This window comes from Rhinopithecus roxellana, chromosome 20, assembly GCF_007565055.1.
Source record: "Rhinopithecus roxellana isolate Shanxi Qingling chromosome 20, ASM756505v1, whole genome shotgun sequence".
Lineage (NCBI taxonomy): Eukaryota > Metazoa > Chordata > Mammalia > Primates > Cercopithecidae > Rhinopithecus > Rhinopithecus roxellana.
Genome location: NC_044568.1, coordinates 79,227,168 through 80,380,600, shown reverse-complemented (window position 1 = coordinate 80,380,600; position 1,153,433 = coordinate 79,227,168). Strand labels below are relative to the sequence as shown.

Sequence of the window (1,153,433 nt, the reverse complement as noted above, 5' to 3'; positions counted from 1 at the left end):
CAAAGTGAAAAGGGAAAGTCGGTCAATTACATTGTTCTCATTAAGCATGAAGTGAGAATGTTCAAGCTCCTTAGGAGAAGCAAAGCTTTTTTCTAGCACTTATTTCTCAAAGCACAATAGGCGTCACAGAAGGAACTACTGGGAGATATGGAGGATGCTGTCTTCATTAACTGACACTTTGCAGCGAATTCAATAATGGGATTTATAAGGCTGCTGTTCAGAGCATCTGTTATGAACACTGAGGGACCCATGCTTCCATGATTGGTCAACTTGATTCTGTGCAGTGGGGAGAAAGGCAATGTGGCCTGAGTATGCATGCATCCAGAGGTTCTCTGCACGTGTCAGTGTTCCAGGAACTGGTCCCCGAAGATTAAAGCCACAGCTGACTCTCAGCCCATTTTTGTCATTTCCCTCTCAGATGCAAGCTCATTTGTACCAGCTTCTGAAGGTTCCACTCTCCCATCCTGAAGACGGAAATACAAGAGAATTGAAACCTCCTGCCCTTCATCCCTGAGAAGGGTTGCACGGAGGTGCCTGCAGATGTCAAGAACTGTCCTCCACAGCATCCCTGTTCTTTCCCTCCTCTGTCCATGATTAATTCAAGCTGTTGGGATCTCACGTTACTATCAGGCTGTCGCTGCACTGAGGATCCCAAATGGCTGCAGCCCAAGCAACAGATTTTTCCAGGTAATCTGTCCTTACAAAATGAAACAGAAACAAAAACAAAACCCGCCACTGTGCCCCCAAACCTGCATTGGACTCGTGATGCTTTGATAAGGTTTAAATAAGACCTAGTATTTGATAGCACAACAGGGTGACTATAATCAAAATGTTTTATTTATTTAATTTTTTTGAGACAGAGCCTTGCTCTGTCGCAAAGACTGGAGTCCAGTGGCATGATCTCGGCTCACTGCAACCTCCACCTCCCGGGTTCAAGCGACTCTTCTGCCTCAGCCTCCCGAGTAGCTGGGATTACAGGCATGTGCCACCATGCCCAGCTAATTTGTATTTTTAGTAGAGATGGGGTTTCACTATGTTGGCCAGGCTGGTCTCGAACTCCTAACCTCAGGTGAGCCTGCCTCAGCCTCCCAGAGTGCTAGGATTACAGGCATGACAAAATAATTTAATTGTACGGTTTTCATTTTACATTTTAAAATAACTAAAGGAGTATAACTGGATCGTTTATAACACAAATGACAAATGCTTGATGGGATGGATACCCCTATTTTCCATGATGTGATTATTATGCATTGCATGCCTGTATCAAACTGTATCAAAATATATCATGTACTCCACAAATATATGAACCTATTATGTACCAAAAAAATAAAATACAACAATTAAATTATATTTTTTAGATGGAATCTCACTCTTTTGCCCAGGCTGGAATGCAGTGGCACAATCTTGGCTTAATGCAGCCTCCACCTCCTGGGTTCAAGCAATTCTCCTGTCTTAGGTTCCCAGGTAGCTAGGATTAGAGGCACACACTACCATACCTGGATAATTTTCTTGTATTTTTAGTGGAGACAGCATTTCACCATGTTGGCCAGGCTGGTCTCTAACTCCTGACCTCAAGTGATCCACCCACCTCAGCCTCCCCAAGTGCTGGGATTACAGGCATAAGCCACTGCACCTGGCCAAAAAGTTTTAAAATTTTTTCTAAAGGTACATTCCAACTGTGTGCCTCACTCAAGTGCCACAGATGAAGCCAGGTTGGTAGCAAAATATGGTAACTGGTGACAGTAGGGAAGACAGGGTTTGACTTTGTTCATTTCTTCTTGTTTTTTTCTTTCTTTTGCCTATCTTAGGAACTGTGCCAAGGGTTTTACATGCATTATTCCATTTCATCTACACAGTGATCTAAGTAACTGGATAGTAACACCACCATTTTCTAGGAGAGGAAGGAGGAGTAATGCACCTCCCCCAAGGTCACACCATTAGAAAGAGACAGAACCCATGGATTTGAATGCATATGTTGGAAACAAATGCTCAGTGCTGCAAAGAAGAACTAGCACTGAGAAAAGGACAAAGTCTCTCTCAGCAAGGCAAATTTACTTCTGCAGAAGGGTGTGTCTTGCGCATGGAGCAATGGCGAGAGCACACAGAACAAAGGAAAGCAGGTGTTTTTATTATCTCTAACGCAGCTTCTGCTTCTGTGTCTTTCCCCTATTTGGCTAGGGTTGGACTGCACAGTCTAAACTAGTCCTGATTGGCTAAACATTTAAACTTTCTTAGATAAGGTAGGCACATAGTGAGGTGAGAAGAGAGAGAAGGGGTGTCATTTACAGGGAGACTAGGAAGATAACCTATTCCCTAATAAGGAAAGGAATGTGGACTGGGGTTGTAGCAAGTTCAGGCATGCCTAGGCATATTCAGACAACTTGGGGTGCAGCAAAGGCAAGGGGTTATTTGGAATTATAGGATAGAGAACAGGGAAACTGGATAAGCTGTTTGAAGAGGGAAACTAACTGTATCTAACAATTGTGAGATAGGCCTCCAACCACATGCTCTGGCTCTGCCTCAGACCTTGGAAAGTGACCATGATGGAACCACAAGCAGGCAGAAGAACCCTCTACCCCTGAAGATCATCCAATCAAAAATTCTCTCCTCCCCAGCAGGATTACAAGTGAAACACACCATTAAAATATGACCCTTGGGAAGGGTCAACCTTTAGTTGCCTACAGAGTAAGAATTCATTGGCTGGAAAATAATGACTTTTAAAGCAGTATTCCTCAAAATATGGCCTCAGGACCACTGACATCAGAATTACCTAGGAGGAGGGTGAGGCTGTTAAATTTGAATATATCACAGCCCCAGTCCCAGATTTGCTTTCTCAGCATTGCTGTCTCAAGAGAATGAGGTTTTGCGGAGAGAACTTACATTAACAAGCACTTGCAGAGAATCTGTTTTACAGCAGGTATATGCCAGGTGCTGAATCACATCTATCCTCTCTGTGATGTTTCACTGAATAGCACAATAGACAGGGAGAGGCAGGTGATGGGGAAGGAGGAAGGTTGGGAAAAGTTGATGGAGTGGGGAAAAAACACAAGTCAGGCAGATCTAGGGATTCAAATCCTAACACAGCCACTTGGACAAGTGGCAACCTCCGTGAGTATAAATTTCCCATGGGGTTGACTTAAATCTTAAATGAGAGCTATGGTCCATGCTCGTGCTCATAGTCAACTGCAGGATTCCATTCAAAGTACAATGAAAAGGGCTTGTGACCAGTGCACACATGGGTTGTATTTCACCAACAACAAACATCTGGGAGGAAAAGTACGGGCCAATCAGGGATATTCAAAAGAAACTACTTCCTGCCCAGGCACAGTGACTCAATCCCAGCACTTTGGGAGGCCAAGATGGTGAATTGCCGGAAGTCAGAAGTTCGAGACCAGCCTGGCCAACATGGTGAAACCCTGTCTCTACTAAAAATACAAAAATTAGCAGGGTGTGGTAATCCTAGCTACTCAAAAGGCTGAGGCAGGAGAATCGCTTGAACTCAGAAGGCAGAAGCTGCAATGAGGCAAGATCATGCCACTGCACTCCAGTCTGGGTGACAGAGGGAGACTCCATTGGAAAGAAAGAAAAGAAAAGAAAAGAGACAGAGAAAGAGAGACAGTGAGAGAGGAAGGGAGGAAGGGAAGGAGGGAGACTACTTCTTGATGGAGCTTTTTCCCAAAAAACATCATCTATGTACTAACTCAATGAATATCCACCCTCAATGCTTACTTGGAACATGGCACATACTTGACATGGGAGGGAGCACTTACAAGTATTTGCTGCCCTCAGTGCGTTTTCAATCTAGTTAGAGAGAAAACTACAGACTCCTAGGAAAATTAAGATACACCACAAAAATCAAAGTCAAAGGCCACATGGCATGGAAAGTCAAAAGGCAGAATGAGAATTAGCCCCTAGAGGCCGGGCACGGTGGCTCACGTCTGTAATCTCAACACTTTGGGAGGCTGAGGTGGGTAGATCATCTGAGGTCAGGAGTTCAAGACCAGCCTGGCCAACATGGTGAAACCCCCTCTCTACTAAAAATACAAAACACTTAGCTGGGCATGCTGGCAGGTGTGTGTAATCCCAGCTACTTGGGAGGCTGAGGCAGGACAATCACTTGAACCTGGGAGGCAAAGATCGCACCATTGCACTTCAGCCTGGGCAACAAGAGTGAAATTCCATCTCAAAAAAGAAAAAAGAAAAAGAAAAAAAAGTGAGAGAGAGAGAATTAGCCCCTAGGAGTCAATAAATGTAAGTTGACTTGAAGAGAACAGAATTGAGCACATCACTAAGAAAGAGTCATGGGAGTGGAAGAAAAAGAGAGATTGATTATAAGGAGCTGAGCTTTGCCTTGAGTTCTCAAAATGTGTAAGTCGTGTCTAGCAAGAAAGGAGAGAGGTATTCCAGGGAGGGTTACAGGAAGTCATTGATAGCCCCACCATGGTCTCAATTCCCCAGGCTGCTGAGTTTCTGGAAGATGAAGAACTGACCCATCTGAAAATATACAGATTGGAACAAGCATAGCTTTATTCTTCTCCTTCTCGGGATGGACCCCAACACCTAACCAAGGTTTTCCCTCTCACACTAAGCTTTGAGGAAAGCCATGGCCTCATAAGAATCACAATACATTCTACAAGTATGGCATCAGTTCATCAAGGAGAGACTGGTGGCCACAGGCCAAGATCTCTGTATGCTCCTCAAGGGTTTCAGTGGTTGGATTCCATTTACCTGTCTGGATCCCAGCTGCCTCACTTTATAAAATCACAGCTGGTACCAATCCTCCAGGCTCAGCTCACAGCAAAAGGGCAAAAGATATATCAGGTCTAAATAGACCAAAAGCAAAAAAATCTCCAGTATCCACTGTTATAGACTGAATGTTTGTGTGCCCTCAAAATTCATATGTTGACACCCTAACCCCCAATGGTTCTGTATTTGGAGATGGGGTCTGTGAGAAGATGACAAAGATCAAATGAGGTCATAAGGATGGGGCCCTAATCTCACAGGGTGGGTCCCCTTATCAGAAGAGGAAGAAACACAAGAGCACTCTCTCTCTCTTTCTACCATGTGAGGGCACAGCAAGAAGGTGGCTGTCTGCAAGCCAGGAAGGGAGCCCTCTCCAAAACTGTTCCTGATGGACTTGGTCTGGTATGTCTAGCCTCCAGAATTGAGAGAAAGTAAATTCCTGTTGTTTAAGCCATTTAGTCTTTGTTATTTTGCTAGGCGAACCCAAGCAGACTAATGTACCCACTATTAAGTGAAATCAGCAAGTTGCAGAAGTGTTCAGAAATGTTAGTAAATGCATAGAATATCTTTGTGAGAACAGAAAATAAACTTATTGCAGTGGTTGACTCTGGAGAGGAGAATTAGGTTGCTAGAGGAGAGAGGGCACTTAGTATTTGCTTCACGTCCTTGAATATTGCTTCACTTTCTTTTCCACCACGTACATATTGACCTATTCAAATAGATAAATACATTAATGTTTTTAAATGTACTATATGTACATGGACAGACTGCTAGACACAAGACACTGCCTAGAGGCCTGAGCAAGTCATCCTTCTGGGAAATTCCAAGCTCCATAAATCATCTAAAACTCAATTCCTAAAATTGCAACAAATATGCACATAGGTGGGCTTGTACAACACAGGGGAAGGAGCTGTGGTTCATGAGAGGACCAGCTAAGTATGTGGAGGTACCTGTGGGGTATCCTGTGCTGCAAGTTGTAATAGTGATCTTAAAAGACAGTGTGGAGTAAGGAAAAAATACATAAACCCCACCGCCCTCTAGCCAGCCCATGGTGTGTGTCAAAGGTGTCAATGGTTGGATTCCATTTACCTCAAGGGCTTAGACAAGTCTGTAAACAGGCAGGAGCCATATGGCACCATTCATAGGCACTGAGCAGGGGTTTTACAAAATAACAGTAGAGTCTTGTCTCATGTAGAGATCTGAGGCCAGAGGGAGCAGCTAAAATCATATTCAGCCAAAATTACCCACGATGGCTGTTTCTCTGGTTCAGCACCAGATGAAGTAACTGGCTTGTGTTTAGGGGCCAAGTTATATGAAAAATGCATATCTTTAAATGCTAGAATCACACTCTGAAGAAGCTCGTGGGAAGTGAGTCTGTCTGAAGCAAAAGCAGACTCATGTCTCCCATCTCACTTTCAGCATATGCTCATTGTGTGGAATGGGGAACAGAAATACTCACATTATTTATGTTACACTCTCTTTCTTCCCCTCCTCCATCCCTTCTCCCATCCCTGAACTGAGATCACAGAGTTGAGTTCACATAACTTAAAGACACTTATGCCTCTCTGTGCTCCACAGTAAGGTAAGAGAATATGACATTGGACCAACCAACCTGGCTCCTCCTCCAACCATGGAAACCTAGAGAATTATTATAATCAGATCTCAACTGCTCAAGCATCCCCAGTTTCCTAGCAACCCTCAAAAGGCTTTGGGGAAGGGTGGGAACAAGGACTTCCTGTGTAAGGTGGTGGCAGCTGTGTTTGAGATTGCTGGAGAGCTTCCCCAAATTGTCTTAAAGGCCTTTCTCATCCATCATCCCAAGAACCCAACGAAGCACCTGCTAGCAAAGGGACATGAGGTGGTGCACTACTCAAGAATTCCCAGCGACTCGATTCTAAATTCCTTTACCTGTACTTCCAGGCCTTCCATTCATCTGTCAGCTTCATCATTTCTTACTCTGGAAGGCAGTCCCTCTGCTCAAGTAAGGCTTGTTCATTTCCACCTGCCTCAGTAGCCTTCTAAAAACATATTCCCTCCTGGCCCACATGTCCACTCACATCTCCTTCCCCTCAATACATCCTCCATCTCATTTTCTTTCCTTTCCTTTCCTTTTCTTTTTTTTTTTTTTTTTTTTTAAGACAGGCTCTTGTTCTGTTTCCCAGGCTGGAGTACAGTGGCACGATCTCTGCTTACTGCAGCCTCAACCTCCCCAGGCTCAAGTAATCCTCCCATCTCAGCCTCCCAAGTAGCTGGGACCACAGGCACATGCTACTATGCCCAGCTACTTTTTGTATTTTTTTGTATAGATGGGGTTTCGCTATGTTGCCCAGGCTGATCTTGAACCCCTGGGGTCAAGTGATCCACCTGCCTCGGCCTCCCAAAGGGCCGAGATTACCGGCATGAGCCCCTGGGCCTGGACTGTCCCTTCTAATTACTCAATTTTCCTTCCCCATGAATGACTTTCCCATGATCACATATGCCCATTTTTGCTGGAGACATTCCATAGGTTTCATTATTATGCCTAGAGACACAAAGCAAACACACGCCCACAGCTAAGGAGCACCGCACGAGCTAAGCCACAGGGCAAGAAAATAACGCAGGAAATAACATCAGGCAGCATCTAGATGTTGGTAGAATTGTAAGGGATGGAAATGACTTGGACAGATATCAAGACAGACATAAATGCAGAGAAGAGATCGGACATGAGAGGGGGTTTGCTTGGGTCTTTATAGGTTTGCTTGTTTCTCTTTTTGAATACTCATCATCCATTTCCTACTTCTTATGACCAGCATCTCAATTTTATTGTGGAGACTTTCCTATTCCTCACTACATGCAGTCTTGATGAGAATGTCACTCAAAGCCCCTCTCCTTCTCAGCCAGGGGGTGAGCATGTGACTCAAAATGGACCAATCAGACTGTCAAGTTTAAGAATCTTAAACTTGAATGGACACAAAGAGAGACAAAATGGTTGGAATAATTCACATCAGCAGGAGAGCTCGGATAAGATTACGGTTGGAGCTGCCCTGGTTCCTGACATCCCAAACTTGGACCATCAGACATTCCTTCCATTCTATGAGCCAACCAATATTCTTCAAAAGATTTCCCTTTTTGCTGAAGTCTGGAGAAGAATGGACTTTTGTTGCTTGTAACCAAAACTTTCTGACACCAACTATTTTCCTGACACAAACTATTTACCCTAAGTCTTGAAGGATGAGAGAGATGAGGGTACAGAGAGGAGAGGAAAGAAAATCATTGATGGCTTTGGCTTTCACTCCCTTTGGTAGGCAATTTTAAAGGGGCTTGGCTGATAACTTTGAAATGGCCATAGGGCAAACTCGCTATGAATGAAGCCTGCCTGAAAACAGAATGTGTTGCCTTGAGACATAACGAATTTGCCACCATAGAAAGTGATTAAGGAGGGCCAGGTAAACATTAATCCAGTAGCTTTCTTCAAAGTCTCCTCTCCAGAATATTATTTCCCCTATATATCAACAGTTGTTACATAAAACGATGTTTAATGGAAATATCAATTTGAAAAACACTGGGATGAACATAAATGTAAATGGCTTTATTGCACATATTCTAGGAGTCTTTAATTTATTTGGCCAAGGAACTCTAATTTTGAAGGACATTTCAAAGGATTAGTGTTCAATGGAGCATTCACTAGGAGGCATGATTGGATGGTCAGGTCAAGCATTGACACACAATAGAACATGTATAAAACACCTAACATACTGTCTAGCGCATAGCAGTTGCTCCGGAATTCTAGCTATAGTCTATAATCAGTATCTTTGTTCCTTTTTCTGAATAGCATTTCTCTACATTTATTTATATAACCTCATCCCCTCCCTTGCCAGACTTCAGCCCCACTGGACTTCCACAAGCATGGTGAATTTCTTTCCTGTCTCAGGGCCTTTGCACATCCTGCAGAGTTTTTTGTTTTTTGTTTTGCCTAGAATGCCCTATCCCCCCATTCTTCACTGGATTGGTTCTTCCCATCCTATCCCCCCATTCTTCACTGGATTGGTTCTTCCCATCCTATCCCCCCATTCTTCACTGGATTGGTTCTTCCCATCCTATCCCCCCATTCTTCACTGGATTGGTTCTTCCCATCCTTGGGTCTCATCTTAGTGATCACTTTCTCAGTGACACCACCTTGTTATTCTTTCTCCCATCACCTTCCTCATTTGCCTCTATACTTACCACTCTCTTCGATGTTTTATTTACTGGCTGTGTGAACAGTCTTCCCCTACAATAACATAGGCTCCTGCAGTCAGAACCCTGGCTTGTTTTTTGGTTCATTAACACAGTGCCTAACTAGATAACACAAGAAAAGGATTTGTTGAATGAATATGTACTATGGAAGCCATTCTCTAGATAAAGGATATGGCACAACATAATGTGCCCCATTTTCAATAGCAGATTTGCAAGAAGACAGAACCATTCTTTATGTTTCCCTTTGTTATATCAACTATGGTTTTTTTAAATCAAGGATATACTGTGAAAAGACAATTCTGGGCTGGTCATGGTGGCTCACACCTGTAATCCCAGCACTTTGGGAGGCCAAGAGGGGGCAGATCGCCTGAGGTGAGGAATCAAGACCAGCCTGGCCAACACGGAGAAACCCCATCTCTACTAAAATTACAAAAATTAGCCAGGCACAGTGGCATGCGCCTGTAGTCCCAGCTACAGGGACTGAGGCTGAAGCAGGAGAATCACTTGAACCCAGGAGGTGGAGGTTGCAGTGAGTCGAGATCGAGCCACTGCATTCCAGCCTGGGTGACAGAGCAAGACTCCATCTCAAAAAAAAAAAAAAAGACAACTCTGGACTGGCATTCCTATAGAAAACTAAAGGAATGCAGTTCTGGTATGTAGTTTTATGGTGGTCTGACTCGATGCAGGAAAATAGCTTAGAGAATATAGAAGAATAAAAGGTTATTATATGTTTCAAATTATTCAGTCATATATTCATTCATTCATTAAACAAAGATATGCTAATCACCTACTATACATCCAAACACCGTATGTTAGGCACTATGTCCTTGAGGCTTTCCCAATCCATCAATTTGGTCTACATTCCCTCATTTTATATCATATTTACCTCCCCTCATTTGCAAAATCATAAATCCTTTGAGGGACTTTTATTATATCTGTAGCAGAAATAGGAGAGTAAATATATGGCACACGAGCACCATTCTCCTGTTCTTTTGTCACAGCAGACATGGCTAATCAATCACAGCACTCATGCCCACTGAGCTAGAATGTGGCCTCCAAATCATCTTCAACACTCCACTGCAGGCAGCCATGACATGTCATCAGTGACAGCACCCAAAATGAAACCTACTTGGCTACTCTGGATGGAAGAAAGAGCCCAGGCTTCAGAGTCAGACCAAACTGTATTTGAATCCTGACCCTGCTGTATATTTGATGGAGAGTCTGTGTGTTTTACTCTTTAAGATCTAGATAATCCAGGCAGGCACAGTGGCTCACACCTGCAATCGCAGCACTTTGGGAGGCCAAGAAGTGCAGATCACCTGAGGTCAGGAGTACTCCAGACCAGCCTGGCCATCATGCTGAAACCCCATCTCTACTAAAAATACAAAAATTAGCCAGGCATGATGGTGCTCACCTGTAATCCCAGCTACTCAGGAGGCTGAGGCAGGAGAATCTCTTGAACCTGGGAGGCGGAGGTTGCAGTGGGTCCAGATTGCAACACTGCACTCCAGCCTGGGTGACAGAGTAAGACTCCATTTAAAAAAAAAAAAAATCTAGATAATCCTACCTACTTTGCAGAGTTGTGAAGTAAATTAAATAAGATATATTTGAAATACCTATCATACAACAAAATCCAATAAATGCTAACTATGAGTGTTATTACTTGTATTAGTCTGTTCTCATGCTGCTAATAAAGACATACCCAAGATTGGGTCATTTATAAAGAAAAAGAGGTTTCATGGACTCACAACTCCACATGGCTGGGGAAGCCTCGCAATCATGGTGGAAGGTGAAGGAGGAGCAAAGGCACATCTTACATGGTGGCAGGCAAGACAGCATGTGCAGGAGGACTGCACTTTATTAAAAAACCCATCAGATCTCATGAGACGTATTCACTATCACAAGAACAGCATGAGAAAAACTTGCCCTCCCATGATTAAATCACCTCCCACCAGGTCTCTCCCATGACATGTGGGAATTATGGGAAGCACAATTCAAGATGAGATTTGGGTGGGGACACAGCCAAACCATATCATTACTTTTACCCTGAGTATGCCTCATACGGTGTTTCACATACAGTAATTGCCTAATAAAAGGGGCAACTTCATTTGACCTAGCAATCCCATGACTGGGTAAATACCCACTTGTATGTTCATCACAGCACTATTCACAATAGCAAAGACATGGAATCAACCTAGGTGCCCAACAAACACGGACTGGATAAAGAAAATGTGGTACATATACACCATCGAATACTACAGAGTCATAAAAAAAGAATGAAATCATGTCCTTCGCAGCAATGTGGATGCAGCTGGAGGCCATTATCCTAAGCAAATTAACACAGGAACAGAAAACCAAATACCACATGTTCTCACTTATAAGTGGGATCTAAATACTGGGTAGACATGGACATAAAGATGGGAACAGCAGACACTGGGGACTGCTAGAGGGGGAGGGAGGGAGAGATGGGATACAAGGACTGGAAAACTATCTATTGGGCACTATGCTCACCACCTGGGTGATGGGATCATTTGTACCCCAGACCTTAGCATCACACAATATACCCATGTAACAAACCTGTGCATGGTCCCCTGAATCTAAAATGAAAGCTGAAATTATTTTTAAAAGTGAAATACAATGGGCAACTTCAATAACACACAAAGATTGAAAATCAGGAAAAGGTAAGCAAGAAGAACCTCCTCCCTCCATCCCCTGTATCCACAACATAGTACATCCCACTTTCCTCCCATACTTTTACTAAAAGGTATCCTGGGAGCACAGGGGATGCTCACAGCATTCCTGACGGAACATCCAGAGACTGCATCTTTTGTTCTTAAGTGCTTTTCTTAGCTTGACCTGATTTTGCTCCAGGGGTGAGGATTATAAGATCTGGTAGCACATTTGGGGTATTTTTGGATTCAAAGTCAAAGAGTAGGTAAGTGCTTGATTTTAACCACAAATAAGCCAGGGCTTGGGGCTTGCCATTGGATGACTGCCTTATTATAGGATATGAAATTGATCTGTAGAGTTGTTATGGGTTTTTTCCCTTTGTATCTATCACTTCCTCCCTGTGTGTTTTCAGACTTTCTTTTAAAAATAATAGTTAAATATGAAATATAACTGTTAGAGATTTAATAGTCTGTTTGGCAATGCACTAAAATCAATATTGTGACCCTAAGCAGAGGATTATTAAGGCTACTTTGCATCACCGATGTTAAGGCTTTTTTCATTATTATCCACATCAACACGACATAATCATGTCATAAATATTAAACACACCCAATTCCCTCCTTAGTTTGCTTTCATGCTAATGAAATTGAAAGTCAGCATGGATCAGGACATTAGGAGGCAAACTATGATACAGAGAAGCCGAAAGAAATGAAAAGGAGGGAAATGCTTTTGACAAAAATCAATTGTGATTGAATTGGTGGGCTGAACTTTGAAAGCACTGCCTTTGTGTGACATTTCATAATCGCCAGGTAATGCTGGAATATGTATTCATGAGCTTTTAAATGTATGCAACATCTCTTGATACTCAACTTGGCATTTGCTAGACTCTGATAACAGCACTGAAGGTTTAGTCCACAAGAAATAAGATCCCAACGAATTGACAAAGAAAAAGTAATAGCAGCATTTACTTGATAAAATGTGCTCAGTAATGTATTTTGACAGCATTTATTCCATCTGAGAAAAGTTTATAGAGCACTTCCTGTGTGCCCGGCACAGTTCTAGGCACTGGGAATACAGTAGGGAGTGAGAGGAAGGTTCCTGGTCTCCTGGAGCTAACATGTTGTGGGGAAAATGTGAAAGGAGCAAGTAGACAAGATGACTTTAGGTAGTATATGAACTAAGATGAAAATAAAACAGTGACCTAATAGAGAGGGATGATGGGGATCTTTACATGGGCTGAGCTATTTTCTGTAGGGAAGGTCCCCCCGAAAGATAACAGTTTACCCAAGACCTAAACAATGAGAAGGAGCCAGCATTGCAAAGATCTAGCGGAAGCTTGTTGCAGGCAGAGGGAAGAGTGTATGTAAAACTGCTGAAGTGGAAGCAATTCTGGGACATTTAAAACTTGTTTTTTTCCCTTCAACTTTTATTTTAAGTGGAGGGGTACGTGTCCAGGATGTGCAGGGGTTTTTTACATATATAAACGTGTGCCATGGTGGTTTGCTGCACAGATTATCCTATCACCTGAGTATTAAGCCCAGCATCCATAGCTATTCTTCCTGATTACCTCCCTCCTCCCAACCCCCAACAGGCCCCAGTGTGTGTCACTCCCCTCCCTGTGTCCATGTGTTCTCATCATTCAGCTCCCACTTATAAGTAAGAACATGCGGTGTTTGCTTTTCTGTTCCTGCACTGGTTTGCTGAGGATAATGGCTTCCGGCTCCATCCATGTCCCTGCAAAGGACATGATCTCGTTCATTTTCATGGCTGCATAGTATTCCATGGTGTATCTGTACCACATTTTCTTCATCCAGTCTATCATTGATGGGCATTTAGATTAATTCCAAGTCTTTACTATTGTGAATATTGCTGCAATGAACATATGTGTGCATGTATCTTTATAACAGAATGATTTATATTCCTTTGGTGTATACCCAGTAATAAGATTACTGGGTCAAATGATATTTCTGCTTCTAGATCTTTGAGGACTCACCACACTGTCTCCCACAATAGTTGAACTAATTTACGCTCTCACCAACAGTATAAAATCATTCCTTTTTCTCTGCAAGCTTGCCAGCATCTGTTGTTCTTTGACTTAATAGTAACCATTCTGACTGGCATGAAATGGTATCTCGTTGTGGCTTTGATTTGTATTTCTCTAATGATCAGGGATGTTGCACTTTTTCTGTTAATTGGTCACATGTATGTCTTCTTTTGAGAAGTACCTGTTCATTAAAACATGTTTTTAAAGAATAATACCAGTATCTGAACTTAGCCACTTCTAAGCTAATTAGCAGAACCAAAATGTTCATAAGGAACAGCTTCTTTGATAGGCTTATGCAACTTCTTCATCAGTTATTATCAAAGAATTGTTTGACTGATGACCTTCTTTGACTTTGATATATGCACTAAATTTTTTTAAAATAATTCCTCTGCAGAATGAGGAGCTTCTTCCATTCCTTGTTGCTATTCAATAAAGGAAAGTAAATACCACATGCTGCCCTTGCACAACTTCCAATTCATGGGCTGTAAGCAATTCAGTATTTTGTTAAAATGTCAAGAATGTCTGAATATTTCAAAGGGCTTCCTTTGGAAAATAGGTGAGGCATCAAAACTAGAGAAGTTCTACACCAATAGCAATGAAGTTCATCCCTTTTCTTCACATCCTCATGTCCGTCTTGGAGAACTGAAAAGCTAACATGTATGTGTGATCAGTAATTGCGTCCTAAATATTCAATGATTATTTTTAAAACACTATTAACCAGACAAGTTTAATTGTTGTGTACCTTAAGGGAAACTCATGCTTTTTCCTGGTCCTCAGTGTCATTATTTATAAAGTGCAAAGAATGGTTTGATTATAAGGCCTATAAAGTCACACACACACACACACACACACACACACAGCCAACCTCTGTACCCCTAACAAGTCCCAGTGCCCAGTATTTAGTAGGTACTCAATAAACATTCATTAAGAAAAGAACCAAAAATGCAAATCCATGTTCTCATTTCCAACTGATTAGGGGCAAAAAAAAAAAAAAAAAAAAAAGAAGAAGAAAAAATAAGGGCAGTAGAATTAGTTTTTCATGAGGCTAACTTCATCTAATTTAAGTGTTGTCTTTTATTTTGAAAACTACTTCTAATCTAAATTGTTTGATGTTAAAATGTCCTTATCTTTTGTGAAATGTTTTTAAATAGTTTCTTTTTGTTTAATTTTCTTTTATGGCAAAATCGAAAAGTCAGCACACTATGCTGGTCCCTAATTCTTCTACTTTTTTTTTTTAACTTTTACTCATCTTTGAAACCAGAACTGTGCTATACCAAAAGCAAGATGGTACCTAAAGCTCCCTCCACCTCCAAAATGTGACGAGATAGACTTTTCTGGCTGGGTGGTTTGAACTGGATAACTTCCTCCATAGTGTGATTCAGCACCGTGGACAGATCTATGGGGGTGGGAACCCATGTCCCTTTGTGGCCAAAGATTTGGATCTAAATAAGTAAACAACAGGCAGTCATGGTAGTTCACACCCGTAATCCCAACAGTTTGGGAGGCCAATGCAAGAGGATTGCTTGAGCCCAGGAGCTCGAGATCAGCCTAGGCAACATAGCAACACTCTGTCTCTACAAAAAATAATAATAATAAATAAATAATAAAAAATAAATTAGCTGACATGATGGCATGTGCCTGTGCCCCCAGCTACTTGAGAGGCTGAGGTGGGAGGATCACGTGAACCTGGGAGTGTAACACTGCAGTGAGCTGTGATCTCACCACTGCACTCCAGCCTAGGCGGCAGAGCAAGACCCTGTCACTACATAAATAAATAAGTACAAAACAGCTGTGCTTTGAGATTGTCAGTCTTGGTGTGAGCATACAACTCCAGACCTAATACCTAAAGTAATGAGTTTAAGTCTCCATTTAATGAAATATTCAGATTATGATTACACTTAGTTTCATTAACTGCATTCTCAGACTAATGTAATGGGATTTCCTTTTCACCTTGTAATTAACTTTATTGAGAATGCTTATTGGGATTTTTCTTTTTGGCAGTTTCCTAAAACCTTATTATAAATTATTTTAATATATGTATTACAGTATTAGTAATGTTACTTAATTTTATATTGGCTGTTATTATTAAAAGAAGAAAAAAATTCAACACTAATCTATACAAGGAACAGCAGGCTGATTGAAAAAAATCTGTATTCAGCTCCTAACAGCTGATCCTGAAATTTTGGTGCTCCCATGGCCGACCTGGCATTCTTATTTTCCAACCAAAAGCAGTATGATCCTTGCAGAACAAACTCCTCTTCTCCCTGTATACAATTTGTACAAAATTCATCAGACCTGCAAGAAAGATCTATAGTCTAAGACAAATGGTCAAAGGTGGGCAAAGTCACTCCATGAAAGTTTTCTGCTTTTCTTCACTCTGATTCTTAGCAAGTTGATGGGAAGTATTTTTCTTTCAGAGCCAAATATCTATTTCTCAGGAAAGGCGGTCGTCGTATCTTTTCCCTCCCGTCTAGCCCCAGTGTTACCAGGCACTATTTATGTTGCTAGGCACATGTTTTGTGGAGGCCCCCTTCTAGCTCCCTGGCACCCTGAACTTACTCCCACCATGCTAGTTTGCAATTACGTGATTACTTTTCCATTTCTCCCACTGCACTATAAGCTCCAAGAGGATATGTCCTATTTATGTCTAATTCATCCTTGTACCTCCAATTCCTGGCACATTGATTGACACATAGCAGGATTTTAATGAATATCAGCTGAATGTTGATTGAATAGAAGTATTAATTACAGGAAATCTAAAAGTTAACTAAAATCTGAGTCCTGCAGGACAAAAATGGTGACTTTATCTCGGTTGGTCCATTTTCAAAGGTGAGTGTAGTCTAATACTGCAATTCCCAGTAGGAATCAATAAATAAGGAAAACAAACAGAAAAGGAGGCATAATCTGGTATATATTGCCCAGTATGTTCTTTAGAAAGGCATGAGAAACGTCATAAATAGAGTACAAGGTTTAAAGCCAGGTAGACATGAGTTCATGTCCGTGGTTTGAATTACTCAGCAAATATCTCTGTGACCTTGGGCAGGTTACTTAAACTCTCTGAGTCACAGTTTCTTCATCTACAATATGTGAGTGCAATACACATTTCAATTATTTTATGAAGATGTTATGAGAAGCAAACTGCAGGCCAGGCATGGTAGCTCATGCCTGTAATCCCAGCACTCTGGGAGGCCGAGGCAGGTGGATCATCTGAGGTCAAGATTTTGAGACCAGCCTGACCATCATAGCGAGACCCCATCTCCACTAAAAATAATAATACAAAAAAAATGCATGCATGTGATAAGTGCAGAAAAAAGTAATTGTTTTATTTATTACTCCTTTAAATCCACACTAAGTATCAATGCTATTACAGTAGGTGTGTCCTATCACTTAATCCAGATATTCAAATAGAAGTGCTCTACCAAAAGAAATATGTCCAAGTATAAGCTTTCCCTGGTATGGAAGGAACAGAACTTGGCATCTTTTAAACTAAACCAGACACTGTGTTGAGCACTTAGACTTTCTTTACAAATAGTCCTACAGCTGGTTGGAAGCACTTGGGAAAGGCAATGCAAATCTAATTAGGCTATGCCATGTGGCCAGCATTAGTAGCAATTTTTGAAAAGAGCCCAGGAGACAATGTACAGAAAGTGATTTTTTTCCCCTTTTCTCTTTCTCTGTTGCTTGTATACACACACACACACACACACACAAACACACACATACAATCTCATTTTCTGGGTGCAAATGTAAGACATGCTGGGGGCCATACAGATTCTTACTGGCCTGGTCTGCCAGTGTAAACAAAATAATCAATAATTCCTAACAGAACAAAAGCTCATGGGTTTTAAACGGAAAGAGAAGAAAAACATAAGACAGGAACAAATGGCGAAGAATACGACAGCTGCTCCATCCAAGCTATTTCCTTGGGAAGGAATTGAAGGTTTCTTCATTTCTCATCTGCATCGAAACATTAGTAATAACAAACACACCCATGCACACACACACATACACACGCACAGTGTTATCAACTGGCACGCAGAGTGAAAACATTTTCACTGTGAAGACAACTGCACAATGAATTCACGCTGATTTGTGTCACTGTCCCCTAATGAACAGCCAACTTTAGCACCAATAGTCACTCATTCCACAGACAACATTAGTAACAACCAATATTTATGTGACCAGGCACTGTGCTAAGTTCTTTACATGTGCTCATTAATCCTCACAACAACCTTGTAAGGTAGATATTGTTTTACTCCTTTTATAGAATGGGAAACTGAGGCTCAGAGAATTTGATTAATTTTTCCGAGATTGCACAGTGAACAAGTACACAGCAAATACCCAATCTCGGTTGTCTACCCTTCAAGTCCATGTCCCCCACTTCTTCGCTGCACTCCCTGAAAGCCATGTTCAATGTCAGAGATCCATCTGTACCATTGAATACCATACCTCAAGAGAAAAACCAATTTCTTGATCTAAAACAATCAAACTCATTTCAGGCTACTGTGCTGAACCTACAGACATATTTTAGCTAGTCCAGTATAGAGCATCCCCTAACTCTTAGCAAGTACTTAATTTACTAACCCATATGCCAAAACCATTAGAATCATAGATCTTCAGATACAACAACTAGTCTGCTCAACTGTGAAAAAGAACTAAGTTTCAGGAATAAGAACGTTGGTGGCTATGATTTCATAGAAAAGAGTCAAGCCTTCACATGAGTTGGAATTCGTCAAGTTCTCTCAAAACTCAAAATGCTAAGAGTCCTAGAGTTTCACTGGGCTTTTTATCAAGCTTGTGCTAAAGAGTCATTGATGTATTCATTCATTCAATAACTATCTATTGAATATGGTGTATTGTCTAGGCATTGGCAATACAGGGATGAGTAAAGCAAATGCATCCCTGCCCCTCCACCCCCACAAGGAAGATTCAAACAGGCATCTACCTCCCCTTTCCCTCCTCATGCACACCTTTCTTGGAGAACCTGCTCCACTACCATGCTAAGGAATAATCCTAAAATGCACGCCACCCCACTCCACTGATGGAAGCAGGGTCAGACCACTGATGCAGGGAAAGCCACACCATTGACTGGCTGGAAACCATTCATATTCTCTCTCTCTGTCTCTCTCTCGCTCTCTCTCTCTCTCTCTCTCTCTCTCTCTCTCTCTCTCCCTCCCTCTCTCTCTCTCTCCCTCTCTCCTTTCTCTCTCTCTCTCTCTCTCTCTCTGGATAATTTGGACTAAGAAAAGACACTTTTCCCACTCTACCTCCTGAAGTTCCCAAGACGGTCCTGATCCCTACCTCTCCTGAGACTCAAATATTCACTGTGAGACAAAGCATGTGCAGGCTGTGGAGTCAGACAGACCTGGGTTTGAATCCTGGATCCTTTATTTATTAACTATGATATCACTGACAACTCCTAATTTTTTCTTTTTTTTTTTTTTTTTTTTTGAGAGGGAGTCTCACTCCATTGCCCAGGCTGGAGTGCAGTGGCACGATTTGGCTCACTGCAAGCTCCACCTCCCAGGTTCACGCCATTCTCCTGCCTCAGCCTCCCGAGTAGCTGGGACTACAGGTGCCTGTCACCATGCCTCGCTAATTTTTTTATATTTTTAGTACAGACAGGGTTTCACCATGTTAGCCAGGATGGTCTCGATCTCTTGACCTCGTGTTCCGCCTGCCTCAGCCTCCCAAAGTGCTGGGATTACAGGTGTGAGCCACCATGCCTGGCCAATCCTTGTAATTTTAATATTAGTAACAAGGCTAGCTGAATACCCCAGGTTGTCACTTGAAGATTGTCTCTTTTAGATATGTTCTTGAATTGCTTTATTTACCTGACCCTCTGCAGGCACCCGCCACCATGCCCGGCTAATTTTCCTCTAATTTTTAATATTTTATTATATATATTTTCAAAAAGGCACAAACATGGAATAGAATAACAAACTCCCATGTATTTGGTCAACCAGCTACAATAACTCTCAATATTTTTGCAACTCTGTTTCATTACCATCTCTCAAAATTTCTTTCTGTTTTTTTTCTTTCTTTCTTTCTTTCTTTTTTTTTTTTTGAGACAGAGTCTTGCTCTGTCACACAGGCTGGAGTGCAGTGGCATGACCTCAGCTCACTGCAGCCTCTGCCTCCCAGGTTCAGGTGATTCTCATGCCTTGGCCTCTTGAGTAGCTGCGATTATAGGCATGCACCACCACACCAAGCTAATTTTTGTGTTTTTATAGGGACAGGGTTTCACCACGTTGGCCAGACTAGTCTCAAACTCATGGCCTCAAGTGATCTGCCGCCTTGGCCTCCCAAAGTGCTGGGATTACACGTGTGAGCCAGTGCACCTGGCCCCATCTCCCACGATTGTATATGGAGTATGTATGAAGCAAACCGCAGTCATCATGGTAGATTAGTTCTTTAATTTCCACCAATCTCAATTGTCTCATTCATCAAATGGGAATATCTTCCATAGGCTTTTTTATTCATTGGACAGAAATGTATAGAGCTACTCGGGAGGCTGAGGCAGGAGGATCACTTGAGGTCAGGAGTTCAAGACCAGCCTGGGCAACATAATGAGACCCATTTCTACAAAACTAAAAAATAAAATGTATAGAGCTGCTGCCATGAGTCAGCCCAGTTCCTGGTGTGGCAGGGGCAGTACAGTTGTGACAATACAAAGCATTTTCTCCCCGGCAGCTTACATTGTAGTAGAAGAGGCATAAATAAAATAATGAGTGAGACAACTTCAGAGAGAACAAAATGCTATAAAGAAAATGGGGGCCAGGTACAGTGGCTCATGCCTGTAATCCCAACACTTTGAGAGGCTAAGGCAGGTGGATCACGTGAGGTCAGGAGTTCAAGACCAGCCTAGCCAACATGGTGACACCCCATCTCTATTAAAAATACAAAAATCAACCGGGTGTGGTGGTATGCGCCTGTAATCCCAGCTACTTAGGAGGCTGAGGCAGGATAATCGCTTGAATCTGGGAGGAGGAGGGTGCAATGAACCAGGATCATGCCACTACACTCCAGCCTGGGTAACAGAGCAAGACTCCATCTCAAAAAGAAAAGAATGGGGAAATGGGAAATGGGTGACTTGAGGGACAGAGGTAGACAGTGAAGTCCTCTCTAATGAGGTAGCCACTGGGGTATGAGGTGAAAGAGGAAAGATCAGACACACAGAGGCCTGGAGCAGTGTGCCGTAGGCATGAAGCACAACAGATGCAAAGGCCCTGGGGCAGAATAGAACTTGGCTCTTTGAGGGATGATTGAGAATTAAATGAGCTAATACATTAAAAGCATGTAGTACCTTGCTCAGTAAATGTTAGTAGTTAGTAAGGCTGTAAATTGAATGTGTATTTTGGAAACAGCTCTCTTTCCTAAAATGCCAATGGATATTTCCATTTACTTAGCATATCTTTCAACAGTTTCTACTCTCAGAGGAAGACTCACCCACACTGCAAACACCTGTACCACAAGAAAAGGCAATAGAGTGTAATGGTTATAATCACAGACCTTGGGACCCTGACTGGCTCAGTTTAAATCCCAGTGTCACCACTAAGTAGCCATACAAACTTTAGACAGGCCACCTAACCGCTCTGAGCCTCAGTTTCCCCATCCTTATGATGGCAAAAACAATAGTATCAACCTAATAAGGTTTTGAGGAATCCATGTTTTGGAGTTTTATAATGTTATCTGTATAAGTCACTGCTGATACTACACTATCTTACATATTTTTTACTGTTATATATGCCTTGATCTATACTTATCATTTTGCCTGCCCTGGCTAGGAAATTCTCCCAAATTTTTAATTTTTTTTTAATAGAGACAGAGTCTCACCCAGGCCACAGTGCAGTGGTGTGATCATAGCTCACTGCAGCCTTGACCTCCTGGGTTCAGTCTCCCACCTCAGCCTCCCAACTAGCTGGCACAACAGGTGTGAACTACCATGTCCAGTTACTTTTTAAATTATTTTTGCTGTTTTTAGAGACAGGGTTTCACCTTATTGCCCAGGCTGGTCTTGAACTCCCAACCTCAAACGATCCTCCTGCCTTTGTCTCCTAAAGCACTGAGACTACAGGTCTGAGCCATGCTCAATCTCCCAAATATGTTAAAATACTTGGGAATATTTTCAAAAGTTAAGTATAGGACATCCCAAGTGCCTCAGTAAATATGGACTCATAAATGGTCCTAGATATGAGCTATACAGCATCTTCAGAAACTAAGCCATAGGTCTGCTTTGGGGTTCCTTGTAAATCTATTTGGTAACTGTCCTAGGAGAGTCAAGGTGTGATTGGCTGGAATAGGAGCCTACTCTTTCTGACGGATTTTGTATTCTAAAACATCAAGTCATCATTTCTCCTCACTTGCTCAGGTTATGCTGTAAAATAAATCATGTAACATCAGGATTTATTGTATAGCATAACCTGGTTTCAAAGAGGGGTTGTAAGGGTGTGTGGGATATTAAAGTTTTTGTCCTGTGAACATGTACAAGAGCACAGTCAGACAAACAACTGGTTCCATTCCAACACTGGCCCAAAGGGAGTAATTTCATGTAGATGTTTTATAGACACTAGGAAAACACATTTCACACTGTGGCAGTAAAGGCTTTGTAATTGCTTCTGGCTTGTTTAGTGTTGTTTTCTATCTTTACCACATCACTATGCGATACCGCACAACCAAAATTCTACGATCAAAGTGTGCTCTACTAAAGACAACGTGGTATCCTGGATGGAACTCTAGGAAACAGAAAAGGAGTATTAGTGAAGAAACTAGCAGAATCCAAACATTGTCTACAGTTTAGCTAAAAGGAATGTACTCATGTTGATTTCTTAGTTTTGACAAAGGTACCTTGGTGATATCAAATGTTGATGCTGGGGAAAGTGGGTGAGGAGTATATAGAACTCTGTGTACTATCTTTTGTTGTTGTTGTTGCTTTATGTTTGCTGGTACGTAGTAGGTGTATACATTTGTAGGGTACATGAGATGCTTGGATACAGGCATACAATGTGAAATAAGCACATCATGGAGAATGGGGAGTCCCTCCCCTCAAGCATCTATTCTTTCAGTTACAAACAATCCAATAAGACTCTTTAAGTTACTTTAAAACTTACAGTTCAGTTACTATTGACTATAGTCACCCTGTTGTGCTATCAAACAGTAGGTCTTATTCATTTTTCTGGGTACTATCTTTGCAACCTTTCTGCTGTAAATATTTTTAAAAGTACTCTAAAACAAAAACCGTATTTCTTTATTATTATTATACTTTAAGTTCTAAGGTACATGTGCACGTGCAGGTTTGTTACATATGTATACATGTGCCATGTTGGTGTGCTGCACCCATTAACTTGTTATTTACATTAGGTATATCTGCTAATGCTATCCCTCCCCCCTCCCCCTACCCCACGACTTGGAACAAAAACTGTATTTCAAAAAATGTGCTGTGAACAAAAATGAGTTGAGAAACATTGATCCAGGCTGTAGCCACGGCCCCTCACTCACATCTCCCATCCTTAAGAAGACCAAATGGAACCTACATGCAGCCTACACCCCCAAAGGAGAAGAGGGGTGTCACTGGCAACCAGGAAAGTCGGGGTGGGGGAGGCAGGGTATGTTCACAGCACTTAAGGACAAAATGTGCCTTCAAAAACAAATGATAATTATATAGAAGCTGAGGAGCATTTGCAGAAAATCACCATCTCACAGGAAACTACATCCTGCTAATCAAAGAGGTTGAGGCCCTTTTGATTATCAGACTAAATATTTTTAGGCAATATCACTGAATGCCTGGAAAGAACATGAACAGCATCCGCTGAAGAAAAATCCATCTTTAGATAAAAAGGCAAGTCCAACATATCACAGGAAAAATCAACCCCAGAAAATTAATGTAGAAAGGTTGACAAAAATATTCTCTTTCCTCCCTGTTCGCCTTCACCCAAGTCCCTCTCCACGGCGCTCCTTCCAAATATCCAGATCTCTACACTGGCTCATTTGACTAAAACTTAAGGGAAAGAATAGAAAGAGACCTAAGGTTAATATTAAGATAAGAAGAGAGAAATTGATGGAGATTAGTATTCTCTTAGAGCAATGTTGAGTGGGTGATTGAATAGACATGAAAATGACATTTAACTTGAGACTAGTGAATCCCAGTCAAATCTAGTAACTTGGATGTTCAGTGAAGAACAAACTGAAAATAGCATGACGTGCCCTTCGTGGTGTTTCACAGATAGATGCATCATTCTTTCCAATTTGTGTAATGGAAAATCATTGTAGATCCCATAATGTCCAGGAAAGGGTTTTATACTAAACGGATGCATTCTGGTTCTGGCACAAAGGGCTCGTCTAATTTTCCATTTTTCAGACTGGATACCTTCCCTTCTACTTCGCTATCAATCAAAATGTTCTCTGATGACTGCTTCGTTTCTTAAACCCTTAACTGATTAATATCAGTCATCTCATCCTGTTCTCTCAATGAACTCCTCAAATCGTCTGTTCATCTGAACATACAAATGTTTTTCTGTATCTATAATATGTAAGTAGCTCCTGTAAATCAACAAAAAGATAAACAAGGAAATCTATTATTACTGTCAGCTACGAATTAATGTGTTATATATATTAAGCTTATTAATATAAACCAGTGAAAAGGTCACATGCTTCTTATTTTTGTTATTCAGATATTCCCAACAATGCTAGGAAAGAAGAACTGGATCAACCTGGAAGGATTATAAGAAATTAACATCTGCGGCAATTCTTGTAAGAATGCAGTGTTTGTAGCATGATCCCTGGAATTCTCCCCTGTAGCTTCCCAGGAATTCTCTAGTCTAGTACTACCCAGTAGACTAGCACGAGACACTTTCTCCCTTGATGTAAAAGATCACTGATTACTTAGGCACAAATATAGACCAAACGCAAGAATCATAAATAAACCAAAGTAGCCTGGCACAAGAGACTTCTGTCCCTGGACACCCATCTTTGAGCAGTAATCCATTTTCAGTACAACTTTCAATGAAAATGCCTCCCGCCCACCTGATGGAATGATGAAACTTAGCTGACTTCAGTGAGCTTGTTATTTCATTTGAGTGCTGATTCAAAATCATCCTAGACATTGGAACTTCAAGGGAAAAATCTGTTAGCAATCACCTTTTGTAGCCAAGGACTTGACACCCTTTCAATTTCTCTGCTCTGCGATCATGTTCATTTATATGTGATGTTTAGGACCCACGCACACGACTAGGTTCAACTCATTTCCCAGTGCCTACTGAAAGAAAATGTGCTTACTTCCATTAAAGCCAGGGATCAGACACAGCAGTTGCCATGCCAGAATTGATGCCATTTACCATATCTTTGGGGGCTATGGGATTTGGTCATAAAACTTCCATTTGCTGGTGTATTTTTGTCTAAAATGTTGCTATTTCTCATACCATTTTGTGATCCAGTTCACTAATCATGTTAAATTATTTAATATATTTAAACCTAAGACATTCTGCTTGGTGGCCTATTTTTCAACCGTGCAAACATTGACTTTACTAACACACTGCAACAATTTCCAAACCATGAAAAATCATCACTAGGCAGAATCAGAGAATTCACATTGCCTAGGTCAAATTCCACAGGCTTCTGCCGCTACCCATTGAGCATAAGAATTTGCAACCAAACAGTCCAAAACTGTGATTCAGCAAATAAAACACCCAGGCAACTCCTAGTGGAGCCTCAGCAAAGGCGACCCAGTCTGTAAAAATGTGCAACACTAGAAATGTTTCTGTTTTCAGGAACCTCCAGCCACAACTAAATGCATCCTGTAAATTGTCTGGCTTTTGTTATTTTAAAACAAACCCTCCACATCACTTTAATGTGGGGGTTACTTCAAAACATAATTACTGGGGTAACCACAGTAGTACATTATTGTCAAAAACTAAACAATCTTAGTTTTTCTCCAGTCTCATAGGTCAGAGCATCAGCTCCATGATGTATATTGTATATACAGACCTTTGAAAGGAAAGAAAATCTTTGGGAGTACACCAAGATCCCCAATCATGCTCTGTGAAAAATACCTATTGCAACACAATAGCAAACACAGTTTTTCTTCCCCTGGCAGAACAATGGAAATGAATTGGTGCTGTTGAATCATAACAGAGGAACCTCAAATTAATAGGACTAAAATTCAACACCCACTCCCTGCACCCCCTACACACAGAATATTTTGTGGATTATTTTTATGAAATTCTAGCTTTACAAATAATAGACATAATTCTTCTGAACTAGTATTTCATCACTGAAAACAGCATGAAACCTAGAAGTCACAACTGGTCCACCTCAGGAGGCAGACGTGTAAGCGAGTAAACCATTGGCTAACAGATTGACTAGCTAAAATGAACTAACCCAATAATCCATTGGTTAACTAAGTACTCAACCATGATGAAACAACCAAGAGGTCCACTAATCTAGTTAAGAGATCAATCAAGATGAATCAATCGAGCCGTCTACTAGCTAAAAGAATCCATCATGTGAAACCAACCAAGTGGGTCGCCATTTAACAAAGAAAGCAACCAAGTGACATCTGATGATGCCAAATTCAGCTTCATCCAAAAGAGATGAAAGAAAGCTTCTAACCTGCCCACAAAGAGCTCTTAACTAACCCAAGCACACTCCATGAAATCTGGCAATGTGACCGCTGCTCAGGTCACCACATGGGACCAGAAATGGTTCGTGCAGCTGTACTTACGAAGATTATTTATGGGGGTTCTCGTGTCCATGTTCTCATAATGCTGGACGTGGACAACGATGTTTAGGTCTCTCTCCATGTGATCAGTGTTGCAGTGGCCCTGTGGCCTCATGACATCCGCAAGGGCCCTGAAAGAAAAAAGAATTTAAATCTGTTCATTCAAAACACAATGATTGGCAGCTGCTATGCGCCGAGTACTGCAGTCGTGAACAGATGGCAAGGCAGGTTACTCCATGGAGCCACCATTCTAGTTAGAGGTGGAGTCAAGAAAAACCTAAGTAAATAAAATCACTGTAATTAGAGGTTACCTAGGGACTTTACACAGATTAGTGCACATGCTTCTCACAGCAGCCGTGTAATAACAGGACTATCTACCCCATGGAGTTTTTAAGAGGATTAAATGATGAATACATGTAATGTGTCTGCACTCCATAAATTTCTCTCTTTATATCTGACACGAGATACAAACCCTTCATGTACAGCAATGGCCCAGTATTAGTAATAGTAGATAACATTTATTATTTGCCATAAGCCAGGCACCGTGCTAATCGCATTACATGTCTTAACTAAACAAAGCAGCACAAAACACATTATGAGGATTATTACTCCTTGCAGATGAGTAAACAAAGGCTCAGAAAGGTGAATCGACCTGCTCAAGGTCACAGAGCCAGTAACTTGTGGCACAGGAATTTGAGCCTGAGTATTTTTGGAGTGTGTATGGGGATGCAGACACAATTCAGCCTATGACAGTGATCTTCATGATTAGATGGAAACTTAGCACATAGAACAGACCAGAGAGCTGCCAAACAGATATTGCACCTAAGATCAGACCTACCAACACATTTTTTCTCTTTACTCTCCATCATATGTTTATTTAGATTATATGAATATCCTTGAAAGATATATTTTTGTAGGTATTATTGTATATGTGGGTGTCTTTTACATAAACAGTGTTTTTACCATAAACCTCATTCCGTTTCTTCCTTCGTTCACACATGACCATTAGCCATATTGCTGAATGTGAATCACTTTCATCCCTTGCAACCGCTGCATAGTATTCTGTCATATGCAATCCCCACATTTCACTTACCTGCCGGAATGAGTCTTCATATGCAGCAATTAGTACAGTGGAGGAACTGGCCCATTAGAAACCCATCAGAATGCATGGCAGCTCCAAACAGCTGCCATCATTGCAAACCAGCAGACTATCAGCACTATTTGTCATTTCCATAATTACGGCCATCTAGATGGTCACCAACTCCCCACCCCCCGATAAACAACACTGCAATAAACATCTTTTTTTTTTTCTTCAAATAGTATCTTGCTCTGTCACCCAGGCTGGAGTGCAATGACTCACAGCAGCCTCGAACTCCTGAACACAAGTGATCCTCCCACCTCAGCCTCCTGAATAACTGGGACCACAGGCACATGCCATCACACCCAGCTAATTTGTTTTCTTTTGTAGAAACGTGGTTTCAGGGTCTTACTATGTTGACCAGGCTGGTTCCAAACTCCTGGCCTCAAGTGATCCTCCCACCTCCACCTCCCAAAGTGTTGGGATTACAAGCACAAGCCATGGCAGCTGGCCAATAAACATCTTCATACCAGCCTCCTCTGTACCGCAGAGAAGTTCTCCAGGGTGTAAATCCACAAGTAGTATTGCCGTGTTTGAGGATATACCCCCATGCCCTTAGCTGTCCAGAGTCCTCTGAGCCCACACACTGGGAGACAGAGTAGGAAGAGGAACTGTTTGGGGGAAACCCACACAGACCACCCAAGAATTCAGCAGGCCCAGCCTGTCTGCTGGACTTTACCACACTACAGCAGCGATTCTCAAACAACAGTCCGCCTATCAATGGTGTCAGTGTCCTGGCAGTGTCGCCTGGGAACTTGTTAAGATGCAAATTTTCAGATCCATCCAGCCCTCCTGAGTCAGAAACTCCAGGGGTGGAGTTAGCCCAGCAATCTATGAGAACCTGCTACACATTCAAATTTGAGACTGTGCTAAGGCCACAGAGACCCCGAGCATGGGGGAATTGTCGATCACCGGGCAAGGGAATGATGGGGTAAGAACTAGAGCTGGTGAGAAGACATCTCAGCTGTGAGAAAGGGGTTACAGAGGGACTTTAGGCAGACTAGTGCACATGCTTCTCACAACAGCCGCACTGTGAGAAGCCAACACAGCAAGAGCCCCATGTGAACGATAGGAAAAGATTGAGTCCACTGAGAGACAAGAGAATAACAACAGCTCTCATTCTTTCACTGTTTTAACAAATATTTATCATCTACTATGTGCCATGCACTATATAAGGCCCTGAAGATACAGCAGTGCCCAAGATGAACAAGGTTGCTGCCTTCCTTGAGCTTATATTCTATGGGAGAAGATTTTTAAAAATAATAATAATAAACACGTTAAGTAGATAAATGACCAGGCGCGGTGGCTCATGCCTGTAATCCCAGCACTTTGGGAGGCCAAGGAGGGTGGATCATGAGGTCAGGAGTTCGAGACAAGCCTGAGCAACATGGTGAAACCCTATCTGTACTAAAAATACAAAAATTAGCCAGGCGTGCTGGTGGGTGCCTGTAGTCCCAGCTACTCAGGAGTCCAAGGCAGGAGAATCACTTGAACCGGGGAGGCAGTGGTTGCAGTGAGATGAGATCATGCCATTGCACTCCAGCCTGGGCGATAGAGCAAGACTCCGTCTCAAAAACAAACAAACAAACAAACAAACAAGGGCTGCAAATCAAATAAAGAAGAGTAATGTGATCAAGAGAACCTAGGACACAGCAGCAGTTTCCACAATAGCCAATAAGTGGAAGCAACCCGAATGGCCGTCAGCTGACGAATGGACGCACGAGATGTGTTAGAGGAAATGGAATACTGGAATACTCTCCAGCCATACAAAGAAATGAAGCACTAGTATCTGCTACAACGTGAATGAATCTTGAAAACATTATTCCCCGTGAAAGAGGCCAGACACAACAGACCACACGTTGTATGATTCCATTGATATCCAATGTTCAGAATAGGCAAATCCATAAAGATGGAAAGTAGATTCGTGGTTGCCAGGGGACACGGGGAGGGGAGAGGAAAGTGACTGCTAATGGATATGGATTTCTTTTTAGGGTGATGAAAACCTCATTAGAATTAGATACTGGACGGGGAGTAAGTAGTGATGATGGTGGCACAACTTTGTAACTATTAGGCTGTTGCAAAAAGAATTGCAACTTTTGCCATTAGAAGTAATGATAAAAATGGGCTGGTTGCAGTGGCTCACACCTATAATTCCAGCACTTTGGGCGGCCAAGATGGGTGAATCACCTGAGGTCAGGATTTCAAGACCAGTCTGGCCAACATGGTGAAACCCCGTCTCTACTAAAAATACAATAATTAGCTGGGCGTGGTGGTGGGTGCCTGTAATCCCAGCTACTCAGGAGGATGAGTCAGGAGAATCGCTTGAACCCAGGAGGTGAAGATTGCAGTGAACCAAGATCACACCACTGCACTCCAGGCTGGGCAACAAGGGTGAAACTCAGCCCCCACCCCCCCAAAAAAAGAAGTAATGACAAAAACCACAATTACTTTTACACCAATGTATATATAAAAACCAGTGAATTGCATACTATACTTTTTTTAAAGTATTCTTTTTAAATATACCAAAAACCAGTGAACTGTATACTTTTTTTAAGTTACAAATAAATAGGAGGGAGAGGTACGGTGTAAATCAGGAAATGCCTTTGTGAGGAGGTGACACTGGAGATGGGCCTTGAACAGTGAGGAGCTGGTCACGTGAAGATGATGGGAAGAGCATTCCAGGCTGAGAGAACAGCAAGTGCAAAGGCCCTGAGGCAGAAAAGAGCTGACATATTTGGAGAACAAGCAAAAAAGCCAATGAAACCGGAAGAGGGCCGACGAGGAGGGGCGCGTGACAGTGTCCACCAGCATAACCCATTTCACAGAGTGAAATATTGCCCACATGAACTCACTAAGCAGTGCGGGGATTGGGAAGAGATGCAATCCTGAACGTCTTTGAAATCAAAGTTTGGGCTCCTTCTGACCTCCGTGCAATAAGCAGGGTCTCAAATTCAAAGGGGCTGCAGGGAAAGAAAGTTTTGAGACAAAAGACAGACGCCTTCCAAACCTAACTTGCCTTTTTCACTTTCAAACAGCTCTTCATGCTGAGCTTCAGGTGATCGCTGAATCCTCTGAAACTGTATAGAAATTTTGTGCATTTTTCTCGAGTAAGAAGCCATCACTTTTGTCGGATCTTCTAAGGAGTCCCGCACTCTCCTGAGCCCCAAAACTCCCAAACTATTCAGGCTTTCGAAAGGATAACTAAGTATGTAATCAGAATGGCTACTGTGAACTTGGTCAGTTCTTCCATCTGCAGATACCCTGGGTTTCTCTTGACTACCAAAATTTGTGAAATATCAGCCCAAAAGCCCAAGGACACTTTTCCCCCAGGGTAGCCCTTCCTAGAGCGTGTAGCAGAGATGAGGAGTCTTAGGAGCCTTCATTTCCTGGACAAAGAGTCTTTAAAGTGCGGCTCGCTCACTGCAGAGACTGCATAAACTGATTTGGTATGGGGGAAGGAAATGTCAGAACTTTTCTGTATGGTCTTATGTGTACTGATGCTGGCGCCAACTCCCAGAAGGCCCATGTAAGACGGCAGGAATCAGGAATCTTGGACCAAGGAAGGTGACCACCAGCAGTCCCGTCGCTGGGATGTGCTACCTGTATGGCAATTATATGTGCCCCCGAAGGGTATGCACAGATTAAATTATTTATTAGCTTGGGGCAAAAGTAATTGCGGTTTTTGACATTGAAATTAATGGCAAAAACTGCAATTACTTTTGCACCAACCTGACACTTTTGACTTGGCTAACCATCACAAAGCAGACATGTGGTTTAAAAACGCCCTCTTCTTAACAAAACCACAGCCTGAAGATAGCACTGATCGTGCAAGCACAAAAAAACACTAAACTGGACTCCCCTCCCCTTCTCTTCAAAAGCTTCTCACAAGGTTAAAACAATGATGGTCTATTAAGATCAAAACAAAGTCAGATAAAAATAATGAAAATGCTCAGGAGGAATGGTTCAAATCTAGATGTTTTTATTAATGATAAGCTTCACCCTTCAGTGTACATTATGCATTGAGATAGTAACTAATGATAGTATGAAGTCATCACAATTAGCAACAGATTTTCAAATAATATTTATTTCACCCTCAAGCTTGGTTTGAAATTTCTGTCCTTACGTATGCTTCATAATGGACAACCTAATCATTGTCCATGGGTTCATGCATATGCTTATAAATGTGCATATATTGGGGTGCATACAAAAAGCATTCTATAGACAGGGATGTGCTGAAAAAAAATGTAATGAATTACAGTAGAAATAACCAACTATGTGTTCCAAGCCACACAAATGCCTAAGAATTTGGCGTTCGTTTGTGGCACATAGTTTGAGTGCTTCTCAGATGTTATGGTTCATCCAGATCACCTGGGGATCTTGTTAAAATGCAGATTCTGATTCAGTGAGCAGGAAGTGGGGCCTGAGATTCTGCTCAAGCTCCCAGGTGATAAAAATGCTGCTGGTTCACAGGCCACACTCCAAGTGACAAGACCCTAAGGGTACTGGGATGGTTAGTGTCATGTGTCAACATGACTGGGCCTTGGGGTGCCCAGATATTTGATCAAACATTATTCTGGGTGTTTCTGTGAGGGTGCTCTTGGATTAGATTAACATTTACATCAGCGAGCTGAGTAAAACAGGTTGAATTCTAATGCCAGTAAGACAGATTGCCCTTCTAATGCGAGTGGACCTCATCCAATCATCTGAAGCCCTGAATAGAACAAAACGCTGACCTTTCCCCCAAAAAGAGAGAATTCTCCTGCCTGTCAGCCTTCAGACTTGTACAAGAACAAAGACTCTGGAGATTTTGGACTTGCCAATTCCTTATAATGAATTTGTGTATTTGTTCTGTTTCTCTAGAGAACCCTGTCTCTCGCAGTTACCTGAAGAAGAAGCTACACTTTTTCTTGATAGCCTTCCACCCAGGTCAGGAGAATTATGTTTCTACATAACTGTTGTTTTAAACAAACAATTATGTTTCAACGTAATTATGTTGCTATTTTTGAGGTTGAAATGACTGAATATTGAACATTTCACAAGAGAGTACTGAAAGTTAGTACTAGAACCAGTACTTTCTTATGAAAGCTAGTACTAGAACCAGTACTTATAAAAGTGCTGGCTCAACTTTCTTGTACATTTCCTTGTGTGTTATCTGTCTCCTGATATTTGGTTGTTAGCTCTGCAAGGGCAGGGATTGCTTTTGTACTATTCACAGTTCTCTCATATCTGTCAGCACAGTGCTGGGTATAAGTTAGATGTTCAGTAAAGACCTAATGAATGAATGAATGAATGAATGAATGAATGAATGAATGAATTTGGAGATACTTTGTTATGCCAGGTAAACCAGGATATCAAATGCAGAACTCTTACTTGCCAAGTACTGAACTAGGCACTCAGAATCCAACTATGGAGTAGAACAGACAATTGTGGTCCCTGTGTGTCTTACTATGAATCATAATAAAAGGGCCGGCAGCAGTGGTGCATGCCTGTAATCCCAGCACTTTGGGAGGCTGAGGCAGGTGGATCACTTAAGGTCAAGAGTTTGAGACCAGCCTGGCCAACATGGTGAAACCCTGTCTTTAATAAAAATATAAAAATTAGCCTGGCGTCGTGGTGGGTGACTGTAGTCCTAGCTACTCGGGAGGCTGAGGCAGAAGAATCGCTTGAACCTGGGAGGTAGAGGTTGCAGCGAGCCAAGATTACACCCTGTACTCCAGCCTGGGTGACATAGTACAACTCTGGCTCTTAAAAAAAAAAAAAGAAAGAAAGGAAAAGAATAATGGAAGGAGACAGATAATAAACTAGTATACCAGTAAATTAGCAAGTTAATTTTAGACCATAATGTAAAAATGAAGCAAACAACACTGACTGGGTGATGGGCTGCAGTGTGTCAGGCTGGGGTGGGAAGCAACTAAGCCTGGTCAGGGACGGCTTCTCAGAGAAGATGACATTGGAGCTGGGACCCTGGTGATGAGGAGAGACCAGCCACACAAGGGCCAGTGCAATAGCTCCAAGGTGGGAATGAGCTTAGCTTATCCAAGGAACACGAAGAAAATGGTGCATCTCTTTTCTTTCCAATTACAATGATAAATATATGACACCCATATTTCCAAACAGAACTCAGAGTCCCAGTATCTTGCTTCAAAGCCTCCAGGTATCCCAATGTCCAATCTATCTGTTGACTTTCAAACACTTGAATAGAGTTCCTGAGCACTTCTTCTTACACAAGAAGCATCATTTATTTCTCAAAAATGCAAGGGCAATGGGCATGAGTGAGCTTTCTACAGTCATGGTGACACAGGTGTAGACATTTGTCCAAGCTCATCAAATTATACACTTACAATGTGTGCATTTTGTTGTGTAAATTATACTTCAATGAAGTTGATTTTCAAAATGCAAGGACTCAGTGCCCAAAGAGAAGTCAACATACCCTGCAAAGAAAAATCAAGACTTGTCCGTGGCCAACAGTAGATGCATGCACACATGGACTTCTCCAGCCTGGGAAGCTGGTCAAAGCCTTAGGATAACCACAAATGCATAGAAAGATGGGAGGCAGGAGAGAAATTGGAAGGGAAAAGGCAAGAGAAGGAGGTGCATTTATCATTATCTGTTGCTATTTCTTTGCAAGGGATGCCAGTTCTTCTGAAGCATGTTTTTAAAACACACCGGATCCTGCTCTGCCACTTGCCACTTGGATTTCCAATTCTGTTTGAAGGTGGGCAAAATAATGACATGTGTTCCCTACTGGCTTCAAGTGTAGAGAGCTTCAAACATGTGCTTCTGTCCCCAAGGTCATTTCTCACCAACGCCTCCACCAAGATGTCTGGGCCTGCCGGGGCCGATATAGAAAATGTTCCTAGTCTTCATCTTACGGTGGCTTCTTGAACTGGCCCTGAGGCATGCACTGTGGTTTGCAGGGCATCACGTACTTCTTTGTGATCTGAGAAGACTGGAATTCCTGCAGATTTGCACTCAAATGCAGTGCAGCCTAGCGGTCAAGGATCCATGCACTCAGACGGTTCGGGTTTGAAGTACGACACTCCACTCACCAGGGGCAGGTTCATCCTCTTGGAAAGAAATCTGTGCCTCCGTAAACAGCAGATTGTCATAGAGCCTACCTCATGGGGGAAGGGTGTGAAATTAAATGAGAATTTACACATAAGCTTATGGCAAAATTGCAAAACCAACAAGGATTTTTCAATACCACTTAGGCCAACAGTTTGCAATGTATTTAATGTAGTCACACATAGACCCTCCCTCCTATACTGCACCTGCCAGCCCCTTCCACTCAGATTCCAATGCAAGTCCAGAGAGGTTAGGAGACTTGGTCAATGTCACACAGCTAAATAAATATAGCAGAGCAAGGGTTAGTCACCAAGATCCAAATGACAACATAATTCTCTTCAGTAGACAAGAGGTAGAAAATTTGAATAGTAAGGATAGTGATAAAATGGTAATAGTTGCTGAGCACTAACCATGTGACAGATCCTGTGCTCATTGTTTTCCAAGCCCTGTCTCAGTGAATACTCCACCTGCAGACAAGAGCCTGAGACTCAGAGAGGTGAAGCAACCTTCCCAAGGTCACACAGCTATTAAGTGCCTGAGCTGAGATGGAATCTCAGGCCATCTGACTGCAGTCTGCGCTATTCAGACCAACTTGACTGACTCTCTAGGGGCTGCAGTTAACAAAACAGAGTGAATTGGGTGGAGGTGGTGACTGAGATGAACCCAAGAGCTTCCTGAAGGGGGCAGTCATCACTCAGTGGCAACCAATAGCTGCTGTGTGAAAATGCAGATCCAATGTCACCAGACCCACTGACTTCTCAGGATAAATCAGGAATCTGGATTCCTGCGTGAAATCTCCCGGTTTTTAAATGTTGGCAACTGAGTCTCACTTGGTTTTAAAATACCAGGCATAATAGAGACTAAAGAGATTTCACAGCCAAATACAATGAACCGGGTCCTGATGTGCAAAACCAAGCTCTAAACGACATTTTTTTGTGCAAGTGACAAATTTTTAAATGATTGGATGTCTGATCATATTATGGGATTTTTCTTCTTTTTCCTGGGTATGATAATGGAATTGTGCTGTGTAGGAGAATGTCCTTGCTCTCAGGAAAGCCCCATGCTGAGATATAAGGGACTAAGTGTCATGTCTGCAACTTATTTTCACATGTTTCAGCCAAGAAAGAAAGAAGAAAGGGAGGGAGGGGAAGAGGGAAGGAAGAAAATGAGGAAGGGAAGAAGATGAGAAGAGGGGAGGGGAAGGAAAGAAAGAGAAGGGAGAAAAAGGAAGGTAGAAGGGAGGAAGGAAAAAAAGAAGGAAAGAAGGAGGAAGGGAAGAAGACAGAAGGAAGGAGGGGAGGAAGGGAAGAAGGAAGGAAGAGAGGAAGGAAGGGAGGGAGGGAGGGAGGAAGGGGAGCGAGGAAGGAGTGAGGGAGGGAAGGGGAAAGAGGGGATGGAGGGAAGGAGGGAAGGGAGAGAGGAGGGAGGGAAAGGAGGAAGGGAAGAAGGAAGGAAGGAGAGAGGGAGGGAGGAAAGGAGAGAAGGGGAAGGGGGATGGAGAGAAGGAGAAGGGAAAGAAAAAATATGGAGAGAGTGTATGAGCAATAAAGCAACTATGACAAAATACTAATAATTGTTCAATCTAAGTTAGTGATTCTCAACTGGGCCAGTTTTGCCCTTAGACGACATTTGGCAATGTCCAAAGACATTTTTCAGTGTCACAACTGGGATGTGAAGTCTGTGCTACTAGCATCTATTGGGCAGAGACCAGAGATGCTGCTAGACATCTTGCCAAGCACAGGACAGCCCCACACAACACAGGATTCTCCAGTCAACAGTGCCAAGGTTGAGAAATCCTCATCTAGATAAAGGATATACTGAAGTTACTTTGTGATTTGTCAAGGTTTTTTTTGTATATTTAAAACTTCTCACAACACAAAATTGAGAAAAACTTAAAAATAAAAACACCTAAGTAGAAATACCTTGCAGATCAAGCAAAGCATGTCTACATGGTTTGGTATCCATAGCTGGCTACCATGTGCAGTCATTTATTCTAATAAATAGTGATTGACTGTGGCTGCTCTTGCAGCTGCTGAATGAGCATTTGTTCAGTTCTTACAAGATCCCATGCAAGCCTTCCCCCACTGCTTCCTGGAATTGCTGTCTTTCTCCTTTTCTCAGCCCTAATTAGCCCAGAAGCAAGCAGGCCACAGGCCCAGGACTCTGAACCTGCAAGCTGATACCTTGGAGGCCTCTGCAGCAAAACCCAAGTTTACTGATCACCAGGGGCAAAGTTTATAATGGGGGTGCAACAGGATGCTTTATGTCTTTCAAGAGAATATGCTTTCAGTCTGGATGAGAACAAACCCCCATTCAGGGTCCCTTGCACCTCCAGACAAAAATTAAGAGGCTGTGACTGGCAGGTTAATTTCACCTGGAAGCTGCATCATAGCAGCCTCTCTGATGCCAAGCTTGGCATGTCGACACCCACTGGAGCATCCCTTGGCACGATCTGGCAAAGGCTACTGAGTCGATTGCCATAGCTGGGACTCCAAATGATTAACTGCGTAAGCAGCCCAGGATGCATTTGGCAGGTACCTGGAGCAGCCCCAGCACCACAGAAAGGTTACATATGTTGAGAAACAAGCAACAGAACGGAAATACGGCAGGGTACAGTGGCTCATGACTGTAATTCCAGCACTTTGGGAGGCACAGGTGGAAGGATCACATGAGGTCAGGTAAAACCCTGTCTCTACTAAAAAGTCAAAAAAATTAGCCGGGCGTGGTGGTGCACACCTGTATTCCCAGCTACTCAGGAGACTGAGGCAGGAGAATCACTTGAACCTGGGAGGCAGAGGTTGCAGTGAGCCGAGATCCTGCCACTGCACTCCAGCCTAGGTGACAGAGCAAGACTCCGTCTCAAAAAAATAAAAAATAAAAATGCAAATAAAATAAGAGAGTCACAGTGGCTCCTCTCCTTTCTCCTGGATTAATTTATCCATCCCTCAACCCCGTGAAATATCCCCAAACCCAAGACCAGTGTTTCCCCAAGTGTGGACTACTTTATCTCAGAGCCATTAGGGAATTACAATCTTCATTGTTAAATGAAGATTTCTCAGGCCCACCCAGAACTTAGTGATTCAGAATCTCTGTGGATCAAACTCAAGAATCTGCATTTTAGGACACTGCCCCAGATCCTGACATTTATTCAATCTGAAAACATCACATTTAATTTTGAAAACACAATTAAAACCGGGAGACTGGTAACGCACAATTTCCTAACCGTGTGACCTTGGACACAGCACCTCACCCGAGCCATGATTTTCTTGAATGTATATGGATATTAAAATAGCACCTGTCTCATAAGGTAGTTGTGAGAAATAAATGAGAGAGTGTTTACTTGCACACGCACACACACACACACCCCAGTACAATGCCTGGCTCCCTGTACAGTGCTCAGCAGGTGTTAGTTCCTTTTCCTTAACAATGATTGGCTGCACATTAGCATCACCTGGTGAGCTTTTCAAGGTGCAGATGCAACCGGGCACAGTGGCTCATGCCTGTAATCCTAGCACTTGGGGAGGCTGAGGTGGGATGATCACTGGAGGTCAGGAGTTCGAAACCAGCCTGGCCAACATGGTGAAACCCCATCTCTACTAAAAATACAGAAAGAAAAAAAAATACAGAGGCTCAGGTCTCACCCTAGAGATTTGGATCTAAGTAGCATAGGGTGGGACCCCTGGTGACAGGATTTTTTAAATAAAACATTCCAGGTAATACTAAACAGCAGTTACAGTGGAAAATCATACCTCAGAAGCCGCCAGTAAAAATCAACAACTCTCTTTTCAGGAGTATGCACTTACATTCCATTCTGGAATTCTCAAAAATGTATACTGGGAGGACCTGTGTTAGGGTTCTGGTACCCCAGGACTGGGTCCCCTAGATTCTGCCACCAGGCATACCCTCCCTATAGCTGCAGAAGAAAATAGCTGTAACCCGCTCAGCTGTGGTCAATTTTCCCCCAGCAGAGCTGCACGGGGTGAGGGGGGAGGGGCAGGACCAGGAAGTTGGGTCCTTGCTGGGCCCTTGGGTAACCAACCGGTAGAGAGCTGTCACTAGAACGCTCAATCAAAGAGGGCTGATACAGCATCACTTTCTCCCATACATGCCCAAAGGTTAGCTCCTCTCCCCACCTGCCCACCTCCCGTCCGGCCAACCATCAAGGAGGGCTCTTTTAACAGCTGGTTCGCGAGGACAGGGCTTGGTGGAGATTTCAGCAGTAGTTAACCAAATCTGCAAGGCAGCCTACCTGTCTCGGAGTCAATCTTTCCCTACCAAGGCGACACCCGCTGCCGCAGTCCTGAGACCACTTCTCCCCCCATCTTAACACAGACCCCGGGAATTAACAGGGACTGGCCCGGCCGGTGGGGCGGGGGACAGGACACCCTGTGGTTGCGGAAGGTGGGCGGGGCCAGAGCTTTACTCCTTTAGTAGGTCAGGGTTTCTCGGAAGCCCCTCGGAGCTTACTTCTGTGCAACAAGACCCCACCGTCCACCCACAGCTCCCTGCTGACCCAAACCGAGAACTTCCTCACCTCTTCCCCCAAAATCTCTTCTCTCTGGGGAAAAAAAAAAAAATCTCATCGGATACTCTGCGTATAAATAGAAAATAATTACTAGTGAGGTGGTGATGTTCCTTTGCCTATTTTTGGTGGGTCTCTTTGTTCAGATTTTTTAGGCATCACACGGAGCGCGTGCACACACGCGCGCGCACACACAGGCCCCCGGCAGAGGGGGCGCAGGAGAAGGGGTGGGGAGAGAGTAGAGGAAAACACAGCGACTTCGTTGCCCAGACTCGGAAAGGGGACAGTTAAAGCTTATATGCCCCAACCATCCAGCTGTTCGCAGGCCGCTAGTCGCTCCTTGCACCCCGCCTGCCCGGACCTCACGCCAACCCCCCGTCTCTCCCGCGGCCGGGGGCTTAGTGGCTCCTAGTGGCTGCGTCCTCCGCCTCCAAAGTTACGGAGTTTGCGAATCGATTTAGACACTCAAAAAAAAAAAAAAAAAAAAAAAAGGCAAATAGCTCCATTAATTCCCCAATGCCTTCTCCCATCTGCTGCAACTAGCTGGTGCCGGGGCTTGCATAATGAACAAGACAAACCCGAAAGTTGACGAAATCAGGGTACTTGGAAGTGAGGGCGCGGGAGGAGGGGGCTCGGGTCCCCGGAGTCCAAACCAGCCAGGGCAAGGGGCTCAATCTGCAGCGATGGCCACGGCCCCGGGCAGGGAGAGGTGGTGGCCAGAGAAATGGACGAGGTGGGTAAAGGGGCGGGGGCAGCTGAGGTCCCAAATCCAGGGACCGCGAAGCTGTGGTAAAGCGAGGCGGCCGCTCCAAGCAAGGCTTTTGTTCTCGCCCTCCCCTCACTCCACCTCCCTCGCCTCCTCTTCGCGAGTCGTACGAGTTGCAGGCGGCACTCACTCTGACCCTCCCTCCTTCACACACGCGCGCTCGGGCTCACACACGCCCCCCTTCCCTTTCGGGCTCGCCTGCCCCTGTTTACCAAAAACCTAGCACCTGGAATCCGAGTGGTGCCATGGACCCCCCCACCCCAAATCCCAAGACTTCGGGGCCACGGGCTCCCAGGCTGTGTGTCTCAAGTCCGCCTCAATCACCAGCGGGAGGAGGCGGCCAGGGGCAGAGTCACACACACATGTACGCTCACACACACACGCACACGCTCAGACCCACACCTGTGCTGAGCCCAGCGCCCCTTCTCCGCGCTCCAAGCCGAAGTTGGCTTCCCGGTGACATCCCACAGCGCAGAGGCTAGGATGCGGAGAGCGGGGACCGTGGGGAGCGCCATTACCTGGGGGAAGGTGGGGAGGAGAGAGCAGGGAGAGCGAAGCCCCGAGGGGAGGGCGAAGGGGAGGCAGCCCACCTGGACATGTGCTCCCTCTGGGGCCGGTGCGCTTTCTCCAGCCCCAGCTTGGTGAAGATGCCCACGAGCACCATGACGGCCACCACCCCGCAGATGATGTAGACGATCAGGTTGGTCTTGTCCTTGGTGGGGTCGTGCAAGGGGTCGTCCTTGCGGGCGGGGGGCTTGCCGGTGTTGAGCCAGAGCGGCGTGTCGTAGTTGGTGCAGGTGCTTTGGTTCAGTCGCCGCTTCTTAAACGTGCAGCAGAACCGGAAGCCACAAGTCCCGCAGCAAAAGATGAAGTCGCCCGAGCTGCAGTTGAACGGCGGGTCCCACTGGCCCATGACATCGAAGTAGCCCCGGCAGAAGTCCGGCGTGGGCGCCCGGGTCGGGGGCGCGTCAGAAGCCTCGGCGCCCTCGGTGGCCTCTCCTGAGGCGGCCCCGGAGCGGTTGCCCCCCGCCAGCAGCAACACGCCGCCCAGTTGCGCCAGCTGCCCGTGCCCCGCTCGCTCCTGCGCCCGGCACACACGGGCGCACAGCTCGGTGAGGAAGCAGCCGAGGAGCAGGCGGAGGACGCGGCGCATGGTGTCTCCCAGCCCGGGCTCGGCCGCTCGGCCGCCGCTGGAGCCGCTGCGGCCGCCTTTCGAGGCGCGGCCGAAGCTGCCGAGGCTGCTGCCGGGGGCTGCGAGCCGCCGCGGGCCGCACATGCAGGGAGCGGCGCGGGGCGCTCGGTGGTCGGCGGCCACTGCGCTCGGCTCAGCCCGCGTTCGCCTCCAGCGCGCCGCGCGCCGAGGGGCTGGCCGGGGAGGAGCGCGCCCGGCCGGGCGGGGGGAGGATGAGCGGGGGCAAGCTCGGGGTGCAGGTCCGGCCGGCCACTGGGGGAGGCGAGGGCGGAGAGCAGGGGAGAATCGGGCTGGCAGCGCCTAGCCTTGGCCCGCGGCCCCGGACTGGCCGCCCCGAGCCCTCTCGCAGTATCCCTCTCACCTCTTCAGCTCGCCAAGTGCGCTGGAGAGAGCGAAGCGACACTTGTGGAATGAAGGGAGGGCAGGAGGAAAGGGGGAGGGGGAGGGGGAGGGGGAGGAGGGCGGGCAGAGGAGGCGCGGGTGGGGGGGGCGGGCACGAGCTCTAGAGGGGCGGGGGCGCAGGGAGAGGTGACACGAGCGGGAGCTAGCTGGGGGGCGTGCAGAGCTGAGCCAGGAGAGCGGGCGGGGAGGAGCGAGTTCGGCAGCCGCGGAGGCTAGAGGAGCCGCTCGGATTTCCCGGCAGGTGGAGAACCGCGGCGGGACCTCCCGCGCCCTCTCTGGGTAGGAGGCGCGGCTCAGCCCTGTCCAGAGCGCAGAGGCGGCTCAGCTCCTAGCTTTTTCACTGGTGCGTGCGCAGGAGCAGCGGCCAAAATCTGCCCATCAGGGAAAGGATGACTCGGAGAGGATGGGGACAGACTACGTGGCTTTCACTCCAAGACAGACTGGGTGCAGTCTGGTCGGGATCGCCCCTCCCAGGCGTGCGGGGCCGCCTTGCCCTTCCCGGCTGCGCCCTCCAGACCTGCGCGCGGAACCCGCATGGCTCAACTCCCTGGGCCCATGCAAGGACCCAGGAGGAGCTGGGAAGGACAGGTGGCAAGCCCCTGGGCCGAGGATAAGCACCCTCCGGGGAGAGGGGCTTGGGACGAACTCATCAAAGAAGGTCGGGGGTAAGAGGACAGCGGAACAAGGCCGAGGCTATGGCGTGTCCTGGAAGGTCTTTCCTTGGAAGTCCCCCAGCCCCTCGAACCTGCCGCTTTCTGTCCCTCTTCGCCCCCGCAGCGTTCTCTGCGCTCCACAGGAGGGCACACCGCGGCGCCGCCTCTGCGCTCCCGGATCTGGCGCAGCGCAAGGCCTGGGCACCCAGCCTCAGCCACCCTCCCGGACCTAGAGCCCGCGCATCGGTCTCCGGAGCTGGCTGGCCCCTGTCCCCACGGATCCCCCCGGGAATCCTCACCGGGGGCTGCAGAGCTCTGCCTTGCTTCCTCGGCTTCCAGCCTCCGGTCTCCTCTGTGTTTTCAAATCTGCCCTCTCTCTCCTAGAGAATTCCAGCTCCCCGGAGGCCCTCTCTCATTTCTCCCACCTCTTTCTCTCCTCTGCTTGAATTTGACTCCAGTAGCCCCAAAACAGGATTTGCACCAAAGCTGCTACACCAAATTTAGATCTCCCCACGCCCCGGCGTTTTGTTTTTTAATTGCATTAACTAAGTATACACTTTGCAGGCTGCTAGGCGATTTGCAAGGAGATAATGTTTCCACAACCCTCCTCTCCACTTGGCTGCAGTCAAGGGCTTCTCAGGGCACCTTCAGAGAACGAAAAGTTGGACGACATGTAAAATGGTTTACTAGGGTCACCCGAATTGAGAAAGCGTGGGAGGATTTATTAGGACTCTGTTGCAAGTTTTCTCCAAATGAGAGGAAGTTTGGCTAATCGCCCCTTCTCTTTGAAAAAAAAAGTCACCTTTTGATGTTTCAAAAAAGATTTGCAAACACACAGCAGGACTGACAGGGCATACCCAGGAGTATTATGTTCCAAACCCACCTGGGGAAGGTATGAACACATTTAATCCAAATTCACCAGATTCATTTTAATAGGATCCCCAAAATAGGACAGTATGGAAAGTCTGTCATGACTGGCAACCCACGCCCACCACCACCTTGTGAGTCCTACAAACACAAGCACTGGTGTGTGAGAGCTAATGAGAGCTGACATTTATTCAGTGCCTGCAACATACCCACTAAGCTTGCTTTTTCTAAAAGCGGCTCCTCAAGGAAGCTCAGAGCAGTGCCCAGCATACAGCAGACAGTCTGGAAATATTTGCTGAACCACCGAGTGACTGGTTTCATGTAACTCTCTCTCTCTTAGGTAATAGTACCAGGCCCACACAACAGAGGGAGAGAATGAGCCCCAAAGCAGTTAAACCAGCTGCCCAAGTAGCTCCGCGAAATGAGTGCCAGAATTGACATTTGACCCAAGAAATTTGAGTCCAGAAACTGCCCTCCAGCCCCTACATAAAATAGGACTCCAAACTTTCTATCTACCTCCTACTATAGTATGTATTTGCATTTTCATCTGTCTGCCTGCACTGAGATGTAAACTGTGTAATGGAGAGGGCCTTGACTCCCATTCGATGTCCCCAGCACCTAGAACCCAGGCATACAGGGCTGCCTTGCCGGTCCATGGCTGCGCCCTCCAGCCCTGCATGCAACTCCAGGGATTTGAGCCTTTTGGGTTGTGTGCAGGGCTGGAGGGTGCAGCCCGGGGGGTACAGTTCTACGCATGGTAAACACTCAAAAATACGCATGGGCTGTATTAATTAATTAGGATATTTTATGCAAGACTCTGTCTTAAACTGAGAAAGGAAAGGAACACTTAGGACACGGATGATGGAGTGTCTGCTGTCGTTATGTATATAAAGGGTGGGAGTTTTCTGTATACTACATCGGAAATGGAAAGGGACCCTCCAGGGAGCTTCCTGTGTTCCAGGAAGCTGTGGCTCAGAGGTTAAAAGCTTTGTGGGAGATCACATGGCCAGCAATGGTCCCACCAGGGCTGGATTTAGACGCCCGACTCCTAACCCAGGCCTCTTCCTCCACTCTATATGACTCCAACTCAGCAGGTATTAGGACAGAGTTTAACCAGGGACATGGGAGAACAGTAGGTCACAGACACCTTTCTGCAAGGGTTGGGAGTTTTAAGGTACTTGTAAATTTGATTTAAAAAAATATTTCAGAAAAAAAGAGACAAAATCTGGACAGAAAAGTCCATTTCAGAATCTGCTTCCAATCTTTGTAAAATATTGCATGTCACCTGGACATTTGACTCCGGTCCTCAGAGGAGGCTCACTGTGGCTGCTGCTCCTCGCTTTAATTAACAGAGACTGCCCCCTGTTTGTGTCAAGAAGAGTGCAGAGCTTGTGCTTGGGAAAGAAGCAGGGAGCCACCCTGTGTGGCTTACGTGCCAATGATTCTAAACCTTAAACCTCCTATCCCCCCATGAGCTTTCCCCAAACCAGATTCCCTTCCTGTTCCTGTCTGCTATAGTGACCGCTGCCACTCCGTGGTATATTGCCCCAGCCTGTTTCCCAAGCCTTTGAAAAATATTAAAAAGAGGGAAGAATCCTCTGGGTTCACTTTGCTCTGCAAAGAAAAAAGTCAATTTCCTCTAAGCACATCAAGTCAGTAAATACAGTTACTACCATGGGTGGGTACTTATTGGGAACAAAACCCTGTATGGAAAATGTGAGTGAGTAAGTGCTTATTTCAGGGCCCCTTGAGGGGAGGGATGAGGGTCATAAATGACCTAATTGAAACACCTGGTGAACTTGTGAAAGATTAAAAATCATCATCAATGTCCCCTGACCATGACCCAAATGAATTCCTGCAAACGCATTGATATTAAAATGCAACTCTTAGTGACAATGCTTTCTATGAAAGAGAGGATGACATTATTATTTACAACACAGGCACTTTTAATATCTAAAGAATCTCATTTGCTCTAGCCTTAATTATGTCAGACTGCAGTACACACAGCAACAAGAATGCAATTGTACTCCCTAACAATTAGAGAAGGGAACCATGTCTTAATAACAAAGGATGTTTGGTTACCAGGACATTGCAACCGCTTTCCATAAGCAACTCAACAAATTGAATTATATGTGCTCTGGCCCTCACCAGAATGAGTGGTTTGTTAATTGTCCTCCTCAGGTGGCTTTTAGGGTTTCAAAGAGGTTTTTAAGCAACTATTAGCCTAGAGGAGAAAAAAAAAAGACAGAGAGAAAAAAAAATCACAAGTGAAATGTAGCTAGCACCTTGCCAGTTTCAAGCAACAAGCTGATTTGATGTATTTTGTTCTCTCCCGAAGAGATGAGGGAAACCTTATAGAAGTGAACTAAGTCTGGGCCGGGCACGGTAGCTCACGCCTGTAATCCCAACACTTTGGGAGGCCAAGGTGGGCGGATCACAAGGTCAGGAGTTCAAGACCAGCCTGGCCAATATGGTGAAACCCATCTCTACTAAAAATACAAAAATTAGCCAGGCATGGTGGTGCATGCCTGTAATCCCAGCTACTTGGGAGGTTGAGGCAAAAGAATTCCTTGAACCCGGGAGGCGGAGGTTGCAGTGAGCCAAGATGGCGCCACTGCACTCCAGCCTGGGCAACAGAGGGAAACTCCATCTCAAAAAAAAAAAAAGGTGAACTAGGTCTGAAGTTTGGTTCCCCGGGACTGGTGGTGGTAGGGAAGATTATTTTTGGTGGTACCCCAACAAAGATCTTTGTCATATTAATAGTTTTACAGATATTTCAATGTGTATTAGAAAGAAAATAATAACGCGTCAAACATGGAAGTCACTGGAATAAATGTTTAAGCCATATAGTTAATTATTTGAAGTCTATCAATGTAAAGTCAATTTTGGAAAAAAAAGACATTATAGTATTTAGAAATAAAGAAATAAAAATAAAACAATGTGAAGTGTCTGGTACTAAAAACTAAAGTTTGGGAAGCACAGGCTTTGGTCTTTCCTTAATCCAGGGTTTCTCAATCTCAGCACTATAGACACTTTGGAGTGGATAATTCTGTGTTGGGGTGGGTGGGAGGTGAAGCGCTCTCCCTGGAAAATTGCCCCAGCCTGTTTCCCAAGTCTTTGAAAAATATTAAAAGGAGAGAAGAATCATCTGAGTTCATTTTGCTCTGCAAAGAAAACAGTAGATTTCCTCCGAACACGTCAAGTCAGTAAATACAGTCACTATCACAGGTGGGTACTTAATGGGAATATGCCCCTGTATGGATCATGTGGGTGAGAAAGTCTTGTGCTGTCTTGCTCATTGTAGGACATTTAATAGCATCCCTGGACTCTACTCACTAGATGCCAGCAGCACCCCCTGGTTGTGACAACCAAAAATGCTGCTAGGCATTGCCAAATGTCCCCTGAGGGGCAAAACTGATTGAAACCCACTGAGTCATGGCTGTGTTTAACTTCTGGCTCTTTCTCATAGGATATCTATGGCTTTGAATAAATCACTTAATCTCTCTAAGTCTTAGTTTTCTCATCTGGAAAATGGGAATAAGAAGGGTGCCTCTCTACTCAAGAATGTTACAGATGATTGGTACTTTGCATAAAGTGTGTGGTCAGTGAATAGAACCTCAGCAGTGCTTAATAAATGGTCACTCTTACTAGAGTAAACCTGAAGGATGACAAGATGCCAGGCAATGCACTGATGTCCAGGAACATGGATGACTGAGGCAAGGGCTTTGCCCTCCATGATCTCAAAATCTTCAGGGGAAGATGAAATATAGAGACAGAGAAGGCCTTATGGGTATGGGACCTGTGCAGTCCCATAGTTCTCCGTGCTCTAAAGAGCCCCAAGCTTGGTTCAGTGCTGTGCACTGGAAAAAATCATTTTGACTTTTGCACTGAGCACCACTAATATTGTAGCCGGTCCCATAAATAGGTGATGCACCTCTAGCAGAAATAGGGATTAAGGTTACAGGGACTTAAAAGAGGATGTTTAGCTCCACTTACAGAGGAAAGGATGGCTTCTCAGGGGTGGTGGCATTTGAGAAGTCATAGTTAAATGCATGGAAGCATTTTCAGAAACAGCAGGAAGAATTTTGGTAGACATTCTTCAAAAGCAGTTCTTAGGCCAGGCGGGGTGGCTCATGCCTGTAATCTCAGCACTTTGGGAGGCTGAGGCGGGCAGATCACCTGAGGTCAGGAGTACGAGACTAGCCTGGCCAACACAGTGAAACCCTATCTCTACCAAAAATACAAAAATTAGCCGTGCGTGGTGGTGGGCTCCTGTAATCTTAGTTACTCAGGAGGCTGAGGCAGGAGAATCGCTTGAACCGGGGAGGTGGAGGTTGCAGTGCACTGAGATCACACCATTGCACTTCAGCCTGGGTGACAAGAGTGAAACTCCGTCTCAAAAAAATAAATAAATAAGTAAAATAAAATAAAGCAGTTCTCAAATGCTAGAACAATACCAGTATGTGTTGAAGGTTTCAATGGTTCATAGGAAATTGAGAAAAAACAAGGCTGATGAAATGTGTTGAGTAAACACCTTTCACATTTGTTGGACATTGTATTAGAGTCACAGTTAACTTTCTCAAATAACGTTGAAGTTAGTAAATGTTAGTTTTGTGTTTATGAGGCGCGTGTGGTATTTTAAAAAATTCTTATCAGGGAAAATTAGCAAACCTGTTCATTGGGGCTAAATGACACCAATTTTTAGTCTTTTTATTAAAAGTGAAATTCAAGTCTGTGACCACGAATTTAAGAGCTTCACAGTAGCTTTTGTTTACAAATGAGGTAAGTTGAAGCAATTATCTAAATAATTGCATTCCTTCCAACTGTGCTATGAAACCAAAATAGGTTTTGGGATCATGCATTTTCCAGCTAACTACATTGATTAAAATAACTTAGTGTATCCCCAGGAATCAATGGAGACGAGATGAAAACCCCACAGTGGCCGGGCGTGGTGGCTCAAGTCCGTAATCCCAGCACTTTGGGAGGCCGAGACGGGCAGATCATGAGGTCAGGAGATCGAGACCATCCTGGCTAACACGGTGAAACCCTATCTCTACTAAAAATACAAAAAACTAGCTGGGTGAGGTGGCGAGCACCTGTAGTCCCAGCTACTCCGGAGGCTGAGGCAGGAGAATGGTGTAAACCCAGGAGGCGGAGCTTGCAGTGAGCTGAGATCCAGCCACTGCACTCCAGCCTGGGCGACAGAGCAAGACTCCGTCTTAAAAAAAAAAAGAAAAAGAAAAAGAAAACCCCACAGTTGTTGACTCTGCAGACCCCCTGTCTCTCTGCTCAAACTCCTATAAATACAGAATGTATCAGTTAGTTTTTGCCATGTAACAAATCACCCCAAAGCTTACCGGCTCACAACAACCATTTGTATTTAATTAACAGTTCTGTGGGCTGGCAACTAAGGTTGCTCTCAGTTGGACAATCCTGATCTTGGATGGGCTCACTCACGCATTTGCTGTCATTGCAGGCCAGCTGTGTCCAGGTTCACCTGGAATAGACACCTGGGACAGCTCTTCTCCACTCCATGAAGTCTCATGCTCCCTCAGGCTAGCCCAATCTTTTTTGCATAGTGGCTTGGCAGGTCCTAAGAAAGCAAGAAAAGACCAGGTATGGTGGCTCACACCTGTAATCCCAGCACTTTGGGAGGCCGAGGCAGGCTGATCACGAGGTCAAGAGATAGAGACCATTCTGGCCAACATGGTGAAACCCCATCTCTACTAAAAATACAAAACTTAGCTGGGCGTGGTGGCACACACCAGTAGTCCCAGCTACTTGGGAGGCTGAGGCAGGAGAATCGCTTGAACTGGGGAGGCAGAGATTGCAGTGAGCCGAGATCACCCATTGTACTCTACCCTGGTGATAGAGCAAGACTTTGTCTCAAAAGAAAAAGAAAGAAAGAAAGAGAGAGAGAGAGTGAGAGAGAGAGAGAGAGAGAGGGAGAGAGAGAGAAGAGAGAGAGGGAAAGAAAGAAAGAAAGAAAAGAAAGAGAGAGAGAGAAAGAAAGAAAGAAAGAAAGAAAGAAAGAAAGAAAGAAAGAAAGAAAGAAAGAAAGAAAGAAAGAAAGAAAGCGAGCAAGAACACACAAGTCCTATTGAGACCCCATGTCAGAACATGCACCCCATCACTTTTGGTACATTTTAGTTGCCAAATCAAGCCATAAAGGCAGTCCAGATTCAGGGGTAGAGAAATAGATTCCTCTTGATAGAAGGAGCCACAAAGTGACACTGAAAATTGGGGCATGCATATGTGTGATGCATGAATAAACGTGGCCTATTTTTTGTATCAATTTACCATATAGCTTAAATCTCATTACTACCAACCACAATCAAATGAAAATCTCCATATCACCAAGGCTGTGCAACCAACAATATTCAGAGGATTGGTGAGTATATAACCAGCCTTTGCCTCAAGAGACAACTGTAATACATGTAATAGATGCTATGATTGGAAGATAGCATCCTATTGGACTCAGGGGAGAGTTTAATACATTTAATAGAACGTGGGGGTCAGGAAGGTAGAGTGGTGGGCTAGATAATAGCCCCCTTTCCCAAGATATCCAGGTCCTAATCCCTAGAACCTGAAACCTATTACCTGGCAAAAGGGACTTTGCAGATTCAGAAGCTGGTGCACATGTACTCTACTGCAACCAAAGAACTAACAGTCATAGAGAGCTGAATAAGCTGTGTTTTCACCTACATATTCAAAACAATCTCTGGATATTTGAAAGTTTGGTGTACCAATGTGCAGACACACGTCCAAGCCAGTAAACTGGGAGGTCTTTGACATCACTCTGCTTCTTGGCTTCCATATCCCAATAGTCTGGTCATATCCTTTGCCCACTTTTTGATGGGGTTGTTTGTTTTTTTCTTATAAATTTGTTTGAGTTCTTTGTAGGTTCTGGATATTAGCCCTTTGTCAGATGAGTAGACTGCAAAAATTTTCTCCCATTCTGTAGGTTGCCTGTTCACTCTGATGGTAGTTTCTTTTGCTGTGCAGAAGCTCTTTAGTTTAATTAGATCTGATTTGTCAATTTTGGCTTTTGTTGCCATTGCTTTTGGTGTTTTAGACATGAAGTCCTTGCCCATGCCTATGTCCTGAATGGTATTACCTAGATTTTCTTCTAGGGTTTTTATGGTTTTAGGTCTAACATTTAAGTCTCTAATCCATCTTGAATTAATTTTCGTATAAGGAGTAAGGAAAGGATCCAGTTTCAGCTTTCTACTTAGTCACTAAGTTCTGTCAATTCTCCCTCCTACGTGAACATCTAATCCTTCCTTTCTGTTCATCTCCATTGTCACTATTTTAGTTCAGGCCTTTATCATTTCTCACAATGACAATTACAAGTCCGTCTAGTCTCACTCCAGCTGCTCCAACCCCCATGTCTCATCCCAAATCCAACTGCCTCTCATTCACTTGACAAGCCCTTATTAGATGTTCACTTTGTGCCAAATACTACATTAGGGACTGGAGTCAACAATGAATAAGATAGAGCCTACGATCCAATAAAGAAAACAAATTGATTAGTCAGGATAGGTCATCTATGATAAACAAGCCCCAAATCTCAGTACCTTAACACAATAAATGATGACTTGGAAATCCAGCATCATCCTGAAATCATTTACTTCTAGCCATGTGGAAGGAGGTGAGAAAGGATGAGGTGGGGCAACATCTGGCCTAGCCTGGAAGTGGTGTTTATCATTCCCACCATATTCTGTTACTTGAACTCAGTCACATGAGCCAAATTGAAGGACCAAGTCGACTGGGACATGTAGTTTTCCTATGTGCTCAGAGGACAGAGGGTTGGTGAGTCTAAAACCAGTCCCTGCCTTGAGACAATCATAAGATATGTAATAGATGCTGTGATCGGAGGAAGACATCCTGTTGGAACCATGGGGAGAGTTTAACACATGTAATACAACCTGGACATCAGGAAGGTAGAATGATGGGCTGGAGCAGTCAGAATGGACCCCCAAGATATCCAGGTCCTAATCCCTGGAACCTAAAACCTATTACCTGGCAAAAGGGACTTTGCAGATGTGATTATACTAAAGATCTGGAGATGAGGAAAATATCCTGAATCATCCAAGCTGGCCCTAAATGTAATCACAAATGTTCTTATCGAAAGGGGATTGAGGCCAGGCCGCAGTGGCTCACGCCTGTAATCCCAGCACTTTGAGAGGCTGAGGCGGATGAATTACCTGAGGTCAGGAGTTAGAGGCCAACCTGGTCAACATGGTGAAACCCCGTCTCCACTAAAAATACAAAAATTAGCCAGACATGGTGGTGCACGCCTGTAATCCCAGCTACTTGGAAGGCTGAGGCAGGAGAATTGCTTGAACATGGGAGGCAAAGGTTCCAGTGAGCTGAGATCACACCACTGCATTCCAGCTTGGGCGACAGAGTGAGACTCTGTCTCAAAAAAAAAAAAAAAAGGAGATTGAGGATTGAGGGAGATTTGATGACAGAAGAGGAAAAGGAAACGTGATGATAGGAACAGATTGGAGTGATGTTTCTTGAAGAGGGAGGAAGGGTCCACAAGTCACAAAAGCTGGAAAAGCACATGAAAATCTAAAAAACAGGGCAAGGAATAGATACTCCCCTGGAGCCTCCAGAAGGAATCAGCCAACTCTGCTGACACTTTGATTTTAATCCCTTAGGACTCAGTTGAGACTTCTAATTTCCAGCACTGTAAGAGAATAAATTTCCCTTGTTTTAAGACGCTTTTGTGGTAACTTGCTACAAAAGCAAGAGAAAACAAGTATAGCAAATGATGCTTAAACTGTTCATGAGCTAGGTAAAACTCTTAATGAGCTAGAAGGGTGGGGAGGAGATGGGGGTTAAGGCTGAGAGGTAACCAAGGTCCAGATCAAACAGAGTTTTGTAGGAGGTTTGAATTTTAACCTTAGGGCACACAAGTAGCACTGAAGCAGACGTGACCTGCCCAAGATTTGCATTTTTAAAGAAAGACTCTAGCTTCTTCAGTGAGAATAGACCAGGGGACTCAATGCTAGAAGCGGAACACTGTCGGTCTCTTTATTCCAGGATAAAAATAAGAAGACAATAATTGGCCAGGCATGGTGGCTCACACCTTTAATCCCAACACTTTGGGAGGCCGAGGCGGGCAGATCACTTGAAGTCAGGAGTTCAAGACCAGCCTGGGCAACATGATGAAACCCCATCTCTACTAAAAATACAAAAATTAGCCAGGTGTGGTGGCAGGCACTTGTAATCCCAGCTATTTGGGAGACTGAGGCATGAGAATCGCTTGAACCTGGGAGGCAGAGGTTGCAGTGAACCTTCACGCCACTAAACTCTAGCCTGGGTGACAGAGCAAGATTCCGTCTCGGAGAGAAAAAAAAAAAAAAGTCAATAATTCAAGGTTACAACAGAGGACGGATCCCACAGGTCAGCAGACTCAACAGGACTTGGTGATGGACTTCCTGGGCTCCAAATGTGTATAGGGACATCCACTCCATCAGCAACATCAGCTGTGCCAACTCTGAGAGTCACGGTGTCTTCAGAGGCTGTAGCCAGCTTAGCCAGGACAGGGGCAAAATAGGGAGATCTGAAAGTGTGGGGAAGGTGCCTATGAAACCCAGGTGCTATCCCCAGATGTCACTGTCCATGGACATTGTATTACCAGGACCACCAGGACCTTTGTAACTTGAGTAAAAATAATTCAAACTCCACATCCATATAACGGAAAACCCAGCATTAACCCCCATCCCGTGAAGGGTTTTTCCTAATCTTTTCTGGCTCTAATTTCCTACTTCTGCTCACATGTTATGGAGACATGCACTCCAGAGAGGCACCAAGCAAGGATGAAGTGGGACTGAAATCTACCTTGTACTCTGCCAACCATAAGAAAATGATTCAATGTTTGGCATGACCTCAATCTGGGGCATTTGAACAGAACAGACTGGACAGCAAGGTCAAGTAGAGGGTCAGATTAAAAAATGTAAATGCCTTGCTAAGAAGCTCAGAGTTTTCCCCTAATAGATGGTACCTCATCAAAAAATGTTAAGTAAAGAGGCCAGGCACAGTGGCTCATGACCGTAATCCCAGCACTTTGGGAGGCCCAGGCAGGCAGATCACCTGAGGTCAGGAGTTCGCGATCAGCCTGGCCAACGTGGCGAAACCCGTCTCTACAAAAAAATACAAAACTTAGCCAGGTATGGTGGCACACACCTGTAGTCCCATACTCAGGAGGCTGAGGCAGGAGAATCTCTTGAACCCAGGAGACGGAGGTTGCAGTGAACCAAGATCATGCCACTGCACTCCAGCCTGGGCGATACTGCAAGACTCCATCTCAAAAACAAACAAACAAACAAACAAACAAACAAAATGTTAATAAAAGAGGAACATGTTCAGGTTTGCTGATTATTTAACCAATAATCAGGTCACTTTTGTGGTTAATCAGGTCCTCGTCATCCATCTTAGACTAAGGAAAAGTCAACCACTCTGTGCTGAGGATCCACATACTGGAGTCCCACAGGGTATGACCATCTTCCTCCATGTACAAAGAGGAGCAGAAAGAGTCGGGAGGCAGAAAGAGAAGATGAGTTCAGTTTCAGAGAGAAGAAGAAATAAAGCAAAAAGAGACTCGACTACATCGTTGATGGCTTTCTGGTTCCTGAGATTTGGGGGTTCTGTATGATACTCCTGGACCTGCCAATAAATTCCTCTTACCTTCTTCCCATTTTTCAAGTTCAAGTTAATTCCTATTACTCACAACTAAAAGGATCTTGACCAAGATACTGTGTCTCCAGTTTCTCTATTCAGGCCTCTATCACCTCACCACCAAATGTTCCTTTTTGTTTCTGTCTTTCCTGACTGCACGAACTAACTTGATGGAGAAGATAGAAGAGGGGGCAGGGATTACTCACACATACGCAAAGACATATGTAGGAGAGTGCTTTTTTAATTGATTTTTATTTTTATTTTAAGTCCTGGGGTTAATGTGCAGGATGGTTCATTACATAGGTAAACGTGTGCCGTGGTGGTTTGCTGCACCTGTCAACCCATCAACTAGGTATTAAGCCCAGCATGAATTAGCTATTTTTCCTGATGCTCTTCCTCCCCCAACCCCACTCCCCTACAGGACCCCAGTGTGTATTGCTCCCCTCCCTGTGTCCATGTGTTCTCGTTGTTCAGCTCCCAATTATAAGTGAGAACATACAATGTTTGGTTTTCTGTTCCTGCGTTAGTTTGCTGAGGATAATGGCTTCCAGCTCCATCCATGTCCCTGCAAAGGACATGATCTCATTCCCTTTTATGGCTGCATAGTATTCCATGGTATTCAGGTACCACATTTTGTTTATCCAGCCTATCATTGATGGGCATGAAGAATGCTCTTTAAGGCATTGTTTGTAATAGTAGAGGATTGAAAGCAATGTAAATGTCCATCAGTGAGAACTCAGCTAAATAAATTACAGTGTTTTCATATCATGGAATAATGGAATACTATACAGTGGTTAAAAAAAGGAGTTTTTTTTAAAAACTGAAACTCAGTTTAGGTATGACTGCCCCCGATCCCCAGGATGTTACATATATGATATATATGATCTTCAAGCTATAGTTTTAAAATGCAAAAATAATAACACATACACATGCATGCTTAGACTCTATAGACTATCTTTGTAAAGATATCCTAGAAGCAGTGGTAGCCTCTAAGGATAGGAACTAGAGTGGGAGGGAGAAATACTTTTCCCTGTATACTTTTATATACTACTTTTTAAAACCATCTGTATGCTTTAACAATTTAAGGAAAGAAACTGATTAAAGAGTTTTTAAAAGGAAAGGAAAAGAGAAGGAGGAATGGATGAAGGATAAATGAAAAGCAAAAAGCAAGTTTCAATTAGCATAGATTAATAATGACAACAGCAACCTGAGTTCCATTCCCAGCTCTGCCTTTGACAGATCCTTGACCTTGACCTTGACCAAAGAAAAGCCTTTTCTTTTCTTTTTCTTTTATTTTCTTTTCTTTTTTTTTTTTTTTTTTTTTTTGACAGAGTCTGGCTGTGTCACCCAAGCTGGAGTGTAGTGGCGCAATCTCAGCTCACTACTACAACCTCCACCTCCCGGGCTCAAGTAGTCCTCCCACCTCAGCCTCCCAAGTAGCTGGGACCACAGGCACACATTACCATACCTCAATAATTTTTTGTATTTTTGGTAGGGACAGGGTTTCAGTATGTTGCCCAGGCTGGTCTCGAACCCCTAGACTCAAGCAATCCTCCCGCCTTGGCCTCTTAAAGTGCCAGAATTGCAACTGTGAACCACCACCACCTGGCCCTCAGATTTTTTTCACCTAGAAAACAGGTCAAAGGCCAGTCACAGTGGCTCGCACCTGTAACCCCAAAACTTGGGGAGGCCAAGGCAGGCAGATCATCTGAGGTCAGGAGTTCAGAACCTGTGCACCCTTCGATAGCTCAGCTGGTAGAGCGGAGGACTGTAGACTGCAGAGGACTTCAGAACCAGCCTGGCCAACATGGTAAAACCCCGTCTCTACTAAAAATACAAAGATTTGTTGGGCATGGTGGTGGATGCCTGTAATCCCAGCTACTTGGGAGCTGAGGTGAGAGGATTGCTTGAGACTGGGAGGTGGAGGTTGCAGTGAGCAGAGATTGCACCACCGCACTCCAGCCTGGATGACAGAGGGAGACTCCAACTCGAAAGACAGGGAAGGGAAGGGAAGGCGAGGGGAGGGGAGGGATGGGGAGGGGAGGAGAGGGGAGGGGAGGGGGGGAGGAAGGAAAGAGGGAGAGGAGAGAGAGAGGAGGTGGGGAGATGGGAAGAAGGAAAGAGGGAGAGGAGAAGGAGAGGGGAGGGGAGGAAAGGAGGGGAGGGGAGGGGAGAGGGGAGGGGAGGGGAGAGGAGGGGAGGGGGGAGGGGAGGGGAGAGGGGAGGGAAGGGGAGAGGGGAGGGGAGAGGGGAGGGGAGAGGGGAGGGGAGCGGGGCAGGGAGGGGAGGGGCGGGGAGGGGAGGGGAGAGGGGAGGGGAGGGGAGGGGCGGGGAGGGCGGGGAGGGGCGGGGAGGGGCGGGGAGGGGAGGAGAGGGGAGGGGCGGGGAGGGGAGGGGAGGGGCGGGGAGGGGAGGGGAGGGGCGGGGAGGGGAGGGGAGGGGCGGGGCGAGGCGGGGCGGGGCGAGGCGAGGCGAGGCGAGGAGAGGAAGAGGAGAGGGACAACAGGTCAGCAAAACTAGATGATCTTTAAGGTTCCAACTTCAAAAGCGATCTATGGGTATTCACTAACAGAGCTAATTGCTTGAGCAGAACTTTCTTTCAAATTAAAGCAGCAATTGTCCTGGCTTCCCACAGCAGCATATGCTGTTACTATCATAATATGAAATGGCTTTGCTTTTATTACCATCGCCTTTGGAATCTACTGCCTTATAGGACATAAAATGAATCATAAATATTTACAAATCAAGTACAATAAAGGTGATTTTTTAATAAGGCACACTTGAGTGCTTGACCCAGCTCTTGATCACCTCTCTGAGAAAAGTCTTTGCCCTCCCCTCACCCAGCTCTCATCTCCTGAGCCCCCATGAACAATGAACAGAAATGACAAACACCTGACCCAGAAGGAGCCAACTGATCACAATGCTGCCCGGCAGCCAATTAGATTCCCCTCAGGTAGAACTACCATTTGATCCAGCAATCCCACTACCGGGTGTCTGCCCAGAGGACAAGAAGTCATTATGCAAAAAAGATACTTGCACACGCATGTTTATAGCAGCACAGTTTGCAATTGCGAAAATATGGAACCAGCCCAAATGCCCATCAATCAAGTAGTGGATAAAGAAACTGTGGTATATGAACAACACACACTGGGGGCTCAAGGGAGGGAAGTGGGGTTAGGGGTGGGGAGAGCATTAGGAAGAATAGCTTATGCATGCTGGGCTTGCTACCTACCTTGTGGGTTGATAGGTGCAGCAAACCACCATGGCACACATTTAACTATGTAACAAACCTGCACATCCTGCACATGTATCCCAGAACTTAAAACAAAAAGAAACTGAGATATATAGATGATGGAATAGTACTCAGCCATAAAAGGAATGAGTTAATGGCATTCACAACAATCTGGATGGAACTGTAGACCATTATTCTAAGTGAAGTAACTCAGTAATGAAAAACCAAACATCGTATGTTCCCACTCATAAGTGGGAACTAAGCTATGAGGTTGCAAAGGCATAAGAATGACACAATGGACTTTGGGGACTCAGAGGGAAAGGATGGGAAGGGGGTGAGGGATAAAAGACTACAAATTGACCAGGTGTGGTGGCTCACATCTGTAATCCCAGCACTTTGGGAGGCCGAAGCAGGCGGATCACCTGAGGTCGAGTTTGAGACCAGCCAGGCCAACATGACGAAACCTCATCTCTACTAAAAATACAAAAATTAGCCAGGCATGGTGGCAGGCACCTGTAATCCCAGCGACTCAGGAAGCTTAGGCAGGGAGAATCGCTTGAACCCAGGAGGCAAAGGTTGCACTGAAGCGAGATTGTACCACTGCACTGCAGCCTGGGTGATAAAAGCAAAACTCCGTCTCCAAAAAAAAAAAAAAAGACTACAAATTGGGTTTACTGCATACTACTCAGTTGATGGGTGCACCAAAATCTCACAAATCACCACTAAAGTGAAATTTGGTTACTCATGTAGCCAAATACCACCTGTTCCTCAAAAACACATGGAAATAAAAAATTGAAAATAAATAAACAAAAAAGATTCCCCTCAGGAACTTGAACTAGGAAACACTGAGTCTGAGGGAGCATAGAGGTGAAGAATCAGTTTACATTAACATCAGGAACCAGAATGAAAGTCACATGAGAGCAGAGACTGTAGTATCCTTGAGTGACTGTTGTATGCCCAGTGTCTGCCACCATTGCTAGCACATAGTAGGTGCACAATAAATATTAGCTGAAAGAAAAAATAATAACTCGAAGGAAGGTCCATGGGCTCCTACTGCTGCCAATTCCTGGGATGATCTCAGCTCCTTTGCTTTTAGAGACCCAGATCTCCAGCTTGACTTTGGATTTTTTGAGATTTTTGTCTTAAGAAATAAATTTATACCTAAGATGATTTGAATAGATTTGTGTTTATTTCATCCAAAAAAGCCCTAAGACATGTATATTTTTCTAGAAATACTAGAAATGCTCTCTCCACCCCTAACCCCACTTCCCTCCCTTCATCCCCCAGTGTGTGTTGTTCATATACCACAGTTTCTTTATCCACTACTTGATTGATGGGCATTTGGGCTGGTTCCATATTTTTGCAATTGCAAACTGTGCTGCTATAAACTAATAGAAATACTAATCAAATTTTTCCCCTGAGACTACTGGAGATATTTTAATTAAATATTATCAAAATTTGGCCGGGCACGGTGGCTCAAGCCTGTAATCCCAGCACTTTGGGAGGCCGAGACGGGTGGATCACGAGGTCAGGAGATTGAGACCATCCTGGCTAACACGGTGAAACCCCCGTCTCTACTAAAAAATACAAAAAACTAGCCGGGCGAGGTGGCAGGCGCCTGTAGTCCCAGCTACTCGGGAGGCTGAGGCAGGAGAATGGCGTAAATCCGGGAGGCGGAGCTTGCAGTGAGCTGAGATCCGGCCACTGCACTCCAGCCTGGGCAACAGAGCAAGACTCCATCTCAAAATAAATAAATAAATAAATAAATAAATAAATAAATAAATAAATAAATATTATCAAAATTCATTTTAACACATTCTGTGATTCAATTCAATTCAGAAAATACGTATTGAGCTATGGGAAAGTTGAAAGACGAACAAGACAAGGTCCCTGCCATCAGGAAGCTCACATTCAGATAGAGAAAGACAGACACAGGGAAGTCATTCTGATAACACAGCATATCGTCTGAGAAAAGGGGTTTAGACAATGCACGGTGGGTGTTACGTGGGAAGAAGAGATCAACCTTAGGGAAGATTTCATAGAGGAAGTGACCCTGTCGATGGGCTTGAAAAATGAGTAGAATGTCCCAAGGAAGGGTGTTCTAGGAAGAGAGAACATTTTGAACAAAGCTATAGAGCTAAGGAATGTTGATGATTAGTGTGTGAACAATGGGCTACATGGTGGAATTTAGTGAAAGCATCAGTTAGAAGGATAAGATGAGACTATCACAGTGAATCACATTGTCTTTTACCATGATGCCAGCTCAGTGTTTTAAATTATCCAGGCCAATAGGGATTTTTTTTTTTTTAAAGAGTGGCATTTGGCAAGTCTCCAAGTGCTGAATGGAACACCTGAAGTCTTAAAAACGCTGCAACATGGAGAATGATTAGCAGGCCTCTGATCTGCTGAAAGGAACACCTGAAGTCTTAGAAATGCTGCAACACAGAGAATGATTACTAGACCTGTGATCTCAATGCTGGGCATGCTGGACACTTGATTTATTGAAAATGGTTGTTGTTCCTCCTCCAGGCACCTAATAAATACTGGGTGCTCGTGCATCACTACACTAAGGTGGCTAAAGATGAATGAAAGACTGGCTTTTGGCGGGGGTGGGATTTTTAAAGTTTCAGCATGAGATAGTGATGTTGGCTGGGCACCATTGTGAATGTGCTATAAGCCAATAAATCATGCACTTTAAAATTACTGAGTTCGTTAACAAAACAAAGGATAAAAACCATAGGACTGTCTTAACAGATGCAGAAAAAGTACTTTACAACATTCAACACCTTTTCATGATAGGAAGTCCCCAACTTACTAGGTATAGAATAAATGTACCTCAACACAATAAGAGCCATATATGACAACCCACAGCTAACATCACTGGTGAAAATTTTCACATCATTGGTTAAAAGCTGAAAGCTATTCTTCTAATATCAGGAACAAAACAAGGATGACCACTCTCACTACTTCTAATCAGCATAGTCCTTTAAGTCCTAGCCATAGCAATTAGGCAAGGGAAATAAATAAATGACACCTAAATTTAAAAAGAATTTAAACTGTCCCTGTTTGTGGACAACATGACCTTATACATAGAAACCTTTAAAGATGCCACCAAAAAAAAAAAAAAAAACTGATATAACTAATAAATGTGGTAAAGTTGCAGGATATAAAACCAACATACAAAAATAAACATTTCCATACACTAACAATAAACTGTACAAAAAAGAAATCAAGAAAACAATACCGGCCGGGCGCGGTGGCTCACGCCTGTAATCCCAGCACTTTGGGAGGCTGAGGCGGGCGGATCATGAGGTCAGGAGATCGAGACCATGGTGAAACCCCGTCTCTACTAAAAATACAAAAAACTAGCTGGGCGAGGTGGTGGCCGCCTGTAGTCCCAGCTACTCGAGAGGCTGAGGCAGGAGAATGGCGGGAACCCGGGAGGCGGAGCCTGCAGTGAGCCGAGATCGTGCCACCGCACTCCAGCCTGGTGCACAGAGCGAGACTCTGTCTCAAAAAAAAAAAAAAAAAAAAAAAATACCATTTATGATAGCTACAAAAAAATAAAATATCATACTTAGGAATATGTTTCACCAAAGAGACAAAAGGCCTGTTATACGCTGAACAATATAAAACGTTGATGAAAGAAATTAAGGAAGACACAAATAAATGGAAAGACGCCCTATGAGCATGGATGGGAAAAGTCAATCTTGTTGAAATGTCTATACTACACAAAGTGATCTGCAGATTCAGTGCAATCCCTATCAAAATATCAATGACATTTTTCACAGAGACAGAAAAAACAATTCTAAAATTTGTATGGAACTACAAAAGATCCTGAATAGCCAAAGCAAGCTTGAGCAAAAAGAACAAACCTGGAGGCATCACACTACCTGACTTCAAAATATACTACAAAGTTATAGTAATCAAACAGCATGGGTTAAAAAAAAAAAATCCATCATAGTACTAGGATAAAAACAGACACATAGATCAATGGAACAGAATAGAAAACCCAGAAATAAATTCACACATTTACAGTCAATTGATTGTTTAAAAATTTTTTTATTTCTGTAGGTTATTGGGGAACAGGTGGCATTTGGTTACATGAGTAAGTTCTTTTGTGGTAATTTGTAAGATTTTGGTGCACCCATCGCCCAAACAGTGTACACTGAACCCAATTTGTGGTCTTTTATCCCTCATCCGCTTCCCACCCTTTCCCCCTCAGTCCCCAAAGTCCATGGTGTCATTCTTATGCCTTTGCATCCTCGTAACTTAGCTCCCACTTATGAGTAAGAACATATGATGTTGTATTTCCCATTCCTGAGTTAGTTCACTTAGAATAATAGTCTCTAATCTCATCCAGGTTGCTGAAAATGCCATTAATTCTTTCCTTTTTGTGGCTGAGTATTATTCCATCATATATATATGTGGTGTATATATATATGTGTGTGTGTATATATACACCACAGTTTCTTTATTCACTTCTTGATTGATGGTCATTTGAGTTGGTTCTATGTTTTCACACAGTCAATTGATTTCTGTCAAAGGTGCCAAGAACACACAACGGGGGAAAGAACAGTCTTTTCAACAAATGCTGTTGGGGAAATGGGATAGTCACATGCAGAAGAATGAATTAGACTCTCATTTCATACCACATACTAAAATCAACTCAAAATGGATTAAAGACTTGAATGGAAGACTTGAAATTGTATAACTACTAGAAGAAAACATAGGGGAAAGCTCCATAACATTAGTCTGGGTAATGGTCCTTTGGAGATCAATCCAAAAGCACAGGCAAAAGTAGAAACAGACAAATGAAATTACATCAAATAATTAACGGAATAAAGAGAAAATCTACAAAATAGGAGAAAATATTTGCAAACCATACATCTGGTAAGGTTTTGCTATGGTTTGAAATTCCCCTCTAAATTTCATGTTGAAATTTAATTGCCATTGTAACAGTATTAAGAGGTAGGACTTTTAAGAAATGATTAGGCCGTAAGGTCTCTGCCCTCATAAAGGGGTGAATGTTGTTGCTGAGGGAGTGACTTCGTTATCACAGGAGTGAGTTTCTGATAAAAAGGATGAATTCACCTTTCTTGCCCTTCTATCATGGGATAACCCTCGCCAATGCTAGCGCCATGCTGTTGGACCTCCCAGCCTCAAAAACCCTGAGCCAAATAAACTTCTGCTGTTTATAAACTACCTAGTCTGTAGTATTCTGTTATAGAAGTAGAAAATGGGCTAAACTGGGCCAGGTGCAGTGGCTCATTCCTGTAATCCCAGCAATTTGGGAGGCCAAGGTGGGTGGATCAGCTGAGGTCAGGAGTTCGAGACCAGCCTGGCCAACATAGTGAAACTTTGTCTCTACTAAAAATACAAAAACTTACCTGGGCGTGGTGGTGGGCACCTATAATCCCAGCCACTTGGGAGGCTGAGGCAGGAGAATCACTTGAACCTGGGAGGCAGAGGTTGGAGTGAGCCAAGATCATGCCACTGCACTCCAGCCTGGGTGACAGAGCGAGAAACCATCTCAAAAAAAAAAGAAAAGAAAAGAAAAAAGAAATGTGATCCCCAAAGTTGGAGATGGGGCCTGATGGAGGGTGCTTGACTTGATGCTGTCTTCATGGTAATGAGTGACTTCTTGCTCCATTAGCTCCTGCAAGATCTGATTGTTAAAAGAGCCTGGCACCTTCCTCCTCTCTCTCTTCCCTCCTTCCTCTCACCATGTGATGCCTGCTCCCCTTCACTTTTCCCCATGAGAAGAAGCTCCCTGAAGCCCTCACCAGAAGCAGATGCTAGCACCATGCTTCTTGTACAGCCTGCAGAACCATGAGCCAAATAAATTTGTTTTCTGTATAAATTATCCAGCCTTGGGTTTTCCTTTATAGCAATGCAAACTAAGATGCTTGGGTTCTTGTCTTTCCCTCACGGATTTCTCCTATAAATGTTTCCTTAATAAATCAACTGTGGCCAGGCGCGGTGGCTCATGCCTGTAATCCCAACACTTTGGGAGACCGAGGCAGGCGGATCACCTGAGGTCAGGAGTTTGAGACCAGCCTGGCCAACATGGTGAAACCCTGTCTCTACTGAAAATACAAAAAAAAAATTAGCCAGGCATGGTGGCAGGCACCTGTAATCCCAGCTGCTTGGAAGGCTGAAGCAGGAGAATCACTTGAACCCAGGAGGAAGAGGTTGCAGTGAGCTGAGACTGCGCCATTGCACTCCAGCCTGGGCAACAAGAAAAAAACTCTGTCTAAAAAAAAAAAAAAAAAAATTCAACTGCATGTAAATCCTTGTCTCAGGGCCTTCTCTTCTGAAGAACTCCATTTTGGGAAGGGGTCTGGCTCTCTACCCCAGGCTGGAATGCAGTAGCTCAGTCTCAGCTCACTGCAACCTCTGCCTCCCAGGCCCAAGCAATCCTCCTGCCACAGCCTCCTGAGTAGCTGGGACTACAGGCACACACCACCACACCCAGCTAATTCTTGCATTTTTGGGTGAGACAGGGTTTCACCATGTTGGCCAGGCTGGACTCAAGTGATCTGCCCACCTCAGCCTGCCAATGTGCTGGGATTACCGGCTTGAGTCACTGCACCCAGCCACAGGCAATTATTCTCATAAGCTGAAACCAGAAACAAAAAGTACAAACATCATTGATCGGAGACCAGCTGTGGAAAGGTCTAGCTCCACATTTTCGGAAAACAGGATGATTCCAACCAGGGTGATGTAATGACAGTTTCTCACAACTTGAACTATAGTATTTACTATTCAGACTCTGTAACCTGCTAATGATTCTGTTTATTGAAACCTACATTACCTTCTCTTGCTCACATGTATAAGACCAGTAGGTTTTATTTAAGAAATTAATTAAGTTCTCCTAGCTACATTTACCCTTGGAATTATTAACATCTGGAAATGAAAATCAGTGAAGACTTGGTGAATTCTTTAATTTCTTTTATTTCTTGCCTGTTTCTGCCCATGTTAAGAATAGAATTGCTGCTGTTCTTTGATCCAAAATCACTGTCGAAATCTAAAGGGAGATACCTTTTTTTTTTTTTTAACAAGAGCACAAATCCATGTTTATTTATTGACTTTTCATTAGTTTAAATTCTTGAGGGGGTACAGCATCACTCGGATTCTGTGTCCAATAGCCTTAGCAGGAAGATTGCATCAGAATTTGGCACGTACCATGCCACTGTTTCCGTGGGCCTGAGTTACCTTTCCCCAGATGACTCTGGTTTTGTTTGGTTTGCCACCAGGAGTCACTGTGTTGTTCTTTGCTTTGTATACATAAGTGTATCTCTTGCCCAAATAGAATTCTGTTGCATCTAGGGCATAAACACCGTTAATTTTAAGAAGAGCTGTGTTCTCCTTTTAATTCCGGAGACCCCACTTATAGCTGGCAAAAAATGGCCTTGGAGCATAGCCTTCTAGACATAGTTCTTTTGACAAGTGCTGTTGCCAGCAGGCCTACTCCAATTATTTGCCCCCAAATTTCAGCAGCAGGTGTTTCACTCCTCTAAAAGGAGATATCTAATTCTTTTTGAGGACCTCTTGTTCTGGGGATTAAATGAGGTAAGTAGATAACATAGCCAAGGGGTATGGCTCATAGAAGGCACACAACAATTAGCCACCTTTCTTCATTATGAAGTTGTGGCCTAGGAGGATGCTCTAATTCTGTGATTTTCAAAGTGCGATTATCCATCAGAATCACCTGGAGTGCTTGCTAAATGAAGATTCCCGGACTCTATCCTTCCAAATCAGAATTTCTGGGAAAGACCCAGAAATCAGCATTTTAAAATGCCCTCTGTTTATTTTTTTAACTTTTTTTTTTTTTGAAACAGAGTCTTGCTGTGTCACCCAGGCTGGAATGCAGTGGTGCGATCTCAGCTCACTGCAACCTCTGCCCCCCGGGTTCAAGTGATTCTCCTGCCTCAGCCTCCCGAGTAGCTGGGACTACAGTTGTGCTCCACCATGTACAGCTCATTTTTTTTGTATTTTTAGTAGAGAAGGGGTTTCACCATGTTGGCCAAGCTGGTCTTGAACTCCTGGCCTCAAGTGATCTGCCCACCTCCACCTCTCAAAGTGCTAGGATTACAGGTGTCAGCCACCACACTCAGTCCTCCATTTAAATTGTATGTATTCTAACGTTTAAAATCACTATATCTGATCCAGTGAAACAGGGTGTTCATGAGAATAGTGTGTTAATACAAATTGTTTTGTTCTAAGGTGACAGAAACTCAAATGAAATTAACTTAAGATAAAAAAAGAAAAAAAAAGGAAGGAGGATTTATTAGTTCACAAAACTGAAGGCTCAGGGTCAAGTGTAGACCCGGGAATCAAATCCAGGGAATCAAATGCTGCCTTCAGGATTCTGTCTCTCCCCTCCCTCTCCTGACTCTCTTATCACGATGAGCCCAGTTGACTCCATTCCTGGGCTCTCCACTTGATGAAATCATTCTCCCCAGCATCTCCGTTATTGCCTTGTCTTTACACTCATTATCTTCAAAGATTGAACATATCTTTTTCCTGGTAGTTTCAGCAGAAGTCTCTGAGAGATATCTGATTGGTCCAGCTTGGGTCACATGCCCATCTTTGAGCCAGTCAGTAGGCAGAAGGATATAGCTCTCTGATAGGTAGAACCTGAGCCATGTGTACATGCCTGTGGTAGAGAAATCGGTATCGACTCCACCTAAATCAGACAAAATGAGTTTCCCCAAGAAATAAGTATCCTGTTGCCAGCAGAAGAAGGGAGAACTGTTTTTATACAGATGCCAAGTAGACAAGAGAACATCATGTTCAGTAGAACCAGAATGCTCTTTTTTAAAAGCCCTATAAGGGATTCTGGTGATCATCCCGTTGGGAGGACCAGATTCTGGTGGGTCTCCTAGGTCAGCAAGAAAGTACCTCTCTGGACTCCCAGCATTTTGGGAGGCCAAGGCAGGTGGATCACCTGAGGTCAGGAGTTCAAGACCAGCCTGTTCAAGAAGGTGAAACCCCATCTCTACTAAAACTACTAAAAACTGACTGGGCACAGTGGCTCACACCTGTAATCCCAGCACTTTGGGAGGGCAAGGCAGGCCAATCACCTGAGGTCAGGAGTTCGAAACCAGCCTGGCCAATGTGGTGAAACCCCGTCTCTACTAAAAATACAAAAATTAGCCAGGTGTGGTGGCGGATGCCTGTAGTCTCAGCTACTTGGGAGGCTAAGGCAGGATAATCGCTTGAACCTGGGAGGCAGAGGTTGCAGTAAGCCAAGATTGCACCACTGCACTCGAGCCTGAATGACAAAGTGAGACTGCATCTCAAAAAAAGAAGAAAGAAAGAAAGAAAGAAAGAAAGAAAGAAAGAAAGAAAGAAAGAAGGAAAGAAGGAAAGAAGGAAAGAAGGAAAGAAGGAAAGAAGGAAAGAAGGAAAGAAGGAAAGAAGGAAAGAAGGAAAGAAGGAAAGAAGGAAGGAAGGAAGGAAGGAAGGAAGGAAGGAAGGAAGGAAGGAAGGAAGGAAGGAAGGGAGAGAGGAAGGGAGGAAGGAAGAGAGGGAAGAAGAAGGAAGACAGGGAAGAAGGAAGGAAGGAAGAGAGAGAGGAAGGAAGGGAGGGAGGGAGGAAGGGTGGAAGGAAGGGAGGGAGGGAGGAAGAAAGGAAAGGAAAGAAGGAAGGAAGGAAGGAAGGAAGGAAGGAAGGAAGGAAGGAAGTTTTACCCGTAGTGAGGAAATGTCATATATGTCTGGATTGCCATTCAGTGCTAAGATAGCAAGCCTGTGAATATGCGCCTGTGTGAGTGTCTAATTTTAAGGTGGTAGGAGCCCTTTTTTGTCTGGCAGCAAGCAAGAGTGGTTGTGGTAAGCCCCAGGGATGCATTTATCCTAAACTGACTCAGAAAGTCTCAAAACGACTGATTTGTCCTCACTGGAGAGTTCAAGTCTCACCTCTTCTGTCTAGGGAGAAGTAAAAATGACAGACTAGGATGAGAAGCTGGGTACCTTTGGTTCAGCTGAGGGTTAATCTTCTGCAAACCATGTTAGCTAGAGAATGCAAGCCTAGATTGTCACCACTTAACAGAACGCAAAAAGGTTGGCATTAGAAGGAGCTTCGGAAAATTGTGTCTGCTTATCCTACAGGGAGACATCAGGTTAGCATAACATCTACCAAGCAGATGTGCTGACAGGGACAGAGGCCAAATGGCAAACTTGTTGGAAAGGGAAAAACCAATTGTAATACAGATGATTTCTTTTTTTTTTCTTTTTTTTTTTTTTTTTTTCAGGCTGAGTCTCTCTCTGTCGTTCAGGCCAGAGTGCAGTGGCACAATCTCAGCTCACTGCAACCTCTGCCTCCCGGGTTCCAGTGGTTCTCCTGCCTCAGGCTCCTGCGTAGCTGGGATTATAGGTGCGTGCCACCATGCCAGGATAATTTTTGTATTTTCAGTAGAGACGGGGTTTCACCATGTTGGCCAGGCTGGTCTCAAACTCCTGACCTCAGGTGATCTAACCACCTCGGCCTCCCAAAGTGCTGGGATTACAGGCATGGGCCACTGCGCCCAGTCACAGATGATTTCTGATGAAAACGTATTGTACTTCAGTTAGTACAGTTGGATTTTCCCCTTGATATTTATCAACAGAAGAGAAACTTTTCCTTGAACTGAAAAAAGAAAAATCAAGTCCTTCTATAAGTGCTTATTTATATCAATGCTAGAAGCGTGAGGAAGAAGAAAAGTTCATGAAATGAGTCCAGTGTCTTCCTGAACAACTAGTTTGCCCAGAATGGTAATGCTCCTACTGCTGGAAAAAAAAGAAAAGTGAGGCAAGACCCAAAAGGACTTGGAGTCTAATTTTAAAAGTACATCAAGATGCTGGGAGAAGATGTGGGAAAAGTTGCTGACAGAAGGTCCTGGTTGTGTCTTTTGTGTCCAGTTTGCTGGAATCAGCATGTCATATGTAAAGGGCAAAACATCATCTTGTTTTAATAACACACTTAACTGTCTATGTATACACAGGAGATCATGATGTTTGCCAATTAAAAAATTCAATCTCAAGTGCAGGTAGAGCAAGCCAATTTTTTTTTTTTTTAGACCAGACAGCTAGAAGAAATCTGTGGTTCTTAAAACAGTATCTGAAGCATTAAGAGTGTTGAGGCCGGGCACAGTGGCTCACACCTGTAATCCCAGCACTTTGGGAGGCTGATGTGGGCAGATCATGAGGTCAGGAGCTCAAGACCAGCCTGGCCAACATAGTGAAACCCCAACTCTACTAAAAATACAAAAATTAGCTGGGTATGGTGGCATGCACCTGTAGTCCCAGCTTCTCAGGAGGCTGAGACAGGAGAATTGCTTGAACCCTGGAGGCAGAGGTTGTGGTGAGCCAAAATCGAGCCACTGCACCCCAGCCTGGGCAATGGAGTGAGACTCCACCTAAAAAAAAAAAAAAAATGTGTTGCAATAAAGATCACAATGGGATGGGTGCAGTGCCTCATGCCTGTAATCCCAGCACTTTGGGAGGACAAGGCAGGAGGATTGCTCGAGTCCAGGAGTTTGAGACCAGCCTGGGAAAGAAACACGGCGAAACCCCGTCTCTACGAAAAATACAAAACTTCATCAGGTGTGGTGGCTGGTGCCTATAGTCCCAGCTACTTGAAAGACTAAGGTGGGAGGATTGCTTGAACCCAGGAGGTGGAGGTTGCAGTGAACTGTGATCACAGCACTGTACTCCAGCCTGGGCAAGAGAGGAAGAGCCTATCCCAAAAAGCAAACAAACAAACAAAACACACTGATGTGGATATCAAAACCACATTCTGGGGAGGGAGTGTGACAGAGGAAGACATTTGAAGGAGAACAACTCAGCAATTTATTGAAAAGTGCTCCTCCCCACACACTTCATCCACCTGGCAGCAGACTGGACGATTTAGAGGTGTTTTGTGCATTTCATCTTGTGCAATATTCACCAGATGGGATTACCTTTCTGACTCACCTTGTTTTGCCCCTATTGCTTTTAAAGTGTCCCACTCCATATAAGAATGTTCTTCTCTCTTATGAATAGAATTAGATATTCCTTAAATCATTTATTTTTAAAGTATCAGGGAGTCTGCTATGTACTATGCACTGTACTGGGCACTAAAAGTACAGCAATGAAAAAAAGGGCAAAAAATCCTATTCTCACAGAGCTTATGTTCTAGAACTCTACTGCCCAAGATGGTACCCATGAGTCATATGAGCCTCTGAGAACTTGAGAAATGACTGGTCCAAGTTGAAATGTGCTGTCGGTGTGAGAAACACACAGGATTTCAAAGGCCTATTACTGCAAAAAGAATGGCAAAGCATGCCAATGTTTTAAGATTGATTACATATTGAAAAGATAATATGTTGGATATCACTGAGTCAAGTAAAATACGTTATTAAAGTTAATTTCGGCTGGACGCAGTGGCTCACTCCTGTAATCCCAACACTTTGGGAAGCCAAGGCAGGCGGATCACTTGAGGTCAGGAGTTTGAGACCAGCCTCGCCAACATGGTGAAACCCCATCTCTACTAAAAATACAAAAATTAACTGGGCGTGGTGGTGGGCACCTGTAATCTCAGCTACTCAAAAGGCTGAGGCTAGCAGGAGGATTGCTTGAACCCAGGAGGCGGAGGTTGCAGTGGGCTGAGATCGTGCCACTGCACTCCAGCCTGGGCAACAAGGTGAGACTCCATCTCGAATAAATAAATAAATAAGAATAAAGTGAATTTCACGTTTCTTTTTACTTTTTTCAGTGTAGCCACTAAGAAATTAAAAATTGTGTACGTGGCTTACATTTTACTTCAAGTAAACAGCACTCTTCTAGAACAGCAGTTATCAGGTGGGGGTAATCTTGCCCTGCCTCCTGGGAGGACAGTGGACAAACATAAATTTTTTTTTTTTTTTGGTAGCTTGACATCTATCATCTCTGGAAACTCAAACTTTTAGGACTAATCTTTGAGAGTTTCCTAGACACCATGCCTGGAATTCAGAGCTGCCCCCAGGGGGTGTCTAGACTTCTTTGGACGTGGGTCATTTTGGGGAGCCCACAGTTCTGCTTGGTATGTGTGTGGAGGGGTGTGTGTGCACGTGCACGTGTTTTGAACAAATCTTAAGAAAGAACATGTAGCAGCAAAATAAGTCACTAATGATAAACAAATGTGATACATAGTTTTGAGCAAGATTGAAACATATTAAACTGCCTTGGCAACTGGGCATGGTGGCTCACACCTGTAATCCCAGCACTTTGGGAGGCCGAGGAGGGCAGATCATCTGAGGTCAGGAGTTCGAGACCAGCCTGGCCAACATGGCAAAGCCATATTGTAATATTGTAAAAATACAAAAATTAGCCAGGTATGGTGGTACATGCCTATAATCCCAGCTACTTGGAAGACTGAGACAGGAGAATCGCTCGAACCCAGGAGGTGGAGGTTGTAGTGAGCTGAGACTGTGCCACTGCACTCCAGCCTGGGGGACAGAGTGAGACTCCGTCTCAAAGAAAAAAAAAAAAATGCCTTGGCATATTGTGGATTTTCCCTCCCGTAAGCTTTTCCCCTGTGACAACTTTTTTTCATTTAATATGATCAAAGGTTTTCTCTAAATTTAAAAATATTTTATTATGAAATATCAATACAGAGGAAAAAAGCAAACGTGTAAATCTACTACTTACTAAATAGTAAGCAAATATCCGAGCACCTGCCACCTGGGTCACGAACAGAGCTTTCTCAATATCCCAGGGACCCCCAGGGTCGTCTCCCGATCATAACTCTCTACCTCCCCCTCAGGCTTTTGAGATAACTTTTTCTTGACTTCCTTTTTAATTTTACAACCTATAGATGTGCCCCTAAACAAAACAGTATCAGTTTGACTATTTTTGAACCCTATATAAATTTAACTATACCGTATATATTCTTTCTAATTTTGCTTCTTCTGCTCCATATTACGTATTTAGTTGTACTCTCATAAATTCATGTAGCTCTACCACCTTTATTCTCACTGCTGTATAGTGTTTTACCCTGTGAGTATACAATGCATTTATCAGGTCTACAGTAGAGGCACATTTAGGCTGTTTCCATTTTACAGCTATCTTGAACAATGTTCCTATGAACACTCTAGGACATGAATGTTGAGCTCATGGGCACAGGTTTCTCTAGGGTTGGTCCTCACCAAACTGTGATTCAAAAATATCTGTAGAATCTAACTATGCATCTGTGTCTGAGATTGAATAAAATCAACTCATCTGAATCCCTTATTACAGTCATAAAACTTCCAGAATACACTTAAAACTCCATTCTCACTTCAAGTTTTTAGCATTTAGTGCTATTTGAGATCAAAGTCCTAGAGACTATCTCCTTAACTATTCTCATTTTTCCCGATCTCATTGCATAAAGGAGGAAAGAGACTCTGATTCACACATATCCTTGCATTGCCTCTGCATTGCTCACCAGAGTGATTTAGCTAAAAGGAAATCTGACCCACGTTTGCAACCCTTCATGGGATCCCCATTGCCTTCAAGATAAAATCCCAAATCCTTAATATAGCATCAGAGATTATGTCAGCTCCCCAGTTTGCTTGCCAGCCACACACAGCCCTACACTTCCCCTTTTTTTGGCAATACCAAAGGGCTTAGAGTCCCCGCTGTACAACTTGGTTTTTCTTTTTTCTTTCTTTCTTTTTTTTTTTAATTTTTTATTTTTGAGTCAGAGTCTTGCTCTGTTGCCAGGCTGGAGTACAGTGGCGGGATCTCAGCTCACTGCAACCTCCACCTCTCAGGTTAAAGCGATTCTCCTGCCTCAGCTTCCTGAGTAGCTGGGACTACAGGTGCACGCCACCATGCCCAGCTAATTTATGTATTTTTAGTAGAGATGGGGTTTCACTATGTTGGCCAGGATGGTCTCAATCTCTTGACCTTGTTACCTGCCCACCTCGGCCTCCCAAAGTGCTGGGATTACAGGCGTGAGCCACTGCACCTGGCCCCATGGCTTTTCATACCCCATGCCTTCTACCACACTGTGCTCTCTGCCTCTTCCCAAATGTTGTTTTCCGCATAAACTCCCACCCATCCTTCAAGGATCAACTCGAAAATTATCTCCTCCAAGAAATCCTGTTCTAATGTACCCATGATGCTATATTATAACTGTCAGTCTCCCTGCCCTCCCTGAGATGGGGGATTCTTTCATATTTATCTCTGCATCTTTATTGTTAAACACAGGGCCAGACACATGGTGTGATGCTTAATTGTGTGTGTCAACTTGACTGCATGATAAGGTGCCCAGATATTGGGTTAAACCTTATTTCCAGGTGTCTCTGTAAAGGTTTTTCCAGATGAGATTAGCACTGGAGTATCTAGACTGAAAAGCAGATGGCCCTTCCCAATGTAAGTGGACCCAATTCACAGAGGAACTAAATAAAATTAAAAGTTGGAGTAAGAATTCACCTTTGCTCTCTGCCTGTTTGACCTAGAACAGTGGTGTTATGCACTCTGACTGGAACTACACCACTGGCTCTCCTGGTTCTCCAGCTTGTAGACAGCTGATCATGGAACTTCTCAGCCTCCATTATCTCGTAAGCCAATTCCTTGTAATAAATCCACATGTAAAGTCTATTGGTTCAATTTCCCTGAAAAACCTTGACTAAAACACTTGAGTAAGTGTGGAATAAATATTTATTGAACTGAGCTGAAACTGACATTTGAACTTGCCTAGACAGAAAGAGCCTGATAGCACAGTGCCACGAGGTGTTACACACTATGTTACAAATGATAGTGTCACAAACAGCATCTCCTAGAGTAATGCATTACAGAAGACTACTAATCTCCACTCCCATTCTTCTTGCTATTGTTGTCTACTGAAGAAAAATTGTTCTCTGCTAGGTGTGGTGGCTCACATCTGTAATCCTGGTGCTTTGCAAGACCGAGGCAGGCGGATCCCCTGAGGTCAGCAGTTTAAGACCAGCCTGGCCAACATAACAAAACCCCGACTCTACTAAAAACACAAAAATTAGCTAGATGTGGTGGCGCATGCCTGGAATCTCAGCTACTCAGGAGGCTGAGGCAGGAGAATCGCTTGAACCCAAGAAGTGGAGGTTGCAGTGAGCCGAGATTTCACCACTGCGCTCCAGCCTGGGAGGCAGAGTGAGACTCCATCTCGAAAAAAAAAGAAAAGGAAAGGAAAGTTGCTTTCCGTGTGACCCACTTCTTCCCCTAATCTCTGTCCTCTGAAACCTAGAGTTACTATCTAAAGTGAATTAGAATCAAGCATTTAAGAATCTTCTAATATCACTCAGGTAAGTCACTACATCCTCAAATGACTATTTCCTTCTTAATTCAGATAGACCATTGACTGATAACATATATTTTCAACAGAATACAGCTTGGTATTTATATAAATATATAGTTTATCATTAATCATTTAGTATTTTCTGTATCTCGCTGTTATCTTTCAGGATACAAAGGAAACAATTTGTGGTACTCCAAATAAGGTACAGGATATTAGGTAACAATTTAACTAGCTGAACAGAAATGTACCAGGTCATTATCTTTTCATATATTTGATATGTTTAATTTTATTTTTGTTTGCCTCTGTCTTAAAAGTAAAAAGCAAGAGCCAGGTGCGGTGGCTCACACCTGTAATCCCAGCACTTTGGGAGGCTGAGGCAGGTGGATCACTTGCAGTCAGGAGTTCAAAACCAGCCTGACCAACATGGTGAAACTTCGTCTCTACTAAAAATATAAAAAGCTTAGCCAGGCACAGTGGTGGGCATCCACGCTACTCGGGAGGCTGAGGCAAAGGATCAGTTGAACTTGGGAGGCGGAGGTTGCAGTGAGCCTAGATTGTATCACTGCACTCCAGCCTGGGCAACAGAGTGAGACTCCATCTCAAAAAAATAAATAAAATAAAATAAAATAAAATAAGGTCAAAAGCAGGGCATGAAGTACAATTAGTAAAGATTTTAGCTACTTGGGTACATGAAAACAGAGATTTTCACAATAATTTGCAGGGAAAAGTGTGGGAGAAGTCATGTACACAGGATATTCTCCCCCACTCCTCCCATACCTCCCATACCATAGCAGACATCATCAATTGCTTCCAGTACTCATTTCCTCTGAAGCTGGAGACCCTCCAGATTCTCAAAATTCGAGATGGCACTCCAAGCAGTATTGATCCCAGCACATTTGCCATTTCAGATTGAAAATCTGCCAAGAAGTTTTTAGGCAAAGGATCATCTCTTATTTTCCTAAATCGGATAAGAATATATTCTAGGTGGTACTAAGGCTGGTCATAAAGTACTGAATATCAATATGAAACTGAAATGTTTCTGTTCACTGGTTTAAAAAAAAGAGAGAGTGAGAGGAGGAGGAAGAAGGGAAAGAGGAAGAGAAAAGAAGGACAAGGAGGAGAAGAGGAAGAAGAAAGAAGGAGAAGGAGGAGAAGAGGAAGAAAGAAGGAGAAAGAGGAGAAGAGGAAGAAGAAAGAGAAGGAGGAGAAGAGGAAGAAGAAGAAAGAAGGAGGAGGAGGAGGAGAAGAAGAAGAAGAAGAAGGAGGAGGAGGATGAGGAGGAGGAGAGGAGGAGGAGGAAGAGGGGGAGGAAGAGGGGGAGGAAGAGGGGGAGGAAGAGGGGGAGGAAGAGGGGGAGGAAGAGGGGGAAGAGGGGGAAGAGGAGGAGGGGGAGGAAAGGAGGAAGAAGGAAGGAAGAGGAAGGAGGAAGGAAGGAGAAGGAGAAGAAGCAGAAAAGAAACTGAAATGTTTTCCTCCCATGTCAGGACTGAGTTTCCCCTGAAGATCTTCCTGGTTTCTCCAGCCTACATTGACTTTTCTCTTCCCTTATTGTTAATGGTCTTTGGCTTGCATGCTAGATGGGTTAGTGTCCAGTTAGACTGCTAGGTTTCTTGATGGTAGGGGCAGAGTCTTAACTTGTGGTGAACATGGCAGATGCTGAGCACATAACAGATGCTCACTGAAGTATTCCCTCTTTTTATTGGTGATATAGAAAAAGAAGACAGCAGAAAGAGAGGTGTCTCATCTTCTCAATACACTTTAGGGAAAAAATGTTGAAAGAAAAAGTTGAGTTGAGAGAATCAACTAAAGCAACAGCAAAATATGCTCCCTACCCTTTCAAGTCTGACATCTTCAAACCATTTATTGTCCAATGGTGGAGGGAAGTCAATTTAGAGACCACACTACTCAAAAGTCAAAAAACATTTGCTGGGGTTACTAATTTAATATTTCAAGGAAACTTTCCACACTGCATGTTCCAACAAACTCATCAATGCTGAATGTTTGTAATGCTCTGAATTTAAAATTCTGCTACCGTCTTACCCCAGAACACTCACTTCTGCCAATAAAAAGACTTGCTTTTACTAAGATTTGTGGGTTCACTCATCTTTGCTCAAGTGGCTTCCTCCATCTGAAATTCATTTTTCTCTTCTCTCTCCACCTGTTCCAACCTTGCCTAGCCCACTCAGTCAACTGAGGGACTCTCTCTCCCATACAACCTCTTTTGACTTGTGGAACTGTAACACTCCCATTCTGGCCACTCTGGGCATCCACCACACATTTTCTGCATCACACTAGGAGTTTGGATCCCACAACATGTAAAAGCATAAACTTGAGAGTCTGCCAGACACCTGAGTCAAAATCCTGGCTGGTTAAGTGACCTCAAGCAAAGATCTTATCTTCTTTAGGCCTTAGTTTCCTCATCTGTAAAATGGACATAAAAATAGAACCCACAGAACTTAAACTAGTACAACCTTTATGGAAAATAGTGTGGAGATTCTTTAAAGAACTAAAAGTAGAACTGCCATTTGATCCAGCAATCCCACTACTAGGTATCTACCCAGAGGAAAATGAGTCATTATACGAAACAGATACTTACACACACATTTACAACAGCATAATTCTCAAGTGCAAAAATGTGGAACCAGGCTGGGCACAGTGGCTCACGCCTGTAATCCCAACACTTTGAGAGGCCGAGGTAGGCGGATCACCTGAGGTCAGGAGTTTGAGACTAGCCTGACCAACATGGTGAAACCCCATCTCTACTAAAAATACAGATTAGCTGGGCATGGTGGTGGGCACCTGTAATCCCAGTTACTCAGGATGCTGAGGTGGGAGAATCGGTTAAACCCAGGAGGTGAAGGTTGCAGAGAGCCAAGATTGTGCCACTGCACTCCAGCCTGGGCAACAGAGCAAGACTCTGTCTCAAAATCAATCAATCAATCAATCAATCACTTGGGCCCATTCCTAGTGTGTATGATTCCGTAGTGCTGAGGTGAGCTTGAAAATGTGCCTTTCTGATAGGTTCCCTGGTGAGGCTGGTGCTACTGGACTAGGGAATACATTTTGAAAATCACTGATTTAGCTCCTGAACGTGTGGTCTGGCAATGTTGGGCTGTGCTCAGCTGGGCTGTTCTTCTGGTCTTGGCTTGGCTCATTCATGCATCTACGGCCGGCTGCCAGTCCACCCCACAGCCGTTTCTAGGAGTTGGCTGAATGCTGACTAAGATAGCATGTGTGACTGGGACATACGTCTCTCAGCACTTGGCTGATCAGATAAGGATTGTTCACATGGAGCTCATAGGGTTCCAAGAGAGAGCACAAACAGCTAGAGGTCTAGACTGGCATGCTGTCACTTTTGTCACATTCTAATGTTCAAAGCGTGTCACAAGACCAGTCCAGACTTAAGAGGTGGGGACACACACTCTACCTCTTGATGGGAGAAGCTGCAAAGCCACTTTACACGGGGGTGTGGTTAAAGAGAAGGGAGAAGTCTGTGTCCATGTGTGCAATCTATCACATCACTGTTGATCCTAATACCTAATTGGCACACAGGAAATACTTGTAGAATGAGTAAGTGATTCTCCTAACAACTGAATTTTCAAATTTTGCAAATGATAGTAAATCACTTGCACATGACAACCTAGCATTGCGTGCACAGGGGCTGCTGATGAATAGTAGATTCCCTGCTTGATGGCTGTGTGATCTTCACCCTCAAGCCTTAGGGCTTTCACATATAAAACGAGGATGATAATTTTCATCTCACAGAGTTGTGGTAAGAATCAAATTTGGGAATCAAGGCTAGGCATGGTGGTTCACGCCTATAATCCCAGCACTTTGGGAGGCCGAGGTGGGCAGATCACCTGAGGTCAGGAGATCAAGACTAGCCCGGCCAACATGGTAAAACCCCGTCTCTACTAAAATAATAATAATAATAATACAAAAATTAGCTGGGTGTGGTGGTGGGCACCTGTAATCCCAGCGACTTGGGAGGCTGAGGCAGGAGAATCGCTTGAACCCAGGAGGCAGAGGCTGCAATGAGCCGAGACTGAGCTATTACAATCCAGCCTGGGTGACAAGAGTGAGACTTCATCTTAAAAAAAAAAAAAAAAAAAAATTGAGAATCCACACACAACATGAAAGTTTTAGAATTTCCTAAGCAGCATAACCTCTCTACACATTGGTTCCCTCATCTGAAAACTGGGCACAAATCACCCCCATCTTACAAGGTTTGGGGGAGGATTAAATGAGATGACCTGTGCCAAATGCTTGCTCACAATTATTACTCATGGGATCACATTACCTAGCACAATGCCCAGTAACACTCAGCAAATGCTCGACCCCATGTGGCACTCTGCCGATAGAAATATACTAAAAAAGCTGCGATTAAATGCCCCACGTCAAAAACTCCAGGTGCACAAATGCTGTCCAAGGTGCCAGACTTTGACAATCTAGACGTGCAAAAAGCCACCAGCACTCCAGCCAGAGTCAGTGGGGGTCTCACGATTCTCCCCAGCTGGATGCCTCTGCCCATTTCTCTCATACGTCTAGCCCACAGCTCCAGTGCCTCTACTTATAGAGTGAAAGTAGGTCACCTCAATATTTCAGATGTTAGAGGCAGGCAAGATACAGGAGAAAGGAATAGAGCAGATGAAGCCAATAGCCAGAGACGAGAAGTGGATGGTTGGGGAATTCATAAACCTTTTGCGACTTCCCTAAACAGGGAAGGGAGGAAGGGAGGGACAAAGGGAAGGAAGGAGGGAAAGAGGAAGGGAGAGAGGGAGGGAGGAAGAAAAGATGGAGAGAAGATAAAAGGAAACTTAGCAGGCAGATGGTTGATCCACTTGAATGTCCCCTCTCAGTCACCTGCAGCCGCTGAGACCAGAGGCTGGAGATGCTATGTGAGCAATCTTGTCTGCTGCCCATTTAATTGCCTGGGGAAGCCACAGCAACTGAGAAAACCACACATTCTGCTAAAGCTTTCAGAGTGGTCCCTGGGGCTTCCTTCCTTCTGGGTGACTCCCACTTAGGCCAGCATTAATGGTCACCTGCCAAGAAGCCCTTGTCAGACTGTGCAGTTAAAAGTGCCTTATTCAGATAATCACCAGCTGAACCAGAAAGCCTTCCGGGCTGGGAGGGTGAGCTCTGGCTGTGGGTCCAGCCAAGCCTGCAGCAAGGCAGCCTCTCAGCCTGCCAACCAGGTTTTTCTCACTCTCTCCTCTCCAGGAAGATTGCAGGGCTTTGCAGACTCATGGGTTGCACTGTTAATAATGATCTCGTAGGAGCAGGCAGCTTAGGACAAACCCAGAGTCAGATTTCACATCAGGTTCAGGATAGTAGGAGAGCATGAGAACATCTGAGGGATCTGGAACCTTCCCTATGGGAGGTGGGAGGCTGGAGGCTGTTCGTTTACTAGGCACATAGATATGGTTCACTTGCTATGGTCGAGGAGCTATACCAGGTGCTGGAGATGCTGGGATGAGCATAATGGGCCCAGCCCACTCTCAGGGAGCTGAAGTCTTAAGAGAGGAGACAGAGACCTAATAAACTAATCAGTAATGACAGTGATTTCAGACTAGGGCTGAGTGCAGTGGCTCATGCTTGTAATCCAGGCATTTTGGGAGGCCAAGGCGGGAGGATCACTTGTGTGCAGGAGTTCAGGACCAGCCTAGGCAGCATAGTGAGACCCCCATCTCTGCAAAAAACGAAAAAACTAGCCAGGCATGGTGGCAGGCACCTGTAGTACCAGCTACTCAGGAAGCTGAGGCAGGAAAATGGCTTGAGCCCAGGAGGTCAGAGCTGCAGTGAGCCAAGATCATGCCACTGCACTCCAGCCTGGGCAACACAGTGAGACCCTGTCTCTGTATAAATAAGTAAAATGATTTCAAAGAGTGAAGGAAATAAATAGAAAGACGTGCTAGCAATCGGCCTGGAGTGGGGACCGCAGGGAAGAGCAATACTGGACAGGATAGTCAGAGAAAGCCTGTCTAAGAAAACATCAGTTGAGTGGAAACCTGAATGTGATGATGAAGCAAAGATTGGAGAAACAAGTATCTCATGTTGTTTCTCATGGAGGGAAGAGCATGCAAAGGCCTTGAGTTTGGCTCAGCTTAGCATGTTTCAAACAGACAGTAGATCGATGTGATGAGTGCTTAGTGAATCAACAGGAGATAAAATCAGAGAGCTAGGTCATTGCCTGCTAGCTTCCTGGATGCCCCCACGATCTCTGCCTCCTGGAATTTACACCCTTGTGTAAATAATAAATAGGGCTGACCTAGGAACCAACAGGACCTGGGGGAAGTGACAGGGTGTGGGTTCCAAGATTGGGTTATAGAAGAACATTGCAGCTTCTGCCTTGCTCTCTCTTTCTCAGACAACTGACTCTGGACAAAGCCAACCACCGTGTCATGAGGACAGTTCAGCAGTCCTATGGGAAGGTCCGTGTTATAAGGAACTGAGGCCTCCTGCCAATAGCCAGCATCAATCTTCTAGCCATGTGAGTGCATCTTGGATCCTTTAGCCCAGCAAAGCCTTCTGACAACTGCAATCCCAACCAGTGTCATGACAGCAACCCCTGAAAGACTATAAGCCAGGATACCCAGCTGAGTCACTCCCAAATGCCCGACCAAGGGAAGCTGCATTAGTCCAAGCACAATGGCTTACATCTGTAATCCCAGAACTTTGTGAGGCTGAAGGAGGAGATCACTTGAGGCTAGGAGTTTAAGACAAGCTTGGGCAAAATAGAAAGACAAAGTCTCCACAAAAACTTTTAAAAACTAGCCAGGTGTGGTGACACATGCCTGAAGTTTCATCTACTTGGGAGACTGAGACAGAAGGAGCTCTTGAGCCCAGGAGATCAAAGCTGCAGTGAGCTATGATCACACCACCGCACTACAGCCTGGGCAACAGAGCAAGACCCTGTCTCAAAAAGAAGGAAAAACAAAACAGAATAAAGAAACTGCATGAGATAATAAAGGTTTATTGTTCTCTTAAGTCCCTATATTTTGGAAAATATTTGTTGTGTAGCCATCAACAACTAATACAGTCATGAAGCGCTATGGTGAGAAGCTGGGGTTCTCTTTTTAGCATCATTCGAGGATTTTAAGTGGGAAGATGACGTGATCTGATTCATGTTCACATGGAGCACTCCAGATTCTGGGAGGGGAATGGGATGTAGGAAAGCAAGAGAAACCAAAGTGTTGGAAGGATTCCTATTTCCAGACTTCCTTCCAGCTGTCTGAAAATGCCCTTTAATTTCTTTCCAACCATCGAATTGCAGTCTTGCAGTTCCTAATAGGAGATGGAACAAATTCTGAAGTTTAGAAATGTTGGAAGCACTGCAGAGCTTCCTGTCTTGTTGTCACTCCACTTCCACTTTCTATGTGGTCACCAAATATTTTGTCCAGCTTATCCCATGACAGCACTACATTTCCTGGTTCCCTTGTGATCAGGTGGGACCTTGTGACCATTTATGGAGAATGAACTGTGAGTGCACGTACCCAGTATTGCTGCAAGCAAAGGCATTGTATTGCTCACTGAAGACCTTCCTTCCAATGCTGTCTTCTTCCATGAGTGTGAGTATGAGACGGTGGCTGCTCCATTAGCCTGGGCGCCTGAGTAAAGAGGAGCAGAATGCCCCTTGCCAGCTCTAGACGTATCAATGAGCATGAACAAGAAATAAACCTTTTCTGTTTTAAGAGATTGAAATGGGCCGGGTGCAGTGCTTCATGCCTGTAAGCCAGCACTTTGGGAGGCCAAGGTGGGCGGATCACCTGAGGTCGGGAGTTGGAGATCAGCCAGACCAACATGGAGAAACCCCGTCTCCACAAAAAAAAAAAAAAAATACTAGCTGGATATGGTGGTACATGCCTGTAATCCCAGCTACTCAGGAGGATGAGGCAGAAGAATAGCTTGAACCCAGGAGGCGGAGGTTGCAGTGACCTGAGATCGCACCATTGCACTCCAGCCTGGGCAACAAGAGCAAAACTCTGTCTCGACAAAACAAAACAAACAATTAAAAAAAAAAAAAAACTATCACATCCTAACTGATAGAGTTTCTTCTAAAGCCAGTTTTTATTATTGATAGGTGCCATTTGTGGATCATCTACATGACTCTAATAATTCATTATCTATGATCTCGTTCAATCTCACATCTCTTGCAAGATAAATATTATTATTTCTGTTTGACAGATGAGGAAACAGGGGCTCAAAGAAGTCAAATAAAGTGGAATATCCACAGGAAATGAAATTAATATCTGTAGGGATTTTTTTTAAGTGCCACCAATATCAAACACTTAACTTTTATTAGGACAAGTAGCATAACTTCTCTGTGCCCCATTGTATCATCTGGGATTCAGCTGCAAAATCTCTCCCACTACATAAGGCAAAAAAGAATTTAATAGAAAGAATTTAGTTCAGGCCAGGCATGGGGGCTCATACCTGTAATCCCAGAGCTTTGGGAGGCCAAGATGGGCAGATCACTGAAGGTCAGGAATTCGAGACCAGTCTGGCCAACACGGTAAAACCCCTGTCTCTACTAAAAATACAAAAATTAGCTGGGCATGGTGGTGGGCACCTATAATCCCAGTTACTCGGGAGGCTGAGGTAGGAGAGTCACTTGAACCTGGGAGGCAGAGATTGCAGTGAGCTGAGTTTACACCATTGCTCTCCAGCCAGGGTGAAAGAGCGGGACTCCATCTCAAAAAAATTGAAAAAAAATTTAGTTCAAACAAAATTGTTATGGGGGCTGGAGGAGCAGGATCTAGGCTCTCCTCTAGGAATGACTTCCAGAGCAGCATCTCAGAACTGGCCCGTCAGAGAAAGAGGAAGAAGGGCCATCAGAAAGCCACCTTCTGGGCCAGGCGCAGTGGCTCACGCCTGTAATCCCATCACTTTGGGAGCCTGAGGTGGGTAGATCACAAGGTCAAAAGATCGAGACCATACTAGCCAATATGGTAAAACCCCATCTCTACTAAAAATACGAAAATTACCCGGATGTGGTGGTGCACACCTGTAGTCCAAGCTTCTCAGGAGGCTGAGACAGGAGAATCGATTGAACCCGGGAGGTGGAGGTTGCAGTGAGCCGAGATCGCACCACTGCACTCTAGCCTGCTGACAGAGCAAGATTCCGTCTCAAAAAGAAAAAAAAGAAAAAAAAAAGAAAAAAAAAGCAAGCCACCTTCTGATGTCTGGCTTCAGAATCACACCACCTTAACCACGGCCCAGATGCAGGAACCAATCCCTCCTCCTGCTGTTTGTCAAGCCACTTCTCATCTGCTATGAGCTCTATCAGCAAATTGGATGCCTCATGTCCCCATCAAACTTCATTCTAAACTCAAGTCTTTGTTGACTCCACGTGATTGGTGGTTCTGAATCAGACTGGGAGCTCCAGCTGCAAGGGAGTCTGGAAAATGTGTTACAGATTTTCACTTTCCAGTCTCTGTAGTACAGAGATATCCTAGAAAAAAAGTTGAACAGATGTGAAAAGAGACAAGTGACTGGATCCACTGCACTATTTTTCCACCTGAAAAAATGGGTTTGTAATTCCTGCTCTACCAGTCACAAGGCTATGTTGAGGGGAAAACAAGACCAAAAATGTGGATCTACTCCAATATCACTGCCTTCTAGACATCAAACATACAGATCCTTCTGATAATCCTATATGGTCAGTATCATTATCTCCATTTTTAGCAAAATGAAATTAAGGATTTGGAGTCTGAGTTCATAAAGGCAGTAAGCTTTAGGCTTGATGCCATGAAGTGACCAGCTTGTCCCAGCTTGAAAGTAGCCAGACTTTCTTTGTGTGTGTGTGTGATCGAGTTTTGCTCTTGTCACTCGGGCTGGAGTCCCATGGTGCGATCTCAGCACACTGCAACCTCTGCCTCCCAGGTTCAAGCGATTCTCCTGCCTCAGCCTCCCCCAGTAGCTGGGATTACAGGTGCCTGCCACCACGCCCAGCTACTTTTTTGTATTTTTAGTAGAGATGGAGTATCACCATATTGGCCAGGCTGTTCTTGAACTCCTGACCTCAGGTGATCCACCCACCTTGGCCTCCCAAAGTGCTGAGATGACAGGTATGAGCCAATGCACCCAACCTAAATCAGCCAGACTTTCTACACCACCTCTCTGTTCCTGATGCTCAAGCCTCTTATAGCCTGGAAAGGATATTCTGTGTTTCTTAATTAGTGCTAATGGAACACGTGCATTTCCTCCAGGCACAAAAATTCTCTGCATATTTCTGCCTATTTAACCACATGTTCTAATTGATATCTTTCCCCCTGCCCCCCAACTAATTTATTTACTAATTAAAACTCTGTTCAAATGAATCACACTTGATTCAGGTCTCACCTTCACCGCATTTTGCAGCAAGCTTCAAGCAGGCTCCTGGGGAATGTTCTTTCTGGGAGTGCTCAGTTTAGGGTTGGATGCAGGACCCTTCCCTTGTGCTCCCTAAAGAAGGGGTCAGGCTGCCCCCAAACAGGATCAGGGGATGGTCTCTGAGTCGGTGGCTGGCGGCACTCAGTGTTTGAAGACAAGCCAGGCACTAGGACAAGCACAAGGAGAGACCAAGCAATAATGGCTCAGGTTCTCAATCCAGCTGAGCTTTTAACAAGCTGTGTGATTTGGGGCAAATTAGTGGACCTCTCAGAGCCTCCCTCTCCTCAGCTGTAAAATTTCACTAATGAATTTCACTTTCCTAGTAATGTTGAGGGGATTAAACGAGTTGATGCAGGAGTCCCCAAACCCCGGGCGGAGGACTGGGAACCGAGTCACACAGCAGGAGGTGAGCGGTGGGCAAGCGGGAAGTGAGCGGTGGTCGAGCGGGAGGTGAGCAGTGGGCAAGCGGGAGGTGAGCGGTGGGCGAGCAGGAGCGGGAGGTGAGCGGTGGGCGAGCGGGAGGTGAGCGGTGGGCGAGCGGGAGGTGAGCGGTGGGCGAGCGGGAGGTGAGCGGTGGGCAAGCGGGAGGTGAGCGGTGGGCGAGCAGGAGCGGGAGGTGAGCGGTGGGCAAGCGGGAGGTGAGCGGTGGGCGAGCAGGAGCGGGAGGTGAGCGGTGGGCAAGCAGGAGGTGAGCGGTGGGCGAGCAGGAGCGGGAGGTGAGCGGTGGGCAAGCGGGAGGTGAGCGGTGGGCGAGCAGGAGCGGGAGGTGAGCGGTGGGCGAGCGGGAGGTGAGCAGTTGGCAAGCGGGAGGTGAGCGGTGGGCGAGCGGGAACGGGAGGTGAGCGGTGGGCGAGCGGGAGGTGAGCAGTGGGCAAGCGGGAGGTGAGCGGTGGGCGAGCCAGCATCACCACCTGAGCTCCACCTCCTGTCAGATCAGAGGCAGCATTAGACTCTCACAGAAGGTAAACCCTCTTGTGAACTGCGCACGAGAGGAACCCAGGTTGCACACTCCTTATGGGAATCTATTGTGGAACAGTTTCATCCCGATAACATCCCCTGCCCCTAACCCCGGTCCATGGAAAAATTATCTCCCAAGAAACTGGTCCCTGGTGTCAGAAAGGCTGCGAACCACTGAGTTAATGCATCTCAGAACACCAGTGACAGGGCATAAGGGTCACAAGCCAGGACTCTTGGGGTTAGGCTGGGATCTTCTCTTTGCTACCTTTACAACTTATCACCAATGACATAACTTCTCTGGACCTCAGTTTTCTCATCTGTATTATGGAGTTAATGAAAGCACCTACCTCATTAGATTGTTCTCAAAGTTACTATTAAGCATAATTTTACATTTGTATGTACTAATACCAACTCCAATTAGATATACTGGTGAGAACTTTGCACATTTTATGTTACATTTACTATATTTTTTAACTCTCATTTTATTTATTTATTTGTTTATTTATTTATTTATTTTTCAGACAGACTCTGGCTCTGTTGCCCAGGCTGGAGTGCAGTGGCGCCATCTCAGCTCACTGTAACCTCTACCTCCGGGGTTCAAGCGATTCTCCTGCCTCAGCCTTCTGAGTAGCTGGGATTACAGGCACAAGCCACCACACCTGGCTAATTTTTGTATTTTTTGGTAGAAATGGGGGTTTCACCGTATTGGCCAGGCTGGTCTCGATCACCTGACCTCAGATGATCCGCCCACCTCGGCCTCCCAAAGTGCTGGGATTACAGGTGTAAGCTACTATGCCCAGCCTTATCTTCGATTTTTAAGTTCGGGGTGCATGTGTAGGTTTGTTATACAGACAAACTTGTGTCATAGGGGTTTGTTTTACAGATCATTTCATCACCCAGGTATCAAGCCTAGTACCCATTAGTTATTTCTCCTGCTCCTCTCCCTTCTCCCACCCTCAACCGCTCTAGTAGGCTTCAGTGTGTGCTGTTCTCCTCTATGTGTTCCTGTGTTCTCATCACTTAGTTCCCACTGATAAGTATGTTCTCAAAATTAAATGAGATAGTAAAACAAAGCATTAAGGACAGTGTCTGGAATATATTAAGTAATCGAGCACTAAGCACTATTGTTTTCATGTACTAGAGTATTGAGACATAGTTTGCACTAGATAAATAGTAGCTAGCATCAGGAGACACAACAAGCAACAGGAAACTTCAATCTTAGCAGTCCTGGGAGACATGCTTTCTCTTGAGACTTTAATTGGCTCCACTCTGGGCCCCTAGGCATGGATGGATTGAGGGCAGCTGTTCTTAAACTTGAACGTGCATCATCATCATGACCCAAAGGCTTGTAAAAACAAATTTTTGGGCTTAGTAGGTTTAGGGTAGGAGCCTGATAACACATTTGTCAAGAGTCCCTGGAGATCCTGGTGCTGTTTTTCTGGGAACACTTTTTTTTTTTTTTTTTTTTTTTTTTGAGACTAAGTCTCACTCTATTGACCAGGCTGGAGTGCAGGGGCACAATCTCGGCTCACTGCAGCCTCTGCCTCCCAGGTTCAAGTGATCCTCCTGCCTCAGCTTTCCGAGTAGCTTAGACTACAGGTGTGCATCACCATGCTTGGCTAATTTTTGTATTTTTAGTAGACACAGGGTTTTGCCATGCCAAGGCGCAGGCTGGTCTCAAACTCCTGACCTCAGGTGATCTGCCCGACTCGGCCTCCCAAAGTGCTGGGATTACAGGCGTGATCCAACGCATCCAGCCCTAGGAACACATATTGAATCTTTGATTTAGGTTAATTCTCAGAAAGCCCTCTTGTGTCCAGTCTGTCCTCACTGGCCTCTGTCACATCCCCCTGCTCTATACTGTCCTCTCAAGATAGCGGCTGCCACAGTCCCATTTGTGCTGAACAGCACAGTTGTTCAATAATGCAGAATAATACAGAACATCTAAGACTTAGGAATTTATAAAGAAAAGAAATGTATTCGCTTATAGCTCTGGCAGCTGGGAAGGCTAAAGTCATGGCATTGGCAGGTTTGATGTCTGGCGAGGTGAGGCCACTCTGTTCTTCCGAGATGGCACCTCACAGACTGTTGTCCTCCGGAGGGGAGGAAGGCTGGAAGCTCTCGTGGCAGAAGGTGGAAGGGCCAAGGGGCGCAAGGGGGCCAGACTCGTTAAAGGTTCCACCTCCTAATATGTTACAATTGTAATTAAATTTCAACATGAGTTTTGGAGAGGACAAACATTCGAACATTAGCAGCAACCTACCTGGAAAAGGACCACCAGAATTCTCTCTCACATTCTCTCCTCTGTTGCTAAATGCCGCTTTCTTACCTTACAAAACTAACCACCAGCCAGCCAGGGAATGCATCTAAAAAGACCAAGTCCAGCCCTACACCCTTGGGCTGAGAAGTGACCTATTCCAGAGGTACTTAAGCAGCTATTCAGCCCCCGACCAGCCCTGGCTTGGAAACGGTTAATGATTTTTTTGTTTCGTTGGACGCCACCTGTGAGGGGGTAATAGTATCTCCATTTTCCACCCTCAAAGTAAATCAGTCTTTCTAGGGAAAAGTAGGACTAGAAAGATGAAGAGCTAGGTTTTTTACATATATATTTTTAATTCCCTTAGTTCTGAATTTCATTTACTTTGTGTTAATATTGTGACCAAAATTAATTTTAGACCAAAGGAAAAACCATTATTCCTTGTTTCCCTTAAAATATATTTTACCTTGAAACTGGGCAAGTAGAAAAATGCAATTCACTACAAAAGCGGGCATTGCTAATTTGCAGTATTATCTGTAGAGAAGTATTGAGGGAAAAAAAAGAAACAGAGAATTATAGAGAAAAATTCAGAGAAGAAAAAAATAAGACTAACACACACCAAAAAGAATAGTACTGAAGACCAAAAGGAATGGTTGTAAAATATTTCCTCATAAAAGGCCAAGTAGTGAATATTTCCAGTTTCAAGCTCAGTGGATTATACCAACATCAATATCCTGATTATAGTGTTAATATATATTTGACTTTTATATATATATATATAAGATATTTGACTTTTTATGTTTTGCACAATGTTACCATTGGGGGAAACTGGGCAGAGAGTACAATCTCTCTGTATTATTTCTTACAACTGTATGTGAATATACAAAGATCTCAATCAAATTAACAATATACATTTTCAGCTTTGCAGACCATATGTGTTCTCTCTTGTTAACAAATCAGTTCTACCATTGTTGAGGGCAAGCAGCCACAGAAAATATGTAAATAACTGTGTGTGGCTGTGTTCCAATAAAACTTTACTTATGGACATGAAATTTGAATTTCATATAGTTTTCTTTTTTTTTTTTTTTTTTTTTGAGATGGAGTTTCACTCTTTTGCCAGGTGGAGTGCAGTGGCGTGATCTTGGCTCACTGCAACCTCCACCTCCCAGGTTCAAGGAATTCTCCTGCCTCAGCCTCCCGAGTGACTGGGACTACAGGCACATGCCACCACACCCAGCTAATTTTTGTATTTTTAGTAGAGATGGAGTTTCACCATGTTGGCCAGGATGGTGTCAATCTCTTGACCTCATGATCTGCCTGCCTCAGCCTTTTAAAGTGCTGGGATTATAGGCATCAGCCACCGTGCCTGGCCGAATTTAATACAGTTTTCATGTGGTTACAGATATTTGACTTTTTATTTTTTTTCAATACTTTAAAAATGTAAATACCATTTCTAGCTCATGGGCAGCACAGAAAGAAATGATATTTAGATGTGGCCCATGGGTCATAGTTTGATGATCTCTGACCAAAACAAAGCAGTGTACTCGAAGCATTATCTCTGCTTTCAAAACAATAGTATGGATACTTTAGGGAAACTTTAGACAGGAATGTTTTTCTCTTTCCTGCAGTCATTAAATGGTTAAACAACCCCCTGGGCCGCTGGGGGAAAAAGACGGTAAGGGGATGTGAGACATTTAAAAATATGAAGGAATCTGTATCTTTTCCTCAATGGGGCATTTTTTTTTTTTTCTATCTAGATATTCATTAGACAATGGCCAACAAAAGATGTTGATGGGCCTTTTTGTAGCACTTTGTCTTTATACATTTAAATGCCAAATGTGCATCTCCTTAGGCCAAGTAATTTTATTTCTATACATTTTTCTCACAGGTGTAAGCAAAAATATTTCGTGGTGCCTGGTCACAAAATTGAAATTTTTATTACAAAAGTTGGGGTTCTCCAAATAAATAGAACCAATAGGAATTCTATCTATATCTATCTATCTATCTATCTATCTATCTATCTATCTATCTATCTATCTATCTATCTATATACAGTCATGCACTGCTTAATGATGGAGATGGCAATTTCATCATTGTATGAACATCATAGATTGTAGTTTGAGAGGCCAAGACAGGAGGATCACTTGAGCTCAGGAGTTTGAGACCAACCTGGGCAACATGGCAAAATTCTGTCTCTACAGAAATACAAAAATCGCTGGTGGTGTGCACCTGTAGTCCCAGCTACTCACTGGGCTGACGTGGGGGGATCACTTGAGCCCTGAGCCCAGGAGGTCCAGGCTGCAGTGAGCTGTGATTGCACCATTGCACTTTAGCCTGGGTGACAGAGAGAGCCCCTGCCAAAAAAAAAAAAAAAAAAAAAAAAAAAAAAAAAAAAAAAACACAGAACAAAGTGAAGCATGAATTCAAAGAGAAGACCATAATACCAAAGCACATGATATGGTTTGACTGTGTCCCCACCCAAATCTCATCTTGAATTGTAGCTCCCACAATCCCCATGTGTCATGGGAGGTACCCAGTAGGAGGTAATTGAATCATGGGGGAGGGTCTTTCCCATGCTGTTCTTGTGGTAGTGAATAAGTCTCACGAGATCTGATGATTATATAAATTGGAGTTCCCCTGCACAAGCTGTCTTGCCTGCCACCATGTAAGACATGACTTTGCTCCTCCTTCATCTTCCACCATTATTGTGAGGCCTCCCCAGCCATGCGGAAATGTGAGTCAATTTAACTTCTTTCTTTCACAAACTACCCAGTGTTAGGTATGACCTTATTAGCAGCATGATTACAGACTAATACAGCACATTTACCCAAGCATGAGGGTGGGAGGGGGTTGCTGACACTGTGTAGCATGTGCTGGAGGGAAGGGAAGTCTCCTATGGGTACAATTCATAAAGCTGGTGCTTCAGTAAAGTCTGGCAGAGACTGAGCATCTAGATCCCAAAACCATGAGGTAATCAGCCAGCAGGACAAGAACCACAGAAGACAAAAGAGGATCTACAAAATCTGACAGAAGGGGCACCCAGATAGGGCTGGAACAAGGATTGCTCTTTTGTCAACCTTGACAAAAGGTTGCTCTCAGTTTCATTGCAAAGGATAATTGGCGACTGAGTCAGAAGCCACTGTACATGATGTGAAATTTGTTAAAAAAAAAACACCTATGTATATGAATATATATCAGCTTAGACGAATACAAGAGCATGAGTGTGTATCAGTTTATATTAAATATATAATAATAGTTTGGCTTTATTGAGCATTTATTATGCCACCACTAAGTGTGAGTAAGCCTCAGTTGGGCTTCTAGAACACCAAGAGGCCACTCTGGAGGAAAGAGAATAATGAATTAGATAACAAAGGGAACAAAAAGAGGGAGTGGATACTTCAATTCACGGCAGTGTTCAGTGCCTGTAAAATTTATATCTTGGATCCTGAAAGATTCCTCTTTATTGTTAAAATAAATCTCCTCTTCATGCGAGCTGGTCACTTGTTCTGATTAGAGCTGACGGTGAGATTGGAATAGGTGGCTTGCCTATCTTCTCCAGTACACTGTGAGCTTCTTGAGGGTAGGAGCCACAACTTGCTCATCATTGCAAAAGACCTTTGATGACAGATGGATGAATGAATGGATGGACCTGGCAGCAACTGAGTAACTAAACTGGAAATGCTATGATTGTGCTATGTTTTGACAGAGAATCATACTGCCAGGTAGAACAGAGTAGCAAGCGTCCACAGGAACATTAAGGGTGGATGTGATTTGATTTTTCAGTCAGGCCAAGATTCTTTCAGAGTTTTGTATAGTGAATATATAGTGCCCGTTCTTTTCTTTTCTTTTCTTTTTTTTTTTTTTTTGAGATGGAGTCTCAGTCTGTTGCCCAGGCTGGAGTGCAGTGGAATAATCTCAGCTCTCTGCAAGCCCCGCCTCCTGGGTTCCAGCGATTCTCCTGCCTCAGCCTCCCGAGTAGCTGAGACTACAGGTGTGCACCAGCACACCCAGCTAATTTTTTGTATTTTTAGTAGAGATGGGGTTTCACCATATTGACAAGGCTGGTCTCAAACTCCTGACCTCATGATCCACCCACGTCAGCCTCCAAAAGTGCTGGGATTACAGGTGTAAGCCACCACACCCAGCCCATTTTTCTTTTTATAATTTTTTTCTAAATTCTCCCAGATGATACTGATAGTGTGCCCTTAAGATGGGAAAAAGCAGGTCTCCTTTCACAGACTGTAAAATCCATGAATGCAGGGATCTTGCTTCCTCATTCCTTCCTGTCTCTTGATGGAAGTACCCGGACCCTGTACTTACTTAAATTTTTTTTTTTTGAAATAAAGAATGCAATAATCTGGTTATTTTTTCTTTAATTTTTTTTAATCCAGTCAATAATGATTACGTTTGTTTGGGGGCAACAAACATGGGGGCATTCTGTAACTGTCTAGAGTCTTTCACTCCACATTTACTATACAAACACTCTTGTTTGGATTCTAATTTACTGAGATGTATGCGACTTTGAAGGCAGTTTATTAAAGAGCTGTTTCCAAAGATATTTAAATGTGTTGTAGAAGATGCATATATCAGGATTCAGGAGGGTTTTTTTGTTTTGTTTTTTTGTTGTGTTCTGCTGTGTTTTGTTTTGTTTTTGAGATGGAGTCTCGCTCTCTCGCTAGGCTGGAGTGCAGTGGTGCCATCTCTGCTCACTGCAACCTCCACCTCCTGGATTCAAGTGATTCTCCTGCCTCAGCCTCCCAAATAACTGGGACTACAGGCGTATGCCACCATGCCCAGCTAATTTGTGACAGGGTTTCATCATGCGGGCCAGGCTGGTCTCAATCTTGTGACCTCGTGATCCGCCCACCTCAGCCTCCCAAAGTGCTGGGATTACAGGTGTGAGCCACCATGCCCAGCCTAGGGTTTTATTATTTCATGGATATACTTCATGGAAGTTAGGAAGACAGGTCATAGCTACCAGAAAAGCTATGTGATATCATCCTTGCTTTCAAATTTTAAAAGCAGGAGGGCTGGAGTGACTTTCACAAGGTTAAAAAAAAAATTAAGGCTGGGCCCGGTGACTCATGCCTGTCATCCCAGCAATTTAGGAGGCCAAATCAGGCAGATCACTCTAGGTCAGGAGTTCAAGACCAACCTGTCCAACATGGTGAAACCCTGTCTCTACTAAAAATACAAAAATTAGCTGGGTGTGGTGGCACATCCCTGTAATCCCAGCTACTTGGGAGGCTGAGACATGAGAATCACTTAAACCCGGGAATCAGAGGTTGCATTTTGCCTAGATCATGCACTGCCCTCCAGTCTGGGCAACAGAGCGAGTCTCTGTCTCAAAAACAAAACAAAACAAAACAAAAAAAACTTAATAAGTGCTAGATTTGAGTCTAGATGTGTCTGATTTCAAAGACCGTGATCTTTCTATTCGTGGCAGAGATCAAGATTCAGTCTCCTCTTTTGTCATAATAATAAAATTCCAAATTTTTATCTAGGCATATAACCCCTCAGAATAAAGGACACAGCTCAGCCTCCCCTATAGTTAGGTATGGCCATGTCATGAAATTCCAGGTGTGAGAAGAGATCGTCTATAGTGGCTGCTAGGAAATTTGTCTTTTTTTTTTTTTTTTTTTTTTTTTTGAGACGGAGTCTGGCTCTGTTGTCCAGGCTGGAGTGCAGTGGCGCAATCTCGGCTCACTGCAATCTCCGCCTCCCGGGTTCACGCCTTTCTCCTGCCTCAGCCTCTCGAGTAGCTGGGACTACAGGCGCCCGCCATCGCGCCCAGCTAATTTTTTGTATTTTTAGTAGAGGTGGGGTTTCACCATGGTCTCGATCTCCTGACCTTGTGATCCGCCCGCCTCAGCCTCCCAAAGTGCTGGGATTACAGGCATAAGCTACCGCACCCAGCCGCTAGGAAACCTTTCTAAGATGTAGTCGCCATGTGCCTATGGAGTCTTCTTTCTCCCTTTCTTCCTCCTGCTGGCAGGAGCAATGGTAGCCATTTTGGACAATGAGGTAAAAGCCATGTATGGCGTGTAGAAAATGCCTGAGTCCCTGTAAACTGTGAGGCTGCCATACTAGCCCAGAAATATCTGCCTCTACACTACATCTGTGTAGGGGGGGAAAACACTTTTATTGTTTGAGCCAATGTTTTGGGATGCTTTTGCAGCTGAACCCAATCCTATTATACTGTTACAACACAGTCCTTCCAATCTGTCATCATTTTGAAGACAGAAGTCCTAAAACTAGTATCAATAATAATTTCACCTAAAGAACATCTTGGGGGAATCAGGTTGCATAGGATAATACTCACAGATACATAGCTTGTTCAAAGAGAAAACATAATGGAATTCTTCCTGAAAAAAATGGGGCTGACCTCTGTATTTTGGTAAACACTAAGATTCCGTACTCACCAAAATCAAATGTTGACTTCACCTTGCTCAACATGCATGCCCAAAACGATAAACTAAGATGGAATGTGGGGAAGAGAGGGTAAGACAAAGGCCCTACCAACTTCTCCATAAGTATAGCGTGTGCATTACCTCCCAATAACACCATTAAGAAATATCAGAATTGGGCCAGGTGTGGTGGCTCACACCGGTAAACCCCTGGGAGGCCGAGGTGGACAGATAACTTGGTGTCAGGAGTTCGAGACCAGCCTGGCCAACATGGTTAAACGCCCATGTCTACTGAAAATACAAAAATTACCCAGGCATGGCAGCATGCCCCTGTAATCCCAGCTACTCAGGAGGCTGAGGCAGAAGAATCGCGTGAGCCTGAGAAGCGGAGGCTGCAGTGAGCCAAGATCACACCACTTTACTCCAGCCTGGGTGACAGAGCAAGACTCCATCTCAAAAAAAAATTAAAATATATATATATCAGATATATATGTAGCAGAATTGAAGCCAAGTAGGTAGTTTTAGATTATAAATGTATTGAGGATGCAATCAAAACAGCATCTTTTATGAACATTATATTACATGTAATATATTTACATGGTACTTAATTAAAACTGTATTTCCTCCTCTTGCACTTTCAAGAGACTTTACTAAAAATGTTCTTTGTCCATTTTAGGCAAAGAAAAAGTTATACTGGGGAATTTTTAAAGACTATCTTGGAAAAACAACAAAAGGAAAGCTGAGTGAGGCTTACAGCCTTTCTACCTCATTCAGAATCCTAAAAAAGTACCCTACATGGCATTTCAAAAGTGGAGGTATAATGCTATAACATAAATGAACAGTTCCTACTGAAATGTTTCAAAGGAAGGTACCAACTTCATTATTATTATGTTGTGCTAAGTTTTAAAAATTATTTTTACATTATAATGTTCTTGTGATATAGAAAACATCACTCTAAAATATTAAAATAATATTTAAATTTTCCTCATTTTAAAAATTAAAAGATTCATAAAAGTCAGTAACTATCCACTTTAAGGTCTATATTTGTTTCTTAAGCATGGTTCTTTCAGAAATTTCCAATTAATGATGACCTTCAAATGGGTCATTTTGACTTACTGTCAAATATTTTCTCTTATAATACTTGGCTCGTTCATTTTCAATTTAACTTTGGAAAAGAAAAGTAATTTTTTTTTTTAACAGCAGAGAACAAGTAGAAACTATCGATGGGCCTATATATTTCAAGAGGTTCCTAAACCATGTATCCCTAGGGCTAAGTCTAAATATAAAATCACATTTGTAGCTGTTCAATCAATTTTTGACATAATGACTCTTGAAAAGTTATGCTACTTTTTGGACAACCATTCTTTTTTTTTTTTTTACATTTAAAATTGGTGGATTTTATGTAATTTTTACCTACCTCAAAAATACAAAAATATATAACTCATGTGCTTTTTTTCAACACTTTGAATCTCTTGATTGCCAGGACTATATATCATTAATGCCTGTCACAATCCCCAAAACATGATAGATATTTAATAAAGAAAGAAAGAAGCAAATGAATGAATGAGCAATTGGCACAGAAGTCAATGTCCTATGAAACTCAACAGAAACCATAAAGAATGCTCTGCAAACCCAATGGTTGCCTTAAATCCTGAAAATACTTCTATACTAGGATCGTTGAGCTTTCTTTCTTTTTTTTTTATTAGACATAGTCTTACTCTGTTGCCAAGGCTGGAGCGCAGTGGTGCAATCTTGGCTCACTACAATCTCCGCATTCCAAGTTCAAGCAACTATCCCACCTCAGCCTCCCGAGCAGCTGGGATTACAGATGCCCGCCACCACACCTGGCTAAGTTTTGTAATTTTATTGGAGACAAGGTTTCACCATGTTGGCCAGGCTGGTCTTGAGCTCCTGACCTCAGGTGATCCTCCTGCCTCGGTCTCCCAAAGTGCTGGGATTACAGGCATGAGTCACCGCGTCCAGCCAGGATCACTGAGGTTCTTGAAGGACATTTTGAAGTTCACGGAGTGTCCTGTTTTCTTGTCAGTCAGTTTTTGTTTGCTTTTTGTTTTTTTAACTTTCATTTTAGGTTCAGGGATACCTGTGAAGGTTTGTTATATAAGTCAACTCGTGTCACCGGGATATGTTGCACAGATGACTTCATCACCCAGGTATTAAGCCTAGAACACAATAGTTACTATTTCTGCTCCTCTCCCACCTCCCACCCTCCACCCTCAAGTAGACCCCAGTGTCTGTTGTTCGCTTCTTTGTGTTCACGAATTCTCATCATTTAGCTCCTACTTATAAGGGAGAACATGCCGTATTTGGTTTTTCTGTTCCTGTGTTAGTTTGCTAAGGATGATAGCCTCCAGCTCTATCCGTGTTCCCACAAAAGACACGATCTCCTTTTTCATTCCATGGTGTATATAGAGCACATTTTTTGTTCTAAAACACATTAAATAAATATGTTATAAGAAGTGTGCTGGGCGCAGTGACTCACACCTGTAATCCCAGCGCTTTGGGAGGCCGAGGCGGGCGGATCGCTTGAGGTCAAGAGTTGGAGACCATCCTGGCCAAGATGGCAAAACTCCATCTCTACTAAAAATACAAAAGTTAGTCGGGCATGGTAGCAGGTGCCTGTAATCCCAGCTACTCGGGAGACTGAGACAGGAGAATCACTTGGACCCGGGAGGCGAAGGTTGCAGTGAGCCGAGATCGCACCACTGCACTCCAGCCTGGGTGACATAGTAAGACTCCTTTTCAAAAAAAAAAAAAAAAGAAAAAGTGATAGTTTGACACTATAGTTTGAGGTCAAGTTATACTCTCCAGTTTACCTGACAAAACAGTTTCAAGTCAAAGCATCAAATGGAACAAATTTGAATTGTGAGCCATAATTGAGTGAACTCAAAATATTTTCCTTACATATGTGCACCAAGACAAAGGGATGAAGAAGTAATGTCTTCTATAACTTTCCAGTGTGTTTTTCGCATGTGCTGTTTCCACAAGGACACTCACGTCTAGGCTTGCTTCATCCTAAAGGCGTTTCTCTGAGCTCTACTGTTATTTTTTGTGTGCAGTTTGAGGGCAAGATAACCAACCTGCCAAATGGCTTGGAAATTAATGAAGAACGTGGTACAAAAAGAAAACCTCACCTTTCACAGAATGATTTCCTTGCACACCTATTTCACCAGCTACCACCCACAATTAAGTCTTCTTGTCCTCTTTTGGTAAAGACGGTAAAACCTCCCTATATCTTAGATACAAATTGTATTTCTTTACTTGCTATTTTTTAGTTATTACTTATGTAAGTGTGTTTTCATTTTTCAATTGATGTATTTTTTATTTTTGAGCATTGTGAGGATTTATGGCTTGAGAGGGATGGCATCATAATTTTTTGCACTAAAACGAATGGATTTTTTTTTTTTTCATTTAATGGGTTTTTACTTAGCGGCAGGGTTTTCAGGAGTGAATGAAGGTCACTAAACAAAAGATAGTTACACAGATTCTTCTCCACGCAGAAATAGGACAACAGGTAGTCTTCCTTCCTTCCTTCCTTCCTTTCTTCCTTCCTTCTTTCCTTCCTTCCCTCCGTCCCTCCCTCCCTCCTTTATTTCTCCTTCCTTCCTTCCTTCCCTCCCTCCCTCCGTCCCTCCCTCCCTCCTTTCTTTCTCATTCCTTCCTTCCTTCCTCCCTCCCTCCCTCTCTCTCTCTCTTTCTTTCCTTCTTTCTTTCTTTCCTTCTTTCCTCCTTCCTTCCTTCCTTTCTTCCTTCCTTTCTTCAGATGGAGTCTCGCTCTGTCACCAGGCTGGAGTACTGGAGTGCAGTGGTGCTATCTCGGCCCACTGAAACCTCTGACTCCTCGGTTCAAGCAATTCTCCTGCCTCAGCCTCCCGAATACCTGGGAACGCAGGCGCAGGCCACCATGCCCAGCTTATTTTTGTATTTTTAGTAGAGATGGAGTTTGACCATGTTGGCCAGGATGGTCTCCACTTCTTGACCTTGTGATCTGCCCGTCTCGGCCTCCCAAAGTGCTGGGATTACAGGCTTGAGCCATGGCACCTGGCCTAGTCCTTCTTTCTTACTTAATCTCCGTTACTTCCTTGCCACGTGTTAAGACAGAATTTTAATATGGCCACCAAGATTTTCTGTTCCTCTGGTGTACATGGCCTGTGTAATTCTTAGTACTGTGAACATGATGAGTTTTACCCCCATGATTAAGTTATGTCTAGTAGCACAGTCGACCTTAAAATAGGGAGATAAAGAGATGGCCACTAACCTGATCACAAGAGTCTTTCTAAAGCACAGTTTTCTCTGGATAGTTGTAGGAAAAAAAAAAAAAAAGTCAGAGAGACTCAAAGCATGAGAGAGATTCTATTTGTGCAAACTTCTCAATTGCTAAGATGGAGGAACCACATGACCAGAACCTAGGAGCAGACTGTAGAAGTCAAGAATGGTCCACGGGCTGGACACAGCGCACGGTGGCTCACATCTGTAATCCCAGCACTTTGGGAGGCCAAGGTGGGCAGATCGCTTGAGCTCAGGAGTTTGAGATCTGCCTGGGTAATATGGTGAAACCCCATCTCGACAAAAAATTTAAAAATTAGGGTCGTGGCATGCACCTGTAGTCCCAGGTAGTTAGGGGGCTGAGGCAGAATGATGGCTTGAATCTGGGAAGTTGAGGCTACAGTAAGCTGTGTTTGTGCCACTGCACTCCAGCCTGGGCAACAAAGCAAAATCCTGTCTCAAAAAAAAAAAAAGTCCCTGTCCAGCAAGCAGCCAGACAACAGCAACCTCAACTTTACAAAGCAAATGGACTCTGCCAACTACTCATGAGTGCTTGGAAATGCATCTTTCCCCAGTTGAATCTCCAGATTAGGGTGCAACCAAACAGACACCTTGATTTCAGCCTCATCATATCATTAGCAGAGAACCCAGCCTGACTATGCCAGCTTCTGACCTGCAGAACTGTGAGAAAATAGAGTATTACTTTCAGCTGCTAAGTTTACGGTACTTTGTTAGACAGCAATCAAAAATTAACATATCCCGTATTAGCTAGGATAAATCCAGTTATGGTTTTATAAAAGTATTTTAGAAACCGCAGAATCTCAGAATCATAAAATCACGAAGGTTTATTTTTCACTCGTACTAACATCTAGCGGGAGTCATCAGAGAGGCTCTACTTAATATAGTCACTCAAGGCCAGACGTCGTGGCTCATGCCTGTAATCCCAGCACTTTGGGAGGCTGAGGCAGGTGGATCATTTGAAGTCAGGAGTTTGAGGCAGCCTGACCAACATGGTGAAACTCCGTCTCTACTAAAAATACAAAAATTTGCTGGGCGTGGTGGCTTATACTTGTAGTTTCAGCTACTCAGGACTGGAGACAGCTGAGACAGGAGAATCACTTGAACCCAGGAGGCAGAGGTTGCAGTAAACTGAGATCATACCATGGCACTCTAGCCTGGGTGACAAAGTGAGACTCCATCTCAAAAAAAAAAAAAAAAGTCACTCAGGGACCCATGATGCTGGAGGCTTGTATGATTTTAGGATGCACGTCTATGATTGCTGGAGGAAGCAGAGCTAGAAGGTTTTACGCCAGCAATAAAGTGTGCAAGCCTGGGTGGAACACACATTCCTTCTGCTCACTGGCACCAGAACTAGTCCCATGGCCCTGCCTGGTGATAAGGGAGCTAAAAAGTGCAATCCGTTTGTGTGCATAAGAAAATGGAACAGGATAACCATGAACGATATTAGCTTCAACCACCGCTTCTTTCCTCCTTTGTCTCCTCACTTCCAGATTTGGCAGATTCTGCCCAATACTAGGCATATGGGGCTGAATGGAAAAACGCACTCATTCGAGGTATCAGACTAGTGGTGCACAGGATTGATGAATCAAGCCCACAGGCATATGCAGTAAAGACTGTAAAGACACTGTAAATTTTTGAATTTGTTGCCAACATTTAAAATATCAGAACGTTTCCTATAAAAGCCAGGATCTAAGGTTTTTCTCAAAACATTTGGAAGATCTTGCAATGATCTATTTCAAAGAAGGAGGTGGAACTATTAATATACAGATTGATCTACAATGTTTCCTAAAGAGTACTGGGATGGTGGTGGGTTTGTATTTTGAGAGAGGGTCTCACTCTGTTGCCCAGGCTGGTCTCGAACTCCTGGGCTCAAGTGATCCTTCCACCTTGGCCTCTCAAGGGCTGTGAGTACAGGCATGAGCCACTGCACCTGTCCTAAAGAAAATTGTTATATGAGAAAAAATCAAATAAAAAATGTGTATAATTTGTTCCTACATATAAACGTATTTAAAAAGATGTAGAAGAATATATGCATCAAACTATATAAATCATAGGTACCTATTGGGAATGAATTGAGTTGGGGGGATTCCACAGCACCCCATAATTTAAACAAAGTGTATTATCTAGCCAGGAAAACTCATCAAGTTTGGATGCCACCTTAATAGAGATGAGAACAAGCTTAATGTCTTAAATTGAGAAAGTCTTACTATTATACCATTTATTTTTAAGGATGTTGATTTTCTTAAATGTAGCAGAATAAAATTTCAATTCACTAGGGCCTTCACATAACCATTTTTATGAATTCTACACATACGAAAAGGACAGACAAGAGAACAACATAGGCAGGAAATTTTTTAAACTTTAGGGTATAGCTGGGCGCAGTGGCTCATGCCTATAATTCCAGCACTTTAGGAAGCTGAGGCGAGTGGATCACCTGAGGTCAGGAGTTCAAGACCAACCTGGCCAACATAGTGAAACCCCGTCTCTACTAAAAATATGAAATGAGCTGGATGTGGTAGCAAGCACCTGTAATCCCAGCTACTCGGGAGGCAGAGGCACAAGAATCGCTTGAACCGGGAAGGCAGAGGCTGCAGTGGTCGGACCACTGCACTCCAGTTTGGGGGATAGAGTGAGACCCTGTCTCAAAATAAATAAATAAATAAATAAATAACTTCAGGGTGTCTTATAAGCCAACACAAATCCACAGTGACGTGTATTTCTGCCTATTTAATACTAATTGGTAGTAGTCATAAGATTGATCTGGAGATGCTGAAAGAACATAAATCATCAAAGACAGATTTGGTGTCTATTTCAATCTATAGTGGACAGCTATGGCTGTATCTGCCCAGCAGCCTTTCCATCTTCTGGAATTACTGAGAATTACTGATCACCATCCTCCTTTCTTTTTTTTCTTTTTTTTTTTTTTTTTGATACAGTTTTACTTCATCACCCAGGCTGGAGTGTAGTGGCAGGATCTCAGCTCACTACAACCTCTGCCTCCCAGGTTCAGACACTTCTGCCTTAGCCTCCCGAGTAGCTGGGACTATAGGTGCGCTCCACCAAGCCCAGCTAATGTTTGTATTTTTAGTAGAGATGGAGTTTCACCATGTTGGCCAGGCTGGTCTTGAACTCCTGACCTAAAGTGATCCACCTGCCTAGGCCTCCCGAAGTGCTGGGATTATAGGTGTGACCCCTACGCCTGGCCACCCATTCTCCTTTCTAACACTGCAAGTTCCTTTTGGAAATCTACCCCTCACCTATTGCATCCAGAATTGCTGATTGGTAAATCTAGGTGTATGCCCCTATAAGAGACAGAATAATGATTGCCTCCCCCAAAGATGTTCATGTCCTAATCCATGACTATGTTATGACACATGGCAAAGGGGAATTAAGGTTGCCAATGGAACTAAGGTTGCTAATCATCTCACCTTAAAACAGGATCTGTGGTTGGTACTAGGGCAGTGCCATCATGAGGGTTCTTAAAAATAGAAGAGGGTGGCCTGGCACAGTGGCTTACGCCTGTAATCCCAGCACTTAGGGAGGCTGAGGCTGGTGGTTCGCTTGAGCTCAGGAGTTCAAGACCAGCCTGGGCAACATGGTGAAACCCTGTCTCTACCAAAAATGCAAAAAAAAAAAAAAAAAAAAAATTAGCTATGCATGGTGGCATGCAGCTGTAGTCCCAGCTACTCAGGAGGCTGAGGTGGGAGGATGGCTTGAGCTCAGAGGGTGGAGGTTACAGTGAGCTGAGATCACACCACTGCACTCCAGCCTGGGTGATAGAGTGAGACCCCATCTCAAAAAGAACAGAAAAAGAGGGAGGCAAAAAATGAGAATCACAGGGAGATGAGAGAAATGGAAGAGCGAGAGTAAGAGAGGGATGCAACTCTCACTGTTAGCTTTGAAGATGTAAGAAAAGATGTAAGAGCCAAGGAAACTAGGCAGTCTCTAGAAACAGAAATGCAAAGACATGAATTCTCTCCTAGACTCTCCAGATGGGGACACATCCCGGCCAATATTTGATTTCAGCCCAGTGTCAGACTTCTGGCCTCCAGTGTCAGAAAATAATAGATTTGTGTGGCTTTAAGCCAGGCAATTTCCAGTCACTTGTTACAGCAGCAACAGGAAGCTGATACACGAATACTCGCTTCTGCTACTGCAGAAACCAGGCTGGGATTTCCGGCAGGTCGTGCCTCCTATCACCCTCAAATGGAAGCTCAGCAGCATCTCTGCTCTGCTCTTCTCCCAGTTTGACTCAACCTTCTCTTCCTTTGCATGACTTTCAAGAATCCCTCTAATAAAAGTAACCTTTGGTTACAGCTGGTTGGATTTGGACTCCTGTCACTTGCAATTAAGAGTCCTGATTCCACGTGGAGCGTGATGGCTCACGCCTGTAATCCCAGCACTTTAGGAGGCCGATGGGGGCAGGTCACTTGAGGGCGGGAGTTTGAGACCCCAGCCTGGCCAACATGGTGAAACCCCATCTCTACTAAAAATACAAAAATCAGCCAGGCATGGTGGCACATGCCTGTAATCCCAAATACTCAGGAGGTTTAGACATGAAAATTGCTTGAACCCAGGAGGCAGAGGTTACAGTGAGTCAAGATCACGCCACTGCTCTCCAGCCTGGGTAACAGAGTGAGACACTGTCTCAAAAAGATTAAAAAAAAAAAAATCCTGATTTTATTTGCTAAATCAAGCAGAGGACCATTTGTCAATAGACGTTTCATTTGCAAGACTGAAATAATTGTAGTGATCGTTAACTCTTAGCTAACCAGTTAATGAGAGTAAGTAGAAGTGCCTGTGGGTAGTCAAGATTTGAATTTGTTTTTATAAGATTTCCTTATACCATTATTTCACTGAAAAAGAGAGCAAGAGCAGGAGAGTAGGGTAGGTAAGTACCTGGGCTCTGGAGTCATGCGGATCAGAGTTCAAATCCTGTCTTCTCTGCTTATAAGCTATGTGTGTGACCTTCAGCCTGTGACACATTGGAAAGCAATCTTCATTCACAAGGCCACCAGTCTTCCACATGCTGTTTTATTCTCCTTGTTCCTTTCTTTCCTTTTTTTTTTTTTTTTTGACAGGGTCTCATTCTCTTGCCCAGGCTAGAGTGCAGTGGTGTGATCTCAGCTCACTGCAACCTCCATCTACTGGGTTCAAGCAATTCTGCCTCCTCAGCCACCTCAGTAGCTGGGATTACAGGCATGCACCACCACACCCAACTAATTTTTGTATTTTCAGTAGAGAGGAGATTTTGCCATGTTGGCCAGGCTGGTCTTGAACTCCTGACCTCAAGCGATCTTCCCATCTCAAGTGCTGGAATTACAGGCGTGAGCCACCGCGTCTGGCCTGATCTCTTTGTTTCTGACTACTGCCTCTTGTTCCTCAATTTGTTCTAGGAGTGTTTATCTATTGCCCTCCGACCCTAGGAATGGAAATGTGTTAACATTTCTTATCCATACTTTTCTCACCTGTGGTATGGATGATGGCACACAAGTTTTGAAGACCGAATGAGACAAAATACGTAAATAAATTATACAGGTGCTGACACCTAGCAAGAGTACTCTATAAATGCTAATTAACAAAATAAAAGCAAGGACAAATGAGCCTCTTTGAGCCTTGGGCTCCTTATTTATAAGACAGCGTTGACATTTTTCTCATATATGTTGGTAGGACTTAAAAAGATGAAGTATTGGCTGGGTGTGGTGGCTCATGCCTGTAATCCCAGCATTTTGAGAGGCTGAGGTGGGCGGATCACCTGAGATAGGGAGTTCAAGACTAGCCTTTCCAACATGGCGAAACCCTGTCTCTACTAAAAACACAAAAATTAGCCAGACATGGTGGCAGGCACCTGTAATTCCAGCTACTCAGGAGGCTGAGGCAGGAGAATTGCTTGAACCAGGGAGGTGGAGATTGCAGGGAGCCAAGATCATGCCACTGCACTCCAGCCTGGGTGACAGAGTGATACTCCATCTAAAAAAAAAAAAAAGAAAAAAAAGATGAAGTATTTTAAGTGCTTGCCTGGCACACAAATTTTGGTTTCCTCAGCCTTCCTCTTCGGGGACGTAAATGTGGCAGCATCAAGAACTACATGAACTGGTTCTTTTCTTCCCTCTGGTCCAACAGCATCCTCATTCTCTTTCTGAGAGTAAGGCAAGATGTGAGGTCTGAAGCTCTTTGCCAAATATGTAATCACGTTGTCTTGGTTACTTCTGTCTCCAGTTGAAGAACGAGAGGCAATGAGTACTTCCTGATTTTCCAGAAAAGTAACTCCTCGGACCTGTTCTATTCCTACCATCCCCAAAAAGTCTATCACTTGGTGGATGCTTCTGGACGAACTACTCCTCCAACTCTGGGACTTTAAATTCTCTGCTTTTCAATGACTGCTTTGCTAAAATTTCATATAAGCATTGACCAAGAAGTTGAGGGCAAGATGATTTAAAAGAACAAAAGAGGCTGGGCGCAGTAGCTCACCCCTGTAATCCCAACACTTTGGAAGGCTAAGGAGGGAGGATCAATTGAGGTCAGGAGTTTGAGATCAGCTTGGCCAGCATGGTGAAACCCCATCTCTATTAAAAATACTAAAATTAACTGGGCATAGTAGTGGGCACCTGTAGTCCCAGCGACTCAGGAGACTGACGCATGAGAATAACTTGAACCTGGAAGGTGGGGGTTGCAGGGACCCAGGAGCACACCACTTGCACTCCAGCCTGGGAGACAAGACCTTGTCTCAAAAAAATAAAAAAGATTCCCCATTGAGACATATGAAAAACTAACACACAGTTTATCTGGGTTACTATCATCTTTGTTAGCCCATAAGCTATGCAGGTATATAAGATGTATCTCAATTCTATAATTACATCATTGGGGGAAAATCTAAACATTTTTCATGGCACCTGAATTGAAAATGATTTTCAAAATAGTTTTGTCAGGGAAAACGTTACTTCTGGTTTACTTACCTATATTTTACTGTGTATTAAAATCTGGTAGAACCCCCTCTTCACTTTGCCAATTGGACTTATATCTTTATTGATCATTGAAGTGGGCAAAGGAAATACGCTTCAAAAACTCAGGCAAGCTGGGTGTTTGTCTTGTATCCTGTCAGAGGAAACAAATTGACGTAGGAAAAAAAAACCCTGGTAGAAAAATTTTAACTCTAAATGTGGAATAATATTGAATTAACTGAGAAAAAATATATATATAATCAACTAAAGGAAATACTTTACTATGAATGATTAATGTTTCATAGCAAAGTTAAAGGAATCATAAATCTAAATCTAATGCATTTAAGAATTAACTTTACCTCTCATAAGCTTTGTGGTCTGCAGCTTATTATTATTTTTGTTTTGTTATTTGTTAGTTATTATTAGTTATTTTATTATTAGTTGACACTTAATAATGATCTATATTTATGGGGTATAGTGTGATGTTTCAATATATATATATGCATTGTGTAAAAATTAAATCAGGGTATTTACCATGTCAATCACCTCATACATTTATCATTTCTTTGTGGTAGGTACATTCAAAATTCTCTCTTCTAGCTATTTCAAAATATATAATACAATATTGTTGGCCAGGTGCAGTGGCTCACGCCTGTAATCCCAGCACCTTGGGAGGCCAAGCTGGGCAGACCACCTGACGTCAGGAGTTCAAGACCAGCCTGGCCAACTGGTGAAACCCCAGTTCTACGTTTTTTAGTATTGTATTTTTAACAAAACTTAGCGGCGTGTGGTGGTATGCACCTGTAATCCCAGCTCAGGGAGGCTGAGGCAGGAGAATCACTGGAACTCGGGAGACAGAGGTTGTAGTGAGCCAACATCGTGCCACTGCACTCCAGCATGGGTAACAGAGCGAGACTCCATCTCAAACAACAACAACAACAACACAAAATATATTGTTAACGATAGTCACCCTATTGTGCAGTAGAACACAAGAACTTATTCCTCCTATCTAACTGTAACTTTGTACCTGTTGACCAATCTCTCCCTATCTCCTCCTCTCCACTAACCTCTGCAGCCTCTGGTAACCACTATTCTACTCTCTACTTCTGTGAGATCAACTTCTTTAGACTCCACATAGGAGGGAGATTATGTGCTATTTGTCTTTCTGTGCCTGGCTTATTTCATTTAACATAATGTCCTCCAGGTTCATCCAGGTTGCTGCAAATGACAGAATTTCCTCCTTTATAACGGTTGAATAGTACTCCATTGCACATATATATATCTACATATTATTTATCTATTCATCTGTTAACGGACACTTAGACTGATTTCATACCTTGCCTATTGTGAATAGTGCTGCAATAAACATGGGAGTGCACATGTCACTTTGACATATTGATTTCATTTCCCATATTTATTTCAATCCCAGTAGTGGGATTGCTGGATCTTATGGGAGCTCCATTTTTAGTTCCTTGAGGAACCACCATACTGTTGTCCGTAAGGGCTGTACTTATTTACATTCCTACCAACTGCGTGCGAGGGTTCCCCTTTCTCCACATCTTTGCCAACATGTTTTTTGTTGTTTCGATAGTAACCATTCTACCTGGGGTAAGATGATATCTCATTGTAGTTCTGATTTGCATTTCCCTGATGATTAGTGATGTTGAGCATTTTTTCATATACCTGTTGGTCATTTATATGTCTTCTTTGAGAACTGTCTATTCAAGCCTTTTGCTCAATTTTAATTGGATTGTTTGGGGTTTTATGCTGTTAAGTTGTTTGAGTTCCTTATACATTCTGGATATTAACCCCTGGTCAGATAGATAGTTTGCAAATATTTTCTCCCATTCTGAAGGTTGTCTTTTCACTCTGTTCATTGTTTCCTTTGCTGTGAAGAAGCTTTCTAGCTTTAAATAATCACATTTTTGTTTCTATTTTTGCTTTTGTTGCCTGTGATTTTCAGGTCTTATGCAAAAAAAGAAAAAAAGAAAAAAAAAATCCTTCCAAAGACCAATGTCAAGAAGCATTTCCCTATGTTTTCTTCTAGTAGTTTTGTCATTTTATTATTTCGGGTCTTACATATAAGTCTTTAATTCATTTTGAGTTTATTTTTGTATATGGTGATAGATAGGGATCCAGTTTCATTCTTCTGTGTAGGGAGATCCAGTTTTCCCAGCATTATTTACCAAAGAGACTGTCCTTTCCCCAGTGTAGGTTCTTGGCAAATTTGTCAAAAATCAGCTGACTATAAGTGTGCAGATTTATTTATGTGTTCTCTATTCTGTTCCATTGGTCTATGTGTCTACTTGTATGCCACTACCATTTGTTTTTGGTTACTATAGCTTTGTAATATATTTTGAAGGTAGTGTGATGACTCCAGCTCTGTTCTTTTTGCTCAAGACTCCTTTAGCTATACAGGACCTTCTGTGGTTCCATACAGATTTTAGAATTGTTTTTTCTATTTCTGTGAATAATGTCATTGGTATTTTGATAGGGATTGCATTGAATATGTAAATTGCTTTGGGTAGTATGAACATTTTAACAATATTAATTCTTCCAAGCCATGCACATGGGATATCTTTCCATTTATTTGTGTCTTCTTCAATTTCTTTCATCAATGTTTTGTATTTCACCTCTTTGATTAGATTTATTCCTAAGCATTTTATTTTGTTGCTATTATAAATGGGATTGGTTTCTTGATTTCTTTTTCAGATTGTTCACTATTAATGTACGGAAATGTTAAACTCAAAATTAATAGGAGGAAAGAAATAATAAAAATCAGAACAGAAATAGAGACTTAAAGGCTGGACATGGTGGTTCATGCCTATAAATCCCAGCACTTTGGGAGGCCAAGACAGGTGGGTCACTTAAGCCCAGGAGTTCAAGACCAGCCTGGGAATTATGATGAAACCCCATCTCTACCAAAAATACAAAAATTAGTCAGGTGTGGTGGTGCACACATGAAGTCCCAGCTACCCAGGATGCTGAGGCAGGAGGATATTTTGAACCCAGGAGGCAGAGAATGGAATGAGCCATGATTGTGCCACTACACTCCAGCCTAGACAACAGAACAAGTCCCTGTCTCAAAACAAACAAACAACAAGAACAAAAAAATCAATTCGAGAAGTCCCAAATCTTACCATCAAAATCATCTAAATCAGGCTTGGGTGCAACTCTGGGTATGGTGAATCCTGAGACAAAAATTCTCTTCATCTGTGGAAATGTGAAAGTATAAAACAAGTTATCTGCTTCCAAAATGCAATGATGGGACAGATATAGGACAGGCATTCCCATTCCCATAGAGAGAAAATGGAAAGAATAAGGGGGTCATTTGTCCCAAGTGAGTTCAAAATTCAGCAAGACAAGGCCAGACATGGTGGTTTATGCCTGTAATCCCAGCACTTTGGGGTGGGTGGATCACCTGAGGTCAGGAGTTGAAGACCAGCCTGGTCAACATGGCAAAACACCATCTCCACTAAAAGTACAAAAATTAGCCAGATATGGTGGTGGACGACTGTAATCCCAGCTACTTGGGAGGCTGAAGCAGGAGAATCACTTGAACCTGGAAGGCAGTGTGGTTGCAGTGAGCCGAGATCACACCCCTGCACTCCAGCCCGGGAGAGAGCAAGACTCTGTCTAAAAAAATAAAAAACCTCAGCAAGACAAATTTAATTAGGTCTCAAGGCCTGAAAATAATCCTCAAAGGGCTGATGCTCTGCCTTCTGAGCCTATAGAAGCCCTGTCAGTCTTAGGGATGTCCTCAGAGTCATTCTTCCTTTTTCTTGAAGGAAACACATGCTTGAAGCTCGGTACCTCTATGAGTTCATATCCTGCCCGTGACATTTTGGAAGTCCGACAGCTTCGCTTCATTTCATTCTGCCTCTTACCCTTTCAGTTCAGGGATACAGTGCTTCTGCTGATATAATATTCTCAAAACTTTGTGGGTCTCCTGTGCAACTCACAAAGTCCACACCATCAGGTAAGAGGGTTCTCCACAGCCCTTTCCTGGATAACCTCATCTCTATTCCTGGCTTCTGATGGGATAGCTGATTGTTTCCATTAGCCAAATATTCAGTCTCTTTAGAAACAAGAGACAGCAGTCAGAAACAAAAAGATGAGGCCAGGCGTGGTGGCTCACATCTGTAATTCCAGCACTTTGGGAGGCTGAGGTGGGTGGATCAATTGAGGTCAGGAACTCAAGACCAGCCTGGGCAATGTGGTGAAACCCCATGCCTACTAAGAAATACAAAAATTGACTGGGTGTGTCGACACGTGCCTGTAGTCCCAGCTACTCTGGAGGCTGAGGCATGAGAATTGCTTGAACCTGGGAGGCAGAGGTTGCACTCAGTCAAGATCCCACCACTGTACTCCAGCTTGGGTGACAGAGAGAGACCCTGTTTTTTTTAAAAAAGTTCAACCTCTTTAGCAAATGGTTTTCCAGCCTCTCTATGGGAATTCTCTCCAGAGCGTGTTTTAGCATCTTTTGAAATATAGATAGACTGGGATTATTTCAAATCACCAAGTTCTGTTTCCTTCTTGCTTAGTAGTTCTTTCCTCGATTTAACTCTTTCCTCTTGCATTTTATTATAAATGCTAGGAGAAATCAGACCACACCTTCAATACTTTGCTTGGAAATCTCCTCTGCTAAATGGGCAAATTCACTGCTTCCGAGTTCTACTTCCCACAAAATTAGAGAACACAATTCAGCCAAGTTTCCTGACACTTTATAACAAGAATCACCTTTCCTCCAGTGTGCAATAATTTTTTTGGTTTCCTCATTTCCTTTTTTAATTTTTACTTTTATTTCTTTGGTTTTTTTGTTTTCTCATTTACTTCTGAGGCCTCAACAGAAGCACCTTTCATTATCATATTTCTACAACAGACTGTTTGTGACAATATATGTATTCTCTAAAACCATAGCAGTTTTCATTACCAGCCTCTTCCCTTCCTTTTGAGTTCTCATCAGTGTATCTCCCTTAATGTCCATATTTCCACCAATAATCCTTTCAAGGCAGTCTAGCCTTCTTCTGTCAATGCCTCAAAATTCTTTCAGTCTCTACCCACTAGCCAATTTCAAAGCCACTCCCACATTTTTAGGTTTTTCTTTTCCTTTCTTTCTTTCTTTCTTTCTTTCTTTCTTTCTTTCTTTCTTTCTTTCTTTCTTTCTTTCTTTCTTTCTTTCTTTCTTTCTTTCTTTCTTTCTTTCTTTCTTTCTTTCTTTCTTTCTTTCTTTCGTGTGTGTGCTGTTGTTGAGACAGAGTCACCCTCTGTCAATGAGGCTGGAGTGCAATGGTGCAGTCTCAACTCACTACAGCCTCTGCTTCCCAGGTTCAAGCAATTCTCATGCCTCAGCGTTCCAAGTAGCAGTGACTACAGGCACATGCCACCACACCGAGCTAATTTTTGTATTTTTAGTAGGGACAGGGTTTCACCATGTTGGCCAGGCTGGTCTTGAACTCCTGACCTCAAGTGATCTGTCCGCCTTCGCCACCCAAAGTGCTGGGGTTACAGGCATGAACCACTGTGCCCAGTCAATTTGTAGGTATTTTTTTAAAGCAGCATTCCACTTCCCAGTACCAAAATCTGTATTAGGTTCCTAGAATTGCCATAAGGAAATATCACAGACTGGCTGTCTTAAAATAATAGAAATTTGTTCTCTCATAATTCTGGAGGCTAGAAGTCTAAAATCAAGGTGTTAGTTGGGTCATGCTCCCTCTGAAGTTTCTAGAAAATAATTCTTTCTTGCCTCTTGTAGCTTCTAGCTGCAACTGACAATTCTTGGCATTACTTGGTTGGTGGCAGTATAACTCCCTTTTTTTTTTTTTTTTTTTTTTTTTTTTTTTTTTGAGAGTTTTCCTCTGTCACCCAGGCTGGAGTGCAATGGTGTGACCTCAGCTCACTAGAGCTGCATCCTCCGCCTCCCAGGTTGAAGTGATTCTCATGCCTCAGCCTCCTGAGCAGCTGGGATTACAGGTGTGGACCACCATGCTCAGCTAATGTTTGTATTTTTAGTAGAGACAGAGTTTTGCCATGATGGAAAGGCTGCTCTCAAACTCCTGACCTCATGTGATCTACCCACCTTGGCCTCCCAAAGGGCCGGGATTACAGGCGTGAGCCACCATGCCTGGCCTCTGCCTTCGTCTTTACATGTCTCCTTTCCTGAGTATCTTGTCCTTGTCTGTATCTCCAAATCACCCTCTTCTTTCTTTTATAAAGACACCAGTCAGTGAAGTAGGGTCACTGCAAGCATGTATGACTTCATCTTAATTTGATTGATTACATCTGCAAAGCCCTTGTTCACAAATATGGTCACAATCACAGATACCAGGGGTTACAACGTGAGCACATCATTTTAAGGGACACAATTCAACCCATTATGATAACAATGATAATTATTGATTGGTTGGTGATGATGATGACGAAGATGATGGAAAAAGAGAGAGAATAAGAGAAAGAAGATGATAAAGATAAATAAATAATTACTGAGCATTTATTAAGTGCCATGTCATATGCAAAGTGCCTTACCTGAATTATTTCATAAAATCTCCCTAAAACTCCAATGAGAAACATACCATAATCACCTTATCTTCACTTTTAAATCAAAAAGACTTAGACTATGAGAGCGTTAAGACCATTACTCAAGGTCTCTCTGCTAGCAAAGTAAATCTGAGATTCCCTCCATTTCTGTTGGAATTCTGAGCCTAGGCTCCTAACCACAATGCTCTGCTGCCTCTAATGATACTATGTCCTATTCTTTAGGGGCCCAAAGCCAGATAAATGAATATACTTAGGTTTTTATCTGCAGAAAAAGATACACCAATTTTTGCCCAAAGTGACACATGTTGATTGTAGGTGATACACAGATGCAGGTCACACAGAGAAGATAATACTCCCCACCGTGAATTTTTTTTTTTTTTTTTTTTGAGATGGAGTCTTGCTCTCTTGCCCAGGCTGGAGTGCAGTGGCACAATCTTGGCTCACTGCAACCTCTGCCTCCTGGGTTCAAGCGATTATCCTGCCTCAGCCTCCCGAGAAGCTGGGATTACAGGTGCATGCCACCATGCCCAGCTATTTTTTGTATTTTTAGTGGAGATGGTGTTTCACCATGTTGGCCGGGCTGGTCTTGAACTCCTGAACTCAAGTGATCCACCCGCCTCACCCTCCCAAAGTTCTGGGATTACAGGCATGAGGCAGCGCGCCCAGCCAATTTTTTTTTTTTTAATAATGCAGACCTATAGGATGTTCCCACAAAAATAACACAGAAAGTCCTGTGCGTGCTTCAACCAGCTAAATGGTGACGTCTTATGTAACTTTACTGCTATATCAAAATCAAGAAATAGTCATTGGTACAATGTTGTTAACTAGGCTACAGACTTCATTCAGATTTCACCAGTTTTTACATGTATTTGTGTGTGTGTGTGTGTGTGTGTGTGTGTGTGTGTGTGTGTGTGTAGTTCTATGCAATTTTATTTTGTGCATACCTCTGTACCACCACTAGCATAATTCTGATACAGAACCCATCACTACAAATAAGCTCCTGGCAGTATTCCCTTTTCAATGTACTTCATTGCTTTAAGGAGAAAGCCTTGGTTTGCATTTACTGTTTCTTTACCAGCTAACACTTGTCACTCTCCTTTTGATCAACGAGATCTCAATTCTCAGTCTCAAGGTCCTTAGCAGACAGCAAAAGCTACCTAACAGGTATTGCTATTACAGCAGGAGATACTAGTTTACCAGAATTGTGAGCAGTGAGAATTTTTCATATGCTTTTATTTTTTATTTTTATTTATTTATTTACTTATTGAGACAGAGTTTCACTCTTGTCGCCCAGGCTGGAGTGCAGTAGATCGATCGCAGCCCACTGCAACCTCCGTCTTCCAGGTTCAAGTGATTCTCCTGCCTCAGCCTCCCAAGTAGCTGGGATTACAGGCACTCACCATCACGCCTGGCTAATTTTTGTATGTTTAGTAGAGACAGGGTTTCACCATGTTGGCCAGGCTGGTCTCAAACTCCTGACCTTAGGTGATTCACCCACCTCAGCCATCCAAGGTGCTGGGATTACAGGCGTGAACCACTGCGCCTGGCCTGTTTTTCACTTTTAAGCCAAGGTATTTGAGTAACAAGAGTGAATCACAGAAAACTAGAAAGTAAATAATAACACGGGAGGCAGACAGGTAGGGCAAAAAAATTAGGGAAGATGGCACGCAAAAGCTAAAATTTGCTGAACACTGGGTGAAGAAAGAATTTGGAAACTAATTCAAGTTCAGAGGTGTTTTATAGCATCCACCGGAAAGAAGCACATGCGAGCATGCTCCCTGGAAATGCAATTCATTTCCCACTAAAACTGGAAATTAGAGTGCATTTGTATTTCTTTATTTCAAGGCCTTTCCATTAAAGAAGATTTCAATTTGGCTGGTCACTCACAACAGTGACTCATCTCGCCAGCCTTTGTATTCTTCATGTTATTAAACATTGCTGGTGCAGGGGCGGTGGCATGCCAGGGCTCAGACAAGGCAGTAGCTCCCTTTGGAAGGTCTGACAGGCAGCTCCCGTGCTGCAAGGCGGTGATGTCACCAAAGGGCAGGTCTGCAGTTTTCTCCAATGAGCAGGGAGGGAAATGAGGAGAGAACTCATGGAATCGGTCCCCATAAGAACCCAGTGTGCACTGAAGCTCACACCGCAGAGATGATGCTAAAAGGCAATAAATGCAAAACGCTAATAGACATGGCTCAACTAAGCATTTAACTCATTATTTCTGCTTTCGGGCCTCTAATTATTTCAGTAATTCAAGGGATATATTATAGAGCTTTTGGATAAATGGTTTAAACCCACACTAAGTGAGTCAAAAAATCAATTAATTTGTAAAACCTTATGGCTGGAAGTAATATGAAGTCCACCATCTTCCAGGCAACAAATTTTTCAAGGTTATTTGGCTTATGGTCTTTGGAGTTTCACTTTGTGTGTGAAATAATAAGGGTTCATTTTTTTGCTGACATCACTCATGCACTTCATTTATTCAATAATATTTATTAAGCCTGTACAATAATGAGAAATAGTACTGAGCACTAGAGATATATAGGGACTAGGCCAGGAGCAGTGGCTCATGCCTGTAATCCCAGCACTTACACCAAGGCAGAAAGATCGCTTGAGGTCAGCAGTTTGAGACTAGCCTAGGATGGTCTCAACATAGCAAGACCCTGTCGTTAAAAATAAATAAATAAATTTAAAAAGTTAGCCGGGGCTGGGCATGGTGGCTTATGCCTGTAATCCCAGCACTTTGGGAGGCTGAAGAGGGTGGATCACCTGAGGTCAGGAGTTCAAGACCAGCCTAGCCAACATGGGGAAACCCCGTCTCTACTAAAAGTACAAAAGTTAGCCGGGAGTGGTGGCTCACACCTACAGTCCTGGCTACTCAGGAGGCTGAGGCAGGAGGATCACTTGAGCCTGGGAGATTGAGGCTGCAGTGAGCTGTGATCCCACCACTGCACTCCAGCCTGGGCTACAAAGTGAGACCCTGTCTCAAAATAAAAAAATAGGTCAGACTGTAGCCCCAACACTTTGTGAGACCAGGCAGGTGGATCACTTGAGGCCAGGAGTTCAAGACCATCCTGGCCAATATGGTGAAACCCCCGTCTCTACTAAAAATGTAAAAATTAGCCAGGCATAGTGATGCACATCTGTGGTCCCAGCTACTCAGGAGGCTGAGGCATGAGAATCACTTGAGCCTGGGAGGTGGAGTTTGCAGTGAGCCAAGATCCTGCCACTGCCCTCCAGCCTGGGCTACAGAAAAAGACCCTGTCTGGAAAAAAAAAAAAAAAAAAAAAAAAAAAAAAAAAAAAAAGAGCTATAGGGATTGAGCAAATACAATTTCTTATCTTCTTGGAGCTTACATTTCATGGAGGAGGCAAAATAAGCAGATAAATATATGTCATGCCACATAGTGATGTGTGCCACAGAAACAAGTACATATACATATACATATAGAGTAGAGTAGGGGAGAGAAATGAGAGCCCTCTTCTCCCTCAGAGGATAGTCTAAGTGATGAATCAGTAAACATTTATTGAACACCTACCATACACTAGGCATTCTGTTGGTGGGGAAGAAGGAACAGATGAAATCAAAAGAATTGGTGAGCACACACCTTATGCACAAGACAGAAACAGTAATAGTAATTACTATACAGGATCAGGTATAACATTTTCCCCAATATTCCTCCAAGACAGGTATTGTTATTCTCAGGGACTGGGAAAATTTAAATTATTTTTCACAGTGGAAAAATGCCAGCACCAAGATTCTAGCTCAGGTCTGTTTGGTTCTGAAATGGTTTTACTCATGCCATCCTCCCTTTGGAATTGGAAATGAAAATGGTGAATTCAATACCCTTGGTGGTACAACTAAGTGCCATGCTGTGAAAAGATCATCAGTTGCCAAATATAAACCAAAACAAAAGGTCCTGTTAACCGGGCTTTATCATTTTACTAATAAATTAGAAGGTATTTGAGGACCTTATAGATCTTGGGTTCATCATTCTGAATATCAATTATTATTAGCTATTGATGCATGGAAGTATTGACAGAAAAGTGGTCAATATACTTCTGAGGCCAGGTGCAATGGCTTATGTCTGTAATCCCAGCACTTTGGGAGGCCAAGGTGGGTGGATCATCCGAGGTCAGGAGTTCAAGACCAGTCTGGCCAACATGGCAAAACCCCCGTCTCTACTAAAACAACAAAAACAACAACAACAAAAAATTAGCCAGGTGTGGTGGTGGGCACCTACAATCCCAGCTACTCAGGAGGCTGAGGCAGGAGAATCATTGTGATCCTGGGAGGCAGAGGTTGCAATGAACCAACACTGCATTCCAGCCTGCGCAACAAGAGGGGAACTGCTTCATAAAATAAAATAAAATAAAATCAGCTTGTCTCAAGCACTGTGCAATATGGGCAGCAGTTGCTCTGTCCCACATGAAAACTCTCCAGCAGGTTAAGACAGCTGCAGCCCACATCATTTCAGGGGAACCCTGAGTGGGTTAGAAAATCTGACGAGATGCTGCCCCTTGCATCTTTTTTATTTTTTAGTTCCCTCTCCAAAGAGGAAGACCAGACAATTTATTGGTTACATTTCTGCTATAACAGAAGTCTGTCTACCATTCTGTGCTGAAGGGAAAGATGGAGTACAGATGGGAAAACTACTGTCTACTAAGCAGATTAGAGACAGTAGGGTGCAATGCACAAAACACAGGATCTTTTTTGTGGGTGTCACAATCTGTCCCTACATTGTCAGTAGAGAGAAGAGAGGGGAAATGTGGTACGGATGCAGGCAGATGGCAGGTGGGTTCATAGGAAGATGAAGGGAGAAGATAAAGAAGACAAAACCATTTTCTCTGAGAGCAGAACAGATAGGGTCTTGCTCTGTCACCCAAGCTGGAGTGCAGTGGCATAATCCTAGCTCACTGCAGCCTCAAAGTCCTAGGCTCAAGCAATCCTCCTCCCTCAGCCTCCCAAGTAGCTAGGAGTAGATGTGTGCACCACTACATTTGGCCTTTTTTTTTAAATTTTTACTAGTTTCTTACACATGGAGGTCTCCCTATGCTGACCAGGATGGTCTTGAACTACTGGCCTCAAGTGATCCTCCTATCTCAGCCTCCCAAAGTACTGGGATTACAGGTGTAAGCCACCATGCCCAGTTGACATTTTCCTTATCTCTTCTTTCTTCTCCTCAATATTTCTTTAGACTTTGCAAGTCTTCCACAATGATTAAGAAGGCTAATCTCCTTCATTTTTGACATTAAAGATGGCCTGGGCTGGGCGCAGTGGCTCATACCTGTAATCCCAGCATTTCGGAGGAGGAGGCAGGCAGATCACATGAGGTTAGGAGTTCAACACCAGCCTGGCCAACATGGTGGAACACTGTCTGTACTAAAAATACAGAAAAAAAAAAATTAGCTGGGCATGGTGGTGCATGTCTGTAATCCTAGCTACTTAGGAGGCTGAGGCAGGAGAATCATTTGAACCCGAGAGGCAGAGGTTGCAGTAAGCCGAGAGCGCACCAATGCACTCCAGCCTGGGCAACAGAGCAAGACTGTCAAAAAAAAAAAAAAAAAAAAAAGGCCTAATATGTCAACTTTACTCTTAAAACATGAGTAAACTAAGTTGTCAATAATTGTAACTTTTCAGGAAAATAAATCATTAGTAACTGGATATTTCAGCCGGGCGCAGTGGCTCACACCTGTAATCCCAGCACTTCGGAAGGCCGAGGCAGGCAGATCACCTGAGATTAAGAAATCCAGACCAGCCTGGCCAACATGGTGAAACCCCATCTCTACTAAAAATACAAAAAAATTAGCTGGGCATGGTGGCATATGCCTGTAGTCCCAGCTACTCAGGAGGCTGAGGCAGGAGAATCATCTGAACCCAGGAGACAGAGGTTGCAGTGAGCCGAGATTGCGCCATTGCACTCCAGCTAGGCAACAAGAGAGAGGCTCCATGTCAAAACAAATAAACAGATAAATAAAAAATAATAATTGGATATTTCCCGTCTCAGAAAACCTTGAGTTTTATGAAACCCCTGGAAATGGGGATGAGATTACAGCGCAAACAATTCCTCTCTAGGACTGTTATTTAAAACAGGAAAAGAAACAAAAACAAACAAACAAAAAAATGCTAGCCTTTATAAGGACTTCTTTCAACTATTATTCTAAAGTAAGAGCTTTACAAAACTTCAAATAAAAGATTTTTTTTTTTGACCGGGCGTGGTGGCTCATGCCTGTAATCCCAGCACTTTGGGAGGCCAAGGAGAGTGGATCATCTGAGGTCAGGAGTTTGAGACCAGCCTAGCCAATATGGTGAAACCCCATCATTAATAAAAATATAAAATTTAGTCAGGCATGGTGGCAGGCACCTGTAGTCTCAGTTACTTGGGAGGGTGAGACAGGAGAATAGGTTGAACCTGGGAGACAGAGGTTTCAGTGAGCCAAGATCGTGCCACTACACTGCAGCCTGGGTAACAGAGTGAGACTCCATCTCAAAAACATATATATAATTTCACTGTGGCCTAGCATGACAGACACTGGGAACTACTAGATGCAGGAGACAAGAGATGTGGGCTGGAAAACTACCTATTAGATCCTGATACAGTTTGGCTCTGTGTCCCCTGACAAATCTCATGTCAAATTGTAATCACTAAATATCAGAGGAGGTACCTGGTGGGAGGTGACTGAATCATGGGGTTGAATTTCACCCTTGCTGTTCTCGTGATAGTGAGTGAGTTCTCAGGAGATCTAATTGTTTAAAAGTGTGTGGCACCTCCTCCTTGCTCTCTGTCTCTCTCCTGCTCTGTCATGGGAAGACGTGCCGGCTTCCCCTTTACCTTCTGCCATGATTGTAAGTTTCCTGAGGCCTCCCCAACCATGCTTCCTGTACAGCCTGCGGAACTGTGAGTCAATGAAGCCTCTTTTCTTCATAAATTACCCAGTCTCAGGTAGTTCTTTATTGCAGTGCAAAAATGAACTAATGCAGGTACTATGCTCACCACCCAGGTGATGGGACCATCTGTATCCCAAATCTCAGCATCACAAAATATTCCATGTAACAACCCTGCATAAGCCCCCCTGAGCAAAATAAAAATAAAGAAATAGTATAAAATGTTTCAAAGCATCCCTCATGGCAAGGGTGATATTTATTATTTATTTATTTAGAGACAGTTTCACTCTTATTGCCCAGGGTAGAGTGCAAAGGCATGATCTCCAATCACTGCAACCTCTGCCTCTTGGGTTCAAGTGATTCTCCTGCCTCAGCCTCCCGAGTAGCTGGGATTAGAGGCATGCACCACCACCCCCAGCCAATTTTGTATTTTTAGCCGAGATGGGGTTTCTCCATGTTGGTCAGGCTGGTCTCAAACTCCCGACCTCATGGAATCTGCCCACCTTGGCCTCCCAAAGTGCTGGGATTACAAGCATAAGCCACCGTGCCTGGCCAGCAAGGATGATATTTATGATACCCATTTTATAGATAGGAAAATTGAGTCTCAGGGAGTGTGATGGTTAATATTGAGTGTCAACTTAATTGGATTGAAAGATATGAAGTATTGACCCTGGGTGTATCTGTGAGGGTGTTGCCAAAGGAGATTAACATTCGAGTCAGTGGGCTGGGAAAGGCAGACCCACCCTTAATCTGGGGGGCACACTCTAATCGGCTGTCAGCAAATATAAAGCAGGCAGAAAGACGTGAGGAGGTGAGACTGGCCTAGCCTCCCAGCCTACATCTTTCTCCTGTGCTGGACGCTTCCTGCCCTCAAACATAGGACTCCAAGTTCTTCAGTTTTGGAGATCAGACTGGCTCGCCTTGCTTCTCAGCCTGCAGACGCCCTACTATGGGACCTTGTATCGTGTGAGTTAATACCTAATAAATTCATATATATATCCCATTAATTATGTCCCTCTAGAGAACACTGACTAATAAAGGGAGGTATCTTGCTACTAGTCAGAGCTAAGTGAAAGAATCAGGACTCGAATCCGACTCTGCATAACTTCATTGGAAAAAATGGAAGCTCCAGCCAGGCGCAGTGGCTCACGCCTGTAATCCCAGCACTTTGGGAGGCCAAGGCGGGCGGATCACCTGAGGTCAGAAGTTCAAAACCAGCCTGGCCAACATGGCGAAACCCCGTCTCTACTAAAAATACAAAAATTAGCTGGCCGTGATGGTGGGCACATATAATCCCAGCTACTTGGGAGACTGAGGAAGGAGAATCACGTGAACCCAGGAGGCGGAGGTTTCAGTGAGCCGAGATTGCATCACTGCACTCCAGCCTGGGCAACAGAGTGAGACTCTGTCTCAAAAAAAATAAAAAAGGAAAAACAAATGGAAGCTCAAAAATGACAAAACATAATAATATTATAGCTAGCATTTCTTAGGCAGTAGCTCTGCGTGAAGTGCTCATTCCAGAGCATTTCTCCACCTTGGAACCTTTGGTATTTGGGGCCAGATAATGCTTAGTTGTAGGGGGCTGCCATGTGCATTATAGGATGTTCAGCAGCATCCCTGGCCTCTACCCCCTAGAGGCCAGTAGCACCACCATCACCTCCCCTCAATATGACAGCCAGGATGTCTTCAAACACAAATATTTCTGGGTGACATTTGAGAACCACTTCCATACAATTTTTCACAGCATCACTCATGGCAAGGGTGATATTGTGACACCCATTTTACAGATACGGAAACTGAGTCTCAGAGAGATATCTTACTGTTAGTCACAGAGCTAATAAGTGAAATAATCAGAACTCAAATCCAACTTTTCATAACTCCATGTGATATTATAATTATGGTAACTACCAATGAGTAAGCATTTATCCATACCTTCAGGCACCGTGCTAAGTAAGTGCTTTATGTGTATACCCTCATAGAATCCTCACATCAACTGTAAGAAGTGGATACACTTATATTTATTTCACTAAAATAGATCATTGTTTTCAAAGGAAAACTCATTATTCCTGTTCTTTTTGTAGGAGCAAACTGTGGCCTAGCAAAGTTATATAACTTGGCCAAGGTCATACAGCTAAAGGTTGTAAGCCTGAATTGGAATATAGCTCTGTCTCACTCTACCGTCTACGGTCTTCACCAACACAAATACCCACGAAGCCTGAGGTCTCATTATCCTGCACTCTTTGCCATGGAGGATGGGAGAAAAGGACAAACTCTGATTCATTCATACAATTACAAGTAAGGGGCCAGGTGTGGCGGTGGCTCACACTTGTAATCCCAGCACTTAGGAAGACCGAGGCAGGCAGATCACCTGAGGACAGGAGTTCAACCTCTTGGCCAACATGGTGAAACCCTATCTCCACTAATAATAAAAAGTTAGCCAGATGTGGTGGTGCATGCCTGTAATCCCAGCTACTTGGGAGACTGAGGCAGGAGAATCACTGTAACCTGGGAGGCAGAAGTTGCAGTGAGCTGAAATCATGCCACTGCACTCCAGCCTGGGCGACAGAGTGAGAATCCGTCTCAAAAAAAAAAAAAAAAAAAAAAAAAACAAGTAAGGTCTGCTGTTATTGAGTTCAGTGGTCATTCATTTACTCCCTGTGTATGCTGAAACACTGGAAAGGCAGTATCACATACTCCAAAGAGCATGGTCTCAAATCCTGCTCTACTAATTACTAGCTGTGTGGCCTTGGGCAAATTACTTAAGTTCTCTGAGCCACAAGCTTCATTTTCCTTATCTGTAAAATTAGGTAATTACCTGGGTTTTAGGATTATTATGAAAATAGCATGAAATAATGCATGGAAAGTGTGTAGCCTAGAATGACTACACAGTAAGTGATCAATAACAATCTTTAATACATTTTTATGGTTGCTATTGTTACTTCCCTGAAGGAATTGAGCTGGTATGTTCTGAATGCATGCAAAGCTGAATAATATGAAAAGAGCCAAAGAAAAATCATCATGCCAGGGAAATACAATTGAAATTTCAAAGCAATCTCTAAGCAGTATGACAGGACGGCATTTAACTGCTGTCCCATATGTTAGCTTTGGGGGAAAAATATTGCGCATGAACCCATGTTTGTCATTAAAATTTTTTTAAAGAAGCTTTTGACTTTATGTTGGCAAATGCAATGAAATATACTTACAACACAAACTACACTTTAAAAAAATGAAAATACATCTGCAGTTTTCTAGATTTCTTGTCATCACTTTTTGCCTTTTTCTACTTTGAGGATTTGGGGGCGAAAAAGCAAACAACTTCTGTTGCTAGGAACATTTCAATAAATGAAGATATATTGCTGCCCACAAAGATGCCCCATGAACCAGTCCTCCTGCTCTCCCACAAACCAAATTACACACAGATGTATGGCTGAGTCTGAAGATATTTGTTAAGGCTAGTCATTTCAATTCTGAACTTAGTTACAGATTCAAGACATAAAAGGGGAGGGGAAAAAGGTTGAGGGAATAATCTAAATTCTTTCTTCTAGGGAAGCTTTGCTTATCTTCTTTGAATCTAATCATCTGCCCGATTTGTGTATTTCTTCATGCACATTGGTCAGTTGTTCTAAAAATCATATGGGAAGGTTAGGTCTAATAGCTCAGGGTCAAGATTTAGCATTGGAAGTCTTAAAGTCCTTAGTCTTCCTTTCTAAATTTACCTCTTAAGAAAGTTCATAAAACTAGTGAATTCATTCACTTTGCATGGATCTTTCAGCTCTCACTTGAGAGAACAGATTTAAAAGGATGACTCATTGAGATAAACACTGGAGTCCATATTAGAATAACCAGATTAATATTTCTGAGAAGTGATCAGATTAATTTGTGTGGAAGGCGGTGGAGCTTAATGGTTAACTGCAGGGAGCTTCAGACTTTGATGGAACTGGCTTCACATCCTGGCTTTGCTCTTCAATTGCTGTGGCAGGTAGACTCAATACGGCCCCAGTGATTCCCACCTCCTGGTCTTTGTGCACTTCTGTAATCCCCTCCTCTAAGTGTGTATTGCCCTGGTGGATTGATTCTAACCAACAGAATATGGTCAAAGTAATTGGTTGCTACTTCTGTGATGAAGCTACACAAGATGTGAGTTTTCTCTTGCTAGAAGATTCTATCCCTTGGTGCTTTGATGAAGCAAGTTTCCATGTTGTGAGCCACCATGTTAGAAAATGCCATGTGCCAAGGAACTGAGGGTGGCCTCCAGCCAACAGGAAACTGAAGCCCTTGGGGCAAGAATCCTCAAGGAACTGAATCTTTCCAACAGCCATGTAAGTGAGGTTGCACAGCAGACCTTTCCCCAGCTGAGTCTTCAGAGGTGACCCCTGCTCTGACTGACACCTCAGTTATAGCCTCTTGAGAACCCATAAGCAGAGTATTTAGCTAAGCTTTGCCCAAACTCCTGGCCCCCAGCAACTGTCAAATAATAAATATTTGTCACTTAAGGCTGCTAAGTTTGTGGTAATTTGTTAAGTAGTGTATTAGTCTGTTCTCATGCTGCTGATAAAGACATAGCAGAGACTGGGTAATTTATAAAGGAAAGAGGGTTAATGGATATGTTGGATTCACAATTCCAACATGGCTAGAGAGACCTCACAACCATGGCAGAAGGCAAAGGAGGAGCAAAGTCACGTCTTACCTGGCAGCAGGCAAGAGAGAGCATGTGCAGGGGAACTCCTCTTTATAAAACCATCAGATATTGTGAAACTTACTACCACAAGAACAGTATGGGGGAAACCACCCCCATGAATCAATTATCTCCACCTGGCCCTGCTCTTGACACGTGGAGATTATTACAATTCAAGTGAGATTTGGGTGGGGACACAGCCAAACCATATCAAGTAGCAATAGGGCATTAATACAGTAGCTATGCCACCTTGGATGAGAGAGTTAACCTCTCTGAGCCCAAGTTTTTTCTATGTAAAATGTGGATGCCAATACCTACTTCTCAGCATGGCTGTAAAGATTCAATAAAACAAATGTTTAACATTGTAGCTGGCATCTTGTAAGCTTACTTTAAATTTACTTTTATTTTATTGATAATATTCTGTACTCACGATGCACATCAAACTCAGGAAATAATTAATGTGATGTCCAGGAATTTTAAATATATAAATCAATTTTTTTTAGAAGTCACATATCAGGAAATTCAATGTTACAGTTGTCACAAAAGGAGGCACAGTTTCAGTTTTGTAAACCAAAAATAAAATTCTAAGGCCGCACAACCATGTGAATGGATCCCTCCTCTTAGCCAAGGGCATTCCCAAGTTAACCTAACTAGTTCAGACCATGGTTGGGGGAGAGTCGGACATGCCTCTTTATGCTCTCCCCGCGTTTGAAATTCAGGAAAAGCCAACCCGTATTAACATCAACACAGACGTTTAAAGTTGATAAGAAACATTTACAGGCCAGGCATGGTGGCTCATGCCTGTAATCCCAACATTTTGGGAGGCCAGGGCAGGCGGATCATTTGAGGCCAGGAGGAGTTCAAGACCAGCCTGGGCAACATGGTGAAAAACCATCTCTACTAAAAATAGAAAAATTAGCTGGGCGTGGTGGTGGGTGCCTGTAGTCCCAGCTACTTGGGAGGCCTAGGCAGGAGAACTGCTTGAACCTGGGAGGCAGAGGTTGCAGTGAGCCAAGATCTCACCACTGGCACTCCAGCCTGGGCAACAGAGTGAGACTGTCTCAAAAAAAAATAAAAATAAAAAAAATAAAAAAAATTTTACAATCTATTCTCTCCAAAGCCTGCTACCTGGAGGTTTCATCTGCATGATGAAACTTTGGCCTCCACAACCCATTATCATAGCCAAGATAATCCTTTCTGTTGATTCCCAATCTTTAGATAATAACTCTTTTAGCCAATTGCCCCATTAAAAAGTCTTTTTTTTTCTTTTCTTTTCTTTTCCTTTTTTTTTTTTTTTTTTTTTTTTTTCCCGAGACGGAGTCTCACCCTGTCGCCTGGTCTGGAGTGCAATGGCACGATCTCAGCTCACTGCAACCTCTGCCTCCCGAGTTCAAGCAATTCTCCTGCCTCAGCCTCCTGACTAGCTGGGATTACAGGTGACTGCTACCTTGCCAGGCTAATATATTTTTTTATTTCTAGTAGAGATGGGGTTTCGTCGTGTTAGCCAGGCTGGTCTCAAACTCCTGACCTTGTGATCAGCTCCCCTCAGCATCCCAAAGTGCTGGGATTATAGGCATGAGCCACCGCGCCCAGTCCAGAAAATCTTTAAATCTACCTATAACCTGGAAGCCCCCATCTTGAGTTGTCCTGCCTATCCATCTCGAACCAATGTACATCTCACATGTATTGATTGATTGATGTCTAGCTATAAGGTATAGAAGCAAGCTGTATCCCAACCACCTTAGGCACATGTCATCAGGACCTTCTAAGGCTGTGTCACAGGCATGTCCTTAACCTTGGCAAAATAAACTTTCTAAAATGATTGAGACCTGTCTGGCATACCTGTTTGGGCTCACAGTTTCTACTGCCTGATTCTTGTGCAATGCAGGTTGAGGGGGGCAGCTGTGTATCTGCATGCCAGAGGAAAGATCACCCCGAAGGGAGGCAACAGGAAACAAAGATCCACAGAAAGAGAAGTGCATACATACTTCATAAGAGTAAACCAGCTTAGGGCCAGGGACAGTGGCTCACGCCTATAATCCCAGCACTTTGGGAGGCCAAGGGAGGCGGATCACCTGAGGCCAGGAGTTCAAGACCAGCCTGGCCAACATGGTGAAACCCTGTCTCTACTAAAAATACAAATTTAGCTGCATGTGTTGGCACACGCCTGTAATCCCAGCTACTTGGGAGGCTGAGGCAGGAGAATTGCTTGAACCTGGGAGGCAGAGGTTGCCGTGAGCCAACATCGTACCACTGCACTCCAGCCTGGGTGACAGAGTGAGACTGCATCTAAAAAAAAAAAAAAAAAAAAAAGAGTAAACTGGTTTACCCATAACTTATAGTTTAATTTGCCAAGTGTGAGGGAAATTGGGGAGCCCCTTACACTATTGGTGGGAAAAACCACAGTGACAAAATCCATCAACATTTTATACGTATGTGCTGTTTAGCCCAGTGATCCCATTTCTAGGAACTTATCCTAAAGAAATTCTCCAAAAAAGGACACCAATATATTTAAGCTGTTTACTGCAGTAGTCCTCACAGATAGTAGGTTGAACCATATGAAATGGCTGGTATTTGGCCATTTTTGACCAATGAACACAGCAATTTCATAGAGTTCTACCTAAAAGAACAGCATTTGAAACAACTGCAGATTCCAGGTGTAACTGTAAAACTGTGGAATACTCTATATGGCATATCAACATATACATACACACACATATATATAATTTATATGGTATCAGCATATTGAGCAAATAAAGCAGCTTACAAAATAACATCCTTAGGCCACGCAAAATGATGACTTTGGGAAGCCAAGGCCAGTGGATCACTTGAGTCACAGGAGGTGGATCACTTAAGTCCAGTAGTTCAAGACCAGCCTGGGTAACATGGTGAAACCCTGTGCCCCGTCTCAAAAAAAATAAAAAATTAGCCAGGCATTGGGATGCATACCTATAGTCCCAGCTACTCGGGAGGCTGAGATGGGAGGAACACTTGAGCCTGGGAGGTGAAGGCTGCAGTGAGCCGTAATCATGCTGTTGCACTCCAGCCTTGGTGACAGAGCAAGAACTTGTGTCAAAAAAAAAAAAAAAATTCAGCCTCGCATGGTGGTGTGTGCCTGTAGTCCTAACTACTCAGGAGACTGAGGTGAGAGGATCACTTGGGCCTGGGAGATCGAAGCTGCAGTGAGCCGTGATTGCGCCACTGCACTTTGTCACCCATCGCGATAGTTCCTGAATTGGCCCGAGATTCCCTGAAATCTCTTTGATATCTATGCCTCTGATATGGTTTGGTTGTGTCCTCACCCAAATCCTGGGTGACAGAGCAAAACCATGTCAAAAAAAAAAAAAAAAAGAAAAGAAACTAATTTGTTCTTTATTGCTTTAGTATTTCATAAAGACCATAATTTTATTAGGCAATAAAACTTCCCTGGAGGTTTAAAGGAGTTCCTTCAATTTCACACATTACCATTTGCATTAATGTAATGTCAGAACACTCAGATGGCCAATAAAACATGAACAAACCACCAGCAAAAAAGGGTTGGATAAGGAGAAAAAAAAAATTGGAAAGAATTTGATATACAATATTTCAACAATATAAGCATCTAAGTGCCAATGGTAGAAAAACATCAGAATTTTATCGGACTTTCTCATCCTGATTTTGGTATTATTTTCATTACAAAGAAAGGGGCACTACGATTGCAGTTCTTGGGACTCTAAAAGCCTTGAGCCAGTGTTATCTTCATGTAATTTTTAACACAGAGTTGACCCAGGACATACTGTTTCCAAAGAACAGCTTCTTCTAATAAGGCAGTAAGGAACAAAACAGGAAAGCAAATCTCCTTGCTCTCTTGTTTTTGAATGTCTTTTGCTCTAATAATCTGTGTCAAGAACGGCATGGCTTAATGTCATACTGTGTTGTGCTTCTGGCTGTTGTGCACATTCTGATAGAGATGTTCACAACTGGATGGTGGGTTGTCACAGCACAGCACTGGGCACAGTGGCCAGCTCTGCTCAGGAACACAGCTGAGGGCCGGGCACAGTGGCTCACGCCTGTAATCTCAACACTTTGGGAGGCCAAGGCAGGTGGATTACCTGAGGTCAGGAGTTCGACACCAGCCTGGTCAACATAGTGAAACCCTGTCTCTACTAAAAATACAAAAATTACCCAGGCATGGTGGTGAGTGCCTGTAATCCCAGCTAATTGGGAGGCTGAGGCATGAGAATCGCTTGAACCTGGGAGGCAGAGGTTGCAGTGAGCCAAGACTGCACCACAGCACTCCAGCCCGGGGCGACAGAGCGAGACTCCATCTCAAAAAAAAAAAAAAAAAAAAAAAAAAACAGCTGATTTGCAGTCATTTCTACTGAGGGTCCCATTCAAGGGCTTTCATAAAACAGTCTTCAGCTTTATTTTTTTTTAATTGTTTGTTTTCTGTTTGGCTCTGCTGTTTCGTTGTTGTTGATAATTTGGGATGACAATTTGAGATATATATAGATATATTTGTGTGTGTATTTGTGTATGTACCTATATATATCCCAACTTTTTAACGTCTATAGAAATGTGTATATGTGTATAATTTAGGGGAATCTAAGAAGTAACACTGGCTGGACACAGTGGCTGATGCTTGCAATCCCAGCACTTTGGGAGGCCAAGGTGGGAGGATTGCTTGAGCCCAGGAGTTCAAGACCAGCCTGGGCAACATGGTGAAACCTCACCTCTACAAAAAAAATACAAAAATTAGCTAGGTATGGTGGCATGCCTGTAGTCCCAGCTACTCAGGAGGCTAAGGCTGGAGGATCACTTGAGCCCAGGAGGCAGAGGTTGCAATGAGCGTAGATCGCACCACTGTACTCCAGCCTAGGCAACAGAGTGAGACCCTGTCTCAAAAAACAAAAAAGAAAAAGAAAAAAAAAAAAAAAAGAAAGAAAAAGAAAATGAATGACCTGTTGTGCTAGTTCTAGATTTCCAATAATTGATGGGAAAGTTCTTATTCTATGTAACTTTGAACAAATGACTTAAACATTCTGAGTTTCAGTTCCCTTGCTTGGGAAATGGGGAAATTTCTAGAACACCCCTTGTTGGGTTGCTGCAAGGATAAAATGAGCATACATAGTTGCTCAATTTGTCACCCATCGCGATAGTTCCTGAATTGGCCCTAGATTCCCTGAAATCTCTTTGATATCTATGCCTCTGATATGGTTTGGTTGTGTCCTCACCCAAATCTTGAACTGTAACTCCCACAATTCCCATGTTTCATGGGAGAAATCCAGTGGGAGGTGATTGAACCATGGGGGCGGGTCTTTCCCATGCTGTTCTCATGATAGTGAATAAGTTTCACGAGGTCTGATGGTTTTAAAAACGGGAGTTTCCCTGCACAAGCTCTCTCATTCTTCTCTTGTCTGCCGCCATGTGAGACATGACTTTCACCTTCCACAGTAATTGTGAGGCCTCCCCAGCCATGTGGAACTGTAAGTATGTTAAACCTCTTTCTTTTGTAAATTGCCCAGTTTCAGGTATGTCTTTATCAGCAGCATGAAAATGGACTAATACAGCCTCCTTGAGACTTCTCTTGTTTCCATCACCCTGCACTATTCCATCTAAACTCTTCTTTTCTGTGTCCTTTCATCCTTCTCATGTACTTAACGTTAATCATCCTTAGCCATAGGTGAATATTCTCTGTCCTCAGTTCTCTGTTCTTCTTTTGTTTTCTTTACGCTTACACCCATGATGTAGCTCAAGGGTTATATGGTTTGGCTCTGTGTCCTCACCCAAATCTCCCGTCAAATTGATTTCCAGTGTTGGAGGAGGGACCTTGTGGGAGGTGATTGGATCATGGGGGCAGATTTCTCACTTACTGTTCTTGTGATAGTGAGTTCTCATGAGATCTGGTTGTTCAAAAGTGTGTAGCACCTTCTCCTTCACTCTCTCTCTCTCCTGCTCTGCCATGGGAAGACATTCCGGCTTCTCCTTTGCCTTCCGCCATGACTGTAAGTTCCCTGAGGCCTTCCCACCCATTCCTCCTGCACAGCCTGCAAAACTGTGAGTCAATTAAACCACTTTTCTTCATAAAATTACCCAGTCTCAGGTAGTTCTTTATAGCAGTGTGAAAATGCACTCATACAAAGGATCTCACTATCACCTCTTCTCATGTAATTTCCAAATCTGCACCACTAGCTCTGATTTCTCACTGGACTTGTATTTCCAGTGAATATAGAGGTGAAATATAGACACACTGAGCTGAAGGGAACTTTAAGGGGTGTTTAATCCAGAGATCTCAAACTGAATGGCTCAGGGGGCCAGGAAGGTAACGTAAATATAAAGCACGCTGGGTGTAGGCGGCAAATGGCAACTGATACTGGACCTCACAATCAGGAATACAACAGGGCACGGTGGGGGCTGTGGAAAAACAGGCGACCACATATCCTATCTACAGGGGTCAGCTTCAGCCAATTTCTGGAGGCACAAGTCTGAGCTCTTGTGTATCATCTCCCAGTTGTCAAATGTTGCTAGCAAATTAAAATGTAAAACCCTGTGTAGAATAAACAAACCATATCTGCCACCCATTTGCCCCCGCTGATCTAACGCAGTGCCCTCCATTTTTTGTTTGTTTTTTTGAGACAGAGTCTCACTTTGTCACCCAGGCTGGAGTGCAGTGGTGCAATCTCAGGTCACTGCAACCTCCATCTCCCAGGTTCAAGCAATTCTCATGCCTCAGTCTTCCGAATAGCTGGGACTACAGGTATGCGCCACCACACCCAGCTAATTTTTGTATTTTTAGTAGAGACAGGATTTCACCATGTTGGGCAGTTCGGTCTCAAACTACTGACCTCAAGTGATCCACCCACCTCAGACTCCCAATGTGCTGGGATTACCAGCGTGAGCTATCATGCCCAGTCAGTGCCCTTTTTTTTAAAGATTAAGTGGCTCAGGATTCATTGTTTACATTTGGCAGAGCCATAACCAGAATTCAGCTTGTCTCGCTTCAAAATCCCTCAAATTCTGCTTGTTAAAAAACTAAATCATGGGCCAGATGCAGTGGCTCATGCCTATAATCCCAGCACTTTGGGAGGCTGAGGCAGAAAGATCGCTTGAGCCCAGGAATCTGAGAACACCCTGGGCAGCATAACAAGACTTTGTCTCTATGGAAAATAGTTAGCTGGGTGTGGTGGCACCCACCTTAGTCTCAGCTATTTGGGAGGCTGAGGTGGGAGAATTGCTTGAGCCCAGGTGTTCGAGGCTGCAGTGAGCTGACACTGTGCCACTGGACTCCAGCCTGGGTGACAGAGCAAGACCCTGTCTCAAAAAAAGAAAAGAAAAAAAAGAAAACTAAATATTTGTCTTTCTTTCTTTTCTTTTTTCTTTTTCTTTCTCTTTTTTTTTTTTTTTTTTTTTTTTTTTTGAGACAGAGTCTTGCTCTGTCACCCAGGCTAGAGTGCAGTGGTGTAGCCTTGGCTCATTGCAACCTCCGTCTCTCAGATTCAAGCAATTCTCCTGCCTCAGCCTCCTGAGTAGCTGGGATTATAGGTGCCCACCACCACACCGAGCTAATTTTTGTATTTTTGGTAGAGATGGGGTTTCTCCATGTTGGCCAGACTGGTCTCGAACTCCTGCCCTAAGGTGATCCACCCGTCTCGGCCTCCCAAAATGCTAGGATTACAGGCATAAGTCACCACGCCCAGACTCTTTCTTTCTCTTTCTTTGTTTCTTTCTAAACATAACATTGGCTTTTCCAGTAACCCCATTTCTAAGAGCAGAATCATTTTTTTCTCGATTTTCTCAGGCTGGAAACCCAAGCCTTTGATTTCTGTCTTGCCCTCTTTCTCATTGCATCCCTCCCTTCATTTCTTCTTCATTCCGACTGCCAGAGCCTTACGTTTAGCCACTTCAGGGTTCAGTTGCTCTCCTCATGGTTCAGTTCCTTTCAACCAGAACCATGGTTTATCTGTGTTAAAACAGCTCCTGTACCTAGCTGATACGGTTTGGCTGTGTCCCCACCCAAATCTCATCTTGAACTGGAACAATCCCCACGTGTCAAGGGCAGGGAGAGGTGGAGCTAATTGAATCATAGCGGCAGTTTCTCCCATACTGTTCTCCTGGTAGTGAATAAGTCTCACGAGATCTGATGGTTTTATAAATAGGAGATACCCCCCACATGCTCTCTTGCTCCCCACCACGTGAGATATCCCTTTGTTCTTTCTTTGCCTTACACCATGATTGTGAGGCCTTCCCAGCCATGTGGAACTGTGAGTCCGTTAAACCTCTTTCCTTTGTAAATTACCCAGTCTTGGGTATGTCTTTATTAGCAGCATGAAAATGGAGTAACACATTAGCGTTCAAGGTTCTCCACCATCTGGTCCCATTAACCACCCAGGGATGTATTCTCTTCCCTTCCCTCCTCACACAGTCTGTTACCCATACTCACCTCCAGGGGGCGCTCAAGACCCTCCTCCCTTTTGGCCAGTTGACGTTGTTGACCAAAGATCACAATTGGGCCACATTAAGGGGATGAAGTCAGAGCACAAGATCAAAAGTAAATTCTGATTCCTCCTCCTCTTGAAAGTGTCCTGGCCAGTTTCATCTATTCCATACCGATGAAATAATATATTTAACATTTAATATAAATTAAATTATTTCAATTAATATAAATCAATTTAATAATTAGATTAATTATTGGTATAAATTAATGTTTAATACTGATAATAATAACAAGTACTTTTTTTTGAGACAGAGTCTCGCTCTGTTGCCCAGGTTGGAGTGCAGTGGCGCGATCTTAGCTCACTGCAACCTCCCTCTCCAGGGTTCAAGCAATTCTCCTGCAACAGCCTCCCTAGCAGCAACTGGGATTACAGGAACACACCACTAAGCATGGCTAATTTTTGTATTTTTTGTTGACACAGGGTTTCACCCTGTTGGCCAGGCTGGTCTCAAACTCCTGACCTCAAGTGATCTGCCTGCCTCAGCCTCCCAAAGTGCTGGGACTGCAGGCATGAGCCACCGCGCCCGGTCCAGGTACCATTTCTGAGAGTTAACGACATGCAAGCAACGTGTTTTTCCTGCAGTTTCTTATTTTATTTCTCCCAAAACTCTATGAAGTATTTCATTTCGAAGATGAAGACACTGCGGTTGAGAAAGACCAGGGGATTTGTTCAAGGTTATATGACCAGTGGTGGGGATGAGATGCTACCCAGGTCTGTGGCCTCCAAGCTCTCAATCCATGTTTGATGCCTTCCCACAGCCCTGGTGTAGATTCTGGTGGTGGGACCCACATCTAACTTCTTTGCATCCTTCGTACTGCCTCAGATTTCTCATCCATCAAATGGCAACAGTAATAACCTGTATTTTTTTTTCCTATGGCTGCCGTTATACAGTACCACAAACTGGGCGACTTAAAACAGCAGAAATAGAGTCACTCTCATATCTGGAGGCCAGGAGTCTGTGATCAAGGTGTTGGCGGTGCCATGCTTCCTCTAAAGGCTCCAGGGAAGAATCCTTCCTTGCCTTGCCTCTTCCTAGTTTCTGGTGTTTTGTTTTGTTTTTGAGATGGAGTGTCGCTCTTGTTGCCCAGGCTGGAGTGCGGTGGCACAATCTTGGCTAATCACAACCTCTGCCTCCCGGGTTCAAGCGATTCTCCTGCCTCAGCCTCTCGAGTAGCTGGGACTACAGGCGTGCACCACTATGCCCAGCTAATTTCGCATTTTTAGTAGAAATGGGGTTTTTCCATGTTGGTCAGGCTGGTCTTGTACTCCCAACCCGAAGTGATCCATCCGCCTCAGCCTCCCAAAGTGCTGGATTAAAGGCATGAGCCACCACGCCGGGCCTGTTTTGTTTTTTTAATGGTCTTGCTCTGTCATCCAGGCTATAGTACAGTAGTGTGATCTCAGCTCACTGCTACCTCTGCCTCCTAAGCTCAAGCAATTCTCCCGCCTCAGCCTCCTGAGTAGCTAGGACCACAGGTGCACATCACCACACTCAGCTAATTTTTAAAATTCTTTTGTAGAGACAGGTTCTCATTATGTTGCCCAGGCTGCTCTCAAAGTCCTGGGCTCAAGCAATTATCCCACCATACCCTCCCAAAGTGCTGAGATTACAGGCGTGAGCTGCCATGCTGGGCCCTAGCTTCTGGTGTTTTTTGGCAATCCTTGGTATTCCTTGTCTTATAGATGCATCCTGACCACCCACTCTAATCTCTGTGAGTGTCTTCACATTGCTTTCTCTGTGTGTCCTCTTCTCTTCTTAAAATACATCAGGCCAGACTTGATGGTTCATGCCTGTAATACCAGCACTTTAGGAGACCTAGGCAGGAGGATCACTTGAGCCCAGGAGTTCGATACCAGCCTGGGCAACATGACATCCAATCAGAAACTCCCAGGGTGAAGTCTTAGGATGACTATGCTTCACAAGCTCCCCAGGAAATTCTAATATGCAGCCAGGGTTGAGAACCACTAACTGAGATAAATACGTTCGGAGTCTCAAAAGAGAAAATCCAGAATCCTGCTGTTGGAGTACCTCTAGCTACAGACTTTATTTCTCCAGAATATTATATCCTAAAAAAAAAAAAAAAAAAAAAAAAAATAACAGGCTAGGCCGAGCCTGGTGGCTCATGTCTGTAATCCCTGCACTTTGGGAGGCTGAGGTTGGGCAGATCACTTGAGGTCAGGAGTTTGAGCCCAGCCTGGCCAACATGGCAAAACCCCATCTCTACTAAAAATACAGAAAAAAATTAGCTAGGCATGGTGGTGGGTGCCTGTAATCCAAGCTACTCAGGAGGCTGAGGCAGGGAGAATTGCTTGAACCCAGGAGGTATATGTTGCAGTGGGCTGAGATTACACCATTGCACTCCAGCCTGAGTGACAGAGCAAGACTCCATCTCAAACAAACGAACAAACAAAAACTAAGAAAAGCAAGCTAGTACTTTGGAAAAACCAGTAAAACTTGACAGATTTAGACATGTGTTCCTTTTCTTAGGAAATAAGAGAAGGAACACTCTATAATTTATTTTATTTTATTTTTTAAGATGGAGTTTCAGTCTAGTTGCTCAGGCTGGAGTGCAATGGTGCAGCCTCAGCTCACTGCAACCTATTCCTCCTGGGTTCAAGCAATTCTCCTGCCTCAGCCTCCCGAGTAGCTGAGATTACAGGCGCACACTACCACGCCTGGCTAATTTTTGCATTTTTAGTAGAGAAGGAGTTTCACCATGTTGGCCACGCTGGTCTCCTGACCTCAAGTGGTCCACCCACCTCAGCCTCCCAAAGTGCTGGGATTACAGGCGTGAGCCACTGCACTCAGCCAAAACTTTTTTAAAAAAGATATCAGTCATTGGATTTAGGGCCCACTCCAATCCAGTGTAAGTATTAACTTGATTACATCTGCAAAGACCTGACTTACAATTAAGATCATATTCACAGGTTCTAGATGGACATGAATTTTGTGAAGACACTATTCAATCATTCAATCCTATGCGTAAAATTTCAAGACTTTGGTGAAGCTTAAATAGGACTCTGTGTGAAAAGGTATGTATCCCAGTGCCCGGTGACTCAGTAGTGTATTACATTTGTCTCCTCACACCAGCAATAATAGGCTGTATTGTTCACTTGCCTTTCACTTGACTCAGGTGGTTCACTTATTTTATTTTATATTTATGCTTTTTATTTTTTGAGACAGAGTCTCATGTTTCACCCAGGCTGGCGTGATCTCGGCTCAGTGCAACCTGCACCTCCCAGGTTCAAGTGATTCTCCTGCCTTAGCCTCCCAAATGCCTAGGATTACAGGTGTGTGCCACCACGCCTGGCTAATTTTTTTTTTTTTATTTTATTTTTATTTTTTGTATTTTTAGTAGAGACAGGGCTTCTTCAGCATGTTGTCCAGGTTAATCTTGAACTCCTGACCTCAAGTGATCCTCCCGCTTCTGCCTCCCAAAGTGCTGGGATTACAGGGGTGAGCCACTGCACCAGGCCAGTTGGCTTATTTTAGAGTGTGGACAAGCAGTTCTCCACCCTAGCTTCACATTAGGATCACCTAGGACATTTAAAGAGCAATGCTGAGGTCTAGTCAAAAACTCATCCAATCAGAAATTCCCAGGGTGAAGTCTTGGAACAAGCACGCTTCAAAAGCTCCCCAGGCGGTTCTAATGTGCAGCCAGGGTTGAGAACCACTAATTGAGACTAATATATTCAGAGTCCCAAGAGAGAAAATCCAGAATCCAGCTGTTGGAGTGCCACTGGGTACAGATCTTATTTCTCTGCAATATTAAATGCTCAATAAAAAACTAGGCTAGTGCTTTGTGAAGATAAAGACCAGTAAGAGCTAACGGATTCAGACATGTGTTCCTTCTCTTAGGAAGCAAAGAATAGTTATGATGTTAGCAAACAGGATTTGGTTTCAATCAAGCAGTGCCCAGCAGGGGGAAGATGGAGAAACAAAATGAAAATGTAGAAAGGGTTACATGTGTCAACAGTGTTTTCAGCGTTTTCTGGTGGCTTTCAGTTTTGCCCTGAGCCCCCAATGACAAAAATGTCATCCTGAGAGGGCCAGAAACCGACTGCAGTTACTTTGCAAGAACATGTGACAAATTAAACAGCAAGGCAAGAGGTGGGGGTTGAAGTATGTAAAATTCTGTTGTTATTCATTGTGAACTCATCCAGTACCAAGGTTCGTGGAGAAACTAAATGGAATTTGAAATCTGCCCTTGGGATTCTCAACATTAGTAAGTTTAATCGAGAAGCAAATTCCACTTTGGTTAAGGGCTTTTTATTAAGGGCTTTGTATTCATTAAGGGCTTCCTATGTGTCAGGTCCTGTTCTGGACACTTGGTGTATTCTAATGGATACATAAGCCTTGGGGAGCTTATACCTCTGCAAAGAGCTTAAGTTGTACTGTCAATGCACAATTGAGTTCAGTGGAGTGGAGCTTTAAGGAATATTCTTATTCTCGTTGAAAAAGGGGGAAAAGTTCATTTCACAACCCAAAATGAATAACTGCAAATGCTTCAGGAGGCTGGGTTCATTATTCAGATGAAAAAAAATGAAGATTAGAAAGTTGGCCTGGCGCAGTGGCTCATGCCTATAATCCCAGCACTTTGGGAGGCCGAGGCGGGCGGGTCACCTGAGGTCAGGAGTTTAAGAGCAGCCTGGCCAATGTGATGAGACCCCATCTCTACTAAGAATACAAAAAAATTAGCCAGGTGAGGTGGTGGATGTCTGTAATCCCAGCTACTCAGGACGCTGACGCAGGAGAATCGCTTGAACCTGGGAGGTGGAGGTTGCAGTGAGATGAGATGGTGCCATTGCACTCCAGCTTGGGCAACAAGTGCGAAACTCTGTCTCAAACAAAACAAAACAAAACAAAACAAAACAACAAAACAAAAAAAAAGATGAAGAAGAAACAAGTTAACAGTAAGCGCCTACCATCATCCAGAAGGTAATTTACAAGGGGGTGTTAAGCAATATAGGGGAGATAGAAAAGAAAGCCTAAGTGGGTAAGTTAAATTCAAGTTTGTGGATGAAAACTGGTTGGAATAATTAGTATTATCTGCTTCCAAGGCTGAGAACTGTATTTGCCTGTTATGTTCCACATGCCAGTGATAGGCCATCAGACAGAAGAATGGAAGCAACAGGAAAGATTCACTGGCTACAGGTTATTCATTAATGTTCTGAATCGGCACTGTCCAATAGAAATTCTGCATCGATGGGAATGTTCCATATGTGTGCTGTCCAATATGGTAGATACTAGCCTAGGGGTGCCAGATACAATATGAATGCTCAATTAAATTGCTGTTTCAGATACATAACTTTTTTTTTTTTTTTTTTTTTGAGACAGAGCCTTACTCTGTCACCCAGGTTGGAGTGCAATAGCCTCTTCACGACTCACTGCAGCCTTGACTTTCTGGGCTCAGGTGACGCCCTCCCCTCAGCCTCCTGAGTAACTGGGACTACAGGCATGTGCCACCAGGCCTAGCTAATTTTTGTATTTTTTGTAGATACGGAGTCTTGCTATGTTGCCCAGGCTGGTCTCGAATTCCTGGGTTGACATGATCCTCTCCCTTGGCCTCCCAAAACGCTGGGATCCCAGATGTGAACCACCATGCCCAGCCCCCTTGTCACTTGGGAGGCTGAGGCAGGAGAATTGCTTGAAAAAGCCCAGCGCGGTGGCTCACTCCTGTAATCCCAACACTCTGGGAAGCCGAGTTGGGTGGATCACTTGAGGTCAGGAGTTCAAAACTGGCCTGACCAACATGGTGAAACCCCGTCTCTACTAAAAATACAAAATTAGCCAGGCATGGTGGCACATGCCTGTAATCTCAGCTACTTGGGAGGCTGAGGCAGGAGAATCCCTTGAACCTGGGAGCTGGGAGGCAGAGGTTGCAGTGAGCCGAGATTGCACCATTGCACTCCAACCTGGGCAACAGGGCGACAGAGCGAGACTCCGTCTCAAAAAAAAAAAAAAAAAAAAAAGGAAGGAAGGAAGGAGGAAAGGGCAGAGGAAGCAATCAGATATGGATTTGTCTCATATGAGCAGAGGGATGGCTGAGTTATATCTGTCCTTTGTCCACAAGGAATTTCCTAGTGGACAAATTGTGAGGGAGGTATGTAACATTTTTATTTTTGTATCTGTCTTATTTAGGAATAAAATGGGAGGCAGTTTTGCCTGTTGCAGTTCCCAGCCTGACTTTTCCCTTTGGCTTAATGATTCTGGGGTCCCAAGACTGTATATACAGTCACATGCTGCATGGTATTTTGATCAACAACTTAATACATGTACTCGCATATGATGGTGGTCCCATAATATTATAACACTGTGTTTTTACTTTACCTTTTCTGTGTTTTGATGTGTTTAGATACACAGATGCTTATCATTGTGTTAAAACTGCCTACAGTATTCAGCACAGAAGCATGGTGTATAGGTGTGTAACCTAGGAGCCATAGGCAGTACCACCCCACCTAGGTGCGTAGTAGGCAAGATCATCTAAGTTTGTGTAAGCACACTCTATGATGTTCACACAATGATGAAATCGCCTAATGACACGTTTCTCAGAACGTATTCCTGCCATTAAGTGACGCATGACTGCATATAGACTGGCTAGACAGAGAGGCTGGCAAGTCCAAAATCTGCAGGGTGGTCCAGACGGCTGGGACCAGGAAGAGCTGATGCTGCAGTTCATGTCCAAAGGGGTCTGCTGGGTGAATTTTCTCTTGCTTAGAGAAGGTCAGTGTTTTGTTCATCCAGACCTTCAACTGATTGGATGCAGCCCACCCACATTATGGAGGGCAATCTGCTGCACTCCAAGTCCAAATGTAAATGTAGTAATGTAATATGTAAACACTCCCAGGCCAGGTACGGTGGCTAATGCCTGTAATCCCAGCATTTTGGGAGGCCAAGGTGGGTGGATCACCTGAAGTCAGGAATTTGAGACCAACCTGGCCAACATGTGGAAACCCCATCTCTACTAAAAATACAAAAATTAGCCAGGCGTGGTGGCAGTCACCTGTAGTCCCAGCTACTTGGGAGGCTGAGGCAGGAGAGTCGCTCGAACCTGGAGGGTGGAGGTGGCAGTGAGCTGAGATCGTGTCATTGCACTCCACCCTGGGCAACAGAGCAAGACTCCATCTCAAAAAGAACCCCAAAACCACCCCCCAAAAAAACATTTCCAGGGTGAGGCAGGAGAAGAGGGCCTGGAGGCAGGGAATCTAAGGACTTCCTAGAACTAAGTCAAAGGGAGACACTTCAGCTATAACAGGAAATATCCTCTTCATTTACATAGGGCATACACCACACACCTAGTAAATGACTCTGTAACTTTACTTCATCTTCTTCATTTACACATGGTGTATGCCAAGTAAGTAACTTTGTAACTTCCCTTTAGCCTCTTCATTTACATAGGGCATACACAGAGTAACCAGTGGAAACCTCTAAAGGGTATTTAAACCCCAGGAAATTCTGTAACTGGGCTCTTAAGCCCCTAAGCTCAGGCCCACTCCCACCCCATGGAGTGTACTTTCATTTTCAATAAATCTCTGCTTTTGTTGCTTCATTCTTTCCCTGCTTTGTTTGTGCATTTTGTCGGATTGTTTGTTCAAGATGCCTAGAACCTGGACACCCTCCACCATTAACAATGGCAACATTCAGAATAATGTTTGACCAAATATCTGAGCCTTGTGGCCCAGCCAAGTTAACACATAAAATTAACCATCACACAGCCTAACCAGGAATGACAATACCCATTAAAGCAAAGCCCAAGTGCTTCTCTGTAAATGAGGCCTTAGGCTCTTATGCCAAGCCTACTGGCTCCAATCCATAAACCAACCTGGCTCATAGTCTTAACAAGCTTTGTCATCCAGCTTCACAAACTGGGGCAGATGAGAAACAAGGGAAGGAGACAGACAGGACTTGCAAGAGACAGATGCAACAAAAAGCGAGGAGTAACTGCCCACAGGCTGGGAGCAAGGAGACAGAAGATCTATAAAAAGTGGACAGAAGAACTATAAAAGCTCAGCGGCCTAAAGCCCTTGAGTGTTAGGACAAATTGTTCTGCCTGCTTCAAGAAGTGAGGCTATTCTACAGCCCAGTACAGAAACCGATGTTCTTTTTTTTTTTGTTTTGTTTTGTTTTGTTTTGTTTTCTCTGGAAATGTGTGTTTAATAATTGTTTAATTTTTTTATTTATAGAAAAGATACCAAATCAAATTGAATGTATCTTTTGCATTTTGAAGATTGTCCAGTGAGGCAGAGAATTGACTGAGTTACCCAGGCTGACCACCCAGAGATCACCAACATCTCTGTCTCTCCATTGGTAAACTTGCAATGTTCCAGGATCTGGTTCTCAGCCTTTCAGGATCAGCAAATATGTTTAGGTCAGCACACCCAGAGGTCATGGGCTCCACACAGTGGATACCCATTTATCATGCTCACAGAGGATGCTACATTAAACAGCAAATGACAATTTATCAATTTACAATGAAAAATACAAATGTTGATCACTGCAGAATTTTCAAGTTGACCTAACCAAAGCTTGTTATCTCATTTTAACAACATCTTTATACAGGAGGCTGAATTATAGACAGTCTTTGGTTTCCTCCTACAGTTGACTAATGGCATTTGTTGTGACAGGTTTGGTTAGTTGAAAGACACTCTGGCCTACATGTTTTTGCATGGTTTCCCTTATACATCACCAATAATATCTTGGATGGTTTTTCTTTTTTTTTTTTTTATTATTATACTTTAAGTTCTAGGGTACATGTGCATAACGTGCAGGTTTGTTACATATGTATACTTGTGCCATGTTGGTGTGCTGCACCCATGAACTCGTCAGCACCCATCAATTCGTCATTTATATCAGGTATAACTCCCAATGCAATCTCTCCCCCCTCCCCCCTTCCCATGATAGGCCCCGATGTGTGATGTTCCCCTTCCCGAGTCCAAGTGATGTCATTGTTCAGTTCCCACCTATGAGTGAGAACATGTGGTGTTTGGTTTTCTGTTCTTGTGATAGTTTGCTAAGAATGATGCTTTCCAGCTGCATCCATGTCCCTACAAAGGACACAAACTCATCCTTTTTTATGGCTGCATAATATTCCATGGTGTATATGTGCCACATTTTCTTAATCCAGTCTGTCACAGATGGACATTTGGGTTGATTCCAAGTCTTTGCTATTGTGAATAGTGCCACAATAAATATACGTGTGCATGTGTCTTTATAGCAGCATGATTTAGTGGGATGGCTGGGTCATATGGTACATCTAGTTCTAGATCCTTGAGGAATCACCATACTGTTTTCAATAATGGTTGAACTAGTTTACAATCCCACCAACAGTGTAAAAGTGTTCCTATTTCTCCACATCCTCTCCAGCACCTGTTGTTTCCTGACTTTTTAATGATTGCCATTATAACTGGTGTGAGATGGTATCTCATTGTGGTTTTGATTTGCATGTCTCTGATGGCCAGTGATGATGAGCATTTTATCATGTGTCTGTTGGCTGTATGAATGTCTTCTTTTGAGAAATGTCTGTTCATATCCTTTGCCCACTTTTTGATGAGGTTGTTTCTTTTTTTCTTGTAAATTTGTTTGAGTTCTTTGTAGATTCTGGATATTAGCCCTTTGTCAGATGAGTAGATTGCAAAAATTTTCTCCCATTCTGTAGGTTGCCTGTTCACTCTGATGGTAGTTTCTTTTGCTGTGCAGAAGCTCTTTAGTTTAATTAGATCCCATTTGTCAATTTTGGCTTTTGCTGCCGTTGCTTTTGGTGTTTTAGACATGAAGTCGTTGCCCATGCCTATGTCCTGAATGGTACTACCTAGATTTTCTTCTAGGGTTTTTATGGTATTAGGTCTAACATTTAAGTCTCTAATCCATCTTGAATTAATTTTCGTATAAGGAGTAAGGAAAGGATCCAGTTTCAGCTTTCTACTTATGGCTAGCCAATTTTCCCAGCACCATTTATTAAATAGGGAATCCTTTCCCCATTTCTTGTTTCTCTCAGGTTTGTCAAAGATCAGATGGCTGTAGATGTGTGGTATTATTTCTGAGGACTCTGTTCTGTTCCATTGGTCTATAGCTCTGTTTTGGTACCAGTACCATGCTGTTTTGGTTACTGTAGCCTTGTGGTATAGTTTGAAGTCAGGTAGCATGATGCCTCCAGCTTTGTCCTTTTGACTTAGGATTGTCTTGGCAATGCGGGCTCTTTTTTGCTTCCATATGAACTTTAAAGCCGTTTTTTCCAATTCTGTGAAGAAACTCATTGGTAGCTTGATGGGGATGGCATTGAATCTATAAATAACCTTGGGCAGTATGGCCATTTTCACGATATTGATTCTTCCTATCCATGAGCATGGTATGTTCTTCCATTTGTTAGTGTCCTCTTTTATTTCACTGAGCAGTGGTTTGTAGTTCTCCTTGAAGAGGTCCTTGACATCCCTTGTAAGTTGGATTCCTAGGTATTTTATTCTCTTTGAAGCAATTGTGAATGGAAGTTCATTCATGATTTGGCTCTCTGCTTGTCTGTTACTGGTGTATAAGAATGCTTGTGATTTTTGCACATTAATTTTGTATCCTGAGACTTTGCTGAAGTTGCTTATCAGCTTAAGGAGATTTTGGGCTGAGACAATGGGGTTTTCTAAATATACAATCATGTCATCTGCAAACAGGGACAATTTGACTTCTTCTTTTCCTAACTGGATATCCTTTATTTCTTTCTCTTGCCTGATTGCCCTAGCCAGAACTTCCAACACTATGTTGAATAGGAGTGGTGAGAGAGGGCATCCCTGTCTTGTGCCAGTTTTCAAAGGGAATTTTTCCAGTTTTTGCCCATTCAGTATGATATTAGCTGTGGGTTTGTCATAAATAGCTCTTATTATTTTGAGGTACGTTCCATCAATACCGAATTTATTGAGCGTTTTTAGCATGAAGGGCTGTTGAATTTTGTCAAAAGCCTTTTCTGCATCTATTGAGATAATCATGTGGTTCTTGTCTTTGGTTCTGTTTATATGCTGGATTACGTTTATTGATTTGCGAATGTTGAACCAGCCTTGCATCCCAGGGATGAAGCCCACTTGATCATGGTGGATAAGCTTTTTGATGTGCTGCTGAATCCGGTTTGCCAGTATTTTATTGAGGATTTTTGCATCGATGTTCATCAGGGATATTGGTCTAAAATTCTCTTTTTTTGTTGTGTCTCTGCCAGGCTTTGGTATCAGGATGATGTTGGCCTCATAAAATGAGTTAGGGAGGATTCCCTCTTTTTCTATTGATTGGAATAGTTTCAGAAGGAATGGTACCAGCTTCTCCTTGTACCTCTGGTAGAATTCAGCTGTGAATCCATCTGGTCCTGGACTTTTTTTGGTTGGTAGGCTATTAATTATTGCCTCAATTTCAGAGCCTGCTATTGGTCTATTCAGGGATCCAGCTTCTTCCTGGTTTAGTCTTGGAAGAGTGTAAGTGTCCAGGAAATTATCCATTTCTTGTAGATTTTCTAGTTGATTTGCGTAGAGGTGTTTATAGTATTCTCTGATGGTAGTTTGTATTTCTGTGGGGTCTGTGGTGATATCCCCTTTATCATTTTTTATTGCGTCTATTTGATTCTTCTCTCTTTTCTTCTTTATTAGTCTTGCTAGCGGTCTGTCAATTTTGTTGATTTTTTCAAAAAACCAACTCCTGGATTCATTGATTTTTTGGAGGGTTTTTTGTGTCTCTATCTCCTTCAGTTCTGCTCTGATCTTAGTTATTTCTTGCCTTCTGCTAGCTTTTGAATGTGTTTGCTCTTGCTTCTCCAGTTCTTTTAATTGTGATGTTAGAGTGTCAATTTTAGATCTTTCCAGCTTTCTCTTGTGGGCATTTAGTGCTATAAATTTCCCTCTACACACTGCTTTAAATGTGTCCCAGAGATTCTGGTATGTTGTATCTTTGTTCTCATTGGTTTCAAAGAACATCTTTATTTCTGCCTTCATTTCGTTATGTACCCAGTAGTCATTCAGGAGCAGGTTGTTCAGTTTCCATGTAGTTGAGCGGAAACCGATGTTCTTAATCATATATCTGGGACTCTAAATGACAGCATATTTAGATTAGGGGCTTTTTTTTTTTTTTTTTTTTTTTTTTTTAATGGAGTCTTGCTCTGTCACCAGGCTGGAGTGCAGTGGCATGATGTCGGCTCACTGCAACCTCCTCCTATCGGGTTCAAGTGATTCTCTTGCCTCATCCTCCCAAGTAGCTGGGACTACAGGCACATGCCAACACTCCCAGCTAATTTTTGTATTTTTAGTAGAGATGGGGTTTCACCATGTTGGCCAGGATGGTCTCAATCTCTTGACCTTGTGATCCACCTGCGTTGGCCTCCCAAAGTGCTGAGAATACAGGTGTGAGCCACTGCATAGATTAGGGCTTTTTACAAGTATAGCTGTTACAAGAAGTGAGAGGGAAGAAAAGGGGTAGTTTTTTTAAAGGGTGGGGAGCGGGGATGGTAGTCACTGCCCTTTATGACTTCCCCACCCCCACCTCAACATTCACTCCTGCACAGGGAATGTAATGGATTATCTATTGGTTTTTCTTAAAAATAATTGCTTCTTCCTTTCTCAGGACAATGGCATCAAGATTTAATTTTAAGAGAATTGTGCCCCCCATTCTTAGGCATGTAACTAGGGTGAAATTAATACCATGACTTCTTTAGGGTGAGCCTCATGACTGCAGCCAATTGAAATATGCCATCTATCCTTCTGACTTCTGACTAAACTGGCATTGCAGTGATGCAAAGGGATGTTTGCTGGAGGCTTCAGAGGAAATAAAAGACACTTCCTTCCTCACCTCACTAGGTGGTGTCTCATGAGAATGTGGTCTAGAATGGCTGTAGCCATTCTGCTTCCATGAAGGAGGAGCCTGGAGCTTCCAAGTGATTGCAAGGAAGTCTTCTCTGTAGAGATTGAAGATAAAGCCAAAATTATAAAGGGCAGAGGATGTAACTGCCCAACAAGTTCTCCTTGTCTGCTGCCTGGGCAGAGCCAATTTATCAAGACAGCGGAATTGCAATAGAGAAAGTTTAATTTCCTCAGAGCTGGCTGTACTGGAGACGAGAATTTTATTATTGTTCAAATCAGTCTCCTTGTGAATTTGGGGATCAGGTTTTTTAGGCATAATTTGGTGGTTAGTGGACCCATGAGTTGGGAGTGCTGATTGGTTAGGTCAGAAATGAAATCAGAGGGAAGTTGTCGTCTTGGCGCCACGTCAGTGCCTGGGTGGGGGCCATAAGACTGTTACTAGAAAGGGGTCTCTATCCAGACGCCAAGGGAGGGTTCTTGGATCTCGCACAAGGAAGTATCTGGGGCAAGTCCATAGAGTAAAGTGAAAGCAAGTTTATTAAGAAAGTCAACGAATAAAAGAATGGCTACTCTATAGGCAGAGCAGCACTGAGGGTTGCTGGTTGCACATTTTTATGGTTATTTCTTGATTGTAGGCTAAACACAGGGTGGATTATTCATGAGTTTTCCAGGAAAGGGGTGGGGAATTCCTGGAACTGAGGGTTCCTCCCCTTTTTAGACCATATAGGATAACTTCCTGATGTTGCCATGGCATTTGTAAACTGTCATGGTGCTCGTGGGAGTGTCTCTTACATGCCAATGCATTATAATTAGTAGTATATATATATACCAAATATATAATGAGTAGCGAGGATGTCCAGAGATTGCTCTCATTGGCATCTTCCTTTTGGTTGGCTTCTTTACTGTAACCTGTTTTATCAGCAAGGTCTTTTTTTTTTTTTTTTTGAGATCGAGTCTTGTTCTGTCACCCAAGCTGGAGTGCAGTGGTGCAATGTCGGCTCACTGCAACCTCCACCTCCCGGGTTCAAGTGCTTCTTCTGCCTCAGCCTCTCAAGTAGCTGGGATTACAGGCACCTGCAACCACACCTGGCTAATTTTTATATTTTTAGTAGAGATGGGGTTTCTCCATGTTGGCCAGGTTGGTCTCAAACTCCTGATCTCAGGTGATCCGCCCGCCTTGGCCTCCCAAAGTGCTGGGATTACAGGCACGAGCCACCGTGCCCAGCCTAGCAAGGTGTTTATGACTGTATCTGTGCCCACCTCCTAAGGTCCATCCTTTGACTTAGAATGTGTAACCTCTTGGGAATGCAGCATAGCAGGTGCCATCCCCTATTCAAGATGGAATCTCTCTGGTTCAAATGCCTCTGGCAAGACCAGGCTGGGCACGGTGGTTCATCACTTGAGATCAGGGTTCAAGACCGCTTGCCTTGGCCTCCTGAAGTGCTGGCATTACAGGCATGAACCATTGTGCCTGGCCTCCTTCACATTTCATGGGACCTTCCTCTGTGCTGGGCCATATTCAGGGAATAAGGTTATCATGCTAATAACAATGACTAATATTCATTGAGTACCCACCATTTGTTATTAGAACTATTATTCTAAGCACTTTGATACATGAACTCATTTAAGCCTCTCTGCAACCCTATGACCTAGATGCTACTATTGTTTCCATTTCACAGATATGGAAACTGAGGCATAGAGAAACTATGCAATTTTCAAGAGCATACAACCAGTAAGTGGGTAGAACCGGGATGAACCCAAGCCAACTGACTCCAGGACTCATAGGCATTTATACTCTTAACCACTATGATTCATGGGTGACTCTTGTCAAGGATTAGAGAACAGTAGTTGTGGCCATATTAGCTACTCAAACAGTGCTTTGGATGTAGGCAGCTAGTTTTGAAAACCCAAATTTATAAGATCATAAGAGCTCCCCTGCAGTGCTTGTTAAAAACAGATCATTTTCAGGCCAGGAACAGTGGCTCATGCCTGTAATCCTAGCACTCTAGGAGGCCCAGGTGGGCGGATTGCTTGAGCTCAGGAGTTCCAGATCAGCCTGGGCAACACAGTGAAACTCGTCTCTACTAAAAATACAAAATATTAGCCAGGCATGGTGGTGCACGCCAATAGTGCCAGACATTTAGGAGGCTGAGGAGGGAGAATCACCTGAGCCCAGGAGGTCGAGGCTGCAGACTCTGTGCCACTGCACTCCAGCCCAGGCAACCAGAGTGAGACCCTGTCTCTAGACAAACAAACAAACAAAACACAACAATAACAAAACACAGATCATTTTCATAGAGATTTGGATTCAGTAGATCCATTCTGGAATTAGTATTTTCAACGCGTTTGACAAATGCTGGCTAAGTAGTTCAGTAGAATGGCTCTTGAGCTGAAGAGATCCTAATTTGGTTACTCGCAGCTTTACTACCTCTCCAGATGTGTGTCACCTTGTGCAAGTCCCTTCATCTCTCTGAGCGTCAGTTTCCCCAAACGACAGATGCAGCTAATAACAGCACAACCTCCTAGGGCTGTAGTGGGGATGAAGTGAGCCGCGTGCAAAGTGCTTATTGCCCTGTCTGGTGCATAGCAAGCAAAGATAATGACAGAAAGATGGTGGCAGCCACTGGCAAGTTCGAGCTGAGACAGTCCTCCAAGACACCCACATTTTCATTTTTTTTTTTTTTTTTTTTTGTGTATTGGCAAGGTCTCTCGCTGTGTTGCCCAGGCTGGTCTCCAACACCTGGACTCTAGCGATCCTCCCTCCTTGGCCTCCCAAAGAGCTGGGGTTACAGGCGTAAGCCACCCCAGAGGCTCCTTCTGACTTTATGATAGAGTTGTCAGATAAAAAAAAATCAGGGCACTTTCATTCAAACCTACAAAAAGAAAAATTTTTTAAAATTAGAACGCCCAGTTCAATTGGAATTTCAGATAATGAAAAAAAAATTAACGTAAGTAGCTCCCAAATACTGCATGGGACATATTTATACTAAGTCAGTCATTCTTTTTTGTAAAAAATCTGAAATTTCAATTTAACTGGGAGACCTGCATTTTTACTGTTAAATCTAGTAACTCTGCCTTTAGGGAAGGACTGACCCCCAAAGCCTTATGCCCGCCCACGCCTGCCCTAGACAGTCTCCAGTCGCCAGGCGCGCAGGTCGATCCCAGAGGGGCCGCTGGCGCCTCTGCTCCGCCCAGACAGCACTAGCAGCGCCCCGAGCGACCGGGCCCCGCCCCGTCCCGCCCCAGTCCCGCCCCGAGAGCAAAGGGCGCCGCCCGAAGCGGGACAAGTCTGGAGGTTGGCCTGTGTGAAGTCGCGCGGCTTCCACCCACGCAGTGTTCTGAGTGAAGGCCAGAAACTCGCTCGCCATGTCGGCTGCAGAGGCGGGGGGTGTTTTCCACAGAGCCCGGGGCAGGACCCTGGACGCGTTTCCCGCAGGTACTGCCCGCCCCTCACCCAGGGAGGGGACTCTGGGGCTGCGGAACCGTCCGCCGGGGGAACCTTTTGTTCAGGTGTGCTCTCCGCCAGTCGGACACCATTCGGGGCGGCACCCGGGCCTGGGGGCCGCCATAGCTGCATCAAAGCCTGAATTTAGGAATTGCAGGGGCACAGTTGAGAGGCGAGTCCGAGAGAGCGGTCTGGTCCAGGAGCCTCCCTGGCCTTGACCTAACTTCCCCCAAAGAAGGGAAGTAAGAGGAAGGCAGTAAAGCATAGTTAATGACAGCTTGGGCTCTGCAGCGAGACCTGGTTTCCAAGCCCTGCATTAGCATCTTGGCCTCAGCTTCCATATCTGTAAAACGGGAATACTTGTGGGTGTTACTGGATAAGCGCTCGGTGCATGTTAGAGGCCATCGGTTTTATTAAGGTTGTTCACCGTTATGTGTTCTATACGCCATAAGTACAGTTATTTACTATAAGTCGTTCTCCGAAATGGTAACATTGCCCCATCAGAGCAGTAGAGAGGGAGGGCAGTCGAGAGTCGTGGTAAAGTGCTTGGATTTTGGATTTAGATTATCTGCTTGGCCGTAAAAAGGGGTTTGATAATACCTGCTTCATAGGGTTTTTGGAAGCGTAAACAGATCAAAAGTATTTTTGTAACCCGGTGTTGAACGCATGCTAGGTGCTAAGTCAAGTGGGAGGTTTGTTACTGGTTCCTTGATTCCCCTCTGTAGCTTTTTACTGCCTGGAGCCAGATCGCCTTCCAGGCTCTCACCAGCTTTATACCCCCAAGGAAGTCACCCTAAATGCCGTACATGATCTGGCTTGTGTACACTTCCTTCGGGGTTGTCATTCTCTCTCTTGCCCAATTCTGAAACAGGTTTTGTTGTTGCCCTTGTTTGAACTGCATTTAAAAGGGCCAAGGCCGTTCTTTCCCTGAGGGTCTTGGCGCTTGCTGTTTTCTGCTGCTAGCAGCGTTGGTGAGCCTGGCTCTCTCAGCCGTGACACCTCATTTTAAAGTTCATTCATTTCCTCATAGAGACTTTACCTGCTACCTTACGTAAAGTAGGTTTCTCTTGTAATTCTATGCTAAAACCTTATTTATTTATTTATTTATGGCGGAATCTTGCTCTGTCGCCCAGGCTGGAGTGCAGTGGTGATCTTGGCTCACTGCAGCCTCCGCCTCCCAGGTTCAAGCGATTCTCCTGCCTCAGCCTCCCAAGTAGCTGGGACTGTAGGCAAGCACCACCACGCCTGGCTAATTTTGTGTTTTTAGTAGAGACGGGGTTGCTCCATGTTGGTCAGGCTTGTCTCGAACTCCCAACCTCAGGTTATCTGCCCTCCTCAGCCTCCCAAAGTGCTGGGATTACAGGCCTGAGCCACCGCACCTGGCCTGGGACGACTGTATTTTAATGCGACTTGTCTTTTTTGTCCAACATGAAGATTTTGCTCTTTTCTTGCTGGGCAACATTCCATTGGATGATTATATACTTTATACATTCTGTTGATGTATACGCTGAGTATCTTCCCTTTGCCTCTCCAAACCTTTCTCCCTTCCCCAGGGAGTTGCCCCAGGGGATTGCCCTCCATGAACTACATCAGTGGGCTCCTTGCCTTTTGGTTTTCCTTTGGGCTCATCCAGTGGGGAGCCCTGAGAAGAAATAAGAGAGGGAGAGAAGCAAAAGGCAGCTGTATTTATTCTTGCAGTTTACTCTCTGTGAAGTTTCCTGGCTTGGCTGTCTTCCTCTCCACCCCTGAAGGTCAAGGTCGCTCCTTCTCTCAGGACAGCTTTTCTCTTCATTCTCTCTAGTTCTGTATTTGAGTAACCATTTCCTCCTTTGAGGCATGGGAGTGGCAGTGGTTCTGCTTTTCTATCCTTGGGTTGCGACACCCCCGTGTAGGTTTCGTCCATCCAACCCACGCCAAGTAATCCCTTTTTAAGCGCTTTTAAAAATTATCCTAATTTGAGAATGCCAGCTATTTCCTGTAAGGATCCTGACTGATATAATGGCCATTTAGTTGTTTCTGGTTTTTGCCCTTGGTAACAGCGCTGTTATGAACATTCTGTACAAATCTCTTTTTGGACACATAGGAGAGTTACTCTGAGGCATATACCTACGAGCTAAGTTCTGGGTTATAGGATATAATCATCCCCAGCATTACTAGATATGGTCAAACTGCCTTCCAAAGTGGTAGCACCAATTTATACTCCCACCAGCAGTATATGAGAGTTCCCTGTTGCTGTATATGTATATATATTTTTTCTTTCAGTTCAAGAAATACTTGTTGTGGGCTGGCCGCAGTGGCTCATGCCTGTAATCCCAGTACTTTGGGAGGCCAAGGCGGGTGGATCACCTGAGCTCAGGAATTCAAGACCAGCCTGGCCAACATGGCGAAACCGCCTCTCTACTAAAACAAAATTAGCTGGGTGTGATGGCGCATGCCTATAGTCTCAGCTACTTGGGACTTGGGAGGCTATGGCAGGAGAATTGCCTGAGCCCGGGAATCAGAAGTTGCAGTGAACCAAGAACATGCCACTGTACTTCAGCTTGGGCAATAGAGTGAGACTCCATCTCAAAAAAAAAAACACAGTATTTCTTATATCCTATTGCACTCTCCAGTATTGTGTAGAATAGGAAGTTGGGGGCAGGGGAGTGGTTCAAGTTACATGCTCTCAGAGGCTTATAATAATCCAGGTACAAAGCTAGGGCACAAAATATAATGCTTGGCTACTGGTGGGCTCTGAGGACATTCAGGCAGGGCTTCCCTGAGGACATGTTGCTTCATCTGATTGCTAAAAGAGGAGTATGAGTTAACTGGGTCATGAAGGCAGGGAAGACCATTGTGGACCATGGGCAGAGCAAGTGTGAGACTCCTAGGACATGGCAGGATGGGAAAGGGAAGGATGAGGGCTGAAGGAAATCTCTGAGTCTGGAGCAGAAAGATGAGATTGGGGCATGGTGTGGAATGAGGCTGGAGAAGGGGGTGGTGGTAACTAAGAATTTTCATTGTCTCCTAATAGCATCAAGAGGTTTCAAGCTGGATGTGTGAAGAAGCAAGGACATATGATCAGATTTTTATTTTGAAAAGAATGGTCTGGTTACAGCAATGGCAGCAAAAGCATTTCTACTTCAGAGCAACTTGGGGTGCAATCCAGTTGGAAGCTGGAGCTCAAGGATTTGTCTGGAAGCTGCATTTCTGTGGCTCCCTGTTATTTACTTTGTGTTTTTTTGTTTTCGTTTGTTTGTTTTGAGATGGAGTCTCGCTCTGTCACCCAGACTGTAGTGCAGTGATACTATCTTTACTCACTGCAGCCTCCACCTCCCAGGTTCAAACAATTCTCCTGCCTCAGCCTCCCGAGTAGCTAGGATTACAGGCATGTACCACCACGCCCGGCTAATTTTTGCATTTTTAGTAGCGATGGAGTTTCGCCATGTTGGCCAGGCTGGTCTGGAACTCCTGACCTCAAGTGATCCACCCGCCTCAGCCTCCCAAAGTACTGGGATTTACAGGCGTGAGCCACCGCACCTGGCCCCCATTGTTTACTTTGAATGTGTTTATTTGCTGTAGCTGGAGGTACCTATTGGGCACGGGGTGTCTTCCAGTGGAGTTGATGGGAGTGCTGAGGTATAGAAGCTTCCTAGGCCATTGCAGCTGCCAGGGGGCCACCACTGGGACCAAAGGATCAGAGGGCATCTCCCCTGGATAAGAATGGGGGTGCTGGAGAGAGACTTGACGATAAATCTATGAGACACCTACCCTGCTGATAGAAGGAGAGAGTGACCTGGAACTTTTCTTAGCCCCGAGTAAATCTAGAAGTGGGGCCAGCACTTGATCTCCTCTGTGATCCATGCAGTCCCATAGACACACCCAGGATGGGTCATTTAATGGAGGGCCTTTAGGGGCCCAGCCTCAGAGTGTTCTGCTGAGAACCCCAGGCTTGTGGCTTCACATTACTAGGCGCTGAACCCTAACCTACCATCGCTGCTTCCATTGCACTCATTGACAATTTCCCAGGGTCCTGACTCTATGAGCATCACTGGCAACTTGGAGAGGTGCCCTTAGAGGCATCAGAGGTCTCTCCAGACTCCTTGGGAAGCCAGTAGAGTTGCCCCTTGGGCAGACTGAGAAAGTTCAAGAACTGACTTTTCGAGGCTGGGAGTGGTGGCTTGTGCTTGTAATTCTAGCACTTTGGGAGACCGAGGCGGGTGGATTGCTTGAGGCCAGGAGTTTAAGACCAGCCTGGCCAACATGGCGAAACCCCGTCCTACTAAAAATGCAAAAATTAGCCAGGTGTGGTGGCATGCACCTGTAATCCCAGCCACTCAGGAGGCAGGAGAATAGCTTGAACCTGGGAGGTGGAGGTTGCAGTAAGCCAAGATCGCCCGCGGCACTCCAGCCTAGGAGACAGAGTGATGACTGTGTCTCAAAAAAAAAAAAAAAAAAAAAAAAAAAAGCTGGCTTTTCCCCTTCTCTTGCCAAAACATACACCATCAAAGGGGTTTGATTAACTCAAGCAACAGTCCCTAAAATTCACAGCTTTGAACCATCACCTTTGCTGCAGAATTAGCTCATTGAGCGGTTTGTTTTCCAAGTGTAGCCTGCCGATTAAATGAAAGAGCGCTTTGCTTTAAGACGCATTTCCTCCCGCTGGTGATTTACGTAACAGTATTCCCATCAACTCCTTCCAGTAGTGGTGTGTGTGACACTTGGTTTCAGTCATCCGTTCCCTGTTAACATAATCTGCTAGGCTCTGTTGACGGATGTTGATTAAAAAAAATGGTACACGTCTCACCTGAGAAAGCTCACATTCCTAAGGCATGTTCAGATATTGATTTTAATTAGGCAAATTGATAATTAGGTTTTCTTGACACATATCCTAATTAGGACTACTTTCTTCTAGTAAGTAATTGTCTTTTGAGAAGTTTATGGCTTCTGTTTTGAAGAAATCCTAAAAGGGAGAGATATTAAGATAAAATATGCTTTTAAAGTGACTTATATTTAATTATTTTTAGGTCCAAATCTGTTTTTCCGGTTTGATATTTTCCCTTCAGAGAACTGGATGAATGGGTGGTATTCTTAAAAAGAGTATTTTCCCGGACATTTCAAACCTCTGCTGGTGTTCCTAAGAAGCTGGTGAAATTTGCTATATCCTGAATCTCTCCTTGTACTCTCTGAAAAACTTCTCCCATGGCAGAGAATAAATAGAATCTCAGTAAAAAAAATAACTCACTCCGTCTCTTGCAGGTCTCACCTAAGAACTTTTCTAGAAATAGTAGACCTGGAAAGGTATCTCCAAGTTTGAACTTGAAGGTATCTCCAAGAGTTGAAAATATTGTGGTTTTAAAAATTCTAACAGGATGATGATGATGATGAAATAAATGCTTTCAATTGTGCCATACATTTAGGCCAAACTAGTTATCTCTTATTTGAGATATGTTTGAAAGTCTTATTTGAGGGTTTCTATGACTAAATTGGGCTTATGATTACTTTCTCAACTCTTCGTTATAATCATCAATCAAGAGATAGAGTGACCAGGACACATATGTAAAAAGTTCACACTATAACATTTCCAGAAAGCACAATTAATTTTATTTTTGAATGTCGGGGTTTTTCCTGATTTTAAAAAATTTATTTATTTATTTATTATATTTTATATCTTTTGAGGTGGTCTTGGTCTGTCACCCAGACTGGAGTACAGTGATGTGATCATGGCTCACTGCAGCCTCAATCTGTGGTGCTTAAGTGATCCTTTCACCTCAGCCTCCTGAGTAGCTGAGACTACAGGCATGTACCACCATGCCTGGCTAATTTTTTAATTTTTTTTAGAGACAAGGTCTTACTATGTTGCCCAGGCTGGTCTTGAACTCCTGAACTCAAGCCATCCTCCCACCTCAGCCTCCCAAACTGTTAGGACAAGCTTGTTCAACCCATCGTCCGCTCGCCACATGTGGCCCAGGATGGCTTTGAATGTGTTCCGGAACGAATTCCTAAACTGTCTTAAAAGTTGAGATTTTTTTGGGATTTTTTTTTTTTTTTAAGCTCATCAGCTGTCATTAATGTTAGTGTATTTCATGTGTGGCCCAAGACAGTTCTTCCATTGTGGCCCAGGAAAACCAAAAGATTGGACATCCCTGTGCTAGGATTACAGGTGTGAGCCACTGTGCCTGGCCTGCTTTAAAAATTTTTTTGGAGGCAAGGTCTTGCTCTGTCACCTATGCTGGAGTGCAGTGGCGTGATCTCTGCCCACTGCAGCCTCCCCCTCCCTGAGCTCAAGCTATCCTCAATTCTCCCACCTCCGCCTCCTGAGTCGCTAGGACCACAGAAGGTGCTACCATGCCTGGCTGATTTTTGTATTTTTTGTGGAGACAGTTTCGCCATGTCACTCAGGTTAGTCTTGAATTCTTGAACTCGAGCAGTCCTCCTGCCTCAGCCTCCAAAAGTGCTGGGATTACAGGCATGAGCCACCGTACCCGGCCTAAATTTTTAAATAACTTTCTTGAGGTATAATTTATATGCCATAACATTCATTTTAAGTTTACAACTCAAGGGATATTAGTAACTTTAGAGTGGTGCAGTCACAATCTAACTAACTAGCACATGTCTACCTTCCCAAAAAAGAAGTGTTATACCCGCTTGCAGGCCTCTTCATGTTGCCACCCCCAGCACAGGCAACTACTAATTTACCGCCATAGATTTGCCTTTTCTGGACATTTCATGTAAGTGGAATAATATATGGTCTTTTGTGACTGGCCTCTTGGTGTTAGCATAAGGTTTCTGAGGCTCACTCATTTTGTAGCTTGAACCAGTACTTTGTTCCTTTTTACTAAATGATATTCCATTGTATGGATAACCCATTTTGTTTATCCAACCACCTATTGATAAACATTTGGACTTTTTTTTTTTTTTTTTTGGACACTGATGGACATTTCACCCATCTGGGCACCTCTTGTCTGTTGGGAATAAAGGTGCTATGAACAGTCACAGACACATCTTCTTAAAGATACTTGTTCTCATATCTTTTGGGTAGATACCTGGGGTTGGAATTGCTGAGTCATACGGTAATTATGTTTAATATTTTGAGGAACCACCAAACTATTTTCCAAAGCAAATGCGCCATTTTACATTCCCACCAGCAGTGTATATGGGTTCCAGTTTCTCCATGTCCTTGCCAGCATTTCTTATTGCTGGTCTTTTTTATTATAACCATCCAAATGGTTGTGAAGTAGTATCTCATTGTGAGGTGTTTTTTTTTTTTTTTTGAGACAGGGTCTCACTCTGTCACCCAGGCTGGAGTTCAGTGGCGTGATCTCAGCTCCCTGCAACCTCTGCCTCCCGGATTCAAGCGATTCTTCTGCCTCAGACTCCCAAGTAGCTGGGATTTCAGGTGTGCACCACCACACCTGGCTAATTTGTGTATTTTTTATTAGAGACGGGGTTTTACCATGTTGACCAGGCTGGTCTGGAATTCCTGACCTCAGGTAATCCACTTGCCTCAGCCTCCCAAAATGCTGGGATTACAGGCATGAGCCACCATGCCTGGCCCCTTGTGTGTTTCTTCCTGTGACTTTGCTGTCTTTTTCTACCTGTAGACTATAAATTCTTGAGGAGCGAGAAGCCCAGACCTAGGATGGTGTCTGGCAGTAGTGGACATTCAGTGGCTTTTTTTTTTTTTTTTTAAGGCAGAGTCTTGCTCTGTCGCCCAGGCTGGAGTGCAGTGGCATGATCTCAGCTCACAGCAACCTCTGCTTTCTGGGTTCAAGTGAGTCTCCCGCCTCAGCCTTCCGAGTAGCTGGGACTACAGGTGCATGCCACTGCACCTAGCTAATTTTTGTATTTTTGGTAGAGACGGGATTTTACCATGTTGGCCAGGCTGGTCTTGAACTCCTGACCTCAAGTGAACTGCCTGCCTTGGCCTCTTGAAGTGCTGAGATTACAGACCTAAGCCACCACACTTGGCCTCAGTGACCATTTAATATTGAGTAAATGAGTGAGTATGAATGAATACACTCATCTGGGTCACCTGTGTGTATCTGTCCAACCCACTGCTGTCAGGCACCATGGAGTCTCCGGACTAAACAAAGCTGAGACCAAGGTATTGATCAAACCAATACAAGTTGTTGGCTGGGTGCGGTGGCTCACGCCTGTAATCCCGGCACTTTGGGAGGCCGAGGCGAGTGGATTACTTGAGGTCAGGAGTTTGAGACCAGCCTGGCCAAAATGGTGAAACCCCATCTTTACTAAAAATACAAAAATTAGCTGGGCATGGTGGCTGGCACCTGTAATCCCAGCTACTCTGGAGGCTGAGGCAGGAGAACTGCATGAGCCTGTGAGACGGAGGTTGCAGTCAGCGAAGATCATGGCACTGCACTCCAGTCTGGGCCACAGAGCAAGACTCCATCTCCAAAAAAAAGAAAAATAAAGAGGTTGCATGACTATGCCAGGTGGCTGTGCACCATGTACACTACTCCATGGCATCTAGAGGCAGAGGTTTTGCCTACCAGGTGGGTGCCCTCGCATGGAGCACATCTGCCCAGAGGAATTGTTACTTTCTCTTTGCATCTGGGGCTTCTGTTAGCCTGGCCTTGTGCCTACACAGCTGCTTCTGCCCAGAAAACGTGCCTCCTACCAGTTCTCCCCAGAGTGCTGCCTGGGACAGCAGCTGCCTGCTGTCTTGTTAGGGAAATGGGGGAAAAAATAGCAGCAAATATCCACCAAAAACAGGCAAACCCCAAGTGGAGTTCTGCTCTTGAAAAGTAAGAGAGGTTCTGGAAATGTCTTTTCCCCTCTTTAACTGTCATCTCAAATGGCATTGGCCAAAGCCAGTGATGCCGAAAGCTGCCTGGCCACAAAGTCCCAGCCCATCTGCTTTCTTAGTTCTCTGAAGAGTTGCAGATAAAGATTTTGGCAGGACGGGCAGTGTGGCAGCCAAGCCATGACTCAGAAGCTTTTGTGTGTCTCAGAAACTACCTTTTGAATGCATTTAGGCCAATAAAAGAGAGGTTGGGTACCTTTGTACAGGTTGAGCATCCCTAATGCAAAATGCCCTAAGATCCGAAACTTTTTGAGCACTGACTTGATGATCAAAGGTCATGCTGAAAAGCATTTTGAATTTCAGATTTTACAGATTAGGAATGCTATACCAGTTTGCATATGCAAATGTTCCAAAATCTGAAAAAATCTGGAATGTGAAACTCTTCTGGTCCCAAGCATTTTGAATAAGAAATATGCAACCTGTACTTAGGACAAGTCATTTGGAGACTCTGAGGATACTGCTGTCACAATTAATTATTTTGGGGGTTGGGGGAGGGATAGGGTCCTGAGGGACACTATTTTTTTTTTGTTTAACAACTCTTAGCATACCCTACAGTTCACCATGTTAATTGTTAATTAAATAATATTTACTACTTTGGGCTTCTTTCTGATTTAACAGTCTAAACGTGTACAATTCAGTGACTTTTAGTATATTCACAGAGGTGTACAACCATCACCACAATCAATTTTAGAACATTTTCCTGAATCCAAGAAGAAACCCTGCACCCCTGTGCTAAAAGTGCCCCCAAAGTCCCTCAACCCCTAAAGAGCCACTAATGAAGGAACTCTTAAAATGCTGCATACCATTCTGGCAGCTTCACAGTAGGGACATTAAGATTGTTAAGTCAGAAGGAGTCTCAAAGTGGTAAATATTGTTTAGCTACTCTTTGGTGTTTTTTTTTTTTTTTTCCTTTACCACTAAAATAAGATTAGTCCCAAGAGCGGTTGAAGGGTATTGCTGGAGACATTTAGATTGTGATTCACTATGCAGATTGCTGTTGTGAGAAACTGCAAAAATTGCATTTTGTTGCCATTTGCTCTTTAGCCAGAAAGCCTCCAGACGGCTGTGAATCTACCCATCTTTGCTGCTTTATAACCATAGCAATATCCACAGTATACAAAGGAAAAGATGTTGAGACCATAGCATGTAAATATATATGTGTCTCTCATCAGATGTTTGCTCAGCCCCACCATGTGCCGGGGGAACCAAGAGATGGGTGAGTCTTTAAAAAGTCTGTCTCTGCTAAGGTAAGGGTAGGGGTTACTATGAGTGGTAGTCATGGTATGAGTAACTCACTTTTGACCACTTGCTCTTTGTCTAGTCCAAATGCTTTACATGTTTTAAGTCATTAATTCTTCCCAACAACCCTTTCGAGGTAGGTGCTGTTATTCCTACTTTGCAGATAAGGAGACTGAGGCCCAGAGAGGTTCAGGAACTTGCATCATGTCACGTAGCTGGTAAAGGGTAGAAATGGGATTTGAACTTGGGCACTCAAGCCTCAGTCTGGGGTCCACTGGAACTCGGTTAAGAGTTTCGGGAGATAGAGGCCCAAAGTCAGTCGTCAGCATGGTCTGTCCCCTGCCTCCTGCTCCAGCCTTCTGGTCACTCAGGGTCTGGGTACTTGCAGTGCCCCCTGCCTGGAGCGCGTCCCCACAGCCCCACCCACTGGCCATTCTGTCTTGCAATCAGCCTGATTACCCTGTAGTTGTAAAGAGCGAAGTGTGTAATTGAGTTGTGTAACTGACTTAGTTATTTGCTTGTTTGTTGTGCATCTCCCCCGCTATCGTGTAAGGTTTTAAGGAACAGGATCCATCAGCATTGCTCACTGTTGAATGTCCAGCCACTGACAGCCAGTGTCATAGAGCACGTGCTCAGAACATACCTGCTTAAGTGAGTGAAGGAGGCCAAGCTGCATCTGCCTACAGGGCAGGGAGCATTTGAGCTGGCAGGGAAGGGTAGAAGGGATTTCAGCAGGAAGAGTTGGTAGAAAGGAGAGCATATCCCGGAAAGAGGAGGGGAAGTGTATTAATCCGTTCTCACTGCTAATAAAGACAGAACCAAGACTGGGTAATTTATAAAGGAAAGAGGTTTAATGGACTCACACTTCACATTGCTGGGGAGGCCTCACAATCATGGCGGAAGACAAAGGAAGAACAAAGGGACATCTTCCATGGTGGCAGACAAAAGAGCATGTGCAGGGGAACTGGCCGTTATAAAACCATCAGATCTCATGAGACTTCTTCACTATCATGACAACAGCGTGGGAAAGACCAGCCCCCATGATTCAGTTACCTCCCACTGGGTGCTTCTCATGACATGTGGAAATTATGGGAGCTACAGTTCAAGATGAGATTTGGGTGGGGACAAACCATATCAGGAATTATGGGGTGTGTTGGAGAAGCAGATAGTGGTCTATCTGGGGGGAATCCTGTGGTATGTCTTAAGCAGGGTTTCTCAACCCCCCAGCATCGTTGACATTTATGGGCTGGATTTTGCGGTGAGTTCCTGTCCTGTGGGTCATGAAATGTTTAGCAGCATCTCTAGCCTTTATCCACTGGATTCCAGCAGCACCACCCACTTCCCAGTGTGGTACCCCAAAATGTCTGTGGACATTGTCACGTGTCAAAATCATCCCTGGTCTGATGGGACTACAGCCACTGGTCCATTAGGACCAGTGAGATATGGCTGGAAGAGGCCAGGTGCAGCGGTTCAGGCCGGTAATCCCAGCACTTTGGGAGGCTGAGGCAGGTGGATCACTTGAAGTCAGGAGTTTGAGACCAGTGTGGCCAAGATGGTGAAACTCATCTCTACTAAAAATAAAAAACATTAGCCGAGTGTGGTGGCACACTCCTGTAATCTCAGTTGCTCGAGAGGCTGAGGCAGGAGAATTGCTTGAACCTGGCGGGCAGAGGTTGCAGTGAGCCAAGATCGTGCCACTGCACTCCAGTCTGGACGACAGATCAAGACAACATCTCAAAAAACAAAGATACAGCTGGAAGAACTTTGGGCCCCTTTTAGGCCCAAGTGCTAGAATGAGTGGGAATCCGTTGATGTCTTCATCTTTTTCTTCACCAAATATTGACTGTTGCCTGCCACATGCCAGACTGAATAATACAAGCTGCTGATACGCTAGAAAGGGAATGTAAACGTGGGCCTGCCCTGGAGCTTTCAGGATGGTGGCCCTGTAGCCAGGAATTTGATGATCTGGTTAAGGGGTTGGGAAGAGACATAATGACAGCAACTGCCTGAGATGAACTGGAGTGGGGAGAGCTGCAGGGAGCCATCCTGGCAGCCTCCTTCTCCCAGGTGGGAATCATGAAAACCTGGCCCAAGAGTAGTTGGTGGTGGGAACGGGAAGGTGGGGCTGTTGCAGGGATGTTGTAGACGTGGAATGATGCAACTTGGCTGGCTACATGCAGAGGATGACACACGATCTTAAGATCTGTAGATTGGGGGACTAGGGATGATGGTGGCAAAATTAGCGAGATCTAGGGAGGGAGCCAGTCTTAAAGAAAGACGTGCAGCCATAGAAAAGAATGAGCTCATGTCCTTTGCAGGGACATGGATGAAGCTGGGAGCCATCATTTTCAGCAAACGTAGGAACAGAAAACCAAACGCAGCATGTTCTCTCTCGTAAGCGGGAGTTGAACAATGAGAACACATGGACAAGGGAGGGGAACATCACACATGGGGGCCTGTCGGGGAATTCGGGGCAAGGGGAGGGAGAGCATTAGAACAAACACCTAATGCATGCGGGGCTGAAATCCTAGAGGACGGGTTGATAGGGGCAGCAGACCACAATAGCACATGTATGCCTATGTAATAAACTGCATGTACTGCACATGCATCCCAGAATTTAAAGTACAATTAAAAAAAAAGAAAGAAAGGTGATGGATTTGCCTGTGGAAGTGTTGAATTTAAGATCCTGATGGGACAAGCTGGGAGCTTGGACGTGTCCAGAAAAACAAACATACTATGTTCTACTCCTTTTTTTTTTTTTTTTTTTTTGAGACAGAGTCTTGCTCTGTCACCAGGCTAGAGTGCAGTGGCGCAATTTTGGCTCACTGCTGCCTCTGCCTCCCAGGTTCAAGCAATTCTCCTGCCCCAGCTGCCAGAGTAGCTGTGAGTACAGGTGTGCGCCACCATGCCTGGCTAATTTTTATATTTTTAGTAGAGATGGGGTTTCACTGTGTTGGCCAGGATGGTCTTGATCTCTTGACCTCATGATCCACCCCCTCAGCCTCCCAAAGTGCTGGGATTACAGGCGTGAGCCACTGCGCTCAGCCAATATGACTTTTGTTACAAAAATCAAGTTAAGAAAGCTATTTATCATTGTGTTCTACCTTGAGTTATTTGAGGTTGCATACAAGTAATAGGTTTAGCACATCATGAGAGCACAAATTATAATGTAAGGTATTACTTAATAATGTGGCTGCCCTCCGGGCCTTTTCCTAGTTGGGTGATGAAAGCGGTGATTCATTTGCTTTTGGGGGCGCATTTATTATAGTTAGTCATTGATCAACTGGTAATAGTGAAAGAATCAATAAAATTTCTAATTCTTGGTATATATTAAAAAGTCAGCTTTCATTAACATTGACAAATATGCCTAAAAGGGATAATAAAAATGGGAGAGGAAATATATTAGCAGAGACAAATCCAAGAAAACATTTAGTTTGTGATTTTAAAAGTTCAATGGTAAAGAGCAATTGCAATTTGAATATCTGTCTTTCAGGCAGGATATTGGCACGTAAACAGAGGCTCATAGGAAAGATTAATGGTAAAACATTGTGTGAAAATTCTTCCAGGTTTTTAAGATTCTTCTCTGAATGCAGTTGCTTTGCACCTGATAATGTTTAAAGAAAACCTACAGGCCTTTCTGTCCTTAGTTTGATATTACCCAAAATTCACTGTATATTTATCCCTCAGTTTTGAAATACGGTTTCTGTGACAGTGTTTTGTAAGTTAGCTGAAATGTGGAAGTGGCCAGATCTTGTTATTCTCTGTACAACAGATGAATCTGATTTCTAAGGTCAATTTTTCATTTAAAAGTATTTCAAAGTTAATTTTACAATTCGATTTAGAAAATTATGGCAACTCAGGCTGGATGCGGTGTCTCATGGCTGTAATCCTAGCACCTTGGGAGGCTGAGGTGGGCTGATCACTCGAGCTCAGGAGTTCTAGAGCAGCCTAGGCAACATGGCAAAACCCCGTCTCTACCAAAAATACACAAAATTAACCGGGCATGGTGGCGTGCACCTGTGGTCCCAGCTACTTGAGAGGCTGACATGGGAGGATCGCTTGAGCCCGGGAAGTGAAAATTGCAGTGAATCAAGGTCATGCCACTGCACTCCAACCTGGGTGACAGAGTGAGAGCCCATTAAAAAAAAAATTATGGTAACTCATTAGCTTATCATTATTTTTTTTTCCTGGCTTGTTTGGCTAGACGTAGGCATTCCTGGCTTATATATGTCTTCTCTATAGTAATTTCACCTGTCCTGAAATGTGGGCGAGTGATGTCTGTGGCAGAATATGCAAAGGTGGGCCTGGTTTGCCCCTCAGCCTTTGTAGATCTCAGTCCATGTATTTTCCTTTGCTGGGTCTCCTCTTCCTCACCTCAAGCAGAATGGAAAGATTACCATAGATAAGGGCTTGTCATTGCAGATGCCACAGCAGCCAGGTGGTAAATTGGGCCAGGTGGGGACTGTGGCAAATTTGAGAGCAGAAACCCCATGTAAAGGCACAACCACTGTACAGACCCAGAGAGTCACTAGCACACTTCATTTGGGTCTGATGTGGCCAAATTTTCCAGGAGAATCCAGAAAGCCAGGTATATATATATATGAAACTCATGAATTAAAAAGGCTGGCAACAAATTCAGAAATTTACAAATGCTGTTTGGGCCCCACAGCACACATCTGCTAGCCAGACCTCATCCACAGATGTCAAGTTTGTAATCTCTGGAAGAGATCACCACTGAGCACTCACAGAAGACAGATGTCTCGGCCCCAGCCTGTGCCTCAAATCAACCCTGCACTGTTGGCAGGGACCCTGAACATCATGGCCGACCAGGACAAAGCTCTGGGTCTTGCCATTGTTGTCTTTGTGTACAGTTAGCCCATTTATCAAGACGTTCCATTTGAAGGAAGCTTTTTGGAGAGAAAATGTCAGTATTGAGGTAGATAACTTGGGGGCAGCCCAGAGCATGTTCTGTCTTCTTTGTGGCTGTCTCCACTCCAGGCCACCCAGCCCAGCAGCACTGAGGTTCTGAATAACTTGGGTAGAAGTTGCTGGGTCTTTATTGTGTGAACTTGAACTTGAAGCATGCCTAAGCCCCATCTCCCTTCCCCCTCACTACCCAGACCTCAGCATCTCTCCCTTGGTTTAATGAAAGGCTGGTTAAAGTAACTCTGAGAGTCCCTCCAGCACTAACAGTTTCTAGTACTTAGGTGGGAAAAGGCGGGCTTCTGTGAGTTAAGCCTTCTGATCTCACCAGGATGAGCTACAATAAATGGCCTTATTGAGTGCAGTGCTGGAAGGTCAGGTGCAAATGTGACATTAACTGAGATAAGTATGTGAGGCTAGCTCTTAGGTTTATATTACCATCCATGGCTGACTCTCAGCTGAGCCCAGTGATCTCACCTCCAGGTGTTCATGCTCTGTGTGATCCCCTGCACTTAAGGTGGGCTGCCCTAGTGACTTGATTGTCATGAGCACAGCACAGCAAAAGTGATGGATGTTACTTCCATCGTGATGGTATATAAGATTGTAACTTCCATTTGCTAGCAGACCCTCTGCCTTGTGTGGTTTGATGAGGCAGGTCTCCATGTTGCAAGCTGCCGTATTGGAGAGGCCCATATGGCAAGGAACTGAGGGCAGCCTCCAGTCAGCAGCCAGTGAGGAACTGAAGCCATCAGTCCTACCACCTACAAGGAGCTGAATCCTGCTAACCACTATGTAAGTAAGCTTGGAAATAGATCCTTCCCCATGTGAGTCTTCAGATGAGACCTCAACATTGACCAGCACTTCTGTTGCAGCTTGTGAGAGACCTTGCAGAGGACTAGCTAAACCATGCCAGACTCCCACAGAGGCTATGAAATAATAAATGTGGGTTGTTTGAAGCTGATACATTTGTGGTAGTTTGTTACACAGCAGTAGACAGCTAAATTACCTTCTCTATGAATCTGTTAAAAAATTAACGTTGAAAAAGTTAAATTCACTGGTTGGGTGCGGTGGCTCACGCCTGTAATCCCAGCACTTTGGGAGTCTGAGACGGGTGGATCATGAGGTCAGGAGTTCAAAACCAGCCTGGCCAACATAGTGAAACCCCATCTCTACTAAAAATACAAAAATTAGCCAGGCGTGGTGGCAGGTGCCTATAGTCCCAGCTACTCAGGAGGCTGAGGTGAGAGAATCGCTTGGACTGGGAGGTGGAGGTTGCAGTGAGCTGAGACCACGCCACTACACTGCAGTCTGAATGACAGAGTGAGACTCCATCTCAGAAAAAAAAGAAAGAAAGAAAAAATTCATTCTGTACATTCTTATTCATAACATATAGATGTTTTAATTAAATAAATGTATGTTTTTACCATGTGTTAACACTAAATACCTTATAGGCATTATCCAGAGCTTTGTGTAAGTTGCTTCTAAAGTTTATGGTCTTGTTTGATACCATCTGGGTCAGAAATGAGATCTTAACACTTTTTTCTTTTATTCCTTCCATACATATTTAAGTTTGTCTCAGAATTTGACCTTGGTCTTAATCATAGTCATCAGTTAGGACCCCTGACTGGGTTATTTTTTTAAGTCAGTTTTGAAAGAAAAATACAGACTTCTTCGATGTGCACTGGAAAACGTGTGTGTATGTGTGCGTATGTGTGTATGTGTGTGTGTGTGTGCACGTGTGTGTACACATGCATGTGTGCTATATACTCATACTTGCTAATGGGTGCTTTTTCCATGAAGTCATGTAAAAATAAATTAGAACTTACTAATTAGTAATGAATTCCCTGATTAACTTCTTATTTTTGAGATGGAGTCTCTCTTTGTCACCCAGACTGGAATGTAGTGGCACGATCTTGGCTCACTGCAACCTCCGCCCCCCGGTTCAAGCGATTCTCCTGCCTCAGCCTCCCGAGTAGCTGGGACTACAGGCACACACCACCATGCCCAGCTAATTTTTGTATTTTTAGTAGAGACGGGATTTCACCATGTTGGCCAGGATGGTCTTATCTCTTGACCTCCTGATCCACCCACCTCGGCCTCCCAAAGTGCTGGGATTACAGGTGTGAGCCACCACGCCCTGCCCAACTTCTTACTTTTCAAAGAATCTTGACGCTTAGTTTTGCAAGGCTATATAAACGGTGATGACTAGATAGTAATGAATAATACAGAGAAATATTTAGGGCCAAATCCATGACCTGTACATAGGCGGAGACCTAACAATGACCAGGGAAGTATGCAAAACCAAACCAAAACAAAATAAAAAATATACCACCACTAACAACCTGAACAAAACCCCTCTGAAGTGTTACTTTAGTTTAAGGAAACGATAGTCATTGTGCTTCTATTTCTCATCCAACGCATGTAAGTTACAGGCCACTCGAGTTCCTTGGTTAGTTGTAGACTGGTGCTTACCACATTTGGATGTGCACATAGATCACCCGGGGGTTCAGTGTAAAATGCACATCCCGACCCAGTGGATCTGGGGCCAGAGATTCTGCATTTTGAACGTGCTCCCAGGCAACGCCAATGTCACAGCTGGATGAGTAAGGCTGTGGCCCAGCCCTGCCATTTCTGTGCCATGAACAACCTGCTGGTTTCTGCTGTCAGGTAACCCTCACCTTGTCCCTCTTCATCAGCCTCGTTGCCAGGCAGTTCTGCTCCTTAATTAGTATTGTCAGGCTTGTACCTTTTGACTGGGCAGTCTCATGTTTAAGCTTTTTTGCTAGGAAAGGTAGGGGGAAAAAACTGGACCCCTGAGTGTCTTCCCCCCCCCCCCCCAGTAATGACAAATACTGTCATACTTTATAGACACTGACTTTACAAATCCTGTCATGCTTTAGGAGTGGACCTCAGTTTATCCCTACTTCCATGGCTCAAGCTGCTAAAAGAGTGCTTCCAGAGGGTTTCCAGAAAAGCTGGACTGTGCCTGGGGACCGTACCCTGCGGGGGTAATTCTAGGCTTTGGTGAAATAATTTTAATGCAAGTATTGTTAAGAAGTCACTTTCATCTGAGTGTGGTGGCTCATCCCTATAATCCCTGCACTTTGGGAGGCCAAGGCCAAGGTGGGCAGATCATTTGAGGCCAGGAGCTTGAGACTAGCCTGGCCAACGTGGCAAAACCCCGTCTCTACTAAAACTACAAAAATTAGTCGGGTGTGGTGGTGTATGCCTGTAATCGCAGCTACTCAGGAGGCTGAGGCACGAGAATCGCTTGAGCCTGGGAGGCAGAGATTGCAGCATTGCACTCCAGCCTGGGTGACAGAGGGAAACTTTGTCTTAAAAAAAAAAAAAAAAAATTCACTTTTGTCTGGGTGTGGTGGCTCATGCCTGTAATCCCAGCATTTTGGGAGGCTGAGGCAGGAGGATCACTTGAGCATGGGAGATCAAGGCTGCAGGGAGCCATGATTGTGCCACTGTACTCTAGCTTGAGTGACAAAGCCAGACCCTATCTCTAAAAATAAATTTAAAAAGACACAATTCACTTTCATAATGTAAAAAGGTGCCCTTTTAAGGGATGGGGAGGTATACATTTAAAAGAGATTCTTCCTTCTAGAGTTAAGCGTTGTAAGCTCCAAATATCTTTAATTCCGCCTTGATAAAAAAAAAAAAAAAAAAATTACCATGAGACCAAAGATCACCAGCTTCTGTAGCAGGAACCTTAAGAGTACCCAGTTCCTTTGGGAAATGAAGATTCCTGAGTAAACAGATTACCTCATTAGATAGGTAAGGTAGATTGAATACTGATATGTGAGCTGTCATTTATTTTAGGCCAAATCTATTTATTTTGTACCTTGTCTTCATAAAATTGAGATTCTAAGTTTTTAGTAAGTAAACAAGTAATAATGAAAGATTTATTATAATAGCTCTAAGGACTATTGACTTTTTGAAATTCTGTTTGTCATAGGAAACGATTTGTTAAAACATTTGCTGTAGGGAGCTGTTTATAAACTCTGTTGTAGAAGGTTGATTTACACTGCTACCATGGGGTGCCTGTGGTCACCTCCCTTACCTGGTTCTGATTAATTCATCCAGCTTAAATGGCTCTGTAAACAGCCTCAGAAGTAGAAACACAGCTAGAAGCATTCATTGGTGTAAAAAGGTTATTATGAAAGTAAAATAAATGATTTAATATGTTAAGACACAAAGCAGAATCTCAGTTTTTTTTTTCATGACACAATGATCCAGATCTTCAGGAAATCTCGTTGTCTACTTCCTGACCGCTTATCCCTAATGCCTCGTTTGTAGGAATCTATTACTATGTAACAAATTACCCTGAAACTTCACGACTGAAATATGTATCATGTCACAGGATTTTGTGAGGAATCTGGGTACAGCTTAGTTGAGTTCATCTGCCAAAGAGTCTCATAAGGCTTCAATCAAGGTATCTGTTGGGGCTGTGGTCTCATCTGAAAGCTCAACAGAGGAGTGTCCTCTTCCAAACTGACTCACATGGTTGTTGGCAGGATTGGTTTCTCATGGGCTGTTGGCCAGAGGTTTCCCTCTGTTCCTCAGCACACTGGCCTCTCTCTAGGGATATTCACAGCATGGCAGTTTTTAATCTCCAGAGCAAGGGCTCTCAGAAAGAGAAAGAGATGAAAGTCATGGTCTTCTTTTAGCCCACTCTCAGAAGGGACTCCCATCATTGTATTCCGTTTATTAGAAGCAGGCTGCAGTCCACACTCAGAGGGTGTTGCACAGGGATGTAAATATCAGGAGGCAGGGATTTGGGGGCGTCTTAGAGTCTTTCTGCCAACACAATCAGTTGGCACAGTGAATCAGTGCTCAATCACAATCAGTGCTCAGTGAATGACACTTGACTCCCTCAGTCCCTGTTGGATGTGCCATATTGCTGTCTTTCTCCATGAGGTACACACACCAGGGTTTCATGCAGTCTTTGTTTAGATTGAGTTCTGGCCCCTTGTGATTGAACACTGTGCTGTAAGTTGAGGACTGGTGGGTTTATGTGCATGTACAATTTGTTCTGTAAAGTGCAGAGGTATTTTTGTTTGTTCACTTTTTTTTTTCTTTAACTCTGAAAAAGGAATTAAGAAGGGAAAGGAGGCTTGAAACCAGAATCCACTCGAAGGCGATAGTAAGCTCAGTGTAATGGGTGGAAAAGTGGCCATGGAATTTAAAAAGGTTATCACTGGCCCTTACTTGCCATTTAGATCTCAGCTTAAATGTCACCACTTCAGAGAGGTCTTTCCTGTCTTATTTATTTATTTAGTTAGTTTTATTTAGTTTTGAGACAGAATCTCTCTCTGTCACCCAGGCTGGAGTGCAGTGGCATGATCTCGGCTCACTGCAATCTCTGCCTCCTGGGTTAAAGCATTCCTCTCACCTCAACCTTCAAAGTAGCTGAGACTACAGGGATGCACTACCACGTCTGGCTAATTTTTTATATTTTTAGTAGAAATGGGGTTTTGCCATGTTGGCCAGGCTGGTCTCGAATTCATTACCTCAAGTGATCTGCCCACCTCGGCCTCCCAAACTGCTGGGATCCTAGGTGTGAGTCACCGAGCCCGGCCCTGTGTGTCTAAACTAGCCATTGCCTCACTCTTAGTCTGCATAGTCATTAATACTCTCTGATTCTATTCCCTGCTTGTTTACTTGCTCATCTCCCCCCATGAGCACTGAGTGTGAGGACAGCAGGGACTCATCTGTCTTGGTCACCCTCATACTGCCAGCACCTCTCACAAGGCCTGGCAAGGCAAAGGCTCCCGGTATGATACTTACCCAATAGACAAATGAATCAAACACATGGACGTGAACTGATTCCAAGTAGTTTTTTAGAAATTGCAGCATCATCATGACTTCCAAAGGAAATGCCATTTATTCAGTTAACATGCATCGTCCATTAAATAATAATAATAATAATTATTATTATTGAGATAGAGTCTCATTCTGTCACCCAGGCTGGAGTGCAGTGACGCGATCTCTGCTCACTGCAACCTCCGCCTTCTGGGTTCAAGTGATTCTCTTGCCTCAGCGTCCCAGGTGGCTGGGATTACACATGCCCACCACCACGCCTGGCTAATTTTTGTATTTTTGGTAGAGATGGGGTTTTACCATGTTCCCCAGGCTGGTCTCGGACCCTTGACCTCAGGTCACCCGCCCATGTTGGCCTCCTAAAGTGTTGGGATTACAGGCATGAACCACCATACCTGGCCATCCATTAAATTATGAAAAAAAAAATGAAAAAAAAAATAAAAACAGCCTGAAAATGACGGGGCAGCTCTGTCCCACCACTAAGCGCTAGTGGGCCGGCCATTCAGCAAGTTCTGTCAGCTCTCCTGGCCTCAGTTTCCTCAGAGGGTAAATGAGGGACCTGTAGATTGGGGGTCCTCAGACTGTGCTGTGTCCAGCACCAAATCTGGCTCTGGCACCAGAAGTTCCAGATGCTCTTCTGTAAGAGCAAGCGGCTTTGCCTGGCATATTTTTTCAACATTGGTCTGCCATGTACGATTTTGATTATAGAAAGGATTCTGTGGCCAAATAATTTTTTAAAAAGTGAAACCCACAGCACTTCTGTGCCCATTAATGGCCATTCCAGCTCTGCCCAAGCAGGCACCAGCGGCAGTGCTGGCAGATAAGAGTAGAAACCCAACACCCATAAAGCTTTGGCCCAGGAGAGCCGATCGGAAGAGCAAGCAGAATGATTTCAGGTGGCCTAGATCCCTTTCCAAGAACATAAAGAGCCCCCACCCCCAGCCTCACACCTCACAGATGCCCACATCCTACTGCCTTTGAAATGTTAGCATCGATTTTTCTTTTTTCTTTTTTCTTTTTTTTCTCCCACATTGACTTACTCATTTCAAGATCTCATTTCTGGCACCACATCTCCCACCAGATAGCCAGAGCTTCTGAGCGCCAAGTTTTATAATTAAAATTCTGTCACATCCCCCGACACGGTGGAAATGGTGCCATGAAGCCTTGCAGAAAAGATGTGTAAGCACTTCCCCTAGTAATTTAAATATAATACTTCTGGCAGCATTCAGTTTGGGGTGTTTTATTCTAATTTAAAGATGATTATTGAGCACAAATATCCTGTGCAATTGGGCGCTCTTGTGGCCCCGTGCTTCCTTTTGGCTGTCTAGCTTGTCAACAGACAGCGCGGTGGTGTGGCTGCAGAAGCCCACGTGGACAGTCCTGGCCTTTGGGTGTCACCAGGTCCCAGGCGTAATTAGTATAAATCAAAATCCTCTAGACTATGACAGGAAAATGGTATGTTTGAACAGCAGCTTATTAAAATGACCTACTTAATTTAAGAAAAATAGTGTATCCACTTTGCATGGTAACCTGGTTGCTTTTATGGCAGATTTTACAACATTTCTCCTTCTTTCTCTCTCTCTCTTTTTTTTTTTTTAAGAAAAGGAAAACGAATGGAAAGGCCCATTCTACTTCATCCTGGGTGCAGACCCACAGTTTGGGCTGATGAAGGCCTGGTCCACTGGGGACTGTGACAATGGTGGTGACGAATGGGAACAGGAGATCCGTCTAACTGAGCAAGCCGTCCAGGCCATCAACAGGCTGAACCCCAAGCCCAAATTCTTCGTTCTGTGCGGCGACCTCATCCACGCCATGCCAGGTAAGACTCGGGTCGCCACTTGTGACCTTTCCTCCTTCAGCCAGTCATGACTGCATTTGGGCAGGAAAAAAAAAGATGTCGCTTCAAAGGCATCTTTGCTCAGTCATGGACCATTCTTTCGCTTCATGATTGTTGCAATATCATTGAATATCAGAAAGTGCGCACTCATTTTATATTGAGAGTTTGGCGAGATTAATCACAGTAATTAGGCACAGCTACAGTTCTGATGATTTGAGCTTAATATGAAACATGGAACAGATTCCCACACATCACCTTTCTGCATTTCCAGGGACAAACTTGAACTACTTCCAGACACTATATCCATAAATACAGTCTTCTCTCCTCATTTCCTTTCTTCTTACACTTTTATTTCTCCCTTATTTGTTGGTGCTTTTTTAGCTGCAAGTGACAGAAATCCAACTTAAAACAGGAATCCCTGTTTTTTTTTTTTAAAGGTATGTGTTGCCTAATGGAACTGTAAAGTCCAGAAGCAGACCTGAGTTGCAGGTACAGCTGGATCTAGGGGGTCAGTTTGGTTATCAGGACTTCGTCTCTCCATCACTCTGATTGGCCTTCTTCTGGGTTGACCTTATTTACATTCGGACTCTCTCTAGATAGTGGCTCCTGGGAGCTCTACATTTATATCCTTTTGACAGAAACCACAACAGAAAGAAAGTACCTTATTCTGGGTGATCCAAAGTCCCAGGCTGGCTGGGTGCAGTGGCTCATGCCTGTAATCCCAGCACTTTGGGAGGCTGAGGCGGGCGGATCACTTGAGCTCAGGAGTTCGAGACCAGCCTGGCCATCATGGTGAAATCCCACCTCTACTGAAAATACAAAAATTAGCCAGGCGTGGTGGTGCATGTCTGTAGTCCCAGTTACTCAGGAGGCTGAGGCACGAGAATTGCTTGAACCCAGGAGGCAGAGGTTACAGTGAGCCAAGATTTTGCCATTGCACTTCAGCCTGGGTGAAGGAGTAAGACTCCATCTCAAAAAAACAAAAAACTAAGTCCTAGGCTCATACCCCTCTGACTCACATGGCCCCCTTCCACCAGTGTGGGGGAACTGCAACCATGTACCCTAAAGAACAGGACAGTTCCCCCCGCAAAAAAGTGAGACGTTGGAAATGAAATAATGACAGACACCTTCTGGACCTTTCTTCCTATTTATTTTGCCTACTCTGATGTCCTTTTCTCCTAGGCAAGGATAAAGCCCAGCAAGCAGGTACAAGCAAACAGAGTGCCCCGTCCCTCAGGGAGGCAGACGACCTTAGACCATTGCAGAAAACACAGCAGTGGCTGTGGGTGTCTGTCTGGGGCTAGCTGTACCTTGTAAACCAAGGCTCTGAGTCCTGTGATGATGTCTAACTCCTTTGGAAGCCGAGGTACCCTGTAGTAGGTCTGGGTGTATCAATTCCTCCCCATCATGGCTCTTTTTTTCTAGCAGCCCGCTTACCCAGAACAAAACCCATAATGAAAATGTGAGAATGGCTGGGCGCGGTGGCTTATGCACTTGGGGAGGCCGAGACAGGTGGATCACTTGAGGTCAGTACTTCAAGATCAGTCTAGCCAACATGGTGAAACCCTGTCTCTACTAAAAAATATAAAAATTAGCCAGGCGTGGTGGCAGGCGCCTATAACCCTAGCTACTCGGGAGGCTAAGGCACGAGAATCGCTCGAACTCGAGAGGCAGAGGTTGCAGTGAGCCAAGATCGTGCCACTGCACTCCAGCCTGGGCGATAGAGCGCGAAATTCAGTCTAAAAAAAATTAGGCAGGCGTGGTGGTGCATGCCTGTGGTCCCAGCTACTGAGGAGGCTAAAGTGGGAAGAACACTTGAGTCCAGGAGTTTGAGGCTGCAGTGAGCCATGAACCTACCACTGCACTCCAGCCTCCAGACAACAGAGAGACCCCTGTCTCCAATAAAAAAGAAGAAGAAAAGAAGATTTCAAATTTTTCTGTTCAGTGGTTTCTTCTCTTTAAAAACAGAGTGTTATAAGGCTCACTGGAATTATATAACATGTTCTCGTAGATGTTTACCAACTTGTTTTGAATTCTGTTAATGTGTTCAGTCATATTTCAAAATCAGATTTAAAATAAAAGCTTTTCATGCAATTACGTTGCTTTTTAAATAAGATGTACTGAATATACATTAAACATTATAAATTAAAAGATACGGTTTTTATGGTCAGCCCTGCCAGTTAGTCAAGACTTCGTAAATGTGACTTGGCAAACTTTTGAACGTGAATTTTACATGCAGTGCAACTCAGGCAGAATTTATAATTTGTTCTGAAGACTTGGACTGGTTTCTGCTGTTTTAATTGAACCAGTGAAAGGACTGTAACTGTTTTGAATATTGTGGTTTGAGATTAAACAGAGCATTTTAAAACTAGTTACCATTTTTTAATATGCAATAACTGCCTTCCCTCTCATTTAGCTCATAGGCAGGGTTAGACACTAGAAAGTAATTATTTGCTTTGACTACTTAGCACATTCTTCATTATCAAATGCATATATTAATAGCAAACAAAATCAGAAAGCATACTTTTAGTTCTACCATAAATAATATCTTGACCCTGGCCAGGCACAATGGTTGACACCTGCAATCCCAGCACTTTGGGAGACCAAGGTGGGCAGATCACCTGAGGTGAGGAGTTCGAGACCAGCCTGGCCAACATGGTGAAACCCCCGTCTCTACTAAAATACAAAAATTAGCTGGACATGGTGGTGCACACTTGTGATCCCAGCTACTCTGGAGGCAGAGGCAGGAGAATCGCTTGAACCCAGGAGGTGGAGGTTGCAATGAGCAAGATTGCACCACTGCACTCCAGCCTGGGCAGCAGAGCGAGACTCCATCTCAAAAAAAAAAGAAAAGAAAATATCTTGGGCCAAGTGGATTTAAGTTGACAATGGAGAAAGGCCAGGTGTGGTGGCTCACACCTGTAATCCCAGCACTTTGGGAGGCCATGGTGGGCAGATCACTTGAGGTCAGGAATTCGAGACCAGCCTGGTCAACATAGTGAAACCCTGTCCCTACTAAAAATACAAAAATTAGCTCAGCATGGTGGCATGGGCCTGTAATCTCAGCTACTTGGGAGATTGAGGGAGGAGAATCACTTGAACCCAGGAGGCAGAGAATCCAGTGAGCCAAGATTGCACAACTGCATTCCAGCCTAAGCGACAGAGCAAGACTTCATCTCAAAAAAAAAAGAAAATAGAGACAAAGAACTTTCATTTTTTGTGTGAAAGTTAGAATATGCTTTTTCTTATAAATATCCATTACAGTATTTATCGTCCACAAAAATGTCTTGTGTGCAAACTAAGTGCCAGTTACATCGCTAGATGCTATGGATGTAATACTGGAGACAAGAAACCTGGTCTTTCTATGGAACTAGAGTCTTGGGAGAGAAGCATAAAAATATGACAGGAAGAGGAGTTCTTGGTGCCAAGCCCATAGGAAAATCCATAAGAGATACAAGCTTCTTTGTTTCACACAAAGTCCATTTAGTTTTGAAGCACATTTTTGTTTTGCAGGCATCTTTTGGGTTATCTTGGTATTTTTTTCTATTATAAAGCTCCTCTATGGGGTAAGCCACATTATAAGTAGCAAGTGAAGATTTGTACAGATATTGAGACCCATCGATTTTCATCCCTCACTCTTAATTTAGGGTTACTCTTGTCCTACTGATGCTGAGGCAACCACCCACTGGTTTTGTCCCCAGGAGCCTTGTTAGATTTCAGCAATTACGTGTGAAGCTGACAAATCAGAACGTGATGAAACCTTTAGGGTGCAAGAGATTCCTATGAGCCTTTAGAACAGTTTGTTACTAACACACACGTCCATCCCTGTTTATTAAAAATTGGCATAACCACACAAAAAGAGTTACTACAGGATGAATTCTGCCCTTGATATAAAGTCTCCTTGAAGAGTTCTTCATGTATTGACCTGCACTTGGGCAACTATTCTGTGACTTAGTTTCAGTTGATGGTTTAGCCCTGGGAACTCCTCTGTTCCGTAAAGGGAGGCAAGCCTGTATTAGTCTGTTTTCATGCTGCTGATAAAGACCTATTTGAGACTGAGTAATTTATAAACAAAAAGATTTAATTGCCTCACAGTTCCACGTGGCTGGGGAGGCTGGGGAGGCCTCACAATCATGGCAGAAGGCAAAAGGCACATCTTTTTTTTTTTTTTTTTGTTTTGAGATCGAGTCACTCTCTGTTGCCCAGGCTGGAGTGCAGTGGTGCGATCTTGGCTCACTGCAACCTCTGCCTCCTGGGTTCAAGCGATTCTCCTGCCTCAGCTTCCCAAGTAGCTGGGACTACAGGTGCACACCACCACACCTGGCTATTTTTGTATTTTTAGTAGGGATGGGATTTCACCATGTTGGCCAGGATGGTCTGGATCTCCTGACCTCGTGATCCACCTGCCTCGGCCTCCCAAAGTGCTGTGATTACAGGTGTGGGCCACCACACCTGGCTGAAAGGCACATCTTATATGGCAGCAGACAAGAGAGAAGAGAACTTGTACAGGGAAACTCCCCTTTACAAAACCATCAGATCTCGTGAGACTTATTCACAATCATGAGAACAGCACGAGAAAGACCCACCCCTGATTCAGTTACCTCCCACCAAGTCCCTTGCACAACGTGTGGGAATTGTGGGAGCTACAATTCAAGATTAGATTTGAGCGGGGCCACAGCGAAACCTTATCAGTATTATTCCAAAGGATGGTATGTTAGTTTCCTGTTCCTGCTATCACAAATTACCACCAACTTAGTGGAATCAAACAGTTATCTTACCATCCCAGAGGTCAGAATCCAACAAGAACCTCAGCAGTATATTCCTTGTAGGGGTTTCAGCTTCTAGAGGCCAACTGCGTTTCTTGGCTTGTGCTCTTCTTCCGTCTTCAAAGCCAGCAGCAGCATTGCACCTTTTCTCCTCTCTGACCTCTGCTCCACCCTCTCATATTCTGTTACTCTGATTCTCCTGCTTTCCTCTTATAAAGACCCTGGTGATTATATTAGGTCCATCCAGATAACTGAGGATAATGTTTCCATCTCAAGATCCTTAACATAATTCCATCTGCAGATTCCCCTTTTGCCATATAAGGTAGCATACTTGTAAGTTCCAGGAGTTAGGATGTCGAACATCTTTGGAGGGACATTGTTCAGCCTACTGCAGATGGCAGGGACTGGAATTCAGGGTCTGTTATCTGCCAGGAACTGTGTTACTATCTCTCATCTACTCATTACAGTCTTGCAAAGGAGGTGTCATTGCTATTTCCATTTTAATTGATGGGGAAACTGGCTCAGAGCAGTGAATTGCTTTTCCCAAGGCCACTCAGCTTGTAAACCGGGAACTCTTGTTCATCTGTTTCCAAACCTCATGCGCTTCGTTTTGCAGCCTGGCTGGTCAGACAGAGGGTGGTGCCCAGAGCAGCAGATGGAGCTGTTAGAGATGTGGAATCTCTGCCCTACTCAGACCTAGTGGATCCGAATCAGAATTTTAACAAGATTCCCAGATGAGTTGTATGGACAGTGAGGTTAAGAAGCACTTATAGGTTGAGCATCCCTAATCTGAAAATCCACTATGCTTCAAAATGTGAAACTTTTTGAGCACTGCCATGACACCACAGTGGAAAACTCTACACCTTTGGTCCCAAGCGTTTTGAATAAGAGATACTCAACTTGTAATAGTGATGATGAGGATGATGGCAGTGCTGCAGGAAAAGTACCCATAGATGACATGGTGAAGATGTGTGTCTTGGTCTGTTTTCTGTTGCTTATAATGGAGTATCTGGAACTGGGTCGTTTATAAGAAAGGAAATTTGTTTATTTCAGCTATGGAGGCTGAGAAGTGCAGGGTCAAGGGGCTGCCTCAGCTGAGGGCCTTCTTGCTGGTGGGGACTCTCTGCAGACTCTCAAAGTGGTACAGAACATCACATGGGGAGGGGACTGAGTGTGCTAACTCGGGTCTCTCCTCTTCTTAAAAAGCCACCAGGTCAGGTGCAGTGGCTCACATCTATAATCCCAGCACTTTGGGAGGCCAAGGCAAGTGGATTGCTTGAGCTCAGAAGTTCAAGACTAGCCTGGGCAACATAGTGAAACCCCATCTTTACAAAAAATAGAAAATTAGCCAGGTATGATGGTGCACACCTGTAGTCCCAGCTACTTGGGAAGCTGAGGCGAGAGAATTGCTTGAATCTGGGAGGCCAAGCTTCAGTGAGCCGCAGTCATGCCACTGCACTCCAGCCTGGGTGACAGAGCAAGACCCTGTCTCAAAAAAAAAAAAGCATCTTGTCCCACTCTCATGATAGCCCATTAATCCACTAACTCATTTGTTCATTAATCCATGAATGGATTAAGCGTGTTCATATGTTTTGCAACATTAATCCATTCATGAGGGCAGGGCCCTCATGATCCAGCCGCCTCTTAAAAGCCCCACCTCTCAGAACTGCCACACTGGGGATTACATTTCAGCATGAGTTTTGGAGAACACAAATATTTAAACCATAGCAATGTGTGGTGAGCTATTGAAGGACTGGAGCAGCACGCATTCATAACAGTTCAAGAAATTGTGTCAGTTAATAAAAGAGACTTCTAAGACAGAAGCCCTTGTTAATAAGGCAGATGACTCGGGAGGGAACTTTTTTTTTTTTTTTTTTTTTTTTGAGACAGAGTCTCACTCTGTCACCCAGGCTGGAGTGCAGTGGCATGATCTTGGCTCACTGCAACCTCTGCCTCCCGAGTTCAAGTGATTCTCCTGCCTCAGTCTCCTGAGTAGCTGGGATTACAGGCACCTGCCTGTAATCCACCCAAAAAATTAGCCTGGCTAATTTTTTAATTTTAGTAGAGATGGGGTTTCGTCTTGTTGGCCAGGCTGGTCTCGAACTCCTGACCTCAAGTGAGTGCCGCCGCCTCGGCCTCCCAAAGTGCTGGGATTATAAGTGTTGAGTCACGGCACCCAGTTTGGAGGGAACATTTTTAAAAAGCCATCCAGCAGAATGCCTCGTCATCCTTGGCGGACTCACTTTCTGGTCCCTCAATGGCTTCTGATGTTCTTCTCACCTGAAAAAATAAAATATAGTACACAGGAGCCTTTTAGCAGCATTGCAGGTGGAGACTGGAAGCCTGCCGTCATCTGTTGCTGCCGCTGCTACTGGACAGCTGAGGCAGGTATTCTGATGATGCCCTGTGCTGCTTAGTTTCCCTGGGCACATTGTTTTCTCACCATGTTAATGGTGTGTCATATTTTTTACTGTTAAGTACTTAGGTGTGAATAAGTGTAACAAAATGATTGTTGACCGGTAGCATGTAAATTCAGTGAATTCAGAGTCAGGAATCATGGTGATGCCAAACAACCACAGATTGTTCACTAGGGTGGCTGAGACAGACACTTTGTATTTTATTATTTATTTATGTATTTTTATTATTTTTTGAGGCAGAGCCTCACTGTGTCGCCTAGGCTGGGTGCAATGTCATGATCTCAGCTCACTGCAGCCTCCACCTCTCGGGTTCAAGCAATTCTCATGCCTCACCACGCCCGGCTAATTTTTGTATTTTTAGTAGAGATGGGGTTTCACCATGTTGGCCAGGCTGGTCTTGAACTCCTGGCCAGAAGTGATCTGCTCACCTCGCCCGCCCAAAGTGTTGGACTTAACAGGCATGAGCCACCACGCTGGGTCACTGCCACTTTTTAATGGGCTAAATGTAATTTTGTGTGTATGCAAGTGGTTTGTGAACATTCCTTTTAACTGGGGAAGATAAATGGTGTATATCAAGAGAACCATTATTCCTTTAGACTTACACATGCTCAGCATTTAAAGAGAAATGCTTTAAGTTTGTAGGTTTTGCTTTGCTTTTTACACAACACTTTGAATAACGCAGGATGACCTCTTCTTCCAGGGCTTCCAAAATAGCCCTTTGATGTTTGGGAAAACAGCCACATATATGTGCTTTAAAAGGGTCTTTATGCAGGACGCTTAGGAGAGCTACAGTGGCTTCTTTCTTTTGGGTCTTGCACTTGTACATAACCCCTTACCTGCCATCTCAAAGTTCAGAAAGCTCTGAAAACTATGAGTTTTTTCTTAAGTTTGAAACTAAGCTGGTGGCAAGACTGCCTTCCAAGTGACAAAGGGCTGTTTATGGTCTTTATCGATCCCAATATTGAGTGAGCGTATTCATATGTTTTGCTAACAAAATATTACTGGGTTTCATTACAGGGCACTACCCGAGTCCCAGCTTGAAGTGTTATTTAATCCGTGTTCTATGCCCTGTCTTACCATTCTAAAGTTAGAAAAACATGGAATTTCAAATGAGGTCTGGCCTAGGGGTTTTGGGATAAGAGCTTATGGATCTGCAAAGTTGATACTTTGGGATTGATAGATGAAGAAGCCTTTCATCACTAAAAGCAGAAGGCTTTTCTGATTTAATGTAGTTCCCCAAGTTGACTTTCCCACATCCATTGCCCAGCAACTGTATTGTCAGAAGTTAAAAGGGTCTCAGACATCTCATATTTGAATTTTGGGGACCATTTCTGTTGGGACCAAAGAGACTCAATATGAAAATTGAATTGGATTTAGAAATGATTCCAACAAATGGAGGCGAGGGAGTGTGCACAAAAGTGATATTTGCTATAGATAAAGCAGAATAATCCACTTAGGTAGAGAAGTCTGAACTTGAAGGTAAAGAAGGGCTGGACTTGTGCAGATATGGTTGCAAAAGGCTGGAGAGGAGAGGAAGCAAATCAGTAGAGTGTGGTTAAGAATGGCAGATGCTATGGGGAGGTAAAGTAGAATTACTGATGAAGGGAGTTAGGCTTTTCCATCAGGAAAATGCCCCCGTGAGACCTGAAAACTTCTAATTCAAATTCATCTAGTTTGGTAGCTGTTCACGTTAAATTAGATGTCAAGGGCTAGACCAAGGTCCCAATAAGAGTAGCCATGGCCATATAACCATCAAGACTCCTTCCTCACTAGGAGGTTTTTTTGTTTTTGTTTGTTTGTTTTTTGAGACAGAGTCTTGTTCTGTTGCCCAGGCTGGAGTGTAGTGATGCAATCTCAGCTCACTGCAACCTCCGTCTCCCGGGTTCAAGCAGTTCTCCTGCCTCAGCCTCCTGAGTAGCTGGGACTACAGGCGTGTACCACCACGCCCAGCTAATTTTTGTATTTTTGGTAGAGACGAGGTTTCTCCATGTTGGCCAGGCTGGTCTCGATCTCCTGACCTCGGGTGATCCCCCTGCCTTGGCCCCTCAAAGTTCTGGGATTACAGACGTGAGCCACCACACCTGACCCCCACTGGGAGGTTTCTAATTCTTTAGTGAATGTATAGAATTGGGAAATAAAACCTTTGAACAAAGAATGCTTTGGTGTGCTGGGCTTCAGGCAAAGAATAAAGCCCTTTGTCTTTCTGTGGTTCCACAATCCAGGAAGGTTGATATTCATTTTCCTCCAGCTGGGCAGACGCAAACCCATGAACATATTTCTGGTACAAGACAAGCCATGATAAGCAAAGCCTCGGAGGCATGATTTTGAAAACCAAAGCCAGGATTAAGGCTCTGGCCAGGAAAAGGCTTTATCTCATTGCTCCAACCTCCTCCGCAAGTTCGCCTTCCCCCAAGCTTAGTTCCAAGTTCCTAAAGGGCAGCGGGGGTGTGTGCGTGTGTCTGTGTGTCTGTATTGGTGTGTACTTTCGTTTAGTACCCAGTGCAAGGCACATGGAAGGTATTCAGTGAATGCTGCTCAGATAATTCACGGTGTGTTTCCCATGATCTTTAGCAAGAAGCCAGCACATGGTAGGCACCCAGTGCAGATTTCCGGAACACATGAATAAATAGTCAATTCATTTATTTAACAAATCTGTATTGAGAGTCTACTTTGTACCAGGCACTGTTCTAGATGTTTGTGCTGTGTTAGTGAATGAAACAGACAGAAATCTGTGCTTCATTTAGAAATAAGGAATATAGATACATGTAGATATATTGAAACATGAAATTCTTTGTGTTTTTTGTTGTTGTCTTTCTAGTCTTTTGTAGGATTTAAATGAGGGTAGATATGGATCTTTTTATTGTTACTTTATTAAATTTTTAAATTCTACAATAATACATAGAGACATTCTCCTTGTAAATTTAAAATATATAGTTAAAATAAACTTTGACCGACCCCTAGGTGCTTCCCTCGGGGTCACCATGGTCAAAAGTGTTCATGAATGTAAGCATGCTCGCCCTTTCCTCTTCTCTACCCTCCCCTCCCCTTCTCTCCCTTCCCTTCCCTTCCCTTCCCCTCCCTTCCCTTCCCCTCCCCTTCCCTCCCCTCCCCTCCCCCTCCTCCCCTCCCCCTCCTTTCCTTCTCCCCCTCCTTTCCTTCTCCCCTCCCTTTCCTTCTGCTCTCCCTTTCCTTTCCTTCTGCCTTCCCTTTCTTTTCCTTTCCTTGATATAGTCTCACTCTGTCACCCAGGCTGGAGTACAGTGGCATGATCTCGGCTCGCTACAACCTCTGCCTCCCAGGTTCAAGTGATTCTCCTGCCTCAGCCTCCCGAGTAGCTGGGACTACAGGTGTGTGTGCCACCACACCGGCTGATTTTTGTATTTTTAGTAGAGACAGAGTTTTGTCATGTTGGCCAGGCTGGTCTCGAACTCCTGACCTCAGGTGATCTGCCCATCTTGGCCTCCCAAAGTGCCGGGATTACATGTGTGAGCCACCACTCTCTGGCCAGCACGCTTTTCTTAAATACAAACGTGAGCATACTGTGCACATTGTCGTGTGATTTACTTTTTCTCCTTTCATCTGTCTAGAAAATCTTAATGTGCATACATACATGTGAGGCTTTTAATGACTGCATTGCATTCCGTGGATGGGCATTTCATAATTGGCTAATCTTGCAGCAACTCCAGATGGGAGTTAATCTGAACAGCGCTGCTGTGAGCATCCTCATACATACTGTTGTATAGTCAGGAAAGTATTTCTTTAGGCTTGAAGTGGGTTGCCTGGGTTTGGAATCTGCGTCAGTGCCATTTGCACTGAGAGTACACTGGCCAGTTCTCTTAGTAGCTCTCTGGGGAACATCTCTCGGGGACGGGGACTGACCAGCACTTTTCTTCCGTGCTATCTCTTGTTTGTAACCGACACCCTCCATCCCTGTCACGAAAGCAGTAAGTTCCTGCACCGCCTACCATGTCACAGATACTCAGAATCTTTCCATTGAACAGAAACCCTTTTGTTCATATTAAAGTAGGATCTGTTTGTTTTGTTTGGTTTTGTTTTTAAAGAGTCTCAGTTAAATCACGTTTATTTCCGCAGCTGTATCATTAGCCTTGAGTTGTTATGTTTAAGTGTCTACTCCAGGCTCCAAGAAATGCCAGGATTTAAAGACAATTTACCCTACAGTTTAACACAGAGAAACATCAAAGGGGAGCTCTATGCGTGCAAGAAAGTGATGCCATAGTTGAAATATTACCAGCCTCTGGAATGGGCCGGGGCTGTCTGTGCTCAGATTTTCCGCAGGTCGTGTGTGGGCCGAATGCTGAGCAGTAACCCGGGAGCAATCAGCCAAGCCCCCTGGCTCCTGCACTCCTTCACATCCATTATGAGCCCGGTGAAAGCATCCAGGCAATCAGTGACAATGCCACCCTTCTGCTGTGGCTGATTAAAAGTGGTTGGAACTAATTTACCTTATGTGACTAATTAGGGAACTGGGAACATTACTTAAAAAGTTGTTTCTGATTAGGTGTGTGATCGCCCTTCCACCCCTGCCAGCATTTTCTATGTGGCGACCCAGCAGAGGAGCCACACTGGCTGCTGTCAGTCCTTTATTCCAAGTCTCGGCGTCTTAACCCATTTTGTGCCTCGGATTCCTTGATCAAGTTGCTGAAACCCCTGGATCCCATCTCAGAATAATATTTCTAAATACATAAAATAAAGTTCCTAGAATTTTTGAGGAAACCAATTCTATTGAAATATGAATAGAATATTCGTGAAATATGGTTATCAAAATATTTTTTAAATTATTGGATATAGTAATATTCATGTGTTGGTCAGTTATATAACACAATCTAATGGAGCTAATAACTGTCATAGTTTCAAAATGGCAGTGAGTTTAAGGCCAGGCACAGTGGCTCATACCTGTAATCCCAGCACTTTGGGAGGCTGAGGCAGGTGGATCACTTGAGGTCAGGAGTTCAAGACCAACCTGACCAACATGGTGAAACCCTGTGTCTACTAAAAATACAAAATTAGGTGTGGGGGCGTGTGCCTGTAATCCCAGCTACTTGGGAGTCTGAGGCAGGAGAATCGCTTGAACCTGGGAGGCAGAGGTTGCAGTGAGTCGAGATCGCGCCACCGCACTCCAGCCTGGGCCAGAAGAGTGAAACTCTGTCTTGAAAAAAAAAAAAAGAAAGAAAAAATGGCAGTGAGTTTAAACCACACCCTGAATTAATCTTCAACAAGTGTGATGTGATGGGGAAAAAAATCCATGTGATTTCTGTTGGTGCAAAATTCGAGGGGGATGTTAATACCTCTGTAATTTCTACTAACTTCATAATAGAAGGAAATGGTAAATATCAGAAGTTCATGAAAAAACTAGTTTCTTCCCATCCAGGTTCACAGGATGAACCCCAGATCACCATGACCCCAGATTAAAAGCCCACACCTGTGTGCACATACGCACATACTCTTGTTCTTTGACTTGTTGGAGCTACCTTTTCATAGTCAACAGATGGCTATTTTAATTGACCAAAGTATTTAATTGACCAAAGTATTTAATTGACCACAGTGAAACTCTACCTTTAATTAAAGGCCAAAAGCCTTAACTGTAGCTAGAAAAATGTGAATATTTGATTATTTGATTATTCAATGAAAAGAAGTAGCAGAAGCTCAATAATAGGGACTAGTTAACAGTTGCCTTTTGGTTAGGTTAAAAATAAAAAGCATAATCTTGCTATCTGGGTTCCAGTGTTTAGATCAAAAACTGAAAACTGAGAGAGCCTTGCCTTATTTGTTTATTTGTTCAGTGATGCATTTGAGAAGGCTTAAAATGAACAAAAACACACAGAGAAGAAATATATCAGGACCGACATATTTCGATATAAAATAGTATCGATATAAAATAAAAGTTCATATAGGAAGACAAAACCAGAGGCCAAAACAGTAAGATCTTAAGAGTCCTTGTGGTTGATAGAATCCAGTTGAAGGTTCAGCCAGAGAAAGTTTGTCAAATAAACAAAATCTTATCCATATCTAAGAGGAATACAGCTTTTCCTGGAAAATCTCATCTTTAAAGAAAATTTTTATGAAACTTGCCTTCTGGGGCACTAAGTAGTACAGTGTCCAATAGGGCAGTTTTTTGTTTTTTTTTTTTCTAATGAGTCCCAGGCTGGAGTGCAGTGGCGTGATCTGTGCTCATTGCAGCCTTCCTCCTGGGTGCAAGCGATTCTCTCACCTCAGCCTCCCGAGTAACTGGGACTACAGGTGCCCACCCCCACAATCAGCTAATTTTTGTATTTTTAGTAGAGATGGAATTTTACCATGCTGGCCAGGCTGGTCTCAAACTCCTGACCTCACATGATCCACCTGCCTTGGCCTTCCAACTGCTGGGATTACAGGCATGAGCCACTGCACCCGAGTAGGGCAATTTCTAGGTGTAGGTTTCTTCACCTGGATGTGAACTCCATGGATGGGCTTCATCCAGCCACTGGGCCCTGTCAGCTCTGCAAAGTCCAATGTATTTGCATAGATGCTTGAGGTCGTGAGGATGCTCTGGGGACTGCAGTGGGGAGAAGGTCCATAGCTCTCGTCAGAACCTTCGAGGACCTGGTGATGATTCAGTTTACGTGTCTGCCTGGCTGGGCTAAGAGGTGCCCAGCTAGCTGGGAAGACATGATTTCTGGGTGTGTCCGTGAGGGTGTTTCTGAAAGAGATTAGTATTTAAATCAGTAGACTGAGTAAAGAAGATCTGCCTTCAGTATTGTGGGCAGGCATCATCCAATGCATTGAGGGTTTGAATAGAACAAAAAGATGGAGAAAGGATGAATTTGCTTCCTGTTTGGGCTGAGACGTCTACCTTCTCCTGCCTTTGGACATCGGCACTCCTGGTTCTCAGACCTCTAGATTCAGACCAGTACTAACACCATCAGTTTCTCTGATTCTCAGGCCTTTGGATTTAGATTGAATGAAACCCCCGGCTTACACATCGCAGATGGTGTGACTTCTTGGCCCCTGTGACCATGTGAACCCATTCCCATGCTAAGCCTTTTCTTACATATCTGTGTATGTCCTATTGGTTCCCTGGAGCACATGACGGATACAGGCTCCGTGACTCAAAAGAAAAATGAAGACCTCTGAACAATCATGGAGCCAAAATGATTTGGGATCTGAATGCTCTTGTGTTCTGCTCCCACCTGTGGTTGCTGTCCCTTGTAGCAGACCATGATTGTAGAGGCTGTTAGGCAAATCGGCTCTGGCAGTCTGATTGGAGACACCAGACCAGCCCTCTGAGCAGAAGAGTGCTAGAGCCTGCTTCCACCCTTTGTGCTTCCTTGGGGTTTTCTGTTTTTGCTTTTCTTTTTATTTGAGACGGAGTCTTGCTCTGCGTCCAGGCTGGAGTGCAGTGGCATGATCTCTGCTCACTGCAACGTCTGCCTCCCTGGTTCAAGCAATTTTCCTACCTCAGCCTCCCAAGTAGCTGGGATTACAGGTGCCCGCCACCAGGCCTGATATGGTTTGGCTCTGTGTCCGCACCCAAATCTCAACTTGAATTGTACTTCCTTAATTCCCATGTGTTGTAGGAGGGACCCAGTGGGAGATCATTGAATTATGGGAGTGGTTTCCCCCATACCGTTCTCGTGGTAGTTGAGTAAGTCTCACGAGATCTGATGGTTTTATCAGGGGTTTCTGCTTTTGCATCTTCCTCGTTTTTCTCTTGACGCCACCATGTAAGAAGTGCCTTCTGCCTCCTGCCATGATTCTGAGGCCTCCCAGCCATGTGGAGCTGTAAGTCCAATTAAACCCCTTTTCCTTCCCAGTCTCAGGTATGTCATTATCAGCAGCACAAAAATGGACTAATACAATGCCCAGCTATTTTTTTTTTTTTTTTTGTATTTTTTTGTAGAGTTGGGGTTTCACCATGTTAGCCAGGCTGATCTCGAATTCCTGACCTAAGGTGATCCACCTGCCTCTGCCTCCCCTTGGGGTTTTCTGGAACTAATGAACGTCTTCTGCGGAAGTTTGCACAATCCCCTGGCAAATCAACGTGCCATAGACAAAGCAAGTGTCTTTCTAGCTTGTGCTTAGCGGACTGGAATATTTACATCTTCTCTTTCATTGTTGTTTTTGCTCTAAACACTCATTTCCTGGAGTTAGAACATTTTGCCTCCTTGATGGGCCTATTTTCTGCAACTAAATGAAGCACTAAAAAGGAGCATGATCCCAAAGGGGTTCAATTATCAGGTAATTGGTCAAGTGATCAGAATGTGGAATGAAAAAAAATAATGAGAGGTTGGAAAATGGAGCATGTGAACGCCAGAACGGGTGAGGACATATATTTCGCAAACCCAGAATTTAGAAAGTCACCTGCATGTTTCATATTCTGTATGGTTTTTCCCCAGTTCCTAAGTAGTTTATTGGAAAGCCATGGTGGAGTCTATTCAATATGTATTATTTGGTTTCTAGGAAATATTTACTATTCCCTTCTTTCTTTATATATTATTTGAGTGAAATACCACTGTCATCATCCATAAATATTCTTGTGAAGAAATTTTGTATTGATCTGCAAGGTAGCAATGGAAGAAATTTCACTTGGATAATATACCTTTTTTAATGGTTTTTTTTTTTCAAAAGCACATTAAAGCATATTTTATATCATACTAAATTCACCTATTGTGTCAGATAGTTAAATCTCTTTTATTAATTGTATCCTAAGCAGGCTAACAGTACAGATTCAATAGAGTTGCTATAAATATCTAGCAGCCAACATAATCAGCTGTAGCTGTTAGATGCAAAATTAAATGAATCTTGTCTAATAACATATATAATTTAAAAACTGGTAGAACCTGATGAAGCTTGATATGTTAGCAGTGTGGGGCTGGATCACTACCTGAGTAACGTTTATGCCTGCAAAGTTTTAGATCAATGAATTTACATACCTCCGTTAATTAGAGAGAGATAATGAACAGCATTAGAGATGGAAGGGATTATGGCTCCATAAATTCTCTGGGACTAGATGAAAGTAAATGTGTTTAATAAAAGGAATGAATCATTTACTTGAGTTCCACTCCAGACTTCTTAAGTCACAGTGTTCCCAGTGCTAGCGGGGACATAGTTCGTCTGACAGACGTGGTTTACAGCGTGACACTCTTCTGTTCCACCAGTCACTGCTCATGACCTTGAGGCTGGCAGTTGAGGTCAAGTTGTTTGACTTTAATTCATTTACTCATTTGTTTCTCTGATGGGAACCGAGGGGATCTGCCTTATGTGTCTGCCCCTGCTTAGCAAGAAACAAATACGGTGTCTGTCCTCAGGAAACTTACAGGCTAGTCAGGCAGAATCATGAGGCATCAAGAGGTACAAATAAAACAAAATGGTGGCTCTGAGCCTGTGATACCCAATAAGGTGGGAGGTGGGTGAGTTAGAGAAGGCTTCATTGAAACTGGAGCAGGACCGGGTGGCCCCGACCAGGATCATGGTTTATTAAAAAATCAAATCAGGCCAGGTGCAGTGACTCACACCTGTAATCTCAGCACTTTGGGAGGCTGAGGCAGAAGGATCACTTGAGGTCAGAAGTTTGAGACCACCCTGGGCAACATGGCAAAACCCCAACTCTACAAAAAAATTTAAAAATTTGGCCAGGTGTGGTAGCTCACGCCTGTAATCTCAGGACTTTGGGAGGCCAAGGTGGGTAGATCGTTTGAGCTCAGGAATTTGAGACCAGCCTGGCTAGCATGGTGAAATCCCTCTCTACAAAAAATACAAGAATTAGTTGGGCGTGGTGGCATGCGCATGCAATCGCAGCTATTTGGGAGGCTGAGGCACGAGAATCACTTGAACCTGGGAAGTGGAGATTGTGGTAAGCTGGGACTGCACTACTGCACTCCGGCCTGGGTGACAGAGCAAGACCCTATCTCAAAAAATAAAATTAAATTAAAATAAATAAAATTAAAAAATAAAATAAAATAGTACCAAAGGTATCCAGAAAAAACCTTAATGTCTCTGCCACCATTGACCTACTTCTCAGAGAAAGCTACAGTTAATGCTTTTTCATGAAAAATTAGGGAAACTTGTCAAGTGTGGATACACTTGCATGTGTAGCTTTTTGTAAAAAAAAAAAAAAAAAGAAAATGCAAATGGGAGCAAAAAAGACACAATGTTTAAATACCTTGTTATTGTCTTGGTCTTTCCATAGCAGGATATGCAGATGTGTTTCACTTTTTTCAGTGGACAAAATACCAGCTTGCATTAGGTTGGTGCTCAAGTAATGGCAATTTTGCCATTACTTTCAATGGCAGAAACTGCAGTTACCTTGATACCAATTTAATATTTGAGGTTCACACTGTGTCCAAAGTCCTGCCAGAGCCAGCACCGCAGGGCCCCTCCTGGAGTCCGTACGTTTGTGTACATGGGCAGCAGTTGAGAACTGGCCTGTGATGTCGGAAGGCTTAAATTCAGATCCTGGCTCCCTTGTTTCCTGGCCAAATAGCTTTGGGCAAGTTATCTAATCTCTCTGTAGCTGAATTTCCTTATCTGTAAAATGCAGATAATAATGGTACTCGCTTCATAGGTTTCTCATAAGACTTAAATGAAATAATCTATAAAAGTGCTTAGAATATTGGCTGGTGTTTAATACAGCCCAGTAACTACGATTACTTCTGTTCTATTTTTAATAATGACTCTATTGAGATTGAATTCCATGCCATGCCACTCATCCATTTCCATTCATTGGTCTTTTGTGTATTTGCTGAGTTGTGTAATGATCACGAAAATCAGTATTAAAACATTTTTATCAAGGCGAGCCATGGTGGGCTCATGCCTGTAATCCCAGCACTTTGGGAGGCCAAGGCAGGCCTTGGGAGAATAGCCTGAACGTCAGGAGTTTGAGACCAGCCTGGGCAACATAGCGAGACATCATTTCTTTTTTTTTTTTTTTTTTTTTTTTGAGATGGAGTCTCGCCCTTGTTTCCCAGGCTGGAGTGCAATGGCGCCATCTCGGCTCACGGCAACCTCCGCCTCCCAGGTTCAAGCAATTCTCCTGCCTCAGCCTCCCAAGTAGCTGAAATTACAGGCATCTACCACCACACCCGGCTAATTTTTGTATTTTTAGAGTAGAGATGGGGTTTTACCATGTTGGCCAGGCTGGTCTTGAACTCCCAACCTCAAGTGATCCACCCACCTTGGCCTCCCAAGGTGCTGGGATTACAAGTGTGAGCCACTGTACCTGGTGCAAGACTTCATTTCTACAAAAAAAATTTTTTTTAATTAGCCGGGTGTGGTGGTGTGTACCTGTAGTCGCAGCCACTGGGGAGGATTGCCTGAGCCCAGGAGGCAGAGGTTGCAGTTAGCTGATACTGTGCCACTACACTCCAGCCTGGAGGACAGAGTGGAACCCTGTCTCAAAACAAAACAGAACATTTTTATCAACCCAAAAAGAAACTCCGTCCTTGTTAGCGGTCATTCCCTATTTCCCTTCACCTCCCACTCCAGTCCTAGGCAGCCACTAATCCACTGTCTGTGTGTAGATTTGCCTATTCTGGATATTTCATATAAATGGAATATACAGTATGTGGCCCCTTGGGATTGACTTCTTTCACCTCCTGTGGTGTTTTCGGGGTTCATCCATGTTGCAGCTGTTGTTGAATAATATTCTACCATATGGATGTACCACATTTTATTTCTACTGCTACTACTTTTTATTATACTATGAGATACATTCTTAGAAGTAGATTGTTGATTAATTTGAATCACTTTATTCATTTTGATAACATTAAGGAAAGTGGAAATTAGATTCTTGCCCCGACATACGGAATAACTAGTACAGTATCATATTTTTACCTCCATTACTAAATAATATCCCTAGTGGTCCAAGAAATCGAATTCACCATCTCCTTGGTGTTACCCTCTTCCCCCGACAAAGAAGTAAAAATTAATGAGAGAGTATTTTTAATGTGGAAATTTAAGTCCCAGGGAACTAAGCAGAAGAGAGAGGCCCAGTTCCCTGCCCTTGGGCAGACCCCAGGCTGTCCTCTCAATTAGCCGAGGATCTGTTTATTTTAAGACTGTAACTCTTCTTTCCTATTGTTCCCATTTTAAAAAAAAATAAATTTACCTTTCCTATTGTGCTGACGTTGTTCACTTTTTTTTTCTTTTTTTCTTTTTTTGAGACAGAGTCTCGGTCTGTCACCCAGGCTGGAGTACAGTGGTGCGATCTCAGCTCACTGCAACCTCCACCTCCTGTGTTCAAGTCATGCCTCAGCCTCCCGAGTAGCTGGAATTACAGGCACGCACCACCACGCCCAGCTAATTTTTGTATTTTTAGTAGAGGTGAGGTTTTGCCATGTTGGCCAAGCTGGTCTCGAACTTCTGATCTCAAGTGATCTGCCCACCTCGGCCTCCCAAAGTGCTGGGATTATACCATGAGCCACTGTGCCCGGCCCACATTTTTAATCACTGATATTTTATCTGAAGATTGTAATAGCCCAAACTTTTGGAAAATAGGAAGTAATTTTAGTAAGTGTAGTTCCATTGCTGGTATCCATAGCTTTCATTTATTTCTGGTTAACTAGGCACTTCACAGGACACCGTTTTCCCTGATTGATTCATTATCTTTGGGTAAACCTAAGCGGCCACTAGAAATTGGGAAGAACTTGTTACTAATGTAAATACTATTCGTCATAGTATAGAGCTGCAAATATTGCTGTTTTATTATGAAATAATTGTCCCTTTATCCCTTTTTGCAGATGACCAAACTGTTGGGTCAAACAACTTGCCCACCACTGCCCAACTGATGGGTAGTGACCCTGTGGTTCCAGCCCATCTCAGAAACTCAGAACTTGGTCCTTTTCTTTTTTTTCTTTCTTTCTTTTTTTTTTTTTTTGTATTTTGAGACAGAGTCTGGCTCTGTCTCCCAGGCTGGAGTGCAGTGACATGATCTCAGCTCATTGCAACTTCTGCCTCCTGGGTTCAAGCATCAAGCACTTCTCCTGCCTCAGCCTCCCAAATAACTGGGATTACAGGTGCCTGCCACCACGCAGCTTGGCTTCTTTTCTACCCGTTTGCTGACTTAAAGCCATCTGAGGGGGACTCTTATGTGCTGCCTTCTGATGGGCTAAGGCTGCATGCAAACTGGGGAAACAGGTACTGGAGGAGAAGACAGGTGTTTTTCACTCCAATTTGATGCCAGCCAGCCTAAGACGCCCTTTGGATCTGTACCTACATCATACAAAATGACCAGTCTGTATGTCTCCACCAGGGCAAAGCCACCTGTCTGCAAATGGAAGCAAGAGATGCCTAGTTACAGTCGAGGCCATCCTGCCAGCCCTGGGCCACATCAGCATTATCAGGTTTGGGTTAATAGGACGATCCTGGCCTGGGAATTGGTTCTCTTTGTTTAATAGACTAGGGCAGCAGTACTCAAAGATGTCACATTTTAAAACTTTGCTTATCAGTAAATTAAAAACTGTCCCCAGAGTCCCTTATCTAGGGATCTCTAAACACTTGGCATATGATGCAGGAGATTCTAAGTACTTCCGAACAGGAGACAGTTTTGTCGTTTTCAGTGCTTAGGCTTGCTGACAATGTACCCCAGCAACAGCAGGCCCCCAGTATCATATGACCATATCAGTACAGCAAGGCCCCCGGCAGTAGCGTATGACCATAGTACAGCAGTCCCCAGATTCCAGTAGAGATCACCATGTCCGTCTTGTCCAGAATCTCAGCATCACCATCTTAAACTCTTTGTTCTTTCTGAGACACGTAAAATTGTTTCTACATGTGAAGGGCAAATTTAGCAACCAGTTATCATCATCCTTTGGCATCCATGGGGGATTGGTTCCAGCAGCCTCCCAAGGGTACCAAGATCCACCAGGCCTCAGGTCCCTGATATAAAATAGCATGGTATTTGCATATAACCTATGCACACCCTCCTGTATACTCTAAGTCATCTCTAGATTACTTATACCCAATACAGTGCTACACATCACTTTATTCTCATGGATTCAGCATCATACTCAGCACACAGCAAGTTCAAGTTTTGCTTTTTGAAACATCACGGAATTTTTTTCTGAATATTTTCAATCAACAGTTGAATCCACAGATGTGGAACCCACAGCTGCCGTTGGAAGGATGACTTCATTTAGAAAAGACGGAACAAGGAGCTTTCAGTGGGTGGCCATTTGTCCTTTCTGACCTCCCAGTACTTGGGTATTCCCTTCTGACTTCTGGAGAGTTTCCCCCGGTGTTAGTCTGTTTTCACACTGATATAAAGATACTACCTGAGATGGGTTTAATTGACTCACAGTTCCACATGGCTAGGGAGCCTCAGGAAACTTACGGTCATGACAGAAGGCAAAGGAGAAGCAAGCACCTTTTTCACAAGGCATCAGGAGAGATAGAGCACAAAGGGCAACTGCCCAACACTTTTAAACCATCAGGCCTTGTGAGAACTCACACACTGTCATGAGAACAGCATGGGATAACCACACCACCCCCTGACCCCATGATCCAATCACTTCCCACCACGTCCCTCCCTTGACACACAGGGATTCCAATTTGAGATGAGCTTTAGGTGAGAACACAGAGACAAACCGTATCACCCCCTGAATATATTCACCGGCTTTGCGGTATAAACCACCTGCATGATGGAAGCTAGACGGCCTGATGGCCTCTTTCTTTCTTTGCAGTTAGGACTCAGGCATGTATCCCAGGCCCGAGTACTCAGACTCACCTGAACCAGACTTTGAGCCTTTAGTGAGTGACACAAAGGAGAAGGCAGGATCCATGCTGGTGAGGAAAGTGGCAGCAGAGGTGGGGATCCCAGCATTATTATTGTCCAGCACGTGCCATCAAGCGGGGCTCTGTGCCTGGGCTTGGGTTTCTCCCTGGGAGCAGCTTTGCATGTGATTTCGGGATTGCTTCTGCTTTAAGTCTGGTTCTCTAGCTTTTTTTTTTTTTTTTTTTTTGTCTTTTTTTTTTAAGAGACAGGGTCTTCCTCTGTTGCCCAGGCTGGAGTGCAGTGGTGCAATCATACCTCACTGCAGCCTCTACTTCTTGGGCTCAAGTGATCCTCCCACCCTAGCCTCCTGAGTAGCTGGGCCTGCAGACACATGCCACTATGTCCAGCTAATTTTTAAATTTTTTTGTAGAGATGGGGTCTTGCTCTGTTGCCCAGACTGGTCTCAAACTCCTGGGCTCAAGCGATCCTCCCGCCTCTGCCTCCCAGAGTGCTAGAATTACAGACATGAGCCACCGCACCCAGCCTCTATTTTTGTTGTTGCTGTTGTCATTGCTGTCATCATCATCATCATCATCATCATCATCATCATCGTGCCTTCTTATTAGATTCAGCTGCAGTTCCTACCTTCTTCCTGAACACTTCTCCGGAAGTACCAGTTTTTGGCGATTCCTTCTACTTGTAAACTGTATAATCAGTCCACTTCATTAACACAGTGCCTTGGCTGGGCTTTCATCTCTTGCCACTGATCTCAGGCATATGGTCTAATGGTGAAGAATCTGGGTTTTAGAGTCAGAAAGTTAAGACATCATGGAAAATAGTGCCTTGGTCAGTGGGCTGGTGGGAGGCTGAACTGAAGTCATGAATGGGAACAATGCCAGGCATGTAACAGGCACTCAGTAATTGTCATGGCTGTGAGTAATGGCGTTTCTTGTATTTGCTTCCAGCTTGTAGGCTTCTTGGATAGGTTCTCTGCCATTTATCTAATTGTATCCCAAGTACCTGCCTCACTGTCTGATGACACATCATAGGCACTCAATACATACAGGCTTTTTGGAGATTGGGTTTAAAACTCAGTGTCATTTAGGAGCTATTTGACCACAGGCATGCTCCTGGACCCCAGTGAGCCTCTGCTTCCTTATCTGTACAGCAGGGGCGATGATATCTGTATACCTGGGTTGCTTGGAGGATTAAACAAGATTATAAATTGCAGGGCCTATGAGGCACACTGGGGGTGGCAGTAATGGAGTGATGTCATGGCTGTTTTCCTTTATCCTCATTTGACATGGTATTCAACTGCGTGGCAGTGTCCCTTTTCCTGCAGGAAGCAAAAGTATGGGGGATAGAAAGGGGCTTTGTTTTCTCTTTGACTCTCCAGCTCATATTCAGAATATTCCAGAAGCTTGCCTGGAGAGGCAAGGACAGCCAGAATGCTCTATGACAAAACGTGGATACTTAATTGCATGATTTGCCTCAATAACCTGTTCTTCTTCTGCCTTTTGTTGCCATATATTTTGCTCTGTTTTAGAGCAGCTGTAGCTATCTCTCAAATTTATTTGGAAACATGGTCTTTCCAACCAAATGCTCTGACACCCCACCGTCTCCTGTAAATAATTACACAGTGTTTTAATCTGGCAACATGTGACAGCGTGCTAGAAGGACTTGTCATCCTTTTTTAAAAGGTTGCCGTTAGGACTGGTCTAGCAGATCATCTGAAAGGCATGAAGTCCGTTGTGGATGCAAAGTGTTACTCACACTTCCGCTACTAAGGCCCCCAGTACGCCTGCTAGGAAGAATTTGTGCAGGCACGGGCCCATCACTTAGCAGTCTTCCCTTTGCAATTTCCCCAGTGTGAATACAAGAGGTACAGACAGGATCCATGTGGAATATCCATGCCCGGGATCTGAGGCTCTATATGTAAAATACGAAACATTCAAAGGGAACCCAGTAGAGAGATTCAATTTTGTGGGTTTTGTTTTCCCCACGTAAGTAAGATCCCCCTGTGCCGCTCTGGTAGGCAAACCCTGTAGGCCAACTGCATTATATTGGGCCCTTCAAATTTGTTGTAATGCTTGCAGTTATGCTTTGGAATACTCTTCCAAATTAGGGTGACCCACCAGCCTGGTTTGCGCAGGACTGTTCTGGTTTTAGCCCTGAAAATCCTACATCCTGGGAAACTGCTCAGTCCTGGGCTAACTTAGTTGGTCACCCTCGAGGTGCTATAATAGGGTCCTACCTTACTTACCCTGATTCTAGTTTGTGAAGATAAACATTTTTTCAGGGAATTGAATCTAAAAATTTTAGAAGTAAGATGCGGAAAATTGTTGACATCATTTAACATGAATATTTAACACTCTCTAGGGGGAAAAAAAACGCTTTTGGGAGAGCACTGTAGGTGTCTATAACTTTCATCTCAAGGGTTACGTTGGTATCCTAAACTTCCATAGGGGCCCTTAATTGCTTAGTTTTGTCTGATTTATTATTTTGCTGGCTGCCTTTCCCGGCATGTGTCAAGGGAATCACTCACTGTTTTTATTTTATTTTTTTAATTTTTGAGACAGTCTTGCTCTGTTGCCCAGGCTGGGGTGCAGTGTTACGATCTCGGCTCACTGCAACCTCTGCCTCCTAGGTTCAAGTGATTCTCGTGCCTTAGCCTCCCAAGTAGCTGGGATTACAGGTGTACTCCACCACGCCTGTGCCATCACACCCAGCTAATTTTTTTGTATTTTTAGTAGAGACGGGGTTTTGCCATGTTGGCCAGGCTGGTCTCGAACTCCTGACCTCAAGTGATCCTCCCGCCTCAGCCTCCCAGTGATGTGAGCCACCGCACCTGGCTCACTGTTCTTAAATGCATCTCTGCTGCCACAGCCCCAGAGTAGTTTGCGTGGAACTACCCACGTGAGATGCAGCATTGTTACAGATCACTCCCATAATTTGCAGCATTTTGCCCTTGTGAATTTCAGTTTGAGACTCTTATTTGAGACCATAACTGACTACATCCACAGCTTCTCAGTATGGACAGCGTGTCCTTCCCAAATCGCCAGTCCTGTGGACGTATCATTATATGCATTTCAGCTGGTCCAGAGCTGAACCAACTTCCAATTCTTTGAGGCGTCTTGCAGAGCACCCCCACCATGCACCTGCCATGCAGATTTCAAATGTGCCACATAACCTGGATTTTACATCATGCTGTCCCAAACATACCTTCTAAATCTGCTGAATGTGTCTAGCTGTTTTCATATAATGAAGCAAATGAGTGAATTAATTTTATTGTACGGGTGTTAGCCTTCTGGAAAATATTTATGTCTATCGCAAAAATGCCCTAACATCCTAACAAGTAGACACATAAAGGTATATATTGAGGCAGGGTGTGGTAGTTCATGCCTGTAATCCTAGCATGTTGAGAGGCTGAGGTGGGAGGATTGCTTGAGGCCAGGAGTTCATCCACCAGCCTGAGCCACATAGTGAGACCCCATCTCTACAGAAAATAGAAAAATTAGCCAGGCATGGTGGCATGCACCTGTAGTCCCAGCTACTCAGGAGGCTGAGGTAGGAGGATTGCTTGAGCCTGGGAGGTCGAGGCTGCAGTGAGCTGTGATTGTGCCAGTGAACTGCCACCTGGGCAACAGAGTGAGACCTTGTCTCAAAAAAAAAAAGGATGCATACTCAATGCTTGTAAGAAGGTTACCCTGAGAGAATGTCTGTGATTAATACATGAGCAACACTGGTATAGTTGTCATAAAAATGATGCAATTCCAATGCCAGAAGGAACCCATTAGAGACCACTTGGCCCCGTTTTTGCCACTTTATGTCCAGGAGGAAACTGTTCACCTTAGTCTTGAATAAGTCACATTTGCCTGCAGCTTCCTGGGAGCAGATGTTTTACAGTGAATCTGACTTACCTTTCTCTGCTACACATTTTTTTCTTTTTTTGGAGACAGGATCTCTCTGTTTTCCAGGCTGGAGTGCAGTGCTGTAGTCACGGCTCACTGCAGCTTCTAACTCCTGGGCTCAAGCCATCCTCCCACCTCAGCCTCCTGAATAGCTGGGACTACAAGCACGCACCACCATGTCGGCCTAATTAAAAGATTTTTTTTCTTTTTCGTAGAGACAGGGGTCTCACTATGTTGCCCAGGCTGGTCTCAAACTCCCGGCTTCAAGTGATCTTCCTGTCTTGACCTCCCTAAGTGCTGGGGTTACAGACGTGAGCCACGGTACCTGCCTATGCTACACTTTAACATTTTTTTCACTTGGGTCCATTGTGGGGCCAAAGAAAAGCTGGTATTCTCCCTTTTGGCCGCTGCCTGTCAGCTGTGGAGAAGGTTCTGCGAAATTGGATTTTTAAAAATAGAATATGCAGGAGGACCTTAGAGGGACCCTGCAGTGGATGCTTTTGTAAGATGAAGAATCTGCTTATAATGTGCATATGTCCCTTTAATTTGTTTAATCAGATTTGTAGACCTCAGGTTTAGAAACTGGGCCCCCCTTCCCTCAGTGTATTAAATGTGACTGCTTTTAGCATGGGTGGCCCATCTCATCATGGGGAAAGACAGGCCCCCCTGTGTGTGTTCACCACAACAGATCCACGGCTAACAAGCAGCTGCTGACGAAATAAAGTTGCCTTGAACTAAGAGGGCTTCATCTGGTGTTTGGTTTGGCTTGAAAATACTCTGTCGAAATGATCTAGAGATGGAGCCGGTTTTAAAATCAATATTATTTCATCTGTCATCAAACAGAGCCTCTAAAGCCTCAAATGGGTGGGTTCAAAAGCCACAGCCATACCCGAGTGTGCCCCTCCATCACCGAGATGCAGTTTAGGAACTAAGCGTCTCTCTGTTTTCTTCCACCTGAAAAAGCAATAGTGTACAAAGAAATAAAAGTCTGCATGCAGAGCCTCAGAGGGCTGTCAGTTGGAAACGAGGGCTACCAAGACCCCTGTGAGACTGACTTTCTCGCCATGAAATGACCAGGATCACCCTTGCAAGCAACCAGAGCTGCCATTCATTACCCAGCTTGTTATTCTTACCCAGGTTCTCCCCAAGCCACACTGGAGGGCCAGCTTCATATCCTCTTTTCCTGGATCAGTAACCAAACAGGATTGGATAACCTGAGAAGGCTACACTCTATGAAAGGGAGACATTTTTTAAAAAAATTTAAAAATGGAAGGGGGCTCCCATAGGGAGAAGAACTAAATAAAGAAAGAACCACAGGCTCCCTGTGGAAAACAGGAAGTGTGTTCACATTAGGGGCAGGAGGGCGAGTGGACACGTGGATTCTGGGGAAGGGGAGATTTATGAATGTATGAGATGGCTGGGTTGTTGACACTTGGGAAGATTGAGAATCCAGGGGCAGGAAGAGCAGTCAGACCTGGAGGAAGAGGGGAGGGTCTAGGCATGGGGATCAGTGACCAGGAAAGGCGGCCATCAGTGATTTTACCATTGCTGGGACCACATGGCCTTCTGTTCTCTGCTGCTGCTGCTTTTCTTTGTTCCTTTGCCAAAGACTGGCTTTCTTGGTTTTGGTGCACGCACAGGACTACGCCTGCCATGCCTTCATAGGATTTCACAGCTCAGCTCTTGAATGAGGTGCGTTGACATCAAAATATTGTAAGTTTCAATTTCACCCAAAGAGTAAAGGTGATTGGCTCAGCTGGGGACAGACGTCTCCTGAGGCCAGGATCACACTGCAGGGCAGCATCACTGGGGGTTAAGATTTCAGCATGTGAATTTGGCAGTGACACAAACATTCAGTCCATAGCAGCATGTAAAGAAATCCAGTAACTTTTCAAAGAAATATTTTTCACAATGAATAGAATAATAGGATAGTAAAAAAAATTAGATCATAAATTCACACTATACCGAATTTATGAAGGTTCAGATGTTGAATTTGCTTAACCATCATTTTGCTATCCATCTTCAGTTTATAAATCTGAAAGGCAAGAGAGTTTGGAGTTTATGACTAGAGAGGCAGAAATAGATATATGTCATTAATATAGTGACATATTTATACATTATATATTATATTAATACAGCTAGCATATTAATACATAATCTAATTAATATATACATTATATAATGTCTTGCCAGAGGTGAATTTTAATAGATAATTTCTACTAGATCCAAATGTTTTTCTTTTTTTTTATTTTATCCTGGTACAGTTTTTGAAAGCACTTCATTTTTGGTATATGTTTTAGATTGTAAAATTTTATATATATAAATATATATTATATATAATGTATAAATATATATTATATAATATGTTACATATAATGTATAAATATATATTATATCATATATGTTATATAATATATATTTATTATATCATATATAATATATATACATATATTATATTATATATACATATATTATATTATATATAATGTATAGTAAATATGTGTTATATAATATATTTACTATAAATATAATAGTGTTAAAAATAAAATAAGTATATGTTATATAATATACAAATTAATATATAAATATATACATAATATGTAATATAAATATATACACTATATATAAATTTTCATACCATTACGTACTATCTTTCTTTTTATTCATTTGTTTACCTGCCAGGAAGTAACTGATTTTCAGAGTGTAATAAATTTGATCTACTCAGAGCTGATGCAGATTGATTTATTCCCAACAATCTGAAGACAACTGTGGTTGAACAGAAGGCCGTTAGAGAGAATTAAGTGAGGGCTGTCAAGATTAAACAAAGCTTCCCTATTTCGTGCGGTAGAGTAATAGATAACGTGAGAGTTTCTTATCAAGCATGACAACTCATTAAACCCCTAACAGCGATTCAGGTGCCAGTTTATGTCATAAACTAACACCAATTAGGCTTTTTAAGAGCCAGAAGATGCTTTTTCACACCAAAATCCAGTTACAGCCTGTGATGTTTTTTTAAATAGACTTTCTTAAAGAAAGCAGGAGCCTTTTTATATTCAAACAGCACTTTAACCTCTGCTCTATTCTCCTCGTGTTTAAGTTTATAAACCAGAACTAGTTTATTATGAGAAAGCTTTAACCTTCAAAGCAAAGTTGTGCTTAGTAATTTGGGGTACAGTGGGAAATGCTTGGACCTGGGGAGTCAAACAAAACTGGGTTTGCGTTCTATGACTTTGGTGGCTCTAGGAAGCTTGCTTTTTACTTCCTATTCAGAGCTTCCTAGCATAGACATTTCTCATTTATTTTATCACTGAGTCCTCAAAATCTTACTGTGGATTAAGTATTGGGCTACAATTTCTTTTTAAGTTTTAAATGTTTCAGCATGTTAGAAAAATTGAAAAGCATAAAAAACACCAAAAATAGTCTAAAGATTAATATAATGCTTACACATGTATCTACCAGCCAGCTTCAGAAGTAAAATATTATCAGTCCTATTTAAGCTTCCTGTGTGCCAGTTTTAGTTAGGGATTAAGGGCATGTGACAAGAAAATGGCAAAGAACAGTGGCGTATATTAAGAGTTTATTTTTCTCTCAAGTAATGAGACATTTGGAGGCAGGGGTTCCCAGGACCCGGGACTTCCTATCTGTCTGTTCCTTCATCTTTAGGGTATGGCCCTTGTCTTCATGCTTACAAAATGGCTGCAGGAGCTGCAGCCATCACATCTGTATTCCACGAAGGAGGAAATGTCAGTAGCAGAAGGACTTTTCAAGGAAGTCTATCCAATGACTTTTACTCTAGAGACCAGAATTGTACCAGAAAATGTAATATATTTTCGTGTTGTGGCTGGTTTGATCTTCCATCCTGATTACTAAGACTTTCTTCATATCAGCAATAAGGCTGTTTCACTTTCTTATCATTTGTGTGTTTACTGGAGTAGCTCTGTTAATTTCCTTAAGAACAGTCTGCTAGAACACTTGCTGCCAACAAAAAGAAGGGTTATTAGATAGGAAGCTAGCCGCCTCTCCCTGAGAACATTCCTCTGCTTCCCTCCAGAGGTAAGTATTATCCTTAAGAATTTTGGGTTTTTTTTTATTGTATCTCTTTATATTTTTATTATAGGCATACCTTATTTTATTGGACTTATCTTGATTGTATACTTTACAGATACTGTGTTTTTTACATATTGAAGGTTTGTGATGCATCCAACATCATTTTTTTCTGTTTTTTGTTTGTTTTGTTTGTTTGTTTGTTTGTTTGTTTTGAGACAGTCTCGCTCTGTTGCCCAGGCTGGAGTGCAGTGGCACAATCTTGGCTCGCTGCAACCTCCACCTCTCAAGTTCAAGGGATTCTTTTGCCTCAACCTTCCCAGTAGCTGGTATAGACATGAGCCACCACGCTTGGCTAATTTTTGTATTTTTAGTAGAGACAGGATTTCACCATGTTGGCCTGGCTGGTCTTGAACTCCTGACCTCAAGTGATCCGCTCACCTTGGCCTCCCAAAGTGCTGGGATTATAGGCGTGAGCCATTGCGCCCTACCTCTGTTAGCATCATTTTTTCAACAGCATATTCTTACATGTTGGTAATTCTTGCAATATTTTGAACTTTTTCTTTATTATTATATCTGTTTTGGTGATCTGTGATCGATGATCTTTGATGGTGTTGTCATTCTGAGGTGCCACAAACCATGTCCATTTAAGGTGGCAAATTTAATAGATAAATGTGTGTGTTCTGACTGCTCCACTGGCCATTTCCCTGTCTCTCTCCCTCTTTTTGGGCCTCCCTATTTCCTGAATCACACTAATAATGAAATAAGGTCACTTAATAACCCTACACTGGCTTCTAAGCGTTCAAGTGAAAGGAATAGTCATACATCCTTTGCTTTAAATAGAAAGCTAGAAATGATTAAGCTTAGTGAGAAAGGCATGTCGAAAACTGAGAGAGGCTGAAAACTGGGCTTCTTGTGCCAAACAGCCAGGTTGTGGTTGCAAAGGAAAAGTTCTTAAAGGAAATTAACACGTGCTAGGGATTCCAGTAAACACACAAATGATAAGAAAGTGAAACAGCCTTATTGCTGATAGGAAGAAAGTTTTAGTGGTCAGGATGGAAGATCAAACCAGCCACAACATTCCCTTAAGCCAAAGTCTAAGGTTCATGAGGTTTAAGGAAAGAAGCCATCTCCACAACGGAAACGTTTAATGTGTTTAAGAAATACATTTCATAAAGCTGTAGCTGCCATAGATAGTGACTCCTTGGATGGATCTGGGCAAAGTAAACTGAAAACCTTCTGGAAAGTATTCACCATTCTAGATGCCATTAACAACATTTGTGTTTCATCTGGGCGCAGTGGCTCATGCATGTAATCCCAGCACTGTGGAAGCCCAAGGCGAGCGGATCATTTGGGGTCAGGGGTTCCAGACCAGCCTGGTCAACATGGTGAAACCCCCTGTCTCTACTAAAAATACAAAAAATCAGCCAGGCATGGTGGCAGGCACTTGTAATTCCAGCTACTTGGGAGGCTGAGGCAGGAGAATCGCTTGAATGTGGGAGGCGGAGGTTGCAGTGAGCTGAGATTGTGCCACTACACTCTAGCCTGGGTGCAGAATGAGACTCCATCTCAAAAACACACACACACACACACACACACACAATTTGTGATTCGTGGGAGGAGGTCAAAAGATTAACATTAACAGGAGTTTGGAAGAAGTTGATTCCAGTCATCGTGGATGACTTCGAAGGGTTTAAGACTTCAGTAGAAGACAGAACTGCAGATGTGGTAGAAATAGCAAGAGAACTGGAATTAAAAGTGGAGTCTGAAGATGTGACCAAATTGCAATCTCATGATCAAAACTTGAACAGATGAGGAGTTGCTTCTTATGGATGAACAAAGAAAGTGGTGTCTTGGGATGGAATCTACTCGTGGTGAAGATGCTGTGAACATTGCTGAAATTACAACAAAGAATTTAGAGTATTCGATAAACTCAGTTGATAATGCAATGGCAGGGTTTGAGAGAATTCACTGCAATTTGGAAGGACATTCTGTATCTGAAATACTAGTAAACAAAACAGCTTCACATGCTACAGAGAAATCTTTCATGGAAGGAGGAGTCGGTTGATATGGACAACTTCATGGTTGTCTTTATTTTAAGAAATTGCCCCAGCCACCCCACCCTTCAGCAGCTACCGTCCTCATCAGTCAGAGGTCATGAACGTCAAGGCAAGACCCTCTGCCAGCAAAAAGATTGTGATTCACTAAAGGCTCAGATGATTGCTAGCATTTTTTAGCAATAAAGTATTTTTAATTAAGGTATGTATTTTTTTTTTTTTAGACATAATGCTGTTGCATACTTTTTTTTTTTTTAGAGACAGAGTCTCGCTCTGTCGTCCAGGCTGGAGTTCAGTGGCGAGATCTCTGCTCACTGCAGCCTCCGCCTCCTGGGTTCAAGTGATTCTCCTACCTCAGCCTCCTGAATAGCTGGGATTACAGGCGCGCACCACCACGACCGGCTAATTTTTGTATTTTTAATAGAGATGGGATTTCACCATGTTGCTTAGGCTGGTCTAGAACTCCTGACCTTGTGATCCACCCACCTCAGCCTTCCAAAGTGTTGGGATTACAGGCATGAGCCACCACGCCTGGCCACTTTTGCATACTTAATAGACTACAGCATAGTGTAAATATAACTTTTATATGCACTGGGAAACCAAAGAATTTGTGTGACTTGCTTTATTGAGATACTTTATTATCATGGTCTGGAACTGAGTCTGCAATATCTCTGAGGTATGCTTTTAATATTTGTATGTATTCCTCAGAAATGTATCAGCTTATTTCACATGTTTTTAAACTGTATGTAAGTGGTATCATATCTCACAGATTTTCTTTTACAGATTGGTTTCCCTGCATGTTAGAAAGCCTTCTGTATTCATACGTATCATTCCTGTTCATTTGTTTTCATTGTTGTAGAGTATTACCGTATATGAGGATACCACAATTTAGTTAATCACTGTGCTGTGTTTGGGCATATAGGTTGTCTTCAGCCTTTTGCTACCACAAATTATGCCACTATGAGTGAGCTTTCTCCTTTGTTACTGTGCCCATATGCAAGAGATTCTGGAATAATCACTTCAGCATTCCAGGATATTGCTAGATTTTGTCTACGAAATGGTATGTTAGTTTATGCGCCTAGCAGAAATGTGTGCGAGTGTCCACTGGCCGTTTCCTCACCGACACTTTCAGTTGTTGGGCTTGTAACTTTGACCAGTCTCTTGGATGTGAGATGGGCACTGCATGGTGTTCCTCTTTTAGCTTAATGGAGATAGAATTGGCAGACATTTAAAAATGCGCACACAGTGAACAGTTTTTAAACAGCTTTATTGGGTTGTATGTTATACTTAACATACAATGAACTGCACATGTTTAAAGTGTGCAATTTAATAAGTGTTGACATATGTATATACCTGTGAAACTACAATCACAATAATCAGTGCACGCATCACACCCAAAGTTTCCTCATTAAGGCCAGGCGCGGTGGCTCATGCCTATAATTCTAGCACTTTGGGAGGCTAGGGCGGGTGGGCTGCCTGAGCCCAGGAGTTTGAGACCAGACAGGCAACGTGGGCCTGGAGTTTTCATTGTGTGTAGGTTTTTACACATTTAATTTATTTAATAGCTATAAGGCTATTCAGGTCATGTATTTTTCCATGAATGATTTTTCAGTATGATGTACCTATAGAGGGATTTTTTTCCTTTTCTATGGAATGTGATTATTTATTTATTTATTTTTGAAACAGGGTCCCCCTCTTTCGTCCAGGTTGGAGTGCAGTGGCACAATCACGGCTCACTGCAGCATCAACCTCTTAGGTTCAATCGATCCTCCTACCTCAGCCTCCTGAGTAGCTGGGACTACAGACGCCAGTTATTGTGCCTGGCAAATTTTTGTATTTTTTATAGAGGTGGGGTTTTGCCATGTTGCCCACGCTGGTCTTCTATTCCTGGGCTCAAGTGATCCGCCCACCTCAGTCTCCCAAAATGCTGGGATTACAGACATGAGCCACCGTGCCCAGCCTTACTGATATTTTCTACTGGTAGAATTCAAACCTACCATGTTGCCATTTATTTCCCATTCTTCTTTTTTTTTTTTTTTTTTCTTTATTGGGAGTAAACTCTGGAAAGCCTGCATTCCAAAAGAGCTGTAACACTCTTTCCCATTTTTCTATATGTTGTCTGTTCCCCTTTTTCATCTTTTCCTGACTTCTTTTGGATTATTGTTCCTAATCCCACTTGAGTTCCGCCTGGCCCATTAGCTATAACTCTTTGCTGTAGCATTTTCAAGATTGCATTAGTGTGCACATCTTTAACTTTTCACAGTCCACCTGCAAAAGCATATTACTCCACTTTGCGTATTATGTAAGACCCTGATAACAATAGACACCCATTCCTCCATTCCCATGCTTCGTGCTATTGGTGTCGCATATTTTACTTCCACAAATAAATACTAAAAACCCTACCATATGCTGTCGTGATTTTTTTTTTCTTTTACAAAGACAATTTCCTTTCAAAGAAATTTAAATTATAAGAAAAAAAAAGGATTCTGTGTTTGCCCACATAGTTGCCATTTCTGGTGGGCTTGGTGCCTTTGTCTAGATCCAGAGCTGCATCTGATACTGGTTTTCTTCTGCTTCCAGCCTTCCTTTAACCCTTCTTAATGTAGCCAGCGCCAGGCTGCTGCTGATGTACTTTTTCAGGATGTCTGTGAAAGTTTTTATGTTACCTTTGTTTTGGAAAGCTTGTTTCACTGGACATCGAATTTTTTTTTTTTTTTTTTTTTTTTTTTTTGAGACAGAGTCTTGCTCTGTCACCTAGGCTGCAGTGCAGTGGTTCACTCTCAGCTCGCTGTAACCTCTGCCTCCAAGGCTCAAGCAGTTTTCCTGCTTCAGCCTCCCAAGTAGCTGGGATTACAGGCACGTGCCACCGCACCCAGGTAATTTTTGTATTTTTAGTAGAGACAAGGTTTTTCCATGTTGGCCAGGCTGGTCTCGAACTCCTGATCTCAGGTGATCCGCCCACCTCAGCCTCCCAAAGTGTTGGGATTACAGGCGTGAGCCACCACGCCCTGCTGGGACATAGAATTATAGTGTGACAATTTTGTTTTGTTGTGATTTTTCAGTACCTACTTTTTTTTCTTCTGGCTTGCATTACTTCCAAGAAGAAACTGCTACAATCCTTACCTTTTCCTCTGTATAATGTGTTTTTTCTCTCTGGCTGCTCTTCAGATTTCCTCTTTATCATTGGTTTTAAGCAATTTGATTATAATATGCCTTGGTGTCATTTTATGTTTCTTTTATTTTTCATCTTTATTTTAGGTTTAGCGATACATGTGAAGGTTTGTTACATAGATTACTTGTGCTATTGTTGCATGTTTAACTTCCACAGTAACGGATTTGTTGTACATATTATTACATCACCCAGGTATTCAGCTCAGTACCCAATGGTTATCTTTTCTGCTTCTCTCCCTCCTCCCACCCTCCCGCCTCAAGTAGACCCCCGTGTCTGTTGCTTCCTTCTTTGCACTCATAAGTTCTTATCATTTAACTCCCACTTGTAAGTGAGAACATGCGGTATTTGGTTTTCTATTCCTGGGTTGCTAAAGATAATACCCTCCAGCTCCATCCGTGTTCCTGCAAAAGACATGATCTCGTTCTTTTTTTTATAGCTGCATGGTGTTCCATGGTGTATATGGACCACATTTTCTTTATCCAGTCTGTCATTGATGGGCATTTAGGTTGATTCCATGTCTTTTCTATTGTGAACGGTGCTGCAGTGCACATTCGCATGCATGTGACTTTATGGTAGAATGCTTTATATTCCTCTGCATATGTGCCCAGCAGTGGGATTGCTGGGTCTTCTTTATGTTTCTTTCATTCAGAGTTCGTTGAGCTTCTTAGATCTGTGAATTCATAACTCGCATAGTATTTGAAGAGATTTCAGCCCGCATTTCTTCACGTATTTTTTCTGTTCCCACCTCTGAGGGACTTCTGTTGCACACTTACTAGCCTGCTTGAAGTTGTCCCACAGCTCACTGATACTCTGAGGGTGTTTGTTACTGTTTTTGTCTCTTTTCCCCTCTATATTTCCTTTTGGACTGCCTTTAAGTTCACTGATCTTTCCTTTTGTAGTGTCTAATCTGCTATTATTTTTACTTTTTGATTTTTGAGACAAGGTCTGGCTCTATTGCCCAAGGCTGAACTTCAGTAGTGCGATCTCAGCTGACTGCAACCTTTACCTCCTGGGCTCGAGCCATCCTCCCATCTCAGCCTCCCGAGTCACTGGGATTATAGGCCTGCACCACCATGCCTGGCTTATTTTTGTATTTTTTGTGGAGATGGTGTTTTTGCCATGTTGCCCTGGCTGGTCTTGAACTTGTGAGCTCAAGCAGTCCACCTGCCTTGGCCTCCCAAAGTGCTGGGATTACAGGCGTGAGCCACCATGCCTGGCTTCTGCCCTTCAAACTCTTAATGCCTTGATGCCTGCACTCCCAGCTCTTATTCTCTCATCTCAGGGAGACTGTCAGACCCTGCCTGTGTTCCCCTCTGTGTGGCATGGCCTGGAAATCCTGCAGCAGTCCGATGCCTGTAGGACCTGTCTCACTAATGTCCTGTCTCTGACGGGTCGCTGGCCAGCATAGCCTGCTAGTCCACGTCTCAAGTCATGTGGTTTCGTGTTTCTTGTCCAGTTTTTTAATTGTTCCAGGCAGGAGGATAAACCCAGTGTGTGTTCCTCCTCCTTGGCTAGAAGAAGAAATAAGTCCTCACTGTGGTATTAATTTCCTTTTTATAATTCTTAGAGAAGTTGAGCATCTTTCTTTCTTTCTTTTTGGTTTTTGTTTGTTGTTTGAGACAGGGTCTTGCTCTGTCACCCAGGCTGGGATGCAAAGGTGCGATCGTGGTTCACTGCAACCTCAACCTCCCAGGCTTCAGTGAACCTGCCACCTCAGCCTCCCAAGTTGCTGAGACTACAGGCATGAGCCACCATGCCTGGCAAATTTTTGTATTTTTTGAAGGGATGGAGTTTCACCATGCTGCCCAGACTGCTCTCAAACTCTCAAACTCCTGGGCTCAAGTGATTCACCTGCCTTGGCCTCCTAAAGTGCTAGAATTACAGGTGTGAGGAACCATGCTCTGCCGAGCATCTTTCGTACGTTTTCTGAGCATGTGGATTTCCATCTCTTTGCATTCTCTGTTCACCTCACCCTATTTGTTCCATTGAGACAAATGACTTTTTCTTAGTAACTTAGAGTACTTTATATATTTACAGGTTAATCCCTTATCAACTTATATCAGTTGCTGCTATCTTTTCTTAGATTTGTCTTTTCATTTTAAAAATTACATTGTTTCAACGAACAGAATTTTTAAGTTTTAACGTAGTCCACTTTGTCCATTTTCTTTATGACCAGTGCATTTTGGGGTCTTGTTTAAGAAATCATTCTTTATCCTGAGGTCATAAAGATAGTCTACTGTATTTTCTTTTAAGAGCTGAAAAGGTGTTTTATATTTAGGTCTTTATATGGGGGATAAGGATCACAATTTTATTTCATTTTTTTTCCACTTGGTTATGCCAGTGGCCCCATTTCCATTTATTGAATAGTCTTTCTTTACAGAAAAGACTTAACTAGCAGAGAAGTCCTGAGACTTATCCTTCAAAAGCCCCCATTCACAAGGCTGGCACTTGGCGCGCATCTGAGAACCTGGATTTTGGGATGTTTCCTACAATGTGGTGCATGTTGAACACCCACCTTTCCTTCTGAGAGTCTGGAATTTGGGTACATGCTGGACAGAGGCTGCCTAAGTGACCAGCTTCAACAACAGCCCTGGTGCTGGGTCACTCATGAGCTTCTTCCATAGACAAAATGCCACACGTGTTGTCACTGCTTATCGCTGGAGGAGTTAGCACGTCCTGTGTGACCACGCTGGGAGAGGAAACTGGTGCCCCGTTCCCTGTGTATTTGTCCCACGCCTCCAGTCCCTTTGCTAATCTCGTTTTGTGTCCTTTTGCTGAGATGAATCACAGCCAGGAGTATGACTGTTTGCGGGGTCCTGTGAGTCCTCCTAACAAACAGTTGCATCTAGAGGTGGTCTTTGGGATCCCCAACAACTGTCGTATCCCCACTGACATTAAAATAACCGGGATTTATTTGGGCAATGTTCTGAACTACCCTTGAACATTCATGTCTTCATCTGAACATCCATCTACTACCCCTGATTTTTCAGTGCAGGGCACATATCTTGTATCACCCAATAAACAGTCATTGATCACCGTAGGAAAGGAACAGTGAAACTGCCATGGTGGTTTGGGGGAAGGTGGCAGGCGTTCAGCAGTAACTCTTTTGAGCAGACACATTTTATGTTTTTGCAATGAGTGAAATAAATTTTCCCATATCTATTTAAGGTTGGCAATCATTATCTTTTTATCATCTTGGAACATTTGTCATTCCTTTAATATCTTTAGTTAGGAATTTTCTACCTTCCTCATCTTGTCCAATAATTTAAAATCCCATGGTTATTTCACAGGCTCCTCATTCGTGTCTGTGTGTCACTGTATGATTTCTAACATGTCATGCTGTGCAAACCAGTTAGTTGCTTTTACTCATAGAGTAAATGTTTCTTTGGGGAATAGCTTATTGTTGGTTATGTGATTACAGTGTTTTAAAGACGTGTCTGTGGTTATGTAAAATGCTGTTTCTCTGAGTATCATGGTCATTTCCACATATTTCTCTATTCACATATTTTTAAGAATATGTCTATTTTTGCAGTATTTTATTTATTTATTATTTTATTTTATTTTTTGAGACGGAGCGTCATTCTGTCACCCAGGCTGAAGTGCAGTGGCGTGATCTCGACTCACTGTAACCTCCGCTTCCCAGGTTCAAGCAATTCTCCTGCCTCAGCCTTCCAAGTAGTTGGGATTACAGTCGCGTGCCACCATGCCCTGCTAATTTTTGGTATTTTTAGTGGAGACAGGGTTTCGCCATGTAGGCTATGCTGGTTTCAAACTCCTGACCTCAAGTGATCCGCCTGCCTTGGCCTCCCAAAGTGCTAGGATTATAGGCACGAGCCACCGTGCCTGGTCAGTTTTGCAGTGTTTTAAATACTGTTGTCTTTGAGAGGAGAGAGGCATGCACACAGACTGTAGTGATTAGCATCATATACTAGAAAGTGCAAAGTATAGCGCAGTTAACTGTGAGCCATCTCATAAAACCCTAACAGATGTCTCATTTGTCCATAAAGGGCCTTCTGTCCCATAGAAATTCACGTACCCAACCTGCTCTTCAGCTGTGATTTTTCTCTCGTGGCCTATGTGAACAGATTAATAGTGTCCATCTAATTTCTTCCTCCACTGAGGAAAAGCAAATCATCAGGCCCATTGCAAAAACTGCTCTGAGTTGAGCTTCCTGCCTTAAATCACACCCACAGTGAATGGCGTCCCTTTATCACCGCTAATGACTCTGACATCTCTCTCCACTCACATGTGAGCCTCCCCTGCTCTCCATAAACAAGTCTGTCTCGGTTCATTTATTCTAAAAAGAAAAAAAAAAAAAAAAAAAAAAAGCCAGAGGAGGATTTATTTTTTTCTGTTGATTTTTAAAAGTCTAATATGAAACCATTCTGAGCGTCTCTAGTGCCATTTATGAGGCAGAACTATTCTTTCTGATGATTTACTCTCTCTGCCGTCCTGCCCACCGTATTTTAAGTGCCATCCTAGCTGGCCTGAAGTTATTATCCTATTTTGTCATAATTGGGCCCCATTATATTGCTGTGTCGGGCACTTTTCCTGTTTTAGAAATGGCAGTGTTATCTAGTGCAATGCTGGCTCCTTAGAGATGTGGATTCAATGACTTGCTAAGCCTGTTAAATAGTTTGGACTCTTATCCTTTTCTCTTGTGATCAGCCAGGAAAGCTGGTGGATCACTTAGGAGAATGTTTGGCTGCAGGTAACAAGCCACCCAGTATTGGGCGCTGAAAGCGGTAGTGGGGCACGGTGCATCGGCCCAGCAGCACCCTCCTGGACCCGGGGCTTTCTAACCTTCTAACAGATCCTCACACTCTGTGCTCTCCTTTCCTGCCACAGAGCCTTGCACCTGCTGTTCACTCTGCTACGAATTCTCTCCTTCACCCCTGCTCCCCCAGCATTCTCATCACCCACTGAGGGAAGCTGCCCTTGCCCCTGCAACTGGCTGAAAACCCCTGCTATATAAAGGAGTGGGCCAAGCACTCCCTTCTTTGTAACACTAATAATATCTAATTTGACATTTATCTGTGAGGCCCTTCTATTGTCCTCATCCCCAGTAGACCGTAAACTCCATGAATGTGAGGACCAGACCTAATTAGTCATGATTGGTATTCACTAGGAATGCTTTTGGCTACAGATTTTTTAAAAGTATCTTTTTTTTTTTTTTTTTGAGGCAGAGTCTTGCTCTGTTGCCCAGGCTGTAGTGCAATGGTGCAATCTCTGCTCATTACAACCTCTGCCTCCCAGGTTCAAGAGATTCTCCCACCTCAGCCTCCCGAGTAGCTGGGACTACAGGCACCTGCCATCATGCCCAGCTAATTTTTGTGTTTTTGTAGAGATGGGGTTTCACCATGTTGGCCAGGCTGGTCTTGAACTCCTGACCTCAGGTATCTGCCTACCTCGGCCTCGCAAAGTGCTGGGATTACAGCCGTGAGCCACTGCACCCAGCCTAAAAAGTATCTTAAATAAAGCAGGGCCTACCTTCCCTCCCTCCTTTCCTTCCTTCCTTCCTTCCTTCCTTCCTTCCTTCCTTCCTTCCTTCCTTCCTTCCTTCCTTCCTTCCTTCCTTCCTTCCTTCCTTCCTTCCTTCCTTTTCACATAATAATAAGGCTAGGCAGCTCTGAGCATTGGCTCATTTGCTTTACAGTGTCATGATCCGTGTCTTGTTATTTTCCTCATGGTTGCAAAATGGCTGCATCACTTCACTGTTTAAGAGAAGAAGGCAGGAAGGGAAGCAGTACCAGTGACACCTAACCCTTTTACCAAGAAACCAAATGTTTCCCTGGAATCCCCCAGCCAATTTCTGGTCATTTCTCCTTGCCGTTTGGCCACCTCTAACTAGAGAGGAGGCTGCAAAGCATGTTGTTGCTTTGGCATCCTCTATACTGGAGGTGAAAAGGGGAGAAAAAGGAGGAAATGAGAGTGAGGTTAGCCTACTAGTAGCAATCTACCCTACCCTTGCAGCCCCAGTGTTTACCCGAACAAGCACTTTTTTTTTTGAAATGGAGTTTTGCTCGTTACCCAGTCTGGAGTGCAATGGTGTGAGCTCAGCTCACTGCAGCCTCCACCTCCCAGTTTCAAGTGATTCTCCTGCCTCACCCTCCTGAGGGATTACAGCTAATTTTTTATATTTTTAGTAGAGACAGAGTTTCACCATGTTGGCCATCCTGGTCTTGAACTCCTGACCTCAGGTGATCCACCCACCTCAGCCTCCCAAAGTGCTGTGATTACAGGCATGAGCCACCGTGCCTGGCCAGCGCTTTGGTATTAATGGACAAGTAGAAAAAACTCACCTGTTTTGACTGTTTGTCCATTCATTCATCCATTCATTTAGTGTCCAGGGCGAGCCAGTCTCTCTACTACTTATTCTACATGCACACTTCCTTCTTCTCATGATCGTTCTGTCCAGTTAGGTGTTACTATTTTTATTTTGTGATTAGAAACAATCTCAGAAAGAATCAATACCTTACTTAAGGTTACACAGCTCTGTAAGTGGCAGACCCAAGACCCAATGCAAAAGCCGCCTCCCTCCCAAACCCACTCAGCCTTCACCGTGTGGCGTTACCTCCCTGAGCGAGCACGGCTGATCCTGGGATGAGAGTAGGAAAACTCCTGCGTTTGACTTTTTTCTACCAGGAGGTAATGATCATTAGCCTGCCAGGGTTTAGCTGCTACATTAAACATGTTTTGGCAAAACAGTTGGCTAATAATATTGCAACTGAACAAAATATATTGAATATATAATTTGGGGTGATTTTATATTTGAGGCCTAACTAGGTGACATTCATTTTATGAGCAGGGTTATAATTTTTAGCACAGGACCTTATATGGTAGACTACTAAATTACCCAGCGGTTAGTCCATAGCCGTAAACTCTCTACGTAATTTGAATAATTTTTTTCCTGTTTAAGTAGGTAAGGCACTTTGCCAGGAGATTTTGCTTTTACTTTCTTACTCCTGAAAACTCTCAGCATTCTTGCTTCTGAATAAATGAATCAGTGATCATCTGTATTCATGTCCACAGCTTACAGTTACCCATTTGTGAACTAAAATATTCGGAGACATTTCATCTCTGCAACATGTTTTTTTAATAATAAGGGGTGTGTGTGTGTGTGTGTGTGCGCGCGCATGTGTGTGTGATTATAAAAGTAATAGATGCGCAATCAAAAGAAATTTTGGAAGAAGATTGAGAAAAATCACTCGTAATTCTGTACCACCTAGAGGCAATAACTATTAACATTTTTGGCACATTTCCTTCCTAATCTTTAAAAAATTTTTTTTGCATAGTTGAGTTCCTACATTATTTGCAGTTTTGTGTGCTGCAGTTTTTCATATATTATCAACAACCTCTTTGTTATTACAAGCATCGTTGTGAACGGCTGCATAATGTCCTTTCATTAAGAACCCAGCAATCCTTTACTGGGCTGCTCTTCTCATGATGGACATTCGGATTATCTCCCAGACACATGATGTGTGCCTTGAATTGTTAACATTTTCTGAAGGAAGAACGATCTGAACCGCGACGTCTGCTAATAGGCCCTCTGCCTGCATCGGGTACCGTGTTAACCACTTATCCCCAGGAAGGCATCAGTCTTGCCATGATGACTTTGTCCTGGTAGAACAGGATGCTGGCAATTTTTGTTTTAAAAAATGACCAGATTCCTCAGTCTTGCAGGCAGGGGTCCCCTGACACAGGGAAGATGAATGACAAGAAGACCAAGAAGAGAGAGAGAAAATTGCTCAAGTGTTCCCTCCAGCCACTCCCTCCCACTGTTCCATATCTGGCAGCCACTCTGGTGACCTCAGAGCCCTTTTGCTGCCCAGCTCCAGCGTCCCTTTTCTTCTCATGGCTCAGCGCCCCTCTGACCATTGCAGTCTCACACGGTTCCTAGAATTCTTCAGGGGGGCAAGAGTAAGCTGCTCAGACTGTGTGTTAACTTTTCAGTTTTCCAAGATACTGTGGCCAATAAAAGCATTGTAGCCAGAGAGTTTATTCGAAAGCTCAGCCCTGATCATGGCCTTGCCTGCTTAAAACCCTCCAGGGGCTGCCAGTTGCTCTGAGAATCCAGACAGGTCCCTCCATAGGAGCCACAGGGCTCTGCCTGATCTGGGCCTGCCTGCTGCATCTCCTGTCACTCTGGGCCCCATCTGTAAGGGGTGCTTTTTGGTTCCTCTGTATCCCTTTCACATTCTGTTCCCTCTTCCTACACTGTTCCCTCTGCCTGCTCTCCCTTCTTCTCCTTCTTCCCATGAATTGGGACTGCCTGCCTGTCCTTCAGATCTTTGTTGCTGTACACCTTCAAGTTGTTGCTCAGATGTTACCTTTTCATAGAGATGATCTCTATTTTTTTTTTTTTTTTTTTTGAGACAGGGTCTCACTCTGTTGCCCAGACTGGAGTGCAATGGCACAATCTTGGCTCACTGCAACCTCCACCTCCTGGGTTCAAGAGATCCTCCTGCCTCAGCTTCCTGAGTAGCTGGAACTGCAGGTGTGTACCACCACACCCAGCTAATTTTTGTATTTTTAGTAGAGACAGGGTTTTACCATGTTAACCAGGCTGGTCTCAAACTCCTGACCTCAAGTGATCCACCCACCTGGGCCTCCCGAGGTGCTGGGATTATAGGCGTGAGCCACTGCACCCATCTGAAGATCTCTGATTTTAGAGTTGCAGCTCCCCTCCCCACCACCTTCCTGCATGGTTTCCCTCCATAACACTTAGCACCATCTAACATAGTGCCTGCTTTACCTATTAGCTGCACTGATCATCCATCTTTCTCCATTCAAACATAAGCTCCATGAAGGCAAACACTTTGTTGTGTTCTTAGTGCCTAGAATCTTAGTGTTTAGATTGCCTAGCATTTTGTAAATAATGGTTAAGCAAATGGAAGAATACTAAATCTAAGTCTCTCCTCCTCCCTTTTCTTTGTATTCACTTCTGTGGGCTAGAATTTACTTTGATTCATTTCAACACAACAGCCAGAAGTTTCCAGACAGTGAAAGCCAAAATCCAGGTCAGGTGCAGTGGCTCACACCTACAATCCCAGCCCTTTGAGTGGCCGAGGCAGGTAGATCACATGAGGCCGAGAGCTTGAGACCAGCCTGGCCAACATGGCAAAACCCTGTCTTTACTAAAAATACAAAAATTAGCCAGGCACGGTGATGCGTCCCTGTGATCCCAGCTACTCAGGAGGCTAAGGCGGGAGAATAGGTTGAACCCAATAGGTGGAGTTTGCAGTGAGCCGAGATCGCGCCACTGCACTCTAGCCTGGGCAACAGAGCAAGACTCCATCTAAAAAAAAAAAAAGTTATTTTTGGGGAAGGGGCCATTGGATCTTGGTGCAAAGTGCTTTATTGTCATAGTGTGCTCATGCCATTCTCTTTTCCCAAGAGAAAGGCAAAAATAATCATCGGTCCATGGAATATGTTGGGAGCAGATTTTCAGGTCCATAAAAGGGAGTTGTACCCGACATTGCCTGGACATCCGTGCACTTGGGACAGTGGCAACACAAACCTTTCCTGGCTCTCTGCTGCTGGTTACCCTCCAGATAGTACTCCCGGCTGCTTCTCTGCCTGTTGGTGGGGTTCACCCCATTGCCCTGGCTTCGACCCGGGATCTATCTTGAGCCTCCCTGTCTTACCTGGTCTCTGCAGTCTGGTGATGGGCACGGGAGAGCTGGGGAGCGCTAGGTAAGACAGGATCCCTTTACCGCCTGACCCAGGTTCATCCCTGTGTGCCTCGAGGCTTGCACTTGGATTGTGATTTTTGTGGGGTGCAAGTCCTAATTCATGGTCTCCTGTGTTCTGTTGGGAGACCATGAGAGGACCCATCTCTGATGAGTGATGCCATGGAAACCCTGTAGACTCTTAGGGGAGTGGAACCACATCCTGGGGCCAGACATTTAAATACTTTTGGGGAACAGGAAAATTATTTGCTAGTTAAAAAATAATTGTATGGCTAGGTACAGTGACTCATACCTGTAATCCCAGCACTTTGGGAGGCCAAGGTGGGCAGATCACTCGAGGCCAGGAGTTCAAGACCAGGCTGGCCAATATAGCAAAGCCCCATTTCTACTAAATATACAAAAATTAACTGGGCATGGTGGCGCATGCTTGTAATCATAGCAACTTGGGAGGCAGAGGCAGGAGAATCGCTTGAACGCTAGAGGCGGCAATGACCCAAGATCGTGCCACTGCACTCCGGCCTGGGTAACAGAGTGAGACTCAGTCTCTAAATAAATAAATAAAGTTAAAAAAATAAAATAAATTACCATGTAATTTGAAAACAGAGACAAAGACAAATTATTGTCCTGTAATTATTGCCATCTAGAAGCAATTAATTGTGTAATGCTTTCTGTAGATTATGGAATTGCTGTTTTATAGGAAGCAAAAATGAGGTTATGATTTAGATTCTTTTTTTTTTATTTTGTTTTCCCTCTTTATTCACATTATAAATGCATGCAGATTAATGAGTCAAGTAGTTGTACCTAGCAAGTTATGCAAAACAGCAGTGCACAACTCCTCATTGGCCCGTTGCTCACTTCTAGAGGCAGCCATGCCCGAGTGTTGAGCTAATTTTGTGGATATTCACTTCCATTGTTCTAAACAACATGCTTGTGTTGCTGTTTCTGGATCTACTTACTGTTATGTATTGAATTTGTGTCCTAGAGAATGAGGATTTAGCTCTGTCCTTCTCTCCATCCCATCCCACATTTCATCCCCATGTCTTTCCAGTGTCATTAAATCCTAATTTGGTTGGCTACGTGAGTGGCTCACACCTGTAATCCCAGCACTTTGGGAGGCCAAGGCGGGCGGATCACCTGAGGTGACAAGTTCGAGACCAGCCTGGCCAACATGGTGAAACCCTGTCTCTACTAAAAATACAAAAGTTTGCTGAGTGTGGTGGTGGGCACCTGTAATCCTAGTTACTTGGGAAACTGGGGTATGAGAATCTCTTGAACCTGGGAGGCGGAGGTTGCAGTGAGCTGAGATTGTGCCACTGCATTCCAGCCTGGGTGACAGTGCAAGACTCTATCTCAAAAAAAAGAGACAAAGTCCTAATTTGGGTTATATCAGCATTTAGTATTTGTAATATCTTGCCTGTACATATATTACTTTAAACATCATTCACAACAGAGCCACATTGTAGGCATGGTTATTTTTCCTGCATGCTTTATTTGTTATGGTTTTAAAATTGTTTTAAGTTTTTGAAGAGTGCTAATTCAACCTCAAACACTTCTTCAAAAAGTCTGAGCGTACCAATTTCCTGTCAATAAATTTAAAATTATAACCAATCTCAGCTTTTTGGCGAAATTTCTCCTTGAGCTTTCCTGATTGGTTGCTCTGTAGGCCTGCTAACAGCTGTGATCTTAGGATTTCTGTTTCCAATCTAGGAACCATCTGCACTTCTCTCTCATGTTGGATCTACTCTTGCCTCCTTTTTAGATGGGTCCCATTCTCCAGTAGCTTCTGGAGAAGAATTTGCATCTAAAAATGTCTTCATTTCGCCCTCACATTAAAGTGATAGTTTGATAGTTTGGCTGGGTATAGAATGATAGGTGAGGAGTTATTTTTCTCTCAGAATTTTGAAGGCTTTGTCTCTTTGCCTTTGTTCTTTCAGTATAGATTTTAAGAAGTTCAATTTTATTCTGATTCTTGATCCTTTGTATGAAACCAGAAACACATAGGATCCTCTCTTTGCATCCAGGGTTCTACAATAATACTGTGATGTACTTTGGTGTGAGTCTGTTTAAACTCATGCCCTTTTGTTCTGGGAAGTTGTTTTGAATTATTTCATCCTCTCTGTGTGTGTGTGTCTCTCTCCCTGTCTCCCTCTCTCCCTGTCTCTCTCTCTCTCTGTCTGTCTCTCTCTCCATCTGTGTGTGTGTGTGTGTATGTTTGTGTATGTGTGTATGTCTGTTGTGTGTGGGCAGGGGAGCTCCCCTGTACTCTGGTACTCATAGTCTACAAATATTAGACCTCTTGTTCTGGCCCTTAAATATTATTTCCTTTTTTTTTTTTCACTTCCTTACTCACTCTACTTTTTGAGATGATTCCTCACCTTTATCTTCTAAACCTTCTACTAAAGCTTTTCATTTTTGCTACCATAGTTTTAATTTTCAAGAGCTTTTTTTTCATTACTCCTTTTCAAAATAGCATCCTGTAATTGGTTGATTAATGCAGTATCTTCTCTCTCTGAGAACGCTAATGATTTTTTTTTTTTTTTTTGAGATGGAGTTTCACTCTTGTCATCCAGGCTGGAGTGCAGTGGTGCGATCTTGGCTCATTGCAACCTCTGCCCCCCGGGTGATTCTACTGCCCCAGCCTCCTGAGTAGCTGGGATTACAGGTGCCTGCCATCGTGCCTGGCTACTTTTTGTATTTTTAGTAGAGACCGTGTTTCGCCCTATTGACCAGGGTGGTCTCCAACTCCCGACCTCAGGTGATCCACCCGCCTTGGCCTCCCAAAGTGCTAGGATTACAAGCGTGTGTCACCGCGCCTAGCCTGCTAATGTTTTTTTTTTCCTCCTCCCCATATAGCCTCTGTTTCTTACCATTGGGGTTTATTCTTGTTTTCATATTGGACACATTCCTCATATATCTAATGATCCTTGGTTGCCTGCTTCCATTTAAAAGTGCAATTAAAAAAAAGAAGAATGAAAAAGTACAGCACAGAAAAGCTGATACATGCGGGGGAGGGAAGCCACCTTGCCCATGGCCTTCACCATTGTGTGATGAAGGCTCCCCATTTCTGTATTATCGGTGGCTTTTGGTTGTTTCTTTTTGGCTCTCAGATTCCCCAGAGACCACTCCTGTTGGAGGGCTCTGCCTGGCTTCTTTCACTCTGAGTGTTCTAAGAGTCAAATAGAAGAAAAAGGCTCCACCCTGAAATCTAGGGTAAAACCTTTCATCTTTATCTCCTTGTTTTCCCTGGGGGACCCATGCCCCAGCAGTGTCTGCTGGCTCTCAGAACTCCTTTGTTTACTCTTTGTTTTTAATGAAAAAAATTGTTTTTTGAAGAGACAGGGTCTCCATATGTTGTCCAAGCTGTTCTCGAACTCCTGGGCTCAAGTGATCCTCCCACCTTGGCCTCCCAAAGTGCTGGGACCTTTGTTTACTCTTTATAAAGACTAAAAGTTCCACCTTCTGCCAGGGTGAGAAGGACAGTGGTCCAGCTTCATGCAGTTTCAAGCCATCTTTCTGTTTTAGCTCTCTTTTTATTTCTATACCCAATAATAGCTAAAAATTGAGGTTTCTCAGAAACTAAAATGCAGGTAATCTGAAGGGAAGAGCTGGATCACGTGAACCCATCCTTTCCCCACCACTTGAGTTGAGATGTGGAACATTTGCCAGACTCCAGAAGGCTCCCTCATGTGCCTTCTCTGTCAGTAAACTTTCTGTCACCAGGACTAGTTGGTTTTGCTTGTTCTTGAGCTTCATAAAAATGAAATCATGCAGTATTGACTCTTGTGTCTTCTGATTTCTTTTGCTGTGTGTGATGTCTGAGATTCATCTGTGTTATTACCTGTAGCAGCAATTGGTTCTTTGTTATAGCCGTGTAGTATACCATCTAATGGACAGATCACAAATTATTTACCCACCCCACTACTGATGGATATCTAGGTTATCTCTACTTGGGTGCTATTGTGAATAAAGCTACCAAGAGCATTCTGGTTGCTATCTTTTAATAACCGACATCGTCGTTTCTTTGGGTATATTCCAAGGAGTGGAATACTGTGTCATCGGGAAGATGTGGGTTTGTCTTTGGCAAATACTGCCCAAGAGTTTTCCAAAGCCAGTTGATTCTTGACTTTTCTCACTGCCAGCTGAATATTTAACTTAAACTAAGTCAGCTGCAGCTTGGCACAATGGCTCACACCTGTAATCCGAACACTGGGAAGCCAAGGTGGGAGGATTGCTTGAGGCTCATGGTTCTTGACTAGCAAGGGCAACATAGAAAGACCCTTTCTGTACAAAAAATAAAAAACTTAGCTGGCCGTGGTGGCTCACACGTGCAATCCCAGCAACTCGGGAGGCCAAGGCAGGAGTATTGCTTCAAGCCAAGAGTGTGAAACCAGCCTGGGCAACATAGCAAGACCCCATCTCTACATAAAATTTAAAAATCAGCCAGGCATGGTGGCGTGTGTCTATAGTCCCAGCAACTCAGGAGGCTGAGCTGGGAGGATCACTTGAGCCTAGGAGGTTGAGGTTGCAGTGAGCTGTGGTCATGCTGTTGCACTCCAGCCTTGGCAACAGAGTGAGACCCTCATCTCAAAAGAAGCAATAATAACTCAGCTAAACCCGTTGCTGCTTGTCCATGTACTTTGCAGTTTCCAAATTCTGTGACTGTTCTCTCCTCTCCTGTTTGTCCGTGAGAGTTTCCTGCCTTTACAGTGGGATTTGTGGAAGGAACAAAGCTGAATGTGTTTTCGATCTACTATAAGTGGAAACCTTTATTATGACTTTAAGATGGCTTTTTAGCTCTCTCAGTCTCCCCAAACAGAATACCCTCATGTTTCCTCTGAGTCATTTCTGCTCAGTAGCTTTATAAAAACAAAGTTTTAATGCCTCCACCTCTCACCAGTATTCCAGACGTCGTTTTCTGCATCTGCATTGCCAAGAAGATGACAACACGATTCTGATTCCACATCGTTATTAGATAGAATGATTAATAAACAGTCCAAACTGAATGTATGGTCTATGGGATGCTTTCTTTAAAATTTTTTTTTCTTGAGTTTGCAAAATTCTTTGTGCCCAATTATATGGATGTTTAAGCTCTTCAAGTCCTTCAAGTCCAGGCAAATCAAAACACCTTAACCTTAAACCTTGTAATGTCCCCACATTAACCTTGTAATATTAATAATATCCCTGGGTCCCAGGTGTTCCCCTGGCCCTTGGAACCATCTTCACTATTTTGGTTAGGGTATGCCAGGGCTGGGAGGCACAGCTGAACTTCTAGAGACCTGAATTGGATGTCAGATCAGGTTTTCCCAAAGAACTCATGATATATACTGGACTCTCCAAACCTCCCACTCCAGGGCTCCCTCTGGGGCTTCCTGCAGCGCAGAGAGGGTGACAGGCAGATCAGAAATTGCAAGAAGGACTCACAAACACCCATGTTTCTAGTGATGAAGATCTCACCAGCAGAGAAGAACAAGTACACTTAGTGCTAAGATGCTCCCAAGCACACAGACTCTGTCCAGGTCTTACTTCACTTACTATCCAGGTCCCGCCCCAGCGAGCTCACCCTTTGTCCTCTGCTTCAATTCTTTGCACACTTTTCAAAGAGACCGGGTCTCCGTATGTTGCCCAGGCTGGTCTTGATCTCCTGGGCCTTGCTTCTTGCCTCACAGAACCCTCTTGCCTCATAGAACTGGCCAGGCCTCACTGCTTCTCCCTGGTTACAGCTCACTTCATTTAATGTCATTTTACTCATTAAAATACTGTCAGCACAAGGAGAGGCCCCAGCCACCTGGTCAGCCAAGAATGTGGCATCTTGTAGAGTAACAGGCTCCGAAAGTAGCAATCATGCAAGTAAAGTGCTCAGTGCCTGCCACGTGGTAAGAGTTCCATGAGTGATCACTAGTATACTCGTGATTGATTCTATAGAGTGACTTTCTGAGCAGCTCAGGAAATGTTTTACTTCACTTGGTCACACCCAAGTTGTAATTGGCTCCTCCACTCTTTCTCGGGGGGTCTCAAGATTATAACCAACCTGTAATCCTTTCTCTATCTCTTTTGCTTTTTTATGTATCAGGGATATGTTATCCTAAATCTATGAATTCAGTGTATTTTATTTCTATTAATGTAACAAATAGTATTTCTCAGTATAGATAATCACATAATTATACCTCTACGGACCCTCTAATCAAATGCATTTAATATGCTTATTACTGTACGTAATACATTTCCCCCCTCTCTTACACTGAATTCTCTTATGATCATTGCTATTATACCTGTGGGTATAAATAGTGGTTAGGTTTTTGTACTTGCTGATAAGAGCAATTTTGAAAAGCAGAAAAAGACACAAAATCCAGCAGTAATAACAGAAATCGCAAATATTTTGCTGGGGAAGTAAACCATGCAGCGAGGGAAGGAAGCGTGATTGTAAATGAAGTTGAATTAGTATATTCATCTGCATTGTAGATTAATTCAGTTTGTGGGAGTTAGCCTGAAATCTCACCATCAGTTATAACGTGATCTCTATGACAAACCATAGTTGCATTCCAGGCAGCCAGTTTATGAACAAATTTTTGCATACCATACATTTGTAAGGTGAAGAGGACTGTAGGAGAATAATAATGTGTTATAATTCTGGTGTGTTTGCTTTTTATTACTGCTGGCTGCTGCGATGGGGGGATAATTTATGAACCGCGTGTTAACAAGTCCGTGTTGTAATGTTCTTTAGTGCAGGGTTATGATGGATTCAGAAATTGTAGAGCCTGGTCATTCTTTGAGGAATTAACATTACTCCATCAGATTAAAATGTTTGAATTCAGATGGCTTTGGGTCAGGCACAGTGGTTCATGCCTGTAATCCCTACACTTTGGGAAGCCAAAGTGTGAGGCTCATTTGAGCCCAGGAGTTCAAGACCAATCTGAGCAACGTAGTCAGACCCCATCTCTACAAAACTTTAACAGTTAGTCAGATGTGGTGGTGTACGCCTGTGGTCCCAGCTACTTGAGAGGCTGGGGTGGGAGGACGGCTTGAGCCCAGGAAGTCGAGCCTGCAGTGAGTCCTGGTCATGCCACTGCACTCCAGCCTGGGCAGCAGAGCAAGATGGTGTCTCAAAAAGCAAAGAAACAAAAGGCTTTGATATCTAGACTCTCTCCCACAGTTCTAGGGACCTCCTTGATAACCTTTGGGTAGATTTGATCATTGAGTGTTACTGTTTTCCCCATTGCCACTAGCCAGAATGCCTGTCTGGATAATTAAACTGGAGACGTTCCAACAGTGTCTAAAACTCCTCTGTACTGGACATACATTTGGTTGTACTGTACTGAACTGAATGTGGCCAACCCAGGGCTCCAGTTGTGTATGGCCTAAAGCCTGCAAGAGCTATTTGCACTTCGTCATCACTTAGTCAACAGTTCCTTGACAGGTGCTGTGAGGACGGTCCTTAGAAACGAGGGTCCTTGCCCTGTGTCCTTCCCCTGGCAGTATCCTTCACCTGGCAGCTCTTGTATAAGCCTTGTGTGCACATTCTGAGCTTCACAGGCACGGAGACCATCCCGTTTACCACCCTCTCCCAGGCATCTAGCCCTGTACACATAACACTGTTTTTTTTTTTGTTTGTTTGTTTTTCTCTGTTCTTTGAAGATGGATACAAGTTCACCATTGCTTAATTTTTATTTTATTTATTTATTTATTTATTTATTTATTTATTTATTTTGAGACAGGGTCTTGCTCTGTTACCCAGGCTGGAGTAGAGTGGTGCCAACACAGCTCACTGCAGCCTCAGCATCCTGGGTTCAAGTGATCCTCCCACTTCAGCCTCCCGAGTAGCTGGGAGCACAGGCATGCACCACCACACCTGGTTAATGCCTGTAATCCTAGCACTTTGAGAGGCCGAGGGAGGCAGATCACTTGAGGTCAGGAGTTCAAGACCAGCCTGCCCAACAGAGTGAAACCTCGTCTCTACTAAAAATTCAGAAATTAGCTGGGTGTAGTGGTACGCGCCTGTAGTCTCAGCTGCTTGGAAGGCTGAGGTAGGAAAATCACTTGAACCCAGGAGTTAGAGATTGCAGTGAGCTGAGATCACTCCACTGCACTCCAACCTGGGCAACGGAGTGAGACTCTGTATTAAAAAGAAAAAAAAAAAAGGCTGGGTGCAGTGGCTCACACCTGTAATCCCAGCACTTTGGGAGGCTGAGGCGGGCAGATCATGAGGTCAGGAGTTCAGGACCAGCTTGGCCAACATAGTGAAACCCCATCTCTACTAAAAATACAAAAATTAGTGGGGTGTGGTGACATGCACCTGTAATCCCAGCTACTCGGGAGGCTGAGGCAGGAAGATCACTTGAACCCAGGAGGCGGAGGTTGTGATGAGCTGAGATCGTGCCATTGCACTCCAGCTTGGGTGACAGAGTGAGACTTCATCTCAAAAAAGTAGAGATGGGATCTCCCTGTGTTGCCCAGGCTGGTCTTGAACTCTTGGGCTCAAGCCATCCTCCTGCCTCAGCCTCCCAGAGTGCTGGGATTAAAGGCATGAGCCACTGTAGCTGACCTATTGCTGCTTTATACCTAGAGAAATTAAGACAGCAGACAACTAAGTAAGAGGTGGTGTCATAGTGACAGTTATTGTCAAGATGAAATATATGTGAAATACTTGGCCTTGGTGCCCTGGCAGATGGAAGCACTTGCTAAAGATATCTGAGGCGTGTTATCATTCATTGTGGTGCACAAGAGTACAGCTAGTGGTCACTGAGAGATATTTGAACACGAGGTCTCCACACTCCCCACCGTCTCTACCTGTGGTCCTATTGACACATCAGTTCCCAGGCTGACCCTTTGTGGCTGTGCTGGATCCCCTGCAGCTGAACCCTGAGTCCTCTTCCTCCCTCCCCCCCACCACTATGACTGCATCAAGCCTCAGTTTGCTCATCTGTAAATGGTTGGGGTGGAATAAAGGGATTGATGCTGCATGAACCCAAAGTAGTGTGAAAAAAATAAAAGCCTATCTTGTAAGTGATCTCCACTTATAAGTCCCTTCAAAGTAAACACTTGTCAGGAATCATGTTGGCCGGGCACAGTGGCTCATGCCTGTAATCCCAACACTTTGGTATTACAGGTAGGCAGATCACTTGAGGTCAGGAGTTCGAGACCAGCCTGGCCAACATGGTAAAACTCTATCTCTACTAAAAATACAAAAATTAGGTGCGGTGGCCTATGCCTGTAATCTCAGCTACTCAGGAGGCCGAGGAATGAGAATCATTTGAACCTGGGAGGCAGATGCCACAGTGAGCTGAGAACGCACCACACTGCACTCCAGCCTGGGTGACAGAGTGAGACTCCCCATCTCAAACAAAACAAAAAGAATCGTGTCATTTCAGAGCTGGTAATGAGTAAATGCAAAACACTTTCCATTCTCTTGCAAAATGGCACGGACATTTCAGCTGGTAACAGAAATACACGGTTCTGTTGCAGAATTAGTCTGGAAATGTTCAAGCCTTGAAATGGGCAAGGTTTTCCAAAAGGATCTCTTGCATAAGATACCACAAGGCCATCTACTGCACCAGGGAAGGGATGATGTAAGGTGTCAGTGGGATAAAGGATCTGAAGATGAGATGAGTGTGGGAAGCTGCGAGCAGTTTGTGATTGGAAGAGGCCAGGCTGGTGACAGCTGAAAGAGCCGCTGCTGGTGGCTGTGCGAGAATGGATTGTGCGGGCCAGTCAAGGAAGTGATGGACTGGTCAGGAGGTTATTGTGTCCCAGGCAGTGAGCTGTAACCCGGGGAGAAGCAGCGTGGTCTTGCCGGTTCTGCAAGGCAAGAGGGATGGGTAAAGTGTGTGAGGAATTGAAGCAGAGGACAGAGAGTGAGCTCACTGGGGCAGGGCCTGGGTAGTAAGTCAGTGGGACCCCCAGAGTCTGTGAGTTCGGGGCATCTTAGCACTGAGCATGCCTCTTCTTGTCTGCCCTCGAGGCCACCACCACTGTGAACACAGGAGATGTTTATGACTGTCATTCCCGACCTGGAGGAAGCCCCAGAGGGAGCCTGGGGGCTGGAGTGGGGGATGGTTCGCATACATCACAGGTTATTTGGGGAAGTATACTCTGATTTAGGCAAAGGAAAACATGCACCATGAGGGGCTTGAGAGACGTTTGGGAAGTGTGATCCCCAAGACATGGTGGTGGCTGGGTATGAGGGCGGCGGGAAGGGAGCGGTCAGGGATCAGATCTCTGAGTCAGGTAGCTGGGTGGATGGCAGCCTTTCCCCGCGTGGTGGAGGCAGTGGCATGGGCAGAAACCAGTGGGGAGAAGTGAGGCATGCTACAAACCCACCTCCTATCCCATGGCAGCTGGCAGAATTTTCCAGAGAACATTCCTTCTCCCAGAGCATCAGGAGGCTTCAGGTAAGGGAAGCACAGCTGCTCCGACCATACCTCACTGTCCTCCCTCCCTGGGAGTGAATTCCTTTTCTGTAAGGCTGGAAGGACCACAGGCTTGGGGATGGACACAGCAGAAATTTGCTTTCTCACAGTTCTGGAAGCTGGAAGCCTGAGATCAAAGTGTTGGCAGATCGATTCCTCCTGAGGCCTCTCTTCTTGGCTTGCAGACGGCTGACTTCTCTGTGTATCCTCAGGTGGCCTTCATCTCTCTGCAGCTGTGTTCTCATTAATCCCCTCGTCTTATAACGACTCCAGTCAGACTGAACTAAGGCTCACCCTAAGGACCTCACTTTAACTTAATTACCTTGTTGGAGACCCTGTGTCCAAATGCAGTCATATGATGAGGTACTGGGGTCAGGACTTCACATAGGAATTGGCAGAGACACAGTTCATCCAGAACAGGCATATCGCGCCCATTGCAGCTTCACAGATTGCAGTAAGCCAGAAGTCACACCTGTAATTGCCTAAGGCTCGCCCACTGCTCTGTTAGGGGAAAAGGCTATAGAAGACAGAGGAATGACACCCTGTGTGCGTGTGTATGTGTGCACTATATGTGTGCATTCTGCACGTGCGTGTGCATGTGCAGTGTGTGTGCGCACATGCGGAAGTTAGATGGGAGCTGGGTGGAAACGTTGCCGACCCCCCTGTTCTCATCAGAAATCCTGGACTGATGAGGAAGGATTCTGAAAGAGCCCCGCTGATAACCCACTCCTGAAATTGGGGTGAGGAGAGTTGAGAAGGGGGTATCCCAATGTCTTCCTGTTAATTTCTGCCCTCAGCTGATTTCGCATTAGACCAACCCACACACATCTACTGAGCATCTTGACTGTGCAATGAAAATATGCTGGAGCCTGCATCTTACTGCACCACCCAGCCTCGGGGTCCATGGGAAAGCCAGTGGCTGGAATCCCAGGAAGAAAGAAACCCCTGAAAGCCGGGGCAGGCTGAGGAAATTATGTAGGTGGGAAAGGATTTTTTTTTTTTTTCCTTGAGACAGGGCCTCATTCTGTCACCCACGTTGGAGTCCAGTGGTGCAATGACAGCTCACTGCAGACTTGACCTCCCCAGGCTCAGGTGAGCCTCCTGCCTCAGCCTCCGGAGTAGCTGGGACTACAGGTGCACACCACCACGCCTAACTAATTTTTGTATTTTTGTAGAGACAGGGTCTCACCATGTTGCCCAGGCTGGTCTAGAGCTCTGGGGCTCCGGCGATCCGCTTGCCTTGGCCTCCCAAAGTGCTGAGATTACAGGCCTGCGCCACCGTGCCCAGCTGGTACAGAATTTGACCAAGTATGGCAGCAGTCTTTCCAGCAGGAAATTCTTCCTCATTGCAAACTGTCATTCATCTGGCTCCCCCGCAGCCTGCCTCAGCTGGAGAAATCGTTTGGTTTGCAAGTAACTGCTCGGCGTCTACTGACTCGAGGGCCATATTGATTTTGTTGTTCTTTTGGCTGCTACTTACGTTGAACCGGGAAGTCCACTCTCTGCCGCTCTGAATGAGTAAAAGGCTCCATTAGTGGCCTGTTATATCACCTGACTGTTTCTCCGCTTACTAAGGTTGTCCTGCTATTTAATTTAAAATCTTTCAGCAGTGGCTGAGTGTATCATCATCAGTTCTCCTTTGAGTTGCCGTGCCTACAGGGAATAGGGATTAGCACGGTCTTATTTTCTTTAACTAAGCAGCCTCTTTTCTTGTCTGTTTGCGTCAGAGAACATTGGTTTGCTTGTTCTTGCTGGGGGAAAAAAAAAACATTCTTACTAAGACAGTACATGGATTCATAACACAGTTGAAGTCTATTCACAGAATCTTATTTAGACAACCTCCATAGAGGAGAGAAAATATTTTGAAGGTCTCAGAGGTGGTTGGTTTTTAAAAATTATTTGCTAGTAGAATCTTGCCATCTCTGCATATTGCTGGCTGGGATTGTCTGGTTGTTATTTAGTTATTTAGCCTTTTTTTTTTTTTTTTTTTTTTTGTTAGATGGATCTTGCTCTGTCACCCAGGCTGGAGTGCAGTGGTGTGATCTTGGCTTACTGCAACCTCTGTCTCCCGGGTTCAAGTGGATTCTCCTGCCTCAGCCTCCCAAGTAGCTGGGACTACAGGTGCCCACCACCACGCCCAGCTAATCTTTGTGTTTTTAGTAGGGACGAGGTTTCACCATGTTGGTCAGGCTGGTCTGGAACTCCTGACCTCAGGTGATCTGCCTGCCTCGGCCTCCCAAAGTGCTGGGATTACAGGCATGAGCCATCGTGCCCAGCCCCGGCCTGCTCTTTTTTTTTTTTTTTTTTTTTTTTTTTTTTTGTATTTTTTTCTCTACTCCTAGTTCCTGCAAGCAGAGGGGTGGTCTGGTTGAATGGGAATGTGAACACTTGGGTTTGCCATTTGTTTCTCGTTCTGTTTTGTGACTGGGTTATATTCCTCGGTACTTTGCAGCAGTTTCCTCCTTCTTTTACCCTCAGAGGGAAACACAAAACGTGTATCATCGTGATGTCTCGGGCTTGGCAGGTAAGCACTAAGTTTCCGTAGTATCTGCCTGTCTTTCTGATTGAGATGGACTTTCAGTGAAGCATAGTGGTCATTTTCCCTTCAGAAGACAGAGCCTTAATCTGAAAAAAATAATGGTGGTAATGTGGGCACCTGTGTTCTTGGACATGAAGTCATTCCACCTGGGTTCCCAGTAAACGATAAATTGTAGTATATTAAAATCCTAAGAAAAGCTTTGTGGCCAAGAGCTCATCCTATCCATCTAGGGCTTTACCAGTGGCTTCTGAAATACCATGGCAACATGCCATTCAAAGCTATCCTAGGGACATTCCAAATATTGTTTGCTTTTAGTCCTCCATGCCAAAAGAGTTTAATTGAGGGATAAATGCATTGGGTATGGGATTTTTATCCTAATAGCAACATATAATTTTGTTTATTTGTGTTGAGTTGTAAACTAAGCTTTGCACAGAATTTGTATAAAATAAAACACTTTGGGCTGGGCTCATGCCTATAATCCCAGCACTTTGGAAGGCCAAGGAGGCTGGATCACCTGAAGTCAGGAGTTCAGGACCAGCCGGGCCAACATGGTGAAACCCTGTCTCCACTAAAAATACCAAAATTAGCCAAGTATGGTAGTGCATGCCTATAGTCCCAGATACTCAGGAGGCTGAGGCAGGAGAATCACTTGAATCCTGGAGGCAGAGGTTGCAGTGAGCCAAGATTACGCCACTGCACTCCAATCTGGGCGATAGAGCGAAACTTGGTCTCAAAATAAATAATAAATAAAATAAAATAATAAGATACTTTGTTAATTTCAAAGGTAAAGGTATAGAAAACAAGAAGTTTCCTTCACTGAAGCACAAATCCTTTGGTGTGCAGGATTTGAACACCTCCTTAGGAAAAGCTTGCTAGTAACTGAAGTCAAGTCACAAACAGATGCTTGGTTTCAGGTACAGCTACAAAGAACACAGAAGAGAAGCTGACACTTTTGTATTTTTAGGGCAAAGTCTTCCTTCTCCAAGGCTGAAAAAGGCCTGGTCCCACACTACTCTGATTGATTTATCTGGGTGCCATTTCCTGGGGAGAAAACCAGTGCCACACACTCACCAAACCAAGAGTGCATCTCTTTTGGGAAGACAGGATCTGTGTGAAGGCATCTGTGCTCTCCTGTCTAGGCCTGTCCAGAACTATATAAAGTCATCCAGTTTTGTTCAGTTTTAATAATGGCTTGATAAAAACATACAGGGGGGTGTGTGTGTGCGCACGCGCGCATAGTGTAATGGTAATTAATGTACATGCATTTATATAGGTGTTTAATTTTTTTTTTTTTTCTTTTTCTGAGACAGAGTTTCACTTTTGTCGCCCAGGCTGGAGTTCAGTGGTGTGATCTCAGCTCACTGCAACCTCTGCCTCCTGGGTGCAAGCTATTCTCCTGCCTCAGCCTCCAGAGTAGCTGGGACTTACAGGAGTGTGCCATCACACCCGGCTAATTTTTGTAGTTTTAGTAGAGACAAGCCTTCACCATGTTGGCCAGGCTGGTCTCGAACTCCTGACCTCAGGTGATCCACATGCCTTGGCCTCCGAAAGTGCTGGGATTCCACGTCTGGCCTATAGGTGTTTAATTTTTAAGGTCATTTGTGCGTATGGAGAAAAAAATCAAATCCTATATATAGGTAAGGTATATAGGGCATGGTAAGTCAATCTTTCCGTCTTCGCTCCTGGTGACCACAACCAGTTTCTTGTGTATCTTTCTGAGAGACGTTTCTAAGCATATTTGCATAATCCTCATGTGTCAAGGGGCTGGGGCCAGGCAGACATAATTGAATCATGGGGGTGGTTTCCACCATACTGTTCTTATGGTAGTGAATAAGTCTCAGGAGATCTGATGGTTTTATAAGGAATTTTTACCTTTTCTCTTGGTTCTCATGCTCTCTTGCCTGCCGCCATGTAAGACATGCCTTTCACCTTCTGCCATGATTGTGAGGCCGCCCTAGCCACATGAAACTATTAGCCCATTAAACTTTTTTGCTTAAGAATCTTGCTCTGTTGCCCAAGCTGGAGTGCAGTGGCAGGATCTCAGCTCACTGCAACCTCCGCCTCCTGGGTTCAAATGATTCTTCTCCCTCAGCCTCCCAAATAGCTGGTATTATTGGTGCATGCCACCATGCCCAACTATTTTTTGTATTTTTAGTAGAGACAGGTTTCCACCATGTTGACCAGGCTGGTCTTGAACTCCTGACCTCAAGTGATCTGCCGGCCTCAGCCTCCCAAGGTGTTGAGGTTACAGACGTGAACCACTGCTCCCATCCGAATGTGCATTTTCAAATTTGAATAAAAGAAACCATATACATCCCAGCCAGCCATATAAGAGAATCCCTGTATCCCCATGCTCTCACCAACAAATAGTATTATCAACACCCTTTTTTTTTTTTCCTTTTTTGAGACAGAGTCTTGCTCTGTCGCCCAGGTTGCAACCTCTGCCTCCTGGGTTCAAGTGATCCTGCAGCCTCAGCCTCTCAAGTAGCTGGGACTACAGGCACCTGCCCCCAGGCCCGGCTAGTTTTTGTATTTTTAGTAGAGACAGGGTTTCACCATGTTGGCCAAGCTGGTCTCAAACTCCTGACCTCAAATGATCCGCCCGCCTCGGTGTGCCAAAGTGCTGGGATTATAGACGTGAGCCACTGCACCTGGCCAATCTACAGTTTTTTATTGTTGCCAGTCTGATAGGTATCACATCAAGAAAAACGTGGCCAAGCTGACTCACTGCTTAAGGGATTAGACCTGAAGTCTTGTATCTCAACATTGAAATTCATGGAGCTAACTACAGCTCCCTTCCCTTCCCCTGATAGAGTTCATGCTGTATCTGCTGTTGGTGCTGACCAGGAGACAGCGTAGTCTTTCCCATTCTTAGCTGAAAACACCAGCTCTGGAGTCAGGCTGTGTTAACCCAGATGGGACTTGCATTTAGGAAGGGTAGATTTGATAAGAAAAATATAGGAACAAGTCGGGCGTAGTGGCTCATGCCTGTAATCCCAGCACTTTGAGAGGCGGAGGTGGGCAGATCACTTGAGGTCAGGAGTTCGAGACCAGCCTGGCCAACACGGTGAAACCCCGTCTCTACTAAAAGTACAAAGATTAGCTGGGTGTGGTGGCAGGCTCCTGTAATCCCAGCTACTTGGGGGGCTGAGGCAAGAGAATGACTTGAACCCAGGAGGTGGAGGTTGTAGTGAGCCAAGATTCACGCCTCTCTACTCCTGCCTGTGCAACAGAGCAAGATTCTGTCTCAAAAAATAATAATTATTATTATATATAGATATGTGGTTGTGTATGTGTGTGTCTGTGTGTATTTAAACACAAATATTGCATAGAATATAGTTATACTAAAAAATGATCCCAATAGGATTCTTATAGAATCGGATGAGATAATCTGTGTAGAGTACTTAGCCAGGGGCCTGGTACATAGTTGGTGCTTCAGAAACCCAAACTTTTTTTGTTACTCTGATTTGTTTACTCTTTACTGCCCCACTTTCCAAAAGGCACCCTGGTCTTTTTTTTAACCTCTCCACCCTCACCCTACTGTTCCTTTTGGTTAGGAAAGCTCCCTTCCCCGCCTTCTTTCCCCCTCTTCAGCAGGCCCTAGTTCCACCTAATCCCTGTGATGTTTGGTGGGAATGTTGCTTCCTCTGGGAAAGCTCTGGGGCACCTCCCAACTGGCTTGAACCCCACCCTGAGCTTCCATGGCACCCAGTACTTCCATGACGTAAGTTCATAACTCATGCAACACCACAAGGTCATTGCCTATTCCCGTGTCTGGGCCCCTCCCTAGAGCTTGGGCCATTGAGAACAAAGACACCTCTCACTCATGCTGGTCTGGCCCTGACCTAGCACACAGCGGGTAGCAGGATTGCATTGAATAAATGCCTAACTGAAGACAGATAACTTTTGTGCTTCTAGCGCTGTCATGACTAAGACTGCTTAGATTCTGCCTCTGGCTTTGAAAGAGCAGTATCTCTATGTGGAGTTTAACTGTAAAACTCTTACTGACTTTTCATTAGGTTGCGTATTTAAAATCCCAAATGGGACTGAAGATTTAGGGGCATAGCCACTAATACCTGAGTTCAGACTGTAGAATGGAATCTTAAAGTAAAAAAAGGCAACCATTCTAAATAAGACTTGTTCATGGATCTGACACCCCAGAATCTCTAAACAGAAATGAATTGTGCTCTTTCCTTCCAGTGAAGGGACTTGGCCGTAGTGAATCTGCATGGAATTGTCCTGGAACTCCTTCGTCCCTGGATATCACGTTGTCCATCATTAGCCTTGAGCAATGCCTCATGTGTACCAAATGTCCAGAAGCAATTTGTTAAACTGAATATTATGATTAAGTATGTACATACCTTATAGCGGCGCCAGCGTTAGCTCTAAAGAAGGTTAAGTACAGGAGAGGTGATCACTTTGGAGGAAAAATAATTCCTGGAAGACCATGTATACTCCTAGGTACACACTCAAGAGAGATGAAAGATATCCACACACAAACTTGCACATGGATTTTCATAGCAGCATAATTCATAACAGCCAGAAAGTAGAAGCCACCCGAATGTCCATCAGCAGATGAATGGATAAACAAAATATGATGATATATTCGTACAGTAGAATAGTACTCAGCAATTAAAGAATGAAGCACTAATATAGGCTACAAAATAAACGAACCTTGAAAACATCATGCAAAATGAAAGATCAGTCACAAAAGACTACATTTTATATGATTCTATTTCTATGAAATGACTGGAGTGGAGAAATCTATGGAAGGTAGATTAGTGATTGCTTAGAATTAGGGTGGTGGGAGTTGCGGGGCAATGGGGAGGGGCTGCTGATGGGTGAAAGTTCATTTTGGGGTGATGAGAATGTCCCACAATTGATTTTCGTGACAGTCCACAACTCTGTGAACATTCTAAAAACCACTGAATTATATACCTTCAGAGGATGGATTATATTGCTTGCGTATTTGTATCTCAAGCCATTATTAGTGGAGGGGAGATTAGGAAAAAAGTCTAATTTTTAGGCTCCTTGGGGGAGCAATAATGAGAAAAATAGTTAAGAAACACATATCATATTTTAGTAAGATTGAAGAAACAAGATTTATGGCCAGGCATGGGACCTGTAATTCCAGCACTTTGGGAGGCTGAGGCAGGCGGATCACCTGAGGTCAGGAGTTGAAGACTGGCCTATATGACGAAACCCCGTCTCTACTAAAAATACAAAAATTGGCCTGGCGTGGTGGTACATGCCTATAATCCCAGCTACTCAGGAGGTTGAGGCAGGAGAATCGCGTGAACCCAGGAGGTGGAGGTTGCAGCAAGCCAAGATTGCGCCACTACACTCCAGCCTGGGTGACAGGGTGAGACTCCATCTCAAAAAAAATAAAAAGAAACTAGATTTACAAGACCAGGACGACCACTTTCTCCTTTGATGGTGTTTCATTCAGATATCAAAATAGTAGCAGAGACATCATGTTGTCTCTGATACTCACTAGGTGTTGACTTTTGAAGTCATCTGCTCTAGAAGAAGACTCTCTTTCTGAAAATGTAATTATTCAGATTCAGAAAGAACACAATTTGTCCTGAGTGCAATTTTTTTTTACATTTTTTTTTAATGAATTTACCCACTGCGATTTTTTTTTTTTTTTTTAAGAATTTGTTTAGAAGTACCTTTCTGGTACTCTCTTTTCTCCATTTTCTCTCTTTCTGAGAGTAAAGAACAGTACTTATACAATTGGCCTTGTCCCTTGTTTTATATTTGTTCCCATTTTATTTAAATGTATACTTGTTTACTTAATAAGATCTAATTTTAGTGCAGTTGTGGTTTTTTTATGCCTTGATTATTTTTCTATGATGAGAGTAACTTATGCTCATAAAAAATTAAGTTTTGCAGGAAACTGAAGTATTTTCTGTCCTTCCACTTCCCCCCAGACAGCTACTATTAACAGTTTTGCCATGTTTTTCTAGATACTTTTATCTCTGAGTATACCAACTCGTTGATTTATTTTTAACAAAATTGTGTCTTACTACTAGCTCTTGTAACTTCCTGTTTTCCCTTACTGTCTGCCACTGCCAGCCCAACGCTTGCTCCCCAAACCTTAACAATGCACCTTTTCTATGTATCCGTGGCCACTAAATTCGGATCTCCTTCATTCTGTGTGATGCCTGTTTATTACTCTACACATATTATCCATTCCTTATTAATGAACATTTAAGCCAATTTAAATGTTTATCCCTTCTCAATTATTGTTACAAGGAATAGTTATGTTTTGCACACTTGTGTATGTCTCTGTGGGATAAATGCTGATAAATGGAGCTGCTGGTTTGCTCAATATCATGAAGTTATTAAAGTTCGAATGGATATTTCCAGTTTCTCTCTGAAAAGAGTTCTACTTGCCCCCTGAAAAGAGTTTTAATTACTGAACTATGATCTTAACCATATAGTTGATGCCCTGATTTGACTATTCCGTTCCAACCTGAGGTAGGGACGGGGCCCCACCCAACTCTGTTTCCAGGGACCTCTTAGGGCTGGCTCTGGAAATTCTTGTCCTTGGCATGCTTCCCTCTCTGTGCAAGGGCCTAAGCATTGTCTCATCCGTGTATCCATCTGTCTGCAGGACAGGTGTGGCCTCCAGGCACTACAGCAGATGAGTTGTCAGGCAAACGTGAGCTCTAGGCTAGGATGTCAACCTGCAGACATATGTGTTCTTTCTTGCATTTCTCAGAGATGGCAGCAGCACTGGGGGTCAAGCTCCCTGAGAATGAGGAAAATGCAAGGGAGATCTCAGAAAACCTGAGACCCGCCTCCCTCCTCCCCTGTCTCTTCGCTGGGTAGGGGACTGTTAGAAAGAGGGGAAGGGAAGGTATGCACATACTACATACTGGACACTTTAAATACGTGATCTCATTTATCTCACAGAATTTCCATAAAGGAGGTGATAAGATTTTCATTTTAGGGTCTAGAAGACAGGCTCAGAGGGCAGCATCCCCAGAGGATATCCCTAATAAAAAGCAACCTCAGGTCTTCTGAATCTAGAGCCCACCTATGGATCCCCTTGAAAAGCCAACCCCAAGGGCACCATCGTGGGGGCACCTATTAGAATGATGGTGAATGTGTCTCCAGCCCCACCCTCCACTGAACTCCAGACTCCTAAATCCAGCTGCCCTCTCAGCAGCCCATCCTTGAGGGATCATGAGTATATTGATAACTTTGGCAGTTTCTTTTCTTTCTTTTAGCGTGGTGGACTATACATAACGTTACATGTACTACCTTAACCATTTTAAGTGTACCATTCAGTGGCATGAAGTATATTCCTATTTGTTGTGCAGTCATCATCACCATCTGTCTCCGTTGCTCTTTTTATCTTGCAAAATGGAAACTCTGTGCCCATTAAACAGTAACTTACCATCCTTCCCTCCTGAAAGTCCTGGCAATTCTACTTTCTGCCTCTATGAATTTGACCACTATAAGTGCCTCATATAAGTGACATCAAACAGTATTTGTCTTTTCTGCATGACTTATTTCACTTAGCATATATCCTAAAGGTTCATCCATGTTGTAGCATGTGTCAGAATTCCCTTCTTTATTATGGTTGAATAATATTCCATTGTATGGATATACCACAGTTCGCTTATCCATTCATCTGTCAGTGGATATTTGGGTTGCTTCCATGTTTAAGCTATTGTGAATAATGCTACTGTGAACATAGGTATGAAAACATCTCTTTGAGACCCTGCTTTCAGTTATTTTGGAGACATACTCAGATACAGAATTGTTGGATAATCTGGTAATTCTATGTTTAATTTTGGGGGGAGTCACCATATTGTTTTACACAGTGGCTACACCATTTTTCATTCCCATCAACAATGCACAAGGTTTCCAGTTTCTCCACATCCTCACCAATGCCTGTTATTTTCTGTCTCTTTGATAGTAGCTATCCTCATGGGTATGGGGTGGTATCTCATTGTGGTTTTGATTTGCATTTCTCTAATAAGTAGTCGTGTTGGGCACCTTTTTAATGTCCTTATTGGCCATTTATGTATCCTCTTTGGAGAAATGTCTATTGAATCCTTTGCCAACTTTTGAGTTGGGTTGTTTTAGTGGTTGTTGAGTTTTAGGAGTTCTCCATATATTCTGATATTAATTCCCTATCAGATGTTTAATTTGAGAATATTTTCTCCCATTCTGTGGTTTGTACTTTTTTCTCTGTTGACAGTGTCTTTTGATGCACAAACGTTTTAAATTTTCATGAGGTCCAATTTGTCTGTTAACCCCCACTTTTTTTTTTGCCTGTAACAATACATCGAATTTTATATTCAAACTGAGCTTTTGATTTCTGCCTGTATCCTGTTTCTCTCCTAGTCTTTTCCCTGACAGTAAACAACATGACCAGCCTCCCAGTTGCTCAGATGTCTGGGAATTAATTTTGAGTCCTTCCTGTAACCAGTACAAGAGGATTCCTGTCAATTCTACCTCCCAAATATCTCTTAAATCCTTCCTTGTTAAACCTCTAATTTTTATATTAGGATATAGAAATACTATTGATTTTTATATATTTACTTTGCATCCAAGCTAATTTCTTTTATTAGTGCTAGGAGTCTTTGATGTTTTGTTTTGTTTTATTTTGCTTTTTGTAGATTATTTGGGATTTTTTTGTGGAGACAGTCTTGTCTTATGAGAATAGACTGTTTGATTTCTTTCTTTCTAATCTGTATGCCCTTCCCTTCCCTTCCTTCACTTCCTTCCCTTCCTTCCCTTCCTTCTTTCCCTTCCTTCCTTCCCTTACTTCCTTCCCTTCCTCTCCTTCCTTCCCTTCCCTTCCTTCCTTCCTTCCCCTCCTTCCCTTCCTTTCTTCTCTTCCTTCCTTTCCTTTTTTCCCTTCCTTCCTTCCTTCCTTTTCTTCCTTCCCTTCCTTCCTTCCCCTCCTTTCCTTCTTCCCTTCCTTCCTTCCCTTTCTTCCCTCCCTTCCTTCCCTTCCTTCCTTTTCTTCCTTCCCTTCCTTCCCTTTCTTCCCTTCCTTCCTTCCCTTTCTTCCCTTCCTTCCTTTCCATCCTTCCCTTCCTTCCTTCCCTTCCTTCCTTCCCTTCCTTCCCTTCCTTCCTTCCTTTCCTTCCTTCCCTTCCTTCCTTCCCTTCCTTCCTTCCCGTTCCTCTTTCCTTTCCTTCCTTCCTTCCCTTCCTTCCCTTCCTTCCTTCCCTTCCTTCCTTCCCATCCCTCTTTCCTTCCCTTCCTTTCTTTCCTTCCTTCCTTCCTTTCCTTCCCTTCCTTCCTTCCCTTCCTTCCCTTCCTTCTTTCCCATCCCTCTTTCCTTCCCTTCCTTTCTTCCCTTCCTTTCTTCCTGTCCTTCTTTCCTTCCCTTCCTTCCCTTCCTTCTTTCCCATCCTTCCTTCCCTTGCTTCCTTCTTTTTCTTCCCTTCCTTACCTTCCTTCCTTCCCGTCCTTCCTTCCCATCCTTCCTTCCCTTCCTTCCTCCCCTTCCTTCCCTTCTTTCCCTTCCTTCCCTTCCTCCCTTTCCTTCCCTTCCTCCCCTTCCTTCCCTTCCTCCCCTTTCTCCTCTTCCTTCCCTTCCTCCCCTTCCCTTCCTTCCTTCCTTCCCTTCCTCCCCTTCCCTTCCTTCCTTCCTTCCCTTCCTCCCCTTCCTTCCCTTCCTTCCTTTCCTTCCCTTCCCTCCCTTCCTCCTCTTCCTTCCCTTCCTCCCCTTCCCTTCCTTCCTTCCCTTCCTCCCCTTCCTTCCCTTCCTCCCCTTCCTTCCTTTCCTTCCCTTCCCTCCCTTCCTCCCCTTCCTTCCCTTCCTTCCCTTCCTTCCTTCCTCCCTTCCTCCTTTCCCTTCCTTCCCTTCCTTCCCTTCCTTCCCTTTTTTCCCTTCCCTTCCCTTTCCTTCCTGCCTTCCTGCCTTCCTTGCCTTCCTTGCCTTCCTTCCCTTCCTTTCCTTCCTTTCCTTCCTTCCTTTCCTTCCTTCCCTTTCTTCCCTTCCTTCCTCCCTTCCTTCCTTTCCTTCCTTCCTTTCCTTCCTTCCCTTCCTTTCCCTTCCTTCCTTCCTCCCTTCCTTTCCTTCCTTCCTTTCCTTCCTTCCTTTCCTTCCTTCCCTTCCTTCCATGCTTGCCTGCCTGCCTGCCTATTGCACTGACTAGGATTTCTAGTATGAATTTCAGTGAGAGTGTGAGATCAGACCTCCTTGTCTTGTTACTGATCTTGGGGGAAGGCAGTCGGTCTTTCACCATTACCTTTGATCATAGCTATACTTGTTTACAGATGTCCTTTATCCAGTTAAGGATGTTTATTTCTCTTCCTAATTCACAAAGAGATTTTATTAGATAATGTATTTTAAGGCTATTTGGAAAACAACCAAGATACTAGTGTCTGCCTTAATGAATATGGAAAAAAATAAATCATACCTCTCACAGTACCACTGATACAAATAAGAATTTTGTAATTATCGTTATAATGCTTTTTACTTCCTAGTTTTATTTTGACCGATTGCATTAGAGTTTTTTTAAGTGTTTTAAACACTTTGCAGCTTTCCACACTGCTCTCGCCATTCCCACCCAGGACTCCTCTCCATGCGGGTCAGGTGTGTGCTGACATTGGGATCCTGGAACTCTTGGCACCCACTTAGCAGATACCTCTTATCCGCCTTGCAGACCCCAGAACAATCCTTCTCTGCCCCTCTTCTGAGTCATTTCTTGCCATTTTTCAGAGTCTTTCCCCTTGTTTCCCTGCCTTTCTTCCTGTCCTTTATATACATTCTTTTTGTGAACACAGAACCCTGCATGAGACAGGAAACTCATTGAAGCTCTGTGTCCTTGGACAGGTTTCTATTTTTTTCTGTTCATGATGCTGGTGAGGTTGGCTTTGGCCAGCCTCATATACGATGAGACTGGGTTCTCATATACGATGGGACTTTTTTGAGACAGAATTTTGCCCTTGTCACCCAGGCTGGAGTGCAATGGTGTAATCTTGGCTCACTGCAACCTCCGCCTCCCGGGTTCAAGCAATTCTCCTGTCTCAGCTTCCTGAGTAGCTGGGATTACAGGCCCATGCCACCACGCCCAGCTAATTTTTGTATTTTTAGTAGAGATGGGGTTTTGCCACATTAGCCAGGCTGGTCTCGAACTCCTGACCTCAAATGATCCTCCTCCTACCTCAGCCTCCCAAAGTCTTAGGATTACAGGCATGAGCCACTGCGCCCAGCCACATGGGACTATTTTTCAGGAAGCTCTGCTAAGTTGTGCTGTGATCTTTGTTAATACTAAGTTGTTGTTAATATTTTATGTAACCCTACAGAGATTCTGATATATGCAAATGAGAGCTTGTTAAAGATCATGCAAACGTTTGCATTCAACTTGGCTTGTTGTAATCTAGGATTTACTCTTTTATTTCTAAATTCTTAACTAAAAACTATTTCTGTCCCTGGGGAAGATTTTCATTCCTTCCGAAACGATTTACTGGTTGTTAGGCACACACAGTGGGTCACTGATAAAAATGGAAGAATTCATTACATTTCGGGGGATGGGATGTGGAAAGCAGACAGCTGACAGCTTTGCATTCTTGTTTGTACCAGACTCTAGGCATCATTATCCTAGTAGGAATTCTTACAGCCATTCCGGAGGGATGGGAATTATCATCCCCATTTCATACACGATGAAACCAAGACTCAGAGGAACCAAGGGACTTACCCAAGGCCGTGCAGCTCGTAAGGGGCAAGAGACCAACCCCGGGGCACACTCACTCCACCGCAGCGCTTGTGACTCTGTGCAAGAGGTATAGAAAGTGTTGGAAAAGCTACACAAGAAGGAGGCTCATCTTTTTTTATTATTATTTTTCAACAATAGATAAATAAATAATTTTTTGAGACAGAATCTCACTCTGTTGTTGGAGTGCAGTGGCGCGGTCTCAGCTGCTCACTGAAACCTCCGCCTCCCGGGTTCAAGCGATTCTCCTGCCTCAGCCTCCCAAGTAGCTGGGATAACAGGTGTACGCCACCACGCCTGGCTAATTTTTCTATTTTTAGCAGAGATGGGGTTTCACCATGTTGGCCAGGTTGATCTTGAACTCTTGACCTCAAGTGATCTGCCCGCCTCGGCCTCCCAAAGTGCTGGGATTATAGGCATCAGTCACTACGCCCTGCCAAGAGGCTCATCTTTGCTGGAGGAAATTCAGGGAAGATGAGCTGCATGGTTTTGTTTTTGTTTTTGTTTTTGTTTTTGTTTTTGTTTTTTAACAGATTATTGGAGGATATTGGTGGTTTCCCCAAAAGCAGCATCCCTCTTTGTTTGGAAACACACATCATGTTACCGTGTGTAATTCCCAGCTCTTCCTTGTTGGTTGCTTCCAGACAAGGTTTCCTTCTCAAGTAAGCCTTTCTTTTGAACTGCCCCTTCTTAACTTTTCTGTTTATGGTCATTAGGGATTCGGACATTTTCCATACCTGCCTCAGTTAGCAGGTGAAGGGCCATGATTAATGCCTTTGAAAACCAAGAACAGGGGATGCTCTGCACCCCAGTGTATTATAAAGTCCTCATCCTGTGTCTCAGGGCAGCCAAGGGAAGTCACCCTAAGAGCGAGGACCTTAGTTTGTGACCAGGACCCTGTAGACAGCACCCTGATCTGGACCACCAAGTTCAAATCCCTGCTCCTCCACTGGTGTCCAGAGGAAGTGAGTCGGGGCACACACAGCTCTGAGAACAGTGCCTGGCCTGTAGGAAGTGCTAGAAAGTATTGTCAGTGATCGAATGTCCCCAAATCCCCAAGTCAGTGTGAACAGAAAGAAGAGGAAGTAAGAGGGTCCGCTTTCAGGTCTTTGAGAAAATCCAGTGAGGAAAGTGGTGATGAATCAGCCTTGGACCACAAGGGTCTCTTTGAGCGAGTTTGTTGTGTTCAAAGCCACAAAGGACTTGTCATTCCTAAACTGGCATGGGAAAAGAACCAACCAATGGAGTCTTAGAGAGGATCATGTAAGTCAACACAGATGCCTACAGTCCGGGTCCGGCTAAAGAAGCAATGTCAATCAATGGCACCTTCGATGCAGACGGCAGGTGAACGAATCCCAGCACCTCCGAGAGAGAGGCCTCCTGGTTTCTGGTGCAGGCAGAACCTGCTTCTCCCTAAGGTTCCCTCCACTGGGCTTCAGGCCGTGCAGCCACCTTCCATCTCTGGGGGCCAGTGGAATGCGCTCAGGAAAGGCTGGCTGACCCCTGCAGCAGGAGCTGGGGTCCGAAGCCCAGTCTGCTCAGCCTTCAGTAGAAGCAGGTCCTGCCTGCTCCAGGGACCAAGAGTCCTCTCTTCCAGGGGTGCTGGGGGTTTGTCTGCAGTCCACGTTGGCCTCATGGCTGGTCTGAGTTGATCTAGGCTGGCCCTGGGGCCCCGAGTCCAAACATTCATTCCAGCCACCTGGCTGGCTTCCTCGATCTTCTTTAAGCCCTAGAACCATGGAGCCAAAACCTTTGAGTTCTTTTTTTTTTTTTTTCCAGTGAAAATTATACATAAGCGTGGGCAAAGGGAGGAAGGAAAGAAGGAAGGGAGAAGGGAAAGGAGGGAAGGAAGGGAGAGAGGCAAGGAAAGAAAGAAAGTAGTATTTAGGTTGGTGCAAAAGTAATTGTGATTTTTTGCCATTACTTTCAATGGCAAAAACTGCAATTACTTTTGCACCAGCCTCATATAAAGGTTTTAAACCAAATGTAAGACTCCCTTCCTCTCTCATTCTGTTTCCTGGATTTAACCAGAGTTAACAGTTTTCTTTGAATCTTGGGGGACATTTTATTCATAATACATGAATATATGTGAGGCTTTTAAAAATTTATGTTTGATTTTATTCCTCTGTGCCTTATATTATTAACTTACTTTATATTAAAGATCTTCTCATAGCGTTAATATAGATCGCCTGTTTCTTATCTTAATATTTATTTATTTCATTAGGTTTAACTATTTCAGTGAGATATTGAAATTCTGAACTCTTACACATCTAACAATGTAACTAAAAGTAAATGGCATGAACCTTGGTAGAATTACAAAAAGAGACAGATCAATCCACAGTTACAGTGACAACTTAACCAAGTCTCTCAGAAACAAATATACATCAACAGGCCAAAAGAAAAGGATAATGTCACAGAAAATTTGAACCACACCATTAATGAGTTTGATTGAGTGGAAATATGAGGAACTTGGTATTCAACAGTTAGAGAATGCATGTTCTGCTGGGCGCGGTGGCTCACGCCTGTAATCCCACTCCTTTGGGAGGCTAAGGCAGAGATTCACTCTTGTTGCCCAGGCTGGAGTGCAATGGCTGATCTTGGCTCACTGCAACCTCCGCCTCCCGAGTTCAAGCGATTCTCCTGCCTCAGCCTCCCGAGTAGCTGGGATTACAGGCGCCCGCACCTATACCCAGCTAATTTTTGTATTTTTAGTAGAGATGGGGTTTCACCACGTTGTCCAGGCTGGTCTCGAACTCCTGACCTCAGGTGATCCACCCACCTGTGCTTCCCAAAGTGCTGGGATTACAGGTGTGAGCCACTACATCCAGCCTGATTTTCTTTTTATGAAGACAGGGGCCCACTATAGTGCCTAGGTTTGTCTCCGAATTCCTGGGCTCAAGTGATCCCTCCCACCTCACTCTCCCAAAGTGCTGGGATTACAGATGTGAGCCGCCGCACTCAGTCCACTAATATTTAATCTCAGAATTGACTTCACACCATCACTCAGCAACATGGGGCAGGGGGCCATGTAGTCATGGAATTTCTAAAGTGTCGTGGGGAAGGATGGGCAGAGGCCCCCATCGGACTTGTTGGTTTGCTTTTAGCACATGACTGCATTTTGCAGTTTCCATGTGCCAGGTCAAGTGGATTTCTAGATTACTCTCTCTTTTAATTTTATGTTAGTAAGTACTTAAGTTAGTCATTTCAAGTGAATAAGCCTCTGGCTGTCTCAGGACGTGACCCTCGCTCTTCCAGGGAAGCCGTGGCGGACGGAGCAGACGGAGGACCTGAAGCGAGTGCTCAGAACGGTGGACAGGGCAATCCCATTGGTCCTCGTCAGCGGCAACCACGACATCGGCAACGCCCCCTCGGCCGAGACCGTCGAGGAGTTCTGCCAAACTTGGGGAGACGACTACTTCAGCTTCTGGGTCGGGGGCGTCCTGTTCCTGGTCCTCAACTCCCAGTTCTACCAGAACCCCTCCAAGTGCCCCAGCCTGAAGCAGGCGCAGGACCAGTGGCTGGACGAGCAGCTGAGCATCGCGAGGCAGCGGCACTGCCAGCATGCCATCGTCTTCCAGCACATCCCGCTGTTCCTGGAGAGCATTGACGAGGACGACGACGACTACTTCAACCTCAGCAAGCCCGCTCGGAAGAAGCTGGCAGACAAGTTCATCCACGCAGGTAGATGTCCCGGGCCACGGGTTTCAGGGAGGAAGGGCACGTCTAGAGAGGGCATTTCCAGATCCTTCTCCCGTCCCGCTGCAGTGTGGCAAAAAGGGAGAGAGGACTAGGCTGGGAGTTCTGATCCCAGCTCTTGGACTTGCAGACTGCATGGCTGGCTACCTAATCCTCCTGCGCCTCAGTTTCCTCGTCTGTAAAACAGGAATAGTAATAGTAGCCCTCTTGCAGGATGGTTTCGAGGAGTAAATGAGAAAGGCCTCCAAGACATGGAGAACAGCCCGTAGCCTAAGTACTCAGTGTGCCATAGCTGCTCATAGTTGAAGATGGGGGTTCTAGAAGTGGCAGGAGGGGTTTATTGGGGGAAGGAGACCAGGTGGTGCAGGTGGGTGTGAATGTGGCTTGCATGTGCCTTAGGAGAAGGCAAGATGCCAGGGACATCTGCTTTCACTTCTCTGGGAAGCAGGCACCTTGCTCAAGGGCAGACGATCTTTAAGAGCCAAGCTTCCCTCCAGTATTCGTCAGCTGTGACCCAGGAAATCCTGGGATGTGACTTTAGTGGACAGTTCCTGGGGCCTGATCAGTTTTCCTCTGGCAAGGTGGATTAAGTTCTCTTCCAGAATCAGGAGAGAGTAATGGATTTAGTCCCATCTTTTGCCGCCAGTCATACATGTAACACGCGTGCACACACAGAATGAAGACGCTCCATTTCTGGAGGTCACATCTCAGTTTCTGACGGCGCTCTGAGGCACTAGCCCAGCCACCTCCTTTATTTTTCTGATAGCACCTGCTATGGGCCTTTCAAGAGAAACAGTCTATTCTAGGTAGATTCCCTGGGTTACCAGTGACTTGGCAAATTCCAGTTTTGCCAACGGTTGTGCCTCTTCTCTTTGTCCTCATTCTTCCTTTCACCAGGGCTTACTTTCTTTTCTTTCTTTTTTTCTTTTTCCTTTTTTTTTTTTGGAGACAAAGTCTTGTTCTGTTGCCCAGGCTGGAGTGCAGTGGCAAAATCTCGGCTCACTGCAACCACCGCCTCCCAGATTCCAGCGATTCTCATGCCTCAGCCTCCCAAGTAGCTGGGATTACAGACGCTGACCACCACGCCCGGCTAATTTTTGTACTTTTAGTAGAAATGGAGTTTCACCATGTTGGCCAGGCTGGTTCCAAACTCCTTGACCTCAAGTGATTTGCCTATGTTGGCTTCTCAAGGCCACAGGACGTGATCAGTTTTCCTCTGGTGAGGTGGATTAAGTTCTCCTCTAGAATCGGGAGAGAGGAACGGATTTAGTCCCATCTGGAATTACAGTGCTGGGATTACAGGTGTGAGCCACCACACCCAGCCGACACTTCCGTGTTTTCGAGACATTTTGCAAAAACCTCATATAATTGGAGACGTCTTCCAGCTGTTCCATGGAGATAAAGTTAGAAAACTTCTATTAAGGCCTTTGAAATTTCATGCCATGCTTCAGTTGGTGCAGAAAACTGTCTTGATGACAAGGAAAAAAAGCATCAGGATGGCATGCGCACCACCGTAGAGACTATTCTGTAACGGAGAATGAAGCCAGAGAGAACATTTAATGCCACGGAAGTGATTCCTTTCATATTCAATAGTGGGTTATTTTTGAGATGGAGTCCCGCTCTTGTCACCCAGGCTGGAGTGCAGTGGCACGATCTTGGCTCACTGCAACCTCGGTCTCCTGGGTTAAAGCAATTTTTCTGTCTCAGCCTGCTGAGTACCTGGGATTACAGGCGGCCGTCACCATGTCCTGCTAATTTTTGTATTTTCCGTAGAGGCAGGTTGGCCAGGTTTAGTTTCACCGTGTTGGCCAGGTTGGCCTTGAAACTCCTGACCTCAGGTGATCCACCCACCTCGGCCTTCCAAAACGCTGGGATTACAGGTGTGAGCCACCGCAGCCAGCCAGATCTAATGTTAGATGAGTAAAACCCATGACTGCCCTGAGTTCTTTGTTCTTATCAACCACATTCCTGAGTGGTATGTAGTTCTGTGGTTTTCCCATTGTAGGACGGAGCACCCCCAGATATCGAGAAGACCCACAGCTCTAAATTTATTTTATTTATTTATTTATTGAAAGAGTCTTGCTCTGTCACCCAGACTGGAGTGCAGTGGCGTGATCATGGCTCACTGCAGCCTCGACCTCCTAGGCTTAAGCAATCTTCCCACCTCTACCTTCTGAGAAACTGGGACTATAGGCACATGCCACCGTGCCCAGCTAATTTTTAAATTATTTGTAGAAATGGGGTCTCACTGTGTTGCACCTGGCCGGGCTTGAATTCCTGGCCTCAAATGATCCCCTTGCCTTGGCCCCCAAAAGAGTTATAAATTACAAGTGTGAGCTCTAACAGAGCATCCTTGGGAGAAGCCTGTTGACCACCCACCAAGGGCCCTACACGGTGGCATCGTATCCATGATGCCCCAGCCCACTGCTCACTCAGAACTGCAACCCCTCAAGCTCAGGAACCATAGCTGTTGGCAAACCACAAGCTGGTCTGTGTCTCCAGTTATGCCAGCTCCCAGAGACTGATAGCCACAACCAGAATGGCAGTTGATTCATTTAGGGCAAGACTGCAGCCCCGGCCTCTGCCCCAGCAGGGCTTTCTCTTCCCGTAGGCAGAGCTACATGGGAAGCCCAATTATAATCAGGAGGCTGCTTGGTAGGCGTGAGACAGAGCAGGGGGGTTAGTTTCCTTATTCCACTCTCAGTGACATCAGGCGCTGGAATCCAGTGGCTCCGTCTCCGGAGGAGCTCACTAGCTGAAGGCTCTTGGTCATTTCATGTCCCTTCAGTTGTCTCTGTAGCCTGTCCACTGTCTAATCTGGGTCCCAGCAGCAGCTCTGCACAGTGCTTCCTGCTCTGCTCTTGCCCATTCTAGTTCATTCTGCACCTAATAGCAAGATGGGCATGTAACTGACTGCCCAGTGTGAGGCTTCCCTTCACCCCCAGGTCTGGCCCAGTTCCTCACTGCAGTGTCCAGGGCCCTTCTCAGTCACATCTGCCTTCCCCTCCAGCCGCTTCTGCTTCACCTGCCTAGGCCCACTCAGCAATTTTTTGTTGTTTGAGACAGAGTCTCACTCTGTCACCCAGGCTGTAGTGCAGTGGCATGATCTCGGGTCACTACAACCTCAACCTCCCGAGTTCGAGTGATTATCCTGCCTCAGCCTCCCGAGTAACTGGGATTACAGGCGCGCACCAACACGCCTGGCTCATATTTGCATTTTTAGTAGAGATGGGGTTTCACCATGTTGGCCAGGATGGTCTCGAACTCCTGACCTCAAGTGATCTGCCTGCCCCAGCCTCCCAAAGTGCTGGAATTATAGGTGTGAGCCACCATGCCTGGCCTCAGCATTTTTTTTTCTTGAGATGGGGTCTTACTGTGTCACTCAGGCTGGAGTGCAATGTTGTGATCATAGCTTACTGCAGCTCTGGATTCCTGGGCTCAAGTGATCCTTCCACCTCAGCCCCCCAAGTAGCTGAGACTACAATAGAGCACCACGATGCCTGGCTAATTTTTTATTTTTTGCAGAGATGGAAGGCTCACTGTGTTGCCCAGGCTGGTATCAAATTCCTGGCCTCAAGTGACCCTCCCGCCTGGGTATCCCAAAGCGCTGGGATTATAGGTGTGAGACACCACATCCCACCTCCCACTCAACTTTGACACCTTCTGTATAAGGCTCTCCCCTCCTCTGTGCCCCAAGTTCTTCAGCTTCTCTTATCCCAGCACTTGTCAAATGGATTTGCAAGTGTTGACTTGTCTGAATCCCCACTAAACTCCCAGCTCCCTGAGGGCAGGGACAGGGTTATATTCAGCTATGCAGTTGGGAGGCCTGGCTCTGATATTCGCTCATAATAAATGCTTTATCAGTATTTGTGGGATGAATGAATGAGTCAAAGCCTTTGAGCCAGGTGTGGGGGCTCACGCCTGTAATCCCAGCACTTTGGGAGGCCAAGGCAGGCGGATCACATGAAGTCAGGGGTTCGAGACCAGGCTGGCCAACAGGGCGAAACCCTGTCTCTACTAAAAGATACAATAATTAGCCAGGCCTGGTGGTGCCCACCTGTAATCCCAGCTACTCGGGAGGCTGAGGCAGAAGAATCACTTGAACCTGGGAGGTGGAGATTGCAATGAGCCGAGATTGCGCCTCTGCACTCCAGCCTGGGCGACAGGAGCATGTTCAGACCATCAAGTTCCCAACCCGTGGCCTCTGTGGCTTCGGTCTTAGGGAAGCCACTTGTGCCTCTCTCTACTCCGGTCCTTAGGCTGGCTCTCCGGGGTCACTCATCAGTCTGTCTCTCTCTTCCCAAGCATTCCCTCCCACTGCTTCCTCTAGGCAACACCTGCGGGTATACAAAGACACCTCTTCTTGGCCACTGGCCTAAGGGTCTTCACCCAAACCTGCTTCACAGAGAAGGCCAGAGATGAGGGCCCTTTCCGCAATTCCCTGTCAGTTTCCGCGGCCTGCCAAACCAGGCCCTTTGCTGAATGACCTTCCAAACGCAGAACAAATCTTAGGCAATATCAGAAAGAGATATGAGTCAGATGTGGATGCACTCTGCTGCAGGCAGAGAGACTTGCTGGGCTTGGAAGCTCAGGTAGGTGGACGCTCCTGGGGCCTCAGGTCACAACAACGTAATTGGAACTCATTTTGGAAAGCCAGAAGTTCAAGTGATATTTTGTAAAATTCATTAACTTAAAAGCTGGGATAAAATTGGGGGTGACGATGGCAGCTGGTATTTAATATGCCTTTGGTTTTTTCTCCCCCCGTGGCAATATTATTCCCTACTACTGTTTCAGTCTCATTTATCTCCTTGTGCTGAAATGCCAGTACTCAAAAATATGTCAAAAGCTCATCAGAATATCAGGGTAGCTTTTAATTATGATAATTGTGTTGTTATAAAATATCCTTTTAAAGAGCACGTCTCTCCCCAAACCACCGTGGAGGTAAAACCCAGCTTCCTTCCAGCAAGCTTAATGAATAATTCTGAATCATTGTGTGGGATGAATAAATGATTTAATAATGAGCATCAACAATCATCTCTCATTGTTGCATTAATTTTTAAAAGTGGGATGAGGTAAACGAGGAGGAGGGATGTCACTGTGCAGTGGACCACCGGGAGCAGAGGGGTGTGCTGTGTGAACCGAAGCCCGCCAGCCTCCAAGCTCAGGTTTCCCTAGAAACAGATGCATCCTATTTCTACTTTTGAAGCTCAGTAGAAAACCCTCTTTGTATGATACAAAAACACTGTCAATAGCCGGTACAAATAAACAGTTATCAGGGCAGGATAGATATACCAGTGTGAAGTAGCACCTGTTATTTTCTGTCTTCGTTTTCCCTGCGTGAGGATAATCAATTTCATCACATCCAAGGGATGTAAAAATTGGTTTTCCCCTTAATTTGCCTAATACCTAGTTGGAGTAGCAAAGACAGATAGTAGATAGTGAAATCTTGGTTGAACCGGGACATTGTCTCTGTTCCTTATGCCTCTTTCAGCAGAGGGTTAATATGTGATCCATTTAATATGGATCCCAATTTAGAAACTCAGTCTTAAAAAACAAAAGCTAGCTCTTTAACTGACCATGTTTCCCTTGATGTCTCGATACCTTTTCTTTTTTTCCATTCTCAGCAGAGAGATTAGAACTGTGTATTAGAGAGCCCAGAGCAAATTTGGCAATTATGAAAAATTCCAATAAGTTGATCTTCCTTGCAAAAGTTAATGAGTCATTTCACAGAATTAGAGTTTCATTTCTAGTATTTATGCTTTTTTAGAAAATGAGAGAGAGAGAAGATAAATCTTAGCCCATGGTTATAGTTTTAAGATTTCAAAGTTTTGGCCAGGCGCAGTAGCTCACACCTGTAATCCCAGCACTTTGGGAGGCCAGTGTGGGTGGATCGCTTCAAGTCAGGAATTCAAGACCAGCCTGGGCAACATGGTGAAGCCCCATCTCTACTAAAATACAGAAATTAGCCGGGCATGGTGGCGGGCACCTGTAGTCCCAGCTACTTGGGAGGCTGAGGCAGAAGAATTGCTTGAACCCTGGAGGTGGAGGTTGCAGTGAGCCAAGATTACGCCAATGCGTGCCAGTGTGGGCAACAGAGCAAGACTCCGTCTCAAAAAAAAAAGTTCAAAGTTTTAAAGAACAAAAAGGTCAAGTTCCCAGAATCGACTTTACAGGAAAATAAAACATCAAATCCTGCTCTGACATCCTTTGAGTTGTATTGCAATCACTTGTTTAGATCCTGATTCCTCCAGGAAACAGAAGCCCAGCCTTACTCACCTCTGTAAGGCCAGCCCCTAGCCGAGAGTGTCATATAGTACACTCTCATATAGCTCCCCAATAAGTAAATAGTGGTTAATAGAATTGAATTAAGCGTGATTCAAGTCTACTTATCAGCAGGTAATATCTGTATCACTGTGAATTAGTTTTCATGAACTGACTTTTTTATGGTGGTGGTGGGGGACAGAGTCTCACTCTGTCACCCACGCTGGAGTGCAGTGGCGCCATCTCCACTCACTGCAACATCCGCCTCCCAGGTTTCTCCTGCCTCAGCCTCCCAAGTAGCTGGGATTACAGGCGCACACCACCACGTCTGGCTAATTTTGTTATTTTTAGTAGAGACAGTTTCACTATATTGGCCAGGCTGGTCTTGAACTCCTGACCTCAAGTCGCTCACCTTGGCCTCCCAAAGTGCTAAGATTACAGGCATGAGCCATCACACCCAGCCCACAAGCTGACTTTTTTATGGGAAATGCTTCACCTAGAGGGGTCAATAGAACTTTTCTGTAAAGGGTCAGCTAGTAAACATTTTGGGCTTTGTGGCTCTATGGTCTCTGTAGCAACTACTCAACTCTGCCTTCATAATAAGAGAGCAGCCACAGACAGTGCATAAACAACAGGGTATGGCGGTGTTCCAGTAAAACTTTATTTACAGAAACAGGTGGTAGGCCTGCCGGTGATAATTTTCCAACTCTTGGCTTGGAGAAATGTTCCCATAATGGGGTGTCGCTCTTGTTCTCCCCAGAACCTTGTCCACATTCTGTCTGTGTCTAAGTCTAGGATGTATCTGACGACCCCATTGTGACAACTGCCTGACTCACGGAAGGGTCTGCCCAGAACAAGCCTCCTGAAGGTTCTCAGTGGAGGGCATGCCTGGGTGAGGCACATGTTCCCCTGAAGACCAGGATGTGATTTGGGGATGGAGTGTGGATAAGGGGGTCCATGGTACATGTAAGATGTCTAATAATTGGGTGATCAGCTTCACATGCATTAGAAAAAAATAGAACTATCTTATCAATTTAAAGAAAATGATTGAATGATCACGTGAGCTCAGGAGTTCGAGACCAGCCTGGCCAACATGGAGAAACCCCATCTCTACTAAAAATACAAAAATTAACCAAGTGTGGTGGCATGCATCTGTAGTCCTAGCTACTTGGGAGGCTAAGGCAGGACATTGGCTTGAACCTGGGAAGTGGAGGTTACAGTGAGCTGAGATCGTGCCACTGCACTCCAGCCTGGGTGACAGAGCAAGACTCTGACTCAAAAAGTAAAAAAAGAAAAAATAAAGAAAATGATTGAGTAAATAATAGTATGAGTACTGTGCAGATAAGGCAAAACTTGGGGATTTGTACAGGGGAAATTAGTGTCTGGGCTGGTGGGCGGGGGGTCCTGTAACCTGGCAGGTGAACAAACAGGATTTGGCTTCCTAAGTTACTTGAGATAAGTCACTAAACATTACTCTGCCTTAGTTTTCTCACTTATAAAATGAGGGTACTCACCCCAACCTTGTCGAGTTGGTGTATCCCTTAAGGGGAGTCGTATATAAAATCAAAAAGACAAGTCAGGCCAGGCGCAGCAGCTCACACCTGTAATCCCAGCACTTTGGCAGGCCGAGGCGGGTGGATCACCTGAGGTCAGGAGTTCGAGACCAGCCTGGCCAACATGGTGAAACCCCCATCTCTACTAAAAATACAAAAAATTAGCCAGGTGTGGTGGTGAGCGCCTGTAATCCCAGCTACTTGGGAGGCTGAGGCACGAGAATCGCTTGAACCCAGGAGGCAGAGGTTGCAGTGAGCCAAGATCACGCCACTGCACTCCAGCCTGGGTGACTGAGTGACACTCCATCTCAAAAAAAAAAAAAAAGCAAGTCACTTAGCACCATGTCTGGCTCATAGTGAGCACTCAGTAAGGGTGTGTTTCTTGTTCTGTGTGATCCCGAACCGTTTGGGGAACCCACAGCAGGTGACTGTGCTTTATCCATTAGCTAGACCAGCATGCTTCTCATCCCTGGGGTGCTGGCGTCCTTCTTGCAGGGGTTCGTGAGAATCTCCAGGACAGGCAGGCCTGGTTTGGGGACATGCCTGCTGCCTGCTGATATAGCTGTGTAGATTTGAAAGGGAAATAGTGATCAACTCTGTTCAAAATTCAAGCTATAAGAACTAAAGCTGGACAAAATTCTCTTGGCTCCTGGGATGTGCGGGAAGATAGACAGTTACAGCCAGTCTGAGATTTTTCAGGATAGATGAGGAATGCATGCTACTTTTAATTTTAACAAAAGGGGGTACTGGTTTAAAAGGATGGTAATCATTGAAGTAGATGAAAAATTCTTACGGAATTTAGTGATAAAATTTGATCCTTTGTTTATTTTTCAAAGCACACGCCTGTTTCAAAAGAAAAACCTTTAGACAAATTAAAGTTCACAGTTTAGTTGAGCAAAGAATGATTCGTAAATCCAGGCAGACCCTTAACCAGAATAGAGGCGCAGAAAGACTCCAGCACAGCCAAATGGTGAGAGACTTGTGGACAGAAAGAGGAAAGTGACCTATGGAAATCGGAAGTGAGATACAAAAACAGCCAAATTGGTTACAACTCAGCATTTGTCTTATTTGAACACAGTTGACTTATTTGTACTGTTGACTGCCTGTGATTGGCCAAAACCAGAGATTGGCAAGAGTATGTTCTATTCTGTTTACACATCCATTCACTATGTATACAGAGAAACCTTTGGCTGAAATTAAAATGTGTAAGAAGGCTGGGCATGGTGGCTCACACCTGTAATCCCAGCACTTTGGGAGACCGAAGGGGGAGGATCACTTGAGCCTAAGAGTTCAAGACCAGCCCAGGCAACATAGTGAGACTCCATCTTTACCAAAAAGAATTTTTTTTTTTAACTAACCAGGCATAATGGTATGCACAGGTGGTCTCAGCTACTCAGAAGGCTGAGGTGGGAGGATTGGTTCAGCCCCAGAAGCCAAGGCTGCAGTAAGCTATGATTGCACCACTGTACTCCATCCTGGGCAACCGAGCAAGACCCTGTTTCAAAAAAATACGTAAATAAAAATAAAGTATGTAAGGAGGCAGCTTGAGCCTCAATTTAATTTAACATACCTCACCAATTAAGTGTCAGTAGATACACCTTTGAATGTTTAGTTTCATATTTTTTTTCCAAATATAACAGACCTGTCCATAGGGCAGTGACAACCATGTTACGGTGCCCTCCCATTTAAAATGAATTTTTTAGGCTGAGCGTGGTGGCTCACGCCTATAATACCAGCCCTTTGGGAGGGCGAGGTGGGCGGATCACCTGAGGTCAGCAGTTCAAGACCAGCCTGGTCAACATGGTGAAACCCCATCTCTACTAAAAATATAAAAATTAGCGGGATGTGGTGGCACGCACCTGTAATCACAGCTACTCCGGAGGCTGAAGCAGGAGAGTCACTTGAATCTGGGAGGCGGAGGTTACAGTGAGCAGGGATCGTGCCACTGCACTCTAGCCTGGGCAACAAGAGCAAAACTCCGTCTCAAAAAAAAAAAAAGATTTTTTAAAAACCATCTCACACTCATGCCCCCGCCCTACCCCCCCCCAACTTTTTTTTAAGCATCTATAGAATCCAGAGTTTGTGGGGCCTTATCAGTTTGAGGAAGTTTTCCCTTTTTGTTTTATTTCCTAAGATTTAGTCTTGAATTCATTTTCCCACGTTTAGCCTATTTTTTAGGTTCTGATCAGTTCACCGTAAAACATCGCATGCTAGTCATTTAATGTCTGATTCTCATTCTCTATAAACCTAGATAAAAGACCAACTGCCAAAGCTACATCTGGTATGAAGTGATAGATTAGATTTCTCACTTTGGAGGTATCCTTAACAGTTGGGCTAATTAAAGTTGAAATCAAGTCCCAATGGTAAATATTTATAAATTGAGAATCTGGCATGTGTAAATGTATGCTGCTGATTCCTGAAGTTAAATCAACGTTTATCCATTCAGCAAATAGCATGGGTCTCATGCTAGGCACTGAGGACAGAGGGATGAACGAAACAAACAAGTTTCTTCTCTGAGGCTGTGGATTGCTCTTCAACTAAAAATGTTTGGGTTTTTCTGTTATTTTGTTTTTTGTGAGAGGGTCTCACTATGTCACCCAGGCTGGAGTGCAGTGGCGCAATCTCAGCTTACTGCAACCTCCACCTCCCGGGTTCAAGTGATTCTCCTGCCTCAGCCTCCCAAGTAGCTGGAACTACAGGCACCCGCCACCACACTTGGCTAATTTTTGTATTTTTAGAAGCTATAGGGTTTCACCATGTTGGCCAGGCTGGTCTCTTAACTCCTGACCTCAGGTGACCCGCCCACCTGAGCCCCTCCTAAAGTGCTGGGATTATAGGCATGAGGCAACACAGCCGGCCAACTACAAATGATTTAATTTTTTAATTCCATCACAACATTGCAAAAAGGAGCCCCCAGTGCATGGGAAACAGCAGTGTCTGTTGAAGTTTATGAAGTCAAAATATTATATCTTCTCTTTTGAGGTCATGTTTCAAAAATAGCAATTAGTGTCATTTTGCAATCAGCAGTGAGATTATTTGTAAAATTCCAATATCCCCAGCTCAGTGAAACGCTCATTCTGTCTACTAGTTCAAGTTATTTTTTTATTTACTGCACTTGCATTGACATTTTCTGTAACTAATTTCCCACAGTGTAAGTACAAATCTACAACGTTGCTTTGTAAAATAAGCTAAAAAATGCTTAATTTCATTGCCTTTTAAATTTTACTTTAAAATGTTTGCATATTAATTGATTGATTTGAAAGTAAAAAAAAAAAAAAAAAAATAGCATGGCCAGGCATGGTGACTCACCCCTGTAATGCCAGCACTTTAGGAAGCCGAGGTGGGCGGGTCGCTTGAGCCCAGGAGTTCAAGACCAGCCTAGGCAACATGGTGAAATGCTGTCTCTACCAAAAAAAAAAAAAAAAAAAAAAAAACACAACAAATGAGTCCAGGCATTGTGGTGCACGCCTGTGGTCCCAGCTACACAGGAGGCTGAGGTGGGAGGATCGTTTGAGCCTGGAAGGTTGAAGCTACAGTGATCCATGATTGCACCACTGCACTCCAGCCTGGGTGACAGAGTGAGACTCCTTCTCCAAAAGCAAATACCACTCATTTAGGTGAAGCCCCCTGGGTGCCAGACACTGTCCTGTGAGCCCCTGTGTCAGGACCTTAAAGGTGCTTTCTCCAGGTCTTCGGCACAGGTGTGGAAACTGAGCACGTCAGTTGTAAGGAGCAGAGGCCCTCTAACTCTTGAGTCTATTTTAAATTTCACAGGCGTAGTAAGAGGAAAGGAAATCTTTTTTCTCACACGTCTCCGTTCTGTAAGCACTATGCTGTGTGCAGTTGGAGTCCAGGTGAGGGCGCTGTTCCCTGCAGTAACATTGTCCAGATGAAAGGGGCCACGTCAGGCAGGTGTGATGTTCCTTCAGCCACTGAGCCTCCTCTGGGACCACCCTGCCGAGGGTGGGGGCCCTGTGCTGTGTGCTCTGTCTCCCTGGGGACTGTGATATTCTCTGATCTCACTCCTCCATTATGCCACTGAAGGCACCTAATAGAGCAATTTCTCTTCCAAAAAATGCAGATGAACAGGCTTCTTGAGAGCCATGGTCAATGTTCACTTTTATTTTTATTCACATTATTGTCAGCGGCTGCTCCCATGGTGTGGCAAACCTACACCACAACCCCACAAGGTACTGGTATTTTTTCCGTTTCGCCGACAAACAAATTCAGGTCCTAGAGGCGGAGTCATTCATTCGGGTCACAAAGCTACGAAGCAAGTGCAGTGATAGCTATGGGTTTTGTGGGGATCAGATGAAATAATCCAGTATCTTGAGACAGTGTCTGACTCCCGGTAGGTGTTCAGTGATGGTGAACTTCTATTCTTATCATTATCATCATTATTATTGACAAATATTTTCAATGACTGGACATGAAAAGGATGTGTAAGGGACACAATTTCTGATTTTCCTTTCATTGGTACCCCGACCCACTGCTGAGTGTTGCCAGAGTGGGAACGGAAGTCTTCCTGGCAGTGTTTCTTCTGTCACTCCCCTATTCACCACACTAGGGTCCCCTGTCCCCAAGATGGCTCTCTGAAGCACCACCAGCAGGTACTAAAAAGCACCTTCCTCGAGGGTCTGTGTGACTCCATTGGTCATTTAAAACGCAATAGACATGGCCAGGCACAGTGGCTCATGCCTGTAATCCTAGCACTTTGGGAGGCTGAGGCAGGCAGATCACTTGAGGTCAGGAGTTCGAGACTAGCCTGGCCAGCACGATGAAACCCCATGGCTACTAAAAATTTAAAAATTATCCAGGCGTGGTGGTGTGTGCCTTTAATCCTAGCTACTCGAGAGGCTGAGGCAGGAGAATGTCGCTTGAACCCAGGAGGCGGAGGTTGCAGTGAGCTGAGATCACGCCACTAGCCTGGGTGACAGAGTGAGACTACATCTCGAAGGGAGGGAGGGAGGGAGGAAGGAAGGAAGGAAGGAAGGAAGAAAGGAAGGAAGGAAGAAAGGAAGGAAACACATGCACACAGAGGACACTATACTTGTAAAATAGTAATAATGACTACTTAATAAATAGTACACCCCAGGGACTCTTCTTCTGATTTTGTAGACAAGGAAATTGCTGCTCAGGGAGACAAATCGGATTCCCCAGCATCGCCCAGCTGCGAAGTAGTGGGTGACACTAATGCTTGGGGCCTGGGCAGTGACCCTGGGTCCTGTGTTCTCAACAACATTGCTGTTGGGTGCCCCAGAGCGTGTTGATGAGCAGAATGCACCATGGGCATGGGTGTTGATGGCAAGTAGAGAGGAGCTGGGACACCTGTGTGGGGCAGAGTCCCACCTGCTCACCCTCCTGCCCATTCTTCACCTGCTCCTCTCCACGGGCTGCCTCAGGAAAGGAGCTGTGCAGCGACCACAGAGGCTCAGCACGGGGATGTCCAAAAGGGATCTGCCAAGTAAGGGTCCCTGGAGCCCACTCAGCATAGAATACAAGGGCGCGGAATTCTCCTTTGGCCTCCACAAGCAGGAATTTTTCTTTCATAGTAAGCCTCTACGTTTATCCATTCATCTTGAGTATGTGAATTGTGCCTTCTGCAGACAAAGATGCTCTTGATGGTCTCTCTCTCTCTCTCTCTCTCTCTCTCTCTCTCTCTCTCTCTCTCTCTCTCTCTCTCTCTCTCTCTCTCCCTCTCTCTCCCCTTCCTTCCTTCCTTCCTTCCTTCCTTCTTTCCTTTTTTCCTTCCTTCCTTCCTTCCTTCCTTCCTTCCTTCTTTCCTTCCTTCCTTCCTTCCTTCTTTCCTTCTTTCTTTTTTTCTTTCTTTTCTTTCTTTTCTTTCTTTTTGGTAGAAACTGGGTCTCACTGTTTTGCCCGAGCTGGTCGCAAACTTCTGAGCTCAAGCAATCTACCTTCCTCAGCTTCCCAAAGTACTGGGATTACAGGCATGAGCCACCACACCTCACCTTTTTTTCTTTCTTTCTTTCTTGAGATGGAGTCTCGCGCTATTGCCCAGGCTGAAGTGCAGGGGCATGACCTCAGCTCACTGCAAACTCCGCCTCCCAGGTTCAAGTGATTCTCCTGCCTCAGCTTCCCGAGTAGCCAGGACTATGGTTGCTCCCCACCATGCCCCGCTAATTTTCGTATTTTCAATAAAGACTGGGTTTCTCCATGTTGCCCAGGTTGGTCTGGAACACCTGAGCTCAAGCAGTCTGCCTGCCTTGGCCTCCCAAAGTGCTGTGGTTATGCGTGTGAGCCACCACACCTGGCCTTCTTGATGGTGTCTTTCATGAAACAGGAAGGGATCTGTGCCCACCCCCGCAGACTCTGGCCAGCCCCTCACGGGTTCAAGCCCAGGAGGGCTCATTATCTAAAGATCATGGCCGCCAAAAAAAAGCTCACTTAAAATGCAGACCGCAGCTACAGAAAACGGCAATAAAATAAAAATAAAGGTTGGTTTGAGACATTGTCTTGAGAAAGGAGACAAAGTATGGCAATCAGTTAATTTCAGCTTGTATTCGATGAAATGGTTGTTACTGCCGGTACGCACCAACTCACAATGAACGGAAAAGAAGGCAAGTGTCGACTTGGTTTCCTTGGAGTAAATGGTCTGAAAAAATTCTTTGACAGCATCCTGTACTTTACATTTGACATTGGCAGCAGCATCACTGAGGGTTATTTTCAGATTTCATCAGTCTTCCTAAGGGTCTGTTTCTGAATCCATCAGTAATCTGATGATTGGCTTCTCAGGAGCTAATGTGGGCAGGTGTGTTCGCTCCATGAGAGCCTTATTTGCTAATGACTTCCCCAGTGTCGTTTTCTTCGGCTTTGTGAAATCCCGCACCTTTAGTGTCATTTGTGGTCTCACATACAGGTGCACTCTGGTTGCACAGCTTGGGGGATTGGGGGTGGTGGCTTGGTTTATAAGCCATCCATTTATGAACAGTTTCTTGTTAATGAGAAATGCTGGCTGGGTGTGGTGGCTCTCACCTGTAATCCCAGTGATTTGGGAGGCCAAGGTGGGAGGATCAGTTGAGGCCAGGAGTTTGAGACCAGCCTGGGTGACATAACAAGACCCCATCTCTACAGAATATACTTTTTTTTTGAGCTGGAGTCTCACTCTGTCGCCCAGGCTGGAGTGCGGTGGCACGATCTCTGCTCACTGCAAGCTCCGCCCCCTGGGTTCGCGCCATTCTCCTGCCTCAGCCCCCTGAGTAGCTGGGACTACAGGCACCCACCACCACGCCGGCTCGGCTAATTTTTTTGTATTTTTAGTAGAGACGGGGTTTCACCATGTTAGCCAGGATCGTCTCAATCTCCTGACCTCGTGATCGCCCGCCTCAGCCTCCCAAAGTGCTGGGATTACAGGCGTGAGCCCCTGCACCCAGCTCAGAATATACTTTTTTAATTAGCCAGGCATGGTGCTGCGCACCTGTAGTCCTAGTTACTCGGGAGGCTGAGGTGGGAGGATCTCTTGAACCCAGAATTTCGAGGTTGCAGTGAGCCAAGATCGCACCACTGAACTCCAGCCTCAAGGACACAGTGAGACCCTGTCTCTTTAAAAAAAAAAAAAAAAAAAAAAAAAAAAGCCCTCTTTTCATATAGCTGATCATATATGAATGAGCATTTAGGAAGCATAAGATTATGTCATACAAAGCATTATCTCAGGTCATTAAAAACTCAGACCACAGCTCATTGTACTCTGTAGACATTGCACATTCATTAAACTCTTGTCATTGTTGGACACTGAGGCTGTTTCCACTTGTTCTCTGTCATGCATAACACCATCCTCAACTTCATGCATAAACAGACCCAAATCTTAACATAAAGATACTTGTGCATTTTCATATTTGTGGAACAAATGCCTGCAGTCAGTCTTAGTAAGGCCACATGTGTGTCGTGTTTTGCTGAAGAGATGTAGCATTCTGACTGGAGCTTTTGACATTGGGGTCAGGTATTTTGCTTCGTGTTATATTCATCTTTACGTCTTTTAACATTGACGGCACATGTTCTCTGCGTGTTTCCACGTGTTCCTTGGAGACAAGGGGAACACATGAGGTGGAGTAAGTATCAGCCCTGCCCTCCAGAAGCTCAGAGCCTTGGAGAAAAGTCAGGAAAGAAACCAGAGAATGACACTGAAGACGTGGAGTGGGGGCCAGGAATGATAAATCACACCTGTGATCCTAGCACTTTGAGAGGCCTAGGCGGCAGATCACCCGAGGTCCAGAGTTGGAGACCAGCCTGACCAACATGGCAAAACCCTGTGTCTACTAAAAATACAAAAGTTAGCCGGGAGTGGTGGCAGGTGCCTGTAATCCTAGCTACTTGGGAAGCAGCTGAGGCAAGAGAATAGTCACTTGAACCCAGGAGGAGGTGGAGGTTCCAATGAGCCAAGATCGTGCCACTGCACCCCAGCCTGGGTGACAGAGCAAGACTCCATCTCAAAAAAAAAAAAAAAAAAAAAAAAAACTCCTGGAGTAGGATTCCAGGACACTTTAGAGTTGTTTCTTATTACTTAAATTTCTCTCCCCATAAATCACATGTGAAGATGTGCAAGTACTTTGCTTGCTACCTATTGGATAGGGGTGTGGTTTCTCTTAAGATTGTATGAGCATGGTGGTTCGCACCTGTAGTCCCATCTACCCCGAAGGCTGAGACAGGAGAATCACCTGAGCCTTGGGTGGTCAAGGCTGCTGTGAACCGTGATCGCACCACTGCACTCTAGCCTGGGAGAGAAGAGTAAGACCCTGTCTCAAAAAAAAAAAAAAAAAAAATAGTGTGAGTTGCGTGGCACCTGCTGCCCTTGTGACTTTCATGTTAGTGACTTTCCATTCCTCCTTGCTTCTTCTCTCCTTGCTTCATTCTGTTATTGTTCCTTTAATTTATAACAACCTTTACGTTATTACTGTCTTCATAAAATCACTCCGTTAAGTGTCTGCTTTGGGGGCATCTGTTCAATTAATTGAGTATAAATTTGGGGATTGCCTGCTGTATGCAAAGCCCAAAGAAAGCTTTTTTATGTGGTTAATCCATCAATACACAGGACCATTGTGACCTGGTGCCTCTCTTTCCTGTATTCCAGTCAGGGTTGTGGAATAACCATTTTCTTGCTTACTACAACTTCAGCCTCCCGAGTAGCTGGGATTACAGGTGCCCACCACCATGCCTAGCTAGTTTTTGTATTTTTAGTAGAGATGGGGTTTCACCATGTTGGCCAGGCTGGTCTTAGATTCCTGACCTCAAGTGATCTGCCTACCTCAGCCTCCCAAAGTGCTGGGATTACAGGTGTGCCTGACCTAGGAATAGCCATTCTTAATCTTGTTGAGGTCACTGACACTATGGCCAGATCCCTGGCCAGGCCCTATCCCAAGAAGGTGCACATTGCTTAAAGGTAAAGCTAAGACCCCCTGGTACAGCATGCAGCAGTTAAAGGGGACTTGGGATATCATTGTAATATTTCATTTCTTTTTTAAAAAAATGTAAAGGCAGATCTTGCAAGATGTTAATATTTATTATCTCTGGATGGTGACATTATGAATGTTACATTATTCTTTTGTACTTACTGTATCTTTTAAATTTCTCAAAGCATGAAAAAAGAATATTATAAGAAGGATCCCTGTAGTGGAGTGAGTATAGGTCAAGAGTTGGCAAATGGTTTCTGTAAAGGGCCTGATTAAATAGTTTAGGTTTTGTGGGACAAGAGGCAAAATTGAGGATATGATACAGGTACTTACATAGTCCTAAATGCAGCCATTTATGATAGAAATGTAAGAAGCATTCTTAGCTCACAGGCCCCATCAGAAAGCGGACAATGGGCTTTAGTTTGCCAACCCCTGGTGTAGGTACTGAATCAGTTACCACTGATGCTTGTATTTAAGGGTCATAGTTACAGAGCCATCAGTTCTTTTCAAAAAAAAATATACCACTTTACATTTTCTGCACTTAAATCTCTTCAGCCACAGGTAAAAGGCCACAATCTAAATCAAAGGGAGGAAGAGATTGTCTTTGTTTTCAGTTGCCAACATTTTGGGTGTTTTAGTAACTGATACTCTGCCTCTCATGTCTGTCGTCTGGTTCTCACTTCCGAATTGCCTCCAAGTTGTCACACAGACATGGCAACAGGGTTACTAAGCCACCTTTCCTGTCCCAGCGTCCTCCCCTCTCTGATGAGGAACGTGCCACAGCACTCACTACCTTTGGACCTGTGTGTGCCTTGGTCCTACTGAAGGCCAGAGGGTTGGGAAAGCAATTTCACAGGAATAGAAACGGTACGAGAAGCTTATTGAGAAAACTGTATTCTAATGAAGTCTCACTGAATCCCACCCTGACAAGGAAACCCTCTGCGGCCTCTCGGACAACAGGAGAACTCTGTTACTTTGTAGGAGTTTCCAAAGGCCAACTTACATAGTGTTTGTTCACAAATTGATTCTTGGACATGGTGGCTCATGCCTCTAGTCCCAGCTCCTGGGGAAGCTGAGGGAGGAAGATCACTTGAGCCCAGGAGTTCATGACCAGCCTGGGCAAGATAGCAAGACCCCATCTCAAAAATAAACATATACAATTAATAAACAAGCAGTCTTCAAAACAAATGGATTACTGGCCACCCCAAAAGGAGAGTGACTGTTCTAACAAGTATAGGATAGTATGAGTAGCATCAGTTCCTTTGGGCTGTACAGAACAGGAAACTCCCATCACCCAGCTCAGAGAATAAGGAAGTTCTTTGGACAGAGGGCCACAGGTGGCTCAGGCGTTTGGCCTGGCTGAATGCATGAGCAGGATCTCTCTGCACACCTGCTGTGCTTCTCCCTGTCGTGACCCGTTCCTTAGGCTGTACCTGTCAGCTGGCTGATGCACTTCTGCACGTCACATTAACACTTGACAACCCCAGAGGAGGAAAGGGGGACTGTTTACAAGAAGCATGACCTTTCTCAGATGCCCCGGTGACTTCTCCCAAATCTCCGTACCCAGACCTGGGCTCCTGCCTAGACCCCAAGTGGCCGTGGGAGGAGAATTGTCACAGCTGCGTCCATCCTGGTTTGGGGAATGAAGTTGGTGGTCTCCCTGAGCAGGACACTGCCCAGAACAAAATCAGGAGGAAAAGGGAGGGTGTGGATATTGAGAGGCAACCAGCACTGTCTCCAAAGGCAAGAAAGAAAAATCCCTTGTCCACGCTTTATTTCAAACACAGTCTCAAGAAGCATCGGTCCCCGGTGTACAATAGTGAGTGTGCCAGGAGTTGAAACGCATTACGCCTGAAACTCACAACAGCCTCCTGAGGCTATTATTGTTACTATTATTATTATTATTATTATTTTATTTATTTATTTTTATTTTTTATTTTTTTGAGAAGGAATCTAGCTCTGTCACACAGGCTGGAGTGCAGTGGCACGATCTCGGCTCACTGCAACCTCCGCCTCCTGGGTTCAAGCGATTCTCCTGCCTCAGCCTCCCGAGTAGCTGGGATTACAGGCGCCCACCACCACACCTGGCCAATTTTTGTATTTTTAGTAGAGATGGGGTTTCACCATGTTGGCCAGGCTGGTCTCAAACTCCTGACTTCAGGTATCTGCCCACCTCTGCCTCCCAAAGTGCTGGGATTGCAGACGTGAGCCATCGTGCCCAGCTAAGGGATCCATTATTGTCCGCTTTTTAAAACTGAGAAAACAGTATACAGTGAGGTGCAGTCACTTGTGTTTTGGCATTTACGTAACAGACAGGATCCAGAGTCGGTGCTTGTTCCGCTGTCTCCGATTTCCACCCTCTTGTGAGTAAGGTCTCCTTTTGTAAGGAACATGGCAGTTCGTTTGTAAAATCAGAAAATATGGGAACTCTCCCTTCCCTTTGATAATATTGACAAAGGGGAGATTTGGGTTTCTCCTCCAGATACCTACTAAAGTATAGCTTCTGAGTTGCCACAAGTTTCATTTATTCATTCACTGTCCATCCATCCATCCATCTCTCCATTCATTCATTTATCCAGCAGTCACAGAGCGGCCACTCTCTGCTGTTCATCCTGGGGATGAGTATTCAGTTAAACACACGTGGCCTCTGCCCTTAAGGAGCTCATAGACCAGTAGGGGAAACCAAGGTGGGAGCCAGAAATCAGGGCAAAAGTAAAAGAATGTGCAAGGAACAGGATGAAGAAGAAGGAGCCCTGTCCAGCTTCACCAGGGATGTTTTTCCATTGGAGGAAAGGAATGAACAGGGTCTTGAAGAATGAATAAGTGTTCATCAGGCAGACCTGGGCAGAAAGAGGGCACAACATGGGCAAGACTGGAGCCACAAAACAGCTCATCCTGTACCGGCACTGGCACTGGAGTTGCTCAGTGACTAGAGTAGGCTCAAGCGGAGACATTGTGTTTGATCAGGACCTTAAGGTGATGGGGAACCCTCAAATTTTACTTGATGAAGTGGCACAAGAGGGTTTTGCTTTAAAAAAAGAAATTGTAGAGAGGGGGTCTCATTTTGTTGCCCAAGCTGGTCCCAAACTCCTGGTCTTAGGTGATCCTCCAACCTCAGCCTCCCAAAGTGCTGGGATTACAGGCATGAGCCACTGTGTCCGGGTTTTGCATTTCAGAAAGATGGCTCTGCTCAGTTTACCCGGATGGTTTTTCTCTGCTTTCCTTCCTGACAGAGGAGGTTTTCAGGGCACTAGCATGGCAGGCTGAAACACTCTTTCTCCAGACCCCCATGTAGCTGTGTGTGGCTGCATGACCTAGTTCAGGTGTTTAGCAAGTGGGGCTTCCAGAAAGGCTTTTTGTTGGCCCTTAACTCTTCTTCCACCTTGGAACTTGGACCCAGTGCCTGGAAGCCCTGCAGCCATCTTGCGATCTTGAGGATAGAAGCTACAAACTGAGGAAGGCAAAACAGAAAGATGGAAGGAGGCTGGATCCTTAATGAAATCCTGGAGAGGCTGCGCCCTCCCTGGACTGCTTACCTCCTCTTTTTATGGGGTAGATAAATCATAGTTAAGCACAAATACAGCCTTTACTTTTTTAAGCCACCATAGCCACTGACAGCTGAATATCATACAGGAGATCAGACAACCAGGAAAATCACACTGAGGATGGAGCGGAGATGGGGGTAAGCATGTTCAGGCAAACAGGTCAACAGGATGCATGAACCAGGCAGAGGAAGGGAGTCTCGGGGTGACTCCCGCATGCCTGGGTTGGATGACTTCATTGTGCTCCAGTTAAACCCACACGAGGAGGGGTGGGCATTAGGGCAAAAGAAGTAAGTAGGTTGAGTTTGCAGAGCTTGCAAGGATGTCCGGAAGAGAGGTCCACGAAGCCTAGGAACAGATTGTTGGCTGGGAAATGATTCTGAATTTTTGGCAGGTGGAGGTGGTTGAGGTTATAGCAAAAGCGGTGGTCATCAGTGAGAGGGAAAGGGACGAGAGAAGGGGAATGGACAGAGCCCAGGGAAGGCCACCATTGAAAGGGCTTGTGGAAGCCAGGGATGTATGCAGGAAGAATAAGCTGTTAACTGGAGGAGGAAGTGCCTCGAAGCCCAGGGGTAAGGAAGAGTGCACAAATTTAGTTAATGTGTGTTCTTTAAGGGATCATTGCCTGATCAGAATTTTTCTTCCCCAGTTATTCAAACGGAATCTGACTTACCCAAGGTCCTCATGTTCTGATGGCTGCAGTACCCCCTTCTTGGCTTTCCCTGGCTTAAGTCAGAGGCAGAGCACTTTCTCCCTAGCAAATTTCATCTTGAACAAATTCTGCAAAACATTTTCCTTCCGTGGCTGGCCGCCACCTCTGTCTACCTCCCTCAAGTATTTTTGGATGGATTTCCAGTTTGATACATGAACATTCTGTCAGTCAAAACAATCTTTTTAATGAGCCTCTTGTCCTGACAGCTGTGTTTAAGGTAGGGTATGGAAATCTAGAAAATTCTCCATTCTGGATTGAAACCTTAATGTGTGCCCCACGCTCCATTTCACACGCAAGCTGCCATCTTCTTTTAAAAATAAAGAGGAAATTATGAACAGTGAGAAAGATGTAATTTGTGCAAATGAAAAGAAAAAGATCTTCTGATCAGATACTTAGAGAAGGATGAGAGGAAAGTATAATTATTGAGTGCTGCCTGAGTACAAGACATGCAGCTTCCTGCTGTGCCACCCAGGGCGTGTCTCTGATTCTTGCTTATCTTCCCAGTGACCCTGGGATTGGTTGATACTAATCTTGCCTTCCAAATGAGGAAACTCGGGTTCACATATGTTGCTGCACATGCCACACCTACACAGCTCAGCAACAGTAGAACTTAGGTTCAAGCCTGAGGCTCCCAACCCCTAGCTCCCACCCCAGGCTGCCACTGCTTTTCTAACAACCAAATATTAGTATTAACAAAATGCAGTCCTCCTCTTGCATATTCTACAGGTTTTGAATCTGTAAGTCATCAGGAAGGGGAAAAAATTAAAAGTTGAGCATAGCCCCCCCTTGTAGAAAAGTAATAAAGGGGCTGGGTGCAGTGGCTCATGCCTGTAATCCTAGCACTTTTGGGAGGCCAAAGTGGGCAGATCACCTAAGTTCAGGAGTTTGAGACCAGCCTGGCCAACATCGCAAAATCCCACCTCTACTAAAGATACAGAAATTAGCTGGGCGTGGTGGTGGGAACGTGTAATCTCAGCTACTCAGGAGGCTGAGGCAGGGAGAATTGCTTGAACCCAGGAGACACAAGTTGCAGTGAGCCAAGATCACGCCACTGCACTCCAACATAGGCAACAGAGCAAGACGCTGTCTCAAAAGAATAGTAAACGGCAGTGAGTCGCGGGGTTGAGGAGCATAACTGATCCTCGAGTCCAGGGTAGGGAAGTGATGCTATGCTGTGATCACACTCTCAAGGCTGGGGACTCAAGAGGGCAGCCAGACGCCTCCAGGCCCTGGAGAGTAATTATTTCCCAATACTGCTCTTTACCCTGGAGCATGAGAGCACATCCACATGCCCTGTTTAATTCTAAGTGGGATGCAGATGTGGTGGGTGGAAGTGGGAAACGTCACGTTATGCACAGGAATGTGGGCCCCTCTCAGCTGCCTCCAGGTGTTGGTGTGATGCCTGTGACCACTGAACCTCTTCCATCCACTCTCAAACCTTTTGCAGCAGAACTACTTCCGTCCTGATGAAGCTGAAAATGCACAGCCCTAGGTGTTTTCTAGGCCACTTCTGTGCCATCCCCATCTCCCACGTTCTTAGTTTTAATTAAGAGGAACTTTGAAAAGGGAAGAATATAATTTTTGTGGATCATTAATCAGGTGAGGTAGGAAAAGTATAATGTACGTGGTGTCTTAGTTCATTTTGTGCTGCTATAACAGAATACCTGAGCCTGGGTAATTTATAAAGAACAGAGATTGATTTCTTTCTGTTCTGGAGGTGGGGAAGTCCAAGGTCAAGGGGCTGCATCTGGTAAGGGCCTTCTTGTTGGGGCATCCCTGACAAGAGTGAGGAGGAAGGGGGCCTGGCCAAATTCATCCTTTTTTTTTTAAATTAGGAAGCCACTTCTCTGATGACAGCATTAATGCATTCATGATGACAGAGCCCCCGTGACCTAATCATCTCTTAAAGGTCCACCTCCCAATGCTGTTACACTGGGGATTAAGTTTATAACACTTAAACTTTGGGGGACACATTGAAATCATAATGCATGGCTCTTCTTTAGGGGAGGAAATGGGGGTGGGGGAGGAATCCTTAAAGAAATCTCTTCAGGTTTTACAGTATGAGCTGGCTTTAGGTAAAGGTCATTTTAACAACTGGGCCATTGCTTCCTACCCAAGCAAAACATTAAAAAGAAAGACGAAGAGAATCTCAAGAGGAGGCTAAGAATCCTAAGACAAGCCAGATGCTTCATATCACATAGACCAGACATGTGAGCAAATGCCTGAAATGACCAATTGTATAGGTGTTAATGTCACACCCATAAGAGGAGATGAGGCTGGAACCCAGGTTTCCAGCAGGGTTCAGCCCAGGAGCACCTGGACCCATCACAGTGAAATCTTTGAGAGGCTCAGCTCCAGAAGGAGATATTGCCCCCACAACCCACCCCAGGTCTCACAGGGGCAGGGCTGCTTGGCTTGGGCACTCCGTAACCCAAGAGTGTCTCTCTTCTCATGCTGATGATACAGCAAGCAGGAGTAGATGGGCTTCTCCGCCAAGACCCAGGTCAGAGGGGCTCTGCAGATAAGACTGCTTCTTCCCTGGATCTGTTTCTGCCCACTGAATCCCAGATGCTCTCTGAGAAGCTATAGTAACTATGTGTGTCCCCATGCATGTGAGTAGTCCTTAGAGGGCTGAAAGGCTCTGAACTCTCCTGACCTCCCAGTTTACAGTATTTGTATTATTAAGATATAGAATGATCATCCAACAACCTAGATTTTACATAGCAGTGTGGGGGCAGAGGGAAAGCTTTTTGTTCCACCTTCTGAAGGTTCACTGTGGAAATGAACTGACAATGAACAGGTGATCAGGAAAAACATGCATACAGATGTATTAATGTGCTGAACTTGAGAGCCATACAAAATATGAGACTCAAGGGGCAAATAGTTGAAGCTTATATACCCTCTTCATAGGGGAGAGGGAGATGGGAGAAATGTAGGCAATTTTGAGCAGTCATAAATGATTTTTAGGGAATTGAATGGGCCTAGGAAGCAGACATTATCTTGTAAACGATTCTTTTAGGAAACTGAATGGGACCAGCAAGTTATGGGAAGGTAAGAGACAGAACTGCATTGTGAACAAAGGTTGTCTTATTATGTAGATAAAGTCTCCTATGTAATCTCTTGGAGCTACCCTCAGAAGAATGGAAGAAAAGCCTGTCTGGGCATGGTGATGACTTTTAGTCTCTTCTCTTCTCCATTGGCTAATCTTTCTCGGTTATTTGATGAGATTCCTAGGGAGGGATTCTTAAGATAATTGCATTTCTTTTAGAAAGAAATCTCCTTAGTCAGATAAGGAAATTCCAGAGAGTTTCAGATAAGGAAATTCTGTCACTGCTCTTGAGGAGGGAAGGTCAGAGAGACCTTGAGGCTGCTGCTTTAGTTCAGCATGTCAAAATGCCATGTTTTGGGGTACCATTTCTGAGCCCCAACACCGGAAATACAGTTTTCAGGACGTTAGTGAGTAGCTCTGAAATACGGCAGCATATCCTGAATGGAATAAGTAAAAGATCCATTGTCGAATATATAAAAGCAAGTTTTAAATCTATATGTAGCCTATTCCATTTTTGTGAGATTTTATATATGTATATATGTTTCTTTAGATCTATATCTAACATATGTATAGTAGTATACACATTTAAATTATCTGGAAAATCCTAAAATAGGAACATGGATTTCAAGAAATTTCCCTCCTCCCACTTTCTTTTGTTTAATATTCTGTAGTTTTACAACATTCGGGTTTAATTTTAGCAAGTATGCATTGTTTTTGTTTTTGTTTTCACATTTTATTTGGAAGTATTTTCAAGCTTACAGAAAAGATGCAAGAAAAGGAATAGTAAAAGGAATGCCTACCTACTCTTGACACACACATCCAACCATAGTAAGTCCTGTGAACATGCTTTGTTCTGAGGAGATGAAAGGGATTATCCAGCATGAAAAAGGAACGGAGAGGATAGCAGTTACTCGGAAGTTCTGGATAAACAGATACTTATTTTAGGTCCTCTTGAGGAGTTTTGCTTTTAATCTTTGCAAGGCTTGTGTGAGATCACCAAAGAATGAGTTCTCATTGATCAAACTCTCAAATCCTTGTGGGGTATTTAAATTGATTATGTTTTTCTGAAGAATAATTTGGGAGTCATATCAAAAGTCTAAAAAATAGGAATATGAAAACTAAATTTATAGCCAACAAGAAAAAGAGTGACTATTTTCACCATTACTTTTTAACATTATATTGGAGATCCTAATTATTGCAAAAAGCAAGAGAAAGAAGTAAGAGACATAAAGATAAGAAGTAAAATGACCTATTTGTAGATGGTGTGATTTTTTTTTTAACTTAGAAAATCCCAGGAGTCTACCAAATAATTACTAGAATGAATAAATGAATTTAGCACGGTCTCAGGATATGAGGTTAATAGACAAAAATAATTGCATTTTTATATAGTATCAGCAAGCAATTGTTAAGTGAAATTGCAAAAATAATTCAATTTACAATAGCACCATAAAACATGAAATACCTAGGAATAACAAAGGATATCCAAGACCTCTGCCTCTACAAAACATTGCTGAAAGTAATTTTAAAAGACCTAAGTAAATGGAAAGATAGACCATATTTATGGATTACAGGGCCAATGTTAATATGGCATTTTCCCCTGGGTTGATCGATCGATTCAACAAAATCCCAATCAAAATTACAGCAGTTTTATTATTTGTAGAAATCAGCATGCTGATTGTAAAATTTCCGTGGAAATGCAGGGTATCTATAATGGCCAAAACAGTTGAATTAGATCTGAGTTACTTTTTTAGATGGAAGGATGTAGACACTTTTAAAGTAGATATAGAAGTCTCTTTCTGGCCATCAGGACAGATGCTCTTACTTATAGAACAGTTGACCTTTTTTGTGTTCACTAACACAAGTCACTTACCTCCCTTGTTTGAAATGGCATTCGTGGTTTTATACATGAAACTCCAAATTACTGTTCCCTTTGTTACTGTTTTTCGATTTTTATTTTTGAGAAGCACAGAAACTTTCAGATTTTTGAAGAATCAAGAACTCTTGGCCGAACTTACCCAAATGTATTATTTTTAATGGTATGCTTTATTAGTGAGGGTGGCCTTCCTCCTGTTTTTGTAAATAATGTTTTATTGGATCACAGCCGTGCCCACAAGCTTATATACTTTCTATGGCTGCTTTCACATTACAAAGGAAAGCAGAGTTGAGTAGTCGTGACAGAGACTGCATGGCCCACAAAGCCTAAAATATTTATTATCCAGACCTTTCTGGAAAACGTTTGCTGACGCAGGTCAATTAAGTTAGCAGTGATCCTCAAAAGAAGTTCCATGAAAATATCTTTAAGATCCCATGCTAGTTCACGGGATTTGGGGATGATAGGGTTTGAATCAGTGAACGGCTGAAGCTGGAAGTGATGGGATGCTTTGATGCTTACCATGAGAAGGGAGACGCATACACGACCTAGGCACTTTCTTTTTTCTCTTTTTCAGACAGAGTCTTGCTCTGTCACCAAACTGGAGTGCAGTGGCACCAGCTCAGCTCACTGCAGCCTCCGCCTCCCAGGTTCAAGTGATTCTTGTGCCTCAGCCTTCCAAGTAGCTGAGATTACAGGCACACACCACCACATCCGCATCCACATTTCTATATTTTTAGTAGAGATGGGATTTTGCCATGTTGGTCAGGCTGGTCTCAAACTCCTGACCTCAAGTGATCCGCCCGCCTCGGCCTCCCAAAGTGCTGGGATTACAGGCATAAGCCACTGCGCCCAGCCAACCTTGGCACTTTTTGTAAGTCATTGCATTTCAGCCAGTGTATAGCCCCATGTAGCCCTCTGGCCCGCCTCTCCCCACCCTCGTCTGTCCTCCAGCCAAGCCAGAATCTGAACTGGAATTCTGGTACCACCCACCAGCTGACCTTTAGTCGTGTCCTCTGGGAAATGTGCAGGAGTTTCTTGATGTTGGATGTCAGGGGGATTAAAAATGCTGAAGCGGGAATTCGGACGCCCAGCAGGTGCCAGCCTGCAGGAGCCTTTACGTTTGGTGCCTGCTGCTTCCTGGACACACTTGACTCTCCTCACTCACTCGTGATATTCCCCTCACCTGATGTGTCTTTACCTCCACTTGGCAGGTGTTTTAGTGCTGACTCTGGGGACAGACTCCTGGGTTCAGATCCCGCCGTGCCACCTACCGGCTGAGTTAGGCAAACTACTGAACATCTCTAAATCGGATAAAAAAATCACGGATAATAACCATGCCTCCTTCATGGAGAAATTGTGGGAATTAAATGAGCTAAAAACAAGTAAAGTGCATAGAACAATGTCTAGACAGATAATGAACACTCCGTAAATATTATTATCATCATTATTGTTATTACCATCATAATATGATCCCCCCTCAGGCCTCAGGTCAGACATGAGCAGAGAACTAGGAGAAATTAAGGATGTGTTTACGTCAGAGCCACCCCCTCCAGGAAGCCTTCTTACAGGACCTATGGCACCGTGATCTTTGGCACTTTGCACCTCTGAGATGGTGGACAGAGCCTGTGCTTCTGAATTGGCCTTGTCCAAGTATACATCTTAGCTATGTGAATCCAGGCAAGTCACTTAACCTCTCTGTGCCTCATTCCCTCATCTGCAAAAGGGGATGATATCTTCCTTGTCAGGGTCCTCATTTGGCTTGAGTGAGATGATGCGGGTGCAAAGTGCAGCTCATAGATGTCCAGTGAATAAAACGCTGCTGAACGATGTTGATTTCTGTGTTTTGTTATGAGTAGCTCTTTCTCTGACTGCCTGGCTGTAGACCTCGAGTTCTTGATTGCTGGGAGTGGTTGGTCCTACCACACTCCATAATACCTGGCACCAAGAGGGAGCTCAACAAATGTTTATTGCCTCAAACTAACTGAAGAAACAACCTCCCACCTTACCCGGATCCCCTTCCACCGTGTCCCCTGTCAGTCCTGGGCCACAGGCATTGGGTCACTGGAGAAGATATATACCAGGGAAATTCTGATGAGAGTGAGTAAGTATGCTGGAATCTAGAATTCCCCAATTGATAGCACAAAGTGTAGAACCTTTTCCTCAATAAGTCAGGTGGGGCTTAACCATGACTTCATATTCCCAACCTGCACCTCCCAAACCCACTTAAGAAACATCTGTCTCTTCCCCTTTGCCACCTGGCCACCCCTGGCCAGAATCTCTTATCTCAAAGCCTGCTAAAGAAATTCTTTACCGGCAGGAGGGATTATGTATACCTACTTTCTATACATTTACACCAAACCTTTCCTTTTTTTTTTTTTTTTTTTTTTTTTGAGGCGGAGTCTCGCTCTGTCGCCCGGACTGGAGTGCAGTGGCCAGATCTCAGCTCACTGCAAGCTCCGCCTCCCGGGTTTACGCCATTCTCCTGCCTCAGCCTCCCTAGTAGCTGGGACCACAGGCGCCCGCCACCTCGCCCGGCTAGTTTTTGTATTTTTAGTAGAGACGAGGTTTCACCGTGTTAGCCAGGATGGTCTCGATCTCCTGACCTCGTGATCCGCCCGTCTCGGCCTCCCAAAGTGCTGGGATTACAGGCTTGAGCCACCGCGCCCGGCCAACCTTTCCTTTTTTAATTGTCCATTTCTCTCCCTCTTTTTTATTTGTGTCACATCTTTCCCTACCACTGAGGAGGAATAAAGTCAGTGTGAGTGACGGTTTGCAGTGCAGTTTTCACTGTTACAACTGGCAGCGTAAAGCTGGATCACATTTTCACAAATAGAGTCTCATGCAGGATAAAAGTAAAAGCTGTCCAATTGGAGGGTGTTTACACTTTCCAGGTCTAAGCCCCAACACCAAGACGTTAAAGAAATCCAGTGTTTAGTATGGGAATTGTACTGGCTTGCATCTCAATTTCCTGATTGATTTGAAGCAAGTTTCCAGCATTAGAATATTACATTATACAGAGACTGTGTCCCAATCCTCTGATTGATTTGAAATGAACTTGAATCAAGATAACTTAAAAATAGCTTTTGTAGCGTCTTCATGACTTGATACTGTGGAGAAAAAAAAAAAAAATACGAAGCTATCGCCACAGAAGTCATCTGTTGATGCAGTGGCTGCCTTTGCTGGAAATTCTTCTGGCAGTAATTTAAAAAGATGCCTGTCATCTCCTTACAGCAGTTCATAATTCAAAAACAATCTGTATGTAATACTCAATTAAGGAACCATAGAGGCATGTCAGCCACAGATGACTGATGCACAGGCTGAGTGGAAATTCTGCCCAACTCTTGAAAACACCACTAAAATCAATCCCCTGTCAGGGAAACCGAGGTTTATTAATACATTCCTTACCTCCATCGAGTTGTGAATCAATGCTTCCCTATCAAAAGCTAATAGAAAGCTGAGATGGGTGAAACTTCTTACAGGTCCTTGTGGCCCGTCGGCATGAAAGGGACAGGATTATAACTCGGAGAGAGGCTGCGTGTTGCAGAGCTGGACTGCCGTGCTGTGTGCCTCCCTCCAGCAGTGAGCAGCTGGCCCTGCCCTGGAGAAATCCTCATGGGTGGGGCAATGATGAGCTTGGTACCAACACCCATCCTCCCCCCCAGACCTCTGCCACCCATGAGATGGGCTGTCATTGTTATTCATTGTTCAAATAAGGAAATACAAACTCATGGAGGCCAGTAATGGGTCCAAGGTCCCAAAGCAGAATGGACTCTGATGTCTGAGTACGCCGAGTTCCGATCCTCGATGCCCTGTTGTCTAACTGTGTGGCTTTGTGTTTGTCTCTTAACTTCTCTGGGCCTCAGTTTTCTCATCTGTAAAATAGAGATGATGTGAGTCCCTAGGACAGAGGTGCATTGGGAGGATTCAGTAAAACAGGATGAAGGATACAGAGCGCCCCACTGCTGTGCCACCCCCTTCCACGCCCCTCCTCCTTTCACTCCACCTGGAGTGGTTGCCCTTACTGGAGGTGGAACTAGGAGAAATATTCCAGGTTCAGAACTTCCAGGCCTCTCTGGAGCTGAGAAATAGACTCAGACACCCCCACGTCTGGAAATTCACCAGGCTTCTTCTGAATCTGGCTCCAACCCAAGAAATGTCTCCCCCAATTTCCAACTCAGCATCTCATCCCTCGTTTCAGACTTCTTGAGCCAGCCAGGAACATGCCAGAGCCTTGAACTCAGCATCAGAACCCAGGAGGACAGAGTTGGTCACATCTTCCGACTTCTGAGACAGACTTTCGTCCCCTGCCTGGCCGTCTCTTTGTAAACTCATCACATGGTCATTACTTGATTTTTTGTCTTGCAGGACCCCAGAAGGCCAAGTTCCTCATTGGAGTTGGGGAGAAATCTCTTTTACCAGAAGGAGAAGGTTTTGAACACAACTTCTTTGCTCACTAGTAGTTTCTCTCATCATCATCGTTATTATTATTGTTATTATTATTATTATTATTATTATTATTTTGAGACAGGGTCTTGCTCTCTTGCCCAAGCTGGAGTGCAGTGGTGCAACCATAGCCCACTGCAACCTCCAACTCTTGAGCTCAAGCAATCCTCCCTTCTCAGCCTCCCGAGTAACTGGAACTACAGGCATGCACCCCCATGCCAGGCTGATTGGATAAACTTTTTTGTAGAGACAGGGTCTTATTTTGGTGCCGAGGCTGGTCTCAAACTCCTGGCCCCTCTTACCTTGGCCTCCTACCAAGTGATCCTCTTACCTTGGCCTCCCAGAGTACTGAGATTATAAGTGGGAGCCACCGCACCTGGCCTCATCTTTATTGCTAGTCATCTTGCAGCATCTTTGTACTCTAAGAATCCTCGTTTGGTCACATTTTCTGTGACTTAGGACATTAACAATAATTGGTGAGCCCTGAGGAGCAGATGGAGAGGACATGTATATTACAGAGAGGTGCAGCTGTCCACGGTCTGGGGAATCCGCTCGGAAAGGTCCTCTGGGCACTTGAACAATCACCATTAAATGCTCCCCTCTCTGTTAATGCCAATCAATATGGTGTGAAAATTAAACATAAATGAGTTTTTACAGCTAATTATGGCTAAGGCAAACTTCTTTCAAAATTGCCAGACATTCTTTCCAGAATAGTACAGTTTGTAACTATGAGTTAGGCATGAAGAGCCAAGTCTCATAAACGTAATTTAGCATGCAAAGATATAATAATGCTGAGTGCTTACTGTCCAGCCGTTCGGTGTTTCCCCAGGCAGGGCTGATCTCATGCGGTCCCATTTGAGCCACAGACTGGCTTTGAAACCCCAGGAAAGCTACAGAGGAAGCAGTCATTTCCGCCGCCCCTTGAGTCTGTACGATGGGAGCCTTTCAGTTCTCTATTTACGGCGAGGACCCATCGGGCGCCCAACCCAGCGTTCCAGCTGCAACCTGAGAACCGCACAGTTTGTGCTCTGGAGTGGCAGTGGCTGCATTTTGTCATGCCACCCTGCCCTGTTCATGTTGCCCTAATTTTTCTTTTACTTTCTTTTCTTTTTTCTTTTCTTTTGAGACAGAGTCTCGCTCTGTCACCCAGGCTGGAGTGCAGTGGCACAATCTCAGCTCACTGAAACCTCTGCCTCCCAAGTTCAAGTGAGTCTCCTGCCTCAGCCTCCCAAGTAGCTAAGATTATAGGCGCCTGCTACCACCCACGCCTGGCTAGTTTTTGTATTTATAGTAAAGATGGGGTTTTGCCATCTTGGCCAGGCTGTTCTCGATCTCCTGACCTCAACTGATCTGCCCGCCTCGGCCTCCGAAAGTGCTGGGATTTCAACCCGGATCACCAGATTAATTTGTGATCATTGTAAGCATTACACTATTGTAATAAGAGAGAATGATGCACCTCTCACTAATCCCACCCCACCCCCCTCACCTGGAACCACCACTATAAGCAGTTTAATGTCTATGCGCACATGCCCTCTTAGGTATACATATGCACACATAGGCACACATACCTCTATATGCACACAAACCTAAGGTACACATTATTTTATGCAGGATCACACGATGTTTTTGCAGCAGTGTGCTATATATATTAATGGTATTTGGCACCTTTTGGTGCCAGTACATATAAATTACCTCTTTTTTAAAAATGCACATGCTGTCATTTAACAGATCTTCCATAAACAGACGTTACTAACGGTACTGCGATGCACGTTGAACCATATATTGATGTCCACAGGCACAACACAGATACATCGTTGGGCCTTTCCCTGGGGATTTCTGAAGGCTAATCATCTACTAAAATGATTTTGTTGGGCCAAGGGAACGTACAGTAAAATGTGCGATAGTATTGCTGGATTGCCCCTTGACATGAGTTCTTTCTGTTCAAATTCTAATAAAAAGTAAATGGAATTACACTCATGCACCATTAGGCAATTTTGTTGTGTTGCAAACATCACAGTGTCCATATGCAAACCTAGATGGTGTAGTCTACTGCACACGTAGGCTGTGTGCTATAGCCTATAGCTCCTAGACTGCAAACCATGCAGCATGGTACTGTACTGGATACTGCAGGCAACCGTAACACAATGGTAGGGATTTGTATATCTAGACATAGAGAAGGTACAGTGAAAATACAGCATTATAATCTTACGGGACCACCTTCCTCTGTGGCATCCATCATTGACCAAAATGTCTATGTGCTGCACGTGACTGTAGCTGTTTCTCTCCACCTGCGGCTGTCTTAAGTAGGGAAGGCTGAATACCCTTCGTTTTTGCACCTGAGCTGATCCTTTATGCACCTGAGCTGATCCACACCTCCCCACAGGTGAATCTCCAGTTCCCACCAGCAAAGTTACCTATAGTCCCAAGAGCTCTCTTTACAGCCCCCCCAGAACCCCACTCACCAGAAGCAGAGACTGTCAGCAGATTCCCTTCCTGCCTTTCTCTTTCTCTCCCCTTGCTCTCCTGTCTCCTCGTTTGCTTTCCTTTGCACCTGTTTACCACCCTTTACCACCATTCTCAATCTCTGTTTCCTTCCTGTTCCCCAGCGTGGACCTAGTAAAAATCGTTTACATCCTGGAACAGGAAAAGGACATTAGGAAAAAACTAAGGGAATCTCATCATGGGCTTTAATTAATGTTAATGTGTCAATATTGGTTCATTAATTGTAACACATGTATTATCCTGATGTCGTATGTTAATGAATGGGGAAAACGGTAAAGGGGATATGAGAATTCTCTATATTATCTTTGTGATTTTTCTGTAAATATAAATTGTTCTAAAATTAAAAGTGTATTTTTAAAAATACAGCCAGGCGTGATAGCTCACACCTGTAATCCCAGCACTTCAGGAGGCTGAGGCAGGCAGATCACTTGAGGTCAAGAGTTCGAGGCCAGCCTGGCCAACATGGTGAAACCCCCATCTCTACTAAAAATACAAAAATTAGCCGGGTGTGCTGGCAGGCGCCTGTAATCCCAGCTACTCAGGAGGCTGAGCCAGGAGAATCACTTGAACCCAGGAGGCGGAGGTTGCAGCGAGCCAAGATCGTGCCACTGCACTCCAGCCTGGGCGTCACAGTGAGACTCTATCTCAAAAAAATACACAAAAAATATATATAATTTAAAAAATAAAAACACATGGATCATTCACATTTAGTCATTGTATGTGCTTCAGTTCCTCTTGGCTATGACAGTTTCTTACACTTTTCCTTGTTTTTGATGACAGTTTTGAGGAATGCTGGTCAGGTATTTGATACGCTGCGTCCCTCTTGGGAATATGTCTGATGTTTTTCTCTGGATTAGACTGGAGTGATGGATTTGGGGGAGGAAGACCACAGAGGTGAAGTGCCATTTTTATCACATTCATATCAAGAGCACATACGAACCCTGTGACTTTCCACTTTTGGTGTTTGTCCAGTTTCTTCACTGTAAATACATTCTTTTTTTTTTTTTTTTTTTAACCTTCTCTTTATACTCTTTGAACAGAAGTCACAATGCGCAGCCCACACCTAAGGGGTGAGGAAAGATGCTGTACTTCCTAGAGGGTGGGGTGTCTGTGTCATTTATTTGTTACCCTTCTGTGTGTAGGAGATGTTTCCCCCCTACCATTTATTTATGTATTCAGTGATTTATTATTATGGTCTTGCGAAGTTTTTATTTGTTTTTTAGAGACAAGGTCTCTCTGTCACCCAAACTGGAATGCAATGGCGCAGTCATAGCTCACTGTAGCTTCAAACTTTCAGGCTCAAGCAATCCTCCCACCTCAGCCTCCTGCGTAGCTAGGGCCACAGGCATGAGCCACCACACCTGCTAATTTTGTAATGTTTTGTAGAGACGGGGTCTCACTATGTTGCCCAGGCTGGTCGAACTCCTGGCCTCAAGCAATCCTCTCGCCTTGGCCTCCCAAAGTGCTGGGATTGCAGGCATCAGTCAATGCGCCTGGCCACCTCAGGGATTTTTTAATACTTTGGGTTATAATTCAACACTAGTTTATTTCGCTACTCAGATTGTTAAGCTTCGGCCATTGGGAATCCTGTCGCTTGATTCCTGTGTCCCTTTGCCATACCCCATCGTTGCAGGGTTTTTGTTTCTGATCACCGCTTTCCTTTCTCACAACACAAGATGTTCCAGGCTCATCTGTATTTCCTGCTCAGTGCTACAGTAGCCGTTTCTCCAAGGAGCCATAGTTCCTTTTATTAGAGAATCCTTACTAGGAAGCCAGATCTGAGTGCTAGGTGCTCTCATTGCTAGTACATGCTTCTAGGGGCTCTCAGCTGACAGAGCAAGGAAACGAATGTCTGTGTACTGGCCTGTGTATATACACATCTATAAATATTTTTATGTGAAACCACAGTGATATTGAGCTAAACATGAATTACCACTGATATCTCCAACTCTAATCCATTATTACCATATGGGTCATTTTAGCTTCCTCCTCTTCCTGTAATTTTTTTTGCATTTTTTATTGAGCTATAATTCACATACCATAAAATGTGCTCTTTTGAAGTATCAAATTTAGTTGTTTTAATATATTCACAAGGTTGTGCAACCATCACCATGATCTAATTGCAGACCATTTTTACCATTCCACAGAGAAACCCTGCACCTGTCAGCAGTCACTTTCCCGTTCCATCCTTCCCTCAGCCCCTAGCAACCACTGATCTACTTTCTCTATGGATTTTGCTATTCTGGACATTTTATATAAATGGAAGCATACAAGATGGGGCCTTTTGCAAGTGACTTATCTCACTTAGCTTAATATTTTTAAGGTGCATCTACATTGCAGCATGTATCAATGCTTTATGCCTTTTCGTGGTTGAATAACATCCCATTGTATGGGTAGACCAAATTTTGTTTATCCATCATCAACTGATGGACATTTAGGTTGCTTCCGTATTTTAGGCTCTTTTGAAAAATGCTGCTATGAACACTCACCTACAAGTTTTTGCATGGGCAAATGTTTTCTTTTCTCTTAGATGTATACTTAGGAGTGAAATAGCACAATTATGGTAAATATGTGTTTAACATTTGAGGAATTGCCAAAATGTTTTCCAAAAGAACTATACCATTTTACATTCCCACCAGCACGGTATGAAGGTTCTAATTTCTCCAAATCCCTATGAACACTTGTTGCTTTCCATCTCTTTCATCATAGCCATCCAAGTGGATATGAAGTGGTTATCTCATTGTCTCTATTCGCGTTTCCCTAAAGATAAATGATATTGAGCATCTTTTCACATGATTATCGGCCATTTGTACATCTCCTTTGAAGGAATGTCTGTTTAAATCCATTCCCGCTTGTTAATTGGGTTGTCTTTTGGTTGAGTTGTAAAAGCTCTTTATGTTTTCTGCATATTAGACCCTGATTAAATACATGATATGCAAATATCTTCTCCCATTCTATGGGTTGCCTTTTCATTTTTATGATGTTTTGGGATTACAAAAGTTGGTAATTTTGATGAAGTTCAGTTTATTTCTGTTTAGTTTGACTGCTATGCTCAGACATTGTAAAGAAATAAGATAACTATACATTTTTTCTTGCAAAGTGTCAGATTATTCAGTATTTTTATCTCCCTTCCAAATATGGCAATAACTTGTATATGTTTTAATTTTCCACCGAATTCCCTATCTTGACATTTTTTATTTTTAGTTTCGCTTTTAACATTAAAAAATAGGTTTAAAAATAAATCAATAGTTAATTCAGTTTACCAAAATATTGGTGTTTGCTCATCATTATTTTTTAATATTTCATCCTTTCTTTTGCTGAAGCAATTCTCTCAGTGGAGATTTAGACATGGTAAACTTTTAGTTTTTATATTCCAAACATTTTTTTTTTTTTTTTTTTTTGCCCTCGAACTTAACTGATAGTTTAGCTAGATATAAAATTTGAGGTCCATAGTTATTTGCTGTCAGCATTTAGAAGACGTTACTCTTTGATTCTGTTATTGTTAAGATTCCTGCTATCTGTATGATTATTTCTTTATAATGTTTTTACTGCAGTTGTCTTCCTATGGTTTTTCTCTTTGTCTTTGCTGTACCACAGTTTCATTGCACCATACATCAGTATGAATTAACTTTCATGTTTCCTGTGTAGTACTTTTATCTGAGGACCTGTGTCTTCCTTATTTTTGGAAAATTTCTGTTATTTCTTCACATTCTTCTCACTATTGTTTTCTCGTTTCTCCTCTATCAACTCATGTAAACTTCTGCTGATCTTAATCTGTCCTTTGAATTTTTAAATTCAAAGAACTCAAATCAAGAGCATGTTCCTATTGCTTGTGTCTAGGTCTCTGTATTGTGTTCTGGTTCCTCAGTTTTACCTCTCAGTTCACTAATTTCCTCTTTGATGTCTAGAATTGATCTCATTTATTTTATTATTTTTCATAGAGATGGGGTCTTCCTACATTGCCCAGGCTGGTCTCATACTCCTGGCATCAAGTGATTCTTACACCTCAGCCTGTCAAAGTATAGGGATTACAGGCATGAGACACCATGCCTGGCCTATCTCATTTATTGAAAGTTGTTTTTATTTTAAATTTTAGTGGATGCTTCTTTTGTGTCCACTATTTCTAAATGTTCATTACCTCCTATTAGCCTATGTTGTCTCATAACATCTTTTTATGGGTGTTAGTCCTTTATTAAGGACCTTTGATGTCTTAAACACATTGATTTGAAATATTTGTGAATTTTAAATAATTAATTTCATCTGGAGTGAATTTATGTTCCCAATTGAAGGGTTCGTAGACTATTTTACCACGTGATTTCTTCATGGGCAGCAGAATTTTTAATTGCGGGGTCAATTTGAGTAAGGGGTATTTTTTTGTTTTTTGTTTTTTTCCCCCTCATTCTTTCTCTCTTGGCTAACTTCTGACTCTCTAGTGGTTTTCATTACCTCCACCCCCACCCCCATTCAGGACCAGGCCTGATAATACTAGTTTAGAGTCCCATGGTAATATCGGGGAAAACATTTCAGCTCCTAGACTTGAGCCTGTGTCTCTCCTTCCTTCCTAGACTCTCTGGTTGCAATAAGCCTTAGCCCAGTGGTGTGCTGGAGACAGCTCCTACCAACTCATTAGGACCAGTCATTACATTTTAAGGAATGTTGTGAGCTGGTTGTTAAGTGGCCATTATTAATAATTATATAAACTCAGCATTAAATAGATTATATGAAAAAGCAAAGGTAATAAATACTCAAAACTGATCACTTTGTAATTCTTTTGCTAAATATTGCTGTGATCCATGCTCTTGAGGCTGTTGGCAGCGTTTGTATCTCTGTGGTAGAAACAGATCTGATACACATGTAATGGGCACTACTGGGCATCTCTTCTACATCTGGTTCAGTGACATCACCTTGGCAACTTGAAATGAGCCACGACCACAATGGAAGTATTTACACCATGGAAATTGACAAACATGACAAATCAGGTCTTTAAAAATAATAATAATGTGAAACATTTACCAGCCTACCACTTCCCCAGCACCAGGCAGCAGCAGCGTTCTTCAGCCTCCTTCCATAAACAGAGGCACCCACAACCGTCCTTTTTCCAGCAGGGAGCCAGGCTTTATTTTCCCCCATTTTCTCCTGAAAATGCTTTCAGTCTCTATGATCTTCTAAGAGCTGAACTCCTGGTGACATTGTACTCGCACTCATGACTTTGCCTCTCTGTTTTGTGTCTGGCCTGTAGAGCTATTTTTGTTTTTGAGCCTACCTGTGTCCTTGGGTTTTCTGTTTTACGCTTCATCCATTACGGCTCTTTGGAGCAGAGGGGGTTCGTCAAATGCCAAACATGCTCTGCTATCTTAATTAGAATGCCATAAACATTATTTTTAGTTATTTATTTATTTTGAGATGGAGTCTTGCTCTTGTTGCCCAGGCTGGAGTGCAGTGGCGTGATCTAGGCTCACTGCAACCTCTGCCTCCTGGGTTCAAGCAATTCTCCTGCTTCAGCCTCCTGAGTAGCTGGGATTACAGACGCCAGCCACCAGGACCTCCTAATTTTTTTGTATTATTTATTTATTTGTTTATGTGTTTATTTTTGAGACAGAGTCTTGCTCTGTTGCTTAGACTAGAGTGCAGTGGCATGATCTTGGCTCACTGCAACCTCTACCTCCCGAGTTCAAGTGAGTCTCCTGTCTCAGCCTCCCAGGTGGCTGGGACTACAGGCACCTGCCACCATGCCCAGCTAATTTTTGTATTTTTTAGTATGAGGTTTCACCATATTGGCCAGGCTGGTCTTGAACTCCTGACCTTGTGATCCACCCACCTTGGCCTCCCAAAGTGCTGTGATTACAGACGTGAGCCACCATGCCCGGCCATTTTTAAAAATATTTTTAGTAGAGACAGGATTTCACCATGTTGGCCAGGCTGGTCTCGAACTCCTGACCTCAAGTGATCCACCCATCTTGGCCTCCCAAAGTGCTGGAATTACAGGCATGAGCCACCATCCCTGGCCATAAACGTTATTTTTAAAAGACATAACTTCTGTCATCTGGATATTTCTGTAGTCCTCAGGATGTTTTCCTCAGTCTCTGTCTTTTCTCAAAGTCATTCACTTCATCTTCCTTCTTTCATTTTCTTCCCTAGTACTTCTTTGTACTAGTGATGACAAAAGTGTTAATAATATATTACAAATATGAAGTATCCTTTCAGGGATTCTGTATGTCACATACACTTTCTATTTGTTGATTATATGCAGAATATTATACATTTAGTATGATAATTCTACATGATGGTATAATAATATATTTAATACATTACTGTTCACAGAATAAAATGCTGGAGACCTCAGGTTACCTGATGGAAGTCCTCGGCCCCCTAACGTCTTTTTCCCTTCCCTGCAGGTGTCAAAGTCGTGTTCTCAGGCCACTACCACAGGAATGCCGGGGGCACCTACCAGAACCTCGACATGGTGGTGTCATCTGCCATCGGATGCCAGCTTGGCAGAGACCCCCATGGGCTCCGAGTCGTGGTGGTCACTGCCGAGAAAATTGTTCACCGATACTATAGTCTAGATGAGCTGAGTGAGAAAGGAGTAGAAGACGATCTCATGGATTTGATCAAGAAAAAATGACGGTCCGTCCTGTTCCCGTTCACTTTTCACTTGCACTATTTTTTTTTTTTTTTTTTTTTTTGCCAGAAACAGCAGCTGCACATAACCCCTTGCTGAAATATAAAAATAGCCCAGGCAGGTTTGTGAATTTATGTCCTTTATCAGAGAGCTGGGGCCCTATCCTGAATTATACTCAAAGTAGAACTGCGATTCCTTTAAAATGGAGCGAAAGATCCTGGAAATCAGTTTTTTAAATATTAGACTATCTCTGCATGGAGTTTGAATAAATTCTCCTAATGCTGTGTTTCTCAACTCCACTTTTGAATTGGATTGTTTTCTGGTTAGCGTATGCTCAAAGTCTGCCTGTCGACCTCAATTCCAATCTGATATCCAAGTATGATCTTTGATAATTCCTTAAACAAACTACACCTATTGTGTTAAATTGTGGTCATGATTCCCAAAATGCCAGGCAAAACAAAATTCATCTTTCCTTCCCAGCAGAATGAACAGCTGTCTCCCTTGTTGCAAGAGCCATGCAGACTTATTTTGACAAGGAGCCAAGTAGCCACCATTTACTGTTAAATTCTGAGACTTCTGTTATTGCTGCTGATAGAAACAGAATACAGTTGATACAGCTCGGAGCCTACATTTGCCTTCCTGGGTGCCTAGAAAAGTCACCTTTGCACATAAATTGGCCATTTATGAAAATCTCCTCCAAGAGACTGAAACCGAAGCTCTAAAATGCCACTTCTGCAGCCGCTGGGCAGCACATTTTGAGTTTGTTCACATCCACATTCTGGCTGTGTAGCCACTCCGCAGATGGGTGGTCTCTGGGGGTCAGAATGCCCCGCCACTCATGAGACTCTTTATTGTGTCCACTTCGACAGAAAAAGTGGGAATGTATGCAGAGCTCTCAAAAGAAACAAAGCAAAAATTCTGGTGGGGCCAAAACGGTGCCTTAAGCCACATCCTCTGAATTGGCCCTGACTTGAATTAAATACACTGATGCAAAATCCCTTGACAAAAGCGCGTAGGTTATTTCCAATCAGCATTGTTCTGATGTAACCTGTTTCACTGCGTCTTCTCAGCAGCTCCTGACCACTGCTCAGTTTTCTCTTCTACAGCCATTGTTCTGGTGGACAAGTAACCTAGGTGCTCCAAATCCTGGCAGGAAAAATGCACAGCATTACGGAACGGCACTCAGTAATCCTAAAATGACTTCCAAAGCTGGTTACACATGAACTGCAAAGTCTATTCCATTAAAAGACTTTCTCATTACAAAGTTTTAGTCAACGTAGCAAAACCATGGGAAATTAAATGGAAAGATAACTAAATATGTAAATTCATAAGGAACAAAAGATGAGAAGTTAATTATACGATAGGTTGGTGACACCATAGTTCGTTGTTACGTGCCACAAGAAAATTGAAATTTTTAAAAACTAAAGTGCTCTTCTTTTAGTGTTTTGCTGCAATCTTGTTTTGTATTTGTTTCTTTACAACAGGTGTAGGTGTAAGAGGTCAAGAAAAGGAGTTCGGTAAAGGGCATAGCTAATAACAACCACACATTGGGCTGGGCGCAGTGGCTTACGCCTGTAATCCCAACACTTTGGGAGGCTGAGACGGGCGGATCACCTGAGGTCAGGAGTTTGAGACCAGTCTGGCCAACATGGTGAAACTGCATCTCTACTGAAAATACAAAAATTAGCCAGGCATGCTGGTGCACACTTGTAATCCCACCTACTCAGAAGGCTGAGGCAGGAGATCACTGGAACCCAGGAGGCAGAGGTTGCGGTGAGCCAAGATCGTGCCACTGCCCTTCAGCCTGGGCGACAGAGCAAGACTCTGTCTCAAAAAAAAAAAAAATAAAACACACACACACACACACACATTGAGACTTGAGATGTGGTGACACTTGGATCATAAACAGAGGGCTTCGATTGCAGGATGGGGGTTTCTCCAGGGGGAAATGAAAAGGAGCTCTCATTGTGGTCTTACACATGCAAAATGCTCTGAATTGTGGCCCATGGGTTTGCAGAAGGATAATGGAGATAATTGAAAGTAATGAAAATGAAACTTACCAAATCTCCTTCCCCAAAAACTTAACTGATTTAAAAGTACCCCAAGAATATGCAAAGAAAAGGGAATCACATCAACAGATGATTGGATAAAGAACATGTGGTATGTATACACAATGGAATACTATTCAGCCATTAAAAAGAATGAAACCATGTCCTTTGCAGCAACCTGGGTGGAACTGGAGGCGGTTATCGTAAGTGAAATAACTTAGAAGTGGAAAGTCAAATACCTCATGTTCTCACTCATAAATGGGAGCTAAATAAAGTGTACCCATGAACATAGAGTGTGGAATAGACATTGGAGACTCAGAAGGGTGGGAGGAGGGTAAGGGATGAGAAATTACCCAGTGGGTACAATATACACTTTTTTGGTGTTGGTTGCAGGAAAAGCCCGGACTTCACCACTTCGCGATATATCCATGTAACAAAACTGCACTTGTATGCCTTATATTTATACAAATTTAATTTTTTAAAAAGGAAGAGAGAATCATTTTAAATTCTCACCACTTTTTAAGTAAGTAAACAGTGGTATTTCCCAGTGGCAAGAGGTTCAGAAAGATGTCAGGAAATGTTTTTGTAGATACGCATCTATCATTCTGATGGGTCATGACTAGTGTGTTCACTTGCGGTTCCTTTGCCTTTAAAAAAAGAGAACGATGTTAAAAAATAAGTGCCTTATACTGTGAAAAATGATAAAAGGACTTCCAGATTCGAAGTGCTGTGGTTTTCAATGTTTGTTATGTGTTTTAAGTGCTTTGGCTCAGAAAGGTGGGGGTCACATGGCCAAGGTCTCCCAACTCATCTTGGTGGAGAAGGAACGGATGTAGATGGCCCAAGGCTTGAGTCCATGCTCCATGACACTGTCCTGTCTTGGAAAACGTTTCTCAGCGGCGAAAGGTTGCACCAGCTCAGCCAGTGGCAACACACTGAGTACAGTAATCAGCACCTTGGACAGCGTTAGCTCGAGGCCCTGGGGATTTCCTCCCAGCTCTGCAAAGCCTAAACCATACCCTGATTGCACCAGGTTCAGGGGGCAGAAGCTTGTCCAAAGGGCAGATGGTTCCAGGGGGAGGATTTTTACTGGGGGATTTAGAAACTGAGCTGAGCCATCATGAGTGACGGGACACAGCCCTGTCTGCAGCAGTAACTGTCCGCAGCTCTAGCTGCTCCGTGTCTGGAGTTACCGCCCCAGGGTGTAGGGAACCACCAGCTGTCTGAAGGCAAGGAATGTAATCTAATGCTCCCCTTTTCCATTAATCACTTTAATTGGAGGAAAAAACAAAAACACAAGGGCATGTTACAGGGGGAAGGTTTTTTAAAGTGATCTCAAATTGGATTGCAAAGGCTCAAGTGACTTTGGGAATGGGGCTGGGAAGATGATCATTTACTTATTACAATAAATAATTTTATCTCACATCTTCAGTCATGTTTCTCCTAAGACTGGGAAGAATGGGGAAAAAAATCTAGTAAGCTTTATGGGACTAGCAACAGAACATTTTATCCTATTTTGTGATTTTCAGTATTAAGAGACTATTGATCACTTGCAGAGTTACAAGGCAAGCACTAGTTTAAACTTGAATAAGACAAGGACCATTGACCTTATATACCTGTAAATGACACTGCAGTGTATATAACTGTAGAAACAGTATACACATAGTAGTTCAGTATTACAGTCTGTATTCCAATCCAGAATCTTTTGAGAAAAGGTTGCCAAAACATCATTTGCATTTACTTGAACTCTTTTTTTTTTTTGAGACAGGGTCTTGCTCTATCACCCAGGCTGCAGCCTTGAACTCTTGGGTTCAACCAACCCTCCCACCTCAGCCTCCCAAATTAGCTGGGACTATAGGCTCGTGTCACTACATGTAATTTTTTTATATATATATTTGTAGAGATGGAGGTCTTGCTCTGTTACCCAGGCTGGTCTTGAACTCCTGGCCCCAAGCAGTCCTTCCACCTCGGCCTCCCAATTGCAGGCATTGGCCACTGCACCCATCCTTACTTGAACTCTTAATACTTATTCTTCAAGTAGTGCCTAAAACGATTTTGTGCAGTCACAAAATTAGGTAGCAATATTATATTGAGCTGGGGAAAAAAAGAATATTTGAGAGTAAATTGCCAAGGCAAGTTCTATTAAAAACTTTCTGTAATAGACATCAGGAATTTTTTATTCAGGTAACCTCAACAGTTTTTATTGCACTTGTAACAGATAGTACTTGTAATACTGATTTTTATAACTTCATAAAATACTCTCAAGCCATGGGGGAGCTCTTATGTATTTTTTAGTGAGTATACACACATACACACATATAGTAAAAGTGGAGGATTCTTTTCTTGGAATAATGATTTCTAGCATTTATCTAGAAAAGATTTTGCTGACTAAATTTTCTTTTTCCTCCGGTGGATTTTTAAACATCAGTGCATGCACATGAATACAGATTGGATTTTTCCTTTAGGTTTTATCTATGTAAATGAAGTCGATTAAATATGAGTAATCATGTTACCCTTCATTATTCTGGCAATTATGTTTGAGAAGTAGATTTCTTCACTAAAGGGGCTTCACAGCACACTTAGAATGAGTGAGCCACTGTGCCTTTCTAGAAACGTTTCTTGTCAAAACACTCACCCCTGAAAGTGGCCTTCCTCCTTGATATGGTTTGGCTCTGTGTCCACACCCAAATCTCATCTTGAATTGTAATCCCCATAATCCCCCTGTGTCAAGGGATGGACCTCGTGGGAGGTAACTGGATCACGGAGGCAGTTTCTCCCATGCTATTCTTGTGATAGTGAGTTCTCACGAAACTGATGGTTTCGTGTTTGACAGTTCCTCCTTCACACTCTTTCTCACCTGTTGCCGGGTAAGACATGCCTGCTTCCCCTTCCACCAGGATTGTAAGTTTCCTGAGGCCTCCCCAGCCATGCAGAACTGTGAGTCTATTAAATCTCTTTTCTTTATAAATTACCCAGTCTCAGGCAGTTCTTCATAGCCGTGTGAAAATGGGCTAATACACTGCTCCACCCTGTCTAAGGTTACACTCCTTGTCCCAGCATTGCATTCTCATTTCCTTGCTTGCTTTTTTTTGTTTTGTTTTTTTGTGTTTTTTTTGTTTTTGTTTTCGTAGCGCATCACTGAGAAATGTCCTTGCTTAATTATCTCTAAGTGTAAGCCACCACACACACCCACCAGAATGCAAGCTCCAGACAGCAGGGACCATGTCTGTCCCATTGCCATTCTATCCCTAGCATCTGGAACTGTGCCTAAGGGCATAGAGTTGCTGCTCAAAGAATACTCGGCAATGGATGGTGAGTAAAGCTATATAGCTATGGCGATCACATAGTAATCTATACCGATTATCACTATGAACACCCAATTGATAGGGGAGGAAGAAAGGGAAGGAGGTGATATTCCTAAGCCTAGTAGTAGTCCTTGTGGGATTGTCCTCAAAGTGAAGTATTGTCAGCAGCTTCACCAATAACTGGCAGCAGCATTGTCATCTTTAGTTCAGTGCTCTCAGTGAAGAAATAGGAGGTGAAAACAAAAATATCCTCCACTTGTAATTCTAAGCTTAGTTCACTGAACAAATACTGTACAGTAACCAAAGCAGGTGAGCCAGACAAGAGAGTGACTCTAGACTGAAGGTTCTATGTGAATATAAAAGAGATGTCTTGAAATACAGGGATGAAACTCAGGAAACACTGAAAACTGCATTGTGGGAGCGCAGCCCAGGGACATGATGGGAATGAATAAGATTCCTGGGAAAATCTAGCAGCACTGCAAGATAGGGAATCTGAAAACTCCAGGCTTGTGCACCCTGAACGAAAAAGGAATTGACTCCACCTGGAGTTCAGTGGTTTAAGGCCCCTACGGTCCAAACTTCCTAGAGTGAAGACATGCAAGGAACTCAAAACCTTGGTGAGTCTCCCCTCCCCTCCACATTGGTCTGAGGGCAAACCACAATTGCAAAGCAGCACACCAGAGGTCAATAAAGTTCTTCTCAAAATTCACTTTTTCTGTTTCGACATAGGGTCTCGCTCTGTTGCCCAGGGTGGGGTGCAGTGGCACAATCTCAGCACATGACAGTCTCCACTTCCTAGGTTCAAGCAATCCTCCTGCCTCAGCCTCCCAAGTAGCTGGGACCAAAGGCATGCGCCACCACACCCAGCTAATCTTTGTATTTTTGGTAGTTGGAGTTTTGCCATGTTGCTCAGGCTGCCCTCAAACTGCTGGGCTCAAGTGACTCACCTGCCTCGGCTTCCCAAAGTGCTAGTGTTAACAGGCGTGAACCACCAGGCCTGGCCTAAAATTCACTATGTATTAGACCAGAGATACCAGAGGAAGAAGCCCAGGTCACTGGGGAGTGAGGAGTCCTAGCAGGGAGACAGCCGGGGATAGGAAGCCTCTGATTTGTATATCGGCTTCACACAAATCTCTTGCTTACCCCCAAAGCATGCATGAGCAAGACAGGCAGGGCAACACAAGCTTAAAGAATTGAACCAAGATTTGAATCACTGCCCAGAGGAAGCAACAGAAAGCTTACCGTTGGAGTCTGATCAAGTTAATTGCCTGAAAGAGCCTCAACATTCTTCAGAAGAATATAACTGAATCCCAGTTCTTCACAATATGATATTCACCTTGCCCAGCATACAACCCAAAATTGCTTGACATACAACAAAACAACAAAAGCAACAACAGAAAAAAGAAAATACATTACTCTCAAAGGAAAAGACAGTCCATCCTAAGATGCCCCAGATGTTGGAATTATCACTCCAGGAGAATAGAGCAGCTACTATAACAAAGCTTTATAAAGTAAAGGAAAATATACCTAATATGAATGAAAAGAAAGGATATCTCCTAGAACATAGAAAAAATCAAATGAAAACTTCAGAACTGAAAAATATAATATCTAAAATTTTAAAACTTACTGGATGGGCTTAATAGCAGAATGGAGGAGAGAGAAAAGAGTCAGGAAACATGAAGACAGATCAATAGAAAGTATTCATTCTAAAATACAAAGACAAAAAGGATTTTATTAAGCAAAGCTTCAGGACCCTATATCAAAAGTCTAAAGTACAGGTGATGAGTACCAGAAAGGAAAGAAAGAATGGGCCACAAAAAAATATGTAGAAAAATGATAGCCAACAACATCTCATATTTGGTGAAATTTTAAAAAATTAAATTCTGTATGTCAACAAACACAGAAAACATGAGTCACGAAGCAAAATATTACTAAATTGGACTTTATAAAGATTTTGTTTTTCAGTGATATTGGAAAATGGGAGGCAAGCCTGGAAGAATAAATTGCAGCACATTTATCAGATAAAGGGCTTGTATCCAAAATATGTAAGGAACTGCAGCCTGGGCAACTCCAACAGGAGTTGGAGATAGCCATATCTCCAACTCCTGACCTCAATCGATCTGCCTGCCTTGGCTTCCCAAAGTGTTGGGATTACAGGCGAGAGCCACCGCGCCCAGCCGAACCCTTCTTTTTAGAGATCAGAATGGAGGGAAGGGAGAGGGCGATGAAGCTAGGGCAGTGGGTAGAGACGTGGGATAATGTATTCAATGCATTGTTTGATAGGCACATGTCCATTTCCTGCTAATTCCTCTCTCAGAGGCACTCTGTGCTGTGTTTCATTGTGAAGCAGGTGAGGCTTTTTGGATTTATGCACAGTTAGCCTTGGTCATGTCAGGAAAGAGCCACCATCTATATAGAACGGGTGACATCTGCCTTTCACGGAATCCCTGCCTCTGCGCAGACCATATGGATGTGTTCTAGGCACTGAAGGAGAGTAGATCCAGGATGTAGCCTATTACCATGATATGTGAAAGTCTGTCCTTGGTCTTCCAAGCTGTCCTTTCAAGCTTCCACAAAAACAGCTAGTGTCATCTCATAATACTTTTGAAATACTCTCTGGGTTTGCTCTCTTAAAAAGCTACCACGGAGGCCAGGTACAGTGGCTCAAGCCTGTAATCCCAGCACTTTGGGAGGCCGAGGCAGGCGAATCACTTGAGGTTGGGAGTTTGAGACCAGCCTGGCCAACATGATGAAACCCTGTCTCTACCAAAAATAGAAAAATCAGCCAGGCGTGGTGGCATATGCCTGTAGTCCCAGCGACTCGGGAAGCTGAGGCAGGAGAATCACTTGAACCCAGGAGGCAGAGGTTGCAGTGAGCCGAGATCACACCACAGCACTCCAGCCTGGGCAACAGAGTGAGTGAGACTCCACCTCAAAAAATAAAATAATAAGTAATTAATAAAAAGCTACCAAGGTAGGTTTTTGGCTCAGTGGTGCAGTAACTCACGCCTGTAATCCCAGCACTTTGGGATTCTGAGATGGGAGGATTGCTTGAGTCCAGGAGTTCAAGACAAGTCTAGGCAACAGAGTGAGACCACCCCTCCCATCTCTACAAATAGAAAGCATTAGCTGGGCATGGTGACACCTATCTGCAGTCCCAGCTACTTGGGAGGCTGAGATGGGAGGATCACTTGAGCCCAGGAGGTCGAGGCTGCAGTGAGCTCTGATCATACCACTGCACTCCAGCCTGGGTAACAAAGCAAGACCCTGTCTCTGAAAAAAAAAAGGGGGGGGAAAAAGGCTACCAAACTGCAATATCACACCCTTAAACCACATATTTTGGTGTAAAAAGCTATTAAAATGATACGGTATTGTATCTACTCTATAGGTCCGGGTTTTCCTGTTCTCTTCTGTTGTCGTGGGATGAGATCCAACACGATACCCTGAGGGCAGCAGCAGTGTCTTCACAGCCACTGTGTCCTCACTGCCTGGCCTGGGGCCTGGCCCTCCTTATAAATGTGTGTTGCCTCCTTGTTGCTTCCTCTGTGCTGTGTTTCACTGTGAAGCAGATGAGGCTTTCTGGATTTAAGGCTTCCCTGCTCAGCAACCCAACACCATGAACCTTCCCTCCAATTATTCATCCATTCCAAAGACTTGCCGAGGAGGTACCACGCCCTGTGCCTGGCGCTGGTGAACAGAGAGCAGCCTTTGTCTCCTACGAGACCACTTAAACACTGATGTTTCCTGTGTCCCGGGCAGCCTTCTCTGCTCCCTGACGTTCCTGGGAAAGCTGACCAGCACCAATCACAGTCATTACTGTGTATGTGATGACGGTTCCCACATAGAATGATTTTAAGACAAGATGAACTTCCGCTGACTGGACAGCATGACGGTGTCCCCAAAACAACTCACACCATTTCCAAACTTTAATTCATCTCTGTTCCCAAAGCACTTTCTCTTTTTTTCTTTTCTTTCTTTCAAGACAGGATTTCCCTCTGTACCCCGGGGGGAGTTCAGCGGTGTGATCTCAGCTTACTGCAACCTCCGCCTCCCAGGCTCAAGCGATCCTCCTGCCTCAGCCTCCCTGAGTAGCTGGGACCACAGGCACCAGCCACCATGCCTGGTTAATTTTTGTATCTTTTAGTAGAGACGGGGTTTCGCTATGTTTCCCAGACTGGTCTTGAACTCCCAAGCTCAAGCGATCCACCCACCTCAGCCTCCCAAAGTGCTGGGATTACAGGTGTGAGCCACCGTGCCTGTCTTGTATTTCCCTGTCTTGACAAATAGCGACAGCCCCTAACCACGCGCCTTAAATCAGAAACTCAGGTTCTGCCTCTATCCTGTGCCCCAGTGTCTCACAACTTTCAGTTGCTAAGGCCTCGGGACTCACCTTGGAGGAGCCGCCTCCCCAGGGCCTGCTTTCCTTAGGCCTTTCCTGGTGATGTTCCTTAGAACAACTCATGGCCCACCAGTCTGCCCAAACTTCTTTTAGGGCCCAGCTCCCATCTCACCCACTCCCTGACTCCCCAAGCCATACCTGAGCACCTCCCCCCGCACTGCCAGATGGGCAGCACAGTGCAGAAGTTTTCAGTCCACGCCTCCAAGAGCTGCTCTTGCAGTGAGCAGGCAGGGCACAGAACGTCACCTCCAGGGCAGGGTGCGTCTCCTCAATTCTAACATGCACATTTTTTTCGCATTTTACTGTTTCTGAAATCAAAACCCAGGCTTGCCATCGGTGGCCTCCTTAACATGGAGAAAATGCTAGAAAGATAGATACATTTAAAAATGGGCCAGGCACGGTGGCTCACACCTGTAATCCCAGCACTGTGGGAGGCCAAGGCAGGTGGATCACTTGAGGTCAGGAGTTTGAGACCAGACTGGCCAAGAAGGTGAAGCCCCATCTCTACTAAAAATAAAAAACTTCACCAGGGGTGGTGGCGCTTGCCTGTAGTCCCAGCTTCTCAGGAGGCTGAGGCAGAAGAATCACTTGAAACCAGGAGGCAGAGGTTGCAGTGAGCCCAGATCATGCCATTGCACTCCAGTCTGGGCAACAGAGACTCTGTCTCAAAAAAAAAAAAAAAAGAAAGAAAAGAAAAGAAAAGAAAAAAGAAAAGGAAAGGAAAAGAAGAGAAGAAAAGAAAAAAGAAAGAAGAAAAAAAGAAAATGGAAGTAGGAAAGGAAGGAGAAAAGGGAAGGAAAAGTGTTAAACGGATGGAGTTAGCCCACCTGGGTTCCAGTGCTAGCTCTCCCAGTCACTCAGTGACTCTGTGGCCTTGAGCAGGTAGTGTCCTGTTTCTGAGACTCAGTTTCCTCATCTAGAAAATGGGGACAATATAGTACCTTTCCCTTAAGGTTGACATGAGCCTACTTGACACCTTAGCACTGATACGTGAACAAATCTTGGCAGAATATAACCAAATGCTTCTGCAATGTCCATTGTGTCTGTGCAGAGTATTTGCATAATAGATAATCATGGCATTGATCGTCTTCAAACATCACATGTTTGTTTCTCCACCCTCATCCCCCAGCACAGAGCCCAGCCGTGCATCCACGAGGGGCCCATGGTCCCCCTCCTCATGTGCTGAGCCTCCCAGACTGGGTTCTTAAAACTAGATTTGGGCTGGCTGGGGTGGCTCATGCCTGTAATTTCAGCACTTTAGGAGGCAGAGGCTGGTGGATATTACCTGAGGTCAGGAGTTCGAGACTAACCTGGCCAACATGGTGAACCCCATCTCTATTAAAAATACAAAAATTAGTCAAGCGTGGTGGCACATGCCTGTAATCCCAGATACTCGGGAGGCTGAGGCAGGAGAATCTCTTGAACCCAGGAGGCAGAGGTTGCAGTGAGCCAAGATTGCACCACTGCACTGCAGCCCAGGAAACAGAGTGAGTGAGGCTGTCTCAAAAAAAAAAACACTACATTTGATAGCAGAGCAGTAAGCTTTTTATAATGCAGCCTCAAAAGAACAAAATAAACTTTCCCTCCTGTCTGTAAGGGAACAGACAACTGAGACATCGGCTACGTGGCCTGAGACTATTGTGATTACTTCCCATGTATGAACTCGCTGAGTGCTAAAAACAACCCTACTACCAAGGTAAGTATTTTTATTATTCCCATTTTTCAGATGAGAAAACTGAGACCTAAGACATTGAGGAACTTGCTCAAGGTCACGTAGCTTGTGAGCGTCAGAGTTGGGATTCACACCCGAGCATTGTGGTCCCAGCACCCATGACCTCTCCACTCTACCAAGCCTCTAGCCTTCCGTGGCAGGGGGAGTTGGAATGACATATGTACTCCCTTACCCAAAAAGGATAAGGTGTGTTCACAAATAGGACCCCAGGCTTTCTTCTCTTAGACGCAGAATCAGGTCTGCTCCTCTTGGAATCAAACACTGGAATGTAAATTATTTTCAGCTGGGCACAGTGGCTCACGCCTGTAATCCCAGCACTTTGGGAGGTCAAGGTGGGCAGATCACTTGAAGTCTGGAGTTTGAGACCAGCCTGGTCAACATGGTGAAACCTCATCTCCACTAAAAATACAAAAATTAGCCAGGCATGGTGGTGTGCGCCTATAATTCCAGCTACTCGGGAGGATGAGGCAGGAGAATTGCTTGAACCCCGGAGGCAGAGGTTGCAGTGAGCGGAGATTGCTCCATTGCACTCCAGACTGGGCAATAGAGTGAGACTCCGTCTCCCCCTCAAAAAAAAAGAAAGTAAATTATTTCCATCCTCAAATTATGTCTCCACTGACAAATGGAACCAAGTTTATTTATTTCATTATTCAATTTAGTTAAGTATTTTTTCTCTCTCTCTCTCTCCAAGGAATTACAGCAATAAAGTCACACATTACCCGAAAGATCTCCAGCAGAGGGATTTCTGGGCCAACGTTACTTACCTACGGAGCATCCGCAGCTCCTAGCTTGGATGAAAGGAAAGTTTCCTTAGCTTTATTTACTTCTTCCAATGTAATTGGTCAGGAGAGTATAAATGCTGATGTCATGTCTAATTAGCGGTGGCCTCTGCCCTTCTGGTCACAGCACCGCGTCTGGCTTGTTTGTGTGGATGGAGCAGTTTCACGGGGAGCGTCTTTATGAACTAACTCTCCCATGGAGCTGCTCTAATTATCATTTAAGAAAACAAGCTTTTTGATGTTCTGTAGACAGTTCAGCAACATCTCCCCAACAGGGCTGATAATTTTAACCCCCTTTCTGTACGTGATGGGCTTTTTCCACAGGTGATCACATCAGATCCTGGGGAACTAGAAACTGGGAACTCATCTCTGCTCCTCTCCATCCTGGACACCTTGCTGATCTTGGCACCGGTTGGATCTGTCAAGCGCTCTAAAGCTAATGGTTTGTATTGGCATGGATTTTGCCAGGCATCCGAAATTCAGATTAAACAACCAATGCAACCATCATGCCCCTGGGTACCATTTATCGTCATGAAATCAAACCTAGCATAAAGGAAAACAGTTCAGTAAGTAAAAGATTAGTGTGGATACAGATATTCATTGATACTAATAAATTTTACAATATGTTTTGTTTAAAAACAAAAAGGAGTGGGGGAATAATTTGAGTTCCTCTGTGGCAGGATTCCATTGAGTTATTAAGAGGTAAAGATTTTTCACAAAGTTAACTACAGACTGAAAATGTCAATTTGACAGCAACACTTTCTTCTTGGTTCACATCATTCAGTTCCAGAAAATCAGTAAGATAAAAGCCATGCGCCATTGAGGGAGAGAGGAGGTGACCTCCAGATTCTCTTTCTCTCTCTCTCACAGACACTCCTCAACCCCAGTGATCTCTGCTTTTCCATCCAAACACAGGACCAATCACCAGACTCCAGTTTGCTTCCAGGATTTTATATGGCACCCTGAGGACAGCTCATTCCACCATGTCCCCAACCCATATCATCATTCCTCTCTATGCAGACTCTAGCTCACTCCCTCAATCCAGTCTTACATTCTTTTTTTTTTTTTGACAGAGTCTCACTCTGTCGCCCAGGCTGAATGCAGTGCAGTGCTGTGGTCTCAGCTCACTGCAACCTCCACCTCCCATGCTCAAGTGATCCTCATGCCTCAGCCTCCTGAGTAGCTGGAAGGATAGATGTGTGCCACCACACCCAGCTAATTTTTCTTTTACTTTTTTTTTTTTTTTTTTTTTTTTGTATTTTTAGTAGAGACAGGGTTTCACCATGTTGGTCAGGCTGGTCTCGAACTCCTGGCCTCAAGTGATTCACCCGCCTCTGCCTCCCAGAGTGCTGGGGATTACAGGTGTGCGTCACCGTGCCGGGCCCAGTCTTGTGTTCTTGCGCACACACACAGAACTCTTCCTTTCCCCCTTTCTGCCTCTCCTTCTCTCAATTTTCCTCTGAAGCCCCCAGAGCTCTAGTTTCTGTTAAACAAATCCCCCTGCATCCCCAGCCTCTCCTCTGAGTCCTGAGCCCCTCTCACTCCTCGTTTTCCTTTGTCTGTGACTCCCTCTGAGTAGAAGCTGTTCCCTCCTCCATGTGCCACTTTCCTCGATGCCCATAAACCAGCTGGGGGCCTCCCAATTCCCCAGCATGCCCTCCACTGCCTTTCACTCATTTCCTTTATGCGTTTTAGAGACAGGGTCTTATTCTGTGGCCCAGGCTGGAGTGCTGTGCTGTGATCGTAGCTCACCACAGCCTTGACTTCCGGGCTCAAGTGATCCTCCCGCCCAGTGTCCTAAGTAGTTGTGATTACAGGTGTGCACCACCACACCTGGCTAATTAAAAAAAAAAAAAATTGTAGAGATGGGGTAGGGAGCTATGTTGCCCAGGCTAGTCTTGAACTCTTGGGCTCAAGCAATCCTCTCGCCTCAGCCTCCCAAAGTGCTGGGATTTCAGGTGTGAGCCACTGCCCAGCCTTTACACTCATTTCTACATTCATTCAGCAAATTATCGGGTAGCTACTCTGTCCCAGGGATATATCTGATGGCTCATTCTCATGGAAATCATCCACCGATTTCCTGGCGAAGACTCATCCCTCTTTTATAGAAGACTCTGGGACTTGATTAATAGTCTTTCTGACCACCCAAATGTAACCTCCGTCCAGGGTGACATAGTGTCTGTGGGAACCATCCACCTGTGACGGACACCTGTGCAGCACCCATTATGCTTTTTTTTTTTTCTTTTTTCTTTTCTGTTTTTTTTTTTTGAGATGCAGTCTCGCTCTGTCACCAGGCTGGAGTGCAGTGGTGCAACCTCAGCTCACTGCAACCTCTGCCTCCCAGATTGAAGTTGTTCTCCTGCCTCAGCCTCCCGAGTAGTTGGGATTACTGGCACACACCACCACGCCCAGCTAGTTTTGGTATTTTTAGTAGAGACAGGGTTTCACCATGTTGGTCGGGCTGGTCTCGAACTCCTGACCTCAAGTGATCTGTCTGCCTGCCTCCCAAAGTGCTGAGATTACAGGTATAAGCCACCATGCCCGGGCCCATTGTGCCTTCTGATTGTACTTTGGGGGCCCTCCTCTCCCCATCGTTAGTTTCTGTTGTTTAGATGGCACTGGCCTTACCCTGGGCTTTGCCATGGTGGAAGCAGAAGTGCATGTGGTGTATCAGATGCCACAGTTGTGGCCACATGCCAGGGGTGCCATGGAGGGCCATAGAAGCCAAGTCAAACCAAGGACATACAATGCCAGGCCTCTTGTTGGATGTATTAGGAGAAGATCTCTTTCCACTGGAGCTCACTGGAAGGGGTGGTGCATGTTTGGAACTGGTGGGGGATCCCACCTGGAAGAGAACTTACCAAGGAATGTTGCCATCATAGAAGAAACAAGAGCAGAGAAACAGGCAGAAGAGAGACTAAGAAGAAAGAAGCAAGGGACCAAAATGAACCCCTGGGTCTAGCCATACCTGAAGCTAGTCAGTGCTTGGCTGCCAATAACTTTCCTTCTTTGCTTCAGTCAGTTTTCTGTTGTTTGCAAACCAAAAGAGGCCTGATGCTACAACATTCTACAATGTTGATCTCAAGTCCCATTTCTTGTCCATTCTACCTCTTCAACTGACTCCCGTAAGCCAGAGCTGGAGGCAGGGGAGGGGGTTTTAGGCTTGACAAGGGAGTATTTATTTAGTTAGTTAGTTAGTTACTTAGTTTTGAGAGAGAGTCTCACTCTGTTGCCCAGATTGCAGTGAAATGGTGCAATCTCAGCTGACTACAGCATCTCCCTCCCGGGTTCAAATGATTCTCGTGTCTCAGCCTCCCAAGTAGCTGGGATTATAGGCATGTGCCACCATACCCAGCTAATTTTTGTATTTTTAGTAGAGACAGGGGTTCATCATATTGGTCAGGCTGCTCTCGAATCCATGATCTCAGGTGAGCCCCCTTGCTCTTGGTTGGCTGCAATTCCTTACTGGCCAGAGGTCTTTGTTTCTTACCACGCGTCTCTCCATAGGCTGCCTTGAATGTCCTCGTGACCCCATGACATGGGGGTTGGCTTCCCCCAAAGTTAGTGATCCAGGGGAGAGAGAATCTTCAAGATGGAAGTCATCGTGTTTTAAAATCTAATCTTGAGAGTGACATACCATCACCTCTGCCATATGCAATTGGTCACAGAAACCAAGCCTGGTACAGTGTGGGAAGGGATCACACCTTACAGGGTGTAACAGCAGGAGGTGGAGAACATTGGGTGCCATCTTGGAGGCTGGTCCCACAGTGGGGGAGAAAGACAGTAATCAAACATCACACTAATGCACGTGTCATTGCAAACCGAGCTATGCGCTCTCAAAATACAGCCCATGGTCCTGTGAGAGCGTATAACAAGGGGTCCAGCTTAGACATAGGTGGAAACCAGAGACGAAACTTTGACATCGCCTCTAAGGGACGAGTCAATAAGAGATGAAGAAAGGAAAAAGGACATCCTAGGCCATTGTTTCACAACCTTGATTGCTCACTGGAGTCATCTGGGGAGATTTAAAAAATACTGTTGGCTGAGCACGGTGGCTGACACCTGTAATCCCAGCACTTTGAGAGGCTGAGGTAGGTGAATCACCTGAGGTCAAGAGTTTAAGACCAGCCTGGTCAAGATGGTGACACCCCATCTCTACTAAAAATACAAAAACTAGTCGGGAGTGGTGGTGGACGCTTGTAATCCCAGCTACTTGGGAGGCTGAGGCAGGAGAATCACTCGAACCCGGGAGGCAGGGGTTGCAGTGAGATCATGCCATTGCACTCTAGCCTGGGCAACAAGAGCGAAACGCTGTCTCAAAAAAAATAAAAAAATAAAAAAAATACTGTTGCCCAGACTGCCCCTCCAAAGACTCTGATCTTAATGGCCTGGGGTAAAGCCTGGGCATTAGGATTTTTTCAAGTTCCCAAGGCAATTCCAATGTACAACCATGTTAGAGAACAACTGTTCTAGGATAGGGAACCACCTACACAAAAATGTCTGTTATCAGAGGGAGACTAACATGCTTGAGGAACCGAGGGCCAGGAGGGCTGGAGGGTAGAGAGTGCAGAAGAGGGATATAGAGTGGGGACAAGAGGCGGGCAGATGCTGGACCTGATGATGCACCTCAGAGGACATGCTAGGGAGGCTGGGCTTGGAGGGTACAAAGAGGGTAGAGGAGTGACGTGATCCAATGGACATTTCCAAAAGATGTCTCTGGCTCAGGTTCATGAACAGATTGGAGGGGAGCCCAAGGGTGAGGGTACCAGATCTGGAGTGACAGAACCTTGGTTCCAATGGTGATAGGCGATGAGGACTTGGACTAAGGCAGTGACAGCAGGTGACAGCAATATGGTGGGCAGAGTCAAGAGTTCTATGTCGGCTGGGTGCAGTGGCTCATGCCTGTAATCCCACCACTTTGGGAGGCTGAGGGGGCCAGATCACAAGGTCAGGAGTTCGAGACCAACCTGGCCAATATGGTGAAACCCCATCTCTACTAAAAACACAAAAATTATCTGGGAGTGGTGGCGGGCACCTGTAGTCCCCAGCTACTGAGGAGACTAAGGCAGAAGAATTAGTTGAACCCGGGAGGCGGAGGTTGCAGTGAGCCAAGATCACGCCACTGCACTCCAGCCTGGGGTACAGAGCGAGACTCTGTCTCAAAAAAAAAAAATTCAGTGTTACCAATCCTTATGATCCAATCAAAGCCTTTGATTTGACAAATGGGAAACTGAGGTCAGAGAGATGACAGGGCTCATTCAAGATAATTCCATAATAGGATAAAGCGAAAGGAAAGAGAAACCAACTTGGCCCTGACAACCTGTGGTTTAAATGATAAACAAGACCAGAGGAGAAGGGAAAAGGAAATGAGGATGAGAGCATCAGGCAAAGATGAAAGAAGAGACATCTAACGCACACACGTACACACATGCTCGCATGCTCACAAATGAGAAGACCAAAAGGTCACTGGCAAGTTGAAAAATGGATGGTGTAATTATAAAGCTGTCTGAAATGCCAGCCAGGGTCAGCCCTGTGACCCATCCTTCCGTGCCTGGCAGGGACACTGGGGGAGGGCTGGGGAAAGCTGCCAACCTGCTTGACATTCAGCTTCTATGGCGGGGGGTGGAGGGAATGTTCCACGCCATGCCTTGCCTCTGTTCTCCATGGCAGAATCTGTGACTTTCTCTCCAAGACAGCCCAAGCCTGCTGATAGCCTGTCCCAACTCTGTGGTCACATGGAGAAAGGTTATTTCCAGCCCCCACTTTTAGCCGCACATTAAACAGATGGGGTCCTTCCTTTTCCGTTGGTAATGATCCCCTGCCTCTAAAGAGGTGACTTTTTAGTATCTTTCTTGAGAAAAGGAAAAGGTGACTCACATCTCACCAGCCTGAAATAATTAGTTTCAGGCAAATGCATGTAGATATGGGTAAATACTTTAAAGTGAAGCCTTCTAATCAATAGTCTCTACGTTTATCAGGAAATAAGCAGATGGTGTGAGGTTTTCTAAAAAACACAGAGACCAGAAACAAATAATTCCATGATATCCTGGGTTAGACAGATCATTAATTGGGTACTAAATTCTACTGAAGGTTTAGGGAAGAATATATCATTCTGAAACGTTAGAGCTAGAAGAACTCTCTAAGAAAACGTAGTCTAGGGATGGCCAATAAATGGCACTCTCACCATCACGTTCCCCCTCATACCCACACCAGACACTAATGATTCATCACAGCACTGCTGACCTCTGAGTCCTCCTAAAGACAGTACTCCAGGCATGCATTATCAATCATGGTTATCACCCAAGATCTGCATTATCTTTATATAGTAAAATAAAATTTTAAAATTCAGTGCCTCAGTTACACTAGCCACCTTTCCAGTACTCAATAGCCACATGTGGCTATTGGACAGCACAGAATAGAACACTTCAATCATTGCAGAAAGTCCACCTGGACACCTCTAGAACCATATTTCCCAAATGGCAGTCATTTTTAATTTATATTTTTAATATATCATCTTCACACTTTTTGCCACATTGACTTGTTTTATTTATTTATTTATTTATTTTTATTTATTTATTTTGAGACTCGCTCTGTTGCCAGGGTGGAGTGTAGTGATGCGATCTCAGCTCACTACAACCTCCACCTCCTGGGTTCAAGCGATTCTCCTGCCTCAGCCTCCCAAGTAGCTGGGATTACAGGCACCCGCCACCACACCCAGCCAATTTTTGTATTTTTAGTAGAGACAGGGTTTCACTGTGTTGGCCAGGATGATCTCAATCTCCTAACTTCATGATCCGCCTGCCTTGGCCTCCCAAAAGTGCTGGGATTACAGGCGTGAGCCACTGTGCCCGGCCACACATTGACTCTTTTTACAAAAAAAGTTATCTAATAAGGAAATGTTTAAAATTATCAATGGAAATGGAAAGCCAGTTTACTTTTTTTTTTCTTCAGACCAAGTCTCACTTTATTTATTTATTTATTTATTTATTTATTTTTATTTATTTATTTTGAGAGAGAGTCTCACTCTGTTGCTAGGCTGGAGTGCAGTGACACAATCTTGGCTCACTACAACCTCTACCTCCTGGGTTCAAGTAATTCTCATGCCTCAGTTTCCTAAGAAGCTAGGATTACAGATGTGTGCCACCACACCTGGCTAATTTTTGTATTTTTAGTAGAGATGGAGTTTCATCATGTTGCCCAGGCTGGTCTCGAATTCCTGACCTCAAGTGATCCACCCACCTGGGCCTCCCAAAGTGCTAGGATTACAGGCGTGAGCCACCACATCCAGCTAGGCCTTTCTTATTGATTTTAAAGTACCATGAGTTGCACACTCTCATGATTAGCATGGATTGGAACAACCATGAGAGGAAGAGGAGTTTGCTCAAGGTTACTAAACAGGAATGGTGAGAGGAAGGGGGATGGCATGTACACACACACACAAACACACACGCTCGCAGAGGCATTGTAAACAGTGGTTATCAGGTGGATTCACGTCTAGGTTTCTCCAAGTTAGATAATGTCTCTGAGCCTCAGTTGCTCCATCTGTAAAATGGGGAAAGGGTGAAACAATCTTGAAGAATCCCTGAAAGTCATACTTCTCAACCTCAGCAACGTCAACACTTTGAGCTGGATCGTTCCTTGCTGTGGGGGCTGTCCCATGCACTGTAGGATGTTAGCAGCATCCCTGGCCTCTATTCACTGGATGCCAGTTGCACTACCCCTCCCCTGGCTGTAACAACCAAAAATGCTTCCAAACATTGCCCAGTGTCCACTGGGGGGCAAATTCACCCCTGGTGGAGAACCACTGCTGAAAGGATGAGAGATGATGTTAGTAAGTGTTCAGTTAATCGTCACCATTGTTGTTATTTGTATTCGTATTTGCATTTGGAGCGGGGTCTATCGTCCCCAGTTTACAGGTAAGGAAACAAAGCCAGAGCCAGGCTTTGAGTAGAGTTTTGGGTGTTTCCAGCATCCACCTTCCCGCCACACTTCAGGCAGCCCTGCCTAAGCTCGCATAATCTGGACTCCACTATACACCCCACATCAGCTCTGAAGGACCCAGATGGTCAGAATAGAGGTTTTCTGCATTCAAACTGGTTTTCTGCACTTCCAACCAGCCAGTGCATCAGACCAGGTTGATGCAGAGAGGCTCCCTGGGGCTCTCAAGAAATTTCTCAACAATGCCAGTGTTTGTCCTCCATCTTGAAGCTGAAGATGGTGCCAAGAAAAGCACAGCTTCTGATCCACAGGAGATGACGTACTGAAGTCGTTTGGAAATTGCTTTAATGCCTTCAACTGCGATGAACTTATCTGACCTCTCAGTGCCTGTGAACAACATCCCTCTTTCAATGAGCTCATTGGAGGCCAGGATGGTGACTTCCACAGTCAGGACAGGGCGCCAGGGCTGCACTGTGAGGCTGCCTTTTCTCTGTTGATGTTGACTTCCAAAGCTCTATTTGCTCATCCCACAAAATCCACATTGCAATACCCGGTCATTTTCCCCCTCCACGCGCATCCCTTTTCACTTGGTTTTGGACCTATTGCTCTACACTGATGTTTTTGCCGCAAGAAGCTCTTTGAGCAAAGCAGCGTTAGTCTCTAAGTCGGGATGAGAAACACCATGCACTCCCTGCCATCTTAGCAAATCACAGTGCACAATAGTTCACTAACGGCCCTCAGATGTTCCACAGTAAGGTAATTCATCTGACTGGGATTTTTTGTTTTGTTTTGTCTTGTCTTTTTGTTTTTGTTTTTGAGATGGGGTCTCACTCTGTTGCCCAGGCTGGAGTGCAGTGGCATGATCACAGCTCACTGAAGCCTCAACATCCTGGGTTCAAGGATCCTCCTGCCTCAGCCTCCTAAGTAGCTGGAACTATAGGTGTGCACTGCAACCCGCCTGGCTATTTTTTCATATTTCTTGTAGGGATGGGGTTTCACCATGTTGCCCAGGCTGGTCTCAAACTCCTGGGCTCAAGCAGTCCTCCCGTCTCAGTCTTCTAAAGGCCTGGGATTACAAGTGTAAGCCACCACTCCCAGCCCCCGCCTAACTGTTTTAAAAACAACTTTTCCTAAGTTGATTTCGTCACAAACTCTTTTCCACCATGGTAGCAAAGACTGGCTAGCAGTTCACTCAGTCCACTTCCTTATTCCAGATACCCAGATAGACAGTCTCCCTTGCAGTTCAATCCAGCTACACTATGGAGTTCTAGCAAATGGGACAGGAGATGAAGTGACAGGCACCTCTTCCAGGCCTGCCTCATACACATACCCCATACAATGCTTCACTCCCTTTCCCTGTGTGCCAGCTGAGTAGAGTGGACCCGTGGAGATGAGGAAGTCAGAGCGACAGATGGAAAGAGCGTGAACCCTTGAAGCACTGTGTGGAAGGCTGCCTGTCACACACTTGCATGGAACTATAATGTGTGCCATTGATATGGTGGGATGTTTTATTACTGCAGCTGCCATTACTCATCCTGACTACTTATGATGAACTGTTGGTTTCCCCCACCCAATTCATATATTAAAGCCCTAACCCCAATGTGGTTGTGTTTGGAGATGGAGCCTCTAAGAAAGTAATTAAAGTTAATTGAGGTCAAAAGGGTGGGGCCCTGATCTGACAGGATTTGTGTCCTTATAAGAAGAGACACCAGGTTGGGCTTGGTGGCTTACACCTGAAATCCAAGCACTTGGGGAGGCTGAGGTGGGCAGATGAATAGGTCAGGAGTTTGAGACCAGCCTGGCTGACCTGGCGAAACCCCGTCTCTACTAAAAATACAAAAATTAGCCAGGCATGGTAGCAGGCACCTGTAATCCCAAGCTACTCAGGAGGCTGAGGCAGGAGAATTGCTTGAATCCAGGAGGCAGAGGCAGCAGTGAGCTGAGATCATACCACTGCACTCCAGGCTGGGCAATAGAGTGGGACTCCATATCAAAGAAAAAAAAAAAAAAAGAAGAAGTGACACCAGGTTGGGCTTGGTGCCTCACACCTGAAATCCAAGCACTTTGGGAGGCCGAGGAAGGATGATCATTTGTAGCCAAAAGTTCTAGACCAGCCTAGGCAGCATAGCAAGGCCTCATTTCTAGCAAAAAAAAAAAAAAAAAAAAATTAATTAACTGGACATGGTGACATGCACCTGTAGTCCTAGCTACTCTGGAGCCTGAGGCAGCAGGATCACGTGAGCCCAGGAGGTTGAGGCTGCAGTGAACTATGGTTATATCACATTCTTGGTGCAACAGATTGCACCAATCTGCTGCTCCAGCCTGGGCAACAGAGCAATACCCTGTGTCTAAAAAGATTTTTGAAAAGCAGAGACACCAGAGTGTTTGCTCGCTCTCTTTCTCTGCATGTGCACCAAGGAAAGACCAGGAGAGGACATAGCAAGAAAGTATCCATCTGTAAGCCAGGAAGAGATTAAGTGCCAGAAACTGAATTGGCCAGCACCTTGATCTTGGACTTCCAGCCTCCAGAACTGCAAGAAAAAAAATCTGTTGCATAAGCCACTTGGTCTACGATATTGTGTCATGGCAGTCGAGCAACAAATGCATTACTACAACATGTGACACCAAAAAAATTCAGTGTGGTCCGTGTTTTCCAGCTCACACTTTGAGAATTTGTGCCTTACACAGTTACCATCAAATTGAACGTTCCGTGGTGTTTGCATAGGCCCCGTAGGTAAATGTTCACAGAGCCCCACACAGTGTCCAAAATGTAGCTGCACTATAGCTCCCTGGAGTATTGTATTATTTAAATGGGAATATTATTCAGCCTTTAAAAAGGACTTCCTACCATCTGTGGAATGGCACCTGGAGGACATTATGCCCAGTGAAATGAGCCAGACACAGAAACAAAAACACTGCGCAATGTCACATGTATGTGGAATTTTAGAAAGATAAATACGTAGAAACACAGAGTAAAACAGTGGTAGCCAAGGGTGGGAAAGTGGGGAGATGGTGGTCAAAGAATGTAAAGTTGGAGTTATATGGGATGAATAGGTGTATATTCATATGGTAATTTTTTTCTTTTTTTTCTTTTTTGAGATGAAGTTTCACTCTTGTCGCCCAGGCAGAAGTGCAATGGCGTGATCTCAGTTCACTGCAACCTCCACCTTCCCGGTTTAAGCGATTCTCCTGCCTCAGCCTCCCGAGTCGCTGGGATTACAGGCATGCACCACCACGCCCAGCCAATTTTGTATTTTTTTAGTAGAGACAAGGTTTCACCATGTTGGTCAGGCTGGTCTTGAACTCCTGACCTCAGGTGATCCACCCTCCTGGGCGTCTGAAAGTGCTGGGATTACAGGTGTGAGCCACTACGTCCGGCCATTTTTTTCTTTTTTGAGATGAAGTCTCACTCTGTTGCCCAGGCTGAAGTGCAGTGGCATGATCTCGGCTCACTGCAGCCTCCACCTGCTGGATTCAAGCGATTCTTCTGCCTCAGCCTCCCGAGTAGCTGGGACTACAGGCACCCGCCACCACACCTGGATAATAATAATAATTATTATCATTATTATTGTTATTTTTAGTAGAAATGAGGTTTCACCATGTTGGCCAGGCTGCTCTCGAACTCCTGACCTCAAGTGATCCACCCGCCTTGGCCTCCCAAAATGCTGGAATCGCAAGCATGAGCCACCACGCCTGGTCTGATACAGTATTATAATGATATTACACCTCAAACAAACAAAAGAAATAGAAATTTATTTTCTCACAGTTGTGGAGGCCAGAAATGTGAACTCAAGGTGTGGGAAGGGTTTGGAAGGGTTCGTTTCTTCTAGAACCTCTGAGGGAGAATCTGTTCCATGCCTCTCTCCCAGCTGTGGGTGGTTGAAGCAATCTTTGGCATTCCTCGGCTTATAAACTATCACTCCAGTCTCTGCCTCTGTCTGCACATGAATTCACATGGCTTTCTCCCCTATGTCTGTGTATCTTAAATTTCCCACTGTTTGCTCTTATAAGGACACTAGATATTGGATTTAGGACCCACTCGGATAATCCAGGATGCTTCCATCTTGAGATCCTTAACTTAATTGCATCTGCAAAGACTCCATTTCCAAATAAGAGCCCATTCCCACGTACCTGAGGTTAGGACGTGGACATATCTTTTTAGGGAACACTCTTTAGTGCATACATGAGAATTACCAGCTCCATTCCCTCAGGGACATATTGGGTAATTGTACTTTTATATGAAAAGGCATCGAGAAGTGGCCAGGGTTATTTTAATTTTTTCTCCCTCATCTTATTTTTCAAGGTAACATTTGTTGACCTAAATAAGACATTCTACATCACTGAAGTGTGTTGGAAATTACAGATTTAATGAAGAAAAGACAAGCGTTTGGGGAAAAGCTTCAATTTCGTCTTCTTCAGGAAGTCTTTTTCTGGACACCCTTTTTGCACCGTTTATTGAAATTTATTGTTTTTCTATAGGTTCCCAGGGTGGACACAGCCACCCAGACCCTCCTGTTTGACAATTACCTGCTCCACCAATGAGCAGGCTACTTGACTTTCTAGCCATAGCTGATTGGTCCAGAAGTAGACACATGGTCCAGCCTGGGCCAATCAGATTGTCTTTCTTTGGAGGAGTCCTGTTGCTATCTGGGCTGGTCTCCTCCATGGAGATGGTATGTATCTGAGTCATGGAGATGGTATGTATCTCAGTCAAGGATGGTCATTTTCTGCCCTGTGCTCTGAAAACAGATTGACGATGAAGAAAGAGGCAGATGCACAAAAGGAGGCAATGATGAGAGAAGGAGGACAGGACTGGCTTAGATGCAGAAAATACTAACTTTGTCCTACTTCCTATTTTTCCTGAGGGAGGGCTAGCTACACTGTCTGCACTGTGATGACAGGCATTACATGAGGCCCCTGGATCCCTATGTCAAATTTCCTTCATTTAAAAAAATTGCTTAAAGTAGCCTTGAAAGAGTGTGTTAACTGTCACCAGAGAACCGCAGAGAATTCTCTTCTCTATTAGTCAATTAACTTCCTTTACCTTCCAGTCCACTGCTCCACTTTTCTCTGGACCTTAATTTCCTCATCTATAAAATATGAATAATAATAGCTACCTCAGAGGATTATAATAAAATTAAATAAGATAATAAATCTGGGAGAGTTTTTTCCAGGATCATTTTTTAAAAACTATTAATTTTATATATTACCCTTTTTCTGTTAGACAGTGAATTACTTAACAGCAAAAACCATGTCATTATTTTTTTCTTTTTTAGAGACAGGTCTTGCTCTGTCATCTAGGCTGAAGTGCAGTGGTGCAACCATATCTTACTGAAGCCTCAGCCTTCTGGGCTCAAGAGAGCCTCCTCCCTCAGCCTTCTGAGTAGCTGGGACCACAGGCATGTGCCACCACACCTGCCTAATTTAAAAAAAAAAAAAATTTTTTTAGAGACAAGGGTCTCATGATGTTGCCCAGGCTGGTCTCAAACTCCTGGGCTCAAGGGATTTCCCCCACCTTGGCCTCCCAAAGTGCTAGGATTGTAGGCAGAAGCCACCTCGCCCTGCCCAGCCCTTTAAAAAATTTTTTTGGCCAGGTGTGGTGGCTCACACCTGTAATCTCAGCACTTTGGGAGGCTGAAGCAGGAGGATAACTTGAGGTCAGCAGTTCAAAACCAGCCTGGCCAACATGGTGAAACCCAATATTTTCTTTCATTTTGTCTCTACAAAAAAATACAAAAATTAGCCGGGCGTGGTGGCAAACACCTGTAATCCCAGCTACTCAGGAGGCTGAGTCACGAGAATTGCTTGAACCCCGTGGGGTGGAGGCTGCAGTGAGCACAGATCATGCCATTGCACTCTAGCCTGGGCAACAGAGCAAGACTTTGTCTCAATAAATAATAAATAAATAGTTTTTTAAATCTCCAGCTCCTAGCAAGGGATTTGACACCTACTAGTGTGCTTGATAAAGGTTTGTTAATGAAATAAATAATTGATATTTGATGAACTCTTCCTACAATGACCTCATTTAATTCTTACAGCCACTGGAGAGATAGATATTATTAACTCCGTCTTACCAAAGAGGAAACAAGGGCTCAGAAAAGCTGGGTACAGTTCTCAAGGCTGCAGAGTAAGTGGTTGAAGTAGGGTTTTTATTATTATTATATTTTGTTTTTTTAATTTGAGATGGAGTCTCAGTCTGTTGTTAACGCTGGAGTGCAATGGCATGATCTTGGCTCACTGCAACCTCTACCTCCGAGGTTCAAGCAATTCTCCTGCGTCAGCTCCTGAGTAGCTGGGATTACAAGCGTATGCCACCAGGCCCAGCTAGTTTTTGTATTTTTTAGTAGAGATGGGGGTTTCGCCATGTTAGCCAGGCTGGTCTCGAACTCCTAACCTCAGGTGATCCGCCTCCCTAAGCCTTCCAAAGTGCTGGGATTACAGGCGTGAGCTACCGCGCCTGGCCTGAAGCAGGTCTCCAAGGTGCCTCTGCCCTCTGAGCTTACACTCATGACCATCACATTAGACTGGACACAGGTGGGCTTCAAGGCACGATAGCCACTCCATGAACCTGGCATTTACAGCACAGAAAGGGCAGGTGGGCTGCCCAGAAGCTGGAGGCTGAACACTCTGCTGCCCTGTATCTGTCATGGGAAGAAGCCTAGTGAACTGGGAGCTGATCTGGGAACGTGCGGTCTAAACTCCAGCTGCCCAGGCTGCAGGGCGGAGGCTGCGTATTCCCCATGCTCAGCACGCTAGCCTCCACCTGAGGCGGGGCCGGTGACAGGTGCCTTCCGAGAACCAGCAGACACCTCTGTGCTCACCCACTTTAATTAGGTGAAGGTGTCAAGACCCATTAGGATCACTTAGAAATAGCATGCCGGGCCTGTGCTCCACCCACACATGCTCCAAATCACTGCCTTCCCGCTGAAGCTACTGTTTCATTAGCATTTCTTTATTTGTAGTTAGTTTTTTAAAAATTTTTTTAAAATCCTCCCACCCCAGCCTCCTGAATAGCCTCCCGATTAGATAATACAACCACATGGTAAAATTTTCAAACAGCACAAGAAGATACATTATAAAAATCAGCTGGGCATAGTAGCGCACGCCGGTAATCCCAGCACTTTGAAAGGCCGCGGTGGGAGGATCCCTTGAGCCTCGGAGTTCAAGACCAGCCCAGAGAAACATGGAAAAACCTCGTCTCTATAAAAAATAAAAAATTAGCCGGGCAAGGTGGTGCACGCCTATAGTTCCAGCTACTTAGGAGGCTGAAGTGGGAGGCTCACTTGAGCCTCAAAGTTGGAGGCTGCAGTGAGTCATGATAGTGCCACTGTACTTCAGCCCACCAGGGTGACAGAGCAAGACTCTGTCTCGAAAATAAATACAGAAGTAAATAAATAATCAATCTTGCTCTAATCACCACGCCCAACTTGGGTGACAGAGTGAGACTCTGTCTCAAAAAAGAAGAAAAAAGAATTTTTTTTGGCATTGACATGGTACTATGATCTAATCTACGGATCAATTTTCCCAAGAATATATCTTATATCAAAATTTTAAGTTTTTTTTTTTTTTCAGGATTCCATCCAGGATTATCCATTGCATTTAGTAGTCATGTCCCTTTAATCTCCTTTCACCTAGAATGTTCCTCAGCCTTTCATGACATTGACGGTTTTGAAGAGTACAAGCCGATTATGAGGTACATGTCCCTCGACGCTGTTTGCCTAGGGTGTGCTCGTTATTCAATTCAGGTTTTGCATCTTTGGCAAGATGATCACAGGCTGATTTCGTGTTTGCCTTCATATGCCAGGTGAAGCCCATTATGTTGGTTTGCCTTGTTCTGATGTTGTTAACTTTGATTCCTCAATTAACAGTCTTGCCAGTTTTCTCCAATGTAAAGTTGGTACTGTTTTCTTGGTAATCGACAAGTAATACGCAGGGAGATATTTTGAGATCATGTAAATATCCTGTTTCTCGTTAAACTTCCATCCTTTAATTTTTGCTTCCGTGAATGATTCTCCACTGGAAAAAAAAAAAGTATTCTTAGGATGCTTGCAAAGTGTTACTGCATTCTTGAGAAGATTAAAAGCAAGCATGTATCAAAAGACTTTTAACCTACTGGCTTTATTTCAAGGAGGATATCTCCAGGAAGCAACATGAGATGTGAGATTTAGATATAAAGAATTTCATTGCAAAAGTGCTTATAAGAGCAAAACTTGGAAATAACCTAAGTTAAGCTACAGTAAATTGATATCAAGAAATGTGAAGCAACCTTTAAAACAATGTTTTGGAAGAGATTTCCACCACATAATGCTTAGTAATGTGGTGAGTAATGGTAAGATATTAAACCACATTTGGCTAAATACAATATGAGATGCTGGATTGGAATGGTGGAACAGAAAAAGGACATCAGTGGAAAAGCTGATGAAATTCAAATAAAGCCCTTAGTTTGGTTAATAGTAATGTGCCAATATTAATTTCTTGGGTTTTATTTAATAAATGTACCATAGGCATGTAAGATATTAATATTTGGGTGACTGAGAGATAAAGGAGAATGGTCTCTACTATCTTTGTAAGTTTTCTGTAAACTTAGAATTATTCAAAAATAAAAATGTCATTATTTCCAACACCTGGAAGTGTTGGAAATGTTCATTATCTTTTTTTTTTTTTTTTTTTTTTTTTGAGACGGAGTCTCACTCGCGCTCTGTCTTCCAGGCTGGAGTGCATTGGTGCAATCTTGGCTCACTGCAACCTCTGCCTCGCAGGTTCAAGCGTTTCTTCTACCTCAGCTTCCCGAGTAGCTGGGATTACAGGCACCTGCCACCACACCTGGCTAATTTGTTTACTTTTAGTAGAGACGGGGTTTCACCATGTTGACCAGGCTGATCTTGAACTCCTGAGCTCAAGTGATCTGCCTGCCTCAGTCTCCCAAAGTGCTGGGATTACAGGTGTGAGCCACTGTATGCAGCCACATTCATTATCTTGATTGTCATGGGTGTATACAAGTGTGAAAACATGTTCTATTATACAGATGAAATATGTGCTGTTTAATTATGTCAATTATCCTTTTTAAGTCAATTACACCTTAATAGGTCTTTTTTTAAAAAGGAGAAAAATGCTGTATTTGGTAAGCTCCTAATTATGCTAAAGTAGATGCATAGGAAATAGAAACTGGATGAAAAAATATCAACGTGTTAATGGATGCTGGTGTCTGTGGCTAATAGGATGTCGGGTGATTCTATTTCTTATTTTATTTTATTATTTATTTTTGTAGAGACAGAGTTTCTGTCTGCCAGTTAGGCTGGAGTGCAGTGGTACAATAATAGCTCACTATAGCCTTGAAGTCCTGGGCTCAAATCGTCCTCCTGTCCCAGCCTCCAGAGTAGCTGAGACTACAGGTGCCTGTCACCACACCTGGCTAATTTTTTTACATTTTATTTTTTGTAGAGATGGTGTTTTGCTATGTTGCCCAGGCCGGTCTCAAACTCCTGGTCTTAAGTGATCCTGTCACGTCAGCCTCATAAATTGGGATTACAGTCGTGAGCCACCACACCTGGCCCCTATCATTCTTACTTTTATAATTGGGTGTAGTTTTCAAATTCCCCATAATGGGTATGCAAGAGTTGAATACAGAGGGGAGCTGCTGTGTTCAAACGGCCTGATGTGCGATAATAAACCATTGCTCCCCTGTACGTAATGTGTCTGGCTCATGGTTAAGAACTGAGATTCCCCCCTTGGTTTGTTAAGACAATGCGATAAAACACAAAGAAAGAAGAAAATCCCTCACAGCTGAGACTTCTCTGATCTCCTGGTAATAAAGAGCTTGGAAGTAGACACACCAGGACCTGGATCCAGGAGGAAGAGGCCTGTGTGTGTCAGGGTGGGAGGAGATGGTATTTGACGCTAGTGAAAATGCAGATTCCCAGGCCCCACCAGCTGCAGCGCTGGCTCTAGGGTGGGGCCAGGGAGTGTTTCTTAAGCACCCTGGGTGAAGCCAACACAGGTGGTAGAGATCCAGGCTCTTCCCTGGGGCCTGAGTTTGCCACGGGCTTGCACAAGGCTGGGGCAGGTGTGGATTGTATTAACCAGTCCCTTATTAATCTTCCAGGCTCAGGCCCATCTGTATCTCTCCGGATTCCCCACAACCCGAGGAGGATGTTCCCGGATGTCGGAGAGGTAAGTGGTCCTTTCTCCGTCGTCCTGCAGACTTCAGACGAGCTGTGTTCCTTCCCTAGTAACCTAGCCTTGGCGAAGGTTCCTGAGCTGCCACTCACTTGGGGGGACTCAGTTGGCCACTGAAGTTCAGGGAGGAGGAGTCAGGGGGTTATTTGAGAAAAACTTTGTGTGGCAGGAAGACGTGGAGGCAGAAAGTCTGAGGGGACGAAGGCCAGGGGGAGGCTGGATGGTGCTGGTCATAGTGAGCGCAGCAGGGACAGAAGCTCAGCGGTAAAGTCCAGAAGAATCTCTTTGTTTTATTAGAACAGAGGCACGCTGTATCACGCAAGCTGGAGTGCTGGTGGCGCCATCTCAGTATCTGCTGGCTGCAACCTCCGACTCCCAGGTTCAAGCGGTTTTCCTGCCCCAGTCTCCCAAGTAGCTGGGGTTACAGGTGCCTGTCTCCATGCCTGGCTACTTTTTATATTTTTAGTAGAGACGGGGTTTTGCTATGTTGACCAGCTTGACGTCAGGTGATCTGCCTGCCTCGGCTTCCCAAAGTGCTGGGATTACAGGCCTGAGCTAACCCGCCCAGCCTGGAAGAAACCTTTTAAAAAGTGGGGTTACACATTTTGAGCACTGTGCTTGCAGACAGAGAGGGTGGGAGTGCAGAAAACAAAGCGACACCCCCTCCGTTCCTCCCCTCTGCAGGAAATGACTTAAATAGGAGGCAGCTTGAGAGACTGCTGCATCAGGGGAGTCCCCACCGCTTCCCGGGTCATCATTCATCCTGGGAGACCCAGGAGTCTAAGTCCCGGCTCTGGCAGCGCCTGTTTTTCCCCGCTCCCCTGGCGCAGGCCCGCGTTGCTCCCTCCAGCCAGTCTTTAGGAAAACAAATAGTGTGGCCTTGATGTAAAAGACCGTTTGGGAGTGGGGTGGGCTCTGGCATCAGAAGTCATCGCTGGAAGTAGGAGATGGGGCCCCGCTGTTCATCGGGATGGAGGGGGGAACAATCAGCCCTAGCCTAAACCGCTGGTCCTCACGCAGTCCCCACCTCCCAGGCTCCAGCAATTCTCCCGCCTCTATGCACCCCGACCTCCCTACCGAGTAGCTGGGACTGCAGGCACGCACCACCACGCCCAGTTAATTTTTCTGCTTTTTAGTAGAGACGGGGTTTCTCCATGTTGTCCAGGTTAGTCTGGAACTCCTGAGCTCAAACGACCTGCCTGCCTGGGCCTCCCAAAGTGCTGGGATTACAGGCATGAGCCACCACGCCAGCCACCAGAGATCCTCCTGAGTCCTGAAGAGATAAGTCATGTTCCTTGTCTGCTCAGAACCTTCCTAAGACACTCAGTATAACATCTGGGCACTGAGCCTCTGAGTCATCTGCCAGCCAACCGCCACCCCTCCCCACCCCTCTTGCTGGTTCTCAAAGGCAGCAGGCATCCCAGCTTTGGGGACTGTGCCACTGTAGTTCCCTCTGAATGTCCCTGCTCGGATGTCCTTGTCATCTTTGCCCCGCAAAGCAAATGGGAGAGAGACCTTTACTGGCTGATCTGCTAGTCACCGTACTATAGGCTTTTTTCTGAGTGTGGCCTTTGCTCGGATGTTTATAAGCATTTAGGCCAGTGCCAGGCACATGGCAGAGTGTTTGACAAATATTAACCTGCCGTCATTACCTGCCAGATTTTAACTCTTTCCAATATTCTCCTTCCCCTCAAGACCAGATCAATCGGGTCTCTGTTAAAATTTCTCACTATGCCTTTTTTTTTTTTTTTTTTTCCCCTCTTGAGTTACAGCTTTTCAGCCAGGTGTGGTGGTTCATGCCTGTAATCTCAGCACCTGCTGAGCCCAAGGCGGGAGAATTACTTGAGCCCAAGAGTGTGAGATCAGCCGGGGCAACATATTGGGACCCTGTCTCTACCCCAGTCCACCCCCCAAAAAAATAAAAATTAGGCATGGTAGAGGCACACCCATGGTCCCAGCTATGTGGGAGGCTGAGGTGGGAGAATGGCTTGAGCCCGGGAGGTCGACATTGCAGTGAGATAAGATTGCACCACTGAACTCCAGCCTGGGCCACAACGTGAGGCCTGTTTCCAAAACAAGTTACAGCTTTTAACTGTCTTACTATAGTACATGATAAGCTTATGTCTCACTGGTCTAATAAGAATATATTAGGCTATGCTGCAGTAACAAACAGCAACATTCCAGTGGCTTGACCCACCCAAGCTGCCTCTTGACTCGAAGAATCCACTGAGTACACAGATAACCATGTGGTGTCTCGGGATCCAGGCTGATTCTGTGATGCCAGCAGCTCATTCTGGCCCCCAAGGAGGGGCTGAGAGTCATGCCTCAACCCCCAAGTGCTTCAACCTGGAGAAGACACCTGTGACTGCCGTGTGGGACTAAGCACATGATCACAGCTGACTACAAGGGGCCTGGGAAGTGGCAGGTGAGGGAGGCAGCACGTGGGAACTTACTGATGGATGTTGCTACAGTTGCCCACTGAGGATTTACCTCCTGGGAGTCAGAATTGTCAACCCAAAAGATTAAAATAACAGGCACTGCAGACATCCACCAAAATTAACTTTATTCTGAGCCAAGTTTGAGGATGATAGCCCAGGAACACAGACTTAGTGGAAACCGAAAAGCCTGGAGTAGGCAATGAAGAAAAGGTGACATTGTTACGATTGTGATTGGAAAGGCGGGACAACTCAAAGTCGGGAGTAAGTTTCCAGGTCCTAGATAAGAGACACACAGTTGCGTTCTTTCGTGGGGTTTTTTTTTTTTTTTTTAGACAGTCTTTGTTGCCCAGACTGGAGTGCAGTGGTGTGATCTCAGCTCCGTGCAACCTCCACCTCCCGAGTTCAAGTGATTTTCCTGCCTCCTCTTCCTGAGTAGCTGGGATTATAGGCACCTGGCAACAAACGGAGCTGATTTTTGTATTTTTGGGTGTGGAGAGGGTGGTTTCACCATGTTGGCCAGGCTGATCTTGAACTCCTGGCCTCACCTGAGCCACCCACCTCGTCCTCCCCCAAGTTCTGGGATTACAGGCATGAGCCGCTGTGCCGCCTGTTGACTGCATTCCTTTGAGTTTCTGATTAGCCTCTCCAAAAGAGGCAATCAGATACACATTTATTTCAGTGAGCAGAGGGATGCCTTCGAATAGAATGGGAGGCAGGTTGGCCCTAAGCAGTTCCCAGCTTGACTTTTCCCTCTAGCTTAGTGATTTGGGGGCGCCAACATTTATTTTCCTTTCACGGTATATAGGGTAAAAAGTTAACAAGTACAAAGGCCTCTTCGAGTTTACAGAGGGAGGACTGAGTCTCCTGCCTTTGCTCTTCATCTGGTAGGCACCTGCTGCACGGCAGTGAAATATCTGATTAACTCCACCCTCACTGGCCAGGGTTCAGTTTTCGTTCATAGGCTTAGTTCATATTACCTCTGTGTCCAACCTACAGCCATCTTGGGCTGCTTTTTAAGAAGTCTTTCAGGTTCTTTTTTCTGACAGGTTCACGTCTGTCTGATTTTTGTATCCCAGTTTGCCTTAGCACACAGGAGGTGTCCAATAAATGGTGTTTGCCTGTAAGAATGAATAAGCTGGGCGTGGTGGCTCACACCTGTAATCCCAGTACTTTGCGAGGCTGAGGTGGGCAGATTACAAGGTCAGGAGTTGGAGACCAGCCTGGCCAATATGGTAAACCCCGTGTCTACTAAAAATACAAAAATTAGGTGTAGTGGCGGGCACCTGTAGTCCCAGCTACTCGGAGGCTGAGGCAGGAGAATCGCTTCAACCCAGGAGGTGGAGGTTGCAGTGAGCCGAGATCGCACCACTGCACTCCAGCCTGGTGACAGAAGGAGACTCCATCTCAAAAAACGTTGAGTGTGAACTCCAGCTTCAGGGTGTGGTTTAGTGCCCCAACTTTGCTGTTTACTTGCTTTGTGGTTTTAGACTTGCCATGGTAACCTTGGTTATTTTACTCCTTGAAATGCAAATGATAGCACCTCGGCCATAGGCTTGTAAGAGACTTGTGTGTGGAAATACAGGCGAATGCTTCATACACCGCTAGAGCAGCGTGAGGACCCAGTGATCCTCCAACACAGTGGCCTCCAGAATGGCTCATCATGGGGCAGGTGCATGGTAATGAAAGGGCTCTTGGCCGGGCGTGGCGGCTCATGCCTGTAATCCCAGCACTTTGGGAGGATGAGGTGGGTGGATCACCTGAGGTCAGGAGTTTGAGACCAGCCTGGCCATCATGGTGAAACCCTGTCTGTACCAAAAAAAAATTAGCCAGGTGTGGTTGCAGGTGCCTGTAATCCTAGCTACTCAGGAGGCTGAGGCAGGAGAATTGCTTGAATCCAGGAGGCGGAGATTGCCATGAGCCAAGATCCTGCCACTGCATTCCAGCCTGGGCCAGAGTGAGACCCCATCTCAAAAACAAAACAAAACTGTTGCTTGACACATTGTGGACTAGACTCTGGTGGGACCACAGACCCTGGAGACAAGTACTGTGATCATCTCAGGAAAAGACGGGGGCATGGGGTAAACCCTGCCTAGTGGGCTTCCCCCGATCCCTGGTCTCCTGGGGAGGGAACAGTCCACTACCAAATCCCAGCCCCACAGCCTTCCAGCTGTTGGCCTTTGAGTGACTCACTTGTTCTCTGTAAAATGGTGATGACAGTTTTGACTTCACAAATAGCTGTAAAATTAAATGAGCATCTATGTAAGGCAGCTAGCACAGTAGCTCGTTACATAGACAAGGGTAGGTTCCCATGTGAGGGTTTCCTTTGTCTTTGTGCCATCTTGGCCTAATGTCCGAAGAAGCAATGTCCCAGGCAGGGTCCTGGTGACCCCAATCCACAAGGAGCGCTGGGAGTCACTTGGTGACTGGGGGAGGGAGATGGCATAATTAGGCCAGAACCGTGAGGAAGGGGAGAGAGCATGGGGTTTGGGGCCAGTTAGCTCCCTTTCCAAGGACAAATGGCTCTTTGCTTAGTAATACTGAGGCCCTAACATGTTCTTCTCTAAGCTTCAGTTTCCTGCGTAATTGGAAGGGGTACGGATGATCGATAAAGGATGCAAAGCATTTAGCACACAGTCGACTTGATAAAAGGAGTCTGTTGATTTTAGTATCATTTTTATTCCCATTATTTACAATTTACAGTGTGAGAACTCAAGAGGTGGCAATTCACTAGGGATTGGGCTGTGTGCCTCATGGCAAAAGTCCCAGCAAGAACAGGGAAGGACTAGAAGGCACCTGTGGATGAGGCCAGGAGGAGTCTGGAAAATCCCCGAGGAATGTTGATCAGCGAGCACGGTGAGGTGAGGGCTTGGCAAACTAGGGAAGGAGCTGCCTCCACCTATAGCCGGGACCTGGGTTGGGCAGGTGCACTTATTCTAGAACTGCAGCCTTCAGTATGGCAGCCACCAGCCACAAGTAGCTTTCATGCATTTGAAGAGTGGTCAAGGCGGGGGTGTGGTGGCTCAAGCCTGTAACCCCAGCACTTTGGGAGGCCGAGGTGGTGGGATCACTTGAGCTCCGGAGTTGGAGACCAGTCTGGGCAATATGGCAAAACTCGATCTCTCAACAAAAATTAAAAAATCAGCCAAGCATGGTGGTACATGCCTGTGGTCCCAGCTACTCCAAGAGGCAGAGGTGGGAGGATCATTTGAGCCTAGGAGGCAGATGCTGCAGTGAGCTGTGATCCCGCCACTACACTCCAGCCTGCGTGACAGGGTGAGACCCTGTCTCAAAAAGTTGGTGGGACTGAGGAACTGAGGCTTGAATTAATTTTAACAACTCTTGAATACATTGTAAGACCTGTTACTCATTTTTTTTTATTGGGAAGCTTAAATAGGTTTGAAACAACTTGACTATGTGAATGTTCTTTTCAATGGAGAATTTTATGAAACTTGCGTTTGTAGTAAAAAAAATTTTGCATCTGGATTGAGATAGAGTAGCAGCGTAAGACACATGCCAAATTTCAAAGAATTAGTACCCCTCCAAAAAAGTGAATAGCTTGTAAATGTTTATAGTGACTCGAAATAGTACTTTTGATAGTGTGTTAAATAGATACAGTATTAAAATTGCACCTGTTTGTTTTTTGCAATGGGTTCTGGTAATCTTAAAAGTCACATGTGGTTTGTACCTATTTCCTTTGCACAGTACTCCTTGGAATGGTTCATCCTACTTTGTCAACATTATTTTATTTTTGATTTGGACCAGTTTGGTAGCCAAAAATAAATGGCCTATCATTTGTTTTAATTGCTCCTCCTGCCACCTGAGGTCACACACATTCTTGGGTCTATTGGTTTAATTCTGGAAATGGTGTGCCTATTCGATTTTAGAATTTTCGGTCTTTTCTACCTTGGTTTGTGGAATATCTTTATATTGCCCATGTATTTATTGTTTGATATTTGTCTGCCTTTTGATTTTTGGCTTCTGTCATTTGATGTAAAGAAGTTAAGGTTTTTATGCTTTAACAAAATTTTTTCTCATATGTTCAGGAACCTTTAATCCTTTCATTTTCACCACTTGGCTCATTATTTCATCTGGGCTTTTAGAATTTGGCGTAAAGTGAGTATCCAATTAATGGGAAATTTGGGGGGCAAAACAGCTTTCCATTTTAAATGGGTTTTTAATTACTCAGTTTGTTCATCCTTTAGTTTTAGAAGCAATCTTAAAAATCAAGACAGTCTTCTGTTACCAGCAGCAAATCCATAAACATCTGCACGAGATTTTTCCTTTTTTTTTTTTTTTTTTGAGTCAGAGTAAAAAGTCCAGCCTGCTGCCCACGCTGAAGAGTAGTGGTGTGATCACAGCTCACTGCAACCTCCGTCTCCCCAGTTCAAGCAATTTTTCTACCTCAGCACCGGGGACTACAAGTGCATGCCACCATGCCTGGCTAATTTTTTGTATTTTTAGTAGATAGACTGTTTCACCAGGTTGGCCAGGCTGGTCTCAAACTCCTGGCCTCAAGTGATCCACCCACCTGTCAAAGTGCTGGGATTATAGGCATGAGACACCGCACCTAGCCAGAAGAAAGAATTTGACCCAGGGGCATATGGCAGAAGGAGAGCCCAAGGCAAGTTTTAGAGCAGAAGTGAAAGTTTATTAAAAAGTTTTTGAGCAGGAATGAAAGGGAGGTAAAGTACACTTGGAAGGAGGCCAAGCAGGTGACTTGAGAGACGGAGGGCACTAGCTGATAATTGACCTGGGTTTGTATGTTGGCATGCTTCTAGGGTCTTGGGTCCCTTCCCGATTTTTCCCTTGGGGTGGACTGTCCACATGTGCAGGGCGTGCCAGCACTTGGGAGTGGAGCATGTACTGAAGTGGGGTGTGCTTACTGAAGTTGTTACAAGCCCACTTGAGGTGTTCTTCCCTTACCAATCGAGTGTTTAAAACTCCAGTATTTTGCCTCTCTGTGTGCATGCTTGAGCCCACTTGCCCAGCTCCTGAGATCTTACTGGGAAGCTGTTGATCACCAGTTTAGTGTTTTGTTTTGTTTTTTTTTTTTTTTTGAGATTAAGTCTTGCTCTGTTGCCCAGGCTGGAGTGCAGTGGCACAATCTCGGCTCCTCTCAACCCCTCAACCTCCGCCTCCTGGGTTCAAGTGAGTCTCCTGCCTCAGTCTCCCAAGTAGTTGGGACTACAGGTGTGTACCACCATGCGTGGCTAATTTTTGTATTTTGGGCAGAGATGGGGTTTCACTATGTTGGCCAGGCTGATGTCCAGCTCCTGACATCGTGATCCACCCACCTCGGCCTCCGAAAGTGCTGGGATTACAGGCATGAGCCACTGCACTTGGCCTCAGGCATGTCTATCTGTTGTGAGCCTGTCTTTCCCTGGCACTGGCTATGACCAGTCGTTAGACCATTAACAACTGCCAGAACATCAGCCGACGGTGGCCTGGCATTCCTGGTGGTGGTGGGGTGGGGGCTGCTGCTTCCTTGCTTGTGTCTGGCTAGCTACCCACTGTAACGTGAGCACCTACCGTGATTCCAGGACCTGGTCTCCTTTCTCTCTCCTCTGGGGCTGATCTTGATGAGTTTCATGTGCACTTTTCCAGGCCCTTTCCTATACATTGACATCTACGCCTTCAGCAACTGTTAGGTATAAACTGTATCATGTACCTATCATTGAGCAACCTGGTTTTTTCACCACTTGTGTCTCGGCTGTATCAGTATACCCAGACAAATTGTCTTTCTCTGAGTGGTATATTGTGGTCCAAATATATAAAAGTTTACGCAACCATCCCATCAATTGGAGGTGATCTGGGTTGTTTACTGTTAATTCTTTCTTGAGCTGCTCTACACAACTCGGGCCCCCATGGCCAGGCCATCTTGCTGATGTTGAGGTAAATGCTTTTCAAGCGGAGATACTGATGGTGGCTCCATCCTGGGGCACGCACTTATTTCTTCGTCAAAATTTTCTCCAAAATGGTTATAGCAGTTGGACCACAAGGGAGGTATGAGAACACCTGATTAAGTTTTTGGTGGTTTGATAGAAACAATTCATTAACTTACAGCCCCCTGATGGCTAATGAGGTGGAACACCTTTTCATATGATCAGTGGGTATTTGCATTTTCTGTGAAGAGCTCATTTACCTGCCCTTTCTTTTAGACTGGAATCCCATTTTCTTTTGAAATGGGGAGCTCTTGGGGGAAAGAAATACATTGTTTCTCTAAAATACGTACATTGTAGATCAGCAGTCCCCGAACTTTCTGGCAACAGGGACCGGTTGTATGGAAGACAGTTTTTCCATATATGGGGATGATTCAGGCACCTTACATTTCTTCTGTACTTTTTTTTGGTTGTTTTTTGGTGTTTTTGAGACGGAGTCTCGCTCTGTCGCCCAGCCTGGCGTGCAGTTGGCGTGATCTCAGCTCACTGCAAGCTCCGCCTCCCGGGTTCATGCCATTCTCCTGCCTCAGCCTCCCAAGTAGCTGGGACTACAGGCACCCGCCACTGCGCCCGGCTAGTTTTTTGTATTTTTTAGTAGAGATGGGGTTTCACCGTGTGAGCCAGGATGGTCTGGATCTCCTGACCTCGTGATCCGCCCGTCTTGGCCTCCCAAAGTGCTGGGATTAGCAGCTTGAGCCACCGCACCGGGCCTCTTGTGTACTTTTTCTATAATTATTACATTATAATGAAATAACTACACAACTCACTATAATGTAGAATCAGTGGGAGCCCTGAGCTTGTTTTCCTGAAACTAGACGGCCCCATCTGGAGGTGATGGGAGACAGTGACAGATCATTCGGCATTAAGTTAACGTTGTCACAAGGACACACAACCTAGATCCCTCGCATGGGCAGTTCACAATAGGGTTCATCCTCCTGTGAGAATCTAATGCTGCCACTGATCCGACAGGAGGCAGAGCTCAGGTGGTGTGATGTGAGCGATAGGGAGCAGCTGTAAATACAGATGAAGCTTTGCTTGTTGACCTACTGCTCACCTTCTGCTGTGTCACCTGTTCCTAACAGGCTACGAACCTTTCTTGGTCTGTGGCCTGGGGTTTGGGGACCCTTGTCAATAACAATTTGTTGTAAGTTAGAAATATCTTCTGGGATGTTGATTGTTCATATTTTTGTCTTGCAGAACCTTGAAACTTTGCTGTGGTCAAGTTTATCAGTCATTCTATAGTTTTTGAAAAACTTCTTTGTAAAAGTCTGTAATAGTGAGAAGTCCATGAGTTTCATTCAAATAGCTTGAGGATTTGCTAAAGTTTACTTTTGTGTATGATAACAGTGTTCCAATGTACTGACTCTCTCTGGATGCACAGGCAGTTGTCTTAAGACTATCAAAGAGTCTTTCTGTGCTTATGTGAAATACCCCTTTAACATCTAGTAAACCTGTGTCTCTACCCGGGTTTACATTTTTTCGTTGGTTTGTGTATTACTGCCCTGGTTTTGTAGAGCTTTGTAATGTTTTTGGTATCTAGTGGTCAAAGTTTCCTTTTTTCTTTCCCAAAATTGCCCTGGCTCTTCTGTATTTCAGAATAAGTTTGTCAAATTCTACAAAGAATTGGCATGGGACTAGGGTTGTGATGCATTAAATTCATAAAATTTGGGAAGAACTGACTGACATCGTTGAGTCTTTCTCATTCATGAGGATATTATAAGTCTCCTGTCATTCAGGAAAGATTTACAGCTTTTTCTATAGAGATCATTTAAAATAAGACTTAGCTTTGTGGCTATTGTTTTTAAAAAGCTTCCTATTGGCCGCGCGCGGTGGCTCAAGCCTGTAATCCCAGCACTTTGGGAGGCCGAGACGGGTGGATCACGAGGTCAGGAGATCGAGACCATCCTGGCTAACACGGTGAAACCCTGTCTCTACTAAAAAAATACAAAAAACTAGCCGGGCAAGGTGGCGGGTGCCTGTAGTCCCAGCTACTCGGGAGGCTGAGGCAGGAGAATGGCATAAACCCGGGAGGCAGAGCTTTCAGTGAGCTGAGATCTGGCCACTGCACTCCAGCCTGGGCGACAGAGTGAGACTCCGTCTCAAAAAAAAAAAAAAAAAAAAGCTTCCTATTACATCTTTGACTTGTTCATTTTAGGTTGATGTAGTTTGGGGCTACACCTGCTCAAAGTAAATCTGTCAGCTTATTTCCTGAGCGTTTTCTAGCTTGGACAATTATCTGTAAGTAAGTACAATTTTGTATCTCCCTGCTACTTAAAATTATGATGTAAGCTACAACCTCAAGTGCAATTTTGAAAAGTAGCAATGGGGTGGGGTGCAGTGGCTCAGGCCCGTAATCCCAGCACTTTGTGGGAGAGGATGGCTTGAGTCCAGGAGTTTGAGACCAGCCTTGTAGTCCTAGCTACTCAGGAGGCTGAGGTAGGAGGATCTCTCAAGCCTGGGGAGGAGGTCAAGGTAGGAGGATCCCTCGAGTTCGGGGAGGTGGAGGCTGCAGTGAGCCATGATTGTGCTACTCCACTCCAGCCTGGGTAACAGGAGACCCTATCTCCCCACCGTCCCCCATACCCCCAAAAAAGGCAATGACAGCATGCGTCTCTCTTGTTCTTAAAAAAAAAAAAAAAAAAAATGGGGCCATCTTAAGGCTATTAATACAGTTCCCATTAATCTGACGGTTAATTCTCAGAGCAGTGTGATATTAGTATATCTATTCAAGCTTTACGTTACATTTTAATACAGAGGGCTGAGTCACTGTAAGTTACTTTTTTCTTGATTGCATTCTCTTAGGTCTTGTTTAAAAATGAGAACAGTAGTTTGGTTTGGCATAAAATTGTTAGGTCATGGCTTAATCCTTTAAATTCTGTTCTATTCTGGATTTTTTTTTTAAACTGCGGCCTGTTCTGGTTAACATTTTATTATCTTAGATATATGCAGGATTCTTTAGCCTTATGATATAAGAACTTTGCTACGCTAGAGATCTCCTTTTACCAGTTTTGTTTATCCTTTCTGATCCGTAAAATGAGTATTTTCAGCTCCAAGTTTCTTGAGCTATATCCTTGTTAGTTTTGTTGTAATTACTAGGGAAAGGTATTGCGGGATCTGGCCAGCAGCCCGCAATGCAATGGGGCTCTATTTAGTCGCGCCAGATCGGCAGGTCGAGAAATAGACACACACAAGATAGTGAAAGCTGGGTCCAGGGGGTCACTGCCTTCTGGTTCCATGGTGCCAACAACGCACTGGATATGCCGGCATTTATTAAGTTTAGTGAGGGCAGGGGTAGGTTAGTGAGGGATTTAGGGTCATTTGATTATGAGGTGAGATGGTCACATGGGGATGAAGTAATTCTTTAACATAACATCTGTATGCAGAAGTACAGTGTACAGATAAAAGAATTGACAATAGTGTGTGCATCAGTAATTTCTAACAGCCTTAAAACAGGAACAGTCTTTCCATAACGTATGATTAGCAAGATACTAATCAGCAGTAACAGCTACAGCAAAGGCTGGTTACAAACAATTCATAGAAACAGGACGTAAAGGTAGACAACTGGTTAGACCAGAAATTCTCAGAAGGGAGTATGCCTCAACTCTAAGGAGGCCTAGAAGAGCCGTGGCAAGATGAGGGCATTTATAGCCCTATCTTATCCATATGGACAGGCGCCCCCCATGCATCCATTTATAGGCCGTCCACGAGGGTTGCATTCCATTCCCAGAGCTATGAACATCTTTTCTGGGATAGGAATCTTGGTGATGTGAAACCTCCCTGACTGCACATCCTTTCATAGGTTCTGCAGGGGGAAGCGCATCACGCGCTCTTGGCTCATTCTCGCAGTCCAACCTGGCATTGTCTTTACATAATCACGCATGCAATTTTGTATTTACAATAATCAGGAGCATTTCATCTTTTATTCCATAGCAATGGTTTCAGGGGGTCTCCCTACAGAAAGCATTGGTTTCATGATTCACTCTTTCTTGTCCTTTGTATTCATTGTTATCTTTCTGATTCTTCTCCTTTCTGATATTTTGTGGTCTTTGGCCGTTTCTTCTGCTTTTTGGGACAAATGGATTTTCTAATGTAATTTCTGTTCATTATCTCCAGTGTGGAGTTATTCCTTGATGCCCATCTCCCCACTACCCCCAACATTTTTTTTTTTTTTTTTTTTTTTTTTAAAAAGAGGATCTCACCCTGTCGTCTAGGCTGGAGTAATGTGATATGATCACAGCCTCGACCTCGACCTCAAGTAATCCTCCGAAGTATCTGGAAACTGTTGGTGTATGCCACCACTCCTGGATAACTTTTAAACTTCTGTAGAGACAGGGTCTTGCTATGTTGACCAGGATGGTTTCAAACTACTAAACTGGAGCAGTCCTCCTACCTTGGCCTCCCAAAGTGCTGGGATTTTAGGCATGAGCCACCAGGCATGGCCTGACCCTCTCTTCATTGCAGTCACATCTTTTGTAACAAGGTTTTCTTCTACTTTGAGGGATGGCTCGATTTAGGGAAAAACAAGATTTCTTAGTCTCTTCCTGTGATAAGAACTTCTTACAACTATGATAATGGATTATGTGTGCACATGATGACTCACGCTTTGATATCCATCATCTGATTTGATTACCACAGTCATGCATTTAAAGAGATCAGTGTATCCTTTCAAAAACGATACACTAAGAGGTGAACTAAGGATGTTCTATAGCTACTCAATGTCATAACTTGTAGGAAAAAGCAGAGGACCTGTGTTTAACTCCCAGTCCCCGTATTGGGTGACCATTGAGTCACCTGGGTGGCTTCCTAAATGCATTTTTGCCAGAGAACTATTGACTAGATCTGCCTACAGAAAGCACACACAGGTGTCTGAAAGGCAGGGGCACTCGGGTCAAGAGCAAAGGCTTCAGACTCAGCACGTGGTGTACATCTGCAAACCCTGAAAATCTGAGACAGGTCTCGGTTAATCTGGAAAGTTTATTTTGCCAAAGTTGACACATGCCCATGACACACCCTCAGGAGGTCCTGGTGACATGGGACCGAGGTGGTCAGAGCACAACTGGGTTGTATACATGCTAGGGAGACACGAGACATCAACATATGCAGGATGAGCATCGGTTCACTCTGGAAAGGTGGAGCAGGTCTAGAAAGGCAGGACAACCTGAAGCAAAGGTGGGAAGACTCAATGGGGGAGGGGCCTTCCAGGTCCTGGGTAGATAAGAGACAAATGGTTACATGCTTTTGGGTTTCTGATGAGCCTCTCCAAAGGAGGCAATGGAGTGTGCATTTATCTCAGTAAGCAGAGGGGTGACTTTGAATAGAATGGAAGGTAGGTTGGCCCTAAGCAGTTCCAAGCCTGACTTTTCCCTTCAGCTTAGATTTGGGGGCCCCAAGATTTATTTTCCTTTCACACATCTGAGATTTCCTACTGCACAACTTGAGCCTCAGTTTCTACATCTTTAAAATGGATAATAGTGCCCAGGGGGAGAGATAATTAGTAAGATAATCGATGTAAATCACAGTAACTAGCATACCATACTGAAATTCTGGCTTTATAGCCATTAGTCACTGCTGCTGTTACAAAATCCTTTGGAACAGAAATAGGTCACATTTAGACCTTTGACCTCTTTGCCAGTGCTTTCCTTCCTCTCCATGGATTATGTCCCATTGGGTAATATTCATACAGGTTTATAAAGGTGGTTTTTGTTTTTTGTTTCTTTTTAGAGATGGAATCTTGTGATGTTGTCCTGGCTGGTCTTGAACTCCTGGGCTCAAGAGATCTGCCCCACCTTGGCTTCCCAAAGTCTTGGGATTACAGGCATGAGCCACTGCGCCTGGCCAAGGCGTCTGTTTTGTTTTTTGAATGTAACTTACACTTTGTGAAAGACTTAGATTATGGTAATTGAGTTTATCACCCTGAGTTCTAAGCCAATTTGGCTGACTGTGAAATGTGAGGTACGTTCGTGAGAGAACTGGGACTCGCACATAAAGATTTTAGTATACATGGTTAAACACTCATTGTTACTGCAGAATCAACATTATTTCTCCATGATTTCCAGTTACAAACTCATAATGCATAACCTTGTCCAAAAAGAGCCCATGTGCCCAAGGAGAGCAGACGTGCATGATTGCAGCTTTGGCCCTGAGCACCATGCTGCTTTTATTTTTGGAGAGGGGATTCCAAACACAGTGGCTGTCAGAAAGTTTCTCATGGACCAAGATGTTACAAATAAATCTTCAGTGCCACAAAAGAAATAGCACTTGAAAGTAAATTTTCTCAGCAAGGCAATTTTTACTTCTATAGAAGGGTACAACTCATGGGTGGAGCAATGGTGAGGGCACCCCTGAACAAAGTGAGGGGAAAGGGTTTTTATTCCTGATGTGGGTAGCACCTACTGCTGTGTCATTTCCCCATTGGCAAGGGTTGGACCGCACAGTCGAAGCTAATTTCGACTGACTATTTTAAAGAGAGCAGGGGTACAAGTCAGAGTGGAGGGATGAGTAGCTTGGTGGGAAGGACAGTTACAGAACAGGTGACTCAGCATGAGTCAAGACAGCAGGTGACCAGGGGTGACTCAGGTCAAAGCAGGTGAGCAGGGGAACAGATGTGAACTACTGATTAGAACTGGTGGGAAAGTTGTTTACTGAAATTAGAGGCCAGGGGACGAAGAGAACCACAAAAAACTTTAAAACGGAGAACAAAGAAGACAGCTGAACATACTGATTCTTTGAAGAGAAACTTGGAGTTCAGTATATTTAACAAAGAGGTGGTGGAAGGCACGGAAAGAAAATGAACAAGCATCCTGTCTTGATTCCTGTCTGTCCCTCAGCCCTTGAGTTCAAAGGGCAGAGGCATTCAAATGTTTGTTGGGTTAATAAATGATTAACATCTGCTGGTCTGCTGCTGTTCTCCCTGGGAGCATGGCCAAGGTCTGTATCCCTGATTCTACCCCCTCTCTGGCTTTATCAGTAGTTTTCATCTAATTTGCAAAAAATTAGCATAGAAATGACAGTCTCAGGCTGAAAGAGACTTTAAACTCAAGCACCATGTGACCCACTGAAATTTTTGTTTTTTTAGTGCGGGTTGGGGGTTGAGACGGGGAGAATGGGTAAGAAACTTTTGGGATCTGTGGTTATCAGAGGCATTCAAACCAGAGCAACTCCATCCTGAGTGAGGACTGGAAAAATGAGAGTGGGACTTGGCAGGCTGCATTCTGGACTTTTAGCTATTCCTGGCCTCTAGATGTTTATGGTTAAGGGAACAGATTAATAACACTGTTAAAATTTTTGGTGCCACAAAAGAAATAGCACTTGAACATGAATTTGATTTTCTCAGCAAGGCAATTTTACTTCTATAGAAGGGGGCAACTTGTGGGAGGAGCAATAGCGAGAGCACACCTGAACAAGGGATGGGGTTCTTACTCCTGATGCAGGTAGCACCTACTGCTGTGTTACTCCCCTATAGGTAGGGTTGGACCACAGAGTCTAAGCTAGTTCTGACTGGCTATTTTAAAGAGAGCAGTGGTATGAGTCTGAGTAGTGGGGTGAGTAGTTTGGCAGGAAGGCCAGTTACAGAACAGGTGACAGGATAATTCAGGACGGAGCAGGTGAACAGGGCAAAAGATGTGAACTACTGATGAGAACTAGTAGATAAAGGTTGTTGACTGAAACTGGGGCAAGGAGATGAGAATGAAGAAGTTAAACTTTAAAATGGACAAAATGCGGGAGCCAAACATACTGATACTTGGTTCTTGGGAGAGGATGTCAGAACTCATTGTACTTAACAATTTACAGCCTGAAATACTTGAAGAGGTATTTATTATATCCTACAAAACTTAGGAAAGAGACCCAGAATTGGGAGTGTCCTGTTATCCTGATATCTTGAACAGAAGCATTCCTAATTTTGCTTTAAAGATATTGATTCTTGCAAAATAAAGTGATTAAGAATTTTTTTTATCACAAATCCTTAAAACAGAGCATATCTCTCCCCATGATTTTTTTTTTTTTTTTTTTTTTTTTTTTTTTTTTTTTTTTTTGGTCAGTTTTGTAGTCTTGCTCTGTTGCTCAGGATGGAGTGCAATAGTGCAATTGCAGCTCCTTGCATTGGCTACCTCCCGGGTTCAAGCAGTTTTCCTGCCTTAGCTTCCTGAGTAACTGGGCTCACAGGCACGTGACACCACCCCTGGCTAATTTTTATATTTTTTAGCAGAGATTGTGTTTCACCATGTTGGCTAGGCTGGTCTCGAACTCCTGACCTTAAGTGATCCGCCCACCTCAGCCTCACAAAGTGCTGGGATTACAGGTGTGAGCCACCTTGCACCTAGTCCCTTAAGATCTTTTTTATGCTATATAAACTAGTATTATACCTAGGGTGGACGCATTTCTCCTTATTTTCAGGAATGCCATATTCTATGGATAACAGTACTTTCACTACTTCCTTAGTAAACTTGTGCTTTGCATTGTAGATTCGCCCTGAATTCTTTTTCATGAGATCCAAGAACTCGCTGTTGGGGTCTGGATTGCGACCCCTTGCCTGTAACATTGTTACCTCCCTTTCAACCAAAGCAGCCTCCCTTATCAGTTTATTCTGACTGCATTTTGGTGTGGAGCCCCAAAACTAGTTGGTGTCTCTGGGTCCCTTAAAATCTAGGTAGTAATTGGTGAATTTTTAAAATCTCCCTTTTCATGGGTTTTTAGAAGTTCAAAGTACCCTCCAAGATTTGCCCAAATCCCAGGTGCTTCTGACATGATCGTTGTTACAGGAACGGGTTCCTGATCCAGCCCTAACAGGGTTCTTGGATCTCGCACAATAAAGAATTCAGGGTGAGTCTGGAATAAAGTGAAAGCAAGTTGATTAGGAAAGTCAAGGAATAAAGGACTATTCCATAGAGGAGCCCCAAGGGCTGCTAGTTGCCCATTTTTATGGTTATTTCTTGATAATATATTAAACAATGGGTGGACTATTCATGCTTCCCCTCTTTAGACCATATAGAGCAACTCCCAGACGTTGCCATGGCATGTGTAAGCTGTCATGTTGCGGATGGGATTGTAGCCGTGAGGACGACCAGAGGTCACTCTCATCACTGTCGTGGTTTTGGTGGGTTTTAGCTGGCTTCTTGACTGCAACCTGTTGTATCAGCAAAGACCTGTATCTTGTGCCGACCTCCTACCTCATCCTGTGACTACGAGTGTGTTAACGATCTGGGAACGCAGCCCAGTAGTTTCAGCTTCATTTTACCCAGTTCCTATTCAAGATGGAGTTGCTCTGGTTCAAACCCCTCTGACATCATCACGACATCTTCTGTAATTTTCATGCTTGTGTGAAATTCTTATTTGGGCTGAAGTGGTCAGACAGCCTGGGCTACCTTGTGTCAGCATACTGTGCTGGGTGGAGGCTACTGCCTTTAGAAGACTTTGTCTATTGTGCCTTGAACACCCAACAGTGACTTTGGAAGGCCATCTCACTGGATAATACAACATACCACTACCCAAACAGGAGAATCAAGGCCGAGACTGGATCAGGCCCAGTGGATCACAGCGAAACAAGAATGGGCTTTTCTATTAGAATCCTGGCTGTGTGATCTTCAGCAACTTCCTTAACGTCTCTGAGCCACTTCATTTATCTGGAGAAAGGGGCTAAGTCTTTCTTCCTGAGTTTTTTCTGAGGTTTACAGCCAATAAATGTAAGATACCTGACACACAGTAAACAACTAAATCAAAGGTAAATACCGTTATTCAGTCTTCAGCATAGAATTTGTTCATTTTCTTACTATACCTCCCTTCTTCCCCGTTTCTAAAGGACAGAGAAAGACAAACACCTCATTTTTTTTCCAGATCTAACATGCACCCCCATCCCCATGACTGGCTTTCAGTAGATTGATCATAGTGTGCAGAGGCCAGCAAACCTTGGCCCGCCTGTTTAGTAAATGTTAATTGTAACACAGCATTGTCCACGCATCAGTTGAATAGTTGGAATGAGAATCTCATGGCCTGCGCCTACAGTATTTACTATTTGGCCCTTTACAGAAATAGTTTCCTGTCCCCTGGCTTATAGTGTTTTTTTTTTCTTTCCCCCCAAGAGCTAGGATTCGGGCTAGCCTCAGTTTGTCTAATCAGGTCTGGGGAAAGTGCATTCAGTTGATCAAATTGGCTAACAAGGGTTCGTTGCTATGGGCTCATGGTGTATTTGGAGATGGGGGTGTGTGTGGGTGTTCAGAGCCTTAACCCACAGTCCTGCTCCCAGGAAGCTTTCTGTCCACTTCTGTGTATAAACAAGGCATGTGTAGCTGGGCACAGTGGCTCACACCTATAATCACTGCACTTTGGGAGGCCGAGGCAAGAGGATCACTTGAGCTCAGGAGTTCGAAACCAGCCGGGGCAACATGGCAAAACCCTGTCTCCACTAAAAATACAAAAACGAACAGGGTGTGATGGAGTGTGCCTATAATCCCAACTACTTGGGAGGCTGAGGGAGGACTTGCTTGAGCCCAGGAGGCAGAGGCTGGAGTGAGCTATGGTTGTGCCATGGCACTGCAGCGTTAGGTAACAGCAAGCCCATGTCTCAAAAATAAAAACAAAACAAGCCATGTGAGCCACAGGCCAGAATTTTAATCCAGACTTATGTATCAATTAGCTTCAACCTTTTAATCTGTCTGGGCCTCGGTTCCCCCATCCATTAAATGGTCCAATAATCATAGGACCTCCCCCTCCACCCCATACTGAATGAGTTATTTTTGTTCTAGGAATTCTTGATTTGAACAGCATTTGGGGGATACGTGATCTCTCACTTCACATCTACTCCCAACTTTGCCTAGAAAATGTGTTTACCCCTAGAATGATGTGAGGGACCCCACTTCAGATCCATCTGTCCTGGTGCCAGCCTTCCTGCCTCAGTTCCTCCTCCCTACCCAAACTGCCTGCTCTGGCCAACTCCTCATTGTCTGGTGACTGCCTCTGCCTGGAGAACCCCTCCCACAGACCCCTAGTGCTGACCGACTGCAACGGGTAACCATGTTCTTGAGAAGACCAAGGGCCCCTTTCTAGTTGGAAAGTATGGAAATGGCATCTGCCTGCTAAGGGTATCACCAAGGACACCTGGGCCCCTGCAGCCCAGACCTTGCGACGCTTGTACTTTAAACCAAATTGGGGTCACCGAGTCTACATCTGTCCTAGTCCCTCCTTTCCCCCAAAGCCCTAGAGCAGATGGCGGTCATCTTCCTCCATTCCCCTCCATCTCGCTCCTCATTAACATGAGTCTTCCTCCGCCAGGGCCTCTCTCAGCAGATGGTAAATGACGACCTTGTTCCATACTATATGTTCCTCCGGGGACAGGAGGAACTTTTAAGGAGTGTCAGCAGTTTTTGGAGCTTGTTGTTCATGGGAGGATGTGGTGGAAGGGATGTGACACCCACATACCTCCCTCATCCTGCCCCTACCCTGAATCTGAGAGGGCAGCCACTGTAGGCACCCCCTCGAATCTGTCCATTGGTGCCTCTCCTCCATGGGAAACCCTGGCCTGGGCTTCTAGTACCACCTGTGTGGGTGCTGCAGAAGCCTCCCATCGGGGCTGCTTGCGTCTGCTTTCATGCTCTAGTCAACCCCGCAGCAGCAGCATGAACTTCACGGAAGGTGGCCTTGAGGAGGCTAAGCCCTGCTGCATCTGCTTGCTCCTGGTCCCTGACACTGCTCACCACGCACCTCCCTCCACGTGGAGGCAGGCAGGGCTGAGCAGGTCTCTCTGTACCTTGGGTACTGCCAAAGCCCCTCAAAGGTGTCGACCTCCTAATCCTTGGAACCTACGAGTGTTAACTTGTAGGATAAAAGGGATTTAGTTAGCAGCTGTGATTAAGGCATCTGAGATGGGGGAGATTATTCTGAATTATCCAGGTCCATCCAATATAATCACATAAGTTCTTTTTGGGTCTTGCTCTGTCATAAAAGCTGGAGTGCAGTGGTGTGATGTTGGCTCACTGCAACCTGTGCCTCCCAGGTTCAAGCGATTCTCCTGCCTCAGCCTCCCGAGTAGCTGGGATTGTGGGTGTGCACTACCATGCTGGGCTAGTTTTTGCATTTTTACTAAAGACGGGGTTTTGCCGTATTGACCAGGCTGGTCTTGAGCTCCTGACCTCAGGTGATCTGGCCGCCTTGATTTTAATCCCATAAGCTCTTAAAAGCAGAGAGCCTGTCTTGGCTGTGTTCAGAGAGACATGCTACAAGGACCTGAGATGTGAAACTAAGCTGGGAGGACAGATTTGAGGTGAGAGGGGCTACCTTTATCCGCCTTTGGAGAGGAAGGAAAGGAGGCCACAGACCAAGGAAGGTTTTAAGCTACTAACTCTGGTCGCCTGTTACAGCAGCCATAGGCGTCTTAATAGTGTTTTACCTAGTGTTACAGTCTTCGGAGAATAGGGCAACAGGGCGTATACATTTTCACTTCTTTAGACAGGATCACATCAGTCGCCCTCAGAAGTCTGATACAAGTCTCTGGATAAAATCAAGGTGTTGGCTGCATCCCTTTAGGAAGCTCTAGGGGAGACTGTTTCCTTTGCCCAGCTTCTGGAGGCCACCTGCGTTCCTTTGGCTTGTGGCCCCTTCCCTCTTCAGAGCATCTCTTGGCAGTGACCACCTCTGCCCTTCCTTTCTGCTTTTAAGGACCCCTGTGATGACACTGGGCACAGTCAGCTAATCCAAGATAACTTTCCCGTCACAGTCAGCTGGTTAGCGATGTTGATCCCATCTGTATCCTTGATGCCCCCTTGTCATTGTCACAAGATCTTCAGGGTGTTGCTTTGCCAGCTGGAAACCCCTGTGGCTAGTGGTGTCTTCTGCCTGAGCATTGCTTGCCCCTGCTGGGCTCATTCTGCCCACCTGGCCCAGTAGGCTGCACTTGGCTCATGCCACTGGCCCAGATCCCCATACCTGCCAAGGGTGAACCACGCACAGAGCGCCGGTGGGTGTGTGGGTGAGCAAGTACAGGGTCTCTTCACTGTGTACGGCCAGGTGTGCTGGGTGCTATAGCAGGGCAGGCAGCTCCAGGCACTGGCACAGGTGCTGGCCGTGCAAGGCTGTGACTGGACCAGATGTACCACACGTGGCTTCTGCTTTGGGTACTTGTGTCTGAATGAGGGGCGTGGGATGGCACCTGAAAGCTTGGAGATGCCAGGAACTGCTGAGCCCCAAAGAGGGTATCACAGCCCTGGCCTGGGGAGCCTCTAGTTTTGGGTTTCCTGGAGGGCCACAGCTCTTCTCTCCTCGTTGCCTCCAATGTGGCAAGTTAGTGTTGCAGGAGGGGTGTGTTTCAGCCCTGCTTGTTAAAAAGCTCTTTCAGGCTCACCATTTGGCGGGTCCCTAGTTCTTATCCTTCTTGGCAACTGGAAGGTGAGCAAGGTGAAGAGCTTCACTGAGCGACAGAACAGCTCTCAGGCCCACAGAGGGTAGCTGCTTCCCAAAGGCAGGTTGTCCTGATAAATGTCCAGCTCTCAGTGGAGAGGAGACCTGAAGTGGGTAGCTGCCTCCCGCAGCTGGTAGTCCCGACTTCTGTTAGTCTGGCTGAGTCTGGAGTTGTCAGAGTCTCAGAAGAAAGGAAGTACATGCAGGCCCAGTGAAAGCACTGTAAGTTCCTGTTCCACCTGGAACAGCTAGCCTGGGCTTCAGGCCATCCCTGGCTTTGAAGATGAGGTTTCACCAGGGACCTGCCCCTTTCTGTCCAGAAATGTGTCTGCCTCTCGCCATCAACATGCTGTCCTTGGCGCCCAGGCTATTTGCACCGAGGGGGTTCTCGCAGGCCCATGTTGAGCTGCCCTCAGCCACCCCTGACCTCCTTCCCACATACGTTGCCAAAGTCTGGAGGGGGCCAAGGTAGTGGCGGGGGTGGTGGTGGTGTGTGTGCTGGTGTTTCAGTGCCGCTCCAAGCACACGTACACCCAGGTGGGTTACAAAAGTGCCCAGGCTTGGCCACAACTTCGCTTTGAAATTGGAGTGGGCACCGGAAGTGGGGAGAGACCGGGGAGTGGGAGCAGGCACTTGAGAGCCGGTGGGGAGGGGAGGCTTCCCGGGCCCTTGAGAGCACAGAGATGCCTGGGTCCAGAGCCACAGCTGGGTGGCTGCAGCTGTGCCAGGAGGGTGGGGCTCCTGCCTATTCCTAGCTCTTGCTGGCTCTGTGGATTGCGCAGCCTATGCCTCCCCTTCTGCAGCTGGCATCCCTGCAGTGGCTGCTCCAGATGGGCTGCTGCTGCCATCACTACGTCCCATGACAGGAGCCTGGGGAGGAGGAGATGGACGCCTGCAGGGAGCCGTTTTTCTGCCTACCACGTGTATTAGGCTTTTACAGATGCGAGCCTGGTATGCCTAAAATGAGAAATCACTGTGGTCTTAATTTGGATTCATCTGAGGTGTGTTTTTGTATGAGGAACAGTATAGCATCTTGAGGCTTAGAAGCAGTGATAAGCATTAACACACTCATAAGTGTTGTTGACGTTAGTATCTGTGGACTTTTCACCAAGGAGCACTAGCTTGGGAGTTGGCTGCCCTGAGTGTCTGGCTCACGCCCTCCTAGTTGTGTGGCCTTGTTCTGGGTGTCACTTCCCATCTAACATGGTAGCTCTAAAATGTTAGTCACCTGTCCTTGTGAGTAATAGATGCTCAAAAAAATGACTCTTACTGAAACCAGGGAAGATGAGCAGGATCAAGGTGGGATCTGCTTTGTGAGCAGGACAAAGGCTTTCAGAACTGTGTAGTCCTGAGTCTGAGAACCCAAGAAAACAAAAGCCAACCTGCATCTCCAGGCCTTCCCTTACCTTGACAATTTCCATTGCAATGGGATGAAGTTCCCCAATTTCCAGAGCCTGACTGTTCAAGCAATATTCATGTTAACTACACAGCAACCAACCCTTAGCCAAAGTGGATTCTTCAGTGTCCAAACAGCATTCTTATTTGAGATGTAAGAAGCTTGCTCACCATAGCTGAGCTTTGTGAGGTGAGACCTTGTGATGCTTTTGGAGTCGATGGAAGAGTTACAACTGCTTTTATTAACCTCAGTTGGAAATCCTGGACCTCTTTAAGGCTGCCATGTGCTGTTGAACAGGTTGCACACAATTCCAGAATGTCCTTTGATGGAGCCAGTAGGAGTTGAAGCCTGACCTGTGCCCCACTCACCTAGCCTGTGAAGCTAAGTATAGGGCTACATCTGCCTCGGGGAAGAAACCTTTCTCATTTGCGCAGAGGCAACTTAGGCGTTAACAGCAACTTGGTCCCTGGTAATATTCAACTGAAGCTCTCATGCATTTGGGGCAGTGAGAGGCGAGTTGTTCCAGGTATCACCAGAAACCTAGAAATCAAGCTTGGGTTGTGTCTACACAAACAAGGACTTAACGCACCCTAGGTCTTATTTCTGGGCACCATGTGGTAATGGACACACATTGATGGAATGTGCTGAAAAATGAAGGGCTCCATTTGTCATACATCTTTCCTAAGAGAAACAGAAAGCTTACATGTTGATGTTCGGGGACTTGAGGGTTCTCCTGCGTTCCTTCCATGACAGCTTGGAAAAGTGTCTTTGTGAACTGATTTGGGAGGATGTGAAGGATACAGGAGATCGGCAAGGAAGACCTATTGTGACTGGCACGTGGCCAGAAATTAGTCCCATGGGCCGGGCATGGTGGCTCATGCCTGTAATCCGAGCACTTTGGGAGGTTGATGCGGGTGGATCATTTGAGGTCAGGAGTTTGAGATCAGCATGGCCAACATGGTGAAAAACTCGTCTCTACTAAAAACAGAAAAAAATTGGCTGGGTGTGGTTGGGGCATGCCTGTAATCCCAGGTACTTGGGATGCTGAGGCAGGAGAATCACTTGAACCCAGGAGGTACAGGTTGCAGTGAGCCACAATCATGGTACTGTACTCCAGCCTGGGTGACGGAGCAAGACTGTCTCTCAAAAAAAAAAAAAAAAAAGTCCCATGGCCACTCTTAACTTCCAAGAGGCTGGGAACATAGTCTATATCCTGGGTGACCACATGTCCCATTGAAAAGTAGATGTTCTGTCCTTGTAGAAGGAAGAAGGAATAGATATTGGGGACTTCAGGGATGTCTACTACGGTGGCTTCCAGAAATGCTCTGGCTACTGGGAAGGTTCTCACGATATGCATGCAGAATGTTACATACTTCCTCGGCCGTGCTGCACAGCCCAGCCCAACTCAGCAGTCTTCAATGGAAAGCTCTGGAAAGAGGTAGAAGAAATAGGACACGAAGTTGAAAGGATGGAAATGGCCCCAGGTGCCTTTTCTCCCATTCTCGCAGGCTGAGTCCCAAGGCCCCTCCTTATGAGGAATGTGACTGGTGACTGCTGTAAAGATAATGACTGTCCTGGGAGAGACGTTTGGCTGCTGGACTTGAGTTCATTTGCTACCATTATACTTACAGAACTGGTAGAGAAGAATCTTACAAACTCCATCTAATGCCGAGGTTGCTGCGATAGAGTCCGTGTGCCCCAGAGGATGCATAAGACAAGTCGTTGGGTAGATGTATAAATCTGAATAAGTCTACTTTTGAAAATCTCATATCAAAAATTTCCTTTGGGGTATGTGTTGTGATATAAATAGTATATTAGAATACATTTCATTTCTGAACTGAAGAAATCTGTTAGGAATTCATGCTCAAAATTTTTGCTGACAAGGGCATTTGACAACATTTGAAAGCACTGCACCAAAGGTTACATCACAGCAGGCTCCTTCAGAGGCCCCTTCTGGAGCTGCCATCCTCCTGTGCATCTGGACCAGCCCCTTTCCCTAAAACTCATGCATTGGAATCACAGCTGGGGGCGGTGGCTCAGCCTGTAATCCCAGCACTTTGGGAGGCCAAGGTGGCAGGATGGCTTGAGCCCAGGAGTTTGAGACCAGCCTGGACAATGGAGTTAAGACTTCATCTCTACCGGGGGGAATAGAATAGCCAGGTGTGGTGGCATGCGCCTGTAATTAGTCCCAGCTACTTGGGAGGCTGAGGTGGGAGGATGGATTAAGCCCAGGAGATTAAGGCTGCAGTGAATCGTGACTCTGTCACTGCACTCCAGCCTGGGTGACAGAGTTGGGACCCTGTCTCAAAAGGGGGTACCTGTCATCCATGCTGAAGTTAACATAGTAGTGATTTTCTTTTTAGTTCAGGGAGTCGAGGTTTCACATTAGAAATTAACTCACTTGTCTGGTCAAATCCCGTCATCTGGCACAAAGCTTCTTTGGAACTGTTGGAGGTTTTCCATCTGAATATCGTCCTGTTCTGCTTCCTGAATGTGTGGGGTCTCTGCCTCCGCGTTTTTATCCCATGCTTGTTTTATTGACCACGATGGCAAGCTGCCCTAAAGCTCAGACTTGACTTTGTTGAAGAGCAACACGGTAGACTTTGAAGGCAAATCATTTACACATAAAATACAGGCCGATGAGAAGCCGGCCTTTCAAACGGTTGTCTATTGGTGCCTCTTCAACAGCAGTCTTAGCTTTCAAGCTAATGTTCGCAGTTGATAGAGAAGAGCGAAGTTGCTGAGAGCGGCCGAAGACCTTGGATTATCATTTGCTGTCTGGTTGAGTCTGATATTCATCCATGCATCCACCGAACAAATGTTAGGGCACCTGTTCTAGGGGCTAGGAGTCCAGAGAGAATAATACAAACCACGGCCTTGCAAGAGGGCACGTTCTAGTGAGTGTGAGAGATGGGAACTGATTAATAAGGGAAGTGTACGGTGGGTCTGACCATCATGGAGAAACGAAGGCAAGGATGCTGGGGTGGGCAGGATGGGGGGGTTACTTAACAAAGGTCACTTAACTTTAAATGAGCCAGGCATGGTGGTTCATGCTGTAACTCCAGCAGCTTGGGAGGCCAAGATGAGCAGACCACCTGAGGTCGGGAGTTTGAGACGAGCTCTGGCAACATGGTGAAACCCTGTGTCTACTAAAATCACAAAAATTAGCCAGGCATGGTGGCGGGCACCTGTCATCCTAGTTACTCAGGAGGCTGAGGCAGGAGAATTGCTTGAACCCAAGAGGCAGAGGTTGCAGTGAGCCGAGATCATGCCACTGCACTTCAGCTTGGGTGACAGAGTGAAACTGTCTCAGAAAAAAAAAAAAAAAAAAAAGTAGTAGCTAATGGATGCTGGGCTTAATACCTAGATGATGGGATGATCTGTGCAGCAAACCACTATGGCACATGTTTACCCATGTAACAATTTCAGTTGTCCTGCCTCAGACTTATGAGTAGTTGGGATTACAGGCACTTGTAACCATTCCCAGCTTATTTATATATTTTTAATAGAGACAAGGTTTCACCATGTTGCACAGGCTGGTCTCAAACTCCCAATCTCGGGTGATCTGCCTGCCTTGGCCTCCCAAGGTGCTGGGATTCCAGGTGTGAGCCACTGGGCCTAGCCTGCATTGGCTATTCTTTCTGATGCTCTGCTCCCCGACCCCCACCACTGGCCCCAAAGTGAGTTGTTTCTCCAATGTGTCCATGTGTTCTCGTCGTTCAGCTTTAACTTACAAGTGAGGATATGCGGTATTTGGTGTTCTGTTCCTGCGTTAGTTTGCTGAGGATAATGGCCCCAGCTTCATCCATGTCCCTGCAAAGGACGTGATCTCGTTCCTTTTTACGACCGCATAGTATTGATGGTGTGTATTTACCGTATTTTCTTTATCCAGTCTCTCATTGATGGGCATTTTGCACGTTTAAATATTCCTGTGGATGTCTTGTCTTGGACGTGTGAACTACTATTGGGAAGTTAAACAGTGGGATTGCTGGATCATAAGACAGGCATCTATTCAACCACAGGCATCTATTCAACCTTAGGAGATATATCAGTCTTCCAAAGTATTTGTACCTATCTGATCTCCCACCAGGGCTGTATGAGAATTAGTTTCATCACATTAGGCCAAAACTTACTATTTTCTGCCTTTTTCATTTTAGGATTTTAATAAGTATGAAGTGCTGTTTTAATTTGCATTTTCCTGATGACTAATGACTCAAAGCTTTTTCACATCTTTGTTAGCCCCCTTTTTTTTTTTTTTTTTTTTGAGATGGAGTCTCACTCTGTTGCCCAGGCTGGAGTGCAGTGGCACAATCTCAGCTCACTGCAACCTCTGCCTCCCAGGCTCAAGTGATTGTCCTGCCTCAGCCTCCCAAGTAGGTGGGACTACAGGTGTCCGACACCACACTCCGCTGATTTTTATGCTTGACTTTAGTAGAGAAGGGGTTTTACCATGTTGGCCAGGCTGGTCTTGAACTCCTGACGTGAAATGATCCACCTTCCTCGGCCTCCCAAAGTGCTGGATTTAAAGGCATGAGTCATCACATCTGGCCCATTAGCTATTTTTTAATGAAGCGTCTCTTCAGATCTTTTGTTCACTTTTCTATCAGGTTGTCCTCTTCATTCCTTTGCAGGAGTTGTTTATTTCCTGCATCTAAGTTGTTTGTGGGGTAGGATATTGCAAATATATTTACCTGCCCTTGGGGCTTGAAGGTCATTGTATTAGCTTTCTGTTGCTGCATTAAGAATTACCACAAACGTAGCAGATTGAAAGAGCCTACATGTATATCTCACTTCTGTAGACTTAGAGTCTACCAGAGCGTGCTTGGGTTTTCTGTTCAAGGGATAATACAACCGGACTGAATTCTCACCTGCTGGATGTGGGAACAAACTTCTAAGTTAATTCTTTTTTTTTTTTTTTTGTTTTCTTTTTTGAGAAGGAATCTCCCTTTGTCGCCCAGGCTGGAGTACAGTGGCGCAATCTTGACTCACTGCAACCTCTACTTCCCATATTCAAGCGATTCTCCTGCCTCAGCCTCCTGAGTAGCTGGGATTACAGGTGTGCACCACCACACCTGGATAATTTTTGTATTTTTAATAGAGATGGGGTTTCACCATCTTGGCCAGGCTGGTCTCAAACTTCTGGCCTCAAGTGATCCACTTTCCTTGGCCTCGCCAAGTGCTGGGATTACAGCCAAACTCATTCTTGTCACTGACAGGGTTCTGTGCCTTGTAGCCATAGAGTCATGGTCCCTGTTGCCTTGTCTATCAGTTGGGGCTGCCATTAGCACCTTACAGCTACTCACGTTCCTTTTCCACACAGCTGCCTCCATCTGCTAACCCAGCAATGGGACTTCGAATCCTTCCCACACTTGGAGATTCTGGCCACTTCTGTCTCTGAGCTCTTGATCCAGATTTAAAGGGCCCAGGCAATGAGGCCACCCCCACCCCACATTATCTCCTTTTGAATTAGCTCAAAGTCAACTGATTAGTAACCTTAATTACATCTGCAAAATCCCTTTTGCTTCCACATAAGATACCATAATCACAGGAATCCCGTTGGGTCCAGCTCACTCCAGAGCATCAGTCAGGCTGTCAATCGAGAAAAACGATGAGACAGGATTCAGTCATGCTGGGATAAGGATGTGTGCCCAGGAGATAAGTCTATGCCTTTCTCTGAAGATGGTTTTGAAGGCTCCAAATTTAGAGAGGGATATTGTGAAATACACAATTCTCATGTAAGAGTGGGGAAGGGAAAAAGTCATTTGTGCCTTTGGCTCAGTGAATCTGCATTTTTTACATAAGACAGATAAATGGGGCAGAGGAAAAATACAGGGAGTCTACATTTTTACGTAGGATAACATAGAACGGGGCAGAGAACAATCAGATCCACATTTGTGCCTGGTGGGCCCTGGGTGACTGCACTTCTAAAGATAAACTATCAATTTACATTGCCATGGTGAGAATTTAACAGAAACACCTTAGGGTTAAGGATCTTGGAGTTCACAGTTTATTCATGGGTAAAATAAGGAAGAGGCTTGTAGCTCTTAATTTTGTCACCATCTTGTTTAGGAAGCAAAATGGGGAGGCAGGTTTGCGTGACCCAGTTCCCAGCTTGACTTTTTCCTTTGGCTGAATGAGTTTGGGGTCTCAAGATTTATTTTTATTTTTTTTGAGAGATGGGGTCTTGCTATGTCACCCAGGCTGAAGTGCAATGGTGCGATCTTGGCTCACTACAACCTCCGCCTCCCAGGTTGAAGTGATTGTCCTGCCTCAGCCTCCCAAGTAGCTGGGAGTACAGGCATGTGCCAACATGCCCAGCTAATTTTTGTATTTATTTTTTTTCAGTAGAGGTGGGGTTTCACTGTATGTTGGCCGGGCTGATCTTAAATTCCTGACCTCAGATGATCCTCTTGCCTCAGCCTCCCAAAGTGCTAGGATTACAGGCATGAGCCACTGTACCCCGCCTTGTTATGTTGAAGACAAGGTCCCACTCTGTCACACAGGCTGGAGTACAGTGGCACAATCATAGCTCATTGCAGCCTTGACCTCCTGGGCTCAAGCAGTCCTGTTGCTTCAGCCTCCCAGGTAGCTAGGAGCACAGGTGCAGGCCACCATGCCTGGCTGATGTAATTTTTAAAATGTTTTTGCAGAGAATGGGGTGTTGGTATATTCAGGCTGGTATCAAACTGCAGGCCTCAAGCAGTCCTCCTGTCTCAGACTCTCAAACTCTGGGATTACAGGCATGAGCCACCATGCCAGGCGGGATCTGGATGTATTTTGATAGGAATTGCTGACAAATCGGTTTTGTGAGGCATGAAAGGAAGGACTGAAAGCCAACTCTACAGTTTCTGGCCTACTGACTGCAGTTACTCAGGGACTCTGAGAGGGCAAGATTGGAGGTGGAACATGTTTGAGAGCAAGACCAGGAGCTCCCTTTTGGAAATACGGAATTTGAGAGGTTGAGATGCCAGGCAACAGTGTCAAGCAAGCAATGAAAATACAGGTCTGTAGCTGTGGAGAACAGCAGGGATTACAGGTGGGAATTTGGGGGTCAATAGTATGTGGCCTCTGGTTAAAAGCACGAGACTGATCAGGGTGTGGTGGCTCATGCTTGTAATTGTAGGACTTTGGGAGGCCGAGGCAGGTGGATTGGTGCATTACCTGAGCTCAGGAGTTCTAGACCAGCCTGGACAGCATGGTGAAACCCTGTCTCTACTAAAAATAAAAAATTAGGCATGGTGGTGGGCACCTGTAATCCAAGGTTCTCAGGAGGCTGAGATTGGGGAATCATTTGAAGCCAGGAGGCAGAGGTTGTAGTGAGTCGAGAGCGTACTCCAGCCTGGGTGACAGAGCAAGAATCCATCTAAAAAGTTAAACGATAGGAGGCTGAAGTGACTAAAGCAGAGAGAAAGGGGCCTGGTACTGAGCCCTGGGAGGCTGGGGAGATGAGGCTGAACCAGCAAGAGAGGATAGGCAGGAGTATTACAGGGGGGAAGGAAGCTAGGAGAGGGTGGTGTCCTGGAACCAGGCAAAGAAAGGGTCATGAGAAGGAGAGCATGAGTGGCCACATGAGATGCTGGCCAAGTAACACAAGGACCAGAACTCAACCACTGGGCTTCACTCTGTTAGTCATTGGTGTCCTTAACTTTACAAGAAGCAGTCTGGGTGCAGTGGCCGGGCCAGCATAGGATCAGAGAGCATCTAAGAGAGGCAGGCCGGGGATGGTGGCCCATACCTGTAATCCCAGCACTTTGGGAGGCTGGGGTGGGAGGATTTCCTGAGCTCTAGAAGTTCGAGACCAGCCTGGCCAGCATGGTGTGAAACCTTGTCTCTACTAAAATACACACCCATAGAAAACTATCTGGGTGTGGTGGCCTACACCCACAGCCCCAACTACTCCGTAGACTGAGGCATGAGAATTGCTTGAACCCAGGAGGTGAAGGTTGTAGTGACCTGAGATTGCATCACTGCACTGCGGTCTGGGCGACAGAGTGAGACTCTATCACCCCCAGACAAAAGAGGCAGGAGGGGAACGTGGAGGTTATGTGTGAGAAAACTATGAGTTAGGATACAGTAGGTTATGCTGCAATAACAAACACCCCCAAAGGGCATTGTCTTCACACAATAAAGTTGTTCATTGCTGGAGGTATCCAATCAATACAGGCAAACTGGGGGCTTTGGGCATTGTGGCTCCCTTGGGAGAAGGATGGTGGAGGGTCTCTCCACATGAGCTTGGTGATCATCACCCACAGCAGAGGGAAGGGAAGGTAGATCCCACACCAGCCTTCTGAGCTCACCCCTGGAATGGACATGCATCACTTCCTTTCAAATGTCATTGGCCAAACCAAGATGCATCACTACTTCTAACCTCACAGGGGGCCTAGAAGAAGAGAACCAGGGGTATCAACAAATGGCACTCAGGAATCATACAAAAGGCATAACTTGTGCTTGAAGCTTTCTGCAGATGATTCACTCAAATATTTGAGGATGAACTGCCCTGGAAGTTATTCTAGGGGCTGAGAGGGCAGCAAGAGAGTAAGGCGAAGTCCCCACTCCCACTTTGCTCTCTGGAATGCAGCAGTGTGTTCAGTGCTGTTTCAGACAGAATGGCCAAGGAAGACTTCCCTGAGACCATGAATTGAACAGGGTGAGGAGGATTCCATAGGCACAAGTGTTTGGGTCAGCCTCAACTTGAGCCTGGGACATGCTGGGCCTGGGGAGTTAGGAGATAGGTGCGGTGAGCAGGAATCGGGGCCACTAACACCATTGGGCTGCAGCGAGGGGCTAATGTTTCAGTTCAAGCCCGCAGGCAGCTGTGGATGAACTTTCAGTATGGGGAATGACCTCTGATTCTATTTTATCCTTTGAGATGGAGTCTGCTGTTGCTCAGGTTGGAGTGCAGTGGCACCATCTTGGCTCACTGCAACCTCCATCTCGCACCGTCTCCCAGGTTCTAGCAATTATTGTGCCCCAGCCTCCCAAGTAGCTGGGACTACAGGCATGTGCCACAATACCTGGCTAGTTTGTGTATTTTTGGTAGAGACAGGGTTTCACCATGTTGGCCAGGCTGGTCTTTGAACTCATGACCTCAAGTGATCCACCTGCTTCCGCCTCCCAAAGTGCTGAGATTACAGGCGTGAGCCACTGCGCCCAGCCTCTGATTCTATTTTACAAATATCGCTGGCTACAATAGAATAACTCCGTGATAAGAGAATGAATTATTGATACATACAGCACTGTGGATGAATCTCAAAAAGATTATGCTGAGTAAAAGAAGCCAGAAGGGACTGTTTGCACACTACAAGATGTAATTTACATGACATCCAGGAATAGGCCAACTCCTCTATGGTGACAGAAAGCAGAAAGCGGCCGCCTGCTGAGTTCGGGGTGGAAATTAGCTGGAAAGGGGCGGGAGGGAACATTCTTGGTTGGACGATGCTATATTTTCCGAGGAAGTCACAAGCATGTGTTATGTATGTACATAGGACATACACATGTATACACCTGTTTAAAATACAGCTTATGGGGTGGGCACGTTGGCTCATGCCTATAATCCCAGCAGTTCAAGAGGCAGAGATGGGAGGATTGTGTGAGCCCAGGAGCTCGAGACCAGCCTGGGCCACATGGCAAAACCCCAAGTCCACTGAAAATACAAAAAATTAGTCTGGCGTGGTGGTGCGTGCCTGCAATCTTAGCTACTCATGAGGCTGAGATTGGAGGATCGCTTGAGCCTGGAAGTTGACAGCACCACTGTACTCCAGCCTGGGCAACAGGAGTGACACCCTGTCTTAATACATACACACACATACTGTGTATATACATATAGCTTATGTGTTTACATCATGGAGGCTTATATGTGCATATAAAATATTTGGTTTATTATGGAGGAAAAAGGTAGGGGGGATAGGCCAGAGACTAGCAGAAGCCTTTTGGTGTGTCCCAACAGGTGCTTATGGTGACCTGGGACAGCATGGCAGCACAGATGGAATGATGTAGATGGGTGTGGGTGGAGAGTGTGTTAGTTCCTTTTTTTTTTTTCTTGCAATAGAGTGTCACTGTGTCACCCAGGCTGGAGTGTGGTGGTGCAATCTCGGCTCACTACAACCTCTACCTCCCAGGTTCAAGCAATTCTGTCACCTCTGCCTCCTGAGTAGCTGAGATTACTGGCGTACACCACCCCGCCTGCCTAATACTTGTGTTTTTAGTAGAGATGGGGTTTCTTCTTGTTGGTCAGGCTGGTTTCAAACTGCTGACCTCAGGTGATCGGCCCGCCTCGGCCTCCCAAAGTGCTGGGATTACAGGCGTGAGCCACCACGCCAGGCCAGGTTAGTTTCTTTCTAGGGCTGTTGAGATGCGTGACCATGAACTTGGTGGCTTTGTAGAAGTTTGTTCCCCAGCAATTCCAGAGGCGAGAAGGCTGGAATCGCAGTGTTGGTGGGCCCCTCCTTTCTCTGAAGGGCCCTTCTTTGGCTTCCTGTGGTTTTTGCCACTCCTGGGCATTTCTCAGTGCAAGGCTTTGTGGCTTCAGGCTCTGCCTCCTCTTCACTGCACCTTTTCTTGGTCATCTCTCTGTGTTCTCCTTTTTTAGTAGGGCTCCAGGCATGAGATGGAGGACCCACTCTAATTTAGTATGACTTGACCTTAATGTAACTAACTACGTCTGCAAGGACCCTATTTCCAAATAAGGTCACATTCTGAGGTTCTGGGAGGACCTGGATCTTATGGGGACATTCATCGGCACATGACAGGTATTGAATGTGGAGCAGATGGGACTCGCTGATGTGCCCGGTATTGTGGGAAGTGGGTGAAGGCAGAAGATTCGGGTATAATTCAGGTGTGAGCTTGAAATGCTGGGCGGAGGTGCCTGTACCATCATGAGAGACTGAAGGGACAGAGTGGGGGAGGCCTCAGGGTTTCTGCTTGTGCCATGTGACATCTGAGATGCGTATGAGATACCTACATGGGAGCAGTCATGAGTGTATGGACAGTGTTGAAAGCAGCAGATAATACTGGGAAAGGGTGTAGACAGGAAGAGAGAAGGGGTCAAACACCCAGCCTTGAGCCCTTAACCTTGAGGTTTCCAAACGGAGGGAGAGACTGAGGTACAGCAGCTTTTGTGGCGCTTCAAATAGAAACAAGTGCAAGCTACAGTAGCAACAGTCCAAGAAAAAAGGCAGATTAGGCCGGGCGTGGTGCCTCATGCCTGTAATCCTAGCACTTTGTGAGGCCGAGCTGGGTGGATAACCTGAGGTCAGGAGTTCAGGACCAGACTGGCCAACACGGCTAAACCCCATCTCTACTAAAAACACAAAAATTAGCTAGGTGTGATGGCACGTGCCTGTAATCGGGAGGCTGAAGCACAAGAATCGTCTGAACTGGGGAGGTGGAGGTTACAGTGAGCTGAGGTCGCACCACTGCACTCCAGCATGGGTGACAGAGTGAGACTCGGTTTCAAAAAAAAAAAAAAAAGCAAATTAAGACATTGCAGTTGCACTGCAGAGAAATCTATTATTTTCCATGCGTTCATGTATCGTCAAGCAACCTCCTCAAATTCATCTAACTCACTTCATGCAGAACAGGGAAGCACTTCCAGTTTTCAAAGAATGAAAAAGCTGTTATGGCTACTTGGGGACTGAGGCAGGAGAATTGCTTGAACCCAGGAGGTGGAGGTTGCTGTGAGGCGAGATCGCTACACTGCACTCTAGCCTGGGTGATAGAGTGAGTGAGACTCCGTCTCAAAAAAAAAAAAAAAAAAAAAAAAAAAAAAACTGTCATAACAATTCATCCTCAGAACATCTCGAGCCTTGCTTGGAGTGGGATGTTGCTTTTGCTCTTCCTCGTCAGGGTTAAGTAACCATAGGGAGGGACATTTAGGGAGAGCCCCTCTCCAGAGGACACAGGATACAGGGGTGTCCTAGATTTCTGCTGCTATGAACCCTTGTCCTTGAAGGGAGGCAGTGGGATCCTCTTCAGGGATGAGGGCGAGCTGAGGTCTCATGATCCAAGGAAGCTTGCTTTCCTTTTTTTTTTTTTTTTTTTTTTTTTGAGGTAGGGTCTTGCTCTGTCACACAGGCTGTAGTGCAGTGGCGTGATTATGGTTCACTGCAGCCTCAACCTCCCAGGGCTCAGGTAATTCTCCTAACCCAGCCTCACAAGTAGCTAAGACTACAGGCACGTGCCACCACACCCAGCTATGTATTTACTTATTAATTATTTTGTGGAGATGGAGTCTTATTATGTTGTCCAGGCTGGTCTTGAACTCCTGGGCTGAAGCAATCCTCCTGCCTTGGCCTCCTGAAGTGCTGGAATTACAGATGTGAGCCACTGCACCCTATCCCACAGAGGCTTTTGAGGTCCAGATAAACCCCCATCCCCTGGTTCCGGTCCTGGTTCACCTGAGCTGGGTTGTCTACGCATGGCAGAGGCTTGGAAGACCAACATGTCACGCCCATCCAGAGAGCAGCTGCTCAGTGGCCAGACATGAGGCACATGCAGCCATTACTGAGACGCAGGTCAGAGCCTAGGGCCCAGTTGGTGTCTTCACAGCCAGCCTTTTTCAGGGAAATCTCGTAGATGGTGGTGGGATAATTAGGCCTTTTCACCAGGAGAGAGGGAGAAGCGCCAACAACTCATGTGATCGTTAATTAGTTCATTCGTTCACTGAATTATTCACTCACTTAACTATCTGTCTATTGTGTGCCGGCAATGGTGAATAAAATCAATGTGGTCCCCTTCCTCTCCAGCCCTCTGGGTGATGCTGGGGTATGCTCAAGTGTGCAGCCCGCTGAGGAACTGAGCTGGGTGGGTTTTTAGTGTCACTCCGGGGAGACCAGGAGCTGAGCAAGCACACTGCCCGGGCTGAAGGCACAGAGAGGTGCTGCCACCCAGACGGCACCCCCCTGCTGGAGTTGGAGGAGGGTGGTGGAGGGACGCAGGGTCGTCAGCCTCTGGTGACGGGGTTTCACCACACTCAGTGCCTCTGTTACCTACAGTAATGATGCAGATGTTCCCGAGGCAGAAGGTGGCCTCCCTGAGCTGCAGGTCACACTCGTGTCCTGGGGTGACAGTTTGGCAGGTCACTGCAGGGGTACTCTAAAATTCCAGAGCCCGTGCAAACAGGACTCACCTTACTGTTTCCCAGAACTCCTGGTTCCATAAAGAGCAAGAACACGGAGTGACACTGTTCCTTAGGAGAAAGTGAGGGCAGGGAATGGAGCACGCAGACTTGGTGGGCAGGCGGCTCATGGAGAAGTAAGGATGTCTGTGACTTAACAACATGGAATTAGAAGAAACCAGTTTTCTTCCTAGAAAAGGCATGCCTTGGCTGAATTGCTCATCTCTCTGTGCCCATGATACCTCGGGGAGCATGTTAGGTGTCCCGGGCAGGCAGGGGTGAGGCTGGGGTACAGGAACCCGCTGAACCCTGCAGAGATCCCCTCCCTCCCTCCCTCCCCCTTTCCCCCCTGCAACACGCGGTGCTCGCACTTAAGTCTGCCTTCCAGTGCTGTGTAGCTTTGGGCACGTTTCACCACCTCTCTGGGCCTCAGGTTCCTGCCAGCATTGCTGTAAGTTTTGTAAGTGCTTTGAAGGGTAATACATGAAGGGCTTAGCCCAGGACCCTGGCACACGGTGCTCAGTCAATAAAAATAACCATGATTAGCAACACAGTGTGTCCTGAAGTGAGTCTATGGATCTCTGCCTGCCATGGTGGAACGAGTCTCCACAGCAAGGGGATGGGAGTGACCATCTATTGAGCACTTACTGTATGCTCAATGCTTCATCCCCTCATTTGTTCCTCCTGACAACCCCATGAGGTGAGTAATTCTGACAAACGGAGGACTCGGAGGAGCGGGTACCTGTTCCAGCCATTCTCTATGTCGTTCCTGAGTCTTTGAACTGCTTTTTAGGTTTTTTTGGGTTCTAGGTAATTTGCCTTCTCCAAATCTGTTTCCCTGTTGGGGAAAATGGGGGTGGAGAATCCCTGCCTCATGGGACTGAGGATTTTAAATAAGACAAGGTGGCCAGAGGCTCACTGGTGCCTTCACTGTCTGAGACATTTCTGGCTCCTGGGTCATGCCCCAGGCATCTTGCCATGGACAAGGACCAGGGTCAGAACAGAGAAAGTGGAAGAATGAGCTAGGGGAAGAGTGGGAGGCATTGAACAACACCTGTGTTCGCAGATGTGAGGAGACTCTTCAGAAATGCTTGCTTGGGGGACAAGCAGTGCTCTCAGCACTCTACACATCTTACTGATTTTTAAAACAATGAGCAACAGGAAGGTCATTTTCCTGATTGAAGACACTGAGGCCCAGAGAGGTTGATAGAGAAGGCTCAACTCCCATAGCCAGGTGGGGCAGAGCTGGGCCTGGACCTTGGTGGGAAACCCCCCACCTCATGCCCTTGACTCTCATTCTGACAATCAGTGACTTTTTTTTTTTTTTTTCTTTCTTTGAGACAGTCTCACTCTTCCCCAGGCTGGAGTACAACAGCATTCTTTTGGCTCACTGCAACCTCCGCCCCCTGGGTTTAAGCAATTCTCCTGCCTCAGCCTCCTAAGTAGCTAGGATTACAAGTGTGCAACACCATGCCTGGCTAACTTTTGTATTTTGAGTAGACACAGGGTTTCACCATGTTGGCCAGGCTGGTCTCCAACTCCTGACCTCAGGTGATCTGCCTGCCTTCCAAAGCGGTGGGATTACAGGCGTGAGCTACCACGTCCGGCCAGTCAGCGCCTTTTCATGCGTGGGCTTGCAAGGGGTTCTGTTCTTTCATCTGATTTTTCTGGTCTGAAGATCGTGTTTGAGGGGGTGACCCTGGGAAATGGTGAAGCACTGACTGTGTCATCAGAGGGAAACCCCCTTTACAGAGGAACCCTCCCATCTCCCCCACGGATTGCCAGCATAGCTCAGAAGTCACGTGGCCCAGCCCTGCTTTGGGTGGTGACTCCCATCTATTCTTTGTGATAAAAAAGTTAACCTCTGCCCATGAGCCACTGAACAGCCCTGTGACAAATGTTACCCTTGTCTGACTTAAAATCTTCAGCAAACTTGGTTGGCCATCTCAACTGGTGTCGAAGCCAGTTGATGGCACAGGAGTTGATGGCACAGGATAGGAAAACAATCCCACATTGGCAGACTCTCTACTCTTATTTCATCATCATCCTCCTAGCTGACCTTTTACTCAGTGGGCAGGGCTAAGATTTTTGAATGGAAAAGCTTCGGTTTGAATTGGCAGTCATGCTGCGTCGAAGCTGCGGGCACTCGGGTAAGCTTCTTGCCTCTCTGGGCTTCAATAATCTCATCTGTGAAATCGGGCTGATGACTAAGGATTTTAGTGTGGTAAAATACATGGAACGTAAACTGTCTAATCTTAACTATTTGTCAGTGTGCTGTTCTGTGGTATTCGGTACATTCACATGGTTATGCGCCTGACAGTGTCATCCATCTCCAGATTCCTTTCATCTTCCCAGACGGAAACTCCGCACCCATTAAACATGAACTTCTCATCTTCCCTTCCTCCAACCCCTGGTCACTGGCACTCTACCTTCTATCCCTATGAATTTGACTCTTCTAGGAAACACCATAAGTGCATTCATAAAGAAACGCCCATTCTTACTGGTTTATTTTAGTCGGCATAATATCCTGGCTATTAGTCCATTCTCATGTTGCTATAAAGAATTGCCTGAGGCCGGGCACAGTGGCTCACGCCTGTAATCTCAGCACTTTGGGAGGTCAAGCTGGGTGGATCACCTCAGGTCAGGAGTTTGACAGCAGTCTGACCAACATGGTGAAACCCTGTCTCTGCTAAATACAAAAATTAGCGGGCATGGTAGTGTGTGCCTGTAATCTTAGCTATTGAGGAGGCTGAGGCAGGAGAATCGCTTTAACCCAGAGTGTGGAGGTTGTAGTGAGCTGAGATTGTAGCATTGCACTCCAGCCTGGGTGACAGAGTGTCTTTAAAAAAAAAAAAAAAAAACTACCTGAGACTGGGTAATTTATAAAAAGATTTAATTGACCACAGTTCTAGTAGGCTGTACAGGAAGTATGGCTGGAAGGTCTCGGGAAACTTACAATCATGGCAGAAGTCGAAGGGGAAGCAGGCACATCTCATCATGGTGGAGTACGAGAGATAGTGAAGCGGGAGGTGCTACACACTTTTGAATGACCAGATCTCATGAGAACTCTCTTGCTATCAAGAGAACAGCGAAGGGGAAATCTGCCCCCATGATGCAATCACCTCCCACCAGGTCCCTCCCCCAACACTGGGGATTACAATTCAACCTGAGATGTGGGTGGGGACGGAGCCAAACCATATGAGTCCTCAAGGTTTATCCATGTGTCAGCACTCCCTTCGTTTTTAAGGGAGCACTGAGCACTCTTCCCTTGTGTGGAAAAGAGCCGGTGTTTTTGACTCATCAGGATGATTTTCAGGTTGAGAGGCCATGTCCTGTTTTTGCTGCAGGAAATGTAACCTAAATCCTTTAGGATAACATCAAGCTGAATTCTTTTTTTATCCAACTTTTAGGTTCAGAGGTGCATTTTTGTTACCTGGGTAAAATTCGGTGTCATGGGGTATGGTGTAGGGATTATTTTGTCAGCCAGGTAATAAGCCCTAGTACCTGATGGGTAGTTTTTCAAGCTCCAAGGAGGCCCTAGTGTCTGTTGTTTCCTTCGTGTCCATGTGTACTTGATGTTGAGCTTTCCCTTGTGAGAACATGTGGGGTGTGGTTTTCTGTTCCTGCATGAATTGTCTTAGGATAATGGCTTCCAGTTGCATTCGTGAAGCTGCCCAGGAAGTGATTTTGTTCCTTTTTATGGCTGCATAGTATTCCATTATAGCACATTTTCTTTATCAGATCCACCATTGGTGGGAACCTAGCTTGATTCCTTGTCTTTGCTACTGTAAATTCTTGAGGTGCTCTCAGCATCATCACAGACAACACGTGTCACCCAGCAGTGCACTTTATTCTCGGTATTTGAAACAGATTTCCTAATTGCCCCTCCCCAGGCCTATCTCATTGTTTCTAGATCCCAGGGCTCAGTGTAGGGCTGGCATGGAGAGATGGAACCCCTGGCTACCATAATGCTGGCCACACTGCCTCCCTCAGCTGACCACTGGTGGCCAGTTTCGAGGAGTTGCTGGATGCCCGTGTTAGCCTTGGGGTTGGCACTTAAAGGGTGATACCTGGAAGGAGCACTAGTTCCCTGTCTTTTCTGGCTTCCAGAGGCCGCCTGCATTCCCTGGCTGAAGGCCCTTCCACCATCTTCCAAGCCAGCAGGGTGACGTCTTCAAGTCTCTCTAATGCTATTCCTCGTCTCTCTCCTACCACCATCACGCCTCCTCTCCTGACTCTTCCAATGACCCTTCTGATGCCACTGGGCCTACCTGGATGATCGGGATGATCTCCCCATCTCCAGATCCTCCCGTTAATCCCATCTGCAAAGGCCCCTGCACCACGTGTATTGCTTCCTGGAGCTGATGTCATGAGTGACCATAAGATGGTGGCCCAAAACAAACGTATTCTTTCAGTTCTGGAGGCCAGAGGTCTGAATTCAAGGTGTCGGTAGTGCTGGCTCCTTCTGGGGGCTCTGAGAGTGGGCGCCCCGTGCCCCTCTCCTGGCCTCTGGTGGTTGCCAGCATTCCTGGACGCTTCTTTGGTTGTAGCTGCTGCACCGCAGTCCCTGCCTGTTTTCACACGCTGTCTTCCCTCTGCGTCTAGATTTCCCCTTCCGGCAGGGGCACCAGTCACTGGATTACTAGTACCCACTCGAATGCATTGTGACCTCGTTTTGATGACATTTGCAAAGACCCTGTTTCCAAATAAGGCCACATTCAGGTTCTAGGCAGGCATGAGTTATGGGGGATACTGTTCAACCCACTGCCCCTTGTAAGGTCATACATTCACAGGTTCCGGGCATTTGGGTGTGGATGTCTGGGGCCATTGTTCAGTCTGTCACAGATGGCATCTCAAAGATGTATGGGGACTCTAGGAAAAACAGTCCACGTGGACAATCCAGGCCTTGTCGGCATATGTCATCAAGGGTTACAGAGGTCCAGGTTGATGCCCAGTGATGCATTCATTACTCATCACATGAACATCATAAAGAATCCTCAGAATATTCAGCTACAAATGTGGGGCATTTATTATCGGGGCAGGCCTTGAGGCCACTCTCAGGACGAGTTTCTATGACAGCCCACCACATCCCTGCCCCTTCACAGCAGATCTTAGGGTTTTGTTTTGAGACTGGGGCTTGCTTTGTCTTGCTTTGTTGCTCAGGCTGGAGTGCAGTGGCATGATCACGGTTTACGGCAGCCTCTGCCTTGTGGGCTCGAGCGATCCTCCCCCTCAGCCTCCTGAGTTGCTGGGACACAGGCATGTGCCAAATCATCCGGCTAGTTTGTATATGTGTGTACATACATGTTTTTTGTTGGTTTTTTTCTTTTTTTTCTTTTTTTTTTTTTTTAAATAGATGGAGTCTTACTATGTTGCCTAGGCTAGTCTCTAACTCCTGAGCTCAAGTGATCCAACCCGCCTTGGCCTCCAAAAGTGCTGGGATTGCAGGTGTGCGCCACTGCACCCAGCCAATACTTCTTGTTTTGTTTTGAGACAGTCTTGCTCTGTTGCCCAGACTGGAGTGCAGTGGCATAATCTCTGCTCACTGCAAGCTCCGTCTCCGCCTCCCGGGTTTACGCCATTCTTCTGCTTTAGCCTCCTGAGTAGCTGGGACTACAGATGCCCACTACCATGCCCCGCTGATTTTTTCTATTTTTAGCAGAGATGGGGTTTCATCATGTTAGCCAAGATGGTCTCGATCTCCTGACTTCGTGATCTGCCTGCCTTGGCCTCCCAAAGTGTTGGGAGTACAGGCGTGAGCCACTGTGCTCAGCCCTGGACAATGCTTCTTAAAGCAATGCTTCCTAAAGCATTGTCTGCCATGGGTCAGCTCACCAGAAGCAGAGCAGGGCCGGGCCGGGCAGGCATCCTCTAGAGGCTTGTAATCAAGTGAGTGACCCAAACCAATGTTAAAGGTCACAGTGGGTGCTGCGTGGAGAGGAGCCTGAATGGCAGTGTGATGGCACGGGGGGGTGACTGGGTAGGGCAGTGCAGCACTCACATCGTGACAGGCAATGGCAGCTCTGACCATGGTGGTGGTGAGGGGTGGAGGGTGCTGGAAGCTGTCAGATCCACATCTGTTTCAGGGGTGGAGCCGAGGGCAATAGTGCACCTTACCTGTCTTGCTCACTGCTGTATGCCTGGCAACTGGTATACACTAGGTACCTGTTTCTTATGGGAGTGAATAAGTAAGAACCTGGTCAATTAGATGGGAGTTAGGGGACAGGAAGAGGCAAGGACTGGTGGCCTCTACAGCTGCTAAGATGGAGCACCTACTTCCTCAACTGGGGAAAGTCACGGGTGGGAGCAGTTTTAGGGCAGAAAACAAAGAGAGGACTTTTAGTTTGGTTTGAGATGCTTGTGAAGTGATGCAGATGGAGTGTTGGTTAGACAGTCTGACATGAGGCTGACATAGTTTTGGGAGATGATGGTCCACAGAGCTCTGCTGCCCAATCCAGGAGACACCAGTTATACAGGACACAGAGCACTTGAGATGCAGCTCATCCAAGCTGAGCTGTGCAGTGCATAAAATAACACCAGTTTGGTAGACTTAGTACCCCAAATGCAAAATACATCAACATGTTTCAAAAGATGGCATGCTGAAATGACAGTGTCTTGGATGTAGCGGGTTAAATGAAATATACTATTATAATTTTCACCTGCATTTTAAAAGTATTTTTAATGGGTTACTAGAATTTTTTTGTTTTTGTGAAACAGGATCTCTGTCACCCAGGCCAGAATGCAGTGCTATGATCACTGCTCACTGCAGATTTGAACTACTGGGCTCAGGGGATCTACCTGCCCTGGCCTCCTGAGTAGCTGGGAAGACAGGCACACACTACCATGTGTAGCTAATTAAAAAAAAAAAAAAAAACTTTGTAGAGACAGGGTTTGGCTATGCTGTCCAGGCTGGTCTTGAATACCTGGCCTCAAGCTGTTTTCCTGTTTCAGCCTCCCAAAGTGCTGGGGTTACAGGCCTGAGCCACTGTACCTGGCTGAAAATTTTAAATGGCATACATGGCATTTCTGCTGGACAGCGCTGGTGGTGGTGGCATTGGGGGGTGACTTAGGATGGTGCGGGGCAGGAGCAGCAGCCTGAAGACGATGCCCTGAGATCCCTCTGCACTCCCCTACGTGCGGCCTCCTGATTTGATGTCCACTGCAACACAGCTGTGGAGTGCCTGGCATGGTACCCATGTCACTCACCCCCCAGACAAAAATGGTTACATGTCGCCTCCATTGGTGACAGCCCACAGCAGCCTTGGCCCAGCTGGGCTTCGAGGGTCATCTGTAACAATGACCTCCATGCGGCCCTGGTGGGAGCTTACCCTACACCTGGATTCTCATCCCAGAAGCCTTTCTTTTCTGAGTTACCATAACTGGGTTAAAAATCTTGACTATCTTGTTATAGGGTCTGAGTATTTGAGCCAGTGTGAATTACTTGGTAGGTGTGGGGGCAGCGTACAATTTCTTCTTATTCTCTAGATCTCAGCTTTAAAAGTCACTTTAGCCAGGCAGGTGCAGTGGGCTCACACTTGTAATCCCAGTATTTTGGGAGGCTGAGGTGGGCGGACTACCTGAGGTCAGGAGTTCGAGACAAGCCTGACCAACATGGAGAAACCCCATCTCTACTAAAAATACAAAAAAAAATTAGCCAGGTGTGGGGGTGCATGCCTGTAATTCCAGCTACTCAGGAGGCTGGAGCAGGAGAACTGCTTGAAACCCGCGAGGTGGAGGTTGCGGTGAGCCAAGACCGTGCCATTGCACTCCAGCCTAGGCAACAAGAGTAAAACTGTCTCAAAAAAAAAAAAAAGCCACTTTAGCCAAGAGGACCCCTTGGCCTTAGCCCCATGACTCTCCACTGGCTCCCCCTTCACCCCAGGGGACCTCTGGCCATGTCTGGACATCTGTCTAACTAAAGGGGTGTCCCTGGTCCCTGGCATCTAGCAGGTGGAGGCATCCTACGATGCATGGGACAGTCCCACACAACAGAATCATCCCGTCCCCAATGTCAGCAGTGCCTAGGATCTCTGATCCCTGTCACTCTTCTGCAATATTTACTGTGGTCTGAAATTATCCAGATGGTTGACTTCTTTAACAAAATGTCTTTGATCTGCCTGCTTCGTGTCCACTGTGACTCCCACAGTGCACCTTACCTGTCTTACTGCTGTATGCCCAGCACCTGGTATGTAGTAGGTGCCTAATGGTCTGTTTCTTACAGGAGCGAACACATACGTACCTGTAATGAGGTGTTTTTTTTTTTTTCCTATATGAAATTTTAATTCTACATTGCCAGTTTATCCCGATCTGCCTAATATAATTAACTCAAAATGAGATTTTGTTCCGTTTCAATTCAGTTGATCACACATGTATTAAAAGTTCACCTCAATCTCCGGTTGTTGAAAAAGAATTGAGACAGAGACCGTCCACTGAAGTATCTAATTTATAAAATGTCACCATTTTTATTTTGTCATTGTAAAGAGGTTTATCTCAACCAGGCTGTAACAAAATTTCCACATCTTATTCCAAAAGAAAATTTTAATACAAGAGATCTTAAAAAATTAAACACATTTGTTTAAAAATCCTATTATGTAAACCTTAACATAAGAGGGTACTTAAGATAATACTACAGGTTTCAGGGCGTTTCTGCAGACTTCTAGACCTTATGTAGACACAGACTATCATAGACTCCAGATACAGTCCTCTTACCCCTAAGACGGCTCACTGGGACCCGATCATGGGCACCCCCCAGTGGGGTTACCATCGCTCCTACACTCAAAAGACTCGCTTCTCTAAGAAGTCGGTGTCAGATGAGTAAGTGTTCTACCTGACGGCTAAGCCAGGGATGAAGAGAGGCCGACATTCTTCGGATGAAGCCTGGATAATAAAAACTCTAATTAGCTCTACCCCCATTCCCTTCACTCCGGGAAATTTATGGTCTCTGGGGTCACTTATTGAGCGTTTAGTTGCTCTGGGTGCAAATGTACGATCCACCACTGTGTGTGCTTCTGTCCTCAGTCCCGATTTTTGCAAGGACATCCTCTGTCTTTCCTACACTGACCATGAATGAGTGGTGGTTCCCTTTCATGGAGACCAGCGGCAGAGCTGAGCAGGTTCGAGGGGAAGCGGGGGGCCTGGGTGAGTGGTTTTCTGATTAGGATGGGAAAACATGTATGCACCAGTAAGAACTAAATCCCTGGGCCTTAAACCACCAGTGAATCTAGAATCTTCTGCTAGCAGGGCTGCTCGCTCAACCATCTTTTGAGGAAGCCAGATTTCTTTTTCGCTTCTCTAGAGAAACTAGCTATAAGGAAGGATATGCAACTTGGTTGCTGAGATTTAGAAAAAAGCGTGTGCTCCATTACAGAATTAAGTTACCCAAATCCGGCCCATAAGATGGCAATGGCTCATGGCTAGAGTGAGGAATACCAGAGACGACTGATCCAGGTGCATTTCAACAGCCGTGGGAAGATAAGCTACGGGATCTGGTTTGCCCCGAGCCGGGAGACCCTGGATGCTACACCCTCATTCCTACTGACCCAGGAGCTGAAGCTTGATTTTAGAAACATAATCAACATTGTGTATTACAAAAAATGAACTTTTTTGGCACAGAAATGAGATAAAATATACAGTGCTACAACTGTGCAAAATCACAGAAGCCAGTCTGAAAACAGCAAATATTGAACAGTAGCTTTAATGAATTAATGCACAATATTTTGATGTTACCATTGGCCTTGCTAATAGCAGATGCCTGTCTTCCAGAAATGCCCCATGTCTGCCGTGATTCTGAGCGAAACAGCAAGACAAAGTCGAGATAATCAACTGCCTTAGGGGTTGAAACCCAGGCACGAGGCTGCCCTTTGTGGGATTTCCAGAAGACTTCTAGACCTTATGTACACACAGACTATCACAGACTGTAGATACGCGGCCCTCTTACCGCTAAGATGGCTCCCTGGGACCTGATCATGGGCACCCCCCAGTGGGGTTACCATTGGAGGCCAACTGGCCTCCTAGCCAGTGTGATGTACGGGGGGAAGGAGGAGTGAGGTGGGGTCTTGCTCAGGTCCCAGGAGCTGAAAACCCAGCCTGCCCTTTGCCATCAGTTCTGTGCCAGGTTCAGAAGATGCTTCTGGAGTGCAGGGCCTCCCCAGCATGGGCGCTGCAGCTCACATAGGAGCTTGGCGGAGGAACGAAGTATGGATTCTGGGGGTGGCCGGAGAGGGAGGGGAACAGAGAACACAGCTGGGCCTCCCTGTGAGGGGCCAGATGGAGTCGCAGCCCCACGGGGGCTTGAGCAGGTGGGGCGGGAAGGCCGAGGCCTAGAACCCCATGACTTGGTCCTCGGGGTGGATAAATCATCCCATGCAGAACCAAGAGAGGCAGCCACAGCTCACCTGGGCCACAAAGCCCTGGCTCAGGCTGTTAGGATAAGCCGTTTCCAGAAGGCAGAGCTGCCGCGCATCAACGAGGCAGGCTGGTGGGCTTCCCTCCTGTTTCCAACCCTGGGTTGTGATCACTGGTCCCAGTGCCTGTTGGATCAGTTACAGCCGTGCTATCAATCCGCCTGGTATAAATGACTTTTGGGCGCCCCTGGTTTTAAAGCCCAATGCTACCTGCCATGGTTCTAAAGAATTAAATAGTTAACAAAGAATTCACCTTAAAGAATTAAATAGTTATCAAAGAATTCACCTTAATAAGTTCCAAGGTATAAAGCAAGGCCAAGGGCTGTGATGGACCCAGTCCACATCCCTCCTCTTCCTCGATCTTGCAAGATGGCACCCTCGCTTACTTCACTGGATGATCCCTTTTGCAGCCAGCAGGTCCCTAGATGAAACTGGTGAATGGATGTGAGGATGGGTGCCACCACGGCCTGTAAGAACTTCTGTGAAAGTGTCTTCCTCCACCAGGGCCTGCCGGTACAGAGATGCTGGTGGCTTTAAACCCCAGCTCCACACTCTACAATGGCTTGCCAGCAACGTGAGTGGAGTATACTGCTAAGTGCAAACCAAAGAAGCTAGAATTTCAGACTGATTCCAGGAAGAGTGGTGAAGAAAGTTCTGTCTCAGGTCAGGAGTGCAGGGCTGGGCTAGGTTTCTAGTAGCCTTTATAAACTCTCCTCCTGGAAGCGTTTGTTGTCTTTCAAGGAGAGACACCTCTGCCCAGCCCTATGTTTCCTGAGTCTTCTTTAATCTGTGGGAGAAGAAGAAATGAGATGATGCAAAAGATGGAACCCGGTGATGTTCTGTTTGAGTCAGAGCAGGCCATGGAGGGAAGGATTCGGCGTGAATTCTTCCTCCCAGCAGACGTGGTCCCAGAAATCCAAGGCCCTTGACAGACAGGCCCCCCTGGTTCCCCTCTGAATGGGCGAGGGGGCTTCCTTTCTGAGATGCTGACTTTGGAAACCCCCGAGTAATCATCTTGTGTGAAGGAGACAGACGTGAGGTGCAAAGGATCCTATCCGCAGGGGTATCTTTGCCACTGATGGGCCATGGGCTGAGCCAGCCCTTGGAATTGAATCCAGGCTGAGAAGCAGGTGACGACACATTTAAAGGGCATGGATTTTGGGCACCAGGTTCCAGCCACAATCCTGCTAGGCCTGGGTATTGCCACCCCGTTTCTCCAGGAACTGGGAACCCTGCCAGTTGTCTCTGTTGCCTGAAGTTCATCCCACCACATTAGAGAGCAGGACAGGGGTCTTGGGCAGCAAGGTGAACCCAATCATTGCAGAACATTCTACGGGATTCCAAAGAGAAGGCTTCGGGGAGCTGCTGCCATGTGCCAGTCACTAGCATTTCTGAGTGAAAATGAGGGGAGATGGTCTGGATCTGGATCTGGGCGATGACTCGAGGGTCAGTGCATGATCATGGGAGAGGGAGCAGGAGCAGGCAGCTGGGATGGTCCCCATGTAGCTACCGGGAACATGCTCTCCACATTTGGGAGAGGAGGGCAGGATTTCTGTGACTAATGAAGCTTTATCAAAAGCAGAAGGCAGAGTTTCTCCCACCCATTCAATATCAGCTGAAAGCATGCTTGTTTCTCACGGGTTAGTATCTGTCAACTCTGTGAGACTGACTCTGCGTGGTTTCTTGACATCATGTGCAGAATGTCCAAGGTGCTTCCTGGTGGGGTATCTGGAGAAGAGGGCAAGACCTGATTCACATCCTGTGTTTCGGGGGTAGCTGTCAGAAAAGGTGCAGGTCATAAGCCTGGGCCCAGGGGCATGTTGGAAATGGGAGGTTCCTTTCTGTATCCAGCAGAGAACAGGGAGATGACCTCCAGGGCAAGTTCCCTGGCTTAGGGAGGCCTTCCTGAGACCATCTCTGAGCTGGCAGCAAACATGTACTTCAAAACGAGAGATGTGGCATAAACCCAATGTGAGGGGCCATGACAGACGGCAGCTTGAGCCAGATAGCAGCTTGAGCTTTTAGACAGTCCCTGCCTCAGTCTGTGAGGACACTCAGAGTTGCCAGCCACGTGGGCTGATGTGCACTGTGGCCCTGGAATTTCCAATAAAGCATGTGTATTGGCCAGGCGCAGTGGCTGACACCTGTAATGCCAGCACTTGGGGAGGCCGAGGCGGATCACGAGGTCAGGAGATCAAGACCATCCTGGCGAACATGATGAAACCCCGTGTCTACTAAAAATACAAAAAAAATTAGCCAGGCGTGGTGGTGGGCGCCTGTAGTCCCAGCTTCTCGGGAGGCTGAGGCAGGAGAATGGCGTGGACCCGGGAGGCGACGGAGCTTGCAGTGAGCAGATATTGGGCCGCTGCACTCCAGCCTCAGCAACAGAACGAGACTGCGTCTCAAAAAAAAAAACAAAAAAAAAAACCATATATATCGCAGCAACGTTGGTAGGTGAGTGGGACAGAGACCAGGCTGCCTTTTCGGGATATCTCGGGTCCTCCAGACTCACAAACTGACTGCAGGGTCCTTACCTGCATGCACACTCCGGCTCATTGAGTCTCACCAGGGCATGGCTTACCTGGCCCAAAGTTCCCTAGGAAGTCATATAGGCCTCGGCTTCTTTGGGGGGGGGGGGGGGCGGGGGGAGCGGGCTGTGTGTGAGTGATCTCACCCTTAAACGCCATGAAAATCTTCCTCCTGGCTACGAGGGGAACACACAGCATAAACCTTCCAGATGATTCTCCAGAGAGTTTCTCGAGCCAGGAAATGCTCTATGCTCACCTGGGTAGTACACATTTTAAGCCACTGAGTTGAAGCAGGTCCAGGACAAGCCCATGGCTTGCCGTCTAACTATCGCCTTCCACCCGATTCTGTCCTCAGGTTTCACTGCGTCTCTGCGTCAGCTTAAGGCGGAATGCACTAACTTTTTCTTGCATAGTGCATTTCATGACCTACCTGGTTATTTTACCCCAGAAATGCAAACTGCCTCAACGGTGCTGAGCATGTAAGAATAGCCCTCGTCCTGCGAGGGGCTCTGGTGTGAGCTCACTGGAGGAGGAGCCTCAGGGGCCGCCCAGTTGCTGGTCCCTATCCTCCTCTCCACCCGCCAAGGATCCCTGTACGCTGAGAGCCATCCTAGCATGGAAGGAAGTAGAGGACTCCATCTTAAGGGATGCAGAATTCTCTTCCCAAGGATAACGTTAGCTGGGCAGACAGGGGATAGAAAACGTCTTAAGTGGAGAGAAACATGATCTGTTCAGTGTCCATGCTGGGTCCAAGTACACAGATACGGAGCCTGGTTTGAAAACCATGGAACCTTATACTAGTGGTTCCCTGAGCCAAGTGTCTCATGATGGTGAGGCCAAGGCCACTTTGGACAAGCTGGATGATGCCGGGTTATCAGGTTGCTGCTGATGACTGGGTCAGATGTCCAAGTCCCCCCTCCAAGCCTGGTGAGGGCCTTGGTGGCCTCAGGCTCCTGAGGGCACTGGTCCTTCCTGAAGCCAGCCGTGGGGAAGATAGGGGAAGTTCTCTGAACTCAAACACCACTAATGGCTCCTTGCCAAGGCCACAGGAATATCCCTCGGGAAAAGTGAGAGGTGACACGGCTGGGTGTCTAATGACCGTTGGTGGAGAATGCAGTAAAAGGAACCAGATCCCCTCCCCGCTGCCAATTCCAGGCATCCCTACGTTGGGCCAGACAATAACTTGAAACAGCAAAAAGTCATTCTAGGCCCCGTGTGGAAAAGAGTGGAGAGGTTGGCTCTACAGGAACCTTCCTGGGTTAAGGGATAAGCTGTGCATCTCACCCAGGGGGCACCCTCCTGTCAGTCCTGAACTGCTGGGAGGTGAACGAACAGTCCCTGCAGCCCAGGGCAGACCCCAGGAGCAGAAGGACCGCGTGTTGCAGTCTGTCCAGCGAGGCACGGCCTTGCTCTCTGGGGTCAGGGACCATGTGGCTCCAAGACTGACCACTTTAATCAGGGTGTCGTGTAACTGGTGTGGATCGTGTGCTCTCAGGGTCACCGGGTGGGCGTGGTCGTCACGCCGAGGTGAGGGGTCAGCGGCAGGGGCTGGGGTGGAGGCAGCTGGCGCGACGCATAGGGCCCGTGGCTGGGGTTCCATCGAGGTCAGAGGTCGCCGCTCTGGGGCTCCACATTGCGCGTCTCCCGGAGCTGACCTCGGGACAGTTTGGGGAAGCGGGAAGCCGCTTTGGCCCGGCTGTTCTTGTTCACAGGCTCTCCGGGTGGGGCGATGTCGCTGGAAGAGCAGAGAGAGAATCAGCTTAAGTCTGGGGGTTCAGACGAAAATGACCACGGGCCGGGAAGGGAGCCAGGTGTGTGGGCAGCAGGAGAGATGTGCTTGGGGACTGTGGGCCGGCTTACTGGAGCAGCCTCTGACTGGTAAGTGCCCCCTGGAGAAATGAGAAACCCGTATTGTCACATAAACTTTCTATGTTTTTAAAGCACTGCGAGGCTCCAACCAAGCTTGGCTGTGAGTCTGAGGCAGCTCATGGTACCAGTGTTCCGGCTGCATTTTAAGGTTATGAAAGAATGTTCTAGGCATAGATTTCTTCCCCATGTTTTCTTTCATTTTCCAGCAAAGGTACAGTTCCAAGTCCAAGGTGACTTTGGAGAACACTGTAAAGTCATAAAAGATGTGTACCAAAACACAGCAGAGGGACTTCCTGTGGAACTGATCCTGAGGAAATCATCAGGCCCTAGGCCCCGGTCTAGTTATAAGGTGGCTGGGCATGGTACTGTGTTTAACAACCAGGAACAACGGAAGATACCACCAGGAGGGGGACACCGATCCTGGTTCTGAAGCAACACACAGCAGCACAGCATGTGTGGGTCCCAGGGCACACTTCTGAGGGGACAGAGTAGAGGCCAGGAGGCTGTACCCTGAGAGAGGAGGGGGCTCAGCAGGCAGTCCCATGTTGCAGTTGCATTTTTAAAAAACTCTTTTCTTGGGACAGAGTCTCAACTCTCTTGCCTAGGTTAGAGTGCAATGGTGCAGTCATAGCTCGCTGCAGCCTCAATCTCCTGGGCTCAAGTGATCCTCCCACCTCAGCTGCCTGAGCAGCTGGGACTGTAGGCACTAGCCACCATGCCTGGCTAATTGTTTAAGCTTTTTGTAGAGATGGGGTCTTGCTCTGTTGCTCAGGCTGGTCTCAAGTGATCCTCATGCTCAACCTCCCAAAGTGCTGGGATTACAGGTGTGAGCCACTGTGCCTGGCTAATCCTTAACCACACTTGAAAAGTCCCCTTTGTTAGCTAAGGGGACACGTAAAATCTGGGGCTGGGAATGTTCTGTCCATCACAGGCTATTGGAATAGGAAGTAAACATCAACAGGATGCAGCAGTTGATAAGAATGATCTCTAAGTGCTAAGATTACAGATGTTAGAAAACAGACATAAGAAAAACTGTCTCCAATAAATATCTCACTGGGACAAAATGCTTTAAAACAAGACAAAAACCTACTAGGACCAGTGTTCACTCTTGTATCCTGAGCACCTGTGTGCTGTCATAGCTTTCTGGATGTGAGCCCTCTGGATCCTACAAGGGTAGACAGGACCCTGTCCACAGCTAGCTCCGCCCTATTTGTGGCTCAGGGAGGAAGAGGGCCACCTAGCAAGTAAGTGTCAGATCAGGATCATCCACCCCCAGCTGTCTCCAAGCGCAGTTTCACATACCACATGAGTTAAGGGGAGACTTGGGTTCGTAAAGAAATCCATTCCCCTAGAGGGTTCCCGCAGTGTTCCCTGAAATACCCCAATGTGTCTTCATGCATCTCAGGAGTGATTCTTTTTATGATGATCTGGTTTGCGTTGCACCGTTCCAGGGACACAACCACTGCGAGTGAAATACCTCTCATTTCAAGTTTGACACCCTGATAAGCTAACAAAATGAAAGACCCCTTTTAATGATTGCCTTCTATAAGTCAAGTTGTGCTTTTCCTTCTGTGCATGGATGAAAAAAACATTTGACCTTGAGCAAAGCTGGAGATGCCCTGAATCATCTGTGAGCCCGTCCAGCCTGGTATGTGCCACCCATTCCTCCTCTAGGTGGGCGTCTGGCCGCAGGCCCAAAGCATACATGCCCCTCTTACTTCAAAGGATGACCCGCCTTACCAGAAGCCTCTTTATCCCTGGAGCCTTCTGAGAGGAGGGTTTGAAGATGCTGGAAGGAGGTCTTTGCTCACGGTGTAGGGGGACTGATTCTTAGAAAGATAAAGGCAGCCTTGGATGTAAATGTCTGTTTAAAGCGATGCCCTCACAATCCCCTCCTGTCACGCTATTCAGATCCAGGGTCTGACCAGCTACTCCTTAGCCTGCAACCACCGCCATCGGTCAGCACAGCCAGGATGAACTTGGCCTGCAATGTCCAGAGCCTGGGGAGGAGCCCTGGAGGTAACGGGCTCTGAGAGTGGTTGGGAGAGGCCAGTGCCTTGCTGGTTGTGAGAGAAGAGGTACCAGTTGGTGGGGCGAGGATGCTTTCATAACAAACAGTACCTGCCATGCGCAGGGGTGGAGAGAGGGTGGGGCTCTGAGGCAGATGCCTCTGTTCAGTCCTGCTGTGGATGGTGCTGTCTGAGGCTTCGTTTCCTTGTCTGTCATTTGGGGACGACAACCGAGAGCACATCCAAGTGCTGTGGTAGGGATTCTAGGGCTGCCTGAAGCCACCAACTAGCTGTGTTTCTGTAGGCAAATGCCTGCTATCTGAGCCTTGGACAGAATAAAGGTAGGGTGGTTTTAAGCATCATGGGGATCCAGTGCCTGCAGTGACAATGAGTAGGCAGCATTGAACATTCAAACACATAGGGGCTGTGCCACCACACACCATGCTGGGCACGAAGGGGTGCAGAAGTGGCCTTGGGCTTGGAGAGCCACAGTCCCATTGAGGATGGGGAGGGCAGACCCTGGACAGATCACTGGGATAGAAGCATGGGGGGGGGTTGCCCCAATGAGGGGGAACCCAGGTGGTTCGGAGCAGGGCACAGAGGGCTTCCCGGAAGAGAGGTATGTGGAGGGTGAGCAGGAGTGAGCTGAGGGTCACTGTCCGAAGGGCCCTGTAGCTGTGAAGATGAGTACAGGTGAAGTGGCGGGCCTGTGGGGGAGGGGTGGACTTGTAGCCGGGCAGACCCAGCCTAGCTGCTTCCTCCGCCTGGAACGCAGGGTTAGCTCAGGGCGTGTACTTGAGCAGTCACAGGGCTGTATCTGTCTGATGTCCGAGCCTGGCACCTGGGGACTCCCAGTGAGTGTTGGCTGCTTTGGTTCACAGTGTGACAGTGGTCTCATGTGACATGCAGATGCTTCAGTCCTCCTGGCCCTGTGGAGCAGAGCCATGTCTTGGGACACAGGCTTGGTGGGTGGTGAGACGGGTGGACCTGGGTGGGCTGGCAGCAGGGCTGCTGTGATGGTTCCTGAGAACCCAGGGTGAGGATGGGCAGACGAGGGTGCCAGACGATGGGCTTCATTCGGGACAAGTTGAGAGGATCACACCTGCAGAAATCTGCATGGAATAGGGGCTTCAGTGAGTGTGTGATGGACGGAAAACCTGGACTGCTGGGCACAGTGGGCTTGAGCGGAGAGTGCTGGCGGCTGCTGACATATGAGCCTGAATCTCTTGCAACCGCCATCTTTGTAGGTCGAGAATAGTCTAATACTGGTAATGCTGTGTGGCTGAATAGCACGATCTGAAGGTGTGGGGTGGGTGGGACTAGGAGTGTGTAAACTGGGCAAGGAAGCGGGCTGATGTGGATAGAAGAGACAGGGCCACTACTTAGCGATGAAGGGAAGGAGACCCCACATTCCCCCACTGGGCCCCTCCCCTACAGGGGAGAGATGAGGCCAGTGCCACGCTGACTCCAGGACCGGCATCCAACAGTAGAGATATGGGCTGTAGTCAGACACTTTACAGGGAAGCTGAAAGGCCTTGCATTTACAATGACAGCCTTCAATAAGACCCATTGATTTTTTTTTCCCCCCTTTAAAACCAAGGCTCCGGCCGGGCGCGGTGGCTCAAGCCTGTAATCCCAGCACTTTGGGAGGCCGAGACGGGCGGATCACGAGGTCAGGAGATCGAGACCATCCTGGCTAACACGGTGAAACCCCGTCTCTACTAAAAACTACAAAAAACTAGCCGGGCGACGTGGCGGCGCCTGTAGTCCCAGCTACCCGGGAGGCTGAGACAGGAGAATGGCGTGAACCCGGGAGGCGGAGCTTGCAGTGAGCTGAGATCCGGCCACAGCACTCCAGCCTGGGCGACAGAGCGAGACTCCGTCTCAAAAAAAAAAAAAAAAAAAAAAAAAAAAAAAAAAAAACCAAGGCTCCCTCCAGCCCCTGCTGCAGATGCCTCCTCCCAACAGCATCCTCAGAGTGAAATTGCCATCCCCCATAGCCCTTGTTAGGTGGCGACTTCTGCCTCGTATACCACTGAGACTTCTGGAATGACGGCACCATTTCTTACCCAGCTTCACTGATAGAAGCTAGCCACCAAGAAGCAGGCTGTCTCTTATCTGGCATGACTGCATTTTTTAACAAAGTGGGCTTGCAGCTCTGGGGCCTAAGCAAGAGACGAATGCATGGACAAGGTACGTTCTGTTCCTGCTCGCCAGCAGGGACTCTGTTAATGCTGGGGCTAGGTTTGTTCTAGTTTTGCAAACAAGAAAAAGGGGGTCTTGACAGCAATCCATAAGAATGGATTGCCAAAGGCCTTAAGTCCATATTCAGAGTCAGAAAACTTGGGTTCCTTCTGTTAGACACTATAGACCTTGGAGAAAGATGCATAACCTCTGCAAGACACATCTTTCTGATGTATGAAGTGAGGATAATAGTGCCCATCATACATCACTCAGTGCATATGTATGCGGTTGGCAATAATTAGAAATAGATATGGCTCTTTTGCTAGCCTGCAATAAGAAGGTAAGAGGCACCAGTGAAGTCTGGCCAGCAAATTCATAGCAACTTTTAGTGCTAGAAGCATCAAATATGCCAAAGAAACTGGGTAGAAACTTTTTTTTCTCTTCTAGAGATGCGGGGTCTCCCTATGGGGCCTAGGAAGGTCTCAAACTCCTGGGTTCAAGCGATCCTCTCACCTCAGTCTCCCAAGTGCTGGGATTATGGGCATGAGCCACCCTACCCAGCCAAGGAGGCGTCTACAAATATTTTACAAACTCCCAAAATACAGCATACTTCCCAAACTACCTCCTGTTCCCAGTGCAACCCCTCAACTCCCTGCCCCGGGGGAAGGGGGCTAGAGGGAGCCGAGGGAACCTTCTCTGAAAAGCCCATCCTCGTCTTTCTGGAACAAGATCAGTGTCTAGACATTGCAGGTGTTCTGCCGCCTGGTCCCGATACAGCAGAGGCCTCAGAGGGCTACGTAGATGGGGAGAGACGGGTATTCAGCAGGGATATTTACGGACAGCCTGAAGAAATAAAAGGCAGTCAGCAAATGGGTGGGGGTTCCAGTCTTAAGACAGCTCAGCGAATGAGGGTTAGGAAATCGTGGCCGTTCCGTCAACAATGAGAGAGTGCCATCTCTGGCATTCTTCGTGTTCCTCTTGGCTCTGGGGAGTTTAAGAGAAAAGACTCAGTTTCTAGGGGCCAGGACAGCCTGTGGGATGTGATAGGAGGCCTAACGAAGCCACCACACGAGGGTGCAAACCCCTCAGCTAGTGCTGCGAGATGTCTCAACATCTTTCAGACTTGGGGAGCAGTGTCCCAGTTTTTTTTTTGTTTTTGAGATGGTGTCTTGCTCTGTCGCCCAGGCTGGAGTGCAGTGACTGGATCTCAGCTCAGTGCAAGCTCCGCCTCCCGGGTTTACGCCATTCTCCTGCCTCCGCCTCCTGCGTAGCTGGGACTACAGGCGCCTGCCACCATGCCCAGCTAGTTTTTGTATTTTTAGTAGAGACGGGGTTTCACTGTGTTTGCCAGGATGGTCTTGATCTGCTGACCTCGTGATCTGCCCCTCTTGGACTCCCAGAGTCCCCCCATTTACTGGCCCTATTCCTTGAGCCAATTGTTATTCACCCTATTCGGTTGCTAAATTTACTAATGAAGGACATACTACAAGAAACAAAATCCAGTCCCCATCTATTTTCACCATTATGGCTGAAATACCAAGGTGGTGATAAAGGACTGGCTCAGGATAGTGGCCACGCCTCTAGGGTGACTTTCTCCAAAGCAGACTTTCAGAGCCATGGATCCAGATCCCGACGCTCCTCCGGTAGCCGGAGGGTGGGTACCAGGAGGCCACTTTCAGGGTGTGAGCGTCAGAATCCCAGCATCTTGATTGTAGGAAGTGACATCCGTTAGCCCAGAGTCACCCCACCTGGAGCTGCGATGAGGACAGGCCGTGCCCTTTCCCAGGCTCCATTGTTACTGTCTTCTGTGCACTTCCTATATGACATTCAGTACCTTTATTTTTCGGTGAACTTGGCCTTTGCAACAATATTCATGAACCCGCTTTTAAAGGCACATTGAAGAATTTGAGAAGCTTTTCTTAAATATCAGCCCTCGTTCCTTTGCTGCCCCTCGTATTGGGTGAATGTTTGCTGCTTACTATGCTGGTTTTTGTAACATGGACAAATCTCAAGCGCATTGTCAAATTCCCAGAGCTGCCCCACAGCTGAGTCCATTCATAGGCTGCTCCGGAAAAGGCAAAACTAGGAGCAACAGAGAACACATTGGGGTTGCCAGGGGTTGACTATAGAAGAACGCTAGCTATAGAAGAACGCTAGGGGATTTGGGGGGTAAAGGAGCTGTTCCGTACCTTGATGGTGGCGGCCACAGGACTCCATGCATTTGTCAAAATTCACCGAACTATGCCGTAAAAATGAGAAACACTACCATGGTAGGCTTCCATCTCAAACCTGACTCCAAGAGGGCAGTATCTGTAAATCTAGACTTTCCCGGGGTGAAAGAGCCCCTCAGGGAAGACCCTGATAGCCTGAAGCTCTCAGGTCAGGGACCTTTGTCCCTGTCTCTGGGCAGAAAGCAGGGGCCGTGGGGACAAAGTCTGAGATGACTCCCGGCCGTGTCATTTACCAGCACGGGTATTTGGGCCGGTCACGATGCTCTTCTCTGGGACTCGGATTCCTCGCCTGTGAAGGGGAATCAAAGTCAAACTACCAAGCTGCGTGCACTTCAAATGGTTCAACTGTACCTTGAGCTGTTTTAAAAAATGGTGCAACAATACATGAAGGGGAAATCACAGGATCTCCCTTGCAGGTTCTTGAGACAAAGCCGAGGGTGTCACGTTGGTTGCTGGGATTGAGCGCGGCTCGTGGGGGTGCTGCTTACTTGGATACCCTCACCCTTCACTGCTGAACTTGGCTTTGGCCACCTCTGGCAGGGTTCACTCCTCTGCGAACCCTGTGTTCAGGTAAGACCTTGATCTTACTCCTCAGACCTGGTATTACCAGAGCCATTTTGAAGTCACACAGGGAGGGAATAGACTTAGAAATGCAGTTCTAACTACTGGGCAGAGAACACGGGAAGGAAATGGTACAGAGGATTCATCCGCAAATCCACGAGGGGCCGGGCCCTCCTGGGTTGCAGGGTCCATTGCCACCAACCTGGGAAACTCTGGGGACATCAGTTCCCCTGGGCTGCACCTGGCTCTGAGCTCATCTGGAAGGCAACTGGAGAAAATGGAGAAAAAACTCCTGGGACACCACGGTCACTTAGCAAACAGCCCATGCGTCCCCATGGCACTGCCTCCTCCCCTCCCAGGAGAAGGATGTAAGCTGCGGTAATGAGCCCCCTGCCAGGCCATGCGTGGGGACTGACACACACGCTTGGTATTCATTTCAGAAACTCCATCTCCGTCCTTGCCGCTGCTGGCATCTACAGCAGCACCGGGAGAGTTGGGGCGAAGGCGGGCTGTGACGGCACCCGCCAAGGGGCCCCAGGGGTGGCTGTTCTTTTTAATAAGCCTCTGGGGTGCACTGCATGGTGCCCTGTCACCAGCATATGCGGCTGAAATTAATGTGACAGCCTCAACTGTTCATCAGTGAAAACGGCTGCCAGGAGCGACTAGCTTTTCATTACATTACACCTGTGATCTGGGTTTAGGCGAGCTGGTCAGTATTTCATTTACTAGGAGCTGCCTTCATAGGGAGGAGGGCTGGGTCTCTGCAACCCAGGTAGGACAGAGCTGTGTGTGCCGTAGGGATGTGGCCAACATCCTCCACGACCCAGCTCCCTGATAAGTCTGTGCATATACTAGTTTGAAAACCCAGTTCTGCCTCCAGGACGTGGAAATCATGGAGAATGTGCTCCCTGCATCTTACTTAGGCCCTGGATTTGTGGAGTGGGAGGGAGTGGCGCTGCCCTGCCTTCTGTACCGCATGGCCTTGGGGGTCTCGATGGGTGGCGTCAGAGCACACCAGGCTGAACAGCCTTTGACTTCGTTCCTGAGCAACACCTAGGCCTCAGGACTGCGTGATGGGTGCCCCATGAAATCCAATTCCACTGTGAACTATGTTGACATCCACCAAGACTTTTACCTCCTGCCTCTTGGTTTGAAATGGGTCTCTATGACTTCCACCATGGACACAAGCGACCCAGAAATGGCTCTGGCAGTATCAAGGGTTCCTTGAAGGCAGGGCTGGGTCTGGTTCTCTTTGGATCCCAACACCATAAGGCACTTGATTTAATTATTCTGAATAATTAAATCTTGAGCTTGTCAAATCTTGAGCTAAAGGAATAACAGATTCTCATACCATCCTTAAGCTGGCCACATGAAGGGGGTGCTGTAATTACCATTCTAATCTTGCGGGTGTGGAAAATAAAGCAGGGAGGGTAAATCCTATGGCTAATGAGGAGCAGAGGCTGGTCTTGATCTCAAATGTGTGGTCTGAGCCCACAGTCCATGACTAGATGCAAATGCATCCAAGCCCAGCCCCCAAGACGCTACAGTTAGGTGGGGGCAGAAGTGGGTATGTGACAAGGCAGCTGTTGCTCGCTGCTTTGAGAGGTACAGATGGACAGACCCTCGGGAGCCACACTGAGCAAGGTTTCAACCATACATAGAAATGGTCCGGAAGGTGGAGGCCAGGACAGGCATGCCCAGAAAAGCAGGAGGTACATGTGACTCCCAGGGAAGAACCCAAAAGACTCGGGGCAGGGGACAGGGATGCCTGCAGAACAGACACTGGCTTTTGGGAACTAAAAAACTCAAAATACTGAGGGCACAACCTGTCACCAGATGAATGTAAATCCCCCACCCAGCATTTTTTCATGATCTTTTGAGTGTGCTTTCAATAACGCTGTGACGTTGCTGCCAAGTTCATTGATATTTTAAGCTTCAGGCTTTTCTTCTGCAAACTCTGGCTGTGTAGTTGCTCTTCTACAAGCACAAGTTAAATGGTGAAAAGAGAAAGCAGTAAGAATCTAGAGAATCCTGTCATTTAAAAAAGTACTTAAAGAAGAATGATACAGGCTCATTGCTTGAAAAAAAAAAAAAAACAGCTTGTCAACCCACCCTTTGTGGATAACTACTGTTAGGACAGTAGTAGACAGTTCTCTAGTCATTTTTCTACATGTGTTTGTCATGGTACGTATCCCAAAATGAAAGTAAAGTTGCTTTGAAATTTGGTATTGCTTTAAATCAAAGCATTCTGGCCTTGGATATGCCAGAGACGATGGTGGAAATGGCCTGGAAGATACTAAGGACGAAGGTGCTGTGTAAGTCTCGCGGAGTGACTGCTGTGAGGCTGGGTGTCACTGTTTCATCTATTTGCCGTCCTTACCATGGGAGATGGGAAGTTACTGCCCCAGGCCCACATTAGAGAAGCAGAACGTGGCTTACGTTCGGGTTCAGGGCCATGCCCAAGGTGACGTGGCAGCAGTCCCCAACCTTTTTGGCACAAGGGACCAGTTTTGTGTAAGATAATTTTTCCACAGGCTCGGTGGGTGGGGATGGTTTTGAGATAAAGCACATTACACTTGTACATTATATTTCTATTACTACATTGCTATAAATAATAATTATACAACTCACCATCATGTAGAATCACTGGGAGCTTTTGGGAGCCCTGAGCTTGTTTTCCTGCAACTAGACAGTCCCTTCTGGGGGCGATGGGAGATGGTGAGAGATCAGGTATTACATTCTCATAAAGAACACGCAGCCTAGATCCCGCGTATGTGCAGTTTACAGTAGGCTTTGCACTGCTATGAGAATCAAATGCCACTGCTGATGTCAGGAGGCGGAGCTCAGGCAGTGATGTGAGTGATGGGGATTGGCTGTCAATACAGAGGAAGCTCTGCTCACCTGCTGTGTAGCCCAGTTCCTAACAGGCTACGGACTGGGTACTGGTCCAGGGGTTGGGGACCCCTGGCCTATGGGACAGAAAAGGGATCCAAACGCAATTCGACTACTACTTATCCTGGGCTAAGGGGCAGAGGACAGGGCAGTAGACCTCGAGGTTTCTAGGAAGACGTTGTAGTTATGACCTGTGAATTTACTTGCTTAAAAGAAGTCTTTTCTCCATCCTGGCTAACACGGTGAAACCCCGTCTCTACCAAAAAATAAAAAAATCTAGCCGGGCGAGGTGGCGGGCGCCTGTAGTCCCAGCTACTCGGGAGGCTGAGGCAGGAGAATGGCGTGAACCCGCGAGGCGGAGCTTGCAGTGAGCTGAGATCCGGCCACTGCACTCCAGCCTGGGTGACAGAGCGAGACTCCGTCTCAAAAAAAAAAAAAAAAAAGTCTTTTCTCTCTCTCCCCCAATATCTGTGTAAAGTCTCTTAATTCCTCTATTATCTGAAAAATGGGGCCAATATCAACCACCTATGAGATTAAACAGGAGAAGACATTTAGGGTCCGAAGCAAACTCGGGCACATTCTCTGCAAATGGGCTGCCTCTGGCCCTGTTGTGGATCTTGGCGACTGCGGACCTGTCCCTGGGGAGCACCATCAGGTGGATAAACGAGATGTACAACTTGTGAAGATCACCCAAGGGGCCTGAGGAGTGTTGGGGACAAAGACGAGTCTGAGACAGGGAGCCTTGTGCTGAGGCAGGTACAGCACCCCCGTAGAAACGGAATGGGGCTGGATTCGGATCCCAGGCACAAGGACCAGTAGTAGGATAGGGGGATGGAGAACGGATTTCTTTGGAGCTTGGGGCCTGGACTGTGGGAGCAGCTGGGGCAGAGGGACAGGTGTATGGATCTACCATGGACGGGGTACTGAGTGGCATGGCACTGTGGGGTGCATGCATCCCCGGGGTAAACAGTGCCCATTAAAAACTAAAGATGCAATGTGCCTAACTTTCAAGGATGGCTTAAGTTCATAGAGCAGTCTACCAATGCTTTCTAGATGTCAGCTTTCACCATTTCAAGGCTAAAAGATGGCTCTGGGTAAAATTCTGATCATGACCAATGGCTGTGATGCTGCGGGCCTCTTTGTTGGTAGCCCCTGGTCACCTTTAGTGGGTACCTCAGGTTTCAGAGCTGGCTCGGGTTGACATTTCAGAAGGCCTCATATATCATCTACTAGGGCAGGCTAAAGAGGCTGCGTGATGGTTCTGCTGGGGTAAACTGCCTAACTTTCCAAGGATGAAAAGGATTCTCCCTTAATCCTGCTGCTGTTCTCAGTTGCCCCTGTCCCCACGTTCCATGGGATGCTCAGAACACATCATGTCTCTGTTGTAATCCCAGCCGCTTCCCTTGAAGTCCTCTCTCCACCACAGCACCCAGTCCAACCAACCCTGGCCAAAAACTTAAGCAGAAGACCCACAGGAAGACAGCGGTGAATGAAAAACGCAGCCTACCTGCCCCGCGGACTTGAGAGTCCTCCAGTTCCCGTAAGATCATGATGGAGCTGAAAAATGTCACTGACATCACAATGCACCACACTACTCCTATGTCTGAGGTGATGCTGGTGTCAAGCCTACTGCACTGCCAGTCCTGGAAAAGATTTGGGTCGGGCGTAGTGGCTCACTTGAGCTCAGGAGTTTGAGATCAGACTGGCCAACATGGTGAAACCCTGTCTCACTCATTGGGAGTGGTGGCATGTTCCTAGAATCCCAGCTACTTGGGAGGCTGAGGCAGGAAAATCACTTGAACTCAAGAGGTTTCAGTGAGCCGAGACCATGCCACTGCATCCCAGCCTGGGTAACAGAGCAAGAGTCCACCTCAAAAAATTTAAACAATTTAAAGGGAAAAGAAAAAAACCTCATCAGTAGGGCTATAAAGAAATATTTTTTACACTGCGTAAGTATTATGAAAGTCAAGAGTTTTAAGAAAACTTGATAAAGTACAAAAGTTAAAAGCAAAGGCTAATTATTAAAGGAAAATATCTTATAAATGTAGTATAGCGTAGGGGTCCCACCTTTGTAAAGTCCCCTAGTGCACGTGACATCCACTTCCCCCTACCACTCACCCAGAACGACTTCCAGTCCTACAGGCTCCAGTCATGGGTACGGTCCGAGGCAGGTGGATAATTTTTCATCTCTTACCCTTTGTAGATACACGAATTCTGCTGTGTTGCAGGTGCCCATGGTATCCAGTACACTCATGTATTGCATAGGTTTGTGTACATGAGCACACTCTTAGGTTCACACACCACCGCAATCACCTAACGACCCTTCTCGCAGAACGTATCCCCATCACTGGGCGACACGTGATTATTTTGCACTGTACACCCTGCGCTAGGCCCCAACGGACCAAACGAGTCACTCAAGCCCAATGCCACCTAATTAAGCTACAACTGTATGGAAGCAGGAAGACCCCCCACGCAGGCGATTGCAGTCTACCCGAGACGAAGTCCCCTCTGTTTAACTCTTAAAAAGCAACCTGAGGTAAGTAACCTGATGTTAACCAATTCACTTGTCCCCACCTCACAAAACCTGTTCTACCATTGACCAGTGGGGGCTCTCATCCTATTTTGTACAATGGAGGCTGCCTCAATTCGTGAATCATAAAAGCCAGTTGGCTCTATATTTACACTTACTGTAATTCTGTCTTTTGACACTGTTCCCTGAGAAGGCATCAGTGTACACCCTCCCTCTGCTACTCCTGACATAAGGACGGAAGAGCCCTGCTCCCGGGGAAAGCTCACCCCTTCATCGGGCTGTTCCCCAATAGTTTCCTCCAGGACTTTGCAACTCCACAACTCCCCTCTCCCGTGGCCCCACCTGCAACAAAGCCCTAGGCCCTCTGGCCAGTATTGAGCTCTCCATCCCCATCCTAGGAGAACTTAAAAGACTGGTGGGTAGCAACTGACTACTTGCTCTCATCTCAACCCCACTACACTTTTAAAGCTCTCAGGAAGGTCACCAATGACTACTGTATTGTCAAAGTCAACTGGCGGGCTGGGCACAGTGGCTCACACCTGTAAGGCCAGCACTTTGGGAGGCGGAGGCGGGTGGATCACTTGAAGTCAGGAGTTTGAGACCAGCCTGGCCAACATGGTGAAACCCCATCTCTACTAAAACATACAAAAATTAGCCGGGCGTGGTGGCAGACACCTGCAATCCCAGCTACTCGGGAGGCTGAGGCAAGAGAGTTTGAATCCGGGAGGCGGTTGCAGTGAGCCAAGATCACGCCACTCTATTCCAGCCTGGGTGACGAGCAAAACTGACACACAAAAAGTGGCTTGTTCCAGTTGCAAGTCCTCAACCATTCAGCATCTCCACCCTCTTCTGAGGTTCCTTCCATCTCGCTGACGACTGCTTTGCCACTAAATCGTGGAGGGTCCTGGGTGTCTTCTGTCTGCACTCCCCACATGTGCTCTCGTCCATTCGGATGGCTCGCCATAGATCCAAACGGCAAAGCTTCCCAAATTCACTGTCGGCCCTGACTTCCCTCTGGAGTCCATGTATCTACCTTGAACATGGCCAAAATGGAAATTGTGGCCAGGTGCAGTGACTCATGCCTCTAATCGCAGCACTTTGGGAGGTAGAGGTAGCTGGACATCTTGAGCTCGGAGGAGTCAGGCCACCCTGGGCCGCATAGTGAGACCCTATCACTACAAAAAAAAATTAGCCAGATGTGGTGGCGTGTGCCTGTAGCCCAGCTACCCAGGAGGCAAAGGTGGGAGGACTACTTGAGCCGGGGACACAGAGGCTGTAGTGAGCCGAGATCACAGCACTCCAGGCGAGGTGACAGATTGAGACCCTATCTCAAAAAATTCAGTATTTTTTCCTCATTAAACTTCTGTTCCTCCTCTGGACTGCCATACTTTAGTAAATGGGGTAACTGCCAACTCCACTGCTCAAACCAGAACTCTGGGAAGCATTTTAACTTTTCCTTTTCACATTCCATACCAAGTCCAACACCCAATGGCCTGTGGCTTCTGCCTCCAGACACGTGTCCGCTGCTTCCACTTCTGTCTGCTGTGTCTCCTAAACCCAGACACCTACCCTTCCTCAGACCAAACCCTTCCATGGCTTCCCACTGCGTTTAGAATCAAATGCAAATGTTTCTGCCTTGACTGTCATTCCATCGTCACTTCCTCCAGCACCGCGGGGACTGCCCGTCATGCCCTAACTTCTCCTCGAGCTTTTGCCCTTTGCCCAAAAGTCCCCTCTAGTCACCCACTACTGCATCGATCCCTCGGAGTTTCTTCACAGCATCTGTCGCTGTCTGACGTGGCATCTCCCCCGCTATATCCCCAGGGCCTGGAATTACATCTGGTGCACTCAACCAGATGAGTGAAGTCAAAGTGGTCTGTCCTGGTCTAGCTTTTCTATAGTGGACCACTGCCCCCTGGCCCCACGGCACCTTAGACTTGCCAGCTTAGGGAGGTGCAGTGTGATGCCACGACACCAGTCTCGCAGTCAGAAAGCCCTGCGTTGGATTTCACACACAACATCTGGGATGTGTCATCGTGGCAAAGCTATTGAACTTCTCCAACCATCACTTTGAGAAAATAACCCATACTCATCTCTCTTATTGAAAGCAAAGATTGTTACTTTTAAAAGACTGTTAATAAGAAAAGCGCCCTCTAAGCCTAACTCAGTGCAATGCGAGATGGCATGAGTCCAGAGAACAAGTGAGCAAAAAAAGACATTTGAAAATTGATAGCCAGGCAGGTGGCGTTACAAGTCAGTGTGATGTAAACAGACCTGATACCACATGCAAAAATACGTAAGGGTCGAGACCGAGACTCCCTGTCATGAAAGCCAGCCTGGGAGATGGCAGCTAGGGAAATGCCCTGCGGGCACGAGAGCCTCCCACATAGCAACTCGAGGGGCTGGCAGTCCAGCAGACACGCAGGGAAAGGCAGTGAGTGCCTCATAGCAGAAAGGCTGACCAACGTGTTTCTCAGTATAGTCCAGTGACATCTGCTGCAACCCTTCCACGTGCCAAGAAGCACCGGGGCTACCAGAGGGACTGAGCGAACAGTGCCCCTACTCTGGGAAGTCATACCCTGGGCTCGGGCACCCTCATCTCTCTTCATTTCTCCCTGTACCCAGCAGCTGCCTACAATCCAGTCTCCATGCCACACCTGAGGAACGCCACTGACGCCAGACCGTGTCACTCCTGCCCCAAGTCTGTCTTGGAGAATAAGCCTTCCAATACTCTGCGAGATCCTCCCTGATCAGCACTTTCACCTTTCCACCTCCTCCCCTCCTTCCTGTGACTCCAACCAGCCTCAAGGCTCCTCGGTGGCACCAGGCCCCTGCAAGACAGAAAGGCGCTCCCACCGGCTGACCCCTCACCACCTCCGTCACTTTCTCCGGAGGCCATACTTGCTGCCCTCCCCAACTCCCCTCCCCTGCACCGCCTCTCCTGTATGGCATGCTGATGTATCTTTGTCCTCTTCCCTGAGCACCCTGGCACCTATAGAGAGTGAGCGGCACAGAGCAGGTGCTCAATACAAATTTCTGGAATGAACAATTGCATTCTAAAGGGGGAGAGGACATGTTCAAATACATTTACCACTATGAGCCATCAGGAAAATGCAAACTGAAAACGATTAAAAGATGGCTGTTACCAGGCATGGGCAGGGATGCTGAGAAATGGCGCACCTGTGGTTAGCAGAGGCACAAACTGGTGAAACCTGGGAAAACCGAGGCAGGTGTGTGCGTGAGTGAGCCCCTCTGACTTGGGAGCTCCACGTCTTGGTGTCTGCTTTAAGATATTGTTGAGCAAGTTCACAACGACATGGGCGAGGATGTTCAGTGCAGCATCTTTCTGAGGAGGAAGCTTGGAAACCACTCCATGCCCGTGTGCAGGACCCACGGACCCGGGATGTCAGGTGTGCAGAAGCAATAGCACATGCTGCCGTTAAAGAGGATGATGCACACCCGTGCACAGGGGCACAGAAATGCCAAGACACAGGTAAGGGAAAAGCTACAGAACAAGAGACATCTGGTCCCATTTTAGTTAAAACTGAAACCTCACATGAAGCAAGCACCCATGTCTACACAGACGCGCCAACAGGCAGAGACGAGGATGCAGCCAAGGGAGATGTTCATGTTTTGCTCCATATACGCTCATCGTTCAAATGGTTTAACCCAGAACTTATTCACACATTGCTCATTTAAAAACAGTAAAGAACAAAGCATCCTGGCTGGGCATGGTGGCTCAGACCTGTTATCCCAGTGCTTTGGAAGGCCAAGGTGAGAGGATCACTTGAGGTCAGAAGTTAAAGAACAGCCTGGGTAACATGATAAAACCCTGTCTCTAGTAAAATACAAAAATTAGCCAGATGTGGTAGCACACGCCTGTAGTCCCAGCTACTTGGGAGGCTGAGGCAGGAGAATCGCTTGAACCTGGGAGGCAGAGGTTGTAGTGAGCTGAGATCGTGCCACTGCACTCCAGCCTGGGCAAAAGAGTTGAAATTCCATTTCAAATCCCAGCACTTTGGGAAGCCGAGGCGGGTGGATCACAAAGTCAGGAGTTCGAGACCAGCCTGGTCAACATGGTGTAAACCCTGTCTGTACTAGGGAAAAAAAAAAAAAAAATTAGCCGGGCATGGTGGCGCGTGCTTGTAATCCCAGCTACTCGGTAGGCTGAGGCAGGAGAATCACTTGAACCCAGGAGGCAGAGGTTGCAGTGAGCCAAGATTGCGTCATTGCACTCCAGCCTGGGCAACAAAAGTGAGACTCCATCTTGGGGGCGGGGGGGTGGCGGGGAAAGAACAAAGTATCTTGAGAAAGAGCCCACAGCTCCTGCTTAGCCCCGTGGAGTGCTCTGCTGGGCCCCTCCTCCGGCACTGTGACGGCAGGTGTGCACCTGCCCTGCCTGGTCTAAGCAGCTGGAGCTGGTCTCAGCTGGTCTACACCATGCTCAGCAGGTTGGAGTGTGTCAGATCTGGTTTTTGGCAACCAAAACTACTTATAATACATTCAACTTGTGAGCACGTCTCGCAAACTCTGAGCAGATGAGCTTCCTTCTCTGCCTGCCTCGTCAGGGCATTTCCCAGGGCTGGGCAACCACTCATTTTCCCTTTCCTCTGTGTGCCGGACGGGTGGCCCTAGGCGGCAGCAGTCTTGTACGATCTCCCTCTGTATTCCTGAGTCCCCATCTGCTAGCATGGCCACTGGAAATAACTGCAGCTGTATACTGACTTAAGGATCCAAAAATCCCAGGAAGACCCCGGAGCTGTGAGCCAGATGCCCAAGGCCTCCCCAGCTTTCAAGCCCCAGGCCAAGCCTGAACAACATGGAGGTGAGTGTTGCTTTGCAGTTACTGTCTCTAATTAGTGTCCACAGCCTCTTAAAGCTGACCGAATCCCACTCTCCTGACTTCAGGCCCTCAGACAGTGCCTGCTGCACTCAATACAATCCATGCTCCTGATGATGCGGCAGATGAGGCACAATCAGCTCTGCCGCCCTTGCCTCTCCCCTGCCCCCATGTCCACGTCTCCCCAGGCCCTGCCATCTGCAACCTGCCATGCCCTCTCCTCTCTGGCAGGTCAGGGCCTCACACTGCTGGCTGTTCCCTCCTCCAGGACGACTCAAATCCCAGAGCGGAGACGAATTCACATCTGAGCTCAGAGGTGCCTTCACCGGAGATATCGTGTCTCTTATCAGTCCCCCACTCGAAATCTTCCCCCGACCCTTGTGAATGCCCTTCATGGCCTTGTCTCCCACTACAGTCCTTCCATCTGTTTGCTGTTTCGTTTTTGCTTTTTCAGTCACCCCCATGAGAATGTAAACTCCATGAGGGCAGCAACTTGGCTGGCCTGTGTGCCAGTGCTGGGGACATCATCAAAGAATGAAGGCCTATTTGGCATGCTATTTTTGAGCAAGATTCCTGAGGCCCGATGGTTGGTGATGAGATAGACCGAGGTATTTCACTCCAGCTCTTGAGCTGGAAGAACCGAACATGTCCTCAACACTGCTCTGCGCCGGGCACTGTCCTTGCTGTCTTACAGGTATTGGCTTATTAAACCCTCACAGAAGCCAGGAGGGAGGTCCCATTATCACCACCCCTTCCAGATGAGGAAACTGAGGCACAGAAGCTAACTGGCGCGGGCTTAGAAGCCCCGTAGGAGGCAGAGTTGGGCTGTGGAAGCAGCTGTGTGACTCTATGGCCCTCCTCTGCCTCATCTGCCATTTGTTTCCGTTTCTGCAGAATTTGTAGATTAAGCTGTACTGGAACGCAGCCTCACTCAGGCATTTCTACATCAGCCATGTTTGCACTCACTGAGAAAGTACAGCTGAGTGGCTGAGACAGAGATTCAGTGCCCCAGAAATCCTTCCCATCCGAGCCCGGACTTGCCACCTGTTTTAGAGACGGGGACCAGCAGGAGCTGCTGTCACATGGCACTGAGTTGGGCACAGCCTGGCTGAGGGATCTCACTGCATCCTCACAGCAGCTCTGTGTGGTTGAGTATAGCGGTCTCCACCTTACAGATGAGCAGACGGAGGCTCAGAAACATCATCTGCCCGGTCCTGTATCCCCAGCAGCTAAGCAGCAGAACTGAGACGGGGACACAGAAGTTTGACGCCCATGTGCTTCCGAAGTGGGCCCCCGTTACGTGTATGAAGCAGCCAGGAAGTGATTATTTGTCAGCTGCTCCCTTCCAGAAGCTGGCTCACCACCTGAAAGGAGGGTGGCACTTTTATCCTACCACACAGGAACGGAAACCAAACCTCAGAGAAAATACTGGCTGGGTTGATGCCTCAGACTCACATCTGATTCCAACACCAGAATGTGTTCCAGCCTTTTAAAAGCAGGGCTTCTCAACTTTGGATGCACCTTAGAATTACCCGGGGAACTAGAAAAAAATACTGATGCTCAGGGCCAAAGATTAATGTTGCATTAACCAGGCAGGGCCTGGCCTCCATTTTTAAAAGCATGCCGGGTGATCCAACGTGCAAGCTGTGGTTGAGACCCCAACTTGAAAGTAATCGTACCATTAGGGAAGTTCTGCAAATGGAAAGAGTAGCCCCCAAAAGAATGATTCCACGTATCTCTGAGGTTACAGGTGGCTTTTTGGTGGGTTGAGAAACTGGTTAAACATTCAACGGTGTCTGAACCTTCTGGAGAAGTGATTTTTACACTGTCCTCAGAACATGGCAGATCTGAGAGCACTCTGTTCCCGAAGAATCACTGCAGGGAAGTCTGCACGATGGTGCCGAGGGTTTTCTGAGATGCTCCCGGCAGCTATGGACCACTGTTTCATCATTTCAGACCAGATTTCATCCAAAGAAAGAGAGGATCAATGAAGATGAAAACTCCCCACTTCCTTCACCTGGATGGCACCTTGCTTAGGAGCCCATCACTTGGCCAGAGAAGAAATATTTAGATCGAGAACACCTTTCCGCTGTGCCCTAAGCCATTCTACGTTTATGATTCAACTAAAAATTTATTTCCGCTTACATGAAACCAGCAATGCTGAGCTGCTCCTCCCCTCACACGTTTCCTCCCAGAGTCTATCGTGAAAATACCACTCAAAAAGCATCCGTAAAAAGGTAAATCAGGCAAAACATATTCTTTGCTCCATCTTCCTTACCTCAGCTCTTCAGCCTCAGTATACTTTTTGAACTATTTTATTTCATCACCTTTTTTGAATAGGCAACACAGAAAGGACTGCAGAATGAGGTGGTGAACGCATGAAAAAGTGACTCTCTCCACCTTGGTCCTCCGGTAAGCCACGGTTATTTTTTAATGTATCTTCCTAGAGGTATCCATTACATATAGAAGCATGTATGTATGCACAGGTGTGAGTATATATCCTCATATTGGCTTTTTTTTTTTTTTTTTTTTTTTTTTTTTTTTTTTTTTTGGAGACTGAGTCTCCCTCTGTCTCCCAGGCTGGAATGCAGTGACGCAATCTCAGCTCACTGCCACCTCCACCTGCAGGGTTCAAGCAGTTCTCCTGCCTCAGCCTCCTGAGTAGCTGGGACTACAGGCATGCACCACCATGCCTGGATAATTTTTGTATTTTTAGTAGAGACGGGTTTTCACCATATTGGCCAGGCTGGTCTCAAACTCCTGACCTCAGGTGATCCATCCACCTTGGCCTCCCAAAGTGCTGGGATTACAGGTGTGAGCCACTGTGCCCAGCCCATATTTGCTATTTCTAAAAATAGAAAGGGATTATGTGTGGTACTTTTGCATGCTTTTTCCTCTTAGTGATTATGTCGTGGAGATTTTTTCCACGTGATACGGAAGGTATTCCCTTCCATGTAGGTGTACATCAGCCTCCGTATTCTAGCCCATAGGTTGGCAAACTTCCTATAAAGGGTGAGACTGTAAACATATTAGGCTACAGGGAGCCATTCCATCTCAGTTACAACTCTTCAACTTTGCCCTTATAGCAAGAAAGAAGCTATAGATGAAGTCTGAATGAATGGGCATGTTCCAATAAAGCTTTATTTACAAAAACAGGCAGAAGGTAGGATTTGGCCTGTGGGCTGTCATTTTCTGACCTCTGTTCTAGTCTGAACCATCTTTGGCTGTTTCACAACAGTCATATGGCCACACGGGGCCAAGGAAGCAAGGCCTGCTGGCACGGGGGACAGAAACCATGATGGGCCTTGGCTGCAAATGGAAATTACCTGTTAATTACCAAAAGCTCTCAAAGTAAATGCTGCAACAGACTGTATGGCGACTCTCCTGGCCCTAAGCAGCATCTGGGACATCAAGATGCCAGCTGCCTCAAGCTGGTTTTGGCAGCTATGCTTTCTTTCCAGAGACTGTGTAGAGGGTGAGGGCTCTGGAGTGGAAAAAGGCCTTCGGGCTGGGGTCCTAGGGTGGAAACCCACTCCATTCCTTACTGGCTGTGTGAGATAGAGGACGAAAAATGACACGGGCATCTTTGTGTGTGTGTGTGTGTGTGTGTGTGTGTGTGTTAAGATCTCCCTGTCATCCAGGCTGGAGTACAGTGGTGCAGTGGTTTGATCTCGCTTCACTGCAACCTCCACCTCCCAGATTAAAGAGATTCTCCTGTCTTAGCCTCCTGAGTAGCTGGGACTACAGGTGCACACCACCACCCCTGGCTAATTTTTGTATTTTTGGTAGAGATGGGGTTTCGCTGTGTTGGCCAGGCTGGTTTCCAACTCCTGACCCCAAGTGATCTGCCACCTCAGCCTCCCAAAGTGCTGGGACTACAGGCATGAGACACCATAGCCAGCAGACACAAGCATCTTGAGGGGACCTGGCCCATGCAGACACTCCATGAACAGCAAATGTGATCATGATGTTAATTGCTAAATCAAAGGTCAAAACTCTATCCCAGGATTGTCCATCTGCTGTGTCCCCAAGAAACGACACCATGTAACATAAAGCCAAACACCACGATGTCTGTCCAGCTGCAAGAGTGGCCTCACCTTCTAAGATATTGCACAAGCTTTTTATGCTGCCTGCAAAGAACCCAAAACATGGGAGAGGAGGGACCTCGCTTGTCCTGCTGCTTGAGGGTTCCCCAAGCACTGGGCCATAGCAGGTGCTGGAAAATACCTACAGCCCAAGTGAATGCCCGTAGGTGCAGGGTCCACACCAAGGGCCCTGGCTGCAGAGCTGCGGAGCTGAGAGCTAGACAGGGCTGGGCCCGCCGGGGGAAAACACCAGCCCAGCTCTGACCCAGAGCTGTGGCAGATGGGGGATGAACTCAGCACAGAAAACACCTTGGAGCCTGGGACCTGCCCCTCCTACAGCAGCACAAAGCCCTGTGGTGCTCTGGGCTTTAAACTTCAGTTCCTGCTTAGTTGACACCAAATGAGGTTCCTGAGGAGGCTCTTCCTCTGTGGGGCTTGGACAGAGGATCCCGGCCTAGAGTGGGACTTATGGGGAAGCCACCATCATGGAAAGGCCCCAGACAGTTTCACCCTCAAGGCATCTGGTTCAGACAAGACAACCATGACCACTCATCCTGAAAGCGCAGTACTGTCCAAGAGACACAGATGCTACAGGGATGTGGCACAGTCTGGGGGGCCAGGGGTAGGTTAAAAAGAAGGAGACCTTGGAAAGTGTGGGACTCCCTTCCACGTGGGTGCAGAACCCACACTGTCATCCCCATGGACGCAACAAGCTGGGAGAGCAGCGCTCCAGGGACAGCAGCCTCCACCCTTCCCAGTCAGGTCCACACCCGGTGAGCCAGGAGGAAGAAAAGGTGACCCAACACCATGGCAAGATCCAGTGTGACTGTGGGAGTCCCTGTGGGATGAGCAAGGGAGCGAGTGTATGTGGCCAGGATTAAGAATGAATAGGGATAGAGAACTCCTGCTGGACCCAATAAACGGACCTCAGTGTCCCTTAGCAACACCTTTTTATGTCATGCCTGGCCCTGCCCATGCCAGAGGTGATGCCTGCCTTCCTATAAGCATGGGCAGTGCAAAAGTCTGGGATGCCACCTTCACTCCAGACTGCTGGGCCACATGGCTTCCTCCCCGCTCCCAACAGACTGTGAGCACCGCAAGGGCAGACCGAGGTTGAGGTGTCCCTGAACCCCCGGCACAGCCCCTGTGGAGCTCTAGAAACGCTACTGAAGGAAGTGGCTCATTTTGCCGGAAGCCCAGTTTGGAACTCGGGGCTCAGTAAGGCTATCCCTGCAGCACATCCTTGTGCCCATCCTGCTTGGCCAGGCAAGTGTGAGCAGCTGTAGCTTCACAGCAAGACGCTTAGGCAGTGATGAGTGCCACGCTACGCAGATCCCAGACATGAACTCAGGGGCCAGCTTTCACTACAAGAGATGGTGCCCAGGGCGGCAATCCTACCTCTGTCCCATGGGACAGCTTGGTGGTGCTGAGGCTGACTCCATGGGGATGTATTTAATCCTCCTTGTGAGGTAAGGAGATGCTGTTGACCCCATCTCGGGACTGTTCTTTCAGTTCCTCACTCCTCTTTCACATCCTCATTCAAACTAGCAGCACGTACTGGTAGCTCTGCTTTGAGAATACCCCTCCCAGGCTGCCCGAGGCACCATCCCCTCTCCCCAGGGTGACTACATGGTCCCCTGCCTGTTCCATCACCCTCTGCTGGCTGCACATGGCAGCCAGAGTCCCCTTGGCTGCAAGGCCTCTGTGCCCGGGCTCCCCTGCCCTGGCTTCCCTGCTGTTTCTCCAGGGGGCCAAGTCCTCACAACCTCAGGACCTTTGCACCTGCTGTGTCCACTGCCTGGCTCACTGCCTCAGGTCTCCACTTCATGTCAGACTATCCTTGTGGTCTTCCTGGACCATAAACGGCACATCCCCAGCAGGCTTCTTTCCCTCCCCAATGACTGTGATGTCCTTTCCTGTCTTCTCACTGGGAATCGCCACCTGACATACACACATCTACTTGGCTATTCAATGTCTGTGTCCCCCATAAGGGCAGATGCTTTGTCTCATCTGCTGTTGAACTATCAGGATCTGAAATGGTGCAGAGTAAGTACTAATTGGAGGGATGGGTGGATGGAGGGGCAGGGAATTTACCTCCTCTTCATCCCTGCTCTCATCCTCCTAGGGCTTCGGGCTGTACTCCCAGCCCAGCCCTGGGAAAACCAAACCAGCCTGATCTCACCTGTGACTATTTAATCTTAACCCCTTTATTTTCATGTATTTTGAAAGCAATCCTAATCACTTGTTTTTAAAATTTCCTTTAATAAACGTTCTTGCAAGGAAGGTAGCTGCTTAAATGTCTCTGTAATTTTCTCATCATGTTTTCTTAGTTTTCTAGTCAAAATAACAGCTTTAATCACAGCAGTTCTAGATGGATTCAGAAATGAAAAATTTTCCCTCTTCTTGGTAATTGTTTATAATTATCAGTAAATCAATCTGGCATTTATGTTCTACCCATATTATCCTTCTTGGGTTGGTGATATAGTTTGGCTGTGTCCCCACCCAAATCTCATCTTGAATTCCCACGTGTCGTGGAAGGGACCCAGCAGGAGATAACTGAATCACAGGGGCAGGTCTTTCCTGTGCTGTTCTTGTGACAGTGAATAAGTCTCACGAGATGCAATGGTTTCATAAGGGAGAGTTTCCTAGCACAAGCTCTCTCTTTGCCTGGTGCCATCCATGTAAGATGTGACTTGCTCCTCCTTGTTTTCCACCATGATTGTGAGGCCTCCCCAGCCATGTGGAACTGTGAGTCCATTAAACCTTTCTTTCTTCTGTAAATTGCACAGTCTCAGGTATGTCTTTATCAGCAGTTTGAAAATGGACTGATACAGTTGTACCAAGGATGGAAAAGAGAGGTCAAGTTTTCCTCTAAAGCAATGAGTACCTACTATGCGCCTGGTTACTTTACATTCCTTGCATCACCCCCGTTAGTACGTTACCAGATGAAGGTTATTAGCTGTGTTTTGTGGATGAGGAAATACAGGGTGCACAGGGGCAAATACATTGTCCAAAGTCACACAGCTAAGTGACAGACTGGGGACTCAAACCCAGGACTGCTTCACTCCCATCATGTGAACTCAAGTGTGTTTTGTTTTGTTTTTGCATCCAGGTATTCAAACTATAGTCCCCAATGAAGCACACATCCTGCCCTTAGTTGTCAGAATAATACATAAATATTAATAGCCCTAAACATCTGGAATGCTCCAGGTACCCCACCCCAACGCCCACAGCTTACACTCTCCTCTCAGTGACTCTCAAGGAGAGGTGGTCACTCCCCCAGAGATCTGGAGAGTCACAGCAGGGAGGCCCCTGTGCCAGTTGAGTTGTTGGGGGCTGAGCGAGGCAGCAGGAGACCAGGCTGGGCATCTGCAGGGCCGGGCAGGCTCAGCTGAGGGTCATCCCTGCCCTACCCACTGCAGCCCCCCAAGTAGGCTCTGGGTGGAGACTCGAAGGGCCCCTGTGTGCTCAGTGGTGAAAGGTGCTGTTTAAAGGCTGCCTCTCCATCTCAGGTTAAAATCTGAACGCTTCATGGTGACCTTGTCTCCTGCCACCCACATGGCACCAGCCACTCCCCTTAACCTGGAGTCTAGAGGCTGGGAAGGGCCATAGACCAGACTCGGAGAACAGAAGGAAACAGCCAGACCCTTGCTTTCTGTATGTCTGGATTCCAGAGGAAATGGGTTCCTCTGTCGATTCAAACATTTCTCTGTAAATCCTATGCTGGCAGAGGCCCTGGTCACGCACTCTGACAGGATACACGGTTTAACCACAGCTGCAGGAGAAGAGTCACCAGCATCCTATCCGTCCACAAGTCCTGGAAGGAAGAGTCCTGGGGGTGGCGACAGGCAGGAGCTGGCTGGGACTGTGCACCTGTTGTGTGACAATGGGTTGTTGCCATCTGTATGCACTGTAAGTATATGACACCCTTGTTCTGGGGGGTGCAGGTCTTCCAAATGTGAAGAGGGCCACGTGGCAAACCAATTTCTCAACAGTACTCTTTGGAGCTGCTTGAGAGCAGAGGCCCTCTCCCTGTCATTGCCTGCCCCACCCCTTCCTTTTTTGTACTGATCATTTTTGCTCCTCTGAGGGCTGGCAGTGTCTGTATTTCATAGCTGTGCTAGGGAAGCGGGGCCTCACAGAGATGGCTACCGCAGCCCAGGTCTGAGTGCTGGCAGAGTGCATTTCGTGGCTGTGCTAGGGGAGTATGGCCTCATAGAGCTGGCTACTGAAGCCCAGGTCTGCTGCTTCCTAGCTGTGCCACCTTGGACAAGTTACTCAACCTCTCTGAGCCTCAGTTTCCTCATCTGGAAATAGAGTGAACAAGGGTTGATGATGATAACATCTAACAATTATTGATTACTGGCCCATTGACCACAGGGCCAGGGCCAGGATTGCTTTCAAAATACATGAAAATAAAGGGGTTAAGATTAAACAGTCACAGGTAAGATCAGGCTGGTTTGGTTTTCCCAGGGCTGGGCTGGGAGTACAGCCCAAAGCCCTAAGAGGATGAGAGCAGGGATGAAGAGGAGGTAAATTCCCTGCCCCTCCATCCACCCATCCCCCCAATTAGTACTTACTGTGAACCATTTCAGATCCTGATAGTTCAATAGCAGATAAGACAAAACACACTTGAGTTCACATGACGGGAGTGAAACAGTCCTGGGTTTGAGTCCCCAGTCTGTCACTTAGCTGTGTGACTTTGCATAACATATTCTCCCCTCTGCACCCTGTATTTCCTCATCCACAAAACAGAGCTAACAACCTCCACCTGGCCTGCACGTGGGCATTTCCCCAAGGAGTTCTTGCTGAATAAGTCAGCATGAAGCAGTGGTCAAGAGCTTGGGTTCTAGAATCCTGGCTCTGCAGTTTACCAGCCGGGGGACCCAGAGCAAGTCCCTTCATCTCCCTGGGCCAAAGTTTCCCGTCCTATTGAAGGGATGGTGGAGGGAGAGAATTCGAGTAACAGCTCTCTCAAAGGCTTCGTGAGAAGTAAATAGAACCTGGCATGAATCTGCTGATCGCAAGGCCTGATGTGGAGTCAGGAATGACAACTCACTAAGAAATGCCTGCGGAACAATGAATCCCTCAGTGGAACGTTCCGGAGAATTTTCCTAGGCCACACAATTACCCACAGAAAAATGCCATCTAGACCCCCCTAACCCCAATCACGAAATCAGCCTCTTCAGAATAAGACAGTGTAGAGAAAGAAACTTCCAAGTCTCCACAGCTGACAGATACTTAATGTTTGAGCAGACACGCCCCATGACGCCTTCCACTCCCCAGCATCACCGCTCCTTTCCAACAGTACTCACTTTTGCTGCCTCGTGACTTCGGAGTCCACCTTCCCTGACCCTACCTGAGCATCAGGAGGCAAACTTCCCGTGTGGCCTGGAGGCCATTCTCAGAGTCTAAGGTCCTGAGCCGCAATCTGGGTGTGGTGAGGAACTGGCTGCCGTGGTTCTGGGCCCTTGGCCGATGTGCACACCACCCCTTCCCATCCACTGTGTTCTTAGGAATGATGCCAGTGAAGATGGTGGGATTACAGACTTCTTTACTATAACAGCCTTTCGCAACCAAATCTGCTGAAAGCCCTTTGCCCCTACAAATGTGACTCCCATGGCTTTGCAATGTGATGAGTCAACGGGGTCTAGAGTCCGGGGTCTTTGCATTTAACTCATGGCGTGACCTCGGCTAAGACCATTTCTCCCAACAGATGGGCTCCTCGCTTAGAACAAGAGGGTGTTGGATTCCACCTTCAGCAATCCAGGATAAAGGAATACGCAAGCTCTTGTAGTGTGGCAACAGGATGTTCCATCACTGGCTTCTCTTCCAAATATGAAGGTTCCCTGTCTCATGGGCTGGGAGAAATCTCTACAGCACCAGACACATCTTGGAAAATAAACTTGGAAAATCTCCCCCAATCAAACCCACTGCAACGCCAAAATTCATTAATTCCCGTGGTTAATATTTTCCAATACGACCGCCTTGTTGAATGCAGGCTGGAAGCGCGTCTAGAGACAGATGGCACCAGCTGCGGAGTGCTGGGGCACTGCCCACTCCATTGGGGAGGATGAACTGGGACGCGCCACAGAAGCGTGATCTCATGGCTCTGTGGGCGTGGAAGGCTGGGCCAAAGGTGTCACAAGCTTCTTACACAACGACTCGCCAGCACAGGTGGCTGTGGCTTTACTGACAGCTGTACACCAGACCCCGCAGCATGAACATATGTTTGCCTACCCACCTTCTCTCCTTTCGGGGAATTGTGCCCCCTCCTTCTGGAACGATCATGTTCAGTCCATGAGCTTAGGTGGGCTGAACGCCCTGCCCCTCTGCCCCAGATTTGGCTAATCAAGGTGCTCCACTCCCCGGGCCACAGGCATATGGACCCAGATGCGCTGATGACCCAAGGCTGCATCAGTCAGAATCTCTCTAGAATTTCTGCTGCAGCTCTCAGGAGCAACAGGATGAATGAGATTTTTCCTAGGACTTTTATAGGAGCTGGTGAGAACACTCATCCTTCAGGGCCTGGATCTAAACCATCCATAAGGTACGCAGCTGCCAGGATCCATCTTTCCACCAGACAGAACAGGCTTGAGCGTGAAACCAGCAGGGTCCTGGTGACAGTACTGGAGCCTCTGGATCCAGCCACTCCTGAAGCTAGCCGTGTCCCTGGACTTCACAGTTACATGAGTAGTAAGTCCTCCTTTTCTGCTTTAAGCTAATTTGAAGTGGGGCTCTACAGTTTTGCTAAGCAGAGTCCCTACTGACACACACCATGTTTCTGAGACCTCTGCAGAATAAGACATGTAGCATTTCTGAGTATCTCTCATGGGTCCACACACCTTACTGGATGCTTTTACTTCCCTTACCTATTTAACTAATACTTTGTTTAAAAAAAAAAAAAAAGAAAGAAAAAGAAAACAGGCAGCGATAGTACAGGGCTTATCTGCACAGGATTGAACAGTAAAAGAGACTGGGAGCCACACCAGCCTGGCCCCAAAGTCCACGCTCCCAACACTCTGCCTTCAAACAGAAGTTTAAGTGTTAGACCCATGCTGGGCGTGGTGGCTCGAGCCTGTAATCCCAGCACTTTGGGAGGCCGAGGCGGGTGGATCATTTGAGGTCAGGAGTTTGAGATCAGCCTGGCCAACATGGTGAAACCCCAGCTCTCCTAAAAAGACAAAAATTAGCTGGGCATGGTGACGGGCCCCTGTAATCCCAGCTACTCAGGAGGCTGAGGCAGGAAAATTGCTTGAACCCGGGAGGCGGAGGTTGCAGTGAGCTGAGATTGTACTACTGTACTCCAGCCTGGGTGACAGAGTAAGAGACTGTCTCAAAAAAAAAAAAAAAAAAAAAAAAAAAGACCCAAGCTCTAACACCAGCTCTAAAACTTACTAGCTGTGTGATCTTGGGCAAGGACCTCCATTTCTCCATGCCTCAATTTCCTCATCTATAAAACAGGAGTAACAATAGATCCTACCCCTCTTTGAGTTGCAGATTCCAGGAGACCCTGCATGGAAAAGGCTTAGCACAGGGCCTGACAACCAGCAGGAGCCCAGGCAGCGTGGGCTGAATTGGAAATGGTGGCTCAATTTAGGGATCCGTTGGGAAGAGACAATATTGCAGGATTTGGACTAACCGGCGACTAGGAATATCTTTGCCAAACTAATTTAAAAAAAAGAAAACAGAGCGGTGCCACAAACCTGAGCCCTTCTGGACTCATGAGACAAGCCAAGTCTCTGAAGTGCATCCACCGTCCTCCTGTGTAGGCCCAGGATGTACTGCAGGCAAAAAATCAGTGGAAAATAGCTGTTGCTTCATCATGATAAACATTCATCCAGCATCGACTGGTTTCCAGGCATGTGCTACAAAACTGGGAGAAGAGGGGAAGAGGCGAGGTTCCAGTCCTCTGCACCTTTCCATCCCAGGGGGCGGGAAATGCAGGTCAGCACCAGGCACTGGCTGCCACAGTAGGGGAAAGACAGGAGGTGACAGGAATCCAGAACCCACTCCCCACCCAGGGTAGTGGTAAATGGGTGCGGCACGGCTGCGTTAGGAGCTGGCTGAAGGAAGATGTGGTGGAGCCCGATAGAGATGTGGCCCAGGGTGTGACCTCAGGATCGAGGTCCGGAGTGGAGAGCGATTAGGCAGCCTGACAAGGGAGGCTGATGAACAGCTACACGCTGGAACGGTTATGACCTGGGACTCGGATCACAGAGGTCTGGGTCTGAGATCCTGGCTCCATCACGCACTAAGTCTGGGTCCTTTGAGACGTTGATGACCCTACCTGAGCCTCGGTTTCTTTATCTGTACAGTGGGCCTGCATATGGTAACTGCCCTCACAGGGAATTCTGTGAAGATTAAAGAAGGTAATTCTGGCACTCAGAAGTGCTCCATCAGGGCTGACCATCCCCACGGTTAGCTGTATTCCCCTGCTCCTGTCATTCTCTCCCTGACACGATACGATACATGGTTCCATAGGCCTTCTTTCCATGCACCAATATTCCATAAAACTTCCGGATAGGCAATGCTGAGGAAGGGGTTCCAGGTCTGCGTATGATGTACTAAGGTCACCTCCCCCTGTGTCTCCTACCCAGTCAGCTTTCAAACCTGGAGCAGATGCACAAGGCAGCTAGTCAATGACTCAGGAAAGTGAACAGCAGCAGGCTGACTGTGGAGATGACCAGCTGTTGCTTTCCCATCAAACCTGCAGTGAGTTCACCATTTTTCCCCTCTAGCATCCTCCAGCCTAAACTGCAGGCAGCTTGACCCCAAAAGTTGGGCAGGGGATGAACAGATAGGGCTCTCAAAGAAGCCCTCCAGCTCTGGCTCCAGGAGTGGAAAAGGGGACTCCTATGCTCAGAAAGGGTGGAAGGGATCTTGTTTTTCTTTTTTTTCCTTTCGCCTCTTCTCTCATGCCTCCGCCTGCAGTGGTCCTCAAGCACCTGACACTCTCGGAGAGGGGCAGTAAGATCAGTGGTTCCCCAAGGATGCCCAGGTCTTCATCCCTGGAGCCTGTTCATATGTCAGCTTCTATGACAAGAGGGACTGGCTGCTGTGGTTACATTCAGCCTTTTGAGATGGGGAGATGATCCTGGACTCTTCAGGTGCACCCCGTGGAATCTCAGGGTCCCAGAGTAGTTGCTGGGAAGCAAGGAAGGGGCCATGGCATGGGCAGCTTCCAGGAAGCCGGGAAAGGGATTCTGCCCCACGGCCTCCAGAAGGCACCAGCCCCACCGTAGCCCAGTAAGACGGATCTTGGACTTCTGGCCTCTACAGCGGCTGGAGAATAAATCTGTGCAATTTTCAGCCATGAAGTTTGTGTTAATTTGTTATGGCAACAATAGGAAATTAACACAGCGGAAAACCTTCCTCTTTAATCAGAAGAGCTGTGGTCCCAAGAGGGTGGGGCCAACCCATAATACCTCTCTTTTGTCCTGTCCTCCCTCCACTTGACCTTGGGTGGGGGGCAGTAGGGGGTTGGGGAGCGGTTAGCCATGGGAAGTAGGATAACCTTGACCCAATCCTTGCACCTTAGACAAAAGTCCACTCAAAATGAATCACAGATCTAAATGTAAAGCTATACAACTTTTAAAGGAAAACCTAGGAGAAAATCTTTATGACCTGGGTTTAGGCTAACAGTTGGTAGACATGACACCAAAAGCATGATCTCGGACAGAAAAAAAAAATGAATTTCATCAAAATTAAAAAGTTGTCTCATACAAAAGACACTGTTAAGACTGAAAACTGAAAAGACAAGCTGAAGACTAGGAGAAACTATGAACAAGGCACGTGTTCGACAAAGGTCTTGTATTCAACATACACAACTCCCAAAACTCAACCTTTGTAAAACCACAAACAGCCTAGTTTCTAAGAATAGGCAAAATACTTGAACACACACTTACTTCCCCAAAGAGGATGTGTGAAAGAAAAATATGCACGTGAAAAGATGCTCAACATCATTAGTCATTAGGGAAATGCAAATTAAGACCACGATGAGATATTCTGCATCCTTGTGAACGGCCACAGTAAAGAATCATGAAAGTATCAGATGCTGCCCAGGCTGCAGAGCAACTGGGCCTCTCGTACACTATGGGAATACACAGTTTTTTACGTTTAGCATAGGACCCAGTCATTCACTCTTAGCTATTCGCAGTAGAGAAATGAAAACTTTTGTTCACACGAAAAGCTGCACTTGAATGTTTCCATCAGCTCTATTCGAAATTGCCAACAACCGGAGACAACGCAAGTATCCTTTATGAACAGATAAAAAAACCATGGTATATCCATTTAACCAAACACTGCTCAGTAGTGAAAACAAACTGCTGACTCACCCAACAACTTGACACTTCTCAGACATGCTAAGTGAAAAACACCAGCTTCAAGAGGTTGCTTACCATATGATTCCATTTATATGACATTCCTGAAAGGACAAAACTAGAGGGGGAGGGACAAGGGCTTAGGGTTGGGGGAGGGTGCGGCCAGAAAGAAAATGAGGGAAAAGCATGAAGAAGCTTTGTGGGGCGATGGAACTGGTCTATATCTTGATGGTGATGGTGGTTACTCAAATCTATACATGTTTTTAAATTCACAGACCTGAACAAGAACAACAAAAGTCAATTGCACTGTATCTTAATTTAATTTAAATGTTTTTTGGTGAAAGTCAAGCCAAGCAGGGCTCTGATCAATCTATTAAACTTGGCTCTATCCCAGAATACACAGAGTGATGTCTTTCTGGGCCCCATTGTGGATTCATGGATGGTTTGGGCTCGAATTACTAGTCTGTGTTCCATCTTCTCCCTCCTTATAATATCACTTGTCTTAGCATTTCACAGCAGTGTCACACACGCACAGACACCCTTTTTGCTGCCTAGAACAGGTCACCAATATGTGCAGGCGCACAAATGGCTCCATCATCTACCCTTCTCTGTGCCCCCCCTTTGCCACAAGACTTTGCAGTGCCCTCCCACTCTGACTCTGGTTTCTACCTTGTGACCCCCCTTGGCAATGGGACATCAGCCGATGTGACATACTCAGAGCTTGGATGGTACCTGTATGGGTGGGCTTGCCCTGTCTGTGCTCCCTGCTGTACGTACCCAGGCTGGCCTGCTGGTCCTGGGAGGAGGATGAAAGATCTGTGGATCTTTCCGTTTCACGGCCCAGTTTTTCCATTATTCCTAGTCAAGGCCATCCCGCATCCACAGCCACCTACTGATTCCCAGACACAGAAGCCAGCTCAGCCAAGACCAGCTAAGCCTCCTAGCCCATCACCTGATGCATAAGCAATATGTTATCATTACATTCCACCTTTAAAAAATCATAGATATTTGTTACACAGCATCAACATGGCAGGAGATAACTGATAACCAAACCAAGTAACCATTCTCAGTTATCACTCCCAGACATCATTTTAAAAGTGCAAGGGGAGGCCGGGTGCAGTGGCTCATGCCTGTAATCCCAGCACTTTTGGTAGGTCAAGGCAGGAGGATCACCTGAGGTCAGGAGTTCGGAACCAGCCTGGCCAATATGGTGAAACCCTGTCTCTACTAAAAATACAAAAATTAGCCAGGCGTGATGGTGCAAGCCTGTAATCCCAGCTACTGGGGAGGCTGAAACAGTAGGATCGCTTGAACCTGGGAGGCAGCGGTTGCAGTGAGCCGAGATTGCGCCACTGCCCTCCAGCCTGGGCGACAGACTGAGACTCCGTCTCAAAAATAAATAAATAAAACTAAAAAGTGCAAGGGGAAATGCAGAAAGCTATGAGTTTGCTTGACCTACTGAGAAGAAACCTCTCACCAAGATCAATTATACTTCAGCGGGACAGGATGATTTTGGTCTATAAATGGCAGACAATTTCCTTTTTCTTTTCTTTTTCTTTTTGAAATGGAGTTTTGCTGCATTGCCCAGGCTGGAGGACAGTGTCGTGATCTCGGCTCACTGCAACCTCCGCCTCCCAGGTTCCAGTGATTCTCCTGTCTCAGCCTCCCAAGTAGCTGGGACTACAGGCACGTGCCACCACACCTGTCTAATTTTTTTTTCTTTCTATTTTTAGTAGAGACGAGTTTCACTGTGTTAACCAGGATGGTCTCAGTCCTGACCTCGTGACCCACCTGCCTCGGCCTGCCAAAGTGCTGGGATTACAGGCATGAGCCACCACGCCTGGCCAGACGATTTTTTATATGCGGTGGACACACCTCTCTGATATAGGAGATATTTTATTACTTTTTTGTTTGTTTGTTTAAACAAACCCCACACAGGATGGAGGTCATTGTGCCAAAAATACCTAATCTGCTTCCCTTTTTCCGAAGTGAAGTTTCAGATGCTCCCATGTTTAAAAATAAAAGACATGAAGTAGGGCAAGCACTTGTAATAATGTCTAAGCTGCCAACTCAAAACATTTTGGGACTGAAGTGAGAGTTTGAACAAAGAAGTAAAACCACAGTCAAAACTGCTTCCCTTTGAGAAACTCCGAGTAGGTAATATTTCCTTTAAATCCTCTCAAAGAGCCTGTGAGATCTCTGCCACTATTCCCATTCTATAGAGGGGGATGCTGAGGCAGAGGTCAGGTTCACAAGGCTGCTATGTAGTTGAGCTGGAATTGGAGCCCAGGTCTGTTTGGCTCAAAGTCTTGCTCTTTCTGTCACGTACCAAGCTGCTGATGAACTCCTGTAAGAAATTACCAACAGCGCTTTGGCTCAGCCACTATACTGAAATCTGACCATTTACCACACTAACCAGTTTACTGAGGTGAAAAGAAGGTCCATTATTTTGGGTGTGCCCGGCACCTTGCAGTCTGGTCTTTGGGCTCAGCAATTTAGGGCCTGGCCAGAGGGATGGCATCTTTATGCTAACAAGATCCCAGAGTCCCAGCCTCCGAGATCGACTTGACCAACAGCTAGGAGGAAAGGGAGTGACCGTGGGTGGAGATACATGGATAAATCTACATCGTCTCCTAAATATGCTCAGTGAATGCGCTTGCTGTGTGCTCCCCCGGCCCCCATGCCCTGATCAACTCTTTTTTTTTTGAGACGGGGTCTCACTCTGTCGCCCAGGTTGGAGTGCTGTGGTGCGATCTTGGCTCACTGCAACCTCCACCTCCCAGGCTCAAGCAATTCTCTTACATCAGCCTCCTGAGTAGCTGGGATTACAGGTGTGTGCCACCATGCCCGACTAATTTTTGTAGTTTTAGTAGAGATGGGGTTTTACCATGTTGGCCAGGCTGGTCTGAAACTCCTGGCCACCTGATCTGCCTGCCCTGGCCTCCCAAAGTGCTGGGATTACGGGCATGAGACACCGCGCCCAGCCCCGACACCTCTTAATACCAGCTCTGCCCTGGATCTAAGGAACCCAGAAATTAGCTGTGTACACTCCTGCTAGCAACGAAAGCGACTCCTGCTGCAGCCACAGCTAAACTAGTTAGTGTACACTCTGTGCTAGGTGTGAGTTCTTCAACTTTCCGAGGTAGGGGCTATAATTAGTCCCATTTTACAGAGGGAAAAATAGAGGCATGAAGTCCCTAAAGGTTCTAATCCAAGATCACTGATACAGTAAATGGCATGGCCTCGAGTCAAACCCAAGCCTGCACAACTGCCGCCCTCCCTCTCACTGATAAGGCCATGCTGCTTGTACCTTTAATGTGAAAGTAATAAACAAGCCTCGTCTCCAACCCTGACAGTACGGCTTGTTTCCTGCTGCATTAGTAATTTCTCAACCTGCCTTCCCAGAACAAGCTAGTGAGAAAAACATCCTCAACTCTGTCACAGCAAGTTCTCATGTATAAAAAAGAAAAATAAACACACGAAATCCTGTTCTTACTCAGCAAGCCGTAACCTGCTTTATCTTCTGAGTGACGCCTGCTAAGCCAGCAGATTGTGCGCTCACGGGCGAGTGCCAGGGCCAAAGCTGAGCTTTCTTCACCCTTCTTTCTGGTCCAGGCAAAACATCCTGGGTGTGTGACATGAATGAAGACAAGGGGCTTGGCTTATGGGCAAACAGGTTAGGAACGGGATGGCTCCAAGTGGGTGTCAAACAGGTATCAAAGACACCTTCTCTCAGCTGGGATCAAAGCTCTCAGAAGTTCCTTATCCCTCCCCAGCCCCATTTTCTAGCCCTTTCTGTAATTAACCTCAAAGAAGGAGAGATGGGTAGGACCTTGGACAGCACCAATAGGCCTCCCATGGCCAATCTAAGCACCAAGAGGCCACAGCAGTGGCAGGGCTTATACAGTGGCTGCGGCCTCTATACTCTGAGGACCTCCAGAGGAGACACGCAGTGGTGGAAGACGAGTGTGACCAAGCCTGGCTTCATTTCCTAGGGGCACAGAGGACCCACTGTGAAAACGCAAGACCTGCAAATCCCCAGCCCTGAAGATATTCAGGAGTGTTCTTTAAGTGCTTCATTTTGGTGTGACAGTGACAAAGGGTAGAGGCTTGCCGATCGTGCACACCCAGCTCACACTCCCCACGCCGCCATATCCCAGCTGTGAGACGATGGCTTGGCCACGTCACTCTGTGAGGCTCAGTTTCCTCATCTGGAAAAAAGGGACAGTAACACCAACCTCAAAGAAAGGGTATGTGAACTTAATAAATGAAAAGCTGGCTGTGCATGGTGGCTCATGCCTGTAATCCCAGCACTTTGGGAGGCCGAGGTGAGTAAACCACTTGAGGCCAGGAGTTCGAGACCAGCCCCACCAACACAATCAAGCCCCATCTCTACTAAAAACACAAAAAACAAAAAACCCAAAAATTAGGTGGGCATGGTGGCACATGCCTGTTATCCTAGCTACTTGGGAGGCTGAAGCAGGAAAGTCGCTTGAGCCCGGGAGGCAGAGGTTGCAGTGAGCTGAGATCACACCACTGCACTCCAGCCTGGGTGACAGAGTGAGACTGTCTCAAAAAATAAAGAAATGAAAAGCTCCTGGCCTAATACCTGGATCCTGGCAGGTGCTAAATACACATTGGTTTCTCCTCCCTCTCTCTTTTTCTTGACTGTGGAGACCCAGGGCTTTGTAGCTAGTTTTACAAGACCCAACAAGCGAGCTTCTCAGGCCAGATCTGGGTTTCTCAACCTTGGCACTACTGATGTTGGGGTCAGATAACTCTGCTGTGCAGGGAGGAGGTTGTCCTGTGAGGTGTAGGATGCTTAGGACATCCTTCACCTCTACCCACTAGATTCTGGTGGCACTGTCCCCCATGATTGGGACAACCAAAAATGTCTGCATTCATTCATGGCTGTCCCTGGAACTGGGGAGTAAGGCAAAATTGCCCTTAGTTAAAAACCACAGGGGTAGAGGCATAAGGAAACCCACTTGGGTTTAGTAGGGCAGGCGGCAATGAGTGACAGGGGAGTGGCAACCGAAGAAAAGCAGAATCAAAGGTCCTCTGACGGCCCCTCTGCAGGGAACTCCTTCAGCTGAATTTTACCCATGAACAGAATTTGCTTTTTGAATTTAACAGATGAGAATACCAGACTTCCTTTTCAACCCTAATAACCTGTGACCGATTTCCCTAAACTGACACAACTGCCCTCCAAAGACCCACTTTTCTTGGTGAGCTGCTAAAAGCAAAACAAACAAACAAAAAAACCGAAAACAAAAACAAAACCCTCCATAATCACTGGCTGTGTTCTTTCTACAGGTAACCAAGTGCAGCCGCTGGCTACACAGAGAGGAAAAGAAGCAAAAGGAGCTGCCACAGAGAAGGTGTGAGAAGCGCAGGACACCTCTCCGAAAAGCAGGACATTTGGCTGGGCACAGAGGCCCTCTTTGGGAACATGTCTTCCACAGGGAGGAAGGGGGCAGGTGTACCAGTGGTGCTTGGGCACTGAGCAGACATCTCTAGCCTGAAGATTATTCCAATGGACCCTTTTCTCATGGAGTCCAAACTCTTATGAGGACCTCAGTCAGAACCGCAGGGGCCACGTTGCCCCAGGCCTGGTGTTGGAACTGTCCTGGTCAGCACCTCGTCATCGTGATCCCCTGCGGTCAAGTGGGATCCCCGGCCGCCCTCATCCTGCACTCTTCACATGTTACACAGATTTATGCACCGAAGCCCCCTTTGGCCCTGGAAGGCTTTTGAGGTACAGTGGACCCCATGAGGCTCACAGATGTTTTAAGCAAACAAACGAGTTTCCAACCAACTTAAACATCAGACTTTATATCAAGATGTGCATTTCTACCACCTCTTAAAAAGGTCAAGGACTTTTATCAAGCTAGCTGTAGTCCTATATAACAGGAATCAGCCAGGTGAGGAGTGGCTAATCCCTTTAGATGGGCTCTATGAGCTGCACTCCGCACCACTCCCTGCTGACAACTTAATGGCTTAATTCACTTATATGACCCACCCAGACCTACAGGCACCTGAGTTTGCCATGACATCCCAGTCGACAGAGGTAAATTCGGGGTGCCCGTTGATACTGGAAGATCACAGAACCAAGGCCCCAATTTGGGGTGTCAGTCCAGGTAGCGGGGTGTCTCCTCCCTCCAAATAATACATCTAGTTGATAATAATGAGGCTAAGCAAGAAATGAGGACAAAAGGCTGCAATGGCTGACGGGCTGCTCTCTGATGAGACAGGTCTGTCCAGGAATCCCATTGCTGGGGATGGGGAGGGGGGTGCAACATCAGTGTGTCACCTCCTGTGGTGTGCAAATACACATCAACACATCAGAAAAGGGGCCAAAGATTCCATGAGCCCAAACAGCCTCTTAGCATCTAAGCTATCCCAGGACCCACAGGGCCACAGGTACCAGCCCACAAATGGTGACCAGGGCTGACTTTCCAGGCAGCTGCTGTGGATTCTGCAAAGTGCTCCACATGAGAATAAGCTGCCCTTTGGGCAAAACAGCAGCAAAGTGTCCGCTGTGGCCTCAGATGGCTACCGGTTCCAGAATCCAGTTTGTTCAGAGAGAGGCCCTGCCTGGCAAAGGCGGCCATGTTTCTAAGCAGAGCTGCTGAGTTGAACGTATCCCTCACAGAGGTGAGATGTGGGCTGTGGCTCGCAAAGGCACCACCGTTTCCCCTTGCTGCCCTTGATGGCTCGTTGGTGGCACTCTCCCCATAGACGAGGGGCACAGGGATGCCACCACAGCTGCGCTGCGCCACCTGCTCCCTGGGTCCGCAGCCAACTTGGCAGCAGAGGAGGACAGCCTGCTATTCTTAACGCTTTGGGGCTAGATGTTGATTCTGCAGCTCTCTCATGCAGGCTTCTCTGGGAGACACTGGTTCCCCTCGCTATGCTGACCAGGCTCTCTTCGGCTTTCGCACCCTCTCCCGCCTCTGCCCCATGGGCTCCAGTCTCCTGCCCTGTCCCTAGCTTCCATCTGAGGCCAACACCTCTTCCTGACCTCTTGTTCCCTGGGCACCTGTCCCCAACCTTGTAACCTCTCCAATTCCCCATATGTCAGCCAATTCTATGTTTTATATTGGGAAATCGCATGCCAAAGAGTGTTTCCAAATTCTTGAGACTGGGATTTGAGATGGTGAAGTCATAATTCCTGCAACTTCTTAGGAATTCTCCAAATTATAACTTATTCTTAAACTATTACTAACATCCTTCCCACTACTTACTCATTATCCTAGAAATCTAAAACTGTTCACTTAATAATATTGAGTTTAGTAGGATTTGTAAAACACGATAGCCTAGAATGAATATCCAAACGCTGGGAAACACAAGTGAACGCTGTTAGGTGCTGCTGGGAGAATCACGCAACATGGGCACCTCCTAGCAAGGCTCATGGCGCTACAGAGTCTGGTGTCCAGAATGCCAATTTAAGGACTTACTGTGCTTCCAAAACTTGTAACTTCTTGGAATGCCACTCACAGAAAGTATACAATTCACATAAACATATTAGTATTTATTTGCAAGAATGATTCATTGTTTGCAGTAGACAGAGCCAGGAACACACAGTTGAAACATGGCATCAGTGCAAGGCAATCCTGACTAATGAGATCGTGACCATGTCTTTCCCATGTGTTCCTGTCGTGGTACCTGCAAACGGCGACCCAGACCTGCAGCTCCGTGTGTTGACACCTCCTGCTCCTGCCTCTGCTCTGTAGCTGTGGATTCCTCCAAACTGTGATTGCTGCACCTTAATTTTCAGCAGGACAATTATAACACCCTTCTCCGACCTCTTGACTGGTTTTTCTTGTGATGTGAGATGGGAGAAGACTTACATTTCCTGAGGCATGCCTGGGAGGAACTGCCACCTGAAGCCAGCTCACAGGAGGCCATCCTAGGAGATGTTTACTCTGCTCTCGCGTGGCTCCCGGCTTGCCTTTGGGATGCACGTAGACCAGTTTCTGACCCCAGTGCTTCCTTTACGTCTCATCTGCTCCTAAGTGGGCTTCCTCTCCTTGTACCCTTGACCTCTCTGCACCCAGATGTTCAGCCTCAAAAATTTGGCATCTTCTGCTGCTCCCCTTCCATTGCTCCAGTGGGAGGCCTAGTCACCTACTCAAGTCTCACCGTCCTCATCCCAGAGGGTGCCAATGCCACTGCTGCCCCCTTGCCATGAGGACCATGGGGCAGATGCTGCTGCACACCTGAGACAGTGGGGCCCCATGTCCCCTCTTGGTAGGGCCTTCCAAACCCACGTCCCCCTTTCCTCTTGGCCATCTGGGTCAGGCCCTCCCCGCCTTCTGTCTGCAACATGATGAGGGCACCCTAGCCCATCTCCCAATGCATCCACTATACCCAGTCCTGACGTGCTCTTCGGAAAGCACAGCCCTGAGCTCACACACCTGCAAGGGCTCCAGCCCCCAGAGACCAAGACCTCCACCCCAGGTCCCAGTGCGCCCTGACCACAGGGCCAAGTGCCCTGTTCTCCAGCCACAGGGGATGACTTGGGGTTCCCTGCCCCTTGCAGCTGTTCTGCACACCTGGAAAGAGTGGCTTCCCCTTCCATCCAGATCAAACCCTGCATATCAAATTGGTATTAGAGGGTGGGCTTTAGTGATGTCAGGAAAAATTTAAAATGTACATACCCTCTAAGCCAGAATGGCTTCTAGACATCAAGCCTGTAGCTCTACCTGCCAAAATGTGTATGCATCGAGATGTTCCAGACTATAGTCTGAGGGAGAAAAATCTGGAAACCTCTTAACTGTTCAAGTAGAGCAATGGTCAAATAAATTAGGAAACAGCCATTACAGTGAATACTATTAGCTTTCAGAAGGACTGAGCCAGTTTTATTAAATTAAGAAAGGCGGCCAGGCACGGTGGTTCACACCTGTAATCCCAGCACTTTGGGAGGCCAAGGCGGGTGAATCACCTGAGGTCAGAAGTTTGAGACCAGCCTGGCCAACATGGAGAAACCCTGTCTCTACTAAAAATACAAAAATTAGCTGGGTGTGGTAGTGGGTGCTTGTAATTCTAGCTACTCGGGAGGCTGAGGCAGGGGAATCGCTTGAACCCGGAAGGCGGAAATTGCAGTGAGCCGAGATTGTGCCATTGCACTCTAGCCTGGGCGACAAGAATGAAACTGTTTCAAAAAGAAGGAAAAGGAAAAAAAAATAGAAAGGCAAATTTCAGAACAGTGGAGTTTCTATTTGACTTACCTAAGTATTGATGATTTCCGCAAAATTACACAAGAGACGTGACAGTGAGTGCGAGGGTAGGTGTGCACATGGGGTGGGTGCTGTTTACTTCCTCATCTTCTTTCTGTGGTGTTTTAGGGTTTTTCCACACTAGAAGTTCATCACTTTCCCTAAAATATCTGCCCCCCACAATCTCTTTCCCTGAGACTCCCTTTCTGTTGGTGGAAACAGTTATACACATACGGTGCTTACTATGCGTGACGCGCTGTTCTAAAAGCTTCTAAAAGACCACTTTCCTCCTTAGTGGAAGAGCCAAAGACTACCAGCGACTCCAAAATCGACACCACACTTTCCATGTGGCTATCAGGGGTCTCAACTCACCTGCCTTAGAGGGCCAGGTGGCTGATGTAAGTCAGCAGAGCAGGCCAAGGGGAAAAGCAAGAGGGAGTAGTTGGAACGATGCTGAACTGGCACACGCTCACCCAAGGAAAGTGACGTGTGTGGACATTTTATTGAACGCACACCTAACCAGCAGGCCCGCAGGTTTGAGATCTCTTGCATGGCATCGCCACTCCTTCCTGGCAACTGGGCAATGCCGGGGACTTTGGAGTCTGGAAGGTTCTGGTCAGTCCACAAAGCAAGAGAAGTCAAAAGTTGCTACTTCCTGTTAGTAGTGACTTACAAAGCAGCTTAGGTTCAAGTGACCCCCGCAGTGCACAGGTCAGGGCGTGGCATCGCTGAGCTAAATGTAATCTGCTCACTGGGAGAACAAGGCAGCTCACATTTCAGCAAAATATGGATATATTTCACAATCCCAAGAGAGAATGCAGCAGCAAATGGGGGCGGGGGCAGGGGAAACCCAGACTGGGTTTTCTGCTGAAAATCCAGTTGGGAATTTCTGCTGTGACCTACATTACTCTGCCGCTTTCCAGCCCCCTAACTTTCTCTCTCCTCAAGGAGGAGCAGCAGAACATAATGTATTTCCCAAAGTTAAATTACTCTGCAGAGAACCATTTTAATAATGTGCTAAATGACAGCACAGCAAATCACTGAAGCTGTCACCGATGTGCGGTCCAGTTTCACTGAGCGAATTCTCAGAGTCTGAGCCTCCCTCCATGAATGAACAGCACCTCACATCTCCCTGGGTATCTCCGCCATCTGCAAAGTGTCACGTCTCTCAGTAAGCACCCTTTCCCCAAACGTCAGACGACGAACACAGCACGGGGTTTCCAAAAGATGTGGGCGTTGGGAGGCTGGCACTCACTCATCTGTTCCTTGTGTTGGGGAGTAGACTCTGGTCCCCCTCTGGGCCATACTGATATAGAGTTCAAAATAGAAAAGAAATGCCCCACTTCCCACCGGCCTACTTTCCAATTCAGAGCTGGCATTAACAAGGGAGGCAACGGGAGGCAGAGGGACTGGGAGGAAAAACTCAACCTCCCAATTCTTCAACTCAGATTTGTGCAGATGGCAGATTACTTAGAAGTCATGATGCCTCTTACGGAACACAGTGAAATATGGACACGTAAAATGGAATTAAAAAATGAAAGAGTGTGTGTGAAAGCAGGTCCCATCTAATACTGGACTGAAAGTTTCAAGTAACATTTGTGAGGAAAAACACAAGCAATTTCTACCACTGGCTTTTATCTTTCCTGCCCACCTTCTCAGCTCCCAAACTGGAATGGGACCACCATTCCTGAAGCTGACCAGTGGCCCTGTTCATAGAACACACAGGGGCACAGTGTGCACACCAGAAGCGTCATGAGTAATGTGGAGTGTCCGCAGATTCAAGTGGAGGGGCGGTGGGAGCAGTGGGGAAGAGCCAGGACTGCAAACTCCAGAGCCATCATGCCGGTAAGTGGTCCACCCAAATATATGACATAACCAGGCAAACAGCATGGCAAGGGAGGCTGGCTCAGTGCCCAGGAGACAACAGGACTTGGGGGTTCAGTGGACACGGGGCACCTAAGTGTGGGAGAGTGGGGGAACGGGGCTGTGACCAATTCTTCTGATTTTTCAAGAGAAGGCTAGGTTGGGCGTGGTGGCTCACACCTGTAATTGCAGCACTTTGGGAGGCCGAGGTGGGTGGATCACCTGAGGTCAGGAGTTCGAGACCAGCCTAGCCAATATGGCGAAACCCCATCTCTACTTAAAAAAAAAATACAAAAATTAGCTGAGCATGGTGGCACGTGCCTGTAATCCCAGTTACTCAGAGGCTGAGGCAGGAGAATCGCCTGAACCCAGGAGGTAGAGGTTGCAGTGAGCCACGATTGTGCCTCCGCACTCCAGCCTGGGCAACAAAGCGAGAACTTGTCTCAAAAAAAAGACGCTTGACATCTGGATGTTTTTATCTGACACCTAATTTTTTGATGTTGGCAAGTACTTGAATTAAGAAAAATAAATAACAAAACAAAACGCCACTATACTGGCTAAATAAAATAAGTTGGAGAATCAGGCTCAGTCCGCAGGCTGCAGGCTTCCCACCTACATCCCAAAAACATGGCTATGGTGCCAAACACCCTAGGATCCCATTGTGCTGGGTGAGGACCCTGGGACCAGCCAGGTCACCCCTTTGAGCCTCACTTTCCTCATCACTATGAAATAGATTTCACTGGCTCTCCAGAAGACGAGATGAGATGGGTGCTGTGAAACGTGAGGCTGGCAGCCACAGGAAAATGGGAGGCCCTCTCTTTAGTGAACAGTCCAGTTACGTTCAGTAACTCATATGGACTTTCCGGATCCTGAATCAACATTTGAAAGAACCAAGGAGAAAATCTGTCAAGATTTATAAGAATAATAATGCTTTGGGGTTTATTTCCTTAGCCAGGAGATTTTTGTTTTGTTTTGTTTTGTTTTGTTTTTTTTTACCAGAAATCTCTCAGGCTCGGCTTTCCAGCTGAGACAGCAGTCTCGCTGCTTTCTGTGGGCAGCACATGGAGAAAGGACATGATCACGTGGAGATTCGTCAGCACGGGCAAGGCTTGGCTGTGCCTCATCCATCATTACCCCAACATGAAACAATCCGTACATTCCGACCTGTAATCCCACCCTGCTCAAAAAGGAAGAAGAAGGGAGCAGTGTGATTTGGAACAGCAAGGAAAGCCGGAGAGCTTTTATTAAAAGAGCTGTTTAATTTCAACTGGGGTCTAGACCAACATGTAGTGAAAATTCCAGCATCGACACTGTGTCTTTTGCCACAGTCTCCCACTGAAATTCTTGCTCTGTAAAGTCCATACATTGAACCTTGTGTTCTGTGAGGTTTCTCTCTCAGCGCTGACTGACGGCAACCAGCATGGCTGAGATTCACATCACGCCAAGAGGCTCGCATTAACGTGCAGTTTTTACAATTCGGCACACGAATGTTTGGGAAACACTGGACCGGAGATGCCTGGGCTGCGGAGCCCTGTGGGGGGTGGGGGACACTGACTTGCAGATGGGGCAGTGTCTCCTGCTCACACTGTCAACATCAGGAGCATCTTAGGAACAACTTACTAACTCAGTTTTCACCGGGGAATTCAGCCGATGTGCGATGACTCCGCGAGAGGCTAATTCCCCCCACACACCCCAGGCTGCCTGTAAGGGGATGCCTCTAAGAGAATGAGACCTCCTCATGTGAACTATCGCGGCCATTTCCAAATACTGAGATCAAGGCCCTGACATCACAAATAAAAGGAGAAAAGGAAAGTAAAGCGTTCTAGATACTGTCTTCTATTCAGGATAAAAAGGCACCTCTTATCAAAGGCAGCACGATACTATGATGTCTTCTCACAAAAACCCTGGAACAATTAGAAAATCTAAGCAACCATCTTGGAGACAATTTCAAAGGGCCTAGCCAGGGAAGATGGGCAGCTGCTCATGTCTAACTGGATGGTACTGCTGGGCACACCCCACAGACAGGAGCACACCCCACAGAAGCCGGCTCCCACAGGTGCACCCCACAGAGAGGAGCAGAAATCCACCCTCTGTTTTGAACCCAGCATCACCATCCGAACAACTGTTAAAGAGCTACAGTGACAGGAAACTCTTATTTTACCCCAGCAAATCATACAAATCACACCGACCCAGAACAGTGCTTCTCGAATGAGTCCCAATCCCACAGGTCTTCTCTATGGACTTTAACGTTTCATGTTTCTATTACGGTAAGATTTTAGAAATAATAGAATTACATTCTGTAGCATCTGAAGACTATAAAAACCAAGTCGGGCTTGATGATCTTGGTTCCCCTAATTCCAAGAACGTAAACGTCAGAGGTCCCAGGTTATGACAACAGAGTGGACTAATCAGTGGTAAGGCAGTGACATCAAAAGGACGGCCTGATGTTTCCTGGCAATGGGACCAGAGCAAAGGGGTGGATGAGGTCAGCATGCCTGGCATGGGGCAGGTGAAAAGAAGTCACTGCATGACATTTCGAGCCAAGATTAGCTTTCTTGAAAACAGTAGCATCCATTGGGTTAATTGACAATTTTGAACTGTAGTGATTTTCTTTTCTTTTTTTTTTTTTGAGATGGAGTCTTGCTCTGTTGCCCAGACTGGAGTGCAGTGGTGCAATCTCAGCTCACTGCAACCTCTGCCTCCTGGGTTCAAGTGATTGTCCTGCTTCAGCCTCCCAAGTAGCTGGGACTACAGGTGCCCGCCACCATGCCCAGCTAATTTTTGCACGCCCGGCTAATTTTTGTATTTTTAGTAGAGATGGGATTTCACCATGTTGGCCAGGCTGGTCTCAAACTCCCGACCTCATTGATCTGCCCACCTCAGCCTCCCAAAGTGCTGGGATTACAGGCGTGGGCCACCATGCCCAACCTGAAGCATAATCATATTCTAAGTGTAAAATATGTAAACTCTTTTAATTTTTTTTTTAAACTTTTCAAGAGAGGGCATTTAAGTAATATTAATGTTCATTTTTAAGTAATACTCATATAAAAATAATTTAAGTCAATATGTTAGGAGTCTGGGAGAACTTTTCCTTGGGTTCATCACCCAAGCTTGAGAAACACTGACACAATTTGTTTCAGTTTTGGAGCACCCAGTGGGCTGTGTAGAAAAGGAATCTTTCCTTGATTGAAATGTGTCAAAGTATAAAATCACAGAGCCCCGAGTTTATTTGTGAGCCTCAAGTCAACAATGCTCATTTGCAGGCCTGCTCTCTTCCCATCCCTTTAGAAGCTCCAAAGCGCTGAGGCCCAGCCTCCATCGCGGCACCTGGAACAGGCCCTGGAGTTTGCCTGGGTCCCGTGGCGATCAGGGCATCACGGAGAGCTGCTGTGCTCCCTGACCTTCCAAAACAACCAAGAACGAAGTGCTGGGAGGGCTGGCGGCGCGTGCCCGTGTGAGTGGTACTTACACGAAGAAGGGCATCAGCTGGATGAGGGTCTCCTTCTTGGGGCTGGCAGCGAACTCGGGGACCATCTGGATGACTTTGTTCATGACGCTGCGCAGGTAATTCTGGAGCTGCTTTCTTCGTTCCTCCACAAACTTGGCATCCTGAGGAAACACAAAACATCTTCGCTCAGGTATGTGTTCCTCACCTGGTCAGAAACGACCCCATGGAACAGGCGATCACCCATCAGCGCCCTCCCGGCAGCCAACATTGAGCAACTGCCTCGTGTGACTGGTCCCTAAGCCCTTACATGTATCATCACATGGAATAACACGAAAGATGCCCACGATATTATTATTAAGTGGAGGAAAAGGAGGTCCAAGACCTATATCTGGTGTGTTCCTATTCAAATGGGACGTTATTTATGGGGCACCAAAACATGCCGAATGTGGTGCTGGGGTCAGGCGTAGAACAATGAACGCACTGCTGTGGCCTTCGTGGAGTTCACGGGCCAGCGAGGGAGACACAAATCAATCCAGTGACCACATAGGTCAGTGGGTAATTATCAATCACACCAAATGTCACTCCAGAGCACGGGCTTAATTTTGCCTTCAGAGGAGTTTCTTGAAATACAAATCAACTGCCAATGATTAAGAAAGAGATTTTATTAATAAACAATTTCTGTGTTCTCTTGAAAAACTACGATGTGTGGGCCACGATGCCGAGGCGGGCGGATCACCTGAGGTTGGGAGTTCGAGACCAGCCTTACCAACAAAGAGAAACCCCGTCTCTACTAAAAATACAAAATTAGCCGGGTATGGTGGCACATGCCTGCAATCGCAGCTACTCGGGAGGCCGAGGTAGGAGAATCGCTTGAACCCGGGAGGCAGAGGTTGCAGTGAGCCAAGATGGTGCCATTGCACTCCAGCCTGGGCAACAAGAGCGAAATTCCATCTCACACACACACACACACACAAAACCTAGGATGCATGGTAGCATGGCCCCACCCATAGGTCCATACCAGGCTGGGCTGTGCAGCGTGGCCCCAGAAGGCAGGCACAGGTTCCCAGGTCTGAGCAGTTTCCACCACTCAGTGATCAGGGACTCTGTGCTCCAGAACCCCCTCACTCCTCCTGCAGCCCCCACCACACCCGTATCTGCTTGCTGTCTGTGGGCAGGGCCAGCGTGCTTGGTGTGCAACCCACGCTGTTGCAGAGGGTCCACACTGGTGAGCTGCTGCCCACCTTGACATTCTCATTAATTTGGAACCAGGGGCTCCACGCTGTCACGTTGGCCTGGGCCCCACGCATTCCATAGCCAGTCCTGCTTTGTGCATCTGTGCTAATAGCCCCTGGCTTGTAACAAAGACACAGTGAGCGTCAGGCCCGGGAAAGGCTTTCTCTGAGACAATCATGCTCCTTCTGGACTGAAGACCAAGCAAGGTGAAGAAACAAAGAGCTGAGAGAAGGCAGTGGAGGAAAGAGGTCTTTCCAACCTCACAGAATACAAGGAGGAATGTTCTATGATGATTGCGTGAAACAGATGAGGAAACTGCAGTCTGCAGCGGACCTTGGTACCTCACCCGGGAGGCCCCATAGATCGGATGTGGCACTCGTCTCTGCTCTCCCTGTGCAGGCACAGAGCTGGCCCAAGGCAGGGGCTCGGTCACAATCTGTCAGCACCTCGAAAAACTGCCTAGCATCACGTGCCCTGGTCCCCGGTGAAGAGCTCCCACAGGCCAGGTGTGGTGGCTCACGCCTATAATCCCAGCATCTTAGGAGGTTGAGGCAAGAGGATCGCTTGAGCCCAGGAGTTTAAGACCAGCCCGGGTAACATAACAAGGCTCAATCTCTACAAAAAATTGAAAAAAGTAGCTGGGCGTGGTGGTGTGCACCTGTAGTACCAGCTACGTGGGTGGCTGCTGCAGGAGGATTGCTTAAGTCCTAGAGGTAGGGTGCACAGTGAGCTATGATCACACTACTGCACTCCAACCTGGGAGACAGTTAGACCCTGACTGTATTAGTCCATTCTCACACTGCTATAAAGAACTACCTGAGACTGGGTCATTTATAAAGAAAAGAGGTTTAACTGGCTCATGGTTTTGCAGGCTGTACAGGAAACATGGTGGGGGAGGCCTCAGAAACTTACAATCGTGGTGGAAGGCAAAGGGGACGCAGGCACGTCTTACGTGGCTGGAGCAGGAGGAAGAGAGGGAAGGGGGAGGTGCCACATACTTTTAAACAACCCGATATCATGAGAACTCACTGTCATGAGAACAGCAAGGAGGAAATCCACCCCCATGATCCAATCACCTCTCACCCGGCCCCACCTCCAACACTGCAGATTACAATTTGACAGGAGATTTGGGCAGGAACACAAATCCAAACCATATCACTGACTCTAAAAATCAAAATCAGAATAAAAAGAAGAGAAGAGTTCCTACAAAGCCCCACCAAGTCCCCGAGCATGGCAAGAAGAGTCTTTCTTAAGCGGCGCCTCTGAGCCAGGGTTGGCAGATTGAGCAAATGAGAATACAAGGCACCCAGTGAAATTTGAACTTCAAATAAACAATGAATAATTTTTCAGCAAAAAGTATGTTCTATGCAAGGAAACCTTTCCATGCAGTATTTGCGATACACTTATACCACAAAATTATTGGTTTATCTGAACTTCCAATTTTACTGGGCATCCTTATATTTTCTCTGGCAAGCCTCTTGCGAGCACCAGGTGGGAGATGGAACCGTGGAGCATCTATGCCAGCAGGGGTCCCTCGGGGCCACTCCAAAGTCACAACAAAATCTTCTTGTCCAAAGCCGCCTCTGATGAGCGGCCTCAGTGGGGGACCTTTCTCCAGAGGGGTGGCAGCTCTCAAACACTGCTGAGAGCCACTCCAGTGTCACCATCAGTCCAGCTGGTGGCTAAAATCTCACAGCCTGGCAGGAGGTGGGCTATGTACGAATGAGAGAAGACATTTAGACAAGGTTATCCCAGGGTCCTACAACCCAAGCTGGAGCCTCTGCTCACCCAGTCTGAATGCTGGTTCTGCTCCTCGGAAGGCAAGTTTCAACCCGCCATTAAACAATGAGATGCTTTTCTTTGGAAAGTAGTTAAGATGCCAGGTTAGTGCCCAATGGAGCTCATGAAGCCTAGTTTTTCATCTGCACAACAAACCCTCAAGGCAGCTTGAGAGACTCTACCGCAGAAAGACAAGAAACGAGCTCATCAGCCCTGCAAGAACTTGTGAAGGTTTTTCTTTTTTTTTTGGAAGGGAAATGCTCAAAACACTAAAGCAATGAGGAGCGATCAGAGATGGTCCTTCCTGCTGTATGTGGGGTGGTGCTACAGACCCCAAGGAAAGTGACCCTCCCACCCCCAAAATGAAGGTTAGAGAATTCCATCCATGAGTCTAATCTGCCTCTCTCACCCGGGTCTCAGAGGCCCCTGGAGGAATCCCAAGTCCCTTCCAAGTGCTCACTCCTCACAATAGCTGCTCCCTAGAAACCTAAGCCAGGTTCTGCTCTAAGAACATCCAACATGGCAACAACTGGAATTTTTTAAAAATCTGATTTATTTCAATAAGTTTTGGGGGTACAGGTGATTTCTGGTTACATGAATGAGTTTTTTTGTTTTGTTTTTGTTTTTGTTCGAGAATGTGTCTCACTCTGTCGCCCAGAGTGGCGGGCAGTAGCATAGTCTCGGCTCACTGCATCCTCCGCCTCCCAGGTTCAAGCAATCCTCCTACCTCAGCCTCCCAAGTAGCTGGGATTACAGGCACACGCATAGCCATGCCTGGCTAATTTTTGCATTTTTAGTAGTGACGACTGGTCTCGAACTCCTGACTTCAAGTGATCCGCCCACCTCAGCCTCCCAAAGTACTGGGATTACAGGCGTGAGCTATTGCACCCGGCCTTGAACGAGTTCTTTAGTGGTGAATTCTGAAACTCTAGTGCCCCCTACACCTGAGCAGTGTGCACTGTACTCAAGTATGCGGTCATTTATCCCTCATCCTCCTCCCAACCTCCCCCACGCCTGAGTCCCCAAAGTCCATTATATCACTCTGTATGTATTTGCATGCCCATAGCTTAGCTTCACTTATAAGTGAGAATACACAGGATTCGGTTTTCCTTTCCTGAGTTACTTCACTTAGAATCATGGCCTTTGGCCCCATCCAAGTTGCTGTAAAAGACATGATTTCGTTCCTTTTTATGGCTGATAGTATTCCACGGTATACTTAAACCACATTTTCTGTATCCACTGACATCTGTGACATCTTCACTCACACTCCGTTCTCAGAGCTTTCCCTGCTCTGTGTCACTACAGCACAACCAAGGCTGGTCACTGAATTTCAGAAAGGTGAGGCACTTGCACAAAGGGTCAAGACCAGCAGGTCAAGGCTGAGCAGGGCCTTCCATCAGGCAGCAGGGACAGCTTCCCCCAGTACAGAAGACAACTTTCAACCTTCCAAAGAAAAACCCATGGGTTCCTCTACACCAGGCTTCCCCAAAGCGAGGTTCACTTCTTTGAAATTCTACTTCCAGGTTGGCTTTAGCAGAAGCCATTTGCCCTGTGAAAAGGAGGAAGCCTGACACCTGGGTGCAAGGGCAGGCAGGGCTGCCTGATTCATCCTCCACCCCAGGCAATTTTCCCTCAGGTCTCACTCTGACCCTAGAGGTGCAGACACCTTGGCCTGAAATGCAGCACAGGACGTGGTAGAATGTGACCTCAGAGGTGTGGAAGATCCCAGAATAATTCATGGAAGGCTGTATTCTTGCCTGTGACTGTGTTTTGTTTTCTTACGCTTTTATTGTGATTTTTTTTGGGGGCGGGGGGGGACAGGGTCTCACTCTGTCACCCAGGCTGGAGTGCAATGGTGCAGTCCCTGGTTCAAGAGATTCTCCTGCCTCAGCCTCCCAAGTAGCTGAGACTACAGGTATGCTCCACCATACCTGGCTAATTTTTGTATTTTTAATAGAGACAGGTTTCGCCATGTCAGCCAGGCTGGTCTCGAACTCCTGACTTCAGGTGATCCACCTGCCTCGGCCTCCCAAAGTGCTGGGATTACAGGTGTGAGCCATCACACCTCGCTGAAAAAATTTAAATAAGGCAAAAAGCAGTGCAAATTTTAATGAATCCCCACAATACTTTGTCTGAAAAGTCTTAACCCTTTTCTGTATTTATGTCACCATTTTTATCTTCTCGCTAAGGTGTGTTAAGGTAAATTATAGTCATGACATTTTACTCCTAAATACTTTGGTGTGTATTTCTGAAAAATTAACATTTTCCCATTTAAACACAATAGCATAATCACCTCTAACAAAATTAATGATGACTCCTTGGTGCTATCTAAGACCTACCCCATGTTTAAACGTTTGAGTTTTCAAATGTGCCTGCTGCTTCTGGAATTTTAAAAGAGGAGTTACAGTGCACCTCTTTATCTGTCCATTCTTTAAGAGGTTGAATGCAACACTGTTCAGACTGGATTCCCCCTGGGATCACCTGGGTTCTGACCTTTTGGGGGACACGGTGCCATCATTTTCACCACAAGCTGCTCACGGAGGTCCACAGACTAAATGTGACCCACAGGTATGTTTTGTATGGCCTGAGCAACGTCTTGAAACATTAAAACCAGGAGATTTCTGCATAAAACCCAGATTTCTGGCTTCCCTTTAAATAATGAGCAGCCCTGCCAGTGGGTAGGGGCTAAGCCAGGAGTGCCTAATTAGCGGACCACACAGCACTGTCACTCTGCCCAGCCTGGTCCCGTGCCTGGTGGCCTCTGTGATGCAGTGCATTTGCAAGCCCTGGTTTATACCCCTTGCACAGGCAGTATGACCAGCCAAGGCCCTAGAAATGAATCCCAGAGGCTACACTGCATCTACTTCACATCGTAAGTGACATTCCCTGGGACTGTCAGAGACCTGCGGTACCATTTACCGGCTTGGTAGGAATGCGTGGAAATCCCTTGGAATCTCAGTTTCTCATCTGCAGGATAGCGATGGGGTACACCTACCCCACTGGTAATAACCCAGGCTCAGCACCTGGTCGCCGACACGGACCACCAGGCCTGTGACAGGTGCTGATGATCCACGGATGTTTAGCTGGGATCCTTTTCCTTCAGGAGTTTAAATGTGCAGGAGGGGGTGGGGACAGGCTGGGGCAAGTGCTGCGATGGAAGCCACAGGTGCTCAGGAAAGCTGGCAAGGAGGAATGTCTATGTTTGCAGGAGGGCTGGAGAGAGCGTTTCACTCCAGGGAAGCAGCCTCGGAAGCCGGTGCTTTAGATGGCTCCTGCAGGAAAGACATGTGGCCATCAGGTGGTCAAGGTGGTGCCCTGGGGTGGGGGAAGGGCATGCCAAGTGGGAAGAATAGCAAATGCAAAGAAGAAACGCCCAGGCAGAAGGAGCTTGGCTTGCTGGAACAGGAGGCAGCCCGAGTGGCTGGGTTTAGAAGCTCCAGAGGTGTAAGACTGCAGTGTCAGCAGCAGTAAAATGGTGCAGAGCCACGTAGACCAGGGAACAAAGCCAGCGGGGGGTGGGAAGCAGGAGGTCGATGATCTGATAAACACTGAGAGGGAATGCCTGGGGACAGTAGGGTGTAGGCAGCTTAGGCAGAGAGAGCTCTCAAAACTCCATCACGACCCTTTGCTATTGGAATTCTTCAATGGCTCCCATGCACTCCGTCCATCTCCCAGGACACATGACTAAACTCCTAGCATGGCTAATGGGAACCTTGCCATGTGGCCCCAGCATGCCTTGCCAACCTCTCTTCATGTCACCTTCTCCCCAACCCAAACCCTCACCAACACCATAATATGTTAGCAGCCCTCAGTTTCTTCTCATGTCCAGCACGCAATCTCCTGATGTCTCCCATCTCTGTCTGGGATGTCCCCCTGGCCCAGAAGGCCTTGCCATTTTGGTCTTTGCTCCTGTGCCACCACCTCTGAGAGACCTCTCGGGACATGCCAGTGGAGGTGGCCCAGGCTCTCTCTGATCCAGGCCTCGTTCTCCCTTCTTCAAAGCACTCGGTGAGTCCTGGGATAGTCTCATTCCTTCACTGTGGGCCTCTTGCTCGCTCCCCCACCTCCCTTGCTAGACGGTAATTCCACCAAGGCAGGGACTTTATCTGTCTGGTTCATCCCTTTATCTCTGGAGCCTAACACACTTCCTGGAGATCCCAATAGGCTCCATACACATTTGTTGAAAGAACAAATACCTGTTGGGGATAAAATGAGGGAGGCCAGGCAGGCCACAGGAAGAATGGCCTGGAGAGTGTTGCCGAAGTCCAGAGAGAGAGAACAAAGACCCCTGGTGGTGGAGTAGACAGACTGGCCTGAAAGGCAGCTCCCTGGTTCCAAAGAGAGCCAAACACCAGGGAGCAAGAGAGTGAAGATGGGGAACTAGGCCTTCAGAGGCCCCATCTGTCACATGGACCTCCCAGGAGGAAACGGGACATCCAGGAAGGGGCCCTGACCCCCTGACGAGTGTCCAGCTCTTAAAGGGCCATGAGGGATCTGTGAGTTTTCTGGTTGGGCTCCTGGGGCCGCAGCCAAAATTCTGATGAGAAGCCAAAGGACTGGAGGCAAGCCCAGCGCACGGAACCTGCCAGACTCCTCTGGGGGCTGCCTAATGAGTCCTCGCCGCCCGTGGCCCTCTGTCACTCTGTGGCATTCCTATCGTAACACCATCGTCAAAGATGCCTGAGAGCTATTCATACACGGCACTGGGAGTTGGGCCTCGCTTTCAAAAAGAACACTCAAGACGATTTTAATAGGAGTATTTTTCTTCCCTCCAAAAAAGGTTAATTTTATTTTGAGCTTCAAGAAGATAAAGATATCATCAAATGAAGAATAGCTATTTTTAAAACGATGGAATGCTGTGAACAAGACGACGAGGCTCCTGGAACCAATGCTCAGGCCCCGCCCCCTGTATTTCCCCGAATTTTGTTTCCTGGCTCATTTCTGACAAGTGCGTCTTTGCAATGCGTGTCCCGCTCCCTAGCAGGCCCTTCCTCGGGAGCCGCACTTCATGTGAGCTATGGGACAAACAGAGGTAATTCTGCATTTCCAAAGTTTTTTTTTTTCGTTTTATCAAGAAATATCAAGGTATTTTGTAAAATAAAAAGGTCTGGTCTATGGGGAGTAGCAGGCAGCTCAGCTCCCTTAAGAGATACCTGCTTTGGAGTCAGCTGATCTTGTAACTTGTCACTGGCTAGAGAATTCTAGAATATTGATGAGACTACCAAGGACCCCAGCAACAAGCTCTCCTGGCTATGCGATTCCATCCTGCACTTTTTTTTTTTTTTTTTTCTGAGACAGAGTATCTCTCTGTTGCCAATACTGAAGTGCAGTGATACAATCATGGCTCACTGCAGCCCTGACCTCCAGGGCTCCAGCAATTCTCCTACCTCAGCCTCCAGAGTAGCTGGGGCTACAGGTGCACACCACCATGTCTGGCTAATTTTTAAAGTTTTCCTAGAGATGGGGTCTCACTATGTTGCCCAGGCTGGTCTTGAACTCCTGGGCTTAAGCGATCCTCCCTCCTCAGCCTCCTAGAGTGCTGGGATCACAGGTGCGAACCACCACGCCTGGTCTCGCACCCATTCTGATGAGACTGGCTCACCAACCACATTTCTTCTTTCTGGGCACAAAGACAAACCCGGCTTCCCAGCATGCCTTGCAATTAGACTAGAGCCATAGGCTGACTTCTGGTTAATGTAAGGTAATGGGAGTTGGGGCAGGCCATGTCCAGGCCTAGCCGAAAAAAGGAAATTCCCTGCGATTCTCTCCTCCCCCGCTTCCCCTTCCCCTTCCTCTGGGAGCATGTAGCCCACACGTGGAGAAAGGAGGGGCCGCCTGATCTGCAGTGGACTGTGACATGAATGAGAAGTTAACTCGTGGTATGCCATCGAGTTACAGATTTACGCCCATGCTGGTTACTGGCACCCGCGTTAACTGTGCTGGCTTTTGCATGGCTCACTCAGTGACTATCTGCTGCATGCCTGTGTGTGACCAAGGTACTGTGCCTTGAAGGAACGTACTGGCAAACAGATGTGGCCCCTGCCCTCCGGAGCTTAGATCCAGTAGAGCCAACAAGCAGATACGTGAATACATCATAAAGAGAGCTGGGACAGAGATGGACTTGGCTTGGGTGGCTAGGACAGGAAGGCACCTGGGAAGAGGTGGCTTCGGAGGCGAGACCTGAAGATTCAGAGGAAGCAATGCAGGAGGCAGAGAGGCCAGCAAAGATGCAGTCAGCCAGGCAGGACATGCTGGCAGCCAGGGAGGCAAGGAGAAGCGAATGGGTTTGAGTTCTATTTCAGAGCTGACTGATCTATTTCAGGGGTGACTTGCTGATGGGTTGCAATAATTCATTTGCTCATTTAGCTACCCAGTCACATCTATTCATTTGTTGATTCATTCAGCACACATTCTCTGGGGGTCTACTGTGAGCCAGACACTTCCAATAAAAAGACCAGTGAGACCTGTGGATCCTGCCTTCGTGGAACTTACAGTCAGTTGGAAAAGACATCCAAAGCGATCATTACAAAACAGTGTGACAAAGCCACGACACACGCCTGATGAAGGGCTACACAAGGTCTTCCGTGGGGGAGAATGGTGCGAGGTGCCTGATCTGAATGGGGGTCAGGGAGCCCTCCCAAAGGGCTGTGGGACATAATAATGACTGTCGTCATTATTAGTAGCAGCAGCAGGAGGAGCTGTTACTAGCAACATTTTTGGAGTGCTTTCTCTGCCAGGCACTGGGCTAGGCACATCTATGCTTACGCATCATTTCATTTATCCTCAGCAACCCATTGAGAGATGGCTTTCTTTTCTTCTTCTTCCTCCTCCTCCTCCTCCTCCTCCTTCTTCTTCTTCTTCTTTTTTTGTAGTTTTACTCTGTTGCCCAGGCTGGAGTGCAGTGGCACAATCTTGGCTTACTGCAACCTCCGCCTCCCCAGTTCAAGTGATTCTCCTGCCTTAACCTCCTGAGTAGGAGGGATTACAGGCCCATGCCACCACCCCCAGCTAATCTTTCTATTTTTACTAGAGACGGGGTTTCACCATGTTGGCCAGGCTGGTCTCGAACTCCTGGCCTCAAGTGATCCACCCGTCTTGGCCTCCCAAAGCGCTGGAATGACAGACGTGAGCCACCGTGCCTGGCCAAGAGAGGGGCTTTTTCATGTTCCCATTTCAGAAGAAGGAAGCTGAGGCTCAGAGGCGCCCAGGTCACAACTCCTTGAGTGGGTGGGTGGAGATAAGAATTGACCCCAAGAGGCCTGATTCCTGAGCCAGTGCCCTTATATCCACTCTGCTCTAAGACAGTGGGAGAGAAAGGCGGCTCCAGGGCAGGGAGGAGCCTGAAGATGCCAAAGACAGTAGCTTAGGGGGACCACAAGATTCAGAAGCAGAGGGGCCTGGGGTAGGGGGAGCTAAGGCAGCCCTGGGAAGTCACATGAGAGAATCTGGACTCTACCCAAGGAGTGACAAGCATTTTAAGCCAGAGTGAGAATCAGCTATTCCTGAGACTGAAAACAGCTCTGAGGCTTCAATTTTAAAAAACCACTCTGTTTTATCCCTGGAGCATTGAAAATCTGCCTTTCTTCTTTCAAGCATTAGCCAGCTGGGAGGCGTGGAGCTCATCTAAATCACAGACCCAATTCTGCTACCCTGGGATGCAGGGAGCGAGCCACAATTCACGGCAAATCCATGCCAATCTGTGAACTCTGCTTTATAATGGGGGGCGCCTGGGCTCCCAGCACCCAGGCCCGAGCAGTTGTTTCTGGGGAGTCCATTGCGCAGTTGCTAATTGGGAAGCTGACGAGAGAAATTCCTGTTATTGCCACTTTAAAGACTCTCGACAGAGACATCTGAGAGAAACAAATAGTCGAGCATGGTGACCCGCACAGCGGTGGCTTCCCAAACATCACGGAGCTCCTTTTATCAGCTGCTGACTGGGTGCTGTTAGTAAAGCTTCACGAAGTGGCCTCCCCTGATTAACTTGGGGAAAATAATACAATTGCACATTTCTAAAAGAAAACTGTTCTAATCTTTACAATGGGACTTGGCCCCAAATATTCATGAGGAAGGTCCTGAGGCTCCCATCTGGGCCAACCAGCGAGGAAGGGGCCTGGCTGAGAGGCTGGAACAGGTCCTGCAGCTTGTTCACCAGGCCTTTTTCTAGGTGATCACTGCCTGGAATGTACCAGGCATGGACGGAAGAGGGGAGGGATGAGGTCTTTATCTGAAGGCATTTTGCAAGGGCAGGGAAGGGAAGGAGAGAGCAGAGGCAGGCAGGGCAGGGAAGTAGAGAGGGGAGGAGGGAAGAGAAGTGAGTAGGGGGGAGGGAAGGGGAGGGGAGAGCAGGGCAGGGCAGAGGAAGGCTGAGGAGAAGAGAGCAGAGCAGCTCAGGACAGGGCAGGCAGGGGAAGGGAGAGAAGGGAAGACGAGGGCAGGGCAGGAGGGCTGGGGCGGGAGCACTGGGAAGGGGAGGGAGCACTGCGGAGGGGAGGGAAGAGGAGGGGAGAAAAAGCAGGGCAGGGGAAAGGCAGGCACAGTAGGGCAGGGCAAGGGAGAGGGAATAAAGGTATGGGAGGGACGGGAGAGGAGGTCAGAGGAAGGGAGAATGAGGGAGGGCAGGGTCAGAGAGGAGAGGAGAGAACTGAGGAAGGGGCGCACAGGGCGGGATGCATGTCAAAGGCATCCTTGGTGGGACTCCCCTCCCATAAGCCTCTGCAGACACTGCCTTGGAGGCCAGGGACACTGCCCCTCTGTGGGGACGAGGGAAGCGAGGCCCTATCGACTCTTTCACCCCAGGAACTCTGCGCTGCCACCATGTCCCAAGCAAGTGCTTTTGTGATGGACTGGGTAGGAGGGAGGAGGGGAGGAAACAGGCCTCGCCCTGCAGAGGCCATCGCGCCTTCACTCTCTGGACATTGACTGAGTCCATGGGATCAGATTCGGTTCTCCATCTAAGCAGACATCTCTTTGACTACCTTTCTGTGCCAGGCCCTGTGAGTAGAGGTGAATAGCACCTAGTTGTCCCTGAAGTCATGAATGGTCTATGGTTCATGCATGTACTCCAGCCTCCGTCAGGCATCCGTGGTAGAAGGAATCCATCAACCACCTTCATGTCCATAGGATGCCCACCTCCCTCAAGTACTGCTTGTGAGTCCCACAGATGAGAGGGGGCCAGCCAAGGGAAGAAGCAATGGCAAACTCCGGAATGACCCCATGGGAGGTGGAAGGATCACTTGAGCCTGGGAGGTCAAGGCTACAGTGAGCTGAGATCACATCACTGCACTCCAGCCTGGGCAACAGAGTGAGACCCCATCTCAAAAACAAAAAACATCTGTGTGTATATATATATATATATTCCCTGGGCCTTCCATGATGGACGTAAACAGTGATGGGGAGATTCAAGCTCCCTGCACAGCACGCGAGGGCCCTCACCATCCAGCTCCCACCTGCCTCTCCAGCTGCACCCTCTCACCTGGCACGGCTCCACTCCCTGGGCACTTTCACACCACTAAGGAGATGCTCACACCACAAACTTAATCTTAGGGTCCAACGTAAATGCCTCCCTACATCCCCTGGGAGGTAGCTGGTTGCTGCCTCCTCATCTGTTGAAACATCCCTGACTCTTCCTCATCCGCTGCAAGGCCCTCCAGGGTCCTCTTCATGACTGTATCCATCTTCAGTGCCCAGCACAAGGCGCACACCCCTCGGTGCATGGTCACAGATACCGTGAACCGAGTCGCTCCTGTGTGGCCCGACCATTTCCTCTGCCCTTCCCAACGCCGTCCAGTGGTTTCCTGGCCCACTTAGAACAAACTCCCAAGTTCTCAAGTCCCACAGGAGGCTGTGGGAGAGCCCGAGGCTTTGAGCTCAGCCCCATCGCTTTCGAGATCTTACTCTAAAGTTGCAGGGGAGCGGGCATGACAGATCAGAGCCCCAATCCTGGGGCAGCTCAAGAGGGGAATACCCATGAGAGAGCTCGGAGACTGCACCACAGCATTCACACGGCATCATTAAACTGTGCTAAACATTAGAACAGAAAATAAAACCTGGTCCTGCATCTACAATGAGGATGTGCCCAAATCAAAACTTAACTGCAAACACAGAAAGGAAAGCATGTCTCTATTTCAGAAAAGGAACAAGGGCTCCACACAGAGCTGAAGGCCCAGTTACACTCTTTTCACATGTGCTTCTCTTAACAATAACAGGCCCATTATCACCAGCTTCCTACATGCCAAGCACGATGTGAAGTGTTTGCTTCCATTGTTTCAGCGTACCCCTGCAAAAGCTTTGGGAAACAGTAATATCCTCATTTGGCAAATGAATAAACTGAGGCTCCAAGAGATCCAGTGGCTTCTCCAAGGTGACCCAGCTGAGTTCAGAGCCACGTCTGCCTGAGTTCTGCACCTGAGCTCAGGAGTATGAGGCTGTCCTGCCTCTCAAGACCCATGCATTCATGACCACAGGAGACCTGCGGCTTTGCTAAAAACAGAAATTAAAAAATGACCTAGTCCTGCAGTTCACACAGGGTGAACCAAAATACCAGAGTTCTAAAAACTTACCTCCTGGCCCAGTGAGAAATATCTGTGGTTGGAAGAAAACTCATCTTTATGTCTCCACAGAACCCCAGGCTTGAACCCGGGAGGCAGAGGTTGCAGTGAGCCAAAATGGCACCACTGCATTCCATCCTGGGTGACAGAGTGAGACTCTGTCGGGGAGTGCTTTTGCTCAAGAAGGGCTGGATATGGCAGCCTGTCTCCCCACAGGCAGGAGCCTGCCTGCGATGACTCTTCTACCCTCCATGGTGCTTGGCATAGGCAGGGCCCTCAGCAGGACACAACAAATGATTCCCATGGCAGGAAAGCTGTGGGCTCTGTTGCAGCTAAAGCCTATTTTTTCTTTGATTTTGACTTTGCAGCCAAGGCAGACTGCAGGCTGGACAGCTGGAGGATGGGGGAGGAGAGGAGGAAAAAGGCTAGTTCATGCTTGCTTTTTTTTTTTTTGACAGAGTTCCACTCTGCCGCCCAGGCTGGAGTACAGTGGTGCCATCTCGGCTGACTGCAACCTCTGCCTCCCGGGTTCCAGTGATTCTCCTGCCTCAGCCTCCCAAGTAGCTGGGACTAAAGGCCAGCGCCATAATGCCTGCCTAATTTTTGCCTTTTTAGTAGAGACGGGGTTTCACCATGTTGGTCAGGCTGGTCTCAAACTCCTGACCTCAAGTGATCCACCCACTTCAGCCTCCCAAAGTGCTGGTTTTATAGGCCTGAGTCACCGCGCCCAGCCTCTTCCTTATGCAGTTTGGCCTCATCTGTTGAGACACCCCTGACTCTCTCCCATCTGCTGCAAGGCTCTCCAAGGTCCACCTCATCCCTGAATCCATCTTCAGCACAAGGCACACACCCCTCAGTAAAACTACCATATTTTGGAGCAATCTATCAATATTTGGTCAAATTAGACACAACAGAATACATAACCCTGTAATTCCACCTGAAGGATCTCTCCCAGAGGAATTCTCTTCCTGGACCGTATGGGCTGCATCAAAGGAGATGTTGCCAATGCACACTCCAAAAATGGAATCAACAGTCCCAGAGGCAGAGTGCAGGTATGCACAGCCACATGGCTGCAGTTGCAATATGGCACCGGGCGAACCAAGCCAAAGAATGAGGACCGAATCACAATGCCATGGAAGGAAATGAAAAATACATGCAACGACCCAACATATTCTGGAAGGAAACAGATTTACAGATACATGCCGAGGCTATTGGAGTAGCTGCCTGTGGCAGGGAGAACAGGGACAAGAGGGGATAAATACAGGGCTCTACAGTGATCAGTGAGGACAGCATGCCAGGAGCTGGGAACAGCATTCACTCATGTGGCAGAATGGAGGGGTGGATCTATTTATTCATTGGTTCATGGATTTTGAGAGGCAAGCTCTCACTATGGTGCTCAGAATGTCTCAAACTCCTGGGCTCAAGCAGTCCTCCCACCTTGGCCTCCCAACGTGCTGGGATTACAGGCGTAAGCCACTACACTTGGTTTCACTCACATTTTGGTATCTGAGGTCCAAAGAGAAAAAACAAAAAGGAAAGATATTTTCTTGTCCATACCTGTTTACTGCCAGGACCCCTCCCCCCCCACTCCACTCCACAGGACCCAAAGATAGGATATGCGGTTCCGACATGTTCTGCCCTGAAAGAGCTCCCAAGGCCAATCATTCCAGAAGCCAAGACTGAGCTGTGGAATTCCACCCAGGAATTCCCAGTGCTCTCAAATACTCTATATCTCAGTCTTCCTGGGGATCCACTCCCCGTGCCTCCCCAGCCCTCTAAGCAATTGCCTGGGTGGTGTGGGCCCTGGACCAGCTGAGGGGCTGGCTGGGCTGACAGATGGCATGCCTGGTGCCCTTCCCTTGCAATCACCGAGTGATGCCCTCCCCATGCCCTGAATCCCTTCACACTCAATTCCAAGTGTGACGGTCACCCAGGGTCTGGGTTAGAGATTCTCAGACTTTAATGGCAGCGGTGGTGGCATTAGGTGGCACCATCTCTAACTGCCTTAATTGTAGCTTCTACAACCAGCATAAATTCTTCACTGCAGAGGCCACAGGCTGAAATGGCTCAGTGGGCAGAGAGACCGTAATGGAGACAAAACGTTAGCACCAGCCAATGTGTGTTGGACGCCAGGAACTGAGTGGAGGGACTTATGGACACTATCTCCAACCCGAACAACATTTCACAGATGAGGCTCAAAGGAGGTAAGTATCATGGCCAGGACCCCACAGTGAAGGGACTCCAGGGCCATGTTCTTTCCACTCCGCTTGGCCATTGTGTGTCCCCAAGAAAGCTCCTTCGGGGTAGGACATGGCTAGGGAGGAACAAGTACCCTTCAAAGCCAGCCAGGAGAGAGAAGGTGGCGTGGCATTTGTACCCCTCCCTGGAGCTCATGGAGATAAAAGAAACCAGGAGTGAATCAGACACCCCAAAGACAATCCCATACTGCAATGGCCAGGCTGAAGGTATAAACTGCAGGAACAGAGGGTGCCAGGAACGCTGGTGAAGCGGGAGGGACGCTCTCGTGGACCACAGCCCTTTGAGAGTAGGAGCTCGCAGGGCCAGCTCTGTCTGCTTTTTAAGGGAAGCTGCAAATCTGGATCATTAGGCGAGATCTCTCCCTTCTCAGATCAGCTGGCAGCTAATTCAAATGCCTGAATATCACGGTGCAGATCAAACAAAATATATCTGCAGGCCATCCAGAAGCAACAGAAAAAAGAAATCAATAGGCCATCAAAAACAGTCTGCAAGCTTGTTGCCACCCCGCTGCTACAGTTCATCGAGCTGTGCTACTGAGAGGTGACACCGGTCCATGCTTCTGAAGGCCAAGCACCTATCTACAGAAACAATCCAGACATGCTGGGAAGGGTGGGGCCCAGCTCGCCCTCCGGAGCAGGGCCGGGGATGCGTTCTACAGACAGAACAGCCACCTACCACAGCCCACCATGCGCCATTCAAAATACGGCAGCTACAGTATCTTCAAAAACACCCTTTCCAAGAAGGTAGCGGTACCTCCAGTTTACAGCTAAGAACACTGAAACTCACAGAGATGAATTAGCTTGCCCTTGGCCATGTTAACTAGCGTCAGAGCTGGGATTTGAACCCAGGTGCACATGGCTTCCAGGCCCAGCTACTCTGCTGTCCCATTTGCCCCTTTGTTTACACAGGAGAGGTTTGCAAAAGCTCCACTCAATTAAAAGCCCTTGACTTGGCCTTGACCATGTCCCTGGTGCCATGCTGGGAACTGGAGAAAGGAGACAGCAGAGCACAGAAGCGCCACCTGTCAGGGCCTTTGAGTTTAATGCAAACCAAATGGATAAGGGGAGGGAGGGAAAGTAAAGGGGTTATTTTAATGTTCTACGTCAGAGCATTATATACCCTAGACAAAGGTTCTGGAGTTTTTTCATAAGAAGGAAAGTAAAAAATAAATCAGGGCCAAAAAAGGAATCATTCCAGCTGCAGCTGAGACATGTCCCAAGTCAGGTTCTTAGCTTACTATCTGGCCCTTTGCAGAAAAAGGTTGTTAACTCTTGCCCCAGGAGATGGTGAAGGCTCAGTATGGGAAGATCTGGGATCTACACACAAGCCACTCATCAACCACAAGGATCTACACAATAACATCAACAAGAAACAGAGTCTGGCACTGCAATCTGTTACAGCAGCTAGCTCAATTCCAACATGGAGGGAAAACAGAACTGGGGAGGACTCGATTCTGCATTAGTCATTGAATGTCCAGATCTGGGACCACAGGGCTAGCACACAAACACCAGCAATGCCAGACAGGAGTCAAGCTTCTCTTTCTCTGACTATAAATAGCAGCTCACATCTACTGAAGGCTTGCTCAATGCCAGGCACGGTGCAAAGTGCTTTGATGTGATGGGAAAGAATCCAGGCCAGGAGTCAGACCCTCTGTATTTCAATCCTGACTCTGCCACTTACCAGGTCTACAGCTCAGAAAGCATTTCAGTCTTATCACCTCTGAAAGAGGGATGGTAACAATAGTTGCAGTGCCCAACACAAAGTAAGCACTTAGCTCACCTTGGCTATCATCATCTTTGTCAGACCATTTAATTCTCACAATAACCTACAGGTTCCTTACAATCATTTTCCCCACCAGGAGGTAAGCATACAAGACATGGTCTTTGCTCTGCAGTTCAGAGATCTGTCAGACAAACGAATGCAAAAATGAGTGATGATCAGAAAACAGATACACACTGTGTTACGGACAAGCCTCAGGAAAGAGATTTGAAAGATGAGAAGGTTTCAGCTGGATTTGGTGGGTAGGTTGGGAGCAAAGTGTGGTTAGTATAACCTTTCCAGGCCAGGCAGACAGATTCCACCTCCTCGGCTGTCTTCTTTACCACCATTCCCTGACCATAGTTGACGTTCTTAAGCCTGACTTGTCTTAAGCCCTTGATATGCTAACTTTGCTGAACACGATTCTAAGAAATCACCTCTAGATAAAATGCTGGAAACCTCAGTGATTTCTTTCATCTTTCATTTCTTTCCTTTTGGGCAATCAAATAGCCAAAAGCCTTTTCAACTCTGATTCTATTCCCTCCGTATCACGTGAGGTGCCTTTAATGAAGCTTTGGTGGTCAGAATTTATAATATATAACTTTTCTTCTTCTAACTCTTGCCTGTCCAGCACACATCCCCTTCATGGCCCTCTTAGGAGCACTAGAATAATCCTTTCAAACATCTCCCACTTCTCATTTCCAGACCAAGTAGTTGAGGACAGACTACTCCTCCCTCCAGTTGCAGGGGCAGGCACAGGATTCAAGTCCAGCTTTTTTTTTAGGGTGTTCTGTCTCCCTGGACATAGTGATTGGTTCAAGAATGGACATACTGACCAGGCGCCGGTGGCTCACGCCTGTAATCCCAGACTTTGGGAGGCCGAGGCAGGCGGATCACCTGAGGTTAGGAGTTCGAGACCAGCCTGGTCAACATGGTGTAACTCTGTCTCTACTAAAAATACAAAAACTAGCCAGGTGTGGTGGCACACATGTGTAGTCCCAGCTACTCAGAAGGCCAAGGCATGAGAATCACCTGAGCCTGGGAGGCGGAGGTTGCAGTAAGCCGAGATCATACCACTGCACTCCAGCCTGGTTGACAGAGTGAGACTCTGTCTCAAACAAACAAACAAACAAAAATTGAAACTTGTACTCTGAAAAACTACAAAATATGATCAAAAAAATTAAAGAAGGCCTAAATAGAAAAAAATTCCATGGTCATGGATGGGAAGACTTAATATTATAAAGATGGTAATACTCCTCAAATTGATTGGCAGATTCAACATCATTCCTTATCAAAATCCCAGTTGCTTTTTTTTTTTTTTGCAGAATCAACAAGCCGATCCAAAAATTCATATGGAAACTAAGGAATCCACAGAAGCCAAACTAATGTTGAAAAAGAACAAAGCTGGAGGACTCATACTTTTCAATTCCAAAAGCTACTACCTGCACAAAGCCACAGTCATCAAGAAACCATGTGAAATGATTACTATGCTAATCCACTCACTTCACTATAGTAACCATTTTCCTATCTCTATATATCCTATAGCATCATGTTGCAAACCTCGAATATACAAAATAGGATTTTTTTTTTTAAAGGAACTAGCATAAAGATCTTTAGATCAATGGAAAAGAACTGAAATTGTAGAATTGTGAGAAACTCTCACATTTATAGTCAACTGATTTTCCACAAGGATGCCAAGAAAATTCAATGTGGAAACAATAGTCTTTTTTCAGACAGGCCCTCACCAGACACCGAAATGCTAGCCCTTGATCTTGGACTTCCCAGCCTCCAAAAGAACGAGTTTCTTTTATTTAAAAACCATCCAGTTTGTGATATTTTGTCACAGCAGCCTGAACAGGCTAAGACACCACATGACCCGGCGATTCCACTCCTAGATGGAAGGAAATAAAGAAGATAAACATTTGTCCACCCGAAAACAGAGTAGGAGTCTGTTTGTGTTTTTTCCTTTTCATTTTTTGTAGAGACAGAGTCTCACTATGTTGCCCAGGCTGTTCTTAAATTCCTGAGCTGAAGTGATCATCCTACCTTGGCCTCCCAAGGTCGCAGGAGTATGAGCCACTGTGCCCGGCCTAGGATTCTTCACAAAAGCCAAAAAATGGAAACAACTCCAATGTCTACCAACTGATGAATGAATAGGCAAAATATGGCATAGCCACACAATGAAATATTTGACAAGAAAAAGAAATGAAGTACGGTGGTCCCACTCATCCACAGGATACCTTCCAAGACCCCTAGGGGATGTCTGAAACTGCAGATAGCACCAAACCTTATATATATATTATGTTTCCTCCTAAACACACATACTTATGACAAAGTTTAACTTCTAAATAAGGCACCGTAAGAGATGAACAACAACAATCGAACAGAAGAATTGTAACAATATCCTACAATAAAAGTAATGTGAATGTGGTCTCTCTCTCAAAATATCTTACTGTACTGTACTGTGGGTAACTGAAACTGCACAAAGTAAAACCTTGGATAAGGGGTGTTACTGCACCGATACACGCTATGACACAGACGAACCTTGGAAACACGATCCTTCTGCGACTCACAAAAGACTTCATAGTGCATGATTCCATGTATATAACATTTCCAGAACAGGCAATCCTATAGATACGGAAAGCACGTGAGTGGTTGCCTAGGGCTGGGGCTGGGGAGAAATGGGGAGAGTGTGTATGGATACAGAGTTTCTTTCTGAGTGATGAAAACATTCTAAAATTGCTCCTAGTGATAACTGCACAATTCTGGAAATATAGTAAAAACCACTGAATTTGAGACTTTAAAGGGGTGAATTACCTGGTACATGAATTATATCTTTTAAAAAAGGAATGAAGTTCTGTTATATGCAACAACAGGACTGAACCTTGAAAATATTATGCTAAGAAGCCACTCGGGAAAGACTACGCATTATACTATTCCATTGATAGGAAATGTTCAGAATAGGCAGATCCACAGATGCAGGAAACAGATGAGTGGTTGCTCGGGGTTGAGGTCTGCGGTTTGGCAGGAGAGGATGTGGTGACTGCCAAGTGGTACAGGGTTTCTTCTGGCGGTGATAAAAATACTCTAAAACTTGGGGTGATGGTTGCACAACTCTGAATATACCAAGAGCCACTGAATTGTGCATTTTAAATGGTTAAATTGTATGGTATGTGAATTATATCTCAATAAAGCTGTTTAAAATAAAAAAGAATGGACACATGACTCAGACAAACCGAACAAATGGAATCTAATCCTAGGACTTTTCTGGGACTATTAGAAAGGAGAAGCTCTCTTTCTGCAGCGAGTACTGCCAGGAAAAGTCTGGGCCTGCCAGAGGTTCTAGCTTGAAGAAAGCCTCTCTGACAATGAATCCTACACAGAAAAAAAGTAGAGAGAAGGAAGGAGGGAAAGAATGAAGAGGAGGCCCCATTCTGCTGAGATCGCTCCAGCCCTGGAACCAGCTTTACCTGAAGCTGCACCATCTCTGCTCTTTTCAATCACAAAAATCAAATTCCTCTCATGCCTTTGCTAGTCTAGGAGGAGTTTTCCTCAGCTTCTCACTGAAATGTTGACACTTCCTGGGCATCCCCTACTTACTGTTCTCGTCACAGACCTTCCTTCCCTGGGCTTCCCATTCTGGAGCCCCATCCTGGCCCCCAACACCCTGACTTCCCAGTGCATGGGCTCATCTGCAAAGCGTCTTCCCACCACTCAGCAGCAGCCTCCCCTGAGACACTTCCCCCACCTAGACTGCACCTGGAGCAGCTGCTTAAAAATAAACACGAGCTATGTTATTCTCTCCACATTCTTCCCACCCTATTAATTATTTATCCAGCACCTGCTTCAAAAAAAGGAACTTAGCAGGGAAGGAATAGGAGGAGGAACTGGAAGGAGTGAGGCAGCTCAGAGCAGCGGTGGTGGGTGGCAGCACCCAGCAGGGTAGGGGCAGGGGGGTGTACAGTTGAGGCAATCCTGGGGGTGGGGGTGGTGGATGGGAGGGTCCTCTCTGTGGCAGTGGTGGAGCCCACTAGCCCCTTGTCAGAATGATGTTTTTAAGTTCACAAAACAAGATACACAGGATTAGGGGAAAAAGGCGGAAAAGCACATACTCTTAAACACAGGTATCAGAACTGCGATGCAGCAATGTGAACGCTTCTTTGCAGATGCATTCAATAACAAGATCTACTGGCAGCTCTAATCACTCCTGAAATTCTCAAGTAGTGACCCTTAACCATGAGCTTTAACGATGGCTGGAAATACCGCAGCAACCGCAATGTGATAGGAAAATACATGTGATTGCTTTCTATTGGGGGCAAAGAAGGAGGCACCATTACTGCTATTAGAATTTGTCATCTAAGTTCACATTTAAAGTCCATGCTTCACGTAGAGGGTAGTGAGAATCCAAGTGTAAATCTTTTCCACTGATCACTTGAATTTCATCCTCAGACCCCAGGACAAGAATTCATGGGCTAGAAGATCAGGCTGAGCCCCAGAGCACGACACTCTGAAGACACACTGAGGCACAGTAAGGTGACAGGCTAGTCTACACTGGCGTCAAGATTCAAACCCAAGTACTCTGACCCCAGAACCCACGCCCTCCTCCACCGCCCCTCACTGCCACTGTCCCAAGTGAGGTAAATGCCCAGAGGAGACCTCATCAGACCCTATTTCGAGTTGCAGCCTCGGTTCCAAGCCTCGCACATCTGGACAGACCATGTTGCTTGCCCGGCTCAGAGGTGGTCCTGAGCCTGGACACTAAGCAGGTCCTGTGTTCTCACCAAGAACTTGAACCTTTCTATTGCAGTGGCAAGAAAAGCTGTAGGAGTCAGAGAAGGTCTCTGACTCTGTATCTAGTGTTGGGCTGGTGCAGGCCTGCACGTCCCCTGGTACCCACTCTGCCTGTTGCTTCTTAGCTTAACTGGATCACAGCCTCCACATGTCAGTGTGAAGGTCCCTAACTGACCCTGGGACTAAATCAGGTTATTTGTTTAATAAGTGAACAAATAAACCCGTAAAATTCTCTGCTAGGCTGAAAATTCCATGAGGGCAGGAACCATGTAGATCTTTTACCACTGCTTTTTTTTTTTTTTTTTTTTTTTTTTTTTCTTTTTGAGACAGTGTCTCGCTCTGTCACCCAGGCTGGAGTAGTACAGTGGTAGGTCTCGGCCCACTGGAACTTTCACCTCTCGGGTTCAAGCAATTCTCCTACCTCAGCCTCCCAAGCAGCTGGGACTATAGGCATGTGTCACCATGCTCACCTAAATTTTGTATTTTCAGTAGAGATGAGGTTTCATCATGTTGGCCAGGCTGGTCTTGAACTCCTGACCTCAGGTGATCCACCCGCCTCAGCCTCCCAAAGTGCTGGGATTACAGGTGTGAGGCACCGCGCCTGGCCTACCACTGTCTTAAACATAATTTGTTTGTTTTTAAAGAGACAGGGTTTCACTCTGTCACCCAGGCTGGAGTGTAGTGGCGTGACCCTAGCTCACTGAAGCCTTGAACTCCTGATCTAAAGCAATCCTCCTGCCTTAGCCTTCTAAGTAGCTGAAGATACAGGGGCACACCACCTGTAGCCAGGCATGGTGGTACATGCCTGTGGTCCCAGCGACTCAGGAGGCTGAGTTGGGAGAATCACCTGAGCACAGGGAGGTCAAGGCTGCAAGTTTTGTATTTTTAATGTTTTTGTAGGGTTGGGGTCTCACTCTGTTGCCCAGGCTGGTTTTGAACTCTTAGCCTCTACCAATCCTCTTGTCTTGACCTCCCAAAGTGCTGGGGTTATAACTGAACACAATTCTTGAATAAATCTGAATGAAGAGCCCACAAGAAGAGGTGGAAGCGGTAAGAGGCTTGAGACTTGCCTGCAGCTGGGAGCTCCCTGTTTCATCCTGAGAGAGCAACACAGCATACAGCCACACCCCAACAGGCCACCAGAACACACAGTCACTCTGCCCACAACAGGTGTGGCTCAGAGCCTGACAAGCAGACAAGTGAGCAACAGTTGCCCTCCACCGAGGGGGCCAAGGTGAGGCGGGGAGGAAGGAGACAGAAAAGGGTCTCATTGGAAGAGTCCAGTCTTCCAGTAGCAACCACAACAATGACACGGAACGGTGCTTCTCAAACTTGCTTGTTTATACAACCCACCTGGGGGCCTGTTAACGTGCAGATTCTCATTCAGCAGGTCTGGGATGGGGCCTGAAATCTGCACATCCAATAAGCTCTTGGATGAGTCTGAGGTCACTGGTAAACAGACCACATTTTAAGTGGTAAGATACTGAGAAAGAATAGACACGCGATAAAATTTTAGAATCATTCTTTGAGGTCATATTTGATACGGTTCAACTCAAGCCACATTTTGGCTGGAAAGTCTGGCACCAATGCATGAAAATGTTCACCACTGTGTTCTTTGCTCATCCACATAATGGCATGAGGTTGACAGCAAAAGGAGTCAGTGAAGGTTACAGAGAAGTGGACTCCTGTCAGAAGTCCCAGCCCTGACTTTCCGAGCACCTATGTACCTCACCGTGTACCTGGGGCCAGTTATTTCCTCCTCCTGGGTGGTCCTCAGTCACTGGTCTGCAGGCAAGCTCCACCAGCATTATCTAAGGACCTTTCACAAATGCAGGGCCAGAAGCAGTGGCTCATGCCTATAATCCTAGCACTTTGGTAGACTGAGGCACGAGGTTTGAGTCCAGGAATTCAAGACCAGCCTGTACAACACAGCCAGGTCTTGTCTCTGCATAAATTAAAAAAACAAAAAATTAGCTGGGTGTAGTGGCACGTGCCTGTAGTCTCAGCTGCTCAGGAGGCTGAGGCAGGAGGATCCCTTAAGCCCAGGAGTTTGAGGCTGCAGTGTGCTATGATCATGCCACTGTAGTCCAACCTGGGTGACAGAGCAAGATCCTATCTCTAAAAAATTTAAAATTAAAATAAAATAAATGCAGGCTGGGCACAATGGCTCATACCTGTAATCCCAGCACTTTGCGAGACCGAGGCAGGTAGATTCCTTGAGCCCAGGAGTTTGAAACCAGCCTGGGCAACATAGCAAAGCCCTGTCTCTACAAAAAAAAAAAAAAAAAAAAAAAAAAAAAAATTAACCAGGCATTGTGGTGCACGCCTGTGGTCCCAGCTACTCAGGAGGCTGAGTTGGGAGAATCCCCTGAGCACAGGGAGGTCAAGGCTGCAAGAAAGCTGTGATTGTGCCACCGAACTCCAGCCTGGGTGAGAGTGAGATCCCATCTCTAAATAAATAAAGAAGTAAATAGATGCAGATTGTGGGGCTTCACTGTAGAGATTCTAATTCACCAGTTCTGGGGTGTGGTCTGATCATGTGCATATGCTTAAACTCCAGTGATTCAGATCACACCCAGAGTGGGAAACCATCAGGCAAATGACAGCTGCGGTGGACCTGTCCTTGGTGCTGACCAGTGGAGAGCTATGTGGCCTAAATACGGACTAAAGGAGGATCCCCTAGAGGCCGTCATTTTACCACTTGGCTTGTGAATCTGGAAAATATGCAGCTATGTCTTGCCCTGCTTGGGTGCTGGCATTACTGGTACCACCGTCAGTCACCTGGAACTCAGCAGTGAAGCCTAACCCACCGCAAAACGGAAAACAATCATGTTCAATTACTTCCAAAATCAGTGCACTGGGGGGCATCTGCGAGAGTCTCCAAAACAACGTGAAAGACATGATGGATAGCTCTCCAGACCTGCCCGGTCACCAACGGTATTGCTGAGGGAAATGCCCCAGAGAGCGAACCCATTTTTTATTGGTTGTTCCAGTTTGAAGAATGCCTGTATAGAACTCTAACTTGTGCCTTCTGCTGTGATTTCCTGCTGCAGGAGGAGGGAACGAGTGGAGGGCATAAGGGGAAGGGATGAAAAGTGGAAACGAGATTTAAGCAGAATGCCAAGTCTGCCTGGGTGGCTCATTTTTCCAGCCCCCTAAAAAGATTTCTGCAGCTGTCCAAAACTCCATTACCCAGCATGCAAAGCCCCTTCTGCTATCAAGTATCAGATCAAACCTAGATGACAGTTCACTCCTAGCTTCTGAAAAACCTACCACCTCTCTACTTACATCCTCATCTTTCAAGCAGAACTGAGTAATTTTACTTTAGTTGGCAACGGTGGCCAAAACATTTTTTAATTTGCCAATTGAAGAAATTCTATGCTGTTTGGTTTACAAGTTAAAGCCTCCTATGACCTGACTTACAGACAGCTGTAGAGTTGAATCTCTTTTGTGCTATTCAGAGATGACTAGAGACTACCTACGTGCTTGTTTATGTGTGCATTATCTGTTCTCCTTCCCACTCAAAAATTGTAAGCCTATGCAAACAGGGCCCTTAACTGTTTAATTCCCCCACTGTATTTTCAGTAGCTGGCACATAGTAGAGGCTCATGAAAGATGTGCAGAATGGATGAATAAATGGTGTTCCCCTTGATATGCACGCAGCCCTCTCTGTATTAACTAGGCCAGTGCCTCCTGCTACTGGTCATCCCCTACACTGCTTCCCAAGCAAGCATTTTTTTAAAATGCAAAACCAGTTTTAAAAACCATGCCACTTTTTTTGTTTTCAGGATAAAAGTCCAAACTCCTTAGCGAAGCATGCAAGGTAACTGGCCCTGCCTGGCTGTTCTGCCTCACCTGCTAGCGTGCAGATGCTGTGCCACATGTACCTGCTGCTAGTGGGACATGCTGACTTCTCAGTGGGCCTCATGGGGCTGGATGAAGTTGTGTTGTTCCATAAACTTGGCTCTCAGAAGTGCTGTTTCCTCTGCCTGGAATTCATCCATCTCATTCAACAGCTGAATGCTGCTTATCCCTCAAGACTCAATTCTGGTGGCACCTCAGTTCTGATGCTTCCCCAGTCTCTCTTTCCCTTCTCCCCACAGGCTGTCTCCCCTTGATATTTTGCCTGCTCACTACCCATGTCCTTTTATCCTGGTAACAGTGCTACAGCCTTTCCTTAGGGAATCAACCTTCTTGTCTGAGAGTGGACAGAAATTATCCACCCCTCCATCCAGGGCTGAACCAATGACCTGGCCAATCAGTCACTGTGATTTGTCCTGGGACAGGCAGGAGACTCAAGCTAGGCCACTGAGCATCAGTGCTGAGATGGAAACTACTGGGAAAGCAATTTGCTCTTTCTGCCTGAGGCACCTAGCAGATACAATGGAAGCCTGAGGCAGCTGATCATCTTTGTCATCAGAGAGGTGGCTGCCTATGAAGGAAGCGAACTGAGAAAAAGCAGGCAGAGAGAAAAACAGGTGCCGAGACAACAGGCAAGACTCAGTTTATTTCTCGACTCAGCAAATACACGAGAAGGAGACTGGTCAAGATACAGATGTCTGATGATGCTGAGCTCCCGACTCCAGCCACTCCTGAAGTCATTCCTAAGCCTCTCGTTACACAAGCCAATACATGATCTTGTTAGATTAAAAATAGTGGCCGGGCGCGGTGGCTTAAGCCTGTAATCCCAGCACTTTGGGAGGCCGAGACGGGCGGATCACAAGGTCAGGAGATCGAGACGATCCTGGCTAATATGGTGAAACTCCGTCTCTACTAAAAACTACAAAAAACTAGCTGGGCGAGGTGGCGGGCGCCTGTAGACCCAGCTACTCAGGAGGCTGAGGCAGGAGAATGGCGTAAACCCGGGAGGCGGAGCTTGCAGTGAGCTGAGATCAGGCCACAGCACTCCAGCCTGGGTGACAGAGCGAGACTCCATCTCAAAAAAAAAAAAAAAAAAAAAAAAAAATAGTTTGACTTTGGTGTTTCCACTTGCCGTAGAAAGCATCCTCAATGATATATTCTCCCGTGTGCTCCCACATCCTAATTTAACCTCCCCCATAGCACTGACTTGGGGGGCCCTATGAGAACTCCCTGAGGGCAGGAAATGTGTTTTATTTGTCTCCAAGGTCACAAGACTTGGTGTATCATAGATACTCAATAAAGGTTTGTGAAATAAAAAATGAAGAAATGTTTATTTAGAAATTAATGGAGCTTTTCACTTACTTTTTTACTTTAGGGCCTTTCTGCCAAGAACTCTTAGACGCCTCGGGATCTTGGTTGCAGCCAAGCGGCTGTCCTCCCCAGAGCCCTTACTGTTCAGTCCTCTGAAGTCATTGGTCCTGGAGATAACAGGAAGGGCAGGCCCAGGCTGCTGAGAAAGGCCCATTACCGTGCTACCTACTCACCTGGGCTTCACCCAAGGGCACACTCATCTCCGGACCCCTTCCCAACACTGGTGAGGGGCAGGAGCACCTGGACATCAAGAATTGAGCGCATGCCTGAACCTGTCTATTCCCCATACTTCTGCAGCTTTGCTCATGCTTTCCCCTCCCTGGAATGCTCTTCCCTTGTCTACTTAATTATTCAAAGCTCAGAGGAAAAAAAATCACCCGCTCCAAGAAGTCTTCCCCAAACCCTGCAGGGAACCAAATTCAAAAGCTGTCAGAAGGCCAAGGCGGGTGGATCACTTAAGGTCAGGAGTTTGAGACCGGCCTGGCCAACATGGTGAAACCCCGTCTCTGCTAAAAATATAAAAATTAGCCAGGCATGGTGGCAGGTGCCTGTAATCCCAGCTACTTGGGAGGCTGAGGCAGGAGAATGGCTTGAACCTGGGAGGCAGAGTTGCAGTAAGCTGAGATCGTACCACTGCACTCTAGCCTGGGAAACAGAGCAAGACAAGGCGAAGAAAAAAAAAGCCATTAGGGCCAAGGAAGTGAGAGAAGCAGGGCAGACTGGTGACCTAGGACCATGTGCTCCAGTGAAGGGCCCAGCCTCCATTCAGTGCCTGACAATGATTGCAACGAGGAAGTGTGAGATAAAGAGGAAGACCAGCCTTGCTAACTGGAGAGGCCGTGTACCCTGAGCTGCAGGCATGGGTTTATCATACTTCTCATCACCACCACCGTGAAACACAAACCCTGACTTGGGCGGAATGTGACCTGTGGGCTGTCAGCTGACTACCCCGTGCTGTAACTTTGTCCAAGGCACAATTTTAGGGCCCTCTCACTGCACAGTATAGTCACCTACAGATGCGTGTGACCTTTCTGCGAGTCCTCATCTCTGCCAAGTCTCCATGTCTGCTGATTCCTTTCTCAGTCCTCAATAGCTCTGCACTCACCGAAACCTGCAGACATTTCTTTCTTTCTTTTTTTTTTTTTTTTGGACAGAGTCTCATCCTGTCGCCCAGGCTGGAGTGCAGTGGTGCGATCTCAGCTCACTAAAACCTTCGCCTCCCGAGTTCATGAGATTCTTCTGCCTCAGCCTCCCGAGTAGCTGGGATTATAGGCATCTGCCACCACATCTGGCCAATGTTTGTATTTTTAGTAGAGATTGGTGTTTCACCATGTTGGCCAGGCCAGTCTCGAACTCCTGACCTCAGGTGATCCACCTGCCTTGGTCTCCCTAAGTGCTGGGATTACAGGCATGTGCCACCACGCCCAACACAGCTGCAGACATCCTGCCTCTCACATTCCCCTCGCACGAGACTCCCAGCCACACTGACCCCATCCAGCTGTCCTCTAGGGGGCAGTAACAGCTCCAAAATACAAACTGGATTTTGTCACTAACAGCTTAAACTCCTTCAATGGCTCCCCTGGCCAGCACACAAACACAACCCCATGTTTAAGCAAATAACTATGTTCATAAAATGTGCTAATATTATAAAAGGAAAAAATAAGGGGCAAAGAAAGAAAGCATGTAATGGAGGGAACTAACTTATTTTGGGTAGCTGGGAAACAGCTGTTCAAGGACACAGAATTCCAGATGAGGCCAGGTGCAGTGGCTCACACCTGTAATCCCAGCACTTGGGGAAGTCGAGGTGGGCGGATCACTTGAGGTCAGGAGTTTGAGACCTGGACAAAATGGTGAAACCCCATCTCTACTAAAAATACATAAACTAGCTGGATGTGGTGGTGCATGTCTGTAATCCCAACTACTTGGGAGTCTGAGGCAGGAGGATTGCTTGAACCTGGGAGGTGGAAGGTGCAGTGAGCTGAGATTGTGCCACTGCATTCCAGGCCTGGGCAATAGAGCGAGACTCCAAAAAAAAAAAAGAAAGAAAGAAAGAAAAGGAAAGGAATTCCAGTTGAGACCTGCCAGAGGAGGAAGATGCGGCCACAGGAAGGGTGAGGGATGGAGTATCCTAAAGGAACTGTATGTGCAAAGGTCCTGAGGCAAGGAAGAGCTTGAAGGTTTGAGGGGTCACATGAGGTGAGGCAGGGATGCTAACTCCTCGGCCCCAGGGATGCTTGAGGGGACTAAATGAGAATGTGCAGGCAGTCCTTGGCACCCTGCCTGGCATGCAGTTAGCACTCAATGAATGGCCACTATTCTTATTAAGATGGTGCCACTGATGTGAAGCAGGGCTTGTTTATTTCCTGCTGATAGGAAAAAGGCGGCCCAGTTCACCAGGGAGAGCTAAGAGCCAGCATCAAAGGCTCCTTTGTGACACAAAACAGTTCCCATTTTCACCGGCTTATGAGGATCAGGCACTTAACTCAAAAAAGCTTCAAAACTCATTACCAAAAGGAACTTCACTTTTCCCTCAGAAGGCAAAAGAGCTGAAAAATTAAATGAAGAGAAAGTTCCAAGGGGGTGGTTAAGCTGAACGTGGTTGTGAGCCGGTAGAGAAGAGGGGCTCTTCAGCAAGTGAGACTGGGCCCTGTACTGCCAGGACATTTAAAGCTTGCTGGGCCCCATTTTGGAGAGAGGAGCTTTGGAGCGGCTTTACTCTGGATCCAGGTGAAAGAATGTAATCTGCGGCCCAATGTTCCTTCATGCCAATACCCACAAATCCAGCCTCCACTGATGCAAGCAGCCATGTCCGTCTCTCAGTGAGCAGTCTAATGGGGACCTGCTCCCCCAGAAAACAAGTCCAGTGAGGAAGGAGACACTTAAACGAGTGTGTGCACCAAAGCTTTGGGGGCTGCAAAGGGAATAGGGGCCAGGCACGCAGAGGGCACAGGGAGGACGGAGAGATCGTGGGTTCTAGGGTGAATGGAGCCAGAGTTGCTACTTCAACGAGGTGACACCAAGAGTTCGTTGTTGTTGAGACAGGAATTCACTATCTTGCCCAGGCTGTTCTTGAACTCCAGGAATCAAGGGATCTTCCCACTTCAGCCTCGCATAGCACTGGGAGTTCTATCTTTGTAAAGACAAAGGATGGCATCCAGAAAACATAAAGGAATCCTAGAAACCAACAAGAAAAATACCCCAGAAGAAAAATAGCCAAAGGACACACAAAGGCAACAAAGGGAAGAGGAAATCCAAATGGCTAAAAGTCACGAGCAGCTCATTAGCCTTATCAGTAACTGGGAAAATGTGAATCAAAAACAAAATGAGGGCTAGGTGGGGTGGCTCATGCCTGTAACCCCAGCACTTTGGGAGGCTGAGGTGGCTGGATCATCTGAGGTCAGGAGTCTGCAACCAGCCTGGCCAACATAAACCCCGTCTCTACTACTCTACTACAAATACAAAAATTAGTTGGACATGGTGGCACGCACCTATAGTCCCAGCTACTTGGGAGGCTGAGGTGGGAGAATCATTTGAACCCAGGAAGTGGAGGCTGCAGTGAGCTGAGATGGTGCCACTGCACTCCAGCCTGGGCAAGAGTGAGACCCTGTCTCAAAACAACAACAACAACAACAACAACAACAAAATGAGATACTATTTTGTACCCATTGTGTTGGCGAAATATAAATAAATTTTAGGTTGAACAAAGCCAAATGTTGTTGCGAATGTGAGACAATGGGAATTCTCACCCATGATTGAAAGTGAACCACTGGTGCTGCCATCTTGGAGAACAATTTGGCAAGAGCTAGGCAAGCTGATGACAAGCATACCTTACAAGCCAGCAACCCCATTCATGGGCACACAACCTAGAGAAACCGAGTCTCAAACCTGTGTACCAAGATATGTGTACAAGGATGCTAATGCAACAATGCCTGAATAGGGAAAAATTGCAAACCTAAATGTCCATCAAAGAGAGAGTACGTAAATCCAACACTGAGTAGTCATACCATAGGCTATCAGTAAGTGTAGCAGTTAATGAATTAGAATGCCCTGAGCCTAAATGAATAAATCTCAGAAAATGTAATACTGGCGAAGAACGGTAGTTATGAAAGGCTACATAAAGAATAATATCAGGCCGGGCGCAGTGGCTCACACCTGTAATCCCAGCACTTTGGGAGGCTGAGGCAGGCGGATCATGAGATTAGGAGATCGAGACCATGGTGAAACCCCGTCTCTACTAAAAATACCACAAAATTAGCCAGGCGCAGTGGCAGGCATCTGTAGTCCCAATTACTCGGGAGGCTGAGGCAGGAGAATGGCATGAACCCGCGAGGCGGAGGTTGCAGTGAGCTGAGATCCGGCCACTGCACTCCAGCCTGGACGACAGAGCAAGACTCTGGCTCAAAAAAAAAAAAAAAAAAAAAAAAAAAAAAAAAAAAAAAAAGGAATAATACCATTGATGTGAAACAATAAAAAGAAAACCCTCTCATAATCATATGTAATACAAGGACACAGAACGATTCTGCAGAGTGGTTCCCTTCTGGGAGAAAAGGTGCAACAAGGGTTTTGCTGTATTTACAGTGTTTAATTTCTGAATGTTAACATTTGTTAATCTGGATGGTGATGTGTGTGTGTTCATTACATTTTCCTGTGTATTCCAGGACACATCTGAAACATTCCATAATAATTTTGTAGGAGCTTGGAAGCAAATATGGTAAAATGTGGACAGCTGTTAAGTTTGTGTGGTGGGAATACAGGTGCCTGGTATCCTATCCTTTGTATTATTTTTCCCTTTGTTTAAAAAATCATCACCATATGGCCGCTTTGGGACACTGTTTGGCAGTATCCACTACAGTGGAGTATAAACATACCCTGTGACCAGCAAGCCCATTCCTAAGGATTTTATCCCACAGAAATCAGGACTCAGAGCCAGCAGAAGACATATGTGAGAACTGTTAATCACAGCACTATTTGTAGCTGAGCCAGACCAGAAGCCACTGAACTATCCACTGACAGTAAAAGATAAATAAATTGTGGTGTAGTCATACAATGGAATATTACAAAGCAATGAAAATGAACCAACAAGTGCTACTTGCAACAACATGGATGAAGCTCACAGATGTGATGCTGAGAGAAAGAAGCCAGATACAAAGGAGTACACACAGGCAAAAGCACACTACGGTATCAGAAAGCAGCACAGTGGCCCTTTAAGAAGAGGAGGCTGTGGAGCTCTCATAATGGTCTATTTCTTGGTCTATTGCTGTTTGCCTAGGTGTGTTCATTTTGTGAAAATCCATCAAACTGTACCTTAAAATTGGAGATATGCTATATCTCAACTCAAAAAAACAGCCAAAAAAGGCCTGGTATGGTGGCTCATGCCTGTAATCCCAGCACTGTGGGAGGCTAAGGTGGGCAGATCACTTGAGGTCAGGAGTTTGAGACCAGCCTGGTCAACGTGGCGAAACCCCATCTCTACTAAAAATACAGAAATTAGCCATGCCTGGTGGTGCATGCCTATAGTCCCAGCTACTCAGGAGGCTGAGGCACAAGAACTGTTTGAACCCGGGAGGTGGAGGTTGCGGTGAGCCAAGATCGCACCACTGCATTCTAGCCTGGGTGACAGACTAAGACGCTATCTCAAAAAAAAAAAAAAAAAAAAAAAAAAAAAAAAAAAAAAAAAAAAGCCAAAACACACAACACACCACAAGAAGAAGCAGAGAAGTGAAGAGGGGAGGAAGAAATGAGAATGAAAGAAAGAAAAAGCATGCCTATGTGTGAGTTATCACCAATCACAAAGGAAAGGAAATCAAATGAGTGCATTCTCCGTGTCGACCTGGTTTTTACGCTGGCATTTGAGGGCTAAGGACACTGCGCCATGGGAAACAGTTGACTGGCATGGGCTTGTTCACTCTCCACCAGAGCCCATGCTGTCAGTGTGCTCACCACCATGTGACAGCTGAGTGTCACAGAGTCTGAGGATTTGCCCAGGGTCACACAGCCAATGTGGGTGGGGGCAGGATCTGGATCCACAGTCCAAACTCTTTCCCTCTGTATGGCATGGTTTCTAAAGATGCAAGTGGCCCATGACACTGCGGAGAAGGATGAGAGAAAGGGAGAGGCTTCCTCCAGCCTGGGGTTGTGAATTGCAAAAAGGTGGCTTCAGGAAATAACCAATTGGTGGCAATTTGAGAGGCTGAATTTTTTTTTTTTCTCCCAGTGTGCTAGAGATGAACCAAGATTGCAATACACAGTTCTCAATTTGTTTTCTCCTTGTGTTTTTCTGCTGTTTGAAGTTCTCAGATATTAATGAGAATACTGAAGGGAAAGGTAGCAATTATTCTCCAACTATTCAAAAGGGTAAGAGCCAAGAAATACGTCTAAGGTGTGATTTTAATCAGCTGTCTGAAAATGTGAGGAACAAAAGCAAATATAATATGGGTTAAGTCTTTTCAGAAGGCTTTTAGAGCTGGAAGGAGAGATTAAATAATGATATACAGCCCCAGAAATATTTTGGCCAACGTTTAATGCCCAACAGAGTCAAGTTGTCTTATAATTCACTCAATCACAAAGCCAGTGGGTTCTACTTAGAAATAGGGTCCTCAAACTCAGCCTGAAATGAGTGAAGTGGGGCAAGCTGGCTAATTCTGGTGGGTTCACTGGGAAGACCAGACCCCAGAAGTGTCAAACAAATCTTCTGTGACACCAGGAACAACTAATGCAGAGTCTTCATGGAAGCTCCTGCAAATATCAGCTGGTCAATGTCCAGCGGGCAGGTGAGATGGCACCATGTGGGAACTGAGCATCTATGAACGACCATGAATGACAGTGTCATGGAAGTGAAGGGACACAGGACGAGAGAGAAAGGAAATTAATGACCCAACAAAGCCGGTGCTACACAATGACTTCCACACAGCTTCAGTTCATTATTCAACAAACGGGTTCAACTCAGTACTCGGCACTGTGACAGATCCTAAGAAGATGAAGACTCAAGTAGGACCAGGCTCTGCCCTCTAATTCTATGGTGCAATGGGTGCAGGGATGGTGTGTACTACAGGAAGGAAGAACTGTAAATCAGGCAACTGTGATAAGATGGAGTATGAGAAATGAACCCGGGGAGGGGTGGCTCATGTTTTTGAAGTCAGGGACGACTTCCTGGTGGAGGTATGAAGGCCACAGTGGAGGGTGGGACCAGCAAGTTCTATGACTTGAGTCCACCAAAAGGAGTCTCTTGAATTCTGCTTTTTCATGTGTTATACCTAGAAAATATGCAAGATGGGAACAGAACAGCAAATATGCTTTCAGTGGCTGGTTCTGGATTTTTTGTTTATAAATGACCTTGATTTTTTTTTTTTTTTTTACTGGATTTTAATTTGATGTTATAGAAAAGTCCTCCCAAGAAACCCCACTAATTAAACATATATATATCTATGCATAGGCCTCCACAGACACATTCCGGGTCTGAAGCTCACCAAGGTCTCTTCCCTGAGATGCTTTTTCTGGCAAGATGACGTTAGTGGTTGCTCTCCTGGAAAATATCTTAAGAGGCTTTTACTGTATTAAAGAGAAACATAACCGTGTGATGTATAATGAGCCCAATTTCTCTCTTCTTCTCGATTAATACATTAAGTACTAGGAATATTTACATGGTGGTTGGCAGAGTGTCAAATGAGACACAGGCTTGAGTTCATGGCTTCATTCACTCGGAGCTGCTTGTCGCTCCCAAATTTCTCTGTGGGGCCCTAGCAGTTGCAGGGGATGGTGTGAGCTCCCTGCATCTCTACTGCGAGCAGGTGGGGGAGTCACACCATCTTCTGAATTGTCTTCACATGATGAACTTTCTGGCCCAAACCTGTAGTAGATGACTTTCTGCATCACCAGCTCCTAGATTTGGGGACAGACACGTGGGACTTACTTCTCCACGGAGGGCCGGGTGGTGCGGCCCTCTGCATTTGCAGAGTTCACCTCAGTTCCTGACTCTGGCACTTACAAGCTATGGGAGTTTGGCCAGGATGCTTATTGCCCCTAATCCCCCGTTTCCTCATCTATAAAACACTTCATATGGAGCCCGAGAAGAACTGCATGATGAGAAAATGAATACAAAGCTCTCGGTGTGCCTGGCAAGCCGGCATATGGTGGCTGGTGTTAGTTTACATGGAGACGCTGAGTTTGAGGTTTCCGGGGGGACCGTCCATGTCAGGCTCACCCACTGCACAGGTTCGGGGTCCTGGCATTGCTGGGGATAAGAACGCACTTGTGTGTCTGCTCGCTCCACTTTGCTACCAGCCCAATGACCCTGACCTAACAAACCTGAAGACAGCTCTTATCCTGTGCCAGACACTGTTCTGAGCATTTTACAGATGTAACTGCTTTCAATCCTCATAAAAACAATGCTAGGAGTGGCATGAGTATTCCTGGTATATGAAAGGGGAAACAGGCACAGAGGGTCAAATAACGTGCCCGAGGCACATCAGTACACACAGAGTACAGCCTTAAGGATCTTTCTGTTTGTTTGTTTGACTCTCAGTGCCTATTACAGCCTCTTACTTACAGAGTTGGTAAGGTCCCACTGAAAGAATAAATGTATAAATGCATGAATGAGTAACTGTCTCCCCACAAGTTTAGGATTAACAGGGAAGTTCTTCCAAGCCTGGGGATGAACTCTGAGGGCAGCACTCCCAACTCTAAGAATGGCCCCTAAGCAAGGGTGGAGCGGTGGGTGTGGGTGGAGAGAGAGGCCATCAGAGCCCCTCCTCACCTGCCCCCTGCTCTCCACAGCACTGAGGTTGAGGAGTTGACTTAGGGAGTTAATGTGAATGTCCATCAAATAGGCAACGGCTGACTGATTCTGCCTGTCCCGCCTCCAGGATCCTCTGCAGCCGACCTTCCTGTGGGATAGGCTGTGCTCACAAAGGCTGAAGGCAGATGACCTGCCTGGGCCCAGATATCAGCCTTGACGCTGCCAAGCAAGATGGCCTAGGCAGGTCACTTCACATCCCTGTGCCTCTGCTGCCCCATTTGTCAAGTGGGCTGACAGTAAGAGCTCTCTACCCAGGGCAAGGAAGCAGGAAGAAGAGGTGTACAGGAGGCAGGATGAGGCCCACCCTCTCCCAGAGTGTCTATGCCTCAATCCCCAGAACCTGTGAATATGCTACTGTACAGGGGCCATTGCAGAGGAGGTGAAATTAAGGGCTCTGAGACAGGGAGATTACCCTGGATAAGCTGGATGGGCCCAGTCTAATCACATTACTGAAAAGTGTAGAACCTTTCCCTGCTATGGTCAGGGGAAGATCTGACAACAGAAGAATGGTGGGAGAGAGGCAACAGGGAAGACAGAGGAAGGGGCCATGAGCCAAGAAATGCAGGCAGCTTCTAAGCTGGAAAAGGCCAGGATAAGATTCTCCTCTGGAGTCTCTAGAAAGAAATGCAGCCTTGCTGACGCCTTGATTTTAACCTGGTGAGGCTCGTTTTGAACATCTGGCCTCCCGAACTGTACGAGAATAAATGTGTGTTGTTGCAAGCCACAGGAAACTGATTTGGGATGTACAGAAATGATGCCTGGCATTGATTCTGCTGACCCACCTGTTCCTTCTCCTAAATTTCTGGCTGGGAGCCCTGTGGCCCCTCAAGCATTTCACCTCCTGCAGGAGCCTCCTCTGCTTCTCTCTCCTCTGTCTGAAAATTGCACCAGGTTCCCTGCAGCTCACATAGTTCCTCTTTGAAGACTCATTTACTTGTCATCCTCCCTACAAGACGGCCAGCTTCTTAAGGACAGAGACCAAACCTTAATTCGCCTTCATTGCCCTTACGCCCAGCACAACAGCCCTGCACTCGGTACACATTTGCCTCTGGTTCCTATATGAGGTCCACTCTCTCCCATCTCTGCGCCCACCCAGGACTGCGTTTCCAATGGCACCTCCCAAGAAGCTGCAAATGGGCTTCCCGCGGCTCAGCGAGTACCATTTGGTTCCTCTACCACACATGGGTGTATGTGTTTTTAATGAGGATTTTAATGCATAATTTCTCCAACAAGTTGAATTATCTGTGGCTCCAGGGAAAGTGATTTGCCTTGCCTTAATGCCAAATGAACTTTCGGAGACGGAATCTATTAGCCTAAGAAGGAATGACAGTCTCTCCATTCTCATTTGCTCCCTGAGCCATAATGCAGACTTTAGTAACATCATCAAGAACGAGTCCTTTACCTAAGCCTCATGCTGCTAAAGCCCGTTTGGACAGGGAGCTCGCCGGTCAACTTCCTCGGACCACTAGAGAGCCACCTTTCCTGTCTCCAAAAGCCTGCTTGGCCTCACGCCCACTCTGCAGAAAATATTCAGCCAAAAGCAGGGTGAGAACAACCTCCAGAGTCACCTTGAAAGTTTATGTACTCGCTTTTGGAATTGAGATTTTTTGAATGTGTGCCAACACCCAGCAAAGCGAAGAAGAAAATAAAAGGGAAACTCTTCCACTGAATTTCTGTTTGTTTGTTCATTAATTTAGACCGCGAGTATCTTGGTATGTCAGGTGCTATTCTAGCAGCTGGGGAGACAGCAGTGAACAGAAACAGATTCCAGCCCTGGTTCATGAGATTCCATGCTGGTGCAGAGAGATAGATAATACTGAAGTGCACAAAGAAGTCATTTCCATTGATGATACACACTGCGAAGAAAATTAAAGCAGAGGAAAGGGCCAGAGAGTGACTAAGGGCGGCAGAGTGAGGAGTGTCACGAAAGGCCTGTGTCCAAGGAGGGCAAATCTGAACTGAAAACTGGTGAATGGGAGGAGGCATCCATGCAGAAATCTGGGAATGGCCATTCCAGGTACAGGGTGTGACAGGTGCAAAGGCCCTGAGGTGAGAACAGTGTAGATGTCTTAGGACACCAGTGTGCCTGAGTGGAGAGGGTGGGTGCAGGGCATGAGATGAGGAAGGAGAGGGAGGTGAGGGAGCTAGCAGGGGACACCTGAGGCCACAATAATGAGTCCCCATTTTAAGTACCAGGGGTGTCACTAGAGGGTCTTAATCTACAGTTGACACAACCAGATTTATGTTGTACAAATCTCACTCTGGCTGCAGTGTGGAAAATAGGCTACAGGGAGGCAAAAGAGAAAAAGACACAGCCACTGCAGGTGTCCACACTGCGGTGACAGTGGCTTGGAGTTAGAATAATCTAAACAGGAGCCAGGGCAGTGGTTCACGTCTGTAATGCCAGCACTTTGAGAGGCTGAGATGGAAGGATGGCTGGAGCCAGGGAGTGTGAGGCTGCAGTGAGCCATGATCGCACCACTACATTCCAGCCTGGGTGACAGAGAGTGACCCTCTCTCAAGGAAAAAGGAGAGAGAGAGAAAGAGAGAATGACTTAAGCAGGGATGCAGGAGGCAGGTGAACTGTGACTCTTTTGAAAGTGGAGCCCATGGGACGGGCATGTCAGTTTTGGATGGGTGAAGTTGTGCTCTTACTCTCTCAGTCCCACTGAATAATGTCATTCAGCAGAAAAGTCACTCCAGCTTGCGTCATTAGAGCTGGTCATTAACATCCAGAGTGGACTCCTTTGCTCCCTGGCATTAGGCACGGCCAAGGAACTTGCTCTGGCCAATGAAATACAAGTAGAATTTCCATGTGTCACTTCTGGGCAGCAACTTTAGAAGCCACCGCCTGACTTGTCCCTACTCCTTGTTCCTGTTGCCACACGCATGCAGATGGAGCCTCCAGCAGCCTGGAACCCAGCAACGTGAAGAGCAGAGCCCTGGGCCAACCCGCGATGGACAGAGAACATGAGCCAAAGATACACCCTTGTTGGCTTAAGTCACCAAGATCTTGGAATTGTTACCTTGGCCCAACCAAGCCCCATCCCAGTGATACATTAAAGTTAATGGGTCAGGTGCGGTGGGTCAGGTGCGGTGGCTCATGCCTGTAACCCCAGCACTTCGGGAGGCCGAGGCCGGCAGATCACAAGCTCAGGAGTTTGAGACCAGCCTGACTAACATGGTGAAACCCCGTCTCTACCTAAAATACAAAAATTAGCCAGGTGTGGTGGCACACGCCTGTAATCCCAGCTACTCAGGAGGCTGAGGCAGGAGAATCGCGTGAACCCAGAAGGCAGAGGTTGCAGTGAGCTGAGATCATACCACTGCACTCCAGCCTGGGTGATAGAGAGACCCTCCGTTTCAAAAAAAAAAAAAAAGTTAATGGCCAGGCATGGTGGCTCACACCTGTAATCTCAGCATTTTGGGAGGCCGAGGTGGGCGGATCACCTGAGATCATGAGTCCAAGACCAGCCTGGCCAACACAGTGAAATGCCGTTTCTACAAAAACACATAAAAATTAGCCAGGCATGACGGCAGGTGCCTGTAATCCCAGCTACTCAGGAAGCTGAACCCGGAAGGCGGAGGTTGAAGTGAGTTGAGATCATGCAACTGCACTCTAGCCTGGGTGACAGAGCAAGACTCCATCTCCCAAAAAAAAAAAAAAAAAGTTAATGAATAACTTCAATATATATCTACTGTGGCTTGACTCAGCTATGAAAGAATAAACTTCATCGAATGGTGAACTGATATTCAGGCCAACTGTTTCAACATGATTTGAACTTGATATGGTAAGTGAAGGCATGGATACCCCCAGGGAGAGCTCTGGGTATCCTGTGAATATACAATTACACACATGGCATATTAAGGCAACAGATTCTTTGGTAAAGACAAATGCTGGGTCCACATACTATACAACATGCTAATTTTGTCAATTAAAAAAGATTCAAATTGGGATTAAGATCACTTTCAATTATAAAACTGTCAGACAATCACCAATGATGGCATTGTACGGGAAATATACAGAAATTCAGGCTAGAAGGATACTCATCTGACAAATGAGAAAGGCTAAACTATGTTTGCTATTTCTTTGAATAATGTCTAGGTCTATGGCTGGGTGCGGTGGCTCACACCTGTAATCCTAGCACTTTGGGAGGCCGAGGAGGGCAGATCATGAGGTCACGAGATCAAGACCATCCTGGCTAACACGGTGAAACCCTGTCCCTACTAAAAAAAAACAAAGTAGCTGGGCATGGTGGCGGGCGCCTGTGGTCCCAGCTACTCGGGAGGCTGACGCAGGAGAATGGCGTGAATCTGGGAGGTGGAGCTTGCAGTGAGCCGAGATCGTGCCACTGCACTCCAGCCTGGGCGACAGAACGAGACTCCGTCAAAACAAAAAGAAAAACAAAAACAAAAAAAACTTGTAATTAAAAAAAAAATGTCTAGGTCTGTGGATTCTGCAGTGAGTAATGGCTTCAAGGCTTAAAAGTAACAAGGCATGCAAAATTCAACCAACCCTGGACGGGTGCGATGGCTCATGCCTGTAATGCCAGCACTTTGGGTGGCTGAGGTGGGAGGATCTCTTGAGCCCAGGAGTTTGAGACCAGCCTGGCCAACATGGTGAAACCCTGTCTCTGCAAAAAATTGAAATATTAGGCAGGCGTGGTGGTGCGTGCCTGTGGTCCCAGCTACTTGGGAGGTTGAAGCAAGGAGGGTCACTTGAACCCAGGAGTTTGAGGCTGCAGTGAGCTACAACTGCATCACAGAACTCTAGCCTGGGTGACAGAGCAAGACGGAAGGAAGGAAGGAAGGAAGGAAGGAAGGAAGGAAGGAAGAAGGAAGGAAGGAAGAAGGAAGGAAGGAAGGAAGGAAGGAAGGAAGGAAGGAAGGAAGGAAGGAAGGAAGGAAGGAAGGAAGGAAGGAAGGGAGGAAGGAAGGGGAAAAACAGAGAGAGAAGGAAGGAAGGAAGGAAGGAAGGAAGGAAGGAAGGAAGGAAGGAAGGAAGGAAGGAAGGAAAGAAATGAAATTCTATCAACCTGAAAACGTCTTGTCTAGAGGTATGCCATAATTCCAAGTGGACAAGTGAGTTATCCCTGAAGTAACCCAAAGAAAAGATTCTGATGTGGCAGGCTTTTCTGGGCCAATTTAGAATCAACACACTCCAGAGATTTTGCCCTTGGGATGTTAAAGCAGGTGTCCTGAGTTATTAGGCCCAGTGGGACTAGCATAAGCTGGGTCTTGAAATGAATTCACCAATGGCCTCTGTTGGGTGTCGAAGGTTCTGCATCTTGACTCAATCCTCCTTTGGAAATGGGAAGAATCACTCAGATCTGTCCTGAGCAGCAGCTAAGGTGGATTTAAGGGAAGTGTGTATGTCTTAGCCAAATGCAGAGAAAAAGAAAGAAGGAATCAAACGGCAATCACCGGGCCAGGTATGGCCCCTCCTGTTACTCATGCCTGTAATCCCAGCACTCTGGGAGGCCCAGGCAGGCGGATCACTTGAGATCAGGAGTTTGAGACCAGCCTGGCCAACATGGCAAAACCCTGTCTTTACTAAAAATACAAAAACTAGCCAAGTGTGGTGGTGGGCGCCTGTAGTCCCAGCTACTCGGGAGGCTGAAGCAGGAGAATCACTTGAACCCAGGAGACAGAGGTTGCTGTGAACTGAAATTGTGCCACTGCACTCCAGCCTGGGCAACAGAGCAAGATTCGGTATATATATATGTATAAAAGACAATCACAGTTCAACTAGCTTATTGAAAGCCAATTAAAAGTTAAAAGCAGCATAGGCTAGAAATGGAGCTGTGGCCCCAAGACTGCTCATGACCTAAGCGGTCAGATCCACCCCCACCACCGGGAGCAGGACCATAAATCCGGTTAAGAGCCAGCTGCTGCACTTGTACCAGCTGGTCATTATTGGGCCAGGCTCACTAAGATGGTGTCTTTTATTCCCAAGCTTGTTTATGTGCAAATAGGGTTATGTTGGGGGGAGAAAAGCACATTGCTCAGGGGACAGAGGCTTCACAGGGGAAAGGTCCGCCGCTGTGAGGAGCCAGCCCTGGGATTAGCAGGGGCAGATCGTCTCTCTAGCCTGGGGATGAGGGTGGACAGTATGAAGCAGACCCAGATCCCTGCTCCAGAAGCGGAAGTTGCGGTGAGTCGAGATCGCATCACTGCACTCCAGCCTGGGAACAGAGTAAGACCTTGCCTCCAAAAAACCAAACAAACAACAACAATAACAACAATAAAACAGTTCCCAGCTCCTGCACAGGAGAGACCCAGGACATCTTCATGTTCTCTTTCTACACGACGCAACTCTGGAAAAACCCTCCTACTCCTCAGGGCTCAGCCTCATCTCGCTAAACTCGAATCCAGTGTTTTCAGGACTGGTGAGATTTGTTTTGTCTTAAGTTTTGAGTAACTGGGGGGCTTGAGAAGGGAGGAGGTGGGAAAGGAGTTAAGGCTGCAGAGAAAGCATGGAGCAATGTCTAACATGTGGTGGGTGCAATAATGGCTCCCACAGACATCCACACCCAAATCCCCAGAACCTCTCATGACCAAAGGGACTCAGCAGATGTGATTAAGTGAAGCATCCTGAGATAAAGGGTGGGGTCGGGGGATTATTTTGGATGATCTGGGTGAGCCCAACGTGATCAAAGGTGAATTCTAAGAGGAAGAGGGTCGGAACCAGAGAAAAATGTGACTGTGATGATGGAAGCAGAGAGCTGAGTGATGTCTTTGAAAACAGAAGGCCATAAGGCAAAAATGAAGGTGGCCATGAGAAGCTGATAAAGCAAGGAGCGAACTCTCTCCTGGGGCTCCGGAAGGAAGAGGCCTGGCTGACGTCTTGATTTTAGCTCTGTGACGCTCATTTTGGACATCTAACCTCTGGAATTGTAAGACAATAAATTTGTTCTACGTCTCTACATTTGTGATGATTTGTGATAGCAGCAAGAGGAAACTAACAAAGGAAGTGTTGACTCAACATTGGTGATAGGTTCTTGGAAACTAAGACTTCAAGCTAAATACAGTACTTTATGCCCTAGGAACTGAACTCTTTGTTTTGGTCTTTTTGTCTGTTTGTTTGTTTGTTTGTTTTTTGAGACGGAGTCTCGCTCTATCGCCCAGGCTGGAGTGCACTGGCCGGATCTCAGCTCACTGCAAGCTCCGCCTCCGGGGTTTACGCCATTCTCCTGCCTCAGCCTCCCGAGTAGCTGGGACTACAGGCGCCCGCCACCTCGCCCGGCTAGTTTTTTTTGTATTTTTTAGTAGAGACGGGCTTTCGCGGTGTTAGCCAGGACGGTCTCGATCTCCTGACCTCGTGATCCGCCCGTCTCGGCCTCCCAAAGTGCTGGGATTACAGGCTTGAGCCACCGCGCTCAGCCGAACTGAACTCTTGTATCAATTTGTCCATGGTAAAGTTCATTTTATAATACAATACGTCATATTGTTTAAAGCTGCAGTTCCCAGGCACCCCTGGACAATGTTAAGTCAGGACAATGTAAAGCCACAACCTAAGACTTTTCCTCATCCAAATCCCCTCATTTCCACCTTGTGCTACAAGGGCGTTCCCTTAGCACAAGACGCAGGCAGGTTCTGCGAAGAAGCTGTCACGGAAGGGCCACTCCAGGATCGTGTTTCTTGCACATAAGAATGTCTTATAATTTGGTAATATCCTGGTTAGCAGCATGTTGTTTTATGACATTTTAGGGCATTCTGAGTCAGTCCCGAGATTTGTGTGAGCCCATGGGTCATTAGATTAAATCAATATATAATTTTCCCCTCTTTTCAAAAGAATTCTTGTACTCCTTGCTACGAACAAGTATAGAGTTTCCGTCTGCCATGTGTAGCGGTTCAGCTCTATTTTTCCTCAACAGAAAAATGAAGGACAAATGTATTCTGGGCCTGGGATAAACCTGCTTTGTAACTGTTTACGTTCAGATTGAGCAGACCTTGGCGTGATCAGGTTTCAATCTGTTTTATACGTAGAAATCTACACACATGTAAACGTTAAGGGTCGGGAATAGATTTCCCTATGAAATTCCCAAGCGCCAGGAGTGGGTCATGGAAACTCTTGCGCTGTGTTTCCGTGATAAAGGTCAAGGAAATCCTAGCACGGTACCTCCTGAAGACAGAAACTAGGAATTCATCCCATATGGCATCTGCCACATGGCTTTGTCAAAAGATAGAAGGGCAGTCCTCATACTTCCTCATGAGCAGCATCACCTAGAGGGCTTGTTCAACCCAGACTGCAGGATCTCAACCCCAGAGCTTGTGAATCAGCACGTCTAGGGTGAGCCCAAGGACGTGCATTTCTAACCAGCTCCCAGGGGCTGCTGCTGCTGCTGCTGCTGCTGCTGCTGGCTGGGGCCACACTTTGAGAACGACCACGGCAGAGAGATCATGCTCAATATAATGCCCGATGTCTTACATGTCCTGAGAAAGGTCATGGCTCTACCTCCCAATCGGACTGTCCCTGCCAAGCTATTGAACACATACCAAAACTGATGAAGTGCCTCTGTCTCCTTCTTGACTCTAAGCCGAAGGTTCTCCAGTTTGGCCGCAGAGTGCAATCACTTAGACAACCATTCAACCCCTCTACGCCCAGGCCTCACTTCAGAAAAATCAGAATGGGGATGGAGGTGGGCCAAAGGCAGTCCTCAGTGGTTTTCAAAGCTCCCCAGGGGATCCAAAGTGCAGCCATGACAGAGAACTGCTTCCCTAAGCAAACATGAGGAGTGACATCATGATGCCTCCTGGCTGAAGCTGACCATTTGACAGGGCTCCAAGCCAGGTCTAGACACAGGTCTGTCTTCTCCAGGGCCGGACCCAGCCCTTTGCACAATGACACACAATTGGTGCCCAATTAACGACTGCTGAGTAAATAATACTAATCAACCAACGATTTGATTTGATTGATTGCAATCAATCAAACAAGGTGCTTGCAGAGGGCCAGCACCTCCTTCCTCAAGGGTACTGGGATGAATACACAGAGGCAAACTGGATCACCATAAATCATTAGCCTTCATGAGGCAAATAAACATATAACAACAACAACAACAACAAACTCCTCTGAGAAAGTTCGACTCCACAGTCACAAGTTGACAACAATGGATGAAAACTAGAAAAGCATTTTTCGGTCCAGAACAGGGGTTGGCAAACTAACCTACAGGCCAAATCCAGCTGCTATTTATTCTTAAAAATAAAATGCTATTGGCACACAGCCATGCGCATTTGTGTCTGCACTGTCTATGGGGGCTTACACAGGACCCCCGCAGAGGTGAATATTTGCCTCTGAAATAGTACAGTCCCCAAAGCCAAACATATTTACTCTCTGGCCCTTTAAAGAAAACGTTTTCCAACTTCTTGCCCTAGATAAATGAGAGGACATACACACACACACACACACACACACACACACACACACACACACACACACACACGATGTAATGGTCAACGTCTTTAGGTGGTGGAATTATTCTTTTCTCTATTTTTTTCCTATATCCGCCAACTTAAAGGAGCATGTGTTTTTAAGTAATGGACTAAGAAGAAGAATAAATAATCCATTTTAACGTAGGCAGTGACAAGTGAGCTTCCCGGTGTGGGACGGTACCTTGTTTCCGATGGCCTTTTTGGGTGGGAAGTTGTAGGCCCTCACTTGAGGGTACTTGTTTTGTAACTTGTGGTGCAAACTCCTGAACTCTGTATACCGGCGATAGATGTTCCATTCATCGTCTTTTATCCGGATGTAGACCTGTCGAGAAAGAGACAGAAAATGTAAATTCCTCTTAAAACCGTTATTATAAAGGAGTAGAATTTCGGCAATGCTTTCCCAAAGAAAACCAGTTGCAGCAGGAGTCACATCTGTGTTACACACCACTGGACGCCCAGTTCCTGGCATAGAGCAGGGACTCATTGGTGCTGGCTGAACAGATGGCTACAGGAAAGAATGACTAAATCAGGCAAGTGATGGGAACAACATACTGTATGCTATTTTCCCAATATCAACAGAGATCCACAGCCCAATTAATAGCAGAGATGCATTTTCATGTTTCTGTCATGTGTGTATTGCAGTACTAACAGCCTGCTGGTGAGAGGCTAGTCAACCTTTCTGGCCACTTGTTTCCTCATCTGTAAAACAGAGCTGAGAGCAGCACCTCGCTCCAAAGGTGGTTTGGAGAGCAATGCGGTGGCGCCTGGGACGACTCCGACCACCACAAAGACGAGGTGGAATTCAGTTTCAGAAAGAAGGGAGGGGCCAGAGCTGAGATCTGCCCCACTACACAGAAGGCCATGTCCAGATGGGATAAGCATAACCGGGACATAGAATTTCTTCATTTTAATCAAGTTACGACTCGTTAGAGAATACTCTGGGGATACAAAATGTGAGGGCTGTTTCATCAGCTTTTTGCAGGCCTTAGCACCTTCCAGGGGCAAGCAGCGACTTCATCACAAGGAAAAATAGAAAAGCAGGAGAGACATCAATCCACTTTTTAAAATTACAGGAGTTAAGAACAGCCCAGAGAGAAAAGTCCCCAAGGATAAAAGGTTATTGTAATTTATACTCCATGAATGTCAATACACATCTTTAAAACCTGTATGACCATGAAAAGAGGCATCTCTAATGTGAGTGATAAATTCTGTTCCTACGTGAAAGCCACCCATCAACCCCAAACACAGACATTATGTGTTTGAACTCTGGTATGGCGACCATAGAATGTCTCACATTATTCTCTGAACAGGAGGAAGGACTAGAGACTCAAATCACAACCAATGTTTCAATTAACGAATGCATAGATGTTTTCGATGGAGTGAGATGAAGAAACAGAATGCTTATCAAGTTTACAGAAGTCCCAGGGTCTCTGATGACCTTAAGGAGCAATAATGTCATCCCATTATTGTCGACATCACATCACCAAACCTACAGTCAGATCCGTTACTCAAGGCTTCTTCAACAAGCAAGAAATATTCATCTCTAATTTGTTCAAGGTAATGTTTGAGGGGTCTTTGTATGAGCAGCTGAATGCAGTTCTTATCCTATATAACTTTTCCTTTTATTAAAGTGAGACAGAGTCTTACTCTGTTGCCCAGGCTGGAGTGCAGTGGCATGATCTCAGCAACCTCCGCTGTTAGTGCTGCAATACACACGACAGAAACATGAAAATGCATCTCTGCTATTAATTGGGCTGTGGATCTCTGTTGATATTGGGGAAAATAGCATACAGTATGTTGTTCCCATCACTTGCCTGATTTAGTCATTCTTTCCTGTAGCCATCTGTTCAGGTTCAAGCGATTCTCCTGCCTCAGCCTCCCGAGTAGCTGGGATTACAGGTGCCCACCACCACACCTGGCTAATTTTTTGTATTTTTAGTAGAGACGAGGTTTTGCCATGTTGCTCAGGCTGGTCTTGAACTCCTGGCCTCAGATGATCTGCCTGCCTTGGCCTCCCAAAATGCTGGCATTATAGGCGTGACCCACCACGCCTGGCTGTCACCCTATATATCTTGAATGGCCCATACCTGCTTATGATATATTCTTATAAAAGTCTAAACATCCCTTGGAGAGTGGCAAGTTCAATCACTTCTCTGGTCATCATACATAATACTAATTTTCTAGATCGGGGTGGGCAAACTATGGCCCATGGGCCCAATGCAGCCACATTCATTTGTTTTGGCTGCTTTTGCAATAAAGACAGTCCCTCACTTAGGATGGTAATTGTCTTGCAACTTTTCAAGTTTATAATGGTACAAAAGCAACAAGTATTCAGTAGAAACCACACTTCAAATTTTGACCTTTTTTCTAGGCTAGTGACGTGCAGTATATTTTACATGAGTTTCAACACTTTATTATAAAGTAGGCTTTGTGTTAGACGATTGTGCCTAACTGTAGGTGAATCTAAGTGTTCTGAACAGGTTGAAGGTAGACTCAGCTAAGCTATGTTGTTCACTAGATGAAGCGTATTAAATGCATTTTCAACTTGTGATATTTTCAACTTACGATGTGCTTATCCGGACATAACCCCATCATAAGTCAAGGAGCTTCTGTACAGTAGAGTTAAGAAGCTGAAACAGACCATACAGCCTGCAAAGCTAAAAGTATTTTTTCTGGCCCTTTACAGAAAGAGTTTGATAACCCCCAATCTAAACAATCAAGAAGTCATTATTGTTATTTTTCCACCAGCATATCCAAGATCTGGTGTGGAGAGGGACAGTCCTTTCCAAATCTTACCAGCCACTGGGAGGGCTACATTAACAACCCGAGTGATGCCCAGGAATCCCCAAAGCAACCAAAGCTTCTCCAGTGATTGACAAGTGGGCAATTTCAAGAACCCCAAAGTAATGCACAAACTCACCCGTCAGACAAGCCATGCAACCTTTCTCGTCTTTCATTTCCTCATCTGCAAAATGGAGCTGAGAACAGCATCTCCCACCCAAAATGATATGGAAAGAATTCCGGTATACAAACAGTGCAGCTATGCCCAGGACCACACAGGCCCCCCTACAGACGGGGAGGAACTGGGCTTGGGTTAGGAATGAGTATGCTAAGGTCAAGATCTGGACTTGCAATTGTCAGCTCAAGTGAACAAAAGGTCACATCCAGATGGGACCAGCACACGTGGGCGTACACCTTCTTTATTGTAACCAAGTAGAGAAAACATGAGCACTGCTTCACCAGCCTTTTACAGGCCCTAGCATCTTCCAAGGATATACGGCAACTATAATACATCACAAGCGAAACCAGAGAAGTGAGAGAGAGATCAATGCAATTTAAAAAATTACCCAAGTTAAGAACAGCCTACAGGGTAAAGCCTCCAATGATGAATGGCCATTGTAATTTGCATCAGTGAAATGTCAATACGCGTCTTTAAAACCTCTTTAATGTAATAATAAAAACAAGTCTCTCTCCTGTGAGTGATAAATTCTGACTCTACATTTTTAATAAAGGGCATGTAAAAGCCCACTGGTTTTGCTCCCTGTAGGCCTGAGTCTCCCCCTTCTTCTCCAACTGCTCTCTCTCTGCCTTCCACATGGGCACCTTCTCTCCTGCCCACGTCCTGCCTCTTCCCGGAACACACATGCGCACTCCCAGGCCTGCATGTTTCATGTTTAGGCCAATGACTCCAAAATCTGTATCTCTAGTCTGCACCTCTGATACAAACTCCAGACCAGGACGTGATATCCCCTAGGTACCTACAACTCATCAGGCCTAAATCTGCACCCAGGATCCGCCCACCTATTATGTGTTGAGTCCTATCCCAGGCACTTCACGCACCTCACTGACCAGTCTCATGTTAATCTGCAAGGCCGAAGGTACGAACACTCCCTTTTCAGATGAAGTAATGGGCTCTGAGAGGTCAGATCACTTGCCCAGGGTAGGTGGGGAGATAAGGAATTTGAACCCATGGCTACCTGCCCTCTGCCTCTAACACTTTCTATCACAGTGTTACCGGACAGGGGTTCTGATCCAGACCCCAAGAGAAGGTTCTTGGATCTCAACCAAGAAATAATTTAGGGCAAGACTGTAAAGTGAAAGCAAGTTGATTAGGAAAGTAAAGGAATAAAGAACCACTACTCCATAGACAGAGCAGCCCCGAGAGCTGCTGGTTGCCCACTTTTATGGTTATTTCTTGATTATATGTTAACAAGAAATGGATTATTCATGCCTCCTCTTTTTAGACTATATAGGGTAATTTCCTGCTCTTGCCATGGCATTTGTAAACTGTCATGGTGCTGGTGGGAGTACAGCAGTGAGGATGACCAGAGGTCATTCTCGTCGCCATCTTGGTTTTGGTGGGTTTTGGCCAGCTTCTTTACTGCAACCTGTTTAATCAGCAAGGTCTTTATGACTTGTATTTTGTGCCAACGGCGCATCTCATCCTGTGACTTAGAATGCCTAACCATCTGAAAATGCAGCCCAGTAGGTCTCAGCCTCATCTTACCCAGCCCCTATTCAAGATGGAGTTGCTGTGGTTCAAGCATCTCTGACAACAGCAGTCTGCTGCAGTCACCTAGAATCCTGAAGGTGCCAGCAATGTGGGTAGCCAGAACCAGGAGCCCTTGCCTTGTTCTCCTGAAGCCCAGGCACCTCTCTGCAGACCCCGTGTTCTCGGAAAGGTCTCCTTGCTATCAGACAGTCCAATCTCATCTCATTTGTGCCTCTCCCTTTGGATCTAATCGAATCCAGTCTAATGCCATTAAAATTACCCGAAATTACCTAAATGGCTGATCCACAAAGATAATGCTCCAAACAGCCAAAGTTAGGAAACTTGCTCTGCAAATTAACCTGTCCCCGAATTATATATACTTAACTGAATCACGGACTTATTTCACCAAGGATTTCAAAGGGCTTAGGCCCCAAATTGTTAAGAGTCTTTTGTTTTGTTTGTTACTTTAGAAGCCTCTCCCCCCCAAATTAAGTTTGATCAGCCCCAATTCCTTCCGCTTGAGCCGTAAAGATAATAATTCCTCGGAGGGATAAAAAGAGTTGACCTCTTCTGACACAACCAAGTTCTCTTTTAAAACAAGCAATAAAAAACCACTTTATGTCGGATCTCCTCGACTCAGTAAAAGAAGATTAAATCGGAGGGTAATATCTGTAATCGGGCATCGGGGCAAACCCTCTCTTGTTCATTTTAGGAGGAAGTTCAAATCTGAAGATTTCTTTTCCACTGAGAAGAATTACCCTCACAATGTCTATAATAACAGTGGAGGTAAAGGGAGGTTAAGGGGAGAAGAAAATGCAAAAACCTCAGTCCATCAATGAACAGAATCCAGAACAAGCTCGAGCACAGATAAGGTCTCAAGGAAACGCTTTCCTTTTAGAAGATGAAGAGCGTCTACCAGAGTGTTCCTATGAGACTTTCCTGTGCCCTGTTCTAATCAATAGTGCTCTGCTGCAATGTTAAGCACTATCCCCTAGATTTCTTCCCTTTTTTTTTTTTTGAGATGGAGAGTCACTCTGTTGCCCAGGCTAAAAGTGCAGTGGCGTGATCTTGGTTCACTGCAACCTCCGCCTCCCAGGTTGAAGTGATTCTCCTGCCTCAGCCTCCTGAGTAGCTGGTATTACAGGTGGCTGCCACCACGCCTGTATTTTTGTATTTTTGTAGAGACAGGGTTTCACCATGTTGGCCAAGCTGGTCTTGAACTCCTGGCCTCAGCTGATCCACCCACCTCAGCCTACCAAAGTGCTGGGATTATAGGCATGAGCCACCACACCCAGCCTTCCCCCTGTTTTTGAACTTGACCTAAATGGAATCAGTGTGTGCTCCTCTGGGTCTAGTTTCTCTCACTCAGTACTGTGGACGTGAGATGCAGCTGTGTTGCTGTGTATGGCCCTCAAGTTCCTTTGCACTACTGCATAGTATTCCACTGGATGAATATTTCCCTGTTTGTATCTACCTGTTGTGCTGGGGTGGACACCGAGGTTGTTTCCAGTTGCGACTTTGATGAATAAAGCAACTATGAACATTCACACGTGTGGCTTCTGCTCTCGTGTCTTTTGGGGTCATAGACTTCAGTGTGAAAAGTGAAATCATAAAGCGAGGAGGAGAAAACATGGCAGAATGTCTTTGCGACCTTGGGCGGGAGAAAGGAGTCTTGTGCAGGGCACAAAGGAGCCTTCTGGGTGCTGGAAACACCCAGGATCTGTATCTGGGCAGTGGTTATGAATGCCTATACAGAAGTGAAATTAATTGAACTATAAACTTAAGATTTATACACTGATCATATTTATGTTAATCCTGAATTTAAAAGCAAAAACACAACAAAGCCCTGCCTTCACTGTCCTCGGGAGAGTGAGCTTTCACCCTAACTCGTGGGGTGGGGAGGTCTAAGTCAGGCCATAGATGGGGCAGGAGGCGGTGCCAAAGCTCTGTGGGTGCGTATCCAGGGGGACCTGACACATCGTCATATGTCAGCATCAGGAGGGAGCCCAGACACTGGACTCTGGCCTGAGACAGAAATGGGTTTGAATTCCAGCTCCACCCCTTGCCAGACAAGGGATCCTGGATAAGTTAATTCACCTCTTCAAGCCGAGTCTCCATTTGGATAAATGAAGATAGTGCTAGAGGCTAAATCTTTGGGAGAGGAGGAGAACTGCGCAATTATATTCAGGACAACATTTTGTACACATACTAAAACATCTAACAACGAAGCAGTCAACATTCCAGGGTAAAATTTATCTCAGACACACACACACACGCACAAACATGCACTCCCACAGTGGGGTGGAAAAGAAGAAGTGGGGAGGGAGTCAGGCAGACAGAGAGAAAGAATGAAGATGTAAAACCTTGCTTTAAGTGGTTGAAGCCCTCAATCTGGTTTGAGGGTGTGCCAAGCATAGGAATGGGCATTTTAGCCCAAAGCATGTCAGATCTCAGGTGCTCCTGCAAGAGGCAGAAAGGCAGCATGAAAGGGCACAGCTATGTAGGGAGGGAGGCCTGGGTTCACATCCTCACAATTCCCTTTTCAGCTGCTGTGACCCTGGGGATGACATCCCACCTTGAGACTCAGCTTCTTCAACTGTTAGACAGGCCAGTGCCAATGTCACTGGGTGGTTGTGAGGTATCGTGCCTCGCCTGTGCCTGGCAGGCAATAAGCAATGGCAGCTGTTAATACTGTAACCCTTATCACCTTCATCATCGGCTGCCTTTGTGTACATGAACTTCCCTATTACAGAATTAGGGCTAATTATAGGATGTGCAATCATGAAATTAAAGCAGGTAATTACCATGCCTAATTAATTGTCAAATGCTAGGCAGGTGGGGAAACACAAACATAAAGCACGTTCTGTGGATTGGGCAGCTAAGCATTCCCTCTGCTTCCAGAAAACTCAACAGCAACAGCAGAGTTCAGGAAATGACCTTTCTGAGTGGGTTTCTGAGTGCTAAAACAAAACCCGGGAAGCGTTCCCCAGGCTTCTGACTCAGAACGAGCTCAGAGCACCTCTCTGTTGGCTGCAGGCCGGCCTGGGCATTTATCCAGCCCCTGACACACAAGCCCCCAGGTTCCCGGGCAAGAGTGCAGTTTTAGGAGGAGGACCTCGTAGGAGATACTTGATGGATGTTGTAAAGCCCTGCAATGATCAGACCCCACAGAGAAACCCGCTGACATGAAGGTGGCGAGAACTCAGAAATAAAACAGTCACTGACACACAGCGAATGTGGAACCAACATGTCAGGCTTCCTGCAGCATAGGCCAAATGCCTCCCTCTCCGTTTCAAACTTCACGTAACTCCTTAATGATTCAAAGTCCTGCACCTCAAAACTAAATACTTTTTTTCTGCATGTTGTAATATTCAAGAGTGAAAACTAGTATTAACTGGAAGTTTCTTGGACATACGGAAAAAGTTGCACCATTTCACAACACCTGTCATGTGCCAGACATGTTATGCACAATGTTCACAAAAGCCCTGCGATTTATTTATTTTATTTTTTTTTTGAGACAGAGTTTTGCTCTTCTTGCCCAAGATGGAGTGCGATGGTGCGATCTCAGCTCACTGCAACTTCCGCCTCCCAGGTTCAAGTGATTCTCAGCCTGCCTCAGCCTCCTAAGTAGCTGGGATTACAGGCACAAGCCACCATACCTGGCTAGTTTTGTATTTTTAGTAGAGATGGGGTTTCACCATGTAGGCCAGGCTGGTCTTGAACTCCTGACCTCAGGTGATCCACCTGCCTTGGCCTCCAAAAGTGCTGGGATTACAGGCGTGAGCCACCCTGCACCTGGCTAGCCCTGCAACTTTGTATGCCTTAAAACAGATGTGGATGGGGGGCAGAGCAAGATGGCTGAATAGGAACAGCTCCAGTCTCCAACTCCCAGCGCGAGCGACACAGAAGACCGGTGATTTCTGCATTTTCTACTGAGGTACTGGGGTCATCTCACTAGGGAGTGCCGGACAATCGGTGCTGGTCAGCTGCTGCAGCCTGACCAGCCAGAGCTGAAGCAGGGCGAGGCATCGCCTCACCTGGGAAGCGCAAGAGGAAGGGAATCCCTTTTCCTAGCCAGGGGAACTGAGACACACAACACCTGGAAAATCGGGTAACTCCCACGCCAATACTGCGCTTTAAGCAAACAGGCACACCAGGAGATTATACCCACACCTGGCCGGGAGGGTCCCACTCCCACAGAGCCCCCCTCATTGCTAACACAGCAGTCTGCGATCTAACCGCAAGGCAGCAGCGAGGCTGGGGGAGGGGCGCCTGCCATTGCTGAGGCTTAAGTAGGTAAACAAAGCCGCTGGGAAGCTCGAACTGGGTGGAGCTCACAGCAGCTCAAGGAAACCTGCCTGTCTCTGTAGACTCCACCTCTGGGGACAGGGCACAGATAAAAAACAACAACAAAAAAGCAGCAGAACCTCTGCAGACGCAAACGACTCTGTCTGACAGCTTTGAAGAGAGCAGTGGATCTCCCAACACGGAGGTTGAGATCTGAGAACGGACAGACTGCCTGCTCAAGTGGGTCCCTGACCCCTGAGTAGCCTAACTGGGAGACATCCCCCACCAGGGGCAGTCTGACACCCCACACCTCACAGGGTGGAGTACACCCCTGAGAGGAAGCTTCCAAAGTAAGAATCAGACAGGTACACTTGCTGTTCAGCAATATTCTATCTTCCGCAACCTCTGCTGCTGATACCCAGGCAAACAGGGTCTGAAGTGGACCTCAAGCAATCTCCAACAGGCCTACAGCTGAGGGTCCTGACTGTTAGAAGGAAAACTATCAAACAGGAAGGACACCTATACCAAAACCCCATCAGTACGTCACCATCATCAAAGACCAGAGACAGATAAAACCACAAAGATGGGGAAAAAGCAGGGCAGAAAAGCTGGAAATTCAAAAAATAAGAGCGCATCTCCCCCTGCAAAGGAGCGCAGCCCATCGCCAGCAACGGATCGAAGCTGGTCAGAGAATGACTTTGACGAGATGAGAGAAGAAGGCTTCAGTCCATCAAACTTCTCAGAGCTAAAGGAGGAATTACGTACCCAGCGCAAAGAAACTAAAAATCTTGAAAAAAGAGTGGAAGAATTGACAGCTAGACTAATTAATGCAGAGAAGGTCATAAACGAAATGATAGCGATGAAAACCATGACATGAGAAATACGTGACAAATGCACAAGCTTCAGTAACCGACTCGATCAACTGGAAGAAAGAGTATCAGCGATTGAGGATCAAATGAAAGAAATGAAGCGAGAAGAGAAACCAAAAGAAAAAAGAAGAAAAAGAAATGAACAAAGCCTGCAAGAAGTATGGGATTATGTAAAAAGACCAAATCTACGTCTGATTGGGGTGCCTGAAAGTGAGGGGGAAAATGGAACCAAGTTGGAAAACACTCTTCAGGATATCATCCAGGAGAACTTCCCCAACCTAGTAAGGCAGGCCAACATTCAAATTCAGGAAATACAGAGAACGCCACAAAGATACTCCTCCAGAAGAGCAACTCCAACACACATACTTGCCAGATTCACCAAAGTTGAAATGAAGGAAAAAATGTTAAGGGCAGCCAGAGAGAAAGGTCGGGTTACCCACAAAGGGAAGCCCATCAGACTAACAGCAGACCTCTCGGCAGAAACTCTACAAGCCAGAAGAGAGTGGGGGCCAATATTCAACGTTCTTAAAGAAAAGAATTTTCAACCCAGAATTTCATATCCAGCCAAACTAAGTTTCATAAGTGAAGGAGAAATAAAATCCTTTACAGATAAGCAAATGCTTAGAGATTTTGTCACCACCAGGCCTGCCTTACAAGAGATCCTGAAGGAAGCACTAAACATGGAAAGGAACAACCGGTACCAGCCATTGCAAAAACATGCCAAAATGTAAAGACCATTGAGGCTAGGTAGAAACTGCATCAACTAACGAGCAAAATAACCAGTTAATATTATAATGGCAGGATCAAGTACACACATAACAATATTAACCTTAAATGTAAATGGACTAAATGCTCCAATTAAAAGACACAGACTGGCAAACTGGATAAAGAGTCAAGACCCATCAGTCTGCTGTATTCAGGAGACCCATCTCACATGCAGAGACATACATAGGCTCAAAATAAAGGGATGGAGGAAGATCTACCAAGCAAATGGAGAACAAAAAACAGCAGGGGTTGCAATCCTAGTCTCTGATAAAACAGACTTTAAACCATCAAAGATCAAAAGAGACAAAGAAGGCCATTACATAATGGTAAAGGGATCAATTCAACAGGAAGAGCTAACTATCCTAAATATATATGCACCCAATACAGGAGCACCCAGATTCATAAAGCAAGTCCTTAGAGACTTACAAAGAGACTTAGACTCCCATACAATAATAATGGGAGACTTCAACACTCCACTGTCAACATTAGACAGACCAACAAGACAGAAAGTTAACAAGGATATCCAGGAATTGAACTCATCTCTGCACCAAGTGGACCTAATAGACATCTATAGAACTCTCCACCCCAAATCAACAGAATATACATTCTTCTCAGCACCACATCGCACTTATTCCAAAATTGACCACATAATTGGAAGTAAAGCACTCCTCAGCAAATGTAAAAGAACAGAAATTATAACAAACTGTCTCTCAGACCACAGTGCAATCAAACTAGAACTCAGGACTAAGAAACTCAATCAAAACCGCTCAACTACATGGAAACTGAACAACCTGCTCCTGAATGACTACTGGGTACATAACGAAATGAAGGCAGAAATAAAGATGTTCTTTGAAACCAATGAGAACAAAGATACAACATACCAGAATCTCTGGGACACATTTAAAGCAGTGTGTAGAGGGAAATTTATAGCACTAAATGCCCACAAGAGAAAGCAGGAAAGATCTAAAATTGACACTCTAACATCACAATTAAAAGAACTAAAGAGGCAAGAGCAAACACATTCAAAAGCTAGCAGAAGGCAAGAAATAACTAAGATCAGAGCAGAACTGAAGGAGATAGAGACATAAAAAACCCTCCAAAAAATCAATGAATCCAGGAGTTGGTTTTTTGAAAAGATCAACAAAATTGACAGACCGCTAGCAAGACTAATAAAGAAGAAAAGAGAGAAGAATCAAATAGACGCAATAAAAAATGATAAAGGGGATATCACCACGGACCCCACAGAAATACAAACTACCATCAGAGAATACTATAAACACCTCTACGCAAATCAACTAGAAAATCTAGAAGAAATGGATAATTTCCTGGACACTTACACTCTCCCAAGACTAAACCAGGAAGAAGTTGAATCCCTGAATAGACCAATAGCAGGCTCTGAAATTGAGGCAATAATTAATAGCCTACCCACCAAAAAAAGTCCAGGACCAGATGGATTCACAGCTGAATTCTACCAGAGGTACAAGGAGGAGCTGGTACCAGTCCTTCTGAAACTATTCCAATCAATTGAAAAAGAGGGAATCCTCCCTAACTCTTTTTATAAGGCCAACATCATCCTGATACCAAAGCCTGGCAGAGACACAACAAAAAAAGAGAATTTTAGACCAATATCCCTGATGAACATCTATGCAAAAATCCTCAATAAAATACTGGCAAACCGGATTCAGCACCACATCAAAAAGCTTATCCACCATGATCAAGTGGGCTTCATCCCTGGGATGCGAGGCTGGTTCAACATTCGCAAATCAATAAACGTAATCCAGCATGTAAACAGAACCAAAGACAAGAACCACATGATTATCTCAATAGATGCAGAAAAGGCTTTTGACAAAATTCAAAAGCCCTTCATGCTAAAAACGCTCAATAAATTCGGTATTGATGGAACGTACCTCAAAATAATAAGAGCTATTTATGACAAACCCACAGCCAATATCATACTGAATGGGCAAAAACTGGAAAAATTCCCTTTGAAAACTGGCACAAGACAGGGATGCCCTCTCTCACCACTCCTATTCAACATAGTGTTGGAAGTTCTGGCTAGGGCAATCAGGCAAGGGAAAGAAATCAAGGGTATTCAGTTAGGAGAAGAAGAAGTCAAATTGTCCCTGTTTGCAGACGACATGATTGTATATTTAGAAAACCCCATGGTCTCAGCCCAAAATCTCCTTAAGCTGATAAGCAACTTCAGCAAAGTCTCAGGATACAAAATTAATGTGCAAAAATCACAAGCATTCTTATACACCAGTCACAGACAAACAGAGCCAAATCATGAATGAACTTCTATTCACAAGTGCTTCAAAGAGAATAAAATACCTAGGAATCCAACTTACAAGGGATGTCAAGGACCTCTTCAAGGAGAACTACAAACCACTGCTCAGTGAAAGAAAAGAGGACACAAACAAATGGAAGAACATACCATGCTCATGGATAGGAAGAATCAATATCGTGAAAATGGCCATACTGCCCAAGGTAATTTATAGATTCAATGCCATCCCCATCAAGCTACCAATGAGTTTCTTCACAGAATTGGAAAAAACTGCTTTAAAGTTCATATGGAACCAAAAAAGAGCCCGCATTGCCAAGACAATCCTAAGTCAAAAGGACAAAGCTGGAGGCGTCACGCTACCTGACTTCAAACTATACTACAAGGCTACAGTAACCAAAACAGCATAGTACTGGTACCAAAACAGAGATATAGACCAATGGAACAGAACAGAGTCCTCAGAAATAATACCACACATCTACAGCCATCTGATCTTTGACAAACCTGAGAGAAACAAGAAATGGGGAAAGGATTCCTTATTTAATAAATGGTGCTGGGAAAATTGGCTAGCCATAAGTAGAAAGCTGAAACTGGATCCTTTCCTTACTCCTTATACAAAGATTAATTCAAGATGGATTAGAGACTTAAATGTTAGACCAAATACCATAAAAACCCTAGAAGAAAATCTAGGTAGTACCATTCAGGACATAGGCATGGGCAAGGACTTCATGTCTAACACACCAAAAGCAACAGCAGCAAAAGCCAAAATTGACAAATGGGATCTAATTAAACTAAAGAGCTTCTGCACAGCAAAAGAAACTACCATCAGAGTGAACAGGCAACCTACAGAATGGGAGAAAATTTTTGCAATCTACTCATCTGACAAAGGGCTAATATCCAGAATCTACAAAGAACTCAAACAAATATACAAGAAAAAAACAAACAACCCCATCAAAAAGTGGGCAAAGGATATGAACAGACATTTCTCAAAAGAAGACATTCATACAGCCAACAGACACATGAAAAAATGCTCATCATCACTCGCCATCACAGAAATGCAAATCAAAACCACAATGAGATACCATCTCACACCAGTTAGAATGGCAATCATTAAAAAGTCAGGAAACAACAGGTGCTGGAGAGGATGTGGAGAAATAGGAACACTTTTACACTGTTGGTGGGATTGTAAACTAGTTCAACCATTATGGAAAACAGTATGGCGATTCCTCAAGGATCTAGAACTAGATGTACCATATGACCCAGCCATCCCACTACTGGGTATATACCCAAAGGATTATAAATCATGCTGCTATAAAGACACATGCACACGTATGTTTATTACGGCACTATTCACAATAGCAAAGACTTGGAATCAACCCAAATGTCCATCTGTGACAGACTGGATTAAGAAAATGTGGCACATATACACCATGGAATACTATGCAGCCATAAAAAAGGATGAGTTTGCATCCTTTGTAGGGACATGGATGCAGCTGGAAACCATCATTCCTAGCAAACTGTCACAAGAACTGAAAACCAAACACCGCATGTTCTCACTCATAGGTGGGAACTGAACAATGAGATCACTTGGACTCGGGAAGGGGAACATCACACACTGGGGCCTATCATGGGGAGGGGGGAGGGGGAGGGATTGCATTGGGAGTTATACATGATATAAATAATGAATTGATGGGTGCTGACGAGTTGATGGGTGCAGCACACCAACATGGCACAAGTATACATATGTAACAAACCTGCACGTTATGCACATGTACCCTAGAACTTAAAGTATAATAAAACAACAACAACAACAACAACAACAACAAATAAATGTGGAGCAACTAAGAAATGCACTCTCTATCCCCCGGGGAGTGAACAGCGGAACTAGCACTGGGCCTTCAGTAATATGCTGCCCCCAAAGCCCATATCACATCTTCTCCATCCCAGAGAAAAACAAATGCTATCAACTCTCTAAAACTCCGATCCCCTTTACGCAGATTGTTGAATGCAGAGAGAGTTAGATGACATGAGGATAACAACGATTTTTCAAAAAATGGTTTCGGGTTCCCAATTCATTTTGCTTCCTTAATAGCCAGGGAATGAAATGATTTGTGTTTTGGTTCAAGGCCTGTGTTAATGTATCCTAACAAAACTTTCCTTTTAATGAAATGGCTTCATGTGTTATTAACTCTAAGTGTCCTCACTGCTAGAACAAAATGCCTGAATTACTGTATGGCCGTGCCGATAGAGGGATATTATTGCAGCCAAATGCCGAGAATAAGATGAATAACTCAGCCCAAGAAAAATGGCTTTTCAGTTCACTGGGTTATGTAAATGAGACAGACTAGTACAAGAGGAAATGCATTATGTACTAAGAATTGCCAGCACCATTCCACAGACCTTTGAAAGAAGGATGTAGCGTAAAGGTTTGGACCCAGCCAGTATCTGCTTTACCTGGCCCCGCGGTACCGTAATTGTAGCTGAAGAGCAGCCTCTGTGTCTCGGAGAGAATTGAGGTGCACACATTATGTTCACTCCATTTCAGCCCATGCTCTACTGTCTCTGGACATTTGACTCAATGCTTCTGAAAGTGGCATGGCCGGAACTGCCCAAAGACCAGCTTTCCAACCCCCTGACACTGCCTGTGCTGTTTTATTAGCTTTGAGACATGATGAGAACTGGACGCTAGGTTGAGGGTATGTACTCCTCCTTCAAGACCCTCCTCAAACCAGGTCTCTTTTCCCAATCCCCACTGTTCCCCAGGCAGAACCTCCTCAGTCACCACCAGCTAGCCTGCTGTATACCAAGCTCAGGGCTGGGCCCTGGGGCTATCATGGAGAACAAAACCAGGCAGGATCCCCACCTCGCAGGGCTCAGTCCTCGGGGACCTCAGCCGACCTGATGCCAATAATCACCCATAGGAATATAGGCTTTCAAAGGGAGATGAGGCTGCGGGAGGGGGCCTGGTTTTGCCAGCGGCACCATGCCTGGGAGTAGGGTTGGGTTCGCTGAGCTTTGATGTTTGATCTGGAACCAAAATATTGAGTCAGAGGTTGGGCACGGTGGCTCACACCTGTAATCCCAGCACCTGTAATCCCAGGCTGAGGTGGGCAGATCACTTAAGGTCAGGAGTTCGAGACCAGCCTGGGTAACATGGTGAAACTCCGTCTCTACTAATAGTACAAAAATTAGCTGGGCATGGTGGCGGGCGCCTATAATTCCAGGTACTCAGGAGGCTGAGGCATGAGAAACGCCTGAAACTGGGAGGCAGAGGTTACAGTGAGCTGAGATCACAGCACTGCACTCCACTCTGGGTGACAGAGTAAAACTCCATCTAAAAAAAAAAAAAGAAAACAAAGGAGTCGGAGTAGACAGTCCTGGAAGGGAAGCAGCTGTAGGGCAAAGGGCAGGGCAGAGGGGATATGTGGCAGGGGTTCGTGTAACAGGAGACAAGTGAAAGGAGGCTGGGGCAGCTGGAACAGGGAGGACGAGGGACCCAAGAGCATGCTGGAGGTGTCCAGGGCCCGGTCCGGGACGTTAGAGGATGACGAAGTGGGTGGAGCCACAGAGCCGGAGCCTGTGCCCTCTGCCTGGAATGCCCTGTTCCTGGACAGACTCGATGCCTACCCCCGCACTCCATGAGGCTTCTGGCTCAACTATCATGGCTGACCCCAGCACGGACCACCATGTGGCATGCTAGGTAGACCTGTTTGTTGTCTTTCTCCTTCAACCAGAGGATCAGCTCCACGAGGACACGAATCTGGTCAATTTTATCCAAAGGAAGTACAAAAGAAACACTCAGTATCTATTCCCAGGACTAAATGTGTAAGGACAGAATGAATGAATGAATGAAGGAACGGACAGGTCAGAGTGGATGCAGGCAGTGTATTTGCCTGTTCATGAGAGCACTGCCAGGGAGTGTCTGACAGGTTCTGCCCCTCTCAGTCCCACAAAAGCAGGATGTCACCTGTGTGTCTGTGCGTGTGCCTGATAGATACATGTCAAATACACGAACCGGGGGCTGCTCAGAGCATGGGACTGTCCTCTACAGTTCTTACAGATTTGGAAGAGGAAAATGAGAGCAGGGATCTTTGCCCTAGTGAGCCATAGCCATTTATATACAAATGGGTTTTCTTTCACTCACTTTTAGATTACTGGAGAGAGAACATAGATGTATGTCTCTAAGAGAAAAGGAAGTATTTTTAGCACTACTGGCCATGGACCATGGTTGGCCCATTCACTTTTACTTGCCATAAGCCCTGATGAAGAGGAATTTGCCACTCTCCCTTACTGAGTCTGAGTCACTGGTCTAGCACAGAGCTAGTTATTAGTGAAACAAGGACTGAAGCCCAGGTCTGCCTGACTTCATGGCCCACATCTTTGCATCACTGGCCACTGCCTTTTCCTTCACACCGAGGAAAGCTAGGGGAAAAGGTGGGTACTCTTGTTCCCATAAGTCACTGAATTTCTGGTTCAGGTGCCCACCTGTTGGCTCTAAAACAAAGTCTATGAGGAGATACGCCATGGACTGGACCATTTCCAACAAAGGAAGATGCAAACGGCCTCTGTTAGAGGACTCATGGAACAGTCTCCAGTTTATGTCACCCTGCTAAGTTAACGGACTTGCCAATCCCCTTGGAACCCACCGAGGACCTCAGAGCCCAGGCAGCCAACTGCTATGGCCTCTTTCAGGCCCAACTGCTGCCAACACCAGTCCCTGCCAGAAAACTAAGGAGGAGACAACTTCAGCATGAAACTATCCATGCTTTGGTTCATGGCTGTTGGGCTGGGGCTCTAGGTAAATCATGGTGAGACAGAAAGCTGGCCTTTTCAAGGGAGTGGTGGACACGAGCAAGGCAGGAAGGCCCCTTATCAAAGGTGCTCTGAAGACTGGGACTCCGGGAGGGGGTCACCACATTTGAAGGCAGCTTCATCTGGTAGTAGCCACTGAAAGTCCCCCCTGCCGTATCTCTCTCCCATGATCCCTACGCTGCGGTATATACAGTTTTATTAAAAGTTCTAGCCTGATGTTATTATAAATGAGATTTTTCTAAATTTGTTTTTTCAGATGGTTCATTGTCACTGTATATAAACACACCAGATTCTGTATGTTGACTTTGCATCCGACAACTTTACTGAATTTACTTATTAGTTCTGGCAGTTGTGGGTTTGTTTTGTTTTGCTTTGGTGATCTGTTTAAGATTTTCTATTATGACATGATATCATCTGCACACAGAGATAATTTAACTTCTGCTTTTCTAATTTGGATGCCTTTTATTTCTTTTTCTTGTCTAATTGCTCTGAATGGGGCTTCCAGTACTATATTGAACAGAAGCAGCAGCAGTAGACATCATTGTCTTGTTCGTCATCGTAGAGCAAACGCTTTCAGCTTTTTACTGTTAAGTATGATGTTAGCTGTAGGCTTGTCACATGCGGTTTTCTTATGCTGAGGTACATCCTTCTAACCTCATTTGTTGGGGGGTTATAATGAAAGGATGTTGAATTTTGTCAAACAAAATACTTAGGAATAAACGTAAGTAAGAAAGTGAAAGATTTATATGCTTAAAAGTATCAGACATTGATGAAATAAAATGAAAAAGAAAACCTGCAAATAAATGGAAAGATATCCCAAGTTTATGGACTAGAAGAAATAATATTGTTAAAATGTCCATACTATATAATGTAATCTCTATCAAAATTCCAACGACATTTCACATAAATAGAAAAACAACCTTAAAACTCATATGGAAACACAAAAGACCTTGAATAGCTACAGCAATATTGAGACAGAACAAAGCTGGAGGTATCACAGTCCCTGATTTCAAACTATATTACAAAACAACAGTAATCATTTGATGCTGTCCTTAAAAACACATACATGGACCATCAGAACAGAACAAAGCCCAGAAATAAATCCACACATATATGGTCAACTAATCTGTGACACAGCCACCAAGAAAACACAACGGGGAAAAGACTGTCTCTTCAACAACGAGTGCTGAGTAAAATGAATATCTCCCTTCAAAATAATGAAATTAAACCCTTGTCTTACACCATATACAAAATTATCATGAAATAGATTCAAGACTTAAGTGTAAGATCTGTTAAACTCCCAGAAGAAAATATAGGGAATGAGCTTTTAGAATCTGGTCTTGGTAGTGATTTTTTTGAATCTGTTGCCAAAGCACAGGCAAAGTAAGCAAAACAAAACAAGCTGGTCTACATCAAACTAAAGAGCTTCTGTGCGGCAAAGGAAACAACAAAATGAAAAGAACCTATAAAGTAGAAGATATTTGCAAAGCACATATCTGATAAGGAGTTAATATCCAAACTATATACCGAAATCCCAAATAATCTGATTTGAAGATGGGCAAAGGACCTGAATAGATATTTTTCCAAAGAAGACATACATAGCCTACAGGTAGATGAAACGGTGCTCACATCACCATTCATCAGAGAAGTGCAAATCAGAACCACAATGAGGTATCACCGCACACCTGTTAAGATGGCCCTTCTCCAAAAGACGAGAAACAAGTTTTGGTGAGGGTATGGAGAAAAAGAAACTCTTGTACACTATTGGTGGCAATGTAAATCATGGAAAATAGTATGAAGGCTCCTCAAACAAACAAAAATAGCACTACCATACAGAATCCAGCAATCCTACTTCTGGATATATATCTAAAGAAAGTAAGGCAGGGTGTGATGGCTGAGGCCTATAATCCCAACTCTTTGGGAGGCTGAGGCGGGAGGATCCCTTGAGGCCAGGAGTTCAAGACCAACCTGGGCAACACAGTGAGACTCCGCCTCTACAAAAAATTTTTAAAAATTAGCCAGGTGGCCGGGCACGGTGGCTCAAGCCTGTAATCCCAGCACTTTGGGAGGCCGAGACGGGTGGATCACGAGGTCAGGAGATCGAGACCATCCTAACATGGTAAAACCCCGTCTCTACTAAAAAATACAAAAAAAAAAAAAAAAAAACTAGCCGGGCGAGGTGGCGGGCGCCTGTAGTCCCAGCTACTCGGGAGGCTAAGGCAGGAGAATGGCATAAACCCGGGAGGCGGAGCTTGCAGTGAGCTGAGATCCAGCCACTGCACTCCAGCCTGGGCAACAGAGCGAGACTCCGTCTCAAAAAAATAAAATAAAATAAAATAAAAATAAAAATAAAAATTAGCCAGGTGTGGTGGTGCATGCCTGTAAGTCCCAGCTACTCAGGAGGCTAGGGTGGGAGGATTGCTTGAGCCCAGGAGGTGGAGGCTGCAGTGAGATGTGATCACATCACTGCACTCCAGCCAGGGTGTGAGAGCTGAGACCCTGTCTCAAATTAATTAATTGAAAAATAAAATGAAACTTTAAAATAAAAAAATGAAATTAAATCAGTACCTTCAAGAGCTATCTGGACCCCCATACTTATTGCAGCATTATTCACAAGATATGGAAACAAACTAGGTGTCTGTCAACAGATGAATGGATAAAGAAAATGTGGTGTGTATCTCTATATACACATACACACAAATATACCACATATGGAATATATGTGGTACACACACACATATATGCAGTGGAAAAATATTCAGCCATAAAAAATGAAGGGAATTCTGCCATTTGTGACAACATGGATAAACCTGGAGGGGATTGTATTAAACCAGATAAGCCAGACACAGAAACACAAATATTGCCTGACTTCACTTACAGGCGGATGTGTGAGTGAAGTTCTATGGATAAACTCATAGAAACACAGAACAGACGGGGGTTGCCATGGGCTGGGGGGATGGATAGGGGAGATGGGTGATGCTGGTCAAAGGGTACATCTTATAACTTTCTTTTAGAAGATGAGTAAGTTCAGCGGATCTGATGACAGCACGGGGATTCTGGCTAACAATACTATGGTACTGTTTACTTGAAATCGGACGAGAAAGCAGCTTTAAGTGTCATCATCTCACACACACACACACACACACACACACACACACGCTCTGTTGGGGAGGTAGTGGATATGTTAATCTGACTGTGGCAGTCATTACACAATGTATATGTACATCAAATCATCATGTCGTATGCTTTGAATATATACAATTTTTGTCAACATTTAAAAATTTAAAAACAATTTAGCTCTGCATCCCCACCCAAATTTCATCTTGAATCATAGCTCCCATAATTCCCACATGTTGTGGGAGGGGCCCGGTGGGAGATAACTGAGTCACGGGGGCAGGTCTTTCCCGTGCTGCTCTCTTGTTAGTGAACAAGTCTCATGAGATCTGATGTCTTTATAAGGCGGAGTTTCTCTGCACAAGCTTTCTTTGCCTGCCACCATCCATGTAAGATGTGACTTGCTCATCCTCGCCTTCTGCCATGATTGTGAGGCCTCCTCAGCCATGTGGAACTGAGTCCAATTAAAGCCCTTTCTTTTGTAAATTGCCCAGTCTCGGGTATGTCTTTATCAGCAGCATGAAAATGGACTAATACAGAGGTGACAGGCAATGAAAAAGTTCTAGCCTGGCCTCAGTTGTGTTGTGTGGATATAAGGCAGAGGCCCAGCTGTCACATCTGCGTTTGAGTACCAATGCAGAGAAACTGCCTCCGCCCCCACCCCAAGTCAGAGCGACAATGACCACTGGTGGGCAGCAGTGCCCAGGAGCCTCGCGTCCTAACAAGGTGCGTCTTCAGCATGTGCAGCAGCAGCAGGGGCTACAGAGAAAATCACAAGGGTCGAGTCCCTGAGGCCACGTGAGGCGGCTCCTGGGAAACTCAGAAATAGCCGGAGCCACTGCGATGGGAGCTAATTTCCGGCAATCAAGCTGCTGGGGGCTCCAGTGATCATAGCAGGGGGATGTAAAAGGAAGTATGACTTCATCCTGCAGTCACATGTTGCAGTCTGGATATTTGAGTCATGCACATGATCCCCCCCTTAGCCATGTGCATTGCTAAACTGGCTGCTCCATTTGCGGCACTGATATTCTGCAAAGGGCTTTCTGTTTCCCTGGGAAGGTAGAACAGGCTTCTGCTTCTCTCTTCATAGATATAAATACCTGCCAAGTCTTCCTGGGATGGGGGGAGGCAGCAAGGAACAGAAGCTGGAACCCTGTTTATTCTGAAATCATGGAATTGAGACACTGCTTATGATATATTGATAAGTATGATTCTAGTCACGTGTGTATGTGTATAATTAAATCCCCAGAAATAAGACTGGGATACAAATTAAAACATTAACAGTGGCTGCTATTTCTGAAGGGTGATAGATTTTTATTTTTCTTTATCTTTTTTCAAGATTTCAAAATTTTTTTCTTCTACTGAACAGACTTTGATAGCAGAAAAATTAAATTACTTATTTTTCAAGTAAGTGGGACTTCTGGTTGACACTGTGAAGACAACGCACCTCCAACCCTCCATCTCCTCCCCAAATGCAATCGGATGGAGGCTAAACTGCAGAGGTACTTGAAAAGGCATGGTCACCTCCGAAAATGAAAGGCACGTCTCTATCGTTCAGGAACAAAGAGGCAATGTGCAAGAGTGAAGGAGGAAAGTGAAGCTGGCCATGGAAGCAGGGTCCAGCCCAGGCTGCAGGGCCAGGGCTGAGAGCTCACTGGGGACTAGACCCACGGCAAGAGATGGAGCCCAGCACCCAGAGCAAAGCCACAGCTGAGGCCCAGAGTGTTCAGGGTGTTTGAGATACTGATCTCCACACTGGCCTGAATATTTTCTCATATATAAGAGAGAGAGAGAGCATGTGTGTGTGCATATATATATATATATATTTTTTTTTTTTGAGACAGAGTCTCGCTCTGTCACCCAGGCTGGAGTGTAGTGGCACAGTCTCGGCTCACGGCAACCTCTGCCTCCCAGGTTCAAGTGATTCTCCTGCCTCAGCCTCCAGAGTAGCTGGGATTACAGGCATGCGCCACCACGCCCGGCTAATTTTGTATTTTTAGTAGGGACGGGGTTTCACCATGTTAGCCACGCTGGTCTTGAACTTCTGACCTGAAGTGATCTGCTCACCTCAGCCTCCCAGTGCTGGGATTACAGGTGTGAGCCACGACACCCGGCCAGCCTGAATATTTTCTGTCATCAAAATTGTAAAGGAAAACTCCTCTTGGAAGATGCGATGCTTCAAATTGTTTTACAATCCCAAGCAGAATTGCTGTGACGGATGGGAGGTTACTTTTCACCCTGCAGCCTCAGCACCAGAGCCTTTGAAAAAGCTTCTGCTAGAGGAGACAAGTTTTAAGAACAGAGTAAGTTTCCATTTGTCTTGGAGAGAAGGAGTGAAGGGCTGCGGTGACCACTTGCTCTGACTGCAAAATTCCACGTGGGCAGGAGGCCAAACGTGCCTCTACCCCTCATCACAGTAATAGAAGCAGCAAAACCACCTCTGGAAATTCCTTCCAAGTCAGCCCAGTTGCACATTCACAGGTATTCAATCTCTTTAAGTTCAGCCAATGTTTATTGAGCACCTACTAGTCACCAGACTTGTGATGGCTCCAAGAAGAGACGCTGGGCTGAGTCAATAGTTCAGAGCAATGATTATGGGCACAGTAAGACTAAGGCTGCCTGGGATAGAATCTTGATTTCATAATCTCATTAGTGGTATGACCTTAAGTAATTTGCTAAACCTCTCCACACATGCTTCAATTTCTTAAAGTAAAATGTGGGCAATTACCGCATCTACCTTCTAGGACTCCGTTTGAAAATCATCTATTTTGCTTAACACATAAATATTTAACAAAATTTGGCTATTACTAGCAAAAGCAATGTGCCTGTTCTAAAGAAGTTCACACATTTGGCTGGGTGCGGTGGTTCACGCCTGTCATCTCAGCACTTTGGAAGCCTGAGGTCAGGCGTTTGAGACCGACCCGGCCAACATGGCAAAATTCTGTCTCTACTAAAAGTACAAAAATTAGCCGGGCATGGTGGCATGTGCCTGTAGTCCCAGCTATTCAGGAGGCTGAGGCTGGAGAACTGCTCGAATCTGGGAGGCGGAGGTTGCATTGAGCTAAGATCACACCACTGCACTCCAGCCTTGGCAACAGAGTTAGACTCCATCTCAAAAAAAAAAAAGAGTTCACACATTTGTGAGGCAGGCAGGCAGCCAGCCAAAAAGTTACAGTCCAGTGCAATAAGTGTTATGGCAGAGGGACGCACAGGAGGCCAGAAGATAAGGAGAGGTGATATGGAATGCAGTTTCCTGGAGGAGGTGATGTCTGAGCAAAGTCTTGAAGGATGAAGAGGAGCTGGCCGGGGGAGGAGGAGGTAACAAGAGGGAAGTCCAAACTAGAAATATAGAAGGAGTTTCCTACTTTGGTTTCACTAAGACCTTTCCAAATAAAATGTTCTCGACAATAAGAAATTGGTGAGACTACGATGGCCTTAAAAATGATCTTGGCATTTGAACAAGCAATACCCTCAACTCTGAAAATACTAAAGAAATCGCAATGCCCAGAAGACAGTTTTACAGTTTCCCTCCCTAAATGAAAGTTGCAGCCGCACTAGGCCTGTTCGGCTGCATCTGGCTTCAAGATGTGGTTGGGTGATGAAGTCTCATTCAGCCAAACAGCTCTTGTGTGAAAGAATGGGCTGGGGAGGCCGTGATTCAGCTAGAACGGCCGTTAGCATGGCACCTTCTGATGGGATCATGAACGGCCCTCTCCCTCCTGCCACAGCTAACTGTGCGTTACAGAAATCAGGAGCTTCTCTGGCTGCATGGAAGCTGAGCCACGCTTCAGCTCGCCGTGCTTCTGTTCTGCGTGCTCCCAACCACACCGGGAGCCAGGAACTTCTCTCCTAGAGAGGAACTCTGTGAGCCAGGCCCATGGTGTTGCTGGGCTTTCTATCTTAAGTCACAGACTCTTCGATTACCAGGAAGAAAAGCCAGTTCACTATGGCTTTGGGGAAATGGGGTATTACTGGAAGGGTACAAGGGTATCTCAAAAAACCAAGAGCCGGAAAGGCTGCTGGGCCTCCTGAGGGGCAGGACCAGCGACCAGAAAGCCACCCAAGTCCAAGGCTAGCTGCGAGGCCACACTGCTCCGCTCCTCTGCACGCCCAAGGGATCCTGCCTTCTTTCTGCAGGGTTGCTTTCTCCACCTCCTGAGCTCAGGGTCTACACACGACACTCCCTCAACCCAGCCCCACGTGCAAGCAGACTGACGCAGGCTCTGGGGCATAATCCCACATGGTCCAGGAAGAAGCCTCCGTGCGAACAGTGGTCATCTTTCACTGCCTGCCATCCACTTACTCTTCTTCATTTCTCCTTTAGGGACCCACTCTCCACCCGGCCTGTCTCTGGGCTCCCTGTCGGTCCCGCTCCAGCTCTAAGCCTAGAGTAGGCACGAGATCAAGGCTGGGAGAATCAAAGTCCTGCATGTACCACCGTGAGGGTGTTCCACCCCATCCAGGCCAATCAGGAGCCTGTATGACAGGGAGAGAGCTGAGGGTTTTCATAGCCGCGTTTCTTGGCCTGTGAGGATCTAAGCTCATAGCTACTGGTGAGCCCTACAGGAGAAGAACCTACCAGTGAACACACTACAGAGGGAGGCAGAACCTAAGGGGGAAATAGTGGGGAGGAGGACAGGGGAGCGGGGGAAGTGGAAAGGGGGAGGAGTGGGGAGTAAAACAGGCGAAGGAGGAGAGAGTGAAATGATGGGAGGAGGGGGGAGTGAAACAGGGAGGAGGAGGTGGGGGAAGAAGACAGCAGGAGGGGGCAGAGGAGGAGGGAGGGAGAAAGGGAGAAGGAAGGAGAATAGCTGAGACCCTGGATCAAGCAGATGTGATCATCTCCCTCCTGCATGGCTAACGGTGCTTTACAGAAATCAGGAGCTTCTCTGGCTGTGTGGAAGCTGAGCCACGCTTCAGCTTCCATGGTGACCTGCTCATGGCCGTCCTTATATTTTACTTATACAAGGCAAAGCATTGTTTCGTTTTAGCCAGTTCAAGGTAAGATTTTGCCACTTGTAATGAAAAGATCTGAGACCAACGGGAATCTGATTGGGCCAGTATCTGGGTAGTTTTCTCCTGCGTGGGTGCTCACTCTGGGCCAATGAGCTGTGGCCGGAGCCTGCCTCTGTGCATGTGTGCAGTGTGCACAGGAGGAGAAGGGGAGTGGATGGTGACACACTCCAAAGGATACCTCCTCCTTGGTGCCCACAACACTGCCCTTTCTGGGTTTAACTGGCCCTCTAACTTGTCTACACAATTCAAAGCTCCCTCCTGTATCCTTCGCCGTGACTGGGAATTGTTGGTTGGGACACCCTTGCAGCCAACACCGAGGACAAATACTTCCTTTCTTCCTCTACAAAGAGGACCAGGGGTAGCTTACCAACAACAAAAAGTGCATAATAAATACAAAACCTTCAAATGAGTACTGATCTTTAATCAAAGAGCTGCAACTTCTCAGGCAGCCCCAGAAGCGAGACCACTTAGTGTCTGCGTAGGGCTTGCGTTTAATGCTGCTTCCTCCTCTGCAATAGGCAAGGTTTCTGTCTGGGTTCCTCCAGAAGACTCTGCCTCCCTGTCCCGGTGTTATGGAGATCTGTCCCCCACCGAAATGCATGTAAGAGGCTTTAAATAATGCCAAGCAGATGGTGGTCAGCTCGGGGCAGATATGCTACAAAATGCCAACGAAGGTCCCTCTGGGCTCACAGGTGGAACATCCCACTTCCCAATGGGCCTGAGGCTTCTCCATGTGCAGTGCAGAGCCCAAGGTGAAACTGCTGAGGCTCTTCATCCATCTACAGATGCACAGGCTTTTTTTGCACAGCTGCAAGACTGTGCTTATGGTCTTTAATCTTCCTCTGTGAAAAGCATCCAATTTAGGAATTTTTGCAGTAATCATTTCAGAGTAATGAAAAACAAACAGAACAATAGAACATTTTAGATGTGACAGGCGCACTCTCTGTACCTCTCTCTAATGTATGTTTAAAGAGACATATCAGTCATCGCGAGGAACCCTCTTTTGTCTCCCCACGCAATCGCGCCTGCATGCAGACCACAAACATCGTAATACAGTTAATATACCCAATGTACTCATTTCTCTCTCATAACAATGCCCGTAAGACAGCGCTCAATTTTGTTTTAAAATTTCCTCACATACAAGATGGGGCTGGGATGAACATTTTTCCATCTTGCTGGCTTGCAAAGCACCATGGTAGAGGCTAATGTGTGCCATTTTGCCTGGTCCAAGTCTTTTTATGGTGGGTAAATGAGGTGTGAACAGGGACTTACCCAAAGGCCCAGAGTGAGTGGTTTAGATGTGATTTGAACCTCTGTTTTTTCCAGCACCTAATCTGTGTTCTTCCTCCAGACCACCCTGTCCTTAAGCAGTAAAGAAAGAGCTCAGGCTCTAGACAAGGCATGGAGGCATTGTGTGGGCCGATTTCTTGAGACCTGCCATATCTCTGCAAAACACAGGCAGACGCCTCCCAATCACTAAGAGTGGGGAGGCCCTATTCCAGAGAACAGAGGTTAAAGCACAGGCTGCGGGAACTGCTGCCTCAATTAACCCTTGACTCCACCACCTGCCAGCTGGGTGACCCTGGCCAACCCACCTAACCTTTCTGAGCCTCAGTTTTAGCATCTATAGAGCGGGGATACTATTAGCACCCACCTAAGAGGGTTGTGATGTAATGCATGTGTAATGCATGACCAGTGTCTACTGTACTGTTATTAGCAATTCTGGAAAGGGGTTGAACCCTCCTTAAATGCTACATGAACACACAACGTGACTTGACCTTCCCAGAATGTATTGTTACTTAGTAAGGAGAAGAAAACGGAAAAGGGGTCTGGTCTGATATCACAGCTTACTGCCCACTATAAGAGGGTGGAATTATGGCAAAGGAGGCTTCAAGTGTCACAATCAACTCTGTCAATGCAATTCAAACACTGCTTTGGTCCCGAGATGCACAGTGTTCTCTCTGGAGGCCATCGGCAAGACAAGATGCTAATGCCCCGGGCGTTCAGAGGGTGTTCCTGAACAGCTCCCATCAACCCAGATATGTCTCTGTGAAGGCCAGGAGCTCAGAACCTTTCCACCTTTGGAAAAGCTCATAATCCCGATGCATCCTCTCCCCGAAAAGAGGCAATTTCACACATCCTCCCAGGCACACATGCACATGCCCCACCAGATACACATACATACATACGCTACCGGGTGCACACACTGTCAAGTACTCACACACATATCCCTTCAGGCACACATGCACACCCCCCAGCAGATGCACATACATACACACACTAACAGGTGCACACATTACCAAGTACTCATACACTATCCCACCAGGTGTACATCACTTCCACCAGATGCGCACACACACACGTGCACACATGCCACCCAGCATACACCCTTACCCCACCCCAAAACTATCCTCTACCATCATTCTCTCTCTGCTTCTTCACAGTGTTTGGCATAATGAGCAATTATCTTGCCTAGTTTTTTCCAGTATCGTGCTGTATTCATTGATGCCATAGGTTGACACTGTTTACAAGATGAATCCTTTGAAATGGCAGGCAACCACAGCTGCCGACCTCAATCTATGGTACATATTGAGCCTTTATTTATTGATGGCTCTCTGTCCTCTCTCTCCACGAGAATGTAAGCTCTGCACATTTTAAAAATTTATTCTTTTAATTGACAAATAGTAATTATACATATTCTTGGGGGTACATGGCCACAGTCTTATTCACTATGCCCCAGTACCCAGATCAGTGCCTGGAAATAATGGATATTCAATACTATGAATGAATGAATGAATGAACAAATGAACAGATGAATAAATGAACATCACCTGAACATTTACTTGCAATTGTACCTTTACAAGTCTCCATCTTTACTATGCAATGAATTCTTTGAGGGCAAGAACCAAGATGGAAACCGCTAGAAGCCCCCAGTTCCTAGAGATGCTCAGTGGGTGCTAGATGGGTGGGTAGGTAGATGGATGGATAAATGGAAGGAAGAGAAGGAAACAAGAAGGCAGGCAAGAAAAAAGGAAGGAGGGAGGGCTTACCCTCCGTCCCGGGCCACCTGCATCGCTATCTCTAATGCACATCTATCCTTGCTGGTAAGCGTCTGGCAGTGGGCAAAGGACGGATGCTTTCGACAGTCAAGACCAAGGTCTGCGTATGCAAATCTCTGTGTGTGACACTGTGACACCTCCTCCGGTCTCCTACACAAATGAAGAGTTTGCAAAGCCTACTGGATGAAGGTGCCCGACACTCAGAGCAGTGAAAACTGGAAAGCCAGAAAAGTCTCACCTAAGACAGAGGAAGGAACAGGTAGGTCTCCGGATCCACAACTCAGGGAGGGAAGAGACAAGGAACACTGGCTAATGCGGAGAGAAAGAGGATTTCCTCCGCCAGGGCTCTGGGAGATGGAGCGGCAGCAGGTGGCCACCGCCACCTAGAGGTCAGTTATAGCCACCGCGGGTGCTGGCCAAGCCGGTATGCAGGGCTTGCCTGGTGTGTGCCTGACCAGGAATGCTGGAGGTTCTCAAAAAAAAAAGTCCTTGGTAGGGTAGACCCAGCGTCTGGAAGTCCCAGCCAAGAGGGCCACAAGGTGTGGGGGCTTTAGAAATCCCAGGAGTAGACCAAGGTCTGACTTCCCACCCAGATCACACTCGGTGGGGTTCTGCCAAGGAGAAGGGCATCTTGGAGCTGGCTGATAGACTCAGGTCTTCTAGAAGGAGGAGGAAACCCTTGTCAGGAGGGACAAAATCAGCAATCTTGCATCCGACTCCTTTTCCACACCACAGCCAGAGCAATGGTTCCCAAGTGTAAATTAAAGTCCTCCAATGGGCCAGGCGTGGTGGCTGATGCCTGTAATCCCAGCACTTTGGGAGGCCGAGGCAGGTGGATCACTTGAGGTCAGGAGTTCGAGACCAGCTTGGCCAAAATGGTGAAACCCTGTCTCTACTGAAAACACAAAAGAATTAGCCAGGCATGGTGGTGCACACCTATAGTCCCAGCTACTCGGGAGGCTAAGGCAGAAGTGCCTGAACCTGGGAGGCAGAGGTTGCAGTGAGTCAAGATTGCACCACCGCACTCCAGCCTGGGTGACAGGGTGACACTCCATCTCAAAATGAATAAATAAATAAATAAATTCCTCCAATGATGCGCCACTGCACTCAAGCTCAAGTCTAAATTCCTGGATGTGGCTTGCAGGGCCCTGCATGATCTGTGCTTCCTCACTTCTCTCTTCGGGTTATTTTCTGTTTGCTCTTAAACTGAGCAACAAGTCACATTCCCCAGCAGCACCTGCGGCCCATGGAAACTCTTAACTAGTTGTTGACTACATGAGCTGAACTCCAAAGTCCCTAAACGCCACGTGCTATGTCACCTCTAGAGTTCTGGGCAGCAGTTCTCTCAGCCTCTATCAAAGAGCTCTTTGCATCAGTTAGGAATTGCATTTGGCTCCAAAATAGCAGGGGTCTAATCACTTGGGGCTCATTTTCTGATGGATATGCAGTCGGCAGGGAGGCAGTCCAGGATTGGGATGGCTGCCCCCTCAGTCATCAGGGACTGAGGTCGTCCATTTTTCTGCTCTCCTATCTTGGCTGCAGAGTTGCCATCCCCTAGGTTACCACATGGCCCAAGGTGGCTGCTGGAGTTCCAGCTATCATTTCTCAGTTCTAGGCAACAGGCAGGAGAAAGGCAAGGCATGTACCACCCAGATAAGATGTAAGCAGCCTTTCTGGGAAGCCACAACCAATACATCTACCTATATCTTAGTGGCTAGATCTTAGTTACATGGCCATATGTAGCTGCAAGGGAAGCTGAGAAAATTACCATTTTCTATGTGGGAATAATGCCCAGGGCTCTGTTACTAAGAGATAAGGAAAAAAAATCTCACAGCTATTTTCAGTAAGCAACTAGCAGTGTCTGCCACACTCCTATACATCCAATTACCACATCTTGATGGAAGGCCAGGGGACAAAAAAAAATCCAAAGATACCTTCCCTGCAATCTAAATGCCTACAGTCTTACTGAGGACTCAAACAAATATAGCTGAAAATACAAATGACAATATCAAGCAGAATTAAATGAACCACAAGTCCCTCTGCAGTCTTTGAAGGGGAAATTTTATGCAAAAAGCAAGACAAGGAACAATTACTGAGGGCCAGCGAGGTGGCTCATGCCCGTACTCCCAGCAATTTGGGAGGCTGAGGCACAAGGACTGCTTGAGACCCAGAGTTCAAGACCAGCCTGGGCAACACGGTGAGACCCCATTTCTACAAAAAAAATTACTAAGCCCTTACTTCATGCTGGACTCTATGCCAGCCGCTTTCTATGTTTTCATTACTCTTAGTTTTCACAACAACCCTGCAAAGTAGGCATTAGCATCTGCATTTTGCATAAGAGGAAATAAATTGGAGTTATATGATGTGCCCAGGGTCATACCGCCAGTAATGATTTCCAGCAAGGATGGCAAACTGCCAAGTCTAGAGCTACCTGCCTACTCTAGTGTACAGTGGTGGCTGCCTGGGAAAGATGGTGGTCATGTGGAGGATGATTCTGAGAACGCATCTGAGCTCACTGAGAAAGTCTGTGATTGATTAGCCATGTCTGCCATGGACAGGCGAATGGAGCCAAGTGGCACGAGAGCCATATATGTAACACTCCTGTTTCAGACGCTTACGGCAGTTGGTTCATCTGTGGAAATGCCACACTGGCACTCTGGTGTCTACACCTGGGAGAACGAAGGGTGGGAGGGGAGGCACATGCTGCCACCAGGCGAGTTGGCCCCAGGTCTTCCTGCTGGGGATTCTTTTTGCATCTAGGGCCCCCGTGCCTTGAGAAAGTGGGTGCTTAGCAACTAACCAAGATGAAGGCCACCTCCAAGCTCTAAATTATTCCTCTTACTAACAAACAGCCTCAGAAGTAGCAAAAGAAATGACAGCTGCAGTCAGAACAAGGAGCAATTTTATTTTAAAACCCAACTTTAAAAGGACAGACCTGTGATCTCATGTCAGAGCAGAGGTGACAGTTCCTGTCCCACAGCACCATGCCTGCCAACACCTTCACCACCCGGCTGCTCTCCTCACACCCACGGGCCCATGTGACCTCACACTCGGAAGGGTCTGGCAGTCACAGATGCAAGCAACCTCCTCCCTACACCAGTCCCCAGGGCTGGTGACCTCCCCTCACATCCACCAAAGAAGGAAAGAAAATGATTGGGGACAACTTCCAGACTCAGCTCAGATGCCCTCCCCATCCACAAAGCCATCCCTCACCCCTCACCGCATCCTGCCTCCAGGCTGTATGAGGCAACTCTCCTCTGATCACCTTTGGTTTCTAAGCGTACTGTACTCAGCGATGGGCATCTGCCTCTGGTCTCTGACTTTCTGCATTTAGCACAGTCCCTGGCACAGAGCACCTACCATTTGACAGCTACCTGCTATTGAGAACACAGTCAGCTCCAGATACCACACAGTTTTCTCCACATGAGGTTTTCTCAGTCACAGCACTACTGATGCTTGGGGCCAGGTAAGTCTTTCTTGTATGGCAGCTGTCCTGCGCATTGTGAGACATTCCACTGCATCCCTGGCCTCCACCCATGAGATGCCAGTAGCAGCCACCCCAGTTGTGACAATCAAAAATGCTTTCAGGCATTGCCAAATGTCCCGAGGGATAAAATAAAACCACCTCTGGCCGAGAATCACCAAAGGGCATTATCTCAGAGTTGCCCAGGGCCACTCAGCCAGAACTTGCACTGAGCACCCTGCAGCTGTTCTATCTCACTTCAGCCTATGATAATCCCTTGGGGTGGGTCCAGTGATCCTATCGCACAGATGACAGGACTGAGCTTTGGTGAGGCTCAATAATTTGCCCAAAGCTAAACAGCTGGGCACAGGCCCTTTCTAGAACTGAATCCAGAAGAACCATATGGCTCAAGCTGCTTGTCCAGGCCAGAGACATCACTCCCTTATTTTAAGAAAGAAAGAATTGGAGGTACCCAGTAAGGCCAGTTTGGTTGGAAACCATCTGTTTGTTTATTTACTTATTTATTTTTGAGATGAAGTCTCGCTCTGTCACCCAGGCTAGAGTGCAGTGGTGTGATCTCGACTCACTGCAACCTCCACCTTACAGGTTCAAGTGATTCTGCTGCCTCAGCTTCCCAAGTAGCTGGGACAATAGGCGTGAGTCACCCTGCCCGGCTAATTTTTTGTATTTTAGTAGAGACGGGGTTTCACCATGTTAGCCAGGATAGTCTTGATCTCCTGACCTCATGATCCACCCGCCTTAGCCTCCCAAAGTGCTGGGATTATAGGTGTGAGCCATCATGCCCAACCCCATCCATTTATTGAATGCAACCAGTGCATGGCGGCCTTTCCTATTTCTGTTAATGCTAAAAGGCTGCTGCATGGAATCTCTTTTGTTGGTAAATAAAATACAGCAGGTCACAGGTCATCCCGCACACTGGGCAGTCACGGGATCATTAAACGGTCGGCAACAGGAGGAGGCTGCTACTCGGCAATCAGCCTCGAATACTCCCAGCTCCAGGGACTCCTTTCTCTCCCCTACCAAGAATACTGCCATCCAAAGAGATGAAATGGAAACTTGGTAAAGCTGGCAGGGAAGAAGCTAATTTTCTATTACAGAGCATATCCATTTTCACACAGAGCCCTGAAATTGTGTGTATGAACCTAATGTGTACTTTAGAGGAATGTGGTTGGCAGTAATGAGCACATAACTTTCAGGAGTTTGGAGGCCACCGAGTAGCAGATTGTTGAATCAATAAAAATAGCAGTAAGTCAGTAAGTACCTCTGCAGCTCTTCTGTTCAAGGACAAAAGTGGCTACTTTGGGGGCAGCAGATGTACTTTCTCCCTTGCTTGTAGAGGTGCATATTCTGTGCAGAGCCATGGTCAGAAGCCTTGTTATTCACCAGCACTGGGTCCCCGACTCAACTGCTTGGTGGAGTTCATCTCGGTTTGCTTACTAGGTAAGCAGGGGGATGGTGTATCGAGTCCAAGTACTTCTACCTCCTCATGTGTTCTGGGTTTTCTCCACTCCTGCCCTCGGTCCTTCATCAGCTATACTTGCCAGGACCTCCAAATGGTCCCTGATTGACCCTAGGTTCCCCAGTGCCACCACAATGACTAGCCTAAAGCTCCAATCATACTATGTCACTCCTCCACTTAAAATTCTCTGGGTCAATGCCCAAGCTCCTCAGCAAGCAAAGCCCATCTGACTAGCTCATGCTTTGGGCCACCTGGTTCAGATTGCACCCTCTTTGGTAACTGTGGTCTGACCACTCTGTGGAAAGCCTGTCTTCCCTTCTCTCACACCATGGGCACTGGACAGAGCCTATGACTCATGCTTCAGCCAATCAGAGCACTTCATTCCCTTGGCCACAGCAAGTGGTTCAGGAATGGGCATGGCATCGCCTATGATTGGGTGAAGCTTTTCCAATTAATGGGATAGAGAGCCGTACCCTTTTCTCACTGACTTGAATTCAAGTTGATCCCATTTGGAGCTTCCCAGTTGACTCCTGCCCATGAGAAGACAGGCTGTCTGAGAATGTGCCCCCAAAAAAGCTAGAACAGCCCCACCACTCAGACAGCCCTCCCTTCCCTGCACCCTGCCCCTCTCAACACACAACCAAGTGTCTCCATATATCATGGGAATTGTATTAGTCTGTTCTTACCGCTAATAAAGACATACTGAGACTGGGTAATTTATAAAGAAAAAGAGGTTTAATGGACTCACAGTTCCATATGGCTGGGGAGGCCTCAGAATCATGATGGCAGACAAAGGAAGAGCAAAGGCATGTCTTACACAGTGGCAGGCAAAAGAGAATGAGAACCGAGCAAAAGGGGTTTTCCCTTATAAAACCATCAGGTCTCCTGAGACTTACTCACTACCATGACAACAGTATGGGGGAACCGCCCCCCATGATTCATTTATCTCCCACCAGGTCCCTCCCACAACACACGGGAATTATGGGAGCTATAATCAAAGATGAGATTTGGGTGGAGACACAGCCAAACCATATCAGAAATCATGTAAAAACACTGTCAAACGTACCACTGTTGTCTGCCCCTGTCTCCACCATCTGTGACCAAAGATAGGGATTTCAGCAATGGAATTTAGGGAAGTTCACTGGAGTTGCAGAGAAGAGAAGGTATAGCAGTCAGCAGGAAACCCACAGGGTTTGAAGTGAGACAGGCCTGGATGCAACCTGCGTAACCTCAGACAAATAGCTTCTGAAGTGATTGTGACTTCTGAATGCAGAAAACAGAGTAGAGAGACGCAGAGCTGGGGGGGCGGTGCTGCATTCCAGCCCCTTATCAACTCATGCCTGCAGCCAGGTTACCCCAAGACTACTGATTTACAGGGAGTAACAAATTCCCTTTTTGTGTAAGCCAGTTTGGTTTGGGTTTTCTGCCACTTTTGAGTTAAGATGCCAAATACAAACATCACTACCTGCTTTGCAGTGCATAATCCACCTAAACCAGCTTACTCCAAGCTCACACATATGCCAGGATTCCTGTCCCTGACATGCCTATTCTCAAGCCTGTTCCCTCTGCTTGTCCGCACTGTGCCTTCTTTGTCTGGCTAAGTCTTACTCATCCTGGAGGGCTTGCCTCCAGCGTCTTCACCCTGCAACATCCTTCTCTGGTCTCTTCTCCTTTCCTCAATTATACTCAACTTCTGTGTTCCCCCAATGCCCTAGACCAAGGTCTATCGCTGTCCCTCCTCCCTGTCCCCTGCTGCTGTGCCTGCCTTCCCTATCCACCCCAACTAGACTGAGCACGACCTGAGGGTAAGGATCCATGTCTCATCTCTCTATCCCCAGGTTTGGGCATCATACCGAGCAGAAATTAGGTTATGCAGTACATGCATGTTGAAACTAAACTGAGTCTTGTTCCTGATGGCAAACCTTCCCTGCAGCCAGCATCTCTTCCCCTAGCTTGGAGAGACAATCACTGCGAGTCAACCTGGTACCTATGGCTACAGCCTAGTGAATGCAAAAACCAAAGCAAACCACTACCGTCTAAAAGGCAAAGAGAGATGCTTAATTAGAAGAAAATGGGTAGAGCTGGATGCAAGGAGGTTTGATGCACCTGACCAGGACAGCATGTTGTCTTGGAGAAAGACTGACAGACATGACTATGAACCAGACACTTCAGGGAAAGTCTCAGCTGTGTCTCTGAGCACTGGGCAGTCATTCCCATAATTAGCAGGGTGGAGTGGACTGACGTCTGAATGAATGAGATGAGGGCTTCAGATAAAGTTGGACTTTTCCAGCCAACAATGAGGGCAAGAGGATTTTCTGGAAAAAAAAAAAAAATCATCTCTTTTCCCATCAACTTCTCAGAACCTTTAGTATGTCACCAGATGTTGGGCTGTACATAAGCAGGAGGTGACACCACAAAAAATAACTGCAGTCAAACAGGATCACTGACTTGACGGCCTTAGGAAAAAAAAAAAAAAAAGAGTTCCCAATTGCCTTGAACAATTTAGTAATCTGCACGTTATGAAAAAGATGTTCACCAGCAATTAAAGACATGGAAATATATCATGGGAATCATGTAAAAACGTGATCCGATACTCAGCTGCTGTCTGACACTGTCACCACCATCCTTGACCAAAGACAGGGATTTGAGGAATGGGATTCAGGGAAGTTCACTGCAGTTGCAAGGAGGAGACGGAAAGGTGGTCAGCTGGAAACCCACAGGCTTTGAAGCGAGACAGACCTAGATCTGAGTCTTGGTTTTGTCACTTATAAGCTACGTGTCCTTGGTCACCTTGCTTAAGCCCTCTGAGCTTCAATGCTCATCTATAAATGGGGGGATAATAATGTCATTCCTGCTGTTGCCCTGGTGGGGCCACTGCGAGACACAGGCCTCGTACATCCACAATCAGCACAATCCCGGGAACGCCATCATCGTCATCACTCCGGAGACCCAATCCAAGGCCTTCCTGGAGCTAGATGTGAATGATCTCAGCGACCATCAGCTGATCTGGGGAGGTTTTTATCCCATTGGATAAAAGCCCTTCCCTAGTATCTTCCTGACAACGGTGCCAGAAACAGAGACACTCAGATGTGTGTTGAGATGGGGCAGGTACAGGGGAGAGAGGGCTTTCTGAGTGGTGGGGCTGTTCCTGCTTTTGTGTGGGCAAATGAAGCACTCTCGCCAAGTCACACACACAATCTCAGGAGAGAGCTTTGAAAAATAATGCATGAGCTGCCAATCTTGTCTGTTAACCTGCATCTCAATTCCAGCCAGGGAATTTTCAAAAGACATCCAATTAGTCCCCTTGGCCAACTGGTTTCCACGATTCAGGTCTCACAGTAAGTGAATATTGATTTTGCTGTAAGCCCTAGGAGAGCAGGCTGCTGGTCTACACCACCTTCTTCCCATTTATGAAATCTTGGCTCTGTCCAGTGGTTTCTCTGGACTTTTGTCACTACAGATTAAAAAAGAGGTTTCGAAGAGGTGAAAATTGATCCAGAAAGTACTGATTGAGAGTCTCTGGGGGTATCCAGGATTAGGCTGGGCACCAGCAAAGTTTTTAGTATTGATTTTTAGAATTCCACTAACAACAAAAATCTGCCATGTATACTTCTGTTCATTTGCAGAAAAAGGTAAGGGAGAAAGGTGCCCAAAGTTCATGCTAAGCTGATGGGGCTTCTTTAATTACCTGAATGCTTTAAGAATCACAGTTTTTATTTAAGAAGCGCTGCTGGTCTGTAGCATTTATTTTCCTTTTTTTTTTTTTTTTTTTTGAGACAGAGTCTCCCTCTGTTGCCCAGGCTGGAGTGCATTGGCACCATCTCGGCTCACGGAAACCTCCACCTACCGAGTTCAAATGATTCTGCTGCCTCAGCCTCCAAGTAGCTAGGACTACAGGTATGTACCACCACAACCTGCTAATTTTTTAATATTATAGTAGAGACAGGTTTTCACCATGTTGGTCAGGCTGGTCTTGAACCCCTGACCTCAAATGTTCCGCCCACCTTGGCCTCCCAATACAGGTGTGAGTCACCATACCCGGCCCCTATTTTACATACTTCAATCCTGCCCTTAGAAAATGAAGAACGTAAGGCAGCTCATTGGGATCCAGTTAACAAAACAGGTTAACAACAGCCACTTCATACTCAGAGCTTAGTACGTACCAGGACCGATTCTCAGTGCTTCCTATAGGTTAACTCATTTAATCCTCATCCATGTTAAGTGCTGAGTATACCTAATAAGGCACAGAGGAAAGTCAACAGGAGCTCCACTGCCATGAAACTTTACAAGGAATCCCCTCCACAGGGCCAACTCTTTCCAACCAAAACATCGATACTAACTCTTATTCTGAGCAATGTTCTTGATAAGCTCCTTTGCCTCCTCTCTGTTCACTGAGCACACGGCGGGTCCCTCTTGGAGTGCTAGATCAATCCTCAATCACCCATTCAATCAGAGGCAGTTACTACACTAAATAGTCCAGCAGATGATAAAGAACAATTACTGACTGTGCTGAGCTTTTATGATTCTATGCAGAGACTCTGAAAAGAATTTCCTTGTCTCAAAAACAAATAGGGCCAGGTGCGGTGGCTCACGCCTGTAATCCCAGCACTTTGGGAGGCCAAGGCGGGTGCATCACTTGAGGTCAGGAGTTCGAGACCAGCCTGGCCAACATGGTGAAACCCTGTCTCTACTAAAAATACAAAAATTAGCCGGGCATGGTGGTGCACACCTCTAGTCCCAGCTACTCAGGAGGCACAGGCTGAAGAACCCAAGTAGAGGCTGCAGTGAGCCGAGATTGCACTGCTGCACTCCAGCCTGGGTAACAGAGCAAGGCCCTGTCTCAAAAAAAAAAAAAAACAAAGAATGAGAAGTTACTGTTTCAATGGCACATCCAGGAGCTGCATGGGAGCAGATGTACAGCAGGAAAGCGTGGACTCGGGAACTCCACCTCCTGGGTTTGAATGCACTCCCTTCTCACACACACATTTACCAGCTGAGTGTCCTTGCGTACGCAGCTTAGCCTCTCCAGTGCTCAATTTCCTTATCTGTAGAAAGGGGGTAGCAGCAGTAGTTTCTTCCTAGGGTTGTCCAGAGGCTTGAATTTCTTAATATCTGTAAAGCACTCAATCCAGGGCCTGGCACACAGGAGGCGACATGTTGAGCGTCAGCCATTTTTATTGGTGATACCTACTTGTGAGGTTGGAGAGGAAGTTGACGGGCTGCAGAAAGAGAAGTTCTGAACCCACTGTACACTGAGGCTAATAATTTTTTTTGCAGGTGAAAAACCTTAGCTTTGGTTGACCTGGGAAGAACTCTATCTGGATTTACTATACCATGTCTGTTTCATTCTTTTATTCATTCAGCCAGCCAGTCATCTATCACCTCAGAGGTATTGAGCACCTACTATGTGCCTGTGTTGTGAGCAAAGTGGGCATCTGGGATGACAGAGCCCTACCCTCAGGGAGCCCCAGCCTCCTGGGGAGATGTACACAGGAGAGTTGCTCAGTATACTGCATGAACAGCGTCGAATGGGGGATAGCTCAGCATACAGGAGCCCTGAAGCAGGGGCATCTCGATAAGGGCTCAGCAGATGTCTTCTGTAGCCAGCCAGATGATAAATGTTTCAGGCTTTGTGGATCACCCGGGCTCTGTCCTAAAGACTCACCTGTGTCTCTGTTGTATAAAAGAAGCCACAGACATTATATAAATAAATGGACACGGCTGCATTCCAATAAAATTTTATTTAAAAAAAAAAACTGTCAGCTGGGTGCAGTGGCTCAGTCCTATAATCCCAGCACTTTGAGAGGCCGAGATGGGTAGATCACTTCAGGACAGGAGTTCGAGACCAGCCTGGCCAACATGGTGAAACCCCATCTCTGCTAAAAATACCAAAATTAGCTGGGAGTGGTGGCGGACATCTATAGTCCAGCTGCTTGGGACGCTGAGGCAGGAGAACCCCTTGAACTGGGGAGGCAGAGGTTGCAGTGAGCTGAGGTCATGCCACTGCACTCAAGCCTGGATGACACAGTGAGATTCCGTCTCAAAAAAATAAAATAAAATAAAATAAAATAAACTGTCAAGGGGACAATGTGGCCCACAAGCCATAGCTTGCTGACCCCTGACCTAGAGGAAGGGGTTCTGGAGATGTGATGGATATGACCTGTAGGGTGGGATGGGGCCTATAAGGAAGAGACAGAGGGAAGGGCCTGCAGCCTGGGGAGTGAGGCTTGGAGGCCACGGAGAAAAACGCTCTCCCTCATTCAAAAGGTCCAGGAAGATGACTCAGGTACCTGTGCCAGAAACACGCCACAAATGCTTACTCTGGTATGGAACAAGAATTCCCTCCAGACCCACCTGATCCAGCTCAGGCAAAGAAGAAAAGTCAACACCTACAATGTACCAGGATCTGGGGCCGGTACTTGAGTATCTGTGTTTATTCCTATGCTGCAGTTGAGGCTGCAGACTCAGGGAACCACCACGGGCTAGACGCAGCAACCTGCATCTCCCTCAGTATCCAGTGCCATAAGGGATGCGATGGGAACAAACAGCAGCACAGTGGCAAATAGCTTTGGCTGAGAGCTTACCACATGCTAGGTGCTATACTGAGTGCTTACTACATACTAGGTGCTATACTGAGTGCTTACCACATGCTAGGTGCTATACTGAGTGCTTACTACATACTAGGTGCTATACTGAGTGCTTACTACATGCTAGGTGTTATACTGAGTGCTTACTACGTGCTAGGTGCTATGCACTCACATTCCCCAGTGAAGAAGGTACTCACTCATCCCATACCCTTTTTGCAAGTGAAGATACTGAGGCTCAGACTAACTTACCTGACCACAGTCACACATGACAGCATCTGGCAGAGTTTGGACTGGCTTTGAAAGTTGTGCTTGGCCAGGTGCGGTGGCTCACGCCTGTAATTCCAGCACTTTGGGAGGCTGAGACAGGTAGATTACCTGAGGTTGGGAGTTCGAGACCAGCCTGGTCAACATAGTGAAACCCCGTCTCTACTAAAAACACAAAAATTAGCCAGGCGTGGTGGTCCATGTCTGTAATCCCAGCTAATTGGGAGGCTGAGGCAGGAGAATCGCTTGAAGGGGAGGCAGAGATCGTAGTGAACCAAGACAGTACCAATGCACTCCAGTGTGGGCGACAGAGCAAGACCCTGTCAAAAAAAGGAAAAAAAGCCACGCTCTTCCTAGAAAGATTTAGAGCTGATGTTCTGGTGTGCAGTGAGGATTGTGTTTTTCCAGAAGAAAAGGTAAAACTTGTGGCTGGCACCCATTGTGGTTTGATTTATCAGAGTATCTGCAGGAAGACTCTGTTGCCCTGGCCAAGGGTTGGTAGACTAGTCAGGGAGGAACAGCGTGGCCCCCTCTAGCAGCACACAGGTGACCCTGCTCTGATGTCTCCGCGCAGCAATGCCATGTCCCCAGCAGGATCTACTGAGCAGCTTCCATAGGGAGGAGCATGACAGAGAAAGCCCACGCAGGCCCTAGGCCTGGCAGGATTTAGGCAGATGCTCCATCTTCCTCCAACACACTGTTCCCTCCAGACGCATTCCTCTCAAACTGGGCTGGCCACCTGGCCTGCTGGCTGTTTTCATATGGCCCACAGACTAAGAATGGTTTTCACATTTTTAAATAGCTGGAAAAAAATCAAAAGGAAAGTAGTATTCTTTAGCATGGGCAAAGTACATGAAATTCAAAGTTCAGTGTCAAACAAGAAAAAAAAGGTTTTTTGAACACAGCCAGGTATGGTGGCTGACACCTAAAATCCCAGCACTTGGGAGGCTGAGACGAGAGGATGGCTTGAGCCCAGGTGTTGGAGACCAGCCTGGGCAACATAGAGAGACTTTGTCTCTGCAAATAATAAAGAAAAAATTAGCCAGTTGTGGTGGCAAGTGCCTGTAGTCCCAGCTACTCGAGAGGCTGAGATGGGAGGATCACTTGAGTCCAGGTGGTAGCAGTTACAGTGAGCCATGATTGTGCCACTGCACTCCAGCCCAGGTCTAGGTGACAACCTGAGACCCTATCTCAAAACAAAAACAAAAACAAAAAAACCAGTCACATCCATGCATTACATATAGCCTATGGTTGCTTTGGCTCTGTAAGAACAGAGTTGCGTCTGAGATGGAGACAGCACGGCCTACAAAGACATAAAATATTTACTAAGAGCCCTTTAAAACAAACACTTGTAATCCCTTGCCCTAAAGACTGCACAAAAGATGAAGAGATGAAGGGAAGAAGAGAGAAAAGAAGAAATGGGGTTAGGAGAGTGGAAAGACATTTCCTGATTCCAAGACATCCTAATAAGCCAGAGTAATCAAGACTGTGTGACACTGTCAGAAGGACAAGCATAGAGATGCATGGGACAGAGTCAAGAGTCCAGAAACAAACCCATTCATCTATGGTCAACTTATTTTTGGCAAGAGTGCCAAGATCGTTCAGTGGGGAAAGAACAGTTTTTTCTAACAAATTGTGCTGGCACAACTGGGTATCCACAATAAAATGAAGCTGGATCCTTACCTCATACCATATATAAAAATTAAGTCAAGGCCAGGCATGGTGGCTTACGCCTGTAATCCCAGCACTTTGGGAGGCTGAGGTGGGCAGATCACCTGAGGTCAGGAGTTCAAGATCAGCCTGGCCAACAAGGTGAAGCCCCATCTCTACAAAAATTAGCCAGGCATAATGGCAGGTGCCTTTAATTCCAGCTACTTGGGAGCCTAAGGCAGGAGAATAGCTTGAATCCAGGAGGTGGAGGTTGCAGTGAGCTGAGATCGCGCCACTGCACTCCAGCCTGGGTGACAGAGTGAGACTCCATCTCAAAAAAAAAAAAAAAAAAAAAAAAAGTCAAAATGGATCAAAGAACTAAATGTAAGAGCTGAAACTATAAAACTCTCAGAAGAAAACGCAGGGCTAAATCTGTGTGCCATCAAGTAGGCAAAGGATTCTTAGACATGATACCAGGAACACAAGCAACAAAAGAAAAAAACACATAAATTGGACTTTATTGACATTAAAACTTCTGTGCTTCAAAAGACACTATCAAAATGGAAGGACAACCACAAAATGGGAGAAGATATGTTCAAATCCTGTGTCTTATAAGGGACTTATATGTGGAATCTATAAAGAACTCTTACAACTCGAAAATTTAAAAACCTATGATTTTTAAATAGATAAAGGAATTGAACAGGTATTTCTCCAAAGAAGGTAAACAAATAGCTAATAAGCACATGAAAAGATGCTCAACGTCATTAGCCGTTAGAGAAATGCAACACAAGATACACTTTCAAAGCACAAGGATGGCTATAAATCAAGAAAACTGACATGTGACCTGGCAATTCTGTTCTTGGGTAAATGCCCAAGAGAACTGAAAACAAATATTTTCATACAGAGACTTAGAGCAACATAATTTGCAACAGCCAAAAACAGGAAACAACCCAAATGGCCATCGGTAGATGAACGGATAAGAAAAATGTGGTCTACCCAAACAATGAAATATTATTCAGTCATAAAAAGGAGTGAAGTAGGCTGGATGCGGTGGCTCACACCTGTAATCCCAGCACTTTGGGAGGCTGAGGCGGGCGGATCCTGATGTCAGGAGATGGAGACCATCCTGGCTAACACAGTGAAACCCCCTCTCTACTAAAAATACAAAAAAAATTTAGCCGGGTGTGGTGGCGGGCGCCTGTAGTCCCAGCTACTCAGGAGGCTGAGGCAGGAGAATGGCGTGAATCCAGGAGGTGGAGCTTGCAGTGAGCCAAGATAGCGCCACTGCAGTCCAGCCTGGGCGAAAGAGCGAGACTCTGTCTCAAAAAGAAAAAAAAAAGGAATGAAGTAGTGATGCATGCTGCCACAAAGATGAAACCTGAGGATATTGTGCTAAGCGAAAGAAGCCAAGCATAGAAGGCCACATATTGTATGATTTCTACAATTCTAAGTCACAAAAGGCAGATCTAGAGAAAAATCTGCAGAGAAAAAGATAAATCATTCTATTACAAAGACTTGTGCTTGCACATATTCACTGCAGTACTATTCCCAATAGCAAAGACATGGAATCCACCTCAATGCCCATCGATGATAACACTGGATAAAGAAAATGTGATACATTGACACCATGGAATACTATGCAGCCAAAAACAGAATGAGATCATGTCCTTTGCAGGGACATGGATGGGGCTGGAGGTCATTATCTTTAGCAAACTAACACAGAAACACAAAAGCAAGTACTGCATGTTATCACTTACAGGTGGGAGCTAAACGATGAGAACACATGGACACAGAGGGAAACACCACACATGGGGGCCTTCTGGTGGGTGGAGGGTGGGAGGAGGGAGAGGATCAGGAAGAATAACTAACGAGTATGAGGCTTAATACCTGAGTGAAGAAATAACATTTACAGCGAACCCCCATGGTACAAGTTCACCTAGGTAACAAACCTGCACTTGTACTCCTGAACTTCAAATAAAAGTTAAAAAAGAAAAGAAAAGAAAGTAGATTACTGGTTGCCAAGGGCTACAAGGGGAAGGGGTGTGGGGGTGATGGAGACTGCCTGCTAACAGCCACAGAGTTTCTCTAGGGTGATGAAAACCTTCTGGAATTAGAGAGTGGTGATGGTTGTGTCATCTTGTGAATCTACTAAAAAGTGACTGAATCATACACTTTGAAAAGGTGAGTTTTAAGGTGTGTGAATACCTCTTTTCTTTTGTTTTTAAGGATCAGGAGAGAGAGAGAAGGGTGAAGCTCAAGGCAAGGGGAGGGAGGATGTGACAGGCGCTAACTCCTGCTCTGGCCCGTGTTACAACTTATGCCCTTTGCGAGCACAGCTTCTTTCAATCTCAAGTCAATCCAGTGGGGTGGGTGAAAGTCCCATTTTATACATGAGACTCTAAGAGGTGAGGCTGGCCCAAGGCCACGCAATTCCAGGAGGCAGAGTTGGGCTGGATCCCCACGTCCCCTGCACCCACACACCACCTGTACGGTTCGGCCGGCCAGCTGAACCCACCAGATACTCAGGGAGAGCCAGGAAAATACAACTTGGCATACCCTGCACCAAGCATGTTAGTGCTCTTTCCCCACTGCAGGGGTGAAGGTATACTACTGCCCTAGCAGAAAAGGGGGAAACTGAGGCTCAGAGAGGCAAAGTAAGTGGACCAAGGTCACATGGCTAGTATGCGGCAGATATGGTTTAGCTGTGATCCCCACCCAAATCTCATCTTGAATTGTAGCTCCCATAATTCCCTCATGTTGTGGGAGGGACCCAGATAACTAAGTCATGGGGGCAGTTTCCCCTGTACTGTTCTTGTGGCAGTGTGTAAGTATCGCAAGATCTGATGGTTTTATCAGGGGAAACCCCTTTCGCTTGGCTCTCATTCTTCTCTTGTCTGCCACCATGTGAGATGGGACTTACACCTTCCACCATGACTGTGAGGTCTCCCCAGCCACATGGAACTGTGAGTACATTAAACCTCTTTCTTTTGTAAATTGCCCAGTCTCTGGTATGTCTTTATCACCAGCGTAAAAACAAACTAATACAGTGGCTAAATCAGAAGCCAAGCCCAGACTCCACCGGCAAATCAGGACCTGCTACTCCCCACTGGCCTCTTTGGTGACTTCCAGTGGCTCTTAAGTGTCACTGTCACCAGGTCAGGGCAGACATGCAGCTGCTGGCCCACCAGCTGTCTCTCAGCTCTCTTCCCATCCCACAGAGGCTGCTTCCCATTGCAAGGCTGGCAAATGACACTTTCTCAGGCGCCCCTGCAATGCTTCTCCCCTGCTCTGACCCCTGCCTTGGAAGCCCAGGCTGCCACGTGCAACCACGACGGAAGACAATGGTCTACATGACAGCTGGACGATCCCGTCCGGTGCCTTTCTCTCTACCCTCCCCTTGTATCACTCTCCCCCTTCCCTGCTGTGTTTCCCTCTCTGCTGCCAGGTAGAGTTCCTTCCAGTTTTCCTCCAACAGGCCTGGCTCCTGCCCATCCCAGACCCTCAGCCCAGACCTTCCCTGAGTCTAGAACGTTCCTTCCACCCCTACACCTGTTTAGCTCCAATTCAGTCATCAGATCTCAGTTCATGTGTGACCTCTTCTGATTTTAATGTGCTCAAGATCCCCTGGGCTTTCTGACTGTTCATTCATGATTGTGATCATTTCTTCAACGACAAGCTCTTACCTCTGGGCTGAAGTTCTGAAAGTCTGTGAGTCAGTCTGTCCTCGCCACCACAGACCAGGCAGCCTCACTGCCTCTACCTAGCACCCAGCAAGGCGCAGCCTCACTGCTGGTCTGTGTTAAAAGAATGCCCAGATCTAGGCTGCTACCTTTTGCTGCTTGGACAGAGGTTGAGAACAAACGATCACTAAAAAGACATGGTCTGCCAGAGTAAAGGGGTCCCGGGCTGGAGTGAGGGGGTTCATGAAGAAGGGGAGAGGTGAACTGGGTGGTAAGGGGGAAAGGAGAAGGACGACAGCAGAAAGAAAATAAAGGGAGCGGGAGAGCGCTGAACCCAGCTGAGCCCTGAAATTAGGTGAAAGTTTCCCAAGGAGGGCTGATGCCTTGGCTGGAAACCGGGTGGGACTGGGATGCCTGCAGTGAACCACCTGCCTGGCCTCGCAGGACTGGTGGCTGCCTTCAAGTCCCACCTGATGCATCAAGCAGGTCAGAATAAAGACAGCCCCCAGATGCCCCCCAACTCCTGCCCCCTGACCTTACCACTCCTGCCCAAGCTAGGCCAAGAGGTGAATCTCTGAGGCTGCTTAGAAAGGTCAACAGGAAACTCTCCATAAGCCAGCAGCCCCCAGCCAAGAGTGAGCATGTGCCCCCAAGTCCAAGGTTCTGCATCTGCGCCACACAGGGGTGGGAAGCCCATACCGGGCAGAGCTGGGCCTGGCAGTGCAGATGGACTGCTGGGGCCCTGGAATGTGGGCAGCTGCAGCAAGCCCGGCATGAACACACCAGGCAGTGGCCCTGGGATGGGGGGAAGGGCATGCCCCAGAGTGGTTTGGAAGGCCAGCCCTGCTTCACTGAGGGTGCAGAAGAAAAAGACATTAAGTGCTAGTAGCCACCATGCATTGTTGAGATTTCGCCTGAAGGAAGAAGGGGAAGATGGTGGAGATAAATCTGGGTGCTGGTGTGCTCCTGACCCCTCCCAGGGGCTTTGGGTCCTGGGGCTATGAAGGAGGAGGGGACAGTTATGAGTGGGGAAGAAACCAGGGTCAAGAGGTGAAAGGAATGAGACCAGCTAACCAGCAATTCGGGGAGACAGAGACGCTGTCTACCTGCCAGCCCCATTCTGTCCCTCGATCTATTTCATATGTATGGCCTGAGACTCTGTTCAGATGTCGCCTGTCCTCCACAAAGGCCACCATCTCCCATGCCTGGCACAGGCAACTCTCCTCTCACACCACCCCCTGACCCACTGCCTCAAAGCGGTCTGAACACCTGAGTCTCTCCCCTATGGAGAGGGCATGCGGTGTGCAGGGCCTCGGGCCCATCCACTGCATCCCGGGCACAGAGCACAGTGGGTGACACCTTGCCGGGATTCAGGTTAAAGAAAGTGACTGAGAGAGTGAGTGAGTGAATGAGTGAGTAAGTGAGTGAAAAGAAACAGACTAAGAAAGGAAGAAATGCAAAGCAAGAGAGAAAGAATGAAAAATAGGAGGAGAAGCAAAGAGAAAGAAACATACCACATTCATTTGGGCTATGCAGAAAAATTACAGGATTTCAGTAACAGTTTTAAGCCCCCATGATGCTTTATGGACAGGCTGTTGCCTTCTCTGTCTCTCTTTCTAAGCTGAAACACAAACTGTCTTTCAGAATCTCAGGTTTGCTACTTTCCTTTCGTATATTCAGAGATGTCAGGCCTGGACCGGGACATTGGAAATACCCTAGCGACCCCTTAAGTTCAAAGACAAGGAAAGAGGCCGGGCGTGGTGGCTCATGCCTGTAATCCCAGCACTTTGGGTGGCCGAGGCAGGTAGAACACTTGAGGCCAGGAGTTCAAGACCAGCCTAGCCAATATGGCAACACCCCATCTCTACTAAAATACAAAAATTAGCTGGGCATGATGGCAGGCACCTGTAATCCCAGCTACTTGGCAGGCTGAGGCAGGAGAATCATTTGAACCCAGGAGGTGGAGGTTGCAGTGAGCCACTGTACTCTAGCCTGGGCCACAGGGCAAGACTGTCTCAAAAGGACACAGCCAAAGTCCCTCAGTCAGAAAGTGCCTTAAGATGAAGGCTTTCATGGCAGGCCGGGGGCTAGGACCCTGCAGAGTCCTTCCAGGCACCGGGGGAGCTCAGAGAGGCCCCTCAGCCCTCCTGAATCCCAAGCCAGGCCACGCCTGAGCAGTCAGGGGTACGAATGCCTGAGCAACAAAGGCGATTTCCTGAAATGGCATCTGGCAGCGAGGAAAGCAGCCAGGTGCTCCTGCGCCACTCTACCAGGCAGCAGCACACCTTACACACGGAAATGTCACGCATCGCACTGACACCAAGCTGTTGCCGTCTCCTTGTACTAAAAACGGTGCTGTGTTCCTGTCTTCGTTCCATCCCCTCTCCGAATAGAAACGTCTGTGAGGTCCTAAAGCCATGGCCTCCTGTGGAGAGCCAGCACCTGACGCCTGGGCCCAGGGAGGAGGCGTGGCCCTCACCTGTGCCGGTGCTGCTCCGGGGGCTGTAGCAGAGCATAGCAGGGGTCTCGGGCATCGCCAGGAAAAGAGCTTTAATCCCCTCTGGAAAATCAACCTTCAGCGACTTCTGCATCACCAACATAAAACTCCTGGGATATGCAGGGCCCCAACCGAGTGCCACTGACACCCATCCCCCACCATTTGATCCTAGCAGCTGCCCCAGAAGCAAGGCAGACCCAAAACCCAACCCCAAGGCCCAGACCCTGGACCTACAGGATGTGACGTGCGGCACATGTGTGGCGTTGCTGCTCCTACAAATAGCGTGCTGTTCCTACACATAGCGTGCTGTTCCCTGGCTCTGCTTCCTGCTGTCCCCTCTCTCAGGATGCCCTGTCCAGCTGGGACTACGCCCATCATTTCAACCTGCCCAAGACCCAGAGGCCAAGGGAACCGAGAAGGTGTGTCCTCACCATGGAGTAGCTGGCTCTGCCACAAGGAGCCCCAGGATCATGGGTGACAACATTCCAGCCGGGGCCTTCCAGGAGGAAAGCAAGAGAAACCTGCAAGGCTGAGGACCCAGACTGTGCTACTGGATGCAGCTGCTGGGAAGAACTGTGTTCATCAAGGAGGAAATACACACCTAAACTGGTGTTTTCCAAACTGCGTCCTCTGGTGTTTTCTACACTGTGTCCTGAAACAGCTATGTCCCAAGAGATGTCTGGACTCAAAAAAATGGAAGTAGCCAAAGCCACGCCCAGGACCCCTCAAGCAGGACAGATTCTCAGAGCCTCAAGCAGGGCAGGTTTTCAGAGCCTTGCATCCACCTTCCTGCGACCTGAGTCTCCAAGACGGTGCCCTAAGAAGGAGCTGCTCCCATCAACCAAATTACCTGACCGTCTCCTCGCTGGTCATCAGTTTAATAAATGGGATCTTTTTCTGATCGAGAGAACACTTCAGAATTTTAACAAACAGTTGTAAGGCAGAAGTATGTCCCTGCAAAATGCCTGTATTTTCAATACTGGCTAAGATCAGATAGGTCCTATCAGTCGATGCTTGCACTGATTTCTTGGGGTAGGAGAAATAGAGGGAAACAGGAGGAGACAGAGGAAGACAGACGGAGAGGGAGAGGGCAGCGCGGTACGCACATTCTCTGCAACTGAAGAACAGCTGCAAAGGGCAAAGTGATATGATTCCCCCAACCCTCTCGTGGGCCTGAGGATGGGCAGATTGGCCCAAGGTCAAGCTCCTGGTATATGACCTGGCCACAGAGCACAGCCTCTTCCCCATGAAGAGATGACCAGCCCTACCCCCATCCCATAACCAACAGAACTGACACCAAAGACACCAAGTGCCAGCTCCCTTTTCTCTGGGGCCCCAGAAGGCTGAATTTACACTTTGTAATAGACGTTACAGAGTGGCAGCATGCAGGAACTTCCCAGCACGATGCGAGATGTCAGGCCTGGCATCCGCCCTGTTCCAGCCTTTCCTTACAGGTTAACGTCAATGTGCTCGTGGGACTGGAGCAAAGGCCTGTCTGACCTGTGCTGTCCTGGATGAGGTCAGCAAGGCCTTTGGTGTCAGATGCAGGAAGTCAAGAAAGCCCCCTGCTGTTGTGCAGAGGCGTTGGAGGGTCCCTAGCACTTGGAGGAACTGTCTGTGTGAGTCATGGGAAGGCCCTACTTTGCGTTGCAGGGTACACAAGGCACAGCTCTTTCAGGACACAGTTTAGAAAACAGTGGTTTAGATACATATGACCCCCTTGACTAGCACTTCCCGGCAAATCACTCTGGCTCTGAGACAGGACACACAAAAAACGAATGAACATCGGCTCCCTCTCCCTGATCCCACTTCTGCTGCCTTCCACCCCACCAAACACCCTGCTTTGCAGTTCTCGGGGTACAGGGCTGTCCCCAGGGCCCAGGTTGCTGATCTTACAGCTCACAGATCAGCTACTTTCTATTTCAGGCAAACAGAGAAACAAAAACAGCCACTGAGAGCTTACTATGTTGTCGACACTCTAGTCAATAATTAGTATTATCTTACCGATTTGTTCCTGTTATAATATGATCCCCATTTCATAGAGAAGGAAACTGAGACTCGGAAAGGTCAAATAAGCTGCCTGAGGCCATGCAAGGAGAAGTATGTTTCAATCCACAGTCCAGACTCTCCACCCCAGCATGTCAAATGGCATGAAATAAAAACCACCCAGTAAACTTGCCCATCAGCCTTGATCTAGGGCTGGGCAAGAGAAGAAGCATGGGAGGTTTTAAGAAGGATGCCCCATGTGAGGACCTCAAAACAGGGGGCAGGGGACAGATATTCTGGCCAGCAGGTAGAGCAGAGGAGACTGACCCCTGAGCACCGGCACCAGCATCAGGAATGAAAACAGCTATGAACTGGAATGGGTCCAGAGAAAGCTGAACAGGGCCTCTCATCAATAGGTTTTTGGGTTTCTTTTTGTTTTGTTTTGAGACAGGGTCTCACTCTGTCACCTATGCTGGAGTGGAGTGGCACAATCTCAGTTCACTGCAACATCTGTCCCCCGGGGTTCAAGCGATTCTTGCACCTCAGCCTCCCAAGTATCTGGTATTACAGGCGTGCACCACCACGCCTAGCTAAGTTTCTTTTTTTCTTTCTTTTCTTTTTTTTTTTTTTGAGACGCAGTCTTGCTCTGTCGCCCAGGCTGGAGTGCAGTGGCACGACCTCGATTCACTGCAACCTCCACCTCCTGGGTTCAAGCAATTCTTCTGCCTCAGTCTCCCAAGCAGCTGGGACTACAGACATACGCCACCACACCAGGCTAATTTTTGTATTTTTAGTAGAGATGGGGTTTTACCATATTGGCCAGGCTGGTCTCAAACTCCTGCCCTCAGGTGGTCCAACCACCTCAGCCTCCTACACTGCTGGGTTTACAGGCATGAGGCATCAAGCCCGGCCAATTGTTACAGTTTTTATGATCCTGTGAGCCGAGTTTCTAAAGGGGGGTTTTTATGATCCTGTGAGCCGAGTTTCTAAAGGGGGTGTTCCAATCAGTGGACGTGAAGGCAGAGGAAGAAGGCTCGTTAGGTCGACATTATCTCCCCTCAATACATTTCTTTTCTCTGTTTTCAAGGTGACAAAAGCTGCCCAGAACTGTGGCTAACCAAGATGTAAACAAATGTAATGACTCGTAGCAGGAGTGGACCTCCACAGGGTTGGAAAGGAATGGGACACACACAACTTTTCAGAAGCATGGGGTTGGTTTTGTTTCCCTGGGGCTCCTTCCATTCAGGAACCCGCTCCCCATTCCACATATTCCTAATGGCTCTGCCACAGGACTCACTTCTACCCATACTCTCACCCCTATGCCATGGCCCAGGCCCGGCTAGTCACAATAACCCTTGCACCAGGTCCGGTCCACCAAAGCCCTTCCCTGAGACCAATGCACAGTCAACACATGGGGAGAAAGCCTTCTGCCCCTGGCAGTTGCATAGCGGGGAGCCCTGCTCCCCGGCTGCAAGACCCAGCCTCTCACCCCCACTCTTCATTCTGTGAGCTGCCATAGAATTTTAGCAGAGTGAGCTCCTCTCTTTTCCTCAACCTTTTTTTCCTCCCAAATAAACTAGCCAAGCTCCTGTCACTGGCAAGTGAAGGCGTGGACCTAGACAGCCCTGTATTTGGACGACACAGTAAAGGCAGGGTCTGGCCCTGGGCCTACAGGAGGTGACGTGTGGCACATGTGCAGTGTCGCTGCTCCTACGCATAGCGTGCTGTTCCCTGGCTCTGCTTCCTGCCGTCCCCTCTCTCAGGGTGCCCCGCCCAGCCTTCTCTGCCTGATCCTCCTGCCACCAGCCCAGGCCCCCTTTTCTCCAGAAGGTATGTCTTCCTGAGCACTCCCCTGTGCCAGCCTGGACTAAGTGCGCAAACCCTGGACTTCTACAGTCCTGGTGTGTGCCCCTTATTCATCACAAATATTTACAGTGACAGCATTGACCCCAAAAATGCATCGGTTTCCTCCACCACACCAAAAGGTTTCTGAAGGACCAGGGTCAAGTCTTAGAATACAAGATATACAAACAGCCATAACTAACGGTAACTGGCAAATCTGTAAATGGGGAGGACTGATCTGCTCAGTCTGGGCTGCCAATAAACCCAAGGACTATGCCTGCCCCAATCAAGGAAGAAAGGCCTTCCCAGTGACTCAAAGTACAGCAGCCTCTACCCCTGTGTCCTGGTCCCCTCCACCATCACCAGGTCTCATTTCCTTCCCAGCACTCATTGCTGAATAAAAGTAAACTGCTATTTGCTTAACTGTTTATTAAGCCTACACGCCTTGGGAGCAGCCATCTTATCTCTTTGGCCTCATGAGTATATTCCCAGGGCATAGAAGACAGCCTGCACGGAAGGTGCCCCATAAGTCTTTGTTGGTGGGTTCACTGGTTGGGAAGGAAGGAAGGAGAGAAGGAAGGAGAGAAGGAAGGAGAGAAAGGAAGGAAGGAAGGAAGGAAGGAAGGAAGGAAGGAAGGAAGGAAGGAAGGAAGGAAGGAAGGAAGGAAGGAAGGAAGGAAGGAAGGAAGGAAGGGGAAAGACAGAGAGAGAAGGAAGGAAGGAAGGAAGGAAGGAAGGAAGGAAGGAAGGAAGGAAGGAAGGAAGGAAGGAAGGAAGGAAGGAAGGAAGGAAGGAAAAAGTGAATGAATGAACAAGACCTCAGAAAGCAGCTTGTGAGCTAAAGCTATGTCATGAGCAAGAGCTGACCTCAGAGCACCGGCTGTGGGTTGAGGTAACAGTTCAGAAGATGCCGTGACCAAGAGCAACATCCCTAAATTCTTGACACTCTGAAGCAGAAGTTTTTTACATGATCATGTCCTGACTTCATTCAACTCAGAGAGAAAACTCACACTTCACATAACACAGATGGACCCATTTTCTGACACTTTTTGCAAAAGGTCAACTTTTTTTTTTATTTTTTTAAGGGAATGAGTTTATTTCACCTTTTCATGTGTTCCATCAGAGCTAACTTTTTTCATTAGATCACAGAGCAAGAGAGCATCATTCGTACACTGTGGATCAATAAATTCAATGTTAAAAAAAAAAAAAAGCAGAAGAAGAAAAAGCTCCAGCCCCTAAATGAAAAAGCAAAAGACATCACAATATAATAAATCTAATACTCTCCTCCTCACGAACCCCTGGGGCTCAGTTAATTGGAGCGATGTTCTCAGGATCTGCACTGATTCAACCCTCACAGCAGGGGGCCATTTCTCCTACCCACCCCCCATTTCACCCTTTGCCCAGACATCTCATCTTGGGGCCTGGGAGCTCACAGGACCCCCACCCCACTCACTCCCAACTCCCATTTAAGAGTGCCTCAGGCTGGGCGCCATGGCTCATGCCTGTAATGCCAACACTTTGGGAGGCCGGGGCGGGTGGATCACCTGAGGCCAGGAGTTCGAGACCAGCCTGGCCGAAATGGCAAAACCCCATCTCTACTGAAAATGCAAAAATAGCCGGGCGTGGGTGGCAGGTGCCTGTAATCACAGCTACTTGGGAGGCTGAGGCAAGAGAATCATTTGAACCCAGGAGGCAGAGGCTGCAGTGAGCCGACATCCCACCACTGCACTCCAGCCTGGGCGCGACAGACCAAGACTCCATCTCCAAAAAAAAATAAAAACAAAAAAAGACTGCATCAAGCATCACCCCCTCCTGGAAGCTTTTGTGACTATCACCACTTACAAGTGAAGTAAGGTGTCTCTTCTTATTCTCCCACCACAGCTTCTCTATAGCCCACTTCCAGCACGGATAAGAACAATGAGGATGACAAAAGTAACAGTCACAACAATAATGGCTGTCACATATTCATTATGAGCTATATTACTGGGACTATATAAGTGCTTTACAAGTAATATCATTTTATTAATTTCATCTGATCCTAATAACTACTTTATGAGCTTTGATGCACTATGCTCATTTTACAAATGAATAAACTGAGGTTAGGAATGTTAACTTGCCCAAGGCTATAGATCTCTCAAGGCAGAGCTGAGATGCAAACTCAGGAATGACTGAGTCCAAAGCAAGTGTGCCTGATCCCAAGGTCACCGCCCCTCAGGTCTGTTCTTGGAGCAGACAGCACAGCAACTGATGTAAGAGTCCCCCTCAAGGCCGGGAACCTCCAGTCATTATCCTTCACTTCACAACTACCCTGCAAGTTGGGTGGCATTGCCCCAATGTGCAAAGAAAATAAAGCAGCGGTTCCCAACCATTTTCGCACCAGGGACCGGCTTCGTGGAACACTATTTTTCCATGGCCTGGGGCTGAGGGGGGTTAACTGATGGTTTGGGGATGAAACTGTTTCCCCTCAGATCGTTGGACATTAGATTCTCATAAGGAGCATGCAACCTAGATCCCTTGTATGGGAAGTTCACAATGGGGTTTGTGCTCTATGAGAATCTGATGCCACTGCTGATCTGACAGGAGGCGGAGCTCAGGCAGTACTGCTCACTGGCCTGCCGCTCACCTCCTGCTGTGTGGCCCAGTTCCTAACAGGCAACAGCCCAGTATCAGCTGGGGACCCCGGAATAAAGCACAGCAGTTCAGTAGAGCTGCCTGTGGTCAGAGAGCAAGAAAACAACAGTCAAGATTGCAATTTGTATCCATCTACTACAGAAGTCCATGCCCTTTCTAAGACAGCACACTGCTACCGGCTCCTCTCACCACAAACCTATTCAGGAAAATAATCCAACATACAAAACAAGCCTGAAGAGCAACGTGGCTCCCTACAACTGTTTGACAAGGAGAAATTAGAAAAAAACTTAAATGTTGAGCAAAAGGAACAATCAGAGAAATGATATGACCGCGTGATGGTGTCACTGGACACTGTGCACCACAAGAGATGGTTCTGGTGTAAAGTGCAGGGTAACATGAGAAAAATCTCATGTTAAATTAAAAAGCAGATGCAGGGCCAGGTACAGTGGCTCACATCTGTAATCCCAAGGCTTTGGGCAGCTTGAGCCCAAGCGTTTGAGGCTTCAGTGAGGTATGATCTTGCCATTGCTCTCCAGCCTGGGAGACAGAACGAGACACTATCCCTTAAACTAAAAAAAAAAAAAAAAAAAAAAGAAAGCAGAACACAGACGTTTACATGTGACACGATTCCAACTAAAGAAAAAAATGGGCCGGGCACGGTGGCTCACGCCTGTAATCCCAGCACTCTGGGAGGCCAAGGGGGGAAGATCACGAGGTCAGGAGATCAAGACCATCCTGGCTAACACAGTGAAACCCCCATCTCTACTAAAAATACAAAAAATTAGCCAGGTGTGGTGGCAGGCGCCTGTAGTCCCAGCTACTCGGGAGGCTGCGCCAGGAGAATGGGGTGAACCCGAGAGGCGGAGCTTACAGTGAGCCGAGATTGCACCACTGCACTCCAGCCTGGGCGACAGAGCAAGACTTCATCTCAAAAAAAAAAAAGAAAAGCACAGAGGAAAAGCTAGAAGGAGATATTAACTGCAATCGTATCTATGTGTTGGGATTAACTACAAGGAGATATTAATTGCAATTATCTGTGTGGTGGGACTAACTAGGAGGAGATATTAACTGCAGTCATATCTGTGAGTTGTTACTAACTAGAAGGAGATATTACTTGCAATCACATCTAAGTGGCGGGACTAACTAGGAGATATTAATTGCAATCATATCTATGTGTTGGGATTAACTACAAGATATTAATTGCCATCGTATCTGTGTGGTGAGACTAACTAGAAGGAAATATTAATTGCAATCATATATTATGTGTTGGGATTAACTAGAAGGAGATGATAATTGCCATCGTATCTAAGTATTGGGATTAATTAGAAGGAGGTATTACTTGCCATCGTATCTATGTATTGGGATTAACTAGAAGGAGATGATAATTGCCATCCTATCTAAGTATTGGGATTAATTAGAAGGAGGTATTACTTGCCATCGTATCTATGTATTGGGATTAACTATAAGGAGATGATAATTGCCATCGTATCTATGTATTGGGATTAATTAGAAGGAGATATTAATTGCCATATCTATGTATTGGGATTAATCAGAAGGAGATATTAATTGCCATCATATCTATGTATTGGGATTAATTAGAAGGAGATATTAATTGCCATCATATCTATGTATTGGGATTAATTAGAAGGAGATATTAATTGCCATCGTATCTATGTATTGGGATTAATCAGAAGGAGATATTAATTGCCATCATATCTATGTATTGGGATTAATTAGAAGGAGATATTAATTGCCATCGTATTTATGTATTGGGATCAGCTAGAAGGAGATATTACTTGCCATAGTATCTATGTGAGTCCTTTGTTTTCCTTCTAACTTTATTTTCTGAATTTTCTATAATGAAGATGTGCTACTTTTAGCATTTTTTAAGGTTTTCTTTCTTTCTTTTTTTTTTTTTAAGAAACTGGCTATTACCAGAGAAGACTGGTCTGACCTTATTTTAATCTTTGGAATGGACACCAGTCTGAGTTCTGATTAAGGATAATTCAAGCCATTCCAATGTCCAAATTGTCTCTGTTGATTTTTTTTTAAGGAGAATACTTACACTTTATACTAAACTTATTTGTAGTCCAAATGCAGCTTAAAGCCCTGTTTTGATTACTTGTTTAGGGAAAGAGTAACATTAGAAAATGCCTAAGAATCACATTTGCATGATGGGTGATGAGGCAGGGAATTACAGTTGGGGGAAAAAAAATAAAATAAAATAAAATCCTGAATATTCAACAGCGTGTATTGAATCTAAGGCCTACTCTTACATTCACGTTCATATCCAACAAATTTTCTTTCTCTGCTTCATGCAATTTCCTGTGTCTTTAAAGGCAAAAGGCACATTTGGCAAATGAAGCCGCTGCAGGAAGCTGTGCTTCGGGTAATTGCTAAACTGGAGTTTAAGTGATTTCTCTCATCTTATTTAGCAACTGCTCTGGGAACTTGCCCTCAGGAGGTTTCTCCTTTCTCCCACCAAGTCAGCTGGCATCTTCCCAGTCATGGGGTCATTTTCAAGAAGACACACCATGGCTCTGTGTCAACAGAAGCCAGCACAGAGAATCCTGATGTTCAAGGTCAACAAGACATCAAGGGTGATCTGTACCCTCTCCCCACTGTGACTTCCTCTTGGGGTTCAGCCTGTCCTGGCACAGGCATTGTCCCTGCCGTTTATTAACCATCAAGCATGGCCAATGCTTTGGGTCACTATCGTTTGATTAAACACCAACAACCGAATAGAGAATTACAAAGTCAAGAACAATTTCTACACCTAAAGTTTTTTTTTTTTTTTAATTAGTTCCCCAATTACTATTTGTCAAAAGGAAATAGCCAGCTTCAGGGTAAAGTGAGAAAATACAGACAAATAAAAAAAAATAAAAACAAAGCACACAAAATCTCACTACCCAGAGAAAGTCACAGTTGGCTCCCATCAGAGGTGGCAAACTGGTAATTCGCGCAGGTGAAAACATCTGATTGGTTCCCAACATTTAAAAATAAGAAGTTTTAACATTGAAATCCAAATTTTCATCACAAAACACAACAGCAACGACAGACAAACCTGAAAGATGAGGGAACACAGAGTCTGAAATGCTGCACGGTGACAGAGGGCTGGCACCGAGAACTCATCCTGAGTCATTTCCCGGCTGGGCTCTGCAGACCCCAAGGTGTGCTACATCTGGCCTAGATCTTTCCATTTCTTTTCCTATGCTAATATATACATTTTAATTATAATTTTTTAAAATGAGCCTGAACTATCCATTTTCTTTTGTTACCTGCTTCTCCCTCCCCCCATTCTGGCACATATAACAGCTTTCCAAACTGACATATTAGATCTGTATCACCAGCCAGGCACGGTGGCTCACACCTGTAATCCCAGCACTTTGGGAGGCTGAGGCAGGTGGATCACTTGAGGCCACAAGTTCAAGACCAGCCTGGCCAACATGGCAAAACCCCATCTCTACTAAAAACACAAAAATTAGCTGGGCATGGTAGCACGCACCTGTAATCCCAGCTACACAGGTAGCTGAGGCACAAGAATTGCTTGAACCCGGGAGGCGGAGTCTACAGTGAGCCGAGACTGCACCATTGCACTCCAGCCTGGGCAACAGAGTGAGACTCTATCTCACAAAAATAAATAATTAAAAAAAATTGAGATACAATTCACATACCATAAAATTCACCTTTAAAAGAATTTTAAAAATTAGATCTACATCACCATTTTTAATGGCTATGTAACACATATCTATCCTTCCCGGGTTTTTCTATAATGAGTATTACTTGTGGAGGCACATTACATTTCTATCCTGCCAGATGTTCCCGTCATCCTCCTGCAGGGCTCCTCCCTGAGAGAGGATTATACTTTCCAGCTCATTATCATCAGGCCTGACCATGTGTTTTGAGGGAGTGATGTGTGTCACTTCTGAGCAGAAGCTTTCAGGATCGGAGCAAGGCCTGCCATCGTCTCTTATCCCTGTGTCAGGAGAGCTGCACGCCCCGGCGAAGGGCTGTTGCTTCTTTCTGGATCTGGGCATAGAGACAGCGTGAGCAAAGCCACAGCTAACCCACGATGGATGTGTGGCATGACTGGGAAACAAACGAATAATAAACTTACTGTTGTAAGCTGCCAAGGTTTGCGGACTGCTTGTCACAACAGTATAACTTAGCCCAAGCTACCTGATATACCAAAGCATTAAAACAGTACTGTATTTTTTTTTTTTTTTTTTTTTTTTTTTTTTTTGAGACAGAGTCTCACTCTGTGGCCCAGGCTGGAGTGCAGTGGCCGGATCTCAGCTCACTGCAAGCTCCGCCTCCCGGGTTTACGCCATTCTCCTACCTCAGCCTTCTGAGTAGCTGGGACTACAGGCGCCCACCACCTCGCCCAGCTAGTTTTTTGTATTTTTTTAGTAGAGACGGGGTTTCACCGTGTTAGCCAGGATGGTCTCGATCTCCTGACCTCGTGATCCGCCCGTCTCGGCCTCCCAAAGTGCTGGGATTACAGGCTTGAACCACCGCGCCCGGCCTGTATTTTTTTTTAAATAAGATAACTAAAAAGCTACTCCCCCCCCCCCCCCCCCCCCCCCGGTAAGCCTTTAGTACTCCTATAAAATAATTTTAAAAGGTCTCTGGCCAATGCCCAAGGCCTGCCCCTGAAGGTCTTGGCAGGCTGTGGCTGGTTGATGGTTCTGTCTGCCTGCAAGAGAGTCCAGGTGAGCCCTCCAGGAAACACACCAAGTTTTGTGGCTATGACAGAGACGGTTATTTGTGTCAACAATACCCAAGGGTAGAAGAAAGCAGCATGAAAAAAACATGTAGCTCTCAGCACAAGATGCTTACGATAGGAGAGGAATTCAGAGAGGAACTCAGAAATGACTTCCTGGCTGGTGAAGAACAGACCCTGGCCACCGAATCATCTGTACAGACTCTAGGACACACGCTCTCTGAGTAGAACCGGCCCAGGCTGCCCTGGGATTTAAACCAGGTACGTCTGTCTATCTTGTTGGGTTTTTTTCTCCTTGTCTCTATCTGCCTCTTTCTCTACTTCCCACCCTGCCTCCATTTTCTATTCCCTCTCCTTTTTGTTTTCCTTTTTTTTTTTGACTCTGGTCTGTTGAGTGGTGTGGACTTCACCAAACTGAATCAGTGTGCAGTGGAATCAGTTGTGCAGCCAGGGCTCCTGAGCCTCCTTCTAAGATCTGTGCTCCCATGACTAAGTGATAAATACATGGGGATCATCCAGAAACCAGAGGCCTCAGGGGCACTCTGATCTTACGGCATCTGTTGAGCTAACGATCATCCACAGTTTCCATTTGCTTAACCTCCATGGAACCCGCCACACCCACATTGCCATCCTGGTTTCTTAGCATGTGCAGGGTGATCCAGCGTTCTGCTCTCTCGTGACCCCTCACTTTCACTCTGTGCCCCGAAAATCTGAGTGGCCCACATCAGCCACGCTGCACCATACCCCCAGAGGACAACCACAACGGGCACCTCCAACAGCACGGATCGGTCTCACCCGCTTTTGCATTTAGATTAATACAATCACCTGGGTGTGTTTTGGTTGCATCTTTTTGTACCAAGCTTCTTTCAGTCAACATTGTTTATGAGATCCAGCCATACTGTTGCCTGTAGTTATAGATCTTTAATCTCCTTGCAGCCCAAGGTTCCACTGTGTAAATGTACCCCAATTTATTTATCCATTTGTCTGTGGACGGGCATGTCATGGTTATCTTGCATTTACTGATGTGGTTGATGAGTATGAATTTTCTCCTCACTATAGAGTGTAATTCTATGATGACAAGAAGCTAGTCTTCTCTCTCACTACTGTAATCTAATCCTTAACACAGTGCCTGATCCATGATAAATGAGGGAGGGAAGGGATAGAGAGGGGAGAGAGGGAGAAGATACTGTTACAGTATCCCCCCAGATAGGACTCCACTTGGAACAACAAGGTCTATTTCAACAATCAAAGTAAATAATAGCCCGATTCCTGCTTGCCTTATTAGCTACTTCTCTCCCTGCATATTTCACATTTAATTAAGCCCCTAGGCTCTTAAACTATTTCTGCCTCTTACAGCTAATAAACATATTTAGATGTTATTAGTAATAATTTGCAGGTACCAGCAGTCTCCAGCTCTCTCAAAGCAGACTGCTTACCAAGGCTCTAGTTGCCCAAGGAAGGGCTCTAAGACAGAATATTATCATCTCCACGTTATCATCATATTCAAGAGATAAAACCTCCCTATTCAATTATCTCTTCAAATTTCCGTATAAAGGATGCAGTGGAAGAGAAAAGAAACAGCAAGATCAAAATTCTTATGCAAGACAAAGCACAGAAACTGACCATGGGGCCTCCTCGTCAAAGGCTCCCGCCTTGGGCAATGACCACACCCTAGACAGACCCCACACTCTGCTCTGGAAGGGCTCTTCATTTTACCTGTGATGGAGGTTGACAAGAGAAAGTCGCTGCACTGCTACCTGGGAAGATAAATTGACTTCTGAAATCTGAAAAGTACAAAGTCATCCTCTTAAAACTAAATCTTTCTGATCAGGCCTCTGAGGCTCTAACATGGACATGTGCAAAGCTAAGGCTGCCAGTAGCCCTGATTCCCTCCAGCCAACCAGCTCAGAATATGCTTAGAACTTCATTTCATGCACCTCACACTCTATGGTAAGAAACCAGGACTATCCGTGACACCAGTCCCCTTGTCCACCTCAACAACATCACCTTTTGGCTACATGCCCTGACGTGTACTCTTCTTACAAAAACTTGTAGGCTGGGCATGGTGGCTCATGCCTGTAATCCCAACATTTTGGGAAGCCGAGGCGGGTGGATCACTTCAGGTCAGGAATTCAAGACCAGCCTGGTCAACACAGCGAAACCCCATCTCTATTAAAAAATACAAAATACAAAAACTTAGCCAGGCTTGGAGGTGCGGGCATTTGAACCTGGGAGAAGGAGGTTGCAGTGAGCCGAGATGGCGCCACTGCACTCCAGGCTGGGCAACAGAGCCAGACTCCATCTCAAGGAGAAGAAGGAAAAAAAAAGCATGTCCCAAATGCACTTTGCACCTGTTACCCCATTTGGGTAACATTTGGACACAGTTATCTGCCTGTCCCTCTGTGCTTGTAGGGCTTGACGGAGCCCCAAAGCCCTGAGCTGGAGGGAGGCTCTGAGCTGAGTGACACCGGCTGCAGCTTCCTCATCTGGAGGTGATGCCGCTGCTCATGCCCGATGTTCATCCCGAGGCTGACAGGAGGCAGTGGGAAGAGATAGTCTGCGAGCCATCAGGCAGCTGTTCAGTCATCAGCTCTTATGATCTATGTTTACGTGATGAATGTTTTCCTAGGGCCTGTGGCATGGGAATAATAGCTATTTCTGTGTTTAAAAAAAACAACCCTGTGCATTGGCAAGTAAATGTTTCTCCTAACTTTAGTGAGCCGAGGGTCCATCTTCGGAACTTGCATTGTGCCTGTAGCATGAAGGCTTGGTATCACCTTACCTGAACTGCTGCATGATACCATGAGGCTGGGTTTTTCTGTGTGTCTTTCTTCCTGTGCCGGGCGTTGAGAAGCCTGAGTCTTATAAGGAAGTAGATAGGGTGGGTTTGTTGCTTTAAGCTTCAGATGTTTCTTTCCTACCTGTTTCAGATACAGAAATGCATTTCCAGTCCAACCTTTAAAGCCTATCTCTGTACACCACCGGCAGCCTCATCCCGAGAGACTGTGAATCCCAGCTCCATGCCAAGCTTCACGAGAGTGAAATTGTCAGACTGCTCTATCGGGGGCTGGAGGAAGCAGCTGAGCTGGCGGCCCTGTGGAGGCCTCTTCTCAGGGGCTGGGAGAGAGAGGTGTGTGAAAAAGTGTGTAGTCTGCTGGATGGGTTCTCAGGAAGTCCCTGAGGATGGTATTAGGACCTTGAGAGCACGGAACAGTGGAGATGGGATGAGGAATTTCAACTCTGCTACTAGACTGACTTGGCCCACACAACAGGAGGCAGGTGTTGGGGCAGGGAGCCCAGGGAAGACGTGGAGGGAAGCAAAGTTCAAGCACCTCACTTGCCAGAAGAAGTTGAAAGGGAAACGAATGGCTTTTTGCAGCAGGGGATTTGGAAGAAGTTACTTGCTGGACTGTCAAAGTAACAGAGTTATGTTACCAAGTCTGCCCCTACCCCGCCTAATTTTGCATGAATTAAAAAGAGCAGGGGAAACAGACACATGAGGGCTGTGGTAACAGTAAGCTTGGCTATTTACTGCACCTTTCATATCACAACTCTGATCCTCTCTGCCACCTCATGAGGGGAGGTATTTTCATCTGTTTGTAGACGGGTAACCTGAGGCCCAACAGGTGCAATAACCTTCCCAAGGTCACACAGCCACTGAATGGCAGAGGAAGCTGCAAACCTAGGTCTAGACAGCCTGCTAGCTGTATGTTTTTAAGGAGAAAAATGCTGCCTCTTTCTTAAATGAGTTTCCCTAAGAAAGGAGAGAGAAGGTGAAATACTGATGGTGACAATGTTTGATGAAGGTGAGGATGATATGGATGATAGGTGATGATGCTATGGATGCCTGATGATGATGGTGATGGATGGCTGATGATGGTGATGGATGGTTGATGATAGTGATGGATGATTGTGATGGGTGGATGATGATGGTGATGGATGATGATGATGGTGATGGATGGCTGATGATGGTGATGGATGGTTGATGATGGTGATGGATGATGATGATGGTGATGGATGGTTGATGGTGGTGATGGATGGCTGATGATGGTGATGGATGGTTGGTGACGGTGATGGATGGTTGGTGATGGTGATGGATGATGGTGATGGATGGTTGATGATGGTGACGGATGATGATGATGGTGATGGATGGTTGATGGTGGTGATGGATGGTTGATGGTGGTGATGGATGGTTGATGATGGTGATGGATGGTTGATGATGGTAATGGATGGTTGATGATAGTGATGGATGATGGTGATGGATGGTTGATGATGGTGATGGTTGGTGACGGTGATGGATGGTTGGTGACGGTGATGGATGGTTGGTGATGGTGATGGATGATGGTGATGGATGGTTGGTGACGGTGATAGATGGCTGGTGATGGTGATGGATGGTTGGTGATGGTGGTGATGATGGTGGTGATGATGATGATGGTGATTCTGATTGAGGAGGAAGGAGGAGGGGAACTAATGATGACAATGGTGATCATGGTTGATGACAGCAGTGGCAGCAGCTATAATGTTTCCTAAGCACTTCCCATGTGTTAGACATTGTGTCAAGTTCTCTCCATTCTTTACCTCCTTAAATCTAACAGCACTGTGACAGGAAAATTCTAGTTACAGCTGCAGTTACAGAGTAAGAGGTCAGTGTTTTCCTTGAATATTCTATATGTGTTAAGGAAAATCAAATCAAGAAAGATCTAGGAATCTTTCCACTGTTCACAACACAGCTGGCTTTTAGTATTCATGGTCAAGGGCCTGGCAGAGCCTGGGGAACTAAAGCCCCATTTGGTCTCCAAACCTCCTTCGAGACGTTGGTTTTTATTCTCTCCCTGGCTAAATCTTTGTCTGGACTTGTTAAAGGGCAGAGCAGTCTACTTTGAATTTCCACCTCCTTGGCTCTTAGGAGTAGCCTCCATCACTTTTGGCTTCTAGCTCTTAGCATGAAGAATAAAGCAGTGGCTGCTGGCTTGGCTTCTCACTCTGTGTTTTCAACACCTTGGGTTTTGAAAGATTGTGGATCAGGGTGCAAAGCCCAGCTCTATTATTTCTCAGCTATGACCTTAGGAAAGGCACTTAACCTTCCTGTGCCATAGTTTCCTCATCTGTAAAATGTAGCTACTGACCACCTCATGTCTCAGGCTGGCATGAGGATTAAGTGAGGTATTGTAGAAAAAGTACCCCGCATAGTACCTGCTACACAGGACTTAACAGACATTGTCTCATCTGTGTTCCCATCTTGCTGTCAAACTGCAGAGGAGACAAGGAGGTGGTGCTCTCAGCAGTGCTGGCAGCGCCCTCCTTCCCTTGCTCATCACTTTCCCCAGGGCAGGCATGGGGCCTCGTGGGTGAGACTATCAGTGTTCACCCTGAAGCATGAGCTTGGTGACTCATGCGTCCATCATTTCCCTGAGGCTGCCTCTTCATCTCATCTCACCTTGACTAAGCACTCAGTAGGGGCCAGTCCCACTAAGGCCCCTACTTTACCTCTTTCATAGAGGCTTTACCTCTATCATCTCGTTTAATCCCTACATCAAGTCTGTGAGGTCAGTGCTATGATTATCTCCTTGTATGGAGACAGAAACTGACATGCAGAGATGTTAAGAAACTTCACAGCACATAGAGGTGTGAAGTCGGGTTTCGGTTGACTCAACACCATGCTCCATCTTAAGAATTCACGTCAACCACCTGCCAACACCAGGGTGTGTCTCGCTGCAGAGGTGTGATTCCTCCAGCAGACCCACTGGCTTCCCACCCTCACCTCCCAGGCCTCTGGAGGAGAAGATGAAACACCCTGATTTTACTGATTCTGAGACAGGCATTATCTTCACATCTGACATCTCTGAAATCACGATGGGTCTAACAGTTGATGGTGTCTTCGATACTGTGAAATATTGGACAGTAATGGGCTATTAACTCATTCATTTCTTTATTCATTTCAGTTGTCTGTTCATCAGTAAGTATTAATATGAAACTTCACAAGAAGGCAGTTTTGCCTCCCAGGGGACATTTGGCAATGCTTGGAAACATCTTAGGTTGTCACAACTAGGGAGTGGGTGTGGGTGCTCTGGGTAGAGGCCAAGAGGCTGTTCAACATCCCATAATGCACAGGGGACCCTTTGTAACACAGAGTTACCTGGCCCAAAACGTCAGCTGTGCTGCAGTTGAAAAACCCTGGTGTGGAGATACACATATTTCACCAAACTGGCCTTAAGCCGAGCCTGAGCTGTGGGCAGCCTGCAGGCTTTAGTGGACGTGTGCTGATTTGGGCCAGTTTAACACCACCTCCCTTCTACTAGTCAGAGCACCCTCATTTTCCTTCAGGGAAAACATCTTTCTCCCACTGACCTATGGCTTTAGAAATAGGTACATGACACCCACCCAGTATCACACCTACCCAGGCACTGGGGTCAGCAGACACGTGATATGGCCTAGACCACTGAGAGTCAAAGAGAGTCACTTCCAGGACTGTTGCCAGCCTCAGAAGAAACAGGGGCCTTTCCCCTGGGGACAGCATGGACATTTCCAAGGCGATGTCAGCCTGGAGCTGCCACCTGCCACCCCACCACCACAGCCTGGCTGTGAACCCAGCCAACATAGAGCAACGCAAATTGACAGAAAGATGGGGGGCTGAGTCTGATGACACTGAGCTCCTAAAATTCAAGCTCTGCCCTTGGTCTTGTCCATCAGGCAAGTCAATGAATGTCATCTGCTTCCTGTCAATCTGAGCTGGGTTTCCTCTCCTGAAACCAAGAGCATGCAGGTGTCGATGGGGAATGAGTGTCTTGGTGAGAACAATGAGGTGGTCAGCTAGTCTCCCACACTGTCCCCATTTGAGGAGCCCTGCTCTAAATTGGAACAGGAATCACATTACAGGGGCAGGCCGGGTCCTGCTGAGGAGACGGCTGCATCCAGAGGATGCTGTCACGGAAGTATCTGGGCATGCACAGATTCAATCCCTACCACCAGCCCTCGGACCAAGATGCAGCTCCTCACATAAACCTGCCTACAAAGAAATAAGCACAAGGACTGGCAGAGAGAAACATCGGAACTAAACAATGCTTACACTGTTTACTACAGACCAGGGTTTCTCAATGGTGGCGCTGTAGAAATTTTGGGATAGGTCTCTCTGTTGTGGAGGGATGTCCTGTGCACTGCAGGATGTTGAGCAGCATCCCGGCCCTGCCCACTAGATGCCAGTAGCCCCTTCTTTCCACCGAGTCTAGCAAGGGAGGCATCAGACAGGTTTAGGCAGATTTATAACTACTGCTCTTGGCAAGGAGAGAAAGCTTCATGGAGAAGGGGACTTCTGAGCTGACTGTGCAGGAGACTCCAAGACAGGAACTGACACCAGGCATGTGAAGAAAACTTGGAAACATGGACAGGAGCAGTGGCTCACACCTATAATCCCAGCACTTTGGGAGGCCAAGGTGGGTGGATCACCTGAGGTCAGGAGGTCGAGACCAGCCTGGCCAACATGGCAAAACCCATCTCTACGAAAAACAAAAAAATTAGCCAGGCGTGGTGGTGCGTGCCTGTAATCCCAGCTACTCAGGAGGCTGAGGCAGGAGAATCACTTGAATCCGAGAGGTGGAGGTTGCAGTGAGCCGAGATCGCACCACCGCACTCCAGCCTGGGCTGTAGAGTGAGACTCCATCTCAAAAAAAAAAAAAAATGAAGTGAAGGGGAGGGGAGGGGAGGGAAAACCGGGAAACACAGAGGGACTGAAACTGGTGCCGATCACCACACCATGCCCAGAAACCCTAAGACCACAGTCAGACTGAACAGGTCCCTTTCCCCTTCTCACCCACTCCACTAGAAAAACAGCTTTCTAGCAAAAAAAAATAAATACAATTCTCATTGTCAACCTGAAATGTCCTACATCTGATGTGTGTTGTCTCTCCAGACTGTTTTCTCTCCTGATCAGGTTAATTTGGAGGAAGGACGCTGGCATACGCTTTTGCAGCAATTGATGAAAAGTGGTATTTAGAGTTATGGCTGTCTTAAGTATGAAATATCACCAGCCAGTTAACATCAATTTTAATTTAAATCTGTACTACTACAATAATTGGTCATTAAAACTTCAGGGTGAATACTATCAGGAGTGACTCGGTAGTCACGCCAGGGAAGCACTTTCCCGACACGCGGGAATCCTCCAATGTAAAACAAATCCCACATGCATTTGCATGTGGTTCCGGCTCCCAGAGAAAAACATGCCCTGCCGCTTTATCTATTCCCTTCCCCTTCCCAGGAGCTCAGAAACTCAATGCTGCGGTCCAAGACAGACAGTGCGGAATACCAAGAAGCCATCCAATTACCGCAGGTAGAGGACGTTCGCTCGCTGTCGGCCTACTGTGCTTCTCTTCCCAGGGCTCAAGAGAAACAGGGAGAGGTGGGGAATTATGGATTTCCTCTCCAAATCAAGGACTAAGGAGGGACAAAGAGAAAGAAGGAAAGGGGGAGGGAAAGGGTAAGGAGGGTGAGGAGAAAAGAAGTGGGAGGAAGGACAGAGAAGAGAGGAAACAGAACAGGAGAGAGGCAAAAAGAGGAGGAAGAGAAGGGGGAAACGACAGGGAAAAGGAACGATGAGGAGGAGGGAAACAGAATGAGGAAGAGGAGGAAAGAGGGAAACAGAAAGAGAAAAGTTAAAGACCAGGGGAGAGATGGAGAGTGTGCAAAGCGGGGAGCAAAGAGAAGGAAGGAAAGGAGAACCGCCCACCCCCTCTGACCTACTAGCTCCCTCCCTGACGTGCCAGAGGAATGTCCTCATTGCCCCTGGCCCTGACAGACAGATGCTGGGAGACCAGGTGAGCTAGACAGCCGGAAACAAGGAAAGACAGCTGGACAGAGACAGCATCCATGGAAGCTCACTTCTGGAATCAGGGCCCTCTAGACGCTGAACACAGGAAGCCCGGTGTGCCAAGACGTACACACAGCCTGGGCTACACGTAAGAAACACAAAGCATTTTCACTGCAGACTAGCCTGAGGGAAACGCAAGTTTCATAAACAGTAAGATACGAAGGGATTATGGAATAGAATGCAAACCGCCCCTGACTGTCTCACATGGAATGGCAGGCTCCCAAGAAGTACTGTGCCTGAGGTGGCTGGCATCCCGGCAGCGCCTGGGAGGCCCTTCCCCTTACTCAAGCGTATCTCACTGAGCTCAGTGCCTGGCATGCAGCAGGGGCTCCATAAATGCCCAGTTTTATTTTACTTCTAATTGGCACATAATAATTATACACAGTTATGGGGTTGATATGTTTCTCCCCTCCAAATCATGTTGCAATGTGACTCCTGATGCTGGAGGTGAGCCTAGTGGGAGGTGTCTGGGGCATGGGGCAGGTGCCTCATGAATGGCTTGGTGCCCTGCTCATGGGAATGAGTGCGTTCTTGTTCTGTTAGTTCATGTGAGAGCTGGTGGTTGGGGTAGAGTAACACCTCCTCCTCTTCTCTTGCTCCTTCTCTTGCCATGTGACACGCCTGCTCCCCCTACACCTTCGGTCATGACTAAAAGCCTCCAAGGCCTCCCCAGAAGCTGAGCCAATGCTTCTTGCACAGCCTGCAGAACTGGGAGCCAAAGATACCTCTTCACTTTATCAATTACCCAGCGCCAGGTGTTCCTTCACAGCCATGCAAAATAAACTAACTCAGGGGCAGGATGTGGTGTTTTGCTACATGTATCCATTTTGTAATGATCACATCAAGGTAATGAGCAGATCCATCACCTCAAATACTTCTCCTTTCTCTGTGGTGGAAACATTCAGAATCCTCTCTTCTAGCTATTTTGAAATATTGTTATCCATAGTCATTGTTAACCATAGTCACCCTGCTGTGCAACAGATCACCAGAACTTCTTCCTCCTGTCTAACTGTGACTCTGCAATGCCAGTGAGTGACTGGACTGTGCTCCCAGCCAAGCCCCTGGGCTTTACTTGCGTCTGTGCTAAGTGAACTTGAGAGGCAGTTTAAGAAAAGCTGAGAGGGACTCAGCGTTTAAGAAGGAGGGCCCATGAGCAGTCTCTGGGGTCGGAAACTGAACAGAGCACAGCCTGCCCAGTTCTGGGTTCCTTACCTCCCACGGGCTGATGCAAAGGGGCTGCGGCTGTCTTTTTCAATCCAGAGGACAAGCCAGGCGGCCATCCTCAGAGCCTGTTTAACTCAGGCAGATGCATATGTCCGAGAGTACGGCCCTGGCCACATTCAGAAGGTCCCCGTTCCACCAACGCTCCCAGGATGAGCTGTACCGGGAAGAAGTCCTGCCATTTCCTCCCGACAAGATGATCTCCCCAGGGGAGATGGGGTTAAGAGGCGTCCCTTTCCAACACCCCTAAAAATAAGTCTAACTACTTTGGGTGTAGGAGAGAGTGGGCATTCCCAGCCTGGGATGGGGAGCACAGGGAGTGTGTGGTGTGGCACTTCAGGGCAGGTGCCATCTGTTCCCCATGGGGACCTGCTGGGGAGGAGAGTCCATATACCTGTCAGCCCTGACCAAGTCCACTCACCAGGCCTCACTTCCTCCCCTGGATGTGGGAGGTAACATCCTAGGCCAGCCCTGATCATCAGTTGGGATGGAAGGTCTGACAGAGGCAGATGCTGGGCCTGCCACAGTGCAGGACCCCGAGACATCAATACCAACCCACCTGCAAGGAGACCTTCATGGGTGGATTAATTCATCTTAGAAAGTTTTTTAAGTTTATACTCTGTGTTCAGGCAGGAGATGAGGGCAAACGGACAACCTGTCCTTCCTGTGTAATTACAAGGCCTCATCCAAACACATCAGAGATGCTGTGTGTGAGTACGAAACTCAACACTGCAGAAAGGAGCTGCTGAGTGCATCTTGATCGAGACCCCAAGGCAGCCCTGCCTAGTGGGCAGCAAGGCCACCTCAGCCATTACTGGGGTCCTGCCCCTTCCCTGACCCTCAGGACAGTGTGGTGCTTGTGCGGTGCCTACACCTTGGAGAAGGGAGCTCCAACCTGCAGACAGTGGTCCACTCACTGCCAGCTTGCGGGTCCTGGTTTTCTGCTCCCAGGGCACACAAGCAAGCTGGAATTTTTGCCCAGACTTGGAGCCTCGCTTCCCTGGGAGGTCTCTCTTGTTCTGGGGCCTGTCATGGAGCCCTTATCCCCTACCTGTCTCCTCAAAGGAGTCTCTTTAAAAGACAAGAGGCCGGGTGCAGTGGCTCACGTCTGTAATTCCAGCACTTTGGAAGGCTGAGGCAGGTGGATCATTTGAGGTCAGAAGTTCGAGACCAGCCTGGCCAACATGGTGAAACCCCATCTCTACTACAAATACAAAAATTAGCCGGGCATGGTGGTGGGCACATGTAATCCCAGTTACTCAGGAGGCTCAGGTGGGAGAATCGCTTGAACCCCAGAGGTGGAGGTTGCAATAAGCCAGGAGAGTGCCACTCCACTCCAGCCTGGGAGACAGAGAGAGACTCTGTCTTTAAATACATACATACATACATACATACATACGAACGAACAAATAAACAAACAAAACCATCCCAAGCTTTTGAAAAACAACAGCTAGGCAGGAAAATGTCTTTGCAGAACTTCTACTTTTACCAGAAATCTCCCTTCAGGTGAGGGAGCTGAAAAGACCAGCTGGCTACACTCAGGGAACCTGGAAAAGGAAAGCGACCGGGGGAATCACAGATCAACATCTTAGCAAGTTCCTCTTCCTCAGGATTTTGTTTTCGAAACAATGGAGGTAAAGATGGGATATAGAGGCCACACTGACAAGGTCCCAGTTAAGCCACGCTTAATATGACTCGGTGAAAAGAGGATGATTTCCAAACACTACTCTTACATTTTTACTCGTACTTTTAGAGTTGAGGTCTTGCTGTCACCCAGGCTGGTGCGCAGCGGCGTGATCATAGCTCACTGCAGTATCAATCTCCTGGGCTCAAGCATTTCTCTTACCTCAGTCTGCTGATGAGCTGTGTTTACACATGCAGGCCACCACACCTGGCTCAAACACCCCCTTACTTTTTAATACAGTCAGCACTCCGTATCAGTGGGTTCTGCATCCACAGATTCAACCAACCACAGACTACAAATACTCAAAAAAGTGCATCTCTACTGAACATGTACAGACTTTTGATCTTGTCATATTCCCTAAGCAATACCATATAACAACTATTTACATGGTATTTGCATTGTACTAGGTATTATAAGTAATCTAGAGATGATCCAGTGTCTACAGGAGGACGCACTTAGGTTATATGCAAATACTATGCCGTTTTATATGAGGGACTTGAGCATCCTCAGATTTGGGTATCCATGGGGGGTCCTGGAACCAATCCCCCACAGACAGCAAGGGATGACTGTATGGTAATTTACATCCCGCCTCATTTAGAACAATGGACACCACCATTTAGGTAAGTGAGTAAGGCCACTCTCAGCAAGGCGGCTCTGAAAGCCATAGGCTGATGCAGGAAGTGTGGGGCAGGGCACCTGGCGTGAGGACCGTCCAGTGCCTGTGTATGCTCAGCGTGCCCCCTGCCTCCAAGACGACTCAGAGGGAGAGAGGATGAACACGCTGTCTCCTCTGCACAGCAGTGCACCACTGAACCCTCACACTGCTTCCGAGGTGCCATTGTCTCGAGGGCCCCGTTACTTCCCACAGAGCCGCCACTCCGTGTTCACACCTCGGCTTCCTTCTCCTCGGCATCCTTCCCGCTGTCTCCCACCTCACCTGGCTCCCTTCTCTGCACCCTCAGGCCTCCTCTGAGAGATCACTGCACCCTGGTTGCCATTCACTAAGTCACGACCCTGTTATCTGCTCCCACATCCACCCTGCACCCCACCCTGTGCCACCTACCTCTTCCCCAGAACTTTCATTTCCAAGGACAGTTCTACTGCTGAGGTATTCTGCTGCAGTTAGCGGGTCCTACCACCACGTCAGCAAGAGTGACCTGGCTATACCCTTCACTGTTTTTATCTCCCCCTTTGAGACATTCCCCACACTTGTAATGATTATTTCACATTCCCCTTCTCCATTAGAACTTAGCTAATGAGATGAACCTTGCCCGGGCCCAACGCTCCCTTCCCAACAAAAACCAAATAATCAGTGACAACTGTGGCCACAGAACAGAAACAAAACAAAACAAAAGCTGCCAGTCTCCATGACCAGCAAACGTGACAGCGTACTCCAACCTCCCCAGCCCCTGCCTGATAAACACGCTGGGCAGCTCTCCAGATGGGTCACTTCTGGGCGCAGAAGGAGTCAGGAAAGGGAGAGAGAGCCAGGTAGCCCTGAGACACAGCAGAAACATGAGTGGCCAGAAAGCGGCCCCGAGTCCTCCACTTTGCTACTGAGGGTTTGATCTACTGCAAAACACTTATTTTGATTTTCTCATATAAAAAGTAAATATAAAAACTCAGACAGTACACCTGCAAAGAGGGTATGTCCACCTCTACCTATAGACTATTTACAAAGTCCATGTCTTTAGCTTTCCAAGTAAAAAATTATAATCCTGAACGTACCTTTCAAAACACACACACAAACACACAGACACGTGTGCACACACACAGGTGAGCTCTAAGTTTGCTTCAAAGCCTAATACGCAAAGACTTTATGCATATGAGGCCGAAAAGGTCTCCACCTTAACAGACTTCTCGCATTCCCAGGGACCCACCAATTCCACACTCTGGTCTTTGCAGCGCTCTCTCCCACGTGACAATATCACCAGTATCAGCTGCCCATGGCAGCTGTGACAATGAGTGACGGGTCAATGAGAGAGTGGCAGAATTCCCTGCAGGAAACATGTTATGGAAACAGGTTCATTTCACTGAGACAAATTCGTGAAGCGCATGCCTTGGTGGTTGGGTGAGGAGCAACATGGAGCAGACAGAGGCACAAGGCAGGATCTTGTGCATGACCCAGAGGGAGTTATTCAACGCAGAGTTCCAGCTGCTTCATCTATAAGATGAGGATCATGAAAACAGTGCCTACCCCATAGGTTGCTGAAAGAATTAAGCAGCAATGTGCATTAAACAGCCTGCAGCAGAGGCTGGGGCTGCCTACCCGACGGCCGGCTCTCCCACCCCTCCGCAAAGCCTCATGCAGCCACCCTTGAACTTGGGTTGCTTTCGTGGAGGTCCTGTCTCCCCACCAGGTGCCAGATACCTTAGGAAAATGCTATTTTGCTCTTTGCAGCCCTTTTAAAGCCCTTGGTAAAGTAGATGCTCCATACAGTTTTTTTTAACACAGGGACATGCCCAGAGACATGCGATTCAACAAGGGGAAAATCTTTCTATGTTTCCTTCCAAGTTTAATTGTTTATCACAAGTCAAGTGGTTATTAGATCACAAAGGTAATGTTCACACAGTAGCTATGGGCCAAGCATTTCATATGTCACCACACATGGTCACATGCATGCTGTAAGGTGAGTGGTGTCCCGTCCCTCCTCCTTGTTCCTTTCTCTGTAGAGCGAGGCTACCTTTACGCCACACTAGTTTAGCAAGCCTGCTTTCTTGCTAAACTAGTGAGGGTGGTGAAGGTCAGCTCAATGTCAAGTTCGGCTCCCACTGGTTCTGCAGGTTTGGCACACGCTGGGCATATAGCAGACCCTTGATCAACAGCTTTGGGATGAACAAAGGCTTTATACTGGAAGGGAAATTTTAAAAATTCTTCCTATTTGGAAAGATAAAAGCAGAGAGAGGACAGGAGTGACACATATGTCCAGCAGGAAGGAGAGAGCATTTTGCCTTTTGCTTTCTGTTTTTACCTACATCAGGCTTTCCTGGGAGCCCTAAGCATTCCAGGAACGGCCAGGGGTTCATGTGCTGTGATCCTCAGAATGCCAGGGTGGAAAGTTCTCGAGAGACAGCAAGAACAAGGGCAAGTGCTCCCTGGTATGGCTTGACCTGCAACACAGGAGCCCACACTGGCTGGGATGAAACTCACCAATCAAACAGACAATGGCTGCCTCAGTCCACGGCCGGCTCTCCTACCTACCTGGCATACAACAGGTGTGACAGGAAGGACCAGGTGTGAGCAAGAGAGAAATGCTTCAGCCTTAGAACGGGTCCTTGACTCCCCTAAATTTGGAATGGTATCTGCGAAGGCGGAGGCTTCTCAGAGCCCACACCACTGCAGCTGCAGTTCCCATTTCTGTACTCGGCCCAACCATTTCATCTTTCTCTACTCAATGAATTCTTCCCTCTCTGCATAGCTACACAGGAAGCAAGCATAAAGACAGAGCTGTGGGTAAAAGAAAACTCGAGGGCCCAGGGGGTAAGCTATCTTAAGAGAAGACTGATGAAAAGGAAGAGCTGAGAAACGCAAAGCCTGAAGTCCAAAAACATCACCATCCTCCAAACCACCTGAAGCTCATGCAGCCCACCAAGACGCTGTGATCTATTATTAATAGAAAAATAATACACTTTCCCTGCATTACATATATAAATATGCTTAGCTGGATTAAACCTTTAAAAGTCCCCAGAGGCCAGGCACAGTGGTTTGCACCTATAATCCCAGCACTTTGGGAGGCCCAAGTGGGAAGAACACTTGAGGCCAGGAGTTACAGAACTGCCTGGGCAGCATAGTGAGCTCCTGTCTCTTCAAAAATATGGGCATTGTGGTACATGCCTATACTTCCAGATACTCAGGACGCTGAGGCAGGAGGACTGCTTGAGCCTGGAAGTTCAAGGCTGAAGTGAGCCACGACTGTGCCACTGCACTCCAACCTGGGTGACAAAGCGAGACCCTGTCTCCAACAAAGTAATAATCATAACCGCTCAGGCTACGTGATTTTGTTCTGCAGGATGGGGGATGGGAAGAGTTTAAATACTGAACAAGTTTTCCTGGGATACCATCATTCCTCAGGCCAAGACAACACCTTGTGACCTCTAGGAAACAGAACTTATTCTAGAAGAAAAAAACGCGGCCAGCCGCGGTGGCTCACACCTGTAATTCCAGCACTTTGGGAGGCCGAGGCGGGTGGATCACAAAGTCAGGAGATGGAGACCATCCTGGCTAACATGGTGAAACCCCGTCTCTACTAAAAATACAAAAAATTAGCCAGACATGGTGGTGGGTGCCTATAGTCCCAGCTACTCGGGAGGCTGAGGCAGGAGAATTGCTTGAATCCAGGAGGCGGAGCTTGCAGTGAGCCGAGACAGCGCCACTGCACTCCAGCCTGGGCGACAGAGTGAGACTTCCTCTCCCCCCCCCCCCCAAAAAAAAAAGCTTTGCTGAAACAAAGCAACTCTCTTTACAAAGGAGATCTAATTGGTTCTGTTGTGCAAATGAAATACTGCACAACAGCCAGCGTTTGTAGTGGCTAGACACAAAGGCTGAAATTTATCCCACATGGAAGACTGATTCCAAACACACTGAAGGTATTTTTCAAAGGGAAAGACCTAAGATCCCAGGTAAGTACACTGATATATGACTTCATACCAATCTGTTGGCTGTAACAGTTGAAGAAAACAAGTAGGTGAACTTTTTTAAGACCTAACATACCTTTAGAGACACTTGAGTGGACTATTAAGACAGTGAATCTCAAACCTGTTTGGAAGTCAGGGTATTTGGGGAATAAGAGCAAACATCTGCAAAGGTATAAACGAGAAATTAACTAACAACAAATTTAACTCTATCATATGGAAGTGCCAGAAAAAATCAAACCAAAATGTGTGTTAAGAGAGAGAGAGTGAGAGAGAGAAAGAGAAAGAGAAAAACCCAGCAGAACAAGGTACTGGGTTGAGTTTAATTTTGTTTTCCATTTTATTTGACACCCCTTAATCATTTTGTCTCTGGCTAGTGCCTGCCAGCAGCCACGCATCAGCAGAGCGTAATGTGTAAGAAGTACTCATGGATGAAAAACTTAAAATCAGGGACTCTTCAGATATTACTTTGTCCTGAAAAGTAGTCAAATGCTGCCACTTCTTATTTTTAGTGGCAGAACACACCTCAGCTCCCTCTCAGGACATAGGAACACCAAGCTTTTTCAATAATTTGCATTCAACCTTGGCAATGCACAGCACTTCTTGCTAGAATCCTCTGTGCCAAATATAATTCCAGATTTTTCCACAATACAAGTAGTGCGGGCTCTGTGACTGCACACAGCAGGGGAATTACTTTAGTTTCTTTGGCATGTAGGAGGACATTTTATTTTCTTTGAGACGAAGTTTTGCTCTTGTTGCCCAGGCTGGAGTGCAATGGCATGATCTCGGCTCACTGCAACCTCCGCCTCCCAGGTTCAAGCGATTCTCCTGCCTCAGCCTCTCAAGTGGCTGGGATTATAACGTGTGCCACCAAGTCCGGCTAATTTTTGTATTTTTAGTAGAGACGGGGTTTCACCATGTTGGCCAGGCTGGTCTTGAACTCCTGACCTCAGGTGATCCACCTGCCTTGGCTTCCCAAAGTGCTGGGATTACAGGCATGAGTCACCGTGCCCGGCCAGAGGACATTTTCAAGCAGCCACCCCGAGGCAGGTTCTGGGACCCTGACATTGCTCAAACGAGATGTCCTGAGATACTGGACGGCCAGAGAAGTCACTGTGAACCAGCACCCGCTCTGACAACTTTCCAAAGCAAACCATCTCAGCATGGCTCTTGGATATGGAAGGTTTTCTGGGTAATATGTGCACCACAGCAGACCCAGAGAAGTCCTGTGGAAAAGTCCTGGCTTGGCTGCAGGCCTGCCCTTAGCCCACCATCTCAGGGGTGCAGGTGGCTGTCCATGCAGGTGAGATCTTAGTCGAGCTGGGCCCCACCTTTTGGAATAAGGGTGATTGTCCCAGCTGCTTCTAGTTTTGCTTTTTTGTTTTTTTTTTTTTTTTTTTTTTTTTTTTTTTTTTTTGAGAAGGGTCTTGCTCTGTCACCCAGGCCAGAGTGGCAGTGGCATTATAATAGCTCAGTGCAATCTCAAAATCCTGGGCTCGGGCAATCCTCCTGCCTCAGCCTCCCCAATAGCTGGGACTATAGGTATGCACCACCATGCCCGGTTAATTTTTACATTTCTTTTGGCGAGACAGGGTCTCAATGTGTTGTGTAGGCTGAAATACAGGGGCTATTCACAGATGCAATCACAGCTCACTGCAGGCTCAAACTCCTGGGCTCAAGCAATTTTCCTACCTCAGCCTCTGGAGTTGCTAGGACTACAGGCACATGCCATCATGTGCAGTTGCTTTCAGGATTTTTTAAGAGCTTGATTCTACTCTCATTCAGTAACACAGAATCTCTACAGACTGAGACCTTGTCAGAGACTGCTTTGGGGGCTAAAAACATGTCAGTAAACGAGATGCTTCCCTGTACCTTTGATTCTTCACCTATAAAATGGGGTAAGAGTTTCTTATCCCACAGAGTGGCTACAAGGATTGAATGAGCTATTACACAACACACCAACCAGTGAGAGGTGGCTACTAGTTATTATACTGGTTTTTGTTAATCACAGTCTATCTGTTCCTCTATGTCGGTGTTACCCAAATATCAATCATTCACAGAGCATCATGCTAAACTTTGGACTGTTTTCACGATTGTTTGTTTAGTAGCTTTCTTTAAGCTGACTCGTTTCCTTTCTACCTAAAATAATTTTAAAGGGGGACTGTACATCACCATGGTAAATGGAAAAATAGAATTCTGTGTCATAACTAGGAGGCAAATGTAAAAATGAATACAAAGAAAACAAATCTAATTAACCTCAAGTCTGTCGCCTGCCAGAGGCATTGACCCCAGCCTTGCCGTTTTTCCTAAGAAGAAAGATCAGAGGCACATGAGAGGTGAGAAAGTGACACACAGACTTTCTCCTCCAAGGAGCTGGAAGCCGTGAAGAGCTGAAAAGGGGGGGCCCTTCTCCCTGCAGCATGTGGCCTTTCATGGCCAGTGTGGTCCTTCTAAATCCTGACTTGGCACAAAGACACCATCTTGCCGTCCCACACACTGGGAGGGCTTGTTCCAAGGCAGCTGCCCTGCAGACCTCTGTGTGCGGGGTAAATGTTCCAGATCTGTGCTGTCCAGAACAGGAGCCACCAGCCATGTGTGGCTGCTCAGCATGTGAAATGTGGTGCAACTGACGAGTCAAATCTTACGTTTTCTTTCTTTCTTTTTCTTTTAGACAGTCTCGCTCTGTCTCCCAGGCTGGAGTGCTGTGGCATGATCTCAGCTCACTGCAACCTCCGCCTCCCAGGTTCAAGCGACTGTCCTGCCTCAGCCTCCCAAGTAGCTGGGATTATAGGTGCCCGCCACCACACCCAGCTAAATTTTGTATTTTTAGTAGAGATGGGGTTTCACTATGTTGGCCAGGATGGTCTTGAACTCCCGACCTGGTGATCTGCCCGCCTTGACCTCCCAAAGTGCTGGGATTATAGGCGTGGCCATTTTAATTAATATAAATCTAATTTTAATTAATATAAATCTCAAGAGCCACACACGGCTAGGAGCTCTGGTACGGAGAGTGTAGCTCCAGTACCGGGGGGCACAGCTCTACTGAGAAAGCTCTATGTCTTGGCTCTCCAGTCAAATTTATGCTCACTTTGGGGTTATGCCCTTGTTTTCCTTCAAGGGAAATCTTACAAAACTAGACAGTGGCTGTCACGGGAATGTAGTTGGCGATTGTCTCCTCTATCCTTTTTTATTGTTTAATCTCAAACCTTGTGTGGAAATTTCTTTTAGAGCTTCTTTAGAAGAATTAACATATTTTATGATCATTAGCAACAGAATTATCTAAATAACCACATTTCCCTTTCACGCTGGCTGTCAGGAAGCCCACGGGAAGTTCATAAATCAATGAGCGCAACGATGTAGAATCTCACGATACGTATATACACTTTCTACTTTTTCCTTTTAAACTCTTAGTTTACATTTTCACTGATCCTGATATATTTTTTTTTTTTTACCTCTATCATTCTTTTTTAGATGTTTCTCTAGAAATTATCTCATATCTTTTTGAGGCAGAGTCTCATTCTTGTCACCCAGGTTGGAGTGCAGTGGCGTAGTCTCGGCTCACTGCAACCTCTGCCTCCCGGGTTCAAGCGATTCTCCTGTCTCAGCCTCCCAAGTAGCTGGGATTTCAGGTGCCCATCACCACGCTCAGCTAATTTTTGTATTTTTATTAGAGATGGGGTTTCACTAAGTTGGCCAGGCTGGTCTCAAACTCCTGACCTCAGCTGATCTGCCCGCCTCAGCCTCCCAAAGTGCTGGGATTACAGGCATGAGCCACCATGCCCGGCCAGCATACTTTTTTAATTCTAAAATAAGTACTCTTCAACAGTACCAGTCTTTTAAATGAGTCACCTTTTATGCAATATCATTTATATAAAGTAAAAACATGGCAATAAAAGCTTTCTAAAATGCTTCCAAACAGATGCTCCAATTTTGCTCTGTAGGCACCAATCAGAAGCATCATTTGCTAAAAAGAGAAAAATAATTGCATGCAAGAGATGCCACTTCACACCCCCAGCACCAGGGAAGGCTACAGAAGGCCAGAGGCGTGGAATGAAGTTGCTCCTAGTGATGCAGAGCGTGGCACTGGCTGGAAGCAGGGCTGCACCCATGAGAGCTTCACACAGCGAAGGACGGGGAGAGAGTGACTTCACTGCCACGGTGGCCATTGCGGAAACCATCTCCCAGGCAACGGCATATTTGCTGAGGTCCCTCTCATTTCATAGCTGACTTTCAGGAGCTAAAAATTGCCAAGTTGCTTCATGGGGTGAGAGGAAGGAAAAGTCAAAACCGAAAGGTCAAGGAAACCTCTCAAGTGATAACATGTTTTAATTTTGCTCTAAAATAAAGCCTTCTGCTGCACTGTTTTCATCCTCCAGGCTGCACCTTCCAGTTCTCTGATGACCACAAAGCAGAACTTGAAGGGTCAAATAAGGCAGTTGGGTTTGGCGGGGGGGATAAAAGGAGAAAGAAAGAGAAGAGGATTTTTGAAAATCTATAATATCTAATTCTCTCTTTAAACCGGAGCTGGGAACAACTTGAACACTCAAGATTCTCCTACGACTGTTGCCCAGCTGAACGTGTCAACTAAAACAACCTTCTCATGCCAAAGTCTAGCTCATCTGTCCCTAAGATTTCCAGTAAGATGTGCATACTATGTATGCTTAGACCTGAGACCAAGCACAGCTGTCGTTTGGGAAGGTGAGAAATGAATAGAGTGTTTACTGCACGCAGGTATTTCTAACCTCCAAACAGTTTTACAAGACAGATTACTGTCTCAATTTCACAGCTGAAGAAACTAAGACTCATCTAAGGTCATAGGATTTAAACCAGGGATTCTGCTTTCAAGCTCAGTGTCCTTTCTTCAACACCCCACTCCTTGGGGAAAAAATATCTTAATAGCCAAGAAAATTTCTTCAATAAGTCAATTTCTCACTAAGAAAACTGGCAACAAAATCCAAGGCTTTGCAGAGAGCTCATGGGGAATAAAACAAAACCTAAAGACAATTATTTTAGCACAAGCAGACAGAAGAAGCAGGAAGCAGCTGGGGCTCAGCACCGAGAACAAAGCAGTCCCAGAACAAGGGCGCACAAAGGCCTGGAAATCAGAGTTCGTGGTAAGAGAGAGGAGGAGAGGGAAGACAGACATGCAGACGAGATGTGGGCAGGGCTAAAAGAAGCTTCAGAAAATCAGAGAGGAGATGGAGAACTGGAGTCCCCTTGACTGGGTAAAATCACCTCCTCAACAGACACACATCTCGCTGCCCAAGACACTCAGTGCCCACCTGGGTGCGGCTATCGCTAACCCCAAGAAAGCAGAGGTGACGTCCACAGGTCCTGCTTGTCAAGCGTCAGTTGCCCCTTCTTTTGGAAAGAATTCTCTGGCTCTCATTTCGGGAATCTCCTTTCCCCACTCTCAGACATGTGGTCAGGTGAGGTAAACGTCCACCCTGGGGCCAGTGGTGGTCACATGAACTGACTCAGGCCAGTCAACGAGTCCATCACCCAACCTCAAGGTGTAGGAAGAGGCTCAAGATCCAGGACAGACCAGTGAGACCTGCCCATCCAGATGGGCTGAGAACCTGGCGCTGCTGGGGTCATCCTGTCAACCCACAGACAGCTGGCCTGAAAGGGTCACCAAGCAGCAGATACAGGAGACGGCAGCAGGTTCCTGATGGCAGGTCCAGCCATGCCCAAAGCCCGACCTACCACTGGACTTTTCAGATGCAATACAAGCCAACACATCTCCGTTTCTGCAGTCCGAGCTGAGATTCCACAGCAGCCACACTACGAGCCTGACTGGCACGAAGAGGCCCACTGTATCCTCCTGCCCAACTGAAAGCCACAGACTTCTTCCATAAGGCCTCCGGGCAGTTACCATGTGGGTATATGGAGGGCCATGGCTTCCTAATCATAGTGCCCCACCGCCAAGAGGCAAAGCACCACAGCATGACAAATGGACGTCTTTCCACCCGGCTGTGATGTCCACCTGAAAACCAGGCACTCACCTGATACACGTGGAATGCATTTGCTGCCTTGCCCCGGAGAAACACGGAGGGGATCCAGACATTGATCAGCGCCCGGTTTGATCTATAACCAAAAGAGAGAGAGACCAACATTGGACATTTTAACTTACAAAACAATAACAAATAAAAAAGAGGCAAGGAGACAATTTTCTCCTCTATGAGGTATTATGCACAAGCAATTTATGACAACATCACACCTGATGGCAAGCTAAAGGACAAGTTTAAGTCTTATCACTGAGCCTGTGTCTCTCTCTCTCCATATACACACATACACACACACACAACCTGTACTCTGGAGTGAGAAAGAGCTCCCTTCAGTTCTTACGGAGTGATCTGGCCCATAATGTATCTGAACCTCAGTCTCCACATCTGAAAATGAGGATAATAACCGGAAGCCCCAAGGACGCGATCACAGGAGGTCACACACAGCAATGCCCAGCGTTTCTGGAGTACCCAGCAGTCACGCTGCCTCCTTACTGAGCTGACTTTAGACCCTGAGCCCATTTTAAGATCAGACTCCACAAATGAGCTCAGGAGACCAACACTCATGGCAACAAGGGTGACAGCTGTTTAGGATGGGAGGAGGGAGGAACAAGAGAAAATGACAAGTTACAAAACCAGGCTGATGGGTACAAATACCTCTCTTTCAACTTTTCCAAAAACACCGTGTATATGGGTCCAGTACACCAAGGTTTAAAGTCAAATGCAAAATAATTTACTGAGTACCTGCCATGAACAGTTCCATGCTTTTACCTATAGTAAAATCATTTATTTCTCACCTCACATGGGCTATTTGAGGCATGTTTAATAGACACTTTGGTTTTGTGATTGTTTTGTCTTATGTGATGACTTTAAACAACTTGTAAGTCACTATCACATTTGTACCTGGCTGGATCCAAATTACACAGAGCTAATAAGCTGACTGTCCCTGAAACTTCAAGATCAATTGTAGTAATTATCAAAACGGCACTGCACCATTCTGGAAGGGCTGTAAGGTCCCAGCCTTCGCCTCTAATTAGAGCTCTTCCAGGGCTAAATGCTTTCTCCTGAGCTCTCCTTCTCTCTAAAGAGCAGCTCATAAAAACTCGCCAGCCTTCTGGGTTTGGAACACAATTTGAGACACCGACGATGGAAGATTCCACGACTCAATGTTCTCACAACCTCTAGAGTAAAGACCATTTCATTTTCACAATGAAAATAACCCTTCAGGTAATGGGTCTCTCCTGAAACAGCATTTCTTCTAATCTCTGAGCTGAGAAGCTGACCTCCTTTGAGGGGTAAATTAAAACCCATTGACCACTTCCCCAGGGCTCAATGCACATTGCAATTCTGAGCCATCAAAACTGGTTTGTGTATCTAATCACTTTCCTCCTGGAAAGGTCCCTGAAATTGTACTAGTGCCTAGAACATTCTCCTTTCATTTCTGTGGTAGGCTACAAAGGCAGAAATATAACTAGCACTCTGGTTTTTAATAACTTTTCTGGATTGGTGAGGACTGGACAACCTCCCATGATTAGAGCGAGGATACCCCAGTCTGGATTAGATGGTTCTCTCTTTCAGTGCATTGACCACACTGTATCAGAATTGATTGTTTATGTGACCATCTCCCTCCTAGGTGTTAGTTCATTTGTTCATCCTTTTGTTCCTTCACTCACTCATTAAACAAGTATTTATTGAGAAGCTACTCTGGGTACTGGAGATAGAGCAATAAAAGAAGCAGACATAGCCCTTTCTCCATGGAGCATTCAGTTTTAACATGGGAGACAGACAAATCTCCATAAAATTTACTCTGTTGTGGGCTGGGTACAGGGGCTCACACCTGCAATCACAGCACTTTGGGAGGCTGAGGCAGGCAGATCATCTGAGGTCAGGAGTTCGAGACCAGCCTGGTCAAGATGGTGAAACCCTATCTCTACTAAAAATACAAAAATTAGCTGGGCATGGTGGCACGTGCCTGTAGTCCCAGCTACTTGTGAGGCTGAGGCAGGAGAATCACTTGAACCTGGAGGCGGAGGTTGCAGCGAGCCGAGATCACACAACTGCACTCTAGCCTGGGCAATAGAGTGAAACTCCATCTCAAAAAAAAAATTTTTTTTTTTTTTTTTACTCTTTTGTGGTCAAGGAAGATACTTTGGATAATTTCAATTTTTAAAAAGTTATTAAGACTGGTTTTGTGGCCTAACATATGGCCTTTCCTGGAAAGTTATGTGTACTTGAGAAGAATGTGCATTCTGCTGTTTGGGGAATGTTCTATATAAGCCTGTTATATCTAATTGGTTTCTCATGTTGTTTAAATCTTCTATCCCCTTACTGATCTTCTATCTAGTTATCCTATCCATTACTAAAAGTGGGGTACTGAGGTCAACTCTTACTGTAGAGCTGTTTATCCTTTCATTTCTGTTGATTTTTTACATCATATGTTCTGAAGCTTTGTTGTCAGGTGTAGATATGCCAACAGCTGTTACACATAAATTATTTACTACTATTGTAAGTGCCACCAAGGAACACTGGATCTAAGGAGAGTGACTTCCAGGGCCTGCTTTGGTCTGGGACACCAGAGAAGGCTTCTTTGAAGAAGCAATGTTTCGGCCAGGCTTTAAGGGATATTTAGAGTTAGCCAAGTTGGGGAAGGGAGGTCGAGGATGAGAAAGGTACTTCAGGCAGGAGAATAAGCATTTGTGAAGAGTACTGAGTCTACACCAGCACTGCCTGGGTTTGAATTCCAGCTCCATTTCATCATCTGTGAGATGATACCCATCTCTGAAGGTTGTTGTAGGGACTGAGTGGGTTAGAACAATGTCCAGCACAGAGGCGATGTCGTGTACAAGTGGTTTAAGCAGGTAAAATAATAACCCTAAAGGGAGAAGACCAAGTGGGTTAGAGGAGTGGAACTGCCAGAGTGGCTGATGCAGGGAGAGGAGTGGCAAAGGCTGGGGAAGCCAGAGATGAGTGAGGGCCTTCCTCGCAAGCTCCACAAAGGATTTCGGTCTCCATGATGAGAAGGGAATGGTGCCATTGCTCCCTCTGGCTTTAGTGTAGATGAGTAAACTGGTTGGGGGAGGTTCCAAATCTCTGGGGAGAGACAACGTGGCCTGGATCAGGCAGAACCACTTGAGGGCAGGGACCATGGCTAATTGATCCCCTCTATCGGGGACTTGCCCGGACACCAGCCTGCAGCAGGACCTGGGTGAATTCTTGCTTTAATAATGAGTGCTTCCAGTCTCGTGTCTGGGACTCCCCTCTGTGGCTGTCCCCTGTCTTCCCAGTTTCTTCCCACCGCTGCCCTCCACTGGACTGCATTCCAGGAGCCTCTTCATGCTGTGCTCCCCCCGCCCACAAGCCCACAGCAGGCAAATTCACCTTTGATTTTCATTCCTCACCTCTCACCCAACCTCAGCCTCTCCATCCTATCAACCTAACGGCCACCTCCACCCCCGACCTCAGCAGTTGCCCCAACACAAGTAGCCCTGTGATGCCCTCATGGCTTTCATAATCTCACTCTTACTGCCACCACAAGCCCCGCAAGGTTCACATCAGGACCTTCACCTCACAGATTAGGAAAGTGAGGCCCAGTGAGGTCAAATGGCTGGACTGATGCCTGAGATTTCAATGTACGCCAGCCTGGTTCTGAAGAAATGCTCTTTCCAAGGCCCAGCCCTGCCTGCTCTAGAAGGGGCGTTTCTTCCCAAGGGGTGCTGAACTTTAAACTCACCAGAGCTGAATGAGAGAGGAGAGAGCTTATCCCATTTCCTTTACCAGCCTAAGGGATCTATTTGTCCAAAGCCCAAGAAATCCTGAACAAAAATCAGCTGAGTGCAGTGGCTCCTGTCTGTAATCCCAACACTTTGGGAGGCTGAGGTAGGTGGACCACCTGAGGTCAGGAGTTTGAGACGAGGCTGGTCAACAGGGTGAAACCCCATCTCTAGTAAAAAATACAAAAATTAGCCAGGTGTGGTGGTGTGTGCCTATAATCCCAGCTACTTGGAAGGCTGAGGCAGCAGAATCACTTCAACCTGGCGGGCGGAGGGTGCAATGAGCTGAGATCGTGCCACTCCACTCCAGCCTGGGCAACAGAGATTACGTCTCAAAAAAAAATAGTCTGATGACCAACTAACCTCTCCCTAGGGGTGCTCAGCAGAGGCACCAAATCGAATCTAATCCAATCAAAAATCCGACCAAGGCACTGACTACTCTTGTTTCCAATAACCCAAGGGTCTACACAGATAAAACAATGAGTGAAGTCGGTCACTTCCAGGCAACAGCAAAGAGCGGGGACTGTGGTCAATTGGACAGCACGTGCCCTGTGCAAAGGGGACAGCTTTTACTCAGCTCCAGCAGACTGTGACCTCACAGGGACAAACATCTAATTTTTAAAGAAAATAAAGGAAATTTGTATTTTTATGTGATAGCTTCCAACTTCTAAATGTCAGCCAAGAAAAAAAAAAAAGAAGTTTTTAAATACCCAAGGGGGAGATAAAACATATCTGAGGGCCGGACTGAGGCTGTAGGAGAACGACTCCTACTAGCTCTACAAGAACCACATCAACCTGGTGTGGGTCTGAACAGTAATTTCTGTTTCCCTCTATGGTCTTCTGGGACAGAAGCCAACAACAGAGTCCAGTTTCTAAAGGATCCCTTGTGAGCACAGGCTGTGGACTTACATTTCAAAATCCGACAAACTCTGGTCTTCGGACGTTTGACTCAAATCTCCAGGCACCTACCATCAGGAGAAGGGGGAGAGGAGAGAGAAAACGCATAATGGTTACCATGGTTTGCATAATCACAGAAGAATTCTGCCTCTCAGAGATCCCTGAGTATTTCCTGTTCAGAATGAAGTGAAAAAGCAGTCACTGGAAAACAGTAAGAGACTGTGTGGAGGGATGGTTGGAGAGGATGTTGCAGCAATAAAAATATGCCAGCATGAGAGATCTCAATTATCTTTAGGGACAAGGGACTGTTAATCCTATTGAGATAATCACAGGCATGTAACAGCATGTAATTTTGGAGCAGTAAAGGCCTAATTAGGATCTGAGATGCAAGTTATCAGAGGTGCAATGGAAAAAACATCCATTGTCACCATGATGAACATCGCACACACAGACACACCCAGTAGGTAAACACAAAAGGCCAAAGTCACCCCCACAACGGCTCCATCCTTTCCCCTCATAATGTATGAGCAATTTGAGGCAGCAGAATACGGCTTCTTCTTCTGACTCAGAAGGGCCACATGAGATAATGACTAGAGAAGAGAAACCAAACTGTGTGGCATGGTGGAGCCCACCACCAGTACCGCTTAGGGGTCCTTACCACACACTGTGGAGGTGGGGGTGAGGGCAGCCAGGCATTCACAGGTACACGTGACCCCCAGTAAGTTACCCACCCTCAGCTCCCCCTCAGATAGGAAACTGATTCTCACAGCTGTCACAAGGATTGCAATTACTATGTAAAGCAGACAGCAAAATGCCCAGTAGTGGTAGACGTTCAATAAATGTTGATATTTTTCTCATACCGAGGGAATAAGCTTCTTTTTTTTATCTGCTAGAAATTAAATTGGCTAGAATTTTAAGAAGGAGGATCAAGACTAAGAGAAACCAAGTGGAACAGAGAAGGGTGAGGGGTAGTGAAGGGAAAAAAGAGGACACTGACTTCACACCTTTCACCTCTCGGGGTTCCCACACTACCCGCAATCCCCAGCAAGCTTCACAGTGAACTTGAGGACAGGTATTATTCTCCCCACTTTACAGATGAGGAAACCAAGGCTCAGGGAGGCTGAAAAACTTGCCCAAGGTCACACATTTAGGAAATGGATCTGTCCAACTTCAAAGCTTTTCTGCTATAAATCCTCAGCAAACAGGAAAAGTCAGCTAAAAGGTGAAAAAATAAAGTAAGACTGAAGTAGTCTTGAAGGCTTCAAGAAGAAATGAAGAAACTGAAGGTTAGGACACATTAGAAGGCTCTCCTTCAATCAACAGTGGAGGCTGGGTGAAGTGGCTCCTGCCTGTAACTCCAACACTTTGGGAGGCTGAGGTGGGCAGATCGCTTGAGCCCAGGAGTTCAAGACGAGCCTGGGCAACATAGCAAGATCGTGTCTCTCCTAAAAATAATGGAAAAAAACATTAGCCAGGCATGGTGGCACAAGCCTGTAGTCCCACCTACTCCAGAGGCTGACGTGGGAGCATCACTTGAGTCCCGCAGTTCAAGGCTGCAGTGACCTATGATCACACCACTGTACCCTAACCTGGGTGACAGAGCATGACCCTGTTTCAAAAAAAAAATTAAGAGAATTTGTATTTTCTATTTTGAACTTTTCTGTACCTTCTACAATGAAGACATATTAACTGCATAACCATAAGCAGATATATATTAATTTAAGTGCATATCACATTATTAAGTAATCAAATACCCTTTCCACCTCATCCCATTCCATGCATTTCACTCAAATCCAGAAAGCAAGGTGGCAGAGATAGTGCCTTCCAAACAGTTATGCATCAGGGACGGAAAAGGGCAAAGAAAGGGTTCTAAGGCCATGTCACCTTCTAGACAACACCCATTCTCCCCTTTTACATCCATGTGGAGCCCAGTAGAAATGGCCAGGACGCCAGGCGCGGTGACTCAAGCCTGTAATTCCAGCACTTTGGGAGGCCGACACGGGCAGATCACGAGGTCAGGAGATCGAGACCATCCTGGCTAACACGGTGAAACCCCGTCTCTACTAAAAAAAAATACAAAAAACTAGCCGGGCGAGGTGGCGGGCACCTGTAGTCCCAGCTACTCGGGAGGCTGAGGCAGGAGAATGGCATAAACTGGGGAGGCGGAGCTTGCAGTGAGCTGAGATCCGGCCACTGTACTCCAGCCTGGGTGACAGAGCAAGACTCCGTCTCAGAAAAAAAAAAAAAAAAAAAATGGCCAGGACACCAGCAGGCCACTCCTCTTCTCTGGGTTTCCCCCTCAGCACTGAGGCTGGGAAAGGCTCTTCTGGACATGCTATGGGGATCAAGTGAGCAGGCTGGAGGGGGACTCACAGGCCATCAGAACACCAGCTCCAATGCTACACACAATCGCCACCGCCTTTAAATGCAGCCTCATTTCCAAATGGAAGTGAACCGAGTTTGCACCCAGGAAACTCAATCACAAGAGCGTCTTGCTGTATCTACCCCACAGAGCACAGGCAGAAGGCAACCAAAAAGACCAAGGGGAAAGACAAGGCAGATTTTTTATGGACAGACATTAATCTACAATTATAGAAAACAAAAGGCTTCTTCAAAATTGACTAATTCTGGAACAAGGTATCTTTTGTGTAGGTAAAAGTTTCCCTTCGGGGTGGTGATTTTCAGGGAACATTTTGAATAGTGGATATGCGTACCCAGGAGTTGTTCAATCCTTCTGACTTAGAGGCTTTTCTTCTAATTACGTGGCATTATTGGGATCAGTAAACCAGGAGATTTTGTGTGCCTACATGAGTACCAGGGAGGCTGCTTAGAAAAAGAATTTGGGAACTTTCTAACCTCTGTGGAACATAACTTGATAACAAGGCCAGGCACTGTAGCAAATGCATGATAATAATTAAAGGCCGAGCTTACTCAACATCAAATTGTCTTTTCTCACTGTCTTTCAAGACTGGAGCCAGATGTTAGCTAGACTTGACAGCAGCCCTTTAGAGAGCTGATTTTACTTTATATTCTGGCAATAAAGACTGTGGAGAAGAGATTATTTTGTAAGAAAAATCAACTTTCTACTGATACTGGCCACAAGCATCCCCTGTGACCTCCCGAAGTCTGGGGAATCTTGGAGAACACATCCCTGGGATGCAGACTTCTCTTTAGTTTACCCTCGATATGGGGCACAAACCAGCCATCAGCAACATGGCTATCTCCATTCGCCTCTCCCTGACCCTGCAGAGAAGGCAGCTCACCCTATGCCTGTGGTCTGGGCACTCACGTGGCAGTCTTTAGGTGCAAGGAAAGGCAGATGCTGTTACTAGAGCAACAGAGCAGCCAGGATTCCTGAATCATGCCAGAGCAAACACCCTCGGTGCTGTACACACAAGGATGTGAAATGGTAGATGAGACCAACGGGGAATCCACTTCTGGGCTGCGTCAGCAAAGAAGTTTCCATCATCTCCCCTGACTCAGGTTTTCCTGGGTTGTTGGGGGAGGTGGGGAGCAGGTACATGCCAGGACAACAGCTCTCTCCCTAGTCATGAAACTCTTGACCCCAGTGCTATATGGAAGTCTGACACAGGTCCACCCTGCCACTTTGACTGGCAAGTCCTCAAACCTGGGAAGACACTAGAGGTTCTGCCAAAAAGAATGAAAAGTATCCATTATGTGCTGAATAAATGCTTCTTTAAATAAAAAGGAAAGACAGAAGAGGGAGAAAAAAAGAAAATTAGCCAATTTGCCAGAGCCATAGAAAAAAAATTACACCTCCTCCCATTAGCACAATAAGGGTCCGGGTAAGGGGGCAGTGAAGATGAACAGGGAACCCTTCCATCGTTGCAGCTGCCCTCACTTCTAGTCCTGAGGGGTGTGCAAGAATGACACTGCCACCACCAGTATCATCAAAGGCTGCCCACTCTACAAAGCTCTTCCACAGCAGGTGGGCAGAGGTGTGCTCCTGATTTCATGGGCAAGGACAAGAGAGATCACTGTGAATAAACACAGAGGAAATAAAGATGTCAGGACCCCAAATCAAATCTCTAAGTCTACTCAGCAGCCTCTCACTCAGCCTCAGTGACTTCAGGTGCTCAGGCTTTCTCCAGGTGGAGAAGCCACACGAGGTATTCTGATCAATAATCCCATCTGAGGTCCCAGTAGGCTGCCACCACCAACTGCCAGATAAATGAGAGCGCTAACTTGGATGCCCAGCTCAGTCAAGTCCTGGTCGATACCACATGATGCAGAAGAACCACCCAGCTGAGCTCAGTCAGCCCACAAAATCATGAGAGATTAAAAAATAGCCATCTTTTTAAAAAGCCATTGAGTTTTGGGGTAGTTTCACATACAGCGATATATACTCCATAAAAGTAACTTGCCTAAGGTCATTTGGATAGTAAGTAGCATAGGTGGAGTTCAAATGCAGGTGGTCTGGCTCCAGAGCCTGCACTTCTAACTGCTAAGCTATACTGCCTCCCACTACAAAGTCTCCGTTCTTCACATCTTGCCTCTGGGATGCCCAGAAAATGAAGTAACCCTATTCATACTCAAGAGCCTTAGCTGGTAAACGGACCTCTGATGGATGAAGAAAGTCTGAAAGGACTCAGTAGCTCCAAAGTAGACATATACAGATGTACAACTGGGTCTAAAACCTTGAGCCTTCTTAAAGCTTGGGGGTTTTCTGATTTTATTTTGCTGTTGCTACTGCAGGATGACTTAGGAGGCTTTGCCCCTAGGAAGTCCCAGGTCCTTTTCCATCTCTGGGTACACAGGTCAGCCTCCAGACTCCGAGCCTCAGGAACATAAGCTCTCAGGAACAGATGGAAATGCAGACGTTTTGAGTTCTAATCCTGGGCTTCCTCTGATGGTTTGAGAAGTCACTTGGCTTCCGTAAACCTTGATTTCTTCCTTGTCTACCTCATGACAACCAGCCTCTGATTGCCCTATTCAAAAGAATCAACAAAGGCAAGGGGAGAGGCCAGCATGTGTTGAACAATTACTACATGCCAAGGACTTCACAGTCTCACAGTAAATGCTCAAACAATCTGTGAAGCAAGTATTACTGTAAGCTACAGTTCCCTTCTCCTCTTCCTTAGCCTCTCTGTAAGGTTAGCTCTTTTCATTTGAGACTCAGCCAAAATATGAATTCCTAGGAGGCACCTTCCCAGACCACCAGAACTAAACAGCGTCTCCATTGCAACCCTCTACGTTTCACATTCCTCAGCCTGTCATGACTCCACGCTGGTTATCTGCAGATTGGAACCCTCCTTGTGAGCTCAGAGAGCACTATATGTGCTTACCACACCTACCTGTTCACCATGACACACTGCAGCCTGGCCAAGAACCCAGCACATGTAGGCACCGAATTAACACACTGAATGAATGAATAAATGAACAAATGAACCATAAGATACACTATGTTTCCACCCTTAAATGCCAAAAGATTTTTAGACTGCTTTGTAGCAAATTCAAAATGTTGATGCATGGGAAGGACAAGATAGTTTGGAGACAAAAGAAAAAAATCAAAGAAGAGAATCTTATTTTCTTCCTTCTAATTACCAGGTTCTCAGATTCACTGCTCCAAAGAAAAGCAACAAGGAAGATGCTATGGAGGCAGCAAATCTTTGTTCCAATCATGAAGAGACAGCCATAATTTGTTTTCCAGAGTTGCTTTCTCACTCATCCCTGTTTTCAAATAGCCTGCCCTTATGCAATTAGCTCTCCCTTTTTACTGCCAAAAAAAATGACAACTTTTCCATTCCACCAATGAGCTTGCTTTCTCATCGCATCTTTTAATAAGGAACATAATGGGAAATGGCACAGTTCCGTCTCTCAGCTTGGGTGGTCAAGCCAAGCAACAGGCTCAGGCCTTATGATATGATCATAAAGTCGGACTGGACTATCCATGCCCTTCAGGACAAAGCCAGTCCAGTTCTGGAGCACTTTCAGGGTTCTCTGTTAGTTTTTTCATTTGATTTATAAACATACAACTAGAGGTATCATATCTCTGTGGTTTTGTTTTGTTGTTTTTGTTCTCTGTGGTTTTTAAAAACAGCCGAGGTCAAGGACTTGCTAGTAAAACCTAGCAAGGTGTTACTCCTTTGCTAGGAGTAAAAACTTGGCAAGTAAGAGCTTTAAAGAGTTTTTATTTTATCCTCTGGGCAGCCCTGAAACCTCACACAAATATAGACTACCACACTTATGTCAATCAGTTTTTGACATATTTGTTTTTCCCAAAAGATAATGGGGGTGTCGAGGACAATATTCTCAGAGTCCAAGGTGGTAGGCAGGCACATCTGACTGCTCAGTGAATGTTCCCATTGGATGGATAGACAGGCGGATGTAAAAATGGACAGATGGATGAATGAATGGCTGGAGCAGGGAAGTAGTGGGAGGCAAAGGGCATGGGGAAATAATCGAACTTACTAATTCACTAAGAATGGACATCTACTTTCTTTCCAAGAAATAAAGAGTGATGGACAACATAAGCACAGAGATAAGGATACAAAGACATTTGTTGCAACACCACTTAGGGTAATAAAAGCCTGGAAACAAGGAACAAAATGGTTATATAAAATACAGCACAGTCACAGCAAGGCTGTGCAGTTACCAAAAGAACAGCAGGCATCCCCTCTAAGGAGGAGGAGATCTCTAAGATATAAGTCAAATTAGAAAAGCCAGACACAAAACAATGTGTCAGGTGAACTACTATCCTCATGAAGAAGTAGCGTGTCGGGAGACACACGTGTCTATATGCAGGAACCATTTCTATAAAGACACGTAAGAACCTGCTAGCCATGGATGCCTTTGAGGGAAGGCACTGAGAAGCAAGTGTCAGAGGAGACAGGAGGATTTATTCCTATCTGTAAAACTTCAGACCTTATAAATTTTTACCACGTACATGACTTGTTAACCTTTCAAAAAATCAACATAACAATCACGCAATTTTAAATCAAAAGAAAGAAACTATCACGTCTGTGGTGGAAAGAAAATCAGAACAGTGAATGCCTCGGGGAGAGTGGAGTGGGGAACACCAGGAAATGGCATGAAGGGCCATTCTGGGGTGATGGTAAAGTTCTATGTGCATACTGAAGTATTTTGGAAGAAACATGTACCGATACCTGCAATTTACTATGAAATGCATCCCAAAAAAGATAAAATGGACAGATGAATGAATGAATGGCTGTATGGATGCATGCATAGATGGATGGATAAAAAAACGATGATAAAGTACAGCAAAATGTTAATGGCAGACTCTAAGTGGTAGGTATACACGTGTTCACTGTAAAATTCTTTCATATAATTGCTTTTAAAATTTCAAGCAAAATGCTGGAAAGTTTTTGTTCCACGATGCTGGAAGAATGACTGAATTATCTTTCTACTCTCTGTACAGAAAATGATGTAACAGTACTGTCTGCTAAACAGGCTATCAGAGTATGCAGCTTAAAAATGTAGGAGAAAAGGGATCAGAGAAATGTGCCTAATGGTTGATTAATTAAACTATGATGTTTGTCTGGATTCTGTGGTATTTGTGGTACGTATCAGCTCTTTAACAACGATAATTTGTAAGGCTGGGCATGGTGGCTCATGCCTATAATCCCAGTAATTCAGGAGGCCAAGGCAGGAGGATCGCTTGAGCCCAGGAGACTAAGGCCAGTCTGGGCAATACAGGGAGACCCCATCTCTACAGAATATTTAAAAAGTAGCTGGGCGTGGTGGCATGCTCCTGTAGTCCCAACTACTCATGAGGCTGAAGTGGAAGGATTGCCCTATCCCGGGAGGGAGATGCTGCAGTGAGGCGTGATTGCGCCACTGCACCCCAGCCAGGATGACAGAGTGAGACCCCATCTCTAAACAACAAATAAAGATAATCTGTTGCGATTTACTTCCTCATTCTAAATAAGTGTTTTTTTGTTTGTTTGTTTTTCACTTTAAAGACCGAACAAGACTTGGGTCTGCCGGGCCTGAGCTCTGACTCAGCTGTGTGGCCGAGAATAAACCACTCCACTTATCTGGGCCTTACTTCCCTCTTGGAAAATGGGGACAATAGAAGCTTCCCTGGATGGGGTTGTTGGGAAGCTCCAATAGGATCCTGCAACAACCGCCCCAGCCCAGTACCTGGCGGAGAAACATTCTGGGCTCTGTGGAAACCCCCGCTGAGGGCACGGCGGTCTGGGTGTTGAGCAGCCCTCGCCTGGAGTGAGGGGCTGACTGCTCCATTCCACAAATGCACACTAGTTATGCCTATGCTTATTCCACAGATTTGCACTACATTCCACTCAGTAGTGAGACTCTCTGCAGGTGCCAGGGGAGAGGAAGCCCCAGGGTTCGCAAAGCATACAACCCACCAGGACAGACAGCCTCCACGCAGCAGTCAGCACAATTCATTAGACAGTTAAGGCTGTGAAAAGTCCACGGAGGACAGGGATGGATGAGGCGTCTGGGAGGAGCCTGAAGCATTAGGGAGATGAGAATGCCTTTGGTCTGTGCTCCAACGGGGGAAACCTCTGAGGGATTTAAGCAAGAGAGAGTCTGGTCCAGCTCACACTTCAGTCACTCTGGCTGCAGAGCAGAGATGGGAGACAACAGGTGAACCGCCAGGAGGCTGCGCGCATGTGCATACACACACACACACACACACACACACACACCTGAACTGCACACAAGGGGTAACATGCCAAACTCTCTGCCATCCCCTTTATATCAACAGACTTTTAAGAATCACCTATGGCCGGGCGCGGTGGCTCAAGCCTCAAGCTTGTAATCCCAGCACTTTGGGAGGCCGAGACGGGCGGATCACGAGGTCAGGAGATCGAGACCATCCTGGCTAACCCTGTGAAACCCCGTCTCTACTAAAAAAAATACAAAAAAACTAGCCGGGTGAGGTGGTGGGCGCCTGTAGTCCCAGCTACTCGGGAGGTTGAGGCAGGAGAATGGCATAAAACCCAGGAGGCAGAGCTTGCAGTGAGCTGAGATCCGGCCACTGCACTCCAGCCTGGGCCACAGAGCGAGACTCCGCCTCAAAAAAAAAAATAAATAAAAAATAAAAAATAAAAAATAAAAAAAAAAGAATCACCTGTAAGAAAAGCACAAATCAACAACTCTCTAGCATCCCTCCAGGCTGAAGCTACCAATATAGAACTATTCTTAAGTTATGAGTTTTCAACCAGTTGGTGAAACACTCAGACTTACCGCAATGAGTGGAGAGTATTCAACTAACCCAAACTTGCTCCTGCTTCAGATGAGGGGAACGGTCTGAAGAGTAAATGAGCAGCCTTACAGTGGCTGGGGCCCTGGGCTCCAGGCTTCTCCTGCTTTGCCCCACATCTGTGGTGTTTTTAGCCTCTCCTCCCAGGTCCCAGGGTTTCTAGAAGATGTTTCAAGTCTCAGTGGCCAGAGCCCTTCCTGTGTTCTCCCTATTGACCCATGCCCCCTACTGAGTTGCTAAGGATGAGTTGCTCTTAAAAGGTTACACGAACATGATTTTTTTTTTAAGTTCAGCAAACATGGAACAAATGTTCTTGTATTAGTCTGTTCTCACGCTGCTGATAAAGGTAATTATAAAAGAAAGACTTTAATGGACTCACAGTTCCACATGGCTGGGGAGGCCTCACAACATGGCAGAAGGCAAGAAAGAGCAAGTCACATCTTACATGGTGGCAGGCAGGAGAAGAACAAGAGCCAAGGGAAAGGGGAAACTGCTTATAAAACCCTCAGATCTCATGAGACTTAATCACTACCACGAGAACAGTATGGGAGAAACCACCCCTGTGATTCCATTATCTCCCACCAGGTCCCTCCCACAACACATGGGAACTATGGGGGCTACAATTCAAGATGAGATGTGGGTGGGGACACAGCCAAATCATATCAGTTCTCATGCACTATTTCATCCTTAACTCCTATTGAACAGCCAGGGAAACTGAGGCACAGATCAAACCAGATGATGCCAAAGAAAGGCAGCTGTGCAAAACCGAGAATCTGAACTGGCTCGCGCTACTGTTACAGTAACATGGGGAGTGGATGTAGGATTTCTTTTTTTTTTTTTTTTTTTTTTTTGAGACGGAGTCTGGCTCTGTCGCCCAGGCTGGAGTGCGGTGGCCGGATCTCAGCTCACTGCAAGCTCCGCCTCCCAGGTTCACGCCATTCTCCTGCCTCCGCCTCCCAAGTAGCTGGGACTACAGGCGCCCACCTCGTCGCCTGGCGAGTTTTTTGTATTCTTTAGTAGAGATGGGGTTTCACCGTATTAGCCAGGATGGTCTCAATCTCCTGACCTTGTGATCCGCCCGTCTCGGCCTCCCAAAGTGCTGGGATTACAGGAATCTGAAGGATGTAGGATTTCTTAAGACACATTTCAATCCCAAGGAAAACTGTGATGTAAAAACTGGCCTGGGACCACCGAGCAGCATTTAACAGCACTGAGAGATATCAAGGATGTTTAAGCGGCAGGTCTGAGTGGCTCAACCTTGCAGGCAGGAGCAGATTTAGATACACCTGGCTTGATCTGCTAGTGATGCTAGCCTGTAAGAACAACAAAGGTACCTGCCTTTCCTGTTACCTTAAATGTCCTCTTGCAAAAAGAATATCCCTTACCAGCACTACGTGCAAGTGTGTTACACGGAGAACCCTTCGGGGCAAGGACTCATTCATTTTTGCATTTCTGGCACCTAAACCCAGTACCTCTCCAAACTCTACATCAGGGGTCAGCAAACTATGGCTCCTGGGCCAAATCCAACCTGTTTTTGTAAACGGAGTTTTATGGGAACACAGTCACACTCAGCAGCCGGTTATGCATCATCTATGACCACTTTCAGGCTGCATCAGCAAAGTGGAGTAATGGCGAGAGAGATAGCGTGACCCACAGAGTCATCTACTACCTGGCCATTTACGGAAAATGTTTGCCAATTCCTAACTGATAGCTGGAAAGATGTAGAAAAATTATTTGTAATTTCAGGGAAATCCATTTGTCTAGGTAGGGAGGAATAAATCTTTGATCTCCATAGCTTTATAAAATGTCAGGGACTTGAGAATCAAACAAGGCTCCTGGCTCAAGATAGAGAAGGAATGTCAAGATGTTAAGGAGTCAGACATTTATTTGTACCCACTCATGTCATTCTTTGAGTAACCTGTTTCCCATATTCTACAGAGGCTCAGAGAGGTTAAGTGATGTGCCCACAGACACAGCAAGAATTCAAAGCCAACTGTGGCTGAATTCCAATTTCTGCTCCTTCTATAACACCTGCTGTCTCCCCCAGAAGAAACATGGGTGCAGAAAAAGGATCTGGGCTCACCTCCTCTGAAAGAAGGAAGCCCTAAAGCTCTGCACCTGCAAAAGGTGGTGCCTCGAAAGGAAAGTGAAGATGCTCTGGCAATCCCAGCATGTGTATGTCTGGGTCATTTGCTGTTAACCACACGCATGGACTGTATTTTTTTTTTTTTTTTTTTTTTAAGACGGAGTCTTGCTCTGTCGCCCAGGCTGGAGTGCAGTGGCTGGATCTCAGCTCACTGCAAGCTCCGCCTCCCGGGTTTACGCCATTCTCCTGCCTCAGCCTCCTGAGTAGCTGGGACTACAGGCGCCCGCCACCTCGCCCGGCTAGCTTTTTGTATTTTTAGTAGAGACGGGGCTTCACCATGTTAGCCAGGATGGTCTCGATCTCCTGACCTCGTGATCCGCCCGTCTCGGCCTCCCAAAGTGCTGGGATTACAGGCTTGAGCCACTGCGCCAGGCCATGGACTGTATTTTTAACATTATAAGCACAATGATGAAATCTGTGGATGAAAAGCCTCTGTGTTTGCTGCTGATTTGCAGATAAAAGCAAAACAACTCTGGAATGTTTCCTCCAGGGTTCTTCCTTAGAGTTTAATTTCCACCAGTCACAAAAAAGAATGCCACATCCCGGAGGCTGCTTTAGGCATGGAGGCATGGAGGTAGGGGAAGAATGTTCTCATAAAGCTCTTCACTGATTAGTTTTGGCTACCAAGGTCTCCCGGAGAAGACACAGGGTCTGAAGGTCAGATGGCTTAAGGTCAAGTAGACTCAGGCCTCAACTCTTATTAACAGAAAATCTTGACCCTCAGAGTTTCCTCATCTGTAAAACAGGGCCAGCACTCACCCACCACGATGCCTGCAACGTCCTGTTTGTAAAATGCCTGGCATCCTGCCGGGTCCACAATAATAAACACTCAGTAAAATGGCCTTTCTCACCCTCCCACCCCAGCCCCTCCCTTTCACATCCCTGCACTAAAAAGATAACAAATGGCAAGGGGAGTGTAGCTAGCTTTGACCTGAGCCATCGTCCCCTCAGCTCAGCTTGGATGGGCACCTGTTCTCCACTTCTGAGACGCCAGCATTTCTCCTCATCGCTCTCCCAAGGCTCGAGTGCTATTCCAAGGAGACCGGTGCTGCAGCCCTGGGAAGAATGTGGCACCAGAGCAAGCTGCAGCCTTCTCTCTCGGCCTCTCCTAGGCCATTCGGTTGTGTGATGAGGAACAAAGAGAACTGCTGCAGTCCCGCTTCCCTCCCAGTCAGTGCCGAGGCAGCAGGAAAGGAACCGCTAATTTGGTTTCAATGGATCAGTAACGGGAATCTAGGTGTGGCTCTCTCTCTCTCTTTTTTTTTTTTTTTTAAATGAGACTGAGTCTCGCTCTGTCGCCCAGGCTGGAGTAGAGTGGTACAATCTCGACTCACGGCAGCCTCTGCCTCCCAGGTTTAAGTGATTCTCCTGCCTTGGGCTCCAGAGTAGCTGGGATGACAGGCATATGCCACCATGCCCAGCTAATTTTTGTATTTTTAGTACAGACAGGGTTTCACCATGTTGGCCAGGCTGGTCTCGAACTCCTGGCTTCAAGTGATCTGCTCACCTCAGCCTGCCAAAGTGTTGGGATTACAGGCGTGAGCCACCACACCCGGCCTAGGCGTGGCTCTCTCTTATTTGCTCTTTCCTGTCTTCTGGAAAAGAAGGCTTTTTTTGTTTAATTTTTCACCCTTCAACCCTTTTCTTATTGACACTGAGCAGGCATAGGCACTGCCACCTGTTTGGGAATTCATCTCACATTGAAAAAGCATCTATGGGTTTTCCATTCCCTGCAGTCTCAAGGTTTATTTATTTATTTATTTTTTAAAGTAGACTCCTTCTCTTGAATGGCATCTTACCAAGAATGCTGTGCTATTCTCAACAGTGTCACACTTGCTCTCTGGGACAGTGATCTGGTGGTCGGTGGACTGACAGCAGGTGGGCAGAGCAGTGAAGAGCGTGCAGGGAGAACCAGCCGCCCAGTTCACATTGCAAACTGCCTCCTCCTAGCTCTGTGAGCAGGGCAAGTGGCTCCACCTCTCCGCCCTTCTGCTTCCTCCTCCGTGGAATGAATATGGTAATTCCACCTCCCTCAGAGGTTTGCAGTAAGGACTCAATGAGATAATTTGCATAAAGTACTAAGAAGAGTGCCTGAATCACCAGGGCGCTCGGCAAGTGTGACCTTGGCTATCATTATCTGGAAGCCGCACCAGCACACAAGGAGCCAGGAAGAGTCCTTAGCTGGCTTAAGGGCTGATGAGAATGACCTTGGTCTTGGATCTCGGAGTTCAGAAATAGACCTGGATCAGGAGTTACTGGCTCAGAGAGCCTGAGGGTGAGGCAGGAAGACGTTTTGGTACCCTGGAGTCTCCCTGTGCAGCCAGTCCAAGAACAGAACTCTGCAGTGATGGGGACACCTGGCCAGCTGAGGCTGCCCCTGCCTGGGGACAAGTCCATGCACATTAAGCTGGGTTCGCAGACATCATCTTCTGCCATCAGGAGATGTGATGTGTCCCTCAGTCCTCATCCCCACCTTTGTTCTGGAGCTGGTGAGGCCGAAGCCCAGGAGGCCGCACATCCCATAGGTCCTGGAGAACGCTGTCCATCTTGCTGCCCGTTTCCCAACAATAAATTCCTTCTGTATCCATTATGTGGGAAAAACCTATAGAGTTACTTGAAAAAGGAAGCCAAGTGGCATCTTGTCAGGTCTTTCTGTCACTCTATGCCTATTATTGTGAGTTGTCCATACAGTTAAGTGGCCTAGAGCACACAGGCTTTTCCTTCGTTTGCATGTTTATTTGGGAAGTTTTGGGTACAGCTGATGGACAGAGGGTGGGAGGTAACTACAGCCCCTTCAAGCCACTCATTAGCTCCTGCAAATGTCACCTGGCAGAAAACAGAGACTGTGGGGACACAGACCGGGTGAGGGCCCTGAGTGCTGGCCTCTGCCTTCCTTCACTTCTCCCCTGCCTTGACCTGCTGGCCTCTTCTCAGAGCCCTAGAGCCCTGTGGGACACAATGTGAATCCCACCGCCCCATGAGAAAAACTCCAACTCTTTAAGGATGACAATCAAGGTCCTCTAGGAACAACTTGACTCAGGATTCACTTCCTGCTGCAGGCAACATCCCCTCCGGGTTCTTTCCTTCCACTAGTCCCCAGATGTGGGTCTCCCAAGGTTTATTCTTTCAAAGCCTACAAAGCTCAGGTGTCCCCCAATAAGCAAAGACTTTAGAACTGATCATCCCTTCTCCCCTGTGTCCCCACAGAACTTTTTTTTTTTTTCTTTTTTGAGACAGAGTTTCTCTCTTGTTGCCCAGGCTGGAATTCAGTGGCATGATCTCGGGATCACTGCAACCTCTGCCTCCCAGGTTCAAGCAATTCTCCTGCCTCAGCCTCCCAAGTAGCTGGTACTATAGGCGTGTGCCACCATGCCCAGCTACTTTTGTATTTTTAGTAGAGTTGGGGTTTTACCACGTTGGTCAGGCTGGTCTTGAACTTCTGACCTCAGGTGATCCACCTGCCTTGGCCTCCCAAAGTGCTGGAATTATGGGTGTGAGCCACCGTGCCTGGCCTCCACAGCACTTTTTATATGTGTCCATTACACCACCGCCTACATTGCATGGAGATTATGGGTTTACTTCCTACTGCCCCAGAAGTCTGTGGGTCATGCAGACTTTCTAAGAAAGTTTTGTAAACCCCAACAAGCAACCAAAGCAAAAATGGACAAATGGGATCACATCAAGTTCAAAAGCTTCTGCACAGCAAAGAAAACAATGAGCAACGTGAAGAAACAACCCACAGAATGGGAGAAAGTATCTACAAACTACACATCTGGCAAGGAATTAATAAACAGACTATACAAGGAACTCAAGCAACTCAACAGGAAAAAATCTAATAATCCAATTAAAAACTAGGCAAAAGATCTGAGTAGACATTCCTCAAAAGAAGACATACAAATGGCAAACAGGTATATGAAAAGGTGCTCCAATCACTGACCACAGAAATGCAAACCAAAACTACAATGAGATATTGTGTCACCCCAGTTCAAAAGGTTTTAATCCAAAAGACAGGCAATAATAAAGGCTGGCAAGGATGTGGAGAAAAGGGAACCCTTGTACACTGTTGATAGGAATGTAAATTCGTACAACCACTATGGAGGAAAGTTTGGAGGTTTCTCAAAAAACTAAAAATAGAGCTACCATATCATCCAGCAGTCTCACTGCTGGGTATATACCCAAAAGAAAGAAAATCAGTATAATGAAGAGAGATCCACACTCCCGTGTTTACTGCAGCACTATTCGCAACAACCAAGATTTGGAAGCAACCTAAATGTCCACCAACAGATGAATGGGTAGAGAAAATGTGGTACATATACACAACGGAGTACTATTCAGCCATTAATGAAAAATGAGCCTGTCATTTAGCAACAACATGGATGGAACTGGAGGCCACTATGTTAAGTGAAATATGACAGGCACTGAGAGACAGACATCTCATGTTCTCACTTTTTTGTGGGAGCTAAACATGAAAACATTTGAACTCATGGAGACAGAAAGTAGAATGACAGTTACCAGAGGCTGGGAAGGGTAGTGGAGGGAGGAGGGGGGAGGATGGTATGGCTAATGGGTACAAAAAATAGAAAGAATGAATAAGATATGGTATTTGATAGCAAAAAAAAAAAAAAAAAAAGAAAGAAAAGAAAAGAAAAAGAAAGTTGGCATATCTTTTTTTAAAAAATGTTACTAAGAAAGTTACTCATCAGGCTGGGGCGTGGTGGTTCATGCCTGTAATCCCAACACTGTGGGAGGCTGAGGCGGGTAGATCACCTGAGGCCAGGAATTTGAGACCAGCCTGGCCAACATGGTGAAACCCCGTCTCTACTAAAAATACAATTAGCCGGGTGTGGTGGTGGGCGCCTGTAATCCCAGCTACTCGGGAGGTTGAGGCAGGAGAATAGCTTGAACCTGGGAGGCGGAGGTTGCAGTGAGCCAAGATTGTACCACTGCACTCCAGCGTGGGGGACACAGCGAGATCCCGTACCAAAAAAAAAAGACAGTTACTCATCAGCTATGCTATTAACAGTGTTAATTCAGTGGTCACCGAACCGTCATGTATGTAACGAAATGTTTAAGATGCTTTTTAAAATGATGTCCTTATAATGCTGTGTCTTATCTCAGAATACCCAAGACCTATCCCAGTGCTTGGCAACAGGACAATAATCCATATATGTAAAGAGCTCATGTATCTTTCCACCCCAACAGAAAGGTCTGGAAGGATAAGCTCCAAGCTCATCACAATGGTGACTTCAGGGAATGCAAATGGACGGTGGTGGCCAAAAAGATGCTTAACTTGATGTCTAAAGGCTTATAATGAGAATGTATTCACGTATTACTTGTATCTTCTAAACACAGTTGTTAAATAATAGCAGCTATGGTAGGTTGAATGGCGCCCTCCAAAAATATATGTCCATATCCTAAGCCTCAGAACCTATAAATGTGACTTGTCAATGTGGAAAAAAGGGTCTTTGCAGATGTGATTCAGACTCTTGAGGTGAGAACATTCTGGATTATTCAGGTGGGCCCTAAATCCCATGGCAGGTGTCCTTATAAGACAGATGCAGAGAGGCACCAGGGAAAAGCAGGAGAAGGCCAGGTGAAGACAGAGGCCGAGATCGGTGTGACACGGCCATAAACCAAGGGATGCCTGGAGCCACCCGAGGCTAGAAGAGACAGGGAAAGACCTTCCCCCAGAGCCTCCAGGGGGAACATAGCCCTGCCACTGCTGGCACCTTGATTGCAGATTCTGGCCTCCAGAAGTGCAAGCAAATAAACTTGTGTTGTTTTAAGCCAGCACGTTTATGGTAATTGGTTACAGCAGCCCTAAGAAACTCACACTGGCAGCTAATGTCGGGTAACTGCATGCCCAGCACCAGGCCCCAGGTTAAGCATTTTTTTATACATCATCCTCCTAAGGAGTAGATATCATGATCATCCTCATTTTACTGATGGGTCAATAGACTCAGAGAGTTGACTTAACTTGCTCAAGGGCACAGAGTTCTAAGTGGCACAGTGAGGACTGGAAGCAGGCAGTGTGGGCTCCAGAGTCCACACACTAGGTTGTAACTCAACTCGCAAGACCATGTCTCTGGGGTCAGACAGAGCGAGGCTCACACCATGACTCTGCTATCTTAGGAAAGCACCTGACCTCTCTGACTTTCACTTTTCTCAGTTAGAAAGCAGGAAAATATTACTTTCCTGCATTCTGAGTTTGGTGTTGTCTATCTCAGGGCCTCATGGTGCTCAGTAAATACCTCCTGAGTGAATGAGAGGCACGGGTCAGGAAGGGCTGCTGTCTCCCTTGATGTGGAACCTTAGTGTTATTCAGATGGTTGGGTTTTGGAAGCTGCTTGAAGACATATTCCTTATGATGAACGTGATGACTTTAGGTACAAATCATTTTCTAAATTCATTTGCACAGCCGTATCCACTACTCTACAAGCTCTTAGAAATGCTGGATGTCTGGGTGGGGTGGGTAGATGGATGATGAGGGCGGGGGTGAATGGGAAGATGCATGATGGGTGGGTGGGTGAGTGGATGGATAATGGCTGAGTGGATGGATGATGGGTGAGTGGATGGATGATGGGTGGGTGGATAGATGACCGGTGGGTGGATGATGGGTGAGTGGGTGGCTGAGTGGATAGGTGGATGGATGATGGGTACATGGATGGATGATGGGTGAGTGGATGGATGATGAGTGAGTGGGTGGGTGGGTGGATAGGTGGATGGATGATGGGTGTATGGATGGATAATGGGTGGGGTGGGTGGCTGGGTGGGTAGGTGGATGGATGATGGGTGGGTGGCTGGGTAGGTGGATGGATGATGGGTGGGTGGCTGGGTAGGTGGATGGATGATGGGTGGGTGGGTGGGTAGGTGGATGGATGATGGGTGGGTGGGTGGGTAGGTGGATGGATGATGGGTGGGTGGGTGGGTAGGTGGATGGATGATGGGTGGGTGGGTGGGTGGGTGGGTGGCTGGGTGGATAAGTGGATGGATGATGGGCGGGTGGATGGATGATGGGTGGGTGGGTGGCCGGGTGGATGGATGATGGGTAGGTGGAGGAATGATGGGTGGGTGCGTGGATAGGTGGATAGATGATGGGTAGGTGGATGAATGATGGGTGGGTGGGTAGATGGATGATGGGTGGATGGATAAGAGTGGGTGGATGGATGATGAGTGGGTGGGTGGCTGATGGGTGGGTAGGTGGCTGGGTGGATAGGTAGATGATGGGTGGGTGAATGGTGCGTGGGTGGGTGGATGATGAGTGGGCAGGTAGATGATGGGGGGCTGGGTGGATAGGTGGATGGATGATGGGTGAATAGGTGGATGGATGATGGGTCGGTGGGTAGGTGGATGATGGGTGGACTGGTGGATAGGTGGATGGATGATGGGCAGGTGGATGGATGATGGGTGGGTGAATGGACAATGAGTGGGTGGGTGGATGGATGATGAATGGGTGGGTGGATGATGGATGGGTGGGTGGCTGGGTGGATAGGTGGATGGACGATGGGTGGGTGGATGAATGATGGCTGAGTGGGTGGGTGGATGCATGATGAGTGGGTGGATGGATGATGGGTGGGTACGTGGCTGGGTGGATAAGTGAATGATGGCTGGGTGGATGAATGGTGGGTGGGTGGGCGGGTGGATGATTGGGTGGATAGGTGGATGGGTGGGTGGATGATAGGTGAGTGGGTGGACGATGGGTGGGTAGGTGGCTGGGTGGATAGGTGAATGATGGCTGGGTGGATGAATGGTGGGTGGGTGGGTGGATGATGAGTGTGTGGATAGGTGGATGGGTGGGTGGATGAATGGTGCGTGGGTGGGTGGATGAATGGTGGGTGGGTGGGTGGATGAATGGTGGGTGGGTGGCTGGGTGGATGATGGGTGGATGGATGATGGATAATGGGTGGGTGGATGGATGGTGGGCGGGAGGATGGATGGTAGGTGGGTGAATGGGTGGCTGGGTGGATGGATAGTGGGTGGGTGGATGGATGGTGGGTGGGTGGGTGGATGGGTGGATGGATGGTGGGTGGTAGGTGGATAGGTGGATGGATGAGGGGATGGGTGGATGAACGGTAGGTGGGTGGGTGGATGCTGGGTAGATGATGGGTGCGTGGATGGATAGGTGAAGGAATGACAGGTGAAGGAATGACAGGTGAAGGGATGGGTGGGTGGGTTGGGGGAGATGAGTGGATGGATGATAGGTGGGTGGTTGGATGGTGGGGGGTAGATGAGAACAGTTTGGAGAGGTAAGTGGCCTTCCTCAACCTCAGATTCTCTAAGCCAGTACCCTCCTGATCCACTTATATTTCTGAACCCCTGGAACCAAGACCAAGGTCATTCTGATCAGCCCTTAGGCCAGCTAAGGACTCCTCCTGTGGTCTCGTGTGCTGGTGCAGCTTCCAGATAATTCCATTCTGCAAGGTAAAGAGATTAGGGTGTTGGTAGCAGAAAGTAAGAGGGAATTCTTAGGAGTTCTGTCTTCAAACACCAAGAGGTCATATAGCAGAATCTGCCTCCTGGACAACTTGCTCTGTGACATTCAATATTGAAGCCGAGCAGTAATTCCAAAAAAGTACCTTCCAGAAATATTCATATGTAAAAGTTAACACATGCCCCCAAATACACACACCAGTGCCTCCCATCATCAGCTGAACAACAGTCTCATCACTGCTGGGCAGGCCCCACTCACCGGGATCGATGACTTAGGAAGCCAATCACCAAAACCCTCAATTAGAGCCCGACCTGTTCCTCACAGAGATCAAACCCAAGCAGCAGCCCTGCCAGAGAGAAATCAGCCTCATTTCTCATCTCTTCTGTCGATAAGCAATAAATGACAAAGTTCTACTAATTGAAAATGCCAGGCATAGTGCAATTTAACATCCCTTTTATAATCACCTCACTTTATCACTGCTTCCCCAATACCCTTTTGAAACTGACGACTCTTTGAGAAGATGTTTTTGGAACAGAGTCAACGCAGCAAAAGGGCACAGTCCTGGACCCACAGCCTGCCCTGCTTCTAACAAGCTGAGTGGCAGCAGCCAAGTCTTCTCCCTGCTCTGAGCTTCAATTTCTTCCCTAAAGAAAGGAAAATGGCTGAGAGTAGTGGCTCATGCCTGTAATCCCAACACTTTAGGAGGCCGAGGCGGGTAGATCGCTTGAGCCCAGGAGTTAAAGATCAACCTGGGCAACATACGGAGCCCCCATCTCTACAAAAAACATTTTTTTTAATTAGCCAAGCATGGTCACAGCTATTTGGGAGTCTGAGGTGGGAGGATAATTTTACCCCAGGAGGGTGAGGCTGTAGTGACTCACCACTGCACCCCTGCTTGAGAAACAAAGACCTTGTCTCAAAAACAAGTAAGTTCATTATCTATTTTTTAAGAAAAGGAAGAAAAGAAGGGGCAGGAAAAGGAGGGGGACTATGGCTGTCTGCTGCCCCACCTCCACTCTCCTGTTGGGAAACCATCCTTCCAAGAGATGTGATCCAAAGGTGAGCACTAACTGATTTCGGCCAATCAGCATATCTTGTCCTTCTGGCCGCAGTGACTGGTTCAGGATGGGTCAATTACTCTCACATGGTTCAGAGTGAATCCGGGGGTTTCTGCTGGCAACCCAGCGCAGAGACTTGCTCTTCCTCTTGAGTCTAAACAGCCTAAGAACACTGCAGCTACTGCTGTTTCCTTGAGGGGACTGTGCTGGGGGAGTGAAAGGGAGCAGTGACAACAGAATCAGGCCAAAATGGACCAGGTTTCCATGATATCCCAGGCCTCTGGGTCATCATGAAGCTGACACTTGCTACTATGGCTGGCATGCCTGTCCCCTCCAAACCTCATGTTGAAATTCATTCCCCAATGTTGGAAGCGGGGCCTCATGAGCGGTGTTTGAGTGCTGGGGACCAAGCCCTCTCGGCTCACTGCAACCTCCACCTCTCAGTTTCAAGTGATTCTCCTGCCTTAGCCTCACGAGTAGCTGAGACTACAGGCACACACCACCGCACCTGGCTAATTTTTGTATTTTTAGTAGAGACAAGGTTCACCATGTTGGCCAGGCTGGTCTCGAACTCCTGACCTCAAGTAATCCACCCACCTAGGCCTCCCCAAGTGCTGGGATTACAGGTGTGAGCCACCGCGCCCGGCCTCTATTAGTTTCTGCAAGACCTGGTTGTTTAAAAGAGCCTGGCACCTCCCCACTCTCCTGCTTCCTTTCTCCCCGATGTGATCTCTGCACATAGCAATTCCCCTCTGCTTTCTGCCACGAGCAGAAACACCCTCACCAGATGCAGGTACCCAATCGTGAACTGTGTAGTCATCAGAATCGTGAGCCAAATAAACCTTTTCGTCACAAATTACCCAGCACCAGGCATTCCTTTGTAGCAACACAAAAATGCACTGAGGCACTCACCTACCTCTGGACTTTTTTAGTATCTAGCATAACGAATTCCTTGCTTTGCAGAGGCCAGTTTGTACTGGGTTCTCTGTTTCTTCCATTGAAATCATCCTAACTAATACAAAAACCATGATCCCAAAGGTCTCATCCAGCTCCAGCATTTCTTTCATTTGTAAGATTTCCTAACCATGCCAAGGCCTGAAAAGGAAAACCTAAATGAAAACCCTCAATCCCTGTTGCCAAGGAGCGATTGTGGGGTGTTCAAGGCCACAGACCACGGCAGTCTTCTCTTTGATCCCAAGTTCAAAGCACAGTACCTACAACTCGGGACACTGAAAAACTCAACACGCATGGGCTAAATGAGTGGCTGAGTAAGACCAAGGTTTTGTAAACTGCAGGCCCGAGATAAGCTTTAGTTCTCTAATCAGCATCATTCCCATCACCCCCGTAACTACCATCAGCACTACTATCTGCTGAGTGCTTACTAGGTACCGGGCGCGCACAGCTCTGCATCTATTACCTGCCTAAAGCCTCATAACCCGCCCATCAAGTGATGAGGACCACGCACAAGTAACTATGCTCTGTCTTTCCAGGAGCCTGGAAGACTGACCCTCCCCACCCACCTGCAGTTAGATGTGTCTGTGGAACTTGCTTTACCACTGAAATAAGAGAAATGTTACATGTAATTTCTGGGTGGAAGCTTTAAGAGTCAGTGTGCTTGGTCAACGTCTCCTGCCCCTCTGCCACAACCTGGGTCTGTGGATGAGGATGGTGACAACATAGAGGAGTGGCCCAGCCAACTTCACGAAGGACAAGTGATGTGAAAGAGACAGAAATCTATGTGTTTTCTGTTCATGACATTATGGGATTGTTACTGCAGTGTAACTCAACCTACATTGACTAACATACTACACCCTGTTTTACAGATGTGAAAACTGAGGCTCAGAGACATAAAGCTCCTTGCCTGAAACCACGTAGTTACCGCAGCAGAAAGGCTTGTATAGGCCTGGAGAACACAGAAAGTCTGGCCATTGTTCCCCAGGTCCTTGATCCCGATCTTCACTCCGGCTGACTTGGGGCTTTCAATGGAAGTCTTGCCCACATTCTCCTGGTTAGGAAACTCCAGATCCAGAAAAACCTCTGGACCTCAGAAACCAACAGCCAAGACAGAGTAAAATTCACAGAAACCAAGTTCCCCAAACCAACCCTCAAGACATGAAATTATAGACATGTAAGAAAATATACAATGTAGGATAGAATGGCGCAAACAGAGTAAAGAGAAGGGAAATAAAGCACATTGTTGAAGAAAAGGCCAGAGTGAGTCAGTCTGCTGAAACTCCTGGCATAGAATTTCTTTCTTTCTTCCTTTCTTTCTTTTTTTTTTTTTTTTTTTTTTTTTTTTTGAGACAGAATCTTGCTTTGTTGCCCAGGCTGGAGTGCGGGGGTACGATCTCAGCTCACTGCAACCTCCACCTCTCAGGTTCAAGCAATTCTCCCTGCCTCAGCCTCTGGAGTAGATGGGATTATAGGTGCTGGCCACCACGCCCAGCTAATTTATGTATTTTTAGTAGAGATGGGGTTTCACCATGTTGGCCAGGCTGGTCTCGAACTCCTGACCTCAAATGATCCACCTGCCGTGGCCTCCCAAAGTGCTGAGATTACAGGTATGAGCCACCATGCCTGGCCCCTACCATAGATTTTCAATACAACCAATCAATCATTCCTACATAATCAATTGTAGGGAAGCAGTAATTTTGGCTGAGATGATTTGTGACCAAAGTGGAGCGCAAAAATGGTTATAAAGCTCACTTTGTCCACAAAATAACTAGTGATTGCTCGGCTTCACCTGGCATTCAGCCTGTGAGAACTCGCTCCAGGGGGCCAGTAAAGATGCCAGGGATGTGGTGTGGGGGTTGTCGTCAGTGATATACCTGTGGTGTGCAGCCTTCTAAAACAGACCCCGGTGGCTCTGTTTCCTGGTCCTCACCTCCTGGGTAATCCCGAGTGTGGCTTGGCCCCAGTGACTTGCCCCTCTGCCCTAATGAACAGATTATAGTAGAATATTGTAGAAGTCATGAAATGCCACTTTTTGTTGTTGTTGTTGTTGTTGTTGTTTTTGAGACAGGGTCTCACTCTGTCGCCCAAACTGGAGTAGAGTGGCGCGATCTCAGCTGCAACCTCTGCCTCGCGGGCTCAAGCAATTCTCCTACCTTGGTCTCCCAAGTAGCTGCGATCACAGGTGTGTGTTACTACCGCCTGGCTAATTTTTGTGTTTTTAGTAGAGATAGGGTTTCAACATGTTGGCCAGGCTGGTCTCCAACTCCTGAGCTCAAATGCCCCCCACCTCAGCCTCCCAAAATGCTAGAATTACAGGCGTGAGCCACCACTCCCGGCCAGAATGCTACTTCTAAAGCTTAGACTACAAAACATCCTTACTCCTATTTAGTTGGGCTCTCTCTTTTGCTTTCTTTGGCCACGGTGAAGAGATCTGGGTAGGCAATAAACCGAGGGTGGCCTCCAGCCAACAGCCTGAGAGGAACTGAGGCCCTCAGTCCAAGAGCCCTTAAGAAACCGAATCCCGCCAACAACCACACGGGTAAGCTTGGACGTGGATCCTTCCCTAGCGGAGCCCTGAGGTGTCTCCAGTCACCAGCTGAGACTGCGGATGCAGACTGAGAGAGACCCTGGAGAGAGAAGCAGCTGAGTGGCACCGGGACTCCAGACCCACAGAAACTATGAGATGGTAAATGTTGTCACTGCCAAATGTCGTTTTTCTTCTCAGTGTTGGGACAATTTGTTATGCGGAGAAAGACACAATCGCTAAATAGAGAGTTTCATTGAGCTATTTCTGGTGCTCGCACTTAATGAATCATTGGCATAATGCCAAATCATTCCCAATGAGTCTATGGGGGCCAAAATAATGGGGGCTAAAACTGCAATCCATAGATAAAATCTAGAGGAGTGTTCCCCAAACCCCAGTGCATCACAAAGCACCACCAGGATTCTTGCCATACTCGCCCCAAATTGCACTGTTGCTGAATAATGTTGCCTTTTCAATCCGCTCATTTTTTTCTTTTTTTTAAAGACAGGGTCTCACTATGTTGCCCAGGCTGGTCTCGAGCTCCTGGGCTCAAGTGATCCTCCTAAGCAGCTGGATTACACCATTCATCTTTTTTCACTTTTAACATTTACTTAAAAAGGAAAGTATGTATCACTCTAGCAAACAGAAAGCCAGTATCACTAGAAGGCAACTGGATGTGATGAAAGCCAAATGTGATTAAATCCTAAGTGTTAGTGGTTCTCAACCTCAGGAGCATCAGAATCATGCAAAACAATGAGGGGTGCCCAGGTCCCATCAAAGAGATTCTCCTGCAGCCGATCTGGGGTTGAGCCTTGGCATCAAGGCGTCTGGACGTTCTGAGTAGAGTCTACTGCAGCCGCGTCTGAGAGCTCGGAACTTCCCAGGGGCCCACAGCACCCTGATCCAGAGGCCCACACTCACTTTGTCAGGGTCTCCAAGAGTTAAAGCTGGACTAGCACCAACCTGAGACCACACCAGCATGGCCGAAAGGAAAAGAAAAGGGGAACACCTTCCCCAGCAGAGCCCATATTATTCAGCACGTGACCCTGAGCCACCTAACATCACTCTACTATCACCAGGGCTACACGCCTCACACTCCACAGACAGACCCGAGAGCTGGACAGCCGCATCTCTTTGGACAATCCTCTGTGGAAGTGACTGACTAAAATAAAGAGATTCTGAGCGACAGACATTTGTAGGTTACGGCATCTGGTGAGGTACTGGATTCAGTCATCGTAGCTCAGCTCACGTGGTGTCTCCTCCACCAGGCTGCAGACTGTGTGAGTCCGGGGGACAGTGATCAAGGCCTGCTCTCTGCATCGCTGGTGCCTATGTCACTCCCTGGCATAGGGAAGACACTATTAGCATCCAACGACTAAACAGATGAAGTGTCATCCAAACTGGATCTTTGGGAATGGGCTAGACACAGCCCACCACCCAGGGGAAGATGTGGTCTTCCAGAGGGGACCCAGAGGAGCAGGGACAAGCCTCTGCTAGCCAGCCCTTGCTCCTCCACCAACAGCTTCTCCAATGAAGCCCTGGCTTATTCCAACAGCCACTGCTGAAGGCACCAGTTCTCTCTGTGACTGATGGATAATTTCATACCCAAATTGGAAACCATTTAAATTGAGACATCAGGAAAATCAGAGGCGGGCAACATATGATATCTCTTTATATTTGACAGCAAGTAAAAAATGAAAACAGCAGTGTTGACCATCTTGAGACAAATAAACCCACAGTCCCTTGGTGGTTTGTGGGGCAGACACAGAGTGCTTCATTTCAGTCAAATTCACCACGTGTGTTCTGGGCATCTGTAGTCAGGATGCTAAAGTAAGAAGTGGGAACTGAGGTTCACGCATTCAACAAATGCTTTATATCCTGTATCAGGTGCTGGGGACACAGTCATACATAAAATGGACCAAGAAGAGAGCAAATAAACAACTCTATGCCAAGTAGTGTTAGTATTGTGAAGAAAAATAAAGCAGGAGAATGGTATTTTAACCAAGTTTATGATATAAGCTGATATTTTACTCCCTACTTTGGATGATTTAGAGGCATTTACTGTTTAATGTAAACCTCATACAACTCTCTTTGGTGGGCATTCCTAGTCCCACTTCAAGATGAGGATATGGGCCAGGCATAGCAGCTCACACTTGTAATCCCAGCACTATGGGAGGCCAAGGCAGGAGGATCACTCGAGCCTAAGAGTTTGAGACCAGCCTGGGCAATATAGTGAAACCCCATCGCTACAAAAATTTAAGAGTTAGCCAAGTGTGGTGGTGCATGCCTGTAATCCCAGCTACTCAGGAGGCTGAGGTGGGAGAACTGCTTGAGCCCACAAATTGGAGGCTGCAGTGAGCTATGACTGCACCACTGCACTCCAGTCTGGGCAACAGAGCGAGACTGTCTCTTAAAAAAATTAAAAATACAAAGTGTAAAGAAATAAAGGGGAGGACATGAAGACTCTAAAAAGAGACTTATCAGCTCCATCTCCTACTAGTCATGGGGACATGGAGACTTGGGGATATTACCTATCTTATCTGTGCCTTAGTCTCCTCATCTCTAAAATGGAGACACGAGAACCTACATCACTGCTTGCTACTACATGTACAGCTCATAGAATAGGATTTGGTACATAATAACTGCCGGTATACCTGTCTGCAGGTAGGAGTGTAAATGACACTCCCACTTATAAGAACTTCATTATCTCATGGAGAAGCCAAACGATACATCCATGAAACTAGCAATGAGAATATTTTGAACAAACCATGTCAATTCATACTACCATTCCCGCTGCCTAACAGGCCCATCTTCCTGATCAACTTTAACTCATCCTTAAAAACTCAAGTTAAACGTCTCCTCTTTGAAAGCTTCCATGACATACCCCAGCAAGTAATTAACCCCACCATTGTGCTATCATTATACTTGATACCTACAAAATTCTACTTCTTACTCATTGCTCATTCTTTCATTCAACTACTGTGCGTCAACAGCCTGCCATCTGCCACGCCCTCATCAACCTCCACGGCAAGGATGTTTAGTATGTCTGTGTCTTCCACTGGATGACAAACTTCTTGGGAGACAAATTAACTGGGTGTAGATCAATAGAACTAATTAACTAATGAATAAACAAAGAACAAGGTAAGATTAGATAAAATGAGCGGTCCAGAGGGAAAAAGGATTACAGGAATTTAAAGAACATTGGAAACATACCTACCAAAACGCAGTATTGACAGGGCCACTAGGGGCTTTGTCAAAGAATGAACGAGACCTTGAAGGATGGGGAAGATTTGGAAGAGTGTGAAAAAGGAGGAAATCGACATATATTCACGATTGAAGAATGCAAAGTCGCACACAATCTGAACAGTATAAATGATCCATTTTGTGTTAACAAGAGATGTGTGTTATGCATGTGTGTGTGTATATATATGCCTGCCTATATGCAAATGCATAAAAAATACCTGGAAGGGTATATACCAAATGCTTCATAGCAGGATCGCTAGGAAGGAACACTTATCTTTTGTACTCTATATAGTTTTGCATTATTTATATTCTTTCAGAAATGTGTTTTTATATTATTTATGTAATGTATAAAAAATGTTAAAGCATGTCTTCCAAAAGACAAATGGTGAAAAGGCAGAGCGATGGAAGTAGAAGGAGCAGGAGGAGCAAATGCTGAGGGACAGGACTCGGAGAAACAGCAGACGGCAAGACATGAGGGCGAAGGCAAAAGTCAGGTCCTGCTTCACCATCTGCCATATTATTTTTAAAGCAAAGCTAAAAAATATCTGCGTTGCACTGCAGCACTGGGGGCAAGAGTTGGCTGCGAGCTTTGCTCTAACAGGACAGGGTGGCGATTCCCACAGGAGGCCCACACACTCAGGCTGGCATAAGCAATGACACCCTGGACGGGAGAAACGAAAGGAAGCCACTTTCCCAGAACAGAAACAAAAATCTGGCTGGGTGCAGTGGCTCATGCCTATAATCCCAGCACTTTGGGTGGCTGAGGCAGGATTGCTTGAGCCCAGAAGTTCGAGATCAGTATGGGCAACATAGAAACACCCTGTCTCTACAAAAAAATTTAAAAAACAACAAAATTAGCCAGGCATGGTGGTATGCACCTATAGTGCCAGCTTCTCTGGAGGCTGAAGTGCAAGGATTGTTGAGCCCAGGAGTTTGAGGCTCAAGTGAGCTTTGATTGCACCAATGCACTCCAGTCTGGGTGACAGAGAAAGACCCTGTCTCTATTTAGGAAAGAGGAAAGGAAGGAAAGAGGGAAAGAAATAAAGAAGGAAGGGAGGGAGGGAGGGAGGGAAGGGGGGGAGAGAGAGCGAGAGAAGAAGGGAGGGTGGGAGGAAGGAAGGACGGAAGGACGGAAGGACGGACGGAAGGACGGAAGGAAGGAAGGAAGGAAGGAAGGAAGGAAGGAAGGAAGGAATCAGTCTAAAGAAGCTTGAAGTTCTTCCAACTTTATCAAAAGCCTTGGCTGATCCCCAGTATCTGGCTGGCAACATCAGTTGCATTCCAAACCACAGTCACTGCTTTGCGGTGGACAAGGCCCTCCGTTTTCGAATATCTGGGAGAACACCATTTGAACTCTGATGAACAAAATCACCTTCCTCAGAAATCAGGACCGCAGCTCTGCAGACCTCATGGGCAAGAAAGCCGCGTCCCAGGAACACTGGGGTGTAGGTAATACCAACATGGTGCCCACCCCTCAAGAAGAGGTCATTTCCAGAAGAACGAGTCAAGGGGAGCCAATAGCTTGGCTTTTTGCAACTAAATCAGGGATTCCTTTACCAAAACGTATCTATTCCCATCTAATCACATAACGTGCTGGTCGCCCAGAAAAAGAGAAAGCAATGAATCCAGGCACAATCTGCTCTGGTTCCCACAGACCAGCTGGCCAGGGAATCAAACTCCATGAAACACACAGCAAAGCAGCATTGACTTTTACTAGGAGATTATATAAATTCATTTTAGGGAGATGGGGAAGCCTCCTAGAACACGCCAGGAGATGCCCTCGGTGCTGCTCACTGCCTGGCCCAAAGGGCCTATGTGAATGATGGCCCGGGAGACAAGGAAGCAGAGATGTGCCTTCATTTATTTGTTTTAAGACGGAGTTTCACTGTCACCCAGGCTGAAGTGCAATGGCGCAATCTCCACTCACTGCAACCTCCACCTCCCAGGTTCAAGCGATTATCCTGCCTCACCCTCCCAAGTAACTGGGATTACAGGCACCTGCCATCAAACCTGGCTAATTTTTGTATTCTTAGTAGAGATGGGTTTTCACCATGTTGGCCAGGCTGGTCTCAAACTCCTGACCTCAGGTGATCCGCTTGCCTCGGCCTCCCAAAGTGCTGGGATTACAAGTGTGAGCCACCGCACCCAGCCACCTTTTTGTTGTTGTTGTTTTATGTTTTGTTTTGTTTTCTGTTTGAGATGGAGTCTTGCTCTGTCTTTCAGGCTGGAGTGCAATGGCACCATCTTGGCTCACCGCAGCCTCCACCTCCCAGGTTCAAGTGATTCTCCTGCTTCAGCCTCCCAAGTAACTGGGATTAAAGCCACATGCTACCATGACCGGTTAATTTTTTATATTTTCAGTAGAGGCGGGGTTTCACCATATTGACCAGGCTGCTTGCAAACTCCTGACCTCAGGTGATCTGCCCACCTCAGCCTCCCAAAGTGCTGGGATTACAGGCGTATCTATTACAGGCTTACAGATACGTGAGCCACTGTACCTGGCCTCAAAGAAAGATTTTTTAAAATAAGAAGAAATCTTTCAAAAAATATAAAGAACATCAGATCCAACTTGCGCGGAAGGTATGACTAACCAGAAGTGGACTCTTAATGAAGGGAAAGAAATATATTAAATTAAGGAATAAGTATATTTAGTTAGAAGGTTCATACAATTATTAATATAATCATGTGGTTATTATGTATCCCTGGAAATACTGTGTGTGTTAATTTAGCAGAAATTGAATAAATTAAATTAGTATCTAGATGGATGTGTCATGGCCAGTGAGATTTACAAGGTGGCATTGAGACACAATGGAAAGCACTGGGAGGATCCACATTTTTAGGATGACAAAAATGAAATGATCAAGGACAGTGTCATCATTTGACCATGTAGAGGAGAGGACCTGGCCTAGACCAGCTTCTAGAGGAGTCCCATGTGGTTGCCCCAGGCACAGGAACCCCTTTTCCGTGCTCATGACATCATATTAAGATATGAACATGCGACTGGGCACGGTGGCTCACGCCTGTAATCCCAGCACTTTGGGAGGTCAAAACGGGTGGATCACTAGAGGCCACGAGTTCAAGACCAGCCTGGCCAACCTGGCAAAACCCCACCTCTACTAAAAATACAAAAATTAGCTGGGCATGGTGGTGCATGCCTGTAATCCCAGCTACTCAGGAGGCTGAGGCAGGAGAATTGCTTGAACCTGGGAGGCAGAGATTGTAGTGAGCCGAGATCGTGCCACTGCACTCCAGTCTGAGTGACAGAGCGAGACTCCATCTCAAAAAAAAAAAAAAAAATGAACATGCTAATAACATGCATACCAGAAAGGAGCAAAGAACCGGGGTCTTGAGATTCCTCCCTGTGGGAGAGGTGAGTGGAGTCTGGGGCAGTTCCCATAAGAGACAAAGAATGAGATCAGAGGAAGCTTACTTGTATTCAATAAGAGCAGGCCTTCTTGCACCAATAACGAATGTGGGTCATGAGCTCAGAATTTTGATGAATTCACATCTGAGCACCTGGTTCAGATGAAATTCAAAGAACAAAGAGGCCATTTCAAGAAGGACTGGAGGGTAATTCAAATGAGAACAGGGGGCATGTGAGCCCCAGGAGCATCCTGGTGGTCACTGCCCATCACTTTTCCTGCAGGTGAGGTTGTGAGGGGCAAACTCAAACCACGCGTTCACAAACATATGCTGGAGAAGAGAAGCGAGGACAGGTGGAACGGAGGGGTCAAAAGCTGCCTTCCAATCCTGGCTTCTATTCCCTCAGGATCCATGGCAGGCAAGACCTCAGCGTTCTCCAAGCAGGACCTCTGTCTCCATGCCAAATCACCATGAAGTGAAGCCAGAGAGACACAAGTCACACGAAATATACTCTGGGCTTTGACCTTTTCAAAGGCAGAAACTGTATTTTCCACATCCACTACATCTCCGTAGTCTGCCTCACACTGGGCAAAGCAGCCACACAAAATACAAGTGACTGACAGGCAACGTAATCCAGTGTGGAAAATGCCTCCCTCGACTCACAGCCGAAGTCATTACATAGTACCAAGTTTCGAAATCTTGATTATTTTGCACCTTGACAATGCTTTCTATTTGAACCAGCACAGGACCGACTGTAAAGTTCAGCTTGCATACACTGCATTTGCCCACAGACACGAAACTCTGATCTTCAGGGAAATGTCAAGTGCCACACCTGGATGCCTTGGACAACCAGACTCTATCCCCTCAAACCCTAGAGTCCAGACCCTCACGGGTCCCCGGGGAAACTGACGACCCATGGTGATGAGCAAGCCAGGTAAAGGATGAGAGTTTAACACAGGAGCATCAGAAAAGCAAGATCTGTGATTTTAATACTTCCAACTGCCCCCAGGTGCAAGAAGTACCTGCATGAACAGCAAGGAGCATGTGATCACTGGGGGTATTTGGCCATGGGAAGGAAAACACAGCTAGGCCCAAAGAGAGGCTTTTCTTCTCTGGATCTGAGAGGTTTAAAGTGGGTTCCACAAGCATTTTTCCAAATAATTTTGTGTCAAAGACTAATATTTCTGAGTTAAGCCTCTATGTGAGATATATTTTTAGTAGTCCCTCTTAAATGGCACTTTTAAAAATAATCTCCTTCAAGACGGCAGACGATTAAAACAGGGATGTCCAACCGCTGAGTTAAAAAGCCTCTTATAATTTGGAACACGAAGTTTACCGTTGCCGCGGGACAGCAGACAATTTGGTACTTGATCATTAGCTATGCGGCAAGCGCCACCCGGCAGAAAAATAGATTTCTTATTAAGCTTCCATACTTAAATAGCATCAGCCCTCAAATGAGATCACTCCCTCCAAAGGTTTTCAAGATACCAAGAAAGTCCCAGGGAGCATTTTATTTTAAAGTGAATCTTATTACAAAACTTGGGATGGGGTTTTTCCATCTATCATCCCTGGATATGAAATTACTCATCTTTCTCTCCCATCAGCTCAGTCATCTCAGAGGAAACAAGGTGCCCCAGGAAACACAGACGGCTCACAGCGAGGACCCATATGAGGTGTTGTTGAGCAGGACAGGAAGGCAGCTTTCTGGATAATCGAACATGCTAGTGAACAGAGTGTTGCCAGAGATACTCCAGGTGCACACTCAGATGTATATGTCATATGCTCCCTGAGTGACTACGTGTTCCAGGCTCTGAGGGTGGGAAAATGAAGACAACAGTCTCTGTCTCAGGGAAGCTCCCGGTCCACAGGAGAAAATGGAAAAGGCAACACCAAGTGGTACTGCAGAGTGGCAAGCGCCACAGCACAAAATGCTTCAGAAACACTCATCAGGGGCCAGCCATATGGTGGAAGGCAGGCAATGGCCCACTCCACAGGGACCCTCACAAAACACACAAGGCTTGGATGATGAAGGGCAGATGGAAAGGCTTTGTAGATTTTCAGGCAATTGCAATGAATAGCAATTATCATGGCAAAATGCAGCAACGTAAATGTTTATTAAACTGGAGACAATGGGAGAACAGAAGGGAAGGGAGAGGGAGAGAGTTGCAACCACAGAGAGAGAGCGATGAGGCGGGGGGAGAGACAGAGGAAATGAGGGGGGAGGGGAGAGAGAGAGGGGGAGAGAGAGAGGGGGGGAGAGAGAGAGGGGGAGAGAGAGAGGGGGAGAGAGAGAGGGGGAGAGAGAGAGGGGAGAGAGAGAGGGGGAGAGAGAGAGGGGGAGAGAGAGAGGAGAGAGAGAGACAGAGGCAAAGACAAAGAAGCAGAGAGAGAAACAAAAGGAGAGAAAGGGAGTGAGAGAAAGGCAGACACAAAAGAACAACAAAAAGAGAAGAAACAAAGATACAAAAACAGGAGGAGAAACAGAGAGAGTGGGAGAAAATGCAGAAGGTAAGAGACAGCCCAGGTGGCAGAGACCCAAGGTGCCTGGGAAAGGCAGTGCTGTTCAGATCAAACTCTGACCAGGCTGGTGAGTGGGTAGGAGGCCAGCTGGACCTGGGACTAAACACAGGCAGGCCCACTGCACCCCACAGCCACGCTATGTCGCCTCCTCTCCTCCAGGCCCTGCAGACTCCATGCCAGGGCAGGCTCATGAGACAAGGCAGGCTCTAATGAGCTCCCTGCTAGCTGGTACATCAATAAAAAACATGACACTCAACGGCCCTACCTTTCCCAAATGCACTCTTCGGAAAATAGTTTCATGACCATTTTCTTAGAGAAGATGTTCCTCAGTGAAATAATGACTGCAACAGTGTTCCTTGGGGAAATAATTTTGGGAAATGCTACTGTACCTAGCCCATCCCTTTTGGATAGTCATGGAAATCCCACAGTGTAGAAGACTGGTGTGTGACCCTTCAGGGAAATCCCACAGTGTAGAAGACTATCAAACTATCTTTAATCTAACATTTTTCAGGCTTACTGCATCACAGAACCCCAGTTCCTTTTTAAAAAATACATGAAGCAACTATGCAAACCCCCTACTCAATCAGTGTTCTGCTTTCGGGAAACTCTGCCTTCTCTAGATTACAACTTTCCAAAGAGCCTTTTTTTTTTTTTTTTAATTTTGAGATGGAGTCTTGTTCTGTCACACAGGCTAGAGTGTGTAGCAGCGTGATCTCGGCTCAATGCAACCTCCACTGTCCGGGTTCAAGGGTGATTCTCCTGACTCAGCCTCCCGAGTAGCTGTGAGTACAAGCACACACCATCCTGCATGGCTAATTTTTGTATTTTTAGTAGAGACGGGGTTTCACCATGTTGGCTAGGCCAGTCTCGAACTCCTGACCTCAAGTGATCCACCTGCCTCGGCCTCCCAAAGTGCTGGGATTACAGGTGTGAGACACCACACCCGGGCTCCCAAGAGCCTTTCTGACATAAACACCATGTGATGAGTATGCTAAACACACACACACACACAAACACACACACACACACACACACACGTAACTCCTGATGTATGAAGTGAGAAGGAGAGATAAGAAAGGGAGAGATTCACTTTGCAGATCAAGAATGGGCATGTTTGAGAGCTTCACCACAGAAGCATCTTAATGTTTAAACCCATCCAGAGTGCTGTGCCTGGAGCAAAACAGACACTAAATTTTGCTTGAAATTGGAAAACATAAAATAAAAGAGTGAGCAGTGTGGTGGTATGGAACAACAGAGTCCTGGGTTTACATTCAGGTGCTACCAAGAAGCTCTGTGCCTTTGGGTGAGTCACAAAACCTCTCTGTACCTCAATTTGCTCAGCTGAAAAATGGGTCTAATCAGAAAATTATAAGGACTGTCTAGAGGGTGCAAGGAAAAAAAAAGCACAACAAACACACAGCAAAGCTCTACCAAAGGGTGGTTCCCTCACCAAACAGACAAGGGAGGGGACAAGTGAGAGAGCAGGGGTCGGGGGAAGGAGCCGACAGCATGGATACTTGGAGTCAGGGCAGTGGTTCCACAGGCAGTAAGTCACACCAAGCCAGGCCACCTTTTCTGCTTAAGTGGAGGTGATCAGAAACGGGACTAGGGACAGAGAAACAGAGCCTTGCCAAAGAGGCTGAAAAAAAAAGGAATCCAACGTCCATTCTATAAAGTGAGCTCGCGTTTGCATCCACCAGGGGAACAAATTGCATTTAATGAGTGGGTTCATCTTTAGCTTTCACCATGCTGTGCCTTTAATTGACCTCTACAACTTGCAGCCTTACAAGGATCTATTTCCCTGTCTCCATTTATTATTCAAACTAGGAGCTGTTCTTCCAGAATATAATCAAATCCTGCTAAAAGGTAAAAATCTCCAGCATTCATTCACATCTTATACCAAAGGGGAAAAACATAATAAGAGAGTCCTAAAAATACTCACAGTGAAAAAAAAGAGACAAATTCAATCCTTAATCCCAAACTCCTTTTCCTTAAAAAGAAGCATCTTAGCTTAAAAGGATACACAGGCCAAGTTTGGTGGCTCACGCCTGTAATCCCAGCAGTTTGGGAGGCCAAAGCAGGAGGAATGCTTGATGCCAGGTGTTCAACACCAGCCTGGACAATGTAGTGAGATCCTGCCTCTACAAAAATAAAACAAAATAAAATAAAATAAAATAAAATAATTATCCAGGCTTGGTGGCACACACCTGTAGTCCTAGCTACTCCAGAGACTGAGGCAGGAGGACTGCTTGAGTCCAGGAGTTTGAGGTTATAGTGAGCTATGATGGTGCCACTGCACTCCAGCCTGGGCAAGAGAGCAAGACCCTGTCTCTAAAAAAAAGTAAAGTATATATAGTGATACAAGTTAAGCATTCCTAATCCTAAAATCTGAAATCCAAAATGTTCCAATGAGCATTTCTTTTGAGCATCCTGTTGGCACCCAAAGAATTTTGGATTTTGGAGCACCTCAGATTTCAGATTTTTTGGATTAGGGATGCTCAACCCACAAGTGTAATGCAAATATTCCAAAATGTAAAGAAATCTGAAACACTTAATGATAGTTAAAATGGTAAAAGTTATGTTAGGTATATTTTACCCTAATTCTTAAAATTTAAAGGAAAAGCAGCATAGACACATATGAACCAATCACAATGCGTGGGGCTCACGTGGATCCTGAATCAAAAAAACTATTCAAAGGTATGAGGCAACTGGAAATTTGAACACTGACTGTGATGGCATAAAGGAATTACTGGTAATGGGGGTGATAAGGATATTGTATTTATTTTTTCGTATTTTTAGAGATAAACACCAAGATGTCTATACATGAAGTAATACCCAGAATTTGACTGAAATGATATAGAAGGAGGAAACGGATGTAGATAACCTGAAACACAATTGGCCATGACAGATACCTGTCCACCCTGACAAAGGAGATACAAGTGTGCATGACACAGCCTGCCTAAATGTGGGTATTTTACATAATAAAGAAGTTGTAGGCCGGGCGCGGTGGCTCAAGCCTGTAATCCCAGCACTTTGGGAGGCCGAGACGGGTGGATCACGAGGTCAGGAGATCGAGACCATCCTGGCTAACACGGTGAAACCCCGTCTCTACTAAAAAAAATACAAAAAATCTAGCCGGGCGAAGTGGCGGGCGTCTGTAGTCCCAGCTACTCCGGAGGCTGAGGCAGGAGAATGGCGTAAACCCGGGAGGCGGAGCTTGCAGTGAGCTGAGATCTGGCCACTGCACTCCAGCCCGGGCGACAGAGCGAGACTCCGTCTCAAAAAAAAAAAAAAAAAAAAAAAAAAAAGAAGTTGTAAAATGAGGAAGCTATTATACATCTGCACAAAAGGACAAGTGTTAGATGCTCATGGCGTTGTGGTTCGTAATAGCAAAATAGTGGAGACATCCTAAATGTTTACAAAGACATGACTGAATCAAAAATATTGCGGTATTTCATTCAACAGAGAACTACAGAGTCAAGCAAGCAAGTGATCTAGATCAGTGGATCTCAACCAGGGGTGATTGTGCCACGTTCTGAAATCCGGAGGACATTTGATGATATCTGGAGACATCTGTGGTTGTCAAAAACCTGGCAAAGTGAAGCCACTGGCCTCTAGTAGGTGGAACCCAGGGATGCTGCTAAACATCCCATAATGCTCAGAACAGCCCCCACAATAAAGAATTACATGATCCAAAATATCAGCAGTGGTGTGGTTGAAAAGCCCTGTACCTGATGTATGTGGATTACTCCTCAAACCACAATATTGAATTAAAAACAAATAAGCAAAGACAAGTGGCAAAAAGATATATACAAAATTAATGTCATGGAGGTAAAAGTTAAGAACACAAAACCAAGATTGTTTACTACTCATGGAAATTTATCCATGCAGTAAAGTATGGAAAGATGGGTCGGGGGACTATATGCCAATTTTAACTACAGATGACTAGAAAGAGAAGCAGGAAATATTGCTTCAACAGAACTTGTAACATTTTACTTATTCTACCCCCTCCCCATAAAAAATAAATAGCAAATGTGGCAGAGGTGAATGTGGGCAAATCTGGCTGGTAGATGCATTGTTGCTTGCTCTGTTAGTCTCTGTGCTTTTCTCCTGGGCTGTGGGCAGCAGAAGCTGGATGGACACAAAGGGTTGGGGGAACACTCACCGGTCCCCGGAGATCGATGAGCTCCTGCCTCATCTGGGACACGAGGGCTTCCTTGGCCACCAGCGCCCTGTGCAGGCGCTCGTTGAACTCAATCAGCTCGCCATGCATCTCTGCCACCTGGAACACAAGCACCGAAAGGTGGGGCTTAGAGGCGGACATTCCCCAGGGACCGATCCCACCTTCTCTGGACTCTCCTTTCTGACACCTGTCAGCAAAACATCCTTAGGCTGTTGGGGCTGGAGTCAATGACACTGCTTACCTGTGAACCATGCAATCCACCCGTAAGCTCAAAGTGGTTTGACCTGCTTCACACTGACGCTTCAGAGTCAACAGTGTGAAGTTATGGTCCAAATAAGACAGTATCAGATCATGTTTGGACCTTGGGCTTTTTTTTCTTTTTTTTTTTTTTTCTTTTAAATAAGGTCTTGCTCTGTCACCCAGGCTGGAGTATAGTGACACGATCTCAGCTCACTGCAACCTCTGCCTCCCAGGTTCATGCAATTCTCCTGCCTCAGCCTCCCAAGAGCTGGGATTACAGGCATGTACCACCACGCCCTGTATTTTTAGTAGAGACGTAGTTTCACTATGCTGGCCAGGCTGGTCTTGAACTCCTGACCTCAACGGATCCACCCGCCTCGGCCTCCCAAAGTGCTGGCATTACAGGTGTGAGCCACCACACCCAGCCTGATTCTTAATAAATGAATGCTGTTCTAGCAAAGGCTTTCTTCCACAGCTGACTTATACTTGTCAAGAATTTTGCTAACAGCATGAGAATAACTGACCATTTGGTTTATCAGGTCCTTGGCTCAGAAAATCAAGAAAACAGAACCAGAGCTTTATCAAGGACAGTGACAACAATGGTGACAGATGAAATCACAGCAGTGCAGCTACCCTGAAGTCACTGTTTGTTCCCTGTCAGGCTAAATCCTCCCAGAGCGCTCTTTGCAGCTTCATCACACTGGCTCTCTGAGGTGGATGTTATTATTCCCACCTTACAAAAAAAGAAACGGTATCTCAGGAATATAGGGAGTTTGCCCAAGATCAAACACCTAACAAGGAACTGACGCCGGAGCCCTAGCTATGCGCTGCGGTCCTACCAATCCACTCTGCCCACAAGCAACCCATTTGGGCCTGCTGTGAGCTGCTGAATTTTTCCAAATTGAATTATTCGATATTCTCAGCTGATCCCCAATAAATAAAACTGGAGGTGGCTACAGACGGTCTATAGTTAAAGTACAGACTATTCAACTATAATTTACTTAAGCATTTTAGAGAAACGTGAGATGTAATCCTGCTACATTCTCCAAGAACCCTGAAGGAAGAATCTTGCAAGCATGTTTTAAGAGAAATCCCCAGAATGCGAGGTCAAGCAGATCCTTACCTAGGCCCTTAGCTCCCTGCCCTTCCCAAGAGATCACCCCTCCAATGCCCCAGGCCTCGCCTATGCACTAACTACACTGTATGCAGTGTAAAAACAATACCAGGCCATTTGCAATAAGTACTTTATATGAGCTATAGAAGACACCGTCAGAATAAAGGAGGGACACAGGGAAAAGCTTTGTGAAAAAACAGGGGTCACTAATGTGTGTCTTATCTCAGGAGGAATAAAAGGGAGCCCTCCTTTTTTGTTGTAGTTGTATGAAGGGTAAGTCACAGGAGAAAATCCACCAAGATATGAATGATAGCCGAAGGGGTATGTTTCCTTCTCATTCTTTCTGCTTTTCCTTATTTGAGCTCCCATTCTTCAGTGAGAGAAGCCACTGAGACCCTTTATAAAGAATTAAAATTCTTCATCTGAAATACAAGGGAGCCATTGTGCAATCAACATGAAGTATATCAGGCTTCCATTAACTTGCTCCGTGAGTTCCCCTCCAAAGGTACCCCCTTCTGTCCCTGAGGTACAGAAGTTTTCAAACCAGTGTGAAATAATAAATGAAAATGATACAAAAGATATTGCAAGAACCATGCAATTAACAAAGGCAGAATAAATCACTGAACCTTTCTGACAGATTTTTTTCTTTGTACAGATGTAAAATTAATATTCCTTTGTTGCCTTATTCCTTTTGGATAAGAAAAGCTTGAGTCGATCGTCTTTTGGCCTTTAACAAACAAATACAGTATTGCTAATAATGCCTGTGTGCCCCACACACACAGAAATCACATAAACCCTCCATGAGCTTCCTCTGGGCTGTGAATCCATTCACCATGCAGCAAGCTGGAAATCCACAGGCTAAATCCACTGCTAAATACCTGCCAATGTGTCCCCACAAAACGTGAGCCTTAAATAAATGCCACCGCCATTTCCAAAGCAAAGCGGGGTTTTGCGTTTTGTTTCTGTTTTGTTTTGCAGTGGGAACCAGAGTGTTACTGCAATTTTCCATAAATGCACAAAACATCGAAACATCCCAGCTCAAAGTGGTGTTTACCATAAGCTGTCAAAACCCTGGTTCTCTTTTGGAGCCAGAAGATCAGAACTTGACCACATCAGGCAAATCTTTCATTTCACTGGGGAATGAAAAGGAAAAATCCGACGCAATTTAACAGACAAAATTTGATAAAAATAATTTCCAGAAACCATTAAAACTACGATGTTCATTGTTACTAAGCTAAGCTCTGAAACTCTGAGTTTTTATATTACATATCCCTACCTACAGCCATTGGTATAAACAGCTTTCATCTTACGTAAACCATACTGAGCTTACTGTTCCTTGAATAACTATTTCCAAACTCCCGTATAACTAGAAATAAATTCAGGACTCAGACAGAGCCTCAGAAGAGGGGAGAATGTAAGATCACAAATAGTTCCTGTTATCACAAAAATAAAAGTAGGCTGCACAACCACTGCCTCTTGAAATTTTTATTAGGCTTTGAGGGCACTTATGGATTCTCATCTGACCACCTTATTTTTCAACAGCCACAGAAAATAGGACAGAGAGAGAACAGGTGCCCTCCAATACATTCTCCTCCAAGCAGGCACAATGATCTCCCCAAAGTAACATCTACTATTATCATCTGCTGTTTAATACTTTCAGTGCTTCCACAGCTCTAAGAGTAAAATCCAAACTCCTTCAAGACGCAGCCCCAGCCTTTTTCTCCAATCCCCTTTCTCCCTCTTGGGGTCTCACTCACTCACTCAGCCCCCACAGGCCTTCTCTGCTCCATACACATGCTGAGTTCTAGGAGGTCACCCTGCAGAGAAGGAAGAGAAAGGTATGACCAATGGAGGAAACTACAGGTGCAAATGCTGGCACCAGAGGCTGGCAGGGAGGAGGCACAGAGAGGTGGTGCAGGCGTCAGGCCTTGCTGCAAGATGGGCCTGGGCTAGATCAGTTACTGACAGTGTGTGTGTTCTGGTGCAAGCCTGTGGCTGTGCGTCTGTGAAATGGGCATTAAAAATCACACCCATTTCACCAGGCCACTGTGAGGATGGCAGGAGATGCCGCACTTAGCAGGCTTGGCAGCACATTTAGGGCAGGATAAGTTCCCAGTAGATGAGAGCTGGTTTTATGTCATGGGTGATCATGACAGGAGACATGGAGGAAGTGGCAGACAAGCAGTTCTCCAGGGGCCAGGTGGAGAAAGGCCATGACGTGCCACACCAAGGAGCTAGAAATGCTGTGGGGAGCACTCAGTGTACCCTGAAGCAAGAGCACCACAGAGCTGCTAACCATCTTCCAGGCACAGTGCTAGGATCTTAGGGAGGAGGAAGGACAGCCACACAGTTCACATCCTTTGACATTTGCTAAATTATGATAGAGTGACTCGGAAAGAAGACAGTGTGTCAGGGAAGGCCCACCCCTCCAAGAGTTAACATTCAGGAATCACTTTTTTTTTTTTTTTTGAGACGGAGTCTTGCTCTGTCACCCAACCTGGAGTGCAGTGACGGGATCTCAGCTCACTGCAAGCTCCGCCTCCCGGGTTCACGCCATTCTCCTGCCTCAGCCTCCCTAGTAGCTGGGACTACAGGCGCCCGCCACCTCGCCCGGCTAGTTTTTTGTATTTTTTAGTAGAGACGGGGTTTCACCGTGTTAGCCAGGATAGTCTCGATCTCCTGACCTCGTGATCCGCCCGTCTCAGCCTCCCAAAGTGCTGGGATTACAGGCTTGAGCCATCGCGCCTGGCCCAGGAATCACTTTTCTAATGAGCCTTGGCACATGCCAGGCAGCCTCCCAAACCGTATCCAATGCCTATATCCCCACCAGGCACTTGTGTCCTGACATCACCAGTTTGAGAGTCTGATGTGCTTCCTTCTACCCTTAGTTGTATTTCATGAAAATTAATCAATCTGCAGGTAGTTGAGGAGGAGATGCCATTTTGACAACACTATGACAGTGACAAATCAAAAGCAAATGCCAGGTGGAGATACACTGACCAGGGCTGACACAGCCCCAAACCCAGCCCAGCTTGGGACAGAGGACCAGGAATGAAGCCTTCATTCTCCAAGAGGCCCAAGGACACCATCTGGCCAGTAGAAGTTGTGGTTCTGAACTTGTGCTTGGAAGGTGCACAACTTATCAGTTAATGAGATGCAAAGACTTTGCGTCACCATCTGGGTTTCATCTTTTGGGCTGGAGAGAAGGGAGAAGATTCAGGAAGTTTAGGTAACTTGCGTATTTGGCAACGTATATCAAATTTTTTAAATCACTCACCTTTGATTTGACAGATCATGGCTGGGCAGAAATCTTGCCTCTCTACTTGCAAGTAAGCTAAAAATACAAGCTTAGCTCCAAATGGCTAGGATCCACCTAAATGACCATCTAAGGGGACTGGTTAAGTATCTCAGGATTCGACTACTCCCCTGCCCGCTGTTCCCTTGGCAGACAGCACGAATCAATCACTGCGCCCGTTCCTCAAGAAGATACCTAGGCAGTCATAACTGATCAATCAGTGTGTTGACCAGCAAGATGATGCCTATTTGGTAGCCCTGGCCTAAAAGATGAGGGAAAGCATCACCAAGAAGGTGACATTTAAGTTGGGCTTTGGAAAATGATGCCTTCGGGGCTTTAGGAGATGGAGCAATTCCTTCCAGCTGGAGTATCAGGAAACATGATCTCCAGCAATAATGTTGCTGTGAGAAAACTTTTAAGTCTGTGAAAATACCAGGAATTATCATAATTACCTGCCAAATCATGAAAGGATTATAAGTTTTTCAAAAACGCCTCTGGCATTTCGTTTCATATCAGAACGTTCCCTCCATCTAATCACATTCAAGTAAATCATGCTTCACCCTCCTCCGGCTAACAAATTAGATGCTTCTTGATTAATTAGATCAAGACACTCCCCAAATTTCAATAGCAACTGAGGCTCTTTGGGTCACATACTCAAAACTCTCCAAGATTACTCACTTCAATGCCTTAGAATCTGTAAGTTTTATAAGACAACCCGTTTTCTGGCCCTGTTTACTCTGGTTGTGGGGAGGGGCCTGAAGCCTCTTTCTGTGATGATGGCACTGTACCTGTCTAGTTAAAAAGTGAACCTAGACAGCGCCCACTTTGCATTCACATGCTCCGGAACACCAACTAAGTGTCAGGCCTTTTATAGGCATTAGGTGCACCAGCTCATATAATTCCTGCAACCCCCCTGCAGGGCGGGCATGCTTTCCTTACCAACGAGGCACAGAGAGGTTGGCTCATAAGCCTGAAGTATCAGGGCAAGGAAATGACAGAGTGGGGATTGGAACCCACACCTTAATGGCCCTACTATCTGTGCTCTTTGCACTCTATCTTGGATATGGTAGGAAGCTGATCTCTTTGGTGGTTAAAGACAATTCGTTTGTACTGCAGAGTAGAGGAAAGTGACATGGTTTGGACCTGTGGCTCCCAACCCAAGCTGATCACTGGTCACTGGAAGGGCTTCTGAAAAATTTCTGGGTCTTGGCCCCTGAAATGCCGATTAAGTAGACTGAGGGGAAGGACCTCAAAGAATACTTTTTGAAGCCTGCGTTGACTGTAATGATAGTCAGAACTGACAGCCACTGGCGAACACAAAGGCAGCGTTTCACAGACTCAGCTTTGAACGGCAGTTGGGCCATTCCCTACTTGTAGAAAACTGTTTTCCTGTTCCTCATTTGTAAAACGGGGATGTCGCAGAAGCTCCTCCACTTGTCAGCTCTCCACCTCTGAACTCTCGCTGATGTGAACAAAGCTACAAGCCAGAAGAAAACGGCATGAACCCTGCCTGCCCACAGCAGGATGGCGGTACAGTCATCCCTCGCTATCCATGGGGGATTGGTCCCAGGACTCCACATGGACACCAAAATCCACGGACACTTGAGTCCCTTCTATAAAACGGTGTAGTATCTACAATAGAACCTACACACCTCCCTCCTCCTGTATACTCTAGATCTTCTCTAAATTACTTACAGTACCTGATATGATGTAAGTGCTATGTAAATAATTGTTATACCATATTGTTTAGGGAATAAAGACAAGGAAAAAAGTCTGTACACGTTCAGTACAGATCCATTCTCCCCGCCCGGTATTTTTACTCCTCCACTGGTTGAATCACACATGCAGAGTCGCAGATACAGACGGCCAATTGTAACTGTCAGATGCAGCGTTGCTACCTCAGTAATAACACGGCAAGTGCCACTCACACACAGCAAGTCAGTCTACGATTGGGACATGCACAGGGTGGCCCACAAACTGGTGTGGGTGTGCCACCTGTTTTCTACCAGTGCGAGACCAGAGGAGGAAAGGCACTGGAAGCACGCGTTTAGAAATGCTCCAAGCGCTTTCACACTGCTGTGAAACACAGCAGCTTCAGGGCTCTTCTGGGTTGTTTTTTGGTAATTTATAAAAATATCAGTCTGCAATGAATTGAAAGTTTTTTTAAAAAGAAAACTGGTTCTCTGGCCGGGCACGGTGGCTCAAGCCTGTAATCCCAGCACTTTGGGAGGCCGAGGCGGGCGGATCACGAGGTCAGGAGATCGAGACCATCCTGGCGAACACGGTGAAACCCCGTCTCTACTAAAAAAATACAAAAAAAAACTAGCCGGGCGAGGTGGCGGCACCTGTAGTCCCAGCTACTCGGGAGGCTGAGGCAGGAGAACGGCGTGAACCCGGGAGGCGGAGCTTGCAGTGAGCTGAGATCTGGCCACTGCACTCCAGCCTGGGTGGCAGAGCGAGACTCCATCTCAAAAAAAAAAAAAAAAGAAAGAAAAAAAAGAAAAAAAAAAAGAAAACTGGTTCTCACAGTTTGAGAAGCATTGACCTCTAAGTGCTGTGTTTGAAGCAATCTCTTGCATTAATAATTATGAAAAACAAGGATAAAAAAATGAAAAAAAGCCAAACTACAGCCACGTTTGGATAAAATTCAAGAGAGCTGAAAAGAAAAATGAGATGAAACCAATGCTAACAACACCCGTCATTCTTTTAGCTGCATATACAAGTTAAGTATCCCTTATCCAAAATGCTTGGGACGAGAAGTATTTTGGATTTTGAAATTTTTGGATTTTGGAGTATTTGCATTATACTTACAGGTTAAGCATCCCAAATCTGAAAATCTGAAATCCAAAATGCTCCAATGAGCATTTCCTTTGAGCATTATGTCAGCGCTCAAAACATTTCAAATTCCAGAACATTTTGAATTTGTAGTTTTTGGATTTGGGATGCTCAGCCTGTACATTGTCTTATAGTGTCCATTTAGCCTTGAAAACTAAGAAAACTAGAAATTTTAACTGAAATAATGGGTGTCCTGACCAACATAGAGAAACTCCAACTCTACTAAAAATACAAAAAATTAGCTAGGCATGATGGCGCATGTCTGTAATCCCAGCTACTCAGGAGGCTGAGGCAGGAGAGTCGCTTGAACCTGGGAGGCGGAGGTAGCAGTGAGCCGAGATGGCGCCATCGCACTCCAGCCTGGGCAAGAACAAAACTCTATCTCGGAAAAAAAAAGAAAAGAAAAAAAAGAAAGAAAGAAAAAGAAAAGAAATAATAGGTGTCCAGATCTAGCACCAGACACAGAGTCACAGGAACTCCTCACGCAATTCCAGTAGCCATTGACCTCTTTGACCTTGGCACTGTGGGTCCAGGCAGTCACAGTGAGATCTGAATCCCAGTTATTAGGGCTCCAAAGCCCATGCTCTTCTCATCACATGGCCTTTCAGGCCACAAATAAATAACCAGGAAGAGAAACACAGTGCCCATTTGAGAGTGGAGGAAATGTGGACTCGGTGGGGCAAGTGGCCTGTCTAAAGCCATACAGTTTCTTTTATTCCCTAACAGAGCCACGACTACACACCAAGCTTCCTGCTTTTAATTCAGCACTCTCTGCTCCTCCACTGGGAGGCCACAAGACTTTTAAACAAGCTGAGCAATGGGGAAGTGTTCTGTAAAATGAGGGTGCTGTCTTCCCGGAGGGGCGATGGTGACAGTGGCGGGGGGAGGGGGTGAGGGCAGACTCAGGGGCACTCCCTGCGCACCAGGAATGTTCCACGTCCTCTCCAAGCCGTACTCACCTGAACCCTACAACTCCCCTGGGAGGTGAGTGGTGTTACTGTCCCTAATTTTGTAGCTAAGAAAACTGAGGCACAGAAAGGGTGTGAAACTTGCCCAAGGCCACACAGGAAGTAACCAGCAGAAGTGGGATTCGAATTCCCAAGCCTGTGTTCTTGGCCACACTCCTCTCTCCTCCCTCTCAGCATATGCCACCACTGTGATGCTGAGCTGGCATCTCAAGGTATCAGTGAAGAGCAGAGGACGTGGAAAGGTGCTGAGCCACGGACAGAGGGCTGGGAGCATCTCAAAGGTAAGGGACGCTGTCACGCACACACGTACATATACACAGAGCCGGGGAAACAAGCCGTCAACCCCACAGCGAATGACTGCCATTAGCAGGCGGAGGGGAAAAACCATGTAGGCTCTGGCTGCTCCCACATCTCCCTCAGGGGGACCTAGCAGTCAGGGAAGGGGCACCGAGAGTAAGAACCTCAGCCAATCCAGCGCCAAAGGAGACTCCCAGAGAAGAGTCTAGGAGCTCCCCAGCAGCTAGGGTAAGCCTTCTCCAAGACGGTTTTTGTTTCAGGTGAAGGCAACACAGAAAATCGCTTCAAACGAAAATCCCAATGTGAAGACAATCCAGGCAACTGGCAGACATGACTTCCAGATGTTCCATGTCAAGGAGAAAAATGAGGCCCCTGGAGGTCAAATCCAGGTCCTGTCTACTCACTGCTGGGTGACCTTGTGTAAAGAATCACATGTCTTAGGCTGGGCGCGGTGGCTCACACCTGTAATCCCAGCACTTTGGAAGGCCGAAGCACGCAGATCACAAGGTCATCAGATCAAGACCATCCTGACCAACATGGTGAAACACCGTCTGTACTAAAAAATACAAAAAAAATGAGCTGGGTGTGGTGGCACAGGCCTGTAGTTCCAGTTACTCGGGAAGCTGAGGCAGGAGAATCGTTTGAACCTGGGAGGCGGAGGTTGGAGTGAGCCGAGATCACGCCACTGCACTCCAGCCTGGCAACATAGCAAGATTCTGTCTCAAGAAAAAAAAGAATTACACGTCTTTGATTCCTGGTATCTTATTTTTTAAATTTTGTTTTCCAGAGACAGAGTCTTATTCTGTGGCCCAGGCTGGAGTGCAGTGGGGCAATCACGGCTCACTGCAGCCTCGACCTCCTGGGTTCAAGCGATCCTCCTGTCTCAGCCTCTCGAGTAGCTGGGACTACAGGCATGTGCCACCATGCTCAGCTAATTTTTTTTTTCTTTTGTAAAGACAGGATATGGCTATGTTTCTCAGACTGGTCTTGAACTCCTGGACACAAGCAAGCCTCCTGCCTCAGCCTCCCAAAGGGCTATGATTACAGGCATGACCCACTGCACCTAGCTCTAATTCCTGGTATCTTATTTGTCAAATGAGGATACTGTCACCTACTGTACATGTTTTTCATGAGGTACAAAGGGATGAAAGAGATCGGGCAGTCACCAGTACCTGCTATGATGAGGACACGATGTAACAGAATGCGCACCTGCTATGGCTCTGACAGCGCTCTAAGTGTTTTACACATTAGCACACATTACAAGCCTGGGAGGTGGAGATTTACTCCCATTTTACAGGTGAGGAAAACTGAGGCTCAGAAGGGTGACTTGAATGTCCCAAGTCATGCAGTCTGGAAGGGAGGGAGGTGGTCAGTCTGGCTCCAGAGCTCATGGTCCTGTGTCTACTATCTTTGGAATCTCTCGTTTCTTTCTTCGTTCCTATCCTCCTTTTGCGTTGGTTCTGCTGTGTGGGGGGCTGGCCCCAGGAAGTTATTTGGGCTTGCCCTGATGAGCCAGGTGCTCTGGAATCTTGGGACTCATGCTCCTCAATGCTACACCATAAAGCTACCATGCAATAAATTCAACTGAGACCTGTGGGGCAGATCATCCTGAAGTGCCACCAAGCCAGTGCTGTGCGGGCTCTGTCTGCAGAGCCACTAAGTAGAGGCTTGTAAGTAACCCTGGTGATAACTTCACATTTCAAAGGCTCCCTTGATTGCCTCTGCAACAAGCCCCTCCGCACTCAGAACACTGAGATTGCGAGAGGTAATGCTTACACACATCAGGATGGGATTACACTTTAAAGAGGGAAAACGCCTATCACTAACAACAGATCAATTAGTAAGGGGACGCCTCTGAGAAGCAGAGGTTTAGGTAACTGTCATAGCTCAGCCACGGTGCTGCCGGGTCTCAGTCCCCAATGTTGGTCATCACTTCTCCCGACACGTGGCCTTTCGGAGAATACACAGGCAAGCCAGGGAGGGAGGCTTCACAGAGCAGCAGCAGCTGCTACCAGCCTGGAGACACTGATGCTCTCCTGCCCCACACCAACAGCCCTCCAAGAGCCAAGGCAAGAATCCACAGAAATGACCATGTTACAATAGCAGCCATCACCTTCCTGGTGGCTGTTTGAGGCAAATGAGCCATGACAGGGGAAAGAAAGCAAAAACAAAACCCTGAACCCCAGCCCTCTGCCGAAAGGTGTGTTCCTCTAAGAACAAGCAAGAGGCGCTGATGCAGCTGTGAGGGTCTTTAAGCGGGTTCTCCAATTCACACCTGTCCTGTGAGAGCAGTACGGGAGAGGGTGGGCCAGAGCCAGGCTGTTTGGGATTAAAACCCACCATTCCTTACTTCCTAGATGTGACTCTGGGCAATGTACCTTCACCTCTCTGGGCCTCAGTTTCTCATCCATAAAATTACATTAACAACAACGCAAAATTCACAGAGCTTTTGGAGGTTTAAATAATAAAAGAAAGAAGTGCTTAACTCAGGGTTTGGCATATATGAAGTACTCCATAAATGTTAATTACCACGACTATCCATTAAAGAGGCACCAGCAGAAGCATCCAGTGCCACTGGTCCTGTAAAATCTACATCCTTCATGTCTCCAAGGTCTGTCCCCGCTCCTCCATCCTTGTTGCCAAACCTAGGTTCAGAAGCCCCCTCCTACCTAGACAAACACCACCACCTCCCTGCTGCCCCCGCCACCAGCTGATGCTCAAATGATCTTTCTAAAACCCAGGATCACACCCTTTTACTGCTTAAAACCCTTCAATAACATTTACAAACTAGACTGCATGATGTCTGCAATCTGCTTCAAAATAATACTGGGAGTGGCGGTGGGGGAGTGGGACTGGCTTGGGTTGGTGGCTGCTGAAGTTGACTATGTGCTGGGCACACAGAGGTGCATTCTACTATTCTGTCCACATTCACATTTGTCTACAATCCAAACTTAAAAAAAAATTCTTCAATAGCTTTCCACTAATTTTCTTGGCATGGTATAAAAGCAACTGGTGGGAGAGGAGGTGGGAGGAGAGGGGTGAAAACATTTCAAGAGAAGGACCCATATGGATGGAATGAGAATACAGCTGCACCCCCACCTTCCCACCATGCACACATCCCAAAATTCTATCCACCCTTCGCAACGTCACTCAAATCTCAGTTGATCTCCTTGCCCAACGCCTTCGATCCATTCATCCACCTCTTCCATAGATCATCCTCCGGTAGTAGTGGCAACAACAGTTACTGTTTTCTGAGCACTTACTACACGTCAAGTACGTCATGTTTGACATAAAGGCTCTTTCGTGCAATAAAAGGGAGCGCCCTGACCAGCCACAGCCCCATGAGACCTGAGTTCAGGGAGTGGAGCACAGCTACATACAGCTTCCACGGGTCCCCCCAGAGCCATAAAGCTTTTGTGCAGTGTACAACCTGCGGAACTGCACACAGAAGCCTTAGACATCATACTAGGTGCTGGTGTTGTTCCTATTTTATATGGGAGGAAACTGAGGCCCACAGGGACTAGAACACTTGCCCATGGTCTCATGGAGATGGCTACAGTAGCTAACGTCCAGACCCATGTTCTACCTATTACATGAGGCTCCCCCAGAAGAAGGTGTAGCATGTACTTCTGCAGATGGTAATGTTTCCTGGGCAGTTCACAGCTCTAGCACAGAGCACAAAATCTTACCCAACTCCACTTGTGTTACCTGGGATCACTGCCAAAGCCAGTGACAACAGCAGACACTTGTAGGGCTTATTTCCGCTGCATCGATTATGGGAGGGTCAACAGAAAAGGGGGAAGAGGCCTCCTTCTGTAAACATAGCATATGAGGTGGTTTACTGAGTGCCACACAATGGGTGTAATTATAGTTCCATCACAAGCACAAAACCTGGAGCTCAGCTAGGCCTGTGAAAATGCGGCCAGAATTACTTTAAAGGGCTCTGCTGGCCTCTCCTTTCAAAAGCACGGTGGTTACAGGCTGGCTCACAGAGGGCGGCTATTGATTTCCCAGGACCTGGGAGTTAGAAGGCAGTGCAGCATTGGCCTCCTCTCCTCCCCAGTGCAGAAGGCCTTCTCCAGCCTGCCAGGCAGGCAGCCCAGGAGGACAAAGAGGAAGAGGAGGATACAGTGAGGCCACTGTCATTAAGAGCAAACATTTACTGAGCATGTATTGGACGCCAGACCCAATAACAAGCCCCATCCTTGTGTTAACTTATCAATACGAGACCTGTCCATGGTTCCTCAAGAAACTCATCTTCAATATCTGAAAATTCTCAAATTCATTCATTCATTCATTCCACGAACATCTATTGAGCATCTATCATTTGCCAAGCCCTGTTTTAAACACTATGGATACAGCAGCAAACGAGAGACTCTTGCCCTCGTGGTTTCTACATTCTAGCTAGTGGTTCCACCTACACATCGAGGAAACAGAGGCTCACGGAGGTTCAGTCCTAGGCAAAGCAAACACTAAAGGTCATGGGATTGGAACCAGAGTCCTTTCTCACACCACCATGCTGGACAATCTCTCTCCGCTCTGCGGTTATTTTATAAACCCTCTCCCTTTGTGAGGTTGTATTAGTTCTGTTCTCATGCTACTGATAAAGACATACCCAAGACTGGGTAATTTATAAAGAAAAAGAGGTTTAATGGACTCACAGTTCCACATGACTGGGGAGACCTCACAATCTGGCAGACGGCGAAAGGCACGTCTTATATGGTGGCAGACAAGAGAGTGAATGAGAGCCAAGAGAGAGGAAACCTCTCATAAAACCATCAGATCTCATGAGACTCACTACCACAAGAACAGTAGAGGGGAACCACCTCCATGGTTCAATTATCTCCCACCGGGCCCCTCCCACAACATGTGGGAATGATGGGAGCTACAATTCAAGATGAGATTTGGGTGGGGACCCAGCCAAGCCATATCAGAGGTCAACTGCACCTCCCGGCACAGGCCTAGAAGCACCAATTCATTTGCTTATTCAGTCATTCATTCATTCATGTTTCTTCATTCATTCAACAAACATTTATTGAGCAACTGTGTACCAGGTACTAAACTGAGCTCTGGGCATCAGTGTGACAAGGACCCTGCCCCTGCCCTCACAGAGCTCCCTATCTCCTGGTGATCTAGGTGGCCAACAGTTCTCAGACAAAGTGGCCAGTGGCACAGCAGGAAGACTGAGGTCCCTGGAAACATGAAGGGGAGGCAGCTACCTGCCCCGGGGCTTGTGATACTAAGGTGAGGCTGGAGGCAGGCAGAGGTCAGCCGGCAGAATAGGTTCACACCCAAGCCCCGTCATGCATCTGCTCCCATTTCCTCAGCTATAAAGTGAGGCTCCATCGTGTCGAGCAGGATTGTAAACATGGTTAAGATGTGACTTCAGAGCAGCCAGCCTGGCACGGGGCCTGGGGCAGCTTCTTCTTATCCCCGAGAATTGGTTGCTGGACCCAGGAAGTTACTTAGTACCATGAGGCTAACACTAGCACACCAATTCAGAAACTTTTCTGGGAAATATTTCACCCTGAAGTGCTGCTTTTCCCTTTATTTTGCAAGGTGCTGGAAAGCACAGGCTTTCACATAAAGATGTAAATTCTGAAATTATGTGGCTCTTTGTCGTGTTCTAATGTCTTGAGAAATCAGTGGAGGCTGGTGTGTGTTTTTAATCATATTCCTTCCTAAGTAACACACAGAGACCTCCTGAATATTTCAACCACGGGCTCACTAAATTATGTCCAAGTTTCAAGAGAAAGTAAATGAAAGAACATTAAATTTTATGTGCATCAAAATGTTGTTTTCCTTTGAGAGTCTCTTTCTCATACCCAACAGCACTCCCGTAAAGCTGCCAAGAGCCCCCTTCAGGTAACGGCTGGCTCGCTCCTCCCAGGAAGGCGTACGCAGCTATTCATTCCTGCCGAGTAGTAATTCGTGAACACCAACACCTGGACAGAGGGAAGACTGTGCTCAAATGTGAATGAGCAGTGTAGGGTAGTGGTCTGGGGGATGAACTTGGAGCTGGATGGACAGGATTCTGTCCCAGTCTGCCAGTAACTTGCTGGGTGACCTTGGGTAAGTCATTCAACCTCTCTGAGCCCCAGTTTCTACATCTGAAAAATGGTGGCCATAGGAGCTCTTACATCACAGCATTGAGCCAATACACAACTCAAGCTTCGTAAGAGACATAAGGTTTTGTTTGATTCTTACAGCTTTGATTGACACACAGAACTGGGCACATCCCTACTACTTCCTTAGGCCCCACGGACATTACAATGGAAAGACGAGATGGAATAGTTTAAAACAACAACACGGAATGTAAAGGGCTTGAATGTGGGACCACACTTCACTGGCTGTGTCCTACGAACAGGGGCAGCCATTGTTTCTATACAGTTCTGAACACCCCTAAGCCTCATGGTTTCGCCAGCAACATGGAGACTGTAACCTCTTCTCTCCAAGGGACATTGAAGATATGACAGATCTTGCATATTAAAACACCAAGCATACACTCTTGCCCTCAGCAGGCATGCAGCAGACATCTGTGACTTTTCTTCCCTTGCAGAGGGTAACAGGCAGTAAAACTTTTTCTCTGGGTGACTCATACCCCCATGACATACTCAGTGAAGATAACTGCAAAAGTATTACAATGCTTCCCTGCCTGGGCCACCCCCAACAGAGTGGCTCATCAAATGTGATCTTCTTCTATTTTTTTCTATTCAGCAGTCAGCATTACAAGACCACATCTACCTCCCAGAATCTGGGAGAGGTAAAACAATTCACGTTCTCAGCAGCATCTATGAAGCTGGGGTCTCAAGCCTAAATTTCTTTACTTCCTGGCACAAAGCACTGAGCTGGAAATGACCAGGCAGCTATGGAGTCACTAGCCCAGAGCTTCTCTAATCCCTACAACGGGAATGTCATGGAGACAACAAGTGGGTCCTTGTGGCCCAGATACTGGTGTTCACCATGCACCCTACCTGCTCCCCAAGCTTCCCAGCCCCCTCTGCACAACAGGGCACAAGCTTTTGACTCAGGGCCAGCGAGCTCCAGGTGGAAGTGACAAATGTTTCTTCTGAGTCACAGCACAGGACTACTGGTGTGGAACCCTGCACCATCCCTCCCGTCACACTAAGTGAGATAGCCATGATGTGGCTACAAGATGGGAGCCTCTGTCCACCTAGATTTCTGAGTCACTATGTAGAGCAGAACGGTCCCACTGTTGCCCTTGGGCAACCTATGTTGGACATATATGAACAGGAAATAAGTTTTTATTTTGTTAAAGACCGAGATTGACGATCATTTGTTACTGTGGCAGAACCGACCCTATTCTGACACATGTCAACTTGACGACCCTGTATCTTTCCAGCTCTCTCACAATCGGCCTGAAAGTCTGAGGAAAGGCACAGAGACCAAAGATATTTGTTAAAGGCAGCTTTGCAACAGCCATAGGAAGTAGGTATCATGATATCCTTTTTCCCGAGAAGAAACGGGACTCAGACACATTAAATCATTTGTTAAAGGTCATACAAATCACAAGTGGTGAAGTCAGAATTTGAACCCAGGTCTATCCATCACAAGGCCTGTATTCTGTCTACTATATGGGCCCAGGAAGTACTTTCTAATGAATTTGTCTGTGAAAGCACCAAACACAATTCAAATCTCACTTTGGGCTCCAATCATAATAGTAACCACAGGTTGGATGCATTCCACAGGCCAGACATTCTTCTGGGTCCTTTATCAATATTCCTGCACTGTAATCATCATGTCCCTTCAAGGCATTAGGCCCATTCTACAGGTAAGGAAACAGGGGCCTAGAAGAGACTGTAGGATGAGTTCTCACAACCTGATGGTGAAGTAAATACAGGAAAGATGCTAATGGTGACAGACAAAGGATATGGGTCCCTTTAGTGGATGGAAGGCAAAGACTCCACATAAACGGCTATAAAGCGGGACACCGAGGAACACTCTCCACTGGAGGATCTCAGGCCTTCAAGAACCCACAAAGATGCTTCAATGCCCAAGATACCACATGTTCAGGGTGACCTAATCAGACTCTTAGAGATGTTTGCTCCCAGGGTTGTGAAAGACAGACGGGGGAGATCATCCCTTCTGGTCCCTCCCAACTGTTCTCGCAGTTCTAGCCTCTTATCTACCTGGCCACCAGGTGCAAGCTACTGGTAATAACCTCACACTGACCCCAAGTGGTCACTCTGCTCCAGATGACTCACAGACCAACGTTTCCAGAACTCCAGACACAAATCTGTTTTATGCAAAACCATGCTCTTCCCATTCTGCCTCCCACATCCCTCCATCCATCCATCCATCCCTCCATCCACCTACCTTTACTATTACATGCCAAGCACTGTCTAGACACTGGGGATACAACAGGGAACAAACAGATAAAAGCTCCTTCCTCCTGTGAGCTTACATCCTTGAGGCCAAGGTTAGGAATGACCATTGACTGAGGGACATTGTCTTTATGCCCCATTACAGAGAAGAGGACTTCAAACAAAATGTCAGGCTTCAATCGAAATTCTCCTTCCTTTGCAGAGTCTGATTCTACATCTGAGAAATTAACCAGGATTTCTACAGCTAGATTCCATTCTAGTTAGTTGCTCCAGGGAAGAACAGGAGGATGATGGAGAAGAAGATGATGATGATGATGACGATGAAGACGAAGATGAAAAAGAAAACAATTTTTGGCTAAGAATCTAAACCTGATCATTACATCCTGGATTTAAATCGAAAAGGTGACCTTCTCCAATTCCTCATTGGATGCTAAAAGACCCTTTTTCAGTGGCCCTCATGGTGAATCTCTCTCTTTCTCTCTGCCCAAGATGAATTCCCCTCTTTTTCAGCTAATGAAATCCTGCTTTTTCTTAAGAAACCACCTCTCTTCCCAGTGGTCTGGGGAAGCTGATCAAAGGCCCCCACTGACTGGTGGGCACGTGCTCTGACCCTGCCAATCACTGTATTTCATCCTTTGGCCATAGTGACTGGTTCAGGGATGGCAGAAGACTCAAGTCAGGCCGATAAGAGTCAATTCCAAGAATCTTGTTAGAGTTACTGGGACAAAAACTCTCTCTTCATGACCAGAATTGCTAAGCTCATAGGACATAAGCCTGGAGCTGCTAGGATCCATCACATATAGAGGGAGCCTTCCTAAGAGTGAAGACCACAGAAAAGAAAACAGAGAGCAACAGCAGGAAGAGAACATCCACATTCACTCATCTGACCTCTGGATGCAACCCTGCCAAAGGTTACACCAATCCTTGGATGTCCTGTTTTCATCAATCAAAAAGTTTCATTTTTTATTAAGCCCAGTTTGATTTTTCTGTCATTTGGATTAGAATCCTGACTCACAAAGCCACCAAGTAACTGCCCAGTTTCTGCTTGAACACCTCCACTCAAAGAAACTCACTACCCCCCTTTTTTTTTTTTTGAGACAGAGTCTCACTGTGTCACCCAGGCTGGAGTGCAATGGCATGATCTCAGGTTACCACAACCTCTGCCTCCCAGGTTCAAGAGATGCTCGTGCCTCAGCCACATAAGTAGCTGGGATTACAGGCATGTGCCACCAAGCCTAATTTTTCTTTTTTTTTTTTTTTTGTATTTTTAGTAGACACGGGGTTTCGCCATGTTGGCCAGGCTGGTCTCAAACTCCTAACCTCAGGTGATCCACCTGCCTCAGTCTCTCAAAATGCTGAGATTACAGGTATGAGCCACCATGCCCGGCCACCACTCATCATGAAGCAGTGACGATGGCGCATATCTCTTTCCACTGAATTCAAAGTTGTCTGTGTGTAGTCCTAGGACAGCCCATGACAGTCACAGCTAGAACAAGTTCAACCTCTCTCTCCATGTGACACTCCTCATCTGGGGAACTCTAAGCTGCAGGGCAGCATCATGCATCCTCTATCTGGAAACACTGTTATGCTTTTTGGCCATATGTTGTTAAACACGTTTCTTTCAACATCTTTCAATCAATATTCCACAAGTGTCTCCCACGTGGAAGGTGGGCCTGGGGATGGGGATGGGGTAGGGGGCTGCAGAGAGAGATTCCACAGAGTCTCATCTCCCAGGCCCCGCCATCCAGGAAGGCAACAGGTCAAGGATGATGTCCCTTATCAAACCAGCCATTTCTGATCTGCCCACGGGGATATGGTATGGGCTGTGGGTTCTGGGACACAGCGTGAATGCCACTGTGTGACTTCACACAGATTACACGGCCTTTCTGAGACTCAGTTTTCTCATCTGCAAGTGGAAATTTTAATGATACAGATTTCCTGAAGCTGTGAGGAGAACGTGACACCCCCTGTGGGGTCCTGTGCACAACACCTGATGCGCCATGAGAACCTAAGAGGGGATGAGCTTCCTTGTTCCTGGGAATACCTCCCCGTGGGGAGGCAGCCAAGGCAGGCAGTTCCTCTGCTGGCCCGGTCCCCGAAGAGCTTCCTTATTTACCCCCAGGGTTCTGAACATCCCCAGGGTTCTGAACAGAGTGTACTTCCCTTCCTCACTCAACCCCAGGGCTCATGAGTTACCTCCACACTGCTTAAGAAAGTTCACTGGACTCCAACACTTTCCTTTTCAAAGAAAACAAAAGCTGTGCCTTCGGCAAACTGCAGAGGCAATGTCTGGCCTAAACAATTGAACAGCCTCCCACCTCCCTAATGACTCAGCCCCAGAACACTGATGACACATTAGGTAGAAATCTACTTCTGCTAAGAAAATAAGTCAAACACCGATTCCAGGATGCACTGACTACTTCCAAATTCAGGTGCTTCATCGGCTCCTCTGGCAGCCACTGCGAACCTGGATTCAGCCCAAGGACTGCAGCACTTTCAAGGTGAAGCGGCCGTGAGAGTGCCATGGAAGTGTCACCCGACTGTTCCTCGGCCACGGAAACTTCCACTTGCAACCTGTTTGCTTCTCTGGAGCTTTTATACCCAGGTCCTAAAGAGGACTGTCCCAGCTTGAGACGATGAGGGAAAATGCGACAGTGGCAGCAAAATCAAAATCTCAGGGTTTCTCCATGAGGTCATTGTCCTCACTCGGCCAGAGAAACCACCCCATCACCGTCACTGAATGATAATCCTTCCCTTCGTCAATAAAATCTGGGGCAAATGGGCTATATGTTTGCAAGTATTATTCAAAGTGAGATTTGTGACCAGGTGCAGTGGTTCACACCTGTAATCCTAGCACTCTGGCAGGCCGAGGTGGGCAGATCGCTTGAACCCAGGAGTTCAGGACCAGCCTGGATAACATGGGGAAACCTCATTTCTACAGAAAATATAAAAATTAGCCGGGCATGATGGTATGTGCCTGTAGTCCCAGCTACTGGGGAAGCTGAGGTGGGAAGATTACTTGAGCCCAGGATGTCAACACTGCAGTGACCTGAGATCACACCACCGCACTCCAGCCTGGGTGACAGAGCAAGATCCTATCTCAAACAACAACAACAACAAAACACCCATCACATTGGGTACCTTAAATCCACATAATTTCCAGTTACCATTTATACCTCAATAAAGCTGAGAAAAGAAAAAAAATTAAAAGATCTACCTCCAGAAACTCTGGAGTCAGTGTGACATGAAAGGAACTTCTGGAGGGAAGACAAACCTACTTTTGCCTCCCAGCCCCATCACCTGCCAGCTGGGTGACCTTCAGAAGGTGACATGCTTTATACAAACTCACTTTCTTGTCTGTAAAAGAGTTTACCACTACCTGCTGCCCAAGATGGTTAAGATCAAACTGAGAAAACATCTCCCAGGCCTGGCCAGCTCTGGTGCTCAATGATGCCCAGTCCCTCTGCCTTCCAAGGCTTTTGTGGTGTCTGATTTTTGCTTGTTTGTTTTTGAGACAGGGTCTTGTTTTGTTGCCCAAGCTGGAGTGCGGTGGCACCATCATAGTTCACTGCAGCTACAACTTGCTGGGCTCAAGTGATCTTCCCATATTAGCCTTCTGAGTAGCTGGGATTACAGGCATGCACCACCACACCCAGCTAATTTTGGTATTTTTAGTACAGACGGGGTTTCACCATGTTGGCCAGGCTGGTCTCCAACTCCTGGACTCAAGCGATCCTCCTGCTTTGGCCTCCCAAAGGGCTGGGATTACAAGCATGAGCCACTGTACTCAGCCAACAGACTTCTCTCATACCTTGATTTATCCATCGCTAAAATGGAAGGACAGGTGACTTGTCAGAATACACAATGAAGTGCAAATGTCACCACTCTGAATGCAAACCCTGAGTAAAGAAAAAACACAGTACTCCAATTTCTTTTCTCTAAGGGGATAAAATTTCAAGGTATGGGCATGACAACAACACAGACCATCCAGTAAAACATGCCAACACGTCCAGGCCAATCTGAACAACACAGTGGCAGACACAGGGCAGTGGGGACAGAGTTCCAGATCACCTGCTCCAAGATTTGTTGTTAAATTCTTGCCAAGAACTGTTCTGCCGTCAAAATTATTTATGGCTCCTGTATCAATGCAGGATGCTGAGCAGAGTCTGTTCTGAATACCTTGGCTTTAACTGTGTTACAGTGAGCTCAAAACCAAAACTTTCTCCTACAAGCTGGAAGACCCACAATATTAAGTCATTCCAACCTCCTGTTAGCTGCTCTGAGAATCATCACTGTCTCCGGGTCTAATTTATTTAAAATGTAAATATTGTATTTCTCTATGTCCCAAAATACCAACGGGTTCTTGTTTGATTTAGTAAGGGTTTCATAAAGACACCAAGTGCTGGGCCGTTATCACAAACACAGACCCAGTCAGACTGTCTTCCTGGATGTGCTTTGACCCACAGGAAGCAGGAGAGGGTAGCAGTGGAGGTGGGGTCCAGCTGCCTGGGTTCAAATCCTGATCCTGCCAGCAACAAGTCACGTGAGCTTGAGCATGTGGTGATCCTGGCTGGGCCTTGGCATCTTCATTAGTAAATGGGAGGGAGAACTATGGTACCCATTTTACTGAGTTATTGTGAAAAATTCACTGAAATAATCTGGGAAAGGCATTTAACACACTGTCTAGCACATAAGGAAATGCAAAGAGCATTGACTGCTCTCATGATGACCACCAGCTTCCCCCAAACCCCCAACCCTGACACGGTCTCGTTCTGTCACCCAGTCTGGAGTGCAGTAGCACCATCATAGCTCATCGCAGCCTCAAACGCCTAGGCTCAAGAGATCCTCCCACCTCAGCCTCCTGAGCAGCTACGAATACAGGCACGTGCAACCAAGCCCAGCTAGTATTCTTAATGTTTTGTAGTGATAAGCAGGGGGGAATCTCCCTATTTTGCCCAGGCTGGTCTTGAACTCTTGACCTGAAGAGATCCTTCCATCTTGGCCTCTCAAAGTGCTGGGATTACAGGTGTGAGCCATTTCACCTGGCCTTATAATCATCATTAAACATCATTGATTTGAGCTTTTTTTGCTTGATGAAATGAATTCTTATACCCCCAGCAGCAAGTGGTTCACTTCGGGTAAAATTAAAGAATCTTTTCCAAGTCTGGATGACTCCTCTCTCTACCTCCCTCCTGTCCTGGAGTCCAAGGTCCTCAAAGATCTGTAACTGATATCTAAGACAATAGCGAGATGACCCGCCTTCCTGGAGACGGCAGCCACTCTGTCCTGGGACACCCTCTGGGAAGTGCTGCTCAGTGTCCCGCTCACCTCTCCCCTGCTGCAGGTGATGTCATTTCCCATAGGAACAGTAGTGAAGCGACAGTCAACCTCCCCTCGCATACATCTTGGCAGGGTTTGTTTTCTGACACATATTTGCCCATGGAAGGCTCGATGGATGACAGGCCCAAAGGTTTGTGTATGACGTCACGTTTGAAAGACTGTTGCTTTTCTAAAAAAAGGCTCTGGGGCGGATAACTTAAACCAGAAGGGGCTGACACAAATGCCTACAGGGACCAGGCAGGTAAAATAAGCAAGAGAAGCAGGCTAGGTGGCGACGGGGTGACAAGGTGAGGACTGCCCTCTTGAAAACAGGGCCACCAATACTGAGCCCCAAGTGAACATACTCACCGCTGTGGGAGCTTTCCATTTACTCAAGGGAAATTGGAAATAGTGAACTTCATGGGAAATGGCCTGATGGTTCAGCATTGTCAATAAATTCAATACACTTTGGGAGGCCGAGGCGGGCGGATCACGAGGTTAGGAGATAGAGACCATCCTGGCTAACATGGTGAAACCCCGTCTCTACTAAAAATACAAAAAATTAGCTGGGACCTGTAGTCCCAGTCACTTAGGAGGCTGAGACAGGAGAATCGCGTGAACCCGGGAGGCGGAGCTTGCAGTGAGCCGAGATCACACCACTGCACTCCAGCCTGGGTGACACAGCGAGACTCCGTCTCAAAAAAACAAACACATAAAATAAATAAATTCGATAAATTCAATCCTAAAAACTGCATTAGACAAATCAAACAGATCTATGGGCTATATGTGGCCCAGGGTGCCAGATTCCTATCTTTGATTTAAAGAGTCCCGTAATGATTTCATCTTCGGGAGGAAGGATACTTTGTCATCAGAATAGCATCCCTATATCCCTGTTTTATGCATCAAGATTAAGTGAGATCATTCACGCAAAGCGGTTTGCACAGTGCTGAACACAAAAGAACATTCAGATGCACCCGGCGATGATTTTTTCCCCAAGGTGGGACTCACCTACGCAGGAACACAGAGCTTCACAAAAGCGAAGCCCCAGACCTCGGAGTCTCTAATGTTTCTCTATCAAAGGACCCACCAACAAACAGGTGCTGTGAAAGTTGCCCCAAGCTAAGCAAGCTCCTTGGTGGTGTGCTTTGTTTTAAAACATCCCATCCCAAAGATCTCCAGACTGCTTAGGTTTTTAAATCAACATTTGTCATTTTACTGCACTTGTCTTCACTCAAAACCTCAAAGACCTAAAGTGGATGGCTTCAGAGGTGACAGTGCCTTTGAAGTGATTCCCTACGTCTAGTTGAAAGGGATGAGCCATGTTTTCTCTTCCCTACGAGGCCATCTAGAAATTCAACATCCCAGATATTTAACAAACAGACCCATCGGCCACAGAGGGAGACAACGCACATCCCCATGAGGTTGCATTCATAGCAGTGAGATGGCAAAGATAAACGCAGGGCATGGAAACGCGGCATGCATCCGTCTGGCAGCCGCACCTGTCATTCTGCATTCGGGTCTCTAAGAACAGCTGAAATGGACTTGGCTAAACATGACCTTTCCTACCTCAGCCATCCTACAGGGTAGGACCCTCCTTCCTGTCCAGTCCCCAGGACACAGGCTCTGTGAGAGATATAGATAATGGCTGAAGTAATAAGACTTCTCACCTGCTTGGGAAGAAATTCTTATCAGGAACCATGAAAAGATCAGAGAATCTGGACTGGGAGCCCTGGGGAAGAGGAAATCACACCCTCTCGATCACAGCTACAAGCCCAGCACCTGGACAGCACCAGGCCCACCACAGGTGCTTGATAAACGCTACTGAATACACCGAATTCAACGCACCCATACTGATCATTGATCAAATGTAATTGATCAAATTACTTAATCTCTGAGCTTCAGGTTTCTTCTCTTTCAAACAGGGAAAACTCTACCAACATCCTAAGAGTTGTAAAAATTAACTGATTGCCGCCAGGCGTGGTGGCTCAGGTGTATAATCCCAACACTTTGGGAGGGCGAGGCAAGTGGATTGTGAGGTCAGGAGTTCAAGACCAGCCTGACCAATGTAGTGAAACCCCATCTCTACTAAAAATACAAAAATTAGCCGGGCGAGGTGGCACACACCTGTAGTCCCAGCTACTTGGGAGGCTGAGGCACAAGAATCGCTTGAACCTGGTACGCAGAGGTTGCAGTGAGCCAAGATGATGCCACTGCACTCCAGCCTGGGCAACAGAACAAGACTCTGTCTCAAAAAAAAAAAAAAAAATTAACTGATTGCCTACAAAACGTAGTACCCAACATCCCATGAATGAACAAAAATACACTGCTAAATATCCAGTGTGCTAAATAGTCCATTCCCTCCTTTCTTTCCTCCCTTGTTCCATTTCCTCCCCTCTGAAATATGGCCAGCAGGGCATCTGTACACACTCACCACAAGAGCAGGGGTGGCCATGAGGGTCTCAAAGTGGGCCCAGGAGAGGAGGGAGCTTGGAGGTGAGGCTTGAAGGACCAGGGCACATGGAGTGAGGAAGAAGGAGGGCAACGGCAGCCAAGACGAAATGAAAGAGGAACAGACAGGACTGTGAGGACTGACGAGGAGACCAGAGGCCAGAAGAACCAAGAGTGGGAACGGGGAAGCACAAGAGATCAGGCCGGGAGGGTAAGAGAAAGACAGAGGTGCTCAATCCTGGTGGCGGCCAGGGGCTGGGATGCAGGTGGACCTGGAAGGCGGGCCTAAGGACGAGGTTCTTGAGCATCAGAAGCACCCGCCCAAAGACCTTGGGGGAGCCCACAACCATCCCACCCAGCACTGGGTCTTTCTCAAGCTTTGTGATCATGGCCTTCAATACAACAAGAATGGGGAAGGATAGAGTCACCACTTTAACAGGCAAAAGGCACACACAGAGAGTAACACATTTTTAAAATGCCACCAATAAAACAGCTTTAACAAGACTTTCCTAACAGGCACGACTAGCAAATGAGCAATCCAGCTAGATGCCAATGTTAATTTGCTCAGAATCTATGGAAAATGATAGAGTTTCATGCAGGGGAAAGCCAGATGCAACCATTTGGCAATGAGCTGAAGATACGCACACGTGCATGCATATGCCCGTGCGCGCGTACACACACACAAAAGGACGCACGTGCACACACCACAAGCACACCTGGCTCTGAGTCAGGTGAAAGTTCATTTTCCCTGACCATCAATTTTCTTCCAGGATGAGGATAATAGTAAAGTTAGTAACAGCATCATTAACAGCAAAAGTAAGTAATGCTCACACTGTAAATTATTTAATTCTTTTTTTTTTTCTTTTTTCTTTGAGACAGAGTTTTGCTCTGTCACCCAGGCTCCAGTGCAGTGGTGTGATCTCGGCTCACTGCAGGCTCCACCTACCAGTTTCAAGCGATCCTCCTAAAACAGCCCCCTAAGTAGCTGGGACTACAGGCATGTGCCACCACTTGCCTGCTAAGGTTCCTGGGGCATTCACTGTGCCTGGCCAAATTGTTTAATTCTTTTTTTTTTTTTTTTTTTTGAGACGGAGTCTTGCTCTGTCACCCAGGCTGGAGTGCGGTGGCCGGATCTCAGCTCACTGCATGCTCCGCCTCCCGGATTTACGCCATTCTCCTGCCTCAGCCTCCCGAGCAGCTGGGACTACAGGCGCCCGCCACCTCGCCCAGCTAGTTTTTTGTATTTTTAGTAGAAACGGGGTTTCACCGTGTTAGCCAGGATGGTCTCGATCTCCTGACCTCGTGATCCGCCCGTCTCGGCCTCCCAAAGTGCTGGGATTACAGGCTTGAGCCACCGTGCCCGGCCCAAATTGTTTAATTCTTAAAACAATATTCTGGCCAGGCGTAGTGGCTCACGCTTATAATCCCAGCACTTTGGGAGGCTGAAGTGGGCAGATCACCTGAGGTCAGGAGTTCAAGAACAGCCTGGCCAACATGGTGAAACCACATCTCTACTAAAAATACAAAAGTTAGCCAGGTGTGGTGGCAGGCACCTGTAGTCCCAGCTACTTTGGAGACTGAGGCAGGAGATTCACTTGAACCCAGGAGATAGAGGCTGCAGTGAGCCAAGATCACTGCCACTGCACTCTAGCCTGGGCAACAGAGTGAGACTTCATCTCAAAAACAAAAACAAAACAAAACAATCCTGGAACAGGTATTCTGTTGTTCCCATTTCACAGGTGGGGAAACTGAGGCTCAGAGACATTAAGGAACATGCCCACAATGACACACTGTCTGATACAACAGCTCATGCTCTCAGCACCTACATGTAAGCTATGCTGCTTCAAATGCTTTTTGGAACAAGACCAGGTATAAATGAATAAAAATTAAATCAAATTTTAGACAGCTTCTGTATCCTTTTCTGGTACCAAGCTAGGCCCGAGAAATGCATGACCAAGGGACCCACTTGGAGCATGCAGAGAAGGTTCTGTCTTGTAATCTCATGATCTCTGTGTAGGAGTTTCTGGGAATGAAACCGGGCAGCCCAGTCCAGCAGCCTGGAAAGTTGGGCTCAGGCAGCTGAGGCCAAAGGTCTCTCTGGAGAAGGGCCAGTCAGGCCTGCCAAGCTCACACCAGCAGAGGATTCAAGGTAGGATTCTGTGGGGTGCAGCCACAGCCCCCTTCCAAACACAGATGCGGGCTCTGAAGCAAGGAACTGCAGTTGGCTTCACAGGTCCAAAGAAGATGAGAAACTGAATTGCTCCCAGTGTGTGTGGATGACAGCCAAGAAAGCCTCCCGCAGCCGACAAGCCAGCGGGCTAACATGCCTGGAGTGGCCAACCATGTTCTGTGTTAGGAGCCTTCAGAGGCAGGTACAGAGAAGACCAGCTTTTCCATCGGAACGTGAAGCTGCCCCCAAACTTCTCCACCAGCCAGACCCACACTGGGCTGCTGAGCGACCAAAAAAACTCCAGGCCTAGAAATGTCTGAAGTGATTTTCTGGGAGCAAGGATGCCACCCTCAGCCCTGAAACCTGCCACCAGTGCCGCCAGGACTCGTGCACTGGTTAAGAACCAGGACTCTGGGGTCCGGCTGCGTGGCTGCACTGCTATTTCAACCCGCTGGGACTCAGTTTCCATATTCTGCCAAAAGGTGACAATGGTGACCACCTGTCGTTCAGAGCTGGCCGGAGGATTAAACGGTTCACGCACGGAAAGCCTGGCTCACAGATGCTTTGCGTGAGTGTTGACTATCATTACTTATGACCATCAAGCCCATTTCAGGCTGGAGTGCCGTGGCGTCATCTCAGCTCACTGCAACCTCTGCCTCCTGGGTTCAAGTGACTCTCCTGCCTCAGCCTCCCGAGTAGCTGGGATTACAGGCACCCGCCACCATGCCCGGCCAATTTCTCTATTTTTAGTGGAAAAGGGGTTTCGCCATGTTGGTCAGGCTGGTCTTGAGGTGAGGAAACAGGCACAGAGAGATTAAGTCTTTTACTCAAGGCCACAAGGGGGCCACCATGTCCTGAGCACATCTCCGTCCCAGGCACCAGGCCAACTGTTCCACGTCACTGATCCTAAGCCTCCCGCAACAACAACAAAAGTGATCATACTTAAGCTGTAAATTATTTAATTCTCAAAACAACATTCTGCAATGGGTCTTCATTATCCCCATTTCACAGATGGAGAAAATGAGGTTCAGAGACGTTGAGGAGTGTGCCCGTCAGGACAGTGTCTCGGATGCAACAGCCCAAGGTCCTGCCCCTATCTGTAAGATACGCCACTCACATGCTTTCTGGAACAAGACAGGGTACAAATAACTGCTAACGCATCTTAGTCCCTTCAGAAAAAAAGAGCCCTTGTCAAAGTGGAAGAGTGATCTTTGTACTATTCAAAGAACAGGTCTGAAAAATACAAGTCAAGTCATTCAATGGAAGCAGAAAAGAGAAGGGCCACTTGGCATGTGTGCCAACACCTCAGTCCCACCTGAGTGATCTAAAGCAGAAGACTCGTTGCCAGTGGACTGTGAGCCAACACATAGCAGATAAACATGCTTAGTAGCTGGCATACGTAGACACGAAGGTAATATACACTCCTGTTCATTGCATGGGGCTGTGCAGGGTACAAACCACTCTCCAATCATTTATGCCACTAAAAAAACAATCATAAAAACCATTAAGAGGAGGGCTAGTTTCCAGCGAGGAACCAAATTATCTTCACCAAACAACATTGTTCAATCCTGGAGTTTATGTGCCAGGCACCATGTAAGTGGCTGGGATGACAAAACCCAGTAAGCCAGCACTCTGCCTGTGGAGAGTTCAACCGGACACAGCTGCTAGCAGCAACCCAGCATCCATCCCAGGTCTTTGCCTACAGTTGCTAAGGGGCTGAGATGGAAGCCAAGACTGCTGGGGTATTTTTTCATTTTTATTATTTATTTATTTATTTATTTATTTATTTATTTTTTGAGACAAGGTCTCGCCATGTTGCTCAGGCTGGAGTGCAATGGTGTAATCATAACTAACTGCAGTCTTGAACTCCTGGGCTCAAGAGATCCTCCTACCTCAGCCTCCTGAGTAGCTAGGACCACAGGCACACACCACCATGCCCAGCTCAATTTTGTTTTTTATTTTTTGTAGACTGGGTCTCCCGATGTTGCCTAAGCTGGTCGTGAACTCCTGGCCTCAAGCCATCCTCCTGGCTCAGCCTCCCAAAGTGTTGGGATTACAGGTGTGAGCCATCATGCCTGGCCAGGGGGTTATTTTGTCACATAGATGAGAAGCCCACTGAGCACAAAGCCGAGATAGGAAACCGAGCCCAGGGAATCAGGCAGACAGCGTCCTGACATCACATCGCCTCAGCTCCCACATCCAGCCACACCTTCAGCCAGCGCTCTCAGAATTGTGTTACATGAGCCAATCAATTCCATCTTTGCCAACATCATTTAAAGAAGCATTTCTGGCAATAAGGAAAAAAAGTCATCTATGTATCTCTCAGGAAGAGATACATAGATGAAAATAAGATTTAGCAGACTGTGATAGAAACGTGTTGAAATTTAGAGGGCATCCAAGTGAAAGGATGAACAATTCTTTTCCAAGAAAGGTTTGAATGTGGTAAGACAGTGGAGGTGACTGAGAAGTTCAGAGAACCAAGGCCTCTGGGGACAGAGAACGAGGAATCTGCGCACACAGGAATCACTCAAGTTCCAGAAGTCCTCCTGCTCATGGCCTCTCCCTGGCTAAGAGTCAAGTGCTTTGGGGTGGAGGTCATAGCCTGTGCTTCTAAGAGTTGTTAACACTGTGAAAAATATTGTCACTGGGGATATGAGGCAGCCAAGGGCTTTCTGTTTGGCTTGTAGAATAATTTTCTTTACTTCTAAGATACACAAATGCACGACTTTTCAAGTTAGTTGCTATAATAAATAATCTATAGCTGAAAGGCCAAGAGATATCAACAAGCTAGAAACATCTCTGGTTATGGGTAATACAAAGAGTAGTGGTAAAATAACAAAAGCAACAGCAAGGATAAAAGAACAACTAGCGTTTACTGAGGTCTACTCTGCGGGAGGCACTGTGCCAAACGTGCCATATGCAGATTCTCGAGCAGTCTTCCCAGGACTATAAGGGAGAAGTACGTGCAGCTCCATTTTACAAATGGGCAGCCCGAGGCTCTGGAAAGTGGTGACCTCAGCTGGCTTTAGAAACCCACAACAGTCTGACTTTGTGACACTGCTCGTACTACCAGGTGACAGTGCCTGAATACAGTCTCCAGGTGGGGTTCAACTCCACAAGGAGATTATGTGGAAATCCACAGGACGGTGCTATAAGCACGATGGTGGCAGGAAGGGCCCTGTCCACCTGGCACTCAGTAGAACGATGCTCAGACATAATCCCAAATGGCCACCTCATGGGAGTGACCTCAACAGGTGACCCAATTTAGGACCCTTCCTGCCTGTCCTTCCTCCAAGCATCAACAGCCTCATTTTCTCTCTCTCTCTCTCTCTCCCTCTCTCTCTCTCTCTCTCGCTGTTTCCATGTGCCAAGCAACTCCATCTGTTATAGGCTGAACTGTGTTACCCCATAATTCACACATTCAAATCCAAACCCCCAGTACTTGAGAATGTGACTGTTCCTGCAGACAGAGGCTTTCAGGAGGTAACTAAGGTTAGATGAGGTCATTAAAGTGGGCTCTAATCCAACATGACTGCTGTCCTTGTAAGAAGAGGAGATTAAGACAGAGTCATGCACAGAAGAAAGACCACAGAGGGAAGACGGCCGTCTATAAACCAAGGAGAGAGGCCTCAGAAGAAAACAACCCCACCGACACCTTGATCTCAGCCTTGCAGCCTCCAGAAGGTGAGAAGACACATTTCTGTGATGACACCCAACCCATGGTACTCTGTTAGGGCAGCCCTAGCTAATTAATACACCATCCAATCTCCTCGAATTACAGGACGCCCATCCTGCTACAAAAGCTGATGTCAGTCAGAAGCTTAAAAAGACCCCATCACTAGAAAGGAAGCTTTGTGAGGGCTGTGATTTCACTGATACCAAGACAGTAACACGGCTGACACAAAAGATATGAAATTGAGTCAGGAGGACTGTTTTATTGACTTACAGGGGGAAGACAGAGGTTGTCCAACAGGATATAAAGAGACCCACAGATGGGTCATGTGGTTCCTATAGGATGACCCCTCCGATTGTCACAGAGCAACCCAGCATCCCATCAGCCCCGCCCCTAAAGCCTTCAATGTTTCTCTCCACCTGCAGCCCCTGACCCCATTCCTAATCCAGTCTTTCCCAAATGTCTCAGACTTTGGCCCACAGGAATAAAAAGCACCACATTCCAACCAAATGGGGCTGCCCCCACCTCCCACAAGTCCCAGTGGCCCATGCCCCACCACACTGCCCCAGCCTCAGTGCCGCCTGCACCACAGTACCACGAGGCTCGGTGCTAGTATAATATCCACTGTCCTCCAAGAAAACAACAGCACAGAGAAACTTGTCCAGGGTTAGAGCCTTGGGAGTGACTTAAATTCAAACCTTGGCCACCAGATTCCAGACTCCACACAGGGGCCAGCAAACTACAGCCCAGGGCCAAAGCCAGCCCCAGTGCCCGTTTTTGCACATAAAGTTTTCTTGGAACAAAACCCCATCCATTCATTTATGTATCGTCTATGACTGTTTGTGAGACACACTGGCAGAGCTGAGCAGATGCGACAGAGACCACAGGGCCATCAGGCGGGATATGTTTCTGATTCAGCCCTTTATAGAAAGCCTGCCAACTTGCCCTATACTCATGCTTCCATGCCATGCCCACCTGGTTCAACCCTTCCAGGGCTCCTCCCAACCTGACTGCCCCTCACACCTGGACAGAAAAAAAAAAAAAAAAAGACAAAAAAATTACATATTTATTTAGCTAGGGCTCACGTCTGATAATACCAGCACTTTGGGGGGGACCGAGGCGGGCAGATCACCTGAGAGGTCAGGACTTCAAGACCAGCCTGGCCAACATGGCAAAACCTTGTCTCTACTAAAAAATATACAAAAATTAGCAGGGTATGGTGGCATGTGCACGTAGTCCCAGCCTCTCCAGAGGCTGAGGCATGAGAATCACTTGCAACTGGGAGGCAGAGGTTGCAGTGAGCCGAGATCGCACAACTGCACTCCAGCCTGGGCACCAGAGTGAGTGAGTGAGTGAGTGAGTGAGTGAGTGAGTGAGACAAATGATAGATAGATAGATAGACAGAGACAGATTTTTTTTTTTTTTTTTTTAAGAGACAGGGTCTCACTCTGTTGCCCAGGCTGGAATGCACTGGTGTGATTATAGCTCACTGCAATCTCGACCTCCTGGGCTCAAGCAATCTTCCTGCCTCAGTCTCCTGAATAGTTGAAACTACGGGTATATGCTCCTACACCCAACTAATAGCTTTTAAAAATTTTCTTAGAGACAGGATCTTGCTATGTTGTCCAGGCTGGTCTTGAACTCCTGACCTTAAGCAGTTCTCCTGCTTTGGACCCTCAGAACATTGGGATCACAGGCATAAGCCACTGTGCCTGGCCAAAAATTATATTTAAATATAATCCCGCTGATAAAGAACAAATCTACTTCTCTGTGTATTCTTTCGTTCTCAGAAATTGCCAAGATGTCAACCTCACACAAGATAATAACTGAGAAGAACCAGCAAAGTGCTTCCAAATATTTAATTAATGTGTTTTATCTGCTTCACTACCTGAGAACAATGGGCCACAGGTTGGAAGAGTAAGTCTAAACTTCAGCAATGAGTTCTTGCTTTTATAAAATGCTTGTCACAACCTTAATATTACTTAAATGTAGTTTTTTCCCGTTATTATTAATTAGGTTTTCCCTAACAGTCAGGATCACAATTAACCTTCAAATAGGAGCTGCCAGAATGCATTTAAATAATTTTCGCAAAGCAAACCTCTTCCAAATCACCTTGCATTGGCTTTTCAATCCTTCCTCTTAGGCAGTTTCCTCGTCAAATTAAAATCTGTTATGATACCATGCAAATAAACGTCTGTGACATTTCAACAATGCTGCTCATTCTTAAAAATGCCTTTGAGAGAGGGCAAACTGGAAGGGCTATAGTCAAAATGCAGACATTTCAGATTTCTATTCTTTCTTGCCATTAGGGAGCGGCCTGCAGAAGTGCACAGACGGGATACATTGCTAGTGAAGGGCAAAATTTTGCAAAGGAAAGTCAGTTAAAAACCGGAGGCAGTTATGCGTTTTCTGTCTTTCACAAGGCTGTTGTTTTGCAAGATTGCTGTAATATACCTATCACTGTGGAGAATTATATAAAGGGCCAGTGGGAGAAAAAACCCTCCTGAGTAAAGTCACCCAGAGCTTGTGTCCCGGTTAAAATATTGTTTTTATTGCCACTGTTCTAATTTCCCTGGGTACCTTTCATTACCTGGTGGAGTTTAGGGGCTTCAGAAGTTTATGTTTAGGTAGCCTGGGAGGTTTCGCTTTCAGCACCTCCCAGATAGACGGATTGTTGGACCAGGAGGCCCATTTGTCAGCTCTGAGCTGTGTTCATGGCACTGTTTATCATCAAAGGGACTAGGAGATGGTCTAGGGGCCGAGAATAGAGCTCTAAAGTCAACAACATGGGGAGTAGGGGAGGAGAAGGGGATCAATTCACAAATAGGCTTAGGCCAGAGGTTGCAAACAGGTTTTGCTCACCCAGTATAATTTTTAAAAAGAAAACATTGACAGGTGCAGTGGTTCAGGCCTAGAATCTCAATACTTGGGGAGGCTGAGGCAGAGGATCGCCTGAGACCAGGAGTTTGAGACCAACCTGGGCAACACGGCCTGACTCCATCTCTGCAAAAAGGAAAAAAAAAAAAAAAAAAAAGCCAGATGCCAGCACTGAAATGCCAAGAGCATTTCCACAGAGCGAGAATCAGCTGGAGAGGAGAAAGGTCATCCTGTTTGGACACTCCTGTCTTCCTCCCTGTCCTCCTGGGACTTCATGCCTCATTATACCCCCAGCATGGAACTTGCTGGCATCTGAGTTGCCTTTGCAGCACCAAGAGACCAGCGGTGATGGGCTGCTCAGTTTTCTGAGGCTCCAAGGATGCTGTCCTCAATGTAAACTCATGGGACTCCCCCAAGCACATGGAATGACCCCCAGAAATGCCTAGAACAGGGCCCAGTCTCATGTGAAAGTTTATAATTACACGAGGAAACAAACCCCAGTACACTGTGATGGTCCAATCTGGGTCTCTGTAGACTGGCTGGATCTCAGCCCCATGGATAGACGGAGCAAGTATGTCAGATTCTTCTCTGGGATCGGTTTGCTCAAAAAACACTTACAATCAATCTCTGTATTTTCAAACCGAAAATATTCCTTAAAAAGTCTGGAACAGTTTAAACAACAACTCAAACCAGTAATAATAAAAGTTACTACTTAACAACTGCATGTCATATGTGAAGACATTTGCAAATACTGCTCCATCTAGTCCCAACATCCCTGGGAGGTAGGTCCACATCACAGATGAAGAAGGAGAGGCACAGGGAAGGGATAAAAACAGCACTCAACCTCCAGTCCACCTGGCTTCAGTGCCCATACTCTTAATCACCCTACCAGCGTCTCCCCAAGCATGGAACTCGGAACCCAAGATCGTTTTGTGTGGTGCCTGGATATGACAGTGAACAACGCTGAATTCCAGACAAAGCTCTTCCCTTTCTCATGCCTTCTCAGTCTTTCAGGTCGGGGTTCATCTGTCTTTGCCTGCTAACCTTTGCTCACCATTTTTTTTTTTTTTTTAAACCTCTAAGCAGACAACAGTGGCTGACTAGAAACTAAACACTGTTTTGTATTCACCATGGCACTTTTGAAGTTATTTTTCTATTGATGGCAAATGATGCTGCTTTTCTTTACAAATGAGTTTACTTTAGGTAAAAAGTGAGAGAAAATTTAAAGAAAATATTCAATCAGTAGTGGTGGGCAGACAGCACAGCTCATGACTGCAGAAAAGGAATGACTCAACTTTAAGTAACGACATTAAAATGCCACACAGCACAGGAATGACTCCTTTCAGTGACCACATCCTGACAGTGCTCCCCAGTGACTCCAGTGACCACATGCTGACAGTGGTCTCCAGTGACTCCAGCGCCCGCATCCTGACAGTGGTCCCCAGTGACTCCAGTGCCCGCATCCTGACAGTGGTCCCCAGTGACTCCAGTGCCCGCATCCTGACAGTGGTCCCCAGTGACCGCATCCTGACAGTGGTCCCCAGTGACTCCAGTGACCGCATCCTGACAGTGGTCCCCAGTGACTCCAGTGACCGCATCCTCACAGTGGTCCCCAGTGACCGCATCCTGACAGCGGTCCCCAGTGACTCCAGTGACCGCATCCTGACAGTGGTCCCCAGTGACTCCAGTGACCGCATCCTCACAGTGGTCCCCAGTGACTCCAGTGACCGCATCCTCACAGTGGTCCCCAGTGACTCCAGTGACTGCATCCTGACAGTGGTTCCCCAGTGACTCCAGTGACCGCATCCTGACAGTGGTCCCCAGTGACTCCAGTGACCGCATCCTCACAGTGGTCCCCAGTGACTCCAGTGCCCGCATCCTGACAGTGGTCCCCAGTGACCGCATCCTGACAGCGGTCCCCAGTGACTCCAGTGACCGCATCCTGACAGTGGTCCCCAGTGACTCCAGTGACCGCATCCTCACAGTGGTCCCCAGTGACTCCAGTGACCGCATCCTCACAGTGGTCCCCAGTGACTCCAGTGACTGCATCCTGACAGTGGTTCCCCAGTGACTCCAGTGACCGCATCCTGACAGTGGTCCCCAGTGACTCCAGTGACCGCATCCTCACAGTGGTCCCCAGTGACTCCAGTGACCGCATCCTGACAGTGGTCCCCAGTGACTCCAGGTGACCACATCCTGACAGTGGTCCCCAGCAACCATGTCCTGATGGTGGTCCCCCAGTAACTCCAGTGACTGCATCCTGACAGTGGTCCCCAGGGACCCCATCCTGACCATAATCCCCATGACAGCATCCTGACAGTGGTCTCCAGTGACCGAGTCCTGACGGTGGTCCCCAGCGACTGCATCCTAATGGTGGTCTCCAGCGCAGGGTGCTTGAGATGATCCCCAAGTTACCCACAGGAATATTAGAACTCCAGCTTAGATTAGTTTTTATTCATCATCTTTAATAAGTTCCTGATTTTTGTTTTGTATATTGTAAAGAATCTATGTATACTACAAACAAACAAATGTATATTGCAGTGAACCACAATTCTTTCTAACAATTGGATATGTGATCAAAGAAGTTTCTCAAACCCAGGTCTAGACTCTGTACTTTACATGGGACAGAATCCCAAGGGATCTGTCATGAACACTGAGATGCTGGAGTGGCCCCCTCCAGGGTCCCCTCCCTGCCCTCTCTTACAATAGCCCCTGATTTCCACCAGAGACCCCATGCAGTTCTGGGCAAGCTGACTCCTCGCCCGGCTCCAGCGTGGAACACAGGATATAGGTTAGGCCACTCGGCGTTCTCCCCACTCCCATCACCATCGTGACTGGCCTTATAGGTTCTACCCTAGGTCCCCTGCTGAGGACGCAGGGACAAGCACTTGTTCTCACCCTGCAGGTAGGGAGAAGCCTGGCACTGTTGGAGCCATTTTTGCTCCCGTGAAGGGAACCAGGTAGGACTGTGTTACACAGACACAGCACCTGGACCCCGACGACCGCCTGACCCTCCTCTGGTGCCCCTCCTTACCTGGACTTCACCACCACATGAACCACTATAGGTGCTTTGATGTTTGAGTCAGCCAGAATCGGGGCCCTAAGTAACACAAATCCCAAAGTTCATCCACGCTGGGCCACTTCCCTGGCACAGCTGTGATATCCCCGGCTCTCTCTCCTCCCCACCCCACCAAGGAAGTCCTATCAGGACCTGTGCTCTCTGAGTGGGTGGCAGCATGTGTTTGTCTTCTGACAACTACATCTATGACTCTTACACCTGCCATCCATTTGAGCCCAAGTTTCTTCTCCCTGGGGCCTTCATAAGACCTGAGTATCTGCAGGCTGGCTGGAGGCCCATTTACTCACTCACTCCGGCATGCATGTTCAGCCCAGCTCTGAGTGCCCTCTCGGAGCTCATCTGCTCACTGGAGCTCATCCCCTGATCTCTCAACCACCTGCACAGCTCCAAAAACAAAGCACTCCTCCGCCGGGTCTCTCACAGGCTCTGCAACCATGTTCCATGGAAGAAAGAAATAGCTATGAGAGATGACATCATATGCCCTTGACACACGTCACCTGTCCTCACTCCCAGGCCTGGCCTGGGAATCGCTGCAGTTCCAGAGGTGGAAGTGTGGGGGCTAAATTCTGAAAGGCCGAGATGTTTTTCTCCAACTGGGCTGGCCTGGGTTTGGGAAGTCCTTCCTCCAGGACACAGTGAACCAACTCCAATGGCGTGTCCTTGTTCTGATGGGGAGGGTGGGGCCGCTGGAGAAGACAAGGTGGCTTTGGTCCCTGCGTGGGGAACTAAGGTGAACTACGAGGTCTGAGCAGGGGTGGTAACCACGGTGGGCGTGAGCTCGGGATGTGGTGGGAAGACAGTAGTGAGGCAGGTGACAGAAGGGATGCTCTGGAAGTCGTGGGGGAAGCTGAGACCTAGAGGAGGCGGCGGAGGGAAAGGGATTGCAGCGACGACCTCCTGGAGGAGGCCAGACGAGGAGGGTGAGGATTTTCTTCAACAGGTTTCGCTCAGGCCTTACCACCTCAGTCCTGATGCGCTCTATGGACAGGGAAGGAAACACCAACGTGCTGCTTTTTTCTGTTCTTGTTTATCAACATTTAAATGCTGCTGCCATCCTTTTAAGCACACAAATGTGGGACCTAAGGTGACCTCAGGTCCCAGATTTGCTTAAACTCCCAATTGCCTTTTCATCTAGAGAACTGGAACACAATTCTGATTAGATCATGACTCTTGAGTTTGGAAGAGAGTCACTGTCATTTTGTCACAATGCATGGGGATACTGTTCTCTTACCAGCCTCAGTTTTCTAAACTGAGTTCCCTGAAATTGGTCTATGCTGGAGTGATCTTAGTTTCCCCAGAGCATGACACAGTGCCTGGAACACAGTGGGTAATTCAGAACATTCTAGAAGGGATGAGTGAGGGATCACTCACATCCACACACACACACACACACACACACGGTTAATCTTAAGTATTTTCCAGTGAGGTCAACAAAAAAGCAGCAGTAACGTGTCATGGTTCCCAGCCTCTGACCTCTGATTCCCACTGCTTGGGGCTGAAGATGGTGTCTGAGGGCTTCCTGTCTTCACATTCATTCAGGACAAACATAGATAAATCCCTGCTACATGCCAGCCCCCACGCTGGGCACACAGGCATTGTGGCAGGAAGACAGGCATGGTTCTGGCCCTCGGTGACTCTCCCGCAGTTCTTTCCAAGCCCTTTCCGACCACAGGGCTGGTGCACAGGCTGTGCCCTCTGCCTACTACGCTCCTGCCCAAGTCTCCAGCTGCCTGGCCCCCTCTCATCCTGGAAGGACACCTGCACAAAGGGAGACCTCCCCCTGGGAAGTCAGGGTCAGGCCCTTCACCCTCTCTCTCAAGCATACTATGTCTTAGCACAGTAGTAATTAGTTTGCTCATTTCTCTCTTTAGGACCCATCTGTGTCTGCCCCACTGGAAGGTGACTGCAGAGAGGTGGCAGCTCCCCGGGAGCAGGGAGACCCGTGACAAGATGCAGCCACGCCCAGCCAGGAGCTGTCAGGCAAGGCCTCCTGGAACCCGCATTTCCACAACCTACTCTGGTTTCTTCCCATGTGGGAGGATGAAGAAACCTGCCACCAAGGAACTAATTATGGCTGAGCCCAAGCAGTTCTTGCCTTCCAGGAAATTTCCAAGACAAAGGGTGTGCACCCCTCCCGCTTCCTGCTTTGATGTCTCCATAGTTAACAAAGCTGCAGTGATACTGACCGCCCAGGGCTGTGGTGTGCATCTGGGCTGAGCTGCTCTGGTCATGCAGAGCCCAGAGTACACTACAGAGGGCTAGGGCCAAGACAATCTTCTCTTCTCCTGGCAGGTCAGTTTCCCAGTCTGTGAAACGGGCCCTCCTCATTGCTACCTCACTCCTTGCGGGATGATTTAATGCAACATCACAGATGAACAGTCTGGCTCACAGCCAACAGACACTCAACAAATGGCAGCTGGAAACACTGTATTTTTATATGGGAGTGTCTCTGAAGAGGTGGGATAGGAGTCCTAATTTTTTCTTAAGACAGGGTCTGGCTCTGTCACCTAGGCTGGGGCGATCATAGCTCATCATAGCCTCAGTATCCTGGGCTCATGCAATCCTCTCACCTTAGCCTCCCCAGTAGCTGGAACTACAGCTATGCACCACCATGCCCAACTAACTCTTTACTTTTGTAGAGATGGTCTATGTTGCTTGGGCTGGTCTCAAACTTCTGGCCTCAAATGATCCTCGCACAGTGCTGAGACTGTGGCAGGCCAGATCTCACTAACACAGCAGGCCTCTGTAACAATTGTTTGGGCACTGACTGAGTGGTGAAGTTAAATATTAAAAGCTGAGAGAGCTAGTGCCCTTATACAAAGGCTGGAATGTAACAAAAGCCCACCCCTAGTTGTGCTCAGGCCTTTCCTGGGCCTTGAAGCATGGAAAGATAACGAAGGATTAAACAACTATTATTGGGGGTGTGAAGAAACTCCCCAGGCCTCCACAAACAAGTTTATTGGGGGTCTGAAGGGACTCCCCAAACCTCCATGATTTAGCAGGAGACAAGATAAGGGTAATCACCGCAGCACCTGCACCCATTTAGATTAAGTAAATTTACTGAAGCTCCAGAGGAAGGTCTTCAGGACTCAGACGTTAGTTATAGACTAGAAGAGGCTAATCACTTAGGTCTTTAGATGAATGCACACTGACACGTGGACAGATAGCTTAGGAGGTATGTAAGCTCTGGGAAAGTTTGTAATTTTGAGTTGGTCTGTGGATGATTTCCAGGCCTTCTCCCAGTACCAGCTTACAGAAATAAAAATTTTCTTCTCTCCCAGTTCATCTGCATCTCATTATTGGGCCATGAGAATAAGCAGCACAACCCTTGGTTTGGTTTGGGAACAGGATTATATGCATAAGCCACCGCATCCAGCCGGGACCCCTAAACTTTTAAACAGCCCTGACTACTGTCCTGGTTTTACCTGTTGGTTGCTCACTCTTCTCCACCAACAGAGGATGGGAATGAAGCTGCCGGGTTCTGCCCTCCCAAGTCATGCCTCCCACCATGTGGAGTTTGTATCCAAGTCATGTTCCCGACTCCGACCGGAGGCAGAAAGCCAACACTCTCTACCTGCTGGTTTCCATCTGACAAACGATGCATCAGCGAGGACCCAAAATACTCACAGAAAATTTTGAGTCACGACGCCAAAGGGGCCTCTGGGCAGAAAAAGCAGCCTGATCAAGGCCACTGCTGCTTATGGTTCAACAAAGGCCTGCCAGCTGCAAAATCTAGCAAGAACATGCAGGCTCCCAGGTGTGCGCGAGCTCGGAGGACGATGTGAATTTCAATCCTGGCTCTGCTGCCCTCTCTAGAAGAAGCTCACTATCTTGCAGCTGTTGGGGCTCGTATGTGAAATGGGCCAAGGATATCTCAGCCACAGCACTGCTGAGAGCCAAGAACACCAACAGCCAGCATGGGGCCGAACACAAGGTCGGTTCTCCGTCGGCGGTGTGATGGTGGCATGAAGACCACTGCCGCATCCAAGGCTGTTATTACCACTCCCATCCAAACTAAGTGTGGTTCCCCCAGGCCAGTAGAAATGGCAGGTGCTGACACATTTCACCTCTCAGTCGGGGGGTCCTGGCCTGAATGCCTTATATGCATTATCTCATTTCAACCTCCCAGCATAGGCAGAGATGTGTCATTAGCATCACCATTTTGCAGATGACGAGACTGAGGCTTAGAGAGGTTAGGGAACCTATCCAGGCTCACCCAATTAATACACTAATTTCACAGTTTGTGTCTGCTGGCCAGTAGGCACATGATGGTGCATAAGATACACTTAGTCCCTGTGCAGCTGACGTCGGGTGTTCATTAAATGCACATGAATTGCTCACAGGCTGAGGAAGTGAGAGTGTTAGGCGGCAGGACACAGAAGTTTAAGCCATGTTATTTGTTCCTTGCGCCTTTACAAGCAGCAAGTTCCTATCCTTGAAGGAAGGGAAGCCACTGTGGTTCTAAAGACACAGGAAAGGCCACCAGGTTCTCAAGTCACCCTAGGACATGGGGCCCAGCTGCCCAAACTCCCAGCATCTCTCGATGAGTCATTGAGCCCCACTGTAAGGACAGCTTATTTGTGAGGGCTTCACGGAAGAGCCAAGACACAGAGGGACACAGAGAAGCCGAGGGAAACGAGGGGAGCTACCTGTTCAGACTGAGTCCTGCGCATCTGGGACCGGCGAAGTTCCCTGTGCCCAAGTGTGGCCCCGGAGGGAGTGACGGCCAGAGCAGCAGAGCCTTCGAAGGCCCATGCATGGGTACTGGAGCAGCTGCCCCATGCATTGTCAACGTGAAGACAGCCCGCCACTCCCTTCTCCGAGGTCCTGGGCACCTGCAGAATAGGAAGGTGGAAAGACAAAATTTCCGGGAGAAACATCATCTGTAACTGAATTTCCTCTCACCTGGGCACGTAGGAGGAAAACCAGAAAATAACAATTCAAGTTCCATTTCACTTAATAAAGGAATCACTGAATGTGAGGTTTCTAGCCCCATGATGGGCTCCTGTCCTAGCCACCACTGTATGATCGATTTTCAATCCAATAACCAGAATGAGACTTTGAAAACCTGTCTCTACTCGACCCCCTCCAATAGCTTCCCACAAGGCCTCAGAAGATCTTACTTTCCACCCACTTCGAGGATCACTGGGCATCAACCTGGAGCTCCTCATTCCATCCCTGAGAGGGCTGCAGAAAGAGCCAGGAGGGAAGGGGCTGCTGAGAAGTCAGGAGCAGAAAGGAGGGATGGGAGAGAAGGAAGTGTGCCTGCCCTAACCAAGCCCACAGCGAGCTGGACATTAAGATGTGGAAGGGGGCGCGGGGAGCATAACAAGGAGCTTTAGAGGGCACAGAAGGAGTAGGAGGGAGGCCCCTGAGGTGAGAGAAAGCAAGATCCCAATTTGGGTAAGAAGAGGGCTTTTATTTTGAAATGGAGTTTCACTCGGTCTCCCAAGCTGGAGTGAGTGGCAAGATCTGGGTTCACTGCAACCTCCGCCTCCCGATTCTCCTGCCTCAGCCTCCCGAGTAGCGGGGATTACAGGTGTCCGCAACCACGCCCAGCTAATTTTTGTATTTTTAGTAGAGACGGGGTTTCCCTATGTTGGCCAGGATGATCTCGATCTCTTGACCTCATGATCCACCCGCCTCGGCCTCCCAGAAGAGGCCTTTTGAATCTGATGCGAGTTTAGACACAAGTCAGCCCCGTCCCTGGGGAACCTATCCCAAATTCTTCCAGCCCCACTGGCTACAGCCAGTCCCTCCAATCTGCCAAGCTCCCCTGCTTCTGGCCTTGACCTTTGCTGTCTCTCTGCCTGGGATGCTCCCCTCCTAGATCTTTGTACTTCAAGCAACATCTCCTCTCCCCAACCAGCAGTCACCCGATCACATCACCCCATGTCTTCTTCAGAGCACTTGGCTATATCTGAGAACAGCCTGGCTATGCAGTTGTGTACCTGTTGACTGCCTATCTTACTCACTAGAAAGGATCTTCCACAGAAGCAGAGGCCTGATGCAGTTCACCCCATTACATCTCTAGCCCCTGACCCAGAAGAGATACCTCCTGATTTACCAACGATATTGACAGTCCTTTAGAGCAGGGTATGACAAACTCTCTATCATGAGTCAAATCCGGCCCACCATCCTTTTTTGTAAATAAGTTTTATTGGAACTGTATTAGTCTATTAGGGCTGTGGTAATAAAATACCACAGACGGTTGTTCAAACAGCAGAAATCTACTTCCCACAGTTGTAGAGGTGCAAAGTCCAAAATCAAGGTGCCGGCAGGGTTGGTTTCTCCTGAGGCCACTCCACAGCTTACAGATGACCATCTTTTTTGCTGCGTCTTTACATCGTCTTACATCGTCTCATCTCTGCACACACACAAGCCCCATCCTAATAACGTTTCATCTTAATTACCTCCTTAATGGCCCTATCTCCATAGACATTCACACTGGGGGTTAGGGATTCAATATGTAATGATGGGGGCAACACAATTCCGTCCATGTAACAAATGAGCATTGCTGTGTTCTCTTTACATACAATCTCTGGCTGCCTTCCTGGAATGACAGCCAAGTTGAGTGCTAGAAGCAGAGGCGTTAGATCCACAAGGTGTAAAGAATTTACTCTCTGGCCACCTTTTATGGAAGAAAAATACTCATCCCTGGTCTGGAGCAAGGCCCCTGCTGTTTGACATATCACAACAACAGTAATTTTCCACATCACTCTCAACTGGAAAGCCCCACTGTGAAGCCCACTCCAACGTACCTGGCTACTCTTATTCTGCTTCACAGTCACCAGTGGTTCTATCATTCCCCTGAGACAAAGGGAGCCAGCTAGGCCTCCCACGATTCCAGAGGATGAAACCAGAGACTAAAAAGTACAAGCCCATGAAGTCTTAATTAAGATATACGCAGAAAATTAGGGAACAGAATTGCCTGTCAAATGCCAGCCCCAGAGCAATTTCGTGGAACTTGTGGTTTGCTAATACCACATCCATTAATAATTCAGAAACCGCTCAAGGATTATTGAGAAGACAAGACTTTGGTGCCACAGGCCTCCCGGTAGGAGACAAAATGACATTGTGTGTGTCATCTTTTAGCCACAGAGATCTATCAAGGGCAAGGACATGATGGCTTTTATTCTTCCTGCTGCTTGTTTCTTTCTGCTTAACCACAGTTTCAATCAGAACCAATTCAATTTAAGACTGCAACTGCTAACTATCCCCCGACATCCTTTTTGATTTTGTGTTATAGAACCCACCAAGTTGTAGAATCAAAGAACCTCAGTTGCAAAAGCTCACAGGAAAGACGATGCTGAGGAAACAGCTTTAAGTTTTTAAGATAAAGACTTAAGTGGTGTTTCTTGCATATCAGGATCCATTCCAGCCTATTCATAAACATTAACTCATTTAGTCCTCACAACAAACCACTACTAAGACCTTTGTGTTACAGATGTGGAAAATGAGACGCAGAAAGACTAGGTAACTCGGCTGAGGCCACACGGCCAGGAAGTCACGGAGCCGAGAGTCCAACCCGGGCTGTCTGGCTCCACAGTCCACTCGCAACCACCACTCTGTGCTGCTTCTTTCAGGTATAAACTGTGTGCATACGTTACATCTGCAGACCATTCATCCCACAGGTATTTCTACAATTAACAAGCTGGGTACAGTGGCTCATGCCTGTAATACCAGTACTTCGGGAGGCCAAGGCAGGAGAATCGTTTGAGACCAGGAGTTTGGGACCAGCCTGGGCAACACAGAAAGACCCCAGCTGTACAAAGGTCAAAAAAAAAAAAAAAAAATAGCCAAGCATGGTGGTGGCATGTGCCTGTGATCTCTCAGCTACGCAGGAGGCTGAGGTGGGAGGATCACCTGAGCCCAAGAGTTGGAGGCTGCAGTGAGCTGTGATTGCACCACTGAGCTCCAGGCTGAGCAACAGTGAGACCTTGACTCTAAAAATAATAAAAAATAAACATAAGCGAAAGAATGATTAGCTTAGAAACCAAAGACCTGGACTTGAATCCTAGGCCCTCAACAGCCAGATGGTTGTTTTTGAGCCTCAGTCTCATCTGCTGTAAAGCAAGGATCATAAATACCCTCTATGTTATAGGAAACCATTGTCATAGGATTCAGCTGAAGTGGCTCCAATTTACTGATATCTGTCACATACAGAATCACTGACTCAACTGATACCAATGGGGCAATTAAGACTCCACACCCGGCACTGGGTGAGGTGTGGGGGATGCAACAATGAGCAGAATGGGCCCCTCGTGGGGCGCTGAGTCAGCAGCTATAATACACGTGAAACAAACGCTGACAAGAAGAACCACAGAATTCAGAGCTGGGACGATGCTGCAAGGGATGGATGGAATTCCAAAAGAGGGCTGACGGAGACCGCCCCAGTTCATACTGGCAGGTCATGAAAGGTGCTTCTCGCCTGGCAGGAACTTATCAAGCCATGGTGGCAGGGACTTTCCCGGAAGAGAGAAGGGCAGGTATAAAGGCCCTGGGGTCAGCCTGTGGTTAGGCACCACCATTTTACCCCTTCTGCAACTTAGGGCGTGGGCATAATTATCCTTACTTCAGATGCATCAACCAAGCTTCTCAGAGGTTTAAAAAACCCAGGCCAGGTGCGGTGGCTCAAGCCTGTAATCCCAGCAATTTGGGAGGTCAAGGCAGGTGGATCACCTGAGGTCAGGAGTTCAAGACCAGCCTGGCCAACATAGTGAAATCCTGTCTCTACTAAAAATACAAAAATTAGCCGGACATGGTGGTGGGCACCTATAGTCCCAGCTACTCAGGAGACTGAGGCAGGAGAATCACTTGACCCCAGGAGGCAGAGGGCGTAGTGAGCTGAGATCACCCCACTCACTCCAGCCTGGGCGACAGAGTGATACTCCGTTGAAAACAAAAACAAAAAAACGAAAAGCGTCCCCAGGGTCCGAAACTTTTTTATGACAATGCCAGGACCTGAAAAGCCAGATCCCCCTGACTCGGAAGGCCATCCCATCTCCAGCAAGCCTCACCATCTTCTGTGAAAGGGCTTTTAAAGCAGTCTAAGGATGAGTTCTAACTGGTTGTCTTAGAATGCTCACAGGAATGTCTGAGTGTGAACTTATTAAAACTCCTTCTATCTCCATTACCTGAGAGTAAATAATATATCAGGAATATCAGTTTTCCCCTTACCATGGAAGTTATTTGGCCGATAAATTCCAAGGACCATGTGGAAGCTCTCCCCCTCTGTCCCAAAACCAAGCAGAAACATCTGACACTCAGCAAAGAAGGTTCTTGAGGAGGACGAGATGAAGTACGAGATCTGAAGCTCCAAAGAAATACGAGACCCCCTGGCCTCCCCTGCCCCCACGCCTCATCTCTGCTTTGGCTCATGGAGCTTATTTCCTGGTAAAACCTGCCCCGATGGGACACTTCATTTTCATCTACATTTACAAGGAAAAGCTCTTTCTGCAGATGAACAGGGTTTTCTCAAAAACAGACCCTCAATCTCACCAATGGCCCAGAGTTAGGGTAAAGTCTCTACAGTCCAATGGCCAGCTTTTCAACTCAACCTCCGCTAACCGTCTATTATACCCAGGCTCTGGCTGAGCGCTGGAAATTCAGAGATGAGCAAGCCCTGACTAAAGAACTGTGCAGAAAGTGCTGTGCTAGTTGGACATGCAGGCGGCTGGGACGGGGACATTCATTCATTCATCAAATACGGAGCAAGCACTGCAACTGCTAAATAGCCCCCAATATCCTTTTTGCCTTTGAGTTATAAAACCCACCAAGTTGTAGCTGGACACAGGGCTGCAAGATAAAGACTGCATTTCCCAGCTTCCCTTGCAGCTCAGAGCAGCCACCTGAGTAGCTAAACTCTGTCCAGCAGGATGCGGAAACGAGCGATGTGAGCAACTTCTGGATCACACACCCTTCCCGCAGGCCAGTGTAGCAACAAAACAGAAGAAACCTGGGTCCCGGTTCCTGGTGGAAAACAGCTGCCTAACCACCCCACACCTTCCACTTCACACTTTCATGCAAAGAGAGAAATAACTCTATCTCGTTTAACCCAATGATAAGCTACGTTGACACTCTCATTAAAACAAGCCCCAATTGTGTGGCTGCCATCCTGCTCCAGGTGCCAGAGATATAGCGGAGATGGACTCTGTCCACTTCGTCATCTCTATGACCAAAGTCTCTGCCTCCAGCAGCTCACATTTGAATTGGCGACAGACAACATACAAAGAAACAAGTAACTCAGACTGTGTTTTTTCGAAGGAAATAAGCGGGATGAAGGGTTGGAGATGAGGGAGGGAAAGCTCAGACCTAAGGGCGGAGGGGCCAACAGCCTTGGGAAGAGCATTTCAAGCCGAGGGAACTGCAAGCTCAACCACCCTGCATCTCCTGGAGGAAATGGGAGGTGGCCAGCATGGTGCAGTCCAGCAAGCAGAGGAAGCCAGGAGTCAGGAAAGGAGGATGGAGGAGGGTGTGAGCCCTGCCTGGGAGGTCCCTGTGGGCTACCCAGAGAAAATAACACCTGGATGCAGGCGCAAATAATGTTATGGGGTGAGGAGGTGAGAAGGTGTGTTTGGAGCGAAGGCTTCAATTCCTGTTCCCTTTGTCATGGAAACTGGTGGGAGAGACCTCTACCCATTCCAGCAAGCTCTAGGATGAGAGACATTGAAAGGTTAGAAAAGTTTCTTTACCTAGGGTAGGGGGCGGGGGTTCAGAAAACCACTCCCTGAAGTTCCCAACAGGGTTTCAAGTGAAGAACTTAATTTTTTAGCAATGCAGCTCTGCCTTATAGAGTTGACTAGGAAGGACCAGCCCTCGCATGTAACTTTCTTTTTACCAGAAGCCTTATTCACTGTCTTTTTATTACAATTTATAACTAGGTTATGGTCCTCCCAGGGAAGCCCCATCTCATCACTTGCCTCCTTCCCTTCTTCCACAGCTGTTATTTAGGAAAGAACAAACCTCCCCTGTGGCGAATGTGCTACTTCTTCAGTTATTTTGCCCTGAATGTATGGGTTTGAGACTCTTTCCTGCTGCAGGGCACTGCTCCTATGTGCTACGATGCCCTGGGCAGTTCCCACCTTGCCTTTTTTTTTTTTTTTTTTTAAGCTTTACTGAGATTTAACCAACAAACGTCAGAGTGCACATATTTAAAGCAAACCATTTGACAAGTTTTGACATATGTTTATGTTTATGAAACCCCCATCACAAGACACAGAACATGTCCATCATCCCCAAAGGTTCCTTCAGACTCCTGGTAATGCCACCCTCCCATCTCGTCGCCAGACAGCCAGTGATCTGCTTTCTGTCCCTATAGATTAGCTTGCATTTTCCAGAGTTTTCTATAAATGGACTTATACAGCATATGCTCTTTATGGTCTTTTTTTTTCCACTGGCACAATTGTTTTGAGATTCATCCATGCTGTTACGTGTGCCAATGGTTCATTCCTCCTTGACACAATTTGTGTATCTTTTCACTGCCAATGGCCATTTGGCCTTTTCTAGTTGTCGGCTAACACAAAGTTGCTCTGAACATTTGTGCACAAGTCCTTGTGTGAACGTGTATTTCCTTTTCTCTCAGATAAAACCCTAGGAGGGCAATGAGAACCTTGCCTCTGAAGGTGGAGTATTATCTCATTGTTACCTGCCTTTTTCGGGGTGAAGTATTAAGAGCAGCATTTCAGTGAGTCTCTCCTGATGCAGTGCATATATGATCTCTGACGTAAGAGAACTTTAGCTGGTGCAGCGGTAAACATTGTATGTCAACTACGCGGTTTGTATGTACGTGCATGCCTGTGTGCGCATGCGTGTGTGCACGTGTATGTGCATGTGTGTGCATGAGTGTTCACATGTGTATCTGTGTGTGCACGTGTGTATGTGTGCATGCATGTGTGCATGTGTGTGTGCACAAGTGTATGCATGTGAGTGCGAGTGTGTGCACGTGTGTGTGTGCATGTGTGCATGCATGTATATGTGTGCGCGCACATGCATGTGTGCAAGCATGCATGCACATGTGTGTTTATCTTGGTGATCGGCTTCTGATTGAACTCTGCTGCATATCTAGCTCAAGAAGTATCGAGACAAAATACAAACTCGCACCGAGCTGCAACTTCAGCTGCAGAGTTGAGGGGATACGCATAGACTTCAGGCCAAGGGTAGGGGATGGTCAAAGGCACCACATGACACCTACGCAGGTGCCTTCAACTCCACTGCCCTGTCTAAGGGAAACCCTTCCAATTCCTCCAAACCACTCAATACCTGCAGCCAGATACTAACTGGCGGGAGCAATGTAACGGTGTTGAACACATTCACTTCAAGTAACGAGTGAGAACCCGCCTCCCTCTGAGAATCACTGTGAGCACCCGTTCATGCACCACAAGCCCAGGAAAGACCTACTATGTGACAGGTGCCACAGTGGGCTCTGGGACACCATGGTGAACGAGTCAGTCTCTGCCCTCAAGGAGTGGACAAGCTAATGCAGAAGCCAGACAGGACACAAATAAATGTCTCTGCTGGATGCTACCAAGAAAAACGAGACAAAGAGGGGCCAAGACAGCGACAGATGGAAGGAGACAGGTTACTTGCGGGTGGATCAGGGAAGAAGGGTTTCCAGGGGGATAAATAACTGAGCAGAGACCATGCACTGCCTTCAGTGAGCCCTCGCAGGCTTTAGGCTACTGTTGCACTGGGAGGCTAGAGCTTAGGTAGCCCCTATCTGTGCATCTCCCCAACTTGAGCACCAAAAAGGCAGAATGAGGGACGGGGCTCAGGGGCTAACGCAGTTCTGTCCACACCAAAGGTTGTTTGTCCTGAATGCAACTCAAACAGACCCTGATTGCAGAGGAAGCCCGCCTCTTCTCTCACCTCTCTTGCTGTAGACGGAAATCACAGCAGGGTTGCAGAACACCCAAATAACTCCCAAACACACGTGGTGAGTAATCTTAGAGCAGTTTTTGTTGATGCTAATGGCCCAAAGAGAGACAACCTTTCCATCGCCTCTCTCAAGGCGAAGCTTCCTTTTTAACAGTCTCTGCCATAACCATTTATGTTTGTCCCGTTAGCCCCAGCCCATCGTGACCTGCATTTTCCCCGACTCATTCTCTCCTTCCTACATGCGACAGGCTTAACAGTCTTCTAGCGCTTTTCGACATAACAGACAGCTTACATAATCACACTTGCGTCCACTGGGACTTGCTGGCATTCTTGTTTCTTTTGCTCATTAGGTAAATAAATCCTTACATGTTGTCAGGACTCTCCAGCTGAGAAACTGATGGACTCGTCTTTAATTTGTACCCATCTAGAAATACCATTGATGTGTAAATAGCAGTAGAAAGTATTACACAGGCGTTGCAACAGTCTGCCTTATACCTTAGAGTCGAGGATATTTTCTGTCTTGTTTCCTGTTTATCCCTGGCACGTGGAGCCGTGACTAGCACACGGCAGGCACTCAGGAGGTGATTTGCACAAGTCGACAAATATGAAGCAGGAATGACGATGGCACCCACCTGGCATGAGTGATTTGAGGATTAATGACAGTATCTGTAGAGGGCCCCAGGAGTGCCAGGCCACAGCAACAATCCAGCACGTGGCCACTATTAAAAGGTTGATCCCTGCAGAAGGGATAACATGCCACCCAGAGCCTGGATGAAATCCGTAAATACCCCAAGCCCCATGGGGGAAACGTTCACATTACTGAACAATCCGAATGATACACAGTAGAGGCTGCTAGTCCCAGAAGCCACCATGAGCAGGTGATTCTGTGGAATGCCACCCGGTGGGGACAGATGAGCAGTAGGCATGTATGTGCCTGCCTGCCAGGTGTCAGCACCACCAGCGAGGTGCCATCTCTGCCTCTGCTGCTGGTTGGGAAAAAACCCTCAGAGCAGAGACCGTGCATCGCCTTGAGCAGTGAGCCCTTGCAGGCTGTAGGCTTTTGTTGCATTGGGAGGCTAGAGTTTACCTTGCCCCTGTCTGTGCATCTCTCCCATTTGAGCACCATGAAGGCAGAATGAGGGCTGGACTCAGTGGCTAACACAATGCTCTGTCCACACCAAAGGTTGTTTGTCCTAAACACAACTCAAACAGACCATGATTGCAGCCGAAGCCCGCCTCTTCTCTCCCATCTCTTGGTGGGCCAGGAGTTTAGAAGGTCAAGGTCAGTGGGGAAGTGAAGGTCAACATGAGAGAATCTCAGGGTAGCAGCACTTTGCTGACTGTTGGAGGTGTGTTTTGCCATTTTAACGACCAACACAGCTACGTTGGTGCCTACCAGCCAAGGCCGAGCCTGGCAGAAGGCATCTGGGCCTTGACCACTGTGCAGACAGGCAGGCCTCAAGCAGATTCTCCAAGCCATTCCAGGCTCCAGCAGATCCAACACCATTCATGACTCTGCATGCCCTCTTCACTCTACCACTGACAACTTCTCCCCTCTTCTTGGCCTAGGCGTTCAACAGGCAAATGTTTGATACCTATTAAGCTTCCCAACTCTGTGCCAGACACAGAATAAAGTGGGGGGAAAAAACGTACCCAGACCAGCCCTGCGTGAAGGTATCCACACCCCATTCAACATTCACAAATGTGAGAATTCACATGCCTGGCACTGTCCTCATGATGTTAGTGACATCACCTCATCTAATGACAGGAACTGCATTCCTCGTTTTATACTGGAGGACACAGTTCTTTCTGTGGCCTTAACAACCTGACTCACCATCTATTCCACACCCTCCCTCGGCTAGGCACCTGCATGTAAAACCAGTCATCCTCGTGACCATATGCAGTTGGCATCACCATGCCATGTAAGCGAGGGGAAAGTGTAGACCAGAGTCGTGAAGAGTACACAGAATTTCAATGCAACTCTTTCTATATCAAAGCCATTACAGTTGACACAGCACTATTCTGAAATCCATTGCTAAAATAAAATATCCTGTTCACAAACTGTTTAAGAAGAGGGAAACGGAAATTCAGAGGAGAGGGGCCCGATTCAGGGAACTCCTCTCCCTTGTAAGGCCCATACTGAGCATCTACTTCGGGTCCCTCCAAAGGGTGACTCTGCTTCCCTCATACCCTTCCCCTGTGCGAGGGGTGCAGGCAGCCCTGAAGCTGTGATCACCGAAGCCCTCTCTTATGGCAAACCTTTGAAGAGCAGCCACTCTACCCACCTCCTCCAAAGACAAAGATTCTGCCCAAACTAGGGGCTGGCCATCAGTGAGTTACATAGGACAGCTCGGCTGACAAGGCTGCCCTTTGCACTCGGGTCCCTAGTAACTTTTCTGAAGAATTTCCAAAGTGCTGGGGAAGCAATACTGACTATTATCCCCAAAGGCCACTCCGCTGCAGCAGGAGCACTGCCATCAGCAGCGGCCTAACTCCGTGCAATCATCATTAAACTGGGAAGTTGCCTTCAACTTCCGCTGGAGGGAATGTAGTTACAAAGGCAGCGAAACACGCATTCAAAGGCATTTACATGCTCAGCCCTGGCCAGGGAAGGACAAAGATTTCAAAGGCTCTGTAATATGCTAATTCTCCAGTCAAAGCTTCTACTTCAACAAACAGCAAAAGGAATTAAATGTCTGTTTTAAATCGGAACAGGTGACAGCTCGTCGGTACTCCACCTTGACGTACAGAAATGGACAAGGGCTTTGACCAAATTCTAAGTGGAAACACGGTCTTTCCCTATTATTCAAAGCCCAGAGAATTATAATTAAAAATTGTAATTAGGAATGGCACCATTCAGAAGTTTTCAGAGTCTGGGTGGGCAAGGCCCAGGTATCCAGGTGCAAAACTTGAGGAGGTGGCAAAAAGCTCAGTAATCGTAATAAATAATATTTCCATGCAATGCTTTGAAATACCAAAATTAATGCCAAAAAAACAAATCTGTGGAGAACAAAATAGCAAAATTTTAAATCAGGCAGGAGGATAGACTCAGGACCACCGATTTTTTCTCTGGCCTATGGCTCCACACTCCTGCTCCTTCTGAAGATGGTCAAGTGTGCCCAGAAAAGTGAAGGGACCTGCCAGTGACACTGGTAGCTCAAATGTCTAGGGCTTGAGGTCCTCAGCGCTGTGCTCTTGGGTCCCTGTCACCTTGGGCAGGGACTACTGCCCTAGCCTTGCCCTGCTCCAGTCCTGACACCACCCCGCGGCTGGGAGGATCTTCGCAACACCCGAGTCTAACCTTGTCACACCTCTGCTAAGACTTGTCAGGTGGCCCCTCCTTTCTCACACTCATCAGCTATGAAATCATGTGTGGACTGCTCATACGAGGGGCTCAAAAGACCTATATATACACAGACTGCATGCACAGACTTGAAATTCTAGTTCCCACAGATTTCAAATCATCAGAAAGCTGAAATAACCAGATTTTTATAGTGTCACACTATGATAATTGATGTTCCTAATTATGGCCTTGAGGCACGGCACGCTCTTTAACTGCCTTCTAAATTATCGAAGATCAAATTATGTTCAGTTGCATTTTAGCATTAAGTGTATTTTAATTATATTCTCATTCTTGGAAAATTAGTAACACGCACAGCTGAAATAGACGATCAAGGCAGCTTTGTGAATTAAACGTTCTGGACAAAGCCCAGCTTTCCAGAATGTTCTCACAAAATCATATTCTGCCATCATGCTAGGTAAATGAGAGTTTATAGTTCATATCCTCTCTTTTAAAAAAAAAATTGCCACTTACATAAACAAGTGAATTATGGAGTAATATTCTTAAGGGAGGAAATAAAACAGGAGGAGAAGCAAGAAAATAAGTGAAGCTGGCCAGGTGCGGTGGCTCACGCCTGTAATTCCAGCACTTTCGGAGGCCAAGGTAGGTGGATCACTGGAGGTCAGGAGTTCAAGACCAGCCTGGCCAACTGGTGAAACCCCATCTCTGCTAAAAAGTAGCCGGGCATGGTGGTGTGCGCCTGTAATGCCAGCTACTCAGGAGACTAACGCAGAAGAATCACTTGAACCTGGGAGGCAGAGGTTAAAGTGAGCCGAGATCTCGCCATTACACTGCAGCCTGGGAGACTGAGTGAGACTCTGTCTCAAACAACAACAAAAAAGCCAACAGTAAGATTAAAACCAAAACCACATGCCACAAGGTCTCCACTTTTGCTAAAGATGAGCTCACAGTTCCGCCAAGCTTCTTAGAAGTCAAGACCAAAAAAAAAAAGAAAAAACAGTGACAGGATTCATAGCATCCAAAAGATCTACTACTTGGTCAAGGGAATCATTCCTGCTACTTACGCCTGGGAAAAATTTCTCTCGCGTAGAAATCATTCCTATTACAGACGATATGCATAGGCAACAACTGCCTTACCAGTGTGTTAATAGAAAACACCATGACGATTTTCAACAGGCTGTATCCCCTAACATCCCAGGGCAAGACGTTCAAACCTCAAATGCCACTGAAAACGGGCAAGACAGGCTGAGCCAGGGGAACAGGAGGGAGAGTACAACTAAGTACCGTGATAAACCAGAAGGTGCACGTCATTCTCAAGGACTCAGCTGTGACTCCGCTCAGCCAACCGCTGCTATGTGGAAATAATCGGCCCAATGCTTCCAGAAAATCTAATTTTTTAAATTACAAAACATTTCAAGCATGCAAGAGAATAACGAATACATATCTACATATAGGAAATGAGGAACCAACAAGACATATTACCTGTCATATTACCATCTTAAGGTACAGAACTTCTGGAACTTTTGAGAACCTCTCTCCAATGTTGGCCCTCTCCCATGATCACAACCCTAATTTTTATGGTTACCATGCCCTTGCCTTTCCGTATAGCTTCCCATAAGTGTGAATTCTTCACCTACCTCCTGTTCCATTCTACATGTTTCTCATCTTCTTATGAATGTGTCTGGCTGTAACTCACTTTCTTCGAGCCACATAATTTTCATGAGATCCATCCCAACTGATGTGCACAGCTGAGGTTCATCCATTTTCGTAGCTGTGTTGATTTCTATGCTGTAACACACTTTTTGAAAATCTACTCTCCTATCAATGGATATCTAAGTTGTGTGGAATGCTTTGTTGTTGCGAGCGATGCTGTGAACATGGCTGTGTGTGTTTCTCCCGGTGCTCGTGGGCAAGTGTTTCACTAGGGTGGGGCTAAAATTCATCTGTATTTTAATACTGGTCAAACTAATTAAAATTTTTTTAAAAAACAAAAGCAACCATGTGGACCAACTCCATACCTCTGTCAGCTGCCAGCCTACAGCCTGCAACAGGTGGACAGCTTCATGGTAAACTGCAAAAGAAGATTCTCTGAGCAGTAAAATGGTTCAGGCTGCATTTGTTTCTGCCTTTTATCTAGCTTGTTTCAAGAACAAAAGGGTCCCACGTTGACAGATCACATGACCTTCTGGCAGGTGTTTATAAACATCGTTTCTTGAAAATTATCTTTAAAACTTTTGAACGGTGATGAGCTTGGGCTTGTCCTCACTAACACAAGCCTACAGGTTCCTAAAGAGCTGAGATGGATCCTCTTAAACTAGAAGTGCTTTTAGGAAATATGTACTGGTGAGATTTCTTTTAAAATGCATTCACCCTAACAATGTGGCCCCAAGGCACTCCACGGCTTTTTATAAAAGGTGTTATGTAGCCTGAAGTTTCCAGAGTGACAGAACAGGAGAAACTACGGTCTGAATGTTTGTGCTCCCTCAAAAGCACATGGAAATTCTAACCCCCAAGGTAATGTATTAGAAGAGCAGGACCTTTGGGAGGCGCTTAGGTCATGAGGGCAGAGCCCTCACGAATGGGATTTGTGCCCTTATAAAAAAGGCCCCAGAGAGACCCCTCGTCTGTCCACAATGTGAGGACGTGGTAAGAACACGCCCTCTATGAACCCCAAAGTGGGCCCTCACCAGATCCCACAGCTGCCTTCACCTTGGCCTTCAGAACTGTGAGAAATACATTTCTGTTGTTTATAAGCTTCTCAGTTTACGGTATTTTGTTAAAACAGCCTCAACACACTAAGACAGTAGATAACACAATCAATAACAAGAAACAGAAAATTACCGCGTCAGCGCAAAAAACATGCAAAAAAGTGCCTGCTGTAACTGTAGAAACTGATTTTTATTTTTTGGAAATAGTTTCATAAAGTTTGACGGAACGTGGCCACGGCCATTTGCTTATATTCAGCTGTTTCCATACCACATTGACGGAGTTGAATAGTTACAATGTATGCTTCACCCACAAAGCCTAACATGTCCACTCTCTGGCCCTTTACAAAAGACGTTTTCCCATCTCTGTCTTAGATCTCTGGGTCACACACACATTCTAGATTCCGATAAAGAAAGGACCGTAGGCACTGGTTCATTTCCTGCATTGTGAATTGAGACAGAACCAGATTCTAAGTAAATTATCTTTCTTTTGTATATAATTGAAATTTAGCTTCAGGATCAATATTCTTTAAACATGGTACAAGGGATGATGACCAGCAGCCGCAATGTTAGGTAAGGAGGAAAGTGATAGTGTGACTATCGAGTGTAGTCAGGATGATGCCTGTAAAAGAGCTTCGACTCTGAGAAGGACTAAAATCTTTCTTTCTCTGTCCATAGGGCAAGGTAAATCATGACTAGAGTCTCCTCAGAGAAACAAGAGAATGTTCATGCCACAGTCTCTTAGTGCCTGTCTCATGTAGAGTCCATCCTCCAAGTCAGGATTCAAAGGGAAGCAAGGTAAGCTTCATCTCTACCTTCCTGGAAGTTACATTCTAGAGGGGAGATGGACCATAAAGAGCCAACACGATGTAAACTAGAAGACCAGGGATGTAAACTAGAAGACTGGGGATCCTGATATTTCAATCAAGAAAATAAAACTGGGCAATACGATGGATTAGCCAGATGGAAGGCACAGTCGGGTCAGACTGGACTGCCAGGGAAGGTCTCACTGACGCACTGACACTGAATGGAGACCAGGAGGACAAGAAGCCAACCATCTGGAGATTTGGGGGAGAGGGAATATGGGAAACACATGGGCCTGGAGGGCGGAGTGACCCTGGCCCTTCCTAGAGGCAGGCTGAGGGGGCTGGAGAGTAGAATAAGGAGTGTGGTGACAGGTGACGCAGGAGATGTGGGTGCACACCAGAGTGTCTGCGGATTTGGAATCAGCTTCCAGAGTCCGGGAAGGAGTCGAGAGGTAGTACTCCCGGCAAGAGAAAATGGCAGGTTAGACTCGCGGCAGTAACGCAGATAGAAAACAATGGCTGGCTTTAGGAGATATTTTAGAAGGAACTATATAACTCATTGAGTGACTAGATGTAGACAGTGAGGGAAAGAGAGAAATCAAGGATGACTCAGGCTGTTTAACTTGATTAGCTAGCTGAATGGAAGGTGGTGCCATTTAGGAAGATGGAGAAAACCGCAGACGGGCAAGTCAGGAGGAAGAACTGGGTTCTGCACTGGCCTCATTCGGTGTGAGATGCCTTTAAACCAGTGGTCCTCAAAGGAGGGACATTTTTGCTTCCAAGGACAGAGTAGGGAATGTCGAGAGACATTTTTGGTTATCACAACTGGGATAGGGAGATGTCACCAGCATCTAGTAGGTAAGGCTAGTGGGGAGATGTCACTAAACACCCTGCAACGCATGGGACAGCCTCCCACAGCAAAGAGCTATGCAGTCCATGTCATCAAGACCGAGTTTGGGAAACCCTGCTTTAGACAATCCATGGAGATGTCATGAAGGCTGCTGGAGCAATGTGTGTCTGGAACTCAAAGAGAAGTCAGGGTTACAAGTATACATCTGTTTTTTCTCAACAGCTTGTTTTTCTTGTGTTGCTATTCTCTCTCATCATTATTTTTTCAGCCGCTCTGCTGGGGAAAAGCAGTTACACAGGAATTAAAAAGGGATTGAGGTTAACAGATCTAGTAAAAACTGTCAAAACTATTAAGTTGTTCATAAACACTAAGGTAAAACACAATGCCAAACAATGGAAGATAAAAAGAGAATAAAATATACAGAGTAAAATATACAGCTTGGAGAAACCACCAAGCTGATCACTGATGATCGATGATATCAAAGCACTGTCTCCAAGGCATTATGGGGACATGAAGGAAAATGTGATCAACTCTGCCATGGTTGGAGAAAGTGATGGAAGATGGGAGGCAAGAAAGGGTTCTTTTCATTCATGTTCGAGAAATGCAAATTAAAACTATATGGAGATTACATTATTCAGCCACCAGATTAGCAAAACCTCGTAAGTAACTGTATTTATCCCAGCCAGGTGCAGTGGCTCACACGTGTAACCTCAGCACTTTGGGAGGCCAAGGCAGGCAGATCATCTGATGTCAGGAGTTCAAGACCAGCCTGGTCAACATGGTGAAGCTCTGCCTCTACTTAAAATACAAAAAATTAGCTGGGCGTGGTAGCATGCACCCGTGGTCCCAGCTACTCAGGAGATTGAGGCAGGAGAATCGCTTGAACCAGGGAGGTGGAGGTTTCAGTGAGCCAAGATGGCGCCACTGCACCCCAGCCTGGGTGACAGAGCAAGACTCCATCTCTAAAGAAAAAAAAAAAGGAAATTTTACTTATGCCATTAAGAGATTTCTAGTGTAAGAAAAAGGATACAAATATTAAATCAAGGTAGGTAAGTAAAAAAAAAAAAAATCCATAATTCAAAATTTGAATTAGAAATGTCTATATGGATAATAATATATAGTCTACTAAAAAAGAATGGATAGGGTAGGGGAAAGGGAGGGAAGAGGCAGGTGGGGAAGAAGAAAGGGAAAGATTTTCTAACTCTGAACACTGAAAAGGCCTAGAAACAATAATCAACCCAGCAGCAACAAGCCCCACCAACCAGATGATGCTGTATAAACACCTTTTCCCGCCGGGCGCGGGGGCTCATGCCCGTCATCCCAGCACTATGGGAGGCCGAGATGGGCGGATCACGAGGTCAGGAGATCAAGACCATCCTGGCCAACATGGTGAAACCCGGTCTCTACTAAAAAATACGAAAAATTAGCTGGGCGAGGTGGAGGGCGCCTGTAGTCCCAGCTACTCGGGAGGCTGAGGCAGGAGAATGGCGTGAACCCAGGAGGCGGAGCTTGCAGTGAGCCAAGATCACGTCACTGCACTCCAGCCTGGGCGACAGAGCAAGACTCCGTCTCAAAGAAAAAAAAAAAAAATTAAATACCTTTTCCCAGTCAAGAAGCCAGGACCCCCTGGAGGAACAGGTGTTTTCAGGTCTGGGGCATGAAGTACAAGAAGGGCCTAGAACACCTCGGCTTCCTTGCTTTGATGTCCAGTGTGATGGCAAAAACTACTCCTGAGGATTCAGGAATCAAACTAACACCGTCCATGGGCAGAAGATAGGACAACTTGAATATCACAAAAAAATTTACTGTGATGAACTGGAAAACATCAAATAGGTTTAAATACGTAAATTTGTAATGCTTTTTTTTTTTTTTTTTTTTTTTTTTGAGACAGATTCTCGCTCTGTCACCCAGACTGAAGTGCAGTAGCATGATCTCGGCTCACTGCAAGCTCCACCTCCCAGGTTCCAGCGATTCTTCTGCCTCAGCCTTCATGTCTGTAGCTGGGACTACAGGCAGGTGCCACCACACCTAGCTAACTTTTGTATTTTTAGTAGAGACTGGGTCTCGCCATATTGGCCAAGTTAGTCTTGAACTCCTGACCTCAAGTGGTTCACCCACCTTGACCTCTCAAAGTGCTGGGATTACAGGCGTGAGCCACCACGCCTGGCCCTATTTTTTTTTTTTTTTTTTTTAAGACTCATTGGTCCTCTCTGGAGGGGAGAAAGGAACCAACTCATTATTATGTAAATGGATAAATAAAATAATCAAAGCCTTGGTTTCCCTGGCTTCCTCATTGCATTATGATGAGGTTAATGTAGCTAACAACCCGAAATATCACCAGGCACATGGGAATCACGCCACATGTGAAAGCAACTGTGACTGTTGTCACTATACCCACATCATCACCCCCGGGCCCTTGGGGACATCCACACCCAACCATCCTTGGCTGGTGAGAGGCAGCAAGGGTCCTCCCAGCCATGGGAGGCAGCAGAGGATGCCTGGTCTATTCTAGAGAGGAAAGTAAGAGAATATTTGCCATCTCTTCTAATTGTCAGGAAAATCTAGAAACACACAACATGCATATATATTGCCCTTACTAAGGGCCAGAAATTCTTCTCAATGTTAGACACATGTTAACTTATTCTTCACAGTAACACTAGGAGGTAGGAACTGTTACCATTCTCATTCTACAGATGAGAAAACTGAGGCTCAGAGAGGTTAATAACTTTCTCACGATCATAGACTTGTTCATTGCAAGGAAAGGTATGATCCGCACAGGCTTGTTCAAGATTCTGCAAAGTATGAAACCTTGAAGAAGGTAATAAACATCAGCCCTGCAGAAAACCACCCAGGGGACGAGAAGTCTAAGGAACTTATCTGTGTTATCATTATTGTCACTGTCATCATGATGTTACCAGTTATTCACTGAGCGTTCACTTTGAATTGATCATTCCACATCCATTATGCCATGACCACAAGTACTATTATGATTTCTTTTCTTTCTGAAACAGAGTCTCGCTCTGTAGCCCAGGCTGGAGTGCAGTGGCACAATCATGGCTCACTGCAACCTCCAAATCCTGGGTTCAAGCAATTCTCCTACCTCAGCCTCCCAAGTAGCCAGGATCACACATGTGCACCATCACACCAAGTTATTTTTTTGTATTTTTAGTAGAGACGGGCTTTTGCCATGTTGGCCAGGTTGGTCTTGAACTCCTGGTCTCAAGTGATCTGCCCACCTGGGCCTCCTAAAGCGCTGGGACTACAGACATGAGCCACTGCACCTGGCCCATAAGTGCTCTTACTATTCCACTTTCTGGAGGGGAAAAGTGAGGTCCAGCAAAGTTGGGAAGGTTTCCACAGCTGTTCAGTGAAACACAGGCAGAGCCAGACTTGGAAGCCAGTCAATGACATTCCACAGCTCACATTTTCCCCCAGCCTTACTGAGGTACAGTTGACAAAAACTGAATGTATTCGAGATGTACAAAGAGATGAGGTATGTGTACACTGTGTAATGACTAATGCAGTCAAATGAACGCATCCGTCAACACCCACAGGTATCGTTTTTTAACTCTGTGATCTTCATCACACAACAGGGGGTGCTGAGGACACCTCAGATTTCTCTTAGCAAGTTTCAAGTAGGAGAGGCCAGGATAAAGGAAGGAAGCCAGGGATGCGGAGGAGGAGAGCAGTGAATACACACATCAAGGTAAACAGTTTTGGCTTGGGGGCGGTCATTATTTCTGTGTAGAACAAAACAAAACCAATAAACAACAAAAAAAGTCATAAAGACCATTTTTCCAGCCCAGATTTTGACATTGAGAAGTGGTACATCCTACTGGCATTGGTTGAAAATCACCCCCGGGCTTTGGCCACGGCTGCAGGCGAGATTCAATGCCCAGAGCCTCAGCTCACCACACACTGCCCCGTGTGTGGCGGTGAAACCCAGGCCCCAGCGGATGCCGTGGCCTCCACCCCAGTGCAGCTGCTGGTGCGATCTGCCTTTGTCTCCAGCCTCCGACCCCTAACCCTGTCTTCCCTCCACAGCAGGGAGAAAAAAAGTGGTACATCCTAGAGGAGTGGTTCTCAACCAGCAGGGATTTTGATCCCAGAGACGTGGCCACATCTGGAGACATTTGTGATTATCACAGCTGGGGGGAAGGGGGGTGCCACCAGCATCTAGTGGGCAGCAGCTAGGCGTGCCATGAAACATCCTACTACACACAGGACGGCCCCCATGACAAAGGATTCTGTGGCCCAAAATGTCAATAGTGTTGGGGTTGAGAACCCTGGCATAGAGCAAGTCACTTGACCTAGCTGGGCCTCACTTTTGTCCTTTGTTAAGTGGTGACAGCCATGTCTACCTTTCATTAACCATGTTTACCCTTCATTAAAGTATTTATGAGCAGTAAATATATCTACTGTCCGGCCCATGACAGGCACTCAAAACAGCAGCTGATACTAATGGCATAATCATCCCTGTCAGCATCGCCACCATCATTAAATAGGAGAAGTACCTGCATTAGGGATTGGCACAATGTGACCCACTGCCCCCTGCCTGTTTTGGTAAATAAAGTTTTATTGGCACTCAACCATGTTTACAAATTGTCTTGGGCTGTTTCAGTGCTTCAATGGCAGGGGATTACATGGCCCACAACACCGAAAGATTTTAGTATTCATCCCTTTATAGAAAAAAGTCTGCTGGCCTAGGAATGATCAAGAAATGTGAAGTGCTATACCAAAAACAAATTGTTATAATTCTGATGTGTCAAAAAGAATTGTAGGAAAGTTCTTTCTTCCCCCCACATATATAAGGGCCATGGGCACAAAGTTACAGGTGCAGAGCATTCTAATTGCTGAAAGCCAATTTTATCCACTCGATTTTATCACTTTTCATCAAAATTGACCACCACTTTGCTTTAAAATACACGCCATCACAGCAGTTCAAACCTCTAACACCAGGAAGGCAGTCATTATGATACTTACAGAGAAACTGAGATCTGATATCTCACTCTCCTCCCGAGCCAGAGCACAGGAAGAGGAGGATTTTCCATTAATTTTAAAAGCGTTTTACCACCAAAAGAAGAAAATTTTTTCAAGAAGACAAAAAGATAATATTTTAGCATTTAAATCTAGTTTTCTTGACAAAGGGAAAATGATTTCTACATATTACGTAGTAGGAATTGGGTTGTTACCATAGAACATATTTCATTTTGAGGAGAAGAACTGAGTTTAAAAGATTCATTTTTGGAAACGTTAATCTCGGGCACCTGGAGATGAAAGTGCTGGTGCACAGAAGTTGGTCTTTGTCGAAAGACAGTTTTCAATTTTTTTAAGACTCATCTCCCTTCTCTACCTTAAAAATGGATTTAAAAAAAAAAAAAAAAACTACTTAAAGGGAGTGGGGGGAAAAAAAAGAACCCAATTTCAATATCCTTTGCTAAAGAAACAGTCTTTGCTCAAAACAGGGCAGAGTTGCCTGTGTGACCCAGAGAAATAAGTGAATTGAAACTTTTCTAAAGTACTTGTCACTGTAAAAGAGTTGCTGAGAGTTTGCCCTGGCAAAGCTGAGTTTTCGGTACTGAAAATGGAACCTGTGAGTCACTCCAAGGAAGCCCGAGGAAACAGGGTATATTCAGCTCTCTGCTCCACCGGTTCCAGAGGTAAAATGTACCTTCATCAACGGAAGCTGCAGAAAAAGCAGGATACTGATGGGAAAAAATGAGCCATGAAGGAAGTTTTGAGAGTTGTTTTCTCAAAAACAAAACTAAGAAAACCGTGGGCGACTTGGCAAGCAAAAGTTCTTGGGTTGGTAGGAAGAGAAGGAATGTTAAGGGATTCTGGCAACTTCTCCTGGAAGGCTGGCTTCACTGCCCCATGGTGGGGTGTGTGCGTATCCTTAAAGGGAACCAGTGACCCCACTACCTGTCATCCTAGGAAAGTCAACCCTGGGATGAGTAGAAGTGGAGAAGCAAGGACATGGAAAGTGATATGGTTTGGCTGTGTCCCCACCCAAATCTCATCTTGACCTATAACTCCCATAATTCCCATGTGTTGTGGGAGGAACCCATGGGGATAACTGACTGATTGGGGCAGTTTACCCCATAACGTTCTCGTGGTAGAGAATAAATTTCACAAGATCTGATGGTTTTATAGGGGGAAACCCCTTTCACTTGGTTCTCATTCTCTCTTTGCCTGACACCATGTAAGACGTGCCTTTCACCTTCTCCCATGATTGCAAGGCCTCCCCAGCCATGTGAAACTGTGAATCCATTAAGCTTTTTTTTTTTTTTTTTTTTTTAATAAATTACCCAGTCTTGGATATGTCTTTATCAGCAGCGTGAAAACAGGCTAATACAGGAAGGGGCAGTCATCTCTTCCCTGGGGCTCCAGCTACGTTAGGCCTGGACACAAAGGCCCAGAGAGGTCCAGGGCAGCTGTAGTCCTTAGCCAAGTGACAGCCAGCCAGTAGGGAGGCAGGGAGCCAGCCTGGGGACATAGACAGGTCTGGGCTGTGACTGAAATGACCTGAACCTACCCAGAGATGAACTGTGTTCCCCACTGAGCATAGACAAAGGGCAGGGAGGCGGGACCAGCTAGCAGGGAATCGTGATGGCGGCAGCCGTGATGGTGGCAGCATGAGCCCACAGCTGCCCAGAATGCTGCAGGCAGACAGCGGAAGGAGGCAGGTGACTGTGGACTTCCCAGGCCTGGGAGTAGAAAGGGTGAGTCTTTAGAAACCAAGAAGACTCATTCTCCCTGAGTAAGCATGCCAGGCCATTCTCAGCCCATCGGAGGAGGGAGGAACGAGAGAAGATTTCCAGCGACCCTGTGCATGACAGGGTTGAGGGCTGTTCCACTGAGAGTGACAATGTCTGTCCCCAAAACAGGTAAATGAGACAAGAGGGTTCCCCACCACAGCAGGCACCCCACCCGAGAGATGAGGGGTGACAGGTGGCCATGCATACAATTCCCTGCTTGATCTATAAACGCTACACATTGGAAATGATGATTCCCAGGCCACAGATGCAGACATCTGAGGCTCACAGAGGTCGGGTGACAGGGCCCAGGCATGCGCCTAGAGCCAGGATTTCGATTCTCACATTCTGACCAAGAGTGGGGACAGATCGTCATCTCCTGGTGTTTGGATTCAAAGTTCTCCCCAGAGAGTGGCTGTGAGCTTCAGGTCTGGAATCTGAACACCTACGTGACCCTGACCATCAGTAACCTCACCACACTTCAGTTTCCTCCTCTGTATAGTGGGAATGAGAGTAATACCACCACACAGAGTGGTTATAAGGATCACATGAGATAAATAAAGTGCTTAGGAATATGCCTGGCACTCTGTAAGCACTGAATGAACGCAAGCTTGCCAGCCTGATAAGGATTTTAACAATCACTGAGAAAGATATCTGCAGCTTTCCAAAAGAACAGAATGGCTCAAAATTAATTGATAAAAAGGATTCTTTGTACTTTATTTTTTTAATCCATTCAAATATGCCCCCAAAGTAGATTAAATAAAAACGTTCAGTATGTTCTTTCTACCAAGCTATTGGATCAAATCACCCTATTAGCTGAGCTAAATAATTCATTTAGCTAATTCGCACTGTAATGAATCAGGAGAAGCTACAAAACCTCAAAGTCGTTCCAAGTCCAATTTCAAGTCTCTTTCAGGCTTTAGAAAAGTCTTCCACTAGAAGACAGTCATAAAATGTGTCAGGAAACAGAAACGATGAGCTTAACCTCTACCTCGGGCCGACTCATCTTCAGAAACGAGCACACTGTCTGAAGAGCAGGAAAGCAGTCACCGCTGTTATCAGAACTGGGTCCAAATGTCAGCTCTGCCACTTGCTGACTATGCAACTTGGGATATTCTACTCAACCTTTCTGAGCCTCAGTATCCACCATTGCCTACCTTGCAGGGCTGTTGTGAAGATTAAATGACATGATGCATATAATGGGGCCAGGCATGGTGACTCACACCTGTAACCCCAGCACTTTGGGAGGCCAAGGTGGGAGGATCATTTGAGGCCAGAAGTTCAAGACCGGCCTGGCCAACATAGCAAGACCCCATCTCTTTGAAAATATATGCATAATAATAAAAAGATGTATATGACGCCCCTGCCCAGTGTTTGACACATAGTACGTGCTTATTAAATGGTGTCAATTATATTAATTTGGATTTAAATAGTTTGTCTATTCATTATTCATTCATTAATAAGAGTGAACTACTCTAGTGAAAATTTCTATGTATTCTACATAAGAAAGTTGCTCAGCTGGACGTTAGCAACAATTCTTACATAAGAGCTTAAACAAGGTTAGTAAAACCTCTGATCCTTACAAGCTTAACTAACACTAGAGCCACTGTGCCTTGTATCTGCCTCGCAGGGGGAAGAGAACAAGGAAGGGACAGAAGATTTTAGATCCTTCAAATAAAACAAACAAGAATATCACACTATTAGAAGCAAAGTCCTACGTCTCCCTATTACATACGGGGAGATGTTTCTAAAACGACAGGGCACCTGGAGGCAACGCTTTTTACAAGATGTCTTCCAAGCCAAACTGCTCCAAGTCATTCAAGCTGAAAGTCTTCTGGCAGTGCCCCTGGCAATCGACTAGTAGAGTACCTTTAAGAAACAGAAGCCTCTCTGCACCACCGACCTGACAAAACTCTACCTTCCGGAACAGGTCTGAAATGACTGGCTGGGACTTAGGAGGAAATTCCTATCCAAAGGCCACGAGTGGCCATGGGAGGAAGGTGCAGCTCTCCACATGCACCTGTGGTAGGGAGAATCAAGACAGAGAAAAGGGAGAACTTTCCAATCCTACCACTTTCAGAAAAAGAAACATTAATTGTAGCATCTGAAACCTAAAAGACTCTCTAGTAGGAATGACAAACAGTGCTAAAAAAGGAACTACGGAGGCGTCTTGCCTCTGTCTCACTCTATGGTCTATCAGTCAGTTGCCACCTGACACGCCCAGGTGGCCAAACCTTCGCACCTGCTGTTCCTGCCATCTGGACTGCCCTTCCCCACCCTGTCTCACTGGCAAAGTTCTATTCTACCTGCAAAGCCCAGCTTCAAAATGAACATTTCTGCGCTATCTTCTCCAATATACCCCAAACCACAACCCCTCCACCAGCAGATCTGACAGCGACAATTTCCCTCCTCTTTTGACTCACTGGTTTCTTGCTGCTAAAAATTATTATTTTCTGATGCTAACTCGACTACTAGGCTGTGAGCCCCCGCCAAGGCAAGGGAGAGGGCTGATTCTTCAATATATCCACTGATCTGGCTCTCACTCACTCATGCATTCATTCATGCACTGAGCACTGAAGTGAACCTTGGTTTTCTGCCACCATGGCATCCGCTTCCCCTAACAACAGTCCCAGTTTTCATCTGGGGATCCATCCCTCTCCCCAACCTCCCTTCTCCATGTCTCCATGGAGCTCTTCCCTGTCTTAGCACCAGCCAGATCCTGTGATCAGCTGAAAGAATGGAACCTAAGTGGACTCTACAGAGTAAATGTGAGGTTTTTGACAGGAATGGAGACAGACTCTTGCTTTTTCCCATGAATGTGAACCTGGAAGAAAAACTGTGTGCCCAGGGGTGATCACAATCATGTGTGACCCTGAGGAGGAAAACCTATTGATACGGTTTGCCTGTGTCCCCATCCAAATCTCACCTTGAATTGTAGCTCCCACAATTCCCACGTGTCGTAGGAGGGAGCAATGGGAGGTAACGGAAGGAGGGGGGCAGGTCTTTCCCGTGCTATTCTCGTGACAGTGAGTCTCACGAGATCTGATGCTTTTATAAGGGGGAGTTCCCCTGCACAAGCTCTCTCTCTTTGCCTGCCACCATCCATGTTAGACACGACTTGCTCCTCCTTGCCTTCTGCCATGATTGTGAGGTCTCCCCAGCCATGTGGAACTGTGAGTCCGTTAAGCCTCTCTTTCTTCCCAGTCTTGGGTACGTCTTTATCAGCACCATGACAATGGACTAATACGCTTACCAAAAATGATGTCAACCCAGAAAGGGAAGAGGAAAGCACACTAAAGAGAGAGAAACAGGAGCCTGGTAACACAGCTTAAGTATCAAGCATTTGCCACAGCTAAAGCCAGACTTTTCCTTGGGCCAAGGGATTCCCTTCCTCGAGATTACCACGACAGGCTCGACTCAGTGGTAATAACAAGCTGAGCAGATACCAGTCAATTCTTGTTCTTACAAAGTCTATAGTGGATCCGGCAACACAACAGAGCAACTCTCCTCCAAGCAGTGACTCAGGAATCCAGGCTAGTGACATTTTCTAGCTATGCATCATAGAACACACGGCTTCCAGAATCACCATGGCAGGGGAGCAAGAACCAAGAAAACTCATTCCCACTCTCCTATGCCTCAGTCTAGGATAACGCTCATCACCTCTACTTTCAACCCATTGGCCAAAACTAGTCACAGAGTCCCAAGCTACCCATAAAGGAGACTAGGAAATGCATCTGTCATATGTGTCTACAAAAAGAAAAATGAGACAGACCTTGATAAATAACAGTCTTTGTCATGGACAGCCTGAGCCAAACTTTTTTATTCTGCAACCAAAAAAAACTATTTATTCAATGATACAAGCATCAACCAGGTACGAGAGGTCATGAAGAATGAACACAGATAAGTGGGGCACATTCACAACACCGTACTAGCAGGATTAGGAGAGGTGACACAAAGGACGTGCAGGACACCTGGGGCAAACTGAACCCAGTCTTCAGGAGTGCAGTGGGGTGATTCGAGAAGGCTTCCAGGATGAGATTTGAAAGATCAGAAGTCAGCCAGGGAAAATGGACAGAGAGGGTTCATGAAAAAAGAACAGGGCTCCAGGTGGGACCTTATATCTGCCTGTGTAAAGGTCTGCAGTGAGAACACGTCCATTTGAGAAAGGAAAACATGCTCAGAGTGGGAAGGCAAGAACATAGCAAAAAGGCTTACTTTAACATGTGTACACGTTACTTTTACAGGAACCTGAGGGCGAAAGTGAGCCACTGGCAAGTTTTAAGCAGAAAAAGAAAGGGACCAAGCAGACTGGGTCCGGAGTAGTTTGTCATTGTCCATCTACATGCATTAAATGCCACAAGTCCCTCCCTCCTCCCTGTCTCGGCGTTCTTCACTCTCCCCGCACCCCCAGTTTCTCCAGCTCCACACTGCCAGTGATGAGCCCTTGACGTTGCCAGCAGGCTGAGCTCATGCAGCATTCAAGACAGCCCCGTCCCTTCCCCGGGTGTATTCTGAACTCTGAGCCCAACCTTGACAGAACGACATCTCTTTTACTCGCTTCCATCAAGGCCATAGGACTCCTTCTGGCTTCCTGAAGCCACTTCCCGCCTCAAAGAGGAAGGCAAATATAAAACAGGCCCAAAATAGTGTGGGTCTGAAAAGCTGAAAACCAGCCACTATAATTACAAGTATTTTTATCTATCGCCCAAAAAAGGACTACTGGATCATTTTCCAAGTGTTTCTCTAAGGAAGTTCATCTGTTCATTCGCAAGTACTCCCAACTTCCAGATCAGAGGCACAACCGGAAATGAAGCTTCAGCAGAAATGGAAGCGAAACAGAACACACGGGGTGGAGACACAGCCAAGATCAGGGCCCGGCGCTGCCACCGGAGAGGGTGGCGACCTCGCCATGAAATGGGAAACGAGGTATCCAAGGTTCTGTGAGAGAAATCAAAAGATCAGCAAAGACAGACACTACAAAGCTGGGGGCGCGAGCATGCCTGCACAGTGGCACGACTGTGACCTGCACCTGAACACACCCCAGGCAAACGCAAAGAGGTAACTGAGAGGCCAAGGGAGAGGTGGGAAGAAGGAAGAGCCATTGAGAAGAAGACAGTGCCAATAGCGGACCCTTTTCCTTCTGCTGCACAGGCGGACAACCCCAGCACACAGGAACAGATGGGGACACCCAGTGGGCACAAGAGGCATCAGAAGGGGCCTGCCATCCAAGCCAGCACACACGGCTATTTACCCAGTAAGTGCTCACTTCAGAAACCGTGTCGCCAGCCAGAATCCGTTTCCATTCTCCCTCCTCATCGCTTCCATCGTTCCCTAGTTCTTGACAAGCTAATAGCCAGCATGTTTGTCACTGAGTTCATTTTCCTGGCTTGCTTAGAACTAAAAGTTAGAGCTAGCAGGCAAGGCAGGCCCGATTCCTGTTTCTAGTCAGGTACAGAGAAGGCCACAGAGGGTGATGGGAAGAGTACCAACTCTGGGGTCAGTCAAGGGGTCAAATCTTGCTTCTACCCATGCTAGCCCTGTGATCTCAGGCAGGTGACTTAGCCCTTCCAACCCTCGGCTTCCTCATCTGTAGGTCTGCAGAGAACAACGAATCAGACAGTCCATGTAATGCAATTAACACAGTGCCTAAAAATAGAATAGCCCCTCAATTTGCCCTAACTGCTATTACCTTCATTATCTTTTTTTGTTTGTCTGTTTTGGAGACGTCTCACTCTGTCACCTAGGCTGGAGTACAGTGGCGCCATCATAGTAATGCAGGACTGATGAGCTCCCAAAGAAGGGCTTAGCCTGCAAGCGTTCTTGGTTGTGCCCGGGAAAGTACTCAAGGGCAAGCTGGAGGTAGTAGAAAACAGCTTTATCGAAGCAGCGGTGTCACAGCTCCAGTGGAGTGACAGCTCCGGGACTGCTCCTGCAGAGCAGGGTGACCGGTAGACAGAAGGCAGCAGCTCAGGGCAGTTGTGCAGTCACATTTGTACCTACTTTTAATTACGTGTAGATTAAGGGGTCGTTTATGCAGAAATTTCTAGAGAGGAAGTATTAACTTTCGGGTCATTGCCATGGAAAGGAGCGGTAACTCCTGGATGTTGCCATGACGATGATAAACTGACATGGTACCCACAAGCATGTCTGATGGAAAGCTGCTTCCACCCAGCCTTGTTTTAGCTAGTAGTCAGTTTGGTCCAGTGTCTGAGTCCCACCTCTGGAGTCAAGTCCCACCTCCTCCTTCAATAGCTCACTGCAGCCTTGACCTTCTGGGCTCAAGCAATCTTCCTGCCTCAACCTCCTGAGTGGTTGGGACCACAGGCATGCTGCTGCACCCGGCTAGTTTAAAAAACATTGTTTTGTAAGTACAGGGTCTCACTACATTGCCCAGGCTGTAACATCAATATCTATAGCTGCTTTTCATAAAATGTCACAAAAAACCCAACAGGCCACCGAGTACCACACACATAATAGACCCTCAAAAGGCACTGGTGGGATAAATTCTCCAGGATCAACAACCCAGGTTCTTCAACTAATAAATGACAGGTAAGGAAGAAAGGGAGAGGCAAGGAGACACAGGTGACAGAACACACAGATTAAAAGAGACTCAAGAGATCCGTCCCTAATCGTGAGGTGGGGACCTTACTAGGATCCTGACGCAAACATCTGTTTAAACTGCAAATGTGAACACTCACCAGATACTTGACAATACCAAAGAATTACTGCCAACTTTTGGTGCGATAACGATCCTACAGAGTGTTTTCTGTTTTAAAAAGAGAGCCCTTGTAGTTTACTACTAATATATTCCCAACTACTTAGGGGCAAAATGAACGTTGTGCTTCGGATTTCTTTCCAAACGCTACGTGATACTGGGGAAACAGGAGGGTAAGTGGGTGAAACAACACTGGCCAAGAGTTGATAACTATTGAAGTAGGGTGATGAGTATATGGAAGTTCTTTATGCTCTTTTGCCTATTCTTTACCAGTAAAATATATACGTATTTTTAAAAAAACATAGACACCTGTGTGAGATACAGCCTGCCTCCTCCTCCTGGAGAGACCTTTGTTAGGGAAGGAGTCCATTTGTAAAGGAGACCACGCTGGAGGCTGGAAATTCATGCGCTGGTGAAGCCTGCAGGCTGGGTCACACGTCCTCATCCTCAAATCCCTCACTTTCCCAGGGCCTATGCAGCTGTGCTCCTGACCTGTGTGTGTTGTTAACTGAAGTCAAGGCAGGCAGCCAAGCAAAGGGCACATCCAAGAGGCAGAAAAGCTCTGAGCTTAGCCATCTTGCATAAATGAGATGCTCCAGTTCCTTGTTCGGGAAGCTGCGGATGAGAAAGAGTGAGCCAGGGGCCCCCTGAAAGACCTTCTTAAAGAAGCTCCTCTCCCTGACACTCCAACCTGAGAATCACTGGGACTAGCATGACCCCTTCTTTAACAGGCTTTTTAAAGTGTGACTATGGTATTGCAGTAATGTGGGGTTTTTAAAAGAGCTCTTATCTTTTAAAGATAGATTCTGAAATACTCAGGAATGTAATAATATGGCATCTGCAATTTTCTTCAAAATACCATTTTGAAGCTGAGGTTTGAGGGGTGGGACAAGATACAGATGAAGCAAGATTGGCCAGGAGTTACTAACAGCTACAGCCAGGTGATGGGTACACAGAAGCTCATTACACTCATTTATATCTGTGTATGTTTCAACTTTTACGTAACAAAAAGATTTTAAGAACTCCTTGGAGGTTTAGCTCTGTTAGTCATTCATACTTTAGTGGGAATTACACCTATCCTGCTAGAAACTATAACTTCTTACCCCTTTTCACTGATACATAGGAGGCACTTAAACACTCAGTTTTGCTTGGTAATCAAACTCTATGAGGTAAGAGCCTTGTCTCAATCCACTCAGTTTCATGTGATTTAAAAAAAAAAAAAAAGGACAGGCATGGTGGCTCACACCTGTAATCCCAGCACTTTGGGAGGCCGAGGTGGGCAGATCACTTGAGGTCAGGAGTTTGAGACCAGCCTGGTCAATTTGGTGAAATCCTGTCTCTACTAAAAATACAAAAATTAGCTGAGCATGGTAGCACATGCCTGTAATCCCAGCTACTACGGAGGGGGAAGCAGGAGAATCGCTTGAACCAGGGAGGCAGAGGTTGCAGTGAGCCGAGATCGTATACCACTGTACTCCAGCCTGGGCAACAGTGAGACTCCATTTAAAAAAAAAAAAAAAAAAAAGAGTCACATCATACGTTTCACTTTGAGTATCAGTTTAATGTACATCTCAGCTCAGAGTTTTTTATCCTAAGTCCTGATACAGAATCCGGTATTTTATTGAAAAGCCCATGCTGCTCTTATATAAAAATGACTCCTGGACAAGTCAAAAGTGTTGGAACCCACTGGTGCCAATTTATGAGGCAAACACTGGTGGTGTAACTGCTCCCAAGGTGCTGGCTGCTTCTGGAATGTTTACAGTTTATTAAAATGATGATCACATTCACAGTTATCTACAGCATGTGATTATGAGTGTATTTTTTACCAGCTTGATGTTTAAGCTTACTTTTCCATTAATAGCAACTCTGCCATTATAATGAGAACAAATGTTGCTAATACACCATTATTTTACCCATGAGAAAAATTCAGGGACTAACCACACTCAGACAGTAAATGATAAGTGTCCTATAATTTTAAAAATCAATCAACAGCTAGCCGAGCCCTGCCATATGGAAGGAAGTAAAGTTCTGTTTGCAGAGGATGGACCGGCAATATTGAAGTACAAGATACACAAGTGGGGCAAACAGCTAGAAAACAGTGCCAGCAAGCAAGACCTGGGAGAGCCTGAAGGCAGCATGAGGGAGCTAAGCCCTGGTAAACAGTGAGCGGAAGGAGAACTGAATTACATACCGATACAAAGCTTTATGTAAGTGAGGGCGCCGCTGGTAAACAAAAGCAAAAGTCCTTATACAAAAATCCAGTGTTTTATTGAAAAGCTCATGCTGTTGTTATATAAAAATGACCCCTGGACACATGAAAAGTGTTGGAACCCATTGGTGCCAATTTATGAGGCAAGCACTGGCAGTGTAACTGATCCCAAGGTCCTGTAAAAGAAAAAAAAAAAACAGATTCTAACCTAAACTAAAATAGAATTCACTATAAACAGGCAGAAAAGTGGGGAAATCGGGCTCAGAAAAGTAACTGGGGCCAGGCACAGTGGCTCACGCCTATAATCCATCCCATCACTGTGGGAGGCCGAGGCAGGTGGATCACGTGAGGTCAGGAGATCGAGACCAGCCTGGCCAAGATGGTGAAAACCCATCTCTGTTAAAAATATAAAAAATTAGCCGGGTGTGGTGGCATGCATCTATAATCTCAGCTATTTGGGAGGCTGAAGCAGGAGAATTGCTTGAACCTGGGAGGCAGAGGTCGCAGTGAGCCGAGATTGTGCCATTGCACTCCAGCCTAGGTGACAGAATGAGACTCTGTCTCAAGAGAAAAAAAAAAAAAGAAAAAGGAACTGAAACCAGAGCAATTCTGGCAGGTTCAACACAGAAAACCACTGGAGTCTTACCAGACTCATTGCTAGTAGTCTATTGAATAAATGCTTATTGTTAATTGCTATTCAATAAATGGCCTCCCAAGCATTGCTGCATTCTTATATACCTTCAGCGTTAAACCCCCATTGGCCTAGCTCAGGTCATGTGCCCAGCCCTGAACCAAAACCAGGGCAAAGCACTTGGAAGTACTGTCCCACCCAGACTGCATGCTATGGTGGAGAGGGAAGCCCTCCAAAGGAAGTCAGGACAGAAGGGAGAAGAGGAAGCACAGAGACACCTCCTGTATACTGCAAGCACTCAGCTGGGTTCTTTATGTGCCATTCCCAAAACAAACCCACTCGCAGGTACGACTGGCTGCATTTCACTAATGGAGAACTTGAGGCTTAGAGAGGTTAGGGGCTGTGTCCAGGAACATATGGCAGTAAGTGGCAAATCTGAACTCAGTCTGACATGCGATACATGTGCTTTCTAAGTCACCAGGCTGCAGAAGGCAGCGACAAAGTGATGCAGGCCCAAAGTCCAAATGTCGCCAACATGTCACATTGTTGTGAAGGCAACTGCTGAAAAATAGAACATCTCTGAAGATGAGTGCAAACCAAAGGAAATGTACTTAAAAGAGGTAAAGAAGCAAGAGACTCAGAAGAGATCTATCTTGGATGTGTTCAATATATTTTATCTTCAAAACCCTGGTGAGAAAAATTGTTTCTCTTCTGATGTCTTAGAATTTCAAGAAGGATGGGGAAGTGAACAGCAGAAATTCTGAGCATCACTAACAGTCTCTAAGAAGCGGCGAGGAATTATCTAAAGAAGCTGTGGTTAGGTGCCAACCTCGGCAGAGCTGCTGTCAAAGACACGGCTCCAGGTCTGTGGGTATAACCCCACCTCTGCACTTCAATCCTGTGTCCTGACGATCAGAACAGGCACGTCTGCCTCATCCACAAGAAGTCGCTCTGCAACTGGCTCACGTCTGTAATCCCAGTACGTTGGGAGGCTGAGGTGGGTGGATCATGAGGTCAAGAGATTGAGACCATTCTGACCAACATGGTGAAACCCCCATCTCTACTAAAAATACAAAAATTAGCTGGGCATGGTGATGCATGCCTATAGTCCCAGCTACTCAGGAGGCTGAGGCAGGAGAATCGTTTGAACCCAGGAGGCAGAGGTTGCAGCGAGCTAAGATCACGCCTCTGCACTCCAGCCTGGCAACAGAGTGAGACTCTGTCTAAAAAAAAAAAAAAAAAAAAAAAAAAAAAAAAAAAAAAAAAAAAAAAAAAACAAAAGCTCCATCTAGGGTAGTGAATGCCATTTCAGGGATGTCTCTGTTTCAACCTCACAACTTCTTGGCTCATCTCCTACAACCATCAACACTGCTACTCCCAGGCTAGGAAAAGTCACAAAGGGAGGAGAAAGGAAGCTAAGGGCTGGACACTGAGAATGCACTCAATGTGTGTGCATGAACTGAGTTGGCACCATCTATTACTCAATGGCCTCCCCAGGCTCTCCAAGCTATGCTTCCTGCTAACACTGAGGGCCAGAGGAAAGTGTGCCTCCTCTACAGAACTCATGTGCTCTTATTAGCTATCTAATCTAATTTCTAATTAGCTATCTAATCTAATTTCCACCAGGATGCTCTGAGCTCTAGTTAAGACTTAACTGTGGGCCAGGTGCAGTGGCTCACACCTGTAATCCCAGCACTTTAGGAGGCCAAGGCGGATGGATCACCTAAGGTCACCTAAGGTTAATTGAGACCAGCCCATTTAAAGAGGGCTTTATGGCATTGACTTTAGGTCTTCACGCCTTCATGCCTGAACCTTGAGCCCTCCCATTTGGTAGTTCCACACTCATCCTCTCACAGCTGGCCAGAATAGCCAGGCAGGTGAACCCTGCAGTAACTCCCCACATGACCTGATCCTCTCCACACATCCCAGCTGAGGTCAGCACAGCAGGAGATGAGACTTTCACATGGTCAAAGCAAAGCAGGTGATGACACAGCCAGGACACAGCCACAGTACCACCTTTCTCCCCTCCTCCACTCTGTTCCGACCTGTGAGTCTCCTTTCAGTGCCTGCCAATGCTTTCCTTGTATTCAGCTTCTGTTCTTGCTGTTGCTGATGCAGAAAGCAGGCATCTGATCAACACTGAAATACATCATCCAACCACGCGGCCCACGAATGAACTAGTGGCACTTGGCTCAGAGGGTCAAACACCCAATCACTGTCTTCTTGCACCCCCACCCGACCCCACCCTACACGCTGCCCCACAGGTCGAGAATCTCCACGGAGAGTGGTGCCTGGACCCAGCACTCAATGCCTTTATGGACCCTGCAAAGCAGGCGCCCTTGCTGAGCTGCACTGGTCTGACGGAGTCCTCACCTTAGCACCTTTGTTCCCCAGAGGAACAGAACCTTTCATCCTGCACTTTCATTCTGAGAACCTTTCACCCTCTCTAAGCTCATCAGGCCTTCTTTCATTCAGTAAATCCAGACATCCCCATCCTAGGGAGAATTTAAAAATTCAAGGGTTATGCAGCATCTACCATTTGCCAATAAGTGGCTGTGGAATGTAGAGAGGTGGCAAAGACACTGTCCCGCCTTCCAGGGACTCGGAGTCCACTAGGGGAAAGAAATACACAAGTCATCCCAGTCCTGAGACTGGGGCCCTGTTTCCCTCTCCACTTGGGCCTTCCAGGCATAGACTCGCAGCCTAGAACCCTGGCATTGCCACCAGCCAAGTCTGAGTCTCATGGCCCCACTGAGGGAGCTCCCAAGGAAGGGCACAGCGGTGGGCAGAGACCACACAAGAGTGCCCTGTCCCCAGGCCTCCCCAGCCTGGCTTTTGACTCATCCCCACCAGCCTGTGTGTTAAGGCCTCAGCTTGCCTTCCCTTGCGCTCACTTGAGTTAGAATGCAAGATGTTTCTAAAGTCACCTTCCTTCTTTAGAGTCAATTTAGAGACCAGACAAAACAGATGGTAAGAATGGCAGCCTGAACCAGCAATGAACTTAGGGGGACCCCCTCCAAGGCCCTGGGCTTCTGAAACCCACCCAAGCTCAGGCATGTCTCCACAGCAATGAGTGAGTGTTTTCCTGATTATCAAAATAAAACTCACTGTAGAAGATTTAGAAATAACCAAAAGTATGCTTGTCTAGTTAGCATGTGTATATATGTACATACACACATGGCTTATAATACTACCACCAAGGGACCATTACAACATGTACACACAGCTCATCAAAAACAGCTTCTCATCTTCACCATCGAATATGGTAACAATCGATGGTTTTTGGAAAACCTCTTTATCATATCCAAGAACTACCTTTATTCCTCATATATGAAGAATATTGTTTATCAGGTATCAATAAAGTTATAAAATGATTTTTCATTACCTACCAAGATAAATATCTGGTTTTCCTCTTTGAGGGCCACTAATGAGATGATTTACATGGATGAATATCTAGCACGCAGCCATCCTTGCAATCCTAAATAAACCCTATGTTTTACGTGCACTGTTCTTTTAATATGTGACTGAATTTGAGTAACGACTTTCTAGAATTTTTGTACGTCTTATACACAGATGATTCTATTTGATAGTGTTCTTTTTTATGCTATCTTTGTCAGGATTTTTTTATATCATGGTAATGCATACCTGAACCAAGAGAGAGATGTATAAAAACTCTCTCAGGAAATATAAATAGCAAAGGGCTCTTTGTGTATTACCTTGAAGAGTTTCCTAGAAATCACCATGAAACCATCTAGGCTTGCTGTCTTCTAAGGAAGCAGTTCTTCAGTGACTTGTACAACTTTATTCCAAAGTGTTTTTGTTTTTTGTTTTGTTTTTTCTTTTGAGGGCAAGGGGTTCCCTTTGACCAGTCTGCCTCATCTTCAATTAATTCTGATAAGGAATGTTTTTTATGAAAAATAGTTCACCTCATCCATATTTTCACTTTTAACAGCACAAAGGTGCATGCGATATTCTCTCCTGTTTTCATCTCCATATGTTACAATTATTTCCTTTTTAATGTTACATATATATTTTTCTCTTATTTCCTTATCGTAAGTGCCAGAAATTTCCAATAATTAAGTGATGTTTCAAAGGATCAGTTCATACTTCTCTTTATAAAGCACACTGACTTGGTCTTGTTTTGTTTCGTGGGGCTGAAGAGTTGCTTGGTTGTTTTGCTCATATGACTTTAGAACAGGCTATGCTTGTCCTGAAAAGTCTCCAAAGCAGCCAACATCAAAAACAAAGATGCAGACTCCTTACCTCGATGAGCTTTCTTTCATAGGAGCTTGCAAGTTCTTCAGCAATTTCCCCCGGCTTCTGTTCAGTTACTGTAACTTCTCCATCAACACTCCAAAGATTTGGCACAACTTTAGAGAAAGAGAGACATGTCATAAATATTTCAACAGTATCGAAAATTATTCTCCCAGGAAAAAAAGAAAAAATTCTTCTTTCTCAGATGACTTCAGATTGAAAATGCTCTCAAGAAACACACACACACACACACACACACACACACTTACTAATTACTTAACCAATGGGACATTTTCACCTTAGTACAATAAAACGAGTGATAAGGCCTGCATGGTGCTGTGTGCCTGTAGTGTCAGCTGCTCAGGAGGCTGAGGGGAGAGGATTGCTTGAGCCCAGGAGGTCGAGGATGCCATAAGCTATGATTGTGCCAGTATCATCCAGCCTGGGTGACAGAATTAGACTCTGTCACTTAAAAAAAAAAAAAAGCGATAAGCTGTAATTTTAAAATGCAAGAACTGTCAGAAGATAGAAGCACAGGAGTCAACGAATAATCTTGTCACTACTTTCCATTTCAGGAGAAAGCAGGCAATGTTTTGACAGATTTGGCAAGACATAAGAGCCTACATTTGTTGTTTTGGTTTTTTTGGGAGGGGGGAGTGGAGGTTTTGTTTTGTTTCGTTTGAGATGGGGTCTTCTCTGTCACCCAGGCTGGGGTACAGCGGCACAATCAATCATACAGCTCACTACAGCCTCGAACTCCTGGGCTCAAACGATCCTCCTGCCTCAGCCTCCTGAGTCACTGGGACTGCAGGCATACCCCTGCTGTACCAGGCTAATTCTTTTTTTTTTTTTTTTTTTAAGTTTTTGTAGAGACAAGTTCTCACTATATTGACCAGGCTTGTCTTGAACTCCTGGCCTCAAGTGATCCTCCCTCCTCGGCTTCCCAAAGTGTTGAGATTACAGGTGTGAGTCACTGCATTCAGTCCACTTACATCTTCTATATTTGCTAAGTTTCCTTTTCTACAACAAAAAAGTGATCCAGTGAGGTAGTGCCTGCCCACAGCGAGCTGTGGAGCACTAATGGGGGTCAGAATAATGTTGTAAAACCAAGGATCGGCATTTATAAACCATACTTAGGATGACAGCAAGAAAACCTCTAGAAAAACTCGAAAACCAACACAGAACGTCAATGCAAAAGACACGTTAAAGAGACTGGCTCCCAGGTCAGAGCAAGCATGGGCACAGACGGCTCCGAGTAGTGTTTCCATGATTACGTATATGCCCACTCTGTAGGGGAGAGCAAATAAAGAAGAACTGGGAATGAACCAGATAGTTCCAAGAAAAGCAGGAAACAAGAACAGGGAAGACCTCCCACACCAACGGCAAAGAAAAAGATCCACAGCATGTTTAAGAACGCGGATTAGCCTCAAGCTCAAAACAAGCATCGACGATGCAGGATCAGTTTCCTGTGTGTTCAGGGACAAGAAACCCCTTGGATGCCCTGTCAGCTGTATGGAACAGGCAGTGAGGCTAAACAAGGATCTGAGACTAGTCCCCCATTGATAGGGGGTAGCCTTCAGGGAGAAGGTGAAAGTCAAGAAGGCTGAGCAAAACCAGGAGTCAAAACTGAAGCAACTAAGCCAGGCGGCTAAGCCTCCTCGGGCCACACTGTTAGAGCCTGCAGAAGGTTCAAGGCCATAAGTGACAGCAGGGAACATGCAGAAAGAAGCTCTGAGTCCTGGGCCACAAATGCACAGAGTGACCCGATCACAACAGATAACCCCAAATAGTCATGGAAAGAAAAACCGTGAAGAACTCTGTAAAGATGAGAGCCTGAACACAGTCATTTACACTCACATCCTCTCAAAATCCCATTAAACTGTAAATTGAGGCTGGGTGCGGTGGCTCACGCCTGTAATGCCAGCACTTTTGGGAGGCTAAGGCGAGTGGATCATTTGAGGTCAGGAGTTCGAAACCAGCCTGGCCAACATGGAGAAACCATCTCTACTAAAACTACAAAAATCAGCTGGGCATAGTGGCACGTTCCTGTATTCCTAGCTACTTGGGGGGCTGAAGCAGGAGAATCACTTGAAACAGAGAGACAGAGACTGCAGCGAGCCGAGATTGTGCCACTGCACTCCAGCCTGGGCAACAGAGCAAGACTCTGTCTCAAAAAAAAAAAAAAAAAAAGCAATTAAAATGTCTCCTATCAGGCAATGATGAATATGGTAAGTACCCTGATTTGATCATTAAATTTAGTATGCATGTATCATAATATCACACACTACCCCATACATATGTACAATTATTACGTGTCAAAAATAATCATAAAAGCAAAAAAAAGGGGAGGGTTTTATAAAGGCATCACTCAAAAAAAAAGCATTGGAGAGGAAACAACCAAATTACAGAAGCTGAGAATCAGGTAGACGACTGATAAGTAACTTGACAGACCTGAGAAAATTTCATTCCTAAATAGACATGCATGCCACCAAAATAATACCTGATGAGAATGGAATGATTCACAAAAGGCTAATGAATTGTTAGCACGAGACACCTCTGGAAGTGAGGGTGAACACAGGACTAGAAAGCAAAAGAAAGGTTTTAAAAGTCTGTTTAAGAAGCGATTAGCAGAATACACGTTTATTCTCTGGAGAAAATGCGGTAGGTCCAGACTGAGTTGAGGTTGGGGTATTCTATTTTTTTAATGGAGAGATAAAAGTAACACACACTAAACTTCTGAGTTTCTCCCATTCTTCTTCCCTCTCCCCAGCCCCACTCATTCCCAGAATAGCAGGCAGACAGCATTTGCCTCTCAGGCAGGAAATGGAAAGGTATTCTCCCAGGAATCTAAAAAAGCTTTGGAGACCAGGGGTAGTTCTCCAGTGGAATGGCACAGCCAGATCACCCCAAGAGGCCCAAAGTCAATGTTCATGGAGCTTCGAATCAACTTCTAATCCCACTCCAACACCTCAGTAGGCATCTAGAAATCACCTCCCATTTGAGAAAAGCACCTAAGAAGTTTATGAAAGATTGAGATGAAAGATTGAGACAGGAATAAACAGAGAAAAGCAACTTGCAGGAAAGACACACTATTTAGGGAAAACACTTCAAAAGCAAACTGTTGGTAATATTTCCAGAGAGAGAGGAGGAGACAGTGTAGTCATGAAATAAGAATAGGGAGATATTTAAAAAGGAGAAAAAGAAAAACACAAAGCACACAAAAGCCCTTTTACAGAGTGAAACTGTAACAGCAGAAACAGAACAGGGACTATACGGGAGAGGGTAGCAAAATTTCCAGAAAATAGAGGCAACGAATAACAAAATGGAATACAAGCCTGGGCAACATGGCGAAGCCCCACCTCTGCAAAAACCACAAAAATTAGTGCGGTGTGATGCCACGTGCCTGTAGTCCCAGGTACTTGGGAGGCTGAGGTGGGAGGCTCGCTTGAGCCTGGCAGGCAGAGGTTGCAGTGAACTGAGATGGTGTCACTGCACTCCATCCTGGGCCACAGAGCAAGACCCTGTTCCCCCCCCACCCAAAAAAGAGGGAGGGAACAGAGAACTACAAGTCCAAATGAGAAGAGATCAAGAAAGGAGAAAAAGATAACGCACAGAAGAGGAAATCAAAGATATAATTCAGAGTCAACAGAAACGAGGGGCAGGATGGAAGAGTTCAATGAACGTCCAGCAAAATGGACAAAAGCAAGCCTCACTCACAGACTTCAGAACACAGGAGACAGAGAAGATAGCCTACCAACTTCTGAAGTGGAAGAATTTTTACAAACGATAAAAACTAGAAATGGCATAGGATTTCTAAAGAGCAACACAGAAAGCTAGAAAACAATGAAGAAACATCTTCAACAACCTGATGAAAAATTATTTCGAGCCTTAAATTATATACCCAGGCAAGCCACGTGAGAGGCAGGATAAAGGCATTTTCAGACACGTGTCGTTGCAGAAACTTTACCTCGCACCTAAAGAAGAGAAGAAATCTAGGAATTGTAAAGATATAGGGAATCCAACATACAAGTGAGCCAGAGAATTCTTCATTATAACAAAAAAGCAGAAACAACCCAAATGACTATCACCTGGTAAGTCAACAAGATGTGGTCTAGGCATGCAGGGGAGTTCGATTCAGATATGAGAGGACTGAAGAGCCAACTCACGCTGCAACACGGATAGACCATGAGAGCATTCAGCCAGGGGAAAGAAGCCAGATCCGAAAGGCCGCAGATTACCCAATCCCACATACACAAAATGTCCGTAGAAGGTCTTAGCTGCCAGGGTCTGGGGGTAGGAGGGATGAAGACTGACTGCTATAGGGTATGAGATTTCTTTGGGGCACAACAAAAATGTTCTGGAATTAGAGAGTGGTGATGGTTGCACAGTTTGTGAATATAAAAACCACTGAGGGTAGGGCGTGATGGCTCGCACCTGTAATCCCAGCACTTTGGGAGGTCGAGGTGGGTGGATCACCTGAGATCAAGCGTTCGAGACCAGCTGGCCAACATGGTGAAACCCCATCTCTACTAAAAATACAAAAATTAGCCAGGCATGGTGGTATGCGCCTGTAACCCCAACTACTCAGGAGGCTGAGGCATGAGAATTGCTTGAACCCGGAAGGCAGAGGTTGCAGTGAGCCAAGATCCCACCATTGCACTCCAGCCTGAGCAACAAGAGGACAACTCCGTCTCAAAAACAAACAAACAAACACAAACAAACAAAAACCCAAAAAAAACCACCACTGAAATTAGGTACTCTCAAAGGGTGAGTTGTATGTCATGTGCATTATATTTCAAGAAAGTTGTTAAGAAAAAAAGTGAGTGGAGAATGTGGGCCCACAAGCAGCAGGCTTCTGGCTCGAGTAGGCCAGAAGGCACCAGGAGAGACTGCCTTGGGTGCAAGTGGGAGGCAGCTTGAAGTGCCTGAATGTACCAGGGGGATTTACACACTGAGGAAGAATGTGCAGTTGAATGAAGTGTTAACACCAGAGAAATCAAGAGATCGTGTAGGAAAAACGATCATGTACCTCACAGCTGTGGAGAGCATTTCCAGTTACAATAATGTAATCACTGAATACTGATCTAACCAAAATGAGGATACGACTGTGCCAGAGGATGGGGAGCTGTGTGTGTGTTTTCTGGAGGTGGAGCAGTCAAAGACAGTTTCCACAATGAGAAATAAGTAACTCCCACAACTGAAAAATAAAAACATGGCAACAGCCATGCTGATCAGAGATACGGAGGCAACAACCCAAAGCATGAGTGGAAAAGTTTCAAAGAAGGGCTTCTGAAGGGTGGGAAGTGGGAGACGGTGACAGCCAGAGGCCTCCTGTCTTTTGTAATAAAGCTAAGAGAACCAATGACTTTATCTATGTACCTGAGAAGTTTTGATTTAAAGACACAAACAAAATTATGTGTAAACTATGATTATATGTTAGTGATATGTAAACTATGTAATCAGAATTTGAGGGGAGTCTGCCCTTAGCCATGGGACTTAGAAAAGTCAGGTAAGGGAGCAGAGGAACCCGTTGGCAGGGCAACCAGGAGACAGATGCCTTGGCAGGCACCGTACTATGAAGCTGGCTGCAGCTGCTCAGCAGAGCCTGGTGCTAATACATACCCAAGATGGCAAACTCACAGCCCTGCTCTGACCCTGACTCCAAATGATCTCCTCATCTTGGCCAGGCCCAGGCTGCTGCCCTCTGCAAGGAGGTCCTGCTCATTATGATTCATTCAATCCGCTTCAAGTCCAATCAAGCGACTGGCCTCCTATCCCCAAGTCACCAGCCTCCTGTCCCCAAGGCACCAGCCCCTCTAGGACTACATTTAAGAAGAATCAGCAACCTTCAACACCGGGGTGGTAGAGATGCAGAAATAAGCTTTTTAACCTTGAAGCCTTGGGGAAAGACCCTGGACAGTCACGAATTTATAGAAGTTCTCTTAGCAACTAGCCAGGCAACCTTCCCTAGCAACTACCTGACCTCCTTGCTGCCCTGGTTCAGTTTTAGCAAGCACGCCAAAAACTTCAATTCCATTATGAAATAATACAAAATTAAGCCTAACTATATCATACTTTTCTCATCAGTAGGCAGCTTCAAACATGGACCCCAGGCCGTGTGCAGTGGCTCACGCCTGGAATCCCAGCACTTCAGGAGGCTAAGGCAGGCAGATCACTTGAGGTTAGGAGTTTGAAACCAGCCTGGCCAACAGGGTGAAACCCTGGTCTCCACTAAAATGCAAAAATTAGCCGGGTATGGTGGCACATGCCTGCAAACCCAGCTACTTGAGAGACTTAGGCAGGAGAATCACTTGAACCCAGGAGGCGGAGGTTGCAGTGAGCCAAGATCACACCACTGCACTCCAGCCTGGGCAACAGAGTGGGATCTGTCTCCAGAAAAAAAAAAAACAAAAACAAAAACAAACAAAGATGGTTCCAATACCCCCTTCCCCTTGGTATTCACATTCTTATATAATCCCTACCCCTTGAGCATAGGCTGGACTTATCGACTCACCTCTAATAAACAGACTATGGCAGAAGTGATGGGCTTTCACCTCTAAGATGAAGTTATGAAGCCTGCTGCTTCTGTGTGAGGTGGTCTTTCTTGTTCGTTTATTCTTATGAGCAAGGAACTGATGTACGCAGCCAACAGCCCCCATAAGCCACACAAGGGGCAGTGTACCTTCCTCTAGTGGGGCCTTGGGACAACCACAGCCTCCAACTGACACCTTGATAGAGCCTTAGGAGAGACCCTGAGCCACGCATGTGGCTAAGCCACACCCAGGCTGTCTATGCCGCACAAACTGTGAGATAGTAAATGTTTGTTGTTTTAAGTCATCTAACTGTGGGGTAATTTGTTACACAACAATAGTTAACTAATGTAGAGTCTTTAACCATTCCATAGTTACTTCTTGAGAGACCACTTTATTTATTTATTTATTTATTTTTTATTTTGAGAGACTCTCATTCTGTCACCCAGGCTGGAGTGCAATGGTGCGATCTCGGTTCACTGCAACCTCCACCTCTCCGGTTCAAGTCATTCTCCTGCCTCAGTCTCCTGAGTAGCTGGGACTACAGGAGCGTGCCACTACACCCAGCTAATTTTTTGTATTTTTAGTAGAGATGGGGTTTCACCATGTTGGCCAGGCGGATATCGAACACCCAACCACAGTGATCTGCCTGCCTCACCCTCCCAAAGTGCTGGGATTACAGACATGAGCCACCATGCCCAGCCAAGAGACCACTTTAAATTAGACTGAGTTAGGCTGTGAAGTTACAGAGATGGTGATATCATTCCATGTAGATGACATGTACAAAAAAAAAACACTAAGAGGTAAATGTGCCATGTTGCTCGACAGCATAAGGATTAATATCTACAAAGTGAGGGAATCGACTGAACAAGTTAGATGTCTCCCACCTCTCAATTGCCAAAGGTGAGTATGGGGGGTCAAGGCGTGAGAGGCAATTCATCCCATGAGGCTAAGTTCATTCAAGCACATCAGATTTATTTTCAAGTCGAGAAGGTTCATTTGCCTTGGGAGTAAAAGAACATCTGGGTATTAAGGAAGGCAGCACAATTAAAGTCTGAGTAATGTCAAGTCATTTGAGAGACAAAAAAAACAGATGACAACACCATTCTACACTCTTTGCACATGCCGCCAATAAACCAATCAATTTGTAAAAAATCAATTGTGACCGAATTCTGAAAGTCAAATCTAAATAATAAATGCAAACATTTGCAACCGATCAAACTCCAACTTTTCTAAGTTGCATCTTTCCTGAGGGTGATCTATGAGTTTTAAAACTGAAAGAATGGGGCTGGACATGGTGGCTCACATCTGTGATCTCTGGGGCTTTGGGAGGCCAAGGTGGGTGGATCACTTGAGGTCAGGAATTCGAGAACAGCCTGGCCAACATGGTGAAACCCCATCTCTACTTAAAACACAAAACTTAGCTGGGCGTGGTGGTGAGTGTCTGTAATCCCAGCTACTCCAGAGGCTGAAGCAGGAGAATCGCTTGAATCTGGGAGGTAGAAACTGCAGTGACCCATGATTGCACCACTGCACTCCGGCCTGGGCAAGAGAGTGAGACTCCATCTCAAAATAATAATAATAATAATAATAATGTAAAATAAAATGGCAAGAATGACAATTTAATACCCCAAGAGAAAAACATACTTCTCTATTCATGTCGATGATAGCTCACACTGACTTCAAAAACAGAAGGCTTCAAGACACTGGCTAGCAATGCAATCTGAAATGCATTAACAATTTCCGCCCATATTCTGAGTTACCTTGACAGTGTTCAAAACTTTATATTTTGCCCTGGTCAAGGACTACATGAAAAGTACACCTGCTGGAATCCAAGAAGACAGAAGCTTTCATCTATATGGCTGGATATTTCCATGTTCAATTAGAAACTTACATTATGCTTAAAAAGCTCAAATAGAAAGATAGGTCAAAAAGCAAAAAGAAAGGCTGCATTTCATTTCCAATTTTCTAATTAAAATTAGAAAACTATATCCATATATAACGGGGTGTCACAGAAATCAAAATAATGATACTGCTTCAATTTACATAGCACTGCAGATCACACAGTACTTTCACATCAGAATCTCACTGGAGCCTCCAAGCAGGATTCAGTCTGGCCATTTTAATCTCGTGCCAAATGTGAAGATGGCGATGCTATTAACTGGGATTTCCCATTGAGCCAATCAACCTAGTTAACATCTACCTTATTCACGGGAAAAATCCATGCTCTACTTACTTGCCTGTACTCTGAATAGTCAGCAACTTTCTCCTGTGTCTCCCCAATGGCATAATTATAAAAGTTCCACTCCAAATGGGAAAATAATGACTTGGCAAAAACAAGAAGCCTTCTCTCTTTACATTCAAACAGACATGGAGATTGGGTTTGGAAGAAGTATATAGACATTTATGTTCAATCAGAACTAATTTTCATGCTCCAGAAAAAGCTGTGGGTTAGTCAGTACCATCAGCAGGTCATCTAAACTTAGAGAACATTCATAACTTTTCATCTCATTGCAGCTGGCCATATCTGTTTGGGGGTATCTGTGTTAAGTTGTCTAAAATAGGTAGAAACAGTGCTGGGCTTGCTAGCAGGCACCAGAGAACACACAGGGTTTTCTGTCTAAATTAAGTGAAACTTCTGATACCATGGAGAGCGGCCTGGCAAACAGCATGATGAGGTAACTGTTTTGCTTTCAATGTGAACAAGCTGAGCATGACCCAGATGCAAACAGCGTGAGATGCTGGTGGCGAAAATAAAGAATCATTTTAAGTTCAGAGATGGTTTCCTAGGACATTCGAATGCACACAACGAGGTATGCCCAGGTCCCATAACAACAGGCAAGGTTCTGCGTCTTGGGAAATTTGGGACTCTTTACAGTTCCAAAGGAGAAAGGATCCTTCCAAGTGAGATGCCAATGATGTCTACAAGACACCACGTACTCAGAGAGTTCCAACAAAGGAAATGGTCTTCCTAACAGTAACATCCACCATCTTCAAGTGCTCACTGTGGCAAAGGGAGAAACACGGGCAACAAGACACTGAAGCTCTGCAATGAAACGGATCCTGGGAGTCAAAGTCTGGCTCCACCGCTTAGCAGGGATGACTTTGGGCAAGTCTTTCATTTAGTTCCTACACAACTAGCTACTGAAGGTTTATTACCTGCCAGGTACCAGGCACTAGAAATACAGGGATATATCAAGGGGGGGAAAGGTGAGTGCCAAAAAGAAGCTGACGTTCCAGTGAGGAGACTCAGAAACCCAAGAAGTGACTATTTAATATGCCAGGCCAGGAGAAGGGCTAGAGGAAGTTAAAGCATGAGACAATGATGGTGGAGAATGCTAGTTAAATAAGGTTTGAGGAAAGGCCTCTCTAGGGAGGAGCTGTCTGAGCAGAGACTGGGATAAGGCAGGGGAGTGAGCCCCACACAGCCCTAGAGAGAACGTTCCTAGGAACTGCAAATGCAAAGGGCCTGGGGTGGACACCCACATGTTCTACCAACAGTGAGGAAGCCCCGTGTGGCTAACGGATAATGAAGGAGGGAGACATTGGCAGGAAATGAGAACAGAGAGGGGACAGGAAGGGTTTGCAGGCTATGGTATTTTATCCTGAGCAAAACAAGCAGCCCCTGGAGGATTCAGAAGAAGTGGGATGATTGGTCTTTTTTAAGGATCACTCCACAGGGTATATGCAGTGCAGAGGCTGGGAGGTCGAAGCCAGGGAGTGAACAGCTCAGATCTCCCTCCAAAAGATAACTTGCCATTCCATTGCAAGGAATGCAGTTACCCAGCAGTCTCCAGCTACAGCACCTTCCAGTTGTGCTGCTCTTCCCGGACATCCCTGGTCAACAGCTCAGCATACATGGCTGCTCCCGCAGCGTGAGGGAGGTTCCAGTGCCCTGCCGTGGTCTCCGGCTCTAGCACAAACGCAAATCCACAGGCAGCAATAAAGGTGCTAAGGGGCTACTGCCTATAGGCCCCCAGGAGCACAGCACGGCCTGGACAATTTAACAGTCCCACTTGAGGCTTCAAACACCACGGCATGAAATCTCTATTTCAGAGCTGAGAAAATGGAGGGCTGGGTTTTTAGAAAACCCTGTCAGTGATGAAACCAGTGATACAAACCCCAGCCTGCCTAATTCCAAAATCCCCTGCTTGGGACAGACATCCAAGGCCATGTGTTAAACACCAAAGGGAGCCTACTCCCCTGCGTGCCACACACACACACACACACACACAGTGTCTCTGTCTCTCTCTCTCTCTCATACCCAGGCTAACATTTTTGGTTGTCCACTCATGATTTAAGAAAACTATAAACCTTAACCTTTCCAAAAAGCTGAAACCAAATGCTTTAAAAACGTATTATACAAACCTACTTCCCAGGTAATGGATTCTCCACTAAAAAGCAAGGGGCTCCAGTGATATCCAAGCCAAGAAAACACTATTCAAAAAGTACAGACTTAGCTCACTGTAATCCCAGCATTTTGGGAGGCTGAGGTGGGCAGATAACTTGAGGTCAGGAGTTCGAGATCAGCCTGGTCAACGTGTTGAAACCCCATCTCTACTAAAAATACAAAAATTAGCCGGGCGTGGTGATGTGCACCTGTAATCCCAGCTACTCGGGAGGCTGAGGCAGGAGAATCGCTTGAACCCAGGAGGTGGAGGCTGTAGTGAGCCGAGATCACACTAGTGCACTCCAGCATGAGCGACAGAGCGAGACTCTACCTCAAAAAAAAAAAAAAAGGTACAGACTTGACTGTATCCCTCAAGAACAAGACCAAGACCAAGAACCATGTTATCTGAGTGGGATATTCTTTTTCTATAACAGATGGAGAATTGCAGATGATCAATAGTGTGGGCAGAGACACAAGCCATCCCTGGGTTCAAATCTTGGCTCTGTCACAGTGACACTGTAATTCGTAACAGGAAATACATCTACTTGATTTTGCAACATTTGCTGGCATACAGCTTCCGAAGTCCCTTGGAATCTCCCAAGTGACAGGTGGTGTCTTGCACGCTACCGAGATGGCTGGTAGATGGGGGCCGCTGCATGGTCTCCAGAGAGTCTGGATGGTCAGAAGCACAGGCGATAACACGGACTTGCAACTGGCATCTGAAGTAGGAGCAATTCTGGGACTAAGAGCTTACCCTATGGGGTTCTGTCAGAACTGAATTGAACGGTAAGGAGCCCGGCTGGTGTTGGAGAACTGCCTGATACGGAAGAAACCCCCGCACACGTGGCAGTAGAAATGGTGTGTTAAGAGTGGTGTGAGTAAAAAAGGAAAAGCAACTTGGGGCTCGGTGCGGTGGCTCATGCCAGCAATCTCAGTGCTTTGGGAGGCTGAGGCAGGAGGATCGCTTGAGCCAAGTAGCTCAAGACCAGCCTGGGCAACATGGTGAGACCCTGTCTCTACCTTAAAAAAAGAAAAACCCAGTTTGTTTTTCCCTACAGGTGTCACTAACTAGCAGATCTTGGACTCATGACTTCCTTTCTCTGAACCTCAGTTTCCTCATTTGTAAAATGGGGATAACGGTAACTCTTGGAAGAATTAAACATGAGAAAAACAGAAATTACTTTCCATTCTCACGCCAACTGTCAAAGACATGAGAGTTTTTTTTTTTTTTTTTTTGAGACAGGGTCTCTCACTGTCACCCTGACTGGAGTGCAGTGATACAATCATGGCTTACTTCCGTCTCCACATCCCTGGGCTCAGGTGATCTTCTACCACAGCCTCCCAAATAGCTGGGACTACAGGTCTGTGCCACCAAACCCAGCTAATTTTTGTACTTTTTTTTTTTTTTTTTGGTAGAGTTGAGGTTTCGCCATGTTTTCCACGCTAGTCTCAAACTCCTAGGCACAAGTGATCGCCCAACTTGGTCTTTCAAGGTGCTAGGATTATAGGCATGAGCCACTGGGCCCGGCCGATACGAGAATTTTTTTAAAAACAAATGCAAGAGTGAGAGCCTGCCCTCTTTTTAAAATCAGAACACCTCTCCATTAAGTTTCATGTCTCATGTGTCTTTCCTGAGAAATCTGCTCACCTGTTTCAAAGCTGCATCTCTCTTCCAAGAGATTAGCTAAATATATAACGCATGCACGGGGACAGCTGGGAATGGCTGTTGCATAAACTCAAAGCTGTCATCACACCCTTCCCCAGCCACAGTCCCACCTGCTCATGTGATGGAGCCCAGCAGAGCTCCGATGGAAACTTCAGAGTTGTGTTTCTCCCCCTAAGTGAAAAGTAGTTTGACAGTGAAAACTACTTCTTTGCTGGAATAAAACATGCGGACAGCTGTGCCAGACACGGTGATTTCCTGCCCTGAACTGAGTGGTGCAGAAGTATTTGCTCGAAAGAACTCTGGGCCCTAACTGCACTCTACAGACCCAAAAAAGGAGGTGTCAGCTTGTCAGCAAAGGGCCAGGGTATCATGGATCACCACAAATGTTGTTTTTAAAACAGCTCATTCCAAAAAACAACAAAAAACAGCTCATTCCAAACAGCAGATGTATCTGGGTTCAAAAATTAAACTAGTAACAGAAATGCATGTAGTATGGTTCTATTTTGGTGAGAGTGGAAAGGTATCATCCAGGTATGTACATGGTGGTCTGAGCACAAAGGACACACTCAGGCTGTTAACTGTTGTGCCCTGTGGTATGGAGGGCAATAGATAATAAGTGTTTTCATCCTAAACCTGTGAAGCATTTATTTATTTATTTATTTATTTATTTATTTATTTATTTATTTGTTTGTTTGTTTATTTTTTGAGACAGGGTCTCGCTCTGTCACCCAGGCTGGAGTGCAGTGGCATGATCTTGGCTCACTGTAACCTATGCCTCCCAGGTTCAAAAGATTCTCCTCCCTCAGTCTCCCAAGTAGGTGAAACTACAGGCACTTGCCATCATGCCCAGGTAATTTCTGTATGTGCAGTAGAGACAGGGTTTCACCATGTTAGCCAGGCTTGTCTCAAACTCCTGACCGCAGGTAACCCTCTGGCTTTAACCTCCCAAAGTGCTGGTATTACAAATGTGAGCCACAGCACTCGGCCCTGTGAAGCATTTCTATTTGGTGCAATAAGCACATGTGACTTCTGCAATTCACTCTTAAAGCAGCAGAGTTATACATATCAGAGGCAGAAACTGTTTGTTTCTAAGGCCTGGGTTTATGGAACAAAGCCTTCCTTGGGAAATTACTGTGCAACCTGCCCTTAAGAAGAGAGTCTTGGAATTTCAAAAGCCCATGCAGAGCATTTCACAGAACTGCCTCAATCCTAGGACTCTATTCCATACCACAGGCAGTTAGATATGGGGCAGCTAAAAAACGATGCATGTCAATAGAGTGAGGACACGACACTGCAAAAGGCACAGGGGCTGGAGCCACACAGACTTGGGTCCAAATCCCAGCTTAGCCACTTTCTGCAAGGGGCTCAGCTGCCCGGCACACAGTCTCCTGCCCAGAACGAAGAGAATAATCACACCTTTCTTGCAGGTTAACATTAGAGGAGACATCGAGGAAGGGCTGAATCAACCAGAAGGGTGCCTGGTCCAGAAAGCATGCTCCATGGATGGCAATGGTGGTGGAGGGCGCTGGAGTCATTCATAGAACATCAGATCATGACCTTGACCGTCTACCTAGATTAGAAGCTTCAAAGGGGCAAAAACTCCATCTAGTTTCTCAGAAGCCATGAAACATCCACAGATTGGACTCTCATTCCTTCCTAGCTGAATGACTGACCAATACCTCACTTGAGCCTGACTATAAAAACTTGGCCAAAAAAAAAAAAAATTATTTATTTATATGTAAATATATATACACACACACATACACACACATACATTATATATATATAAACAAAGAAAAAATTTGTCACTCTCACTAGGGATGCCATCCAACTAACAAGGTACATTTAACATGGCTTTATAATGTTTTCTCTTTATTTCTTTAAAAAGTTATTTTCTCAAATTATATAAGTAATATATGTTCACTGCAGGGAAAATATATATCCATTTTTAAATGTGTATGGCCCTGTTGTACATACACCAGACCCCTGCAAATCAAGGAATAGGGACAGGGTATAAATCCCAACCAGGCCAACAAGTTGTATGATAATGTGTTAGATTTCTAGAAAGCTCATTTTCTCTCATGGGGTCCATACAACTATTTAAGATGTTGGGGCTGGGCTCAGAGGCTCACACCTGTAATCCCAGCACTTCTGGAGGCCGAGGCAGGCGGACCACCTGAGGTCAGCAGTTTGAGACCAGCCTGGCAAACATGGCAGAAACTTGTCTCTACTAAAAATATAAAAATTAGCTGGGCATGGTGGTGGCTGTAATCCTAGCTACTGACGAGGATGAGGTCGAAGAATCGCTTGTACCCAGGAGGCAGAGGTTGCAGTGAGCCAAGATCATGCCACTGCACTCCAGCTTGGGTGACAAGAGTGAGATCTTGTCTCAAAAAAAATAAATAAAGTTGGACAACTGTCCAAGAAGAGAGGATATAACAATAATGATAACAACATCAGTTAATATTTAACTGGAGGCTAAGTGCCCAGCACCATGGCAAGCACTTCACACGCTCTGATCCAGTTCATCTGGCTTCCCAGTCTGCACATGAAGGAGCTGAGTCTACTGCCTTCAAAAAATAATACATAGAAACAGAAGGTAGTTTCACAGTTGCCAAGGGCTGCAGGGAGAGGGGAGTGACTGCAAATGGGAACAGGATCTCATCAAAATGTTCTGGAGTTGGATAGTGGTGATGGTTCCACAACTCTGAATACATGGAAAACCACTGAATTGTACACTTAGAACACATGAACTGCATGGTTTGTGAATGCCATCTGTATTAAAACAATTCAAATGCCTGAGTCCAGAGCACAGGAAGTGCAGGTCACCCTTCATCACTGCCCTGGCCTCCTCACCACTGTCACAGGTTTGTGTACTGTTACTGGTTTTGTTTTCTATCAGAGACAAATGGCACACCTTGCTGTGTCGCTACTCTTACTCCATGCCAGGTCTGCGCTCGCATCTCGCCAGTGCACACAGACCAGCCGTGTTCTTTGTCATCGCTGCATTTTAGGATCGAACCAACAATCTATTCCACCAGCCTTTTATTGATCCCAATTCTAATAACACCACCATCTACAGCCTCGTGCCTGTCTCTTTGTGCATGTGCTTAAGTATCTCTTTGGGATCGACTTCTAGAAACGAACCTGCTGAGTCAAAGGGGATGCAGTTTAAATTTTGATAGCTGACAAATTCCCAGGGAGTGTTCTGTGACCTTGAACGGCCACTTCATTTCCTAGAGCCTCAGTCTCCTCATTTATCAAACCAAGGGAAAGACTTTGAGTCAATTTCAGTTCTAACATTCACTTTTTAAACAAGATCCAGAGGATGAACGACAAACAGCAAAGCAGAGCTGGGGCACATGCACAGACCCAAGCTCAGCAAACACTCACTCCAGCCAGGGGCACGTGCACAGACTTGAGCTCAGCAAACACTCACTCCAGCCGGGGACGCGTGCACAGACCCGAGCTCAGCAAACACTCACTCCAGCCGGGGGCGCGTGCACAGACCCGAGCTCGGCAAACACTCACTCCAGTCGGGGGCGCGTGCACAGACCCGAGCTCGGCAAACACTCACTCCAGCCGGGGGCGCGTGCACAGACCCGAGCTCGGCACTCACTCACTCCAGCCGGGGGCGCGTGCACAGACCCGAGCTCGGCAAACACTCACTCCAGCCGGGGGCGCGTGCACAGACCCGAGCTTGGCAAACACTCACTCCAGCCGGCAAGGGTGCACAGACCCGAGCTCGGCAAACACTCACTCCAGCCAGGGGCGCGTGCACAGACCCGAGCTCGGCAAACACTCACTCCAGCCGGGGACAGGTGCACAGACTTGAGCTCGGCAAACACTCACTCCAGCAGGGGAGCGTGTGCATAGACCCGAGCTCAGCAAACACTCACTCCAGATGGGGGCACCTGCACAGACCTGAGCTCAGCAAACACTCACTCCAACCAGGGGCGCGTGCACAGACCTGAGCTCAGAGCAAACATCCACTCCAGCCAGGGACCTGGCTGAGAAAGCCCCGGAGAACAAGCAGAAGGAGAAAGACATCAGAAAGTGGAATGCGCTCCAAGAGACCAGGAGGACATGGATGCCCCCACCCCACATGAGAGAAAAGAGAAGCTCAGAAGGCAAAGACAAATCATCTGCAAGGGGCTGGGCTTTGTGGAGAGACTTCTGGACAACAACAGATAACATGGGCCAATGCCTCAAGCTGCATGGGAAGGAAGCCCAAAACCAGGAATACAAAGCCCTCAAGGAGCACCAGGCACACAAAAGATGAAGGATGAGAAGGAAGATGTTAACAGGAGAGGTTAAAAAACAACAACAACAAAAATCTCACACAATTCATGTTGGTAATCCAGAATCTATCCCTGTTCCAGGAACCTACAAGGAAAACAATGTCAAGGCTGGAACAAGGACGCCTGTAGCACCAGCAGAAGAAGACTCATCATCCCTGAAACCCAAGGTCAAGGCAAAGTCTAATGTTTCAAGGGGATAAAAAAGATACGTTTAAAAAAGAAATCACGTTGAAAGCTCACTTCCCGTATGAATTCTGAAGAATGCCACAGGGTCAGGTCACAATGGAGAGAAAAAAGGGGTCACGGGGAAGTGCTCGAGAAGCCTCAACGTGGCAGCTGTCTCCTGCGCAGACAGAAGAGAAGAGCAGAGGACACCGCACATCGGCAGGAGCAGAGACCTGAGCGGCTGCGTTCATGGGCCAGAGGCAGAGGACACGGGGAATTAGGGGTCGGCAGGGTACTTTGATGTGGCGGTGACCCGAGCAGAGACGTCCATTTTATCAGCATGGCTCAAAGGGGGACCCCGAACCACCCTCATCAAAGTCACATGGGGAGGGCTGAGAGGGAAGGGGAAAACTTGTCAGAATGCAGATTCGTGGGTCTCGGTTCCCAGAAATGAATTCAGTGGATCTGAGACAAGAGCCAGGAATCTGCATTTTCATAACTATCCAGGGTGATTTCGATGTACCTTACCAATTGAAGACCAGCACTAGGCGATGAGAAAATGTCCTAAAGATAAGAAAAACCAGAAAATGGGAAAACAATCATATTCAAGGGCTCTCATCCACAAAGCCACACATGACCCTGGGCTGGCTTCAATCCGCTCCTCGCTCCTCTGAGCCACAGCTCTCGTAAAAGCTGCGGGAAGCCACGTGGGGGGTGTGGGCTGGAGGAGGCAGAGAAACATTCTAGTATCCCCCTTACCCAGCAGAACTATGGCTTGCTCAAGCTGGAGACGGGGACAGAGAGGAGGAGGACAGCCTCTTAGCCAGCGGCCACACCAAGCCAGCAGAGCTAATGCTGCCTCCTCTCAAAGATGGGGCAGAACGAACAGCCAGGTGGCCCAGCTGTGACCACGCTGTATTTTGAACGATCCCCATGTACACCTGGAAGCTGAGTGCATGTTTCCCCCATGTGAGAAGACCTTGACATATTCGGAACGATGTAATAAATGACAAACTAGAGGCTATTTCGAAAGCCCACAGAGATTATGTACAGCCTAGACAACTTCCCAGATAATCTTAATTATGTCTAGGAACCCAAAGCAAGGAAGCTCTGGGGAAGCGGAGGGCAGGAGAGAGAGGAGGGGGAATCTGGGGAGGGAGGCGTGGCACTCCCGCCAGAGGGTTGAATCCAGCTGTCTGTCTGCGGATGGCACAACTCGTCTGTGGAGGATCTCTTTGTACCAGGCTATCACAGTGAGAGAGAATGAGACAAGACAGAAGTCCTCCTCTGACAGAGACTCAGGGAAATTTCCCAAGGGAGGCCAGAAGTCCTCCTTGGTGTCTTATTACATATTAGATAAAAAATAGCAACGCTCTCCACACCGGGCACCTTTAACAGAGGAGACGTCTGATTCAGGAACTACCTCCCAAACCCTTACAAGTCCCACGTTTCCTCTGAGCTACTAAGATGGAAAGGCGGCGAAATACCATTCACTCTCCAAGAAGGCTCTAGAATTCTGATGCCACCACTGCATTTGCTGCCCCAGTATATACATGGTGAGTGACTGCCATGGGTCAGGGCCCTGGAATCCGTGGGGAGTGGAACATAAGAGGCAGTTCCTGCTGAGCACTTACATCTGACTTGTAGCAAATGAGCAGGTAAGTAAGGAGAATTTCCAGGAGTAACAATTTCTATGCAAAACATAAACCAGAGAGGGTGCCTCAGGAGAGCTCCTGCAGACATGGAGGCTGGGCCTCTGTGGGGAGACCTCAACCACACAGAGAACTGACTGGCTCAAAGCTCTATCGTGGAGCCATCACGGGGGAATGTTCTGGCAAAGGGAATGGCAAGTGCGATGACATGGGAACACGGGACTTCTCCCAGGAACAGAAAGGCCACTGTGACTGACAGAAGGTACATATAGAGATGAGGTGACAGGTCAGAGCGGGATGGCGGGTGGCGGCAGATGACACAGGGCTGGGGGCTGCGGGGGAAACTTCACATCTTATTCTCAGGATGAGGCAAAGTCAGTGGAGGCCTTTCATCAGGGGAGCTGGGAGCTATGATCTGTTTGCTGATTGCTAAATCACTCTGGCTGCTGTGTGAAGAGCGGACTGCACAGGAGCCAGGATGGAAAGCGGGTGACCAGCTCAGGGCTCCAGTAGCATCCCAGGCAAGAGACTCTGGGGGCCTGACCCAGGCGATAGCAGTGAGGACAGTCATAAATGGCCATCTCCAGGCTTTATTTTGGAACTGGCAGGACTTGCTATGGATTGTAAATGAGAGATAAAGTCGGGAGAAAAACACAGGATGACTCCTAGATTTCTGGTTTGAGCAACCCAGTGGTGGTATTTATGAGTGGGGGCTGGGCACGGTGGCTCACTTCTGTAATCCTAGCACTTTGGGAGGTTAAGGTGGGAGGACTGCTTGAGATCAGGAGTTCGAGAACAGCCTAGGCAATGCAGAGAGACTCTGATGCTACCAAAAAAAAAAATATATAAATAAGCCGGGCATGGTGGCGCGTGCCTGTAGCCCCAACTATTCAGGAGGCTGAGGGAGGAGGATCGCTTGATCCTAGGAGTTCAAGGCTGCAGTGAGCTATAGTTGTGCCACTGCACTCCAGGCTGAGTGGCAGAAAAAGACCCTGTCTCTCATAAAAAGAGAGAGAGAGAGAGAGAGATGCTTGTGGTAGGCAGAATGGCCCCCAAAGATGCCATGCCACAAAGATGCTGTGAATATGTTACCGCACATATCCAGAGAGACTTTGCAGATATAATGAGAGTTACAGACCTTGAGATAGGAGAGTATACTGGATTACCTGTGCGAGTCCAATCTAATGACGTGAGCCCTTAAAAGCAGAGAATGCTCTCCAGTTGAAAACAAAAGAGAGGGATGGCGGAAGACAACCACGGAGGAGATACAGGAGAAGAGGAAGTCGGATTCTAAGAATGAAAAGGACTCGACATGCCATTGCTGGTTCTGGGTTCTGCGGGCCTCCAGAGCTCAGGGCAGCCCCCAGCTGAGGGCCAACCAGAAGCAGGAACCTTAGTCATTCAACTACTCGGAACTGGATTCTGTCAACAACGGAGTGAGCGAGCAAAGGAATTCTCCCCTAGAGTCTATGGAAACGAATACAATCCTGCCAGCATCTCATTCAGCCCATTGAAATCCATGGCAGAGTTCTGACCTCCAAATCTGTAAGATAATTTGTTATCAGTCATTTGTTGCCACACCAAAAGAAAACTAATACAGTGGGGAAGACTGGGGAGAAACTGAAGGTTTGGTGGGAAAAGCAGATGTTCTGCTTCAGCTATCGTAAGTCCAAGTGGAAGAGGCCAGTAGACAAATGGTTGTGGAACTAAGCAGAGCTGTCAGTGGCCATTCCTGCCTCTTCCACCGTGATTCCCAGTAAAATGGAAGTCCCACATACCCAGGAACTCTGTCTTGTTCCCCATTTTAAGTCAGACAGTAGCCTGGTACCTGGCACATAGCAGGCGCTTCATAAACAACTGCTGAGTGCTGACTCTCCCTCTTCAAAAAAAATGCTCAGGAGACTGGGCGCAGTGGCTCACACCTGTAATCCCAGCACTTCGGGGAACCAAGGCAGGATCACTTGAGGTCAGGAGTTCAAGACCAGCCTGACTAACATGGTGAAACCCCGTCTCTGCTCAAATACAAAAACTAGTCGGACATGATGGTACGCGCCTGTAATTCCAGCTACTCAGGAAGCTGAGGCAGGAGAATCGCCTGAATCAGTGAGGCAGAGGTTGCAGTGAGCCAAGATCTGGGTGACAGAGTGAGAGTTCATCTCAAAAAAAAAACAAAAACAAAACTCAGGAAACAATCAACAGAGTGAAGAGACAACTTACCGAATGAAAGAAACTGTTTGCAAAATAGGTCTGACAAGGGGTTCATATCCAAAATATAAAAGGAACTCAGACAACTCAATAGCAAGAAAATATAACCTGATTAAAAAACGGACACAGGATGCAAATAGACATTTCTCAAGGAAGACATCAAACGGCCAGGTGTATGACCAGCTGCTCAACATTACCAATCATCGGAGAAATGCAAATCAAAACCACAATGAGCTAGCACCTCACACCTGTTAAGATGGCTGTTATAAAACAGAAGAAAGATAAATGTTGGCGAGGATGGGGAAAAGGGAAACCTTGTACACTGTGGGTGGGAATGTAAATTAGTACAGCCGTTATGGAAAACAGCAGGGAGGGTCCTCAAAAAACTAAAAATAGAGCTGCCATATGATCCAGCAATCCCACTACTACGTATTTATCCAAAGGAAATGAAACGAGTATGTCAGTTATTTATCTGTGCTCTCATGTTTATTGCAGCACTATTCACAATAGCCAAGATATAGAATCAACGTGTGTCCATCAACAGATGAATAAACAAAATGTGGCATATATACACAATGGAAAGCTAGTCAGCCTTAAAAAAGAAGAAAATCCTGTCATTTGTGACAACATGGATAAACTTGGAGGACATTACGCTAAGTGAACTCAACCAGGCACACAAAGACAAAATACCACATGCTCTCACTCATACGGAATATTAAAAGTCAAGCACAGAAGCAGAGAGCAGAATGGTGATTACCAGAGGCTGGGGCCGGGGCAGAGGAGTGATGGGGGGATGCTGGTCAAAAAGTACAAAGCTTTAGTTGGGCAGGATGAATGAGTTCCGGCGGGCTAGGGGACAGCGTGGTTGCTATAGTTAAGAATACTGGATTGCTGGCAAAACAAAGTGGCTCACACAAGCCTGGTCAATATGGCAAAACCCTGTCTCTCCTAAAAAAAATTAGCCAGGCATGGTGGTGGGTGCCTGTAATACCAGCTACTTGGGAGGCTAAGGCAGGAGAATCACATGAATACGGGAAGCAGAGGTGGCAGTGAACCGAGATCGCACCATTGCACTCCAGCCTGGGCATCGCACCAAGACTCAGTCTCAAAAAAATAAAAAAATACAGGATTGTTTCCTTGAAAATTGCTAAGAGATTATATCCTAAATGGTCTCATCACCAAAAAAAAAAAAATAAAGTATGTGAGGTGATGAATATGTTTATTAACTTGATTTAATCATTTCACAACATATAGATCAAAACAACACATTGTACACCATAAAGATACACAGTTTGTCAATGATACTTCAATACAGCTGATGGAAAGAAACCATTCCTGCTGCACGTCCCTGCCATTACTGCTGCATTTCCTTACTCCTGTCTGCAGCCAACCTCCTGCAAAGAGCTGTCTCCACTCGCCCCTCCAGCCCCTCTCCTATTCTCTCAGCAATGCTCTGCACTCAGGCTTTCACCCCTGCAGTCTACTGGCTGCCACCAGATGACTCAGGGAACCAACTGCACTTGCCTCATTTATCCCATCGGCAGCCACGACACAGCTGGGCTTTCCCCTCCTGCAAGCACGCTCTCACATGGCTTCTAGGACCCCATGCTCTTAGTCTCCTCCCTGGTCAGTCCTTCTCCATCTTTATTTTTTATTTTTATTTCTTTTTTGGAGATGGAGTCTCACTTTGTCACCCAGGCTGGAGTGCAGTGGCACAATCTCAGCTCACTGCAACCTTTGCCTCCCGGGTTCAAGCAATTCTCCTGCCTCAGCCTCCTGAGTAGCTGGGATCACAGGCACGCGCCACCACGCCTGATTCATTTTTTGTATTTTTAGTGGAGACGGGGATAGCCAGGTTAGTCTCAAACTTCTGACCCCAAGTTATCCGCCTGCCTTGGCCTCCCAAAGGGCTGGATTACAGTTGTGAGCCACTGCGCCTGGCCTCCTCCTCCATCTCTTTTGCTGGTATCTCCTTTTTTCCACATCTTAACGTGAGAGGGCCGCAGAGCTCAGTCCTGGCCCACGTACACGCACTCGCTCAGAAATGTTATCCAGTTTTGGGGCTTTTAATACCCTCAATGTGTTCCATTCCGTACTATGGGCCCCAGCATGCTAACTGAACTCCTGATACACACGTGCCTTCTGTCTCTCCGCAGACATTCCGATAGCTCACACTCAGCATGCCTGTACCCAGGCTCCTGCTCGGCCCCCCAAAGTCATCCCAATCCTGGTTAGCAGCATCCCTCCACATCCTTCCGGCTGCTTGGGACAATGCCTTGGAGGCTTCTAGGTCTTTGGGTCATTTTTGTGGGTCTAGCGGTTCTAGAGGCATGTTCAAGGGTTCACTCAGGAGCTGTTCCCTAACCCTCCTGCCCCTCAGCAGCATGTGCCAGGCAAGTGCTTGACATGAGACCAGCAGAGGTGGGAGACAGTCATTCGGGCCATTACCTGTTGGTAACCATGCATTCGCCTTGATGTAGATCTTGATGGTAATTATCGTCTGTCTCCCTCTAACTAGAATCCAACTCCACATAGCAGGAATCTTTATCTGTTTTGTTCACTTTCAACCCAAGGGTCTAGTACAGGACCTGGCCCATGACAGGCACTGCTGTCACTCACACCTCACAGCCCGTGTTCCTGGAAATCCTTCCAGCTCCAGCATCCACACAAGGTCAGGGACAGGCCACTTCTTATCATTCTCACTTCCCCATCTGGTCCCAGCCACCACTGCCTCATGCCTGGGCTCCTATAACCACCCACCAGCTCTTCTCTGCCTCCACCCCTGCTCCCACACTCCAGTCTCCACAGAGCACACTTCCAAAATCCTAACTCAGAGGCAGCCCCTCCTCTGCTCACAGTCCTCCAGTAGCCCCCTTCTCATTCCCGCCTGTGGCCAGCCTCCCTGCCTACCAACCTCGCCAGGCCCCAGGGGATGCCACTGTCTAAAGCCTGTGTAGCTTCTCCACCTCCTCTCTGCCTTGCTGCCTCCTTGCTGTTCCTTGGACGCACCAGGCACACCGCCACCACCCCCTGCCTGTATTCATGTGGCCAGTGACCCCTCGGTAACTCTGTGCTCAGGCAGCACCTCCTCAACAAAGTTCATCCCAACTCATTTAAAGTCATGATCTCCCCACACTCCTGAGCCCCCTGAACCTGCCCTATTTTGACTTTTGTTCCATATCAATTATCAGCTTCTGACACGTTACACATCCTTAATTTATCCTATTTGTTGATTATCGTCTGTCTCCCCCTAACTAGAATCCAACTCCACATAGCAGGAATCTTTATCTGTTTTGTTCACTTTCAACCTGCGGGCCTAGTACAGGACATGGTCCATGACAGGCACTCAATGCACAGCATTGAAAGGAGCTATGAATTAATGAAAGATCTACATCAAGGCGAACGCATGGTTACCAACAGGTAATGGCCCGAATGACTGTCTCCCACCTCTGCTGCTCTCATGTCGAGCACTTGCTGGTTACCAACAGGTAATGGCCCGAATGACTGTCTCCCACCTCTGCTGCTCTCATGTCGAGCACTTGCTGGTTACCAACAGGTAATGGCCCGAATGACTGTCTCCCACCTCTGCGGCTCTCATGTCGAGCACTTGCTGGTTACCAACAGGTAATGGCCCGAATGACTGTCTCCCACCTCTGCTGCTCTCATGTCGAGCACTTGCTGGTTACCAACAGGTAATGGCCCGAATGACTGTCTCCCACCTCTGCGGCTCTCATGTCGAGCACTTGCTGGTTACCAACAGGTAATGGCCCGGATGACTGTCTCCCACCTCTGCTGCTCTCATGTCGAGCACTTGCTGGTTACCAACAGGTAATGGCCCGAATGACTGTCTCCCACCTCTGCGGCTCTCATGTCGAGCACTTGCTGGCACATGCTGCTGAGGGGCAGGAGGGTTAGGGAACAGCTCCTGAATGAACCCTTGAACATGCCTCTAGAACTGTTAGACCCACAAAAATGACCCAAAGACCTAAATACCAACAGCTTCTCTATCTGGGTCTGGAAATTTCTCAAACCCAACACAAGAACCCTCCCCCACTCCTATCCCAGCTGCCAGTCCAGGTCATGAAAAAGATGGCTTGGGATGAAGGAGTGGAATTTGTTAAGCTGGTGCTAAAGTGGGTCTGATGAGCAATTAGACAGCTGGAAAAGCCAGCTGCTCCCTCGCCGTGGGCACCGTGCCACTTGGAGAGGCAGCTGGCGGTCCACCAGAGGCTCCCCGTGGCTAAGTGCCCAGAGCCCCTCCAATGGCAGCGGCCTCTTAGGGGTGTGAGCCAGGGAGGCGGTGTGGACACCAGGCACCTCAACACCACAGCGGGGATGCCAGAACCAGGAGGAGGCAATGCTGCGGCGACAGGTGGTCACCTGGTGCAGGCAGGACTGAGAAAGGGCACTGATGGAACCGGGAAAAGCACACACGTTCACGAAGGCAAAACCTAAATAATGTGATTATTATTGGGTGATGATGATGACTTCAGCAAGCACTTCCTATGAACTTAGTATGGCACACTGCCTCACTGAATTCCATCAGTACGAGGAAGCAGGTGTGTTCCCCTATCTTAGAGACAGGAAAACTGAATTCCTGAGAGGTCAAGAAGCCAGTTGCTAAAGAAGAGGGGCAGGGGCTCAGAGGGTCCAGAGGAGATGAGAGGTAGCCGTCAGGTGGGAGGCCAAACCAGACCTCTCTGGCAACTCCAGCTTTCCAGCTTTCAGCTAGGAGATACAAATGCTTTTGGACAGGAGGATAGAGGAGGAAGATGGGAGAGTTTCATTTACATCTGTCACTTTGAAGCTGGTGGAGGCAGCTTGTGCACTGTTTCCTTTGTCACTCAATTCTGTTTGCAGAAACCCTTGTGGATTTGAGGAAAGCTGGTAAGAGCAGAAGAGATGATTTGTGGGAGTAAACAGGGCTTGGGAGAAGGCTGCGATTTTCTTGCAAGGAAATTAGTTATGGGACCCAGGCGTGGTGGCTCATATCCGTAACCCACTATTCAGGAGGCCAGGGTGAGAGGACTGCTTGAGGCCAGGAGTTCGATGCCAGCCTGAGCAACATAGCGGGACCTCATCTCTAACAAAGTTTTTTAAAAAATGACTTGGCATGGTGGCATACACCTATAGTTCTAGCTACTGGGGAGGCTGAGTCAAGAGGGCTGCCTGAGTCCAGAAGTTCAAGGCTGCAGTGAGCCGTGATCGTGCCACCACACTCCAGCCTGGGTGACAGAACAAGACACTGTCTCTAAAGAAAAAAAAAAATTAAAACAAATAAAATTAGTTATGAATTCATGTCTTTTTTTTGTTTTGTTTTGTTTTTTGTTTTTTTTTTGAGACAGAGTCTTGCTCTGTTGCCCAGGCTGGTGTGCAATGGCACGATCTCAGCTCACTGCAACCTCTGCCTCCCAGGTTCAAGTGATTCTCCCGCCTCGGCCTCCTGAGTAGCTGGGACTACAGGCACATGCCACTACACCCGGCGAATTTTTGTATTTGTAGTAGAGACGGGGTTTCACCATGTTGGCCAGGCTGATCTCAAGCTCCTGACCTCAGGCGATCCGCCCACCTCGGTCCCCCAAAGTGTTGGGATTACAGGCGTGAGCCACTGTGCCCACTGTATGAATTCTTATATTGCTGGCTTGTGCATCATAAAGGTAAAGTCATTAAAAATCCTCAATAATGGTCCACTGAGGGTCAATAATATTAATAACCATAATGGCGATGACATTTATTAAGCAGTTTTTTCTGCTATTCTAAGTCCTTGCCACACATTAGCTCATTTAAACCTGCGAAAAGCTCTTCTGAGGCAGGAGCTATTATCACGTCCACTTTACAGATGAGCCAAGCGAGGCACAGACTTTACAGGCACTTTGCTCAAGGACAGGAAGCCAGCAAGTGGCACAGCCAAGACTCCAACCCAGGCAGTTTGCCTTGAGCCCATGCTCCCAACAAAGCAGGATCTTGGTGATGTCCTGAGCAGCCTGGCCACATGGCCTGCAGCCCAGAGGGCAGGGTCCTGAAGGTGAAGAAGGGGCCATGGTGGAGCTCTGAGGAGCAGCCAGCAGCTATCCATTTCGCCATCCTTCCCAGTACCTCACAGCCTGCAGGAGTAACTGCAGTACCCGGGTCAGGGATCCGTGCAGTAGCCCAGGGGGACTTCAGGCGACTGGAGCTCTCTGGGAAGAGGCCAAGCCACCAGTCTGTCACTGGATGCGGAACAGGCTCTTCTAGAAAACCCCTGTTTGTCTTTCTGCACTGAGCTCAGATGCCACCTCCTTCAGGAAGCGTGCCCTGAGCCACCCAGGACAGGTCTGCTCTCTGGACCTCACACATGGGGCACTTACAACCCAGTGCTTCAACCACCTGTGCACAGATCTGCCTGCTTTTCATCTCTGCTACAAAAATGAGTGCTTAAAGAATGGAAAGAAATAATAGCCTGCTCCCGAAACACAACCCAAGGACTGCATCAAGCTCTGCATCGTGCTTCAAGCCAACACTCAGTGGAACAAGTAAGAGGTAGGTGGGTAAGACGCTAGCCTGACGGGCACAGGAGCGCTGAAGAAAAAGCTCCCCATACCTTGATCCACAGCTGTGCTTCTGGCCAACGAACACCTACCTTAAAACCCTCTTCTTCCTGACAGGGCATTCCAACATGAAGCCAAATGGCCCTCAGCCCGGCTCCCACCCCGTGGCTTCTCTCCTGGGGCTCTGATTTGTATCTCTTCCTCTGACACTCATTTCTACAGACTGAAAATTGCAAATGAACCACTATATACTTCGGCTCCCCATGGGAGCTGGGCAGGAGCTCTGGCACCTTCTGTGTGTTTCTAGGCTTTCAACCCCCATGCTCGCTCTTGTCTCTGGGCCTTTGCACACACTTCTCCACCTGCCTGGAACGCTTTGCCCACCTAAGTCTGTCTAACCCTTCAAGGCTGGTTTTATGTAGGTTCCTGCAGGAAGCCCTCCCTGCCTGTCCCCACCACAGCCCCGGTGATGGGCTCCTGTTCTGGGCTCCCCTGGCACTGGAGCTCCCCAACGCAGCAGAGCCCACGCTTTATTGAGATTGCCCCTTGACCTGTCGATCTGCCCTCCCCACCTCCTGCAAACTCCAGGAGGGGATTCTCCTGTATCCCAGAACCTAGCAGAGGGCTGGGACTCAGCAGGGGTTTAATATTAAATAAGAAAACGAACGGTGTGAAAGAGTAAGTAAAGGAATACATGAGTAATGGGGCCGGGACAGTTTAGCACATAGATGGGTTTTGGTCACCCAGTAGCATATACAGTGTTTCCTACGCACCAAGAAGTAGTCTAAGAACTTTTACATGTATTATGCACCTAATTCTCAATGATCTCCCTGTGAAATACCCTCCACCTCATTTTGCACATGAGAAAAACAGAGGCACAGAAAAGCTCAGCAATCACCCTGTGGTCCTATCAATGGAGAGTGGTTAAGTGAAGATTCAGACCCGGCAGGCTGGTTTTACAATCTGTCCTTTCACCTATCTATGATACCGCCAGTGGTTAGACCAGTGGCCTGGCCTGAACCCCACCTCCTGGGATCCACACCCTTGAGCAGTCCCCTCCTGGAATGACTCTGGGCCTGGCCATGTGACTTACTCTGGCCAGTGGCGTATTTGCAAGTGTGAGCCTAGCAGAGGTTTGATAAGCCTTGCACGTGGGCTTGTCTTTCACGATGCTTCCTCTTAGAACTCTGAGACCACCGTGGCATGAATAAGCCCAAGCCAGCCATGCGAGGATGCGATGTGAAGGAAAATGGCAGGACTCAGCCAGCAGCCACAGCCAAGGACCCAGACACCATGGCCTTCATTGAGTGGCCCAGGCCCTTCCAATCATTTGAGCCATGAGCTGAGGCCTCAGACATCATGGAGCACAGATGAGCTATCCCCACCACAGCTGCCTGAATCATACTGCCTGCCTGAACTCCTGACTCACCCAACTGTTAGTAACCAAAATCAGGGTTGTTTTAAGCTACTACTCTTGAGAATGGTTTGTTAAGCTAAAGTAGTTAAAGAAAACATCTCCTTACTATGAGAAACAGAATCATGTAGATCCAGCACGGCACTTCCCGGGCATTCACGCAATCAGCAAACATTCCCACAGCATGCTCCACACTAGTCACCGTTCTGGACACCAAGACTCAGCAGAGAACAGAAAAGTCCTTACTCTTAAGGAGCTTAGATTCTACTGGGGGAGTCAGACCAACAGACGAATGCATTTTTATATCACGTGCTGCTAAGAGCTACACAGAAAAATAAAGCAGCGCCAGAAGTGCCATTCTAGATAAAATGACCTCCTGAAAAAATGACATTTAAGCACAAACCTGGCTGGGCATGGTTGCTCACACCTGTAATCCCAGCATTTTGGGGTCAGAGGGAGGCGGATCACTTGAGATCAGGAGTTCAAGACCAGCCTGACCAACATAGAGAGACTCCCATCTCTACTAAAAACACAAAAACTACCCAGGCATAGTGGTGCGCGCCTGTAATCCCTCGGGAGGCTGAGGCAGGAGAATCACTTGAACCCAGGAGGCAGAGGTTGCAGTGAGCTAAGATGGTGCCACTGCACTCCAGTCTGGGTGATAAGAGTGAGACTGTCTCAAAAGAAAAAAAAAAAAAAAAAAAAGCAGAGACCTGGATGGCTGGATGGAGAGAGGAAGAGAGTCATGTAAAGACTGGGAGGAAGAATGCCAGGAAACAGAGGCAGCAAGAACAAGGGACCTCCCAAGATGCAGCAAGATGAAGAACAAGGACTGGGCATGTCTGAGGGAGGAGGAAGAGGCCAGGGCCGGATCCCGTGGAAATGAGGGCCACGCTCAGGGCATGACTGTGTTCCGGGTAGGAAGGGAAGCCTTAAAGGCCAGAGGGCCCAACAGTGACATGAGCCAACTTCTATTTTCAAAGGACCACCTGGCTACAAAGAAACCTCATGGGAGAGGGGCACCACCAGAGTGAAAGCAGGGAGGGCAGCAGGGAGGCTGCTGCGACAATCCCAGCCTCTGATGACGGCGGGCCTGGGGAGGTGGGAGGGCTGCAGAAGAGAGGAAGAGAGGTCAGCCCTGCTCTTGTTCCATGGTAATCCTACACAGTGTGCGGTAAACACCACACTGCATGATCTTCCTTTCTCTGGGATAAAAGTTAGATTTACTGTCATTCTTGTATGACTGCAGGGTTGGACGAAGAAGCACGTGTGGTCATAGCTGGTTTACTTTTGAAAGATCCTCCAACAGTACCTCCTGAGAATGCCATGTAAGGAACCCAACCTTAAAATTTAAAAAAATTAAAAACTAGTCTGGAGGCCACTGGGAAATGGAACTTTTTAAACCTTAATCGAGGCTGAAAATAAACTAAACATTGAAATGCTCCACGGGGCCACGCCACTATGAAACACAGGCCCTGCTGAGAGCTTGGTAAACGGAACTTGGACCCAATGGCTCTCCAGGAAGAAACTCTGTGCCCGTGTCAATGACAGGCCCCCGATTCCTTTCTCATGACAAGTCACTGCTCATTGCAGTCACTCACTCATTTACTTCATCTGGAAGAGGAGCTGCTGTAAGTCGGAAGGTATTTATTTTTACCCACAGAATGATTTTCAGGGAAAAACAGGAGGAAATAGACTGTGCAGGCCATAGGAAAATTAAGTAAAGGCAGAAAGGCTAGAGGAGGAATAGAGCCTGATAATAGAGTTTTGTTGAAAAATGCAAACCATAGATTCCTGGTCTTGCCCACTTTATCTCCCACACCTCTCCCACATCCTTTGAACTTATTTTAATTCCTATCATCTCCACCTGAAGAGCCAGCCTCCATCCCTTACTGACTGCTATAACGGCCCAATGGTCACCCCACACCAGTCTCTGCCTTCCTGAATTCTCTCCCCATTGTATATGGAAGGTGATCGATTTAAAATGCAGGGCTGATACCACCAGCCCTCTATGTAGGACTCTTCAAAGCTTTTCTATCTTTCTTAGGATAAAGATCAAACCCTTCCAGGGACCTATAAGGCCCTACTACTCTCACTCTCTGAGTTCAAGCAACCCAGGTCTCTTCTCAGCCTCCTGACGCCCTGTTTCCCCTTATGCCTCTGGCCTTCCCCATATCCAAGGCAAAGAGACAAACCTGCCAAGGGGAGGGGACACCTTCCTGTCCCACATACCTGAGTTCCAACATGTCTTCCACAAGAAGCCATGCCCGACCCACCCCAACATCCAGACCTGAGAAGACCCTCTGCAGCTGCTACTATTGCCAGCGACTGCCATGGGCCTGAGGTCATTGTTCTAAGACTACCACCAACTGACCCTTCCGTGCTGGTCACACATAAAGGCTGACCTTTGACCTCTAGGACTCAACCACGAATGATCAGGGTTAGCACTGGATTTTTTTGTTTTTTTGATATCCTTTTTTTTGGCGACAGAGTCTCGCTCGTCACCCAATGACACGATCTCGGCTCACTACAACTTCCGCCTCCCAGGTCCAAGCGATTTTCCTGCTTTAGCCTCCTGAGTAGCTGGGATTACAGGAGTGTGCCACTACACCCAGTTAATTTTTGTATTTTTAATAGAGATGGGGTTTCACCACATTGGCCAGGCTGGTCTCAAACTCCTGACCTGAAGTGATCTGCCTGCCCCGGCCTCCCGAAGTGCTGGGATTACAAGCGTGAGCCACCATGCCTGGCCGATGTTTCTTTTTAACATGCAGACATTGAGGATATTAGCACTGTTTTTAATTCAGAGACTAGCCCAGCTGTGACCACCCAAAAAGGAGGAGAAAATTATGAGCTGTCTGCCTGCAGCGCTGCGTGTCAGCTGCACTCTCTTGTTTCCTGAGACCTTATTTCCATGTTAATATACATCATCAAAGTTGACACAGGTTGACACCCTCTTGGTCATCACCTGTGCTTTATGTGGAAAGTAATAACAGAGATAGAAACACAGCAGCCGCTATTTGTGGAGTGCTTCCCACACACCAGGCAGGGTATTAACTTTTGTTGACTTATCCACTCTGTTTAAAAACCTACTCGTTAAGCGTTGTTAATATCCCTGTTTCACAGAAGATGATTCTGGGACTTAAGGAAGTTACTGTCCCACAGTCAAATGACTGATACGTCCAAACACATAACCTGCAGCCCCAGTGCCTTCCAAACAACCCAGTTCCTGCAGCAGAAACTCTGTGTCTCAAGCACTTCATCTCTCCCTACCCTCGCCATCATCTACAAAGCTGCCTGCCCCAGAGCTGCCAACACAAGTGTGTTTCCAGCCAAGGAAACAGATGCCACTCCTGCAGGAAAACTCCTTGTTTCAGAATTCATTGACCAAGGCCTGTGACTAGTTCCATAAACCAGGAGGAGGAGTGGCGGCAAGGGAGGCTAAATCACAACCACGGGTTTTTTGTTTGGTCAAAAAGGAAAAAATAAATAAGTAAATAAAGTTAAACTACAATCACTCTATTTTTAAAGATGTTTAAGAGACTTTTCCCCCATAAATATAACTAGAAGAAGTCAGCATCTCCTACATTACAAAAAAAAATGTAAGCAGTTGTCACTGTAATTCGAAACCCAAGCAGATGACATGAATCCAAACGAAGTCATGAGAGTAGCATTCACACTTACTGAGCGCTTTACACACCCTGTCACTGCATGTTAAATATACGTATCATGTACGTAACATCTCAACAACCTTGTGAGGGAGCTTCTCATCATACCATTTAACAGACGAAAATACTGAGACCAGGGCATGTTAAATAACTCAGCTGGGGTCACACAGCTAACAGGGAACAATGCCAGGATTCCGCCATAAGAACGACCAATTTCAAAGCATATGCTCTCAACAACTACTTAAGGAATCCAACAACAAAAATCTTGCCATTATTCAATTTAAATATACCATTTAGAAGTAATTTTTTGTCGGGGGGGGGGAAATCAATGTTTTCTATCACTGTAAGAAAAATATGCCCTTTCAGACTTATTTTTAAGGCGATACTACCACCACTTAGGTGGATCCTACCTGAGGCTTCATGGAACAAATATTATAATTTGATCTGCTAATAAACTGCCATAACAAATCTGAAAGGAGAAATGTGACTGTTCTTTTGAGAACACAAAACTGTCATTTCAAATTAAGTAACAGTAACAAATGGTGAGAAATGTGACTCTGTCAGCAAGGCACATCTGTGTTTGAGCATTAACCAGGGATCTTCCTTGTTAACCATCCACACCACTCCCTCCAGCTTAAAGATGCTGAAGTGTTTCTCAAACAATAGTAAACCATCCTTCATTTAGATACCAGGGCTCTGATCAGTACTGAAAAGATGGTTTTGCTTCCAGGAAGCATACAAGACACCCTCCATTCTGCACAGGTGATTTGGATTTTTTTTTTTTTTCCTTTGAGTTGGAGCCTCACTCTGTCACCTAGGCTGGAATACAGTGGCATGATTTCAGCTCACTGCAACCTCCACCTCCCAGGTTCAAGCAATTCTCCTGCCACAGACTCTGGAGCAGCTGGGATTACAGGCACGCACCACCATGCCTGGCTAATTTTTGTATTTTTAGTAGAGACAAGTGTTTTTCCATGTTGGCCAGTCTGGTCTCAAACTCCTCACTGCAAATGATCTGCCCACCTCAGCCTCCCAAAATGCTGCGATTACAGACATGAACCATCACGCCTGGCCTGCATGATTATATCAAGGAAAAAAGCAGTGCTTTCTTCCATTCTCAGAATTCTAGACTCCACTTTGGCACCCTAAGTCTGGGGTCCCCAACCCCCAATGGCCTCTTAGGAACCAGGCCGCACAGCACGAGATGAGTCCCAGGTGACTGAACATTACCGCCTGAGCTCCTCCTCCTGTCAGATCAGAGGTGGCATTAGACTCTCAAAGGAGCATGAACCCTATTGTGAGCTGTGCACACATGGGATCTAAGCTGAGTGCTCCTTATGAAAATCTAATGCCTGATGATCTGAGGTGGAACAGTTTTATCCTGAAACCGCCACCCCCACCACCAGTAGAGTAATTTTATTGGTGAGAACCTAACCTCTACTGGAGCCACAAAGGACTCCATGACATTTGACATTGGTTCCAGACACGCTGAATGGACTTATGCCCAGCACTTTGGGAGGCTGAGACGGGCGGATCACGAGGTCAGGAGATCAAGACTATCCTGGCTAACACGGTGAAATCCCGTCTCTACTAAAAAAATACAAAAATCTAGCCGGGCGAGGTGGCGGGCGCCTGTAGTCCCAGCTTCTCCAGAGGCTGAGGCAGGAGAATGGCGTAAACCCGGGAGGCGGAGCTTGCAGTGAGCTGAGATCCGGCCACTGCACTCCAGCCTGGGCGACAGAGCGAGATTACGTCTCAAAAAAAAAAAAAAAAGACACAAAGTCGTAACAGTTATTATCCTACTTAATCCACGTGAGTCTCTGATGCAGGTGCACCAGGAGGTACTTCTGTCTGAGCAGAGAAGCAACCTGATCCTCTGACAGGGTGAATGAGCCCACCAGGCTCCCATGAGGGTAGAACCAGGCCTGCAATCCAGTCTCTGATGTCTTCTAAATAGACGGACTTGATACCCAACCATACAACTATTCAACCCAATTACATGCCCCACAGATGTCTGGGCCAAAATAGGGTATCAGACTGGTTCACTAAAAAACTGTCTTCCACAAAACTGGTCCCTATTGCCCAAAAGGTTGGAGACTGCTGCCCTAAGAGATCAAGAATAACCAGCAAGATCTACTAAAAGTTAGCTAACAATCTCACACCTTACTGAGTCCCTGAGCCTAATGTGCTCTTATTAAATATTAATAAATTCTTCATAGAGGCATCAAATACTTACCAACTGCAGGAGACATCAGGTGTGTAAGAGAGGAATGGCAGGGTGGCAGAACAAAAGCGACACAAGTTCAGAGGTCAGACAGGAAACCTGTCCAGGCTAGGGGGTCAGACTTTGGTCACCTGGAGCACATGAAGCCCAACCCAGTATCTGGCATACGCCCTAGAATGGCATCAAATGCACATTTAGCTTATTTGCTGTCAACTACATGCATGAATCGGTGTGTGCACAAGAGATGCCAGGGCTGCACTGAAAGATACGGAAAGAGTGAGAAGACAAATCATATCCCTGCTGTGTGCCACTCCCACAGTTCCATTCTTCCAGCCCACGGGCCAGGACACGTGAAAGATGGACGTGTGAACTGCCACTCCCCAGGAGTCTCCACAGCCAAGGGCTTCTCCAAAGATGAGGCTCCTGCTGAACTGAGAGACACGGTAGGGTTTGGGGGGTGGGGGACTGTTGGGCATGATGGCCAACACCTGTAATCCCAGCACTTTGGGAGGCTGAGGCAGAAGGATTGCTTGAGTCCAGCCTGGGCAACGTGGCAAAACCCTGTCACTACCAAAAATACAAAAAAAAAAAAACCTAGCAAGGCATGGTGGTGGGTACCTGTAGTACCAGCTACTCGGGGTGGGGCTGAGGTGGGAGGATTGCTTGAGCCTGGTAGGTTGAGGCTGCAGTGAGCTGTGACCACGTCATTACACTCCACCCTGGGTGACACTGTGAGACCCTGCCTCAAAAAAACCAAAAACAAAAAGAAAAGAAAAGCCGGCCAAATGAGACACAGCTGAACCCCTGGGAGGAATGCTCTTCTCTGGGAAACTTAGCCGACTAACTCTTCTCCGACCAGTCACAGACAGAGATGGCTACTTTCCAGATAAGAGACAAGTGGACTATGAACATCGAGACTCATAGGATTCAAGATGAGGATTGAATGTAACTCCTCTTCTTCAAAATGAATATATATATAAAATAATATATATAATGTATATAATATATAATATATATAATGTATATTATATATAATTAGATTATCCTATGACAATCTAATGCACACACACACACACACACATATATATACATATATATATATATCAGGGCACTGGTCGCTTCCTTCTCCTCCCAAGAAATCAAACAAGTAGGGTCCAAGGCTGTAGTCCACCACTCACAAGCAATTATTCTTAACATTTACTGTATATCAGAAACCCAGATCCCACACACCCAGCTTCTGGGAAAGAGCACCCATTTTTTGCTTGGGAAGCCAATTCTCCCCAGCTCTCACATCCACTGACTGTACCCCAGGCCTGACTCCAACCTAGCTTCAGGAGTGGCATGTGACTTGGGCCTGGCCACTCAAGAGCTGGGCAACCTCCCTGGCCAGCTATGGGTTCTTAGATGAGCATGCTGGAGTCAGCACAACTCCGGGAACCTGAGCACAGTCTCCTGACACAGAGGCAGGAGCCCCCTTTCCACACTGAACACGAACTAGAAAGTTCTGGAACTGCTACAATCATCCTCTAGCCGTAAGAAGAGATAAAACTGTCTGATGATGGACCCATCATGGATGAAACTAGTGTTGAGAGAAAGAGATGGGGAAATAACGATAGGCCAGAGAGGCTGGGTGTGGTGACTCACGCCTATAATCCCACACTTTGGGAGGCCAAGGCAGGCACATTACTTAAGGTCAGGAGTTTGAGACTAGCCTGGCCAACATGGTGAAATCCCGTCTCTACTAAAAATACAAAAATTAGCCAGGTGTGGTGGCAGGTGCCTGTAATTCCAGCTACTCAGGAGGCTGACAGGCAGGAGAATCACTTGAACCTGGGAGGTGGAGGTTGCAGTGAGCCAAGATCATGGCACTGTAGTCCAGCCTGGGCAACAGAGAGACTCCATCTCAAAAAAAAAAAAAAAAAAAAAAAGACCAGGGAGACAAATACAAACCAACAGACCAACACAGAGACAGACTAGGTCCCGGTAACACCAAGTCCTTGATCATGCCATTGTCTGATCAAGACAAAACTTCTGTTAAATCAATCAATAAACACCCTTTTAATGTAAAACAGTCATTTTCAGGGTTTCTTGCTTCAATTTTAAGCCAATTATCTTTTTTTGCTCACAACAATGAATTCCAAGAGACCAGGCCAATCCCAGACAAGAATTTTACTCAATACTCATTACTCCTCTTAAAAGTAACCCAGGCAGCTTATAAAATTATAATTGGAATCCTGGTTAATTATTTTTCCACTGGAATCGAGGTTTAAAGCTTATCTAGAAAATGAGCAAATACAAATAGTTAATTTTTTCAAGAAAAGCAAGCAGGGACTTGTTCCAATATTCATGCATACTACAAATGGAAGAAATTCCACACAAAAAAGTCAACGGATTTGATTAGGTAAAAATTAAAAACCACTACGGGTCAAAATAATTACGCAGAAAAAGTAAAAGAAAAAGATTTGCCACAAGAATGACAAAGATGGCCAGGCGCGGTGGCTAACGCCTGTAATCCCAGCACTTTGACAGGCCAAGGCAGGTGGATCACTTGAGGTCAACAGATCAAGACTAGCCTGGCCAACATGGTGAAAGACCGTCTCCATAGAAATACAGAAATTAGCCTGGTATGGTGGCAAAGGCTTGTAATCCCAGCTACTTGGAAGGCTGAGGTGGGAGCATCGCTTGAACCTGGGAGGCAGAGGCTGCAGTAAGCTGAGATTATGCCACTGCACTCCAGTCTGGGTGACAGAGCAAGACTCCATCTCACAAAAAAAGGAAAAGAAAGGAATGACAAACAAATGCTATTTTATAAGAAGCACAGCCACATCAAAAGAACATCTAAAAGAAAAACTGACAGAAAAAAATCAAGATCATTATAGACTCAATACTAAAAAACTAACTGATGGCAAACAAAACAACAAGTGGTCAATAGTCTCGGAAAAATTGAAACATGGTAGAAATACAAAATAAAACTTGCAATCAAATTAGCAACTAAAACGACAACACTCTGTACCAAGAAGGGTAAGGTCTGTCAGGCACACCCGTACACAGCTGGAGTCAGTGTATGTTTTTCTGGGAAGCATGTTGACAGTCTTTGCCAAGACCCTTAAAGGATCTAGCAATTCTCTTCACAGGAGCAGACCCTAGAGAAATAATTAGAATCATACACTAAAATGTGGGTATAAAGATAGTCACCATGGCAGTAATAACAACAACAAACGACTTAAATGCCTAGCCGTGGGAAGTTATCAGAGAGATCGTGCAGCCATTAAGGCTGTTCAGAGAAAATATTTAAAGACACAAAACTGCTCATGATATAAAACCAAGTGAAATGAGAGAATGCAAAATGATATACCTAGAATGATCTAAATGTGTTTTACATAGACACTCTAAATACAAAGAAAAAAGACTGGGAAGAGGTACTTCGAATCTCTTCAATAGTGGCTATTTTTGGGTGATGAGATTACAAGTGATTTTTCTTTTTCTGTCCTGGTGCTACTTTAAAAAATTCTAATGGACGTATATTTCGTTATAATCAGGATTTTTTTTTTTTTTTTGAGACAGCTTGTCAGTCTACTGCTCAGGCTGGAGTGCAGTGGCATGACACTAGCTCACTGCAGCCCTGATCTCCTGGGTTCAAGCAATCCTCCTGCCTCAGCCTCCCAAGTAGCTGGGACCACATGTGTGCCCCAACACACCAGACTAATTTTTTTTTTTTTTTTTTTTTTTTGGTAGAAACAGGGTCTCACTTCTTGCCTCAAGTGATTCTCCAGCTTTGGCCTCCCAAAGTGCTGTGATTACAGGAGTGAGCCACCACGCCCTGCCAAACAATATTTTTTAATTACATTTTTCAATTGAAGTAGCTTTGGTTTAAATAAGCCAACATTTGGTGACACTTCCTGGGTACTGAGTCAGGTGATTTGGGAGACAAAAGCAAATACTCCTGTCCTCAAGGAGTTCACGGTCCAGTGAGCTATGTATGACCCAGCAAAGGATGCTGACCACTGAAAAACTCTGCTGGTCAGCCAAATGCTCACTGGTGCTAGAGACGTGGGCTCCAGCTGGTCACTACATGCCATCTCTAATACAGGTCATGTATGGAATGCACTTCCTGGCAACGAACAATGAACGCAATGAACATCAGCTACCTCCAGCGCTACCTCTACAACCAGGGCAGACTGCCTAGCATCCATCCTCTCCTTCTCCCTTCATCACAGAAGCCCCATTTGATTCAGAAAGGCCATGTGCCAAGCTGGAAGACCACACTTCACATGCCCCTTCCATCAAAGTGGTGCCAATGTAAACTCAAGTTGTGAGATGAGACTCCCAAGAAAGCTCCTTAAAGGAAGGACAGTTGGTGGGGAACAGTCCTTTTGGCCTTCCTGTTTTCTCCTGTTTCCTACTTACAACACAGACACGCTGGCTCGAGCTTCAACAGGCATCTTACACCAACCTGAGGATAAAAGTCACAGCTAAGGACACTAGGACTGTGGCCGAGACACTCGCCAGCTCTGGACCGCCTAAGTGTGACCTTCTAGGAAAGATACGTTGTTGATTTAAGCCACCAGGCCCATATATTTGTTACAGGCAGTCATGCGCATAATTCCAAACCCAAAGAACCAGTAGCACTATTATTAGCATGGTGATGGCAGCGGTTCGCGGGACTGCGAACTCCAAGGTTTCTCAGAAGCAGCTATTTAAGGCTGGACGTGGTAGCTCACGCATGTAATCCCAGCATTTTGGGAGGCCAAGGTGGGCAGATCACTTGAGGTCAGGAGTTTGAGACCAGCCTGGCCAACATGGTGAAACCCCATCTCTACAAAAATACAAAAATTAGCCAGGCATGGTGGCGTGCGGCTGTAATCCCAGCTACTCAGGAGGCTGATGCGGGAGAATCCCTTGAACTCGGGAGGCGGAGGCTGCAGTGAGCCAAGATCACGCCTGGGTGATCAAGCGATCCTCCCAGAGTGCACTCCAGCCTGGGTGACAGAGTGAGACTCCATCTCAAAAAAAATTTTAAAAAAAGTACCCATCCAAAAGGCTGTCATGGAATGGAGAGGCCAAGACCTTCCTACCCCTTGATTTCCTCCCTTTTATAACTAAGGTTCTGAGTATTTTTTTTAAACAACTGTTACAATTGTAAATCTTATGTTTCCTATGTTTTACCACAATGATTTTTAAAAGGTCTGCCCACTGCCCCTCCACAGAGGTTCATCTCCTTCTCTCGCTTGTAGGTCTCACCCTTATCCAACCTCAACCCCCACACCCAGTTACTTTCTCCTCAGCTGCTATGCATGTCACAAAAGCATGCCAGCGTGGTTGCTTCTGTGGCCCCTGCACCATGAAATCTGACCCCACCTCAGGCCCCATCTTTTTATTTATTTATTTATTTAGAGATGGAGTTTTCACTCTTGTCGCCCAGGCTGGAGTGCAGTGGCATGATCTCAGCTCACTGCACCTCTATCCCTTGGGTTCAAGTGATTCTCCTGCCTCAGCCTCCCAAGTAGTTGGGATTACAGGCACCCACCACCATACCCTGCTACTTTTAGTAGAGATGAGGGTTTCACCATGTTGCCCAGTCTGGTCTCAAACTCCTTACCTCAGGTGATCCACCCACCTCGGACTCCCTAAGTGCTGGAATTACAGGCGTGAGCCACTGCACCCGGCCAGGCCCCATCTAAATCCTATCTGGGGGCATGGCTGTCACAACAGAACAGCAATATGATGGTCAGAGAGATACAAAAAACGTGAAATGGCCTTAACTGTGAAGTCTGGGAGGCTTAGAGATAAGCACATAAAGCAGGGAACTGCCCACTCCCAGATCCCCAAAGGCCTCCAGTGGATGCACTTTGTGATTCCTGCTGCGCATGACAGGAAGCACCACCGGACTTCAGAAACTCCCTTTTTCTGTTTCACGCTGGCCAGGCTGAGGAGTGGGGGGTGGACAGGGCTTCTCACCCTTCTGGCCTACCTCTCACCTGCCTACTTGGAGACTGGGGCACTACATCTGCCCGCCCCCAGGTACAACTGCTGCAAACAGCCAACACGCTCCTGAGAAGTTACTGCGAGACTTAGGGTCAGTTTCCCAAGAGATTCCATAAGAATGACCCAGCTAGCCGGAGGTCCATGCCTGCACCAACCCTCAGGTTCCAGGAAAGCCCTCGTGCTACCCGGTGCCTTTACTCCCCACCCCGCTTTCTCCATCCATTCATGCAGCACCGACTTGCTGATCCCCACCATGTGTCAAGCACAGTTCCCAGGGCTGGAAGAAGGTACGAAGCGTTTCCTCCGAGCAACTCAGAATCCACTAGGGGAGGACGGATGGCCAAATGCTTGATCACCGAAGCATGTGACCAGTGCTCAGACCAATGCCAGCACAGGACCATGGGAGATGCAAAAGAGGAATGCCAGCACCTCAAAGTGTTCACCATGGTACCTGGCACATAGGGAGTCTACAATCAATGGTAGCCCGTGGCTGGTTCTCCAGCGCAGCAGGACAGATGGTGGTAGTGACAGCCACCAGCATGACAAGAGGAAGAATAGCATTCACCGGACCCAGACAGTCTTTCCAGAGTTGGTGACACCTCAAACTAAGTCTTCAGGGATGAGGAAAGTCATGCAACAGAGAAGGTGTAGTGGGAAAAGGGCTTCTAGGCACCAACCATTGCAGTAAATAATAGCTTTGCATAACCCCAAGTAGTTCAGCATTGCTGTGGTATAAAGTACAAGAAGAAGAACAGCGAGAAATGAAAGTACAAAAGTAAAGAGGTCACCCTCAACAGAAGGGTCAAGACCACTGACTTCTCCCCTACCCCATGCCCTCCTCAGTCTCCCCACGGGTCTTCAAATGAAGGCTTTGAAAATAGATACTTGGGCCGGGCGCGGTGGCTCAAGCCTGTAATCCCAGCACTTTGGGAGGCCGAGACGGGCGGATCACGAGGTCAGGAGATCGAGACCATCCTGGCTAACACGGTGAAACCCCGTCTCTACTAAAAAAAAAAAATACAAAAAACGAGCCGGGCGAGGTGGCGGGCGCCTGTAGTCCCAGCTACTCGGGAGGCTGAGGCCGGAGAATGGCGTAAACCCGGGGGGCGGAGCTTGCAGTGAGCTGAGATCCGGCCACTGCACTCCAGCCTGGGCGATAGAGCGAGACTCCGTCTCAAAAAAAAAAAAAAAAAAAAAAAAAAAAAAAAAAAAAAAAAAGAAAATAGATACTTGAAGACTAACAGTGACCGCATTCCCTTCTCCAGTTTGGTCTTTTGGTTCAACCAAATGACGTGTTAACTGTTGGGGCAACAGTGGATGGATATTTAATGAGATTTATGTCAGATTGATGTGGGAAAACAGATATAAAATCAAAACCCATCGTTACATAGGGAAATAAGTATGTAAAGCAGTGCTGGGTTTTCTATGCAACCAGGAGCAGCATATATGAGACAGAGAGGGGAAGAAGGAAAGAGAGAGTTTTAAATAATTTATTCTGTCCCCCACCCTAGCAGAAAGAAGTCCCACAGAAACGGAAAATTGTACTTTTCCAATAATCCCTAAATTGCTATTTATTTCTGAACCTTTACCTGTTATCGTTCAGTTTCCTAAGGTTTCTATACACTGCCAAGAGAACTGTGATTTTCATGTTAGAATCTACACTCCAAACACACACATACACACACACACACACACAAAACTTACAACCCATGTTTTCATCCACCTTTTATTGTGTTTAAGTTTTCTGTTCAAAACACTGATGAAGTTTCCTTTCAATAAAGGAAATGTGGATGCAAGTGTTTTTTTACCCAGAGGTTTTTTCATTTCTTTCCTCTGTGTTATTTTGAGTCTTGCTACTGAATCGTAAAGCAAGAACCCTGAAAAACATCCCAATGTTAGGCAGGTGAAAATATATCAATATAGGGAAGGAACTTGGGAAACTGGAAAGGCAGAAATAGTGATTTCCATAATAAAACTCCTGACAAACTTGAGCAGTAGTGCACAGAAAAAAATCTGTCTGCACTCCTCCCATCCGACATGCCAAAAATGTACCTCCAAATGTGAAAATGGATCGTTGCAGCTTCCTAACCAAATTTCAAATTAAGTACCGCAGGCCCGGGGGACAGCCTTGCACACAGCAAACTGAAAACACAAGCACTGCGGGATGCCTGGTGCCAGCTGCTCTCTGACTTCTGCCAACTCTGGAGCACGTTGGTGAAGGGGAACTCGACAGTTCGTGCATTTCTTCTCTAAACTTACTGAACACCGGGGACAATCAGAGAGAGACAGGAAAGAAAGAGTGAGCAAGCGAGCCTGTTTCCAACTGACTGCAAAGGTCATCTGTAAAGGTCAACAGCTTAGAAGAAAAAGTTAAAGAAAAATGAAAAAAGAGACACAGAGGGAGAGAATGAGGGCAGGACAGAGAGAGATTCCAAGAGAAACAGACCAAGCCAAAGAAAGAGAGAGAATGGGAAAGGAGGAAGGAAGGAATGAGGGAGAGAAGTAGACGTACACACACTCAGAGAAGAGAAGGAGCGGGGAGAGGAGGAGAGAGAAACACACAGGGAAAGAATGAGAGCCACGTAAGGTAGGGAGCTGAGACCCAAACAGGAAATCATCATCCCATCATCTACCCATTCAGCAGGTATCTGATGCCAGTAAACAGACGGACAGAGCCCTAAGTAATTTCAGGGCTGGGAAATGGGGGTCAGGACCGAGGTGGGGAAACACACAGTGCAGTGCTGAGTCCAGAGAGGGAATGAACAACTCTCCACCCAACAAGCCCCAAAACCTCTGGGCTGAAGCCAACACCATCTCATCTCTAATATCCAATCATTTTGAAGCATAAAATTAACAGAAACACTGGTTTAAAAACAAACTTAGATATGATGCCAAAAGTACACATGACAAAAGAAAAAATAGATGAATACAATTTCATCAGAATTAAAAACATGTATGCTTCAAGGACACCATCAAGAAAATGAAAAGAAACTTACAGAATGGTAGAAAATGTATGTACATCACATATCTCTGATAAGGGTCTAGTATCCACAATACACAAAGAACTCACACAACTCAACAATAAAAAAAAGACAACTAAACAAATTAAGTAATGGACAAAAGATATGAAAATACATCTTTTGAAGATCTACAAATGGACAGTAAGCCCATGAGAAGATACTCAACACCATCAACCATCAGGGAAATGCAAATCGAAACCACTGATTTGCAAACCTGAAGATACCACTTCACATCCACCTGATGGGTACAATAAAAAAAAGACAGACAATAACAAATGTTTGGAGCGAATACAGTAGAAATAACTGGAACCTTCATTCACTTCTGGCGGGAAGGTATAACCGCTTTGACCCAGCAATTCCACTCCTAGGTTGTACCCAAGAGAAATGAAAAACATGTCCTCACAACTTGTACATGAATGTTCATTGCAACATTATGTACAATAGCCAAAAAGTGAAACCCAAATGTCCATCCACTAATGAAAGGGTAAACAAAATGCGGCATATCCTTGTAGTAAAATCCGTTTCAGCCATAAAAGAGAATGCCATCCTGATACATGCTACAATGTAGATAAACCTTGAAAACCTTATGCTAAGTGAAAGAAACCTATTACAAACCTCCACACACTGTATCATTCCACTGATATGAAGCGTCCAGAACAGGCGCATCCACAGAGACAGGAAGCAGAATGGTGCTTGCCAGGCCCTGGGGTGGAGAATGACTGCTCATGGAAAAGGGCTTCTTTGTGAGGGAGTGAAAATATTCTAAAATGTCATGAATGCACAACTCTCTGAATATACTAAAAATCGTTAAATCATACACTAAAGAGGTGAATTGTATGGCATGTGAATTACATCTCAATAAAGTTGTTTGTGTGGTTTTTTCACCTTTCATTTTAGATTCGGGGGTACAAGTGCAGGTTTGTTACACGGATATATTGCATAATGCTGAAGTTTGGGGTATGAATGATCCCATCACCCAGGTAGTAAGCATAGTACCCAACTGGTAGTTTTTCAACCCTTGCTCCTCCATTCCTCCCCACCTCTAGTAGCCCCCAGTGTCTGTGTTAGCATCTTCATGTCCAGGAGTACCCAGTGTTTAGCTCCCACTTATAAGTCAGAACATGCAATATCTGGTTTTCTGTTGGGGCACTAATTTGCTTAGGATAATGGCCTCCCACTGTATTCATATTGTGCAAAGGGCAAGAGTTCATTCTTTTTATGGCTGTATAGTATTCCATAGCGTATATGTACCACGTTTTCTTTATCCAGTCTACCATTGATGGGTACCTGGACTGACTATATGTTTTGTTTTGTTTTGTTTTTTTGAGACGGAGTCTCGCTCTGTCACCCAGGCTGGAGTGCAGTGGCCAGATCTCAGCTCACTTCAAGCTCCACCTCCTGGGTTCACGCCATACTCCTGCCTCAGCCTCCCGAGTAGCTGGGACTACAGGCGCCCGCCACCTCGCCCGGCTAGTTTTTTGTATTTTTAGTAGAGACGGGGTTTCACCGTGTTAGCCAGGATGGTCTCGATCTCCTGACCTTGTGATCCGCCCGTCTCGGCCTCCCAAAGTGCTGGGATTACAGGCTTGAGCCACCGCGCCCGGCCCTGACTACATGTTTTTGCAGGCAGGAGGGAGGAAGAAGGAGAAGGAGGGAGCAGAGGAGGAAGAGGAAGAGGAAGAAGAGGAGGAGGAGGAGGAAGAAGAAGAGGAGGAGGAGGAGGAAGAAGAAGAGGAGGAGGAGGAGGAAGAAGAAGAGTAAGAGGAAGAAGAGAAGGAGGAGGAAGAAGAGGAGGAGGAGGAAGAAGAGGAAGAGGAAGAGGAAGAAGAGGAGGAGGAGGAAGAAGAGGAGGAGGAGGAGGAGGAAGAAGAAGAAGAGGAAGAGGAGGAGGAAGAAGAAAAGGAGGAGGAGGAGGAGGAAGACAAAGACAAAGAAGATGAAGACGAAGAAGGCATTTGCAGCAAACCAAGCTGCTCTTCCATCTCTCATCCAGAACTGTGGTAACGTGAATGTGAGGGTCAGGGTTTCAGTCTCCCAAGACTACAACTTGCCAGGCTGGGGCTTGGGAGGACAAGTTCAGGGTGGACCACCTCCCCCATCCAGCCTCCCTGCCCCTCCAAACCCACGATGGGTGGGCTGTGAACTCAGCATTGAGGCTGATAGTGAGCACAGAGGTGTCTCCACAGGATACTTTGAAGGACCAATCTGCGCTGACTTCTGTGTGTCATCTCCTTTCTAGCCCCTTCAGGGGACATTTTCTGCCCACAGTCACCCCCTAGGCTGCAGCCATCCTGGGTGACAGAGTGAGACTCTGTCTCAAAAAGAAAAGGAAGGCCGGGCGCGGTGGCTCAAGCCTGTAATCCCAGCACTTTGGGAGGCCGAGACGGGTGGATCACGAGGTCAGGAGATCGAGACCATCCTGGCTAACACGGTGAAACCCTGTCTGTACTAAAAAAATACAAAAAATTAGCCGGGCGAGATGGCGGGCGCCTGTAGTCCCAGCTACTCGGGAGGCTGAGGCGAGAGAATGGCGTAAACCCAGGAGGCGGAGCTTGCAGTGAGCTGAGATCCCGCCACTGCACTCCAGCCTGGGCGACAGAGGGAGACTCCCTCTCAAAACAAAAAGAAAAAGAAAAGGGTGTTTGTTGGCTTTGGGGAGAATCACATTCTCATGAATACTGAGATTCCTCAACGTTTCCACTACTCCACCGTGAAGCCCACTGAAAGATTAAAAACCAAAATGCTTCCTTTGTTTACCAAAGGAAACATAAGCCATGATTCAAGCATTTATTTATTTGTTTGTGGCCGAGTCTCACTCTGTGGCCTAGCCTAGAGTGCAGTGGCACGATCTCGGCTCACTGCAACTTCTACCCTCCTGGGTTCAAGCGATTCTTGTGCCTCAGTCTCCGAAGGATTACAGGCGCACGCCACCATGCCCAGCTAATTTTTGTATTTTTAGTAGAGACGGGGGTTTCACCATGTTGGTCAGGCTGGTCTCGAACTCCTAGACTCAAGTGATTTGCCCACCTCAGCCTCCCAAAGTTCTGGGATTACAGGTGTGAGCCCCCTTCTCAGCCAACTCAAGCATTTAAACCACATCTACTAACATGGTGTACAAATGCATCTTACCCTTAATGGCCATAAGCCCTTTAAAGTATCCTCAAACAGACTTGAAGGTTTCATCCTCAAAATATGGGCTGTCCAAGTGCCTAATTCACAACAAGTGCTAAAAACCTAAACTGGGGCACACAACCAGAAGGGCAGGACGATTCATGACAATTCCCAGACATGAGAACTTATGAATCCGTTGAAACTAAGGGCTGGCATCTTTATTGATACCAAACCCTCACATAACCCAGAGGAAAAACCCTTGACACATACAGGCCAAGGAAATGAGCTGATAATTCACCAAAAAGAAATTCAATTCATAAACACAGAAAAAAAGTATTCCATCTCCATTGCAACTCATGAATTACAGATCAAACGAGCTAGGTTTTTGCCTACTGGAGTTCCAACGGCAACAGCTATGAATGCCGGTGAGAGTGCCCAAGAGGGCCTGCTTGCTGGTGACACTTTCAAATGGCCACAGTCCTGGGGAGTAATACGGAAATCCAAAACAGAAGTCAGAAAAACCTCAGCACTTCATTCAGCAATTCTGCTTATGAGACCACATGTTCCAAAACAACTGGAAACGGGGAAATTCTATATGCAAAAGGCATCCCCTGCAGCATTTTACAGTATGGTAAAAGTGTTTTGTTTTTTTTTTAAGGCCCAACAATTGAAAATTGACTAAAACTCAGGTCTATCCACTAGCTGGAATATCACACAGTTGTTACAAATTAGAGCAATGTAGTCCACATAATGATAGAAAAGGCTTTGTGATAGATGATTAAGTGGGGAAAAAAGCAACAAACAAAATTGTACGCACAGCTGGAGTTCAATTATGTTTTTAAGAAAGTGTCTACAGAGGGGGAAAATCTTTTAAACGAAGTTCTGTTTTCCTCATTTTCCCTAGTGAGCTGGGTGGGACGGGTAGGGTGGAAAGGGACTAAGTTTTAGAACCCAATCCAGGGACCTTTGCATCCTATTTAATCAACCTGTGCCTGTTTCCTAATCAGTTTAACCTTTAAATGACTTATTACAGGCAGGGCACATTGGTTTACGTCTGTAACCCCAGCACTTTGGGAGGCCGAGGTGGATCACCTGAGGTTAGCAGTTCAGGACCAGCCTGGCCAACATGGTGAAATCCCATCTGTAATAAAAAATAGGAAAATTAGCCGGGCGTGGTGGTACATGCCCATAGATAGTCCCAGCTACTTGGGAGGCTGAGGCAGGAGACTTGCTTGAACCCAAGAGGTATAAGTTGCAGTGAGCCAAGATCATGGCACTGCACTCTAGCCTGGGTGACAGAGACAGACTTCATTTCAGTAAGTTAATAAATAAATAAATATGGCTTATTACAAGGGAAAAACATTTTTATTCTTAAGAGTCACAACTGCAACTCCAACTTGCAGCCCAAATAGTTTCTAGGTGATGGCACAGTATTAACATATTCACTTTGGATTTGGTTTCCCTATTTTCCCCCCAACCTAACTCAAAGATAAGCATCTGGGGCATTCAAGGCCTACCATCTGCTCATTAGTTAAAAAACAAATGCTAAAATTTGTCCACTTGCAGCTTTGTTTGATCTGTCTCAAAATACATTGGCATTTCCCCTAATGTTGAACAGGCCCTTCCAGTATTTAGGCAAGATTGATGAACTCATTTGCAGAATGGTCCAGTTTCCACAAACAAGCTGTCACTAAAGCAAGAGGGTTCGTTTGGACTTTGCAATCCTGCTACTGTGTTTACCAAGGCATCTTTCCTCAGTACTACTGCAGGTCCGGCAGATGGGTTGCTAATGAAGAGAATGTGATTGTCTATTTGGAAAAATACAGGCTATTTATTGCAACTGATAAATCATGGCTTGACTCTTTGCCCAAACAGGACGTGAGACAATGATGCTTCTCAAGTTTAAGAACAAGCTCCTGAGTCCAAGGACCAGCTTCAGAAGTCGTCTTTCAAGACGGTTTCCAGAAAAAATTGGACGACTAATGAAAGCTGTCTTTTACATTTTCTTTGTTTTCGTTTAAACACTCCTAGAACAGGAGTGTACAAACTATGGCCCTGAGGCTAAATCTGGGCTGACGGAAGTTTTTGTAAATAAAGTTTTATTGGCACACAGCCAAGTCCATTCATTTACACAATGTCTACGGCTGCTACAACAGCAGAGCTGAGCAGTTGTGACAGAGACCCATCCAGACAACAAAGCCAAAAGTATTTACTCTCCGGACTTTTATAGAAAAAGTTTGCTGAACCCTGTCCTAGAAAGAATGAAAGCAGTTCCTCTGAATTACCTTGTAAGTCCAACCAGACCAGTATGAGACAGCTGAGCTACCTGAGTGATCGAGGTGCAAGCACAGTTGACCAGTACAGGTCGGACTGCAGAGGTAACCTCAGCGTCAGCTCAGTTCATCCCTTTTGACTTGGCTGAAGTCACTACCCCAAGAATAGCAACCCTCTACCCTACTTCAAATGTTAGGTAAATCCCTTTGACGGCAGATCTTTGAAGAATGCATGAAGTACCTTCCTTGATTTTTTTTTAAACATCACGTGACATTTAAAAAGAAAAAACAAAAAACACCATTCTTCAAAAGGAATTGTAAAAGAAGAAAAATAGTAGGAAGAAGGTCTATTTGGGGCCATCTGATGTGGTCCACTGGAGGTAAGTCACAAAACTATCTCTACATTGACAAAAACTCATGCTGGGTCCAACTGCCCATTTGACATCAGGGAGATGAAACCACTCTTTTTCTTGGCTTCACCACACACACGACATGGAAATTGGTTAAATGTTCATTTAGATCCAGACCAGGCCTAAAATCCTAGGACTGTCCTCACCACTTCAAATCATTCATTCACGCACACATCCAAATCATATTTACTGAACACCTACTATGTTCAGTGCCAGGTGCTTTAGATATGGATGCCAATAACACAAACAGGAATCCTGTCACCACGGAGCTTACTGACTAGTGGAGAAACTGAAAACAAGTCAAACCACGAATAAACAAGACCTACTGCAAACTGTGACAAGTGCTCTGGAAAACACAGCTGGGATGCTGAAGGGGACAGGGTACGTCCTGGCAGAAAGGCCAGGAAATGGCTCTCTGAGGAGGTGGCAAATCCAAGGTCTGGGCGAAGGAATGAGGGCGAGCTAGCCCTGCAAGGCAATTGGGAGTGGGGAAGAAAAGTGCATTCTAGACACTCACTTAGGGAGAGTAGCAGGAGTCAGAAGACTCGGTAGAGGCTCCCTCGTGTGGTCACGGCGGGGAGGCAGCCTGCCACGCATCTCCAGCTTTGCAAGGAAGTCCCTCTGGCTCTTGACTTGCCACGTGGCCTCAGGCAGATCAAGCCTCTGTGCTCCTAGCTTTTCCACGTGGACAGTGGGGAGACTCAAGAGACACTGACTTAGGTCTGCGCAGCCCTGAGGCGGGAAAAGCACGGCATGTTCCAGGAACTGAAATGAGGTGATACAGGCAGAGAATAGCATAGGGTGGGGAGCGGCGCACCAGACAGGGTTGGAAAGGTGGGCAGGGCCAAGTCAGGCAGGGTCTTGTAAATCATGGTAAGGCATCTGGGTTTCATTTTAATTGCAATGGGAAGTCACTGAAGGGTTTTAAGCAGGAAAATATCCTGAGCATATTTGTATTTTTAAAAGAAAAACTCTGAGTTGTGAAGAACAGGGAAGAGAGGCCAGAGCAGAGGCAGAGAGAGCAGGATGCTGCTGCTGTCAGGGACTGTGCTAGAGGCGAGGTAAAGCAGCTGAACCTGACCTCCAGTGCCTACTCGGACCAACTGGAAGTGGCCATCTATAACACTGTGCTGAGAAAGTGTCAGAAGTTTAGACAGGGATCATGGGGGAAAAGTATCCTGTTTGATTAATGATGCCTGCCATGGGTGTAGAAGGGAGAATAGCAGTATCGTGTCAATATCTGTCCTCCATCTCTCTCTAGAGACTGAGAACATATCAGTGCCTCTAACACTAATGTGTCTACAGCTCAGCTGGGGGCCCTGTCAAAGTGCAGACTCTGAGACTGTAAGGTCTGGGGTGGGGCCTGACATTGTGCTTTTCTTTTTTCTTTTCCTGAAAGGGTCTCACTGTGTTGCCCAGTCTGGTCTTGAACTCCTGGGCCGAAGTGATCCTCCTACCTCAGCCTCTGGAAGTGCTGAGATTACAGGCATGGGCCAACCCAGCAAAATCCTGCCTCTCTAACATGCTCCCAGGTGACAAGGCCACTGTTGCTGGTCCAGAGTTTTTTTTGTTTTGTTTTTTTGTTTTCCCCAGATGGAGTCTCGCTGTTGCCCAGGCTGGAGTGCACTGGCTGGATCTGAGCACACTGCAACCTCCGCCACCTGCGTTTAAGCGATTCTCCTGCCTCAGACTCCCAAGTAGCTGGGATTACAGGCATGAGCCACCACGCCTGGCTACTTTTTGTATTTATAGTAGAGACTGGGTTTTGCCATGTTGGCTAGGCTGGTCTTGAACTCCTGACCTCAGGTGATCTGCCTGCCTCGGCCTGCCAAAGTGCTGGGATTACAGGCGTGAGCCACCGCGCCCAGCCTCAGAGATCTCATTTTGAATAGCAAGAATCTAGAGAACTGATTTTCCCCCCATAGACTTGTGTAAGATAAGCTCCAGCTCCCAGGGCCTGACACAGAAAAAGGACACTCAGCAAATGTTGACAGAATTGAGTTGGTCATTTCTGTGTGTCTTTCAGCCTTCAACTGCTATGAAAAGAACTGTGAAGAACTCCAGGCAGTTAACCATAAAACATGAGCAACATCGCAAGTGTGTGTCATCCATCTTCCGTGGAGCCGCTCCACGTTGTCACTGAGGTGCAGATCATTTGGGTGGGGGAAGGGGTTCAAGAGAAGAAGTGAGGAAAATGCAAAGGTGAGAAATGCACTTAACAGGGCTGATCCTAACCACAGGGTCATGATCGGAACATTCAGCTCTGTGGAATGACAAGGGATGTACGATGGGGTGAAAGGAAGAGCTGGTGCTATGTCCTCAGAAAAGCAGCACCCCAACCCACCAGATCCCTAGATGCACTGCATTACAACAGCAATGCTGGCTTGTACAAAAGCCCCAACAGGGAGTTTGCAGCCTCATCCTACACTTCACCACAGATCCAGCCCATAATCCCAACTTATCTGAGCATTGGCCAAGTCCAAATTTCCCTTTCAAAGACAGATTCAAATCAGGTCTGAATTAAGGATGGTAGCCAGACCCTGCCGCCTGCAGATGGAATCAGCTAGCCAGCGGACGCATTACATAAATGCCAACAAAACCTGAAGGCTCGGTGGGCCATGGTGGCTCATGACTGTAATCCCAGAACTTTGGGAGGCCAAGGTGGGCAGATCACCTGAGGTCAGGAGTTTGAGATCAGCCTGGCCAATACAGTGAAACTCCGTCTCTACTAAAAATACAAAAAAAAAAAAAAAAAAAAATTAGCTGGGTATGATGACACAAACATGTAATCCTGACTACTCAGGAGACTGAGGCAGGAGAACTGTTTGAACACAGGAGGCAGAGGTTGCAGTGAGCCGAGATCGCACCACTGTACTCTAGCCTGGGTGACAGAGCGAGACTCTGTCTCAAAAAAAAAAAAAAAAACCCTAAGGCTCAGTCCATGCCCTTCAGCTTCCCTGGAAACTCAAGCCCTCTTTCTAGAATAAGCAGAGAACCTGGGGGTCCATGCAGACCCCTTCAGCTCTACAAGCTGCCTCCTATCAACCATACAGTCTACAGATTCTCTTTCCCTCTCTCTCCTCCTTTTAAACTCACAGAATTACAAAAAGCCTTAATTTTTAAACAGTTTACCTTAATAGTGCACATTCATTTTCAGGGGGTCATTAAAAAATCATGAGAACATTCTCCTGTTGCAGGGAGGTGATTCATGCTTTCTGCCAGCATCTACTTCATTTTTGGGCCTCTGTTGGTTACGACATCCCAAACTCCCAGACGATATTAATTTAATTTATTCTGCACCTTTCTAGTAGTTGCCTATTAACATTAAACACATACAGCACTTTTCAGATCTCTAAAATGTCGAACAAGACTGTTCTTCAGATAATGTAAGTGTGAAAAAATTAATCATCACTAGGATTAATTGTTAGGAAAGAGTGGAACAACAGAGAAGTCATTTGTATGCAAGGGCTTTAGTACCTTGTATGAATTTGCCCCTTGCTAGAATGCCGGAGGATGAGGGCTGGGTGCTGGCTAGTTTCCCAGTGTAAAACACAGAACTCAATTGCTTCATCTGTCTAACTGGGGTTAGTTAAAAGGCAGGAGAGCCTCTTCATTAACTCTAGCGTATTATTGTGGAGTTAACTACATTGAGGGAGGCCAAGTCAATGCAGGCTGGATGCTAGAAAGTCAATACATTTTTTAACACATGAGGAAGAACAAGACTTGTTTGGGCTTTGCTGAGATCTGGTCAAATCCCTACATCAGCTCCTCAAATCTTCACGCAATGCGGGAAAGGCCTTTAACTTTCCAAGCTGCCTCTACCTTACAACTTGTACCTGGGTTGACCCGGATGCTGTATTAGTCCGTTTTCACAATGCTGATAAAGACATAACCAAGACTGGGCAACTTACAAAAGAAAGAGGTTTAATGGACTTTCAGTTCCACATGGCTGGGGAGGCCTCACAATCATGGAGGAAGGAGGAGCAAATCATATCTTCCATGGATGGCAGCCATCAAAGAGAGCTTGTACAGGGAAACTCCCGTTCTTTTAAAGCCATCAGATCTCATGACACTTATTCACTATCATGAGAACAGCATGGGAAAGACGCGCTCCCACGATTCAATTACCTCCCACTGGATTCCTCCCACGACATGTGGGAATTGTGGGAGTTACAACTCAAGATGAGATTTGGGTGGGGACACAGCCAAACCATATCAGATGCCTTCTGCAAAGTTTATGATACACCCAGAGCCAAGTAAAAAAGATGTCTCTTAAAGGTAGATACATTAAGACTTCAGCTGTCTTTATCTCTGATCAAAAGATAATATAAAAGGCATTGATAATATCATTGATACTGATATCAATATTAATCAATACCAAAGGCACTGTTTGTTAGAATAACAAACAGTTATTATTTCTAACAGTTTGTTAGAAAGATTTTTGACTGAAGTAAGAGGAAGTCAACATCCACAGGCTGGTTTGCAAGGTTATCGAGTATTCTACCCTTGCTGGAACAGAGCAGAACATCTATGAAGCCAAGTGTCTTCACCCTTTGAAGGGATAATGCCTAGGTGTGGTTCTGAGCTGGCCCTATGTACAGCCACAGATCTGAATCCACAGATCATGAGAACTGATCCTGCTCCTAGAACTGTCACGTTTGCCTGGGCTCATTCTCGACGTACTGTAAACACGTGCAAAAGGACACAGAGCTGGGACTCCATCAGGTTTGTCTTGGTGGACTACCTGGTTTTGTGCCTGCTTACTATCCAAACAAACAAACCCTTTGCCTAGACAAAGATCCACTGGTAAATTCAACAATACTCCCTGCTTTTGCAAACATAGCCTCTTTAGAATTCTTCAGTGAGCTTTGGCCATCTCACCTCCCTGTTTTGACCTGAAGAACTCAAACTCAACCTTCAACCCTCTGATCAAATGTCACTTTCTCCAAGAACCCTTCCTTGATCTAGAACGAGGAGCTCCACGCAGTGCTCCAGCTGCACCTGGATGTTCTCAGCACCATGTTAGGAAACGCATCCTGTGGTGTGGTCGCCGCTCCATCCTCGCCAGGCTGGGAGCCCCAGGCAGAATGACCATGTCTAAGGTCTGCATCACAGCATCCACTGGGGCCTGGCCCGTGGCAGGCCCTCTATAAACAGGTATCAGAGAAAGCAATAAGGAGAGGGAAGGAGAGAGAAAGAAGTAAGGAGGGAGGAAGAAGAGAAAAGGAAGAAGAAAAGAAGAAAGGAGAGGGAGGAATGCAGGGAGCAAGGGAGATGTAGAATTTGCCATGTCTACTTGACTCTTGAAGGCTGATGCCAGGTGCCCTAATAACCTACTACTCAAGTAGAGTACTATTTGACATGCTGAGAAAGAAACAAGAGGAAAAAGTCTCACCCAGCTCTCCAATACCAACTGCATGCTGGCTAGGGGAGGAAGCCTACCACACGCAAGGCCACTTTCCCGGGCAAGAGGTAGAAGCCGTGGCTCTGGAGTGAGGAGACCTGGGCACCCACCTGAGCTCTCGCCTCCATTATCCACATGGCCTTCAATGAGCTCCTGAATCCCTCTGAGACTACATTTCTTCGTATGTTAAACAGGGGAACAATGAGATCGTATCATAAAGTACTGTGGTACGGATTCCATGAGCTGCTAGCCAACAGCCTGGCAAAAAGTAAGCACTCACTACACAGCAGCGACCATGATGACAGATGAAGGGGTCTCTTCTAGGTCTCAATGCCTCATCACACGCAGAAGTGCTGAGCCCACCCACAGGGCAAAGTAGCAGCACAGTCAACAGGTTTCAATTCAATCAAGTACACATGGCTCTCACCTGAATTTTTTTCTTCTCTTGTTGCCCAGGCTGGAGTGCAATGGCGCCATCCTGGCTCACTGCAACCTCCATCTCCCAGGTTCAAGCGATTCTTCTGCCTCAGCCTCCCGAGTAGCTGGGACTACAGGTGCACACGCCCCCATGCGCAGCTAATTTTTGTATTTTTGGTAGAGATAGGGTTTTACCACGTTGGCCAGGCTAGTCTCAAACTCCTGACTTCAGGTGATCCACCCTGCCTCAGCCTCCCAAAGTTCTGGGATTACAGGTGTGAGCCACTATGCTCAGCCTAATACTAATATAATCTTGATTTTACACATAATAAATTGAGGTCCAGGGAGGGTATGTAACTTGCCCAGCATCAGAGAGCTGCTGAGTGGTAGCACTGGGGTGCACCCTTACATGGTCTGACTCCAGAAACCCTACTCATAACCACAACTCACAATGAGGAAAGGCACTTCCGATTACTAGTGTCAAAAGGAGGCAAGAGCCAGAGTCCCAAATTTAGAATCCAAAGACCTAACTCAGTTTCCCACTCTGCCACTTGCCAGGTGCACAGCCCTGTGCTGAGCCTCAGCTTAGCCACTTTTAAAGTGAGAATAATATCTACACCTGTGGCCTCAAAGGGCTGTCAAAGGATCCAAAAGAAAACAGCACTCTGCAGGCTGGGCGTGGTGGCTCACGCCTATAATCCTAGCACTTTGGGAGGCCGAGGTGGGCGGATCACCTGAGGTGGGGAGTTTGAGACCAGACTGGCCAGCACAGCAAAACCTCATCTCTACTAAAAATACAAAATTAGCCAGACATGCTGGTGGGTGCCTGTAGCCCCAGCTACTCAGGAGGCTCAGGCAGAAGAATCACTTGAACCCGGGAGGCAGAAGTTGCAGGCAGCCAAGATTGCACCATTACACTCCAGCCTGAGTGACAGAGTGAGACTCCGTCTCAAAGAAAAAAGACAGCACTCTACAAACCGTGAAGCTTCACCCAGATATGAAATAGCCAGCCCCACTCTTCTTCCTGGCTACACTAGAAGCCCAGTGGGAAGCTGCCCCAGTTGAAGGTCCCTTTGACTTCAACACACAAGCTGGTGGTCGTCTTTTATCAAGTGGTCTTTTTCCCTGATGAGAATAATGCATGTCCACTGTGGAAGAGGTAACAAGGAAAGGAGAGGCTTAGAGGATGGGCTGACATCAATTTCAAGCCTGCTTGTTTGAGAATGTTTCAATGGGCAGATCAACCATTTCAACCAGTACACAACCCCCCCCAAGCCACCCTCACCCCTGCACCCCTGTCAGCAATCAATGTAAATTTACCAGGCTTGTTTCTGTTTCCTAATTTGCTGTAGGACCTTGAGCAAGTGGCTTAAGCTCTCCGTGTTTCTGCATTTGCAGAATGAAGATCATAATAGCATCTACCTATGTAGGATTATGTGATGATTCAATGAGTCAACGTACAGGTCTTAAAACAGTGCCCCGCATGGAGTTAGCACTACTTAAATTTTAGCCTTTATTCTTTATCATCCTCTCTACCTAACGTGGAAAGGTCCAGTTCAAAGGCAGGGAGAAGGGAGAGCTCCCTTGGTCGTCACTGCTGGTGAGTTGAAATGAGATGACACGGTCAGTGACAGTGCCCTGGAATAACCAACCCCTCTCTCGGGAGTTCCTTCATGCCCCCAAGGAAGCATGGGATCACACCGGCAAGAAGCAGTCGGGGCTTTTCAACAGACACGCTGGAGAGCAGGCAGACAGGACCAAGACACGCGGGGCTCTGGGTGCCACGATTTTCCAGCAAATGTGATGAACATTCAGTCCTTCCCTTCCCAATACTTCCCCACAAAGCCACCAAAGTTAAACCCAAGTTGCTGGTCACTAAAAGCCATGAATATCCCATCTGGTCATCCTTTTTTTGTTTACTCATTTTTGAGACAGTCTTGCTCTGTCGCCCAGGCTGGAGTGCAGGGGCGCCATCTTGGCTCACTGCAACCTCCACCTCCCAGGTTCAAGTGATTCTCCTGCCTCAGCCTCCCAAATAGCTTCAATTACAGATGGGTGCCACCATGCCCAGCTAATTTTGTATTTTTAGTAGAGATTGGGTTTCACCATGCTGACCAGGCTGGTCTCAAACTCCTGACCTCAGGTAATCCACCCACCTCAGCCTCCCTAAGTGCTGGGACTATGGGCCTAAGCCACCACACCTGGCCCATCTGGTCATCCTTTGGACAGGAACAAGATGAGGGTCTGATTTCCCAGGCTTAAAGACCTAGACAGTGACCCCCAGCTTTCTGCCCCTACCCTCCAATTTCTCCCCTCCCCACTCAGCCTGCTGCGTATCAGCACCAAGTTTGCCATTCTCCAGAAGTACCAGAGATTACTACGTGTGCCTCGCAGAAAATGCTGAGTGGAATGAAGAGGAAAAAAAAAAAAAAAAAAAAAAACTTCATCATACGATTCATATATGGGCAAGAACTACAAACAATTCAGGGCGCTAAAATTAATTTGCTCCCCTGCCAATGAAGAGAGGGTGAGCATCAAGGCAGACTGTAATAAAGACGTACTTAATGTGTACAGCACATATTTATTCATTTTTAGAAAATGTGCAGCGCTACCACCCCCCTTCTCCCATAAAACCTGACCATCCTACTCAGCTGCTATTCTTATCCCTTGCTCATTTGCGTAATTTTAACACTGCAGAATATAGCCAGCCTAAGAATATGTTTTTATAATTACACCCATCACAGGAACTGTCAGCATCTAATGATGGATAATTTCAGCTATTATAAGAAGCTTAAAAGATCATTTTCATGAATAATTCGTAATATGAATCATTAAATTCAAACAATGTCAGAAATTAAAAAAAAAAAAAAAAAGAAAAAATATTTTAGGTGCCTAAAAGTAACCATCCCTTTAAAGGCAGAATCCAGCTTCTGATGTGCACAGAAACAACACAATACACAGGGCAGGTCAGCACGAGAGGGGAAGAAACATGCAAATTGGCTCAGGTCACTTCACTCTTTTGATTTTTCATCAAGTTCCCCTAGCCTGAGGATAAAATCCCAGCCTCATAGCAGGTCACGCAGAGTCTGCCTGCTTGATCCCTGCCTGTCTCTCTAGTTCATCTCTCACCTCTTCCTCCTGCCACCGTAGGTCCTATGCAGGCCCCTAACCTCCCAGGGCTTCTGTGCCTGTAAACATGTTGTTCTCCCTCCCTCCCTCCAGCAAAGAAAACCTGCCTGAAAATGAAACAAGCCTACACTGGAAGCAGAACCAACACACAAAGTGATGCATCTTCCTGCTAAACTGTTTGAGCACCTGGATCCAGCCACACCTGCACCCCAAGCTTCTTAGTTCTGTGAAGTAACACACATTCTTGTTACCTTCAACTCACAGCGGGATGGCGGTGGGGTGGGGGTTCTTCTTACTAAAATAAGGCCGCAGGCCTCAAGAGACTCTGGAGTAATAGCAGAATCAGTTTCCAAGGCTGGTCTGGACCAAAGCCCACAAAGCCAAACACTCAGTCAGGGACACAGAGACAGATGAGGCCAGGACAGGTAGTGGAGGGGTGTGTGTGTGTATGTGCGTGCGAGTGTGTGTGTGCATGCATGTGTGCTGGGGGGCTATGGAGTGAGGGGTATCAGGATCAATGTAGGAGAGACTAAGCCAGACCCAAGAGAAGACAAATCACCTATGAGGTGGCCTGGCCAAGAGGTGTGTCTATATTGCATGGTGGTAGAAAAGCCCCCAATCCACTCTTTTCAGTGAAACATGAAAACCAAAGGACAACCCCCATTTCCAAAGGAAACTGGTTTGGGTATCACTTTGCAATTAGAAAGACATTGTGTGTTAAAATACGCAGGAATTTTCAATAAGAGAAAACGTGTTTATACATTCAATAAGGAAGACAGAAAGGGAAGAATGGCTTTCGCAAACAGAAGAGAATATCAAACAAGTACACCATGGCATTCCAGAATATTACCAATTTCTACACAACAGCCTTCACACTACAGGTTGTATCTCATTAGCAAGGCAGTGAAAATAATCAGTAAGTCACAACTGATGTTTGTTAAAACAGAGTAGAACAGGACATAACACGAGAACGTTCTGCACGTCATAAAGGTTAAGTATTGTTCCCAGAATGTTGTGTCTCAATGACTATATACACATATGTGTATGCTTAAAAGAGTATTTCTTACTGTGGGCCACAGACAAAAAAGGAATGAAAACTACTTTTACAAAATATGTTAGATCAAAAAAAAAAAAAAATGAGGATGTAGATCAGAGATGACACCTGACGATATGACATGCTGTTTTCAAACCAAATGGTGGATGCTGCACCCACACTTTGAATCAACAACAGCACTTCTGTACCTCTTTCCTGCCTTAAGGCCCCAGGACATAAGGACACAGCTTACTACAATCCTCTTTGTAGTAGCAAAAACCTGGAAACAACCTGAATTCCATCCATGAGGAAATGATTTGAAAAATTATAGCATAGCCACATGATAGACTCTAATATGCAGATATTAATGATTTAGTTATACATCTGTTGATCAGGAGGAAAATTCCTGACTGTTCAGTGATACACTCTTACCTGAAAAAGACAAGGTCGACCAGGGATCAGCATCCCTTTTCTTCAACGGGCCAGATGGTAAATATTTCGGGGTTTGCAGGCCACAGGTCTCTGCAAGAACTATTCAACTCTTGTGTTGTAGCTCAAAAGCAGAGATGGAAATAATGAATGAATAGGGCCATGATCCAATCAAATCTGATGTTATAAAGGTGGCATACCCACGGGCCGTGGTTTCCCAACTCCTGATATAGACTGTAATTCCATTTTTGGAAAAGAAATAGAACAAATATACATTTGTTTGTGGAGTACAGATTTGTGTGATTACCTCTGGTGATCTAAAAGGGTAGCATTGGGAGAGATTAACTTCTTTACATACCTCTGCATTGCTAGACTTGTTATAAAGGGCATACATTTCTCATTTAAAAAATTTTTTTTGTTTTGTTTTGTTTTGAGGCGGAGTCTCGCTATGTCGCCCAGGCTGGAATGCAGCGGCATGATCTCGGCTCACTGTAAGCTCCGCCTCCTGGGTTCAGGCCATTCTCCCGCCTCAGCCTCCCAAGTGGCTGAGACTACAGGTGCCTGCAACCGTCCCCAGCTAATTTTTTGTATTTTTAGTAGAGACGGGGTTTCACGGTGTTAGCCAGGACGGTCTCGATCTCCTGACCTCGTGATCCGCTCGCCTTGGCCTCCTGAAGTGCTGGGATTACAGGCGTGAGCCACCGCACCCGGCCTCATTTGTAAAATTCTAATAAAGTATTAAATTATGTAAAAAACCAATGTATGAAGTACAAGCTCCGGTGTCTACTTTCACTGAAATCAATTCTCTGTAATATATCCCAACAATTTTTATTATCATTGGAAATAATAGAGCCTTCCATAATTCATATTTAATTGGATGTCAACTGTCATAATTGGAACTCTCCATCTAAAAATTGTCCCCAAAAGGTGGGAAAAGTGATAACAAGTCATGGGAAACCAAGAAAAAATTTATTCTCTCCCAGTGAGGACCCGAATTATACAGTAACAGTAGTTTAAAATTTACACTCACAAGCCTGGATCCACTGTTCAGTAAGCTGGGCAGTTACCATCCACATTTTACAGGTGGAGGATGGGGCTGAGTTTATGCCATCCCCAAATGACATGACAATTGAGCATGAAGCCAAGATTTAGACCTGGGTCTGAATTCCAGCTGAATGAAATTCACTTGGCACTGATCGATAGCAGATAAATAGCACATATGCCCATGGTAAATCCAATCCTTCATGCTCCAAGAGCACCCTAGATTTACAGGGAAAATAAGCACGGGACTAAAAGCAGCTGGCCACCTTATTGCTGAAACATTAAGAGAAGGATCACCTCTGTTTCACCCAAACAGGGATGAGTCCCTGCCTCACCTATGGATGGCAGACATACTACAGGTGGTAGATACACTACTGTACTACCTGTCTACAGGTGTTAGACATACTACCACCTGTAGGTTTCAAAGTATCGAGTAGAGACCATATTTCACATGTCTCCACTGAACCGACACCATCACTGTATCTCTAGCAAAGCCAAAACCTCCTCCCAGATGGCTCATCAAAAGCACAGTAGCTGCTAACAAACAACTGTGGCAGAAACAGCAGGTGTTGGGGGCTGGGCATGGTGACTCACACCTATAATCCCAGAACTTTGGGAGGCCAAGGCAGGAGGATTGCTCAAGCCCAGGAGTTCAAGACCAGCCTGGGCAACATCGTGAGACCTTGTCTCTACAAAAAAATACAAAAAATTATCCAGGCGTGCTATAGTCCCAGGTACTTCAGAGGCTGAGAAGGGAGAATCACCTGAGCCTGGGAAGTCAAGGCTGAGCTAAGCCATGATAACACCACTGCACTCCAGCCTGGGCAATGGAGTGAGAGCCTGTCTCAAAACAAAAACAAAAGAAACTCAGCAGGTGTCCCCTAATACCCATTCTTTTCTTCTTTAGCAAGAAAATCAGTAATTTTTGCCGGGTGCTTGGCCACCTAGGTGGAAAACAAAGACACTATGTTTCCCAGCATCCCTTACAGCTAGCTGTGGCCTCATGAAAGGGTCATGAGCAAACTGCAGAAAAGAAGACGAGTGAACTTGAACACTCAGCACTAGAAATGATCCAAAATGAGATGTAGGGGTGGGTGAGGCGGGGAGGGTACACGGGCAGGCAATGTGGCCAATGTCACACTGCTAGCAAAGGGCAGAGCTAGAACTTTCTGGTCAAAACCCACAGTCTAAGTCTTCATGCTATAAGGCTTCCCAGTACAGGCTGCACAATGAATGCTGTCTCGCCTTCCGTAGGAAGACATAAAGGAGGAGACAAGACAGTGGCCAGCTTGCATGTCCATCAAACCTGACTTGTCATCTTGGACACACGTGTGGCTGGCTGCTGACACTGGTGCTTGATGTTATGTACACTCACATCGTACCATCATCGGATTTTTCCCGAACTCCCTACCAATGATGTATTGCTTTTTGTGCCATCAGATTTCTTCTGAGCCCACAAAAAGTCCATGGGTCAAGTAAAGGGTCAGAGGAGGGGTCATGAAGCACTTCAGGCAGAGAATGCTTCTCCCAAGACTGTGGCAAAGTGCCGTACCTACCTGGAAAAATATATTCCAAAATATTAACAGCGCTAGAGGGTTTATAAATGCTATTTTATTTTCTCCTTTTTCTCTTGCATCTATCTTCTTTAATTTTCTAAAATGATTATAATTTGGGGTTTTTAATAAGGAGAAAGAAAACACAACTTTATTGTTGAACAACAATTTAAGGCAAGCCACGATGACCTCCGCAGGCTGCCTCTGGCCCAGGGTGTATGCCTGCTTGCTGTCTACTCCAAATCCTTCATTTTGCTCAGAAGGCAGCAAAGACCACTGAAGAAAGGCCCCGCAACTGTGCACGCACCACTCCTGATGGGCCAGCAGGAGGACCCCTGCACTCTGCTAATAGCACTATAATGAGGGCAGTCAGATGCACGCACCACTCCTGATGGGCCAGCAGGAGGATCCCTGCACTCTGCTAATAGCACTATAATGAGGGCAGTCAGATGCAAATGAGGGCAACAGTAATTAAAGGTAGAGCCTTGCTTGGCTTAATTGGCTCCACCTGCAGGAAAGGGGGTGGTTTTGGAGGAATTCACTCCCCCAAACAGTGAGATTATGAGGACAGAATCGGAAAGAAAGGGTAAGGGGGAGCGTGGCAAGCTGAGGAATTCTGGGTACAGCACGTACCTCAAATGCCTCCCAGTGACTCTGGTGAAGTACACCCAACTAGGGCATCACAGGACTCAAGGTCCACCTGCCTGCCTGTTCCGCCCCCTGGCTTGGCTGCCTGGCAGAAATCTTGAACTGGAAAGACCAGGCACACCCCTCTGGAGCCCAGGTTCCTGTGCCTACCCAGTCACCCGAGTCTATGAGCTCCAGGTGGGCAGATATCGAGTATTACTCACTTCTGTATCAGGACAGCAGAGATCCAGGTCCTGCCACTCCCCAGCTGTGCAACTGGGGCAATGCGCTTGATGGTAACAATCTAATACTTACATAGCGTGCACGGAGGGGACTTTAGCCCAGACAGTCTGACCCCACTATACACACTCTGAATTTTTTTTTTTTTTTTTTTTTTTGTAGAGATGGCGTCTCAAATTCCTGGCCTTAAGCAAACCTCCTCCTACCTCAGCCTCTCAAAGTGCTGGGATTACAGGTGTAAACCGCCGTGCCCAGCCAGTCTCTGACCTTTCTACGCTTCAGTTTTCCCATGTAAATGGGGATAATAGTACCCACCTCAAAGGACAGTTGCCATGAAGCAGTTAGCACAGGGCCTAGCAGTGGTGCTTAATCTATGTTAGCTATTATTATTAGGCGCTCAGCAAACTCATTCATGCATTCACTCACTCATTCATTCATCAAATGTCTACAGGCACTAGGCACTGTTTTGGAAGCTAGGTGCACAACAGTATCAACATCAAGTCAGTCCCTACGCTCATGAGCTTATATCCTGGCTAATGTTTCTTGAATCTGTCACCAAAGAAATAAAGAGATTAAAATTTTAAAGTATAAAATAGGCAGCAACAGAGCTGGGAGGGACCAACTAGGAAAAATGATGGCAGGGAAATCACGCAGGGCTTCCTGGAGCAGGCGTTTCTGGAGGTGAATGTGGTGTGCCAGGCATCAGGGAGACCACAGAGTACACAGAAGGCACACCACAGAGAGGACAAGGAGGGAGTCTATTTCTACGGAAATGCAAAGAATGCAAGTGAATCCATAAACCAGTGAATTAAGCCCAGACCAGGAGAGGGGCTCTCTCTCTGTACAGGGTGTCGATTCTTCCATTCAGCCTGAAAAAAAGAAAATATTCAGGCGAGCCACTCTCAACCAAGGTCCACGGCATCATTACCCACTCGAGCAAAACAAAATGGCCAGTTTCCTTACAAAAGCTGCAATGAGAAACTTAGAGCAGTTTTCAAAATCAAACTGGCTTTTCACAGAACAAGCCACCTGTCAGCTCACAGGACGGAGAGGAGCCGAAAACAAAAGCTGATCGACAAAGTACACCCATAAACACAATGCTGAGACAGCCCCAAAAAGTTAATGACGACAACAATAAACGTATGTTTGGCCTCCACCTCTGAGGAGGGAGCTGAGGCACTCCAACTGCTCCTGTTGTATTTCTGGGTCTTTGTTTCCTACCAAACAATCAAAATGAAATGAACAACAATCATGAATCAATACTTGATATTTCGAGGCAATTCTGTTTGCAGTGATTTGGGAGAAGAAAGCCTCCTGCCAAGGAAGAAATCAGGTTGAACAAATAAAACATTACCCCTTATAGAGGTCGCCAGAGAGACGAGGGCCACTCTTCTAGAACCTGGGACTGGATCCTCTTGCAGCTGTGACCCAAAATGTGATGACATTTTCCCTGGAGTGGGGCACAAAGGGGTGGCTTGAGGGGACTTTAGCACCCTCCATCCCTGACTCCATCAGCCTCATCCTCCAAGGCCACCAGAAGAAGCAGGGACTCCCAGCTGCCTACCTAGTATTCGTCGTCGCTCCTTCCTTATCTGCCAAACAAGCCCCACGTTTCCCAGCCCACCTTCCAATTTGGGGTGGCCACACAGCTGGGTACTGGGGCTACCTGTTCAGGGTTTTATTTAAAGGTCGGGAAACTAGCTAATGACACAAATACTGTTTTGTCAGGATAATGGATTGCAAAGCTTTTGAAAAGGTTTGCTCTATAATTCTCATCTTAATTATTCATCCACTTGGAGAAACTAATTTACAGGTGTCTCCTAACGTGCTGTGACCTTCCACAGCCTGGACACTCTCCTAAATGCATTTCCAACCCACAACATCAACCACTGCCTGCCACTTTGCATGTGTCATCACTTTTAAACTGCAAATAATTCTATAAAGTCAATGTTGTTTTTAATTTTTTTCTTTATTTCACTAGCTTCAGGGGTATAAATGGCTTTTGGTGACTTGAATGAACTGTGTAGGGGCAAAGTCTGGGTTCTCAGTGCACCTGTCAGTCAAACAACGTGTACACTGGACCCAACAGGCAGTTTTTCATCCCTCGCCTCCCCCCCCCTCAGAGTCTCTAATGTCCCTTATGTTTCTCTATATGCCCCTGTGTGCCCACAGCTTGGCTCCCACTTATAAGTTAGAGGATGTGCTATTTTTCTGTTCCTGAGTTACTTCACTTAGGATGATGGCCTCCAGTTCCATCCAAGTGGCTGCAAAAGACAGTACTCCACTCTTTATGGCTGAGTAGTCTTTTTTTTTTTTTTTTTTTTTTTTTGAGACAGAGTCTCACTCTGTTGCCCAGGCTGGAGTGCAGTGGCATGGTCTTGGCTCACTGCAGCCTTCACCTCCTGGATTCAAGCTATTCTCCTGCCTCACCCTCCCGAGTAGCTGGGATTACAGGTGCATGCCACCACGCCCAGCTGATTTTTTGTATTTTTAGTAGAGATGGGGTTTCACTATATTGGCCAGGCTGGTCTCAAATTCCTGACCTCAGGTGGTCCACCCGCCTCGGCTTCCCAAAGTGCTGGGATTACCGGCATGAGCCACAGCGCCCAGCCCTTTATGACTGAGTAGTATAGTATGGTGTATACTACCATGTTTTCTTTCTCCACTCAAGAAAGTATTTGCAAACTATACATCCGACAAGGGGTTGATATCCAGAATCTATAAGGAACTCAAAGACATCAGTCATGAAAAAAATGAATAATCTCATTAAAAAGTAAGCAAATAAGAACAGACATTTTTTCAAAAGAAGATATACAAATGGCCTACAAACATACATAAAATATATGTTATCTTTACTCCTCAAATAGAAATACTGAAGCTCCGAGATGGCAACTTATTCCAGGAGCTCAGAGTTGGTAAAAGACAGGGTAGGATTGGACCCAAGTTCCTCCAACTGGAAGTTCTGTGCCTGCCTTTCCCCCTCCAGTTCTATTAACGCTTCCCCAGGCTCCTCCTCCAAGCAATGGCTTCTCTCTACCAAGGAGCAAGGAGCCTTCGCAGACAAAGAGCAGGTCCAGTCTACACACAGCCCTGCTCCTGAGAAGTCAATGGTTCTGCTTTCCACCAACCCTGACGTCCACTTCCGAGTCCCTCCCACTCTGACCCGGCTCCCCATGTGACTCATGGTACACAATCACATTTCAGTCTCCAGCAGAAAAGGTGAACAGGGTGCATTTTTTCTCAGGACAAAGTACATGGTGGATGCTAGTCAGTCAAACAGAGGCTGCCCCACCTAGACAGGCGTCTCTGGGCTAGCTCGTCACACACCACCACCGAGGTCCAGGAGAGGCAGCACACCCTAGCCCGAGAACACGTCTGAGGGAATAAACTCCAGAAGCGCTGAGGAAAGCATGGATTTAACAGACAGATCTGGGTAGGAATCTTGGCTCTGCTACTTTCTAGGTATCAGATTAACTTCATGTGTCAATGTGGCTAGGTCACGGTACCCAGATACTTCATCCAACACCAGACTAAACGTCATTGCAAAAGTATTTTTAAATGAGATTAACAGCTTAATCAGTAAAGCAGATTCTCTTCCATAATGAGAGTGGGCCTCATCCAATCAGCTGAAGGCTTTCAGAAAAACAAACAAAACGGAGGTTTCACAAGGAAGTATGAATTCTGCCCCAAGACAGCCTTTGGGCTTGAGTTGCAACATCAGTTCTTCCCTGGGTCTCCAGCCTAGAGGCCCACCCTGCAGATTCTAGAGTTGACAGATGCCACCATCACATGGGTCAATTCCTTAAAATATCAATCAGTCTCAATCTGTCTACACACACACACACAATTGATCCACATTTCTGGAGAACCCTGACTAACACAGTGAGCTTCAGCACATCCACCTCTCAGAGCCTTGGTTTCTCACATCTGTAAAATGGAGGCAATAGCCCCATCCTCACAGAGCTGTTAGAAGGAAAAAAGCTGCAGGGAAAGCTACCCTGGGACCCGGCACATTACAGGTACCCAATGAACAGAGCTTCTGTTATCTGTCAACCAGGGATTTCTCTAGACGGTTACAAGGCCTTGTGGAAAAAGGTTGAGCTGAATGAGAATATGTATTCAAAATTACCTGCTTGTTTATATGTTTAGTGTCCATCTCTCCCACTAAACCTGAGGGGTCTCCTTGGGCCTGAAGTATTCCCAGAACTGTGCCTGGTACTCCAGGAGTATTCAATCAATGTTGGCTGAATGAATGACATGGTGCCCTGACCTTGTACTCTGCACAAAGTCAACAACCTCACTTCCCAAACCCCCCGGGGGTTTTGGAGTCTGTAAAGAGTGAGGGAGGTGGTGAGAACAGCAGCTTACAAAGCCCCACTCTGCACCAAAGGATGTGTTGGGAATTTTACATCTAATTCTCTCGATTACTCCTCAGAACAGGGGTTGCAGGTGAAAACAGTGACCAGAAGGCAGTTACTTCAAGCAGGGAGGAGAGCAACTATGAGGTCCCCTGCTTATAAACTTAGTATCTGAAAAGGTAAAGGCCACTTGAGATTCTGCCCATAAAACAAATACAAAATAGACCAGGACAAAGTGAAACAAGAGAGGAGAGAGAGAGGAGGCGAGGAGACAGATGAGAGGAGGAGAAAGGGAGGGAAGGGGGGGGACCACGTGAGAGAGAATGGCCAGCAGGTGAGGACGCCTTGGCTACAATCTGAAGCAAGGATGCAGCTGGAAAAAAGAAGGCAAGCCCGGGGGAGCAGAAAGATGGTGGAAACTCGGCAGTGGAGCAGTCCAGAGGGAGAGGGAGCTTCAGGCCTGGCTGGATTCACTTCCTCTGCATCAACTCCATTCTCAGGCAAGACTTCTTAGTCCCACCGAGACTGATGGTGGACATCAGTGCTCCCAGCTCCTCGGGAGGCCGAGGCGGGAGGGAATGCTTGAGCCCAGGAGGTTGAGGTTGCAGTAAGCTATGATTGTGCAGCTGCACTCCAGCCTGGGCAACACAGCAAGACCCTGTCTCTTAAAAAAAAAAAAAAAGTGGGGGGAACGTCTGAGTCCCTTGAGTGGAAAAAGGAGCCCCAGCCCCAGCCTCTCCGGTTCAAGTCCAGCAAGTAAAGGTGTGCGCCTCCTGCTCTAAGACCCCAGCAGCACTGCCACAGCAGTGACTGGCTCTGACCAAGACACACGCACACCCTGAACCAGTGTGCCCGGGAAGTAGCCAAGGTGGGGGGGTGGTAGGCCCACATAAACCACATGGATTGAGGGCTGGACAGAGGGTTTCCCAAAGAAAAAACAGGTTACCAGGAAAGGGGGAATGGATACTGACTAGACAAAAGGTATCCAATGTCGAAGGTGCCACGAGCACACAGACAAACTGAACCAGGACTTCGACCCAAACTAATTCATCTTCACAGCCCACACTCTTTCCGCCAGCACCTGCCACCCTTCTCGACCACGCAGAATCAGATGGGCAGGCTCTTACGAAGCGAGCCTTCAGTCTTGACAACAACAACAGAGGGCCAGCGTCCTAAAGTCATGCCATCTTGTTAAGGACAACACACAAACAAGGAATACCTGACTTAAGTGCAGAGCAGCAGGTATGCAAGGTCTAACTCATGCTATTGACCGAAGAGGGCTGAGCAGCAGACAGTTGGGGCCACTGCTGGTCCCACGTCTTCTAAGTGGTCCTGATGAGACTACAGAGGAGTCAGACACGCGGCTAGTGGCCCAGGAGCATCCCTTCAGCCACCTACAGGTCCCAGCCATGGAGCCGTTGAGCCCCACCAGGATCTGTTCCAAACAGAAATGAGGGGTCTCGAGCTGGAGAGTGAGAGGATAGCAGGTGATCACTCAAGCTCTTAAACACTCAAAGCCAGGTGCAGTGGCTCATGCCTGTAATGTCAGCACTTTGGGAGGCCAAGGTGGGCAGATCACCTGAGGCCAGGAGTTTGAGACCAGCATGGCCAACATGGCAAAACCCCGTCTCTACTAAAAATACAAAAATCAGCCAGGCATGGTGGCGCACGCCTGTAATCCCAGCTACTTGGGAGGCTAAGGTAGGAAAATCGCTTGAACTCAGGAGGCAGAGGTTACAAGGAGCTGAGATCACCCCACTGCACTCCAGCCTGGGTGACAGAGGGACACCCCATCTTAAAAAAAAAAAAAAAAAAAAAGGAAAGGAAGGAAAAGAATCAGAACACAACTCTCACAACTCTCAAGCTTCACCACCAATGACCAGCCGCTGCTAACAGAGGAGGTAAGAACAGCACAGCAGGCGACCCTGCCCACCACAGCAACTCCACATTCCCTTGTTTCCAGACTTGGAATCCCACAGCTAGGTCCACAATCTGCCCATCATCTCTCCAGGCTCCAAACCGTCACAGAGTCAGGACATTACACTTTAACCCCCTGCAACCCGTGAGTTTCACAAGGAATACCTGCCTGTCTCATTTGTCAACAACCAACCAAATTTATCTAAAGCCCTCTTTTTCCCATTAGTAAACCGAGATTTTCAGGAGAAGCCAAAAGCACCTTACGGAAAGGGGCAGCTACAACATGGTCTCTCCGTCGCAACTGGTGCCTCCAATGTAAATGACACCACAACATACCCGTGCAGAACAGACCTTCTAACATCTAACAGCCCCTAACAAAGCTAAGTACATTTCCAAGGTGCAACCATAAATGCAGAAATCAATGAGTAACAAGTGACTCAGTCTTTTTTTTTTTTTTTTTTTTTTTTTTTTGAGACAGGGTGTCACTCTACCACCCAAGCTAGAGTGCAGTAGCATGATCACGGCTCAGGGCAGTCTCAACCTTCCGGGCTCAAGCGATCCTCCCACCTCAGCCTCCCAAAGAGCTGGAACTACAGGCATGCACCAGCACACCTGGCTAATTTTTGTTTTAATTGTTTGTAGAGACGGGGTCTTGCTCTGTCATCCAAACTACAGTGCAGTGGCACAATCATGGCTCACTGAAAGCGCTTGCCCAGGCTGGTCTTGAACGCCTGGGCTCAAGCAATCATCCTGATTCAGCCTCCCAAAGTGCTGGGGTTATAGGCATGAGCCACTACACCCAGCCAAGTGACTCAGCATATCGGACAGACATGTTGCTAGCACATTCTTGGACACCCTTCCTACCATAGACCCTCACAACCTATCAGGTATTCCTTCTGAGACTCCAACAGCACAAACCCCAAAGTAAGCTCTTTCTGAAGAGCCACACAAATGAATGAGAAGATGGAGACCACATGCCTCTGAGTGCTCCAGCAGGGACAGCAGAGCTGGCCGGCCGGCCACCACAACTCAATGCTCCCCACTTCCACGGGGTAGAGTCCTTGTGCAAAGCAGCTGCCCAGCCAGAGAGAACACTTCTGAGACCCCTCTGCACCCAGGTGAGACTGTATGACTAGCCCTCACCCAGGGCATGTGAGCAGAGCGGTGCGGTAACTTCTGGAGGAAAGGAGAATGAGAATCATCTGCCCACTCTTAAGTGGTGTGGAACAGTGCTTCCCCAAACTTGTTTCCCTTCTCGGGGAATGCTCTTTCCATCTACATCAACATCTCTGTGACTCTGAAATCACTCCTGAGAGTCACTTGGATGGACCCCGGTAACAAGTTCTTATTAAGCACCTGTTGTGTACTTGATTAATAAAAAAAGAAAAAACCTGCAAGTTTCTAAGTCCCAGACCCTGCCCCCTATGTGGTCACATGGTCTAGCAGAGTAGACAGAGCACACACACAAGACGTGACCACAAAATAACCTATAGTAGCAAAAAGCAAATGCCAGACTCTGCTTACTGCTCATAGCAAGCACCACAGGGGTTTAGGTAATTGAAAGAGTCAAGTAATTAGATTTCTTTCAGGTGACAGGAGAAGAGCTGGATCTTACCATAAATGCAACAGCTGGCCTGAGCAAGCATAAGGGAAGCGGATGAGCCAAGAGTGGGGTCGTAAAGTGGTTGTGATGGGGGCACATGAGACAAACATAACAGCAAAGCAGCTTCGTGAAGAGCAGTGAGAGGAGGCACACTGCAGTGGGACAGGAAGGGTCGGGAACGGAGATGAAATACAATTACCCACAGTGGATTCTTGTGGGAGCAGCGATTGGGGCACAGTAAAGGCACTGGGTTAACTCACACAGTGGTGGTGAACAGCTTCCATCGAGCCTCCCTGGTTTTTGTTTTTTATTTTATTTTTTAGACAGAGTTTCACTCTTTCACCCAGGCTGGAGTAAAGAGGTGTGATGTTGGCTCACTGCAACCTCCGCCTCCCAGGTTCAAGCAATTCTCCTGCTTCAGCCTCCCGAGTAACTAGGATTACAGGCACGTGCCACCACACCCAGCTAATTTTTGTATTTTTAGTAGAGACGGGGTTTCACCATGTTGGTCAGGCTGGTCTTGAACTCCTGACCTCAGGTGATCTACCCATCTTGGCCTCCCAAAATGCTGGGATGACAGGCATGAGCAACCACACTTGGCCTAGCCTCCCTGGTCTTAACTCAATGGTGCCTAGTTGAAGAGACAAATTCTGAGGCTAAATCCGGATTCTAGAAGAAAAGTGCACCCTTGACTAATTTACTATATGAACCACTGGCCAAGAATCAGAGAGTGTCAGCACATTTGTAGCATATTTGCTGACTCTGAACTTCATTAATCGGAAAGTGATATCCTCCAAGGCAGTGGTTGCAAGCACTGCACTCCAACCTGCACACTGGAATCATTTCCGAAGTTTAAAAAAAAAAAAAAAAAATCCTTATTCCCACTACTGACTTTTGGATCTGGGTGGGTCCAAGCATCAGGATGTTTTTAAATTCCCCAGGTGACTCCATTAAAAGCCAATACTAGGAACCACTGCTCTATGGGGTGAAGAGATGGAAAGACGGGACAGTGAGAGAAGTTCCTCTCCTGCTGGGCCTGCTAGAAAGACTAAAGCTACAGCTGCTGGCAACCTCTTGCCAGTCCAAGGAGAACACCTGGCTGAGAAGGCAGCCAGCACACAGTGAGGGATGGGAGCACCCGTGTACTGACTCATGGGAGCTAACTGTATGCGTCTCTTTCCAACTCTGCAAACAGTGACATCGTGTTGGCAGTCTGAAATCAGACATAGAAGGAGGATTTACAACACCATGGAAATCTGCAAACATTCTAAACCAGGGTTTTTTGGGTTTTTTTTTTTTTTTTTTTTCAGAGAGCTATTTGTTAGACATTTACCAGCACATCACTCTCAACAATGAAAAAAAGTAACAGAGTTGAGAAACCGAAGAAAGAAAGAAAAAACTTCTGATGATATTGTTTGAGCCCCTGGATCAAACCATCCCTTAAGGCAGATACTCCTGGACTTCTCTTTTATTCGCTTAAGACAGATTAAATCAGATTTTATGACTCTTGTCATCACAAGAGCTCTGAACAATGCAACTAGGGCAGGGTCAAGGTCACATGCTAGCTGTGGTCACTAAAAGCAAAAACCACACGTGATCAGGAGAATCCAATTGAAGGCACAACTGAAAGATGCAGTTTCATGGGGGTGATGCACATTATTTGGGTGGCACTAGAAGGAAGGTCTATGAATTTGTCCACTACTAGGCTCTCCACAGCTACCACGGATCTGAAATCAACTAAAGACCATGAGATCCAACAGCAGCCAACAGCTCCTATTTTATTTGTATTCATTTATGTTATAAACATTTATAGAGCATGCATCATGGATCAAGCACTGTGCAGGCACTTTCAACACAGCAGGTGAAAAGACATGCCAAGATCCCTGCTTTTGTGGACTATACGGTGCAAGGGGGAACACTGGGAAGAAATAAGCAAGAAAATCAACGACCAAGATACTTTGAGGGCAGGATAAGTGCTATGATGAAAAGACGGAGATGGAATGAGGGAGGCAGCATAAGGTAAGACAGGGCAGTCAAGAGGAGGTAGCATCTGAATGGAGACCTCCATGGCAAGATGGAACCAGCCATACAGAGATCAGGGAAGAGCGTCCCTGCATAAGGGCAGCACATGCAAAGGGCCTAAGGCAGGAACCAGCCTGGCATGTCTGAGGATTGGCCTAAAGGCCAGTGTGGCTGGGGTGGAGACAGCAAGAGGGAGGATGGTGTGAGATGAGGTTGGAATTTAGCCAAATCACAAGCACTGAAGGCCATCATCAAGAAGTCAGGACTGGAAAACCATGAGCGGTAAACAGCAGAGCGAAGGGATTTACGAGTTTCCATGTTTACTCCACTTGGGACACACATGCACAGAGCCAGCTTTGGTGGATTGCTATTCCTTGCAACCAAAGAAGACTGCCTCAAACAAAGACATCTTGGCCTCTGTGCACACTGGGAGTGGAAACAGCAGGCCATGCACGTAGAGATGCCCTGAAGCCTGCAGTAGTTCAAGAAAAAAGAATAAAGTTACCCTGCAAGCTCCCCTGAAACACTATGGGCTCTAGGAATCATCTAGCCCACGACCATCCATCTTCACTGAATCAGTCTTCTAACCTGCCCTGTCCCATTCTCTGGAAGGCCAGGGAAACTGACACCCCAGCCAGAGCACAAAGCACACGCAGGTGTGGAATCAGGGATTGCTGGGCTCACCCCCGGGAAACTAACACCCTAGAGAACAAAGCACACGTGGATGTGGAATCGGGGATCACTGGACTCACCCCGGGGAAACTGACACCCCAGCCAGAGCACAAAGCACACATGGGTGTGGAGCAGGGATCGCTGAGCACACCACACAGCCGCAAAGACGACACACCAGACAGGCTGATGGCTTCTCAATTTTTTACTTCTTTTGTTTCTGAGAACAAACTTTTTAAATTGCTCCCAAGCCTCCCTCATCGGTCAACTTCCTCCCACTCAGTCTCCTGCCCTTGCTGCTGATTATTTTGATGGCCACCAGCAATGGTCTATTCCTTCTCCCTCTCTCCCTGGGTGGACTGCAGATTAATTACATGGGGATGCTGAGGAGAGTTCGCAGCTTTAAAATCCATTGCTACAGAACAGGACTACGCTAGGGTGGCCAGGAACAGTTATGACAGTGGAGTATCCAGTAAGAGGGGAGGTAGGAGGAAAAGCCTTACAGTGCAGGAGCAGATACTGTACTTGGAAAGACAATTCCACAGAAATAATTGCCTTTTACAAGGACGAACAGGCCTGTATCCGGGAAAGAGGTAATAATTTGCCATAGAACACATGAGCTCTAGAAAACTGGTCAAGCTTGACAACAGGAGCAGGGGAGGCTAGCGGAATGACTGTTCCTCTTACCAAAAGGTCCAGGGTGGGACTGTCACAGCAGGCACAGCTGGATTCAGGGACCCTAAAGACAGGATCAGAGCTCGCTTTCTCTCTGCCTTTCAGCTCAGCTGCTCTTTCTGTGCGATGGCCTCATTCCCAAGCTCCATGTGGAGACAAGCGGATGACAGCGGCCCCAGTCTCCCAGCCCAATAGGAAAGCAAGAATTCTTCTTGATTGTGTATGAAAGCCCTGAGATCTAGCCAGAGCCAGCCAGGTAACGTCAAGTGCCGTGCCAAGGATGAAGCCAGCCACATCACACAGTGAGTGAAGATACTGTCAAGTGAAAACTGGAGCAAGTGCAGAGGACACAGATGTTCACTACCCACACGTGGATGGGGAAGTCACGCAAGCCATGTGACACAGACAGACCCGTGTCTTTCTGGAGTCGCGTGTGGCCAATCCTAGCAGGAGGATCTCTTCTTCAGTACACAGAGCAAGCTCTCATGTCAGACAAATGCTCCCGGAAAGAGTCCAGGAGACGCCCACCGCCTAAGATGGTTCTGTTTTGCAGTAAAGACCTCCACAAGAATTTCCCTGCTGTGGGAACATCAGAGCGACCAGCCTCCCAGCTGAACATGCAACCACTGACCACACCTGAAGAATGACACCACCGGCCCACCTGACAGCGGGGCCATGCCACACAACTTCAGAGACATCCCCTCCAATACCTAGAGGGGGCTGGCCACCAGGTCTGGCATCAGCAATCCCAGATAGATAAGTGCAAAAATGGGGCAAGGGCTTCCTTTAGCCAGAAAGGCAGACAATGCATGGGCAGGGGGTGGAAAAGGTAGGTTTTCCTGACCCAGGTGTGACTACAGCTGAAAAGCTGGAGCTCTCCTCTGAGGCACCAAGTTTGTCCAGCCAGGGAGTTATGACCAAAAAAATCCTAATCTTCAAAACATCAGCCTCCCACCACCATCTCCATAGGATGATGATGAAGTGAAGACGATGCCCATATCCATCAAAGACTAAATCAATAGCTCCGTTCAACTGTGTTTGTCTCCCATTGCTGCTATAACAAATTACCACAAACCTAGTGGTGTAAGACAACACAAATTTATTATGTCAAGTTCAGGATGGCAGAGGGCCAACATGGGTTGTTTTTCCTTTTTTGCAACCTAGTAGTGCAAGTCTCTCCGTAAATGCAGAAAAAAAAAATGAGTAACAAGTGACTCTATTTCTTTTTTTCTTTTCTTTTTTTTTTTTTTAAAGAGACAGGGTCAGGCCAGGCATGGTGGATCACACCTGTAATCCCAGCACTTCGGGAGGCCGAGGCAGGCAGATCACCTGAGGTCAGGAAGGCAAGACCAGCCTGGCCAACATGGCAAAACCTGGTCTTTACTAAAAATACAAAAATTAGCCAGGCATAGTGATATGTGCCTGTAATCCCAGCTACTCCAGAGGCTAAGGCAGGAGAATCACTTGAACCTGAGAGGCAGAGGTTGCAGCGAACTGAGATCGGGCCACCGCACTCCAGCCTGGGTGACAGAGTGAGACTCTGTCTCAAAAAAAAAAAAAAAGTGAAACGCCCCAATGGACTCTCTCCCCTTTGGACCCTAATGACTGAGAAGTAATTCTAAAAACCTACTGGCACGTCACAAGGGAGATTCTTGGGTCTGGATGTGGAAATCAGTGTTATAGGTGAAACCCGAGTGTCCAATCGACCACTAGTCATGATCGACCGCCAGTCATGAAAATGGTATTTTGATCACTATTTGTCTGATTCCTGCATCTATTTCTTATAGAGAACTTGAGGGGAAAAGAAAAGAGCCACGATTAATTACATGTTAAAACGAAGTTACGATTTGCTGACCACCTGTTATGTGATAAGAACAGAACATATAAGCATCTCACGTAACAGCCACCCTCGCTCCCTCAATGCCAACTGACATCCGGCAGAACCGGCGCTCCTCGGGGCTCTCTGATAAACCATGAGCTGGAAAACGAAAAAGCTCTCTTCCACCAAGTATGGGAATGAATGAATTAATGAATGTATGTATATATGTTTAAAGGAAAAAGGTCGTGTGAAGGGCCAGAAGTTGACTCTCCAAGTGAGAGCTTGACCAGGTCCAGAGACCTTTCCTGCTCCCAGTGCTGGGCACCTTTCCATCAGGCCCAACACCACTAAACACCTGAACCACCCGACTACTTCCTTTCTGACTTACCAAGTACCAACAGGTGAGACTCCAGCTTCCCAGGTAAGTCAGCGAGAGAGAGGACAAGCCTTCTGGTCTACCCAACAGCTCCGTGTCTCACCAGTGTTGGGTCAGGTGTTCTGGTATCCATCATAGTCTGTGTGCTTGGCTAACGTGAGCCTGCTCCTAACGAGCCAGTCTGTCCACACAACCCTAAAGTTGAAGTGATGCACACCTGCTCTCCCCAGACCTCTCAGTGAGCTGCCAAGGGGCCTCTGCAGGCAGGAAGCCAACTTGCAAACATCTTGTTTCAAATTTCAGCAATAAGCCCAAAATGAAAGCATGAGTTTTCAGATGGATCTCCTGCTTTCATAAGTGAAATTTCCCTACACTGGCTCCCTGGGGAGGAGAAAGGGTGTCCAATGCCATTAACAACAGAACTGACCAAATGACCAGTAAGAGTTACAATGAAGTGGAACTGCCAGGCGAGTTCCTGGTAGATATGGCAGCCCTTGCACCAAGGTTCTAACGCTGGAGGAAGAGCACAAAGAATTTGCCCTAAGGTGAGAGACTCAAAAGAGCAAATAAAGGTATCAACTTTTGGCAAATCTGACATTACCAAGGAAAAACAGCACTTGAGAGGCAAATAATCCAACCTCACTTATGGACCACATTAGGGGGGAAAAAAAAACTTTCCAATAGATAATGACGCCACCCAAATTCCAAATTCCAGTCCTTATTTTGCTGCTTAAATAATGATTTTCTAGGAGGGACTAGATCACTCCTCTTAAAAAAAAAAAAAAAAAAAAAAAAAAGAGGGTGGGAATCTGAAATTTGTTATCTGTAAAATTAAAGCTTGGCAATGTCTATTCTAAAAGCTCATTTTAAGTTGTTTTGTTTAAACCCTGGAGGCATTTTCCGTAAGAATGTAGTAATGCAGGAATAAGAGACTGCTGCTAGGTGGAGTCGCCACATGTACGTAACCATCTCCGCTCTAATTCATGTAAGAGCTGTCACAACTACATCCTGAAATGGCTCATATCCAGCTATGGCTCAGGGCACTCAGGATCGGCCTGGGGAAATGGACCTTCAGCTGCTATGAAAAACCATTCTGTACACCGTAGGTTCCATATGCCCATTTGGGGAGAATCACGCTCAAAATTTTCCGACTTAGAAATGCATTGTGTAGTGCTGAGGTTTTCAAACCAAAAGCAAGCCCAGTGGTGCTTCTTTTTAACCTGATTTTAATGTTCTTGTAGTATCGAATCCAAGTTCTGTGTAAGTAATGTGTAGATTTCACAAAAGGTGGTGGTACTGTCCACAGGTCACCTGCGTTAGAGTCACGTATCTAGAAGTGTAAATCTAGAGCCTCATTCTAGGTCCACTGCTGTAACTCCCAGGGTCCTGGAAAGAGGTATATTTAATGGGCTCCCCAGGCAATTCCCCTGCACAGTAAAGTTAAAAGAATTTTATAATGCAAAGAACCAGAGGTTTGGAGAAAAATGCCTGAGCTCATTTCCACCAAAGACACCTGCACCAGCCCCTTAAGCTCTCCTAAGCCCCTAATAACAAACTTTAAAATAATGGAAAAATACCTGCTCATCACAAGGTTACTGAGTCAAATCGGCATACATTTGAACTTGCTTGGAAAGGGCAAAGGGCTAGACAAATACTATTCATTCAAAGCATGTAATGAATGTAGTGAATGACTAAAAAAGCCAGTTGCTGGGGAAACACAGATGAGATATAAAAACTTGGGAGACCAACATATAAATAATTCTGTATAATGAAATGAATACAGGGCCATAATAGCAATATTTGTATGAGAAGGGCATGAGCCCACAGAGAAAGATGATTAATTCTGCACTGATAACCCCCAGAATGATCACAGTTACCGACCCAAATATGAATGAAGCAAGGCATGTTATCAAACAGTATCACCAATAAGCTGATCCTGATCAAATGGGAACCAAAAGAAATATACAAGCTTCAAAAACATTCACATCTTCACACAATTACTAAATAAGTCATAGCCAGATTCCAATCCTGTCTCCATCACACAAAAAAATAACCATTTATTATACACCGGGTACCATACTAGAAACTCTGCATTCATTGTTTTGGAAAATCCTCACAATGCTCTCAGGACACTGGTGTGATGTCCTGGTGTATGTGGGAAAATAATTCCAAGCGGTCAGGCGGTCATGGGTGAGCATGAATTCACTGCAGGTTTGGTTGACTCTGAAGACATGTGGACTGGGAGCGGTGGCTCACGCCTGTAATTCCAACATTTTGGGAGGCCAAGGCAGGTGGATCACCTGAGGTCAGGAGTTCAAGACCAGCCTGGCCAACATGGTGAAACCCCATCTCTACTAAAAATACAAAAATTAGCTGGGTATGGTGGCAGTTGCCTGTAATCCCAGCTACTCGGGAGGCTGAGGCAGGAGAATCACTCGAACCCAGGAGACGGAAGTTGCAGTGAGCCGAGATTGTGCCACTGCACTCCATCCTGGGTGGCAGAGTGAGACTCTGTCTCAAAAAAAAAAAAAAAAAAAAAAAAAAAAGAGAGAGAGATATGTGAATGTGGGGAACACCCACCATTCATTAAAATGTCCACACTCTATGAGCTTGTCTTTAAGAAAATTTTGTTGTGGTCTTTTGGCTGAGGGCTGCAAGACACATCAACCAGAGTTAAAGATCCTTTCTTCAGGCCACCCTGAGAAATATTTTAGGAGATTTTAGAAGCAGCACATGGCCCCACCTCATTTGGTGAGATCTTCATGATTGTTCTTCTGTCTATTGGAATTTCTGATTAATAACAATAATAACAGCTAAAATTTATCCAGCATTTATTCTATGGTAGACATTATGCTAAGATGTCTACATGGATTGCCTCATGAGGTAGGTGCTATCAACCAACCTCATTGTAAGAGATGAAAAAACTGAAGTGCAGCGAAATTAGGAAACTTAACCAGAGCTGGGATTGGAACTTGATCAGCCTAAGTCCACCACTCTGATTCTCTGTCATCTTGGCTTTCTGTTGCTTGCACCTGTGCCCTGCTGTGACTTCATCATATCACAAGGTTCACTGCCATGCAACTATCTCAAGACTCTGGACATAAAATTCTCTAAGTACACAAATCAGTAAGACTGTAGCTAATAGTCTAGCAAGTGAGTCTTACAATATTAGTTATGCATGTTGCAGGGATATACATCAGGTTTTCCACCTGATTAATTTTCTGGAATCCTGAGCAGCACCATTATTCTAATCCATCCACACATGCACTCATCACATGTTGAGTGTCTATTGCGTGCCACATACAGGTGTTAATGAAAAAGCCCGGCCCCTCCCAACCCGGGCTCAGGCTCCCCCTCACCTTCAGCTGTTTGACCTTCTCTTTTCAGCATCTGGACAGCTCCTACATATTTCTTCAGCTGGACTTTGAGCACCTCGTTCTCTCTGCAAGTACAAGAATGTTAAAATATATATATTTTAAAAATGACAATGTGGACCCACAGGAGGGGGCAGGGGTGGGTGGTGAATCTGTGCAAAGAAAAGCACAATTTGCATCTTATAAATGTTAATCTATTCTCATGGTTTCGAGATCATCATGGGAGAAGGCTGTGTTACCATAGGTATGTTTGCAGAATACCTTCAAGAACTGTTCTTTCATGAGACAGATAAGCACCAATTGGTTCCAGTGTCCACAAATTCAGAACACAGACACAGGCTGTTCTTAGGCTGTTTGAAGCTACCCATCTGTCAGGTGCCTATTCAGTGTCAGGAACTCTAGTCTTCTCTCCATTTACAGAAGCATGTACTGACCACTGTGTATTCACCCTGGAGAATGTTCTTAATATTTTTATCAACTGTGACAGGTATTAAACACTTATTATTTGCCAGGCATCGTGTCAAGTGTTTGTATAGAATCTCCTTGAATCCTTCCAAGGCACTAACACAACCCTCATTTTACAGCTAAGGAGGCTGAGGCATAAAGAGAAGCAGTTGGACCAAGTCCACATCCACCCCCATGTAAGATTACACTAAGGAATACAGAACCCAGGGTATGACAGGACCCCCCCTGCTGAACTCACTCCCCAGGTACACTGGCTGACAACAGAACGTGAGGACCAAGGGGGAAAAACTGCCATTTGTTGAGTATTTAGACTTCACATATGTCTCTATGAACCAAGCATGCATCCATTCATTCATTCATCCATCCATCTTTCAGCGGAAAGATGCTTCATTCAGCAGAAAAATGCACAGTGGCCTGCAGTAATCTCATATTTTACAGGAGAAGAGCTGGACAAATAAGGTTTCTGACCAAAGTCACCAGGAAAACTCACTAGTAAGACCTGAACCCAAGTTTCCCTGCCCCCAAGGCCCACAGGACTCTTCACCATCTCCTTTGAGATTCAGATTTGGTGTCTGACCAGCTCTACCAGAGGGAGCTGCCTCTTGCACATTTTCTATTTCTGCCCCCACCCTCCACACCTCAGGCCTTGAGCCTAAGTGCCTTTAAATGTGCTAGAGTATTTTTTCTTTCCTTGCAATGAAAAGAGCTGAAGACTGGGATTTTTCTGTGATTATAAAAATAAAAAACGCTCATTGCAAAATACTCAATCAGAATACATTTAAGAAGAAAAGCAAAAACATGCTAAGACCCCAACATCTTGAAATAAACTCCATTAACATTTTTATATCCATCCTATTATTTCTCTAGGTGCACACACACATCCTAAACAATTTTAGGGGGATGAAACATCCTTCACAATGCTTTAATTTTTGTGTGAATGTTTGAAGGCTTTTTTCCCCTGTTTACTGTTCCACTCAACACTTCCCCATAGCAACCAACGGCAAAAACCTAGTATATACCTTTCAGGCCTTCTTCCATGCTCTGACAATCACTACCAACCCAATACCCTCAGAGTCTCTATGACAGGACAGTATAAATGTTTCTGAGACTGGGACGTCTCATTTAATAATGCACCACAGTAAGCCTCTCACTCAGTCTATTTACGGATGGAAATACCACCCACTGCTATAGATACGCCAAACACTGACTTAGTTGAAAAACTTGAGACTGCTCATCCCTGGTGCCGAGTGTCTGTTTTCAATGCATCTGACTACATCCCAGCCCACGACAACAGCACTTTCTTTGTATTTTGCTTCTCTGTGCTGTACTGCGGCAGAAAAAAACATCAAGATCAAACTCAGACACTACCGTAGACTTAGGCATCACCTGAGAACTTGACGTTCGTCTCAGAAGCTCTGGAGAAAGAAAACCACAAGGGAGTCCCTTAGTTATCCCCTCGTCCCAGATAAAGCCTGTCATGGATGCCTCCACAGGTATCTGTACTTTCTCCATCTGTGACATGAGTCTCAAATGTTTGAAACGAAATAACAAGTCCTTAAAATGTTTGTGGGAGAGAAAATCTTCCCTGATGGGGATTGTACAGGATGCTTTTTGTTTTGTTTTGTTTTTGAGATGGAGTCTCACTCTGTCGCCCAGGCTGGAGTGTAGTGGCATGATCTCGGCTCACTGCAACCTTAGCCTCCTGGGTTCAAGCAATTCTCCTGCCTCAGCCTCCCAAGTAGCTGGGACTACAGGCACACAACCACCACGACCAGCTAATTTTTGTATTTTTAGTAGGGATGGGATTTCACCACGTTGGCCAGGCTGGTCTCAAACTCCTGACCTTAAGTGATCCGCCCACCGCAGCCTCCACAAGTGCTGGGATTCCAGGTGTAAGCCACTGCACCCAGTCTGTAGAGCATGTTTTCTAGGATTCCTTTAGCCAGAGTCTCATCGCCCAGCCCGGCCTATTCCTAATCTCCACATGTGAATTCAAGTCACATATCTTAAAGTCAGGGAAAGAAAGGCATTTATACACATTTCTAAACAATAGTTCATGGAAGAACATTTTCAAAGAGGCCCCATGACCAACAGAAGTCATATCAGTGCTTGAAGGTCAGGGCTCCTCTCATTTGCTACCAGCTGTCAGGCCAACCCTCAGCTTCCCTGTTCATCTTCAGCTCTGCGGCCAGCACTAAAATGTTTCAGATAGCTGCTTTTCTTCTGGTCTGAAGAAATCTTTTAATACCATGTTCAGATTCCATCTAAAAATCACACCTGGCTGGGTGCAGTGGCTCACATCTGTAATCCCAGCACTCTGGGAGGTCGAGGCAGGTGGATCATCTGAGGCCAAGAGTTTGAGATCAGCCTGGTCAACATGGTTAAATCCTGTCTCTACTGAAAAATACAAAAATTAGCTGGGCATGGTGGCATGCGCCTGTAGTCCCAGCTACTCAGGAGGCTGAGGCAGAAGAATCACTTGAACCCGGGAGGCGGAGGCTGCCGTGAGCCGAGATCATGCCACTGCACTCCAGCCTCGTGACAGAGCAAGACTCCATCTCAAAAAAAAAAAAAAGAAAAAAAAGTGTTGCCAATGTGGAGTGTGGCAGAGTTGGATATCTGAGATGTTTGCACCTTCCTTGAAATCCCTCCTTGCTAGCTATGAAGTAAGAAGCAGCACAGCACCAAGACTCCCTTACAGGTAAAAGCTGTGCCTCATTCCCAGAGATCCATACATGTGTAGTGGGAAATATGCTTTTCTTTTTTTTTTTTTTTTTTTTTTTTCTTTTTTTGAGACGGAGTCTGGCTCTGCCGCCCAGGCTGGAGTGCACTGGCCAGATCTCCTCACTGCAAGCTCCGCCTCCCGGGTTTATGCCATTCTCCTGCCTCAGCCTCCCCAGTAGCTGGGACTACAGGCGCCCGCCACTTCGCCCGGCTAGTTTTTTTATATTTTTTAGTAGAGACGGGGTTTCACCAGGTTAGCCAGGATGGTCTCAATCTCCTGACCTCGTGATCCGCCCGTCTCGGCCTCCCAAAGTGCTAGGATTACAGGCTTGAGCCACCGCGCCCGGCCAGGAAATACGCTTTTCAATCTGCAACACATGAGCACCTGCCTCTGACTAGGGCACTTAATATTCGAGGTGTGGAAGACATGCTCACATTTTATCTACACAGTAACCCTACAAAACAGGTTATTATTATTGCCATTTTTCTTACTGCCTTCATTTTACACATGAAAAAACTGAAGACCAGGAGTGGTGGCTCACGCCACCCACCTGGGAAGGCCAAGGCAGGCCCATCACTTGAGCCCAGGATACCAGCCTGGGCAACATGGTGAAACCCCATCTCTACAAAAGATACAAAGATGAGCTGGGTGTGGTGGCATGCACCTGCAGTCCCATCTACTTGGGAGGCTGAGGCGGGAGGATCGTTTGAGCATGGGAGGTGGAGGTTGCAGTGAACAAAGATCCAGCCTGGGTGACAGAGTAAGACCTTGTCTCAAAAAAAAAAAAGGAGGAAAGAAACTGAGGCTCAATGAGGCTAACTGAACTATCCAAAAACTGACAAGCAGCAAAGGCAGAGCCACAGTTCACTTCAGCCTCTCCATGTCTATGTCCCTCTCCTCTCTGCCACATACTTGCTGTCTAATTAGATCACCAGCAACACATCATGAGGTTGGTTTTACTGTGCCCATTTTGCAGATGGGAAATGTGAGGCCCAGAGGGTCTAACACACACTCCAACCTGGGATTTAAACCCATATCCTTTAACTTTAAAGTCTCCTATTACATCATATACGTTTAGAGAATTAAGTGAACAGGGCAACATTGAAAATGTAAGGCCTAGAAAAATTGCATGAGAAAATGTGTGCTCATCAGCACAGGTCTGCAGAATCTCTTGGGTGGCTGAGACTACTGTGCAGATTTGAACAGGATCCTCCTGACCAGCTAGCTTTGCTAAGAGAGGCTAAGGAACTTTCCTCGAGTTATGGAGCTCAAGCTTCTGCTGCCAACCCCCTTAGGCATCTCATAAATGTAAGCAGTTGGTCACAGGTGAGCTTTAGGAAATATGAATCAACAGCCTCAAGAACTGTAACCTTCTGACCCAGCAACTCCAATTCTAAGAAACTATATTCAGAAAAGAAGGGGAAGTCTCGAAACCACATGCATGAGGATGCTTTGAATATAAAAGAAACTGGTTGCAAATTAATTGTCTGACAATGTAGGAGTAGGTGGAAAGGTTATGGTGCATGCTCCTATAATGGGATGCTATAGGATTGTCAAGGCTATGATAAATACGTACGTTTATCCCCAGGGATAAATATTATATATACATATTCACACTGATATACCATTAACTGAATGCAACAGAGTTTATTTACTCTAACCCCTTAGATCTATTTAGATGGATATATTTGCGCTGGAAATGTATAGACCACAATGTTAACAGTGCTCATTTCTAGATGATAAAATTAATTGGAATTTTTTCTTTAATTTTTCAACAATGCACTTTACTAGAGCACTTTTTAAAATGTATTAACAGATTAGAAATACTCACCCCCAGGCCAGGTGCAGTGGCTCACGCCTGTAATCCCAGCACTTTGGGAGACCGAAGTGGGTGGATCACCTGAGGTCAGGAGTTTGAGACTAGCCTGGCCAACATGGTGAAACCCCGTCTATACTAAAAATACAAAAATGAGCTGGGCCTGGTGGTGCACGCCTGTAATCCCAGCTGCTCGGGAAGCTGAGGCACAAGAATCACTTGAACCTGGAAGGCGGAGGTTGCACTGAGCCAAGATCACACCACTACACTCCAGCCTAGCAGACAAAGTGAGATTCCTTCTCAAAAAAAAAACAAAAAACAAATCCTACAGTAACATCACACCTAATAATGCTAATAACGAAAGGCTGAATATTTTCCCCCAAAGACGGAGAATGAGTCAAGCAATTCTTCCCTCAGCACTCCTATTCAGCACAGTAGGTTCTAGCTGGTGAAATAAGGCCCTCCCTATCCAAAAAACATACAGGTTAGAAAGGAAGGACTAAAACTTTCCCTCTTCACAAGTGACATGACCATCTGCAAAGGAAATCCCAAGAACTGATAAAAATGGTCATAGAATAACCGAGTTTTTCAAGGTCACAGAACACAGGGTTAAATGTAAACATTAACTGTATTTCTATACACTACCAATGAACAATCAGAAGGCAAATTACTTTTAAAAAGAATCATTTATAACAGCTCCAAAAGATGAAATACATTCATATAAATCTAACAAAATGTATGCAGGATCTGCGTGCTGAAAACTACAAAATACTAACAAAATAATCAAAGAAGAGCTAAATACCTGGATATACCAGGTTCATGGCTTAGAAGACTCCAAAGAATGAAGGTGTCAATTATCCCCATATTGATCTATAAATTTAATGAAAGCCCAATCAAAATCCGAGCAGGATTTTTTATAGATATAGACTAGCCAATTATAACATTCATATGGAAAGACAAAGAAACTAAAACAGCCAAAATCATTTTTGAAAAAGCAGCACAAAGCAGGAAGACTCACACTGCCCAATTTTAGAATTTCCTGTAAAGCTACAGCTCTCAAGCCAATGTCATATAGGCAAAATGACAGACACGCACCAACAAGACAGACTGAAGAATCAGAGAATAAACCCATATGCACACAGTCAAGGAATGTGACGAAGAGTAGGAAGGTGCTTCTGGGGAAAGGACAGTCTTTTCCACACATGATTTTGGAATAACGAGACATTCAGACGCAAAAAAAAAAAAAAAAAAAAAAAAAATTCAACCAATACTCACACCTTATACAAATATTAATTAAAATTGGACCACAAAAAAATATAATTTAAAACTATAGGCCAGGCGTGGTGGCTCAAGCCTGTAATCCCAGCACTTTGGGAGACCGAGACAGGCGGATCACGAGGTCAGGAGTTCGAGACCATCCTGGCTAACACGGTGAAACCCTGTCTCTACTAAAAAAATACAAAAAGCTAGCCGGGCGAGGTGGCGGGTGCCTGTAGTCCCAGCTACTCGGGAGGCTGAGGCAGGAGAATGGCGTAAACCCGGGAGGCGGAGCTTGCAGTGAGCTGAGATCTGGCCACTGCACTCCAGCCCGGGCGACAGCAAGACTCGGTCTCAAAACAAAAAACAAAACAAAACAAAACAAAACAAAAAACTATAAGAGGTTTAGAAGAAAATATCAGAGAAAATCATACCTAACCTGAGTTAGACAAGGAAAAGTTCTTAGATATAATACTAAGCATGATCCAGAGTAGAAAAAGAGTTTAACTGGATTTGCTTTGTGAAATACTTTTTTTTTTTTTTTTTGAAGACAGAATTTCACTCCTGTTGCCCAGGCTGGAATGCAGTGGCACAATCTCAGCTCACTGCAACTTTCACCTCCTGGGTTCAAGTGATTCTCCTGTCTCAGCCTCTCAAGTAACTGGGATTACCAGCACCCACCACCAGGTCCGGCTAATTTTTTTTTTTTCAATAGAGATGGGGTTTTGCCATGTTGATCAGGCTGCTCTCAAACTCCTGTAATGGAATGTAAGTAACGGAATACTTACTCATCAATAAAAAGGAATGCGCTATTGACACATGCAACAACTTGAATGAAACTCCAAAAGCATTTTGCTAAATGTTTTGGGCGCAGTGGCACATGCCTGTAATCGCAGTACTTAGGACGGCTGAGGCAGGAGGATCACCTGAGCCTAAGAGTTTGAGACTAGCCTGGGCAATAAAGCAAGACCACATCTCTATAAAAAAATTTTGTGGGGCGGGCACAGTGGCTTATGCCTGTAATCCCAGCACTTTGGGAGGCCGAGGCAGGTGGATCACCTCAGGTCAGGAGCTCGAGACCAGCCTGGCCAACATGGTGAAACCCTGCCTCTACTAAAAACACAAAAATTAGCTGGGCGTGGTGGCAGGTGCCTGTAATCCCAGCTACTTGGGAGGTTAAGGCAGGAAAATCGCTTGAACCTGGGAGGCAGAGGCTGCAGTGAGCCGAGATCGTGCCATTGCACTCCAGCCTGGGTGAAAGTGAGACCTTGTCTCAATAATTAATTAATTAATTAAAATTAACTTAAAAATTAGCTGGGCATGGTGGCATGTGTCTATAGTCCCAGCTTCTCCAGAGGCTGAGGCAGGAGGATCACTTGAGTATAGGAGTTGCAGGCTGCAGTGAGCTATGATCGCACCACTGCACTCCAGCCTGGGCAACAGAACAAGACTGCAATTCACAAAAAAATAAATTTAAAAGGTGTTAAGCAGGGGAATGCAGACATGCTATGTGGAAAAGGCAAATGGAGTCTGGGGTGGAAACAGAAGAAGACGGAAGACAGGAGGCCATTACAGTCATCAAGGCAAGAAACAATAGTGGCCAGAACTGAGAGGACCGAAGTGGTAGCCGTGGAGATGGAGACAAGTATTCAAATATTCGCCTGTTCAATTCCAGAAAGCCTTGCCAACTCCCTCCCACTCCCAGCCCCAAACAGGCCTGCTGGCTACCCTGCAGATTTCTTTAAAAGCATGGGAATGAAAGCAAATCATTGAGTAGGTGGCAAGTACCTCTCAAACAGCTTCCAATGACTGCAATAATTAATGTTTGTAAGTCAAAGCAATTATGCCTGCCCCAATGTCAGAGTAAACAACCAGCAACCCCAGACAGCACTACTCAAAGGAAAATTACTCACAACAAAACTAACGAACCTGTTAAGTACATTTGGTAATTCTCAGGCATGAAAACACCACACTAAGATATACCTATGGGAATTATACTTTCCCTAGATGCAAAAAAGCACGGCTCGAGGGGACCTCATGTCTACTGTCCAGCAGGTACTGAGTAGGCATCGACCATAACCACACCCAACTACAAGAAGAAGGTGGCCCAGTGGCCAGGCTGTCCAAGACCATGAGGACTACCCCAAAATAGGCACCAATAAAAGGCAGGAAGGGAGGCATAAACTGCCTGGCTTTGTGGTGCTTGCAGCCACTCCTAAATCTTCAAAGGTCAAGTTCACTGCAAAATAAAATAGTCAATGTTGAAAAACCATTTTTCCCTAACTGTACATATTCCTGTTAGTCTCTTCTGACCCCAACTCCAACCCTGCCACCTTCTCTAAGGCATGAGAACTCCTTTAGCCTGTTGCTGCACTGAGCCTAACGCGCATTCTTGCACTGCCCTTTACGGAACACTTTTGCCCTCCTACACTCGAGTAATTGTCACCATGACAATGATGCTAGTAGCTCCCACTTGTCCAGCACCGAGTGGGGGAGGAGAGAAGGGTAGAGGGGTAAGCAAAGCTTTTTAGATGCCTGCAGACTGAGATACCTACAGAGAAGGTAAGTCATGCTCCTGGCAAGAGAAGCTGACGAGTGGCAGAGCTGGAATTCACACTCAAGACAGTGCAACTCCAGAGTGAAAACCGGACCAGTCCTCTACATCAGGGGTCCTCCATCACTGTGGCTGTCAGGAACCGGGCCGCACAGCCGGAGGTGACTGAGCAGTGACCAAGCGGTGAGCGAGCAGTGAGCAAGCATTACCACCTCAGCTCTCCCTCCTGTCAGATCAGCGGCAGCCTTAGATTCTCATGGGAGCACGAACCCTACTGTGAACTGGGCATGCAAGATCTAGGTTGCACACTCCCTATGAAAATCTAATGTCTGATGATCTGAGGTGGAACCATTTTATTCCAAAACCATTCCACCACCCCGTCCCCATGAAAAAATTGTCTTCCATGAAACCAGTCCCTGGTGCCAAAAAGGTTGGGGACCACTGCTCTACACCATTTTTGTGAAACAATCAATCCTAAGAGGGCTTTAGGAATAACCCAGTCACCCAGCACCTCTGACACTGAGGGCATCAGGGCAAGAGGGAAAGCAAAAGATACCTTCCAGAGTATCTTCCCCCAACGTCATCTTGCAAAGGAGGCTCCCAGGTTCTACCCAGGCTGCTGCCCCGCTACCCAATACACCGGGCTCTCTAAGCTAGACCCGACCCCCTCCCCTCCTCTTGCAGTTGTCAGGGCTCCCAGAGTAGCTGAGACAATCACCTAATATAGCCCCCCACCTCCACTCTGGGATTTGGCCAATCATAGCTCTTCCGTGTTGCCCATACCAGCCAAGCTCTTTCTACCATGTTTGTCTTGGCTAAGGTTGATTTGATTCTCTATCTGCAACTTTCCCATCTGCCCCAACTCCCTGGTGAACAGCTACAAATTTTGCAAGTGTCTCCTCAAAGGCCCTCTTCTCTCTGAAGTCCTTCCTGCCAACCAGGCCTCCACCACATGGAGCTTGTGACAGCTCCTTCCTCTACCCCTAGCATATTCTAGACAAGCTTCTCTCTTAACAAGTTTCATACTTTATTTTTTATTTATTTATTTATTTTTTGAGACGGAGTCTCACTCTGTCACCCAGACTGGAGAGCAGTGGCCGGATCTCAGCTCACTGAAAACTCCGCCTCCTGGGTTCACGCCATTCTCCTGCCTCAACTTCCCGAGTAGCTGGGACTACAGGCGCCCGCCACCATGCCCGGCTAACTTATTTATTTATTTATTTATTTATTTATTTATTTATTTATTTATTTATTTTGTAATTTGAGACGGGGTTTCACCGTGTTAGCCAGGATGGTCTTGATCTCCTGACCTCGTGATCCACCCGCCTTGGCCTCCCAGCGCTGGGATTACAGGCGTGAGCCACCGTGCATGGCCAAGTCTTACACTTTAATACCCCTGGCCTGTGCTCATCTTCCCCTATCTAGAGTATGAGATCCTTGAGGACAGTGGTCGTGCCTTATTTCTCTCTGTACCATGAAATACTGCCCTCATCCATAAGGAAATGGAGGCTCAATGTGGTTAGTGACCGGCCAAGGTCAACCAGGAGTGGAAGTGGAATTGACATCGGGGCAACTCCAAAGCCTCTACCCTCCAGCGCTAGGCCAGGGTCCTTCCAGATGTGGTCAGAGGATGGACGATCTCTATAATGAAGGGAGCAGAGGAGCTTCTCCAGAAAGCAAATCTCCCCATAACCCTGCCTTTCCATTCCCAAGCAATTCAGCCCAAAGCTATTAGATGCTAGTTAACTTACAAGGGGGTAGATCAATAATTAAATATATTACAGACAACTGGAGCCAGGTTTCTTGTTATTGGAGAAGAGAATAACAAATACATCAAGTAAGAAAGTGAGAAGTCAATGGTGATATTGGACTGGGATTGAAGATATCAGTGCGAACTCACAGGCCCATTTCAAAAGGACACAGAAGCCAGCTCATAAGAATTCCCACTGATAAATGGGATGGATGGCACAGATTCAGCTTATAATCCATTACTATCACTGTTTTGACACTTGGATGCTCTGAGACAATCCAGGCACCAAAACAGTGACAGGAACGGATCATACGCTGAATAAAATAGAAACTGATGAATCCAAAATTAATTAATGGAAAATTTAATGCATACTAGGATATTTAGAGCTCAAAAATCTCCCTACAAAATATGTATTAATTGCAAAGGGAAATCTCCACAGTGAAGGAGCATAACAGATATCATTTTAATCAGAGGATCAAAGTTAACATCAGGAATGGAACAAGCACAAATGAAAACCATGCACCACCTGCCAGGATGCACTAAAAAGATGCATCGCCTCTGTAACATTCCTACAGATGCATAAACTCAATCTCATCAGAAGGAAACATCAAGCGAACCAAAGGCAGATACTCTGCACAATAAACTGGCCTATTGTCTTCAAGAATGTCAAGGTCATGAAAGTCAAGAAAAGAGACAATTGTTCTAACCCGAAGAGACATGAAAATTACATGCAATGTGTCATTCTGGACTCAATCATTTTGCAAGAAAAGACACTGCTGGGACTACTGGTTAAAGTTGAGCATAATGTAAAGACGAGACAGCAGAAATGTGTCGATGTTAATTTTCTAATTCTGATTGTTATACTGTTATTACAAAGGAGAATGTTTTGCTTGTGAAACACATTAACAGATTCAGGGGTGAAAAATTAAAAAGTAAAAAGCAGATTCCCAGGCCCCTCTCTGTAATCACCCTCTTGGGGTGAAGCCTGGAATCTGTATTTTGGCAAGCCTCCAAGACACTTCTGGGCCACTCTGGCACCTGGGAGCCACTCCCTGCCATATGCCCTCCTGCCGTATCACAATCATAACAATGACTGCTCATAACCCTGTTCAGAAAACAGTGGTACCTCCCACGTACAAGAAGTCTGGGTAACTTTCCCTTTCCTTCCAGTTTTTTCTAATAAGACAGGGCAAGGGCTGCCAGGGGACTCAAATTCCAGGATATCTGCATTCCTCCTTGGCTGTTCTCTGGATGAAGCTGTGTGGCATCTCATCTCTGCCAGCTGGAGGGGGTGGAGAATGGAGCTGTAAAAAGCTTGTCTGATTTTTAGTGCTCTCTCCCCCGTTACCATCATTGCACTATTTATTTTATAAACCCCATCTCATTAGCCACCTGGTAAATCCCACTCAGAATGGCACACTGGCCCCTGCATTGCACATCCAGAGCCAGAGAAACAGCCCAAACAAGCCGTCACTCAAGAAGGTAATTAATTACAGATGACACACACCCAAAATATCCTGAGTGCAATGGGAAAATCACAGGGTTCCAAACTTAATAGCCGGAATCATACTTGTCAGTTCCTCACTCAAAACTTACATAAGTTACTCCCCTGGCACAAAGAAGGCAGCTCACTTCAGCCCTTTGTGCCATGAAAAACTGTTTGTTTGGAGGTCAGACAGCCCTGATGGGAATGCTTGCTGTGCCTCTGTGTGACCTTGGGCAAGTCGCTTAACCTCTCTGAGCCCCAGTTCAGCATTTATAAAATGGGATGATGAAAGTACCTACCTTCAGAAACCACAGAGAGAATTAAAATAAGTATGTGTGTGTATAAATACGTGTAAAGTGTCTGGCATATGGTAAGTATTAAATACATGTTAGTGCTTATTAATTCATTGTCATCATCATCATTACTCATAAATTGCAAACCAGGGCTCTAGTGTCATTATATTACAAATCAAGGAGGCCTATTTTCTCCTAGGGAGTGAGGACTAGGGAAACACTCGGAATAATGCTCACATTATCACCTGGACATATTTCCAGGTCAGGCATCAAATGAGTGAGTCCTCTTCCCCAGCTCATCCCTAGCTAACTCCTAGGGCATGGTGGATTCAACCTCACCCCTTCAGAAAATAATTATCCGATTTCCCTCAGCTGCATCAGGTCCCTCATGGGATGTGGCATCTCCCACAATAATGGGAAGGTGAGGGAGCCTCTCACGGACTGAACTGGGCTTCCATGGAAGCCAGTGTGGAATACCCTAAGGTACCGCCAGTGTGACCACTCACCTTTTGGAGGAGTGAATGCAGGAGTACCACTGCATGGAGAGGTAAATAAACACAAGTCTGGCAACCCAAATAAACACCCTCAAAAAAAGGGGGCTGGAGGGGGAGAATAGGCAAGAGAAACTACTATGAAATACAAAATTGTTTCCCGACAGGCCCCAAGAAGGATACGGAGCAGCAGATGGAGAGAACACAACTGGGAACCTATTCCGCATTTTTTTTTTTTTTTAACAGAGTCTCGCTCTGTCACCCCGGCTGAAGTGCAATGGCGCGCTCTCGGCTCACAGCAACCTCCGCCTCCTGGGTTCAAACGATTCTCCTGTCTCAGCCTCCCAAGTAGCTGGGATTACAGGCATGCATACCCGGCTAATTCTGTAGTTTCAGTAGAGACGGAGTTTCGCCACGTTGGCCAGGCTGAAACTCCTGGCCTCAGGCGATCTACCCGCCTTGGCCTCCCAAAGTGCTGGGATTCCAGGCATGAGCCACCGCACCCGGCTCTATAACAGATCTTTCAGAGTCCCAGGCACAGAGGGGCAGGGCAGGTAACAGAAGATTGAAGCATGCCAGGGGACATACACAGGGGCATCTTGTGAGTGGTGGCGCCCACGGCAAAGTAGAGAATGTGTGCCCATTGTCCAGGACTCAAAGCCAGGCAGACGGGAATATGGCCCTGTGTGGCCAGATCTTCCAACTCTTCAAGAGCAGCTGGAAGTCTGGATTCCTCTGGGACCCATCAGGGCTTGAACCAGTGATTGACTCATTTTTCAAACATCTCACGTGCCAAACAAAACACAGCTGGGAGCCACCATCGGCCCCGGCCACGGAGTGCTACATCGCTCTCGACTTTGACCTCTTCGCATTGAGTTTTGCCATCTGTGAGACCAGAAGTCTACTTGCTATAGTGTCTCTTTATTAGGCCAAAAGGAGATGGATTAAAAGCCCTGAGTTCCTGTCAAAAACACATATTCTGAATCTAATCATGAGGAAACAGCTGACAGACCCAAATTGAGGGATGTTCTACCAAACAACTGGCCAGAAGAGGGACCCCCAAGAAAAGTCAAGGTCATGAAAGATAACGAAGCTGTGGAGGGATTCCAGATTAAAGAGACAGGACCCTCCGGTACAATGCCTAATCCTGGACCAGATCCCAGCTCAGTCCAAGACTAGCCACGAAAGGTGGAATTGGCCCCATTGGTGAAATAGGAATACAGACTAAATATCACATCATAATACTGCACCGGTGTTATACCTCTTGCGTTTTATCATCACACTGCAGTCATGTAAGAAGGAATCCTTGTTCTTAGCAAATTATGTACTTGAGTATTTAGGGGTAAATGGTCATGATGTTTGCAACTAATTCTTAAATGGATCAGGAAAAAAGTTCGTATGGATACACAGAGATATAGATACAGATAAATCTATCTCAAACAGAGCAAAATATTAACAACTAGTCACTCTGCAGGAAGAGCACACATGGGAGTTCTCTTTTTGTTCCTGCAATTCTTGAGCAAATCTCAGATTACTTCAAAATAAAGATTTTTTATAAAAGAAATTCCTCTAGAAATGAAAAGCTCCCAACAACTAATATATATATATATGGATTTATAATAATGGCCCATGCAGTAACGGTTAAAAGGGTTAACTGAATAGCTCATAACTGGTACTATAAAGCCAAGAAAATTTGTTTGGTCAATATAAATAGAGCATATTAAATATCAAATTGTATCTGGGAATAACAAAGCCCACCTACTTTTATTACTCTGATAAGTACTGGGGTTTTGAGGGGTGCAGTTCACCTGTCTCCTCCGGGACAATTCCAGCAGACGCACTGACAGAACCTAGGAAACACTTTGAGTGACATTTGGGAACAAGGAGGTACAATCGCTATTATCTTGCAACTTGCATCTGACCTCAAAGGAGTCCCTTTCCTACAATGCAGAGGCACGGCCTCTGGGAATTGCAACTGCTGTGCAGTTGTTGTTCCCAATAACGGCTGGAGAGTGAGATGTCCTGCATCCGAATACCAAGCTGAAAACTCAATTTGGCTCTTGCACAAGTCACAATAGTCTCGTCAAATCTCGGCCTCTTGAGACTACAGGCAGAAACACGGACTGCGAATGCAGCGAGGATAAAAACATAACAACAGAATACAACGATGCAGGCCATGCAGCAGAGAGAGAGAGAGAGAAAGGTGGTTGAAGGAGGGGGATCATCACCACGAACCCAACAGGAGAACCACACCCCACTGGCCTGGCTGGCTGAAACACGTGTTTGCAGGAGGAGCAGGAGGAAGACAGACAGGAGAGAGGGAAAGGAGGTGGTTTTTAAATTTGGTACAAATAATTAAAAATCAGGACATTTCCCTTAAAGATCTAGGTTTCTCTTGAAAAAGCCAAGTGTCCGACCAAAGGGGCCTGGGCACCCTCAGAGCAACCGGGGCTGGTACTAAGGACCTGATGCCCCTTTAGACCAGCCAAGTACTCTCCAGTTCCCCCAAAGATCCCTCCCCACTCCCTAGTCTCTCACATGGGGCTGATTTATTCACTTCTGTTATCTACCTGGCACCTGTAGGAATTCCAGTTTGAGACCCCCTACGGCATATGAACTCTGGGAGTCCTACAAATTCCACAGGCAGCTGTGGACTGGGAATTTCAAAGCAAGGTCTAAAAATTAGGTGACCACAGGATTCTAAGTCCAGGTTCATACAAACAGCCTTTCCTGTGGCAGCTGATGGTTTGGCAACCACAGCAAAACTGCCATTGGCTCCCTCAAACACACACTTGCCCTTGACACAAACCAGTCCAAAGGATCTAGCCAAATAAACCACATTTCTGAGGAAACATAATGATTTTCCCCTTGACAGCTAATGCCTGCAAGAGTTGATACAGCAAAAGGAAAACAAGACTCCCTCAAGCTGTCTGTCACTGCTGCTAGTCTACGCTTGAGTAAAACATGTTTCTGCTGTGTTCCATTCCAGCCCATGCCTTGGGGATGAATTATGGAAGAACTACAGAAGGCATTTCTAGGGACTGTCTGTTCTCTGGCCTCCAGGCTCCCAGCTCAAAACTCAAGAGAGCCAAGACAATGTACCTGGAAGCCTCTTAAGATGGCTTTTTACAGGTCAGTGCCCAAGCATGAAAGGATTCTGTGGTTTCCAGGAAGCTAACAAGGCACGGGGAGTTTGAAGACCCCGAGGGAACTGGACGCCATTTGTTTACAAGGTAAATCGGAACTCTTGGGAATAAGGCTACCAGCAGGAGGCTCTAGGAGATCTGAACCTCTACTGATTTTATTTGTAACAAGGGTGTTCCTCAGCCATGACCTGAAAACCAACAACTCTGGGCCTGCCTAGTTTCTACAGCCCAACATTCAGCACAATGCCTGGCACGCAATTCAGCCTCAAGGACTGTCTGATGACATCCAAACTGAAGCTAACATACAAACCTTGTTTGGATCCTGATTTGGGAGGAAATGGCTATAAAAGACACTTTAGGAACAATTAGGGAACCGTGAATATGAACCGTATGTTAGATACTGTGGAATTACTGTCCTTTTTCTCCAGCATAATACTGTTACAGAAAAGGAGTTCCGATCCAGACCCCAAGAGGGAGTTCTTGGATCTCACGCAAGAACGAACTTAGGGTGAGTCTGTAAAGTGAAAGCAAGTTTATTAAGAAAGTAGAGGAATAACAGAATGGCTCCTCCATAGACAGAGCAGCCCCGAGGGCTGCTGGTAGCCCAGTGTCATGGTTATTTCTTGATAACTTGCTAAACACAGGGTGGGTAACCCCTTTTAGACCATACAGGGTGACTTCTCGATGTTGTCATGGCATTTGTAAACTGTCATGGCACTGGTGGACTGTCACATAGCAGTGAGGATGACCAGAGGTGACTCTCATCGCCATCTTGGTTTTGGTGGGATTCAGCCGGCTTCTTTACTGCAAACTGTTCTATCAGCAAGGTCTTTACGACCTGTATCTTGGACCGACCTCCTATCTCATCCAGTGACTTAGAATGCCTAACCATCTGGGAATGCAGTCGAGTAGTTTCAGCCTCATTCTATTCAGCCCTATTCAAGATGGAGTTGCTCTGGTTCAAACGCCTCTGACATTACTATGGGGTAATGCAGGAGAATGTCCTTGTTCTTAGGAGAGAAGTCCGAAGAGTTCTCCTGCATTTGCATCACTGCAAAGAGTGATGTGCATCAACTTTCACATCACTTAGAAAAAGTATATTTACATACACACATACATATCTATACACAATATGCATCTCTGTATGTTTGTGTTTATTCATTTGTTTACTTAGAAAAACAGTGAGAAATGTGCAAAAAAAGTTGGTTAATCTAGGTGGAGGGTAGGTATATCCAAGTTTATCGTACCAGGACTTTCCAGCAGGTTTGAAATTTTTCAAAATAAAAAGGAAATTAAAAAAAAAAAAAAAAAAACGAAGTATTTGGCTAGGTGCCATGGCTCATACCTGTAATCTCAGCACTTTGGGAGGCTAAGGCAGGAGGATCGCTTGAGCCCAGGAGTTCAAGATCAACCTGAGCAGCATAGGGAGACTCCGCCTCTAAAAAAATATTTAAAAATTAGCCCAATGTGGTGGCACACGCCTGCACTCCCAGTTACTTGGGAGTCTGAGGTAGGAGGACTGCTTGTTCCCAGGAGGCTGTGGCTGCAGTGAGCTATGATCTACTGCACTCCAATCTGGCTGACCCTGTCTCTACCCCCAACCAGAAAAAAAGAAAGAAAAAAACAAACGTTTGATGAATAAATAAATCCATATGTAAGGCCCATGATTTTTTTTTTTTTTTTTTTTTTTTTTTTTTGAGACAGGGTCTCGCTCTGTCGCCCAGGTTGGATTGCAATGGTGCAATCTCGGGTCACTGCAACCTCTGCCTCCCAGATTCAAGCGAGTCTCCTGCCTCAGCCTTCTGAGTAGATGGAATTACAGGTGCGTACCACCTCACCTGGCTAACTTTTTTTTGCATTTTTAGTAGAGATGGAGTTTCACCATGTTGGTCAGGCTGGTCTCAAACTCCTGACCTCAAGTGATCCACCTGCCTCGGCCTCCTGAAGTGCTGGGATTACAGGTATGAACTGCTGCACCAGGCCTCACGATGACATTTCCATGTCCCATTGAGGGTAAACAGATGAAACTCAGGCTAGAGGTAACTGGTTGAGGGTGGTATGGAGCTCCTGCCACTTCAGTACTATCCTGAGTGCTGAAGGAATCACTATCTCAGCCCTCCCAAGAGCCAACTGCAGCATCCTAGCTGGGAAGCTCTGCTCTGAATGAGCAAGCGTTAGCAGCCATCAGAGTAATTACTTTTGTGAAGCAGAATGAGCTCTAATCCACTGTAATCAATTGGCCTATTACCAGCTGCCTGTTCGCCTTCAATTTCACCCTTGCTGGCAGCTTCCTTCCTTTGTGCTTTGTCCGCTGGGATTATTATTAAAGGGGGATTTATTAGTATTATTTTAAAAGACTGTTTAGAAAGGGATTCTGGAAAGACGACAGGGACAGCAGCATAATTTTTTAATCTCTCAAAATCCCCATAAAAAAACTAGGCCGGGTACAGTGGCGCACACCTGTTATCCCAGCACTTTGGGAGGCCAAAGCAGGCAGGTCACCTGAGGTCAGGAGTTCAAGACCAGTCTGATAAACATGGCAAAACCCCTTCTCCACTAAAAATACAAAAAAAATTAGCCGGGCATGGTTGCGCATGCCTGTAGTCCTAGCTACTTAGGATGGTGAGGCAGGAGAATCACTTGAACCCCAGAGGCACAGGTTGCAGTCAGCCAAGATCACGCCACTGCACTTCAGCCTGGGCGACAAAGTGAGATTCCGCCTCCAAAAAAAAAAAAAAAAAAAAAAAAGCCCACAGACAGCATTTATAACAAAGCTAGGTGACAAGGTAGCCCCATAAACCCCAAAATACAAGCAGGCAAGGATAAAGTCCCAGTCACAAGGCCTACATGGTATCTGCATAGAACACAGAGGCAAGTGACAGATCTGATGAAAAGCCCTGAGAAGGATCCCCCCAATCACCGACAGGTCCCCCAAATCACCAGCAGCTCCCCCCGCCCCTGCAAATCACCAACAGGTGCTCCCTGGAAAGAAAGTGAAAGGAAAAGAAATCTTGGGGCCCCCAAATCATTAAGCTAAAGGGAAAAGTCAAGCTGGGAACTGCTTAGGGCCAACCTGCCTCCCATTCTATTCAAAGTCACCCCTCTATTCACTGAGCTGAACGCATATCTGATTGCCTTCTTTGGAGAGGCTAATCAGAAACTCAAAAGAATGCAACTATTTGTCTCTCACCTAGGAACCTGGAAGCCCCACTTCGAGCTGTGCCGCCTTCCAGATTGAACCACTGTTCACCTCACATATGTTGATTGATGTCTCGTGTCTCCCTAGAATGTATAAAACCCAACTGCGCTCTGACCACCTCGGGCACATGTCCTCAGAACCTCCTGAGGCTGTGTCATGGGCACGAACCCTCAACCTTAGCAAAATAAACTTTCTAAATTAACTGAGGCCTGTCTCAGATATTCCAGGTTCATAAAAGCATGGTGAGCCACATTGAGAAGTGCAGTAAAGCCAGGAGATTTTTCCTCTCCCCTAGCAGATGAGCGCAAGGAAATCCACAGTAACCCAGGCCCACCTCCACTGACCTCCCAAAGTGCTAGGATTACAGGTGTGAGCGACTGTGCCCGGCCCTCACATGCCAATAGTTTCATCTATTCTCAGCAATCATATTGTTGTAGTCGTGTTATTCTAAAACTTTATAGATATCCACACACAGGAATATATATATACTCACACATAGACACACAAACATAATTTTAAAATACCTCATCATTTCACGAAAATTTCCCATTCAAACACAGTATTATAGGGTTATTTATTTACACTCTTTTATATATTTAACCCATATACAAAGCATCTCAGGGATACATGGGATAATACACTTGGAATGATCCATAATAACTCAGTTGCTTTCTAGCACAATATAGACATAATAGCCTCAGAAAAAATAACACACTGTTACGATCAGAGCAGGAACTCCAGAGAAGCCCATGTGTCATCTAGTCAAATATGCTCCTTCCAAGTCACACCTGCACAACTGTACAGAGAAAACACTGCTCAAGTCGGAAAACTACACACACTGTCTGATACTTTGCATGCTGAAGACAGGCAATCACCACTAAGAGCATCGCCCATGCACGATAATGGAGAGGCCTGGACCATACCCTGGAAGGTCCTGTTTTGACTTATCTCTGATCTCCTAAACAAAAAGTCAGAAGGCCTATCAAGCAAGTTTCCCAATTGTTGGGAGTTCCGTGTTTTTTCCAGGACCGTGATGGAACATTCAGGACATCTGGCCCCTTGTGTCCTGGGTTGACTCAACAGATGACAAAAGCCAGGCTGGTTTTGTGAAATCTGGGGACATCTGGGTGCTGTCCTGACTGAGGGTTGCACTCCATGGAACAGAGAGCAATACGTCTCTAGCATCACACTCCAATGAGCATGACTTAAACCTCCCACCTCTTCTGGCTGCTAACAGTTTACATGCCTCTCCCGGCACCGGCACCCTTCCAACATAACAGCCACCCCCAGATCATAGCAAATGGAAGGAACATGAGCAAGGGAGCCCAGAGGAACCCATCAGCCCCTGCCCCGGGCCCTGCAACCACGAGATGCTCATCCTGCCAGGGTCCCTGTACGTCTTGTCCCCTTGAGCCTGCAGCATCTGTAACCTCCAGTCTGGCATTTCCTGCCCTGGCTCCCTCCCCCATGCCCAGTGACTACTGATCATATGAAAACTAAGATGACACAGAGCCTTTACCCACAACGCCCGACACAGTGAGGACAACAAGGTCTAAGACCAAGTAGACTATGGGTTATCACTAGCCAGCTAACCATCTCTTCACCATAGCTGGAGAAAAGCTAGACAAAAAACAGATGCCAAAAAACTATCACCTCTAGGCACACAGTATTCTCCCAACAAGAACCTAAGCTCCATGAGGGCAGGGGGAATTTCATCTGATTGTCAGACTACTGTCTCCCCAGTGTTTAGACCAGCACCCTGCCCACAGCAGGCACTTGGCAAATACTGACTGATTGAAGGTAAGACGGTTACAGACAAAGCACTAGATACAGAATTCATTCACTCATTTTAAAAGACTGGAAAAAAATAATTGTATCCTGTTAATATAAAAAAACCACTGAACTGCATAGGTGGGTGGGTAAATTCTAAGAGATGTAAATCCCATCTGAATACAGCTATTAAAAAATTAACAGTAATTAAGCATCTATTATATACCAGGCATTGAGACAAGCACTGCAGCTGTGAGAGAATATGACAAGGTCTGCTTGTGAAGATGACAGGTGTAACTTTCATTAAGACCTACACAGATAAATACGCACACGTAGGGAGGAAGACCACAGGAGGGTCATGAGGACCTAGTCACATCTCGATAATTAAAATGGAGCCATAAAAATCATGTAACTGGCATCACATACAAGAATGTTAATGATCCAGCCCAATTCCACTCTCCTCCTCCTACTTCACAGCTAAGTAAACTGAGGCTGAGTAGGAAAGCAGCTAGACACACCCGACAGAAAAGTAAAACTCAGATAAAAATCACCCATAAGGCAGGAAGATTGCTTAAGGCCAGAAGCTGGAGGCTACAGTGAGCTATGATTGTGTCATTGCACTCCAGCCTGGGCAACAGAACAAGACCCTGTCTTTAAAAAAAAAAAAAAAAAAACGTTATTGGGACACACTGGCAGAGAGAAGACCGTGTGAGGACTGGGGGTAAAAGGCAGCTATCTACAAATCAAGGAGAGAGGCCTCAGGAGAAACCAACTCTGCCAACACCTCGGTCTTAGACTTGCAGCCTCCAGAACTGTGAGAAAAACATTTCTGGGGTTTCAACTGCCTGGTTTGTGGCATTTTGTTATGGCAGCCCGGGCAGACTGATAGACATTAGTAATGTCTCTTCTCCCAGCTTTTGAGAGGTGCAGGTTCCAATCTTGGCTCTGCTGCTTAGCAGCTCCGATCTTTAGACAAGCTGATAACCCTTCTGTGCCCCAGTTTCCATTTATGTGAAATGGGAATAGTGAATGTTCCAGAAACTACGTCTAGTCAGTCCTCAGTATCTGTGGGTTTTATATCTGTAGATTCAACCAACTGTGGTTGAAAATATTCAGGAAGAACATACAAAATATCAATACAAAAATAGAAAACAATACAAATACAAAATAGTATACCAATTATTCATAGAGTATTTGCATTATAATAGGCATTATAAGTAATCTAGAGATTATTTAAAATCTACCAGAGGATGTGTTTAGGCTATTTACAAATACTGTGCCACTTCACACAAGGGACTTGAGCACCCTTGGATTGTAGTATCCGAGGTGGATCCTGGAGCCAATACCCCATGATACCAAAGGATGTGTCCGTGTGTTGTTTTAGTGTGAATTGTGAAAGATATTGGCTATATCTGAGTGTTACTATCAAATGTTGATTCTCATTTGTTCTCAGTGATTTAAATTTGACAACCTGAGGATACACCTTTCACTAGGTTTATGACTGAGACAATGTGGTATTGGGGAAAATTTGCAGGTCCTGGGGTCGGGCTGTTAAGGGTTTTTTTTGTTTGTTTGTTTCTGTTTTTTGTTTGTTTGGTTTTTTGTTTTGTTTTGTTTGAGATGGAGTCTTGCTCTGTTGCCCAGGCTGGAGTGCAGTGGCGCAATCTCCACTCACTGGAAGCTCCACTTCCCAGGTTCACTCCATTCTCCTGCTTCAGCCTCCCGAGCAGCTGGGACTACAGGCACCTGCCACCACGCCCAGCTAATTTTTGTATTTCAAGACGGGATTTTATCTTGTTAGCCAGGATGGTCTCGATCTCCTGACCTCGTGATCCGCCCGCCTCAGCCTCCCAAAGTGCTGGGATTACAGATGTGAGCCACCGCGCCCAGCCTGTTTTTTTGTTTTCTGAGATGGAGTCTTGCTTTGTCATCCAGGCTGGAGTGCAGTGGCTCAATCATAGCTTACTGTAGCTTGCAGCTCCTGGGATCAAGCAATCCTCCTACCTCAGCCTCCTGAACAGCAGGTACACACCACTACACTCGGCGAATCATTTTACTTTTTGTAGAGACATGCTCTCCCTGTGTTTTCTGGGCTACTCTCAAACTCCAAGAGATCCTCAAGTGATCCTCCTGCCTCAGCCTCCAAAGTGCTGAGATTACAGGTGTGAGCTATTATACCACACCTGACCTCCCCTCTTCTTATAAGGGTGTTGGTCCTATCATATTACAGCCCCATACTATTTTTTTTTTTTTTTTTTTTGAGATACAGTCTTGCTGTGTCACCCAGGCTGCAGTGCAGGGTTACCATCTCAGATCACTGCAACCTCTGCCTCCCAGGTTCAAGAGATTCTCATGCCTCTGCCTCTCAAGTAGCTGGGACTACAGGTATGTGCCACCATGCCTGGCTAATTTTGTTTGTTTGTTTGTTTGTTTTGTATTTTTAGTAGAGATGGGGTTTCATCTATTTGGCCAGGCTGGTCTCAAACTCCTGACCTCAAGTGATCCACCTGCCATGGTTTCCCAAAGGCGTGAGCCACCATGCCCAGCCTGCCCCTCACTTATGACCTCACTTCACTTCAATTAAATCCTTAAAAGCCCTATCTCCAAACACAATCACATTGGGAGTTAGGACTTAACATATGTATTTGGGGGATAGGAGGAAATCATTCACTCCATGACAAACAGTGACCCACTTCTGGCCAGGGGCCAAATTTGCCTGCTGCAAATGTATAAATAGAGGAAGTTTATAAAAATGCAATCTAGTAATAGATCAGTAAAAATTTAGATAATCCCTGAACATTAACCCTAAAAACAGAATAATCCCCAAATAATTATTCCCAAGTCAATCTCCCTTTAGAAATCACCTAAGCAGTAAATGAAATATCATTAGCATTGCTTGTGAGACTTCTCAGAAGAGGACACTAAGCTGTTTACTAACCCTCCTATCTCGCGGACAAGAGAATTGGTTGTTTTTTTTTTTTTTTTTTTTTTTTTTGAGACGGAGTCTCGCTCTGCCGCCCAGGCTGGAGTGCAGTGGCCGGATCTCAGCTCACTGCAAGCTCCGCCTCCCAGGTTCACGCCATTCTCCTGCCTCAGCCTCCCGAGTAGCTGGGACTACAGGCGCCCGCCACCTCGCCCAGCTAATTTTTTTGTATTTTTTAGTAGAGACAGGGTTTCACCGTGTTAGCCAGGATGGTCTCGAACTCCTGACCTCGTGATCCGCCCATCTCGGCCTCCCAAAGTGCTGAGATTACAGGCTTGAGCCACCGCGCCTGGCCGGTTTTTTTTTTTAATAGTAACAACACTTCCCATTTACAAGACGATTTTCTTCCCCCTAAAAATCCAAAGAGCAAAAACGCCAAACATAAAATCTCCTTCAACATGCTGTTTATTACTAAGAGGAGGGGAGAGTTTAGCAACTTTCAAACAAGCCACGCAGCACACATCCCACATCCATGTCATTTGATAAACTTCTAATCTTTTTATTGTTCATCATTTATAAAGCACCAACAGCATTATCACATGGAAAATAAACCTATTCCCTTGAACGAGCTTTGAGAATTCTTTTGTGCTGGCTCAAATGCTGCCTTGAAAGCTGGTGAACACCACAAGAGGTTGGTTCGTCTGTCACTGTTAATTTCTGTTCCACCCAGCTTGGGTCAACACAGGAGCTAATGCTGCTGCAGAGTTGTCCGAAATCCTGTGATAAATCTCCCTACCTCCCATCTGCCCGGAGTTCACACAGGCAGCAAAAGCTAGATTCTCTCGCCCTTTCCTTTGGGCAGAGGCCGAGGCTGAAAATCTCAAACGATGTATCTTGCCAAGATGGGACTGTTGTCTTCTTGCCCTGAGTTTCTGCAGTCAAAGAGGTCACCAGGCTAACTGTGTACCCACCACCTGCTCTCTTGATAAGTTTCACTCCACCAAACCTCCCACATCATAATTCCTGCAGCTCAGAAGCACGGGGGAGATGCTCTAGCTACCTCCCAGGAGACACTGCTCTGTACCACTAGTGCACCAGGGAAGCATCTTTCTGCCCTCTGGAGAGGGAGTTAACAGGAACTTGCAGTTCCCAATAATGACCTTGGGTTATTCATACTTGCTTCTGTAGAACCACTAATAAGAAGCAGGGGGGCCGGGGGCAGTGGCTTACGCCCGTAATCTCAACACTTTCGGAGGCCAAGGTTGGGAGGACCACCTAAGGTCAAGAGCTTGAGACCAGCCTGGCCAATATGGTGAAACCCCATCTCTACTAAAATTACAAAAATTAGCCCAGCATGGTGGGGCATACTTGTAATCCCAGTTACTTAGGAGGCTGAGGCAGGAGAATCACTTGAACCCGGGAGGCAGAGTAAGCTGAAATCGCACCACTGCACTCCAGTCTGGGCAACAGAGCGAGACTGTGTCTCTAAATAAATAAATAAATAAGAAGCAGAGGGGCAGCAGCACCCATCCAAAAGTCAAGGGGATCAAACTGCATTAAGTTATAAGCAAGGAAACATCTCTGCAGGCATCTCAGAGGTTGGAAAATGAAGCCTTCCCTTCTCCCAAACATTAGCATTGGCTCCAGAAGCAGAAGGTGTTTGGCTCCTAGTTGACAGATATAAGCTTCTCCTGGTTGGGACGTAGAGGAAGCTACGTGACAGAATGGGAGAGAGTGAGAATTTGGAGCCAAAAGACAGATTCAAGACCTCACTCAGCACTTGAGCACTGATGTCAGGGAGTAAAAATTACAGTCCACAGGCCAAATCCAGTCATCACCTGCTTTTGTAAATAAAGTTTTATTGAAACACAGGCATCCCATTAGAACATATAGTATCTGTGCCTGCTTGTGAAAGCTGATCACACAAACTGGGTCATTCTTGTCATACCCAACTAAAACAGAGTCAAGCAGCCGGTAGGGAAAAGCACTCAGGGAACACAACATTGCTCCAAGAATGTAACTCTCTGCAAGCCTGGCTGTTCGAACTGGAACCCACTTTTATCTAATAGCTACTGAAACTGGCTGCAATTCTAAGACTAGCTTTATCTACCACAGTCACTCACCAATCAGAGGTTGGCTCCACAGAACTTACCGGTGCCAATGAACTTTCTTGCAGAACAATGTGTAACATTCCTGCTGTTTAGAAAACTTTCAACCCTCTCTTGGTTCTTTGGACCTACCAAAGACCGCCTGATCTGTGTGTACACCCTGAATTCCAATTCTTGCTTCTCAAATAAAATGTTTTAAATGTAGATTCATCTCTGTATTTCATTTGACTTCAACACTGCTTTCACACTACAGTGGCAGGGTTGAGCAGCTGCGACTAAGACCATATGGCCCACAAAGCTGAAGGTATTTCCCATCTGCACATAGAGCACTGACTGACCCCGTCCTGTGCGCCACTTCACACCTATTACTTTACTCCTTCGAATCTCAGTGCCCATGTTCCTTAAATCGAGAATGGCATGATCATCTGTCCTTCCTATCTCGAGGGATTATAAAAGTCAAATTCATTTATCATAATATCATGTTAATGACAATGACAATTCTTTGAGCTCTTACTATCTGCCAGGCAGTATTCTAAGCACCTTGCCTGATTTCATTTAATCCTTCAACATTGCTGAGAGGAAGAGAATATTATAAACCCATTTTATAGATGAGAACACTGAGATCCAGAGAGGTGAAGGATGGTGACCAAGATGACCCCTCTGCCAGGTGGTAGAGCTGGGATCCCATCCAAGATCTTCCTCCATTCAGCATCCCCTTCTCTTCCTGGCTCTGCGGGACACAGAGGTATTGGAGGTACCGCCCAGCAGAAGAGTGAAATGACAGATCCCAGCCCTGCACTGACACCTTGCCACCCTCTGGCCTGTCTCCACCTTTTCCCTCCAGCCTCGCCCCTCTCCTCCTCCCTTCTTTTTCTTCCCATCTTGAATTCCCAAGAAGAGTTTGCCATCTTCCTTTTCAGAAACATACGTGGCCTACTTCTCAGTTGGTAAGCAAAGCCAAACAATGACAGCCACCAGGTACCGATTTGCATTTCATTCTTAGGCAACACTTCACGTTAAGTCTGTAAAAACACTTCTAAAACAGAGAGTAACACTTCCAGAATAAAGACTCAAAGCTTTTGGTGTAATTTAGAAAAATACATGCGTAACGTAGAACACCACCACTAATAAGCAGCAGCGGGAATGTCTGCTGGGAATCTCAGAATTCTCACTGCATCCTCGCAAATGCCCTGTGAGGCTTGGGATTCACTGGACACTGGAGCCCAGAGAGGTCAGGGAATTGCCTGACAGTGCACAGCCAGTAAGCAGCAGAACTCATGATCAAAACTAGGTCTTCTACCAGATCTAACAATTGGGCCATACCACCACTCCACGAGACATTAGAGGCTGAGTACATCTAACGATCATTAGTGAAACAGGAATGCACCCAAATGCTGTACAATGCCCAAGCTACGGCCTTCCCTATCCTTTCGGTCAGGAGAAATCCATCTACTCTTCAGTTCCCTGTCCTGAAATCTGGGCTGCCTGTGGCTGTTGGCACTTGCCAAGGTTTCCCAGGGAGGGCAGCACTACCCCAGAAGAGGGCTACATCCCTGAACCAGCCTCTCCACTGTAAAGGCAGAAACCCACCCACAGCCTCTGGAACATAGCTACAGCCAGAGCTGGGTGCTCAGCCGACCTCCTGCCCTCCCTAGAGCCCTCCCTCTGCACCACAGGCTCAAAACATGAGAATCTTCTACTAAAAAAGTCCATGCTTTAGTATGACTTCAGAACCACACATTTGCTGCTATCTGACTCAGGACGATCACAAGATGGGAATAACTGTGTTTTCTCTCTCCCTTAAAAAAAATTAAGCCTTTTCAGAAAGGTTTAGGGATGCAACAGCAGACCCCAGAGCTGGGTTCCATTTGGTGCTCTTAGTCATCACGTTAAGATGGTGTGGGCAGCTTTCTGAAACCTCCAATTAGCAGCAGGAATATACTCTATAGGAACTTCTCAGCTCTCAAAGGGCCCGTGTCAACCAGGGAGGAGGGTGAAGCTGTCCCACAGGGTCCATCAGGAGCTAGAGAAGGAATCACAGACCACAAACAAGCACCTGGCCCAGTGAAAGGCCCCTCCAAGCTCTCCTCCAAGCTGCTATGTGATCTAAGATGTGTAAAATCATGCTGCGTCCCTAACACCCGAAACATGCTGGCCGGAATTTTTCTCCTGGGCTCCAGGGCATCAGTAAATCCCATGGCTCTCGCTCTCCAGCCATCAGGGCCTCCGGAACTGCATCAGGGTCTCGGAGGCACTGCAAACAGCGCGCACGCACACACTCACACACACACTCACACTCTCACACTCCTCACACACACACACGTGCTCTCTCACACACACTCTCACACACACATCCTCACACACATCCATTCACACACACACTTCTCACTCACTCCCACACTCCACACACACACACGTGCTGTCACTCACACACTCTTCTCACACTCCTCACATACACACTCCTCACTCACATACACACTCCTCACACATGCATCCACACGCACACTCCTCACACACACACACAGCCTCCTCTCCCACAGAACCCCTTCTCTGGGACTATGTCCACCACCTACTTAGCCACTTAAACCAGAATCCTGGCTGCCACCCTCCACAACTCCCTCTGGAACCAATCCGTGAGAAGTCCTCGAAGCCTCCGACCCATGTCAGAGCATTCTTCTCCACCCCCACAGCCCCAAGAACAGCCCATCTACCCTCCTCCTTCTGCCTGAGCTTTTCCTCTCTGTTCTGATACATGCATACCAGCAGGCAGGTGCACCCATGCACACACCTCCCTGACCGATGACCTCAGGGGTAAGTGGCCTCCCCCGTGTAACAGAGGAGACCTGGAGCTGGCTTTGCTCCATGGGTCTGGATCCAGTGCTCTCAACTGCCACAAACGCTACACGGCCTCCCCAGTCACCGGCTCACATACACACGTGTCACTGCGATTCACGAAGGACCCCGCTCCCCGTCACCCACACACCATCACCCGCACTGCCGCTCTCACACCATCTGTTCTCCATGGCTCCTCTGCCACAGGATCTGCCCCCACCATCTAGAGCTGGGCTTCTCAACTGGGCCAATTTCAACCCCCAGGGGACACTGGGCAACGTCTGGAGACATTTTTAGTTGTCATAACGGGGAAGGGAGGAGCACTTCTGGCATCTAGAAATCAGAGGTGCACAGGACAGCCCCCACCACAAAGGATTATCCAGCCCAAATGTCAGTACGAAGAGTGAGATGCCCGATCCAGAACTCGAGCTTCTTGTCCACCTTCTTTACCGTTTCCTGCAGCACCAATATTTAATAAATGAATGCGGCCAGGTGCGGTGGCTCACGCCTGTAATCCCAGCACTTTGGGAGGCCAAGGCAGGGGAATCACTTGAACCCAGGAGGCGGTTGTTGAACCCTGGGTGGTCCCCAGGCTGAGTGCAGTGGTGCAATCTCTGCTCACTGCAACCTCCTCCTCTGGGGTCCAAGTGATTCTCCTGCCTCAGCCTCCCAAGTAGCTGGGATTACATACAGGAGCACGCCACCATGCCCGGCTAATTTTTTGTATTTTTAGTACAGACAACATTTCACCATGTTGGCCAGGCTGGTCTCGAACTCCTGACCTCAGGTGATCCACCCACCCTGGCCTCCCAAAGTGCTGGGATTACAGGCATGAGCCACCATGCCTGGCCATGAATGCATTTTAAATGTCTGCCATCCCCTCCTGTTCACACAGTATATCCATGTTGCCCTGCCCAAAGACAAAGCCACTTCACCAAGGCAGTAGGCGGCAAAAGACCATCCCTAGCCCAGGCCCTCCAGCCAAGTCCGTGCCCACTGACAAGACCCACATGGCGTCGTGGGGTCATTTCTGAAGGAAGCCCATGATCAGCTCCTACCCATGACAGCTGCATTTTGGCTTGTTTCAGTGTCACAGCCTCATGGGGCCATGAACAAATCAGGCGGCATCACGTGCACTTTGGGCCTCAGGGCGCCCTCCCTAGAACTGGGGTTCCCGGACAGCCTCCCTGAAGCTTTGTCAGGCTTCTCCTTTTTAAAAGAACAACTGTGAGATACAATTCACATACCAAACAATTCGCCCAGTTCAAGCGTACAATTCAGGGGTTTTCAGCATATTCACAGAGCTGTGCAGCTATCCTGACAATGTTATCTAAGAACATTTCATCACTTCCACAAGAAACCTCACACCCCTCAGCAGTGAGGCCAAGTCCTGAGATCACCTCCAAAGCCATCTTTCAGGTGTGGCAGGAAACCCTTTCTGGTGAAAGCTCTCCCCAACACGTGCAGTTCAGAAGGGGACCGCCACCCTCCTCACCCCACATCCCCGGGGCCAACGTTCCGCCCTCTCTCCGGATGATCTGGGGCAAGAAGAAACCAGCATGCAAAGAACTCACTCCCTCAAATCACTCTTCTAAGAGCTTTTCTCCTCCTGAAGGAGCTCTCTAGAGGGCAATCTACTAGAATGTGCTGATAGAAATTTATGTAACAATCTAATAAAAACTCAATACGTCATTGTTAAAAAGGTTCTAGCAGCAAAGGTAACCAGAAATGTGGCTGAAGTGCTTCTGTGTGATGAGGGATGAAGCAAAGGGAAAAACCAGGAATGTACAGTAGGCTGGGCTCCAGAAACCGCGCCAATGCCCCTGTGCTATGGCCAAGGCACATTCCATGGTCACGAGGGCATCCATCAGCCTATTCAGTCATGGGAAGAGGATGCTAACTGGGGCGAGGTATGTAAGGAGGTGGGGACCTAGGAGCAGAGGAACCTAGAATAGGAGCAATAACATGGGGCTTAGATTCGAACAAAGTTGGTTCGATTCTCTGAGCAACCATTCAGCTTGCCATGTGACCTGTGACAAGGGTTCCTTAAACTTCCAGTTTCCTCACATGGAAAGGGGAATTACCCTTTCCTCTAGATCGTGGTTGCTCACCTCTGGGCTTTTGCACATCCTCTCCTTCCCCAGAAAGGCTCCTCCCTTCACCCTCATCTGCTCAAATGTCACTTCCACCAGCGAAACTGCCTGGATCCCCGCCCTCCAGCATAGACATGCAAGCACTCACCGCCTGTGTTTGCTGCTTTCTTGACAGCCTACACTTTTCCTTCAGAGCAATTCTCTGTTTGTACTAAAGTGAGTATATCATTACTGTCTGCCTCCTCACCAGAATATGCCACTTCATTACTGTCTCCCAGTGCCTGGGACACTGTGGAAACCTGGTGATTTTGTCTTTCCTTGAGAGGCAGTGCAGTGTGCTGGCTGAGAGCTTGGGTTCCAGAACAGGGTGTCAGGTGAGCTCTTTTGGTAAAGGGTCAGGCCTGTGAGCCACGCAGTCTCCTTTGTAACTACTCACTCTGCTGCTGCCACATGCAAGCTGCCAAGGACCATTCCTAAACAAATGGGTTACGATAATGCTTTATTCACGAAATAAATGGTGGCCCTGCAGGCGATAGTTTGCCAACCCCTGATGTAGAAGCACACTAAATTTGGATCCTGGCTCATTCACTCCCCAGCTTGTTACCTTCAAAAAGTGATGACTTCCTTGTGCCTTGGTCCCTCATCTGTAAGAGGGCAGTGGGACTTCTACCTACCTCACTGGGAGGATTAAAAGAACCTCTGAAACACACTAAGCACTCAATAAATATGAGCTGCTGTCATCATAATCGTCATTACTTAATGGTGGTGATAATGGAATCAATGATTGCACCTCCCAACCCTAGGCAATTACTGGTGGCTGCCATGACGATGATCATATTGATGATGGTGGTGGTGGTGGGTGGAGAAGTCAACCCTGACAAAAAGAATGGCAACCAGGTGAGCTCACGGAAAGGACAAGAAATACCAAGAGCTCTACCTGGGCCCACAGAGGCTCTGTGACATCTGACACCTGGACAGTCTGGAGGGCCAGACAGGTGGCCCGCACAGCCACCTCTCTGCAACCTCATCTGCATCTGTGGCAGAGCTCAGACAAGGACCACTAGGTGACTCCAGCTCTGGGCCAGACAACCAGCTGGTGCAGTCACAGGTCACTGGAACCAGATTTCTCATGAGGGAGGCAAAGAAAAAAGTTTCCAAATGGGAACAATGACCTCACCAGCTATGAGATGGCCAAGAAGGCCGTTTATTCGGTTCAGCCAGCAAAGCTAAGACTTCGTCATGGCGTGCCCCACAAAGTCAAAATTCCTTTGGACGCAAAGAGACATGCATTGAGCAAATGGGCCATGTGGAAGACTGGAACAGAAAGCCCCCGGTTTACCACCATCCTTAACCACTGGCTGGTCCACGTAAGGAGAGCTCCATGGAGCAACCCAAAAGCGAGGACGGAGCATTTTCTTCTTCCTAGTAGGGCTTGCGTTTTGCTTTGCAAAATAAGCACATAAATAGTCCAAACAAACCAATAGCTATTAAATTCACAATATTAAGTTGGACACGAGACCCGCTGGAAGCACCGAATGAAAGTATATCATGGCTTCCTGGTTTTCAACAGGCACACACACCCAACTCTAATGCCCGAAGCTGCTGGTGGCAATCATTAAACAAATGAATACAGGGCCTCTAAAGAAGGGTGGGTACACGGAATCTTTGGGTTTTCCAAGAGTGGTGTCTACATAACAATTTGTATCCTTCTTGGTCCAGCTACCTGAGAAGTAGGTCGGGAAAGGCTCTGGTAAGGAAATGACCCAAACACCATCATCAGCTCCAAGTGAACTGAGTCCCACACTCCCTTGCACACTACAAGACTCGGCTGCCTATGCCCCCAGCCTTCATGCTCACCAGCAACTCTGAGTGGAGAGCCCTTCCCTCACCATGTTAACCTGGCGGGCCCTCCAGTTTCAAGGCTCAGCCTTGCCTGACCTCAGCCCGTGGGTAGACTTCTTCCTCTGTGCTCCCAAACCACCCTCTGTTTAATTTACTCCCAGCACACACTGCTCTAAATGCCCATCACAGCCCCCTCATTTGTCTCTCCCATTTGCCTGGCTGCTCTTCAACAAGAGCCCTGCCCACTTATCTCTGTATCCCAAGTACTTTGCTCAGTGTCTGGCACACAGGAGATGCTCAATAAATGTTTGTTTCACCGATGGATTAATGTATCTACTTTGGCAAACCACCAAATCACATTTTTAACCAAGACTGCTGCTACTATTACTATTATGATAATGGCAATGACTACTACTATTAATACTACTACTATGAATAGGTGCCATGGATTAAATGCTTGCCATGCATTAAACAGCATGATAAGTGCTATAAACAATTCTCTTGACAACCCCCTAAGGTAGCCCCATTAGACAGGGACAAACACGGCCTAGACAGGCAAGGTGGTAGACCCGAGGTCACATGGTTAGTGTGCAGCAGAGCTGGCTGACTCTCATCAGTCAGAAGGGAATCAAAGGCTGGCCGGGTATGGTGGCTCACGCCTGAAATCCCAACACTTTGGGAGGCCAAGGCAGGTGGATCACTTGAGCCCAGGAGTTTGAGACAAACCTGGACAACATGGCAAAACACTGTCTCCATTAGTGGAGACACAAAAATTAGCCACAAAATTACACAAAAATTAGCCAGGCATAGTGGTGGTGTGGACCTGTAATCCCAGCAACTCGGGAGGCTGAGGCAGGAGAACAGCTTGAACATGGGAGATGGAGGCTGCAGTGGGCCGAGATCACACCACTGCATGCCAGCCTGGGTGACAGAGCAAGACTGTCTCAAAAACTAAAATAAAATAAAAATAAGCAAAGTTTATATTTAATATTTGAATGGTAAAAAACAGACCTGTAAAAGTAGGCTTACAAAAAATGTTTAGCTGAGTACAGACTCAAACTAAAGGACTGACTATTTTGCCTACATATACTATTCTTTCTCTTTTCTTAGGCATAAGTGACTTGACCTGAGACAAAAAATGACAAGCAAGTTATCTTTTTACGCCACTAAATTGCTAAACAACTTGGCAAGCTGTATATGCACCACATAATAACTAGAAAGCACACTGCAAAAGGAAAATGCTGTTTGCAGAATGCGTGTCACTCAAGCTCCTTTCTTATTCAGGACAACTGTGCGGGAAACACATGAGCAACAGAGATTGCAAAGCAAAAACATGGGCCTACCCGATTTATACTCACTTGCATGTGAAATCATGTATTTCCCGCTTAATAAGATGCCAATGCATCTCCAACAGTTCTAGTAAGTGGCCTTTATCTGTTACTCAAAGGCTGAACATGACAAACTCTTGATTCACTCACATGACAGCAAATCAAATTCAAGAGCAGCCGTAGGAGAAGTGAGTCGAAAAGGCATGAATAAGGCCGGGCGCAGTGGCTCACACCTGTAACCCAAGCACTTTGTGAAGTCAAGGTGGGCAGATCACCTGAGGTCAGGAGTTCAAGATCAGTCTGATAAACGTGGTAAAACCCCTTCTCTACTAAAAATACAAAAATTAGCTGGGCATGGTGGTAGGCACCTGTAATCCCAGCTACTCAGGAGGCTGAGGCAGGAAAGTTGCTTGAACCCAGGAGGCAGAGGTTGCGGTGAGCTGAGATCGCACCACTGTACTCCAGCCTGGGCGACAAGAGTCAAAAATCTTCATCTCAAAAAAAAAAAAAAAAAGCATGAGTAAACACACTCATATGAATTCTGCTGCCCAAAGTAAGAAAATCCCATGATGAAATCTAAGCCAAATGCTCAGGCTGCCCATACAGCTTCCAAATGCCAGCCCCTTCCAAAGTGAGAAGTTTCAAGAAATATTATCAACCAAAAAAGTATATACTTGTAAGCAGTATTCAGTCTTGTCAGGGTTGTAATGCTAGGCCAGGGGCAAAAATGTAGCAGCTAAACTTCTCAAAACCACGAACCTACAGGATCAAAGATTCCCAAGCACATCTTATAAATCCTTATTACGTGGTAATTCTCTATTGCATGGGTTTTCTTAAATCAGTGTAACTAATATTCTATTAACCAGAAATCTTGGTCAACTGGAAATTCTGTTTTCCAAACTCTACTCGAATGCCTTATTTCGTACCTCATTCCCTCTCACATTCTGCTCTGTGTCCTTCTCAACATTTCTTCCATACCCCACACTCATCCCTACCCCAGGGCCTTTGCATATGCCCTTTCCTGTCTTCCCCCAGACATTGGGAGAGCTGGCTCCTCCTCATCCTTCCAGTCTTGGCTCCTTTGTGCCCTGCCACACACACCGCACCACCAAAATGCTTTCCCCATCTAAGAAAGCAAACCCTCCCACCAAAAGATATCCCCCTCCCTAGGTCCTTTGCAGATTCTCATCATCATCTGGTACTATCTTCTTGGAAGTTGTACCACCTGAGACCTCATTTTTCAATTACTTGTTATCATCTCAGTCCTCCCCACCCCACCCTACCCCAAAGAATGTCCAAATCTGGACATACCCTCTCCTCACCAACACCTGCTCATGCTCTGCACCAGGGAAGAGTACCACCATCCAGCAAGCCAGAAACAGAGCCTGCATCAGCTTATGCTCCATTCTCTCCAACAGTGACTGCAGGATGTGCCAAGACAGGGAACAGTCCCCGGCCCTGGCTGAACGAAAGGTTTGGTTTTACAAATACACATCCTCCCAAGACCCCACCCTAGACCAAGACACCCATTTTGGGCAAGAAGCTTCTATAGACGGAAAGTTCTACAGGGGATTTCTAGTCTCCTGTTGCCACCAGCCTCTCCACACTGCTCTCAATGGAAATGCCTCTCTAACCATGTGAATTCGTTGGTGCTGCATCCTCAGTGCTGCTCCATCGCCTAAAGGATAATGACCCACCACCAGGCATGGTGTGCAGGACTCTGGTCTGGCCTCTGTCCACTCGAGCTCCTCTCCAGTTACCCTCAACACCCTGGGTAGCAGAGTCTAGTCCATCAAACACACCATGCCTTCCTCCCTGCCACCCCACCTCACCCACCTGCCAACCCCCCCTAATCAGCCTTCCAGATGTAGCTCCAGTGTTGCTCCCCAGGAAGGCCAGTCCTGCCTTTCTCAGCACAGTGAGCCAATCCACCCTGGGAGCTCCCCAAAGGCCATTCCTATCTACCATCAGAAGCAACAACTGGCCAGGCACGGTGGCTCATGCCTGTAATCCCAGCACTTTGGGAGGCCAAGGTGGGCAGATCACCTGAGGTCAGGAGTTTGAGACCAGCCTGGCCAACATGGTGAAACCCCATCTCGACTAAAAATACAAAAATTAGATGGGCATGGTGGTGCACACCTGTAGTCCCAGCTACTTGGGAGGCGGAGGCAAGAGAATCACTTAAACCCTGGAGGTGGAAGTTGCAGTGAGCCAAAAGCATACCACCGCACTCTAGCTCTGGCAACAGAGTGAGACAGTCTTAAAAAAAAAAAAAAAAAAAAAAAAAAAAAAAAGCAACAACTATGTTGTGTGACAAACACATGCTTGCTGGCCCTCCAGGGTAAAATAAGACAAAGTCTTACTTTACTGTTGCCACTGCCCAGCACCATGACCTACATGGAACAGGTGTTCCCAGGTTTGTATTCAGGAAACAGTTACCACACACCTCCTATGAGCCAGGCCCCGTTCAAAGCACCAGACCCAAAGTGAAGAGGACACCCAAGACCCCACTGCCTTCAGGCTAGCTCAAGGTCATCAACTATGGCCCACAGGACAAATCCACAGCCTGCTGTGTATTTTTTGTGGCTTCTTAAATAGCTTTATTGACTATAATGTGCCTACCACACATTTCTGCTCTGTTTCTGTGAATGAAGTTTTAGTGGAACACAGGCATGTCCATTCATTTATGTACTGTCTCCGGCTGCTTTCTTGCTGCAACAGCAGACTTCAGTAGCTGTGACAGAGACCACATGGCCTGCAAAGCCAAAAGTATTTGCCCTCTGCCCCTCAACAAAAAATATTTACTAACTTCTCATCTACCTAGGAGGGTATGGATGCCCTGGGCAAGCCCAGTTAGCCAACCAAGTGTTGATCATTTCAGAGGGTCAAAGTGACATAAAGAAAATGACGCATGTCACTAGGATGGATGATGAGAGGGTAAACAGACAAGGCCCCTCGGAGGTGCTGACATCTGTGCTGAGGCTGGACACCCTAAGAAGGAGCCAACCATGCTGAGACCTGAGGGAAGAGTGTTCAAGAAGGGAGCCATCACATGCAAAGTCATCCAGTGGGAACAAGCCTGGCGTTTCAGTCACAGCTCAGCAGGAAGTACATGGCACCATCAAAGGGGTTGATGGTGAGGTTTAATAGACCATTTACAGAGGAGCAAGGTGAAAAGAAACCAACAGGGGAGGTGAGGGATTCGGGGGCTGACAATTGTGGAAAGACTGTATTGGTCCATTTTGCGTGGCTCAACAGGAATACCTGAGGCTGGATAATTTATACGGAAGGGAGATTTATTTGGTTCACAGTTCTGCAGACTGTGTGAGAAGCGCAGTGCCAGCACCTGCTTCTAGTGAGGCCTCAGAAAGCTTTCAGTCATGGCAGAAGGCATGGGGAGCCGGTGTGCCACATGGCAAGAGAAGAAGCAAGGGAAGGGAGGGTGGAGGTGCCAGGCTCTTTTTAAGCAAGCAGCTCTGGCATGAACTAATAGAGCAAGAACTCATTCATCACCAAGGGGAGGGTGCTAAGCCGTTCACGAGGGACCCACCTGTCCCCATGACCCAACACTTCCCATCAGATCCCAACTCCAACAGTGGGGATCACATTTTAACATAACATTTGCAGGGAACAAACATCCAAACTATATCAGATGCCCACCCTACACTCCTTCAGGCCTGACGGGTAAGGCAGATGGTGGTTACTGGAGTCCAGCATCAATTGGGCAGTGATGCCACTGAAAGAAGGTGCAGTCTTCAGCAGAGAGGAAGACGAGAGAGTAACTGCCCCAGCCTCAAGTCCTGCCTGGCAGAGCTTCCCACTGACCAAATGGGCCAAAGTCAACCACAAGTCAGGGGTTGGAGAGCCTCGTGATGGAGTCCACCAAGCTGCGCCTCCAGGGCCAAGAGGACAGTGGAAAGGGAAAAGGCTGGAAAGAAAATCCAAGGGGAAAACGCAGCCTGTCTGGTATCCCCTGTCTATCCAAAGGTCAGAAAGGTGGTCAACATGGCTTCAAGGGCCATGAAAGAAGATCGTATTACCAATCTCAGAATATGACGAGGTATCAGACATTGGAACTCATTGCGGGACTAATCGGGGGAGGTGCAAATTAAAGATGAAATCATCACTGTATCTCTGTCAAAAATGTACTCGGGTGTGGGTTTTGATCAGCTGTAGCATGTCAGCATTCCTGAGAAAAACCAGGAAAGCAAGAAGAGGATGATTTGCATATCTCGAAATCACACATACAGTCGCTACTCCCCGCACGAGGCCAGAAGTGAAAGCAGTCAAGATCCCAAAAGAGAAAGCTCCCATGGTTCAGACATTGATGCTATAATGCCATCAAGAAATGGGTGCGGGGGGGCGGGGTGGGGGGCAGCACTAACACTTCTGCCATGAAGTTACGTCTTAAGTGCTTAATAGTAGCTGTTATCAATACTTGACTTTATTTTGTGCACAATCTCCATATACTTTTTTCTCATCTTCCTTAAGATATAATTCACCCTTTTAAAGTGCATGTCCAGTGGTTTTTAGCATATTTGCAAGAGTGTGCAACACCACCACTAAGTCTATGAGGAGATCATTTTCATCACCCCAAAAAGAAACCCTATATCCATTAGCAGTCACTCCCAACCGCCCACGCCCCAACCACGGCCCCTGACAACCACTAATCTTGTTGCTGTCTCTAGAAATTTGCTTATCCCAGATGTTTCATAGGAATGGAATGATATAATAACACCAAGTTATTTTTAAATGATTAGTGCAGGACTATTTTTCTGGCTGTGACCTTTAAAGTTGGTGGGCTAGTTGGCGGAGCACATAAGCCTTTCTGCTGTGTAACCAAGGGGGTAGACTCAGAGGGCTGAAAGATTCTGAATCCAAACTAAAATGAAGATTCTTGATGTTAAAAACCTAACATCTATTCCTACCATCCCCGCCACCGCCCCTCAGCAACATGAATACAGTCAGAAAGTAGAGTGGAGGCAGTTCTTGGGGTCCAGCAGACCCAGCAATGGGGCAAACAATGGGCACCCAGCCCACCACCCAGGCCTCACCAGCATCATTCCCACACCTAGCAACGTCAGAGTCACGGTGCTGTTCCCTGCTGTGGCAAATCTTGTCATTACTACTTGGCCCTAGAAACATTTGTTTGAGACATTTGACTAGCCTGCACTTTGGGGAAGGGACTTACTTACAGTTCCCAGAGACAAGAGAGGTGAAGAACAGATTTTCACTAAAGAAAACTGGCGCCTGTGATTGGAAGTGTTGCTTAGATGCACTGGGTTCTAAGATTCTGGGGCTATAAAGAGTGCAGTGACTGAAGTGCCTACCTGAATACACTGGTTTCTAAGATTCTGGGGCTATAAAGAGTGCAGTGATTGATTAGTAATGTCTGCAAGAGCACGGGATAAGGGAGTAGCAGCAAAGGACCCTGTACTTCCTATCCCTCTCTTGAATGTGCACCAAGGCCACTGAACCCACTACCCATGAGGTATGAGTTCTCCCAGTCCTACTGGGGATTTTTCTTTTTATATTTTTATGTCTAAATTTACTTGTTTTTAATAGAGACAGGGTCTCCTTATGTTGCCCAGGCTGGTCTCAAACTTCTAGGCTCAAATGATTCTCCTGCTTCGGCTCCCCAAAGTGTTGGGATTACAGGTGTGAGTGACCGTGCCCAGCCCCAGAAGGGATTTCTATTCTCCTACTTGTGAAACACATAGCCATGTCTCTATGCAGATTTGGCCCATGGAACCTACAGTCTCATAAAATCCTTTGCTGAAACTTCAGCAAAATCTTTAGGGAGAAACGCCTGGTCCAAAACATCCGAAGTTGAAGCCTAGAAACAAAACAGTGAGAGTTCTCAAAATCGTCTTGCATCTGCTCAATCCTGGGATCGCTGGTTACTGGGAATTAGTTCTTGAGAAGCAGCCCAACATACAGTGTGCTGAGCTATCGTCTCTGAGAGAATGGAAGGGTGAGGAATGAAGCCAACTCCCTACAATGCTCCACAAGCCATGCCTGGAACTGGGGATTAGGCAGAGGGATGAACTTGGCTGGGTATCGTCACACACCTGCAGGGGTGCCAGCCTTGCCAGGAGCCAAGGAAGACCTTTGTTAGACTGGTGTCCTCAGCAGGGGGCACTTGGAACCTTCATTCCGGCTAATTGCTAAGATAATGCAGTTATGCACAAGACATGCTTTCTACCAAAGCCTACACCACATTAATTCCAGAAGGGCTCATCCAAAACCAACAGGCAGGTGTGTTACAAATCTCATTCTCCAACCATTCCCCATGATTGGAGAAACGGTTCCACGCTACAGGCAAAGAAGATACTCGTTCTGAGTTGAGATCAAGTCAACAACAATTTACTGGGCACTAACTAGCGAAAGTGGGACGGAAGTCAATATTTAAATGGCCAAGCACTGAGTTAAGGGCTCCCCCATTTCACTCAATCCCCATGTCCCCATTTTACAAATAAGGAAACAGGCTCAAAGTTGCCTGAGGTCACACAGCAGGAAATGAGGGAGCAGGGGTCCATCAGGCCACCACAAGTCTCCGGTGCATGTTGCATGTTCTCTTCATCATGCCACGCTGTCCTCTTGGCCCACAGCCTGGGTGAGGCATCATATCAATGTTCAAGAAAAAGAACTAATGTGAGCTTGGCCTATGAGGCACTTCTGCATCATTAGGCAAATGGACCCCAAAACACATGAGAATGTTCAAGCAGAACTACTGGGTGCCCACATCCGTGCCAATTAAAACCGGCCGGGTGCAGTGACTCACGCCTGTAATCCCAGCACTTTGGGAGGCCAAGGTGGGTGCATCACTTGAGGTCAGGAGTTCGAGACCAGCCTGGCCAACATGGTGAAACCTCGTCTCTACTAAAAATACAAAAATTAGCCGGGCATGGTGGCGCACGTCTATAATCCCAGCTACTCAGGAAGCTGAGGCAGGAGAATAGCTTGAACCCTGGAGGCGGAGACTGCAGTAAGCCAAGATTGTGCCACTGCACTCCAGTCTGGGTGACAGAGCAAGATCCTGTCTCAAAAAAAAAAAAAAAAAAAAAAAATTTTTTTTTTTAATTTAAAGTGCTCTAGCTGGGAGGTAGAGGTTGCAATGGGCGGTGAAGCCACCACTGCAATCAAGCCTGGGCAACAGAGTAAGACACTGTCTCTAAAAAAAAAAAAAAAAAAAAAAAAAAAAAAAAAAAAAAGCGGCAGCACCAATACTTTAACTCACGCACGGTCAGCTGGAGTTGGTTACTGTACCTAGCACCTGAGAACTTACACCAGATGCTGTGATGTAATGTGAATTATAATACAAGTCTGAGATACTGGAAAAACACAGATGAAGCACCGGAGGAAATCATGGCGCCTTCACACTGCAGCTGGCTCCTGATGCATGAACAGAAGCCAGCCCTCGGACAGATGGGGATAAACACATGCAAAGGCCCAGAGGCACAAAGGGCTTTCAGAGAATGGCCCTGCACAATGTCTCCACTTCACAGCGTAGGGAACAGGGCACCACTCAAGCCCTCCCAGCAAGGAATTTGGGGTCAGGGACAGGAATTCAGTTCCTGGATTCTTCACTTACGAGCTCACATGAACTTGACCAAGATAGGAAACCTCCAGTCTCTGCTTTTTCATCTGAAAAATGCAGAAAATCAAGCCTGCTTCATAACCACGTTTCAAGGGTTCCATGCAATCATGTCCATGTAAAGGCTTAAGACCTTTTACACGGTGCCACACAGTGGCCTGGGGTCGAAGGATAATATGGCAGAGCACTCTGGGAGAGCAGGACACCCAGGAAACAGTTGCTGTGAAACCTCCCACCTGGGCAGCAAGAGCAATTCCTTTAGGAGACGTCATGACCCCACGTCCCTTGCCCTTGGCTCACCTCTCGCCCTCATGCTGGGGAGAGCCAGTGTGTGCACATCGCCTACTCACTCCCACCCCCATCACCATCAGGTCTCCCCTGTCCTGCCTCAGGACTTTCTCCAGAACCAGAGAAGGGGACCAGCCCTGCTGGCAGGGCAGTGTGGAAGCAGGGCAGAGACAGTCAGCACCTTGAGGGGACAGCCATCAGCCTATGGAGGGGGATGTTGGTGGATGAACGCCCCATCCTTCAGAGGCGACTGCGGGACATGTTCTCTGCACTCCTCAGCGGACCCTCCCGCCGCCCACCTGCAGCCATCTCAAGACATGCCCTTTCCTGACTGCTGTTCCTTCTCTTCTCACCCTCCAGCTCCCTCACTGCAGGTTCCTAGGATCAGCTCCCAGAGAAGCACCTGCATCCAAGCCCCTAACTTAGGCTCTGCTCCCAGGAGAACTAGGACTAGAACAGGGGTCTCCCTTCTCAGCCACCCAGCATGCCCACCCCACAGAAATGAAAATGCCCCCTGGTCCTTGGTCATGCATCTGCACATACCAGAGCTCCGGGGGAGGGGAACATGAGGAAACTCAGTGCCCAGAGGGACCACGCCCTGGGCTCCTGCGCTCCCATTCTCCTGAGGTAGGATATACAGGCAGCCCTGAGAATCAATCCATTCATTTGGCCAAGTCGGCTGGACAGCCACTTGCTAAGGACCTAGAGAGGCCTGCCTTACAGATGAGGCCATAGGGGTAGAGAAACAAAACACCGCTCTCGGCACTTACAAAATCAGTTTGGAAGACAAACAGGGAAACCTTCCTGCACACCAGAGCACCAGCGAACCCCTGCCCCATGTCCACCTTCACTGGGCTTCGTGGTGCTCTCTGGGGGCAGGAAGACGCAGGGAGGGAAAACCAGGCAACCAGGGCCCCTTCTTAAGACTCCATGAGGGCTGGGCCAACAAGGCTCACACCTATAATCCCAGTACTTTGGGAGGTTGAGGTGGGCGGATCACCTGAGGTCAGGATGAGACGATCCTGGCCAATATGGCGAAACACCATCTCTACTAAAAATACAAAAATTAGCCGGGCATGGTGGTGCGTGCCTATAGTCCCAGCTACTCAGGAGATTGAGGCAGGAGAATCGCTTGAACCTGAGAGGCGGAAGTTGCAGTGAACCAAGATCACGCCACTGCACTCCAGCCTGGGTGACAGAGCAAGACTCCAACTCAAAAATAAAATAGATTAGAAAGAAGCGAGAGAGTTAACCAAGAAGCTATCTGGAGGAAGAGGGTCTTGGTAGAGAGAAACCTTATAGCCAAGGCTTCAAGGAGGTGTGGGGGGTGTGCGCCACGCACATTAAGGAACAGCAAAGAGACGAATATGCCCAGAACAGATGAACACAAGGAGGAATCGGAGGAGCAGAGAGAGGTGATGGGAACACCGCATCATGTCAAGTCCTTTTATACCACTCACCAGCTTTGGCTTTATTTCAAGGGAAGTGGGGAGCCACTGCAGGATCTTGAGCAGAGGAGGGATCTCATGAGGACGGGCCCAGCCATCTCTAGCACGGGCCCCTTCCTTGCAGCAGTGTCACTGGAACAAGACAGGCCCCAGGACTACACGATCACTTAGCGTACCCATGCTGGTTGTAGACTCTCCAGGAGGATGAACTGCAGAAGGTTCTGGGCCCTCCCTGCTCTCGCACTCCCAGCTGCATCTACCCCTTTCATTTTCCATGTCGGCAGGCCACCACCCCTTACTCAAACGCATCTCCAACTTCACAGTCTGCCCTCGAGAAGCAGCTAGCACAGAAAAGCGGCTTCTCTTTTAGTCCTCAGTTACAGTCGGTGTGTCTGTGGTTCTTCTAATGAAAACACCATTGCCCTGAGAAAAGGGCCTGTAACTGAGGCAACGGGGGGAGTCCAGGGTCCTTTAACCAAGCCAAATCCCCTCCTCCACTTGTTAACCACCATGTCCCTGGCTCACTCATCCCTGTGCTCTCAAGAAGATAAACATTCTGTGGCTCTTCATGTGAGCTGCTGCTCCCAGTGGCTGTGCCTGTGCTTCTGAATCCACCGACTTAACACAATATTTTTCTACCAATGTAATATAAAGAATATATCTGAGCACACTCAGCTGCATAATTACATTGTTACAAACCTTCTAACCAAATATGTTTCCTCCTGGGACGGAGTTTTTTCTCCTGGTCTACACAGTGGCAACAAGCGCCAGAGTCCCCTGGGACAGGGAAGAGGTGGTGGGGCATCACCCAATGGGGGCAGGACAAGCAAGTAGTCCAGAACGAGGCATCCCGCAGAGGCAGCCACTGGCAGAAAAGCATGGGGGGTGGAAGGCAGAGTGAGAAGCCAAGCCTTGTTCCCATGACATTGTTCATGCCTAAATACTTGCTACCATGGTCTCAATGTTTGTGTCCTCTCCCCACTGCCAAATTCATATGCTGAAATCCTAACCTACAGGATGATGATATTAGGAGGTGGGGCATTTGAAAGAGCTTATGTTATGAGGGTAGAGTTCTTTATGAATGGGATTCGTGCCCTTATAAAAGAGGCCCCAGAGAGCTCCCTCACCCCTTCCACCAAGTAAGGACACAGGGAGAAGGTGCCATCTATGAACCAGGAAACAGGCCCTCCCCAGATACCACATCTGCTGGCACCTTGATCTTTGACTTCCAGCCTCCACAACCATGAGAGATCTATTTGTTGTTTATAAGTCACCTAGTTTCTGGTACTGTTTCGTTACAGTAGCCCGGATGGACTAAGGCACCTGCCGGTCACCTGCTGTGGGTGAGACACGGACTTCAGGCCTGAGGATGAACAGATGGAGATGGGGGAAATGCCAAAACACCCCTTCTTATGGGATTCTGGGTCTAATAGGAGCAACAGACCCTAATCAGACACACATGTATGTAATAAGAACCACAGTCAGTGCTGTGACAGGTAGAAAAGCCTGCCAGAATCTCCAAAAAAAAACCAGCCTGCTTCCACCTCAGGGGTGTCAGAGGGGACAGGGAAGCCAGTTCCCACTGTGGGGGTCTCAGAAGTGGGGACAGCCTGCCCTTGCAAAGCCCTCAAGCCTGGAGGAGCAGTTTTCACCTCTAAACGTAGGTAAATATGTTTTTTCTCCTTCTGTGGGCAATTACAGAAAGCCCGCTGCCAAATTCTTCCCAAAATGCACTTCATTCCAGGGCTTCTAGAATTCCCTTAAGGAAGAAAGGGAAGAAAGAGGTGGGGCAGGGGGAGGAGGGAGGAGGAAAGAGAAGGAAGGTAAGGAGAGAGGGAAAACCCAAACGTCTAATTACTTGTATGTCAAACTCCATAAAAATAAAAGAGGACTTTACATCTAATTGTTCTTAATGCTTTAATAGAACATTCCCCAATAAAATACCTCCCAGCAGTTTAACCTTCAAAACGGGAGGAAACCATCTCCATAATTCAAACTTGAAAAGGTAGAAGAGAACTGGAACACATCAGACAAATTGCCTTCTGTTTTTCTTCAATTGAAAGCTCAACAATTTGTCTTCCTGTCACACCACCTTGCTACATAAAACTTTCTGGAAAAAGCTGCATTCAAAAAGCTCACCATAAAGATTAGGGAGAGTGGCTGTGCATGGTGGCTCCCGCCTGTAATCCCAGCACTTTGGGAGGCTGAGACGGATGGATTACCTGAGGCCAAGAGTTCGAGACCAGCCTGGTCAACATGCTGAAACCCCACCTCTACAAAAAAACAAAAAATTGGCCGGGCGCGGTGGCTCAAGCCTGTAATCCCAGCACTTTGGGAGGCCGAGATGGGCGGATCACGAGGTCAGGAGATCGAGACCATCCTGGCGAACACGGTGAAACCCCGTCTCTACTAAAAAATACAAAAAACTAGCCGGGCGAGGTGGCTGGCGCCTGTAGTCCCAGCTACTCGGGAGGTTGAGGCAGGAGAATGGCGTAAACCCGGGAGGCGGAGCTTATAGTGAGCTGAGATCTGGCCACTGCACTCCAGCCTGGGCGTCAGAGCGAGACTCCGTTTCAAAAAAAAAAAAAAAAAAATTAGCCAGGTGTGGTGGTGCACGCCTATAATCCTAGCTATTCGGGAGGCTGAGGCAGGAGAATCGCTTGAACCCAGCAAGCAGAGGCTACAGTGAGCTGAGGGCGTGCCATTACACTCCAGCCTAGGCGACAGAGCCAGACTTTTTTTTTTTCCCCCCCTGAGACAAAGATTCAAGGGGAGCATGAGAGAAAGACAAAATATGGGGGGATCTCCCCAGGGGCCTCCAGACTGTACAGAAAACTGGCTGAGAGATCCAGAGTGGGTACCAACATGGAAGGCTCTGAATTAGATATTTTGGAAAATGTTATGACCCGCCCTACAGCTAAAAATAAAGGATGTGCCATTCATTCATTCAGACAGGGTCTTGCACTGTTGCCCAAGCTGGAGTGCAGTGGCACAATCACAGCTCACTGCAACCTCAAACTCCTGGGCTCAAGCGATCTTCCTGCTCTGGCCTCCCAAAGCACTGGGATTATAGGCATGAGCCACAGTGCCCAGCTCCTTTTAAACGATTATTATCCTTGACTAAAACCAGCCAAAACTGGGGCACAAAAGAGAGCTATAGTAATAGATATGACTAGAGAGACACTCTGACAATCACCAAGTATAAAAACCACCCTAATGACCATGAAGGGTAGATGGCAGGGGACTTTCTAGCAGAGTCTGCATTCGAATTCCAGTCCCGCCACTGTGCATGGGGTCCTGAGCAAGCTGCTTAGCCTGTCACCCTCTTGTGAACTGAGAACACAAAAGGACCTTGCTCACTGGTCACCACAAGGATTAACTTAGCTGATCTATGTCAGACAGAATTCTGGGTGTTCAGAAAACACCTGGAAAATGTAAAAACTTAGATATCTATTACATTTTGTCAATAATGAATTAGTGGCATCTGTTCCAGGGACTTGTGGTATACGTGCTGCGTTCATCTCTCAGCTCGACTGGTTGCTACTAGTACAGGTCAGTTTATTTCTGCAGGAAAATGGAAAAAGCCTCAGAAACACTGTGTCTCTCACCAGTTTCAAGATGGTGGTTTGCCCCATTTGATGGGTGAATCTGGGGTTCAGAGAAGGAAAGCAACACGTTCCAGGTTACAGAGCTAAGATAGGGCAGGGTTTCCAAAGACCCCAATGCAAAGCCCAGGGCAGTCTCCATGAAACCACACTGTCTGCTGCTACCCACATGCCCATCTGACGCCAAACCTTGAAATGACCATCTGCAGGTGTCCCATCTTCCCAATCTGTAAACCAGTTACCTGGTCTGGATGTGGGAGGTAATAACTCCAACATGTGCTTGGTACCAACTCTTAACAGAAAAGTATCACAGAAACCAAAGATTCTACGACGTGAATCTTTTCGTGTGTATTATTATGTGCATTTTTTTTTAAGACAGCGTCTTGCTTTGTTGCCCAGGCTGGAATGCAGTCGCACAATCTCAGCTTACTGCAACCTTCACCTCCCCAGCCCAAGCAATCCTCCCACCTCAGCCTCCAGAGTAGCTGGGACTACAGGCGCATACCACCACACCTAGTGAAATGTCTTTGTATTTTTTGTAGACATGGGGTTTCACCACATTGCCCAGGCTGGTCTCAAACTCCTGAGATCAAGCGATCTGCCTGCCTCGGCCTCAGGATCACCTGAGGTCAGGAGTTTCAGACTAGCCTGGCCAACATGGCAAAACTTCATCTCTACTAAAAATACAAAAAGTAGCCAGGCACAGTGATGGGCACCTGTAATCCCAGCTACACAGGAGGCTATGGCAGGAGAATCGCTTGCACCCAGGAAGCGGAGGTTGCACTGAGCCAAGATCATGCTGCTGCACTCCAGCCTAGGTGTCAGAATGAGGCTCCGTCTCAAACACACACACACACACACACACACACACACACACACATAAATACATGTAGAAGAGTAGGTTGTGTGAGAAAATGTAAAACCATAATGAGGAGGTGGAATGACTGAGGTGGAAGACCACCCTCTCTTCAGAGATATTGAGAAGAAACCTTTCTGCAAAGATCTGAAGACCTGTGCAGTACGAGTCCCGGGCAGAAGAAACAGCAAAGACGCTTAACAGGAAGCAGGCAGGCCCCGTTAGATCACGCAGAGCATGCAGGCCAGGAAAGGAGGGTGGATATTCTTTTTTCTGAGTACAATGGAGCATTGTATGCATAAGAATGGCAAGAGTTGACTTAACACTTAGAAAGTAAAACCAGAACCCACTCAAACAAAGCCACTGTAAATGACCATCAAGGAACTTTGAACATATAAATTAGATACTAAGAGACTGTTGCTAATTTTATTGTGTAATAGTGTTGTGTGTGGTTGTTTTTTTTTTTTTTTTTTTTGGTCTTACTGTAAGAGATTCATATATAAGCAAGTATTTATAGCTGATGTAACATCTAGGACTTGCTGTAAGTTGTTAAGCAGAAAACAAAGCAGGGAGTGTAACAGGCTCAGCAAAGCAAGAGTAATAACAAGTGAGTTACTGAGAAGACTGGGGGGATGGGTACACGGGTTGTTATACTATTCCACCTATTTTTGTTCATGTTTGAAAAATTACATCATTTAAAATTTTTAAAATAAAAAGCAGAAACAAACATATTAACATTTTGAATCTGTGGCCATGTAGCAGACAGGGGAAAGGTATCTTTGCTGAGTGAGGTCCTCTGAAAGCCAAGGTCATATCCCCATTAGCCGTGAGCTTGGGAGGAAAATACAGTCCTATCCAGCCTCACACCCTCCTCCATCAGAGCGCTTCTGTTAAATGACCGTATCTCTTGCCTGTCTGAGCAATTTGATAAAAGAGCCAAAACAAATTAGCCCCAATCTGCACAAATGAACCCAAATCACAGGCTGGGACCCTGCTGGTGACCCTAAGACAATCTCCTCCTCACGGGCTTGGGGCCTCCCGACACTGTGACCATGGCAATTACAAAGGGACGCAGCTCACACACACTATCTCAAGATAGGATCACTGGACAAAAATTAGCTCATGGGCTGCTGTTCCTGAGCACAATTACCTGCCACAGGGCTCAGGGTGTTAAAGCTGTGATGCGGACTCACTCTTCAAAAGATCTGCTCCTCAGTGACTCAGGTTAACAAAGGCTGCACAGTCTCAGTGAAAACGCCAGTGCTGGTGAAGGCCTGGGTTAGCTCTGGCCTTGTACCTTGAGGAGCTAGGCAAATAATTAATACACATCTTGGTTATCCATCCTTAACCCCAGTAGCAAAATCTACTGGGAAGATAAGACTCTAATCCAAGAACCAAACAACTGGAATCATACTTACCATGGTTGATCTACCCAGTCTCTCTCCAGAATCATTCACCCTGCTTTAGATCTGACCATCATTATCTCTTGCCTGAGTAGCTCAAAGAACTTCCAGCCCCTCCGACACTGGCCTCCTCCTATCTACTTCTCTACAATGCCCAGGAGGGGATTATGGCTCTATCCCTCGAACAGATCTGATCAATTACTCCCCCTCCTTAAAGGCCTTCAAGAGTTGCCCATTATCCACAGAACCAAGGCCAAACTCCTCGCTGGGATCTTGGGAATCTGCTCTCAGGGCACCCTTGCAGAAACCCCACCCTCAGTCATTCCCCAGATGCAGTCTGGACTCCACAATTCCAGGATACAGCCACAGGGAGCAACCTGAAGCTTCCTTGGCACAGCATCTTCCTTCATGCCTCTCTCCCTTGGCACAAACTGTTCTAACTGGAGTGTACTCTGTGAGCTTCTGGAAGGACGTCTCTGCAATCCGTGGGTCCTGAGCACCTAGAAACCATACTTGACTGAGGCTGGTAAAGATCGTAGGATGATATAGAACTGCCTTCATTTATTAGCTTCCTGTGTCTCAGATACCAGCCCACACTTCTTTACCTGCATTATCTCATTCATTCAATCCTCACCAATACCCATGAGGTAGTAGGTTCTGTTATTTTTCCCGTTTTCATGATTTTTAAACACAGAGGCTCATAGAAGTACAGTAACTTGTCCAAAGTCACAATGCTAGCAAGTGCTTACTGCAGGGATTAGAGTCAAGGTCTTTGTGAATCACAAGGTCATTTGTTAATCACTATGGGGACAATCTGATCTACTGACGACTACAGAACAGAGTATATACTCCCTCATCACCCAGGTAACAAAACAAGTGAATTTTCCTCAGGAGAGATTACTATGTACCAGGCACTAAACACAGACCACTACTTGCCTTCTGTTTTATTTAGAGTGACAGTGTGCTCCACTAAAAAACAGAAATCACATTTCTCAGCACCCCTAGCAGAGTAAGTTCAGGTCACTGAGAAGTAAAAGAAAGTGTTTGAGGGACTTGTGGTACCCTCTGTACAAGAAGTTGGCATGCACTTTCTTCCCTTCCCCTGCCTCACCCTTCCTGCTGCCAAGAACACAGATGTCATGGCTGGGGCTCCAGCAGCCACTTTAGACCATGAAATGAAATCACCTTGGAAACATAAGCCAAACACAGCAGAACAGCAACATAGAAGTAATTGACAAATGCTCATTTGTTCATTCAACAAACATCCGCTGAGTTCTATTATGTGCCAGGCATTGTCCAGGCTCCTTGGAATAGATCTACTGGTGAACTCATGAGACAAAGGCAGGCCGGATGCAGTGGCTCACACCTGTAATCCCAGCACTTTGGGAGGCCAAGGTGGGCGGATCACCTGAGGTCGGGAGTTCAAGACCAGCCTGACAAACATGGAGAAACCCTGTCTCTACTGAAAATACAAAAAAAGTAGCCGGGCGTAGCACTACATGCCTGTAATCCCAGCTACTCAGGAGGTTGAGGCAGGAGAATCACTTGAACCTGGCAGGTGGAGGTTGCGGTGAGCCGAGATCGCACCATTGTACTCCAGCCTGGGCAACAAAAGCAAGATTCCACCTCAAAGAAATTAAAATAAATTAAAACAAGACAAAGGCTCCTGCCCTCATGAGACTTAAAACTTCAGACCAAAAGGCAATGATAAATCAGGAATGTAAGAAGTGATGTCTTAGAGAACAAGAAATGCTACGGAAGTAAGAAAAAGTTAAGCAAAATAAGGGGGACTGATCATGCAGGGGAGGGAGAGATTGGACAAGAAAATCTGAGGGACAAATGAATGAAAAACAAGAAAAACAAGAATATCTGCTAAGATGCAGCTAACGTCACTCCCTAACAAACTTGGGAAAGAGCCTCGCCAGACACAGAAAGAGAGGCAGAGACCATCTGTGAATTTAGTTCAGCCCTAACAGCTCCTTAGCTCACATTACCAGAAACAAGAGGGAATGTGCTCAAAGGCAAGCCTATTCCACGCTAGGCTGCCATTTTTAAGTGGCCTTTTCAGCATGGATAACAAAGGGCATTTTGTAGCTCGGTGGGTGGCATTCCAAGACCCCACCTCTCCACTTTAACCTGTGTGGCTCAGCCCTCAGGGAGCTCTCTCGGGTCTCAGAGAGCTTCCAAGTAAGAATGCATTTGAAGGAAAGGTTTTCTGCTTAAAATAAAACGTTTTCATGATGGCTATTTGGTGGCTGGAGCTGAGCAGCAGCAGGTACGAGGCTCACACATCTTTGCTTTGGCTATGTTTGGCACCAGCACGAATTTGGTGAACTCTAGTTTGCTCAGTGAACCAATCAACTTTGCAAACTTCCAGAGTCACTAGCTTTGACAGTTGTCTCTCTTTAAACCGCATCGCCGCTGTTGCCAAGAATATCTCCCCTCTGCCGAGCTTCCTGTTGCTCCCCTCCCAGGCTCCAAAATAACAAGTAGTTGCTTGGCAGTGATGTCACATTGCCACTGTCACCGCCTGCAGGGCATTCACATGCTGGCTATATTTAAGACCAAGGCTTCATGTTCAGTGACATGGAAATTGCCACCTTGTGAACCGTACCGGAAAGGCAAGATTTGAAAAATTACTTCTACGAATCATCAGGCTGCAAATTCTGCCTCTCGGGAGGCAAAGATGGAAAGTCAAGGGGGTTAAACTGAGTCACGGGCTCCAGCTCCTTGGATCGGCTACATCCAGCTGTTTCATTCCAACCATTTCTCAGAAGTAACTCAAACACCAGCATTTACCTAGCGGCCACGCCTCTCTTCCCATTGTTCACCTTTCCTGGGCTCTTTTGGTATCACTCAAAACCATTCTGCTATTTTTCTTTCTCTCTAGACATCTCTACCTACTTCTCATTAGAAAAGACAAGAAATGAAGCATTAATGAATGGGAAAAGCATTTCCCTCCCCAGTGAATAATTACGTAACCTTTTCATAAGAGTTCTATCATATTTATGGGTTTTGGGAATTTTTTTTATCTCCTCCTGCTTCTGTCCTTTGATGGGGGAAACTGATGGGCTGGAGCGACATTTCAGACACAACCTTCTCCCTTTTCCCTTAACAGCTGCATGTTTTTCACATCTTGACGAAATGCCCAAGTCCGTGTTTCGTGCAGATTTTTCAGGGAACATCTGGCATCAGGCACTAATGACTCTGACGCTCAACCATTCAACACGGGCACGTGCTTCAAAACGCAGATGTTCATGCAAATATACCTTGCTGCTTGCTCCCTAAAAAGTTGAGTTCGTCAACAAAACCTGAGTCTTTGATTGGATTCTAGAAGCATTAGAGAAAATAAACAAGCACATGGCTTTCTCCCTTGTACGTGATTGCTCTGAGATGTCACCAAGCTTCTGTTCCTCTCCCATTATGCTGCATCTACCATTTTCATATTTTAAAAAACTATCTAGGAAACCTATACCGGCTACAAAATTCTGAAAGGCTCATGAAGAAATTTATATGGCTTTCACACTGTTGGTCATGTTTGAGAAGGTGCTTCCGTTATTGTAAATTTCAACATTAATGCATTCGGCATTTCCATTCTCCCACCTTTGGGAGTCCCACCTCATTACTCCCAAAAGAAAAAACAGCTGGGAAATCATTCATGCCAAGGATACCTTCACCTTCCACAGCCTCAGAAGCAGGAGCCAAGCAGTGATGAATGGTGGTAGAACTAACTCAAGATCTGATGAGCAGGTCCTCCTGCCTCAGCCTGCAGCCAAGAACTTGGGCCATGAAAACATTCATATCTCTCGACCGGGTGCAGTGGCTCACACCTGTAATCTCAGCACTTTGGGAGGCCAAGGCGGGTGGATCACTTGAGGTCAGGAGTTCAAGACCATCCCAGCCAACATGGCAAAACCCCGTCTCTATTAAAAATACAAAAATTTGCTGGACATGATGGTGCGTGCCTGTAATCCCAGCTACTCGGGAGGCTGAGGCAGGAGAATAGCTTGAACCTGGAAGGTGGAGCTTGCAGTGAGCTAAGATTGCGCCACTGCACTCTAGCCTGAGCAAGAGGGCAAGATTCTAAATCCAAAAAAAAAAAAAAGCGTATTTTGCCATGAGATCCCACTTCTGGAAATACACATTAAAGAAAGAAACTGACAGAGAAATACACACAGATGCTGAGATAGTCACTGCAGCCTTCATCTATAATCTCAGACTGGAAGCAGCTGCAATGCAAACCGAGGGGGAAACCACCAAGTACCCTAAGAAATGCTACACAGCCGTTAAAAATCACAGCAGGGTCAGGCTCTCTCACACACTGCTGTTGGAGTAAAAGAGAGGCCGCTTTCTTGGAAAGGATTTTAGTAATACAAGATCGAGAGCCTTTACAAACATGCTTACCTTCTAACATAGGAATTTCACATTTTGGAATCTAGCTGAAGGAAATGATTTTTAAAAGGTGGAATAGGTTCATAAAAATACATGTTCATAGAAATACTAATCCTACAAGGGAAAAAAATGGTTAAGAAAAATGATGTGAGAAACAAGGACATATCCAAACACAGAACTCCACAAAGCTATCAAAAGTGATACCCATGTAATTGAATAACAAGAGACAATGTCTGTTGTTTATTGTATTATTATAATTAAAAAATTTTCAAAGCAGACCCTCAATTTATAGATTCAGAATGATCTGAATTATGTAAAATACATACATGCATAAAAATAAGCTGGTATAAAATGACCCATAAATAATAAATTCATTGATGGTAATTGTGTTCAGGTGACTTTCCTTTTTAAACTTTTCTGGTATTCTCGGACTTAAGAATTCTAACTTACAAATTACTTTTATATGCAGGAGGGGAAAATAACCTAACCTAAGGGAAAAACCTTAAGGATTCAAACGTACATATTACATTTATGAGCAGGGAAAAAAAATCTTGTATTTAAACGTAGTTTGAAAGCTACATAGAAACAGAATAAAATAAACAGAATGTAAATTGCATGTATACAACAAACAGTGGAATAACTATGTAAAAATGTACTTAACTAGACTAAGAACGGAAATAATTATCACGCTAGGGTCATGGGATTTGGGACTCTTTTCCCCATTTTGAGTTGTTATGCTGCTTTCACAATTTAAAGGTAATTTTTTTTTTAAGTAGGAAAATAGAGTTCCCTCAAGAAATCTCAAGTATGGCAGAATTCCATGGAAGAATCCCTCTTGTGGACATCTTAATCTGAAAGCATTCAGCTTCACATTGAGTGAGCAAAGCCAGTTGCAGAACAATGGGAGCATATTGCAAGCTCACAGGCAAATCCTTAAAAACCCACAAAGCAGCTGGGTGCAGTGGCTCAGGCGTGTAATCCCAGCACTTTGGGAGGCCGAGGTGGGCGGACCACTAGGTCAGCACATCGAGACCATCCTGGCTAACACGGTGAAACTCCGTCTTTACTAAAACTAGAAAAACTGGCCGGGCGCGGTGGCTCAAGCCTGTAATCCCAGCACTTTGGGAGGCCAAGGCAGGTGGATCATGAGGTCAGCAGATCAAGACCATCCTGGCCAACAAGGTGAAACCCCCGTCTCTACTAAAAATACAAAAAACTAGCCGGGCGAGGTAGCGGGCGCCCGTAGTCCCAGCTACTCGGAGGCTGAGGCAGGAGAATGGCGTGAACCCAGGAGGCAGAGGTTGCAGTGAGCAGAGACTGCACCATTGCACTCCAGTTTGGGTGACAGACCAAGACTTTATCTCAAAAAAATAAATAAATACCCACAAAGCAAGCTCAGTCTGTTTTGTGCTGTAATAACCGAATACCTGAGGCTGGGTAATTTATAAGGAACAGAAATTACTTTTCTCACAGTTCTGGAAGCTGGGAAGTCCAAGATCAAGGGGCTGGCATCCGGCGAGGACCTTTGCTGCGTCATCACGTGTCAGAAGGCAGAAAGGGAAAAAAAAATGAGCCAAACTGGCCCTTTTATAACAGCACGAATCCCACCTCCCCTCCATGGGGGTGGAGCGCTCATGATCTAATCACCTCTCAGGTCACCACCTTTTTATACTGCTACTTGGTAATTAAGTTTCAACATGAGTTTTAGAGGGACGACCTTCAAATCATAGCACAAACCTACATGTTGTTTATGGTTTACTTAAAAATAAAATCTAAAACAAAAATGACAAATGTTAGTAGTGCTAATTGTTGCAGTGGGTCATAGTATTCTTTATATTTTTCAAACCAGCCAAGCAACACAAAATTAGCTCCCAGCTTGGTTCTGAGCTAAAAATCAGTCTTTCTAAGGCTTTCAATGAGCTTACCCATTCAGATCATTGCTGGCATTCTAAGTCCTTGCTACTTAAAAAGTGTGGTCTAGGAACCAGCAGCATCAGCATCACCTGGGAGCTTATGAGACCTCCATGATAGCAGGCCCCACTCCAGACCTGCTCAATGAGAATTTAAAGACTAACCCAAGCCCCAGGTGCTTGGTGGGTACATTAAGGTTTGAGAAACTCTGCTCTAAGCCACCAGTTGTCAACCTTGGCTGCACACTGGAATTACATGAGCGTCTAGGCCTCAGCTCCAGAGATTCTGATTTAATTGGTCTGGAGGGCAGCCTGGACATAACCATTTTAAAAGCTCCCCAGGTGACTATGATGTTCAGCAAAGTTTCAGCAACAGATTTAGCTCTTCAACCCAGAGAATTCTTTATTAGGAAGTTAGTTACATCTGAGCAACGGCAGGCTAGATTAACTCCAGAAAATGACTTTTTGCAGACTTGAAATGGAGGCATAATTTACTTCCATGAAACCAACAGTAATCACCATGGCTGTCTTTCACTCAGTACTCACACAGGGTACTCAATGTGCTTAGCACTTGACATGCATTACCTCTTCATCATCTTTCTAAGGGAGGGTGTATTACCACCGTGGTTTTCTAGATAGGGAGCATGAGGGGTAAAACGGCCATCTCAGATCACACATCTAGGAGTGGTGGAAGCCCCTGCATGACCTTAAGGATGAGCACTGCCTTAATTTGGGCAGCGTAGGTGCCTCACTTGTCTCACCCTTGCCCTAGCCCTGAGCTGCAGGACTCAAATCCACACCTGCCCCATACGACACTTCCTGCTAAGAGTGGCCCCACGAAAATGGAGCTTCTGAAGCTGTCAGCCTGAAGGTTAAAATCTTTGCTTGCAGCCAGGTGTGGTGGCTCACGCCTGTAATCCCAGCATTTTGGGAGGCCGAGATGGACAGATCACCTGAGGTCGGGAGTTCGAGACCAGCCTAACCAACATGGAGAAACCCCACCTCTACTAAAAATACTAAAATTAGCCGGATGTGGTGGCGCATGCCTGTAATCCCAGGTACTTGGGAGGCTGAGGCAAGAGAATCACTTGAACCTCGAGGTGGAGGCTGCAGTGAGCCGAGATCACGCCACTGGACTCCAGCCTGGGCAACAAGAGCAAAATTCTGCCTCAAAAAAAAAAAATCTTTGCTTGCATATCCTTCCCTTCAATTTCTAGCACCCACAGGACAGAATCAGCTGTACTGTGTTTCTCTCTGATTGACTAAGCTTCACACAGAACAGTAAATGTTTGATGAGTGAATCAACAAATAAACAATATCGGCCAGGAGCGTTGGCTCACGCCTGTAATCCCAGCACTTCGGGAGGCTGAGGCAGGTGGATCACCTGAGGTCAGGAGTTTGAGATCAGCCTTGCCAACATGCTGAAACCCCGTCTCTACTAAAAATACAAAAAATTAGCCGGTATGGTGGTGGGCGCCTGTAATCCTAGCTACTTGGGAGGCTGAGACAGGAGAATCATCGCTTGAACCCAGGAGGCGAAGGTTGCTGTGAGCCGTGAGCGCACCATTGCACTCCAGCCTGGGTGACAGCAGTGAGACTCTGAAAAAAAAAAAAATCTTGGATAGGCTCCCAGTTGCGTGATCTGAGATTGCACCACTGCACTCCATCCTGGGCAACAAGAGCGAAACTCCCTCTCAAAAACAAACAGACAAACAAAATCAATCTTTGATCTCTGACTGAATTACATCAGTAGTATCCAACTGCAGGAAAACAGCTCCTCCTAAGCCATCTTCCCTCTTGACTGACATGTGTGTCTTGCACTCACCCCCGGCCCCGAACACCAGCCCCACCCATCCCATGCACTCAAGGCTCCCTCGCTGCTCCAGGGTACATCCTGAGACCAGCCAGGTGCTGATAAGCATGTGCTTAACAATGATGAAGGGCACAACTCACTCAGCTCATAAGACTCAGCCAAGGGAAAGAGCCAGCGACCTTGGGGAAGCGCGCTTCACATCCAAGGAGAAGCGAGAGACGGGAGAGCCAGAGTGGGTCACATATGCAGCAGGTGTAGACTGGAGTTCAGCGTAGACTGGAGCCAGTCTCTGGACAAGGACTCAAAAAGATTGGGGCAACCAAAAGGGACCTTGCACACAAAATTCCGATACATTTGTAAAAGGTCTTGAAAAAGAGGGCACTGGGGAAAGAGCTAAAGCAGAGAGTCTCACTGGGGGCTGTGGGGACAGTTTGGGTCATCACAAGGATGATGGGTGCTACTGTCGGAGGTGTTTGAACCATAACAGCTCCGTCTGGAATAGGAGCTGATTAAAATGAGGCTGAGACCCACTGAGCGGCATTCCCAGGAAGTGAAGCATTCCTCGTCACAGATGAGATGGGAGGTCAGGAGGACTGGTACCATTAGATACGGGTCACAAAGACCCTGACGATAAACCAGGATGCTGCAAGAAAGGCGGCCAAAACCCAGCAAAACCAAGATGGTGATGAAAGTGACCTCTGCTCATCCTCAGTGCTCACTGTGTGCTAATCAGAATGCATAAACATGCTAAGGACACTCCCACCAGCACCATGACAGTTTACAAATGCCACAGCAATGTTCATAAGTTACCCTACATGGTCTAAAAGGGGGAGGAACCATCGCTTCCAGGAAATCCTGCCCCTTTCCTGGAAAACTCATGAATAATCTGCCTCTTGTTTAGCATATAACCAAGAAATAACCATAAGTACTCTAAGTCTGCCGGCCCACGCTGCTGCTCTATCTATGCAGTAGCCATTCTTTTGCTGCTTTACTTTCTCTAATAAACCTGCTTTCACTTTAAGGGCTTGCCCTGAATCCTTTCTTGCACAAGATCCAACAACCCTCTCTTGGGATCGGGATCAGGACCCCTTTCTGTTGGCACTACCAGCATTTACAGCACGGGGCCGAGGATACTCACTGTCCTGACAGGCCAAGACAGGAGGAGCACACAACCAAGATCAGCCTACCTCCTGTGATACTTCAGTCGTCCTGTGGCCATTCATGCAGGTAGAAATCTTACTTATAATCTGGGCCTAGAACGGAATGCCTTTCATATATACTGACTAGACCAGGTTTACTTTATGGTTCACCCACTCTCTGCTCTTTTTCTGGACTCCTTCTAAAGAATGACTTCTGATCTTCTTACCTTCTTAAAATCAAAACGCATCCATGAGAAGGAGATGCAAGCACTTGGCGTCAGCATGTTTTCTGGCAGAGTTGCGCCTGACCAATATGTACTGAAATCTATGTTGTATTATAAATTCCTTTTATTTCATTTCTCTTTCATATTACAGTAGAGTGTTATACTGATTTTTTAAATTACTTGTGTAGGTAGGTTATATTTGCTATAAATTTCATTTCGGAAGGGGGCATTACCAGATATTTTTATTTAAAACAGATATTGAGTCTGGTAAGATCAAGTCTAAATATGCCAAAGTAGCTGGACCAGGGGTTTGCTAATAAGGTCAGATTATATCAGACCAAAATATCTAGCCAAGGAAAAGCACAATAGAGAACACAGCAAAGAGACCTTTGGGCTACCGCTTAGAATGACTGAGCCCAGATTTCACCTACCAAGACAGGGTACACAGGACGGCTGGCACAAGAGTGACAGCACGGTAGTGTCACTCGGGAAAATCAACAGAATCCAAGTGTCATGAGCCCTCTGTGGAAGTAACCCACTGTTGGGGACATCTGCAGGCTGCACCTCACCACATGCACCCCCAATCTGATGGCAGGAACATCCTGGTTTTCCTTTTGAGCAAGCTCTCCTCCCCCTTGTTCCTGTTCCACGGAGTCCAGGTGAGGGAAAGCCAGCCACCCCCAGCTCCAGGGGGAATGGGACCCAGGCATGGGCAGCAAAAGTAACACAGCTGGCCCAGGAAATGACTTCTCCAGAGCTACCGGAAAAAAGTCTTCTCCTCCCACTGGTGTTAAACCGACAGGATTTAGGCTGGGGCCCCTGGGTGCCCTCTTGTTACCACAAGAGAAGAGTGACCTAAGAATGAAGCCAAGACCGAGGGAAAGAGAGAGGAGAGACATGGAAAGTCATGGGGACTGCATGATATTCATGGTACCCCCTGAGAGTTTTGATCCAACCCAGCAGAAAGCTAGCTCTTCTCCTAAAGGTTTAAGTTTCATGAGCCAATCGACTGACTTTTTCATAGACAGTTTAGGGTAGGTTTCTGTCACCTACTACTGACTCTAAGTGGTAAGATTCCTTTTCCTTTTTTTTTTTTTTTTTTTTTTTTGAGACAGGGTCTCTCTCTGTCTCCCAGGCTCTGTCTCCCAGGCTGGAGTACAGTGGTACAATCTCAGCTCACTGCAGCCTTGACCTCCTGGGCTCAGGTGATTCTCCCACTTCAGTCTCCTGAGTAGCTGGTACTACAGGAGTGCACCACCACGCAAGGCTAATTTTTGTAATCTTGTGGAGACAGGGTCTCATCATGTTGCCCAGGCTGGTCTCCTGGGCTCAAGCTATCTGCCCACCTTGGTCCCCGCAAAGAACTGGGATTACAGGCATGGGCCACTGCAACTGGCCTCTATGTGGTAAGATTTCAATGAATGGCTGAGAGGCTTCCAGAAAGCCCCAATTCCCAGAAAATGACTAAAAAATACTGTCTTGGGGCAAACGACCAACCACAGGTCTAAAGCCGAGCCTAACTGGCTGCTTTGTGCCAAGAGAAGATGCCAACAGGAGGAGAACCATCAAGGTGCTGGAAGAACTGACATTTCTCAGTGACACTCGTACCGAGTGACACAGTCACTGGCCCCACGGTCCCTTCAGTCCCTCATTTAGCCAATATGACTGCGCAATGCCAGGCACTGTGCTAGGTGCAAGGGCAGGTCACTGCCCTCATGGATCACACAGTCTAAAAGGGAAGACAGGCAGTGCATGGATGACAACCCGGACTGCAACTATCTATAAAAATGCTATTCAGGAATACTGGCTCCCATGAAGTATATCTCAGAGGGACCTGACCAGACTCATGATCAGGCAGGAGATAGTGCACAAAGCCTTCCAGCTTTTTTTTTTTTTTTTTTTTTTTTTTTCAGAGTCTCACTCCATCGCCCAGGCTGGAGTACAGTGGCCGATCTCAGCTTACTGCAGCTCCATCTCCTGGGCCCAAGTGATTCTCTTATTCTCCTGCCTCAGCCTCTGGAGTAGCTAGGATTACAGGTACACACCACCACACCCAGCTAATTTTTGTATTTTTGGTAGAGACAAGTTTTCACCAGTTTGTCCAGGCTGGCCTCGAACTCCTAACTTCAGTGATCCACCTACCTCAGCCTCCCAAAGTGTTACGATTACAGGCATGACCCACCGCGCCTGACCGACAAAGCCTTCTGTATTCATGTAGTCAGAAACAGAAAGCCCCACTCAAACTCTCTTGAACAGAAAAAGAGGTTTACTGACCTACATACCTAGAAAGTCAAGAGGCAGCTCTGGTGCCTCTTGCCAGCAGCCTAGTGATAACACCATGTCCACTACAGCAACTCTTCTTCTAATGAAAGAACCTCTCTCTTCCTCCCCTCCTCTCATCCATAAACATAGGCTTCCTAAATCAGACAACAAAGCAACTGTTAATTTTTGAAAGACATGTAACAAAAATTGAATCTTATTTCTTATCTCTACTAAGCCTGAGAGCAAAGTTTGGTTTTATTTTACATCATGGATTTAAGATATTCCTTCAAAGCATGTTTCTTTTACCAAATAGAAAATAATAATGTGGGCTTCATAAAAGAGTGACAGGTTGGGCGTGGTGGCTCACGCCTGTAATTCCAGCACTTTAGGAGGCCAAGGCAGGCAGATACTTGAGGTAAGGAGTTCGAGACCAGCCTGGACAACATGGTGAAACCCTATCTCTACTAAAAATACAAAACTGAGCTGGGCATGGTGGCACATGCCTGTAGTCCCAGCTACTCAGGAGGCTGAGGCAGGAGAATTGCTTGAACCTGGGAAGCAGAGGTTGCAGTGAGCCGAGATTGCGCCACTGCACTCCAGCCTGGGAGACAGAGCGAGACTCCATCTCAAAAAAAAAAAAAAAAAAGAGAGTGACAAATTCTTTTTTTTTTTTTTTTTTTTTCAGTCTCATGTACAATGCTGCCATCTTGGCCTGGGGACCTTATCTCAAGCAGTTTCCAAGACTCCAGAAGTGCTAGCATATGGATGGCAAATTCTTGCCAGACTTGCCACCGCATCCCCTTCCCATGTGCATGGCAGACATTGCTAATCAATAACAACACTCTTTCCTGTTGAGTCCTGACAGGACTCCAGTCCTCTCAGCCAGAATCCCAGGCAGTGACTACCAGAGTTGGCAGCAGGATGAAGCCTACTGGCTTTTCCCGCCGGAGCAGGTGTTCTGAACTGGGGAGACAGCACTGAAAAGGGCCAGACCCTTCATTCCAAAGGCCATCCCTAGCCCAGGCTGGGCTCAAATTCAAGCCAGTATCCCCATAATTCAAGTCAGTATGCCTGACCTTCGCAACTCCCACCACTTGCCTCTTGTGATAAAAACATAATCAGTGCCTTTGGATGGACACTGGAGAAATATACTGTCCTTTTCCACAAAGGACATAGTCTTCATATTTCTCCAATGATTTAAAGGCAAAGGACAGCAGAGGCTGAGCCTTAGGGTGGAGTGTGAAATTTAAAGCCTTCATAGAAAGCCAATAAAGGTCTCCTGGGGTGCGGGACAGCATGATCTGAGCAGGACTCCCAAGGCCATTCCAGGTTGTACAGTACAGTTCTCAATCTCACACGCACAACACTGTCACGGACGTTCTCACTGCTCAGCAGCCCAGCAGGGACAAATAAACAGAGGGACACACACTAGGCAGGCAGGGCTGGAAAAACACAGCAGGAAGAGCTGAAGGTCAAATGAAGGCCAGGGGCCAAAGGCTCTAAGATACTCACTGCAGGGGAGGCTTGGACAAGGGAAGGGTCCAGCAGATTCTGGCCTCGCCTCAGCATCCCCAGCCACCTACGGCCAAGGCGCCAGCCAAGAAGAAGAAATTAGGTGACGTTCACTGAGCGCTTACTAAGGGCCTAGAGCTGCGCTAAGTGCTTAGGAGCCTCAGCTCCTGTAATCGTCCCGACAATCCTAGGAGAAAATGCAAGAGACATGCTCTTGCTGCCCGCTGCTTGCCTTGGGGACCTGGCAAGAGTGTCAATCATGGCCCTCTCTGCTCACTCTTGGCCGTAACATGCCCACTAGAAAATCTTTCCTAGGCGGTGCACAGTGGCTCACGCCTGTAATCCCAGCACTTTGGGAGGCTGAAGCAGGTGGATCATTTGAGGTCAGGAGTTCGAGACCAGCCTGGCCAACATGGTGAAACCCCGTGTCTACTAAAAATGCAAAAATTAGCCAGGCATGGTGGCGGGCACCTGTATTCCCAGCTACTCGGGAGGCTGAGGCAGGAGAACTGCTTGAACCCTGGAGGTGGAGATCGCAGTGAGCTGAGACGGCACCACTGCACTCCAGCCTGAGCGACAGAGCAAGACTGTCTCAAAACAACAACAACAACAACAAAAACTTTCCTAAAGTGTCATATACAGACATTAGGAAAAAGAGTCTCTTCCCTTTGGATCCTGGGCGAGGCTCAGTGCTACAAGAGGCCACCTTTGCTCTGCGCAGAGAGCCTACCTAAGCTTGACACCAGTGCACAGAGGGTGGGACCAAGGAAAGATAGAGGGAGAATGCATTGGTGCCACACACAGTGCTTGAAGAAAGTAACCTGTCCTTAGATTTCCCAGCTACTGCAAGGAAAAATTTCCCTGGTGACCCAAGCTAATTTGGCGTGGGTTTCTGCCATCAAAAGCATGTTAGTGTCAGTGGGGAAACTGAGAATTGAGAAGTTACCAAGTGGCAGAGCCAGGACCAAAGTCACTGTGCTGTGCCGGTTCCCTAGGTAAGGGTTGGACACGGCCCTCCAAAGCCAGCAGTGACCATGACACATCAACAGGGTGCTTTATGCCACTGCACAGGAGAAAGGAGGGAGAGTGCTCCATGCCACCCCAGCCCCCTTTAAGTTTCTAAATAGGTAAAGAACCAGAGAGGCTCAGAAGCATGAAGAGAATGGCCCAGCCATACAACTGACAACATGTTCATGCGAGTGCAGCAGAACTGCACAGAAGGAGGAAAAAGTCACAACAGGTGAGTGACCGCAAGGCTGGCCCCAGTGAGACACAAGAAGCAAAGTCTGCAGCGGTGCTCTGAGTCACGACAGGAGACTAACCGCAAGGCCGGCCCCAGTGAGATACACGAAGGGAAGTCTGGAGCGGTGCTCCAAGAAGCAGTCCAAGGGGCTCCCCCTGAGGAACACTTTCTCCACCACCTTCGTGACTCTCAATCAACCAGAAGCCCCTTCCCGGACCTGGCAGGTTGACTGTTGAGATGACATGTCTACTTAGGTGCAGGGAAAATACCCATGCTCCAATCTCTAATAACCAAACAACAGGCCTCTTCAGACAGGACTCTTATGAGTATAACAGAGAAAAACCACCACAAATGGCTCAAGGAATGAAAGCAATTTATTGGCTCACATACGTGAAGAGTTCAGAGGAAAGACAGCTTCAGGAAAGACTGGATCCAGGAGGTCAAATGAGACTATCAGGAACTGCTGATTTCTCTCTCTCTCCATTTCTCCACCACATGGTTCTCACGTGAGATTAGAATCTCCCCATAAAATAGCAAAGATAGCTGCCAACCACTCCTGGCTGGCACCGTCCTCTCAAGGATGCTGTAACTGGCTCTTATGAGACCATCCTGGCCACATGCCCTCCTATAAAGCCCTCGTGGTGGCCAGTGCATGGAGCAACCCGACTGTCCAGGCCTGGGTGGGCTGCCCTCCTCTGAAGCCCCGTGGGGGCAGGAGGCAGGGGTAGCCCCATTAAACCACATGGACAGAAAGGAAGGAGCAAGGATCCACCAAGGAAAACTGGGGGGTGTGATGGCTAATTTTGCATATCCATGTGTCTGGGCCACCAGATGCCCAGATAGCTAGATCCACACAATTTCTCAGTGTGCCTGTGATGGTGTTTCTGGAAGAGATTAGCATGTGAGTTTGTGCACCGAGTGAAAGAGATGGTCCTCACCACTGTGGGCAAGCACCCCCCATTCCACGGAGGGCCTGAGTAGAAGAAAAGGAAGGTGAGTTCTCTCCCTGCCTGACTGCTTGAGCTGGGACATGGCTCTTCCCCCGCCCTCAGCACTCCTGGCTCTCAGGCCTTCAGACTCAGACTGGAACCTACACCACAGGTTCTCTGGCTCTTGGGCCTTTGAACTACACCATGAGCTTTTCTGGGTCTCTAGCCTGCAGAGGGCAGCTTGTGGGACTTCTCGGCCCCCATAATTATATGAGCCAATACCTTATAATAACCCCTTTCTAGAAATATATACGCATCCTATTGGTCTGTTTCTCTGGATGACCCTAATATTAATACAGGTAGTATCTGCCCCAGGAGGAAGCAGACGCCTGATGGGTGTAGCAGGCAGCCTTCAAGGTGGCCTCTAGTGACCCCTGCTGCCTCTTGCTAGTCACACCACTGTGTGTTTCCCCCAACAATGAACCAAGGATAACTGTAACTACAAAATATAGCAGAAGCAATCCTGTGTCACCTCCAAGGCTTGGTTATTAAAAACATGGTGATTTTCAGCATGGGTGCGCCCTCTCCTGCTCCTGGGTTACTCACCCTGGGAAGTCAGCTACTGTATTGGGAGCAGCCCCACGGAGAGGCCCAAGTGGCAAGAAGTTGAAGCCTCTTGCCAACAGCCACAGGATGACGCTTGCAAGTGGACACCCCCATCCCCAGTCAAGCCTTCAGATGACAGCAACTCTGGCCAACAGCTCAACTGCAACATCATGAGAGACCCTGATGCCCTGGCTAAGCCATTCCCAGAGTCCTAATTCACAGAAACTGTGGGGGATCATAAATATTTGTTGTTCTAAGTAACCAAGTTTGAGGATAATTTGTTACACAGCGAGAGCTAACACTGCTATAATACAATGACAAGAAACAGAAAATGAGCCCTCACAATAATTCAAGAACCCATTTACTTGCTTCCTTCAAAGCCACTTTTCCTCATATAAATGTGTGTCTTTTTTTTAACATGTCTCATAGCTTGAGTTTTCTTAATTCAAAAGGAAACAAGGCAATCGATTATTTAGAGGAATGTGACTTACAGCGCCTTAATTGCAAATGATTATTATGCCTCTGCCTCAGGAACTCACAGCTGCCCAGGGCCAAAAAGCACCAGGCTAGTTACATGACCTTGTTCTAGAAAAGCCAGTAATTCTTAGCAAAAGGAATGCGGCATCAAATGCAGGATTTGCTTGGCGACACTCAGTTTTACAACCATGAACTCAGAGCCAGTGAAACATGCATATACACAAGCACATACTTAGCATTCGGATATTTCACTTTTCTGAGCAGGAGATAGACTAGCTCCTAATTCTTTCCACACCATTGCTGTTAAAATAGACCTTTTGATGAGGTAAGGAGACATAATTATTATATTCAAGAAAAATGATAATAATAGTTAACATTTACTGAGTATTTATCAAGCACATTGAGCAATACATGGTCTCTCGTTTTATTTATTCAACACAACTCTGTGAGGTAAAGAGTTTTCTTATTACCATTTTAAAACTAAGGAAACAGGCCAAGCGCAGTGGCTCATGCTTGTAATTACAGCAGTTCGGGAGGCCGAGGCGGGTAGATCACTTGAGCCCAGGAGTTTAAAACCAGTCTGGACAACATGGTAAAACCCCGTCCGTACAAAAAGAGAGAAAAATTAACTGCATATTCTGGTGCCTGCCCGCAGTCCCAGCTACTCGGAGGCTAAAATGGGAGAACTGCTTGAGCCCAGGAGGTGGAGGCTGCAGTGAACTGAGATCGCATCACTGCAGTCCAGCCTGGGTGACAGAGTGAGACACTGTCTTTTTAAACAAAAACAAAACAAAAAAAAAAACACTAAGGAAACAGAAACAGAGAAGTTAAGTAACTCACCCAAGGTCACACAACTAGTAAGCAGGAGAGCCATGGTCTGACCCTGTCAGTACAAGGCAAGCACCTGTACCATAAAGCCCTAGCTGTACCCACCTGCACTGTGAACCCTGCACCTGAACATGCACGCACCCGAGGAAAGTGTGGTGCCGGTGACTGAGCCTCACCTTCCAGCCTGTGACACTCCACTGCCCCGTCCTGTGCCCCAGCAGCTATGGCCACCCACCCCCAGGTAACAACTGCCAACACTGACAACTGTTCTTACTGTGGCCAGAAGCAAGAAGAAAGTACTGACCATTGGCAGAGGTTAACTCTATCTGGAACATGTCAGCAATAGAATTTTTCAAAACTTACATATCCAGCTGATCGGTTTGCCTGCTTCTAGTTTCTCCTTTTCAAATATTGGTCTGTTTTACAGGTATCTGTTCCTTCTGCCTGCAGACTGCAAACTTTCAGACACCCTAAACTCTTAGCTACCCACTGCTTAAATAGGGATTATAAAACTGCCTGGTTAGGAAATTGGTTTTATCTACCCCATTTACGGGATAAAATTTTCCCAACAATTATCATGCACTAAAACACGCTTCCTGTGGAATACACTTAGGATGCCTTGCTCTGTCCACTGCCATATGTACCCTCACTTCTTTTCCTCCTCATTCAGCCCCTTCGGCCGGATGAGATCATCCTCTCCACCCCAGAGATGAGGAAGCACACACGTGCAGAAGTTGAGCAACTCACCCAGAAACACACAATTTGCAAGTAATGATGAAAAGACTCAAGACTACACTAACTGCTAATACAAGCCATTAAATGACACGGAGGCTGGGCATGGTGGCTCATGCCTGTAATCCGAGCACTTTGGGAGGCTGAGGCAGGCGGATCACCTGAGGTCAGGAGCTCAAGACCAGCCTGGCCAACATGGTGAAACCCCGTTTCTACTAAAAATGCAAAATATTAGCTGGGCATGGTGGCACATGCCTGTAATCCCAGCTACTTGGGAGGCTGAGGGTGGAGAGTCACCTCAACCCAGGAGGCAGAGGTTGCAGTGAGCCGAGATCATACCACTGCACTCTAGCCTGGGCACGACAGAGCAAGACTCCATCTCAAAAAAAAAAAAAAAAAAAAAAAAAAGACAGGACATATAATTCTGTCTCTCTTTGCTCACTAAGAACCAGTCTCTAAAGACTTCAGACTGTATTGTGAACATTAAATGCAATTATGCTGCAGAACTCTAGCACGGCCAGGCAAAAGGGCGGTCCAGGTGAGAAAACTAGGCACATTTTACACTATTTATAACAGTCATTTAACTGTCTTTGATATTCTCGGGCTATCATTTTAAAATGTGAGAAAAGAGGAAAAGCTCAAAGAACGGAAATTCAACATAGGATCATAGTGCCAACATTCAATAAGACATACAAAACAATTACATTAGAGCCATTCGCAGCATCTAACAGCACAGAGAGGTAAATGCTGCTGCTATAAAGTGACAACTCTGGGCTCCCTTGCACATCCACAAGACGTGTTTATCTCGTGGTCTTATTTTAAAGTAGATTTACAGAACAATCAATAAACTGCTTATCTTACCTAAAATGAGAACAAACTGAAAACAACCTGAATGTGTAACTGACCATATTAAATTCATCATTCCAATCCAAAATGGGCAATTTAATATGGCGTGTTCACTCAATCAAATACCACATCCAGGTACATAAAAATGGTTAACATGAGGCCTATATGGAAACAACAAAAGCTGCTTTTGCACTCCTAAGCAGTGCTAGAAGGCAGACTAAACAACGACAGGCATAGATTATATGTATAGTTTAAAAAAAAAGGCCGGGCTTGGTGGCTCAAGCCTGTAATCCCAGCACTTTGGGAGGCCGAGACGGGTGGATCACGAGGTCAGGAGATCGAGACCATCCTGGCTAACACGGTGAAACCCCGTCTCTACTAAAAAATACAAAAAACTAGCCAGGCATGGTGGTGGGCGCCTGTAGTCCCAGCTGCTCGGGAGGCTGAGGCAGGAGAATGGCGTGAACCCGGGAGGCGGAGCTTGCAGTGAGCTGAGATCCGGCCACTGCACTCCAGCCTGGGCGACAGAGCGAGACTCCGTCTCAAAAAAAAAAAAAAAGTTAGTATACGAACAAATTCAGTAAAGATGCATGTAAGCTGGGATTTGGGATTTGGGGCGGTTTACTTGGCAGCTTTCTTTAATAGTACATAAACAAAGTGACGGAAAAGGAAATAAAATGGCTTTTAAATAAAAGGAGGCTCAACCATACTCTTAATTAGAGAAATGGGAAAGAAAAATTTTCTGCCAGCACCATTTCCAGCCCTGGCATTATCAGAGACCCAGCAGTTGGATCCCATGGCTGTGAGCACAGCTGCACCGCAGCAAGCCCTCTCCCATGCTGCTGTAGAACGTGCAGCTCACGCCCGTGCCAGGCGAGTTGATGGTCCCTGTCCAACTTACAAATGCGCTGCACTTTGACCCAGCAATTCTACTTCCAGGAATATTTCCAAAATATATACTCATACGGGAAGAAAACGACCAACGCGAAGCTTGCTGACTGTGGCATTATTAGTCGTAGCAAAAGACTGGAAACCATCTCAACGCCTGGCTGTTGGCAGGCTGGTTAAATGAATTCTGATGCAGTCAGACGAAGAAATGTCAGGAGCTCTTAACAAGCAGAGGGCAGCCCCACGCGGACCAATGACAGCAATCTCTGAGACGTCAAGTGAATGCTGCACAGGACTGGCTACCATTTCACATTAAGGAAGAAAGGGAGGAGGAGGAGAGAATGAAAAGGAAAAAAGTATATGTGCACGTATCTGCTTGTGTGTACAGGGAACATCTCTGGAATCAGTAACGATGACCCCCTCTAAGGAACAAACTGGGTGGCTGGGATAAGAAAAGGGGGACTTGCACAGGTTTACCTTTTGTATTTTTTTTTTTTTTTTTTTTTTTGAGACGGAGTCTTGCTCTGTCGCCCAGGCTGGAGTGCAGTGGCCAGATCTCAGCTCACTGCAAGCTCCACCTCCCGGGTTTATGCCATTCTCCTGCCTCAGCCTCCCGAGTAGCTGGGACTACAGGCGCCCGCCATCTCGCCCGGCTAGTTTTTTGTATTTTTTTTAGTAGAGCCGGGGTTTCACCGGGTTAGCCAGGATGGTCTAGATCTCCTGACCTCGTGATTCGCCCATCTCGGCCTCCCAAAGTGCTGGGATTACAGACTTGAGCCACCGCGCCCGGCCACCTTTTGTATTTTGAACCACATGCATACATACTATTTACTCAGTGAAATAAATTAAAACACATTTTTTGCTTTAGTCACTATCTTTTTTTTTTTTTTTTTTTAAAAGAGACAGAGTCTTGCTCTGTCACCCAGGCTGGAATGGAGTGCAGTGGCGTGATTTCAGCTCACTGCAAGCTCTGCCTCCAGTGTTCACGCCATTCTCCTGCCTCAGCCTCCCGAGCAGCTGGGACTACAGGCACATGCCACCATGCCTGGCTAATTTTTGTATTTTTAGTAGAGATGGGGTTTCACCATGTTAGCCAGGATGGTCTCGATCTCCTGACCTCATGATCCACACACTCTGGCCTCCCAAAGTGCTGGGATTACAGACGTGAGCCACCGCGCCCGGCCCAGTATGCTCAGGTTTTAATGAAGCCACCATGTGCTTACCTCTCCATCCCTCACCCTCTCCTACCTGGCCAGTGCCTGGACCTTCATGCCCTGCCGCTCCTCTTGTTCAGCCACTTTCCTTTTCAAGGTGTCCACCTCTTGCCGGAGCGCGGCTGAGTGCTCCATCTCACCGTCGAGGAGGTTCCGCAGCGATCTGGGAAGGGAAGGTCCCATCTGTTCAGAAGCTGTCAACCCAGACCCCACTGAACCCAGGACACAGTTCCTAACATAAGTCAAGTCCTAAGCCATGCATTTTCCACAAGGCTCTGCATAAATCATTATTCAAGTCTATCTCATGTGAACTGGAGATAGCAAACTCTAATTGACAGCCTTAGAGTAAGAATTAAGGGACAGTTGTCTGTGGCCTGGGCTCCATGTCCCTGATTGCCTGCAAGCAGGCCAGCCTTCTGACAGCCTAAATCAAGGGAAAACAATGAAGTAAGCAAATTCCAGCCAAGTCCCTTTACAAACACCCCACTCAAAGGTGTAGCATGTTACAATGAGACCATTTTGTCACAGCTACACCAGGTAAGAGATTTAACCAAGGAAAGGATGCCAGGAGAGGCCAAAACAATAATCCGAGGCATAAAAATAGAATATACACTCAGAGTATCTGAGAAATGTCTAGTCTCATTTCCACTTGTGCCTACAAAACACACCACAAGCCTGTTTCCTGGCCAACTTCAGGTGAAACAAGCATATATATAAAATGTCTTACATCACTAAAGCATCTGAGATAGCACAGATAGCATTTTACATTCCCAAGTTTGTTAACCCTCCAACAGGGGGCTTGCAGCCAGCACAGGATTCACTTGTGTATCTGTCATCCCTGGTCTTAAATAAAGGAGAGGACAGCAGGTCTTCTAGAAACCATCACCAGTGACCGCCTCGGAGATCCAGAGGACACTTGCTATGTGATATCAGGATATGAGCAAAAACATGGCGGAGCGGGGTGGCTCACGCCTGTAATCCAGCACTTAGGGAGGCCAAGGTGGGTGGATCACTTGAGGTCAGGAGTGTTTGAGACCAGCCTGGCCAAAATGAAACCCCATTTCTACTAAAAATACAAAACTTAGGCGTGGTGATACACACCTGTAATCCCAGCTACTCGGGAGGCTGAGGCAGGAGACTTGCTTGAACGCAGGAGGCAGAGGCTGCAGTGAGCCAACATCACACCACTGCACTCCAGCCTGGGCAACAGAACAAGACTCTGCCTCAAGGAAAAAAAAAAAAAAAAAAAAAAAAGAATATAATCAAAAACATCTGACCCCCACCACACTCTGATCATTCACTGAAATCTTCAAAACTTGTGTTCCTTGAGAGCTTTGAGGAAATCACCCTCGTGGGGCCTGGGGCTCCCTGACAAAAACATGGTATAATTTTTCCTTTCTTTCTGGGAAGTACAAAAAAGTAACAGACAGTGGTTATTGTTCTTCACAAGGTAAGACAAAATCTATGGCTTCTTCCAGGATAACAGCCCCAGCTGGAGCAAGGAGAAAGAATCCCGCAATGGTGCAAGCCCTCTATTGAAAGTTTATTCTAGTTGGAAAACGGCGTGGTCTAAAGGTTCCTTTTGAAGACATCCTCTTTTGTTTTAGAAATCTTGCTTCTTTGCTTTTATATGTTTCCAGAAAGGACAAGAGAGAAGCTTGTCAAGCTTGTCAAGCAGGATCAAAAATGAGGTTTAAAGGAGAATCATGACTGTGTGTAAAAGAAGGTGTGAGTTAAGAGAGGGTGATGTGAACCCACATGCCCCCTCTCCCCACGTCCCAGGGAGGCAGTTGAATCATGCTTGCTGAAGTTCAGGGGGTAACTGCAGGTAAGCCTTCTATGACCACCCCACAGTCAAGATAAGTCAGATGGGAGTCAGCAGCCAATGTCAGGTGGTATCTGGCGTGGGTTTCAAAAGGGAAGAAAGATTAATGAAACCTTTCGTCCTCTCAAGAGTTTGCAACTGGGTTTTTGGCCAAGTCAAAAGACTCCGAATTTCATCTTGCCCTAAGTATCCCCGATTTGGGCAAACTTTCCTAAGATAAGTGTTCAGATGCCTGGAACAGGGTAGAGAGACAGGTCTTTGATTAATGATGACTAAAGGCTGCCTAGAGGCCAGGCACAGTGGCTCACACCTATAATCTCAGCACTTTGGGAGGGCAAGGTGGGCAGATTACTAAAGCTCAGAAGTTCAACACCAGCCTAGGCAACACGTCAAAACTAAAATACCAAAATTAGCCAGGTATGGTGGCATGCACCTATAGTCTTAGCTACTCAGAAGGCTGACATTGGAGGATCACTTGAGCCCGGGAGGCAGAGGTTGCAGGGAGCAGAGATCACGCCACTGCATTCCAGCCTGGGTGACAGAGCCAGAACTGTCAAAAGAAAAAAAAAAGACTGCCAAGGCTAAGGAGGTGATAACTAAAGGGTATATAGGGCTTCTTTCGGGGGTGATGAAACGTTCTAAAATTGACTGTGTTGATGTTAACTCCTATCTGTGAATATAGTAAAAACTATTGAATTATATACTTTATTTCTTTCTTTATTTTTTTGAGACGGGGTCTCGCTCTGTCACTCAGGCTGTAATGCAATGGCACAATCTTGGCTCACTGCAACCTTCGCCTCCCGGGTTCAAGCAATTCTCCTGCCTCAGCCTTCTGAGTGGCTGGGATTACAGGCACCTGCCTCCACGCCCCGCTAATTTTTGTATTTTTAGTAGAGATGGGATTTCACCATGTTGATCAGGCTGGTCTTGAACTCCTGACCTTGTGATCCGCCTGCCTCAGCCATACACTTTAGATGAGTTAATTACAGTGTATGTGAATTAAATATCAATAAAGGCTGTTTTTTAAAAAACAATTAACGACTGTTCTACCAAATTCTTAGCTTGTTCTATGAAGGTGCTGTTATCACAAGGTTCTCACTCCTTTCTTACACACCAGGCACAAGAGAGATACCACAGTGGCACATCCCCAATGATAAGAAATTGCCAGTCACGATTTTTGCCAAGAAAGCAAAATGTCCCTCATCTGTTATATTCTGTCTGTCCCAGAGGCATACCGTCAAAGAAAGAGGCTATTCCTCAAGCCTGAAAATCACAGTACCTGTTCTCCTCCTCCAGCTCATCCTTCCTGTTCATCATGGCCACAATGGCCTGGCGCAGTTCACCTAAGGGGAGAAAACAAAGTCAAGATTAATTGGCAGGTCTCACCTATTACAGCATGCCCTCACCTCTCTGGATTACATGCTATTAAGGATGACTTGTCTAGATAAGCTCCCTTTTCCCTTTCAAAAATAACTCCTATAACAGTCTAAGAGACTCAGCTGATCAGGGTCCTGGATTTCAGAGCACAGTCTCTGGAGTCAGGTCCCAGGTTCAAATCCTGCCTCTACAGTGGATTAACCTTGGGCAAGTTAGTGATCCCCTCTGAGCACCAACTCCCTTATCTATAAAATGAGATCTTAACAGTTACTATCTCCTAGAAGTGTTGTTAGAATTCAGTAAGACAATATATAAGTGAGATGCTTAGGAATGGTGCCCAGCACAGGATAGCATTTAGCAAGTATTACTGATCAGTATCATTACAGTCTTTGCAGAAATGCAACAGCGGAAGACAGGAAAATGGAGATAAGGTAGCCGTATGGCTCACAAGCACAAGTGGGTTAAACATTTTCAAGAGTTAGGGGATTTATTGAGCTCCTGTCTGCCTCACCTTGGGAAATAAAGGATTTTTTAAATGGTCTATGCCCTAGAGCAGCAGACTAGATAGTAGAATTTTCTGAAGTGTGAAACAAGATCACCACGGGCAATACGGGAAATCAACCCCAGACAGCAATGTGGCATTTGGAAGAGCAAGTATCTGGGTTCTGGGCCTTGCAGGCACAGGATAAGGGGGTCCCCAATGCTGCTACTCAGACTTTGTAGCTGAAAATGTTATATTCTAGGGGGAAATTCTAGGAGGAAAAAACTGTTTCCCAGGAGGTTTCAGAGAGAGCAATGCTTGCCTGGCAAGTACAGCCTCAAGTAGCCTTAAGGGATGAAGGCCGGGCATGGTGGCTCATGCTTGTAGTCCCAACACTTTGGGAAGCCAAGGTAGGAGGATTATTTGAGCCCAGGAGTTCAGGACCAGCCTGGTCAACAGAGTGAGACCCCATCTCAAAAAAACAAAAACAAAAACAAAAGAGATCTCAGCCACAAGCCCCCTTGCAAGAGCCCAAATCACTGCCCAAAATCCACCCGTGAGAAACAGAGGATGATGGATGCTAACCCAATCCACTCTATCACCCTGGCCTCACCCTTCCCTGCCCTTCCCCGTCCTATACATGGTGCATCTCCAGCCTCTTGGATGTGGCACCTGTGTTTTTACCAGCATCAAAATGACTGATATCACAAGTGCAACCAAAGTATATTCTGGTAGTGGGAATCTTTTTAAAAAGCCATCACAGAAAGACAAGCTGTGAGACTCTTCTGCCTTCCTCACGTGGCTATGACATAACGTTCACATTAATGGTGGAGAAGGAAAGGGACCGAGAGCTGGCATGCCCCCCAAAATGTTCTTTCAGCGGGCTTGAACCTGAACGCACATTCACTTTCGCTGCCACTTTGGCTGTTCCGTGACTCTTTGGGGGCGATAAAGCTGGTAACGTTGGGGTGATTTCCATAGATCGGGTAAATATTATACTTCGCCAAGCACGAGTGACACACAAGCAGAGGAGCTCCCGAATACGTAATTTTCTCTCCTCTCCCCTGCGCCGTGCAGCCCATGATTTGTTTAGTCTCTATCACTATGATTTCCTTCCTCTTTGTGACCTGCCACAGCTCACATTTCGAGAGAAAACAGAGCAGCACTTCTGCACTGTGGCCTCTGCAGAGCCTGGCCACGCTGGGGGGTCCCCTCTCCTATGGCTGAAAGGCAAATGACCATCCATCTCAACATTGGTTCCTTGCTCGGCTGCAGAAGACAGAACCACAAAACCAGGCAAGAGCACAGGGGAATGTTAATTTAAACCATCGGAAACTGATCTGAGATAAAAAGCAGCGTTGAACATGCTGTGGACAGGATGGATTCGTCCACAAATGCAGCTGGGCAAGGAACCGCTGGAAAAGCAAGACACCAGACTTCAATACATCTCTGTTCCTGCAATGTTCTGAAATTAATTTCTGGTACAATAATGTTTAAATATGTGAAAGAAAGCAATAAAAACTGCAGAAGTATCTGAACAAACGTGTGCAATCTCTCTTCACCTGAAACCGAAGACCAACTCCGTTAAGGAAATAATAATGTTGCTATAGTATCTGCACATCAAGGGCACATCTAACACACCTGGAAAATTGGTCCATTGTTTGTAGAACTTTAAGCTCCTCAGGGCAGTAAATTGGCAGTGTGGAAAGAAAATCAGTTTTCTTTCCTTTTTTTGAGACAGAGTCCTGCTCTGTCGCCCAGGCTGGAGTGCAGTGGCGTGATCTCGGCTCACTGTAACCTCTGCCTCCAGGGTTCAAGTGATTTTCCTGCCTGTCTCCCAAGTAGCTGGGATTGCAGGCGTCCACCACCACGTCTGGCTAATTTTTCTATTTTTAGTAGAGATGGTGTTTCACCATGTTGGCCAGGTTGGTCTCGAACTCCTGACCTGATGATCCGCCTGTCTCGGCCTCCCAAAGTGCTGGGATTACAGGCGTGAGCCACCATGCCCCGCCTTGAACATCAGTTTTCTAATTAGATCTACCTTTGAATCCCATGTCCCTCACACTTCAGTTCGAGGTCCCAGCAAATAGTATCATCCTTGCTTCTCAGCTCCTTCAGCTGGAAAATGCTGCTGGTATCACCAGCCTCATAGGATAGAGCAGGGGCCAGTAAAGCTTTCCCCGAACCACACCCGCCCATTTCGGTATTGTCTAAGTCTGCTTTGATGAGTTGTTTTGACAGAGACCGTGGGGCCCACACAGCCTGAAATATCCACTGTCCAGCCCTTTCCAGAAAACATTTGCCAGCCCATCTTAAGAGAACATCACAAGTTCTTCCCTCCATGCCCCACTCTCAGCCATCTTCATTCAGGGCTGAAGACAGCTCTGCAGCAGCTGTGACACTGTGCCAATCAGGTGGGGCCACTGGCTGTACCCACACAGGACACTGCAGATGGAGAGAAATGGAACAGCAGGAGAGCCACTGCTGCTCAGACTCCTTCTTTTTTTATGGCTGTATATTATTCCACTGCATAGATGTATGTATATGTATATTATATGTATATGTATACGTATATGATGTATATGTATATGATGTATATGTATGTGATGTATGTGTATGTATATGATGTATGTTGTATATGTATATGATGTACATGTGTATGTGTATGATGTATATGTATATTAAGTATATGTATATGATGTATATGATGTATATGTATATGATGTATGTATATGTATACGTGTGTATGATGTATATGTGTATATATGATGTATATGTACACGATGTGTGTATGTACATGATGTGTATGTATATGTATATGTGTATGTATATGTGTATGTATATGATGTATATGTGTATGTATATGATGTATATGTGTGTGTATATGATGTATATGTATACCTATATGTATATGATGTATATGTCTCTGATATATATATGTATGTATATGATGCATATGTATATGATGTATATGTGTATTTATATGTGTATGTATATGATGTATATGTATATATATAGGGGTATGGGAGAGATGGGTGATGTTGGCCAAAGGGTACATCTTATAATTTTCTGTTAGAAGATGAGTAAATTCTGCAGATCTGATGACAGCATGGGGACTCTGGCTAACAATACTATGGTACTGTTTACTTGAAATCTGAAGAGAGAGTCGACTTTAAGTGTCTTCATCACACATATTAAAACACAAAAAACATGTTCATTCGGGGAGGTGGTGTATATGTTCATCTGATTGTGGTAGTCATTATGCAATGCAGAGATACATCAAATCATCATGTTGTATGCCCTGAACACGTACAATTTTTGTCATATAGTTAAAATTAAAAAAAAAAAAAAATAGGCTGGGCACGGTGACTCACGCCTGTAATCCTTTGGGGCCCGAGGCGGGCGGATCACTTGAGGTCAGAAGTTCGAGACCAGCCTGGCCAACATGGTGAAACCTCACCTCTACTAAAAATACAAAAATTAGCCAGGTGTGGTGGCGCACACCTGTAATCCCAGCTGCTTGGGAGGCTGAGGCAGGAGAATCGCTTGAACCTGGGAGACAGAGATTGCAGTGAACCACGATTATGCCACTGCATTCCAGCATGGGTGACAGAATGAAACTCCGCCTAAAAAAAATTTTTTTTTTTAATTTTAATAACAGAGATGATAGGCAATGAAAAAGTTACAGCCCGGTCTCAGTCCTGCTGTGTGGATATAAGGCTGTATCTATGCCAAGAGCTCAATCATTGCTTCCACCATGCACATACCCACATCTCTACTCGGGCCCTCTCCTGAGCTCCAGATCAGTGTCCTCTCTGCCACTCCAGCCTCTGCCCATATCCTTGGTTAGACTCCAACCATACTGAACACACTCTCCTTCTCTTGTGCCTCTGTGTCTTGGCACAGGCTGTTTCCCAGGGTCTGGAAGGCCTGGCCCCTCCCTGACTCCAGGTTGTCCTTCAAGCTTCCGCTTGGGGCGTGCCTTTTCTGAGCAGCCGGGACTCTCTGGCTGCAGCAGTTGTGGGAGTCCACAGGCCTGCCCTGTCATACTCTTGCCCCTGCTCAGAGACTCAGCTCCCACAGGCCTCCCATCCCACCCACTCCACTTGCAATCAGTGAGACCAAGGGTGGCTATTGACTCAAACCAAGCCCATCATAGAGAGTCTTCCAGAAGTTCAGATGTGCCACAGCCTGACAAGAGACGCAAAAGAAGGTGGCAACAGACACATGTGGCCCAAGAGCGAACAGTTGCAAGTCACTCCACAATGGTGAGTGTGGAGACACACTGAAATAGTGACTTGCCAAAAGCCAAGTGGTCAAAAGACCAGTTTAATAAACCCACCCTGGCCGGGCACAGTGGCTCACACCTGTGATCCCAGCACTTTGGGAGGCTGAGGTGGGCGGATCACTTCACGTCAGGAGATAGAGGCCATCCCAGCCAACATGGTGAAACTCCGTTTCTACTACAAACACAAAAATGAGTCAGGTGTGGTGGTGTGTGCCTGTAGTCCCAGCTACTCAGGAGGCTGAGGCAGGAGAATCGCTTGAACCCAGGAGGTAGAGGTTGCAGGGAGGCAGAGGTTGCAGGGAGGCAGAGGTTGCAGTGAGCCAAGATCGCGCCTCTGCATTCCAGCCTGGCAACAGAGCAAGACTCCATCTCAAAAAATAAAAAATAAATAAATAAATAAACCCATCCTTAAATGAAATCCTAAACTGGGCCCAGGACCGTTGGTTGAAGGCTCCTCCATTGCCATGTACAGGGGTCTGGACAGAGACAAATGCAGATGCAGCAGCCACAGGCAGAGGGCCACCAAACAGGGGAGCCAGCAAAGCCCCTCAAGGCAAGCCCACTCAGCCACAGAGAAAGTGCTGAGTCTGGCAAAGCATCGGGTGTTCGAACTGTCAAACATGCTGCTACGGAGCCCTGCAGCCTGGGGTGACTCAAGGAACTCCTCATTCCTGGCTTAGTCTCCTGCTGCACCACCATAGCCAAGGTGGCTATCCGAGGACTGGCAGAAGAAGTGACAGGCGACCTGCAGTGACCACGTGGTCACAGGGAATAAAGGAGCCATGCACGAATGGCCACCTTGGCTTCCGCGTGACTCTCAGCTGCCAGGCCCTGGGAACCCCTACGGGGTTCTGTGCCCTTGTGTTCGTGGGTTCTGTGTCCTCACAGCCAAACAATCCACGTAGAGTTCAGTGATTCCCACTGCACTTCATATGCACCTCCACGAAAGCACACTGTCCACTGGGCTAGAGGCACCCATCTGCATCTCTGCCCACCAAAGCCCCACCCCCAAGCCTGTGGGTCCCTTGAGTACGGGGGCTCTATTGCCCAGCACAGGACACACGTGAGACCTGGTGAATGATCAAAGGCAAGATGCGTAAGTGAATTAATAAACAAATGAATGACTGACAGTTGCCCACTGCTGAAACAACACCGTCAGCTCCAGGAACTGAGCATGGGATTAGCTGGGCAGAAATGTCAACCGCGTTAATCATAAGTTCAAGGCCTCGGCAGAGAACACTAACCATCAGGTTCACAGCTGTAATTTCCTGCCCCAGTGACAGAGATTCAGGCTCCAGTTGAGCTTTTTCCATTATGCATCTCGGGAATGCAACAGGCATTGGGAGGAGGGGACACGGTCCCATATATCATTACCATGACCTCAAACAGGACGAGCCTACAAAACCATTCCCCTCCTTTCTCGGCAGTGACCACACAAATGCTCAATTTCAAAAAGAACAGTGGAGCTGGGACCAGCCCCCAGTCCCCAGGGACCCAAACATAAACACAGACACACAGCCAGATGACGCACAGGCCCATTCACACAAATGATTACGGGCCTCAGAGGCTGCTATATAAAGCACTGAAACAGTGACGCCAAGGGAGGGGTGAGAGGCGTCTCTTCTTCAGCCACTAAAGGCCCCCCAGGGGGAAATTATCCTGGGACTAATTGATCTTCAACTGCCTTTTCAAAATTAAAAAGGGAAGAGACTGCTGACTGCGATGACTAGACAGGGTGACGTGTGGACGCATGTGTGCGCACACACACTCTCACATATATACATAGATCTCTGCAATAATTCCCTGGCTTTATATAGCATCTTTATCCAAAGACCTCAAAGAGCCTTTACAAACACTCCCCTGGGGCCCGTACTCAGCTATATTTAAACAGAGAGCTCATGAGGGCACATGCACAAATAAAGAATGTTCCTCTACGGGGATGGACTTAACCTACATCATCGTTTTTCAAACTTAACATCCTGCTTTTTATATCTTTGTCTGCCTACCCACTCCCTTTCCTTTTATCTCCAAAAGAAAGGATAAACTATATCGAGCTCCAAAATATAACTTTTAAAGCACTCAGGCCCGTTCTAACTTTTCGTTCCGTTTCTCTCTCCTGCCTCCCTCTACCCCTAGCCCACCCAGAGTTTCTATTCTTTTCAATTTGTTAAGATGAAAGAGGAAGAAATGTATCAAGATCCCTTCCCAGGACTCAGATGGCCAGTGGTTACCATGCACTGCCTGTTTCATGCACACCCAGCAATGTGAGAGGCACCTGAAACACACAATCTCATGTAATTCTCACAAGGTTTCTGAGAAGCAAGCATGATTACACTTGCTGTCTGAATGAGGCAACAGAGGCTGGAAGAAGGGAAGTGATTTGCCTCAGGCCACACAGCCAGGAAGTGGCCAGGCAAGCACCCATACCTGGTCCAGCTCGCTTGAAACCCTGTCCCCCAAGCAGGCCGTGCCAGCCCCAGCCCGGCTCCTGGGAGGCAGCGCACAGCCTCAGGACTCACAACAGTTCCCAGGGTGTGGCCTCTGGCAGTTCTCCCGGTCTTTCTCTGTCCTCTTTTGGAAAATCAAAAGTGTGATTAAATTCTGGCCCTGCCCAGTTTTAGAACTATGGTTTCTACAGAATTTTAATCTCAAAACAGAAAACACAAATGTGAGGCACTCATGGGAACGGGATGGAAAATGGAAGAAAGTCACAAGGTACAGAAGAACAACACCTTGCAAAACCTTGATAAGGTTCTAGATCTTTATTAACTTTTCCAGATTTGTAATTTTTTGGTTTTCTCTCTCTTGTTCATGCGCGCACTCTCAAACACACACACACACACACACAGTGAGTGTTTGTAAAGATTTCTACTACGAATCCTTAAAGCAGGCATCCCAAAAGCAGATACAGACAGGGCCTCCAAGGAGCAAAGTCCTCACAGGGCACACTGGGACAAGAGGACCCCAACTAAGGAGCAGTCCCCACCTCCAACCCACTGTCTACGTGGGGACATGGTTGCTACCAGTCCTGAGTTGGTGAGAGAAGCCAGGAGTCACATTTTTATACAGATCTGATTTTTAAACACTGTAAACTGAGGTTCTTACCACACAAGTCCAAGAGATCATGCTGTGGGTCACTATTGTGAGCCTCCTGTCCTAAAGTACGAGTTCTGAGCACCAAGCAGCTTGGAAATGTCAAAGTAATTAGCACACATTTGCACGGCCATTTTTACAAAGCATCATTCCACCCACACCAGTGAATTTCAGAAGCGTAGAGTGGGAAGGGGCCTGAGATGGGATCTAATGGAGGCAGATAGGGGACAGTGAATGGACACCTCAGAGGAACTCCCCCGGCAGCCTCGAAGTGACTAAATCAGAGACCAAAGACACTCTGAGCATCCCTGCTCTGTCCGGCCCCACTCACAGAAGGCTAGAAAACACAGCACTTAGGTATGAATTTATTAGAAGTAGTAACTCAGGTGGGGGTAGGGGGTGCCTCTTTTAATTTTACGCCTTTCCACATATATGTTCTCATTTCATATCAAGGTGCCAAAAGGTAGTCTCTAGGCGGGGCACAGTGGCTCATGCCTGTAATACCAGCACTTTGGGAGGCTGAGGTGGGAGGACCACGTCAGGTCAGGAATTCGAGACCAGCCTAGCCAACACAGTGAAATCCCATCTCTACTAAAAACACAAAAATCAGCCAGGCATAGTGGCAGGCGCCTGTAATCCCAGTTACTCGGGAGGCTGAAGCAGGGGTATTAGTTGAACCCAGGAGGCGGAGGTTGCAGTGAGCCGAGATTGTGCCACTGCACTCCAGCCTGGGTAACAGACCAAGACTCTGTCTCAAAAAAAAAAAAAAAAAAAAGGTGGTCTCTATGTCTACTATCTAAAGTCTTCTTTTAAAAGGCATGATGAGCACTTTAGCTTTAAAGGAGTACTCACCAGAATTGAAAGCACAAAGTTGTAGAGGTTGCTTCCAGCAGTAGAAGCAATGGAACTGAGTGAAAGGCTTACCTGGCTAGTGAGAAGCGGGTGGGGAGTGGTGGCACAGCTGACGGTTTGTTTTTGTTTTTTGTTTTTGAGACAGAGTCTCGCACTCTCACCCAGGCTGGAGTGCAGTGGCGTGATCTCGGCTCACTGCAACCTCCACCTCCGGGTTCAAGCGATTCTCCTGCCTCAGCCTCCCGAGTAGCTGGGACTACAGGAGCATGCCACCACACTCGGCTTAATTTTTTTTGTATTTTTAGTAGAGACAGGGTTTCACTGTGTTAGCCAGGATGGTCTCGATCTCCTGACCTTGTGCTCCACCCGCCTCAGCCTCCCAAAGTGCTGGGATTACAGCTGTGAGCCACCGTGCCCAGCCAAGCTGAAGGTTTTCTAAAAATCATGTATTGGCCGGGCGCTGTGGCTCACACCGGTAATCCCAGCACTTTGGGATGCCGAGGCAGGTGGATCACGAGGTCAGGAGATCGAGACCATCCTGGCTAACCCGGTGAAACCCCGTCTCTACTAAAAATGCAAAAAATTAGCCGGGCAAGGTGGCGGGCACCTGTAGTCCCAGCTACTCAGGAGGCTGAGGCAGGAGAATGGCGTGAACCCGGGAGGTAGAGCTTGCAGTGAGCTGAGATCGCGCCACTGCACTCCAGCCTGGGCGACAGAGCGAGACTCTGTCTCGAAAAAAAAAAATCATGTATTGAGGTATGATTCATATAAAATTAACCATTTGAAAGTGAACATTTCAGTGGCCTTTAGTACTTTCAAAATGTTGTGCAACCATCACCACTATCCAGTTCTAGAACATTTCTATCACTCCAAAGTAAAACCTCTTACCCATTAAGCAATTTCTTCCCATTTCATCCTCCTTCCTGGCAACCACTGATCCACACTGCGTCTCTATGAATTTACCTACTCCAGATGTTTCACATAAATGGAATCATCTCATATGTGGTCTTTTTTTAATACAGACTTTTTGTCTGGCTTCTTTGACTACGCATATTTTCACGGTTCATCCATGTTGAAGCATGTATCAGTGCCTCATTCCTTTTCTTTTCTTTTTTTTTTTTTTGAGACGGAGTCTCGCTCTGTCGCCCAGGCTGGAGTGCAGCGGCGCAATCTCAGCTCACTACAACCCCCGCCTCCCGGGTTCAAGCAATTCTCATGCCTCAGCCTCCCAAGTACCTAAGGCTACAGGTGTCCACCACCATGCCCAGGTAATTTTTGTATTTTTTTTTTTTTTGAGACGGAGTCTCGCTCTGTCGCCCAGGCTGGAGTGCAGTGGCCGGATCTCAGCTCACTGCAAGCTCCGCCTCCCGGGCTCCCGCCATTCTCCTGCCTCAGCCTCCCGAGTAGCTGGGACTACAGGCGCCGCCACCTGGCCCGGCTAGTGTTTTTGTATTTTTTTTTAGTAGAGACGGGGTTTCACCGGGTTAGCCAGGATGGTCTCGATCTCCTGACCTCGTGATCCGCCCGTCTCGGCCTCCCAAAGTGCTGGGATTACAGGCTTGAGCCACCGCGCCCAGCCAATTTTTGTATTTTTTAAACAGAGCTGAGGTTTCAGCATTTTGGACATGCTGGTCTGGAACTCCTGACCCTCAAGTGATCCACTCCACCTTGGGCTCCCAAAGTGTCAGGATTATAGGCGTGAGCCACAGGGCCTGGCCCTTCATTCCTTTTGTAGCTGAATCATGTTCCACTGTAAGGATATGCCACAATTTGTTTATCCATTCTTCAGATGATGGACATTTACACTGAGCTGTTTCCACCTTTTGGAGATGGTGATCATGTTACCATCAACCCTTGTGCATAGGTACCTGACTGAGTCTCTACTTTCAGTTCTTTTGTATGTGTACCTAGGAGTGGAATCACAGGGACATCCGATAATTCTACTAACATTTTAAGGATTCACCAAACTGTTTCCCACAACTAGAAGAGCGAGTTTTTCAAAATCACTGTATCTCACGTACAGAAGAGTTCAGAAATTACTATGGCAGATATCTTTGTCTCCATCCCCCGGCATGGTCAATTTGGATTATTTCACCACAGTGACTCCAAATACTGTTTAACACTAAAACCTTACTGATCCAGTTGAAAAAGCAGTTAGGGAGAGTGAGACGGGGGTGGAAAGGAAGACAGCTGCTCCCCTAAGAAGAACACTCTTGCGGGGTGCAGTGGAGGGCTTATCCATCAATCACACGAGGCTCACTCGCTTCTCCTTCAGTGCGCAGAGAGCTGCAAGCGAGGTACACACGTGTTTCACAAAGAAAGGCCTCAGGGAGAAACATACTGCAGAAACCCGCCAAAGGCCCAGGTGCAGGTGACGAGTGGGGTACAGGTGTTAATTAGATGGCTCCAGATAAATGTGAATCTGTGCATAGTGGAGCCTACCCATTCCTCATTGCAAAACACAAAAACAAGAGGTCTCCAGGAAGAGAAGGCACATTCTGCAAAGATATTCCTATGAGTTCTTGTGAATAACAGGCTGTCCTATGTGCCTTTACAGAGAGCGATTCCACTTAGTAGCCAGCACCCCACACACACACACAAATCAAGGTGGAACAATCCAGGTGGAAGGCCTGGGCTATAAAATAGAGGCAGCAAAAACTCCCCTGAATTTCTCAGGGTCCATCCCAATAATGGGACCCTGCTGTGTCCCATCCCTGCCTGGGGTTTTACTGGCCTGGCTCTCAGAGCGGCATGGGTCTATAAACCCTAGGGAGACTGAGAAACCCACTTTCTTCCTTCGGTACTTGTGGAGGAGAATCCAGCCCCTACCACAGATAGGATGGGATTCCCAACCAAGAAGAAGACAATACCAGCAGCAGTGAAACCAGCAAGGGACCAGAGGAAAAAGCAACAGAGGAGGAGGGATAGACTTCAGCTTCTGCCAGGGGCAAATTTTCATCCACTGCCAACCCTGAAGGCTAGGTCTGGGCCTGACCGTACTAAAGGAACCAGGGAGTTCCTTATTTCATGGAACTGGTGGTGTCATCCCCCATTTCACAGACCGAAAGACCGAGAGAAGTTAAGTGTTCCTAATAACAGCTGCTAGCAGGGCACCAGCCATGTGCCAGGCACACGGTAAAACTGTGTGTCGATTATCTCATTCAACCTTCCAAATCACGCCACGAAGCAGGTGTTAGAATCAAACCCATTTTATAGATTAGGAAACGGAGATATAGGAAGTGATTTGCCCTAAATTACAATGGAATTATGATGCATTCGAGACCACCCTGGCCAACATGGTGAAACCCGTCTCTATTAAAAACACAAAAAAATTAGCCAGGCACGCTGGTGGGTGCCTGTAATTCCAGCTACTCGGGAGGCTGAGGCAGGACAATTGCTTGAACCCCGGAGGCAGAGGTTGCAGTGAGCTGAGATCACATCATTGCACTCTAGTCTGGGCAGCAGAGCAAGACTGTCTCAAGAAAAACAAAAATAAAATAAAACAAAGGAAGGACGATACAGAACCGGGACTGAAATACGGGCCGGCCATCTGACACTGAAACCCATAACCACAGTGATACTCACTGTCTCCCGGGCACCCTAATGGAATCTCAGAATGAAGAGGCCAGGGCTCCATGTTGGTTCTGCACAAATCAACATTCTCAAGACTCTCATGTCATTTCAGAGACACAGCCTCAACAGGCTCGGGGCAAAGCCAGCTTGACCACAGGTCACAGACGTGTGCTTCTCGGGACCTCTCTCCTCCTAACAGAGCCCTTCAGGGGTAGACCTGAAAACCATCCAACCCTGGGATCCAGAGGTGCCTACTTGTAGCTGTACCTCTAGATGCTGGAGTTAGGGGAACAATATTATTCCCTTATTTTACTTAAGCTGGCTTGAGCTGGTTTCTGTCCCTTGCAACCAAATGAGTTACAGTTCATATGCTACTCTGTGGAACCTACATTGAGCTGGCATGGGAGGCAATGTGGCCAGCAAGGTGGGAGATGCACAGGATGAGAAAAAAATGACATTATAAGCAAAGACATGTGATGCCACAGCAAGTAACAGACAAGGACTGTGGGCCCAGCCTCTAACTGGCATGGCATTTCAAACCCAGTTTGGGTCTCAGATGTTCCATCTACAAAATGCAGAGGTTACACAAGCTGATCTTCTAGAATCCTTCTAGCTCTCAGATGCTGTGATTCATCAGGGATAGCAGATGAGCCCTACCAGTTTCTGGCTCCTGCAAGCGAATGTGGCACATTAGCTGTCCTCGTCATCTGCTCCTGTCCGCTGGCCGCTCGCCGCTCGCCGGCCAAATGCAACCAGCAGAGAGATGACCATGACCTGTCTAAAGCTCTGAGTCTGCCATGGCCCCTGGGGCTGCGAGGCCAACATCTGTTGTCATTGGCCTCATGCACAGTGGAGTGGTGGGGTTAACTGACGGCAAGAAAGATTAATTGCATGTGAAATACTCATAAATAATGAGGACACGGAGCTGCACAGCTTCCTTCCCCTTCAGGCTGTGGTATCATATGTATGGGCAATTCTCAAACAGACTCTCACACATAATCTGCAATTAATTAGAAGCAGACAGCCACTGGGAGGGTGCAGGCAGCCCTCACACCCAGAATGGTTCTCACCAACTCTGAGCCATCCTACTCTGCACCTGACACTTTGAGAAATAACCAGAACATCCTTAGACAGAACATGGGCGCCATGTAGTCAGGAGGGGACAGGTTCCAGCCCCGGCTCGGCGACTTTACCAAGCCATGGATGTGTGGCTTGTCTGCTCTGAGGCTCAGTTTCCCCACCTCTGAAATGGGCATGACGGCACCTCCTGCCTACCTCCAAAATTATGGAGGTGATTCAGTGGGGAAAAGCGATTAGGCATCTGCAAAATGAAAGATGCTGTGCTAACGCCTGCCTAAGGAGTGACTGCTCAATCCACTTCCTCGGTCCCGGAGAGCAGGGAAGGGAAGCAGAGGATGCTGCCCAGTCTCGGAGTCAAGGCAAGCGAGGCCCAGAAATGCGGAGCAACAAGAGACGCTCAGAGCATAACTGGACAAACACATGGGAATCCAGGTGCTCCAATGAGTCCAGCGCGGAGGTGATCTCTAACATGTGGGATACAGAGGGAATATTCTCCATTCCGTCCTCCGGCAGGAAGGGAATGGCAGTTACACATCCAGCTGTACCCAGTGCAGGTACCTGCGCTCCTAAGCTAAGGATAGTAGGCTATTCAGGACCAGTGATGTTGGAGCAAAAATGTAACCGGAAACTGAACAATCAGTGGGTTTTGACATTCAAGGATTTAGCGCCCTTTCACTCGTACCTCACGCTGAAAACCCAGCTCAGACAAGCTCTCCTGCCAGAAGAGACCTGGACCTCACAAGATGAAGCCACTTCTCCCGCTTGGGGCTCCTGTGGTCTTTGGCATTCACTTCACAGCCTCCCCTGCTAACCGGCAAGTCCTGTGGGAGCAGGATTCCACCCATGCCTTCTGCATTTCCCTCACACGTGCTGCTTAGTACATTGCCTGATGGCAGCACCTTCATGAATACACATGGATGGGACTAAATCAGTCCAAGATCTCGACCTCAGAAGCCACGCAGAGATGACACTGGAGGTGCCCGAAGGCTGCCCTGTCCCCTGTAGCCAACAAATTCTGAGTTGCCTCCTCACCAAGAACTGCCTTTGTTCTGACTCAAACTTCAAGAGGGAGAGGAGTTGGGGGCAGGAGCAGACTGCTGCTTCCAGAACAGAGCTCCAGCCTTGAGGAAGCACCTGTGGCTCATGACTGGGCAGTCTCAGGACAGACTGGCAGCTGGCAGCTCCCCTTCCTCCACCCCCACCCTGTCTCCTATGGAGGGAGGTGAAGGGGCACTTGGGCAGTTGACCCAGCTTCACCCAGCAGCAAACTCCATAGGCTCCCAGTGTTCGGCAGTCACACAGCTTGGACTGTTGCAAAGCACTGCAACCTCTGCGCACAACCTCTGTGTGCATCCCCCGCCAGCAGAGCCCTCGGAACGATGACCATGAGGTGGGTGTGTCTGTAGACGCCCTGCTCCAGAATGAGGACTGTGCATTTCACTGCTAGGCAGTGAGTACTTCCTAGACCACACGCCCCATCTCAGATCTTCAGAGAAGCAGGCGACACGGGTCTGGGGGAGCAACCTCCACACACTCTCAAGTCCCACCTCTCCCTACTCCCATGATTTTGCTTTACCCCAGCAGCCTCCTGAAGATCTCTCGCTCTCACTCAGGCTTTCCTAAACCGTCTGAAATGACTCTCCGGCCTCCTACCAGCTGCTACCCACACCATTCAGTCTAGGTGACCTCTCCATCACACTCAACTAAACAAGCTCTGCTGGGTGGCTATGCCCAAAGCCATTCCCAGCCCATTCTCTTTGCTGCCTGCCATCTTGGAGGCTGGAAGCAGGCACCTGCTTTCCTTGCAGGCGGAAGGGGCCGGAAATCTGGCTGTCCTCGTTGAGATGTAAAGGGAAGTCTGTGAAGTGTACTCCTGGGCGGGGAGGGAAGGAGGAGCCTGCCTCAAGTCTCTGAGGTAAGAAGGAACTTGACAAGTCTAAGAAATGGCTCAAAGGCCGGTGTGGCTGGCAAGTGACAAGCACGGGGCATGGAAAGCAAAGGGCAGCAGGGGTCATATCAGGCAGGCTTTGAATGCCACAGCAAAAACATGGATTTTGCTCTAAAGTGCAGAACGAGGCCACAGCAGAGTGCTGGGCAGGGAAGTGAGCTGACTGGTGGGGGGTGGAAGGGTACAGGTGTGTGCATGCACCTGTCCAGATGAACCACTGCTGAGGTGCAGGGGCATGCAGCAGTGCGCTTCAGTAGCCCTGTCTTTCTAGGAGTCCTTGTGAACATGCCATTGTATTAAGACCTTGGCCCCCTCAGAAAAACACTGCTTTCTGGACCACACCTGTAATCCCAGTACTATGGGAAGCCAAGGTGAGAGGATCACTTGAGCCTACGACTTTGAGGCAACATAGCTCACTATAGACCCTATCTTTACAAGAAATAAGAAATTAGCCAGTTGTGGTGGTGTGCACCTGTGATCTCAGCTACTCTGAGCCGGGAAGATCGCTTGAGCCCAGGACTTTGAGGCTACAGTGAGCTATGATTGCACCACCACACTCCAGCCTGGGCAACGGGGCAAGACCCTGTCTCAAAAGAAAAAAGAAATTAAAAAAGAAAAACACCATTTTTTGTTAATAATCAGGTTTGTTTCCTCAGGCCACCACACTGTCTTAAAAGGGCTCAGGTCCACAGACTGTCAACAGAAAATTGGCTGATACAACTGCTGTAGTCCAGAGGCTGGCTTTAGATGCCAAGGGTTTGTGTGAAGTGACATTGACCAGCCTCAAGCCAGGTGTTTTTAAAGGCCTGGGCGTTTGTCTCGCTGCAAGCCCAACCACTAAGCCTTCAGAAACCAAAGGGAGTCAATAGCCCAGCCACTCACACCTGCTCTTCCCCAGCAAAAGGCTGTCCCCTCCTCGTCGCTGGGCTCAGCAGGCCAAAAGGTGGCCCTAAAAGCTGGACTAAAAGCTTGCCTCTGGGTTCATCATAGTCTATGGTCTGAGACATCTGTGCAAAACTCACTCATTTGGGGAAAAGGAAAAAGTCTGTTCCAAGTTCCACCTTCAGAGCTAGAAAATTAGTCTTTAATCAGACTAAGGCGGGAACGCCAGGCTGGGCTGCAGGAGACGTTAGACACACGGGAGGAAGGGCTGCCTCGCCCCAGGAAATAAAGGATGCTTCCACCTCTCTCCTGCCTCAGGAGCTTCAGGGAAAGGTATCCCCAATGCAGCAAGAGAGTCATCTGAGAGCCATTTGCAGCTTTAGACATGTGAGCTGCAGTTCTGAAACACCTCCCGCCAAGCTCAGCATCCAGGGACAGGTCCAGCTTAGGGTCGGAGCCTCCATATTCACTTTGCCCTGTGCAGAGGGCAGGGCAGTGAGATCACACTCATTTTAAAGATGAGGGCCAGGCACAGTGGCTCACACCTGTAATCCCAGCACTCCGGGAGGCCAAGGCGGGTGGATCACGAGGTCAGGAGTTCAAGACCAGCCTGGCCAACATGGTGAAACTCTGTCTCCACTAAAAATACAAAAATTAGCTGGGTGTGGTGATGCACGCCTGTAATCCTAGCTACTTGCTTAAGTCTTTTAGGCGGAGGTTGCAGTGAGCCAAGATTGCGCCACTGCACTCCAGCCTGAATGACAGAGTGGGGACTCCATCTCAAAAAAAAAAAAAAAAAAAAGATGAGGGCAATGGAAGCTAAACAGGTTAACCCTTGAGCCTTCTTGCAGGGACCTTCCAGAGTCTGCAGTGCTGGGCATCCCCTGCTCACCATGTCCCTCCTCGCTCCAGATGACAGCAGCTTCACGATGTATGCATGAGGGTCCCAGATGTAGACAATTAGGGCTAGTGCTGTAGTGAGGCCACCGACAGGGGGCTGCCGAGGTTTCAATGCTTGTCCCCTCCAAAACTTATGGTGAAATGTAAGCCCCAGTGGCAGTACTAAGACGTGGGGCTTTTAAGACGTGACTGTGTCATGAGGGCTTGGCAATCATGAGTGTACTGAACCATTCATGGACTCGTGGATGAATGAGTTAATGGAAGCATGGGGTCTCATGGGAGGGGGCTCATTTTTGGAGTGGTGGCCTTTTAAGAAGAGGAAGAGAGACCTAAGCTCACACACTCAGTCCCCTCTCCATCTGCTGCTCTGCGCCAGTTCAGGACTCTGCAGAGTGCCCATCAGCAAGAAGGCCCTCACCAGATACAAACTCTCAACTCTAGACTTCTCAGCCTGCATAACTCTAAGAAATAAATTCCTCTTTTTTTTTCTTTTTTTGAGACAGAGTCTCACTCTATTGCCCAGGCTGGAGTGCAGTGCTGCAATCTCGGCTCACTGCAACCTCTGCTCCCCAGGTTCAAGTGATTCTCCTGCCTTAGCCTACCAAGTAGCTGGGGTTACAGGCGCCTACCACAGTGCCCAGCTAATTTTTGTATTTTTAGTAGAGATGGGGTTTCATCATCTTGTCCAGGCTGGTCTCGAACTCCTGACCTCAGGGGATCCACCCACCTCGGCCTTCCAAAGTGCTTGGATTACAGGCGTGAGCCACTGTGCCCAGCCTCCTTTTCTTTATTAATTACTAACATCAAGTACTCTGTTATAAGCAACAGAAAACGAACTAAGGGACAGCTTGGTGTGGATGGAGCAGAGGCTTCAGGGCTCAGCCTAGGTTCAAACCCTTACTCCGGCCATCACCAGCATAACTCTCCATAATGGACTGGACCTCCCTGATGGCCAGCGGTGGCATCGGGGCACAGGGACATGATCACTCAACTCACAGGGCTGTTGTGGGTATCAAGAGAGCTACAGGCTATGGAGGTTCCCGCATGCACAGTGCCCAGATATAGTGGTCACCCAGCAAGCTTGGATGCCTCTGACCCCTCTCCTAAAAGAGAAAACACAGCACCTCCAAGACTCAAAAGGTTCAGGTCTGGAGCCAGAACCAGCGTCCAGGTGCCATGACACCTTCTGGTCCACCTGCTGACTTGGTTCCCCCATGGTCAAGTCCAGCCCAGTTGTCTTTTTCTCATGGCAGCCACTCACCATCATGGAGTCTCCCCATGGCCTGGCATGGAACTTCCATAAGGAGGGCATCAGGCCTGGGGTCCCAGCCTCAAGAGCCAGTTGGCATTCTCCCCCACCTCAGTCCTGGCCCTTCCTAACCTCCACCAGAGCTTGTCAAAGAATGCCAGGGAAGGCTAGTGAAAGTCAACTTCCTCTACCACTGGGAGGGCTTCTCCTACCCTAAAGATTGTCCAAGAAGAGCCTGGCTCATCTGCATCTCAGCTCGGGTGGCATAATTATCCTCCTTGGAACAGCAAATAGCAATTGATGTCAAATGGAAAATCTCTATGGTTCAACATGGACCTTTCCCCTTCTTATTTTTCTAGCAACTCCTAATAAATTTCCAAGTTTCATTCCATTACCGTCAATCAATCTTTGGCCTTAAAAAAAAATGTTCACAGCCTAATTAATTTTATAGCTTCAACAGCACCTAATTCTATCACTTAAAACATGATTGTTAATCAATCCCTGTGGGACACAGTTTCTTCATTCCTAATGAAGAATTCCTGTGGATGGGTAACAGAACACCTGCTTCAGGGCCTGGGGAGGATGTCTGAGAACAAAATTCCAGAACAAACAGAGGCCTGGACAGGGCGGGCAGCCATCACATCCATGGTGCCCACCACCGACTCATCACCTCGATTCTCTTCTATGCACTTAACCAGCAACTCCTTTTTTTTTTTTTTTTTTTTTTTTGGCTTTTGAGGCACAGTCTCACTCTGTCACCCAGGCTGGAATGAAGGGGCTCAATCTCAGTTCACTGCATCTCCCAGGTTCAAGAGATTTTCCTGCCTCAGTCACCACGCCTGGCTAATTTTTGTATTTTTCAGTACAGACAGGGTTTCACCATGTTGCCCAGGCTGGTCTTGAACGCCTGACCTCAGGTGATCCTCCTGTCTCAACCTCCCGCAGTGCTGGGATTACAAACATGAGCCACCGCACCTGGCCTTAAGTTCTTTCAAAGTAAAAAAGTTAAAAACAAAACAAAACCCCACAGTGCTGTGGTCAGATTGGCCAGTGCTGTCTTCCACCTGGAGCAGGTATCAGCTGTCCCCACACCCATTTTCTTCTTCTGTAGTAACGGAAGGGCCTTGGCTGGCCAGGTGACCACTCAGAATAAAGACATCTCTTGCCTTCGCGTGCAGCCTTGCAGCTGTGGCCGTTTAACGAATTCCAGCCAAGGTGAGGTTAATAGGAAGTGATGCGGGGCCATGTGCCGTGGCTCGCACCTGGAATCCCAGCATTCTGGGAGGCCGAGGCCCGTACCTGGAATCCCAACACTCTGGGAGGCTGAGGAGGGAGGATTGCTTTAGCCCAGGGGTTCAAGACCAGCCTGGGCAACACAGTGAGACTTCATCTCTACAAAAAAATTTCAAAATTAGCTGGGCATGGAGACCTGCACCTGTAGTCCCAGCTACTTGGGAGGCTAAGGTGGGAAGATTGCTTGAGTCCAGGAGTACAAGGCTGCAGGGAGCCATAATCGTGCCACTGCACTGCAGCCTGGGTAACAGAGTGAGACCCTGTCTCCAGGAAAAAAAAAAAAAGAAAAACAGAAGCAATACTGGAAGCTGAGGGTATGCCCCTAAATAAAAGGGGCCAGGCATGGTGGCACATGCCTATAGTCCCAGCTACTCAGGAGGCTGAGGCAGGAGGATCAATTGAGCCTGGGAAGTGGATGCTGCCATAAGCTATCATCATTCCACTGTGCTGCAGCCTGGGTGACTCCAAGACCCTGTCTGAAAACGAAAAGCAAGCAGCAGAAAAGGAGGGGCCCATATCTCCGCTCTGGCAGAAACGTGCATGTGATGGACACACGGACAAGGACAACACCTGCAATGTAATGGCACCACCAAGGAAGAGGGGACTGGGCCTCAAACGGTCAAGTGGGAAGAAATAAAATTCTACCTTGTCTAAACCAGTGTTGCTCGGGGTCTCTGTCACAGAAACCAGACCGCAGCCCCCTTGACACACCACCGATGCAATTCCTGGCAAAGCAATTGACGCATTAGGAAGGCAGCCTTTCAGTCCACCCCTCAGCCCACACAGGCCGGGGTGAGCAGATGAAACTCACAGAAGCCAAGTTTCTCGAGTCCCTGGTGAGAGCATTTCCTATCATTAAGCTGTGACAATCTTGCTTCAGCATCTCTCCCTCCTCCCTCGCGTTACTTAGATGGAGACGTTGGCTCTGTCCCTCCAGAGGAGCCACGGCTGAGGCTCATGAAGATGGATTAGTACAGACTCGTCTGGGAAGCAATCACTCCTCCCATCCTGGGCCAGCCAGGACACCCACCGCTGAGCTCACTGGTAAATATGGTTGCGGTCCCCGGCTCCCAACTTCTCCACTCATTCACCAAACTTAATAACTACACAAAAAGAGCTTTGCAGAGCTCTTCTTTCCAAGCTAATCTCTCCACTCCAAGGCCTGTGGCTCATCTGTGCAGCAGGACCACACACCGCACTGCTGAGCCTAAAGGCTTCTGCGGCGGGAGGAGAGACAGGCTAGGAGTCCCCAGAAACATAGACAGCACTGTCTCTGTGTTTTGAGTTTTTCCATCGCTAAAATGCATCACCTGAGTCACCAGTGCTACTTAGAAAAGAAGAAAATCACATATAGACTAATAAGGGTAACTCTTTAATGAAGATTTGCGGGTGGATCTTTTTTCTTTCCCAAAATGCACTTTAGAAATTAGATTCCTGGCCGGGCGTGGTGGCTCACGCCTGTAACCCCATCACTTTGGGAGGCCGAAATGGGTGGATCACAAGGTCAGGAAATGGAGACCATACTGGCCAACATGGTGAAACCCCATCTCTACTAAAAAAATTAAAAGAAAAAAAAAAAAAAAAAACCAAAGCAAAACTAGCTGGGTGTGGTGGCACGTGCCTGCAATCCCAGCTACTCAGGTGGCTGAGGCACAAGAATTGCTTGAATCCAAGAGGCGGAGGTTGCAGTGAGCCGAGATCACACCATTGCACTCCAGCCTAGTGACAGTGAGACAAGGAAGGAAGGAGGGAAGGAAATTAGACTCTTAGCACACTCTGGCCTCATTTTGGGTTAACTGTGACCCTCACCATGAAGAAACAGCTCACGGCGTTGCCTCATGCTCTGAAGACTGAGGCTGACTTTACTGGAATTCCAAATTAAGCCTTAATCTCCTTCCTATGTGGATGAGCAGGGACCCAGCAGAAAGAAGCACTAATGAAACCCAAGCGGATCCACATTTGGAGTCAACTCTTTGAATAACACTGCCATTCCCAGCAGACATTCAGACCCAGCCCTAGAAGGCAAGTCTTTGGCATTCATTCCAGTTCGCTTTATTCGGTACAATTTGTCTTTTGGATCTTATCTCTGGAAAGCAAAGAAAGCTCTGCATACAATGCACAATAATAAAGACATGGGTTGCCAACTATTTTCAACAAAGATTTGCACAGATAAACATAACAAGTGTCCAGTATTCACAGTGATGGGTGCACCCACTATTTAAGGAACCTTCCAACTACACTTTATGAAAATAATGGCCCCAACCCAAAGCTAATCCTGGAATGATCCTGGAGATCTGGAGAACTTGAAGGTCAAAGAAAAAGTGGCAACAAGTTTTTTAGTTTTGGGGTTGTTTGTTTGTTTGTTTGTTTTTGAGATGGAATCTCACTGTCACCCAGGCTGGAGTGCAGTGATGCAATCTCGGCTCACTGCAATCTTCACCTCCCGGATTCAAGCAATTCTCCTGCCTCAGCCTCCTGTGTAGCTGGGATTACAGGTGTGTGCCACCATGCCTGGCTAATTTGTGTATTTTTAGTAGAGATAGGGTTTCACCATGTTGGCCAGGCTGGTCTCGATCACCTGACCTCAGGTGATCTGCCCACCTTGGCCTCCCAAAGTGCTGGGATTACAGGCACGATTCACCACACCTGGCCACAAGAAGTTTTTTTAAAAGTACTGGCCTCAAAGAACCATAGCCTGGGTGATCTCTGTGCCTGATTTTCCTTGAGAAGATTCTCCTGGCAGCTCAGTACCCACAAGCATCAAACTATGCCTTAATTTTCAAACAAGGCACAAAACTGTCAAATAGTATGGGGTCAAGTGGTAGCCACCATTTCAACGAAACTGATTTTTTCTTCTGCCTCATCTGGAATGAGGGCTTCCAAATCCAGGAAACTGAAGCGAATATAGGTCATTTTTGCAAGTGTAGTTCATCTTTTTTAGCAGTGGATTCTAGAAGGGTTCTAATCACACAATTAGGGCTCTAGGAATGAAGAATAAATTGATGATTACAATAACTTCACAGAAGGATGATAATGGAGACAAGGGAACATTAAGAAGACACTTTCCTTGTTTTCCTCTTGTATAGTTAAGTTCCTTGTAGAGTCTGGATATTAGCTCTTTGTCAGATGGATAGATTGCAAAAATTCTCTCCCATTCTGTAGGTTACCTGTTCACTCTGATGATAGTTTATTTTGCTGTGCAGAAGCTCTTTAGTTTAATTAGATCCTATTTGTCAATTTTGGCTTTTGTTGCCATTGCTTTTGGTGTTTTAGACATGAAGTCTTTGCCCATGCCTCTGTCCTGAATGGTATTACCTAGGTTTTCTTCCAGGATGTTTATGGTTTTATATCTTACATTTAAGTCTTTAATCCATCTTCAGTTAATTTTTGTATAAGATATAAAGAAGGGGTCCAGTTTCAGTTTTCTGCATATGGCTAGCCAGTTTTCCCAACACCATTTATTCAATAGGGAATCCTTTCCCCATTGCTTATTTTTGTCAGGTTTGTCAAAGATCAGATGGTTGTAGATGTGTAGCATTATTTCTGAGGCCTCTGTTCTGTTCCATTCATCTATGTATCTGTTCTGGTATCAGTATCATGCTGTTTTGGTTACTATAGCCTTGTTAGTATAGTTTGAAGTCAGATAACATGATGCTTCCAGCTTTGTTTTTTTTTTTTTGCTTAGGATTAGCTTGGCTATATGGGCTCTTTTTTGGTTCCATATGAAATTTAAAGCAGTTTTTTCTAATTCTGTGAAGAAAGTGAATGGTAGCTTGACGGGAATAGCATTGAATCTATAAATTACTTTGGGCACTATGGCCATTTTTACAGTATTGATTCTACCTATGCATGAGCATGGAATGTTTTTCCATTTGTTTGTGTCTTCTCTTATTTCTTTGAGCAGTGGTTTGTAGTTCCCCTTGAAAATGTCCTTCACATCCCCTGTAAGTTGTATTCCTAGGTATTTTATTCTATTTTATTGTGAATGGGAGGTTCACTCATGATTTGGCTCTCTATTATTGGTGTATAGGAATGCTTGTGATTTTTGCACATCGATTTTGTATCCAGAGACTTCGCTGAAGGTGTTTATCAGCTTAAGGAGATCTTGGGCTGAGACAATGGAGTTTTCTAAACATACAATCATGTCATCTGCAAACAGAGACAATCTGACTTCCACTCTTCCTATTTGAATACCCTTTCTTCCTTTCTTTCTCTTGCCGGATTGCCAAGGCCAGAACTTCCAATACTATGTTGAATGGGAGTGGTGAGAGAGGGCATCCTTGTCTTGTGCCAGTTTTCAAAGGGAATGCTTCCAGCTTTTGACAAACAACCCCATCAAAAAGTGGCGAAGGATATAAATGGACACTTCTCAAAACTAGACATTTATGCAGCCAACAAACATACGAAAAAAAGCTCATCATCACCGGCCATTAAAGAAATGCAAATCAAAACCACAATGAGATACCATCTCACGCCAGTTAGACTGGCGAACATTAAAGAGTCAGGAAACAACAGATGCTGGAGAGGATGTGGAGAAATAGGAACACTTTTACACTGTGAGTGAGAGTGTAAATTAGTTCAACCATTGTGGAAGACAGTGTGGCGATTCCTCAAGGATCTAGAACCAGAAATACCATTTGACCCAGCAATCCCATTACTGGGTATATACCCAAAGGATTATAAGTCATCCTACTGTAAAGACACATGCACACATATGTTTATTGCAGCACTGTTCACAATAGCAAAGACTTGGAACCAACCCAAATGCCCATCAATGATAGACTGGATAAAGAAAATGTGACACATATACACCACGGAATACTATGCAGCCATAAAAAAGAATGAGTTCATGTTCTTTGCAGGGACATGGATGAGGCTGGAGACCATCATTCTCAGCAAACTAACACAGAACAGAAAACCAAACACCACATGTTCTCACTCATAAGTGGGAGTTGAACAATGAGAACACATGGAGGGGAGGGAAGGGGAACATCACACATCTGGGCCTGTCTGGGAGTAGGGAGCTAGGGGAGGGACAGCATTAGGAGAAATACCTAATGCAGATGACGGGTTGATGGGTGCAGCAAAAAACCATGGCACGTGTATACCTATGTAACAAACCTGCACATTCTGCACATGTATCCCAGAACTTTAAGTATATTTTTTTAAAAAGAAAGACGACACTTTCCTTTTTCATTATTACCAAGGGACAGCTGTGACTAAAACTACAGCTGCCAACATAAAATGATTAAAATTGGGGGTCAGGCCGGGCACAGTGATTCATGCCTGTAATCCCAGCACTCTGGGAGGCCAAGGCAGGCAGATGACTTGAGGTCAGGAGTTCAAGATCAGCCCGGCCAACATGGTGAAACCCCATCTCCAGTGAAAATACAAAAATTAACCAGGCATGGTGGCGCATGCCCGTAATCCCAGCTACCCGGCAGGCTGAGGCAGGAAAATCACTTGAACCCAGGAGGCGGAGGTTGCAGTGGGTAAGATCACACCACTGCACTCCAGCCTGGGCAACAGAGTGAGACTCTATCTCGAAAAAATTAAAAATAAAAATAAATAAATAAAATTGGGGGTCAACCATTCAGGAGGAGGAAGAACAGAATGAGAGAGATGCTAAAGGTTCTGCAAGGCAAAAAAAACAAAAAAGCGGGAGGGCCACAAAGGTACATCAGGACACCCAGGTGAAAAAGAAAATAACGCAGAGCCCTGAGAAAGGAGAGAACAAAATAGGCTGCTCCCTTCAGCCCAGCAGGATGCTCAGGATGCGCACCCACAACCCCTACCTATTCCAGCAGGAAACTGGTAATGTCTAAAACATGGCAATTCAAGAAATGGTGGTAGAAAGTGTCCCGCCAATGAAGTAACAGCTGAAAGACTGCAGAGGCACTCTTCATCCTGGGAATTGAGAAGAGATGAGCCAAGGACAGGTGTTTTCACCATGGGCAGGTGTTGTCCTGATCGTTTCAATGTGGAGAAACCCCAAAGGCCACTCTCCTAATCAGAAAGTCCCCAGCCCTCCCCCAGGTGGCCAGCATCTGCTGCCTACATTGTGACCCCCACCTGCCACCTGCCCTCCCTGCTGTCCCCCAGTCCACCCGGGGGCCCGATGACTTGTCTAAGGCACAGGCCTCCCTGCATCACTCACTATCCTCTGCTATAATGCCCCCAGCAGCACCCCCACTCACTCAGTGTGAAAGCTGAGGCCACCCCACCCGCCCCATCCCCAACTTCTCTGCCTCATCTCCTCCTACCCCAGCCACACCCAGCACCCCCTGGACCCAGGGCCTCTGTCCTGGCCATTCCCTCCACCAAGCACACTCTTCCCTCCATACCCCCACGATCTCTTCCTCACTTCATTCAGGCCCCTACTCAAAAGCCACCTTGTCAGAAGGCCCAGCCCCTCCAGCATGCACCGTCCCTCCTCTTGTCCAGCTTTACTTTACCGTAGAGGAGAGAGCCCCACCTGACATGTCTCTTCTGCTTATGGATTCCTAGAGCAGCGGGTTTCAACCAAGGGCAGTTTTACCCACCCCGCCCCCCGGAGGACACTGGGGACTGTTCACAGACACTTGCCTGTCACAGCTGGTGGTGGTGCTACCAGCAGCTAGTGGGTAGAGGCCAGAGACCCCGCAAAATCTCCTACAACTCAGAGGACGGCAAAGGATGATCCAACCCAAAGGTCGACAGTGCCGTGGTGGACACCCTGCCTCGAGCCAGCACAGCGCCTGGCACACAGCAGGCCTTTGCAAACATTTGGTGAATGAATGACTGAAGGATGAAAACCCAGAAGCTATTGGGCACACGGTTTAAGAGGTGGGCTTTGAAGTCCCATGCTCTCCCACCAAAGACTCCCTGTGCTGGACAAGTTCCTACATCGCTGAGCCTTAATTCTGCTCATCAATGAGAGAAAGGTGGTAACAGTGGCTGCTGCATGGGGTCGCTGCAAGGACTAGACGGCGGAAATCCATGTCCGGTACTGAGCACGGTGCCTGCACATTGATCAAGTACCACGCGTCCCGGGTTCATCATGCCTAGCGCTCACCGGGGAGAGTGCCACTCCAGAGAGATGGATTTGTGTTTAGGGTCCTCAGGTCCAGCTCCATCTCAGAGTCAGGCAGTCATGAGGGCACTGCACCACAGAGGGAGGTGGGCTAGCACCCCAGGGACACAGGCATGCAGAGGCATTCTGCTGTGTCCCTCAGTCCAGGGATCCACACTCACCAAATCAAAAGGGCACAGCAGGCTGATGCAAGTCCTGCCAGATGCTGGTGGGAGTCTGAATACAAAAGGGTAGAGCGCATGGTCAGAACTGGGCTTCCTTCTGGAGGCAGACAGGACTCCACCCTCACCGGGAGTCCAGGCCAGCAGAATGCCATGGGGGACCGAAGAGGCAAGGGCAGAGCCACCCTCAGACAGACTGCATCTGCTCCTGTTTCTGGAGCCTCCCTGTTTAGGTCACTAAATACTGAGCTGCCAGCTGTCACCTAACTCCCCAGGAACCATGCGGCACCAACTCACCGGCCCTTCCTCACACACACCCAACTCCCCTACGAGCAACACAACTCCATACAACAACACGTGCCTCTTCCTTCCTTCAGGGGAAGAGGAGATGGGAGGTTCCAGAAGAATCAGGGAGAAGGGCGGTACAAGAAAATGGAACCAAGGGCCCTGGGTTTAGTGCTGAACTGACCACCTCGCAGACGCAGACACTGGGTTTAGTGCTGAACTGACCACCTCGCAGACGCAGACACCACTCTCTACCTACTTTACTTTAGCCAGTGTTCACAGCAAACATGTGAAAGACAGGTAATTAGTCCCATTCTGCAGAAGAGAAGATAGAATCTCAGCAAAGTCACTCAGCCACAGCCATGTATCTAACAACAGCCTGAAACCTAAGTGTCTCTCTCCTCATGAAGCGCTCTGTGCTGGAGGGGAACCACCAGTTCTCTGACTTCCCATCTTCGCATGAAGTAGGTCCCCACTCCCCAGTTTCCACCCTCCCTCTCTCTGTGCCCTACTGTCTGCTCCCAGGAGGCAGGGAGTGACCGGGGCCAATGGGACCAGCCAGGAGGAGCTCTTCCTCAGCTCAGCTCCTGTGGGTTCTCTCAGGACCCACCCACCTGTTCACCCGCCCACAAGGTGTGCTCAGGAGCTGCCCCGAGGGAGTCTCTACCTCTGACTGTTAGACTCAGGGACAAAGTTTATGTAAGCCCACCTGCCCGCAGGCTCAAGCTCTGTTTTCCAACCAGCTTTACTGATGACAAAGCTAGCCTCTTGATCTTCATGTGTCTGTCTGGAGGAGGCCACGCCTAAGCTGTGTCTTAAAGGATGAATAAGCACAACCGAGGCAAAAGAGGAGGAAAGGGGAGGGTGTCCCAGCAGAAGGAAGTGCATGAAACTGAATCGTGCGCGCATGAAACCGAAAGTGTGTACAGACACCCGGAAGCAGCTTGGTGCTGCTGAAATGCAATGTAGCATCCAAACAAAGGGCACGCGGTGACCACTTCAAGTGGGAGCTCCAGTATGCCCAACCCACTATTCAACTGGGCAGCGATGTTCTTCCAGAAGGTAAATTCCAAAGGTTAGAGTCCTGGGTGGGGAGCAAGGTGGCTGACATGCATGTGGAAGAGAAATCCTTTACGGTGTCCCATGTGTACCTTTTGAGTTTTGTTCCATGTAAATATACACTTATGCAAACAAAAATTTAAATATGAATTTTTAACATTAATATTTAAGGTCTAGGGCAGGAGGGAGAAGAGGAGGAGGAAAAGCAGTTGAAGGAGGGGTCGGGGAAGGGTTGGAACTGCTGGGCTGCAACCAAAATGTAAGCACCCCTGCCACGTACGGAGCATGTCCTCTGGGCCCAGCATGTGCAGGCGCTGCACACGGCGAGTATTATTCACCTCCTTTTGGAAATAAGGAAACGAATGAAGTAAAGGGCAAGGCCAGGACGTGAGCCCTTCACGTGGGACCGTAGGAGCCTGGGGTACTCTCCTCCAGGGCGGTGCAGCTCCCCCAATTTTAATGAAGCAGCCCAGTCAGGCTACTCCTTCCCAATAAACTCACACCCAACTGCCTCCCCGCCACCTCTACCTTTCAACTTTACAAACCAAGCTGTCCCAGCTCTGCCAGTGGCACAATTCAAACAAAGCTGACATTTCCAACAAGTCTGACCACATCTCATCCCCTGAGCAAGAGGCCCATTTTGGATCAGCTCTAAATTGCATCAAACAGTTACATAAGCTGCTGCCTGGCCCAGCTGAGACAGCTGGCTAGAAACCTCCAGACCAAAAGTTGATCCCAGCTTAAAGTTCAGGGACAGCCCTTCCTGAAAGTCTGTAAACAAATTAAGAATCTGAGCTGTTAGGGAGGTCAGCAGGAATGCAGCAGACCTCAAACAAAATGATCAAATGCTAAAAAGGACAAAAAAAAAAAAAAAAAACCATATAATGTGTGGCGCAAACCAAGAGCACAGAAATGATACTGAGACCTTGTGAGCTCACTGCAGCCTGGATCATTAACCACAAGCAAGAGAGCTTGGCAAGGCAGGGAACAACCAGCCAGATGCGGGAAGTCAGCCTGAAATACAGCCCCCTCAAAATGCCCTGTGGCTTGGTGCAGGGTCTCCAGGTGAAGCTAAAACACATTCTTCCTAGGCTAAGAGCCTAGCTGTGCAGCCCAGCTCCATCAGCCACTGGCTGTGTGATGCCGGCTAAGCTTCCCTACTGCTAAGCACTCCCGTCTCCTCTGTGAAATGCGGATCACCGCAAGCTCTCACAGGATCGCAGACATGCATGAGTTAATGGGTGACAAGGGCAGACTCAGTACTTGGCAGTACCATCACCATTGCTTCCTCAAGGGCTTCATAATGGTGACAACAGTGTCTCAAGCCCATCCAGACGTCCTGCAGTGCTTAGTACAGAACCAGAGGTGCAGCCCCGGAGATCAACGTCAGCCACTTTTGCACACTGCAGGGAGGTCCCCTCCTGGCCCAGCACCCCCATCTCTGCAAGACCTCCTGACCTCCCCTGCACCCAGCCCTTAACCCTTCCCTCCTGTGGCCCTCTGCACCTCAGGCACCCTATCCTTGTTACATTCATCCTGCTGTCATTGGTTCCTCCTTCCCCTCCTGGGAGCGAGGAATCCAGGGTCTATATGAGGGACCAGCACCCAGCGCTGGTCTTTTTCCAGGTAAGGAGTTGGGAGCTGTATTGCATAACCTAAAACTTCCATTAGGAATTTCCCGCTTCACAGGAACTCATTCCCATGAGTGGATCGAGTGGGGATCGTTCAGTGCCACAGACAACAAAGAGTACATCACTCCCACATGACCCCATTGCCTCCCGTTTGGCCCCATCCAATCATCGATCAGTTCTTTATTTTATTACCATCGTTACCTCCACTAGAATGCTCTGTAGGCAGAGCCCATGTGAGAAGAGCTGACACCTACTGAGTGCTGGCCACACTGTCAAAGCACTCTCTATGTATGAACTCATTTAGTCCTCACAACAGCCCATGGTGCCGGCACTCTCAGAATCTGCATTTTAATGATGGGGAAATTTTAACATGTGACACAGAGCTTGTGCATGGTCAAGCTGGATCCCCACCTCTAGCTCCTCAGTACCTAGAACTGTGCTCAGCACATGAGAGATGCTTGGTAAATGTTTGGGGAATGAATAAACAGATGATAAAGAAGTGAGGCATGTCTAAATGTCATCAGGAACCTTCCAATTACTAAGACACTAAGACAATCACTGAAGGGCTAGCTCACAAAATTCGGTGGGAAGTTTCCCCTTTAAAGAAAGATGCCCAGCGTGAGGGATCTGTGTTGGCCATGCCACCTAGGTTCACTCCTGGTGGTTAAGGGGCAGGGGGCTCAGACTGCAGCCAATTTAATGGTCACTGCCCCACCATCTCATCCTAAAATTTTATCATCGAGCCCTTAGGCAAGCAAGTGGCTGGCTGCGGGGCCTCGCATCTCTCTCTGATGTTACTACAGCACTCCTCAACTTCAATTCTGGAGCTGCCGAATGTTTGGAATTGTGTTGCTACACGACGAGCCAGAACGCCTCACTAGTATTGAGAGTCTCTTCCAATAATAGCCGAGAGAAAAAAAAAAAAGGACCCACTCAACACAACCTATTGACAAGTGAGGATGTTTTTCTTGCCCTCTCTGCCCTGGCTCACGATCAAAAGCTACGACAAATCAAAAGGAAACAACTGGGCCGGATGATCTGGGCCCACCTCACTCTACCACCTTCACTCCCCAGCCCCAAAAAAGGGGCGAGAGGGCAACAATTGGGATTCAAAAGCTGAATACCCACAGCTAATCAATTATATCTCATGAAAAACAATGACATAGGGGAAATGTTTTCTGATTAGCTGCAAATTCCCTTTTAGAACAGGACCACAAAGTGACTGGCAATGCATGACTCTGCTACACTGATGGTGAACAGAAAGCTGCATGCATGCTTGATGCTTTTCAACTAGAAAAGACCATTGCTCTCATGACCACCACCACCCACTACCTAACCACTGAAAGAGGTACAGCGCTGGACATCAAAAATTCAGATAACCATCACCCGCAGCTGCGGGAGGAAAGCAGCAGAGAAAAGACCAGGGCGCCCCCTGGTGGCTCCCACGCGGCTCTTCCTGAAATTGGCAGGAATAAAGCCTGAGACGCTTTCTTGCAACCTCCAGCTCCTAAATAACCATATATTCAAATGAAATTAACTCAAGAGTAGAAACTTTGTTGTTAAAAAGGAGGTGAACGGAGACAAGGCTGTTGTAAACACCAACAAATATCAACTGAATGAATTTTCATTAAGCTCCAGTAAAGTAGTACCAGTGAGCTGGTACTTCCACAGCAGTGACGGTACTTCCGCAGCTATGGAGTCAGAATCACGTACTCTGGTGCGTTCCACAGGTGTGTATCCTTATGCATCTACAGCCTTCCTAAATCATCATCTTCACTGCAGGAGTGATGGCATGAAAAAGCTCCCACACACACACACACGCGCGCGCGCACGCACACACGCAAACAAATGCTCCCTGGGATCTGTCCTTTTCTTTAGGTTCATTTTTTCCTAAGTTTCATTCCTTGACCCATGCAGGAGGCGAGAGGTTTAAAAATATTTTAAAAGTCTAAGGCAAAATACGGTTCCTGGAAAACAGCCCTGCTGCTTCCTTCTGTCTCAGGGTTTCTCAAGCGAGCAGTACTGCCATTTGGGACTGGATAATGCTCTGTTGGGAGGAGCTGTCCTGTTGGGAGGAGCTGTCCTGTCCACTACAGGACATTCAGTAGCATCCCTGGGGTCTACTTACCAGATGCCAGAAGGACCCTCATCCCAGGTGTGACAACCAAATATGTCCCAGACATGGCTAAATGTCCCCTGGGGGTTGCAATCACCCCCCCCCCCCCCCCCCAGCTGAGAACCACCATCCGGTCTTCAGGCCTCACAGAAACAGTAACCTGGTTTATGTCCTCTTAACCACAGGGAGGATTGAGGGGTAGATATCAGGTAAAGGCAACTTCAGGGCCTCTGCTCTAGGGATGGTTTCAGTAAGATGGAAAATCAGGTCAACCTATTTGCAGTTCAACAATAAGGCCCAGATGTTGTTTTCAGGAAGATTTGTCAGCAATGTACCCTTTGAGGATGTTGATAATAATCACACCTACCAGCTATTCAGTCTTTAAGATGCCAGGTACTCTCTTGGATTTTTTCTTCCAATTTTTCTTATCAAGGTATAATTTACAAAGCGTATAACACCCTTCGATAGCTCAAGTGGTAATTTACATAGTGTATCTTCTGTCAGTTCATTTAATCCTCACAACTGTGTCAGAGTGGTACTATGATACCCCCATTTATAGACGAGAATGCTGAGGTACAGTTAGCTTAAATAACTTGCCCAAGTTCCCACTGCTAATACATGTAGGGATGTGCATAAGAACACAGTCAGTCTAGCTGGTTTAACATCAGCAAGCAGAACAACAAAAACAAAATTAATGATACCACCATTGCCAGTGGTGCCCCAAACACTATGTGCAATTACCACCTACTGACTACCTGAAGTGTTTCATGTTTCTTACTTTTTTCTAAAGCCTGAAACACTCTGAAGGAGAGTCGTGAAAGCAAAGGAACTTCTCCCCAGGAAAATCCACATACGTGCAAAAACACGCAAGCAAGATTTTTGCACACAATTGCAAGAGGCATCTGAAATCGCTAAAACTATCTACGAGCCTCCAATGAGGTTCACAGATACAACATATCCTAGGCTCTGTGCTAGACACTTCATATAACTCCCAGGAATCCATCAAGGAGATAATATTACCACCGTTTTCAAGGACTGGGAAAATGAGTTCAGAGGAATTAAAGCATTGGCCCAGGGTCACATAGATCTTTTTCTTTAAGACATGGTCTCACTCTGTCGCCCAGGCTGTGGTGCCATGAAGGCTCACTGTAGCCTATAAATCCTGGGTTCAAGAGATCCTCCTGCCTCAACCTCCCGAGTAGCTAGGATTACAGGCACATGCCACCATGTCTACCTTTTTTTTCTTCTTCTTCTTCTTTTGTAAAGAGCGGGGTCTCACTATGTTGCCCAGGCTGATTTTGAACTCCTGGCCTCAAGCAATCCTCCTGCCTTGTCCTCCCAAAGTGCTAGGATTACAGTCACGAGCCACTGCGCGTAGCCCCACAGCTCTTGAACATCAGTGCTGTGGTCCGCCTGACCCCTGTGCTTTCCTCCCCAACACATTGCCTCTCAACTGGCCATGATCACTGACATCAGGGCCGTACGAAACTAAAGGATGTACAAAGTGCAGAAAGGATTTACATATCTAATATTCTAGTGGCTCTGATGATATACAGTGACAATGTAAGGGCTGCTGGCCACTCAGAATTAAAACCTGAAGGCAACTTTTGCCTTTCACAAAGAAGGTTGTTGATTCACCTCTACAAACTCTGTGAGAGAGCATCTTGGCAAAACAGTCCACAGGGGTCTGGGCACTCACACAAATACCATTCTGCCTCTTTCCAGCCCAGTCACGCTTCCCACGTCGGCCAACACCTGGCCTTGGGTATAAAAAGTTGTGGGCCACATGTCCAAGCCAGTGTGTTTACTGATACTTGCTTGCCTGGCCAAAAGTCATTCAGTCACCTGAACTGCCACCACATCTATAAAGGAGACAATAGGCAACGGGGAAAGGAAGACACCTGTCTTTGGTATCAAAGAAACTAACAAGGTCAGGCAAGTCATTAGAAACTTCAGCCACGTGGCTCTTTAATCACTGCAAATAAGAATGTGGGTATCCTGGCTCCTTTCCCAGAACAGATGGGCAGCACCACAAAGAATCCTTGAGGGAAGCCTCCTCCACTTCACAGCTTGGGAAACTGAGGCACAGAGCTGTCAATTGATCTACTACTCCCAGAGCCAGGATTAAAACCAAGTGTTCTCACTCACTGAAAGCAAAGAGCGTGTCATGCATCACTCCACTACAGCCAGCTGCCCTACCTGACGCAGCACGAAAAAATACGAAACTCCACTCCCTTGAGCAACTCATATTACCAGGCCTTTACTACATCCCCAGATAGAGACGCAATGGTAATTACAACAGACTGGAGCCCACCCTCAGAGAACTCGCTTTCAATTCACTCCTGCAGAATGCTCTTTTAACTTTCCATGCTTGTTAGAACTAAAATAAATATTAGTTCCTTTGTTCCTTCGTTCCTTCCTTCCTTCTTTAAATGTTTCTTGAACAACTATTTGTCAGGCAGGATTTGGGGCACCAGGAAAATGGCAATGAACTAGCAGACAAAGTGTGTCTACTCAGGGAGCTTGTATCCCAGTGGAGGCTACAGGAAAGAAACTAAAGAGGGGAGTGAGGTTATAGAGGGCTCTGAAACCTGAAGTCAGCAGCCAGGGAAGTGCTGCACGTGGGGTGATGGGATGAAGTTGCCTGTGCTGAGCTCTTCCAGATGGACAGCCAGGGAAGGAGGGCCTCTTGCAGGAGCGCCTCCGCCCACTGGGGCTGCGATAACAAACACCACGGACCCGGTGCACTGTGAGCAAAAGGGACTGATTTCTCACAGTTCTGGCGCTGAATTCCGAGATCAAGGCACCTACAGATTTGGGATCTGGTGAGGGCCCTCTTCCTGGTTCACTGATGGTGCCTTCTTGTTGTGTCATCATCACATGGCAGAAAGGGCAAACGAAGTCTCTGGGGTCCCTTTCTTTCTTTCTTTTTTTTTTTTTTTTTTGAGACAGGATCTTGCTCTGTTGCCCAGGCTGGAGTGCAGTGGCACAATGTTGGCTCACTGCAGCCTCAACCTCCTGGGCTCACCTCAACCTTCCGAGTAGCTAGGACTACAGGCATGCACCACTAAGTGTAATTTCTGTGTGCATGTAGAGACAGGGTCTCTCTGTGCTACTCAGGCTGGTCTTGAGCCCTGGGATCAAGCAATCCTCCTGCCTCAGCCTCCCAACGTGCTGGGATTGCAGGCATGAGCCACTATACCTGACCTCTGGGGTCCCTTTTATAAGGGCACTAATCCCACTCATGACGGCTCCAGCTTCATGACTTAATCAGCTTCCACAGGCCCACCTCCTAACACCATCACACTGGGGGGTTAGGCTTCCAACCTAGGAATTTTAGGGGCACACAAACATTCAGTCCATAGCAAAGGGGACATCCTAAGAGACCCGGCTGCTTTTCTCTGAAGGTGGGGCATTACACAAGCTTGTGGGTCTCCAGGAACGTCAAGGAGAGAGAGGGGGTGTGTACCCTGCCTCCACCACGCACTAGCAGTATGACCTTCAGCAAAGCCTCCCAGTTTCTTCAACTACAGAACATGTCTAGCACTCCTATTTTACACAGATGCTATGAAGACTAAGCATTAGTAAAGGTAAAGCCTGGTTTGTGGTATGCAAAATGAATAAGGAGGCATTTGTATTATTATTCTTTTCCAGGTGCCTTTTTTTTTTTTTTTTTTTCTGAGACAAAGTCTCACTCTGTCGCCCAGGCTGAGTGCAATGGCGTGATCTCAGCTCACTGCAACCTCTGCTTCCTGGGTTCAAGTGATTTTCCTGCCTCAGCCCCCCAAGTAGCTGGGATTACAGGCATGCACCACCACACCTGGCTAATTTTTGTATTTTTAGTAGAGACAGGGTTTCACCATGTTGGCCAGGCTGGTCTTGAACTCCTGGCTTCAGGTGATTGATCCACCTGCTTCAGCCTCCCTAAGTGCTGGGATTACAGGTATGAGCCTCCATACCCGGCCTTCCAGGCACTCTTTGAAGGAAAATCTGGAATTGCCCCAGAAATAGGAATGAACTTACTGATGGATTTGATATGTGAAGACTGGCAGAGACCATCCGGAGAGAAACCAGGATGAAAATGGAAGACCAGGCAGCATCCTAGGACTCAAACCCTAAACCTCGGGACTAAGGTTTGGAGCCGGCACTCGAACCCTTGGGGAGCTACCAAATGGGCTTAAAAATTGGTCTCCAAGGGGGTCTCCAGATGTGACATCAGAAAGAACTGGCCTCCCTGGAGCCACTACCTACCATCAATAACCGCGTGAGGCGGCCTGGGACATTTACCCCCATTCCCTCCCACTCTCCTCAGCCTGGTTCTCTGCATTCCCAGGCAAAGTCCTAACCCTTAAGAACTAGAGCCCCACCGCTCACCACTGTAAAAGCTTCCAGGTAGCTGAGAAGGCTGCAGTCACAAAGGATGCCCAGCTCCACACTCAAGTCTAACGCTTTCCTGAGCTAGTGTGTTTGGTTCTCAGAACACCCATGGGACACCAGTGAGAATGTCCTCATTTCACAAACGAGGACACGGGACCCAGAGAGTCTTTAAGGAAAAAAAGAAAGAGAAATCTAGTTCTAGGAAGTCCTGGAGCTGAGGCTGGGAGCCAGGACTCTGACCCCCGGCTCTAGAACCCCCCGCTGGGGCGCGTCTGTCCTGCTGCACCCAGCACAGCTCTAGGATTCACAGGTGTTAGGGCACCGTGCTTAGGGCAGTGACAGGATGTGTCAGCAGCCTGAGAGTGTGGCCACTAAGTCAACTCAGGACTCCCTACCCCGAGCCAAAGGGGAGCCCTCAGCATTGCCTGTGCAAAGGAGGGCCAAGGGAAGGAGCAGGGAAGGGCGGAAGGAACGCACTGCTGAGTGTGCTCTGCATGGCAGGCAGGCTTCAGAGCCTGCTCTTTGCAAGAGGAAGTGAGTAAATCCTATCGCCACTGCTTCAAGTCCTCCACTGGCTTCCCAGTGCACATGGGATAAAATCTACACAGGCCACCCTCTCCAGCATCCTCCAACTCACTCTCCCCCTCACTTCTGGCAGCACAATGCCAGCGGTACCACCTGCCACCAAAATGGGCCAAGCCCCCCATCCTGAGGCCTCAGCCCTGCTGTCATCTGAGAGAGCCCTTTCCCGAAACATGTCTTAAAACAGGGCATAGGCTTTGCCTTTCTAATCGTTGCTGCTTGTCTCCCGCACGGGTCTGGCAGCTTCCGAAGGCAGGACCTTTGCTTCTTGTTCATGAATATGATGCCAAGAGTAGCAGCGTGGTGATCATATTATACTTTGAGCACTGGGCAGAAATAGTTGCAGGGTTTTTTCTATTTGGGATTTTTTCTTTTTTTTTTTTTTTTTTTGAGACGGTCTTGCACTGTCACCCAGGCTGCAGTGCAGGGGCATAATCATTACTCACTAAAGCCTCAACCTCCTAGGCTCAAGCAATCTTCCCACCTCAGCCTCCTCAGTAGCTGGGACTACAGGCAGATGCCAGGTGCCACCACCACACACATTAATTTTTTTTTTTTTTTTTTTGAGACAAAGTCTCACTCTGCCTTCCAGGCTATAATGCAGTGGTGTGATCTTGGCTCATCGCAGCCTCTGCTTCCCAGGTTTAAGCGATTATCTACCTCAGTCCCCCAGTAGCTGGGACCACAGGTGCCCATCACTATGCCCAGCTAATTTTTGTACTGTTAGCAGAGATGGGGTTTTGCTATGTTGGCCAGGCTGGTCTTCAACTCCTGACCTCAACAATAATCTGCCCGCCTTAGCCTCCCAAAGTGCTGGGATTACAGGCATGGGTCACCACACCTGGTCAATTTTTAAATTTTTTTTATTTGTAGAGGAAGGGTCTTGCTATGTTGCCCAGGCTGGTCTTGAACTCCTGGATTCAAGCGATCCTACTGCCTCAGCCTCCCAAAGTGCTGGGATTACAGGCGTACAGTGCCGTAAATTGTGTTTGAATGGAAAAAGGGATCTAGCAAACAGTAAAAGAAAGAACAGAAGAAAAGAAAATAGAAAGACATTTCTCTTTTTTTCTTCAAAAAGAAAAGCACTCCTGTCAACACTCAAAACGCCATTCCTCTGCCACTTTCACACCACATGACCACAATGTCCTTACGCTCCCTGAGTCAAGCCTTCCCATATAAATGAGGGCTGGGGAGGGACAGCTAAAATTCTTTCTAAGTATAAGAACAAGTGGGAACAGAGTCTATGTCTATCAAACAGCACAAGTCAGCACCCATGTCCTAAAAGCACCCTGCAGAGCTTACAAAGGACACCTGGCAATGTGGCACCTCCCCCTGGCAACATGGAAACACCCACCCAACACCCGCCCCTGCTCTGACCCCACAGAGCTGGTCCTGCTGCAGCCTTCTGCAGGTGCTGGATCAGCTGACCAGATCTGCTCCTGCCTCTCCTGTCTCTCTCTAGCTTTCTGCCTGGCCCAAACAGTGACACTGTGAGGCCTGCTGCAGAGATTGAGCTGGTGCCCCGCAGCCTCAGACACCCATGGCAGGACCTGTGTGGAAAGCACCCATCCTTCCCAGTCATGCAGCCTAGAGACACAAGCAAAGCCAGAACGAGACAGGGCAGTGCTCATACCCCCTAAAGGACTATAGCCCCCAGCACGGGGTCTGGCCATGAGAGCCCACTGCCCAATAGCTCTTCCTCCCAAAGCATATTGCAGAGGCGGCGGCAGATCCACCAGCAGGAATCAGGTTGCCAGGTTAGCCTATCGAAGACAAAACACTGCTGCTTCCCAGCCACGTCAACCAGGAAGAAGAAGGAAAGAGGATACAGCTGGATATGGAAGCTGCGGCCCCAGCAGTTTGTGTGTGTGACTCTCAGCACTGTAGTTGCCCTGTGCCTCAATGACTTTCCCATCTGTACAATGGACCAGTAATGCCTGTACCTTCTGGGTTGCTGTAAAGCCCAGGATAACTTCAGAGAGGCATCTCACATGTCAGTTGCTTTACCATCTAATGAGTACTAATCATTATCATGACTGTTTAAGAGGCAGGTCTTGCTCTGTTGCCCAGGCTGGGGTGCAGTATCATGATCACTGCTCACTGCAGCCTCGAACTCCTGGGCTCAAGCAATCCTCCTACCTCGTTCTCCCAAATAGCTGAGACCACAGACATGTGCCACCATGACCAGCTAATTTTTACTTATTTTATTTAGTTATTTATTTTAAGATAAGTCTCGCTCTGTTGGCAAGGCTGGAGTCCAGTGGCACGATCTCGGCTCACTGCAACCTCCACCTCCTGGGTTCAAGAAATTCTCCTGCCTCAGCCTCCCAAGTAGCTGGGACTACCGGCACCCACCACCATGCCTGGCTAATTGTTTTTTGTATTGTTAGTAGAGATGGGTTCCACCATGTTGGCCAGGCTGGTCTCAAACTCTTGACCTCAGGTGATCTACCCACCTCAGCCTCCCAAAGTGCTGGGATTACAGGCATGAGCCACCGGTGCCCAGCCAATTTTTATTTTTTGTAGAGACAGGGTCTTGCTACATTGCCCACGTTGGTCTCAAACTCCTGGGCTCAAGCAATCCTCCAGCGTCAGCTTTCCAAAGTGCTAAGATTACAGACATGAGCCACTATGCCTGGCCCCGTAATCATTACCACCAAGAACGCCTCTCATTCCACACCCATGAACCACATTTGTCTATCAGTCTTAAGTATTATGATAGTTACCCTGCTTGTTATTAAAGCTTGCCAATAGCAGAGCTGAAATATCGCAGCCAAAGGCAGAGACACATGCTATTCCAGAAAGACGCAACTGCTCTCTGCTCTGCGTCTGTGTCAGCCTCCATTACTCTGGTTCACAATGTTTCTCTCTTACCCCATCTTCCATTTGTACCCTCCTGGTCCCCCAGATTGGGACCCATGGGACTATTTAATCCAAAATTTTGTTGAAACATTGGTGCCACAAATTAGGTTTTTTTCAAATGACAATAGTTAAATGAAACTGGTAAAAAGAAAAATTATCTTCATTTTAAAATTTGGTGTTTGGCTAGGCATAGTAGCTCACGTCGTAACCCCAGCACTTTGAGAGGCTGAGGCGGGAGGATCATTTGAGCCCAGGAGTTCAAGACCAGCCTGGGCAACATAGCAAGACTCCCATCTTTACAAAACAAGCATTAAAACACAGCAGGGCAAGTGGCATGCACTGACAGTCCCAGCTACTTGGGAAGCCGAGGCAGGAGGATCACTTGAGCCAGTGAGCCAGGAATGCACCACTGCACTCCAGCCTGGGCAACAGAGACCCTGCCTCCAAAAATAGTAATGATAAGCTTAAGGCTCTCAGACCTGAATGCCCACACATGACTAGTCCACTGCTGCTTGCCTGGCTGGGTGACAGTGGAACGTGTTCCCTTAGGTAATGTAGAATTGGCAAGAGTGTAGGCTTTGGAGTAAGAACACCTGGGTCTGTTGCCAGATTCACCACTGACTATAGCTAGGCACCATGCCTGGCACACAGTAGGTGTTCAGTAACTATCTGTTCTACTAGCCATGTGGTCTTGGGCAGGTACTGATCCTCCTAAGCCTCAGTTTTCTTACACAAAGAGAGAGAATAATATAACCTACACCTCAGAAGGCTGCTGGGGATTCAACGAGAAAACATAAATAAAAATGCTTCAGCATAAAACGTGGCATACAGTCAGTTCTGCCAGAATATACTGTGACTTTTACTAGCTTCTATTTTGATAGAAGATTATTATTCTAGTCAGAACTAGAAAAATAAACAGACACATTTTATTAGAGAAGTAGGGTGGGGGCCGGGCATGGTGGCTCACGCCTGTAACCCCACCACTTTAGGAGGCCGAGGCAGGAGGATCACCTGAAGTCAGGAGTTTGAGACCAGCCTGGCCAACATGGCAAAATCCCATCTCTACTAAAAATATAAAAATTAGCCAGGTGTGGTGGTGCATGCCTTTAATCCCAGCTACTCAGGAGGCCAAGGCAGGAGAATCACTTGAACCTGGGAGGCAGAGGTTGCAGTGAGCCGAGATTACACCAGGGCATTCCAGCCTGGGTGACAGAGCGAGACTGTCCAAAAGGTAAGGGAAGAAGAGTGGAGAAGGAATATGGGGTCTCCAAAAGCAAATCAAATGCCACTCTCCTCGGACCTGCTGTGTTCTTAACAAGCCAATCGCATTCCAGAAGTTTGCTTTGAGGGTTTGTCAGGAACTGGTGGTAAAAGCTGACAGAAGAGGAGGCAGAAAAGGAAATCCACTGGCCATGCGGGTGACTTCAGACAAACGGAAAGAGCCTAGAGGGGACGGAGGACACTCACTGCCCTGGGGATTTCTTCCTTTCTTGTTTTTTTGTCGAGATAGGGTCTAGCCCTGTCACCCAGGCTGGAGTGCACTGGTGTAATCACAGCTCACTGTAGCTTTGACCTCCTGGGCTCAAACAATCCTCCTGCCTCAACCTCCCAACTAGCTGGGAATACAGGTATGCACCACCACATCCAGGGTAATTTTTCTTTAATTTTTTTATAGAGACAGAGTCTCACTATGTTGGCCTGGCTAGTTTCAAATTCCTGCCTTCAAGTGATCAAGGCCCACCTCGGCCTCCCAAAGTGCTGGGATTACAGGCGTGTGCCACTGTGCCCGGCCTATTTATTGACTCTTAACTCTGATCCTGATGCTGTTCTAAACACATCACAGTCATCTTCATGGCCACCCATGAGATGGGTGTTGATCCTGTCACTCTGTCTTGATAAGGACATGGGTATGGAGAGGGTTGGGACCACTCGGTTGGAACCTGCGCCCAGGCAGCTGAGCTTCTGAGTGTGCCCTCCTGGCCCTGAGGGCACATGGCCTCCCTAGAGCAACAGGCACAGCTGCAACTTCAACCCCAGGTACAGCTCCGTGTGCCCAAAACAAGAACTGGGAACCTACCAGCAGAAATGCAAGGCGTCCCTGAGGCAGAATTACGGGTGTTTTAGTTTGCTCCAAACTGTCTTTACTGTTTTGCTAAATAATTAACTTTTCCACTTTGGGAAGCCGAAGTGAGCAGATCACGAGGTCAGGAGTTTGAGACCAGCCTGGCCAACATGGTGAAACCCTGCCTCTACTAAAAGTACAAAAATTAGCTGGGTGTGGTGGCGGGCGTCTGTAATCCCAGCTACTCAGGAGGCTGAGGCAGGAGAATAGCTTGAACCCGGGAGGCAGAGGTTTCAGTGACCCGAGATCGTGCCACTGCCCTCCAGCCTAGGCGATAAGAGCGACACTCCGTCTCAAAAAATAAATAAATAAATAACTTTTTCATAACAGGCTTTTGTATTTTCTTAAGTACCAGAGGGCCTTGCAGAAGGAGACCAATCATGTGGGTCTGGACACACCATCTTCTCTTTAGTAGTAAACAACCACGAGAATACAGTCCCTCTGAATGCCTCAGGACGAAACACCCTTTGCAATTTCAGAGACACCCGAGAGGGAAAGGTGGCTCGATAGAAGACTTCACAATTATCCCCAGGCACTGAGGATTAAATAACCTAGCTCTAGCTCAATTACAGTACAGAGGCAGCCACCTGCACGCATTATTACACAAAGCCAGGGAAGCCTCTTGGGATGTGAGTGAAGCATTCGCTGCTTTGGGGGACAGAGCTGATGAGTTTCTTTGCCAAGCTCCTCTGGGGTTCGCAAGAGTCAAGTGACAGCTGCAGAGTAGAATCTCAGGTGCTTCACGGGCTGGGATGGGATGCTCCATCTGAACTGGGACGGCATTTGCGACACTCACTCCTGGGACAACTCATGCTATGGGCTGAATTGCATCCCTTCCCAAATGGACACGTTGAAGCCCTAACTCCCAATCGGAGTTTATATGGAGACAAGGCCTTAATGAGGTAATTAAAGTTAATAAGGTCATAAGGGTGGGGCTGTGATCCCACAGGACCAGTGTCGTTATAAGATAAGAGAAGGGATACCAGGAAGTGCCTGCAGAGGAAAAGTCACATAAGGAAAGAGAGAGAAGCTGGCCGTCTGCAAGCCAAGGAGAGAGGCCTCACCAGAAATCAACCCTGCTGGCACCTTGATCTTGGTCTTTCAGCCTCCAGGACTGTGAGAAAATAAGTTTTTCAGTTTTGTTGTTGTTGTTGTTGTTTTTTGGGGGGGAGCGGTTTGAGACAGAGTCTTGCTCTGTCGCCCAGGCTCAGTGTAGTGGTACAGTCTCGGCTCACTGCAGCCTTTACCTCCCAGAGTCAAGTGATCCTCCTGCCTCCGCCTCCCGAGTAGGTGGGATTACAGGCACCCGCCACCACACCCTGCTAATTTTTGCTATTTGTAGTAGAGACGGGGTTTCACCATGTTGGCCAGGCTGGTTTTGAACTTCTGACCTCAAGTGGTACCCCCCACCTCGGTCTCCCAAAGTGCTAGGATTACAGGCATGAGCCACCACGCCTAGCTGAGAAAATAAGTTCTTGTTGTTGAAGCCACCCTATCTGTGGCCCCTTGTTATGGTAGCCCAAGCAAATACCCCAGACACCCAGATGGACCCACTCTTCTTACTCCTCTCGCACGTGACACAGGAGGTGATGGCAGGATGGGGGAACGCAATTTAAAACCACTCTTTGCTCAAAATTTCTAGAATTCCTGATCCCTCATCTGTGCTGGATGACATCAAGGGTAGACAACAGCGCTGTCCTTGAAGACTTCCTAAAGGTACAGGCACCACAGAAAACAGAAGCCCCGTGTCCCAGCCACCCACACACAGTCCTAACCACAGACCACGTCTCTACCAAGTATCAAGGCTCAAATGCAGACATAGTGACATTTTTTTCTTCAGAGATTCAAGGTGTAAGCTCTGGATATATCCCAAACTTGCTCAAGATGCCAAATAATAAAACAATTTAGTTTCTAAAAAATTGTCGGAGGGGCGGAGCAAGATGGCCGAATAGGAACAGCTCCAGTCTCCAACTCCCAGCGTGAGCGACACAGAAGACCGGTGATTTCTGCATTTTCAACTGAGGTACTGGGGTCATCTCATTGGGGAGTGCCGGACAATCGGTGTTGGTCAGCTGCTGCAGCCTGACCAGCGAGAGCTGAAGCAGGGCGAGGCATCACCTCACCTGGGAAGCGCAAGGGGGAAGGGAATCCCTTTTCCTAGCCAGGGGAACTGAGTCACACAACACCTGGAAAATTGGGTAATTCCCACCCCAATACTGCGCTTTAAGCAAACGGGCACACCAGGAGATTATACCCACACCTGGCCGGGAAGGTCCCACGGCCACGGAGCCTCCCTTATTGCTAGCACAGCAGTCTGCGATCTAACCCCAAGGCAGCAGCGAGGCTGGGGGAGGGGCGCCTGCCATTGCTGAGGCTTAAGTAGGTAAACAAAGCCTCTGGGAAGCTCGAACTGGGTGGAGCTCACAGCAGCTCAAGGAAACCTTCCTGTCTCTGTAGACTCCACCTCTGGGGACAGGACACAGCTAAACAACAACAGGGGAAGCCGCAGAGGCCTGTGCAGACGCAAACGACTCTGTCTGACAGCTTTGAAGAGAGCAGTGGATCTCCCAACACGGAGGTTGAGATCTGAGAACGGACAGACTGCCTGCTCAAGTGGGTCCCTGACCCCTGAGTAGCCTAACTGGGAGACATCCCCCACTAGGGGCAATCTGACACCCCACACCTCACAGAGTGGAGTACACCCGAGAGGAAGCTCCCAAAGTAAGAATCAGACAGGTACACTCGCTGTTCAGCAATATTCTATCTTCTGCAACCTCTGCTGCTGATACCCAGGCAAACAGGGTCTGGAGTGGACCTCAAGCAATCTCCAACAGACCTACAGCTGAGGGTCCTGACTATTAGAAGGAAAACTATCAAACAGGAAGGACACCTATACCAAAACCCCATCAGTACGTCACCATCATCAAAGACCAGAGACAGATAAAACCACAAAGATGGGGAAAAAGCAGGGCAGAAAAGCTGGAAATTCAAAAAATAAGAGCGCATCTCCCCCTGCAAAGGAGCGCAGCTCATCGCCAGCAACGGATCAAAGCTGGTCAGAGAATGACTTTGAAGAGATGAGAGAAGAAGGCTTCAGTCCATCAAACCTCGCAGAGCTAAAGGAGGAATTACGTACCCAGCGCAAAGAAACTAAAAATCTTGAAAAAAGAGTGGAAGAATTGATAGCTAGAATAATTAATGCAGAGAAGGTCATAAATGAAATGACAGAGATGAAAACCATGACACGAGAAATACGTGACAAATCCACAAGCTTCAGTAACCAACTCGACCAACTGGAAGAAAGAGTATCAGCGCTTGAGGATCAAATGAATGAAATGAAGTGAGAAGAGAAACCAAAAGAAAAAAGAAGAAAAAGAAATGAACAAAGCCTGCAAGAAGTATGGGATTATGTAAAAAGACCAAATCTACGTCTGATTGGGGTGCCTGAAAGTGAGGGGGAAAATGGAACCAAGTTGGAAAACACTCTTCAGGATATCATCCAGGAGAACTTCCCCAACCTAGTAGGGCAGGCCAACATTCAAATTCAGGAAATACAGAGAATGCCACAAAGATACTCCTCGAGAAGAGCAGCTCCAAGACACATAATTGCCATATTCACCAAAGTTGAAATGAAGGAAAAAATCTTAAGGACAGCCAGAGAGAAAGGTCGGGTTACCCACAAAGGGAAGCCCATCAGACTAACAGCAGATCTCTCGGCAGAAACTCTACAAGCCAGAAGAGAGTGGGGGTCAATATTCAACATTCTTAAAGACAAGAATTTTAAACCCAGAATTTCATATCCAGCCAAACGAAGTTTCATAAGTGAAGGAGAAATAAAATCCTTTGCAGATAAGCAAATGCTTAGAGATTTTGTCACCACCAGGCCTGCCTTACAAGAGACCCTGAAGGAAGCCCTAAACATGGAAAGGAACAACCGGTACCAGCCATTGCAAAAACATGCCAAAATGTAAAGACCAATGAGGCTAGGAAGAAACTGCATCAACTAACGAGCAAAATAACCAGTTAATATCATAATGGCAGGATCAAGTTCACACATAACAATATTAACCTTAAATGTTAATGGACTAAATGCTCCAATTAAAAGACACAGACTGGCAAACTGGATAAAGAGTCAAGACCCATCAGTCTGCTGTATTCAGGAGACCCATCTCACATGCAGAGACATACATAGGCTCAAAATAAAGGGATGGAGGAAGATCTACCAAGCAAATGGAGAACAAAAAAAAGCAGGGGTTGCAATCCTAGTCTCTGATAAAACAGACTTTAAACCATCAAAGATCAAAAGAGACAAAGAAGGCCATTACATAATGGTAAAGGGATCAACTCAACAGGAAGAGCTAACTATCCTAAATACATATGCACCCAATACAGGAGCACCCAGATTCATAAAGCAAGTCCTTAGAGACTTACAAAGAGACTTAGACTCCCATACAATAATAATGGGAGACTTCAACACTCCACTGTCAACATTAGACAGATCAACGAGACAGAAAGTTAACAAGGATATCCAGGAATTGAACTCATCTCTGCACCAAGTGGACCTAATAGACATCTATAGAACTCTCCACCCCAAATCAACAGAATATACATTCTTCTCAGCACCACATCGCACTTATTCCAAAATTGACCACATAATTGGAAGTAAAGCACTCCTCAGCAAATGTAAAAGAACAGAAATTATAACAAACTGTCTCTCAGACCACAGTGCAATCAAACTAGAACTCAGGACTAAGAAACCCAATCAAAACCGCTCAACTACATGGAAACTGAACAACCTGCTCCTGAATGACTACTGGGTACATAACGAAATGAAGGCAGAAATAAAGATGTTCTTTGAAACCAATGAGAACAAAGATACAACATACCAGAATCTCTGGGACACATTTAAAGCAGTGTGTAGAGGGAAATTTATAGCACTAAATGCCCACAAGAGAAAGCTGGAAACATCTAAAATTGACACTCTAACATCACAATTAAAAGAACTGGAGAAGCAAGAGCAAACACATTCAAAAGCTAGCAGAAGGCAAGAAATAACTAAGATCAGAGCAGAACTGAAGGAGGTAGAGACACAAAAAAACCCTCCAAAAAATCAATGAATCCAGGAGTTGGTTTTTTGAAAAAATCAACAAAATTGACAGACTGCTAGCAAGACTAATTAAGAAGAAAAGAGAGAAGAATCAAATAGACGCAATAAAAAATGATAAAGGGGATATCACCACGGACCCCACAGAAATACAAACTACCATCAGAGAATACTATAAACACCTCTACGCAAATCAACTAGAAAATCTAGAAGAAATGGATAATTTCCTGGACACTTACACTCTTCCAAGACTAAACCAGGAAGAAGTTGAATCCCTGAATAGACCAATAGCAGGCTCTGAAATTAAGGCAATAATTAATAGCCTACCAACCAAAAAAGTCCAGGACCAGATGGATTCACAGCTGAATTCTACCAGAGGTACAAGGAGGAGCTGGTACCATTCCTTCTGAAACTATTCCAATCAATTGAAAAAGAGGGAATCCTACCTAACTCATTTTATGAGGCCAACATCATCCTGATACCAAAGCCTGGCAGAGACACAACAAAAAAAGAAAATTTTAGACCAATATCCCTGATGAACATCGATGCAAAAATCCTCAATAAAATACTGGCAAACCGGATTCAGCAGCACATCAAAAAGCTTATCCACCATGATCAAGTGGGCTTCATCCCTGGGATGCAAGGCTGGTTCAACATTCGCAAATCAATAAACGTAATCCAGCATATAAACAGAACCAAAGACAAGAACCACATGATTATCTCAATAGATGCAGAAAAGACTTTTGACAAAATTCAACAGCCCTTCACGCTAAAAACGCTCAATAAATTCGGTATTGATGGAACGTACCTCAAAATAATAAGAACTATTTATGACAAACCCACAGCCAATATCATACTGAATGGGCAAAAACTGGAAAAATTCCCTTTGAAAACTGGCACAAGACAGGGATGCCCTCTCTCACCACTCCTATTCAACATAGTGTTGGAAGTTCTGGCTAGGGCAATCAGGCAAGAGAAACAAATCAAGGGTATTCAGTTAGGAAAAGAAGAAGTCAAATTGTCCCTGTTTGCAGATGACATGATTGTATATTTAGAAAACCCCATTGTCTCAGCCCCAAATCTCCTTAAGCTGATAAGCAACTTCAGCAAAGTCTCAGGATACAAAATTAATGTGCAAAAATCACAAGCATTCTTATACACCAGTAACAGACAAACAGAGAGCCAAATCAGGAATGAACTTCCATTCACAATTGCTTCAAAGAGAATAAAATACCTAGGAATCCAACTAACAAGGGATGTCAAGGACCTCTTCAAGGAGAACTACAAACCACTGCTCAGTGAAATAAAAGAGGACACTAACAAATGGAAGAACATACCATGCTCATGGATAGGAAGAATCAATATCGTGAAAATGGCCATACTGCCCAAGGTTATTTATAGATTCAATGCCATCCCCATCAAGCTACCAATGAGTTTCTTCACAGAATTGGAAAAAACGGCTTTAAAGTTCATATGAAACCAAAAAACAGCCCACATTGCCAAGATAATCCTAAGTCAAAAGAACAAAGCTGGAGGCATCATGTTACCTGACTTCAAACTATACTACAAGGCTACAGTAACCAAAACAGCATGGTACTGGTACCAAAACAGAGATATAGACCAATGGAACAGAACAGAGTCCTCAGAAATAATACCACACATCTACAGCCATCTGATCTTTGACAAACCTGAGAGAAACAAGAAATGGGGAAAGGATTCCCTATTTAATAAATGGTGCTGGGAAAATTGGCTAGCCATAAGTAGAAAGCTGAAACTGGATCCTTTCCTTACTCCTTATACGAAAATTAATTCAAGATGGATTAGAGACTTAAATGTTAGACCTAATACCATAAAAACCCTAGAAGAAAACCTAGGTAGTACCATTCAGGACATAGGCATGGGCAAGGACTTCATGTCTAAAACACCAAAAGCAACAGCAGCAAAAGCCAAAATTGACAAATGGGATCTAATTAAACTAAAGAGCTTCTGCACAGCAAAAGAAACTACCATCAGAGTGAACAGGCAACCTACAGAATGGGAGAAAATTTTTGCAATCTACTCATCTGACAAAGGGCTAATATCCAGAATCTACAAAGAACTCAAACAAATTTACAAGAAAAAAAACAAACAACCCCATCAAAAAGTGGGGAAAGGATATGAACAGACATTTCTCAAAAGAAGACATTCATACAGCCAACAGACACATGAAAAAATGCTCATCATCACTGGCCATCAGAGAAATGCAAATCAAAACCACAATGAGATACCATCTCACACCAGTTAGAATGGCAATCATTCAAAAGTCAGGAAACAACAGGTGCTGGAGAGGATGTGGAGAAATAGGAACACTTTTACACTGTTGGTGGGATTGTAAACTAGTTCAACCATTATGGAAAACAGTATGGTGATTCCTCAAGGATCTAGAACTAGATGTACCATATGACCCAGCCATCCCACTACTGGGTATATACCCAAAGGATCATAAATCATGCTGCTATAAAGACACATGCACACGTATGTTTATTGCGGCTGGACTTGGAATCAACCCAAATGTCCATCTGTGACAGACTGGATTAAGAAAATGTGGCACATATACACCATGGAATATTATGCAGCCATAAAAAAGGATGAGTTTGCGTCCTTTGTAGGGACATGGATGCAGCTGGAAACCATCATTCTTAGCAAACTATCACAAGAACAGAAAACCAAATACCGCATGTTCTCACTCATAGGTGGGAACTGAACAATGACATCACTTGGACTCGGGAAGGTGAACATCACACATTGGGGCCTATCATGGGGAGGGGGGAGGGGGGAGGGATTGCATTGGGAGTTATACCTGATATAAATGACAAATTGATGGGTGCTGACGAGTTGATGGGTGCAGCACACCAACACGGCACAAGTATACATATGTAACAAACCTGCACGTTATGCACATGTACCCTAGAACTTAAAGTATAATAAAAAATAAATAAATAAATAAATAAAATAAAATAAAAAAAGAAAAAAAAAATTGTCTGAGTCAAAACAAGAAAAACAATCTATGCCTCTGTCATTGGCCTAACTCGAGAGTGTTTAAGGGCATGTATGTCACCAGTGAAAATGCACGGGCAAGGCCAGTGACTTCCTCAAAGACAGAAACCGGCTGAGGGAGACCCAGACACCATGCTCTATGTGGACCTGAGAAGCAGCCGACAAAGCCAATCGTGTTTATCTGAGATGCTGGGACCTCAGCCCCCGCTGCAGGAACTCTTCAGAAACAGAATGTCAGACACCTGCCCGGGCGCACAGGGATGCCTGCAGCCCTCCTTACCGTGCCTACAAAGGCTCACAGGTGTGAACTCAGGGGCTGCTGTCCTTAAAAAAAAAAAAAAAAAAAAAAAAATGCCCATAAATCAAAAGGCAGTGTTCTTTTACAGTAGCTGTGCCTCACAGCCAGAGTCAAGTCTTGTCCATCTACACCACGGTGCTGCCCACACAGACACAGAATCGCAGGTGCTGGGAAGCTGATGGGGCGTTAGAACCCAGCAAGTCACATCGGGTGGCTGCTTCTTCCATCTTCAGTTCTTTCCATCACTATCAGTTCGGTAACAGGATATCCTCAACACCTTTCTAATGTGACTCGCTGACTCATCGTTTTCCTTTGGCTTATAAAAATATATTTCGACTGTGTTTTCACCACCAAAATGCATTATCTTGGTCTTTCCTTCTTGCCTTTGCATAGGACCAACGGAGAGACACTGGCTACTCTGACAGCCCTAACGTGGACCCTAGGGATGTCACCAACAGCATGACCTTTGTGACCAAATCCAGCAATCAGAACTCCATCAAGGTTTGTACGCCTAAATTTTTTTTCCCAAAAATTTTTATTTTAGATTTTTTTTTTTTTTTTTGAGACAGAGTCTCGCTCTAGCACCCAACCTGGAGTGCAGTGGCGCCCTCTCATCTCACTGCACCTCCGCCTCCCGGGGTTCAAGCGATTCTCTTGCCTTAGCCTCCTGAGTAGCTGGGATTACAGGCGTGCACCACCATGCGCAGCTACAGAACTTCATTGATTTCCTCAGCTGAAGTCCAGCAGTCATCACTGGGTACAGAAGCTGTGATTTCTTGGTCTGTGGGGCCATAAAGTGCATCCTGATGGCAGGATGTGGCTGTTCCGTTTCAACCCCTACTTTTCCGGCACAATTCTCTTTTGGAGCAGCACTTCCAAAAGGCTGGGCGCAGGGGCTGCACCCAAATGGGCTTTCCCCGCACTGCTGAGCACCCCACTTCTGGTCTTTCTGGTGGTTATGGAGCTTCCCAGCGCTATCAAGACTGAGATGCTTGACATAAACCAGGGCCAAAAAGAAGCAGCACCCATCTCTCTTTTGAACAAGGAGAGTGGGTCTCAATCAGAACCCAGGGCAGGCAACCATGCCAGGCACACTTAGTAATAATTTCCTTCCATTGTCTTCATTTTACAGCGATCTGCTATTTTGATTAACTCATAGTGACTCTCCATTTACAGTAGTGAGATAAAGTTTCCTTTTTCAAAAAATAAAGGTATTCAAGTTTGTTGAAGTGCATCATTAAAAGTAAACTATAGTCTGGGCATGGTGGCTCACGCCTGTAATCCCAGCACTTTGGGAGGCCGAGGCGGGCAGATCGTGAGGTTAGAAGTTCAAGACCAGCCAGGCTAACATGGCGAAACCCCGTCTCTACTAAAAATACAAAAATTAGCCAGGTGTGGGCCTATAATTCCAGCTACTCGAGAGGCTGAGGCAGGAGAATCACTTGAACCCAGGGGGTGGAGGTTGCAGTGAGCTGAGATCGTGCCACTGCACTCCAGCCTACGCAACAAGAGCAAGACTCTGTCTCAAAAAAAAAAAAAAAAAGTAAACGGTAGTAGGCCACGCACGGTGGCTCACACCTGTCATCCCACCGCTTTGGGAGGCTGAGGCGGGTGGATCGCTTGAGCCCAGGAGTTCAAAGACCAGCCTGGACAACATGGTGAAACCTCACCTCTACAAAAAAATAAATAAATAAAAATGAATAATAAAGTAAACTATAGGGTAAGTAACAGTACTGTGGTAAACAAAAGATTGACCAGTGAAAAGCAGCCAGCTACATACTCACCCACCCCGTGTCCCACAGGGACGAGTGATCTATTAACATCTGCTCAGCCGAGTTCAGGGCTGAGCAGCGCCACAGTAAACCACACACGCTCATTATACAAAAAGTGCGGCCAGCCGTTCCCACGTAGCAGCCTCACTGTGTCTGCTCACTTCCTGCTTCACCCTTGAGTCAAAGAATGCTGGATGCCTCCCAGACTCTTTCTTCCTTCCTTCGCAACAAAAACTAATTTCTTTTTTATCAAGAACAATTGCCCCCTCTGCAGCCACGGGGGGCCATGAGATGAGTGCTGGCCCCAGGCACTAGTGGTATACGGTGAGCACCTTCTAGTGACGGTGGGGGGCTTCACCGTTTTTGTACCAAGAGCCCATTCTGTAGTCTAGGAATAACCATGGGCTCCTTTTCAGGAAAATGTAGTAAAACATATAAAACATATCATATCACAAAGGAAACCAATTACATCAAAACAGAATGATCACAATTGAAGAAAACACTATATTTCACCCAGAGCTAAATGAAAAACATGGTAATTTCTTCCCTGTCCAAGCTCAGGCCCCTGAATCCTGTATGTAGAAACAGACAAAGTCTCCCCTTTGCCCTCTTCTCTTTCTTGCCGCCTGGACTGAGAATGAAATGGCTGGAGCTAAACTGGCTATTTTGGCCTACGAGGCAAGACAGGAGGAGTCTCAGTCTCTGATGGCCGTGGAGCCACATGCCAGCCCCAGCCTGCCTACCTCTGCGTAGAGAGAAATTTCCATCACATCTCCTTAACCATGAGAACTTCAAGAAAAGTAGATCTGAACGACTTCGTATACAAAAAAATAAACCAACTGTTGGTTTATATAACAGTGTCTGCCCACTTCCTGCTTCACCCTTGAATCAGAAAATGCTGGGTGCCTCCCAAACTCCTTCTTCCTCCCTTAGCAACAAAAGCTAATTTTTTTTTTTAATTGGGAACAAGTACCCCCTCTGCAGCCAAGGGAGGCCACGGCACAAATGCTGGCTCAAGACGCGAGTGAGATACCAGGAGCACCTGTCGGTTTATAGAACAGTTGGTTGATTCTTTGTCACACGAAGCCATTCAAACCTAGCCTTCCTTGCTATATCTCTAAAAATTTTTCTAGGTAGTAAAATTGGAAACAGTTGAAGCCTGATCATTAGCAAAGTTTAATCATCTTAGAGAGACACATTCTTCTTCACTTACAAAATGAGTCCTCCAGAGTTACAAAGGAAATCCAACCAGAATAGGTCCTCTGTAGCTAACTGCGTTATGGGAGGCAAACCCCGAAACATGGAACCACAGAATTCTACGGCAATGCAGCTCCACCCCTAAGGCACGCCTGTGCGCACACGCCCAAGTGCCATGCATTAACCACAGTTCTGGAAATTCACAAGCACACACCACATCTCCAGTCTACAACCAGGGATGTACATACCTGACTTGAACCCACAGTCACAGGGCTATAAGCACAAAGGCACTGCCATGAGACATGGGCCAGAAGTCATCCCAGAGCTGGTGGAGGTGGCTGCGAAAGTACTTACTAATTGTCATGGACTCTGGCACTGAGGCAGAAGGTAACAGGCTGCTCAGAGGACTTCCGTGGCCTGGAGAGCTGGCTTCCACGCTAGAAAAAAGCAGGCAGGAGGAAGTTACACGCAACTATTGAAAGTACACACCCTCACCACTCCAAAAGCTAGCAGAGGTCGGTTTACTCCAGTACCTCTACCAGAAGGGATAGAAGAAGCCATCGGAAATTAGTCAGGCCTCGTTATCTGCAGATTCCGTATTTGGAAATTCATCTACGCACTAAAGTTTATTTGTAACCCCAAAGTCAATACTCAAGGTGCTTTCACAGTCATTCATGAATATGTGCAGAGGCCAATAATTTCGGTCCCTAATGTGCATGTTCTCAGCTGAAGTCGAACAGCTGGGACCTCAGATCTTACACCATAAACAAGCATCCTCTTTGCTGTCTGTTTACTGCCATGTTTTCAGCAATTTTTTTTTTCACTTTTCCTTCTTTTGTGCAATCTTGGCCCACTGTAACCTCCACCTCCTGGGTTCAACCGATTCTCGTGCCTCAGCCTCCCAAGTAGCTGGGATTACAGGCCTGTGCCACCACACCCGGCTAATTCTTGTATTTTTACTAGAAATGGGATTTTGCCACGTTGGTCAGACTGGTCGCAAACTCCCGACCTCAGGTGATCCACCTGCCTCAGCCTCCCAAAGTGCTGGGATTACAGGTGTGATCCACCATTCCCGGCCTTTTTTTTTTTCCACTTGATTTCGTTGTTTAAAATGTCCCCAGGCACAGTGCTGAAGTGGTAATGCCGACAGTTCCTAAGCACAGGAACGCTGTGATGTGCCGTATGGAGCTAATTTGTGAGTTAAAGACGCTTCATTCAGGCATGGCTTACAGTGCTGCTGGTTGTGAGTGCAACGTTAATGAATGAACCGTATACATTAAACAGGGTGTCTTTAAACAGGAACAGACATAAACCAGGTTATGTATTGATCAGTTGATAAAAATGCTGTGACCAGGCCAGGTGCGGTGGCTCTCACATGTAATCCCAATACTTTGGGAGGCCGAGGTGGGTGGATCACATGAGGTCAGGAGTTCAAGACCAGCCTGGCCAACATGGCAAAACCCCTTCTCTACTAAAAATACAAAAATTAGCTGGGCGTGGTGGCACATGCCTGTAATCCCAGTTACTCGGGAGGCTGAGGCACAAGAATCACTTGAACCCAGGAAGCAGAGGTTGCAGTGAGCTGAGATCTCACCACTGAACTCCAGCCTGGGCAACAGAGCAAGAGTCCATCTCAAAACCAAATGTGTGTGACCAGAGGCTCAAATCATCCTAACCATGTACTTCCCTTAGGAGCACTGGTTCAGTCTTCACGGCAACTTTATAGAACATAACTACTGGGAATAATAAGAATCAACTGTATGTTTACAAATAATTTACCTGAAAAATAAAGCTTAGTATCTTTGGTGAGAACAGCCCAGTCATCACACGGTTAACAGAGAGATATACACACACACACACCTCCGCCCCATGACTAGAAGGAAAAGTACAAAAACATCAACAACATAATGGAGTTGAGGGTTAAGAGTGATTTTCTTTTTTCACTTACTGCTGCATTTTCCAACTTTTTTTTTTTTTTTTTTTTTTTGAGAGGGAGTCTCTCTCTGTTGCCCGGGCTGGAGTGCAGTGGCCGGATCTCAGCTCACTGCAAGCTCCGCCTCCCAGGTTTACGCCATTCTCATGCCTCAGCCTCCAGAGTAGCTGGGACTACAGGCGCCCGCCACCTCGCCCGGCTAGTTTTTTGTATTTTTAGTAGAGACGGGGTTTCACAGTGTTAGCCAGGATGGTCTCGATCTCCTGACCTCGTGATCCGCCCGTCTCAGCCTCCCAAAGTGCTGGGATTACAGGCTTGAGCCACCGCGCCCGGCCCAACTTTTTTTTTTTTTAAGACAGGCTAGAGTACAGTGGTGCGATCTCAGATCACTGAAGGCTTGAACTCCTGGGTTTGAGTGATCTTCCCACCTCAGTCTCCTAAGTAGCTGACACTACAGGTGTGCACCACCAAATCTGGATAATTTTTGTTGTTGTTTGTTTTGTAGAGACAGGGTCTCACTACCTTGCCCAGACAGGTGTTCTTGAACTCCCGGCCTCAAGTAATCCTCCCACCTTGGCCTCCCAAAGTGCTGAGATTACAGACATGAGCCACCATGCCTAGCCACATTTTCTAACATCAATAGCAAAAATAGACCACGCCCTGGAAGGGTCTGGCAACACCAATTCCTTCTGACGCTGAACTAACTGGGACGAGCTTCCTACGAGCAGTGTCATTTTGAGAGAGCAGAACCCTTGCCTGTTCCAGGTGAGACCATGGCGCCTAACATGGCGTACAGTAGTCAGGAAGTTCCACTCTAGAGCTAAGGTTGAAAATAAGGATGTAATAGAACCCTGGGACCCCAAATTACAACCATGAGGAGAGACAGAAGAAGAAAACCGTAAGCGCAGCAAGGATGGCAGTGGCATAAGAAAGACTTTGGTGTCCATACTGGTTCTGCCACCAAGCATGCAGGGTCTCGCTCTGTCACCCAGGCTAGACAAAAATGTTATGACCAGGCTGGGCGCGGTGGCTCGCGCCTGGAATCCCAGCGCTTTGGGAGGCCAAGGCAGGTGGATCACATGAGGCCAGGAGTTCGAGACCAGCCTGGTCAACATGGGGAAACCCCGTCTTTCCTGAAAAATACAAAAATTAGCCGGGCATGGTAGTGGACATGTGTAATCCCAGGTACTTGGGAGGCTGAGGCAGGAAAATCGCTTGAACCCAGGAGGCAGAGGTTGCAGTGAGCCAAGATCATGCCACTACACTCCAGCCTAGGTGACAGAGTGAGACTCTGTCTCCAAAAAAAAAAAAAAAAAAAAAAAAAAAACAGGTCAGGTGCAGCGGCTCATGCCTGTAATCCCAGCACTTTGGGAGGCCGAGGAGGGTGGATCACGAGGTCAGAAGATCAAGACTATCCTGGCGAACATAGTAAAATTTCGTCTCTACTAAAAATACAAAAAATTAGGCAGGCGTGGTGGCAGGCGCCTGTAGTCCCAGCTACTCCAGAGGCTGAGGCAGGAGAATGGCGTGAACCCAGGAGGCGGAGGTTGCAGTGAGCAGAGATCGAGCCACTGCACTTCAGCCTGGGCGACAGAGTGAGACTCTGTCTCAAAAAGAAAAAAAAAAAAAAAGAAAGCATCAAACAACTTGGGACAACTCAATTTCCCCTTGAGATATTTTATTTGAAAAAAGAAAAAGAAAACCTATATAGTGCTTACTACCTGCCAGACAGCATACAAAGCACTTCACAAATGCTATGTAATATCTAAATGGCTTAAATATACAACACTAGGATTGTCAAATCTTGTTATCAAATATCAACAAATATTTAAATTAATAAAATAACAATACAGGAGGCACCCAGATATGCCCCAAAAGGTGTTGACATTTGACATCTACCATCTCTTATACAGTCTCTCTGAGGGAGTAATGACCTAAGACCTTTGGCAACTGCATCTTCTGTGATGTAAAGACTAAATCTGCTCACACCTAGCACTTTGGGAGGCCAGCACTTTGGGAGGCCGAGGTGGGCAGATCACCTGAGGTCAGGAGTTCGAGACCAGCCTGGCCAACACTGTGAAACCCCATCTCTACTAAAAATACAAAAAAATTAGCTGGGCATGGTGGTGTGTGCCTGTAACTCCACCTACTCAGGAGCCTGAGGCAAGAGAATTGCTTGAACTCAGGAGGCGGAGGTTGCAGTGAGCCAAGACTAAGCCACTGCACTCCAGCCTGGGCGACTAAAAAAAAAGACTAAATCTGAACATAAAAGTGAAGTAAGCCCTTGCCCTTTAATCCTAGCAGGTGCACTCCTATCTTTAAAAAAGAATAAAATGCACAGCTGTGAATAGGACGTTTCAATGCCGAAGGTAACTGGGTTTCTCAACATTAACCTGTACCGAAGTCCAGGATCCGGGAGAACGTGGTCCTCTGGTCCTGTGCCGTTCTCCAAGCTTCCGAGGGGGGCATCTGTGCAGAGACAGCAATGACAGAAAGAGGTCACTTTTCTCATTCCGTTTTCCATAAGACAAAGACACAATGCAGACATTGGCTCATCTGCTACATCACTTGACTAAGAAGTTTTTCTCCATCTTGCCTGCGTGCTGGATTTTAATAAGCTATTTCCTGTTGTTCAGAGATCATCTCAGACTTGGCATCAGTCACTGTAGAAACAGAAAGCCCTGGCTGGGCGCAGTGGCTCACTCCTGTAATCCCAGCACTTTGGGAGGCCAAGGCGAGTGGATCAGGAGGTCAGGAGATCCAGACCATCCTGGCTAACATGGTGAAATCCCGTCCCCACTAAAAATACAAAAAATTAGCTGGGCATGGTGGTGGGCGCCTGCAGTCCCAGCTACTCCAGAGGCTGAGGCAGGAGAATGGCATGAATCCGGAAGGAAGAGCTTGCAGTCAGCCAAGGTCCTGCCACTGCACTCCAGCCTGGGTGACAAAGTGAGACTCCATCTCAAAAAAAAAAACGAAAGAAAGAAATAGAAAGCCCTATACTAGGCCGGGCATGGTGGCTCACTTCTGTAATCCTAGCACTTTGGGAGGTCGAGGCAGGTGGATCACCTGAGGTCAGGAGTTCGAGACCAGCTTGGCCAACATGGTGAAACCCCATCTCTACCAAAAATACAAATATTAACCACGCATGTTGGTGCATGCCTGTAATCCCAGCTACTTGGGCGGCAGGAGAATTGCTTGAACCCTGGAGGCAGAGGGTGCAGTGAGCCAAGATCGCGCCATTGCACTCCAGCCTGGGCAACAAAAGTGAAACTCCATTAAAAAAATAAAAAATAAAAAAAAAAGCCCTATACTTCCCTTTAACCTGTTTTTTTTTTTTTTTTTTTTTTTTTTTTTTTTTTTTTTTTTTGAGATAGGGTCTCACTCTGTCACCCAGGCTGGAGTGCAGCAGTGTGGTGTGATCACTGCTCACTGCACCTTCAACCTCCCAGGCTCAAGTGGTCCTCTTGCCTCGGCCTCTCAAGTACCTGGGACTACAGGTGTGTGGCACCATGCCCAGCTAATTTATTTTTTATTTTTTTGTAGAGATGGGGGTCCCACTATGTTGCCTAGGCTGGTCTCAAACTCCTGGGCTCGAGCAATCCTTCCACCTTGGCCTCCCAAAGTGCTGGGAATACAGATGTGAGCAACTGTGCCTGGCCTGTGACATTTTCAACCTTGAGCCAACGAGAATTACGCATGAAGTCCGTATTCAGAACCAACGTCAGAAACCAGGTATAATCAATCAGCTTGCTGTTAAGACAAAAACTGCTCCTGCTTGTAGTGCCTTGAGTAAGACACTAGGGGGCAGCATGGTCTAACTGCTGACAATGTCTGCAGCTTTCTAAAAAGGTCACTTTTCCCTGCATTAAGTGCATTTAGGAAAGACATTCACAAGAAGTGGGGCCATAAATAGTCTCTGGAACTAACAGGCTAGTGACTTAAAGGCACCAGTGTGTTCAAAGATGACAAAAGTCTGCTAAGGTGAGGAGCCCTCTATGTGGGAAGTCTCCATTAAAAGATGAAGTGCTTCCAGAATGAGAGGGAATGTCAGAATGTCGCTAAGGGAGGAAGATGTCCCTTAGAAAGGACAAGAGGCAGAAACGGAGCAAAAGGAATGGAGTCTCAGGAGAAATGCTGACAGTGGCCACCTGGGCAGGCAGACAGTCTTGGCACCACTCAGCCCCACAGCTCCCATGGAAATGGGGCATCAGGACAGAAGGGACTTGATGCAACCTGGCGTTCCAATCAGGCTCCCCATTCCCCTGGATCTCAGTCCAACATCCTGACACAGCCCCGGAATAGTGTTCCTTCCTACGCCACGTCCTGGCCCTGTGCGCAGCCCCCGGGCTGTCCCAGCTTGCAAGCCCTGATAGTATCGTTACTGCAGTGAAAGGAAATGCCGGCTGACGCCTGCATACATCATCTCCACAGAGTGCAATCGACAGCAGCTGGAGCTCGGGTCCCATCAGCAGTGAGAAGATGGAGCTGAGTCTGCGAGCTGACTGCCGGGTGTGGGGCCACGGGAAATGTGCAAGGACTCTAGAGGCTGATGGGGCGTTACCTTCCCTGGAGACACCTGCCCAGAGGAGGAGGAAGAGCTCTGGGTTCTCTAAGACCAAAGCCCAACATGCACAAAAAAGGTGACCCGGATGTGTGATGGTTCAGGAGGGCCCAGCTAAGCGGCATAGGAGCTGCTGAAACAATCAGATCACCTACCGCAAGCACCTCACAGTCCCACAATAATTCAGGAACCCAAATACAAGGTCCCCTCCGTGGGGAAAGGGACAGGGAGAGCAGGAAATTGATTCATGAGACAGAGGCTGTGAACATACATTCAAAACTCCCCAGGGGTCCTAGACACACCCTGGGACCACCAGCTCTCTCCCAGCCCCTGCCCCTCCTCAGATGACCTGCATCTACACTGCTGCTGAACAGGCATCGGCAAGGTCACCAACCCCCTAACCTTTGGCTATTTGGACCAAGGATGGTCTACAAATGCAGGACTTCTGCAGCCTGGCCTGCAGACATGAGCTAGGCCTACGAGATTGTCACTTTTAGGGGACCTCAACTGAGACCCAGTGAGAAATTCCAGTTGGTGTGGAAGGTCATGTGACTGAAGCAATGCTGTGGGCCAAGGAGGGCGTGAGAAGGAACAGGGAGCAAAGATGGACTAGAAAAGGCCGGGCACGGTGGCTCACGCCAGTAATCCCAACACTTTGGGAGGCCGAGGAGGGTGGATCACCTGAGGTCAGGAGTTTGAGATCATCCCGGCCAATATGGTGAAACCCAATCTCTACTAAAAATATAAAAAAAAATTAGCTGGGCATGGTGGTGGGCGCCTGTAATCCCAGCTATTCTGGAAGCTGAGACAGGAGAATCGCCTGAACCCAGAAGATGGAGGTTGCAGTGAGCCAAGATCACACCACTGCACTCCAGCCTGGGTGACAGAGTGAGACTCCATCTCAAAAAAAAAAAGATGGACTAGGAAAAGAGGAGATGGGCAGACCCCCATGAGGAAGTGGAGGGAGGCCACATGAGAAAGATGACAGCACCCCACCAAGTCAAGAAAGGCCCCTCCACGCCAACGCCCCAGCTCCTGGGCCACAGACAAGATGTCCATGAAGCTCTCACCAGGGGCCTTGGCATGTGCCTGGCACCTTCCCCAGATTAACTCAGGGCACCTTCACCGTGGATCTCAAAGGGAGCTGATATAATCACACCCCCACTCTCACAGGACTGTGGTCAAGAGCAGATGAGTTCATCAGGTCCAGCCACATCGCAGTGCAGGATGCCTTCAGCTTTACAAATTCTGGCTCTCATTGTCACTGTCATCCCCAGTTTCCAGATGAAGACACAGTAACTGACAGACAGGAAGCATTCGGCCTCATTTAACAGCCAGGAATGCTGACACTCGGAGCAAAAAAGCACTCAGGCTTACACAACTTTCTAGAGCTGGTACTGCATCTGACTGGCCCCAGTCCTGCTGCCAGTGACTGTCCCCGCCCTGCCTCTGTGCTTGACTAGTTTGAGTAGGTTTCTCCTCCCTGCCAAGTGACAGGAAGAGTCTATACCCCAGCTCAGAATTTCAACAGCTTCCTGAGTGATTGGTGGGCTCCAGTCATAATTTCCTAAATCTGGGCCCAGACAAGGGACATTCACTTCCTAGGAAAACGAGGAGGTGCTTAAGTGGGTTGGGTCAAGCCTTCTCTGACCCAGCAGTGCTCTGGGGTCAGGGACAGCAACTGGGCACTTCTCTGAGCCAGACACTGCCAGCTGCACTACACTGCACCCCACGGGCCAGTTGGGATCAACCACGTCCTCCCCATGACCTGCGCTGAAGAAAGCAGTAACAAACCACATAGGCACGTGCTCAACCGTGTGGAACGGCAGGAAAACGCTGACCCACACCAGAGATGTTTTATTTATTTATTTATTTTGAGATGGAGTCTCACTCTGTCGCCCAGGGTGGAGGACAGTGCCATGATCTCGGCTCACTGCAACCTCCACCTCCCGGGTTCAGGCGATCCTCCTGCCTCAGCCTCCTGAGTACCTTGGACTACAGACACACACCACCACACCCGGCTAATTTTTGTATTTTTAGTAGAGACAGGGCTTCACCATGTTGGCCAGGCTGGTCTCAAACTCCTGACCTCAGGTGATCCACCCACCTCGGCTTCACAAAGTCTCGGGATTACAGGCATGAGACATCGCACCTGGCCCAGAAACAGCTTTTAACCAAGCTACTTCCTGATCCCCAAGCACTTTTCTGCACAGGGTGGCAGGGCCTTTACAGACAGGGGTTCAGTTACCTTCTTGCGTCTCCAAAGAGGTAAATCATGGTCACTATTTGCGGTCAGTTTTTAAACGACCAAGTTCAACGAGCCACTGGTAAGGGAGAAAAACGGGCCTGAGGGCCCTGGTGACTTGCCAGCCGGTTCAGCCCAACACTCATTCCAACGGAGCACCTCAGGATACCCAGGTTCAGGTAGAGAAGCCAAGCCCTCGCTCACTTCTGCATCTCATTGAGCCCCACCTGGCCCTGAGCGCCATCCCCCACCCCCCTCCTGTGCCTCCCAGCTCCCATTCCTACCTGTCCAGGGAACTCAGATATTGCTGCTGCTTCTCAAAGCCAAAGCTCTTATTAGAGGAAAAGAGTAATCGGGAGACACCCACCTGCTGGGCTGTAGGAGCCCACGCCGCTGACAGGGAAGAGGATGTCTGAGTCATTGTGCAGCACCTTCAGCGGAGCCCAGCTGTGCATCTGGGAGAGGCAGGTGTTCCCATCCAGTGGCCTAAGGTGAAAGAACGCAGCTGCAGGACAAGCCAAAGAGCCCAGAGGCCTCATGATTCACCAACAAGCATCCACATCGCCCTCTTGAGAACTAACCAGGCCACCACAGGGCTGAGAACAGAAGGAGGTGTGGGCTGGGAGGAGCGTGGAGTCCAGATCCAGACCTTTTGCATTTGTTCTCTCAACCAGTGTTTATCGAGCACCTATTCTATGCCAGGTACTGTGCTCCCTACTGGCGGCAAAAAAGCCAGTGAACAGTGTTGATCCTGCCCTCAGGGAGCTTACAGTCTGCTGGGGAGCATGAACATGAATCAAATAACCCTGCAAGAAGCTGGAAATGGCAGCTCAGATCGTAGAGGAAGGTCATGGAAGGCTGCCTGGAAGAAGCAGGGCTTGAGGACGGAGCTGGCCCAAGCTCTGTTCCTTCCCAAAAAAAGGAATAGAGACTTGGGGGAGGGGACAGCACATGCATCACAGGCCATCTGCTCCAGGTTCCGAAATGACAGCAGTCACCTGAGCTGGGGCTAGTGCTGCTCTGCCTCGCTGTTTCTGAGCCCCTCATGGGTAAAAGGACAGAATCAGACCAGTCACGTCTGGGTCCCTTCCAAGAAAGGGGGTCGGCTCAACTATTAACCAGGCTCATATGATCTGTTATATTGTCACCTTACCCACAAAGTACAAAACTCTAATGCGTGCCATCTTCGTAACGCCAGGCGGTGTGGTAGGGTTTGTTTGGGAGTAATGGCCCCTGCCTCTGAGCAATCAAGAAATGTTAATAAATACCTGGAGGTATTTTTGCAGTATAGTCGTCACCCAGTATCTGCACTCCATCTGTATCAACCGTTTCAAAAACCCCCTGCAAATTAAAACCCCCTGCAAATCTGAGGATGCTCAGTCTCTTGTTTTGTTTGTTTTTAGAGTCAGGGTCTTGCTCTGTTGCCCATGCTGGAGGACAGTGGCACAATCACAGTTCACTGCAACCTTGAGCTCCTGGGATTTGGCAGAGCCTCCTGCCTCAGCCTCCCAAGGAGTTTGGACTACAGGCGTGAGCCACCATACCCGACTAATTTTTTGTTTGGTTTGGTTTTTTGTGAAGACAGGGTTTCGCTATGGTGTCCACGCTGGTCTCAAAATCCTAGCCTGAAGCGATCCTCCGGCCTCAGCCTCCCCAAGTGCTCGAATGACAGGCATAAGCCACCTCGCCTAGGCTAAAGACCCCGATGTAAAATGGTGTTGTATTTGCATAAGCACATCCCCCCACGTATGTACTTTACGTCATCACTAGATTGCTTACGATACCTAATAAAATCCAAATGCTATGTAAATAGTTGTTACACTGTATTTTTATCTGTATTATTTTTATTGGGGTTTTTTTGGGGTAATATTTTTGATCCACAGTTGGTTGAAACCATAGAGGCAGAACCCATGAATGCAGAGTCCATGGAGGCAGAGAGCCAGCTGCACTGTAAGCTTTTTTTTCTTTTTTTTTTTTTTTTTAAAAAAAAGCCTGTCTCCCAAGCTGGAGTGCAGGGGCGCAATCTCAGCTCACTGCAAGTTCCGCCTCCCGGGTTCATGCCATTCTCCTGCCTCAGCCTCCCGAGTAGCTGGGACTACAGGCGCCCACCACCAGGCCCACCTAATTTTTTATATTTTTAGTAGAGACGGGGTTTCACCATGTTAGCCAGGATGGTCTCGATCTCCTGACCTCGTGATCCACCCACCTCAGCCTCCCACAGTGCTGGGATTACAGGCGTGAGCCGTCGCGCCCAGCCCGTACTATAAGGTTTAAACATCATATTGTATCTCAGTAGATAAAGAAGACCAAAGCAGATCATAATCATATCTACTTAAGAAAGGAAGGAAAGTGGGGAGGGAGGGGCAAACAAAGGGAAGGGAAGCAAAAGAAGAAAGAATGTGTGGCTTGTCCAAGGCTATCAGCCCTGAGCAACAGAACCAAGGCTGTGGGACTGGAGCCCAGGTCTTCCAAATTCAAGTGCACTGAGTCTCTCGTCTCCTGCCCACAAGTGACATTACTTATATAGTTTATTTTAGAGTTACTCTAAAATCCACAAATAGTTTCTGTAATAGACCACAGAGTACATATTTCAGGCTTTGGGACATACTCTTCTTTGTTGGTATCTCTTAACAACTCTTTAAAAACGAAACAGCCGTTCACTGCTTGGGGGTGGATTTGGCCTGCAGGCATGGTTTGCCAGCTCCTATTTTAGAGGCTTGTCAGGTAGAAGTCTCCTTTCAGCCCTCTCTAGCTTTTGGCCAGACATCTGGCACAGAGCGAGAAGCGCAGGAGTAAATAATCCAGCAGAATTTTGCAAGACGGATCATTCAACCATGCCCGTAACACAATGAGGCTTTCAGACAGCAGGATGGGGGCAAAAGAAGAGCCACTCCCGCCGGTGTCGTGGCAGCACACCAAACCTGGGCAGAGAACCAGGTGAACTTGGCTGTGCCTCTGGAATCTGTCAAGAGGTGCCCTCCTGAGGCTCTGACCCGGCCACTGGTGACCACAGGGCAAGCACCCAGAGGTGGTCAGGGGCGCCCTTTCAGGAGAAGGCAGCAAAAGCAGCCAGACCTGTCTCAGCCACTCCACTGCTTCCGGGCAGGTGCGACGTTCTGCTGGTTTCTAAGATAATTCTTGACCCTTTCCCGCAACATATCCAAGTACAAGGCGAAGCCAGGCCCCAAGAGGATGAGGTTCCAAACCCGAGAAGTGAGCCCCAAGGACCACCACCTCAAAATAAGTTACATTAAAGATTGCTGGTCAGGCCAGTGGCTCACACTTGTAATCCCAGTACTTTGGGAGGCCGAGGCAGAAGGATCACTTGAGCCCAGGAGTTCGAGCCCTGTCTTTGCAAAACATTTAAAAATTAGCCAGGTGTGGTGTTGCACACCTGTAGACCCAGCTACTGGAGCGGCTGAGGTGGGAGGATCCCTTGAGCCCGGGAGGTCAAGGGCTGCAGTGAGCCAAGATCATTCCACTGCCTCCAGCCTGGGCCACAAAGCAAGACCCTGTCTCAAAAAAAAAAAAAAAAAACCACTCCAGGCACTGTGGCTAACGCCTATAATCCCAACACTTTGGGAGGCCAAGGTGGGTGGATCACCTGAGGTCAGGAGTTTGAGACCAACCTGGCCAACATGGTGAAACCCCATCTCTACTAAAAATACAGAAAAATTAACCGGGTGTGGTGGTGGGCACCTGTAATCCCAGCTACTTGGGAGGCTGAGGCAGGAGAATCGCTTGAACCCAGGAGGCAGGGATTGCAATGAGCCAAGATTGTGCCACTGTACTCCAGCCTGAGTGACAGAGCGAGAATCCATCTCAAAAACAAACAAACAAACAAACAAAAAATATATATATACATATATATAATACACTCATTAGCTCATCTTCATAACACTAGATACTCTTAAACATCATTTGAGATGTTTGAGATTCCAAACGTCAAGATGTCAAGGCTTAAACTACAAAATCTTCTGCTGTTAACTGTCCCCCTGTGGCTGCACATTTAGGTCAACTCCAGTGTTCTGCTTCTCTGAATAAGGACTTTGGTATCTAGATGCAGCAACTTTTCCCTGAATCGAGGGTATGTTCTCCGGGTAGCTTCTCGCACTGGGACTGCTAAATCAAGTGGAATAAACATCCTTAAGTTCACGCCAATTTGTCAAACTGCTTTCCCCCAAGGCTATCAACTGCTTCCAGCTGTCTTCGAGGGCAGCCCCTGTGCACCACCCCTGCAGCCTCATTCATCCCACAGACACTAAGTGGATGCCATGGGATGTGCCTGGAACTGAGGACCCACTGACAGCAAGATCTTTCCCTTCCACCAGGGTGCCAACCCAAGGTCTCTGCAAATATGATGGGTAAAATATGCGGCCTTGTTTCCCTTTGCATTTGCTTAACTGCTAGTGAGATGCAGAATAGCGAGACGCCACATATGTTTGTAGTTCTTTCTGAATTATGTTTCCCCCTACTTCCCTACCGGTATCAGAGAACACAAATAAAGTGATTTAAAAAGCCCTGTCTGGGCCTGGCGCAGTGGCCCATGCCTATAATCCCAACACTTTGGGAGGCCAACATGGGAGGATCACTTGAGGCCAGGAAGTCAAGACCAACCTGGGCAATGCCTTGAGACCCCATTTCTATAAAAAATTAGCTGCGCCTGGTGGCATGCACCTATAGTCCTAGCTACTCAGGAGGCTGAGGTAGGGAGATCACTTGACACTAGGAGTTCAAGGCCGCAATGAGCTGTGATCAGTCCACTGCACTCTAGCCTGGATGACAGAGCAAGACCTGTCTCAAAAAACAAAAAAACAAAACAAAACAAAACAAAACAAAAAAAAAACAAAGAAGAAAACGACAAACCCTGACTGTAATAAAAATACTATCCCTTTTAAAGAAATATACAAAAAGCAAAGCTAATACTTGAGATAAATACTGAGGCAGAAGAAACAAGACTTCTTCAGACATCAAAGAAGTGGTTTAATGACCAGTAAACCGAGGAATAAGCCTAACTTTGACCAACAGAGGATCTTAGAGACAACAGGGCAGCAGACTCTGCCAGAAGCTTTGGCAATCCACAGTGAGCTTCTCCCGGTCTGGCCACATTCCCCTCACACATCTGCTGTGCACCAGCCCCCTTGACCTTCCCTGTGAACATCAGCTTAGAATCAAAATCAAAGCATTACTCAGCAGGCCACCCCATCACTCCGCGGTGTCTTCCCCAGGCTGCTCTGTGGAAGGGTCAATCAAGATCCCTCTTAATCCCAGGGAGTGCTGTCCGGAGTCTGCAGGAGGCCCTCTGGCTTCAGAGGGCCCAGGCCAAGTGAAGGCCACCCTGCACTGTGTTGGGCATTTACACATCACAATGCTGGGGGCTGCCTTGGCTCACACACTAGCCTCACCCATGTGACTACACTCAGTGGCATCAGCAAGCAGCATCTCCTCAAAGGCCCAGATTACAAAGTAAAGGCACGTGGCCAGGTGTGGAGGCTCACGCCTGCAATCCCAGCACTTTGGGAGGCTGAAGCAGGTGGATCACTTGAGCTCAGGAGTTCAATACCAGGCTGGCCAACATGGTGAAACCCCGTCTCTACTAAAAATACAAAAATTAGCCGGGCGCAGTGGTGCACTCCTATAGTCCCACCTACTCTGGAGGCTGAGGCAGGAGAATCGCTTGAACCCAGGAGACGAAGGTTGCAGTGAACTCAGATCACGCCACTGCACTACAGCTAGGGCCATGAAGCAAGACTGTTCTAAAAAAAAAAAAGAATAAAGGCACTTGCGAGGGTTAATTGTATGTGTCAATTTGGCTGGGCCACAAAACCCAGACATTTGGTCAAAAATTATTCTAGATGTTTCTATAAGGGTATTTTTTGGATGAGATTAACATTTTAAATCAGTAAATTTTGGGTGAACCAGATTACGCTGCATAATGTGGGCGGGCTTCATGCAAGCAGTGCAAGGCCTCAATAGGAAAAAGATGGACCTTCCAGAAGAAGAAGAAATTCCACCAGCAGATTGCCTCTGGACCTGAATTGCAACTCTTCCCTGGGTCTCCAGTCCACATGCCTACCCTGCGGATTTTGGACTTCCCAGCCCCACAATCACATGAGCCAATTCCTTTTTTTTTTTTTTTTTTTTTGAGACGGAATCTCGCTCTGCCGCCCAGGCTGGAGTGCAGTGGTGCCATCTCAGCTCACTGCAAGCTCCGCCTCCCGAGTTCACGCCATTCTCCTGCCTCAGCCTCCAAGTAGCTGGGACTACAGGCGCCCGCCACCTCGCCCGGCTAGTTTTTTGTATTTTTTAGTAGAGGCGGGGTTTCACCGTGTTAGCCAGGATGGTCTCGATCTCCTGACCTTGTGATCCGCCCGTCTCGGCTTCCCAAAGTGCTGGGATTACAGGCTTGAGCCACCGCGCCCGGCCCAATTCCTTAAAATAAATCGAGAGAAGACTGGGCACGGTGGGTCATGCCTGTAATCCCAGCACTCTGGGAGGCCAAGGCAGGTGGATCACAAGGTCAGGAGTTTGAGTCCGGCCTGGACAACAGGACGAAACCCCATCTCTACTAAAAACACAAAAGTTAGCAGAGCGTGGTGGGTACCTGTAATCCCAGCTACTTGAGAGGCTGAGGCACAAGAATTACTTAAACCCCGCAGGCAGAGGTTGCAGTGAGCCGAGACCATGCCACTCTACTCCAGCCTGGGTAACAAAGCAAGAATCTATCTCAAAAACAAAACAAAACAAACAAACAAACAGACAGGAAACAGAGACACAGACAGACAGAAACAGAGATAGATAGAGACGGAGTTAGAGGTAGAGACAGAGGTAGAAATTGAGGCAAAAACAGAGCAGGACAGAGAAGGAACTATACACATCCACATACGGAATGCCCCCTGCTCAGTCCTGCCCCACTGGTTCTGCCTCTCTGGAGAGCCCTGAATAACACAGCAGGTCACACGACTTGGATGCCAGATACAAAAACACTCATATCCTATGAGCAAGAACAAGGCTGCTGAAAAGCTGCCCTAACAAAGAGTTCAGTCGTAGGAAAAAATCTTGCGTGTGAAAATATTCATTTGAGATAGGCTGCAAACAAAAGATAGGCTGATAACAAAACGCAAAAACAGAAACCATCAACCTAAATACCCAACAAAAGGGGAAACATTTCACAAGTCATAACATGTTGAGCTGACTGAACGGCAACTGCATTAGCCAGGGTTCTGCGGAGAAATAAAACCAAGGGGTGTGTGCATGGAGAGAGAGACAGATACAGACACAGGTTTCTATTGAGGAACTGGTCCACGCAACCACAGAGACCAGGAAGTCCCATGACCCACAGTCCACAAGCTGAAGACCCAGGAAAGCTGGTGGTGTGGCGAAGTCCAAGCCTGAAGCCTGAGAACCAGGATAGCAGATGTTAGCAGTCCCTGGCCCAGGGCAGAAAACCCATGTCCCAGCTGAAGCTAGCAGGCGGAAAGGAAAGAATCCCTCCCTGCCTTCACTTGTTCTGTTCAGGCCCTCAATAGATTAGATGGGGTCCATCCACACTGGGGAGGGCTGTCTCCTTTACTGAGTCCACCAATTTAGACAGTACCCTCACCCAGAAACATCCTCACTGACGCACCCAGAAGCAGAAGTAATGTTCAATCTGGGCACCCCACAGCCCAGTTAAGCTGACACACAAAATTAATCATCACATCAACAAATCAGTATTCATAACTATGTAGAAATATGAAAAACATTTGACAGAAGAGCCAGGCGCAGTGGCTCACACCTACAATCCCAGCACTTTGGGAGGCCGAACCGGGCAGATCATGAGGTCAGGAGTTTGAGATCAGCCTGGCCAACATGGTGAAACCCCGTCTCTACTAAAAATACAAAAATTAGCTGGGCATAGTGGCGGGCACGTGTAATCCCAGCTACTTGGGAGGCTGAGGCAGGAGAAACACTTGAACCCTGGAAGCAGAGGTTGCAGTGACCCAAAATGGAGCCATTGTGCTCCAGCCTGTGTGACAGAGCAAGACCCATCTCAAAAAAAAAAAAAAAAAAAATTGACAGTATAAGCTTTGGATTACAGCATATCTGAATCCAAATCTCAACTTTGCCAATGGTTTTGACAAATCTTGCCTCTCTATGGAATCCTGTTCTTCTGTCTGTAAAATGGGGGTGATATGCCCATGAACCTCATAGGGTTGCTAGAAGTCTTACAATACAGTGTACAAACCACCTGCAGCATCTGGCATATCTCAGATGATCAATAAGGTAACACTATTAGTGCAAGTATCCATGTGGATGAGGACTAGAGTAAAAATAAAAACTATAATAGGCACAGTCTCATCAGAAAAAAAAAAAAAAAAAAACCCTAATATTAAAACAACATGAAAATGAAAATCTTAGGGCTAAAGATATACTGCAGCCTAAACAATACTGTAAGATGTAGGTCAGATAGAAAGATACATTTCTGTACATTCATTTTACACTTTTTATTTTTTGTAGAGATGGAGTCTTGCTGTGTTGCCCAGGCTGCTCTCAAACTCTTGGCCTTAAGCAGTACTCCCACCTCAGCCTCCCAAAGTGCTGGGATTACAGGCATGAACCACTGCACCTGGCCTCATTTTACACTTTAAGGAACTGGATTTTGCAGTAGTCATGATTAGGAGGGCACTGGGCGCTACAAAGCCTAAGAGGTAACTAGCTTATTTGGGGTATTTTGGGGTTTTTTTATTTGAGAAGGACTTTCTCTCCTGTTGCCCAGGCTAGAGTGCAGTGGTGTCATCTTGGCCCCGCCTCCCATGTTCAAGCAATTCTCCTGCCTCAGCATCCGAAGTATCTGGAGTTACAGGCATGCACCATCATGCCAGGCTAATTTTGTATTTTTTTAGTAGAGAAGGGGTTTCACCATGTTAGGCTGGTCTCGAACTCCTGACCTCAGGTGATCCACCCACCTTGGTGTCCCAGAGTGCTGGGATTACAGGTGTGAGCCATTGCGCCCGGCCAACTCCACGGTTAAGGCAGCAGGTACAGGCAAGTTACCGCTATTCACACCCCTGCAGATAAACACCGAAGTCACCATACCACAACTATTCTCCTAACCCTGCCTTCGTCCTGAGCTTCCTGCACTAGTGGCAAGTCAGATGCAAGGAAAATTCAGAGTAAAAATAAAAAATAAGAATAGGCACAGTCTCATCAGACTGTGAAACCCTGTGAACCCTGGGAAGTGAAAATGACAGATGTATGTATAAAGCAAGAATTTCAAGGCACACATTCTGACATTAACTTTGTATTAAGTGCCCTCAAATGTACTCCCTTCCCCTCTTTCAGTTCTCAGGGAAAGAGCAAATAACACTCCTTCCAAACAACACTCCTAAATCAACACCTGAAGAATGAATGATGCCCTGGGCAAATATAAAACCTGCTGTCGTATTTCACCTAATACCACGGAAAGAGAAAACGGTGAACGTAACCCCTCATTAAAAGTACAAGGGGAGGCTGGGCATGGTGGCTCACGCCTATAAACCTAGCACTTTGGGAGGCCAAGGCAGGCGGATCACTTGAGGTCAAGAGTTTGAGACCAGCCTGGTCAATGTGGTGAAACCCCATCTCTACTAAAAACAGAAAAACTAGCTGGGTGTGGTGACAGGTGCCTGTAATCCCAGCTACTCGGAAGGCTGAGGCGGGACAATAGCCTGAACCCGGGAGGTGCAGGTTGCAGTGAGCTGAGATCATGCCACAGCACTTCAGCCTGGGGGACGGTGAGACTCCATCTTACACACACACACACACACACAAAGAAGTGTGACGGGAACTTACTTCTCAGGTGACTCTGCGTGGCCCCTGTGCTTCCTTCCTGATGAGTTTCCATACACATCATCTTCGTTTTCATCCACATCTTCATCGTCGATGCTTTTCACATCAAGCTTCTGGTACCCAAACTCCCCATTCAAAGACAGGGAATCAATTTTCCATGAGTTGCTGCTCTGGCTTCCATTGGAATTTGGCCCAAAGGGGCTTTCAAAGGCTGACATGATATTTACAGAGGAGCGGTCGGAGTTGTCCTCCGAGCTCTCTCCTGCCCCAGATGTCTTTTTAAAAACGTCCCCAGAGTTCTGCTCATCCTCCTCATCATCAAATGAGATAATGTTGGTCACTTTCTTTTTCTTCTTTCGCTCCTTTTTGCATTTGGCATCTGGCAAAAGAAAAAAAAGAAGATATGGTATAAGCAAAAGTAGGCAAGACAAAAGGATGATGGAACCAATTTACCTCCAGGTTATGGAAAATACTATTCTACTGAGAAATCCACTGTAACATTAATTCAGACTTTTTAAAATCCTCAATGAAAACCTGCGTACAGAAGATTGAGCAGAATGGATACAGCCCTCTACCTCTGATTTAAATAAACACACCACAGAACCCACATTGAAACTGTTCCTTCTAAGCAGTCACTTTGATGCGAAGGATGCTACCATTACCAAAATGATCTTCAATGCTTCTCTTTGGAAAATATTCTCATAGCCATAGATGAGACCAGGAAAACCAGCTGGGGGGTGTAGTCAAGAGTCAAACAGCCTCCAATTCCTGCCATTCCTGTGCAATGCCCCTTTGCAATGGGGCTTTGTGGCTCCTTCCAGCCAGAGGTGATGTCTATTTCTGTACTCTCTTGAACCTGGCTGGCGTAGTGCTCCGCTTTTTTTTTTTTTTTTTTTTTTACGAGTTGGAGCATCTCGCTCTATTGCCCAGGCTGGAGTACAATGGTGCAATCATAGCTCACTGTAACCTCCAATTCCTGGGATCAAACAATCCTCCGGCCTCAGCCTCCTGAGTAGCTGGGACTACAGGTGCATGCCACAACACCTAGCTAATTTTTTTTTTTTTTAAGATGAGGTCTTGCTGTGCTGCCCAGGCTGGTCTCAAAACTTCTGGCCTCAGCCTCCTAAATTGCTGGGATTATAGGCATGAGCCACCATGCCCTGCTTTTACCAAGAGAATGTGGCAGAAAGGGCCGGGCGCAGTGGCTCACGCCTGTAATCTCAGCACTTTGGAGGTGAAGGTGGGTGGATCACCTGAGTTCAGGAGTTCAAGACCAACCTGGCAAACATGGTGAAACCCCATCTCTACTAAAAATACAAAAAAAAAAAAAAAAAATCAGCTGGGTGTGGTGGCAGATGCCTGTAATCCCAGCTACTTGGGAGGCTGACGCAGGAGAATTTCTTGAACATGGCAGGCAGAGGTTGCAGTGCGCTGAGATTGCACCATTGCATTCCAGTCTGGGTGACAGAACAAGCCTCTGCCTCAAAAAAAAAAAAAAAAAAAAAGTGGCAGGAATAACACTGTGTGAGTTCTAGTAGCTAGGTGTTAACAGGTCTCACAGCTTTGCCTTTGCTCTCCCAGACAGAGGCCCTGACCCCATACATAAAGAAGCCAGTTCAGCCGACTGGAGGATGAGAGACCATGAGCACAACCTGAGCCGCCCCAGCACTGATTCCAGACATGTGGATGGGGCCATCTTGGATCTTCCAGTCTAACCACCAGCTCCCATGAGTGAGCCCAAAGAATCCAGCGGAAAAGCCACCATGCCAACCCAACTAAAAAAGGAACGAACTGTGGTGGTTTTAAGTCGCTACATTTTTTAATCACTTGTTATAGAGCAAACGCTAACTGAAAAACAAATCAAGCCTGCCTTAGTGACCAGCACTCGGAGAAGACTCTTTGTGCCCCCATTTTAATCATCACACTTGGATGTAAGACACTTTGAGCCAATTCCAAAAACCTAATCCGTCTAAACCAATGTGTGATGCGGTGAGGCCTCACTGGTATAGCACAACTTCGAGATTACCTCAAAAGCAGAGTTTCAAAAATGGGTGGGACTGCTACTCGTGTGGGTGTAGAAATTTCAGTGTCTTTGTTACACGAAGCCATCAACAGCCCTATCTCCTACACTGTTCATGCAGGGTCTCTGCTGGAGAAGCACAGGGCAAGACAAACAAGGCCACTGTATACCAAACACACCATGGGATTCTGCACTTTCACCATCAGTAATTCCAAACGGATGGCCCCAGTTACTGCCTTGTTTAAGAGATCTGAGGATACTGAGACTAAGTACTTAAGCCCAAAATTTCCAATTTCAACAAGGCGCAGTGGCTCATACCTGTAATCCCAGCACTTTGGGAGGCCAAGGCAGGAGGATCACTTGAGGCCGGGAGTTCAAGACCAGCCTGGGCAACATAGCAAGACCCTGTCTCTACATATATACACATACATACTACAACAAAATTTCCAATTTTGCTGTAGTAACATCTTAATGTCCCAAAGGAATCAAAGGGTATTGAAAACTTATCACCAAATTAATCTTAATCAACTTTCTTTTTTTTATTCAATTTTTTAATTAAATTTTTTAAAAAACAGGCTGGGCACAGTGGCTCATACCTGTAATCCCAGCATTTTGAGAGGGCAGGGCAGGCAGATCACCTGAGACTAGGAGTTCAAGATCAGCCTGGCCAACATGGGAAACCCCATCTCTGCTAAAAATACAAAAAGAAGCCAGCCAGCCATGTTGGCACACGCCTGTAGTCCCCATCTGCTCAGGAGGTTAAGGCAGGAGAATTAACGTGAATCTGGGAGGTGAAGGTTGCAGTGAGCTGAGATCATGCCCCTGCACTCCAACCTGGGCAACAGAGTGAGACTCTATCTCAAAAAAAAAACAAAAAAAAGTTTAAAAATTGAGACAGGGTCTCACTACATTGCCCAGGCTGGTCTAGAACCCTTGAACTCAGGCGATCCTCCTGCCTCGGCCTCCCAAAGTGCTAGGATTACAGGCATGAGCCACCAAGCCCAGCCTGAACCAAATATCTTCTGCCTCCCCCAGACTCCCTAGAGTCAAAGCTGACAACTCCTGTCTTTCCTGAGGCCTCTACTTAAATGCCATCCCCAATCAGAGGCAAGCCCATCAGCAGATGTTCCCCATAGCAGCCTATGCTTGGCTTTCATCCCTTTTATCCTAAGGATCATAAATTATATATTTTGTCATGAACTACCCACCCACACCCATCCCAAAGGAGACTGCAGGCTACCTGCTGGCAATCTGTCCTTCCTATTCAGCTCACTGCCTAGCACACAGAATACGATGAAGGAACAAATAAAGGAATGAATGAATGAAGATCGATGTCATCTGGCTCCCGGTGTCTCTCACACCCTCACTTTCCGTTTGCTATGGCTGAGCTGCTCATTTTTCCACCCGGCAATTCTCGCATCTAGATAAGGCCGTCAGAGCCCTTTCAGAGTGAATGAGAATGAGAAACAGAAACACAAACGGAAAACAAGTGTACTGGACTCTATTCCCCTTGGAATGACTTTCAGAAGATGAGGTATGTCCACCCCATCAGCCACATTCTGCTTCCCTCTGCTCCGCCTCGAGCACCCGTTCCCACTCACCAGCACTGACATTCCTGGACACGACAGGCAAGGGGTCGGTCTCCTGTTCAGGTTTGATGAGGATGGAGACGGCAGAGGAGGCTGTGATCTCCCTGAACAGGCTGCTCACTCCTTGCGTGGACTCCTTCAGCAAGGAGGTCACATTCTGCGTTGACTCCTTTAAGAGGTCTGAAACGGTGGGAGCAAACTTACTCTGCCCGTTCAAATCCTTGTTGTCGATGTTAATCGCAAAGAGTATGGAGTTCAGACCTGCCCAAAACAAGGGAGAAGTCTGGAGTGCTTGCTGATGGGCAGTCATACCACCAACAAGAGAAGACAGCTGCAGACAACAGAGTACAGAAGAGGAGACACACTGATCTTAAATAGGTATAAAAATACCTCCCACATGGAGGTTGTAGGGAGCTGACATTGTGCCACTGCACTCCAGCCTGGGTGACAGAGTAAGACCCTGTCTCAAAAAACAAAAAAAAAAAACACCTCCCATGAAACTGGGGTCAGCAGACATCCGTTATCATGGGAGTTGAGTCATGCCACATTCTCTCCCTAACAGGCAGGAAGATAAATACAAATAAGAAGTCAACCAGGAGGAGGTGAAGGCACAAGTTCTGGGATCAGACTGCCTGGAGGTCAATTCCAGCACTGCCACCTACTAGCTACAAGACCTTGGTCCAGGCCGGGTACAGTGGCTCATCCCTGTAATCCCAGCACTTTGGCAGGCCAAGACAGGTGGATCACCTGAGGTCAGGAGTTCAAGACCAGCCTGACCAACACGGAGAAACCTCATTTCTATTAAAAATATGAAATTAGTCGGGTGTGGTGGTACATGCCTATAATCCCAGCTACTGGGGAGGCTGCACAGGAGAATCGCTTGAACCCAGGAGGCAGAGGTTGCGGCGAGCCAAGATCATGCCACTGCACTCCAGCCTCGGCAACAAGAGTGAAACTCCGCCTCAGAAAAAAAAAAAAAGACCTTGGTCCAGCAACTTATCATCTCCCTGTACTCCAGTCACCTTATCTGTAAGATGGGGACAATATTATCTCTCTCATAGGACTGTAAGTATTAAAGGCAATCACTCACAAGACACTCAGTTCCATAAACCATCAAATATGCACTGATAACATCATCATCATTACTGTGGTCAGAAACTTATACTGGCATCTTATGGTCTGCAAAGAAATCATGGTCAAATCCTTTTACTCATCAATGGACATGACTAACATAACCCCAAATACATAAGACTTAGTATAAACTTTCAAGGAAAAACAAAAATGAGGCAACAAAGAACTTGGAAAGAGGAAGCAAGCTGCCCACTTCAGTCCGGCTGATTCCACCTTTCACCCTTTGAGTCAAAGGGCAAACAATGTAACAGTCCACCAAGTAACATCAACCCAGGGTCTCCATAATGACTGTCACGTGTGCGGCTCCCGATCTCACATGATTCTCTCACAGCCCCATGAAGGTGATGGCTGAGACAGCATGATTCCCATCTCACAGAGAGGAAAGAAAAGGTAGCAAAGCTTATAGCATCTGCCCCAGGTCACCAGTTAGCAAGGAGTAAAGCCAGGATTCAAAGGTAGGTCTCCCACCTCCAATTCCCCGCAAGGTATATTACATCTCCAAAGCCCAACTAAAAACCTCAACTCTTCGCTTTCTCTGCCAGGGTCTCACATTCTAGATAAATAGACCCAACACTCTGGTCGGGCATGGTGACTTACACCTGCAATCCCAACACTTTGGGAGGCCAAGGCGAGTGGATTACTTGAGCCCAGGAATTTGAGACCAGCCTGGCCAACATAGTGAAACCCTATCTCTATTAAAATACAAAAATTAGCTGGGCGTGGTGGCAGGCGCCTGTAATTCCAGCTTTTCGGGAGGTTGAGACAGGAAAATGACTTGAACCCAAGAGGCGGAGGTTGCAGTGACCCGAGATCGCACCACTGCACTCCAGCCTGGGCGACAGAGTGAGGCTCTGTCTTTAAAAAAATAAAAATAAAAAAACCAACATTCAGTGCTAGTAAAAGAAGGACAGCAGCAAGTGACTCATTAAGTTGTTGAGGGACAGAGAAGAATCACAACATTCCATGGCGTTGTGGATCTGCCCCAAGGCAGCCCCTCCGCTCGCAAGTGTCACAAGGCACGGCGCCCTGGTCTGGGCCAGGCTTACCCGCTGCCATGGTTGGAAGCATGCTGGACCTCTCTTCATCCATCACAAAAGACCAGTCTTCATAAAAAGTGCTGCAGATTCAAAGAGAAGACGAAATCATTCTTAGCAGTGGTTCTCTGCGTCTATTAACCAAGAAATTTCATTACATGGCTCCCTGGAAGATCTGCACCTGGTCACCCCAGGAGGGATATGATTTGTCTGAGGTCTCTGCTGGTTTAAAGCTTCTGCTTATGAACAGAAGATCGAACACACACATCCTACAACTTCCTCGCTGGTCCCCCGAGACCCCCAGCTTCGGAGTACTAAAATAGACATTATATGTAAATGTATTTATAAAGCAGCAAAGTAGGAGGGACCAGTCAGGTGGGTGACTTCCACTCAAGCAATGTCCCCAAGAGACAGACAGGAAATCCAAGCCAGCTAACAGGGCTCGCCTGATTTACCTAATACAAGAAGAGACCATTTCAGACAGAAATTACAGAGCCTCTATGGCTTCATCAACCAGGGCATTTAATATAATGCCTGCCTTGGCCAGGCATGGTGGCTCATGCCCGTAATCCCAGCAATTTGGGAGGCTGGGGTGGGAAGATCACTTGAGATCAAGAGTTCGAGACCAGCCTGGCTAACACAGTGAAACCTCAACTCTATTAAAAATATAAAAAATCAGCTGGGCATGGTGGCAGATGCTTGTAATCCCAGCTACTCAAGAGGCTGAAGCAGGAGAATCGCTTGAACCTGGAGGCTCAGTAAGCAGAGATCGCACCACTGTACTCCAGCTTGGGCGAAAGAGCGAGACTCCACCTCGAAATAATAATAACAATAATAATAATAATAATAATAATAATAATATAATGCCTGCCTAGGTTACAGACCTGAAAGCCCATATTATCCTTGGAAAAGGCCAGGAGGCTAAAAATGCACCACAAATCTAGATGGCATTGGGATAAGGGCGTCAAGGAAGCCTACAGGGCCTGTCTTAAAAGCAGTTCTCCCGAGTCCAACTTCCAAGCTCTCTCTGACTTCCTGTCAAGCAATGACAACCAAAAATCCCCAATGCCATAACTTCCCCTCCAGGTCACTGAATTCTAAATTAATTGAGGCAAAAGTCAATTTCACGAAAGCAAAGTCAGGGATACACAATCTGTAGTTGAGTGAGGAGTTGGAAAAATTAGTCACTGAAGGGACTGAATACAACTAACAGAAACTAACACTGGGTACACACAGACATAAAGATGGTAAACAACAGACACTGGGGGCTGCTACAGAGAGTAGAGAGGGAGAAAAGCATGGACTAAAAAACTACCTACCGGGTACCATGTTCACTACCTGGGAGATGGGTTCAATCGTGTCCTAAACCTCGGCATCATGCAATGTTCCCAGGTAACAAATCTGCACATGTACCCCCTGAATCTAAAATAAAAATTGAGGCTGGGAACAGTGGCTCACGCCTGTAATCCCGGCACTTGGGAGGCTGACATGGTGGATCACTTGAGGCTGGGAGTTCGAGACCAGCCTGGCCAACACAGTAAAACCCCATCTCTACTAAAAATGCAAAAATTAGCTGGGCGTGGTGGTACACACCTGTAATCCCACCTACCGGGCAGGCTGAGGCAGGAGAAAGAGAGAAGAGGTGCATTTCCAATATACTTTCCCAGAAAATGCTAGTAGACGTACAAATCACGTGCTTAAGCTGACATTCTGACTGCACCTGATTCCTAAAATCATGATCCTTTAAAAATCTGAGCCCATTTTCGTGCGTCTAAATGAATGTGTTTTCCCCACATCGGGTTGGGGAAGTGGCTGGTGATCCAGCTAAGGTCAACTGTGATTCTTACCTGCTGGACTCACTTCTTCTTCTTGTTCACTTCAACTTCAAGACTGAGTATGTAACTCTGAACTACCCATAAATGATATGCTGGAAAGAGCTTCACAGAAACTCACTTCAAGAAAGAGGAGTAGGCCGGGCGCGGTGGCTCAAGCCTGTAATCCCAGCACTTTGGGAGGCCGAGAAGGGCGGATCATGAGGTCAGGAGATCGAGACCATCCGGGCTAACACGGTGAAACCCCGTCTCTACTAAAAATACAAAAAAAAAAAAAAAACTAGCCGGGCGAGGTGGCGGGCACCTGTAGTCCCAGCTACTCAGGAGGCTGAGGCAGGGGAATGGCGTGAACCCGGGAGGCGGGGCTTGCAGTGAGCTGAGATCCGGCCACTGCACTCCAGCCTGGGTGACAGAGCTAGACTCCGTCTCAAAAAAAAAAAAAAGAAAGAAAGAAACAGGAGTAGGCCACACACAGTAGCTCACGCCTGTAATCCCAGCACTTTGGGAGGCCGAGACGGGCGGATCACAAGGTCAGGAGATCGAGATCATCCTGGCTAACACGGTGAAATCCCGTCTCTACTAAAAATACAAAAAATTAGCCAGGTATGGTGGCGTGCGCCTATAGACCCAGCTACTCAGGAGGCTGAGGCAGGAGAATCGCTTGAACCCGAGAGGCAGAGGTTACAGTGAGCCGAGATCACGCCACTACACTCCAGCCTATGCAAAAAAGCAAGACTTTTTCTCAAAAACAAAAAAAAAAAAGAAAAGAGAGAAAGAAACAGGAGTGTGTTTTCCTTAACTAAAGCTGGTTAATGCCCCAGAGGTCCAGACGTTCTCAGCCCCCTGGACTCTGACCCTGAGCAGTACACAGGTGTCGTCAGTGTCAGTCCTCCTGGCTCCCAAGTCCTCCCATTTTGGACCCACACAACTGAACAAAGAGCCACAGGCAACAGAGAACTTTAAGGGTATTTTTAAGAGCCCCAGTGCACAATACCAGAAAACCTGAGACATTACCAGTAGAGAGGTGACCACAGCAGCAGATAAAGCAGAAGAGGAGACCTGAACTAAGGAACACAGGTCAAGATATAAAATCAAGGGAACACACCACACTGCTCACAAACTGCCCACTGATTGAATTCAGGGAAATTTCACTGTTGAAGATCCGGGCATTGCTGATGGGGAAGTTACTTAAGGAACCAGAAAAGGATTCATCAATGTCACTCCGTATCACTCAAGGACACAAAACAACATGTCTAGTCCACCATTCTCAGAGCAAAAGTAATGGCCATACCCAGGCATGGTGGCTCACGCCTGTAATCCCAGCATTTTGGGAGGCCTAGGTGGGCGGATCACCTAAGGTGAGGAGTTTGAGACCAGTCTGGTCAACATAATTAAACCCCGTACCTACTAAAAATACAAAAAATTAGCTGGGTGTGGTGGCACATGCCTATAATCCCAGCTACTCAGGAGGCGCTGAGGCAGGAGAATCGCTCAAACTGGGGAGACGGAAGTTGCAGTGAGCCCAGATAGCATCGCTGCACTCCAGCCTGGGCAACAGAGTGAAACTCCGTCTCAAAAACAAACAAACAAAAACCAAAAAAATGACTTCCTTCTCCAAGTTAAAATTTCCATGTTTTTTTCAGTTTGGGATTGAATGAATGCAAGAATCCCAAATTAAAACTCTATGCCTGGCATGGTAGCTCACATCTGTAACCTCAGCACTTTGCGAGGCTGAGGTGGGAAGATTACTTGAACCTAGGAGTTCAAGACTAGCCTGGGCAACACACTGAGACCCCATCACTACAAAAAAAATGTTTAAATTAGCCAGGCATGGTGGCATACGCTTATGGTCCTAGCTGCTCAGGAGGCTGAGGTGGGAGGATTGCTTGAGCCAGGGAAGTCCAGGCTGCAATGACCTGTGTTCATGCCACTGCACTCCAACTCGGGCAACAAAGCAAGACCCTGTCTTAAAAAAAAAAAAATCCAGAAAGTGAAGAGCAAGCTATGTCCTAAGACAACAGCTCTCTCCACATTCAAGTGCCATGCCGAGCCCTTTACAGGCAGTCTCTCAATGATTCTCCCCCAAGTTTCCCCACAGCTCAGCAGAACACTCCAGAGCTGTCAAAGGGAGGCCCACTTGCCCCAGATCAGGGAACTAGGATGAAAATCCAGGTGGTCTGACTCCAGACTCCAAGGTCTTCACCCGATGTTCCACCCCATCCCAGGTCCCATCCCGGCCACGTACCTGAGCCTACAGCGGTCGGCCAGGAGCATGTGCAGGTAGCGCTCCAGGGAGTGCTCGTTGAGGGCACAGCGCAGCCAGGCGCGGCCCCGGCCCACATCTGAGGCGATGTGGCGCAGGGAGTAGAAGCGCTGCAGCTCGTGCTTGTTGAGGACCTCCTTCACGTAGTACCAGAACACGGGCTCTATAGAGAGAGGGCACAGGCACCTGGCACTCAGACTGGTGTACTGAGCATTGGGAGAGGAACACACAAAGCCCCTAGGCGATGTTGGAGATTGTAACAGAGCATCCCCTTAGGATGGAAAAGGTGGGGGATAACACCAAAGACATGGAATCAACCCAAACACCCACCAATAGTGGACTAGATAAACAAAATGTGGTACATTTACACAACGGAATACTACGCAGCCATGAAAAAGAATAAAATTGTGTCCTATGCAGCAACACGGATGACTGGAGGCCATTATCCTAAGCGAATTACACAGAAATAGAAAATCAAATACTGTATATTCTCACTTATAAATGGAAGCTAAACACTGGGTACACACAGACAAAAAGATGGCAAATAAGAGACACTGGGGACTGCTAGAGAGAGTAGAGAGGGAGAAGAGCATGGACTGAAAAACTACCTACCGGGTACTATGTTCACTACCTGGGAGATGGGTTCAATCGTGCCCTAAACCTCGGCATCACACAATGTTCTCAGGTAACAAACCTGCACATGTACCCCTTGAATCTAAAATAAAAATTGAGGCTGGAAACGGTGGCTCACGCCTGTAATCCCAGCACTTGGGAGGCTGACGTGGTAGATCATTTGAGGCTAGGAGTTCGAGACCAGCCTGGCCAACACGGTAAAACCCCGTCTCTACTAAAAATGCAAAAATTAGCTGGGCGTGGTGGCGCACACCTGTAATCCCACCTACCGGGCGGCTGAGGCAGGAGAATCACTTAAACCCAGGAGGCAGAGGTTGCAGTGAGGTGAGATTGCACCACTGCACTTCAGCCTGGTGACAGAGCAAGACTCAGTCTCCAAAACAATAATGAAATTTTTAAAAAGTGGGAGATATAGAAGAGTATATCAAAAATAAGAATGACTCTAAAACCTCGCATCCAGGAAAGACCAACGATGACATTTTTAAGAATTCTCAGTCTTTTTTACTGCACTTTTCTTTTTTATAATAAAATCAACGTTTGCTGTAGGCTGAATTATAATCCTCAAAGATATTGATGTCCTAAGCTCCAGAATTCTCTGAATACTGTGTTATATGGTAAGAGTCTTTGCAACTGTGTTAGGATCTGGAAATTGGGAGGTTATCTTGCGTCATCCCTGTGAGGCTGATATAATCACAAGATCTTCATCAGAGGCAGGCAGAGACAAACCTGACGCAGAAGAGGAGGACATGATGTGACCAGAGAAGCAAAGACTAGCATGGGGCAGCCATAGCCAAGGAAGGTGGGCAGAGAGCAGACTCTGGAAGGACCAGGAACAGATTCGGCCCTGGAGCCTCCAGAAGCAAGCAGCCCTGCTGTCACCTTGACTTTAGCCCAGTGAAGCTGATTTGGGACTTCTGGCCTCCAGAACCGTGGGAGAATAAATTACAGTGTTTAAAAGTCACCAACTGTGTATTAATTTGTTACAGCAGCCAAAAGAAAAGAACACATCAGGCCGGGCACAGTGGCTCACGCCTGTAATCCCAGCACTCCAGAAGGCCTATGCAAGCAGATCATCTGAGGTCAGGGGTTTGAGACCAGCCTGGCCAATGTGATGAAATCCCATCTCGACCAAAAATATAATAAGGAGCCAGGCACGGTGGCAGGCACCTGTAATCCCAACTACATGGGAGACTGAGGCAGGAGAATCACTTGAACCCAGGAGGCAGAGGTTGCAGTGAGCCGAGATCGCACCACTGTACTCCAGCCTAGGCGACAGAGCAACACTCTGTCTCAAAAAAACAAAACAAAAACAATAGCCTGGCACGGTAGCTCACACCTGGAATCCCAGCACTTTGGGAGGCCAAGGCAGGCAGATCACAAGGTCAAGAGATCGAGACCATCCTGGCCAAAATGGTGAAACCCCGTCTCTACTAAAAATACAAAAATTAGCTGGATGTGGTGGCGCACACCTGTAGTCCCAGCTACTCGGGAGGCTGAGGCAGGAGAATCGCTTGAACCCAGGAGGGAGACGTTGCAGTGAGCCAAGATCACACCACTACACTCCAGACTGGCAACAGAGTGAGACTCTGTCTCAAAAATAAATAAATAAATAAATAAAACCACATCATATTGTATGAGTGTATATGCATACATATTTATTTGTGTAATTTTGTATCCTGATTCATTTATTTTCTTGTCTAGATCATGAACATTTTCCTATTACAATTAAAAGTCTTTCAAAGATGATTTTTGATGGCTTTCCAGTAAAACATAACTATTTCCTTACTACGAAGGGCATGGCACATGGCCAACTTTCCCTCTGTACAGTAAAGAACACCCCTATACATAAATAATTGTCCTCATTTCTAGTTCCTTAGGAAAGATTTCCACATGTCGAATTACTCAGTCTGAGGATAGGAACAGATTTAAGGCTTTATGGGAAACCTAAGACAGTTTATTTTTATCCATAAGACAGTCATTCCTACAACTACTTGTATCTCCTCACATCCCACCACTTTTTATCCACATGCACACAGATTTTTAAATTTTTTTATATACATTTTAAATTGATTATTATTGGTTTATTTTTGAGACAAGGCCTCTCCCTCTGTCACCCAGGCTGGAGCTCACTGCAGCCTCAACGTCCTGGCCTCAAGTGATCCTCCTGTCTCGGCCTCCTGAGTAGCTGAGACACAGGCACGCACCCCCATGCCCAGCTAATTTTTTAATTTGTATTTATTTGTAGAGACGATGTTCTGCTATGTTGTGCAGTCTGGTATCAAACTCCTGGCTTCAAGTGATCCTCTTGCCTAAGATTCCCAAAATGCTAGGATTACAGTCGGGAGCCACCACGCCCAACCCCAGATTTTTTCATAGTTGTCATGCTAATGTATACATAATTTTGTGATCCATTTTCTTAACATTGGCTCTCAACACTTTTTTGGGCTGGCAATAATAATAACAGCAGCAACAGCAACTACTATTTACTGAGCAGTAACTAAGCACCAGCCATTGCAGTAAACACTTTACATCTGACATCATCACAACCAAGGCCATCACCATGTGAAAGACAAGGTCTGAAGCCAGGACAAGTGAAGCGACTCACCCAGCAACACAGTTAGTAAACAGTATGGCAGAAAGGGACCTCAGAGCTCACTGCAAACCCAAATCTTGTTGCCTTGCAAAATGAGGGGACCTGGCCTTCCTCGAAACGGTCACGTTCACAACGGTTTAATATTCCAAGTGGGGGAAGCTGAGTCTTTGCAGTTAGACCTGGCTTCCAATCTAGGAGCTAAAGAGGCTTACAGTCCCCTCTGCAATGTCACAAAGGCCTCGAACCTGCCTTCCGGAAGGAGGCAAGTACACCCATCTCCATAAACTGCATGGCAGGCTAGTTAAGTTCACTCTAATGTTTCAATTCAACTTCACTAGGATCCACCGCATTCCTCCTGTGAGCTGTGAACCGAGGTAGGCTATGTGTCACCAGCTAGAGACAACAAGAACTCGTCCCTAAGGGACTTCCAGTCTAGCAGGCAGGACAAACAGAGAAAAAGTCCATTCAACCAAATGACCTTCGGCAAGTCACTCAACCATGCTAAGCCTGAAAATCCTCTCCCATAAAATCAACACAAAAGTACAGAACCGCCCAGGGTTACTGGGGTAACTAGAAAGGGAACGAAAGCACCAAAGCACAGTGCCCAGTCCATGATGACCAATCAGCATTTGCTTAACAATTAATTCCCTTCATAGCAGAGGGCATTCGCATGGGTTCTTCTGTGTTCGCAGCATCTAAATGTACACATCTGTATGAGTGAGCATAAGTATGTGTGGATCAAGCTAATCACTGGGATCATTTAGAATAATCTTCCCAGGAATAACAAAAACCAGCAAGAGGGCAGGTCCCTCAAGACTATCTTCTGTCTCAATCCCTAAATGTCAAACTAATCCACTTCCCAAGCTCATCAGAGCAGTCTAATTCACACAACTGTACACAACAGCCTTCCTTCCACTCAGAAACCAGGACGGGGAATCTGGTGACAACTCCCTCGGCCAGCTGGCCAACAACATGCTTCGAAATACCCCAGACCATCATCTGTACATCCATCACATTTCCAATCCAGTGACTCTCACCTGCCGCCTGTCTTGAAAAATGCAGTCACCTCCCTCCGACCTTGAATCGACAGGAACACTTTAAAGCGTGTTTTCACCTTTCAATTCTGCAAATTGCTTACTGCTACAGAATCCTTTTAAAGCTTGTCAGGGTGATGCTGCTGATGATAACAATTATCCCAGCAGGGTTCTGCTTCCACGGCCAGAATGAATGTGCTCTATTTAAAGTGCAGCTCACCTGCCAATTAGCGCCTGCCGTGTCTGTAATTTAATTTAGGGATATACCGCTGATCTGCTTTGAAACAAGGTGCCAAGTCAAAAAGCAGGCAAGGGCTTCTGGTTCTGCAAACACCTGAAAGCCAAACGCCAACAAGAACAAGCGCCAGGAAGGGGTGTTGAGAAGAGCTGCCCTGGGGCACCTGTTAACAGAGGATGACTAACAGCACCAGGCTTTTGGGAAAGTTTCTATCAAGCCTTACCTATCACCGATGCCAAGAATTCATACCTTAGAGACCGCAAGGAAGACAAAAACCTTGTCCCAAATTCTAGTTCAGGCACTGAGTCACCTTGGGAAACATTTTTGTCCCCTACTTTCTTCATCTGTACAGTGGGGAGAACAGTACCTACCTGTATGGATTGCTATGAGGGAAAAATGAGAATTAGGAATACATGTAAAGTGTATCCAATAATGCAGTGAATAAATGTTAGCCATAGTGATTAACATACCCGGCATAGAATTGGTGCTCAGTGAAAACCAGCTATTAATATCACTACCACACTTGCACCAAACAGCATTCCTTTTCCTTGTTTTTTTTTTGTTTTTTTTTTTTTTAATTATACTTTAAGTTCTAGGGTACATGTGCATAACGTGCAGGTTTGTTACATATGTATATTTGTGCCATGTTGGTGTGCTGCACCCATCAACTTGTCAGCACCCATCAATTCATCATTTATATCATGTATAACTCCCCAATGCAATCCCTCCCCCCTCCCCCCTCCCCATGATAGGCCCCAGTGTGTGATGTTCCCCTTCCCGAGTCCAAGTGATCTCATTGTTCAGTTCCCACCTATGAGTGAGAACATGTAGTGTTTCGTTTTCTCTTCTTGTGATAGTTTGCTAAGAATGATGGTTTCCAGCTGCATCCATGTCCCTACAAAGGACGCAAACTCATCCTTTTTTATGGCTGCATAGTATTCCATGGTGTATATGTGCCACATTTTCTTAATCCAGTCTGTCACAGATGGACATTTGGGTTGATTCCAAGTCTTTGCTATTGTGAATAGTGCCACAATAAACATACGTGTGCATGTGTCTTTGTAGTAGAATAATTTATAATCCTTTGGGTATATACCCAGTAGTGGGATGGCTGGGTCATATGGTACATCTAGTTCTAGATCCTTGAGGAATCACCATACTGTTTTCCATAATGGTTGAACTAGTTTACAATCCCACCAACAGTGTAAAAGTGTTCCTATTTCTCCACATCCTCTCCAACAACTGTTGTTTCCTGATTTTTTAATGATTGCCATTCTAACTGCTGTGAGATGGTATCTCATTGTGGTTTTGATTTGTATTTCTCTGATGGCGAGTGATGATGAGCTTTTTTTCATGTGTCTGTTGGCTGTATGAATGTCTTCTTTTGAGAAATGTCTGTTCATATCCTTTGCCCACTTTTTGATGGGGTTGTTTGTTTTTTTCTTGTATATTTGTTTGAGTTCTTTGTAGATTCTGGATATTAGCCCTTTGTCAGATAAGTAGATTGCAAAAATTTTCTCCCATTCTGTAGGTTGCCTGTTCACTCTGATGGTAGTTTCTTTTGCTGTGCAGAAGCTCTTTAGTTTAATTAGATCCCATTTGTCAATTTTGGCTTTTGCTGCTGTTGCTTTTGGTGTTTTAGACATGAAGTCCTTGCCCATGCCTATGTCCTGAATGGTACTACCTAGATTTTCTTCTAGGGTTTTTATGGTATTAGGTCTAACATTTAAGTCTCTAATCCATCTTGAATTAATCTTCGTATAAGGAGTAAGGAAAGGATCCAGTTTCAGCTTTCTACTTATGGCTAGCCAATTTTCCCAGCACCATTTATTAAATAGGGAATCCTTTCCCCATTTCTTGTTTCTCTCAGGTTTGTCAAAGATCAGATGGCTGTAGATGTGTGGTATTATTTCTGAGGACTCTGTTCTGTTCCATTGGTCTATATCTCTGTTTTGGTACCAGTACCATGCTGTTTTGGTTATTGTAGCCTTGTAGTATAGTTTGAAGTCAGGTAGCGTGACGCCTCCAGCTTTGTCCTTTTGACTTAGGATTGTCTTGGCAATGCGGGCTCTTTTTTGGTTCCATATGAACTTTAAAGCAGTTTTTTCCAATTCTGTGAAGAAACTCATTGGTAGCTTGATGGGGATGGCATTGAATCTATAAATAACCTTGGGCAGTATGGCCATTTTCACGATATTGATTCTTCCTATCCATGAGCATGGTATGTTCTTCCATTTGTTTGTGTCCTCTTTTATTTCACTGAGCAGTGGTTTGTAGTTCTCCTTGAAGAGGTCCTTTACATCCCTTGTAAGTTGGATTCCTAGGTATTTTATTCTCTTTGAAGCAATTGTGAATGGAAGTTCATTCCTGATTCGGCTCTCTGCTTGTCTGTTACTGGTGTATAAGAATGCTTGTGATTTTTGCACATTAATTTTGTATCCTGAGACTTTGCTGAAGTTGCTTATCAGCTTAAGGAGATTTTGGGCTGAGACCATGGGGTTTTCTAAATATACAATCATGTCATCTGCAAACAGGGACAATTTGACTTCTTCTTTTCCTAACTGAATACCCTTGATTTCTTTCTCTTGCCTGATTGCCCTAGCCAGAACTTCCAACACTATGTTGAATAGGAGTGGTGAGAGAGGGCATCCCTGTCTTGCACCAGTTTTCAAAGGGAATTTTTCCAGTTTTTGCCCATTCAGTATGATATTGGCTGTGGGTTTGTCATAAATAGCTCTTATTATTTTGAGGTACGTTCCATCAATACCGAATTTATTGAGCGTTTTTAGTGTGAAGGGCTGTTGAATTTTGTCAAAAGCCTTTTCTGCATCTATTGAGATAATCATGTGGTTCTTGACTTTGGTTCTGTTTATATGCTGGATTATGTTTATTGATTTGCGAATGTTGAACCAGCCTTGCATCCCAGGGTTCTGAAGCCCACTTGATCATGGTGAATAAGCTTTTTGATGTGCTGCTGAATCCGGTTTGCCAGTATTTTATTGAGGATTTTTGCATCGATGTTCATCAGGGATATTGGTCTAAAATTCTCTTTTTTTGTTGTGTCTCTGCCAGGCTTTGGTATCAGGATGATGTTGGCCTCATAACATGAGTTAGGGAGGATCCTCTCTTTTTCAATTGATTGGAGTAGTTTCAGAAGGAATGGTACCAGCTCCTCCTTGTACCTCTGGTAGAATTCAGCTGTGAATCCATCTGGTCCTGGAATTTTTTTGGTGGGTAGGCTATTAATTGTTGCCTCAATTTCAGAGCCTGCTATTGGTCTATTCAGGGATTCAACTTCTTCCTGGTTTAGTCTTGGGAGAGTGTAAGTGTCCAGGAAATTATCCATTTCTTTTAGATTTTCTAGTAGATTTGCATAGAGGTGTTTATAGTATTCTCTGATGGTAGTTTGTATTTCTGTGGGGTCAGTGGTGATATCCCCTTTATCATTTTTTATTGCATCTATTTGATTCCTCTCTCTTTTCTTCTTTATTAGTCTTGCTAGCGGTCTGTCAATTTTGTTGATCTTTTCAAAAAACCAACTCCTGGATTCACTGATTTTTTGGAGGGTTTTTTGTGTCTCTATCTCCTTCAGTTCTGCTCTGATCTTAGTTATTTCTTGCCTTCTGCTAGCTTTTGAATGTGTTTGCTCTTGCCTCTCTAGTTCTTTTAATTGTGATGTTAGAGTGTCAATTTTAGATGTTTCCAGCTTTCTCTTGTGGGCATTTAGTGCTATAAATTTCCCTCTACACACTGCTTTAAATGTGTCCCAGAGATTCTGGTATGTTGTATCTTTGTTCTCATTGGTTTCAAAGAACATCTTTATTTCTGCCTTCATTTCGTTATGTACCCAGTAGTCATTCAGGAGCAGGTTGTTCAGTTTCCATGTAGTTGAGCGGTTTTGATTGAGTTTCTTAGTCCTGAGTTCTAGTTTGATTGCACTGTGGTCTGAGAGACAGTTTGTTATAATTTCTGTTCTTTTACATTTGCTGAGGAGTGCTTTACTTCCAATTATGTGGTCAATTTTGGAATAAGTGCGAGGTGGTGCTGAGAAGAATGTATATTCTGTTGATTTGGGCTGGAGAGTTCTATAAATGTCTATTAGGTCCACTTGGTGCAGAGATGAGTTCAATTCCTGGATATCCTTGTTAACTTTCTGTCTCGTTGATCTGTCTAATGTTGACAGTGGAGTGTTGAAGTCTCCCATTATTATTGTATGGGAGTCTAAGTCTCTTTGTAAGTCTCTAAGGACTTGCTTTATGAATCTGGGTGCTCCTGTATTGGGTGCATATATATTTAGGATAGTTAGCTCTTCCTGTTGAATTGATCCCTTTACCATTATGTAATGGCCTTCTTTGTCTCTTTTGATCTTTGATGGTTTAAAGTCTGTTTTATCAGAGACTAGGATTGCAACCCCTGCTTTTTTTTGTTCTCCATTTGCTTGGTAGATCTTCCTCCATCCCTTTATTTTGAGCCTATGTATGTCTCTGCATGTGAGATGGGTCTCCTGAATACAGCAGACTGATGGGTCTTGACTCTTTATCCAGTTTGCCAGTCTGTGTCTTTTAATTGGAGCATTTAGTCCATTTACATTTAAGGTTAATATTGTTATGTGTCAACTTGATCCTGCCATTATGATATTAACTGGTTATTTTGCTCGTTAGTTGATGCAGTTTCTTCCTAGCCTCATTGGTCTTTACATTTTGGCATGTTTTTGCAATGGCTGGTACCGGTTGTTCCTTTCCATGTTTAGGGCTTCCTTCAGGGTCTCTTGTAAGGCAGGCCTGGTGGTGACAAAATCTCTAAGCATTTGCTTATCTGTAAAGGATTTTATTTCTCCTTCACTTATGAAACTTCGTTTGGCTGGATATGAAATTCTGGGTTGAAAATTCTTTTCTTTAAGAACGTTGAATATTGGCCCCCACTCTCTTCTGGCTTGTAGAGTTTCTGCCGAGAGATCTGCTGTTAGTCTGATGGGCTTCCCTTTGTGGATAACCCGACCTTTCTCTCTGGCTGCCCTTAAGATTTTTTCCTTCATTTCAACTTTGGTGAATCTGGCAATTATGTGTCTTGGAGTTGCTCTTCTCAAGGAGTATCTTTGTGGTGTTCTCTGTATTTCCTGAATTTGAATGTTGGCCTGCCCTACTAGGTTGGGGAAGTTCTCCTGGATGATATCCTGAAGAGTGTTTTCCAACTTCGTTCCATTTTCCCCCTCACTTTCAGGCACCCCAATCAGACGTAGATTTGGTCTTTTTACAAAATCCCATACTTCTTGTAGGCTTTGTTCATTTCTTTTTCTTCTTTTTTCTTTTGGTTTCTCTTCTCGCTTCATTTCATTCATTTGATCCTCAATCGCTGATACTCTTTCTTCCAGTTGATCGAGTCGGTTACTGAAGCTTGTGCATTTGTCACGTATTTCTCGTGTCATGGTTCTCATCTCTGTCATTTCGTTTATGACCTTCTCTGCATTAATTAGTCTAGCTGTCAATTCTTCCACTCTTTTTTCAAGATTTTTAGTTTCTTTGCGCTGGGTACGTAATTCCTCCTTTAGCTCTGAGAAGTTTGATGGACTGAAGCCTTCTTCTCTCATCTCGTCAAAGTCATTCTCTGACCAGCTTCGATCCGTTGCTGGCGATGGGCTGCGCTCCTTTGCAGGGGGAGATGCGCTCTTATTTTTTGAATTTCTAGCTTTTCTGCCCTGCTTTTTCCCCATCTTTGTGGTTTTATCTGTGTCTGGTCTTTGATGATGGTGACGTACTGATGGGGTTTTGGTACAGGTGTCCTTCCTGTTTGATAGTTTTCCTTCTAACAGTCAGGACCCTCAGCTGTAGGTCTGTTGGAGATTGCTTGAGGTCCACTCCAGACCCTGTTTGCCTGGGTATCAGCAGCAGAGGTTGCAGAAGACAGAATATTGCTGAACAGTGAGTGTACCTGTCTGATTCTTACTTTGGAAGCTTCCTCTCAGGGGTGTACTCCACCCTGTGAGGTGTGGGATGTCAGACTGCCCCTAGTGGGGGATGTCTCCCAGTTAGGCTACTCAGGGGTCAGGGACCCGCTTGAGCAGGCAGTCTGTCCGTTCTCAGATCTCAACCTCCGTGTTGGGAGATCCACTGCTCTCTTCAAAGCTGTCAGACAGTGTCGTTCGCGTCTGCTCAGGCCTCTGCGGCTTCCCCTGTTGTTTTTTTAGCTGAGCCCTCAGTTGAAAATGCAGAAATCACCGGTCTTCTGTGTCGCTCGCGCTGGGAGTTGGAGACTGGAGCTGTTCCTATTCGGCCATCTTGCTCCGCCTCCAGCTTCCTTTTCCTTGTTTGGAGTTTCTTTTTTTTTTTCTTTTTTTTTTTTTTTTTTGAGGGGCGGGGTGGGGACAAGGTCTCGCTCTGTCGCCCAGGCTAAAGCACAGTAGCACGATCATAGCTCACTGCAGTCTTGAACTCCTGGGCTCAAGCGATCCTCCCACCTCAGGCTCACGAGTAGCTGGAACTACAGGTGTACACCACTATACATGGCTTTTTTTGTTTGTTTTTTTCTGTAGAGACGAGGGTCTCACTACATTATCAGGCTGGTCTTGAACTCCTGGAATCAAATGATCCTCCAGCATCGGACTTCCAAAGCACTGGGATTACAGGCGTAAGCCACCAAGCTTGGTCCTTTTTCCTTTCTTCTAGTAAGAGCACCCCTCTTTCGTATGGGAAACACATTCCACTGGGATCCTTCAGCACTGCCCTAACCTCCCCCTACAGCAGGGGTGGACAGCTAACCCAGGGCAGGCAATTAACTGGCCGGAACCACAGCATATGCACCTTTCATTTTTTTTAATATTACATGAAAATATTAGTTATCTTGATTGATAAGTTTTTTGGTACCACCTTCAATTTTGTGGCGAAAGTGAGTGTCTCACTAACCTCACCCTAGTCTCAGCCCTGGACCACAGGGTTTTACTGGAGCCACCAGAAAAGACCCCTTGTCTCCTCCAGGAGCTGAGTTCAGCAAACTATGGCCTGGGGGTCAAATTTGGCCTCCAAACTGTTTTTGTAAGCACAGTGTTCCTGGAACGCAGCCACACCCATTTGCTCCCATATGGTCTGTGGCTGAGTTTCTGCTCCAGTGGCAGAGCTGAGTCACTGCTACGGAGACTGCATGGCTCACAAAACCTGTAATACGACCCGTAAGGAGGGAGTGTGCCGACCCCCTTCTAGAAGTAGGATCTCTCATCCCTGGAAACCTGTAGCTACCTGGGGCCATTTTCCACCCCATCACGTAGAGAGACCCCATCTGGAAAGACACCCAACCATAGAGAAGCTGTGCTGGAGGGACGGCAGATTTGGGAGAAGTCAGGGCCCCCGAATCCAGCTCAACTCTGAGATGATTTCTTAGTTACTTGAGTCAATACATAAATGTCCTCCATCTGATGTTTTAAATCAGTCTAAAGGATTTTCTATCATTTGCAACCACAGGAAATAATGCAGTGAGACAGGACATGTTCTTCAGTCATCTGACAATCATCTATAGAAGACCAAGAACACGCCAGGAACTGAGCAACACCTGTGCTCCACAGCCATGGGGGGTGAGGGGTGTCTCATCATTGTGACAATACTGCTCCAAAACAAACAAAGTATTGCTCAACAAAAAAATCAGAAAACCCAAGACCAGCCTGGGCAACATGGTAAGACCCCATCTCTACAAAAACGAAACAGAAAACCCAACTACAAGGAGTGTAGTGTGGTGGCACACACCCGTAGTCCCAGCTACTTAGGAGGCTGAGGCAGGGGGATGTCTGGAGCCCAGGAGTTTGAGGCTGTAGTGAGCTATGATTTTACCGCTGCACTCCAGCCTGGTTAACAGAGCAAGGCCCTGTCTCTAAAAAACAAAACAAAATGAAAAAAACCCACACACAAAGAAAATCCAACTCCATGGAGCTGGGTTGGTCTGGAAATACGCCAGTGATACAAAGGCTATGTCAGGCCAGAATCTCCAACCCTTTGACCTCGCTGTCCCAGAGGACTGTCATAACTCTGGGCATCTCATTCACAATTGAGCAGGAAGAAAGGGAACGGGATGAAGCCAGCTCTATCGCCCCTTTTATCAGGAAAGAACAAGTAATCCTAGACAAATCACAAGGGAGCAGAGAAAGCAGAGAACAAAACTCAAAACTGGCTTAATCCTTCAGGATCCCTCACCGAGACAAAGGAGTACATACCACAGCCTCAAGCAAAATCTGGGTTCTATCAAAGCCAAAGAAGACAGAGGGATAAATCTGAGGGCAGAATCTAACAGAATCAGCCACACATGGTATCAGTCATGCCAGGAACAAAGGTAAACCAAGTTCGCTCATGTGCCAGCCTGAGAACTCAGTGAATACAGGTGCTCCCAAATCTGTCACATCCCAAACTGAACCAGCCTGACTGCAAGGCACAAACGGATTGGCAGAGCAGAGTGCCAACAAGGGGCTGAGCTCTGTCACTTGGCCATCTTCCAACTAGCCACAAGACTGCCTTCCAGAACCAGAGCTCAGCATAATACACCTGTATCCTGTGAGAGTTTACAGCACAGCACCTCCTTTATTAAAGAGTAGGAAATAAATTAACCAGGCATGGTGGCGTGCACGTGCAGTCCCAGCTACCTAAGAGGCTGAAGTGGGAGGATCGCTTGAGCCAGGAAGTTGAAGGCTGCAGAAAGCCATGATTGCACCACTGCATTCTAGTCTGGCAACAGAGAAAGACCCTCTTATTTAAAAAAAAAAAAAAAAAAAAAAAGTGGGAAATTTCTTTTTTTTTTTTTTTGAGACGGAGTCTCGCTCTGTCGCCCAGGCTGGAGTGCAGTGGCCAGATCTCAGCTCACTGCAAGCTCCACCTCCTGGGTTCACGCAATTCTCCTGCCTCAGCCTTCCCAGTAGTTGGGACTACAGGCGCCCGCCACCTCGCCCGGCTAGTTTTTTGTATTTTTAGTAGAGACGGGTTTCACCGTGTTAGCCAGGATGGTCTCAATCTCCTGACCTCGTGATCCGCCCGTCTCTGCCTCCCAAAGTGCTGGGATTACAGGCTTGAGTCACTGAGCCCGGCAAAAGTGGGAAATTTCTAAGAAGGACTTCTAAAACTTGGGTCTCACTTCCTTTTAGGGGCATACCCCATCATGAGCTGAAAAGTCATTTATATTCTGAAAGGAGCAAAGCAAAGGACCCATGGAACTCAGGCTGGATAACTGTGATCTAAAAACTGACAACTCAGAGGCCAAACTTCTTTTACTTTTTTTTTTTTTTTTTTTTTTGAGGTGGAGTCTCACTCTGTCGCCCAGGCTGGAGTGCCAGGGAATGGTCTCAGCTCACTGAAACCTCTGCCTCCTGGGTTCAAGCGATTCTCCTGCCTCAGCCTCCCAAGTAGCTGGAATTACAGGTGCCCACCACCATGCCCAGCTAATTTTTGTATTTTTAATGGAGACAGGGTTTCATCATGTTGGCCAGGCTGGTCTCGAAATCCAGGCCTCAAGTGATCCACTCACCTCGGCCTCCCAAAGTGCTAGGATTATAGGCCTGAGTCTTAATTTATGAGACAGCAGGATTAAACACCTTTGAAACAGGCAGAGGTCACACTCCGCCAAGAGGTATCAGTCCAGCTCCACTAGATCTTAACGTGCTGGGACACATTCATACCCCTTAGTAAATAGCCACTGGCCCAGGTCCCTGCCACCCTGGGTGTCAAGGACCCACCCCCAAGGGACCCTGTGGACATCCCCATGCTACAGTGAGCCAGGAGTTAACAAAGAGCCCAAGGGGTACAGCACCCTGGCTTCTGACTTCCTCCCTAAGGGCAGCTTCTTTCTGCCGGTTGTCAACCACTTTTTTCACCTTGAACGGAGCTCTGCATTTTCTCTGCACCTTTAGCAGACATCCTTCCAAGATTTCCCTCACCAAAAGCAGCTGATTTGCATGGGCATGAACACAAAAGAAAATCACCAATAGGGAACCGAAAGCAAGGATGGGCGGGTGAGGAACTGGACTTCCCCTTACCATCAAAAGGATACACCCAGGGCTCCCCTGGCACATGCAGCTTCCTCCAAAATTAATTTTTTTTTTCATTTTTTCTAACTTTTTTTAAATTATTATACTTTAAGTTCTAGGGTACATGTGCACAACGTGCAGATTTGTTACATATGTATACATGTGCCATGTTGGTGTGCTTCACCCATTAACTCGTCATTTATATTAGGTATATCTCCTAATGCTATCCCTCCCCCCTCCCCCAACCCCACAATAGGACCCAGTGTGTGATGATCCCCTTCCTGTATCCAAGTGATCTCATTGTTCAATTCCCACCTATGAGTGAGAACATGGGGTATTTGGTTTTCTGTTCTTGCGATAGTTTGCTGCATCGCACTTATTCCAAAATTGACCACATAGTTGGAAGTAAAGCACTCCTCAGCAAATGTAAAAGAACAGAAATTATAACAAACTGTCTCTCAGACCACAGTGCAATCAAACTAGAACTCAGGACTAAGAAACTCAATCAAAACTGCTCAAATACATGGAAACTGAACAACCTGCTCCTGAATGACTACTGGGTACATAACGAAATGAAGGCAAAAATAAAGATGTTCTTTGAAACCAGTGAGAACAAAGATACAACATACCAGAATCTCTGGGACACATTTAAAGCAGTGTGTAGAGGGAAATTTATAGCACTAAATGCCTACAAGAGAAAGCAGGAAAGATCTAAAATTGACACCCTAACATCACAATTAAAAGAACTAGAGGAGCAAGAGCAAACACATCCAGAATTAATTTTCTACAGAAATGAAATTGTTGCCCAAGGTGACCCAATGAAGCAAAATATAAATTCTGCTTTGAGTGCAATCAACCATTTTCAAAAATCCCCACTGAAGATCAAGGAAGTTGGTCTCTCTCATTTTATAGTTGTGGGTATATTACTACCACCTGCTCCCACTGACTGAAGATGCATACAGACCACTGAGAGTAGGGGTTTGGCTTCCCAGGAAAATGAGCAGTGTGTTCTGAAGTCAGGGTCCTCAAGTGGTTATTTTGAATGCAGTCCTTTGGTGGCCTCTACTATGCAGGTAGCCAGATACTGGAGCTCCAGACACTGGAGCTACAAGGATGAACCTGTAATCGTAACACTTTGGGAGGCCAAGGCAGGCGGATCACCTGAAGTCACTAGTTCGAGACCAGCCTGGCCAATATGATGAAACCCTGTGTCTACTAAAAATATAAAACTTAGCCAGGCATGCTGATGTGCGTCTGTAATCACAGCTACTCAGGAGACTGGGGCAGGAGAATCGCTTGAACCCAGGAGGCAGAGGCTGCAGTGAACCAAGATAGTGCCACTGCACTCCAGCACGGGCAACAGAGCGAGACTCCATCTCAAAAAAAAAAAAAAAGTAAGAAAGAAAATGGGTAGTTCCATACATAGGTTTGATGGAAGAAGAACTTAGGACTACAGGAGGGGCACAGTCCAGCTGAACCACATAGGGAGCTCATGAACGGCTTTTTGAAAACAATTCTGAAACTTCAAGAGAGAAGAGAACAAAACCACATGAGATGCCACTTCACACCCATTAGGATGGCAAATATGAAAACAGAAAAAAGGAGGCCAGGCACGGTGGCTCAGGCCTGTAATCCCAGCACTTTGGGAGGCCAAGGTGGGAGGATCACTTAGGACAAGGAGTTTGAGACCACCCTGGGCAAAACAGTAAGATTCTGTCCCTACGAAAAATAATAAAGTTACTATACATATATATATGTATAGTGTGTGTGTGTGTGTATATATATATATATATATATATATGAAAAAAGGGGGTGGTAATCACTCTCTGGTTCTCTCCATGTATACAATTAAAGCTGTATACCTTTTCTCTAATTTTAAAAGCCAGCATTGGCCGGGTGCAGTGGCTCACGCCTATACTCCTAGCACTTTGGGAGGTCAAGGCGGGCAGATCATTTGAGGCCAGGAGTTTGAGACCAGCCTGGCCAACATGGTGAAACTCTGCCTCTACTAAAAATACAATACTTAGCAAGTCACGGTGGCTCATGCCTGTAATCCCAGCTACTTGGGAAGCCGAGGCAGGAAAATCGCTTGAACCCGGGAGGTGGAGGCTGCAGTGAGCCGAGATCACACTGCTGCACTCCAGCCTGGGTGACAAAGTGAGACTCCATCTCAAAAAATAAATAAATAAAAATAAATAAAAAGCCAGGACTGGCAAGGCTGTGGAGTTGGCAAGGATGTGGAGAAAATGGACCTCTTGTGCGTTGCTCGTGGGAATGCAACATGGTTTAGCCACTACAGAAAACCCTCTGATGGTTCCTAAAAAAAATTAAACACAGAATTACAACATGATCCAGCATTGTCCTTCTAGGTATATTCCCCAAAAGAACTAAAAGCGGAAAAAACAAATGTTTGCATCTTCATATTCATAGCAGTACCATTCACTATAGCCCATAAGTGGAAGACACCCAACTATCATGGGAATAAACAAAATATGGGTTCTATATACCCTCAAAAGTATTATTCAGACTTTAAAAAGAAGAAAATTCTGGGCCAGGCGAGGTTGCTCACGCCTGTAATCCCAGCACTTTGGGAGGCCGAGGCGGGCGGATCACGAGGTCAGGGGTTCGAGAGCAGCCTGGCCAACACAGTGAAACCCCGTCTCTATTAAAAATAAAAAAATTAGCCAGGCATAGTGGCGCGCACCTGCAGTCCCAGCTACACAGGAGGCTGAGTCAGCAGAATCACTTGAACCCAGGAGGTGGAGGTTGTGGTGAGCTGAGATAGCGCCACTTACTATACTCCAGCAGCCTGGGCGACAGAGCAAGACTCCATCTTTTTTTTTAAAAAAAAAAAAAAAAGAAGGAAATTCGGACACATATTACAACATGGACGATCCTTGAAGATGTTATGCTAAATAAAGCCAGACACAAAAGAACAAATATTGCATGATCCCACTGATACAAGGAACCTAAAGTAGTAGAATCCACTGAGGCAGAAAGTAGAATGTTGGCTGCCAGAGGCAGGGGACTGGAGGAAGTGAGTGTTAGTGTTTAATGAATACAGTTTTGGTTTGTAAAAATGGAAAGGTTCTGAGATGAATGGTGGTAAAGATTATTGTATGACATGTGAATGTGCATTAAGTACACTTATGCTGAACCGTACACTTCAAATGGCTGAATGGTAAATTTCATTATGTATATTTTACCAATTTTTTTTTTGTTTTTTGAGGTGGAGTCTTGCTCTGTTGCCCAGGCTGGAGTGCAGTGGCACACTCTCTGCTCACTGCAAGCTCCACCTCCCAGGTTCATGCCATTCTCCTGCCTCAGCCTCCCAAGTAGCTGGGACTACAGGTGCCTGCCACCACACCTGGCTAATTTTTTGTATTTTTAGTTGAGACGCGGTTTCACTGTGTTAGCCAGGATGGTCTCGATCTCTCTCCTGACCTCATGATCCACTTGCCTCGGCCTCCCAAAGTGCTATGATTACAGGCATGAGCCACCACACCCGGCCATATTTTTTTTAAGAGAGAATAGAAGTTTGGCCGGTAGGAGTTTGGGTGAGAGCTGAGGAAGGACGGAAGGTAGTGGAAGGGAAAGAACTGCCAGACTTGAAGAGTTTCAAGACAGTAGAAAACAGGAGAGTTGTTCAAAATACAAGATTGGGCCAGGCACAGTGGCTAACGCCTGTAATCCCAAAACTTTGGGAAGCTGAGGCGGGCAGGTCACATGAGGCCAGGAGTTTGAGACCAGCCTAGCCAACATAAGGAAATCCCGTCTCTACTAAAACTACAAAAAGTAGGCGGCATGGTGGTACAGACCTGTAGTCCCAGCTACTCAGGAGGCCGAGGCACGAGAATCACTTGAACCCAGAAGGCAGAGGCTGCAATGAGCTGAGATCGCACCACTGCACTCTAGCCTGGGCGACAGAGTGAGACACCATCTCAAAAAAAAAAAAATTACAGAATTGAATCATCTAAATTAGTGAGAGGCACCAAGCAAGGGACAGGCAGTGGTGCTGAAGGCCCTGCCCCACACAGGATCTGGCATTAGTGCTTTAGCTGCTGAATTGCGGAGAGGTCTCAAGAGTCCCAAGGCAGGGGCGTGGCAAGAGAGGAGCTTGTGGGACTCAGGCCATCATTTATTTACAAACTGGATGAAAGAGTTGTGGTGTCTTACCTGCCACTGTCTGTCACCCCTGGCATACAGCACGGCATAAGAGGTAGAACAGAAACAGACACAGCCAGTAGGGAACAGAGCCCTAGAAGCCAGATCAAGCACTGGATACTTTGTCCCAACTCTACAAGAGACCCACGGAAGAGCTTTAAGTCAATGCGGTTACAGGGAGTAAGTGGGGGAGTGGGATGGTCATTAAAGAAGACCACTCCATGATGTGCAAATTGGGTCAGAGCTGATCAAGACTGAAGGCAGAAAAACACAAGTCGGGGCTGGGCGCGGTGGCTCAAGCCTGTAATCCCAGCACTTTGGGAGGCCGAGATGGGTGGATCACGAGGTCAGGAGATCGAGACCATCCTGGCTAATACGGTGAAACCCCGTCTCTACTAAAAAAAATACAAAAAGCTAGCCGGGCGAGGTGGCGGGCGTCTGTAGTCCCAGCTACTCGGGAGGCTGAGGCAGGAGAATGGCATAAACCCGGGAGGCGGAGCGTGCAGTGAGCTGAGATCCGGCCAGTGCACTCCAGCCCGGCGACAGAGAGACACTCCGTCTCAAAAAAAAAAAAAAAAAAAAAAAAAAAAACACAAGTCGGGGAGAAAGAAGAGAACTCACTGAGGATGGAGGAACCGCAAGGGGCTCAGGGACCCATGTGAGAGACAGAAACTGTGCTCTGTGCAGGACTGGTTTGGCGGCAGAGGGCAGGGAGAAGGAGAAGGCTGGGAAGAAGCCCAAGAGCTGTCCAGGGGACCTGGGTAAAGGGCAGAGCCATTTACTAAGCAAGAAACACAGGAACACATATGGATGAAGATCAGAATTCAGTCTTGGAGACTGATAAGCCCGTGCTGTACACCAAATAGAGACATTCAAGAGACAGAGTTCAAGGAAGTACTCTGGGCCGCGGGTACGACTAAGAATAACAGGTACATACAGAGCAACTTCACCAAGGAATCCAAACAGTATGCGTAGAAACAAGAGCCAACAATGAATCCAAGGATGAATAATATTTGAGGGTACAGAAGTGATATGCCAAGAAGGATCAGAAAAGAAGAAGAAAGCGTGCCAAGAGGCTATAGCATCGCAGAAAGCAAGGGAAGGCAGTGTTTCAAAGTCAGAGAATCCTCGACGCCCAAGGCTGCTGAACAGACAGGGAAGATTAGACTTAAATTTTACAGGCAGCTCAGCAACAGTAACTGTGTCTCTGGTATATTCTGAATGGCGCCAATCACCTTGTAATTGACTGCCAACCTATAACCTGATGATGATATATCAGTGATTAAAAGAACATCAAATTCCAGCCGGGTGCAGTGGCTCACGCCTGTAATCCCAGCACTTTGAGAGGCCGAGGCGGACGGATCACCCGAGGTCAGGAGACCGAGACCAACCTGGCCAACATGGTAAAACTCCATCTCTACTAAAATTTAAAAATTAGCCAGGTGTGGTAGCAGGCACCTGTAATCCCAGCTACTGAGGAGGCTGAGGCTAGAGAATCACTCGAACCCGGGAGGCAGAAGTTGCAGTGAGCCGAGATCATGCCACTGCACTCCAGCCTGGGCAACACAGTGAGACTCCTTCTCCAAAAAAAAAATCAAATTCCAAGGTCATGCATCAAACGCCAATAATGGCAGTGGTTCTTTCTACTTTCCCAAGTGGAATGGAAAATAATTAATTTTTCCATACTGTATTCTGTACTGGCTACTTGGGTTTCCAGTGGCTACAAAGACAGCAAGCCAAGTCTGTGTAGAGCTCTGGGTCACTTTTAATTAATTTTTGCTTTGTTCCTCAAAAATTAATCACTTTCCCTGTAGTACGCTGGAGTGATCCTGGTACATGGTACCTCAGGAACCACAAAATACAGTACTGCACACAATGAATAAAGCCTTCTTTCCAACCAAGAGGTATTTGTTTATTGAACATAATTTTATTGAAGAACCTGTGTAGTGGCAGACACTACGCTAGGAGTCAAGAGAAAGCAAACAGACATGGTATCCTACCTTCACAAAGCATGCTACGTCGTGGGATATACAGAAAACTGAATATGGTGTGATGATGAGGGGGTAAAGTGGAATCTCCTGTTCTTTGTTCTGTAAGACAAAGGAAGGCAAATTTTTCTTTTCTTTCTTTTTTTTTTTTTTTTTTTTTTAGAGATGGAGTCTCGGCCGGGCGCGGTGGCTCAAACCTGTAATCCCAGCACTTTGGGAGGCTGAGACGGGCGGATCACGAGGTCAGGAGATCGAGACCATCCTGGCTAACACTGTGAAACCCCGTCTCTACTAAAAAATACAAAAAAGCTAGCCGGGCGAGGTGGCGGGCGCCTGTAGTCCCAGCTACTCGGGAGGCTGAGGCAGGAGAATGGCGTAAACCCGGGAGGCGGAGCTTGCAGTGAGCTGAGATCCGGCCACTGCACTTCAGCCTGGGTGACAGAGCGAGACTCCGTCTCAAAAAAAAAAAAAAAAAAAAAAAAAAAAAAAAAAAAAAAGAGAGATGGAGTCTCACTCATTCTCCCAGATTGCATGATCTCGGCTCACTGCAACCTCAGCCTCCCGGGCTCAAACAATTCTCCTGCCTCGGCCTCCCAAGTAGCTGGGATTACAAGTGGGCACTACCACGCCCGGCTAAGGAGCTAAGCTGGTTTGGTCTTTTCCCTGCTTCTCATTTGCAGGAGGCTGCTCAGCACATCCTCGTCAGCAGAAAACAGCCAGAGACTGCCCTTTCATTCATCTCACCACCATGCAGGTATAGCACTCACACCAAGACAGAGAGGGGCGGTCAGAACCAGAATGCTGGAGATGCCTTGCAAATGTGTTGGTGGTTCTTTGATTACCAGGGCCAAGCAACAGAAAGGTAAGAATTCTAGTCCTGGTGGCAACAAAAAGAGCCATTCTTTGTGGCCAAAAGGTCAGTGCCTTAAGCAGGGATGAGATGGAGGAAGAGGTTCAAAGTTGAAAGGGTGGTGGGAGAGGAGAGTAAGTGGTTAAACATTTATTAGGTGTGAGGAACTAAAGCAGCTGCTTCAAATGAGGTTCTCACTGAATCCCCCTGACAAACCTTCAAGCTAGGCGAGACTATCGAGACTATCGCCTTTACAGGTGAAAAAAACGAAGGTTCAGAGAGAACTTTCCCGAGGCCATTCAGACTCACCCTTGCAGTCTGACTTCAAAGCCAAGGTTGCCTCTGCCTTGCCCGGCAGCTGCCCTCGGTTGGATGGAAGTGGACTAAGAACCTCACGGCTTACTCACACCAATTCCTCTAAGGTCATTCCCCCAAAGGCAGATAAGATATAAACAAGAAGTGTGAGGGCCCAGGAAGCCTGAGGGCAGGCGGCCCTGGAAAAAGCTAAATCCCTGCAAAGTTCCTCACCCAGCGTGTAACACCAACTCACTCACACACAGGGACTCAGGGAGGCGTCGTCCCGGAGACGGGAAGCTGCAGAGACATAATCCAGGACACAGGAGGTGGCCAAAGTCATTGGCAGTGATTTCTACGAGGAATGAAGTAGTCCTTGATGCTGGCTTTTCTCAGACTGGATCCCTCCCTCCCTGGCTTTTGAAGGAGCACAGAGGCATGACAGAAAATTCAACAGGGACAGGAATCCCTTTTTTTTTTTTTTTTTTTTTTTGAGACGAGTCTCGCTCTGTCACCCAGGCTGGAGTGCAGTGGCACAATCTCGGCTCACTCCAACCTCCACCTCCCGGGTTCAAGCGATTCTAAATGTGAGCCACCGTGGCTGGCTCTAACAGATCTTTTTATAAAAAAAAATATTAAAATTATTTTATTGATACGTAATATTTGTACATATTTTTAGGGTACCTGTGATATTCTGATACATGCCTAGAATGTGTAATGACTTTCAACAGATCTTTGCTTCTTTTTTTCTTTCTTTAGGCAGTCTCCCGGGGCTAGAGTAGGCTCAGAGAGGCTCCTAGGTCTTTGCTTCATTTCTGAAAATGAGTAACTGGTGAAATAAACAAGAAACAAAGATCTAGGAGCCTGAGCTTATGCTCACAAGTACCAAGGCCGGGCACAGTGGCTCACACCTATAATCCCAGCACTTTGGGAGGCTGAGGTGAGCAGATCACAAGGTCAGGAGTTCGAGACCAGCCTGGCCAACATGGTGAAACCCCCATCTCTACTAAAAATACAAAAATTAGCCAGGCATGGTGGCGGGCACCTGTAATCCCAGCTACTTGGGAGGCTGAGGCAGGAGAATCACTTGAACCCCGGAGGCAGAGGTTGCAGTGAGCCAAGATGTTGCCACTGCACTCCAGCTTGGGCAACAAGAGCAAGACTCCGTCTCAAAAAAAAATCACAGGTATTCCATACAAATGTACAAATACTATGTACCAATAAAATAATCTTAAAAAAAAAAAAAAAGAACTGTTGGAGCCAGGCATGGTGTCTCACATTTGTAATCCCAGCTAGTTGGCAGGCTGAGGTGAGAGGATCACTTGAGCCCAGGAGTTTGAGACCAGCCTGGCCAACAGAACAAGATCTCCGTCTCTATAAAACTTTAAAAACCAGCCGGGCATGGTGATGCAAGCCTGCAGTCCCAGCTATTTCAGAGGCTCAGGCAAGGGGATCACTTGAGCCTAGGAGTTCCAGGCTTCAGTGAGCCATGATCACAGCACTGCACTTCAGCCTGGGTAACAGAGCAAGACCCCAACTCTAAAAAACTAAATAAATAAATAAATAAATAAATAAATAAATAAATAGAAGGGCTGAGAAAAAAAGGAAGGATGACACAGCAACAAGAAGGAGAGGAAAAGACTAAGGATTCTGTTAGCAGAGAATTTCCACACACCGCCACCAAATGCAACAAGGTCCAACGTTTGGCTGTGAAAGGGGAACCAGCAAAAGACAACACATTTTACTCAGCAATGACACCGACATAGTGATAAGAAAGATTCCTGGATTCCCAGCAGTAGCCGCGGCCAGGGCTGGAACTGAAAGCTCAGGGGAGCAGGGGACCACCGGACATTTGTTACATGACATGATCCACTTCCAGGTTCAGCTCCAAAGCAGATCACTGTAAACAGCTTCCTCATCTGTACAGTGGCAATAATAACAGTCCCTGCTACTCACAGGGCTCTCGAAGAATGGAGAGTTAATTTACATCAAAGTGCAAGTCTTGCACAAAGTACTAAGCATTAATAGTTATTATTTAGCATTATGCTTGTCATTCACATGGAAATGTTTTTCCAACATTAAATTGGAAGATAACAGAACCTCTGGGGTTTCTGTTGCTGGTGCTGAAGACATTTAATTATGAAATGCCATGCTATCCTCAGGCATCAAATTAAAACAGATTATTAATTTCCCAGCGACCGGGACGTCACACTGGTGAAATAAACCAGTGTGCTGCAGGCCCCCAAACCCAGAGGAGACTGCACCACGCGGCTCTGAGAATTCTGCGCAAAAGATGATTTCATTTAAATTAAGATGCCAGACAACACCATTACGTTTTGACTACTATTAAGACATGGATTTCTGTGCGCACACACCACCCCACCAAGTCCCACTCGATGACTGCCTGCCTACTATTAAAAAAACAAATAAAAAGAAAAAGAGCAGAAGGAAGACAAGCTCCCCCAAGCTATGGCCGGGCAGAGCGGTACCTGTTTCGGTTTTGCTGGCAAAGCCCGCTGCCTGCTTGATCGCTGCTGCCGTGAGTGCCAATCCTCGACTCCTCTTCAAGCCATGCTGCAGGACGGCTTCAAACTGGGCACACAGACAGGTGACCCTGTGAGAGAACCAATGACTCATCAGTGCCCCCAGAAAAGGGAGTAGCAACTAGGGCAGCCCCAGCATCTCCAGGAAATGAGTAAGCTGCCAGGTGTAAACCTCAGCGTGAAGGCAGACAGCAGACACCTGGATTTGCAGGCTGGGTAACTGACCTGCGACACTCCACACACCTCCTGGGTTGATGTTCATTTCACAGAGCTCAGGATGCCCAGCACAGTCTACCCATATGCATCAGACTGGCACAGTAACGATTCACAAGGAACATGGGAACAGGGACGGGTGCCAGCTGGCAGGGGTGCAGAGCGGGGACAAGTTAAAAACCAATCAGTTCCGTGTGGGGACCGATTGGATGTTAATTGCATCCAATTCACAAGTTTTAACTCTAATTCATATTACATGTAGTTTAAGGAACAAGATTATGTTTTTGGAGACTGAATTCACCAGGCTGCCAAATTGGAAACACTGTGTAATTTCATGGCCTGTTACATGCTCTGAAAAAAATATATGAATTCTGAGTCTCATTCTTTATTCTGTTATATGAGATTACATGCTCTAAAAATAATAATATGAATTCTGATTCTTGTTCTTTATTCTGTTGTAAGAGATTACATTGTGAACTCAGATCGTGAGTTGATGGAATTTTCAATTAAGTTACAATTACTGTGCATTTAATCGAATTTGTTTCTCAATAACCAGAGAAATAAGAGATTCAGGAACAAAGAGATGAGGTCACAGCAACTGCACTTGATCTTAGCAATCTTCTCAGGGCTCCTGAGCCTCTGCCCAATTGGGTCTGTGGACTTCTGAGCCCTTTCCATTCACTTATGTAACAAACGTTAAGAAATTCTGAATGTCTGCCATATGCCGCCACTGTTCTAGGCTCTGAGGAGATGACGATGGGAGTGAGACAGGCAAGGTTTCTGCCTCACTCATGTGCATGTTTCTAGCAAAGGGAGGTACACAAATAAGTTAACGAGACCATTTTCGTTAATCAGAACTTAGAAGAAAATAAGACAGGATGAGATGGCAGGTGGTGATGGGGCAAGGACAGGCTTAGATTCTGTGGGCTGAATGAAGGCAGCCTTGGAATTACGAGCTGGATATGACAAGGGCAGCAGGCTGGAAAGACAGGTGCCCCACCCATCCCCACACCCATGGTAACAATGCTCCAGGTGTTTATCACTCTGTGGGTAGTAAAATATTTTCATACCCATTATTTTACTCTTCTCATCAACACTATGATATAGATGAGGCAAGTATTATTATCTCCATTTTACACTTGAAGAAGCTGAGGCTAAGGACATTTAAGTGACCTCCTGAAAACTGCATAATAAGCAGCGACATCTGTACCTGAACCCCATCCTCGTAAGCTGATGCAATGTAGTTTCCTCCATCCCCCATATCACCAAGATGAACATCCTTTATTCTAAGATAAAAGCCCTCTAGCTCCCTTGCTGAATCTTCACTCATCATTCTGTCTACACCACACAACCCTAACACAGCATCAGCAAATCCACGGCATTCATGCCTTTCCATTATATTCTGTGCCCATGACAGACATCACTAATCGATCCCAACATTGTAGGCCACCACTGGCAGATGACCAAAGCTGGTCCTCCACAGAAGGAAGCCTATTAGGCATCACAAATCTGATACTGCCCCTCAACCACGCTGCTTGGTTTTCACCTTCTATCTTATCTTTGCTGGATCCCTGGCACTGAGCTCAGTACCTGGTACACAGTGTGAGCCCCACAAATGTTTTTCCAGTGGGTAAGTAGTAGGTAAATGAATGATTAGCCTTGAACCAAAGATCCCAGAATACTCCCCCACATTGAAACAAGCCTCTTTGCTGGGCAGATATCACTCTTAATTATTATAGATGTGCATATGCTAGTCTCTGTACATATAGGCACTTTTTTTTTTTTTTTTTTTGAGATGAAGTTTTGCTCTTGTTGCCCAGGCTGGAGTGCAATGGCACAATCTCAGCTCACTGCAACCTCCGCCTCCCAGGTCCAAGCGATTCTCCTGCCTCAGCCTCCCATGTAGCTGGGATTACAGGTGCCCTCCACCACGCCTGGCTAATGTTTGTATTTTTAGTAGAGATGGGATTTCGCCACGTTGGCCAGGCTGGTCTCCAACTCCTGACCTGAGGTGATCCGCCCACCTTGGCCTCCCAAAGTGCTGGGGTTACAGGCATGAACCAGTGTGCCCAGCTTCATAGGCACATATTTTAAGGCTTCCTGAAAGCTGGGACATCCACCAAAACTCTCTAAATACCACAGAAACCAAAACCATGGCACAGAACAACATTGACCCAGATCAGGCGTCTGTCTCAGAGAGAGAAAAAAACAAAAACAAAACAAAAAAACTCTGGGTTGTGTTGAGAGTTCTCTGTAATTAACCAAAGCCTCTATCTTTAAAAGAATCTTCTGCAAATACAGCAATCAACTCAACAATTGCTATCCGTTTGCTTGGTTCCAATGCACAAGTCAGTAACTGCCCAGCCAGCTCTAGATAAAACCAGGGCCCTAAGAGGAATGGAATGCAGGTGAACTGCACAAACCCAGTCCCCAAGGTTTGGGTTACATCATCAGTACTGCGTCACAGAGGCACACAGGTCATAACTAACCTAAAACTTCGCGAATACCCAGGTGGATGCTAGTCCTATAATTAGATCATTATGATGCCTTCCTTGCCAAAGGCCATTCTAGTTAACACCCTCCCCATATGCCCTTTCCACCTCCCGAGCACGTATCTACTGGTCATTCAAGACAGATCTTGGCTGGGCGTGACGGCTCACACCTGTAATCCCAGCACTTTGGAAGGCCAAGGGGGGATGGGGGGGGGGGGTGGATCACCTAGGGTCAGGAGTTCGAGACCAGCCTGGCCAACATGGTGAAACTCCATTTCTACTAAAAAAAAAACACACACACACACAAAAATGAGCTGGGTGTGGTGGCACATGCTTATAAAATCCCAGCTACTCTGAAGGCTGAGGCAGGAGAATCACATGAATCTAGGAGGCGGAGGCTGCAGTGAGCCGAGATCGTGCCATTGTACTCTACTCTGGGTAATAAGAGCGAAACTCAGTCTCAAAAAAAAAAAAAAGACTTAGCTTACGTATTCTCTCCTCCAGGAAGCCTTTCTGAATGTTTCCTCATTCTGAGTTTCTTTCTACTGCAGCACTCGCCACTCTCTGTTAATGGTCTGATTTCCAGGGCTGCCTGCTCTTGCTAACTGTGAGCTTCCATGCACTTAGCACCATGCCTGGTTGCTACAGAGAATGTGACCGACACGGTCTCTCCAGTCAGGGAACTCAAGATTATGAACATGATGTACATTTTGGTGAGAGATGCATCTCAGGAGATTTCATGTAATTTGTCATTCGAATCCAGGTCAGTTAAAACTAGTGAATCGAGTAGAACACACCTGTCTAAGCACAGGAATCTACTCTTTAGCTTCTGATGGGCACATCTTGGAAGTACCAAATGATAACTATATCATACACTAGGGTCACACTAAGGCTTTCCACTGCTTCCCATCTTATATGGGAAGCAGTAGATGATAATTCCCAAGAAATGAAAGGGGCACTAGCTTTAGTACAGTTCTTTATTTTCTTTTTCTTTTTTTTTTTTTTTTTTTTTTTTTGAGATAGGGTCTTGCTCTGTTGTTGCCCAGGCTGGAGTGTGGCAGTGTGATCATGGCTCACTGCAGCCTCAACCTCCCCCAAACAATCTGCCCACCTCAGCCGACCAAGTAACTGAGACTACAGGCATGCACTACCATGCGCAGCTACCTTTTTTTTTTTTTTTAAGACAGAGTCTCACTTTGTTGAGAAGGCTGGAGGGTTCCCAGAATACTGTCTGCTGCAGACACTCTGGCTTCACTGGAGATGTCAGCTGTCTCCTTGCCATTTTATCACACCAAACTTCCATTCCAAGTTAATGAACTAGGGATATTATTTTCAATAAGTGGGTCACTTAACAACAGTGAATATTTTAATGTTTTAAAAAGCACCAGTCATGTGGGGCGCAGTAGCTCACATCTATAATCCCAGCACTCTGGGAGGCCAAGGCAGGCGGACCACTTGAGGTCAGGAGTTCAAGACCAGCCTGGCCAACATGGTGAACTCTCATCTCTACTAAAAACACAAAAATTAGTTGGGCGTTACGGCAGGCACCTGTAATTCCAGCTACTGGGGAGGGTGAAGCAGGAGAATTCCTTGAACCCAGGGGGCATAGGTTGCAGTGTGAGCCAAGATCACACCACTGCACTCCACCTTGGGCAACAGAGAGAGACTCGACCTCAAAAAAAAAAAAAGGGAATAAGGTACTGATCCATGCTACAACATGGAAGAACCTTGAAAATATTATGCTAGAGGAAGGAAGCCAGATCCAAAACACCACACATTGTAAATTCCATGAAACATCTAAGAAGGGTAAATACAGACAGTCCTCAACATAAACATGGTTCAATTTATGATTTTTTGACTCTACGATAGGATTATCAGGACATTATCCCATCATAAGTCAAGGAACCTTTGGATACAGAAACAGAAAGTCATTTAATTAGTGGTTCTCTAAGGCTGGGGTTGAAATTAGGGATTAAGTGTTAACTAGCACAAGGGAATTTGGGGGGGATAATGGAAATGCTCTAAAATTGAATTGTCATGATGGTTGCACAACTCTATAAATGTATTAAAAAGCACAAAAATCAGCTGGGCACGGTGACTCACACCTGTAATCCCAACACTTTGGAAGGCTGAGGTGGGCGGATCACCTGAGGTCAAGAGTTCGAGACGAGCGTGGCCAACATGGTGAAACTCCCTCTCTATTAAAACTACAAAAATTAGCCAGGCGTGGTGGCAGGCCCCTGTAATCCCAGCTACTCCGGACGCTGAGTCTGGAGAATCGCTTGAACCCGGGAGGCGGAGGTTGCAGTGAGCCAAGATGGTGCCACTGTACTCCAGTCTGAGCAACAAGAGCGAAACTCTGCCTCAAAGAAAAAAAAAAAAAAAGCACAAAAATCACTGAATTGAAAGAAAAAAAAAATCATTGAATTGTATACTTACAATTTTCATGGCATATAAACTAGACCTCAATAAAGCTGTTTAGAAAAAAAAAAACTTCCTCCCCAGGTGCTCAGTAAAAGTCTGACAAAGTAGCAAAAGAGTTGTGAATGGAAAATGAGGTAACTTCCTCCTGCTGCATTTAAAACTGTCCACCAAGATCAGCATAGCTGGACACTGCACCCGCTCAACTAGTTTTCTGTTAAGATTCAGCAAGCATTTGTTTTCTTGAGCTTTGCCCTATCTTTTTTTTTTTTTTTTTTTTTTTTGAGATGGAGCCTCGCTCTGTTCCCCAGGCTGGAGTGCAGTGACATGATCTCGGCTCACTGTAACCTCCGCCTCCCAGGTTCAAGATTCTCCTGCCTCAGCCTCTGGAGTAGCTAGGATTACAGGCACGCGCCACCATGCCTGGCCAATTTTTTTGTATTTTTAGTAGAGATAGGGTTTTACCATGTTGGCCAGGCTGATCTCGAACTCCTGACCTCAAGTGATCTGCCCACCTTGGCCTTCCAAAGTGCTAGGATTACAGAAGTGAGACACCAAGCACAGCCTGTCCTATATTTCAAGACTGCTTAATCTGCCACACTAATCTAGTAAAAGATTCCTAAGAATCCTATACTTCTGCATGGCAAATATTAGAACAACAGGATCAGCTATGAATGCTGCATTTTTATAAACTGCATCAAATTAACCTTGTGACAGAAGGACCTATTTACTCAATACTTTTTTTTTTTGAGTCAGAGTGTCACTCTGTTGCTCAAGCTGAAGTGCAGTGGCATGATCTCGGCTCACTGCAACCTCTGTCTCCTGAGTTCAAGCAACTGTCCTGCCCCAGCCTCCCAAGTAGCTGGGATTACAGGTGCGCACCATCATGCCCAGCTAATTTTTTTTTTTTTTTTTTTTGTAGAGATTGGGTTTCACTGTGTTGGCCAGGCTGATCTCGAACTCCTGATTTGTGAGCCGCCCGCCTCAACCTCCCAAAGTGCTGGGATTCCAGACGTGAGCCACCACGCCTCGCAATTCTTTTTTTTTTGAGACGGAGTCTCGCTCTGTCGCCCAGGCTGGAGTGCTATGGCCGGATCTCAGCTCACTGCAAGCTCCGCCTCCCGGGTTCACCCCATTCTCCTGTCTCAGCCTCCCGGGTAGCTGGGACTACAGGCGCCGCCACGTCGCCCGGCTAGTTTTTTGTATTTTTTAGTAGAGAGGGGGTTTCACCGTGTTAGCCAGGATGGTCTCGATCTCCTGACCTCGTGATCCGCCCGTCTTGGCCTCCCAAAGTGCTGGGATTACAGGCTTGAGCCACCGCGCCCGGCCGCAATTCTTTTACTATGTTACAGCTTTACTGGAGCCTTTTTGAGAAAACCAAGTACAGTCATGAAAATGGACTGGATTATCCTCATTTGTAAAATTCCAATGTTAGCTGGAATGGAGTCTGCTGTACCAATGAAAATCATTCAGTCAACAGTATGAGCCATATCTCAGATTGAAGACCGTAAGTACAAGGCCATTACATGACAATCATTTGAAATGGGCCATGAGGCCAGGTTCAGTGGCTCACACCTGTAATCTCAGCACTCTGGGAAGCCAAGACAGGAAGATCACCTGAGGTCAGGAGTTCCAGACCAGCCTGGCCAACATGGCAAAACCCCATCTCTACTAAAAATACAAAAATTAGCTGGGCATGGTGGCAAACGCTTGTAATCCCAGCTACTCAGGAGGCTGAGACAGGAGAATCGCTTGAACCCAGGAGGCAGAGGTTGCAGTGAACTGAGATGGCACCACTGCAGTCCAGCCTGGGCAACGGAATGATACTCTGTCTCAAAAAAAGAAAAGAAAAAAGAAGAAGAAATGGGCCATGAGTTATATTAATGTTTAATTAACTTTTCAAAAAGATTCACATCTTTAATCCATGAATTTCAGTAGTAGAAATCAATCCTAGACTGTAATCTACAAATCAGATAAAAATCTAAGAATAGGTGGGGCACAGTGGCTCACACCTGCAATCCCAGCCATCTGGGAGGCCGAGGGGGGCAGATCACTTGAGGCCAGGAGTTTGAAACCAGCCTGGGCAACAAAGCAAAACCTTGTCTGTATTCTAAAAAATAAATAAATAAATAAATAAATAAATAAATAAATAAATAAATAAATAAATGTTTTAAAGAGTTAAGATTACAGGCACAGTGGCCTGAAACCCTGTCTCTACAAAAAATAAAAAAATTAGCCCTGGGTGTGGCTGTGCATGCCTGTAGTCCCAGCTACTCAGGAAGCTGAGACAGGAGGGTTTCTTGAGCCCAGGAAGCGGAGGCTACGGTGAGCCAGGATCACACCACTGCACTTTAGCATGGGTGACAGAGCAAGACCTTGTCTTTAAAAAAAAAAAAAAAAGTTAGAAACTGCCTAAATATTTAACACTTGGGGAACTGGTTAGATAAACAATACCTATTTAGGTCTTAAAAATATTTACCAAGAGCTTATACTGATAAGTCAATATCTTTATAACATAAGATGAAAAATAAGCAGGATAGGGAACTGTATGTTAAGTATGTTCTCAGTTGTGCTTAAAAAAAACAATACAGGCCAGGCGCGGTAGCTCACGCCTGTCATCCCAGTGCTTTGGGAGGCCAAGGCAGGCGGATCACCTGAGGTCAGGAGTTTGAGACCAGCCTAACTAAAATGGTGAAATCTCATTTCTAGTAAAAATACAAAAAAAAAGTCGGGTGTGGTGGCGCCCACCTGTAATTGCAGCTACTTGGGAGGCTGAGGCAGGAGAATCACTTGAACCTGGGAGGCAGAGGTTTGCAGTGAGCCAAGATCGCGCCATTGCACTCCAGCTTGGGCAACAAGAGCGAAACTCTGTCTCAAATAAATATATATATGCATGCATATATACGTGTGTATATATATATACACACGTGTGTGTATATATATATTACACACACACACACACACACACATATATATATATATATATATATATATATATATATATATATATATATATATATATATATATAAAACAATTCCTAAGGGAATTATGTAAAAAAATTAAGAGCCACTTGGTGAAAGATTTACCAGTCATGGTTGCCGGGCGCAGTGGCTCACTCCTGTAATCCCACAACTTTGGGAGGCTGAGGCGGGCAGATCACGAGGTCAAGAGATCAAGACCATTCTGGCTAACACAGTGAAACCCCATCTCTACTAAAAACACAAAAAATTAGCCGGCCATGGTGGCAGGCGCCTGTGGTCCCAGCTACTAGGGAGGCTGAGGCAGGAGAATGGCGTGAACCCAGGAGGCGGAGCTTGGAATGAGCCGAGATCGTGCCACTGCACTCCAGTCTGGGCAACAGAGCGAGATTCCATCTCAAAAAAAAACGAAAAGAATTACTGGTCATGGTTTTCTTGCTTTCATACTTTTCCGAACCTAACTCATTTTCTAAAATAAGCATTTAAAAAGGTATTCACGCTTCAAGAACCAGAAATATTGTTGCTTTCAACTACAGATAAGGAATGAAGAAATGTGGTTTCAAGGTTATCGTGAGGAAGAATCATGCAACTATTTAAGATGCTTATAGAAAACTTGGAAATAGCATTTTTTAAAAGATTAGATTATAATGTCAAATGGAAAAAGACCTACAAAAAGATTTAAATATTTCTACCCATAAATGTTAAAACACTGCAATAAAAGATAATATACCCCAGGCCAGGCTCAGTGGCTCACACCTGTAATCCCAACTCTTAGGGAGGCAGCGGCAGGAGGATAGCTTGAGCCCAGGAGTTTGAGACCTGCCTGGGCAATATAGCGAGACCCCACACTCCAAAAAAAGAAAAAAAAAGATTTAAAAAAGTGTAAAAGATAATACATGCCATATAAATTTGCCAAAGGAAAAAAAAAGACACTATAACATTAAAAGTTGACTTTCTTTAAGTAGATAAAACTAGAGGAGAGGAACTTGATGCATAATAGTGACAAAAATAAAATAAATCTTTTTTCTTTTTTTTTTTTGCGACAGAGTCTTACTCTGTCACCCAGGCTAAAGTGCAGTGGCACGATCTCAGCTGACTGCAACCTGCGCCTCCCAGGTTCAAGCAATTCTCCTGCCTCAGCCTCCCGAGTAGCTGGGATTACAGCTGCCCGCCACCACACCCAGATAATTTTTTTTTTTTTTTAATTTTTAGTAGAGCCAGGGTTTTACCATCTTGCCCAGGCTGGTCCAAAACTCCTGACCTCGTGATTCACCTGCCTCAGCCTCCCAAAGTGCTGGGATTACAGGCGTGAGCCACCGCACCTGACCAAAATAAATCGTTTTTATAAAGAAATACGCAAGCCCTATATGAAGAAAAACATAAAATTTTATTAAACAGCATAAAGATCAAACAAATAGATAAATAGAAACACCATTTTCCTGAATGGGAAGACTTATTAAACTCAAAATGTCAGTTCTTCCCAATGTAATGTATAAACTTAATACAATTCCAGTAACAACTGCAGGTAGGACTTGACACCCCTTGTTCTGGGGTACAGGCCAGGCGTGGTGGCAGGTGCCTGTAATCCCAGCTACTTGGAAGGCTGAGGCAGGAGATTCACTAGCACCCGGTACGCGGGGGTTGCAGTGAGCCAAGATCGTGCCATTGCACTCCCGCCCAGATGACAAGAGCAAGACTTCATCTCAAAAAAAAAGAAAGTCCCCCCCCAAAAAAAATCCTAATACATATGGAAGCATTTAATCTATAATAACGGTAGCACTTCAGTCAGATGGGTAGAACGGGCTGCTTAACCAATGACGTTAACACAAAGGATCATGGAGCTGGAAAAAAAAAAAAAATAAGGATAAATTCCTATCTCATAAGGATAAACTCCTAACACAAACCACAGACAGAATGAAATTCCAGGTGGGTCAAGATCAAAGAAAAATGTTAAGTGTAAAAATTGAAAACGTTTACAGTAAAAAATAACTGAGAAAAATACCAAAGAATCTGAGGATAAGATTCAGTACTCAAAAACCAAAACATTTTAAGGTTCACAGAATTAATTACATAGAATTTGTAAATGTATACATGGCAAAAAGATATCATAAATACAGTGAAACAATAACTAAAGTGACAGATGAGAAAATATTAACAGAACATATCACGGAAAAAATTAATATTCACAAAAATTCTGTTTCTACAAATGGATAAGACAAGCAACTCAAAAAATAAAAAGCAAACAAGGTGAACAAAGCAACCACAAAAGGGTGAAATACAGTTGGCCAATAAACACAAGAAAAGATACTCAATCTCACTAATAGCCAAGAAAGTATAGTAACACTGAGGCCCAGGTTAGGACTAAGGACTTTAAAAGCAATCATAGTGCTAGCAAGAGTGTGGGGAAATAGCTATTGTTGATAGGAATAGAAATATGAATTGCTATATCTTTCTGCAGAGAGATCAGGCAGTATAATTTTTTTTTTTTTTTTTTTTTTTTTTGAGATAGGGTCTCATTCTGTGACCCACACTGGAGTGCAGTGGCACAATCATGGCTCACTACAGTCTTGACCTCCCAGGTCCAAGTGATCTTCCACCTCAGCCTCCCAAGTAGCTGAGATCACAGGCACTACCAGGGTCAGTTAATTTTTTTAATTTTTTTTTTTTTTTTTGTAAAGACAGGGGTCTCACTATAGTGCCCAGGCTGGTCTGTAACTCCTGGGCTTAAGCAATCCTCCTGCCTTGGCCTCCTAAAGCGCTAGAATTATAGGTATGGGCCACTGTGCTCGGCCAGTATAATTTTTTTTTAATGTGCATAACCCTTTGACCCAGCAATCCCACTTCTAGGAAATCATCCTATAAAAATAAAAGCCCTAACAGCTAGAAAATGAGCAAGAAATGAACAGACAGCTCACCAAAGGGGATATGCAGATGGCCAGTACACGCAGGAAAAGACGTTCAACATCATTAGCCATTAGGGAAATGCAAATTCAAACCACAATGAGACACAACTACACACCTATCAGAATGGCTAAAATACAAAGTCATGACAAAACCAAATGCTAGAAAGGATGCAGAGAAACTGGATCACTGCCACACTACTGGTGGGACTGTAAAACAGTACAGCCACTCTAGATAACACTAACTGTGCAAATACCATACAACCTAGCAATGACACTCTTATGCCAGAGAAATTATTGTTGGCAAGAAAGAAAAAGGTAGACTCGTGCACAACTGGTAGAAACGTTTCAAAAGCCAGAGGCTGTTCTCTTTGACTGAGCAACCCAACTCCTGGAAACCTACACCATAAATAAAAAATCCTCAGTACAGTTTAAAAAAAAAAAAAAAAAAAAAAAAAGATGCTTAAGGATGTCTATTGCTTCATTGTCCATCACAGTAAAAATCAGAAACAAAGTCAGTATTCCACAGGCAACTGTTTGTACATCTGGAACATGCAATGCAATGTAGCCTTTTAAAAATAATTATTAGCCGGACGAGGGCAGTGGTTCACGCCTGTAATCCCAGCACTTTGGGAGGCCGAGGTGGGCGGATCACTTGAGGTCAGGAATTTGAGACCAGCCTGGCCAACATGGTGAAATCCCATCTCTAATAAAAACACAAAAATTAGCCGGGCGTGCTGGCGGGCACCCGTAATCCCAGCTACTTGGGAGGCTGAGGCAGGAGAATCGCTTGAACCCGGGAAGTGAAGGTTGCAGTGAGCCAAGATTGCACCACTGCACTTCAGCCTGGGTGACAGAGTGACATTCTGTCCCCAAAAAGTAAATAAATAAAAAGAATTATTAGAACTGTAACTTGGAGGCCGGGTGCGGTGGCTCATGCCTGTAATCCCAGCACTTTGGGAGGCCGAGGCAGGCGGATCACAAGGTCAGGAGATCATCCTGGCTAACATGGTGATACCCCGTCTCTACTAAAAATACAAAAAATTATCCAGGTGTGGTAGCGGGTGCCTGTAGTCCCAGCTACTTGGGAGGTTGAGGCAGGAGAATGGCATGAACCCGGGAGGCGGAGCTTACAGTGAGCCAAGATCGCGTCACTGCACTCCAGCCTGGGCAACAGAGCAAGGCTCCGTCTCGAAAACAAAAAGGCCGGGCATGGTGGCTCACGCCTGTAATCCCAGCACTTTGGGAGGCTGAGGCAGGCGGATCACAAGGTCAGGAGATGGAGACCATCCTGGCCAACATAGTGAAACTCCGTCTCTACTAAAATACAAAAATTAGCCGGGCATGGTGGTGGCATGTGCCTGTAATCCCAGCTACTCAGGAGGCTGAGGCAGGAGAATCGCTTGAACTAGGGAGTTGCAATGAGCTGAGATCACGCCACGGCACTCCAGTCTGGTGACAGAGCAAGACACTGTCTCCAAAAGAACTATAACTTGGAAAGGTTTCAACGCAGGAGTACCAAGAGAAAAAATAAAAATGCAGAGCATTATGTATGATTCCATTTTTGTAAAACAATGGCAATAAAGGCTATATATGTGTGTATATATACATGGCTATTTTATTTGTAAATAATTGTGTGAGCATGGAAAAATATAGAACAAATAATTCTTGGTCATTAACATAAGCAACCCAAAGGGAAGGAGAACATACAGGACAGAAAAAAGGGGACCCTCCCCCTCTCCCCAAAATAAAACAGTTGATCAAAAAGTAAAAAGAAAAAAACTCATGCTTGGCAACCGTGATAACTCACAAGGCAGCAGTTTTCAAGGTACCATAAGTGTGAAGGTTTGAGGATAGCAGAAAGGTATATACAAAGAATCAAATTAATCTTTGTACAGAGGAACCAGAAAATGGAAAAAATAACCTATCTTTAAATGGTAAATCATAATTTCTGACGATTTTCTTTTTCTTTTCTTTTTTTTTTTTTTTTAGACGGAGTTTCATTCTTGTTGCCCAGCCTGGAGTGTAATGGTGTGATCTCGGCTCACCACAACCTCTGCCTCCCAGGTTCAAGCAATTCTTCTGCCTCGGCCTCTCGGGTTCAAGCAATTCTTCTGCCTCAGCCTCCCAAAAAGCTAGGATTACAGGCATGCGCCACCACCCAGCTGATTTCGTATTTTTAGTAGAGACAGGATTTCTCCACGTCGGTCAGGTGGGTCTCGAACTCCCAACCTCAGATGATCTGCACACCTCAGCCTTCCAAAGTGCTCGGATTGCAAGCATGAGCCACCACGCCTGGCTCTGCTAATTTTCAAATGTTACTAATATAAACAATAATTGTCCTCCCTGGCATAGACAGATTTCCAACTCTAAGTCTAGATGCAAATGCTGCCTGGATGCTCTTGGCAGATGAGGAACGTCAAAATCAAGAACAGGTGCTGGCACTGAGAAGGAATCTGCTGAAGGAGCCGGTAAATCAAAATGGAAAAAGGGAGTGGAGAAAAACAAGAGCCCCTGGATGCAGACATAAATAAATGAGAAATGAGAAATTACATGAAGCCAATTGCCAACGGGATCTCCAAGTCTGGTCAAAGTCCACAGCCTGAGAGAACAAAAAATTCAAATCAAAAGCTTGCTTTAAAAAAATAAGAGGCCGGGCGCGGTGGCTCAAGCCTGTAATCCCAGCACTTTGGGAGGCCGAGACGGGCGGATCACGAGGTCAGGAGATCGAGACCATCCTGGTCTACACGGTGAAACCCCGTCTCTACTAAAAAAGACAAAAAACTAGCCGGGTGAGATGGCGGGCGCCTGTAGTCCCAGCTACTCGGGAGGCTGAGGCAGGAGAATGGCGTAAACCCGGGAGGCGGAGCTTGCAGTGAGCCGAGATCGCGCCACTGCACTCCAGCCTGGGCCACAGAGCGAGACTCCATCTCAAAAAAAATGAATAAATAAATAAATAAAAATAAATAAAAATAAAAAAATAAAAAAATAAGAACTCAGGCACAGTGGCATGCACCTAGAGTCCCAGCTATTTGGGAGTTTGAGGAGGGAGGATCACTTGAGGCCAGGAGTTCAAAGCCAGCCTGGGCAATATAATGAGATCCGTCTTTAAAAACATTTTCTTAATAAATAAAAATAAAATAAAGGCCAGGCACAGTGGCTCATGCCTGTAATCCTAGCACTTTGGGAGGTCGAAGCAGGTAGACTGCCTGAGCTCAGGAGTTCAAGACCAGCCTGGGCAACACGGTGAAACCGTGTCTCTACTAAAATACAAAACAAAAAAAATTAGCCGGGTATGGCGGCGCGTACCTGTAATCCCAGCTACTCGGGAGGCTGAGACAGGAAAATCACTTAAACCTGGGAGGCAGAGATTGCAGTGAGCCAAGATCATGCCACTGCACTCCAGGCTAGACAACAGAGCGGGACTCCGTCTCAAAATTAAATACATAAATAATAAATAACAATAAAAAATTTAAAAACCAATATATATTTATTTTCATTCCTGCTTTCTGGCCAGCAGTGCATGAGACCACCCTTTTCTTCTCTCTCTTGCTAAATATATATATATACACACACACATAGCTAATTATATATATAATATATATAAATATAAATACATATAAATATATAAATATATATAAATATACATATATATATATTCTTTTTTTTTTTCAGTAGAGACGGGGTTTCACCACATTGACCAGGCTGGTCTCGAACTCCTGGCCTCAAGCAATCTGCCCCCCTCAGCCTCCCAAAGGGCTGGGATTGGAGGCATTTGAGCCACCGTGCCTGGCCACTAACAATAATCTTGACTGTTGTTTTGAGATTTTGTCAGTCTGGCGGGTGAAAAGTAGGCAGCTCACTGTTGCTTTAATTTGCATTTCCTTGACTACTAGTGAATTTCGGTGTCTTTTTTTTCCCTAATATATGTTTGCTGGCTATTTGGCTTTGCCGTTTTGAGCAAAGCTTCCATAGTAGAACCATGGAATTATTTCTCAGCCTCCACATTCAGGTAATCACTGAATCTCATCAAGGCTCAGTCCTGAACCTCAATCCTTCTGTCTCTTCCCCAGTCCCCGCTTCACTCAGCCCTCCAACCCTGGCTCTCCCAGACTCCATCTCACCCCACCCACCTCCACCCACCCCAACCCATGCATCCTGGGCAGAAGCTGTCTCCCTGAAATGCAAATCTGACTGCGTCATTTTCTTTCTTTCTTTTTTACCAATTGGTACCATACCATGCTACGGGTTCACAGTACATGACATGATTTTAGGGGAACACAGATAAATATTTATATGTGTCAGGAAAAAATATAACCAGACCCAGACCACAGTAGACAGTGCCTTGGAATTCTACTTCAAGCCAACCTCTGGCTCAGATGGAACACAGAAATGGCAAAAATGGTCAAAATGGTACATGATGGCCTAAGTTTAAGAAATAATGCCCTGACAGGCACGGTGGCTCACACCTGTAATCTCAGCACTTTGGGAGGCTGAGGCAGGCAGATCACGAGGTCAGGAGTTTAAGACCAGCCTGGCCAACATGGTGAAACCCCATCTCTACAGAAAATACAAAAATTAGCCAGGCATGGTGGCGGGCGCCTCTCCGGAGGCTGAGGCAGAAGAATCGCTTGAACCTGGGAGGCGGAGGTTGCAGTGAGCCAAGATTGCGTCATTGTACTCCAGCCTGGTCAACAAAAGCAAAACTCTGTCTCAAAAATAAAAAAAGAAATAATGCCCTAACTGATGGCATTCAAATACTTCCCTGCTGACTTTCCACCTGTCTCCCAAACCAAACAACACTCATCCATGCACCCCACCATTGTGCCCCACATCCCTGCACCTTCACATCTGCTATTCCCTCTGCCTAAAATTCCTATCCCACCTATCTGACCACTAACAACCCTGGTGTTACCTCTATGACAACTAATATTTATTACAGGTCACCATAATTGTCCACAATTTACATGTCCAACTCCCAGATTCAATTTTGAATTTCTTGAAGACAGCAACCATCTCATCCAATTTGCATCGCCAATGCCAACATAGTGCTCTACAAATAAATACCTGTTGAATGAAGGAATTAATGAGGCAATCCTTTTAGCCTTCAGTTACTAGTAACTGTCAAAAAACACAGGTATGTCTAGTCATTCGAAAAAAAGTGTATTGAGTTTATTACGTTCTTACTGGGTGTCCCAAGCAAATAATATTACAGCTAATCCTGACCATAACTCTAGGAAGTGAGTATCATTATTATCATCTGATTTTCCAGACGGTGCATGAGAGGCTTAAAGGAGCTAGGTCAGTCCAAAATTATACAGCTGGTAACTGGTGATTTGTGGCTGAAGTAGGCATAAAGGTAAGTATGTCTGACACCAAAGCTCACACCCCATGCTCACCACCTCTCTCTACTGTCAGGTTCATGACACTGATGATGATGGTGCTAACATATTGTTTACTATGGCCTAGGCAGTGCCTTCAACAACTATCAATATAAATAAGACAAATATTAATTAAAATTCAGATATAAAAATAGGCTCAGGGCCAGGCATAGTGACTCACACCTGTAATCCCAACACTTTGGGAGGCCAAGAAGGGTGGATCACCTGAGGTCAGGAGTTTGAGAGCAGCCTGGCCAACATGGTTAAACCCCGTCTCTACTAAAAATACAAAAATTAGCTGGGTGTGGTGACACAAGTCTAAAATCCCAGCTACTCGGAGGCTGAGGCACAAGAATCGCTGGAACCCAGGAGGTGGAGGTTGCAGTGAGCTGAGATCACACCACTGTACTCCACCTGCGTGACAGAGTGAGACCCCGTCTCAAAGGAAAAAAAAAAAAATTCAGATATAAAAATGGGCTTAGATTTGTTAAACGTCCTAGAGGTTCCCCATTGCTAGAAATAATCTTTTTTCAAAAAAAACCCCAAGCACTTCATTTAATCAAGCAGTAAAATAAATGAGTATGCAATATGGACTGCCTAGTACAGAATCTCAAAGTGGAAATAAAGTACTTGGGGTAAGGGAGGAGGAGAATCCAATTAATGAACCCCAGGATTTTTGGCCAGGATGACAAGAATCGTAACATCCAGTCAACACCTCAAACTAGTTAGAGGCTGGTAAGAAACTTGTGACGCAGGGAACATAAAAATCACACGACAAACATTCAGAGACATTTAAAAGAGAAAAAAATACCTGAAAAAACCATTCCGTTTCGTAAGTCCTCTGGGGGATACACGTGACAGTTTTCAATTGCATTAAGAATAACATCAGGAACAACAAAGGGCAGCTGGTTTTGGTTTTTAGCTTCCTGAAAAGTCCAAAACTGATTCTAATTCCCCAGCAGGTTAAAAAAAAAAAAAAAAAAAATCACCAAAACAAATCATTCTTTCTTGCATGCTTTGAAGGGAGAAGAAATGCTCTCCTATGATTTCTTCTGACAGTCACCTGAAAGTTCACAAAAAAGAGCAATTTCTTCTTCTTCTTCTTTTTTTTTTTTTTTTGAGACAGGGTCTCACTCACATCAACCAGGCTAGAGTGCAGTGGCGGGTTGACGGCTCACTGCAGCCTCGACCTCCTAGGCTCAAGTGATCCTCCCACTTCAGCCTCCTGAGTAGCTGAGACCACAGGCCTGCACCACCACACCCGGCTAGCTAATTTTTTTTTTTTCTGTAGACAGGGGGTTTCGCCATGTTGCCCAGGCTGGTCTCAAACTCCTGGGCTCAAGTGATCCTCCCACCTTGGCCTCCCATAGTGCTGAGATTACAGGTGCAGGCCACCGCACCTGGCCAAAATTAACCATTTCTAAATGCAGATGAATACCTGAAGCCAACTCACTGCCACCCATATGGCAAAGAGATCCAGTGTGTGAGTGTGGTAAATGTCTACCAAATGTCAAAACACCTTACATATCCTTATAATGAAAATCACAACAGCTAATAATTACTGGAAACTTACTACCTGCCAGGCAGTGTTCTAAGGGCTGTACATGAACTGACTCATAACAACCCTCTGAAGTGAATACCGTTATACTACCCATTTCAGAGTTACGGAAATTGAGGTGCAAGAAAGAAACTTGCCCAAAATCGCAACACAATTCAGAACCGGCAAACCCAGGATTCGAATGCCAAGCTCCAAAGCCTATGCTGATTCCACTGCCTCCGTTATCGTTCCCAGAATTTAAAGGGAAAACTTCCAGATTACGTCCTCTGATTCCACATGGGACAAAGACACCTTGGCGGAACAATCACGTGTCTAGTCTTTGAGGTAACTTCTAGGGCCTACAAAGCTCCTGGGCCATTATTTCTAGAAGGCAAAATATTCCAAAGATATCTTAAAGCTGCTTCACAGGCCAGTCTGACTGAAAGAAAGTGGAATAATTTCAATGAACCACAAGAATGAGTCTTTGTTCCTAGGTTAAAAAAAGAGCTAGAAAACATCGTCAACAGAAAGTAAAGAGGAGAAGCACGCATTTCAGAGTCAGTGGCTGCCACCACTTCCTCCCGGGGAAGCTTCTCAGGACTCCATCTGAAGGAAAAAACAAGTCTCGTCTGCATTTCCCCTAATGTCAATACTGTTTTATGTTCCATGTGAAGACAGCTGCATCTCACGCTGTCCGTCTCTCACAAACATATATGTATATACACACACACATATATATAACATACATATACACATATATACATATATATATTTCACATACATACAGAAACATGCTCGCACACATCTACCTTGGATTTTGTATTTTGGCAAAATAATACGGTGCACCATTTAGGCTCCCAAATCCAGCAACGGTCTGCTCTGTCCTGCTAGCACTGTCTCTACTCGAAACATGATTCGTCCACCAACACCTTGACAGCTTTTTTTCGATGTAAGGATATGTGCTATTATTTACTTATTTGTCTTGAATTTGACTCACTTTGTTCAGTTACATACACAGGTTTAAAAATTATTTTAAAATTTAAAACATGGAAAGCTGCATGCATCACAGTTGTAAATGGAAAACTAGCATCATATGACATAAAAACAGTAGCCTTAAAAGTAAATGAAAAGGCCGGGCGCGGTGGCTCAAGCCTGTCATCCCAGCACTTTGGGAGGCCGAGACGGGCGGATCACAAGGTCAGGAGATCGAGACCACCCTGGCTAATACGGTGAAACCCCGTCTCTACTAAAGAATACAAAAAACTAGCCGGGCGACGAGGCGGGCGCCTGTAGTCCCAGCTACTTGGGAGGCGGAGGCAGGAGAATGGCGTAAACCCGGGAGGCGGAGCTTGCAGTGAACTGAGATCCGGCCACTGCACTCCAGCCTGGGCGACAGAGCCAGACTCCGTCTCAAAAAAAAAAAAAAAAAAAAAAGTAAATGAAAAAAAAAAGTGGAAAAAAAAAAGTAAAAAAAAAAAAAAAAAAAAAAGGTAAACGTAGCCTGGGCACGGTGGCTCACGCCTGTAATCCCACGACTTTGGGAGGCTGAGGCAGGTACATCGCTTGAGGTCAGGAGTTTAAGACCAGCCTGACCTTGGCTGGGCGCGGTGGCTCAAGCCTGTAATCCCAGCACTTTGGGAGGCCGGGACGGGCGGATCACGAGGTCAAAAGATCGAGACCATCCTGGCTAACACGGTGAAACCCCGTCTCTACTAAAAATACAAAAAACTAGCCGGGCGAGGTGGCGGGCACCTGTAGTCCCAGCTACTGCGGAGGCTGAGGCAGGAGAATGGCGTAAACCCGGGAGGCGGAGCTTGCAGTGAGCTGAGATCCGGCCACTGCACTCCAGCTCGGGCGACAGAACAGAACAAGACTCCGTCCCAAAAAAAAAAAAAAAAAAAAAAAAAAAAAAAAAAAAAAGACCAGCCTGACCAACATGGTGAAACCCCGTCTCTACTAAAAAATACAAAAATTAGCCAGGCCTGGAGGCGCGCACCTGTAATCCCAGCTACTAGGGAGGTTGAGGCAAGAGAATCGCTTGAACCCGGGAGGTGGAGGTTGCAGTGAACGGAGATTGCACCCCTGCACTCCAAACTGTGCAACGGAGCAAGGCTCCATCTCAAAAAAAAAAAAACTAAATACAATTAAGTAATAAATTTTGACTCTCTGCCATGGCCAGAGGACGGCTCTGAGCCTGAAATCTGCACACTGTTTTAAAAAGGAGAGGCATTAGAAACATTTTGTTTTTATTATTTTGAACAAGCTGTCATTTTTGTAAGTCAAAAATGATCCAGGCCAGATGCAGTGGCTTTGCCTGTAATCCCAGCACTTTGAGAGGCTGAGGCGGGTGGATCACCTGAGGTTGGGAGTTTAGGACCAGCCTGATCAACATGGAAAAACCCTGTCTCTACTAAAAATACAAAATTAGCTAGGCATGGTGGTGCACACCTGTAATCCCAGCTACCTGGGAGGCCGAGGCAAGAGAATCGCTTGAACCCAGGAGACGGAGGTTGTGGTGAGCCAAGATCACGCCATTGCACTCCAGCCTGGGCAACAAGAGTGAAACTCCATCTCAAAAAAAGAAAAAAATTTCCTTGAAAAAGTAGTGAAAAGCAGAACGGATGCAGGGGCTCACGCCTGTAATCCCAGCACTTTGGGAGGCCGAGGTGGGTGGATCACGAGGTCAGGAGATCAAGATTATCCTGGCTAACACGATGAAACCCCATCTCCACTAAAAATACAAAAAAATTAGCTGGGCATGGTGGTGGGCATCTGCAGTCCCAGCTACTCGGGAGGCTGAGGCAGGAGAATGGCGTGAACCCAGGAGGCAGAGCTTGCAGTGAGCCGAGATCACGCCACTGCACTCCAGTCTGGGTGACAGAGAGAGACTCCATCTCAAAAAAAAAAGAAGAAAAAGTAGTTAAAAGCTTTAAAAACAAAAGGAGAAAAAGGATAGATGGCTGGATCAGAGAGAAGGGGAAAGCATGTGAGGCCTCCAGGCTGTGTTAAGGATGTGGGTCTTTCTCCCAAGAGCAAAGAGAAGGCAGCTGGGAGGTTTCAAGGGAGCATGAGGTGAGGGAATCTGCATTCTGCATTCGATGTGGTAGAAGCAGAACAAGAACGAATGGGGAGAGCCCAGAGCTGCAGCAGCCATCCTGTGAGATGCTGGTGATGGGGACTGCAGGTCAGCAGAGGAGCTGGAGGGAAGTAAGTGGATTTGACCTCAACTCCAGGGCCGGGTCAGCTACCAGGGGTGAGGAAGGGAGGCAACTCATCTATCTTGTCAGTCCTCCTAAGTTATTTTTAAATGTTCGCTGACTTTCCCTCTTGAGATTCAACTTTCTTCTTTTTTTTAATTATTTTTTTGAGACGGAGTCTCACTCTCTCACCTAGGCTGGATTGCAATGGTGCAATCTCGGCTCACTGCAACCTCTGCCCTCTGGGTTCAAGCGATTCTCCTGTCTCAGCCTCCCGAGTAGCTGGGATTACAGGCGGGCACCACCATGCCCGGCTAATTTTTTATTTTTAGTAGAGACGGGGTTTTGCCATGTTGGCCAGGCTGGTCTTGAACTCCTGACTTCAAGGGATTCGCCTGCCTCAGCCTCCCAAAAGGCTGGGATTATAGGCGTGAGCCACCACGTCCAGCCGAGATTCAACTTTCTCACAGAATAGGGACAATGATGTGGCCTTTCCAACATGAAGGTGGTGCCACCTTTAACCAAGTACATTTCCAAGGTAAGACCAGGTCTCTGATATTAAGAAGGAATCCCCCTGGGGTAGAGGAGAATAATTTTTTTTTTTAAACCCAGCCTCAAAAACAATTTAGTCACTAAATAGCACATAACAGAGAAAGAACAAATCATGGAACTCTAGCCCTTCCAAAATGTCTAATCTAGGCTATGGCATTTTGCCTCTCTGAATCAGTTTTCTCATCAGTGAAAAAGGGATAGCCCAGGCACAGTGTGGCTCATACCTGTAATCCCAACATTTTGGGAGGCCAAGGTGGGAGGATCACTTGAGTCCACAAGTTCGAGACCAGCCTGGGCAACATAGTGAGACCCCCCCCCCATCTCTACAAAAAATACAAAAATTAGCCAAGTATGGTGGCTTGTATCTGTAGTCCCAGCTACTCAGGAGGCTGAGGTGGGAAGATCTTGAGCCTGGGAGGTTGAGGCTGCTATGAACCATGATCACACTACTGCACTCCAGGGTGAGTAACAGAGGAACACCCTGCCTCAAAAAAAAAAAAAGAAAAAAAGAAAGGATAATACTTCTGCTCCTTCTGAGGACTGAGAATCAACATAAATAAAATGTAGCAAAGGCAGTCACAAACTATAACTATTATTATTACTTTTTTTTGAGAGACGGAGTATCGCTCTTGTTGCCCAGACTGGAGCAATCGCGGCTCACCGAAACCTCCACCTCCCAGGTTGAAGCGCTTCTCCTGCCTCAGCCTCCCTGCCTAGCTGGGATTACAGGCATGTGCCACCATGCCTGGCTAATTTTGTATTTTAAGTAGAGACAGGGTTTCTCCACGTTGGTCAGGCTGGTCTCAAACTCCTGACCTTAGGTGATCCTCCCGCCTTGGCCTTCCAAAGTGCTGAGATTACAGGCATGAGCCACCATGCCTGGCTATTATTATTATTATTATTATTAGAGACAGAGTCTCTGTCTATTGCCCAGGCTGGAATGCAATGGCACGATCATAGCTCACCGCAGCCTTGAACTCCTGGCCTCAAGCAATCCTCCTACCTCAGCCTCCCAAAGCAATGAGATTACAGACATGAGCCACAGTGCCTGGCCTATTATTAGTAATAGCAAGCAGCATACTCCTTTTAGCCATAAACGACAGTTATCACAGAAGGAATTAACTTTTTCAATTCTACTACAAAACATAACATTTTCTGTAACAAAGGTTATGGTAGCAAATTCTATTATATAGGTTCAATATTCTTTATCCAAAATGCTTAGGATCAGAAATGTTTCGGATTTCAGGTTTTTCCACACTGTGGAATATTTGCATTATATACTTACCAGTTAGGTGAGCCTAATCCAAAAATCCAAAATCCAACTGACTTCCATTAGCATTTCCTTTGAGCATCATGTTGGTATTCCAAAAGTTTTGGATTTTGGGGCATTTTGAATTGTGGGTTTTTGGATGAGGTATACTCCACCTGTGTAAGAACACGTTAACCTAACATTCAGAGCAGGGTTGCCTCTCTCAGGAAGCAGACAGCATGGTAATGAAGAAAAGTGGTCAAGAAGTCATGGCTACTTAGACACACACACACCACACACACCCATACTCACACATAAACACAGACAAACCAACCCGGCCAGGCAAGAGGAGTCTTTCCTAATTACCTCTGCATCCCAGGCCTGGAACAGTGATTGCACTGGAAGCTTTGGTGTCCAGCAGAATCACCTGGGGATCCTGTTGAAATGCAAATCCTCAGCAAGCTCCTCAGCTTCAGTCATTCACACACACACTCACGCACATATACACATCCTGCTCCAATACAACTAGGACAGGACTTAGACAATGCATCATTAATCAATAAGCCTCCCAGGTGATTCTGATGCAAGCGGACCTTGGATCCCTGGCCAAGGCCAGGCCCCACAGTAGACCCTCAGGAAGGACTAAATTGATCAATGAGTCTAATGATTTAATGCCACGAACATACACTGAGAATCTAATGTACGACAGGCACGTAGTGCTTGTGTAAAACACTGAGAAGCAAAATTTTAACAAATAAATGGAGAAACACCCTTTCGGCCTTCCAATCTCACAAGCTTCGTGGTGGCACAGATATTTGAACACCTGACTAGAGTACAATGTAATACACACACTCATCCAGCTAACAAATCTTTACTGAATGCTTCTAGGCACTAGAGAAACATCTGTAAACAAGACAGCAAAACATACCTGCCTGCACAGAGCTGACATTATAGTGACAGGATAATAGGCAAAATTAAAAAGTCGAATGTGTATATAGTCAGTTGGATGGTGATACGTGCAATGTAGAAAACATAAGCAGAGAAGGCACGGATAATAGGGTGCATCATTTTAAATCTGTGCCAGTTTTGAATCATCCACATGGCTCTATTCCAGGAAGGTCTACATGCTTTGCTCATGGCTGTTAAAAGTTTACAGTAGGAAAGGACAGAAAAAGGAACGATGGACACGGGAGGGTGGGCTACGGTGAGAGGGTGGGGGACATGAACAATTTCCAGGACGAGATGAACGTTGAGCAAGCAAGTTCCCTTCCCTTTCCTTCCCATGCAGGAATGCCCCTCCTGCCACCCCAGGGGCTGCAGAGCACAAATTAGCTCTGACTGAGCTCACAACGCATTTGCAGCAAGGACTGGATGCTTGTGTGTCTCCTACCTTTGCCAAGCCCTACGGGTCTCCTTCCAGCCAATGTTATCAGCTTATGCCATGATGTCAGCCTTTCCTGGGTCATGAATGTCAATGGCCATTTTTAGGAATTTTTTTTTTTTTTTTTTTTGAGATGGAGTCTTGCTTTGTCACCCAGGCTAGAGTACAGTGGCACAATCTCGGCTCACTGCAACCTCTGCCTCCTGGGTTTAGACAATTCTCCTGCCTCAGCCTCCCGAGTAGCTGGGATTACAGGCGCCCGCCACCAAGCCCGGCTAATTTTTTGTATTTTTAGCCGCACAAATCAAGCCTCAAGGGGTTGCACCATCTTGGCCAGGCTGGTCTCGAACTCCTGACCTCGTGATCCCCCTGCCTCGACCTCCCAAAGTGCTGGGATTACAGGCATGAGCCACTGCACCCAGCCAAATTTTATTTTTTGAGACACAGTCTCACCCTGTGTCACTCTGTCACCCAGGCTGGAGTGTAGTGGCACGATCTCAGCTCACTGCAACCTCCACCTCCTAAATCCTTAATTTTCCCCAAAATTAGCCTGGGTTCAAGCGATTGTCCTGCCTCAGCCTCCCAAGTCTCTGGGACTACAGGCGTGCACCACCACACCCAGCTAATTTTTGTATTTTTAGTAGAGACGGGGTTTCACCATGTTGGCCAGCCTGGTCTCGAACTCCTGACATCAAGTGATCCACTTGACTCGGCCTCGCAAAATGCTGGGATTATAGGCATGAGCCACCGTAACTGGCCCATTTTTAGGAATTATTTTTTATCATGAAAGGAACACATGATCACAATAAAAAACGTGAAAAATACCAGACAGCAATATTCCCAGTATTCTTACCCCTACTGCTACCTTAGGCCACATTTCAGTGTGTTCTGGCCAGAATGGCTATCTAACATAGCTAGGACCACTCCATATACATAGAATTTCGGATCCTGCTCTTTTTACAACATATGCCTTTTTACTATATATGTAATTTTTAAATCACTACCCATGCATTTTTCTGTTGAAAACAAATTCCATATAAACATTACTCTTAAGGGCTATATAACATTCCACCCCATTAACGCACTATATTTTATTAACCATTTCCCAATTACTGGGTATTTAGGCATCCAAGTTCTCATAATTATTAATTACCCTGAAAATAATTTTATATGGAAAGGTATCTTGAGTAATTCCCTCCGAATAGATTTCTAGAAAGAGAATTATGGAAAATGTGGAGTGTTGGAGATGAGCAGTCACCGCACAGAGAGTCCACGGTTGACTCAAATTTCAGCGCTGCACCTCTCCGCTGCAGAGGCAGAGCACAGAAGCCGGCCGCCTTCTGCCGCCTTTTCAAGCTCGATGGTCAATGGTTTTAGAAGCGACATATTTACCTGCTGTCTGAATCCGAGGCGATCTCCTTTCTCCCTCCAAAGCGGATCTGGCACTGCACAGAAAAAGAAGCTGCTGAGATCAGCCGCTGGGATGCGACACTCAAAACGTCACACAACAGCCCACGTAGGGCTTAAGGGTCAGGGAGGGGACACGGGACCAGAAGCTCTGCACGTCAAGTGAGGACGTCCCTGTCCCCTGGGTATCAGCACAAGACTTAAGAAGGTGCACACCCCAGCCTTGAAGCTGCCACTTAAAGGAAACCCTTATCTCCCAGTTGTACAAAGGCAAGCCTTGTGGGAAAACATTGCTAAGAGAAAAACAAAAGCACACGGCCATCTGTGCATTATCCAGGAAGCTACTCCTGCCTGTCTGCAGCTGACTGTCTACCACACAGAGCTCTTCGCGGGAGATAATTACAACTTCCACAAACCTGTACTGAATGGGTCCCTTTGGACGAGCCCCAGAGTTGTCCTGACTGGCTATGACGTTACAGCAGCACAAATCAAGCCTCATACGAGTCATCTGGTTGTGTGGAATGACAATTGACTGAGGGTGGGTAAAAATGAAAGCAGGCTACTTCTTTTCTTTTTTTTTATTTTTTATTTTTATTTTTTGAGATGGAGTTTCACTCTTGTTGCCCAGGCTGTAGTGTAATGGATCGATCTCAGCTAACCGCAACCTCTCCCTCCCGGGTTCAAGCGATTCTCCTGCCTCAGACTCCCAAGTAGCTGGGATACAGGCATGTGCCACTATGCCTGGCTAAATTTTGTATTTTTAGTAGAGATGGGTTTCTCCATGTTGGTCAGGCTGGTCTTGAAATCCTGACCTGAGGTGATCGCCCACCTTGGCCTCCCAAAGTGCTGGGATTACAGGCATGAGCCACAGCACCCGGCCCTGCAGGCTACTTTTTGAATTGGTAAAATTAAAATATAGATAACATAAACTTTGCCATTTTAACCATCTTTAGGTGTAAATTTCAATTCACGATGTTGAGCAACCATCACCATTATCCACTATTCTAATTTTCTTTAAAAAAAAAAGAAAAAAAATGGGGTCTCACTCTGTTACCAGGCTGAAGGGTAGCAGTGCCATCATAGCTCATGGTAACCTTGAATACCTGGGCTCAAGCAATTCTCCCACCTCAGCCTCCCAAGTAGCTGAGATTACAAGCATGTGCCACCAGGTCCAACTCATACATTTTATTTTTTGTAGAGACAGGGTTCTCACTATGCTGCCCAGGCTGCCCTCATACTCCTGGCCTCAACATATCCTCCTGCCCCAACCTCCCAAAGCACTGGGATTACAGGCGGAAGCCACCATGCCTGGCCTACTACTGTCTTTTTTTTTTAAAGGTATAGAATCTCTGCTACGGGTAGCAGGCTTGCAGGGTTCCTAAACTTATTATCAGTACTACTACATTGTGTGTGTGTGTGTGTGTGTGTGTGTGTGTATCTGTGTGTGTGTATGTGTATACGTGTGTGTATATATATAATTTTAAATGATATATTTGTCAAAACACATGAAACTGTACACTTAAAATGCTATATTTTATTATATATAAATTAAACATCAATAAAATTTATTTTTGAAAGTCATGCAAAAAAGTCATATGCAACACTTTAACCCTCAAAATAACAATAATAATAATAATAATAATAACAACAGCAGGCTAGGCGCAGTGGCTAACGTCTGTAATCCCAGCAGTTAGGGAGGCCGAGGTGGGGTGATCACCCGAGATCAGGAGTTCAAGACCAGCCTGGCCAACATGGTGAAATCCCACCTCTAGTAAAAAATACAAAAATTAGCCAGGTGTGGTAGCACGCACCTGTAGTCCCAGCTACTGAGGAGTTTGAGGCAGGAGAATCACTTGAGCCCAGGAGACAGAAGTTGCAGTGAGCTGAGATTGCGCCACCGCACTCCAGCCCGGGCGACAGAGCTAGACTCCATCCAAAAAAAAAAAAAAAGCAGCAGAAGCTCTGGACATAAGGTTCACTTTATTCCTCTCTAACTGCTACCTTTAAAGTGGTTCATCTTGCCTCCTCATCTTATTCTATTTTCCATTTCTGCAGCAAAGAAAGAACAAGCTAATAACATGGGCTCCAGATGTTACCATGTTAACAGAGGACCAGGCTCTGTCCAGGCCCTTTACCTACTTTAACAAGCCAATTCCCTCAGAAGCCATACACAGATTAAGTGACCCAGTTACAGAAAAGCAGAGAGATGCTCAGGGAGGGTGCGTGAGCTGTCCCTGTACATACAGAGCTGAAGAAGTAAAGCTGGCCTTTAATTCCAGCTACGTCGGAGCAGAAAGCCTGTGTCCCTCCTACCACACAATGCCTCAAGGCTTACATAGATACTGCATTCTCTGGCTCACTTCAATACTCAACATACACCCCATCCACATGTGGTGGCATGCACCTGTAGTCCCAGCCACTCAGGAGGCCAAGGTGGGAGGAATGCTTGAGCCCAGGAGTTTGAGGTTACAATGAACTATGATGGTACCACTGTGCTCCAGCCTAGGCAACAGCAAGACCTTATCTCTAAAAAATAAAAAAAAAAAATTTAACACACACCCCTATTACAGTACTTACCTCCCTATAGTGTAATTACACACATAATTATAACTGTCAACTGCCCCTTCCAAAAAGTGAGCTCCTAGAATTCCCAGATTTGGATCCTAGCTCTGCCACTTACTAACTATGACGCCTTGAGCAAGTTATTGGATCCCTCTGAGTTTCAGTCTCTTCAGCTGTAAAATGAAACCAACTGCAGGAACTATAATCTCACAGTGTTGTTGGAAGGATTAAATATAAAGTGCTTAGCATAGAGCCTGGCACACAGTGGAGGTGTGATCAGTGACAGCTAACAGTAGCATGCATCTGGTACTTGCAGCAAGCAGATTCCAGTCTCACATCCAAGCTTGTTTCCAAGCCCGGCCAGAGTCAAGCATCAGAAACAGCATCACATCAATCACAGCAAAGCCACCTGGAGTGTCCACACAGCTGGGCCAGCAGCAGAGGACCCCAGGCGTGGCCTCCTTCCTCCTTGTCCTAGCCTTCTTGTGCTCAGGGGTCCTAACTCCAAACCACCACCTCTGCACCCCTCAGAGCTGCCCTCAAACACAACTGCTTGGAAATGAGACAATGAGACTTTGAAACCCACATCAATGCTGGGTTTTTTTTTGTTTTTTTTTTGTTTTTTTTTTTTGAGACAAAGTCTCACTCTGTTGCCCAGGCTGGAGTGCAGTGGGGCAGTCTCGGCTCACTGCAACCTCTACCTCCCAGGTTCAAGCGATTCTCCTGCCTCAGCCTCCCAAGTAGCTGGGATTACAGGTGCCTGCCACCATGTCCAGCTAATTTTTGTATTTTTAGTAGAGACAGGTTTTCACCATGTTGGCCAGGTTAGTTTGGAACTCCTGACCTCAAGTGATGCGGTCACCTTGACCTCCCAAAGTGCTGGGATTACAGGCATGAGCCACCGCACCCAGCTCAGTGCCTTTCTTGAAGGGACATCACTAAGGATGAGGGTCCTCTAGAGGGCTTTCGAAATTCAAGACACAGGACTTCCTCCAACCCAATTCTGACCGTGTTCACTGCTCTATCATTTCCTGGGGAAAATGATTAGATCGCTTCACTGTTCCCAGGTATAAAGTGGGAGTTAGTCTGTGTATGTTATAGGGAAGAAATGGCCTACATTAATTATCTGACACTATTACTAGACCAAAAAGGTAAATGTGTGCTTTCTGCTTACCTGTTTCACTGCATCCAGCAGTCGCTCCAGCAGAAATTGTCTTTTGTCATTGTTCTGTGATCCTAAAATGCAATGAGGCTTAATTAGTTCTCGTTGACACTCGGACACAGCTGTCCCCAACTAGACCAGTCCTTTACTACTGATCTTTAACAAAATCAATAGCACGACTAGGTACCAATAATCTGTATCATTACAATGAAGTTTGGCTATTGCCTGTTACTGCATCAAAGGAAAACACGTAAACTAATTTTCCCCAAATCTGAACAACATGACTACAATGGTCTAAAGGTTTCTCAACCCTTGGCACTACTGACATTGTAGGATGTTCAGCAGCATCCCTGGCCTCTACATACTACGTGGCATTAGCACACACAAACCCCTGAGTTATACCAAAATGTCTCCATGTAATGCCAATGTCCCCTGGGAATCAAAACTGCCCCCAGTTGTCAACCAGCAGCCTGAAATAAAATATAAGTTTCCCAGTACAGCGGGAACTGCTCACTGGCTGTTCTCACTATCATCTCCAACATCCTTCTCCCATGCCACCTTCAGCAATCCAAGCTGTAAAACCTGATTACTCCTCTTCTCAGCAGCTGAGGTTGAACTTAAGCGGTCTGGCCAATGAGAAGACAGCAGAAGTGCACTGGGAAAGTTCTGGGAAAGTCATTCATTTCTGATAGAAAGAAGAGCTATGAAGGGCATCATTCTGTCCTCCATCCTTCATGCCTCAATCATAGACATGTTGGGCAGAGCCCGAGTAGCATTTTGCCACCATGAAGTCATGAGCCTGACAGAAAGACCTAGAGAATCACAAAGATACCAGCCCTGATATCACTGAGTTGGTAAGCCAAGACTAGAAACAAGCTCACTCTCACAAAATAAATAATCCTATTTGTCCACACCACGACACATTGGGCTGTTACTTGCAGCCAAAAGCATTCCCAACTGACACATATGACATACGCTGAACTTCCATTTCAGAAGGTCTGGGGAAAGGGCACTTGAAAACACCAGGCGGACAGTTGTCAGGGCCACGCCTGATCTCCACAAGAGGCCCAGTGACTCCAAGCAAGATACGAAGCCATGGACTATGATGCAGCAGTCACAGAGCACACTGACTTCAAAGGATACTGGAATGCAGGTTATAAGGGCAGATGCTCCACACTGCAGGCGTTGAATTGCCATCAGGCTGCTTCTGTCTTGGGCAACTCTACGTGGGCTGCACCGGGAAGTAGGAGCAGGCCATTATCTCAGAGATGGTCAGTGATTCCTCCAGGTCAAGCCAGGGCCAGCTGGTTGATAACAACCACCACCACGTGCTGGGCGCATCCTACATGCCAGGAACCAAGTTGAGCACTATGGATGCAATATCTCCCTTCATCTTCACATCCACCCTACAAGCCAGGATCCCAAACACAGATGGGAAAGCTGAAGCTGGGAGAAGTCAATTGACGGTGTGTTGATCCACCCAGGATTTATTTAACTTCTAGCGTGTGTGAGGCAATGTTTTAAGAGCTGAGGACATAGGAGTTAAATGGTGTAAAAGAGCCATCTTCTCATGGAGCTAAAAATCCTACTAGAAGGCCAGGCACAGTGGCTCACGCCTGTAATCCCAACACTTTGGGAGGCTGAGGCAGGCAGATTGCTTGAGATCAGGAGTTTGAGACCAGGTTGGGCAACATGACGAAGCCCTGTATCTACCAAAAAACAGAAAAAATTTAGCAGGGCATGGTGGCACACAGCTGTGGTCCCAGCTGTTCACAAGGCAGAGGTGAAAGGATCACTTGAACCCGGGAGGCAGAGATTGCAGTGAGCTGAGATCGTGCCACTACACTCTGGCCTGGGTGACAGAGTGAGATCCTATCTCAAAAACAAAAACAAAAAATAGTATAAAAATAAACTAATCAATGAAAAAGTGTTAAGAGTCATACTAGGAAGAAAAAACAAAGACAGTGACGGGATAGGGAGGAAGCAAGAAGGACTGCTTTAGCCAAGGCAGCCACTGAGGGCCTCTCTGCACAGGTGACATGTGAGCTGAGCCCTCTATAAAGAGAAGGAGCAGCTATGGAAAGATAGGGCAGGCCAGTGTTCCAGACAGAGGAAGCAGCAAGGGGAGAGGCTCGGAGGTAGGACAAGCTTGGCTCTGGTCTTCCAGGACTAGAAGGAAGTTTGCTGTGGTTTGAGCAAAAAGCAAAAAAAAACGGAAGGAAAGATGAAACAGGCAGGCAAAGACCAGTCACACAGGATCGTGTGGGCCATGATAATGGGGTTAGACTCTGTTGAAATTTTAATACTAATTGGTGGAACAGTAATCCTGACTCAAGACCTCTAAAGCCTGTGTTAGGACCACGATACCAAGGATCCCGCCTTACCTCCAGGCCTAGTGATGAAACCAGTCAGCAGACACACAGTAAAACAACTGACTCTTCAAAAAAATACCATTAGTGTTTTTTTCTGGAAGAGGTTTCGATCAAGAATAGCCTGGACACCATTCCCACCAGCCATGAGGCATCTCAAGGCATTGCTCAGGATGGCTATAGACCCATCTGGCCAAGGTCCTCCGACACCTCTTGACACCTGTCTCTATCAATCAAATGCTCTTTGTTTCAGAATCCAGGGTTTGGATTCTGGTCTTCCCTCCCTAACACCAGAATAGAAAAGTCAGGCTTGCTTTCTTCCTTTTTCCAAGTATGAGACCCGACAGCTCTACCTGCCCTTCAGCAATGCCAACTGGAAACTTGACAGGGTTCCCTGCACTGGAAATGCCTTTGCTATTTTTTTCTCATCATAAAAGCAATTCATGTAGGGAAAAAAAATAGAATAATAACAAATCGGGAAAAAATGTACAAAGAAAACAAAAATCTCTTTCATCTCCCTACTGATAATTTTGTAATGCAGTTCTTCTCAAACTTTGATGTCCACACAGATCTCCTGGAGATCTTGCTAAAAAGCAGCCATTTGTTTGCTGGCGTTTTTTCTGAGACAGTAACTCTTATCACCCAGGCTGGTGTACGTGGCACAATCACAGCTCTCTGCAGTCTCAACCTCCTGGGCTCAATCGACTCTCCTGCCTCAGCCTTCCGAGTAGCTGGGACTACAGGCATAGGGCACCACTCACAGATAATTTATTTATTTTTATTTTTTATAGAGACGGAGTCTCACGAGGTTGCCCAAGCTGCTCTTGAACTCCTGGGCTCAAGCGATCCTCCTGCCTCCCAAAGAGCTGGGATAATAGGCGTGAGCCACCGCGCCCAGCCAAAAAGGCAGATTCTGATTCAGGAGATTGCGAATGGGGCCTAATTCTGTGTTTCTCTTTTTTTTTTTTTTTTTTTTTCTGAGACAGAGTCTTGCTCCGTTGCCCAGGCTAGAGTTCAGTGGCACAATCTGGGCTCACTGCAACCTCCACCTCCCAGGTTCAAGCAATTCTCCTGCCTCAGCCTCCCGAATAGCTGGGATTACAGGCACGCACCACCACGCCAAGCTAATTTTTGTATTTTTAGTAGAGACAGGGTTTCCCCATGTTGGCCAGGCTGGTCTTGAACTCCTGACCTCGTAATCCACCCACCTCGGCCTCCCAAAGTGCTGGGATGACAGGTATGAGCCACCGCGCCCAGCCAACTCTGTGTTTCTCATAAGCTCCCAGGTGAGCTAATACTGCTGACTCCCTTCACACTTGAATAACAAAGATTCAGCACCTACCCTTCCTGAAATGCACAATGATCCTCGATGTCTTTTTTTTTTTTTTTTTTTTTTTTATAGAGTATTTTGCCCTACTGCTTTTTCTGGATGAGATGTCAGCAACCTCCTCTGCCTTACTCTGCAAAGCCTCTTTTCATGATGGGATGAGGGGAAGAAAAGAAAAACCTGTTCTTTATATAAAAACTACCCGAGGTTGTGCAGGTCTCAACCCAGAGGCTCACACTTCCTGGCTGTGATCTCTCTCTGCAGGCAAGAAGCTCTCAAGTGAGATAATCTTGACCTCAGAAGAGGCAGCTGTGGCCAACTTAGCCCTGAATGAGCTTAAGAGAAAGGGGTCGGCCGGGAGCAATGGCTCAAATCTATAATCCCAGCAACTTTGGGAGGCCAAGGCGGACGGATCACATGAGGTCAGGAGTTCAAGACCAGCCTCAGGAACATGACAATAATGCCATCTCTACTAAAAATACAAAAATTAGCCAGGTGTGGTGGCGAGCGCCTGTAGTCCCAGCTACTCAGAAGGCTGAGGCAGGAGAATCACCTGAACCTGGGAGATGGAGGTTGCAGTGAGCCAAGATTGCGCCAATGCACTCCAGCCTGGGCAACAGAGTGAGAGTGTCTCAAAAATAAATAAATAAATAAATAATGAGAGAGAGAGAGAAGGGGGTTTACTAGGCTGCAGGGAGCACAGGTGGTCTGAGGACCACTTATCAACTGAGAGGAACAGTGGAGCGCACTGAGCGGGAAGTCACAAGGCCTGACCTCTCATCCTGCCTGGCCCGCTTGCTAGCCATGTGACAGGGACAGTCACTTCCCTTGTTTGGCCACTGGTTTCTGCATGAGATCATGCTCTCCTAGCTCTACAGTCTATGGAGACTCTGCAGAGACAGGCAGGCAGAGCAATCGATGCTACCAGTCTCCTTCTTACCTTCTCCCTTTGAATCCAGTGGAGACTACAGCACCTCCGCCAGGGCCCAGAAGAATCTGCCAGCTTCAAATGTTGCCGCCACTCAGAGAGAAGCAGGAAGAATGTGCCCACCTACTGAGTCCCAACCAGAGGCTAAGTCATTAAATGACCTATTAAATCCTTGACAAAGAAGGAAAAGTGGCTCCATTCAGTAGAGAGGACTGCGACTCAGAGGAAAATACCTTTACAGGACTAGACCCATGGGAAGTGGCCGAGGAGGGATTCACTTCCAAGTCCATGGGATCCTGGACCTGCCAGCTGCTAAGCCCTGCTCACCCTCGACCTCCTTCACAACCTGCAGCAGTGGCCCACTGCAAATTCAGCAAACACTTCCAAATTCAGCAAACACTTCGCCACATAGGAGCGATCAAACCCCATCTTCCTGCTTCCTCATCTCCAGGGGCAGCCCCCAGCCAGCAACCAGGTGAACAAGAATAGGCTTCTTTTTATTTCTCATTTAGATCATCATCAAAATGAAAACAGAAAATGGAAAGGCACCCGAGGGAATACCTCCAGGGGTTCACAAACCTGTCTGAGACATGCAGTCAGCTGACACCCCCTAACTCTACTCAAAAACCTCATGTGCATGGGAAAGTCAGTCACCTACTTGGGTCTCTCTTTGTTTTCTTGTTGTTGTTGTTTGTTTGTAGGTGGAGTCTCGCTCCTGTCGCCCAGGCTGGAGTGCAATGGCACAATCTCGGCTCACCGCAACCTCCGCCTCCCAGATTCAAGCAATTATCCTGCCTCAGCCTCCCAAGTAGCTGGGATTACAGGCGCCTGCTACCACGCCCAGCTAATTTTTGTTTTTTTTAGTAGAGACGGGGTTTCACCATGTTGGCCAGGCTGGTCTCAAACGCCTGACCTCAGGTGATCCGACTGCCTTGGCCTTCCAAAGTGCTGGGATTACAGGTGTGAGTCACCACACCCGGCCTTTGTCTTCAATGTTTAGAACTCTCAGGATCTAATGTTTAATGTTTATAGTCCTTTGAGTCCTACATTAATTTTTACCACAAACCTCTAGCCTTCTACCTGGGGTCGCCATTCAACCTACAGTGACCTCCTGGAGAGAAAGAGCAGAAATTAAGAACAGGATAGCCCGGGTTAGAATCCTACTCTACCAGCCATGTGATCATGAGCAAGTTACTTAACCCCCCTGCTTCACGCTCACCAGAGAACCTACCTCTTCGGACGATGAAATGAGGGAAATTGTATTGTGCACCTAGAATAGTGCCTGGTATATACCAAGCATTTAATAAAATTAGCTATCATTATCATCATTGTTGGCAACTCTTACACCAAGGTATCAAGACCTCTGGCTCCCAGAAGTCCTTTCAACTAGCTACCTTCTCTCCAAAGCCCAGGGAAAGCAATTCAACCCAGGCCTCTGTGTTTGCTGCCGTGGGAGATGAAAGGGTGAAAGAGGACCCCTGGAATGTGGAGAGGAGAAAACAAGCAGGATGCAACCAGGCATTCCGGCTATATTCCTTCTTTAACCTTCGCAACCCTGGAGCTCCAAGTAAACTGGTTCCCATTCCACAGAGGTCAAGCCCCTTAATCAAGGCCACACAGATACACACACACACACACACACACACACATATATACACACACATATATATATTCACACACACGTATATACACACACATATATATACACACATATATACACACATATATATACACACACATATATATATACACACACATACACACACACATACACACACACACACACACACACATACATATATATATATATTTTTTTTTTTATGAGATGTTGTCTTGCTTTTTTCGCCCAGGCTGGAGTACAGTGACTCCATCTCTTCTCATTGAGGCCTCCACCTCCCAGGTTCAAGCAATTCTCCTACCTCAGCCTCCTGAGTAGCTGGGATTACAGGTGTCCCCCACCACGCCTGGCTCTTTTTTTTTTTTTTTTGTATTTTTAGTAGAGATGGGGTTTCGCCATGTTGGTCAGGCTGGTCTCAAACTCCTGACCTCAAGTGATCCACCCACCCGGGCCTTCCAAAGTGCTGGGATTACAGGCGTGAGCCACCATGCCTGGCCCGTGCAGATATTTAAATAGTGGTATTTTGCTGCCTCTCCATGTAGCGCAATGGAGGCAACGTCATGCTAGACATTTCCCTGCTGAGATCCTTGTAACACATTAAGCAGGTACAAGCGAGAAAAGAAAAAGAGGGCAATGCTCTCTGAGTGCCCTCTGTGTGCAAGGAATTCTGCCCCAAGGGCACACAGTCAAGCAGGTGCTGCATTGGAGGCTGAGCCCTGCTATCCCTAACTCTCAAGCAAGTGCTCCTTCCACACACCACACTGACATCCTGGTGGGGGCCAGGGCAGACTCACTGAACAACTGGGAACCTTAGCCACGCTTGCAAAACTGGGAAGGACCAGAACAGGAAATCTATAGAGACAGAAGGCAGACAGGTGGTTGCCAGGGGCTGGGGCGGTAGGGGGATGGGGAGCTACTGCTTAATGGATATGGAGTTTTATTTGGGTGATGAAAATGTTTTGAAACTAGACAGAATGCTGATTGCACAACAATGCAAATGTACTAAATACCAGTGAACTGCTTGCTTTAGAACAACAGTTAATTCTTTGTTTTGTGAATTTCACCTCAATTTAAAAAAAAAAAAAATTAAGAAATGGAGTCTGGTTCTGTCACCCAGGCTGGAGTACAGGGGCATGATCATAGCTCACTGAGGCCTCCAACTCCTGGGCTCAAGCAGTCCTCCCACCTCAGCCTCCCAAGTAGCTGGGACTACAGGCATGCACCACCACACCGGGTTAATTTTGTATGTTTTGTAAAGAGAGGGTCTCACTACGTTGCTCAGGCTAGTCTCAAACTCCTGGCCTCAAACGATCCTCCTGCCTCAGTCTCCCAATGTGCTGAGATTACAGGTGTCAGCCACCACTCTTGGCCCAATATTTTTATGAGAAGGACTGCAACTGGTAGATGTTGGCTGAGAAAATGTTCCTATTCTAACGAACAACTACAGGAGGATTCTCCCAAGGGCTAGACAAGGCAACTGCACGGAGAACCCAGTCCCCATATTAAATCACACAGCAGAAAAGCTACTCCCGGCTGGGTGAGGTGGCTCATGCTTGTAATTCCAGCACTTTGGGAGGTAGAGGCAGGTGGATGACTTGGGGCCAAGAGTTTGAAACCAGCCTGGCCAACATGGTAAAACCCCCGTCTCTACTAAAAATACAAAAAAATTGGCCAGGTGCAGTGGCTCACGCCTGTTATCCCAGCATTTTGGGAGGCCTAGTCAGGCGGATCACCTGAGATCAGGAGTTCGAGACCAGCCTGGCCAACATGGTTAAACCCCATCTCTACTAAAAATACAAAAATGACCCAGGCGTGATGACAGACACCAGTAATCCCAGCTACTTGGGAAGCTGAGGCAGGAGAATCACTTGAATCCAAGAGGCGGAGGTTACAGAGGGCCAAGATTGTGCCATTGCACTCTAGCCTGGGCAACAAGAGCAAAACTCCATCTCAAAAAAAATAATAATAATACAAAAAATTACCCAGACGTGGTCGCAGGCACCTGTTAGCCCAGCTACTCAGGAGGCTGAGGCTGGAGAATCACTTGAACCTGGGAGGTGGAGGTTGCAGTGAGCCGAGATCACACCACTGCAACAGAGTGAGACTCCATCTCAAAACAAAATAAAATGAAATTTTAAAAAATTAATTTACATATATTTACATTTATATATATTTATACTTTTATAAAATAAAATTAATAAATGTAATAAAAACCATGCCTTGCTTCCAGGGGCCCCTCCTGCACCCCAATCTCCCCCTACCTGGCATGGCTCTTCCTTCATGAGATGGCAAGTCTCACAGCAAAGGCCCTCTGTGACAGCCACCCCTGCCTCAGTTGCTGTTCCTAGCTCTGGCCCTTTTGCTCTCATTTTCTTCAGCCCACACTGAATTTTCTATGCAGTGGCTAGAGCATCTGGAAGCGCAGATGAATACATAATAAATGACTTACTAGTATTACAGGATACACACAATGATGTTATGTGATTCATTCAATGCGCCCTGCAAAACTGCAAAGAACACGGCATTTCTCTAAGCCCTGCATGTGCATCTGTGATGGGCTGCCTCACATGATTTGTTTCTGATTTTCACTGAACCTGTACCTTTAGCATACCCTAGAATGGCGGTCAGCAAGCTTTTTCTGGAAAGAGTCCCGCAGTCAATATTTCAGGCTTTGTGGGCCAAAGGGTTGTTGTCACTACCCAACTCTGCCACTGCAGGGTGAAAAACAGCCATAGATAATGTATAATGAACAAGTCTTGGGCTGGATTTAACAGCCCACTGCCCTGGCAGAAATAATGAAGGATGGCAGGTTAAATATTAAAACAATAGTATCTGTGTTAGTAGACCTTACAGCCACCGTGCAATTAGATGGTTAAACGTGAGAGCTCCCCAGCAGGCTGTAGACCAGGCCCACATCATAATCACGCTCCCATCTCCCCTCACCATCTAACCAAGGCCCCACATACAGAGTCTTGCAGGGAACAAGGACATCATCAACCTGTTGTCACTGCAGAATTCATCCTCAGTTACACTGGCAGGCATCTAGGATGCCTGGCGCTACCAGCCCAATGATGACTTTAATGTTGTGGCTATTGTCTAATTCCCATCCCACCCCCCAAAATCCACAACCATTCCAAATAAAGAAACTGAAAGAAAGAGAAGTAAAAGAGGAGGGGGCAGAAAGGGCTGCCCAATATACGCCCGGGGCACATACAAGACCAAGAGGGACCCCTGAAATGCCCAAGGGGTCAGGCGGGGCATAGAAATGAGTGGGGTGGGCTGGCAAGGCACAGATCACAAGAGCAGAGCAGGTGCCCCTCTCGAGATGACAGCTGCTACCCAGTACTGGCAGACAGTACCTCACAGCAATACCAGTAATTGCCCCGTCTCCTGGTTTTTCAAGAGAGGCTGAAAATCCAGATTTTTTGTGTCAGTTAGTTGGCCCCTAATTACACTCTTGTTAGAACAATGTTCCAGCCAACTCGGCATGAACCAAACACAACACATCTGGGGCCAGGTCTGCCGCCAATCTGCCATACTGAGACATACGTTTAACCCTCACATCTATCTGGAAGGTGGGGGCTGGCCACCCTGGTGAAACAGACAAAGGAACTCAGGCTAGGAGACATTGATCATTTGCCCAAAGAACAGCTCAGAGGTGACAGACCCGACATTTTACCCCAAACCTTGTACCTTCCAACCTTCACAAAACCAGGCTCACTCCTTGAATGGCTCAATCCTGGCACAGAAAAGGGCTCCGTCATCAAAGTGCCACCAAAGAAAAAACAACCTCCAGACGGCTGACTCAAACGGTTACCTTCTCAGAGAAATCTTCCTGCAGAGGGTCCCGCAAGGGGCACACTGCTCTCTCCCCACATAGTGCTCCCATGGCCCTGCAGTCCTGCCATAGTGCTGGTGTAATCCCTGTCGTGGAAGGGATTATGCATTGTGAGCTCTCCAGGATAGACGGGAGTCTCATGAACTCTTCCATCACAGAAGGAACTCAACAGCTGTTGAATCTAGATTCTGGTGCAGTTCACTTCTGTGGCTCCCCAAGTGGCTACTTTAAATAAAAAGGACCAGGACTGGCCAGGACACAGCAGCCGCCTCATTCCTGTCATGGGCAGAGCGAGGTGGTGGTTTTATCTGCTCTAGCCTTAGCACACGCACAGATGAAATGGACAATCGTTCTTCCCCAAAGTCAGGGCGCTGGTTCCCAGTATTGTAGGGTGAAGTGGCACAGGTGGCCCAGGACAAAAGCACACACTATCTGCCACCACACAATGGAAAAAGACAGGCTCTGCATGCAGACAGATGGGCTCAGGCCATCCATGTGGGCTTATGGTGTCTAAGATCGATGACAAAATAAATGAGCAAAGAATGGGGACCATCAGTTTACTCTAGAGCAGGCCAGGCGTCATGGCTCCTGCTTGTAATCCCAGCACTTTGGGAGGCCGAGGCAGGCAGATCACTGGGGGTCAGGAGTTAAAGACCAGCCTGGCCAAAACGGTGAAACCCCGTTTCCACTGAAAATACAAAAATTAGCCAGGCATGATGGTGCTCACCTGTGATCCCAGCTACTGGGAGGCTGAGGCAGGAGAATCACTTGAACCCAAGGGGGTGGAGGTTGCAGTGAGCCAAGATTGCACCACTGCACTCCAGCCTGGGCGACAGAGTGAGATTACATCTCAAAAAAAAAAAAAAAAAAAAAAAAAAATTACTCTTGAGCAGGGATTGGCAAACATTTTCTGTAAAGAGCAAAACAGTAAATATTTATATTTTAGGCTCTGCAGGCCATACATTGTCTGTTACAGTTACTCAATTCTGCCATTGTAGCCTGAAAGAAACCACAGACAATAGTAAATGAATAGATATGGCTTTGTTCCAATAAAACTTTATTTGCAAAACAGGAGGCCAACCCAGTTCACCAGTTCTTGCTCCGGAAAAAAAAAAAACAAAACACTAACATGGCAATGTGCAAAAACTTTAAAGAGACAAGAGGCCAAGCACGGTGGCTCACACCTGTAATCTTGGCATTTTGGGAGGTAGAGGTAAGAGAATTGCTTGCGCCTAGGAGTTTGAGACCAGCCTGCATAACACAGTGAAACACCGTTCCTACAAAAAGGTTTTTTTAACCGGCCAGGCGCGGTGGCTCACACCTGTAATCCCAGCACTTTGGGAGGCCAAGGCGGGCGGATCACAAGGTCAGAAGATCGAGACCATCCTGGCAAACACGGTGAAACCCCGTCTCTACTAAAAATACAAAAAAAGTTAGCTGGGCGTGGTGGCAGGTGCTTGTACTCCCAGCTACTCGAGAGGCTGAGGCAGGAGAATGGCATGAACCCGGGAGGCGGAGCTTGCAGTGAGCTGAGATTGCGCCACTGCACTGGGCAACAGAGCAAGACTCCGTCTCAAAAAAAAAACAAAGTTTTTTCTAAAAATTAGCTGTGTGTGGTGGCACACACCTGTAGTCCAAGCTATGTGGGAGGCTGAGGCTGGAGGATCATTTGAGCCTATAGGTCAAGGCTGCAGTGAGCACTGATCACACCATTGCACTCCAGCCTGAGCGACAGAGCAAGATCCTATCTCAAAAAAGAAAGAAAGAATATCTTTCCTCCTGGTTGGAGAAATGCAAATTATATGCTTACTAATAACTACCACAAGGCACCATTATATAACTACAAATTAACCAAGAAACTTTTTTTTTTTTTTAGATGGAGTCTCACTCTTGCCCAGGCTGGGGTGCAGTGGCGTGATCTTGGCTCATTGCAACATCTGCCTCCTGGGTTCAAGTGATTCTCCTGCCTCAGCCTCCCGCGTAGCTGGGATTACAGGCGCCCACCACCACATCCACCTAATTTTTGTATTTTTAGTAGAGATGGGGTTTCACCATGTTGTTCAGGCTGGTCTCAAACTTCTGACCTCAGGTGATCTACCCACCTCGGCCTCCCAAAGTGCTGGGATTACAGGCATGAGCTACCGTACCCAGCCTCCAAGAAACATTTAAAGTGAAATTCCCCAATGCCAGTAAAACTATGATAAACCAAGTACACACCACTGGTAACAATTTATGGCTGCGGTAAGTTCTGAAAAGTGATGTGGCAATGCATATCAAAAGCTATAAAAAAAATCAAAATCCCTTTTGACACCTTGGAAATTAAGCTAAAAAGGAATGGGAGAAATAAGAAAAGATACAAATAACAATTTCACCTGGTCCTCTATGTTCCAGGTCCTGAGAAAGGCACTATACATTCATTACTTGATTTAATTTCCATTTTCTGATAAGGGAATTAAGAGTAAGAGTCAGAGTCAGGTGTGGTGGCTCACGCCTGTAATCCCAGCACTTTGGGAGGCTGAGGCAAGTGGATCACAAGGCCAGGAGTTCAAGACCAGCCTGGCCAACATGGTGAAACTCCGTCTCTACTAATAATACAAAAATTAGCTGGGCATGGTGGCACGCACCTGTAGTCCCAGCTACTGGGGAGGCTGAGGCAGGAGAATTACTTGAACCCGGGAGGCAGAGGTTGCAGTGATCAAGCCGCTGCACTCCAGAGTCAGAGAAGTTCAAAATTCTGCCTGGGCCGGCACAGTGGCTCACGCTTATAACTCCAGCACTTTGGGACGCCAAGGAGGGAGGGCTGCTTGGGCTCAGGAGTTTGAGACCAGCCTAGGCAACATAGTGAGGCCTCGTCTCTATGAAAATTCAAAAAAAAAAAAAAAAATTAGCCAGGCATGGTGGCACACACCTGTAGTCCCAGCCTCTTGGGGAGCTGAGGAGGAAGGATCACTTGAGCCCAGGAGGTTGAGGCTGCAGTGAGCTATGATTGTAACACTGCACTGCAGCCTGGGTGACAGAGTGAGACCCTGTCTCAAAAAAATAAGACAGAAAACAAAAAACTGCCCAAGTTCTTCAATAGGGAGTTAAATCCAGAACTTGTCTGCATCCAAAGCTTTTCCACAATAACACAATGACTTCCTGAGCATCAAAGGGCACGAAGATTTTTATTGCAGTGTCCTAGTATAAGGGTCAGTCAACTATAGCCCCCAAGCCAAATCCAGGTGCTGACTTTCTCTAAATAAAGTTTTATTGGAACATAGCCACGTCCTTTCATTTACCCATGGTATGTGGCTGCCTTCATACTACGACAGCAGAGATGAATACTTGAGGCTGAGACCAGATGGCCCACAAAGCAGAAAATATTTACTATCTGGCCCTTCACAGGAAACGCCTACTGAGAACACCACAAATGGAACTGACTGTCTTTTGCAATGGGAGAGGGGTTAAATAGCTGCGGCACATCAATTTGGTGGAATGTTATGCTGCCTTTTCAAAGAATTTTGAAGAGAAGGAACGTGGGTAAGTGCTATCATCTAAGCAGAAACGCTCATTCAAACGTAGATACAATGCAATTATGCAAATACATATATAGTGTATGCTCTGAACAGAGGCAGAAGTGGAATACCTACAAATTTAAATATTAAATGTGCCACGAATGTATATTTAAAGGTATATTTTGTTTTCACAATAGTCTTTAATGTCGTTTTGGGTTTTTGCTTTTTTTTTTTTTTTAAGTTGTAGGAGGAAAGAGCGATTCCAAGAAACACAGATGCAAGCAAAGAAAAATGAGCTGGAGTGGGCAAGATTCCCTCCTCGGAGGAAGCGCGGTACTGCCTGGGTGGGCAGAGGAAACACTAGTGCCAGGTCTCTGAAGGGCTCCCAGACACCAAAATGTCAGGGCAAGGAAACGAGTCCTCACTCCCCTCGCAGGCTTCAAACTGCTCAGCCCCCACCTAACCTGCTCCCCTACAGGCTCTCCCACCTCAGGAAAAGGCAATTCTAGTTAGACGAGGTGGCTCACGCCTGTCATCCCAGCACTCTGGGAGCCCGAGGCCGGTGAATCACCTGAGGTCAGGAGTTCGAGACCAGCCTGGCCAACATGGTGAAACCCCATCTCCACTAAAAATGCAATAATAAGCCAGGCATGGTGGCGATTGAGGCGGGCGAATCACTTGAACGTGGAAGACAGAGGTTGCAGTGGGCAAAGATCACGCCATTACAGTCCAGCCTGGGTTACAGAGCGAGACTCCAACTCAAAAAAAACAAAAGATAAGGCGATACCCACCCCTTTCAGCTGCTCAGGAAGAAAACCTAGGAGCCGCCTGCCTCATGAACCCTCTCTTGCCACATCACATTCCTAACCACCCCATCCAAAATTACAGCAGTCCTTCCCCTGAAATTCATTCTCCATCCAGACAGTTTAGTCGGATGGACTCCCAGCCACAGGCTGCAGACTAGACTTACGGTCCAGACCTGGCTAACCAACGTCACAGCGATGGGTCACAGGATGACCACATGGCCAGCCTGACTCTGGTGGGTCCGCCCCAGGACTCTGGCTAGAGCACTTGGGAAAGAAGCCCACTCTGTGCTTGGGTGTTGCCGGGTTGGAGGATGAGGTCCAAGAGCTGCTGGTGCCTATCTCACCTCCGTGGAGGAGCGGCTGCCTGTGGATGAAGCCCACAGAGAGGAAAGCCGAGTTAACAGCCAGACAGAAAGATAGTCCTGATAGTCCTTTACTATGTGGATCCAGCTAAGCTCAAAGCCAGCCCTATGTCTAGACTTTTCCATTATAAGACACCATACATTGCCATGTTGCTGAAATCAGTTTGATCAGCTTCTGTCACATTTCACTGAAGAGTCCTGGCTAACACACTCAGCACGATCCCAACAAAATCTGGTATGTTCATTCCTTTTGCTTCAACAGACCCCAATGGTAACAACCTTTTGATAAGTGATAGAGGATACACCAAATTATCATCCAGTGTTTGCTGAATGTTGAACCCCGAATTTCTGGCCAACCTCTGCTTCCACCAGAGCCCTCATGCTTACTGGCAGCATTTGAAACTAGTGTAACCACTTTGGAAAAATCAATTCAACTGAGTTTAATTATGTGCCAAAAAAAAAAGGCATCAAAAGTGATAAACTCTTCGATGTCAATGCTACTTTTGGAAAATGACCCTAAAGACATAATCTAAAGGATGGAAAACTACCTTGAAAAAAAAATGTTCACTGCATCATTACTTTGAAACAAAAAGAAAGAAGGAAAGCCACGTATAGTGGATCACACCTGTAATCCTGGCACTTTGGGAGGCTGAAGCAGGAAGATCACTTGAGGTCCAGAGTTCAAGATCAGCCTGGGCAATATAGTGAGACCCTGTCTCTACACCAAATTAAAAAGTTAGTCAGGTGTGGTGTTGTACCTTTAGTCCTAGCTACTCAGGAGGCTGAGGTGGGAGGATCACTTGAGCCCAGGAGGTCAAGGCTGCTGTGAGCTATAATTGTACCACCACTGCACTCCAGCCTGGGCAACAGAGCAACATCCTCTCTCAAAAGAAAAAGAAAGGGAGGAAAGAGAAGAAGAAAGGGAGGAAGAGAAAGAGAGAGGGAGAGAGGGAGGAGAGGCTAGAGGGAGAGAGGAAGATAGGCTAAGTTTCTACAACTAAAATCAATAGTTAAAAGTTGTATTACATGCAAAATGGTGGATGAATGATGGACTGTACAGTCCATAAAAGCGATCAATAGGGAACCCATGGAGCAATGTGGTTAAGTTTTGTCCTGAAATGTTAATGGTGAAAAGCAAGAAAGCAAGATGCAAAGTTGTATGATAATAACAAAATTACTGCAGCCTGTTTCAGTATTTCTCAATTTTTTTTTTTTTTTTTTTTTTTTTTTTTTTTTTGAGACAGGGTCTGAGGGTCTGGCTCTGTCACCCAGGCTGGAGTGCAATGGTACTTTCACGGCTCACTGTAGCCTCAACCTCCCAGGCTCAAGTGATCCTCCCACCTCAGCCTCCTGAGTAGCTAGGACCATGGGTATGCACCACTACACCCAGCTACTGTGTGTGTGTGTGTGTGTGTATGTGTGTGTGTGTGTGTGTGTGTGTGTACACAGACAGGGTCCCGCTATGTTGCCCAGTCTGGTCTCAAACGCCTGGGCTCAAGTGATCCTCCCAGCTTAGCCTCCCAAAGTGCTGGAATTACAGGTGTTAGCCACTGCGTCCTGCTCAATCTGTTTCATTCTTGCCCTCAAGGATACTTTGTAGACACTTTTTTGCTAATCATCCTCTCCATGAAAAAGTCATACCACAGATACAATGTACTTATGTACTATATGACTATCTGTGCTTTCTACATCCAAGTAAGTATTTTTTTCTCTCCTGAGAACCAGTGTTCAACCCCTTGGGGGTGATATCACCCCCACTGCAAATATATGGCCTATGTATAGACAAGACAGTGGCAGATGGAAGTTGCTTTATCTGGAACTAGGCTCACATTGCCACAATTCAGAGAAATCTATACAATCTTGGATTTTAGTTCCATATTTTAAGAGCTCTAAGCATTTGAGTTCCTATCAGTTACCTGGAGTCAAGCAACCAGGAAGCAGGAGAACCAACATCATTAGGACCTAGTCCATCGCAGGGGGAGCTCAACTGTTTGCTGATGGTGGAACATTTACTTCTTGCATTCCACCATCATAGATCAATCCAGTGCCTTCACGTTGGGGGGGGGGGGGGGGGGAATGTTGATAGCATCACTTTTCTACTTTGAATGAAAACCACAAAGATTCTTTTTTCATTCATTCATTCATTCATTTCAGCTGATTCCTTATTCTAAGTACAAGCCACTGCCGGAGAGGGCCCAGTCACTGCCAAGGAGAAAACTGTGACCTTCAACATTCCAGAAAACTAAGAAAGAGCAGCCGGGCACAGTGGCTTACAACTATAATCTCAGCACTTCGGAAGGTTGAGACAGGGTGGCTTAAGGCCAGGAGTACCAGATGAACCTGGGCAATGCGGTAAGCCCCATCTCTACCAAAAAAAAAAAAAAAAAAAAAAAGTGGACCAGGTGCCATGGCTCACGCCTGTAATCCTAGCACTTTGGGAGGCCAAGGCAGGTGGATAACCTGAGCTCAGAATTTTGAGACCAACCTGGGCAACATGGCAAAACCCATCTCTACTAAAAATATAAAAAATTAGCCAAGCATGGTGGCGCACACCCGTAATCCCAGCTGCTGCTCAGAAGGCTGAGGCACAAGAATCACTGAAGCCCAGGAGGCAGAGGTTGCAGTGAGCCAACATCACGGCACTGCACTGCAGCCCGGACAACACAGTGAGAATCTGTCTCAAAAAAGAATTTGTTAATTTAAAAAAATTTTTTTAATATAAAGCTGCCAAAATATACATCAACATCAGGCAAGAAACAGCAGTAAATTACCCATTAAGCCCAAAACTCTGATATATGACGAATCTTCGAGCTCATTTGTTACACAAATTATTTGATCACTGTGGGCCTGGCTTTCCTCACCCTTGAAACGGAAATCTCAGTGTCTCCTTAAAAAAACACTGATGTTAAGGAGCATCCAGGAACTTAAGAATAAAGACTTACAAAAGACAAAACTTGAGTATAATAATGACTTTCAGGCTCTACAAGTTCTACTTTCCCAGTAACAGCAAACATGTATCTGAAAATCAGCATTCCTTACATAGTCTGAAGAGGTGGACAATCAAGTATTCCTATCTACTGGCTTCTCTAAAGAAAAAGAAACAAATTGTGACCACCATTCTACAGTAACCACCCATACATATCTGCAGGATCTTTCTTCCTGATAATTTTTTTAGTTCTACATACATAGAAGAATCCATAAACATTGTTTTGCGTATGTTTTAATTTGGATCAAGGTATATATTTTAGGTATAATTCTACATTCTGCTTTTTTTTCTTAATTGAGATGAGATCTCGCTATGTTACCCAGACTGGTCTCTAACTTCTGGACTCAAGCAATCCTCCCACCTGGGCCTCCCAAAGTGCTGAGATTACAGGTATGAGCAATCACGCCAGACCCACCCTGCTTTTCTTACAGAACATTAACATTGAGATACTGCCACAGTCAAGTGTATGAATCTGTATCACTCCTTTTAACATTTCTGAGGCTTTCCATCAGGTGACCACAGCACACTAGGTTTACCTACTCCCCAGTTAATGGTTATCTTAGTTGTTTCTGGCCTCATGATACCAATTTATCTTGTGTATATATTACCTAGGGCCATTCCACTTCCTGGTTATTTGTATTTAATGTATTCAGCTTTGCACCCACCTAGCCTCTGACTCTACTCAAACATTTTCAAATCAAAAATACAGCAGACTCTAATTACCAATTTATAGCACATACAAGAGACTGAAAAACACTTTATGCCACACCAAAAGGATGCAATCAGCAGAGACCTGCAAAGGATCCCTGGGATAAATAACTGTGTTTCCTTCAACAACAACTGCAAGGGGAAAAAGGAGAGAGATTAAAGGGCAGCCTGTAGTTTAAAAAAGACTCTCTGCTTCAAAAAACACCATCGGCAGGCGCGGTGGCTCAAGCCTGTAATCCCAGCACTTTGGGAGGCCGAGACGGGCGGATCACGAGGTCAGGAGATCGAGACCATCCTGGCTAACACGGTGAAACCCCGCCTCTACTAAAAAATACAAAAAACTAGCCAGGCGAGGTGGCGGGCGCCTATAGTCCCAGCTACTCGGGAGGCTGAGGCAGGAGAATGGCGTGAACCCAGGAGGCGGAGCTTGCAGTGAGCTGAGATCCGGCCACTGCACTCCAGCCTGGGCGACAGAGCGAGACTCCGTCTCAAAAAAAAAAAAAAAACACCATCAACAAAGTGAAAAGAGCCCAGGCACAGAGACTCAGGCTTGTAATCCCAGCACTTTGGGAGGCTGAGGTGGGCAGATCACTTGAGGTCAGGAGCTCGAGACCAGCTAGCCAACATGGTAAAACCCTATCAATACTAATAATACAAAAATTGGCCAGGCGTGGTGGCTCATGCCTGTAATCCCAGCACTTTGGGAGGCCAAGGTAGGAGGATCACTTGAGGCCAGCCCAGTCAACACGGCAAAACCCCATGTCTACTAAAACTACAAAAAAATTAGCTGGGTGTGGGGCAGTGCACCTGCAGTCCCAGCTACTCCAGAAGCTGAGGCAGGAGAATCACTTGAACCCAGGAGGCAGAGGTTGCAGTGAGCCAAGATTGCTCACTGCACTCCAGTACTCCAGCCTGGGTGATAGAGCAAGACTCCAAATCAAAAAAAAAAAAAGAAAGAAAAGAAAAAGAAAATGAAAAGACAAACCATGGAGGGGGAGAAAAATTTTGTAAACAAGAAACCTGATACGGGACTTGTATCTAGAAATTAGAGGATTCTCGGTGGCTCACGCCTGTAATCCCAGCGCTTTGGGAGGCCGAGGTGGGTGGATCACGAGCAGGAGATCGAGACCACGGTGAAACCCCGTCTCTACTAAAAATACAAAAAATTAGCCATGGTGGCGGGCACCTGTAGTCCCAGCTACTCAGGAGGCTGAGGCAGGAGAATGGCGTGAACCCGGGAGGCGGAGATTGCAGTGAGCCGAGATCGCACCACTGCACTCCAGCCTGGGCGACAGAGCGAGACTCCGTCTCAAAAAAAAAAAAAAAGAAATTAGAGGATTCTTAGAGATCAGCAATAAAAAGACAGCCTAATGTTAAAATGGCCAAAGTATCTGAATAGACATTTCTCCAAGGAGAATACACAATTGGTCAATAAGCACAGGATAAGATGCTCAACATCACTAGTCACTAAGGAAATGCAAATCAGAACTACAAAGAAATACCACTTCACACCCACTAGACTGTTTATTATTAAAAAGACTACTGGGGAAGGTGTGGAGAAACAGAACCCTCATATGCTGCGGGTGAGAATTTAAAATGGTGCAGCCACTTTGAAAATCAGTCTGACACAGTTCTTCAAATGGTTAAACACAGTTACTATACGACCCTGCAATTCCACTCTTACATACATGCCTAAGAGAAATGAAGAGACTTGCCCCCACAAAAACTCGTGTGTGAATGTTCATAGCAACATTATTCAAAACAGCTAAAAAGTAGAAACAACTCAAATGCCCATTTTTGATGCATGAATAAACAAAATGTATGATATCCACATAAAGGAATATAATTTGGCCACAAAAAGGAATGAAGTACAGATATATGCTATAACATGGTTTAACCTCAGGAAAATTATACCGAGTGAAAAAAGCTAGATACGAGAGGCCACATATTGTATGATTTCATTTATATGAAATACCCACAACGGGCACATCCAGAGACAGAAAGCAGATGAGTGGTTCCCAGGGGCTGAGGGGAGGGGGAAAGATGAATGACTGCTGGTGGGTACAAAGTTTCTTTCTGAGGTAATTAAAATGTTGTGAAATTAACTATGGTGATATTTGCATGGTTCTGAAAATACCAAAAAATAAAAAATAAAAATAAAATAAAAAGGATGTGAAGGAAAGACCTAAAAGATTTAAAAGACAAACCAATGTGCACTGTTTAAACCTTACTTAGATTCTGAGATTTTAAAATACACTATATAATAAAATGTTAAGGCCGGGGCGCGGTGGCTCATGCCTATAATCCCAGCACTTATCGGGTCTGAGGCAAGTGGATCACATGAATCCAGGAGTTTGAGAGTGGATCACATGAAGCCAGGAGTTCGAGCCCAGCCTGGCCAACATGGCGAAACTCTATCTCTACTAAAAATACAAAAATCAGCCAGGCATGGTGGTACACATCTGTAGTCCCAGCTACTCGGGAGTCTGAGGCAGGAGAATCGCTCGAACCCAGGAGGCGAAGGTTGCAGTAAGCTAAGATCGTGCCACTGCACTCCAGCCTGGGTGACAGAGCGTGACTCCATCTCTAAAACATAAATAAATAAAATAAATAAATAAAATACTATAAGTGAGGGACAGAAGAAAGAGGAAATATTTCCATGCCACTTTATTTTATCATGTACCAGTTATCAATCCCAGAAGTGGGGAAACCCACTTTCAACTGCATTCTCAAGAAACAATTAAAATATACTGCTGGACTTCCCCTTACATCTTCACAGACCACTTTTTCTGCCTCAGTTACAATGTTTCCAAACGAAGGTTTTCATCCTTAATGCTTTTTCCTAAAAAGTCATTTGTTGGTTTCCTTTTCCAATTTGTTTGGCTTTAGATGTAATTTTTTTTTTTTTTTTTTTTTTTTTTTTTTTTTTGATACTGAGTCTCACTCTATTGTGCAGGCTGGAGTGCAGTGGCATGATCATGGCTCACTGCAACCTCCACCTCCTGGGTTCAAGAGAGTCTCATCCCTCAGCCTTCCGAGTAGCTGGGATTACAGGTACCTGCCATTATGCCCTATTAATTTTTGTATTTTTAGTAGACACAAGGTTTCACCATGTTGGCCAGGCTGGTCTCGAACTCCTGACCTCAAGTGACCTGCCTGTATCTGCCTCCCAAAGTGCTGAGATTACAGCTGTGAGCCATCATGTCCAGCAGACGTAATGATTTTTTATTTTAAAATTTGCTGAGTTTCCTTTTTTTTTTTTTTTTTTTTGAGATAAAGTCTTGCTCTATCGCCCAGGCTGGAGTGCAGTGGCTTGATCTTGGCTCACTGCAACCTCTGGCACCCGGGTTTAAGCGATTCTCCTGCCTCAGCCTCCAAAGTAGCTGGGATTACAGGAGCGCACCACCAAAGTTTTCATATTATTTCTCCTTGAAAGATAAACTGATCAATTTCTATTGGCTTATCAATTTCATTTTCTCTTGTGCTAAAAGTAGAATGAAAAGGGTCCAGAACTGTGAGCTTGTGGCAAAGACTCCTTGGTCATATTAAAAGGAAAAGATTTTCAGAGAGTGCCTAGTCCCAGGCCAAATGAGATTTATGTCTCCCGTAACTAGGCAAAAACAATACCACTCCTATCCCACATGAGCCCTTACAGAAACAACAGCAGACAGCTCTGAGATTCTGACAGTGCACCTCGTGATATACACAGTACCAGTCACTTTACCTGATGAATGTTATTCAGTCATTACAAGTCTAGGAGACGGGTACTACTACGTATCCTCATTTTGCTGGGACTCCCAGAATGGTCAAGTAACTTACTCTTAAATCACACAGCTTTATGTGGCAGGGCCAAGATTTGAACCCAGGAAGTCTGGCCTCAGGACCTGCACTTACACCAACCTACCTCACTTCCTGATGGAAGCCAGCTCATAACGTCTTTATTGTGATATTACTAATATTCACAAATCAGAAACCATACTTAGGCTTAAAATCATTTGATTTGGCAACCAAAGGTGGATTATCTCCCAGGAAACTCCCCCTCACCAGCCCCCTCATCATTAGGACTGTCCATTTCACAAATCTTGCCCTTGAATAACAAACACAAAAGGCACATCACTTGTTTAAACAAAAAAACAAACAACAACAAAAATCCACAGAGATAACGTTAAAAGTTAAAAATTGAAGACAGCGGTATCCCTTGGCCTTGCCCCCCGCTCAACCTCCAGAAATGCCTGCGTGGAAGACAACGGCCAGGAGGGCTGGGTGCAGGGATTCCTCAGAAACAATTTCACAGTAAGGGGGAAACAGGCACTAGGAGGATAGGCGGGGCTTCCTAAATAAATCCAGATGCCAGAGTGGCTGGACAGACAGTCAGGGGAGAGCTGAGAGGCTTCCCTGAGTCACTCCCATCTCCACATACAACACCCAGGAATGACTTAGCACCAAAACACCAATAAGACTCCTCAGAGGAAAGGAGGGTAGAGTCAAGGGACTAAACTTCAGAAAACATTGAGGACGAGCTGTCCACACCCACCTCCCTCTCACTTCCAGCATCCCCACCAATACCACCCCCTCGATGGTGACAGGAAGAAGTTTGCACTGGGAAGAGCAAGGACGAAGTGACGGTCCCCAGATGGGCTGGGCACGGGACAAGAAGGGAAGGGCTGCAGGACAAGGCAAGAGAGATCTTAAAAGATAATGATGAGCCAGGATAAGACATGGAAAAGGATGGAATATGCAAGGATCATCGAAATGTAAAAGCCAGGACCCCAGAGGGAAGCTGAGTGGCTAACTGGGAAGAACTGGTGATGGGAAGAGCAAAGAACTGGGAACAGGGGTGGGAGGGATGAGAGGGACGGGGAAGACAAAGGGGTTGGAGAATTGAGCTCCTCAGGGGACCAGGAGCTCCTGGGACACGGGGATACTGGGGTCAGCAAACTAAGTGTCCAAAAAGACTGCCTGTGTGGAAACTGCAGGGACTGGAGACCAGGGGCCTGGGTAGCGGGGATGGCTGGGGATGGAGGCCCGGGAACTGGAGCTGGGAAGCAGCGGGTCTAGGAGTCAGGAGAGACTGAGACCTGGGAGGTCTCAGAACTGGGGGTCTGGACACTAGGCAAGGGGGTCGCAGGACTGGGACGACTGGGGACAGCGGTTTAGGAGCTGGTTTTTATGGATGGACAAGAGTCAGAAGACCAGCAGTGCCCGGCGACGGGAGATCAGAGACCCGCAGGTGAACAGGGGCCAGGAGCCGGGAGTCCTGGGGACCAGGGGTCTGGAAAAGCGAGCGACTGGGCAGGGGTCTGCGAGGGAGCGGGGCGCGGGGACTCAGGGGCCGGAGTGTGCAGCTGGAGCAGCGGAAGCCGGGGCGGCCGGGGCGGGTGACAGCGGCGGGGTCGCCACTCACCACTCATGATGCCGCTCCCCGGGCCGGTGCCTGCGCCGCGCCGCCGCCGCTGCCGCCTCTGCGGCCGCTGAGCTCGAGACAGGCCGGGAGACAGCAGCCCCGCCCCAGCCGCCCCGCCCCGGAAGCAGAGCCTGACCGCCGGCAAGGCCCCGCCCGCCGACCCGGAACGTAAACACCGGCGCAGGTACCGGTGGCCGGACCAGGTGGGAAGAGCAGTGCAGAGGCGACGCGGGCTGGGGACTCCGGGTGGACCCGAGACCCCGCGAGGAGGCGTCACTGTCCCCAAGTCCCCAAGACGCCTCCCCTGCCCTCCTGAGGTTCCCACTCATGTCCGGGCGACAAAGAAAGCCACGAGTGATGGGCGACTTCGTCCCAGATAGGGATACGAGCGGGAAAGGAAATAAAAAGAGAGTAACGGGACAAAGCGTGATCACAGGCAGATGGGCAATCCCGGAGGGCCTCTCTAAGGAGACGACTTTTGAGCTCAGACCTGGGTAATGAGAGAAAACCAGCCTGGGAAGATCCCCAGGGAGAGCGTTCCATAAGGAGGTGCAATTGCCAGGCCCCTGCCTGGAAGAGTTGACCGGAGCGAGGGGGTGAGTGACAAAATAGGCCTGGTGCGGTGGCTCACGCCTGTAATCCCAACACTTTGGGAGGCCGAGGCGGGCGGATCACCTGAGTCCAGGAGTTCGAGAGGGTAAGTGAGAAAAGGGTGGTGAGAGGGAGGAAATTGAAGAGGTGGAGGGAGGGCCTTGCAGGCCAGAGGAAGGAGTTTGGGGTTTTTTACCTGACTCTAGGAAGGTTGGGGAATGGGAGGCTATTGCAAAAATGCAAGCAGAGACCGAGCGCTGTGGCTCACATCTGTAATCCCAGCACTTGGGAGGGCCAAGGCGGGCGGATCGCTTGAGGCCAGGAGTTCGAGAGCAGCCTGGGCAACATAGCGAGACGCCGTTCTCTACAAAAAAAAAGAAAAAAGAAAAAAAAAGGATTCAAACAGAGGAGTGACACGATCTGAATTAGGTTTTAAGATATGGCCCCGGCCGGGTGTGGTGTCTCACGCCTGTAATCCCAGCACTTTGGGAGGCCGAGGCGGGCGGATCACAAGGTCAGGAGATGGAGACCATCCTGGCTAACACGGTGAAACCACGTCTCTACGGAAAATGCAAAAAATTGGCCGGGCGTGGTGGCGGGCGCCTGTGGTCCCAACTACTCAGGAGGCTGAGGCAGGAGAATGGCGTGAACCCGGGAGGCGGAGCTTGCAGTGAGTGGAGATCGCCCCACTGAAAAACAAAAAAGAAAAAGATATGGCTCCTAGGCCGGACGCAGTGACTCATGCCTGTAATCCCAACACTTTGGGAAGCCAAAGTGGATGAATCTCCTGAGATCAGAAGTTCGAGACCAGCCTGGCCAACATAGTGAAATCCCATCTCTACTAAAAATATAAAAATTAGCTAGGCATGGTGGCGTACTCCTGTAGTCCCAGCTACTGGGGAGGCTGAAACAGGAGAATTGCTTGAACCCGGGAGGCAGAGGTTGCAGTGAGCCGAGATCCTGCCACCGCACTCTAGCCTGGGTGACAGAGAGAGACTCCCTCTCAAAAAAAAGAAAAAAAGATATGGCTCTTCCTGCGATGAGAATGAATTATAATGGGGGCAGGGTGGAGAAAGAGCAGCTGGTTAAGGAGTTACTGCAGTTGTCCAGGCAAGACATGGTGCCTACCTACAATGGTGACAGTGGAGATGGAAAAGGTGATGAATTGAGTGTGAACACAAGTGTTAGTTAGACATTCACAACACTTTTTTTTTTTTTTTAATTTGAGAAGGAGTCTTGCTTTGTTGCCCTGGCTGGAGTGCAGTGGCATGATCTTGGCTCACTGCAAACTCCGCCTTCCAGTTTCAGGTGATTCTCCTGCCTCAGCCTCCCAAGTAGCTGGAACTACAGGCGCCTGCCACCATGCCCAGGTAATGTTTTGTATTTTTTTAGTAGAGACGGGGTTTCAACGTGTTAGCCAGAATGGTCTCCATCTCCTGACCTCGTGATCCACCCACCTCGGCCTCCCAAAGTGCTGGGATTACAGACGTGAACCACCGCGCCTGGCACATTTTTATGAAGTTCAGGGTTTTGTCCCATTTTACAGATGGGGGAAAAGGGACTGAAGGAGTATTTTCCCAACTTGTTTTGCCCACACCCAGAATGAAGAAATGTATTTTATATCACAACTCTGTACACATAAGCATACATTTAAGGAGATGTTTTAAAAAGACAATTCTGTAGGTAATATATTCTCCTCTACTTTCTGTCTTTTTTTCTCTAATGCTGAAGGAGACTTACTCTATTGAGCCATAATATGTCTCAATTGTTCCATAATGACACGATCTCCGCTCACTGCAACCTCCGCTTCCTGGGTTCTAACGATTCTCCTGCCTCAGCCACACAAGTAGCTGGGATTACAGGCGTGGCATCGCCATGCATACTAACTTTTGTATTTTGTGTTTTTAGTAAAGATGGGGTTTCAACATGTTGGCCAGCCTTGAACTCCTGACCTCAGGTGATCAACCCTCCTCGGCCTCCCAAAGTGCTGGGATTGCAGGCGTGAGTCACCAAGCCCAGTCTGCAGCATTTTCTATAATGAAAAAGTGGCATTGGGGCTTAGAAACCAGTACCCGAGGGGCCTGGCACGGTGGCTCACGCCTGTAATCCCAGCACTTTGGGAGGCCGAGGCGGGTGGATCACGAGGTCAGGGGATCGAGACCATCCTGGCTAACATGGTAAAACCCCGTCTCTACTAAAAAATACAAAAAACTAGCCGGGCGAGGTGGCGGGCACCTGTAGTCCCAGCTACTGGGGAGGCTGAGGTAGGAGAATGGCGTGAACCCAGGAGGTGGAGCTTGCAGTGAGCTGAGATCCGGCCACTGCACTCCAGCCTGGGCGGCAGAGCCAGACTCCGTCTCAAAAAAAAAAAAAAAAGAAACCAGTACCCGAAAGTACGGCATTTTGACATGCTGGACTGAAGAAGCATCATACTCTCTCTGGCCTCGCCCGTACACAGCAAATCTCCCAAAGCCAGGTTGAAGTTCCTTCATGTGCCTAAAACTTGGGACCCACCAAAAATAACAATTTTCCCCTTCCCTGTAAAACTAAGAATGTAACCACACCTGAACAAATCCTTTCACAAGATAAAGACAGGCTCAGAATCATTCAAATTCTAAAGAGAACTGTTTACAACATAATCTCCTTTCCAGGATCCATTGCATCTCCAGTGATCCTTTATTGCCCCTCAACAGAATTCCTCTTCTCCCCAGTCCCATAACCTGTTTTGCTGGGGTTCTAAGCCCTCATTCTTTTTGTAACCTCATGATAATTTCGCTGGGTGCAGTGGCTCACGCCTGTAATCCCAGCACTTTGGGAGGCAGGCGGATCACCTGAGGTCAGGAGTTCCAGACCAGCCAGGCCAACGTGGTGAAACCCCGTCTCTGCTAAAAATGTAAAAATTAGCCAGGCGTGGTGGTGGGCACCTGTAATCCCAGCTAACTCGGGAGGCTGAGGCAGTAGAATCGCTTGAACCTGGGAGGCAGAGGTTGCAGTGAGCCGAGATAGCACCACTATACTCCAACCTGGGCAACAACAACGAAACTCTGTCTCAAAAACTAAAATAAATAATTTATAAGCTTCTGAACTAGAGATATTCACTCTATGGTTCTCCCCCAGGGTACAGGTCAATAAAACTTGTCTACCTTTTCTCCAGTTAATCTGCCTTTTATGAGTTGATTTTTCAGCAACTTTCAAAGGGCTAAGAGGAAGTTTTTCCCTTGGCCCCTACAGTAGAAAGAACCAAAGCTCAGCTATGGAAGGATAGCTAAGCAAATCATGTCTGTAAACCAAAAATAAAATTCTAAGCCCCCCAGTCATCTGAATGGAGCCCTCCTCTTGGCCAAGGGCTTTCCAAAGACAACCTGAAAAACTAGTTCAGGCCATGATGGGAAATGGGAGCCAGACATGCCTCATGATAGACTCCTCCCTTTTAGAATTACTGATAGAATCGAGTCTTTTTTTTTTTTTTTTGAGACTGAGTTTCACTCTTGTTGCCCAGGCTGGAGTGCAATGGTGCGATCTCGGCTCACTGCAACTTCCGCTTCCCAGGTTCAAGCAAGTCTCCTGCCTCAGTCTCCTGAATATCTGGGATTACAGGCATGCCCCGCCACACCCAGCTAATTTTATATTTTTAGTAGAGGCAGGATTTCTCCATGTTGGCCAGGCTGGTCTCGAACTCTTGACCTCAGGTGATCCGCCCACCTCGGCCTCCCAAAGTGCTGGCATTACAGGCATCAGCCTCCTTGCCCGGCCTTTTTTTTTTTTTTTTTTTTTTTTTTTTTTTGAGATCGAGTCTCGCTCTGTTGCCAGCCTGGAATGCACTGGCGCGATCTCGGCTCACTGCAACCTCCACCTCCTGGGTTCAAGCGATTCTCCTGCCTCAGCCTCCCGAATAGCTGGGATTACAGTCGCCCACCACCGCGCCCAGCTAATTTTAGTAGAGATGAGGTTTCACCATGTTGGCCAGGATGGGCTCAAGCTCTTAACCCGGTGATCTGCCCACCTCAGCCTCCCAAAGTGCTGGGATTACAGGCGTAAGCCACCACACCTAGCTTTTTTTTTTTTTTTCTTTTTTTTTTTTAAGATGCAGTCTCACTGTGTTACCCAGGCTGGAGTGCAGAAGTGTGATCTCAGCTCACTGCAACCTCCACCTCCCGGGTTCAAGTGATTCTTGTGCCTCAGACTCCAAAGTAGCTGGGATTACAGGCACATGCCAGCAAGCCCCAGCTAATTATTGTATTTTCAGTAGAGACGGGGCTTCCCCATATTGTTCAGGCTGATTTCGAGCTCCTGACCTTATGATCCGCCCACCTTGGCCTCCCAAAGTGCTGGAAATATGGGTGTGAGCCAGGGCGCCCAGCCCAGAACAGACTCTTTAAGTCTGTTAAGAAACATTTACAATCTGTTTTCTGAAGCCTGACACCTGGAGGCTTCATCTGCATGACAAAACCATGGTCTCCACAATCCCTTATCTTAACCCAGAAATCTTTTTTTTGTTTTTGTTTTTGTTTTTGAGACAGTCTCGCACTGTCACCTGGACTATGGGGCTGTGGAGTGCTATAGCGTGATCTCAGCTCACTGCAACCTCTGTCTCCCGGGTTCATGCGGTTCTCCTGCCTCAGCCTCCCGAGTAGCTAGGATTACAGGTGCCTGCCACCACGCCTGGCTAATTTTTTGTATTTTTAGTAGAGACAGGGTTTCACTGTGTTGGTGATGCTGGTCTCGAACTCCTGGCCTCATGATCCGCCCGCCTCAGCCTCCAAAGTGCTAGGATTACAGGCATGAGCCACCATGCCTGGCTGATTCTGAATCTTTAAACAATAACTTAACTCTTGCAACCAGTTGCCAATCAGAAAATCTTTGAATCTAGGCCAAGAGCACGGTAGCTCGCACCTGTAATCCCAGCACTTCGCGAGGCTGAGGCAAGTGGATCACTTGAGGTCAGGAGTTCGAGACCAGCCTGGCCAACATGGCAAAACCCCATCTCTACTAAAAGTACAAAAATTAGCTGGGCGTGGTGCCACACAGTTGTAATCCCAGCTACTTGAGAGGCTGAGGCAGGAGGATTGCTTGAACCTGGGAGGCAGAGGTTGAAGTGAGCCAAGATTGCGCCACTGCACTCCAGTCTGGGTAACAGAGCAAGACTCTGTCTAAAAAAATAAAAAAGAAGGAAAATCTTTGAATCTACCTATGACTTGAACCACCCCCACCACCACCCCACTCCCCCATACCTGCTTCTAGTTGGCCTGCCTTTCTGGACCAAACCATTGTACATTTTATACTTTTTTTTTTGTTTGAGGCGGAGTCTCGCTCTGTCGCCCAGGCTGGAGTGCAGTGGCGCGATCTCGGCTCACTGCAAGCTCCGCCTCCCTGGTTCACGCCATTCTCCTGCCTCAGCCTCCTGCGTAGCTGGGACTACAGGCGCCCGCCACCGCGCCTGGCTAATTTTTTTTTTTGTATTTTTAGTAGAGACAGGGTTTCACCATGGTCTCGATCTCCTGACCTTGTGATCCGCCCGCCTCGGCCTCCCAAAGTGCTGGGATTACAGGCATGAGCCACCGCGCCCGGCCCATTTTATACATATTGATTGATGCTTTTTGTCTCCCTAAAATATATAAAACCAAGCTGTGGCCCAACCACCCAGTGCATGTGTTCTCAGAATCTCCTCAGGGCTGTGTCCTGGCCGTTGGTCACGCGTATTTGGTTCAGAATAAATCTCTTCACATATTTTAGAGTTTGACCCTTTTCTTTAACATGACTGACCTAGCACACAATGATGTAGCAGATGAAAATGCTGATTTTAGGCCAGGCATAGTGGCTCATGTGTAATCCCAGCACTTTGGGAGGCCAAGATGGGAGGATTGCTTGAGCCCAGGAGTTCAAGACCAGCCTTGGCAACATGGCAAAACTCCGTCTCTACTAAAAAAATAGAAAAAATTAGCCGAGTATGATGGTATATGCCTGTAGTTCCAGCTACACAGGAGCCTGAGGTGGGAGGATCATCTGAGCCCCAGACGTCGAGGCTGCAGTGAGCCAAGATTATGCCACTGCACTCCAGCCTGGGCATTGGAGTGAGACCCTATCTCAAAAAAAAAAAAAAACCCAACAAGAAAACCCTGACTTTAGGCCAGGCACGGTGGCTCATGCCTGTAATCCCAGCACTTTGGGAGGCCGAGGCAGGTGGATCATGAGGTCAGAAGTTGAAGACCACCCTGGCCAACAGAGTGAAACCCGATCTATACTTAAAATACAAAAATTAGCTGCGCATGGTGACGGGCGCCTGTAATTCCAGCTACTTGGGAGGCTGAGTCAGGAGAATCATTTGAAACCGGAAGGTGGAGGTTGCAGTGAGCCAAGATCGCACCACTGCACTCTAGCCTGGGCAACAAGAGCAAAACTCTGTCTCAAAAGAGAGAAAAAAAATGCTGATTTTGAATACCGGAAGGCCAGGTGCGATGGCCCACATCTATAATTCTAGCACTTTGGGAGGCCGAAGTGGGTGGATCACCTGAGGTCAGGAGTCTGAGACCAGCCTCACCAAAATGGTGAAACCCCGTCTGTACTAAAAATGCAAAAACTAGCTAGGAATGGTGGCATGCGAATGTAGTCCCAGCTGCTCAGGAGGCTGAGACAGGAGAATTGCTTGAACCCAGAAAGCAGAGGTTGCAGTGAGCTCAGACAGTGCCACTGCGTTCCAGCCTGGGGGACAGAGTGAGACTTCATCTCAAAAATAAATAAATAAATAAAAATAAAGACTGGAAATGTGGGACAAGACAAGTTTTCACCATGTTGGTCAGGCTGGTCTCCAACTCCTGACCTCAGGTGATCTGCCTGTCTCGGCCTCCCAAAGTGCTGGGATTACAGGCATGAGCCACCACACCCGGCCATACCTAGGAGTTTTTGTGTTCTTAAAATGAGTTAGTATAGGCCAGGTGTGGTGGCGGGCACCTGTAATCCCAGCTACTTGGGAGGCTGAGGTAGGAGAATCTTGAACCCAGGAGGTGGAGGTTGCAGTGAGCCGAGATCACACCAGCGCAGTCCAGCCTGGGCAACAGAGCGAGACTCCATCTCAAAAAAATAAAATAAAATGAGTTAGTACAAGTAAAGCACTTAGAACAGAGTTCAGGACCACCCTGGCCAACAGAGTGAAACCCCATCTATACTAAAAATACAAGAATTAGCGGAGCATGGTGGCAGGCGCCTGTAATACCAGCCTGTAGAGTACACATTTAGTTGTGTAATTATAGTAATGCCTGATGCTTTCATTAAGCTGGAAGCTCACAAGGCCAAGAACTACCTGTGCACCGCACACTGAATTTGTCTGGTTGATTCGAGGCTTCTCCTGTTTGCAGAAGTCCACAGGATAAGTTAGCTTTCCTTTAACAATAAAGAGAAAAGGCCAGGCACGGTGGCTCGTGCCTATAGTCCCAGCACTTTGAGAGAAAATCAGCGTTTTCTTTTTTTTTTTTTTTTTTTTGAGATAGGGTCTCACTCCAATGCCCAGGCTGGAATGCAGTGGCATGATCTTGGCTCACTGCAGCCTTGACCTCTGGGGCTCAGGTGATCCTCCCACCTCAGGCTCCTGTGTAGCTGGAACTACAGGCGCATGAATAAGACTATATAAGGGTCAAATAGGATTATTATAGCACACTCACGTTTTGGGCTGAAAATAGTATCTCGTGCACCGTTATCACAGTTTGCGATTACACATTTAGTTGTGTAATTATAGTAATGCCTGATGCTTTCATTAAGCTGGAAGCTCACAAGGCCAAGAACTACCTGTGCACCGCACACTGAATTTGTCTGGTTGATTCGAGGCTTCTCCTGTTTGCAGAAGTCCATAGGATAAGTTAGCTTTCCTTTAACAATAAAGAGAAAAGGCCAGGCACGGTGGCTCACATCTGTAGTCCCAGCACTTTGAGAGGCCAAGACAGGTGGATCATGAGATCAGGAGTTCAAGACCAACCTGACCAAGATGGTGAAACCCCATCTCTACTAAAAATACAAAAATTAGCTAGGCATGGTGGCGGGCACCTGTAATCCCAGCTACTCAGGAGGCTGAGGCAGAGAATTGCTTGAACCCGGGAGGCGGAGGTTGCAGTGAAATGAGATCACACCACTGCACTCCCGTCTCAGCGACAGAGCGAGACTCTGTCTCAAAAAATAAATAAATAAAATTTAAAAATAAATAGAAAAATCCGATCTTTCCTGAAATGAGTATGTATGTATATGGGAGAGAAGCGCCCTAGCCATGGAAGCGTGTTACTGGGGCTGGGCGCGATGGCTCACGCCGGTAATCCCATTACTTTGGGAGGCCAAGGCAGGTGGATCACCTGAAGTCACGTGTTCAGGACCAGCCTGACCAACATGGTGAAACCCCGTCTCTATTAAAAGTACAAAAATCAGCAGGGCATGTTGCCACGTGCCTGTAATCCCAGCTACTCGGGAGGCTGAGGCAGGAGAATCGCTTAAACATGCGAGATGGAGGTTGTAGTGAGCTGTGGTCACACCACTGCACTCCAACCTGGGCAACAGAGCAGGACTCTGTCTCAAAAAAAAAAAAAAAGAAAGGAAAGAAAGAAATTGGTTACTGAGATCTACAGAATGCTGTACTTTTTTTTTTTTTTTTCAGTAAGTCACGCGTTTAGAGGACTCTAGTGAGAAGACTGTCATGTCAGCATGTTCAAGGTGATGAGCATCAGCTAGGATGATCGAGGTTGTTGGCAACAACCTCAGTGGAGAGTGGATAGTGTGGAGAAGGTCTGTGTTAAATGCTATACAGATAACACCATTGGGGACCTTAAGAAGCCCTAGTCCGGGCTGTAACAAGAACAGTCCTTTCAGAACAAGACTCCTGAATAAGTGGTATACAATTTTTAAGAACCACATATATTTGGGGCACTATGAAATCCAGCAGAAGATGAAACTGGAGGGTTTTTTTGTTTGTTTGTTTTGTTTTGAGACGGAGTCTCGCTGTGTCGCCCAGGCTGAAGTGCAGGGGTGCTATCTCAGTTCATTGCAACCTCCACCTTCCAGGTTCAAGCAATTCTCCTGCCTCAGCCTCCCCAGTAGCTGGGATTACAGGCACCTACCACCATGCCCAGCTAATTTTTGTATTTTTAATAGAGACAGGGTTTCACCATGTTGGCCAGGCTGGTCTCGAATTCCTAACCTCAGGTAATCTGCCCACCTCAGCCTTAAAACTGGAGCTTTATTATCAATAGATTAGAATTCTCTGCCCCTGTCCCACCTTTCTCTCCCACCCTCACCCCCCACACTGGTATTCATGCTTGTTTTTAAAAACTCACGTTAATAAAAACTTAGATGTCAGGAAAAAAAAAAGAGTTTAATCATGAAACCAGGGAAGTTTCTACCATTAAGCTCCGAACAGTAACCTAGAGAAATATATCTAACATAAAGAGTTTCCATGGTTAGACAGAAAGCTATATCAGCAACTGAAAAATATAGTCATCCTAAAAAGATCTGACACATCATCTTTTCCAACAAAAAAGTGGCACTGCACGAGTCGAAATGGTTAATTACCTAGCAGAAATTGATTTCTCTATCTCTGTAACACTCAAAGCAGCTGGCAGGCTATTGTAATAGTCATTCGTTTTCGTGGTGACGAGAATGGTTGCGCCTTCCTCCATGGCTGGGAGTGGAAAGCAATGGTCAGAATCGACCTTTGGTTTGTTCTTGATGCAGTCTTCACAGGTGCATTCTTCCACCGTGTACTCCAGGCCTCTCGGAAGAACAATTTCATCACCAGTCCTGCTCTTTTCCAGGTCAATGTTAGCCATGCCCAGGAGACCTGATCCTGATTATGCAGAAACAGAAACATTAACCTAAACTTGACATAGTGTGTGGTCATGAGAGTCTTACCGTACACATCGGGACTCAAAGCAATGTGAGAGAGATTTTTTCATTTTTTAGATATGGGGTCTTACTATGTTGCCAGGCTACATTCAAATTCCTGGGCTCAAGCAATCCTCCCACGTTTGCCTCCAGAGTAGTTGGGACTACAGCTCCATGCCACCACACCCAGCTTGAAACAGATCTTTTCAGTAAAAAAGAAAGAGTATGTGCTGGGCACGGTGGCTCACATCTGTAATCCCAGCACTTTGGGAAGCCGAGGAGGGCAGATCACTTATGGTCAGGAACTTGATACCATCCTGGCCAACATGATGAAACCCTGTCTCTACCAAAAAGTACAAAAATTAGTCGGACGTGGTGGCACATGCCTATAGTCCCAGTTACTCAGGAGGCTGAGGTGGGAGAATTGTTTGAACCCAAGAGGCAGAGGCTGTAGTGAGTTGAGATCACGCCACTGCACTCCAGCCTGGGCCACAGAGCGAGACTCCGTCTCTAAATAAATACATACATACATACATACATACATAAATGCATACAAAAATAGGGCAGTGGTTGTACATACTAGGGAATCCAATCATGAGCAAAGGTGCTGCAGAAGTATTTTTATCTTAAGAGGCACTTAAGTAGAACATTCATTTTTCTGGGACTGGTTCTCTATTGCTTAAAAAAGATAATTATTTTTTAGATGGTTCCTCGAATAATTCAGGAGCAAGTGATTATTCATTTCTAACATTTTTCAGTAGTAAAGTGTTCACCCAAGCAAACAACACGTATTTGTATAATAACATGGCCTTAGGTCTTGACAAATATGCTTTTCCTGACAGTAGCAGACCTGGCTAGGAGTTTCTGATAATGTGGCATTTAATTGATGTGCTAACTTCAGACAAAGAGACTGATGTTTCCCAAGAAAGCCTTAGTACTTTCAATAGAGTAATTAACAATGGAAGAATCCTGGGGAAGGCTGACATTGTAGAAAATCTGCCAAGGTGTCAAAATCAGAGTGAAGATGGCTCACCTCTACCGAGCTCATTTAATATAACTATGCTCTAACACATTCAAAAGGGCTGTAATGAAGTGAAATAGTCAATGCTAAAAAAAGAAAAGGAACTGAAACTCACAATAGCCATCCCCTTGAAACAGATTTCAAACATTCACCATCAAACCAACCTGTGTTTTTAAACTCATCCTTTAATGGTTCAGAGCTCATCTTCCTTAGCAAAAACGTTAGCACGAAAACTGCCAAAGAAATTATCAAGCTCAGTCCCAAACAGGTCCAGAGAATCGCATTCATTCCTTTCACTGAATTGGTCACACCTTTATGAAAAGAATGTCAGACAGATAATGAGCTGATAACATAATATTCACATACTTTATTGTTATTATTATTTATTTATTTATTTTGAGATGAAGTCTTGCTCTGTTGCCCAGGCTGGAGTGCAGTGGCGCGATCTCAGGTTACTGCAACCTCCACCTCCTGAGTTCAAGTGATTCTCCTGCCTCAGCCTCCCGAGTAGCTGGGATTACAGACCTGCACCACCACGCCCAGCTAATTTTTGTATTTTTAGTAGAGATGGGGTTTCACCACGTTGGCCAGCCTGGTCTCAAACTCCTGTCCTCAGGTGATCCACCCGCGCGTCAGCCTCCCAAAGTGCTGGGATTACAGGTGTGATCCCACCACACCCAGCTGTCATACTTGATTATTTTGCTAAAATGATCGATTATGGATTATTTTGATAGCAAAATAATCAAGTATGGATTTTTTCCATTCAATCACCTTAATGAACATCAACTTTTAAATTCTAAATATCACTTAACTACAAGAGCTGATTTTTTTTAAAAATCTATGTTGCTAATAGTGCTGAATCATATCGAGTTCAGTTCCAAATAATTACTTTGTTTCCGTAAACATTAAAATTATTGCCTTGCTTCCTTTCTCTTTTTGATTCAAGAAAACTCACCATCATGCCCATTATGTTGATTCTCTGAATAAGCAGTCCACAGAGACAGAAGAGTTCACACCAATGAATAATCATTCAAGCAATATTACTTACTTGCATTACAATAACGCTGACATGTTAGAGGAGGAGTACTAGAACATCGAAGTTGACAAGGTTTGCAGTCATGCAACAAACTGTCAAAATATTCATTTTGGGAGCACTGCCGAGCCATCTGCAACATGATCACAAAAAGAAAACAAGGGAGCTACACAAAGAACAGCCTGGAAGAACAAGTAATATCTCTACAAGAATTCCGGAGCAAATGCAGCAAGCAGCTAGAATGTCGAGAACTATGAACTTGGCCTGCTTCGTGGGTTCTTACAGGGCCGTCTGTTTCTTCGCGGCAGCTAAGGATTTGAATACCACATCTAATACAAGTTTCTAAGTTTGAGTCGTGGATGGGGTAAGAGACGGGGTGTAAATATCGGGGCAAATCACATCTGAAACAGAAACTGTTATTTATAGAAGAAATTTCTCAGCCAGGTGACAGTTGCAACATGCAGACAAGCCCATGGCATCAAGCCGTGTTCAGTAACAGTTTCTGGAACATCTGTTAATGAGCTGTACTGTGTGAGAGGCGCCAGGGAGATAGACAAGACAAGGTCTGTGCTGTGCCCCTTAAGATCTTAACATTGAGGCCAGGCGCAGGGGCTCACAACTGTAATCCCAGGACTTTGGGAGGTGAAGGCAAAAGGATTGTTTGAGCCCAGGAGCTCAAAACCAGCCTGGGCAACATGGCGAAACCCTGTCTTTACAAAAACATTTTAAAAATTAGTCGGGTGTGGGCTGGGCGCTGTGGCTCACTCTTGTAATCCCAGCACTTTGGGAGGCCGAGGTGAGTGGATCATTTGACATCAGGAGTTCCAGAACAGCCTGGCCAACATGGTGAAACCCCGTCTCTACTAAAAATACAAATTAGCCATGCATGGTGGCAGGCACCTATATCCCAGCTACTCAGGTGGCTGAGTCAGGGAGACGTGCTTGAACCCAGGAGGCGGAGGTTGCAGTGAGCTGAGATCACGCCACTGTGCTCCAGCCTGGGTGACAGAGCAAGACTCTATCTCAAAAAAAAAAAAAAAAAAAAAAAACTCTACAGGAAGATCAGAGGTGATGCACTAAGGAAGACTCACAATGCCACTGACAGAAAAAGAGACATTTAGGGTAAGAGCTCGTGGAAAGAGGGCTGAAGGGAAGATAGGTTTGGGGTATTATAATAATAATGCAATAATCTATGTTCGATTGTTGAAAATTTACAAATACAGATGAGCAGATAAAAAACCATTTTAAGGCCGGGCTGGGTGGCTCAAGCCTGTAATCCCAGCACTTTGGGAGGCCGAGACGGGCGGATCACGAGGTAGAAGATCGAGACCATCCTGGCTAACACGGTGAAACCCCGTCTCTACTAAAAAAGAAATACAAAAAAAGACCTAGCCGGGCGAGGTGGCGGGCGCCTTGTAGTCCCAGCTACTCCGGAGGCTGAGGCAGGAGAATGGCCTAAACCCAGGAGGCGGAGCTTGCAGTGAGCTGAGATCCGGCCACTGCACTCCAGCCCGGGCGACAGAGCAAGACTCCGTCTCAAAAAAAAAAAAAAAAAAAACCCCATTTTAAAAATCCACAGTCCAAGCATCCACAAGTAATCACTGCTAACACTCAGTATATCCCAGAAGTTGCAAACAGGCCTGCTGAAGTGATATCTTTTGTTTCAACGATCCCTGAATTCTAGATAGATAGATTTATATAGTGCATTTTTCTGTTTACATAATTGGATCACTTGAATTTCCCTTTTTTTTTTTTTTTTAGACAGGGTCTCACACTGTCGCCTGTCGCCCGTGGTGAAACCCCGTCTCTACCAAAAATACAAAAAATTAGCCGGGCATGGTGGTGCGTGCCTGTAATCCTAGCTACTTGGTAGCCTGAGGCAGGACAATTGCTTGAACCCAGGAGGCGGAGATTGCAGTGAGCTGAGATCGTGGCACTGCACACTCCCACCTGGGTGACAGAACGAGACTCCGTCTCAAAAAAAAAAGGAACCGGCCGGGCGCGGTGGCTCAAGCCTGTAATCCCAGCACTTTGGGAGGCCGAGACGGGCGGATCACGAGGTCAGGAGATCGAGACCATCCTGGCTAACACGGTGAAACCCCGTCTCTACTAAAAATACAAAAAACTAGCCGGGCGAGGTGGTGGCGCCTGTAGTCCCAGCTACTCAGGAGGCTGAGGCAGGAGAATGGCATGAACCCGGGAGGCAGAGCTTGCAGTGAGCTGAGATCTGGCCACTGCACTCCAGCCTGGGCGACAGAGCGAGACTCCGTCTCAATAAAATTAAAAAAAAAAAAAAAAAAAAAAAAAAAAAAGGAACCATACCTGGGAAGCCAGGAGAAGCCGGAGGAAGAAAGCTTTGATAACTCTTTGGAAAGAAAACACTATTGTGTCTGACAGATATACTTGCTCAGGTACTTAAAATCACATGTACAGTGTAGTTCACTGCGGCATCACATCTGTTCATAAGAGCCTAAAACCACCTAACCGTTTGTCACTGGGAGCCTCACAATGGAAGACTATGGCCATGAAAAAGAATGAGACAGATGTGTTCTCATATGAAAGATAAATGGCTAAGTGAAAAACACGAAGTACAGATTGGGCACCGTGGCTCTCACCTGTAATGCCAGCATTTTGGTAGCCAGAGGTAGAAGGATCACTTGAGCCCGGTAGTTAGAGACAGCCCGGGCAACACAGGGAGACGCTTTCTCTACAAATAATTTAAAAATTAGCTAGGTGTAGTAGTGCGTACCTGTGGTCCCAGCTACTGGGGAGGCTGAGGCAGGAGGATCACCTGAGCCTAGGAGGTTGAGGCTGCAGTGAACCATGGTTGTGTGCTACTGCACTCCAGCCTGAGCAACAGAGCAAGACTCTGTCTCAAATAAAATAAAATTTTAAAAAATAAAATAGGTAGCATCTGAATAGACAGACGTAAACAGAGGCTTTATTTGCAAAGATAGAAAGAAGACTGATAGGGCCGGGCGTGGTGGCTCAAGCCTGTAATCTCAGCACTTTGGGAGGCCGAGGCGGGTGGATCGCGAGGTCAGGACATCCAGACCATCCTGGCTAACCCAGTGAAACCCCGTCTCTACTAAAAAATACAAGAAAAAACTAGCCAGGCGACGTGGCGGGCGCCTGTAGTCCCAGCTACTCGGGAGGCTGAGGCAGGAGAATGGCGTAAATCCCGGGAGGCGGAGCTTGCAGTGAGCTGAGATCCGGCCACTGCACTCCAGCCTGGGCGGCAGAGCGACACTCCGTCTCAAAAAAAAAAAAGAAAGAAAGAAAGAAAGAAGACTGATGAACTGTCTCTGGCAATAGACAAAATCTAAAGAAAGAAAAAGACAGCCGGGCGCGGTGGCTCAAGCCTGTAATCCCAGCACTTTGGGAGGCTGAGACGGGCGGATCACGAGGTCAGGAGATCGAGACCATCCTGGCTAACACGGTGAAACCCCGTCTCTACTAAAAAATACAAAAAACTAGCCGGGCGAGGTGGCGGGCGCGTGTGGTCCCAGCTACTCGGGAGGCTGAGGCAGGAGAATGACGTGAACCCGGGAGGAGGAGCTTGCAGTGAGCTGAGATCCGGCCACTGCACTCCAGCCTGGGCGACAGAGCGAAACTCCGTCTCAAAAAAAAAAGAAAGAAAGAAAGAAAGAAAAAGACTCACTTTTCATTGAAAAATCTTTGGTAGCGTTTGAATACTTTTTTTAATAATATGATCTTTTTTTTTTTTTTTTTTTTTTGAGACAGGGTCTCCCTCTGTCACCCAGGTTGGAGAGTAGTTGTGTGATCACAGCTCACTGCAGCCTGAAATTCCTAGGCTCAGACAATCCTTCTGCGTCAGCCTCCCAAGTAGGTGGAACTACGGTAGTATACCACCATGCACAGCAATTTTTTTTCTTTTTAATTTTTTTGGGGGGCCGGGGCTTGCTCTGTTGCCCAGGCAAGTGTTGAACTCCTGGCCTAAAGCGATTCTCCCACTTCAGCCTCCCAAAGTGCTGGGATTACATGTGTGAGCCACTGTGCCTGGCTAGGAGCATGATTTTGAAACAGGGATTTTTTTTTAAATGTTTCATGAGACTGGTGCTGATGTAATCACATCACCAAAAGAGTGCTGTGTTTGCCCTCGCATGACATGGAAAGAACAGAGAGGAATCCAGTACTCACGCCTGCCTCAAGCTTCACTTGTTACTCACAGCTCTAAGGAAGCAAAGTGGTGCTGGAAACTCTCAAAGTTATTAATAGCTTCTTCTGCCATGGCCTGAGCCCCAGCACCAAATGCTTGGCAGCCCATTCACAGAGGCAAGAGCCATACAGGGGCAACCTAAACCCCTCCATGAGCTCCCCCTGCAAAGCCCCACTTTGGCAAACAGACATTCCTGATTCTAGATCCACTGGTTGGTGATTCCTCTGGTCCCACTCCCAGATCTTCACCTTCCCAGATCCTGCAGTAATTGTGCGAAGTCTCATTCCTTCCCTTATCCCATAACACTCACCCATGGTGGCTCAGCTCCCCAAACCAACCCTGACTGTTACCACCTCTTTAACCTTGATATTTTCAACCTACAGGCTTTCTTATTTTGCTTTGTTTTTGAGACAGGGTCTCACTCTGTTAGTGAGATCAAAGCTCACTGCAGCCTCAACCTCCCCAGCCCAAGTGATCATCATCCCACTTCAGTCCCCTGAGTAGCTGGGACTATAGGCACATGCCACCTTGCCTGGCTAGGTTTTTTATTTAACTTTATTTTTTGCAGAGATGGGGATCTCACTGTGTTGCCCAGGCTGGTCTCAAACTCCTAGACTCAAGCCATCCACCCTACCTGGCCTCCCAAAGTGCTGGGAATATAAGCGTGAGCCACCGTGCCTGGCCTATGTTTTTGTTTGTTTTTTTGTTTTTAACAGAGCGCTGTGTCGTCCAGGCTGGACTGCAGTGGTGTGATCTGGGCTCACGGCAACCTCCACCTCCCAGGTTCAAGCACGTCTCCTGCCTCAGCCTTCCTGAGTAGCTGGGATTACAGGCTCCCACCACCACACCCAGCTTAATTTTGTGTTTTTAGTAGAGGTGAGGTTTCACCATGTTGGCCAGGCTGGTCTTGAACTCCTGAGCTCAGGTGATCTGCCCGCCACAGCCTCCCAAAGTGTTGGAATTACAGGAGTAAGCCACCGCACCCAGCCAGCATTTTCATTGTGTAGTGGGTCCCACAAGTTAAGTAGTCAGTCCTGAGTGACTCAATAAAGACAATGTTAGAAAGTTCTCATCATAGGCTTTGGATTTGTGTCAGGTTATTTGGGGAGAGTTTGCAAAAACACGGTTTAACTGATGTTGGCAGGATGTGCGGGGGATTCTGTAATTGGAGGATGTCTAAGTATCCGTAGAATTCTCCAGAGAAACAGAACCAATAGAAGATATAGAGCTAGAGACAGATTTACTTTAAGGAATTGCTTCCTGCAATTGTAGGAGCTGGCAAGTCCAAACTCCATAGGGCAGGCCAGCAGACTGAAAATCCAGATAACAGTGGATGTTGCAGTCCTGAGTTTGAAATCCATAGGGCAAACCAGGCAGGCCGGAAACTCAGAGAGGGTGTCTGTGTTTCAGTCTTGAGGCTGAATTCCTTCTTTTTCAGGAAATGTTGGTCTTTGCTCTTAAGGCCTTCAACTGATTGGATGAAGCCCACCCACATTATGGAGGGCAATGTCCTTTGTTCAAAGTCTACTGATTTAAGGGCCAGGCATGTTGGCTCAGGTCTGTAATCCCAGCACTTTGGTAGGCTGAGGCAGGCAGACCACTTGAGGTCAGGAGTTCAAGAACAGCCTGGCCAACATGGTGAAACCCTGTCTCCACTAAAAAAAATACAGAAATTAGCTGGGTATGGTAGCACATGCCTGTAATCCCAGCTACTCAGGAGGCTGAGGCAGGGGAATCACTTGAGCCCGGGTGGCAGAGGTTGTAGTGAGCCAAGATCACACCACTGCACTCCAGCCTGGGCAATAGAGCGAGACTCCATGTCTGGAAAAAAAAAAAAAAAGACACGCACAATAAAAGGCCAGGTGCAGTGGCTCTTGCCTGTAATCCCAGCACTTTGGAAGGCTGAGGCGGGCAGATCACGAGGTCAGGAGTTCAAGATCAGCCTGACCAACATGGTGAAACCCCATCTCTATTAAAAATACAAAAATTAGCCAGGCATAGTGGTGTGTGTAATCCCGGCTACTCAGGAGGCTGAGGCAGGAGAACGGCTTGAATCCGGGAGGCGGAGGTTGCAGTGAGCCGTGATTGGACTGCTGCACTGTAGCCTGGGTGAGAGAGTGAGAATCTGTCTCAAAAAAATAAAAATAAAAACAAAAAAGATGAGAGATCTCCATGAGCACATAACTAGACAAGTCCACGTGAGGACACAGCGAGAAGCTGGCTGTCTACAGGACAGGAAGCGAACCGTCACCAAGCACTAAATTTGTCAGCATATTGATTTGGGACTTCCTAGTCTCCAGAACTGTGAGAAATCTCTGTTTTTCAAGCCAACAGTCTATGATATTTTGTTTTTATTTACTTTCTTTCTTTCTTTTTTTTTTTTTTTTTTTTGAGGCGGAGTCTTTATCACCCAGGCCTAAACTGCAGTGGTTCAATCTCGGCTCACTGCAACCTCTACCTCCCGGGTTCAAGTGTTTATCCTGCCTCAGCTTCCCAAGTAGCTGGGACTACAGGCGCACACCACGCCCAACTCCTTTTTGTATTTTTAATAGAAACGGGGTTTCATCACTTTGGCCAGGCTGCTCTTGAACTCCGGACCTGAAGTGATCTGCCCGCCATCACCTCCCAAATTGCTAATTGCTGGGATTACAGACATGAGCCACTGCATCCTGGACTTATTTTTTTTTTTTTTTTTTTTTTTTTTTTTTTGTGAGACGGAGTCTCGTTCTGTTGCCCGGCTGGAGTGCAGTGGCATGATCTCGGCTCACTGCAAGCTCTGCCTTCCGGGTTCACACCATTCTCCTGCCTCAGCCTCCTGAGTAGCTGGGACTATAGGCGCCTGCCACCACGCCCGGCTGGTTTTTGTATTTTTAGTAGAGATGGAGTTTCACTGTGTTAGCCAGGATGGTCTCAATATCCTGACCTCGTGATCTGCCCGCCTCAGCCTCCCAAAGTGCTGGGATTACAGGCTTGAGCCATCTTTTTTTTTCCTGATAGAGACAGGGTCTCCCTCTACCAGGCTGGTCTCAAAATCCTGGGCTCAAGCGATCCTCCTGCCTCAGCCTCTCAAAGTGCTGGAATTACAGATGTGAGCTGCCACACCCAGCCAGTATTTCATTATAGCAGCCCAAGTAGACTAAGACAGACATGTTTCATGAATGAGAAATAAACCCCTGAGATGTGGGTGGTGTTTGTTACTGCAGCAAAACCTCATCTATCCTGACTGATAGAGTCCAAAGCCATTGCATTAACTCCTCTACAATACTGTCTCTTTACTTGCACTACAAACTTCATTTTTAAAAATTTATTTATTTATTTATTTTTTTTTTGAGCTACAGTCTCACTCTGTCACTCAGGCTGAAATGCAGTCCCGCAATCTCAGCTCACTGCAACCTCCACCTCCCAGCTTCAAGCAATTCTCCTGCCTCAGCCTCCCAAGTAGCTGGAACTACAGGCATGTGCCAACACACTCGGCTAATTTTTGTATTTTTAGTAGAGACAGGGTTCACCATGTTGGCCAGGCTGGTCTCGAACTCCTGACCTCAGGCAATCTGCCCACCTTGGCCTCCCAAAGTGCTAGGATTACAGGCATGGCCATTACACCTGGCAAAAACTTCTTTATGATAACTCTATCTCTATACGAATGAGCAAACCCTTTCTAGGGCATGCAGTTCAAAATGAAAGAAGCCTGAAAAGAACACAAAACTAACAAGAACACAAATGAACAGCAGGCCACAAGTTAGAAATACTGGCCCTCCGGCGTACCCATAAAATGCACACAGGTTAGTGTCTTCTTCAACGTGAAACAGCCTGAAGGAGGTGAGCCTTGCACTTAGGGGAGCTGGAGGAGATGAAACAGTTTGGAGCTGGGGTCTGAAAAGGAGGGAGCCCAGGAGCCCTGCTCAGGGAGTCCTGCAAAGGCAGAGTCCAGTGCAAAGACCTTCTTCCCCCCTTCCTCTCCCTCGGACTTAGATCTTTGCACATTCCTCAGAAGCCTTATTTGCTTACCAACATGAAAAGGCTAATTTGACATGGGGCCAATTCTCGAGGCTCTCTGCTCGTTTTCCACAAAGATTCCCTTTGAAGATCAGCTCCTCTGAACTACTCTCCCTCCACGCTATCAGAAGTGCCACATGCTGTCGGCTTTTTAGAATTTTTCAATGCGGCTTCACTCTGATTTCCAGGGTGCCTTGACTGTTGGCACCTGGAAGGCTCATGGTGAAGTTTAATTTTTCTCTTTTCCTTTTTTTTGGGAACGGAGTTTTGCTCTTATCGCTCAGGCTGGAGTGCAGTGGTGCGATCTCGGCTCACTGCAACCTCTGCCTCCTTGGTTCAAGCGATTCTCCAGCCTCAACCTCCCGAGTAGCTGGGATTATAGGAGCCCGCCACCACGCCCAGCTAATTTTTTGTATTTTTAGTAGAGACGGGGTTTCATCATGTTGGCTGGGCTTGTCTTGAACTCCTGACCTCTCATGTGATCCACCCACCTCGGCCTCCTAAAGTGCTGGGATTACAGGGGTGACCCACCGCGCCCAGCCTAATTTTTAATTTTTTTGTAGAGATGAGGTCGCACTATGTTGCCCATGACTGGTCTCAAACTTCTGGGCTCATGAGATCCTCCCGTCCAGGCCTCCCAAAGTCCTAGGATTACAGGTGTGAGCCACCACACTCAGCCTGACTTTATTATTATTTTTTTTACAGCAGTTTTAGATTCACAGCAAAATTTAAAAGAAAGTACAGAGATATCCCATATACCTCTTGTCTGTACACAAGCACAGCATCCCTGATGATCAAAATCCCCCAGCAGTACGGTACATTTGTTGCAATCAACAAACCTACATTGCCAAATCACTGTCATCCAAGTCCATAGTCTACATTAGGGTTCACTCTTGGTGACATGGGTCCATCATCATAGAATCATACAGAGTAGTTTTACTGCCCTGAAACTCTTTTGCTTCCTTTCTCCTCATCCCTCCCCACCTAATCCCTGCAATGACTGATCTTTTTACTGTCTCCATAGTTTTGCCTTTTCCAGAATGTCATATCTTTGGAATCATACAGTATGTCACCTTTGTATTTATTTATTTATTTATTATGAGGCAGAGTCTCTCTCTGTCGCCCAGGCTGAGTGCAGTGGCATGATCTCAGCTCACTGCAAGCTCCGCCTCCTGGGTTCATACCATTCTCCTGCCTCAGCCTCCCGAGTAGCTGGCATTACAGGTGTCTGCCACCACGCCCAGCTAATTTTTTTTTTTTTTTTTTTTTTTTTTTAGTAGAGACGGCGTTTCACCATGTTAGCCAGGATGGTCTCAATCTCCTGAGCTCGTGATCCGCCCTCCTCAGCCTCCCAAGGTGCTGGGATTACAGGCATGAGCCACTGCGCCCGGCCCAGTATGTCACCTTTTTAGATGGATTTCTTTCATTTAGTAATATGCATTTAACTTTCTTCCACGTCTTTTCACACTTGGATAGCTTATTTCTTTTTAGCCCTGAGTAATATTCCATCATCTAGATGTACCACAGCTTAGTTATCCATTCACCTACTAATGAACATCTTAGTTGCTTCCAAGCTTTTGGAAATTATGAGTAAAACTGCTTTAAACTTTAATTTATTTTTCTTTTTTTTTTTTTGGAGACGGAGTCTCACCTTGTCGCCCAGGCTGGAGTGCAGTGGCGCAGTCTCGGCTCACTGCAAGCTCTGCCTCCCGGGTTCACGCCATTCTCCTGCCTCAGCCCCCTGAGTAGCTGGTACTACAGGGGCCCGCCACCATGCCCGGCTAAATTTTTTTTGTATTTTTAGTAGAGATGGAGTTTCACCATGTTAGCCAGGATGGTCTCGATCTCCTGACCTCATGATTCACCCACCTCGGCCTCCCAAAGTGCTGGGATTACAGGCGTGAGCCAGTGCACCCAGCCCTTACTGACACCTTGATTTCAGACTTCTGGCTTCCAGAGTTGGGAGATAATTAATTTCTATGTTTGTTTGTTTGTTTGTTTGTTTGTTTGTTTGTTTGAAATGGGGTCTCACTCTGTTTCCCAGGCTGGAGTGCAATGGCATAGTCACAGCTCAAGGAATCCTCCTGCCTCAGCCCCCTAAGCAGCTGGGACCACAGGTGTGTATTTACTTATTTATTTATAGAGGCAAGGCTCACTATGTTACCTAGGCTGGACTCAAACTCCTGGGATCAAGTGATCCCCCTGCCTCAGCCTCCCAAGTAGCTGAGACCACAGGTGCATGTCACCATAACTGGCTAATTTTTTTTTTAAGAGATGGGGTCTCACTATGTTGTCCAGGGTCATCCTGAACTCTGGGGCTCAAGTAATTCTCCCACCTCAGCCTCCCAAAATGCTGGGATTACAGGCATGAGCCACTGTGCCCAGTTTTTTTTGTTTTTGTTTTTGTTTTTTTTTGACACCAAAGTTGTGGTCCGTTGTTACAGGGAAGGAAGGAAGGAAGGAAGGAAGAAAGGAAGGAGGGAGGGAGTGAGGGAGGGAGGGAGGGGGGGGAGGGAGGGAGGGAGGGATGGAGGGAGGAGGAAGGAAGGAAGAAGGAGGAGGAAGGGAGGGAACTCGAGGAGGAGGGGTAGGAGGGAGGGAGAGAGGGATAGGAGGGAGGAGAAGAAAGGAAAAAGGAGAGAGAAAGCGAAAGAACTCCCTCCCCGAAAAGCCTGCCCCTCCCCCGTAAGCCGAAACAAGAACAAGAAAGTTAATTTAACATATAGGCAAGGCTCAGTGGCTCATGCCTGTAACCCCAGCACTTTGGAAGGCTGAGGACAGGCTGTGTCAGCAAGGCCCTGCTCTCTCTGAAGCTTCTACTCAAGGATCCTAGCAAACAAATGCAGAAGGTGAGATTCAGTCTGGAACCCATCAGGTAGAGAGAAGGCAGCCCTGTGACCCAGTTGGGAAGAGTGCCCTAGGCAAAGGGGACTGCAACAGTGATACCCCTGAGGCAAGGAGGGACTCCGTTGAGCTGGAGGACCTGTAAGAGGCCCTGTGTGGCTGGAGCATGTTGGAAGTAAGAATAGAGGGGCGAGCAGGTCACCGATCAGGCAGGGCCCTGAAGGATTAGGAGTCAGGGTTTTAGTCCCAGTGCACTGGGAGGCCCTGGTGCATTTGGAGAAAGGGAGTGTTGTGGTCCAATTACAGCATAGAAACTGTTTCACTTAACTCTGTGGTGACAAGGAACATAGATTTGGTGCTAACCTGCAGGGGTAGGGGTGGAGGGGTGTGTGTGTGGTGTGTGTGTGTGTGTTCTAATGACACTGTATTAGCCTACATTCCCTGGAGAATGGAGCCTTAGGCAAGGATGGAAGCGCTGATGCTTTATCTGGGAGATGCAAACAGGGCAGGAATGATGAGAGAAAAGGAAAGTGAAGAAAGGGAGGATGGGAAGTGATATAAATAATGAGGGCTATGGGCAGAATTGGGTCCCCCCAAAATTCATAGGTTGAATTTGTTTTTTCCTTTTTTTTTTTTTTTTTTTTTTTGAGGCAGAGTCTTGCTCTGCCACCCAGGCTGGAGTGCAGTGGCATGATCATAGCTCACTGCAGCCTCGACCTCCTGGACTCAAGTGATCCACCTCAGCCTCCCGAGCAACGGGGACCATGGGCACACACCACCACACCCAGCTAATTTTTTTCTTTCCCTTTTTTTTTTTTTTGAGACAAAGTCTCACTCTGTTGCCCAGGCTAGAGTGCAGTGGTGCGATCTCAGCTCACTGCAACCTCTGTCTCCTGGGTTCAAGCGATTCTCCTGTCTCAGCCTCCTGAGTAGCTGGGATTACAGTTGCATGCCACCACACCTGGCTAATTTTTGTGTTTTTAGTAAAGACAAGGTTTCGCCATGTTGGACAGACTGGTCTTGAACTCCTGACCTCAAGTGATCAGCCCACTTCGGCCAACCAAAGTGCTGGGATTACAGGCGTAAGCCACTGCACCCGGCCATCACTTCCATTCTTATATTCCGAGTTAGAACAGAGCATCCCTTTCATTAGATGGCTGGTACTTTTCAGAAAAGAAATTGACCGTTATTCATGTTTGTATCAACCTCTGCTCCATCACCTAGCAAATGTTTTGCCTATGGGAGCCATCTGGTAGAGACTTGTTTTGTTTTGATTTTTGGTGTTTTTTTTTTTTTTTTTGAGACCAAGTCTCGCTCTGTTGCCCAAGCTGGAGTGCAGTGGCACGATCTCTGCTCACTGCAAGCTCCACCTCCTGGGTTCATGCCATTCTCCTGTCTTGCCTTCCTGAGTAGCTGGGACTACAGGCACGTGCCACCACACCCGGCTGATTTTTTTTAATTTTTAGTAGAGACGGGGTTTCACCGTGTTAGCCAGGATGGTCTCGATCTCCTGACTTGTTAAGTAAGTCTATATCCTGTTGTAGGGTATTAGCCCAAAGCACTCCCTAGAGCAGGCATCCTAGCTTGTTTTTCTCCTGCCCTCTCCCTACCCCGAGAACCACGCACCCTGTTTCTAGTAGCACCCGTTTACAACCCATCCCTGCCGCATTCTCTGTCATTGAGATTCTGGTGGGGCCTTTAACCACCATTCCTCCTTCTCCCATCACCTGCCTGGTTTCAGTGGCTGGTGCCCATAATACTCTAAAATATAACCGATTACCATCCCTTGGCCTCCAGTCTATGGGTGCAGCTGTTAACTCCACCAGAGTCCCTGAGCCACAACAAGCTTTTTCCTGAGACATTTGAGAAGGAGCCCCTTGTTGCCTTTCCTATTGAATTTGAGAGGGTGGCTGCAACCATTTCATGACCCACTGGCCAGACTTGGTCTCAAAATTGAGCCATGAAACAGAAGGCTGGATCTGAGATGTAAAGAGGGAGAAACAAGCCGTGCCTGGAGTTATGTGAGCCAATACATTCCTTTTTTGCTTAAATCAGTTTGGTTTGTTTTTCTAGTGCTATTTATTTATTTATTTGTTTATTTGACAGGGTCTCGCTCTATTGTCCAGGCTGGAGTACAGTGGTGCGATCTCAGCTCACTACAAACTCCCCCTCCCAGGTTCAAGCGATTCTCCTGCCTCGGCCTCCCAGGTACCTGAGACTGCAGGTGCACACCACCATGCCTGACTAATTTTTGTATTTTTCGTAGAGACAAGGTTTTGCCATGTTGCCTAGGCTGGTCTCGAACTCCTGACTTCAGGTGATCTGCCCACCTTGGGCTCCCAAAGTGTGGGATTACAGGTGCAAGCCACTGTACCCAGCTGGTTTTCTAGCACTTTAGACAGAAAAAAAGTGGAATGATTTATACCAAATAGAAAGGCCATGCTGGCCAGGTATGGTGGCTTATGCCTGTAATCCCAACACTGGAAGGCCAAGGCAGCACGATTGTTTGAGTCCAGAAGTTTGAGACAAGACTGGGCAACATAGTGAGACCTGTCTCTACAAAAAATAAAAAATTAGCAAGACATGGTCATGCATGCCTGGAGTCCCAGCTACTCAGGAGACAAAGGTGGGAGAATTTCTTGAGCCTGGGAGGTCAAGGCTGCAGTGAGCCGGGATCATACCCCTGCACTCCAGCCTAGATGACAGAGTATGACCTTGTCTCAGGAAAAGCAAAACAATGTAAGCAAAAGCAAAACATGGGTATAATATTTACAATTACCATGAGACACATTTACTCATAGCAATAATTGCCAATGTTTCACTCTGAGGCACTCGAAAGAAGGCAACAGTAGCATAAGAATTTAGAACTTTGAAATCCCAGCACTTTGGGGGGCCAAGGCAAGGTGGGTGGGTCACCTGAGGTCAGGAGTTTGAGACCAGCCTGGCCAACATGGCAAAACCCCATCTCTACTAAAAATACAACAGTTAGCCTGGTGTGGTGGCAGGCGCCTGTAACCCCGCCTACTGGGGAGGCTGAGGCAGGAGAATCGCTTGAACCCAGGAGGTAGAGGTTGTAGTGAGTCAAGATTGTACCACTGCACTCCAGCCTGGGCGATAGAGCAAGAATCTGTCTCAAAAAAAAAAAAAAAAAAAGGCCGGGCGCAGTGGCTTAAGCCTGTAATCCCAGCACTTTGGGAGGCCGAGACGGGTGGATCACGAGGTCAGGAGTTCGAGACCATCCTGGCTAACACGGTGAAACCCCGTCTCTACTAAAAAATACAAAAAACTAGCCGGGCGAGGTGGCTGGTGCCTGTAGTCCCAGCTACTCGGGAGGCTGAGGCAGGAGAATGGCGTAAACCCGGGAGGCGGAGCTTGCAGTGAGCTGAGATCCGGCCACTGCACTCCAGTCTGGGCGACAGAGCGAGACTCCGTCTCAAAAAAAAATAAAAAATAAAAAATAAAAAAATTTAAAAAAAATTTTTAAAAAAGCCGGGTGCGGTGGCTCAAGCCTGTAATCCCAGCACTTTGGGAAGCCGAGACGGGCAGATCACGAGGTCAGGAGATCGAGACCATCCTGGCTAACACGGTGAAACCCCATATCTACTAAAAAATACAAAAAACTAGCCGGGTGAGGTGGCGGGCGCCTGTAGTCCCAGCTACTCAGGAGGCTGAGGCAGGAGAATGGCGTGAACCCAGGAGGCGGAGCTTGCAGTGAGCTGAGATCTGGCCACTGCACTCCAGCCTGGGCAACAGAGCGAGACTCCATCTCAAAAAAAAAAAAAAAAGAATTTAGAACTTTGTGCTAGAAGAAGACTTGCAAGAGCTATGTACAGAGGGACAACATAGAAGTCTCCATAAGAATATCCATTCAGGGCCAGGCACAGTGGCTCACACCTGTAATCCCAGCAGTTTGGGAAGCCAAGGTGGGTGGAGGATCACCTGAGGTCAGGAGTTAGAGACCAGCCTGACCAACAAGGTGAAATTTTGTCTCTACTAAAAATACAAAATTAGCTGGATGTGGTGGCACACGCCTGTAATCCCAGCTACTTGGGAGGCTGAGGTAGGAGAATCACTTGAACCCGGGAGGTGGAGGTTGCAGTGAGTGAGATCATGCCATTGCACTCCAGCCTGGCAGCAAGAGGAAAACTCCATCTCCAAAAAAAAAAGAATATCCATTCAGTCTTCAAATTTCTATTAAGTGCCATCTATTTGCCAGATACTGTACAAGTCTCTGGAAGCAGAGAAGTAAACAAAATAATTACAATAGACTGGGCACGGTGGCTTACACCTATAGTCCCAGCACTTGGGGAGGCCCAGGTAGAAGGATCACTTGAGCCCAGGAGTTTGAGACCAGCCTGGCCAATATGGTGAAACCCCATCACTACTAAAAATACAAAAATTAGGCCAGGCGCAGTGGCTCATGCCTGTAATCCAAGCACTTTGGGAGTCCGAGGCAGGTGGATCACGAAGTCTGGAGTCAAGACCAGCCTGACCAAGATGGTGAAACCCCGTCTCTACTAAAAACACAAAAAATTAGCCAGGCATGGTGGCAGGTGCCTGTAATCCCGGCTGCTCAGGAGGCTGAGGCAGAGAATTGCTTGAACCCAGGAGGCAGAGGTTGCAGTGAGCCAAGATAGTGCCACTGCACTCCATCCTACCTCAGCCTCCCAAGTAACTGAGATCACAGGCGCCCACCACCACACCCACCAAGTTTTGTATTTTTAGTACAGACAGGGTTTCACCGTATTGGCCAGGCTGGTCTCGAACTCCTGACCTCGTGATCTGCCCGGCTAGGCCTCCCAAAGTGCTGGGATTGCTTGCGTGAGCCACCACGCCCGGCCTAATGCACACTTTCTTTCCCTGACTTGGGCTGTCATTTAGATACAAGTGCAACTGCACAACACAGGGAACTTTCCAACAGGCAGTAATCACTGTGATTTGAGGTCCCGGAAAAGTCCCTTTATGATCATGCAGGCTTGGTCAGGTTCCTTTTTTTTTTTTTTTGAGATGGAATTTTGCTCTTGTTGCCCAGGCTGAAGTGCAACGGCGCGATCTCGGCTCACCGCAAACTCCGCCTTCCAGGATCAAGTAATTCTCCTGCCTCAGCCTCCCAAGTAGCTGGGATTACAGGAACCTGCCACCACGCCCAGCTAATTTTGTATTTTTAGTAGAGATGGGGTTTGTCCGTGTTGGTCAGGCTGGTCTCAAACTCCTGACCTCAGGTGATCTGCCGGCCTCAGCCTCCCAAAGTGCTGGGATTACAGGCATGAACCACCATGCTCGGCTTTTTTTTTTTTTTTTTTTTTTTTTTTTTGAGATAGGTCTTGCTCTGTCACCCAGCCTAAAGTACAGTGGTGGGATCACGGCTCAGTGCAGCCTCCAGGGCTCAAGCAGTCTTCCCTCCTCAGCCTTCCAAGTAGCTGAGACTACAAGTATACATCACCATGCTCGACTACATTTTTTTTTTTTCAGAGACGGGAGTCTCACTACGTTTCCCAGGCTGATCTTGAACTCCTGGGCTTAAGCGATTCTCTCGCCTAGGCCTCCCAAAGTGCTGGAATTACAGGCATGAGCCACCATGCCCAGCCCATTTTATTTTACTTTAATACCAGCTTTGAGATATCATTCTCATACCTTATAGATAACTCTTGGTTTTGTTTTTGGTTTTGAGACAGGTCTCATTCTGTTGCCCAGGCTAGAGGGCAGTGGCACAATCATAGTTCAGTGCCGCCTCTACCTCCTGGGCTCAAGCAACACTCCCACCTCAACCTCCTGAGTAGCTGGGAGCAATGGTGCACGCCACCACACCTGGTTAATATTTCAATTTTTTTGTAGAGATGGGGTCTCCCTTTGTTGCTGAGGCTGGTCTTGAACTCCTGGGCTCAAGGGACCCTCCCACCTCAGCCTCCCAAAGTGTTGAGATTACAGGCATGAGCCACCACATCCAGCAAGATCACTCTCTTAACGTGTATGGCTGGGTGGGGTGGTTCACGCCTCCCAGCACTTTGGGAGTCCGAGGCAGCCAGATCGCTTGAGCCCAGGAGTTCGAGACCAGCCTAGGCAACATGGCAAAACCCTGTCTCTACCAAGAAAAATACAAAAATTAGCCAAGCACATTGATACACGCCTGTAGTCCCAGCTACTCAGGGGAGGCTGAAGTTGGAGGATCGCTTAAGCCCAGGAGGCTGAGGCAGCAGTGAGCAAATCCGGGCAATGAGAGCCAGACCGTGTCTCAAAAATAAAAAATAGTAAAGAAATAAATAAAGTACATAATTAGGTGAATTTTAGCGTATTCATAGACTCATGCATCAATCATGATTACCTAATTCCACAACATTTCCATTAGCCCCAACATAAACCTTGTCCCCACTAGCAGTCACTCTCCATTCCCCCTCCTCCAGCCCCTGACAACCACTAACCTGCTTTCTTCCTCTGTGGATTTGCTTATTCTGGACATTTCATATAAATGGAATCATACAGTATCATACAGTAGGTGGTCTTTTGTGTCCGGCTTCTTTCACTTCACATAATGATTTCAAGGTTCATCCATGCTGTAGCATAAATCAGTACTTCAGTCCTTCCTGTGGCCAAATAATAGTCTGTTCTATGGATATACCAAATTTTGCTCATGTATTCATCAGTTCATGGGTATTTGGGTTATTTTCACTTTCTAGCTATTATGAATAATGCTGCTATGAGCATTCGTGTACATCTTTATGGGAACAGGTTTTCTGTGTGTTTACATATATTTTTTGTTTGTTTTGTTTTGTTTTTGAGATGGAGTCTCGCTCTGTTACCCAGGCTGTAGTGCAGTGGCACAATCTCAGCTCACAGCAACCTCTACCTCCCAGATTTAAGCAATTCTTGTGCCTTAGCCTCCCAAGTAGCTGGGACTACAGGCACGTGCCACCACACCTGGCTAATTTTTGTATTTTTAGTAGAGACAGGAGCTTACCATGTTGCCCAGGCTGGTCTCAAACTCCTGACCTCAAGTGATTTGCCTGTCTCGGCCTCCCACGGTGCTGGGATTACAGGCATGAGCCCCCGTGCCAGGCCTAGAACTCATTTTTTTAGAAGGATCCTAGCATTCATCCATTCATGAGCTCAGAGCCTTCATGACTTAATCACCTCTTAAAAATCTCACCTCCCAACACTGTTGCACCGGGAATTCAGTTTCCAACGCGTGAACTTTAGGGGACACATTCAAACCACAGCACTGCCTGAGGTCTCAATTCTACCCTCCCAGCCTATGGCACTTTGGCCAAAAGCCTCTCTGTTTCTCTTATTAACTTTTAGGAGAATTTCTAATTTTAGTAAATGATAATGACCAGCATGCTCACTTTGCTGAGAGCTCTCCTGGGCTGGCTAGAACGTCAAGGCCTGTTCGTATTTCCGTTTTCAGTCATTTATTCCCTTCCTTGCTGGACCTATTTTTAAAATTTACCAAATCAAACAAAAGCAGTTTCAGAAAAACAGCTGGCCACATCACAGTTTGGTTCAGTTCTACAGAAAGTCTGACTCTGTGAAAGCTCTTTAAAAAAGAAAGGGGCCAGGTGCAGTGGCTCACGCCTGTAATCCCAGCACTTTGGGAGCCTGACGCAGGCGGATCATGAGGTCAGGAGTTTGAGACCAGCCTGGCCAACGCAGTGAAACCACTTCTCTACTAGAAATACAAAAAATTAGCTGTGTGTGGTGGAGGGCACGAGTAATCCCAGCTACTTGGGAGGCTGAGGCAGGAGAATCGCTTGAACCCGGGAGGTGGAGATTGCAGTGAGCCAAGATTGCACCACTGCCCTCCAGCCTAGGCAAAAGTGTGAGACTCTGTCTTAAAAAAAAAAAAAAAAAAAAACAGAAAGGTTCCCACCAATTTAGCCTTTCCAATCGATGAGAGCTGCCAACCTTATTAAGTAGTGAGAGCTTTGGTGAGAGCTCTGAGTCAATAGGATTGCAGTTACAATATTTAAATTCAAATTTTTTTCACATATGGGTTTTTTTTTTAGCAGCTAATAGATATTTCCTTTACCTTGCACTCGATTCCCCAAATCTGATATGTGATAATAAAATTATGAATATATGAATAATTTGCACACATTAAATTTTGCAATTGCTCTGAAAAGTGTTACCATGCATTTCAAATATTATTTTTGAAATTTCCTGATTAAGAGGTTTTCAGAAATGGAGAGCATCAGTTTGGAGCAATGATTAAAATGAATTCCTTTATTTCTATGTTTAAGATTCTGTCGATGGTGCAGACGACATGATTTTAATGTCAATGTGAGCCTACTTTTAAGTCTTTTACTTAATGTGTTTTCATTGTGAATCTAATGATATGCAAACTCACGTTTTCAAAATAGATGTCTCTTCCACGTTTCAACAGGCCGAAATGCTAGGCAAACTCTGCTTTTTTCATTATTTTAACAGTTATTGGAAAAGTTCACTTTGGACATGTGATTTTTCTAACACTTATTGCCATCCTCACAGAGGATTCATTTTGTATAGCCTTGTGTCTAGCTTCAATACAAAACAAATGCTGACCTAAATCATGAAAGCTTGCATTCACAGGGCTCTTGGGAGATGCTGGGTGCTGTGCTTGGGAGATGCTGGGTGATGCTGGGTGTGTTGTTTTGCAACGACCTGATCTTCTCATCAATCTGGTAAGGTAGGTGCAATTCTTATTATTACTCCCATTCCACAGATGAGTAGGCTAAGGCTGAGGCTGAAAAGTTATAGCTCTTGCCCAAGGTCCAACAGCAAGAATAGGGCAATGGGGCCAGGCGCAGTGGTTCACACCTGTAATCCTGTCACTTTGGGAGGCTGAGGCGGGAGGATCAGATGAGCCCAGGAGTTCAAGACCAGCCGGGCAATGCAGTGAGACCTCATCTGTACTAAAAAAAAATTTTAAAAATTACCCAGGCGTGATGGCACACACCTGTAGTCCCAGTCACTCAGGAGGCTGAGGCAGGCAGATTGCTTGAGCCTAAAAATTTGAGACAGCAGTGACCTATGACCGTGCCACTGCGCTCCAGCCTGGGTGACAGAGACCATGTCTAAAAAAAAAGAGTAGGGTGGCCGGGCGCGGTGGCTTAAGCCTGTAATCCCAGCACTTTGGGAGGCCGAGACAGGCGGATCACGAGGTCAGGAGATCGAGACCATCCTGGCTAACACGGTGAAACCCCGTCTCTACTAAAAAATACAAAAAACTAGCTGGGCGAGGTGGCGGGCGCCTGTAGTCCCAGCTACTCCGGGAGGTTGAGGCAGGAGAATGGCGTAAACCCGGGAGGCGGAGCTTGCAGTGAGCTGAGATCTGGCCACTGCACTCCAGCCTGGGCGACAGAGCGAGACTCCGTCTCAAAAAAAAAAAAAGAGTAGGGCAACAGGTAAAAACTAAAGAGTTTAAAGTAGAAAAGTGAGATCAGATTTGTGTTAAAAAGAGGAGAAAAGGTAGATGAAAAGCTGTTACAATAATTCAGTGGAAGCAATGGACAGGATTTAGAGTGATGAGCCCAAGACAAGCTAAAGTTGATTAAATGGTACAGTGGACTAGATGTGAAAGAAATGATTCACCCAAAAAAATTTAGGCAAGGCACGGCGGCTCATGCCTGTAATCCCGGCACTTTGGGAAGCCAAGGAGGGCAGATCACTGGAGGTCAGGAGATGGAGACCAGCCTGGTCAACATGGTGAAACTCCGTCTCTACTAAAAATAGAAAAATTAGCTGGGTGTGGTGGTGGGCACCTGTAATCCCAGCTACTCGGGAGGCTGAGGCAGGAGAATCCCTTGAACCCAGAAGGCAGAGGTTTCAGTGAGCCGAGATTGCGCCACTGCACTCCAGCCTGGGAGACAGACTGAGACTCCATCTTAGAAAAAAAAAAAAAAAAAAGCCCATTCTGCCTGTTTCGTGAGAAGAGACTGCCGTGGAGACAGAGGGGAAGCTGCAGACAGTTAATTCTTATTAACTGTAGGTGCAATTCTTATTATTACTCCCATTCCACAGATGAGTAGGCTAAGGCTGAGGCTGAGAAGTTACAGCTCTTGCCCAAGGTCCAACAGCAAGAATAGGGCAACGGGGCCAGGTGCAGTGGCTCACACCTGTAATCCCGGCACTTTGGGAGGCTAAGGCAGGAGGATCAGATGAGCCCAGGAGGTCAAGACCAGCCTGGCCAACATAGTGAAACCCCATTTCTACAAAACTACAAAAGTTGGCTGGGCGTGGTGGCTCACGAGGTCCCAGCCTTTGGGAGGCCAAGGCAGGTGGATCACGAGGTCAGGAGATGGAGACCATCCTGGCTAACACGGTGGAACCCTGTCTCCACTAAAAATACAAAACTTAGCCGGGCACGGTGGCACACGCCTATAGTCCCAGCTACTCGGGAGGCTGAGGCAGGAGAATCGCTTGAACCACTGCACTCCAGCCTGGGCGACAGAACAAGACTCCATCTCGAAAGAATAACAATATTAATTAATGAATTAATTAATTAAAAATAAAAACAATAGGCCGGGCGCGGTGGCTCAAGCCTGTAATCCCCAGCACTTTGGGAGGCCGAGACGGGCGGATCACGAGGTCAGGAGATCGAGACCATCCTGGCCAACACGGTGAAACCCCGTCTCTACTAAAAATACAAAAAACTAGCCGGGCGAGGTGGCGGCGCCTGTAGTCCCAGCTACTCGGGAGGCTGAGGCAGGAGAATGGCGTGAACCCGGGAGGCGGAGCTTGCAGTGAGCTGAGATCTGGCCACTGCACTCCAGCCTGGGTGACAGAGCGAGACTCCGTCTCAAAAAAAAAAAAAAAAATAAATAAAAACAATAGCCATCTTGGCAACAATTGGTGCTGCCTAAATGAGGAGGCAGGGCCAGCTGTGGAGTCCTCCTGGGGGCCTGGCCAGCAGGGTACCTGTCCTCCACCCCCTAGTGCCTGGTACCCCTGGGGTGAAGCCAGCTGAGCATGGAGACTGAGAGCCTGCCAAGAGCAAGAGAGGTTTTCAGGAGGGGATCTGGAGAAGCCTGGTTCCAATGCCAGCATGAGCATCCGGTTCTTAGTCAGTGTCCCTCCTGGGCATTCTGCAGGAAATCTCTCCTCTCCTCTCCTCTCCTCTCCTCTCCTCTCCTCTCCTCTCCTCTCCTCTCCTCTCCTCTCCTCTCCTCTCCCCTCCCCTCCCCTCCCCTCCCCTCCCCTCCCCTCCCCTCCCCTCCCCTCCCCTCCCCTCCCCTCCCCTCCCCTCCCCTCCCCTCCCCTCCTCTCCTCTCCTCTCCTCTCCTCTCCTCTCCTCTTCAGACAGAGTCTCACTCTGTTGCCCAGGCTGGAGTGCAATGGTACGATCTCAGCTCACTGCAACCTCCACCTCCTGGGTTCAAGCAATTCTCCTGCCTCAGCCTCCCAGGTAGCTGGGACTACAGGTGCCTGCCACCACGTCCGGCTAATTTTTGTGTTTTTAGTAGAGACAGGGTTTCACCACGTTGGCCAGGCTGGTCTCAAACTCCTGACCTCAGGTGATCTGCCCGCCTCAGCCTCCCAAAGTACTAGGATTACAGGTGTGAGCCACAGCACCCTGCAAGAGATCATTTCTCATCCAGACGGCTACTGAGAGCAGGACCCCAGAGAGTGTTCATTTTTGAGTGCAATGTGGGAACAAGGCCTTGAACCCACCCTGTGGGCTTTCCACTAAGAGCCCACAGAGCCGGGTTCAAGGCTTGGTTCTCCCACTTACAAGGCTTGAGCAATTCATTTTCCCTCCCTGAGTCTTGGTGACCTATGCTGTGAAATAGAGAGAGACACCTACCACCTGCTGTCAGAGCCCATCAAGGTAAGAACACAAGAGGGAGGTGCCCATCAACATGGGTCCTCTTCATGGAAGAGGGGTTGAGGAAAGATTCATGCATGATTAATGACTGGCGGCAATTTCCTGCCTGCCTTTGAAGTGAATCAAAAATAAGTGAAAAAGCATAGCTGAGGCAAAGCATTTGGGTCTGCAGGGACTCTGCAGTGGACCAGAGGAGGCCTGGGGCTGGCTGAGTCATCTAAGTGGGTGATCGGTTTTTTCCTGTTTTCAAACGAGAGCCAGGTTCCAGAGGGGACATGTGGAGTGGAATTAAACATTTCCCGCCAAGCATCCTCCCAGTGGAAGCCTTCCCAAGCAGCATAATTGGGTAAATTTCCGTTGCCACTATCTGAAAGAACTGGGAGGAGGAATGGCAAATTTCTTTTTTCTTTTTCTTTCTTTTTTTTTTTTTTTTTTGAGACAGAATCTCTCTCTGTCACCCAGGCTGCAACCTCCGCCTCTTGGATTCAAGCAATTCTCGTGCCCCAGCCTCCCAAGTAGCTAGCTGGGAATACAGGGGTGTGCCACCACACCTGGCTACTTTTTTTTTTTTTTTTTTTGTATTTTTAGTAGAAATAGGGTTTCACCATGTTGGCCAGGATGGTCTCGATCTTCTGACTTCATGATCCACCTGCCTCAGCCTCCCAAAGTGCTGGGATTACAGGCATGAGCCACCGTATCCAGCTGGAATGGCAAATTTCTTATGCAAAGATAGCGTCTTTCTAAACCTCAAAACCTTTTTTTTTTTTTTTGAGACAGAGTTTCACTCGGTCACCTAGGCTAGAGTACAGTGGTACCATCTTGGTTCACTGCAAACTCCGCCTCCCAGGTTCAAGTGATTCTCATGCCTCAGCCTCCAGAGTAGCTTGGATTACAGGCATGTGCGGCCATAGCTGGCTAATTTTTGTATTTTTAGTAAAGATGGAGTTTCACCATGTTGGCCAGGCTGGTCTCGGACTCCTGGCCTCAATCCACAATGCTGGGATTATAGGTGTGAGCCACCGCACCCAGCCTAAATTCTGAAATCTTTATAGCTGAAATGAATTACTTCAAAATAATACAAGAGAGGCAGATGTAGTTACGTGTATAGAGTAGACCAGGTCAGCCTGACTTGATGGGTGATGGGTATCTGAGGGGTTTTTTTTAATCAATAAAAGTTTGTTGTTTTTAAATAGCAAAAAGTTATTTTAAATATAATACCCAATACTCAATATGTATCGAGTCTTTTTTCTTTTTTAAAAAAAATTTTTATTTCTCAATTATACCTAAAAGAGACTTTTTAAAGTTAATATTATTTTTTTTTCTTTTTTCTTTTTTTTTTTTTTAGGGACAGAGTTTTACCTTGTCACCCAGGCTGGAGTGCAGTGGTGCAATCATAACTCACTGTAACCTTAAACTCCTGGGTTCAAGTGATTCTTCTGCCTCAGCCTCCCCAGAAGCTGAGATTATAGGCATGTAACCACAACTGGCTAATTTTTTTTTTTTTTCAGAGATAGGGTCTTGCTATGTTGCCCAGGCTGGTCTCGAACTTCTGGTCAAGTGATTCTCCCACCTCAGTCTTCCAAAAGTGTTGGGATTACAGTCATTAGCCACCACGCCTGGCCTAAAATTAATATTCTTTAACAAAGCAATTCCACTTTTAGGAATTTCGCATGAAAGAGATGCAAAGCAGATTACTAGAAAGAGCTGGGTGGTTTTTAATTGCAAAAAAATTGGAAATAACCAAAATGCCTATTAATAAAAGACTGCTTAAAAATTATAGTACGGCTGGGCACGGTGGCTCAAGCCTGTAATCCCAGCACTTTGGGAGGCCTAGACGGGCGGATCATGAGGTCAGGAGATCGAGACCATCCTGGCTAACACGGTGAAACCCCGTCTCTACTAAAAAATACAAAAAACTAGCCAGGCGAGGTGGCGGGCCCCTGTAGTCCCAGCTACTCGGGAGGCTGAGGCAGGAGAATGGCGTAAACCCGGGAGGCAGAGCTTGCAGTGAGCTGAGATCCAGCTACTGCACTCCAGCCTGGGCGACAGAGCGAGACTCCGTCTCAAAAATAATAATAATAATAATAATAATTATAGTACGCCTGATCAATAGAATGCTAGGCACTGTTTACAAAAAAAAAAAGATGATATGAGGCTGGGTGCGGTGGCTCATGCCTGTAGTCCCAGGACTTTGGGAGGCCGAGGTGGGCAAATCACTTGAGGTCAGGAGTTGGAGACTAGCCTGGCCAACTTGGTGAAACCCCATCTCTACTAAAAATACAAAAACTAGCTGGGCATGTTAGCGTGCACCTGTAATCCCAGCTACTCGGGAGGCTGAGGCAGGAGAATTGCACCACTGCATTCCAGCCCAGACCACAGAGCAAGCGACTCCGTCTCAAAAAAAAAAAAAATTAAAGGAAATAAATAAGTAAATAAAACAGAGGATGATATGAAAGCAAAAAATAAACTAAGAAAAATGTTTGCATCTCACACCAGGCGCGGTGGCTCATGCCTGTAATCCTAGCACTTTGAGAAGCCGAGGCAGGTGAATCATGAGGTCAGGAGATCGAGACCATCCTGGCTAACACGGTGAAACCCGTCCCTACTAAAAATACAAAAAGTTAGCCAGGCATGGTGGCATGTGCCTGTAGTCTCAGCTACTCGGGAGGCTGAGGCAGGAGAATCACTTGAACCCGGGAAGGGGAGGTTGCAGTAGGCCAAGATTGCACCGCTATACTCCAGCCTGGGTGACAGAGCGAGACTCCATCTCAAAAAAAAAGGAAGGAAGGAAGGCAGAGAGAGAGAGAGAGAGACAAGAAAGAAAGAGAGAGAGAGAAAGAGAGAGAGAGAGAGAGAGAAAGAAAGAAGGAAAGAAAGAAAAGAAAGAAAGGAAGGAAGGAAGGAAGGGAGGGAGGGAGGGAGGGAGGGAGGGAGGGAGAAAGAAAGAAAGAAATGGTGGCCATAGTACCCTATTAAGTTTCAGATGTAGGGGTTAGTCATCGAATATTAAGATGGGTCCTATTTCCATTTGAAATATAAATATCATGAACATGACAATAGATTCTTTCATATACATGCAAGATCAAAACGGCATACCTGCTGAGATAGATTGTTGACTCCAGGGGTTTCTTGATTTTCTTTTTTGTTTTCTTTTTTTTGAGACGAGTCTTGCTCTATCGTCCAGGCTAGAGTGCAGTGGCTTGATCTCGGCTTACTGCAAGCTCTGCCTCTCGGGTTCATGCCATTCTCCTGCCTCAGCCTCCCGAGTACCTGGGACTACAGGCGCCCACCACCACCCCCAGCTAATTTTTTTCTTTGTATTTTTTAGTAGAGATGGGGTTTCACCCTGTTAGCCAGGATGGTCTTGATCTCCTGACATTGTTAGCCAGGATGGTCTTGACCTCCTGACCTCATTAGCCAGGATGGTCTTGATCTCCTGACCTCCTCATCCGCCCACCTCGGCCTCCCAAAGTGCTGGGATTACAAGCATGAGACGCCCGACCAACTCCAGGGGTTTCGATCAATACCATAACAAACCTTTTCCCTTTGACATACTCTGAATTTTGTTGTTTGGGGGCTGGGTGTGTGTGTGTGCAGTGTCCGTCTGTATCAGTGCCAGTGCCTGCCACTTTCCTGGTTCTGTGTCGAGGAGAAGGATGTATAAAGAACCATGAAACATTAGCCCTCAGTTTGTTTTGAATTACAGACTAATGTTAATGTTCTCAAAACTGAATTTTCTTCCTTAAAATTAAAGCATTTTTTTCTTTTGGATTTAATGAGGTATTGCTAACTGAAGCCAGTTTGACATAGTGAGAGAGATGTCAAATTGATTTGAAAGGTGTGCAGTCTGATTTAAAACCAAACCCTGAATCCTTTTAAAGAACAATAAAACATATTTTACATGCAAAAATCATGTATATATGTTAGTATATGGATAGGAAAAACTAGAAAGGAAGAGGGTTAGCCACGCCATCCAATGTCTTGTTTCTCTGTATGTTCTCAGCTTAGATGCTGCTGAGAACATACAGAGAAATAAGAAGTTTCAGTGTAAATTCTACAAAGAAAGAGAACTTTTGTTTCGTTCTCTGTTGTGTTCCCAGTGTCTGACACATAATATCTACTTGGTAAATATTTATGGGCTGGAAGGAAGAAGGAAGGGATGGAGGATGAGAGGAGGGAGGGAGCGGTAGGAAAGAGTCCTGGCCCCTGAGTTGTTCCCTGTTACTCACAGCCAGGCTTGGAAACCCATGTGTGGGCAGAGTGCAAAGAACATTGGGAGAAAAGGGCTCTGAGTTGGTAAGGACTTTGCCTAAACTCTCTCTCGTCCTTATGTTAGCATCCTCCTTTCCACAGAAGAGAAGTCATTTGCAAAGTCATCAGGCATGAAGCCCATCTTCAAATTTAAGGCTTAGCGGGCATGGTGGCTCAGGCCTATAATCTCAGCATTTTTGGAGGCTGCAGCAAGAAGATTGCTTTGAGCCCAAGAGTTCGAGATCAGCCTGGGCAACATAGTGATACCCCATCTCTTAGAAAAAAAATTAATTAGGCCGGGCACAGTGGCTCACGCCTGTAATCTCAGCACCTTGGGAGGCTGAGGTGGGCAGATCACTTGAGGTCAAGAGTTCAACACAAGCCTGGCCAACAGGACGAAACCCCATCACTACTACTAAAAATACAAAAATTAGCCAGGGGTGGTGGCGGGCGCCTGTAATCCCAGCTACTCAGTAGGTTGAGGCAGGAGAATCGCTTGAACCCAGGAGGTGGAGGTTGCAATGAGCCAAGATCATGTCACTGCACTCCAGCCTGCGTGACAGAGAGAGACTCCATCTCAAAAAAAAAAGAAAAAAAAAATTAATTAAAAAACAAATTCAAGGCTTATGTGGTTGCAGAGAACACTCTTCTTTCAGGACAAATGAGAACGAGATATTCCTGTTAAGTCGGGGACACAAGTATCGGCAATGAATATACTGTATCTCCAAAGCAGATAGATCTTAGACAACCAGAAACTGGGAAAAGGACACATTCATCAACCTCTGGGGGAAACTGGCTTCAGGTAACTCAAAGGTGACACCCAATGTCGCTCTGGGGAACTACACAGAAATCCTAAACGATGTTAAAGAAGAGGGAGCAAGGCTGCCCTTTACTTCCACTGCTGTCCAGCCAGTTCCATAAGGCTCTGAGAGTCTGGGCTAAACGAGGAGACTGGCCAGGGCTTGGCTAAAAGAGCCTTTCACTCAAAAGTAAGCCCAAAGCAAGATGAGCTGCATTCTCGGGGCTGCTGTATGTTTTCTCTGCCTGAATAAGCTGCTGCTGATGTATTTATCTGGGTTCTTTTCTGATTCCCGTGACTGCATTTGAATAGCAGAAATCCTGGCAAGAGGAGACGAAGATTTGGGCTAAAAACTTGACTGAGGCTAACATCTGAGGAGGACCCTGGAGTCACAGGAGCCTGGGTGGGAATCTGCTTTGCCACCTACCAGCTATGTAGCTCTAGTCACATGACTTCACCTTGCTAAGCCTCAGTTTCTTGCTTGTAAGTGGAGATGACGATACCTATTTTGCAAGGTTGCCGAGTTGATTGCATGACGTCACCGACGTGCACAGTAATAAAACAGAAAAGGCTTAGCAAGTGTTGATGTCATTACTATTGTGGCTGACATTTACTGAGCCCTTACCAAAGCCTTTGACAATCACTGTCTTTTTTCCTTCCTTCCTTTCTCTCTCTTTTTCTTTTTTTGAGACAGGGTCTCACTGTGTTGCCCAGGCTGAAGTGCAGTGGCCCGATCACAGCATCATGGCTCACGGCAGCCTTGACTTCCTGGGCTCAAGCAATCCTCCCATCTCAGCCCCCTCCCCGCCACAAGAAGCTGGGCTTGCAGGCATGCGGCAGGCACCACACTCAGCTAATTTTCAAATTTTTAGTAGAGACAGTGTCTTGCTATGTTGCCCAGGCTGGTCTCCAAATCCTGGCCTCAAGCAATCCACCCACCTCAGCCTCCCAAAGTGCTACCATTACTGACGTGAGCCACCACACCCAACAAATCACTGCCTTTTTCAAATCACATGAGCTGCTGTGCCTGGCGTTTTTTAAATTTTTAAATAAAAGATGCTCAAGCTGGGTGCGGTGGCTCACACCTGTAATCCTAGCACTTTGGGAGGCTGAGGCAGGTGGATCACCTGAGGTTGGGAGTTTGAGACCAGCCTGGCCAACATGATGAAACCCCGTCTCTAGTAAAAATACAAAAATTAGTCAGATATGGTGGTACGCACCTGTAATCCCAGCTACTCAGGAGACTGAGGCAGGAGAGTCACGTGAACCTGGGAGGCAGAGGTTGCAGTGAGCCAAGATCACGCCACTGTACTCCAGCCTGGGCAGCAGAGTGAGACTCCATGTCAAAAAAAAAAAAAAAAAAAAAGAGTGGGTATAAATGTGACTGCAAAACTGCCCGAGTGGCTACTCTCTGCTTACAGGGTAGCCCAATTCTGCAGGAGCAGTCAGAGAGCTGTAACACCTAAGGAGTTGTAACACCACTGCTTTCATAAAGCTGTTTTATTTTATCTCCAGCTTGCCCTTCAGTTCTTTCCTGGGCAAAGCCAAGAACCCTCATGGGCTAAGCCCCACTTTGGGGCTCACCTGCCCTGCATCAGTGGTAAATTTCATTTGGCCTCTGGAGAGAACGTTGTTAGTGTTAAGCATGGTTTAAGGTCTAACAGATGAATGGATAGTAAAGAGGCAGGGAGGAGAAAGGGGAAGGCGTATCCCTTGCCTCCAGCCTTCCAGAGTCCAGGAGAAATTGTAGTAGGAAGAGGGCAGGACTGTTTCTAACTGCAACCAAGTACAGGAAATCAACCAGATTACACACTGTTCAGATTGCTCGGCGAAAGCATGAACTTTGCAGATCTTTCAACAAGATAGTAAAACACACTGCAAACAGCAATAAAGACAGGCTGCAAGCAACTAATTGAGGTATCCAGAAGAGACTTGATACCACCACATCAAAATAGGCTCTGCCAAGCCCACAGCCCCCAGGCAACAGACTCTGGGTCTGGACATGACTAGAATGAGTCCTCAGTCTCCAACTGGTCTGTCCAGGACCTGTGGGAATAGCAGAGTTCTGTGACACTTCCATTATGATGTGAGTTTCAGTTAGGATTACTTAGTGCGTGAGAGCTGTGTGACAAATATAACGGCCTCAAAATTTACTTGTATATTTCATCCTTTCTGTAAAAAACAGCTTTGTTGAGATATGATTCACATGCTATACAATTCACCCTTTAAAATGAACAATTCCATGGTTTTTAGTATATCCAGAGTTGCAGCATCTCACCACAATCAATTTTAGAATATTTTCATCATCCCCCAAAGAAATCCTATATTGGCCAGGTGCAGTGACTCACACCTGTAATCCCAGCACTTTGAGAGTCCGAGGTGGGAGGATCACTAGGGCTCAGGAGTTTGAGACCAGCCTGGGCAACATAGCAAGACTTGCATCTCTACAAAAGTAAAAAAAAAAAAAATTGTCCAGGTGTGATGATGCATACCTGTAGTCCCAGGTACTTGGGAAGTTGAGGCAGGAGGATTGGTTGAGGCCAGGAGTCTGAGGGAGGCTGCAGTGAGCTATGGTTGCACCACTGCACTCCAGTCTGGGTGAAAGAGTGAGCCCTTGCCAGAAGGAAAAGAAAAAAAGAGAGGGAAGGGGAGGAAAGAGAAGGGCAGGAGAGGGAAGGGGAGGGGAGGTGGAGGGGGAGAGAGGAGGCCAAACGCAGTGGCTCACTCTTGTAATGCCAGCACTTTGGGAGAATGAGGTGGGCAGATCACGAGGTCAGGAGTTTGAGAGCAGCCTGGCTAACTTGGTGAAACCCCATATCTACAAAAAATAGAAAAATTAGCTGGGCATGGTGGTGCACGCCTATAGTCCCAGCTACTCAGGAGGCTGAGGCAGGAGAATCGCTTGAACCTGGGAGGCAGAGGTTGCAGTGAGCTGAGATCGCGCCACTGCACTCTAGTCTGGGCAACAAGAGCAAGACTCCATCTCAAAAAAAAAAAAAAAAAATGGCCGGGGTGGTGGCTCGTGCCTGTAATCCCAGCACTTTGGGAGGCCGAGGCGGGTGGATCACGAGGTCACGAGATCAAGACCATCCTGGCTAACATGGTAAAACACCATCTCTACTAAAAAATACAAAAAAATTAGCCGGGTGTGGTGGCGGGCACCTGTAGTCCCAGCTACTAAGAAGGCTGGGGCAGGAGAATGGCATGAACCCAGGAGGCGGAGCTTGCAGTGAGCGGAGATTGCACTACTGCACTCCAGCCTGGGCAACAGAGCAAGAGTCTGTGTAAAAAAAAAAAAAAAAAAAAAAAAAGGCACTCCCCATGTCCTTCCAGTCACTTCCCAGCCCCCAGGAACCAGGAATCCATTTTCGTCTCTGGATTTGCCTGCTCTGTACATTTCCTATAAATGGAATCATACAATCTGTCATCTTTTGTCTGTCTTCCTTTTGCTCAGCATAATGTTTTCAGGGTCTATGTATATTGTAGCATGCACTTCATTCCTTTTCTTTTTTTTTTTTTTAGACTGTCTCGCTCTGTCATCCAGGCTGGAGTTCAGTGGCATGATCTCAGCTCACTGCAACCTCTGCCTCGCGAGTTCAAGTGATTCTCCTGCCTCAGCCTCCCGAGTAGCTGGGACACAGGCACCTGCCACCAGGCCCAGCTAATTTTTGTACTTTTTTTTAGTACAGACGGGGTTTCACCATGTTGACCAGGCTGGTCTCGAACTCCTGACCTCAAGCAATCCTCCCAAAGTGCTAGGATTACAGGTGTGAGTCACCGCGCCCACTTCATTCCTTTTTATGGCCAAATACTATTTCATTGTATGGGTAGACCACATTTTCTTTATCCATTCATTAGTTGAGGGACATTTGGGATGTCTGCACTTTTTGGCTATAACAGAGAGTAATGACAGTAATGACATTAATACTGCTATGGGCATTTGTGCACGAGTTTTTGAGTGCACAGGCGTTTTTAGTGCTCTTGGGTATTTACCTAGGAGTGGAATTGCTGGGTCATATGGTTAACTTTTTGTTTCCCAGGCTGGAGTGCAGTGGCGTGATCTCAGTTCACTGTAACCTCTACCTCCTGGGTTCAGGCAGTTCTCCTGCCTCAGCCTCCCGAGTAGCTGGGATTACAGGCATCCACCACCATGTCCAGCTAATTTTTGTATTCTTAGTAGAGATGGAGTTAGAGACGGCATTTCATCAGGTTGGCCAGGCTGGTGATCTGCTTGCCTCAGCCTTCCAAATTGCTGGGATTACAGGCATGAGCCACTGTGCCCAGCTATAGCCGTTTTTTTCTTTTTCTTTTTTTTTTTTTTTTTGAGACAAAGTTTCACTCTTGTTGCCCAAGCTGGAGTGCAGCGGTGTGATCTCGGCTCACTGCAACCTCCACCTCCCGGGTTCAAGTGATTCTCCTGCCTCAGCCTCCTGAGTACCTGGGGTTACAGGCACGTGCCACCATGCCCAGATAATTTTTTGTACTTTTAGAAGAGATGGGGTTTCACCATGTTGGCCAGGCTGGTCTTGAACTCCTGACCTCAGGTGATCCACCCACCTCGGTCTCCCAAAGTGCCGGGATTACAGGTGTGAGCCACCGCGCCTGGCCATATACTCACTTTTAATAACATGCAGGTTAAAGCTGGGCACGGTGGCTCACGCCTGTAATCCCAGCACTTTGGGAGGCCTAGGCAGGCGGATTGACGAGATCAGTAGATCAAGACCATCCTGGCCAACATGGTGAAATCCTGTCTCTACTAAAAAATACAAAAAATTAGGAGGGCGTGGTAGCGCGCGTCTGTAATCCCAGCTACTCAGGAGGCTGAGGCAGGGGAATCGCTTGAACCCAGGAGGCAGAGGTTGCAGCAAGCTGAGTTCATGCCACTGAACTCCAGCCTGATGACAGAACAAGACTCCATCTCAAATAATTAATTAATTGATAACATGCCGATTAAGTAATGGTTTATGCAGAATTTCTAGGGAAGGGGTGGTAACTTTTGGGTCCTCAGGGCATTGCCAGGAAATGGGCAGTAAGTCCTGGAGTGTTGCCATGGCGATGGTAAACTGACATGGCACACTGGTGGGCATGTCTGATGGAAAGCTGCCTAGTCCTCAACTGAGTCCCGTGTCTGAGCCCCACCTCTGGAGTTGAGTCCCACCTCCTACCTCAGTAGAGTATCAGTAAAAGCAGAAAGCCAAGGCCTCTGCTGATCTGGTGGGAGAGTCCGTCTCACCTTTCCCCAGAGCTCCCTCCTTCCTGTGTGGGGATGAGGCAGGGAAGCTGTTATACACCTCCAGGTTACAACATCCACATCACAGTTCCTGGGGGCGGCGTTCACAGTGGGCAGGGCCCAGCCTACAAGGCAGTAAGCTGTAGGTCTGTGGAGGGGAGATACTGGGGGAGAGAAAAGGATCCCACATTCATCCTCATTTATATCAACTCAATCTATTATCTCTCTCTCCCACAGCAGCCCTGACCGTGTTGCCTGTGTTTCTGTTGACTGTGTAAATATTTTGTCTTACCAACAGAATGATGACATTTGAAGACAGGAAATAGAACTTATTTTTCTGGCTGTCTCCCAGATAAATTGTTATAAACCAAAACTGTGGACACATGGAATGTTAGGCAGAATAATGGCTCCTAAAAATATCCACTTCCTGATCCCCAGACCTGTGAATATGTGACCTTATGTGGCAAAAGGGATGTTGCAGATGAGTTTGGAGATTCAGCTAAAGATATTGAGGCCGCGTGTCATGGCTCAAGCCTGTAATCCCAGCACTTTGACAGACTGAGGCAGGAGGATTGCTTGAGGCCAGGAATTTGAGACCACCCTGGGCAATATAGTGAAAGCCCGTATCTACAAACAATTTAAAAATTAGCCAGGAATGGTGGTATGTGCCTGTAGTTCCAGCTGCTTGGGAGACAGGCAGGTGGATGGCTTGAGCACAGAAGTTGGAGGTTGCAGGAAGCTATGACTGCACCACTGCGTTCCAGCCTGGATGACAGAGCGAGACCCTGTCTCAAAAAGAAAGACAGAGATTTTGAGATGAGAAGATCATGGGTTATTCAGATGTGTCCAGTGAAATGAGCCCATTCAAATGGCTTCTTAAAAGAGTGGGGAAGGGCTGGGCATGGTGGTTCACACCTGCAATCCCAGCACTTTGGGAGGCAGAGGCAGGTAGATCACCTGAGGTCAGGAGTTCGAGACTGGCCAACATGGTGAAACCCTGTCTCTACTAAAAATACAAAAATTAGCCGGGCGTGGTGGCAGGTGCCTGTAATTCCAGCTACTCAGGAGGCTGAGGCAAGAGAATCACTTGAACCTGGGAGGCGGAGCTGCAGTGAGCTGAGATCGAGCCATTGCACTCCAGCCTGGGGGACAAGAGTGATACTTTGTCTCAAAAAAAAAAAGAAAAGAAAAGAGTGGGGAAGTAGTCTCAGAGTCATAGAAGTAAATGTGACAATGGGAACCGAAGTCAGAGTGATGTGGGGCCATGAGCCAAGGAATTTGGGCAACCTTCGGAAGCTGGAGAGGACAAGGAAACACATTCTGCCCCATTCCTCCAGAAGGAATGCAGTCTTGCCAACCCATTTTGGACTTCTGACCTGCAGAGCTGTAAGGGAATGAATGTGGGTTGTCTGGAACCACTCAGTTTATGGAAGTTTGTTAGAGCAGCCACAGCAAACTCATATGCATCTACCCTCCTCCTCCGCCTCACCACCATTGCCATCATCAGGGTAAATGTTGACTGAGTTTACTGATGTAATCCTCATGAAAGTGAATAAATGGAAAATATGTACAATTACTACCCCTATTTTATTGAGACAGAGTCTTGCTATGTTGCCCAGGCTGGCACAAGCACTGCTCACCACAGCCTTGGACTCCAGGGGTCAAGCCATCCTCTTGCCTCAGCCTCCTGAGTAGCTAGGACTACAGATGTGGGCCACCACACCTGGCTGCTGCTGCTGCTTCTGCTGCTGCTTCTGCTGCTGCTGCTGCTTCTGCTGCTGCTTCTTCTTCTTCTTCTCCTTCTCCTTCTCCTTCTCCTTCTCCTTCTCCTTCTCCTTCTCCTTCTCCTTCTCCTTCTCCTTCTCCTTCTCCTTCTCCTTCTCCTTCTCCTTCTCCTTCTCCTTCTCCTTCTCCTTCTCCTTCTCCTTCTCCTTCTTCTTCTTCTTCTTCTTCTTCTTCTTCTTCTTCTTCTTCTTTTTCCTGTAGAGACAGGGTCTCACTATTGTGCCAGGGCTGCTCTCGAACTCCTGGGCTCAAGCGATCCCCCTGCCTCAGCCTCCCAAAGTTCCGGGATTACAGCTGGGAGCCACGGCAATGGGCCCATTACCCCCATTTTACAGACAAGGAAACTGAGGCTTAGAAAGATGACATAACAGAAGTTTTTGTTTTGTTTTGTTTTTGTTGCAGCAGCAGAAACTGATCTTAGCTAATGCAAACCAGAAAGCAGGCAATGTCCCTGAGCAGGATAAATCCTTAAGGAAGTGCCATCTGGGACATAGTGGGAACTGAGCATGAGTCTTCCCGGTGACACTTTCACCTCCCAGACACCTGACTTTGGAATTTCTAATTTTTCATTAATGAAACGCAGTATTTGTTGACAGCTAGGGATACAATGGTGACCCAAAAAAAAGGAAACATTCTGCTCACGTGATGCTGTGATGCTCACTTACAGCCAAGGGAGAAAGCAGGTTAGTCAGCTCACCACCATGAAAAAGGACACACGGAAACCCTGCTCAGTGCTGTGTGTTAGAAGCAGTGTGAGCCCATGTGTCAAGGGTGGGGCCAGGTGAAGATAATTGAATCACTGGGGCCGTTTCTCCCATACTGTTCTTGTGGTCGTGGATAAGTGTCATGAGATCTGATGGTTTTATAAATGGGAATTCCCCCGCATAAGTTCTCTTGCCTGCCTTTGCTTCTCCTTTGCCTTCCACCATGATTGCGAGGCCTCTCCAGCCATGTGGAACTGTCAGTCCATTAAACCTCTTTCCTTTATAAATTACCCAGTCTCGGGTATGTCTTTACTAGCACCGTGAGAACAGACTAATATAGCACCATTTTAACCATTTCTAAGTGTACAGTTTGGTGGATTGATCACATTCACAGTGTTGTACAACCATCACCACTATTTCCAAAATTTTTCATCACCCCAAACAGAAACTCCAAATCCATTAAACAAGAATTCCCATTTCCCTCTTCCTCCAGCCCCTGGTAACCTCTAATCTATTTTCTGACTCCATGAATTTGCCTATTCTAGGTGCCTCATATAAGTGGAGTCATACAGTATGTGTCCTTTTGTGTCTGGCTTATTTCACTTAGCACCTTGTTTTCCAGGTTCACTCGTGTTGCAGCATGTAGAACAGCATCATTCCTTTTTATGGCTGAATAATATTTCATTGTATGGAAATACCAGTGTAAAGCCTCATTCACTCAGGCACAACGTTAGACCTCCAAGTGCTTTTCTGCTTTGGACGTGTTGCTATGCTTGTGTCTTTTCCAGTCTCCCGATCCAAAAAGTGGGAACATTTCTTAAAAGGAAGGCTCTGCAGAGGATCTTTTTTTTTTTTTTTTTTTTTGAGACAGAGTCTCACTCTGTTGCCCATGCCAAGTGCAGTGGCACAATCTTGGCTCACTGCAACCTCCACCTCCTGGGTTCCAGCAGTTCTTGGGCCTCAGCCTCTTGAAGAACTGGGATTACAGGCGCCTGCCAACACGCCCAGCTAATTTTTGTAATTTTTGTGGAGATGGTGTTTCACCCTGTTGCCCAGGCTGGTCTCAAACTCCTGACCTCAAGTTATCTGCCCACCTTGGCTTCCCAAAGTACTGGGATTACAAGCATGAGCCACTGCATCCAGCCTCTTCCTAATATTTTCTTTTTCTCTTTTTCTTTTTTTTTTTAAACTGGTTTGTTTGTTTGTTTGTTTGTTTGTTTATTTGAGACATAGTCTCGCTCTGTCGTCCAGGCTGGAGTGCAGTGGCATGATCTTGGCTCACTGCAAACTCTGCCTCCCGGGTTCATGCCATTCTCCTGCCTCAGCCTCCCAAGTAGCTGGGACTACAGGCGCCCGCCACCATGCCTGGCTAATTTTTTGTATTTTTAGTAGAGACGGGGTTTCACTGTGTTAGCCAGGATGGTCTTGATCTCCTGACCTCGTGATCTGCCTGCCTCGGCCTCCCAAAGTGTTGGGATTACAGGCGTGAGCCACCGCGCCCAGCTTCTTCCTAATATTTTCATTCTAATTTCTCACATTAAGAGTTTCCAGCAGGAACGCCCTCCCTGAGATTGTAACTCCTCTCCCTGCATCTCCCTATACAACTAGGATTTGATAGAAAAGGGCTTCAGAAAGGGAGATGTATGCATGAACCCCGAAGTACTCGATGTAGGGGGACCCTCACCTGCACTGCTTGAGCAGCTTATAATTTCACAGCCCTGCACTTTATAACAACAGCAGCGTCCAAGTCCGGCTCTTATCATCAAGAAGGGAAGTGCGAAGTGAGAGCAGCCAGTCCTCAAAGCCTTCCTTCCTGTCCCTGGGGTGTGTATGTTGCCAGTTTCAGGACAAATTGAGGAAATAGAGACACTGAAGCCAGTTTGTCCAGAAGCGAATCATGGGTGGTTGAAAGCCCAGCTCAGTTCTGAAATTATATTCTTGATATTTATATGAAATTATGCTGAGAGTAGATGGGAAGTTTTGTTTTAATTTGGCAAAACGAAAAGTTGACTTTGTTCTTCACCCAAAATTTTGAAAAGTTTCCTGATCTGTGACATTCTAATTTCTGTTGAGATGCTGGTACACTTTTGACTCAGAGAAGCCCATGGGCTAGGAAAGGAAGGGAATGGACCATGCAAACCCGTTCGCAGCGTTACACAGAGAGAAAGAGATGCCGAGCCTCTCCTCATTGTTTTCATTATGAGGCATGCACTTATCCTTACTCCTGTCTACTTCCCCCTTTTTTTTTTTTTTTTTTTTTGAGGCAGAGTCTTGTTCTGTCACCTCACTGACTATGTTATTTATTTATTTATTTATTTATTTATTTATTTATTTATTTATTGAGACAGAGTTTCACTCTTGTTGCCCAGACTGGAGTGCAATGGCACGATCTCGGCTCACCACAACCTCTGCCTTCAGGGTTCAAGCGATTCTCCTGCCTTAGCCTCCTGAGTAGCTGGGTTTACAGGCATGCACCACCATGCCTGGCTAATTTTGTGTGTGTGTGTGTGTGTGTGTGTGTGTGTGTGTGTATTTTTAGCAGAGACACGGTTTCTCCATGTTGGTCACGCTGGTCTTGAACTCCCGACCTCAGGTGATCTACCCGCCTCAGCCTCCCAAAGTGCTGGGATTACAGGCATGAGCCACCGCACCCGGCTGGCTATTACATCTATAACATCTCTCCAAGGTTTTCTTTTTTTTCTTTTTTTTTTTTGAGACGGAGTCGCCTCTGTCACCCAGGCTGGAGTGCAGTGGCCGGATCTCAGCTCACTGCAAGTTCCACCTCCTGGGTTTACGCCATTCTCTTGCCTCAGCCTCCCTAGTAGCTGGGACTACAGGCGCCGCCACCTCGCCCGGCTAGTTTTTTGTATTTTTTAGTAGAGACGGGGTTTCACCATGTTAGCCAGGATGGTCTTGATCTCCTGACCTCGTGATCCGCCCGTCTCGGCCTCCCAAAGTGCTGGGATTACAGGCTTGAGCCACCTCGCCTGGCCGCTCCAAGGTTTTCTAATCTCCATTTTGAACAGAGAGGGCTTCAGCAGGTAATAGTATCTGGCCTAAATGTATTTTGTTTGTTTTGTATATGTTTTGTTTTGTTTTGTTTTTTGTTCCTTGTTTTTTTTTTGACACGGAGTTTCACTCTTTTACTCAGGCTGCAGTGCCATGGCGTGATCTTGGCTCACTGCAACCTCCATCTCCCAGGTTCAAGCGATTCTCGTGCCTCAGCCTTCCAAGTAGCTGGGATTACAGGCGTGTGCCACCATGCCCAGCTAATTTTTGTATTTTTAGTAGAAACAGGGTTTTGCCATGTTGGCCAGGCTAGTCTCAAACTCCTGACCTCAGGTGATCCACCCGCCTCGGCCTCCCAAAGTGCTGGGATTACAGGCATGAGCCACGGCACCCAGCCTTATTACGTCTTTAACACATCTCCAGGTTTTTCTCATCTCCATTTTGAACAAAGAGAGGGCCTCAGCAGGTAATGGTATCTGAACAAATGTTACAATATTTTGTTTCTTTTGTATATGTTTTCAAAATAACCTTCTTTTCACTGTAACAGACACTTGTTTCCCATTTATTGTAGAAATAAAGTTTCCTTTTAAAGTACATTTATTCACTTGTAAAAGGGTGTCAATTTGAAGAAAAAGCATTAAGTAAATAACAGCACAGATGATAAGTGCCAATGGGAAAAATGTGAAGACAGGCCAGGTGTGATGGCTTATGCCTGTAATCCCAGCACTTTGGGAGGCCGAGGCGGGTGGATCACCTGAGGTCAGGAGTTTGAAACCAGCCTGATCAATATAGGGAAACCCCGTCTCTACTAAAAATACAAAAATTAGCTGGATGTGGTGGCGGGTGCCTATAATCCCAGCTACTCGGGAGGTTGAGGCATGAGAATTGCTTGAACCCAGACAGTGGAGGTTGCAGTGAGCCAAGATCACGCCATTGCACTCCAGCTTGGGCAACAAAGTGAGACCCCGCCTCAAAAAATAAAAAAAAAAAAGAATACTGAATGAAGCCTCAACGACACAGCTGTGGTGGTTAAGGAGTAAGGGGCCCTGGTTTGGAATCAGACTAGCCTGGGTTTGAATTTCAGCTCCGTCATGCGGCTGCTCTGTGATCCTGAGCCAGTTATTTTGCTGTCTTGAACCTAGTTACCTCCTGAGGGGATAATCCCAACCCCACAGAGTCCTTCCAGGGGATGCAAAGAGATGTGTAAACAAAACCCCTGGCACAGCATCTGACTCGGAAAAGCAGCCCACTGAATGGATGCTATTGATGTGACTCCTGCTCCGCTTACCTGTGGACTAAATTCTGGGACCTTAACTGCCCAGCGGGTTCACCTTGCCCCCTGCCTAGACAGAGCAGATTTATCAACAGACAGGGAAATTGCAATGGAGAAAGAGTAACTCATGCAGAGCCGAATTACTCTGCATGAGGGGAAGACAGGGGAATCGATTGAACCCGGGAGGTGGAGGTTGCAGTGAGCGGAGATCCTGTCACTGCACTCCAGCCCGGGCAACAGAGCGAGAGACTCCGTCTCAAGAAAAATAAATAAATAAATAAAGATAAAATAAGTAAATACAATGTTACATGTATAGCTAAAACCATGCCCTTATTCCGTTTCTTTTTCTCCCTCTTCTACAGAAATCACTTTCTCCAAGTTGGCCAGCAGCCTCTCTGTGCCTGTTGTGATACTTTTCCTGCTTGTATATGTCCCATAACAACATAGAGTATTGTTTTTTCAGTGTGGCATTAAAAGTTTTTCACAGGCTGGGCACGGTGGCTCACACCTGTAATCCCAGCACTTTAGGAGGCTGAGGCGGACGGATTACGAGGTCAGGAGTTCGAGACCAGCCTGATAAAAGTGGTGAAACCCCATCTCTACTAAAAATACAAAAATTAGCTGGGTTTGGTGGCGGGCGCCTGTAATCCCAGCTACTCAGGAGGCTGAGGCAGGAGAACTGCTTGAACCCAGGAGGCAGAGGTTGCAGTGAGCCGAGATCATGCCACTGTATTCTAGCCTGGGTGACAGAGTGAGACTCTGTCTCAAAAAAAAAAAAAAAAAAAAAAAAAAAAAAGTCTTTCACAAATGGCCTCATATTGTACATATTCTACAACTTTCCCCTCTGCCCCAAACATTAAATATTTAAGCTCTGTTCCCGCTGACACATTTGATTTGGTTTCTTTCTTTCCTTCCTTTCTTTCTTTCTTTCTTTCTTTCTTTCTTTCTTTCTTTCTTTCTTTCTTTCTTTCTTTCTTTCTTTCTTTCTTTCTTTCTCTCTCTCTCTCTCTTTTTTCTTTTCTTTTCTTTTTTCTTTTTTTTTTTTGAGATAGCGTTTCAGTCTGTCACCCAGGCTAGAGCGCAGTGGCATGGTCATGGCTCACTGCAGCCTCCACATCCCCAGCTCGAGCAAGCCTCCCACCTCAGCCTCCTGAGTAGGTGGGACTGCAGGTGCTGTGTCACCACACCCAGCTGATTTTTGTATTTTTTGTAGAGATGGGGTTTTGCCATGTTGCCCAGGCTGGTATCGAACTCCTGGGCTCAAGCAACCCAAACGCCTCAGCCTCCCAGAGTGCTGGGATTACAGGTATGAGCCACCACACCCAGCAGGATTTGGTTCATTCGTGATAATTATTGAATAGTATTCCATCATGTTTAGTTATTTCTTCTCCTACTGATAGACATTTAGGTGTTTCTAATTTGGGCTACTTCAAGCAGTGCTGTAATGAATAGCTTTAAACCAATCTCTTGGTGCTCACCAGGGAGTTTCTCTAGCTCAGTATTTCCCGATCCTTTTCATGTCCGGCTCACAGAAGAAACAGTAATAGAGTATTTGTAAGCAGGAGGCTGCTCACGGCCAGAGGCCACACGCCCTAAGGCTGGAGCTACTTAGGTCCTATGGGCACTGAGGGGATCCGTTTCTCAGCACCTGTCATTCACTTGGCCACTCACAAGTTGGGAAGTTCAAATCAAGGGAATGTACTTGACAATGAAATTGTGTTGCTGGCTTGTGGGATAGGCACATCTCCACGTCAATATTACAGGTTGCATAATGCTTTCCCAAGATGTCATAACAATTCGTACATGTACCAGTGGTATATATATGTCCCTGTTTCCTCACTTCCTTACCAACACTTGATGTTAACCTGACTTTTTTTTTTTTTTTTTTTTTTTTAACAGGGTCTCACTCTGTTGCCCAGGCTAGAGTGCCATGGCATAATTATGGCTCACTCACTGCAGCCTCAACTTCCTGGGCTCAAGCAATACTCCCACCTCAGCCTCCTGAGTAGCGGTACAGGCATGCACCACCGTACCTGGTTAACTTTTAAACTTTTAATAGAGATGGGGGGGGGGGGTCTTGCTATGTTTTCCAGGCTGATCTTGAACTCCTGGACTCACACAGTACTGCCATCTCAACCTCCCAAGGTGCTGGGATTACAGGCGTGAGCCACCTCACCTGGCCTTCTTGCCGGCTGCAGAGATAAACCCAAATCACTGAGATTGAGATTGCAATAAAGAAGGAGGTCAATTAACACGAGGCTCCCCAAGTGAAGGGACTAGAGCTATTACTCAAACCAGTCTCCCAGATAACTCAGAGGAGATACTTTTCCTGCTTGGTATGTTGCCATAACAACATGGAGTATTCTTTTTTCAGTTTGTCTTTAAAAGTTTTTCACAAGTGGTGTCATATTGTACATATTCTACAAATTTCCCCTCTGCCCCCAAAACTAAATTTGTAAGATCTGTTCCTGCTGATACATTTATATTTGGTTCTTTCTTTTTTTCTTTTTCTTTTCTTTTTTCTTTTTTTTTTTTTTTTTTTTTTTTTTTTGAGACAGGGTTTCACTCTGTCACCCAGGCTGCAGCACAGTGGCATGGTCATGGCTCACTGCAGCTTCTACATCCCCAGCTCAAGCAAGCCTCCCACCTCAGCCTCCTGAGTAGGTGGGACTACAGGTGCTGCGTCACCACACCCAGCTGATTTTTGTATTTTTTGTAGAGATGGGGTTTTGCCATATTGCCCAGGCTGGTCCTGAACTCCTGGGATCAAGGGAGAAACTGAGATTGTATGGGTAATTTGGTGGGCAGCGAGCTAGGAAATGGGTGCTGGTGATTGACTGGGGATGAAATCACAGGGGTGTGGGAAGTGGTTCGATGTGCTGAATCTGCTCCTTGGTGAGGATCACAGGACTGACTGAGTTATAATTCATGGGTCTGATGGGGTGAGTTGGTTGCCAGGATACAATAGGCTGAAAAATATCTCAAAGACCAACTGTGGGTTCTATAATAGCAGTGTTATCTATAGGAGTAATTGGAGAAGTCACAAATCTTGTGACTTCTGGCCGTATGACTCCTGAGCAGTAAGGGATTATAGAAACTTTGCCTACATTTTAGCAGAATTCGCTCCCTTCCCACAACAGAAATCCTGGTCTTTCATTAGTTTACAAAGGTGGTCCCTGAGCAAGGAGGGGGTTTATTTTAGGGAGGGACTATTATCATCCTTCCTTCAAAGTTAAGCAATAAGGCGGAGGTTGCAGTGAGCCTGGATCCGGCTACTGCGTTCCAGCCTGGGCGACAGAGCAAGACTCCATCTCAAAAAAAAAAAAAGTTAAACAATAAGCTAAATTTCCTCCATGGTTAGCTTGGTCTACACCTAGGAATGAGCAAAGACAGCAGCCTGTGAGACTAGAAGCCAAGAGGGAGTCAGCCATGCTAGGCTTCCCTTACTCTCTTAATCTTTGCAAAGGCAGTTTCAAAGCAAATCCCATAATACACGATTAGAGGCAGGAAAACCAACAAACCCCATTACAGAAGGTGTAAGAGAATAGATGATTGTTAATTGATCCATGAGGCAAGAATAATTATAGTGAAATGAACTGAGGATAGGGACAGTCTTTAATACGGCTTGAAAACTGCATATTGGGCTTCTGTAGAAACATACACTGTGAATGTCTAATCTGCTTTCCTGATCTCCAATACCAGTCATGTACTCAATAAAGATAGTATCAAGGGTCAGGCACCATGGCTCATGCCTGTAATCCCAACACTTTGGGAGGCCAAGGAGGGTGGATCACGAGGTCAGGAGTTTGAGACCAGCCTGGCCAACATGGTGAAACTCCGTCTCTACTAAAAACACAAAAATTAGCTGGGCTTGGGGGCATGCTTCTGTAGTCTCAGCTACTCGGGAGGCTGCGGCAGGAGAATCGTTTGAACCCGGGAGGCAGACGTTGCAGTAAGCTGAGATCACGCCACTGCACTCCAGCCTGGCAACAGAGCAAGACTTTATCTCAAAAAAAAAAAAAAAAAAAAAAAAATCCTATCAGTAAGGGGCCAGTCACATTTGGGGAAGTCAAAAGTCAGGAAGTGAAGGTAGGACCCCAGCACCATGAATGCTGTTGCGTTGATTATGCTAACATCAATTCCCAGGAAATTGCTTCAGGATCAGGAAAATGTTCGTTGGCCTTCAGTAGACTCGGAATGAATTGAAGTAAAATGAATGAATAAATTGGTGTGTGCTCTGCTACCAAAGAGAGGTGCTTTGTCCAATGTCTGTCTTTTCCCTGTGTGCTAAGGAACTTAGAACTAAATATTATGATCAGTTGCCGTAGCTGTCTTTAATCTAGGGATCTTGGCCAGGTGCGGTGGCTCACACCTGTAATCCCAGCACTTTGAGAGGCCAAGGCAGGAGAATCGCTTGAAGCCAGGAGTTCAAGACCAGCGTAGGCAACATAGTGAGACCCCCGCCATCTCTAAAGAAACAACAACCAAAAAAAACTGGCCTGGCATGGTGGCACACACCTGTAATCCCAGCTACTCAGGAGGCTGAGGAGAGAGGATTGCTTGATCCCAGGAGTGTGAAGCTGCAGTGAGCTAGGATTGCACCACTGCACTTCAGCATGGGCAACAGAGTGAGAGTGAGAACCCGTCCCTTTAAAAAAAGAAAAGAAAAGAGAATTTCAATTCTAGGAGAAAAAAAGAAAAGAAAAGAAAAAAGAAGGCCCGGTGGCTCACGTCTGTAATCCCAGCACTTTGGGAGGCCGAGGCAGGCGGATCACGTGAGGTCAGGAGACCGAGACCATCCTGGCCAACACGGTGAAACCCCGTCTCTACTAAAATACAAAAAATTAGCTGGGCCTCGTGGCAGAAGCCTGTAGCCCCAGCTACTCGGGAGGCTGAGCCAGGGGAATTGCTTGAGCTGGGGAGGCAGAGGTTGCAGTGAGCCAAAAGCCGAGATCAGGCCACTGCCCTCCAGCCTGGCAACACAGCAAGACTCCATATCAAATAAATAAATTAATTAATTAATTAATAATAAAATAAAATAAAAAGAATCTTGATACCCTTTCCCCCTCCTACTCCTCTTTTTATGTGTTGGTTTCTGACTTTTCTCTTGTTTCTTAATTTTGGACATTACTGCCCCTACGGTTTCATTCTAACACGCTTCAAATCCTCTTTGAAAGTTGATGTGGATTTGAATCAGTGAGATTTTAAAATCAGATATTTATCTATCTATCTATTTATTTATTCATTCATTCATTCATTTTATTTCTTTAAATAAAACAAACCCTGTGTCAGGGCTGACTTTCTATAGATCGCAGTGAGGAAGCTGCTCTGCTAGGTACGAAACTCCGACCCAGAAGTAGGTAGTCTACGAAGGGTTTAGAGCCAGGTTCCCCACGAACATGGGTTGCGTGACAGGCGAGGGGGCGGCCACACCCCGTTTCCCAGGACACAGGGCTCTCCGTGAGGACCTGGTCCCGGAGCAAAAGAAAGCCCCACATGGGGTGGAGCGGCCTGCCGACGGGGACCACAGGGGACCGGCTATCCGAGGCCAGCCGAGGTCCCCTCCCAGGAAATCAGAGGTTTATTTTTAATCCAGTTGATCAGAAGAAAACTTATGCATTAAAACTTTAGAAGATATTCTTTTTTTTTTTTTTTTTTGAGATGGAGTCTCGCTCTGTCGCCCAGGCTGGAGTGTAGTGGCCGGATCTCAGCTCACTGCAAGCTCTGCCTCCCGGGTTTACGCCATTCTCCTGCCTCAGCCTCCCAAGTAAGCTGGGACTACAGGCGCCTGCCATCTCGCCCGGCTAGTTTTTTGTATTTTTTAGTAGAGACGGGGTTTCACCATGTTAGCCAGGATGGTCTCGATCTCCTGACCTCGTGATCTGCCCGTCTCGGCCTCCCAAAGTGCTGGGATTACAGGCTTGAGCCACCGCACCCGGCCTAGAAGGTATTCTTTACAGGAGCTGGCTTGTACAGTTTCTGATTGAGTTCTCTATGCAGGAAACCCCAGTGATGCTATGATTTTGCATAAGTGAAGATGAAAGCACGCGCCCTAGCTTTGTGGTCTGATAGAACTGGCTTCAAGTTATTCAACCTCTCTGAAGTTTTGTCTTCTCATCTTGATAATATGGAGATAACACATGCAGCCCTTCAGGGCTGTTGTGATGTTAAAGGTAAATAAATTTTATTTTTTTAAAGTTTTATCTGGGAATGGTGGGTCATGCCTGTAATCCCAACGCTTTAGGAGAGCAAGGGAGGAGGATAGCTTGAGACCAGGAGTTTCAGACCAGCCTGACCAATATAGCGAGACACCATCTCTAATAAATATATATATATGTGTGTGTGTGTGTATATATATATATATATATATATACACTTTTTTTTTTAATGAAACAAAGTTTCTCTCTTGTTGCCCAGGCTGGAGTGTAATGGCGTGATCTTGGCTCACCACAACCTTGGGTTCCTGGATTCAAGTGATTCTCCTGCCTCAGCCTCCCAAGTACCTGAGATTACAGGCAGATGCCACCATGCCCGGCTAATTTTGTATTTTTAGTAAAGACGGAGTTTATCCATGTTGGTCAGGCTGATCTCGAACTCCCAACCTCAGGTGATCCGCCTACCTCGGCCTCCCAAAGTGCTGGGATTACAGATGTGAGTCACCGCAACCAGGCTATTTTTTTTTTCTTTTACTTTTATTTTTTAATATTTTTCGAGACAAGGTGCTGCTCTGTTGCCCAGGCTGGAGAGGACTGTCTGATCATAGCTCACTGCAGCCTCAAACTCCTGGGCTCAAGTGATCCTCCTGCCTCAGCCTCCCAAGTAGCTGGGACTACAGATGGCTGCCACTGTGCCCAGGTTTTTTGTTTGTTTGTTTTTTGTTTTGAGATGGGTCTCCCTCTGTCACCAAGACTATGCAGTGGCACGGTCATGGCTCACTGCAGCCTATGTCTTCCGGACTCAAGCTATCCTGCCACGTCAGCCTCCCAGGGAGCTGGGACTACAGGAATGCACCACCACACTCAGATAGTTTTTAAATTTTTGTAGACACAGGATCTTGACTTTGTTGCGCAGGCTGCTCTTTACCTCCTGGCTTCAAGTCATCCTCCCACCTCAGCCTCCCAAAGTGCTGGGACTATAGGTGTGAGCTACTGCTCTTGGACAAAGGTAAACACATTTTAAAGCAACATTAAAGGTAATATCCACATCATCCAGCAGTTCCATTCCTTTTTTTTTTTTTTTCTGAGACAGAGTCTTGCTCTGTTGCCCAGGCTGGAGTGCAGTGGCGTATCTCGGCTCACTGCAATCTCTGCCTCCCAGGTTCAAGCAATTCTCCTATCTCAGCCTCTCAAGTAGCTGGGATTACAGGTGTGTGCCACCACACCCAGTTAATTTTTGTGGGTTTTTTTTAGTAGAGACAGGGTTTCACCATGTTGGCCAGGCTGGTCTGGAACTCCTGACCTCAAGTGATCTGCCCACCTTGGCCTCCCAAACTGCTGGGATTATAGGCATGAGCCACCACGCTGGGCCAGCAGTTCCACTTCTTTTTTTTTTTTTTTTTTTTTTTTTTTGAGACGGAGTCTCTCTCTGTTGCCCGGGCTGGAGTGCAGTGGCCGGATCTCAGCTCACTGCAAGCTCTGCTTCCCGGGTTTATGCCATTCTCCTGCCTCAGCCTCCTGAGTAGCTGCGACTACAGGCGCCCACCACCTCGCCTGGCTAGTTTTTTGTATTTTTTAGTAGAGACGGGGTTTCACCGTGTTAGCCAGGATGGTCTCGATCTCCTGACCTCGTGATCCGCCCGTCTCGGCCTCCCAAAGTGCTGGGATTACAGGCTTGAGCCACCGCGCCCGGCCCAGCAGTACCACTTCTAAATGTACATCCAAAGGAGTTGAAGGCATGGACTGAAATATGTACAGGTGTCATGGTAGCATTAGTTACAATAACCAAAAGATCGAAATGGCCCAGGCCGGGCATGGTGGCTCACATCTGTAATCCCAGCCCTTTGGGAGGCCAAAGCAGGTGGATTACGAGGTCAGGAGTTGGAGACCACGCTGGCCAACATGGTGAAACCCTATTTCCTTTTTTTTTCTTTTTCTTTTTTTTTTTTGAGACGGAGTCTCGCTCTATAGCCCAGGCTGGAGTGCAGTGGCCAGATCTCAGCTCACTGCAAGCTCCACCTCCCGGGTTTAAGCCATTCTCCTGCCTCAACCTCCCGAGTAGCTGGGACTACAGGTGCCCGCCACCTCGCCCGGCTAGTTTTTTGTATTTTTTAGTAGAGACGGGGTTTCACCGTGTTAGCCAGGATGGTCTTGATCTCCTGACCTCGTGATCTGCCCATCTCGGCCTCCCAAAGTGCTGGGATTACAGGCTTGAGCCACCGCGCCTGGCCTGAAACCCTGTTTCTACTAAAAATACAAAAATTAGGCTAGGCGCAGTGGCTCACTCCTATAATCCCAGCACCTTAGGGGGCTGAGGTGGGCGGATCACCTGAGGTTGGGAGTTCGAGACAAACCTGACCAACATGGTGAAACCCCATCTCTACTAAAAATACAAAATTAGCCAGGCATGGTAGCGCATGCCTATAATCCCAGCTACTCGGGAGGCTGAGGCAGGAGAATCGCTTGAACCCAGGAGGCGGAGGTTGCAGTAAGCCAAGATGGTGCCATTGCACTCCAGCCTGGGCAACAGAGCAAGACTCTGTCTCATTAAAAAAAAAAAAGTATTATTAAAAGTTAATAATAAAGATAGGTGTTTATTCATATAATTGCTGTGATTACATATTTGTATAATATATACATTATTGAATAGGCTAGCTGTGCAGCTTGAAACTACTGACTGTAGTTGAGGGGAGTTTTCCTCTCCCCACCTATAAGGCACCTTTCCTGATCAGGGTCTGTAACAATGTGCAGGGACCCTGGAAAGTCTTAGGTGTAAAACATGACAAGGGGCCGGGTGCAGTGGCTCACGCCTGTAATCCCAGCACTTTGGGAGGCTGAGACAGGTGGACCACCTTAGGTCAGGAGTTCGAGACCAACCTGATCAATATGGTGAAACCTTGTTTCTACTAAAATATGAAATTAAGCTGGGCGCTGTGGTGTCATGGCTCATTTTTGTAATCCCAGCACTTTGGAAGACCAAGGCAGACAGATCTTCTGAGCTCAGGAGTTCGAGACTGCCCTCAGCAACCTGGTGAAACCCTGTCTCTACTAAAATACAAAAAATTAGCTGGGCATCGTGGCAGGCTCCCGTAGTCCCAGCCACTCGGTAGGCTGAGGCACGAGAATCACTTGAGTCCCGGAGGCAGAGGTTGCAGTGAGCCAAGATCACGCTACTGCACTCCAGCTTGGGCTACAGAGTGAGACTCCATCTCAAAAACAAACAAACAAATAAAATAAAACTATAAATATAAAATTAGCCAGGTGTGGTGGCACATGCCTGTAATCCCAGCTACTTGAGGGGCTGAGGCGAATCGGTTGAGCCCAGGAGGCAGAGGTTGCAGTGAACCAAGATCGTGCCATTGCACTCCAGGCTGGGCAACAAGAGTGAAACTCCGTCTCAAAAAAAAAAAAAAGATAAAAAGAAAAAAGAACAAAAACAAAACAAAACAAAAAAACATGCCAAGCAATATGTCAATATCTCAAGTTATTCAACCTCTCTGAACTTTGTTTTCTTCCCTTGACAATGGAAAATGACAATGAACCCTGGTTTCTGCAGAATAAATCAACTTTTCATCTGAGTCACATGTTGATGATCAGGCTTCCTCCATGCTCTTATGAGTCTTTTACATGCACAAAGTGGACGTACTGGGACAATCATGACAGCAAGACAGCTATTTCCAACGTAAATCAACAAGCCTGTTCAACCTGGGGACAGCCGCTGTTCAGATACCTTTCAAGGGCCGAGCTCTGCCAGTACAGGGAGGAGACCGGCACTATGCTGGCCTAGGAAATTGGCAGCTCTTAGAGTGGTCCTGGTAGCTTCATTCTACCCGCGGGGAACAAGTCCATTTACAGGGAAACCCAGGGGGTGTAAATGAGTGTTAATGCCTCCTGGGTTTTAGTGACAGAAGGCACCGTGATTTTATTGACTAAGATCTCTTCCTTCAGATGGATGGACTCAGAAAATGAGGCCTGCAAAGTGACGTAAAAGATTGACTCACAGAAGCGTCTCTGATTCCTGGGGAAACCAGGACAACTGGTTTGTGTAGCTGTTCATTGAAAAGGCAATTAACCCACAGGAGCTGACAAGGAAGCCAGTTCTGGCACATGAACTGGTCAATTGACTGTCCTTTAAGACAGAGCTCTGGGGCTCAGTGTCATTTTGATCATGTTGGCATTACCACGTTTTAACAATAGCGTCATCATCATCATCATCATCTGCTATCCATTCAGCCTTTCCTTATTTATTTATTGTTTATTTTGAGGCGGAGTCTCACCCTGTCACCCAGGCTGGATTGTAATGACACAATCTCAGCTCACTGCAACCTCCGCCTCCTGGGTTCAAGTGATTCTCCTCACCCTCCTGAGTAGCTGGCATTATAAGCACGCGCCATCATGCCCGGCTAATTTTTTATATCTTTAGTAGAGACAGGGTTTCCCCATGTTGGCCAGGCTGGTCTCAAACTCCTGACCTCATGATCCACCCGCCTCAGCCTCCCAAAGTACTAGGATTACAGGCGTGAGCCACTGCCCCCAGCCTTTCCTTGTCTTTTTTAAAATTTATTTTTGTAGAGATGCAGTCTTTTGCTGTCTTGCCCAGGCTGGTTTCAAACTCCTGGACTCAAACCATCCCCCTGCTTTAGCCTCTCAAGTAGCTGGGATTACAGGTGCAAGCCACCATGCCCGGCTTCCTTACCTTTTTTTTTTTTTATCTCACACATGACAAAGATTCTTTGTTTGGCCAAACTTTAGTCAGGCTTCTGAATCTTCTGCAAAGCCCATCTGTGCACTTCCTTATTAAATCCAGTTTTAGCAAAGAACCCTGCTAAGTCAGTTCAGCAAGAACCCCCCACTGTTGATATCTGATCATCTTCCATATCTGATCAGGTTCCTCATCCTCCACCATCCTCTAGGTAATATTTGGTCACCCTGACCTGCCTTCAGCAAGAATCCTGTTATGTGGGCTTAGCCAGAATCCCCCTTACCCCGGTATTTCCTCTTAATTGTTTCCATTCACTGCTCCCCTCCCTGCTTCTTGGATATAAGTTCCCACTTGCCCATGCTGTAAAGGCAACGTATGGCTGGCTGTGGCGGTTCACTGGGAGGCTGAGGCAGGAGGATCATTTCAGCCCAGGTGTTTAAGACCAGCCTGAGCAACATAGTGAGACCCACCCCCTACAAAAAAATAAAAAAAGTAAGTGGCTTGAACCTGTGGTCCCAGCTACTCCAGGGGCTGAGGTGGGAGGATTGCTTGAGCCCAGGAGGTCGGGGTTGTAGTGAGCTGTGATCATGTACTGCACTCCAGCTGAGGCAACAGGGCAAGATTTGTTTCAAAAAAAAAAAAAAAAAAAGGCTGGGTGCGGTGGCTCACGCCTGTCATCCCAGCACTTTGGGAGGCAGAGGTGGGTGGATCACTTGAGGTCAGGAGTTCGAGACCAGCCTGGCCAACATGGTGAAACACCCCCCCCTACTAAAAATGTAAAAATTAGCTGGGCATGGTGGCAGATGCCTGTAGTCCCAGCTACTCAGGAGGTTGAGGAAGGAGAATCGCTTGAACCTGGGAGTTGGAGATTGCAGGGAGCCAAGATCGTGCCACTGCACTCCAGCCTGGGCAACAGAGTGAGACTCTGTCACACACACAAAAAAATAATAAAATAAATAAATAAATAAATAAATAAAGGTAATTTTTTTTTGTGGGGAGAAAAGAAAGAGCCTTTCTGGGGAGAAAAGGCAACAGTGGTTGCCTTTTTTGAAGAGGCAGAATTGGAGTAGGCTGGTGGTCAAGGAGGCAACAAACACCCATATTAAATTTGTTTTATTTCTGGACCAGGTGCAGTGGCTCACGCCTGTAATCCCAGCATTTTGGGAGGCCGAGGCAGGCGGATCGCCTGAGGTCAGGAGTTCGAGACCTGCCTGGCCAAAATTGTGTAACCCCGTCTGTACTAAAAATACAAAAATGAGCTGGGCATGGTGGTGGGCACCTGTAATGTCAGCTACTCAGGAGGCTGAGACAGGAGAATCACTTGAACCCGGGAGGTAGAGGTTGCAGTGAGCTGAGATTGTGCTACTGCACCCCAGCCTGGGCGACAGAGTGATATGCTGTCTCAAAAGAAAAAAATGGTTTTATTTCTCACATTAAAACATGAAACAAGATGTTGAGGCATTGGCAATTGGCAATTGGCCGGGCGCAATGGCTCATGCCTGTAATCCCAGTACTTTGGGAGGCTATAGGGTGGGCAGATCGCTTGAATCCAGGAGTTAGAGATCAGTGAACATGGCAAAATCCCATCTCTACAAAAAATACCAAAAAATTAGCCCGGTGTGGTGGCTTGTGCCTGTAGTCCCAGCTACTCAGGGGGGTGAAGTGGGAGGATTGCTTGAGCTCAGGAGGCGGAGGTTGCAGTGAGCCAAGTTCATGCCACTGCACTGCAGCCTGCATGACAGAGCAGGACCTTGTTTCAAAAAAAAAGAAAAAGGCAATCTTGAGATTCCAGATAAGTTTGTGAGTGTGATTCTTTATACTGTTCTATATTTATAAAATTATATTTTTTATTTTTTAATTTATCTTTTGTAGGGACAGGGTTTTGCTATATTGCCCAGGCTGGTCTTGAACTCCTGGCCTCAAGTACACCTCCTGCCTCACTTTCCCAAAGTGTTGCGATTACGGGCATGAGCCACAATACCCAGCCTTAAATTCTCAAAGTTGAGAAAAATTCCCCCTTTTGCAACTCTACTCCTGCCTTAAACAACTTTAATCAAGAAAGACAGAAAAAATATTTTGGTAGACTTGGGACTGGGCGCGGTGGGTCACGCCTGTAATCCTAGCACTTTGGGAGGCCGAGGTGGGTGGATCACCTGAGGTTGGGAGTTGGAGACCAACCTAACCAACATGGAGAAACCCCATCTCTACTAAAAATATAAAATTAGCTGGGTGTGGTGGTGCACGCCTGTAATCCCAGCTACTCAGAAGGCTGAGGCAGGAGAATTGTTTGAACCCGGGAGGTGGAGGTTGCGGTAAGCCAAGATCGCACCATTGCATTCCAGCCTGGGCAACAAGAGTGAAACTCCATCAAAAAAAAAAAAAGACTTGGGAACCCAGGCTGAAGTCTGAAAGTCTGAATAATTTCACATGGGATCTTTTTTTTTTTTTTTTTTGAGACAGGGTCTTGCTCTGTTGTCCAAGCTGGAGTACAGTGGTATGAACAGGGCTTGCTGCAGCCTCAGCCTCAGCCTCCTGTACCTCAAGTGATCCTCCCACCTCAGCCTCCTGAGCAGCTGGGACTACAGGCACAAGCCGTTGCACCCTGGTTAACTTTTTACTTTGAAATAGTTACAGACTCACGAAAAGTTGCCGAAATAGTAGCGAGATCCCAAGTACCCTTCATCTAGCTTCTCCCAGCGGTAATGTCTACCATAACTATAGTACACTATGAAAATTCAGGAAAGGCCGGGCGCGGTGGCTCAAGCCTGTAATCCCAGCACTTTGGGAGGCCGAGACGGGCAGATCACGAGGTCAGGAGATCAAGACCAGCCTGGCCAACATAGTGAAACCCCATCTCTACTAAAAACACAAAAATTAGCCGGTCATAGTGGCGCATGCCTGTAGTCCCAGCTACTCAGGAGGCTGAGGCAGAACCTGGGAAGCAGAGGTTATGGTGAGCCAAGATCGCACCACTGTACTGCAGCCTGGGCGACAGAGCGAGACTCTGTCTCAAAAAAAAAAAAAAAAAAAAAATGAGATGAAGTACTGATGCCTGCTTTGACATGGATGAACCTTGAAAACATTATGCTAAGTGAAAGAAGCCTGCCACAAAAGGTCATAGTGCTATTGTGAAATAAGGGCTTTGCCCCCAGTTTCTGGCACGGAGGGTCTTTTTTTTTTTTTGAGAAGGAGTCTCTCTCTGTCGCCGAGGCTGGAGTGTAGTGCCATGATCTTGACTTACTGCAGCCTCCGCCTCCCAGGTTCAAGTGATTCTCGTACCTCAACCTCCTGAGTAGCTGAGGCTACAGGCGTGCATCACCATGCCTGGCTAATTTTTTTGTATTTTTAGTAGAGACAGGGTTTCACCATGTTGGCCAGGCTGGTCTCAAACTCCTGACCTCAAGTGATCCCCCTGCCTCGGCCTCCCAAAGTGCTGAGATTACAGGTGTGAGCCACTGTGCTCGGTCTAATTTTTGTATTTTTAGTAGAGACAGAGTTTCATCATGTTGGCCAGGCTGGTCTCGAACTCCTGACCTCAGGTGATCTACCCACCTCGGCCTCCCCAAGTGCTAGGATTACAGGTGTGAGCCACTGTACCCTGCCTAATGATGTAACTCTTGATGGGCTCCTAGAAGACAACTGGTCACCAGAAAGGCCAAGTCATGATTAGAAGCTTGGAACTTTCAGCCCTACACCCAACCTCTGGGGTGGGCAGAGGGGCTAAAGGTTGAGTTAATCAGCAATGGCCAATGATGCAATCAATCATGGCTACGTAGTGAAGCCTCCACAGACACCCGGAAGGACAGGGTTCAGAGAGCTTCCGGGTTGCTGAACACGTAGAGGACCCTGGAGGATGGCACACCTGGAGACAGAATTGGAACTCTGTGCCCTTTCCCATCCTGTACATCTCTTCCACGTAGCTGTTCATCTGTATCCTTTGTAATATCCTTTATAGGTAAATGTAAGTAAAGTGTTTCCTTGAGTTCTTCTTTTTGAGACACAGTCTTGCTCTGTTGCCCAGGCTAGAGTGCAGTGGAGCTCTCAGCTCACTACAACCTACGCCTCCCGCGTTCAAGTGATTCTCCTGCCTCAGCTTCCCGAGTAGCTGGGATTACAGGCACCCACCACCACATCCGGCTAAGTTTTGTATTTTTTTAGTAGAGACCGGGTTTCACCCTGTTGGCCAGGCTGGTCTCAAACTCCTGACCTCAGGTGATTCATCCGCCTTGGCCTCCTAAAGTGCTGGGATTACAGGCATGAGCCACTGCGTTCACCCTGTTTCCTTGAGTTCCATGAGCCATTCTGGCAAATTACCTGAACCCATGGAGGGGGTCATGGGAACCCCCAATTCATAGCCAGTTGGTCAGAAGCACAGGTCACAATGTGGAACGTGTTATTGGCATTGGAAGTGGGGGCAGTCTTGTGGGACTTATCCCTTAAACTGTGTGATCTGTCCTTTTTTTTGATCTGACTGGTTAATGTCAGAATTGAGAGAAATGATTGGTTATCCTGTTGGTGTCTGCTGAAGAACTGGTTGGTGATGGGTAGAAACTCCCCCACACTGGTGGAATACAACTGGCCCTTGAAAAACATGAGCCTGAACTGCCAGGGTCCACTTACACAGAGATTTATTTTTTCAATCAAAGAGGGATCAAAAAGACAGGATTCTCAAGATGCAGGAATCCAAGTGTAGGGAGGGCTGACCTTTCATATACACGGTGTAGATTGTGGGATTTTAGTATGATTGGATTTTGGTATCTGAAGGGCTCCTGGAAGTAATCCCCTTCCTCTACTCAGAGAGGACTGTACTCTGTGTTGAGTGGTGACTTGTGTGTGAGAGTAGGAAAAACTCTGATTTTTCCTAAGTTTTCTAAATTATTAGTCCTGGGATGGGGTGTGTTGACTCATGCCTGTAATCCCAGCACTTTGGGAGGCTGAGGCAGGAGGATCTCTTGAGGTCAATAGTTCCAGACCAGCCTGGGTAATATGGTGAAACCCTATATCTACTAAAAATACAAAAATTACCCGGGGTGTGGGGGTGTGTGGCGGACACCTATAATCCCAGCTACTTAGGAGGCTAAGGGAGAATTGCTTGAACCTGGGAGGTAGAGGCTGTGGTGAGTGAAGACTGCCCTACTGCACTCCAGCCTGGGCAGCAGAGGAAGACTCCATTTCAAAAACTTAAATTAAATTAAATTAAAATAGCTGGGTGCAGTGGCTCAAGTCTGTAATCCTAGCACTTTGGGAGGCTGAGGCAAGCAGATCACTTGAGGTCAGAAGTTCGAGACAGCCTGGCCAACATGGTGAAACCCTGTCTCTACCAAAAAAAAAAATACAGGCCGGGTGCAGTATCTCACACCTGTAATCCAACACTTTGGGAGGCCGAGGAGGGCGGATCACAAGGTCGAGAAATCAAGACCATCCTGGTCAACATGGTGAAATCCCGTCTCTACTAAAAATACAAAACTTAGCTGGGTGTGGTGGTGCACACCTGTAGTCCCAGCTACTCGGGAGGCTGAGAGGGAAGAATCGCTTGAACCTGGGAGGCAGAGGTTGCAGTGAGCTGAGATCACGCCACTGCACTCTAGCCTGGGCGACAGAGCGAGACTCTGTCTCAAGAAAAATTATAAATAAATAAATAAATAAATAAATAAATAAATAAATAAATAAATGAAATTAGCCCTATGTCTCAACAGTCTTAAATGAGTATGAAAGGACAGTATCAGCCAGTTAAATTGATCAAGCACCTTTTATATACCGGGCATTATACTAGGCAGTGGAAATGTAAAGAAGATTAAGACCCTGCCCTCAAGTTGCTCAGTCTTAGCACGACTAACAAGAAGGATTTTTCCCTTTTCTGCTGGAGCTCTGGCAGGTCAAAGCTTTGGAAAACCAATGGAGTGGATTTTTTCCTGAATAACCATAATTATCCTGTTCAGAGACAAGGAAATTAATGACATCAACTGCTTTTCTAAGCAGCAGTCTGAGCAGTTTCTGCCTTTGTCCCTAGAAAAAGAACCAGGCAGAAGGAAACTCTGCTAATTCAATTAGATGTGAAGAACTAACCTGTGAGAAAGCGACCATTCAGTGCTGTAGGGGTGCTACAAAGAGAAGAGCAGTATTGAAAGACAAAATGCTTGGAGAAGGATGTGTAGTTCATTATTTGAGCCAGCTGATTGTGTTGACATTTCCTTAGGAGTGGGTGGATGGGGAGTGAAAATCTGGAAAGAGAAGGCATTTCATTTTGAACACCTTGTATTTTTTCTTGTGAATATAAGGTGAAAATCTTTTATTCAATAGCAATACAGGTCTCGCATTAATGAAGTTCTAATTTTTATAACAGTTGTTAAGTTCTCTGTAAATCTGACAGTCACTTAACACCAACTTTAAAATGGACATTGTTAAGTATGATTCAGTTAGGTCTTCGGGTATAATAATTCGCTATAACCAAAACTTCCTATTAAGCAGAGGCAAACTCGGCCGGGCGTGGTGGCTCACACCGGTAATCCCAGCACTTTGGGAGGCTGAGGCGGGTGGATCACGTTTTTGTTTGTTTGTTTGTTTTTGAGACAGACTCTGTTGCCCAGGCTGGAGTGTAGTGGCACAATGTTGGCTCACTGCAACCTCCACCTCCCAGGTTCAGGCGATTTTCCTGCCTCAGCTTCCTGAGCAGCTGGGATTACAGGCATGTGCCACTATGCCCAGCTAATTTTTGTATTTTTAGTAGGGACGGGGTTTCACCCTGTTGGCCAGGCTGGTCTCGAACTCCTGACCTCAAGTAATCCTCCCGTTTCGGCCTCCCAAAATGCTGGGATTACAGGCATGAGCCACCGCGCCTAGCCTATTTTATTTTTATTTCAAGAGGTTTTTAGTGAACAGGTGGTGTTTGGTTACGTGAATAAGTTGTTTACTGGTGATGTCTGAGTTTTGGTGACTCATCAACAGAGCAGTGTACACTGTACCCAACGTGTAGTCTTTCATTCTTCACCACACTCTCACCGTTTCCCTTGAGTCCCCAAAGTCCATAATTCCCCTAGTTTTCAGAGAGCATGGACCACAAACTTGAAGAGAAACTTAAAACCAATCTCCAGGCTTTTTTTTTTTTAAACATGCAGAGTGCTCATCCGCCCAAGTGGTATTTGTTGTTGTTGTTGTTGTTATTGTTGTTTGAGACAGTTTTGCTCTTGTTGCCCAGGCTGGAGTGCAATGGCGCGATCTCGGCTCACTGCAACCTCTGCCTCTTGGGTTCAAGCGATTCTCCTACCTCAGCCTCCCAAGTATCTGGGATTACAAGCATGTGCTACCACACCCAGCTAACTTTTTTTTTTTTTTTTTGAGACGGAGTCTCGCTCTGTCACCCAGGCTAGAGTGCAGTGGCCGGATCTCAGCTCACTGCAAGCTCCGCCTCCCGGGTTCCCGCCATTCTCCTGCCTCAGCCTCCCAAGCAGACGGGACTACAGGTGCCCGTCACCAAACCCAGTTAATTTTTTGTGTTTTTAGTAGAGACGGGGTTTCACCGTGTTAGCCAGGATGGTCTCGATCTCCTGATCTTGTGATCTGCCCACCTCAGTCTCCCAAAATGCTAGGATTACAGGCATGAGCCACCGCGCCCGGCCTAACTTTTGTATTTTTAGTAGAGACGGGGTTTCACCATGTTGGCCAGGCTGGTCACGGACTCCTCACCTCACGTAATCCTTCTGCCTCGGCCTCCAAAGTGCTGGGATTATGGGCATAAGCTACTGCGCCTGGCCGGTATGTGTTTTTTCAATCCATAAAGCTTGGTAGTTTCAAATTAAATTCAAACTACTGTAGCCTAGGTCTCTTGAAAAATACTTGACAGCGTCGTTTGTGACCTATCTCATTAGGCTGAGTTCTCCTTTATCTTTACAATACAGATGTTTAAAATTAAAATACAGATCTAGATCGAGATTTTGTTAGCTTTTTTTTTTTTTAAACAACCTAAGGTTGTTCAGAAACATCTATTCTATGTATGTACTTCCTTTACTCTGTAATTTCTAGGCAGATTAGTTGCACCCTGTCTAGACTCCTTTCAGAAAAATACTAACAATATATTTTTCTCTGTCTTGGGCTCCACATGGGTGAATTACAGGAAAACTTAACAGGTACTCAGAGCAACATTTTTCCTAATTCATGAAGAGCCTAAATGCGAACTCTAAGTATTTCTCTTTTGCTTTTGCTCTTTTCCCAGGTTTACCTAATTGCAATCTGTAAGTGTAAGATGCAGTCAATGAAAAGTACTATGGGAATTCTTGAGCAAATCAGACCATTCAAGAGGAAACCACTTCACCTAATGGTGCATAAGGAAGCTGGACTCACCAAATAACCCTGTTAGTTAGGTACAGCCGGATACACCATGGAATATGGCAATCCTCTTTTTAATTTGCAAACCTTTTGGCAGGGAGGAGGAAAGGATGGAAAAATTTGGGTGAAGGCTTTAGATGACTAGTCAAACAAACAGTGAGTCATTGAAAGTTTCCAGTTAACGATCCCTTCTGCCTGGGCAGAGCCTGGGCCCCAGCGATTCATGAGCCACACTGCAGTTTTAAGCTGGAATATCTCACAGTTTTATTGTCTCTTCCACCAAATGATTACATAAAATGAAATCAGCTTTGAAATCGGCACCGGCTTTGAAATGTAGGGCAAAATCTGGCTGGGGGTAGGGAGAAAGAAGGTGGAGAGAGAACAAGGTAGGGAGACTGTGAGGCAGAGAACGCAGGAAAGGTGGTGAAAAGAGAGTACAGGAATTTTCGGGAGCTGAGTGTATTTTTCTTCCCCATGTTATAGATGCTGTCCGTTTTCCCGCACCCTGTGTCCAACAGGCCAGAGTGGACCCCTCCTATGGGCTAAAAGACTCTCGGTCTTCCGCCCAGCCCACAGCTGCACCAACCAGGGCCTGCCCCTGCCTCCCACCCTGTGACAGGTGGGGCAGCCGAGCGGCCACAAGACCACCGCCTCCTCGCGTTGCCTGCCGGGAGCCGGAGCCGCTTCCGGTTGCGCCCAGTCCCTGAACTCCGACTCCCGTCGGCCCTCGGGAAAACCGCAGCGGGGTCGCGCGGGCACTGCCGGAACTTGTAGTTCTGCCTCCCGCCGTGCTAAATAGCCGGAAACGGGGGCGGCCAGAACAGAGAACTACCGAGGCGAAGGTACGGGTGGTGGCGAGGGGTCAATCCGCGCCGGGCGTGGGGTTGGCGGTGAGGCAGTCGGAGGTGGTTAGGTGGGAGGAGATCCGCTCGCAGACACGAGGAGGAGGGTTGAGCCGCCGCCGCCGCCTCTGTCGTCGTCGCGAGTGTGGAGTCGGGACTGGAGCTGCTGCCGCGGCGACGCCGGGGATCTTTGTCGCTAGCTCCCGGCCCTTCTGCCCCGCCGCCTTCCCTTGGTCAGTGCGGCCCACTCCTCCCCGGTCGGGCGCCCCTGCCTCCATTTCCCGCTCTCTGTCTACCACACACACGGCCCCCCCGATCATGGATCCGGGCAGTGGCGGCGGTGGCGGCGGCGGCGGCGGTGGCGGCGGCGGTGGTGGGAGCAGCAGCGGCAGCAGCAGCAGCGACTCGGCGCCCGACTGCTGGGACCAGGCGGACATGGAAGCCCCCGGGCCAGGCCCGTGCGGCGGCGGCGGCTCCCTGGCGGCGGCTGCCGAGGCCCAGCGGGAGAACCTCAGCGCGGCCTTCAGCCGGCAACTCAACGTCAACGCCAAGCCCTTCGTGCCCAACGTCCACGCCGCCGAGTTCGTGCCGTCCTTCCTGCGGGGCCCGGCGGCGCCGCCACCCCCAGCTGGCGGCGCCGCCACCAACCACGGAGCCGGCAGCGGCGCGGGAGGCCCTGCGGGTAAAGGCCCGGGACGCGGGGCAGCCCCGGGGACGCGGGAGGAAGCCAGGCAGGGCGCCGGAGCCCACATGGCGTAGGGGTGCGGCCCGGGGGCGCGCGGCCCTGGGGCCCGCCCGGCACGTGGGGCGCTGACCGTGGCGCCGTCCGCCTAGGTGGGGCGCCCCGATCCCGGGAGCCGGCCTGCGAGGGGCGGCCGGCGGCGGTGGCCGGGCGGGGAGCGGACAGCGGGCAGTGCGCCCAGAGACCCGGACCCGAGTGCCGCCCTTCCGCGCCCCTGCCCTGCTCTGGAGTCCGCAGTTACCCGCTTGAGATGTGAACCGTATGGGACGGAGTGGGGGCCGCGGCGGATGACTCCCACGAGGCGCAGATGGAACCAGGAATCAGTCGGGTGGGCGTTTAGAGATCGGAGGAGTTAGGGAGGACAAATGCCCGAGTTTTCCTTTCACCTTAGGTCCAGCTGAGAGAGCGTCTCCTGCTGCAGTTTCTACTGTTGAAACTGTAACTACGTTTTAAATTATCCATGGCCCTGAACCGTCCTGAAGGGATCCCAAGATGCACTGCAGCCTTGTGATCGGGCAGAAACTTGGCTGTCAATACCAAGATCTGTTTTACCTTTAGCATTGTGTAGGCTTCTAAAGTTTACAAAGTGCCGCAAAGTTAGGATTCCTCACTTAATGTGTGATAGGAGACTATATTGATTTATGTCTTTTTAAGTGAGGCTTACACTTTTCTCCTTTGTCAGCGACACGTTTAGAGAATTTTCATTGCTGTAAAATCGTTGACCTTATTCAGGTTGCTTGGAATAATTCACTGTGTTCGTGTGTCAGTAATTCAGTCTATTTCTTCAGACACTTGAACATTTGTTATAATTTAATAGTTGTCACGTGTCTTTCTGACTGTAGCTAGTAGACATACATTGTGTGATTTCGAGTTAACTTTGGTTTTTAAACATCTTCCAGTACTTAGGGGTTGCTTAAGTGGTAGGTAGCCTGCTTGCAGATGCTGACGTTGTAGGAATATCAAATGAGTGAACTTAAGTATTCTTATAATGGTGCTTACTTTGTGGTAGGTAGCATGCTTTCAGGTACTGATTTTGTAGGAATGTCAAATGAGTGAACTTAAATATTCTCTTCCTAATGGTGCTTATTTTAGGAACTGTCAGTGTTTACTTAAAGAGAAAATGAAAAAGGAAGGAAAAGGCTGAACGTCCTTTCATCATTTAGCCAGGACATTGGTGGGCTGGGTCGTGACTTCCAGCGCATTTTAAGTGAGAACATATTGTTGATTTCTCTCTTTAAAGTTCTGTATTGTGTTATGAGAAATAAATTTATGTTTTTCATATAAAAAAATAAAGTTCTGTATTGTGGTTCTTAGATAAGTGGACATTATAAAAGTGCTCTAGGAGTTTGGTTTCTACGGAAACTTGTCACCGTTTGCTCTTTTGTGGTAAAAGGATAGCGTTTGGAGAAACACTGATGACGTATGTACGTCAACACGGTTGATTTGGTGGTTTTATTGACAATGGCATTTCTTTTCTTTGTGTGGGTGGTTGATGTTTTCTTTTGAGGAGATTTGAGGAGATCGAGCACGTTCAGGGTGGTATGGCCATAGACGATGTTTTCCTTTTGAATAAGGAAGCTTAGCTTGTAATTCTTGACTTAAGCCATTTTGACTGCTAACCTAGTTCACTTCTCAGCTCCTAAAAGTGCCCATTCCCTACCTTATTTTGCAGATTTTGTTTATCCAGCCATTTTCTTTTTTGGCTCTTCCTCCTTTCTCTGGAGCCACCAGCACCACTCTGACTAGACTCAGGACTCTGACTAGACTCAGGATACCATTTACAGCCTGTCCAGCCAGTCATCCGGGGATAACCATCCTTGGTCTAAAATAGTCACTGTTGATGCCTGTTGGTGACTAGGTATTACTTTTTATGCAGGCTTTCTCTCTTCCTCATAGTTGCTAATTTGTAGTTACACCTAATTTTTTTCTCTTTAACAATGCTCGAAGTTGGAGATGTGAAAACCTGTAGGGAAGTAGCTGTCAGTAAGAAAATCCCTACATCATGGTCAGCTTTCTTGTTTTTAATCAGAAAACTATTTTGGTGTTACTGACTTTACCCACTGCTTCTACCAAGATGCCAGTTAATGTTTTTAAAAAATTATCCTACGTAGGATGTCTATTTGGAAAAGAACTGATTTTCTAAATTGAGGTCCAGAGTTATATTGAGACTGTTGGATTGCATGTTCCAGTCCATAAAAAGCCAGCGTCGGATAACAATCAGTGCTTGTAAAAAGCAGGGGGAAAATTAGGAAATAACACCTGGATTGAAATTTACAAAAGGGGAACCAAAAAGTTTGCAAGGTTTTTTTGATAGTGAGGAAGTGGACAATAGGGCTAGTAGCACATTTTGTTCTTTAGTTAAGCCATAGCTGAAATTTGTGGTGGGTGTGTTTTTAAACTGCTTGCCAGGAAAGCTGTTGAAGGAGCCTGGAGAGTCAGACCTTGGGATTCAGTGTTGACCTTGGATATCTTTGAAAACTAAAGAATATAGGTTCCTAAGAAATAATTAAGTGGAACCCATTTAAGTGTAATTAAGTGTAATTCATTTAAGCGCAGTTCTCTAGAGCCAACTAAATTGGCCAGCCAAGAGATTCTCCTTAAAAATTGAGGTCCCCAAATGAATGACAATGTAGAAGACGAAGTGTAATGTGTATTAGAACAAGCATTTTCTCTGATAGGATGTATTTAAGTTGTAATTTGCACCTAGTTTTTTTTTATTCTTAGGTAAGAAACTGTTTTAGTGATTTTTAGGGTTATTTGGACTTTCTATAACAGCCAGAGCTTCTAAAGTAATGATGTGGTGTTCTTTGCATCATCCCACCTTTAATGCCTCTGAAAACTCAATGCCATTAAGAAATAAGCATGGAATAAAACCAGCAGCCCTCGGCACTTACTCAGAGGAGGCACTGTCTCCAAAACTTAGCAGATTGTATTGTGGAACTTGAATTTTAAAGAGAAACATAATGTTTTGTAGTGTTCAGTATTTGCTGAATACCTTATTTATTGGAAGAGGACTTTTTTTTTTTTTTTTTGAGACGGAGTCTCGCTCTGTTGCCCCGGCTGGAGTGCAATGGCACGATCTCGGCTCACTACAACCTCCTCCTCCCAGGTTCAAGTGATTCTCCTGCCTCAGCCTCCCAAGTAGCTGGGATCACAGGCACCTGCCATCATGCCCAGCTATTTTTCTTTTCTGTGTGTGTTTTTGTAGAGATGAGATTTCACCATATTGGCTAGGCTGGTCTTGAACTCCTGACCTCAGGTGATCTGCCCACCTTGGCCTCCGAAAATGCTGGGATTACAGGTGTGAGCCACTGCGCCTGGCTTTTTTTTTTTTTGATTGAGATTTAACTTACACACTGTAAAATTCACCCTTTTCAACTGTACAAGCTGGGCGCATTGGCTCACACCTATAAACCCAACACTCTGGGAGTCTGAGGTGAGAGGGTTGCCTGAGGTCTCTGTAAAACATGGTGAGACTGAGACCCTGTGTCCACAAACAATAAAATACAGCGGGGCGCAGTGGCTCGTGCCTGTAATCCCAGCACTTTGGGAGGCCGAGGTGGATGGATCACCTGAGGTCAGGAGTTTGAGACCAGCCTGGCCAACATGGCAAAACCTGTCTCTACTAAAAATTTAAAAATTAGCCAGGCATGGTTGTGCACGCCCATAGTCCCAGCTACTTGGGAGGCTGAGGCAGGAGACTCACTTGAACCTGGGAGGCGGAGGTTGCAGTGAGCTGAGATCACGCCACTGCACTCTAGCTTGGGTGACAGTAAGACTCCATCTCAAAAAAAAAAAAAAAAAAAAAAAAAGCTGGGTGTGGTGGCATAAGCCTGTAGTCCCAGCTACTTGGGAGGCTGAGGTGGGAGGATCTCTTGAGCCCAGGAGTTGGAGGTTGCAGTGAGCTATGATGGCATCGCTGCACTCAGCCTGGGTGACCAAATGAGACACTGTCCAAAAAGAAAAGTGTACAGTTCAGTGGCTTTTAGTTTATTTGTAAGGTTATGCAACCATCACCACTTGGCAGATGCTTTTTAGAATATTCTCAGTTTTAAGCTGGAACATCTCAGAAGTGACCTCTTCAGGGCCACCAGAGTAGAGAGGATCCCAAATCAAAGTAATGGTTGTTTAATCCAGAAAGGCCCTTACACTTTATTATTATGTTAAATTCTGTCTTTTGAGGTAGATGATAGCTAAAATTCTGTATTTGAGAATCTGTTTTTGAGACTGAAGTGCCTGCAAGAACTGTGTTCATATAAAGGCGTTTTTAGGCTTCAGTGGGACAGCAGATGGGGTAGAGGCCCCCACAGTATCCCTGGAGTATCACAGTAATAAGTGTTACACAGTCTTTCTTTACTTCTCCTGCCATGACTGACTTTTTTGCCTCTTGTTTCATGGTTTTACATGTATGAATGGGTTGAGAGTGAGGATTTAGGGAACAAGCGAAGGCATCATCTAGGGATATGCTGTGCCAAGTTGAGCCGTTGTTTAAACTGTTAGAAATTTTGACTGGAATAAACCCTCTTTGAAGCAGGTTTTACATAGTGCTGTTAGTACATATCTTACTGCATTCTTCTGTTCTTTATTTTTTACCTTTTCTGAAGTTGTACTGCGGGAAAAGACAGCAATTTCAGTTTGGACAAGTTAAGGAGGTAACGTAGAGGACAAACTTTAAGCCTTGATTTGCTTGCTTTGGTTTGCTGGGGAAGAAATGTCTGAAAGTTTTCAGATAGTATTTTCTTCCTGGTTGAAGAGAAAGGAGTGAAAAAGAGATTTGATAGCCTTCTGGGTTGAGTTAGCAGTATTAGAATGGATTTTTTTCCAGAAATGCGTATTTCTGGTTTTGCTCAGATGTATGTACTGGCAACTAATTAACAAACATTTACCAGTCCACTGAATGTAAGGTGCTGTGCTAGGCACTTGAAATAACACCAAGATGAATCCATTGTGGTCCTGAAGGAATCTATAAAGGGATCAGATGCCCAGTGTACTCTAGTGGAAGTCACAGCATGGTAAGTGAGCCCTGCAGAGAGTGTAGAGAGGGTTTTCAGAGCTGAGAACAGCAATCCCTTGTGTAAAACATTGCAGTCTTGTCACTCTAATAAAACTAAAGATTTATTATCTGCTCACTGTTCTTTCTGAATGCCTTGTGTGTATTTTTTTTTTCTGGCCTCCTGGGCCAGAGTTGTAGCCAAAGCCTGAACACCAAGGTTGTGTGTATTTTAAAAACTTTTTACTTATTATTTTTTAGAGACAAGATCTTACTTCGCCACCCAAGCTAGAGTACAGTGGTATGATCATAGCTCATTGTTACTTCAAATCCCTGGGCTCAAGTGATCCTTCTGCCTCAGCCTCCTGAGTAGCTAGGATTATAGGCACCTACCACAACGCCTGGCTAAGATTTTGTTTTTGTTTTTTGAGATGGAGTCTCGCTCTATCATAGGCTGGAGTGCAGTGGCCCTAATTCGGTTCACCGTAACCTCCGTCTTCCAGGTTCAAGTGATTCTCCTGCCTCAGCTTCCCAAGTAGCTGAGATTACAGGCGCCCGCCACCACGCCCAGCTAATTTTTGTATTTTTAGTAGAGGTGGGGTTTCACTACGTTGCCCAGGCTGGTCTCAAACTCCTGACCTCACGTGATCCACCGGTCTCAGCCTCCCAAAGTGCTGGGATTACAGGTGAGAGCCACTGTGCCTGGCCAAGTTTCATATTTTTAAGTGTTTTGAGAGTGCTGAAGATAGAGCACTAGTTATCTTTTTACCGTACTTGTCTATTTCACATTAAACAGCAGTGAGTTCAGTTACTATGAGTCTGGCTAGTGTATCTATTGGGGCATGTTTAGAATTTCATCATTCTACCCTTAGTTTTAAAATATCTTCGGGAGGCAAGAATTTGGCTACTAGTTGAGGGGTCTGAGGTCCTCAGAACAATCAAGAAAATTGACAGATTTAGCTGTTGATTTGTTTCAAGGCTTAGAAGTTTCTGCCTTGTTTTCAGTAGAGCCGAGGATGTAGATTTATATGGCTCCTTTGTAAATGGCTTTGTTTTAAGGAAACCTAGTTGTTACAGTACTGCAAGTTGAACCAGTTTCCCATCATAATTCTACTTTCAAAGGGAGAAGAATACATTAAGGCTTTCTTGAGCACCTGACCTAACATTGGTGACACTCGCTTCCAAACCACATTCCCATTAGGTAATTGTATGTCACTTCACTTAAAAAAAAAAAAAAAAAAAAAAAACCTCATTCTGCAGAATGTCACTGGGTAACTTCCTGGTTGAATATTTCTGTGGAATTCCAGTATGTTACCATACTACTTGTCCATTGCCTTTGGGTGGTTCATTTTGGTAGCAGAAAAATGTTTCTGTTATTTTTTGTTTTCGACACGGAGCCTCCCTCTGTTGCCCCAGCCGACATGGAGTCTCCCTCTGTTGCCCCAGCTGGAGTGTAGTGATAGCGGCTCACGGCAACCTCCACCTCCCGGGTTCAAGCGATTCTCCTGCCCTAGTCTCCCGAGTAGCTGGGATTACAGGTGCACACCACCATGCCCTGCTAATTTTTGTATTTTTAGTAGAGACAGGGTTTCGCCATGTTGGCAAGGCTGGTCTTGAACTACTGACCTCAAGTGAGCCACCCACCTCGGCCTCCCACAGTGCTGGGATTACAGGCATGAGCCACCGCACCCTGCTGTTTCTGTTATTTTTGTACTTTTTTTGAGGCTCTCTGAAATGGTTTTGGTTTGTGTATTTTAAATGTTATTTAAATGGTTTTTTTTGTTTTGTTTTTTTGTTTTTGAGATGAATCTCTGTCACCCAGGCTGGAGTGCACTGGCGCGATCTTGGCTCACCGCAACCTCTGCCTGCCTGGTTCAAGTGATTCTCCTGCCTCAGCCTCCCAGGTAGCTGGGATTACACATGTGCACCACCACGCCTGGCTAATTTTTGTATTTTTAGTAGAGATAGGGCTTTGCCATGCTGACCAGGCTAGTCTCGAACTCCTGACCTCAAGTGATCCGCCCGCCTCAGCCTCCCAAAGTGCTGGGATTACGTGTGTGAGCCACCGTGCCTGGCTTCAAATTGTTTTTGAAGTAGTCAGGATGTAGCTTATAAGACTATCTTTCAGGGTTGTTTGAAAAACAATGGAATTTTAGTTACTCTATGCAAAGTCTAATCAGGTTGATAATGTGGTATTCCTTTAGTGTCTGAATAAAGAGGTTCTTAGAATGTTAGTGCTAGATATGACCCTAGCAGTTGTACAATCTCCTCGTTTTCAGATAAAGGAACTGGAGCCTTAGAAATGCTAAGTAGATGCCGAAGGTCACTCACAGAGTTAATGACCCCGTTGAGTCTAGAATGCAGATTTGCCACCTGCTAGTTTAGTTAGTTTAGTGCTCGATCTGCCACATCATGCTGTTTAATAACCGGGGAGGGGAGGGGGTGGGCGGGGGCGGGGACAGGGGTGGGGAAGGGCATGCTTAGAGCTGATTACTACAACCAGCATGTGTTTTCTGACAGTGGCCTTGGCATTTGCCTAATGTTTCATTCTTAAAGGTTTTTGAAATTATTTTGGGGCTTTGAAATGCTTGCTGTAATAAATTTATTGTGCAGTTACCACCACTGCTTAATATCCCCTTCTCAGTTATTTAGTCTTCACAACATTCTCTTGAGGTTTAGGTACTGTTGACCCATTTTACAGATGAGAAAATAAGGGCTCAGTAAAGCTAAATAACTTAGGTCACATCCATGAGAGGAGCGAGGCTTAGAATCTAGGTCATTTCAAAGTTTATTCTAGTAGTGACTGCTAGTGCTTTCCCTGTGATTTTGTATTAAAGTAGACCGAGACTCTCCAGAAACTGGGCCCGTGAGCTTGGACTGTGGCATTTCTCTGTGTTCTGTCTCAGTGGTAGCAGAATGATATTTGTCATAAGTAGGCAATGCTCTGATTTAAAGCAATATTTTGAAATTACTTCTTAGTACATTTTAGCAAATGTTGATGTAAAATACTTTAAAAGAGCTCTGTTCACCACTGTCTGTACCACTGTGCCTTTTTATTTTTAGAGTGTTAGGTAATTAAGGCAAAACCATCCACATTTTTTATGTGTTCTGCAGACTTTTCTTTCTGGTGTTTGCTTTTACTATTTTTCAGTATTGTCTATGGGAAAAAAAATACCTCAGCTTGCAAATTTTTGTCAGAGATGGGGTCATTCTTTGCTGTTGGAGGGATTTTTGTGAAAAAATTTCAAGAAACATTGTCTCATGTGATCTTACCAGATAATTGCCTGTTATTAAGACTTGCTGGCTGCTGGATTTATCATCTCAGCCTAATTTTCTTCCTGAGATAAATGAATCTTGCTTTTTTATCATTACCACCCTGGCATAATCCAATGGAAATGTAATATGAACCACATAGTTAATTTAAAATTTTCTTTTTTTAATTTTGTTTTTTGAGACAGGGTCTCACGTTGCCCAGGCTGGAGTTCAGTGGCACAGTCAGAGCTCACTGCGGCCTCAACCTCCTGGGTTTAAGGGATCCTCCTGCCTCAGCCTCCCAAATAGCTGGGACTACAACTATATGCCTCCACGCTTGGCTAATTTTTACATTTTTTTTTTGTAGCGACAAAGCCTCACTGTGTTGCCCCGGCTGGTCTTGAACTCTTGGCCTCAAGCAGTCCTCTTAGCTTGGCCTCCCAAAGTGCTGGGCTTATAGGCGAGAACCACCACACCTGGCCCAACATCTCCTGAGTGTAGTGCTTCCCTAACCCCTTCTGAGAAAGTTGGCACATTTAAAATTGTTTTCAACTCTCTTGAACCCTAATGGAAATGCAATGAATGTACAGATGGAGGCTAAGGATCCTGGTAAGAAAAGGAAAGTGAGGCCAGGCGCGGTGGCTCATGCTTGAACCCAGGAGGTGGAGGTTGCAGTGAGCCGAGATTGTGCCACTGCACTCCAGCCTGGGCGGCAGAGCGAGACTCCATCTCAAAAAGAAAAAAAAAGTGAAAAAGTGAACTGATGTGACTGGAAGGAACCAGTGTGAAAGTCAAAGGAAAACACGCTAATTCAGTAAAAATTGACTGTGTATTTATTCTATACAATACATCATGCCAACTTGTTGAGATTACCGAAGTAGAGAAAAAGTCTCCATGTTTCAGAAATCCATCCACCTACAGTTAATTCTGGAAGTCTATAATCTAGGGAACAAGAGCTAAGATACATGTGTACCTATTATTTATTTATTTATTTATTTATTTTTGAGACAGAGTCTTGTTCTGTCACCCAGGCTGGAGTGCAGTGACTCAATGATCTCAACTCACTGCAACCTCCGCCTCCCCGGTTCAAGCCATTCTCCCACCACAGCCTCCTGAGTAGCTGGGATTACAGGTGTGTGCCCCCAGACCCGGCTCATTTTTTAGTAGAGACGGGGTTTCACCATGTTGGCCAGGCTGGTCTCAAATTCCTGACCTCAAGTGATCCACCCGCCTTGGCCTCCCAAAGTGCTAGGGTTACAGGTACAGGTGTGAGCCACTGCACCCAGTCCCCGTGTGTGCCTCTAATTTAAAGAAGTGTCATGTCCGAGAGGAGTGATCATTAGCCCTTCAGGCTGGGGGATGGACAGGGAATGGGATAGAAATGGGGGATTAGGTAGGCAAGTGTGTACTACAATTAAGGAGAATCCTTGAGCTAGAACTGTGTATCCAAAGTGTAATCGAGAACCACATGTGGCTATTTAAATGTATTAAAATTAAATTTAAAATTCAGTTCCTCAGTCGTAATAGCCATGTTTCCAGTGCGTAATAACCACATGCTGCTGGTGACTGTCATGTCATAGCACAGATGTAAAACATTTCCATCACTGCAGAAACTTGGACATACTTTTGTCACACATATTTCTCTTTCATGCAATGTGAGACACTTCTGTGAGAGCTCTGAAGTTGTATTTTTCTTTAATTAACACCCCATTTAGCTAACAAAACTACAATTTTACTTAGGATGACTGTGTTTTGTTGTTATTGTTTGATACAGGGTCTTGCTCTGTCACCCAGGCTGGAGTGCACTGGTGTGATCACTGCTCACTGCAGCCTCCAACTCCCAGGTTCAAGTGATTCTCCTGCCTGGGACTATAGGCTTGTGCCACTATACCCAGTTAATTTTTAAATTTTTTGTAAGGATGAAGTCTCCTTGTGTTTCCCAGGCTGGTCTCAAACTCCTGGCCTCAAGTGATCCTCCTGCCTTGCCTCCCAGAGTGTTGGTTTTACAGGCATGAGCCACTACACCCGGCCTAAAGATTAGTTTTGTGTCTAAAGCAGTATGAATTTAAATTGCTGATTTATGAAATATATGCATCAGGCACTTTTTAAGAATTAGCCAAACATTTGTGTTTAAAACATGTAATTTGAATCAAAACGTAGCTTTTTTTTACCTGCCATGATGTCTGTGGCCTTGACTGACGTGTGCTGTGTGGATGTGCTGGCCAAGTAGGATTCTTCATGTTCAAGTCCTTTGATCCATGATCAAAGCTTTAAAAATAATTGTATACCCTTTTTAAAAATTGAAGCAAAATCCACATAACGTAAAACTGGCTGGGTGCGGTAGCTCACGCCTGTAATCCCAGCACTTTAGGAGGCCTAGGTGGGCAGATCCCAAGGTCAGGAGATGGAGACCGTCCTGGCCAACATGGTGAAACCCTGTCTCTACTAAAATAGAAAAATTACATAGGTGTGGTAGCGCGCGCCTATTGTCCCAGCTATTCGGGAGGCTGAGGCAGGGGTATCACTTGAACACGGGAGGCGGAAGTTGCAGTGAGTCGAGATCGCACCACTGCACTCCAGCCTGGCGACAGAGCAAGACTCCGTCTCAAAATAAATCAAATAAAATAAAATGAGTCAGGAAGGACGTTGGTGTTGAGGTTGGCATACATATCAAGGACAGTAACTACCATGGCTCCCGAAGTGTTGCCAAAGCCTCAGATGCATGGCCTTCTGGCCAAGCGTCTGCAATTTCATATGTTTGGAGCATTCATGGTATCCCTGGGGGTTGCAGCTTTGTATAAGTTTGGTGTGGCTGAACCAAGAAAGAAGGCATATGCAGATTTCTACAGAAATGATGAGATTTGGAGGAGATGAGGAAGGCTGGTATCTTTCAGAGTGTAAAGTCATCTTGGAATATAAAGAATTTCTTCAGGTTGATTTACTTAGAAGTTTGTCACTGATTCGTGTTCCTGAACACATGTATATGTGGGCTAAGAAATAGTTCCTCTTGATAAACAATTAACAAACAAATAAATAAATACAACTAACCGTTTTAAAGTGAACAATTCAGTGACATTTAGTACATTCACACCGTGTTGTACAACCAGCATTTCTATCTAGTTCTAAAGCATTTTCTTTGTTTTTTGGGAGACAGGGTCTCATCCCGTCATCCAGGTTGGAGTGCAGTGGTGCCATCTTGGTTCACTGCAACCTCCCTCTACCTCCCGGGTTCAAATGATCTTCCCACCTCAGCATCCCAAGTAGCTGGCGCTACAGATATGTGCCACCACGCCCAGCTAATTTTTATTTTTTTTGAGACAGTCTCACTGTTATGCCCAGGCTGAAGTGCAGTGGTGCGATCTCAGCTCACTGCAGCCTCCGCCTCCCAGGTTCAAGATTCAAGATTCAGCCTCCTGAGTAGCTGGGATTATAGGCACCTGTCACCACCTCAGCTAATTTTTGTATTTTTAGAAGAGACAGAGTTTCACAGTGTTGGCCAGGCTGGTCTCAAACCCCCGACCTCAGGTGCTCCACCTGCCTCAGCCTCCCAAAGTGCTGGGATTACAGTCATGAGCCACCATGCCTGGCCTGATAACTGGATCTTAAAATTGATAGTTAAAATTTGATTATGGTGAAACAACACAAACACCACATATTCTATGATTCCCTTGATATGAAATATTCAGAAGAGGTAAATCCACAGAGACAGAAAACAGACTGACTGGTGGCTGCCAGAAGCTAGGATAGAGTGTGGGCAGTAACTGCTAAATGAATATGGGTTTCCTTTCGAGTTATTAAAGTATTTTGGAAGCTGGGCGCGGTGGCTCACACCTGTAATCCTAGCACTTTGGGAGGCTGAGGTGGGTGGATTGCTCGAGCTCAGGAGTTGGAGACCAGTCTGGGGAACCAATCGAAACCCCATCTCTATAAAAAATTTAAGGCCAGGTGCGGTGGATCATGACTGTAATCCTAGGACTTTGGGAGGCTGAGGTGGGCAGATCACATGAGGTCAGGAGTTTGAGACCAGCCTGGCCAACATAGTGAAACCTTATCTCTACTAAAACTACAAAAATTAGCTGGGTGTGGTGGCACACGCCTGTAGTCCCAGCTACTCGGGACTTCAAGCTGGAGAATCGCTTGAACCTGGGAAGTGGAGGTTGCAGTGAGCCGAGACCACGATATTGCACTCCAACCTGGGCGACAGAGCGAGACTCCATCTCTAAAAAAAAAAAAACAAGATCCAGTTTATCATCTGTATCACAGGCAGTACTGGTGTTCTGCTGTCTTCTGGTAAAATCTTTTCACTTCATGTTTTAAAATTTGTGGTAATGTACCAAGTATCACAGCCAATTCATTAATCTTCCTTTATTATAAATTATACTATTAGTTTTGCCTTTTTTTTTTTTTGTTTTAAAGACAGAGTTTCGCTCATGTTGCCCAGGCTGGAGTGCAATGGTACTATCTCAGCTCACAGCAACTTCCGCCTTCCGGGTTCAAGTGATTCTCCTGCCTCAGCCTCCCAAGTAGCTGGGATTACAGGCATGAGACATCATGCCTGGCAAATTTTTGTATTTTTAGTAAAGTCGGGGTTTCCTCATATTGGTCAGGCTGGTCTCAAACTCCTGACCTCGGGTGATCTGCCCACCTCGGCCTCCCAAAGTGCTGGCATTACAGGTGTGAGCCACCATGCCCAGCCTAATTTTTCCTCTTTTTTTTTTTTTTTTTTTTTTTGAGACGGAGTCTCACTGTGTTGCCCAGGCTGGAGTGCAGTGGCCGGATCTCAGCTCACTGCAAGCTCCGCCTCCCGGGTTTACGCCATTCTCCTGCCTCAGCCTCCCGAGTAGCTGGGACTACAGGCGCCCGCCACCACGCCCGGCTAGTTTTTTGTATTTTTTAGTAGAGACGGGGTTTCACTGTGTTAGCCAGTATGGTCTCGATCTGCTGACCGCGTGATCCGCCCGTCTCGGCCTCCCAAAGTGCTGGGATTACAGGCTTGAGCCACCGCGCCCGGCCTTTTCCTCTTTTTTTTGAGACAGAGTCTCATTCTTTCACCCAGGCTAGAGTGCAGTGGTGCAATCTTGCCTCACTGCGACCTCTGCTACCCGGGCTCAAGCAATTCTCTTGCCTCCGCTTCCTGAGTAGCTGGGACTACAAGCATGAACCACCATGTCCAGCCTAATTTATGTATATATATATTTTTTGCAGAGATGGGGTTTTGCCATGTTGCCCAGGCTGGTCTGAAACTTAGTTTTTCCTTTTAATTTGGGGCATGGCAGTTGCACTCAGTGGTAAACTCTGAAAGCTTTCCCACTTACAAAAATTGTTCCATTTTTAAATAGTTAATAAGGGTGTGTTTCTAAACTTAGAGATAACGTTGGAAAATTTGAAACTGTAATTTCATTCCTTGAGAGGGTTCTAACTTCTTTTACTAGCAGCTGTGAACCATGCAGGATGTGAGAAATTACACCCTAATCATCTATTTCGTAGCCATGAACAGTTCAACCTAGGAAGAGCCTAAGCCCAGGCTCATTAGTAGCCAGTAAAATCTGGACATTGTATGCATCATGAATAAGACCAGAGAAGAATGAAGCAGTAAGGGTTTACTGTGGGTGTATGAAGACAAGGTAGAAATATATCGGTTTTATTTTTATTTTTTAAGACAGGGTGTCACTGTCTCACCCAGGCTGGAGTGCAGTGGTGCAGTCACTACTCATTGCAACCTTGACCTCCTGGGCTTAGCTGCCCGAGCAGCTGGGACTGTAGGCGCATGCCACCACTCCTGACAGATTTTTTTTTTTTTTTTTTTTTTTTTTTTTTTGGTACAGATGGGGTTTTGCCATGTTGCCCAGGCTGGTCTCAAACTCTTGCCATCCTCCCACCTTGGACTCCCAGAGGTTTGGGACTACAGGTGTGAGCCACCATGCCCAACCCATTTGCAACTTACAATCCATTGTAAGTTGAGGAGCCATCTGTATTGTAAATCTAATAGCTGGTGCCAGGAACTAAGTGGTCAGGTGTAAGTACTGTTTTGTTTTGAAAAGCTGTTACAGTTAGTGATACGCTTGAGAGTGGTGAGGAAGCCCACCATACCAGTCATTTTCCTGCTTTAATATACAGTACATCATAACTGTGTCCACCAGAGCTTACTTTACTTGAATACTGATTTTCAGCAGGGGCTATCTGAGGAAGGGGAAGATGGCACTTGCATAACTTGGAAATGCCTGCAGTTGATTCTGATGTGCCAGTATGTTAGATGGTAGTGATTACCGGATCTGTTTCCTAGGGCTTTTGGTGGGGATGAGCTAGCAGTCGGCACATAGGGCTCAATAAAAATTAGTTAAAGCAAATTGCTACCACCACCACCCACGCCCTACACAATATGGATTTGTGAGTACTTTTTATCCTTGTCTGGCCCATAATAGATACTCAGTACACACACACACACACACACACACACACACACACACACACACACGCAGTTTTATTAATTTTTCTTTTTTTTTTTTTTTGAGATGGAGTTTCACTCTTGTTGCCCAGGCTGGAGTACAGTGACGTGATCTTGGCTCACTGCAATCTCCACCTCCCGGGATCAAGTGATTCTCCTGCCTCGGCCTCCCGAGTAGCTGGGATTACAGGTGTGCGCCATGCTTGGCTAATTTTTTTTTGTATTTTTAGTAGAGACAGGGTTTTGCCACATTGGCCAGGCTGGTCTTGAACTCCCGAACACAAATGATCCCCCCACCTCGGCCTCCCAAAGTGTTGGGATTACAGGTGTGAGCCACTGTGTCTGACTGATACTCAATATATATTTGATAGGATTGAGTTGGAGTAGTTACATAGCAGATGGAGACTGACATTTGTTGAATATGCCAGGAGTTCTTTAACTGACACTAAACAAATTATTTTCCCATTTCCTCCCATAAACCCCTCAACAATCCTCTCAGGTAGATGGTATATCATTCCCACAATTTCAGTGGAATAAGTGCATTCATAGCTTGTCATAAGCCAGGAGTTAAGCCTAGGAGTCAGCTTAGTTCCAGGCTTTCAGAGTACCCCATGCTGTCACCTCCTTCTTAGGGTGGCCTGTGAACTTGATTCTCTCAGTACTGCCTGGCTTTCTCTGAAAATTGAGTAATTTTTCCTTACCTTACCCTTAAACTTTTCTTCAAAATGGAAAAGCAAAAAAAGGTTAAATCTGTATTGTGTTTGAAGTTCAGTTTCGGTCTCCGTCCAAACCAGGTTCAAATGGGTTTCCCCCCTGTTTGTTAATGTCCTGCTCATCCCACAGCTTGGGGTCATCTTAGACCTTGTACTCTCCTTTTCTCCCAACTCCTGTCAGGTGTAGCCCGCCTGCCCTTCCAGTTGTATTGCTTGGTTGTCCCCATGGCATGCTTTCTTGCAGTGGTGATGTGGGTCTTCCCGCCTGTGGGGTCTTCCCCACTCTAGTTCATGTAGTTTAAGCTGCAAGAAAAAGATCTTCCTAAGTGACAATCTGAGCCTGTCACTTAAAAAATAAAAAAGAAAAACAATTTGGTTGTCCTTTACCTATCAGGGACAGGAAATTACTTTACTCAACATTTGATGCTATTGAAGGTTGGGCCCAAAACACTTTCTCTTGACTCTTACAGGTATTGATCCTTTCCGGGCAATTATTTTACAGGTTACAAATTCATTATTTTTTCATACTTGCTGTGCATGATTCATATGATTTAATTCTTTGGTGTCTTTTTCTATTGTGGAGATTGTTTACAGCAGGGGCACATTCATATTGGAGTATAATTTAGGTTTGTCTTTATCTGACAAACTAAAATCCAAAAAGCAGACTTAGATATTTGGTTATTAGTATGTATTTCTTCTACATCTCTTCCAGTAATGTCATAAATAAATTTGCAGTGTGGCAACTGGAAACTGGATTGTTGTTTGGTCTTAGAGTTCTAGTGTAGGAAAAAACTGGCATCACTGGAATCACCTTTTCTGCAGATGTTTTTAATGGCTTATATGTATTTCAGGACTTTATACAAATGTCATTTATCTTATAGGTATCTGATTTATTCAGGGATTTTGATGAGTATGGAATATTAAAATGGGCTAATCACAGGCTGGGCGCGGTGGCTCAAACCTGTAATCCCAGCACTTTGGGAGGCCGAGGTGGGCGGATAACCTGAGGTAGTAGTTCAAGACCAGCCTGATCAACATAGCAAAACCCCGTCTCTACTAAAAATACAAAATTAGCCAGGCGTGGTGGCATGCGCCTGTAATCCCAGCTATTCAGGAGACTGAGGTAGGAGAATCGCTTGAACCAGGGAGGTGGAGGCTGTGGTAAGCCAAGATCGTGCCATTCATTGCACTCTAGCTTGGGCAACAAGAGTGAAACTCAGTCTCAAAAAAAAAAAAGAACGCTAATCACAGCTTTCTTGGGCTAGGTTACCAAGAAAGAATCATGGGAAGTAGATGTGTATTTGTTGAGCACATCTGATATGTGCTGAGCTGTTTGACAGTATCTGTGAAGAAAACGTTTATAAAGCAAATCAAAAGAATAAGCATGTTTTTATGAATACATTGAAACTACTGAAAATGTTTCAAAATTAGCTGTAATTAGTAGAATTTTGAAAAGTAGGTTAAGCAGAGACTTCTAATTTGAAGGCCTGAGTTAGCTGCCATTGATCTGGGGTTATTGATTGAGGCTTGTGTCGTGTTATTGAGCTTCTGTTTTTACTACATATTAAAAGATAAGTGAAATAGATGGATAAGTATCAATTTTTAACAGAACTTATTTCTGTTAAACAGCACCTGTGGAATCCTCTCAAGAGGAACAGTCATTGTGTGAAGGTAATGATGCTCTCTTTGAAAGTCTACTTGTGAAAACATTAGGTTGTCTATGCTGTATAAAGCTAGATACTGTTTTGTAAATATATATTATATTTCAATCTCTTGTCTAGGTTCAAATTCAGCTGCTAGCATGGAACTTTCAGAACCTATTGGTAAGAAAATTTCTGACCATATTAATACAGTAATATGAAACTCTTTCACTCTCAAGATTTAAGGTGCAAATGTGTTATGATTATTGTAATGCCTACATTTAAGACACATTGAGTCTTTGCTATTAGTATTTAGAAAGTAGAACAAACTAGGCATTAACACTGTCTTGATAAACTTAGCGATTGCAAATAAAATTGAGTGGAGGAATGGTAAAGTCAATTTAAATACCTGTACATGTTCTGTTTTCTTTTTTTGAGATGGAGTCTTGTTCTGTCGCCCAAGCTGGAGTGCAGTGGTGTGATCTTCGCTCACTGCAACCTCCACCTCCCGGCTTCAAATGATTCTCCTGCCTCAGCTTCCTGAGTAGCTGGGAATACAGGCGCGCGCCATGATGCCTGGCAATTTTTTTATTTTTAGTAGAGATGGGGTTTCACCATGTTGGTCAGGCTGGTCTCGAACTCCTGACCTTGTGATCCCGCCCACCTCGGCCTCCCAAAGTGCTGGGATTACAGGTGTGAGCCACCATGCCAGGCCACATGTTCTGTTTTTTTGGTGAAAAATATTCTTCCTTTTTATAACTTAATTCTTAAGGGTTTCATGTTCCCAGGGTGATTAAAGTTGATGCCAAAGTTTTATTACTTTAAGAGGAAAAAGAAAATATTTCCTAAATCCTTTCATACTTTTCGTGTGTCACAATTTTAAACTTTACTTTTTTTCTTACTATCAGGGTGTCTCAACACTGGAATAACTAGGCTGTTGGGAATGTTAGGACTCTTGTTTACATTTTGTTTGTCCTCATGAAAATGAAGCTTTGCTCAAATAGCAGTCTCAGCCTGTGAGTCAGTGCCCTCTGGTCTGATACCAGCAGTGAGTCTGCCTTGAAAGCTGTCACCCATTTCTGTTACGAAAGAGGTTTTCCTGCTTATGTGTCACTAGGCATTAGGAAATGGAACTACATATGAAAAGTTCCATTTGTTGTTTTAAAGCTTGTGTATTTTAAAGTATAGATTATAAGTCTTTTTCAGAATACTAAGTTAAAATGTCTTCCTTCAGTAGAAAATGGAGAGACAGAAATGTCTCCAGAAGAATCATGGGAGCACAAAGAAGAAATAAGTGAAGCAGAGCCAGGGGTTGGTTCCTTGGGAGATGGAAGGCCACCAGAGGAAAGTGCCCATGAAATGATGGAGGAGGAAGAGGAGATCCCAAAACCTAAGTCTGTGGTTGCACCACCAGGTGCTCCTAAGAAAGAGCATGTAAATGTAGTATTCATTGGGCATGTAGGTAAGCTGCTGTCATAGCAATTAAAGTTACTGGATACATGAAACATAGAACATCCTTTTTAGCTACTTGGAGATGTTTAGTGAAACTGAAGCAAATTAATAGAAAATGTCTTGATTTTTAACTTGCTAGATTTTTTTTGGCTGGCAAAAAAATGCAAGTACTTTTTTCTTGAAGTTTAGGCAAATGAATAATTCTGTAATGGCATAGATGCTGGAAGAAAAACTTCAGTATATTGTATGTAACATATAATTAGTCTATTGACCATTGATGGTGGTTCAGCATAGATTATATCAATATCTTAGAAAATGTGCCCTTTTTTAATGAACCTCAGTTAACTTTGTTAATTTTAATGTGATTGACCTTACCAGATATCTTAATTTTGTGTGAAGCAGGAAATCAATAATTTGGAGTAACTTATGGATGCTTGCCAGGTCGCTGGTTTAGCAAAAAACACAAGAACAAATTCATATAATTTATTCGGATAGTATCTGATTATCTGACCTATCCCCACAATTGTGAGAAAAAAATACAGAATTATGTGTCTTTCATTTCTGCTCTCTCTGCCTTCCCCCTGAATATGAAACACCATACTCCTTCTTTTAGTAGCAAGAACTCTTTTGAAAGTGTAAAGGAGCGACTGAGCACTGTGGCTCGCGCCTGTAATCCCAGCACTTTGGGAGGCCGAGGCGGGTGGATCATGAGGTCAGAAGTTCAAGACCAGCCTGGCCAACATGGTGAAACCCTGTCTCTACTAAAAATACAAAAATTAGCCAGGTATGGCGACATGAGCCTGTAATCCCAGCTACTCTGGAGGCTGAGGCAGGAGAATTGCTTGAACCCAGGAGGTGAAGGTTGCAGTGAACCGAGATAGCGCCACTGCACGGCAACTCTGGGCAGCGGAGCAAGATTCTGTCTCAGAGGAAAAAAAAAAGGTGTAAAGGAGCACATACCTTACTTGCTGTAAGTGAAAGCACCTAAATGTAGTTCACAGTTCTTGAGCTGCTTGTGCTCTCTGAAACTCCTCCTGGGGAATTTATAGTCAGTTGCTGCTGTGCCTTCGGAGTAATCTGTTAAAAAATTCTTTCCTTTATCAGTAAAGTATTTCTAAGTGTTTCTTTTTTTTTTTTTTTTTTTTTTTTCTTTTTTTGAGACGGAGTTTCACTCTTGTCGCCCACGCTGGAGTGCAATGGTATGATCTCGGCTCACTGCAACCTCTGTTTCCCAAGTTCACACGATTCTTCTGCCTCAGCTTCTCAAGTAGCTGGGATTACAGGTGGCCGCCACCATGCCCAACTAATTTTTGTATTTTTAGTAGAAATGAGGTTTCACCATGTTGGCCAGGCTGGTCTTGAACTCCTGACCTCAGGTGATCTGCCCTCACCGGCCTCCCAAAGTGCTGGAATTACAGGCGTGAGCCAGTGAGCCCAGCCTTGAGCCTCATTTTCAAAAGGAGAAGGGTAATGAACTAGGATTTATGCCACAAATTCATATGGAAGATTTAATTATGTATGTTAAAGGGCACTGTTGTTTGCATATGTAGCCATTGGTTTTTGGTTTTAACCTATGGTTTGCATGTTGATGTTACTTTTAGATGCTGGCAAGTCAACCATTGGAGGACAAATAATGTAAGTCTGTATCTTTTGTTAAATAACAGAGTTAAATTGATTGAATGAATTTTAGGCATTGTAAACCTTCATATAGTCACACAAAGGAGATAAAACGGGTCCCCCCAAGAAAAATTAAAAATAAAATTACTGGGACGTAATACTGATGTTAAGAAGTGATTTTTGGACTGGTGTGGTGGAACACACCTCTAATCCCAGCATTTTGAGAGGCTAAGGTGGGAGGATCACTTGACTTGAGGTCTGGAGTTTGAAACCAGCCGGGGTAAGACAGTGAGACTCTGTCTCTACTTTAATTTTTTTAAAAAAGTAGTAGTTTTTGTAATGTGATTATTGCTATTGTTAAATGTGTTTCTGAAAGCTTTTTACATTTTTTAAAAATAAAAAATGAACATAAAACTCTAGATTATGGGAAATCTTAGTCTGCTTTGCATATAACATACATGGGAATAATGAAAACCAGCTCTTGAATCTGGTGAACGGGAGAACTGTTTTTTCCTCATTCATTAGTTCCTTAAATGTATATGGATTTCATAGACAGGTAGACTAGCTAAAATGCTAAGATAATTTTTTGATCGTATGATAGGAATTTCCTAGGTATGAAATGACTGTGGCTGGCTTTTAGTAATGCATTTTAGTATTGACAAATCTTGATAACTAAAAAGTCCTAAATTTTTAATTGCTCCTGTAAATTAGACCCATTTCTTTACACTGTGTCATCAGAGGACCTAGAGGGCTTGCCATCATCTTGCCTAGTTAAATTTTTTTTTTTTTTTTTTTTGAGATAGGGTCTCATTCTGTTACCAAGGCTGGAGTGCAGTGGCATGATTTTGGCTCACTGCAGCCTCGACCTCCTGGGTTCAAGCAGTCCTTCCACTTCAGCCTCCTAAGCAGGTGGGATTACAGGTGCATGCGACCATGGCCAGGCCTGGCTAATTTTTGTGTTTTTTGTAGAGGTGGTGTTTCTCCATATTGCCCAGGCTGGTCTTGACCTCTTGGGGTCAAGTGTTCTGCCCTCCTCTGCCTCCCAAAGTGCTGGGATACAGGTGTGATTAACCACACCTGGCTAATGGTAATTGATAATCTTGCCAGTTACTTCTGAACATTTCCACAACAGAGACCCTAAGACAGGCTGTTAAACAGGGGTCCTTCACCAAGGTCTCTGTGGTTGAAGTGTCACAGCCATATGATAATATGTTTCAGGACAGTGTATATTTTTTGCTGATGGGCTGTAAGTTTTGGTGGCATCACACTGGGTTTCTACATGCAAATGCTTATGTGCACTGCACTATAGATGTCTATGTGGAGAACACAGATGAAAGCTATAGGGAAAGGAGGGCTTTGAATTGGATTGAGTCAAGGGAAGTATGCGTTACTAACGAACTATTTTAAAATTATTATCTCATTTTGACAAGTAATAAGACTTACTTGCCTAGACAACATTGTTGCAATTTTTTCTCTTTTCTATAGTACCTACATTTACATTTACTTGTTATTTTATTTTTAAATTTACTTGGCTAGGCGTGGTGGCTCATACCTGTAATCCTAGCACTTTGGGGAGGCCAAGGTGGAAGGATCATTTGAGCCCAGGCTTCAAGAACAACCAGGGCAATATAGTGAGACCCTCAATGCTATAAAAAATAAAAATAAAACTAGATTTAATTTAAGAGACAGGGTCTTGCTGTGTTGCCCGGGCTGGAGCGTAGTGGCTATTTATAGGGGGGATCATAGCACACTATAGCTTCAAACTCCTATGCTCAACTGATCCTCCTACCTCAGCCTCTCAAGTAGCTGGGACTAGACGCTTGCACCACCATGCCCACCTTATATTTACTTTAAAAAAGAAAACAAAACAAAAACCTTCTATATTCTGAAATAATTTTAGATTTACGGAATGATTGCAAAAACAGTACAGGAAGTTCCCGTCATTCATCCTGTCCTGATGTTAACATCTTATAACCATAGTAATTCATCAGAACTTCTTTATTACTGGTGAAATTAGTCATGATTACTTGGTTAAGGTGTCATCTGTCAAGATTGTCCACTATAAGGTTATTGTTTTCCCTTTTCTGTTTTTTTTTTTTTTTTGAGACTGAGTCTCATTGTATCACCCAGGTTGGAGTGCAGTGGTGCGATCTTGGCTCATTGCAACCTCTGCCTCCAGGGTTCAAGCAGTTCTCCTGCCTTAGTCTCCCAAGTGGCTGGGACTATAGGCATGCACCACCACGTCTGGCTAATTTTTTTTGTATTTTTAGTAGAGAGGAGGTTCCACTATGTTGGTCAGGCTGGTCTCGTACTCCTGACCTTGTGATCCGCCTGCTTCGGCCTCCCAACGTGCTGGGATTATAGGCATGAACTACCACACCAGGCCACTTTGTCTGATAATTTGAGACTGTAAATATCCTTTTTCCACTTACACTTTCCATAATTTTAGCACCCACCAGTGGTACCTTTAACTATTTTCTAGCCAGGCATGGTGGCTCTCACATCTGTAATCCCAGCACTTTGGGAGGCTGAGGTGGGCAGATCACTTGAGGTCAGGAGTTCGAGACCAGCCTGACCAACATGGTGAAACCCAGTCTCTACTAAAAATACAAAAACTTAGCCTGGCATGGTGGTACATGCCTGTAATCCCAGCTGCTTGAGAGACTGAGACAGGAGAATCGCTTGGACCCAGGAGGAGGAGGTTGCAGTGAGCTGAGACCACGCCGCTGCACTCTACCCTAGGCAACACAGCGAGACCCTGTCTCAAAAAAAAAAAAAAAAAAATCTGGCCAGGCGCAGTGACTCACGCCTGTAATCCCAGCACTTTGGGAGGCCGAGGGGGGTGGATCACCTGAGGTGAGGAGTTTGAGAGCAGCCTGGTCACCATAGTGAAACCCTGTCTCTACTACAAGTACAAAAATTAGCCAGGCATGGTGGTGGATGCCTGTAATCCCAGCTACTCAGGAGGCTCAGGCAGGAGAATCACTTGAACCTGGGAGACAGAGGTTGCAGTGAGCTGAGATTGTGCCATTGCACTCCAGCTGGATGACAAGAGTGAAACTCCATCTCAAAAATATATATATATATATATATTTTTTTTAATATATATTTTTTGTATATATATTTTTTAAATATATATTTTTTATATATATTTTTTGAGATGGACACACACACATAAAATAACTATTTTCTGGAGTTGAAATTCCCCTCGACGATTTTCACATTTTCCTAATTCCACTGAGTAATTTGTGAATAATTGTTTACTTTTTTTTTCTTTAAATGTTTTCAGGTATTTGACTGGAATGGTTGACAAAAGGACACTTGAAAAGTATGAAAGAGAAGCTAAAGAGAAAAACAGAGAAACTTGGTATAGTAAACTTTAATGACATTATAAATTACTTTTAAGGAAACGATGCCCACTTAGTGCTTTTGGAGCCTGTTAAAATATAAATTGTTGAAGTCTAAAATGATATCACAACAAAGGAAATTTCCCCTCTCCTCATAATACACAGTAGATGAGTTCCTAATGACTTAATAACTTACACAGAGAAATTTGCAAACAATCCATACATCTGGTGATAGACTTGTTGAAAATATTATAAACCATCCATTTAATTGGGTCATTCTGCAACCACTGAAAACTTACATTTACATAATTTATAGTAACCATGAATAGAACTTGCATTGTGGTGGCAGTTGGGGGGAAGCAGGACACATCCCTGTGCTTAAGATATGACCATTATGTAAATAAATGCTGGAAATTTAATGGAGTGGAATTATTGACAGTGGTTGTCTTTGAATGGTGAGACAGTCAACTTTTTTCTGCTTTCTAACCTTACTACTTTTATTTTTAAAAAGTTAGCAAGCCTAGGCCGGGCGCGGTGGCTCAAGCCTGTAATCCCAGCACTTTGGGAGGCCGAGGCGGGCGGATCACAAGGTCAGGAGGTCGAGACCATCCTGGCTAACACAGTGAAACCCCGTCTCCACTTAAAAAATACAAAAAATTAGCCGGGCGAGATGGCGGCGCCTGTAGTCCCAGCTGCTCGGGAGGCTGAGGCAGGAGAATGGCTTGGACCCGGGAGGCGGAGCTTGCAGTGAGCTGAGATCCGGCCACTGCACTCCAGCCCGGGCGACAGAGCAAGACTCCGTCTCAAAAAAAAAAAAAAAAAAAAAAAAAAAAAAGTTAGCAAGCCTTATCTCAATGGGATCTTGATGGTCATTTAAAAAAAAATTATATTCCTCTATAATAAGCGGGAAAAATGCTAGTCAGTGTTATAAAAAATTGAGGACATGCTATGAAGTACAGATGATGAGGTAAGCTAAATTAATGCTTACTATTATGGATGGTTTGAATTTATATAAATTTTGACTTGGCAGTGTAATATTGAAGCAATTTTTAGCAGGTAGCCATTGCTCCCACATGGTGCGTTAGTGGCTTTCACTTTTCAAAAATGTCTGAGGACATTTATTTTTTATTTTATTAAAAAGTTTTAGGCCTGGCACAGTGGTTTATGCCTGTAATCCCAGCACTTTGGGGGACCGAGGCGGACGGATCACAAGGTCAGGAGATCGAGACCATCGTGGCTAACACGGTGAAACCGCTTCTCTGCTAAAAATACAAAAAATTAGCTGGGCGAGGTGGCAGGCGCCTGTAGTCCTAGCTACTCAGGAGGCTGAGGCAGGAGAATGGCGTGAACCTGGGAGGCGCAGCTTGCAGTGAGCCGAGATCATGCCACTGCACTCCATCCTGGGCAACAGAGTAAGACTCCCTGTCAAAAAAAAAAAAAAAACTTTTATTGGGCCAGGTGTGGTGACTCACGCCTGTAATCTCAGCACTTTGGGAGGCAAGGCAGGCAGATCATCTGAGGTCGGGAGTTCGAGACCACCCTGGCCAACATGTGAAACCTTGTCTCTACTAAAACTACAAAAATGGCTGGGCGCAGTGGCTCACGCCTATAATCCCAGCTCTTTGGGAGGCCGAGGCAGGCGGATCACCTGAGGTCAGGAGTTCGAGACCAGCCTGACCAACATGGAGAAACCCTGTCTTTACTAAAAATACAAAATTAGCTGGGCGTGGTGGCACATGCCTCTAATCCCATCTACTGGGGAAGCTGAGGCAGGAGCATCACTTGAACCCGGGAGGCGGAGGTTGCGGTGAACCGAGATCGGGCCGTTGCACTCCAGCCTGGGCAACAAGAGCGAAACTCCATCTCAAAAAAAAAAAAAAAAAAAAAAACAACTACAAAAATTAGAAAGGTGTGGTGGTGGGCACCTGTAATCCCAGCTACTTGGGAGCCTGAGGCAGGAGAATCGCTGAAACCTGGGAAGCAGAGGTTGCAGTGAGCCGAGATGGTGCCACTGCACTCCAGCCTGGGCCAGAGTGAGACTCCGTCTCAAAAAAAAAAAAAAAAGGGCCAGGCATGGCCTGGACTTTGTCGCCCAGGCTGGAGTGTAGTGGCTCCATCTCCACTGACTGCAAGCTCTGCCACCCGGGTTCACACCATTCTCCTGCCTCAGCTTCCTGAGTAGCTCGGACTACAGGTGCCCGCCACCACGCCCGGCTAATTTTTTGTATTTTTACTAGAGACAGGGTTTCACCGTGTTAGCTAGGATGGTCTTGATCTCCTGACCTCGTGATCCACCCGCCTTTGCCTCTCAGAGTGCTGAGATTATAGGTGTGAGTCACCGTGCCCATCCAAAAAAGTTGTATTAACCCTTTGACTCTCAAGACACCCATTATTTGTGTTGTATTTTGTGCCATGTAAGTATAAAAATGAATAAAGCAGCTCATTATCACTTAACACACAGTGATATTGGCATTTGTACTTTGTTTTTCTGTGTATGTTGTCAACTTGTCATAAAATAATGTTCTAGACTGTATAATTGACTGTGTTTATATAAAAGCTCCAAGGGTTTGAATCAAAATAATACATTTTTTTCAGTTTTCTTTTTTTTTGAGACAGTCTCACTGTGTCACCAGGCTGGAGTACAATGGTGCAATCTCAGCTCACTGCAGTCTCCGCCTCCTGGGTTCAAGCGATTCTCCTGCCTCAGCCTCCCGAGTAGCTGGGATTACAGGCACGCACCACCATGCCCGGCTAATTTTTGTATTTTTAGTAGAGACGGGGGTCTCACCACGTTGGCCAGTGGTCTCGATCTCTTGACCTCAGGTGATCCGCCTGCCTCGGCCTCCCAAAGTGCTGGAATTATAGGCGTGAGCCACAGTGCCCAGCCCCCTTTTTTTTTGAGACAGAGTCTCGCTCTGTTGCCCAGCCTGAAGTGCAGTGGCACGATCTCGGCTCACTGCAACCTCTACTTCCCAGCTTCAAGCGATTCTCCTGCCTCAGCTTCTGAAATAGCTGTGACTATAGGTATGCACTACTCTATCCAATTTTTGTATTTTTAGTAGAGATGAGGTTTTGTCATATTGGCCAGGCTGGTCTCAAACTCGTGACCTCAGGTTATCTGCCAGCCTCACCCTCCCAAAGTGCGGGGATTACAGGCATGAGCCACTGTGCCCAGCCCTATTCTTTCAATTTCTTCGTTTACTTTTTTTTCTTTTAATTTGAGATGGAGCCTCTCCCTGTCGCCCAGGCTGGAGTGCAGTGGCACGATCTTGGCTCACTGCAAGCTCCGCCTCCTGAGTTCAAGCGATTCTTCTGCCTCAGCCTCCTAAGTAGGTGGGATTATAGGTGGGCGCCTCTACACCGGGCTAATTTTTGTATTTTCAGTAGAGACATGGCGTCACCATGTTGGTCAGGCTGGTCTCAAACCCCTGACCTCGTGATCTGCCACCTTGGCCTCCAGAAGTGCTAGGATTGCAGGTGTGAGCCACTGCGCGCCCAGCTCAGTTTTAATTTCACCAGTCTTGTTCATGATTTAGTTGTTGTGTGGTGGACATAAAGCTGGATGTCGTCAATTATATCTTTAATGGTGAAGAATATCCTAAAAATTCTGATGTTCTTAGGAATATTATTCTTTTTTTAAAAATTATTGCAGGTACTTGTCTTGGGCCTTAGACACAAATCAGGAAGAACGAGACAAGGGTAAAACAGTAGAAGTGGGTCGTGCCTATTTTGAAACCGAAAAGAAGCATTTCACAATTCTAGATGCCCCTGGCCACAAGAGTTTTGTCCCAAATATGATTGGTGGTGCCTCTCAAGCTGACCTGGCTGTGCTGGTAAGAAGACATTTCCAGTCCGTCTAATTTGTTAGTAGCCCCACTTATGTCTTTAAATTTGAATTTATCTTCTAAAAGCTCAAATTCAGGTTGCAGTGAAATATAATGATGTACACGGTCACAGTTTTCATCATATTAATCTCTTCAAGAAATCTTCAAAATCTGATTTACTTCTGAAAATACATTTTACCTTTTCTCTCCTGTTGCTGTTACCTGTTACCATGTCAGATCTTAGTCTCTATTAAATGCCAAGTCCGCCGTTAGGCACCATGGGTAAAAGATGAATAGGAAACCATCTGTTTCATATGGTCTTCAGTCGTTTTGCAATTTTCACAATGTACTGGCAGTAGATCACTTTTTTTTTTGTAGTTACAAGGTCTAGAAAGTAAATGTTGGAATTTTAAAATATGCAGGTATACTAGATTTTGGGAATGTGGGGGATTGGAAGCATTTAGACATTGTTTGATTTGTGACATTCAAAAGCAGGTACGTCATAACTCATTTGCTTCTATTTTCTTGCAAAAAAAACTTGTGATATAACTGAAAGGAAAGATGTTTTACTGCCATAAGGTTATGCCTGAAGGCGTAGGAGTAAACTGTTTCCTTTCTTGGAATTAGGTAATCTCAGCCAGGAAAGGAGAGTTTGAAACTGGATTTGAAAAAGGAGGACAGACAAGAGAACATGCAATGTTGGCAAAGACAGCAGGTGTAAAACACCTAATTGTGCTGATTAATAAGATGGATGATCCAACAGTAAATTGGAGCAATGAGAGGTGAGCGTAGATGTCTGGTATTTTATGTGAGTGGGACTAAGGATTTAGGTTTTGTTATTGTACGCCTTTTTCTCTAGGGCTTTTCTAAACCTTAATCTGTTTACTTAGGAAACTAGAGTTCTTGGTTTACATTATAATTGAGTTATTTTGGTTATATTATAATTGTAGATATGAAGAATGTAAAGAGAAACTAGTGCCATTTTTGAAAAAAGTTGGCTTCAATCCCAAAAAGGACATTCACTTTATGCCCTGCTCAGGACTTACTGGAGCAAATCTCAAAGAGCAGTCGGATTTCTGTCCTTGGTACATGTAAGTAACTGTTTTTTCCTTTTTTTAAAAAGGAAAAGGATGTTACTACTTAAATTACTTATAAAGACATACGCTGAGTAACATGTTAACATATGCTATTGAGCATACATCTTTATAAGTAGTTTAAGAAAATATTAACTGTAACCTTGGTTTTAAAAATACTTAGATCTTTGCCCATTTTTAAACTGGGTTGTCATTTTGTTGCTGAGTCCTAAGAGTTCTTTATAATACTGGCCACCAGTCCCTTATCAGCTGCAATCTGATTATAGCAAGTATTTTCTTTTTTTTTTTTTTTTTTTTTGAGATGGAGTCTCGCTCTGTCTCCCGGGCTGGAGTGCAGTGGCCGGATCTCAGCTCACTGCAAGCTCCGCCTCCCGGGTTCACGCCATTCTCCTGCCTCAGCCTCCCGAGTAGCTGGGACTATAGGCGCCCGCCACCTCGCCCGGCTAGTTTTTTGTATTTTTTTAGTAGAGACGGGGTTTCACCGTGTTAGCCAGGATGGTCTCGATCTCCTGACCTCGTGATCCGCCCGTCTCGGCCTCCCAAAGTGCTGGGATTACAGGCTTGAGCCACCGCGCCCGGCCTTATAGCAAGTATTTTCTCCCACTTTATGGGTTGCCTTTTTTCACTTCTCGATGGTGTCCTTTGAAGCACAAAAGGTTTTATTTTTGAAGTTTTTTACATTTAGGTGTGTATTTTATTTTGAGTTAACTTTTGTGTAAGATGTAAGGTCTATGTCTAGGTTCATTTTGTTTTTGTATATTAATTGTTTACACACAATTTGTTGAAAAGACTATTCTTTTTCCATTGAATTGAATTGGCTCCCTCATTGAAAATCAAATGACCATAAATATGAGTTTATTCTTGGACTCTGTGTTTCTGTTTTTTTTGTTGTTGTTGTTTGGTTTTTTTTTGAAATAGGCTTTCACTCTGTTGCCCAGGCTGGAGTGCAGTGGCATGATCTCAGCTCACTGCAACCTCTACCTCCCAGCCCAAGAGATCCTCCAACCTCAGCCTCCCAAGTTGTAGGGACTATAAGCGCATGCCACCGCACTTGGCTGATTTTTGTATTTTTAGTAGAGACGGGGAGTCACCATGTTGTCCAGGCTGGTCTCGGACTCCTGGGCTCAAGAGATGCACCTGCTTTTCAGCCTCCCAAAGTGCTGGGATTATAGGCATGAGCCACTGCGCCCAGCCAATACTGTATGTTTAAAGGGGAAATTATTTTATGGAATCTTGGTTTCATAGCTGGAAAAGTCGATAAAAATTAAGTAATATAGTCAATTTATTACATATAGGTTATTTGCTATAAAATATTTTTCTAAATTTTAATAAGTTTATGAGGAAGCCTTATACTGAGCAGTTTTATAATATTTTTAGTTTTCTGTGGAATAAATGAGATGAAATGGATAATAAATTGGTTGAATGGGAAAAATACAGAGTAGAATGAAAATACTGTTATAACCTGTTTAAAGTTATAGTCATGTAACTTAACATTTTGATATTTATGTTGACTTTCTTTAATGGATATTGTTGTTATGTTCTCAGTGGATTACCGTTTATTCCATATCTGGATAATTTGCCAAACTTCAATAGATCAGTTGATGGACCAATCAGGCTGCCAATTGTGGATAAGTACAAGGTACCCAAAATGTTAAAGAAATTGGGTTTCATGGGAGGTGAAATCATTGTTGTGCATTTTGTTTCTAATTATGAAAACTTTTTTTCTTTCTTTTTTTTTTCTTTTTGAGACAGAGTCTCTGCATCCGGCTAATTGTTTTTTGTATGTTTAGTAGAGATGGGGTTTCACAATGTTGGCCACGCTGGTCTTGAACTCCTAAGCTCAGATGATCTGCCCGCCTTGGCCTCCCAAAGTGCTGGGATTACAGGCATGAGCCACCATGCCTGGTCCAGAAACTTTATTAACAACATAACATTGATGTCTTTTTCTTACTGGCTTTATATTAGTGGTATAGACAGACCATAATTTATTCAACAAGTTTAGTTTATTTTAGCTGTTTCCAGATGAGCCAGGGATCATATCTCAGTGATAAACTCATACATGTAACTGCTGGGCCCAAAGGATTTTCTCATTAAAGTTGATGCATATTGATAAATAGCATCGCAAAAATACTGTGCTAACTTCTGTTACCGCTGGCAGCATGAGTATTCGTTTTACCACAGCCTCACCAGCACTGGATGTTCATCTTTAAAAAGTACACTTCCTTGTTTTTAACTGGATTTCCAACTTGAATTTTTTTTTAAGTTTTGCGGTATCAATATATGTAATGTTTTCCCCTCCTCAAATACATCATTCTTTAATTAGTTCCATTCTAAATTTCTTTAACAAATACTGTTTTTTCCAATTTTTTATATGAGGAAACAGGCCTAGAGATCAGGAGAACCTGAATTGGTACAATCAGTTCAGATCTTCCAACATGAATTTCTCTGTTGTTTTCTGCACCTTTTTTTCTTTTTTCTTTTTTTAGATGGGGTCTCGCTCTTTCGCCAGGCTGGTATGCAGTGGCACGATCTCAGCTCACTGCAACCTCTGCCTCCTGGGTTCAAGCGATTCTCATGCCTCAGCCTTCCGAGTAGCTGGGATTACAGGCATGCACCATCACACCCAGCTAATTTTTGTATTTTTAGTAGAGATGGGGTTTCACCGTGTTAGCCAGGATGGGCTCGATTTTCTGACCTTGTGAGCCACCGAGCCCAGCCTGTTTTTTGAGACAGAGTCTTGCTCTGTCTCAAGCTGGAATCAAGTGGTTCAGTCTTGGCTCATGGCAACCTCTGCCTCCCAAGTTCAAGCGATTCTTCTGCTTCAGCCTCCTGAGTAGCTGGGATTACAGGCATTCCACCATGCCTGGCTAATTTTTGTATTTTTAGTAGAGATGGGGTTTTGCCATATTGGCCAGGCTGGTCTCGAACTCCTGACCTCAGGTGGTCCACCCCTCTCTGCCTCCCAAAGTGTTGGGATTATAGGCATGAGCCACCATACCCAGCCTGCAGCATATTTTCTTTTTAAATCATAGGCATACTGCATTATTAATATGATCATACAAATGCTTATGACAGATTATTATAGAGTATTTGTTACTGAGTTTAAGATAAGCCTTCTACTTAAGCAAATGATTTTCCTTTATGAATAAGCAGTGTAGAATTTCACTTTGGGCTATTGAGCTGTTCCACAGCACCAGTAAGTCTGAAACTGGATTTTATTTTACATTTCATCAGGATATGGGCACTGTGGTCCTGGGAAAGCTGGAATCAGGATCTATTTGTAAAGGCCAGCAGCTTGTGATGATGCCAAACAAGGTAAGAATCGGTTATGCTGTTTCCCATCTATTTATTGATTTTTTTTTTTAAAGAGATAGGGTCTTATCCTGTCACTGAGGCAGTAGTGCAGTGGCGCAGTCATAGCTTATTGCAGCCTCAAACTTTCAAGTAATCCTGTCACCTGAGCCTCCCAAGTAGCTGGGACTATAGGCATGTGCCACTCTGCCTGGCTAATTTTTTTTTTTTTTTAAATAAAAGTTGAGATGAGGTCTCACTGTGTTGACCAGACTAGTCTCTAACTCCTGGCCTCAAACAGTCCTCCCATCTTGGCCTCCCAAAGTGCTAGGATTACAGGCGTGAGCCGCCACACCTGGCCTCCTTTGTGTTATTTTTGACTGCTCAATTGATGGTGTTTGCAGATAACCTGAAGCAGGGCTTCTCTAACAGCTCCAAAGATGTTGCTTATGCTGGGCCACACACTTGCGTCATCAGTACCTTCAGATGGGGATTTGCTAGATTTCAGTGAGGATTTATTTACCATGCTAACTCCAGGCAGAGTAAATGAGAAAAATAACCCATTATCAAATGTAATATTTAGACATAACTGGCACCTTACAAATTGTATTATCTCGCTTTTTGATGCCTTGTGCATTGGAGATTAGAATACATAGTTTCTTCTAAAATGTTTCTATTTTAAAGCCTGCTTTTTCCTATTATCTTTGCAACTTGAAGGCTAACATCTGAATGAAAATAATTCTCAGGTTGAGTTCTTAGTTAGTTGTTGTTGTTGTTTTGAGACGGAGTCTAGCCCTGTCGCCCAGGCTGGAGTGCAGTGGTGCATTCTCTACTTACTGCAACCTCCGCCTCCTGGGTAGCTGGGATTATAGGTATGCATCACCATATCCAGCTAACTTTTGTAGTTTTAATAGAGACAGGGTTTCACCATGTTGGCCAGGCTGGTCTCGAACTCCTAACCTTGTGATTTGCCCGCCTGGGCCTCCCAAAGTGCTGGGATTACAGGCATGAGCCACCACACCCAGCCCTTACTCAGTTTTGTCTGTAGAGTTGTCACAAAAATTATGGAGATGAGCCAGGCATGGTGGCTAACACCTAGCACTTTGGGAGTTTGAGGTGGACAGATAGCTTGAGCCCAGGAATTGGAGACCACACTGGGCAACGTAGGGAAACTCTGTCTCTATGAAAAATAAAATTAGCCACTTGTGGTGATACATGCCTGTGGTCCCAGCTATTTGGGAGGTTGAGGCAGGAGGATTGCTTGAGCCCAGGAAGTCAAGGCTGCTATGATTTATGATGTCTGATCATACCACTGCACTCCAGGCTGGTCAACAGAGCAAGACCTTTTCTCAAAAAAAAAAAAAAAAGCTATGGAGGTGTAAGGCAGCTTGGTGGTTGCAAGGGGCTGAAGGAGGGAAAGTAGGGAGTGACTGCTTAATGGGTATAGGATTTCCTTTTTGGGACAATGAAGTTTTAGAAGTAGTGGTATTGATTGTACAACATGGTAAATACACTAGATGGCACTGAATTGCAAACTAAATGGTTTAAAAGTTAAATGTTATTATTTATATTTTACCAGAATAGAAAAAAGTATGATTCTCTAAACATAAGTGAAGTTAGTACCCAGACATATTTGCAAGTGAGGGGCCTTAGTAGCTAGTATAGAGAAAGTGGCTGTTCTCTGTGGAAGCCGTCACTTGATACTAATCACTAGGCAGGTATAGAATGTCCTAGAGTTGAGCAAGTCTCAAAAACTCACTTCAGCCGGGCGCAGTGGCTCACGCCTATAATCCCAGCACTTTGGGAGGCCGAGGAGGGCGGATCACGAGGTCAGGAGATCAAGACCACCCTGGCTAACACGGTGAAACCCCGTCTCTACTAAAAATACAAAAAAATTAGCCAGGCATGGTGGTGCGTGCCTGTAGTCCCAGCTACTCGGAGGCTGAGGCAGGAAAATGGCATGAACCCAGGAGGCAGAGCTTGCAGTGAGCCGAGATGGTGCCACTGCACTCCAGCCTGGGCGACAAAGCGAGACTGCGTCTCAAAAAAAAAAAAAAAAAACTCACTTCAGTTTAGTCCTCCTGAATCTCAGTGGAACAGAGCTAGAATAGTTTAAAAGACATAGAGGCGGCCGGCACAGTGGGCCACGCTTGTAATCCCAGCACTTTGGGAGGCTGAGGTGGGTGGATCATGAGGTCAGGAGTTCGAGACCAGCTTGGCCAACATAGTGAAACCCCGTCTCTACTAAAAATACAAAAAATTAGCCAAGTGTGTCAGCGGGTGCCTGTAATCCTAGCTACCCAGGAGGCTGAGACAGGAGAATTGCTTGAACCTGGGAGGTGGAGGTTACAGTGAGCCAAGATCACACCACTGCACACCAGCACAGGCAACAGTGCGAGACTCTGTCTCAAATATAAAAAAGTGGCAAGACTTTTACAATAAAAAATTCATGGGGTTGGCAACCTATGGAATGAGAGAAAACATTTGCCAATCATATATCTAAATATGGGGTTAATATCTAGAATATATGAAGAACTCCTACAAGTCAACAAAAAACTAAACAACCCAATTCAAAAATGGGCAAAGGACTGCAATAGACATTTTTCCAAAGAAGATGTACAAACAGCCAAAACATACATGAAAAGATGCTTAGCACCACTAACCATTAGGGAAATAGAAATGTCCATGTCCACAGGGCTGGACATGGTGGCTTACGCCTATCATCCCTGCACTTTGGGAGAAGCTGAGGCAGGAGGATCACTTGAGTTTTGAGACCAGGCCAGGTCTCTCACTATGTATAAGATCCCATCTCAGTTAAAAACTTTTTTTGGAAAACAAAGTAACATGTGTTGGCAAGGATGTGGAGAATTTGGAACCCTTGTGCACTGTTGGTAATGTAAAATTGTGCCAAGTGCTGTGAAAAAATAATAGCAGTTCCTCAAAAAATTAAACAGATTTCCCACATAATGCAGCAATACCATTTCTGAGTATATACTCAAAAGAGTTGAAAGCAGAGTCTCAGATATCGGTATAAACATGTTCATAGATGCATTATTCACATTAGCCAGAAGGTGGAAGCAGCCCTGGTGTCCATAAAGGATGAATGGATAAAGCAAGCTTGTTACATGTATGTAATAGAATATTGTACAGCCTTCAAAAGGAAGTTCTGACATAGGCCACAACATGAATGAACCTTGAGGACATTATGCTATGTGAAATAAACCAGTCACAAAAAGACAAATACCGTATGATTCTACTTAAATGAGGTACCTCGAATAGTCACATTTGTCAACTGAAAGTAGGATGGTGGTTGCCAGGGTTTGGGGGAATGGGGAGTTTCAGTTTTGCAAGATAACAAGATTTTAGAGTTCTGAATATTAGTTCTACAATATTTTAATGTATTTAATACTATTGAAATGTACACCTAAAATGGTTATGATGGTAAATTTTGTTACATATATTTTACCACAGTAATTAATGGGTTAAATTAAAAATTGGTTTTTTACTTTAATATTTTATGAAACTGTTCTGAGATACAGATAGTGTTTTTTTGTTTGTTTGTTTGTTTTGAGACGGAGTCTCACTCTGTATCCCAGGCTGGAGTGTAGTGGCGCGGTCTCGGCTCACTGCAACCTCCACCTCCCAGGTCCCAGTTCAAGCAATGCTCCTGCCTCAGCCTCCCGAGTAGCTGGGATTACAGGAACGTGCCACCATGCCTAGCTCATTTTTGTATTTTTAGTAGAGATGGGGTTTCACCATGTTGGCCAGGCTGGTCTTGTACTTATGACCTCATGATCCACCTGCCCCGGCCTCCCAAAGTGCTGGGATTACAGGCGTGAGCCACTGCGCCCGGCCAATACAGATTGTTTTTTAGGTGAGTGACTCCTAAACTCTTGTTTCTTTCTTTCCTTTTTTTTTTTTTTTTTTTTTTTTTTTTTTGAGACGGAGTCTCCTACTGTGGCCCAGGCTGGAGTACACTGGCGCCATCACAGCTCACTGCAACCTCCACCTCCAGGGTTCAAGCAGTTCTCTGCCTCGGCCTCCCAAGTAGCTGGGATTACAGGTGCCTGCCACCGCGCCTAGCTAATTGTTGTATTTTTAGTAGAGACAGGATTTCACCATCTTGGCAAGGCTGGCCTTGAACTCTTGACATCATGGTCCACCTGCCTCAGCCCCCAAAGGGCTGGGATTACAGGTGTGAGCCACCACGCCTGGCACCCTCTCCCCCCCTTTTTTTTCCCCTGGAGATGGAGTTTCGCTCTTGTTGCCCAGGCTGGAGTACAGTGACACGATCTCAGCTCACTGCATCCTCTGCGTCCTGGGTTCAAGTGATTCTCCTGCCCAGTCCTCCCGAGTAGCTGGGATTACAGGCATCTGCCACCATGCCCGGCTAATTGCTTTTTTTCTTTTGTATTTTTAGTAGAGACAGGGTTTCACCATGTTGGCCAGGCTGGTCTCAAACTCCTGACTTCAGGTGATCCACCTGCCTCAGCCTCCCAAAGTGCTGAGGCGTGAGCCACTGCACCCGGCCTGCATAGCATTGTTAATGTAGTAAATGTCACTGATGGTAAATTTCATGTGTATCTCCTCTCACATCACTTGTTCTTTTGCTTCACCTTACTGCCACAGCCAGCATTGGAAGTACTGAGGAGCAATACTGGCATCAGAACTGGAGGCTTCCATAACTATTTTATTTTTACATTAAAAACTTTTTTTTTTTTTTTTAAGACAGGGTTTCACTGTGTCACTCAGGCTACAGTGCAGTGGTGTGATCGTAGCTCACTGCAGCCTTAAACTCCTGGGCTCAGGGAATCCTCATGCCTCAACCTTCCAAGTAGCTGGGCTAAGGGCATGTGGACTACCCAGCTCTATGGACTGTTTTGTTAGAAACAGAGTTTAGGCTGGGCACAGTTGCTCACGCCTGTAATCTGAGCACTTGGGGAGGCAAAGGTAGGTGGATCACCTGAGGTCAGGAGTTTGAGACCTGCCTGGCCAACATGGTGAAACCTCGTCACTACTAAAAATACAAAAAATTAGCCAGGCGTGGTGGCAGGTGCTTGTAATCCCACCTACTTGGGAGGCTGAGGCAGGAGAATGGCTTGAACCCAGGAGGCAGAAGTTGCAGTGAGTCAAGATCACACCACTGCACTCCAGCCTGGGCAACAAGAGCAAAAGTCCATCTCAAAACAAAAACAAAAACAACAACAACAAACAACCAATGCTATCATCACTATCTAATTCCAGAGCATTTGATCACACTAAAAGGAAATTATGTATTCATTAAATAGGTGATAGACTTTTAAAGCTTAGTTCAATAACTTTTAAGTAGTGCACAATTCCGATATTTGGAGATTGATAGGTAATGGAAGACAGGTTTATTAAATCCTTCATAGAATTCCATAATAATAAAAATTATATCCATGAAACTGAAATCCAAATATTGTTTTTGATTTTGAAAAAGTAAAAAAGGCAAATGCTAGTGTATACCGTGTTCTATTTGGAAATGATTAGAATGTGATATTTAAAAGGTGACAAGCTAATACTTTAATTGGTAGTTATACTTCTAGGATATGATTTTCACCGATCATATCTAGGCTTAAGATTTTATGTCATACAGATATAATAAGTGTTTACAGTCAAATCTTGCAACTCTTTATTGAGCAGACATTCAGATCATTTTATGTTCCATAATGCAGTGAATATGTCAGAAAACCTCCAATCTTGTTTTATTTTAAAGCACAACGTGGAAGTTCTTGGAATACTTTCCGATGATGTAGAAACGGATACTGTAGCCCCAGGTGAAAACCTCAAAATCAGACTGAAAGGAATTGAAGAAGAGGAGATTCTTCCAGGATTTATACTTTGTGATCCTAATAATCTTTGTCATTCTGGACGCACATTTGATGCCCAGGTAAACAAATTATTGTCGTTGTAATAGTGGGTTTTAATGTCTAAATGAAATTGGAATGTCAGTGCCTTTTGTCCTAATTATTGGTGACATACAAGTTAACCCATCTTAGTGTACAGAAGGGGAATGGAAATATTATAAGCCACTTATATATCATAACCACAATAGGCACCTCATACAAGGTCTTCAAGCTGGTACAAGTGCTTACTGGATAAGGAGTATTTGTAAGTTCCTTTTTATGTTTGGTCTCCTGATGATACATTTTAGTGTATCTAATATTTACTTTGAGCGGAGCACAGTTACTGTGGAAGTCATGATTTATGTGCTCATTCACAGCACATAGCCTTCCAGACAAGAAATCACACAGCTTTCCCTGTTATTAACAATCTAACCTCCCTGGGAGAATGACAGAGTAAGTGACTGGTGTGGTTAACAGAATTTTTTAAAGTTCTGTTCTAAGGTATGACAACTAATCAAGTTAGATTTTGATGCCAGATGTAAAGTTGTTTACTGGACCTTGGATATTGAGAAATGGATAAAGCTGGATAAGTTTACATCTGGGTAGCTTCTGAGCGGTAAAGATAAGCTTAATTCTTTGGGGAATATGAGGAAAGGCTTCCCAGAGAAGCAAGTTGGCCTGCTATCTTTTGTTTGGAGATAGAGTTTTGCTCTGTCACCCAAGCTGGAGTGCAGTGGCACGATCTCGGCTCACTGCAACTTACACCTCTGGGATTCAAGTGATTGTCCTGCCTCAGCCTCCTGAGTAGCTGGAATTATAGGCGCCCACCACCAGGCCTAGCTGATTGTTTTGTATTTTTAGTAGAGACGGGGTTTCACCATGTTGTCCAGGCTGGTCTCGAACTCCTGGCCTCAAGTGTTCCCCCTGCCCACCACGCCTCGGCCTCCCAAAGTGCTGAGATTACAGGCGTGAGCCACTGCGCCCAGCCAGCCTGCTGTGTTTTGAAAGTTGACCAGGGACTCACCAAGAAGATTAATAGAGGATAGGATATTGGAATTCATGCTTTGAGGTCAAGCAGCTTGACCCCATCCTGTGAACAAAATTAGTAAGACAAACCTATCACCTCTAAGACAAAAATCACTTTTTTTTTTTTTTTTTTTTTTTTTTTTTTTTTGAGATGGAGTCTCGCTCTGTCACCCAGGCTGGACTGCAGTGGCCGGCTGTCAGCTCACTGCAAGCTCCGCCTCCCGGGTTCACGCCATTCTCCTGCCTCAGCCTCCCGAGTAGCTGGGACTACAGGCGCCCGCCACCTCGCCCGGCTAGCTTTTTGTATTTTTTAGTAGAGACGGGGTTTCACCGTGTTAGCCAGGATGGTCTCGAACTCCTGACCTCGTGATCCGCCCGTCTCGGCCTCCCAAAGTGCTGGGATTACAGGCTTGAGCCACCGCGCCCGGCAAAAATCACTTTTAAGTTGGTGTCCTACTGAGATGGTAACACTAATTCTTGGGATTTATATGGCACTTGAGAACACTGAATTCTTTTTTACCCTAACGATAAAGATAAGAATGTGTATGTTTGTTTGTTTGTTTGACAGATAGTGATTATAGAGCACAAATCCATCATCTGCCCAGGCTATAATGCGGTGCTGCATATTCATACCTGTATTGAGGAAGTCGAAATAACAGTGAGTTTAAGATAATTGGTTTATTTCGGTTTTAATACCGTTTTATCTTCATAATTTCTAATCAGCAACAGTGATGCACTTTTATTTCTATACCTGTTCTTAAAGACTATTTCATTTGGCATTATTCTGATTTTCTCATACTCTTTTTCTTGGTTAGGCCTTAATCTGCTTGGTAGACAAAAAATCAGGAGAAAAAAGTAAGACCCGACCCCGTTTTGTGAAACAAGATCAAGTATGCATTGCTCGCTTAAGGACAGCAGGAACCATCTGCCTGGAGACCTTTAAAGACTTCCCTCAGATGGGTCGTTTTACCTTAAGAGATGAGGGTAAGAGTTTTTAAACTGATGTCTAGTAGTATATCCAGGATACCTAGCTTTGGTCATCTTCATCATCTCAGTACAGTACATATTGCAGCAGGTTCACAGAAAACTTCGATTCACATTCTGTATTCATATGAATGTTTTATGAGTTGAATGTATTGAACAGAATTGACCACGTGTTTTAGCAGTAATGCCAAATCTAGTAATGCTCTACATAAAGAATCTTAATGTTGATGTTTTGTGAGCAGTGGATTTGGAGAGCTATTTTGTTTACTAAGACATTTCTATGATGTAATCCTTTGTAATATGTCTAGAGATTAAAAGGGATATAGAGAATGATTTTTTTTACACCTAATTTTTCAGAGGTCTAATGTTTGTGACCTTTTGTGTGCATCCATTTCTGCCTACCTCTCGGTGACGCAGAACAACTAATATCCCCATCTTGGGGTCATGAACTTCTTTGGCATAAAAACAAAATGACTGTTATGAAACGTTTCCTTATGGTCTGTTAATACTCTTTTTCCTTTCCTTTTTTTGAGATGGAGTCTCGCTCTGTCACCCAGGCTGGAGTACAGTGGCACAATCTTGGCTCACTGCAAGCTCCACCTCCCAGGTTCACGCCATTCTCCTGCCTCGCCTCCCGAGTAGCTGTGGCTGCAGGCGCCGCTACCACGCCCAGCTACTTTTTTGTATTTTAAGTAGAGACAGGGTTTCACCGTGTTAGCCAGGATGGTCTCGATCTCCTGACCTCGTGATCCGCCCACCTTGGCCTCCCAAAGTGCTGGGATTATAGATGTGAGCCACTGAGCCCGTCCCGGCTGTTAATATTCCTAACTTAGATAACCATTTTAAGACTATAGAAGACTTTACATAAAACTTTATAGTTCCATTCAAATACAGAATAGTCATTTCACATGTTCATTCCAATTCCATTTAGCAAAAACTACTTTGTATCTACAAAGTGTCAAGAACTGTGCTAAGCCCTGGTGATGAATACAGTTCCTGAACCTTACATTGGACAAAATTGTATAAAGACAATGTTTATTTTACTTTAAAGGCCCAGAACTCTTCGGGTTGATAGTAAAACTGGTTATTGTGTTTATCTTATTACTATAACAAAATGATAGTTTTAGTTTACCACTCAGAACCTGATAAAATCAGGAAGACAGAAGAAAAGCAATTAATGTAGCAGGAATTCTTAACCCTAGAATTATTTTTCCCTAAAAGATAACTTGGCTTTTCGGTTTTCCACAAGACCCAATGGGTTTTGTATCCCTTTCAGTCCACAGGAGTACCACCAGAAGGATGTGCTCACTGCATTGTAGTCAGTGGTGATCGCTGTGTCTTTTCAGTTACTTGAGGATAGGTTTTGGGATTTTTTTAGCAGCTTTATTGAGATACAATTTTCATAATATGAAATTGACCTGTTTTAAATATATAATTCAATGAATTTTAGTACGTTTACAGAATTGTACAACTATCACCATATGCTAATGTTAGAACATTGAGAACACCTAAAAAGAAATCTCATACTTGTTCATAATCACCCCTTATTCCCACCTCCACCCCTAGGCAACTACTTTTCAATTTGTCTTTTATAGACACTCCATAAATAGAATTATAAAGTATGTGGTCCTTTGTCTAGTTTATTTTACTTAGTATGATTTTGAGGTTCAACCATGTAACATGTTATTTATTCCTTTTTATCGCTGAATAGTATTCAATTGTGTCGATATTCCACAAATACAGATATTCCCCCCCACCCCCGCTTTTTTTTAATCCGGAGGTTTTTGGCCCGGTGTGGTGCCTCATGCCTGTAATCCCAGCACTTTGGGAGGCCAAGGCAGGCAGATCACCTGAGGCCAAGAGTTCAAGACCAGCCTGGCCAACATAGTGAAACCCTTCCTCTACTAAAAATACAAAAATCAGCTGGGCATGGTGGCAGGCACCTATAATCAGCTACTCGGGAGGCTGAGGCAGGAGAATCGCTTGAACCTAGAAGGAGGAGGTTGCAGTCAGCCGAAGTCGCGCCACTGCACTCCAGCCTGGGTGGACAGAGTAACACTCTGTCTTTACTCAGTGGCTCATGCCTGTAATCTCAGCACTTTGGGAGGCTGAGGCGGTGGATCACCTGAGGTCAGGAGTTGAAGACCAGCCAGGCCAACGTGGTGAAACCCCGTCTGTACTAAAAATATAAAAATTAGCTGGGTGTAGTAGCAGGCACCTGTAATCCCAGCTACTTGGGAGGATGAAGCAGGAGAATTGCTTGGTGGGGGGCCAGGGGAGATAGGTTTTTGATACAGGGAACCATCTCTTTACCAGCTCCCCCAAATAAGACCCACTTATTAAGACTACCTAAATAGAAGTATCATGGGTTTGGCAGTAAAGCTAGTTAATTAGTAACTTACATTGTAAAAAATATTTTTGTGATTTAAAATAATGTTTTAATATCTTATATAGACTTGCTGTTAACTACTGAAAGATTTTTTTAAATTTTCATTTCTAGGAAAGACCATTGCAATTGGAAAAGTTCTGAAACTGGTTCCAGAGAAAGACTAAGCATATTCTTGATGACCCTGCACAATACTGTGAGGAAAATTGACTGCAAAAGCCTACTTCACACCGCCTTCTCTTATTTTCTGCCCATAAACCTCTCCCCGTATTTTGCAAAGAGGAAATTCACAGCAAAAGTCCACATTATGTCAGCTTTCTCATATTGAGAGCTCTGCTATGCCACTGTTGAATTTTTCCCAAGATTCCCGTCCCTAACCCCCTCTTCAAACTCTGCTTCCTTGGATAGATTTGGCAATAGCTTTGTAAGTGATGTGGACATAATTGCCTACAATAATGAAAACCTACAGGAATTTTTTTATTTTTCATTTTCCCCTTAGGCATCTTTAGTATTTTTTCCCCAGGCAGATCATTCTGAGTGTGCGAGTGTGTGTGCACATGTTACAAAGGCAACTACCATGTTAATAAAATATTCAATTTGAAATCCTTTTCGGTATTTGAATTGCTTTTGAATAATGTTTTTTATCTGGATGTAACATTGTTGCATTAGCTTTTTAACTTTCCCAAGTAATTGAATACATTTTATTACTTGGACTTTTATAAACTCTTTCCCAACCCACTATAAATGAGGCATTCACAGTGTTCAAGTTTGTATTAAAGGAAAGGATTAGTTTGACCCCTTCTTTTGATTGTTAATGCATACATGCAGTTAAATCCCTTTATCCAAATGTGACACTGCTTTACTAGGTCTTTTAGTTATTTATTTATTTTTTTTTCCAATTATATTGTAACATGATTTCTTAAACACAGTAAGTTGTTTTAAAATGAACAGCATACTGTAGTTCTTGTAAGTAAAGCATAATGAAATTGTACCCCGAGAGAAAATTCCATTAACTCGTTAAATTAGTGGAATTTACAACAAATAAAGCATGTTTGAGACCTGGCAAAAATTCCTCTTTTAGTATTGATAAGAGCTGCATGCTTCTAGTATGAAAACCGTATCAGTTGCAAGTGCCACTTCTACAAGTTACCAAGTTTACTCTGTACCAGTAACTTTGAAGGCTGGATGATCCTAGCTGGTTAAAGCTAAATCTCAACCCAGCAACTAAATAAACATATTTTGAATCATCAGAATCTGCACAGACTAAAATTATCATCAATAAGTAGAATCAAGCACAGTGTAAGTTTTATCTCAATTATTTGAAATGCACTGAGTTTTCTTAAGTGTAAAGCTGAAATTTGCTCACCATGTTTTTGATGAAAAAACTGTGGTGGTTTTAGATTGAATGACTTTCTGCTATAATTATCATGACTTTGAAATTTTTCATGAGAATAAATGAGGAATGGAGGCAATTTGTAGGTTTATCCGAAGCCCCCTTGATGTTGAGTGTTGCCATTTATCAAAGAGAGCCTCTTTTAGATTGTGATTTCTGTCTAAATAAGGTACTTTGTAATTGTGTATTTAATGACAAGTCCCTTCCCTGTAATTTTGCTCCTCAGAAAAGAAAAGCCTGGACAGACTGTATTTCCAGTCATAGAACATAAAACTTAATCTATTGGGTGTTTTGTTCTGTTTTGAGACAGAGGCTTACTTTGTCACCTAGGCTGGAGTGCAGTGGCTCGATCTCGGCTCACTGCAGCCTCCACCTCCCGGATTCAGTTTCCTGCCTCAGCCTCTTGAGTAGCTGGGATTACAGGAGCCCACCACCAGGCCCAGTTAATTTTGGTAGTTTTAGTAGAGACGAGGTTTCACCATATTGGCCAGGCTGCTCTCAAACTCCTGACCTCAAGTGATCCGCCCGCTTCAGCCTCTCAAAAGTGCTAGGATTACAGGCGTGAGGTGCCGCGCTTGGCCTAGTGTTTTCTTAACTGTGAAATTCCCATTCATTTCATGAATGAGGCTACATCTTATGGACAGAGCAAAGTTATTGTTCTACAGATTCTTAAAACTATAATTATGGCTATTAAATTGCATGAAATTTAAATAAATTTTATTATGTCTGCAAATATCTGGGCTTTTATTTTTCTGGAAAATATAGGAGCTTTAATCAAAACATAATAGTTTTTGTAATTCCATGTTAATAAAAACAAATACTAGCAATTGCTTGAATTTTAATGAATATTTAAAAGTTCAAGAGCCACTGAAATCATTTCCAGAGACAAGAGTTCCCTTTCTAAATTGAACACATTTTTAAAAAATAAGTTAGGTTTGCTACTAAAACATTTGCACTGTTAGAATATTATGTGCATGTTGCCAAGACTCTTAAGTAACTTGGATATCAACTGTGAAAGGCCTACCTCTAAAACGTAACAGGTCATACAAATACAAATGTAACTGTAAAAATTCCACTGGATTCTTGCATATTTGCAAGATTAGATTATTCAAAAGAAATTTCAATGCTAAAATTAACCAGCAACATAACTTCTATGGGCTTTGAAAATTGTTCTCATCTTTTTAAAGTTGTTGCATTTTCAAATCCTGCTTACATGGGCTATTCATTTGGATAAGGAAGTAAAATGTCTCAGGTGAACTTGGCATTATGTGGAGATGTTGGACCTTTATAGAGCAATACAAATTCCTGTGCTGTCATTCTGTCTTCTGCAAATGCAAACGTGTTTATATGGTTGACAGTGCAAAAATAGGGTAGTTGGCTGCATATTTAGGGTATTACCTAAGCATTTGTTCTCTATCTTTAACGTTGCTCTACTAGAATTTTTTTCTTGCATCTTTTCACATTAATGATGTTCTTTATATAACTTTCATGCTAGATTATTTAATTAGTTTTTTAAATTAATAAAGTGAATTTAAGAAATGTTGAAATAAACATCTAAGTAATTGCCATTTTAAACCCTTGTTTCTTACTGTGGGAGAGGGGGAAATACAGCACTCATTTCTTGTTTTTAATTTGCAAAAGTAAGTGAAAATCTATGTAAAATCAAATCAAAAGAGTTGGACTGTGTATTATCTTGAGATTAAGTGACAAATAGTAAAGTGTTACTGAATAATTAAGCCCATGTATTTTTTTTGTTTTGTTTTGAGTTGAAAATCTTTGAAGTATGTGATAACTGAATGTCAAAAGTTCCTAAACTCTAACAGTGCAGGTTGTTCACTGTAACAAGAGATAACTCACATTTGCTGGTTACATAAACTACAAGTACTGCTCTCACAATATGGGACTTTGAACTGTGATGTAGTTCAGCAGTTGCCGGCATCCTCTCAGCTGATGTGCTGCGAATATTTTGGGTCAGACTTGCAGCCAGATGCAGTTTTGCAACCCAAGAAAAAAGTTGAACCTATGGTCAAAAACTTTTCCCAAGATGAACTCTGGAAAAAAATCAGCTAAACTCCCTTGGCGATCTTCAGGAACACTAGTAATGACTGTAATTACTCCGTGATCTTTGATGACTATTATACATAACAGCACTCTAGCACCTTTCCTTACTGGCATGGACTTCCTCATGGACCGCTACTTCATGGATGATAGCTTAATTGCTTTGGATAGGGATTTAAGGTAGCCAAGGGGAAAATATGCAGTTTTATTACAGCTCTTAACATCAGACAACTTTCAACTTTAAAACCCTTTGTGAAAAATCTGGTTATAGCACTATAGCTCTGATTTTAGGATGGTTTAAATGTTATATTCATTGTTGGCCTACCTTATCAGAACAAACTGTGCCATTAATCCTCTCACAGACATACGTAAGGTAGAGAGAGCAACCAGTGGTTTTAGGGGACAATTACCTGTCTCCAAATAATAGGCTTTTATTTCTTCCAGCTAACTTTTTCAGTGATTCTAGCAGATGCCATCTATACATTCTTGATCTTGTTTCTTTAGCGATCTCGCCATGGCAGCAACTTGTTAAGTGTAATCACATAGCACAAAAGACTTAACTAGGTTTACATTTATAGCAGTCAGTTGTGGTTAGATTAGATTTCATAGTAAATGGAATAGGAAGTGTTTTTATTTTCTAGCAGTAATAATGTGGATTCCATTTGACCCAGTTTACTGTCAGAATTCAGTTCAGGTAGATTTGGTTCAACTTTTGGTGGTTTTTGGCTCTAGGATATTCTTGACTTTAATATCCTAGAACTTACTGAGTCTTCCCTTCAATAAATACACTTCTCACATACCTCTGATCCTATGCTTCCTTGAAACAATAATGCTAGCTGAGTTGTTTACTAAGGATTATTACAAGGGCCTGAAGGTGTGGGAGTGGAGATTAAAACCTTTATGTTCTCCAATATAAGGGAAAAGTAGATTGGCACTACGTCTGATAAGGCAGAAAACACCAGGATTCCTTAAGTGATCCTTGAAATGGTTATTGTTTTCTGCCTTGTCACATTTGCCACTGTGCCCTTTAAAACGATGTGGAAACCTCAGGTTTGTGGACAGCACAGGTGGAGCGACATTTTGTGCTTCCTGAGACTCCCCTCTACCAGGCACATTAGCTTAGTGCTTCAGATGTCAGCCCAAGTCCTTGCTACCTCCTTTTCCTGCTGCCTGGGGAAGAGTGTGCTGGAGCTGGAGCGCTTGCACTCTTCAGGTGACTATTCTCACCTCCATTTCCTCCACATGCGTTAGGTGAAACTGAGGTCTGAGCCTCCTGCAAGGTCTCCATTTTAAGGACTCACACATCGGGCTCTCAGAAATGCACACCTGTTAGTTCTGTTTGTTCTAAAGGAAATGTGGGTATCTCAGGCCAGGACTTAGTGACTAGTTTTCGCTAGACAGCAGGTTAATACCTAGATCTCTTTTTTAAAAAAAAAAAAAAAAACAGGATTAAAGGGAGCTGATCAGGTTTGCGAGTTTTTTTTTTAGCCTAATTCCAAAGCATGGAAGAGTACTCTAGGTAGGAAAGAAATTTTTTTCTTACAATTTGTAGCTACCTACTGTGCCTGACTTGGTGCCTGTGTGAGGATTAAGCCCTTAGTCTGCTCTTGGAATTACTCAAATGACAAGTTAAATTTGCTTTTGTAATAACAATAAAAGTTGTCATCTTCCCTTTTGAAGGATTTGTCGTTTGTAATTACCTGTGTTGTAACACGCAAAAGCCATCCATGCCCTTTTCTGTACAATCCTTTTATTTTTGTATCAGCTATTGGAACCATCTACCAACAAGTTTGTTGGATGGATCTAACAAGCTCTGTCACATAAGAGATTCACAAACGTCATCTGCTTGCATATGGTGTGCAAGTCTTTTGTATAATGTATACAACCACCTTAGGAAACAAAAATAATAACCCTATAGGAAGTTAGAGATGCTGAATAATAAGTAACTAGATCACAGTATGTGGTTTTATGTGAATAGCAGAGTTGGGGGGAAACATCAATTATTGTCAGAACTATCAACCTCTACAATGAGGATTTTTAATAAAGATCAAGAGACCAAATAGTGCTTGCCCGTTTTATTCAATGTGCAAGGGCAAGAAGAAATTAATGATAAAGGTAATATATACAGTGGCTACTTGAATGACAGCAGTTCATTCCTGTGTACTCACTAAGTTCCTGTTTGAACTATCTTTTTTTTTTTTTTTTTTTTTTTTTTTTGGAGACGGAGTCTTGCTCTGCCGCCCAGGCTGGAGTGCAGTGGCCGGCTGTCAGCTCACTGCAAGCTCCGCCTCCCGGGTTCACGCCATTCTCCTGTCTCAGCCTCCCGAGTAGCTGGGACTACAGGCGCCCGCCTCGTCGCCCGGCTAGTTTTTTGTATTTTTTAGTAGAGACGGGGTTTCGCCGTATTAGCCAGGATGGTCTCGATCTCCTGACCTCATGATCCGCCCGTCTCGGCCTCCCAAAGTGCTGGGATTACAGGCTTGAGCCACCGCGCCCGGCCTTGAACTATCTTTAGGTGACTCACTTTGAGGTTTTGGCAGTCAGCCTCTAGGTATTTGGCATTAAACCAATCATAGCTTAAAACTTGGGACCAAGCTTGCTATTAAAGTAGGGGTTCAAGCCAGGCACAGTGGCTCATGCCTGTAATCCCAGCACTTTGGGAGGCCGAGGCGGGCGAATCACTTAAGAGGTCTGCAATTCCACACCAGCCTGGCAAACATGGTGAAAGCCCATCTCTACTAAAAAATACAAAAATTAGCTGGTCGTGGAGGCGTGTGCCTGTAATCCCAGCTACTTGGGAAGTCGAGGCAGGAGAAATGCTTGAACCCAGGAGGCGAAGGTTGCAGTGAGCCAAGATCCCACCACGCACTCCAGCCTGGCCAACAAGAGCAAGATTCCATCTCAAAAAAAAAAAAAAAAACACGAAAAATAGCCATCAATACCTTGGATGCTGTAAATCTGTAGTGAAAGATTGTGTATCTCAATCTAGAATAAAGACCAAATTACGGCCAGGCGCGGTGGCTCAAGCCTGTAATCCCAGCACTTTGGGAGGCCGAGACGGGCGGATCACGAGGTCAGGAGATCAAGACCATCCTGGCTAACATGGTGAAACCCCGTCTCTACTAAAAAAAAAAAAATACAAAAAACTAGCCGGGCGACGAGGCGGGCGCCTGTAGTCCCAGCTACTCGGGAGGCTGAGGCAGGAGAATGGCGTGAACCCGGGAGGCGGAGCTTGCAGTGAGCTGAGATCCGGCCACTGCACTCCAGCCCAGGCCGACAGAGCGAGACTCCCTCTCGAAAAAAAAAAAAAAAAAAAAGACCAAATAACAATAAAATAGAATTTTAAAGCTTATGAAACTTAAAAGTGTCTTAAAACACAAGTTTAGCCTCTTTGGCCATGTAAAAAAAAAAATCCTGGAAAATCATTTAACCATTAGTGACAATTTTTAAGCCTTTATGGCCATTTTGATATTGGATCAAGAACTGTAAAAGTCATGTGACATCCTTTTTTTGTTTACTTATATTTACTTTGTCCTCTTTAGAGTTAATTCAATGTGTTGGTCTTAAAAGTGAACTTTGCCAGGTGAGTGTGGTGGCTCATGCCTGTAATCCCAACACTTTGGGAGCCTGAGGTGGTCAGATCATGAGGTAAAGAGATCGATACCATCCTGGCCAACATGGTGAAACCCTCTCTCTACTAAAAATACAAAAATTAGCCAAGCATGGTGGCGTGCACCTGTAGTCCCAGCTACTCGGGAGACTGAGGCAGGAGAATCACTTGAACCCGGAAGGCGGAGGTTGCAGTGAGCCGAGATAGCGCCACTGCACTCCAGCCTGTTAACAGGGCCAGACTCTGTCTTTGAAAAAAAAAAAAAAGTGAAATTTGCTAGATGCAGTGACACACACCTGTAGTCCCAGCTACTCCTGAGTTGGGAAGATCACCCGAGCCAGGAGTTCGAGGCTGCAGAGGGTTATGGTTACGCCTGTGAACTGCCACGCACTCTAGCCTGTGCAACATAGTGAGATGCCGTTTTTTTTTGTTTGTTTGTTTGTTTTTGAGACGGAGTCTTGCTCTGTCGCCCAGACTGGAGTGCAGTGGCCGGATCTCAGCTCACTGCAAGCTCCGCCTCCTGGGTTCACGCCATTCTCCCGCCTCAGCCTCCTGAGTAGCTGGGACTACAGGCGCCCGCCACCTCGCCCCTCGCCCGGCTAGTTTTTTGTATTTTTTAGTAGAGACGGGGTTTCACCGTGTTAGCCAGGATAGTCTCGATCTCCTGACCTCGTGATCCGCCCGTCTCGGCCTCCCAAAGTGCTGGGATTACAGGCTTGAGCCACCACGCCCGGCCTTTTTTTTAAAGTGAAATTCTTGTTACTATCAATCTTTCCTTCAAATTGCTTCTGAAGGCTTTGTGCACCCATATTACATGCAAGAAATATTTTCATATGTTTTCTGCTAAGAATAAGAGACTGCCTACAACAAGTAAAATTCCTCTAGATGAGGAGTGTACTTTTTAAATTATTTGGAATATCATCCTTCTGTTAAAAATTATGCCAGGCCAGGCACAGTGGCTCACGCCTGTAATCCTGGCACTTTGGGAGGCCGAGGTGGGTGGATCACCTGAGGTGAGGAGTTCAAGACCAGCATGGCCAACATGGCAAAACCCCGTCTCTGCTAAAAATACTAAAATTAGCCAGGCACGGTAGCACAAGCCTGTAATCCCAGCTACTTGGGAGGCTGAGGAAGGAGAATTGTTTGAACCCGGGAGGTGGACGTTGCAGTGAGCCGAGATGGCACCACTGCACTCCAGCCTGTCCAATGGGAGTGAGACTCCATCTCAAAAAAAAAAAAAAAAAAAAAAAAAAAAAAAAAGGCCCAAAATTTCCTCTATCTGCAGTGAGTCACATTTAATGTTAGCTGCATATTTTCTTAACATCCCATTGCCCACATGTGATTCCTTAACATTTGCCTTCAATGGAAATGATCATCATCAAACACAGTAAAATTAGTTTACACGTTTAAAGCATTTTCACTAAAAGTTCTGTTCTCTGGTTTGAGCTTAGTCAAGAGTCAAGCTACTGGTAAAAATAATTAAGAGGGCATAATGGAAAAAAAAACACACATTTGTTTTGTACCTTGTAGTTATATTTAGGTTGAAATTTTTAATGAGGATTTCATCCCACTTAACTGGGCACAGTACTCCCAAACGACTTTGTATTTGCTTATCAACTACACAAGTTCCACATTTCCAAACAGAAGAAAATAATTTGAACATTTCCAGCATGGAGATAAACAGGCGATGCATATCCCAATTACCCTGATTTGATCGGTACACATTATATCAATGTATTATCACATGCACCTTGAAAATTTGTACCTGTATTATGAATCAATTTTTTAAAACTACAGAAGTTACTTAAATGCAGTCGACATCACTATCTTTGTTAATTCCCTGGCAAATACATCAGATTTTAGGACAAAAAATGAATCTTCAAGATTTAGATTCTTAGGAGTAATTATGATTTGTAAGGAAGTCCAGAAGACAAATGTTGTATGACAAAGGAGAGGATTTTTTATTAAGGTAAAATTTGCATATAGTGAAAAGCACAGATCTTAATTTTACAATGAGTTTGTCAAGTGTATACAACTGTGTAAACACCCCATCAACATGCAGAACACATCATCTCAGAAAGCTCTCTTCTGCTACTTTCCAACCAATCCCCTCTTGCCAAGGCATTCACTGTTTTGCCATTATAATAGTTTTGTCTGTTTTTGAACTCTACATAACTGGAATCACATAGCTTGAACTCAACTTTGTCATGTTTGGCACATTACATTTCAGAGATTATGTTGTGTGTATCAGCAGCTCTCTTTTTTTTTTTTTTTTTTGCTAATACTCCATTTTATGGATATTTTCTAATTCAAATGATCTATCCTTGAAGGGAGATTTGATTTTGCTTTCCAATTAGCATTCTTTGACAGGTTAGTGGCAAATGCAAATACCTTTCTTCTGAATTTCTCTAATGCAAGGAAGTAAAACCAGAGAGAAAAGTCTCACCTCTTCTTCCTTTATCTACTTTTATAAAACTTACCAAGGATAAACAGGTAACGTAGTGATCCTAATAGGTAGTGAAATAACATGAGCTCGCTTCTCATCTCCCTTTCCAATCCTAAAGAGGGTCTTCCCTGTATTGCCTGTGAGGTACCATTTCTTTCTTTTCCTTTTTGTTTTTGAGACACAGTCTCGCTCTGTCGCCCAGGCTGGAGTGCAGTGGCGGGATCTTGGTTCAGTGCAACCTCCACCTCCCAGGTTCAAACGATTCTCCTGCCTCAGTGTCCCGAGTAGCTGGGATGACAGGCATGTGCCACCACACCCGGCTAATTTTGAAAATTTTTTTAGTAGAGACGGGGTTTTGCCATGTTGGCCAGGCTGGTCTCTAACTCCTGACCTCAGGTGATCCACCCTCCTTGGCTTCCCAAAGTGCCGGGATTACAGGCATGAGCCACTGTGCCTGGCCTGAGGTGCCATTTCTAAATGATGGGCCAATTCTAAAACTGGATTGTCCCTATGACTTTCATGTTGCTAGGGCTAACTTACAGAACTAACCTGACTTGCACCTCTACTAAATAACTGTTTTTAAACTTCAGGGCTAAATCATTTTCTTTTTCTTTTTTTTTTTTTGGTATATTTATTCAATTCTGTGCATGAATAACTTATTACTTATTTTCTCTAAGTCCTTTTATAGATCCTTATTGATGACCTAGCATAATACTTTACAGTATAGTAGCTATTTAAAAGTTTCCTGCCGGGCACGGTGCCTCACCCCTGTAATCCCAGCACTCTGGGAGGCCAAGGCAGGCAGACTGCCTGAGGTTGGGAGTTCTAGACCAGCCTGGCCAGCATGGTGAAACCCCGTCTCTACTAAAAATACAAAAATTAGCCAGGCATCGTGGCACATACCTGTAATCCCAGCTACTCGGAGGCAGAGGTTGCAGTAAGCTGAGACTGCACCATTGTACTCCAGCCTGGGCAATAGAGAGAGGCTCTGTCTCAAAAAAAAAAAAAAAAAAAAAAAAAAGCAAAAGAAAACACAAACTTTCCTAATTTGAATAAAGCAGCACTTTGAGTTGTTATAACATTTACCAGTTATGTACTGGGACTGGCTAGAAGAGCACAGTCCTGCAAGTTATCAGCTGGTATCGTCATCGATAAAAAGAGACTAATGGTATCCCTTTCAGCAAAAGGAGGAGAAGAGAACTAACCTTATGCTATTTAACCTTTTCTTTTTTAATGTAGAAATTAGTTCTAAGAGTGGCCTTAATATTCCATTCCTTGGGGAATATAACACTAAATACAGGTTGACTGGATTAAGAATCTGTTTGTTAATCATGTATTAAGTGGGGTTGGTGTGCACTATGATACCTAGCAGCAAAATGGTGTACTTGTGATACCCACATAGATTGTATGAGGACAAAGAGTTAAAAATAAACAGCAAACTTAAGTTAATAAAGTTAGGTTTTCTACGGAAAACCTCTTTACATTTCTTTCTCTGGCAATATCATTGTTCTCTTGTTTCTCTTCCCTAGCCCCCCACCCCTTCGCCCCCAAATCAGAATCAAATATCAATTTCTTTACTGATTGGCTATTTCTTCCCTGCTTGAATGCAGGTAAGCTGCCTCCTGCCCTCTTTTGGCCCCTAAGATGCACAATTTCATTTTCCAATCCATTTAATAATGATTACATTATTTTCAGCAAAGGGAAGGGGAAGAGAACTAACCTTGTGCTATCATGCACAAGACGGACACTGTGAAGATAGATTCTATTGAATCCGAGGGAACCAGCTTTATTTAACAGATGAAGACATTGAGGCTTGGGAGATCAGCCACCTTGTCCAAGGCTAAACAACTAGTAAATCATGGAGTTGGGATTCAGACTGATCTTTTTGACCCAAAACGTTCTTCGTACCACGTTCTTCGTACCTTCCTTAAAATGTCACATTCTACATTTGGGCAATATTGTTTCACCCTTGATTCCATTATGTTTAGGTTAATATTACTTAGCAGATTTCAGTACCAAGAATATGCTGAGTATTAAATTACTTTTAGATAATCCAGACATCACCAATTGACTATGTGGCATTTCTTTTGTTAGTCTGCCATTTGTAACAACTCTGATTTAATAGTGCTATATAAAAAAGGATGTCTAATAATTTTCTAAGGTTACTAGTTGATTGTAACAATATTTATTTTGAACTAGAATATGAGTTCCATTACTAAGTGTGAAGTTTCTTGAACTTTATGTTTACCATTCAGCAACATATTCGAATGCTCTTTACAATTAGTTGATTTATAAAATCCTTCATAAAATTAACTACAAAAAAGAATTTCAAGAAGTTTGAAGAGACATATCTCAGTACCTTCCAAGAGAAACAACTTAATAGTATTCACGGTATCAGTGAGACCTGGGTACTCACTAATTGAAATTAATTACCTTGGTTTTTGCAGAAATGAGGTTTCAATAGGTTATTCAGACTAGCCTAGAACTCCTGGCCTCAAGCAATCCTCCCTCCTCAGCCTCCCAAAGTGCTAGGATTACAGGTGTGAGCCACCGCACCTGGCCTATTTATTTATTTTTTAATTTTTTCACCCTGTCTTGTGGTGCTGACAATATGGTCTTTTATCACTATGTATTCTTCTCAACTTCAATATTTAACAGTGTTAACACATCTTCAGGTACCTCCACTCCCTCATGGCTTCTGTAACTTGGCACTCTCTTGGTTTTCATTCTTTTTGGGTTTTTTGTTTGTTTTTTGAGACAGAGTCTCGCTCTGTCTCCCAGGCTGGAGTTGGAGTGCAGTGGCGCAATCTCAGCTCACTGCAACCTCCACCTCCTGGGTTCAAGCGATTCTCCTGCCTCAGCCTCCTGAGTAGCTGGGACTACAGGCGCCCACCACCATCCCCGGCTAACTTTTTCTATTTTTAGTAGAGATGGGGTTTCACTGTGTTAGCCAGGATGATCTCAATCTCCTGACCTCGTGATCTGCCCCTCGGCCTCCCAAAGTGCTGGGATTACAGGCGTGAGCCACCACACCCAGCCTTCATTCTTTTTTTCTTTTTTTTGAGACAAGGTCTTGCTCTGTTGTCTAGGCCGGAGTGCAGTGGCACAATCGTGGCTCACTGTAGCGTCAACTCCCTGGGCTCAAGCAATCCTCCCATTTCAGCATCACGAGTAGCTGGGACACAGGCACATGTCACCATAACCATCTAATTTTTGTATTTTTTGGCCGGGCGCAGTGGCTCAAGCCTGTAATCCCAGCACTTTGGGAGGCCGAGACGGGCGGATCACAAGGTCAGGAGATCGAGACCATCCTGGCTAATACGGTGAAACCCCATCTCTACTAAAGAATACAAAAAACTAGCCGGGCGACGAGGCGGGCGCCTGTAGTCCCAGCTACTTGGGAGGCGGAGGCAGAAGAATGGCGTGAACCTGGGAGGCGGAGCTTGCAGTGAGCTGAAATCCGGCCATTGCACTCCAGCCTGGGCGACACAGCCAGACTCCGTCTCAAAAAAAAAAAAAAAAAAAAAGAAATTTGTCTTTTTTGTAGAGACAGGATCTCACTATGTTGCCCAGGGCAGTCTTGAACTCCTGAGCTCAAGCAATCTGGCTGCCTCAGCCTCCTAAATTGGTTTTCTTTTATATCTTCAACTATTTTTGTTTCCTCCTCATTTGTCATTGAAGGTTTCTTTACAACTTTATTCTTCCTCTAGACTTTTTTTTGCAATCTCACCTATTTACAAAGCTTTAATCATAACCTCCACGAAAATGACTTCAATTTCCTTCTTTTTAGTTCAGGAATATTCTCTTCCACATTCCAGATCCATTTAGATGTACCATTGGAACTTCAAACTCAAAATACAGTCATGGGTTGCTTAATGATGAGGATACATCCTGAGAAATGCACCTTTGGGTGACTTTATAGTTGTGGGAGTATCAGTGTACTCACACCAACCTAAATGGTATAGCTTGCTACACACCAACGCTATGTGATACAGCCTATTGCTCCTGGGCTACAAACCTGTACAGCATGTTACTGTACTAAATACTGTAGGCGACTGTACCTAAAAGATACAGAAAAAAAAACAGTATAAAACATTAAAAATGGCACACCTGTATAGGGCACTTATCGTGAATGGAGCCTGCAGACTGGAAGCTGCTCTGGGTGAATAAGTGAGTGAATGAGAAGGCCTAGGATATTACTGTACACCACTGCAGACTTACAAAGACTGTACTCTTAGGTAGACTAGATTTCTTTTTCTTTTTTTTTTTTCTGAGACAGGGGTCTCACTATATTGTCCAGACTGAACTTGAACTCCCAGGCTCAAGCAATCCTCCTGCCTCAGCCTCCGGAGTAGTTAAGACAACAGGCACACACCACTGAGCCTGGCTTTAAAAAATTTTTCTTTCTTCAATAATAAATTAACCTTGGCTTACTGTAACTTTTTTACTTTATAAACTTTTACATTTTGAAGTTTTTGACTCTTTCGTAGTAACACTTTGCTTAAAACACACACACATTGTTCAGCTGCTCAAAAATGTTTCTCTTTATATACTTATTCTGTAAGCTTTTCTCTATTTTTGAAATTTTTTATTGTTTTTCCTTTTTTTTTTTTTTTTTTTTTAACTGAGACAGAGTCTCGTTCTATCGCCCAGGTTGGAGTGCAGTGGTGCGATCTCGGCTCACTGCAACCTCCACCTCCTGGGTTCAAGTGATTCTCCTGCCTTAGCCTACCAAATAGCTGGGACTACAGGTGCGTGCCACCACACCTAGCTAATTTTTTTTTTTTTTTGTATTTTTAGTAGAGACGGGGTTTCACCATGTTAGCCAGGATGGTCTCAATCTCCTGACCTCATGATCCGCCCACCTCGGCCTCCCAAAGTCCTGGGATTACAGGCGTGAGCCACCATGCCTGGCCTTTTTTTTGTTTTTAAACTTTTGTTGTTTTTTAGACAGAGTCTTGCTCTGTCACACAGGCTGGACTGCGATGGGGCGATCTCGGCTTGCTGCAACCTCTGCCTCCTGGGTTCAAGTGATTCTCCTGCCTCAGCCTCCTCAGTAGCTGGGATTATAGGCACCCACCATCACTCCTGGCTAAGTTTTGTAATTTTAGTAGAGAGAGGGTTTCATCATGCTGGCCAGGTTGGTCTCAGAACTCCTGACCTTAGGTGATCTGCCCACCTCAGCCTCCCAGAGTGCTGGGATTACAGGTATGAGCCACCGTATCTGGCCCTTTTAAAACGTTTTTATTAAAAATGAAAGGCCGGGCGCAGTGGCTCACGCCTGTAATCCCAGCACTTTGGGAGGCGGAGGTGGGCGGATCACAAGGCTAGGAGATTGAGACCATCCTGGCCAACACGGTGAAACCGTGTCTCTACTAATAGTACAAAAAATTAGCCAGGCGTGGTGGCATGCTCCTGTAGTCCCAGCTACTCAGGAGGCTGAAACAGGGGAATCGCTTGAACCTGGAAGGTGGAGGTTGTAGTGAGCCAATATCGCGCTATTACACTCCAGCCTGAGCCACAGAGCAAGACTCTGTCTCAAAAAAAAAATAAAAAAATAAAAAAACAGGCTGGGCACAGTGGCTCACACCTGTAATCCCAGCACTTCGGAAGGTCGAGGTGGTAGGATCTCTCGAGCCCAGGAGTTTGAGACCAGCCTGGGCAACAGAGATCAACCTTGTCTCTACTTAAAAAAGAAAGAAAGAAAGAAAGAAAGTTAAAATAAAATAAAAAGAAGACACAAACACACACCTAGGTCTATGACTACACAGAGTCAGGATCATCAATATCAACTGTCTTCCACTTCCACATCTTATCCGTTCCACTAGAAGGTGTTCAAGGACACTGACACATGCAGTTGTCATCTCCTATGATAACTAACAATGCCTTCTTCTGGAATATCTCCTGAAGGACCTGTCTGAGGCTGTTCTACAGTTAACTTTTTTTTTTTTTTAATAAGTAGAAGAGATATACTCTAAAATAACTATAAAAAGTACAGTATAGGCCAGGCGTGGTGGTTCACGCCAGTAATCCTAGCACTTTGGGAGGTCGAGGCAGGCAGATCACCTGAGGCAAAGAGTTCAAGACCAGCCTGGCCAACAAGGCGAAACTTTGTCTCTATTAAAAATACAAAAATTAGCAGGGTATGGTGGCAGATGCCTGTAATCCCAGCTACTCGGGAGGCTGAGGCAGGAGAATCGCTTGAACCCAGGAGGTGGAAGTTCCAGTGAGCTGATATCATGCCACTGCACTCCAGCTTGGGTGACAGAGTAAGACTGTCTCAAAAAAAAAAAAAAAGTACAGTATAGCAGGGCATGGTGGCTCACCCTGTAATCTCATGCCCAACACTTCAGGAGGCAGGAGGCAGGAGAACCACTTGAGCTCAGGAGTTCAAGAACAGCCTGGGCAATGTAGTAAGATCCCATCTATAAAAAAAAAAAAGGCACATAAACCAGTAACATAGTTGCTTATTATTATCAAGTAATTCTGTACTGTACATAACTATATTTGCCATACTTGGGGGCAGTACAGTAGGCTTGTTTACACCATCACCACAAACATGTGAGGAATCCTCTGACATTATTATGGCTATTACATCACTAGGCGACAGGAATTTTTCAGCTCCATTATGATCTTACGTGACCATGTATGTGGGTCTGTTGTTGAAAGAAACATCATTATGTGGTACATGACTCTATTGAAAAGGAATCTCGTGTTTTCCCTCTAAATCTGCTGCTCCTCCTTTCTTCCCTGGTTCTATTAATACCACCCATTTGCCCAGTTTTTCAGGCTCTCAGAATTTGGAAGTAATCTAAACTTCTCTCCTTCTATCTCCAAGCTCAGGTCAAGCAGTATAGGTACCCTGCTCTCACTATCACCCTACCATCAGATCTTGATACCTAAAAAACCACAATAGTGGCCGGGTGCGGTGGCTCAAGCCTGTAATCCCAGCACTTTGGGAGGCCGAGACGGGCGGATCACGAGGTCAGGAGATCAAGACCATCCTGGCTAACACGGTGAAACCCTGTCTCTACTAAAAAAAATACAAAAAACTAGCCGGGCGAGGTGGCGGGCGCCTGTAGTCCCAGCTACTCGGGAGGCCGAGGCAGGAGAATGCCATAAATCCAGGAGGCAGAGCTTGCAGTGAGCTGAGATCCGGCCACTGCACTCCAGCCTGGGTGGCAGAGCGAGACTCCGTCTCAAAAAAAAAAAAAAGAAAAAAAAAACCACAATAGTTTCCCATATTCATCTCCTTAAGCCCTGTCTCAGGCCATTCTAATGCATTGCTCATTCTATTTTTTTTTTTTTGAGACGGAGTCTGGCTCTGTCGCCCAGGCTGCAGTGCAATGGCCGGATCTCAGCTCACTGCAAGCTCCGCCTCCCAGGTTCACGCCATTCTCCTGCCTCAGCCTCCCAAGTAGCTAGGACTACAGGCGCCCGCCTCGTCGCCTGGCTAGTTTTTTGTATTCTTTAGTAGAGATGGGGTTTCACCGTATTAGCCAGGATGGTCTGGATCTCCTGACCTTGTGATCCGCCCGTCTCGGCCTCCCAAAGTGCTGGGATTACAGGCTTGAGCCACCGCGCCCGGCCTGCTCATTCTAAAGAAATACTACTTATGTCATTTATAGTAAATAAATAAGGATAAATAGTGAAGATACCATTTATAGCTTTCCTACCATTAATTGGCTCTCTCCTACCCTCTCAGAGCTTATGGTCAAACAGGGGAGAGCCAATTATAGTAGGAAAACCATAAATATCTTGGGGTAAGAGGACAGGATTATCTAAGCTACAATTCTCCAGAAGTAATCTGAAGCAGAAATTAGAAGGATGAGTTAATAAATGTGGGGATGGGATATGGAGGTACAAGGCGATAGTGTTCCAGGAAGAAGGGATAGTATGTTGGAAGGTATGAAGAAAAGTAGAAACTGCGGAGTTGAAACTAGGACTTAAAGATCGAAGGATTGAGTGGCAGGGTATGAAGCTAGGAAGATAAAAAGAAAGGGACCAGATGAAGAGTACCTACTGTGTTGAGAATAACCATGTGACTTACGTTTTAAAAATTTTTACTTATTTATTTTTTTAGACAGGGTCTCACTCTGTCACCCTAGCTGGAGTACAGGAGCACAATCACAGCTAACTGCAGCTTTGAATTCCTAAGCTCAAGCAATCCTACCTTGGCCTCCCAAAGTGCTAGGATTACAGGCATGAGTCACCATGCCCGGTCCATATGATTTACCTTTCAAACTGGAACACTATTTTCTTGGACAAATACTAAACTACATAGGACACCAGACAAGAGATGCAAACTGTGATACATACAAGGCAAATTAAGGAATATACTTCATTCCAATGACAATAATCCAATGAAGGTGATTCAGCATAGTTTGATATGATTAGATTTGAATTTTAATAAGATCACGTCATCTGAAGGGTAGAGAATGGACTGTAAGATGCAAAATTGGGCTGGAAGTGATGGCTCACACCTGTAATCCCAACACTCTGGGAGGCCTAGGTGGGAGGATCACTTGAGTCCAGGAGTTCGAGACCAGCCTGGGTAACATAGGGAGAACCCCATCTCTACAAAAAAGTTAAAAAATTAGGCAGACGTGGTGGCACACACCTGTAATTTCAGCTACTTGGGAGTCTGAGGTGGGACGATCACTTGAGTCCAGGAGGTTGAGGCTGCAATGAGCTGTGATCATCCCACCACACCCCAGCCTGCGTGACAGAGTGAGACCTTGTCCCAGAACTAAAATAAATAAAAACAAAAGATACAAAAGTGGAGGTGTAATCTAAGTAATCTAGGCAAAAAACAAAAAACAAATACATGATAATGTCCTCTACCACCATGTGGCAGGAATTAAAAGAACTGGATACATGCAAGAGACATTTAAAAAGAATAAACAAGGGCCCGGTGCAGTGGTTCATGCCTGTAATCCCAGCACTTTGGAAGGCAAACGCAGGAGAATCACTTGAGGTCAGGAGTTCATGACCAGACTGGCCAACATGGTGAAATCTCGTCATTACTAAAACTAGAGAACTTAGCTGGGCATGGTGGCACACACTTGTAATCTCACTTACTCGGGAGGCTGAGGCAGGAGAATCACTTGAATCCAGGAGGTGGAGGCTGCAGTGAGATGAGATTGCGCCACTGCACTCCAGCCTGGGCTACCGAGCAAGACTCTGTCTCGAAAAAAAAGAATAAGCAAGACTTTGTTATTGACTATGTTTGGGGGATGAGAAGGAAAGAGTTAAGAATAACTCCCCTATTTGGCTTGGTGGTACCAATGATGGACACAGAAAACACACGAGGGGCCAGGAGCGGTGGCTCACACCTGTAATCCCAGCATTTGGGAGCCCGAGGCGGGTGGGTCACTTGAGGTCAGGGGCTCGAGACTAGCCTGGCCAGCATGGAGAAACCCCATCTCTACTAAAAACACAAAAATTCGCCAGGCACCATGGCGCATGCCTGTAATCTCAGCTACTCAGGAGGTTGAGGCATGAGAATCGCTTGAACCTGGGAGGGAGAGGTTGCAGTGAGCTGAGACTGTGCCACTGCACTCCAGCCTGAGCGACAGAGCAAGATTCCATCTCAAAACAAAAACAAACAAAAAAACCACACACACATACAAGAAGAGGAGCAGGTTTGAGAAGATGATGATTCATGATGGGACTTGCCGAGGATGAGGTCCTAATAGGACTTTTAAGTGAAGACAGCTGAATATGTCAATGAGTCTGAAGACAGGAAGTCTACTAATCTGCACTAGTTATCTACTGATGGTAACAAATTGCCCCAATTTAGTGCCTTAAAAGAACACGCATTTATGATATCACAGTTTTTATGGGTCAGGAATCTGGGAGCAGCCTAGCTGAGTGGTTCTGGCTCAGGGCCTCTTGAGTTTGCAGTCATCTCAAGGTTGGACCGAAGGAGGATCCACTTCCAAGCTCACTCGTGTGGCTGCCCAAGTGTCCTCACAACTTGGCAGCTGGCTTCCCTTTCTCTAGGGCTGCCTTACAAGTAATGAGGGAGGGAGCAAAGGAGAGCGAGAAACAGGGAGAGAAAGAACATCAAAGATGAAACTACAGTCTTTTTATAACCTAATCTCAGAAGTGACATAGTATCACTTCTGCCATATTCTGTCTGACACAAGGAAGCCACTAAGTCCAGTCTACACTCAAAAGGAGGGAAACGAAGCCTCATTAGCTGAGAAGACAGTTATCAAAGAATGCGTAGATAGGACACATCTTTAAAACCACAATATCACAACCAGATTATTAACTTACCTAACGCATAAATCATCACTACCTTTTCTTCTCTACTGCCAGTTCAAAAACCTTTTATCTTTACAATTTCTCCAAAGTGAGTATAAACCCTCAGGTTGATAATGAATACATTCCTTTACCTACTTTCCAAACTGCATCTCCCATTCCTCCCCTCTGCACATTCCTGCTCTAGCTACATACTGCTTCCAAACACTTGCATACTCTTTCACCAGCATTCACACTGTTTCCTTGGCCTACAAACATGCTTCTCAAACTTAAGTTCAGGTGAAGGAACATCTTACAGTCTCCATACTCTTAATACTACTACAAAACACTACTACAAAACATGGATCCACAAAGCCCAGTGTAACAATTCATTACACCGTGCTAAAAGGAAACCACTCTTACACTAGATTCTAGAATACACAAAGGGAAGCAGGTGCCAATGATTTCAGAACATTTTTTCTATATGTTGATTAAACACAAGGCTATTGTTAGAGATTAGCAGAACATCCTTTAATGGAAGGAACATCTTCTGAAAGCAATTGAGGGAAAGCCTCTTACTCTCATTCCTCCATCTCTTAAAACTTTACATGACTAGTTGTAAAAAGTCTGAAACCATCCTGAAGGCGCCTAAAAAAGTTCCTAAATAAACTGTAGTGTTGCTGCATGGTGGGACGCCATAGAGCCATTTAAAAAGATGAGGCAGAACTTTGTGTACTGAGTTCGAACAATCTCCAAGGTACATTAAGAAGAAAAAGCAAAGTGCGGAACAATGGGTATACCAGGCTACTATATGTGTTTTTCTAAAACGTAAGTTTGGCCAGGTTCAGTGGTTCATGCATGCAACCCCAGCACTTTGGAAGGCTGAGGTGGCAGGATCCCTTGAAGCCAGGAGTTCGAGACCAGCCTAGGCAACATGGTGAGACCCCTCCCTGTCCTCACCTCTACAAAAAAACTGTAAAAGATATCAGGACATGGTGACCAGAACCTTTAGTCCTACCTACTCGGGAAGCTGAAGCTGGAGGATCTCTTGAATCCAGGAGTTCCAAACTGCAGTCAAGCTATAGTCACGCTACTACACTCCAGCCTGAGTGACAGAGCAAGTCTCCGTTTCTTTAAAAAAAAAAAAAAAAAAAAAAAAAAAAAAAAAAAGGCTGGGCACAGTGGCTCACTCCTGCAATCCCAGCACTTTCGGAGGCCAAGGCGAGTGGATCACCTGAGGTCAGGAGTTCGAGACCAGACTGGCCAACATGGACACACCCCGTCTCTACTAAAAATACAAAATTAGCCAGGCGTGATGGTGCATGCCTGTAATCTCAGCTACTGGGGAGGCTGAGGCAGGAGAATAGCTTGAACCGGGAGGCGGAGGTTGCGGTGGGCTGAGATCTCGCCATTGAACTCCAGCCTAGGCAACAAGAGTGAAACTCCGTCTGGAAAAAAAAAAAAAGGTAGCTGGGCGTGGTGGTGGCGCACGCCTGTAGTTCCAGCTACTCGGGAGGCTGAGACAAGAGAACTGTTTGAACTCAAAATGGAGAGACCGCAGTGAGACGAGATCACTGCACTCCAGCCTGGGCGACAGAGTGAGACTGTTACAAAAAAAAAAAAAAAGTAAAAAAGAAATTAATTAAACCCATCCAAAAAGAGAAAGAAGTATCTCCTAAACATGCCTAGAACATCTCTGGAAGGTTCCAGGAGACACTGGTAAGGGTACCTCTGGGGAGGTGGGTGGAGTGGGAGGAAGACATTACAAAGCAAGCCTGGTCTACCTAAGGGCCGCTTGTGGCCCTGGAGGCCAGGTTTTGAATACAGCCCAACAGAAATTCGTAAACTTTCTTAAAGCATTATGAGTTTTAAAGATTATTTTTTTAAGTTTATCACCTATCATTAGTGTTAATGTATTTTATATGTGGGCCCAGACAATTCTTCTTCCACTGTGGCCCATGGAAGCCAAAAGATTGGACTCCCCTGTTCTAAGGTATTCCATTTGTCAGTTATGCAGCCTCCGCTCTTACTCGCTTCTTTGTTTAGCGACAAGGTCTCGCTCTACTGCCTACGCTGGAGTGCAGTGGCGCGGATCAGAACTCACTGAGCCTCGAATTCCTGGGCTCAAGATCCTCCATCCTCCACCTCCCAAGTAGCTGGTACTACTGGCGCGCACCACCACGCCAGCTAATCTTTATATTTTTTGGAGAGATGGGGTCTCGTATACTGCACGGGCTGGTCTCCAACTCCTGGAATCCCTCGCCTCGGCCTCCCAAAGCGCTAGGATTCCAGGCGCCAGCCACGCGCACGGCCAGCCACGCTTTTTTGTATAGGATCTCACCTCCCGCCTCTCTGCGAGACCAGAAGCTAAGAGATTGGCTCAGACTCATCTTTCGGTCCCTCACGCTGCTTAACGACGCGCCGGGTGGCTCCCGTGCCTTATATTTCATGGACTCCTCACCACCCTGGGGTTGGCGTCGCCTAAAGTCAACCGGCAGGTGGGCAGTAAAGCCAGGATTCCGCTCTCTGCCCACGCCACGCGCGGCCTTCCCGGGGACGGGGACCGTGGAGTGTGGGGGACCCCATTGGGCCTCCTGACGGGACTCTTCTCCCGCCTCAAGGTGCTTTCTTGATTTCTATCGTGTAAGATTGAGGGGATACCCAAGCTACTACTCACACCTCATGGAAAGCGGGAGAAGAGCGGAAGAGCAGGTGCCTCCTCAAGGAACGGACCCTGACAGCAGCCACCGCCCGTAAGTGCGAAACCCTGCGCTCGCCCGGAAATGACGCACAGAGGCACTGTTCCCGCCCCCTCGCTTCCGGGTCCGGGGCTCGCTCGCGCGTGCGCAGCAGAAGCCAGCCACGGGGTTTCACACGCGCGTCTTCACAAGGTGAAAACAAGATGGAGGACTCGGCCTCCGCGCCGCCGTCTTCTTCAGTCGCGACTGCAACCTCCGCCTCAACTCCAGGGACCCCGACAGCACAGAAGCAGCTGGACAAAGAGCAAGTGAGTGGTTCCTGGGGAGGGTGGCTTGGAAGCGGGGTGGCGGTGACTTCGTGAGGCGCAGGGTGCCGGAACCCGAGTGCATGCTCGGCGCACTTCCCCGTGGCTGTGGGACGGTCGCTTGCTGGCCGTGTACCTCAGCTGTCTCCCCGCTTTAAACACCTGGGTGGGCTCCTGCTTTCCCCGGTCCTGCGGCCTGGCGCTCTTGAATTGGGTTGCAAGTGTACCGTGGAGCTAGACGAGATCGACCTGGCGACCTGGCTTAGCTTCCCTATCGTTAGCCGTTGACCGAGTCGTTTAGTTTTGCAGGTCTGCTACCCGTTATTTAAAATGGGTCCTTCCACTCCCCGCTATCCAGGATCGGGAGAGGTAACGCGTGTAAAGCGCTTTGGCCAGGGGCCTGGCACGTGGTGAGAAGGTACTCAGTAGACCGGGCGCGGTGGCTCACGCCTGTAATCCCAGCATTTTGGGAGGCCGAGGGGGGTGGATCACCTGAGATCAGGAGTTAGAGACCAGCCTGGCCAACATGGTGAAACCCCGTCTCTACTAAAAATACAAAAATTAGCTGGAGGTGGTGGCGGGCGCCTGTATTGTCAGCTACTCGGGAGGCTGAGGCAGGAGAATTACTGGAACCTGAGAGGCGGAGGTTTCAGTGAGCCGAGATCCTGCCATTTCCTTCCAGCTCGGGCGACAGCAGCGAGACTCTGTCTCAAAAAAAAAAAACCGAGAGTGCTCAGTAAATGCTAAAAGGATGTCGCGTTGCGCTTTTCGTGGGATTACTGCTTTCATCGTTGACGGCAGGAGAGGCACGTTTCCCTCTGGCCCGATCTCTTAAGTAGAAGAGGCGTCCTGCAGACAGTGCTGGAAGTGGATACTTAGGCGTGTTTGATGGATTCTTAGATTTTTCTGGATATAAATTGCAAGATCCTCATGGATACGGTTATGGAGGTTACCCCTTGTAATTGAAGTTGGAAGGGAAAAAATAGGTGTGAGAAGGGACAAATGCTAAATTAGATTGAGAACATTTCACTTACTTGTGTAAGTTATTGTGAGAACATTTCACTTATTTGTCAATTTTCACTTTGCAGGTTAGAAAGGCAGTGGATGCGCTCTTGACACATTGCAAGTCCAGGAAAAACAATTACGGGTTGCTTTTGAATGAGAGTGAAAATTTATTTTTAATGGTGGTATTATGGAAAATTCCAAGTAAAGAACTGAGAGTCAGATTGTAAGTTGTGATTTTCTACCTTTGCTGTTTTTATCTGCTTGTTCATTCTTTGTAACTCGAACAATTCCATCGTAGTTTCTAATGGAAACTTTGCAAACTTATAATAAAAATCTGACATGAAGTAAAACAATTATGTCTAAAAGAACCATAGAGGTTTGGCGTGGTGGCTCACACCTGTAATCCCAGCACTTTGGGAGGCCGAGGTGGGCGGATCCCCTGAGATCAGGAGTTCAAGACCAGCCTGGCCAACATGGTAAAACCCCGTCTCTCCAAAAATACAAAAATTAGCTGGGCATGATGGTGGGTGCCTGTAATCTCAGCTACTGGGGAGGCTGAGGCAGGAGAGTCGCTTGAACCTGGGAGGCGGAGGTCACAGCAAGCAGACATCTCTCCATTGCACTCCAGCCTAGGCGACAGAGCAAGATTCGTCTAAAAAAAAAAAAAAATAAAAGAACTGTAGGAATTCACATGTGCTAAAATTTTCTAGAAATTTCACCAGTTTTTGGCCAGGCGCAGTGGCTCACGCCTGTAATCCCAGCACTTTGGGAGGCTGAGGCGGGCGGATTATAAGGTCAGGAGATCAGGACCATCCTGGCTAACACGGTGAAACCCAGTCTCTACTAAAAAAAAAAACACACACAGACACACAAAAATTAGCCGGCCATGGTGACGGACGCCTGTAGTCCCAGCTACTCCGGGAGGCTGAGGCTGGAGAATGGCGTGAACCTGGGAAGCGAAGCTTGCAGTGAGCTTAGATCTGGCCACTGCACTCTAGTCTGGACGACAGAGCAAGACTCCGTCTCAAAAAAAAAAAAAAAAATTTCACCAGTTTTCTTAGAGCTTGGTGAACAGCTAACGTAATCAGGTCTGTTGAATTGAAAACCTGGTGTTTGAAAGAATAAAGGTGGAGTAAGTTAAACAGCTTCTATTTTTTTTTAATTTTTGTTAGAAACCGTTATCTTTCCATGTCAAGCAAAAATTCTTTGGGGCTATAATTTATTCCTTTGTACAGAGACTACTAAAAACTCCAGTGAAATCCTTTCTATGGAAAAATCCATGGTGATTATACAAAATGCTTCAGAACATAATAAGCATAAGAAATGAGTTAAACCCTCTTATTTTATTTTCTGTAAGATGTGGCATAATTGTGTTTGCTGGTCCCTCTTGGTTTATTCCATGTTTTTGATTTTGATTCTTTTATCTCTGTTTTTTTTTTTTTTTTTTTTTTTTAAGAGACAGGGTCTTGTGCTGTTGCCTAACTGGAGTGCAGTAGTGAGATCTGTGTTCGCGGCAACGTCGACCTCCCTGACCTGACTCAAATGATCCTCCCACCTCAACCTCCCAAGTAGCTGGGACTATAGGTGTATGCCACCATGCCCAGCTAATTTTGAAATTTTTTGTAGAGATGAGGGAGATGAGGTTTCACTGTTTTCTCCAGGCTGATCTCGAACTCAGGCTCAAGCAATCCTCCCTTTCAGTCTCCCAAAGTGTTGAGCTTACAGGCTTTAGCCACCGTGCCCGGCCTGTTTCAATTTTTTTTTTTTTTTTTTTTTTGAGACGGAGTCTCGCTCTCTCGCCCAAGCTGGGGTGCAGTGGCCGGATCTCAGCTCACTGCAAGCTTCGCCTCCCGAGTTCATGCCATTCTCCTGCCTCAGCCTGCCGAGTAGCTGGGACTACAGGCGTCCGCCACCTCGCCCAGCTAGTTTTTTGTATTTTTTAGTAGAGACGGGGTTTCACCTTGTTAGCCAGGGTGGCCTCGATCTCCTGACCTTGTGATCCGCCCGTCTCGGCCTCCCAAAGTGTTGGGATTACAGGCTTTAGCCACCGTGCCTGGCCTGTTTCACTTCTTAAAAGTTATGTTGTGCTGGGCACAGTGGCTCATCACTGTAATCCCAGCACTTCGGGAGGTAAGGTAGGTGGATCACTTGAGGCCTGGGAGTTTGAGATCAGCCTGACCAACATGGCGAAACCCCATCTCTACTAAAAATACAAAAATTAGCCAGACATGATGGTGGGCATCTGTAATCCCAGCTGCTTGGGAGGCTGAAGCACAAGAATCATTTGAACCCAGAAGGCAGAGGTTGCAGAGACTCCAGTCTGGGCAAGAGTGAGACTCCCATCTCAAAAAAAAAAAAAAAACAAAAAACAAAAAAGGTTGACCGAGCTATAATCTCAGCAATTTGGGAGAGTGAGGCAGGTGAATTGAGTGAGCCCACAAATTCAAGACCAGTGTAGGCTATGCAGCGAAACCCTGTCTCTGCGAAAAATACAAAAGTTAGCTGGGCCTACACCCAACTGGTATGCGCCTGGAGTCTCAACTGTGCTGGAGGCTGTCGTGAGCTATGGTCACACCACTGCACTCCGGCCTTGGCGACTGAGCAAAACCCTGTCTCAAAAAAAAGAAAAGAAGAAAGAGTTATTCTGTTTATGGAGTTAAGAGTTTTAGAGAAGGTAAAATTCTGAACCAGGCCTGTCCTGATTAAGCTAGGTTATTATAGCACATTAGAGTACGTGTGCACATACTGCAACAGATATATAATAATAATTACATATGCAAGAATTTGGATGTCTTTGAGTATATTTTAATTCTTGCTATATCCCAAGTGTTAATTGATATTTGGGCCTGTGTGTATTTGTGATTTATTTGCCATTGAAAGTGAGTTTTGTTTTTTGTTTTGGTTTTTGCTTTTTGAGACGGAGTTTGCCTCTTGTTACCGAGGCTGGAGTCCAGTGGTGCCATCTTGGCTTACTGCAACCTCCACCTCCCAGGTTCAAGCGATTCTCCTGCCTCAGATTCTCAAGTTGCTGGGATTACAGGCGCCCACCACCGCCCCTGGCTAATTTTTTACACTTTTAGTAGAAACGCGGTTTCACCATGTTGGCCGGCTGGTCTCGAACTCCTGACCTCAGGTGATCCATACGCCTTGGCCTCCTAAAGTGCTGGGATTACAGGCTTGAGCCACTACTACTGGCCATAAAATGTATTTTTAAATGTTGTTTTTGGTGCAATATTTGCTTAACTAGCATGACTAAAGGTTATTTAAATGACACTAAGTTTATTGTGTATTCTATGTGATACAAACATGCATAATGTGTGTAATAATGCTTTCCTCGGTTTCTTTTCACATATTTTGTAGGACCTTGCCTCATAGCATTCGATCAGATTCAGAAGATATCTGTTTATTTACGAAGGACGAACCCAATTCAACTCCTGAAAAGACAGAACAGTTTTATAGAAAGCTTTTAAACAAGCATGGAATTAAAACCATTTCTCAGGTAGGAAGCCTGGTTAATATTTTCAAGAGGATTTAATTCAGTCAAAATGATGTCACAAATACATTGCTATATTTCCTAGTATTTTTCTTCTACTTTTCTCTTTTTAATTTAATTTGTGGTGGCGTGTACATCAGTAGCTTTTGTATCTTGCAAATTATAAAAGGTGGCTTGTGTCATTCCTCTGTACTTCCACAGCATCTTGTTTTTCTCTGATTTGCTGTTTTGTAGTTGGTGTACTTGTCTTTATTACCCGTTGGATCTAAGGTATCTAAGTTTTTTGTTTGTTTGGAGTCTCGCTCTGTCACCCAGGCTGGAATGCAATGGCACGACCTTGGCTCACTGCAACCTCTACCTCCTGGGTTCAAGCTATTCTCCTGCCTCAGCCGCTTGAATAGCTGGAATTACAGGCACTCGCCATCATGCCTGGCTAATTTTTATATTTTTGTAGAGACGAGGTTTCAATATGTTGGCCAGGCTGGTCTTGAACTCCTGACCTCTGGTGATCTGCCCACCTCGGCCTCCCAAAGTGCTGGTGTTAACAGGCGTGAGCACATACAGCAACATATATATAACAATATATATATGTTGCCAACCTGTATCTAAGTTTCTTTAGCTGGGGCCCTTTCTCATTTGTCTCAGTGTCTCCAGCATGTAGCATAGAGCCTGGCATGTTTTAGGCACTCATGTGTTCATTAAAGTATAAGAGGCATGGCTCTAGGACATTTTTTAATCCAAATACAAATTGTTGCCTAAGTATTTCTTGTTTAGATTCCTAACTTTTTGTTTTTATTCTTCTCTATACTTCGTAGATTATCTCCCTCCAAACTCTAAAGAAGGAATATAAATCCTATGAAGCCAAGCTCCGCCTTCTGAGCAGTTTTGACTTCTTCATTACTGATGCCAGAATTAGGCGGCTCTTACCCTCCCTCATTGGGAGACATTTCTATCAAAGAAAGAAGTAAGTTTCTTAGTAATGACGGGACTTTAGCAGCGTGAAGTTTCTAGGTGTGTAAGCATTGTGTTCTGAATGCCCGTGTGTTTTTTATAGAGTTCCAGTATCTGTAAACCTTCTGTCCAAGAATTTATCAAGAGAGATCAATGACTGTGTAGGTGGAACGGTCTTAAACATTTCTAAAAGCGGTTCTTGCAGGTAGGTAAAAGGCATTCATATGTGCCTCCTTCAATCTTGTATTTGACAATGATTTTATATACTTTTTGAAAAGATTTTGTTAATGGCTCCAGATCCTTTTTTAAAACTAAAATCTGTTCCTCAGAAGTGATCAGTTCTCAGGTCAGGTGCAGTGGCTTATGCCTGTAATCCCAGTACTTTGGGAGGCCGAGGCAGGAGGATCGCTTGAGCCCAGGAGTTCAAGTCCAGCTTGGGCAACATAGTGAGACCCCCTTCCCCACTTACAGAAAAATCAAGAACATTAGCCAGGTGTAGTGCTGCATCCATGTGCTCCCAGCTACACAGGAGGCTGAGGCAGGAAGATCACTTGAGCCCACGAGGTCAAGACTGCAGTGAGTCATGTTCTTGTCACTGTCCTCCAGCCTAAATGACAGAGCAAGAGTGTCTTTAAATGAAAAAAGAAAAAAATGTTCAGTTCTCTAGAACAGTGTTGTCTGGTAGAACTTTCTGCTGTGATGGAAATGGTCAGCATCTGTGCTGTCTCATACAGTAGGCACTACTTGTATGTAGCTATTGAGCACTTGAAATGTGGCTACTGTGTCAGGAACTGAATTTTAAATTTAAAATAGGCACATGTGGCTAGTGGCTGATGGTCACTGCATTGAACAGGGCCGCTCCAGATACTAAGGAAAGCAAAGAGAGTAAGATGAATGCTTGGAGAACATGACTAGCTCTGGGCTTTCAGCTTGTCCTCTATTTATCGTGCTACTGCACTCTGGTGCAATCACAGTTCACTGCAACCTCCAACTCCTTGGCCCAAGCAATCCTCCCACCTCAGCCTCCTGAGTAGCTGGGACTACAGGCACATGCCACCATACCTGGCTAATTTTTCAATGTTTTGTAGAGGCAGGGTCTCACTATGTTGCCCCATCTGGACTTAAACCCCTGGACAAAACTAGTCCTCCCATCCTGGCCTCCCAAAGTGTTGAGATTATAGACGTGAGCCACCACGCCTGGCCTCAAATTGTCCTTTAAAAGCACCATATTACCCCTTAAAGTGAAGATCCACGTCATTCTTGGTTCAACTTTCTATTAAATGAATTCAGCATTTATCCTGTTCATCCGCCTGTTTGGTGTCTGTGTTGATGTATTGGTTTAACCTTACTCAGGATACTGAGCTAGGCGGAGCCCCCATACCTAGTCTTATCTACTAGAACAGATGTTTTAGGTCAGTGATTGCTTCTGACCTCTGGCTGAGCAGAGGATGTGGCTCAGGCTATTTTATTAGGCTGAGAAATGGGTTAAGTTCGTATTCTTGGCAGTGTACCAGCTTGGGGGGTAGGGCAGGTTTTAAATGTGTTGAAAATACATTTTATGAAGTACTTCACCTTGCTGACTGCGGTGTGGAGCTGCCAGTAGGACAGAGCTGTAGGCCACCGCCCTTCCATCCAGAGATTCCCCAGGTTCCATGCATACCCAGTGGTCACACACGGCAGAAAACACAGATTTCTTGCCTCTGCTCACCAGGAAGGCCTGACCCCAGCAGAGTGTCTCCAGGTAGAGCAGAGCAGGGTGCGGATGGGCAGGACAGGTGGTCTCTGGCATTGTCTTCTGCGTGCCTCTGGGAAGCCCTTAAATCAGGTGTAATGAAGTAGCTGAGAAGAGTTAGCCACGGGGCTTGCACCCCTGTCCCTTTGGTTAAAGGCGGATGTCAAAGCAGTGGCTCATGGAACTGGTTGGCCAGAAGTCAGGCCGTGTTTATGGGCACCATGAGTATCTGGGAGGAGGAGATGGCACCAGGAAGGCAGGTAAAGGAGCAGCAGTCTCCTGCCACTGGGGATCTTCCAAGGCAAAAGCAACAGCTTAAAGTTGCAGACAACTGAGAAAAAAAGAAATCATTCTTTCATTTCCTCTCTTACCTTTCCCCAGCATAGTAATTTATTTTCCTCTTCCACTTCTGTTCCTCTCCCTTCTTACCCCCTCACCATCATTCTATCTGGGATGCTCAGGTGTGCTTGCAGGCAGGTGGTAACAAGCACAGGGAATGGGCAGTACCCAGTCTTTGGCTGAAGAGAGAGAGGAGCAAAAGCCTGTCTCATCCTCATTCCGCAGACACTGTGCCGACAGTGAGCCTTCCTTCTGGCCCCAGCGCGGAGCCCTCCAGGCTTCTCACTAGGCTTCTGCCTGTACTCTGTTTCACCTGAAGGGATGATCTTGATTGTAGCTGAAAGACACTGTTCCACCAGGGACAAGGACTGTTTATTCTTGAACATGGCAGCTGGGTGGAGCAGTAGAACTATAGAGAGAGCAGGTGACGCTCCTGGAGGTAGCTCCCCTTAGAACAGCTTGAAGGCAGACTCAACAACATGGGTTTGTCTGAGATAAAGGTAGAACCTGCTCTGCCCCTGCCTCCCAATGCTGCTTAGCCTCACAGCCAGGTGCTACCAGCTCTTTAATCACCCCCTCAGCTGGGCATGGTGGCTCACGCCTGTAATCCTAGCACTTTGGGAGACTGAGGTGGGTGGATCACTGGAGGTCAGGTGTTCAAGACCAGCCTGGCCAACACGGTGAAACCCCATCCCTACTAAAAATATACAAATTAGGCTGTGCGCAGTAGTTCAAGCCTGTAGTCCCAGCACTTTGGGAGGCCAAGGCAGGTGGATCACCTGAGGTCAGGAGTTTGAGACCAGCCTGACCAACATGGAGAAACCCCGTCTCTACTTTAAAAAAAAAAAAAATACAAAAAATTAGCCGGGCGTGGTGGCACATGCCTGTAATCCCAGCTACTCGGGAGGCTAAGGCAGGAGAATTACTTGAACTCAGGAGGTGGAGGTTGTGGTGAGCCAAGATCACACCATTGCACTCTAGCCTAGGCAACAAGAGCGAAACTCCATCTCAAAAAAAGAAAAAAAATTAGCTGTGCGTGGTGATGTGTGCCTGTAATCTCAGCTACTAGGGAGGCTGAGGCAGGAGGATTGCTTGAACCCAGGAGGCGAAGGTTGTAGTGGGCCGAGATCACGTCACTGCACTTCAGCCTGGGCGACAGAGCAAGACTCCATCTCAAAAAAAAAAAAATCACCCCCTCATGATGTGACATTTTACTTTAGGTAGAAGGAATTTCTAGTACAGGAAAGATGATAATCTTCCTTTAAAATACATTTAGGCCAGGCATGGTGGGTCATGCCTGTAATCCCAGCACTTTGGGAGGCCAAGGCAGGAGGATCACTTGAGCCCAGGAGTTTTAAGACCAGCCTGGTGGATCACTTGAGCCCAGGAGTTCAAGACCAGCCTGGTGGATCACTTGAGCTCAGGAGTGAGAACCCATCTCTACAAAAAATACAAAAATCCAGGCTGGGCGCGGTGGCTCAAGCCTGTAATCCCAGCACTTTGGGAGGCTGAGAGGGGCGGATCACGAGGTCAGGAGATCGAGACCATGCTGGCTAACACGGTGAAACCCCGTCTCTACTAAAAAATACAAAAAACTAGCCGGGCGAGGTGGCGGGCGCCTGTAGTCCCAGGTACTTGGGAGGCTGAGGCAGGAGAATGGCGGGAACCCCGGAGGCGGAGTTTGCAGTGAGCCAAGATCTGGCCACTGCACTCCAGCCTGGGCGACAGAGCGAGACTCCGTCTCAAAAAAATAAAATAAAAAATACAAAAATCCAACTTGAGAGTTATGTATTTATATTTCTCATATACCTGCCTGGTTTATTTTGAAAAAAGGTTTTTAAAAATCTTGTCTAATACACGTTTAAATTTCAGTGCTATACGTATCGGTCACATTGGAATGCAAATTGAGCACATCATTGAAAACATTGTTGCTGTCACCAAAGGACTTTCAGAAAAATTACCAGAGGTACAGTATTGCAGGTGCATCAATTGATTGTTCATTTAAAAGAAACAAAGTATATGTAGATGATTGTTCATTTAAAAGAAAAGTATATGTAGACGATGTTACTCTTTTCTTTGTTTCAGAAGTGGGAGAGCGTGAAACTCCTGTTTGTGAAAACTGATAAATCGGCTGCCCTTCCCATCTTTTCCTCATTTGTCAGCAATTGGGATGAAGCCACCAAAAGATCTATGCTTAATAAGCGGAAAAAAGTTAGTAGAATTTTAAATACTTATAGAATGAATAATGAAGGGTGTAAACTCAGTCCCTAGGAGAGAGAAGTAGACCATCATCCCTGCCTGACTTTCCAGTTGTCGTCTTCTGGTTTTCTGGTGGTTGTGCTTTTGTCACTTTACATGAAGTAGTTGATATTAGTATCAGTAATGCATGTTAAGATAGAAATATCTTGTATTTATTGATAAATTGGGTGTGTTTTTAACTTTTGTTAGATCCAGTGCTTGCTGGTTTTATTTAGAGAGACACTGTCTCACTCTGTTCCCCAGGCCGGAGCACAGTGATGCAATCAAGGCTTACTGAAGCCTTGACCTCCTGGGCTCAGACAATCCTGTGTCAGCCTTCCGAGTAGCTGGGGCTACAGGCTTGCTTCACCACGCCCAGCTAATTTTTAAATTTTTTTTTTTTTGTACAGACATGGTCTCCCTGTTTCTCAGGCTGATCTTGAATTCTTGTGCTCAAGCGACCTGCCTGCCTTGGCCTCCCAAAGTGCTGGGATTACAGGCACGAGCTACTATGCCTGGCCTGGATTAACTGGCTTTTGAGGGGGCCTGAGTTAAGTTCTTACCACATATTTCCAGTCGTAGATAACATCACCATACGTCTAAAGACCAAAACGCTTAAAACATTGAAATAAATGTGAGCTATATATACATTTGAAACAGTAATAAAAGGGATTGACATAATTATTTACCCAGTTATTCCCATCCAGGGTTGTAGGTGGCTGGAGTTTAATCCTGACAGCTCAGGGAAAAGAGTGACAGGCAAGAGCCACCCCTAGAAAAGGCGCTGTTTGATCACAGTACAAACTCATACACCTACATTCATGGGGACTGGGCCTAGGGATGATTTCAACACACCACTTCACCTGATGTGCACACACATGGGTGTGGGAGATTATGCTCACAGATACCTCCTGAGCTTGGTTTGTAGGTTTTCAGTATTACTTGTATTCTAGCAAAAGAAGCTTTTGGAAGGAAAGAAAATTTAATTTTTTGCTATTTGTTAGACCGATCTAGTGTTTCTCTCTTTAGCCATGTTAATTGTGTCCAATGAATTTTTAATTTTGTTTTTGAGACAGTTTTGCTCTGTCGCCCAGGCTGGAGTGTAGTGGCATGATCTCAGCACACTACAACCCCTGCCTTCCAAGTTCAGATGATTCTCTGTGCCTCACCCTCCTGAGTAGTTGGGACTACAGGCACGCATCACCATGCCCAGCTAATTTTTGTGTTTTTAAAAGAGATGGGGTTTCACCATGTTGGCCAGGCTGATCTCGAAGTCCTGACCTCAAGTGATCCTCCTGCCTCAGCCTCCCTGAGTGCTGTGATTACAGGCATGAGCCACCGCGCCCAGCTGAGGAGTATTCTTTACACTCTCTAAACCATACTGTGTTTCACAAAAGTCTCTTAACTATGTGCTTTAGATAGTCAGATTCTGAAATGCCAGTATATAATTTACTGCATAAAATGCATGTTTGGTTGTGAATCAAAAACTGCGGTTGAGGTTCCAGTGCTGGTTAAGGAGTTTGTTCCCTGTACAGATCAAGGTCCATACAGGGGCTTATGGATAATCAAAACTGCAAGTGGTAAATCTATGCCGTTTGTTAACCAACAGAACTGTTCCTGCTAAAATGTTTGTGTGGTGTTTTTGGTAGGAGGCAAGGAGAAAACGAAGAGAGAGAAATTTTGAAAAACAAAAGGAGAGGAAAAAGAAGAGGCAGGCTAGGAAGTCTGCATCAGTTCTTAGTAAAGATGATGTGGCACCTGAAAGTGGTGATACTACAGTGAAGAAACCTGAATCGAGGAAGGAACAGACCCCAGAGCACGGGAAGAAAAAACGTGGCAGAGGAAAAGCCCAAGTTAAAGCAACAGATGAATCCGAAGATGAAATTCCACAGCTGGTACCAATAGGAAAGACGACTCCAGCTAATGAAAATGTAGAGGTATTGTTTTAATATATACTATTCGTAATGGATTGGTTCAGTGGCTACTGTGTCAGGCAGGTACTGTGCTGATGAAAAATACTAGGGTGAACCCAGAGAACAATGAAAGTGATTATCATATCATGATTTATTGTATTTCTTCTCTTTTCTTTTCTTTTCTTTTCTATTCTTTTCTTTTCTTTTCTTTTTTTTGAGATGGAATCTTGCTATATTGCCCAGACTGGTCTTATGCTCCTGGGGTCAAAACAGTCTTCCCACCTCGGCCTGCCAAAGTGCTGGGATTACAAGTGTGAGTCACCACACCTAGCCCCAACCAGTTGGCTTTTTTTTTTTTGCTTTGGTGTTTTTTGAAGATGGAGCCTCAATCTGTCACCCAGGCTGGAGTGCAGTGGTGAGATCTCAGCTCACTGCAACCTCTGCCTCCCTGGTTCAAGCAATTCTCCCTCCTCAGCCTCCCAAGTAGCTGGGATTATAGGCGTACACCACCACGCCCAGCTAATTTTTGTGTTTTTAGTAGAGATGGTGTTTTGCCACATTGGCTAGGCTTGTCTCGAACTCCTGGCCTCAAGTGATCTGCCCGCCTCAGCCTCCCAAAGTGCTGGGATTACAGGCATGAACCACCGCACCCAGCCACCAGTTGGCTTTTACACAGAGAATTTGGGAACCCCTGCCGTAATACACCATGTGCCAGGGATGTGCAGCTACAGTTGGAGGACTCAGGATTTGCTCCCATGTGTATCTGCTGTGCTCCTCATGGTGCTTCCAGGAGTCCCTCCCCTCAGTCGTTGGGAAAGGTGGTTTTCCTCTGACTGGACCAGGAAGACCTCTGGGTCTTCACAATTCTTTTTTTTTTTTTTTTTTGAGACAAGATCTCACTTTGTTGCCCAGGCTGGAGTGCAGTGGCACGATCTCAGCTCACAGCAGCCTCCACCTTTCAGGCCCAAGCAATTCTCATGCCTCAGCCTCTTGAGTAGCTGGGATTACAGGTACGTGCCACCGTGCCCGGCTACTTTTTGTATTTTTAGTAGAGATGGGGTTTCACCATGTTGACCAGGCTGCTCTTGAACTCTTGGCCTGAAGTGATCCACCTGCCTCAGCCTCCCATAGTGCTGGGATTACAGACATGAGCCACTGCACCTATCCCTCATTCTTAATAGTGAAATACAGCTTATCTCTGTCATCATACTGAGGTGTACCTTTTGGGGGTTAACTAATAAAAACAGTAGCTTGGCCATGCGCTGAAAAAGAGTAACTTGGCCGGGCACAGTGGCTCACGCCTGTAATCATAGCACTTTGGGAGGCCAAGGCAGGTGGATCACCTTAGGTCAGGCGTTCGAGACCAACCTGGCCAACATAGTGAAACCCTGTTTCTACTAAAAATTTAAAAAGTGAGCCGGACGTGGTGGCACGCGCCTGTAATCCCAGCTACTCGGGAGGTGGAGGTTGCAGTGAGCTGAGATTGTGCCATTGCACTCTAGCATGGGCAGCAAGAGTGAAACTCTGTCTCAAAAATAATAAATAAAAATAAAAACAGTAACTCCTGGAGTTAGAGTGTCAGGTTTTGTGGCTTTTTCTGTATTAAACTTTCTTTTTTTTTTCCCTAGATTCAAAAACATGCCACAGGAAAGAAGTCTCCAACAAAGAGTCCTAATCCCAGTACACCTCGTGGGAAGAAAAGAAAGACCTTGCCAACATCTGAGACCCCAAAAGCTGCAGAGACCCCAGGGAAAGGCCCAGGGAAGAAGCGAAAGATCAAAGAAGAGGCAGTGAAGGAAAAAAATCCTTCACTGGGGAAAAAAGATGCGAGACAGACTCCGAAAAAGCCAGAGGCCAAGTTCTTCACCACTCTTAGTAAATCTGTGAGAAAAGCTTCCCACACCCCCAAAAAATGGCCCAAAAAACCCAAAGTACCCCAGTCGACCTAAAGTCAGTCATTTAGCCGGAAGGAAACTTCAGTGCTGCCTCCAGAGCTTTTTAGAAATACTCAGATCTTGACCCCCTTTGTAAGCTTCTGCAAGCATCAGGCCTGGACTTCAAGATTTTTTAAAACCTCCATAAGTAGTCCAGGCGCAGTGGCTCACGCCTGTAATCCCAGCACTTCAGGAGGTCGAGGCGGGTGGATCATAAGTTCAAGAGATTGAGACCATCCTGGCCAACATGGTGAAACCCCGTCTCTATTAAAAATACAAAAATTAATTGGGCGTGGTGGCGAGCGCCTGTAATCCCAGCTACTAGGGAGGCTGAGGCAGGAGAATTGCCTGATCCTGGGAGGCAGAGGTTGCAGTGAGCCGAGATTGAGCCACTGCGCTCCAGCCTGATGACAGAAAGAGACTCCATCTCAAAAATAAATAAATAAAAATAATAAAACCTCCATAAGTAATTCTGACATATGTTCCTGGGTATAATAATATATTTTTAAATTGTCCTTCTGTGTGTTTGCTAATGTAATAGAGGAAAAATAGAGTGCTTCTCTGTGGTTGTTCAGCACTTCCGGAAGCCAAGGTGGGAGGATTGCTTGAGCTCAGGAGTTTAGGACTATCCTGGGCAACTTGTGAAACCCCATCTCTTAAAAAAAAAAAAAAAAAAAAAAAAAAATAGTGTGGCGTGGTGGCGTGCACCTGTGCTCCCAGGCTGAGGTGGAAGGATCAAGTGAGCACAAGAGGTCGAGGCTGCAGTGAGCCACCATCACCCACTGTGCTCCAGCCTGGGTGACAGTGTGAGATTCTGTCTCAGAAAAAAAAAAGTATAACGTTGCTTTGCTTCTGAGTAGACACTGTTGGCTTTCCAAATCACGTGGGTCTGACTGGAGGTCTATGATGTGACCCATCACATTCATTTGTGGTCATCCCCAAAGTGGCCCAGTGAGGGCCTCGCTGTATGAGAATACAGCTACGGAATTCAGGAGAAGCATGAGTTTCTTGGCTCTCATGCTGAGTTTGTTGGTCTAAGCTTATGAGTCACTGGATTAGCATCCATATGGGAAGGGAAATTAACATGGAGTCATTTATACAGGCACTGAATTGAATCCTACCTCCTGGAGGCAAGAACGTGATTTATCTTCCGTAAGCCTTCCCCTCTTCCTCGTTATTCCTCAGTCCATACGGACTTGCTTACGTATGACAACTCCAAGGAAACTTGGAAGAGTAGATTGCTGAAGTTTCCACAACTGTCAAGTATATTCTGAGGTGGTAAACTTCTTAGGTACTTGGCTTTTCACTGCTTGTGAATTGGTACGCATCTGTAGTAGTAAGTTACAGATTCACTGCAGTGCAGGAATGTGCTTGCATGCAAAAGACTGAACTGCTTTCAAAGATCATGTGGGTACCAGGTGCAGTGGCTCACATCTGTAACCCTGTTGGAGTGATCAGACCCAACACCAGGTCGTGGGGGTGACGAAGTCTGGCGGAGTCAAAGGATTGAGAAAAAGTTTGAGAGAGAGAAGTGGGACCGGGAACCATTGCCATCGTGGAGGCTGCAAATGCCCTGAGCACTGGGAGCCCACGCTATTTATTGGTAATCCAACAAAGAAACAGGTGGTGAGAATGTGGAGGTCGAAAGGGCGCGTTGCATTAAGCACAGGATTTACAGCTGTGATGGTTTAGCATTTGTTCTGCTACTTGAGATAATGGAGAGCAGGTTGTTTTAACTCAAGATTCAATTGATCCTGGGAGAGCAAGGAGCCAGCAAGTCTAGACACGTTCCAGAGCCACAAGCCCTGGATTCTATCCAAGCCACGAAGGATTTTATGCCCTGGGCTTAGATTATGGTGCATGAGGGTAGCCTTCCACCCTTTAGCACAGAGCTTGGTGTTCCAAAGGCCACAAGGGGTTTTAGACCCTGGACCCCGGACTCTTCCAGTGTTCCAAGACTTTTACATTGTGTCAGACATGCAAGCCCTGCCTCAGCTTCTCCCAACACTCAGCTTTTCCTAACATAATCCCAGCACTTGGAAGGCTGGGTGGATTGCCTGAGCCCAGGAGTTTGAGACCATTCTGGGCAACATGGCAAAACCACATCTCTGCCAAAAATAAGCTGGGTGTATTTGGCACATGCCCGTGGTCCCAGCTACTTGGGAGGCTGAGGTGGGAGGATTGCTTGAACTTAGGAGGTAGAGGCTGCAGTGGGCCATGATCATGATCTTGTACTCCAGCCTGGGCAACAGAGACAATCCCTGGCCTGCCGCCCCCTCCCCTGGCCCAGTCAAAAAAAAAAAAAAAAATTCTGGGCATGGTGGCTCACATCTGTCATCCCAGCCACGGCTGGCAGATCACTTGAGGCCAGGAGATCTGAAATCAGCCTGGCTAACATGGTGAAACCCCATCTCTACTAAAAATACAAAAACTAGCCGGGCATGGTGGGAGGCCTCTGTAATCCCAGCTACTTGGGAGGCTGAAGCAGGAGAATCACTTTAACCCAGGAGGTAGAGGTTGCAGTGAGCCAAGATCACACCACTGCACTCCAGCCTGGGTGGCAGAGCAAAACTGAGTAAAAAGAAAACAGATCTGTAGCTCTCCCTCAAGTTAGAGGACTCTAGCCTGCTTTTGCTTTTTTCGGTGTGGGCAGTGGGGGAGATGGTCTTACTGTTTCCAGGCTGGAGTGCACTAGTGCCATCACGGTTACCAGCCTTAATCTCCTGGGCTCAAGGCCATCCTCCCACCTCAGCCTCCCAAGTAGCTCAGACTACAGGGGCATGCCATCACACCTGGCCACTTTTTACGTATGTCATAGAGATGGTTTTTCCCTGTATTCCCCAGGCTGGCCTTGAACTCCTGGGCTCAAGTCCTCCTGCCTCAGCCTCCCGAAATGTTCAGATTACAGGCGTGAGGCGCCATGCCCAACCTGCTTTTGCATTTTAGTAATATGAATTGTAATGTTAACTTTTTAAATTATGAAAGCCTCTAAAATACAAAATTATTTGTAACCCCAGTGTCCTTTCAGGCTTCTATAAATGAATATACATTTAAAATGTGGGAGTTTAGCTTAATTGATTTGTTTTCCATAGAAACTAGGTTCTGTGGGCCGGGCGCGGTGGCTCAAGCCTGTAATCCCAACACTTTGGGAGGCCGAGGCAGGCGGATCACAAGGTCAGGAGATCGAGACCACGGTGAAACCCCGTCTCTACTAAAAATACAAAAAATTAGCTGGGCGAGGTGGCGGGGGCCTGTAGTCCCAGCTACTCGGGAGGCTGAGGCAGGAGAATGGCGTGAACCCAGGAGGCGGAGCTTGCAGTGAGCTGAGATCCGGCCACTGCACTCCAGCCTGGGCGACAGAGCGAGACTCCGTCTCAAAAAAAAGAAAAAAAAAAAAAAAAAGAAACTAGGTTCTATGGTTAGATAGACTTGTTTCACTTAAAGATCTGATTTGTGTAGGACAAATCCACATACATAATCATGCCAGTCTGTTCTCTGCGTGACATCATTTTCCAGCAATAGCTGTGTGGTTTTTGTAATCCTATCCTCTAGCCAGTTCAAGATTTTGCAAAACTATGTGATTCCTTGCCCCGTAGTTCAGTCTTGTTGAATATGACACAGGTGTTTACCTTCCTGTTCTTGCATCTAGTTTCATTCTAATAATGTTCTCTGTTGAAAAAGCTGGCTTCAATTTATTGAGCAAGATGCTGGTATTATCATCTAACATAAAGCCTATCTTATAATAAAGTGTTGACAAATGTAATGAATACTGTACTAAAAGTAAAAAACAATGGTTGTGTGTGTATTGTGTATGCTTTCTACTGATTATGTATCACTTTTATACCATCATAAAGTTGAAAAATCATAGAGCTGAGTCATCATAAGATGGGTACGTTCTGTACTAGGTTTCCAAGGCTTCAGAAGTGTTGCATACACATTCCTAGCCAGCTGATAGTGCTAGGAGCTGATAGTAGTCTCCCTGGGGGCTAAGAGGAGGACTATAAATCTCTACTATGGTATATGATGCTCTTGTGTGCTCTTGTGGACAAAGGATGAGGCTGATATTTCATTGTTGGCACTGGGTTTCTGGAATCCATCCTCTTCACCAGGGAGATTTAATGAATGAAATGAGATCTGATGGGAGAAATTCTAGTGTAACATTTTTGTTCTGAAGGAAGTAATTGAGTTTTAGTTCATTTGTTTTTTCAGGAATCATAATAATTAAAATTTCATTTTAAATGCCATGAATGTATTTAAGTCAATCCAGCTGCTAAACATCACATTGTGGCTGGGCGCTGTGGCTCACGCCTGTAATCCCAGCACTTTGGGAGGCTGAAGTGGGCAGATCACCTGGGGTCGGCAGTTCGAAACCAGCCTGGCCAACATGGCAAACTCTCGTCTCTACTAAAAATACAAAAATTAGCTGATGTGGTAGCGGGCATCTGTAATCCCAGCTACTCAAGAGGCTGAGGCAGGAGAATCGCTTGAACCCAGGAGGCAGAGGTTGCAGTGAGCCAAGATCACGCCCCAGCCTGGGTGACAGAGTGAGGATCCATCCAAAGAAAAGGCTGGGCGCGGTGGCTGACGCCTGTAATCCCAGCACTTTGAGAGGCCAAGGCGGGCGAATCATGAGGTCAGGAGACTGAGACCATCCTGGCTAATATGGTGAAACGCCGTCTCTACTAAAACTACAAAAAAATTTGCTGGGCGCAGCAGCGTGCGCCTGTAGTCCCAGCTATTCGGGAGGCTGAGGCAGGAGAATGGCGTGAACCCGGGAGGTGGAGCTTGCAGTGAGCCAAGATCACGCCACTGCACTCCAGCCTGGGCAACAGAGCAAGACACCATCTCCAAGAAAAAAAAAGGAGGCCGGGCGCGGTGGCTCAAGCCTGTAATCCCAGCACTTTGGGAGGCCGAGACGGGCGGATCACGAGGTCAGGAGAACGAAATCATCCTGGCTAACACGGTGAAACCCCGTCTCTACTAAAAAATACGAAAAACTAGCCGGGCGAGGTGGTGGGCGCCTGTAGTCCCAGCTACTCAGGAGGCTGAGGCAGGAGAATGGCGTGAATCTGGGAGGCGCAGCTTGCAGTGAGCTGAGATCGCGCCACTGCACTCCAGGCTGGGTGACAGAGCGAGACTCCGTCTCAAAAAAAAAAAAGGATCACATTGTATTTCGGTCTCCTTGAGAAATACTAAAATGAGGGTACCAAGAAATTGCTCTACTTTCTGTATACGGGTGTTTAAGAGCCAAGAAATCTTGCCATTTAGTTAAATATTTGAAAGTTCTGCACTCCCTACATTTTTTTTTCTGATATTGTCACGGTTTTCTTGCCTACAGATAGTATTAATATTCAAATACCAAGATTCCCAATTTGGACTTTATGAGCCATGAGAAACCTTCATCAGTCCTTGGATCCTGAGGAAATTAGTGTATCTGATCAAAGACCATGAATAAAATTTTGGTTGTGGGGATTATTTCAGTATAGTGGTCCTGGAGAGAAAAAGTGGCAAATCATTTAGGTGGTTCTATTTAACCCCAGATTATAATTATAACATTGCAGTCCAGCGCTTAAAATGATTACTATCTCCTGTTTATGTAACTCTGCTGGGTCCTTTTCTTTTCTTTTTCTTTTTAATTTCTTTCTTTTTTTTTTTTTTTTTTTTGAGATGGAGTCTTGCTCTTGTCACCCAGGTTGGAGTACAATGGTGCGATCTCAGCTCACTGCGACCTCTGCCTCCTGGGTTGAAGCAATTCTTGTGCCTCAGCCTCCTGAGTAGTTGGAATTACAGGTGCACAGCACCATGCCAGGCTAATTTTTGTATTTTTAGTAGAGACGGGGTTTCACCATGTTGGCCAGGCTTGTCTAGAACTCCTGACATCAGGCAATCCACCCACCTCAGCCTCCCACAGTGCTGGGATTACAGGCGTAAGCCACCACGCCTGGCCAGTTGCTACAATTTTAAACTTACATTGTGCATTTTGGGGGACATGGTGATGGAAATCATGGGAAGGTTGGCAAATCCTCTCCAAGCCGCCCCTTTTCTAATGAATGGAGCAATGGACCTCAGAAACAGAAATGAAATAAAGTGTCTGGACATGGTGGCTGATGCCTGTAATCCCAGCACTTGGGGAGGCAGAGGTGGGGACCTCACCTGAGGTCAGGAGTTCAAGACTAGCCTGGCCAACATGGCGAAACCCCATCGCTACTAAAAACACAAGAATTAGCCAGGCCTGGTGGTACACGCCTGTAGTCCCAGCTACTCGGGAGACTGAGGCAAGAGAATCGCTTGAGTTGGGGAGGCGGAGGTTGCAGTGAGCCAAGGTCGTGCCACTGAACTCCAGCCTGGATGACACAGCAAGACTCTGTCTCAAAAAAAAAAAAAAAAAAAAAAAGAAGAAAAGAAATGAAATAAAATGTAGCCAACTGTACCCAGCAGAGCAAGGACCATTCAAGCAGACCTTAAGAGCTAGTAGAGGGCTGGGCATGGTGGCTCACACCTGTAATCCCCACGCTTCGGAAGATTGAGGCAGGAAGATCGCTTGAGACTGGAAGTTTGAGAACAGCCTAGGCAACATAGCAGGCCCTTGTCTCTACAAATAACTAAAATACTGACTGGGCGACCAGGCACAGTGGCTCACACCTGTACTCCCAGCACTTTGGGAGGTCGAGGCGGGCAGATCACTTGAGGTCAGGAGTTCGAGATCAGCCTGACTAATATGGTGAAACCCCATCTCTACTAAAAATACAAAAATTAGCCAGGCATAGTGGTGTGTACCCATAATCCCAGCTAGTCGAGAGAGGTTGACGCAGGATAATCCCTTGAACCCAGAAGGCAGAGGTTGCAGTGAGCTGAGATCACGCCACTGCACTCCAGCCTGGACGACAGAGTGAGACCACGTCTCAAAAAAAAAAAAAAAAAAAAAGAAAGAAAGAAAGAAAGGATCACATTGTATTTCAGTCTCCTTGAACATATGAAAATGAGGGTACCGAGAAGTTGCTAAGTGTCATCCTATTCCTAACACCTGGCAAACAACCCTTGCTCTGCTTTCCACATATGGGTGTTTAAGAGGAAAGAATGCTTGTCATTTAGTTAAATATTTGAAAGTTCTGCGCTCCTTTTTTTTTTTTCCTGAAATTGTCAGTTTTTCTTGCCTACAGATAGTATTGATATTCAAACACCAAGATTCCCAATTTGGACTTTATGAGCCATGAAAAACCTTCATCAATCCTTGGATCCTAAGGAAATTAGTGCATCTGATCAAAGACCATGAATAAAATTTTGATTATGGGGATTATTTCAGTATAGTGGTCCTGGAGAGAAAAAATGGCAAATTATTTAGGTGGTTCTATTTAACCCCAGATTATAACATTGCAGTCCAGCACTTAAAATGATTAGTATCGGCTGGGTGCGGTGGCTCACACCTGTAATCCCAGCACTTTGGGAGGCCGAGGCAGGAGGATCACAAGGTTAGGAGTTCGAGAACAGTCTGGCCAATATGGTGAAACACCGTAAAAATACAAAAATTAGCTGGGCGTGGTGGCGGGTGCCTGTTGTCCCAGCTACTCGGGAGGTTGAGGCAGAAGAATGGCTTGAACATGGGAGGCGGAGGTTGCAGTGAGCTGAGATCATGCCACTGCACTCCAGCCTGGGTGACAAGAGCAAAAGTCCATCTCAAAAAAAAAAAGAAAAAAGAAATAAAGATTAGTGTCACCTGTTTATATAACTCAGCTGGGTCATTTTCTTTTTTCTTTCTTTTTTTTTTTTGAGATGGAGTCTTGCTCTTGTCACCCATGCTGGAGTGCAATGGTGCGATCTCAGCTCACTGCAACCTCTGCCTCCCGGGTTCAAGTGATTCTCGTACCTCAGCCTCCTGAGTAGCTGGGATTATAGGCGCATGACACCACGCCCAGCTAATTTTTGTATTTTTAGTAGAGATGGGGCTTCACCATCTTGGCCAGTCTGGTCTTGAACTCCTGACCTCGTGATTCACCTGCCTTGGCCTCCCAAAGTGCTGGGATTATAGGCATGAGCCACCACACCTGGCCTCAATTTTTAAATAAAATTAAAATAAATTTTAAAAAAATTCCACACTTAAACACTTATAGATTTTACCTGTAAGACAGGTTCTCATTTTTTTGCCCAGGCTGGAGTGCAGTGGCACGATCATGGCTCAGTGCAGCCTTGACCTCCTAGGCTCAAATGATTCTCCAACCTCAGCCTCCTGAGTATCTGGGACTACAAGTGGGCACCACTATGACCAGCTAATTTAAAAAAGTATATATATATGAGATGGAGTATCTCGGTGGCCAGGCATGGTGCTCACACCTATAATTCCAGCACTTTGGGAGGCCAAGGTGGGTGGATCACCTAAGGTCAGGAGTTCGAGACCAGCCTGGCCAACATGGTGAAACCTCATCTCTACTAAAAATCAATAAAAAATTAGCTGGGTGTGGTGGTGCACACTTGTAGTCCCAGCTACTTTGGGAGCCTGAGACAGGAGAATCACTTGAACCCAGGAGGTGGAGGTTACAGTGAGCTGAGAAGGTGTCACTGCACTCCAGCCTGGGCAACAGAGGGAGACTCCATCTAAAAAAAAAAAAAAAAAAAAAAAATTGAGTATCTCATTATGTCGTCCACTTTGAACTCCTGGCTTCTAGTAATTCTCCCACCTCAGCCTGCTGAAGTGCTGGGGTTATAGACATGAGCTACTGTGCCTGGCCAGTGCTTATTTTTTATCTCCAAAATGGGATTAGTATCACAAAATATTTTAATGCCTTCTGCACCCTTTAGTCTGTAAATAAAACCTGTAAATAATAATACACAGTTCCACTTCCTAAACATAAGCTCAGTTAATATTTAATATCTTGATTTTTTTACAGTATTTTTTCCTATTCTTATTTTTCTCTGTTTGTTTCCTTCTGGTCTATATTTTCCAAGATTGCTGCAATGGTATGATTTTGTAGTGAACAAATGCCAACCCTCCTTCAACTCATCCCTCTGAAATGTCTATTATTAAGAGCATGGTAAAAATATTTAAAGATCCCTGGTCGGGGTGGGTGGTGTTTCTGAAAAATGCACACTCACGGTCCCACTGCAGACCTGCTTAACTGGAATTACTGTATACATGTGGAACTTAGGAATCTGTGTTTTGACCAAGAGGCCAGGTGATTCTTCTGCTCAGTTAGTGCTGGGAAACAGTGCTATGAAGGATACAGTGGCTAGAAGTCGTCCTGCCTCACAGTAACATCGTTACCAAATTCTCAGCAGGTGAACCAAATGAAATGGTCAACTAAAAACCAACCAGGGTAAAACAGATCTTTTATTTGTCGTCGTTGTTGTTGTTATTATTATTATTTTTTACGTGGGGGCGTTCAAGCGAACTGCTATATGGATTTACCCCCAGTCTCTCCTTGTGAGAAGTGAATTTCTTCAACGTTGATAGAACTGAGGGATTACATTATTGGATGAATTAAGAAAACAATCTAACCTGATGTGTGAAGATTTCTGCTTGTGAGAACCTGTGTTATTTCAATTATCCAATCAAGAGCCTAATTCGTATAAAAGAAACACAGCAGCTCGTTGCTCATCTTTTTATCTAAGACGGTTTGTCTTGACGGAGGGTGTCCGGCTGTTTTGGGGAAACTATTCCTGGCCTTATTTTGCTAAAAAGGTGCCTGCCGTACCAGGTGAGAGACGCTATCATTTCTTTTATAAAACTTTTAGCTTGCTCTTTGTTAACTGTGTTTGAAAGTCACTTAAAAGGCTGTCTTAAATATTAATATTGTTGGGCTGCGTATCTTTTTTATATTAAGTTAACAGTTTATATTTCTTCAGAGATCTAGTCTCTTGTTCATATCCATTGACTATTTTTCTGTCAGGCTGTTGGATTTCTCTTCTTTTCTTTTTTTTTTTTTTTTTTTGTTTTTTTGAGACAGAGTCTCTGTTGCTCAGGCTGGAGTGCAGTGGCCCAATCTCAGCTCACTGCCTCCTGAGTAGCTGGGATTACAGGCGCGTGCCACCACGCTCGGCTAATTTTTGTATTTTTAGTAGAGACAAGATTTCACCATGTTGGCCAGCCTGATTTTGAACTCTTGATTTCAAGTGATCTACCCGCCTTGGCCTCACAAAGTGTTAGCATTACAGACGTGAGCTACTGTGCTTGGCTTGTAAAAAATTTTTAGATTTTTAGTAGAGATGGGTCTCAACTATGTTGCCCAGGCTAATCTCAAACTCCTGACTTCAAGGGATCCTCCCACCTCAGTCTCCCTAAGTGCTGGGGTTATAGGTGTAAGCTCCTGTGCCTGGCCCTAAACTGGTTGTTGAAAAAGGTGGCAGATCAATACATCCCTGCAAAGCAGGGGGGAAAAAACAAATATTTGCCATTTAATAACCTAGGCAGGAAAGAGAAGCTAAAAAAAATCAAAGGGAATTATGCCCATTTCATATCAACATCTTAAGTCTAGATAATAGGAACTAATAAGTTCCCAAAACTGGATGAAGAGACAAAAACCTGAAAACTGGAAGAGAAAAGACAGTGAGATTTAACTTAGTAATACTGTGGGCCAGGTGCGCTGGCTCACGCCTGTAGTCCTAGCACTTTGGAAGGCTTGATGTAGGTGGATCACTTGAGCTCAGACCAGCCTGGGTAACATGGCACACCCCGTCTCTACTAAAAACAGAAAATTTAACTGGGCAAGGTGGCTTAGTCTCAGTCACTCTGGAGGTTGAGGGAGGAGGATTGCTTGAGCATGGGAGGTGAAGGTTGCAGTGAGCCGAGACCACGCCAATGCACTCCAGCCTGGGTAACAGAGCAAGATCCTGTCTCCAAAAATAAAATAATATCGTGCATACAAATCTTGAGTTGTTGCCGTTATAATTCAAAGCTTCCCAATTCATTTTGCAAAAGTAACATTTTTAGTACTCAAACCTAGTAGTTTTCTTCTCCAGAAAAACTGCTATCACCTGGTCTTTTTTTTTTTTTTTTTTTTTTTTTGAGACGGAGTCTTGCTCTGTGGCCCAGGATGGAGCGCAGTGGCCGGATCTCAGCTCACTGCAAGCTCCGCCTCCCGGGTTTACGCCATTCTCCTGCCTCAGCCTCCCGAGTAGCTGGGACTACAGGCGCCCGCCACCTCGCCCGGCTAGTTTTTTTTTTTGTATTTTTTAGTAGAGACGGGGTTTCACCGTGTTAGCCAGGATAGTCTCCATCTCCTGACCTCGTGATCTGCCCGTCTCAGCCTCCCAAAGTGCTGGGATTACAGGCGTGAGCCACCGCGCCCGGCCTCACCTGGTCTTAAGATAAATGTACGCCATGTACTGCTTAACCAGGTTAACAACAGCTTAGGAGAGCTTATCTGAAGAATGTAAGGATGGCTAAACATTAGGGAATCAGAAACAAAATTGTTAGTAAACTAAAGAATACAGCATAGTTACCCACAAATGCTCAGAAAATTCAGCTACAAAACTTACCAGCAATTGAGCGTTAAAACATCATATGAAATGGCAAATTAATAAAACGGTTCCATTAAAGGTGAGTTCAAGCCTAAAAGACCAAAACCACTAGTATTCGTCATTGTTTTCATTAGTGTTTTTTTTGTGTGTGTTCCTACATACCCTAAAATTTTGTGATGAACTCTGTTCCACCTAGTATTTAACTTGACACCTAAAATGTTTAGTGTATACAGTTGCAAAGACATAATTGAAAACACCTGGACCAGGTGTGGTGGCTCACACCTGTAATCCCAGCAGTTCAGGAAGCCGAGGCAGGAGGATTTGCCTGACCCCAGAAGTTTGACACCAGCTTGGGCAACAAGGTGAAACCCCCCTCTACCAAAACATACAAAAAAATAAGACAGGAGTGGTGGCAGGCACTGTAGTCCCAGCTACTTGGGAGGCCGAGATGGGAGGATCACTTGAGCCTGGGAGGCAGTGGTTGCAGTGAGCTGAGATTGCGCCACTGCACTCCAGCCTGGGGGACAGAGCAAGACCCTGTCTCACAAACAAAACAAAAAAAACCGGTTGGGCGCGGTGGCTTATGCCTGTAATCACAGCCCTTTGGGAGGTGGAGGCGGGCATATCACAAGATCAAGAGATTGAGATCATCCTGGCCAACATGGTGAAACCCTGTCTCTACTAAAAATACAAAAATTACCCAGATGTGGTGGCGCATGCCTGTAGTCCCAGCTACTCGGGAGGTTGAGGCAGGAGAATCACTTGAACGCAGAAGGTAGAGATTGCAGCGTGCTGAGATCACAGCACTGCACCCCATCCTGGTGACAGACCGAGACTCCGTCTCAAAAAAAAAAAAAAAAATCAAGGTTTACCATTTTTTCCTCTTCAAATTTTTTTTCCATTTCGGTTGTCCCCATGATTTTATATTAATGTAGTAGTATTATTTTATTTTATTTTTTGAGGTGGAGTTTTACTCTTGTTGCCCAAGCTGGAATGCAGTGGCGTGATCTTAGCTCACTGTAACCTCTGCCTCCCAGGTTCAAGCAATTCTCCTGCCTCAGCCTCCCGAGTAGCTGGGATTACAGGCATGCCTCACATGCCCGGCTACTTTTTTTGTATTTTTAGTAGAAATGGGTTTTTACTATGTTGGCCAGGATGGTCTCGAACTCTTGACCTCAGGTGATCCACCCACCTCGGCCTCCCAAAGTGCTGGGATTACAGGCGTGAGCCACCGTGCCCAGCCATTAATGCATTATCTTTATGCTTAGCTTTCATTCAGTATTCATTTACTGCTCGAAAAACCTAAGACTTCATATTTTGTTGGGCAGAGTTGCTCTTACCACTTACCTCTTCAGGAAAGATCACTGAATAGTAGATCTTCTCAGGTTTTCTTTTTTTTTTTTTTTTTTTTTTTGAGACGGAGTCTCGCTCTGTCACCCAGGCTGGAGTGCAGTGGCCAGATCTCAGCTCACTACAAGCTCTGCCTCCCGGGTTCACGCCATTCTCCTGCCTCAGCCTCCCGAGTAGCTGGGACTACAGGCGCCGCCACCTCGCCCGGCTAGTTTTTGTATTTTTAGTAGAGACGGGGTTTCACCGTGTTAGCCAGGATGGTCTCGATCTCCTGACCTTGTGATCCGCCCGTCTCGGCCTCCCAAAGTGCTGGGATTACAGGCTTGAGCCACCGCGCCCGGCCTGTTCTCAGGTTTTCACTCAGTAAATGACTTTTGCTGGTGTGTCAAGAAAAGCAATTGATTTGGAAGCTGGCTATTAATCCGATTAATTAGAAACCAAACCTTTTTCTCAGGGGTGCTGTTGTGTTGATAAAATGCCACATAACTATTTCTCAGTGAAAATCCCAACCGGGACTTGAGTTAGGTTGGTGGCTATGGAGTTCTGCAATGCACAATTGATGCTCTCTAACAAACAGTGACCTCGAGTGAACTCCTGTCCCCAAGGCAAGAGCAACCACAGCTGCGGGGAGCTTTGGCAATCACTGTCCCCGCCCAGGCTTCTCCCTTGGTAAACTTTGTACCTACTGAGTCCTCCTGCTGGTGAAAAAAAATACATTTCCTTTGAGTGACTGTCCCGTCTCCTTCAAGTCCATGTTCTTCATCTTTCACCTTGAATTTCATTACTTGTCACTTGTTTTTGCTTGCTTCCTCTGGATTTTTTTTTTTTTTTTTTTTTTTTTTTGTTGAGACAGAGTCTTGCCATGTTGTCCAGGCTGGAGTGCAGTGGTGCGATCTCGGCTCACTGCAACCTCTGCCTCCCGGGTTCAAGAGACTGTCCTGCCTCAAGCCTTCTCAGTAGCTGGAACTACAGGTGTGGGCCATCCATACCTGGCTAATTTTTGTGTTTTTGTTGTTGTTGTTGTTTTTTGAGACAGAGTGTCACTCTGTCACCAGGCTAGAGTGCAATAGTGTGATCTCCACTCACTGTAACCTCTGCTTCCTGGGTTCAAGCAATTCGCCTGCCTCAGCCTCCTGAGTAGCTGGGATTATAGGCGTGCGCCACCACACCCAGCTAATTTTTATATTTTAAGTAGAGATGGGGTTTCACCATGTTGGCCAGGCTGGTCTCCAACTCCTGACCTCAAGTGATCTGCCCGCCTCAGTCTCCCAAAGGGCTGAGATGACGGGCGTGAGCCAACGCACCTCGCTTAATTTTTGTATTTTTGGTAGAGAAGGGGTTTCACCATGTTGGCCAAGCTGGGCTCAAACTCCTGACCTCAAGTGATTCTCCTGCCTCGGCCTCCCAAAGTGCGGGGGTTCCAAGCGTAAGTCACTATGCCTGGCCTTGAATGTCATCACTTGTACCTAAAGTAGAAAAACATAAATTTACCATCAAGTACTAATGGTGCTTCAGGAAGAAGTTAAGCCTCCTTCAAGCACCCTTGGTCTTGTACTTCAGTTTCTCCTTCTGAGACGGAGTTTTGCTCTTGTTGCCCAGGCTGGAGTGCGATGGTGTAATCTTGGCTCACCCTCCCGGGTTCAAGCAATTCTCCTACCTCAGCCTCCCAGGTAGCTGGGATTACAGCCAGCACGCCTGGCTAATTGTTGTATTTTTAGTAGAGATGGAGTTTCTCAATGTTGGTCAGGCTGATCTTGAACTCCCAATCTCAGGTGATCCACCTGCCTCAGCCTTCCAAAGTGCTGGGATCACAGGCATGAGCCACTGCGCCCAGCCATTTTCTTCTTTTTTTTTTGAGACGAAGTCTTGTTCTTGTCACCCAGGCTGGAGTGCAATGGTGCGATCTTGGCTCACTGCAACCTCCGCCTCCCAGGTTCAAGTGATTCTCCTGCCTCAGCCTCCCAAGTAGCTGGGATTACAGGCACACACCACCATGCCTGGCTATTTTTAGTATTTTTAGTAGAGATGGGGTTTCATCATGTTGGCCGGACTCGTCTCGAACCCCTGACCTCACGCGATCCGCTCGCCTTGGCCTCTCAAAGAGCTGGGATTACAGGCGTGAGCCACTGTGCCCAGCCTCCTTTTTTTTTTTTTTTTTGAGACGGAGTCTCGCTCTGTCACCCAGGCTGGAGTGCAGTGGCCGGATCTCAGCTCACTGCAAGCTCCGCCTCCTGGGTTTACGCCATTCTCCTGCCTCAGCCTCCGAAGTAGCTGGGACTACAGGCGCCCGCCACCTCGCCCGGCTAGTTTTTTGTATTTTTAGTAGAGACGGGGGTTTCACCATGTTAGCCAGGATGGTCTCGATCTCCTGACCTCGTGATCCACGCGTCTCGGCCTCCCAAAGTGCTGGGATTACAGGCTTGAGCCACTGCGCCCGGCCCCAGCCTTCTTTTTTTATAATTGAGATGGGGCCTTGCTGTCTCCCAGGTTGGAGTGCAGTGGCACAATCAAGGCTCACTGAAGCCTCAGGTCCCAGAGTGTATGGGACTACAGGCACGTGCCACCATGCGGGGCTCATTTTTTGTATTTTATTTTATTTATTTATTTTTGTAGAGTCAGGGTTTTGCCATGTTCCCCAGGCTGGTCTTGAACTCCTGGGCTCAAGCGATCCACCTGCCTCGGCCTCCCAAGAGCAAGGATTCATTTTCAGAAGTCGTCTTTCTGGAAGTCTTCAGAGAGCTTCATGAAATTTCACTTGTAAACCAGAAATTTCAGAAGGTCTCAATCCCTGTAGAAGTTTATTTTGGCCAACGTTGAGGACACGCCCAGGAAAGAGAGACAGAAGCCACAAGAGGATCTAGAGCCAGCACTTTTTCCAAACAGGATTTAGAGGGCTTCAATATTTAAGGGGAAAAAGTGGGCAGGAGGGGAAAGGTGGAAGGAAAAAACAGGGAAGGATAGGGTCACATTGTTTTGAGGCTTTGAGCGCTCACTGAATCCACGTGCTGCATGTGAAAAGGAAGGAGAGGAAGAACAATCATGTATTTCTTGAACTCGGGCAATCTGTGCTTGACCCGTAGATAAACATAAAAATCAAATATGCACGGGTCTCGGGGTGGGTGGGTGGGGCGATTTATAGTCTCCTCTTGTCTCCTCCCTATGAAGGTAACCTACTAATTTACATTGTCAGGTAAAAAAGTCTCCCTTTTGAGTCATGTGGCCTTGTATCTTTTTTAGTCTTTTTTTTTTTTTTTTTTTTTTTTTTTTTTTCCGAGACGGAGTCCCGCTCTGTCGCCCAGGCTGGAGTGCAGTGGCATGGTCTTGGCTCACTGCAAGCTCCACCTCCCAAGTTCACGCCATTCTCCTGCCTCAGCCTCCCAAGTCGCTGGGACTACAGGTGCCCACCACCATGCCTGGCTAATTTTTTGTATTTTTAGTAGAGATGGGGTTTCACCTTGTTAGCCAGGATGGTCTCGATCTCCTGACCTCGTGATACTCCCGCCTCAGCCTCCCAAAGTGCTGGGATTACAGGCATGAGCTACTGCACCCGACTGGCCTTCTATCTTATAGCTATCTGTTCAGGAACAAAAGGAAAGGCAGATTTTGTTTTGTTTGTGTGACTCGGTTTCCAAGCTTAACTTTTCCCCTGGGCATAGTGACTTTGGGGTTGAGATTTTGTTTTCTTTGCACATTGTAAAGATGTATCTTTTTATGTCCTTTTTTTAAAAATTTGAGACAGGGTCTGGTCCTGTTACTCAGGCTGGAGTACAGTGGCCTAATTATAGCTCACTGTAGCCTCCGTCTCCTGGGTTCAGGTGATTCTCCTGCTTCAGCTTCCCAAGTATGTGGGACTACAGGCATGTACTATCAGAACCGGATAATTTTCTTAAAATTTTTAGTAGAGGCAGGGTCTCAGCTATGTTGCCCAAGCTGGTCTTGAACTTCTGAGCTGAAGCAGTCCTCCCAACTTGGCATCCAAAAATTTTGGGATTACATCTGTGAGCCACCGCACCCAGCCAAAAGATATATATTAAACCATGAAGAACTATGACCTCCTGAGAGCCTCCTCAGAGGGGAATTTGAGTACCTCTTAGAAGTCAGCCCTTTAAATTACCTTCAGGATATTAGACAGGGTGAAGGGAGTTCTGATTGAAAATGCATAGTAGGCCCAGTGTGGTGGCTTATGCTTGTAAATCCAGCATTTGGGGAGGCCAAGGTGGGCATATCACTTGAATTCAGGAGTTTGAGACTAGCCTGGCCAATATGCTGAAACCCTGTCTCTACTACAAATACAAAAATTAGCCAGCTGCGGCGGTGGGCACCTGTAATCCCAGCTACTCAGGAGGCTGAGGCAGGAGAATCCCTTGAACCCGGGAGGTGGAGGTTGCAGTGAGCCAAGATCGCGCCACTGCACTCCAGCCTGGGCGACACAGTGAGACTCTGTCTCATTTAAAAAAAAAAAAAGAAAAAGGGCCGGGCGCAGTGGGTCATGCCTATAATCCCAGCACTTTGGGAGGCCAAGGCAGGCGGATCAAGAGGTCAAGAGATTGAGACCATTCTGGTCAACATGGTGAAACCCTGTCTGTACTAAAAATACAACAATTAGCTGGGTGTGGTGGCACACGCCTGTAATCCCAGCTACTAGGGAGTCTGAGGCAGAAGAATCACTTGAACCCGAGAGGCAGAGCTTGAAGTGAGCCAAGATCACACCACTGCACTGGAGCCTGGCAACAGAGCGAGACTCCGTTAAAAAAAAAAAAAAAGGAAAACAGAAAAAGAATGCACAGTAGATGCAATTCACAGAAAAAAAAGAAAGGATTCTATTTACCCTTTTTATATTTGAGCTTTCATAGACTTTTTCTTCCCTTAACCACTGCAGCAAAAATTCACCATGTACCAACCTATCCAAACTTATCCATGGATGAGTCTATCTGGAAGACGGGAGTTTCGATGCTTGTCTTGCTCTGAATGTCTGCTTGTCACCTGCTTAGGGTTATCGACTGTGATTGTGGGACTCGTTGTTGTTCTACAGGACCCCTCTGACTCTGTGGTTTTCTCTACTGGATTAACAATGATAGCCATAGGTGCTTTTTTCATTGTTCTCACTGGAGTCACAGCCCTGTGTACAGTTACAGTCGACGAGAACTTGCAGAAAACCATGAGCCTAAGACTAGGAGTGATACGAAAAAGTGGAAGTCTCCAAGGAACTACAGCGCCTTCCACGACTCACTCAGTCATCGCCAGCACCTCGCTGTAGCTGTACCTGGAACCCTGGCCTCTTCGTCTTTGGAGCTAAGTCTCCTGAGCATTGTTTTTAAATAGAAATAAAATCTGGCTTTTAAAAAACTCCTGAAATTCCAGCAATTTGGGAGGCCGAGGTGGGTGGATCATGAGGTCAGGAGTTCGAGACTAGCCTGGCCAACGTGGTGAAACCCCATCTTACTAAAAATAGAAAAATTAGCCAGGTATGATGGCAGCCACCTATAATTCCAGCTGCTCTGGAGGCTGAGGCAAGAGAATTGCTTGAACCTGGGAGGCGGAGATTGCAGTGAGCTGAGATTGTGCCACTGTACTCCAGCCTGGGCAACAGGGTGAGGCTCTGTCTCAAAAAAAACTCTTCTGATTATATAATGTTTTTATTCCCTAAAGCATAAGATTCCCTGTGCAGAAGGACCTTCAGGTCATAATGATGCCTCTCAAATTCATGCCATCTGGCCAGGCATGGTGTTGCTCACCTGTAATCCCAGCACTGTGGGAGGCCAAGGTGGGTGGATCGCTTGAGCCCAGGAGTTTGAAACCAGTATGGGCAACATGGTGAAACCCTGTCTCTTAAAAAAAAAAAAAAAAAAAAATTAGCCTGGGCATGGTGGTGGATGTCTATAGTCCCAGGTACTTGGGAGGCTCAGGCAAAAGAATTGCTTGAGCCCAGGAGGCAGAGGTTGCAGTGAGCTGAGATTGTACCACTGCATTCCAGCTTGGATGACAAAATGAGACTGTCTTCCCCTCCCACTCAACAAAAAAATTCCAAGTCGTTGCTGGGTACGATGGCTAACGCCTATAATCCTAGCACTTTGGGAGGCCGAGGCAGATGGATCACCTGAGGGCAGGCGTTCAAGACCAGCCTGGCCAACATAGTGAAACCCCATCTCTACAAAAAATATAACAATTAGCCAGGTGTGGTGGTGCATGCCTGTAATCCCAGCTACTTGGGAGGCTGAGACAGAATCACTTGAACCTGGGAGGTGGGGATTGCAGTGAGCCAAGATCTTGCCATTGCAATCCAGGCTGGGTGACAGGGTAAGACTTGGTCTCCAAAAAAAAAAAAAAAAAAAAATCCAAGTTGGCCAGGTGTGGTGGCTCACACCTGTAACCCCAGCATTTTGGGAGGTTGAGATGGGTGGATCACTTGAGGTCAAGAATTCAAGACCAGTCTGAGCAACATGGTGAAACCTCATCTCTACTGAAAATACAAAAACTAGCCAGGTGTGGTGGCACGCACCTGTAGTCTCAGCTACTTGGGAGGCTGAGGTGCAATAATTCTTGAACCTGGGATGCAGAGCTTGCTGTGAGCCAACTTCTGAAGCAGGTCTTGGAAAACAACCTTTCTTTCTCCTGCCATTTTTCTCCCCAAGGCAGGAATCTTCTCTCACCTTTCTTCTTGGAGTTGGCTATAAAGAAGTTCTGTGGCCAGGCACAGTGGCTCATGCCTGTAATCCCAGCACTTTGGGAGGCTGAGGCGGGTGGATCACGAGGTCAAGACCATCCTGGCCAACATGGTGAAACCCCATTTCCACTAAAAACACAAAAATGAGCTGGGCATGTTGGCGTGCGCCTGTAGTCCCAGCTACTCGGGAGGCTGAGGCAGGAGAATCGCTTGAACCCAGGAGGAGGAGGTTACAGTGAGCTGAGATCACGCCACTGGCGACAAGAGTGAAACTCCATCTCCCCTCCAAAAAAAAAAAGTAAATTCAGTGACACACCTTGTCTGACAGTAGGTGACGATACTCCCATTTCAGAATGGGCTTTAACCCATACCCTGGAAGAAGGAATGTTGTCTGACCTACTTTGATTGTGGGTCAAAATACACCCCACTTCAGAGGAGATGCTGCCATGTACCCTGGAAGAAGGGGCCACAGAGAACATGAAGAATGGGAGGCCTTGCTCTGTTTCTCCACTTCATCTGTTAGATCATGGCCTTTGTGTCCATTTGCATTTCTGTGTGGTTATTCATAACTATCCAGTGCCTAAGAGGACAGGGTTCAGGGAGTTTCCAGAGAGCTGAACACGGGGAGGTTCCTGGAGGATGGCTCACCCAAGAAGGGCAGGGAAGTTGTTTTTTTTTTTTTTTTTGAGATGGAGTCTCGCTTTGTTGCCCAGGCTGGAGTGCAGTGGCCAGATCTCAGCTCACTGCAAGCTGCGCCTCCCGGGTTTACGCCATTCTCCTGCCTCAGCCTCCCAAGTAGCTGGGACTACAGGCGCCTGCCACATCACCCGGCTAGTTTTTTGTATTTTTTAGTAGAGACGGGGTTTCACCGTGTTAGCCAGGATGATCTCGATCTCCTGACCTCGTGATCCGCCCGTCTCGGCCTCCCAAAGTGCTGGGATTACAGGCTTCAGCCACCACGCCCGGCCAGGGCAGGGAAGTTCTGAGCCCCTTTCCCCACACCTCACCCTATGCATCTCTTCATTTGTATCCTTGGTAACATCTTTTTTATTTTTCATTTATTTTTGAGACAGTCTCTGTTGCCCAGGTTGGAGTGCAGTGGCGCAATCTTGGCTCACTGCAACCTCTGCTTCCCATCTTCAAGTGATTGTCCTGACTCAACCTCCCAAGTCGCTGGGATTCCTTTGTCATTATGCCTGGCTAATTTTTGTATTTTTTAATAGAGACAGAATTTCTCCATGTTAGCCAGGTTGGTCTCGAACTCCTGATCTCAAGTGATCTGCCCACCTCAACCTCCCAAAGTGCTGGGATTATAGGTGCCTACCACCATGCCCGGCTACTTTTTTGATTTTTAGTAGAGAAGGGTTTTCACCACGTTGGACAGGCTGGTCTTGAACTCCTGACCTCAAGTGGTCCATGTTGCCTTGGCCTCCCAAAGTGTGAGCCAGTAACATCCTTATCTTTTTTTTTTTTTTTGGAGACAGAATCTCACTCTGTAGACCAGGCTGGAATGCAGTGGTGAAATCTCAGTTTACTGCAGGTTCTGCCTCTTGGTTTCAAGGGATTCTCCTGCCTCAGCCTCCTGAGTAGCTGGGATTGCAGACGTGAGCCACCACACCAGACTAATGATTGGATTTTTAGTAGACACAAGGTTTTGCCTTGTTGGCCAGGCTGGTCTCAAACTCCTGACCTCAAGTAATCTGCCTGCCTTTGCCTCCCAAAGTGCTGGGATTACAGGCGTGAGCCATCATCCCTTGCCTGGTAACATCCTTTATAATAAACCAGTAAATGTGTTTCCCTGGATTCTGTAAGCTGCATTAGCAAATTACATGAACCCAAAGAGAGGGTTGTGGGAAGCCCAAGTTGAAACAACTCAGAAGTTCTGGAGGCTCAGATTTGTGACTGGTGGGAAGGGAGAGGGCTGTTTGGTGGGAGTGAGCCCTCAGTCTGTGGGGCCTGATGCTATATCAAGGTAGATACTGTCAGAATTGAGGCTGGGCATGGTGCTTCATCCCTGTAATCCCAGCACGTTGGGAGGCCAAGGCAGGTAGATTGCTTAAGTTCAGGAGTTCGAGACTAACCTGGTTAACATGGCAAAAGCCTGTCTCTATAAAAAAATACAAAAAACAGGCCAGGTGCAGTGGCTCACACCTGTAATCTAGCACTTTGGGAGCCCGAGGTGGTTGGATCACCTGAGGTCAGGAGTTTGAGACCAGCCTGGCCAATATGGTGAAACCCTGTCTCTACTAAAAATACAGAAATTATCCAAGCATGGCGGTGTGTCCCTGTAGTCCCGGCTACTCGGGAGGCAGAGGCGAGAGAATCGCTTGAACCCGGGAGGCGGAGGCTGCAGGAGCCTAGACCGCGTCATTGCATTCCAGCCTGAGGGACAGAGCAAGACTATGTCTCAGAAAAAGAAGCCAGACACGATGGCACTTGCCTGTGGTCCAGCTACTTGGAAAGCTGAGGTGGAAGGATTGATTGAGCCTCAGAGGTTAAGATTGTGCTACTCCACTCCAGCCTGGGCAACAGAGCTAGACCTTGTTTAAAAGGGGGAAAAAAATGCCAGGGCAGTCACGCATGCCTGTAATCCCAGAACTTTGGGAGGCCAAGGAGAGTGGATCACCTGAGGTCAGGAGTTCAAGACCAGCCTGGACAACATGGTGAAACCCTGTCTCTACTAAAAATACAAAAATTACCCAGGCATGGTAGCAGGCCCCTGCATTCCTAGCTATTTAGGAGGCTGAGGTAGGAGAATCGCTTGAACCCGGGAGGCGGAAGTTGCAGTGAGCCAAGATTGCACCACTGCACTCCAGCCTGGGCAACAGAGACTATGTCAAAAAAAAAAAAAAATTGGAGGACGCCCAGCAGATGTCTGATGTAGAATTGATTGATTGCTTGGTGTGTGGGGAGAAATCCCCACACCTTTGGTCACAGAAGTCTTCTGTGTTCATTGCTGTCGTGGTTAGAGCAGAGAAAAAACAATCGGTGTTTTTTCCGTCAGTGACCACGCTATCCAAAGTGATCTACAGATTCATTTCAGTCCCTATCAGAATACCAATGACATTGTCACAGAGATAGAAAAAAAAATCCTAAAGTTCATATGGAACCAATATGAGTCCACATATCCAAAGCAATCCTGAGCAAAAGAAGAAAGGTAGGCAGGGCGTGGTGGCTCACACCTGTAATCCCAGCACTTTGGGAGGCTGAGGCAGATGGATGACCTGAGGTCAGGAGTTCAAGACCAGCCTGACAAATAGGGTGAAATCTTCTTTATACTAAACATACGAAAAATTAGCCGAGCGTGATGGCAGACACCTGTAGTCCCAGCTACTCAGGAGGCTGAGGCAGGAGAATTGCTTGAACCCGGGAGCCGAGATCGCACCATTGCACTCCAGCCTGAGCAACAAGAGTGAAACTCTGTCTCACACACACACAAAAAGCTAGAGGCCACATGTGGTCTCTCCCACTGGTAATCCCAGCGTTTTGGGAGGCCAAGGCGGTTGGATCATTTGAGGTCAGGAGTTCAAGACCTGCCTGGCCAACATGGCAAAACCCCATCTCTACAAAAAAAAAAAAAAAAAAAAAAATACAAGAAATTAGTTGGGGGCTGGGTGTGGTGGCTCACGCTTGTAATCCCAGCATTTTGGGAGGCCAAGGCCAGTGGATCTCCTGAAGTCAGGGGTTTGAGACCAGTCTGGTCAACGTGGCAAAACCCTGTCTCTACTAAAAATACAAAAAAAAATTAGGTTTGGCGTGCCTGTAGTCCCAGCTACTTAGGAGGCTGAAGCAAGAGAACTGCTTGAACCTGGGAGGCGAAGATGGTAGTGAGCCATGATCATGCCACTGTACTCCAGACTCCAGCCTGGGTGACATGTCGAGTGAGACCCTGTCTCCAAAAAAAAAAAAAAATTAGGTGTTGCGTCGTGTGCCTGTAGTTCCAGCCACCTGGGATGCTGAGGTGGGAGGATCACTCAAGCTGTGAGCTGGGAGGTTGAGGCTGTAGTGAGCCAAGATGGCACCACTCCAGCCTAAAACAAGATTGGTTTCAACAAAACTAAGTTGTAGAATGCTGAGATTTTACTTTATCATAAAACTAAGGTAAGGCCGGGCGCAGTGGCTCAAGCCTGTCATCCCAGCACTTTGGGAGGCCGAGACGGGCGGATCACGAGGTCAGGAGATCGAGACCATCCTGGCTAACACGGTGAAACCCCATCTCTACTAAAAAATACAAAAAAAAACTAGCCGGGTGAGGTGGCAGGCGCCTGTAGTCCCAGCTACTCGGGAAGCTGAGGCAGGAGAATGGCGTAAACCCAGGAGGCGGAGCTTGCAGTGAGCTGAGATCCAGCCACTGCACTCCAGCCTGGGCGGCAGAGCGAGACTCCGTCTCAAAAAAAAAAAAAAAAAAACCAAGGTAAAATTTCTAGTTGGTCATTGAATTTAATATTATTTCACCACCAAAGAAAGATTCTTATTGGCCTGATGTGTTTTCCTTGATATGTCAAAGTGCTTTTGTCACAAAGGAGAGCAGGTGTAACTGTGAAAACTGCATTAGATCTATAGGTTGTACCAATGTCACTTTCTTGGTTTTGGTATTTGATAGTTAACACTGGGGGAGGCTGAGAAGGGTCTATGGAACTTCCCTATACATTTCTTGGGACCCTCTGATGAATCTATAATCATCTCAAAATGAAAAGTTAAAGACATTTTAGTTTCATAAAATTATGTAAATGAAACAGAATACCCAATGTTGATTTTTCTCATTTTACATTTTAAAGGGAACCCAAAATGTGGTTGTAATGGTAAGAACTAGCCACAAGGTGTCATCAGTGGTCTATCATAACCTTCTAAAACTCACAAACCACCCACTCCCTCTGCCACCCCCAAGAAAAGAATTGTTTTGATGAAGAAAGGATGTGACTTTTTTTTTTGAGACAGTCTCACTGTGTTGCCCAGGCTGGAGTGCAGTGGCACGATCTCCGCTCACTGCAACCTCCATCTATCCCAGGTTCAAGTGATCCTCCGGCCTCAGTCCCCCAGTAGCTGGAATTACTGGCACATACCACAACGCCCAACTGATTTTTTTATTTTTAGCAGAGACGGGGTTTCATCATGTTGGCCAAGCTGGTCTCAAACTTCTGACTTCAGGTGATCCACCCTCTCGGCTTCCCAAAGTGCTGGGATTACAGGCATGAGGCACCATGACTGGCTGGATGTGGCTATTTTAAAAGTGCCGTATTTAACTATTGCTATTGGAAGCACTGTAAAATCCCAATATCGTTTTTTGTTTGTTTGTTTGTTTGTTTTTTTGAGACAGAGTCTTGCTCTGTTGCCCATGCTGGAGCGCGGTGGCAAGATGCAACCTCTGCCCCCTGGGTTCAAGTTTGGTGATTCTCCTGTCTCAGCCTCCCAAGTAGCTGGGATTACAGGTGTCTGCCACCACACCCGGCTAATTTTTGTATTTTCAGTAGAGACATAGTTTCACCATGTTGGTCAGGCTGGTCTTGAACTCCTGTCCTCAAGCAGTCTACTCGCCTCAGCCTCCTAAAGAGATGGGATTACAAGCATGAGCCACCGCACCCTGTTTATCTTATTCTTTTATAGGTGCAAATACAGAAACCATAAGAAAAGGAATAGGGTTTTGTTGTTGTTTTTGAGATGAAGTCTCGTCCTGTTGCCCAGGCTGGAGTGCAGTGGTGCGATCTTAGCTCACTGCAAGCTCCGCCTCCCAGGTTCACGCCATTCTCCTGCCTCAGCCTCTCAAGTAGCTGGGACTACAGGTGCCCGCCACCTCGCCCGGCTGATTTTTTTGTATTTCTTTTTAGTAGAGACGTCCTTTTACTGCGTTAGCCAGGATGGTCTCAATCTCCTGACCTTGTGATCCAGCCAGTCTCGGCCTCCCAAAGTGCTGGGATTACAGGCGTGAGTCACTGCGCCCAGCCGCAGGAATAGGGTTTAAAGGTGGCAAATTAGACATTCTCTAGAGGAATGCCACTTCTCAAAGTTTGGTTCCTGGAGCAGCAGCACTGCCAGGGCCTAAGAATTTGTAAGAAGTGCAAAACCACAGGCCTTACCCTAAAGCTACCAAATTAGATTCTTCTTCTTTTATATTTTTGAGGCAGAGTCTCATTCTGTCACCCAGGCTGGAGTGCAGTGGCGTGATCTTGGCTCGCTGCAACCTCTGCCTAGCGGGTTCAAGCTATTCTCCTGCCTCAGCTTCCCAAGTAGCTGGGATTACAGGTGCGGGCCACCACACCCAGCTAGCTTTTATATTTTTAATAGATATGGGATTTTCTCATGATGGCCAGGCTGGTCTTGAACTCCTGACCTCAGGTGATCCATCTGCCTTGGCCTCCCAAAGTGCAGGGATTACAGGTGTGAGCCACCACGACCGGCCAGATTCTTCACTTTTTTGTTGTTGTTGTTAAGAATTTGATTTTTTTTTTTTTTTTTTTTTTTTTTTTTTTTTTTTTTTTTTTTTTTTTTTTTTGAGATGGAGTCTCGCTCTGTCGCCCGGGCTGGAGTGCAGTGGCCGGATCTCAGCTCACTGCAAGCTCCGCCTCCCGGGTTTATGCCATTCTCCTGCCTCAGCCTCCCGAGTAGCTGGAACTACAGGCGCCTGCCACCTCGCCCGGCTAGTTTTTTTGTATTTTTTGGTAGAGACGGGGTTTCACCATTTTAGCCAGGATGGTCTCGATCTCCTGACCTCGTGATCCGCCCATCTCGGCCTCCCAAAGTGCTGGGATTACAGGCTTGAGCCACCGCGCCCGGCCAAGAATTTGATTCTTAACAAAGCTCAGTTGGGTGCGGTGGCTGATGCCTGTAATCCCAGCACTTTGGGAGGCTGAGGCGAATGGATGACCCGAGGTCAGGAGTTTGAGACCAGCCTGGCCAACATGGCGAAACCCCGTCTCCACTAAAAATGCAAAAATTAGCCAGGCTTGGTGGCAGCACCTGTAATTCCAGCTACTCAGGAGGCTGAGGCAGGAGAATTGGTTGAACCCGGGAGGCAGAGGTTGCAGTGAGCCATGGTCTGGCAATTCAGCCTAGGCAATAAAGTGAGACTCCATTTCAAAAAAAAAAAAAAAAAAGAATTTATTAATTGCCTTCATAAGGCAAATACTTTTCAGAGCTGCTGCTTTTTTTCCCCTCTAAACTGTGATTTTAAAAACTGCATACCCAAAATTTACCACCGTAACTGCCAGTTTGCAAACACATTTAACTTTGCTTAGCTTTAGCTTCTTTGAGGGAAGTTTTGTTTCCTGGCTGATGACATCTTTTTTGTTTTTTGAGACAGTCCCGCTCTGTGGCCCAGGCTGGAGCGTAGTGGCGCGATCTCAGCTCACTGCAACCTCTGCCTCCTGGGTTCAGCAATTCTTGCCTCAGCCTCCTGTGTAGCTGGGATTACAGACATGAGCCACTGCGCCCCGCTCCCCCCACACCCCCGATTACATCTTGTTTTATATTTTTCGTTCCTTGGCTCTGCATATTGTTTCCTGGCCTCTTCTCTGATCTTATCAGCAATCACTTGTCTTCTGCTTTAGTTTCTCGTCAGCTAATCACATCTTTCACCCTGACATCTTTATTTTTTTGAGACGGAGTCTTGCTGTGTTGCCCAGACTGGAGTGCAGTGGCGTGATCTCAGCTCACTGCAAGCTCCGCCTCCCGGGTTCACGCCATTCTCCTGCCTCAGTGTCCTGAGTAGCTGGGACTACAGGCGCCCGCCACCATGCCCGCCTAATTTTTTGTATTTTTAGTAGAGAGTAGAGACGGGGTTTCACTGTGTTAGGCAGATGGTCTTGATCTCCTGACCTCGTGAACTCCGCCCCCCTCGGCCTCCCAAAGTGCTGGGATTACAGGCGTGAGCCACCGTGCCTGGCCTTACCCTGACATCTTAATCACGACATACATGTTATTCAACAAATACTTGCTTTTCATAACTAAATACAAGATGTCACATGCATTCTTTTTGACTTACATATTGTCCAAAAGCCTTCATGCCACATAGAAATCTTTTTTTTTTTTTTTTTTTGAGATGGGGTCTGACTCTGTAACCCAGGCTTGAATGCAGTGGTGCGATCTCAGCTCACTGCAGCCTCTGCCTCTTGGGTTCAAGCAATTCTCCCACCTCAGCCTCCTGACTAGCTGGGACAACAGGGGCAAAACACCATGCCTGGCTAATTTTTGCATTTTTAGTAGAGACGGGGTCTCACCATGTTGGCCAGGTTGGTCTCGAACTCCTGACCTCAGGTGATCTGCCCACCTCGGCCTCCCAAAGTGCTGGAATTACAGGCGTGAGCCACTGCACGCAGCCAACACTTGGAAATCTTTGAGAATTATCTTTCAATTCCCCTTAGTCTCTGTGTTGCAGAACAGCACCTATTAAGGAGCATTGTTCTTCTTTTTTTGATCCAGAGTCTGGCTCTGCTGCCCAGGCTGGAGTGCAGTGGCCAGTCTCAGCTCAGTGCAACCTCTGCCTCCTGGGTTCAAGCGATTCTCCTACTTCAGCCTCCTAAGTAGCTGAGATTACAGGTGCGTGCCACCACACCTGGGTAATTTTTGTATTTTTGGTAGAGATGGGGTTTCACCATGTTGGCCAGGCTAGTCTGGAATTCCTGGCCTCAAGTGATCTGCCCACCCCAGCCTCCCAAAGTGCTGGGATTACAGATGTGAGCCACCACACCCAGCCTTAACATAATTGTTTACAACAAAACCGTATAACCTGCCCTGCCTGGATGATTGATTCAGGATAGTCATGTTGAGGCAGGAGAATGGGGTCTGGAGGCAGGGAACCTAAAAACTTTCTAGAACTAGGCTGAGCGTGGTGGCTGTCACACCTGTAATCCCAGCACTTTAGGAGGCCGAGGGGGGTGGATCACCTGAAGTCAGGAGTTCGAGGCCACCCTGGCCAACATGGTGAAACTCCATCTCTATTAAAAATAGAAAAATTAGCTTGGTGGGGTGGTGAGCACCTGTAATCCCAGCTACTTGGGAGGCTGAGGCAGGAAAATCGCTTGAATCTGGGAGGCAGAGGCTGCAGTGAGCCAAGAGCTTACCACGGCACTATAGCCTGGGCAACAAAGTGAAACTCTGTCTCAATAAACAAACAAACAAACTTCCTAGAACGAAATAAAAGGGAAAAACCCCTAATTAACTGTCTTTTTCTGTTTTTTGCTTTTTTTTCTAGATGGAGTTCAGTGGCCTGATCTCGGCTCACTGCAACTTCTGCCTCCTGGGTTCAAGCGATTCTCCTGCCTCAGCCTCTTGAGTAGCTGGGATTACAGATGCCCGCTACCACATCAGCTAATTTTTGTTTTTTGTTTTTTGTTTTTTTGTTTTTTTTTTGAGATGGACTCTCGCTCTGTCACCCAGGCTGGAGTGCAGTGGCGCGATCTGGGCTCACTGCAAGCTCCAGCTCCCGGGTTCACGCCATTCTCCTGCCTCAGCCTCCCGAGTAGCTGGGACTACAGGCACCTGCCACCACGCCTGGCTAGTTTTTTGTATTTTTAGTAGAGACTGGGTTTCACCGTGTTAGCCAGGATGGTCTCGATCTCCTGACCTCGTGATCTGCCCATCTCGGCCTCCCAAAGTGCTGGGACTACGGGCTTGAGCCACCGCGCCCGGCCTAATTTTTGTATTTTGAGTAGAGATGAGGTAACTTCACTTCAGCTGTGGCAGGAAACATCCTCTTCATTTGCATGGGGTGTATGCCAAGCAAATAACTTTGTAACTTCACTTATCCTCTTCATTTACATAAGGTATACCCCAAATAACCAATGGGAAACCTCTGAAGGGTATTTAAACCTCAGAAAATTCTGTAACCAGCGTTCTTGAGTCACTTCCTCTAACTTGCTCCCTACTCTGTGCAGTGTTACTTTCATTTCAATAAATCTGTGCTTTTCTTTCATTGCTTTGTGCGTTTCCTCCAATTCTTTGTTCAAACGTCAAGAACCTGGACACCCTCCACTGGTGACAGTGTGACACAGTTCTGGTCAATGAGTCAGGTCCAGGTTTTATGGAAATGTTTGTAAGAGCAAAGCTTTTTGTAAGTTGCTGAGAAAAGACCACCTAAGCCTGGAACCGCTGGCAGTTACATTGCCCCAAGGGGTGGGTCTGCCTGAGAATGGAAAGCAGAACTGACAGAAGGAGAGTGCGTGCCTAAGTTTCTGATGATACTGACACAAATTTTACCTGGACAATTAAGTTCTGTGAGCTCATAAATTTCCTTTCTTCCCCTTAGCCTTTTTATTTTATTTTTTATTTATTTATTTTTTTGAGACGGAGGCTCACTCTGTTGCCCAGGCTGGAGTGCAGTGGCGTGATCTCTGCTCACTACAAGCTCCGCCTCCCAGGTTCACGCCATTCTCCTGCCTCAGCCTCCTGAGTAGCTGGGACTACAGGTGCCCGCCACCATGGCCGGATAATTTTTTGTATTTTCTTAAGTAGAGATGGAGTTTCACCATGTTAGCCAGGATGGTCTTGATCTCCTGACTTTGTGATCCGCCCGCCTCGACCTCACACTGGGATTACAGGCGTGAGCCACTGCACCCGGCCCCCTTAGCCTTTTTAAATTAGGGTTCACTACTTAACAGTCTCTTAAAACTAACAAATTCTTTGTTTTTGTTTTGAGACGGAGTCTTGCTCTGTTGCCCAGGCTGGAGTACAGTGGTACCATCTCAGCTCACCGCAACCTCTGCTTTCTTGGTTCGATTGATTTTCCTGCCTCAGCCTCCCTGGTAGCTGGGATTACAGGTGCCCGCCACCATGCTCAGCTAAATTTTGTATTTTTAGTAGAGACAGTGTTTCACCATGTTGGGTGGGCTGGTCTCCAACTCCTGACCTCAGGTGACCCACCTGCCTCAGCCTCCCAAGCTGCTGGGATTACAGGCGTGAGCTACCACGCCCAGCCAAAAAATTCTTGACATATACACTCATAAATCCTTGAAAGAAAATACCAGTTGAAGTGCTGAAAGGGAACTGGCACCCAAAGGGTATTTGAATCACTAAGACTTGGGCAAGATTTTAGTGGTTAGATTTGATCTATAATATTCTAGTTTGAATCTGGTTAGAGCAAGTTTATTGCTAGATTTTGACACCCTCCAGCAAAAAAGGTGCCAAACCAT

General features: G+C 46.1%; 7 protein-coding genes, 1 long non-coding RNA gene and 2 other non-coding genes across 17 annotated transcripts in view; 7 read left to right on the top strand and 3 right to left on the bottom strand.

The window, feature by feature from the left end:
- Positions 1 to 41,482, bottom strand: part of SHISA9 (shisa family member 9) — a 341,495-nt gene extending 300,013 nt beyond the window's left edge. The window contains exons 1-2 of one of the 2 annotated variants that reach the window (XM_010358680.2): positions 40,469 to 41,428; positions 26,391 to 26,518 (exon numbers count right to left, since the gene is read on the bottom strand). In XM_010358680.2, coding sequence (XP_010356982.2) covers positions 26,391 to 26,518; positions 40,469 to 41,154 — 814 coding nt within the window. In that variant the 5' untranslated portion in view covers positions 41,155 to 41,428. Of the gene's footprint in view, positions 1 to 26,390; positions 26,519 to 31,487; positions 34,640 to 40,468 lie in introns of those variants that run through there. The other variant, XM_010358681.2, reaches the window with a different exon arrangement.
- A 62,982-nt stretch (positions 41,483 to 104,464) lies between these two features.
- LOC115895349 lies at positions 104,465 to 104,590 on the top strand. The gene has a single exon (XR_004055555.1). It is a non-coding gene; the product is annotated as a small nucleolar RNA SNORA27 (small nucleolar RNA).
- A 42,340-nt stretch (positions 104,591 to 146,930) lies between these two features.
- CPPED1 (calcineurin like phosphoesterase domain containing 1) lies at positions 146,931 to 285,714 on the top strand. Of its 3 annotated transcripts, none has more exons than XM_010358682.2 (4): positions 146,931 to 147,241; positions 169,648 to 169,866; positions 242,541 to 242,966; positions 282,716 to 285,714. In XM_010358682.2, the coding sequence occupies exons 1-4, from the start codon at positions 147,172 to 147,174 to the stop codon at positions 282,943 to 282,945; spliced, it is 945 nt and encodes a 314-aa protein (XP_010356984.1). In that variant the 5' UTR covers positions 146,931 to 147,171; the 3' UTR covers positions 282,946 to 285,714. The 3 variants fall into 3 exon arrangements, with proteins under 3 accessions (XP_010356984.1, XP_030780810.1, XP_030780809.1); XM_030924950.1 differs by lacking the exon at positions 282,716 to 285,714 and adding an exon at positions 273,741 to 273,859; XM_030924949.1 differs by lacking the exon at positions 146,931 to 147,241 and adding an exon at positions 162,920 to 163,010.
- Positions 285,715 to 362,318: 76,604 nt separating this feature from the next.
- SNX29 (sorting nexin 29) lies at positions 362,319 to 971,496 on the bottom strand. Of its 2 annotated transcripts, XM_030924514.1 has the most exons (22): positions 971,423 to 971,496; positions 947,595 to 947,656; positions 943,844 to 943,896; positions 918,096 to 918,220; positions 914,475 to 914,564; positions 893,804 to 893,984; positions 889,739 to 889,809; positions 887,574 to 887,822; positions 883,956 to 884,331; positions 874,510 to 874,628; positions 869,733 to 869,802; positions 865,755 to 865,837; positions 811,990 to 812,053; positions 808,920 to 809,048; positions 738,581 to 738,663; positions 658,378 to 658,484; positions 580,589 to 580,705; positions 542,983 to 543,038; positions 538,304 to 538,385; positions 456,585 to 456,725; positions 410,600 to 410,739; positions 362,319 to 364,258 (listed from the first exon to the last, which is right to left on the bottom strand). In XM_030924514.1, the coding sequence occupies exons 1-22, from the start codon at positions 971,427 to 971,429 to the stop codon at positions 364,129 to 364,131; spliced, it is 2,535 nt and encodes an 844-aa protein (XP_030780374.1). In that variant the 5' UTR covers positions 971,430 to 971,496; the 3' UTR covers positions 362,319 to 364,128. The 2 variants fall into 2 exon arrangements, with proteins under 2 accessions (XP_030780374.1, XP_030780375.1); XM_030924515.1 differs by lacking the exon at positions 914,475 to 914,564 and having other exon boundaries at positions 364,129 to 364,258; positions 869,727 to 869,802; positions 971,423 to 971,494.
- Positions 641,645 to 641,762, top strand: LOC115895377. Its single transcript, XR_004055578.1, has one exon. It is a non-coding gene; the product is annotated as a small nucleolar RNA ACA64 (small nucleolar RNA).
- A 9,844-nt stretch (positions 971,497 to 981,340) lies between the features above and the next one.
- TNFRSF17 (TNF receptor superfamily member 17) lies at positions 981,341 to 984,277 on the bottom strand. Its single transcript, XM_010370209.1, has 3 exons — positions 983,938 to 984,277; positions 983,054 to 983,200; positions 981,341 to 981,830 (listed from the first exon to the last, which is right to left on the bottom strand). Exons 1-3 carry the CDS (start codon positions 984,062 to 984,064, stop codon positions 981,553 to 981,555), a joined length of 552 nt encoding a protein of 183 aa, XP_010368511.1. The 5' UTR covers positions 984,065 to 984,277; the 3' UTR covers positions 981,341 to 981,552.
- Positions 984,278 to 1,043,198: 58,921 nt separating this feature from the next.
- On the top strand, positions 1,043,199 to 1,091,357 carry GSPT1 (G1 to S phase transition 1). 3 transcript variants are annotated; one of them, XM_010370210.2, is made up of 15 exons: positions 1,043,199 to 1,043,811; positions 1,061,583 to 1,061,624; positions 1,061,735 to 1,061,776; positions 1,062,828 to 1,063,055; positions 1,064,647 to 1,064,680; positions 1,067,952 to 1,068,029; positions 1,071,662 to 1,071,842; positions 1,072,461 to 1,072,615; positions 1,072,784 to 1,072,924; positions 1,074,473 to 1,074,566; positions 1,076,162 to 1,076,242; positions 1,081,956 to 1,082,129; positions 1,083,680 to 1,083,769; positions 1,083,927 to 1,084,095; positions 1,086,596 to 1,091,357. In XM_010370210.2, exons 3-15 carry the CDS (start codon positions 1,061,755 to 1,061,757, stop codon positions 1,086,646 to 1,086,648), a joined length of 1,500 nt encoding a protein of 499 aa, XP_010368512.1. In that variant the 5' UTR covers positions 1,043,199 to 1,043,811; positions 1,061,583 to 1,061,624; positions 1,061,735 to 1,061,754; the 3' UTR covers positions 1,086,649 to 1,091,357. The 3 variants fall into 3 exon arrangements, with proteins under 3 accessions (XP_010368512.1, XP_030780556.1, XP_030780557.1); XM_030924696.1 differs by lacking the exon at positions 1,043,199 to 1,043,811 and adding an exon at positions 1,043,883 to 1,044,493; XM_030924697.1 differs by lacking the exon at positions 1,043,199 to 1,043,811 and adding an exon at positions 1,043,903 to 1,044,493 and having other exon boundaries at positions 1,062,831 to 1,063,055.
- Positions 1,055,435 to 1,060,140, top strand: LOC115895267 (cytochrome c oxidase subunit 6C-like). Its single transcript, XM_030925388.1, is given in 3 exon segments — positions 1,055,435 to 1,055,649; positions 1,055,652 to 1,055,692; positions 1,060,084 to 1,060,140. Coding segments are annotated over 3 exon segments (264 nt in total). The 5' UTR covers positions 1,055,435 to 1,055,483.
- Positions 1,091,358 to 1,109,072: 17,715 nt separating the features above from the next.
- Positions 1,109,073 to 1,123,321, top strand: RSL1D1 (ribosomal L1 domain containing 1). Its single transcript, XM_010370211.2, has 9 exons — positions 1,109,073 to 1,109,243; positions 1,110,329 to 1,110,468; positions 1,113,606 to 1,113,744; positions 1,114,554 to 1,114,702; positions 1,114,793 to 1,114,894; positions 1,118,633 to 1,118,726; positions 1,118,846 to 1,118,971; positions 1,120,648 to 1,120,935; positions 1,122,540 to 1,123,321. The coding sequence occupies exons 1-9, from the start codon at positions 1,109,139 to 1,109,141 to the stop codon at positions 1,122,858 to 1,122,860; spliced, it is 1,464 nt and encodes a 487-aa protein (XP_010368513.2). The 5' UTR covers positions 1,109,073 to 1,109,138; the 3' UTR covers positions 1,122,861 to 1,123,321.
- An 8,706-nt stretch (positions 1,123,322 to 1,132,027) lies between these two features.
- LOC104667697 lies at positions 1,132,028 to 1,140,992 on the top strand. Of its 2 annotated transcripts, XR_004055476.1 has the most exons (4): positions 1,132,028 to 1,132,534; positions 1,136,101 to 1,136,315; positions 1,139,386 to 1,139,507; positions 1,140,526 to 1,140,992. It is a non-coding gene; the product is annotated as an uncharacterized LOC104667697 (long non-coding RNA). The 2 variants fall into 2 exon arrangements; XR_004055475.1 differs by lacking the exons at positions 1,136,101 to 1,136,315; positions 1,139,386 to 1,139,507 and having other exon boundaries at positions 1,132,028 to 1,132,153; positions 1,132,252 to 1,132,534.
- The last annotated feature ends 12,441 nt before the right edge of the window (positions 1,140,993 to 1,153,433 follow it).

Excerpts from the sequence above, each read along its gene's own strand:
- TNFRSF17 (XM_010370209.1), bottom strand. The coding sequence starts at position 984,064 with ATGTTGCAGATGGCTCGGCAGTGCTCCCAAAATGAATATTTTGACAGT. Across the intron at positions 983,201-983,937 it reads TCAGCGTTATTGTAATGCAA|GTGTGACCAATTCAGTGAAA; the intron begins GTAAGTAATATT and ends CTTTTCATAAAG. Across the intron at positions 981,831-983,053 it reads GGATGAGTTTAAAAACACAG|GATCAGGTCTCCTGGGCATG; the intron begins GTTGGTTTGATG and ends CTGCATAATCAG.
- CPPED1 (XM_010358682.2), top strand. The coding sequence starts at position 147,172 with ATGTCGGCTGCAGAGGCGGGGGGTGTTTTCCACAGAGCCCGGGGCAGG. Across the intron at positions 169,867-242,540 it reads CCTCATCCACGCCATGCCAG|GGAAGCCGTGGCGGACGGAG; the intron begins GTAAGACTCGGG and ends TCGCTCTTCCAG. Across the intron at positions 242,967-282,715 it reads AGACAAGTTCATCCACGCAG|GTGTCAAAGTCGTGTTCTCA; the intron begins GTAGATGTCCCG and ends CCTTCCCTGCAG.
- SNX29 (XM_030924514.1), bottom strand. Across the intron at positions 456,726-538,303 it reads ATGCATTCCACGTGTATCAG|GTCTACATCCGGATAAAAGA; the intron begins GTGAGTGCCTGG and ends CTTTCTCGACAG. Across the intron at positions 364,259-410,599 it reads CAGCTGATGCCCTTCTTCGT|CGACATCGCCCCACCCGGAG; the intron begins GTAAGTACCACT and ends CTGCTCTTCCAG.
- GSPT1 (XM_030924696.1), top strand. The coding sequence starts at position 1,044,130 with ATGGATCCGGGCAGTGGCGGCGGTGGCGGCGGCGGCGGCGGTGGCGGC. Across the intron at positions 1,063,056-1,064,646 it reads AGTATTCATTGGGCATGTAG|ATGCTGGCAAGTCAACCATT; the intron begins GTAAGCTGCTGT and ends TGTTACTTTTAG. Across the intron at positions 1,074,567-1,076,161 it reads CAATTGTGGATAAGTACAAG|GATATGGGCACTGTGGTCCT; the intron begins GTACCCAAAATG and ends ACATTTCATCAG.
- RSL1D1 (XM_010370211.2), top strand. The coding sequence starts at position 1,109,139 with ATGGAGGACTCGGCCTCCGCGCCGCCGTCTTCTTCAGTCGCGACTGCA. Across the intron at positions 1,114,895-1,118,632 it reads TCTAAAAGCGGTTCTTGCAG|TGCTATACGTATCGGTCACA; the intron begins GTAGGTAAAAGG and ends TTTAAATTTCAG. Across the intron at positions 1,118,972-1,120,647 it reads TGCTTAATAAGCGGAAAAAA|GAGGCAAGGAGAAAACGAAG; the intron begins GTTAGTAGAATT and ends TGTTTTTGGTAG.